This window comes from Macrotis lagotis, chromosome 6, assembly GCF_037893015.1.
Source record: "Macrotis lagotis isolate mMagLag1 chromosome 6, bilby.v1.9.chrom.fasta, whole genome shotgun sequence".
NCBI classification, from domain to species: domain Eukaryota; kingdom Metazoa; phylum Chordata; class Mammalia; order Peramelemorphia; family Peramelidae; genus Macrotis; species Macrotis lagotis.
This window is the reverse complement of record NC_133663.1, coordinates 163,024,405-163,901,598: the sequence shown is the minus strand read 5'-3', so window position 1 is coordinate 163,901,598 and position 877,194 is coordinate 163,024,405. Positions and strand designations below refer to the sequence as shown.

General features: G+C 35.4%; 4 protein-coding genes, 1 long non-coding RNA gene, 2 other non-coding genes and 2 pseudogenes across 11 annotated transcripts; 5 read left to right on the top strand and 4 right to left on the bottom strand.

Annotated features, from left to right (window-relative positions):
- The first annotated feature begins 78,227 nt into the window (after positions 1-78,227).
- On the top strand, positions 78,228-136,137 carry SLC15A1 (solute carrier family 15 member 1). Its single transcript, XM_074191936.1, has 23 exons — positions 78,228-78,422; positions 92,447-92,463; positions 92,989-93,070; positions 93,171-93,312; positions 93,966-94,082; positions 96,699-96,798; positions 97,528-97,618; positions 106,140-106,220; positions 113,380-113,462; positions 114,673-114,759; positions 115,929-116,018; positions 116,331-116,375; positions 116,464-116,496; positions 116,601-116,689; positions 116,910-116,991; positions 118,057-118,173; positions 123,878-124,027; positions 125,148-125,197; positions 127,796-127,903; positions 131,223-131,310; positions 132,290-132,433; positions 134,417-134,524; positions 134,788-136,137. Exons 1-23 carry the CDS (start codon positions 78,419-78,421, stop codon positions 134,992-134,994), a joined length of 2,115 nt encoding a protein of 704 aa, XP_074048037.1. The 5' UTR covers positions 78,228-78,418; the 3' UTR covers positions 134,995-136,137.
- Positions 100,498-100,605, bottom strand: LOC141492470 (U6 spliceosomal RNA). The gene has a single exon (XR_012469935.1). It is a non-coding gene; the product is annotated as a U6 spliceosomal RNA (small nuclear RNA).
- A 121,256-nt stretch (positions 136,138-257,393) lies between the features above and the next one.
- Positions 257,394-258,114, bottom strand: LOC141491909 (spindle and kinetochore-associated protein 2-like). The gene has a single exon (XM_074192640.1). It carries the CDS (start codon positions 258,062-258,064, stop codon positions 257,720-257,722), a length of 345 nt encoding a protein of 114 aa, XP_074048741.1. The 5' UTR covers positions 258,065-258,114; the 3' UTR covers positions 257,394-257,719.
- An 8,204-nt stretch (positions 258,115-266,318) lies between these two features.
- Positions 266,319-410,775, top strand: STK24 (serine/threonine kinase 24). Of its 2 annotated transcripts, none has more exons than XM_074191935.1 (11): positions 266,319-266,709; positions 324,931-325,161; positions 370,368-370,424; positions 384,074-384,182; positions 384,567-384,724; positions 393,680-393,865; positions 397,273-397,418; positions 399,565-399,688; positions 401,299-401,367; positions 407,190-407,326; positions 409,670-410,775. In XM_074191935.1, exons 1-11 carry the CDS (start codon positions 266,668-266,670, stop codon positions 409,704-409,706), a joined length of 1,296 nt encoding a protein of 431 aa, XP_074048036.1. In that variant the 5' UTR covers positions 266,319-266,667; the 3' UTR covers positions 409,707-410,775. The 2 variants fall into 2 exon arrangements, with proteins under 2 accessions (XP_074048036.1, XP_074048035.1); XM_074191934.1 differs by lacking the exon at positions 266,319-266,709 and adding an exon at positions 275,917-279,227.
- On the top strand, positions 292,177-303,699 carry LOC141491224 (uncharacterized). Its single transcript, XR_012469534.1, has 3 exons — positions 292,177-295,318; positions 296,197-296,257; positions 296,801-303,699. It is a non-coding gene; the product is annotated as an uncharacterized LOC141491224 (long non-coding RNA).
- A 5,741-nt stretch (positions 410,776-416,516) lies between the features above and the next one.
- FARP1 (FERM, ARH/RhoGEF and pleckstrin domain protein 1) lies at positions 416,517-747,940 on the bottom strand. 4 transcript variants are annotated; one of them, XM_074191932.1, is made up of 27 exons: positions 747,850-747,940; positions 686,515-686,708; positions 538,862-538,966; positions 527,971-528,013; positions 525,627-525,705; positions 519,387-519,484; positions 511,255-511,369; positions 505,128-505,275; positions 502,210-502,305; positions 499,657-499,820; positions 498,905-498,973; positions 495,101-495,176; positions 493,315-493,555; positions 478,194-478,381; positions 475,764-475,853; positions 473,554-473,687; positions 450,412-450,493; positions 445,326-445,563; positions 443,555-443,685; positions 436,749-436,817; positions 436,102-436,191; positions 433,089-433,171; positions 432,891-433,003; positions 431,371-431,534; positions 422,123-422,230; positions 419,728-419,879; positions 416,517-416,874 (listed from the first exon to the last, which is right to left on the bottom strand). In XM_074191932.1, exons 2-27 carry the CDS (start codon positions 686,683-686,685, stop codon positions 416,793-416,795), a joined length of 3,129 nt encoding a protein of 1,042 aa, XP_074048033.1. In that variant the 5' UTR covers positions 686,686-686,708; positions 747,850-747,940; the 3' UTR covers positions 416,517-416,792. The 4 variants fall into 4 exon arrangements, with proteins under 4 accessions (XP_074048033.1, XP_074048032.1, XP_074048031.1 ...); XM_074191931.1 differs by lacking the exon at positions 747,850-747,940 and adding an exon at positions 746,634-747,142; XM_074191930.1 differs by lacking the exon at positions 747,850-747,940 and adding an exon at positions 690,026-691,099.
- Positions 470,743-470,869, top strand: LOC141492413 (U6atac minor spliceosomal RNA). The gene has a single exon (XR_012469891.1). It is a non-coding gene; the product is annotated as a U6atac minor spliceosomal RNA (small nuclear RNA).
- LOC141491516 (COP9 signalosome complex subunit 7b pseudogene) lies at positions 627,828-628,375 on the top strand (annotated as a pseudogene).
- Positions 747,941-810,933: 62,993 nt separating the features above from the next.
- LOC141491907 (rab-like protein 6 pseudogene) lies at positions 810,934-813,243 on the bottom strand (annotated as a pseudogene).
- Positions 813,244-877,194: the final 63,951 nt, after the last annotated feature.

Here is an 877,194-nt window from a genome sequence, read left to right as displayed (position 1 = left end):
AGAGGAGATGAGCGAAGGGTTCCTGTAGAAGGTAACACCTGGGCTGATCCTTGAAGGAAGAGAAGAATATTGAATAACAAAGATGAGGTGAAAATGCCAACCAGGTATCAGGAATACAAGGACATAGGAGATGGAATGAGTTCAGGGAAAAGCTAGTAATCTAGTTTGACTAGAATATAGAGTTCATCAAGGAAGAACAGTGAAATAAGGTTGGAATTTAGGTGGGAGTCAAATTGTGGAGTAACAATGCCAGTTTAAGGAATTTGGTTCCCTTAATGCTAATAGGATTGTGATTACAGGTAACTGTTAGCCAGTGTCCCCACAGAGGTCTCCTTTCTTTATCAGTGGATTCAATAACTGGATTGCAGTCTTTCTTTACACCACAATTCCTGTTCACATATTAGGAGATCATAGATGGATAGACAGATGATAGATAGATGCTCCCTCAAATATTGTAACTTCCCAGTTGTTCAATATACTCATCACTCCTTCATTCTATCCTAACTAAACACAAAAATGATTATACTCATCATCAAAAAGTTTTCCACTTTGATTTTCAGAAACTCCAAAATTCCTTTATTGAAATATAACATTTTATCATTACATCTTTTCTCTGCCTTATGAGCCCTAATCCAGTCTAAATCTTCACTATGAGGTTCAATTCCTCCAACTCACAGTTCTTTCCCAGGTCATTGCAGTTACAAATGAATGATGTCTTCTTGACTCTCATTCTTTTTAACCTCTCTGAAGTCTAATACTGTTAGTTGCTTTCTTCTCATCTTGTTAAGTTTTCATGATACTGCTCTCTGGGTCCCTTTCTATCTGACTGACCACTTCTCAGTCTTCTTTGCTGATTATCCATCCAGGTCACACCCACTTATTATGAATGTCTCCTAAGGTTCTGTGTTTGGGACCTCTTTCTTTCTCCATCTATACTTTCTTATTTGATGATCTCATCAGTAATCTTTTTGGGATGCAGGTCTGACTATCTCTGCTCTGTTCCTGTATCTCTTTCTCGGATTGTCTCTATGTGTGTCTTTCTATCTCTGTCTCTGACCCTGTCAATGTCTTTGTCTCTCTCTCTCTCTCTCTCTCTCTCTCTCTCTCATACATAAAGTACATAGTCATTTTGTGAAGATTCATGAAGCCTCCCAAACCACTATATCATTGTATCCCAGGCAGAGGTGCATTACTATAGACTCTAGCATAAAATCATATTATTTGTGCTTTAAAATCTGAATTAAATTTTATTCACAAAGTTCTGTTAGGTGCTAGGGATTGTGGGGAAATGACTTCTGGAGATACCTGTTTCCAAAGTGTGTGTGTGCTGTTGCTAGGGCTTTTGTAAAGGAAGCTAGCTAACTACCTCAGGCTAGGAATTAACATACTCAATAATATGTAAATTAATTCAGCAGCCCAAGCTAATGAAAGCTGATGGAAAAGGGAAAAAAAGGCAAGTTAGTAACCATTTTAAAAATGGGAGTAATTTAAAGGTGACCATCTTATAAGGATCAGGTTTAAAAGTCTTGGCAGCTATTTTGCAGTCCCTTCCTCTATGAAGAAAGTTGACAGGTGCTCTTAGAGGATGGAAAACAAAACAGAATCCTGCAAAAGCAAACAATTGCTCATCTGATGAGCTCAGAAGTAAAGGTAATAAGTTTAATTAAAAGAGCACTGAATTTGAAGATGATGAGTTCTAATTAAAACTGATAACTGCCTACTTCAGTATTTCAGTGGATTGAGTGCTGGGTTTGGAGTCTTTACCGACAGCCTGAGGTCAAATCCTGCTTTATACACTTACATGTAGTGTGATCTTGGGCAAATCACATAACCTTAACCTCTATTTGCCTTAAACTATTGGCAAAAGAAATGACAAACTCCCCCAGTTTCTTTGCCAAGATGACAAAGTATAGTATGGACCCGACGGAACAAGACTTAGTGAGAAAAGTACCAGATTGTTCCATACACAGCAATTTGTGCTACTTTTAAAAGAAATAATCTACTTTTACTGGTCAATATTGATAAAGTTCCATAGTTGTTATAAAGAGATTTACGTTTGTTAATAAAAGACAATCAGAAGCCATACGATTAGTCTAACTCTCTCAAAACTATTTTGTTTTTACTTTCAGTGTAGCCACTAGTCTGCCATCCATGATAGAAAGTAACCTTTTTGAAGACTCTTGAGGGGTTCACTCTCTCTTTTCAAATCTTTGTATTTCCAATAGCTAAACTTAGTCCTTAATAAATTCTTGTTGAATAAATCTTAAATATACCTACAGTTCATAATCCTTGGATGTTGTGGCTATGGCAAGTTGTGAATGATAACCTACCTAAATTGCATTTCATTTTTTTTCAGAGAAATGAATAAATCACTTTGGGGAGTGGATATCACTTTCTACTTTGGGGAACATCACTTTGCAAACTTAATCACACAGTTACAACAAATGTCACAAACTACAATTTTTACATGTGGAAACAGTCAATGAAAGATTGTGATTGGTTCTAAAACACTCAAAACCAAAACCAAGAGGGTAGTCATTATCTGAAAGATGACCATTACTTTTATCTATTATCTATTACTCTAACTGGGTTTTTGAACAACTACTGCTAACATTTCCCCCCCCCCCCTTCACGTTCTGTTTTCTCTTTTTGAAAAATTAAAAAAGAATGCAGGGGGCCAGCTAGGCGGCACAGTGGATAGAGCACTGGCCCTGGAGTCAGGAGTACCTGGGTTCAAATCCCGTCTCAGACACTTTAATAATTACCTAGCTGTGTGGCCTTGGGCAAGCCACTTAACCCCATTTGCCTTGTAAAAACCTTAAAAAAAAAAGAATGAAGGATCTAAATTTTCCCCACTTATATAAATACAGAGTTATTTAAAGGGTGTTGTGCTCTTGTAGCAGGGTGGAAAGAGAAATGGATTTGGCAAGTCACTTAGCACTTACCACACTTAACTATGTGGATCTCAGTTTCCTCAATTATAAAATGAGGGAACTGGGCGAGATGACCTCAAAAGTCCCTCCCAGGTTGAAAGTTATGATTGTGAAAGTAACTTACCTTGTGCTTTCCAGTTGAATGATGGTTGAGAAAACACATTGCATATTTGGCTGGTACTACTTGTGATCATATCAACAGTACAAGTAGTTACAAGGTTTAAGAAAATCAGAGAGAGAGACAGGGACAGAGAGACAGAGAGAGAGGGAGAGACAGAGAGAGAGAGAGAGAGAGAGAGAGATGGGGGGGTGGGGGTAGAAAGAGAGTCTATACTGTGTTTAAAACAAATGCCAAGCACCTAAATGATTATTGGTTGAATTAAATGTGAATATTTATGCAAATTTTAGTTTGTTAACCTTGTCCACATTAGCAAAAAAGAAAAGAAGAAAGAAACTTTTTCTACTTCAGTTTCTTGCTCCTTCCTCCTCTTTCTGGCCCTACCTACTATACACTTCCTGATGAGACACAGCCCTTGAGCTAGTATTAGTTTGCTGACAGCATTGGTGTGAGGGAACATAGTTCTTTCTTTCACATATCTACACTAACATTAATAATGCAGATCACTCTGTTTCAAGACCCGGGGCAACTGTTTATCAATGTCATTTAAGCAGTTCTGTCTTGTGTACACTTCACATCCTGAATTATGTAGGAGGTAAAGTATGATGTGGTAAAAAGAGTTTAATTGGAAGTCTGCACTGCCCAGTTCAAAATTCCTGCTTTCCTACTTACTGTGTGACCTTGGACAATGCACTTTTTCTCATTTTGCCATCCATAAAATTGGACTAAATGATTTTAAAGTTCCCTTCCAGTTCTTATGACTATGATGAAGTCATATCTCATTCATTAGAAATATTCAGAACTTTCTTTGGTGAGTGTTTCAAATTTTTGCAGTTGCTGTTGTTTAATCAGTTAATAGTGTCTGATTATTCATCACCCCATTTGGGGTTCTCTTGGCAAAGATACTGCTTCTTGCCAGTTTCTTCTCTAACTCTTTTTACAAATGAGGAAACTGAGACACACAGAGTTAAGTGACTTGCGCAGGGTCACATCTAGTAAGTGTCTGAGATTGGATATGAACTCAGGTTTCCTGACTTCAGACCTAGGATTCTTCCCTCTTCACCACCTAGCTGCCCCTTCTTTAGAAAATAAATTGCATTAAAACTCTTTAATCAGGGCAGCTAGGTGGCACAGTGGATAAAGCACTGGCCCTTCGGTCAGGAGGACCTAAGTTTCAAATCTGGCCTCAGACTCTTAATAATTATCTTGATGTATGACCTTGGGCAAGCCACTTAACCCCATTGCCTTGCAAAAAATAAAAACAAAAAAGCAACTCTTAATCAGCATTCAAAGTCTTTCACAATCTTTTTCCAGCTTATCTTTACAACCTTATCCCATTACTTTCTTTCACATACTTTATTTTAGTCAAATCAGATTATTCAAACTGTACTATCCACTATCCCTTTTTTCTCATCTTTTTCTCTCCAGCTTGTACATTTATTTCACTCACTATCTTTCATGCCTACAGTGGAGTGGCCATTACTATGCTGCAGCCTCCCAGGGTCTCTGCAGCTCACCCTTTTTACAGCCTCTCCTGCCAAGTTTCCTGGGATTTCAACAACTCTGATTGGCCTCCCCAGTAGTGTCCTAGCTCTCTGTGACACACACACACACACACACACACACACACACACACACACACACACACACACACACACACACACCACTTGCCAATCAAGTAAAATGAAAATGCAGTTTGGGTCTGCTTGCCGTGGTTACAAAAATGCCTAGTTAGAGTTTTTCACTTTCCACTCATCTCTCCCTATTAAAATCCCTCACTCCTTCAAGGCCCAGTTCAAGTAATACCATTTTCATGACACCATTTCTACTGTCAGTCAAAGTCAAAGTAATTTCTCTCTCTCTTTTATCAAATTTGCCGTAGAATATTATTTGAACTCCAGTAAGCTTATTACTTTCTGGACTATGCCATAGTCATTTGTGTATAATATCTAGTCAATTAGACTTTCAATAGTATGCCTTCATCTCCCCAGTATTTGCACATAGATAGTTCTTTAAAATATTAGTTGAACTTAATTGGCCAGAATATTAGAAGAATCAGAACACTTTTCTTATATGTGATTCTGCTCACCAATCCCCATACAAATTACTGGAGAAATAATATCTAAGAGGCATCTTTTTTTAGTGAATATTCTCTAATCTATGGAAATAGCTGGATATTGAAGCTAATTTACCTTTCATGTAATAATTAAAGGCAATAGTGTCATTTAAGAGAAAGCCACTCCAGGTTCACCCTCCCAACTTGCAAAAACACTGACTGACTGGATCCAAGGCATTGACTAATTCTCTATTAAAGGGGGAAACCTTGAAGGGTTGGGGGTTTCAATTCTACTACTCAGATACCCTTTACTGGTTATGCTTATTATCCAGGCTATCCCCATTAATTATTAGAGTCTCCTAAGATTTTTTTCTAGACAGCTTCTTTTCTCTCTCCCCTATTTCAGCTCCTAGGGATGCAATTATCAACTCTATAGGGTGATCCTCAAATCTGTTGATCTAGCTCTAATTTCCCCAACCCACAATTTCACTCTCCAACTGCCTACTAGACATCTCAAACTGTATGAACTATCAACATCTTTCAACTTGTCAATCTGTTAAGTCACCTCACATGTGACAGGTCTTACTCCTCAGCTATAGAATGGAGAAGGTCAGATCACATAAGTTCTTAGATCTTTTCTAATTTTAGTCTAGTTACCTATCACATTTTATAACCTACAAAGGCATATAGTATAACTATTATTATCCCTATTTAAATGGTTAAACTGAGGCTCAAAGAAGTAAGTGATTTTGTCCAATGTGGTATTTACTAAACAAATATAATTGTATAATAAACAGGAGAACTGGGTGAATTCTTAGGTCCAAATCCAGTGCTCTTTCACTGTATCACAATTTCCCCCTCTCAAACCCTAGACAATCTAGAAGATATATATCATGCTTAATCTTTTTTTTTTAAGGTTTTTGCAAGGCAATGGGATTAAGTGGCTTGGCCCAAAGCCACACAGCTAGGTAATTATTAATTGTCTGACGCCAGATTTGAACTGAGGTGCTCCTGACTCTAGGGCCGTTGTTCTATCCATTGCACCACCTAGCTGCCCCATGCTTATTTAATCTTGGCAAAAGATTATTCCTTTTATTTTATTATATTTATTTGTTTGTTTGTTTATATGAATTAATTAATTAATTATTCCTTTTCCCCTTTCTACATGACCACACTGATTCTAGCATTTCTGATTCTGGACTCAAGGCTTCATTTAAGTGGCAGAAATATTGTACTATAATAATTCCAACATCATGGAAAAGTCAGCAATCTATAATTAATACATTTCATATATATATATATATATATATATATATATATACACAATAGTGAAGTATTTTAAAATTTTCCAAAGAAGGTAATTAATGTGTTCATTTTGCCAGTGTTAATCAATAAAGCCTCATGCTATTATTTGATTTTTATTCACTTTAGCTGTATGTAGAGTTATTGGCATAATGAAAATATTCTCTGAACTCATATCTACTTCTTCAAATTGACTTGCTTCCTTCAAAATTTATCTCAAATACCACTTCCTCTAGCAGCATTTTCCAGTACAATTTTCCCACATCCTCTCCCTGCTTTTATTACCACCCTTCAAAAAAATTATCAAGTATTTACTTATATGCATAACTTTTATTTTTAAATAGTATTTTTCTCAAATTACATATTGTGAATTTTTTTTAATTTTTTCTAATTATATGCAAAGAGAGTTTTTAATGTTAATTTTTTGTAAACTTTTGAGTTCCACATATTTTCACCCCTCCCTTCCCTTCCCTCTCCCCATGGCAGTAAGTAATCTGGTATTAGGTTGTAATTGTGCTTAACATATTTTTATATTGGTCATGTTGAAAAAAAAGAATTAGATCTAAAGGAGAAAAAAATGGGAAAAAAAGAAAAAAGCATAAAAGAAGTTTTAGAAAGTGAACATAGTATGCTTTGCCCTATATTCAGACTAGATTTTTCCTCTGGATATGGATGGCATTTTCATTATATGTCTTCTAGGATTGTCCTTGGTCACAGAACTGCTGAAAGGAACTTCATCCATCATAGTTGAACATCTCACAAATGTTGCTGTTAATATGCATAATGTTCTCCTGGTTCTGCTCCTTTTACTCAACATCAGTTCATGCAAGTCTTTTCAGGCTTTTCTGATTTCTTACATGACAATAGTACAAAAATACTCTTCACATTGACGTACCATAATTTATTCAACCATTCCTCAATTGATGGGCATCGATTTGCAGTTCTTTGCCGCTACAAAGAGCTAGTATAAATAGATTTAGATAGATATATAGATAGATAGATAGATAGATAGATAGATAGATAGATAGATAGACAGATATAGATTAGATTAGATTAGATATAAATATAGATATCTTTTTTCCATTTTCATGATCCCTTTGGGGTACAGACCTAGTAGTGGTATTGCTGGATCAAAGGATATACACTAACTGGAAAAATTGTTTCCCAGTTTTCTGCATTACTTCTAATCTTGGTTGCTTTGGTTTTATTTATGCAAAATATTTTTTATTTGTGAAATATTTTATTTATTTTGAATTTTACAATTTTCCTCCCTAGTCTTGCATCCCTCCCCCCACCCCCCACAGAAGGCAGTTTGTTAGTCTTTACATTGTTTCCATGGTATGCATTGATCTAAGTTGAATGTAATGAGAGAGAACTCATATCCTTAAGGAAGAAGCATAAAGTATGAGATATAGCAGAATTACAGAATAAAATAACTTTTTTTCCCCCAAAATTAAAGGTAATAGTCTTTGGTCTTTGTTCAAAATCCACAATTCTTTCTCAGGATACAGGTGGCATTCTTCATCACAGATACCCCAAAATTGTGCCTGATTGCTGCCCTATTGGTATGAGCAAGTCCATTAAGGTTGATCATCACTCTCATCTTGCTGTTAGGGTATACAAGGTTCTTCTGGTTCTGCTTATCTCACTCAGCATCAATTCATGCAAATCCTTCCTGAGTTCCCTGAATTCCCATCCCTCCTGGTTTCTAATTGAACAATAGAGTTCCATCACATACATATACCACAGTTTATCAAACCATTCCCCAATTAATGGACATTCACTCAGTTTCTAATTCTTTGCCACCACAAACAGGGCTGCTATGAATATCTTTGTACAAGTGATGTTTTTACCCTTTTTCGTAATCTCTTCAGGGTATAGACCCAGTAGTGGTATTGCTGGATCAAAGGGTATTATGCAAAATCTTTTAATTTAATATAATCAAAATTATCCATTTTGCAATTTATGTTGTTCTCTATTTCTTGTTTTTGAAAAGTCAAAAGGTGAACCCATTATATAAGGAGGACAGCAATATAAATGGAAGTAAATGCAAAGCTGTTTATTGAGGAAAAGAATAATGCATTTGGGTCTGAGCAGTGGGTACTGGGGAGAGCATGCCTTTTATAAGGTATGGGATATTGGAAGCAGGGTGACATGGTTTGGGTTCTCCATTGGAGGATGTGAATTGTTTGGGGTCACAAGTTGAAATTGAGAGTTGTCTGAAGTTGCTTTGGAGGTTAGGATTCATTTTCTTGGTAAAATTTCACTTCCCTAGAAGCAATACTGAACAGGTGTCTACAGGTAAGAATGAAACCCAGGCCTGGAGGCAACATTACAACCATTTTGTTTTAATTTTGCGAATTAGGGTCAGTTAGGAGTTAGGGTTGGTTAAATGTGAGAGCAACTGTGCTTATACTGGTCAAGGGAAAAGTCCCTCACCCACACTATGGAAGATTGATTAGACTGTCATCTCTGGAAAATGAGAGAATAGAGTATTGCTAATCATGTTTGGAGGATTTCTAGCTACAGTTTATAACAACATACCATGAGGAGGGTTTCTAGCTGCAAAAGGGATGGAACATCATAAAGAATGGGGGGATGCTTCATGAGAATTGCACAATAGCTCAATCTTCAGTGGCTGCTTCCTGCTGAAGAGGGGCAATTATAGGGTGTGCAGAAAGGGTCAGTGGTGGCATGTGGATCAGGAGACAGTAGCTTGATCTGTTACTGTGGTCTTGAATCCCAGTTTGTCACCACACACACAAATGGAGTTAAGGTTCTCAGAGAACATACAGCAGGAATTCAGGCTAAGAAAATGAATAGTAACATTAGCAACCAGAGAAAGAGGATGCTAAGGGGAAGTAGAGTAAGGAGTAACTAGGAGGACATGACCAAAGGACCACATGGGGCAATGGTTTTGCAGGACAAAGTAGATGACAAACAAGAAGACAAGCAAAAATAGAAGCACCTGGGGTATTTAGTGAAGGTTATCAAAGACAGGTGTTTTCCTCTTGAAGTGAAAGCAAGGTCTTTGAAAGGTCTTCAGTTTGTGGTCTTTTCCATGATACTTCCAGTTTGGAGTCCAACCTATTGAGAGTTGAAAAAATGTATACATCAATCGCAAAAAAGAAAAACAACAATAATAATATAGAGAAGTGTGAATAACACAATATTATTCCATCACTTTGGTAGCTGAACCAAAGTATCAAGCATTTATCATGTGGTAGTTACAACAGTCCAGGCAGCATTGATCTTTTCAGTATGTACAGGAGCACTGCAGGCTACTTTCTCTGCTCAAGAGAGGAAAAGCTGGGACATAATTAAAACAAAATCAAATTAGTCCTTGGTAACTCAACATACACACATATATATATATACAGCAGAATCAAATATTCTTAACTCCATTTGACTTTAGGTAAGTATCACAGTTAACATTGAGCCAAGCTCTCACACAGTTCAGCAATAACAGGTGGAAAACATTCCTTTTCAAAGGAGCACAATGGGGAAACTGAGCCAGAAGGAACCTGTCTTGAACTGAAACCAAAGATTGTCCTTGTGGCCTGTATCTGGACATTCCACCTGTGACAGTCACACCTGTTATTCTAGCCTAAATGGTAGATTATTGATTTAATGATCCATCAGACAATAATACTTAAAGTCAGACTTTCGAATAAAATTTTGTCATGGTTCCAAAACTTTTTTTAGTTTGTTTTGCAAGGCGATGGGGTTAAGTGGCTTGCCCAAGGCCACACAGCTAGGTAATTATTAAGTGTCTGAGGCTGGATTTGAACTCAGGTACTACGACTTAAGAGCCAGTGTTCTGGCCACCTAGCTGCCCCAGTTCCAAAGTTTTTTTACCCCCAAATAGCAAACTCTATCAGTTACAGGTTAAGGCTAGATATAATTGTTTTCCCTCATGAGTTGCTATAAGCAATAAAAACTTATAGGTTTAAACATATATAAGAAATTTTACTTAAATTTCATCACTTGAATATATAGTTTCTTCTTCTGTAGTTTAAATTTGTCTTGGTATAAAGACAAAATCATTAGAAATCATTTTTATATTAGAGCAGAACTTGCAAATCTTCAACAAGTCAGGTTCACTGTTTAGAAACTGCATAACTAAGTTGGTTTATTTCTCAGGGCTGGTTGACCTGGCCCATACTGAATCCATAGGGTTGTCCTTGTCATCTATCCTGTTGTGGGCCATATTCTTTAAGCTTCAGGTTTCAACATTATTATTTGAGTTCAAGTAATTTAATTTTTCATAAGTGATAAAAAAACAGTTGTAGATATAACTTCCTCTTGACTTTATGCAAAGATAGAAAAAGTCCAAACATTATAAAACAAAGACAGATAAATAGAATTGCTGATTTAAAAACATTTCTCCACTGATTTTTCTTTCTTTTAGTGTCTTAACAGCTAATAAATTAACAAATTTCAAATCCATTTGTCTTTACTTTTAGATCCAAATTGAAAACTTTTTTTTTATATTTTTCAAGGCAATGGGGTTAAATGGCTTGCCCAAGGCCACATGGCTAGGTAATTATTAAGTGTCTGAGGTCAGATTTGAACTCAGGTACTCCTGACTACAAGGCCAGTGCTCTATCTACTGCACCACCTATCCACCCCTAAATTGAAAACTTTTGATGAACTTCTATCACAAGATGTTTCTAAATCCCTTATTCTAGTTATATTGTAGCTCTATAGTGACCACATCGTTAATCCATGACTTTACTCTTGAGAGATTTCTGTTGGCATAATTCCCAGAATGGGGTAGGTCTTAGATTATACAAGAGCTGATCTGCATTTGATATCAATTTTTCTCCCAGAAAAGCCACAAGAAGGGAAGAGGATGAATTGAATTCAGAAAAATTCCCAGAATGGAGTCCATACTAGAACAAAGAATGGGAAGATAGACTATCCCGTTTCAAGATGACAATTTCCACATAAATTTTACCTGCTGGCACCAATCTACTTTGGTCAAGGATGACTGATCCTATCTGTAGAGCAGTGAAAAGGAGGCAGCAAGAAGAAAACTAAGCAGGGAGATTCTCAGAGGAAGGAGATTTTTCAGAGGGTTGAAGTTTTGTCTAGTTGAAGGATACCTGTTGGAGGTTTATTTCTTCTGACTTTCTAAATTGAATTGGAAACATGCAATGTAAAAAGAGGACCATATATTTTTTCCTCAAATCCTGTCCCACAATTTTTCCAACTCTTTAGGAGATAACCCTAGCAGGTTCAGGATTGATGTGGTTCAGCAAAGAGTGAGCCAGAGTGAGAGAATGGTCCAGATATTGGGAGGTCAGGGAGTTGTCAGACAGGTAGAGTGGAGTGAGGAAGATCTGATGTAGTTCAGGGATTCAGACTCATCTTGGGAAGGTTGGTTTGATAGAGAAGAAGAATTTGAGAAGTAGAACAGGAGTTGCAAAGGAGAGGGTAGCGCCTTAGTTCAAAAACAACTGGACACAGGGGATTTTGTTCTACTTTCCTTGCCTCTGACACAAATTATTTCAGGTTAGTGTGAGTTCAGGGATTTAATTCGAACTCCTCATGAAGCAGAACCTTATAAGAGATGAGGATCCACAGAGTAGACCAGGGGTTATCACTGGGGAATCCCTATCTGCTATATTATTTAGTTCTGGTTTAAATAGAGAAAGAAAGAGGTATTCCAGTTCCATTTCTCTGTTTGGAGGCGGTTCTCCACCTAGCCAGGATTTCAGAAAGGAACACCCTGGGTGTCCTGACCAGGAGGAAAGGGGAGTGAGTGCCTGGGAAGGAGTCTACCCTCTCAAATCAGTCATGTTCTTACGTGGCCAGAGTGTAGCCGTCATCCGTAAATACCAGGGACTTGATAGGTTCAGGAGAGGGTAGCAAGGGTTCCTTCTGGCAAGATCGAGAATTGGCCCAAGCATGCTGCCACAACTCACAGCTTCCCTGGTTGCCAGTCTTCAAGATTCCTTGCTACTCCTCTTTTCTGTATTTAGGCACAAAATGAAGGGTCAAAAGATGGAGTCAGAAAGCCTGTAGTATGAGGTGGACAGCAATAGAGACAAATGGAAACAAATGCAAAGCTATTTATTGAAGGAAAGAACAGTGAGCTGAGTATGAGCAGATTCCAGCAGTGGGGAATGGGGAGAGCATGCCTTTTCTAGGGTATAGGATAAGAGGAAACAGGTATAGTTTCCATAGGGATTGAGTGTCTTTTGGAGTCTCCATGAATGAAGTGAATTGTTTGGGGTTGCTTAGGTGAGCTTGAGACTTTTTTGAAGTTGTTATGGAGGTTAGGATTCATTTTCTTGGTTAAATTTCACTTCCCCAGAAGTTATACTCAACAGAGTTCTACTGAGCAAAGAAGTGAAATCCAGGCCTGAATGCAACAGTTTGGGCTTAAACTCCTCCTCTCTCCATAGACCTGATAGACTATTTCTTGTTCTTTCCAATGGGTTTATGATAACACCCTTTATGTAACACCCTTATCTTGGGATAGGGTTTGAGTGTTGGTCTAAGCCTTGTTTCTGCCATTACTATTTTCCAGTTTTCCTAGGGAGTTTTTATCCCAGAAGCTGAAATCTTTGAGTTTATCAAATAGTAGATTACTATAGTCATTTACTGCTGTTGCTTTTGTACCTATTCTATCCTATTGATCCACTACATTTATTTCTAAACCAATACCAGATAGTTTTGATGACTGCCACTTAATATTTTAGTTTTAGATCTAATACAACTGGGCCATCTTCCTTTGCCAATTTTTTCATTAATTCCCTTTATATTCTTGATCTTTTGTTCCCCCAGGTAAATTTTGTTACTAGTTTTCTCTGTAAAATAAGTTTTTGGAACCACACTGAAAAGGTAATTTAATTTAGGTAGAGTTGTTATTTTTATTATATTAGGCCTACCCATGAGAAATTAACATTTTTTTCAGTTGTTTAGATTTGACCCCTAATTCTGTGAAACTGTAATTATTCAAGAATTTTCTTGATTTGTTTTGGCAGGTAAATTTCCAAGTATTTTATGTTGTCTTCAGTTATTTTAAATGGAATTTCTCTTCTATCTCTTCCTGCTGGGCTTTGTTGGTAACATATAGAAATGCTGATGATTTATGGGGGTTTATATAAATATCTTGCTACTTTGCCAAAGTAGTTAATTGTTTCAAGTAGTTTTTTTGGTTGATTTTCTTGGATTCTCCAAGTATATAATCATATCATCTACCAAGAGTGAGACTTTTGTTTCCTTGTTGCCTATTCTAATTCCTTCAATTTCTTTTTTCTCATTGCTAGAACTAACATTTCTAATACAAAAAAGAATAATTGTGGACATACTGATCCTTTTGGGAATGCTTCTAGCTTATTCACATTATATATAATGCTTGTTGATGGTTTTAGATAGATAGTGCTTATCATTTTTAAGGAAAAACTCTATTCCTATGGTCTCTAATTTTTTTTATAGAAATAGTTGCTGTATTTATTTTTGTTAAAATAAAGCTTTCCCATCTATTGAGATAATCAAATGATTTCTGTTGGATAAGAGTTGGGATGAGATGACCTCCAAGGTCCCTTCAAGCTCAAAATCCATGACCTTATGAGTCTTTGATTAAGAATCATGGGGAGCCGGCAGCTAGGTGGTGCAGTAAATAGAGTACCAGCCCTGGAGTCAGGAGTACCTGAGTTCAAATCCAGCCTCAGACACTTAATAATTAACTAGCTGTGTGGCCTTGGGAAGCCACTTAACCCCATTGCCTTGCAAAAAAAAAAAAACCCTAAAACCTGAAAGAATCATGGGGAGGAGGAAATGGTAACTGGATGTGACCTTCATTTCTTTTGTGGGGAATTGGAGGAGGTGAGGAGATAGGAATGTACCCTGATAACTCTGTCCTGGTTTAGCAACTCCACAGAATGAATTAATCCAGATTAACAGCAGACAACAGAGAGTAAAAATTGGGGATTTGTGAGACTGGACCAACACACTGAACAGAACATGAAGGAATACTTCATATGTGAGCATAAACATTTAATAACTTTCTTTCTCCCTGGCTGACTCATTTGTAAGAGAAGAAGAATTCTGGTTTCCTCCCAACATCATAAGTACCTAGAAAGAATAGTAAGCCCTCAGGGGGTTATGGCCTTTAGATTATGGCTGGAATGTGGTCCCACCCTGCCTGGGCTGGTAGGTCACTGACAGTCACAATAATAATCAGATGTTCCTAGTACTTGAAAGTCAGGACTCTAAAGGGCAGAGAGTTTGTCCTGTGTAAAAAACTTTGCATCTCTCCTGTGATTCTTTTATTGAAGGACCCTGGGAGGTAGTTGTAATGTCATTTTACCTCCATTTTACAGATGTCTAGTCCTACTCTAAGGCTATTAGAAGGATATTATGAATGGGATTGACTAAGAAAGTGAAAATGGCCCTTTCAGGTTCAGAACATTAAGAAGTAAATGTTAAAAAATAAGGGCATGGAACATTTCAAGAGGCATTAGGATTCTCCCCTGAATTCAAGAATTCTATCTATATTTAGGAATGTGGCAATCTATCCAGAAGTTCTGAGAAGTAACAAGCTCCTGAAATCTGTACTACAAGAGTTGTGTGTTATGTGGCAATGCAAATGGCCATTTGCTGGTTCAGAGGGTGAGGGGGCCCTCTCTTGCATCAAATACAAACTAGAACCTAGGAAAGAAACCCAGAGCATCCTTCAGTTTCAGGGCAGGGGATGAATGGCAGCATTCCAGACAGTTCAATTCAACTGGACAAGCATTAAAGTGTTAGCTGTATTGAGATGCAAGGATCAAATGATGAAATCATTCCTGTCCTTGAGGTCCTCCTGAGCAGAGAGGAGGGGGGAAAGAAGGAAAAAGTCCCTTGTTAGGTTCTGCTGTGTGTATTGTATTGTATTAAGCAGGTGTGATTTTACAGTTGGGGAAACTGAGGCAGATAGCTTTTAAGAGATTTGCCCAAGGTTACTCAAGTACCAAGAATGTAAAGCTGGGGATTTGAACCCACATCTATTCTGGTTCAGGGCAGAGGAAGAAGGGAGCAGTACTCTAACCTTTGAGCTACCTGATTGGAAAGGTGCAAGCCAAACAACCAATTTATCCAAGCTTAGAGGCTCATGAAAGTCTATGTCAACCACAGGGTTGCACAACTATATTAGGTGAATAACACTAATAGAGCAATGGACAGCCAACTAGCCTTAGATAATTGAGTGATATTGGGGAACATAAAATGGTGGGTTACTGGACTTTAGTGCCTGTTGCAGGAAAATTCTACCTTGTTTGACTAGTTGCTTATAAAACTCCCCAGGATGAATGCACACTTGCATATTAGAGAACTGACCTGCCCAGTTAACTTTCTTCAAGGGGATGAGAAGAACCCTGGATTTAGGATCAGAATAAGTCATCTGGAATTCTCTCCCTGCCATTTAGCTGGACCAAGTCACTTCCCTCAGTTTCTTCAACTGTAAAATGAGCTGGTTAGACCAGATCAGCTACTTCCCAAGTCTTTCCTGTGAATGGGAAGAGTCCTGGACTCCTTGTGCTGTCATTAGAAGCTAAGGAAGAACCTGTTCTTTTCTAGTCCCCAAATCCTTGCTGTGCCTGTCCCTCCCCTCTTCCTTTTCCCTCCTAGTGTCATCACTCATTGAATTTAAGTGAACTATTTTTGACCGGGGGTTCAAATTTGTAATTGATTGTTTTAGTTAAGGATTCCTCTTCTTAGAGTCATGAAAGTAGAATTCCCCATCTTTCGTATTCACGTTAAGCAAAGAACAAATCCCAAGAAACACTAACACTTCCCTTGAAAATGTACATACTCACACACCTTCAGGAAAGTAGAGTCCAGGTCTACCTGAGAGCAAATTTCCCAGACTTCTAGAATCTAGCAGCCTTTCAGCTCGGAATGTGCTGAGTATTTAATCTCTTCTTGTTGTAGTGGCACAAGCCAAATCCAATAAAAATTCTGTCCTCTTTATCCTTCTCTCTCCTCCCTTGTATTTCCTTTTCCTCCTCTTCCCTCCTTCCTCTCTCTCCCCCTTTTTCTCTCTCTCTGCCTTCCTTTCTCCTCTTTTCCTCTCCCTGCCCCCCCCTCCAAGTTTGCTATAATTTTAGTTTATTTTTCCACTCTTATAAAGTATTCAATAAGTGCCTGGAATTTTCCAGCTGTTCAACCTGTCAATGGAGAGACAGCCTATTATCTGTTGAATTCAAGTTGGATGAGATGAGGAACACTTCAGACCATGGATATCAATAGGCAGCATGCAAAGATATCCCACATCAAAGTAAATGCTGTCAACAATCTGATACTGAGGGTGTGGCTAGTGGTGCAGTGGATAGAGCACCAGCCCTGGAGTCAGGGGTACCTGAGTTCAAATCCAACCTCAGACACTTAATAATTACCTAGCTGTGAGGCCTTGGGCAAGCCACTTAACCCCATCTGCCTTACAAAAACCTAAAAAAAACAAAACAAAAACAAAACAATCTGATTCTAAATCTACCTCAAGAACCAGGCTTGACTGTTTCAATTTTTAAGATGTCCTTAAATAAACTGCAGATAAATCAAAAGGCCTAATCAATTGTGATCAGTTGTTGTTGCTGTTCAGTCATTTTTCAGCTGTGCCCAACTCTTTCTGGGTAAAGATACTACTTTTTCCATTTATTACTCCAGTTCATTTTACAAATGAGGAACTGAGACAAACAGGGTTAAGTGACTTGCCCTGGGGTCACACAGCTAGTATCAGGTCAGATTTGAACTCTAGAGGATGAATATTCCTGACTCCAGATTCGGTTATTCTATCCACTCACTATACCACACATATCTGCCCTTATGATCCACTCTGTGATTGAAAGGGCTCACAGAAATCCAACAAATCCCACTTTTAAAATAAAAAATAAAAAGAACAAGTCTTTTCACTGACTTAAATGCTTCTCTTAATGGTGCAGTTTGAAATTCTATCAGTGAGAGTTTGAGTTAACAAGCAATTGTTCATAACACTGTGTGACTAGTTTAATCAAAAATGAAGAATAAGTGAGGGTAGGCTTAATTTAATGGGCTCCTTAGATTAATTAACTCTCCTCATGAACTTTTCTTCCTTGTTAACTTCCCTATTTATCCTGAGCTTCAGGGTCAACCTTTGATATCCTTAACAGGCTAATCACCATGCTAGAATTTTCACTCAGTAGAGCACTGTTCCATTCCATTCCACTTTTTCTCAAACTTTACAAAATCTCCTCCATTCATTCTTGTCATTTCTACTCTAGGCTGAAGAGGAAGTTAAGAAAGTGCTAATTTTATGTGTTGTAAATTTAGTTGCATAGTTTGAAGATGGGCCTTTGATGCCTCCTCAATTCTTTCATATCACATCAATTCTTTGCTATATTCCTCATTAGATCTATTCTAAATCTTCCCCTTTATCCTCAAAATCCAACAGCATTCTCAGCAAATGACATTAGTTTTCCATTAATTCTGGCATCAATATGGCAAACCTATTAGCCCTTACCCATGAATGGGAGGCCACCAAACTGTTGAAGGAAGGGTGAACTGGTCTGGAGTGAAAAAAAAATGGAACAGGTGAAAGCTTCTATGCTGATCAAAAGTGGATTTAGGTCAATAAATAGCCATTGCACTTCCTATCTGGGAAAGGAAGAAAGAAAAGCAAGAAGGAGAGTGTAATATTCCCAATAAAACCTTCTTAGGATTAATATTCCTAGTGAAGTCCTCTCAATATTAAATACAAGAACAGACTATTATTCTTAGAAAGACTCCTAGAAAGACCTTGCATTCTAAATTAGCCACCTATCTTATGATAAAACTATTTTTACAGAGAGAACAGTAGACCATGCCCATGGAAAAATTTTGCATTTCAAAGAAGCTCATAAACCTCCTCTTGTTTGATAAGTACTGAATGGAAGGATAGTAGACTGTTCCTAGACCTTGCTCCAAGACAAGTTCCATTACTTCAATAAGATATTATAATCCTGAAGGTTATTCTCATCATTGAGGTAATATTTTATGAAAACCTTTCATTCTTTTCTTTGTTTCTGGGGTAGATTTTTCACGAGTAGAATGTAATTCTGAAGATTAACCAATGAGTTAGACAGAGAGGGACAATAGGGAAGAGGAGGGGATTGAGTTAGGCCATATAATCTTGCTTGACTATCAATTCTCAGCAGCTCCTTGATCTTCACTACCTTTGTGAGACTTGGAGTGAGCCCTTTTCTCGAGAAAAGCTAAAATAAACGTTTTTTTTTTTTTTGCTTAGATGAGTCTCTATATTTTTTAAGTTTAGTTTTATCCCACACAGAGGGAAGGAAGGGAGGGAGTAAAGAAGGAAAGAAGAAGGAAGAAGGAAGGAGAAAGAAGGACAGACTCAGAAATTAGTGGTCATCCACCTGAAATATGAATTCTCTCTACAATGTCAGAGTGGTCATCCAGCCTCTTTTTGAAGATAGAATAATAGAGACTTTTTTCCTTTTCATTTTTTAAAATGTCATTTAAGAGGGAAATAAAAAATTAGAACATTTTTGTTACTGATTGTTTGGAGGCAGAGAGTACAAAAAGTTTTTTAAAAAGCTTGGCGCTATTACAAAGTAATTATTTGTTAAGAGCAAGTAGTTCTCTTTTGTTAGAGAAGATTTTCATCTTTCTTTTATAAAAGAAGTACAGTAAAAATAGATAATTGCATTCTCTAGCACTACAGGAGTTCAAATAATGAGAAAACTGGCTATTGAGGGCATAATACTGACCAGTTCCTGTTGATGACTTTTGCATAATTTGTTGAATTGTGGTGAATTAAAGTAGAAGCCCAGGGGTAGCAAAGGAAGAAAGTGGTCCACAGAATCAAATGCAGCAGAGAGGCCGAGGACGAAATGTAAAAGTACACTTAATTAAATAGTTGAGTCTATTGAAAGAACAAATCAATGCAATGGTGGGGACAGAAGTCAGATTGAAAAGGTCTGAAGGGTGTCAGTAGTTAGGAAATAGAATTGAGAGTAGTATAGATTATTTGTTCAAAAAAAAATTTGACAAGGAAGGAAGAAGAGAGAGATATTTATAGTCATACAACCAATAAATTGATTTGTTTTTGTTTGACTATATTTACTGATTACATGAAAGCATTTTTTATTTCAATGGGTAGGAGCAATTAATGAGAATGATACCCCTGCCCCAAATAAAAAGGAAGAGAAGAAGTGAGTATTTTGGGAATGCTACTGGTACAGTGAAAAAAACACTGACCATGAAGTCAGAAGACCTACCTCTGAATGCAGTTCAAATCCTACCTCTGATACTTCTGTAAAATGTGGACACTGGATTCAATGGTTTCTATCTCTAAATCTCTGATCCTTTGATCTTATTAATAGATTTAATAAATTCATACAGAGAAGTGTACAGAAAAAAGTTCAGAAGGGAGCACAGCAGGTAGTGTAGATTTATTATTATTGTAAAAAAATTTCATATATTTTTCTAAGTTTTAATAAGAAAAGCTCACAGTTCCATACGTGATCCCTTTTTTCTGTTCTTTGTTAATTAGAATGTGAATATTCATATTGGTTAAGATCATAATAAAAATAATTTTTTAAAAGTTAGGAATAGCAAAGAAAGTTGAGGAAGAAGCAGACTCAATCCAAATGACAATTTTTTTTCTTCTTTTTCAATTCCAGTACCTGCAGACTTATTAGAACTTCCTCAGGAGTTCTTATTATATTAGGCTCTTTCATCAACTAAGCCCACCCTCTTGGCAGAGCCCTGCTTCCCCAAGGCATCCTGCAGCTCCTCTCTTTGGATACCGATTCACTTACTTTAACCAATAATCAAATATGGGAAGGCAGGAGTCAACTGCTATGCCCCATGATCCACGTACCCAGTTTACATTTAGTCAAATTTATATTTAAACAAAAATCCTCTCAAAAACATCTCTGGCAAGTAGTTACCTGGCCTCTTCCCAATATGTTAATGTGGAATCCAATACCTCCTGAGGCAGTCCATGGATAGTTCTAATTAACACAAGAAGACTTCCTGAAATAATGAAGAGCAAAATGAACAAAACCAATAGAACATTGTGTACCAAAATGGTACAAGAACAACTTTGAATGAAAAGATCATTTTCACTCATAAATATCCAAACTAACCAGTAAGGACATATGATGAAAGATGCCATCTGCATTCAGAAAAAAAAAAAAACCTAAATAAATTTATAGAATAATTTCCATTTATAATAGTCATATATATGTAGAAACCTATTTGTGTTTAATGGTAGCCATCTGTAGGGCAGGGGAGAAGGGGAGGGAAGAAAAAAAAGAAATTTACATGATAACTTTATTATCTATTTAAAAAGAAAAGGAAGTTGTCTATAATAGATTTGCAGTTTGATGTTCAATTATCTTTTTTATTATACTATGATATAGAAAGACTTGTTTTATTATATAAATTAATACTTTAAAAATAAAATCAAAAATACAAGAAATTACCTTACATCAAACAAAAACCTACCTCCACCACTTCCCTTTGTTCCTCCTAGTAGCTGTCTAGGGCCAAGAGGGACAAGTGCAATTCCTCTTCCATATAAAAGCCCTTCTGTTTAAAATCAAGGGGATTCCAAAACTCACTTTTAAACTTGCTTGAAAGTATGCTTAAAATTGCACTAAGATTTTGGGGATGTGCGTGTATGGTAGTTGGTGCTTAGAGCTTTCTCTCCTTATTGTTCAGAAACAGTAATAATCCATTTTTGGTCACAGTCAACATCCCAGTAAGCTTTACAGAAAACAATTATTTCACTTGACAGTGGGAGCAGGTTAAAAGCACAGCTCAGGCACAAAGAGTAGATTGTGGAGAGGATATTGAGTCAAGATGAAAGTAAGGGCATTTCATCATTCTGCTGCCTATGGTTTTCCTGCACATATGATTAGATGCCAAAAACTGTTTGCATCTGAAACCTTTTCTTTGTGAATCCTGGCAGCACAGTAGTTGTCTGGCTGCAAGGAATACTCCGCCCCCCCCCCCCTTTCTTTTCACAATAGTAAAAGCAAATAATAAATTACATTTAAAAATAGAATGGGCAATAATTCTGTTCTTTCCTTTGAGTCTAGGATTTTTTTTATCCTGGCCTTGAATAACCCTTTGCTTCCTTTGTCTATGTTTTAAACTTCAAAAGAATTCATTTTCCCAAGTGTAGGGACAAAAATTTGTATGATATCTTCAGAGTGTTTAAATATATTCCATTCATACAGGTAGGGCAGATAGATAAAGTGGTGGACTTAGAGTCAGGAAGACCTGTGTTCAAATTTGACCTTAAACACTTGCTAGTTATGCAAGTTGCTTAATGCTGTTTGCTTCATTTCCTCATCTGTAAAATGAGCTAGAGAAGAAAATGGCAGACCATTCCAGTATCTTTGCCAAAAAATCCAAAATGGGGTCCTGGCTTAATCTGAGTTGACTTTTTTTTTCCCTTCAATATTTTTCTATAACCTTTAACAACAGACTACCCATCCCATCTTTTAGGTACTAACAATTGATGTTCCATTTTCAAGGAAAACTAATATTTGTATTTGTTTAGAGGAAAATTGTTGTCTTAAGATGTTACTGAGGGGGTTGCTGATGGGAGAACTTGATTTCTTTCACCTGGTGGACTCCTCTGTCACAGAGCACCATTAATTAGATAACTTCTTTTCATTCCCATACCAGTATTCTTTCCTATTAATGACACAAATAATACTGATTTTGGATTTAAGATCTCTGGAATCTTATTTGACATAGTCATCTCATATATTGTATACTGACTTGCTTTTTGGCATCTTAAAAAGCAAGTTTGTCTGTGTTTGTTAAAATAGTTTAAATCAAACCTCTTAAATGACACAGAGGTACTGAGCACACTTTAAGGCAATTCTCACTGCTCTGGTTCATCTCTATCCCTCCCCCCATCCTCCCAAAAGTGGAACTTTTTAAAAATTTTTTTGCAAGGCAATGGGTTTAAGTGAATTGCTCAAGGTCACACAGCTAGCAATTGTTAAGTATCTGAGACTAGATTTGAACTCAGGTCCTTCTGACTCTATCCACTGCACCCCCTAACTCAACCACTCAGATTCTACCTAGTAAATTTTCACTCTACCTCCAAGTGCACAATTGAATCAATCAGCAAGACAATAAGCATTTATTAAGCATCAATTATATATTAGGCATTGTGTTAGGCACTGGAGATATGAAGAAAGACAAAAGACAACCCCCTACCCTCAAGAAGCTCATAGTCTCTCTAATCAGCAGTTTTAGGAAGAAAAAATTCTATTGTAGATCAAAGAAGAATAATTGAACTCAGATGAGAACTCTTAAGTGCCTCAGATAGCTATCACTTCGGTAATTTTCAGTTACCTCATCAGCAGGGCTACCTCTTCATCACATAGAACCTACTAGAACTCCCAGTTCCTCCCATCCCCAATTGTCTAAAGATTACAGGAATCATTTCATAAGCTAGCTTTTAGATCTCCAGCTATGTCCTCTGGTTATAGGACCATACCTTGGTATAGACAGATCTTGTGTTCTAAGTGGGCCTAAAGCATTGTTTTTGTATTACTGTAAGAAGAAAGCCTAAGTAGCTAAGGCATGGGGCAAAGAGGAATAAGGGTCTATGATAGCAAAGGTGATAGTGACTAAAACTGTTCTAGTTCAGCCTTGTTACCTTGCTGTTCTCAATTGCTACCTGTTGTACAAGGGGCTAGGCCCCACTGTCTCCACTACCAGGCCTAGTCCCTGTGTCTGTCTCCAAGATGTTCCCAGACTTGTGGATGATCTTTTTTTTTTTGCTTTTTTTAAATTTACTATTTATTCTCATTTTGTACAATTAATGTTATTTTTACATTAGTAAAACATTCTTGTTTAAGAGTAAATGAGATATCCCCTCCCCCCCATTAATATAGACTTGCTTCAGCCATAAAGGGGAGAGAAAACATTAAAATTAAAAAAAAATAATAGTAATAATTGTAGGTATGGCCAGGTGGCGCAATGAACGAAGCACCAGCCCTGGAACCACGAGCACCCGAGCCCACATCCCGCCCCGTACATCCAACAATCACCCAGCCCTGTGACATGCAAGCCACCCGATCCCCACTGCCCTGCAGAAACCAAAAAAAAGAAAAAAAAGACCCAAAATAAAATAAAATAGTAATAATAGTAGGGGTGGCTGGGTGGTGGACAGAGCATTGGCCCTTGAGCCAGGAGCACCCGGGTCCCAATCTGGCCTCAGACACCCAAGGATCACCCTGCTATGTGGGCCCCAGGCAGGCCACCCAGTCCCATTTGCCCTGCACCTCCCCCCAAAAATAATAATATTAAAAAATGTGCTTCAGTCTTTGTTCTAACACCAACAACTCTGTTGTGCATGGATCACATTCTTTATGATTAGTCCATGGCAAAAATTACTTCCGTATTTTTCCACCTTTGCCATTGCTGATCGCAACTCCCTCCTTTCTTATTTCTCCACTACCATGTACTATATTTTCTCTCTCCTTTCACTCTGACTCTGCTGTAGGGTAGCTGAGTGGCGCAGCAGACAGATCCCTGGCCCTGGGGCCAAGAAGCCCTGAGCCCCCATACCACCCCTTAGGCCCAGAATCCACCTGGCCCTGTGGTCCTGGGCAGGCCTTCCAATCCCAGCCCCTTGCAAGAAGTAAAAAAGAAAATGTGTTATATCTGAACACTCTCCCCCCTTGGTCCATCCTCTCCTCCATCATTCACATCCCCCCCTTCCCCCTGTCGCCCCCTCTCCTTACTCCGAATGCCTATACCCCACTGAGTATATCTGCTGTTTCCTCTCCTAGCCACCTCTGATGAGAGCGAAGTTTCCCTCATTCCCCCTTGCCTTCCCCACTTCCATATCATTGCAATAGCCCATTATAATAAAGAAAAGTCTTATTATATGAAATATCTTGGCCTGTTCCCCCTCTCCTTTTTCTTTCTCCCATTACATTTCCCTTTTTTTTCTATTAACTCCATTTTTGCACCATATTTTATCTTCGAATTCAGCTTTCTCCTGTGCTTCAACTATAAAAGCTCCCTCTACCTTCTCTATTAACTGAGAAGGTTCATATGAGTATTATCAGTGTCATTTTTCTATACAGGAATACATGCAGTTCATCATCATTAAGTCCCTCATATTTTCCCCTTCTCCTCCAATCTCTATGCTTCACCCTAGTCCTGTATCTGAAGATCAAACCTTCTGTTCAGCTCTAGCCATTCCAACAGGAACATTTGAAATTCCCCTGGTTCATTGAAAGTCCATCTTTTTCCCCTGGAAGAGGACATTCAGCCTTGCTGGGTAGTTCATTCTTGGTTGCATTCCAAGCTCTTTTGCCTTCCAGTATATTCTATTCCAAGCCCTACGAGCTTCCAATGTAATTGCTGCTAAGTCCTGTGTGATCCTGATTGCAGCTCCACAGTATTTGAATTGTGTCCTTCTGGCTGCTTGTAATATTTTCTCTTTGACTTGGGAGTTCTGGAACTTGGCTATGATATTCCTAGGGGTTGGTTTTTTGGGATCTCTTTCTCGGGGGGATCAGTGGATTCTCTCCATTTCTATTTTGCCCTCTGCTTCTAGGATATCAGGGCAATTTTCCTGTAGTAATTCTTTGAAAATGATGTCAAGGCTCTTTTCCTGATCATGACTTTCAGGTATTCCAATAATTTTTACATTATCTTTCCTAAGTCTGTTTTCCATATCAGTTGTTTTTTCAATGAGATATTTCACATTTTCTTCTAATTTTTCATTTTTTTGATTTTGAAGTATTGATTCCTGATTTCTGGCAAATTCATCAATCTCCCTGAATTCTATTCTTTGTCTGAAGGATTTGTTCTCCTCAGAGAGTTTTCTTATCTCTTTTTCCATCTGGTCCATTCTGATTTTTAAAGCATTCTTCTCCTCCATAACTTTTTGAACTGTTTTATCCATTTGACCTAAGCTGGTTTTTAGCATGCTATTTTCTTCAGCATTTTTTTTGAATTTCCTTGACTAGGCTGCTGACTTCATTTTCATGTTTTTCCTGCATCTCTCTCATTTCTTTTCCCAGTTTTTCTTCTAACTCCCTCATTTGATTTTCAAAGTCTTTTTTAATCTCTGTCATAGCCTGAGCCCAATTTCTGTTTTTCTTGGAGTCTTTAGATGCAGGAGCTTGTGCTTCCTCATCTTCAGACTGAGTATTTTGATCCTTCTTGGGCTCATTTGCAAAATATTTCTCAATTGTGTTCCTCTTTTTTCTCTGCTTGCTCATTTTTCCCAGCCTGCGCCTGTTTTGGGGTGCTTCCTGATCTTTTGGGACACTTCCACAAGGGTCTCAGTGTGTGAGGCTCTGTCCTCCCTCCTGGTCTGTGAATATAATATATAATATATAATATGCGCCCCCCCCTGCCAAGGGGCTGAGGTGGGGGGGGGGGGGGCTGCTGCTCTTGGGGAGGGAGCTAGACTGCAATCAGTATCTGAATGTGGTCAGAGCCCCAGAGTCCTGTTCCAGGGGCTGAGGACAAAGCTCTGCAGTCTCTCTCTTTTCACTCCCCTCCCTCAGCTCAGTGGGCTCATGCCCTGGGGGCTCCTGCTTACCAGCTCTGCCTGCTTCTGTTCCTGGAGCAGGGCTGCAGAAAGACCAAGTTGCTTGCTGTGTGCCCTGAAGGCTGGGCTCCATGTGCTGCCTCTGGCAGAGGTCCCCCTCTGTTCCCCCACTGTGTGCCTGGTGCTCCCCAGGGTGCAGCTCAGGAGACTTCCCTGCTGCTGTGAGCCTTGGCTCCCAGCACCCTGGGGCAGCCTCCAGGAGGCTGAGGTTCTTTCACTCTGGTGGGCCACCCCTCTGGCGGGCCACCCCTCTGGCGGGCCACCCCTCCGACCCCGGGAAGCAGAGCCTTTCTGCTCTTTTCCAGGTTACCTTGAGTAGGAGAACTGCCTCATTGGGTCCCTTTGTGGGTTCTGTGTCTTGAAAGTTTAGTTAGAGTCCTTAGCTTATGAGTTTTATCAGAGAGTGCCTAAGACCTGATCCTTTATTGTCGCCATCTTGGCTCCGCCCCAGATGATCTTTCTTAAAAATATCTTTTGGGTCCTATGGACCCCTAAGCAACAGCCTTGGCATTTCCTAGGCAACAGCCTTGGCATTTCCTACATGGCCTGAAGCTTGCACAATGGGGTCAGCAGGTAGACCAGTAGTCCTTTGTGATAGTTACTCTATTAAGCATGACATGCAGCTGTCTGACTGGGCTCTGGCCATTAATGGTGGCAATAACTAGTCCAAGTCCTCATACACCTTCATGGTCTGTGTATCTCCCATTGGCTCATCTGACATGAGGGCCAGACCAATCTGACTTAATGTATATCTGTATTTGCTACAATGCTATCACTACATCACACAACTTAAAAAAAACTTAATTTATATATTTCTATATCAAATAAGATTCCAGAGCTCTTAAATCCAAAATTAGTATTATTTGTGTCATTAATAGGAAAGAATACTGGTATGGGAATGAAAAGAAGTTAGCTAATTAGTGGTACTCTGTGACAGGCAGGAGTCCACCAGGTGAAGGAAATCAAGTTCTCCCATCCGAAACCCCCTCAGTAGCAGCTTAAATAAGACAACAATTTGCTTTTAAACAAATACAAATATTAGTTTTCCTTGGCAATGGAACTTCAATTGTTAGTACCTAAAAGATGGGATAGGTAGTCTGTTGTTAAAGGTTATAGAAAAAAAAGTGAAGGGGAAAAAAAAAAGTCAACTCAAATTAAGCCAGACGCTTCTTGACCCCATTTGGGTTTTTCTGGCAAAGATATTGGAATGGTCTGCCATTTTCTTCTCTAGCTCATTTTACAGATGAAGAAATGAATATTTATATATTAAGTGAGCAACACTTAATATCAAGATAGAACATGTAATCTGGCCCCAGGTTGACTGACAGTGACATCAAAAGATTATTGAATGTTTTAGTCATGCTTTTTCAAATATTTTTTAAATTTTTAAGAAATTTGAACTTTTATACTACTTGCTTTAAAAAAATAAAAACTATAATACATTTTATGCATTATGGCTCTCTGGTAGCATATCATTACATTGATCAGAGTTCTTAAATTAAGACTTTCAAAGTTGCTTTTCTTTACAGTATGTTTGGTTCATGTATAAAGTATCCTGGTTCTGCTCATTTCATTCTGTATTAATTCATAATTCCCAAGATTCTCTAAAATTGTCTCTCATCATTTACTTTAAAGTTCTTATTATTTTATAACTTTAAAGAAAGTTCAATTAGCAAGTATTTAACTTCTTTCCCTTCTACCCCTTTTCTTATTAGGGAAAACAAAAAAGGAAAGCAAAACCCATTTAAGTTATTTGTGGTCAAATGAAACAAAAAATGTTAATGTTTACCATGTCCAAAAATGATCAAATGTGGGTAGTATGAATCATCAAAGTGGTCCTTTAATTATTGCACTGATCAAAGTTATTGAGTCTTTTTTTTTTAGCTTTTTTACAAGGCAGTGGGGTGAAGTGGCTTGCCCAAGGTCACACAGCTAGGTAATTATTAAGTGTCTGAGACCGGATTTGAACTCAGGTACTCCTGACTCCAGGGCCAGTGCTCTATCCATTGTGCCACCTAGCCACCCCAAAGTTATTGGGCCTTTCAAAGTTGTTTGTTTTTCTATTGTTATTATGTAAATTGTTTCCTGGTTCTACTCACTTCATTTTGCATCTGTTCATAATTCTCTAAAATTCTCATTTCTAGAAGTACTATAATATTCCATTTCATCCATGTGTTACAATATATTTAACCACTGCCTAATTAGTAGGTCTGGAAGACCTGAGTTCAAATTTGGTCTCAGACATTTATTAGTTGTATGATCCCAGGAAAGTCACTTAGCCTCTGTCTTAATTCATCAGAGAAGGTAATGGCAAACCACTCCCAGATCTTTGCCTACAAAATCCTGTGGACAGTATGGTCCATGGGGCCACTAAGAGTCTAATACAACTAAATGACAGTACAACCACTACAAATTTACAGGTACCTTCCCCTTAGATTTTTAGATCTCTTCTGTTCTTTTCTTTTTGCTTTTGATGTATTTCTATACCCAAGTGCTTGCATGGTAGCAACCTTTTTTCTATTTTAGATAGGTATGAGAATCATCTGATGCCCCCTTCCTCAATTTCTTTTTTTAAATTGATCATCATTTTTTTTGAATATGGCATTCAGGGGAATCTAGGTGGTGCAGTGAATAGAGCACCAGACCTGGAGTCAGGAGGACCTGAGTTCAAATTTGTCACTTAATAATTACTTAGTAGTGTGACCTTGGGTAAGTCACTTAACCCCATTGAACTGCAAAAACCTAACCCCCCCAAAAAATATGCCATTCAAAGAGTTCAATGATTCCTAAATTTTCTCTCTTTGCCGTGTTTTCCAGGTCGTTTTTTTTTTAAATATCAGACATGCTATATTTCCTTCTATTTTTTTTAATCTTATCATTTTGGTCTAACTTTTTTTTTTTAGGTTTTTGCAAGACAAATGGGGTTAAGTGGCTTGCCCAAGGCCACACAGCTAGGTAATTATTAAGTGTCTGAGACCAGATTTCAACCCAGGGACTCCTGACTCCAGGATGGTACTCTATCCACTATGCCACCTAGCTGCCCCCCTGGTCTAACATTTCTAACTGCCTCATAGACTCAGATTATGTTTAATCGATTCTGGATTTAAGGTAATCATTTCTTGGGTAAGAGTTACCACTTAGTCTTTTGTTATGTTATGTTTTGTACTTCATTCTTGAAGAAGATCATGACATCAGGAAGGTGATGCCATGACAAGCATATGAACTGGATTTGAATGAGGGGGTGCTGGGCTAAGTTACCAGCCTCGCTTTCTCCATCAGAACCATTTGGGTCCAGTGACCAGATATAAATCAGGATGACTGGAGATGGCCCTGGATGTGGCACAATCCAGGTTAAGTGACTTGGCCAAGGTCACACAGTTAGTAAGTGTCAGAGGCTGCATTCAATCTCTCATCTTCATGATTCCAAGACCAGTGCTCTGTCCACTGGGTCATCTAGTCTTCTGAGCTACTTATTCTAGTTCTTTCCTAAAAAGGTTTTATTTCATTTAAAATTCTTTAATTCTTCTAGGTATTAATGTAGTCCTTGTCAAAAATCCATTTTTTTCTTTTTTCTTTTCTTGCATTTATTATAGTTACTTTTTCCTCCTAAACTTAATTTCTTTTTGTTCTCTAGATCTACAATAACTTTTTTACACTATTTTATTTTATTCATGTCTCCATATTTAGTTCCTGAATTGAGACTTTGTGCTAGAACTTAAGTATAGAAAAGTTATTGGGCAGGGTGGTTGATACCCTGGTCACTGATTTGTTTTAGCAAAGATTAAAATTAATACAAAACAGAAAAGAATAAAATAATAACACAAGAAAAATAAGTGGTCAACATAATTTTATGTAATTCCTAAGAAATTCATAAAAACTTGGAAAAAATATGAACTTATACAGAATGAAGTAAGCATGTTTATGAAAATAATTTACCCAATGATGATAACAATTTAAGTGACAAGAACCATAAAATAAAAACGAATGTGATGCTACTACAGTGACCAAGCTTGCCCCCAGAGAAAAAGATAAGAAAATGGATCTTTTATCTTTTACTGACTGGGTGGGGTAGACCACAGGTGTGGAATGTTGTGTCCAACCCTTCTTAACTGCAAGTGAGGTTTTCTTGTCAAAGATACTAGAATGGTTTTCTTCTCTGTAGGATCCATTTTTTTCAAGCAGAGATTAAGAGATTTGCCTGAGGGTCACAGTGATTGAGGCTAGATTTGAATTCAGGTCCTCTGGACTCCAGGCTCCATGCTCTTTCCACTGAGCCTCCAGTATTCCTATAGAACATTACATGTATTGTTGAGTTATTTTAGATATGTTATTTGGCATTGTTAAATTATTATTCTTAAATTTTTGTGACAAGGGATGGATAAATGGGGAGAGGGCACGTTTGGAAATGAATGTGCTACAAATGTCAAATGTCAGTTAAACTTAAAAAAGAAATATAATAAAATGATTATAACCTGACCTATTTAAACACACTGTTGCTGCTAGAAAATGAGAAATGTATGGAAGGTCAGGCACTGAAAACAGATCATAATCATTTCCTAAAGAAGTTAAAATGATGTGAATCATATGGCATAAGAAGGAGCACAAAAGTGTAAGCACTTTAACCAGCAAATAGTTGATTTCTTTGTCTAGCAGAGAGATATGGCAACTATGACCAGTACTACTTTGAAATATAAACTTGTTTTTCAAATTTTATGGAGAAAGATAATGGAAGCTTTTGACAAACAATAGTGAGAAACACAATGTAGAGAAACAAATCTTAAGAAAAGCTTGACAAAATATTACTCAATTAAGTCATCCTGGGTACATATAATTAAGGACTTTAGAAAGAAGCCAAGAAAAATATTAAAATGAAAAAATTTGCAAAAATGTATATAACAATCTCTTCATCATTAAGGATAGCGAAACCATCATGTCTAAAGTCTAATGTTATAGTGCTGTAATGCTGCATGAGAAATGGGAAATGTCTCTGAAGAAAACAAAATTGAAGTTTATTCGGAGGGTGTTTTAGTTTTGAGTAAAAGGTATATATTAAAAAAAAAAGAGACAGAAACCAAAGAGTAAAGGGGAAAAGCAGACCTTATTACAAAAACAAAGAAAAGAATGTTAGTTACTTCCAGTTCATAAGCATAATTTCCCAGCTCTAAAAAAAATTTCTGAGAATAATCTATACAAACGTGATGATTCTCAGTTGAGGTAGAGTATGATAACAGGTAGATTTTTAGAGATGATGATCTAAAGCAGGTCACATCTTTACAGCCATAAATTGACTCAAAGGAATTGAGAATACACTATTTTACTCTATTTTTCAACTGTCAGAAAGCATTTCATTCTGTACAGCAAAATAACACCTTAAAAGGGTCTCCTCCAAAAGGTGTGTGTGTGTATATATATATATATATATATATATATATATATGTATGTATGTATATATATCCCTTGTATATGTCCAAAATCCTTGAAAAAGGAAGGAATAGTGATTACTTTCTTTCACTTTGCTATTAATTTCAATTAAAACATAAAACAGGAAGACACATTGACCAAAGATGATTGCCATCATTTGGAGGATGTCCAGTAAGAATCCAAGACATTGAAGATTCTCTACAGGTAGTGAAGTCCTCTAAATGCTTCTCTTTGCAGATCACATTGTACCAATGATTTCTGTGCCTAGAACAATGAAAAGTCTCCTGGGAAAAATTATAATCACTCAAAGGGTTTAAATGTACACAGGAAAAATAAAGTAGATGAAGAATGGTTATTATCTATCAGATAGTTGAGCACCCTATAGAGCTTTCCTTTGAGAAATAACTATTTTTAGCCAAGTTTCACACTATAACAAGGACTTATCTTTACCAACAATTTTCTTCAGGTGATATTATATGTGAGTAAGTCATGGAATATCACTATGAAGAACTGGAATTCAAGATGTCTATCCTCAGAGCCTGTCACATAGTAGATACTTAATAAAGGCTTGTCAATAGATAAATTGTATGATTCCATCAAATCACTTTCAAAAATATCCAGAATGGGGGGAGGGGAACACAATCAAACCCAAATCTTCCATTCCCATTTATGCTGAAAAGACTCAATGTATGAGACCCCACAATGAATGTTATGAATTGCCACAACCAGTATTATTCACCCCCCCATGGGATGAGTCAGGGAAAAACAATGGGTCCCCCCAGGGAAATGCCTAATGGTGGCTAGAATTTTTGTAAAATACAGTTATGTTTTTCAGAATCATTTTTCATCCAAATGACTCCTACTGTAAGCTTTCCCATTTCACCTATATTTGTTATGCTCCTCTCCTGCCCTGAAACTTTCTGTACTCTTCAAAGAGCCAAAGTCCTAGAGTAGAACTTGGACCATTGTCCTTGCTCTGAGCAACAGTGCTATTGCCAATCTATCAACAATGCTTTCTCAAGACTTCTTAAATAGAAACTCCAGAGTTGGCATCCCAATTGCCTGGTATAATGCTGAAAAATACCTTATCTTATACTTTAAAATGCCTATCTTGCTATTTTTCACCAGTTCATTGCCTTGTCCTGGGATAAAGTTCCAAAGTTGAGATTAAAGTCCTCAAACCTCTTTCTGTGAATCTTATTTATATACTGTTTTAGGGTTTAGGGTAGGGTGTCAAGATCTCATGATCTCTGACAGAAGAAAAAGGAATTACTCAGATATTGTCTAAGGCAAAGCTTGTTCATGGTGTATATTTGTTTTTTAATAATTCATCACCAATTTAGCATTTGGGTGTATAATCTTGATGAACTTGTGGCATGGCTAAACACCTAAGATTTCTCTGGAGACACATACCCGATCAATGGATCTGAGATGTATAGGGAAGAACACTTGCAGCCTAATAGTTCCTCCATGAGAAGTCTCCCCTTGCTCATTCTCTTTCTTCTCCCCCTCTCTCTCCTTCTCTCTTCTCCCTTCCCTTTTTTCTCCTCCTCTCCCCTTTCTCTTACCCCTCTCTCTTTCCTTTCTCTTCTCCTCCCTCTCTTCCTCCCTCTTTCTCCTTCCCCACCTCTTTCTCTCCCCTCCTCTCCTGCTCTTTCTCCCCTTTCTCTCCCCCCTTCTCCCTCCTTCCTCTTCTCCATTTTCCCCTCTCTTCTCTCACCCTTCTCTCCTCTTTCTCTACTCCATTTCTCTTCCTTTCCCTCTCTCTTCTCCCTCCTAAGAGAAAAATCCTTATTACAGGGATTCTTTATGGGGTTTTTTTTAATGTCAAGGACCCCACTGACAAACCTGTGGACACTTTCATAATATTTTTAACCATATAAATAAAATACAGCTTAAAACAGCCCTAAGATCCAGGATGCACATACAAAGGATTATAAAGAAAATCAATTACGGTGAAATCATTATATTGAAGTTGTTTTATTTTTTTGAAATTCATAGTTAGTAGATTAAAAACATCTACTGGGTGGTTATAATTGATAAAATGCTAGACTTGAATCATGAACATTTGAGTTTGAATCCAATCTCAGGCATATAATAGCTGTGAGACTGTGAGCAAGTTATTTAATTTCTATTTGCCTCAGTTTCCTCCTCGTAAAATTGGGGTAGTAGTAGCACCTACCTCTCAGGATTGTAGTGAGGATCAAATGAAATAATATTTAAGTGCACAGAAACTGGTTATTTTCAAAATTTTCTTTCCAGAACTTATACCAGTATTTTGTATTAATAATACTAAAAAACATTTCACAGAGTTATATCATTTGATCCTAACAACAACCCTGTGTGGAGATACTATTGTTATCCTCATATTATAGAAGAGGAACCTGAGAATGAAAGAGGTCAGGTGACTTACCCAACTCAAGGTCACATCTATCTCAGGAAGGATTTAAACTAGAGTCTAGTAAGCACTTAATTTTTTAACCGAATTTATCAGTGCCAGCTAAGTGGATCAATGGATAGAGCACCAACCCTGGAGTAAGAAGCACAGGAGTTCAAATCTGACCTCAATAATTACTTAGCAGTGTGACCTTGGGCAAGTCACTTAACCCCATTGCCTTGCAAAAAAGCAAAAAATAAAAAATAAAAACAAACTGAATTTATCTCCAGGAAACTAAAAAAATTGATTATTTATTGAGGCCTCAGTGAGGAACTAGGTAGCCTAGAAGATATGAGTTCATGAAATAGTCAGAATTTTTGAGGAGGGATCTTGGAAAACACTTAGTCTAATATTCTCATTTACAGAAGTCAGTGTCAAGGTAATTTGCCTGAGGTAACACAGGCTCCTTATGTTATTTTTTTGACTTGATTTATTCAGGACAATATAGAATCGAGTACTGGAGTTTTTGAAGTTGTGTTTACATGTTAGAGGTGTTTATAAAATAGTGTAGGCTAAAAACATGTGCCAGATGAGAAAGTTGGCCTTTGCATGTGATGATAACAGGAGGTGGGGAGGGGCAGGGCAAGGGCCCCAGGAAAAGGGTGATTAGGAAAAGAAGAGAAAGCAGTTATAAAAATGAGGGAGGAAATTGTGCTAATGAGTCACCTTGCTGCCAAAATCATATCCACCTCCCTCTGAATTGTCTTTGTAACTTCTTTTTTCCCCCTGGTAGAATTTGAAGCCCATATAATAGAAAGAGAGCACTTGGCTGGTTATTTTTTTTTATCCCTTTAAGAATCATAAAACTTTTTCAGGTTTTCCATCTCTTTGTAGCCTTCAAGATTTAGAGACACTTTGAATTAAAAGGACAATTTTTTTTATTATAAAATATTATAAATTATTATGTAATATAGACCTCCTCGTGGAGGAATATATGTAATATATTATATATAAATTATTATAAATTATAAATATTATTTATTATTATAAAAGATTTGCCATGATTGACAGGAATCCCAGAAAAATAGAGTTTGCAAATGGAACAAAGATCCATAACATGGTAATATTTCTTCTTAGATCATTATAATTGTTTTTATTTCATTTATTTCATTATTTTCATTTATTTCATTTTTTCTCTTCCACCTTCCCTTCAACAACATTTGGAATAAAAAGAAAAACAAGAATGAAATCCTTTCAACAAATATGCAATCAAGCGAGTGAATTCCTCCAATGGCCATGTCCAAAAATAAGTCCATTCTTTCTCAAAAATGTATGTCATATTGAGTTCAATACCTTTCTGACAGGAGGTATTGTGTGTGTGTGTGTGTGTGTGTGTGTGTGTGTGTGTGTTTGTGTTTTTAAGGTTTTGCAAGGCTTGTCCAAGGCCACACAGCTAGGTAATTATTAAGTGTCTGAAGCTGGATTTGAACCCAGGTACTCCTGACACCAGGGCCAGTGCTTTATCCACTGCACCGCCTAGCTGCCCCAGAAGTATTGTTTTATCTCAGTCTTCTGGACTCAAAGTTTATCATCCTACATACAATCAGTTCTAAAGTCTTTCAAAGTTGTTTTTCTCTGTAATATTAACATGCATAAATTATTTTAGTTTTTTGATCACTTTACTATAAATCAATTCATAGAGACTTCTACAATTTCCTCTGATATTATCCACTTCAGCATTACTTATGTCATACTAATACCCTATTATGTTCATATATCATAATTTGCTTATCCATTCCAGAAAGAAAAGAAAAAGATTGGCATATAGTTTGGTTTTTATTCAACCATTTCAGTTATGCCTCATTCTTTGGAATCTAATTTGAGGTTTTCTTGGCAATGATACTAGAAGGATTTGCCACTTCTTTCTCCAATTCATTTTACAAATGAGGACACTAAGGCAAACAGGGTTCAGTGACTTGCCCAGTGTCACAAAACTGGTAAGTGTTTGAGTCTAGATTTGAACTCAGGTCTTCCTGACTCCAGGTCCATTGTTCTATCCACTGCAGCACCTAGCTGTTCCGTATTCAGTTTAGTAAATATGCAAATAAATCCAAATTACGTTTTTTTTTAGTTTTTGCAAGGCAAATGGGTTTAAGTGGCTTGCCCAAGAAGGCCACACAGCTAGGTAATTATTAAGTGTCTGGGGCTGGATTTGAACTCAGGTACTCCTGACTCCAGGGCCGGTGCTCTATCCACTGCGCCACCTATCTGCCCCCCGCATTACTTTCAAAAGTAACTGAACCAATTCACAGATCCTCCAACAGTTCACAGACATTGTTTTCCCATAACCCTTTTGAGATGTATCATCTTTGCCAATCTGGTGGGTATGAAATAGAACTTCAGAGTTGCTGTAATTGACATTTCTCTAATTAGTATTCTGGAGAAATTTTTCAAATGGTTGTTGATAGTTTAAATTTCTTCTTTTTGAAATTTGCCTGTTCCTTTCCTTTGACAATTTGACATTTGGGGAATAGATCTTATTCTTATGATTAGAATCAGTTCTTTATATAACAAGGCTATTTCAATTTGGTTTCATATGACTTACAGAAAGCCCAAAATAGTTACATTTCTAGTGTCTCCTTCCCCTTGTTCTTCTGTAATTAAGACTGGTTCTTTCTAGGAAGAGAAGTAGGAGGTTGGGAACAAGGACTGCTCTACTGTCCTTAATAAGAGAGAATACCAGAATTGAAGTCTATCTCCTCTCTTCAATATTATTAGTCTAGGGAATTGTTTTCAGGTTTAAGCATGAGGACAGGAGTTCAAATCTGACCTCAGACACAGGATATTTACTAGCTATCTGGCCTTGGGCAAGTCACTTAACCCTGATTGCCTTAGTTTCCTCATTTACAAAAAGGAACTGGAGAGAGGAATGGTAATCCACTCATAGTATCAAGAAAACCTCAAATGGAATTCCAAGACCATCTCCAGTTGTCCTGGTTCATATCTGACCACTGGATCCAGATGGTTCTGGAGGAGAAAATGATGCTGAAATCCAATTCATGTGCTTGTCAAGGCATTACCTCCCTGATGTCACAGTCTTCTTCAATAACTAAGGACAAAACATTCATGCTTCATATTTAAGGCTTGACACTCCACCAAATGTCAGTTCCATAATGAATGCACATAGCAAATCACAAAGAAACCCTTTTATCCAAGTTGATAGCAGAGTGAATCAAAGAAAATACACATAAAAATATAAACCAGATAATTCAGACTGAAAGAGCTATCCCACCAAAAGTGAAGTAAACAACTCAGCTAAGAGGGAGAGTCTCAGATCTCACAGAGGAAAATTTCAGACTCTAGTATAGCAAGCTGCTGAGAGGGACATGGATCACTAACTCTTTTCATGCTGACTTCTTCCCAGAGTCATCTTCTCTATTTCTTGACTTAAGAAAGGGTAATATAGCATGTACTTTTTTTTTTTTTCAGATGCACTTAAAGAGACCAGATCTCTCTTCTCTGACTGCCTCTCAAGCATATGGAGCATTGATCTCCAACAATGAGAGTCCCATAACAGTGAACTTTGGAGATTCAGGTTACATTCACATTTATCTTGAAATGAAACTCTTATCAGAGAAATCTGCTTTAAAGATTTTCCCTACTTAACTGTTTCCTTTCTGATGTAGGTTACATTGGATTTATTTTGTAAAACCTTTTAAATTTCATATAGTCAAAATGGTCTATTTTATCTTCTATAATTTCTGTCCATTGTTAGGTCATGAACTCTTGTCTCATTTACAGATCTGAAAGGTGATTTTGTTTCCCTGTCCCTCTAATTTAGTTATGATGTAAATTTTATATCTGTCACCTCTCCATTTGGAGCTTATTGTGATACATGGTATGAAGTGTTGGTCTAAAACTAATTTTTTTCAATTGAGTTTTGCTGGGAGTTTTTGTCAACTAGTGAGTCTTTACCCTAGTTGCTATGGTTTATTGGGTTTATCAAATACTAGGCAACTAGTTTTGTTTATTTCTATATTATGTGCACTTAATCTGTTCCATAGATTGACTCCTCTGATTTTTTTTAACCCATATCAAATTATTTTGATGATTATTGCTTTATAGAATAGTTTGAGATCTGGTACTGCTATTTTTCCTTCCTTTTTTTTTTTATTTTTCCCTAGAGTTATTTACTTTTTGTTCCTCCATATGAATTGTGTTATTTTTTTCTAGTTTTTTTTTTAAAAAGTAGTTTTACTTGTTTTAGTAATTTGATTAGTGTGGCACAAAATTATTTTAAACAGCTTATCATTCTTATTATATTGATTCAGCCTACCCATGAACAATTATTATTTCTCCAAGTTTTTTGAACACTTTTAGCTCTATTTTAATTTCTGTAAATATTGTTTTATATTTATATTCAGATTGTTACTATCTGTAACTGGGTAAATATTTTATACATTCAGTAATTAATTTTTAAATGGAATGTTTCTTCCTTCTGGATCAGATAATAATATGTAGAAATACTAATGGCTTAAATGTTAATTTCATATAATACTATTTTGTTTGTTATTAATTATTTCAATTGATTTTAGTTGACTCTCTAGGATTCTCTAAGTAAACTATGTTATCTTCAAAGACAGATAACTTTACTTATAAGAAAAAGACTTCTAGTGATGTCTGGGTACTGTAGAAGTCCTTGGTCTTTTGGATGTGGTTTCCCTCTCATATCAGTGAGGCACCATGGTGCTTCAGCAATACCAGGTTGTGTCAACATGTACATATAAACTTGGGCAAATCAGGGGATAATCGTTCTGGAAAAGGTAGTAAGAAAGATGTAGTTGTACAACATCCCTCTCACTATAATAAACATAATGTACAAGTTATGCCATTATATATTTGATAACATGATCATCCTCTATTACCAAGGACAACTACTAATAAATCTATTTCCTTTTTGCCAGCACTTAATCTTTGCATACTTTTTTATGTTCTACTGCTATAACTAGCATTTCTAGAACTGTTAAATATTAGTGGTGATAATGGACATTCTTAATTGCCCTTTGATCTTACTGAGAATCTTATCCTATTACATATGATATTGGCTCTTTGTTTAGAAAAGATATTGCTTATCATATTAAGGAACAGTCAATTTATTCTGATTTTTTCTAGTACTTTTTACTGGGATGAGTATTGTATCTTGTTAAAAACTTTTTCTATATCTATTAATAGAATATGATATTTGCTATTCTTGTTTTAATATGATCTACTTTGTCCATCACTATCTTTTTAAAAAAATTATGAAATGAAACAAGCACTTCCATAATATAGTATAATTAGAAGATTGCATTTGAAATTGCAAATCTATTATGTATAACTTGCTATTACTTTTAAATAGATAATAAAATTATCATATAAAATGCTTTTTTCCTCTTTGTTTCTTCTCTCCTCCCCTCCTCTGCCCTAGAAATGGCTATCAGTAGACACAAATAGAAATATATATATAACACTATTCTATACATACTTCTATTTATCAACTCTTTCTCTGGATGCAGATAATGTCTTTTTTCCATATGTCCTTTATAGTTAATTTAGATATCTACAATAGTTGGAAAATCATTTTTGTTTTTTAATAACTTTTTTTAAGAAATGGTATTATTGGGGCAGCTAGGTGGCACAGTGGATAGAGCACTGGCCCTGGAATCAGTTCAGATATGACCTCAGACATGAAATAATTGCCTACCTGTGTGACCTAGGGTAAGTCACTTAACCCCATTAAATTAAAAAAAAAATTTAAAGGAAATGGTTTTACTAAAATTCTGTTTTTTACTCTATTCATCAAGAAATCTTACAAATATAGGTTTTGCAAGGCAATGGATTTAAGTGATTTGCCCAAGTTCACAGAGCTAGGTAATTATTAAGTGTCTGAGGTCAATTTTGAACTTGGGTCCTCCTGACTACAGAGTCTGTGTTCTATCAATTGTGTCACCTAGCTGCCCCGAGAAATCTTATATTTTTTATATAAATTGTTTCATTTGAGTTTTTGTTTTATATCAGGATATAGTTGGTAAAATAATTTCTAACAATGTCCTTTATTTTTCTTTTGTTATGAATTCTTTTTCTTTTGCCAATTTAGTTATACTCTACAAAAAAATCAAAAGTATCTAATGGCTTATCTAGTTTACTGTTCTTAAAGTAACTCCTAGCTTTATTTATTAACCCAATTTTTATTTTTTTCATCAATTTGCTTAATTTTAAAAAATTTGTATTTCTATTTTGAGTACTATTTTAAAAATTTGTATGGGTTTTCTAGTTCATTTCAGTTGTATTTCTAATTCATAGATATGTTTTTATTATCTTTCATTGATGTTTATTCTCTTTTATCTATTATTTTAATGATTTATTCTTTGTTTCTTATCTTTTTTCCCAGAAGAAAACATTGTGTTGTTTTTATTATCTGATATTATGTTCTTTTATAAAATTAATTTTCTATAAGACTGTAAAAAGTATTCTCAGACACTTCTCAGTCTGGCAGTCAAGACAACTAATCCTTCAAGGAAGGGAGTCAATTGTCCTTTACTGTCTCTTACCTGGAAGTAAACTTAGTAGGTATGCCTCCAAGGCAGAAATAACTACTAGAACCAGGTAGAACAGTGTTCTATTTCCCTTCCACTTTTTGTATAGAGGGAAATGTTTTATAATTGTCACATTTTTTCTGATTATTCTGTCCCCCCAGTTAGTCAGTCTGGCATTTATTAAGCATCTATGGGTCTATGCTAAATGCTGGGGATAAAAAAAAAAAGGTTAATGAAATAAAAATTTAGGTTTCAGTTCAGGTAAAGAGCACTGGATTTGGTTTTGTTGTGATGAATCTTGGCCCTGCTACTTAACTCTTGGTGTGGTAGTAAGTTATGTTGAAAAACACCATGTTTTCTCCAAGTTATTTGTTAGATTCATTTATAGGATAGTTTAGGAAGAAACTAACATAAATTACAACCATAATTGATCCTTTATGAAATCTGCATTTTGACCCAATTTACCAGAAAATATTCAACACTGTAATGAAAGAAAAATTTTATTTTTTTAGCACCTCTATCACCTTCATTTCTCTGACACTTCCCTCATCTGTAAAATGAGAAGGGTTGTTTTAGATAACTTTAAAGGTCTCTTGTAGTTCTAAATATTATTATCAAAGTATTTTTCTCTTTCCTTTTTCACTTCTTCATGGAAGAAAAAGGAGGAGATGAAGTGTTTTGTGGAGACTTGGGTTACTGGATCAGAGCATATAAGGTATTGGGGAGGAAGATAAAGATAAAAGATGACTGGAAAGGGAGGAAGGAGTCAGGTTGGGAAGGGTTTTCAAAGTCAAATAGTGGATTTTGTATTTGATCTTGGAGGTAATGGAGTCAGTGGAGTTGATTGAATAGGGAGGCAATAGGGTCAAACATGGACTTCAAGACGATAACTTTCATAGCTTAGTAGAGTTTGAACTGAACTGGAGAAAGACTTGAGACAGACCAACCTGGAGGCTGGTGTACTAGTCCAGGTTTCAGGTGATGCAGGCATGCACAAATGACAGAAAGGAGTGTATACAAGAAATGTTATGAAGATAGAATGGATAGACTTGGCAAGATTTAATACGGGGAAGGGGAAGAGGGGTTTCGGGGAATGAGTGGGTCAAGGAGGGAAGAATTTCAAGGTGACACTTAGGATGTAAGCCCAGGCAATTGGAAAGATGGTCTTACCCTAGACAAAAAGAGGAAAATTTGAAACCAGGGAGGCCTTAGTGGTTGTTTGGCAGAGGAAGATATAAGCAATGTAATCTCCTTTGGAAGCATTTCTATTTGTTTCTCTTGACATTTAGCACATTTTTTAGCCATTCTTAATAAATGCCTTTTCAATCATCACTGATTCCATAGCTAGTAGTGAGTATATCTATTTCCTAAGTCTTGGCCACATCAAGATAATTAATTAGTGGATGGAACCACATTGCAGAAGATCTCTGAAAATACTGGAGCAAAAAGTTACCTCAGCTGTTGAACATCTATAATCTCCGCCACTGGGGAGGCTGAGTCTGGTGGATCACTTGAGATTGAGAGTTCTGAGCAGCAGCAGGGCTAACATCGATTAGGTATGTCTACACAAAATCCAACAACAATATGGTGAGCCCCCACAAGAGGACCAGCAGGCTGCCAAGGAGTTAGCAGGTCCAGGTTAGAAAAAGAGCACGCTAAAATTTCTGAATGTATCCACAGTAGGGAGAGGTCCATGAATAGCCATTGCATTTCTAGACTGAGCAAACTAAGGAGATGCATTGCCCACCCCTTTCACCTCCCCACTGCCAATATACCTCCTAAAATTGTCTGAGATGCTTAGAAGAAGTCGTCTTCAGTTGCAGAGAGTAAAAATGAAGCACAGAAATGTTGAAACAACCTGATCAGATCAATTTGTTCTGATAGAACTACAGTTTAGATTTTCTCCTGATTCCTGTCCAAAGTTCCCTTGAACCATGACACATAAATAGGGCTACTAAGAAACGAACTACCTGTCCCCAATGAAGACTATCTCCACCCCCAGCTTCTTGGGAACTAAAAACAAATCTAAAAATTGCAACTTGCTGAACTTTAAAAAAGTACAAATGTATTTTGTAACATTATTACAACAGGAAGTATGAATGAATGATAAAGAATGAATAATCAACTATTTTGTTTTATTTTTCCCCAATTACATATAAGAACAATTTTCAACATTCATCTTTTAAAATTTTGAGTTTCAAATTCTCTTTCCCTCCCTGAGATAGAAAGTGATTTGATATATATTAAATATATGCAATCATGTATTATATTTCCATATTAATCAAATTAATTTTTAAAAAGTGAAAAATTATATGCTTAAGGTTGTATTCAGATTCCATCAGTTCTTTCTTGGGAGGTAAATAGCATGTTTCATCACAAGTCCTTTGGAATTGTCTTCAACCATTGTATTGCTAAGTCATTCACAGCTGTTCATCATACAACACTGCTGTTATTATGTATAATGGTCTCTGGTTCTGTTCATTTCACTGCACTTCAGTTCATGTCTTTCCTGCTTGTCTTATTCTTACAATCATATACAACAACTTTTTTCAGTCATTCCTCAAATGATGAGCATCCCCTAATAATCAACTATTTAGGAAAAATATATTTGATGCCATTGTAGAACCATGCCCAATATGAATACTTGGAAGCAATCGGGGAAGGATTTCTAAACAGAAACTCTATTCCTTCTTGAAGAAGAAATGGTAAATAATAATGATTTCAAGGTGTTGCCTCCTTCATTTGATAAAATATAACAGAGAAAATAAAGTTCTCAAAGAATCAGTTTACTATGTGGAAGATATCACAATCAAATTCCCAAGGATATTAGCATTGCTCATCATTCATTTGAGAAATATTTACCAGGATACTAAAATGACATACAACATATTTGTCATGAAGAAGTTTTAATCTAGCAAAAGGGGATAAGCTAAAAGCAAAAATAGTATAATCTCATCTTGAATATGATAAATGCTTTATCAGAGCCACAAAGTATTATATATGAGTCTAAAGGGTTGAGAAATGACTTCTAACTGGAGCAATTAGATGAAGCTTCATGGAAAAAATAGCATCTGATCTGGACTTTGTACAGTTGGATTTTTATTTTTATTTTTTGTGAGGTAATTACAACTGTGAATTGTCCAGGATATGGAAAAGATTGCAAAAGTGAGAAATGGCAGGGATGGGGGAGAGAAAATGAGGAAAAGCATCCCACTAAGAGGGAATAATATAAGAAAAGACATAAAGATAGGAAAATGCAAGGCATATTCAAGAAATGTTGATTTAAGCCGTGTGACCCTAGGTAAGTCACTTAACCCTGTTTGTGTTGGTTACTCTTCTGTAAAATGAGCTGGAAAAGGAAATGGTAGTGTCTTTGCCAAGAAAATCTCAAATGGTATTACAAAAAGTTGGAATGAAATGAATAAATAACAACAACAAAATAGACTATATTGTACTTAATAAAATGTAAGCTACTTGAGGGCAGGAGCCGTTTCTTTTTGTTTTTGTACCCCTAGTGCCTAGCAAAGTGCATAACAATTAATCAATGAATGCTTATTGATTGATTGTATACTCTGATATTGGTATTTTTCCTCCTGGAAATATAGATGAATGAAGAAACCAAATCTTAATTTTTAGAACTCTAAATTAAAATCATTCATTGGAACAAAAAACAAGTATTAAAGAAAATCATAGTTGTATGTGTATCAGCAAAGGTAGTGTTTAAAACATTCCTTTTCATCTTTTGATGGAAGAAACATGTAGTATAATGTACCCATAGAAAAACAAGATTCTATATTAATGACCCAACTATGTGAGAGGTAGCGAGGCAAGGCAGATTAAGGGTTGACTTCAGATTCAGAAAGATATGGGTACAGTTCCTCTGACACATTCAAGCTGTATCACCTTGGCTAAGTATCTTAGCCTCTCAGTATCCCAGGAAACTCAAATTACAAATGAGTTTCTGATCTGGAGAAGAAGGGGAAAGAACAAAATTTTCATAATAATTCCTCAAAAAGATAAAATCATAGATCAGGATCAAATATATCAGTTTACCATATAATGAATAATAAGTTCAATTGTGTAAATGTTGTCCAAATAGGCTCTGCTACACGAAGGTTTGAGAAAGAGATTCTCGAATAATGAGATTTCAATCACTGTAATTTGTTGAGTGCTTGCTAGGTCAAAGCAGTAGGCAATAATGGGGCAGGGAGGAAGTAATTTTGAAAGAAGTAATAGAAATTGTCCCTGTCCCGGATGTCCTTGGCATCTAATGAGCCAGAACAAAGCCTAAAGAACACATGTAAGGACACTACATCTTATCCTTCAGAGATCAGCTGAAACAGTATATACAACCATATATTCTCAGAATAGTTCAAAGTTCACCTTCAGATAAATGATAATGAGATGAAGTTCCCTATGATAATAGTCCAAGTTCTCCCAACTATACTTGCATTATGTCAAATATCTTTGGAATTTATCTTTAATTCCTTCAAGCTATTAAGGATATTGTAAATTTGGGAACTTCCCAAATTTTAGCCAAGATTTTATGTCATTTTTCTAAACCATTCATATTCATACACATAAATACACATACATACAATATAAATGCATAAATACATACACATATCATTTTTACCATTATGATATTTTCCTATATAATGAGTACTTATTCTTTTTATCTTGGTAAAAGTGGGAGTGATGTTTTATATATATATATATACATAATATATATAAGTATATATTTCTATATATATGCAGAGAGAGAGAGAGAGAGAGAGAGATACTGACAACTACTTGAAATGAAATGTATGCAGGCATTTCTGCCCAAAGCACCTCAATTTGCTGAATTGTTCAACAAAAACCAGAGTTTATAGGGGAAATGGGTTGTGGCACAATGATCAAAACTTTGTAACATAAAATTATATAGGAAACTAGTCAAAAAATGGTAACAGTATTATACATATTAAATGGTTAAGAAATACTACAATCAAGTCATGATGAGAAATGTTAATACACATTCAAAGAGAGAACTGATGGAGTCTGAATGCAGATTGAAGCATACTTTTTTTTTCAAAGTATTTTTGGTATGTTCCTTTTATAACATGATTAATATGGAAATATGTTTTGCATGATTGTATATATTCTAAATCAAATTGTTTATAGTCTTAGTGAAAGGGGAAGGAAGGGAAAGGAGGGAGAAAATTTGGAACTTAAATTTTATTTTAAATGACTGTTAAAATTGTTTTTACATGTAATTGGGGAAAAAATATAATAAAAACTACTACTATCAAGAATTGATTCCCAGATTTGGGTTGATGTTTGGCTTGTGTCTATGACTTCACCAGCAACTTGGGCAGACCAAAATTTATAGTGGAAGGGAGTAGGGTAGAGGTGGTGGTACTCGCAGCTGCTATTATATCAAAAGATATACAGTAAATTTGATACTTTACCTTGACAAAGACCTAGTTTTCTTGTGGATATGGATATGGATATTGGAAAAGTTGCAATCTGTGAATTATTGTGAAGACATTCAGTATTCTCCATGTTTTGATATTTCTCCTAGAAGAAATCTTACAGTAAACTGGAAATTTGAGTTATCCTTGAAATGTTCCCTAATATATCAATCAAATTGGGACAAATTTGTGTTTTTGAAACACATTACAATAGAACTGATTGTACATTATCCCTCTTTAAACATTTCTTGTTGACATAATTCATATATCTTTTAGAAAGTCTTTGAGGTTATATTAATTTTATTTTTGCTTCTTTCAACAAGTATAACCTCTCCACCAAACTTGCCAGTTTTTGTGTAACTTATTTAGTGAAAAATTTACTGTTTCCCTGAAGGAGATTTTCTTCCCATCTAACTCCCATTTACATTAGTGGGTCAGGAACTTAGAAGTGATTACTATTCAGGATTCTGAGGATAACTGAGGGGTTGGGATTTGTAACCCTATTGCTCCTGAGTCACCATCTGCTTTGGGCCCTATAATCAATCAATCAGTAGAACTCTTTTCGTTTTTATTTTATAATTTTTTATTATTTTATTTTATTTATATATTTATATTATATATTATTTAATTTAATTTATTTTATAATTTTATAAATTATTTTATAAAAGCAATCTAGAATGAAAAATAATTTCAAAAAATATTCTCTCCAGACTCTAATGTGTACTCTCCTCTTGTACATACAAGGCATCTGGGGAGAGTGGGTACAAACTATAATGGAAGTGAGGCACATATATAAAGAATAAATGGGCCAAGGGAATAGCTCTCAATTTCTAGTCCCCCAAATCCTTTTCTACCTTAGTGGATTTCTCATGAGTTCCCCTTTAGGTATAATTTTTGGCTGGGCTCTGTGGAGCAGTGCCTTTCTGATCTATTGTAAGCAATTCTTTCTTTCACAGAGGGTCATGATCACTGATGCTGTCACCATCCTCAGATAACTTTCTTTCTATTTCTGTCTTTTTCTCTTCTCAGGCTCTATCTACTATTCTGGTGGATACTGCTATTAATTACAATTGCTAGTGGGACCTCTGATAGCTTTGATGGGTTGGTCTCCCAGTAACCTGCACACAGTACCCTTTCAAAAATCTTCATTTGAGATCAAGGAAGAACAACAGGAAAAAAAAATAAAAGATGCTATGCCCAAGAACACATGTTGAGTATGAGATAGGGCAGCTAATCTCCCTCATTCTTGGCATATTCACTGTCGATTCTTGCCATACTTAGTGACCCAGAAGGAAAAGAAACTGAGAAATTACTGTCTTGACTTTTGAATGTGAACTCAGTCCTAGCTCAATAACTCTTTAAAGTTGTTGGCATTTCTAACTCTGAGGTCAAATAAAAGATTTTGCCATCACACTGTATAGTCCCCTCCATTGACTCATAGCTGGAAACTGACTCCCTAAAATTCCACATGCTGGGTAAAACTAGATAAGGAATATCTTCACATGTTTTGTGTAAATCTGAGCTTGCTCTGAGGATTGGGCCCTCATTGTCTAATATTTACATTACAAAAGAATAAAGTTTTAGAACTATTTGTTTTTTAAAATTTAAAGTTGGTGGGTTGAAGATTTTTTCCCCTTATCTTATCATTTGCAGTTATATTAAAAGCTACACAGTGTTTCCTGGCTTACAAAACATAATCCTGTGATTATTATTACATTATACCCACTTTTTATAGATGAGAAAAGTGATGTTCCATTGACTTGCCCATGAGAGTGATGGGACTCAAACCCATATCTCTTGATCACAAGATAATCTATTTCAATTTCTCTCAAACTGATCATCCTAGTCAAATAAATTAAATTCACTTCTTGGCTAAGGGGACTTGGAGTTTGTCATTGTTTGAGGATTCTGAAAGTAGCATATGGGATATTTGTGGGTAAAAGTGTATGTGAGTGTGTGTGTGTGTGCATATACATATATATATATATATGTATAAAAATCTGGTTTATTTAACTGTGGTCTTAGCTATGGTTAGGATAGGTGGATCACACTTCAGGAAAGAATAACTTAATATCAACTCTTAAACTGTTTTGGAAGATTCAATGTATGTATTAAATGCATTAAAGATTTATACAAATCTGAGATTTTACTGAAGCCATCTTGTCAAATTTGCTATGTTATACTTTCTTATAATACAGAGAGATCTCCCTCTTTATATAATTTATTAGTGTGGAAAAGGCAGTGGATCTAAAAAAAATCAGAAAACTTGTGTTTTAGTTTCAGCTAACCTCTTGGTAACTGGATGACTTTGGGAAACTGAACTTCAGTTTCATCATCTGTAAAATGAAAGATAATAATCTTTTGTCTTATCTAACTTAAAAGATTATTGTGTTGGGCGGCTAGGTGACGCAGTGGATAAAGCACTGGCCCTTGGAGTCAGGAGTACCTGAGTTCAAATCCAGCCTCAGACACTTAATAATTACCTAGCTGTGTGGCCTTGGGCAAGCCACTTAACCCCATTTGCCTTGCAAAAACCTAAAAAAAAAAAAAGATTATTGTGTCAAATGAAAGGATTCTCATTTATAATCTGCAAACAAAAATATAATTAGTATTACTATTGCAGTTAAAATTGGATTGTATAGGATTTATTTCTTTAATTTTGTTCCCTGCAGGGTGATGTAATGGATTATTGGACTTGGGATCAAATCCTGTCTTTAATGATTATTAGCTATGTAAAACTGGGCAAATAACTTAACCTTTCTGAGTCTTGGTTTCTTCTTCTGTTAAATGGGGATAAGAAAACCTCTGATGTGATTATAAACCCTGAATTAGAGAATGTTTGTAAGGAACCTTTTAACTAGTTTGACAGGAGTCAATTTTTATAAATTATCCACTACATTATAGCTCTGATTCTTTTCCTTGGCCAAAGCTAATCACTGTTATCTTAGCCACTATGCCAGAGAAGAGTGTGTTTGTATTACAGATGTGATCTATGGCTACAAAAGATGGAAAGAAATTGGATCCAAGATTTTGTCACCTTTCTACCTTTATTGTTGGTGTTTTTGTTCAGTCATTCAGCCTTGTCTGACTCATTCCCTGGGCAGATTCTAGATGATGGAAATCTGTCTATGTAACTATCCCAGAGGAAACGTGTTTAGTGAACCTTGTAACCAGGAATAATGCTGCATATCAGTATTACTCATTTACAACCCTGTTTATGGTCAACTTGCTTTTTTTATATATTTTTATGTGTTTTCCTTTATACTGGATTTGAAGATTCTGCTATCTCATGTGTGAATTGCAGTCCTTTTTTTTTCTTTCTTGCAGTACCTAATACATCAGTATATCAAGTGCTGTGATTTTGTAGATAGGTGAACTCCCTCCACCAATTCAAGGGCAAACAGCTATAATTTAACAGGAAGAGGACAGGGGCTGGACATGGGACTTCATTGCTTATGTAGGGAATTTCTGGGTGATGCAACACTCTCTGTTAATGCAAATTTCTACCTTCTCAGTAACTTTTGGGGTTTGAGAGTTATTTAGAGCAGAGGTAACAAACTTAAGGCACACCAGAGGACAAAAGAAAACTTAGAAGGAAACACAGAAAAGCAGAGTAGTTTGGTTTTTTTAAATTTATTTTAAATTTTTCCTCTCTCAGCTACATGCAAAAGCATGTTTCAACAGTTATTTCCAAAACCTTGAGTTCCAGATTCTCTTCCTTTTTCCCATTCCACCCTCCCTCCCCCCAATTGAGAAAGCAAGTTATTTGGTGTAAGTTAAAAAGGTGTAGTCATTAAAAAAATTACTAGAATAGTCATGTTGTAAAAGTATACATAACCTACCCCAAAGAAAGAGAAACCTTGAGAAAAAAAGTATGCCTCAATCTACATTCAGACACCATTAATGCTGTCTTTGGGATGGATTCTTTATCATAAGTCCATCAGAGAAATTGCTTCAGTATTTTTTCCCATAGTTTCTATTGCTAGCTGTATTTTTCTCCATCCTATTCCTCCCCACCCCATCTCTCTCTCTCTCCTTTCACCCTGTCCTTCCTCAAAAGCATATTGCATCCCTCTCCTAGGTTCTTCCTTCTCTTCTATCACCTTCCCCTTCCCCTTCCACTATCCCTCTTCTTCTCTTTCCTCTCCTATTTTCCTCTAGGATAAGATAGATTTCTATACTGAATTGAGTGTGTATGTTATTCCCTCTCTGAGCTATTTCCAATGAGAGTAAGACTCACTCCCCCCCTCACTTTTTCTTGCCTCCTTAATGTGAAATCTTACCCCATTCTCCTTTCCCTTTCTCCCAGCACATTCCTTTCTCCCCCATTAACTCCATGTTTTTAATATATCATACCTTCAAATTCAACTCTCTTCTGTGCCTTGTCTATATATGCTCTAATTGCCCATATGAGTTATCATCTTCCCATGCAGGAATACAAGCAGTTCAACATCATTAAGTATCTCATAAGTTGCCCTTCCCATCTATCCTCTCTATACTTCACCTGAGTTCTTTACTTGAAGATCAAACTTTCTGTTCAGCTCTGGTCATTTCATCAGGAAAGTTTGAAAGTCCCCTATTTCATTGAATATCCATCTTTTTCCCTGAAAGAGTATGTTCAATTTTTCTGGGTTGTTGATTTTCAGTTGTAATGACTTCTAGAATATCATATTCCAAGCCCTTTGAGCCCTTAATGTAGAAGCTGCTAAATCCCGTGTTATCCTGATTGTGGCTCCATGAGATCTGAATTGTTTCTTTCTGACTACTTGTAATATTTTTTCCTTGACTTGGGAGTTCTGAAATGTGACTATAATATTCCTGTTAGTTTTTATTTTGGGATCTCTTGTTGATGGATGGATTCTTTCAATTTCTATTTGACCCTCTGCTTCTAGGATGCCAAGGCAGTTTTCCTGAATTATTTCTTGAAAAATGACTGTTCTCTTGGACTTTGCTCTGCTCTGTGAATGACTGCAATCACTCCTTTCTTCCCTGGAACTGTGAGGAGAGGCCCTGCTTCCCTACAGTCTGTAAGCTCTGTTGTACTTCTGCTCCTTTTCCTGAGATGGACTGTGCCCCAGATCTGAATATGGGCAAAAATCACAGAGTCTTGCCTCAGGGATAGCAAAGAGATCTCTCTGCAATCTCTTCAGATCCCCTTTAACGTCTGTGGACTGAACACTCTGGAAGCAGCTGTCAGGTGGCTCCAGTCTGTTCCTTGATCCCCTGGGGGCCAGGTCTGCGCTGAGACCTGCACTGGACTGGGCTGCCTCTCACTTTGGTGTGGCAGAGTTTTCCCATTGACCCTTCAAGTTGTCTTTGGTAATCCCTGGACTGAGAGGTCTGGAAAACACCATCACTTCCATAGACTCACACACCCTGAGTTCTATTCCTGGATGACTGGAATTGGTTTGCTCTGGTGCAGGGTGGGCTATGCTGCAGGCCCTTTCTAACCCTGGTGTAACAGACCCTGCGAATCTTCCAAGTTGTCTTGGATTACAAAATTGTTTCACTCAGCCTTTTTTGTGGGTTCTGCTACTCTAGAATTTGATTGAAGTCATTATTTAAAGGTATTTGGAGTAGTTTGGGGGAGAGCTCTGTGGGAGTCCCTGCCTTTATTCCACCATCTTGGTGAAAGAGTAACTTGAAAACAATTTATAGTGCTTACTACATGGTTGGGGTTTTTTTTAGGTGTGAAATGATAATTTATGGTTTATAAATGAAATATATGGTTTATATTGAATTACCTTTTTATGTACAAGATAATTTTCCTTTTTTCTGTCTTTATGTATTTGAATTCACCATGAATATTCTTTTGAAAAAGAATGATGGACCACAAATCCCTCAAAATTCCTCAGTGCTATAGAACCAGATTAAAATGTAATTTAACAAATTAAATAAAAAATGACAAATAGAATCATGTTTGTTTGTGACTTTTTAAATCAATACGTAGCCAGCAGGATCTATCTCTATTTGAATTTGATACTCCTGGCCAGAGCACTGAGATAATAAAGTAGCTTACTCAAGGTTATACAGCTAGTATGTATCAGAGGTGGATCTTCCTGACTCAGGACAGATTTCTATCTACTGCACCACTTTGCCTCTCTTGCTTAGTACGTAGTAAATATTTAATGACTAATGATTAGATTTGAATTAAACATAAATATATTTGATAATATAGCATAAGTTGGGAAACATTGTTAAAGGTAATAGATAACAAAAATATTTTTGAATGGAATAATTTAGGATTTTATATTCACAAGGTTCTTAGAATCTCAGATTTGAAAGGGAGTACAAAGACCATCTAATCTAGCCCAAACCTAAAGAAGAAACCCTTGGAGAAAGATAAAATTGATACTTTTTATAGAAGGAAAAAAGTCAGCTGGCCTTCCACATAGCCCTTTGATTTGGCAGAGACTTGTTTAACCTTTGTAGAGCTCTCTTATGTTAGTTGTGAAAAATTTTAAGTGGACAACAATACTTTTTGTCTGTCAAAAACTGAAGAGAGGGAGAGAAGGATGAGGACTGAGAAAAGAACTTTGAACGTGGTGATTAAGAGATCACTTCAATTGAATAGGATCCAGGAAGGCAATTTGGGTGAAAAACAGACCTTGCTCATTTAATTTCCCTTAGTCTTTGAGAGATTGGATATAACTGGTGCCTTCAGTCCAAGTCTTCTGCTATAAGATGTCTACTATATAAGATGTAAGTTAATAGCTTTGTTTGATCTTTCCTTTCTTTTTCCCATATCAGCTTTACTTTTCCTTTCCCCTTTGGGCATGTTGCCTTTGTGCTGAAAATTCTTTCTGACTCAAGTCTAGATTACCCTTGTTTCTTTCAGTTGTTTGAAGACTGGGCTTCTTTTAGAGCTCATGGGATGTGACTCAATTCCTACGTTCAAATCCAAAATCACTCTCAAAACTGAAAGACTGTCATCTATGATTACTTGGGAGAGAGGCTTTTGACTTAAATGCTAGAAAGTTGCGTTATCAACAACCTCAAGTTTTATTTCCTTCTAGGAGAAGCTGATAGACTATTTGAAAACATATGTTTATTTGTAACCTGTGAATCCTCTGAGTCTTCTGGTGAAATAAATGCCATCTGCTCCCTATATCCATTCTGTAGCTTAAGTATATTTACTGGAGATGGGGACCCTATTACCTAGCTAGGATATTTGTGTGGAACAGCTTTATATAAAAGAAATACAGGACCACTTGGCCCCTAGCCCATTCCTGTTTTAGAAAGCTCTTTCCTTGTGTTAAACCTAGTCAAAAGAGGTAACAACCTTCCAGGGGGTCCATGTGAGCCCAGAGTTTTTTAGTATGGGGTAAAAAAAGTAAATGCTGGATCATGGGCTACATATTGCTTCATAAAAATTAAGACAAAATTGATAAGATTATTATCTGAGATGAAAGCCTTTGTGATAAAAGAAAATGTTAACAGCAATATTATTCTATGTAACAGTTAAAGTTCCTTATTAATATGAGGAATTTTTAAAACTCTGTCTTTCATTATGCCAGATAAGTCAGTGAATTAGAAGTCCATAATATGCTTATATTTCCATATTGGAGACCTTTTCAAGTTACTGCTAATTTATAGCATAGAAGTTGTATCATTGTGAGACTGATCAAATCTTAAATAGCTGAGGAAACAAAGGCTTGCATTTCTAAGCATTATCAACTTCTTTTTTTAAAATTAATTAATTAATTTTGAATTTTACAATTTTCCCCCTCATCTTGCTTCCCATCCCCCAACCAACCCCCACAAAAGACAGTATTTTAGTCTTTACATTGTTTCCATGGTATGCATTGATTTAAGTTGAATGTGGTGAGAGAGAAATCATATCCTTAAGGAAGAAAAATAAAGTATAAGAAATAGCAAAATTATATAATAAGATAACTTTTTTAAAAAATTAAAGGTAGAGGCAGCTAGGTGGCCCAGTGGATAGAGCACTGGCCCTGGAGTCAGGAGTACCTGAGTTCAAATCTGGCCTCAGACACTTAATAATTACCTAGCTGTGTGGCCTTGGGCAAGCCACTTAACTCCATTGCCTTGTAAAAATCTAAAAAATAAAAAAAATTAAAGGTCTTTTGGTCTTTGTTCAGACTCCATAATTCTTTCTCTGGATACAGATGATAGTCTTCATCACAGATACCCTAAAATTGTGCCAGATTGTTGCACTGATGGAATGAGCAAGTCCATTAAGGTTGCAATAGCAATTTCTTAAGCAAGGCACACTTGCATAAAAAAGCAGAATCAGGCCTCCTTAATTTGAAACTGAACACTGAATACAGGCAGATTTTTATGCATTAAAAGAAAACAATTAACAGGATATAAATCAGGATGCAAGATTAGGTAATCTAATTTCTAATTGGTAGAAGGGTTAGGGGCTTTCTGAGTTGGGAGGGGGGATGGCTGATTATTTTTAGACCTGGGAAAGGAGGATGGGGAGCAAAAAGTACAGTTCTTGAAATCAGAAAAAAAGAGGTATCACACCCTCCTCAAGAGTCTGAATTCAGTTAATGTTTTCCCTTCATTTTCAAAGAAGACCATGACATCAGGGAGGTGATAAGCATATGAATTGGATTGAGTGAGGCTAAGTTAAGTCATTAGCCTCACTTTCTCCTCCAGAGCCATCTGGGTCCAGTGGCCTGATATGAATCAAGATCACTGGAGATAGTTTTGTATATGAGGCAATGGGTTAAGTGACTTGCCCAAGGCCACGCAGTTAATAAAAGTCAAGTGTCTGATGTTCCTCCTCCAGACTCCAAGACCCCTGCTCTATCTACTGCACCACTTAGCTGCACTAATTGATCAGTTCAGGGTCAATTTTTAAATAGGACATATGAATTGCTTGACATGTATAATTGTGGGTTAGGTTCTTAGTTAAGAGTCTCTTCTCAACTGGCAGAAGTGGTCCAGCTTCCCAGCTAAACTGCACTAGGTTCAAACAGCACAAAAAATTTTTCTCCCAATTCTCATAATTAAATAAAGTTGCATAACAAGACCAAAATTGGACTAGGTCCATAAATGAATAAGAAGGGAACTGAACTAGATCCAGAAATGTATCACAAGGTGGAGCCAGTGTGGTTCATTCAATTTCCACATTTCTGCCAGTTTCTTTCTATAATTTGCTCTCTATGGTCAAATAAGACTTCCAGAAATGCTTTTCAAAAGAAAGAAACTGATTTTATTCTTTTCCTCTACCTTTTCCCCTTGGATCTTTTAGTTGTGTTTATAAAATCATGAAGATAAATCATCTGACATTTCTTATTTTTCCTGAGAGCATGTTGTTGTTTTTTTTTTATATATGTCATCTATAAAACTCAATTCATAGACTCACAGGTTTAGATCTAGAAGGGGGGACATTGGAGGTCATTTAGTCTAACCCATTTATTTTACACATGAGGAAACAGAGTTGAAATTACTTGCCCAAGGTTATAAAAGGTAGTAAATGGCAGAGATCAGATTAGAATTCATGTCTTCTGGCTCTAAAGTCAGCATCATTCATGTCATTTTAGATTTTGGATACTTTTCTCTCACAAAAATCTTTTTTTCAAATATAAATCTACAGCAAACTTGTTAATATATCATTACATTCCTTTAGTTCTTTTTTTTTTTTAGGTTTTTGCAAGGCAAATGGGGTTAGGTGGCTTGCCCAAGGCCACATGGATAGGTAATTATCAAGTGTCTGAGACTGGATTTGAACCCAGGTACTCCTGACTCCAGGGCTGGTGCTCTATCCACTGTGCCATCTAGCCGCCCCCAATATTCCTTTAGCTCTTGAAAAGTTTTAAAATTTTATGTCAAACTTTCAACATTTCATTTGGTGATAAGGGATAGAAAAAGTATAATCCTATTATTGATTATTAATAAATATATAAATCAGTTTCTAGTATGAAAAATCACTTTCAAAATGAAACAGAAAATGAGCAATGAGGATATTTCTTGCTTTCTTTTCAATTTCAAATAAAAGATTGTTGTTAATAGTAAGGAGGAAGTGGCTTGACAAAGAGAAAATAAAAAATAAAAGCAAAATATTACTATTCTAATGAATGTGGGAATTTGTTGCTCCTTTCTCTAGTTCATACCACTGCTAAATTCACTATTAAATCAACACAGACCTATGTCACTTATCTACTTATATATCTTCAAAGGCTCTTTATTGCTTCTAGGATCAAAGATGAATTCTTCAAACTGACACTTAAAATCTTCCCATAGTATGGACTATCATCATTAGACGGAGAGCTCTAGAGGAGAAACCTTTTTTTGCCTTTCTCTGTAATCCTTGTGTGGCTAACACATAGGAGATTGCTTAATAAATACTTGTTGACTGACTAATAAATGCTTACTATCCTTCATGAACTTCTTTTTTCCTTTACAAGATATTGCATCTCTTGCTCCCAAACCTTAGCATAAGCACCCTCCTATAGCTGGTAGGAATTTCTTCCTATCTCCATCTCAAAGTATCCCCAGAGCCTCCTTCAAAGAATAATTCAACTTTCACTACCTGTATAAAACTTTTCCTTATTTTTCAAGAGGGATAGGAAACTCTTCTTCTTGAAAATATATGGTACTTCTTGAAGCACTTAGAAACACCTAGGAAAAAAATCAGAAGTTAAGTAAGTGACTTAGACAAAATGGACAGAATTGGAACTCTTCTTAAATTGAATATATGTATTTAAAAGAAAGCTATATGTATTCATTCATGGTTTTAAATATAATCTGATTTTTTTCTGTTATTTCTTGCTCATGAAAATATTCATATAGATGTCTGTCAAGTTTATAATATGAAAGAAAATTTTAAAATTGAAATTATAGATCAATTTTAAAAATAATACTTATATCTCTCTTCTAGGTATGAGCAAAAGGAATATATAACAAAAGTATAAAAAACCATTGCCTATGGTTTTAGCTGGTATTTAAAGCTTTCTATAAATTACCAATTTACCAATCCAAATTTATCTCCTATTATCCTCCAACATAAGCCTAACATCTCAAATAGTCTGTACCCCAATATGCCTTTTCACTTTGGCTGGGATACCTTCTCTTGCCTTAATACCAGCTTTCAGTTTATCTAAATCTGACCCATCCTTTGAAGCCCAGGTCAAGAACCATCTCATTCAAGTAATCTTGTGTGACCATGTTCATAGACTTTGATCTCTTCTGTTAATATTAGAATGTAGAAATATTCTAATATTAAGATTCACATAATAGTATTCTATATTTTAATATCATTAGCTGACTTCACTTAAAAGATATCTTGCTTCTCATTTCTAGCTAAATTGTAAACTCTTTAGGTTTTTTTTTTTTTGCAAGGCAAACGGGGTTAAGTTTCTTACCCAAGGCCACACAGCCAGGTAATTATTAAGTGTCTGAGGCCGGATTTGAACTCGGCTACTCCTGACTCCAGGGCTGGTGCTCTATTCACTGTGCCACCTAGCCACCCCTAAACTGTAAACTCTTGAAGGAGTTTACCTTATATGTCTTTCAGTTCCCCCTCCCCCCACTCTTAGAATTTTATACCTTTTGAATACTCAGTAAATATTTGTGGATTAAGAATTATGAAGTTTATTATTAATGAAAACCATGTAACTAAATCAATAAAACCTTTCCCAATTTCTTCCAGAATGTTGTGATCTTATAACTGAGGAACTGGACCCCAGACATGAGGACAAGGTATGTGAACCTTTGGATGTCTTTAAGAGTTCAAATCACTTTTCTCAGTCCAACAGCAGCCTAGGGTGTGCAAAGAACTTGCAGGTGTGATTCCTGGAAAAATTCTGGAACAAGTGATTGAAGAAGTTCTTTGTGAGACCCTAGAAATATAATCTCACTCATTAGGATGGGCTTCATAAGTACGAATCTGTCCCATTTAAATTTCCTTTCCTTTATTTTAAAAATAGGGTTACAAGACTAGAAGGAAAAGCATCTCTACAAAGAATTTCTGACTTCAGCAAGGCATTGGACAATGTGGCTCATGAGATGCTTCTGGGAAAATGAAGATTTGTGGATTAGAAGTTAGTACAATTAGATGGATTTGGAGCTGATTAAATGATTAGACCCAAAGAGTAGTGATTAATGGATTTGTACCATCTTAAAAGAAAGTTGCCAGAAGGGTGCCACAAGATTCTGCTCTTATTTCTCTTTTGTTCACAGTGTTTAGCAATGACTTAGATATTAGAGTATGATCCAAGTATCCCTGGAATTCACCCAAACCATTCAGGGTCAAAACTAATTCCATAATCATGCTAAGATGTTTTAATTTCCAAACAGTAAAACAGCAATAGAAATAATCCACACATCAGACACTTAATAATTACCTAGCCATGTGGCCTTGGGCAAGCCACTTAACCCTGTTTGCTTTGCAAAAAAATAAAACAAATAAAAATAAAAAAAAATAAGAAATAATCCACACAAACAAAAGTTTCTCATGGGATCCTCAATAATTTTTACTTTCATTACTAGGCATATGAACCAAAGATACCAAAGATTGAAGGAAAGAATTGTAAGTACAAATATATCCATAAACAGCACTTTTTGCTAGAGAGAACTTTTTTTTTGTAAAAGTGGAGTGGGGGGGTGGTGGAGCCAAGATGGCGACAAGAGTGGAGGGTGTCCTAGGAGCTCTCTCATAAATCTTTGAAACTAAGGACTTTAACTAAATTTTCATGAGACAGAACCCACAGAGGGACCCAATGAGGCAGTGCTCCTACTCAAGGTAACCTGGAAAAGAGCAGAAAGGCTCTGCTCCCCGGGGGTCGGAGGGGCGGCCGCCAGAGCAAAAGAACTTCAGCCTTCGGGAGGCAGCCCCAGAGCACTGGGAGCCATTGCTCCCAGCAGCGCAGGAGTTTCCTGACCTGCAGCCCCGGGGAGCACGGGGCACAAAGTGGGGGACCAGCGGGGGACCTCTGCCAGAGCTAGCAAGTGGAGCCCAGCCCTCAGGGCACACAGCAAGCAGTGTGGCTACCATATTCCAGATCCAGGAAACAGAAGCAGGCGGAGCCAGTAAGCAGGAGCCCCCAGGGCATGAGCCCATTGAGCTGAGGGAGGGGAGTGAAGAGAGAGAGAGGCTGCAGAGCTCTGTCCTCTGCCCCTGGAACAGGACTCTGGGGCTCTGACCACATTCAGATCCTGATAGCAGTCTAGGCCCTCCTGGAAGAGCAGCAGGGCCCCCCCCCCACCTCAGCCCCGTGGCAGAGAGGGGCGCTTATGGTCATTCACAGACCAGGAGGGAGAACAGAGCCTCACACACTGAGACCCTTGTGGAAGTGTCTCAAAAGCTCAGGAAGCATCCCCAAAACAGGCGCAAGCTGGGAAAAATGAGCAAGCAGAGAAAAAAGAGGAACACAACTGAGAAATATTTTGCAAATGAGCCCAAGAAGGATCAAAATACTCAGTCTGAAATTGAGGAAGCACAAGCTCCTACATCTAAAGACTCCAAGAAAAACAGAAATTGGGCTCAGGCTATGACAGAGATTAAAAAAGACCTTGAAAATCAAATGAGGGAGTTAGAAGAAAAACTGGGAAAATAAATGAGAGAGATGCAGGAAAAACATGAAAATGAAGTCAGCAGCCTAGTCAAGGAAATTCAAAAAAATGCTGAAGAAAATAGCATGCTAAAAACCAGCTTAGGTCAAATGGATAAAACAGTTCAAAAAGTTATGGAGGAGAAGAATGCTTTAAAAATCAGAATGGGCCAGATGGAAAAAAAGATAAGAAAACTCTCTGAGGAGAACAAATCCTTCAGACAAAGAATAGAATTCAGGGAGATTGATGAATTTGCCAGAAATCAGGAATCAATACTTCAAAACCAAAAAAATGAAAAATTAGAAGAAAATGTGAAATATCTCATTGAAAAAACAACTGATATGGAAAACAGACTTAGGAAAGATAATTTAAAAATTATTGGAACACCTGAAAATCATGATTAGGAAAAGAACCTTGACATCATTTTCAAAGAATTACTACAGGAAAATTGCCCTGATATCCTAGAAGCAGAGGGCAAAATAGAAATGAAGAGAATCCACCGATCCCCCTGAGAAAGAGATCCCAAAAAACCAACCCCTAGGAATATCATAGCCAAGTTCCAGAACTCCCAAGTCAAAGAGAAAATATTACAAGCAGCCAGAAGGACACAGTTCAAATATCGTGGAGCTGCAGTCAGGATCACACAGGACTTAGTAGCAGCTACATTGGAAGCTCGTAGGGCTTGGAATACAATATACTGGAAGGCAAAAGAGCTTAGAATGCAGCCAAGAATGAACTACCCAGCAAGGCTGAATGTCCTCTTCCAGGGAAAAAGATGGACTTTCAATGAACCAGGGGAATTTCAAATGTTCCTGTTGGAATAGCCAGAGCTGAACAGAAGGTTTGATCTTCAGATACAGGACTAGGGTGAAGCATAGAGATTGGAGGAGAGGGGGGGAAATATGAGGGACTTAATGAGGATGAACTGCATGTATTCCTGCATAGAAAAGTGACACTGATAATACTCATACGAACCTTCTCAATTAATAAATAGAGCAGGTAGAGGGAGCTTTTATAGTTGAAGCACAGGAGAAAGCTGAATTTGAAGATAAAATATGGTGTAAAAATGGAGTCAATAGAAAAAAGGGAAATGTAATGGGAGAAAGAAAAAGGAGAGAGGGAATAGGCCAAGATATTTCATATAATATGATTTTTTTCATTATTATAATGAGCTATTGCAACGATATGGAAGGGGGGAAGGCAAGGGGGAACAAAGGAATCTTCGCCCTTATCAGAGGTGGCTAGGAGAGGAAACAGCATATATACTCAATGGGGTATAGGCATTTGGAGTAAGAAGGAGGGGGGGGACAGGGGGAAGGGGGGGATGTGAGTGATGGAGGAGAGGATGGACCATGGGGGGAGAGTGGTCAGATATAACACATTTTCTTTTTTACTTCTTACAAGGGGCTGGGATTGGATGGCCTGCCCAGGACCATAGGGCCAGGTGGATTTTGGGCCTAAAGGGTGGTATGGGGGCTCAGGGCTTCTTGGCCCCAGGACCAGGGATCTGTCTGCTGCGCCACTCAGCAACCCTACAGCAGTGTCAGAGTGAAAGGAGAGAGAAAATATAGTACATGGTAGTGGAGAAATAGGAAAGGAGGGTGTTGTGATCAGCAATGGCAAGGGTGGAAAAATATGGAAGTAACTTTTGTGATGGACTTATCATAAAGAATGTGATCCACCCACAACAGAGTTGTTGGTGTTGGAACAAAGACTCAAGCACATCTTTTATTATTATTATTTGGCGGGGGCGGTGCAGGGCAAATGGGGCTGGGTGGCCTGCCTGGGGCCACATAGCAGGGTGATCCTTGGGTGTCTGAGGCCGGATTTGGACCCGGGTGCTCCTGGCTCAAGGGTCAATGCTCTGTCCACCACCCAGCCACCCCTACTATTATTACTATTTTATTTTATTTTGGGTCTTTTTTTTCTTTTTTTTTGTTTTTTGCAGGGCAGTGGGGTTCGGGTGGCTTGCATATCACATGGGTGGATGATTGCTGGGTGATTGTTGGGTGTACGGGGCCAGATGTGGGCTCGGGTGCTCGTGGCTCCAGGGCTGGTGCTCCGTCCATTGCTCCACCTGGCCATACCTACAATTATTACTATTATTTTTTTTAATTTTAATTTTTTTCTCTCCCCTTTACTTTATTGCCGAAGCAAGTCTATATTTATGAGGGGAGGGGGGTATCTCATTCACTCTTAAACAAGAATATTTTACTAATGTAAAAATAAAATTAATTGTACAAAATGAGAATAAATATTAAATTAAAAAAAAAAAGTGGAGTGGCCGGCAATTGGGGACTGGTTGAATGAAATACAATTTGTGAATGAAATACAATATTATTGTGCAGGGAAAAATAATATAAGGGGCATATTCAGAAAAATGTTTAAGAAATGTTTAAGAATTGCTGACTTAAGAAGGCATAGCTAGCATACTTGTCAGATTTTCAGATGAGATGGAACTGAGAGGGACAGTCAATTAACCAATGTTTAAATCCTGCCTTAGACACACTAGTTGTGTGATGGTGTACAAGTTAACCTAAGCTCTTTGAGTCTTGGTTCCTTCATTTGTAAAATAAGGGGTTAGATTTGCCCTTCAAGTTTCCTTCTAGAACCAAATTTATCATCCTATTAAATGCTTCATGTGTATTAATCACTGTGCTAAGTTCTGGGGATATGCAAAGACAAAAATGAAACAGTTCCTCTATCCTAGGAGCTTGCATTCTTATAGAGAGACAACATTTTCTTATATAGGGTGTAACTAAAGTCTTCATGCAGTTTTTTTTTGCATAAATTTATTTATTTATTTATTTAATATTTATTCTCATTTTGTACAAATAATGTTTTTTATACATTAATAAAATATTCTTGTTTAAGAGTAAATGAAATACCCCCTCCCCCCATAAATATAGACTCGCTTGAGTGATAAAGGGGAGAGAAAAAAATTAAAATAAAAAAATAATAGTAATAATTGTAGGTATGGCCAGGTGGTGCAATGGACGGAGCACCAGCCCTGGAGCCACGAGCACCCGAGCCCACATCCTGCCCTGTACACTCAACAATCACCCAGCCATGTGACATGCAAGCTACCCGAACCCCACTGCCCTGCAAAAACCAAAAAAAAGAAAAAAAAAGACCCAAAATAAAGTAAAATAGTAATAATAGTAGGTGTGGCTGGGTGGCAGACAGAGCATTGGCCCTTGAGCCAGGAGCACCCGGGTCCAAATCCGGCCTCAGACACCCAACAATCACCCTGCTCTGCAGCCCGAGGCAGGCCACCCAGCCCCATTTGCTCTGCACCCCCCCAAAATAATAATAATAATAAAAAATGTGCTTCAGTCTTTGTTCCAACACCAACAAGTCTGTTGTGGGTGGATCACATTCTTTATGATAGGTCCATGGCAAAAGAATGTGATCCACTGTTGCCATTGCTGATTGCAACTCCCTCCTTTCATATTTTGCCACTACCATGTACTATATTTTCTCTCTCCTTTCACTCTGACCCTGCTATAGAGTAGCTGAGTGGCACAGCAGACAGATCCCTGGCTCTGGGGCCAAGAGGCCTTGAGCCCCCATACCACCCTTTAGGCCCAGCATCCACCTGGTCCTATGGTCCCAGACAGGCCATCCAATCCCAGCCCCTTGCAAGAAATAAAAAAGAAAATGTGTTATATCTGACCACTCTCCCCCCCATGGTCCATCCTCTCCTCCATCACTCACATCACCCCCCTTCCTTCTGTCCCCCCCTTCTTACTCCAGATGCCTATACCCCATTGAGTATATATGCTGTTTCTTCTCCTAGCCACCTTTGATGAGAGCAAAGATTCCCTCATTCCTCCTTGTCTTCCCCCCTTCCATATCATTGCAATAAAGAAAAATCTTATTATATGAAATATCTTGGCCTATTCCCCCTCTCCTTTTTCTTTCTCCCATTACATTTCCCTTTTTTCTATCGACTCCATTTTTACACCATATTTTATCTTCAAATTCAGCTTTCTCCTGTGCTTCAACTATAAAAGCTCCCTCTACCTGCTCTATTGACTGAGAAGGTTCATATGAGTATTATCGGTGTCATTTTTCTATGCAGGAATACATGCAGTTCATCATCAAGTCCCTCATATTTTCCCCCTCTCCTCCAATCTCCATGCTTCACCTGAGTCCTGTATCTGAAGATCAAACCTTCTGTTCAGCTCTGGCCATTCCAAAAGGAACATTTGAAATTTTCCTGGTTTATTGAAAGTCCATTTTTTTCCCTAGAAGAGGACATTCAGCCTTGCTGGGTAGTTGACTCTTGGCTGCATTCTAAGCTCTTTTGCCTTCCAGTATACTATATCCCAAGCCCCATGAGCCTTTAATGTAGTTGCTGCTAAGTTCTGTGTGACCCTGACGATATTTGAATTGTGTCCTTCTGGCTGCTTGTAATATTTTCTCTTTGACTTGGGAGTTCTGGAACTTGGCTATAATATTCCTGGGTGTTGGTTTTTTGGGATCTCTTTCTCGGGGGATTGGTGGATTCTCTTCATTTCTATTTTGCCCTCTGCTTCTAGAATATCAGGGCAATTTTCCTGTAGTAATTCTTTGAAAATGATGTCAAGGTTCTTTTCCTAATCATGACTTTCAGGTGTTCCAATAATTTTTAAATTATCTTTCCTCAGTCTGTTTTCCATATCAGTTGTTTTTTCAATGAGATGTTTCATATTTTCTTCTAATTTTTCATCTTTTTGGTTTTGAAGTATTGAGTCCTGGTTTCTAGTAAAATCAGAAATTTCCCTGAGTCCTATGTCTGAAGGATTTGTTTTCCTCAGAGAGCTTTCTTATCTCTTTTTCCATCTGGCCAGTTTTGCTTTTTAAAGCATTCTTCTCCTCCATAACTTTTTTTTAAGTTTTTTTGCAAGGCAAATGGGGTTAAGTGGCTTGCCCAAGGCCACACAGCTAGGCAATTATTAAGTGTCTGAGACCGGATTTGAACCCAGGTACTCCTGACTCCAAGGCCGGTGCTTTATGCACTACGCCACCTAGCCGCCCCTCTCCATAACTTTTTGAACTGTTTTATCCATTTGACCTAAGCTGGTTTTTAGCATGCTATTTTCTTCAGCATTTTTTTGGATTTCCTTGACTAGGCTGCTGACTTCATTTTCATGTTTTTCCTGCATCTCTCTCTCATTTATTTTCCCAGTTTTTCTTCTAACTCCCTCATTTTATTTTCAAAGTCTTTTTTGAGCGCTGTCATAGCTTGAGCCCAATTTCTGTTTCTTTTGGGGAGTCTTTAGATGCAGGAGCTTGTGCTTCCTCATCTTCAGAATGAATGTTTTGATCCTTCTTGGGCTCATATGCAAAATATTTCTCAATGGTGTTCCTCTTCTTTCTCTGCTTGCTCATTTTCCCAGCCTGAGCCTGGTTTTGGGGTGCTTCCTGAGCTTTTGGGACACTCCCACAAGGGTCTCAGTGTGTGGGGCTCTGTCCTCCCTCCTGGTCTGTGAATGACCATATACTCCCCCCTCTGCCATGGGGCTGAGGTGGGGGAGCTGCTCTTCTATGGGGGGGCCTAGACTGGGAGCAGGATCTAAATGTGGTCAGAGTCCCAGAGTCCTGAGAGGACAGCTCCACAGTCTCTCTTCACTCCCCTCCCTAGGTTCAATGGGCTCATGCCCTGGGGGCTCCTGCTTACCAGCTCCACCTGCTTCTGTTTCCTGTGCCCTGAGGGCTGGGCTTCATGGGCTTACTCTGGCAGAGGTCCTCGGCTGTTCACCCAATTTGTGCCCGATGCTCCCCAGGGTGTAGCTCAGGAAACTCCCCAGCTGCTGAGAGCCTTAGCTCCCAGCACTCTGGGGCTGCTTCTGGGAGGCTGAAGTTCTTTCACTCTGGCGGGCCACCCCTCTGGCAGGCCGCTCCTCCGACCCTGGGGAGCAGAGCCTTTCTGCTCTTTTCCAGGTTACCTTGAGTAGGAGAACTGCCTCACTGGATCCTTCTGTGGGTTCTGTCTCTCGAAAATTTAGTTAGAGTTCTTAGCTTAAGAGTTTTATGAGAGAGCGCCTAAGACACAATCTGTTCTTGTCGCCATCTTCGTCTTCATGCAGTTTTAAGCTATTCATGAAGCCTGTTGGTATAGAGGATTGATCTTAAGTTGCTTAAAACTGCTTGAAGACTATTGATAAGCCCTGTATGTTATAAGCATATTCACAATAAGAATACAAGGTGGTTTTTTTTGTATCTAGATGGTTTTAGCATCTAGAGGAATCAGGGAAGGCTTCCTGTAGAAGATCTGAGTCTTAAAGGAAGCCAGACATTCCAAGACACAGAAATGAGAAAGGGGCTTAGAGGTATGGGAGGCAGTCAGAACAAATACAGAAAGATGGGAGATGGACCATTTTGTATATGAAACAGCAGACAGGACAGTACGGCTGAATCTCAATGTATATGGCAGGAAATAATATGTAGAAATACTGGAAAGATAGGAGAAGGCCATATAATGAAGAGATTTGAATGCTAAAAAATATAGTTAACATCTGATGCAAAAAATAAGAAGAAATTGGAATATATAAATAGGTGTGGGGATGCTATGATTAGCCCTGGCTGTACAAAGAATTGATTGGGGAAGACTTGAGCTAGAGAGACACATAAAAACCTATTGTAAGAGTCCAAGAGATGATATAAGTCTATACCAGGGTGGTGTGTGTTTGTGTGTGACTAAAGAGGTGACATATATGAGAGCTGTTGTGGAGACAGAAATAGCATAACTTCACAAATGAATGAAAAGTTGAAGACAACACTGACATTGAAAATGATTGGAAGAATTGCAGTGCCCCTTTGATAATAAGTAAGTGGAGAAGAAGAGTGAATTTTATGGGAAATATGAATATTATTCTGAATTTGAGATTCTTAATGGAGTTCAAAAATACCCATCAGGCATTTTAAGATTCAGTTGCAGCTTAGAAAAGGACAGGAGTTGCATATATAAATCCAAGATTCTCATACTTAAAGATGGCAATTGAATAATTCCCATGGAAGTTGAAGAGACTATTGAATGAAAAAAGTATGGAGAGAAAAACCAACATATTAGACAAAGAGAACTCAGAACCAAAACTTTCCTAATTGGTGGTAGTTTATTCTGAGCTTTAGCAATTCTGACACTATTCTTGCAGGATCATAATATATTAACTCTTTGCTATTATATTCTGAACATATATTTTAAAAACTTGAGTTAGGCTATGAGGTCCTATTGTTTTACAAAAACACGTCTCCCTTTTTGTCTTCATTAGAATAGTTTCTCGGGGGCAGCTAGGTGGCACAGTGGATAGAGCACCGGCCCTGGAGTCAGTAGTACCTGAGTTCAAATCTGGCCTCAGACATTTAATAATTACCTGGCTGTGTGGCTTTAGGCAAGCCACTTGACCCCATTGCCTTGCAAAAAAAAAAAAAACCCTAAAAACCCCCACTAGAATAAGTTCTCTTTGTTTATTCAGAATTTCATTCTTAAGAAATGTAGAATTACTGCCCTAAACCTCAATTTCCTCATCTTTGTTTGGGGGGGATGAGAGTTTGATTAAGACAGTACTGATCAATTATTTCCCCTTTTATCCAACCAAAGAAATCACAGAAGGGTCAAAGTATTAATTTTTTAAACAAAATACAAAGTTTTCACTCTACGAATTGTGAAAAAGTCCTTCACTGATGGAATTTGAAATATACTGTACCTACTCACTGACTGGCAAAGGATGAGCTGTGCCTCAGGTAGCCTTTAAAAAGTTAGTGGGGCAACTAGGTGGCACAGTGGATACAGCACCCACTCTGGAGTCAGGAGAATCTGAGTTTGAGTATGATCTCAGACACTTGATAATTGTCTAGCTGTGTGACTTTGGGCAAATCACTTAATCCCATTGCCTTACCCCCCCCCCAAAAAAAAAGTTAATTTGTGATCCATATGAACAATTAGGAGTGTGATCCCTTGGCAGTAGAGAGGACAGTCAGCTATAGAAGGAAAATCTAGCTCCTGAGATAGAATTTTTCTCCTTTAACAGAGGGTATTAGAGGTGAAAAGGCATATTACATTGGAGCTAATTATCTAATGAAAGAACACAAGTAGCGAGTCAACAAGCCAGTCCAAGAAATATACTCCCTGACAGCAAAAGAACCTGTAATATCTGATTCTTGTTAGGGTGAAGTCCAGTTGAAGAGGAAGGTAGACTCAAGAAGCCTAGATGAGAAAAACTGCCCATACAAGTCTATGTGAGAAGCAAAATGAGATCATCATGAGAAGAAAAAGGCCATTGGAGTTCCATATTCCAAGGAAAAATGATTTTTCCTATCACAAGTGATCCCAATGAATGCCACCTATGTGTCTGACCACTCTACCAAGTGCCACTGTATATATTTTTGGGTTAATGTACCCTAAGTTTGTTGGGAGATGCTTTGTACTATTTACTTTGAGCTAATTTTGTCTGTTGGCCATCATTAAAGGCAAGGGTACTAGGTTCATGAGCTACATGGTTGAAAGTGTAGAATCACAGAGTACCTTTAAATCTGAGTAAGTAATCACCCTCTAATAAACATAATCTGTGAATATGAGTGAGAGAGCACATTAGAGGCAGTGATCCTATTTATAAAATAACAACTGTGGTACTTACCTTAGATTTGATATACCTGTACTTTGCAAATGTGTATGATACTGGAGAAATAAAAAGTCAAGAATTTCCAGGGGTTTAATGAAAAAAAGTACAAGAGAAGGTGACTTAGCCCTACCAGATCTAAAATTATATTATAAAGCATCAGTCATCAAAACTATCTGGTATTGGCTAAAAAATAGAGTGGTGGATCAGTGGAATAGATTAGGTGCAATAGCAGGAAATGAAAGAGTCCAGCTTTTGGGATAAAAACTCTCTCTTCGATAAAAAGTGTTGGGAAAATCGGAAGTTAGTAATGCAGAAACATGGCTTAGATCAAACCTCACACCCTATGCCATGATAAGATCAAAATGGATACAGGATTTAGATATAAAAGACAATATTATAAGCAAACTAGGAGATCAAGAAATAGTTTACCTGTCAGATCTATGGAAAAGGAAGCAGCTTATGACCAAGGAAGAGATGGAGAACATCATTAAAAACAAGTTAGATAATTTTGATTACATAAAATTAAAAAGCTTTTATACAGACAAAACCATTGTAACCAAGATCAAAAGAAATGTAGTAAATTGGGAAACAATTTTTACAACTAGTATTTCTGACAAAGGACTCATTTCTAAAATATATAGAGTACTGAGTCAAATTTATAAAAAAAAAACAAAACAAGACATTCCCCAATTGACAAATGGTCAAAGGATATGCAGAGGCACTTTACAGATGGGGAAATCAAAGCAATCCATAATCATATGAATAATTGCTCTAAATCATTACTTATTAGAGAAGTGCAAATTAAAGCATCTCTTTTTCACACCTCCCAGACTGGCCAATATGACCAGAAAAGACAATGATCAGTTTTGGAAGGGATGTGGGGAAATCTGGGACATTAATACATTGTTGGTGGAGCTGTGAACTCATCCAACCTTTCTGGAGAGCATTTTGGAATCATGCCCAAAAGGCAATAAAAATGTGCATACCCTTTGATCCAGCAATACCACTACTAAAGAGGGTGGCTAGGTGGCATAGTGGATAAAGCACCAGCCTTGGAGTCAGGAGTACCTGGGTTCAAATCTGCTCTCATACACTTAACAATTACCTAGCTGTGTGGCCTTGGGCAAGCCACTTAACCCTGTTTGCCTTGCAAAAAAAAATCTAAAAAAAAATACCACTACTAAAGAAATATACCTTGAAGAGATACACCTTGAAGAGATCATGAAAAAGGGTAAAAATATCATTTGTCTAAAAATATTCATAGCAGTTGTTTGTAGTGTCAAAGAGTTGGAAATTGAGTGAATGCCCATCAACTGGGGAATGGCTTAGCAAACTCTGGTATATGTATGTCATGGAACATTATTGTTCTATTAGAAACCAGGAGGGATGAGAATTCAGAGAAGTCTGGAAGGATTTGCATGAACTGATGCTGAGTGAGATGAGCAGAACCAGAAGAACACTGTACACCCTAACAGCAATGTGGGGGTGATGATCAACCTTGATTCACTTGCTCATTCCATCAGTGAAATGATCAGGCACAATTTTGGGCTGTCTGCAATGGAGAATACCATCTGTATCCAGAGAAAGAACTGTGGAGTTTGAGCAAAGACCAAAGACTATTAACTTTAATTTTTAAAAAATCATTACCTCATTATGTAATTTTGCTATCCCTTATATTTCATTTTTTTCCTTTAAGGATATATATATCTCCCAACACATTCAGCTTAGATTAATGTATCACATGGAAACAATGTAAAGGCTAACTGATTGCCTTCTGCGAGGTTAGGGGGGAGGAAAGCAAGACTGGGGGAAAATTGTAAAATTCAAAAATTAATTAATAGTTAAATTTTTTAAAATTTATTTTTTATTCTCATTTTGTACAAAATTTTTTTTACATTAATAAAGTATTCTTGTTTACAAGTAAACAAAATACCCCCCCCCCCATGAATATAGATAGACTTGCTTGGGCGAAAAAAATAAAGGGGAGAGAAAAAAAATTAAAATTAAAAAAATAATAGTAATAATTGTAGGTACCGCCAGGTGGCACAATGGACGAAACACCAGCCCTGGAGCCACGAGCACCCAAGTCCATATCCAGCCTTGTAAACCCAATAATCACCCAGCCATGTGACATGCAAGCCACTCGATCCCCACTGCCCTGCAAAAACCAAAAAGAAGAAAAAAAAAAAAAGACCCAAAATAAAATAAAATAGTAATAATAGTAGGGGTGGCTGGGTGGCAGACAGAGCATTGGCCCTTGAGCCAGGAGCACCTGGGTCCGAATCCAGCCCCAGATACCCAATGATTACCCTGCTATGCGGCCCCAGGCAGGCCACCCAACCCCACTTGCCCTGCACCCTCCCCCAAATAATAATAACAAAAAATGTACTTCAGTCTTTGTTCCAACACCAACAACTCTGTCATTCTTTATGATAAGTCCATCACAAAAGTTACTTGCATATTTTTCCACCTTTGCCATTGCTGATCACAACGCCCTCCTTTGGTATTTCTCCACTACCATGTACTATATTTTCTCTCTCCTTTCACTCTGACTCTGCTGTAGGGTTGCTGAGTGGTGCAGCAGACAGATCCCTGGTCCTGGGGCCAAGAAGCCCTGAGCCCCCATACCACCCCTTGGGCCCAGAATCCACCTGGCCCTATGGTCCTGGGTAGGCCATCCAATCCCAGCCCCTTGCAAGAAGTAAAAAAGAAAATGTGTTATATCTGACCACTATCCCCCCATGGTCCATCCTCTCCTCCTTTATTTACATCCCCACCCCTTTCCCCTGCTCCCCCCTCCTTCTTACTCCAGATGTCTATACCCCATTGAGTATATTTGCTGTTTCCTCTCCTAGCCATCTCTGATGAGAGCAAAGGTTCCCTCATTCCCCCTTGCCTGCCCCCTTCCATATCATTGCAATAGCTCATTGTAATAAAAAAAAAATCTTATTATGTGAAATATCTTGGACTATTCCCCCCTCTCCTTTTTCTTTCTCCCATTACATTTCCCTTTTTTTCCCCTATTAACTCCATTTTTACACCATATTTTATCTTCGAATACAGCTTTCTCCTGTGCTTCAACTATAAAAGCTCTCTCCACCTGCTCTATTAACTGAGATGGTTCATATGAATATTATCAATATCATTTTTCTATACATGCAGTTCATCCTCATTAAGTCCCTCATATTTCCCCCCTCTCCTCCAATCTCCATGCTTCACCTGAGTCCTGTATCTGAAGATCAAACCTTCTATTCAGCTCTGGCCATTCCAAAAGGAACATTTGAAATACCCCTGGTTCATTGAAAGTCCATCTTTTTTCCCTGGAAGAGGACATTCAGCCTTGCTGGGTAGTTCATTCTTGGTTGCATTCTAAGCTCTTTTGCCTTCCAGTATATTGTATTCCATGCCCTATGAGCTTCCACTGTAGTTGCTGCTAAGTCCTGTGTGATCCTGACTGCAGGTCCACGATATTTGAACTGTGTCCTTCTGGCTGCTTGTAATATTTTCTCTTTGACTTGGGAGTTCTGGAATTTGGCTATAATATTCCTGGGGGTTGTTTTTTTGGGATCTCTTTCTCGGGGGGGGGGGGATAGGTGGATTCTCTCCATTTCTATTTTGCCCTCTGCTTCTAGGATATCAGGGCAATTTTCCTGTAGTAATTCTTTGAAAATGATGTCAAGGCTCTTTTCCTGATCATGACTTTCAGGTATTCCAATAATTTTTAAATTATCTTTCCTAAGTCTGTTTTCCATATCAGTTGTTTTTTCAATGAGATATTTCACATTTTCTTCTAATTTTTCATTTTTTTGGTTTTGAAGTATTGATTCCTGATTTCTGGCAAATTCATCAATCTCCCTGAATTCTATTCTTTGTCTGAAGGATTTGTTCTCCACAGAGAGTTTTCTTATCTCTTTTTCCATCTGGCCAATTTTGCTTTTTAAAGCATTCTTCTCCTCCATAACTTTTTGAACTGTTTTATCCATTTGACCTAAGCTGTTTTTTAGCATGCTATTTTCTTCAGCATTTTTTTGGATTTTCTTGACTAGGCTGCTGACTTCATTTTCATGTTTTTCCTGCATCTCTCTCCTTTCTTTTCCCGGTTTTTCTTCCAACTCCCTCATTTGATTTTCAAAGTCTTTTTTAATCTCTGTCATAGCCTGAGCCCAATTTCTGTTTTTCTTGGAGTCTTTAGATGCAGGAGCTTGTGCTTCCTCATCTTCAGACTGAGTATTTTGATCCTTCTTGGGCTCATTTGCAAAATATTTCTCAATGGTCTTCCTCTTGTTTCTTTGCTTGCTCATTTTCCCAGCCTAAGCCTGTTTTTTGGGGTGCTTCCTGAGCTTTTGGGACACTCCCACAAGGGTCTCAGTGTGTGAGGCTCTGTCCTCCCTCCTGGTCTGTGAACGACCATAAGCGCCTCCCCTCTGCCACAGGGCTGAGGTGGGGGGGCCCTGTTGTTATATGGGGGGGCCTAGACTGCTATCAGGATCTGAATGTGGTCAGAGCCCCAGAGTCCTATTCCTGGGGCTGAGGACAAAGCTGGACAGTCAGTCTCTCTCTCTTCACTCCCCTCCCTCAGCTCAATGGGCTCATGCCCTGGGGGCTCCTGCTTAGGGGGCTGCCTGCTTCTGTTTCCTGGATCTGGAATGCAGTGGCCAGGCAGCTTGCTGTGTGCCCTGAGGGCTGGGTCCCATGTGCTCACTCTGGCAGATGTCCTCAGCTGTTCCCCCACTTTGTGCTGGTGCTCCCCGGGGTGCAGCTCAGGAGACTCCTCTGCTGCTGTGAGCTCTGGCTCCCAGCGCCCTGGGGCTGCCTTCGGGAGGCTGAAGTTCTTTTGCTCTGGCGGCTGCCCCTCTGGCAGACTGCCCCTCCGACCCCGGGGAGCAGAGCCTTTCTGCTCTTTTCCAGGTTACCTTAAGTAGGAGAATTGCCTCACTGGGTTCCTTTGTGGGTTCTGTCTCTCAAAAGTTTAGTTAGAGTCCTTAGTTTATGAGTTTTTATCAGAGAGCTCCTAAGACTCGATCCCTTCATGTTGCCATCTTGGCTCTGCCCCCAATAGTTAAAATTTTTAAAAAAATTTTAAAAAATAAAATATGTGTATGATACACTTTGTAGAATTTGTAATATTGTATAATTTGCTATTGTTGTTAATGAGAAATACAAAGTAATATACTTGAGTTTAAAGAAAGGCAGCTGTAGTAATGCAAAATGAGGACAACTGAGCTACAATTATTGTGAAAAAAAAGACTTGGGAGATTGTAAACCCCAAGTGTTATTTAGCTGTGAATTGTTTTGTTCAGAGTACAACACAGTGTGACATGGCAATCAAAAAAGTTAATGTGTTTTTAAGTTAAATTTTGTTGTTGTTCATTTGTTTCAGGTGCATCCAATTACCACTTGGGGTTTTCTTTGTAAAGATATTGAGGAGGACAGCTAGGTGGGGCAACGAATAGAGCACTGGCCTTGGAATCAAGAGAATCTGAGTTCAAATCCAGCCTCAGACGCTTACTAATTACCTAGCTGTGTGACCTCAGGCAAGTCACTTTACCCCAATTGCCTTGCCAAAAAAAAAAAAACCAACCCCAAAACAAAAAAGATATTGGAATGGCTGGCCATCTCTTTCATCTTTACAGATAGGAAACTAAGGCAAACAGAATAAAGTGACTTGCCCAGCATTATATAACAAGTTAAGTATCTGAAGTTAGATTTGAAATTGGAAGGATGAGTCTTTCTTACTCTAGCCACTCTAACTGCCCCTTGGATTAAAATTAACATAGTCATATTATCCAGATTAAGGGATATTAGAATTTTAATCTGTTCTGATCAGTCTGTAGTTGTAATATTATGTTCAGTTCTGGGCACTATATTTTAGGGTAGACACTGACAAATTGGAATGTCTAAAGCTATTAAAAAATCCTCTAGTGCTTTAAGTGTTATGGTATTGTATAAATGAATCAATTTAGGTAGTATTATCAATTTATTATATCTACTTGACCTTATCATAAGCAACATTTCTCCAATATATGGATTGTTAATGTAAAGAGCATTTTTGTAATTTTATTCATACAAAAAAAGGAGTACAACCAAGATAGAGCAAGTTAATTCATACCTTATGAGGTGTGGTTAAAAAGATTGGGGAAGTGTAGGTTAGAAATGAAACTCATAGAGAAATTTGATATTTATCTTCAAGAATTTGTGTGGATGTGCTATTATTTTTGTCTCGTTTGGGCCTAGTAGACAATACTTGGTCCAAAGGATGGAAATTTCAGAGAGTCAGATTTCAACTTGATATAAAGGGGGAAAATACATACTGAGATTGTCAAAAAGTGAAATGGACTGCTTCAAAGCTCAGGGAGTTGACTCAATATCAGGTCATTTTGATCATTGTCTAAAAAGATATAAGGGAGATTCCTGTTCAAATACAACTTGGACTAGATCATTTCTGAGGTCCTCAAGTCTAAGTGTCATCTCACTTATGCCCTTTGTAGAGATGTAACTACACAGATTTCAAAGCAATTTCCTTCATATAATAATGAGAAAGAATAAAGTTGGACACAAATGGATACTTAAGAACAGATGCTATAAATTTGAAGGTAAAATTTCCAATTAACACCATAAACTAGTTTAAATGTATTTGTTCTTCCGTAACATAATATATAACAACTTTCCTTACCTCTTTGACCTCTAGTGCTACAGAAAGGACACTATGATGACGATACAAAGCATGTATTCTTGGAGGACTTCTCTCTTGTCACCATCTTGACTTCAGTTGCTTAATTTTGTAAACTTTTATTTTAGCATTCAAGTTTTACACAGGAGCTCTCAATCCAAAGGTAACTGACTAGACTTAAATGGTATGAGCCCCTTACTATTACCATTTGTTTTCTAGCTGATAATGTGTTTTCTGGGCAAGTCTCAGAAGGGATTCTTGATTCTCAAATTGATTGCTATAGAATTCACTTTTATAACCCCAAAGCAATGGGGTCAAGTGGCTTGCCCGAGGCCACACAACTAGGTAATTATTAAGCATCTGAGGTTGGATTTGAACTCAGGTACTCCTGACTCTAGGGCCCGTGCTCTATCCACTATACCACCTAACTGCCCCCCCCCCCAGAATTCACTTTTAAACTATTATTGTTTCTGTAGCAACTAAAACTTGCTTTATTTTAAATTTCTCCTCCATCCCCTTATGTGGAAAACCTCAGATTTTTTTTAACTTCATTTTACCTTGATTCTGAAGGGAAAGTCATAAACTTTAAAACTGTTTGTGGGCAACTTGCTCTAGAGGTTTGTTTTTATTTTGTTTTTTAGAATATATAATCTTTTTAATACATAGTAAATTATAAACAATAAATAATTATGGTTGCTGCTTCTCTGCATTTTTACTGATTTTCTTTGGAGCTTGGAATTCTTATCCTTATCTCTATCTCCTAGTTTCCTTCAAGCTTTAGCTAAAGTCCTACTTTTTTGCAAGAACCTGTCTTATCTCTCTTAATAATACTCCCTTCCCTCTGAGATCATCTCTATTTTAATCTTGTGTTTATATATTGTTTGTACATAAATGTTTGCAGTGTTATCTCCTGACATTACTATAAGAGCAGGGAAATGCTTATTGACTTGACATAAAGAAAGAGAGGTTCTTCACAAATCATACTTCCAAGTAAACATTGTATTCATCACTAACTGTTGGCAATTATGTATTATTATTTTGCTTGTGATATGTTTTTACAGATGTTTGTGTGTGCAATCTGTATTATTTCCTGGTTTTGAAAATTCTTTATCTAGGAGAAGACTAGAAAGGGACACAAGGTTTTTCCCTGGCTAAATACAATACCACTTCTGACCGATATGGTATATAAAGGCAGAAATATAAGTGAAGGAGAATAATATTTTGTCTTCTTAACTTATCTTTGGTTGAGACACATTTATTTGCATGTCAAGTCATAAAGGAATTTGAAATGTCTAACTCTAAGTTAGATAATTATCTAGAATGGAGTACAAATGTTTTCAAATTTAGGGGTTAAAAAAACACTTGTTCTAAGCCTGCAGACTATATGCCTAGACTTTATTAAATAATAAAGAGATCACTTCTAAAGATCTATAATATTGTCTTTGTCATAGAGAAATTTTCATTATTGAACCCTAATAAATGAACTGATATGGACAGGGGATGATGATCTTGGATATAAGACTGCAGAATCTGGTGGCAAAGAATATAGCTAATATGTACCCAGAAGCTATTACAAGACTCAGAGATCTTTAGATCAGCAACCCCGAGGGAGATAACATCCATATTGGGAGGAGTTTGATGACATTCCCAGAAGATCTACATTGTAGGTATGGATTGTTCTTTGTTTTCTCCACGTTCCCTTATCACCACTAACCCCTATCCATTCACACTCTCCCTACAAAAGGTCTACCTATTTGTAAGAGACTGCCCTAAGTTTATAGGGAGGAATGAACTTTCACTCATATTTTTTTCATTAAATTACCTTTGCAATAACTGTGAACTTTGTTTACTAGTGAAAAAGAGGGTAGCTAATAGCATAGTACTTGAATTCAGGAAGACTCAGCTTTATGAATTCAAATCTGCCCTCAGATATATGCTATCTGTGTGATCTGGGCAAGTCACCTAACACTGTCTCAGTTTTCCCATCTGTAAAATGAACTACAGAAGGTAATAGCAAACCAGTCTGTATCTTTGCCAAGAAAACCACAAAATGGTGTCATGAAGACTCCAACTGAAATGATTGACCAAAAACAAAATTACTAGTGGAAAAGTAATTGTAAACTATGGTTTCAAATGGATGTAGATCCGCAAAATGACTTAAATCTAGTTTGGCTATTCCAGGAACCTTAAAATAAAGAGAAATACCTTTGGTGTTACAAAAAAATACCTGAAAAGTGCCTTTTAGTGATCCTATGTGAGGTCCAGGAAAAATGAAGGAAGACCTCCTGGAGGAGGTGTGAGATTTTAAAGAATAGGTAGACATTCAAGCAGGAGATAAAAGAAGACAATACAAAAAATTTCTTAATAGCAGACTTTCTTTTTTCCCCCTTTTTATCACCAGCATCCAATATAGTGCTAGAGATGTTTCATAAATGATCACTTAATGGATAGAATAATACTTGAATAAGATTTACAAAGAAATTGTGTATCTCCTGCTTTAGGGAATGAGAAAGTTATAGTCAAGCTTTCCAACTATACATAGTTCCTGACATTCCCAAAGAAAAATGTTTGTGTTTGGGCGTCAAAAGTATCTCAGGACCCCCCCCCCCCCCCCAACTCAGAAGTTTTGAAAATCAGTTTGCTTCCCTTAGAATCTGGTTATGTTCTCTCTTCCCCTCATTTTTTTTTTGTACTCCTCCTTGTCAAAGTTTATTTTTCCTTAAAACAATCATAGATAAAACTGTTTCAAGGCATCAGTTTAGGCAAAAAATGTCATTCAGTTCTTCTGCTGATTCTTCACTGAATCTGATTGAAAAAAAAAACCACATTCTTTGTGGAAGCAACAGAATGGTATTTCCAATTACATTGTCAAAGGTGCATGAGATCCACAAAAAGAGAAATTCCAAGCATTGATCAAGATAAAATATCACAAACTTGACCTTTCCACCTCTGACTTCTGTTTAGGTTTAAGGTAAATAAGAAATATTTTCTTCCTTTTCTAAAGTTAATTTTGGTTATCTCTCCCTAGAGTCCATTTACTGGAGTTCAAGCCCTCTTGACCTTGGGTAACATTAAGAGCTACTATTCAAGAAGAATGTATGCCAAGACTTCACGTGATCACCACACCCTTGAAGATGAAGAAAGATGGAGAAAGAAGGCCCTTCTGTCCCAGATTTAGGTTGCCTAATCAGGGCTGGGAATCTTTACGACCAGTCTGTCCTTCAGAACCGGTAACAAGTTTCTGGTGTAGGCGAGAAAGGCATCTAAAGTGGAGGTGCGGGAGATGCGGAAGCCCAAGATTCACCGGAGGTGACACATCTTCATTCTCTTGCCACCTGTGTTGAGCAAGACTCTCTTTGTGGTCAGAAAAGTGAAAACCAGCTCGATCTCCCACACCGTCCTTTCGGATGTTCTCATTCATTCTCCACTTGAGTTTTGAGACAAAAACTCCCAAGGCTGGGCCAGTGGTTCCTTAAAGTTCCTCTTTGCTGTAAGCTCCCCCATTGCCCTCCCCACATCCACAATTGGGAAATTTGACTCCGGGTTCTCTAGGAAGCACGTAGGGCGGACTTATCTGTTCTGGTCTTCACTGAGCATCAAACCTTGCAGCTTCCTTCTCCTTCCCCCACCTGGAGGGTGGAGCCCCGGCCCGCCCCTGCCTCTTACAATTCCAGCTGGCCAGGTAACTGGGCTGGGCTTGGAGCAACACCTTTATAGGAGGAAGACAAAAAAACCCCCCAAGACAAAAAGTCTTCACTGTTCGACTGTCTTGACAGTCCGGTAGAGGCATCCCAACCTGCCACTATGGGTAAGTGAGAGGGGAGAGAAACTTGGTGGGTCAGAATCAAAAGTTTTGCCAAACTTTCTCAACTTCTGCCTTCGCTGCTGCAGAATGTCTGCAGTCTACAGACCTCGGGACCTAGCGGGTGAGCCAAGAGACTGAAGAGCCCAGGGTGGTAGGAGCTGGGGGTGGAAACGGGACCCAGGGAGGAAGCACACAGCAGTGAGCCCCCACCCCTATAGCAAGCCTGCTCCGAGGAGCATTGAGTTCCCCTTACCCCAGCGCCACCCCTCCCCCGGAGGAGCAGGAAGCCCATTACTCAGAGTTCACAGAGAAGGAGCGAGCCCACCACGGTGGCAGTGAGCCCCCACTGAGTAGCTAGGAGCTCTTTTGATTAGCGGCCAATTAACCTCCCCTCCCCTGCGAGTGCTGGAAGCCCACTCCCCTCCCCACCCCCACCCTCCGGAGTCGCGGCGAACCCCCTCGGGCTAATGAAGCTGAAGCCGGGACCTAGGATTTAGCAACGGATCAAAGCAGAACTCAGCCCCGGCTTAGAGGGCCCCTTCTCGGCTCCATTGTCTACCAGAAGGGGCCAGCCCCCCCCCCCCCCCAGGAGTCCTCGCAGCCCCGCGGCTGTGGTGGGGGAGGCAGTGCGAATGGAACCGAGCATCTGCAGGAGGAAAGAGGGAGAAGAAGGCGTCCTCTGAGGTCACTGAAGTCCTTTAGGTTGGGCCCTCAAAAGCTGAACAAATCTTACCTTGACTGGTGGGCAGCACCAAAGGAGTCTCCCGCCTTGGTAGGCATTAGTCTTCCCTGCAGCCTTTGGCTTTAGGGAAGAGAAACCTGGACTCCGTCTTTCCTGGCTATTTGTGTAGAGGGGATGCTTGAGGAAGGAGGTGGGAGGTTGGAGAGGAAGGAATGGAGAAAGGAAGAGAGCTCAGAGCGGTAGAAAGTTTGTGTGTGTGTGTGTGTGTGTGTGTGTGTGTAGGCAGAACCTAAACCTTGCCTCCTTATCCATAAAACTCCTACTATGAGTCCTTCCACAACGGGGCATCCTTTCTGAATCCTAGCAGCGATTTTGCACACCTGCTGTCTGTACAGACACAAACAGAGACAGAGGCAAAGTTCCCTATCTTGGGAGGTCCTCTTTCTAAATAGCCAGCTGTCTGAAAATGTCTTCCTTTGCCAGTTTGAAGTATTAACAATTGTACAATAACAAATTGAGGTATCAAAGGACTAACATCAGTTGATCCTAGTTCTGAGTCTTTGGGAGAGGAGGCTCCTGCAAAGTTTTGGAGACTTCAGGGTGTGCCCACCTCTCTTCTCCTCAAGGTTCTAGTTTACCTTTTTCCTAATGTAGAATTATTTTTCTCATAAACCAGTACATTGCACAGCTCTGAATAGACTCCAGTTTGTCGGTGTTTTTCTTAAAATTTGGCATCCAGATACTAGTTGTCATTTCTGCCCTTTTCTCCCTCCTCCTACCCCTCCTCTCCCAAGCCCCCATAATATGTTTAACTTGGTAAAGGCATTTTTGGTTGTGGTTTTGGTTTTGGTGGAGAAAGGGAAAGAAGACAAATTTGTCCTGCTTAAACAATGGGAAGGAAGGGGGGGGATGTAGAGGGAAGGGGGAGGGGCAGAAAATGAAAGTCCAAGCTTTTCAGGTATTAGGAATTGTTAAATCTGACACTTGGGGTGAACAAATATTATCAAATTGTGAGTTTGTTTGGCAGGGCTTTAAAGGGGTAGTGATCTCCAGGAGCTAGGTTGTGTTTATATTGTCTTCCCTCTTTACTGCTTTTGTGAAATGGTTCCTCAATAGCAACTATTCTGTCAGGGAAAAAGAATCTCTGCCTTTTCGACAGAGTGTTCTGGAGCTAATTCTCATGCTAAAGTTTAAAGCTTGAATAATTCTGCATCTACAAAGCATAAGAGGCCTGGCCTCATACCACCTCTGGTGTATTGAACTCAATTTATGGAAAACAGCAAATCAGCCAGTTGAGATGAAACATGGAGTGAGAGGTGGAACAATGAAAAATATTGCATTGGAATATTTGGAATTGGGAAAGGTGGATTGGAACCAGATTATATTTTGTCTTAGAGGCAATAGAGAGCCACTGGAATTTCTTGATCATAGGATCCTATATGTAGCACAAACTGTGCTCCAGGAATATCAGTTGGGTAACTGTGTGAAGGGTGGATTGGAGAAAGGAAAGGACCAATTAGGAAGAAAATAAGTCTTTATTTAGTACCTACCATGTGCCAACATTGTGATAAGCATGTTATTAATATTTCATTTGAACCTCACAACACCCCTAGAAGGGCAGATGTTATTATTGTCCTCATTTTTGCAGTTAAGGAAACTGAGGTAAACAGGTTGAGTGATTTGCCCAGGGCTCATAAGTATCTGAGGGTAGATTTGAACTCAGGTCTTTCTGAATCCAAGTCTGGTGCTCTATTCACTGGGCCAGCTGGAGACTATTGATCTAGTTTTGGTGAGAAATGATGAACTGAAAATAGTCTTTTGAATGGAGAAAAAAATTAAGGTTGTGACATATTATAGAGGTAAAGAAGCCTTGGCAACTTATTGAATGTAATGGGTAAGAAAGAGTGAATGTCTTCAACAGAAATAAATGAAGGGAGCAGGAAGACAGGTTTAGGAGAAGAGATCTCTTTTGGAATATTTTAATTTTGTGGAAGTATATGGCACATCCAGGTGGTGATGTCCAGTAGACAGAACAGAAATTCAGATATGAGGAATGGATACATAGATGTGGGAATCACCTACACAGAAATAATCAATGAAGTTACTGACTATGTGGCAAGAGAAGTGAGTTGAGAACTTTGGGAGATAACCTGGAGTTAGGGAGAAAGGACTTGAATGGTGTCAAATAACTTTGGACAGCTTTATCTGTTTTCTAGCCCAATGATGTCAAATCAAATAGAAATCTCAGTTTGAGAAATTTGAGATTAGTAGGAGCTACTAATCTATATATGGCTTTGGGCTGCATATTAATTTAGTTTTAAAATGTATGTATTATTATTTTAACTTTGTTTAATTTTTCCCAATTTATTTTAATGCTGTTCTGGTCTCACTAGGGAATCATGTGTTGTACTTCCCGTATTACATTTTTTTTTCTAGATTATTTTAGCTATCTACAAGAAACATTGATGAAACCTTTCCTAAGCCTTTGGAAGATGGTAATACAATAGACTACACAGTCTTAGTCTTTAAATCTATAATGGACACTTGAAGCTGGGAAAATGTGGGCAGGAAAACCGTTACACAAGTAATAAGAGACTATATCTAGAAAACTGCCATTTGAAGTGGTCAGTACTGTTAGGAAAAATTGACTTTTAAACAGATTAACTTCTCTTGAATGACTTCTGAGGCCTCTTCCTCCCTTGAATTTATATTCCTCTGATCATTAAAGTGTTTCCTAAGATTCAGCTTGACAAGTTCTGCATTATACATATTTCCACTTTTAAATACAATTCATTACTCTACAGTGTATATAGAAATGTTCATTTATTTGGTGTTTTAAGTTCAGAATAAAAAAAAAGCTCTAGTGCTATTTACTAAGAAGCTTTCCTCTGTTCTCCAAGCTATTAGTCCCATCTCATCTGAGACTACCTCCCCTCCATCTACTCTACTTGTCTTGAAGGTATTGGTTTATATTGTGTGTCTGTGTGTCTGTGTGTGTGTGTGTGTGTGTGTGTGTGTGTGTGTGTGTGTGTGTGTGAGAGAAAGTATTGTCTTTCCTATTAGCCTTTAAATTCTGTGAGGGCAGTGATTATTTTTGTCTTTTCTGTGTCTCCCGAATTCTTAACTTCCCAAGTAAGCAGTTAAAAACTGTTTATTGACTGTATTTGGCATGGAGTAGACAAGGAAATGTGGGAAATAAATGTGTCCATATCTAGTATAGTTATTTATAGGGAAGGGAAGTCAGATTTTTTTTAAGGTAGAATAGAAAAATATGGGATAAGAAATAGGTTTAGTTCAAAATTTTGATAAACTGTATTATACTTATATGTAAACAATAAAAGAAAGTATTTGCAAAGCTAATTTGATAATTTAATATGGAAATATGTATTGAAAATGTTACATAATTGTTATTTACAAAAATTACTATAGGAACATAAGTGTCCTCCATTCTGCAAAATAAAGTTGCCACTCTGCAACAATATTTTCCTAATTCTAGTTAATAACCCCATTTACTTAGTTCAGAGCTCTGAACTCAATGAGGATAATGTCTTTACAGAATGAGTTAAAAATCTTGAATGGAACAATATCCTATCCTATTATATGGTAGGTCTTGTAGTGCTGAGGTTTATGCTAAACATTTGGAAATCAATTATAACTGAAGATTAGGGTTTGAGATAGGCAGAATTAAGGCAATAAAGTTAAACTTTGGGTCATAGTTCTTCTGGTGTCAATGGAGATGGAATGAGCCTGAATTTCATCTAGTTGTTAAGTAGGCTAGCAGGTGTGATGTGAGGGAATTACCTCTGGAGACCTTAGTCAGTAATTAGCCCTTTTAAAGGGGGTTCAGGCAAAGGTAGGTGCAGAGACCTAAAAGAAATGGACAATAGGATAGGTGAGAGAACATTACTGGGTTACCAGCCAGGATCTGAAGAACTAACTCAGTGGATATATCAAAACCAGAGTGAACAAAATCAGATAGAATAATCATGATGACAAAACTAAAGAGCAGACAAGTCACAGAGAGAGGGCAGATCCACTAAACTCAGACATTTAGGAGACATGATTGAAGTCAGTTGCATATTGATGAGGTCTTCACAGGAAGATTGACTAGTAAAAGCTGGTAGGTATTTTCTCATGTAAATTCATAGTCCTTGGCCCATTAGCCTAGAATCTGTGGTACTTTTCTGATTTGTCATGATACCCTTTTGTTATTGGTTAGTTGATTTCAGTGTTGTTTAGTTACTGGTTTTTGCAAAGATATTGGAAGAATCTGCCATTTCCTTCTCCAGCTCATTTTACAGATGAAGAAATTAATAGCGTTAAGTAACTTGCCCAGGGTCACTCAACTAGTAAGTATATGAGGCCAGATTTGAACCCAAGAAGATGAGACTTCCTGACTACAGGCCTGGTACTCTATCCATTTTGCCACCTACCTGTCCTTCCAATTTTCTTAATTCCTATATCATAGCTGTTATCCTTTTTTGGTATTATGGATCTCTTGAGCAATCTATAAAACTATGGACCCTTTTCTACATGGACCTTTGATCTTATTCCTTCTGTTTTCTACAGCAGATGGCCTCCTCTATCATCTATCATCTCACTAATTTTTAATCTTTCTACATAGGCTACTATATTTTCTGCTGCCTATAAATATATGCATGTTCCCCCCCATCCTTAAATATCAAATCTTCATTTGATCCTACTATTCCTGTTAGCTATTGTGTTCTATCTGGCCTCCCCTTCTTGATTAAACTCATTGAAAAAACTATCTATACTTGGTGCCTCCAGTTCCTCCCACATATCAAAGCCTGGGTTTGAATTCTAGCTATACCATTTCAAATCAACAAAGATTTATTATGTTCCTACTATGTGTTAGTCATTGTGTGACACAATTAGACACTGTGTGGGCATATAAAGAAAAGGCAAAAACAAGGAGCTCACAGTCCAGTGGGGAGATAAGATACAAACAAGATGCATGTGTGTGTGTGTGTGTGTGTGTGTGTGTGTGTGTGTGTGTACAACAATAGATATAGATATCTTCATTTGTATGCCTGTAAACATATACACAAGATGGAGTTAATTTTAGAGGAAAGGCAATGCTAATCTCTGACTGGGGCAGGGAAAGAATTCTTGGAAAAAAGTAGGATGAAGGAAACTGAGGAGACCAGAAAATAGAGGTAAGAAAGGAGAATTCCAGTATGAAAGCCAGTGAAAGTATGCTGAATTGGGAGGAATGTTAATAATAGTAAGGACAGAATCGTAGTATCATAGAGTAAGTGGAGGAGAGAAAGGAAGAGAGGAAAAACTAGAAAAATAGGAAGAGGATAGGTTTAAAGGACCTTCAAAGCCAAACCAGATTTTATATGTGATTCTAGGGGCAAAAAGAAGCTACTGTAGTTAAATGAATAGAAAAGAGACCTGTACTTTAGGAAGATAACTTTGATAGTTGAGTAAAGGATAGATCAAAATGAGAAAAGTCTTAGCATAGTGTGACCTAAAGAAAGTCATTTCAAGTTTAGTTTCCTTGTTACTTATACTGTTTAACTTAAAGTAGCTGAAAATGCTGTATAAATGTGAGCTATTACTCTTCCAGGCCAAAGGTAATCCAAACTTAGAAGGCAAAATCCTTGCCAATACAAGCTATGGACATAGGCAGTGTGGGGACATGGGAAGGAGTAAGGATGATTAAGAAGATCAAAGAAAGAATATGTATATTGCTAGGGAAGTTTAAGAAATAGGATAGAACTATTCTATTTTGCCTCTGTAATCTCTGTTAAAGTCAAAGATCTTTAAGACATAAAATTTAAATTGGTGAACAGTGAGATTAAAAACCTATGATAAATGGATGATTTAGTGAGAGTACTTGTCTGCTTTTTATGGTCAAGTTAGGAGACTTGATTAAAACAGCAAAAACAATAAATAAACAATTTAGAAATTATGCTTACACCAGTGTTTCAGCACAGAAAAAAATTATAATGGAAAATGGGAGAGTTGCCATAGGACACTAAGGAATCAAATCAATCTCAGTCTCTCTCTCTCTCTCTCTCTCTCTCTCTCTCTCTCTCTCTCTCTCTCTCTCTCTCCCCCCTCCCCGTCTTCCTCCTCTATCAAAAATGGGAAGGGGGTTTGTAAATTCTTTGAACTATAATGAATTTTACTTGGTTTCACATTTTACAATGTTGCAAGGAATTAGTTTATGAGTGCTTAGAAAGGAAAGCAATGATGATAGAAAGTCATGTTAATTTGTGGCATGTCAAAAGAGACTGCTTTATTTCTCTTTGGCAGAGGTACTAGATGGGAATGCTATTGAAATCAGACAGATTTTGGCAGGTTTTTAGGATCAAGGTATAAAGTGGTATATAGGGCTGAAGCAGACCTTTGATGTCAATCTAGTAGTTCATTCCATTTCAAAGATGAACCACTGAAGACTTATAAAGACTATCTATAATCACACACAAAATCTTCTAATTCTACATCCAGCATTCTTTCCATTGGACTGCATTAAAAATTTTCGCATCTTCTGGGGAAAAGATGGATAGATGTCATCTAGATGAAAGAAATTATATGAAATCAAAACTGGTTGAATAATTGGATCTAAAGAATTATGAATAGATTGAATAAGTTAATAAATGCAAAGTACTCCAAAAACCCTAAAGTATATATATGTATGTACTTATATATATACATATATAAAATATTAGTTTATTAGTATGTATTTGTAATAATGTCATAGATCCATCTTTAGTCCTTTTCAATAGTTTGATCCATGATTAGATGGCCCCCTTTATCAGATTTTTAGATGATAAACCCAAACATCCACCATAGTAGATGACAGAATTATATCCCACAGAGATTGGCTAGCTAAGAATAATGGGATGAAGAAAATAGATTTAAAAATATCCCATGACACAAGCACAGTATGGGAGAAAAGTATGATTACATAGGTATTACAAAAAGAGATGAAGAGGCAGCTCTTAATGAATTACAAAATAAACCACTTCACAATTACAAAGAATCCTCCCCATATGAAACATGTATCTATGTTTTAATTTGTATCATAGTTATGCAACCTTCTGCTGCCAGGATTTAAGACAGCAGCTAGTCTACCATTCCCAGTGAATATCAACACCATTCACTTTGCAATCAAATAGTGGTTTGCAATTTATTTTGGGAAAAAAGGAAAATAATTAATCTATTGATTTATAAGCCTTAAAAACATTTTTGCTTCCATCACTTGTATTATGTGATTTGATATTGAGTTCATACATTTTTAAATTCATCATGAAACCATAAATGTATTACATTGGATATAAAGCATTCTTTTGACAAACTCATTTTTTGGTTCTATCCTTGATCATAGCTCATAGGATTTCAGTAGGGTATAAATCAGGCAAGTTCTCAGTCTGTTAAAACATTTTAATCTCCATCTTTTTGATGACTTTAATACTCTTTGGTGAAATGTAACTGATCTGATTTTATAGAAGGAGTTTTTCCTTTGGGGAGCGTGTAATCACAGGTCAAGTCCCCGTTACTAGCAGTAGAATATGCTACTTGAGGAAGGAACCATAATTAGTTTAAAATGTCTGTGATTTGTTCAGTATTAATCTTCTGATGATCAGAAGACATAATTATTTAGAATATCCTAGTCCTGGACAATAGCTAAAGGCTTTTTTACTATAACTTAAAAAGCATATCTGAAGGAGGTCACTCTGAATTATCTACTTTGAGTATTATTCATACCTTTCTTTACTGCTCACCATTCATTTCACTGGTCGTGATTGGTTTTTTCCTTTTAAAAAATAGTCAAGAAAAATGAAACATATGTTTCAAAACTAGTTGCTTGTTAACATTATTGATTTTTTGGTGAGCATTACATTCTGCATTCAGACTCTATCAGTTCTTTGAAGGTACATATCATTTTTCATCATAAGTACTTTGGAATTATCTTGGATAATTGCATTTCTGAGAATAACTAAGCCACTCACATTTAATTATACAGTGTTGTTGTTACTGTGTACAATACTGTGTACTGGGCACTCTATTCTCATTTTGCTCATCTCAGTCTTCCCAGATATTTCTGAAAACAACTTACTCATCATTTCTTTTAGCACAAACATATTATATCACAGAGGTAGCTAGGTAGCCCAATGGATAGAGCAGTGACCCTGGTCTCAGGAGGACTTCAGTCCAAATTCTGTCCAAAAACACTAATTAGCTCTATGTCTCTGAACAAGCCCTTAACCCTGTTTTCCTTAGTTCCTTGTTAGTAAAATGAATTGGAGAAAGAAATATCAAACTACTCTAGTATCTTTAACAAGAAAAACCCAAATGGGATCACAGAGAGTTGGATATAACTGAAACAAGTTAACAACAACATTCCATCACAATTACATGCCTTGACTGATTGTTCAGCCATTCTCCGATTGATGGACATCTTCTCAATTTCCAACAATTACCAATTCAAAAAGAACCACTATAAATATTTTTGTACATATCAGTCCTTTTTCCTTTTTCACTGTTGATTTTAAAATAGGAGATGGGAGTTTAAAAGAAGTAGAAATTACTAGATAAAATATGACCTAAAATTTGGGTTAACTGTGTATGAGAGGCAATATGGCATGGTGAATAGAAAGAACCAGGAAAATGTAGATACTTTAGAGTACGGGCTCCTGGCTCATATGTCCAAAAAGTCACTTAACTCCCTCATTGCTTTAGATAGCATTCTTAAGACCATAAATCTCAGATAAGGTTCCATGTTCCACTAGCAAGAATTTCCTTACCTGGGAGTTCCCTATATCAGCTCATTCACAGGTCTAAACCAAAGCTATCCCTATGAGTGTACATAATACAGAGACATTTTGTGCTCCACTTCCAACAATCATTATACATATCAAACATTGTGCAAGGTGTGAGGGAACACAATTACAAAGAATGAATTTGTCCCTCCCCCCTTCAAGGAGTATACATTCTAATGGGAGATTGAATACATGTTTAAGCATTGAGATAATCTAAGCTTGGAAAGTAATTAGAGACGAAGGGAACTAGCAGTTCATGAGGGTGGTGGTGGTGGTTGTTGGTGGTGGTGAGGAAGTAATGCTTGAACTGAACCTTAAAGGAAGAAAGAGGTTCTATAGGTAAGGAGAGGATGCATGGAATGCTTAGTGAGTAAAGAGAGCTTAGAGATAAAACCTTGACAAACAAAAAAAATCTCACCTAAAGTCGTACAAAGATGGGGTGTATAAAATACTGTAGCTGTGCAAATATTGAATTCCTACTGTATGGAAAGCACTATATTGGGTTCTCAGCATTTAAAGAGAAAAAGTCACTACCCTCAAATACCTTGCATTGTGCTAGGAGAGTACAACATAAAAAGATAAATACAATCAACTCCCTGGACTTCAGTTGTATCCTTCACAGAATGCTGGGATTGGACTAGATTTCTCAGGACCTTCCAGTCATAAAATAAGATTCAACTCTATCTTATGCCCACATGATCAATATTTGAAACATTGCCTTTTCTTTCTTTTTTTCTGTTGTTTTTTTTTTGGGGGGGGAGGAAGGTTGGGCAATGGGGTTAAGTGATTTCTCCAAAGTCACACAGCTAATAAGTATCAAGCCCAGATTTTTGAACTCAGGTCCTCCAGACTCCAGTGCTCAATTGACTAAGCCATCTGACTGCCCTGAGACATCCCTTTTTCAATGAGATTACTCACATACTACCTTCAGAATGCTATACTTAACAACTGACCCCCAGAAGAGGAGCTTCACTGTTGCTGTAAAGAGCCATGTTAAGATTCCCAATGTCTTTATTTTGATAGACCCCAACCTGGGGAAGGAATAAGGGAAAGAGGAAAAAGGTATACCGAATGCAAATTGGACATTGACCACCTACTAGTAAGTCTGAAAAGCAGGAAATGGGGAATCCTTGCCTTCCCTGATGCTTCCTATTGGTAGTGACTTTTTTAGAATGGCAAAGGATTCCAGCAAACCAGTTATTTCACATTTCTATTGAAAATCAAAGTAAATAGAAGTGCCAATCTGGCTCATAGTTTCAGTTCTACCACTGTGTTGCTATGCTACCTGTATCTATCTGTTTACTTGTAATTTTAATAATCCCAAGACAAGTGCTAAGAATCAGTCACACTAACTCTCCAGGAAATCGGTGATTTCAAGTTACTACACCCTGTCTCAAAACACCATTTTAAGGTCACCTGGTGTTTTACCCTTAGGATATCATATTTCTCTTGCCTTTGTTAGGTCAAACTAATCTAAGAACTGTTTACCATTGTTATTTCAAATACTTCATATTAAATCACATATTGTTTTATGTTAGAGAATTTACAGATTGATTTATGTAGAAGATATCTAAACTGATCCTACTATTTCAATAAGAAAAAAATCAGCTTCCTCAAAGCTTTTCTTTTTGGAAAACAACTTGGATTTGTATAGTTTGGTTGTCTAAAATATTTTCAAGAGTACAAACATAACCCTTGAGCTATACATCTGATTTCTGTTTCTTAAACTCCCTGCTCTTTTTGATATCTTTTTACTCAAGTGATACTACCTCATACTCATTATGTCTTTTCATCACCTTTGGAATACTTGCATTTTAGATTCCTCAGGTTGTGATATATTATGATTTGCCATGATGGAGCATTGATTGGATAAAATGGACTATTGAGAGTTAATTTTCACAGCAATGAATAGCTTCAGATTACTGAAAATATTGAGCAATTTACCAGATGGCAAATCCAGCTTGATGTCTAACTTGTAAATTCTTCTCCAACTCATTGACCAACTGTCTAGGCAAGATATTTTTTTCTGAGCCATGTGCCTTTCCATTTATATCGCCTTTCTACTTTCCAAATAGTGAACAAACCATGGTACCAAAGAAAACAAATGTGACCCAGCATTTAAACTTAAAATCTCATAAGCATAAAAACTCAAATAGCAAAGTACACATCATCATCTTTGCACCTTAGTTTTCTGTCCCTGATAAATCTGTTGACTTGCAGTAAATTAAGATAAGAAATGCTGACTATAATTAAAAGCAATAGATAGCCTGAGGCTCCCTTACAGTTAGAATCCAATAACCTCTGATCTCTCCTATAAAGAATGTTTCAAGGAGGTTGTAAAGGTGACTACCTGAAGTGCTATAGGTGGGGCCTTACTTCAGTGCCAGAGGTCAAGTATTCAATCCCAGAATTTACTTGGTTTCTTATATTTTAGAGCTGGAAAAGACCTTGGAATGAACTGTTCTAATATTCTCATTTTAAATACAAGGAAACCTATGCTTAGGTTCTTCAAATCTTAACAGTCAGTACCTTATCCTAAATAACATAGGAGTTAAAAAACCAAGATCTCCAGATGCCAAATCCAGGGTTCTTTTCATGACAGAACATAGGTATGTTTAGTAATTTGGCTTTAGTATTATTTATTATGACTGGTTGATACATACCCACATCAATAAGATTACAGGCCCAATCTGAAAACTGAAAACTGCAGTAAGACCTCTCTATTGAAACTCATTTTTTTATTGTGAAATTCAATGACATTTTCTCATTCTTCATATATCACAATATTTCTGCAGTTTTCAAACCCAAAATCCCTTCCTTCTGGATATTTCTCTTCACTTGACTTCTCTAACACTTCTCTCTTGAATGTGTTATTTTTTTCACAACAACTTTCCCTGGTGTCCTCATCTCTTATTTCCCAAGTATAGAATATATATCCTGGACTGCTTTACTGAACACATATATTTCCATATCACATCTATGCAGATGACTCTCCAAGCTATATTTCCAGTCCTATTTTCTCATGAATTCTAGACAAAAATCTCCTATATTTTTAGTAACAACTCTATCAAACAAATCTAGAACAAAAACTCTTTTTTCTTTCCTCTCCCTTTCCTCTATTCTTCTTCTCAATATATCATGGAACAAAAGTACCACAATCTTGCCAGTCACCTGGGTTAGCCTCAGTCCTGGATCTTCTATTTCCCTATTCTCACCCAATCAATTGTCAAGTCCTTTCAGTTCTACCATCACTACATTTGATCTATCTGCCCCCTTCTCTCAGACACACAGACACACAGACACACAGACACACACACACACACACACACACACACACACACAGACACAATCCACAACCACACACACACACACACACACACACACACACACACACACACACACACACACACACAATCCACAACCTTATCTATTGCAATTCAGATTCTATTCTACTTGCCTTGAGAATTAAAATAGCCACAAATTGAGTTCCCAGTCTCTCCATCCTTCACATAAAGGAGACAGGGACAGAAAAAAACAAAAACAAAAACATCCCTACTATATATATCAGGCCCTGGGTCTGAGGACTTTTTTTATTCTCACAGCAACCTTAGGTAGATAGTTGTTATCATCATCATTTTACAGTTGAAGAAACTGGGACAGAGAGAGGTCAAATGACTTGCCCAGAGTCCCACTGCTAATAAGTAATTGAAGTTGGATTTTAATTTGACTTTTTTATTTCAGATTTAACTCTCTATCCACTGAGATTTAATTTAAATATTAAAGTGCCTAGTATGGTTCTAAGACTTTCTTCTAAGGTAGCTAAGAGTCCAATGCCCTTCTCTCTCCCATCCCCACTTTGCTAGCCAAAGCATCCTCTTCCAAGTGGAAAACCAGTTATCTTCTCTAGCAGATAATGGGTAAGTTTTCCAGCTAGTCTTTCACTATATCAATTAAAATAAGTAATAATTAGTTTTTATAAACCTAGAAAAGGATCATGGGATAAAGAATATGACTATGTAGATACTTGGACTCATTCACTTATGTCTTTGCTAAATAAATCAGAGGTTATCAAGTCAAAATGTTGCTTTGGCCCTTTTAAAGTAAACCCAATCACGTCACAGTGCTCTTCTTTTTTTCAAGAAGAAAAAATATAAACCAGGATATTTCACAATTTTATTTGCATGTCTGTAGGTGGGGCAAACATGGTTAAGTTCTGAGTTTTTCTTTTATTAATTTCCTTGTGACTAAGAAGGGTTTTAAATTGAAATTTAGTCAAACTGCCCTACTCAGTATATAAATCAAAGATCTTTATTTCAATTTTCCATCTGAAAATAAATCTAAAATTAATTAAGGTAAATGTGTAAAATTGTTTATAATGTTCTAGAAAAAGTTATTTCATAACTGAAAAGTCATATACTTTGTAATCCCAGTCACCAACCCAAAAATTTGAATTCCAATTTCAGCATTTATGATATTAATAAATAAAATATTTAGAAATATTTTATTAGACTTCCTGGTATGAACTGATTTTTTTCCCCCTTCCTTTTTAGGGACTTCCAAGTCACCGGTGAGTATATCATTTCAGTTATTCTTTAATGTTTTTCTTTTTTAAGACTTCCACATGTGGAAGGGCAGCTAGGTGGCACAGTCAATAGAGTAGGGGCCCTGGAGTCAAGATTTCCATATGTGGAAACAATTCTATTATATTCTTAAATTTTTAATGATATTTTTGATATTTAAATTTTAACTTTAAATATTTAAATTTTATTGCTATTAAGTAATCTTCATTACCTATTCCTTTTTAATTATGAAGAGATTATACTGATTAGTTAATTTATACCAGTATTTCATTCATAAATACTATCTAAACTTTTTTTAGACCAGCTTATTGTAGATAGGTGTGAAATGATTTAAGGTAAAGAATTCTCAATTTTTAAACTTTGCCTGTTTTGTAAAGCTTTCAAACTTTGGATAAGTAGCTAAATAAAGCTGTCTCTTGACTCTGAGAATACTAAAGTGAAATAAATTTCTAAGTGTCCATGATGTACACTTCAGTTGTGTAACTAGAATATTTTCTCCCCTTCCTCTTCAGAGTTGTCTTGGTTATCCTGTAAGCATCTTTTTCATTATTATCAATGAATTCTGTGAAAGATTTTCCTACTATGGAATGAAAGGTAATTATTTGAATTCATATTCTTCCATTAACTTCAACAAGTAATTTACCTGAATATCTTAACATTTTCTTTTTGCATTCCTTATCCCTTCCATGTATAGCAATTCTAGTTATATATTTCAAATATTTCATTGGATGGAGTGATAGTCTATCTACTGTCATCTATCACACCTTTATTGCTCTGTGCTATCTAACACCAATCCTTGGAGCTCTCATTGCTGACTCCTGGCTGGGAAAGTTCAAGTAAGTAGTTACTATTTTTTATTTAAGGAGAAATCTTCTTTATCAATTACAGATAGTATCTTTCTATTTTAGATTTTTGGGAATTATGGAGTAAGCAAATATAGAGTTTAAATATATAGAGAGTTCATCTTTAACATTCTTCAAGTAATGGAACAACATTTAAACATGTTATGTGTAGGACTGAAATATAGAGTTAAGGATGGATACATGGAACATCTTTCCTTTTAGGCCATGTAATTTCATTGGAATTAGAAACATGAATACACGCAAATAGAATGTACTGACTTTTATTAAATAAGTCTATACTATAGATGGTCAAAGAATGTGGGCAGACTTGAGCTAGAAAATGAAGAAGTGTAGGAAGGCGATCTTAATGGAAGAATGGCTTGAGCAAAGATTCAGAGGCTAGAATGTCAATTTTAATCACATTAAAGTAAAAAGTGTGCTTTTCTACTGCTCTGTTTAACTCCAGTCATTTTCCAAAATATAATATTATATGAGGCATATAGTTATAAAAAATCTCAAAGTAACAGTACAAATTATCATGAATATGGTATCATGAGCAATTGATGTTTATGAAATGGAGAAATTTTTGGCATGGGGATTTTACAAGTATAGATAGATCTTCTTATTCTAATTTTTTTGTTTTAAAGAACAATCATCTCATTGTCCATTGTTTATACTGTGGGACAAGTAGTTACTGCCATAAGCTCCATTGGTGAACTTTCTGGTACCCAGGATGGAAAACCTCTTAACCCTGCTTTACATATGTAAGTTGAAGCTTATTCTCTTATATAATTTTTTCTAACTTTAGCTTACTTCTTTCTTGCCTCCTAAAAAGATTGCCTATCCTTCATAGTCAACTTTTAGAAATAAAAGAGATCATCCCCCTTAATCATAAATTGAGTTTTGACTATATCATCATTTTGATCTCAGATGGTATTTTCTGTCCTTTGCTTTTGATGTTCTACTTACTTCCATGTCTTAGTCAAAAACAATTGGCATTGTGATCAGCTTCTCCTTGAGGCAACTGAAAGATTCCTAGTGACTAGTAGCTTGGCAAATGCAAGACACTTTCTCAGGGCTTAGATGGTACCTTTTTTGCTGACTTCAATATTTAAATCAGATGCTAACTTTTTGGGGGTATGGCCTAATGGCCTAGGGTCTAATAATGCCCTTTATTGTATGCTATCTTGTTTCTGTAAGCTTACAGAAAGCGAAGCTAGGAACTAATATGATGTTTTCAGAGAGGACAAGCCAAGTTGGGGGAGAAATTGTTCTTTCCAAAATTAAATCCCTTGAGTAATTTCTTTTCCATGGATAATTGTGGTCATTAAAGTAATAGATTTTTTTCATGCTCACAGTAGTAACACTTAGCATTCCTCTAAAAGAATTTTAATTTTAGGTAATATCCTCTAGCTATCCTCCTGGTTTTTCTGAAGTTTACAAGGTGCTTTTTCAGCATTAGTAGCCTTATTTATGTGTTCACTTTCTTTTCATGTAAATCTTTGAGCAGAATATCTTTAATAGAAAACATAATTTAACCTCACTTTTCTCTTCACTTATATATAGATGAATTTCCTGACTAAGACTTGCTGCTTTCTTGGCATTAACTTGTTTTGTACTCTAGTTAAAAAAAAAAAAGAAAATGAAAAAGTCTTTTCATTTAAAAAAAGTCATTGAGAGAAAATGTAGGGTGCTATGTCTGCCGACTCTGAAGGCAGGGTGAGTTATGTAACCTATTAGATAGATGAAGAATTACTAGTTTGAATCAGCAGGGAATTCCTACACACGTGAAATTATGTCTGGACCCCAAAATAACTTCCCTAACCTGTGCCATTTTGTGACAATGTGATTGCTATTCTATATTCCAGCCCTCTAGTAGGGATTTCCCATCCCAAGTATATTTAATCAATCCACAGAGACTGTCCCAGTATATTTAGTTTCATATCTTAATGTGAAGAGCTAAATTTTATAAAGATGTCAGTTACTTTACATAAACTGTCTATATTTAAAGTCTATTTCTTTATCAATAGTAATAATATTGGGGCAGCTAGGTGGCACAGTGGATAAAGCACGGGCCCTGGAATCAGGAGGATCTGAGTTCAAATCTCACCTCAGACACTTAATAATTACCTAGCTGTGTGGCCTTGGGCAAGCCACTTAACCCCATTTGCCCTGCAAAAACCTAAAAAAAATAGTAATAATATTAATATTAATTAGCCTTTATGTAGCATTTTAAGGTTTATGAATGTTATCTCCTTTGATCTTTACAGTGACCTTGTGAACTGGGTGCCATTATAATTAAATGACTTTCCCAGGGTTACACAGCTAATAACTATCTAAGGCAGGATTCAAACTCATTTCTTCCTGATTCAAAGTCCAGCACCCTATCCATTATGCTGCCTAGCTACCTAATTCTTGACAAGTTGTTAAGATATGGCTAATTGAATGTGGTCAAGAAAAGAAAACAAAGAGAAAAGCAATATACATTAAAAAAAAAAACCATTTTAGGCTTTGTTCCATAATTTTTGGTCTCAGTTCCATTGGTTTACTTACATCTGCAGCCACTTACTCAAGATTTAAGAGATATTTGATTTCCTAATCCCCAAGCTTTGGTGTGTCTACCCCTATAAAACTTATTACACCAACACTTAGGACATGTTCCATTCCTGCATCCATCCAGTAGACTTCCTAAGAAGACTAAACTCATTTAAATTGTAATTTCTACTTGTGATTTCATCAGATGATCACTATAGGAAAAAGTTAGTTCCTCTTCCCATACTACTTCAAAAAAATCACTTGAAAATTCATCTCCTGTTCTTGAATCAGCCATCTCTTAGCACTCCAGCATTCTTCCTATGTTTATAGGAACATAATAACTGATAACTTGATATATAGATCTCATTGCTTTGTATCTGTTAGCATAACCAACCAGACCCCCCCTACTCCCCTACACCCCTCCCCCCAGCAATATTAATCCTAATAAGTCTTTAAAGATCAATTTTAAACTGATTTTGTCTAACCTTTAGCTGGTCAAGTATGCCCCATACAGCTATATATTGTAGCTATAGAACTTAACTCCCTTATAATCCTACTTAGTTACAATTTTGTGGTATCAATCAAAGGCACAATAGTCACAAAGACACAATAAATTTGTGTCATTCCTCTAGACATGCAATTTACTTGGAGGAGAGAAAATTTATTGTATGCTACTAAGAAAAAGTAGACAAAATTTGTAGAAATCATAATTTCACTTATCCTCAATATATATTTGAGCCTGTTCTGTGTCACCATATCAAATATTGCAGAAAGGGAGTGTTGTTAAGATTAGAGAAGAGAACCCTGAAGAATGGATGCTTTTAAAACTTAATTTCTTTCCCTAGAATTTTAACGCTGTTGGGACTTGTCCTGATTGCTCTTGGTACTGGTGGAATAAAACCTTGTGTTTCTGCATTTGGTGGAGATCAGTTTGAAGAAAATCAGGTATGTGCCCTTTGTTGAAAATGGATATGGTGGGATTGGGTGGCCTGTCTGGGACCACAGGGCTGAGTGATTTCTGGGTCTCTGGGGTGGGACGTGGGCTTGGGGCCTCCTGGCCCCAGGGCTGGTGCTCTGTTCACTGCACCACTCAGCTGACCCCCAGCACATTTTTGAAGAGGGACAGAGTGAAAGGAGAGAGAAAATATAATAGATGAAAGTGGGGAGGAATGGATGGAGGGAATTACAATCAGCAACAGCAACTGTGGAAAAATATGGAAGTAACTTCTCTGATGGACTTATGATAAAGAATGTGATCCACTCCAGAGACAGAGCTGATGATATCAGAACACAGAATGAAACACATTTTTTTTCTCTTTCTTTCACTTTATTTGTTGTGAGGATTTTTATTTTTTAGAGGGGGGGAGGAATTATATTTACTCTTACAACAAGACTATTTTAATAATGTGTAAATAAATAAAATGTAAATTAAAAATTAAAAATTAAAAACCAACAAAAAATAAAGCAAACATAGCAAAAAAAAATAAAATGGATGTGGATCAATATGACTGGGAATAAAATTTCATTGACATAACTTCTCTTAGTCACTGGGTTTTTTCAACTATGCTTGTAATAACAAGCAGATGAGCTAATATCAGATAACCAATTGCTTTTTGTCCTTAAATGTTATTATTGATTTGTGCTCACTCTTTTTTTATATCCTTTTCATTACAGGAAAAACAAAGAAACAGATTTTTTTCCATCTTTTATCTTGCCATCAATGCTGGAAGTCTCCTTTCTACAATCATAACTCCCATGCTCAGAGGTAAACTATTTTAATCCATAATATTCCTACTTCTTTCACTTTCTTGTATGGTAAAATCACATTATTGAGTATTGGATTGGAAGATAGAACTTGAATTTGGATGCCAGCTCTGCTTCTGTCAATTTAGACCAAGTTTCTTAATCTCTATTGACTTCAGTTTTCTCAACTGTAAAATGAGGCACCTTCACTAGATGACTTCTGAGTTTCTTTCCAGTAATAACTCTGATCCTGTGAACCTTTCTTTTGTCCCTTGCTTTTTACCAAAAAGTAATAGAAAGTGCTTTGTCTTTCTTGCAGCTTAGGGTAGGAAGAGAAATCTGAACTTGGTTTCTAATCAATTTTATCTCTACATTCTAGCCCCTTACAAGTTTTATCTCAAATCTCAAAGCTATAAGAATGTTTTATTCATTAGTTTTAAATCCATAATGTAACTTTTTTAAAGCAAAAAGAGGCTAGGTGACATCCCAACTTCCTGCCTCCATATACAGAATGAACCAGAAATTGTTGCTTGAATTAAAGAGTATGATCATTCAGAAAAATAGTACCATATTTCTAGAAAAAAAAATTAAAAAGACTATTTGTAAACTAACAGAATTCACAGGATACCAATAGGAGTAACACAGTACATTCCAGTGCAATTCATCTGGATGTTGTCACATTTTAAGACTATAACAAGGTTGATTTCATAATAGATAAGAAGAAAAGTGGCACATTAAAACTTAATCCAGCTAACAAAATTTTCCTACCAACCCCCCCCCCAGGAAAAACAATAGTTGAAATAAGATATTCTGATAGTTAATTTCCAAACCAACTCCTTAGCAAAACTATGTTCTTTTTTATAAATAAAATTGTAATGATATTTTTTATTTTTGCATCTAATTTTCTCCCTATATTCATTTCCTTCTCAGACAGCTATCCATATAAGAAATAATATTTTTTTTTAGTTTTTGCAAGGCATTGGGGGTTAAGTGGCTTGCCCAAGGCCACACAGCTATGTAATCATTAAGTGTTTGATTTGAACTTACAACAAGACTATTTTAGTAATGTGTATTTGATTTGAACTCAGGTATTCCTGACTCCAGGGCCAGTGCTCTATCCACTGAGCCACCTAGCTGCCCCAAGAAATAATATTCTTAAGGAAAAATGAGAGGAATAAACAAAGATTAGTTGGATAAATTTGTAAGCAAAACTCTAAATCAAACTTAAGTGTAGTATGTTGGGGTAGTAGAAAGAAGAGAGGACTTGAAAATCTAGATTTCAAATGAAATTTAGAGCTAATTATCTAAAATAGAACTATGTTGAATTGTATAGGTTTGCTCATATAGTGTAAATATTAATGAAAGAAAGGTTTCTATTGCCTTCTGATGAAGCAATTTTTATCAAAATATGATAGAAATAAGTAAACCTTAATCATTATGTAAAATTTAATGTAAGTAAATTGAGTTCTCCTTTTTTAGAAGAAATCATTTTTAAGGGGATTAACACAATCCAACAATGCTACTTTCAAACAGCAATATTATAGCACAAATACTTATTGCTCTAACATCAGAAGATAAACTAAATTTTACTATGCTCTAACCAATTTTGGGAGGTCAGCAACAGGCCTGACATCAGATTCTAGTAGAACAAGAGAATATTGGGGTAAAGAAATTTTATATCATATTAAATGTTTTGTACTAAGCATTATGGGTATCTAACTGAATAGCAATTATTCTTATTAATGGTTCTAAAAATTATAAAAATCAATAATAGTGAGAAATTTTAACACTAATGGGGTATGATAGATGAAAAATCAAGTAAAGATCAGAAATTATGTTATAGATAGCATGAAATAAAAATTGGATTACTTTTGAAGAGAATTTAATGAAAATTAAAGGGAATATGTACTATTTTAAGAAATAATGAAGCATCCAAAAATGGATTCAGGGAATCAGTGACAAAAAATTCAAGCATATTTTAAAAACTCATATTATCCATATGAATCTGGACAAATCTCCTTACTTCAGTGCTCCAGACAGTTCTCTAAGATTGTCAATGGAAGAACTCTAACTGTTCTGTATTAGAAGAGGCAATTTCCTCACTAAAGGTTCTCTACACTGATCATCACAAATCTATAAAATAATAATAATAATAATAATAGTAATGATAATAATACTTCAGAAATATTCTACAAGGTAAAGAAGATCAGAAGGTACCTATGGCTGTGTATATCAATTCTATTAAATTAGAGAAACAATAGCATAATGATATTATAAACAGTATATAAAATTTGAGATTGAAACAAATTTGTATCAGTGAAAGATACTAGCAACTTGAATTTGTAGTTAGAGAACTAAAAGTGAGAAAATATATAAAAATCAAAAAATTATCAAAGTAACAAAAACAAATCTGGTATTTATGAAGACAAATTTAATAAACCAATAGTGAATTGAATCCAAAATAAAGAAAATAATCAAGTGATCAAAATAAGAGAACTCGATCAATGGAGAAATCTAAAAACTGTATTATAGTTTTATATGTTATATAATTATGTGATTATATATTATATGATATATTATGAAAATTAAGCATAAAATAAATGGATCCATAATTAGAAAAAGGTCAACCCAAACTGACAAAATAAGAAATCAAAAATCTTTTAAGAAGTTCATAAAGAACTAATATGTTAAAAACTCCAGAATCAAATGTTTTAATTCTAATGAACAAAGATTGTATTATCATGCTTAATTAACCATCTTAAAAATAGACACTTCCATGAGATAACTGCAGACATGATCCCTAGTTCTGTTAAGAATGAGGTAATCAACTATAGAACTATTACTGTAAGGATCAATGCCAAACTAGTAGATACAATAGATATGCCAAAATGATTATAATGATCAAGTAGGATGTGTGGAGCTGAAGTTGCATGTCATCCTTGTACAGGGGCCATGCTAATCTTCTCTGTATCCTTACAATTTTAGTATATATGCTGCCTAAGTGAGCATGGATATGTGGAAATGACTACCAGGATGAGTCAATTCTTAGGAAGTCAATCAGTATGATTGCTTCTTTTAAAGTTCTACTTTGTGGTTTAGTGTTTTTTAGTCTTGCATAGCTATTGGTTACCCCATTTGGCTTTTTTTAGTGTTTTTTAAAAATTTTATTTATTTAAGGCAATGGGATTAAGTGACTTGCCCAAGGTCACACAGCTAGGCAATTATTCCCCATTTGGCTTTTTCATGGCAGTGATACTGGAGTGGCTTGCCACTTCTTTCTCTAGCTCATTTTACAGATGAAGAAACTGAGACTAGCAGGATTGACTTGCTCAGGGTTACACAGTTAGTAAGTATCTGAGGCCAGATTTTGAAGAAGAGTCTTCTTGGACTCTAGGCCAGGCACTCTGTCTACTGTGCTACATAACTGCCCAACATTTTACTACAGTGCTCTATTGCAAAGGTTCTTAATCTTTTTGTGTCATAGACCCCCTTGGCAGTCTAATAAAACCTATGGAGCCCCTTCTCAGAATAATTTTTAAATCAATAAAACACATAGTATTACAAAGGAAATCAATTATATTGAAATAAAGATGTATTTTTGTTCAAGTTTACATACTTGTGAACAATTACTGGGGCATGGGTAGGAAGAAATAAATGTTTATAAAAACATTTCTCTTGTTTGAGTGGGGAACTGTTGGAGAAAGATCTTGAGAACTGACTTAGTAGGATGCATTAGAGAAAAGAGCTTCAAGGATTGTACTTCCACTACTAGATCCATTTTACTTGCTACTTCCTCCTCTCGGGTCATAAGAGGGTTCCTTTGGAAAGATTCAAGGAACAGATCCCAGAGGGCAGACCTTTTCTAAAGAGGCCAATTTCAGAGTGAGAACTAAAATCATTTCAAATGGATCAAGCTTCTTGGGAAAATAGTAAGCAGTTTGGCCCTGAGAGTGGTTAAGAAAACTCTTGATAACTTAGAGCAGTCAAAGTCCCAAGATCATAAAGTTGGAAGAGACTTTAGGAACTTTATGGAACCCTTTGGCTGTCTTGTTAAGCCTATGGAGTTCCTTCTTAGAATGATGGAAAACCAGTCATAGTGAAATGAATTTTTTCCTTCTGAGTTCATGGATCATGGAACTTCATCCATGGAACTCAAGCACTGCCTTATGACATTGCTGTGGCCCTAAGATCTCGAAAGTTATGAATTAAGTCCAAGCTCTGGCAGGTCCTTCCAAGATGGAAAATTACTGTTGTTGTTGGAGAACCAACCTAGCTCTTAGAGAACAGCTGTGCATTTACCCCATTTGCAACAACTTTCAAAGACTAGCTATTAGATTGTAGCAGGATTGTATTCTACTTTGATCAGTTCAACAAGGAACTGTGACATTAAGTATATTGAAAAAGAACCATTGTGTCTGTGTGTGTGTGTGTGTGTGTGTGTGTGTGTGTGTACACATTTCCTTCTCTAATTCATTTTACAGATATAGGATTATCTCTCTCTCTCTCTTTCTTTCTTTCTTTCTTTCTTTCTTTCTTTCTTTCTTTCTTTCTTTCTTCCTTTCTATGGCCTAAGGAGGTTTATTTAACAACTTTGGGGGATTGTGCTTTGGATGGCTTTTTATTTCAGCTGGAAAGGGAAAAATTTACCACCATGAAGTATTTATTTGGAACCATCATATATATTTTCCCCAAAATTGTTAATCAATATATTTTCTTGTTTAAAAATTTATTTTATTTTTAAGTTATTAATTTTACATTAATTTTATTATTTATTAATAACCATTACATTAATTAATAATAAATATTAATTTAGAAAATATTTTATAAAATTAGATAAGCATCCATAACATTGTGCAATAAAAAAAGATGATTGCATGTGAAACTGCATATCTACTATGCACAATTTGCTGTTCCTTTCAAAAGTACAACAAAATTGTGTAAATTTCTTTTTTTCTTCTTTTCCCACCCTTGAAATGATTAGCCCCCCCTCTCTATGTGTGTGTGTGTGTGTGTGTGTGTGTGTGTGTGTGTGTGTGTGTATAAATTTGTGTCTCTGTGTATATGTGTAAAATTATTAAATATTTTCTTACACATATACCTCCTTCCTTTTTATTTTTTGCTCAGTGAGACATATGTCGTAAAGAAGGAGGAAAAAAAGTGTGAGGAGACATCATTACATCCAATCAGTCTGGAAGTATATGTAATATTTCCTTTTTTTCCTTTTTTGAGAAGCAATTGGGGTTAAATGACTTGCCCAAGGTCACATGGCTAGTAACTATCTGGGGCAAGATTTAAATTTGGATTCTCCTAATTCCAGAGTCAGTGCCACCTAACTGTTCCTACAATATATTCACCTGTTGTTCCCTCCTTCCCCTGCAAAGAAGGGATCATAGACTCATAAGTTTAGGGCTAAAATGCATTGATTCAAACCCCCTCATTTTGCAGATAAGAAATTTGAGGTCCAAATACATAAAAGGATAATGTTTGTCCTCCATTCTTGAAGAAGGCCATGGCATCAGGGAGATGATGCCATGACAAGCACATGAATAGGATTTGAATGGGGGGGGGCTGTGCTAAGTCACTAGCCTCACTTTCTCCTCTAGAGTCATCTGGGTTCAGGGGCCAGATATGAATCAGGACAACTGGAGATGGTCCTATATTTGGGGCATTCAGAGTTCAGTGACTTGCCCAAGGTCCCACAACTAGTAGCTGGTAAGTATCTGAGGCTGGATTTGAATTCCCATCCTCCTGGCTCCAAGGTCAGTGCTCTATCCACCACCTAACTGCCCACATAAAAGGATGAGACCTCATAAAGAAAGTGTCAGAAATAGTATTTGAACCCAACTTCACTGACTACAAATATCTTTTCTTTTACATCATACAAGGGGAGGATAGTAGATAAAGAAATGCATTTTAAAAAACAAAGAATTCTTTATACTTGTTGAATTTTCTTGTGGATTTGTCAAAATTTTATAACATATGCAATTATTAGCACAGTAGGACATTTTAAAAATTCAATCAATATTATTTTATTTTCAGTTCCAAATTCTCTCCCTCCTCCTTCACCTCTTCCCACTCATTGAAAAATCAAGGCAAGCAAAACCTAGCCAAAAGGTGCAGTAGAGAGAGTTCTGGGCCTAGAGTCAAGAAGACTAGACACTTACTAGCTGTGTGACCCTAGGCAAGTCACTTAATTCTGTTTGCTTTAATTCTTCACTTGTTAAATGAACAGGAGAAGGAAATGGCAAACCACTATGGTAATATTTGCCAAAAAATATCCCAAACAGAATGAAAAAGAGTTGGACATGATTGAAATAACTGAACAAGCTATTATTAATGTTGTTGTTTTCATCTTACTGAATTTTCCCAGACTTTGTTTTGTTTTGTTTTTTTAGATTTGGGCAAGGCAAATGGGATTAAGTGACTTGCCCAAGGCCACACAGCTAGGTAATTATTAAGTGTCTGAGATTGGATTTGAACCCAGGTACTCCTGACTCCAGGGCCGGGTGCTTTATCTACTGCACCACCTAGCCACACCCCAGACAGTTCTAAGACAAATTCAATGCTAGCAGGGTTGAGGTTTTATTTTTTAAATGTTATCATGCTGATACAAAAAGATTTCACAGAAAGAGATACAGAATTATTTATACCCTTTGACCCAGTGAAATCACTTCAAGAACTGTACCTTAATGTTTATTTTCCCCTTGGGGAAAAAAGACTCATCTTCAAAAATATTTTCAGCAACATTATTTATCATTCACAACCAATCTTCCCAACACTCAAGGGATAGATGAATATTATGTAGAAATGTAATGGTATATTCTTGTGCTATAATATGTGGAAAAAAACATGAAAGCTTCAAGCTATTGTGAAGACACATAAAATAATATAGAGTCAATATCAGACTAACTAGACACACAGAATAAAACTATGTTAAATAAGGGAATAAAAATTAGGGGGAAAGTTTAGAATGTGATGTAAACCCAATGTTATTATTATTTTATCAAAGTTTTATATACATGAATTGAGAATACCATCATAATGAAAATTTTACAATTTGTAGTTTAAAATTCATTATTATTCAAATCTGTTATAAATACTTCACAGTTTTTAATACTTTATCTAGTCTTCTTTCTTCCTTCTGTTGGATTCTGGTTCCAATTCATTGCTCATTTGAACTACCTCTCCTTAATATATGTATGTTTTAGATAAGCCAATGAATTTGCTCTTTAATTGCATGTCATAGTTTGGATTGCACACAATTTATATCTCTTCATTTTTTCTACAAAGATCAGGCTAATTTTTTATCCTAAGATGCTCCAAAGCACAAAAACTTTTTTTGCTAACCCAAATAAATATTCTTTTTGTTGTAGTGTTACAAATACAAATTCATAGATCTACAGTAGAATAAGAACTGAGAAGCATGATGAGTGCTAATGGACTGCAACAAATTTCTCATTATCACATATTGCAAAAAGTGTGGAATGAAGAGTATTTAAGAAATGAGGGGTGAGAAAAGATGGCCTTGTTGTATAGAAAGAGCAAGATATAACTGATGGATAGTTAAACTGATAGAGTGTTACTCACAAAATATAAAAGTGCCCAGAAGTAGGTCTTTAGAATACACATTGGGAAGATTTCCCTATGGAGGACCCATGGGGTGGCATGATCAGATACCTCACAGGGTGTGAAGGCATAGATGGGCTGTTGTATACTTCAACAGAGATGGTACCCAAGTCAATGAAGTCACAAATAATTTTAAATATAATGGATGCAAAAGTTTCTGTGGACAACTATTAAATTTGTAAATTCTTTCTGAGGAGGTAAAAAAAGATCAGAACCTTCCATTTGAATTGTTTATTTAATTTCCAGGAGACATTCTGTTAGAGAATTTTTTTATGACTCACAAACTTCATGATATCCAAATTTATATTAAAAATTAAACACTGATATTAAACATTATGTTGCAGAATTACTATGTGATTACATTTCATGATAATTTATTTTTTTTCTCTATAGAAAATATTACAGAACTGAGTCATAGTTGTTGTTTTTAATTGTTAAGAGCTTTTATTTGTGCCAACTCACCATTTTTCCCTCTAAGGAAACAGACTTAGAGAGATATCTTGCCTGACCCTGGGAACCAAGTTGGAATAAAAAAAAAGTTTCCTATCTCCAGGGTCATTACGTTTCCTTTTTTCTTTTTCTCTTCATTATAATATAGCCTACTGAAATAGAAGCTTTTTATGACAGAGTTAAAAGGAAAAGTCAAGGTGGTTGAATAAAGAAAAAATGTATTTATTCTGACTGTAGGTTTGAGGGCAGGATCTATTTTTAAAGTTTGTATCACTTAGTTTGATGCTTTTTTTATGTAGTAGGTGCTTAATAAGCATTTTATCTTTAAATTTTAACTAATCTAGTTTTTATTAAAGTATGTGTAAAAGAAATTGCTAACTAACCTAACTTTAATAAGTGAAGTATATGTGAAAGAAGTTTCTTTTCATTACTATAATAAACTGTGATCTGACTTAATTTTCCTACAGTTCAGAAATGTGGCCCCGAACAAGAAGCATGTTATCCTTTAGCATTTGGAGTTCCTGCTGCTCTCATGGCTGTATCTCTAAGTGAGTCTCTCCAGATCACTAATGCAACAAACTTATAGAGTCTATCATTACATACAGCATGGTGGAAAGTTTTTAATTTTTTAAGTGTTTATAATCTTGAGAGTCTATGTAGAAATGCTCTTCATCCTAGAATGTAAGTATGGAAGATTTTATGTTTCACCTTTATTTCTCCAGCACCTACCATATCCTTGTACATCAAAATTGTTTGATTCCTCCCAAGTTCAGCAACTGATTGTTGGTCTTTCTCTTCTTCAAACTACTTCTCTAATACTGGGAACTTCAGGCTCCATATTGCTACTCTCTCAAATGCCTTAACTTCCTAATTCCTTAATTTACTCATTTCCTATTTCCTATTTCTCCACTCTACCTCTATGTCTAAATATGGTCATACCTTTGATCTTACCATCACCCACAAATGTTCCACTTTAATGTTTATAAACTGAAATTCCTTTATCTGCCATAATCAATCATTCTTTACCTTTGCTTTGCAATGCCTAATCCTATTTTTTTATCTTCACCAGGTCTTCTACCTTTCATTTCTTTCTTAGAACATCATCTCTACACTAGTTATACATTCTCTTCCCCTTTTTTTCTTGACCCCTTGGTGAATCTCCTTGATATTATTCCATTCCCTTACTCCCTTAACCAATCATGCTTTGCTTAGCTTCAACCTCAGATTATTCCTATCATCTGCCTTTCTCCTCCTATTCAAAGAAGAAATTATGCATAATGGCTGGTATATGGTTGATTGGTTGTTGTCCTTGAAGAGGACCAAAATGATATCATTATGTTAGAGTCAAATTTCAGTATGTTCAACTGTGATTGATCAGACCAGTTGATCAGATACCAAAAGGTTTAGGTCAGACACATATTGTCCTTGGGAACTGTTGGAGAGGAGTCTATAAATTTGTACATCACATGTTCCCTTTGAGCTACTCCAATTCTGCTTTTGTTCATGCTGGCCCTTATCTTGCACTTCGTGCAATCAATTCCAGAGTTCCTGAAGACCTTGAAAGCACAAAGTAGATGCTAACTCCCTTCTCTCCTTCCACCCTTATTCACATGCTACTGAGAGTTGAAGATAATCGTGAAACTGTGCTGACTGGGTAAACTACAAAATGATATTACATAATCTCAACTGGGCTATCATTATAACAAGACAATCTTGTTACAGGAATTGATTATTATTTCAATCATCACAGTGACTTTTTCAAACTTTTTCATCTTTCCTCAAATTTCCCATGGCAGCCTACCATCCTCTCAGCTGAGAAACTTGTTTTATACTTTGCTGAAACAAATAAGGCTATTTCCTGAGAGGTCTCACTTCCTTCTTCCTTCTTCCTCTTCTTATGTCATTCATTCTCTTATCCCATTATCTCATTTGCCAAGGCAAATCCTTCTGCATAACAGGTGATTTCATTCCATTTCAGCTTTTCCAGGAAATACTCCCTCTATTATCTCTACTCTCTCACTAATCCTTAATCTTTCACCATCTATAGGCTGCTTATCCTTTGCTTATAAACATGCTTATGTCTTCTTTATGCTTAAAAACCCTCAGTTATAGTTCTATATCTCTTCCTTTTCCCTAGTCAAATACCTTGAGAGAGTTTTCCCCTTCCTTTCTTCTTACTCTCTTGTAAAGCCATTTATCTGACTTTCTAGCTCATTATGTAACTGAAGCTACTCTTAACAAAATTACCAATCAATATTTTAATTGTCAAATCTTTCACATAATTATTGTTTCTATGATTTGTTTTTTTGACTTACTCATTACTTAGGATTCATTATTAAGTTTCCATTTGGGTCTGTGCTGTGTGTGTGTGTGTGTGTGTGTGTGTGTGTGTGTGTGTTATTGGTATTGGTATTTTTTGTATTTGCATTATTTCTGTGCCCTAATACCTAGTGAGTTTTTTTTTTATAAAAGTTCCAAAAAACACACACATATATTCTTTATGAGTCTAATTTAGAAGATGCATGTCTTTTAGCTCTGGTCTTTCTTTCAATTTGTTCAAATCCAAATTTTCCCTTTTATTTATCATTCTGTTAGACTTACTCAAAACTGAGAAAGAGACAGTAAAATCTCCCTGTAATTTGTTACCTTGTTTTCTTTCAGTTCAGTTAATTTTTTCATATGAATTTAGATGCCAAGGCATTTGAAGCATATAAATTTAATATTGATATTTGTTGTCTATGATTTAGAAAAATATAGTTTCCTTCCTTATCCCTTTTAATATTGGGAATATTTTGATAGTATGAATACAACTTTTTGTTTTTTAGATTTGCATTATGCATGGTTTTAGTCTGTGTTTATCTTTGTTTTTAAATGTGTTTCTTGTAAACAGTAGATCAAGGGATTCTGTTTTCTCATCCAGTGTATTGTTCTTTTCCACTTTATTGATTGTGTAATCCTCTCATGTTTAAAATTGTGTGTGATCAGTGCATATTTTCCTCCATTTGTCTTTAATATTGGATTCATTTTCCAAATTAGAGTTTCTTTCTAAATGTATATGTAGTGTTCTTCTGGGTTTTCTCTACATATTCTGCCTTAAGATCAATATGTTTTGCTTGTAAGGAGATCATCTTTTCTTATAACATTATTTTTTTTCACTTCTTTTCCTTCAGATTATTCTTCACATCTGTCTTAGCATTGCCAATCAGTTATTTTCCTTTTGGTGAGACTTGACATTGTGAATTCAAGTTTTTCTATTTTGCCAAATTGTTCTACTGTGCAAGTCATAAATTTTGCTTTAAAAATTTTAATTTCCTTTTAAACCATTCAAAAATATTCTGCTATGGTTCCATGCTTTCCTTGAAAATCCACAGCGTTCTCTCACTTATTATGTGTTGATCCATTGTCCTTTATCTAATATTTATTCATAAATGTCTGGGCTCATTTATCTGATCTAGAAGTCATCTTCCCTTCTATTATTGACTTTATTTTTTGGTTTATCTGCTTATATTCAAGATCTGTAGCTGAATTTTCTACTTCCTGAGATCATTGATAATTTCAGAATTTCCTTTTTTCTTTATACTTCCCTGTTGTTCACTTTCAGACTCTTTCCTCTTTGATAGAGATTTCCCTGGAGGCTAGATCTCAAAGCCATTTCAGCCTTCTTCCAAGCTGGACAATTTATATTTTACCAGGCTCAATTTCTACCCCAGATGTCTTCTAAGTGGACAGTACTGACTTCAAAAGACTGCTGGACTCCTTTGTCACACCGCTTCCTATCCCGTTATTCTATCCTAGTTTCCTTCATTCTCAATTCTCTCCCACATTGCTGTCTCAACCTGTTTTTGATTTTCCAAGACTCTGAGAGGAAGACAGAAGGTAGAGTTGTGTTTTGCTCTGGGATGGGTTATATAACCTTGTCCCAGAGCATGGAATGTAATGGGGTGTGCTGAATATGCACACTGGAAATTAAGGAATATCTTTCTCGCCATGATTTAGATTATGGAGATAACTGAAATTATGAGCACCCGCACATCTTCTCATTCTGTATTATTTTTCTTGGTTATCTTACCAGTCTTCATAAAATCTCTTATTATCCCTATATGTATAATTATTAAATCTATTTGTCTAGCTCTTAACTCTCTTCAGACTTCCAGTCTCTCAGCCTATTCAATATTTCAAGCAAATGCCCTTTATCCATTCCAGATTTAACATATCCAAAACTGCTATTATTTTCACTCCTGGAAAACTCTTGTCTTCTGAATTTTCCTGTAATTGTTGTGAAGACACTACAATACTCTACATAACTCAAACTTGAAACTTAGCTGTCATATGCAACTCTTCACTTGCTCTCATCCTCCCACATTCATTCTGTGTAAAGTTTTATCAATTCTACCTTTTTTAACATCGCTTATATCTGTTCTCTTCTCTCCTCACATAGTCACCAATATGGTGCAGGCTTTCCTCACTTCATGCCTAGCCTATTGCAATAGCCTTTTGATTGCTCCCCCTGCTTTAGGTCTCCATTCCATTCTATCCTTTGTTGCTGCCAAAGTGATTTCCTTAAAACTCCATTCTGACCATGTCTCACCTACTCAATAAACTCTGGCATCTCCCTTTTATCTTAGTATCAAATATATCTCTTTTTTTTTAGCTTTTAACATCCTTCAAAATTAGACACTTCCTATCTTTTTTCTTACACTTCAGCACAAATACTGACAGTGACCTCCATACTATTTCTCAAACATGTGACTCCATCTCCCATTTCTAGGCATTTTCACTGATAGTCTTCATTCCTGGAATATTCTCCTTTCTTACCACCACCTCCTGACTTTCTTTATGATTCAGCTAAAATTCCATCTTTTGGAAGAAGCCTTTCCCATCAATGCCTTTCCTTTCCTCTGAAGTTATCTCTGATTTACCCTGAATGATGTGAATAGTTGCTTGTTATGTTATCTTTCCTTCATTAGAATGTGACCCTTTTTGCCATTCTTTGTATCTGCAGCACTTAGTAAAGCACCTGACATGTCATAAGCACCTATGAAATGATACTTGATTTGATTAATTGACTTGATTGATGATGATCTCTCCCTTCTCAATTCTTTCAATATATTTTTATAACATTTGCTTGTTTATACTTGGAAAATTAAATATTAGTACAGCCAATGGCATAAAGCAGGGCCCACATGGACGCTACATATGGTGTTAAAAAGATTACAGAAAATCAAGGAATACCTGTGGACTGAAGTATTCAAGAAAGACTTCAAGTAGGACATGGAATTTAGGCTGGTCTTTAATGGTTAAGCAGAATTTGAACAAACCTGCTCAGATCAAAGTTTAATGGTTATAGGGAAGCAAAGCAATGACTTTGAGATCTAGCCTCCAGGGAAATCCCTATCAAAGAGGAAATAGTCTGAGAAAAAATTTAGAGAAGGATAAATTGAGCTATTACAGTATAATGCGAGAATTTTAAAAAAACAGGCTAGAAGAATAAGAATCTCTTTATTGGATCATATTAGACATTAATTATTATAAAGCAATTCTATTTTATGGATAATTCTGTATAGAAGACTCAGAATTTCTAATATCCAAGTCATGAAGCAAAATACTATTTTAATGAAAACTTCAGGGTACTGTTTTAGCAGATTAAAAGATCATAGGGTATAGGGAAAATTGATTTTACCTTTTAAATTAATAAAAATCTTTATGTCTTTGTGGGTTACCCTTGCATTCTTTTTTTTTTTTAGGTGTTTTTATTTTTGCAAGGCAAATGGGGTTAAGTGGCTTGCCCAAGGCCACACAGCTAGGTGATTATTAAGTGTCTGAGATCAGATTTGAACCCAGGTACTCCTGACTCCAGGGCTGGTGCTCTATGCACTGCGCCACCTAGCTACCCCTACCCTTGCATTCTTAACTAGACAAGTGTAGGACTCAAGATCAATAGCATTAGCACCAAGGTTTGTTTCCCTTCTGTGCATATTGCTAAAAGCTGATTGTTTTCTCTTTAATCAGCATTATAGTTTATCTGTATCACCAGTATAAGACCTCTAATAGACTAATATCTGATAACTAAAGAAATTCACTTAAAACATCTGATGAGTCTCTGAATTGTCTTATGGGAGAACTTTTTCAACTTTTTTATTTGCATTGTTAATCATGCAAAAAAACTTGTAAAATATGTCTACTAAGTGATAAGCTTTTATGCTCTATGGTTTTTTTGAGTGGATATGGGAACAATGATTACTGTTACATCTAGATACTGGTTACAGATTTTGTTCATGATATACTTGATATGTAAAAATAACATTAGAAATTCTTTATTTCATTTTAATTATAGGGGGGCAAAGTGTCCTAACATATGGGATCAGAAAACAAACGGATGTGAACACTTTTTTCTTAATCATAGCAGTTAGGAAACTTAGAGCCAGGTATGTTACTTAAATGCATTGTGCCTAGATAAGCATATGCAAAATAATTTCAGAATGGAAAGAAAGTATTCACCATAAGGGGAGAGTGGATATAAAAAGACTTCCCCCTCAGAGGTAACCTTTGATCTGTGCTTTGAAGAAAAGCTAGCAATTCAAGGCAGAAGTAAGGGAATTAATTCCCAAATATTTTCAAAGGCACAGATAAAGGTAAGAGATAGAATGCCTTGTAAAGAACTATCAGGCAAAGCTTAGCTATAATATAGTGCTATGAAAGCCAGTTTGAAATATAATTTAGATGGAATTTGATGGAAAAAAGATTTATTTAGCACAAGATAGTATATTTTATTCAGAGTAAATAGAGAGCCACTGGAACCTTTTGAGTTGGAATGACATGGTCAGATATGTTCTATAGGAATACTAATATTATAGTTAGATGATGTATCATAGAGGAGAAAAACTAGAAGCAGAGAGACCAGGTTGAAAAGTCATGAGAGGGGTGGCTAGGTGGCGCAGTGGATAGAGCACTGACCCTGGAGTCAGGAATACCTGGGTTCAAATCCAGCCTCAGACACTTAATAATTACCTATCTGTGTGGCCTTGGCCAAGCCACTTAACCCCATTTGCCTTGCAAAAACCTAAAAAAAAAAAAAAAAGTCATGAGAGAATGATCTAAGAATGGTGGCCATGTGAGTAGAGAGGAGAAGGATGAGATGTTGATTTTTATCTTCAGAGACATAGTAACTGAGTGGACATGGGAGCTGAGGATGGGGGAAGAGGACTGAGGTTGTGAAAATTGAGGGCTACAAGGATGGTGGCATGGCCAGAAAGAAAGTTATGGGAGGGCAGTTTAAGGAAGAAGTAAATAACTTCTTTTTTGGGTATGTAGCATTTGAAATGCCTGTGGGACAGTCAAGGGGAAGAATCTATCTAGCAGGGAGCTATTGCTATGATTGGTGCTCAAAAAAGAGACAAAGGCTCTATGTGGAGATTTGGGAATCATCTTTCAAAAAATACCTACTTTATGGAAGCTAAAGAAATCAATGAGAAGTGGTATAGTAGAAAGTCTTAATAACTCATTAGAGATTTAGTTATGGCTTGAGTCAATTTAAGTAGTCTTTGTATAACTTAAAAATCATTTTTGAATTTGATACATCCCAATAGAACATAAACTCCTTGACAGCAAAAATTGATTTTTATCTTTGTATTCCTGACATACAATGTGAAATGTAATGGGAGTTTAATAAAAACTTGCTGATTGATTCTCTGTTCTGTTCCTCTCTAGTTGTATTCATCCTTGGCAGTACCATGTACAAGAAGGTTCAACCTCAGGGCAATGTACTTGCTCAAGTTGCCAAATGCATTGGTGTAAGTATGACAATCCATTCTATGATTGTATTTAACCATGTTAGAAAGATTTTTTTTCCTTTGAGGAAAAAAATTTTTTTCCCTATGTGTTAGACTCATATTCTTCCTTTCTGCTTCACTTTTTTAATGACACAATTTGCTTTGAAAGACATTTTTTTAAATATCAGCCAGTTCTAAGATAGCCTTGAGTTTCTTCTAGTTTCATTTAGCCTAATTTATGTGCTTAGTTTTACATCATCTTCTCCTTGGCTTCTATTTTAAAAATTAAAGATTCTCTGACCAAGAGCTCTAACATCTAAATAAGGGACCTGCCACTAATTCTTTACCTTAGAACAAATCACTTAAATTATTTTGAATCTCAGACCTGGGATGTCCAAACCAGACCTTCTGATTCTTCACTGAGTGCTTTTTTTTATTGTACCAATCTGATTCCAGATTAGAAAATCCATCATCCCTTGAGTGAGACATTTGACCATTAGAGGGTGTGATTCCTTGAAAATTCCTAGTGAAAAGTTAAGTTGTTCATAACTTAAAATCATGGATGACCTAAAGGTCTTTTCTTATGTTGTCTGGTTCAATCCTTTTAAATGTGAAACTGAAACCCAAAGAAGGTACTGTCTTTTCCAAGATTAATAACCAAGTTAATAACCTAAATGGGAGTAGAATTTGATCTTCTCCTAAACTAGTATTTCTTCAACATTACCTTGATTTTATTGTTGTTCAGTAGTTTCAGTCATGAACTCTTCAGTCAGGACTCTTTGTGACTCCTATTGGGTTTTCTTAGAAAATATCCTGGAATTGTTTGTCATTTCCTTCTCTAGTTCATTTTATATATGAGGAAACTGAGGCATTAAGTTATTTGTCCCGGATCACACAGCTATTAACTATCTGTGTACAGATTTGAACTCATCTTCTTGACTCCAGGCCCTGTGCTCTACTATGTCACCTAGCTGTCCAATCTTGATATCCCTTTCTCTAATTTTACGAAACAGTTGCAGTAATTAATATTATTGTTTAATACTTGACCAAAAGAAAAAAGAATCTATGTTTAACTACTTTGGTAGTCATTGCACATTATCAATTCTCTTCTTTCTCTATAGGATCAAGATATTCCCTTTATTCTTGCCTTTTTATTGCTATGGTCTTTTCTGATTTAATTCTTGTCTGTGTTTAATAGTGACACTTTTGTTTTGTTTTGATTTTTATCCAGTTTGCAATCAAGAATAGATTCAAGCACAGGAGTAAAGAATTCCCAAAGAGGGAGCACTGGATGGATTGGGCTAAAGAAAAATATGGTGTAAGTTTTTATTCATCTTTGATTGAACCCAGTCAATTGCTTCCCTCTAGAAAGAACTTCAAAAGGACTTTTCCATGTGTTTTGAGTTGAATTGAATTTATCATCAGTCTTATAAGATGAAGCCACTTTGTTTGTTCCTAAAATATTTAACAGATATATTGCTATCATTGTTTCTGAATACATTTCTTTGTCTGCTTAATTATATTCTACTATTAGTCTTTCTGCCTCATGAAATCTCTCCTTTCAAATTGTTCCTCAAGCACTGACATGTATTTCAAGAGTTCTTAACTCTATTTTGTGACTGGGAGATATTTGTTAGTCTCAAACTAATCGACCCCTTCTCAGAAAAATCTTTTTAACTGTATAAAGTGTTTTATATATGTTTGTGTGTGTGTGTGTGTGTGTGTGTATATATGTATATATATGCTTATATATTCACATATACTTGTATATACACATATACGTATGCATGCTTAAGTGTGTATCTATATATGTATATATAGATAGATATATATATATATCAAGGAAACCAATTATATTTTTTAAAATATTTCTCTAAATAATTTTTTTTTAATTAGCAGAGTCCTTGGAAGGGGTATCTGTGAACTCTAACTTTAACATTTCTCTCCTATATGAAAAATTTCTCAATTCTACCCTTCCCTAACAACTAAATCCCTCCCTAAACTACCTTGTATTAAATATCTTTTTTATATTTGTTTTTATTTTGTATATACTTATTTTTTATTTAACTACATCTGTGTTTCTTGTCTTCCTCATTTGAATGTAATCTCCTCATGAGGATGAATTTTTGGGTTTTTTGCATTTATATCCCTAATGCCTAACATAGGGACTGTTGCTTGGTATCCCATTAAATTTCTTGTGTATAAGTTGATGTCACTTTCATAGATGTTAATTTTTATGATTTTAAATGGAAAGTTTGCTTTTTAAGCACTTGGTATAGTCCTGAGATATATGTGTATGTTTAGAACCACAGTTTTAAAAATTGTCAAGGTCTTCCATAACTTTAAACTTTTCATAGTCATGTGAATTTCCAATTGCTTATAATTTTTTTGAATTCATATAATAAAGGCAGACATATTGAAGTTGGCAGGTGAAAGATGAAAGAAGTACTTTTATAAGATGTGTTGTTTTGTTTTGCCCTCTTTTAGGAGCAACTTATAACCCAAATAAAGATGGTTTTAAAGGTGTTGTTCCTGTATATTCCTCTCCCAATGTTTTGGGCTCTGTTTGATCAACAGGTAATAAATAAAGCTTTTGCTAAGTTTGCATTTCAAATATTTAGCTTCCCAAGATGCATCCATTTGGCAGACCCATCTAATTCTAAGTCACACTGCTGTTTATACTGCTAAATCAAATATTTAATGAGAAAGTTAGATTTGACCAATATAATTTCTGAAAGCTTTGACCAATTTTTAAAAAATAAATCACTTCACTATCTGAGATAGAAGAGTAGCCAATAGAGCAGTTTAGAACAATCATTGCTTACTAAGAAATAAGACAATTTCTTTCTTACTATATTATTGAGCATTTGCAAACATATTATTTTCAAGGGCTCAAGATGGACTCTACAAGCAACAACCATGAATGGAAACTTTGTAAGTGTATAAATATTTGTCCCCACCCTTTGACATTCTTAGCTCATCTTGGCTAGCTGATCAATAAAGCCTCCTTTCTCTCTTTTAGGGAGCGATTGAAATTCAACCTGACCAGATGCAGGTATGGTTGAAGATTTGGGGTATTTTAATTTTTGAAGCTGACTTGAAACTTTGAAAGTGTCTAAATTAATTGTGATAACTTTATTCCTGATTTACTTGCAACAGACTGCGAATGCTATCCTGATTGTTATAATGGTACCAATTGTAGATGCTGTGGTTTATCCTTTAATTGCTAAATGTGGATTCAATTTCACGTAAGTATGAGCTACTTCATATATTATTATATTTATATGTGGTACCCAGACATTTCTACCTATTTATATAATCATGCATATAAAATGTATATTTATTACATATTAAATATAGAGACATGTATGTATAAAATCAGTTCTGAGCTATGTTTATTGTATTTGTATACAACAGGGTGAGGAACTTAAGCTACTAATGTAAATATCCTACATCTTCCCTCTGCAGGCCTCTGAAGAAGATGACAGTGGGCATGTTCTTAGCTTCCATGGCTTTTGTTGCAGCTGCACTTGTACAATTGCAAATAGATGTAAGTTGCCCTTTGTAAATAGGTAGCATCTGAAGGCATCTCTCCCAGTGGCTTTAGGGAGATGGAACTTCCTTGCACAATCAAAGAAAGAGTCCAAGTTCTTTTCTTCCCCTCAAAGCCCCCAAAGCCCAAGTGAAGCTTACCACGATAAGTGAACTTTCTAAGTGAATTAACACATCACTAAAAGGTAGATTGACAAACGGTCAGCCTTGACATTTTTCCCAGTCAAGGGGATAAAGAACAAAAAGATTGTGAAAATTTGGGGGGAATTTTGAGAAACTTATTTGAAGAATGGGAGGGAAGAAAGAGGCTTCTCAAATGCCATTTGTTAGTGGACAGACAAGGCATTAGGGCAGGGTCTTGACCAATTTTCAAAAAAGGTTCTGTTTCCTCTTTTGCCAACCTCTGCTCTTTCAAATTACGTTGTATTTACTTATTTGGGGACAAGTTATATTCCACCCACCCAAAGGTAAACTCCCTGAGGTCAGTTCCTGTTCAGTTTTTAATCTTTGTTTTGCTCGTAGTGCATCTAAATGTTTAGGTTGAAATTAGTGTCAGGAAATAGGATAGATGTATAGTATATACCCTAAGATGCAATGTTGGACCCCCATCTTCTAGAACTTGCCAAAAAGAACCATGCCAGTAGGTCAGCTTAGCAAACAGCCAACTAACAATGAAGAAATGTGTAGTACATATGTGCATGTGTGTTCAAGAACTTTATATTAGGTAATGGATATGTAATAATTAACTGGGAAATGATTAGCAATCAGATCTGGGGAGGATGAAGTGAATATATTTAACACATTTTAAAGTTTAATCATAATTATTAACATTTTCTCCATTACTTTCTTAAGTCTAGATACTCAATAAAGCAATAAATGTAAATACTCCTGAAAATGTAACAGTCAACTCCAGTACATGCTTGTTTATAAGCCAATTTAGAGGTTTTTATGTTATGATTAGGGTTACTTTGATGCAGTTTTTATTTAGGTGAAATTCCACTGGTTTGTAATTATTGCACTAAATATTCACTTACCAACTTTCTTTTTTTTCCATTTTGCTTAGAAAACTCTTCCAGTCTTTCCTGTAGGAAATGAAATGCAAGTTCAGGTACTGAACTTAGGCAATGAACCCATACATTTATATATTCCTGGACACAATGAAAGCATACCAGTGAAACAGGTAAGTAGAATTGAATATAAATTTTTGTTTTTTTGATTTGTTGCCTGCTTTCCCTTTGATTTGAAAAAAGCCAATTATATGAAGAATTCATATTGTCTAAACTATGATAAATATTTGGATGGACAATTTTACAGAGCTTATCCATGAGTATATATATATATACATGTACATGTTCCTGTTTATTTGTCTATATACACATATATACACATTTATGTGTGTATATACATGTATATGTCATAAATTCTGAAGCATTCATAGAAATGATCAGTATGCCACAAAAGGGAATAGCATGACTTTTTTTTAACAAGTAAGAGCTTTTATTCACCTACTCTGACTAGTCTTTTTGTTCAAGACTGAAATTCTGAAATTATTTTTATAGAAAGAGTTGCTTTTGCTGATTCCTTATGTTAGAAAATACATATTTGATTGTCTAATTCCCACCCAAAACAATTGCAATAGTTACTTTAAAGATCTCAAACTATTTTGAGAGGACTAATAGTAAGGAGATTTGGAATCTAGTCCCATTTCTATCAGTTACTACCTTTGTGAGCTTTAGAAATTTATGTATCTTCTTGTGGCTTGAATTTATTTATAAAACTAGAGGATTTGAACCTATGGAGTCCTTACTAGGTTTAAAATGGACATCTTAATTCTAAATACTATCTGGCTTATTAGTGACTTATGATTGGGAGGTAGGGTAGGATTTTCAGATCCCAAACAGATCGGTTTCTCAATATATTGATAAAATTCTCATTATGTTATTTCTCTTATTCTCTATTTATTTGATCATTCTAATTTACTTACTTTTTATTTAACCTATCTTCTATTCTAAATCTTTACTTATATTTAAATACAAGAAGTGATCTCTAATCATAGATTCTCAGAACTGGAAGGGCTATCACAAGTTATCTACCTGAAATCCTTTCCAGATCATGCATCTTCCTTCAGTGATCCTAAAAAGTACTTGATTAAGCTTTTTCTAAAAAACTCCATTGACAGGGAGCTAAAATACTCCATTTCCCAAGGAAGTTCTTATCCTTTTGGGAAACCTATAGTTATTTTTCCTAAGATATGCTTCCCTACAACATTTTCTCTGGCAGAACTCTTAGTTTTGCTTTTTTGGAGCCAAGTCAAACAAATCCATCTTATGTATAATAATTTTCAAATACCTGAAATAATCATATTCTTCCCTTTATTACCCCCAAATACTTCTCTAGCCTAAACATTTTTCAATTCTTTTATTATTTTCATATTTTTGACTCCTTTACCACCTTCTTCAATGTCTTTTTATGCTTTAGGAATTTCTTTGCAAAGTACTGAAATGGAATTGAACTTTATTTGAACTTCTGATCATTGATTGATATTAGGTGAGACATGAAACAGAGAGAAAATGTCACTATCATGGAGGAGGTAAAGCCAGAATCTTAAGTTAGTGGATTCTTGATAATGGTATTAAGTTGTATGGATGATCCTGTTTACAGATGACATTGAATTAAATCCTAGAACATTTCTGAATCTACTGGATAAGATAAACTCAAGAGTTTGGTCTAATTATACAAAAAAGAAAAACCAATTTGGTGAAGAATGGCATATTATCTAGACTATGACATGAATGGACAATTTATGGAGCTCACCTATGAATTATATATGTATATTATATATAAATATATACATTTCATATATATATATACATATATATGTATATATACATATATATGTATATATATATATATATATATGACTATCTTAGATAAACATTGCAAATGAAAAATGAGATACTCCTGGAATTAAGTAGTATAAGAAAAACAAGGTGGATTGTGTTTGGGAAATTACAAGTTAATTTATCTTGTAATTTCAGTGACTCTAAACTTCTTCCTGAAACAAAAATTCATACTTTTAGTATCAATATTCTTCGGTGGATTGACCAAAAGTCAAGGAACCCCAAATTATCTATAAATTGAAACTGAAGATTATCTAGAGAGTAGTAAATAAGCAAGCAGATGATGAGTGTGAGGATAAAGGAAGATATAAACAAGAAACTATGAAGAATTGGAGTTAGGTATTAAAGCAATGTATTTGTGAAAAATATGACCACATTATAGTAAAAGTGAGGAATGAATGATAGACAAGCTCTTGTGTTCCATTCTCATCTCAGAAAGGGAAAGAGAAAGTAAGGAAGGTTCCCCACTTATTAGGTAAGACCTTTGGTATCAAAATTTAGGAGAAAATAGACAAATCGGGGGTGGCTAGGTGGCGTAGTGGATAAAGCACCAACCTTGGAGTCAGGAGTACCTGGGTTCAAATACGATCTCAGACACTTAATAAGTACCTAGCTGTGTGGGCAAAAAAAAAATAGACAAATCACACAGGTTGAGCTGGTATGATTGAAATGTGATCAACACTGGGGGAATACCCATGATGAAAACACAAATTCATTTGGATACATTTAATACCTATTCTAATATGTCATGCAGAATTAGACTTCTAATGTAATTTGATTTTCCTTGTTCTAGTCTTTATAGTTAATGAAATTTTAAGACTTGTTTAATTCTTTTAAATATCTGACTTTTTAAAATTTGTAGTTTACTAAAATCCCCAGGTTTCTTACATATGAGCTGCTATTTAACCATGGTTAAATTTAACCAGGTTCTCTTAACCTGTGTATTTATAATTGTCTTCTTTTTAAAAACCCAGGTAGAAACTTTAGAAAAAATTAAGTGGAAATAGACATAAATTTGAACCATCATTCTTCCTGCCACTTTGGAATCTGAAATCTGTGAATCCATGTATTGTCTATTCATAACTGCCATATATTCATTTGATAAGCATATTACTAGGGCAGCCTAGTGGTGCAGTAAATAGAACATTGACCATGGAGTCAGGATAACCTGAGTTCAAATCTGATCTTGGACCCTTACTGATTATGTGATCCTAGGCAAGTCTCTTAGTCCTAATTGCCTCCTCCTCAAAATATGTAGTTCAGTTAATAAACATACTATCTACAGTTTCATTCAAAAACTTTCTATATATGCTGAATAGAATAGAACAAAAGAAAGATATGTATGCCTGTGCCACTTGACTGGTCAACCTAGCAACCTTAATACTTTTATACATAGTCAATCAATATTCCAAAACGATCCATGAAAGAACTGTCACAATCCAAATAATCATGACTAAGGGGTGGGGGGAATGATGTCTTAATTATTCTTAATGAACCCATTCTGACTCAGTTGCTAAACACTTTAAAAACCTTAATTCCTTCTAGAATTTTGTTAGACACTGAAGGTAAACTAAGCCAAAGAAACATCTATTCTTTAAAAAAAAAAATGGGACAATGCTTTGATTATCCATCTCCAGTTCTAAGCATTTTCCCATTCTCTACAATTTTTCTAAGAGCAGATACAATTCCCTAGGTTAGTTGTTTTTATTTTTGTCTTTTTATCTGTTTTTTTTTGGTACATTGGGATAATTAGTCTAGACAATGATTTGAACCCATTAAGGGAAACTAGCTCTCTTACCACCTTCTAATTTATCTTTTGCCTTTCTTTGCCGTCAGCTTCAATCTTCCCCACTATGAAAAGCAAGAGTCCAGTATCTTCTTGATATTTTTGTCTTATGCCTAACATAAGAAATAAAGGGTTTTTTTTGTTTTTAGCATTTATTACAAGCCTCAATATTTATTCGATTTTATTCTTCCTGATATGACTCTTGACTTTGCCATTATTCCTTTCTTATTTGTCCTCACTTGCCACAGCTTCGGTTTCTTACACATTTAAAATCATTCTTCTTAGCTATACCCTTTCCCCTTTTCAACCTCATTCTAATCAAATGTGATTAGATATTGAGATTTAGTTTCTGAAAATCTCCCATCACTTGTGAGCTAATTTCATTCTCTTAGAAATTTTATTTAGGTCATGGTATCCTAACAATCCTATATATATATATATATATATGAACTTTGAAATTCACCTCTTAAAGTCTAGGATTTAAGTCGAATTATAATTCAATTCCCCTTTTTATTATAGATGCTAAGATGACTTAGTCTTGTTGATGTCTGTTGGACAAAAATATTTTGCATTTCCTATTTATAGACTCTTTTTCTTAACTTTCATGATAACTGGCAGTTCTTACCTTTCAAATTACAACTAGACATATATTGTTAAAGTGTTTTCTTTCCTAAAACACAATCTGATATCATAATGACTAACGTAAGAAGGACTAACATCATGAAAACTTCTCCAGAGTTAACTAATTTTTGGTTTGAGTTATTAAAATTATCAATAAAAAAGTAGACACTTGATACTTGGACTGTATTGTTCCAAAGCAATAGAGAGATTCACTTCAAGTAGTATGACTTAATTCACTTGGCAAAGCTGACAAACTTGCCAAGACTAGGAAACCAATTCTATTTTAAACCAGAGTATGATAAAACTTTAATCATAATTATAAATGTAATTATAGGGGCGGCTAGGTGGCACAGTGAATAGAGCACTGGCCTTGGAGTCAGTAGTACCTGGGTTCAAATCCAACCTCAGACACTTAATAATTACCTAGTCATGTGGCCTTGGGCAAGCCACTTAACCCCATTGCCTTGAAAAATCTAAAAAAAAAAATTAAATGTAATTATAATCTTGGACTTGAATTCCTCTGACAGTAGAATCATGACTGTTATCAAATCCCTTAACCTTTCTAGGCCTTGCATTCCTCATCTATAAAATGAGAGGATTGGACTTGATCTTAATCTTTCTAGTCATAAAATTGCTCTAATGATGATAACTGATAGTTACATGGTCTGTTAAGGTTTATAAATCAGTTTATATATCTCATTTGGGATATATATCATTTGATCCACACAATAATTCTGAAATAAGTACAACATGTATTATTCCTATCTTACAGGTAAGGAAACTGAGACTCAAGTTCAGTGATTATCCTTGGTCTTATATCTAACATGTATCAGATGCAGGATTTGAATCAAATTCTTTATTCTTTCTATTATATTATATAGTCCTTATCTTATACTTAGTAGAAAAAGCTCAAATTGAGAATTTTGAGAATTTCTAATTTATCCCTTTGTAGAATAAAAAGGATGTTTATTTTTTCCTTTTAACTGTTAGACATGAGATAAAAAGGGAGGTATTTAAAAATCCTTGTTTATTATGGCTAGGAAGATAACAGGTAATGAAAAAAATTACTCACAATTTTACTTCTGCTTACTTTGCCAAAAAGAACCTTCAGATTGGATAAGATAAAAGAAAAGCTAATAACAAGTAACTGAATCCCATATAAGTGAGAGTAAGATAAGGTCATAGAAGCTGCAGTTATCTGAAGCTTCTATAGGCCATTTGACATAGCCCAGACAGAATCACTAGACCCATTGTTAAATTCTCCCTATTGATGGTAATTTCTGGTTATGTTCTTTGACCTACATAGGATATAATAAAGACAGATTTGATAGACCTTGTGGAAATTTACCATGCATTCTGTAATCCTAAACTATCTAGAGACAAGGGCCAAAGGCAAAGATAGATGATCAGAAGGTCCAGGCAATTAAAGCAAATATAAAGAAAAAAACACCTGTTTCTTTCAAGAAGATGATTTAGGAATGCGCCAAAAGCAACTGAATTCATAACCTGACATTTTCCAATAAAGCATTATAGAATAAACTAAATTTATGATTATGACCATCTTTTTTCTTCTACAGTCCACTGGCTACTTGACTGTGGATTTGGAATTGGATAGGATGCCAAATATAAACATTACTTTTGGGCAACAAACCAAAACAATTTCAAATAATTTTTACTGGGGCCATCGTTACACCATTCTAGCATGGAACTTTGATGACATTCTTGTGGTAAGTGTTTCTATCAAAGAAAAGTACTAGCTCTATGTTGATGGGGCCTATATGTAGTTAAATATCATTTCTGTAAATAGTTATGTTTTTTTATTTAAAGAATTATCTCTGGAAGCAGCTTGGTGGTTCAGTGGATAGAGCACTGGCCCTGGAGTCAGGAGGACCTGAGTTCAAATTTGAACTCAGACACTTTATAATTGTCCAGCTGTGTGACCTTAGGCAAGTCACTTAACCCCATTGCCTTAATAAATTAAATTTAAAAAAAAAGAATTATTGTTATTCTTATGGATCCTTCCCATATAAATTGGTAGGTAAAGTCAAGAAAACAATACTTGTTCTTGGTTATAAAGGTATTAGTACATTAATCATGCATTTATTATGTGCCAGACACTATGCTAGATCCTGAAGATACAAATACAAAGTTAGAATTCTCATTCTAAAGTAGAATACAGTAATCCCTCTCAAAATTGTAACTTTTCCCATCATGTTTTTGATATATTGTTACTATATCAAATATTAATAATAAGTTAAATTGAAATTTTGGGGTTTTTTGCGGAAGCCACAGATGATATGCAAAGGACAGCAAATGATATAGAAAAGGATTAGAAACTCAGAAATGCATGAAATGTATGTATAGCCTTGTAAACCAACATATTTTATCCTTTAATACCATAATAATTCAAATTTCTCTGATATGAAGGGAGGGGGCAAAAAATTTGATGTGGATTTTCTAGATTGTGGGAGTGCCTCACCCCTAACCCCCATGATGTAGGAGGGATAACTGTACTTTCTATGTAATGCTAAACACTGAAACCATCCATTCTTTCCAGTGAACTAGAAAGTCACCAAAATAATTACCTCTGTTAGTATTTGAGAAACTACATTTCCCATTGAAATGAATTTGATGAAACCAAATCCTGTTAAACAGCAAGGAAATGTAGATATAGACTGATGTACCTAAGCAGCAAAGAAGTAAAGAAATTAATTGCTCTGCCTATTATAAGATCCAACTAAGCTTGCCTCTACTTTAAAGATACATATGGTTGATACTTAATCTGACATTTGTTCTCCAAGAAATATGTACTCAAATAATTTCAGTCAATTTTTTTTTCTCTCTTAGAGGAATGACAATCTTACAAAAAAGCCTGAAGAAGGAAAAAATGGAATCAGGTATCTGTTTTTTTTTAAGTCAGATCTGCATTTTTCTCTTCAGTAGTCTAGATTTTACCAAAGACTTGACATTTTCAGTATAGTTTTTACTATTTCCTCCTAATATTCCCTTAGAGTTATATCAATTTATAGTTTGTGTTAATTTGAAGGGAAGTATTAGCAATAGCTTTCAAAAGTCATGATCAGTCTCTTCTGCAGATGTTTCTGATGAATGTATTAAAGCTCAAGAAAAATGTCAAATATTTTGACTAAAGGTTGACTTCATTTAATGGTATAAAAAGGTTATAAAGTGAAGATTGCATGACCTAACCTTAAATTAATCTAAGTCTTCCTTTTCAAGGATAGATCTTGTAAAAGGGAGTTGCTTAAGTTTGGTGTTTTCTCTTAATGCCCTTGATTTCTGTGTATTTCACTTGGGAACTTGTTAATTCCTCAACTTAACATAAGGTATTCAGGGATTTATCAAGATCCCATTTTAATCACACATTCATTAGTTTTCAATAATGAGCACATACTACTGGTCACTTTTCTTGAGGCTCAAAAAAATGAAGTGACTGTACCAAGGTCACAAACCTATGAAATGTCAATAACATGACTCAGGTCCAAATCTCTCAAATGGAGATCGAGAGTTATTTCCATTACAACTTGTTGCCTCTCAAAAACTCTTATGTTTCAATCCTCCTTGAAAAATGAGTTTTAAATGTGTTGATTTATTTTGCTTGACTATACTTATTTGTTAACAAGTGAGGGTTCTCCCATTGAAAGGAGAATCAATGGAAAGTAAGAAGCATTTTTTAAGAACATCAATAAAATGTCTAAAGAGAGCCTTCCCCTAAAATCTATTCTTTTGTGTTTATACTTGTAGTATTATATTCTGTCTGTGAGAGATTTGCAAATTTGCTTCAGCCCAGCTCTCCCACCTTCTCCACAGTTCAGTCCATTAGGTGGGGCTGATGTTGCTGTATTATTGATGTTCCACTCAGCACTTTCCTGTCCATCTGTTCTCTTGGCGATACATGTCTCTTTTTAAATTTGTAGTCAAGACTCAATTTTAACAACAAGTTCAAAGATCAATATAGTTCAAATCTTTTTCAGGTTTAGGAAGGAGCATTTTTCCTTCTGAATTCCAAATTCCAGTCAAACCCTATTATATTGTGACACAATGAGTTTCTATATATTACTTTCACATCTAGCATTTTGTTTAATCCCCTTTCCATGGGGGGGGGGGGGCTAAGAAGGTTTTTTGCCATTTTAGAGAAAATAAGCTGAGTTTCAATAATTGTGCCTTATTATGTGACCTCAGGGGCAAAAGAATGGTGACTCTTGGACTAGAATCCACAACTTCTGACTCTTAGTTAATAAATGACTCTTTTGAATATGATACTATTAACATTCAGTCAGTGAAATAAATTCTAATGATATGGTTAGGAACTTGGCATGGCAAATATATAGACTAATTCCAGCATACATTCTAGAAGTACTTTAAAAAGTTGAACTGAATATCTGAATATCAATATCTGAAATGAACTAGTGTCTTTACTTTGAATCTTTCTCCTAAAAGTGGGACCCAGTAAATTCTGGTAAATTTAGAGTTTAGAATAGTTAAATATTAAATATATTTTGCATTTTTGTAGGTGCCTTAGAATCTCAGACAAGAGATTAAGTTTCAACCTGGGAGCAGTTAGGTGGCACAGTGGATAGAACACCAAACCTGGAGTTAGGAGGATGGAGTTCAAATCCAGCCTCAGATATTTGATGATTACCAGCTGTGTTATCTTTGGCAAGTCCCTTAACCCCATTGCCTTGCAAAAAACAAAATAAAATAACAAAAAAAAATTTTCAACCTGGATTGTTTTATAGACCATAAATTACTTTTTATTAATTATTTAAACTTGGATAATTTTAAAGTGCTTTAAGATTTTCAGAGTACTTATTTTTCATGTTAATATATCCTAATTTTTTAGGGAAATCCCCCCAAAACTTTCAATGCTAGTTTTCTTGCCCAAAATCATATGGTCTCTGGTTAGAAAAGCCAATATAAGAACTCAGGTTTCTTAACCCCTAGTCCAGTGTTCTTTCTGCTATGTCATTACGATAATTTTAGCACTTTAGAATTTTGTACCTATACTGTTTGCTTCAAATTTTCTTTTTGTTTTAATGTATTTATTTTAATAATGCCAAAATCTTTAGATTTGGCACTAAACAAAACAGCCTTTAGTGTAAATGCTATAGTAGCTATATTTAAATATTGGGGAACTCTTCTTTTTTTTAAATGAATTAATTTTGGGGTAGGGGAGGCAATTGAGATTAAGCAACCTGCCTAGGGTCACACAACTATTAAGTGTCTGAGGTTGCATTTGAATTCAGGTCCTCCTAACTCTGGGGAAGATATCCCCTATGCCACCTACCTGCTCCTGAAACTATTCTTTTCTAAGTGTTCTAAGACAAATATTTTGAACAGAAATTCCATCAGAGTAGATCTTAGGGGAGATAGTAAAATATGGAGTCTCAGAAAACTAATGATGACATGTTAAATACTCGAGATTCTGCACATTATTGAATTTTAAAAGGCACCTAAATCACTGTCAAATCTTTCAGGTTTGTCAATGGCTTGGATCGAACCATCAATATCAGTGTGGATGGAATATTTTATGACAATATTTTCAGCCACAATATGACTGAATATAAATTTTTAACTTCTGGCACGTAAGTATATTCAAAAAATTTCAAGTGGGAATTGTTAGCTCTATTATCTTTAAAAATAATAAAGTCAAGACAAAGACCAGTAAAGATGGTGAAACAGAAGGAAGCTATACAGCACAGCTCCACCCTACAATTTATCCAGCAAAGACCTAAAGCATCAGACTCCCATAACAAATAAGGATGAAGAGATTGGGAAATCAGAAAACACTTGAACCTTATTTTCATCTGAACTGGTCAAAGGCGAGTGGAATATATTCCCACTCACTCACTCACTCACTCACTCACTCATGCACATGCAAAGGACTGAATCCAGAAATGCACTTCAATCAACAGGGAGACAAGAGAGAGTAGGATGTAGAAGATATCTAGAGGGGAGGCAGATTCAGGAAGCAATGAATCAAAAGCAAATTGAACTCTAACCTAAGAAAATGGATTTCAAAGAGAGATTTTAAGGTAAAAGAAAAAGAGCAAGAACTTATGATTGAAGAAGAAAAGCCATTATGCGAGGTAAGGAGGTAGAAGCAGAATGCATCAAGCCCAGAACACTGAGGTTGAACACATTCATCTCTCATCTCCCTCTTCTTTGTAAAAAAAAAAGGGGTGGGGAAACAGACAGATGAAAAAAGTATAAGAGAAAGGATGGAGGGGAGTGCACAGTTACTGATCACTGCTCTGAATGTGAATGGAATGAATTCATCCATGCCATAAAATGGAAATTTATAGCAAATAAATTAGAAAGCAGAATCCAACAATAACATATTAAGGGTTAGGGTTAAGACACACTTGAAACAAAAATTACCTAAAACAGTGTCAGCAAACTTGTGGAATATTAAAAAAAACTCTATAAAGCTCATCAGCAGCTCTACTTTTTGCAATAAAACCCAGCAGGAAATAGGTGTACTTAAGTTTATATACTTACCAAGGGAAAATATACTTATAATGAGAAATACAATTTTACAGAATCTATTAAAACGGTGGGAATCTACTTAACCAAAATAAAGAAACTATTCTGAATAGAATTATAAAACACCCTACAGAAATAGACTTACAATAAACATTTATAATGTGCCTACTTTGTGCCAATCACTGTGCTGAGGACTGAAAATACAAAGCAAAAAAAAAAAAAGACAGTCCTTGTCCTTAAGGATTTTATAATCTAATGAGGGACTATTGTCCCAAAGCAAGCTGGAAAGCAGGGGTAGGGCACTTGAGGCTATCTTGCATAGTTGTATATATATATAAACTGGAGGATTATCTGAAAAGTTTAGTTTCTTATCCTTTCTAAAAAAAGGAAAGTAGATAGGAAAGGAATTGGGAAGGTTTTGAGTATCCAGAGTTGAGTTAATGCTGTAAATGATGGGATTTCAGATGATCAGCTTTTCCTGGAGGGGCATCATGTTCTATGTTGAAGAAATATTAACTATTCTTGGACAGACAAGAACAGTCTAATAAAATGACAATGCTACCTAAATTGATTTATTTAGTGCCATACCAATCAAATCACCAAAGGATTACTAAATAGCACTGGGGGAAAACCCCCCAAATTCCTCTAAGGTCAAGAATCTTAAGGGAAATAATAAAAAAAAAAGAATATGAAAGAAGGATGCCTATCATTACCATATCTCAGACTTAATTAAAGCAGTCTTTGAAATGACTGAGTACTGTTTAAAAAATAGAGAGTTCAATTAATAGAACAGGTTGGGTACACAGCATATTGGAACTAATAAAGCCAGTAGAAGAATGTTTGAAAAATCTAGAAGCTGAAGTAAGAACTTGATCTTTAACAAATAATTCTGGCAAAACTGAGAAGCAGTCTGACAGAAACTAGATATTCCATTCAGTATACCAAAATAAGTTCCTACACACACACACACACACACACACACACACACACACACACACACACACACACATATATGACAAATATAAAGAGTAGCATTATAAATAAATTCATAGATCAAGGAAGTGATTACCTTTCAGTTTCTATGAATCAGGTTAACAGTTCATGACCAAACACAGGTTAAAAAAGACCATACAATGAATAATTTTGATTATGGAAAGTTTACAAGTTTTTTGCAAAGACAAAATCAATTGATTAAGTTTATTAAACTAATTAAAAGCTTAAATTAGAAAGGAATCAGGTAAAAGGGGAAAAAATCTTTGCAGTAAATTTTTCTTCTAAGTCTCTCATTCCAAAATATATGAGAAATTGATTCAAATTTATAATAATACGAGCCATTCCCTAGCTGAGAAATAGTGGAACTCTATGAACAGTCTTCAGAGAAATGAAAATTTATATTATTAATAGTATATCAAATAGTGCTTTAAATCACTAATAATTAGAGAACTATAACAAAGTAACTCTGAACTCCCAGTTCATATCCTTCAAATTGGTAAAAAATACAAAAAGGGAATGTTACGAATGTTGAAAGGGTTGCAGAAAATTAAGAATAATAATACACTGTAGAACTGTGAATTGTTTTAGGCATTCTGAAAAGCAAGTTGGAAATACTGGTGAAAAGTTACTAAATGGGACATATAGTATCATAATATCACAACTAGACTTATATTACAAAGATATAAAAAAGGAAGAAGAAAATAATTTATATGTACAAAATATTTATAAAAGCTTTTTGTGGTGACAGCATTAGAGGTACCCATCAATTGGGGAATGGTTCAACAAATTATGATACACAGTTATACTATAAAAATTATGAAAAGGTTGGTTTTAGAGAAACCTGGGGAAAAGTATATGAACTGATGCAAAGTAAAATGAGGAGAATCAGAACAATTTATATAATAACAATATTGCAAAAAAAACAACCTTGACAGGGGCAGCTGGGTGGTGCAGTGGATAGAGCACTGGCCCTGGAGTCAGGAGTACCTGGGTTCAAATTCGGTTTCAGACACTTAATAATTACCTAGCTGTGTGGCCTTGGGCAAGCCACTTAACCCTATTGCCTAGCAAAAACCTAAAAAAAAAAAAAAAAGAAAAAGAAAACAACCGTGAAAGCAATATTCATCAAAGCAATGAACACCTACAAATACTAGGAGGGCAATTGATGAAGCATACTACCCAACTCCTGACAAAGAATTGATAAACTCAGGTTGTAGAATAAGACTTTTTTTGGACACAACCAGTGTGGGATTTAAATTGTTTATCTACACACAGTCCACCCCCCCACCCCCCGCAATGATGGTGATGATGAAGAAACAGATGTTTACTAATTGAACATTTTTTAATTTAAAAAATAGTATATGAGAGTTTCTGCTTATGAAAAAATGGCTATTAAATGAAAAATCCCTTTTTCCTTTTCAATAGGAAAACTTTCAAAATTTCAGGGGGCTGTGACCATTCAGTTTCTTCAAAACTTGAATTTGGCAGTGCATCTACCTATGTGATAACAAAGGTAAGTTACCTATCCCATTGTAGCAGATTTGCAGCAGATTTCTTTACTTGTGCCTACCTTCCCCACTTCATAGCACTATATTTAATACTATTGTATTTCTAGTGTTTCAAAGTTAATTATCAATTTAGTTTGTATTTATTTCAATTTGGAATTTATCTTATTAAATGTTATATCTAACTACAATTCTAATTCCTTAAAAGTAGAGGAAGATTTATATAATTCTCTTGACTTTTTGTTCCAAAAATGGAATATTCTTGTTCTAAAATTAAAAAAAAAATCAAGCCTTGTCTTCTTGAGGCGTTGGTGACTAATGGAATTTGAGACAGAGTTCTGCCCTTTCAAGATATCTTAAACCATGGTTGTCCAAACTTTTAACTCTTTTGGGTCATATCATCCAACAAAAACTTGCCAAGGGCCATATATAGAATTTAATATTTATGACTACAATGTAAGCCATATTAACAATAAGTATAATAATAGAATGTAATAAGTTCATATGAATGGGTTTTTGAGGGTTGCATGCAGCCTGTGGACCACAGGTTGAACCCATCTGCCTTAAGTAAACTGTATCTTTGCTCAAATTTTATTCTTACCTTTTGAAAGAAGTATTGGTAGCAAACACTTTTATAGTCCATTAAGATATAATTTCATAATTCATGTCAATTAGGATATCTTTTTTTTTAGTTTTTATAAGGCAATGGGGTTAAGTGACTTGCCCAAGGTCACACAGTTAGGTAATTATTATGTGTCTGAGACCAGATTTGAATTTAGGTCCTCCTGGCTCCAGGATCAGTGCTCTATCTACTGCGCCACCTAACTGCCCCTAAGGTATCTTTCCTAAGCTATATTGGTAATACTCATGGTGCATCCTGGTTAAAAGAAAATAAAACTCATGATTATAGCTTAATCTCTAAAATTCCATTACTGTTTTTTAATAAGAAAAAAGTATTAATCTCTATCTCTTTCCTTACTACTTTAGTGTGATGCTGAGTCAGAAATCAACATTGTTACAGATATTCCATCCAATGTAATTAATATGGCTCTACAAATCCCACAATATTTCCTTCTGACCTGTGGTGAAGTGGTCTTCTCTGTAACTGGCCTGGAGTTCTCATATTCACAGGTACTATATTCACTTGTTCTCTCCCCAGTGACCTTTACATTTGTACCTTTGTTATTTAGATTGTAGGTCTAGCAACATCATGAGTTCATATACATTAAATACATTTTTCTTTGAAGCAATATTAGAGCAATTTTGCTCTTAATCTCATTTAAGGTTCATGTGAGAATTTATTCATACTAAACTACATAGGTAACTGACCCAATCTGAATTGGAATAATGGGAAGCAGGGAATTTCCCCACTAGATGATCATCCTACTCATTATCTCAAATTCTGGAGCAAAGAGTGATATACAAAGCATAGATTTTAAAAAACAATTAAAATTTTGCTTTTCCCTATAACTAATGTCTTGGGAAAGTTCATTTGTGTGGTAGTTTCTGTTTTCACCGAGATCACTTAAGAAACACCTATGACTTCAGGACTTACACCTTGTGGTATATATCCATTCCCAAATGCCTGTCATGCTGTGATTTAATAGATTGAGCAATGAATTGAATTAGATGTAAATCCCATCGCTGCCATTTCCTGTCATTGCAACTTCAATTTACATCACATCTTATCTAATATTTGAGAGATTGAACATCTACATCTTCTCCATTTCTAAAACCCTGTGATCCTCATAGGTCTTCCTACAAACACTTAGGTATATGATCATATTAGTGACAATAACAGTTATCTATATAATTTCAGTCTAATTTGTTTTCTCAGTGCTATAATGAGAATACATGGTAGATTTTTGAGGCATCAAAAACCACCTTAGCAGTTCAGAATGAAGTTCAGAATATCTCAAATGTTGTTTGATTTCCTACTAGCCAAACTTTTTTTTTTATAATAACTAGCAAGTACTTCACTAATAATTGCATGGGTTAAGTAATTGGAGTAGTTTAATTAATCCAATTTGTTGAGATTATGACTTTAATCAAATGTTTTGAATCCTAAATTGTTATAGTTCTCCATCAAATTAATTTTCAAAGATGAGCAATTTTCTAGGGAACTATTTGTGTACAGGAAAAGTTTGATAAGGCATGCTAGGGCCAGAGATTAGTATAGCCATTGACCTATGCATGTTGAGAATGATTGTTTCCATTTAATATTTTAGACTCTTCTTCACAAGATAAACTGTATTGGTGATCATTAATTCTCTAATTCAACAGCTATCTGATAACAACTAGACCAGTTCACATAGGAATTTTCCCTAGCAACAATATTTTAAAAGACTCATTAAGGTCAAATGTTTAATAATAAGTTTCTAGGTAGCTAAGGGAGAATAGTCTTTTCCTAAGAAATGATTAGCTGATTGATTTTAGAAAAATAGGGAAGGACTTGCATGAAAAATGAAAAGTGAAGTGAGCTGAACCAAGAGAACATTGTATATGGTAACAAAATATTGTTCAAAGAATAATTGTGAACAAGCAAGTTATTCTGAATGTTATAAATACTCAGATCAGCTATACAGGATTTATGAAGGAAAATACTATCCACTTTTAGGGAAAGAACCAATAAATAGAAATTTGTATAGTGTTGTTTTTATTTATAAATATGTGTCAAATGGAGGCCTCTACTACAGGGTATGTAGGGAAGGAGGCAATTCAGAACTTGAAATGTAACAAAAACATTAATTTAATTTTTAAAAAAATTAAAAGCTGAAAAGATATAGAATTATAAAGGAAGTCAATTTTTATTGAAAAAGTAGATAACGCTTCACTATATATGTATGTATATATATATATATACATAAATGCATATAAATATATACATATTATATCTAGATATAATATATATTTATGTAAAATTTCTTATCTTATCCTAGGTAAGTGGAGATTCCAAGGGTATTTTAACACTTGGCTTAGTTATTGATCCTTTTTTTCCTTCTCTATGTAAGCCAGAATGATTAGCTTGACAAAATTTTAGTACTAATCAAGCAGCAAAACAAATTTTCCTACTGATGAATTTGAATCTTTTTTGTTAATGTCTTATTTCTACAGGCTCCTTCTAATATGAAGTCAGTACTTCAAGCAGGCTGGCTATTGACAGTGGCTTTTGGGAATATCATTGTTCTTATTGTGGCTGGAGCAGGCCAGTTCACTTTACAGGTAAGGAAAGTGCTCTGGTTATGTTCTGCCCCTTAGAGCTGCACTTGGGTAGAGAGAATTGGCACTATTGTTGAGGTCATGTTTGTAGTCCTCAAGATTGTTAGCAACAGTGACCTACCAAGCCAGGGCTCCATGATTTTCCCTGTACTTTCTATATTATGGTCACAGCTATTTATTAGACACATGAGAGTTATCCTGAAATGTGTATATATTAACACTTTTTCTCTTTCCCTTTTCTCTCAACTATTTCTACACCTTTAAAGTGGGCTGAATACATTCTCTTTGCCTCGCTGCTGTTATGTGTTTGTGCTATATTTGCTATTATGGCACATTACTACACCTACATCAATCCAGCGGAGATTGAAGCCCAGTTTGATGGTGATGGTGATAAAAAAAGGAAGCTTGAAAAAACTGGGCATGTGTCTGATCCATATGAAAAACCTGAATCATTTTTACAGACAGCAATATGAATGTTAAGAACAATTGTTGCGAACAGTAGACAATTCACATCAGGACTACTCTAGTATAAGCAGAGTGCTGTTGGATTGTCATGATGAGGAAGAACATAATTGGTCAACCCTGATGACCAAGTTAACTCTTCTCAACTGCAGTGAATGACAACTCTGGAAGCATTTACAAAAACAGATTGGCTCTTAAAAAGAAAGCACGAAATTAATTTTTATAACACAACAATTTTTTTTGAGGTCTACTCTTGTTTCTACCATGAAGACAATTAACCATGATTTTGCTGTATTTTTTTAATTGTAATAAAGCAACCTTCAAAATATACTATACTATTTGAAGTTCAGCACATTTGTAACCATGGATATGAGGTTAGGAAATGTAACTAAAATCCATGCTAAAAATGAACCAAAAAAACCAATTTTTCATAATATGAATGTCTAATTACCAGTTAGTATTACTTTGTCCCCTTTATCAACCCCTACCTCTTTTTAAGCTGTATATATAACTCACAAAACCACTCAGGTAAAGACCAGTTATGGTGCTGGGTATATAAATGATATATTGAATAAATTTCTGTTCCTAATAATAATTGTTTAGAATTTTTGCTTTGGTCAAGTGAACAATTTTATTTTTGGATCTTGGATACTTGTCAGATTATCATTATAATGGTTGAACACTGTAAATTTACTTCTTTAGGAGTAGTTTATGTCCTATAAACTTAGTTTTCCCAATTTCCCAGTTCCCTCAGTTTGTGTATTTCCTGAACCAGTCAATCTAAAATGTCAATGAAATTAGTTCTTTTGAAATAATTAGTTGAATATTCACTGTCAACCTTAACAGAACCCTTGACTCCTTAAATGGTTTTCACAACCAAAAATTTCATCTCCTGGTAGCCAACTCTCTATATTCTCTGCTCAATGAAAAGTAGGTGAAGTCTAGAAACGTCCTTGCTAGAGTCTTTTTAAGATACTGTTGGGTTTTTTCCCCCTCTCTCTTCCTCTTCAGTAAGATTATACTGAATGTCTCTTAACCCTTCACAGAATGGGGAGAGTCTTTATCCTCTGAGGTCCTGAGGTTGTTAAAGAATAAGGACAGGATTATTCTTAATCCTTGATACTCACCTACTTTTACCTTAAAATTAAAAGTCAGTCTTAAACAAAATTCAGAACCCTGAATACTGTAAGAAATTCAAAGGATGAGGCTTCTGTTGATAACTGTACTTACAATGCTATATTAGTCACATCCTAAAGGTTGCAAAATCCCTATTCTCTTTTCTCTCCCTAAACTCTTTAGGCATTACTGTTCCTATTTTGCTCATCAAGATATTGGGGATCAAGGTTAAAAGACTTGCTGGGGATCATACATTAAATATATTTTTGTCAGAGAAACCAAAGCTAAATGTCTTATTATTTCAAGTTTAGGAATCTTGCCACTGTCCTATATTAGATAATTTCATCAATATAACATTCCCTTCATCAATGCAAGTCATCACTCTTTCTCTCAAAGTTACGAATTACTGATGCAAATAAAATAAAATTTTAAAAAATTATTTCCTGGGGCGGCTAGATGGTGAAGTGGATAGAGCACCGGCCCTGGAGTCAGGAGTACCTGGGTTCAAATCTGGTCTCAGACACTTAATAATTACCTAGCTGTACGGCCTTGGGCAAGCCACTTAACCCTATTTGCCTTGCAAAAAAAAAACCTAAAAAAAAATCATTTCCTAACAATATGGTAAGATCTATCTTAATTTCAAAACCTAGTTCTACTGAATGAAGATAGAGAATACACATGTTTCTTTTCAATATTTGGCACCTTGATCATGTACTACATTATAAAACCTTACAATCAAATGCAGAAAGGCAGAAATAATGAATACATACTTTTTCAGATGCAATATGAATTACATGTAATAAAGGGCGATGGAAAGATAAACCAACAATAAAATGGAAATTAAATAATTTTAAAGAAAAAGTGTATCAAGTAACAAATCATAGAAATAATCATTTCATCCAAGAAAATGATAACAAGACATCATGCCAAAAATTTACAGGATGCAGTCAAAGTAGTTTTTAGGAGAAATATATATCTAAATGCATATATGAAAAAAATAAAGAGGCGATCAATGAGTTGGGTATGCAACTAAAAAAGCTAGAAAAAAGAACAAATTAAAGATCCCCAATTAAATGCCAAGTTAGAAATTCTGAAAATCAAAGGAGAAACTAATAAAATTGAATGCAAGAAAACCAATGATCTAATAAATAAAACTGAGTTGGTTTTATTAAAAAAACAATAAAACAGATAAACCTTGGTTTACTTGATTTAAAAAAAAGAACCCCAAAGTATGAATATCAAAAATGAAAAGGGTAAACTCACCACCAATGAGGAAGAAATTAAAGAGAAAATTTAAAGCTATTTTACCAAACTGTATGCCAATAAATTTGATAACCTAAGTAAAATGGACAAATATTTACAAAAATACAAACTGCCTAGATTAACAGAAGAGGAAATAAAATACTTAACCCCATTTCAGAAAAAAGATTGAAAAAACACCACTAAACTCCCTAAAAGTTACAGGTCCTGATGGGTTTACAAGTGAATTCTACCAAGCATTTAAAGAATAATTAATTCCAAATCTACTCAAACTATTTTAAAAAATAGAAGTTCTGCCAAATTCCTTTTATGATACCAATATAATGCTGATACCTAAACCAGGAAGATTCAAATCAGACAAAGACAATTTTAGATCAATCTCCTTAATGAACATTGATGCAAAAATCTTAAATAAAATTTTAGCAAAGAAATTACAGTAAGTTATTACTAGGATAATACAACATAATCACATAGGATTTATACCAGATCAGCAAGGTTGGTTCAATATTAGGAAAACACTCAGTATCAGTAAGAAAGCCAACAGAAATTATATCCTATCTCAGTAGATACTGAAATAGCCTTTGACAAAATACAACATGCATTCCTATTAAAAATACTACAAAGTATAGAATAAATGAATTTTCCTTAAAATAATAAATAGTATATCTAAAGCCATAAACAAATATTATATATAATAGGAATAAACTAAGAGCATTTTCGATAAGATCAAGGGTGGAACAAGAATGCCCATTACAGGGGTGGCTAGATGGGCAGGGCACCGGCCCTGGAGTCAGGAGTACCTGAGTTCAAATCTAGCTTGAGACACTTAATAAACTGTGGGGCCTTGAGCATGTCATTTAACCCCATTGCCTTGCAAAAAAAAAACAACTAAAAAAAAGTGCCCATTATCAACATTACTATTCAATATAATATTAGAAATGTTAGCTTTAGCAATGAGAAGAAAAAGAAATTTGAAGGAATTAGAATTGGTAATAAGGAAGCAAAACTTTCACTCTTTGCATATGATGGTGTGCTTAGAAAACCTGAGAAAATCATCTAAAAAAACATCTTGAAACAATTAACAAATTCAGCAAAGTAGCAGAGTATTAAATAAACCCACATAAATCATCAATATTTCTATATATGAACAATAAAACACTAGGGCAAGAAAGAGAAATTCAATTTAAAGTAACTGCAGTCAACATTAAATACTTGGGAATATACCTCAGGACAAACCCAGAAACTGAACACAATTACAAAACACTTTTATCACTAAAGTCAACAAAAAACAATTGAAAAAATGTCAATTGCTCATGGTTAGATCGAGTTACTATAATAGAAATTACTTATTCAGTGTCATACCTATTAAACCACCAAATAACTATTTTACTGAGCTAGAAAAATAGTAACAAAATTCATCTGGAGCAACAAAAGGTCAAGAATAGTAAGGGACCTGATGGAAAAAAATGTAAAGAAAGAGAACCTTGCCCTATCAAATCTAAAACTACTATAAAGCAGTAGTCATCAAAACTGCCTGGTACTGGTTAAGAAATAGAATAATGGATTGGTGCATTAGGATAGGTACAAAAGAAATGATTATAATAATCTATTGTTTGATAAACTCTAAGACTGTAGCTTCTTTTTTTCTTTTTTTAGGTTTTTTACAAGGCAAATGGGGTTAAGTGGCTTGTTCAAGGCCACACAGCTAGGTAATTATTAAGTGTCTGAGACTGGATTTGAACCCAGGTGCTCCTGACTCCAGGGCCGGTGCTCTATCCACTGCACCACCTAGCCGCCCCAAGACTGTAGCTTCTAAGCTGAGAACTCACTATTCGATAAAAATTGTTGGGAAAACTAGAAAGTAGTTTGACAAAACCTAGGCATAGGGGCAACTAGGTGGTGCACTGGATAGAGTATTGGCCTTGGAGTCAGGAGGACCTGAGTTCAAATCCAGCCTCAGATACTTTCCAATTACCTAGTCATGTGACCTTAGGCAAGTCACTTAACCCTTGCAAAAACAAAAAAATTAAAAAAGAAAAAACATGGGCATAAATCCATATCGCATATCCTATACCAAGTACAAGATTTAGACATAAAGGGCAATATCATATACCAATTAATAGATCAAGAAATACTCCATCTGTCAAATCTATGGAAAGGGTAGAAATTTATGACCAAACAATAGAGTACAATATAAATTGCAAAAAGGATGATTTTGACTATATTAAATTAGAAGGAAAACAGAAAGCTGGAAGACATCTTTCACAGCTGGGGGGCCTGAAAATGGTTTCATCTCTAAAATGTTTAGAGAATTGTATCAAGTTTATAAGGTTACAAGTCATTCCCCATTTGATAAATGGTCAAAGGATATGAACAGGCAGTTTTCAAACAAAGAAATTAAAGCTATATATAATCATGAAAAAAATGCTCTAAATCATTATTGATTAGTGAAATGTGAATTAAAACAATTATGAGGTATATCTCACATCTATCAGATTGGCTAAGATGACAAAAAGGGAAAATGATTAATGTTGGAGAGGTTATGGGAAAATTGGGACATTAATGCATTGTTGATGGAATTGTGAATTAATCCAACCACTGAAGAAGCATAGGGAACTATGTCCTAAGAGTAATAAAATTGATCATGTCTTTTGAACCAGCAATACCAATACTGGGCCTATATCCAGAAGAAATCATAAACAATGAGAAAAGTTCCACATGCTCCAAAGTATTCATAGCAGCTCTTGTAGTGGCAAAGATTTGGAAATTGAAGGGATGCCCATCAATTGGGGAATGGCTAAACAAATCATTATATATGAATGTTATGGAATACTATTGTTCCATAAGAAACCAAGAATGGTTGGACTCTAGAAAAGCATGGAAAAAATTACAGGAACTGATGCTGAGCAAAGGGAACAGAACCAAGAGAACATTGTACATATTAACAACATTGTGAGTAGGTCAACCTTGATGGATGCAGCTCCTCAGCAGTTCAGAGAGCTAGGACAACCCTAGACCTGTTATGGACAATGCTATGCACATCCAGATGAAGAAAAACAAAACAAAAAACAAAACAACAAAAAAACCTACAGAATCTAACCAAATACTATTTAAAATTTCTCATGTTTTTCCTTAATATTTTATGATTCTCTTTCTTTTCCCTTAGTCTTAATTCCTCATACAAAAAATGACTAATCTGTAAACATGTTAAACACAAATATGCATGTTTAATGTTGACTAGACAGTTTACTGCTGAGGGGAGAGGGTTGGGAAGGGAAGATGGAAGGAAATTATGTAACATCAATATGCATGTGGATGAATGTGGAAAAACTTTTATAACATGTAATTGGAAAAATAAAATATAATAACAATTGAAAAAAACACCTAATTCTGCTTCTTCCTATGGAATCTTGTAAAAGTCATTGAATTGGTCTTTCACACTTCCTCATCTATAAAATCAATATTGTAATATTGTCAAACACTTGAGAAAGCTGTTCTTGTTGATGATCAAACATGATTCCAGAAAACTGCTGAAGAATGCTACCCACCCCAAGACTGAAAGACAATGTATAGAATGAGGAACACAGTTTTGAATGTGGCAAGGTAAGAAGTGGCTTTATTTGACTATTTTCATGTGATATCAGGGTTATTTCTTTTTATTTTTCTTTGTGACTAGATGGAATAGTATATTGAACATGGAGTCAAGAAAACCTCAGTTCAAATATGGTTTGGATATCTATAAATTAGGTGATCCTGGTTAAGTCACAGCCTCTGTCTCACTAAGTTTTCTTATTTGTAAAGTAGGAATAATAATGTAATCTCAGAATTGTTATTAGGATCAAATAATATAATATTTCTAAATCACTTGGTAAAGCTTAAAACTATAAATACTTATGTGTTATACATTTCTATCTTTCTATCTGTTCTCTTTGAGGGGGGTAAGGGGGAGGAGAGGAAACCTAAGGGAGAAAATTGTTTCAAAAAATAGATTAGGGATGGAGTAGATGTTTTTTAAGTTATCTTTTACTTCTAAATAGTATGAACAATCTTATAAGTGATAAGCTTCCTAGGTGTGTTGGTCGAGAAGCATTTATCCTGTTCTTTCACAGAATTCTAGTGTTATTAAATATTGGATTAATTGTGCAGAGAAGGACAAAGAAAACTGAAAAACAAAATATTTAAAATGTGTACATTTAAAACTAAGTCCATAGTGAAATTTGATCATTTACACTAGGAGCATTCTTCAAATAAAGGACAGTTGGCATGGTAATACTGGTTCTCATAGTAGACTGTACTACAAGCTCAGCCACTAGAGTCTGAGGGTGGGGAGAAAATTAGTAACTAATATTTTCAGCTTTTTTTCAATAAAGAAAAGAACAACCTTGAAGGTTTGTTTAATGACATCTTACTTTTGCCTAGTCAATTGAGATTGATGTCAATTTTCACAATCTACTAAAGCGAGACTTTAATGTGGGACCAATTTATAGTAAGAAACTTAAAATAATATTTCATTCTTATAATTTTTTTTAAATCTAGATAAATGTCTCCTGACACTTGTTTTCTTGATCACTTCATTCCTTCCACCCCCTCTGTACTATCCTATTATTTTACTAGAAAGTTTGTACTTGTGGGTTCTCTCTTCACACTCCAGCTTTCTGCAATTTGGTTTCTATCTCCATTACTCTCCTGAAATCATCTGCTAAAAAAATAATCAGTGACCTAATTGCCAAATACAATGACAAAATTGTTCTCAATTTTCTTGTTTCTTCCATAGCATTTGATATTGACCACTGCCTTCTCTAGGCTATCTTTCCTGACACTTCCCTCCTTATTTCACTCCCATCCCAACTTTATGAAAATCTGTGTCCTTTGCTCCTCCTTCTCTTGCCCCTTAAGTGAAGCCATCCCTTAAGTTTCTGCCGTTGGACTTCATTTTTTTTTTTTTGGTAATTGGTCATTTTACCAACTACTTTGGCTAAAATGATCAGTTCTAAAGTTAGACCATAATGTCTTCTCAGAGTTTCAGTGTACTTTCTGAGTAGGTGAGAGTCACTAGAGTTCAATTAGCTCAACCCTTAATCATGGAGTAATATATATAGAGTAATATATATGGAGTAATGTAGGGTGGCCATCCCACCTTGTGCAGATAGAACCAGGCTTGGAGTCAGGAAGATTCATTTTTCTGAGGTCAAATTCTGTAACAGACACTTATTAGATGTGTGATCCTGGGCAAGTCACTTCACTCTGCCTCAGTTTCTTCATCTGTTAAATAAGCTGGAGAAGGAAAACCACTCCAGAAGGCAAACCACTCTAGAATCTTTGCTAAGAAAACCCCAAATGGGGTCAATGAAGAGTTAGATATGACTGAAATAATTCAACAACAATGATGATGACAATGACAACAACATTCAACCTTTGCTTGAAAAAACCCCTCAGATTGGGAAATTTACTAAATGTACCACAATGCACTTTTGAATAGTTCTAGTTATTAGGAAACTTTTCTTTTTATCTAAGCTGAAATCTTTGTAACTTCCAATCAATCTTAGTTTTTTCTTTTAGGACCAATCAAAATAAATCTTATTCCTTTTCCATGTACTATATTAGGACAAGGCTATAAAATGAGACCATCCCCACCTTCATTCTCCTCACCAGAGTCCTATTAATTTGGCTGAAGATCCCACAAAATCATAATTTCAGCATAGAAGAGATTTCAGTGGTCATTTATTCCAACCTACATTTTGAAAAACTATCCTCTTTACTAATACACCAGAGAAGTGATTATCCAAACTTTGCTTGAATCCATTGAGGGACTCCCAAGATAACCCTTTCCTTTACTGGCTAGCCTAATTCTTCAGGATATCTACTTGCTTCAAGTCTAAGGTTGTCTCTTTGATACTTCTACCCATTCTTTCTGGTTCAGCCTTCTGGAAAGCAAAACCCACATGTCAGGCAGTATACATCACATGTCAGACAGTATACATCACCTATCATTCATTTTTGTGTGACTGGCTATCTCTTCTTTTTTTCTTTTCCTTTCCTTTTCCTTTTTCTTTTCCTTTTTCCTTTCCTTTCCCCTTCCCTTCCCTTCCCTTCCCTTCCCTTCCCTTCCCTTCCCTTCCCTTCCCTTCCCTTCCCTTCCCTTCCCTTCCCTTCCCTCCCCTCCCCTCCCCTCCCCCTCCCCTCCCCTCCCCTCCCCCTTCCCTTCCCCTCCCCTCCCCTTCCCTCCCCTCCCCTTCCCTTCCCTCCTTTCCCCTCCCCTTCCCTTTCCATTGCTACGTTTCATTTCCTCCACTAAAGCCCTCTGATACCTCATCTTTGCAAGAGGCATCATGGTATGGTACACAGACTTCAAACACATGGGTCCATAAACATTCCTAGTGCTGTCCAATCAGATTAAAATGTATCAGGGAGATATTTAAAAAAATAAAAATTTGGTTTTCTAAGTCAGTATATGACCCACAGGGATCCTTCTGTATGGTTTAGTGCCCTTGTTTCCACTTGATTTTGTCAACACTGTTGAAGCAGAAGAAATACTAACTCCAGGTTCCAATACTGTCTCTACCACTTATCTCTTTTTTTTAAGGTTTTTTTTTTTTGTTTGCAAGGTAATGGAGTTAAGTGGCTTGCCCAAGGCCACACGGCTAGGTAATTATTAAGTGTCTGAGGCCACATTTGAACTCAGGTACTCCTGACTCCAGGGCCAGTGTTCTATCCACTGCGCCACCTAGCTGCCCCTACCACTTAATCTCTTATGGGACATTGGACAAGTAACAATAAATCTCCTGGCCCTCAACTTTCTCATATGTAAGATGAAGTTGCTAGTTGAACTTTGAGATCCCTTTTAACTATAGACCTATGAATCTATGATCCAAATATATCAAATGAAAGATAAGCTCTAGCAGGTCATACCAATTAGAAGGCTTCAAGTATTGACTTGACAGTGATTTATATTTGTCATCCAAATACCAAACCTATATAAATTTGGAGAAACTCACAAATTTGTAACCATGTCACCCAAGATTACTTGGTAATCATAGTGAGATTTTCATGGGTTTTGGTCAAGTACCCATACCAACAATATCATATATTCCTTGACCTCTGAAATATATTTAACTTAAATAGAAGGAAATAATTACTGGACTTGGAAGATCATAAAGACACATTATTGCCTCATTTGTGTGTTTGTATGCTGGGGTGGGATAGGTATGTGATGGTGATTTGAGAAAGACAAGATACATTGCAAAGACAATGTGAGAAAAGATAAAAACAACTTACTACTAGGTATTCTGTTTTCCTTGTTACATATTCTAAAGATGGTTACAGATAAAATATTGTATTAAATGCTTTTAAAGACAAACAATGTTTCATAATCTCATAAGACAGTAAGCTATGATAGAAATAGCCTTGAAATTGCAGTTAAAAGGAAATGAGATGAAGTCTGAGAGTAATTAATTTGTGTCATAGGAGAAATCACATATCCTTGTTTTCCTTCTCTATAAAATGGGGGTTCTGTTTGTGCTGGGTTGCTATAAGAAAAGCATTTAGATCAAAGCAATCCATAATCATATGAAAATTACTCTAAATCACTAATTATTAGAGAAAAATGCAAATTAAAGATTTCTGAAGTACCACCTCACACATCTCAGAATGGCCAATATGACCAGAAAGGACAATGATCAATGTTGGAAGGAATGTGGGAAATCTGGGATACTATTATGTTGTTGGTGGAGCTGTGAACTCATCCAGCCTTTCTGGAGAGCAATGTGGAATTATGCCCAAAGGGCATAAACTTTTAATAACTTTTATCATGATTGTGATAAAAGAGGGAAAAGATCTATTTGTGATGTCAATGAATTTAGAGGGTGCTCATTAATTGGGGAGTAACTAAACAAATTATATTTTGTGAAATGCTATTGTGCAATAAGAAATTATTAAAAGTAATTTAAGTCACTTAACCCCCCATTGCCTTAAATAATAAGTGGTATTGATCCAGCAATACCACTACTGGGTCTATACCCTGAAGAGATGATGAAAAAGGATAAAAACATCACTTGTGCAAAAATATTTATAGCAGTCCTGTTTGTGGTGGCAAAGAATTGGAAATCAAGTAAATGTCCTTCAATTGGGGAATGACTTAGCAAACTGTGGTATATGTATGTCATGGAACACTATTGTTCTATTAGAAACCAGGAGGGATGGGAATTCAGGGAAGCCTGGAAGGATTTGCATGAACTGATGCTGAGTGAGATGAGCAGAACCAGAAGAACATTGTACACCACAACAGCAACATGGGAGTGATAATCAACTTTAATGGACTTTTCATACCAACAGGGCAACAATCAGGCACAATTTGGGGGTATCTGTGACAGAGAATGCCATCTGTATCTTGAGAATTGTTTAGTTTGAACAAAGACCAAGGATTATTATCTTTAATTTTTTAAAAATGTTATCTTATTTTGTAATTCTACTATATCTCATACTATATGTTTCTTCCTTAAGGATATGATTTCTCTCTCATCACATTCAATTTAGATCAATGCATTCTATGGGAATGATGTAAAGACTAGCAAACTGCCTTCTGGGGGGGGAAAGGGAAGCAAGATTGGGGGGAAAACTGTAAAACTCAAAATAAATAAAACCTTTCTAAAATTAAAAAATAAAAGGGAAAAAATTAATAAAAAACATTTAGGAAAGCATTACTTAAATAGGAATTGTTGTTACTGTTTCCATGATATTTTTTACTATGCCTATGATTTTGTTGGTTTGGGGAACTTCTGGTGAGGAGCTCCCTCTACCAATGCAGTGATTTGTGGCCACTGAGAGTATGAATGAATTTCTTGGATCACATAGCCATTATGTGTCACAGGTATACTAAAACACAAGTCTTCTTCACTCCAAGTTCAGGTCTCTATATTACACTGCCTCTACATAAATGTTATTATTAGACACAAAGCAGAACCAAATCTTTGGCAGAATTTGAAAATCACTTAAATTCCATCATAGGCTTATAGCTTCGATTCAATTCAGTAAACATTTATATTTTCATCATGTGCCAAATACTAAGTCTGAGGATATAAAAAGAGACAAAAGATAGTCTCTGTCTTCAAGGAGCTTACAATGTAAGTGGGGAGACAACATACAAACCAATATATTTGAAGCAAACTAGGTTCAGGACAAAAAAAAAAAGTATGTGTGCTGTCCAAGTAAGAATCATTGATACATATGAGCTGAGGTCTGGACCAACCCCAAGTAGAGAAGATTTCAATCATTGCCTTGAGGAGAAGAGAAGGGGCACTTGTTCTAATACTGGACTGAAATTCTACTTGTCTTTATAACAAATTTACGTTCTAGTTTAACTCCTTCCTACCAAATGCCAAATATACAAAATACCATCCCAAATAGTGAATAGTGAGTATGTTTATCCAATATAAGGAGGTAGAAAAGTTATATACAGATTATAACATGCCAGTAAATTCTTAAGTGTTCTAGAAGAAAGTGAAACAAGAATTCAGATGAACCAAAATAAAGGTCCCAAACTCATGTTAGGGAAAAATCTCCAAATAATTTAGCAATACAAATTGTTTATCAGGATCATGTTGAGGGATCAGCTTACTCCCACATATCTATCACTCCCATGTACTTTTAGAACTATGCATCTCTCTTTCCCCTTCCTCTCTCTCTCTCTCTCTCTCTCTCTCCCTCTCTCCAACAATAACTCTTATACCAACTTCCTCATTGTCACATCACTTTGCATCATCATTCTGTTCATCCCCTGCGTGCATCACCATGCAAAATGACATAGGCTTAGCTAGAACCCAAGTTAAATGTTGGAGCTTTTCTCCTCCTTAAGGAGGAAACTTTTCCCTCTTGGGTAGCAAACCATTATCCTAAACTTAACGCCTAAATGAAATTGGTCTTTTCTATAGTAGATAAGTGTTTTTGCCATATGTTGCTTTTTTAATGCTATGCTTTCAGTATCTCTAATGCCCCTTTTATGATATTTTTATCAAGTAAAGCCCAATATTTCTTCTCAAAATTAGAATGTCATATTGCCACATAGAATGCTGAGTTAGGCCTTACCATATTTCCATGTCAAGAATAGATAAGACTTGTAGAAAAACAAGCACATTAATGTACTTTTGATGGAGCTGTGAATTGGTCCAGGCATCTGGAAAGCCTACACTTTTAATGCCCCTAAACTTTTAATTTTTATCATGATTGTGATAAAAGAGGGAAAAGATCTATTTGTGATGTCAATGAACTTAGAGGGTGCTCATTAATTGGGGAGTAACTAAACAAATTATATTTTGTGAAATACTATTGTGCAATAAGAAATTATTAAAAGTGATTTAAGTCACTTAACCCCCCATTGCCTTAAATAAGTAAAAAAAAATTATAAAAGTGATTTATGAGAAACCTGGGATTTGACTTTGCAAAAAGGGGTGTTCCTAAGGGTGGAAATCAACTCCAGTTAACAATTCATTAGCATGTTAATGAGAAGGTGAGCAAAAATTCTTCAGCTTCTATAGAGAATATAACACAATTATTAGACAGTCACCTCCAGCAATCTAGATAAAAGAATCCATCTCTACCCAGATCTCACTGATTGATTTTCCTCTTCATAAGCTGGATCACTCTAAATTCTTATGAAAGATTTCACCAACGGGTCTTCTTTTCCAAGGGCAAGATATCATCTAGCCTGGATGCTGTTTCTGCTTTCTTCTAGTTAAGTGGAGTCGCACTCAAGTTGGAAAAGCATTTAGGCAATTTCATCCAGTCCTTCTGAGACTAATTAAACAATCTACAGATTTGTTTTCCAAATGAAGAAAAAAAAGGAAAAAAATTTAATCTGAATTTAATTAGTTATTAATATGATGGAAATAATCATTTCTCTCAGAACCTTTAATGAAATAATGAAATAGAACAGAGGTATCAAAGTGAATGCTAGAGTCAAAAATAGGAAAGGAAATGAGTGGTCAGTCCACAGTAATCTATGGGCTTTATGCAGCACATAGTATGCCTTAAGCATAGCCCAAGCCAGAATGAAATATAACTAGGAAACATTTAAGAAATAAATAAAAATAAAATAAAACATAGACTATATTACATTTTAAAATTAAGCTGATGTGCAACCTGCTGGGACCCTTACAGATTAGTGATCCTGATTCCTATTTGAATTTGGCACCATTGAATTAGAGGACTTCCAAGCATTCCTGATGTAAAGAGCAGAACTGTATAAAACCATTGACATACAAACACAGGAGTCAAGAGAAACACACAAGAAATGAATAAGCAATCATAAGGGACCAGGCAAGGATAAAATATTTACATATAACCCTGCAGAATCTCAAACACAAGCTTTAGTGTGAATCTAGTTAAATAGTCTGGGAATGGTTCTCTTATATACTGATAATCTTTTTTTTTAAATCTTTATAAAGATTTTATTTATTTTGAGTTTTACAATTTTTCCCCTAATCTTACTTCCCACCCCCACCCCCACAGAAGAAAATTTGCCAGTCTTTATATTGTTTCTGTGATATACATTGATCCAAATTGAATGTGATGAGAGAGAAATCATATCCTTAAGGAAGAAACACAAAGTATAAGAGATAGCAAGATCAGACAATAAGATATCGGGGTTTTTTCCCCTAAATTAAAGGTAATAGTCCTTGGTCTTTGTTCAAACTCCACAGTTCTTTCTCTGGATACAGAAGGTATTCTCCATCGCAGACAACCCTAAATTGTCCCTGATTGTTGCACTGTTGGAATGATCGAGTACATCAAGGTTGATCATCAGGCCCATGTTGCTGTTAGGGTGTACAGTGTTTTTCTGGTTCTGTTCATCTCCCTCAGCATCAGTTTATGCAAATTACTCTAGGCTCCCCTGAATATTTTGATAATCTTAAAAGAAAAAGAGGGAAGAGAAACACACTAGGAGGGGAAGGAGAGAGTAAGGTTGTAAATAATTATCTCCATGTTCAAACAAGGAGGAAGGCATGGGAGGAATATTTGTTACTAGTACCTTACGCTAGATTTCTCTAAGGAGGAAAAAACACACCCACATAATTGTACATAGAAATCCATTTTACATAACAGAGATATAGGAGGGAAAGGGTTAAAGGGAGAATCATGAAATAAAAGGTAAAATGTAGTCCTAAGCAAAACAAATTCTAAGAATATACAAAAATATTTATAGCAACTTTTTTTTGCTATAGCAAAGAATTGAGATACACACCAATTGGAGAATGGCTAAATAAGTTCTTCTAGATAAATATTATCGAATAATATAGATAAATATATTGAATATAAAAAATAAAGGGGATTGCTTGAGAGAAACCTGAAAAAGACTCATATGAACTGTTGCAGAATGAAGTAGACATAATGAAATGAATGAATATTTACAAAAATATAAATTGCCCAGGTCAACAGAAATTTCTGTGACAAAAACTCATTATCTGACAAAAACTTCTGGAAAACTTAAAAAGCAATTTTGTAGAAACATCTCATACTATTTACCAAGATCAAAATATGTTTGTGTTTTAACATATGATAAACATACTAATATATCTGTTTGGTTCATGGATAAGGGAATATAAGGTATAGAGAAGGCATTAGGATGTAAAATAGATCATTTTGATTACATAAAATTAAAAAGGCTTTGCACAAACAAAACCAGTGCAGTCAAGATTAGAAACAAAGTGGAAAACTGGCCGGGGGGGGGTGGGGAGGGACAAGTTTCTCTGAGAAAGACCTCATTTCTCAAATTTATAGGAAACTGAATCAATTAATAATAATAATAATAATAATAATAATAATAAAAGTCATTCCTCAATCGATAAATAGTCAAAGGATATGAAAAGGCAGTTTTCAGATGAAGAAATCAAAGCTACCTGTAAGTATGAAAAAAATGTTCTAAATCACTACTGATTAGAAAAATGCAAACTAAAACAACTCTAAGGTACCACCTCACACCTATCAGGTTGACTAATATGACAGAAAAGAAAAATGACACGTTAAAAGGAATGTGAGAAAATTAGGAGATTAATGCAATGGAGAGCAATTTGGAACTATGATCAATGAACTTTGAAACTCTGTTTATGCGTTGATCTAATAATACCACTACAAACCAAAAAGTTTTTTTTTTAAAAAAAGAAAATGACCTCTATTTACAAAAAACATTTATAGCAACTCTTGTTGTGGCATCAAAGAATTGGAAATTGAAGGAATGCTCATAAATTGAGAAATGACTAAGCAAGTTTTGGTATATGATAGTGATGGAATATGAAATTATAAGCAGGATATTTTTAGAAAAGACCTGGAAAATTTTAATGAATTTATTCGAAGTAAAGTGAACAGAACCAGGAGAACAACATACATATTATTCATTGTATTATGATCAGCTGTAAATGATTTAACTAACTTAACAATAAAATAACGTGAAATAATGCTGAAGGACTCATGATGAAAAATGCAGTCCACCTCCAGAGAAAAAACTGATAGAGTTTAAATAAAGATAAAGAATACTTTTTTAAAAAAAACTTTATTGTTCTTTGTTGTAGAGTTATTGTTTTTGGTCTATTTTTTCTTTTATAACATGATTAATATCTTTTCCATAACTATACATATATGATCTATATCAAAATTGATTGCCTTCTTAATAAGGAGGGAAAAATTTAGAACTCAAAAATTTTTTTAAAAGTTTAAAATTGTTTTTATATGTAATTGGAATTTTTTAATTTTTAAAAAGAATGAAGAGAAATGGAGAAAGGGTTATTCAGTGACAGTATTGACAGCTTTCTTTTCCTTTTTTTATTTTTTGCAGAGCAATTGAGTTAAGTGACTTGCCCAAGCTCACACAGCTAGGTAATTATTAAATGTTTGAACTCAGGTCATCCTGACTCCAGGGCTGGTGGTCTATCGACTATGCCACCTAGCTGCCTCTGACAGATATATTTTTTAAAATTACCAATGAAGGGATTTTCTTTTCCTTGGTTAACCATGTTTATAATGGAGGTTTTATAACCATAGAAATTATGTTGGAAGGTATGCTCTAAGAAGTTCTTTAGGATCTAAGGAATAGAATTTGGTGATTGATGCTTATTCAATAAAACTATAAGCTTAAATTCTTTTATTTTAGGAGTTATATTTTCTCATTAGCAAGAAATGAAAAAATATTAGGAAATATCTGTCCTGGTTATTGTCAATAACAATTTTTCTAGGAAATATTTTGAACCATAAGAAATTTTATACAATTCTACCCCCAAAAAACAATAAAAAACTGGCCTCATAGTCTAAATAATGAGCTTTTTAAATCCTAGTCTGACATACATTGACTGTGTGACCCTAGGCAGATTAGTGAAAGTCTGTGAGTACCCTAGGCAAAACTATTTCACTGTAAATTGTAAATGATCTGCATTGGGAGAAGAAAGCTTTGATTTCTTCTCCTCATGGGAAGCCCCAATTACCAAATAAAGTTCTCCATCTTCTAGCATAGTGCTTTGTACTTCATAAATACTACTTGAGTGAATGAATAATTAAATACTTCTTACTCTAAGCAAGAGATATGCTCTGTGTCTCCGTACAAGTGAGTTCAACTCAACATAAGGGTAGGTAAGATTATCAATCATTTTGACAGTCCCAGTAGTAATTTTAAATGGTGCAATAATACAGATATAATTAGGTCATTTTCGCTTGTCAAGCTGTCCAAAATGACTGAACTGAATATTACACAAGAAGCCTCAGGTTTGAACACCACATCTGATGGACAGTAGCTTTATGACTCTGAACAAACGACCTAAGCTGTCCTAGCCTGTTTCTTTGTCTGAAAGTATTACCTGTGCCACCTAGAGTTTTTGTAAGGGTTCAAATGAAATAAGAGAGGTAAAATTGCTGTGCAGATTATAAAGTGCTATTGGATCTTAGAGAGAGAACGCATTTTAGAGGCTTTCTAGTCTAACTCTCTCATTTACAATTGAAGAAACCGAGGTTCAGAGAAATTGAAGGATTTGCCTCAAATTACATTCTGGTAAAAATAAAAGGGGAAAATCTGAACCCAGGGACTTTGAGTCTAAATCAAATGCTCTACCTATTACGTAATTTCTCGTGTTATGATTGTTATAAGTAGAGGTAACTACATGATTGAAGTTTGTACTGAAACCAGTATTACGTGAAACTAAAAGAAATGGAAAAGGGAGAAAAATTGTAATTCCAAGCTAGCTGCCTATAGTCATCCTGGATGGTTCAGTGGATAGAGTATTTGATTTAGAGTCCCGAAGATATGAGTTCAAAACTTGCCTCACTAACTGTATCATTTTGGGCAAGTCACTTAACCCATTCTGCATTGGTTTCTGCAACTGATAAAACAGCACCTACTTCTCAGAGTTGTTGTGTGGATCAAACTTTTGTAAAGTGCTTAGCACAGTGATTAGTACATAGGAGCTGTTTCCTTCCTTCTTCCTCTTAAATTGCCTCTTCAACTTGTCACTTAGTATGTACTTAGAGAAACCAACTAATTTTCAGAGTAACCCAAAGAGAACTAAATCTTGGTGAGGGGGACAGTCAAATTGCAACATTAAATTAAAAGTGAATGACTTTTGAATTACCTTTATCATTATTTCTCCATAAAAGCACAGACAGCATTTGAAGTGTCTAGAATCATCCATCAGAGTAGTATCCCAGTCTACCCCTCCAGATTCAGTGGCAGGTAGAATTGTGTCTTCGAAGTCCTTCCAGGGCTTGCAGAAGCAAAGGAACCATGGATAGGGTTTGAAACTCGTGGCCTATACTGAAAACTAAGTCTTCAGTGTTTATTTGGAGGAGGAAATTGGAATTTCATTTTGCAATTCTGTCATATTTGTTCTTGAGAGAATCCAAATATTCTCTTATTTTTCCAACATTTTAAGCCTAGTTTTTAAAAAGGGCTTGTTTTCCTTTTGATCAATGTTCACTAAGAAAAGATTCCCAGGAGACTCCAACCCAGATTATTTCTCCCAAGTATCAAGGGATTCTTGATCAAGTTTTCTACACTCCCCAGGCCTTAAAAAGACCTGAAAATATTCCTATCACATACTCGTTTCTTCCCACATTTCAGAGGCTTAAAATGGATTTTAAACTTGGTCTCTCAACTTTTATGTACTAAAAGAACTATGAGGGATTTCTATTTTATTTTCCTGGAGACAAATTCCATTGTGGGTATATCAATAGTATTCTTTGTCAACAGTCCAGCACATATTAAAGTGAAGGAGATGGATCAAAGGCACAAACAAAGAGAGAGCTACACCCTGTGATGTCTTTGCCAGGTGTCAATGATCATAGCCCACACTCCCTCACTTCTACTTCCACCCTCCTCCACAGGGAAGTTGCTTTTAATCTCAGCACAGAAATGTGTGTTCAAACATTCTCCTATCCAGCCTAAATCTAAAAATCTCAAAGTCCCTCTGGCTTTTATTTTTTCTATAACAGCTGACTTGTTCTAATGAGGACCCCTGGCTCTATGAAGTCCTTGGAGATTTGAATGAAGCAGGTAGCTTGCTATGTGGACATGAACCTATTTCTTTGTGTCTATTATTCTTGAGTCTCTACCTGCTGGGTTGAAGACCAATAGTTTTTCTTTTTCTTTTTTTTTTTTCCCTTTTGGGATTCATCTTCTGAAGGTATCTTTGGGATTTTAAACTCTTTTCAGTTCTGTGGGAACCAAAGGACAACTCCCCAGTTCAGGACTAGGTTTTTTGGCTATCTCTATTATTTGTGCAATACAAAGATATTTTTTTTCTGTAACAGTTCCCATTTCTAAAGTGACTATTGGAAACTTAAGCACATCCCATTCCTGCCAAGAAAAAAACAAGAAGAAAAGGAATCCATGGCACCAAGTAAGTGTTCAGATATTTGTAAGTTTGTCAGGCTTTCCCCAAGTTCATTGTTATGGGCAAATATCACTGATTTGGGAGCCAGAAAATTTGGATATTAGTCCTGATTCTTCCGCTAAGAAGTGGCTTCAAGGAGGTTGCTCCCTGGCCTCTTCTTCCTAATCTGTCAAATGAGTCTGTCACTCTAGGTAGCATCTGAGTGATCTTGAGTAAGTCATTTGAGAAAAAGATAGCATGAAACAATAATTGGAGAAAGAAATGAAAACCCAGTCCAGTATCTTTTACATGAAAACCCCATGAACTGTGTGATCCAAAGAGTCAGACACCATTAAATGACCAAACAACAGGAACAAAAAAGGATGAAATAAGGGGCAGCTAGGTGGCACAGTGGATAAAGCACCAGCCCTGGAGTCAGGAGTACCTGGGTTCAAATCCAGTCTCAGACACTTAATAATTACCTAGCTATGTGGCCTTAGGCAAGCCACTTTGACCCGTTACAAAAAAAAACCTAAAAAAAAAAAGGATGAAATAACAGAAATAACAGATTTAGAGAAGTCAAAGGACCTGAGTTGTAATTGATACCTTTGTGGCCTTGGGAGAGTCACTTGTCTGATCTTCAGTTTCATACTCTGTAAAAATGTGGTAGTTTGAGTTAATGACTTCTAAGATTCTTCCAGATCTATATCTATGAATCTATTAATTATCTAGCTTCAGTTTTCTCATCTGTAAAATGAGTTGAGCAAATGAAATGATTTCCAAAGTGGTATCCAGTACTCAATCTATGACTGTAATTCCTTAGCTCTAAATATGAAGTCCATTTGCCAGGTTTCAATGATCATAGCTCATATTATAGTCCATTATGGATAATGATGGCCACTCATTTCTTTCAAGTCGATTATTTTTATGATCTTATGCCCCAAAAAGAGGGACAGGGCTAATTGTAATTCCAAATTAGCTCCATCTAGTCATTCTGTGTGGTTGGTTCAGTGCATAGAGTATTGACTTAGAGTCATGAAGATCTGAGTTCAAATCTTCCCTCACTACTTGTCTAATCTTGGTCAAGTCACTTAACTATATCTACCTCAGTTTCTTCAGCTGACAACATAGACATAATAATAGCACCTATCTCCCAGAATTGTTGTGAGGATCAAATGACATACTATTTGTAAAATGCTTGGCACAGTGACTAGCACATAGTAGGTATGTAGTTACCAGGAAGCATCTTTGTTGCAGAAGTTATGATTTCCAGCTGCCCCCTGCTGTTCAACTGATATATTATTTATTTTACTTTGACTACTGTTTTTAAATATCTAGAGGGATTCTCATAATGTATCTATCACCTTGTTCCAATCAATTAACAAATATTTAACACTACTCTGTGTGCCAGGTTTCAGGGGTACAAAGATAATTATCAGACAGTACTTGCCTACCAAGGACATATGTTCTGTTATGTGATAGAGCCAAAAGCATCTATAATTTTAGAGATAGAAGAGAATGTAGAATTCCCTTATTTTACAGAAGATGAAACTGAGACCCATAAAGGTTAAGGGATTTGTTGAAGAAGATTTTCCTATAATTGCCAAGTCATATCTGAATTTTATAAGGGACATCAAATGCACTTTGTTTTATTTGGATTATACATGAACTGTGACGTTTAAATGTAATTTATTCCATATGGACTATGTTAGGCATTATAGGGAATACATAAGTAGAAACCATGATCCCTTTCTTTAAGGAGTTATAATCTAACTAGAGAGAGACAAGATAAACATGTAGGGAAAAAAGAATCTAATGCAGCAGGTAATTGGGAGTTCTCTCTCTCTCTCTCTCTCTCTCTCTCTCTCTCTCTCTCTCTCTCCCCCTCCCTCAAAAAAAAGTCTCAAACCTTTTAAAACTATTTGTCCTCTTTGCAATATAAACATACTATAGGTCTTAAGCTTCACTTTTATGCTTAGCATTCATTATCTTTCCCAACTTCTTTGCCACCTGTTTCTTTTTTTCTTTTATTAAAGATTTTATTTGAGTTTTACAATTTTCCCCCATCTTACTTCCCTCCTCCCATCCCCCACAGCCACCTGTTTCTTTTTTAATTTTTTATTTTATTCTGAACTGAAGAAATAAAGCAAGCATTTGCATAACATAGTAGAATAGGAAAAAATAGATGACTATATGGAGTTCTCTTTCGAGTGATTCATTTTGATCTGAGGAACAGAAATCTCGATAGTCTCTTTCAATTATCCAACTAGATCTAACTGGGAGAAGTGGGTAGGGGCAGGGTTGGCATTTAAGGTCTAAGTGGGATGATGTGGAGAAGATGTGGAATCTTTGAAAAAGTTTTCTTTTTTTCTTTCCAAAGCCACTTTGAATATTTATTCTTTAGAAATTCACAATATGACACATAATGGATTGTGGTGGCCCAGCGGATTAACTGATATGAAAAAGTATTCTTAACTTGTCATGTATTAATGTTTTTATAGGTCTTTTTAGGTTCTATCCTCAAATTATATCTTGATGAGTACTTATCAATCCAGAGAGACATGGACAAAGTAACCATGGATCAGAGATGGTTGAATTTCTTTAATGATATTGTGACAGGGCCAGTGAAACTAGTTTTCCTTTCATAATGTATAAGATGCATCTAAATGGCACAGTGACTGGATATGGAGTCAAATCCTGCCTCACATATTTACTAACAGTAATCCAGGACAAGGTTTTTTTTAGTCTCAGTTTTCTAATCTATAAAATGGAGATAAAAATAGCACCCTCTTCACAAGGCTTTTGTGAGATGCCAAATGAGGTAGTGTATGTAAAATGTTTTGTAAACCTTACAACCTTATATAAATACTAGCTATAATTATATAAGTATTTTGTTCTGGATATGTGATTTCATCAGTCTAGGAAATTTCCAAGTAAGTAAAGTTTTTCAGCAATACAATCAAATGCTCTGCATTTAATGGTTTTTGAGAGATTACTGGGACAATAAGAAATTAAGTGACTTACCCAAGGTCACGCAGGCAGTAGGTGTCAGAGCTAGGACTGAGTCTTCATCTTCTTGATTTGGAGGCCAAATCTCAATCCACTAGTCACCCTATGTTTGTTAGGGATGGGGTCTTGATCTATGATCTCATTCCCTCTACAAATTTCAGTTTAGCATCTTCTCTTAAAGCATTATTTAGAACAGAACACTGAGAGGTCAGACTTGCCCAGGTCCACATAGTATGTGATCAGAGGCAGGTCTTGAACCTCCTGTTTTTTCTGTGGCTAACTCTCTATTCACCTCACCATATTGCCTTTCAGATGTTTGTTATCTAATATGATTACAATTTCAAATACTTCCTTTCTTTTTATAAATGAATTGAGTTTGCTTGCTAGGAAATATAGCAAGGGAAAGCCAAATCTCCTTTAGAGAAGACTCTGTTGTCTTTTCAAGCAAGAATATGCCTCAAGGTCATTTCCCTTGGTTGTGGTCAAAGCTTCTAGAGATAAAAACAGCTTCCTTTAGAGTACTAACTTCCTTTAGAGTACTGTTAGTACTAGAATACTAACATCTATGTTGTTAAACAAAGAAATAAATGACCTCTGGTTCTCTGTTCCTAAACTGCTGAGATCTTTCCCTGTTTCCAAAAATTGCTACTGTATTTCATAGATAATGCTCATCTCAGTCCGAGCATAATCATTCTTTTAGAATTTCCTAGTTTCTGTAGATCATATTTCTGTATCCTGAGTGGATAAGAGAAATATTTTTCTCTCATCTTTTTGTTTCCCTTATTATGTTCCTCCTATTACTGTGATTCCCACCTTCATTGAGAAATATTTTATAAATGAAAAATAAAGCCCTCAATACATAAATGTATGATCCAGAAAAAAGTCCCATATTGGTCATGTCTGGATATGTATGTCTCAGATATACTTGCCTTCCCATTTAACCAATTGCTGCCCTCAGATCTCAGGGAACTAGAAAATTGAAAAAAAAGCTGACATGCATCAGAGATAGGGTTTTTTTTTTTGTTAAAAAGGGAAAGATAATGAGCTCTTTTTGGTGTTGTAAAGCCAAGGGTCATCTCCCACCCTCTAGTGAGTTGATCTAAGACCACAGGTCTCTATGTCTGTTCAGAGAGCTGATGGAGATGCAACTCAAGATGAAGATTTGAGGGATCATAGCTCCACTATTTCCATTTTCATGAGACCTCCTCTTGCTATAAAGAATATCCTTTAATGTATGTAGAGCTTTTTCTTTTCTTTCTAGTGTGACAAAGTTTTCCACGAAATCATTCATTTAGGGAGTGATGCTGCTAAATGTAGAAAATAATATGGACAAGAAGAATTGAATCAATTTCCTTTTCAATAACTCCTGTGGATCTCAAAATAAAACTAAATGTTCTTATTGTGAAATATTAATATTCTAAACATGAAGAAAATGCACAAATTGATCTTTTTTACTGCTATGGCAGATGAAAGTAGAAATCATCAATGAACACTGAAATTGTGAAATCTATTTTGATGCACCAAAGGAATTATTCAGTCTGGACAAGAGGGTTTGGAAAATAAAATTAAGAATAAATAATTAGTGAACAAGTGGAGTTCTTCCAACAGCAATGAGTGGTATCATCAACTCCAATAGGACATGAGTGCTGAAAATTACAAAAATGGCTATCGTATTAACTGATAAACACTCTTGGCTGAATTTTGTATCTGTTTTCATGTAATTCATGACAGTTTACTACCATCATGGAGGAGATACAGAAGAAAGAGATTCTTTTTTGATAGTGAGATTTTATAGATACCTTGTTTGCAGTTTGCATTAAGCAGAATACAAGCAAAAGCAATTATTAAATCAATCAATAAACATTTTTTAAGGTTCTACTATATTCCAGACACTGTGCTGTGTTAAGAATTTGGCCTAATTCTCTATGTAGGAAAAACAAAGTAGTTAAAGATATATATTATTAAGACTATGATGACACATTGTACAAACTATAAAGATATCTGACTGTTTCTTTTTCTCTGTGTATATCTCTCTCTCTCTCTCTCTCTCTATATATATATATATACATATATATACATACATACATAACTGACTATATATCTATGATGATATTATAAATTTTTTGGCATATATATAAGAACTTTCTTCTTATCAGTGAGTTCTTTGGAGTATAAACCCAATAATGGAGTCTCTGGTTCAACGGGTATGGATATTTTATAACTCCAGATTGCTTTCCAAAACAATGGTTGTACCATTTCATAGCTCCACCAACAATATATTAGTGTGCTTATCATTCAACAGTTCCTCCAATACTGACTATTCCCATTTTCTTATTCATTTTTATTAAATTAAATAAATTTTATTAAATATTAAAACATTTTAGTAAAAAATGTTGATTTTAAAAATATTTAGAATTGAGATTAAAATAAAATATTTTAATAAATAAAGCTCCATCTTTGGAATGCCAATAACTTCTAGTCAAGAATGTCTTTGAGTCAAAGAACCCTCCACTCTATGAAGAATTAAAGTAAAGAGAGGGCAGTGGGTAAGTATATAGTGAACCTGACCATACTTTTATTGTTTTGAGTTTTTTTTTGTTTTTGCAAGGCAATGGGGTTAAGTGACTTGCAAGTCACATAGCTAAGTAATTATTAAGTGTCTGAGACGGAATTTGAATTCAGGTCCTCCTGACTACAGGGCCAGTGCTCTATCCACCACCAGCATTCTATTTACGCCACCTAGCTGCCCCCATACTTTTATTATATACAAGAAATTATGAAGGGGGAAGTGTAAAGAATATCATTAAAAATGAGAGATGGAAATAGATGAGCTAATCACAGGTTGAGAGTGGAATCACCAACAATTAGTCAACATGCTCCATCAGTATTCTCATGATGTCAATCAGTTCAAGGAAGATTAGCATCCCCCCTCCCATATTGGGTAGATTTATCTGTGGTGAACTTATGGGAAAACATGAGTAACACACAGGCAGGGAAGAATGAATTATAATCTATGTTGTTAAAACAAAGAAATAAATCAATGAAATCATACATCCATTGGAGTTTTAGGATATTCATGTATGTAATTCATGTAAATTACAATTCATATAAATTTTTTAATAAAGATATTTATCATATGCATGAGTAAATGTGATTTGATTTTTTTGTGAGAGGCAGCATGCTACAGTGGATGGAGAAATGGTCTCAATGCTAGTTTTTGGCTTTGAGTTCCACCTCAGACACCTGTATGATTGTGTGGCTCTGGGCAAGTCATTTAACCCTCTTTGCTCTAGGAAACTCTTAAGATGCTTAGTTTCAGAGAAGCTGCATTGCTAAAGTTCTCTCACTTCAAAGTTCCTTCCACCAACAAAATTATAGTCTCTATCCCTTCATTTTTAGGCTTCTCCTAGAAATTCACAAATTGGGGGGGCCATTTAATGGACCACATGAACTAATTTTTATTTTGAAAAACTATGGCCCCCTTATCCATCTACTCCAAACCTTTGACCTTTAAATAATACTCATTCTTCATTTTGAACTTCTTTCCTCTCTCCTAAAAGTCTTTTTGGATGTAATCCTTATGGTCTGATGAGAGACATTCCCCTAACATATATTTTCACATATAAGTGTACCTAAATGCATAGTTCAAAGAAAAATTAAATGGGAGTTAGGACACACATCAGTTATGTTGTAGGGAGGATTCTTGTTCAGGTATTGTTTGGACTAAAAGGTCTTTGAGATCCCTTCCACAGAGGCTCTGATTCTATGGCTTGGTTTCTCATCTCAGTTCTGATCCAGTTCTACCACTAATGAGATGGGTTGGTCACTTTGTGTGTAAGTTTTTGGATTTTGTTTTCCTCCCATTTAAAGTGAGGAACTTGGACTAAATGATCTCTAAGTTGACCTCACCTCTAGCACAGTCTGGTGCTATGATTCTCACAACTGAAGGAATGATTCTGCCAATTATATTTGCCTGTATTTGTTACAGATCATTTTCATGGACAGAAACAAAGCATTACAAAAGTTAAAAATAAGTCTTTACAAAACTCTCAACTTAATAGGAGACTGAAAAAATACAAAAAAGCACTGTCTCTTGAGTCCAAGGACCTGGGTTCATATCCTGCCTCTGACATTTAATATTTACAAAAACAAATTATTCAAACTTCCTGAGAATCCACTTTTCTCTATAAAAAGAGGGAACTGGATTAAATGACCTCTGAGATCTCTTTCATCTCAAAAACTATAATCCTATGATAAATGAACCAAAGAGAATTTAAAATTACAAAGCAAACCTTAAAATTCAGGCTATTAAAATTTTAATAATAAAATAGAATAAAATTTTAGAAAATCCAATAACAATAGCAGTTTATTTTCTATCCCCTTGGAAATAGACTATGTGCTTAGTGTAGATAGATGCTGTGATGGGTAGAGTTTTGGGCCTAAAGTCAGAAAGACCTGAGTTCAAATCTAGCCTCAGACACTTACAGTCACTTAGCCCCACTTGCCTCAGCTGTAAAATGAACTGGAGAAGGAAATGGCAAAACATTCCAGTGTTTTTGCCCTCCAACAAATCCCCCAAACTAAACTAAGACCATGAAGAGTTGGACACAACTGAAACAACATGTACTTAAAATATTTCATTGACTGTGTTTTGATAATAACTAGTTGTTTAGCACTTTATATATTTTTGAGTAGACAATACTAGCCATATCTTACAAAGGAGGAAACCGAAGCTAGAGGTCTTGTCCTATATTTACCCAGCTTTTAAGTAGGTATAAGAAATCAAATTTGAAAGCAGATTTTCTTGGCTTCAAGTCAGCACTCTATCTACTTCAACACTCAACCACTAAGAAAGTTGTAATTTATTTTATGTTTTCTTCTTCTGCTAAATGATTTCTTGCCAATTCCCTGGAGTTAGATGAACTTTGGAAAGCAAAATTTTTAATTATGTGAAGAATCATGACCTCTGGATTAGATGCCTCCAGTTGTTTCTGGGAGCTGGGAGTTTGTTCTGGAAGTCTAAAGTCTTTTTATTTAGCAATTTCTAAATCTCCATGAATCATTGAAAGTTGCTGAGTCTAGGCAGCAAAAGTGCAGTAAAAAGAAAGCTGTTTGGGATTTAGAGAATCTGGGTTTGAATCTAATCTCTATTGTTACTTAGTTACAAGAGTTCCAATTTCCCCATCTAATAAAGGAGAAAATATTCTAGATGTTCTCTAAGGTGATCCAGAAGTAAATATTTAACAATCAGCTCTTGGGGAAGAGGGAGGATGCTGTGGGGGAGGAAATGTACACATGACATACTTTAAGTTTAATCTGTATTATAGCATTTTCTCCATCTTTTTCTTAAGTATAGATAATTGATAAAACAAAATGTTAAATCAAGCCCTGATTTGGAGCATTTGGTGTAAATGCTCACAACGAAAATGTAACAATCTGCTCCTCCAAATCAGCTCTTCCCTTCTAAAGGTTCCTACCATCATTAAATCTAATTTATTATTATTATTATTATTATTATTAATTTTCCTTTGGTTATACAGTAATTCAGTTGTGTTCAACTCTTTGTGATCCCTTGGACTACATTCAGTCAAAGACATTGCTTTTTCCTCCATTATTTTCCTACCCTATATCTCCATGAGGAAGAATTCTGAACTTGATCTGAATTACTGGCAGATCCTGATGTTATATTTTATGAGCAGCATAGGCACTGAGGTGATTTGACTTCACCCCTTTCTTCAGGAGAGTAAATTAGAAAGCAATTGGGATGCCTAGTCAGTCCTTAGATGTTCAGGAGTCCCTTAAAAGAAGAAATTCCGATCCTTATATAGAAATACTAAGAAGGACATCTAGACTGAGCTGAGGTTTCAGTCACGCTACTAGCTTGCTTTCATACAGTATGGGTGGGCCACTTCTGGTGAAGTCAGGTATGGCAAGAGCACTGCACAATGATCCTCCATAGAGAATCTTCATTTTTAAAGTTTTAGCTCTGCTATTTCCCAACTGTGTGACCTTGGGTGGATCATTTCTACAGCAGGAAGTCCCAAAGTAAAGCGGAGCATTTCTTCCTTGCACAGGAAAAGGAAATGGTTTTGAGGGAGAATGCCAGTTTATGATATGCAGCTAGACTTCTGCCAAGTCACCCCTAGGAAGGGGCTTACTCAAAGCAACCTACTGTCCAAAAAACCCTGCATATGAAGAGCTAAACCAGGAAATCAGAAAACCTTCAAAGAAAAGAGAGTTGGGGTACTCTGCAAAGGAACAACAACAACAACAATAATAATAATAACAAAAATCATTGATATCGTGTTTTAAGGTTTATACAGTATTTTACAATATTATCTTCTTTTATTCTTAGAACAATTTCTAGAAGGTAGGTGACCATTATCCCCATTTTGTAGGTAAAATAACTGAGGCAGATAGAGATTTAGTGACTTTCCCAGGGAATCACACAATTAGTAAATGTCTTAAGGCTGGATATGAATGCAATTCTTCCTGCTTCCAGGCACTGCTGATCTAACAATGGAGGCTATAGCAAAGGCAGTGAGGAGGGGAGTGAACTACACCAAAGAGAAAGACAAGGTCCTAAAAAACCCACTGTCTCTTCACTGAAGACTTCAAGTCTATTCATTAAGTATTCCCCTGAGTTTTCTGAGATGGTAATCAAACCTTCTTAAGGAATGAGTTCTTGGGAGGAGAGCATTTATTTTGCCTTTGTATTCTTAACCTATTCTCTGCTTAATATTTTGTTAGCCTCAGCATCTGCAGGTAATTTGTTCACTTAGGAGACATAAGCCAACTTCTGATATTCAGAGGGCTTACCTTGCGTAGGCTAAATGAAACAGATAAAGAGAAGGACACTGAAGACTGAACCTGGGGTATCATAGCTGACTGACTGAGCAATGGATTATATACCACATTTTTGGGTCTTCATTTCCTCAACTACAAAAGCTGAGGTGGAATTTTTCACGAAGTAGTAGAATTTTTTTCCTAAGAAGTGGAATTCTCCCTAAAATTTCCTATAAGCTCTAAATGCAGTTGAATTATTGAATTTGAAATATATATTGAATATGAAATATTATTGAAGTATTAGGCAAATTGAAATGCCTTAATGAAGGGAAAACCTAGGTCTAGTACCTTATCTAGTCAAACTAGGGAAGAAACTTTTAGTTTTCTCCTTAAAGATGTGTTATAGGATCTTAATTGGAAAGAAACTTAGAGGTTATTTAGTCTCACCCTTAACTGAATGGCAGTCTCCTCTACATTTGACAAATGGTGCCCATTCTTTCTCAAAGCATCCCATTCTTCTTTTGATTAGCTCTAGCTGTTAGGAATCTTTCTTTCCATACATGGAATTTAAATCTGCTCCCTTGCATCTAATTATCCTAATTCTTTTATTTAGGGTCTAGCCAAACATGGAATTCCTCTTCCACTTAGCCACCCTTCCAGTGTCTGATCAGCTATTTCCCCAAATCTTCCCCAGGTTATACCTCTCCATTACCTTCAAAGCAGTCTTTCATTGTCTCTCTCTGGTGCTTAGCACAGTAACTGGCTCATAGAACAACACTTTTTAACTGATAAAAAGTCATCAGCATAATTTCTAGTATTAAATTAGATTTGAATCCATTAATTCTCCTTTATGTGTGTTCCAGCATGTCAATGAATATACTAGGTAGACTAGCAGTTCTTAAACTGTGGTCCATGGGCCCCTGCAAGTTCCCAAGACCATTTAAATGGTTTCCTTAAAGTCAACACTCTTCCATTTTCCATCAACATGTCTGTGTGTGGTTAGATTTTTCCTTTTACTTTGACCAAAATAGATACATACAATACAAAAGAAAATAATTGCCTTTTTATTAAGCTAGAAACTAGAGTTGCAAAAATATGTAAAACAATGACCTTTTCTCACTATTTTTGTTTTAAAAAATAGTTATTTTCATAAAAGCATGTTATTTTATTATGTTAACATGTAATTATTATTTCTTATTAAAATACTATTTTAAAATAATTTAAATATCAATATTAAAATAATGATTTCTATTATGAAAGATACTGACATTTATAACTCACATCTAAAAATATTTTAGGGATCTTCAATAATTTTTAAAAGTGTAAAGGGATCCTAAAATAAAAAAGTTTGTGTAGTGGGCTCCTCTAATGACCTAGAGAACACAAAATGTCAGCTTTTTTTTTTGCTTAGTTTAAACTTAGCTCTTTTGGGGAGCACTATTTATAGAAACAGTGCATAGAGCACCCCAACATAAAAATATTTCTCATGCTGAGAGAGTAAACGACCCAAGGAAATAGAATTTTGTGGAATTTGATCTATTATTTTTGTTGCCAGATAGATACATGATATTTGCTGATTTTTATGTCCAACTAATAATATTTTTTTCTGTATCATACCAGTCTATATGCAAGTGAGAACTGGTTCCAGTTTCTGGGAGAAGACTGTCTAATGGAAAGATTGTCCTTAGTTTCTCAGTGGGTATGTAAGCCAAGGGGAAAAAAGGGATGTTAGAGTTGGAAGGGACTTTGGATCACATCTTGCTCATCCCCTTCATTTTACAAGTGAGTATGCTGAATCTTAGACATGATATATCATAGGATTTAGAACTGGATAGAACATTAAAGATTATCTAATCCAACTCCCTGATTTTGTCAATGGAAAAACTAGAAAGCAACTGAGTTAGCACTTTAGCCCATGTCTCTGGGCTTCTACTTCACTACATCTAGTTCAAAGAAATGTTGACTTACCCCAAACCAGATATATTATAGTAAGTGGCAGAGCTGAGACTTGAATTTATATTTTCAGACAAGATTTGAATACAAGATTGAATTCATTCATTCACACTCTCCTAGGACTGTGTCCCAAAGAGAGCAAAGAAAAGAAAAAAAGAAACCATATAAAATTTATAACAGCTCTTTTTATGATGTAAAATAAATTGAGAGGGTACACATTAAATGGGGAATGACTGCACAAGTTATGGTTTAAGATTGTAAAGGAATAGTACTGTGCTATAAGAAATGATAAGTGGGATGGTTTTAGAAAAACCTGGGATACTTAGTGAACTGATACAAAGTAAAGTGACTAGAGTAGAAAGAACCAGCATACATAACAATAGCAATGATCAATTGTGAAAGACTTAGCTGCTCTGTTCAAGACAATGATCCAAAACGATTCCAAAGGTCCCATGATGAAAGCTGTTACCCATTTTCAGAGAGAACCAATAAACTCTAAATGCAGATTGAAGTATACCCTTTTCACTGTTTTTTTGTTTGTACTTCTTTGTCTTTGTCTTTTGCACCTGGGTTAATATGGAAATATGGTTTCTATGACTTCACATGTATAATTGATATCAAATTGTTTGCCTTTTCAAGGGTGAAAAGGAGGAGAAAATATGTAACTCAAATTTTAAAAAATGAATATTAAAAAATTTAACTGTAATTTGGAAATATTTAATAAAATAAAAATATAAAAAGAATTTGCATTCACCTATGCTTTCCTATAGTTTGATATCTCCCTACCATAAAACATAAGTCCTTTGCATCATAAGTATTAGTCAATAAACATTGCCAGACGTTAGGCTAAGCATTAGGGATGCAAATAAGAAAAAAGAAAGACAATCTCGTCCCTCAAGAAACATAATCTAATGCGGGAAGACAATACACAAAAAGATTCTGAAAAGGGGGCCCAGGGAGTACCAATCACAGGATCTTGATGTTTATGAAGTCAAAACTACGCCAGAGCCATTAGAGAAAAATGAAAAGCTAACTGGAAAATTCTAAACCCTCTATAAAGGAAGACTTTGATAGGATTTGCTGTTCAGGTCTACAGCTTTCCAATTAGGGAAAAGAGGCAGTAAAGATGCTGGAAGGTATTGCAAGCCAAATATGAGACAGTCTGCTACACTGATCCCAGGATTGTGTTTTTATGAGCTAACAATAATAAGTTGTCATTCATTGGCATAATGGCAAAGTCCAAATTGCTCGTTCCTAGTTAGAGTTAGAGTAGTAAATAAGTAAAATAGTTATTCATAGATACTGATTAGCTTTGTGACCCTGAGCAAGTCACTTAACCCTCAGTTTCCTCATCTACAAAATGAACTGGAGAAGGAAATGTTAAACCATTCTAGTATCTTTGCCAGGAAAATCTCAAATGGAGTCATGAAGAGTTAGACAAGAGTGGACATCAAATTGGTGAATTAGTATAGCAAACGAACAAAATAGTCATTCATGGACACTTAATGATCTGTTATGATGTCATCTCACTGAATTGGTTAAAAATAGCACTTGATGGAAGGAAGATATTTTGATTCCAGTCTTGACTGTTACTAGAATGACAGAATGGGAAGGGAACTTCTAGCTCATGTATGTACAACCTTTTAACTCATCTAGACTGCATTATCCAACAAAAACTTGTCAGGGATCACATATAGAGTTTAATATTTATTTATAACTAGGATGTATAATGTTCTTCTGGTTCTGCTCATCTCACTCAGCATCAGTTCATGCAAATCCTTCCAGGCTTCCCTGAATTTCCATCTCTCCTGGTTTCTAATAGAACAGTAGTGTTCCATGACATACATATACCACAGTTTGTTAAGCCATTCCCCAGTTGATGGACTTTCCCTCAGTTTCCATTTCTTTATCACCACAAACAGAGCTACTATGAACATTTTTTTACAGGTGATGTTTTTACCCTTTTTCATAATCTCTTCAGGATATAGACCCAGTAGTGGTATTGCTGGGTCAAAGGGTATGCACATTTTTATTACCCTTTGGGCATAATTCCAAATTGCTTTCTAGAAAGGTTGGATGAGTTCACAGCTCCACCAACAATGTATTAGCGTCCTAGATTTCCCACATCCTTTCCAACATTGAAGGGCAAAGGCAATTTACAAATGAGGAAATCAAAGCAATCCATAATCATATGAAAAATTGCTCTAAATCAATAATTATTAGAGAAATGCAAATTAAAACATCTCTGAGGTACCACCTCACACCTCTCAGATTGGCCAGTATGAATAGAAAGGACAATGATCAATGTTGGAAAGGTAACCCATATTGTTAATGAGTATAATAATATTGTAACTCATATTGACAATAAGTATAATACTAAAATGTAATCATGTAATATAGTATGATAATAAAAACTGAATATAAAATATTTACTTTTTAAAATAAAAAATAAGAACAGTCATTTTTAATGTGAATACTGAGCCTGTTTTTTTCAATGTAGAGATATGAAAAATATCTTCAAGATGTTCATCTGAAAGTTTTGTTCTATTTTTACTTTTTGCATGCTTCATATGGGAAAAAATTGCTCATAAATATATGTGATGCCCAAAAAAGACAAAATAAGCAGTGGATATTTATGAAATGCCAGATATTTTTCTTTAGACAGATGCAATGTATAAAAGTCCAATAAAGACATTTGAATAAATTTTTCTTTAAGTTGCATATCTGATTGCAACTCTATACATTCTATGTAAAATACATAAAAATGTATGGTAATTTTTCACTATTGAAAAGATAAATAAATAACAATAAAGTTATAATTACAATGAGTCATATAATGTTTGGGGTTTTTGGTTTTTTATATGATATTTTATAATAAAGATCTTAATTTCTATATACATGTATTTTATTTAAAAAACTACAGTAATCTGTGAGACTGCACAATATTAGCTACAAAAAAAAAGTTGAGCCATATTGGTCTGTGACATTGCAATGTTGATGCCTGTACTCACCTGTTTCTTTTTTTTTTAGATTTTTTTTCAAGGCAATGGGGTTAAGTGACTTGACCAAGGCCACACGGCTAGGTAATTAAGTGTCTGAGGTTGGATTTGAACCCAGGTACTCTTGACTCCAAGGCCAGTGCTCTATTCACTGAGCCACCTAGCTGCCTCATCACCTGTTTCTTTATCTACCAGTTTCATGATGTGGACAGCATTGAAATGGGCTTTGAGGGCCTTGTGCAGCCTGTGGGCCATGGGTTGGACACACCTATTTTAGATCATATCTAATTCAGCCTCCTCATTTTATGGATGTGGAAATAGATATGCAGAGAGATGAAGTGACTTATCTAAAATCACACAACTAATAAGCAGTAACTGCCAGAATGCAAGCCCAGACTATCTGACTCCAAATAAGCACAAATTTGACTATGTCAACCCCATAGTCAATCAACTCCATTTGTTCCCTATTGCCTCTAGGATCAAATATAAGCTCCTTTTTGACTTTTAAAACTAGCTAAAACATAGCTCCTTCCTATCTTTGCTGTCTTTTAAAACTTTCCTTCCCCCCAACCCTTCTTCTATCAAGTGACACTAACTTCCTTGTTCTTTCTTTAACCAGACATTCCCATATTTTGTCTCTGAGCATTTTTATTTGCTGTTCCTTATCCCTAGAACATTCTCCCTCTTCATCTTTACCTTGCTTCAAGATTTAGCTAAAATCTCACCACCTATTCAAAGAATGTTAGTGCTTTTCTCTATTGATTATTTTTGATGTACCTTGAATATAAATTATCCTGATATTTATCTTGACACTGGATCCAGATGGCTCAGGAGACAATAAGGCTGGTGACTTTGCACAGTCTTTTCTCAATTAAATCAAATTTACTTGCAAATCATGACTTCACTTTCCCAAAGTCATGATTCTGTTTGAGTAAAAAGGACAAACAATAATCAAATGTATATCTTTTTTTTCACATGGTTATTTGCATGTTTTCTCCCTAGATTATAATCTACCTGAACACAGGAATTATTTTGTTCATTTGTTTTTAATTTTTATTTATTTAATTTTTAATTTATGGAATAAAACTTGAATTTCCATAACATTATAAAAAAGATTGCATATGAAACTGCAAATCTGTCAACTTGCTATTCCTTTTAAATATATAATAAGTTATCATGTAAATTTTTTTTTCTTCTGTACCTCCCCCCTAACATATAGTTCTCATTGGACAAAAAAGTGTGTGTGTGTGTGTGTATGTTAAATATGCTAAATTCTTCGGTAAATCTATTTTCAGTTCTTTCTCTGGATTCAGATAGCATCCTCCTTCAGATATCCTTTGTGGTTAATTTGAATATATATTATAGCCAAAAGACTTAGTCAAAGTTGTTCTTAAAACAATATTGTTGATACTATATACAATGTTTTCTTGGTTCTACTCATTTCACTCTTCATTATTTTGTGCATGTCTATTCATCTTTCTCTAAGATCATTAAGCTTATTGTTTCTTTTACCACCACAGTATTCTATCACAGATACCAGAAGTTATTTTTCAGTTGATGGGCATCTAGGTTATTTTCTTTGTTTTCCCTAATTATCTTGATGATTGGCAGTTTAATGACTGTTTAGGTATAATTTCAGATCACTCTCCAAAAGAGTTGAATCAGCTCACAGATCTACCAAAACTGAATTAAATTCCCAATTTTTCCACATTCTCTCCAATATTTGTTACTTTCCCCTTCTATCATTTTAGCTGAGGCTAGCAAAACTGATTAAGTTACTTTGACCCATGTCATATCTCCTGCCAAGGTCTCCTGATTACTAGTAAAATACTCATTTCACTACCATGCTCTCTTTGGGTCCTTGACTATACATAGCTGAGTGCCAAGATATATTCTCCATTCATTCCTTCTTCTGTTTTAGTGAAGTCACAGCCCTGTGTAATAAATTCCTAGGAGGAAATTTGGAAGGGAAACTGCTCTGCAGTTTGATGATTTTTTTTTGTCCTTCACTCCTGAAGAAGACCATGACATCAGAGGGGGATGTCATGACAAGCATGTGAATTGGATTTTGAGTGAGGGGGTGCTGTGCTAACATACCAGCCTCACTTTCTCCTCCAGAGTCATTTATCTGTGTCCAGAGAACAGATATGAATCAGAATGAATAGAAATGGCTCTGGATGAGAGGCAATGAGGGTTAAGAGACTTGTCCTGATCCAGATCTGACCACTGGATCCAAATGGCTCTGGAGGAGAAAGTGAGACTTTTGACTTAGCACAGCACCCTATCATTCAGATTCAAAACTGATCTGCAGTTTATACTCTTAAAGAGTGGCCCAGTTTGAGTAATCTGGAAAAATAGTGTGTCTAGCAACATATTAGGTATGATAATGGTTGGGATCTGTCACTGAGAGAAAATGAAGAGAAAAAAGGGAAATGGAAGATTTGGCAAAAGCATATAGGAGAGAAGCTAGGATTTTGTCCTCATTTTGCACGAGGGAGATGGAGCAGTAAGATAAGGCTTATTTCTGCCCTTTGTTATCACAGAGAAACTGATGGACCGAAAATCATCCTACAGAGAAGCATTAACTGGAAGGTAAGGGAAAACAAAATAAATAAACACTATCTAGTCCTTCCTTACTGACCTACATGGAGCAGTGGGTCAATAAGGACTCCAGAGGGAGTTATGAGAGAACCTTTGCTAGAGGGAATTCAAGATAGTGACCACAGGGCCATAGATGGATGGATGGATGGATAGATAGATAGATAGATAGATAGATAGATAGATAGATAGATAGATGGATGGATAGATGATACATACATATATACATACATACATTTTGAGGGATATAGATAAATCTATATGCATATAGGGTCACTAGATGGCGCTAGAATAATGAACCTGGAGTTAGGAAAATTCATCTCCCTGAGTTCAAAACTGGTCTCAGATACTTACTATCTGTGTGACTCTAGGCAAGTCACTTCACCCCATTTGCCTCAGTTTCCTTAGCTATAAAATGAATTGGAGGAGGAAATGCAAACCACTATGGTGTTTTTATCAAGAAGACCTCAAATGAGAACATTTCTATGTCTGTTCTAAGGGTAATAATGGCTGCTCATTTGAGGATTCATATTTTGTTTCCCTCCTTCCTTAAATAAAATTTTCTTCTGTAATTATTTGAACTGTATCTTTCTAAGTGAAGAATTGGTCTGAGGGTATTGGAGAATAATAGCAGGATTGTTCCAACCCCCCCAATTCACAGTGTAGAAATTCCATATATACATTTCTCTAAGTTCTTTAATTGAAATTTATAAATCTGGAAAGTACAAAAGTCGCCTGAAATGTCCCTATGCTTTTGGGTTGAGAGTCTCTGACAGAATTGTATTTTTTTTAAGTATATGTCTTTTGAATAAAAATTTTGCTATGAAAACCCTGTTTCCAAAAAGAAAAAAACTATTATGCTTTGAATAAGTATACTTAAATTCTAATTCAATGCCCTAGATTTTTATTTGAAAAAATGAAAAGACCTTTTTAATATTAGAGAACCATACCTCCTGAATAATTCCTGAAACCTTTTAATATCAGGAAACTATATCTACAACATTATGAGAATTTATGTGTTCATATTTTTCCCTGAGGCTTATGTCACTTGATACAGTGTGCACTTCCATTTATGTTCGCTGAAATAATAAAAAGAATTTCTTGAGATCAGGGAACTATGGTTTATGTATCTTTATATTCCCCACAACGACTCATAAGGGCCTCATACACAATAGACTGTGCTTAATCAACATCTATTGATTTACTTTCTGAGGTTTCTATCAATGGGGGAGCTTGAGAAGCTGTGTAGAAACAGAGTTTGATCAAAAAATGACAACAGGTTTTTGGCCTCCTGCCTTCTGTAATTCTAATAATGCCTTTATACTTTTAATATGATTGAAGGGATTCTATTGTAAATGGTAAACGTGGAATGTTGATGCTTAGCCACTAGATGGCAGAAATGTATATGACTCAAGAGATGTCTAGGAGACAAAGGAATTTCATCCAGAAGATAAAACCTTTGTAGAATCCTAATAATTTAGGAATTTCTAGTTCACTGCTACAAAATCTGATATATATAGATTTGGATGAACTTCTTAGGTAAAAAGAAAAGAATCCCATAGTTGAAGGTAAGTGGAGGAATTAGAAATCGGGTGATAATTTAGGTTCAGGATAATATAGGCACTGAAATTATGGCAGGAGCAGCTAAGACTCCACAATACCAGAGGATAATTGAAGGAAGAATTTGCATAAAATTTGTTTTTCTGAAGTTCTCTAGTCCATTCTCATGCAATTGAAATTGGACATCATTACATCAATCTCACTCACTGTTTCCCCCACAATGCTCCAAAACAAAACCAAAAAATCAAAACAACAAACCAAATGAATGGCCATCTACAGTGTGGTGGTCTTGGGGAGAGGGATTTGAAACATGAAAAGAGAGAAACTAGATACTGACTTTGTAGATGAGGTGGTCAAAATTAAGCACTCACTGTATACTCTGTAATACGTTTTTGTCTTTTAGTTATTTTTCAGGACTCAATTGAGTTTTGTGTTTTTTGACAAAGATACTGGAGTGGTTTGCCATTTCTTTCTCCAGTTCATTTTAAAGATGAAGAAATGAGGAAGATTTCAGAAAACTTGGAAAGTCATAAATGAAGTGATGCCTAATAAAGTGAGTAGAACCAAGAGAACACTGTACAGTTACAGCAAAACTGTACAACAATCAAGTATGAATGTTCGACTTAGTTCTCAGCAGCAATACAATGATTCAAGACAACCATAAATATCCAGAGGAAAAACTATGGTGTCTGAATACATATTGAAGGAAATAAGGAAGGGAGGGAGGAAGAAAGTAAGGGAGGAAAGAAGGAAGGGAGTAAGGAAGGGAACAAAGAAAGGCGAGAAGTAAGAAGGGAGGAGAAGAAGAAAGAAGAAAGGGAGTAAGGAGGGAAGGGAGGAAGGAAAAGAAGAAAGAAAAAAGAGAAGGGAAGAAGGAGAGAAGGAAGGGAGGGAGGAAGGAAAAGGAAAAAGAGTATGCTTCAGTTTGTATTCAAACAGTATCATTTCTTCCTCTAGAGAATAACATTTTTCATCATGAGTCCTTCATGATTGTCTTGAATCATTGTACTGCTAAGAATAGCTAAATCATTCACAGTTATTGATCATAAAATATTGCTGTTACTGTGTACAATGTTCTCTTATTTTGTATAAGTTTGTATAATACTTCCAGGTTTTTCTAAAATCATTTCACTTTTCATTTGTTATAGAACAATAATATTTCATTACAATAATATACTTCTTCAGTCTTTCTCCATTTGATGGAGGAATTTCCAATTCTTGTCCACCATAAAAAGAGCTGCTATAAATTTTTGTACAAAATAGGTTCTTTTCCCTTTTTTTAAAAAAAAATCTAATTGGGATACAGACCTTGTAGTGCTATTGCTGGATCAGAGGGTATGCACAATTTTATACTGCTTTGGGTATAGTTCCAAATTGCTCTTCTGAATGGTTAGATCAGTTCACAATTCCAACAGTGCATGAGTGTCTGTTTCCCCACATCCCTCCAACATTTTCCCCTATTGTCAAATTAACCAATCTGATAGATGTGAGAGAAAAACAACCTGAGAGTTGTTTTAATTTGCATTTCTCTAGTCAGTAGTGATTTGGAACATTTTTTTCATATGACTATACATAGCTTTAATTCCTGAAAACACATCCTTTGATCATTTATCAATTGAACAAAGACTTGTATTCTTATACGTTTGACTGAGTTTTCTGTATATTTTAGAAATGAGTCCTTTATCAGAAACACACACTATGAAAATTATTGTTTTCCAGCTTTCTGTGTTCCTTCTAATCTTGGTTGTATTGGTTTTAAATATGCAGAAACTTTTAAATTTAATATAGCCCAAATTATCTGTTTTGCAACTTATAATATTCTCTATCTTTTGTCATAAACTCTTCCCCTCTTCATAGATCTGACAGGTAGACTATTTCCTTGTTCTCCTAATTGGCTTATGGTATCACCCTTTAGGTCTGAATACTGTATCCATTTCAACTTTATCTTGGTATAGAGTATGAGTTATTGGTCTATGTCTAGTTTTACCAGCATTTTTGGTGAAATTGTGAATTCTTATCCTAGAAAGTGGAGTCTTTGGGTTTATCAAACAATAGATTAAATTTATTATTGATTCTTTTTTACCTAATCAATTCCACTGATCCATTTCTCTTCCTTGCTAGCATTTTATTTAAATTTTTCCTTTTTTTATTAAAGAAATTGATCTGTAGTTTTCTCTCTCTGTTTTCACTCTTCGTAATTTAGGTATCACACCATATTTATGTCTTAAAAGGAATTTGACAGGACTTCTTTTTGTCTATTCTTTTTTTCACATTTTAATTTTCTTTATTATTCAAAAAATATCTTTTTTTATTTACTCTTTTGACTCTGTGCTTGTGCCTTCAACACCTTCACAACAATTTTCTGCTCCTCAATCAGGAAAGCATGCTTTATCCTGTCACGGACACATTTAGCACGCATGGAGCCACCATAAGCCCTGCTGACATGCTTTTTTTGTCTTCGATAGCCTCATAAGAACTGTGGGTCTTACTGCACAAACACCTGGAAGTCTTCCTGGGCACAGAACACAGGCTGATTTTGGTGCTTTTCCAACTTTCTTGGTGTAAAGGTAAACAATTCTGTTACCTGGACTTCATGACAGTCGAGTTTTGTTGGAAGCTGTTGGAAGCGGCAATATATCAGGCACTGAATCATTTTTCATTCCTTGTCAGGTTCACCACTGGAAGAAGAAGCCTTTTTGTCTCTTCTTCCAAACAATTTCTATAGTAATGAGTAGGGAGCTGGATGGCACAATGGGTAGAGTACCAGCTCTGAAGTCAGGAGGACCCAAGTTCAAATATGACCTCAGACACTTACTAGTTATGTACAATGACTTTTTGATTCCAGATCTTTCAAGATTAATATTGTTGGATTATTGTGAATAGAGCACTGACCTTGGAGTTAGGAGATCAAGAGTTTGAATCCAGCTTCAGACACTTGCTACTTACTAGCTATGTGACTTTGGGGAAGTCACTTAAACCTGATTACCTCACATCCAGGGCTAACTCCAGTCATCTTGATTCATATCTGGCCAGAGGACCCACATGACTCCAGAGGAGAAAAATGAGACTGGTGACTTAGCACAGCACCTCCTCCTCACATCCAATTCATGTGCTTGTCATGGCATGATATCAAGATCTTCTTCAAAAATGAAGGACAATTGGAATTAATTGTTCTTTAAATGCTTGATAGAATTTGACACACTTGAGTTTTTGGCACTGAAATGAGCTTTCACTGTGAAATTAAATGACTATGTGTGGCGCAAAATACAAAATATACACATAAAAATTTCATTGATATATTTTGCCCAGGACAAAGTTGGGTGTCACTTACCAGAGATGGTACCACCCTAGCCTGTGTTGATCTGAACACAAACTATAGACTTGGTAAGATCAATGTGGATAAGATGCTTTGTATGGAAACCATGTGATACTAAACTATAGTGAAATCAGAAGGAAGCATAAGAATAATATGTGTCACCCCTCAAAATGAACTAAAACCAAGTAGAAATATCACCAAGAACTTGAAACTGCCACTAGAATGCATGCCAAATTAGTATATGAACCTTATTTTATTGAACCAATTTTCTTTTCCTCAGTTGTCTATATAAGATTGATTGTGAAAACAGTTAATGAAAGACTAAAAGAAGTGCTACAAGTCAGAAAGCAAAAACATGATCCTAAAAACCAAGGGCAAGGAGGACAAGGCTTGAGAAAAGGCCATGGGACGTCCTTTTTTAAAGAGCAGAGTCTGAACAAGGTATACATAAAGCAAAGCATCATGCCATCGCCACCATTTTGATATTGGGCAAGAAGTCTAAAAAGAGTTATTTAGAACTTAATATATTTGTGTGTATGTATATATGTATATAATTGCACATGACATAGGGTACCAATGGTTTATGGTCCATTAGTATAAATTAATGTAAATAATGATTTCAATGTCATGAAAAGAAGGGCATAAGAAAGCAAGGAAGGATGGATTTAATAGGTATTTATTATGTGGGAAGAACTATCCCAAGTGCTTGTGTTTCATGAAATCCACCTCGATCAAGTTCATCTGAATCAAGATTCCCATCCCCCATCCCAGGTCTCCCTTATACTAATTTACTTTATATCTAATTCAATTTATCTCCTGAAATTGAGTTGGTATTCTGTTCATTTGGATCTTTTATATTTTTGTAACTAATCCTCTATTTCTTTCAAATTCTTAGTTTTGCAGTTATGTAGCTCATACACAAGCAAAAAGAAAAGGCAACTTTTATCCTCAATGAGAAAACTACATACAAAAAAGGATTGATGTTTTTCCTTCATTCTTGAAGAATACCATGACATCAGGGAGGTGATGCCATGACTAGCATATGAATAGTGCTGTGCTAAGTCACCAGGCTTACTTTCTCCTCCGGAGCCATTTGGGTCCAGTGGCCAGATATGAATCAGGATGACTGGAGGTGGCCCTGGATATGAGGCAGTCAGGGTTAAATGACTTGCCCAAGGTCACACAGCTAATAAATGTCAAGTGTCTGAGGCTGGATTTGAACTCCTATCCTTCTGACTCCAAGGTCAGTGCTCTATCAACTGAGCCACCTAACTGCCCTAATAAAAAATGATTGAAGTCTAAAGGAAATGTGGAGAAGGGTCCAGGGGCGGTGGGGGGGGGGGGGAAGGCTAGTTGGCCTGGGTACCTCCAGAAAATGGAAGTTCCAGGAAGAAGTCATCAATGGTAGCAGGACAGACTTTGCAGAGAGATAATCTCTGGTGAGTGTGCTGGTGGGAATGCAGATGGAATACTACTGTGATGTATGAAATGATCAGGTTGATTTTTAGAAATACATGAAAATAATTGCATGAAATAATGAAAAGTCATGTGAGTAGAACCAAGAGAACCTTGTTTACAGTAACAGAAACAGTACTATTTTTTTATAGTAAAAATACTCAAATTAACTATAAAGGACATATGAAGAAAGACGCTTTCCACCTCCAGAGAAATGATAAATTTAAGTATCATAGTTTGGTTTTACTATATATATATATATACACACACACATATATATATATGTATATATATATATATGAAAATCTGTGTCAAATAGCAGCTTTCTCTAGCACAAGGGAGGAAGGGAGGAAGACACATCAGAACTTAAAATGTTTTATATATAGGCATGTATACATAGATATGAGTGTGTATAGATAGATAGATAGATAGATAGATAGATAGATAGATATAAATTTAATTTAAAAAACAAAAAGAAAGAAAACATGCCAGAGTTTCTGGGAACTAGCTAAAGAAATCCTCAGGGGGGAAACTATATCCCCAAGAACATATACTAAAAACTAGAGAAAGAAAAGATTAATGGACTGAATAAGCATTTTAAAAAAATTATAAGTAAGCACAAAATAGATCACAAACTTACAGAAAAAAATATGCCAACTGGAATAATAGAAACACTATGGAACTGATAAAAATAAAATCTTTTAAAATGATAAAGTATGAATTTTTAGAGAGTATGATTAAAAGGAAGAGGAGGAAAATCAAATTAATCAAAAAGACCAAGGTGAATTCATAACAGAAAAGAAATAAAAATAATTATCAGAAAATTTTATTCAATTATATGATAGTGAAACAGAATTTAAAAGAAATAGAGGATTATCTACAAATAAACTATCCAAATTAACAGAATATTAAAGTGAGATCTTAATTCAATTTTAGAAAACAAATTTGAATAAACAGTAAAGAAACTGGATGGGAAGGATGGAATCTCGATCCTGATGAATTTAGAGGTAAATTTAAATCACTCTTACAAAGAAAAATTACTACCTATACTACAGAAATTATTCTCAAAAATTGAGAAAGAACACTTTCTATCAAACTCCTTTTATAATCTAAATACAATCCCAATACCTAAACCAGGAAAGGAGTGGGCAAAGAAAAACAACTATAGGTCAGTATCTCTAACTAATATAGATTATAAAATTTTAAACATAAGAGATAAAAAAGCACTATAATATTACTTGGAAAATATGATCAAATTGAATTTATATAAAGGATGAAAAGAAACTTCCAACAACAAGAAAATAATGAGCATAATTATATAAAATATTTAAAACATGATTATATCAAGAAATGCAGAAAATTTTTGATAAAGTAAAACATTACATGAAAAACTTAAAAAACATAGGAATAACTGATTTTTCAAAAAAAATGTTAAAAATATACAAACCAAAAGTTAGCATTATACGTAAATAGTGAAACACTAGGAGTTACTCCCTTTCCTCCCTGTGTTTTGATAATGTTCTGATAGCAACAGTTAACAGAAGTTCTGATAGCAATGATAACACAATGTAAGAAAGAAATCAAAGTTATAAACACTGGCAAGAGAGAGATAAAACTATCCCTATCTATTGATGATAGTTTTTTAAAAAACTAAAGATATGGTAATGAAATTGAGATAATAGTTTCAGTAAAAAAAATTTCAGAAAAAATCAATATCATTTCTATATAATAATAAAAAAATCCTTGGAGAAACTGCAGAAATGGAAGTCCCATTCAAAATAACTGCAAATAGTAGTCAGATAACTAGGGACATATTTAATCTCCATGAGTGAGTCATGTTTATAAAATTATATCACTGAAATAATTTTACAGATTTCATGCTAAACCAATCAAACTGTCAAGGACATAATTTATAGAACTAGTTTAAAAAATACATTTAAAGAAATAAAGGATATCTATAATGTCCAGAAGGAAATGAGAAAAGATAGATGAGAGGAGGAACTAAACCTCCCAGATGCCAATATCCTAAAAAGCAATAATAATTTAAAACTTTTTGATGCTAATCAGAAAATTAATCAGTGAAAAATTAGCTAAAGAAGAAAAAAACAATTAAATTCAATAGTCCAGGTTTCAATCAAGTCAAACATATAAACTATTTGGGGGAAAATTCCCTGTTTGACAAGTGCTAGAAAAACTAAAATATAGTTTGACAGAAATTAGATTTAGATCAATATCATAACTCATATAATACAATAAGACCAAAATGGTTAGGCAACCTAAATACTCAGTCACATAATAAACAAAAAATTAAATGAGAACTAGAGTTAGGTATCTTTCATAGTTAAATCTAGAAGAAAAATTATTAATCACATAAGGAAAAGAGAAAACATTTTTTAAAATGACAGATAATTTCAGTTATATAAAATTGAAAAGTAATTGCTTGAACAAAATCAATGCAGCTAGAATAAGGAGCAAAACAATCAATTATGGGGGCAAATCTTCACAAAAATTTATCTTCAGTAAGGTTTTATATTTAAGATATATAGGGAGGGGGTGGCTAGGTGGCATAGTGGATAAAGCACCGGCCCTGGAGTCAGGAGTACCTGGGTTCAAATCCAGTCTCAGACACTTAATAATTACCTAGCTGTGTGGCCTTGGGCAAGCCACTTAACCCCCTTTGCCTTGCAAAAACATATATATATATATATATATATATATATATGTATGTATGTATGGAGCTGATATTAGTATTACTAAATTCCCCAGTATATAAATGGTCAAAGGATATGAACAAACAGTTATCAAAAAAAGAAAAAAAAAGATTCACAAACTCTTAATCATATGAAAGACTGCACCAAATATTTAAGGAAATGCAAATCCAAACAGTTCTGAGTTTTCATCTCATGCCCAGCAAATTGGCAAAAATGACCAAAGATGGAGAGTTTGTAGAAAGAAAAGCACATGAATACATGTAAATTATTTAATCATTTTAGAAAACAATTTAGAATTATGTTACTGATTAAAAGAACATATCTTTTGACCTAGAGATAACACCAATATCTTACTGAGAGGTAGAATGTAGAAAATTCCATATATCACAAGATATATAAAACAACATCACTTTTTGTAGTAGTGAAGAACTGGAAACAAAGGACATGGCCATTAATTGGGGAATGACTAAATTTTAGTAATGGATTAATGTAATGGAATATTATTTCCGTGTACCATAAGAAACATTAAAAAATGAATTCAAAGAAGTGTTACAAGACTTCTATAAACTGATGAAAATGAAGTAGAACCAGAAGAACGATATAAACGTTGAATACAATGCAAATATAAATTTAAAAATTAAAAGCTGAATGCCATATAATTTAATAACTAGAATTGTTTCTGAAGTTGAGACATGATAACGAACTTCCCTCATTTCTTTGTACTGATTTTGGATTATGAGTATGGAACTCTGCAGATGTCAAACTTAGTTGTTTTGTTGATTAGTTTTGTTAAACTACTTTTTCTTTTCTCTTTCTTTTTTATTCTTAATTTAAAAAGGTAAGCCCTAGCAGCAGCTAGGTGGTGCAGTGGATAGAGCACCAGCCCTGGAGTCAGGAGGACCTGAGTTCAAATTCAGACTCAGACGCTTAATAATTGCCTAGCTGTATGATGATATATATGTTAAACACCATACCCATAGCCACATTTCTCTCCCCCTTCTCCCTCTCCCCCCATATACATACAGAGCAACTAGGTGGTACAGTAGTTAGAGTGTGGGACCTGGAGTTAAGGAGACTCAGTTTCATGAGTTTGAATCCAGGTTCATACACTTATTAGATATGTGACCTTGGGCAAATCATTTAACTGTTTTCTCATCTAGTAATCTGGAGAAGGAAATGACAAAACACTCTAGTATCTTTGCAAAAAAAAATAAATAAATTGCATCACAAAGAGTTAGACACAACTGAAACAATAGCAATGAATTTATTTGTAATACATGTGTATATGTGTGTTTATATATTATTTTCTGAGTAAAATGGTAAGAAGTAGATCAGAGAATGGTATATTTAAGTGGGTTCAAAGCTGATTAATTATTCCACTCCAAAAAGTAATTATTAATCAATTCGTGTCAATCTAGAGGGAGGTCCCAGAGTCATTGTCTTTTTTTTTAGGTGTTTTTTTTTTTTGTAAGGCAATGGGGTTAAGTGGCTTGCCTGAGGCCAAACAGCTAGGTGATTATTAAGTGTCTGAGGTCGAATTTGAACCCCGGGTACTCCTGACTCCAGGGCTGGTGCTCTATCCACTGCACCACCAAGCCGCCCCACTTGTTTTAAGTCATTATCCTTTTGTGGTCAACATTGTTTTAATGACTTGGATGGAACCATAAATATTATGGTTATTAGATTTGCAGATCACACAAAATTGCAAGATTTATTAGATGACACAATTAATATTCGGAAGAGATCTTTAAAGGCTGATGCTAACAAGCTAAATCTGAATAGGGATCATAGATCTAGAACAGACAGATAGGCCTTCTAGTTCGACCCTCTCATTTTTATAAGACATAAATGTAAATTCATGTATTCTAGACAGAAAAAAAAAATCTACCCAAGTACAATACAGAGGAGACCTAGTTAAAAATTAGTTCATATGAAAAAAGACCAAAGAGTTTTGGGGGACTGCCAATTTATTTGGGGACATTAGTAAGACTGGGAAGCCAAAAAGAATAAATGTCTTTTTTGGATTCATTAATAAAAATATGGTGTAGGGGAAGGAAAATTCCTTCTAGAGTCTGCCCTAAAAGTGAAATGTTGGGATCATTATATCTAATTCTAGACGACCCATTTTAAGAAAAGATACTGACAGCTCAAATATGGAAATGCAGTGAGAGAATTTTGAATTACTTCAAGTATAGCATAGCGAACAGAATGCAGGAATTAGGGTTAGGAAGAACTTGAATATGATGAATCTTGTATCAGACTCTTATTATTTGTGTGACCCTGGGTTAGTTGCTCAACTTTTCAAGCTGTTTCCTCCACCTGAAAAATGAACTGGAGAAAGAAGTGGCACATTGCTCCAGTATCTTTGCCAAGAAAAACCCCAAATTGGGGTCACAAAAAGTTGGACATGACTAAAATGAATGAACAAAAAACACAAACAGTTCTGAAGACCTTAAATTTTAATCATATACATTGGAATAATAGCATCCATTACAATCTCTTGAGTAAGCATGGCTTTCAGTCTAATTATACTATTAATTCATTAGTAGCTTCTGTGAGAAATGTAAAATGTTTTCTAATAACATGATAAATTTGAGGGAGACTCTCATCCAGGAATGTTATTTATAGATGATGAGAATATTATTAGTCAAATGAATGGAATTGTGTTTCACAGATGTCCAATAATCACAATTCCAAATTAAGTATTCTCTTCAGAACTCCAGGATAAAGATTTGAATGTGAAACTTCTATTAAAACAGAGATATTTGTAATCAAATTGAAATGGAAATTCAAAATTGTTTCAGTGAAATATATATGATTCTAAAATATTTTTCAAATGCAATCTGACTTCTAAGAGGAAAATTTTTATTTTCTTTTCCATTTGTCATGTTTCAAAAAGCAGAGATATAGGTGGAAAGGCAGTATTTGTTGTATAGCTATTTTAGTCATGTATGACTCTTCATGACCCCATTTGGAATTTTCTTGGTTTGCCATTTCCTTCTCCTGCTCATTTTTCAATTGAGGACACTGAGGCAAACAGGGTTAAGTAACTTGCTCAGAGTCACATAATTGGTAATTATCTGAGGTCAGATTGAACTCAGATCTTCCTGAGTTCTATCCACTGCACCTTCCAGCCTGATCAACACATCAAATGCATCTGTGTTTTGGGCAAAGTCAAGGGTGATCAGGCATATTATAGAATAACTTCCATTTTAGTTAAATTAGAGAAATATAGATTAGCATCATAGGATCAAAGATTTATAGTTGGAAGGGACTTTGAATCCACCCTTGTCATTATACATTTGATACTTATGAGGCCTAGAAATGTTAAGTTCCTTGTCTAGGGTCACCCAACTAGTTAATATACGAGACAAGAATTGAACCAGGTCTTTCTGACTCCAGTTCTACTACCCTATCTATTATGCCATGCTTCCATGCCTAACACATATTAGGACTTAGCTACTTATTTATTGACTCAAATAACTTGAGACTTTCTTTTCATTCTCCTTATCTTTCTTATTGGACTATACAGGTAGGAAGAACTAGAAGAGATATAGAGGTCATCTAGGGGAAACCATTCATTTTACTGATGAAGAAACTGTGGCTTAGGAGAAAATTCTTGCTCACAAGTAATAAATGGCAAAATAAAGTCTCATGGACCCAAGTTTCATGACTTCAATTGGTCTACTATAACATTGTAAAGCTTCCCAACATTGCCTGGTTTGGGAGGTCCTCATGTTGTTTCTGGAAGAGTAAGTCTTCTCCCTTTCTTTGTCCTCCATAATATCCTTTATCCCACAAAGACACTAAGGCCATCCACTGCATCTTGGGTCATTATCAATCACTTGACTTATGTCCTGCCATTGGTCTTCATGAAGAGAGAGGCTTCAAACAAGTAGGAAAAACATTCCAGGCAGGGAAATCACTTTAAAAAGCATGAAATCAGAGATGAAATGACTATGTACTAAAAACAAGAAGGTCTGTGTCATTGGTCTTCTTATATGAAGAAACATAGTCTGAAAATTGAAAGGTCCAGGAAAGGAATAGGAAGGAAATTTTAAAAGTCAAACAGAATTGTATATTTGATCCTGGAGATAATATGGGTTCATTGGAGTTTATTGAGTAGAGAGGAGGGGATAACATGTTTGGGCCTGTGCTTAAGGAAGATTACTTTTTGAAGTCAAATGAAAGATGGGCTGTAATAGGGAGAATTTTGAGGCAGCGGAGACCAAAAGACTATGGAAGTGAGGTTATAAGGTCCATTGTGTAAGAATGGAGAATGAGATATATGGAAGAGATGTTGTGAAGATAGGAGCCCCAAAACTTGACAACATATTGGATATATGGTCAAATTCATCAAACTGACCTCATTCAACATGACTTCATCCAACAAGCTGCCTAGAGGGTCAGGCAGCGCAGCTCAGGGCTGGCTGTCTCATTGCCTGTGCTATTGAGCTGAGGAGGAAAAAAGATCCCTGACAGGTTAGTGGAATCAAAAGTGAAGTTGAGACTGGTTGAGTTATTCTGTTATCCACAGAATAGCATGAGAGAATAAGTCATATGCTTTGACCAAATTTAGGCACACTGTATTTATGACAATCCCCCCAGATTTTTTAAAATTAATTTATTTTTCCAACTGCAAGTAAAGATAGTTTTCAACAATCATTTTTTGGTAAGGTTTTGAGTTCCACATTTTTATCCCTCTCTCCTTTCCCCTCCCCTCTCCACTAGACAGAGAGTAATCTAATATAGATTATACATGTAAAAGTATGCTAAACAAATTTCCATATTAATCATATTGTGAAGGAAAAATCAGAACAAAAACAAAAAACATGAGAGAAAGAAACATAAAACATAAATCAAATTTAAAAAATTGAAAATAGTTTGCTTTATGAACTGATGCTGAGTGAAATGAGCAGAACCAGAAAAACACTGTACACCCTAACAAGAACATGGGGGCAATGATCAACCTTGATGGACTTGCTCATTCCATCAGTGCAACAATCAGGGACAATTTGGGGCTGTCTGTGATGGAGAATACCATCTGTATCCAGAGAAACAGCTGTGGAGTTTGAACAGAGACCAAGAACTATTACCTTAAATTTAGGAAAAAAACCTGATATCTTATTGTCTGATCTAGCTATCTCTTATACTTTATGTTTCTTTGTTAAGGATATGATTTCTCTTTCATCACACTCAATTTGGATCAATGTATACCATGGAAGCAATGTAAAGACTGACAAATTGCCTTCTGTGGGGGGTGGGGGGAGGGAAGTAAGATTAGGGGAAAAATTGTAAAACTCAAAATAAATAAAATCTTTTTAAAAAAGAAAGAAAATAGTTTGCTTTAGTCTATATTCAGACTACTATATTCAGTACTACCTTCTCTGGATGGATAGTATTTTCCATCTTAAGTCTTTTAGAATTATCTTTAATTATTGTACTGTTGAGAAGACCAAGTCCATCATAGTTGATCATCAAGCAATGTTGCTGTTAATGTGTACAACATTCTCCTGGTTCTGCTCACATCATTTTGCATTGGTTCATGAAAGTTTTTCCAGTCTTTTCTGAAGTCCGATCACTCATGATTTCTTATAGAGCAATAGTGCTCCATCACATTCCTGTACCGCAATTTCTTTCAACCATTCCCCCATTGATGGATATCCCTTCAATTTCCAATTCTTTACCATGACCAAAAATACCCTGCTATAAACATTTTTGTCCATGTGGGACTCCTATCCTTTCTTATGATCTCTCTGGGATACAGACTTTGTAGTGGTATTGTTGAATATGCAATAGGGTATGTATAGTTTCATTGCCCTTTGGGAGTAGTTCCAAACTACTTTCCAGAAAAGTTGGATCAGTTTACAACTCCATCAACAAGCCATTAGGGTCCCAATTTTCCCACATCCCCTCCTACATTGATAATTTTCCTTTTTTGTCATATTGACCAACTTCAGAGTTGTTTTAATTTGCATTTATTTAATCAATAACGATTTAGAACATTTTTTCAGATATCTATAGATAGATTTAATTTCTTCATCTGAGACTTCATATCCTTTGCCCACCTGGGAAAATCCTCTAGATTTTTCAACCTCATATGCCTTGAAACTCTCATTGGTCCATGACTTTTGTGGATATAGCCACTTCTACGATACATTTATCTTTTTATATGTTTTAATTCTTACTTGTAATTTTTAAATAGGTGTTTCAATGGATAGAGGACTGGGTCCTAAGTTAAGAAGACCAGAATTCACATCCAGACTCAGATATTTACTAGCTGTGTTGTCCTGGGCAAATCACTTTAACCTCTGTTTACCTGAATTTCCTCATCTGCAAAGTGAGAATAATAATAATAATAATAGCAACTACTTCCCAGGGTTCTTGTGAGAATAAAAAATGAGATAATATTTATAAGCATATTGCAAACCTTAAATCATTATCTAAGTGCTAATTATTATTGTCATTACTATTTATATAATCCACAGGCTCTTTTACTATTTTGGGGATATCAGGTCATTTCTTTTTCTTGCTACTAATAAGTCCACCTTCTTTTCTGAAAATAAATGTCTTTGATGATGTCTCTTACATCACTTCTGCTTCTCCCTTCATCAAATGACCATGTGTCCTTTGGGTCATCTGCCATTCTTTTTCTTCTTAAACCACAAAGTTCCTTGATTTGCAGTCAGCATCACTGAAAGAATATTGGTAATTTTTAAAAAGTTGGATTTTTATAGCAGGGACACATTGCAGTCATGAAAGAGCTTGGTCTCTGGTATTCAGCCTGAGTTGCTCCTTTGATTCTAGCCTAGTTCATTGTCTCTCTATATGTCCAAGACATATGTACTGATAAGCTGGTTAAATTGCCATCCTAAAAAAAAATGCCATCCTATTTAATTGCCTATTAGAGTTCAGGCAATATGCATTCTTTATCCATTTGATTTTTCCCATGCAGATTATAAAATAAATTTTTGAATGATTATACATCTCTTCACAGAAGGAATGTATCAGTTCCATGGCTTAATGAAGACAACACGATGCTGTCCACAAATAACAATGTCTAGGGAATCTCACTTTCTCTAGGCAATACATCCTTCTCCCAAGTCTATTTTTATTCCATTAATACTAGATAATACATTTGACATTCAAGCAGATGGATCTTTGTTTTATGCCTTTCAATCTTGATGATGAGAGGAAAGTTGAAAAAAGTTATCTCCACTGTTGCACCTATCATGAAATCTCATATTCCATAATAGAAATGAAAGTGATTATGAATATAATCAAAATAGTCACAAGAAATACCTTGTGGAGGGCAACTAGGTGGCGCAGTGGCTAAAGCACTGGCCCTGGAGTCAGGAGTACCTGGGTTCAAATCCAGTCTCAGACACTTAATAATTACCTAGCTGTGTGGCCTTGGGTAAGCCACTTAACCCCATTTGCCTTGCAAAATCCTAAAAAAAAAAAAAAAAGAAAAGAAAAGAAAAGAAATACCTTGTGGGAAGAGAGACTTTGCAGTTACATTTTGTTATAATAATAATAATAATAATAATAATAATAATAAGTAGCATTTATCTTCTATCCCTACCAAATTACAAGATCCTTGAGGAAAGGATTGTATATTTTAAAATTTTTCTTAAAATTCCCATTTTCCACCAGCTACATTGTTTTTGACCTCTGTCATGCCTTTCTTCCCCAGGAAATTCACCAATGGGAAATCTCATTATCTTTCAAGTTTGAATCAGCCTTGGCACTCATCTCATTAGTACCCTCTGCCCACTGTGATTGGATCCTCTATCTGAAAGGCAGAGCCGTGGACTCCATGACCTCCATTTAAAAAGGGAACTCAGTACAGTTTTCTTTCCAGTGTTCACCAGTCACACTGCTTTTAGACATCTTTGGGCTTTTCTATCATGCCCCAATGACTTCCTCTCCTTTTCAATTTTTGTGTATTGTCTTCCTTAGTTAGACTGAAAACTCTTTGAGGATAGGGACTGCCTTTGTTTTTATTTTTATTTGTATCACTATCACTCAGCACACACAATGTATGCATTTAATAAATGTTTATTGACTGAGTTTGTATCTCTAGCTCCTAGAAAAGTGCCTTGCCCTCTTAGGGGTTTAAGCAGTGGTTTTTACATTAATGGATGCATTTTAAACAGAGTAACCAGATGGTTCACATGTCATGAACTTTATTTTAAATGTGGTTTGAAAAGGTGAATAAAGTAGCCATTTAGTCATTTTTCTTTTTCAGTTCCTCGGTCACATTCAAACTCTTTGTGACTTTATGGTTTTGTCAAGGGCATTTTCTTGACAAATTTACTAGTGATTTGCTATTTCCTTCTCCAGTGTGTCTCCATTTTATAGATGAAGAATTGAGGCTAAAAGGAGTTGTGACTTGCCCAGGGACACACAGCAAATAAGTGTCTGAGATCAGATTTGAATTCAGATCTTCCCAATATGAATAATTCGAAGTAAGTCTATTAAAGATGAGTACAAAATAAATCTCTTTGCTGTATTTTAAATTTTTTAATAATTAAAAGCAACCATGCTAGTCTATATAATTCATTAATTTCAACAATGCAACTAACAATATTTGAACATTTTCTTCATCTTTTTTTGGAAAGAATGGGCTTTAAAAAAATAAACTGAATAACTGAAAGGCATACAAATGTGTGGACAGACCATTATTTAGCTGCCTTCCTTTATAGTACAGTGAATGGAGTGCTGGACATGACATGGACAAAAAAGTAGAGTTCAGATTGAACCTCAGATTCTTAATAGCTGTGTGGCCCTAGGTAAATCATACAAATTCTCTCAGGTTCAGTTTGCCCTCTAAAAAGGGGGCTAATAAATAGCACCTGCCCCTCAGAATTATTGTGAAGATCAAATAAGACATACTTAAGTGCTTTGCAATGTTAAAGAATGATGTAAATGCCATCATCATCATTATTATTATTGATTATTGTTATTATTATTATTATTATAGCTATGTTGTCACTTCCATAGGGACTCCCTTTTCAATTTAGGTTCCAATTATAGATGTAAGCATCACCTACTTTCTAATTTGAAAGTCTATTAGTATTTTGAACTCAGGTCCTCCTGACTTCAGGGCTGGTTAGCTTCCCCTATTGGTTTTTTAAAAAAACAAAACACTTGTCCCTGACTAAATTTCTTTTTTTTTCTTTCTGTCCACCGTCATTCTATTTGTCATTCCACAAAGAAGTCCTATGCATCTGTTTCCCATGAATACTTTAACCAACTATCTCTCTCTCTTTTCCCATAGTAGCTCCTTGATAATTTGATAAAGTAAAGAAATATAGCAAAGGTTAGAAACTATGATGCTCTAAATCAGAGGTGTCCATCTCAAGGCTTACAAGTTGCCCCCAAACCCCAAGTGCAGTTGGAACCAGACTATATAAGGGACTGTTGTGTGTAGGAGTACTGCAAACTTTTATCACCTGGTGTCCTCTAGCACCAGGTGCTAGTGAAAGTGCCAGAGGAGTGAGAGTGGTCCAGTGACTGGGGAGGATGTTTAAGGATATTCTGATAAATAAAGGGAGAACTTGGAGAATTTTCCATCCTTGCCTCCAGCCTCTTCAACATGCGCCTGGGAAAGGGATAAGCTAGTCAGAAGGAAACCAACAAGACTATAGTGTGATTGGAAAATGTCTAACAAAATAAATAAAAATCTAATGTGATATTAATTAATGTAAATTTGCGATTTTCTTAGTCAATATATGTCCTATGGGTTTTTATTTGAATTTAACATCACTGTTTTAAACCAATGACTTTCAAGCCTTAGAGGTTGGGCCACATTTTCAGGACTATTTGAGGCAGAGCAGGATAGATCCTTTGCTGGACATCAGAGCAGATGGTAGAGCAGGCATACTAATTGGAAGGTCCACCATGACCTTAGTAGAGTTCTACTGATAGTATGAGGAATAGGCATACCCTATAATGATGGCCCTTCAAGGAGATCAGGAATAGAAGGCCAGCCTAAAAGCTGCCCTAACAATTTATAGACAATTTCTACTCTATCACCATAGCTCATGTAACAAACTTTGCAACAACTTTCCTTGGCATACCTTGCTTCCTGTCTTGCTGCTCTCCTGCTATGGTCCAGGACTCTGGTTTTCATAGAAGTTCAGAGCCAGAAGGGACCACAGTGATTATCTAATCAAATCTCTTCACTTTCCATATGAAGAAACAGAAATCCACTGAGAAAAAGTGATTTGCCTAAGGTTACATAGGTAATAAGAGGCAGAACCAAAATTTCTGTCTCCAAGTCAAGGACTTTTCTCATTACACTATGCCTCCCCAACCTTCGTTGTCTACCTGGATCCCACTGAATCCCATCTGATTTACCTAAATTTCAAAGATTAACTTTTTTGTCTCTAGATCTTTGGAACTCTCTTTTGACTGACCCATTGACAAACTTCCTTGCAAATAAGCCCCAATGCTTTCTTCCCCAATCAAATATCACTAGATTTAATCCCAGTTCTCTTGGTCATAGATACTTCATTTCTCTACAGAATGCATTACTAATATAATAGTTTATCATAATTACAGAAATCTCTTCATCCTGTAAATTTCATTCTTCCCTTTGATTTATCGCACTGGAAGTACCCTCTGCCTTGCAGCTTTTTCCTCTGTAATTAGCTGGTTCCTTCCAGAACCTCCATTTTAAGGAGAATGTCCAGGTCAGTCATGTCTTCCTTCCTCTCCAGGATGTACTCCTGACTCTCTGAGCTTTTCTCTATTTCCCTGAGTAGTCAGGGAATTTTAGTTCTAATTTTTAAAAGAAAGATATTTATTGAATACTAATTTATAGAGAATTATTCACTAAAGACAGGCACAAATAGCATTCAAGACTGAAAACAGTTTCAAGGAATGAAATCTCTGGTAACAGAAGAGAGCTATTTATGGATTTAAGATAAAATTATTAAGTATTGATCAACAAAAGAATAGACTCTAGAGAATCTAGGTTAGCCACCTGCTCAAGGTCACTATGTAAATTATGAAAAGATAAAGAACATTTAGACTCAATTGTAAGAATCACAATGGCCACATATATTCTCCACATGTGTACCTTATCACCATTGTAAGTTGTGCCCATGGATAGTATATATATATATATTTGTGGGAGAGTACCACAGGATAGCACAGGAAGTTGGGGGGAGGGATATTTTGCAGCTACTGTTTTTATTTGCTATCTCAGTAAATGCCTTTACTTTGATCTGATTGTGTCTTCTTAACTAAAAAGTAAGCTCATTTATAGGGGATATTAATCTGTAGTTTTAGGGGACCAATAGAGGAACCCCTCAAACAGAGGTTCTTAACATTTTTTGTTATGGATCTCTTTGGCAGAATGGTAAAGGTATTGGACCCCTTCTTGTTGAACCTTTTTTTTACATAATTGATGGAAATGCTAAATATCTGTTAGAAACTGGTGAAAATAATGATGTCAGGTTTTTTCCTCATCCAAATTCCTAGCACCCTTAAAATCGATCCATAGATCAAGAAGTCCTTGGATCCTAGTATAATAACTCTACTCTTGAATAAATAAGGGTAGCTGCCCTATGAAGGATAAGCAAATTAGGGAGGTAGTTTCTGTAGTGGCCATTAATTATAACAGTAATAATAATAATAATAATAGTGATAATAGTACTTACCATGTGCCAGGCACAGTTTTCTCATTTGATCCTCACCAAAGCACTAAGAGGTAGATGCAATGTTATCCCCATTGTATAGAGAAAATAGAGGCAGTCCTTAAGAGTTTTGGGGGCGGCTAGGTGGCGTAGTGGATAAAGCACCGGCCTTGGAGTCAGGAGTACCTGGGTTCAAATCCAGTCTCAGACACTTAATAATGACCTAGCTGTGTGGCCTTGGGCAAGCCACTTAACCCATTTGCCTTGCAAAAAAAAAAATCTAAAAAAAAAAGAGTTTTGCACCAAGGTCACAAGTCTCTAAGGTCAAATTTGATCCTAGTTCTTCCTGATTTCAGACTGAGCACTCTATCCACTATGTCATTATAACCCTTCTTTACAATTGGCCTTTAACTTTGTGCATAGTAGACCCTTGATAAATATTTACTGAATTTAAAAATGTAGTCTAAATATGGAAATACCTGTACAACTTATATCAGATTGCTTTCTGCCATTGGGAGAGGAAGAGAAAGGAGGGTTGTAGAAAAATGTGGAATTCAAAAACTTATAAAAGGATAAATGTTGGAAACTATCTTTGAATGTAATTGAAAAAAATTAAAAATTAAAAATGCAGTCTAAGATTTAAAATATGCAGTATTTCTTACATGTCTCAAGAAGGTCCAACAGATTCCTTCTCCCTTTTTATCCCCCATTTAGTATGCTTTTCACAAACAACTCCCCCCCCATTCTAATGTGTTTATTTTAGTCCTGACTCACAAGATAGTTTTACTAATAGGAAACAAGGGAAAAAGTAATTGTGAGTGGTGAGTCAGCTTCATTCCTCAAGCAATTTAGAGAGTTCTTTTCTAAAGATCTCTCCAGTGACTCACGTAAGCTGGAGTACATTAAGCAAAAGGGAACATAGACCTGTTAAAATGTCACCGTCTTCACACACAGATGTTTTCTTCTCTTCCCTTAAGAAAAATAATCTTCTCCTAATCTAGTCCTTTCTGGCAATCTGAACTTTCAGAATTTTCTTACAGGCCTGGTTTGAAATTTGGAATGGTGAGTAAACTAATGTCTATCATCACAACACTGACAGATATAATTACAGATGTATCCAGGGGTTTCTAATAGGAAACTTGGAAGTTCTGGACAAGTACTTTATGATTGGAGCCTAGAATTGTAAAATCATAGATCCTGGGGGACTTATGACTTCATTTCTAACTAAAAAAACAGGATAAAAGAAACCGGTCTTACCCAAAACATTCCAGGCTTCCTAAATGAATCTCTCTATGATGAAGTTTGAAATGAATATTCTTATCCTAGCTCAGAGATTAGGTCAAATTTGAAGAGTGGCAGTTGAGATATAAGTAAAGCAATTTAAGATCGGATAATGCCCAGGGGATCCTCTATGGTTCTAAATCACAAATAGTTAAAAGAAGCCCTTCGACTAATAGCTAAAAGAGCTGAGTCTTCTCCATGGGAAAAAAAGATTACCTAGCAGCTGCTATTCAGAAGAAAACCAACAGATGGCAGCATCAGAGATTTTACAGAAACTAATAGATGGCAGACAAAGAGGACCAGTAGACTGGCAGAGCACTTTAGTCATTTATAGAAGGAGGACAATAGCCATATGGCATCACCAGAACAGTAGATGAAGTTGGCAGCTCTGGAAGGAAACAGATAACAGCATCAGAGGTAGAAAGGGGTTCCAGTGGAGATGTAGCCCTATGATTGTGGAGTATTAATGAATCAAACAGCCAATACAAGCTGTGTACCACATAGGGAGCAAGAACAGAAGCCAGCTGGCACCTGTGTCATTATGACCCTGAACTCCAGTGGGGACCCTGAGCAGATTGCAGCTCAGACCTTAGGTTATGTACCAGGTAATAGTGTTTAGAGATCCAGTTCAGATTGGAAACAGAGTGGAGAAACCAGATAAAGGAAAACCAGTTAGGAGGTTGGCAATAGGTAATAAGAACCTGAATTGGAATAATGGCAGAGAAAATGGAGAGGAGAGGATGGATATAAAGCATGTTTCATTAGGGCTTCATCAGTAAAAACAGTGAAATAATTCTGAGGTTTTGAGTCTTAGTACATGGAAGGATGGCTGTTTCACAAAGAAGAAGGGAATTATCAGTAGGTTTAGTTGGGAACAATAGAAGGGATGATAGAATTGGAGAATGGTGTTTCATTATGGACAGAATACAAACTGATTTAAGAGAGGGGAAAATTTTTCATTCTTTAACTGTCAATACCATACTCTAGAGAGAGTCCCTTTGAACCAATTACTGCATTCTTGAAATTACTGGGCTTTAGTCCATAACCTGGCAGAGCATTAGTGAAGCTTGCCTCCTGGCAGATATGAGATAAGCAATGTGAAGAACATTACTTCTACCAACATGTTCAGTATCATTAACTTATAATGAACCAAATTCTCTTCATTGCACATCATTTCCCCTAATGGTTTAGCATCATTTTTGTACCAGTGTATCTGTCCTCTCTTCTCTCTTCTCCTCTCTCCACTCCATGCACCAGAGATAGAAGAGAATGAATGCTGTCCAGGAACTCTCTAGGGAAGCAATATGGTCATTCTTCTCAAAGAATCTAAACTCCTTGAGGACAAAAGTTGTTTTGATTTTATTCTTTGAATTCCCAGGGCCAATCATCATAATATATACTTAGTGTGTGCTTGCTGAGTGATTTGTAGAGTGTATGAGTAAATGGATAGATAGCCCATTTCAGAGCCAGGAAAACATGGGTTCAAAAGCAGCCTCTGCTCACAATTACTATATGACCCTGATCATTTAACTTATCTAAACGATAACTCTATATGGTTATCTAGAAGAGTGATTGAAGATGATGGGACTTGGAGAAGAAGGAAGTATTTCAATGGAATTACAAGGCAGGGCGAAGGATAGCATGGAAGCCCTAAAACCCATGCAAAATGGCAGCCAGGGCATTTTGGACACATGAGTTCTTTAGGTCAGTGAAGTAGGAGAAGGTCTATAATGATCTTTTCATATATTTTTTTTGCAATGAAATTGGGTTAAGTGACCTCCCCAAGGTCACACAGCTAAGTAATTATTAAATGTCTGATGTCAGATTTGAACTCAGGCTCTCCTGACTTCAGGGACAGTGCTCTATTCACTATGTCACCTAGCTGCACCTATGATTATCTTGAAAGAGGTTATTCCTGAGAACTGGTGCATAACTACTCATCTGGGATTAAGACTACTGGGGAGCTGGGGAGTTCAGATATTTTATGGCCAAGAAATGAGCCCTGCTCAGGTCTGTCTAGTTAGTTTCTCAGGATTTCAGAGGTATGATAGAACAGAAGGGAAGAGAAAGCCATATGGTGGGGGAAGGGGCATGGCTGAGGAATGGACAATTTATTGGGCTAAAACCTCTCTCTCCCTGGTTTCCCTGGAAAAAACCAAGGACTTTTCTAAAATTAATGGAGTCCAAGCATTAGTTTATTCTTATAGCCTTGGAAAACTCTATTGCCTAAGTCAGTCAAATGGAGTGTGGGGGGAGTGTAAGGAGATGCCATTTTGATAGAAGAGCATCCTAGAATGGGTAGAAAGAATATGTTAAATAACCCTACTAGGGAGTCTTCTCTGGAAGAGTCTATCATTGACTTGTTAAGCAATTGAATCACTCAGCAGGTAATCTTGGGGTTAATGAACATGGCTATGGTGAAATTGGTATTTGTCTTGCAATAGTCACAGCAAGATAGCCTCATGTTGACCTGAACTATGTTGAACAAAATGTATATTAATTTTTCTGACCATGCAAATCACTGGACCTCCCCAAGAATGTTCTACAAAAATTATTGTTAATTAAAAAAAACTTAAGAACTCCAATAATATAATAACCAACTAAATATATGTGCATATGTCTATGTATCTGTATCTATATGCTATACATTTACAATATATTTGCATAACACATATGAATGCATTCATATATATATACATATAAATACACGTTTGCAAATGTATATGCATGTATGTATGAATGGGATGATCAGGAGGACAAGCACTTCTAGTATGAGGGCTTACTGAGCCCTTTTCAGTACTGCTCATCTATCTTTGGAGTCCACCTGATTCATTCTGTGGCTACAAGAAGTTGGGGTAAACCCCCTCAAAAGATGGGCTAAACTGGGTTAAGGCCTCAAAATCTGTCAGTGAGTTATGGACATACCTAACCTAAGCATGTGGAGATATATGAGAACAGTTTGTTCCAATAGCCATGAAGGCAAGTTGAAGCAGGTTCTATGGAGCACTTTGAGCTTGGTCAGGCATTGAAGACACATTATGGTCATCTTCTGGATCCTAGGCCAGCGTTAATTGTCTTGTTCTGCTATTAGACTGTGACTAGATTCAAGAAGAGAAAGTAGGTTGACAACTTTGTGTCACTCAACTTCACAAATCCAATTTAAATCCAAGTCAAGGCATCACCCCATGATATCATTGGTCCTCTTCGAATAGGAAGGAAAAATAACATACACATAAACACATATGTGTGTATACATATATACAAATGGGGCAGCCAGGTGGTATAATGGATAGAACACCAATCCTGGAATCAGGAGGATCTGAGTTCAAATACAGCTTCAGACATTTGATACTTACTAGCTGTGTGACCTTGGGCAAGTCACTTAACCCTGATTGTCTCACATCCAGGGTCATTTCCAATAGTCCTGATCCATATCTGGCCACTGGACCCAGATGACTCTGGAGGAAAAAAGTGAGCCTGATGACTTAGCACACCACCCCCTCACTCAAATCTAATTCATGTGCTTGTCATAGCTCCCTGGTATCATGGTCTTCTTCATGAATGAAGGATAAACATGTATACAGATAGAGAAATATATATATATGTTAAGTATGATATATCTCCTTAGGGCTGAACATATTTTATCAATAACTATGTCTCATAGTTTTAAAATGAAGGAACCAAAAGAAAAAATAGGAATGAAACCACTGTTTACATTTGGATGTGTACAGTTATTATGGGGAAACCAAGAATGCTTTAAATATATAGTCAACAGGGGTGCTTCATCATTTCAATACTAAGAACAAATTCCAAGGTCACACTTGAGAATCTTCTCAACAATTTTGCCTACTGGCATTAGAAATAGCTAAAACAGATTTGCAAGATCCAGTTTATAACCAGTGGTGCATTTGGGGCCAGTAGACAAAGATCCCCACCAGGATTGGGGAGGAACAGCACCCAGCTTGTATGAACCAATTATTAAATATTCAATATGAGCATTTATACCTAATAAATAAGCAAATACCACAAATCAGGACTCCAAGCATTATTCTTCACTTTGCTCTCTTCTTCTTTTCTTTCTTTTCTCCTCTTCTCTTCTCTTTTCCCTTCTCTTCTCTTCTCTTGCTTTACTTGATGGTGATAAACAGAGGAATGATGAACAAATTTATCATTGTGATTGCATTTTTCGGAGAATCTTTTTTTTTTTTTATTTTTGCAAGGCAAACAGGGTTAAGTGGCTTGCCCAAGGCCACACAGCTAGGTTAATTATTAAGTGTCTGAGGTCAGATTTGAACTCAGGTACTCCTGACTTCAGGGCCGGTGCTCCATCCACTGCGCCACCTAGCCGTCCCCATAGAATCTTAATATATGACACAATGTTAAAAAAAAAACTTTAAAGGTAAATTTTGTTCTCCTTGGTCATATATATTTTTTATAATCCACAAGCCATAAACACAGCAGAATTTTGTTTTGTTTGTGTGTCTGTTAGGCAATAATATACTGTAAATAGAGAATTACAGTCAACTGTAAAAGTTGTCAATGGAGGGATAATGGTGCACTAGAAAAAAAACTGTGTAGGAGGATCTGAAAACAAATCCTATCTGTCACTACCTGTGTATCCATGGGATATGCACTTAATCTAGACATTACCTATGATATAATGGAATTAGATTAGATGGCCTCTGAGGTTGATCCCAGCTCAAGATTTCTGTTACCCTGTCTTTTCATACTTCTCACTCAATCTCATGAAAATTTTAGAAAGATAAGAAAGTAGTGAAATGTTTTGATAATAAATCAAAAATTTGGGGGGTAATAATTCCTTAATATTTCATCTTTAGCATATCTTCTTATATGGTCCTGATTTTGACTTTTTCTCTTTTCAATGGTTTTTATCTAGAAATTTACTTTCAAAATGACTGTTATGCTATTAATTAGTGATTTATTATTGCTTAACATATAGCTAATATCACTAACATTGTTTAGTGAGCCCTATAAAAAGTTCCTTCTTATAGTATGTTCTCAATGAGATTCATAACTACTCAGATGAAATCAGTCTAGCAATACACACAGGAATGAAGAAGTCAAATTGTCAAATTGCCATAGTATGGACAGACCATTGACTCAGTTCATCAAAATAGATCTTAAAAGCAGCCATAGATGGACAATGACTAGACCCAAAATTGAAGGATATAGACAGTGAATTGTATTACATTTGAGGGAATTGTACCATATCTTCAAAAATCTTAAGTAGCTTCAGTATACACAGAAAACCATCTTTAAACACCACTATCCTCTGTATGATGCTAGAGGTCATGAATTATAGAATACAAGTTTATGAATAAATAAAAATGTGGTTGACCCAAAGGGCAATGATGAGATGTAGAGTCTAGATAATTGACTATAGTATGGTAGCAATGACTTTCATCAAAGAAGGAGCACAAAAGATATGGTGTAAAAATATCATCAAAGGAAAATCTTCAAATATGGTGTAAAAATATCATCAAAAAAGATAGATAACAATAATAATTTTTATTCTGTTTCAGTTGTGCCTGACTCTTTGTGACCTTATCTGGGGCTTTCTTGTTAAGAGAACAGAAGTGGTTTGTTAGCTCCTTCTCTGACCCATGTTACAGATGAAGAAACTGAACCAGACAGGGTTAAGTGACTTGTCCAAGTCATACAGCTAGTAAGTGTCCAAGACCAGTTTTGAACTCAGGAAGTTGAATCTTGCTGATTCCAAGACCGGTGCTCTCTCTATCCCCGGGACACCTAGCTGTCCTGCATCAGCATTTCTATAACTCTTTAAGATTTGGCAGGCACTTTATAAATATTAACTTATTTTATCCTCACATACATCAGGGTACTTTTTGAGGTGGGATTTGAACTCAGGTCTTCTGATTTTTGAATCTAATATTCTCTGTTCTACTATCTAACTGGCTCTATAATGGGTTAGGGATGTACAAGATCATGGATAATAGATTAAACAACCTGAATATTTCCCTGGGACCCACAAACTTTTAAAAGACCAGCATACCTTGGTTAGGACCTTTATGAAGATAAAATGAGGGGCGGCTAGGTGGCACAATGGATAGAGCACCGGCCCTAGAGTCAGGAATACCTGAGTTCAAATCTGGCCTCAGACACTTAATAATGACCTAGCTGTGTGGCCTTGGGCAAGTCACTTAACCCCATTGCCTTGCAAAAACCTAAAAAAAAAGATAAAAAAAAAAGATAAAATGAGATGGTGTGTGTTGCACTCTGCCCCTCCCCGAAGAAGGTTCTAAAAGTAATGAATGTGGGAAAGGAAAACTCAGTTATGGAATATAGAAACATGCATTTCCCTTACATGTCATGATTCTTCTGGAAGCAACTGCCTGGAACCCTACATGTGGAGCTGCCATCTGAGCAAACACATATGCCAGACTCCCATTCATTTGGTTTTTAATTTTATTGTCAGGCCTCAAAGCATTGCTTCACAAAGGTACATAGTTGAAAAAAAGGCAATGAATTTTTCATTGTCTTTTTGTGACGAACTAGTTATTTTCTTTCTGTTCTTATTCCAAACTAAGTCATAGTTATAAAATTAATTATTGATAGTAATCCAAAACTTGAAGATAATTGTCTTAAGTTTTTCTTACTTTATGTCCAGAAGATTATTGTTTTGGTAATTCACCAGTGCATTTAAAATTTGTCATTAAAGATCTGTGAAAATATTTCCCCAAGTGCTTATAACTAATGCTTGAATTTCCTCTTTGATTCAAGTTTGAAAATTCAGAGAACAAAGGAAACACTTCATAATTATTCTCTTGGGTATGCTTCAGTCAAACTTTTCACTTTTTAAAAAAAATATTAAACAAGGGGATTATACAAATTGAAGACCATAGTTTTAATAGCTTGGAGATTCAAAGTAAGGACATTTATGAAAAGATATCAAATAAATAAGGAAGTTTTGTAATTTATCATAAAATTTCTTTTGATTTTGTGACAAATCTTTATTTTCAGGTCTTACCCTTTCAGTGGGCCTCTACATCTGTTTTATGATAGCCAATGGACTTGAACAGTAATTTGAAAATGCTTGTGTTAAGATTCCATATTTATAGTCCAAATTGCAAACATTTGTTAACTCTACATTTTAAATTCTTTACAAACTCTACTGATGGTGTAAGAACGTCATTTGAGCATTTGTTTTTTGCTTCTAAATGTACTTGGTTAATAAGAAGTGTACAAATGTAATTTTATCTATCACAACTTCTTTAATTTTCACTCTTATACCAGAATGGTGGCCAGTTGTATTTGTTGACCCATCTGCACATAGTCTAACACATTAGTAATCAAGAAACATATTACTAGTGTTTTAATGTATTAACTTAATTAGTTCCAAACTTGTTCTAAAAGACAGTGGAACATTATCAGTGGTTCCTCTTATAATGATAAGTAAGTAATTAATAAAATATAAGCTAAAAATGCCACTATTTTTTGTCTTCATGTGCCCTCAAGTATGACTGTTTTTAGCTGGATATCTTTCCAAGTTTTCTTTGAAAAGGTTTTATCCTAAATCACACATGTACAAAAATATTCATAGCAGCTCTGTTTGTAGTAGCAAAGAACTGGAAACTGAGGGGATGCCTGTCCATTGGAGAATGAATGAACAAATTATAGTATATGTATGTGATGGAACACTATTGTTCTCTAAGAAATCCTGAGGAATGAAATTTTGGAAAAGCCTGGAAAGACTTGCATGAGTTAATGCTGAGTGAAATGAACAGAACCAGAACAACATTGTACATACTAATAACAACATGGGGTGGTCAACTATGATGACTTGCTTACTCCATCAGTGCAATTTTAGGGGATTTGTGATGGAGAATACCATCTGTATACAGAGAAGGAAATGTGGAATTTAAACAAAGACCAAAGTTTGCTATCTTCAATTTTTAAAAGTTGACATATTTTATGTCATTTTGTTCTCTCTGTTTTCTTTCTTCCTTTTGGATCTGATTCTTCTCCCACAACACATTCAATTTTGATCTCTGCTTATCACAGATGCAAATGTAAAACCTATATCAGATTGCTTTCTGGGGTGGGGGGAGGCAGGGAGAAAAATTATAAAACTCAAAACATTGCCAAAAAAAAGATTGGTAGAAACTACCCTTGTGTGTAATTAGAAAACACAATATTTATATAATAATAATCATAACAATAATAATAGAATTATAAAAGAATAAAAGAAAAAGAAAAAAAGAAAAAAGTTTTATCCTCCTGTTTTCTCCAGTAAATTTCCCTCACTGTCATATCCACTGTCTTGCTAAGATTCAATCTTTCCCTAGAAATTGTCTAATTCCCTGCTGCCTATAAACATGTTCATGCCTTCCCAATCTTTAGAAACCCTTTATTAGATTCAGTTAGCCTTAACAGCTATTATTCTTGAAATTTTCTTCTCAGCAAAATTTACATGCCTACACTCCCTCTTCTCTCACTTGCTTGAAATCTTGCTTCAAACCTCATCATTTAACTGAAACTACTCTTTCCAAAGTTCTAAGTAATCTCTTTTTTTTTTTTAGGGTTTTTTTTTTTTTTTGCAAGGCAAATGGGGTTAAGTGGCTTGCCTAAGGCCACACAGCTAGGTAATTATTAAATGTCTGAGACTGGATTTGAACCCAGGTACTCCTGACTCCAAGGCCAGTGCCTTATCCACTACGCCACCTAGCCGCCCCTCTAAGTAATCTCTTAACTTGCAGCTCTCATCCTTCTTGATCTCTGTATGTTATTATTGATTAATTTCTTCTTCTAGAAGCTTTCTATTTTCTAGATTTTTCATGGCACTGCTCTCTCCAGGAGTCCTCAGTCTCCTTTTCCTGTATCTCCATCTAGACATTACCCACTAATTTATGGGTGTCTCCCAAGGCTGTTATCTCTCCTTTTCTTATGACATTCTCAGCTCTCATGGGTTTGACCATTATCTTATGTAGGTATTTCTCAGGTCTATATATCTAGCCCTAATCTCTCTCCTGAGTTTCTGTTCCACATCATTAATTACCTTTTGGAGATCTTGAATTGTATAGTTCATAGTTCAAACTCAACATATCCAAAATAGAATTTCCCTATTATTTTTCAGGCCAACACCATCTAAAATGTTAGCTCTATAATTCATCTATTTGACTCAGTTCCTTATCCATAAAGTGGGGGTCACATTGTAAAAGGACTTGACAAACCACTCCAGGATTTTTGTCAAGAAAACCTCATGGACTTCGAGAAGAATTAGATATGTCTGAGCAACAACAAAACATGTTAGACATTATGCCAAATAAAACTTTTGTAGAACAATAAAAATTTTGTTGTGCAATAATTTCAGTCTGTAAACCCAGAGTGGGGAGTATTGCCTGATAAGGAAATGAAATGATAAATAAAATACCTACAAAATCACATATGTGATAATAACAATAAATCACATCAATATGGTTACAAGGCATTATCTCTTTTGAAAATCCTAAGTAAACAAGTTGTTTGATTTCTCAAATGTACCCATAAAATTAATGCGACTATACCAGATTGATAGTGACATGCAAAATTTTTGACTTGTTCTGGAAACATTTAAAAAATTATATTTATATGAATATTAAGCCCTCTGAAAGTTCTGTGTTTTGTTTTATATAACTTTGAAGTATAATAAAGTTGTACTTGGAAAAATTCTACCAAGTGAAGAGGGAACAAATTCATTATCAGATGTGGCATAAAGAAGATTATTAAAGACAATATAATTTCTGTAGTATAAACTGTAGAAACTTTTGAATGAGCAAAATTCATGCAGCTAAACTTATAGGAATGATATATTGAGAAGAATTCAGGAATCAAAAATCTGTTTTATAAAGTATAATATCCAATAGCTATAAGAAATGGACATATCTATAAGAGTAGGAATAATTTCCCAATAGAAAACTGACCAAAGAATATGAATAAATGATGATGATCCTCAAAATGTACATACATACAATATATATATGTCTATGAATCTTTTTGACTTTTGTTTTGCCATGACAGAGTTCCCAATAAACACCTAAATATTTTTCATGAAGAAAATTCACTTAGAAAACATTTTGATTATAGATTACTAATAGAGAGAAGGGCTGTGTCCTTTGGCAGTATGTATTAAAATTGATCTTATTTTATCTGAGTTTTATTGCCTTTCTAGGTTGACTTTCTTTGCATGGTTATAATCATATTGTTTCCTTGGTTTTGCTTTCCTTCTTCCAGATTAATTCCAGTCCAACATAATCCAAACACCTCATACAAGTCTATTCATATTTCTCTGGATTTTTCATATTTATAATTCTGTATATTATAGCAATATTCCATTATATTCATCTGCCATAATTTGTTCAATTAATCCCTAATTGTTGGTCATATGTTTTCCAGGTTTTTAAAAAAGTCACTAATAATTATCACTGAATATTTTTGTACATGAGAATATTTTGTAGATACCAATAAAATCCTTGGGATATCATTCTTGTGGTGAGATCGTTGGTTAAAAGGATGTAGTCAATTTAGTAATTTTTCTTTCATAATATATCAAATATTTTTTAAAATAGTTGGAATTAACTCACAATTCCTTAAGGAACAAATTAGCATGTCTTTTTTCTTCTTTTCCAACAGTCCTCTCAGCAATGAATTTTCCATATCTTTTAGTATATTTGCAATCTTTATGGGTAAGAGGAAATACCTCAGGGTTCTCTTAATTTTAGCAGTCTTCAAATGAAGAAATTAAAAAACTATTCACAGCCATATAAAAATTGTTCAAGATCCCTAATGGAGAAATGCAAATCAAAACTACTCACAGACATCATCTTAAACCTATTCTTGACAGAAAATGATAAAAGATAAAAAAATTCAACTTTGAAGGGGCTGTTGGAAAACAAGTATGTTAATTCACCATTGGTAGGTTAGTCATTCCGGAAAACAATTTTTCATTATTTGGGATAAAGTACTAAATTGCTCATGAATCCTTCTCCTGGCCCTACTGACAGAAAGGGCCAAGTTTCCAAAGAATTTACAAACCTAAATGATCATATTTGTAACAGCAAGAAATTAACCATATGCCCAGAAATTGGGGAAGTGATAAGGAAAGGGGGCATATGAACATAATAAGACAATATTTTGTAAAGGATGACAAGAATGATGTAAAGAATTTTTAGAATGATTAATGTAAAAAATGTTCAATAAGGAGAGAAGACTTGTTCAAGTTTATATAAAACAAACAAAGCAGATTTGAAGATTAACATATACAGTATTGGAAAAAATTGACATAGGACTATGAATTTGCTTAGACAATTTTTTTATATGTACAAAGAAAGAACCAAACCAAGGAAACATACTAGGTTCCCTAGACATAATCTTCCCTGACCTGAGAACAGAATGTTCAATTTTTAGTCCTCAAAAAGCCAAAAGATAGCTGAAGGTAGTACAAAGTTGAAAGACAAATGGAGAAGAGGTGAAGTAGTACAGAGCATTCTGGGAACAAGTAACAAAGTGACAGAAAAACTGATTACAACACACTGTGGAAGTGCTTTCTGTTGTTCTGCCTAGAGGCAGCCAAGTTTTAAGGGGAAAGATAATTTCTCATGGTCCCTCTGGGTAGTGATGCTGGTCAGCTCTTTCAGTAATGTCAACTCCAGAAGTACAATGAAAAAGGCAGGATAGGCCTTGAATCTTGTTTCCACAACAGTGACTATAATTATATAAATAAAGACAACACCAACAGAGAATATAATTCAGGTCATATATATTGGACAATGCTGATTTCAAAATCCTTTCTATTAAAAACAACAAAAGAGAAAGTAATGTTTTTCATTTTAAAATTTTTTTTATTTATTTATTTTTATACTATGAGCATGATAAGCATGAGCAAACATGAATATTTCCCATATATAAAGAACATAAAATTTTATATGAAACCAAATCTATATTACATTCAACTTATTTTCTAGGCCTATATTAATTTATAACTATTAGTACTAACACCACCCTGTTTGTCTGAGTTCCTTTCTGAACTTCCTTGTTTCTATTACTATGTCACTCTAGACCAACTTCAGTGGCTCCCTATTGTATCGAAGATTAAGTTCAAAATCCTCTGTTTGGTATTCAAAACTCTTTATAAACTCCTCCAATCCCAACTTTTTTTTTTTAGTTTTTTTGGCAAGGCTAATGGGGTTAATTGGTTTGCCCAAGGCCACACAGCTAGGTAATTATTATGTGTCTGAGGGCAGATTTGAACTCAGGTCCTCCTGATTCCAGGGCTGGTGTTCTATCCACTGCACCACTTAACTGTCCCTGTTTTCATCATTTCTTGAAGTATAATATTTCATTACACACATATATCATAAATTATTTAGCTCTTCCCCAGTTGATGGGCATTCCCTCAGTTTCTAATTCTTTATTTCCATAAAAAGAGCAGGTATAAATATTGTTGTAGTTTTAGGTCTTTTCTGTCTCATTTTGACCTCTTTGTCATATATGCCTAGATAAAGGTTATTCACAATTTAGTGACTTTGGGGGTGCAATTTTAAATTGTTTTCCAAAACAGATCAATTCATAACTTCCCCAAGAGTACATTACTGTATCTCCAACAATTTTAATTTTCATCTTTGTTGATCTGATAGAAGTATCATACAGAGTTGTGTTAAATTATATTAATATTAATTGGAACATTTTCCATATGGTTCATATGTTAACATTTGCTTTTTATCATTCTGATCACTAGGCAGATAGCTGGTAGAGTGGAGAGTGTTGCACTTAGAGCAGGAAAACCTAAGAGGGAATTCAGCTTCAGATACTTTCTAGCTGCATGATCCTTTACTAGTCACTCAGTCTCTATTTGACTGTTTCCTCATCTACAAAATGGAGATACAATAGTTTCTTCCTGAATGTTTTTGTGAGGGTCAAAGGGCATGATATATGTTTTTGAAACTTCTTTTTATTAATTATCTGTTGGGGAATGGCTCCTGTTTTTATGTTTTTGTAAGATACATACTTTATTTTTAATCATATAAGTGATTTTGCTTAAGTTATTTATGGGAAGTTAATTAGGATTGGATATTTGTTGGGAAGTGATGGATGTACCAGAATCAATAAACCATTTAGTAAGCATCTATTTTGTCCAAGTACTGTGCTAACTGCTGGGATAAAAAAAAAGACAAAAATTAAATATTCCTTTGCCCTCAAGGAAATTATGTTTTGTCACACAGATTTGTCACACAGATTTTTAAAGTCCTACTGAAGAGGAGTGCTAAGCATTATTTTTAAAAGCTTTCATATTTCTATTTTTCCAAGTCCCCATTTAATCATAATTTCCTAATTTCTAAGTCCACATTCTGAAATAATTATTATGTTATGAAATCCTTGATGAATAGGGAAACTTTCCTAGCCAATTCCAGTTGAACATTCTTCTCCTTCAGTGCTTTCCCATACTGATGCTTTCACTTAGTGAGCCATATTTAATAACTTGAGATTTTTCAGGGAAATGAGAACAGGAAAAAGGCAAAGATAAAACATGCTTCCAGAAGTACTACTCTGCTTAAACATTTTGCAAATGTAACCCCTTTTTATTAGCAAGTCAGAGTAAAGAAAATCACTCTAATAATAGATTCTGGGCACCAGTGAACTTAAAACACATATATTGGCATGATAGCAATATTGTTTGATTAAGAACAATTTACAAATTAAAGGACTTTACTTTTAATGGAATTAAATGATGCCTTTTTAAAAATGGATGAACTATCCTCCTAGTTAAGCCTGTGGAGTTCTCGTTTTTCATTTAGCAGCTTCTGTATGTCCCCATCAAAATTCATCAAATTGTGAGTGTTCTGGCCCAGACAAGCAAATGCAGTGCTGTACACCAGATCTCTGAAAGCTGCCCACTCTTTTTCTGCTCCACTATTGCCAACTGTGTGTTGGCTCAGTTTTCCCTCCAAGTTAGCAACAAACTGTTCCTGCTCTAATCTCTTGACACATTAATTCTTCTAGTTTTCATTTTGCCTTGGGACTGCCACTTTGGTTGAATATGAATATTTAGCTTAGAGAGGATGAGTCTGTGATCAGTCCATAACCCTGCATCACACATTGCCTTTGTTACTCTCGTATCCTGTCTGTCTCTTCTCCTTACAGTCATATAGTCTAATAGTTGTCACTATTTGCTACCAGAGTGCACCCAGGAAGTTTTATTGCACTTAGGTAACTGGAAGACAATGTTTGTCATAAGAAGGTCATGAGATACACAAGTCTTCAGTAGAAAGTGACCATTGATGTTGCTGTCTCCAATGCCATTCCTCCCAAGGACTCCTTGCTATGCCTGATAATTTGAGCCTACTCTAGCATTAAAGTAACCCAGAATTATAAGCTTATCCTCTTTTGGTATATTGATAATAAGGGTCTTTTCTTTAATTTCACCAGTATTTGTCAGGAATTCAAATCCAGCCTCAGTCCCTTGATTCTTGCTGTGTGACACTTAACCCCAATTGCCTTGCCTCCAAGGTCATTCATATCTGGTCCCTGGATCCCAGTGATTCTGGAGGAGAAAATGAGACTGGTGACTTAGCACAGCCCCCCTCACTCAAATCCAATCATGTGTTTGCCTTGCTATCACCTCCCTGATGTCATGGTCTTCTTCAAGAATGAAGGACAAATATCAAGCAACATATTGTAGGATTTTGGTTTTTAATTCATTCTGCTATCCACTTTTGTTTTATGGGACAGTTCATCCCATTCACATTTACAAAGATACTAATTCTGTATTTCCTTCCATGCTATCTTTCTCCACTTATATTTTTCTCTTTCCTTTCCTCTTATTCCTCCTCATCAAAGTTTTACTCCCTTTCCCCTTTAACTTTTTAAAGTTTTCAGGGTATTTATCCATTTCTAGGAAGGCAGAATTTAATTCCATCAAAAGTAAAAGCTTAGAGAGATGCAGTACTCTTGGCTCAGTAAGAAGGCAGGTGAAATTCAATTTTATGCAGACACTAACAAACCAAAATGCTTTTATGATGGCCTGAGGGTCATTTATGGGCCAAAGACATATAGTGCATCTCAGCTACTCAGTGCTGATAGATCCACATCGATTAATGATAGGGACATGATCCTAGAGAGATGGGCTGAACACTTCCAAAGTGTTCTTAACAAATCATCATCAATCAATGCAAAAGCCATTGACTACTTACCTCAAGTTGAAGTCAATCGGTCCCTAGCTTATGTTCCAACTGAAGAAGAGATTATGAATACCATTGGCTCCTTTCAAGTGGCAAAGCACCTGTGCTGATTCTATTCCAGCTGATATCTACAAGATGGGGTCCAATCTGACTGCAATTTTCTAGGCTATATGGCATGAAGAGGTTATCCCCCAAGAATTCAAGGATACCTCCATCATCCATCTTTAGTAAGGTAAAAGGAATAGATTGCCCTGTGACAATCACAGGGGGTTTTCTCTTTTAGTCACTGCTGTTAAAATTCTTGCCAGAGTCCTTCTCAATAGACTGATTCTTCACCTGGAAGATGGTCATCTCTCTGAGAGCCAGTGTGGCTTCAGAAAGGGTAGAGGAACAGTCAATAAGATGTTCACTGCCCAACAACTCCAGGGAAAAATGCCAGGAACAGAACAGAGGTCTACATACAACATTTGTAGATCTGACCAGGACCTTTAATACCATCAGTCACGAGGGTTTATGGAAAATTACATCAAATTTGGTTGCTTGGAGAAGTTCATCAGTATTGTATGTCAATTTGATGACAGAATGCATGCCCAGGTTCTAGATGGTGGACAATGCTCTCAAGATTTCCCAGTCACCAATGGGGTAAAACAAGGATGTGTCCTTGCTCCCATACTTTTTAGCATGATATTTTCAGCTGTGTTATCAAATGCCTTCAATGAGAATGAACATGGCCTCAAGATGATCTATCACGCTGGTGACCAATTCTTCAACTTGAAAAGGCTTCAAGCCAAAACCAAAGTGGAGGGAGGGTTAGTGCATGACTTCTGTTTGCAGATGATTGTACATTCATTGCAGCCTCTGAAGCTGAGATGCAACAAAGTATAGATTGATTCTCTGCTGCTTGTGCTAATTTTGATCTAATAATTAACATCAAGAAAACAGGGCTTCAGACACATAATAATTACCTAGCTATGTGACCTTGGGCAAGTCACTTAACCCCACTGCCTTGTTTAAAAAAAAACAACAAAGAAAATAGGTGCTCCATCAACCAACACCACAGCATCCATATGTGGAATCACCGATCGCAGGAATTGGAGAAGTTTTGAGTACTGTGGATAAATTCACTTACCTTGGCAGTGTCCTTTCCAAGGAGGTTGACATTTGCATTGTCAGAGCTAGTTCAGTACTTGGGAGGCTCCAAAAGAAAGTGTGGGACAGAAGAAGTATTAAATTAACTACCAAACTGAAAGTCTACAGAGCCACTGAGCCAACCTCATTGCTATATGCCTATGAAACCTGGTCAGTCTACCAGTGCCATATCTGGAAACTAAATCGCTTTCATTTAAATTGTCTTAGGAAGATTCTGAAGATCACCTGGTAGGAGAAGATACCAAATACTGAGTTTCTTGAACTAAACTGCTGTATTCCAACATTACTACAGAGGGAGCAATTATGATGGGCTGGACATGTTGTTAGAATGCCAGATGTAGGCTTGCCAAAAAAAGTTATTTTATGGAAAACTTATACAGGGCAAGTGCTCACACAGGGGGTCAGAAGAAACGATACTAAGACACCCTGAAGGTCTCACTGAAGATCTTTAGAATTGATTGTAGAGCATGGAAGACACTGGCACAGGACTGCCCAGCATGGCATGCCCTCATCAGTGAGGATGCTGCACTCTATGAGGCAGACAGAATTGAAGCAGCTCAAAGGAAATGTGACATCCATAAATTTAGGGTATCCACCCCAAGTGTTCACATGGACTATTTGTGCCCAACCTATGGTAGAGCATTCTGAGTTCATATTGGACTGATAAACCAGAGATGGACACACTGCAATTTGTCTCAAACATAGTGATGTCACTTTGGTCTTCTTAGATAATGAAGGAAAAGAAACAACCAATGAGTTGAAGGATAAACTTTTCTTAGTAACATTTTTGGAGGACAATATGATAACTAAGCATATACAATAGTAGTTTCTACCTATCATTTTTTGTAAAATTTTGAATTTTACAACTTTCCCCCCACCCTCTCTTCCCTCCCCATCCCCCACAGAAGGCAGTCTGATAATCTTTACATTTTTCCCTGCTATACATTGATCAAAATTTAATGTGAAGAGAAAGAAATAATATTCTGGAGGAGAAAATAAAATATTAGAGACACTAAAATTATGTTGGACATAAGACACTTTTTTTAAAAAACAATTGAAGGAAATACACTTTGGTCTTTGTTTAAACTCCACAGTTCTTTCTCTGGATATAGGTGGTATTCTCCATCACAGGAGAATTGTCCCTTATTATTGCATTGATGGAATAAATAAGTCCATTAAGGTTGATCATCACCCCCATGTTGCTGTTATAGTGTACAATGTTCTTCAGGTAAAAAATTTATTCTCATACAATGATCCAAGATAATTCCAAAGGGCTCAATGATGAAAAAATGATATTCCCCTTCAGAGAATGAACTGATGGAGTCTGAATGCAGATCAAAGCATGCTTTTTTTTCCCTTACTTTTTGTATTGTGTGTGTGTGTGTGTGTGTGTGTGTGTGTGTGTGTGTGTGTGTTTCTTTTGGGTGGGTCTTTCACAATATGACTAATATGTAAATATGTTTTGCATGATTGAACTTATTTAAACTATATCAAGTTTCTTATTGTTTCATAAAGAGGTGATGTGAGGAAAAGAGAGAGAATATTTGGAACTCAAAATGAATGTTAAAAATTACCTTTACAAATGTTTTTTTCATGGAGTTTCAAAACTTCATATAAACATAGAAGAGATATTAAAGTATGGAGAAACCAATGGCTTGTTATAATTTTCCTTTCACTTACTCATATTTTGGAAGGGAGGGGAAGAAACATTTAACATTTTAGACTTTACATGTTTGCCATGTAATCATTTTACACAATAAGATTATAAGAGGTGGCACAGTAGATAGAATACTGGTCCTGGAGTCAGGAAGACCTGAGTTCAAATCCAACCTCAGACACTTAATAATTGCCTAGCTGTGTGACCTTGGGCAAGTTACTCTTAATGTCAGTGCCTGGAATAAATAAAAAAAATTTAAATATATTTTAGAACTAGAAAGGTCAACATGGAATCCTCAGATTTATATCTGTAAGGGAACTCAGAGGTCATCTAACTTAGATAAAAGTTTTGTAGATGAGGAGCCTGGGGCCCAGGAAGCTAATGATTTGCTTAATATGATTTAAGGTTTAGGTGACAGAATTCTAACTCAGATCCCCTGATTCTGATCTAGTTCTCTTCCCACTGCACCATTTTATCTTATTTTAAAGATCATCTAGACAAACTAAACATTTTATAGTTTTGCGAAATGAAATTTCAATAATTTAAATGAGTCATACATTTATATGTATGTGACAGATCAGGGATCCAAACCCAGATTCACCAACTCCAGGTGCAGATTACTACAACATCAGATTAATTCCCTATTTCATTATAGCTGTATAACAGATGAAGGTGGCACATCCTAGGACAGCTAGTTGGTACAGTGGTTAGAGAGGTGAGCCTGGAGCCAGAAAGATTCCTGAGTTCAAATCCATTCTCATATATTTAGTAGCTAAACAATCTTGTTTACCTCAGTTCCTCATCTATAAAATGAGCTGGAGAAAGAAATAGCAAATCATTCTAGCATCTTGGGCAAGTCACTTAACCCTGTTTGCTTCAGTTTCTTCATTTGTAAAGGAGTTGGAGAAGAAAATGGCAAACCACTCCAGTATCTTTGCCAAGAAAAATCCCAAATGGGGTCAAAAAGAGTCAGATGTGACTGAAAGGACCGAACAACAAATGGCACATTCAGGATGAGAAGTAACAAAAAACAGAGAAAAGTGTTTGAATATAAATCAGCAGGAGGGAATAATGAGATTTCATAAGCACCAGACGAGACAGAGAAGAGAGAACTAGGATCTGTCGACTAGAAAGAAACACCAAGGCAGGGGTCCTCTGGTAGAGGATGGTTGGAAGAAGTATGGACAGGTGGATGGCCTGTGAGGGGAGTTTGACAGCAGGTAGCAGGCAGAGAACCAAATAGGCAGGCAGGGATTGTTTGCATAAGGGAGGTCTAGTGATGAGAAGTACATGAGCTTCCTACAGCATGACCTCAGAGGTCATGGGTTTTGATGGCATATCATATTTGAACATCTAGGCAGGCAGCCAAGATCAGAGAGAGAGAGACAGAAGAAAATTGCAGGAATCCAGTCATAGCAACAGTGACGTAGATAAGAGCGGGGATGTGCTGGTAAATATTTAACAACTAGTTCTTTTTTTAAAAATGTATGCTGGGATACATTTTAAGCTTAACCTGAATAACTAACATTTTTTCATTATGTTTTTGTTGCTGTTGTTTCAGTCATGTCTGACTTGCTAGTCACCCCGTTTTGGAGTTTTCTTGGCAAAGATTGTGGTGTAGATTGCCATTTCTTCTCCAGTTTATTTACAGGTGAGGAAACTGAGGCAAAAAGGTTAAGTGACTTTCCCAGGATCACATAATAAATATCTGAGGTCAAATTTGAGCTCACGGAAATGAATCTTCTGGATTCCAAGCCCAGTGTTCTATCCAGGATACCACCAAGCTGCTCCCTTGCTTTCTTAAGTCTAAACAATTAACAAAATAATAGATCAGTCCCAGATTTGTAGCCTTTACCTATTTAGATGTAAATACAATGAATAATTTAACATTTGGCTTTTTGAGCCTGCTCCAGCTGCCTACTGTGTTACCCTGAGAATAAGACATGCTGCCAAAGTAGGTATGTAGGCATGAAAGACCAAAGCAGATACCAATGTACTGATTTTAGGATAGAAGGTAGCTCCTTGCTCACAATGAAGTAAGCCAGAGTGAGAGAAGTCATTAATGAACTCATTCTCTTTGACTCAGTGATCTCAATATTAAACCTATATATACTTCAAGGAGATTGGTGACAGAAAGGTCCCATGTATACCAAACCTCATATCAGTGCTCTTTGTGATAGGGAGAAAAATACAGAACATATCATGAATGCCTGTCAATAAAGAATGACTGAATAAATTGGGGTATAATAAATATATTTTAGTAAATTTATTGCCTGGAATATAATTGGCACTTAATAAAAGTTTATTGATTGATATTGTAGCTTAAGGGATAAGTTAAAGGAATGTGAGACTTACATGAAATGAATGATCCTTTTCTAGGTCATAAGACATATCTTGCCCCCCCCCCACCATCTATGGGTGTTACCCCAAGGCTCTGCCCTTTGCTCTCTTTTCCCTTCCCTTCAGTCCCACTCTCCAAGACCTTATCATCTCTCTTGACTTGAATGATCATTCCTCTGTAATGACTCATATTTATTTATCCAGCTCCTACTCTCTTTCCTAAGCTGAGTTTCAGTACCATATTATCAACTGTCTGTTTATGAAACACTTTAAACTATCTCAGAGACATCTCAAACTTAAAGTTCAGAAATGGACTCACTGATTTTCCTCCAGAGAATATACCCCTCTTTTGATTTTTCATATATATTTAAAGGATACCACCATTCTTCCAGTCTCCTAGGTTCAAACCTTAGGGTCAGCCTTGACTTGTTCAATTAGTTGCTAGATGGTGCAGTGAATAGAGCTCTAGACCTGGAGTCCAGGAAGACCTGAATTCAAATCTGTCCTCAGACACTTAATAGCTGCCTGATCCTGGGCAAGTCACTTTAATCCTGTTTGTCTCATTTTCCTCATAAGTAAAATGATCTGGAGGAGGAAATGGCAAACTAGCATCCAAGAAAATCCCAAATGAGGTCACACAGAGAGTCAGATACAACTGAACCAAAACACCAAAAGTTGTAGATTCTACCTCTCTAACACCTCTTTTATCTGTCTCCTTGTCTTCCCTCATACCCTAATTCAGGTCCCCTCACTTCTTTTTTTTTATTATTTTATTTAAGGCAGTGGGGTTAAGTGACATGACTTAGGTCACATTGCTAGGGGATTATTAAGTATCTAAGGTTAGATTTGAACTCAGATCCTCCTGACTCCAGGGCCAGTGCTCCATCCACTGTGCCATCTAGCTGCCCATCTTTGACTTTAACTGGGCTGAAGGTCATCCATACCCAGAAGAAAATATAACAGAGACCAGAGAATAAACAGTCCCAAGGTCATTCGGGTGACTATTGTTCAATAGTGAAACTTCTATGAACTCTTTAACTTTCTGGACCATGTGCCTTGCTTCCCTTGATATTTTAAGGCCTGTCCAAATCCTTTAGATTCATCCAGTTCAAGCCATTATTAACTCTCTTTGCCTAACCTAAAGCCTTCTGTGATCAATCATGAGTTCCAAGCTTAGATATCTTCCTGATATAGTAAGCCAAGACTCATTTCCTGCCCCATCCCCATTCAATGACCCATGCCTTGCTTCTAATCACCTTCCTTCCTCATTTTTTTCCAATGTGGGAAGAGAATAAAAGGTTTCGTCATCTATTAATTCATTCAATTTATTCTATACAAATTAATTGAGAGTCTCCTAGGAATGGGAAGATGATGAAATGATGTTATCAAGTTTATATTTGCCCTCATGGAGTTTATTTTTAAAATTAAACTTATTTTTTCAATGAACAAAAATGCATTTTTTCTCCCTCTTAATCCACTTGTCACAAAAAATAGAAAATCTTTGTAACAGATATGAATAGGCAAGAAACAAATCCTGCCCTAAAAATATATTTCTCCTTGTGCATTTTGAGTCCGTCACTTCTTTGTCAGGAAATGAGTGGCATTGTTTAGTCATGGGTCCTTTGAAATCATAGTTGGTCATTACATTGATTAGAGTTCATAAATCTTTCAAAATTGATTTCCTTATTATTCTTCAAATTGTTAGAGATTATAGTCTTAAAGAATCTGTGAAACTCAGTGAGTTTTGTAAGTAGGACTGCCCATTGATTAGGAAGACTCAAAATCACAAGTCTGGATGAGTTGAAAACTGGCATCAAGAGAATAAGCCATCACAGAATCACAAAGTATGAGTTAGTTGGTTGTGTTTTTTAGGGAGAAGTACTAGTTTTGGTGTCAGAAGACGGGTCTGACTCATTTAGAAGCTATGTGACTATTAGCAAGTCCCTTAATCTCTCTGATTTTTACATTTTCTTGAGAGTACAATATTTATATAATGTAGTTTGGATTTTTTTTAAAGAAAAATTTCTGCAAAATTTAAAAGGACAAGTTAGTCTTTATATTGTGCTTGAAAGTTTCCAAAGTGCCTTATAAATATTATCTCATTTTATCCATGTAAAATTCCTGGAAGGTAATTGCTATTTTTATCTCTATTTTACAGATAAGGAGATTGATACTCATATCACAGTTAGTGTCTGAGGTCAAATTTGAATTCAGATCTTCTTGACTTCAGACCTAGCATTCTATCTGCTGCTATTACTATAAAACCAGGTAGAGGGTCATGGGCAATATTCATAGCCCATAATCTGAATAGTTTAAGATAATGGCTGGGAAATTCCAAGAGGAAACCAGAATTGAGTTTGGAAGGGTTTTGGAAGCAGAATACCTATAAACATAGCAATAAAAAGGGGCTATGGTGGAACTTATTGCTCTGGTGGAACTTATTTTGTCCTTTCATGATGAAGTAGATCAGTTTTACTTATCTATCTTGAATATCTGACTCTTCTAAATGGAAAGAACCCTTGCTAAATCATGACTAGATATCCTCACCATGCCAACTACACAAGGTTAGAGCCTTCAGAAGGACTGGGGAAACTGCAGATAAGGTCTCATTTCTCAGGGATATGAAGGGGTAAACCCTTAATTTTCTCAATGCTACCTCGGAAAAAAGTACACCTTTCCTCCTAGTACCATGGGGACTCAAAAACAACCAAAATACTGCAGACTGGCAGCTTAAAAAAAAACACAAAACTTCTTGCTCTTATGTTCCTCCCAAATGAGGAATGCTAAATTTAAGAAGAGCTGGGTCCTGGAAGTATTATTGCTGTTGATCAGGAGAATTCTTCATTTGCATGAGGAAAAGTAGGTTTGTCAAGTGAACTAGCTCCATTTGCATAAAGAATCATAACTTTGGAAATAGATTATTTGTCACCTTGTATTATTTGGTGGGTATTGAGCCTAAAAATCAAGTTTTGAGAAGAATACTACTGATTCAATTTTCATGTAGTCTGAAGACATTTGTTAATTGGTTGGTTGGCTGATTTACTTCAATACTTAAACAATTAGAGATTTTATCAGTGTGGAATATATTTTTCATGATTCTCAACTTAGTAGAGTAAGAAATCTTAAAGAGCCCTAGGGCTGAATAATTTCTTATTCCACAACTAAGATGGAGATGAGCCTCTCCAAACTTCATGAAATGGATCTTTCAAAGAACAGGTACAAACCTGTATTCAAAACCCTTCCAGATACCAGGGCTGTGCTCACTGACAAAGCCAATGAAGTCACAGGGTACACCTTTAAATCATGATGAAGTGTTAAGGTACATTTGTAGAACTTTGGATTATACATTTTTTTTTTTTAGATTTTTACAAGGCAAACAGGGTTAAGTGGCTTGCCCAAGGCCACACAGCTTGGTAAATATTAAGTGTCTGAGACCGTATTTGAACTCAGGTACTCCTGACTCCAGGACCAGTGCTCTAACCACTGCACCACCTAGCTGCCCCATTGTATATTTTTATAAAGTCAAGCAATTTATAAAAGGAAATAATACATGAAGACATTAGCTTATATCTTTCAGTTCAATCTACCTGTCTATTTAATGTATAATATGTATGTGCATATTACTTTGTTTTTCTCATGTAATTTAATTCCATAGATACATTCCTACATACAGACTATTGAAAATAACTACATAATAGTTTGGTTAACCGTTTCCTATTGTTGAATATTTGGATTATTTTTAGTTTTTTTTCTGGTGGGGTTGTTGATGGGAGATCTATTTGCTTGTCAGTATTTTTAATAGTTATTAATTAGAGTTGGATCTATAATTTCATTATGTGTATATATGCAAATATAATAGAACACATATAGATAATGTATTTATGATAGCAATATTGTTTAAAAACAACTGTGTACAACCAAGTCATTTAGACAATTTATAAATACTCAAATTGAAGACAAAAGAGCTGTGAGAGAAGATACTATCTGCATCCAGAGAAAGAACTGATAAAAAGAAGTATGTATGGAATAAATTTATACATATATATATATATATATATATATTTGTGTCTTGTGATAGCCAACTCTAGGGTAGGAGGGAGGAAAGAAAAAAGTAAACAAAAAGCTACGTGATTTTTAATTCTATCATGTTATAGAAATTCTTATGTTACAAATTTAAAATTTTAATAGTATATATAACTTATAAACTATATATAATAGATACATTTACATTTGTGTACCTATTAAGTGGAATATATAAATATATATGTGGTTATATGCACATACATTTATTCCATTCTGAAATTCTTGGGGAAGTTAGGTGGTACATAAGAGCACTAGAGTTGGAATCAGAAAGACTCATCTTCATAGTTCAAATTTAGCCTCAGATACTTTCTAGCTGTGTGATCCTTGGCAAGTAAGTCACTTAATGCTATTTTGCCTCAGTTTCCTCTTCTGTAAAATGAGTTGAAGAAGGAATGGCAAACCACTCTAGGAACTTTGCCAAGAAAACCCCAAATGTGGTCAGAAGAGTCATACAGGACTAAAACAACTGAACAACAAAATGTACATGTGTTTTTTTAAATATGCATATAAATATATGCATATAAAACATATGTATACACAACCATGTATACATACTGATATCTGTATCCATATTTTGTTGTTGTTCAGTACTTTCATATATAGATATATAGATATAACTCTATGTCTCCGGGCAGACTGACAGATAGATAGATCAGATTTAGTTCAGTTGTTTTTCTCACTTCTTTTTTCTTCAGTTCCGTTTCTACTGCTTCAGGCAGCATATTCAGAACTGTGAAGTCAGAATCTCAATAAAGTGACAGTTCCTTGAGAAGAGCAACTGTCTCACTTTTGGCTTTGTATCCCCCATATCTAGTGAAGTATCTGTTGCATGGTAGGTGTTTAGTAAATATCTATTGATTGATTGACATTCAAAGGAGTTTGCTATGAAAATCTTTACTGATCTTTTCCATCTTTAGTCTACTTGTCCTCCCAAATGTAGCCTCAAATGCCCCGAGGATAACTTTATTTAACTAGGTCCCTTGCCAGGCTCTCTTTTAAAATCTCTGACAGATGCTACAGCTGGGATTGAAACTGAATAGGATGAGGAGAGTAGATTGACCTGCCTTTGGGAAATTACACAATTCTTTTAATGAATTCAAGTTTCTCCTGGAAACAAAAGTCCATCTTTTTAGTACCAGTATTGTTCCAGTCCTGTTATAAAACTATGAGTCATTGAATACTACAGTCTCCAAAGAACTAAAGTTGAGGATCACCCAAAGTACAATGAAGAAGCATATGATGGGTGTGAGCTGGCTGGAACACACTGTCCATAAGGATTTATGTGGAAGAAGTGATATAAAACATGTCACTGAAGACATAGAAAATAGTCCAGTCACACAAATCCTTATCAGTATCTTCACAATGTTCATGGGCCTGCAGTTGAAAAGATCTTACTTCAAATATGCCATGAAGGCTTCAAAATTCATCTGTGATAAAACTTATGGGAATACATGAACAAAAGTCACAGAGTACAGCGCAGGCAATTATTGATACAAGAATTATCTCTGAATTATCTGTCTTTATACATGTAGATCAACTTGGGAGAAGAAAGATCAAAATAAAAAAATTAAGACTAGAAGAAAAAATGAGAAAAAACTATAGTATTCAAATAAAACAACTTCAATATAATTTGTACCCAAAATGGTAAATGCATAGAGGAAAAAAGCATCAACACCAAATATCACAATTTTAGGAATAAGTTTAACTTAAATCAGTTGCCCTAAAGACAAGAACAAAAGATTTCAGAAACCTCTTCTACCAGTAGCCAAAAGCAGCTCTGCTTTAGAAATACAAACTTATTTGTAAAATCTAATATGAGATAATAAAATAATATGAACAGAATCACCTCATAAGGAATAATAAGTTTAAAGTAAAACAAGCTTGGTGAAAGACTCACCTAACCAAAGTCATGTTTGGGAGGGAACATTTAAGGATGAAACTTGACAGAGCACAGAAAAGAGATGAAAAAGGAAAAATTTCATTAAGATTGTTATTATAATTTTTCCCTTCAATAATTTTTCATATTTGACTTCTGCTTGCTCAGGTGTACACTGATGAAAACAAAGTTAAGAATAATGGTTGTACTAGACCTATAGGGTCTAGTACATATAAAGGAGGTAAACATACATGTAAAGGTCTATTTTGCAGAACACAATTTTGAGGTACTAAGGGACTGCCTCTCAAGCTTATATAAAAAAGGATTTTAAATGTAAAGGCAAATCTCAGGTTTTGTTATTAACAAAAATGCAGTGGCCCAACAACTTGGGATTCCTCCATGCCTCTTAATATTGTTTCTTGTTTTTTTAAATTTCTAAATATTCATAATATTACAAATTTACATCTGGAAAGTTCTTCAGAGGTCATGAGGCTCATCCTCCTCATTTACAAATGGAAATCAAGTGACTTTCACGCAGGTATCATTGGAGACCAGATTTCTCTGACTTTTAGAGAAGATGCTTGTAATCCTTCCAGGATCATTTCATTGCCCCTAAGAATAGCATAAGTAGAGAGGCATTTCTCTAACTTCATTTGGATTGCTTGGCTTTTTGCTTTATTTTTGCTTTGCTATTGGGTTTGGTTTGGGGATTTGTTTGTTTGGGCACGAATTTAGTTTTTAGAGACATTGTGGTATGGTAGATAGAGAACTGAAATGAGAGTATAGAAACCTTGGATTTAAATCCAAATCACACATAGTAGCTATGTGACCTTTGGTAATGTATAAGTTCTAGGGAATGCTTAAGTTTCAGAGATGATGTTGACTGAGTCATTTTTGTTCCAATCTACTCATTTGGGGGGCATGAGGAAACAAAATCATATATCCACTCCCTTTTACCTTTTGATTTTTAAAAATCATGGGATGGCACCTAATCCTGGTTGTTTTATTGGTATGAAAAATTCTTAATGTGCAAATTTTTTATCAATAAAGATCAATTGCTCAGTAGCTTATGATGTCACACAGGTAGCATTAGTCAGAAGAACAATTACAGTTCTCCGTAATGTAATTTGGTGACCTCTCTCTCTCTCTCCACTGTTTACTATCTCTTACACACACACACACACACACACACACACACACACACACACACACACACACACACACGGTTACCTTACAACAACAAAATGAGAGACAGGGAAAATATAGGTAGCCAAAAGGCATAGTTTTCACCAAGATATATATAAACAAATGCCTCTCTTTTTAACTCTCTTCTCTAAATTTCCAAAATTAGGAAAATGTTTCATCTTTGTTCTATGGGTGGAGTGTTTATTCTTGGTTCTAGTTCCACTTCCTAATTATCTCCTGCCTGGCCTTGGGGCTTCTGGCTCATCCACTGCCTGTTTCCCCTTCACCTAATTCCTCTGTCCAGTTGCCTTAATAAAGGCCTTTTTGTGTGTCTAAACCTACTGTCAGTGGGAAGGACCAGTTGACAAGGAGGTTAGGCAAATGTTAGCCAGTGAACAAGCAGTTTCTCATCCTAGCAAACTGGAGAAACTGGTTTTTCAGGAAGCCTGTTGAAGCAAGAAACTGGTTTTATTTGGAATGTGTTGGCACACAAAAGACCAAGTGAACTCAGGTTTGTATTTCATAGGGAAGGTCCAACCAGCTCTTACCCTATCAGGCTCCACTGCAGACGTTGCAGATGTTTGCTAGGGTTGGCATTACCGTGGTTAGGAAGTACATCAAATAGAGTTGGGCCTGGAGTTGAAGAGACCTTACTTCAAATGTGCTCTCTGACATTTGCCAGCTATGAGACCCTGGGCAAGTCACTTGGCCTCTGTTTGCCTTGGTTTCCTCAACTACAAAATGAGGATAATAAACAGAATTAGACTGTGTGACTTGTCTCTTTCATTTTCTTAGCAGAAAATTTGGGCTATTTGGCAGATCACCAAACAAATGCTCAGTGCTTTAACCTGGCTAATTGTATGTAAGATAGAGAACAAACATTATTGTTTCTTTTGTTTATGTTCTCATACCAAGAAGAACTCTAGCCTAAAGCTGCCTTCTAGCATGGTGTACTATCTTGCTTGATCAGTCATGCATGAAAGAAATAACATGTGGCTTCTAACATATGGCCTAAGTGTGAGCAAGCATAATAAGGTATGCATCAACAGAGGCATCAAAATAATTTTTTTAGAGCCAAAAGTGTTCTGTAAAAAGTTGACATAACAAACTCCATTTCTGTTCTGTAGTTGCATTTATTTTAAAGCTATGTACTGTCTCAGTGCATACTGCAGGGATAGCTTAAAGGAAAATGTCTTTGTTCTTCAAAATCTCTCTTCTTCCTCATCACTTTACAAAAGAGGACTCAAAAGGACTTGACAATTCAAGAAAATTGTACCTTTAATCCTTTCTAACAATGTCCTTATTGGTGATAGTCCTCATTAGACCTAATCTGAAGTATCCTGTTCAGTTCTCAATATCAAGGTTTAAGGACTTTGAATCCTCAGGTGTTTAACAAAAGGTGATTAACTGACGGTCAATGAATTCACTGATCAATCAGGCAGATTAGTCCTAAAGACTGATAAAAACTGGTGTAGTATAAATGACCAGGCTAACAAGAACAGATTCTTTCCTTTGTAACAAGGGATATTTACCCCCTATTATTGTAATAAGTATCCATTATTATAATAAGTGTTGTATTAACTCTGATTCAAAGAGCTTTGTAAGAAGCTGCTGCTGCTAACTCACATTTATATGCCATCTACTTTATTAAGTGCCTCACAATCTATAACTCATTTGGTTCTCACAACTAACCTGGGAGGTAGACACTGTTATTACCACCCCCATTTTACAGATGAGGAATGAGGCAAATAGACTTTTCCTGGGTCACAAGCTAGTAGGTATCTGAAGTCAGACTTGAATTCAAGAACATGTCTTCCTGATTCCATGCTTAATGCTCCCTTGTACCATGTAAGACAAAAATAAAACAAAACTACCCCTTATGGAATTTACATTCTATCCAGAGAGACAACAGATATATATATGTATATATATATATATATATATATACACACACACACACACACACACACACACACACACACAAAATGTATATGTAAGTGCTTGCTGAGCAGTCATTTTCCACTTCACCCCCTCCCTGGTCAACTTTCATCTTTTTGTGGGCAAATCTATCCTAGGATTCATTCCATCATTCCATCTTTGGGTAGGACATGTCAACCAAAAAAATTCATACAATCTTGAGCTACATTAAAAAAGGAATAGCTTGGAGCAGTTAAAGTGGCAGTGTGGATAGAGCACCAACCCTGGGGGAGGACCTGAGTTCAAATCCAGTCGCAGATTCTTAATAATTACCTGTGTGACCTTGGGCAAGTCATTTAACCCTATTGTCTTACAAAAACAAACAAAAAAACACAATAAAGAAAGGAACAGCTCCAGGAACAGGGAAGTGATAGCTTTCATTAGACTTAATCAGTTCTAGGTATCACAGTTTAAGGACATTGTGAAGATGATGAAGGGCCTGGAGTCCATGACATAAGAGGATTGGTTAAAGGAACTGTATGTATTTAGACTGCAACAAAGAAAACCCAAAGGAGAACATGATGTTGTCTTTAAGTATTTGAAAAATTACAATGAGGAAAAGGTTTGGGTTTTTTTGACCCCAAAGAGTAGGGGGAAAAGTATTGGATTAATTTACTAAGAGAGAAACAAGTTTATTGTCAAGAAAAAAAAATTCCTAGTAATTAGAATTGACCCAGAGTGGTAAGGGATGCCTCTGAAGGTGGTTAATCTTCCCTACTGGGAAGTTCTCAAGCAGTTGGGATGCCGTTTGTCTGTTGTAGTAGTGATTCCTCTTCTCTATGGGTTGACTGAAATATTCACGGAGTTCCTTCATAACTTGCATATTCTGTGATATTCTGAGCAGCTCTGTGTAAAGACCACAGCACTAGGCATCCAGGAACATTTAACATTTGAGTAAGACACCATTTCTGCTCTTAAAGAACTTAAGAATTTGCAAAAGGTATGTGTAGGCATTGGTAGGCATTTTGCTGGGATCAAGACACTAACAAAGATAACTTTAATTGTAAGAACAGGCAATAGAAGCTGCATCCCTGAAGACTTCAAAGGTAGATATATGAGGCATAGGGAAATTCAGCATACAGATGGTACAGTTTGGACAAGGCTGCCATCTCAAACTGCTCTTAGCTTGAGCCTTTAAGTCAACCCGTTAAGTCAACACGAATTTCTTAAGCACCAGTTATGTGCCTAGTATCATATTACAAGCTAAGTAAATAAAGATAAAGCCAAACAAACTACCTTCAAGGAGCTCACTGTTTAATAGGGAAAACAGCACCAAACAAGCTAAATACAAGTTCAGAACAAACTGGAGATAATCTCAGAGGGGAAGGCACAAAGATAAAGGAGGACTGAGAAAGGTTCAGACTTTAGCTGAGACAAGAACTAATATCAATGGTATCTCTAAAGCTCGCTGATCTAGTTTCTTTTCTCTGTTTTGGTGAGAGAAATTGCTGAACAGCAGAAGGAAATCGCATTTATTAGGTGTTTACGGTGTTAAGCCCCTACACAGCTCTGTGTAGTTTCACACATGGGATGTTTAAATAGAATACCATCCCAGAGTGTAGAGCTACGGGCTGTACAATCCTAATAGTAATATCAGAAGTCTAAGTTCTATTTTACCCAGCCCCGTTGCTCCTGTAAATCTGAAAGAACCCAGTAGAGGTTATATGGCAGCTAGGTAGTACAAGAGATAGAAACAACCAGGCTCAGAGTCAGGAAAACCTGAATTCAAATCTAGCCTCAGATATTTAACTAGCTGTGTGACCCTGGGCAAGTCATTTAACCCCTACTTGAATCAGTTTCCTCATTTGTGAAATTAATTTGTGAAAAATAATCATAGCACTTAACCTCCCATGCTTATTGGGAGAACCACATAAGATAATAATTATGAAGTGCTTAGGACACAGTAGGGGCTAAATAAATGTTAGCCATCATCATCATAAAGGTAAATGCTGTATTGGCTTGTGGCATAGCACAAATACCTCACAACCGACTGAGAAGGCCACCAGTACCCCCCAACTAGGGTATGCTGCTTCCTATATCTACCATTATTTCCCTATCTATGATACAGAATCTACAAGAGTAAACACTAGTGTTTCTAGGACATCTCATGGTAAGAGGGTCACTCGTGAGAACAACCTTTATTATTGTCAGGAGGGAATGAGGATAGGATGCAGAAACTGCTTTGCATTAGAAAAGTCTTTTTCTAAAGACAGGAAATCTCCAGATGGGGACTATCAAAGAATTCTTAGGATATTCCTGGTCATTTGAGGGTTTCTCCATCCCAAGTGGGACACAACTCCTCTCATACTAGGTGTCTTAAGAGGTAGGATACAATTTAATAGGAGATAAAGACATAGACATAAATGTATGTTGAGATGACATAGATGGAAATGATATGGAAATATATATAGCATATATGACAGGGTATATAAACATAGACATTTATTTATGTAGAGATATTATATAGACATAGACATTTATGACATTTATGTGGAGATGATATAGATGTAAATGATATGGAAATAGCTATAGCATATATGATATAAGGTATAGATATAGACATAGAAGATGTGTGTAGAAGTGATATTTGTATGAAAGAAGATATAACATATATGATATAGATGATATAGGGTATAGATACAAACACTGATAAATACATAGATAAATTCCACTAACTGGGGAGTCACCTTGCTCTGGGAGGAAATGGTACTAATAGAAGCATTTTGATAAGGTTTGAATAAAAACTTAATGGATCATCTGATAGTCTGTTCCTGGGCATCCAGCAAATTAAGTATTAAATTCATCAACAAGATATTAAATAATACAACAGTTCAGTTAAATGCTTACCTAGAAAGCAGGTAAAGGGAATAGATTTGGGACATAAAAATTTAGCAGAGTTCACTTTGGCTGATTTTTCTAGGAAAGGGGTTCTTAATATTTTGTGTCATGGATACCTTTGGCAGTCTGGTGAAACCTATAGATGCATTTAAAAAATGTCAATGTGGGGGCAGCTAGGTGGTGCAATGGATAGAGCACCAACCCTGGAGTCAGGAGTACCTGAGTTCAAATCCAGACTCAGACACAATAATTACCTAGCTGTGTGGCCTTGGGCAAGCCACTTAACCCCATTGCCTTGAAAAAAACTTTAAAAAAAAATGTCTTAATGTGTATAAATTAAAATACCCAGGATTACAAAGAAAAACCTATAATAAATACAGCTATCAGAATAGTTTTAAAAAACAAATTCATAAAACCCAATTTAAGAACCCCTACAATCTGGTATGACCTCTGATTATTCAGCCAAGGAATACCACAGTACCCAGAATTGACCCCATAAAATAGAACCCTTAGAAAGACAAGGGAGAAGGTGAATGCTGAAAAATTGTTTTTTGTATGGAACTGGGGAAAAATAAAATAAAATATGAAATTTTTTTTTAAAAAACAGTGGAGACCCAAGAGTGGGTAAGTCAAATCCTTAAAAAGACACCTATGTACATATTATTTCCTGCCAATAGAATATAAATTGCTTGAGATTATTTCATTTCCCAATTGCCCAATACAGGTAGAGGCTTAATAAATAATTATTAAATGAAAGCATGAGGCAGTGTACCCCTCCTGGAAGAATTGTGAAGGTACATAGGGGACAGAAAACAACTGGAATACTTCTTAGTACAACCTAGCCCTTTGAAAGAACAGCAAGAAGGAAGAAAAGGCAGAGATCGATAGATAGCAACAGAGTCAGGTGTGCAAGGACTCTATAGATTTGAAGTGAGTAGTACTGTGAATAGAACTGAAGCCCTGCAACTATCCATAGCCTTTGTGATTGATCTCACCCCCACCCCAGGACTATAAGAAAAGCATCAAAATCCAGGTCCTCATGATCATAGAAGAGCAAACTCTCCAATGGTTGAACAAAGTCAGAGTGGATAGATTTAAGGGTGCTTGAAGCTTAATTTCAAGGGTAGGGTTTAAGAAACATGTATGTGTGCCTTTGATATAATCCAACTTAATGTACTTATAAGAATGACCTATGTGTTAGTGTCCCGGTTAAAAAGTGTAAGTCAGCATGAAAGAATAATTTCCTGTTTGTAGAAATGCCCCGATGTGACAGCTAGGTGGTGTAGCAGTAGTGAACCAGCCCTTGAAGTTCAACTTTGACCTCAGACATTTAATACTTACTTAGCTATTTGACCCTGGGCAAATCACTTAACCCCACTGCCTTGCAAGACACAAATAAAAATTAAAAAAAAAAAAAAGAAATGCCCAAATGTGGACAGTGGACAAATCTAAAATATATTATTTACCCTTTTGTATATTAAGGGTTATGATGTGTGTGTGTGTGTGTGTGTGTGTGTGTGTGTGTGTGTGTGTGTATGAGAGAGACAGAGACAGAGAAAGTATATCATAGAGAGCCACTGGCTGGTACAGAAGGTCAAGTACCATGGAAATCCCCAGGGCTGGGGATAGAACCTCTCTTGTCAGAAGCTTAGTGATGACTCTAGCTCTGGAAAGACAAGATCTCAGTATATAACCACTAAAGTGATTGAAAACCCTGTGTCTCTAACTAATCCCCATGTTAACAAGCTGTCATAGAGAGGAGAGTGGAAAAGAGGGTCCATTATAAGATTTTAGTTGTGGAATTCTAGAGTCAGGAGAAGACAGGTGGTTATGGAGATTATTGGAGTCATGGGTCATTCTCTTGACTTGAACCATCCTTTTCACATCCTTATTCTCAATATTCTCAGCGTTGTAATACTTTGCTGCTTGACTAGTAGACTTTGGGGGAGGTTGAGAGGAGAGAAGGGAAGAAGAGTAGCACCTGAGCCAAAGCAATACTAAAATAGTTGTATCAGACCCCATCAGAGAAATCGAATAACCTTCTAGTGAGGTATCTAAAGCTCTAGGCTGATATTATTCACACTCTTGGTACAGCAGCTGAATAGTCACACCCTCAATATTTTTACTTAGTCTTTTACAAGATCAAAAACAAAAAAATGTAAAGAAATAAATACAGCAACTCTTACCTATGGACTGGGGTGGGGGGATCTTCTCTAGGAGAGAATGGTGTTTTGTTTTTTTAATTATGAAGTCACTTTTCTTGTTCTTTTGAAAATCATGACTAGAAAGCTTTCATCACCATTAGAATAACTCACATGCCAAGCTCTTTAGAAAATAAAGCAGAGGGGCGGCTAGGTGGCATAGTGGATAAAGCCCCGGCCCTGGAGTCAGGAGTACCTGGGTTCAAATCCGGTCTCAGACACTTAATAATTACCTAGCTGTGTGGCCTTGGGCAAGCCACTTAACCCTGTTTGCCTTGCAAAAAAAATAAATAAATAAATAAAATAAAGCAGATACACTCCTAGCTAAATAAAACTAAGTCCACAGATTTATTGTTTTTTAAACTTAATTTCCTGGTCTTGGGCTTGGGTCATTAAGAGATTTAGAGCATTTTATCTACTTCGTGGGTCAACTACATCTAATCATTATGACAGGTAGAGGTGACTCTTTCAACAAATAACCAAGGGTTTTAGGGTTGCATAGTCCCTAATTTCTCAATTCCCAACTACCTTCTCTCACACACAAATTATTATTGTTACTGTTTTTGTCCTTTGTTTTTGAAGAGGACCAATGACAACACGGGATAATATCCTGGCTTGTACATAAATTGGATTTAAGTGAAGCAGTCAAATAATTAATTGTCAGCTTCACTCTCTCTTCCAGAATCATCAAGACAAACTGGAGATGAGTCAGGATGTAGGGAATGACCCTGACATCTGAGATGTATGGCAACCTCTAAGGGTTTCATAGCAACTCCTGTTCTAAAATCCACCCATTCTGCCAGGTGAAGTCTTCACATGCTTGGGGTAGACAAAATTAATGAAGGATAGGCAGAAGTGGGAAAGTACCAAAGGCAAAGATAAACCTAGGGGCTAAAGTCATTGTATAGTCACATTCTTGGCTTATCATCTATTTACACAGCAGTCAAAGGTTTCAATCTTTGAGCCCATCCTTATACCAACAAAAACTTTGGTTCAGTGATACTGCATAATGTAAGTTCAAAAACTTTTGTTGTATAGCTAAAGATTCATCTGTAAAAAGGAATATCTAGAGGGAATCCACCATCTCTAGGGATCAATCTGTCATTTGGACTAAGGATTAGACATCCTCTGTACAACAGCAAATATTTTTGGCAAGCATGGCTCCCTATTTTATTCATCACTTGATAATAATAAAAGGGACACTGAACGAAGTTATCTCTTTGTTATATGTCATATGTTATAACTTCAGAGGAATCTTGGTTAAAATACATGGGGAAACACTGGAAGAAAGTTTTTAAGGTCATATTTTGCTCTCCAAATTCATTTATATATCTTTCAAGGAATCTTTTGAGATTTTTAAATATGCATGTAAGATACCTTGGAGGAGAGCCTTTGAAACGGCATTTTGCTCTGTGAGTTAAATGCTTTTTTAAAAATAGTTCGTGAAGCATAGTGAAATCTTGTATTCTCTGCATCAGTCAAGTGTGTGATTGTAAAGATGTAGGTTGCTGTAGAATATCAAAAAGTCTGCTTTCCCCTTTCTTAATTATTTCTCAAGAAATCCTCCAATAAATATGTATATTCTTCTAATAAATATTTTGTAGAAGTACAGACTGATAGCTCAGTAATTATTATTTTCTATGCTGTCCCTCTTTTGGTAATCAGTGTCAGAATTAATGAAAGCCTTTGATACTCTTCCTTTTCCACACATCAATCAACAAGCATTTATTATGTACCTACTATATGCTAGGTACTCTGGACCTACTACTAGGTGCTATGCATTGTTTGATATAAGGATAAAAATAAACCAACCCCTGTCTTCAAGGATCATATCCTGTATTGGGGGAGACTGCATGTACCTAAGTATACTTACACAAGTATATTACATATATATATATATATATATGTATGTATGTATGTATGTATATTATATAATGATAATGTGAGTGAGTAGTACAAGTGGGAAAATCTTATGGCATATATAAATTTATGACCCAGACAAAATCCAGAAAAACACTTATGTAATTTCAAGGCAAGAGATGCACTTATGGCAAGCAATGAGAGTTTGAAATGATTTCAAAAAGATATAGATCTACTTAAAGGAAGTTTAATAATAGTCAAGTTTCCAAGTCAAAAAGATAAGTACTTATGGCAATCTAAACTTCTCAAATCAAGATAAAACAGTTTCTAGCAATGCAAAAACATTTAGATTATCATGTTAGTTAAGTTATGAAATGTTTCTGAAGGACATTCAAAGAGAGAAAAAAGAATGTGTGTGTGTGTGTGTGTGTGTGTGTGTGTGTGTGTGTGTGTGTGTAAATCCAAAAAGGAGAAAAGTATTACAAAAATGAAACTCCCGTGTTTTATGGAACATGGTATATTGAAGTAAAAGAAATCTCTTTATCATTAGGATAATACCAGAGAACCTTGTATAGTGTGAGTTTATTAACTTTGGTTTATAAAAGAAATGAATAAGAAATTATATGTTTCAAAAGGATTTAATAAAAGAAAACTTACAGCTGTAAAACTAAAAGTGAATTGATTTTTTAATAAAAATACTGAAAGAAAAAGGAGTAACATTTTATATCAATTATGGAGAGGATGAACAAGTAAATTAAATAGATTAAGTAGATTAATACTTTATAAGTAAATTAATAGATTTAGACAAAAATCAATGAATTGGATTATAAATTAGATAAAAAGATTTCATTAAATAAAAATAACTTCAGAAATTTGGAAAAATAGTTTGAGGAAAAATTATTACTTAGTTATTTTCAATTGTGTCCGATTTTTCATGAGCCCACTTAGGGTTTTTTTGACAAAGATACTGGAGTGGTTTGCCATTTCCTTCTCCAGTTCATTTTACATATGAGGAGACTGAGGCAAAGAGGCTTCAGTAACTTGCCTAGGGTTACACAGCTAGTAAGTGTCTGAGTCTCACAGACTCTAGGCCCTGCAGTCCAACTTGCACACCTGTCTACACCTAGCTGGGGAAAAATACTGTCAGTAAAATGTATCCAGAATATATAAAGATTTATAAAACTGGTACATGGTCCCCAGTGGAATAATATAAAAACACCAGTTTTCAAAGGAGAAAATTTCACTTATATAATTTCCAATTCCCTAAATGTCAAAGAAAGGTAAATCAAGAAAACCACCTAATATCACTATTCGCCTACTAGAATTATAAAAATATGAAAAAATTGTTCAGTGTTGAAGTTGGTATTGCTACAGGGATTAGTAAACTGTACTACCTTGGTAGAACTGGAGATTATAGTGAATGTAACTTGGTAATAAACAGCAAGCGTAATATTTAAAGTTTTATAATGATAATTAACATATTAGTGCTTTTTATACATTATCTCATTTGTGTCCTACAACATCCTATGAGGTTAGTACATTATTAACTATTTTACTGATGAAAAAGATTCAGAAAGATTAATGAAAAATCTGAGGTCACAGAGTCAGAGGTAGTTTGAAATCCAAGTCTTCCTGACTCTCAAGTGCTCTTTCCACTATACCTTCTGACCTAATCATTCCTTTCCTACAATTTTGTCCTCAAAATTAAAAAAAAAGTAAAAGAAAAAATTATCTACTGGCACAAATGTTTTCATAGCTCTACAAAAAATTAATTCATTATATTTACTTGTAATGGCAAAAACCTAGGAAAAATATATGACCAGACTATTAGAGAATGTGATATGACATGTGAATGTGACTAATATAATACTGATAAAAATAAGGTTATATGGAAATACATAAAGTTCTTTATGAAGTCAATTAAGATAATTGTATACACAGTGACTACAACTGTACAGAATGGAAGAAAGGAAGAAAGAAAAAAAGAAGGATGTTGAGAGAGACAGAGACAGAGAGATGGAGGCAGTTAGGTGATGCAGTGGATAAGAAGAATCAGGAAGGTCTGATTTCAAATTTGATCTCAGACACTTTCCCACATTGTAACTGTGGGCAAGTCACTTAACCTCTACTTGCCTCAATCCCTCAACTGTAAAGTGGGGGTAAAAATAGTACTTACCTTTCATGATTGTTGTGAAGATCCAATGAAATATTTTTAAAACTCTTGACTTAGTCCAGTAACTGGTATTTAATAGGTGCTATATAAATGTTATCCATTATTATTCATCAGAAAGTGACCCAAAAAAAGGATATTTCTTATTTACTTTCTGCTAATTTGGTTTCCTGGATTTTACATAAAACTCTAAATTTTGCGTTTGTGTTTACTTGGTTATTTAGCTGTTGATTTTTTTTTAATAGCTTGTATGTTGGCTCTTCTCACCAAGTTTTCAACCTCCCTGTCAGTCATCTATGGCCCAGTCTATTAGTTAGATTGCTCATCATGTCATGCCACCCTTACTATGCATCTCATTCAATATCTTTTTGCTTAAATTTATTACCACTAACCTTTCTAAAGAACCATTCCTTTGTCAAGGTTTGGAAAACAAGGTGTCACCCCTCTTCTACTGCTTCATGTGAAGTCTAGCAAGAGTTGAAGGAAGAAAGAGATAGTGGAATCATCCCATTTTTAAAGTCCATCGAATGGGTCACTTTTTCTGACTCAATGGCCAATCCTATATGATGCAATTTTAATACAGCCTCCACATCTTCCTTCAGCTCTCATTGCATGGGAAATCAAGGGGTCACTCAAGAATGTGTTTATCATCACAGTTACAAGTCCTTTTGTGGTGGCAAATTTCCCTGGAAGTAATTGAAATAACTTAATTCATGCCCTATGAGATGGTCCATACAAGACCACTTCTGTTAAATACATATACACACATATATATTTACATACTCAATATACATGTATAAACTACATATATATATATATATATACACACATTACTTTCCTTAATATGCATTTATAAAATTAAATATATTTTTATCTATTGGATATACATATCACCTACAATATGCATAGAATTTTTCATTTTTTTTTTTTAGGTTTTTGCAAGGCAAACGGGGTTAAGTGGCTTGCCCAAGGCCACACAGCTAGGTAATTATTAAGTGTCTGAGACTGGATTTGAACCCAGGTACTCCTGACTCCAAGGCCAGTTTATCTACTATGCCACCTAGCTGCCCCTGAATTTTTCATTTTTAAAAGCATATTTACTTACAGTATTTCATTTCATTCTCAAAATTGTCTCTGAGATTAATAGACTACTTCAATTTTTTAAAACTCTGCTATTATTATTTCTATATTACAAATAAATAAACTAAGGCACAGAGTATAAGTTTAAATGGCTTGCCAAAGGATGTATTGCTAGTTGATGTCAAGTCTGAACTACAATTCATTTTTTCAGACCACTGTTTTTTTTTTTTTTTTTTTTTTTGCTAGGCAGTGGGGTTAAGTGGCTTGCCCAAGGCCACACAGCTAGGTAATTGTTAAGTGTCTGAGACCGGATTTGAACCCAGGTACTCCTGACTCCAGGGCCAGTACTTTATCCATTACGCCACCTTGCCGCCCCAAGACCACTGTTCTTTATATCATGTTTTCCCTTCTTAGATACTTCTAGCAAAAGCTAGGTGGTGTAGTGAAGGTCCTAGAGTCAGGAAGACCTGAGTTTATCCATCTTCAAACATTTACTAGGTATTTACTAGGTTCTGAATTCAAACATTTACTGGATGTCAAAATTTCCATTCATTCTGGTCTTTTTATCCAGAATCTTGAAAATCCTCTATTTCTTTAAATATTAATTTTACCCCTTTCTATCTCCCTTGTTTTGCTGTGTAGGTTATTCTTGTTTGTAATCCTAGCTCTTTTGCTTCTCTATTGCTCTTATTTGATTTTTAAAATTATTTTTGCTGCTCTTATAAAAGATTTTACTTTAGTTCTTTTAGGAATCCTTATTGAGTTTATGTATAATCTATATTTTTCCTTTGAGGCTTTGCTTGTAGCTATTCCAAGTCCTTCTCTTCTTTATCATGGTAGCTGAAATCTTATGTGAGCCTGACTTTGGTTTCACAGTATTTGAAATATTTCTTTCATATTTTTTTTATTTATTTAAGGCAATAGGATTAAGAGTGATTTGCCCAAGGTCACACAGCTAGGCAATTAAGTGTCTGAGGCTGGATTTGGACCCAGGCCCTCCTGACTCCAGGGCTGGTACTTTAGCTGCTGTACCACCTAGCAGCCCCTGAAATATTTCTTTATGGCTACTTTCAATATAGTGACCATAAAGAAATATTTCAAATATTGTGGAATTTTCATTTGGGGATCTCTTTCAGGAGATTATTAGTGGATTCTTTTCTACTTCTACTTTGCTCTCTGTTTCTAAGAGATATGGGCAATTTTTCTTGAAAAATTTCTTGAAATATGATACCTAGACTCTTTTTCTGATCAAAGCTTTCAGGCAGACCAATAATTGTTAATATTATCTTTTCTTGACCCATTTTCCAGGTTAGTTGTTTTTCCAATGAGATAGTTCACATTTTCTTCTTCTTTTTAATCAGTCTTTTCACTTTGTTTTTATTTCTTGATATCTTATGGAATTCTTAGCTTACATCTGATCAAATTCTAATTTTTTAGGAGTTACTTTCTTCAGGGAGGTTTTTGCACCTCTCCAGACAAATTTTTAATTCTCTTTTTCATAATTTTCTTGCATTACTCCCATTTCTTTTCCAAATTTTTCTCCACTGCTCTTATTTGATTTTTTAAAATAATTTTTGCTTTTCTTATGAGATCTTTTTTCTTTAGTTCTTTCAGAAATTCTTACTGGACTTATTTACAACTTATATTTTTCTTTGATGCTTTGCTTGTAGATATTTTTTTTGTCATTGTCTTCTTCCAAGTTTGTGTCTTGAGCTTCCCTGTCATCACAGAAGCTTTTTATGGTCAGTTTCTTTCTTTGTTTTTATTTTTCCATCCTTATGTCTTGACTTTGGACTTTACATTAGATTTGGGCTCTGCTCATCTTTAGGAAGGATTGATCAGCCTGGGGTTCTGTAGTTTGATCTGGGGACTCCTAGATTTTTGGTGTTTCTTAGATGGTATGATCCCAGGAGCAATCTGGTCATTTTCTACCTGCTCTGCACTCTTTACCCTGGGCTCCTATTCCCTTGTGACTGTGACTGCTCTTTTTACCCTGAAATTATGATCTAGAACTGGGTAATAGGTTACAAAATTGTAAAATGGTGTTGAATTCTGGGACGTGTTAAAACTGCTGTCCCTAAAGAATGTCTTTCTGATCAGAGATTTGATCTCCTTATCACTGCTGCTGTAGCTGCTCTGTCCAAAGCCTACCTCAGTCTAAACATCCAGATGGTCCCTATCCAGAGTCCTCTATATCTATCTAAGATGCCCTGGGTTAGAACAATGACTTACTCTAACTTCTTTGTTGACTTTTCTCCTCAGAATTCAGTTTGGCATTTTCTGTGGTCATTTCACAAGAGAGATTTTGATGTACTCCATACTAACTGTGTAACCCTGATCAAGTCACTTAACCTCTATTTGCCTTAGTATCTTCAACTGTAAAAAATGAGGATAATAGCACCTACCTCTCAGGATTGATTATGAGGATCAGATGAGATAATAATTGTAAATAATTTAGTGTGTTGGCAAACACCAAGCACTAAAGTTAGTAATTTCAGTCATGTCTAACTCTTCATGACTCCATTTGGGGATTTTCTTAGCAAAAACACTGGAGTGGTCTGCCATATTCTTCTCCAGCTCATTTTACAGATGAAGAAAATCGGACAAACAGGTCACACAGCTAATAAATGAGTCTTTCTGATTCCAGGCCTGGCATTCTATCCACTGTGCCACCCAGTTATACCTTAAGCACTATTAGCTATTAGCTAACTGTTAGCTATTAGCACTATTAACACTATTAGCACTATTAGCTGTTAGCTATTACTACTCTAGAAATAACTAGTCCTTATACAGATTTTTATTGATCTATATATGTGATGTCCTTGATAATTTCATATTTTACATAAAAGTACTTATATAAGATTAGAGAGAACTAAGACTACTAAAAAGCAATAACAACAAAACTCTAAACCAAAGTTCTTATAATGAGTCAATCTACATGCATTAGTACCCTTTATGTCAATACCAGGTACCAGCACCAAGTGTGTTAAATGCAAAGGATATATAAAGTCAAAAATTAAAAAAGAAGATAGAGTAAGACTCAACTTGTTATAAACAATATAACAAACAGATTTCTCCTTTTTCTTATGACATACTAACATAGAACTATTTGTAAGCATAAAAATAAATTGCTGAAAAGAGATACAAAGACTTTGAGATCTAAAACTTCTTCATACTCCTTTTTCTTACAATATTTGTATCATGGAGCTATTTGCAAGTTGAACAGAATGACTGAAAAGCAGATCCAAAAGATTTTAAGATCTTCTTTATATTCTAAGAAATCATTATTTAAGTGCTATTTAAACCTTAATTTCTGTTTGGTTTTTTTGTTTGATTTTTAAGTTTTTGCAAGGCAATGGGGTTAAGTGGCTTGCCCAAGCCACACAGCTAGGTAATTATTAAGTGTCTGAGGCCGCATTTGAATTTAGGTACTCCTGACTCCAGGGCCGGTGCTCTATCCACTGCCACCTAACCGCCCCTAATCCTTAATTTCTTTTTTTTTCTTTAGGCATTCAAAGTTGTTTTTATTTTACAATATTTTCATGCCACTAATACAAAGAATTACTTGATTTTTTTTCAAATCAAAGCATTTATTAAACTGCCTACTCTGTGCATTGTCATAGAAAGACAAAAATGACTCATTGCCCTCAATAAAATTACATTCTTATTTGAGGAAGGTATGAAAAGTCTACCTTTGCACATTAATCTGAAGAACAAAGTACTTACAAAATTTTAGACAGGGGGCGGCTAGGTGGCACAGTGGCTAAAGCACCGGCCCTGGAGTCAGGAGTACCTGGGTTCAAATCCGGCCTCAGACTCTTAATAATTACCTAGCTGTGTGGCCTTGGGCAAGCCACTTTACCCCATTTGCCTTGCAAAAAACCTAAAAAAAAAAAATGTAGACATAAATTCTTAGAGTGCAGGGACAATTTTGTTTTTGTCTCTGTGTGGCTAGCTCACCAGCATAGGCCCTGGCATATGGTAGATTTTCTTTTTCTTTTTTTTTTTAATTTATTTTTATTAAAGATATTGAGTTTTATAATTCCACCCATCTTACTTCCCTCCCCCCCCCCCACGGAAAGCAATCTGTCAGTCTTTACTTTGTTTCCATGTTGTACCTTGATCCAAATTGAGTGTGATGAGAGAGAAATCATATCCTTAAAGAAGAGACAAGAAGTCTAAGAGGTAACAAGATCAGACAATAAGATATCTGTTTTTTCTGAATTAAAGGGAATAGTCTTTGAACTTTGTTCAAACTCCACATCTACTTATCTGGATACAGATGGCACTCTCTTTGCAGACAGCCCAAAATTGTCCCCGATTGTTGCACTGATGGAATGAGCAAGTCCTTCAAGGTTGAATATCACTCCCATGTTGCTGTTAGGGTGTACGGTGTTTTTCTGGTTCTGCTCATCTCACTGAGCATCAGTTCATGCAAATCCCTCCAGGCTTCCTTGAAATCCCATCCCTCCTGGTTTCTAATTAATCCTTAATTTCTAATGAAGGTAATATGCAAGGAAGAATCTTAATAAATGAGTTAATATTCTTCAAATAATTAAATTAATTACCTCAATAAAGTAATACCTCTTCTCAGCTTACACTGAATGTGTTCCTCATTTTTGTTTTTCTTGTCTTCTCAACAAATAAGAGTTGGGTGGAAGGAGGGAGTTAAACTGAAAAGAAATGAAATGAAAATTTATATATATATATATATAATATATATATATATTCCCATATTTAAAATAAACATTAGCACATATTCTCTTTTAATTATTTTTCTGATTGAAATGAATTCTGGGTTTCCACCTTTGTTACCCAATGAGTTTTTTATCATAGCTATCAAATAGATTACAGTTAAAATAGTTATAATCATTTCATCTTCTAAGTTATAGATTGTATTTATATTCTTAGTACCATATGATTCCTTTTATTTTTTTGCAAGGCAAACGGGGTTAAGTGGCTTGCCCAAGGCCACACAGTTAGGTAATTATGAAGTGTCTGAGACCGGATTTGAACCCAGGTACTCTTGACTCCAGGGCTGGTGCTTTATCCACTGTGCCACCTAGCCACCTCAGTACCATATGATTTCTGTACTCTGGGTGAGTTCCTTGACTTCCCAGTGCTAAGTAACTTGCTAAGATAAATTGCAAAGAAGTTTCCTTATCTGGGTTCCTTATTTTTTATGAAATTATAGGTCTAATCCCAATTCCTTATTCCCTACTATGAACCCAGGATCATTTTTACCTACTGTTTTCTAGGCAATTACATGCAAAATAAAAGTTTCTGAATGATTAATTTTCCTTGTAATTGGAAAATTTATCCATGAGTACATATACTAATCATTTTTCTTGATAACTCTGGAGGATGAGGCAGGAAAGGAATGGATGCAGAAGAGAGGATAGTTATAATCATGAGCACCTCAAAACTGTGCTTACACGAATTTTTTTCTTCCTACAAGAAAGTTTGAAATATTTAGAAATAAAGGTTGAGAATAAAAGTGATTCCAAGGGATGAATGAAGAGATCACCCACCCAGGTTACCACTACCAAAACGGTATCAAGTCAGTGATCAAGAGCCTCTTGTCTACTTGGTTTTTGTCCTGTTATTTTTGCCCTCTTCCTACTTAGTCTAATTAACCACTGATCTGCCAACAAGACTGTATGCTTGGGTTAGGGATCGCTGATATTCCTATTTCTCTTCAGTGCTCAGAGTTTTGGGAAACAGGTCTACTCTGAACTAGCTAGACAACCATATTATAATGTGTCCAGAAAGGCTGTTTTCTTCTTCCTATTTGAATATGTTCCCATAATGAGTAGACTATGGTTAGACTCTGAGATCTGGATTTATAAATGTATTTAGTGAGTAATAAACTGCATAAGTAGACTTCTAAATCTACTCTCCCAACTCCCCCCCCCCCCCCCCCCCCCCCCCCGCCCCAAGTAGAATGTAGGTTCCTTGAGGGCAATGGTGGAAATTATATTTTTGTCTTGGTTTTCCTCAATGTCTAGTATAGTGCCTTGCACATATAGGCTCTTTAAGAAAAGTTGGTTCAATTTTATCTTTTTGGTTCACTGAAGCACATTTAATTAAAATCATTCCCAACATATTTTTCTCTTCAGGCTATTTGTTCCTATTGTTATTGCTTACTTAATTAATGAATGCCAAAGTACAGATTAGATTCTTGTGTTATTCTCCCTAGAGTAATGGAGGTCCACAATTAACATAATAGAGTCCAAGTAGCAATGAAGGTATCAGATAATTTATGTGAAGCTCTAAAGACCAGAAAACAAATCCTTATGTAACCCATGAGCCAGAATCCCATACTTTAGACTTACCCAGGATAAGTTAATTTTGGGAGTCTTTCATAAATCACTCTTTGACTCATGTTCTCCTGGGAACCTCAGAATTTGGCTTATTTTCCTCCATAGACCTTCTCCTGGAAAGATCAGCACATAGCTTATGGTTAAGACTCCACAAATGTGGACAAAAGGACCCAAGCAGGTTATATCAAAAAAATATCAAAACCTAGAGAATAGTTTCACACAGAGTTGTAAAAAAAGAACAAGTTCTAGAGGAATTCTTTGAATAAGCCAAAAATATAGACAAGTATATTAATTTGTTTCTGAGGGATCATACTAAGAAGCAAAGAAGCAGTTGTTTCTGTCTTTTCTGGCTCTTCATGACCCCATTTTTGGATTTTCTTGGCAAAGATACTGGAGTGATTTGTAGGCAATGTTAACAAATCAAAATAGTGTAAATTGTTGGGCTCCATGACTTTTGCCTATCCCAAAATTTCTTCTTCATATTTTAAAAATTATCTTTCTATTTAAGAATGTCATTGAGATTTATAAACTGTGAAGTAAGAAATCATTTTCCGGCAAATATGTAACATTTCAGACATAATTCAGTTTTAAATACTTAATACTATACATTAAAACTACCTTCACAGATTTGTTGCTTTACTCATCAGTAGGAATTCAACAGTAGGATCCATTACCCAATAGTCTTCCTATGTCTGAAAGTTCTATCATATTAAGATGTCCAAGATGTAAAAAATAAAACTTTTTTTGGTAACTAGAGAGCTTAGATTTTTCTGGATTTATACTGATAATATAGTAACAGTAATTTGTTTTATTATTCCTTTACTGAAATATCATAAGCCCATTTTATAAATCTAATGACTTCTTGGAAGCAGCTCTATAAACAAGAGTCTCTAGGAACTAGGTGCATGGACTCCTGAGCTATTGGTTTCTTAAAGAACCCTCCTCCCAACCTTCAGGGTTTGGATTGGATTGAGTGAGGTTATGTCAGCTCTCAAAGGTAAAACAAGTTTATGATGAGGATAAAGAAAATGAAGATGCAATAGCAATAATGGATGATGCTGTGTATAATCATTGATAGAAGTACTGAGCAGCTGGAGTTTTTACTTTTTTTCTGGCTTAACTTTTTGAAGAATCTGGATAGGGATTACCTGGAAAGACTGTTAAAAACAACTGAGAAATTGCTCCACTCATGACTTTGCCATTGTTTTATTATCACCTGAAAAAGTCAGAATTGTTTATTCCTAAGTGTATTCCTATTAAAAAAAAAATGTTACTTGAGTATACATTGTTTTGAGTATACATTGTGGAGCAGCTAGGTGGCACAGTGGAGAATACTGACCTGGAATCAGGACCTGAGTTCAAATCCAGTCTTAGACACTTAATAATTACCTAACTATTTGACCTTGGGCAAGTCACTTAATTCCATTGCCTTGCAAACTACACCCCCCCAGAACATATATATATATATACATATATATGCATATATATGTATATATATATATATATATATATATATTGCTTTTAAAAGATGATGCTTTTCTCTACATGAAGACATGATGATCTTAATTGTGTTTTGAATTTTGACTTTATAAATAGACATGGATGGGGGAAACTATGACTATTTACAAATACAGAATTTAATAGATCAGAGATATTTATCTCTGGTCTGATGAGTAAAGGTCATAGTTTAGGGATTCTGACTATTTATGATTTTTATTAATTTATTCTTTAAGTTCTCTAAATTTGCAGAGGAAAGTATATATGTGGGTCTATGTAAAAATCTCCCAAAGTTAAAAGCTACAGCTAATCTTTTATGTCATATAGAAGGGATCAATTTAACTATATGGACCAAGCAATCTCCAATCCCAACACATAAACAATCCCAAAGGAAAGGAGGATGGTAAAAGGAGGATAGGTAAACTATCCTCTCATATCTATGGAAAGGGGAGTAATTTATGGCCAAAGAAGAGATAGAATGAACAACATAAAACACAAATTGTATAATTTTTATTACATTAAATTAATAAGTTTTTGCCCAAACAAAACCACCACAACATTAAATGGAATGTAGTAAGCTGGAAACAATCTTTACAATTAGTTTTTCTGACAAAGAACTCATTTCTAAAATATATAGAGAACTGAGTCAAATTTAGAAAAAAAAAACAAGTCTTTCCCCCAATAGATAAATGGTCAAAGGATACAGAAAACAATTCTCAGATGAAGAAACAAATTAATCTATAGTAATATGAAAAATTGTTCTTAATCATTATTGATTAAAGAAATGCCAATTAAAACATCTCTGAGGTACCACCTCACACCTCAAATTGGAAAATGATCAGAAAGGAAAATGATCAACTTTGGAAGGGATGTGGGGAAAACCAGGACACTAATTCATTGTTGGTGGAATTGTGAACTGATCACCCTTTCTGGAGAGCAATTTGGAATTATGCCCATAGGACAATAAAACTGTGCATACCCTTTGATCCAGCAATACCACTACTAGTTCTATATCCTGAAGAGATCATGAAAAAAGTAAAAATACCACATGTATAAAAATATTCACAGCAGCCCTTTTTGTAGTGGCAAAGAATTGGAAATTGAGGCAATGCTCATCAAAAGAGAATGACTAAACAAATTGTAGTAATATGTGTGTGATGGAACACTGTTGTTTTATAGGAAATCATGAGTGGCAGGATTCTGGAAAGACTTGCCTGAATTTATGCTGAGTGAAATGAGCAGAGCCCAGAACATTATACATGTTGACAACAACATTAGGTTATGATCAGCCATGATGAACTTGTTCATTTCAGTAGCACAATAATCAAAGGCAATTTTAAAACATGTGATGGAAAATACCATCCATATTCAGAGAAGGAACTGTGGAATTTGAATGAAGACCAAAACTTATTATCTTCAATTTTTAAAAGCTGTCTTATGTATTCTCTCTCTCTCTCTCTCTCTCTCTCTCTCTCTCTCTCGTTTTCTTTCTTCCATTTGGATCTGATCTGATTTTTCTCTCACAACATGTTCAATATCAATCTGTGTTTAATATGGTTATAAATATAGTACCTAAATCAGATAGCTTTCTGTCAAGGGGAGGGAAGAGAGAGGGAGGAAAAATGTAAAACTCAAATCCATTTTAAAAAATGATTCGTAAAAACTTAACATTGCATGTATTTGGAAAAATGAATAAACAAAATATTTTTTAAAATCATGAGGGACGGGATTTCAGAAAACCTAGGGAGATTTGCATGAACTGAATGCTGAGTGAAATGAGCAGAATCAGAACATTGTACACATTGACAACATGGAGTCATGATCAACCTTGATTAACTTGTTCATTTCAACAGTACAATAATCAAAGGAAATTTTAGAAGACTTGTGATGGAAAATACCATTCATATCCAGAGAATGAACTGTGGATTTTAAATGAAAATCAATGCTTATTATATTCAATTTTTAAAAACTAGCTTATATATTGTCATCCCCCCCCCGTTTTCTTCCATTTGATTTTGATTCTTCTCTCACAGCACGATCAATATGGATCTATTGTTTAGTAGGTTATAAATATAGTATCTAAATCAGATTGCTTTCTGTTAGGGGGGAGGGGAGGGAAGGGGGTGGGGAGAGAGAAAAATGTAAAACTCAAATTCTTGCCAAAAAATAAAAAGATTGATAAAAAATTACCATTGCATGTAGTTGGAAAAAACAAATATATATACATATATAATATATATGTATATAATATAAATACATATATAGTATATATGTATTAATATTATATACATATATAATATATATGTATATAATATATATACATACATAAATATATATATATATATTTAAAAAAAGAAGAATGATGAGAAAGTAGGAATATAATCATAGGGAAGCCCAAAGCAAAGCCCCATGATTGGAGACAGGTGGAATCTGAAAGGAATCCTCTGTTCCTTTCAAGAAAGAACAGGGAAAATTATTCTACAAATTCTGCTTAGTAGTAACACCTGCTGGGTACACTAAAATAAGGGATTGTGTGACTTGCCTGTAGTCACACAAATGAGGGTATAGTTCGAAATAAAGTTCATGTCTTAAGGTTCAAGAATGTATCAATTTGCAACATTTTTTTGTCTGCAAGCCTCAGAGATGAAATTTTATAAGAGAATATCATTCCTACTCATTCCCATGATCTGCACCTTCATTTACTCCACTGAAAGCATACGTACAACTGGTCAATACCTTGATTTAATCTTGGTGTCACCATAAAACAAATATAGAATATAGAATGCTGGATTTAAAATTTAGGAAGATATGATTCAAATTATGTGTCAGACTTGTACAGGTCACTAAGCCTCAGTTTTCTCATCTGTAAACCTAGGAGTTTGTATTTAATGGCCCCCTAAAGTCTTTTGCATCTCTAAATCCATGATCCTACAATATTAAATTCCGATATTCCTCTATTTGACCATTAATTCCTCTTTCAAACTCTCTTCATGCTTCCCTGCTCTGAAACCTTTTCTCCACTCTCACTTCAAACTGCAGTGACTCCTTACTTCCCTGATTTCCAAAGTTCATTCCTGCTATCTCTTCACATGTAGTTATTTAGTCACATCCAACTCTTCTGGAGTTGTCTTGACAAAGATACTGGCATGATTTGCTATTTCCTTTTACAGTGAAGTGAGGCAAACAGAGGTTAAATGTCACAAAGCAAGTGAGGTTGAATTTGCACTCAGGTCTTCTTGACATCAGGCCCAAAGTTCTATGCACTGAGTTATCTATTTTACCTCACATATCTTCCTTTGCAACTTTTATTAAATAGGCTATAATTTACCTCCACACTAATCTTCTAAACTTGGGTTTATCTTTGTCCTATAAAGCTTATCCTTTTATAAGTCCTAATCTTAATTGTTCCCACCATCTGTCTTTTCTACTTCTATATACATATTACTGATCAGATGGAGGTCATACAAGTATTGAGTCCACTTAAGATTTGTGTTAGCCAATTTCACTCAGTTTTTCACTTTTCCCTCAACTGAAAATCTATCCTATTCTATTTAATATGTCTGTTCCAAATCTCTTCTTTCTTCAAGTCTATACCTCAGCAGAGGATGTCTTCAAATAATTCACTGAAAAAACTGAGGTCACCTATCATAAACTTCCTCATCTCCACAATTCTATATTTAAATTATTGTGATATCACCTCTCATTCTTTGCTCTGTTTCTCTGGTCTTGAAGGATGAGTTTACCTTTATATTTGTAAATGCCAACCACTTTTCTTGTGACTTTGATCCATTCCCCTTCCAACTTCCCCTAGAGTTGGCCCTTTCAATCAGCCCCTATTTCTCCCTAATTTTCAACTTGCTCTATTCAATAGCTCCTCCTCTTTTTATTTACAAACACATCCAAATTTTCCCCATTCGTAAAAAAGTCTTTCCATTCCTTCAGGCTTTCACTCTATATTTCTTTTTTCATTGCCAAACTCCTAGAAAAAGTTGCCTTAGGGGCAGCTAGGTGTTGCAGTGGATAGAGTACCCACCCTGGAATCAGGAAGACCAGAGTTCAAATCTAGTTTCAGACACTTAACAATTGCCCAGCTGTGTGACCTTGGGCAAGTCACTCTTAACCCCATTGCCTTAAATAAATAAAATTTTTAAAAATGTTGCCTAAACTCATTGATTCTACTTTCTCATCTTATTCTTCCTATAACCTCCTCCTCCCCTTCTCTGCCCCTCCCCATACTCTCCCTTTCCCCCATTCCTGGAATACAGTCCCCAGGAATACTTCTCATCTCTAACTCACAGAATCCATCACTTCCTCCAGGCTCAGCTAAAATGCTACATTATTTTTGGTTTGTTTGTTTTTCTTTTTTTTAGGTTTTTTTGTTTTTGCAAGGCAAATGGGGTTAAGTGGCTTGCCCAAGGCCACACAGCTAGGCAATTATTAAGTGTCTGAGGTCAGATTTGAACCCAGGTACTCCTGACTTCAAGGCCGGTGCTCTATCCACTGTGCCACCTAGCTACCCCAAAATGCTATATTGTTAAGGAATATAATTGCTTCAGTTGGTAATGCACTCTTACAAAAAATTATTTTGCATTCATTTTGTATGTCATACTTCATGTTCATATTGATTCTTTCACTCACCTGCCTTCTCCCCATCCCCTTCCCTGAATGTAATCATCTTAAGGGCAGGGAATGCTCCATTTTTTGTCTTCATATCCTAGGTTCAAGTATAGGACCTTGCAGTAATAAAGGAAACTGAATGTCCTAATGAGAATATTGACAAATATAATCCAGCATCTGGATTAAAGCTAAAATTCAGTGAGTTTCTTAGATGGCATTTTTTTTTGTCTGTTTTGTGTGAGGCTTTCATGATAAAGTCTTTTCTTTTCTTTTTTTTTTATTTTGCAAAGCAAATGGGGTTAAGTGGCTAGCCCAAGGCCAAACAGCTGGGCAATCATTAAGTGTCTGAGGTTGGATTTGGACTCAAGTCCTCCTGACTCCAGGGTCGGTGTTCTATCCACTGTGCCACCTAGCTGCCCTGATAAAGTCTTTTCTTGTTTTTTTTTCTTTAGGTTTTTGCTAGGCAATGGGGTTAAGTGGCTTGCCCAAGGCCACACAGTTAGGTCATTATTAAGTGTCAGAGACCGGAATTGAACCCAAGTACTCCTGACTCCAGGGCCGGTGCTTTATCTACTGCGCCACCTACCCGCCCCTGATAAAGTCTTTTCAAGGCACTTTTTGGGAAATAGATCAGTCAGAGTTCTCTACTGGTTTCTTGCAACACTAGGATTTCCAACATCAAGCATTTTAGATGTCATATTTACCTCAGTAGAATTTAAGGAATCTGTATATTTCTTAACAGGACTATTACCCAAGTTATTCCAAATTATTCTAAATTAAATGATTAAGCTGAAAAGAGATACAAACCAAGTATATAGCCCAAAACAGATTTTTGAATGAAATTAGTTACCAAGTTCTGTCCTTTGCCATAATTCAACACAATATCCTATTTTCAATAATTTGAGACCGTTCCACTAAATTACTAATGGAATAATGATTTAAAATTTGTCTCAACAGTTTCCATTTAGAGCATCTACAATACAAATACAAACACACATTAGTTTGCCATCTCCTTGAGGGTAGGGCCTGTCTTTTGTCTGTTTTTGTAAGCCCAGTGCCTACTACATAGTATGAGCTAATAAATATTTATTGATTGATATTGAGTAATTGACATATTTATCTGTATTCATCTATTCTTGGTGAATTTTTACCATTAGAGTTAGTCTTGGCTAGAAATTATGGAGTTAGACCAAATTGTATTCCTGATGCAAAATTTTAAATTACCAATGGCATGATCTTCCCAATATTTCAAGCACAAATCTGGGGGTTCTTTCTCATGACTTAACCACCTTAACTAAATTTGTCCAAACCAGCTTCCCAATCATATAGCATTCTCAGTTCTCCTCAGTGTTTCTCAACAGTCCATCTCATTTTCTGATCCCATAAATACAATTAGAGCCTTAAAGAGTATCAGTGAAGAAAGGACCTCTGCTCTTTTTCACATTAAAGAGATTAAGAACAAGGCTCTCCCCCTTGAATGTCTTAGCAGCCCTTGTTGCAATGACTCCACTCTGAATAGCCATGAAATTTTAACAAATATCCTTTAATCCATTTATTGTCCCCTTAATCTACTGAAATAAATTTTGTCTGTGCAATGAATGGCAAACATCCAGGAAGTTGTTCAACATGAGATGGTAAAATACAATTACTTATGTGGATTATTTATTCTTACCAGCAGGCACTATAAGGTTTTATGGGAGAAATGTTGTAAGGTTTTATAGGAAAAACATTGCAAAGTTATTTAGCAACTTAATTACTATTGAAATCACTTTTTGAAAAATTCTGATCTGAAAGAGGGGATAAAGACAATTTTCAAGTGATATTAGATTCTCATCACTTGCTTCAAGTAGATTTTAAATTTATTTTTATAAAAGTTTGCAAAATTATTAACAGGAAAAGGAAATTAAATTCTTATTGTATTTTATTAAGCATCTATTTTGTGTTCTGAACTAAGGGAGATGAAAATTTAAGCAAAGACAATTCCTTATCCTCATGATAGGGATAGGGACAGTGACTAGGAGTAGGTAACTGTGGTGAGGAAACTCCCACTATAAAATAAGATCTCCACCTTCTCTTCATATAGAGAATTGCCTAAATCATTGAGAAGTTAAGTGATTTGCACAGTCACATAACCAGCATTTGTCAGGTGAGAACTGAATCTAGATCTTCCAGGGTTTGAATTCATCTCTCTCTCTCTCTCTCTGCTCATTGCAGTAAGCTGCTTCCTCTCCTTTTCCTTTTCACCATTATTTTTCTTGACATTTTATTGTTATTCAGTTGTGTTCAGTTGTGTCCAACTCTTCATGGCCTCCTTGGGGATGTTCTTGGCTAAGATACTGGAGTGGTTTCGCATTTCCTTCTCTAGCTCAGTTTCTAGATGAGGAAATTGAGACAAACAGGGTTAAATGACTTGCTCAAAGTCACAAAAACCACAAATGGAGGTACATTTGCTTAATATGGTTTAAATATAGCCACATTTATAGGTCTGTTTTCCCCTCCGAAGTTCTTGTCAGGTGCAGTGATTAATAAGGTCCCCTAACTGAAAATTCCACTTTGCAAAGAAGGAGCTAAGATTATAACAGAAAGGGGATACAGAATAGAAACAACTAAATGTGTTATCACCCTTACTCTTTCTGTCCCTTCCCTACTCTTCACACTCAGTGGTATTGACTCAGACTGGGATTACTGTTGATGACAGGAGGTGATTATAAAGGGCAGATAGCAGCAGAAGAGAGAAGTGGTCCCTGTGCTCAAGAGGAAAGCAGTATAAGAACAACAATGGCATTGCCTCATGTCCAGGTTGACTACAGATTCCACCAGACATAGTTTGTTGGATGGGTTTACTCCCTCCAAACAGCTATGGAGGTCCCTTCCAGACATCAGATAAAACAACACCCTCCTGAATTCTTATTTGTACCACCATCCTGTCTTTTGGTCCCCATGCTGTGTATGAGTTTTCTAACTTTAGAATTCTTGCCTTTGCACCTGATAAGTAGTCCTATGTGGGGTGTGTAAAGCAATCTAGGAAGTGTTATTCCACTTTTTTGACTATGAAAGAAGGATTCACCCTATGTATATCCTAGAACTCCGGGATCCAAATCAATCTTATGTTTAAGAGCAGAGACCTCCATAATCTAGAAGAGTGGTAAAATTGTTGGTGATTTGTAGATATTTTATGCTTTTTTTATTATGCATTATCTTTTTTAGTAATTATAATGTATTTACTAATTGATTCTAAGAAGAAAAAACTGCAAAATCCTAGTCAATTTCATGATGCGCAGACTATGTAATTAGTGTTAATGGAACATGCTGCACACTCACAGGGAGGGAGAGGTTATACAGTAGCTGGGGGCTCACAGCTAATTTTAATTAGGTCATTACTTAAGTCTACCCCTCTCTGGGCAAGGAGGAACACTGCCTGCCAGAGAGAGGCATAGCTGCTTACCTAGAGAACCTAGCAATAATTCAGTACTTTTGTCCCAGTAGGGTTTGTACAAAATATTGGGGTATGAGACTCCCCAGTGTAGAATAGCTATTAGCACCACCTAGTGACTAAACAATGAAAAGGATACTTTTTGGGTCTCATTTTCTTCATCTGGGAATGGGAATATATATATATATATATGTATATATATACATATATATATATTTCAATAATTTTAGACCTTAGCCCATTCACACAATATATGGTGATTCCAGGATACTAGGAGCCATCTGTAAACCAATTATCTACCTTACTTCACAAAGTAAACTTTCTAGAGTGAAATTAATGATATGGAAACAAATTGGTATATTGGAAAGGCCAAACCTTTGAGTCTTTTCCCCTTTTTTGGACTAATATGTCTATATGCTCTCCAGAATGAAACAAATTCCCAGAAAGAGGAAGCACCTCAAACTACCTATTATTACCCACAAAGACAAAAGTAAATTAGTTAGGAAGTAGCTTTCAAAAATTTTAAACTGATGAGAATTCCGTGTACACTGTGTTAATACTCTACAAAATCCTGCTGCAATTATAATCTATCATGCTTTGAAGGTGATGTTTGATTCTTGAAGACTTTGTTGTATTACTCATGGAAATCCATAAAACAAAGAGTTGCCCTTACTTGTGTAATGCCCCTTTGGTATTTGTAGTGATAGTAATGGTGGATGAAGATGCTAAAAATCACAACAAATAAAATAATAAATTTTACCTTGACTGTTAACATTTTTTAAAAATTTTATGTAGAAAAAAATTTTTATACCAGTTACATGCAAAATCAAGTGACATTTACTTCCAAAACCTTGAGTTCCAAATTCTCTTCTTTCCTCCCACTCCATTCCCCTATTGAGAAAGCAAGTTACTTGGTGTAGGTTAAAAACATGTAGCCATGAAATACATTACTACAATGAGCTGTTAACATTTATGAAAAGATGTCGGAAAAAATCGTTGTAGGATGGACAAGCATGAATGATTTGCTCTCTGCATGATTAGAGAGAACATTCAAATGAATGAGATCACAAATTCATGTGAGTTTTTTTATTATTATTATTCATCATGGTGAATAAATAGTTGTTAGGCTACAACCTACTAGTGATATATAGAATTATATGGGATAAATAACTTAAAGGATGGCATTAAAGAATTGTATGTCTAGGAAAAGAGGAGGACTGGTCATCCTCATGCGAACAATGGACATCCATTGGTATCCAAACAAGGCCAAGAGATCTAGAAAGTCTTCAGTGAGTTGAACAGATCCACTGTAAACTATTTATAGGGTTAAATGTCTAGGAGTTATGGAAGCATATTCAACAACCTAAGTCATTGCCACCTTCTCAAAGATTCTTACTACCTTCCCCAAGTTTAAGAATATTAAACCTGAAAATAAAGAACCTTGGAAGGTCTTCTAATTCATGTCTTCCTTCTTCAGGCATAAATACATTCAAACCCTTCCAGATAGGGGGAAAAAAATCTATCCTATTTTTAAAAGGCCTTCGGGGAGAGTCTACAATGATTCCTTTTTTTCCTCACTGTCAGGAAATTCTTTATCATATCTAGTATAGAATTAAGTCCTCTCCCTTTCTGTTTTGAACTGAGTAGAGATATGAAACAAGTAGTTAGCATTTTCTAGGTTATACTGTAGCTTTTTGAATACTTGGATACTATTCCTCCAACTTTTCATCTCCAATCCATCAATGTAATATTTACTAATGTAATCCTTATGTCAGAGGCTCATGACAATGAAAGGGCTCAGGTTTACTTTTAGAAGTTTTCTCACTTCTCCTTGCCTCTTATGTCCTAATTCAGGAAATGTTCTCATTGAAAATCTCCACATATGGTTCTCTCTAACCTTGCACACCCTCTCTTTAATTTACTGTGACCAACTTGAAAACTGTAAGCTCAGTTCCCAGTATTACAAAATCAAGGGTTGGGTTTGGGTTGTGTTCCTAGTCATTCTTTTTTTTTTTTTAAGGTTTTTTCAAGGCAATGGGGTTAAGTGGCTTGCCCAAGGCCACACAGCTAGGTAATTATTAAGTGTCTGAGACTGGATATGAACCCAGGTACTTCTGACTCCAGGGTCGGTGCTTTATCCACTATGTCACCTAGCCGCCCCCTTAATAATGTCTTAATTTTATTTCTTACCTCAAATATCTTTCCTTTCCAATCCATCCTCATAACAACTATGAAAGTGATTTTTTTTCCAATCATTTTATTTTTCCAATTACATGTTATGAAAAATTTTCAACATTCATCCACATGCATAAGCACATTTATAAGTTACATAATTTCCTTCCACCTTCCCTTCCCACCTCCCTCCCCTCAGTGGTGAATAGTCCAGTGAACATAGTACACATACATTTGTGTTTAGCATGTTTACAGGTCAGTCATTTTCTGTCTGGGGAATTAGGACTAAAGAAAAAGAAATAAACCATGAGATAGGAAGGAAAAACATAAAAGAAATTTTTTAAAAATCAAAGTGTTCATTCAGATTCTGGAGGATTTTTGTTTTGTTTTTCTTCCTCTGGATGTGGATAGTATTGTCCATAACAGGCCTCTTGGTTCTGCACCCATCACTCAGCATCAGTTCCTATAATTCATTCCATTTTTCTCTGACCCTTCTGAAAGTGATTTTCAAAGAGAGCTGTTCTTGTAGATCCTTTCAAACCCCTCATCATCAAGGGTTTAACTCAACTCTTATCAATATAATGAGATTTATGGAATAGGAGATGTTCTGTCTTTCTCCAGCTTCCAGCCATTCCTGTGCATCTCCCCAGGTCCATATACAATCTATGGAAATTTTTTTAAGATTTTTTGCAAGGCAATGGGGTTAAGTGGCTTGCCCAAGGCCACATGGCTAGGTAAATCTATGGAATTTCTTAGGAAAATGTGAGACTTTAAGATTTTATATCATTTTGTGCCAATTCCTCTTTGCCCCCAAGATCAGGGGTAAAAAAATCTCTAAAGTTCTCTTCTTGTTCCCTTTTCACTGTTTCCCTTTTCTGCCTTTTCCCTTTTCCTCCACTTCTCCTCTATTCAGTCTACCATGATGCTTCTCTTTTCCTTATAGGTTCATTTTTTCTTTATTCACTATGCCTCTGAGCCTCTTCTAAGATTTTCACTTCTGTGCACAGAATGAGATTCCATTCCCTGATTAAGATCCCAGAAGTTTTGCACTTGGGATTAAGACAATTACTTCAGGACTCCCCATCCTCTGCTCCTATTTAAATGCACTTTCCTTATTTCTTTAACTATAATATTATTACACTACAAACTTATTTAGATGCACTTTATGATCATACTTCCTTCTTTTTTTTAACTGCAATATTATTACACTGAACTTATTTAGATGCCCTTTGGGATCATGCTTCCTCCTTTCTTTTAAATGCAATCATATTACACCTTAGACTTAGAATGTGTGGTCCAAGGATCTGATTTTGGTTTTTCTATTATATCTATTATACACTACACTTAGTTCAGGTATTATCCAAAACTTGTTCTTTTTCAATCTCATTCTACTGATTTATGAATTCTTGTCCAAATTTCTAAGTGATCCAGTGGATAGAGTGCTGGGCTTGAAATCATGAAGACTTCTTCAAATCTGGCCTTGGATACTTATTGGCAGGGTGACCCCTGACAAGTTACTTAATAATCCTGTTTGCCTCAGTTTCTCATCTATAAAATGAGCTGGAGAAGGAAATGATAAACTACTCCAGTATCTTTGCCAAGAAAACCTCAATTGGAATCACAAAGCATTGATTAAAGCAACTGAACAACAAGTACTAAGGTAACTTGAATTTTGATCTTATTTTCTAGTGCTCCTCAGAATTATCTCAGAAGCTAAAAGGACCCATACAATTTTTAACATAAAACAAAATAATTTATGGTCCCCATAGGTATAAATTTTCATGAAAACTAAACCAGCAGGGATTAGAAAGGGAAAGCAAAGCATAAATGACTTCCCCTAGGTGAGGCCTTGAGAGTAGATAAAATTTATTTTAATGATCACTCTAGAAAAGAATTCATCATGTACCATATTTCATAAAATCTACTGGAAAAGACCACAGAGGTCATCTAGCCCAACTTATTCATGTTTTAGGGCTACATATAGGGATATTGGTAAATATGTACTAATCAACTCTGAAAAAATATACTTATAACTTAATTTAAGGTTTTATCTACATCATTAACATTTTCTCTGTCACTTTCCCAAGTCTAAACAATCAACAAAACAATAAATCAAGCTTTGGTTTTCAGTTTTCTCCAGCTTCTAAGGTGTAAATGCTCAAGTTGAAAATTTAACAACTGGAGCTAGTGCAAGCCAGTCCTAGCATACTCCTGTAGAGAGTAAAGATCACATAGCTAATGTCAGAATTCAGGTACCCTGATTCCAAATCTAAGCCTCTTTCCACTGTACTGGAACTCATTGTCACATTTCAACATTATGTAATCTATTGCCTATCTTAACTACACAGTTAAATACATAGCCCAGGTCTAAACAAAATGAACAAATATCATTTTTCCATGCTGCCACTTCTTGTCTGAAAAGAGATCCAATGGTTCCTAAGGGTTGATTCCTGTAGTTGTATGACTGTGACCTGGGATAGTGTCTTCTTTAGAAGCAATGCTTTACAATGTTGGAAGAGATGTGAGAAATCCGGGATAGCAATATATCCAGTCTTTCTGGAGAGCAATAATAATGTGCATACACTTTGATCCAGCAATATCACTACTGGATCTATGCCCTGAAGAGATCATGAAAGAGGATAAAAACATTACTTGTACAAAAATATTCATAGCAGCTCTGTTTGTGGTAGCAAAGAATTGGAAATTGAGTGAATGTCCATCAATTGGGGAATGGCTGAACAAATTGTGGTATATTTATGTTTAAGAACACTATTGTTATATTAGAAACCAGTAGGGATAGGAATTCAGAGAAGCCTGGAAAGACTTGCATGAATTGATGCTGAGCTAGATGAGCAGAACCAGAACACTGGGAGTGATGATCAACCTTAATGGACTTGCTCATTCCATCAGTGCAATAATGAGGGACTATTTTAGGGTTTCTGTGATGGAGAATACCATGTGTATCCAGAGAAAGAAATGTAGAGTTAAAACAAAGACCCAAGACTACTACCTTCAATTTTTTTTTATTTTTTTTTAGGTTTTTGCAAGGCAAATGGGGTTAAGTGGCTTGCCCAAGGCCACACAGCTAGGTAATTATTAAATGTCTGAGACCGGATTTAAACCCAGGTACTCCTGACTCCAGGGCTGGTGCTTTATCCACTGCACCACCTAGCTGCCCCCACCTTCAATTTTTTTTTAAAAAAGTATCTTATATACAACATAATTTTGCTATTTCTAATATTTTTTTCCCTCAAGTACATTTTTTCTCTCAACACATTTAATTTTGATCAATGTTTAGCATGGAAACAATGTAAAGATTATCAGACTGCCTTCTGTGGGGAGTGGGAGGAGGGAAGGGAAGATGGGGGAAAATTGTAAAATTCAAAAACCTTCCAAAAAAATGATAGGTAAAAACTACTATTGTGTATTATTGGAAAAATATAAAATATTTTTTAAAAAGAAGGAATGCAGGGTGGCTAGGTGGCACAGTGGATAGAACACCGGCCCTGGAGTCAGGAGTACCTCGGTTCAAATCCAACCTCAGACACTTAATAATTACCTAGCTGTGTGGCCTTGGGCAAGCCACTTAACCTCATTGCCTTGAAAAAAAAACAACCTAAATAAAAAAGGAATGCTTCATTTTTGTCTTTCCCAAATAGAATCTTATACTGAAAACAAATCCCTGCCTGAGGAGTGTTGGAAATCTTCACACAGCCACAACTCATAGGGTTTGAGCCCTCCCATGTTTGAGGGCTTTTCAATTTGAATCAAGGTCAAATGGTGATGGTTCAGAAGGTGAACAGCAGCCCTCTCAATTGACTCTCTTCTAAGCAGGATTTTATTTGGGAGCATGCTCCATTGAGTCTTTTGAGAATCAGAGCAACTCACTATTGTGAGTTCTAAGAATTTCCATTTGAAGATTGCAAAAATTATTACAAAAATCTGATCTTTTGGAGGGCTCAGCAACCTGGTGCTGACTAAATGGGAGTCTGGAGTTCTAATCACATAAATGCAGTATTTTCAAACTAGAAATGTCTCTTAAGAGATCATTTAGTACAAATCCTTCTTTGTATGTGTAAGCAAACTGAGATCCAGAATGAGTCAATACCTTGCCCAAGGAATTAAAAATAACTTGAAAAACTTGGGGAGGGGTAGCATTGAGTAGTATCCTAGAAACAAACCTTTTTCCAACAGAGGAAATATTCTCTACCTTTTGGCTGAAATGAATATTTATTAGAATTGAAAGAATTCCCTACAAACAATTTAACTTATTTCTGACAGATTTTGCCATGGTCTCTGGGTGTTTTCTCTTAGTCAGAAACATGTTATCAAGAAACCACCAGTTGTGCCTGGCCTTTGCTATCAGTGGTGTCTGGATTCCAACACTGGAGGCCTGTGTTCTGGTTACATATTCTCAAAGATAAGGTTTGAAAACTACACACCCAAGGAAGTGAACAAAGAAGGTTTCCTGCTACTGGCCGAGAGGACTCAGTCAAGAGAAGCTTCCCCATTCAAGATTGAAATGCAGCATCCCTCTCCCCAAGAGGCCCTGTCATTTCGGCACTGCTAAAGAGTGGATGGGGTAAAGCTCATCTGACCCATAGTTAGCAAGCCTGCCAACAACTGCTCTCTATGCCTTAGTCTGGAATTTCCTTCAGAGGCTGTAAGGCATTTATCATTCTTCTGTGTCACCTCATTTCTTCTAGTCATTTTACTTTACATGAAAGTAAATGACTTATCTTTCTTTCATGACTGTACCTTTTCAGTATGTGTAGAAATTTCTTAGGACTTTCTGTTAATGACCTGTCCAAGTTATCTATCCCAAGAATTCACTTTTAGTTCCAGAAAGAGTCTCTCTTGTAAAGTCATCTTTTTAAACTCAGGAATCTCAATTTATAATGCTCAGCTTATTTAGCTATTCCTTGTAATGTGGTATTTGGAGTGTTTACCTTTTCAAATAAAAAAAAAAGGTGAAGAGGCTTCTCAGAACTCTCTTGAGACAGCACAGCTGCTCAAATGGAAGAGTTCAGATTAGGAAGTGGGAGCCTATACTCGAAGGTACTCATTCTAGGAAATAACCCTTACTTGCATTTAAAAAGCACCATCACCAAAGAAAGAAATACAGGAATTATTATCCTTATTTTGTAAATGAGGCAATTGAAGTTTAGAGAAGATGACACCTGACCATAGTAACACAGATAGAAAGCAGTGAATGCTTTATTTTCTGGTCCCAAGGCTTTCTCTTTCCATTATACCATTGCTTGGTGGAGTTCAGAAGATTGCATTTGGAAGACAGAGGTAGAGCCCTCGACATTTTGTGAATATTTTAATTTAACCCTTCTGATAGAGTCTATAAAACAAAATCATTTGAAGGTCACTTGTTTCACCATGGAGACAAGGAGTCATCTTTACCGAGACCCTCAAAATTCTTCCTTTTGTATTTATGGTTTTTTTTTGCTTGTGAAAGGTGTTGGAATATTTTAATTTAACAATTCCAATACAATGTTATTAATTAGCATGAGTATTGCACTTATAAGACATATAAAATCTGAAAAAAGAACTTAAATAAAAATACTTAAAATGACCACTGGTATCATAGAAATCAAAGAATAGTTAGTACCATCATAGCACACTAGAGACACATGAAAATCTCTTTTAAGTTTTTCTCACAAAATTATGTTGTACTCTTAATTCTCAAAATACACATAAATATTTATCCCCTTATATGAGTTCATGGAACTATGGGCAGTTGTATTTTTTCTTTATTAGGTTAAGAAAACAAAAGCAGGCATTTAAAAAAAATCATTAAATGTAAATTATAAAATCTAAAAACATTTAAAAATCAAGCAATGACAATAAAAGTTTACATGTCTACAACTTCCAAAGAATTTGTCTGTGGATACAATGTCAGTTTCCTTAAGGGGAAAACTGAGCCTGGGAACATCAAATATATTTCTCAAATATAGTAATTTAGGGAACTGATCTCACTACTAACCTCTCAAAGGTTTCAGACTTCAAGCTCCAAAGAAACACTCCAGGTTCTACTTTCACCTGAGTACCTACTTTACTGAATAGAGAATTTAGGATCAATTCCCAGGATACAAAAGTAAAACATGATACAATTAAAAACAGCACTTAGATAACTTACAGGTTTTTTTTAAGTTTTAATGGATACTTATGACAAATAGTTAATACAACACAAGCAACTCTCACAACAAATTTATCACCATATTATCACTATCAAAATCACAGCTTCTTGGCACATGAAGAGATAATGCTTATTCCATGCATAAAAATAAAAGAGATCCTTTGTCTTTAATCTGCCTTGTCCACCTTACAATTTGTATTTTTCTTAACTTCAGCTTTTTCTGACTCCACAGCTTAGTTTCCTGGTTTTTCACATTCATCTGGATCAACTGTTCATCGGCATCATATTCAGTAGAGTTCTGTTTGAGGTTGTGATGAAAACTTCAACCAAGGTGAAAAAACTACATTAAAGTTGTCTTATGCAAGTCGATTTCTCCTGAAGAAGTCTGGCATGTTGAATAGGACTATAATTGTTGTACTGCAATCTGCTCTTCCTTAGTCAGAGGTGACAGCTCCAGATCTGCTTGTTGCTCTGGTTGTTGTACCATTTTCATTGTATTATTCAAAGTAGCACAAATACAGTTCATAGACTCTTTCTGTTCAACAGCAACTTGTTCCAGTTGGGCACACAAAGTCTTATATCGAGACTTCATCATTGACAATTCCTTTAACAGTGTTAATGGATTTTCCTCTGAAGAATCATCAGGAAGACTTTTTTTGACTTCAAATTCCAGCTTGTGTTGAATGTAATCCAGATCAGATTCTGCTTTCTGGAACATCACTTCCAGCTTAGTGACCGCCGCCTCCATGTTGAATAGTTGACATTCCTGTATTTATGTTGATATAGGAGCTATTGTAATTATACCTTTGAAAGGGCAATAAGAACATTACCAATAATATTTTATTTTCCTTTATAATTTTTTCCTCAGAGAGGTCAAAGCATATTTATGTCAATTATTTTTCCACTCCTATTATAAGGTAGAGAAGAATACATGCTATTTTTACATCAGATTGATCAAGAACCTAGGAAGCAGATAGGTTCAGGGATTTGCCCCAAATAACACAGCCAGGAAGCCACAGAATAAAGGATAAAAAGAATTCTAAATTGAGTAGTTAAAATAGATGGTTTGTGAGCATATAGAGAAAAGAAGGTGATCATTAAGAATCAGCATAGATTCTCTAAGAAAAAGTCATTCTAAGTTATCTATTTTTATGCTTTCCAGAGGCAAATCAGGAGAATGCCAAAAACATAGTGCATCTTGATTTTAGTAAGGCATTGACTGACAATCTTTCATGATATCTTTTTTGGAGAAAGATTCCTAGTTGATTGAATAAGACCTAGCAGATATTGATTAGTCCAAAAATATCAGTCTGAAGGGAAATCTCTTAACGACAGTACTTTTTAATCAGCAATTTAAAATGAAAAAATTTCATAAACTTCATGAATCAGTCATTTAAAATACATATAGAATTATTATTATTATTATTAAAGCAGCAGATGATGAAAAGCAGAGGTGAGGGTGGGGAAGGTGATGCCTAAAACTTTGAAGTCAAGATTCAAAGTTCTCAAATAGGTGAAATGACAAGTTTAAATCACCAAAGTGAAATTTATTTACATATTTAAAAAATCCACAATCTTATCAATGTGAGTGTTCCCTGGTGTGGATTGCAAATCCTCTTTATCTCATCCCCTGTGATTGATTATCTTCCAAGTTTCTAAATGATTCTTTGAACATCTAGCTTATGCACTGGAGGCCTTCTCCTCCTTTAATATTCCAGGGCACTAAGGCATTTAGGCTGCTTATATCTGATCATTCTTGTCCTGAATGATGGCTTTTTATACCATTTCTCTCAAACTTTTGATAATGTGCTTCCTCAAAACTCATCATAAAATTTTACATTGCCTTTTGGGTCACTTGAACTTCCAGTCTTCTGTGTTGTGATGTTTCACTGAAGAAGTGAATGGATAGGGGTTTTGTGGCAGAGATCAGCCCTCAGTGTCTATTTTAACTCCAGAAATTTTGGAAACAAATTGAAAGACTGAGTCAATGTGCTCTTAAGGATATGTTACATCCTCCTCTCTTTTTCCTTAGTTCTGGAATCATTATGTTTATTATGCATCTAAAGTGGTTAAACAACATATTGCCATGGATGAGATAAATCAATGGGCTACTCTTCCAACTGGATGGATATTGTAATTTAGGTAAATTGTGTTTTTTATCCAATTTGATTTTCTAGCATAAGGGTTAGAACGTTCTCCTTCAAATGATTATGGATTCCATTAGGAGATTCTTTGATGGCATTAGTACAATTGTCATCTGTGAATAATAGCATTTGAAAATGAAATTTTATAAGGAAAAATATAAAGTCCTGTGTCTGAGTTCAAAGAAATCCTATTACAGTATTCCACGTATGGACATATCTTGGCTTAAAAGCAGTTGATGTGAAGGGAAAAATTACCTAGGGATTTCATTTTACTGAAAATTCAATACTAATCAGCAATGTGACATGGCTGTCAAGTAAGTTGAAGCAATTTCTCCTAGTATTTATAGAAGTATAGAATCCAGAACAAGGGATGTAACAGCCTCACTTTAAACTGTTGAACTACTCCTGGAATATTATGTTCAGTTCTAAGTAAAAGAATCAAGATGCTGAATGGTCTGGATAGCATTTGGAGAATGTATTTAGGAACTAGAATAATTAGCTAGCATAAAGGAAACCCTTAGGGGACACATGTTCACTGATGTCATCTATTGGAAAGATTAATATGTAGAAGAGTATTAGACTATATAGTAGTCCCAGAAGCAAAATTAAGACAAACATGGATCCTATATTCAGAAAAACTTTCTAGCAATTAGTGATGTTTACAAATGGAATGAGTGCGATAGTAAAGTTCCTGATTCAGAAAATACCTATACAGAAGTTAGATGATTAGATCACATCAGGGATATCAAAAATGACATTACTGCATAGTACAGTTATTGTTGTCTGATTCTTCATGAGTTTTCTTGTATTTGGGGTTTTCTTGGCAAAGTTACTAGAGTGGTTTGCCATTTCCTTTCTGGCTCATTTTACAGATGAGGAAACTGAGGCAGAGTTAATGACTTATCCAGGGTCACACTGTCTGAGGTTGGATTTGAACTAAGGAAGATGAGTCTTCTTGATTTAGACTGGTACTCTATCCACTGTACTACTTTGTGTTGGTTGATTGGTTCTTAACCTTCCTTATTGAAGAAGACCAAAATAACATCACTATGTTTGAGACAAATTACAGTGTGTCTATGACTGATTAGATCAATATGAGCTCAGAATACTCTACCACAGGTTGTGCATAAATAGTCCATGTACTGCTTAGTACATTCACTGCTAAGATGGGTAATTAAAACTGCATAACCTTTAAGAACTTTCAAGTCTCTGATGATCATTTTTTTTTTAATAATGAACCACTTCTTTCTTATTTTCTAGTTATGGATTGCACCTCTAATTTTATTTGTATGAGGAATTCCAAGGTGATTAATTAATTAATTAATCTAATTCCAAGGGAGTACTCTTGACCAATGCAAGTCAGCACATTCTCTGCAATTTAATAGTGTTGGGGAATTGCCTGGAACACTATAAGATTAGCTAACTTACCTGGAGTCACACAGCCAGTAGGTTTCAGAGGTGGGCTTGAAGTTAAATCTGGTCTTCATGGTCAGTTCTAACCACTGTCTCCTTGTTTCAGATGTATATTAAATGTGAATCAATGTTATCATCAACTAAATTACAAAGAAGAGAAACCCTTAAATTGACTAGATCAAGGTCTCTTTTCCACTTAATCATGCTCTGGGTATATGATAAAATGTGCTCATTAACTAACAGAATCTCAAGAGAGAGAAGGAACCTTACAGATAATTTTTTCTAGCTCCATCATTTTGTGGATAGGGATGCTAAAGCCTAGAGTGAAGAAGTGACTTGCTCAGATTCATTTAAGACCATAGCCAGAGATTGGTTCCTTTGATGCCTAGGCCCATAAAAGTCCTTTATAAAGCATTTCTTTAAAGAGCAAGAGCATCTTTATTGGTGGCTGAATATACTGGGCTGGGGTTTTCTACCCACCACTCAGGATCTTGAAACTTCTGGAATAGGTTCTTGGTTCCAGTTATTTTCATTAACTATGAACACCTTGAGACCAACCCCTGTCTGTTTTTACAATGTCATGACTTGGGAGTGTTTTAGAAGTAGGGAGTCAGGTGTGAAGACATATTTTTTATGCCTCTTTTTAAAATGGTTGTATTGTTGTTGAGTCACTTTAGTTGTTTATGACTCTTTGTGACCCCCATTTGAGGTTTTCCTGGCAAAAATACTGGAGGGATTTGCCATTTTCTTCTTCAACTCATTTTACAGATGAAAAATGGAAGCAACTAGCTGTTAAGTGACTTGACCAGGGTCACACAGCTAGGAAATGTTTGCAGTCAGACAAAAACTCAGATCTTTCTGATTCCAGGCCTGGCACTCTATCCACTGGGCGACTTAATGTACATTCACTGTACTACTTAGTGTTGGTTCGTTAATTCTTGTCCTTCCTTATTGAAGCTTTAATACAAGTTACCAAGGAAAATCACCAACATTCTCTAACTTTATCTTTTTTATTTTTTAGCCACACCAGACAAGTTCTTGCCTTGGATAGAACTGTTACCATCAAAGGAATACTTTTTAATGTAGGTGATTTGATGCCTTCCTTAATAGGTGTTGACTAGAATCAGATCATTTCAAGCTCTCTATGCACTTCATTGCCTTCTATTAAGAAGGATCAACATTGGGTTTATAATGCAGTAATCAAGTGTTCACAGTGTACTGTTGTGTCCTTCCTGGCTCACTGTTGGGGAATTAAAGGATCAAAAATGCTTGTCAACACAATTCATTTGGCACTTGGCATATGAGTGGGGCGGCTAGCTAACAGAGTGAAATAGATAACTGACCTTGGAATTAGGAGGATGGGAGTTCAAATCCAGCCTCAGACTCTTGACAATTACTAGCTGTGATCTTGGGCAAGTCACTTAACCCTGATTGTCTTGCATTCAGAGCCATCTCCAGTGTTCCTGGTTTACTGAACCCAGATGACTCTGAAGAAGAAAGTGAGGCTAGTGACTCAGAACAGCCTCCTCCAAACACACTCTCAATTCATGTGCTTGTCATGGCATTACCTGCCTGATGTCTTGGTCTTCTTCAAAAGCATCATCTTCATTATCAGTTATTTATGTTTTTGTGTATGTTTATTGGCTCCCCAACTGAATGGCAACCCCTTGAAAGCAGAAAGCAAGTCTTGTAAGTCTGTATTATACTTGTCCTTCCCACTGAGTATATAATATAGTTCAAAGAATATATGTATTCTTTGGTTGGAAGAAAGAAAAAAGGGGAGATGTAGATATGCTTAGTAAATATTTGAACATGGTCAATGTGATATCTTTGAGACTCAAAAAAAAAAACCCAACCCCAAAACTAAAGGCAAGTATTATGTCCAGGAAAAAGGCAGTGAATTTAGTTCTAAAGTCTCTTAAATTCTTCCATTTGTCTTTTATCTCTTATCTTATATGGACAATAGGATGTGTTGGAAAGAATGGCTCTCAAATGAGATGATCTGGTTTGTAATTTTCAACCAAATAATTGAGCATCCTTAAGAAAGTCTCTTTTTGGATTTCATTTTCCATATCTGCAAAATTAAGAGATTAGATCAGGGGTGACAAAAACATTCAAATGGCAACTCACCTGAATGAATTGAAATTGAAAAATATTTTAAAAAATAATATATAATAGAACATAGTTAATAAGTGGTTTTCAAAGTCAATGTGTGACCTGCAGGGAACATCATGCACCATTCTTCAGTTTGATACCACTGGACTAGATGACCTAGAGATTCCTTACAGTACTGGAATTCTATAACCTATCCAAATTTAAATTAATGACTATTATTTTTTCATCTATTCAGGTTAGAAAAATATTCAACTATTTTTAGAGCATAAAATAGTAGCTTATAGAAGGACCTTCTCTCTCTCTCTCTCTCTGGTTCTTCACATTCTGCCTAGTCTATTTACACAGATGTCATCTCATAAGATTGAAGGCAGGGAATGTGTTCCTAGGACCTAGTCTTGCTTCAAACCTTTTATATTTGTATTCCCAGGACCTGACACAGTGTCTGGCACATATTAAGTGCTTTATAAATGCTTAATTGATTATAATACTTTATTAACAAGCAAAAGGACAACTTTTTATGTCACAAAAATGACAGCACTACTAATTCAACTTAGAACTCCATTTATGGAACTGGTGTCAATTTTACACTAATCTTTTGGCATTTATTCTTGAAAAATAACAACTCAGAAACAAAAGAGGATTAAGTGATGACTTTAATGTTGTTTGTGGGCTTAGTCAAGTTTGATATAGTGGAAGGAACACTGAATTTGGAGTCAGTTAATGGTCAAATTAATGAGTAAGTAATTTAACCTTTCTGTGCTTCAGTTTCCTTGTGGCAAAATGAGGGTATTATAATTATTGTTTGTCCTTCATTTTTTGAAGAAGCCCATGACATCAGAGAGGTGGTGCCATGACAAGCCCATGAACTGGACTGGGGCGGGGGTTCACCCTTTCTCATCAACCTCACTTTCTTTTCTGCTGTCATCTAGGTCCAGTGGTCAGATATGAATCAGAATGACTGGAGATGACTCTGGATGTAAGGCAATCAGGGTTAAGTGACTTGTCCAAGATTGCACTAGTGACAGGCAAGCTGGATTTGAATTCCCTTCCTCCTAATTCCAAGGCCAGTATTCTTTCCTTTATATTAGACAGTCTCTGAGGTCTCTTTCAGTTCTAATTCTATGATTTCTTTCCCCCAGCATTTTTATTTATTCATTCATTTTTACTTAAAGATTTTGAGTTTTACAATGTTCCCTCTAATCTTACTCCCTCCCCCCACCCCCCCCCAGAAGGAAATTTGTCAGTCTTTACTCCTTTCCATGGTATACACTGATCTAAATTGAATGTGATGAGAAAGAAATATGATCTTGTTTTTAGGCAGAAAGGGGAATCCACTAGATAAGGCCTCCAGTCTAGAATTGAGCTAGCAAAGTCCCTTGATGTCATTCATCCAATTTCCTCATTTTACAGATGAACAACACTGAGGTCCAGAGAGGTTGTGACTTGTTTAAGGTTACCTGGAGCATAAGGGAAGCATCTCTCATTTCCCTTTGACAGTTCTCTAAAGAAGTTATTTATTGTAGTGTATGGAGTTGATATGGGAAATAAGCAAGGGAATTTTTGTCCCTGATTGATTAGTAAGGATCCTAGAACTTTTGTGTTCTACACCAAAGAGAAGACTCAGAACCTACTGGTTCATTTTTAAGGAAGGAAGAAATAAAGCTCATTTAATTCCCTCTACTGTTGGCTGCTGGAGTTAAAAAGATGGCTGAATGATTCTGGGGGGACTGAGTAAGAATAGGGCATAGTTGAAAGGGATTTTAGAAACTATCTAGCATAGTTTCCTTTTTTTACAGTCTAAGAAGCTAAGATCATACAGGTAGCAACCCTCAAGCTGGGATTCTAACCAAGGTGCTTTAATTCTGTATTCAACAACTCAGGACCTGTTTTCTTCCCCTGAAACTCCTGAAAGTGGACAAAGTTAGTAATGAGGGTTAGGAGGGATCAAAAGCCCTGGAATCAGGAGTACCTGAGTTCAAATCCAGCCTCGGATGTGTTATAATTATCTAGCTGTGTGGCCTTGGGCAAGCCACTTTAACCCCATTGCCTTGCAAAAACCTAAAAAAAAAAAGCAGAGCATTAGTGGGCAGTGTGGTATAGAAGATAGAAATTAGGAATGGCTTCAGTTGCTACTGAGGCCAAGGAAAGTTACTGAAAGATTTTGGTAAGATAGGGAAGGAATAATATCTGTGCTACCTTCCTTGCAGGACTATTCAGAATAAAGTACTTTACACTTTTCTTTCTTTTTTTTAACATTTCATTTATTTTCCAATTATATACAATAGTATCTACCTATCATTTTTTGTAAGGTCTGAATTTTACAATTCTGCCCTACAGAAGGCTGTCTGATAGTCTTTACACTGTTTCCATGCTACATATTAGTGTAAATTGAATGTATTATAAGAGTTAACATAGACCTCAAGAATAGAGGAAAAAAAGTGTAGTTCAGTCTGTGTTCAGATTCCAATGGCTGTCTCTGGGGTGAGTTGCTTTATCTTAAGTCCACCAGAGAAGTTGCTGTCACTAGCTGTACTTCCCTCCACTCCATTCCTCCCCACTCTCTCTCCTTTCATCCTGGCCCTGTCCAAGAGTGTGTTGCATCTGAGGACCCTGTCTTCTATCACCTATCCCCCCTCCCTCTTTTCTCTCGGGAAGGTCCATTTCCTCACCCCATTGGGCGACTTTACACTCTTCTGAAGCAGCCCCTTAGGTGTGAGCTTCTTCTTTCTTTCTGGACTCTGCAGTCCCCTCCGGCTCCCGGGCCCACTTAGTCCCCGTCCCCCCGGGGACCCAACACGGCGCTTGTTATTGTTGGCCGCTGTGCTCAAGGCTCCCAGACCGGCCTTCGAGTCCCCGGGCACCCGGCCGCCTAACGTCTGTCCCCCCTTCGGTGGCCGGGCTCCCACTGTGTGCGCCCCGCGCCCCGGCATTTCGGGCGGCTCGGCGGCCCGTGAAGGACTCGTTATCCCCCGGGGAGCTGCCTGACTGGTAACATTGTAGCAGCTGAGGCGCGGGCGGTGCGGGCGGACGCTAGGCCTGCGGAGACCGCTTCCCCTCCCCCCGGCCTGGGGGGGGGGGCGGCCGCGTCGCCCCGTCTCCGCCCCCGGCCGTGCCCCGAGGCCAATGGGCGGCGGCGGCGGCCCGGCGGGCTCCGCCCCCCGGCCGCCCCCGCCCCCGGCCCCGGAAGGCGCGCAGCTCTCGCGGTGGCGGCGTCGGGCTGCCGGGGCCGGCGCTGTGTCGGGGCCGCCTCCTTCTCCCGGAAGCGCCGGGCGGGCGGGGGCATCCCAGAGCCCGGGGCCGGCCGGGGGGAGGGGGAGGGGCGGGGGCGGAGGCTGGGGCGGGGGCTGCCGCCGCTGCCCGGGGCGGGGCGGGCACGGCTCCCGGCTGGGTGTGCGTGGGGAGTCGCCGAGCGTCCCGCGGAAGGAGCCGCCGCCGCCAGCCCAGGAGGAGGAGGAAGCAGGGGAGGAGGCGCCGCCGTCCGGCCCGTCGTGCATGGAGCCTGCGCGGCCCGCGCCGCGCCGCTGATCCCGAGCCCCCGCCGCCCCGCCCGGGACGAGCCCGGGGGGCGCCGGGCCGGGCAGGCCTCCGCCGCCGCCAGCCCCGCTTGTCGCCCGATCCGCCCGCCGCCGCCGCCGCCGCCGCCGGGAAGGGGCCCGGCCCGTCCGGAGCGGGCGCAGCCATGGCTCACTCGCCCGTGCAGCCGGGCCTGCCCGGGATGCAGGTGAGAGCCGGGCCGCGGCCGCGCGCCCGAGTTGGAGGGGGCCAGGAGGGCGCGCGCCCCGGAACCTCGCCGGTAAACACGGCCCCCCGCGCTCGCCCTTCCGGGAGGGGGCGCTGGCGAGGCTGGCCCCGCCCCGTGCCCCCCCCGGAGGGCGAGGTCCCGGCGGCTCCGTGCACCCGGACACGCCGCCGGCGGGGGGGGGGGGGGAGGAAGTGGGGGCGGCGCCTCCCGGGGAGCCCCGGGGCCCCGGCCGCCGCGCGGCCCGGGAGGAGGGCGCCGAGGCCTGCGGGGGAGGGGGTTCGTTTGGTTTTTTAGCCGGACTCGCGGCAAAGTTGTTGGGAAGTTTGAGTTCCTGCTGCGGAGGGTGCCCACTCGGGGGCGGGGGGCTCGGAGCGAGCATCCCGGGGTAAAGCCCCCGGCAAGAGGCCTCCGAGAGGAGCCCGGCCCTGGGACGGGACTCCTGGCCTCCGAATCCAAACCAGCACTTCCACACAACCCATCTTTTTATTTTAGTTTGACTTCCTGCTTCCTTGGGGTGGTATAGTTTTAGCTACCTCCGTGAACTTTTTATTGACACTTTCTGGCGTCTTGACCAAAATGTATGTTTTTAGGAGCAGTTTTTGCCCAATTGTGAAAAAATTTGAGCCATTTGACAGATAGGATTTTCCAAAAGATTTAGTGCAATTGATAGAGTCCACTCCTAAATCCTGTTACCACTCATCATCATTGCTTTCACGTTTGATATTTTTTTTTACAAAAATGGGGAGTAAACCACTAAATCAAAGGAATATATATATAGTGTACATATATTAAATAATTAAAAGAAGCATTGCAGACATGTGTTGTAAATGTAGTAGAGTAGTTTTTTTAATTAGCTAACATGATTTTATATATTTACATAAATAATCCTGCTGACTAGTTCATAGGTATTCATCCCTGTTCCTAAGCAGTTTGAAGACTTTTAGCCAATAATTTCTCTTCTGGTCAGAAAAAAAAAAACTTCCTTATGCGTTTAATATATTACTCTTATGCTTTAGTTATTTGTCTAATGGACTAATTATTGCATTGTGAGCTTTTCAATCAAAAAATTTGGTAACTTTCAGTAGTTTTTTCCTTTGTAATTCTATGTTGTTTTGCATTTAAAAAAAATGTTTCTAAGGAGGTGTACATCTAGGTTTCATCAACTTGACAAAGGACAAAAAAAAGGTTAAGAACTTCTTTTAATAGAGGAAAGAGGCTTGACTTTATGGTGGCTAAATCTGGGTTTAAGCCCAGATTTAAGGGGCTGCTAGGTGGCACAGTGTATAGAGCACCAGCCCTCGAGTCAGAAGTACCTGAGTTCAAATCTGGCCTCAGATACTTAATAATTACATAGCTGTGTGGCCTTGGGCAAGCCACTTAACCCCACTGCCTTATAAAAACTAAAAAAAAACACCCCCCAAAACCCAAATTTGATATTGACACTTAATAGTAAGTCACTTAAATTCTCAGGGCCTCTGTTATCTATAAAGTCAGAATAATGATTTTTTTTGTATCTATCTCTATTGGTGGTCGTGAGAAAAACATTTTGTAAACTTTAAGGTGTATAACTTCATTTATTTCTATCACCATTTTTTTAAAAAAGGAAATAAAATCAACTACCTTTTTGGTCATTTGCATAAGGGAAGAGGTCATGATTAAATAATCGATGAGGAGGATCAAATTTTTTCACAAATTTAAAGGTTGCTAGAATTAGAAAGCAGGAAAAATCTTAACAGCACATTTTAGTGATCAAATTGTCATTTCTAAGTCTTGTGGGTTTTTTTTTAAGGAAATTAAAAACCTAAAAGGTGTTCATATTTGTAGTGTGCAATTGGTTGATAGCAGTTGTATTTTTAGTTATGTTTTAGCTATATATACTTCTAGAAAAAAGTGAAGTGATAAAAGTGGAGGTGAAAATTTTGATTCAATGAAATTAATTATGATAGAGCAATAAATAAATAATTAAAGGTGACAATTTTTACAGGTCAGTAAAACTTTATTTAGAGGAAAAAGAAATCAGTTCTTGTATTCTGCTTTGGATTGAAGCTCTTTGGTTTAATTTTGAAGGGTGAAATAGGTGGCATTGAATGTTACCTAACCAGTGAAACAAGAATGGCCCCTTGTACAATAAATCAGGAGGCATTTCATCTTGACCAGGTTTCTCTGTGACAGTGTCAGATATCAGACCATCGAAGAACCAACATTCTCAGATACTTTGAACTCAGACAAGTGATAAAAGTGACTCAAATGCTAGGTACTAGGGTTTTGTTTACACAAAGTGGATTGAAATAGAAAAATTACTTATTGGAGACATTGGGGATTCTGGGTTAGTATAAAATTGTAAGAAACTCATCTGGGTAGAAAATAAGCAGTAAAAATTTTTTGGCCTTCCTTTGCCTTAAGACTAAACAACTATTCTTTAATTGCTAATTGTAAGGTTAAAAAAAATTGTTTTCTGCTTTTGAAAAAAAAAGAGAAAAATGTCTTGATAGGAAAGTTATCCAGGTTTTGACATGTGGGTTTGGTTTGCTAAGGTGATAAAATGGGTTTGTCTGTTTGCCTTAGCATTTATTTATACTTCTTCCATTTGAGGAAGAAAGTAAGAAAATCTTTTCCCTTCCCCTTAGTTACCCACCTTTTGTCTGTGATTGAAATAGTAACTCCTTAAAAGCTTAATTAAGGAGAACTATTTTTTTTTTTTAGTAGCCTGGGTAAGTAGATGGTTAAATGAAAGAAGCACCTGGCCACTTGCCATTACCCAAGCTAGTATGTAATCCTCTGTAAGGCCTCTTTCTTACTCCATCTATTACCTCTGACTCTACTTTGGGCTGGAGGTTTTGGTATAAACTATGAGTATATGGAAGAGTGGGTTATTACTTCATTTTGGACCAGAATTACCCAAGGTCTAAACCTGAAATTTGAACAGCATATAATATTCCAATTTATTTGCAACACATCTCTGCAATGCTTCTTTTAAAATTTTAATTAAAGTTTTAAGTGTCTAGTAGGATGATTTTATTGTGGGATACAATGACGGGAAAAAAAGGGACAACTTTCTTTTAGATTAAAAACCCTTTGAGGGTTAGAGCCAAGTATACATAGAGCTAAATTTGGCTTAGCTATACTACATCACAGCAAAAATTTTGTTGGAGAGTTCAGAAGATGTATTCTAGAAACTGCTAACTTTCTAGCTGAGAAAACTAGTTAAGAGCTACTTGAAGGAAGTGGCATCTGAGCTACATCTTAAGGAAGGATTTCCAAGGGGCAGACTTATGCAAATGAATCTTTGTTGGAAGAGGGAGTGAGTGCAGACTAAGCTTTGAGAGTCTAGAATGCTGTTAGAGAACACACTGGAACAAAGAGCACTAAGGACAGTACTAGGAAATAAGTGTAGGGTGATAGGAGTCCTGAAATTAGAATCAGAAAACCTACCTCACTCAGACAGGAGCTTTGTAATCCAGAAAAAAAAAAATCACCTAGCCTCTCTCAGCTTCTTTTTCCTCATTATAAAATGGAATGATAGTCATATTTCCTATAGGCTCCAATGAGCTACTATATAGAGAGCTTTGTAAACCTTAAAACTCTATAAATGGAAGCTTTGATTATTAAATAATGCTAAAGAGTTAATTGCGTGTTAGTGGAGGTAATGAGGAGACATGAAAGTCTTTGAATCAGAGAGTGGGGAGGATGATTCTGACCTTGGAATTGTAAAGATCATTTTGACAGCAGTAGAGTGAATGATGAGATTGGAGAAGGGAAACTCCCAGGAGGGAGACAGAGCAGTTGGAAGTCTGCTCCATTAGTACAGGTGAGAAGTATTGAGAACCTAAACCAACCTTGGTGATTTTTAAAGAGTGGATGTAAAAAATGTTCCTAAAGTAGAATTGTAAGACTTAGCAATTAGTTTAACCATATTTATTTAGAACCTACTGGAATACAAAGACAAAAGTGAAGCAGTTTTTATCCTGAAAATACTTAGGTTTTGGGGGCAGCTAGGTGGTGCAGTGGATAGAGTACCAGCTCTGGAGTCAGGAGTACCAGAGTTAAAATCCAGCCTCAGACACTTAACAATTGCCTAGCTGTGTGACCTTGGGTAAGTCACTTAACCCCATTTTGTTAAATAAATTAAAATTAAGAAAAAACCTTCGGTTTTATGACAGCACAACACATATAATTAAGTACCCCTCACGTGAAGTAATAACAGTTATTGCAAGAGGTTGAGAACACATACTTGGAGTGGAGTGAGTGGAGGTTCAATAAAATACTTGAGTGTGACACCTGAATCATACTTTTTAGGAAGCTAGGGATTCTTAGAGATGCCATCAGGTTCAGATATGTAGGACAAACAGTCTTGGAAAGCTTCAGAGTGAAGATAGATGGGAAGATAGATGGGAAATGGAGCACTCGGAGAGTAAGAGAAAGCACAAAACATGAAGGGAGAGTGGAAAGTTAGATAAAAAACTATAGTGTGGAATATTTAAGTTCTAATCTGTTTCAGCATCTGTAAAATGAGAAGGTTGGATTCCATCCCTTTCATTCCTAAATCCCAAAGTGCCAGGAGAACATAGTAGAGATGACTATTAATTGGAACTAAAGGGAAAGGTTTCAAGTTGAGATGAAGATTTGAAAGTCTTCTGGGTATAGTTACTATTGAAAACAGCAATAGTGATAGCAAAGGTAGTCAAGGGATGGGGGATGGAATAAGAATCAGTGGAAGATGACTGAAAGGCTGGTTAAGAACAGTCATTTAAACTAAAGGAATAAAAAATTTTCAAGGAGGGGAAGGGATGGGTCATCAAGGTCAGTGTAGTAGAAAAGTTGAGGAGGACTAAGTAAAAAGCACTGGATTTGTCAGCTCAAAAATATGCAATTAGTGAATTTGCAAAGGTGATTTTAGTGGTGAGGAGAGGTCTGATTGCAAGGGAAAATTGATTTCTTAGGAGTATAACAGCCCTTACAAGTACAGGAATATAAATCAGTGTCTTGAAGGTTCCAGTAATTTGGAGATGTGGGACGGAAAGGGTCAAGGAAAGCTATATTTAAATCTTGTTGTTTTTTTAGTCTTGTGTTGATTTACCATTCATCCAGAATCTCTTTTTTACTACGTTTTCCCCCTTCACCCCTATTTATTTTATACATTTCGTTGTTTTTATTGTTAACTGCATATAATGAGGGGACAATTGATCTGAGAATTAGGACTGAAGTCTAGCCTTACTTTACTAATGATTACCAATGATTAATAATGTAATTTTGGAAAGACATCACATGTCTGGGATTCAGTTTCTTTAACTGTAAAATAGGGAGATAAACCTTTTCTTGTTTCATGGACCCCATAGGCAATCTAGTGAAACCTATGAACCTCTTTTTCAGGATAATGTTTTTAAATGAATAAAATAAAATATGAAGGATTACAGAGGAAGTCAGTTATGTTGAAATGTAGTTACTAAAGTATTTTAAGAATATTTAAGAGTTCAGGGATTTTTGGTTTAGAACCACTGGGCTAGTTAATTTCCAAATTGTGATTTGGGTAAGCCCCTTATCCTCAAAAAGCCTCAGTTTACTGATTTATTAAATAAAGGAATATGGATTGTTGTATCATTGGTCTAGAAAATCTTAGATGAAAGAATACTCTAAAGGTCAGGACCTTCTTTGCAAGTTATGATCTCAGAAAGGTGGTTAGGACATAGAGCTTAAGTGACTTACCTAGAGTTGTATAGTGGGCTGAACTTGAACCAGTGAGGTCTTTCTGACTTTCCAGTTAGCTTAATACTAAAAGTGCCTAACTTAGAGGATTGTTAAAAGGAAATGCTTTGTAAACCTCAAGCTACTTATAATTATGGATTTTTATTATGACTAAAATTGCAAATAAACGTGGTCAGGAAATGACAATAAATGAAATTGATACCAGTTGAATTTTCCTTTTGTGTTTGTAATTCAATAAAAAGTTTTTTGATGGAAGAATACTAGAAACATCTCAAGAATTTGTAGAAATCCTAGAAATCAGAAAAATTTGCTCTCTTTTGGGAGGTTAAATGTGTAAACTTGAGTTTTTCCATGTTTTCCCTGACCCTATAGACCTGTAGAAAATTACTTTGACGAACTTTGAAGTTTTTTCTTTCAGAGTAAAGATTGGCACTATAGATGGAGAATGAACCTAAGTCAGATTTGTTTAGGTTGGCTAAGTTTAGTTTCTAACTCCATTCCTAAAGTTACTTTATGACTTTCTGTGAATGGTAGTAACTAATGATGTGAATGAAACTGCTGTATTCAAAGCAGGTGCTATTTTGATAATGGGCCTCAGGTTGGAACAGCCTTTTCTTCAATATGGCAAGCATTTATTAAGTAGCTACTGTATACTCAAGCACTACATTGGATGTTGAGGAAAGGAAGATCCAAAAAAGGGCAGAATCTTAATGACTCTTTTTTTCTTCCTCATGGTTGGGATTTATTTTCAGGCATACTTTGAAGGCAGGCTAAGGTCACAAGGGACAGATGAGGTTTTTGTTTAGAAATAATTTCTCCAGCACTAGCGTTCTATGCCTGATAAGTCTGAGTCTCTTTATCTACAGGGAGCAGATGATTCCTGACTTATTCTTAACATGGCCTGTCCGTGCTTGAACAGAAAATTGCTGTCATTAAAGGCCTCCTATCTATTTAAGTGGAGACAACTTTTTAACTTGTTGCTCCAGTATTAGAGCTTAGATTCACTATTATTACCTTATATTGCCTCCATCTAAGTTGTACCATGGAATATGTTGTAATTTAAATATTATCATGCTTTATCACAACTTCAGTTTTCTGAGTCTTAGGGGGAAAAAAGGCAAACAAGAATGAAGGACTAATTTACTAATATGTACCTTCAGGCATTTTTTAAAAAAAAATCTGACATTAACCCTCTCATATTTCCGTTTGTTAAATGTACTTACCAATTAATTGGTGGGAGAAGTGGTTTAAATTTTGATCTTGCTGTTAAATTGTTCTTTTTTTTGTTTGTTTTTGTTTTTAGGTTTTTGCTAGGCAATGGGGTTAAGTGGCTTGCCCAAGGCCACACAGCTAGGGAATTATTAAGTGTCTGAGGCCAGATTTGAACTCAGGTATTCCTGACTCCAAGGCCAGTGCTCTATCCACCTAGCCGCTCCTGTTAAATTGTTCTTAATGACACTTTTGAAAATAACTTTTTTTTTCAAAATCACCACCTTATTGAATTGAGAGAGAGAGAGAGAGAGCGAGCACTTAAATTTTCATTTGCTGAATTTCATGCTATTACTCTTTAGAAGTCTCTTCATGGTATGCCTTTAGAAACAATCACAGATAGGGTAGGTCCCTTTTCCTTCTGGATCAGTTTGCACTTAGTTATGAATATCAAGAAAAAGATTGAGATTAATAGTATTCATTGATAGAGGTCAAGTTCAAGGCTATCATTTTACAAGCTTGTATTTGTTTATTTCTCATGGTACCATTAGCTTTGTCACAGAGTTAACTTGCTCCATGGCTTTTTAAATTCTGATGGTATGCCTGAGCAGATGGATTTTTTACATTGTCAACCCAAATCTGTGGATTTTTCCTGTTCTCTATTTCTTCCATAATTCTGGTGTAAGGCAGCTGCTTCTGAATTGGTCTCCTTTACTCTGGTCTATCCTTTATAAGATGTCAGAACAATCTTTCATAACCCCACTATGGTAGTTACCACATTTCCTCTGCTCGGGACTTCGTGGTGGTTTCCTGCTGCCTCTTCAAGTCAAATCTAAACTCTGATATTGAGTCTTTCCAATTCAGTTCTTTAGTCTCTTATTTTTCTTAACTTCACTCTCTCCCCTTCCAAAACAAGATCAGTTTGAAGGAGGATAGTATTTAAAACTTGAGAAGGATCTTAGAGATCCTGTGATCCAACTTCTTCATTTTACAGATGCAGAGGAAAGTTAGGCCCAGACAGGGGTGCTGACTTGACTCAGAGTTAGCGGGTACTGAGTTAGAGGCATTCAAAGCAGATTTTCAGTTTTCTTGCTATCCTGTTTTAAATTTCTCCATACCTAGAGTTCTCTTGAGTTTTGTGTATGCAAATTCATTTTTCATCCCTTTCTCTAAGGCTCAGCTTCTGAGTCATCCCCTCAAAATGTCTTACAAATGACCCATCCTATTCTTTCTGGTTTTTTTTTTCTAGTTGCATCAAGGTGTACTTTGTTTTACCAATTAGTTTGAAACCTCCAGTGCATATTTTCCTCTTGTAGTTTTGCACTCTAAGGAAAAAAAGGTATATTTCTACTTTGGCAATGTTGTAGAGGGCATTTTTAAAATTAAATATGCTTTATATTTATTTAGTAGTGTATATATATAATGGAACTGGAAAGAATCGCAGAGGTAATTCTGTCTAGTTCCCCTATTTTACAGATGAGGAAACTGAGGCTTGGGGAAATTCAGTGCCTTGCCCAAGGTTACCACAAAGTAGTAAGTGATCCACTTGGGATAGCTTATGCTGTAGTTCTCTTCCTCTCTCTATGGTACCTCAAGTAAACTTCTTGAGTGGAGAAACTTTTCTTTTTTTGCCTTTTTTTCCCTCTAGTTCATAATAGCACTTGGCAAGTAGAAGGTTTTGCATAGTACATGCTGACTGATTTGGTAGTTTTATCTTTAGCCTTATGTGCACAATAGTACATTTCCCCTCCTTTTTGAATGAATGTCAGCTTTTCCTGCCGTGAAGGCAGTGACCTAACTAATTTTCCTCTTAGTTGTATTGATTTTGTGTCTTTGTAATCTTTTTTTAGATGTCTTGTATTTTTCTCTTACTGATATTTCAAAAGGATATATAAATTCTTGTTTTGGGGGAAAATGTCTCCATCCAACAGATCAAAGGTATTCAGTACTATAGATGACAAATTTTACTTTTAGCCCAGATAGAGTATCTATATTAAATTCTTTATACTACACAAGATTTTGTTGATTCCATTATTGGACCTTACCTTTAACTGAAAATCTGAATTCTAATATTGTACAGCTTTAATCATTAATTACTCATTTTTTCTGATTAGTTTTCAAAAAAATGTAGCTTTATAGGTGCATATATAGTTCATCATCAATGAAGAACATCTTATGTTTTTATTGCTTTTTAAATTCACTGGAAACCAAGTTGATTTAGTAGACCTGGGGGTGGGGTGGGGTTAGGGTAAGGAAAGTTGTGGGACTAAAAGGAACAGGATTTGTCCTGTTTTTCCCCTCTTTTTTTTTTTTTAGGTTTTTTGCAAGGCAAACGGGGTTAAGTGGTTTGCCCAAGGCCACACAGCTAGGGAATTATTAAGTGTCTGAGACCGGATTTGAACCCAGGTACTTGTGACTCCAGGGCCGGTGTTTTATCCATTAGGCCACCTAGCCGTCCCTCCTCTTTGACTCCATTTAACTTTGTTTTAGAGTAAGTCATATTGTTTCCCTTGAAAAAAAAAGAAATGGCATATATGAAGTACAGTCAAACTTCAAAACCTACTTCTAAGACCATCTGTGTTTATCTCTGTAGTAATACCTGGGATCTAATTAAAATCAGTGGGTAAAGTCATACTACTACTAGTCTTAGTACAGCCTCAGGAGATTAGCCTCATTGACTTACGACTTTTAGCTGCCTGCCAGTGTGTGACTTTGGAAAATAGGAGATGATGTTCCGTTCTCTAGGAGGCATATGAAAGAAGGGAACTTTGTAAAAATCTTGAGATTGTAGTGACCCTGAATGAAGAGATCTGGATTCTCATTTTGTCTTTGATTCTAGTTAGCTGAGCAACCTTTTTGGCGAATCACCTAGAACATCTGATCTGTATTTCCTTATCATTTAAAGGAAGAAGTTGGGTTGGACTGTTTCCTCTTTCCCTTCAAGTGTAATACCTTGTCATCCTGTGAGTTGCTTTTACTTAACAATTTTTTTCATTGAACTAATAATGATTAGGGCAGTCTGAAGTACCTGATATATTGAAGAATGCATTTTCTCACTTAGAAAATTTGAATCCTGGCACAGTCCATCCCAATTACTGTTGCTTCCTTCTAGCTTGTATTGTAAAAATAGAAGATTATCTTGCATTTTACTATTTAGGTACTTATATTTATATAGACAGATAAGCTCCTTGAGAATAGGAGTTTTAGCATTTTATTGTGTATTCCAGCTTTTCTAGCCCAGTTCCTGACACATCACATTTAATAAATTCGTGATTGATCTAGAGTTGTCATTAGGATAAAATGAGTTAATACATGGAAAGCACTTTGCTAATCTTAAAGCTAACCTTAAACATGTTAGCTTCTTTTTCTTCCTCCCTTTCCTTTTTTTCCCTTTTCCCTTAATGTAGTCATCTTCATTTTGCAAATCAAGAAACTGAGCCTGAGAGGGGGGGCAATTGCTTATGATAAGGGTTAGTATTGCCAGTGTGCTGCACTCAGCTACCTCAGGTGGAAGCAACACTGAACTTAGAATGAGAGGTTTGAGGCAGAAGAAACCTTGGGAGTCATTTACTCTAATTCCATGATGAGAAAACTTTGACCCACCAGCTTCATGACCTTGGGCAAGTCATTTCATCTCTAGAGCCTCTGTTTTCCTTTTTTGAAAAAAATGGAAATGATATATGCACTACCTATTTCAAGAGGTTAAGTTGAAGGAAGTACTTTTGCAACCTTATGAGTGCTACATATATGTGAATTCAACCAGTCAAACATTTATTAAACTGTTGCTAGGTGTCAGGACTGTTTTAGTTGTTGGAGCTAGGAAGACAAGATGAAACAATCCTTATCCTTAAGGATCCTACATTACATTATAATCATTATTGCCACTGAGTTATAATATTACTACTGTTCTTTTACAGATAGAAAAATTGGGGAGAGGAGAATTTAATTTTTAGAGGGCAGTGGAGTGAATGATAATCTCATATGTTGCTCCTAGGATAAGTGAAAAAAAAATTTTTGGGAGGGGGCCTAAGTATTTGATTTGGTTAAGTTTTCCTCAGAGAGTAAAGACACAGAAAATTGTTGGAAACATTTTAAAAATGTTTAGCACTTCTGAGGCTTAATTAGTGTTTGAAGTCTTTGATATTTTAAGATGAAAACTACCATATTAAATATGAGTTTTAGCTTGTTAATATCTGATGTATTTATGTGTATTTGAGAGCATTAATATATTTGATTTTACTTTTTGAAATACTAATGTTTTAATTTGATATAGAACTATACAAAAGAAAGCAAAGTGCTTTCATGACAGAAGAGAGGGGTAGTCCCCAGCTTACTCATGGGTATTTATAAGTTGAAAGTTCATTCTTTGGAATGTGGAACATACTGTTCTATTGAAACTATGCTATTAAATGGAGGTATATGGGATATAAGTGAAAGTAGTTCTAATTACTAATATTTAGCTCATAGTGTAGCTAAATTTCTCTACTCAAGTACTACTTTGATGTCTCCCATGGAGGTGTCTCATTTTTAAGGCTGTGCCAGTGAATTGCTAGCTCCAGTGGGCCCTAAGAAGCTTGAATGGCTTAAGATGACCATCATGGTGGACATTGAGTGGGTTTGCTGTTTGAGGACTAGAATTCAGAGGCTCATCAATATGTAGGCCACAGCAATTTTTGAAGAACATCTATTAAGTCTTGGAGGAGTGGTAGCTGTACTGAAGTCTGAAATGTAATATGCTGAATTAGAACGCCAAATTTGAGTCTAAGGAGTAGGATTATGCACAGAAGAGAAACCGCTTTTTTTCTGATGGAAGTTGACTTTGCCTTCAGTACTTGCACCCCCTTCAGTGTGTTTTTTTTAGTTTTTTTTTTTTTTGCGAGGCAATGGCATTAAGTGACTTTCCCAAGGTCACACAGCTAGGTAATTATTAAGTGTCTGAGATGGATTTTGAACACAGGTCCTCTTGACTCCAGGGCCTGTGCTCTATCCACTGTACCACCTAGCTCCCACCTTTACAGTTTGTACCTTTTTTTCCTCTTTCTGTACATTGTTTTCCCTAGTTTTGCTGCACCTTGACTTTAGGAGGTGGTTTTGATTAGTGATGGGTATAAGAAGTGGACCAAGGAGTAAAACTAAGTCAAAGTAGACTTGCCTTTTTTTTTTTTGATAAAATGGGTACTGTGTTTGGGGGTTCTGTCTTGGGCTGGCTCCCTTTGAGAGCAGGCAAGGGAAATGCCAAGACTGGGCATGCATGGGAGTGACACACCCTGCTGTTGGCATTCCTCAGCTTGATGATGTAACCAGGAACACTTTTAATGAACTCTGGGGTGTCCTGGCACTCACCAAATGGAATAGTGGAAAGTTGGATGAAGCCTTCAAAGACAGTAGTATTGAAGTCATTGCCAAAGAAATGTTTGAAGGAAGACAAACACTATGGAAGAGTAAGAGAGGCTTTTTTGAAAGTAAGATTTTTAATCCATATGGTTTTTTTTTAATCTGTAGTGATGAAGAGGATGTTGGCACCATATAGTAGAGAGAGGAGGGAGAGAGAGAGAAACAGACTCAGCCACAGCCACAACCAAGTAGTGAGTGATACAGAGATGGTGGTGCTATCTGTCCTGGAGAGGAAATTAGTCCTCACTGACTGTACTTTGTCCAATGAGTAGGTGACTTCACTTCAAAGAATCAGAGCAATATAATTTATATGAATTGAAGATTTATTTTAGAGGCTGTCAGGAGTAATAAATTAGTTTCTGATTAGTGAATGAAGAAATACTTGTTTTGACATTTTGTTGAAACATCAAAGTTGGTATTCTGCTTTGTAGTATGTCTGAATTAGGTAACTTGGTAAATTGGACTAATGAAATCAATTTTGGCCTTGATTCTCTTAAAGGATAGTTAGTCTGTTTTTGGTTACATTTTACAGTTTTACTGATAGTTCTTGTTTCCCCAGTATATTCTGGATAGATTGTTTTGAATAAAGATATTTTTATTTCTCAGGATGCCCTCTGAACTCCCGGAGTGAAACCCACTACCTCACATATGTATACCATTGGTTATAAGGAGATAGGGCAATTTGTGTTTCATGAGGAAGGGAGAAAAACCAGCTGGGACCATGCATTCTGCATAATGAATGGAAAAACATTTATTAAGCATGGTGCTAGGGACTGGGCTAAGCTTTAGAGATAAAAATGCCAGCAAAGTAAGACAGTTCCCTGTCCTCAAAGAACTTACCTTCTAATATGGGAAGACAACCTCTCTAAGGAGTGTGGTGGGTTGACTTTTGTTCCTTAGTGCTAGAGAAAGAAAGAAAGAGGAGGAAGGTGTGGGTGTGGTGGCCTGAGAGTAAGGAAGGTGTCAGATGTGAATCTCAGCCACAGAGAGTCAGGGTAGATTTCTGGGTTAGTGTGGGCTGGAGTGCAAGGTTCCGGTCACAGAAAAGTGTCTGGGATTAGCTTTAGAGAATTAAACTTGTAAAATTTACCATGGGGGTAAAGGAGATGGGAATACCGAGAAGGAGAGGGACAGAACACGCATGTGTGTGATATGGCAGTTTTTAGTGGAGAAAAACAAGCTTATCTCTTTTGAACCCACCTCAAACTGTTCCTGACTCTTTCTGGAAGTGAAAGAGAAAAAGAAATTTGACTTTGAGCTGGATCCTTCTGCATTTGTAGAATTGAAGATAGAAGGCCTGTTATTGTCCATTGTTTTGTAGTATTTAGAGATTGGCAGCTGGAGTGCTTATCTTGGGGTTTAGCTGCAAGGACTATCATGGGTAGTGGTGGTCACGCCTGCCTTTGATAGTCTCTCATTCAGTGTCTAATAGTAGGCAAGTAAACTTTGAAGAAAGAAAACATTCCTCTTCTTGATCTGTAACTTCTAGGTAGGTTATAATCCAATAGCAGCAACTCTCATCGTCATTAAATCCAGTGGACTTATTTCTTTCTTCAGCCTCCTTGAATTGGCCCCAATATTTTATACTGTGGAATCATTTATTTTCTTTTCCCTTGACTTCTATAATACTCTCAGTTTCTTGTCTTTCTCTAGAACTACCTATTCTTGCCCTGATGTTGGTTCTTCACTCTCCTGCCTTTTTAGGTGAAGGTGTTCTTGGCCCACTTTTTTTTCTTGCTATGCATTCCCCCCCCCCCCCCCCCTGTTAATGTATTCCACTCCCCTTGCCTCAGTTAGTATATTCATGCTGATGAATTCCAAAACTTTGTCTCCAGCTTTGCCTTCTCTCTAGAATTTAATTAAGTCTTCATTTCCAACTGTCTTTTTTTAAAATGTTTTTACCTGACTGGCAAATTTGAGAAGTCTCAAATTGGTACCTCAAGCATATCATGTGTATATATATTTTCAGCCTAGTGTAATAGTTATTGGCCACCTAAGGTGGTATTATATTAGGATCTGGTATAAGCTGATTATAAAGCACTTGTTGTTTGTCCTTCTTTCTTTAAGAGGGCCACAACTTCAGGGAGGTGATGCCATGGCATGGAAGTGAATTAGATTTAAGTGAGAGAGGAATATGCACAGTTACCAGCCTCATTTTGCCTCTGGAACCCTCTCAGTCCAGGGGCCAGATAGAGATCTGGATAACTGGAAATGGCCCTGGGTGCAGTGGGAGACTTTAACCTTTTTAAGCTAAGGTCTTTAATTGATCTCAGATCGACTGAGGCAACACCCATTCCAATTAAACAGAGTGAGGAGCAGGAAGTAGAAGCTAGAAATTTGGTTTTGTGAAGAGCTTTAAAATGCTAATAGTTTGAGGGAATGTCTGAGTTCAGTGAAAGTACTGGGACTATCTGGGTATATTTTTAGTTACTAGAAAGGACTCTGACTAAAGAAAGGTTGAAGATTAGAGTGGTGGGAAAAAAAGGAGATAATGGACTATTTGAGCTCTTGGGTCTAGGGGGAGGAGAGAAGGTACTCTGCAATTGGACTCTATTTTTCACATTAAAGTTAAGAGTCAAGGTCTTCTCTTAAGACAGAACTGTAGGCAGTTTGAGAAGAAAACTTTGAACAACCATATATATATATATTTATAACATTTAGTAGAAAGACTCTTTCTTTAGTTAAGGGATTGAGGACTCTGCATTCATGCAGGGCCAGTTGATATCTGTAATAAATATTAATAATAGAGATGATTGAGGATAAAGGACACTGCTGGGGGAGAAGGTACTATGACTGCTTTTGCCAGTAAGTCCATTCTGAAATGCTGAACTCACGTTTACCTTCTGAAATGTGAATCATAGTTTATTATCTTGAGCCCTGGCAACACTACTCTGAACTGAACTATTTAAAAGCCTTGTTCATCAGTTTTTGTTGCAGTAATTATCTTGCCACATCTTGTTCTTTCATTCCTGAAAGGGAACATATGTAATTAAACATGCTATCTTTTCTTTGCAGGCAGAGCTACTCAATTTGAACTATTTCACATATCATATGTTATTTCTTTCCCCTTATTGCCCCCCTTGAGAAGATAGAAATCCAGCTGAATAGAATCAAAGTACTAATCTGAGAAACTCTGATGGACACTCGTTTTCATTTTGTCAGATGCCTATTATCCATTCAGGTGTTTTTTTTTTTTAATCTTAAGGAATAATTTTAAAAATTCTTTGTGTAAATGTAGGAGGAAATTAATTTTCCTTAATGTTTCAGATTTGCTTCAAACTTTTTGAGTTTTATCCATGCCTTTCATGTGTTATCTTCTCCTCTTATACAATAGTCAGGGATAATTCAGGTTTCTTCATCTAACATATAGGAACATTTGCTTTTTTTAAAAAATTACTATCCAGATTTCTTAGAGTTAGGATTTAAAAGCCAGTTGGTACAGATTTTATTGGCATATTTTAGACTTAGGAGATCATTGTTTTCCTTCCTTGGTCAGATCTTGTCTATTTGAATCCTAAGTCTATTGACTACTGTTTTAATGGATTGATGCTTTGGGAAGGCTTCTCTGGTGATAATGTGGTGCTTGCCATGGTTAGTTGTACCAGAATTCTAGAATAATAAAATGAGACAGGAACACGGAGGTCACCTTGCCCATCCTATGCCTGAATTGGGAATCCCTTTGGTAGTTTATGTATTTTATATGGATTGAAACTGCAGTCTCTGTGACTTGGCATGAGCCAGTCCTGGAAAGCTCTCCCTCCTTGTGTCTACCTCATAGAACCCCTAGCTCTTTGTACAATTTTGCTCCAATGCTACCTTCTTTCTTGATTCACCTTGTCGTCATTGCAAGCACCTCTCCTCTCCTCACTTTGTCTAAATCGGTGATATTATACTCATTCATCTGTCAAACCTGAGCTTTGGTTATTTGTATCCCCAGCACAAAGGACAATAAAACACCCCGGTGGTGCATGGAATAGAACACTGACCCTGGATTCAGGAGGACCTGAGTTCAGATCTAACTGGAGACATTTGACACCTACTAGCTGTATGACCCTGATTGTCTTGCATCTAGGTCCATTTCCAGGCATCCTGATCCAAATGGCTGTGGAAGAGAAAGTGAGGCTGGTGTACTTAACATAGCCTTCCCCCTCACTCAAATCCAATTCATGGCATCATCTCCTTGAAGTTATGGTCTTCCTTGTGATCAAAGGACCAAAACCAACATAGGATAGTATCTAACACATACCTGACCCTTGTTGATGGTGGGTGAAATAAGGATGATTCATTGAATTAGGGAGAGGTGAATCTGTCAGCTGTAGAGGTGGGCCCTCAGGAACATCCGGCATTGGGTATGGGGGAGTAGGACAAGTTTGTTCTGAACACATGTGCTAAAGTGGTTATGGTGTTCATCATCTCCAGAGACTATCTGGAACAGATTAATGAAGCTCAGCTGATGTAAGAATTGAATTTTGAACTATGAATGATATTTTTTTTAAATTTATGATTTTTGCCTCTTAAAGTATGTCAGGTGCTAGTAAGCTGCTTTGAATACCTTGAAGATATATTGTTTTGTTAAATGTAAGAAAATACAAGTTACTTATACTCATAAATTAAATTCGGCAAACTTAAAGCACTATGCCAAATGCTGTGTGTAGGAGAGGAGATAAAATGATAAAACAATAAAATTCAATCTCTGCCTTTAAGGAGTTTATAATGTGTGTGGATGGTGGGGGAAGCAAATGTAAAAAATAGACATATAGAAGAGAGACAGTGTGCTGTAGTGGACAGAGAGCTGACCTGAAAGTCAGAAAAATTTGATTCAAGTCCTTTCTTTAATCTAGACTAACTCTGTGATCTTGGGCAAGTCATCACTTAACCTCTAATTGACCTAAGATAATAGTATCAAATTCATTTTGAAATGGGGGCCACTAATCCATACATAAGAATACCTGAGGACTGCATTTTGACTCAATTTTAAAATGTAATATTATCTATATATTTTTATTTTGTTAAATATTGCCCAGTTAAAATCATTTTTATTGACATTTTATTTTTTCTATTATATTCAATGGTAGTTTTTTTCAGCATTCATCCATTTGCAAATTATGAGTTCCACATTTTTCTACCACCCTCCTTTCCTTTCCCCCCTCCCCTGGTAGCAAACAGTTTGGTAAAAATTGTACATGTACATTCATATTTAGCATATTTACATATTAGTCATGTTGTGAAAGAGGAAATAGAACTGAGGAGAAAGAAAAAACCATGAAAAAGAAAGGAAAAATATAAATGAAATTTTAAAAAAGTGTACATAGTATGCTTTGCTCTGCATTCAGACTGTAATTTTTTTCCTCTGGATGTGAATGGCAGGTCTCTCAGGGATGTCCTTGATCTCTGAGATCAAGGCTGAGAGGGGTTACATCTATCATAGTTGATCATCTCACAATATTATTGTTAATGTGTATGTACAATGTTCTCTTGGTTCTGTTCACTTCACTCAGCATCAGTTCATACAAGTCTTTTTCATGGTTCTCTAAAGTCTGATTTATGATTTCTCATAGAACAATAGTACTCCATGACATTCATATACCATAGCTTTTTAAGCCAGTCCCCAATTGATGACCATCCCCTCAATTTCCACTTCCTTGTAATTTCAAAAACAGCTACTGTAAATATTTTTGAATATGTGAGGCTTTTTTTTATGATTTCTCTGGGATATAGACATAGGATTGGTATTGCTGGATCAAAGGATGTGATCAGTTTTATATCTTTCCAGAATGGCAGAATCAGTTCAAAATTCTACCAACAGTGCATTTAATGTTCCAATTTTCCATCTTCTCTCCAACACTGATTATTTTCCTTTTTTGTTTAGCCAGTCTCAAAAGTGTGAGGTGTGGTACCTCATAGTTGTTTTAATTTGCATTTCTCCAAATCAATAATGATTTGAGCATTTTTTCATTTGACTATGAATAGCTTTAATTTCTGTTACTGAAAACTGACTGTTCATATCCTTTGATCATTTATCAATTGGGGAATGGCTTGTATTCTTATAAATTTGATTTAGCTTTCCATATATTTTAGAAATGAGTCCTTTATCAGAAACACTAGATGTGAAAATTGTTTCCTAATTTTCTGCCTTCCTTTTTAATCTTGACTCCATTTGGTTTTATTAGTGCAAAAACTTTTAAATTTAATATGATCAATCATCTGTTTTGCTATTTATAATATTCTCTATTTCTTGTTTGGCCATTTCTCCCCTCTCTATAGATCTGACAGATAAATATCTTATTTGGTCTAAGGCTATCACCCTTTATGTCTAAATCCTGTACCAATTTTGACCTTATTTTATATAGGGTGCCCATTTATATTTTAATTGCTGCAGGTCTCATGGGGGGGTGTTTGAGGGTGTTTCTAGGAAATTTTCAAGTCTATAAATTGGCAGGAAACCTGCCAGCATTGGCAGAGGTAGTTTCCTCATCTTGGAATTATTTTTAATTTTTCTGTTTCTTTCATTTGAATTGATTCTCTACACTTTGGGTCTTCAACTTAATAAGCAAATGTAAAAATTCCCTGTTATGTGTTCTTGTTCTGCAGAGCTGATATTCACAAAGCTGATGATTGCCCTTCTCCTTCCCCTTCTCACCCCCATCCCACATTTTGACATGTAATTTTGTTCCTAATTTCAAGCTGATTTTGAATTTTAGAATCACAGATTTTAGTTTAGTGAATATTCATTAATCTTTGAGTTTGAGGTAGCATCAGTGAATTGGTAGTGTCTCACATTCATCTGAAGCTGGAATGTCCTTCAGAATCTTTTTCCTGAAGACCTCCAGAGATAAAGAACTCTTTACCTTCAGAAGGCAGCCCTGACTACTTTTGTGTGATTCTTCTAGTTGCTAGTTAGCAAGAAGTGAAGTGCTTCCTTTCTGCCAGGTTCTGTGCTGACCTGACCTGGGGGGAAACCAGGTCTTGTCCTGAAGAAACATACGTTCTACTGCAGGAGACAGCATATAAATAGCTGTGTATATAAAGGAGATATACCAAGCAAAGGAAAGGTGGGCAGTCAGGAATTGGGGCTGGACTCCTGTAGAAGGTGGACCTCTTAGTTATTTTTTTCTCACTTGGTTTAATTCTGCTCTTTAGTGCCAGGAATAATAAATGGAATAATAAATGTAATCCATATTTCACGTGAGAGCTTTTTGGATCTTCGTTGTTTGCCATCATGTCTCCTCTAAGTCTCTAGGTGTATTTATAAGTTACCACAGCATAACTTTGGATTCTCTCATTATGCTCTCATGGACATGTTCTAGTTTTTAATGTCCTTTCTAAAATGTGGCATCAAGACCTAAACAGAACAGTCCAGATAGGCTATGACATTAGTAACCTTCATTCTTGATGTTATTACTTATGTTAATACAGTTTAAGATTACGATACCAATTTTATTCCTGCTAGGTTATTTTCTTGACTCATATTAAGCTGCAGGACTTTTCCCATATAACTCTTGTAGTTTTTGCATTATATTCTTGATTTAACTTAATCTAAGCATATGACTTTATATTTATCCCCACTTTTATATTCTATTAGATTTAGCCTAGTGTTCTAGTCTGTTAAGATATTTTTGAAGCAGTATTTCCCCATTTTCTATTTTGAATCAGGCTCCCTTCCTATTCCCCAAAGGTTTTTTTATTTTTTTTCATTTTTGCAAGGCAGATGGAGTTAAGTGGCTTGCCCAAGGCCACACAGCTAGGTAATAATATTAAGTGTCTGAGACTGGATTTGAACCCAGGTACTCCTGACTCCAAGGCCGGTGCTTTATCCATTACCAGTTTTTCCTGATTCTGAACCAGCTGTCTGTTGTGGCAGCTTCTCCTCTCTACAAAGATTTCATTGCCTGTGTTTGACAAATGAGGGAAGTGAAGCTTAGAGAATCAGTGAGTGACTTGGGAGCTAATAAATGAGAGAGACAGAACTTGAATGCAGACCTGCTGATTCTTTGTATTAATCCAGAATGCTTTCTACTGATTAATTAAAGGCCTTACAGTTTTCCATCTCCTACATTTTAGGTAAACCAGCCAATAAGGGGTTCTCTGTCTATCCTAGGTTATCATACTAGGAAAAAGTGAGTCAGATGAATTGATCCATTAATGAGAATTCATTTAAAGCCTACTGTGGGCAGGCACTGAAAATACAAAAATGAGAATCCCTGCTTATGTTCCTAAGAAGACAAATGGACTGGTACCTAAGTTCAGAATAGCAAAAAAAATAAAAAATAAAAAAAATAAGAAATGAACACAGTGTGAAAGGCAATAAAACAATCTAAAAGAAAAAAGAATAGGGAGGGCTAGCTTTGGGAAGGAGCAAGGATACTGTTTTGTTATCATAGGTAAGGATGGGGCAGAGGGTGATAACAATGAGACATTTTGTGGTGTGAAGGACAGGAATGAGAATTAGAAGAGATTAAGGTGCTCACATTGACTGGCCTTGATCTTTGGAGTGAACTAGGACAATTTAGTTTGTTACATATGGGTGGTAGAGAACTGTCCATGATCTGCAATGCTTTCTTCAGTTCATACCCCAATATGTATTTTGTGTAAGCGCCCTTTTGTAATTGGTTATACAATTTATGTTCTCAGAAAGCTCTGAGCAATCTGTAGAATGATGCACCCAGAAAACAATACCATATCATCAGATGGGCCTGTCACAGGAAGAAAATAATTAAGACTTGTGAGGGCTCTCAGTTTTCCAGCTGGTTATTAAAAAGAAAACAATTCCCCCTTTCCCCTTACAAAATAGAGTTATAAATAGCTTGAGGTTCAAGTCATTGAGCAGCTTTTAGAATAGTGAGGAGAAAACTTAATGCCATATATCTGAAGCTCTTTGTTTGCAAATTTTTGACATTCCAGAGTTGTGTGCATGCTGTTTGATGTCTTGCCAAAGATCATTGATGGATCTACTTTAGATCTTTGATGGATGTTAGTCCTCTTTCACTCACTAAATGGCTGCCCTCCCATCCAGACTGATGGTGGTCTCTCTGTTGGATGGTACTTAATCTGAGAATTTTTGCCCTTGACTCTGGGAATGCAACCAGTTTTGGATTAAAGGAGATTGAAGACCAGGCATCATATAGGCTGGTACTGGTGGCACTGATTTCAGATTCAGGTGAAGTACCTTAATGGGGATAACATCATTATCCTTGACTGATATTTTTAATTTGTTTCAGCAGACTCTTACACTACTCCAGCTATTGTTATCCCTTGAACTCCTACACATTTTTTCCTGTTATCTTCTTTGTCTTTTGTTTAGGCATCTTCTTGGAATGTACTCCCTTCTGTCCATTTGCTTTAATTCTGCCCTCTCTTCAAAACCCAATTCAAGTTTGCTTTCTTTCTTTTTTTTAAATTTATTTTTTATTCTCATTTTGTACAAATGTTTTTCTTCACATTAATAAAATATACTTGTTTACAAGTAAACAAAATATCCCTTCCCCCATGAATATAGATAGACTTGCTTGGGCAAAAAAGTAAAGGGGGGAGAAAAAAATTAAAATAAAAAAAATAATAGTAATAATTTTTAAGTATGGCCAGGTGGTGCAATGGACGAAGCACCAGCCCTGGAGCCACAAGCACCCGAGTCCACATCCAGCCTTGTAAACCCAACAATCACCCAGCCATGTGACATGCAAGCCACCCGATCCCCACTGCCCTGCAAAAACCAAAAAGAAGGAAAAAAAAGACCCAAAATAAAATAAAATAGTAATAATATTAGGGGTGGCTAGGTGGCGGACAGAGCATTGGCCCTTGAGCCAGGAGCACCTGGGTCCAAATCCAGCCCCAGACACCCAATGATCACCCTGCTATGTGGCTCCAGGCAGGCCACCCAGCCCCACTTGCCCTGCACCCTCCCCCAAATAATAATAACAAAAAATGTGTTTCAGTCTTTGTTCCAACACCATCAACTCTGTTGTGAGTGGATCACATTCTTTATGATAAGTCCATCACAAAAGTTACTTCCATGTTTTTCCAACGTTGCCATTGCTGATCGCAACTCCTTCCTTTCTTATTTCTCCACTACCATGTACTATATTTTCTCTCTCCTTTCACTCTGACTCTGCTGTAGGGTCGCTGAGTGGTGCAGCAGACAGATCCCTGGTCCTGGGGCCAAGAAGCCCTGAGGCCCCATACCACCCCTTAGGCCCAGAATCCAACTGGCCCTGTGGTCCTGGGCAGGCCTTCCAATCCCAGCCCCTTGCAAGAAGTAAAAAAGAAAAATGTGTCATATCTGACCACTCTCCCCCCATGGTCCATCCTCTCCTCCTTTATTCACATCCCTACCCCTTCCCCCTGCTCCCCCCTCCTTCTTACTCCAGTTGTCTATACCCCATTGAGTATATTCGCTGTTTCCTCTCCTAGCCATCTCTGATGAGAGCAAAGGTTCCCTCATTCCCCCTTGCCCTCCCCCCTTCCATATCATTGCAATAGCTCATTGTAATAAAAAAAAAATCCTATTATGTGAAATATCTTGGACTATTCCCCCTCTCCTTTTTCTTTCTCCCATTCCATTTCCCTTTTTTCTTATTGACTCCATTTTTACACCATATTTTATCTTCGAATTCAGCTTTCTCCTGTGCTTCAACTATAAAAGCTCCCTCTACCTGCTCTATTAACTGAGATGGTTCATATGAATATTATCAGTATCATTTTTCTATACATTCAGTTCATCCTCATTAAGTCCCTCATATTTCCCCCCTCTCCTCCAATCTCCATGCTTCACCTGAGTCCTGTATCTGAAGATCAAACCTTCTGTTCAGCTCTGGCCATTCCAAAAGGAACATTTGAAATACCCCTGGTTCATTGAAAGTCCATCTTTTTTCCCTGGAAGAGGACATTCAGCCTTGCTGGGTAATTCATTCTTGGCTGCATTCTAAGCTCTTTTGCCTTCCGGTATATTATATTCTAAGCCCTACGAGCTTCCAATGTAGTTGCTGCTAAGTCCTGTGTGATCCTGACTGCAGCTCCACGATATTTGAACTGTGTCCTTCTGGCTGCTTGTAATATTTTCTCTTTGACTTGGGAGTTCTGGAACTTGGCTATAATATTCCTAGGGGTTGGTTTTTTGGGATCTCTTTCTCAGGGGGATCGGTGGATTCTCTCCATTTCTATTTTGCCCTCTGCTTCTAGAATATCAGGCCAATTTTCCTGTAGTAATTCTTTGAAAATGATGTCAAGGCTCTTTTCCTGATCATGACTTTCAGGTATTCCAATAATTTTCAAATTATCTTTCCTAAGTCTGTTTTCCATATCAGTTGTTTTTTCAATGAGATATTTCACATTTTCTTATAATTTTTCATTTTTTTGCTTTTGAAGTATTGATTCCTGATTTCTGGTAAATTCATCAATCTCCCTGAATTCTATTCTTTGTCTGAAGGATTTATTCTCCTCAGTTTTCTTATCTCTTTTTCCATCTGGCCAATTTTGCTTTTTAAAGCATTCTTCTCCTCAGTAACTTTTTGAACTGTTTTATCCATTTGACCTAAGCTGGATTTTAGCATGCTATTGTCTTCAGCATTTTTTTGGACTTCCTTGACTAAGCTGCTGACTTCATTTTCATGTTTTTCCTGCATCTCTCTCCTTTCTTTTCCCAGTTTTTCTTCCAACTCCCTCATTTGATTTTCAAAGTCTTTTTTGAGCTCTATCATAGCCTGAGCCCAATTTCTGTTTTTTCTTGTAGTCTTTAGATGCAGGAGCTTGTGCTTCCTCATCTTCAGACTGAGGATTTTGATCCTTCTTGGGATCATTTGCAAAATATTTCTCAATGGTCTTCCTTTTGTTTCTCTGCTTGCTCATTTTCCCAGCCTAAGCCTGTTTTAGCTTTTGGGACACTCCCACAAGGGTCTCAGTGTGTGAGGCTCTGTCCTCCCTCCTGGTCTGTGAATGACCATAAGCGCCCCCCTCTGCCACGGGGCTGAGGTGGGGGGGGCTGCTGTTCTATGGGGGGGGGCCTAGACTGTGGTCAGGATCTGAATGTGGTCAGAGGCCCAGAGTCCTGTTCCAGGGGCAGAGGACAGAGCTCTGCAGTCTCTCTCTTCACTCCCCTCCCTCAGCTCAGTAGGCTCATGCCCTGGGGGGCTCCTGCTTACCAGCTCCTCCTGCTTCTGTTTCTGGGTCTGGGCTGCCAAAAGACCAAGCTGCTAGCTGTGTGCCCTGAGGGCTGGGCTCCAAGTGCTAGCTCTGGCAGTTTTATTCTCCTCAGAGAGTTTTCTTATCTCTTTTTCCATCTGGCCAATTTTGCTTTTTAAAGCATTTTTCTCCTCCATAACTTTTTGAACTGCTTTATCCATTTGACCTAAGCTGGTTTTTAGCATGCTATTTTCTTCAGCATTTTTTTGGACTTCCTTGACTAAGCTGCTGACTTCATTTTCATGTTTTTCCTGCATCTCTCTCCTTTCTTTTTTCCAGTTTTTCTTCTAACTCCCTCATTTGATTTTCAAAGTCTTTTTTAATCTCTGTCATAGCCTGAGCCCAATTTCTGTTTTTCTTGGAGTCTTTAGATGTAGGAGCTTGTGCTTCCTCAATTTCAGACTGAGTATTTTGATCCTTCTTGGGCTCATTTGCAAAATATTTCTCAATTGTGTCCTCTTTTTTCTCTGCTTGCTCATTTTTCCCAGCTTGCGCCTGTTTTGGGGATGCTTCCTGAGCTTTTGGGACACTTCCACAAGGGTCTCAGTGTGTGAGGCTCTGTTCTCCCTCCTGGTCTGTGAATGACCATAAGTGCCCCCCTCTGCCATGGGGCTGAGGTGGGGGGGGGCCCTGCTGCTCTTCCAGGAGGGCCTAGACTGCTATCAGCATCTGAATGTGGTCAGAGCCCCAGAGTCCTGTTCCAGGGGCAGAGGACAGAGCTCTGCAGTCTCTTCACTCCCCTCCCTCAGTGCAATGGGCTCATGCCCTGGGGGCTCCTGCTTACCACTCCACCTGCTTCTGTTTCGCCGAAAGACCAGACTGCTGGCTGTGTGCCCTGAGGGCTGGGCTCCATGTGCTCGCTCTGGCAGAGGTCCCTGCTGTTCCCACACTTTGTGCTGTGGCTCACTGGGGTGCAGCTTAGGAGACTGCCCCGCTGCTGTGAGCCTCAGCTCCCAGCACCCTGGGGCTGCCTCCGGGAGGCTGAAGTTCTTTGGCTCTGGCGGGCCACCCCTCTGGCGGGCGCCTCTCTGACCCCGGGGGAGCAGAGCCTTTCTGCTCTTTTCCAGGTTACCTTGAGTAGGAGAACTGCCTCACTGGGTCCCTTTGTGGGTTCTGTCTCTTGAAAGTTTAGTTAGAGTCCTTAGTTTATGAGTTTTTATCAGAGAGCTCCTAAGACTAGATCCCTTCATGTTGCCATCTTGGCTCTGCCCCCCCCCCCAAGTTTGCTTTCTTTATGAAATTTTCCCTGACCCCTTTACCTCTGGGTAGTACAGTACATAGAACACTGGATTTGAATTTAGGAAGATTTGAAGAATTGAGTTTCAATTCCACCATAGACTCTTACTTACAGGGACTAGGCCCAGAGCTTGGGCAAGTCACTTCAACTGTTGGCTGCCTAAAATAGGAATGGTAATACATACTTCCATTGTGAAGATAAAAATGAGGTAATATTATTAAAGCTCTTTGCAAACATTAAAGCACAACAAAAAGTTATGAGGATGATAGTGATATTGTCCTCCTGATGTGACACCTCAAGTGACTTTTCCTCTCTTAGCATTTAGATATTTACCATCTCATTCTTGAGAATTCATCTGCTGTTTTGTTAAATATCTCCTATGTATGTGTCCTGGCTGAATTATAAGATTTTTGAGGATAGGGATTATATCTTATGCCTCATGGTATAATTTCTAAAGGAATTATCAGGTATTTTGAAGAATACTTATAAGAATTGTGATTTGACACAAATACTAAAACATAATTCATCAAATAATGAAACCTGACCTTTAATTACTTATATGCTGTGATGGTTGAAATGGTAGACTAGGAGCCAAGACCTGACTGCCATTTGCGCGCTCTTCTCTCTCTCTCTCTCTCTCTCTCTCTCTCTCTCTCTCTCTCTCTCTCTCTCTCTCTCTCTCTCTCTCTCTCTCTCTCTCTCTCTCTCTATATATATATATATATATATAGTGACTCAGTCATTTAGTTCCAATTCTTTCATCTGTGAAATGAGAGACAAGGTCCGGAGAACCTTTAAATCTATAATCCTACTCACCACTTTTTTTTGAAGGTCTGTTAAAAATGTAGATTCTCAGCAATGAACACCCATTTTAGATTTATTAGAATGATGTAATGATTTGTGAAGAATTGGGAAGAATTGGGAAGATTAACCTTCTTTTTGGGATGGAGTGGGGAGGGACTAGAGCTATTCCTTGCTTGCTAGCATAATTTCTGATTGGAAATTTGTATAAAATTGAAAATATCTGTGTTAATTAAGTTCATTTAGAACTTACTAAGTGAACTTCTATTCCTGATAACATACTTGATCATGGGGATACAAAGACAAAAGGAAGCAATACCTGCCTTCAAGAAACTTGCATTGGAAACTGGATACTTGTACATCTCCCTTCCACTATATTACCCCAAGCAAATGAAAAATACCAAGATGGCTTGTTTATCTAGTTGATTTGTATTGGGTGGTTTGTAAAGTGGTATTAGCTGAAAGTTATACCCAAACACTCTACCAGAAGACTATAATTATGTCACATTATGATAGCTCTTATGAAAAGTTTCTAATTTTAGATAGGCATTTCTTTGGACAGAGAATAGGAAGTAAAATGAAAATGATCTGAGACTTTTGAACACTTTGACTGAAAGCCATGTCTGAGTAAAGATTCCCAGTATGGAACCTGAGGTTCAGAGCTTTTGTAGTAATCAAGAAGCTAAGTCCATTAGCTGCAGAACCAACTCAAACCACTCCCTTTACAGAATTAATTACATGAGAACAGTGGGTTTGAGATACGCAAGCCATAATGAGTGAATATTACATATCAGTTTATTGTAGTATTCCAAAAGGAATACTACCTTACTCTATCAAAAGATTGATGAAATCATCTGTGGGTTCTATATCAACCAATTCTTATCTAACTTAGTAGAGCTTCTCCGACCCAAAATTTATTTTTTTGCCTTATGACCACACTTCTGGCTAGATTGTTCCTTGGGTTGAACCTTGGACAATCCATACCTCTAAACTAAAAGCTTTTCCAACTTCTGAGATGGCTTTAGAGAACTTAGGATCACCTTTTATATCATGAGAAATAAGAATAGTGAAGCTATATATTATTAATATATTTAAAATGGGAATACATTTAAAATGGGAAATTATATCAGGTGGTCCAGAGTCTAGGATTGTGTCTAATTGTATTTTTCTTTTTTTAAGCTGTTAGGTTATATTACTGATTCAAGATGCAATACTGTAAAGAGTGCTGGCCTAGGAATTTTAGGATTCATGGTTTTTCCTGTTCAGGCTCTATCCACTAATTAGTTATGTGACTGTAGGCAAGTTCCCTTTATCTCTCTATGCCAAGCTATCCTCATTTGTTAAATAAAAAGGATTGGATTAGATTAGGGTCTCTTAAAGGGAGTGGGGAATTATGAGAATTATTCTGAGGAGTGATAAATAGATTTTACTAGATTCTCAAAATGTTTGATGTCTTGAAAAAGATGAAGAATTCTTGGTTAATGTTCAGACCCCTTCCAGCTCTAACTTTTATGACTCTGTGACCAATCTAGTTCTGATATCCTTCCCAGCTTTGAATTCAGATACCACTCCTACTGGAGTCAGAGGACTTAATTGTGGACCATAGCAGTAGGGATTGGCTACAGGAAAGAACAGAGCTAGATAATAGCAAGATATTGTGTGCAAGTACCATATGGGGGAATTGTTATAAAGAATTTTTCTTGGTAAATGAATGCAGCTAATTTTTTTTTTATTTTCCATGGTTGACTTGATTTTTATCATTCTATGCTGGTAAAATTAAAAAAGGAAATGACATTGAAATAGACTAAAATTTTATGACTTTTTTTAAACTTCAACAAGAAAGTTTTCTTGAATAGGACTGACAGGACCTGTAATTCTTCTTAGCCTCAAGAGAGGTTCCTTTTCTTTAGTAGCTCATGTCTGAAAGTTTTAGCTCCAAAACTAATCTTAGATTTTGGCCTGGTGATTGAACCACATTTAAAACCATTTCTTTTTTTTTTTGTTTTGTTTTGTTTTAGGTTTTTGCAAGACAAACCGGGTTAAGTGGCTTGCCCAAGGCCACACAGCTAGGTAATTATTAAGTGTCTGAGGCTGGATTTCCACTGTGCCACCTAGCCGCCCCAAAACCATTTCTTTAATGGAAAATAAAGTTGAGCTAAGTTCACTAGTCTGCTGGATGAAATGCAGTTAGCTTAATCTAGCCATGAATATGTTGGGAGGCTTAAAAAAAAGTACATGGAATGGTATCAGGTATCTTTTTGAATAGATTTTTATAAAACCATCTTTATACAATTACCATCAGTTGATTTTGTGTTCTCTTTCTGTGAACTGTTTATTTTTTATTGTATCTTCAGCACTTAGCACAATATCTGGTGCACGGTGGGCTCTTAACAATTATTAATTAACTGATTTCCACAACCCCATGAAGTTGACAAGGTAACATGGTGCAGTGGATAGAACACTAACTTAGAGTCAGTATTATCAGAGTTTAAATACTACTTAAGACATCAAGAAATTTTGTGATTCTGGGCAAGTCATTTAACCTCTCTGAGCCTGTTTCTCCATCTGTAAAATGAGAGAGTTGGACCTACAAAGCCCCTTTGAGACCAGCTCTCTTAATTTACAGCTAAGGAAATCTTATAAGTGGCAGAGCCAGAATTTGAACCCACTTCTCTTGACTAAATTCTTCATTATTTTCATCACAGTACCATAGTATCTCCAAGTGCTGATGGGAAATAAGCAGAGATCCAATGATGAAGAGAGGCTGGCAGTTTTTTGGGGTTTTTTTAGGTTTTTGCAAGGCAAATGGGGTTAAGTGGCTTGCCCAAGGCCACACAGCTTTGGCAGTTCTAATAGATTTGACACTTTGTCGACTTTGAAAGGAATTATGACTATAACATGAGCAATGTAGTTGCAGTCAGATGGTTGCCTTTTTTTTTCTCTCCCAGCTTTATAAAACCTGGAGCAGAAGAAAAAGAGTCTCAAGAGAAATGGAAGAATAAAAACAAGGCAAAGTCTATGAAAATCTTAGAAATCAAATAAAACTTTTATAAGATTAATAATTTTGTAAAGACAAAAACTTTTCCCTCTCCATTTGTGCCCAAGGTCAATTGAAGGTAGAAATTAAGGGTCTAGTGTAGAAGGGATTGAAAGAAGAAAGCTTGTCTTTTTTCTTTTCTTGGTAGAGGCTGAAGTCCAAAGTAGTTGGCCTAGTAGAACAGGCCACAGCAGAGAGATTTGTTAAAAAAAAAAATAGTGGTTATTTGTGATAAGTATGGTGTGAAGCAAATACCTGTAGATAGTTTGGCTATTTGTATCTGCTCTGGCTGGATGTCCTCCAGTGAACATGGATGAACTCTTGACTCCTCAGCTATTTCAAGGCTTTGATGAAGGACAGTTGTCCAGTTGAAGACTAGAAATAGAGGAGTCTTACCTGGTGTCAAGCACTTTTTACACTGGGAAACATTAGGGATTCCTCTCCCCACCCCACCCCCAAAAAGAAGTTCTTAAGCAAATGGTTAATTCTCCATTCCTCCCTCTCAAAACCTCTAGATCAACACCAAGTGGCAAAAGAAACTAATAAGAAAAATAACCTGTGGCAGCATGATTCCTTGGTCAAGGTTAAGGGAGTGAATGTATGGATGTGGGAGTGTGATGTCTTTCAGAAGAGACTACTTATAATATAGAAGCAAAAAAAAGGAACTGGAGGCATGTATCCTTTCAATTGTTAATAATCTTTGGTGTTAAGAGGCAATGAAGCGTAGTGGATAGAGAACTAGTCTTGGAAACAAGGAGAAACACATCAATACTTCCTTCAGTCCCTTTCAGTTCCTTCTTTCTTCCCTCCCTCCCTTTTCTCTCCCACTCATTTTCTTTTCCTCCTTTTTTCCCTTCTATGTCACTTCTGTCCCCATCTCCATGTCCCTGATCCACCCCTCCCCCATGGGAAAGCACTATTAAGAAATGGGTGATAGAATGGCTAGTGAAATTAGGAACAAATTTTCTGCAATTCTGTTCTGCCCAGATGAGAACAGTTATCATTGCCTCTAACTGACAAATATTCCTAAAATTCTTACAGCTTGTTTACAGATGTTAAAATTAAAGTTTAATAGAGAAGAAGGGGAAGAAGAAAAGTGGCCTCAAATAGTGAGAAGCATAGGAGAGGAAGCATGGAAAAGTACTTAGTATATTTGGCTCTGAAGTCAAAGAATTTGTTTCTAATTTTGGTTGTGTGCTCCCTATTAGCTTTTTTTTGGGGGGGGCAAGGCAATGGGGTTAAGTGGCTCGCCCAAGGTCACACAGCTAGGTAATTATTAAGTGTCTGAGCAAATATCAAATGTCTGAGGTCTGATTTGAACTCAGGTCCTCCTGACTCCAGGGTCAGTGTTCTATCGCGCCACCTAGCTGCCTCCCCCCCATTAGCTTTTTGATATTGGTTCAATCACTTATTCTTAGGGAACTTCATTTTCTTCATAAAATGAGTTGAACTTCTAAGGTCCCTTCCAGCTTTAATGTATGATATTTACTCTTTTTGAAAATTAAAAACAAAAATGAATTGGGACTTATTTTTGCTATCCTAATAGAAAATTTTGCATGTATTCAGTTAGGCAGGGGCAGCTAGGTTGAGCAGTGGATAGAGCATAGGCCCTGGAGTCAGGAGGACCTGAGTTCAAAATCAACCTCAGACACTTATTAATTGTCTAGCTGTGTGATCTTGGGCAAGTCTCTTAACCCCATTGCCTCAGATAAATACATTTTTTTAAAAGTCTTTTGCAAGGCAATGGGGTTAAGTGTACCATTGTTTCCATGGTACACATCAAATCCAAATTGAATGTGATCAGAGAGAAACCACATCCCCAAGGAAGAGATAGCAAGATCAGACAATAAGATAAGCTTTTTTTTCTAAATTAAATGTAATAGTCCTTGGTCTTTGTTCAAACTCCACAGTTCTTTATCTGAATGCAGATGGTATTCTCCTTTGCAGAGAGCCCCAAACTGTCCCTGATTGTTGCACTGATGGAATAAATGTGCCCATCAAGGTTGATCATAACCCCAATGTTGCTGTTAGGGTATACAGTGTTTTTCTGGTTTTGCTCATCTCAGCATCTGTTCATGCAGATCCCTCCAGTCTTTCCTGAATTCCCATCCCTCCTGATTTCTTATAGAATAATAGTGTTCTATGACATACATAGACCACAGTTTGTTATGCCATTCCCCAATTGAAGGACATTTCCAATTCTTTGCCACCACAAACAGGACTGCTATGAATATTTTTGTGCAAGTGATGTTTTTACCCTTTTTCATCATCTCTTCAGGGTATAGACCCAGTAGTGGTATTGCTGGGTCAAAGGGTATACATATTTTTGTTGCCCTTTGGGCGTAGTTCTAAATAGCTCTCCAGAAAGGTTGGATGAGTTTACAGTTCCACCAACAGTGTAGTAGTGTCCCAGATTTCCCACAACCCTTCCAACATTGATCATTGTCCTTTCTGGTCATATTGGCCAATCTGAGAGGTGTGAGGTGGTACCTCAAAGAAGCTTTAATTTGCATTTCTCTAATAAGTAATGATTTAGAGTAATTTTTCATATGGCTATGGATTGCTTTGATCTCATCTGTAAATTGCCTTTGCATATCCTTTGACCATTTGTCAATTGAGGAATGGCTTTTTGTTTTAAAAATATGACTCAGTTCTCTGTATATTTTAGAAATGAGTTCTTTGTCAGAAACATTAGTTGTAAAGATTGTTTCCCAGTTTACTACATCTCTTTTGATCTTGGTTACAGTGGTTTTGTCTGTACAAAAGGTTTTTAATTTAACGTAATCAAAATTATCTAGTTTGTTTTTAGTGATGTTCTCCATCTCTTCCTTGGTCATAAACTGCTCCCCTTTCCATAGATCTGACATATTCCTTGATCTTCTAGTTTGTTTATAGTATTGTTTTTTTATGTCTAAAGCCTGTATCCATTTGGATCTTATCTCGGTAAAGGGTGTTAGGTGTTGGTCTAATCTAAGAGTCTTCCATACTCTCAATTTTCCCAGCAGTTTTTATCGCAGAGGTTTATCCCAATAGCTGGACTCTTTGGGTTTATCAAGCAGCAGATTACTATAATCGTCTCCTGCTTTTGCACCTAGTCTATTCCACTGGTCCACCACTCTATTTCTTAGCCAATACCAAACAGTTTTGATGACTGATGCTTTATGATATAATTTTAGATCAGGTAGGGCTAAGCCACCTTCTTTTGAACTTTTTTCCATTATGTTCCTGGAAATTCTTGACTTTTTATTTCTCCATATGAATTTACTTACAATATTTTCTAACTCAAAGTAATTTTTTGGAATTTTGATTGGTAGGGCACTAAACAGGTAGTTTAATTTTGGTAGAATTGTCATTTTTGTTATATTAGCTCTACCTATCCATGAGCAGTTGATATTGGCCCAGTTATTTAAAACTGATTTAATTCATGTGAGAAGTGTTGTATAATTGTTTTCAAAAAGATTCTGAGTCTGTCTTGGCAAACAGACTCCCAGGTATTTCTCTTTCTCGCTCTTCCTGCTGTATCTTGCTAGACACATATAGAAAAGTTGAGGATTTATGAGGATTTATTTTATAACCTGCTACTTTGCTAAAATTGCTAATTGTTTCCCAGTTGTTTTTTGGATGATTTCTTGGGACTAGGTAGACCATCATGTCATCTGCAAAGAGTGAGAGTTTTGTTTGTTCCTTCCCAATTCTAATTCCTTCAATTTCTTTTTCTTCTCTAATTGCCGAAGCTAACATTTCTAATACGATATTAAATAGTAGTGGTGATAATGAGTATCCTTGTTTCACCCCTGATCTTATTGGGAATGCCTCTAGCCTCTCCCCATTGAATATAATGCTTGTTGATGGTTTCAGATAGATACTCCTTATTATTCTAAGGAACAGTCCATTTATTCCTACACTCTCTAGTGTTTTTAGTAGGCATGGGTGCTGTATTTTGTCAAAAGCTTTTTCAGCATCTATTGATAGATCATATAATTTCTGCTAGGTTTGTTGTTCATATAATTGATAATGCTAACAGTTTTCCTAATATTGAACCAACCCTGCATTCCTGGAATGAATCCTATTTGGTCAAAATGTATTATCCTAGTGATAACTTGTTGTAATCGTTTTGGTAAGATTTTATTTAAGATTTTTGCATCTATATTCATCAGGGAGATAGGTCTATAATTTTCTTTCTCTGGTTTAGGTATCAGCACCATATTGGTGTCATAGAAAGAGTTAGGCAGAGTTCCATCTTCCCCTAATAAATAAAAAATTAAAAAAAAAGTTACCGGACAGTTAAGTTAGTAAGACTTTGATGATTGTTTTTTTAAGACTCTGGAAGAAACTTTTAAGAAATCAACTGATCTAATCCTCTCATTTTTGACTTACATATTTGTCAGAAAGCAGGACTAGACCCCTTCAGATCTTTAGTACCATTTCCCCATATTGCTCTCAAACCTTTCATTCAATTCACTCTATTCAGCAAATGTATGTATATTATATTATTAAGGTAGCCTTTCATATGTTGAATTCTTTCAATTCTAGAATTCTGTGATTGACCCAGAAAATTAAGCTAATTGCCAAAGCTTAGAAAGCTCATTCTCTTAGTTGGCTGTTCAGATTTAAAGTGTATATATTTTCCTAGCTTCAGACTACAGGACAGCATCTGTTACTCTGACCTTAACTTCTGTGTGTGTGTGTGTGTGTGTGTGTGTGTTTATAATATCTATATGTATATGTATGTATATAAATAAATTATGCAGTTGACTGTCAGATCTAAACCACATCTAATAATTCTACACCAGAATTCTTTATGCATTTGTTATCAGAAATTATATTAAAATTTATCAAAATTCTGCTAATCAATGTTTTGTCCAGGCTGACTGACCCAGTTCCAAACCTGTTTGAGGGTCTTACTTCATTTATGGTGCTGGAAAGAGATTTAAATGAATGTCAAAGTAATTCCTTAGCAGGTAGCTAACTAGTTCCTTCAACACATTGATTTTTAGGGTTCACTTAAAAGGATTCACTCTGAGCCTTGAAGAGAGCTGCTCATCTAGATAGGAGAGATAAATAAGATATGAAGGAGGAAGGGGGAGATGTTTAGTCGATGAAGAAAGTACTGGAAGGAAAAGGAAGGTGTGGGGTAATTCTACTGATTTGTTCTGGAAAATAGTCTTTGGGAGAATTATTTCATATTACCTTTTATTTTGGTTTGTTTTTAGGGGTTTTTTTTTTGTTTTTTGTTTTTTTTTTTTGTAAGGCAATGGGGTTAAGTGGCTTGCCCAAGGCCACACAGCTAGGTGTCTGAGGTCGGATTTGAGCTCAGGTACTCCTGACTCTAGGGCCGGTACTCTGCACGACTTAGACGCCCCTTCATATTACCTTTTTACACTATCTCCTGTTGGATAGCTTTATGATGATTTGGCTGTTCCACAATTGTGTGATAGGAGTATATATAGGAAGGATTGGAATTGTCTGTCCAGTCTAGGATCTCTTTTGCAAAAAGTCATTATACCTCAGTAAAAGGACAAGAGACTGAGAACTGATTCAGCTGTTGATTGATTCAGTGATTGGATTGTTGCCTGCTGTTATCTCTGGGAATAATGGAGTTTGTCCTATCCTAAACACATTTGATATAATCCTCATTTAGTGCCAACAATTTCCTCCTCTCCTACCTTTTTTCTTTGCAGGGTAAGATCATGAAAATGTGAATTTGTCATTGGCCTTAGTGTTTCTTTCCTATCCACTTCTCTTCCAGTTGCCTTCTACGTTTAAAAATTCTTAAAATGATGGGAATGTGGCTGCTAATTGAAATATATTTTATCCAAGGCTATTTAGGAAGACAGTTGTAGGGTTGAAAATGGATTAAGTTAAGACATTTAATCTGAGCATAGTTAGTTACAGGGCATGAAGTTAAAATTCTTATATGTTATAACTAACATGACAGTTAAAGCTATGGAAAAGGGAAAGAAGCTTATCAGCAGGAAATGTGAATCAGTTGTTGGAATCTTGGTAATATAGAAATAAATGTGAAGGACCACATTTTACCAAAGAATCCTTCTTGAGATATAATCACATCTGAAATTCACAATCATGTTCCCAACAACTGTTGATTGGGCAGGAACTTTTGCATCACTCAGCATGGAAAACAACCGGGGTGGGAGGTGTTTTCTATTGTAGAGGAAAATTTTAAATTACATATTCTAATTTCAGTTATCAGAGATCAGAGATGAAATAATACTGCAGTTTTATTAATAATTACAATAACATAGCATTTTATGGTTTGCTAAGTGGCTTAAATTTCTCTCTTGAGCTTCAACCACCATAAGATGTGTGTGCTATTATTATCATCCACATTTTAGAGGTGTGAAAAATGCGACCAGCTTCTTGCTCAGCTAGTCAAGGGTCTGGACTGGGACTCATGACTCACTAACTCCAAGTCTAGCACCATCTAAGATACCTCTTTTTATTTCCATTAAGCAGAGATACCTCTGCTTCTCTCTGTTCAGATAGTATATTATTCAGCAAGTAACAAGATTTAGAAACAGGGAGTTTTAGGGGAGCTACCTGAAATTGTACCTCAAGTTCCCTTCATGTTAAGTGAGGCTAATGCCCCTTAGTAATACAATCTTGCCTTCTTAATTCAGACTCTATTCTTTGGAAATATGTGACTATAAGGAGAGGTCTAGTCCTTTATTATTTGAATATAGAAATAAACTTTCTCTATAATGGTGTTTTCTTTTCTCCAATACTGTTGTCTGTCCTGGTGTTTGTTTTATCACAATACCATAAGCTTTTCCACTTTGGTTTTGAGTTCAGTAGTAGATTTTGAAAAAACCTTATTTAATATTGTAATGTACGTTCCCCCAATTACATGAAAATTTTAGCATTCTTTTTTTTACAAATTTTCAAAAGTTCTTGCTTCTTTCCTTTCCTTCCCACCCCCAACCTCAACCCCCCTGAGAAGGCAAGCACTTGACATAGATTATACATATGTAGTCATGCAAAATGCATTTCCTTGTAAGTCATTCTGTGAAAGAAAACACAGTCCCCAAAACAAACCCAAGAAGAATAAAGAAAAAAGTATCTTTGATTTGCATTTAGCTCTAACAGTTCTTTCTCTGGAGATGGACAGCATCTTTCGTCATAAATCCTACAGAATTGTGTGGATCATTGTATTCCTGAGAGTAAGTTATTCTTTGTAGATAATCATACAGTATTGCTGTTATTGTATACAATGGTCTCTTGGTTCTACTCACTTCATTTGACATCTGTTCATGTAAGTCTTTCCATATTTTTTTTGAAAGCATCCTACTCTTTTCTTTTTTTGGGAGATGTGGATTTGCAAGGCAATGGGGTTAAGTGACTTGTCCAAGGTCACAAGCTAGTGATGATGATGATGATGATGATGGTGGTGATGATGGTGGTGGTGGTGGTGGTGGTGGTGGTGGTGTGGTGGTGGTGGTGGTGGTGGTGATGTTTGTTTTTCATTCCTCAAGAAAACCATGACATCAGGGAGGTGATGCTATGACAAGCAAATGAATTAGATTTCAGTGAGGGAGGGCTATGCTAAGTCACCAACTTCACTTTCTCTTCCAGAGCCATCTGGGTCCAGTGGCCATATATGAATCAGGATGACGGGAGATAGACCTGGCTGCCAGGCAGGCAGCGTTAAGGGACTTGCCCAAGGTCACACAGCTAGTCTGTATCAAGTGTCTGAGGTCATGTGTGAACTGAAGTTCCAGGGCTGCTGTTCTATCCAGTTTGCCATCTAACTTGCTCCCCTGCTTATTTCTTAAAGCACAGTAGTATTCCATCATAATCCTATAGAACTTTTTCATACAGTGTCCGCTTGATGGATATCCTCCTAATTTCCACTTCTTTGCCACCACGAAAATAACTGCTAGAAATATTTTTGTACACACATATCCTTTAACCCTTAAAAAAAAATTATCTCTTTGGAATACAGACCTAGTAGTGACTTTGCTTGGTCAAAGGGTATGCATGGTTTTATAGCCCATTCCTTCCATCTTTTGTCATTTTTTCTTTTCTGTCATATTATCTAATCTGATAAGTATAAGGTCAGAGTTGTTTTAATTTGAATTTATTTCATCAGTAGTGATTTAGAGCAAAACTTACTTGTTCATATCCTTTGATCAGTTATCAGTTGAGTAATGACTTATTTCTATAAATTTGACTCACTTTTCTAAGTGTGTGAGAAATGAAGTCTTTGTAAAGAGAAATTCACTGTAAAAAATTACTTCACAGTAATGATTCCCAACTATATATTTCCCTTCCTTCCTATTTTACCCATAATATCCAAATTCTCTCCTTTTTACCCTATCTAATTCTCAAGGATATTTTGCTTCTAACTTTTACCTCTCCCAAATTTCCCTCCCTTCTATCAACCCCCCCCTTCCTATCACCCTTCTTTTATTCTCTTCCCAAGATTTTTATACCCACTGAATGTGTATATTATTATTCCCTCTGAGCAAATTCTGTTGAGAATAAGGTTCATGGGCTCCTTCCCTATTTTCCCTAATTCCCTCCTCCACTATAAAATCTCTTTTAGTGATGAGAGTGAGTTATTTAAGTTATATTTATTGCTGAGAGTACGTTATTCTTTGTAGATAATCATACAATATTGCTATTATTGTGTACAATGGTCTCTTGATTCTCCTCACTTCATTTGACATCTGTTCATGTCTTTCCATATTTTTCTGAAAGCATCCTACTCATTTCTTTTTTTGGGGGGAGATGTGGATTTGCAAGGCAGTAGGGCTAAGTGACTTACCTAAGTTCACACAGTTAGTGATGATGATGATGATGATAATGATGATGTTTGTTTTTCATTCCTGAAGAAAACCATGACATCAGGGAGGTGATGCTATGACCCCACCCCACCCCTTTGCACTTCTCATTCTTATCCCTTAATTTAATTTATTTTTTAGATAAATTGAACTGATGCTGAGTGAAATTGAATTCAATTCACAGCTTTTCTAGTATACTACTCCTAACTGCTCTAATAATGAAAAAGCTTTTTAGATATTATAAATAACTTTTTCCCATGTAGGAAAATAAAGTTTAACCTCATCGAATCCCTTATGATTTCTCCTGTTTACCTTTTTATATACTTCTGGACTTTTCGTCAGGAATTTTGAAACCCTTTATTTCATTTATTGTGTATTTTTTCCCCTGGAGGATATACTCAGTTTTTTCTGAGTAGATGATTTTTTTTTAATTTTTAAATTTATTTTTGTGTGTGTGTGTGTGCAAAGCAAACGGAATTAAGTGGCTTGCCCCAAACCACACAGCTAGGTAATTATTAAGTGTCTGAGGCCGGATTTGAACTCAGGTACTCCTGACTCCAGGGCCAGTGCTTGCTGTGCTACATAGCCTACCCCCCTGGCCAATTGTACTTTTAAAAAACATTTATTTATTTTTGAATTTTATGATTTTTCCCCCAATCTCTCTTCCCTCTATTCACCCCCCACAGAAGGCAGTCTGTTAGTTTTTACGTTGTTTCCATGCTATAAATTTGATCTAAATTGAATGTGTTGAGAGAGAAATCATATCCCTAATAAAATAAAATAAGAGATAGCAAAATTACATGTTAAGATAATCTTTTTTAAAAAATTATTCTTTGGTCTTTGTTCAAACTCCATAATTCTTTCTCTGGATACAGCTGGTATTCTCCATCGCAGAAATCCCGGAATTGTCCCTTATTGTTGCACACAAAGTAAGCAAGTCCATTAAGATTGATCATCACCCTCATGTTGCTGTTATGTTTTACAATGTTCCTCTGGTTTTGCTCATCTCACTCAGCATCAATTCATGTAAATCCCTCCAGGCTTCTCTGAATTCCCATCCCTCCTGGTTTCTAATAGAGCAATAGTGTTACATAATGTACATATTTGTTCAGCCGTTCCCCAATTGATGGGCATTCACTCAATTTCCAATTCTTTGCCACCACAAAGTTGGTGTTGCTATGAATATTTTTGTACAAGTGATGGTTTTGCCCTTTTTCATGATCTCTTCAGGGTATAGACTTAGTAGTGGTGTTGTTAGATTAAAGGGTATGCATATTTTTATTGCCCTTTGGGCATAATTCCAAATTACTCTCCAGAAAGGTTGGATCAGTTCACAGCTCTATTAGTGTCCCAGATTTCCCACATCCCTTCCAACATGGCTCACTGTCCTTTCTGGTCATATTGGCCAGTCTGAGAGGTATGAGGTGGTATCTCAGGGATACTTTAATTTGCATTTCTCTAATCAGTAACAATTTAGAGCAATTTTTCATATAACTATGGATTGCTTTGATTTCCTCTGTAAATTGCCTTGGCATAGCCTTTGACAATTTGTTACTAAGTTCTTTTTTAAGGAGTTCTTCTCAGGTGAATTTTTGTTTATCTTTTTCATTTGGCCCATATTTCTTTTTTTAAGGCATTCTTCTCTTCAGGAGATTTGTATGTCTTCTTTTACCATTTGCTCTATTTTTTTAAAGGTGTAATTTTCTTCATTAATTTTTTGGGCCTCCTTTAATAAACTGTTCAACTCTTTTTTCATGATTTTCCTGCATCATTCTCATTTCTCTTCCCCAATTTTCCTCTTCCTCTTCTGATTTGATTTTTAAACTCTTTTTTGAGCTCTTTTATGGTCTGAGACAAATTCATATTTTTTGTAGTGAAATTTTGCCCTTATGTTATATAGTTTCATTAAAGGAATATTGTCCATTTAAACTTAAATTCCTTTGTCAGATCTCAGGGAGTTTCTGGCAATGATTGAATTGCAGTCTTGTTGAAAAGAGTAACCAAACCTGTGTGGATTAGCAAGCCCAGTTTGGACAAACTCCTGGCAGTCAGCTGGAATGCAGAGAATCTGAAACTGGAGCAGGATTTTCAGTGGAGCATTGAACAGTTTATAGATGTCTGTGTTTTAGACAAACTGTCTGCTGGGATTGGCCGATCCCCTTCTCTGGATAGGCAGGCTTTTCTAAGCCTGAAAATTGTTTGCAGATATATAAACCGGTACAAGTTTATATATAGAAAAAGATTCATGTTTAAATGAATGGGAGATTGTACATGGAAGCATAAAATGATCAGCAATTCAGCAAAAACAGGGCTGATAAAAGGTTGAAGAGAGCTGTTTTTGAGAGCTATTTTTCATTCTAAGAATTCTCCAAACAAAAGCACTATTTCAAAAGTAGCCCTAATTGTTCTCTGTATGATCTCTCACTTCATTATCCCCATTGCAGAAAGCTGGGGGATAGGGGAGTATAGTGCAAAGAGTGCTGGGCCAAGAAACAGGAGGCATGGTCCTTTAACTCACTTCAGGACCTTCCATCATCTCCCAAACTTTGGAAAGCTCAGTTTCCTAATGAAAATAATACTTGCATTGCTAACCTCAAAGTGTTGTTGTGAGCAAAGTAATTTGTGGACTAAAATCTATATAAATGTCAATTGTTATTGTTTATTCTCTTGATTTTAGTTTATTCATCTGTAAAATGAGGAATTTGGACTAGATGGTCTCTAATACTTTTTCCAACTCTAGTCTCTGAGCAAAATTTTACCTCCTAATGTGTTCACTGCTTAGTATTGCAATTTTTCTATTTTAGGTCGTTTTTGTAGCTAGTTGAGGGGTTAAAGAATTTCAATGAAGTTAATATTTTATTTTTAAAAACAATTCTTTTGTTCAAAATTTGACTTAAGCACTATCCCTTGTGGCACCCTGGTTTTAGTTAATAAGTCTTCGATAGCATACAGAAAAATTGTATGTAGATTCTGATTCGCTTTTAGAGTTGTTTTATACCTTAGAGAGCAGGACTCTTGTTTTTACAAATATCTCATTAAGTGTTCAATTTGCTTGCTTTATATGTGAGATGTTAAAAAAAAAGTCTTGGGTTTCTTTTTTCTCTCTTTGTATAAATAGGTTCAAAGGCACAAACTATATTTGTTCCTCCACTGAAAAAGTAAATTATTAAATTATTCTTTGGTGAAAGTAGTATAATAGTTAGCAAGACAAAGAAATGACAGTTCCAGTCAACTCTTTTTCTGCTTTATCCAAGAAGGAAAATGATTTTTAAACTGGCTAGACTGGAACAAGTATGCTATATAGCAAATTGAAACTGGCTAAGAGTTGCCTTAAAAGCGTTCAGATACCCAGACCTAGATGAATTGCATTCCAGATTCTGATTACAGCTGTTGTCCCAGAACTCCAACTTGTAATCATTGCAAATTCATGGGGAATGGGAGAGGAGCCAGGAAACTGGAAGTACAGTAGCAAATGTAGTCCTGAATTTTAAAAAAGGAGAAAAGGGATAGATTTTAGGAGTTCTATGCCCCAAAGCCAGGCATTAATGCCTAGCAAAAGTCTGGAGAAGGCAAAATTGAATAGATGGCAGATGATTTGTAAGCATTAGGAAAAAAATGTGGTGATTATTAAATACAAATTTGGGTTCATTAAAAATGTCATGTCACCCCATTTCATTTTTGGTTAGAGTTTGCAAGATAGTAGAGATCATGCTGGAGGCATAATGTATATTGATTTCATCAAAGAATATGACAGTCTCTCAAGGTAGTCTTGTGAAGATTGAAAATTGTTAGTTACATAAAAGCATAAATTGTGTTAATGTTCCACACTGTCTTAGGAGCAGGGGGTTCTGGGGCAGAATTGAAATAATTCTAACACTCTAGAGGAAGTTACATTATAGCAGGGGAGACAGCAAGCACAGATTTAAGTATGCAAAACATGGGGGGGTGGGAGAATCTCATAGTTGATTGTACTGCAGAATATTGTAACACTGTCCCAGGAGAGTTGGAGAGTTGAATTCTGTTTAGAAAAATCAAATAACCCCTTTAGATATCAATCCTAGGTCAGGACCCAAATTATAATCTCCAAGAGATCTAGAAAGGACTTCAAAGGGTATTTTGGAAAAGTTCACTTTCCTGTCAGGTCCTGAAGTGTTGGTGGTCTGAAATTCTTCCCTCCATCCCTTAGCTCAGAAACGATGGTGACTGAGAAATCACAGACAAGAGGGTTTCCAATGATGATGGCACCTCATTTCAGGTTATGAGGAGAGCAGAATATATGCAAGAGCAAATGGGAAGAGGAATGCCCAGAAGCTTCAGATAAGATTTTTAAAAAATTTTATTTATTTAAGGTAATGGGGGTAAGTGATTTGCCCAGGGTCACATGGCTAAGCAGTTATTAAGTGTCTGAGGCCAGATTTGAACTCAGCTCCTCCTGACTCCAGGGCTGGTGCTCTCTCCACTGCAACTAGCTGTCCCTCAGATGACATTTTTTAACAACTGTGCCAGCTTTACAGTGAAACTGCTACATAGCAATTTCCTATGACCTGATGCCTGAGATCTGTGGACTCCCATATAGTAGTCATAGAAGAGCAGTATGGGGAAATTTTTTGGCTTATGTGATTTCCTTGCTCTTCTTTTTCAATTTCAGATATGGATTAATTCATGTATTTTACTCAGTTTCTCAAACATTTTCACCAGATCCAGTTTTTCCATTATATTAATTCAATTTAGGAAGAAATTATTGAGCATTTACTTTGGACCAAGCAAGCACTTTGCAGAGGTATCTGTTGGCCGAGGCATCTGTTGACCCAGTAATTAGAGCACCAGACCTGGAGTCAGGGAACACTTGAGTTCAAATGTGGCCTCAGATGCTTGCTAGCCAAGTGATCCTGGGCAAGTCATTTAACCCCTTTTATTTCCATTTCTTCAACTATATAATGAAGATAACAGTTCTATTTCTCAGAATTGTTAAGAGGATCAAATGAGATAATAATTGTTAAAGGCTTAACATAAAGCCTGGCTTGTTGTAGGCATTATTTAAATGTTTATTTCCATCTCTTCCTATTTAGATACATACATACATACATATATATATGTATATATATATGTATGTATGTATGTATCTTCTTTTCCTTCTGTTCCTACTTTGTGTTATGGGTCCAAGGACATGACAGAAATCTTCTTTCTAAGACCTTGCATTCAATATCAATGTTCAAAGACCTTTTGTTTTCTCCTTTAGTAAAGTCTGCAAGAGTGTGGGGTAGTCCTCTGGATGAGTTGACTTACTTTGGGAAGGGCAGCAAGATGGATAGAGTAGATAGAGCACTGACCTTGGAGTCCGAAGAACAGGAGTTCGAATCTGGCCTAAGACACTTGACCCTTACTAGCTGTGTGACCTTGGATAAGTCACTTAACTCTGATTGCCTCTCATCCAGGGCCATCTCCAGTCATCCTGATCCATATCTGGTCACTGGACCCAGATGACTGTGGAGGAGAAAGTGAAGCTGGTGACTTAATACAGCACCCTCTCACTCAAATCCAATTCATGTACTTGTCATGATATCACCTCCTTGATGTTGTAGTCTTCTTCAAAAATGAAGGACAAAAAAAAAATTAGTCACTTTGGACCAGAAAGTTGAGAATAGTGATTGACAATTGCTTTTTGTTGATGAGCTGATTTAGGCAATAAACAGAGAAAGGAGCCAGAAAAGGACCAGAAATCCTAAATTTGAGATTTTTCTACATGACTTCTTGTACTTTGGAACTTCCTCTCTAATGTTCTCTCCTCCTGGAAAACAGGGATAATTGAAACGTACCCTACATTTCTCTCGGGTTTGTTGTGGAAGAAATTATTTTTTAAAGCTAAGAAGTGCTTCATAAATATCATTCATTGCTAGTCACTACAGGGTGACCAAATGTAAATTTAAAGAGACTGAAAAACCCTAGTGTCTTCTTTTGAAAGAATCTTTACCTTATTGATTTCCATCATTTGAAACATTGATTAAGCCCTTTCTTTGGGCACAGCACTGTTGTAAGGTACTATCAGCATGACTGACTGGTGGCAACTGTGGGAGCAGTGCTTTGGGGGACCTCAGCCATTCAGTGCTCAGCAGTTGTGCTACTGAACTTGCCTCCCAGAAACTTGACTTACTGGAAATACAAACCAAATGCATGAAATAAAGCAGTGGTAATTAGAAGCCAAGTTGTAGAGTGGGGTGAGAAGATGAAATTTCTGAAGAGTTGTGAGATGAGAGAAGAAAAATGAGAGCAGAAGTAGTTGAGGGAGATGGTTCATGAAGGATAGGTAAATTTTGATAAATAAGTATAGAGGAATTGACCTCCAGGTTCTAATAGGTGAATACAGTTAATATACTTGGTGAAATAGGCATTCCCTAAAGTCTCAAAGATAGACCACAGGTTAATATGAGCAATCACTCATGCAGAATGAACAGTCTCTGTCAGCCTTTAGGAGACATATGGGGAAGAAGGGGAGCTTTGGCTAAGTTAAAACCACATGGAGTGTTTCTATGGCACTTCTACTTTTCATTCTACCTTCTACCTCCTTTGTATGCATTATCCTCTGTGTCTGGAGTGTATTTACCTCTTTTCCAATTCTTACTTCCCCTCCTCCCCCCTTTCTTATTTTAACAAATATTTGTTCCTTTCCTCTGTGCAGAACCCTTTGGTAGAGGTTGAGATAACTTCAAATTTATTTTAGATAAGACTCTCAACTCATTAAAATTCTTCAGGGCCTAGCACAGATAGTATTTTCTCTATTGTAGACTTATGGAGCCTCAAAGGTCTTCTCATCTAATCCCTTCATTTTAAAAAAGAGTTACGGTTCAGTGACTTGGTCAAAATAGCAAATAGCAGAAAATCACTTCAGACCTTGATCTTCTGATTGTATCAAACTGTTCTTCCTTATACCTTTGCTGATTTAATTCTCATTTCCATCCTCCCAATAGAAATGTTCTTTTCTTACCTTTAAGTTTCTGATGTTCTTTGTTTCACCTGTTTTATGCTTTTCATTTTCTGACTTGTAGAATACATGTTTACATACATCTTATTTCTCCCTACTGTTTTCTAAGTTTGTTGGGGCTGGGACTGTTATTTTTATTTACTTTCTTATTCTCATTACTGAACCTTAGTACTTATTAAATGAATTATTCTCTGACCCCACTCTGTTTCCTCATCTATAAAATGAGGATAATACCTTCCTTGGGGTAGGTCAGATGAGATAATAAATGTGGAATTGCTGTTTTATAGACAGGAAGGTGTCCTGGTGATCATGATAATTTGGGAAGGATTCCCTTAGTGTTAAAGCACAGACTCTGTGACTATAGCACTGACAAAAATGAATTTTATTTGATCTAGACTGAAATCAATTTAGAGTGTATATCAAAGAGGGTGGTAGAATCTGAATACAAGATAGTTTGTATGGAAGTAGATCCCAATATAAAACTATGATTCAAATGAAAAAAACTTTAGCCCTTGCCTAGAAAAATGGAGGAAGGTGGGATCATCTTAATGCTTCTCAAGCTGAGTGACTATAAACATTGATAACTAATATTCACTGTATTTTACAACATTGAAAAGACAAAAAGAAACCATAGTTAGCAGTCCAGGTTTTAACACTTAAAATCATCATGAAACTATCTTGATGAATTCTCCCAAGGGGCTATAAAAAATTCTAATGCAATACTAAAGAAATTTTAGCTCCAGTCAGAGTCCTGACATTTCTCTTTGGATCTAAAGTGATAAGGGGTGATTCTAAAATGATAGGGGGTGTAGTTAACATTTTTACTTGTATCTAAGAGAAATCGAGCTACTATATATACTGGCAATAAATTAATGTTGCCTGCTTAATAGATGAAGATCAGGGAGAATTTTGAGTTTTACAAAACTTTCTGAGAAAAAGTAGTAATGCTAATGCTGATCACTTCTGTATTGAGACTGGTTGGAATTTGTAGAAGAGTTGAGGGGATTTACTATTTTGAAATGGTGTAACTGACTTTTTTTTTTTAAGGTTTGTTTGATTTTTATTTGGAGGTAGACTACTATCCCTACCATGATGTGAGTTAAGGCTGCTTGTTCAAGATAGAACAACATAAGTACATCTTGAAGGCTGTCTCCGGCTTCATGCTAACTAGTAGACCTTCTTCAACCCATCTTAACTGAGAGATGCATTGTTGTGACTTTCTATGTACTTTCCATCTTTTGAAACTCCAGTACAAGTCCATAGACAGATATGGCTCTCATCCAGATGTTGACAGGGTCAATGAGTTCACTTTTATGGGCCAACACAAAGGTTATTTCCGCTCAAGAGAGTGCATACTCTGGAGCATAAGCCAACCAAATCACCAAATCTTGAGTGACAACATGGTGGTTAGGGTTCTGAATTTGGAGTCAAGAAGACTTGGGTTATTTCTTGTCTCTGACATTTACTAGCCATATGACCATGAAGAATGTACTTGGCCTCTCTTAAGCCTCAGTTTCCTCATATGAAATTGTTGGACTTAACTCATTTCTAAGGTCCCTTCCAGTTCTAAGTTTATTATGGTATGATGTTAAGGGTTACCCCATATACTGAACCCCATCCCTTAGAGGCCACCCCAAAATCACTAAGACTGAATCAGAAATTATCTTTTTTTTCCTTTTAAAGTGCCGTACTTCTAGAGAGAGGGTGGTTGTTTGTTGTTGCTGCTGCTGCTGCTGCTGCTGCTGCTGCTACTGTTGAGTTGTTTCAGTCACATCTGACCATGACTCCATTTGGAGTTTTCTTTCTTTTTTTTCTTATATTTGTTTTTATTTTTGCACAAATGATGTTTATAATTATTATTATTAAAATATTCTTGTTTAAGAGTAAACATAATACCCCCTCCCCCACATGAGCAATAAAGTAAAAAAAATTAAAATTAAAGTAAAAAAATAATAATGGGGCAGCTAGGTGACGCAGTGGACAGAGCACCGGTCTTGGAGTCAGGAGCACCCGAACCCAAGTCTGGCCCCAGACACCCAACAATCACCCAGCTGTATAATCCTGGGCAAGCCACTCCAACCCCATTGCCTTGCAAATACCAAAACCATAAAATAAAAATAATAATAATAATAATACCATAAAATAATAACAATAACAATAATAATACCATAAAATAATAATAATAATAACAATACTACTACTACTAATAATAATACTAATAATACTAATACTAATAATACTACTACTACTAATAATAATGATAATGATAGTAGGGGTGGACAGAGACACCCAACCCCATTTACCCTGCAACCCCCACAAATAGCGATGATGATGATGATGATAAATGTGTTTCAGTCTGTGTTCCAATACTACCAGCTCTGTTGTGGGTGGATCACATTATTTAGGATAAGTCCATCACAAAAGCTACTTCCATATTTTTCTGCTGTTGCCATTGCTGATTGCAACTCCCTCCATTCATACTTCCCCACTACCATATACTGTATTTTCTCTCTACTTTCACTCTGTCCCTCTTTTTTTTTTAGGTTTTTTTGCAAGGCAAATGGTGATAAGTGGCTTGCCCAAGGCCACATAGCTAGGTAATTATTAAGTGTCTGAGACCGAATTTGAACCCAGGTACTCCTGACTCCAAGGCCGGTGCTTTATCCAATATGCCACCTAGCCGCCCCATCTGTCCCTCTTCTTAAATGTGCTGTAGGGTCGCTGAGTGGCATGGCAGACTGATCACCTGCCCTGGGGCCAAGAGGCCCTGAGTCCACCTACCACCCAGCCCTGTGGTCCTGGACAGGCCATCCAATCCTAGCCCCTTACAAGAAGTAAAAAAGAAAATGTGTTATATCTGATCACTCTCCCCCATGTTCCACCCTCTCCTCCATCACTCACAATTCCCCCTTTCCCCTGTCCCCCTTTTCTCCTTCTTACTCTGGATGTCTATACCCCATTGAGTATATATCCTGTTTCCTCTCTGAGCCACCTCTGATGAGAGTGAAGCTTCCCTCATTCCCCCTCGCCTTCTCCCCTTCCATACAATAGCTCATTGTAATAAAAAAAACTTATTATATGAAATATCTCAATCTATTTCACTTCTCCTTTCTCTTATGCCCATTACATTTCCCTTTTAGCCATTGACTCCATTTTTTTTTACACTATATTATATCTTCAAATTCAGCTCTCTCCTGTGCCTCATTTATAAAAGCTTCTTCTACCTGCTCTATTTAAAGTGAAAGGTTTCATATGAGTATTATCAGTATCATCTTTCTATGCAGGAATACATACAGTTCATCCTCATTAAGTCCCTCATATTTCCCCTCTCCTCCAATCTCCATGCTTCACCTGAGTCCTGTATCTGAAGATCAAACCTTCTGTTCAGCTCTGGCCATTCCAAAAGGAACATTTGAAATTCCCCTGGTTCATTGAAAGTCCATCTTTTTCCCTGGAAGGGGACATTCAGTTTTGCTGGGTAGTTGATTCTCAGTTGCATTCCGAGCTCTTGCCTTCTGGAATATTATATTCCAAGTCCTCTGAGCCTTTAATGTAGTTGCTGCTAAGTCTTGTGTGATCTGGACTAAAGCTCCATGATATTTGAATTGTGTCCTTCTGGATGCTTGTAATATTTTCTCTTTGACTTGGGAGTTCTGGAAATTGGCTATAATATTCCCAGGTTTTGTTTTTGTTTTTGTTTTCCAATCTCCGTGGGAGATTGGTGGATTCTCTCAATTTCTATTTTGCCCTCTGCTTCTAGGATATCTGGGCAGTTTTCCTGTAGGATTTTTTTTTTTTTTTTTAGATTTTTCAAGGCAATGGGGTTAAGTGGCTTGCCTAAGGACCACACGGCTAGATAATTATTAAGGTCTGAGGCTGGGTTTGAACTCGGGTACTCCTGACTCCAAGGCCAGTGCTCTATCCACTGCACCACCTAGCCGCCTTCCTATAGGAAATCTTTAAAGATGATATCAAGACTTTTTTTTCCTGATCATGACTTTGAGGTATACCAATAATTTTTAAATTATCTTTCCTGAATCTGTTTTCCAGATCAGTTGTTTTTTCAATGAGATGTTTCACATTTTCTTCTAATTTTTCATTCTTTTTGGTTTTGAAGTATTGTTTCTTGACTTCTCATAAAATCAGCAGCTTCCCTCAGTTCCATTCTACATGTGAAGGATTTGTTTTCCTCAGAGAGCTTTCTTATTTCCTTTTCCATCTGGCCAATTCTGCTTTTTAAAGCATTCTTCTCCTCAATAACTTTTTGAACTGTTTTATCCATTTGACCTATGCTGGTTTTTAACATACTATTTTCTTCAGCATTTTTTTGGATCTCCTTGACTAAGCTGCTGACTTTTTCCTGCATCTCTCATTTCTTTTCCCAGTTTTTCTTCTATCTCCCTCATTTGCTTTTCAAAATCTCTTTTGAGCTCTGTCATAGCCTGAGCCCAATTTCCGTTTTTCTTGGAGTCTTTAAATGCAGGAGCTTGTGCTTCCTCATCTTCAGATTGAGTATTTTGATCCTTCTTGGAATCATAGACAAAGTATTTCTCAATGCTCTTCCTCTTTTTTCTCTGTTTGCTCATTTCCCCAGCCTGTGTCTAGTCTTGGGGTGCTTCCTGAGCTTTGGAGTATTATTAGGACACCCCCCACACAAGGATCTCAGTGTGTGAAGCTCTGTCTTCACTGACCACAAGCACACCCCTCTGCCACGGTGCTGAAGTGGGGGGGCTGCTGTTCTGTGGGGTCCTAGACTGTGTGATCAGGATCTGAATGTGCTCAGAGCCCCAGGGGCAGAGGACAGAAGTCGCTCTCCACTCCCCTACTGAAGGCTCAGTTGCCTGGGGGCTCCTGCTCACCAGCTCTGCCTTCTTCCCGTTCCTGGATCTGGGCTGCTGTGGCCACTGCTGCTCACTGTGTGCCCCGAGGGCTGGGCTTCACATGCTCGCTCTGGCAGAGGTACCCCGCTGATCTTCCAAGTTGTGCCTGGTGCTCCCTGGGGTGTAGGTCAGGAAACTGCCCCCCCCCCCCCAATGCTGTGAGCCGCGGCTCCCCAAGTGCCCTGGCGCTGCCTCGGGGATGCTGAAGTTCCTTCGCTCTAGCAGGCTGCCCCTCTAACTCTGGGAGCAGAGCCTTTTTGCTATTTTCCAGGTTACCTTGGGCTGGAGAACTGCCTCACTGGATCACTCTGTGGCTTCTGTCTCTTGAAAATTTAGTTAGAGTCCTTATTTTATAAGTTTTGAAATATTATAAAGAGAGAGAGCACCTAAGAGAGGCTCTTCTCCTTTCACCATCTTGGCTCCACCCCATGACTGACTTTTAAAAATGTTGTTTTTATGCTTTAGATTGTAACATTTACCTTTTAGTAAATGCACTTGATTCTTGATAACTAAGCATTTTGCTTTATTTCCTTTATTTTTCTGGGTACCAGTCCTCCACCATGTTTTCCAGGTGTCTCCATACCATTTCCTTTCTACTTCTCTTCCCTTTCCAACTTTCCTTTCTATTGACTATCTTTCTTTCTGTTTGTCTGTCTGTCTCTTTCTCTCTCTCCATCCTTCTGTCCATCCATTCATCCATCCTTCCATCCATCTCTTATTTTCCCACTGTCCCAGGCTGTAATTAAATGTTCTTTGTGTTGACTTTCGTCCCTCTCAGGTGTTTATTAAACTTGTGTAACAAAGAGACATGTGTGGTAAAAGGGAGTAGAGAGCTGGTTTTCGCGTCAAGAAGACCCACTTCAGTTCCCTCATTGGCTCTCTCCTTGGCTAACTGAACCACTTAACATCTCAGTGCCCCAGACTGCAACTTTGAGTTGTTTGGGAACCTATCTGATATTATAGAAATAGTTCCTTTCTTCTTCCTATACTGTTGTAGGTCCAGACCAAAAAAAAAAATTCCCTTTGATCCTTTAGTTTTCCTATAGAGACTATTTATCTAATCTTTTATTGTCTATTTTTCCTATTTCTGAGTCCATTTGGGTCTTTCAGCTTGATTTTACTGCTCCAGATTTCCATACCTGTACTCTTCCCTTTCAGCTCTCTTTTCCTACCACCCTGTTCTTTCTGAATTCTCCCCTCCTCTTTTAATTTTTTCCTCACTCTCGTAATTATTAAGTCTGTCCTAATAGGGAAGGTGCTTAAAGGGAGATTCTGGTCTGAATAAAAGCTCTGGCAGGTCTGGGGGAGATGAGTCACCATGAGCTAGAGGCCTAGGTTGGTTGAACATTGTAGTTATTATTAGAAATCTAGAAGGCATTTATTCTTCATAAAGGTCAAGACAATTTCTGTGGTTATGTGGGTAATAATAACAATTGTTCACATTTTATACCACTTTGTAGTTTCCCAGTTACATTTTTCACTGGCCAAGATTAAGCAAATGACCTCATGTTTTCTTGGACTCTATAACAATGAAGAGATCCAATGTATTTATCTCTCTGGGAAAATAGTCACAGATGGTGATGCTAGTGGATGGAAAACTGAAAGAATTAATCTAGCTTATATCTGGGTGAGTAGTTTTGTCATGGTGATAGATATGAACTGAGCACTGACACAAAGGAGATCCCCCCCCCCCCCACTTACTTACCTGTGAATTAAAAATTTTGTTAAAGTGAATGGGTTTGAGGGTGGCTAGGTGGCGTAGTGGATAAAGCACCGGCCCTGGAGTCAGGGGTATCTGGGTTCAAATCTGGTCTCAGACACTTAATGATTACCTAGTAGCTGTGTGGCCTTGGGCAAGCCACTTAACCCCATTTCCCTTGCAAAAACCTAAAAAAAAAAAAATAAAGTGAACAGGTATGGAGAAATGTTTTCATTTTCTGTTGATGTAGGGTTTATTATTTATTATTATTATTAATAATACTGCTCAATGATTGTATAGTTAGCCAGAGTAATTGTTATTTTGAATTTTATAAAGCTTATTAGTACAAGAATCTGATATCACCATTAACATGCAACACTGGCTATAGGTAAATTTGTACATTTGAATTTTGTCAACTGACATTTTTATTTAAGTCTAACAAATAGCATTACAAGTTTTTGGATGGTGGAGAAACTTTAGTTCTTCATCTAATCCACCTCAAATTTTACAAATGAAGAAACAGATGAAGAAAACTTGTGAGTCACAGTAATACTGGTTATTAGTGATAGAGAATTTTAATATTGGGGCCAGAGGTCTTGGGGTCAAATTCTGTCTCCTATGATAGGTAGCAGCTGGTGTTACTTGAAGCAAGTAGGCTAAAGAATCGCTATGGTAAATTGGATTGAGAGGCAACCAAGGACATTTTTCAAATATTGAGGATGCAATTAAAAGTAGGAAGCCTAAATATTATCTACTTAGATATGGAACTTTAACTTTAAATGCCTATAAAAGTTGAAGATTCTTGTTTTTTGAGTTTTTGATATATGGTGTTGAGGTAATAATGAACTGATGATTAGGAAAACTATGTAAATGAATGTTGGACTGAATTACAATCTTTGAAGGAAATAGGGAAAGCTATTTTTCCTTCTCAGTAGTAGTAATGTTTAAGCTCAGTTATTCAGCTAAGAGACTCTTAGCACATCTAAAGACAGGACTCAGTGGTTGACTGACCACTTTGGTGATTGATAGGTAGTCTTTTCTCCATGAAGCAGTTCAGTTCTGGCCTGTTTTATCGATGCTCTGGGGTTATTCAGTGTTCTGCTGAAGCCAAGGAAGTGTGGGCATTTGGCTGCTTCCCCAGTGTGCTACTTTGTTCTCTAGCCAACTTCTGGGTTTTAGTGTACTTCTATTTAAGTCACAGCCCCCGGCGACCTTGCTAGAGTCCTGTGCTGCTCTGAAACTCAGCTAATTTTCAGGACTGGAATGTGCTGCAGTGGGAAGGCACTGGAAACTGTGACTTTGAAGGGAAACATTCTTCTAAAAAGTCAGTTGGAGGTTGGATGGTCAGAGGAGAAAGTCTGATGGTCTGGTGTTCACTGATTTGATAGCATTCTGTAGTGCCCTCTATTACTGGCCTTCTGACCTCTGTGCACCACTGACCCTCAAGTCACTTAACTTCTCTAGGTCCAGGTAAAAAAAACTTTTGGTTTGCCTTCCAAGTTACAGACTGCATCCAGTTTATTTTAGGAGCTGAAGCAGGAAGGGAACTTAAGATGATGTCCCTTTATTTTCCAAGAGAGGAAATAGAGTCCTAGAGTTTTAAGTAAACTTGTTCAAGATCAAAAGACCTTAGCTCTTAGATCTAGAAGGGACCTCAGTGATCATCTCTATTCCTTAACCCCTTACTTTTTTACAAGAGAAGAAACTGAGACCTAGGAAAATTAAGTAAAGTCAGGGGTGGAAGATTCTTTGACTCCAAAGTTGTGCTCTTTTCTACTATACTAAGAAATTCCTACATTGAGAGGTGCACACAGTGATGAAATAAAATTTCCTCTTACCCCCTGCTTCCTGCCTTTTGTTGAAACAGCCTCTCCTCTGTCTTCTTTTTTAGTGGGAAGTATTTAATTTAATTTAATTTAATACTCACTATTTGTTTGAAGGAATATTGTAGTAAAGGTGGTAGCAGGCCTGTGAAAAGGTTTAAGAGAACTCAATTAACTTGACTATTTTAATTAATTAAATTAATTAAAATTTTCCAGGAAAAATTTCTTAAGAATAGTTTATGGATAGGCACCCCTCTGGCTCTGATTATAACCACAGAGGTGACTCGGGCTACCAGTGATAATACTAATAACTACCATGTTAACTTATGCTTCTAATATCCCTGGGTGGTTGTGAGGAAATTAATTTTGCAAACCAGAGAGCACCACATGGATCATGGATTTTGAGTTGGAAATTAGTTATTTAGTCCAAACCCCTTATTTTACAAATGAGACTGGGAAAGGTTGAAGGAACTGTCCAAGGTTAAGCAGGAAACAAGGAGGAATGCTGGAATTGAGAACAAGGTCTTGACTCTGACCCAGCTTTCTGTTCATTTCACTAACCTTAACTCCCTGTCCCCCCTTCTCCCCAATATTTTTTGGATGAAATAACCCTGACAACACAATATGAGGTGACTTTTTGAAGTAGCCACGTGTTTTGGGCTTATATTTGTATACTGTGATGAAACACTAGATAGTAATAAGTTTAAGGAAGAGTTGCCAAAGGGCAAGGGATAGAGGTTTTCAGAACCATACTACATTTAGTGTAGGGGCAGCGAGTTGGTGCAGTGGATAGGGCACTGACCCTGGAGTCGGGGGGATGGGAGTTCAAATCCAGCCTCAGACACTTGACTCTAATGAGCTGTGTGACCTTGAGTCTTACATTCAAATTCTTCCTGCTGTCGTGGTCTTCTTCAAAATCATCAAACATTCTTAACATTAGTGTCAAGCTTTCAGCCCATTTTAACTGAGACAGTTTTTAGCTGGCTTCCAGCTTCAAATCTATTGGCAGAGAGAGAACAGAGATATAATAACAAAACCACAGCATCTGCTAAATTTACAGGTATCAGACTCTTCTGGAAATGCACTTAAAAAAAAGGCAATAGCAGAAGTCGTTGAGTAAATAGCTGTTTTCTAACCAATCTGAAACCAAGTTAAAGGACAGCAAGCAGTTTTGCCAAACTGGAACATTACTTTCAAGCTTTTGCCTCTTGTTCTTCATTGCTTTTCCAGGATTGGAGATTTTCTCTCTCTGGCATCTGCCTCCCTTTACTCACACAGCTACCATGTGGTTCAGGGCCTTGTCACAACCTTCTTAGAATCTTGCTGTAGCTTCCTGATCTGTTTTCCTTTGCCCACTCTAACCTTTCCCCTTTGCTGTCAAGCTGATTATCTTAAAGAGTAGGTCCGTCTGTGTCATTCTCTTCTGCCAATTCTAGGGTTCCCCTGTTGACTACAGGATTTATCTCATTTTTAATTTTCTTACATCAGTTAATGCAGTAGTACATGTAAATCAGTTGTAAATAAGTTTATGCATGTTGGGGAGTGCATTCTAAAAAATGTTTTGCTGAAGGGCTGCAGAACAATTCTAGAATTATCTAGAGGTTAGTGACTTACTTGGGTAGTTTTTTTTTATAAACCTATAGGCATTTTATTTAAAATGTTTGCTGAGGTTATTCTAAAAGAAATAAAAATGTATTATAATGAAGTACAATGGTGACAGATTATTTAGAAAGTACTTTAAAATTAACAGAGTACATCCCTTAAAACAACTGGTAAGATTGGTAGTAGTAATCTAATGGATATGTTTAGTGTCAGTCTTATTATTATAGGTTAATATCTTAATAATTGTAAAATTACACTGTGTAAGGTTAATGACCATAGGAAAAAAGGTGAAATTATATACGCTTTTTTCTTTTTTCAAAAATTTTTTATTTATTTTGAATTTTACAATTTTCCCCCAATCTTAGTTCCCTCCCCCCACCCCCACAGAAGGCTGTTTGTTAGTCTTTACATTGTTTCCATGGTATACATTGATCTAAGTTGAATGTGATGAGAGAGAAATCATATCCTTAAGGAAGAAAAATAAAATATAAGAGATAGCAAAATTATGTAATACAATACTTTTTTTTTAATTAAAGGTCTTTGGTGAAATTATATACAGTCTATTTCAGTAGGCATGCTTTTTGGGGACTGGGGTTTCCTTAGAGCAAAGGCTCTTTGCCTTTTTTATTTCAAGGGCTCTTTTTCAGTCCGGTGAAGCCTATTTCACAGAATTTTTTTTTTTAACAGTTGTGTCATTTTAAGTCCACAAGGTCCAATTTAAGAACATTTGATTTAGAAGGAGAGCTAGGTAATAGAGCACCAACCCTGGAGTCAGGAGGACCTGAGTTCAAATTTTGGCCATAGACACTTAATTACCTAGCTGTGTGACTTGGGCAAGTCACTTAATCCCCCATTGCTTTAAATAAATAAAATAAAAAAAAATCTTTTGATTTAGAAATGTCATTTCAGAAAGCTTAATGCTTTTCCTCCTAGAAGCAGTATTATAAAGGGGGATGGGAGACAAAAAGGAAACAATAGTTTATTTCCCCCTTTTAGTTTACTTATTTATGCTTTATGCAGTTTTCTTCCTCCCTATCTGTATATCATTCTCACTTTTTTGTTCTTCCTTCTCTAGATGATAGTTTTCCTCAAATCTCTTCACATATTGCTACAGCTTCATCATGGGTTAAAAGACTTTTTTGTTGTTAGTCTCGAAATTTAACTACCAGTCACAATTTTCTTAGAAAATTTTCTTAGAAAAACTGCATTTTGTAACCTCAGACAAGAAGAGAATTCTGAGACTTTGGGGACTTCAGCAAAATTAACTAATAGTTTTAGCAAATCCTGTGCTCTTAAAGAGGGCAGGAGGAGTTTTTTTGGGGGTTTGGAAGGAATGGGGGGGAGGTTAATCAAGTCCCTTGAGTAAGAAGCTTTGAAAATATGTTGCTTTTTCCCAGCCTCTTTTTGTTAAAGGTTCATTTCTCAGATTAAAACTAAGATAAAAGGAACACAAATGGACACACAAAGCTATGAAATCATCTCATTGAAACTAGTTATTTTCCAGATGATAAAGCTAAAACCCAGAGAGGGGAATTAGAACTCTACCTCAAGGTCACAGAATTGATAAATAGTAGAGCTAAAGTTTGAACCTAGGTCCTCTGGAAAAAATCCATTGCTCTTTTTTGCTTACTCTTATCATGCTGTTTCCTCAAACTGATATTAATAACACATTTTATGGGCATAGTTATGAAAAGAATGCTGGCTTTGAAGTCGGGACCTTGGTCCCAGTCCCAGGCTTCCTCCTAGTTTCCTGGGTGACCTTGGACAATTTCTTTTACCCTTTCCCAGTTTGTAAAATGTGAGTATTTAGACATTTATAAAATGAGGGATTTAGACTAAGATGGCCACTAAGGGCCCCCTCCAGCTTGAAGTACATGATCCTGTGGGATATTCTTTGGCTTACCAAGTTAATTTCATTGCACCCCAGTGAGATTGGTAGCATGAATTAATGCTCAAAGAGGAGAGGTTAAGTGATTTCTCTAATAAACCAAAAAATGGCAGTCAGTATTGAAACCCAGGGTCTCTTGAGTTCAAGGCTAGGGCTCGTTCCATTGTCACTGGAATCCTGATGATTTTCTTAAGATGTTAGTACTTAGTGAAAATGTTCATTTTTTTCTTTTTAGTCTTGTCTGACTTTTTATGATCTTAATTGGAATTTTCTTGACAAAGATACTGGAATGGTTTGCCATTTCCTTTTTTTGGCTCATTTTACAGATGAGGAAATTGAGTCATACCTGGTTAAGTTACATACTTGCTCAGGGTCATACAGCTAAGGAAGAAGAGCGTTCCTAACTCTAGTCCCTACCCTGTATCCATTACTGTCCAACTTCTGTGTTCAAGTGATTTGGAAATATTGAAATATTGAAAAATTTATTTTTTTCTATATCAACTTTTCTTTATAAATTTGTATTTTTACTGTTGTAAAAAATACTATGTGATAAATACTGATATAAATTTGTATTTCTACTGTTGTAAAAAACACTGTGATAAATACTGATATATTTTAACTTATATTATGTATAACTTGTTTTTTTAGTTTTTGCAAAGCAATGGGGTTAAGTGACTTGCCCAAGGCCACACAGCTAGGTAATTATTAAGTGTCTGAGGCTGGATTTGAACTTGGGTACTCCTGACTCCAGGGCCAGTGCTCTCTATCTACTGCGCCAGCTAGCCACCCCTATGTATAATTTATTTAGCAAATATTTGAAATGTAAAAGACTGATATATCCAAATAAAAACAGGATATAGTTAAGTGCTTGTAAGACTAATAATAGATATTAGGTCTGGAACTAAACAGAAAAATCTCATTATGACAAAGCAAATAACTCTAGCCCCTTCTGTTTTTTTTCCCCCCACAATAGAATCTAAAAGCAGATCCAGAAGAGCTTTTTACAAAACTTGAAAAAATTGGGAAGGGTTCGTTTGGTGAGGTGTTTAAAGGCATTGACAATCGGACTCAGAAAGTAGTTGCCATAAAAATCATTGATTTGGAAGAAGCAGAAGATGAAATCGAAGATATTCAGCAAGAAATCACAGTGCTGAGTCAGTGTGACAGTCCATATGTCACCAAGTATTATGGATCTTATCTCAAGGTAAGAAATGTTTTAAAATCCTTTGAATTTTGAATGTGAACCCTTTTGCAGATAATGCAGAGAGTTTTATGTGAAGGTTTGAACAGCATACCTTGCTTTCAAAAGAGAAAAGGAGATATTTTGACCTTTGAAATCAAGACCTTGCTATCTAAAGTGACATTTGTGTGCTAAATAACAAAACAGCCTGTTTGAAAAAAATCGTACCTTTTAAAAATTCATTGAAATAGATTATTTGTTCTCTTTGCTAAAAGATAATGAATCTTGTAAAACGTAATTGAGTATTATAAATTTGCATTAGAGATGTCATATCTGTGATTCTCTTTTCCCTGTGAATTATTAGCAGGACTTATTCTACTATATGTTGTTGTTTTCCCTTCAAACGTGCCTTGGCTTACTAGAGAATAGTTAAAAATCAAAGACTGTAAGGAAGATAAGTGAATATAATCTTTTTTTTTTTTTAACAAGGCAATGGAGTTAAGTGACTTGCCCAAGGTCACACAGCTAGGTAATTATTAAGTGTCTCAGACTGGATTTTAACTTAGGTCCTCCTGAATTCAGGGCCGGTGCTCTACCATGCCACTTGGCTCTCCTGAGTGAATATAATCTTAACTCTCAAGTAAGAGATAGCAGAAAAAAAAAAGCAAGATTGTGCCGTAAGTTTGAAAATTGTTATTTTTTTGGCACCCTCTGCTGACTTATTTCTGGAAGTAGAAAAAAGGACCTTTAGGTTCCACACCCCATGTTTTAAGATTTTGTTTTGGGTAAATTTACTTTAAAAGAATGTGTTAAAAAGTGTGTGACTAATTTAGTAATCATTGTAAAAGTCAGCTAACTTTCCTGGATTTCAGTTAATCTAGAAAACAGTATTCAAAGTATTATAAATGAGTTGTATTGTAGACAAGACAGTGTTAATTTGCGTGGAAAATTGACCTGGCCCATTCAGGTGATCTGGGCCTTTGACAGATCCATACCTCCTCATGTGTGTGTATTGCAAGACCCCTTTTCCTGGTACATCCTGAGTTTTTGATTGTGAAAGCTTGTGTAGGTTATTCATTTTTATTCTGGAACATGGTTCCCTCAGTTTTTGTAGTTAGCAGACTGCAACGTACTTCATTATCTAGGACCCAGGCAACCAATTAGTGTTTCATTCTGTTTTATTACAAAATGATACTTGATGTTCTTAAAAGTAGTGTAGTGGCTTAAAGTTCTTGAGAGCCTTTATCAGGATGTATTTCTTAGGTACTTATTAGGTGTCAGATGTTGTGCTGGGGAGATAAATTTTAAAAGTTAGATGATTCTTACCCTCAAGAAACTTACAAGGTGTTGTTGTACCATAAAAATGTATATTAAAGTGTATTCAGTGTAGTTTTCAAGAGTCATCTTTGAAACCTGGTGTGCTGTGTGGTATAATATATGGTAACCAAGAGACCATTATTTCCCAACCATATGGATAACTGCAGTTTACCATTCTATATGCCCTGTACTCTGAAGAAATGTTATGAGAAGAAATTGAAATTGTGTGGGGTAAGAGGTAATTTGTGTTTGCCAGAAGAAAACTACTCTGTAAAGTCAGTAAATTGGAAATTATGCTGGGGCTGATTTTCAGTAATAAGACATTACCTCTTAAAATTAAAATAGAAAAGTGAGAATCAAATCCTGGGTTCTGATTTCTCTAGATTTATCTTACTTGATTTTAACTAGTACTTTCACTTTATTCTGCCTGAATTTCTCTTATTTTTTAAAATGAAGACAGCATCAAAAAAAGTTTCAAAACAAAAATGTCAAGAATTGAGCATTTCCTTATTAAGGGACACTTTTGGATGCTCAGAAGAAGAGATATCACCATTGTCAGTTGAGTACAGTTTATTTGATAAAACTTAGAATTATGCACATTTTATTGCCTCATGGCCTTGCTCATACTGGGGACTCAATAAATTCAATTTGTTTGGTTAATTAATAGAGGTCTTAGAATGTTCATAACATTCTCAACCGAGTATTCATTTGACCCCATTTTCCCCTTAATTTTTCTCCCTGTTAATTCATGACCAACAGTTTGTGTATTGACATCTAGAATTCAGGAATATGTAGAACCATACATGATAAATTAGTTTCTGAAAATCACTTCAATTTACATCTGTGCTTGGAACTTAATTTAATTTCTTAAATGGCTGAAAGACATGACTGAAAGACATGACTGAAAGACATGAACAACTTTGATAGCCTTCCCCATCTACCAATATTACTGTTCTGTTTTAAAAAGACATAAAAACCCATGCTGCTTTGTTTTTAACTCAGTATTATATGACAAAATCAGGATGATAATGTATGTATGGAGAATTGGAATACTTATTTGACTTGGGGAAAAAGTTAACATACCTTACTTAGCACATGGGTTCCACCAAGTTTAGAGAATGGAAACTCATTTATAGGAGATAGAAGTCTAAAATGTAACTGATGTTGAACCAATTGAACCATTTCTCACTTGCAGCAGAGGAATTACACATCTCTCTATTAATGTTCCTAGATTATGACTCAATTTTGAAGGCCTCGACTAAAGTTAAATGTATTAATACCATATATTTTATATGAGGGAAAGAACTCTGGGGCCAAAAGCTCTATATATCTTTTGTGCATTTTTCAATTTTTGAGCTCTTTTTGGGAATAAGAAAAAAAAGGTTTAAGATATAGTCAATGGAACTGTAAATGAAAAGACTTTTGCGGCTTTAGAAAACAGGACTTTAGAAACCCATCTAGAAAAAAAAATCATTCTAAAAATAAAAGAATAAGAGGAGACAGTTGATTTCTCATAAATCTTCTTTGGGATCAAACTTATAATTTATGATTTTGCAATATTCATTTTCATTTTTACCTATTGTAAATATTTCCTTTGTGTATATTATTTTCCTGACTCTTGCTTACTCATTTTGTATCATGCTTCTCTGCATTCACAGTATTCATCTTTACTTACTTTCTAGTAGTATTCCATTATTTTTCTGTTTTATAATTTGTTTATTCATCTCTGAAAGAATAGACTTTGTTTCCAGTTCTTTGCTACCACAAAAAGTATTCATTAGTGGCTTCACCAGCAATACGTTAGTATATCTGCCAACATTGAATAATTTTGTCTTCTATCATAACTTTTACCAATTTATTGGAGTCTGAGGCGAAATTTAGACTATGCTCTCATTTTTGTAGTTTGACCCTGATTGCCAAGATAACCACTAGGGTCACAGCATTCCCTTAGGAATTATGTAGGATGGAGATATTTTTCTCTATGTCTCCATCTGACTGTTTTGTGTGGTTTATAAGAGGATTGTGTCTTATTTCTGATGAATGCCAGCTTTGGTTGAGTCCATCTCTTTTACTTCAAGGCAAAAAAGGACAAAGGCAATTGAATCTTTTGGGGTTTCAGTCAGTGCCTCCAGCCTATATGAGTTTGATTTAGAAAGATAAAGTATTACTTCACTGACTTTTTCTTCATTTTATTTAATGTGGTAGATTTGATGACCGCTGTTTATGCCTGAGCATTCTTTCATGGGCAAGTTATGGGGTACTCCTAAGGCATCAGCTTTTATCAATTTGTACAAAGAGGAGGATGGATCAATTTATGTTGAGGAATTTGTTAGTGTTAACAAAACTTTGCCCTGTAGAGGCAGCTTCTGTTGAAAGGAAGTGTTGTTTGTTGTGTCTTCCCAATTTTATGTGATTGGAGATGGAATGGTTTAATCTTTCTTAAAAGAAATAGGCATAACTGTTGCTTTGCAAAGCATGTTAATCTCTTTAGGTCAGCCTGACCTCTTATGAATTAGATGTATTCCTGAAGAAAAGTGTTTAATATGCTTTACTTTTAACTTTACATGTATTGTTGGAAATGCATTACCTTAAGAAAAAAAATAGTTCTTCCAAATGTTTTTACTTAGTCTAAACATTGCTATAAAAATATAGTCTGACCGTGTTCTTTATTTTTGTGAAGTTTTCCTTATAAGTAGTCCTTGTAAGAAAGGTTTCTAATTACCTGATATTTAACATTCATTTATCAAGCATCTCTTCTGTGGTAAGAATTACCCATCAAAAAAGAGCTAGAAGAAACCTTAGAGATCAATCTAGAGCTAATTTTAAGGGGGGGGGGGGGAAGGTCAATATATGTCAGTTATTTTTTTGTTTTAACAATAGAGTCTTATGTAATAATAAAGACCTTGCATTTGACTATGAGTTGAAAGATTATTATTATTTTTAAAATTGACCTTTGGGATCCTTAGAAGATTCTGTAAGCTAATTTGGAGAGAATTGGAATCAAAAGGTCTGTGAGTTGCTGGCTTTGGATCCTATCAAATCATTTAATGTCTCTAAGCCTTAGCTGGCTTACTGGTAATTTGGGTAATAATGCTATCTCTGGGATTTATTGTAAAGTCACTCAGGAAGAATTAAAACCATGAAGAAATGTAAATTAGCCATAGCTGCAAAGGTCCAAACTGCTGTGGTTCATAGAATCAGTATGTCTTCAACTTTCATCAAAGTTCAGCTGCAGGGTCTCCTCCTACAGGAAGCCTGGGTAGATCCCATGAGTTGGTAGTGCCCCTTTTCTCCTCTTCCTTAGCAACTCTCCACTCTGAAATTATGTTTTAGTTTATATTTTATAGTCTGCATGTAAGTTAGACCTCCCCACCTTGCTCCAACATAGATTCCTTTAGGGCAGGAACTGTTCTTTTTGTTTTGTTGCGTTTTGTTTGTTTCGTTTTTGGGTGTTTTTTTTTTTTTTTGGTATCCCTAGTGCCTAGCCCAGGGTTACAATGCATTATAATACAATATATAGTAGGCAAGTAATAAACTCATGTTGAATAAATAAATACCTGTTAACATTTGTGGAGACTTGAACAGTGAATAGTTTGACTTGACTGACTCAAGTGCCTTATCTTCCTCTAAGACTTTTTGTTTTTGTTTTTTCTTAATGTTACTTTATTTTTTCAAATGCAAAAAGATAGCTTTCAATATTCATCTTTTTTGTAAGCTTTAGAGTTTCAAATTTTTCTACTTTTCCTTCCTTCCCTCCTCCCTCCCCATGGCAACCAGTAATTTGATATAGGTCATACTTCTATAATCTTGTTTAACACAATTCTATATTAGTTATGTGGTGAAAGAAGAGTCAGAACTAAAGGAGAAAAAAATGAGAAAAAGGAAAAAAACACAAAACAAGTTTTAAAAAAGTGAAAATAGTATGTTTTGGTCTACATTGAAACACCATAATTTTTTCTCATGATAATCTATTTATTCTCATATTACTACAATAATCTTGTGAAAGTAACCCTAATTCCCCCTCCCCCCACAAAGATAGAGAAACCTCAAGAAAAATAAAGTGAGAAAAAAAGCGTACAGTCTGTGTTGAGATATTCTCTCCTCTGACTCTGAGATGGGTTGCATTCTTTATTAGAAGTCCATCAGAGACGTTGCTTTGATATTTTTTCCCACAGTTGCTATTGCTAACTCTTATCTTCCATCTATTCCTCCCCACTCCCATTTATTCTATTCTCCTCCTTTCATTATGTCCCTCCTCAAAAGTATGTTATATCTCTCTTACATCATCCCCCCTTTCGCCTTTCTCTCATCCCTTTCCTCTCCTTTTTTCCTCCAGGGTAAGATAGATTTCTATGCTCTGTTGAGTATCTATGCTGTTTCCTCCCAAAAGTGGTCCTCTGTGAGCCACTTCTGATTAGAGTTAAAGGCTAACTCATTCCCCTCACTTTCCTCCCCCCTTCCACTCCATTGCAAAAGCATTTTCTTGACTCTTTTACATGACATATCTTAGCGTGTTCTACCTCTCCTTTCCTTTTCTTCTAAAAAAGAGTGTTTTTTTCACCCATTGATTCCCGTCTTTATAATACATTATACCTTCATATTCGGCTCCCTCCTATGCCTTGTCTATATATGTTCATTCTAATTGCTCTAATAAATGAGAAGGTTCAAATGTGTTATCAGTGTCTTCTTCCCATGCAGGAATACAGATGCAGTATTATTAAATCCCTCAAAAGTTACCCTTCCCATCCACCCTCTATATGCTTCACCTGAGTCCTGTACTTGAAGATCAAACTTTCTGTTCAACTCTGGTTGTTTCAACAGGAAAGTTTGAAGGTTCCCTGTTTCATTGAATGTTCATCTTTTTCCCTGAAAGAGGATGTTTGGTTTTGCTGGGTAGTTGATTCTTGGTTGTGATGCAAGCTCTTTTGCCTTCTGGAATACCAAGCCTATGTGCCCTTCATGACTATAATTGAAGTGTTTCTTTCTGGCTGCTTGTAGTATTTTTTCTTTGACTAGGGACTTCTGAAATTTGACTATAATATTCCTGGGAATTTTTTTTTGGGGGGGTGGGGGATCTCTTTCAGGAGGTGATTGGTAGATTACCTCAATTTCTGTTTTACCCTTTGCTTCTTAGACTGTCTTGGCAATTTTGCTGGATTATTTCTTGAAAAATGAAGACTAGGGTCTTTTCCTGGTCATGATGTTCAGGTAGCCCAATAATTTTAAAATGATCTCTTCTGGATCTGTTTTCCAGGTGAGTTGGCTTTTTCCAGTGAGATATTTCACATTTTCCTGTAGTTTTTCATTCTTTTGGTTTTATTGTTTCTTGATTTCTCACAAAGTCATCAGCTTTCCTTACCTCCATTCTACATTTGAAGGAGTTATTTTCTTCAGAGAACTTTTTTTTGTCTCCTTTTCCATCTGGCCAATTCTGCCTTTTAAGTTATTCTCCTCACTGACCTTTTTGGACTGCTTCTTCCATTTGACCTAAACTGGTTTTTAACATGTTATTTTCTGTGGCATTTTTTTGTATTCCCTTCACCAAGCTGCTAACTTGATTTTCATGATTTTCCCGCATTGCTTTCATTTCTCTTTCTAATTTTTATTCTATCTCCCTTACTTGCTTTTCAAAGTCTTTTTTGAGCTCTTCTGTAGCCTGAGACCAGTTCCTATTTTTGGAGGCTTTGGATACAGAAACTCTGACTTTGTCATCTTTTGAGTGTGTATTTTGATCCTCCATGAGATCAGAGTACAGACAGATTCTTTTTCTTCTGTTTATTTGCTCATATCCCTTGATTTTAATGCATTCCCCAAGCTTTTGGGGGTTTTTGGGACCCCCCTCCCCCCGAGACCTCAATTCCTTTAAGGTCTTAGGAGAGGCTCTCATTACTTTCTGACCTGTGCTCTTTTATGTGGATGACCACAACCTTGGAGCTGTGAGGAGGGTCCTGTTCTCCTATGGTAATAGGGGGGTCCCAGACTAAGACCTGGATCTGAGTATGGGCAAAGCAGCAGAGTCCTGGTCTAGGGATAGCAGAGAAACCTTACTATCTGTGGGCTGAGTGCTCTTGAACTCCTTCTGGGTGGCTCTGCAGGTTCCTGGGGCAGGGCTGTGCCCAGGCTGGTGTTGGCCTGGGCTCCGTACTCATTCAGGAGTGTGGGAGAGTTCTTTTGCTGATCCACCAAGCTGTTCCCAGAGATCCCTGGGCCTAGAGGTCTGGAAATCACTCCTGTTGCCACAGACCCAGGTGCCCCCAGGGTCCCTGGTGCTCTGCGGGCTGTTCCTGGAAGGCTGGAGCTGGTTTGCTTTGACACAGCCTGTGCCGCAGCTCTTTCCAACCTGGTCCTGGTGGAATAGATCTTTCCCATGGATCTTCCAAGTTGTTTTGGACCAGAAAATTGTTTCACTCAGTCTTTCTGTGGGCTCTGCTGCTTTAGAATTTGGTTATAGTAATAATTTTACAGCATTTGGAGTTTTCTGGAAATTCCTGCCTCCAGGCTGCCCCCTCTATTACAAATCTTTTATAATTGTCCTTCGTCACTGACCTGCAGAGAGGAGCCAAGTCCATCATAATTGATCATTATGTAAGGTTTCTGTTAATATATATTATAATGTTCTGGTTCTACTCACTTCACTTAGCATGAGTTCATATTAAATCTTTCCAGACTTTTCTAACCAGTGCTCGTGATTTCTTAGAAAACAGTATAGTGCTCTATCACATTTATATATCATAGTTTCTTCAGCCATTGCCCAATTGAAAGGTATTTCCCTCATTTTCCAATTCTTAATCTAGAGTTAAGGAGGTCCCTAAACTTTGATGAGGAAAGAAGTTATATCTTTATTTTTACTAGTCTTCAGTTATTTAGAAACATAATTCTGAAAGGTGGTTCAAACTGTCACCAGCTTGTCAAATAGGTCCATGACAAAAAAAGACCATAAAGCTATCAGAAATACCTAGTATTTTGTAATAGTAGCTTCCTAAAGACAAATGTAGTTTAATGGGAATCATGTGATGAAAGGATATGAAGTTGTGGCAACATCTGAGAGAAGATTGTTTTAACACATTAGAAATATTTGTTGTTGATTCTCCATAATGACCTGAATCTTGAAGATATTTTTTACTCTAGTAGTGCTTTTTTCTAAATGTAACAATTAAAAAAACATGTTGGACCAAATTTCCTTGTTTATTAAACAATGTTACTGCTCTACTAAAAGAGTGTGAATTATTTCACCAATTAAAGGTTGTTTGACCTGGTGAGAAGGCAGGATTTAATTCTCTTCTTCCTAGGATAGTTAGTTTTTTGTCCTGACTGATTCATATTGACTGTGGAGAAGAGTGAGGAATTTTACAATTGAAGGGACTTGAGAAATTTTAAAGTCAGGTCAGCAATATAAAGAAATTTAAGCTAAAATAAAGACATGCATTACCAACTTTGAAAAATTGTAATTATTATCAGTGTCCTTTTAGCTACTAGCTAAGCAACTTGGTCTGGAGTCAGGAACATCTGACTTCAGATTAGGTGTATGTGATCCTGGGCAAATTACTTAACCTTAGTCTTTCTTAAGTTTCCTCATCCGTAAAATGAGGAAAATAATAATAAGCACCTACCTTCCTGGATTGTTAGGTTAAAAAAGAGATAATATTTGTAAAGTATTTAGCAAAAGTACCTACTGCATGGTAGACACTATATAAATGCCTAATTCTAATTGTTGTTATTGCTGGACCTTACCTTCATGTCTCCTTTGAGACCTTATGATTCTAATTTTGACTTCTCTGCTTCAGAATTGTATGCCTACCTTTAGCTTTTTATTCTATGAGCTATATAGCTTTTTTTTTTTTTTGCGAGGCAAGTGGGGTTAAGTGGCTTACTTAAGGCCACACAGCTAGGTCATTATTAAGTGTCTGAGACTGGATTTGAACCCAGGTACTCCTGACTCCAAGGCCGGTGCTCTATCCACTGCGCCACCTAGCCGCCCTGCTATATAACTTTTTGCTTATGATCTATAATTTTGGCTCTTGTGGTCTAGTCTTTTTGTCACTGTGATTCTTTCTCTTACCTTTGTCTATGCTTTCAACCAGTGATTTTTTTTCCCCCACTCTCCCTCATTTTCAAACTGAGAAATTTTTTTGAAAACAATTTAGCCCTGGTCCTGACCAGATAAATCAACATATTTATTCCAAAAGAAAGATCATCTCCTTGGAACTCTAATTCTATTTCATCCCCTGTTGTGCCGTGGACAGCTCCCCTGATCATTTTCTGAATTTTCTACATAAACTCAAGAGGCTGAGTTTTCTTAGCTGAATCTTTGTATACCCTGAGTCTCTATTCTGTATTTGTATTTTTCCTTTCAATGATCTTATCAACTACCATGGATTCAGTTATTTCTATGTTGGTGATTCTCAGATCATTTATCCAGATCTAACCTCCCTACTCTCTTCTCCTACTGTATATCTCAAACTGAATGCCCCAGGGACATCTTAATTCAACATGTCAAAAGATGAAATCATCAAACAATCCTTTCTTCCTTATTTCACTAAATTTGTGGATGATTCTCACTATCCTTCCAGTCACAGATTTGCAACCTAAATGTCATCCTCAATTTCTTACAAACTTTTATCCAGACTGTTGCTATCCCTTTTGTTGCCATGGAAATTCTAGGCTGAAAGCAACAGTTAAATTCTGTGCCTTTCTATAGTAAACTGTTAAATCTTATGCCTTAACCTATGCTGAACTTGAGAAAAATAGATTAAAGAAAAACAGTATGTTACCCCTATAGGAAAAGCTTTCTACTATCACTGAGAAATTGCCTCTCTCTACCAGATGTTGAATTGATAAGAACCATCTGTATACCCTGTATTCTGCCAACCAGATAGGATACCCACCAGGAGGATGCTCCAAGGATAGGGAAGCAGAGGCAGAAGTGCCCAACATGATAACCAACTGTTAGCTTTTTGTTACTCAAAATGAGTCTTTGTTATCCTTTGCACTGTACCTGCCCTGAACCCTACACCTTTTCCTGCACATAGGCCATCCCCGTACCTCTATAAAAAACCTAACTTTTCCTCTGCCTAGTTCCTTATCCTCTAAGGACAGAGCCCACATATGCAGTAAACCTTGCACCTGTGAAATAACATATATTTGTCCCTTATCACGTTAAGTTGTGAGTCTTTGTGAAATGCTTAAACTATTTGAAGTCTAGCTCACGACCTGAGCCCCAGACTGCATCACTTGAATCTTTTGCCAAATTTGTTGATTGTGCCTTTTATTACAATTCTCCTCTGACACTGCCATTACCCTGGTCAGGCCTCATCACCTCATTCCTGGACTATTAAGATAGTTTCTTGGCTGTTTTCCCCCTCCCTCATCCATTCCCACTCCAACTCATTCTCCTTCAAATTAATATTTACATTTTTAATTTAATCAAATGTAATCAATTAATCAAACATTAAATTGATATTCCTAGAATTCAAGTCTGACCATGTTTAATGCTCACCTCACTCGCCTGGACGATTTTGGCAATTCTAGTGATGCCTTTTAATCTAGATCAAAGTAAAAATCTCTGATTTTTAAAGCTTTTTATAACTCAATTTCCTCCTACATTTTCAGTCTTCTTATACCTTACTCCTGATGAAGTAACATTGACGTTACTCTTCTTACCTGAGACACACTTTGTCTTTTAACTCTGGACCTTTCCCACCAGCTGTCCTGAAATTTTCTACCTCCCCATCACATCTCCTGGCTTTTTTGCTTCCTTCAAGTAAAAAGCTCTGATTTCTCTTAATTGCTTGTGTTCTTCTCTGTTAATTATCTCCAGTTTATACTGTCTGTATCTTGTTTGTTCATAAGTGTTTACCTGTTTTCTCCCCCGTTAGACTGTGAGCTCCTTAAGTTTGGCATTTGCTTTTGTTTTTATCCCCAATAGCACTTTGTGTCTGGAAAATAATAAAATCTTTATTGACTGACTGTAAAAGGGACCTTGGATTGGGAGGCAGAAGGCCTGGTCTTAATTCCTGGATCTACCACTTATGAACTTTGTAATCTGGGGACAATTTATTTTACCTCTCTGGGCCTCCAGTTTCATGTATGTAAATTGAACTAGATAATCTATAGGGTCACTTCACCTCCAAATGAATGATTCCATGTATATGAAGAGTGAGTTATTTTTCTGGTTCTCTAGAATTTTCCTTCTATTTTCTATTTATAGAAAATCAATTGAAATTTGATTTGTCTCTTTTAGATTCCATCATGTTTAGTAGTCTTTTGTTTGTTTTTGCCTTAGTTAACTCATGCTCACTAGTAGGTGTAGCCCACCAGCCAGATAATTAATTGTGTAGTGGTGGACTGAGCTTTTAAGCCTTAGTTAGAATTGGCATTGGAATCCTTGAGAAAGAATGCCTTTTTAGCATTATTCCTCCTAACAAATCCTGTATTACTCTGTAAAAGCAGTTTTAGAGGCTGAGAGATGAGGCAGAGAGAACCAGTTTTCATAGCTACATTTATCTGTTTAATTTTTTTTTCCCAAAGACATCTTCTCACAGTACCCTGTACCTTTTGCAGAAAGGAATCTTTGACCCTGCTGAGGACAATAGGGCATTGCCAAGGCTGCTGTTGGCGTATTTCTTTCATAGCATTTCCTTTCCGGTCATGAGTTAGGAAAAGTGCTGAGACAGAGGATTCCAGATTGAAATTTGTAATCAGTCTTTGAGTTATTTATTCAGCTCCTGAGCCCACAATCCTTATGCATACACATTAACAACAACTTGCTGTGTTTCTGGTATGGAGGAATAATATTTATGTTTTACAAATAAAAACACATCGTGCCCTAGGTCATGGTAGTTTACTTTAATTCCTATTCAGTATGATAAGACATTTCCCTAATTTGTAGAGAATTCTGTTTCTTGGGAACTGGCAAGCCTAGATAGTTGAGAATGAGAACTTAGTTGGGTTTATTATTGGTGGTCATTTTTGAGTTTCACTTTTGGATAGCTCTGATTTTAGGACTTCTTAATTTTCTTATTATTAATTTAATTATATTGTTGGGAACCTTTTTTTTTTATTCTGGTGAAGCTTTATAGACCCCTTCTCCAAAAATATGTTTAGGTGTATAAAATTTTATATATATATATATGTATGTATATATAAAACCTTACAAAATAATCTGATGGTATTGATGTGAGTACAATTACCAAAAAATACAATTTAACTTGAAAATAGAATAAATTCATATATCCCAAATTAAGAACATTTAATTGAATTGTTTGGCAATTTGATTATACTCCAAGCCCAGATTTGCTTCCTGCAACTTTTTCTTACTTCTTGGTCCATGAAGAAAGAATCTGTTTCTTTCTAATAGCTCTTCACATTGTAATCTCCCCTAAATCTTCACTTCTTCTGGCTAAATACTTGTTTCTCTAACCAGTCTTTTGTCTATAATGGTTTCCTCTAGTCTAACCATCTTCTCTTCCCCTCCCCTCTTTCTGCTGATCATCATTGCCTTATTCTGCTTCATTTTTTTTTTTTTTTTAGTTTTTTGTAAGGCAAACGGTGATTTTGTTTTTCTAAAATGAATTGGCCAGATACACAAGCATGATGGTGGACTTCTTTGAGAAGGGAAGAGCCCTTTTCTCCTTAACTTCATTGAGTTCATCTCTTTACTAGTAGGGGATTCACAGTCAGTGAAGTCTCCTTCCTGAGATGGTGATTACACACAGAGATAACCAAAAAGCTCTGTGAAAGGATTCACTCATCAGTTTTCTGCCACAGAAATAAGTGATTTCTGCCTTTTTCACAGCATGGAAGAGAGGATACTCTCCAGAAGATTCCCACCCTGGTCTTTTACTGGAACCTTTTCCTCCCTCCCTCCCTTTCTCATTGAAAGTTAATTACTGTTTTCTTTTTTGAGACACATATACTTCATCTTCTTGGCCATATGAAGACTATAATTAAAATACACAGGCTTTCCTTTGGTATCAAATAATTTGTTTCATGAGTGAGTTGAAAATATGTTAGACATAAAAAATCATTATAGTCTTTACAACTACCTCTACTGCTGTTCTGGTTTAGTCTCTTGAGGGGTAGAACTGAGCAGTTTTTGCCTGGAGACAGAGGCAGAATCCATACGCTAGTTTGACACTAGAATTTCAGGAATGAGGACCAAAGGTATCAGGGAAACTACTGCTCCCAGCTTCCTGAATTAAAGTCTACCAAAGATAAAAGAGTGCAAGTTCCCCAAGAATCTGTGTATGTTGTGCGTACAAACTGAGTTATTTACTCTTGGCTCTTTCACCAGCCAGGCTGTGGTTTTGCCTTCCTTCTCCATAGTTCAGCAGTACCTCACATATGTTAAATGCTTCATAGATGATTTGTTGACTTTGAATTTGTATCTCTAGCAACTTGCAGAATGCCTGGCACATACTGGGGATGGAATATATGCTTAATATAGTGTTAAATCACAGTGTGATCTATTCTCCAGAGATACTCAGAGTTTTAATCTCATTATCAGATTTTTAATCTCATTTTTCATCGTGATTTGGGAGAGCTAGAAATCCAGGAAAGGGGGAACATGGGAGAGCTTTGGGAATCTGTATGTGACCCAGAGACACAGGGTTCTCATGTCTACGCTGCTGATCCTGACCTCTGCAACCCTCAGTTTCTGCTTGATGTAGGGCCTCATTTCTTCATCTTTAGATTAATGATATTGGACTAGTTACCCTCTATGACTCCTTTCTGTTCTGAATTCTTGATCTTGTGATCCATCTTGTATCTCAAAATCTTGAATGTTATTGTTCTTATTGTTCAGACCCCATTTTTTTTTGTTTTATTTTGTTTTCCAAAGAGGGGCTTTCTAGTTCATCTTACAGATGAGGTAACTGAGACAAATGGGTAAATTTGTGCCCAGGGTCACACAACTAGTAAGGGTCTTGGAACTCAGGGAGATGAATCTTCCTCACCAGGCCCTGAATTCCATCCACCATGCCACCTGGCCACAAGTAAGGCACTAGATTTTAATAGCATGTTAGGAGAATGTTGTAACTGCAGAAAGATTGGAGGGAAAGAGATTTTTCGTTACATTTGTCTGAATCTCGATATTCCTTCATAGCATACTTCTAAGAGACCTTTTCTAATCATTCCATTTGTTAGTGGTCCCTACTTCTCCCCATGTTAATAATAAATACTTTAAAATGTTTGAATTTTATACTCTAGACCTGAAAAATGCATGCTTCCTTTTTTTTTTTTTTTTTATTGAGAGTTCATTGAAAATGCTACTTGTTGGTGTTACAGAATTCTCCTTGGTCTCTCTTCTGTGACATAAATTATTTATATTGTGAGTATAGAATGGTCAGGTGAGCTATTATGGAGTTGTGTTTTTTCCACAGTGTTAGTCATTTTTTGGAAGGTAGTATAAATCATATTTTTGGAGGGGGGAGAGGGTAAGAGAGTTGGGAAGATTGAAAAGTTAAGTTAGATAGTAAATGTTACTACTGTGTGTGTGTGTGTTTGTGTTTGTGTATGTGTAATGTAAGAGGTTTATATTATGGTATTATTTTTTTGGTTTCTGGTTTTTGGAGATTAAATTGTTAGGAATGAAATTTACAAGTTGGTAAGGAAGATAAAGAAATACACTGGATTAAACACTGAATATAATGCCCTCTAGGGTTGATTCCTTTTGTTTAACTCAGTATTATGTTGATTTTCTGTTTGTATCCTTCCTTGATTTCTGATGAATGAGTTTTTCCTGGGCGGAATTTTTGAAGATAATTAGCAAAGAATGATGCTAGTGACTACAGTAGCTAATCTTTAATATTCTGTAGTTTTATCTGCACAATCTTGCTTTTTATATATAACATGTTTCTAAGATGGTGCTAGGCATTCGACATTGAAAGTGGGTCTCTTAGAGTCCTCCATGATGATTACCTCTTCCTTGTAAAGTTGTGATGTTTTAGTAGTACTGCTCTGGAGAAAGCAGGTGTTAGTGAAATGTAGGTGGTCCAGCTCTTTCAGAAGGAATTTTTAATGGTCTGCTTTGGAGTGTGATAAGATGTCTCCTGTATCCACCAAAATCACCCTGCAGCATTCAGGCACTTTTTTCCCTCTCCAGAAATGTTTCTGTATTCTAAATAGAATGTGCTATATGTTCTATATGTTCACTATCTTCTAGTGAATATATATATATCTATATTTTTGGATCATTTTCTTTTTGTGGTTTGGATCCATTCAAACAAAGGCTGACAAACTTGTCCCCAGAAGAAAGGGGCATAAAGATGCCACATGCAAAACCACAATAATTTCTTTGATTGCAGGGACTTTTTGGCCAGCCTGAAGTAAGAACTTGACTTTAGAAGAACCTTTGGGCCCATCAGTGTCTCCCTCTCCTCAAAAGGGATGGCAGGCCGAAAGACAGCTGGCACTCACCCTGACTTCCACAGACTCCAGAGGAGGTAAGCACCTCTGTTGGTACTCCTCAGACAAAATATACTTCCTGCTCATCCCTTCCTGGGCTCCGTCCAAGTTTTATGTAGACCTTGGCATGAAAATTCCTTCAGTCTTTGTCTTCCGGTTCCAACTGTACATAAATTTATAGAAATAACCATAACTGCTACAAGCCTTTTTTTCTTTTTGGTCCTGAAATTTAGAAATTGTTCTTAATTCAGACTCATTTCTGTCTTGGAATTCATGTTGCCATTTGTGTGTAACTTGCAAAGAATTTTACTCCTCTGTTTTTTTTTTTATATTGGAGTTGGGAAGACAAAGTCTTTGTAAAGTTATTTGTCTCAGTTAAATGGTAATCCTTCCAGTAACTGAAACTCTTGAGGATTTCCTTGGAGGAATTGCTCCTGAGCTTGATGCTAGAACAAGTAACCTTGAACCTTGCATTTCCTAGAGCAGTATGCCTACCAGGGAAGTTAGGGAATGTAATAAATATAGAGAATCTGAAGGATACTTGGTTGTGTGTTGACAGTCAGGTCTAAGGACCCATGATACTTAACAGTTTTCCCATTATTTGTATATTTGTTCTTTGGTCATTAAGAAATGAATATCAGAGAAAATAGCATGAGTTAGCCCAATTGCTTAAGCCAGATTTTCAACTGAAAATACATGTTTCTATAAGAGAGAGAGAATCTGTATATGTGTGTGTTATGTTCATTTTGGGTTTTGAAGCTGATAAGGTCACAAAGTTGGAAGTTAATTTTAGGGAAAATAGGGCAGGTGTGAATTTTCTATTAATTTTGTAATGTTTTAAGAGATTTAAAAAAAATGGTAGGAGTCAAGTGTTTTTTTTAACTGAAAAGAGAATTGATCTTAGCCAAAATGTAGTTTATCAAAATGATTGCATTTTAAATCTCATGACCACATGCTACAAATAAGAAAGGAGAAATAACCAGAATTGCATATTTTCTGGGCACAGTGGTTTGCATTGAGTTGTTCTATAGATTGAATTTAAACAGGAGTTGCTTTCTAAAGACAGTAGGAATCATCTCTAGAAAATTACTGAACATCTTTATGTCTGTATCGCCATAGAAAAGAGTAAATATTTTATAGAAATGGGTAAACATTTTAGAAAAACTATTACTTTTTGGAAAGGAAAACATCTTTAGTTTGTTTTGTTTCATTTTTAATTATCTTCCATCTGATATCTAATTCTTTAAAAATAATTGTGACTGTGGTCTGAACCTTCTCCAAGTACTTTGTCATTCTTTTAAGTTAGTATGTTGAATCGTGACATTACCCAGCAAAAAGGCTCTAATCAGTGTTGGGTCCTAATAGATTTTACACAGTACTTCATTATTTACTTATTATCTGTGTGTCTGTTTATCTATCTATCTATCTATCTATCTATCTATCATCTATCATCTATCTATCTGTTTGGTTTTTGTAAGGCAAAGTCACACAGCTAGGTAATTAAGTATCTGACATCAATTTTGAACTCAGGTCCTCCTGACTCCAGGGCTGGTGCTCTATTCACTGTGCAACCTGGATGCCCTACATAGTTCTTTAAAGTTTGTATTTTAAGAATGTCATTACACTGCTAACTCATGTTTTTGATTGACTTGTAGTTTCTTGATCTTTTTCTTATGGACTGTGTTAATAAGAAAAGCTGTTTTAAAGGTGGCAACGTAAAAAAATAATATATCAAGTTAGGAAATTAACTGATGGTTACTAAATGGTCTGTCTTTTTGCATTTTTGACAATGTACCATTATTGATTAACTGGCAACCAGAAAATAAATTCTGGCCAAATGAATATTGTCTCTTAGCTACTATTGACCCCATCAAAAGTAAGATAAATGTTGTTTTCTTTAAATAAATTCTATAACTTAGCTAACTTAGGTTGACAACTATGCCTGTGACATAGTAGGTGCCTTAATGTTTGTTGATGAAAAAAAAAACCTGTGTCTTCAGTAACAGGTTGCTGTATTTTGGGGATGAATGGATATTTATTGAGTTGAGTTGCCATAGGCTAGAAGTAGGATATAGAAAAATTGAGAACTAAAAATTTCTGTTCCAGTTTAGGTATATGCAACTAAATTGGACTCACAAAAATCTCTGCATTGAAAGATAGTAAACAAAAATTTCTTTTCTATTTCACTTTATCAGTGTTTTTTCTAAAACTATACTGCAACTGAAGGAATCTGACAGTTGAGGATTCTCTTTATTTTCATTCTAAATAGTCTATTAATGTACATTAAAGTTGTATCAGCTTTTGGAGGACTTCTGCATTGTCATTGGCTATCTTTCTTCCTAGCCCTTGCTTGTCTGATTTGTGGACAGTTTAGCTCAAGGGATTGTTGTGGAGAGTACACATAGTAAATATTAAAATGTTATTGGATTCAGGTTATCTCTTCTAGCTTTGTTTTATTTGCAAATTTTATAAACTTGTTTTCTCTGCTCTTATCTACAACACTGATAATGACTTTGAGTATCCAGCATCTGCCTAGAGCAGATCCCTTGTGTGCTCCATTAGAGTTTTCCTTCTAAATTCTTCATTAATCTGTTAGTGTCTAGTCTTTGGGTCAAGTCATTCCATTTGTATGGACTCTTCTTCCAACTGTGCATCATACAGCCTGCACATTTGTTTGGATTGTAACTCTGGTCCACTGGATAGCATAAAGAGTCTTTGTCATACTTTGGGGAAATTCACACATACAATTTCTGTAGTTTTCCTCAGTCCTTATTACAGTCTGATGACTTATTTTTCAGAAAAAATGACATTATTTTTAATATCTTTTTTAAAACAAAAAATTGATGCCTTTTTTTATGAGTCCTTTCCTAGTTTATTGTACCCTACTTTTCTTTGAACTGTTAATAAAAGGTTATTATTCACATTATAATAAAGGGTTAACCAACAGAAATCTTGTCATAACATTTGACATGACATCTGTTTTTGATGTAGCTCTTACTGATCATTGCTTTCTTCTCCAAATGTTCACAAATGTTCACAAATGTTCTTTTGATGTTTAGAATTTTGTCAGTAATTGAAGTTAAACTGCCTTCTCCCCTTTCCCCCTCCCCTCACTTTTAAATTTATATAAACCTGAAATTTACTTTAATATGGTAACATATCTCTATCATTCTTCATAACCATAAATAATCTCTTCTAGTTTTTTGAGGGGACACTCTGGTTTGTGCAGTTTGTCTAGATATGGTGACTTGAATCTATTAAGAATATCTGTGTCCTCTTTTTACCACTTTGTTACTTAACTTTAGGTCAGCACCTGTATGGAGATTTATGTTCCACCTTCCTGCATGTGAAAATCTCTTGATAGTGAAAGTGTCTTTCATTACCATTATCTCATGTTCCCTGAGCCATCAGTCTTTATTTTAATCGTCTTCTTGGACCTAACACACTTTAAAATAAAAATCCTTTTAGTTGTCATATCCATTCTTTGCCAGTTTCAGCTCACTCTCAATTTTAACACTTCTGACATTCTTCTGCCAAAACTATACTGGCATATTTTATATGAGTTTAAAAGATATTTGTCCTCACTTACCTTTGCTTCCTTTCATATAGTACACATAAAAAAGACATGGAGAAAAAGTAGTTCACAATGCGTCTATATTGTCTTACTGGCCATACTCCTTCAGTGGCTATAAACTAGGGTTGGGTACTTCTTAAAATTAAATTTCTGCTACCCCCCCCCAAGATACAAACTTATTGTTACTGGTTAGGCACATGTGTGTTTTAAACTATTTTTATGAAGAAAGCTACTGTGTGAGAATGTGTGTCTAAAGAAATCCAGATGGGGCTGGCTCTGTGGCCCTGGAGTTAGGAGGACCTGAGTTCAAATCTAGCCTCAGGCATTTAATAATTGCCTAGCTGTGTGACCTTGGGCAAGTCACTTAACCCCATTGTCTTAAATAAATGAAACTAAAAAAAATCCAGGTTATAATCCATAAAAATATTCATTGTTGAATTACCTGATTTTTCTGCATTTGAATTCTTAAATCGTCATTTGAATAGTTTGGGTGAGTAAATTGGTTTTAATAAATGATTGTGTTGGCTGTCTAATGCTTATTATCTATATCTCCTTGGGCAAGTTCACTTAAACTCCCTGAGCTTACTTTTTTCCTTAGGAAGTTAGGACTGATGACTTCTGAGATTCCTTCCAGCTTTTGATCTCTTATCCTGTCTCCTACTACAGTTTGTCTCCTCTGTCATCTTATCACTATTTCATTTATTTTCAATCTTCCCCTTTATTTGGCCCATTTCCTACTACCCACAAACATGCCCATCCTTAAAAAAAACTCCACAAAACCTTTTCACTTGAACCTTCCATGTCTGCTAACTATCATTCAATCTTTTCTGTCCTTTCTAGCTAAATTCCTTGAAAAGTTTATAGATGTCTCTATATTGTCTCTTCCCACTCTTTTAATGTTTTACAATATGACTCCTGACCATTCACTAAAGCTGTTCCTCCAAAATTATCAATAATCTCTTACTTGTTAAATCCCATGGCCTTTTCTTGGTTCTCATTGATTTTTTTTTCTGTAATATCTGACACTATTAATCACCCTCTTCTTGAAATTTGGGTTTTTCTTGACTGTCCTCTTTCCTAATTCTCCTATCTGACCACTCCTCTCTGTCTCCTTTGCCCAGTAACTCACAGGTGATGCTCAGGATTTTGTCCTTACTCCTCTTCACTGCATCAGTTGGTGCTCTCATCCACTCTCATAGTTTGAATTTCTGTGTCTCTACTGGTAATTCTCACATCTACCTATCTTGCACTACCCTATCTGCTGATCTTCAGTCTCACATGTCCAACTACAGATATTTAGAATGGTATGTCCATTTGACATCTTAAACTCAATATGTCTAAAATGGAACTTTTACTATCTTTTCTCCCTCTTCCCTTCCTACTTCCTGTATCACTGTAGAAGACAATATCCTATCCTCCCAGGTCCTTCAAGGCTTTTGATCATGGAGTCGTCCGGGATTCCTCACTCTCTCTCATCCTCCCCATTCAGTCTGTTGCCTAGGTTTGTTGGTTCCCCCTTTTGTGACATTTTCAAATAAACCACTTTTCTACCACACCTCTCTAGGGCAGACCCTGTCACTTCATCCCATGATTTTGGCAGTGGCCTGCTTGTGGGAATCTAGCTGCCTTGGACTTCTGGCCACTCCAGTACATTCACCATTCAACCACTAAAGGCAGATCCTTGCCCCCCCCACTCCCCTTTGCCTCCAGGATCAACTCCAAAATGCTATTTGGTATTCAAAGCCCTTCATAACCTAACCACCTCCTACACTTACCAAGTCTTCTTATAGTCAAATTCTTCAACATATATTATATTCAGTCCATTCATCTGGTCGTCCTGGCTTGTCTAGGAATAAGGAAGGGCCCCCATCTCTGACTGACTCCTGAGCTGGGCTCTCTGTCCTCTGTCCCAGTTACTCCCCTCTCTAGCTGTAAGTTCCAGCAAAAGATCCCATCCCCCACAGGAGGCCTTGCTCAACCTCCCTTAATCCTAATATCTTCCTGGTTTTGCTGTGTAGAACTTCCTTCACATTTGTTTGCATGTTGTCACCCTTATGAAATTGAAACCTCCTTGAGGACAGTGCCTGACACATATTAATCACTTAATAAATGTTATTGATTGGGGCGACTAGGTGGCATGGTGGATAGAGCACCAGCACTGGAGTCAGGATTACCTGAGTTCAAATTCAGCCTCAGATACTTAATAATTACCTAATTGTGTGGCCTTGCACAAAACCACTTAACCCCATTGCCTTGCAAAATCCTAAAAAAAGTTATTGATTGATTATATGGTTGCTTATATGTTTGTCATCATTGCGTTAATAATTAGTGTACCCTACGAATTAAAAATCAAGTGAATATACCATTTTTATTTTGTTCATTATGAAGAATATTAGACATTAAGATAATCATTTTTTTGCCCAACCATAAAACATAAAAGTACAAAATAGTCCTCAGTCCTGTGTTGTCCTTTTTCCACTTCCAAGATTGGTGACAGAATGATGGAACAGGGTACAGAGGAGAAGAATTCCACAATTCCTTGGCCATTCACAATCTTTTAACTGTTAGTACTCTTATTTTTATTTTCTGTTTTTGGTTTTTGTTATGCAGTGGGTTTAAATGACTTAACTCAAGGTCACACAGCAAGGTAATTTTTAAGTGTCTGAGGTTGGATTTGAACTCATATCCTCCAGACTCCAGGGCCGATACTCTATCCACTGTGCCATTTAGCTGCCCTCTTTTCTATTTTTATTTTTATTTTTTTTGGTTTTTAAATGTTGGTACTCTTAAAGTGTGTGATATTTGCCTGTGACCAGTAAATACATTGCTATGTTGTAACAACTGGATCACATATTTATTTACTTTCTTGATTTACCTGAAAACAAAAATTGGAAGCAAGTCTTCAGTTTCATGGAGCAACTAGGTGATGCAGTGGATAGAGTGCCTGGAGCGGGGTGGAGTCAGGAAAACTTGGCTTTATGAGTTCAGATCTGGCCTTGAGTCTTAGTAGCTATGTGACCCTGGACAACTCACTTAACCCTTAGGAAACTGCTTCAATTTCCTCATTTGTAAAATGAGCTGTAGAAGGAAATGACAAAACCGCTCCATGTATTTGCTAAGAAAACTCTACATGGATTGAACAACAAAACTCCTGGGTTTCTCATGGAGAAAAAAAAAAATCAAGGTGTTAGTTTTCTGATACATGCAAAGACAAAAAGAGACACGATTTCATAGAATATTTAATCCTCTTGTTTTTTGCCATGCTTACCATGGAAATAATCAAATTGATTACTATAAATATAATTGCAGTTGATGCACTGATATCTGTTCAAAAAAAGAAGAGGGGAAACTGAGTGAAGAACTTGATAAGACACTGCAAACTAATTCAGAATTGACCTTATTAATAAGTGTTTGCCTTCTAGGCAAAATATGTTGAAGAAAGGAGGCTTAGGATCAAAAAAATAAAAGAGACCATTCAAGACTATTCAGAAATGTCATACCCTCCCATCATTAGTATGATTTTTAAGAAAGGAAACTAAAGATAATTGATGGGACCAGGAAGAAACAATAGAACAAAGAAAATATATTTTAACAGATAAAAACTTCTTGGTTATTGCCTAGAGAGTCATAACAGAATTAGCTTTTTTATTTATTGTCTGATCATTATATCATTAAGGTAAATGTCAAACTCACTAATAATAAGTTAGAGGAAAGAGTAGTTAGATGATACTCTCACAATGAGGAAACTTCAACCAGTAAACAAATAATCAGCTTGCCCAATGTGCATGTGCATGAATGGCTGGTGTTAATAGCAGCACTAGCTTGAAGTGTACATTCACATGCAAACCGCTTTCTTATTCAACAAACCTTGCAAAATAGATAGATATAGAAATAAATAAGAGTCAAATGTCTACATATGTGCTGGGTGGTATCTCTATCAAGGATTTAGAGAAATGCACAGGATAAGAGGTCACAAATGAATGACCTATCTGCACAGATAGCATGAGTATCCACATCAGTGGGATCATCAATCCATCAAAGTATTCAGTGTCATGTCAAACTTGCCTTTATTGTAGGGGCCCCCCCCCATCTCCTCCTTACACATGATTACATAGTGGGCTGGGCTTCATCAGAACTTTTCCATCCATTGTTAGGCGACCTTTTTGCCATAGTCTATTCTGCTGGTAGTTGCTTTAGGTGATGTACCAGAAAACAATCATAAGAATATTGCCTATTTTCAGAGAAAGTCTTCAGCTAGCTAGGTGCAAGTAAGTTCTGGCAACTGACATTTTAACCAGTGATCTAGTTGTTCTTTGACATATGATTATCATGCCCATGGGTTCTGTCCAAAAGTTCTTCTGTCTTGTGGCATGACTGATTTACCTCCTTTTCTGGTTATGTTTATTTTTGATGATATATTTTATTTCTTGCTCTCTGCTACGAGTCTTTTGTCTGCAGACTGCTTACACTCACACACCTCTCTACTAACTTAGAATCTGAAATATCTGATCATTTTATCTTTGGTCATTCAGTGATTCTTTTGAGTTAGTTATTTCATGGGTATTAATCTCTGTTAGTTTAAAATCTTTTAGATGCCATTTAAAAATAACTCTTGTTTCTGTTGCTTATATTTTTCTATCAAATTCCCTCAGTCAAGATAGTTAGCCCTTTAAAGAAAATGGATTTGGATTTGTGATTGCATCTAAAGTAGAAGGTTATAAGAAGGCAGTATGTTTTCAGAGCTGCTGGAAACAGACCTGGGAAGTTCATGCAAATTTATATAAACATGGTCAAATGAATAATTGTTTGGGTCTTTTTAGAAATTGCTCTGGGACAGTAATTTTTTCCAGATGTTGATTGTGTATGTGTCTTTTTAAACAAGGCATCTATCAAAAAACTGGCCAAATTCTTAATCATTTGCAGGTGGCCACACCCACAGAAAGAGTTAATGGCAGGACCCAAGATAGCAATGGTATCAATGGTACCCAGAGACAGTTTTGGTCTTAGATCCAAGTTGTTTGTTAACTAACCGTGCCTGATTGCTCAAAGTATATTTTAAAATGGATAGTCAACACTTAGGAGATTTTGTCTTTTCCCAGTGCTGTAGTCACAGGTTGATGTCATACATAGGTTCTCAGAGTTCATTTTTCTATGAAGACTGCCTATCTATGAGGAGTGAGCAAAGTTAGTTGCCTTACTACAGAGAGTGGCATTTGTCACTATCATCTTTCTTCTTATTGCTGTTGTATGGTATGGGACTTGACAATGAGTAAATCTTTATTCAAGATCTTCTTATTGGGTATTTAAAAACTTTTGATTGTCAGAAAGGTAATTTCCCCAGATTATTTATCTTTGGTCATCTCCTGGTAATACAGCCATGGTTCAAGAATTTACATGAAATGGGTACTGGGATCTGTGAAATAATGTGTTTAATATTCAGTCACATTCAGTCATCATTCAGCTTTATTTTGGTTTGGGGAGGTCATCAGATTTCCTGATAGGTCCAGAACAGATGGAACTTTTGGGCAAGGGAAAAGCACATCTGTTTTCTCTGAGAGTAATTTTTAGCACACCAAGTATCTGTTTGTCCTCACGTTTCTGGGAAAAGTAGAAATGGTTTCAGTACATTAAGCCTCTGTTGAATGCCAATAAGTGAAGGAGTTACAAAGCTATTCATTTTTCTTTTAGGTAGGCTAAACAAAGATCAAGCAAAGTCTGATTTGAAGTATCAGGAGATAGTTTTTCATTAGCCAGTCAATTGTTTAAAAAGACAGACTGATTGCCAAGCATAATGTAGAAGAAATGTGTTGCAACCTAGTGTTGTGACGAATGGAGGTTGGTGAAGAAACATCTTTCTTTTCCCTGATCATCATCTTAAAACGATTGAGCAAAGTCCCTCAAGACACTTGGCTCTTTTGCTTTCTTTGTCTCCTTCTCCCTCCAGTTAAATGGAATGAAATTCAAGTTCCCAAGTGGACTAAGTATTTTAATTTTTGGCCAAGAAAATGAAATCCCATTAGTGAACTAATATTATATTAGGTTTTGAGATTTGAAGGGGCCATAAAATTTAAGATGTCTAAGATTCTTTATCCATTGTGTTATTTTATTCTAAGGATAATCTTAAGGATTCTGGGAATGGAAGTTGACTTCATTTCATTATTGATAAACTGAAATAAACACAACTTAATTCAACAAATCTTTAATGTGCCTAACTTTCGTCTCAGTTAAAAAGACATATGAAAGAATTGCTGCTTTCAAGATGCTCACTGGGGGATCTATTACACAAATAAGTAAATAAAAATAAAAGTATATCAAATTATACAAAGTAATTTTAATTGGTAGCATATATTAATAACTTGGTGAATTGGAATGTGTTATAGGAAGGTTTGAGGCTTGATTTTAAAGCTTCTTTGTCATTCATCCTCTCCAGGTCCCAGTTTCCTTATCTATAAAATGAGGACTTTTGTAAGCCCTACTTCCAGTTCTAAATCAGTGATTTTATTAGTTAGGGTGAGATATAGAAGAATGAAGTGAAGAGGAAATCCCTCCCAGGAACAAGGGACAGCCTCTGCAGAAGGTGTGAATATGATTAGCACACAACAGCTTCACAAGTTCTTACCCTACTTCAAATGCCTCTTGTCCCTTCCTATTCTGTCTGACCTTCCATTCCTTTTCACAGACTGCCACAAAATATTAAAGATAGAAGAATGTTTTTACTCATTCTCTTAATTCTGTTCTTCTCTAGACTGTAGATCCTTTGGGGAAGAGCTAATTCTTTATATTACTGCTTTACATATTATGGGCATTTGTTTACTGTTTTAAAAATTGTACCCTTGAGAAGTGGCTCAGCAAGAGTAAAGGCTAAATAAATAGTCTGTTTTGAAACCTTTAGATCCTTAATTAGTGTGGGAAAAGACAAGTATTTCAGCATTTCTGCTGTCTTTTTTTTTGACCTTCAGATCATTCCTAGGCAAATTTAGAAGCAGGAATATGATAACACATGTTCCAGTATAGTACATTTGATTGAATGAACTGAACTGTTACTGTATACTCTTGAGAGAAGGGGTGGAAAACTTTGGCAAAGGAAGATTGAAAGTTGGTTTTGTTTATATTTTTTGCTTTGAGTGTAGGAAGGAGAAAGAGGAGGTTATCTATGTTCTGTCTTTGACTCTCCCAGTCTTTCTATTTTACTGAGTTTCTTTCATTGGAGATTCTTGGGGGGGGGCAATCGGGGGGGGGGGGGGAGTGTTTTTAAAGAATTCAGTTAAATATAAGATTAGATATTAGTTAGGTGCAAAGTGCTAGTCTAGGCTCTGTAGAGATAGAAGTTTTTATTAATCCAGAGTCCTTGTCCTTCTGATTTATAGTCTGATAAGAGTGCATTCAGTTATCAGGCTTTTTTATTTTTTAATTGTGTCTGCTTTGTGGGCCAGGTGTATTGTATGAGACAATGAAATAGCCCCTGTCCTTAGGGCAAGCTACTTATAACTATATATAGACTAGATGCAAAATAAATACTGGGTAATTTTCAAGTTGGAAGACACTAGCAGCTGGGTGGATCAAAAGAAGGGAAGGAATTTGAGGAGGGGGACATTTCAGGCTTATGGAATTGCTTTTGTTGTAAAGACACAGATGAGAAGGGGGATGTTTTATGTGGGGAAAAGCACGACAGGTTTGAAGGATGTGAGGATGTAATAAGCCTCAAGATATAGGGAACAACAGTACAGGATAATAGTCAATAGGCATTTAAAAAAATTAACGGACATTTTCCTCTTCTTTTCCTTATCCCCTTGAAAACAAAATCTTTTAAAACAAATATGCACAATCAAGCAACAAAATTTACTGAATTTGAACAAGCCCAAAAAATGTATGTTTCATTTCTGTATCTTGAGTCTTTTTCATTTTCTCTATCACGAGGTGGGTACCATGTATCATCTTAAGACCTCTGGAATCATGTTTGATCAATATGCTGATCAAAGTTTTTTTTTTCAGTTTCTAAAACTTTTTTGTCTATAATGCTTTATAGATCATTTTCCTGGTTCTGCTTATTTTACTTTGCACCAATTAATGTCTTCCTAATTTCTTTGAAATTATCCCTTTCAATATTCCTTATAGTACAATAATATGGAATTCATCCATATAGGACTATTCCACAATTCAGCCATTCTGCAGCTGACAAGTACCCTTTTAATTTCCAGTTGTCACTAGAAAAAGAGTTGTTAAAAGGTTTTTGTTAATAAGGATCTTTCTTCCTTTGATCCCTTTGGGATGTAGGCCTAGTAGCACTATCACTTTGTCACAGGGAGGGCTCAAAAACTTTTAAGACACAAAAGTTTCAAAAATGTCTTGATGGGCACTGCTCCAACAAAGCTACATTACTGTGCCTGTTTTCCTGCAGCCCCTCCAACATCTGTCATTTTCTCTTTTTTGTTCATTTTTGCCAATCTGATAGATATGATATTTTCCCAATATGATAGATATGGAAACCTGGAGAGGCTTTAATTTGCTTTTCTCTAAGTTACGCATTTGGAGCACTTTTTTCTTGTGAAGATATTAATAGCTTGGATTTCTTCTTTTTTGATTATTCATCTTTTGGAGAATGACTTAAGTGCCTCTTGGGCAACTAGGTGGTACAGTGGATAGAGTTAGGAAGACAGGAGTTCGAATCCAGCCTCTGATACTTGTCACTTACTAGCTGTGTGACCTTGGGCAAGTCACTTAATGCTGACTGCCTCACATCCAGAGCCATGTCTGTTCATCCTGATTCATATCTGTCACTGGATCCAAATGGCTCTGGAGGAGAAAGATGAGGCTGGTGGCTTAACACAGCCCCCCCTCACTCAGATGCAATTCATATGCTTGTCATGATCTCACCTCCCTAATGTTGAAGTCTTTTTGAGAGTGAAGGACAAGCATCCAGTTCCTATTATGTTTCAGTTGCTGGGAATGCAAAGAAAGGCAAAAGACAGATCTATAATGGGAGGGATGCCAATCTGTAGATAATTAGGTGCATATGAGAATATACAGAGGAGAAGGCTCTTGCAGTTAGGAGCACCTTGGAGTTTGAGCTATCTTGAAGGAAGGCAGGGAAACAAGAAGGTTAAGATGAATGATCCAGGGACAGTGATTACAAATGCATAATAATTGTTGAGTTGAATGCATAATGATTGATGGATTTGGCAGTAATATGAAGGATGTGTTGGAGGAAGAGAAAGTAGAGGTCTGATGAGACATGTTACAAGAAATTAGGGTCTTGGTTTCTACAAGATGAAATCCTGTGATAGTGGGGGAATAAAGCAGTTGTGTGGGGGCAGTGAGGTGGTACTGGAATTGGAGCACTGGGCCTGGAGTTAGGAAAATTCAGTCTCTCACTCAGGCTGCTTGGAAATTTTGTAAGCTCATTTGGGATAGATATTATATCCTAAGAACATGTATTTCCTAGCACTTGTTAGGTTAACCAGTCAATCAGTAAACATTAAAGTGTTCTTTGTTTGTGTATGATAAATTCTAGGGATTTATCTAGGGACCAAAAGTAGTTCCCTAATATTGCAGTTCTTAGCCTATTGAGTCAGGAACACATATGTATGTATACATATGCCTAGGGGTTTGTGTGTGTGTATGTACAAATGAATACATACAAATATGCATGTATATGTATGTATATATACACTTATATGTTTACAACAAATACATGCAAGATAAATGCAAACTAAATGGAAATTAGCCTTAGAGGGAAAGTATTATCATCTGATGAGATTGAGAACTAGACTTCCGAGAGGTGATACTTGAGTTTTAAATGATATCGGGGTTTTTTTTTTTTTTTGAGGAGCTAAAATGATTTCTTATTTAGCTTTCCTCATTACCCCCTTCCTTCAATTGTATAATTAAATTTTTTTTTACAATAAGTAGGCATAGTAGTTCAAATAAATGTTTGTATTGGCCAAATATAAAAATGTTATATCTCATTCTGCATTTTAAATCAATTACTTACCTGGTTGAAGTAGTGTTATTCATCCTCAGTCCACTGGTCTCGTGATTTATCATTACATTAATTAGTCCTAAAATTGTCTCTTTCTATCCTCCCTCACCCTCCATTTTGCTTTAATTGTGTGTGTTGTTTTCCTAATTATATTCACTTCACTTTGCATCCATTCATAGTGGTAGAAGCCAGGAACTTAAAGAATCCTAGATAAGGAGGGAGAACATTTCCAGTATTGGGGAAAGCCACTGCAAGGGCATGGAGTTGGGAGAGGAAAACTCATTGGTGAGGAATAGCAGATATGCCAGTATGACTGAAACATAGAGCTTGTTGAAGGGAATAATGTAAAGGTGCTTAGCAAACATGTAATGGATAAATCTGTTTTCTTTATAAGTGAGAACATCTTGCCTGTGGAATATGTAGTAATTTCAGATGGCACCCCTGACTTTTATGTTGGTTCATCATGTTGGTTCATTATGTTGGTTCAACTGTTATTATGGATCAGATCATTTTTATGAATTTATGAATTCAAAGCAAAAAAGTAATAAAAATAATTAGATTCATGAAGGAATCTTTTTAGTTTGAAAAGTAAATGACCTTTGAGTTCTGCATTTCCTGATGAAAACCAACTGGGAAAATGGAAAGCCTAAAGAAAGCCTTTCAGTCCAACAGGATTTTTTTTTAAGGTTTTTGCAAGGCAATGGGATTAACTGACTTGCCCAAAATCACACAGCTAGGTAATTAATATTAAGTGTCTGAGGCTGGATTTGAACTTGGGTCCTCCTGACTCCAGGGCCAGTACTCTAATTCACTGCACCACCTAGTTGCCCCTTCAACAGTTGATTATGATAACCTATGCAGTTTAATGTAAAGTTTAAAATGGGAGTTTTTTTCAGTGTTATAATAATATATGAGAGCCCCTTAAGATTGACAGTCGACTCTGTTGATGATACCTTACTGAGTCACTTTGTGAAGGAAGCTGTGGTTTCTTCCATCAACCAGGCATAATGTAGTCAATAAGACCCAGATAGTGGTCAGGGGCAGGTACCTAGGGGTTCCTTGTCTTTCCCAGATCACTCAGAGTTAGTAGACATTTGGATTTGAACCAGGATTTTCCGGATGGGGGGCAAGTAGGCCTGGAATCAGGAAGCTTCATCTTCCTAAATTCAAATCTGGCCTCAGATGCCTCTGGGCAAGTCACTTCACCTTAGTTGCCTCAGTTTCCTCATTTGTAAAAAGTGATCTGGAGAAGAAAATGGCCAACTACTGCTGTGTCTTTACCAAGAAAATCCCAAACTGGGGTCACGAAGACTCAGGCACAGCTGAAACAACTGAACAATAAAAAAAAATGCAACAGCTATGCTGGGGTTGGGGTATCATTCCAAATGTAAATACTAGCAGACACACAAGAATGGGAAAGGATGGGTGTTTATGAAGGAAGAATAGAGGGGAGATTGGGAGACCTGTGGGGGGTATGGGGGGGTGAATATCTCATTAGGTAATCAAGAGGGAAGATTCAAAGATAGGACAATTTTGAGAATTTGGTTGCATGATCTGATAGAAACAGGACAAATACAGCTTTGCCCTAGGTATTAGTGCTCTCCCTTCCACCCTTTCAAAATGACTGTGCACCAGTATATTTTGTATTTATTGTTTCCTCCAATAGAAAATAAGCTATTTGAAGGAAGATACTATTTCATGTTTGTCTCTGTATCCCCATCACAGCCTAGTACCTTAAAAATAATTAGCACTTTTAAATACTTATTGAATAGATTTTATTCCTTCCATTTTTTCTTGTTTTTTAAAAAAATCCTTTTTAACCGTTACATGGTCACTTGATCATTTCTGTTAGAACAAAGATTCTCATTGGAGGTAGGCTCACTATGTGTGTGTGTATATGATGGCAGTCAACTCAGATTGGATAACATAGAGGGAGATGACCAAATGACCGTACATTTATTAATAGCATGCTAGTCTTATTAATAAAATGATTATTCAGAAGCTATGTCTCTTTGAACTTTTTAAATTGTGACAGTACTATAAGAAATGACAGGCACTTTGCTCTCAGAAAAACCTGGAAAATCTTACATGAACTATTTTAAAGTAAAATTTTATATCTCTTTTCATTAAACATTCTAGTAGACTACAGTTCTCTTAATTGTTATTTGCACTTTGGATTCTTTGTTGATTATAAATATAGGACTTGTGTGCCTGTCATTTTAAAAAATCTTCACTTTAAGACTCACAAAATTTTTGTTCAATTTTGTTATTTTTTATTTACCTTTCACATGCTTCTCTAGTCAAGAGAGAATAATGGTTTTTGGAGTCAGAACCTGGGTTCAAAATTTGGCTCTGCCATTTTCTTATATGACTGCCACTTTAACCCTTTTGGGACTACATGATCTGTAAAACCTCCTACCTCAAAACCTAGAAATTTATGTATGCCTTTGAAAAGGGTAGGTTTCTGAGAGAGCAGTGAACTTAGTTCTTAAGTTCAATACCTCTTGTGATATTGACACTCCCTGCCAGAAAATCAAATTCTCATCTAAAATCATCCATTTTTCTGGTCTTTGGAAATAAATGGCTCACAAGCCAATTGTGAAAAGGGTTAATGAAGGTTGTAATTACATATCATGGTAGCTAGAGCAATTAGATTTTACCTGAGAACCAGGAAGGAGGCCTTAATTAGATATACCTTCTTGGTCATTTGTAAACTGCATTCTTGTTGTAAGCTTAGAACATTTATGAAACATGTAGACAAATTTCACTTTGATCAAGAATTTTCATCAGAATTCCTTCTTGTACATTCTTGTACACTTCCCCCACCCATCAAATTTTTGTGTCATTCTGGCATTTATCAAGTTATTTTTGAGCCATAGATTATGATAGTGATAATAGAAATGAGCTTAAATTTTACATTTCATGCGATTCACAGCAGAATGAGTAGTATATCCTCAAATACTGGACAAGAAAACTAAGACTCAGAGCATCAGTCAGTAATTAAGTCACAGAACTTGAGTCAGAACTTGTGTTTTCTAACTTTTTATCTCAAACTTTATGAACTTGAAATACTAATCAGAACGAAAAGATTCTTTCTGGTGTATATTGGAGTAAAGTACTTTAGGGATTGACATTTTCAAAAGTATTTTGCTCAAAACATTTTTGAGACTTTGATATATTTTGTGCTGGTTCAGCATTCAGTGGTATAGAATTACCTTGGGAACTGAAGAGGGTTTTAGGAGATTTCAGAGAAAAAATAGAAGTAATTAAGGCTGATTTAATAACAATAATTTTTATCATGTGATAAATATTTTTGAGAAACAATTTCATATTTAATTCTTTAGAAGGGGAAAATTTCTTAATATCTTTATTTTATTAAAGGATATAGGTTCACATCTAAAGTCACGTTAGAAGCCATCTATCCCAATCCCCTAATTTTTGAAGAGTGATGGAAACTGAGACCTAAAGAGGTGGGTTTTGAATTGGGATTTGAATCTTAATTTTTCGGACTTCAAACAGATATTTTGCCCATTGTTATGCTACCTTTTGTATAGTTTTGCAGGAAAGGGTTTCTCAGGAAAACTTGGGAAATAATGTAATAGAAAGAATATTACATCTAGATTTCAGAATTAAAAGACCTGCTTCAGGTGTGAATTGGGGTAAATTGACTTCTTAAAACTTTAGAGGTTCCATGTCTCCAAGTCTCAGATCCATTACTGACTGGCCATGTAAATATGTTGGGGGTGGGAGTGGAGAGTGGGCAAAGTGACTTTGTTTCCTCATTTTCCAAAATTGGAACAATATTGACACTAATAATTCTGATGTATGAAGCACTTTCTTCCATTATTCAAATTAGCCATATTGTGTCATTGGGAGAATATTGGTTCTACAGAAAACGAGCTTTTGTTTCATGAAAAAACTTGGGAGTTCTCCAAAGCACTGTACATTTTTCTTAAATACAGACAGTAGGTTCAGTCCAATTGTATTATGGATGTAGTTGGCCTTGCTCTTTGATCTCTGGGTTCATTTGCATATTGTCTGCATAGTTCCAGTCCTCCCAAAGGGCAGTGAAGAGATGTATCATGGATGTGAAGAGACTTCTTGCATTTTACCAACAAAGAAGCATTTTTTCAGGACCAGGATAAAAGATCTTTATGAAGAAATAATGTGAGAAAGGTTAAGTGACTTACCCAGGGAGACACAGCTGGGAACTCTCTGAGGCTGGATTTGGTTTAAGGTTTTCCTGACTCCTGGTCCAGCACTCTATCCACTGGGCCACCTTGAATGGTTTTGGTCTTTGTGGATGAGCTGGGATTCGGAGGTAGCTTCAGTTTGCTCAGTTACATAGAGGTAGTCTAGTAAATGTAATGGGTCTGGGTTATCAGAACCAAAGACTGAAAAAGGGAGAAACAGGAAAGAAGGTTGGATATATAGGCTGAAAATAGATTATTGAGGTCCTTGAAAAGGGGGGGGGGATCAGAAGAGAAGCCAAAAGCCAAGACTGGCACACCTCTTCCCTTATTGCCCCCATCATCAAAGGACCAAAATAGAATTTTGAAAGCTTGAGCCTTGTTTTACAATTTTTAGCAGCTTAAAAATACACACATTTAATCATAGAATAACTATCTCGGATTGGCGGAAATGGGCTTTATCTTGAGAGAAGAGAAATCATAGCCAAAATGTATGTTAGTGCATGAGACTGAATGAAATGTAAGCCAATATATTCATGTTAGATGTGAGTGTCCACACTTGGTTTATCTAACTATATAGATGGGACTCATAGGTAGTATGGCTAAATATAACCTAAGGTATAGAAGACTTCCTTTATAAAGGAGAAAAGCCTGGGGCAATGCCCATACTCCCAGCATGTAAGGCTGATGGGAGGAGGGGCAGGTAGGCTCCACAAATACAATGGAGATGGTTCAGTGCTTCTCTGGTGTTATCTTCCTCAGCTTGTATCTAACTTTTTTAAGTTGATGGCCTAGCTCGTTCCCACTAAATGATATTTACAATAAAGGCCATCACAAATAATGAAGAACAAGCTAACCTGTGTATCTAAACAAAGTAACAAACGCATTGGATAAGTTTTATAAATTAGAATATACCAGAAAATACACAAGCTGGAAGATAACAGCTCAAAGCAGAGAGAAATTCTAGTGTCACTCAAGGAAAGTCTCCAAAGCTTCTGGTAAAGCAATGAAGAAATCAGGGACATGTTGAGGAGTCAGCTTCCCCTCCATGGCTGTATCTTCACAAGAAGCTCTGGCCCTAACTCCATCCCCACCCTGCTCTCTATTGCTACTTCATTCCCTACCAATCAGGACTCTCATCTCCTAAGGCACAGCACAGGCTTCCCCTTCCCCCATCCAGAGTGGGTAGACATTGAGTCACATTCCGAAAAAGTATGAGAAGTCAGTGTTCTCCTCTATCTAAGAGGATGATGGTAGCCTTAACTGGGGATGGCATTGTTGGTATTTGAGAACATTCCTTTGCTCTTTTGTCACTGATTATTTTTTGTTGACTTTTTTTTTAGCCAAAGGGCAAATCAAGATATTAGTTCAGAAAACTCTTTGAATTCTAAATGTAGTCTAATTTTGCTTGTTAAAGGATTTTTTAAAAAAAATCCACTTCCCCCAGGAGTACCTTTTTCCCTTTGAAAAGACTAATTTTCCTCCCTTCTTTTTTTGCTGACTAATTAGGAGGAGAAAAGCTTAGGAGTAGTTGCTAGGGTCTGGAGTTTTTAGAATAAACTATTTGGGGGGGGGAAGTTTGTGGCCTTTTACTGTTCTAGGAAGTCCTATGTATGGATGTTTAATCTCTGGGGTCAGTAAGAAAAATTTCCCAGAGAATAGTATTGTACCATTGGCAGCAGATGGGGCTTGCATGTCTTCTCTCTAAAGAGATTAAGGGAAGGTGAGGAAAGATTATCCATGTAGGGAAAGCTTATCTTTTACATCAGTAGCCTTCCTTTTGCTGCTCCATAAACAGCTACCATAGACTAAGGAAGAGAGTGGTACATACACACCTTATTCCTTTGCAATAGGTTTCTACAAGACTTCAAGAATTCTACGTTTTAGCGCTCTTCTAAATTGACCTGTATCAGAAATATTGTGTTCCAATACACTAATGGAGGCAGAGAGACTTTTATCAACCCCCCCCCCCCCCCCAGTGCCAACCGGAACTTGTGATCCCAGAAACACTCAAGCTGACCTGAGGCCAGTTGAGTTACTTTGCTTCCAGGTGGATTGATCTAGGGCTCTGCTTGAGTCCTTGAGGCAAAGAAGACATAAAAATGGCTTTTAGAATTTGGGAGAAGAGTATCCCTGAGACTTAGATTTTCTTGGTAACTGTCAATCTCTTTGCTAGTGACTTTTATTTTCTTGAACTTCTTTTTGCTACCTGATGGATTGTATTTTCCTTGGGGATTGTTGAATAGTTTTATTAAAGTAATTATTATTTATGTGAACCTTTGAACTCTGAGAGATCCTTTGTATCATGGTTGGAACCATGATTAGGACAAGTTATAACATACAGTATAGTGATACTAGTCTTAGATGGAAATTGTTTTCTGTTATTATATATTATATATGTATACATTTTTTAAATTCCCTACCATAGATCCTTCACTAAAAAAGGATCTATGGAGAATTTCTAGATGGAATAAATCAATTAAATATTTAAATTGCTGCTATAGGAATGCAACTGACTAGGTTCTAAGGATGAAATGAAATGTTGGGAGATTTACATGCACATAAATACAATGATAATAATCTATGTTAATTTAGGCAAATATCAAATTAAGTAAATGAAGTCAAAATTAAAAAATCTTTTTTAATTTTTAAGGATGAGGCTGCCTTTCTTCCAAAAACCAAAATTACTCAACTAACAACAAAAATAATAATTTTGAATTAAAAACCTTTCTTTTGGTCCTCCCCAAAAAAATCCATGGAGTTCGCTGAGATTGCTATTAGTGCTTTTTGATTTGCTTGCCACATTTGTAAATTATCCAATGATTTTTCTATATTGCTAATTGATAGGATCTCAGGAAGCTTGTCAGTTTGCATCTATTCTTTAAAAAATGATTTGTTTTCTGTCCCTCATTTGATACAGTACTGTCACTTCATAATAGTTGCACCACTCCCAAGAACTCTTTTATAATAAATAAGTAAAGCTTTTTTTTGTAAAAAAAAAAAAAAGCATTGACCAAGTTTCTTTCCACACTTGTTGTCTACCCCTTTTCTTCTGTTTTTAGTCACCAAGCCTTTAAGTGCTGAGCAGGTGCCAAGAACCATGCTGTGTTCTGGCGAAGCAGATGCAAAAACTAAAAACAAATCTATCCTCAGTGACTTTATATTCTAACATGCAAATAACTACTCACATACAAGATATTATGCAGTGTAAAGATAAAGAATGATTTGTCAGGAAAAGCCTCTGGGAGAAGGTGAGACTGGAACCGAATCCTGAGGGAAGTTAGGGACACTCAGAGGTGAGGAGGGAGAGAACTTTGGCTTTGGGAGAGATATCTTCAGGCATGATGATTGGTGGTTGTGTTAAGAGTTCTAAAATATCCTTATATTGCTGTGGTTATTGAGCACATTGTTCTGTTTTCATTTAGTTTCTTCTGCAACAGTTTATACAAGTCTTAAGTTTCTTTGGATTTTTCATATTCATCATTTCATATATTCTAGTTACTTCCCATTATACTCTTTATATATCGCAATTTGTTTAGCTATTTGCAATCAAGGACACAATTTGCTTCTGTTAATTTGCTTCTGTTCACATATGTGCAATTTAGTGACTATTCCTTTATTGTGATTTCAAATAGTTTTCTCAGAGCAGTTGGGATAATTCACAATTCTATCATCAGTTAACATTCCTGTTCTTCTGTTTCACTTGCCCTGAGTTTGTTCATGGGGTGTGAAGCAGTAATAGCTTTCACCACTTAAAGAACTTGTGCCTTCCTGTTTTGGAGAAAGTTCATTCCAAATACTTCAGCAGATAGGATGACATTTCCTCAGGCATGACACCAAGTCCTAATTTTTTCCAAACTCGTCTCTTAAATCTGCCTTTGAATAGAATTCCAAGCTCAGGAAAAGAAGTGAAAATATCATTTAATTTCTACAGCAAGATTAGCAAGTCTGTGGCTTGTCTCATGGCATTCTTTCTGTAGTAACATTTGTATTTTTTTAGAAATTTAAATTTATTTTTTATTTTACAAAATTAAAAAAATTGTCATGCATAACAAAACATAAAGAGGACTCATAATATTAAATAATAAATTTTGATTTTTAAGAAGGCCTGTATAATACATATTAAAAATTGTGTTCAGAATTGTCTTTGCTTTTTTGTCAAGTTTTCTTTTTTTCTCTACTGTGCAGTTTAACTTTCCTTACTCCTCCAGCATGGGTATAATTAAGCATGGATATTTACATCTGTCTATCTGTCCATCCATCCATCCATCCATCCATCCATATACATATACACACTAATATATATTTTCATATATACATGTATACACACACACATAGACATTTTACATGTATACATATATATGTATACATACGCCTGCATATTCATACAAATATTCATATACATATATTTGGTTTGTGTGTATCTTTTGTTGTTTTTAGTGAAGGATCTAGTTTTATTTATTTTATATTATTACAGTAATTTTATTATAAGAGTAGACATAACCCCCCCCCTTCCCCCAAGAAGATGAGAAACCTCAAGAATAGTTAGAGAGAGAAAAAAAATGTACTTTCAGTCTACATTCAGATTCCAATGACTCTGTCTCTGGGGTGAGTTGCTTTCTTTATCATAAGTCCACAAGAGAAGTTGCTTCAATATTTTCCCCACAGTTCCTATTACTAGCTGTACCGCCACTCTATTCCTCCCCACTCTCATTTATTCTATTCCCTCTCTCGTTTCATCCTGGCCCAGTCCAAGAGTGTGTTATATCTGAGTTCCCTCTCCCCTGATCTTTCCTCTCTTCTATCATCTATTCCCCCTCTTCCCTCCCCCCATTCCCCCTTATCCCGTCCCTTTCTTCTCATTTTTCTCTAGAGTAAGATAGATTTCTATACCCTAGTGTGTATGTTATTTCCTCCCTGAGCCATTTCTGATGAGAATGAAGGCTCACTCATTCCCCCTTGCCTTACCCCATTCCACTCCATTGAAAAAACTTTTTCTTGACTCTTAATGAAATTTCTTAGCTTCTTCATTTCCTTTTGCCTTCCTCCCAGTACTTTCCTTTATCATCGATTGACTCCCATCTTTTTACTATATTATACCATTATATTCTACTCCATCCTGTGTCCTGTCTACATATGCTTCTTCTAACAGCTCTTATAAATGAGAAAGTTCATATTAGTTATCAGTATCTTCTTCCCATACAGGAATACAAATAGTTCAATATCATTAAGTTCCTCGTAGCTAGTCCTTCTCTTCCACCCCCTCTATGTTTCCCCTGAGTCCTGTACTTGGAGATCAGACTTTTTGTTCAGCTCTGGTTGTTTCAGTTGGAAAGTTTGAAAGTCCCCTGGTTCATTGGAAGTTCATCTTTTTGCATGAAAGAGGATGTTCAGTTTCTCTGGGTAGTTGGTTCTCCGTTGTAAAACAAGATCTTTTGCCTTCGGTAATATCATATTCCAATCCCTAGGAGCCCTTAATGTAGATGCTGCCAGATCCTGTGTAATCCTGACTATGGAGTCTTGGTAGTTGAATTGTTTGTTTCTGACAGATTTTAGAATTTTCCCTTTGATTTGGGAGTTTGGGAATTTGGCTATAATATTCCTGGAAGTTTTTCATTTGGGATCTCTTTCAAGAGGTTACCAGTGAATTCCCTCAATTTCTATTTTACCCTCTGCTTCTAGGATCTCAGGTCAATTTTGCTGTATTATTTCTTGAAAAATGAAATCTAGACTTTTCTCCTGGTCATGACTTTCAGGTAGCCCAATAATTTTGAAATTATTTCTTCTGGATCTGTCTTCAAAGTTGGTTGTTTTTCCAATGAGATATTTAACATTTTCTTCTAATTTTTGGTATTTTTTGGAAGAGTTTTATTTCTTCCTGATTTCTTGCAAAGTCATCAGCTTCCTTTAGTTCCATTCTGCTTTTGAAGGAGTTATTTTCTTCAGAGAGCTTTTTTATCTCCTTTTCCAGCTGGCCAATTCTGCTTTTTAAGGCATTCTTCTCCTCATCTGCCTTTTGTTTTGTTTTTTCCCATTTGGCCTAAACTGGTTTTTAATATATTATTTTCTTCAGTGTTTTTTTGTATATCTTAAACCAAGCTTTTGATTTGGTTTTCATGATTTTTCTGCATCGCTCTCATTTCTCCCCCCAATTCTTCCTCCATCTCCCTTAATTGCTTTTCAAAGTCTTTTTTGAACTCATCCATAGTCTGAGCCCATTTTCTATTTCTCTTGGAGGTTTTGAATACGGAAGCTTTGATTTTGTCACCATCTGAATATGTGTTTTGATATTCCATGGGACTAAAGTAATTCTCTATGGTCAGATTCTTCTTTTTTCTGTTGTTTACTACTCATTTCCTCAGCCCAAGACTAATTTACAGAACTTCCAAGGCTTTGGGTTTTTATGGGGAGGATACCCCACTAGGACCTTTATTCCTCCAAGGTCTTATGCTCTCTTACCTGTGCTTTGATGTGTAGATGACCATAGTACTCCCTTCTGCCATGGAGCTATAAGGAGGACCCTGCTGGGCGGAAGCCCAATCTGCAATCTGGATCTGAGTGTGGGCAAACAGCAGAGTCCTGCCCCCAGGGAGAGCAGAGAAGTTTCTGCCATCTCCCCTGACTCCCTTACCATCTGCCGACTGTGCTCTGGAGGTGCAGGTTCATTTCTCCCAATTCTTGCTGCAGATTTTGTGGCCTGTTGTGCTCCTCACTCCACACTCATTCTGGTGTAGCAGAATTCTCTCACCGCCCCTTCAAGCTGTTCTGGGACTGTGCTGCGACCAGAGCTTTTTCCAACTCCCAGTCCTGGTGAAACACACTTTGCCCGTGGAACTTCTGAGTTACCTTGGACTGGGAAAATGTATCACTCAATCTTTCTGTGGGTTCTGCCCTTCTAAATTTTGGCTAGAGTCATAATTTGTTGGCTTCGGGAGTTTTGGGGGGATGGAGTTGCCAGGGAATACTGTCTTCATGCCACCATCTTGGCTCCACCCCCAATGCAAAACATATGTATCTTTCATTTTTATAACATTTCCTGAAAGCAGCAACCCCATCTCATTCTTCTACTCTCTTGCCCTCCTATTGCTTAATCAATCACCCTTCAAAGAACCTCTCCTTTACACAGTCTTCTATAATTCCTTCCCCACTAATATTTACATCCTTCTTTACCCCTCATTAATCTACATACCTGTCTTTGTATCTTCTTAACCTAACCTTTCCCCTTACTCTTTAACTACCCATCCCTTCCTCTTACTCCTTTCTGATTTTAAAAGGTGTTTAGAGCCTTATATATGTATCATGGGTTCTTTAACACATTCCTGATGAGAGAAGTTTGCAGACCCTCAGCTCTCCTTCCCCATCTTTATTCTTCTGTATCAATTCTTCTCAATGCTTCATTTGCATAAGATGGGTAACTTTTTTTGGGAGGTTACTTTTAAGAAATCCCATCCTATTTAGCTCTATCTACCCCATCTTGTCTTTCTAATTATCTAATTACGAATGACAGTTTTGGACATGTGGTTTATATATTCCAAGTATGGATGGTAAACAGTTTGTCCTTATTGTAATTAGTCTTTGATGTTTATCCTATATTTCTTTTGATTCTTGTATGTCTAATTTTATATTAAGTTCTGGTGTTTTTTCCATAATATCCTGAAAGTCTGGCAATTTGTTGAATGTCCTTTTTTGTTCAGGATTAAGCATAACTTTTCTGGGGATTTTGCCTGCTGCAACTCTGGTTCTTTTGCTCTTTGATATATTGTGTTCTGAAACCTGCGGTCTTTTTAAATAGCTGCTGCTAGATTTTGTGTCAGAATTCATATTGAATTTTTTTTTTCTAATTGCTCTTAATATCTTTTCCTTAAACTGGGGGTTTTGGAATTTAGCTATGATATTCCTGTCATTTTTATCCTAGAATTCTTTTCAAGGGGTGATGAGTGAATTTTTTCTATTTCTACTTTACCTTCTTGTTCTAACTAAAGAATAATTTTCTTTAATTATTTCCTGTATTATTTTATCAGTATTCTTTTGTTTGATCATAGTTTTCTAGTAGTTCAATTATGTTTTATATTTTCTCTTTTTGATCTCTTCTCCAAATCTGTTGTTTTTATTGTGAGGTGTTTCATCTTCTCTTTTATTCTTTTATCATTTCTTCATCTTGTAAACTTCACTGATTTTCCCTTGCACAATTCTAATTTTCAATCATTTTCTTCCTTATGATTTTGGATCACCTTTTCTAGTTGGTTTACTTTCCTTTTCATAATTTTCTTATTTTTTTTCTTGTTTTTTTCTTTTTTTAGTTTTTCACAATATCTTTTTTGATTTTTAAAGTCTTTTTTGAGTTTCTCTAATGAATTCTTTTTAAGCAGGTTACCATTTAACATTACTCTGGGGTAAGAGTTTTTTTTTTGTTTTTTTGTTTTTTTGTTTTTTTGCTTTAACATCTTCCTCTGATGATAAACTCTGGTCTTCTTTATTCACTTAATAACTGTCTATGGTTGTATTTTCTTTCTTGCCTGCTCATTTTTAAAAAAAAAAAAGTATTGTTTTTAGCAACTATTTATACTCACTTCTAGTCCTGCAGTGTGGGTGGTGGTATCTCTGACCTCAGGAGCTTTGTCCTGGGCCCAACCTCTGCCTTCGTCATCCCTCTAAGCCACAGCTTGACTCTCTGCTCACTGTGCTGGCAGTGATCTCCCTGCCCGAGAGCCCTCCGGGTTGGAGCCCTTCACTTCTCACCCAACAGGAATCCAGATGGAAGTGTCGGCATCCAGCAGTGCAGTGCCCTGGGCTGCTGCCTCTGCCTTCACCTGTGGGAGGGCCTCCCTTATCAATAGAGGTTCTCTCTTCCCTGCCCAGGTGCCCTACTCCCCTCACTGCCCGAGGTGGAGGTTACTCCAACCCCCCTGCCCCGAGCACTCACCTCTTGCTGTTTCGGGAGCTGGTCTGGGGTCATGGCACTTCACTTGAGCCAGTGCCACCTTTCGCAGGATGGGATCTTCTTTTCTGATCCTCTCCCAAGGAACACTGTTCTGCCACAACTTTTGTTTGTTTTTACCACTCTGTGTTTTGACTTGTTAGTGGAAATCTGGAGAGGTTGGAATTTTCTGAAGTACTCTACCATCTTCCTAGAATCCCTTCAACATTTCATATTCTGACTAACACCTGATAACTTATCTGAATCAGTGAAGAAGCTAAGAAGGTATTACAAGATATCCTGCCTCCACAGAGTGAGTTTTAGACTATCTGCCCTGTGGTCAGTGTGCCTTGTGGGGAGGTTCTGAGATTAAAAGACCCCCCCCTTCCTCCTTTATACAAGAGTACACAGCAATAAATTTCCTCCTCTGTAGTCTATGAAACTGCTCTTGGGAGATAACAAAATGTTCATAATCAATCACCACTGATCTCTTGTGTCTTTTAAAAACAATTTTTTATTATGGATCTAATAAACATAATTTTTGATGTATAAAAAAGAATGTCTTGTTTAAGAAACTAAACTTTTATTATGTGTAATTTTTCAAAAGAAGTATGTATAAAATTTAAACAAGCTATTAATAAAACTTTTTGTCTTCTCTTTTTCTAATGTGTATCACGCACACATGCGCACACACACACACACACACACAGAGTATTGGTATCCTTTTTTCCCCCTATTCTTGGAGAATAAGTTAATGGGCATCTTTGAATACACTTCATCCTGCACCTCAAAAGTTATTTACTTCTCTACCAAGAATTGGAAATTATGTTTCATCACCAAACTTTTGAAGTCATGATTGGTCAACCACTTTGGTCAGTTTTAAAAAAGGTCTTTCAGTACTTTCAGTACTCATACACCTCCCCATCCCCAATATTATTGTTGCTTTATACTGTAGATTGTTTTCTTGGTCCTGCTCATTTAAGTCTGCATCACTTAGTATGTCTTCTCATTATGCTTTGAATCTACCATGTTCATCATTTTCTATGGTTTTTCTATTACATTTATATAATATAATTCATTTAGACAGTTCTCAATTAATGGACACCTGTTTTGTTACAAATTCTGTGCTACTAAAAAAAGTGCTTTTATTGAGTATTTTTTAGTAAGGCCTTTTCTTCCTTCTTTGATTTTAGAGATAGATGCACACATGTACAACATAGTATAATGGTATAGTACAACATAGTATAATGAGTCAAAGAGTATTTTTTTTTTGTGAGAGGAAGACAGGGAAGAGTCAGTGACAGACACAGAGATTGATTTAGTGATATAGTTGCAAATTGTTTGAATCAATTCACAACAGTCCATTAATATATCTATTCTTATATAACCTCTTCAACAACTGTCATTTTCCTTTTCTGTAATCATTGCCAATATGATGAGTTTGAGATGTAACTTTATAGTTTTAATTTGCAATTCTCTAGATATTTAGAGAATTAGATTTAGAAGTTTTAGATTTATTAGATTTATTTGGATTTTTAATAGCTTGCGCTTCTTCATTTGAGAGTTGATATCTCTTTTGACTTTTCAACTATTGGAGAATTATTGTTCTATGTTTAAATTTTTAAAATAACTTGTATTATTTGCTCTGGATCAGAAAAAATAGCAGGATAATATTCTGAAATTTTCCTTTTAATTGTAGCTGAATTCATTTTGTGCAAAAGCGTTTAGCTTTTGCATTTTCAGTATTCTAAAAGTTTTACTTCATGAAATTTTTTTAATTACCTTTTTTCTTTTAAAGTTTTTTAAATTCTACATTTAATAAATTGAATAAAATAAGAACTTTAGAACAGAAAGAAGATTATGTATGAAGTCATGAATATATATTTTATATAGCTTGCTTTTCTTTTTAAGTATATACATTTGGCATGGGTCTTTGAAATCTGTCCAGTTTGTTTCCTTCTGACCTTATTAAGGTTAACTGAATCTTAAAAAAAAAGTTATTGTCTTCTCCCTTTCTCCTTCTAAAAAATAAAATAAGAACAAAACTTTTTTTAACAAGTTTGTGTGTATGTGCACGCACACACACACACACACACACACACACACACACCTCATTTTAAATATTGCATTGTCTGTCACTGAAAATATCTTATTCTGTACCTATCTCTTTGTCACAGGATCTTCATTGTTACCAAGTAATCTGTTGGGATGGTTGATGTTTTTAATGTATTAGCAAATTCTTTTATTATATATATATATATATATATATATATATATCAGATAACAGGGTTTTTCAAAATTTTCTGTGGAGATTTTTCACCACTTTCTCCCTTTAATTTTTTTAGAGTTTTTTTTTTTTTGGTAAGGCAAATGGGGTTCAGTGGCTTGCCCAAGGTCACACATTTAGGTATAGGTAGTGGCTGAGGCTAGATTTGAACTTGGGTCCTCCTGAATCCAGGGCTGGTGGCTCTATCCGCTGCGCCACCAAGCCACCCCAAAAGTTTATCTTTTATAATCATCTCTAATCCCATAGGTTAGAATTTTCTCATCAGCTATAATTATGAAAGATTTCTTCCCAATTCATTCAATAATAATACTATCAAGGGAATGGTACTCTCAGGCCATCTTGTCTGGCTCCTTCCTTTTACTTCTAGAAGGCAGATCTCCTATTAAAAGAGCTTTACTTTTAATGTATTTACTGTTCAGTACACATTATGACAATTTCTTATTCCTTTCTAAATTGAGCCTGTTAAATGCAGTTATAAAATCTTCTAATATCAAATTATGTCTAGGAAGAAGCTTTTATTTTCATTCTTTTATTTCTTAAAACTTTTGTATTTTATTTCCTAGGATACCAAATTGTGGATAATAATGGAATATCTTGGAGGAGGCTCTGCATTAGATCTGGTAAGTATAACCTTAGTTATTCATGTAGTATTTTCTTAAGGAAATTTAAAAAAAACCTGCTTTGACTATAGTTACATTTTTATTTCTTCTTTTCCTTTTGCAATTGTGTTATCATATATCATGTATATCATATATAAATATCATAGGATCCAACCCTTATCAAATTTACTCTTAGCAGAATTTGTTTGCTTTATCTTTTCATAGCCTGAAATTACAAGTATAATTTTGAACCCAATTTATTTCCTTTTGATAGGATGATAAATTCCTCAAAAGCTTTTCCCCAACCTGGTGACCTAAGAGAACTTCATTAATTTTAATTCTCTGATGGTGAAGATCCTAGGGGCAATAATTATTTTTATCCTTTGTATATATTTGTTTGAAATCTCCACATTTCTCTTCTTATAGACTGATGAGTTTCAAAATTAAATTGAATAAAATCTTTGTTTTGAAAAATTAAAAGAAAGAAATCCCTTGAGATAATAGGAAATGCCTAACTTAGGCATATCTCTGGTGTGCAGGACTAGGCTACTTCTGTTGTCAGAACTTATATCTGGGCCCAATCTTAAGGGAATTTTTGTTCTCTAAATGAAAGCCTTCCCGTAGGGTTTTTTTTTTGATGGGGGGAGAAGGCAAGGCACTTGGGTTAAGTGACTTGTCCAAGGTCACACAGCTAGGTGATTTTGAACTTAGGCCCTCCTGACTTAAGTTCCAGTGCTCTATCCATGGCACCACCTAGTAGCCCAGCTGTAGGACTTTTTTTTAAGACTTTTCTAATGTAATGATTTTTATCAGCAAAGGGAACTCTTAGATGGGGAGGTTGGGCCTGCTGCTCATGCTATTCTTGCATTAGAGAGTTGCTGAGAGTGACTTGACTAGAGTCCCATAGCTAGTAGTGCTGTGGCTGAACTTGAACCTGGGTTTTCTTGCTCCTAGGTGCGTTTTCTTTTCTTAGCATGAAACATTATAAAATATACTAGGGGGTTGATTTCACTTACAGTTACAAAGATAGGAAAAGTTTCCTAGTTTAAATTAATCCTGGTTTTACAAGCAAATGTCTTGGAACTAGGACTTGACATTTCTCCTAGTCCTATCTGGTGGAGTGCCCCACTTTTAAATGGGTAGTTGATGTAGATTCTGTTTGGCAAGGTCTTCCATGATGTGTACTGGCCCACTCCCCCACTCTGAACTCTGTAAAGAAGTTTGGCCTGCCTTGGGGTGTACCTTCAGACATTTGATTGCCCTCAAATTCCTTCTCTAGATAACCCACCTTGGCTCCTACTACTGAAGGTGGTCCATCCAAAGCTAACTCATCTGATATTCCCCTTTTGACCCTTCTGGAGATGTTACTGATTTGGGTTCTGCCTTGCTTGGGACAGATGTAGCAGTTGGCAGTTCCTGGTTCAGCTTTTTGTGATGAAATTAGCTTTTCTAGATCTGGCATTCTGGAACATAGGTTCAATAGAAGTTGTTGAAAATAAAAGTTTTTTCCCCCCCTCCCCCTTACAAGTTAAACAATGTGTTAAAATCTTTCCATTAAACCCTCAGATGTAGAAACCTTACCCTACATTTACATATTGACCTCTTCCTCTCTGGAGATCATAGGATCTATGACATGAGAAGGAGGAAGAATAGATTATTGTTTGTTTGATATGGAAATCAGACAAGATGGGGAGGTACAAAAATTAAAACATTCTGAGATAAGGTGTTTACATAGCAGTCTTGGAGTTTACAAAAGATTTTATTTGTTGCACTTTGAAGAAGATAATGTAAATATTACTTCTATTTTACAGACAAGGAAATTGAGATTTAGTCAAACAGTTCAGAAATGATAGCTTAGAGAATTTAAACATCTTGTTTGTATGAGTTATATTAAGTTGTTTTAAATGTGTCTGTACTCATAACTGCTTTAGGTGACAAACACTGTATTTTATAATATTTAAATATTGATTTTTTAAAAATAGTAAGATAATGATTTTAAATGTAAGGCATCTGAATTGTAAAAATGAACAGAAAACAATAACTGTTGATGTTGGATCTTCCAGTACAAGTGTAAGTTCCTTGAGGATAGGGATGGTTTTCTTCTTGTCTTTGAATTTCCAGCACCTAATTCAATGACTAGAATGAAAGGAGTGCAGAAATATTTTTTGAAATGCATTTAGAAGGTTCATTTGAACATCTAGAAGAGTAGTAGAGTTGTAAAAAATAACAAGGTTTTATATAAAAACACCCTAACGGCTTGTCCTGTTCTTGCTATTGGTGACTATGAATAAATATTAATACGTTACCTGTTCTCTTAGTAAATAGTGTTTAAAGGAAGATTAATTTTGTAGAGTTACATGCCCTAATATTTTAAGTTAAAACTTCATTTTTGCTTTTCATAAAATATTTAAAGGAGTTGTTTCTCTAACACAGAATTATTGGCAAAATTTTCAGATCTCTAGCTCTGAATGTTTTCATTCACTGTAAATAGTGATAATGATGATGATAAAATGGTCACACTAAGATTTCTTAAGAACTTATTGCATATATTATAGACTAAGATACCTTGTAAGGTCCCTTCTAATTCTGAATTTGGGATCTCATTTGGGATCACAGCAGCCTGGTTAGGCAAGTACTACAGGTATTATACCCATTTTTCAGCTAGAATAATTCATGGTTGGGGTATATCCATAGCTAGTATTTTTTCTACTGCATCAAACTGTTTATTTTTAATTCCAGTGACTTAGTTTATTAATGGATTTTGGGGGACTGCCTTGGTAAAGTGGAAAGCTGTTTAGATAGACTTAAGGACATGACTGGCTGTGAGATTTAAGAGATTTAAAAAACCCTTCTGTTTAATTTTGGGATCAGCTGTGAGCTACCAATAGAAAAATAAAAAGGATTTTATTTAACATGGTGTTCTTATCCTTCCAGTCTTGGTATTATAGGAGATTGAATCATATATTTGGAAATCTCTTCATTTGTTAGTTTGTTTTAGGTATATTAGTTAAAACTTATCTAGTTCCAGGATAATAGTCTATCATTTCTTTTTCATGTTTATCTTCTTCTTTGTCTTTTTAATCTCTCCTCTTCTCCCTTTCCCTTGCTTAGGGAAGGGAAATCTTTTATATTCTCTGCATAGATTGATGTCTTCTAGTTGCCACAGTAACCCGTAGTATTTCTTTGCTTAGACTATGACACCAGGAAATAATTCTTCATTGAGTCTTTAAACTTTATGGAACTAATGGAAAAACTGATATCTAGGTTGCTCACTGGGCCTCTTGGAGTCAGGAAGGCCTGAGGAAATGGCCTCAGACACTCAGTTGTATGACCCTGGACAAGTTAGTTAACTGTATTTGCCTAATCCACTGAAGAAGGAAATAGAAAACCACTGCGGTATCTTTGTCAAGAAAACCCCATCTGGTGTCTAGGAGAGTTAGATGTGACTGCACAACACAAAACCACTCTGCTTATTTGGGGCAGCTAGATGGCAGTGGAGTCATCTCCTGTTCTGGAGTCTAGAAGACCTAAGTTCAAATGTGGCCTCAGACACTCAGTTGCTTTGGGATCCTGGGCATACTGCTTAACCTTGTTCTCCATAGTTTCCTCATCTATAAAATGAGTTGGGGAAGAAATAGTGAACCACTTTAGTATCTTTGCCAAGAAAATCTCAAATGGGATCACAAAATGTTGGACAGGACTGAAGCATCAGAACGAGATTTCTTAATGTTTTAATGCCACCTTTTTTCTTTCCAAACATTTTTATAAGGTTCTTCATTTTAAAAATATTTTATGCTAGGTGATAAAGGTAGAATAATAAGAAAGCTTTGAAATGCATTAGTTAACAGGAGGGCTCAGTAGGAAGTTCCAGGAAGTCTCGGAATGGCCTCTTTGAACTGGAAATAGATCAGTTCTTTAGATTTTGATTTTAGGTAAACTACCATTTTATTCTCCTTTATAGTCCTGAGGGGTGGAATGGACGTGAATGATGGCCACCATGGCATAGGGCTATGTAAAGATGACTAATTATGATTAGGAATGACCTATAGAAGAGAAAGGATGGTTCTTTTATGCCATCCTTTCCTTTTTTCCCTTCTTTCTTATTGTCGTTCTAGTAACTGTAGATCTTCGTTTAATAATCATCTATTAACTAACCATAGCATCATATCAGATGAGAAGCACAGCAGAGGGGGGTTGTCCAGAGAGACCACAATTCTTCAAGTATATTGTGGGTATATTTAGAAAAACACTGCTTCTTGAGATTGCTAAATGTCTGACCCTTGGATGAGTCTCCTGGCATCTCGGGTGTCAGTCATCTGCTCAGGGGTACCTGTACTGTAAATAAAAGGATATGTATCCTTGATTTCTTCTTCCTGTAGGCCTTTTTTCTTTTTACTCTCTAGACAGAGATCATCTCTGATAACTACAAGCTATATGTGCCTGTAATTATTCTCTGATTTTTCTATTGCCATCAGACCTTTGTGTGATGGGAGGGAGGAGGTCAGGGATAATCTGCTTGCTGCTTTAACAAAGCTAATCACAAGGGCTTTCTGAGATGGTTCATCAAAAGGAGAGAAGTTGGGTGAATGTGAGAGAAGGGAAAACTATGACCATAAACAAGCCAACCACTCCGAGCCTCATTTTCCTGTTTTATAAAATGCTTTGCAAACCACAATATGAATGTTAACTATCATTATTCTTGGACCAATTATAATGAGTAAATTTGTGGATTGAAAACAAATGCTCCATTGTTTTGACAGATATTTTTTTCATTCATTTCCTTCTCATGTCTTGGTGATGTTTCTTTAGGCAGAATTTTTCTATTGTATTAGAGGGGTCTTTTTCATTAGCTGATGCGTTTTTAGTACTTCATATGGGTAAAATCATTCTCATCCTTCTGTCTCTTGGGTAATTATATTTGATCAGTTTAAGCTCTTCTTGTGCCAGAGCTGTTTTTCTCACACTTTATCATCTTGGGGACAGATAAATTAACTATCTTCTTATTTGAGTCTGTATAGCAACAAGACTCAGAAGATCATAACATTTAGAGTTGTTCTCCTACCTCCAAACTTTTCATTTGACAGAGGAGAAAACTGAGGCCCATGCTTCATTGAGATTGGGACTTGCTCTAAGATAGGCAGATATTAAGTGTCAAATACTGGCTAAATTCTGGGGTCGTTACCGAAATAGGCCAAAGAGAATCCCTGCCTTCAAGGAGTTTACAGTCTAGTGAGGGAGACACATGGAGCAAATATATGTACACAAGAAGCAGTGGGTGTACTGGATAAATAGTAAATAATCCACAGAGGAATTGGGAAAGGCTTCTTCTCAGAGATGAAATTGTAGGAAGAAATGACCATTCCAGGCCTGAGGACCCATTAGAGAGACCCTCAGAGGAGGATGAGTAGAGAAGTAAAGGTGAAAAGAGTGGCCACAGTTAGAAGGGCTTTGAACACTGTGCAGAGCATTTTGTTTTAGGTCTTGGAGGCAAAAAAAGAATCAATTAAGTTTTTTGAGTTGGTTGTGCATGTGTGACATTAGTGGACATACCCTTTAGGAAAATCACTGAAGTGATTGAGTGAAGCATGGATTGGAGTGGAGAGAGAATTCTGAGGCAGGTGGGCAGGCAGGCTATTAAATCCAGACAAAGGTAATGAAGAGAGATATTGGAAAGGTCAATTGGTTAGGCCTTGACAAGAGTTTGGATGTGTGGTCTGAGAGGAGCCAGGATGACTCCTTGTTTTGAGTGGAGGAACTAGGAGGATGAAGCAGGGTAGTAAAGAAAGCAGGAGACAGGGATGGGGTTGGGTGGGGGTGTAGAAAGATAAAGAGTTAAGATGTCCAGTGGGCTTCCAGTCTAGATGTCTGAAAGGCAAGGTAGAGATTCAGGATTGGCAGGCTACAGAAAAGTTAGGGCTAGGGAGGTAGATTTGAGAATCATTACTATAGAGATTAAATCATGGAAGCTGAAAAAATCATCAAATGAAGGTATGGAGGGAGAAGGGAAGAACCAGACCCCTTAATAGACCAATCAAGGGGGAAAAGTGGAGTCAGCATAGTCAGAGGTTGCAGAAAGGGTGGAGAGAATGGATATTGAGAAAAGTTATCGATTTGGCATTGAAGAGGATATTGTTAACTTGGGAGAGAATAATTTGGTAGAATATTGAGATCAAGAGCCATTTGGTAAGAGTTTAGCACCCCTTCCTTAAGGGATCTCCAGTTCCATTCTTCTCCCCTCCAGCAGAGTTCTTTTTTTTTTATTTATTTTGAGTTTTACAAATTTCCCCCCAATCTTACTTCCCCCCACCCCACCCCACACCCACAGAAAGCAATTTGTCAGTCTTTACTTTGTTTCCTTGTTGTACATTGATCCAAATTGAGTGTGATGAGAGAGAAATCATATCCTTAAGGAAGAAACAAAAAGTATAAGAGATAACAAGATCAGACAATAAGGTATTTTTTTTCTAAATTAAAGGGAATAGTCCTTGAACTTTGTTCAAACTCCATGGTTCTTTATCTGGATACAGATGGTATTCTCCATCGCAGACAGCCACATATTGTCCCTGATTGTTGTACTGATGGAATGAGTTGAGTCCATCAAGGTTGAACATCACCCCCCATGTTTCTGATAGGGTATACAGTGTTTTTCTGGTTCTGCTCATCTCGCTCAGCATCAATTCATGAAAATCCCTCCAGGTTTCCCTGAAATTCCCTCCTGATTTCTAATAGAACAATAGTGTTCCCTGGGATACATATACCACAGTTTGCTAAGTCATTCCCCAATTGAAGGACATCTGCTTGATTTCCAATTCTTTGCCACCACAAACAGGGCTGCTATGAATGTTTTTGGACAAGTGATGTTTTTACCCTTTTTCATCATCTCATATAGACCCAGTAGTGGTATTGCTGGATGAAAGGGTATGCTCATTTTTGTCGCCCTTTGGGCGTAGTTCCAAATCTCACTCCAGAAAGGTTGGATGAGTTCACAGCTCCACCAACAGTGTAATTGTCTCAGATTTCTCACAACCCTTCCAATAATGATCATTATCCTTTCTAGTCATATTGGCCAGTTTGAGAGGTGTGAGGTGGTACCTCAGAGAAGCTTTAATTTGCATTTCTCTAATAATCAATGATTTAAAGCAATTTTTCATGTGACTATGGATTACTTTGATCTCCTTATCTGTAAATTGCCTTTGCATAAGCAGAGTTCTTTTCAAATCATTATGGTCAATGTTAATAACCTAGTTTAAGTAATGATTCTTAAACCTCTGGGTAGAATATTTAATAACCACTAGCATTTGTAGAGCACTTAAAGATTTGTAAAACACAACAAATATTATATCATTTATCTGGTAACAACCCTGGGAGGGAAGTGCTATTATTATTCCTAGTTTTAGAGATGAGGAAACTCAGGCATACATCATCACTGTTGCTGGATTTGAACTCAGCTCTTCACATTTCAGGTTCAATACTTTTTATTTGGCATCAGAAGTCACTATTGAAGTCACCTTGCCTCTATTTCCTTTGGTACCTCACTGAGTCTTTCATATGGGACTGAAAGGAAAGACTACACAATCTCTAAACTCCTTTCCAGCTCTACACTGCTGTGATTGATTCAATGAAAAATAACCTGGATTTAGGAATCAAAGAGCCTGGGTTTGAATCCCAGCTTTCATTTGCAATAGCAAGATGTTTTATGTTTCCATATCCTCAGTTTACTCACCTATAAAATGAGGACGTTGTCTGAGACTTTGAAGCAACGCAAGATCACATGATCAGAGTTCTGTAATATCTGTTTAAATTCAGGAGAAATTTTGTGTATGCAGATGATGATGATTAGACTCTTAACAAACGAAATAGAATGTGGGGTTTTCTTCACTAATAGAGCAAGTGTATGAGCTCTCAGTGTATCTGATGACCATTATCATTTTTATATAATTTTACTGTGGTGATAAAGGATATCTTGACCCCTTCAAAAACATTTTGCAATTTTAATTCCTGTGATTGTGCTTAAAATGATTTTATTGAGGTAAAATGATTTTATTGAGGTCTAAAAAACCAAACTGTATTTTATCATTTGAGATAGATCTTGGATGATGATGTTGTTAGCAACAAGAATAATAACAGTTACATGTGTATGTGTAGACATATATATATATACACACACACACACATATAATTATAGGGAGGATTATCTCCATTTTTTTCCTTAGTCCAAATTTGTGGATTTTCTTCATCCAGGCAGATTGACACTCATTTATCCTATTGTAATCTTAGAGAGTTCCTGGGTCATTGAAATATTCAATGGCTTGCCCAAGTTTCCACAGAAGGAAGTCTTGAACACAGTGTTTTTGTTTTGTTTTGTTTTGTTTTAGTTTTTTACAATGCAGTGGGGTTAAGTGGCTTGCCCCAGGCCACATAGCTAAGTAATTATTGTCTGAGGTTGAATTTGAACTCAGGTACTTCTGATTCTATGGCTGGTGCTCTATCCACTGTGCCACCCTAGCTGCCCCAAACACAGTGTTTTTGACTCTTCTAGGACTGTTATGCCTCTCCACCCCCATTTTAAAGATGAGGAGGCAAGTAGATTGTGTATAAATACATACATAGAAAATGTCTCAGGCAAAAGAGGTTTGATTCTAGATTTTCTTAACATTATTTCAGATAGTATATAAAAAAACTTATTGTTGTTATATTGAACTGAAATTAAATCCAGTAGAATAAAAATTTCTTCAGGACAGGGACTGGTTTTCATTTCTGTGGCATTTAAAGATGTTGGATTTCATTTGAATGAAAAGTTTAGAGCTGGTAGGGACCTTGGAGAAAATATGCCCCTCATTTTTAGGGGGGTGGGGTGGGGATTACTTGGCCATATTCACTAATCCAGTAAGTAGCAGAGCTGGAACTTCAACCCAGCTTCTTAGAATCCGTTGACCAAAACCCTTTTTATTGTACCATGAACTATATGTTGAAATCTTTGGAAGAGTGATAATCCCTGGAAAGGTGTCAAAAATGGAAGGTGTTAAACCAGAAGATGAAAGTAGACTTAATAAGGTAATAGTGAAAAAACAGTTGGACAAATCATTAGTTAAAAGTTACTTTCACACTGTCATGGAGGAAGTGTGGTTAGAGATTGTTCAGTACTGAGTGAGCACAGGACCTTCATAAGGCAGGAGTTACCATCTCAGTTCATGAATTCTTGCTTTAAATTATTGAATCCCAGTAAATTGAAGCTTAGTGATTGAAACCAGAGATTGAAAAGATTTTTAGTTGGATTATGGATTATGGATTATGGATCAGTCAGTATTTCTAGAAGGGCTAAGTGACAGCCCGGGAGTCTTAATTGAGAGGGCTCACTGCCTGAGTTTTAGGTCAGGGTGTGTGACCAACTGAAAAATGAGTCCTCTCACAGCCTTGCACATTGGAGGCCAAGGAAGCAGCCTCCCCAGAATGACTGTGTGAGGGCAAGGATTTCCTGTACACCTGTTTGAAGTACCTAGGTTCTTTCTGTTGCTCTGCTTTCTGGGAGTGACAACAATGCAAATACAGTTTTTATTAATGTTCTACACTGCATAAGAAACCTTTGGTTCTCACCTTAGTTTTAAATTTTAATAAACCACACATTTGAATGTGCTCTTTTTTATTCCTTTGCAGATAAAAGAATTCAGTACAGATATTTGTTAGTTATTTTTTTCCTTCTCCCAAAGACTGATATCATCAGAAAAAAGTTAAAATTGGTCAGTTAACTTTAAGCTTCTAAAATGTAGGTCATATTATACAAATAATTATCCAGTTACCTGAACTTCTTTTTGGAACAACTCCATTGTTTTACATGCTATATTGGAAATAGGAGCAAGTAAAATTCCCAGGAGACAATAATATTTCCTCACAGTGACTCTATAAGGTAGTTTGTACAAATATCATACCCATTTTATAGATAAGGAAACTAATGAATTAAAGAAGAAGTTATTTATGATAATATAGTAGTATTGGAGTCGGAATTTGAATCAAAGTTTCTTGATTCTAAGTCTAGAACTTATTCCTGTAGTTCTGTAGTTAGCTGGAGAAGGAGATGGAAACCATAATCTTCAGTTGGATTATCTTTAACTATCTTTATTGTCACTGGTTTTGCCTTTCATTACCATAAATATTCTATTTGTGAATTGGATATTTGGTGCATAATTTCAGTTGATAGATGATAAAATTACTACTGAATTTTTTTCTGATATAAACTAATTGAAAATGAAGCCAATAATTATTTTTACAGCTCAACAAACTCTTAAAATAGGTAAAGCAAGCAAAAAATTACAGTAGGAATGACTTAAGAGATGACTTGTGCAGTGTCTTATCTATAAACACATTGATATGTCATTATCATTTTGCTTTAGTTCCAGAGGTAAAATCTTTTTTAAAAATTGAGAGAATAAATTAGTTATTTGCTCATATATCATACCCTCTTTTAAGAAAACCAAATTATGCTAGTAGTGTCTTATGATTGTCAGAGTTCATAGTTCTGATGGGAGGCAATTATCAATGGAAAAGGAGACAATATCAGTGAAATTATAATGTATAGCAATACAGAAATGTTTCAGTTTAAAAAAAATTATTTACACTTTTCAGGAACACATTGTATACTACAATGTAGACTGCTATTATGGTGTTTTCCTTGAGGAAAGACATGAAGTATATAAATAGATGAGTCTATGTTTATCCCTATATCCCCAAATCCACAACTGTGGATTTATCAGTAACTCATTTGACCTTAGAATGAATATTTTAGTTTCATTTCCTTTTGGCTTTACTGCAGATGCTATTTTTATTTGAGTAAAAGTACAGAGTATTAGGCTCTTTCATTCACTGAAATGTACTCATATATGTGCAAAACTATAGAGACCAGTACAGTAGGGACCAAGTTTTAAAAATATAAGTAAGGACATCTGTAGTTGACAAAGAATATGCTGGTTATTTTGTTAAAGATCAACCTTGAATTGCTGGATCACTCCATCCCTCCTTAGCCTATGCCTTTTTCTATTTTCTCTCCCCTCCCCGACGACAGGGCTGATGCTCTGTCCACTGAGCCACATAGTTTGTCCTCCCCCAATACTTGTTTCTTGAACTGTGATGGTCTGTATTTAAATTTAAGTCTCCTTTCTCTGTGAAGTAATTTAGATAACTTAGTGAAGATTTCACTTCTCAACCCTTCACATTTGGGTTGCCTCACTTGATTAAGCTTGATTCAGTCATTAATATTTTCTTATTTTTCTCTCATCTACTAAATGAGTAGCTTCTTATTTGATATTACTTCCTAAAATGAAGAATAGTGAAAAAATCAGAGATGAAGTAGTCCATCTAAGGACAAAGCATTATTGTCACAAATAATGAGAAAAGTGTTAGGGACACAGAATTATTGTCAGGTTACTAGTTTTTTTTTTCTTTTTGCAACTTTGCTTATTCTGCCTCCCTTGCCTTTAAACTTCCTGATTAATTTTTTTGTTATGCTCTTTCAGTTTCCTTTTGGCTCAGGTGGGGGGAGTGTCCTGTGAATGTGTTAACAGGGTCTCAAGCACAGATAAAACAGGGGCAGAGCCTAGAGTACTGGATCTGGAGGCAGCAGGGCCTCAGACCCTCGGAGCATACCAAACCACCTGCTGTTGGTCTTCTTCAGTTTCATCATCCATAAAATGGAATTGCTGTGAGGATAAACAAGTTCACATTTGGGAAGTGCTTTATAAACCTTAAAAGCATTGTTTCAACTCAAGCTATTTGTCGTTACCATCATTCTCATCATTTGGTGGTCATGCCAAGTATGTGCTACTGCTTGCCTTACAGGGATTTTAAAGGTATTACTATTTGAATCAGTTCTCAAGCCCAGCCTTCAGGTCTTCTTTAACCTTGTATCTGTGTATCCCCCCTCCCCCCACAAAATACAAAATCTCGTACAAATTGTGGACTTGTCGACTCCCAAATTTATGGACAAAAATTGAATAGGTGATTCAAGCCTCTGTTTTTTGAAGGCTTTGATAGTTGACCCTTGTGTAGATAAAGCATTGGGCTGTTTGATTTTAAAAAATTTACCCACCCCCACCTCCCACTTTTGGTGTGCTACAAATATAGTAAAACTATGCTCTCTCTTAATGCCTTTTTTTAATCTGCAAAGATATATTTACTTAGCACAGAAGGTCCATGCTTCTTTTTTATAAGATAACCAAAGATGATAGGATTCAGCAGAGATGCTGCAGTGGCCTAAGATTTGCTTTTTGAGTTTGTTGACTCACATTAGTTTCCTGGGCTAATTAAATTTTGTCTTGGGGTTATTTGGGCTTTGGGTTCTACCTGTTCCCCTCCTAAAGGGAAGCCAGGAGGCAATGTTGAAGAAGGAAGGTATGTTGAGGAAGGAGGACAGATTTGAGAGATGGAGAGTCTTGCTTGAAAAGCAAGGGTCATTGGATCAGTATGTGAGGTAAAGTGAGCCTGGAAAGGCAGGAGTGGGGCAGGTTATGAAGGGTTTTGAATGTCCAACAGTTTTAAATTTAAATCTAGAGATGAGCGGGAACCACTGAGTTTTTTTTTTTGAATGGGTTGATATGGATTACAAGGCTTGTTTTTTAGAAAGATCAGTTTAACAGCCTAGTGGAAGATGAATTGGAATGAGAATGAATTGGATGAGTTAGGTAGACTAACAAGCAGGTCACTGTAATAATTTAAACATGAGGAGATAAGGGCCTTGCATCAGAATGGTGGCAATGTCAGGAAGGAATGATCTACAAGAGTTTTCATATGACCAAGGATCATAAAGGAAATCAAAGAAAACGAAGACCCTTTTTTGTTTCCCTTTCTTTCCCAGAGTCAGAAGCCCTCTTTGCATTGCTATAAGTCAGCTCTGATGGTGGATCAGAACTTAATACAACAAAGCAGGGTTCAAGTCACTGAAAAATTATATCTCACAATATTTCTTTATTGCCTCTCTTCTGCCCTGAGGCTTACCATCCTATCCCCTTAGTAAGCTATTGAGAACATTCATGGAGATAGACCAAGAAGCTGTTTTCACCGCATACTTCTTTTTTAAAAGTTTTTTCAAGGCAAATGGGGTTAAGTGGCTTGCCTAAGGCCACGCAGCTAGGTAATTATTAAGTGTCTGAGACAGGATTTGAACTCAGGTACCCTGGACCCCAGAGCTGGTGCTCTATCCACTGAGCCACCCTCACCACATACTTTTGGTAAAAATATTGAAGCAGAAAAAAATTTTACATGTCTGCATAAGGGACATGTACTTTATCATCTAGAAATTGGAAATGATAATGCCTTCTTTGAGAGCTGCCTTTAGAATTAGGAATGCCTCTTACTTATTAACCTAGCTGTGTGGCCCTAAGTCTCTTGAGACCCTTAAGTTATGAATCAGGAACGAGCCACTACTGAATTTCCATTTACTGATGAAATTATAAGTGTGCTCCAAACACATATACATATATTCCATAACCCTTTCCCTTCTGAGGTGTTTTGGGAAAAATATTTTGTAAAACTTAAAGTTCTATTGAAACATGTCTCACTGTCTGTTGTTGTTTACAAGTTGTATGGGATCTAATGATGTATGTACCCTAACCCCAGACAAATTACTTGGTGATTGAAGGTGTCATTTTAATGACAATCATCATTTTTTCTTTCTGAAATAGTTAGAACCTGGAGCTCTAGACGAAACTCAGATTGCTACTATATTAAGAGAAATCCTGAAAGGCCTTGATTATTTGCATTCAGAAAAGAAAATTCACCGAGATATCAAAGGTAAGAAAAATACATTGCTTTTTACTTCTTAAAATTTGGGGAAATTTCTCAAGCAGTTAGGAGGACAAAATCTACTTGTGACTCCCCTAGCTCTACACTTCTCTCTGTTTTTGGCAGGATTCTTTTTCAGCTAATAAGCCTTGTATTCATTCCTCTAAGTGCTAAGCATTGTGCTGACTTTTGGTGAGGGAAAGGAAGGGGATGTGATGTAAAGATTTGTTCAGATAAAATTGTAAAACTTGATCCATACTAATTGAGAATCTTTAGGCATGAGTTGGAATTTCAACTCTGTGACTGGGAGAAGCAAAAGTAGGCCCAGATTTGAATAGTACATGACAGCATTTCACAAGATGTCACAAGGTAGTTCTTGTTTCTGTTTTCTAGCTGCAAATGTTCTGCTGTCTGAACAAGGGGAAGTGAAACTTGCTGATTTTGGAGTAGCTGGGCAGTTGACAGATACTCAAATAAAAAGAAACACCTTTGTGGGCACCCCATTCTGGATGGCACCTGAAGTCATCAAGCAGTCTGCCTATGATTCAAAGGTAAGATTAGAATAAAGCTTTATATATCTTCGAGCAATATCCTCTCTTAAAACTGGACTTGAAAGGACAATAAAGTAAAAAACCAGATCTCAATTTATCAAAAAAAAGCAAACTACCTTTCTAAAAGCCTGTTTTGGTGTTAATCCTCCCCTTTGTTATTAAAAAAAAAAACCACCAAAAAACTTTTAATAGCTTATTCACTTTGACAGCACTTGCCATTCTTCAGACTTGGTAACTTCCATACCTGATGACCTAAATGTTTTATGAAATGAACCTGGGAAGAAATTGAGAAGCTTTTAGCTAAACCAAATTCAACCCTGGCTTTTTTTCAAATCTCAGGATATTGATTGTGGGATACTTTGGTTTGAAGCTAGCTTGCCCTTGTTTTACAGATCATTTCAACATTTAATAGTTGCCTTTTAGTGTCAAAGCAGACCATTTTCCCTTATTTAAAAAAAGCAATTTTTTCAAAGTTATGTTTTTCTTTTTTAAATAGTTGTTATTTTGAATGACTGTCCACTTTCTGTACAGCTTGTGGGGGACAGTCCCAGTCCATACAGGAACTGCTGGTCTTCCTTAGCGAAATATCTTTTTTTCAAGTTTAAATCTGTACTAAAACTTCTGACACATTAGAAACATAAGAAAAGGTTATTAGTTTTATGTTGTTGAAAGTATGATACCACATATTTAGATGAAGTCAGGTAAGGTTTCATAGTAATGCAATGGATCTTGAGTTTTGCATTGGATCCATCCAGGAGGGTAATTCATTCTTAGGTATGCAGAGTGTGACTCCTCCAAGTCTTCTCATCCTGTGCTGTTTTTGTCCAAGTATCTTTTCTTCCATTGAAGATCTGCTTAATCTGTTAGGGGTTTTTATTCAAGGTCTTTTAAAATTATAGAATCATAGCCTTATAATTTTAGAGCTAGTAAGCCCTTGATCTCTAGAGGCTATGTAATGCTTTAGATACCAATGTGCCTCTAAGGAGATATGATGGCCCTCACTTTAACTCAGAATGTTCCTTCAGATTGAACGTTTCTTGGTAATGTCTTTTACCACTCCTTAAAGCCATGACCTTATTGACAGTGTGCTGTAGCAGCCTAGCTATGCCCACCATTAATCTTTTTGAACTATCTGCAATCTTTAGAGGTTGCAGTGTTTTGTGATTGCCAAACATAGAATCATTGAAATGTATTTAAGGGGTTTTTTGGGGTTTGTTTGTTTGGGTTTTTTTTAGTTGGGATTATGGGGGGGATTTGGAGTGGACATTTGTGATTTACTGGTGTAGGAGACTCCCTTTCTAAATGAGAATCAGCCTTTTTTTTCCAGCCCAAGGTCTTGTAAAGCTGGTAACAGAGAACTTAAGTGATTTGCCCCAGGCTCTATAGCCAGTATATGAGAGGAGAACCAGAACTTAAGTTTTCCCATGACCTATTATTTCATGTTTTGCTATTTTATTTTACACTAATTTTTATACCAGAAGAATACTGTTGTTTAAAAGGCCGGGCTTTGTGCCATATGTGGCAGCTTGGAATATGAGTAGTGCTGTCTAGTCCATTCTCTTCCTTTTTTAAATTCTGGTTCTAGCTTCTTATCCATTTGTAGATATACTAATGATCCTATTTGATGACTATATCTCTTAATTTGGGAAAATTTTCTTCATCTGTTGAATCTCTTTTGAATCATTTTGAATCATTTTGAATCTCATTGAAGAGATCTTGTGGCATAAAGTCTGCTTTCAGCACTAAGAACTAACCTAACATAATATAAGGGAAGAAGGCTTCCCCCTAAAAAACCTGTAAGAGATTGATCTTCCTGATAGATTTCATATAACCTATCTTCTATGACTGGCATTTCCTTGAAGTTTTGTTTATCTTTAAAATTGAGGGGGTTGAACTAGATGACCTGTGAGGTCTTTTTTCAAGTTTAAATCTGATTCTATAATGTTTATAAAGACTCCCTGTTTTTATAGCTTACTTGATATTAATGAGAGAATCACTGAACAAAGTTCTATCTGGTTTTAGCAATCCAGGCACGTCATGTAGTTGTTAACTTTTGTGTGGAAGATTCCTTGTAGGGGAAAAAACCTTTTATAGCTCCATCTGGCTTTTCTCAAATCAAAAAAAAATTTTTTTTCTGATTGACAAGTAAACATTTAGAATTTGTCACCCATATGACTGGAAGATGGCTCTTGTTATGGGAATTCACTTGAAAAATCTGCCAGGTTCCTTCCTTTTCATATTTTCATCAAGGTTATACTTGATATATGTAGAGATCATTTTTAGAAAGATATCATAGGAACGAGAAAAAGTGGACATATGAATATATAGTTTTTGATGTTTCCTTAGTCACTTAAAAAAAAGTGACATTAAAAATTCCACACTTTTCCTAGGTTCCCTTTTTTGAAAATTCATCACTCAAAGATTGTATTGTGTTCTTCCTTGATTTCTTCTATACTCTACTGGTCTAACTCATTCATCAGCCTTAGTACCAGTTTCCCCTTGTTCATATAGCACCTTGGGGATCGAGACTTTAGGAATCCAAATGTAGTAGTTCTATTTTAAAAGTCTTACTTCCACATTTTAAGGGGGTTATGGAATTTCTTCATTATTGTGAGGCTTTTGTAAGAGCAATTCTTAGGTATGGGAAATAGTTTATGTTCTCCAGGGTCTCATTAGGGCTATGAATAATTGGAATTATGGCCTACTCTAGAGGAGCCATTTGATGAAGTACCTTACTCTTGTAGATGTCAAGTATAATTTTCATTGCCTTATGGATATGTTGACTATTCTTTGAAGGTCTGCTTCATTATGTGTAGTCTTTTTTTCAGAAATTTCTCTTTATTATTTCAGAGGTACATTTACTGTTTAAAGTGCATTTGATATTTTTGCTGAAATAGGCACTTAATGATGTTCTCATCACCCATTCACTTTAATAGTTGACCACAGTCACTATTCCCCTTAATTCCTTAACAATGTCAGACAAGAAATATAATGCATTTCTTACTACCCAACAAGTCAGTCTTACTGAGCTGCTTTGCCTTTATCTGCCTCAAGGCTCTGGGGTGACTTGATATTGTTTTCTTTTAATGCTGAAGTATGCTCTTTAAGCTGAAACTGTGACCAGAGTAAATAAAGCTCCTGGCTGTCCCGAGGGGTTGGGAGAAGACAGTTGAGGAAAATTTCTGTGGGTCACAGCCAACTCTTATTTATCTATGCCTTCTTATAGTATGTATGAGTCAGAACCACACCTAATCAGAAACCCCAGTTTACCCATGGATTTTGTCATAAACGATATTTTTCTTCACATATGGATAGTGTTGGTACTAGGCCTTTTCCTTCAGATGGAGACACACACACACACACACGCACGCACGCACGCACACACACATACACATACTCTGTGATTTCATTCCCCTTGTGACCATTAGTGTGCATTTGTGAGATGACTGCCCAGGGTTAGAGTCATATATCCATGGCCACGGAATAAAATGGTGCTAACTGACCTCCATGACATTGGAACTCATGGCCCTGGTCTCATGAGCACACTGCTTTAACCAGCCGAGCTGACCAGCCTTGTATATAAGATATTAATAAATACCTAAGTTGGCTTTGAATTGACCCCCCCCTCCCATGAGAACCAGTGAATATGTAATAAATGTGAATTTTAATGGTATATGTAACAGAATTGGATGAAGTGAATTCATAGCTTTTTTCCTCTTGACCTATTTTATACATTAATCATTCTTTCCTCCTTTTTAAGCTACTTAAGGCAAAAAACTTATTAGCAGCAAGATGACATGGTTCTGATAGTCTTTTTGCTTTTTTCTGATAATTTTAAAATTCTTGTTCCTTTTAAGGTTTCTCTCCTCCTCTCCCTTCCCCTTTCCTTCCCCTTTTCCTTTTCCTTTACATTCTCCATCCCTGTTCACCTTTTTTAAAAATGAACTTCCATTATATTCTTCCAAGTTTTTCTGTCTGGATCTTTTGAACTCTGATCTTGGGATATCTAAGAGAAATGCTTCAGAAAAGTCAAAGATGCAATTTCACTGACTTTGAGAAGAAATCAAAGCAACCAACAGAATAGTGGGAAACCTCCCAAGGTTTCCCCAGATGCACAGTAAAATATATATATATATATATATATATATATATATATATATATATATATATAACCTCCACAGTTTTGTCTTTGACCTTCTTTTCTTCTATATTTCTTCTCCCATGACTCTGTGCTCTATCTTGTTTAGTTGCATCCTGAATCAGTCTTTGAGCTATAGTCCCACATTTTCAATTACTTGCTGGACTACTTCACCTAGGTGCTCTGCTATTCATTACTTTACATTATTAATATGTCTAAACCTGAACTCCTTACCTTTCCTACCAAAACTCACTCCACTCTTGACTTCTCCTTTTTAGCTATCAGAGGATTGTCCTCCATTTCACATTTAGTTACCATATATTGATTTTATCTTCTAATCTATCCCCACTGCTCAACTGATACAGTAGCCTCCATCCCTTGGGCAGAAGCTAGAGTCTCTCTTCTCATAAACTACTGCCGCAGTTCTTTTCTTTCCTGCACACTGGGACTGTTACTCATCTGCTTGAGACCCTTGAGGGGCTTTCCATAGTCCTTCTTGGGGAACTTGAGTGGCCTTGCTGATGATGTTTTCTCAGATCCCTCACTTCCCAGTTCCTCACTCTTTTACCTCTTCCCCTGCACCACCTCAACTGCACCCAGGTCATATCTTTGCTTCTGTCTTCTTCCACAAGCTCTTAGTCCTTTTGTGATCTAGAATTCTTAAATGCTGTTTTATAATGCCCTCCCATCATTCCATGTTTTTATGAATTCTCTGTTGTATTGTCAATAACCTTTTCTTGTTTTTTTTAACCAGGAATAAATTCAAGCCCTTTTAAGTCATTGTCTCAATGATGTGTCTGTTTTTGTCAATATCTTTTGTCATCTTTGTTTTCACTCTTTTAGAGATTATCATACAAATGCCAATGGGAACCTTGGGAGCTATCCAGATAACTAATTTAATCACCACCAACATATCTTGAAAGATAACATGGTTTATTTCCTGTTGATTATTACACTTGGTCCTGTAGCTACTTACTACTTTAAGAGTCATCTTCAGACCTTATAGTTTGACTCTTTAAAAATGTATATTTATCCTTTCCCAGATTTGGAGAGGACTAACTTTAATATTATGTGCTTTCCTCCTTCCTTAGCTGTCCTTTAGTGTGTTTTTTAGACCTTTTGGATAGTTATCTCTTGAATTAAAAAGGAGATTATATAGTTAAATGCCTCTACTGGTTTAAATACACCTCCTGAAGTTTGACTTTTCTTTGACAAGATTAAGACTTTTTAGTGTTTATTCTCTATCCTAGTAGGGAACAGCCCAATTTTTTTTGCCCCTTTGTTATTTGAATCTGTGTTTCCAAAGTTGATCCCCCAGAGTTGTTAGGTCCAGAAAAGAGTATCCTTCCATGTTATGCATTTCATGCTTTGTATGTGTGTCTTATGTGTGTGCCTGTAGCCTTATATTTAAATATATAAACTTGAGTTATTTCTGGCAAATAGGAGAGTTGTATTTATAGATGGGATCTTAAAGGCTAAAGTGAGTTCCTATTCTAGGTCTTAACCAGCCCAACTAGCTCTTTATTGACCTCTGCTGGCAGCTGTCATTGAAAGGCAGAGAAAAGCAAATTCTTTCTAAAATAACCATTGGAATAGCATGGCAAGACACTGAATTTGGAGCCCAAAGATCTGGATTCACTTTTACCAATGCTCTCTACTCAAGCTCAGAATGGATTGTAAGTCATTCTCCTTTAGGAGCCTCAGTTTCCTCCTGTCAAAATGATGGAGTGGAACTAACAGTTGGAATGATCTCTCAAGTTCCTCCCAGCTCTAGAGCCTTTACCTTTTCTTTCAGGAGGATGCAGGAATCATGGCTAGGGGAGAATCCTGTGGTTTTCCTTTAATTGTTGGATGTGAATTCTTAATGTTGCCCAACAGTAGGCAATACAAATCAGATGTGGGATTCTGCCAGTTACCTTCTTATTTATTGCTCCTCTTTTTAAAAATCAATTTTTGTTATTAATCTCTTGCTTCTGGAGAGCCATCTTTTATTATGAGGGAAAAGTGAAAGGGGAAAATTTGAGGGAAAACATCCAACAGTATATACTTTGTCCATCCCCATAACCACACCTGTGCATGGGGATGGCAGTCTGGCTAATGGAAGTGCTTTCTCATCTCTTGTATTAGAGGTCTCGGCCTTATCATAATCTCTCTCAGGATTCCATGTAATATGTTTTGTTGCTGGTTTTTTATTTCCATTTTTTTATTACAATTTTATTTGTAAACTCAGAACAAAGATTCATTGAATTTTAGAGCTGAAAGGTCATCTAATCTGACCCTTTCATTTGGTGATGGAAAATCAGTAGACATTTGTTTAGTACTTGCCATGTGATAAGCTCTTGTGGTAAGTAGACCCTGGGAAGTAAAAAGACAGTCCCTGCCCTCAGAAAGCTTACAATCTTAATGGGGGGGGGGGCAGACAGGTTGAAGGCAGATTTTACTTAAAGAATAAAGAGGAAATAATTAAGAAGGGTTTCTTGGAGAAGGGGAGATTTCAGGGAAGGACTGGAGGATTTGGCCCTTGGGCAGTGAGGAGCACGGCCCTGCTGGAAGCTGTTTTCCCAGTTCTTCTTTACAGTTGATGACCTCACTTCATCTTCACAGAAACAGAAGATGACACCATACCTCAGAGGAAGGACAATGACTTGCCCACAGTTACCCTACCAAGTGGTAAAGCTAGTGCTGGAAGGGAGGTTGTTCAGGCCAGCCTCATTTTACAAATTAAGGAAGGGGGAGCCTCTTCTGGGGATGAAGGAGTTTGAAAAAGAGCATGCTGGTAGGACCCAGCAGTGTTGGGCTTCTGAGTTCCCTGGGCTGTGGACACCAGGCTTTCCCCTCTGCTCACTCAAGTGCAGAGCTCTTTCCACCCCATTGTATTGCCTCCGAAAGAACTTCAGGAGCATTTCATGTGATTTGTGTGAAGAAACTGTTGTCATTTAGGGGTGTTTTACAAATCGTCTTTAACAGTTACTTAGAAATATCTCTGAATTCTGGCATCTTTGCTTGTCCCCGTTGGCATAACCTCTTCTGGGTTCTCTGATCAGCCACCATCCCAAACTGCTGGAGCATGTCGTCCTTGTGTTTGCACAGCTTCGCCTTCCCCCACAGACTGAAGTTGTCTGGAAGCTGCCCGTGTCAACTGAAACCCTGACCTAAAAGTGTAGTGGAGTTGGGCCAGTGGGGCATGCAGGTTTGGGGGCTGCCTGGTAGCCGTTGTGCTCTTCTTGGGTCCTTTAATAGTCATCCTCGTGTATGAACACTTGTTCTTTCTCCTCAGGACAAAAGGGAGAGTGCTAATAGTTTAATTCACCTCCAAATAGAGTGTGGGTTAGATATTAGGAAGAACTTTCTGGGTGATGGCAGTTGTGAAAGGTGGGACGGATGAACAGAGGAAGCAGCTAAATTGTCTGTTTCTAAACCCTGGCTAAGCCCTTTAATCTTCCGATGATGGAAGGAGTGGAGAGAAATGTTGTTAGACCTTAGCCACTTCGTCTGCATGATGGACTTGTAATGTGAAATGACCCACAAAGGGTGGGGGCTGCCCCTACCTGTGGGGGATCAAATGCCTGGAAGCAGTGGTCTTCTTTGGCCTTTCACAGGTCTTGAGTTTAGGAATGTTCGGGGTCACCCCCCCCCCCCCCAAGCTCTCAGTGCTCTATAGGCCAGCTGCCAAGCTATATGGTGGAGTGACTTTCCTCTCCTGGGCCAGTGACATTCAGATCCCACTCTTTTATGTTTTTATAACTATCCCCTTTCCTCCCCATGAGAGCTTTCCATAATCTTACTTTTCCGCTCAGTTTTGAGCCTTCTCCTTACGTGGGAAGTGTCCCCAGAGCAGTGGTCCTTCCCTCTCTCCCCAAGGATCAACATGGGCTACCTTTTCTTCAATACTTCTCTCTTCTGATAGTCAATAGACTCTGTCTGGTTACCACATGTATGGGCAACTTATTCACATTTCTACTGAGAATCTAAGCATTGGTTTAAGAGCTTTACAAATGTCCCATTTGATTCTGACTCTGGAAGGTAAGGACCGTCTCCATTTTACAATTGAGAAGACTGAGGGGGCAGCTAGATGGTACTGTGGATAGTGCACTGGTCCTGGAGTCGGGAGGATCTGAAATCTGGCCTCTGACACTTGATCCTTACTAGCTGTGTGACCTTGTGCAAGTCACTCAGTCCCATTGTTTCACACAAACTGGATAAAAAAAGAAAAACTGAGGCAGGCAAAAGTGAAATGGCTTGCCGAGGGTTTCCCATCTAGTGAAGTGTCTGAAGCCAGATTTGAACTCAGGTCATGTTGACTCTAGACCCATTACTCTTGATCATATAACTACCCCATTCTGATCTCTTCTTCCTGACATTCCTTAATTTCTGCCTTTCCGCCTTTGACAATAAAAGTTTTATCTTAGTGGATTGAATTGTGCTTCTCTGCATTTTTGATCCATTGTTCTTAGTTTTTCCTGACAAAGATAAATATTAATTTCTCTCATACTAGAAAACAACTATAATTTTCTCTCTCTATCTTTAACTAGGCCCCAGAGCTTGGTCTTGCCAGACCCCTTACAGTCATGATTTCCCTCCTCAAGATGTGATGCAGTTCATAACTAAACCTCCTAAAATAATTCTGCCCAGGAATAAGCCCAGGGTTCCAAATGAGATAGAACATTTTGCTTAATTGAAATGTCTTTGTTGAGGTGACCAAGTGATAGCTTTAATACTTTACAAAGATTAGAACACCATTGGTACGTGTTTTCCAGAATGAAAATGTCATCTGTCTAATTGTGCTCTCAGTCCCTAAAGATTGTTTTATGTTGCAGGCAGATATCTGGTCCCTGGGTATAACCGCAATAGAGCTGGCTAAAGGAGAACCTCCCCATTCAGAGCTGCACCCAATGAAGGTGTTATTCCTCATTCCAAAGAACAATCCACCAACGCTGGAAGGGAATTACAGCAAACCCCTCAAAGAGTTTGTGGAGGCCTGTCTGAATAAGGAACCAAGCTTTGTAAGTTTTATCAGTGAATCACTCTAGGAATGGAGAGCATGAATTCATGGTGCTAGAATTTCTTTCCTTAAAAAAAAATCACAGAGAAACTTTGATCTGGAAATATTACCATCAGACAAACATTAGGTGCTGGTATCTGAATATTTTTAAATGACAATTGGAATCCCCCCCCCCCCAAAAAAAACCACAGCCAACTGAAAATATTTTCTTCTCAATTCGGTGTAGCCATAGCAAAGGTGTATAGGTGTTGGCATATTAATCACAAGACTATCTTAAATATTGCATAAAAAGAGCTCCACAAACCTTTTCTTGGAATTTTGCCTAAAGTCTTTTAAATTGAAATCAGAAAAAAAATCACATGCAGATGAGTTTTCCACTATTTAGTCTTATCATATAGTTTTGAAATGTCCTTTAATAGAAGAATGGATCTGAATATAAAATTTAAGTCTAAAGTCCTTCCAACTAAGAGTTTCTGAATTAAACATCTTATCATGTTCATTTCATGATTTTTTTAAACATGATTTCAGTTCTAGTCACATTATAATTTTGATTTGGTTCCCACATTCTTGTAAATATACACCTGTTTTTAAAACCTTAATTGTAAACTCATTCTTTGCAAATCATGATCTGAATTTCAGTTGTCTTTTCACAGCATTTAGAAAAATCTGTTGCATTTCTTTTCCTGTGATTGAGAACCTGAACCCTTGGGAATTTTTGAATTGTAGACAAGGATGAGGAAACCAAGAAATTAAATGACTTTTCCAAGGTCACATTGATAGCAAGTGTGAAAGCTGCTAGGATTTGAAACCAGGTCTTCTAAATCCAGTGTACTTTCCTCTACATTGAGCTGTTTATACTCCTCTATAAGAAGAAGAGCTTCAAATGACAAATCCTGAAATTCCCATTGTTTATCTCATGGAAAGCATTTCTGTTAAGTCTTCAGGCACAACCAGTTTGTTTTAATTACTAGCAGCTTGAGAGCAATATGTCTAGTCTAATATGTATTTATTACTTTCTTTATTACTATTATCAATATATCCTTAATTGCATATCCATTTTTCTCCTTAGTCAAATTGTGACTGATTTCCACATGTAAGATTGTTTTTAATAGTTGGTTTGCAGGGGCGGCTAGGTGGCACAGTGGATAGAGCACTGGCTCTGGAGTCAGGAGTACCTAAGTTCAAATCTGACCTCAGATACTTAATAATTACCCAGCTGTGTGACCTTGGGCGAGCCACTTAACCCCATTGCCTTGCAAAAACCTAAAAAAAAAATACTAGTTGGTTTGCCTTTTAAGGCTTTATGGATCCAGGTTCTCCTGATCCTGATGATGCTTTTTCTTTCCTGGATTCTGATCTCCTATTTGAGGTTTGAATAAAAATAGAAAATCCTGCAAGTTAGCACTAGTGTTCTATCAAGAGCAAATTGTGAAATATTAGCAATGTTTTAGCAATGTCAAAAGGAAGTGAAAAAAATAATAGCCAAGTAGGTTTTATATAATGACTTTCAGTTTCAACTTGGCTTGAAATTGGAAATAAAAAAAACCAACTTGAATATAATTGGGCCTCAGAAGGGAGAATGTGTTAGATTCTTCCCTTTTCTCTTTCTCTGCTCTTTTTCCTTTTCTTTCCCTCCATTTATATTTAATTAGAGGTAGAAAAACCAAAGAACACTGATGATTACATAGATTTCTCTTAGCTTCTGCTTCAGATTAGGCTAAATCCATGAGGCTAGTATTTTAGGTGGAGTTTGGGTTTAGTAGCATAGGATGAGAGGATTTAGAGCTGGAAGAGACCTTGGTGCTAAGTAAGTCTGAGGTCAAGAGAGGTGAAGTGATCCGCTTGTATTAATATCAGTCACGAATTGCAGAGCTAGGTCCTCTGACTACTTCCATTTAGTAGTCCTGAGGTTTTTAGCTGTTTGTTGTAAAATGGAACGAATCTTCAGTTTTTCATTGATGGATTCTTAGCTTCAGATGTAAAGCATAGATTATATTACTAAACAAGGGTGTGCTGATACCTTGTCAGAGACTAAATGAGGAAATAATAGTGAGTTAAAAGAATTGATAAAGCCAGAAACTAAAATGTCTCTACTTGCTTTTCTTCAGGTAGTGTACACTAAAATTGTTTAATTCCGGACTTTATTCATTTTGTAAGATTGACATTGTTTTTGTTGGGGTACAGGGAATCAGATGCTAATTGATAAATGCACACATCTAGGACATAGAAAACTATTAATAAAGTCATTTATTTACCCAGTTTCACAATCACAAAGGGAATGGAAGGAAGATAGTGTACTTAGAAACATGATGTGAGGGCATTGGGAATGAGAAAGAAGCAAGAAGACATCTGATATTGCCAGATGTGTCTCTACAGATACTATCTTTTTCACAAAACTGAGTAGTATGACACTGATTAAGTATGTCATTTGTCTGAGGCGACTAACCCTTACTGTATTTTCTGTATTTCCACCAAGTGGTGATTTGGGCTTTCATTTTCCCTTTCCCTATAATTGTTGCCCATTGTCCTCTCTTAAAAAAGCAAAAGCCAAGACCTTAGAACCTCTGGGTCATTCATGCTGCATGCTAAAAGCATGAAACGGGTTTTAAGTGGTCATGAGGGAAGGCACACCTAGAATGGAGGTGTAGATTGGGAAGTTGTTTAGTTAAATGGTCTTCAAATGACCTTAAAACATGACAAATTTTTGATTTTTGAAATAAATGCTACTGGCAAATGAATGACTGTTTAAATGATGATGGTGTTTATAGGTTACTATTTAATTTCCTTTAATCATATTAGAGACCATTCAGTTATTTTCCTACAGAGCAAAGTTAGGCATAGAAAGTGAAGGGAACAACTGACTTTTTTTTCCCATCAGAATTTCTGGTCCTACATAGAACCTGCTCTAGGTAGCTGTTTGGAAGACACTCCAAAAAAGAGATGAACTCATTCCTAAAAATTGAGCTATGATGACCTTTTAATGATAATAGTTATAATAATAAAAGGAGTAACATGATAATTGAAATAAACTTGCAGAGCCTACATGTGCATGTGTGTGTATAATATATATGTATGTATGTATGTATGTATGTATATATGTATATATATAAAAGTATACATGTTGTATTTTCCCAGTTGAACATTAGCACCTCTTTTTATTCTCTTTATCATCTCCACCATAGTACCTGATACATAATAGGTTCATAGTAAATGTTAATTAGGTAGGATGAGTATCAAGATAAATGCTGTGTGGAGAAAAACAATGTTGGACGCTTTCCTGTGCACTCAACTGGAGAGCCTAGTTTTGTACTGGTATCACCATTGGAATTGCTGACAGGGGAGGAGTACTGGAGGTATCTTCAAGTAGAAGGTAGTGAACATCATCTTATGAACTTTTCTTTTTTCAAGAGACCTACAGCAAAGGAGTTGTTGAAACACAAATTTATACTAAGGAATGCAAAGAAAACTTCTTACTTGACAGAGCTCATTGATAGGTACAAGAGATGGAAGGCTGAACAGAGCCAGGATGACTCTAGTTCAGAAGATTCAGACACGTGAGTATCATCCATTTGTTAACTATTTTGTCATCCAACAATATAGAATATATACTTGTTCTTTTTTTCCTCATCTCCCAGCTGTCATTTTTCCTCTGATGATCACTGCTCCAGTGGGCTTCAGATTACCAAGTAGTTGGTCTTGGATGCCTTCATTTTATGTTTCAGAGATGGGTAAAATACATAAGGAAGGGAAAGAAATAAAATGGAAATAAATTTGTTTTTCATCATTTATCCAAAAGAAATGTTTTAATCTTTCAAGCCTAGTGAAAATGAATAAATCTGATGATTCCAAATGAGTGAATTTGGATGTAAAATCAAGGATGTTCCAAAATATATATAATGTTTGATCTTAATATGATTTGGGGATGGAGAAGGAAATTGATGTGTTGATATCATCAGAATATCTATATATATGTCTGTCTGTCTATCTATCTATATATCTTTAGAAAAAGAGATGTTATTAGGCCACAATAAAAACTGATAAAGCCATAAATGTAAAGTTGCTGGGTGATAAATATCGGAACTTTAAAGAATATAAGTGCATATGTATCAAGTGAGCAGATTGATGTCCTTTACAAACTAAGAAGTGAAACTCCTACCTGAGGTATATTTTAAGATTTTCTCTAAATATGACACCCAGATCTCTAGGAATTTTAGTAAATGATTACATCTTTTTTCTTATTATATGTTCACTAAGATCTGACATCTTCTGTGAATAAAGTTAATATGTATATGCTTTCAAATAGGTCCCTTTTCCGATGGACATTGATTGAGTAATGAAAATACTCAGTTATGGTTATGGGCAAATTTGTTAGTGAACAAGGTTTGCTTGACTTTACCAACCTTTAGAGTGTCTTTAGCTTATAGTAAAAATTGTCTTAAGCGATCAGACATGGAAGAATTTCCTTATCTGATTTGACCATGGTGTTAATTTTCCTTCTACAGCTCTTATAATCAAAGAATCACAGAGCAGAAAATGTCACTTCAAAAATACGTTGTGAATTTTTGGCAGTAAGGATATCAGATTGGAATGATGCCTTTGTTAAGATTTCTTTTTAGAACATGTTAATGTTCCGTTAACCCCTTGATACCATGAATGGAATTTCCCAGGAGTAAAAATTGCTAATCCTTTTCTGGTTCTCTTTTCCTGAAAAGAATGGTGTGATGAGTCTATTTTAAAATACTGTTCATTTTTTATTCATAACTACATTAAACTTCCATTTCTTCTTAGCAAATGAGGTTAACCTGAAGTAGCCTCTTTAGCTCCCACAACTGTTGCCAGTTAATAAACTTTCTATGATTAAGGCAGAAAATAACAATGGCCATTTAAAGATGGATAACTGGAAAGAACTTTTAGTTGAGAGAATTCAGTCTCAAAAATTCACTTAGTGAGAAAAGAACATTCTAAAAATGAAATTAAGACCATAGATTTAGATTATCTTAAAACTTATAATGATTAAGATTTATGAGAAAATTATCAATTTTTTGATATCTTTAAAAATTTTAATTTCAAGATCCTATTTTTTATTTAAAAAAAGCGCTCTTGAGCAGAAAATTTGTGGATCTTTTTTGGATTTCAGTTTATGTGATCTGAATTTTGTCATTCAGAGCACAGGACACCTATGACATGATAGCACCTGGTCCTTTTCTTATACAAAGTACCAAAAGGAAAAGAGCCTCTTTTTGATTTGTGGACTTGGGAACCTAAAGATAGAAGATTATGGCAGTTAACCTTTATTCTTCTCTAGCAAGGTGGTAGCCACTCATTTTTTAAGCAGTGGCCTCCTTTTCTGTGTAAAGGAGAAAGTTAAGTGTGTTTAATTTGCCTCATATAATCACAAGGATTGTAATTGGAAGGGACTTCCCTGCTTGTTGTCCAAATCTCCCTTCAAGAGTCAGTTCTGTGGCACAACTTAGCAAGTGTAATGCCAACTGCCCAGTTCAAATGGACTCCCTCGAAGTATTGGTGAGCCTGTCTTCAACAGGCCACCCAGCATGCAGGAGCTGCTCTGTATGTTTTAAGTGCCTGTCTAGTCCTTGATAAGTGTCTCTAGCCTTTCACCTTCCTGCCCATTTTATTGAGTAGAGTCCTTTCAGTGTTAATCTATTTTGTGATGGAAGACTTTTGAATTTTTGTTTTAAGAGAAACAGATGGTCAGGCATCAGGCGGCAGTGACTCAGGAGACTGGATCTTCACAATCAGAGAAAAAGATCCTAAGAACCTGGAAAATGGAGCAGTTCAACCACAGGAACTGGAAAGAAATAAGGTAGAATCTATTTATTTAACTATAAATAGAATTATTTAAATGCAAATGTTTAAACTAGTATTCAGTTATAAATAGGACCCAATTATTTAAATATAGTTAACAATCATTTGTTAAGTACTTTTTCTGTGCAGTACACTATAGTTAACATTTCTCATCTCACCTAATTTATGGAATTTTGTTGTTAAATTAAAAAATTTGAAATAAGACTGTGGCAACTTAAAAGATTGACTCAAGGAAATTGATTTGTCAAGTCAGTAATAACTTAATATTGATTGAATCCTAAAAATTCAAATGTAAGCTTAGAACTGAATAAGCCCAGAGAACCCAGCTTGATTGTCTTGTTAGTAGAAGGTAGAGAAAATCTGTTTTTCAGGTCTAGCATTTTTTTACATTATCATCACGGTTATGTGCTAAGAATTGATTTCACCCCAGAGTTCATAGAGTGAAGAGGAACTTTAGAAATCTTAAATTTCATTTATCCATTTATCAGTTCTTCAGAATACACACAATTGTTCTTTCATAAATATATCCAGTTAGTGGAAGTTCACTCTGCCTCTGCTAGTCCATTCCATTTTTTTTTTTTTTTGGACAGCTAATTATTAGGAAGTTCTGTTGAGGGAAAAAAATTTGTTCCTCTACAATTTCCAACTCCTGCTACTGTGTATGTCCTTCTGGGCCAAACAAAATAAGTCTTAAGGCTCTTCTTGAGGGGAGACTCTTAGATACTTGAAGACAGCTTAAACCTTTAACTGATTTCTTCCACTGACCCTTGTTTAACATTTTTTTCCCCCACTTTTTATTGCTAGTATAGTTTGTAACTTTCAATATATATATACTAATGATTATCTAGTAATGGTCTTACAAATTCTGCTTTATTGAAGAGCTGAATCCTTTTATAATTCACTCAGTAGTTTATGTGTTCAAGTAGATATTGTTACAGCGTTAAAATAGTTTTTCTAAAAAAGTCTCAATTACATAGTGTTTAATTTCATTTATCTGGCAAAAACGTTCTCCATAAATAATGTAAAGATAATTCATCCTAGCTTCATTATGAAATGGGTGCAAACCAGGAATTATTATGAATAAAAAAAAAAGTTTTATACCTTTCAGCCACAGTGAGGAGAAACATTAAAAGATACCAGATTGTCCTAATGGTTTTTTTAAAGTTATCTTTCCTCTGTGGTTCTTTATTCTTTAGACTGTAAGCTCCCTTTGGTGGGGCTACCCCCCCCCCCAAATTAATATAATGGTATAGTCTCATGATTTTTAAAAAACAAATATTACTACTTTTGAACCCAGTAACAAAGTTTTCCATTGTGATATACAAGTTTGTTTGCCTACCCTTATGTATTTGATTTTGTTATATTTATCCTTCTGTTCAAATGAGAGATAAGTTTGTGGTTACTTTTGATTAAATCCATTGATAATAAACATGAAAGAATGTTTTTCCCTCTGCCTTTGAGTTCAGATGCCATGGGTGTAAGCTGTGTGAATTAAGTGTAAGCATAAGCAGAGGCATGCTTTTGTGTATAAGATTTGAAAGTAATAAAATTTGTTCAATGCAAAACAAATGATCAAATTATGTTAATGTTAATGATTTTTTTTTTAAGGTGAAAGATATCCCAAAGAGGCCTTTGTCTCAATGCTTATCTACAGTTATTTCTCCTCTATTTGCAGAGGTAAGATTGTTAACATTGTCAGCATTCTATTTTGGGGATTGGTCTGGTGGTGGTGGTGGTGGTGTTGTTAGGAGAAATAATAATATATGAGAGAAATAGATGCTTTCAGATAAGTTCAAAAACTTGAAGTGTGTCTGGTGTGAAGCTCCATTTAGATACATAGAATGCTTAGTGTCACTATTCTGAGAAAATCTCCTGTCCCCACACCTGTTTTCACATGCCTCTTACCCTTCCCCTCAAGTCAGTTGGGTGGTATCTACTTCTTCACCCCTTTGCAGGTTGAGGTTAGTCACTAGGTGTCCTGTAATCTTATTTCTGGGAGGGCACAAGCAGTGAATGCTAGTTACCAAACTCTTTTTCTCTAAAGTATAATTTCAGTTTAATCCATTTTGCTTTTGACTTTGGGCAACCTCTTATGTACATGGCTTTGCCAATAGTAGTTTTGATCCTAAGAAGAATAACAGGGGCCCAGTGAATATTTTTTTTAGCACCTTTGATCCCTTTCCTTCATCTAATAACTGTTGTGCAGCTTCATCCCCCCCCCCCCCCAAATCAGTTAAGAGCATTTCCATTAAAAGAATGAGAGCCCATATTTTAAAAGTGAGAGCCTGTTAGGAAATGGTCTAGTCTTCTCTCCTTTCTTTCCTGATTCTATCTCTGATGGGATTTTCCTGTTCCTTCTCAGTTGCAACTCTCACCTGCCTCTGAGCAGTGTTGATATCTGTACAGTTGGTGATCTTTCTGGGAAAGGACACCTCAGTACAAAGATAATGCTATAACTCCTTAGTCATTTCTTAGCAAAAAAAAAAAAATATCCCTGGCCTGGACTTATGAATAGGACAATGATGTCATTTCACAAATAAAATCTTATGTAATTGAAGGAATCTTTCTGGGGCATAACCATCCTTAACAGGCAAATGGGGCAAACAAGAGGGAAAAAAATTAAATCTCAGTTGTTTCAAGTTAACTCAAGTCAGTCTTAGCTATAGATAATGAGGAGTTGGGATTAGGATAGTTATTCTGAGTTCCTTGACAGACTGAGATCACTAGTCCTGTGCTTTTATGAGATCTTTAATTTCCTTGATTGCTTTACATTTGCCCTGCTTCTTATATTTTTAACCACATTTCAAAGCTATTGCATGAAATGCTAATTTAGGTCTTGTATAGCCAGGGTAAGAAGGTTCAAGGAAGAAGGGGAGAATTGGGTGATTGCAAATTACTCATTTAAGTACTCTTAATTGCTTTTTAGCTCTTTGAGAAATTCCATCAGTCTACTTTTGCTGAAAGTTTGGAGGTTAGATTTGGTGCTATCCAGGCAAAAGAGGTAGAGATCTGTGTTACAAAGTTAAGATGCTCAGCTTTCCCTAGTGTTAAGTCTTGTATGACATCTTATCTTTCTGATTCCAAATGATACTTAAGTAAAAATTTAAGAAAATAATTGATTTTAGTCTAAGAACTAAAGAGAAAAACTTGGTGAAAATGGAACCCTGAAACTTTCCAAATCTTCTTGACATGCCAGAGCTGGACATATTGTAAAACATTGTTCACTGTATGTAATAGAACTGATTCCAGGCACTCTTTCTGAACCTTGATACTCCTTTGCAGTCTACATCCTGCTCTGCCCAGGAAGGCTTCCACAAACTCCTCCCAGAGAAGCCCTTTGATCCATTCCAACTCTCTCTGGACACCTGCAGCTCCATAGTTGCTTTGCCCTCCTCTGGAGAACCTTTCTAGCTAAACAGTGCTACCTGCCACCTGGGGACAACTGCCCTTTAGACTGAACCCCCATGGATGATGATAGTCATCCTGAACTAATTCCTGATCTTCCATTCCTTTCCTATCCCAGTAATTCTGAGTCTTTGACTGTCATTGTCTAAATTCTGATCTCCAGGACAGTTCTGTTCTCCAGGAACTGTCCCTTATTCCTATCCTCCCTCAACCCCACCCCACCAGAATACCATTCTGATGTCACCCACCCCTTCTATTGTGCTTTCTGGAATGTGTCCTCCTTAGGTAACAAAATGGCTTTCATTGCAAACTTGCTTGATAGGGACTGTTGTGTGTGGCAATACTGTAAATCTTCATCACCTGGTGTCCTTGAGCACCAGAACATTATTTTACTAAGTGCCGTGGGAGTGGATTAGGGACTGGAGAGGATATTTAAGCACTTGTATTCTGGTGAATAAATGGAGACCTTGGTGTACAAAGGGAGAACTTGTCTTCCTTGTCTCCCTCCCCTCCAGTACTTGCCTGGGGAAAGGCTAAGGGAGTCTGGGAAGGGACTCGACACTTGCTTTCATCTTTTCCTTTCTCATCCTCCAAATTTTCTTGTATTTGTTGAGATCTAACTCTATCTTGACATTGTAATAGCTTCCCTGGCTATCCTTTCCACAACTTGTTCTGCTTTCACACATAAAGCCAAACTCATTGGTTCTTGTGATATTTCTTGCTTCCCATGGCCACTTCTATAACTCTCCCTTCAGCACCATCATTTAGTATCCTCCCTTTCCTTTTATGTTCATTCAATCCATATCTGTCACCTAGTCAAAAGTTTTGACCTCACCAAGACACTCACTTCCTTTTTCAAAAGGTTTGGTCTCGCGCAGTCTTTTTCCTCAGTTTTTTCCATCATACTAGGGGGATATCAGCCACCCCACGTTCCCTCCCCTCCCCCTTTTCTAAAATACCTCAATTTGTCTAAGAGTTCAACACTCTTCTTCTTGGAGTTGAGTAACATGTTTCATCAGGAGTCCTCAGAAATCGTGGTTGGTCATTGCCATTAACACACACAACACTCTAAAACTCCCAGTTCCTTTAACGTGTTTATTTCTTTATATAGATATATAGATAAATAGATTGATAGATATAGTTGTTTATTGTATTTTTGTTTAATTTTGTTTAATATTTCTCTTTTACATTTTGATTTAGTTCTGGTGTCACTCAGGATTGTTGTGGATTGTATATGGCCAGCTGACTGTATGTTTTGACACCTCTGATTTATTCCATAAATAGACCAATATGAGGAGGTTACAGGGCATCCCTAACATTTCATTTACTTAAAGATGATCTGATGTTTGTGGTTTTTTTGGGAGGAGTTTTGGTATTTAAATTTTTTTTTAATATTTTGATTTCCAAATTCTCTCCCTCCCCCAACCACTGAGAAAATAACCAATGTGATATCAGTTATACATGTGAAATCATGGAAAGCATATTAGCCATATAGCATCTAAAGAAGCAAGAAAAACAAAATGAGAAAAATTAGACTTTGAGTTCACTAATTGTAGAAGTGAATAACATGTTTTTCATTGAGTCCTTTGGAATTATCTTTGATCATTGTATTGATCAGAGTTGTTAAGTCTTTCACAGCCGATCATTATTAAAACATTGCTGTTACTGTGTGCAATGATCTCTTAGGTCTTATTTCTCTTTGCATCAGTTCATTCAGGTTTTGATGTTTTTTTCTGAAACCATTCCTCTCATCATTTTCCTCAGCACCGTAGTATTACATCATAATCATCATATAATACAGCTTGTTCAACTCTTCCCCAATTGATGACCATCCCCTTAGATTTCCAGTTCTTTGCCACCACAAAAAGTTGCTATAAATATTCTTCTATGCATAGGTTCTTTTCCTTTTGACTCTTTGGGGTAACAGTCTAGTAGTCGTATTTGCTTGGGTCAGAAGATATCTTCTGAAAAACTACCTATTCTTTGACCATTGAGCAGTTGGGGAATGGCTCTTATAATTAGGAATTTGACTCAATTCTATCCTTGGTATTTTTTGAGAAACAAGGCCTTTATCAGAGAAACTTGTAAATGCTTTGCTATTATTTCATTATCTCTGGCACTTTTTAGCAGCATGTGCTCAGCACAGTGCTTGGCCCTTACAGAGTGACTCTTGTTTGACAGGAGGTTGGGAGGGTTATGAGGGTTCTCATTTATCGCTATGTGACTCACATGTCTGAGCCTGAGCTGAAGGTCTTCTTGTTCTAGGTATATATAGGTTTTACCTCAAATGGACCATTCACTTTTACAGTTAGTGAAGTTTTTAGGGAAATTAACCTAAATTAATGTTGCAGCGAAGGAACAGAGTTCTTAAGGTTAGGTCAGCACAGTGAGTTTCCAAGTATGACTGCCTTGACTACCAAATGGAGCCTTTTGATTCAAGACAGGGCAGCTTGCTGCATCTTAATACCAGCCTCTTTAATATTTCTCAGGTAATTCAGACAAATGACATTTCAAAAGACTTTAATTAGCAAATGGAACTTAATAAAAAGGCTGAACACTTGGTGTACAATATGATGGGATTTGGGATTGCTTTTTAGTGAGAATCACCACTGTGGCTTGGTTATAATGTTAATCAGAATTCCTGTCTTTCAAAGTTATTTTGTCTTTACAGTATTATAATAGTATAGATTGTTCTTTCTGCTCACTTCCCTTAGTTTTATTCATGTGAGTCTCTGAAGTAGTTATTCTGTTATAATTCACATCACAATAAAATCCCATTTCATTCATGTTATTTAATTTGTTCAGCCATTCCCCAATTGATGGAATTGACATTTTCTCCATATTTTTGGCACCACAAAAAAGAAATGTCTTAAATATTTACGTGTGTTATTTTCCTGTTTCTTTAATCTCTTTGGGAATAGGCTTTTGATGGACTATTCTTTTTATGGGATCGGTCTCTTGATTGCAGAAAATGGGGAAACTGGTGATAATAAACGACATCAATAAAATAATTTTTTTAAAGAGAAAATTCTGTTGTGATCAAATAGAAATCTTAAGAAGTCCTAAGAGTATGAGAAATATAGGCTGATTTTAGATAGTAGAACTTCACTCAGGCTCTTTTGATTGGCTAGTGCTCAGCTTATCAAATGAGAATAAATGTAAAGTGATTTGCAAGCCTCAAATGCCGGTCTCTCGGTCCTAGTAGTAGATGGAAGATAGAAGAAGAGTTGCAGCCTAGAGACTGTGGGTTGCTAAAAAGTGTTAATGATAGTTAGAAGGACGATGTACAGTTTAGGGACTTTTGACATAGCTCCAAGTAACAACTGTTTTGAGTTTGTTTTTTTTTTTTTTTTTGGTTTTGTTTTAAGAAGGAATCTAGATGGTAGAAAACTGCAATGTGATAAAATTGCTTTGAGGAGATATCTGATTATACCTTTTGACCCGAGCATTTCCATTGCTAGGAAACCAAAGATGAACTTAAACTTCCATAAACTCTAAATAAATTCATAGTAGTAGCCCTTTATATGGGAGCAAAGAACCAGAAACAAAGTAGTGCCCATCAATTGGAAAATAGCCAAATGAATAGTGGTACATGAATGTAATGAAGTATTATAGTACCAAAAGAAATAATGAGAATGACCAATTCAGAGAAGTAGGAGGATGACTGAGATGAAGTCATGGAGGGCAAAGTCAGCCGAACCAGAAAAGCAAGGGGTGGGGGGGTTGTTTTTAATCTTTATTACAAGTCATGGTTTACTGGGTAGGAGAGGTGAGGAATAGTTTAGATGAAGGCTATGTAATAAAATTAAAATACTATGGGAGAAAAGAAAAATATGCTTTAATGTTCAGACACATAAGTAATATCTAAGTACTTCTATTTGAGCCATTGCTTGCAACATATTTTCTTGATGCCTAAGAGGAAGTATTCCCCTACCTGTTCTTGTTTAGGAGAAACCAGGAAAGTTTCAGGAGTAAAGCTAGAAATAGAACCCAAGAGATGTACAAGTTGAACTCAGTACTGTATCCATATGTCTATATTACTTTTTTATGAGCAATTCTCTTGCTAATATATCTTTTTTTAATTGCTTTTTAAGTTGAAAGAGAAAAGCCAAGCAAGTGGAGGCAACATGGGATCCATTGAAGAACTGAGAGGTGCAATTTTTTTGGCAGAAGAAGCCTGTCCTGGAATCTCCGATACCATGGTGTCGCAGCTTGTACAGAGGCTTCAGAGGTAACTAACTCCTCTTGCTGCCCTTGGAGATGGGCCTGAGTGTGTGTTGGGAAGCAAGGTGGTGTATGTTTTTATTGTTTTTTAAATGTTTGTTTTTTCAAAACTCTGGGCATGAAGAGGCTTTGAAAAGGAACAGATCTTACTTCCTCTAAGATTTCAGTGTTAAAGGAAAGCAAAGTCAAGAGCTTTACTTTCCAGAGAAGAGCAGCCAGATCCAGCAGATGGGAGAGAACCTGAGAACCTCCCTGCATTCTGTGCTTCACTTCCTCTCCTTCTCTTCCTCCATATGAAAATCTTTTTAAAAGAAATCATTAAGATATGCTTTGCAAGCTTAAAGCCTTGGTCACACACCAGGCTGCATCTGTCACTCCACCATTGATTTCCTGGTTTTAAAGTACCTCTTCTCATAAAACTTTTTGGCTTGATAAAAATTCATTTAAGCACCAGCACAGGGCTGGTCCTTCTTCAAGAGGATCATGGACAGATTTGGCCCAGATTTGGAAAATCTACCATCTAGATTTCTTCTTAAAACAAAACAAAAACCCCCATAACAGTTGTTCCTTGCAGCTATACCAGAAGTCCCTAAACTGTGCATCTTCCTTCTAACTATCTTTAGCACCATTTAGCAACCCACAGTTTTTAGGTTCCAGTTTGTCTAGTGTTTGGGGCAGGGATTATTAATTTAGTGCTAAACAGACACCTAGAAGTCCTAGTTCACCTAACTCATCTTAAAGGTGAGGAAATCAAACCGAGGTCTTCGAATGAGGCAGAGGTAGGATTTGAACCTTGGTTTCCTGGCTCCAGATCCAGCCTTCTCCATTCCTTATAAGTATGCTTACGGGTGTGCTGCCCGCCATTCCCCCCCCCCCCCCCCATCTGTCATTAAAGGCATTTGTTGAATTTGTGCTTGTAGGACTCATTGGGAGTGACAGAAATGATTCAGTAGATTCCTTCCAGTTCTAAAAACTTGTGATTTTATGATATTGGTGAAATCCAGTGCTCTAGTTAGAATTCCACATTTGTAAATCTGGTTATCAGACAGTGACTAGCACATAGTAAGTGTTGTTTGATTGATTGTGCTGCAGTTGAAGTCAGAAAAACCTGGATTGCCATTTGGTCTCAGACAAGTATTAGATGAATAAGATAGTGCCTCGGTTTCCTCATCTGTAAAATGAGAGAATTTGGACTTAATGGCCCTTGCAGAGTCCCTTCCTTTAGTGATCATATGATCAGACATGCCATGGTATTATTTTAGGCAAAGTGATGCAGAAATCTTGAGACTTCAGTGTCAGGCTGACATACATACCTTAGAATATTCAGATTAACTGAAATAGCATTAGACCAAGTCTCCTCTGTAGATCTTTTCATTGTGGATCTTTTCCATTGCTCCTTTTTCACTTAAAAAAAAAAAAGAGTAGAGTTACCACATTCTGCTCCCTAATTATTGTGCATTATGAGTTAGGCCCTTCTGGGATCCATGTCTCTCTTTGAAACATGGGGTTTTTCTGCTTAACATGCTCTTAATATATTGTAAATCTTCTGTTCTAACTTCTAGTGAGTCAGATGAATAATTAAATTCAAGGCCTTCCTACTGTAGCCTCTGCCTTTCAGGTGTCTTCATCACACCTGTCCTTTGTTTCCAGTCCAGTGATCCCTTGGTTTTAAAGCAGTCTTTTTCAAAGAGACTTCATAAGCCATCTAGTTCAGTCCCCTTATTTTACAGTTGAGGAAACAGCCCCAGAGAGGTCAAGGGATTTGTCAGAGATCACAGAGATGGTCACAGAATGAGAATTTAAACTAGATCCCAACTGCAGATGCACCACTCTGGTTCTAAAAGCAAATCTACCCTCTTTAAGGGAAAAAAAGATACTTGTCATTTCTTCAACTAAATTTTTTAATTAAAAACTGAGACATTATAACATTGGCTGGATGTATTTAAAATGTATCTTACATGGAGTCCTGAAATTATTAGTGAAGTTTTAAGCTATTATACAAATACTTTGGGGCACCCTAAATAAATAGATATGTGGTGTTCCCAATGAGCTCCCGGTGCTGGGAAAGTAATTGTTTTTTTTTTTTCAAGAAATGCCATTAAGAAACCTAGGAAGTATTGAGATAAAGAAGCTTAGTTAGAAGGAGTCTCTATTCAATTCCTTCTCCCTTTTCTTAATTTAGCTTGTAGATCTCAGGTTCACTTTTGATGGAACTGGAAGAACCCATTTGAATACTGTAAAAATAAAATTGTGTTTTCTTCTTGTGAAAATTTGTCTGTTCTTGGGTCATTGCTAGGCTTAGTGAACTGTGTCAGAGAAGTGATATCATTTATTTTCTTTCTTTCCCCAGATATTCACTGAGTGGTGGAGGAACTTCAGCCCACTGAATTTTTTTCTCTTTTGGTATTTGGATTTTTTTGTTTTCCTTCTTTCTCTTTCCTTTTCTATTTTAAAAAAAATCAAAAAGAACCTGTGGTGGGTGACTTCCCTGAAGAGGTGGGTGACTGACTGCAGGGATCATCTCCCATGGCCAGAGGAGGGAGAGCTGTCCACAGAACAAACATTCCTCAGCGTGCCACAGCAAGATGAAGTCTCCCAGTTGGGTGGTGTGTCAGCTCCTTAAAGCTAGTTTTATTTTATTATTGTTGTTATTATTTGTTTTTCCATTTTAACCATAGTGCATATATTCAAGGAAAGTATCTTTAAAAAAAAAACACAAAAACAAATAAACCAACCCTGAAATGTATATTTGGGATTGTGATAAGGCAACTAAAGATATTGTGAAACCTCAGGTATCCTGCTTTAAGTTGATAACTCCCACAGGAGATGGAGAATCGCTCTGTAGGATCTGTGTACAGATTTGTATATAGTGTCATTTTTACTGAAACCCTTTCAGCGTGCATAAGAAATCACTGTGTACAAAATGGCCAAGTGCTTCTGTAGATAATAGTAGTGGAGTAAATATTTGACAGGCCATAACTGAGTATATTGCCTTGCCTTTATTACATGTACATTTTGAATGACCTGACCAGTGATTTGGGTTTGATTTGGTATCTGCAGGGTTTGCCATTGAATAATAATTATGCCCTCCCATGGACAACTCCTGTTTGTACCTGAACAAAAGTTAGAATTTTCTTTTTTTTTTCTTTGATCCCCCTGTCTCTTTTGGTACACACAGAAGTTGCTTTCATTTTTCAATGATGGTACTATTTCTCAGTGTTTTAAATTGGAACGCGGCTAGCCTCACAAAGCTTGAAATTATTTTAAGTTCTCCCCCTACCCCCAGAATAATTATCCTCATTTCACTTTGGTTTTAAATTGTACCACTGCCAATTTTGCACCAGTTGTATCATCCCTTTCAGTACTATATTCTGTTGAACCTTGTAGTAGAATCTGTTATCTTTTCCCATCTAAACATGTCTGAATGCTTACATGAATAAATTTTATATTACGCCAGTTTTGGAAAAATCTCCTTGAAGTGTGGCTCTAAGAGGAAAATTCCATTTCGTGTGTGTGTGTGTGTGTGTGTGTGTGTGAGAGAGAGAGAGAGAGAGAGACTACATAAACCCTCAATTTATGAAGGAAACCATATAGACTACTAGAAAAAATGACAAATTTTAAAACACTGAATTTTATTTAGACTCTGTGCATTTCCTTGAAGAGATGGGGATGAATGTTGTGGTATTTTTGACAGATACTTGTGAGATTACTTTACTCATTTCCTTTAAAACCTCATGTAAAATAGGGACAGTCTGTCAGTCATTGTGAAACTCTTTGGTATCCCTGGATAGGGGAAGGGTCATTGAATTGCTTTTGAGTTTCATGACTAATTGTCTTAACATAAGGTTGTATTGATATGTCATTGCCTTTGTTTCTCATATTTTAAGCACTGTCATTTTTAAAGAATGTTAGCTATCTCATTGCCAGAGAGCAAGTAATTTCTGGAAACACTTTAAGTTGTTTGAAAAACTTGGGCTTGTGAGATACCTATTGGCTTAGGGTACTATATACTGTAGTGATGAGAAAAAAAGATTCCCAAGTGGGCATTCCCAGTGGGTGGGCATTATCTGAATGAGGGAGCACTATTTTTTCTTAAACTCTATCTTGAATTATATTGTGATATTAGAAACAGTTCTTGCTTGAGCCACGAATTTCTGTGTGGGATCATTTTGATTGCGGGAAATAAACAAAATTTAATTTGTTAAGTCTAGTTGTTCATCTCTTTCCCTGACATTATAACAAATACTTTATCTTGACTAGCAATTTTGGGCCTATTTCAGCCTGTATTGCTGAGTCTGTATGATCAGAATTGGCTTCTTTGTGTCCATATACTCCAAAGTAGAGTTGAATTCATTTCAGAAATAGGGCCCATCAAAAGAAATAAAGAGCTGTTTTGCCCTGGCTCCTGTGTTACTAGCATTGGTTTCTTTTTTTTTTAAGGTTTTTGCCAGGCAAATGGGGTTAAGTGGCTTGCCCAAGGCCACACAGCTAGGTAATTATTAAGTGTCTGAGGCTGGATTTCCACTGTGCCACCTAGCCACCCCAAAACCATTTCTTTAATGGAAAATAAAGTTGAGCTAAGTTCACTAGTCTGCTGGATGAAATGCAGTTAGCTTAATCTAGTCATGAATATGTTGGGAGGCTTAAAAAAAAGTACATGGAATGGTATCAGGTATCTTTTTGAATAGATTTTTATAAAACCATCTTTATACAATTACCATCAGTTGATTTTGTGTTCTCTTTCTGTGAACTGTTTACTTTTTATTCTATCTTCAGCACTTAGCACAATATGTGGTGTACGGTAGGCTCTTAACAATTATTACTTAACTGATTTTCACAACCCCATGAAGTTGACAAGGTAACATGGTGCAGTACATAGAACACTAACTTAGAGTCAGTATTATCAGAGTTTAAATACTACTTAAGACATCAAGAAATTTTGTGATTCTGGGCAAGTCATTTAACCTCTCTGAGCCTGTTTCTCCATCTGTAAAATGAGAGAGTTGGACCTACAAAGCCCCTTTGAGACCAGCTCTCTTAATTTACAGCTAAGGAAATCTTATAGAAGTGGCAGAGTCAGAATTTGAACCCAATTCTCTTGACTAAATTCTTCATTATTTTCATCACAGTACCACAGTATCTCCAAGTGTTGATGGGAAATAAGCAGTGATCCAATGATGAAGAGAGGCTGGCAGTTTTTTGGGGTTTTTAGGTTTTTGCAAGGCAAATGGGGTTAAGTGGCTTGCTCAAGGCCAAACAGCTAGGTAATTATTAAGTGTTGGAGACCGGATTTGAACCCCAGGTACCCTTGACTCCAGGGCCGGTGCTTTATCCACTACACCACCTAGCCACCCCACTAGCATTGTTTTAAAAAGTAAAATGGAAGACAGTAGTTTTGAAAGATTTATACTACCTAAAGCTTAGAAATGAATAAAAACTATATAAACTTTTCAGTACTCAAGTCAGTCTTTTATAATAGATTTTGTTCAGTTTTCTTTGAAATAGTTTCTTAAATAGTCTTTAATTAGTTTAAAATTGTAGGTCTGAGTTCTGTTCTTTGTAGAACTGTTTGAATTAGTTCAAAGTTTGTGGAGTTAGTGACTTACTGGAGAGCTTAGGCTTTCTATGGATAGCAGTATTTACTGAAAATTCAAGAATGTACATCACATTGTATACTTCTCTGCACTATAATAACCCTCTGTCCCCCCCAAAAGAAGATTGGAGTCTCCTATGATATCAAGTCTTTTTAAGAAAATCTGGTTTGATTTGGACTAGATGCCCATCCTCTAAGGTCTCATAGCAATCCTTCAAAGTTCATCATTTGTATATAAACTTACAACCCTTAATTCTAGCAGTATGGGTGCTATAGGACTTAAAATAGAACTCTACTAGAGGAGACATTCTTTATTGACCTGTAGAGATAGTCTGGAAACTGGTTCCTTAGAATAGAGCTTAATGACACTTAAGGAAAATCATTTTTATTTTCTTAAGTCAAAAAACAATGGAAAGGCATTCACTATAAGAGGGGTAGGAGTGCGTATTGGGTGGAAATGCTGGTTTATGGTTTGGAGGGGTTGGTCACACAGTCATGAACCAGCTCATTGTAGAAAATGGTCTTTTAAGTTACTCATTTTATTTGGTTAAAGAGTGATAATACATAGCCTTTCAGGAGTAGCAAGCCAATGTCCAACTTGCTATTTGGGGTTAAATGACCTTATTTGGAATCCTTTCAGCATTCCTGCATTAATAGAGTGGATGGTTAATGTCTTTGTGAGGCCTGTTGTTGGCAATGGACAATACCTTAGTAAATAATGAAAATAGTTCTCTTATTTCTTCCTGGTAGTTACCCCCCCCCCCCCCCCCCCCATGTCCTTGAGATGTACTTAGAAAGTGTCTGGTTCAGTCCTTGGTCTTTAAATAGCATGCTGTGTAATTCTTTAAAACACATAGGCAGTTTGTAAGTTTTTTATATTTTCTTCCTTTAAAAGTAAAATTATAGATACTTTGTTACATAAATGGCAATAAGAGACTAGAGCCATAGGAAATGTTCTTAAGCACAGGTATTGTAAAATGTAAGGGTCAATAAACATCACAGAAAATGATTTTTTTTTTTTTTGTAATGTGTTTAGATGTCTCTGAAAACCCAGTCATGGCCTGGGACCAGTGGGCAGATTTTAATCAATTTTCAGCGTTTGAGAAAAGGGACCCTTATTATGTTATAGATCACATGTGGCTTTATTCTTCAATCCTGTGCAAGCACTTTAAAGAACCCCTATCAGTCACTGGATTCTGAGCTAAACAATACATTTTAAGCTTATTTAATAGAAAAATAAAAATGAACTTTTAATACTAGTTTTGTTATTTTTATGGTTAATAAACTGCTGTAGACTAGACTTTTTAAATAAAGCATAGGAGAAATTATTGATTTATTTTGGGAGGGGAAAAGGAGAGATTGGGTGGGCTTTGGTAATTGTAAAAAAACATTTCTCTAAAAACATTTGTATTGGGAACTGAACATCTAGTAGAAAATGTTGACAGAGAGACCACTTCATCTCCCAAGTGGCTTTTAAAAAAACGTTTTTAATGTGCCTCAAGTTAAGATGTGCCCATACTTGTCATTTGGACTGTAATTGAAAACTTCACTTGCTAGTCAAGATAACATGAAAAGTCAGCGAATGGAACTCTTCAAAAAGATGCAAACATCCATGAGGCCATGATTCTGAAAACTGCATTCTGTCTAAATTTAAAGTGCACCATCAGTCAGGCATTGATCTTCACAGGGGGAGCCAGTTTCCTACTTCGGTGAAAGCTGGTGGAAAACTACAGCTGCCATGAACCATTCCTATTTGATGGGCAGGAGCCAGGGTAGGGGGATGAGAACTGAGCCATTAACTTGTTGTGTTTTTTTTGTTTTTTTAATTCTGAATCTCCTTAAAGTTCTCTCCCACCTTGCTTATCTACTCTTGTGACATAGAGGAATAGAGTTAACTGCTGGCTAGGGCATTGCCTGTTCATCTTGCTGATCCTCAAGATTCACATATGGAAATGATGTTGAAGTAAAATCCCATTTTTAGCTCTGGGTTTTCTGTCAGTATAGCTTAATGATGGGGAGGGGAAAGGATGCCACTATAATAAGAAACAAATGGGGAGGGGGGGGAGTGTGGTGTCTCCTCCACCCTCTCCTTTACTTCCAGTTCTCCGATCCTGGTGTTGACTTTCCCTTAGAACTAGTTACAGTTTAGTATGTTTATTCTCATCCCTTATGTCTTTAGTAATGTCTTCTTATTGACCATTTCTCCTGGTGTGCCCCAACCCTGGCAAGGAAATCAAAGTGTGTGGGATAACAGACCACCCCAGAGCAGAGGGAGGAGGAGGAAGAGGAAGGAAAGGCCTTGAAACTGCAGCATGCTTAGTGGTAGTCTGAGGTATTTTTATTCCCTTTTGTTGTTAGTACTTTAAACCTCCAGTACATGTTTTGAGACGAGTGATTTAATAAGCCTAAGCTACTAGTCCATCTCAAATTGACAATTTCCATATGTATCAAAGCCAGCCTCAGCTTCCTCACCTCTGGGGATTCCAGCAACTATTCATTCCTTCATATCTTCCCCCAATTAGGCAGCATCAACCTGGCTGGTGATTTTTTTTTAAGACTTGCATTGGCAAAGGTCTTTACACACTTCAAATAAGGGATAAGTCATATGCTTTTGTTTTTGTAGTGGGAATATTTAAATAAATGTTTCAAATGCAGCCTATGTTTACACCTGATTCCTTCTGGATACTACAGTCCAGCACACAAAATAATCAAACTACTGTTAATAACCCATGACCAGAGGGCAAGGTTATTAGGTTAAAATAGCAGAGTCCTGTTTATGAAGAGACAATCACAATCTGTATGCCTGTAGAATGCTTTGTTTTAAACGAATCCTTTTCAATAGAATATAGGTCTTAATAATGAAAGCCTGGGGAAGGGGAATAAGTACCATTACTTTATAGTGTTTGTGCATCCACTTAAGCCAACAAAAAACACTCTTCATAACTTAACATGTCACAAATGGCCCATGGTTAATGACATACAGGTATTTTCATGCTTGTGAAACAAACAGCAAAACACCACAGCTTAATATCTTCCCATTGTACACACCATTCACAGTACATTTATAGCCCAAATAATATTGCACTGGACTTATGTTTCATTGTTTCTCTTTAAAAAACAAAACTACATTTTGCAAATAGTCATCACTTCCCAAAATTAACAGGTAAACAATTTGGTCAACTTGCACCAAGACAAAAAGTCTGATAAATGTCAGAGTAAGTAGCTCATTATAACATGAAACCCCAAAGTGAAATATTGTTTGTGTGCTGCAAACTTTTATAACAATAGAAAATTAGTAGGAATTCCTTGATTAATAAAGTAGAAAGATTGAAAAACAAAATCTGAAAAATGACCTCCTTTACTGTAAGACTGCTTCTACTGTGTAACGTGAAAAAGCCATTATTACATTTAAAAATGCAGTAGTCTGCTGATCAAAACAATAAAAAGTTTTTTTTTCTTTTTTCCTTTTTTTTTAAGAAAAAGAAATAGCACTTGCAACATGGGATCACATTTCTTATTGGGAGGGGGCAGGTACATTTGTACAGCTTTTTAAGGTGCAATTTTGGAGGAAAGAAAATGTCATTTGGCACTCTAAGAATGATAGTTTAATACTGGCACAAGCTAAAAAAAACAAAACAGCACACCAAGAGAAGGACCCACAGAACACCACACAGGACAGGAGGTGGTGGGGTTCTGTTACCACTGGGTTGGGGGAATCAACAGCTGAAAAGACTAGATTAAAAACAGTTTTGCTGGGACAGACAAGAGTTGCTGCAAAACCACTTGTTTTAATTTTACTAGGCTTCGTTAATACAGGAGAAAGTAACTTCAAATGTCCTCTAGAAAAGCAACAACTGCTGGAACAGTGAGTCTTCAGCTGTCAATACACATGAGATTCTTTGTGACTTAGAACACAAGCACGGGAGGCAGAGGTGGTGGCGCTCCGAATCACCTCCATCCACCTAGATGGGGAAAACATAACATTAGATTCTTCCAAAATCTCTTAAAAAAACTTTTTTTAAAAAAATCAATCTGTGCATTTACACTGATGATTTCAGTGAATGAGTATCAAAGATAAAGACAAGCACAGTATTTGTAATTGGAAAATCAGTATGGGATTCTAGAAGGAACCACTGCAATTCTTTATTCTAACCTAGCCACAAATGTGCCTGAATCAAAATCACTCACTATATTTGGAATTGGTAATTCAAGTTGCCATTCTATAGTATAGAGGGTTTTTTGTTGTTTTTGTTTTGGTTACTATAAACTACTTTTAAGTTCAGTCATTGAAAACTACCGAATTATCCTTATTCAGTAATATATCACAAGGTATATTTCACTTTGATAAAGAATTAACAAGCTGATATTTAAAAAAGCAGTTCAAATAAATTACTTTCTAGTTTTTAATAACTTATTTAAGACTGAAAATCTTATGTTTTATGGAGGAAATCACAGCCTCTTTCCTCAACCTTTAGAACAGTATTAAGCACACAGTAATCATTTAATAAAGGCTTGTTGATTCATCCTTCAACAAATAGAAATGAAAGAGGAATTATTCTGGAATTCGTTACTGAAGGAGAAATAAACTTTGGGGTAAATTTTCTTCATAGAGAGCAAAACTGGATATAATCTGATTTGGAGAGGTCAATTAAAAAGTTCAAGATATGAATATGGTGTAATTCTATGACCTAGTTTTCTGCAGGCAAAGTTTATTCCAAAGGGAAGTGAAATTCTGAAAAGATATGATTTTGAATGAGAAAAGGAAAAGTACTAAAGAGACTAATCTGTGAACTCTAGAAACTTACTGACCAGATCATAAAATAGAAATGCCTAAAAGATGAAAAATAAGAACATGTAACTAACCAGACGAGCATACTTGTGCTAAGAGTAACCCAGTCAACTATGATGGCTGGTCTCAGCAATATAGTGATCAAAGGCAATTCTAAAAAAAGGTTTATGAGGGAAAATGCCATCCACATCCAGAGAGGGAACTATGGAGTCTGAATGCAGATTAAAGCCATGCTATTTTCTCTTTTAATATTTTTTCTTTGTCTCAGTTGGTTCCCTGTTGTTCGGCTACTTCTTTTACAGTGTGACTAATATGGAAATATGTTTGACATGATTGTACATGTATAACCTGTGGCAGATCACTTCTTATCTTAGGGCATGGAAAGAAAACTACAAAAATGAATTTTGAAAACCACATGTAAATGGAAAATTAAGTGTATTAGGAAGCTCCAAAATGAAGCTGGCAGTTAATACTAAACCTGATGAAAGGGGGAACCAAATAAAAGATTATTCCCTGTTCAAGGTAGCAAAGAGTAAATCTTGGCTCACATCTTGCTTTTCTCTTCCAAGTTGATGAAGAATAAGAGAAGAGATATTTGTAGTCAAAAGAAATCAACTCCTTCCTGAAATGTGACTGTTAAGCCATTCTCAGTGAGCTCTGAAAGATCTTGGGAAACAAGAGGTAGCATAAAATGATGACTTGATTTTCTAAAAGCAAGTGGAATATGGAAACTAAAGGCCAATAAACAAATTGGGGCAAAACTGTAAAGCTAATGAAAATGATGATTTGTGAGCACTTAAAAAAGAGAAGCATGATTTCATAGAACAGATTATATGTTTGATTGACTTCATTTCAGTTTTTAACAGCATACTACAGATATTTGCTTTTATTTCAATAAAGTATCTTGGGCATTCATTTGTGAATAAGATGTAGCTATAAATTAAGAGAATTTGGAACTGACTGAATGATCTGTGCAAAAGAATGGTGATAAGAGCATCAATGACCACTCAGAGGGAAGTCTCCAGTAGAGTGTACTGTGGTGTTCTGCCCTAGACCTTGTACTGTTCAATATTTTTATAAAGTAATTTGGATAAATCCCTAGCAGGAACATGTTTCAGATTTGTGGATACCACAGAAGTTAAAGGGCTAAAATCCAAGTGCAAGATTTGATGTTATATAGATCATCACTTAAGAGTTCTAGTTGTTTTTTTGTTTTAAAGCATTACAATTCAAAGACATTTTGTTCTGTTGGCTGGCATTTGCTTGACATATACATCTGTAATATATATGTTCAGGACTTACATTTCCTTTCCCTAGTTATTCAACCTATGTACTAAAATTAACTTCTTATCCTTTGTTTATGAAAATGGTATTTATGAAGAGGGGAATAGTTCATTCTGACAGGAGGAAGAAACTGATTTTTGTTTTCTTTGTTCTTCTCCCTTAAAACCACTCCCCCCCCCCCCCATCTCCATTCACATTTATTTTTGCTTTTTGCACAAGGAACTGCTGGAACTAGATTCCCAGGGAGGTGGAGGGAAAAGAAATGAGGAAGAAAAATTGAACCCTGAGTATCCAGATTCAAGATGAATCTCATTCAAATAGTTTCTTGGTGCTATGAATGTTTTAAGTGAATTCAGAATCATTTAAAACAATTCATTCTCTAATGTCACCCACATACAGTTTTTGTTTTTGCTTCATACTGGCAACACAATGAAGAACTTGATTTCTGTAATGAATTTTCCTACATTGCATCAAAGGAAGAATTGATGCTATTAGTCTTTTAGCCACTGTAAATGGAATGAAAGTGTGGTCTAATATTAGACTGTGTCTTCCCATCCATATCCAATAAATTAATTCTTATTTGTGAAACATAGTACATAGCCATGATGAAGACATACAATCAGGTTAAGTTATTGTAGTCAAGATACCCTCTAACTCCATCATTATACGAAAGCCTGGAATTCAACAAAGTACACTCTACTCAGGTAGGAGGTCAAACAAACAACCAACCAAAAAACTCTACCTTTCAAATGTATATTCACTCTCAGCCCTGAAGTAATAGACATGAGACTTGAAATGTAGTTTGAACACATAGTCTTTGTGAATGTTCTCCGATTCCGAGGGAATGGTGAGTGAATATCCTAATAAAGGCAGGCTGGCTAAGGGATGATTGTCCTAGAAATGAATAGAACAGGTTTTGAAATCATTTATCTCAACCACAGCATTTTGTAAATCATCTCTAGAACCCCAGTATCTGTTTTGTCATCAGTACCATTCTTGGTGCTCAGGCAATCATGAGAACTGGGTGATCGATAGACCCTGTTGATAACTATTCTCTACTGTCTTATTAGATTGGGGGTAGTATCTGGAGCTGTGCAACCTTGGCCAACCAAGTCCTACTACCCACCAAGAGTTTCTAACAATTGGAAGTAATTAAATCATCTTTTCTTCTCCAAGGAGGGTAACTCTTGCTCCTAATCAACTAACTCTTCTAAGATGAACAAACCCATGGAAAAGTAGCTGGTGCCATCCTCCCTGAAAATCTAGGCTTGTGCAGCAACTTTAGATATTGTCCTACAGTTTATGCTGAGGAGTTAGAACCAATTTGATCTTTTTTGAATATGACTTTACTTTTCATCACAGCCCTGCTCAACAGGAAAATGGGACTCAGACCAGGGCAAGTTGGTTTTTAGCTGGGCCATATATGGGGGTGTGCTGCCCTTCAAGGTAGGAATTGGGACACTGGGCCATGCCTGAATAGCAGTCTATGGAAGATTTGTGTGTTTAAACCTGAACATACTCCTTTAGACTAGAGATGCCAAACATGTGGCCTGCAATACTGCAGAATATAGGCCAAACCAGATTAAAAGGTAAGTGGAAAATATTTAACAAAATAAAAAATATAATGAAACACAGACAATATTACATTTTAAAATTAAGTCAACATGCAAGGATTCTTATGAACTGTTTTTATTTCACTTTATCATCACTTTATTAGACAATCACTAATATACACTAAAAATTTTTTTTAATAAGTGGAAGTCACCCTAATTTTTTTTTCATTGGGTCTGGCAAGGTGAATAATAATTTCATTTAAGATTTGCAAAGCACTTTACAAACTTCTAATTCTTTAATCCTTAAAATAATCCTGGGAGGGAGGTGTTATTACCCTTATTTCATAGATGAAGAAACTATAACAGATTTTGTCCAGAGTCATACAGTCCTTAAGTGTTTAAGGCTTGATTTGAACTTAGATCTCCCTGACTCCAGACCCAGTTCTATATCCATTGAACCATTTAACTGCCTAAGCATAAGAGAGACCCCAGGTTATTTTGTAAAATTCCATATATAAATTTCATGTATAAATTCCATAGCCTTAAATTAGGCATTCATTCTTCCTTGGCTCTTTTCTAGGGCGAATACTTAAACTGGAATCTATGTTCAAAAAGTTCATTCTAGGAGCAAAAATGTTGCAATAACTTTCTAATGGAAGTTAAGTGACAAGCTGAACCATTTACATGGTTTAATGCACTAACTCTCAGAGGCTTTCTCTTGAGTAACATCTCAAGATTTATAGCACAGGCTGTATTTTCTACAGGGCTTTATACCTGCTCTATCACTGAACCTAGTCATCAATGTGCTTTCAACGCTGCTCTCTTAAAAAGAAAAAAAACATGCAAGGCTAAGTGTTAACCTGAGACTTTCTCCGTTGATGTTGCTTAGATTAAACTGGCCCCATCACAAACTACATCAGGGTGCAAAGGACCAAGGGGAGAGAAGCACTGTATGGGGGTAAAATGCAGAAATCTGAATGTGCTTGCCTAATAATGACCTCTATCTGCCTCTGGACCAAAGGCCTCCAGGAGAACCAAGTTACACCCTTTTAGAGTAACCAGGTATGCTCCAAAGTACAACAGAGCCCCATTTTTCCTCATCCCTTGGAGAATGGATTATTATTGCCTGTCGTTGGAGAGGGGAAAAAAGCAAACCCAACTCCAGAGGGTCACTGCTCCAAATGCTTCAAAATATAACTCCCTTAATTACCATGATCATAGTTTGACTTCCTTATACTTTCAAAATTAGTTGTTACAAGCAGCCACGTGATGTCTCATTTGCAGATTTTTATGCACAACCCTGATTTACTGGTTTGATTTAATCTGCTACCATTTTTTATCCAAGGCTTCCTAGATGCATGGCTTCAAAACGCAGTGTAAGAAACCTCATTTAGGGAAAAAACCAAAAAACTACGAGGTAAGTTTTCTCAAGTCTGCAAGAGCTATAGAAAGTAGCTCATGATGAAGTCTACTAGGCTTCATGACTACAGACAAAGATGGTCTGACCCAGTAGCTCCCAGATCTCTGCACTTTCTTGATCTGATTTTCTTATAAGAACTTTTCAAGCCACACAAGATTATTTACCTGGTGTGATTTGTAGAAGAACAGGCAGAAGTTGGTAAACACCACCCAGAGCTTCTGCCATCCATTGCTATTTTTGAATTTCCTTAACAGGTTCCCAGATAACTGATTCTGAAATGAAGAAAAACCCAGGAGAAACAGATGGATGTGTGTGAACATACATATATGTAAAGGAAATTTCATCCTCCCCTCCCCCAATTTTTGGTTACAAGGGGCTCACCAACCTTTCCTGGTGATGCATTTCTAGAAAAATTAATTTTCCTTTAAATGCAACTATAAGCTAAAAGAAAAAAATGGTCTGCAACTATTCCTTAAATGCAGAAATCCTTATGGAATTAGACAAACTTGGTACGATTAATTCTTCTTCAATCATCCCTCACCAAGCTTGGAATTTTTTCTCTAAGTTCACTGTAAGCATTTTTGCATTCCTCCTTACGGGGGAAAATGCCTGTGTAGTAAGAGCTGGCAGCCCAATTATGAGTAAAGGTTAAATAGCTATTTACTGCCATCTAGTGCACTGCAGCAAGAGCAAAGCCAGATTCTGTGACTGGCCAAACAACAGCAGAGTTGCCTGCCTTTCCCATACTTGGTGCTCAAGCCTTCCCAGAACTGGGAAAGAATGGGGATTAAGGAGGAGAGACCCTCTTGGTCTGGTAGAGAATGATAGAGATCTTGCTCTTGGCCTTTAAAGTTATTAGAGTGAGATTAAGGTTTGAAATTTTTTTCCTTTCCACCTGGGAAATCTCAGAGCAGCAGATTAAGCATCCCCATTTACAGTGGGAGACACCCTCCTAAGAGTCTCTTTGTTTAATTGTCTAGTTTTCAGATGAAGCAAGTTCTTCTGAGCAATGATCATTTCAGTGTAGAAAAATGTTCCTCTGGCCCAAGGGCAAAGATTTTGGGATTTATTTTTGAAGCTGTAATGACTACCTGCAAAAATTAAACAAAAACATGTTCTTATTGTTCAGGTCAGAAGCTTGAGAAATAGAAAGTTTAAATTCTGCCTGAACTAGGAAATGACCCTCAGCCTTGGAGTTTCACCTGGGAAGAGAAATGGTTAATGGGAGCCTTGAAAAATGGGCTGCCCATTTGGGTTCTTTGTTCCTGTAGCGCTACCAATGAAAACAGATACACATAATGGTCTTTGTGTCAACCATGACTTGAAATTCTTTATCAGTTCTCTACCAATCAATGACATAGCATTGTCCAGTGTTACTTCTAGGTGCTACTGTGAAAAGCATTACATGATGGGTAGTTCCCATTAAACTCTTCCCCCCCCCCCCTAAAATTGGTCATGAAATGATGAATTAGAAAATATTTGGGAACTAGTTTAAAGAGAATTAAGATGAAGTGGCTGAAGCATATCAAAGAGATTAATGAAAAAAAAAATGCAAAGAAAGGTGATCAAGTCATACCAGATCTAAAACTATACTGTATGGCACTGGTAAGAAGTAGTGTTATTTCAGTGGGATAGATTACTTTCAAAAGAAACAGTAGTAAATGACTATAAGTAACCTACTGTTTGATAAAGCCAAAGACTCCAACTTCTTAGATAAGAACTCACTATTTGATAAAAACTGCTAGGAAAACTGAAAAAAAAAGTATGAGAAAAACATTTCACCCCTAATCAAGAAAAGATCAAAATAGGTACAGGATGATGTGAGGTGACCGATCAGGAGAACAAGGAATAGGTTATCTGACAGATCTGTGGAGAGGGGAGAAGTTTATGACTACACAAGAGATAGAGACTATTGTAGGATGCAAAATGGATAATTTTGATTACATTAAATTAAAAAGATTTGCACAAATAAAATGAAAGCAAACAAGATAAGAAGGAATGCAGAAAGTTGGGAAACAATTTTCGCTGCTAGTATTTCTGATAAAGGACTCATTTCTAAAATATACAGAGAACTGAGTCAAATTTATAAGACTACAAGTTATTTCCTAACTGATAAATGGTCAAAGGATATAAATAGGATGTTTCCAGGTAAAGAAATTCTCTCTATAGTCATATGAAAAATGCTTTATAGAGAACTGCAAATTAAAACAACTCTGAGGTACCACCTCACACCTGGCAAAGTGGTAAAAAAAGAAAGTGATAAATGTTGGAGAGCTGTGGGAAAACTGGGACATTAATGCATTGCTAGTGGAGTTGTAAACTGATCCAACATTCTGGATGCCTAAAACCAGTTTCATTTGACCACCTTAATGTCCCTGGGCCTTGGTTTTCTGATCTATAAAATAAGAGAGCTGGACTAGATGAACTCTGAATTCTAGAACTGAAGTTACTAAAGATTTTTTGTATCATATAACAACAATAAAAACTAATGCTAATATTTATTATATAGGACTTTAAAATTTTCAAAGAACTTAAAAAATCCAATTTGGAACTATGCCCAAAGTGCAATAAAACTGTGAAAACCATCTTTGATCCAGTCTGCATGCCAAAGAGATCATTAAAAAAGGGAAAAACATGGAATGCAATATTCCAAAAAGCAAGGGAGCTTGGAATGCAGCCAAGAATCCAATATCTGGCAAAACTGGGCCTTCTCTTCCAAGGCAAAAGATGAACATTTAATGAAATTGGAGACTCAACTTTTCCTGATGAAAAGACCAGAGTTTAATAGAAAATTTGGACTTCAAACAAGAGATTCAGGAGACACATGAAGAGGTAAAATTTTAAAAAGGAGGGGGAGGAAGAGGGAAAAATGTTATCAAAAAACTGTTATCAATTAAGACAAAATTAGCAACATCCCTACCTAGAAGAAAGACTAAAAACTCTTGTGAATTGTAACTTTATTAGAGAGAATTTAATTAGCCAGAAGAGGATGGATATGCATGACTTATTTGAGAAACTGCTATCCAATAAGATGAAACTGGATATATTCTTCCTGGGAGAAAGACTCTAATAATTCTCAATAATTGTAATTCTAGTAGAGAGAATAGCCAGAAATGATGGACACTCATGACCTTTCTGTGACTCAGAATGATTTAAAAACAATACCTCCTTAAAAAGGAGGACTTTAAAGATATGGGAGGATAGAGGGGATTGAATAGGGCAAATCTCACATTAAGAGGTACAAAGGACTTACTTATTGCAATAGGGGGAAGAAGGGAAGAGGTGAGAACCACCTGAATCTTACTCTCATCAGATTGGCTTAAAATTAACATACACAGACTCAGTTAAATTAAGAAACTTATCTTACCTTTAAAGTGTTAAAAGGGGAAAAGAGGAGGGGGAGGAAAGGGGGAATCAATAGGAGGAAGGGAAGAAAGAAGGGGCAAAGGGAAAGGAGGAAAAAGGGAGAGGAGAGTTGATATAGGAGGGCAAACACACTGAAGGTAATGGAATTCAGAAACAAAACACCGGGAAATATGGATAAAGGAAAAAGGGGGGAAAATTCAAACAGAGGGAAGATAACATGAAGGGCAATAAAGAGTTAGTAATTATAACTTTGAATGTGAATGGGGTGAACTCTCCCTTAAAACATAAGCGAATAGCAGACTGGATTAAAAACCAGAATCCTACCATATGCTGCTTACAAGAAATTCATCTGAAGTAGAGAGATACATATAGAGTAAAGGCAAAATGTTGGAGCAAAATATATTTTGCTTCAGGTGAAGTGAAAAAAGCAGGGGTAGCAATCTTTATCTCAGACAAAGCAGCTGCAAAAAATACATATCATTAAAAGAAATAAGGAAGGAAACTACATCCTCCTAAATGTTATTATAGACAATAAAGTAATATCAATACTAAATATGTATGCACCCAATGGTACAGCATCCAGATTCTTAGAGGAGAAGTTGAAAGAGCTACAGGAAGACATAGACAGCAAAACTCTATTAATGGGAGACCTTAACTTCCTGCTATCAGATTTAGATAAATCTAATCACAAAATAAACAAGGAAGTTAAGAAGGTAAATAGATTGTTAGAAAACCTAGACATGGTAGGCTTATGGAGGAAACTGAATGGGGATAGAAAGAAATATACTTTCTTTTCTGCAGTACATGGCATACAAAACCTGACCATGTACTAGGGCATAAAAACTTAATAATCAATTGCAGAAAGGCAGAAATAGTGAATACATCTTTCTCAGATCATAATGCAATAAAAGTCATATGCAATATTGGACCAAGGAGATATAGACCCAGAACCAACTGGAAAATGAATAATCTCATTTTAAAGAATGAGTGGATCAAACAACAAATTACAGGAAGAATTAATTATTTTATCCTAGATAATGACAATAATGAAACAACATACCAAAATCTATGGAATACACTCAAGGTGGTTGTCAGGGGATATATTATATCTTTAAATGCTTATATGAATAAATTAGAGAAAGAGGAAATCAATGAACTAAATATGCAACTAAAAAATTAGAGAAAAAACAAATTAAAAACCCCCCAGTTAAATACCAAATTAGAAATTCTAAAAATTAAAGGAGAAATTAATAAAATAGAAAGCAAGAAAAACTATTGAACTAATAAATAAAACCAAGCACTGGTTTTATGAAAAAAAAACCCAATAAAATTGATAAATCTCTGATCAATTTGATTAAAAAAAAAGAAAACCAAATTGCTAATACCATAAATGAAAAAGGTGAACTCACCACCAATGAGGAGGAAATTAAAGTAACAATTTGGAATTATTTTGCCCAACTCTATGCCAATAAATTTGATAATCTAAATGAAATGGATGAATATTTATCAAAATATAAGTTGCCCAGGTTAAATGAAGAGGAAATTAAAAGCCTAAATAACCCTATCTCAGAAAAAGAAATTCACTAAGCCATTACTGAACTCCCTAAGAAAAAATCTCCAGGACCAGATAAATTCACAAGTGAATTCTATCAAACATTTAAGGAACAACTGGTTCCATTTCTATATAAACTATTTGGAAAAATAGGTGAAGATGGAATACTACCTAACTCTTTCTATGACACCAATATGGTGCTGATACCTAAACCAGGAAGAGTTAAAACAGAGAAAGAAAGGAAATTATAGACCTATCTCCCTGATGAATATAGATGTAAAAATCTTAAATAAAATCTTAGCAGAATGACTACAACAAGTTATCACTAGGATAATACATTATGACCAAGTAGGATTTATCCCTGAAATGCAGAGTTGGTTCAGTATTAGGAAAACTGTTGGTATAATTAATTATATCAACAGCAAACCTATTAAAAAAAGGGAAAACCATCCATATTACAAAAATATTTGTAGCAGTTTTTTTTTTGTAGTGGCTAAGAATTGGACATTGAGGAGGTGTCCATGAACTGAGGAACAGCTGAACAAATTATGGAATATGAATGTGGTCGGAGTACTATTGTTCTAAAGAAATCTTGAGTGATCAGACTTCAGAAAAGCTTGGAAAGACTTGCATGAACTGATGCTGAGTGAAGTAAGCACAACCAGGAGTACATTGTACACATTAACCAGTAACACTGTGTGATGATAATTACTCTGCTCCTCTCAGCAAGTCAGTGATCAAGGACAATTCTAAAAGGAATTGTGATGGAAAATGCCATCCACATCCAGAGAAGAAAACTGTGGAATCTGAATGCAGACCAAAGCATACTATGTTCATTTTTTAAGATTTCTTTTGTTTTTTTTTTCATAACATAAATAATATGGAAACATGTTAAATATGATTGTACATGTATAATCTATATCAGATTACTGTCATAGGAAGGGAAGATGCTAAAATGTGAAACTCAAAAGCTTACAAAAAGATGAATATTGAAAAACTATCTTTGCATGTAATTGAAAAAATAAAATAAAACAGCATTGGGAAAAAAAGCCTTAAAAAAAGAGGAAGTGGCCATTTCATTTGTTACCTAGAAAAAGGATCAGGAGGGGAAAATTTACTGACCCTGGACTCAAGAGGACCAGCTTTCAAATATTGTCTCTGATGCTTAAAACCAGTTTGATTTGACCAACTTAACTTCTTGGACCTTGGTTTTCACTCCAACAGTGATTTGTGAATCTTATTTTTCAGTGCTTGATGACTGGTTTAAAGACATCTTCATGAAGAGATTTCGAAAATGCCTTAAAGCAACTTAAATAATTATAAGTATTATTGAAGAAAAACACCTTTACCATCTAAGGAAGAGGATCTATGCCCAGAAGGACTTGTAACTTAAGTGGAATTAGACTTGAAGCACCACAGGTTATATCTCAGAATGCTACTTTACTCTGATTAAATTGCCTATATTAGTTTTAGAATTCAACACATCTAACTGCATTGGCACTTGGTATTAAGTGGCTTCCCAGATAAAGCCATGATCAAAACTCCCTCCAACTTTGCTGCGTCATAAGCCAGCTTCTAGCATACAATCTCAAATGCTGCAAAGGTATGAGCCAGAATAGGCAATAGCTTCTCTCTTCCCCAAAACATTCCTCTTCCAAGAGTTTAGCCAGAATAGATGAGAAATCAGTTTGGTTCACTTTTTAAAAATTAGAGAGTTATTCATTCTTTTCCTCCTTCTCACTATGCACAAGCAGACCCTTTTTCCTTTGTGTTTACCTCCCTCATTTGGAAGATTTCACAAAATAATCTTTGTTCACTATTGAGATGTGAAATGGAAACTGTTTGTTGACTACTTATCAACTCAACAGGCTAGGAAGCACAGACTCCCAAAGAAGAAAGAACTAGGGGTGGGAAACTGGAGGAGGGTCAGTGGCAAGAGGAAAGAAAAGATATAGAGACAGGAAAAGACTCTAATGCCTACCAAAAGTCACACTGAGAAAAAGTATAAATGGATGGCTCTAAGTATAAATGGATGGCTCTTGGGTACAAAGTCCAACTTGGAAGGAATGAATATGGAGATGCAGGGTGGGCACTGCTGCTAGATTGTGGGGACCAGATATATCTATTGGGCTGAAGATACAAAAGAAGAATAATTTGTAAATCGTTTCAGCAAACAACGCTGACAAAATAAGCATGAGTTGTATTTACCTCAGGGGGGAGGGGGAGAATAAAACCACCCACAAGATTTTCACTTAAGCAAACATTTGGACAAATTTTCAAGAGTGTGGGTGTTAGAACATAATTGGAAAGACTATGTCATTTCTTGAATGGAAGTTGATTCATATTCTAGTAGCCACATTTCCAAGATCAGCTTCACAGCATATGACCAAAAGCAAAGTTTGCTTTGCTTCTCTCTACTCAACCCCTAGCTTAGGTCATGAACTACAAAAACAATCAACCTCACCAGATTTTCATTTTAAGACAAAATAGTTTATGTATCTTTAAGTTTCTACATCTACTTGTGTATAAGGGATAAAATAATTTGGGCCAACAGACAGTTCTGCAAGTATAATGCATGCTATCTAAGGCAGCCTGCCTAAAGGCATCCCATAGGATAAGTGGTACTCATCCCCTCCACTTAAACCTACCCCTTAGATAACCACTTTATGAATGCCTCTGTTTATATATAAAATGGGATTAAATGGAATTAGTACAGTAGTAGAAAAGGTATGCCAAACTCAGGTTCAAGTAGAGCCTCTGACATATGCTTGCTGGGCCATAAGTCACTACCTCTCAAGACTTTAGGCAATTTTTGAAGACTATAAATTGCCAGAGGAAGTGCCCAATCTGTAACAAAAACAGAAGTTTGGAAAGTTCCCTGGGAGTTCCCTTTACCAATAAATGACAGGTCTAGTCCCTATACTCTAAAGTTTTCCTTCTCCCCCTACCAAGGTGAGGGAACATTTTACTTCCTTCTAAAGAGCTTGTGAATATAAAAGTTCCAGACTTAAGGTGTAAGGATCCCCTGAGGGGGCAATGGAGCTATTACTGATAACAGTTACTATTTGTGGGTCTTCTGATACCAATGAGCCCAAAATTATGATGGTTTTTGTTGTTCAGTCATTTTTCAATCATGTCAGACTCTTTGTGATCTTATTTGGAGTTTTCTTGGAAAAGAAACTGAAATATTTTGCCATTTCCTTCTTCAGTTCATTTTACATATTAGAAGACTAAAGCAAACAGTGTTACGTGACTTGTCTAGGATCACACAGCTAGTAAAAATCTGAGACCAGCACTGAACTTAGGGAGATGAATCTTCCTGATTCTAGGCCTGGTATTTTATCCACCGTGCCATCTGATTGCTCCTATCATTCTTTAACAAATTATGCAGGATAATATAATAAAAAAATTCCTTCCATAGGCTAAATCTCAGATATATGTCTATATATTTCAAATGTAGGTAGATCCTGCTTTAGTTAATGTATTGATTCAAAAGCATTGCTGAATCGTTTTCGTTACTTTTCAGTACTTTCTCTATTGTGAAAAGTAGCATATAACTCTCATTTACAGGGGGAATCTGTGAACAGTAGCAGTATTAAAGTAGACCTTCATATGTGAAAAGATTAAGAACTGTTATCCTAGGGTTTTCTGGAAAAGGTATGTTGCTGTCATTTCTTATTGCTCTCAATTTGAGAAAAGATAAATTAAATGGATCTTAAAAAAAATTGGTTTCTCTACGTATTGTATTACCATTTCTATATTTAAATGAAGACCATCATGAGAGGTATCAGACCCCTGAAGGTAAGCTTTCTTAGCATTTCAAATGCTTTTTTTCAAATATTCAGTTCCTAGTTAATCAGCAAAAACTCTTCCCCAACCATTCTTGATTCTGAACACTTACTGTGAAATTGGTTTAGCCTATGACCCAGAGTTTAGTTGCATCATTTAAGGAAAGAAATGATGGTATGCAAATCACATGTAAAGAAAAGGCCATAATAGAGTGAACACATGAAGAAATCTCAAGAAGACAGCTTAAGAAAAGAAAAAGTGATTACTGGTATTGAAAGAAGAGAAGAATTAAAACCAAGAGACAGGTCTGGACTTACCAAGCCCAGTAGCAATACCCTTTTGACTTTTTCCAGGTATGAGGGATTGTGTATATTCTGTGCTCCGTAACACTTGAGATTTTCTTTGGTTGTTGTTTGTTCAGATTCATTTTTCCCTAATACAGTAACTCTAGAGTTTAGATAAAATAGATGAAAGGTCTACAAATACAGTTAATATTGCAATAGCCCATCTGGTCTCAATAGGGAAACTCTAGCTTTCAAAATTTGCCACTGTTACTCAAAATGGCAGAGCACAGCTAGACTCTTGATTATAGTGGTGGGAAACATGTTCCAGTTTGGCAAAAAAGCATAAGGTAGACTGGCTTTAGACCAAAAGGAAGTACTGTTACTGGGAGAAAGTCACTAGTTGGATGGCCCAGGTAGATACCTCCACAGCAATGCTAAAGTCGATCATTGAGACACTGGTATTTCGATGCCAGCACACATGAACCATAGTGTTGCCTCGATGGGGAGACTGCCGCTCGAGGGAGGTGCGGGAGGCACTAAGGTCATCCTCTGATTCTTGGTCTGCTGTGGCATCATCAGGGGACTCTGTGAAATACAGGTAAAAAAGCATCTCATTTTTGCAAACATACACAATTTTTCCTTGTTATTGTTACTAAGACTTGTAAAGTAGATTGGAGCTCACTGAAGCTCAGCTCTCTCTGGAGATACCTTGACAGTACAGTGTGATGTACTTTCAAATGTCCAAAACACTCAACTGTCATTGTTAGAACCACAAACATTTCCTTGTTTTCCATGAGTAATCTTTTTCTTTTTCTTTTTTTTCTTTTTTGCTTGGAGGAAACAGAACCCATTTAAACCTGGAGCTTGTGATACTCACTCTGGCTTTTGGGCTTTCTTGTATCCCTCCCTTAATAGGTGGTAGAGATCATGGATTTAAAGCTATAGGAGTCTTTAGAAATCATACAGTATGACCCCTTGATTTTACAAAGGAGGCAATTGAGGTCTAGAGGTTGATGTCTTGCTGAATGGAACAGTAGCAGTGCTGGAATTTGAAAGCAGGTCTTCAAATTCAAAGATCCAGTGCTCTTTCTAAGCCCACTGTCTCATTAGCTAAGTAAAAACATTATAAGCTTATCCCCAAAGAAGAGATGAGGATGTACCTTTCTTCCTCTCCCTGTCCCCCTTTATTAAACTGAAGCAGAATACTATGTATTGTAGGAGTATCAAACGGGCATGCAATTTGTAATACTTCTAAGTGCAGTAAGAATCAGATTAAAAATGTATTTGGGAAATAGTAAAGAAAATAAATTTTAAAATATAATATTAAGTGACTTGCCCAAGGCCACACAGTGTCTGAGGCCAAATCTGAACTGAGGTCCTCTTGATTTCAGGGCTGGTGCTCTATCCACTGTGCCACCTAGTTGCCCCTAATTTATATTTTTCTAAGTCATTATGTATCCAGAGGGATCATTTTGTACAATTTAGTGGCCCCAGTTTCTATTTAAGTTTTACAGCATATAAGGAACCTGGCATATAATGTCAAGTTTGACTCATGTTTATTTTAGTTTTTCTCAAATACTTTCTTAATAAATATTAGTCCTCAGGATATATTAGGGAGAAGCATATGTTGAGAAATCAAGGTAATGCAGAAACAAAAGATAGCAATAAAAGATTTTAAAATCATTTTATAATCCTCTCCCCCAGTAAATCTTTTCTTGCTTTCTATACTAGTCTAATAAGTTGACTGTTAGGATAACTGATTTCCCAACATACATATTAACCCATATGACAGGTATAAAAGATGGTCAGAAATAGTATTTTTGAAAAATAGATCACAATACTAATTTTCCTTAAAATCACAATTATTTTTCCTAATTAATCTTTCATCAGTGGCTTGATTGAGAACTTTGGGTAAAGTTTCTGTCTTACCACCATACTTACTATTTTCAGGTGGACTACTTGCTAGTATTTCAGGGGTGGGGCCACTGCTTTTTTCTGCTAGATCAATTGCCATCTGTATGTCTTCAATCCACTTTTCCATCTCCATCCGAGAACTGGAGATAGAATTTACATTTCATTTTTAGATACTAAGAAGGTGGCGGAAAAAACAATAGTCAAAAGGCTACTTTACTGAATTACCTTGCTGCAACAATAATGGACTGATGTTGACCACAAAGTGTAAGACAATGAGGAACACCCCACTCTTCTTCACTTTCTTCTATCTATAAAATACAAATTTACAGAATACTGTTATTAGACAGAGAAACTGCTAAGGAAAAGAGAAAAAGGTCAATTTCTTTTAAAATAATAATTAAATATATCATTCAAAGCATCCCCTGAATTCAAACGTATGTACGCACAAAAATTTCAGAATATTTTCATTGACATTTGAGAAAGACAGTAGTATGGTTTGTGGATTGACAGTGTTGAATGACTGAGCCCAAAGAGTATCATTTATGGGTTAATGTCATTTTAGAGGGAAGCCTCCAGAAGAATGCCCCCAAATCTGTCCTGTTCTTACATGATTTATCTATTTTCTTAATGACTATAGATGGCATGCTCATCAATTTGTAAATATTAAGTTAGGAAGAAAAACTAATATATTGGATGACAGAGACAGGAACCAAAAAAGTTCTCAAATGACCAGAAAAATGAATTGAATCCAGTATGATGGAAGTTGGAGATAAAAGCAAAGTCTAGGTTCAGTGAATTGATCTAACTGTTTTGAAAAGCAAATTGAAACTGTCACAAAAGGCATATAAAATGTGCATACCTTGCCCTAAAGAGAACAAAGCAACAAGAAAATGATCTCCATGAGCAAAATTGATAGTAGCTTTTTTGTTCTAATTGCAAACAATAGGAAACCAAGGAAGTGGCCATCTCTTGGAAAACAGCTAAACAGATTATACAATGAATGTAAAGGAATTTCTGGTGCCAAAAGAAATGATGGAAAAAATAATCCCCCCCCCAAACAACAGCTGTGGAAGACTTCACAATTCTGATTCATGTAAGGGATGGAGGAACTAATGATGAATTCTTTACACTTCTTGACAAAAATGATAATGAACTCAAGATGCTTTAAGACATATTTTGGAACAGTTAATTTGATAATTTGATTCCACTAATTTTGCACATTTTTTGCAAAGATTTTTTTTCTAATGGTAGGATGGATGGGAGCAAGAAGGAGGATAGGGAAACCCCAAAGTAGGATCACTGAGGTATCATTTTTAGAAAATTGTACAGAAAACAACCAAATTAAGGCCAGAAAAAATTGTAGGCAAGTATGATAGCTTTGAAAGTTAAGGTTTCATCTATGAACTTGAAAAGAAAATTGAAGGATACATAATGAAGATCATCAATTTTCTTAGCAATTCTCACATTCTGTTTGACAACAGCAATGGAAATGCCCATTTTATTTGATGTTAAGTTTACAATAAAAAGCATTTTTTTTCAAAAGAAGAAAAGCAGCCTGATTTAGTCTTGATGTAAAAAAAACATATTAACAATTAGAGCTAGTAATGAGTACAATGGGTTTCCTCAGGAGGCTCCCCTTTGCAAGAGGTCATCCAAAAGAAATTTGGATGAATACCTCTCTTGAATGTTGTAAAATACATCACTGTTCAGGTATGAATTGGACTGAGCATCTTTTAGGTCCCTTTGAACTGTGAGAGTTGTGATTCTATAACTTTAATCTGGGAATCCTAAGGATGAAGAATAAACATTAAAATCAGGATGATAAAATGAAGAAGGGGAAAGGATCATCACATAGATAATTCCTCTACCTTCACTCAATATGAAACTTTAAATAAATGAACTTGGCATAATCACAAATCTTATAAAACTTGCCATAATTACTTAAAAGCTTTACCCTTCCATTCATGCATAGTTAGACACAGGAAAACAAGTCGTTTTTCACTACACAGAAAACTTAGATTTCTGCTAAACTTGGGAGATTCAACCATGAACACAACAGTGCCAAGGTACATATCAAGGCTGCATCAACAATCCAATCAATATTAAGCACTTTTTGGGGTAATATGAAAATGAAAATGGAGAAAAACACCATGTTCTTCACCGAACTTAAAAAGTCCTATTATCTGTTTACAAGTAATACAATAAGGTTAGGCTATAATATGGTCAAAGGAAAGAAGTGCTAAGAATATCTGGGAAGGGACCAATCACCTTCAACTGAAAGAAAAGTAGCATTGAAGGAGGGTGTTGTATAGGCAAAGATCAATTCATTAAATCTTCTTAATCAGCATACTTTCTAGATTAATACTGGAGACTCATGCAATGAGGGGGTAGAGGGAAGGCTAATTCCAGTTCATTAGCAAGATCTAATCAAGGAGTTCTTAACCTGGGAACTGTGAACTTGTTTTTTAAATATTGTGATAACTATATTTCAATACAAGTGGTTTCCTTTGTAATCCTATGTATTTTATGCATTTAAAAACATTATGAGAAGAGATTCAGAGGCTTTATTAGACTGCCCCAGGCTTCTGTGACACACAAAAAAGTTTAAGAAATTCAGACAGAGGATGTAAAGATGGCACTAATTTCTAGGTAAGTTGAAGGTAACTGCAAACTTAATTATATAGAAGAGATGTTAAAAGAACCAGAAAAGGCATTTTTTTGCACCAACAAAAAAACATAGGATGTGAAAGTAAGGCTGGGCTATGACCTGTAATGATTGAAGATGAAATCACAGGTCCCTTGAAGTCTTGGTGAAATGAATAAAACCATAATTTCAATTCCCCAAAGTTGATTCTGGGTTAAGCAAATTGAGTCATCATCACCTTCCTTTCTCATTAACAAAAAGGGTCTCTCTTCACCAGCCCCCTGAGTACTCATTTCCATTCTTAGGTTCATTAGAGCAAAGCAAGTTTACCCAGTATCATTCTAAAAGAGAACTGAAAGGCAAACATTCTTTATACCATTTTTTTAGAAGTGAGGTAGGAAAATGGTGAGAATTTGGGAAAACATTTGGCTTTTGGTTAAGGTGAAGATATAAGAAGGTCTGTATGATATTCCTATAAACTTTCCAATGTTTTTGCCCACAAATGTCATGCTTTTTACTACCTTTTCCTATGTCAGCTACTATAAGCAAAAAGACCCCATCTGATATCATTCTGCTAATCTGCTGCATACTCACTGTCATGCCATAGAGAGGGAGTTGTCCATGGACTTTGAACTGATTGGTGGCAGTCAGTCCTCTACTTGTATATAGCAAAACATCATTAAACTAGGAGAGTAGGAAGATCAAAACATAAGATATTTAAAACTGAAGTGATTCTATTTTGAGATTAATAATAAATAAAATTAAATAAACAGTTCAAATAGCAATAAACAATCCCAAAGTAAGGTAAAGCAACTCTAAGAAATATGAGTTGATAGTTTTCAATGGTGAAGGGAATTTTCTCACTGGAAGGTAGAACCAATGATCCCTAAATCAAAAATACAATCCAGCTTTTATTAATGGATTTCATATCATTTCTTCAACTTGTAGATCTTTTTTTCCCCCTAGGTTTTTTTGCAAGGCAAATGGAGTTGAGTGGCTTGCCCAAGGCCACACAGCTAAGTAATTATTAAGTGTCTGAGACTGGATTTGAACCCAGGTACTCCTGACTCCAAGGCTGGTGCTTTATACACTACGCCACCTAGCCGCCCCAACTTGTAGATCTTGAGTGTAAGTTATCGTTATAATTTTTGCTTCCCAAGTTCCCCTTGTATGACCACTTTATTTCTTTGTATGGTATTTCATTTAAGTGAACAGTAAACAAAATAGTTGTCCTTACTTACCAAGAAAAACATACGCTGCTGTAGCCCTTTTCCAGACAGCTTACTGAGGCTGCCCAGGCGAATGAATTCCTGTGGAAGAAGCAAGTCATGAATACTCTCTGATAAATTCTCACACTGAATTAAGACCAAGATCCTTGACTTCTAGAAAACACTGCCCTTTATTCCTGGCCGAAATGTTCAGAAAGGTTTTGAACTATGTTATTGACTTAAATCCTTTTCATGAAGAAAGGTATAACAAGAGTGGACAAACAGGAGGGTGAAACATTCTGTATGCCTCTGGGAAGAACCTATTTGTCCATGAGATTGTTTATCTGGACCTAAAGAAGTGATTTTATTCATTTTTCTCAAATTAGAAATTTAATACTCTCAACAAATAATCAAATAATTAAGCCAATAAAACCCAAAAAAGGGTCATAAAAAGTTGACTGAAATATTATTGAAATAGCTGGACAATAACAAATTCAAATGATTTACATGTATAATTGAGAAAAATAATGCAAGATAATAGGATCTGTGTGTATGTGTGTGTGTGTGGGGGGGGTTGAAGAGACATCTAGTCCAAAGTCCTCAATTTACATATAAGAATATTGAGGCCTACAGTGAATAACTGACTTGCCCAGGTTTATATCAGCAGTAATGATGCCAGAATTTGTAACTGTAAATTCCATATTTCTACCATGTCATGCAGATTTTCTAAATTCAACAAGATAAGAAAAAGAATAATAAATTTATTCTATGTTCAGTTTTGAATTTGTTTATAGATAGGTATTTACAAGGCAATACAAAGAACAAAGTCTTATTTTAATAGTTGTAGTTGGTAAATATGTTACTCTTACTTTACTGACTTTTCATTTCTTATCCATATCAAACTGATCCTTATCTAAAGGAGGATTCTCTAATGTAGTAGGACTTACGGGTCCTATAAAATAAAACTCTGCTTGTAGACAAATTTGCAAAGAACAAATTGTCCTATTGCTTTTTAAAACTGTAAGTTCTTCAAGGGAATGCATCACATTTTATCTACAATACTTTCAAAATATCTAATATACTAAGTATTATGTGTATAATACATGTCCCATAAATAATTGATTCTTCAGTCTCCACTTATCTTTGCATAAACCATTCCAGTTTTTTGGGAGCAAGGGCATGCTTTTAGAAAAGATGAATTTCATTACTATAGTGATCCAAATAATGTAGTAAAAAGGAGAAAATGCCAGACTTGGAGTTAGGAAGATCAGAGTTTTAAGACTTGTCTTAGGCACAAAACACCTGAGTCATCCCAGACAAGTCACTTAACATTCTCAGTGCTGTACAACAACTAAGAGTATAAGCTAGATGAGCTGACAATCTGCATTGGGGAAGGGGGGGCTTCACATACCAATGAAATAATAGGTCTTCACCCTCACTCCCCAAATAGTTATCTGAATATAGTCTTCTACCCAGAATATAGGCTACAACCCTAAAATAAGATCTCTCAGAAAAGGTAACAAATATTTTCAGTTTATAACCATCTAGTGCCAATATTTCAAGTCATATTTTGAGTTTAAAATGACCTATATTCAAGCTAATATAGTTATAAATGTTTTTTATTTGAACAAGTAACAAAATTAATAAAATTTCTCCTATGTGTAAAGAAAAATACCCTCTTCAAGAATCTTTCCATCTAGTAAGAAAGATAAACCATACACAAATAGCTATCATACTAACTGGGACATGATAGAGGTATGTCATGCCAGCTATAAAAAAGGTCAAGGGTAGGAGAGAGATTTTTTTTGGTTGAGAAGCAATTTATTAATTAAAGCCATATTTTTTTGAGCATCAGTAAAATAACATTTGAGGAACACTTGATTACCCTTGTAAAAAGGACACAAGAAGACTGACATATCACTGTTGTTATTTGAGGAAATGGTGTTTTCTTAGAACTGAGTTTTGATGACAGTGGAATAGCTAGCCATCTATTTAAAAGGGGGTATGTTTATAACAGATGCTTCTGACAGAATCTTATGTGGAAAGACAGGAGTGTTGCATTTAACATTGTAAAAGATTAAAGAAAGTAAAAGGAGGAAACTTTTCCCCTAGCTCCTAGAACTTATAGATAAATAAGAACAAAGGAAATATGAAGGCAGAGTTCAATCCTATGAAGACAGAAATGGGAAATAATGCTGTTTATAGCAAACCAATTCAAAATTGGGGGGGGGAAAGTTTTCATATAACAAAGCATCAAACAGGAATAAACTAAATTCATGAACTAGGGGCTGAAGAAGTCCATCCTATTATGAAAGGTTGTTTCACCAACTATTAAGTTTTTTATTTGTTAAGTTTTCTTGTTTGTTAAATACGGGCCTTCAACAAAAGTCTCTATCAAGACACTGCTACCTTTAGAAAGGGGAAGGAAACAGATGCACAGCATCTTTATTTGACTTCCTTCTCTTCTAGAGTGAGGAATGGCCTTAAGGCTTAGAAGTCAAAGAATTAAATAGCTCACTATATCAGGTTTTCCCTTCCAACTCTGTCTTTTTTTTTTTTTCTTTCAGAAGTAGGGAGGAGACAGGCAGAAGAACCATCTTTCTCTTGAACCACAAATTCAGACTTGGAAGAAACTAGCTACCCATTCCACTTCATGTCTACCATGTATTCATGCATGTTGAGCTTCTGATTATCATTCTAAAATACCATATATGAAGGAAGGTCCATCTGCCAGGTACTAATTTTGTCCCAATTAGAAACCTGCTGACCAATGGGTACAAATGATGGTACCATAGGCTACACCATAGGATAAATCATTTTAGGAAATGGATTATAAATGGAAAAATAGATTGGTATGACTATGTGAGCAGGTTTAAGACTTTTTATCCTCAAAAATATTTTCAGATTCTATTTATAAACTAAATTATCAAAATTCTGCCTCATGGTCGAGTCCCTTCAAATCATTTGAAAATAGTTCTTTCAACCTTGCAGGATTAAAAATGGGCATCCATTAGAGAATATTCCTGATGACTGATAGGCACAAATGCTTCATTCTCTTCAGACAGGGGTACACATCAAATGGAAGACTAAGAAAACAGTGATAAGATGATTCTGCAATACTAACAAGGCCTTGATCTTTATTCAGATTTCTTACTAACTATAGAGAATACTCAACAAAATTATAGTCATTTACTCATCTAGCTAAAAAAAAATCCTTCCAATTAGACATGTTGGGGATCAAAGAAAATTTCTTCATAATAACTTCCCATGGAAAACTTGTTAGTACATACATTATTTCTCCAGAGAAAACAGAGTTCTCAATTTGATTGCAAGAAACTTCAAAAGTATTTTCCCACTACCAGTTATATTTTCTTTCTCACTCTCTCCCTCTTCAAATGTGTTATGGGGCAGCCAAGTGGTACAGCAGACAGAGCATGGGCCCTGGGGCCAGGAGGTCCCAAGCCCACAATCCCACCCCAGAGACCCAGCAACCATCCAGCCCCATGGTCCCAGACAGGCCACCCAATCCCACCACCTTATGAAAAAAAGATAGTGTGTTATAGCTGACCATCCTCTCCCATGATCCCTCCCTCCCCTCCTCTTGTCCCCTTTCTCCCATCCCCTTTTTCTCCTTTTTCTTCTAGATTTCTATACTCTATTAAGTATGTGTGTTGTTCCCTCATTCCTCCTCACCTTCCCCCTTCCATACCATTACAAAAGCTATTTCTTGACTCTTTTACATGAAATATCTTAATCTACCCTACCTCTCCTTTCCCTTTCTCAGTACATTTTCTTTTCACCCATTGATTCCATTTTTACAATATATTATACCTTCAAATTCAGGTCCCTCCTGTGCCTTGTCTATATATGCTCCTTCTAACTGCTCTAATAAATGAGAAGGTTCATATGAGTATTATCAGTATCATCTTCCCATGAAGAAATATATGCAGTTCATCATCATCATTAAATTCCTCATGATTTACCCTTCTCATTCACCCTCTCTATGTTTCACCTGAGTCCAGGGAGGGGGAGGAAGGAAAGGTGGTAGAAAAATGTAGAACTCATAAACTTCCAAATGTATGAATGTTGAAAACCACCTTTGCATGTAATTGAAAAATAAAATAAAATAAAGTTAAAACAAAAAAATAGTTTCCTTTAGACATATACAAATCAAATATGACACTAAATGCTTAAAACATTAAGTATTTTCTACTTCTGCATGACAGAGATGGATACTAACTTTCATTTTCTCCCATTTTTTATATATAACTATTCCAACATGCTTCCTTCCAAAGAGGAAATGCTTTGTGATTTTTTACGTCTAAAATGCTTAAGCTTCTTAGAATCTAAGATTCCAAACTTGGAAGGTCACCTTATTGTTTCTGTATTGGATAAATTATGGTTTCCAGTATATATATTTCTCTCATATAAGATCAAAGCATTTCAAAAAAAGGTAGATTTATGTCTTTGGGATTTACATGTAGGGATCAGGAAATTGATGTTCCCATAATAATTCTCAATATCTATCCTGTATAAAAAAGTTCTGAATTTTATAACAACTATTGTTATTTATGAAGCCCTTTAAAGTTTGAAAAAGATTTGACAATAAATATAATCTAAGTTGCTCCTCTCAACAACTCTGTTATTATATTAGCCATACTTAAGTTTCAATATGATGACCAGTTGCAAATCACATCAATAGTAAGTGTGGGGGCGGCTAGGTGGAGTAGTGGATAATGCACTGGCCTTGAAGTCAGGAGTACCTGAGTTCAAATCTAAACTTAGACACTTAATAATTACCTAGCTGTGTGGCCTTGGGCAAGCCACTTAACCCCATTTGCCTTACAAAAAAACCTAAAAAAAAATAGTGTGACAGGCTTGACTTTAATTCAAGTCTTCTGAACCTGTTCTGAACTCTCTCTCTCTCTCTCTCTCTCTCTTTGTGATGTTTATGATACCATTTTGACAATTTTGTTACAGTGGTACAATAGCTCCTATAGAAAGATTGGATTCTAGAAAGTAAGCTTTTTAAAAAGGGCTATGATAGTTTATGATTTTCCCTTTAAGTTAGTATAATTCTCTCTGCCTTGGAATGAATGTATCTCTGTAACAGACTTTGCTTCATTAAAGGATGTCAACATGTAGCTTTGGGCTGCTATTGGATTCTGCTTAGATGAATGAAAAATGATGTAAATGAGCTTGCCTCATTCCCAGAACTATGAGCTGGCACTAGATTCCTGAGCAGCTTGTGAGGGAAAGGAAAAAAAAAATGAAACCCTTAGGTAAAAATCCAAGGGTTGCTATGAATCTCCTTCAACTCAATTCCTGGCATCAATCACTCAAATAAGAAATATTTATAAAATGTATTAAGTATCTATTATTGCTAGATACTGTGATAAGTTCATCATTTTCCTAAACACCTTTACAGCATTTTCCTAAATACCTCAGGAGTAAGAGAAAAAACCCTAAAGGGAAGACAGTTTGCCACTGGTACTTTATAGAAAAGCATTTATATAGGCATACCTCATTTTATTACATTTCACAGATGTTGCATCATTTGCATTCTTCAAATTGAAGATTTGTGGCAACCCTGTATCAGCAAGTCTATAGGAATCATTTTTCTAATAACATAGGCTCAAGTCATGTCCTAGGGTCATATTTTGATTCTCACAATTTAGTAATTTTTGGTAATAACTTAAAGGGAAATCATAAACTATCATAGACTTTTTTATTTTTTTATCATAGACTGTATACAGTTTTTCTATAGGAGATATTGCAACACAGTGACAAAATTGCCAAAATGGTATCATAAGCATCATAGAGAGGCAGAGAGAGAGAGTGTTGCAGAACAAAATCATAAGACCTGAGTTAAAGTCAAGCTTGTAATGCTAAGTGATGTGTTGTAGTTGGTCATCACACTGAAACTTTCAGATTATTACTATTACATTTCAAACTTTTTCATGTGATCATTGAACTTTGATGCTACTATTGTAATTGTTTTGGGGTGCCACAAACTGTGCCCATATAAGATGGCAAATAATTGATGTTATATGTATTCTATTCCCCATCTTCCTCTCTCAGATGTCATCCTTTCTTCAGGCCTCTCTGTTCCCTGAGACTCAGAAAAATTGAAATAGGCCAATTAAAAACTCTACAATAGCCTTTAAGTGTTCAAATTAAAGGAAGAGTCAATTGATGAGGCAAACTTCATTGTTCTTTTATTTTAAGAGATTGCTATGGTCACCCCAATCTTCAGCAACTACCACCCTCATCACCCAGCAGTTATCAACATTGAGACGAGACCCTCCTTGAAGAAAAAGATCTTGACTAGCTGATGACTCAAATTATGTTAGCATTTTTTAGCAAAAAAGTATATTTTAAGTATTACATACATTGTGTTTTTAGACATAATGCTATTGCACATTTAATAGACTACAGTACAGTGTAAACACAACTTTTATGTGTACTAGGAGACCAAAATATTTATGTGACTCACTTTATTGCAATATTTGCTTTTATTGTGGTATTCTGGAACCAAACCCATAAAATTTCCAAGTATGCTGGCATTGAGTTTTAAGGTTTGCAAAATGTGATCTCATTTGAGCTTCACAACCCTGTGAATGAGATGTTATTTTCCCCATTTTACAGATTAGAAAAGTGATGCAATGTTCAAGGCTGAATTTGAACTACAGTTTTCCTGACTCCAAATCCAATGTTTTAACCACTGCACCATCCATCTGCATAATTGATTCTCAGACACAAACTGATTTAAGACGAAAGCAGTAGATCTCATTTTGTGCTTTACTCACAGGCACCACACACTGATCTGTTCTACTTACCCTTCCTGGAATCACAAGATTGTCAATGCCAATTAGATCTTTCTTGAGTTCATGTAGCTTTTGGAAATTCTCCATCTTTATCATGGTACCGTGGAGCTGAGCCACCATTTCTGTAATCTCTGCCAGTGCAGCTAATAAAATAAAAAGGAAAGAAAGTTCTAAGTGTTTATGAGAGACATGAGAGTTGTAGGCTATCCTCTCCTCCAGTTCATGTTTTCTGGATTAAATTGTTAGATGACAATGTTAGAAGTCATCGTTCTCAAGTTTAACAGCATTGCTTTCCTTCAGAGACACCAGTATAATAAAAAATGTAGTGATTTACTTGCAGTGTTAGCTTGCTTTACTTTGGTTTCCCAACAGTATTTGATATAGTAAACAATCCCTTAACTCTTAGTTCCATAGGGTACAATTGGCCTTTAAAGATAGTAACCTTGTGGTAGTTAAGAGAAAGGACCAAAGGAAAGTGCTTATAGATCCTGTCACCAGGATACAAAAGATCTGTGAAAGTTATTGTAACTGAAAAATTCATCACTTTGTGGTCATTCTGAATGTAGTCTCTCTGATTTTAGCTAGGTTTACTCTCAGATGGATGTGACTAGAAGGGACTAGAGCCATCATTTTATTTATTTATAGATTTTTTCCTTTAAATTTTAATATTTGATTGCTTTATGCATTTTATCTTTTTAGAAAGATTTTATTATTTTTGAATTTTACAATTTTTCCCCCCTGATCTTGCTTCCCTCCCCCCCCACCTCCCACAGAAGTCAGTCTGTTAATCTTTACATTGTTTGCATGGTATACATTGATCTAAGTTGAATGTGATGAGAGAAAAATCATATCCTTAAGGAAGAAAAATAAAGCATAAGAGAGAGCAACATTTTATAATAAGATAACTTTTTTTAAAATTAAAGGCAATAGTCTTTGGTCTTTGTTCAAACTCTACAATTCTTTCTCTGGATACAGATGATATTCTCCATTGCAGATAGCCCCAAATTTTGCCTGATTGTTGTACTGATGGAATGAACGAGTCCATCAAGGTTGATCATCACCCCCATGCTGCTTTTAGGGTGTACGATGTTCTTCTGGCTCTGTAGAGCCATCATTTTAAAGATAAGGTAAGTGAGGCCAAGAAAAATGAACTGATTTGCCCAGTGCCCAAGTATTAATGGTAGAAACGGCATGAACCCAGATTTCCTTAGCCATAGAATCTCACATTTGGAAAGCACTTCGGAGGCCATCTGGTCTAAGCTGCACCTGAACAGGAGGGGTCTTTTAATCCTAGAGCCTATGGTCCCTATAAAAATGGTTACTATTTCAAAGGTATTAAATCAAAAGTTTTCTGAGACTAAGGAAAAGGTTAAGGGTAGGCCAACCAGGGTTTACATTCTCTAACAGTCTCTGGGGAAAAGATTCTTGCCAATAGCGTATTGTTTTCAAACCACTACAATCTAGCTTTCCAGCTTAGGAGGAACATCAATTAACTCCTCTGGAAAAAAAAAACTCATGATCATTTTCCACTTATATCAGCAGTGTTAGAAGAAAACAAAATATCAACAAGAAAACTCACTGCCACCACTTTTTTAAACTATAGAGTTAATAACATCCAGAAAATTCATTGCTTCAAACTTCCTCCAGAATGCCATTACTGGCATCAAAAGCCCTTTAGATATCAATCTGTGAGCTAACAAAATTGCAAATGTGGTATTAAATCCATGAAACCTGAATCCATCCAATGCTCTTTGTGGACAGACAGGTGGCTCTTTCTACTTACCTCTGCAGTCCCTGAAATCTGAGTGGTTTGGTGGATAATGCTTGCACAACCTTTCCATTATCTGCTTATAGTGCATAAGCCTGTGTAAAGGCCGAAGGAGGAAGGTGTTGAGAGGCAGATAACAGACTTTTTGCAGCTCAAAGTCTCGACAGAAGCTCTCCAGTTTACGAGAATTCTTGATCCCATTCTCTAGCTCTACCAAAGCCTCGTTGTGCTTCCACAGGTGACTTGTCAGTTGCTTAGAGGAGGGGAAAAATAGATGAGGAAGAAACAGATGTGATATTTGTAAAAATGCAATCTATATTTGGATTAATATGGTCTATCATTTGAGGTTTTGGGGAGGAACAAAGACAAATGGGACAGCTAGGTGGTGCAGTGGATAGAGGGCAGGATCTGGGGTCAGGAGGACCTGAGTTCAAATCTGACTTCAGATACTTACTAACTCTGTGACTCTAGGAAAATCACTTAACCCCATTTGCCTCAGCTTCCTCTTCTATAAAATGATATGGAGAAGGAAATGGCAAACCACTCCAGTATCTTTGCCAAGGAAATTTCAAATGGGCTCACAAAGAACTAGACACAACTGAACAACAACAGACAAATAAGACATTCATTTGAAACAAGACAATGAGTTTGCACCCATAGAAGGTTACTCAAAAAAAAGTTTCTGAACTAATAAACTTCTAATAAACTAATGAACATCTCCCTAAGTTCAAAATTATATTGATGGTGTTTAATTTATATCTACTGGAAAACTATGAGGCAGATCTTGAGTTTAGGGGCTGGCTATTTTTTTCTAAACTGTGGCTAAAAACAGGAGTATACATAATAAAGATAGCATAATAAAAATAACGTCAGCAAAAACATCCCCAGGCAAAGCTCCCTGAATAATTTCAATATCCTCCCTTGCATACAGGCTAGTAATAGCCCCCTCAAAATAGAAGGCTAATAATAAGACATTCACTACATCACTCCTGCAAGCATACGCAATGGATGGTGTGGGAGAGGAGAAAGGGAAATGAAAGAGGCATTTTTTTTAATGGATTTCTGGTAATGTTGACTTTAGGCAAAAAAAAAAAAAAATGATAAAAGGGCAGTTAGCTCCATAAGGTACAATGTTAGAGATGAATAGTTGGCTACAATAGGGTTTGGTTACACTGTATTAATGATGATGTCTAGAGGTAGCATAGAATAAATAAATGGATAGGGGGTGGCCTTAGATGAGAAAGACCTGGGCTCAAGAATTGACTCAGAACAAATGTCTCAATGTTTCTGTGTCCCAAGTGGCTCTTTAAGACTGTAACTTGCAGATCAGAAACCAAATGGCAGTGGAAAAGAGAATTTTCTCATCAAGTATTTTCTAAAACAAATTCTTGTACAAAATAAACCAAAGATTTGATAAATATGACAATGGTTGTTTTACAATGTAATTCTTTGAAAACCTGTATAACTACCAGAGTTCTAAAATCAAAGAACAAAGTCATCAGGAAACGGACTTCTGAAGACTTTCCTTCATAGGATTACTCTAATGAGAAAACTGAGGCGCCCCTGGGAGATGAAGTGGTTTGCCCTTGCTCATACAGACATGGTAGAGCTGGAATTAGAATCCAGGGCCCTGACATCAAACACAACATTCATTTCACTACTCCTTGCTGCCTCTTTTTATATAACAGACAATTTAAAAAAAATAACCATTTTTTTTTTCAAATTGCCACTTGGAAAATTTCTCTAATTATTTTTTTTTTACTTACACTGGCTTCTGTGTAAACATTCATGGCATTGGTCTAATGTATAAAAATGCCAAAGTGGCAAGGGAAGCTTACAAAATGACACATGAAATCACTAGACTGAAAATGTAGTACATAGACAGGGAGATATGTAAGGTTTTTATAAATGGAAATAATCATAGTACATGGGACCTTTTAACAAGCCTGGATTGGGCTGGAAGAAAAGAGATCTGATATGGACTGAGTGTCAGCATTTGGCAAGAAGTTGAAATGCTGGAAGTAGCCAGCTATAAAAGGGAGAAAGCCACTATCAGAAAAAAAGCATAAAGGGCAGAGCAGGAAGAAATTGTAGGGCAAGATGGGGAGACCCAATGCACATTCAACATGTGATGGCTCATAGGTACTATAAAATGGGAGTTCAGGGAAGCATGGAGGCTTAAAATCTTGGATCTTGAAAAACTTAAACACTGAGGATGCCAAATAAAATATAGGTACTTAAGAATAATTAGAATAACAAGCTTTCTGAGGGGAAAAAGAGGAAAGCCTGAAGGGGAACAGAAAGCAGATAGCATATAAATGACACTGGAAATAGGCAGCTGTGAAGACAAAGACATGAACAGAACTTGAGATAAAACTTTAGAAATGAGGAAGATATGAGTGAGTCTGCAACACATGAATCTGTGGGTTGTATATTATAATGGCCTAAACATTTCATTTGTGCTTGAGAAACATAATAGCAGGAATTCTTTTATCACCATAAATCAAACATATTCCCAGATATCACATGCTAGACTGATGTGTAAAGTCATCAATTATTATTGAAATTGAAGAAAACCCTAAGAGATCATCCTTAGTCCAAATCCTTATATGGTAGAGATTTGGAAACAGGAAAGAGCCTCAGAAAAACTGAAATTACTTGACTAAATCAATGACTGGGTAAGAACCCAAATTCATTTTAACTGACTTTCAGTTCTCATGTCTTACCACTCTGCTATATCATGCCTAAAATAAGAGCATTAGTTAAGTAATTAGCAAAAGAGCACAAATAGGTCATATTATTTAATTATTAATAACACTATAATGGCGTGGTTAGGTGATTCAGTGGAGTCAGAAGGATCCAAGTTCAAATCTGGCCTCACACACTATCTGTGTAACCCTGGACGATCACTTTACTCTATTTGCTTCAGTTTGTTCATCTATAGATTGAGCTAGAGAAGAAAAGGGTAAAATACTCCAATATTTTTGCTAAGAAATCCTCAAGTGAAGTCATAAAGAGTTGGGCCTGAACAACAACAAATACTATAATATGATTTATTAACATGATATTAATTACCAATGACTTTTCAATGTCTTCAAAAAGAAAAAAAAAGGTAGAGTGAGTGATGGGTTCAAGAAAGATTCTCTACATTTTTACTCTCCTCACTGCATGCTACAAATTTCTGTGAGATATATAATCACAGAATGTTAAATCTGGAAGAGACATCAAAGCTTGTCTTGCCCATCCTTCTTATTTGAGAGATGAGAAAACTGAGATATAAGAAGTTAAATGATAGGTCCAAGGTTACTTGCCACAACTAATTTGTGGCAAAGCTGGAGTTAGAAACTTAGTCTTTTGATTCCCAGTTCATTGCTCTTTCTACTCAAGTTAAAAAAACCTCTAAACATTGCCCATGACTAAGTCAATCTCTTTGGAAAGTATATTGATTCAAGCCTCAAGGATAATTTTTATTATCCTAGTCAAATATTTTATTACATTCTACCCTCTTGACCTACTTGAACATTTTACTTGTTCCTAAAAGTTACGTTCTCCACTAATATCTGGCTAACTGGGTTGGAAAAAGTATGCTTTTTTAAATTCAAAAGCATTTTTGAAGTACCTCTTTTACATAGTTAGGTACTGATGACACAAAGACAAAAGAAAAACCCAGTTCCCTCAAGAAGCTTCCATTATATGGGGGAGGGGGGGAGATTGAATGTTTACATAGGATAATTAACACCATATAATATTAAGTGTCAAAAACACTAACAATTAGAGGGAAGAGGAAAGGCTTCCATGGGTACCTTGCTGAGACTTAAGTATTCTAAAATGTGAGAGTAAGGAAAAGGAATACATTCAAGGAAAAGGATACAAACAGGAAAGATGGAGGTATGATATAAGATACCAAATTTAAGAAACAAAGTTGTCTGATTTGGTTTGAACATAAAATATATGAAGAAGAATAATGTGAAACAATCCAAATTAAGTGGGGCTTTAAAACAGAGGTATTTGCATTTTGTTCTGGAGGCAACGTGGAATCACTGATGACTCTTGAACAGAGGATGACATAATAGACTTATAGTTTTGGGAAATAATTTTGATTGTTTTGTGGAAGATGGAATGGGGAGGAAAAAGACTACAAGGAGGAAGACCAATGAGGATGTTACTAGAATAGTTCAAATAATAGGTTAGGGAGGAATGGGGGGGGGCGGAGAAAAAGAGTGAGGAGCGGGGAGGGGAGGCTAGCTAGAAGTAGAGGAAGAGAGCTAGATATACATTTGGGGTAGTCCTTTGCAGAGAAGTGATAATTTAACCCATGGACACTGATGAGTTCCTTTGGAAAGAGAATTTTATATATAAATATACTTATTATAAATATATATATATGTATATGTAGATAGATGAAAGAGACAGAGGGAGAGAAACAGAGACTGAGAATGAGACTGAGACAGAGACAGAGACGGAGAGAGAAGAAAGATTTTCTTAGTAGATAGTGAGGTTGATCATAATCTACTAAAAGAGACTGAGGAATGATCAGACAAGAATTAAATGACTTATACATAATGATGTAGTTTTTTTCTGTTAAAAGTATATATGAATCCAGGTTATCTTGTCTCCAAAGTTAGCAATTTGCTCATTATGCATTCTGGCTCTTAGAATCCTTCTTTTTAAAAGGCCCAAGACAGGCTCTGTTTTTTCTGCTTATGTTCAAAGAGCGCTTGTGGCTTGAAAAAGGATTTGATGAAATATGCTCCTTCATATTTTTAAAAAATATTTCTGAGAAATTCAGGCAAGAAAAATCAAGAAATATTTTCTATACGTAATTACTATAGTATCTCAGGTGCTATCAAATCTTAGAGAAGTTTTAACACCAGAGGGTCATTTTGGGGGATAGTTTAATATTTTATTTTTTCCCCCAATTTCATGTAAATACAATTATTCTTCTTTTTTCAAATTTTCAGTTCCAAATTCTCTCTCTTCCCAAGTAGTGGTGCATTTTCATTGCCTGTGTGGTCATTTGGAGATTCCACAGAAGTAAAGAGAATGAACTCTCTTTACATGGGAGAGTAGTCCAGGATGATGATTTTGCCACCTGCCTTACCTTCATGCCTTGAATGTTCCTTAGCATGACATCACCAATTCTTTGGTAATCTCCTTTGATGTGTGCATTTGAGCGACCTTCCCTAGAAGCAAAAGTAAAGGGAATTATAATTTTTGCCTAGTTTGACCACTATCATAGTAAATATGCCATCAGTTTTCAAAAGAGCAAAAGGCATTTTTTTCAATTATCATAAGATTCTATTCATGTTCTCCAACTCTAATTACTTTTAGAATACAAAGCCTGTTTTGGAGGAGATAAGGAAGAAATTTATTTGTGTATGTGATAGTTAAAAAAAACCCATTTTTCACCTAATTAATTCCAACATCATTTTTCATGTTACACCTGGATAATTTCAGAGTCCCTACAAGAAGCTTAAATGCCACTTTTAACCACTAGTAGTTGAAATTCTGGCTTCTGATGACTTGCTATTTATAAATTAATACAAGTCTACATGGCACTTTACAGAGCTGAAGTCATGAAGGAGAAGACCTTGCTTTGAAGAACTCTTTATCTAAATTAGACCAAGATAGTCAGGAAAACCTGGGAAGAAGAAAATAAAATTCTTAAAATAAAAACCTGCACAGTGAGAAATGGGAAAAATGGACATTTAAAAAAAAGCCTTTAAGTTTGGTATCAATGTTCGGAGAGATAGAGAGGAAGGGGTTGCACATTGTAAATATATTATGCTTGAATGAATTAAAAAATAATTAAGTGGAGGCTAGCTAGGTGGTACACTGGATAAAACACTGGTATTGAAGTCAGGAAGACATGAGTTCAAATCTGGTCTCAACCATTTGATACTTATTACCTGCATGACTATGGGCAAATCACTTAATCCCATTGCTCCCCCCCAAAAAAAACAAAGAAAAAAAAAGTAAGTGTTTTCTTTATGGTAGGCATTGTGGAAAGCCTTCAAGGTCCAAATAAAATCAAAGCAAACATTGCTCTCAAGAACATATATTCTCATAGGGGAATAGATAGAGGGGGAGGTATAGTCAAGGTCAAATATTTGATCTAGAAAATTACAGGGGCATTTAATAGAGCAAAAGACAGCTGACTGACATGCCATTACAAGAAACAAGGGTAGGGCTGACAATTCAGTTTCTAGAGTTAGAGGGAGGTATATGTAGGTGTATAAGTTTACAGAAAATTTACCCAGATAAGACTGATATAGCCACATTTTTTTAGAGAACCCTTTCCACAGTAATTCAAAGACCACCCACCCACCTATCACACCCAAACCAACTCTTCAGGTAACATATAAGTAAACTTAAAGATATATGTTTCTATGCTTGATATCTGAGATGGATTGTCTGCTAAAATAGAATGCTACAGTACTGAACAAAGATCAGTGGAAAATCTCGGACTGTCTATTTTGAAGGAATGGTACTGAATAGCTTTCAAACTATAGAACATAATGGCTTCCATTTCAGCTGAAGTCAGACCAAAGAATATTCAATGCATCCAGAATCTTTATCAAACATTTCTCCGGAGGTGGGGGGGAAGAAGGAGGGAGTTTGTTGACAGGGGACACTCCCATGCTTAATTAAACAAACCAAGGGAAATTCATAAGGGGATTAAGTCTAGTTGGTCGGAAACTTTAAGTTCATCTCATAAATAACACTAGGCCTGCAGTCACAAGCAAATAAACATGCAATAAGTAAGTAGCATGCTATTCATTTTGGTGGCTCCAACTAAGCATATTGAGCAAATAATGTTGCAGCAACAATTAAGAGCCCCAAAGTCCATTAGCTAATTAAATTTCTCCTATCATGAAAGTTCTGAAGATAAAGCACATATTTTCCAGGCTTGAAACAGGCTCATTCATCCTCTTCCAGAGCAAGGTTTACTGAAGTCTCTATCTGTCTTTCCTACTCTGTTTTTTCCATTCCTTTTCATTTCCTTTTTAACTATGATTCAAAATAAAATCCATCCTCCAAGAGCATTTTTTTCTTCTAACAATTTAGAACAATAATGTTTATCTTGTTAATGTGTTACCAAAAGTGGGTGGAAATATGCCACCATTGTGCTGGAAAAATCTTGAAATGACCCCTTTCCTCTTCAGAACTCCTGGTCTTAGAATTGCCTCATAAGTAAGACATAGTTAAGTAAGATCCTTTCAATGCTTTAGTAATTAAAATAACCTTGGAAGGGGTCCAAGAAAACAAATTCAAGGATGAAACTGGCACTGTAATAAATCAATAACAAAGCTGAACTCTTCTCCCTCCATTCCATCTGGCAAGTTCTCAGTGATATTTTCCTGCAGATAATTTACAGAACACATAGCCATTATAGCCACCAATTGGACTACTGAAAGAAGCAAAAATCTTGACTTGTAATTGCTACTATCCTCCCATAAATCTTATCACTTCATGACCCTATAGTAACTTATTCATTGCCTGGCTTTTGGCCAACATCATTATTACTTCAAATCTGGACAGATCAAAAGTTTGTTAGAGGATCACTTTTCTGACTTCAATTTATCATTATACCTGAGATTTGTTGGCAATTTGTTGATTTCACTTTATAAAAACAGGATAGGAAGCTCAAAGCTTGAAAAGTCTGCCATATAACTTTTCCTTCAATTAGTCAGTCAACTGGCATCTGTACTGTGCTAAACATGAGGAATACATAGAGACAATCTCTGATCTCAAGAGCTAACAATCTAAGGGTATGGAGAAGGGGAGGGAATAATCAGAAAACAAAATATATACAGGAAAAATTGGAGATAAAAGACAAAGGGGAAACACAATCATTTAAAGGGGTCTGGAAAAACATTTTGTAGAAAACAGAACTTTAGCTGAGGCTTGGAGAAAGTCAGGAAAGCTAGTAATCTTCAATTTAGCAACCTTTATTCCTCTACCCAATAAATTAAAAATAATGAGAATGATAAAAGTATCACCTCTTGGCTCTTTGGTGGGGAGAAAACTCTCTGAACACAAGTTCAAATTCTGCATATAAATACTATATATATTTAATGACACTAGCTTCCAGTTCATTCCATTAATACCAAAGTCCTGCAATTCTAGTCCAAGCACCTGAATACTCAAAAATGACCCATGAACATCTAAATAGAAAGTTAAATTTTTGCATTAGTATAACCACTTGACATCCAAAGCTGCCATATATTGATCAAATTATAATAGTACCAAGACATTACTTAATCATTTATGAATTGCCACATCATCTACATGCATGCAAAATATTCAAATGAGGCATATCATTTGTGATTCCACAAAAAGATATCCAAAATTCAGAAAACTACTATTATCTAACTTGACAGTGATCCGATAACCTCTCAAGTATTATGCTCAGTTCTCAATAAGACTTATCAAAAAAGCAGGGAAAGAACAGAAAATAGTCACTAGGATGAATTCATATGAGCATCACTTCAAGGAATTGAATATTCTAAGCTTGGAAAGATATTGGTAATAAGATGCTGTCTTCAAATATTCAGAAAAGAAATTGCCAGGAATATACTATAATCAGTTTGAATGGTTTCACAAGAGTTAATTATTAGATTTTCAGTGTGAATATTTACACTTAAGAAACTGGCAGATGCTATAAATCAAAGCTAGATTTCTTGTTTTGTGGATGGTCTAAACTTGAGTGAAGGAGAAAATGTTAAAAAATGCATATTAAACTTAAAACTGGGTCAGGGGCACAAATTTTTGAGAGATCCATCTATTAAATATTTACCAGCACAATGCTGATGGATTTATTAATTTCCTCCGCAGGGTAGATGTTGGGTCAATGGATAAAAACGTCAGAAATGTTCATTTTGATTCAATATAAGAAAGACCTTATTAATTAGAGTTCTCTAAAAATAAAATGGGCCATTTCAAGGAAAAAAACACCAGGAAGTTTATGCTTCCCTTATTCTGCAGAACACAAGGTCTTAATGGTCAAAAATAGTTTTGTTTTTTGTCTTTGTATTCCCAGCACCAAGTGCACATACTAATAGATATTTTCCCTAAAATAATATAAATTCTTTTAATACAGGGACTATTTATCTTCTATCTTTGGATCCACAGCCTATAGGAACTTAATAAATGCTTGTTGTTTGTTTGATTAACTGAAATAAAACATAAGGATAGAGTAAAGATTTGAGAAAAAGTAGGGGAAATCAATGTAGCAAGGTCCTTAAGATATCCAAAGAATATGGGATCAATACCATTTGGAAGAGGTATTAGCTTTGTAAGGAAGGAGGCAAGGCTGGTTAGGGAGAAAAGTAAAGACAGATTGGATTAATGGACCAGGGAGACAAAGACTGTAGTGAAAGGATCATGGTCATAATGTTCCAAAGATTCCAATTTCAACATTTCTAAAATTGAAATCATTGTCTTTCATCCTAAAATCCACTTCTCTGTCAAAGGCACCACTATGCTTCCACTTTCCTCTGATTTTAACCTTAGCAGTGTCCTATACTTTTTTAACCTCACATATCTAATCTGTGTCATCTTGCTGATTTTACCTCTACTATATCAAACCACTTCTCTCCACTTATATGTCTATTATCTTATTGAAACCCTCATCACCACTCACCTCATCTTTCAATTTATAATTCAAAAACAATCTTGTTAGATGAAGCTTTTCCTGATCTTCACAACTGCTAGAGTCCTCTCTCCCTCCTTCCCTTTCAAAGTTCCCTTTGAAGTTATCTTTATGTTTAACTTAGATCTGTGTTTTAATACACAAGTGAATTTAAAAGTATACAAGTATATATTTAAACACATAGTTATGTATAAATATATATTTATATCTCACACACACACACACACATACTAGTCTTCCCAGTATGTTTTAAGTTGTGACTGTTTCATTCATTATATTTCTGCAGGACTCTGGGTACAGTGAATGCTTTGTAAATACTTGTTGATTGAATGCCGGTGCAGATGAATGCAGGTTTTGTAAGAGTAAGGAATTAAATTCAACAAATACGTTCAGAAGTTAGGGAAGTACAAGGTAAGGAGCTGGAGAGTTTATAGAACTGGGAGACAAAGGCATAAAAGATCATCAAAATGAATACTAAAATCAAGTGTAAGTAGGAAAAAAAAGCCAGAAGATGAGGTCACCACAGAAGGTGAGAGAAGAAGCGTACCCTAGAACTCAACAACTAACAATGAAATGTTTCCTATCCATTTACTAATCTCTCAAAAACTAAATCTTGACTTCACATGCCAATCTCAATTTACAGGGGAAAGACACTAGACTGAGCCTTTTATATGCAATTTTCAAAGATTTCCTTTGTATATCAAGCAAAACTCTTTCCCCACCTACACCCTGGTCTTTTGTCATCACTAAGTACATAGATCTGTCAATCTATAGGTCCTTAGGACATTTCATGGTTTCAGATGCTGCAGCTGCTCTTGTGGGTGGAGAAATCTTAATCTCATTTTTCTTACATATTACCTCAAAACTCTAGAAACCCTGCATTTTAAAAAGTAAAGCAAAAACTCAATTGTCTAAAAACATAACCAGAGAAACAACCAAATCACCACAGCATTTGTTCTATGGTGAATAACCATGAAAAGGTCATGTTTGTTTCGAAAACAATTAAAAGAGAATTATAACTCTTCCAAAACATTCTCCGGATGTCAATCTGACAAGTGAAAAGAAGCCTTGTATAGAAAGCCTATTTACCCTGAGAAGTCATCAATGCAAATATGTAGTGTTGCAATGAAGGAACTGCCCATAGCAAGAACATTTGCTTGGCATTTTTAGCAGGAGAAAAATCAGGGGAGGCTTAACAGGCCTTATAAATGTCACACACTTTAACTTGCATGTTATAATTTAGCACTCATCAGTGAGTAAATGCAATGTTTGGAGGTGGTATAGTGAGTGGATAGAACCCTGAGCTAAGAGTCAAGAAGATGAGAATTAAAATCTGGACAAAACCATCCAGTGCAAGTCACTTAAACTGCTTCAGTTTCCCCCAAAATAAAATGAGGATAAGGATAACACCTACCTCACAGGAAAGTTATTAAGAATGAAATTAGATAATATTATAAAAGGCTTGGCCCATAATAGGCGCTACATAAACATTTTTTCTGTTCCCTCTTCTTAGCAAGTGAAAAAAAAAGATAGCTCCCTATTTTCAAAACATCTTTTTAAAAAAAATTTAAAAATATTTCACAGCTAGTATGAACTGTACAAGGAGTGACAAAGGAAGAAAGTCATCCTGTCATATAAAAATTGGTGGATTGGGAGACCCTAAAGATCTAATCCATCAACCTGCTCAGCAAACGGGGGGGGGGGGGGGAGAGGGAGGGAGCGAAAGAGAGAGGGAGGCAGGGAGGGAGGGAGAGAGAGAGAGAGAGAGAGAGAGAGAGAGAGAGAGAGAATAAAATAAGGTGGACATTTGGCAATAAGCAGTCATATTCTGGACTCTTAAAAATAAAATGATACATTTATCTCTAAATTTGAAAAATACAAAAAATGCATGGCTGTGTTCAGGTAAATATATACCATATTATCACTATACATTATTTCTTAAAGTTTCTGGGGAATACTTATGAGGCAGTAGGAATCAGTGGAAAATAAACTAGGCTAAATCAAAACATAGCTTCCAACCTCATTCTATACCCTTCCCCTTCCATTATGGTCACCATAAAGTCTATTCAAAAACCTTATTAAAGAAGCAAAATTTACTGGTTAATGATGATCTTGTCTGCAATAAAGTCACAGAACTAACTACCCTGTAAAATGATATAAATCTGAGGATAGGCATCCCTTTGGGAATGTAGTTTCTTCCCATGCAATAACTTTAAAACATGCTTTTTTCTGAAAGGTTTAAGTAGATTCTTTTACCAATTAAACAGTATGCTGAAATTGCTGGGCCTGGAGGCAAGAAGATTCATCTACTAGAGTTCAAATCTGGCTTCAAGCACTTACTAGCTATGACCCTTGGCAAGTCATTTAAGTCTTATTGCCTCAATTTCTTCATCTATAAAATGAACTGGAGAAGGAAATGACAAGCCACTCCACTATCTGTGCAAAAAAACCCCAAAAGAAGAGTTGTACACAACTAAAACAACCAAACAGCACCACAGTAAGTTTTATCAACTATTACCTGACTTCCTTTGTGAATTGTTTTTTAAAACAACTAAAATCAACTGTAGAGTTGTTATTGATTGCTTTCTCTTTATAAAGCAGAGAAGAAGTTGTAATTGGATAATTCTGGTGATTCTGATACTGTCACTAACTTTGCAAATCAAGACAGAAGAAATATCTTCCCAAACTGTTCCTCTATTATACATACACAAGCTAACAATAGTAATGATATATTATTTAAAGGTTTGCAAAGTCCTTCACATACATTATCAAGTTCATATTTCAATTGTTACTTTATACTTATCAGACACTTTTCTTGATCTATCCCAATATTAATGCCCTTATCCTTTTAAGAATATCTTTTATTTATTTGCTCATCTATTTATTTATTTATTTATTTGCATACTTGTTTGTTTGTTTATTTGTGTACATATGGAAGAAACAGCAAATGTATAGGGAAATCAGTGTGATGCTAAGCCCATATTTCAGCATTTGAAAGAGAGAGATGATACAGTATTGGTCTCATAAAGAAATCACATATGTACAGTGTGCCTGAAGATCATTGAAACTCTTTGTAAATGTTATTATTAACATTATTGTTATTATTATATTGCAATAAAATAATAAAACATAAGTTTGTTTAAGGTAGGAAATGTTTTATTTTGGTCTGTATTCACATAGTCAGAATTCAATAAACATTTGTTCAACTGAATTTATTTAGAAATCTCACTGTTTAGCTAAGAGTAGCTGAAGTTATCCAATTAGTTCACTCTTGTTTTGAGAAAATCACAGCTGTGACAGGTTTAAAAGCTTTCTTTTATTTCCCATTCCAATACCCATCTATTCCACAGAAGAAGGGAAAAGTTAGGAGGGATTTTCTTCTTCAGCTGTATGAAGGGACTGAAAGGAAATTTATTCATTTCATTCCCATGGCACAGAACTACTGTGATCCTAACCAGATTTTCATAATATTTTATGCTGTTGTCCTTAATGTAATTGGCTGTCACCCCAAGAATCACTCTTAAAAGAGTTTGCAAAGGAAACTTTCCCACCTGATTCTGGCAAAGTCCTTACAAAGACATGAACACAGTCCAAATGTAAACAACTCCAAAGATTCACCAAAGCTTGATATGAAGTAATAAAAACTATGTTTGAGCAGCAATATTTGCATTGGAATGAATTATTTCATCAATCACTCTGATGTATAATATGTCAGGGTGTGGAATACAGAAAGAAGCTGTAATTTGGGAACCACTGTGGAGGGATGTATACATATATGTAATATGTATAATATTAGGAAGAAGTAAATGGATTCTTTCACACCTAATCTGAAGCAAAAATTAATATTTGTTTCTTTTTTTCCAATTCAACATATATTTACTACTATATATATTATATAATAATATATAGGGATAAGGTCTAGATCTGATCGATTTCACTGAAAAAGGGAAACCATAAGAGAGGAATTTCTCCTCTACTAATACAAATTAACACTTTTTTCTGTAACAGAATCTTAGAGAGCTTCAGCTGAAATGCTTCTTCCTACAAGAAGCCTTTTCAACTCTTGTAATTTTAAACACACCCTCTGATTCATCAATTAATTTGTATTTATTTAATGTAATTTTTCTTTTTAAAACCTTTATTATAAAGTTAATTTTCAATATTCATGTTTCTACATTCAATATTTAACATTCTTCCTTCCAACATTCCAACACCCTAGGACAGCAAGTAATTTGATATAGGTTCTACATGTGCAATTGTATAACACAGTTCCAAATCAGTCACGCTGTAAATGAAGAATCAGAACAAAAAAGGGGAAAACTATGATTAAGAAAAAACAAAAAAAAATTTTAAATGTGAAAATAGTATATTTTGATCTGCATTTTTCTATAGTTCTTTCTCTGAATGTGGATAGCCATTTTCTATCACAGGACTTTTAGAATTGTCTTTGATTTCTGTGCTGCTGAGAAGAGTGAAGTTTAACATTGATTATCCCACAATATTGCTCTTAAGGTGTACAGTATTCTCCTGGTTCTGCTCTTCATTTAAGTTTTTCTGGATTATTCTGATATCTCCCTGCTCATTGTTTCTTAGAAAGAAATGATATTCTGTTTTATCTATATACTGCAACTTGTTCAGTATTTTCCAGCTGGTGGTGGGCATCTCCTCTATTTCTAATTCTTAGCCACCACAAAAAGAGCTGCTTTGTATATGTGGATCTTTTCCCCTTTTTGATGATTTCTTTGAGTGACAAACCTAGTAGTGGTATTTGGTGGATCAAAGGATATGCAGTTTTATTACCTTTTTGGTGTCCTAGTTTTCTCACATCCCCTCCAACACTGATTATTTTCCTTTTTGTTCATTTTAGCCAATCTGATAGGTGAAAGCAGTACCACAGAGTTGTTTTTTGTCTGTTTGTTTGTTTTTTAGGTTTTTGCAAGGTAAATGGGGTTAAATGGCTTGCCCAAGGCCACACAGCTAGGTAATTATTAAGTATCTGAGGTCAAATTTGAACTCAGGTACTCCTGACTCCAGGGCCAGTGCTCTATCCACTGCGCCACCTAGCTGCCCCTATAGAGTTGTTTTAATCTGCATTTCTCTAATAGTGACTCAGAGCACTTTTTCATATGACTATAGAAGGCTTTAATTTCTTCATCTGAAAACTGTTCACAGTTTTTGATCATTTATCAAAAGGAAAATGACTTATATTTTCATAAATATGACTCAGTTCCCTATATATTTTAGAAATGAGCTCTTTAACAGAAACACTGACTATAAAAGTGTTTCTTGGTTTTTTTGCTTTCCTTCTAATTTTGATTATATAGGTTTTGTTGTGCAAAAACTTCAATTTAATGTAATCAAGCTTATCATTTTGTATTACATAATGTTCTTTATCTCTTCTTTGGTCATAACTTCTTCTCTCTTCCATGTTCTTCTAATTGGTTTATGGTAGCAACCTCTATGTCCAAACCATGCACCCCCTATTGACCTTATCTTTGTTTAGGAAGTGAGGTATTCGTCTATGCCTAGTTTCTGATATGTTTTCCAGTTTTTCCTGGTAGTTATTGTCAAATAGTGAGTTCTGATTCCAGAAGTTGGGAGTTAGATTACTATAGTCATTTACTACTGTGTCTTGTGAACCTAATATATTACCTTGATCCACTACTCTATTTCTTAACCAATACCAAACAACTTTGATAGCTGCTATTTTATAATATAGTTTTAGATCTGGTACAGCTAGGTCCCCTTCCTTTACATTTTTTTCCATTAATTTTCTTGCTATTCTTGATCTTTTGTTCTTCCAAATACATTTTGCTATTTTTTTCTAGTTCTATAAAATAATTTTTGGTTAGTTCAATTGGTATGGCACTAATAAGTAGATTAATTTATGTCAAATTGTCACATTTATTATATTATATTGGCCTACCCATGAGCAACTGATATTTTTCAGTTGTTTAGATCTGATTTTATCTGTGTATGGAAAGTGCTTTGTAAATATATTCATATAGTATCGGGTTTCCTTTGGCAGGTATACTCAAATATTTTATGTTGTCTGCAGTTGTTCTGAATGGAATTTCTCTATCTTTTGCTGCTGAGCTCTGTTGATAATGTGTAGAAATGTTGAAGATTTATGTGAGTGTATGTAATATCCTGCAACTTTGGTAAAGTTGTAATTGTTTGAAGTAGTTTTTTAGTGGATTCTCTAGATTATTTAAGTATACCATCAAATCATAAGCTACAAGTACTAATTTTGTTGCCTTTTTGAATTACTTTAATTTCTTTTTCTTCTCATTTTGCTAAAGCTAACATTTCTAGTATCTAGAGAAGACAACTGGTCTTGTTTCACCCCTGATGTTATTGGGAATACTTCTAGCTTATTTTATTGCAAATGATGTTTGCTGATGGTTTTAGATAGATACTGATTATCATTTTAAGGAAAACCATTTATTCTTATGCTCTCTAGTGTTTTTAATAGGAATGGTTGAAATGGACAAAGCTTTGTTAAAAGCTTTTTCAGCATTTGAGATAATCATATGATATGTGATAGTTTTATTATTGATATTATCAATTATAATGGTAGTTTTCCTAATTCCTATATACCTGTACAAATCTCAGTTGGTCAAAATCCAGGTTGTAATTTGCTGAAATCTCTTTGCTAATATTTTACTTAAAATTTTTGCATCAATATTCATTGATAGGCAAATTGGTCTATAGTTTTCTTACCTCATTTTGGCTCTTCCTGATTTAAGTATCAGCCCCATATTTGTGTCATGAAAGGAATTTGGTAGACTCTATTTTTCTAGATAGCTGATTAAGTATTGGAATTAACTCTTTAAATATTTGGTAGAATTCACTTGTGAATCCATCTGAACTTGGAGACTTTTTTTAAAGGAGGTCATTGATGGTTTGTCCAATTTCTTTTTTTCTGAAATTGGTTATCTAAGTGTTTTATTTCCTCTTCTGTTAATCTGGGCAATTAAAAATTTTCAAATATTCATCCATTTTACCTATGTTGTCAGATTTATCAATATAGAATTGAACAAACTGCTGTGATTATTGATTTAATTTCCTCTTCTTTGGTGGTGAATTTACCTTTTTACTTTTTGATACCAGTAATGTGTTTTTCTTCTTTTTTTTTAAAATGAAATTAACCAAAGATTTATCTATTTGTTGGGGGCTTTCCCATAAAACAAACTCTTAGTTTTATTTATGAGTTCAATAATTTTCTTAATTTCAATTTTTTTGATCTCTTCTTTGATTTTCCAGGGTTTTTATTTTGATATTTAATTAGGGGATATTTAATTTGTCCTTTTTCAAGATTTTTTAGTTGCAAGCCCAATTCATTTTTTCCTCTTTCTCTATTTTATTCATATTTACATTTAGAGATATAACTTTACCCCAAGAACTACTTTGGCTACATCCTGTAAGTTTTTGTATGCTATCTTATTATTCTCATTCTCTTGGATGAAATTATTGATTGTTTTGCTTTGTTGTTTGACTAACTCATTCTTTAGGATTGTTAATTACCTTCCAATTAATTTTCATCTATCTTTCCATTGCACTTTATTACATGTAATTTTTATAACATAATGATCTGAGAAAGATGCATTTAATATTTCTGCCTTTCTGCATTTGATTGTGTGGTTTTTTTTAATGCCTTAATACAGTTAGTTTTTGTGTAGGTGATATGTAGATGAGGAAAAAGGTATATTAGTTTCTACCTCCATTCATTTTTTTCAGGTTTATCATATCTAACTTTTCTAAGGTTCCATTTACCTCCTTCAACTTTTGTCCTGTTTATTTTGTGATTGGGTTTTATCTAATTCTGAGAGAGGGAGATTGAGGTCCCCTACAACTTACTGTCTATTTCTTTGTGTAACTCACTTAACTTATCCTTTGAGAATCTGGATACTATACCATTACCCCTGCTTAATTTATTTATTTTTTAATTAAGTTGAAGTATAATATATTCTGGTATAGCCTTTTACCTTTACTTTGAAGGTGTTTTTTTTTTTTTTTTTTTAGTTTTTGCAAGGCAATGGGGTTAAGTGGCTTGCCCAAGACCACACAGCTAGGTAATTATTAAGTGTCTGAGGCCAGATTTGAATACAGGTACTCCTGACTCCAGGGACAGTGCTCTATCCACTGTGTCACCTAGCTGCCCCTCAAAGGTATTTTTTGAAAACCACCAGGATTCTGGTTTTTATCCACTCAGTTATGCATTTCCATTTTCTGGGAGCATTATTTCCATTCATATTTACAGTTATAATTATTAACTCTTTGTATTTCCCTCTATCCTAATTTTCCCCCATTTAATTTTTTCTCTCCTTTCTCCCATCCCTCCCTCATCAGTATTTTTCTTTTGATCACCACTTCTTCCAGTTTGACCTCCCTTCTGTTACTCTTCTCTTTCCCCTTTCTTCTTCCTTTCTCTTCCTACTTCGCTGTTGGATAAGATAAATTTCCTTACCCAAATGGGAAAATATGTTATTCCCTCTTTGAGTCAGATCTATAGAGAGCAAGATTCATTCAATGTTCACATCCTCCCCCCCGACTATAATAGGTCCTTTGTATCTCTTTATGTGATGTGATTTACACTCTTCTATCTCCTTATTTTCCCAGTATAATAATTTTTTGTCTTGGGTTTTTTTAATGTCATTACATCACAATCAACTTATACCCCCATCATCTAAGTAAATTCCTTACAATTGCCCTAAGAGAAATACAATTCTCAAGAGTTACAAGTATTATCTTCTTGTGAAGGGATATAAACAGGTTAGTCTTATTGACTAATATTTTTCTTTTTGCTTATCTTTTTGTGTATTTCTTGTGTCATGAATTTGGAGATCAAATTTCCTCTTCAGTTTTGATCTTTTTAACAGGAAAGTCTGCAAGTTTCCAAATTTCTTGAATGTCTAAGCCAAAATTTTCAAGGTAACTGATTTTTGTTTGAAATTCAAGCTCCTTTGTCCCCCAGAATACCATATTCCAGGTTATCTGATCCTTGAATGTTGATGCTAACAGTCCTTACCGTGACTCCTTGGTATCTGAATTGTTTCTTTTTTGGTTGCTTGCAGTATTTTCTCCTTTAGTTGATAATTCTGAAATCTGGCTACCAATATTCCTTGGAGTTTTTATTTTGGGATCTCTTTCGGGAAGTGATTTTTGATAGAGTCTTTCAAAGACTATTTTACCCTTTAATTCTAGGATATTAGGGTATATTTGCTTGATAATTTCCTAAAAGATACTGTCTAGGCTCTTTTTGATCATGGCTTTCAGGTAGATGAATAATTAATATACTACCTCTCCTGTATCTATTTTCCAGGTTAGTCATTTTTCCTAAGAGGCATTTTATATTGTTTCTATTTTTCTGGTCTTTGGTTTTTATTTTTTGATGGATTCTTGATGTATTATAGAGTCACTAGTTTCAACTTGCCCAACAGTTATTTTTAAGGATTTATTTTCTTCAATTAGCTTTTGTATATCTTTTTCCATTTGACCAATTCTACTTTAAAAGAAGTTTTCTTTTTGTATTTGTTTTTTTGTTTGTTTGTTTGTTTTAGGTTTTTGCAAGGCAAATGGGGTCAAGTGGCTAGCCCAAGGCCACACGGCTAGGTGATTATTGAGTATCTGAGACTGGATTTGAACCCAGTACTCCTGACTCCAGGGCAGGTGCTTTATCTGCTACACCACCTAGCTACCCTTCTTTTTGTATTTGATCAATTCTACTTTTAAAGTTATTGCTTTCTTCAGTCAGTTTTTGTGCTTCATCGTTCAGTTTTTCATAATCTCCTGCATGATTCATTTCTTTTCCTAATTTTTCTTCTCTCTTATTTGATCTAAAAAATTCTTTTTGAGCTCTTTCAGGAGGACTTTTTAAACTTGAGACTGATTTATAATACCCTTTGACACTTCATATGTAGGTATTTTGTTATTGTTTTCCACTTCTGAGATGAAATTTTGATCTTTCCTGTTGCCATAGCAGCTTTCTCTGGTTAGGGATCTTTTTTAGTTTTTTGCTCATTTTAAATATTGAACTCTGCTCTTAGGGCACAATTCAAAACTTTTTTTGGGCTGGAGGTCAGGGGTCTGGTCACTGGTTTTCCATATTGTGATCTTAGGTGCTGCAGCTTGCTTCCTGTTTGAGAGTAGCCTGACCTAGTCCTGCCTGTTGCATTGGTATTCTGGGGCTTGCAGGATGCCTTCTGTACTGGGGCTGCAGCCTTTACTACTGGCCCACTGAATCTGGGCTAGGGCCCAGATGTCTCAGTTACTGATCTGCTCTGTGGGTAAGAACCTCCCATTGGGTTCTCTGTTCTCTGCCTGCACTGTACTCATCTTTTACTTAAGACAGACCTTTCCTGAAGCCTCTCCGAGATATCTTGAGCTGAAAAGTTGTTTCACTCTGTCTTTTTGTGGGTTCTGTCATTCCAGAGATTCTTTAAAGGCTTCATTTAAAAGTTTTTTCAGAGGGGAAACTGGGATAAGTTCAGGGAACTTCCTAAATTCTTTCCACCAACTTGGTTCCATCTAGTAGTGCTCTTCTGAAGGAATTACTGGGTGGTTGATGGTTCTTGGCAACCTCCTATTTTCTTAGCCTTTTTCCATGAAAGATTTCCAAATCCACAGAATGAATTTGTCACTTTTTGTGGCAATCTTACCCCAAATTTCAGTTTACCTGCATTAGTGAAAGCCCCTTCATATATTAGCACCACCAACAATCAGAGCAGTGAAGGACCTTGACTTCTTATAAGTGAACTTTACAGTAGCAAGGATCTGCTCACATCATGATGAAATTATTTTAAAACCTCTTTGGAAACTTTTGCTATGGAGATGATAAGCTCAAACCATGATGTGTAAACCTTATCAACTTTAGGTACTGAATCATAACTTCTGGCCTGGTTTTAGACAAGAGAGGATGGGACCGCCGCCCCCCCCCCCCACAATATCTCAAAAGTTTCCAAAACATACAGGAGGGTTATGAAAACAGAGAAAACTCTGATTCCTCAAAAGCTTCTAAGCTGCAACATAAGATTTTAAGGATAACAAATCTACCCTAAGTCAAGAGGGAGGAGCAAATGTTATCACAAGATGCACTTCTCAAAAGAAAGAGTGCCAAACAGCCCATACTTTTTAAAAAGAAACTATATAATGAGAGAAGAGGGAGAAGTGTATTTTTTCTTCTTTTAGTTATCAGAACAATAACAAAAGATCACAAATACTGTAGAGCCAAACAATCATGAAAAAGTATTTAACATAAATATAATACACACACATGTGTATATATATATGTATGTATATTATATGTATGTGTATATATATATATGTAATATGTATATATAATCTGTTGTTGTTGAAGAAAATCTCCCCAAACAACTAAAATCTACATATTTCTATTTCTGGTACAGCAGAGTTCATTTCTATTTATTCAAAATTCCTAAACTCTCTTGTTATACATTGCACATTTTATTGAATTTTTTTAAAAAAAGGTATCTTATTTCTCGAATAAAGATGCTGTAAAATGAGATAACAGTGAATAAAGTTTTGAAAATTAAAATTTCAGACAGAAAACAAAGTCCTATTTGAATTATATACAGAAATAGGGTAATATACCAAGCTAAAGATGCTAATACCAGGAAACATTCACAGACAAATGTTTTGGGAGATCAAAGGATAAAGCTTAAACTGTTCAGCTGGAGCTCTTAATTGAGTCCAATTTAACTCATTAAAGTAGACACCAGAAAAGAAAACAAACTTGAACAAAACAGAAGCAACCTTTCTCTAACTTCAAGTCAAGGTCCTATCCATTAAGTTCCCTAGAATTTTCTCACTTCCTTCCTCCACTCATTGAAGAGTATCTCTCTAGGTCTTTGACATTCTTAGATTGTCTGTCCATCATCTCCTATGCTCTCAATCCATTCCAGTCTACCTCCTTTGCCTCGTCCTTGATGGAGTCTTTATTTACAAGGCATTATTGGTGATATGCTGTAGTTTTACACCAACCATGCATTTGTCCATTGCTATAAAATGTGGTTTCTGAGAGGTTCTTAGGAACTCAAAAATTCATAATTTCTAAAAATCTGAAAAAACAATTCATGTCATTCATATTTCTAAATATGGCTACAACTATTTAACCAGTCACTTCCTTTGAAGTTCAAAAAAATCAGTATTTCCTAGGACAAGTCATTTTTGAACTAGAGTTTGGAAATTGGATGAATTCTGATACTTCAAGGATTTGATTTTAACTATATGCCAATTGCCTCATGCACCTTAGTAGACACTGTTCTTCAGTTACTGTGGCCAGGAAAACATGTTAGCTACTGGCCAACTTTCTGATTATTATATATTTGCTGCTGTAAATTGTATGCCTAATCTGTTTCCTTGATCTACCTGTTTCTTAACCCCCCAAAAAAAAACCCAAAGCAAAAAAAACCTTAGCCAGTACCAAATAGTTTTGATAAATACTGCCTTATAATATAGTTTAAGATAGTTCTAATGCTCCTTCTTTAACATTTTTTCCCATAATTTCCTTTTGATATTCTTGACTTTCTTGTTTTTCCAAATGAATTCTGTCATTATTTTTTCTAATTCATACAATTTTTTTGGTAATCTAATTGGGATGGTTTTGAATATATAAATTAGTTTGAGTAAAATTCTCATTATTATTATTATTACATTGGCCCTGAACAATTAATATTTCTCCAATTCTTTAAATCTGCTTTTATTTTATAATTTTGTTTACATAGTTCTTGGGTTTGTTTTGGTAGGAGTACTCCCAAAGTATTTTAATATTGCCTAGAGTTATTTTAAATGGGTTTTTTTTCATCTTTTCTGGCAGAGTTTTGTTTGTGATATATAGGAATGCTGATGATTTTTATGAATTTATATTATATGCTACTTTGCTAAAATTATTGTTTCAACTAACTTATTTTGGTTGACTGTTTAAAGGCTATTCTATGCTTAGTTATACCAGCCCTCGGATATGCACTGATAGGTTTATGCTTAAAATTATTTCAGGTTATTAGGGTTTTCCAGAGCTAAGATTTGGTAGGCATAGCCATTCAGAACTCAGGGTCACCCTCATACCATAATTAGACTTTGGGGTAGGAAAGGAGGAAAAAAAAACAACCCACATATCTTTTAAAGTAGTTTCATTGTTTTTAGAATTTACCAAACTTGTTCCTTTGCTTTTGAAGAAATAGTATTAGCTGAGCTTTTCTAGTCAAAAGGAGACTGAATCTTTATATGCTCTAGCAGATATATTATTTGGGAATAAATACACTTAGGGATGCAAACAGGTGTGTTTATTTGAACTAGGACTCCAGGAGTTGTTTCCTGGGAAGTATTTGCCCCAGAAGCTTCCTACTGTTTGCAAAGGTTTAATATGTACCCTAATGTACATGTACACAAAGGTTATTGATATTATGAATTTAATATAACAGGGTTTCATAGTCTGAAGAGCTCTTGGCATTAAGTAACCTTTAAAATTAATTTCTAGTCCATTCTCAAGTATTTGAAACAACAAACATTTTACAAGTCTTAATAAGAATGGATAAAATTGCTTTTTATGAGAGACATCGATCTTTCTTGATCATTAACCCCAAATTTAATGTCTCTTGCCAAGCAGCAAAGACTTTGACTATAAAATGGAGCTAGGAGCATAAGATTCTTAGTAATTTAGTAACTTAACTTCCTGCTCAATGACAGAATTCTTTCTTGAGGATACCAGGAACATGATCAACTAAGCTTAGTTTAAACATTCCAGTTACTAGCAATCTGTGCCATTACTAGAGAAGGATGAGTAGGAAAAGAAAAACTATTTATAAAATGAATCAATATTACAGAATAAAAAAATAGTAAAATAATCTCTTTAATAATAAAGTAATTCTGCGATTAACTATAACCAGAACCAAAGCCAAGAAAATGGAATGTTCAAAAAAAAAAATTTCTCAGGGGCAGCTAGGTGGTGAAGTAGATAGAGCATCAGCCCTTGAGTCAGGAGTACCTGAGTTCAAATCCGGTCTCAGACAATATTTACCTAGCTGTGTGGCCTTGGGCAAGCCACTAAACCTTATTTCCTTGCAAAAACCTAAAAAAAAAAAAAGAACCCTCAAAATCACGAGAAAGTGAGGTACCACAGTGGATAGAACACTGGAGATGCAGTCAAGAAAACCTGAGTTCGGGCAGTTAGGTGGCGTAGTGGATAAAGCACCAACCCTGAAGTCAGTTCAAATACAATCTCAGACACTTAATAATTACCTAGCTGTGTGGCCTTGGGCAAGCCACTTAACCCCGTTTGCCTTGCAAAAATGTAAAAAAACAAAACAAAACAAAAAAACCCTGAATTCAAATATGACCTCAGTCCCTTCCTAGCTATGTGATACTAGGGAAGTTACTGTCTTTTTAAATTTTTTTTTCAATTGTAAAATTGAGGTAATTTTAGCACTTTGAACCAACCAAGGTTTTTGTGATCATCAAACGAGATAATAATTGTAAAGTGCCTAGCTGGTATATATTAGGTATTCAATAAATACTTTTTAAGAAAAAAAATAAAAGAATTGAAGAGTTAAATCAGGACTCTTATTAAATAATTAATGTTGTAAAAATATATATTGGGAAAAAATCTATACTTCATCTAAGTTTGACATTTACAACTTAATGGGAACTGACAAAAATATATTGCGTTATTCTTCAGAAGAAAGGTGATCAAATGAAAAATAGCTTTCTAAAGTAGTAAAAATTTTGAAAAACTACCTAAAATGTTCACAATCACAAATAATCAGACAAATACTATTTAATACTTTTAGGTATCAATGAATATTCATTAAGATAGCAAACAAGGTAGCTTGAGGGAAAACATTGAAAGATAAAGATGCTAATTCTCTCCTAAAGGTGCTATGAAAAGGTTTAATTTTCTCCCATTAGAATATGTTACTTGAAGATAGTGGTTGTTTTTGCCCCCCTTTTTTGTTTGCTGTTTATTCCTAAGCATTTAAGGAATGAAACTCTTTTTTTTGGTAATTAAGAATTGGAATTTGAGGGGATACCCATCAACTGGAGAATAGATGAACAAGCTGCAGTATATGATTGGATACTCTCAGACAAAAGACTTATATTGACTAATGCAAAGTCAAGAGAACCAGGAAAATGTTGATCACCCTAACACTAATATTGTATGATGAAGAACTGTGAATGACTTAGTTATTCTCAGCATTACAATGGCTAAGACAATCCTAAAGGACTCCTGATAAGTATTTTTCCATCTCCAGAGAAAGAACTGATATTGCCTGAATACAGACTGAAGCATATTGTTTTTCACTTTCTTTTTTTAAATTCAAATCTTCTTGAAAAAAATTACTAAAATAGAAATATTTTACATGATTGTACATGTATAATCTATATCAAATTGCTTCCTGTCTCAGAGAGGTGGGAGGGAAGGAAAGAAGGGAGAATGTGAAACTCAAAACTTTAAAAAATTTAAAAAATTGATTTTTGCATGTAATTGAGGAAAAATAAAATATGAAAAGAGAAATGCTTACTGACTGTTTTTGGAAAACAATTTAGAATTGTGCAAGACAAATTATAAAAATTTTCATACACTTTAACTTCAATATTCTACTATGGAGTACTAAAGACAGTTTTTTACCAGCAAGAAAAGAGCTACACAAATAAAACTTGTTGGTTTGTGAAAACAAAAAGCTAAAAACAAAATATGTTCTAAAGACTAGGCAAAGCTTAAATAAATTATACCAAAAATATATTAAGAATCATTCCCCAGTGTTGTATGAAAGGAGAGCAGGTTAGCACTCCCCTTGATAAGATGGAAGAGGTCCTAGTGGCCTTTACAACACATATACCGTTAAGGCATTGCCACCTACTCTGTGGCATCTAACCATGTTTTTGGGGCGGTTAGGTGGTGCAGTGGATAAAGCACTGGCCCTGGAGTCAGGAGTACCTGGGTTCCAATCCAGCCTCAGACACTTAATAATTACCTAGCTGTGTGGCCTTGGGCAAGCCACTTAACCCCACTGCCTTGAAAAAAAAAAGAATCATTCCCCAGTAGAAAATTGATTCATTTCTGTAATTGAATGTTAATGTGCTATAAGGAATTAGAAATTTGAATTCTGAAAAACATGAGTAGACTTGAGTGAGATAACAAAATTAGAGAAAAGAGAACCACAAGATTAATCTATACAACAGCAGCAGAAAAAAATATAAATAAAATCAATATGTAAAGGGAACTAATGGATTAAAACCATCACATATAAATATCATATTGCCAAGGGAAGGCATACATCCCTATTTTCAGGGGAATGAAATTTGTAAGGCAGGGTTTGTTGAGTTTTTGTTTTGAAGTGTGAGTGGTATTTAAGAAAATGTAGGTATTTGACACACAAAGATAGGCTGTTGTTATTCAGTCATTTTTAGTTACATTGGTTTTCTGTTACTCCATTTGGGAATTTCTTGGCAAAGATACTGGAATGGTTTGCCATTCCCTTCTCCATCTCATTTTACAGTTGAGAAAACTGGGGCAAATAGGGTTAAGTAATTTGTCCAGTCACACAGCTAGGAAACATCTGAGGCTGGATTTGAATTCAGGAAGATGAGTCTGCCTGACTCCCAACTTAATACTCTACCCATTCTGCTTATTATTTGATCATAAACTTGGCCTTATTTGTTAGCTCTATTTTTCATCTATTAGTCCTGGTGTATGAAATTAGGCAAAAAAAAAACCTACTTCCATTTCCATAATGAGAGTAACTCCTGTGATCCCCCCCAGGTTAAAAATTTCTAGTATTTTTTTTAGTTGTTTCTCATATGACACATTCTGGACTCTCTCAGTCTTATCACTGTTCCCTTGAATGAACTCTCTTTTGTCAATATCTCTTTAAAATGTGGTGTTTCTAGAGGACACAGTACTCTGATAGGCACTGACCAGACTCTCATTATCTCTGCTCTATGTGCTTTGTGTCTAGAAAACAGACGCAAAAAAACTTTTAAAAAATAGTTGCTTCATGCTGACTTTTAGTTAAATAAAATTCTGGAATCTTTTTTACATGAACTACTATCAAGCTAGGCTTCCCAACACCTTATATATGTGCAACTGATTTTTTTTTTTCATAATCTTAAATGTAGGACTTAACATTTAGTGCTGAAATTTAATCTTCTTGTTTTTGACTCAGAGTTACTAATATGTAATGATATTTTTGCATCCAGAGTTTGTTATTCCAGTTTTCTATCATCTACAGATCTTCATCCAAGTCAATAACAATACTCACCAGTGGAAATTTTATTAATTGTTTTTATTCCTTCTAGGCTTCCTCTAGCCAATCTTTTACGATATTATCTACGTGGTTCAGTGGTTAGAGTGCTAGACCTAGAGTTAGGAAGACCTGAGTTCAAATGCAACCTGACTTTTACTAGTTGTATAGCCTTCGGTAAGTCACTTTAGCATGTTTGTCCAGGTTCCTCATCTATAATGCCACATCCCTCCTCAATACCAGCATTTTGGTCATAGTTATTGGCGTTGGTTCCTTCAAATACTGACCCCTGAATAGCTTCCATTGTTAAAACACAAATCTGCATAATAAAAGTTGTGTTCCATGCTTATGGGGCAAAATACAAGTTTCTATGACAATCTTTTTCAATTATGAGGAAGATCGTTTCCCTTCTGCTCCCACTACTGGATACTGTCCAAGATAGATTTGGATATGAAATTATCCTTTATATATCAAGGTTCAATATTCATAAATTAGAATCAGAAGGCACCCTGGTAGTCATACAGCTTAATGTTTTATCAAAAACCACATAAACCATATGATCCTTCTTGTTTTTCACAGTCTCTTTTACTTTTCTGAGACATCATTATTTGGACTATTTAACATAGGAATTTAAAAAAAATTATGAATCACTCTTTTCCTCAGATGGGAGAAAGACCCTAAAGACCAAAAAAATGGCATTTTAAGGCATCTCAAAAGATGCCTCAAAAGAAAATTCAAATGTTTCTAATCTTCAGAAGACATTGAGCCTCTTCAGGCAACTCCTGAAGAAAATTATCTAGGAGAATAAGTTGGAGCATTATGCCTTCAAGTTCTAACCAATCACTGAGTTAGCAAAGAACAAAATTGAAGACAATAACTATTGTATCAGTATATTAATTGTAGCTATTTTTACCATCAAGTTTAAGATTAAACAGGCTATCACAAAGTTGTGTTCTCACAATATGATCAAGGACAATATACATTGATGCAGGGCAAAAGACTTATATCCTACTCATTCCTAACTGTGATGCTTTGTATGTTGCCAACAAAACTGCAATCATTTAAGTCATATCCAGTAGGACCATTACATACCCAGAAACTAGTTTTCTGTTATCAAAAATACATATACACAAAAAACTAAAAACACTGAAAGCAAAAATTTAATATTTAACTGACAAAACATGTGTTTTATGATAACTCAATTAATAGTAAGATTCTTTCATTTTTATCTTCTCATGAATAAGTACTTCCAGTCAACTAATTAGGGACATGATGAATAATTTCCCAGTTCGGTGAAAGAGAGATAAACAGAAAGATTTATCCTTACCAAAGGGCAAGTCTGTGCTCAATTTCCTTGAGAAAATTTGTATGAAATTTGTGCAAAGGTTCGAAGTTAGAGAAGATGAGACTTTTTAGGGTTTCAGGCATCGATTCATCCTTGCTCACTGTGCTCTGAAACCACTGGAAGGAAGGAAAAAGAACAAAATTGTGAACATAATAGATTGAATTTTTAACTCAGAGGATTAAAATTAGAATCAGAAAATTAGAAATTACAGGCTAAAAGCAGGCCAATATGGGTTTTTTTTAATAACTCAAGAAATTATTGTGGGATATATCTCCCATATGGATTGGCACAGTATTATGGATAGGGATAGTTTATTCACATAAAGGGATAAATAGCACTATTTCTTTTTTTTAGCTCTTTTCTAGATTTGGGATAATTTGATTGTCAAAACTTGAACAAATCTTTAGAAAGGAAGCATACCTCAAACCCAATCTGTACCAAAACTGTCACTCATATTTTACTTTTTTTTTTAAGTAAAACATTTCATGATAAATAAATCTAAGTGTCACAGGATTGGGAAGGAACTTAGCAGTCATTTTACCTAATCCATTTTGGAAAATGAATTCCTCATTAGGACATATCCTCTAAGTGAGTGTCCAGTCTTGGCTTAAAGACATCTAGTTAGGGGAAAATCAGTACCACTTGAGGAAGCCCACTTCACTTGGGACAGTGTCAATTATTACAAAGCTTTTCTTTCCATCAAACCTAATTTGTTATATGCAAAGTTAATGGTCATTTCATTTACTCTTTTATCCAAGTCATTGATAAAGTTATCCTTAGCACAGGGCCAACCAAGAGCCTTGGAAGAGTCCAAACATTAGATCAACTGGTTGATCTAAAACATGAAGAATATTATATTTATATTGGTATTTGATCTGATTTGTCATTGCCTAGAATTTTTAAAGAAAATACTTATTTTACAAAGACCCATCCAAAATAAATGAAAGCATTGGACTGGATGACATCTAAGACCTCTTTTAAGAGCAATGTTCCTAACCTGAAGCTTAACCTATGAATTTTTTGATAATTATATTTAAATATATCTAATTTTGTTTATTTTATCCATTTAAAAATTTTATTTTGAGAAGAGGTCCACAGAATTCACTAGACTGTGAAAGGAGTCCATAAAACGTTTAAGAATGCTTTATATAAAACACAATTTTTCCCTAAGAATATAATACTCTACCTGATAAGATATTTTGCTAATAAACTCTAGGTAAAATATATTTACATTATTTTTTATGATCTACTAGTTAAAAAATTAAGTACAACCTAGTTTTGTTTTTTTTAATCAAAGTTATGCTGAATCTTTCTGATTACTAATTCCTTTTCCAGATATTCATTATATCCCTATAATAATCCATGTTAGAAGTTCGATTGATTATAATTCCTTCGATTCTGATATTCCAATTAAAAAATTATTAACAACTATGTCATACTTTGTGTATGGCTATATAGGGACAAATCCTACATCTATATTAAAAATGAATAATTTTAATATAGCTAAACAAGCTACATAATCTTACTTTGTAAGTATAAGGTAATTTAGATTATTAAGTCTGGATTAATTTTCCATGATAACAAATAAAAATTCAACAGATTTTAAATAATCTCTGAAATGTCCAGTTTTTTTTCTAAAATTCTAAAAATAGAATAAGTATCTTCAATATTTAAGGGAAGAAATTTAAGCAAGCAAAGAAGGCCAGAATCACTTCCTAAGACTGACTAGAATAATAATAGATACTTTTTTGGTAGGGGTAGTTACTGCTGTCAGAATTTATTTTGTTATCAAAGTTACAAAGAGGCTTTCACTCACCTCCAGGTCTCCCTAGGGTAAAAAGAAGTGACTACATTTTGACAACCAGCAAAACACAAAGTGTTCTGGATCAGTGCACCTTAGAAGTAAAATGTTTAATTCATATTTCCAACACTATAGAATTTAATTGCTTCTTTTGCATTTTTTAAGCCACAATTACTAAAATTATTTTGCAGGATATGCCAAACTAAAGACACTACACAGCTGTCTAATCAGTCTCCAAGGACCAAAGTACTTTTCTTGTATTCAAAGGATTCTTTCACTATATGTACAGAATTAAAGAGGACCAACTTCTTTATTAATGATATAGTCACAGGTAAAGTATCATTAAGGAATAAATGGAGACTGGGGACAAAATTGTAAAAGTTAAACATACTGAAGTGATGACTTCAAGATCCTTTAGATAAGTCCTTTCAGTGGTGGAAACTTCTTTAGCAATGAAATATGCTTTGTCAGTTGGAAATCTCTGTAAAATGCAAACACATAGGTAAAACAACCTAAATATTAAGACAGAAATTTTAGGGTAGAAAATGGTTCTATTGATAAACCTGTTAATTTATTTGGGGTAGCTGTATCAAGACTAAGCTCATATGTAGCTCTCTTTCTATGGGTTGGCAGAACAGAAACAGAAACTAATACCAATTTTCCTCATTTTTTTTAAAACAAATTTATCTTTTAGTTGTAAAATCTATCCTCTCTCATTCTCCCTTTATTTCATAAAAGTAAAAGAAAAACAAACTCTGGAAAAATATGCATAATTAAGGAAAAATTTTTAAGAAAGGATATGTCTCAATCTGCACCCAGAGTCCATCACCTCTCTTTCAGGGGTGGGTAGCATGTTTCATTGTGTGTCCTCTGTAATTTTATTTGGATATTGCAATGATCAGAATTATTAAGTCTTTTGAAGTTGTTTGTCTTTACAATATTATTGTTATCATTCTCTTCTGAAACGAAACCTTTCATTATTTCCTATAGCACAATAATATTTCACTATATTTATATGTCATAATTTGTTTAACCATTCTCTAATTGATGGGCTTTCCCATCCATTTCTTTTTCCCACAGAAAGAACTGCTAACAAGTCTTTTGATTTTTTGCACTTAGATAACCTTTGTCCTCTTTCTTTGATATCTTTGAGATATAGGTATAGTAGATGGAATCTCTAGAAAAAAGGAGATACACAATTTAGGAAATAATTTTAACGTTGTCATCATCAAAAAGAATTAGTTTTGTGCCAAATAATGGAGATAGTTAAGAATTTGGGGAAGAGGGATCTAGATTTGAATCCTAGCAATGACATTTACTAAGATTGTGGCTAGACTCTTTCAGTTTCAGTTCTGTTGTATGTAAAAAAAGGATATAAAAAAAGGAATAACAATATCTGCATTTTCTACATTGGAGGGATGTGGGAAGTAAAGAACTTCATAAATATTCTTTTTAATTTTATTTATTTAAGGCAATGGGGTTAAGTGACTTGCCCAAGGTGTCTGAGGCCACATTTGAACTCAAATCCTCCTGACTCCTTGACTGGTGCTTTATCTACTACTCCATCTAGCTGCCCTCCTTCAAAAACCTTAAAGTTAATTAATTTTTTTTTCTATTTTTAAAGCATCTCTTGAGCACAAATAGATATCATGGAATTTTACAGATCTAACAAAAAACACACAATCTGAATTTATGTCTGGGAATTTTTCCTAAATAAGTTAAATTATCATTTGTGTTGTGGTTTGGAAACTTTTAAAAAATTTCTTCCATGCAAAAAGGCTTCATTAGCACCACATACTTTGCACTGTTTTGCCTCCCTGAAAAGAATGTCTGAAGCAGCAACTCAGAATAACAAACAATATCTTTCACATGATTGGTTCGTAGTTTTTAATATATGCTTTTTCATCTTAGATCACTATTGAAAAAAGTGACCTAAAAATGAAAGCAATAGGCTAATTAAACATAAGATATGATATGATATTATCTAACCTTTTTTTCTTATATGCTTTTGCTCCATTTTGTTTGGTTATTTTATGTCTATGTGTTTTAAAAAGGTAGGACTACCTCTTTAGTTTTATTGTTTAGATTTAACATAACCAGTCCAGTTTCTATTGGGAAAATATTGCATAGAAATAAATCGAGCCCTTTAGGGTGAAAATGAAATATCTTCCTTATTTGTGGTTAGTTTAAGTATCTCTTTATGTTATTTAATATCTGAAAGGTTAGGATATTAAACTTAGTTGCTACTGATTGTTATTTATTCATATAATTAAGGTTTTTTTTGTAGGAAAAGTGCATAAGAAATCCAATTAATTAGTAAGCAAAAATAACAGTCATGGTTCCTTTAGGGAAAAGAACAAAAGCTACATAGACTGCTCTGTCTTCAACTGGCTACCAGCAGGGTTATAAGAGCTGGAATGTGGTAATTGGAGGCTTAAGGGCCTCACAAAAAAAAAAATAACTGTTAAGTCTGAGTTAAACAGGAAAGTTGGCAAGCTGATTATTCTTATCTGCTATTTTGTTGAATCTCAGAGCAGACCAGAAGTCACTGCCTTTTTTAAAAAATAAACTCCATTTTACCAAACACACACACACACACACACACACACACACACACACACACACACACACACACACATCTTTGGGAAGGGAAGAAGCACTGATACCATGCAGAGCCTAAGTAGCTTGCCCAGAGTCATGCAGCAACTAATTGTTTGAGACCATGTTTGTTGAATTCAGGGCTTTGTGATTCTAAGCCTACCACTGCACTACCTGGTTTAGGGAGAGGATTTGCAAGAACTAAATAAGTTGAGTTAGATACCTTTCTTCTGACTTCTTCCTCATCATCTGTCCTCGTACAGGTCTGGTCATTCAGCAATGGGCTGACGAGTGGAGATGATTGTTTGGTATCAGGGCTCAAGTTTGGAGACAAGGTCGTGTTTGCTGCAGTTGGTCCCCCCTGAGAGTTGATTGACAGTTCTGAGAGATGAGGACTACCAGTCAGGGAGCCTGTTTGAGGATGGGAGATTTTAAACAACAACAACAACAACAACAACAACAAAATAATTCCTATAAGGACCTGGTTTGCTACTTCATAGTTTTACAACTCTGACTAGCATTTGTCACTAAATGCTATTAAGTCCTTAATAAGTTTCTCTGAATTAAAGTTGCCTCTAGAGCTAAAGATACCAAAATTAGAATAACTGCCACATAACTAAACTTCCAGTAGCTAATTTAAGATAATATATTTCTCTGATATACCCAGATTATAACTGTAAAAGTTTTGAGAGTTATGATATATACAAAATAGTATTCTGTTCTCTTGGGAACTTAAATTGCTCCTAAAATTTAGTCCACAAAAATACTGTATTTCACAAAGAGATATGGGTAAATCATTAGGAAAAAAAACTATACTAATAGGAAACTAAATTATTAATGCGTTTTGGAAGAAATGCACTATTACATCATAGATAACAGTAAAAGAAAGCAACTAATAATGCCTCATTTCTACAAAGAACGGAAGCAAGCTTAGAGTACCTGGTAGTGTCACTCCATGCTTCTCTCACTGTTTGAGATAGAAATACTAGCATCACATTTACATGCAAAGCTCATCATTTTGTATGTGCAAAGCTGAAGATCATGAGAAATTACCACAAATCCACTTTATGTAGCAAAAAATGACAGTCAATTCTCTGTACAGGGAGATACAGAATATTAAAAATTCCAAAAATGTACTCACAGTCTCTTAAAAGTCAGCTAGGTTACTGAGTGTTTAAATGAAAAGGCTTATCCAAATATTCAACTTCCCTTCCCTTAATAACTAATATACTGAAGCTTTAAAAAAATCTTAATTTAATCTGGTTTCTACTTTATACTTTAAAAATTTCAACAAGGAAGCTGCTGATTTCAATGACTAATGTCTGTTCCTCAATGTAAAAAATATTTAACCTATGAAAGTGACATTAAAAGCAAAGAAAATATGAAGACTTTTTCTATTTTGTAGATTCTAATGTCTGGCCTCTAGGCCAACACAAAACCAAGACCCATTTCAATAAGATACAACCACAGCAAGATGTGTGAAATAAAATTTATTTCAGGGAGCACTTCAAGTTGATTGATCTTTGACCTTTCACCTCTTACTTTTGGACTGGCTAATATTTACTTAATAATTATTGAAAACAACTATAATAAAACTAAAATAAAAACTGAGAGGGTCAGCTCAGGTGATTTCAGCATTTTGCTAACAAAACTTAAAGGTCATGGGTTTAATCTTCATTTTGGTCATATTGCTTCAAAAAGAAGAAACCAATAATAAACTTTCCCAGCCTCAGATGGCATCCCCTAATTAGCCCCAGATAACTTTCTCACAAAGGCATCCTGTTCATCATCAGCAAGTGTATGAAAAGTCACCATTTCTGGAAAAAACAAACGAAAGTATATGTTCTATTGGTAGTGATCTTTGTAGAGAAAGAACAGAAAATAAGAATTTTAAAAGGTGTATCAAACAGTTAACCACTTTCATAGCCACAGAGAACACGCAAGAAACAATAAGGTGTTATTTAGTTAGCACCCAGTTTCACCACACATCAACATGCCCAGTAAAATCCCAGAGAAAGGCCAGAGCTTGCTTCACAAATGTCAATTTTATTGACACTAGTACATAACTGAATACAATGATTGCAAAAGTATTGAAACTCATCATGAAGAAATGGTGAAACCAATTTAAAAGGCAATTTTTAAAAGAAGTACTAAACTACTCTTTATAAATCATATAAGAAAAAAACAATATTACTCTGGATCTGATTTACAAGAGAAATTCTGGTACTTGATCTGCCTAGTATCAAAGATTACAAATGCTATTAGTGACAACCTTGGATATAAGTTTGTTTAATCAGACCATAATTTTCCAAAACACATGTAAGCCTACCTATAGCCCTTACATGTTCACTTGGAAAAAGAAGTTCATATTCTGAGTAGCTGAGTTTTAAAGTATACCAGATAAAACAACAAGCAATTGTATAATGGGTTTGTATTGATGACCATTCATTTTTGTTCCCTGGTGTCTTATATCAGATAGGACAAGAACCAGCACAGTGAACACCGCAACAAGACTAGTTTGAATGGGAATTGGAAAAAGGAAAAGCAATTGGTTGTTGGAACAAGCCCAACAAACAATCTCATTTGTTTGGAGGGGGAAAATAATGGTAACTAAATTCAAATACAACCACTACCACATCCACAGGAAGGAAAGAAGCTATCCTTGTAAAAAAGTACTTGGGAAAGTTTGAACTAGAAATCTACTTGGGAAAAAGTTTGAACTAGAAAAAGGAGCTCAACAGACCAAAAGGATCAAACTCATCAGGCAATATATGTGATTGTAAGAAAGAGGAAAATGCCATTTAAAAGCAGTCGATCTGAATTTAGAACAAACACATTGACTAGTTCAGAAATGGGCAGCAATAGACAGTAGAAAAGTAGATTTCCTTATAACCAGTATGGCAGTAATGAACAAATTCAGTGTTTTTCAACAGACAGAACCCACTGCATTTCACACATATATTTTTCCATCCTTTGTGATGCTGGTTAAGTATTGACAATCTAATTAGATTTATCAGTTTATCTTGCTTCAGAGTAGCTTTAAATATTTATTTAGTGTATATGGGAGGGAAAATATGAAAAGAGAAGTACAGAAATTGTAAGAGCAATAAATTATCAAGTACTCTTTTCTATAAATCTATTAACAACTCCAAGAATTTTAAATACTAAGGACAAAGTCTAAGGTTTCCTGAAGGTTATTTTTATGCCCATATCAAGTTATCAAAAAAAAAACTGAGTTTGGAGCAAAAAGACCTGGGTTTAATCCTGAATCTAATTTTGACTAGTTAGGTAGATTTGGCCAAGTCATTCCGCATGGGTTTCAGTTTCTTTTATTGAAAAATGTGGACACTGGATGAGATGGTCACTGGACCCTTCCATTCCTAGATCTGTGATCCTATAATTTTATTATAATAATAATAATAATAATAATAATAATAATAATAATAATAATAATAATATCTAATTCTTAAGATTGGCCAGATAGCTCTAAAAGTGCCAATGGAGTCTTAAGGCACATCTTCAAATGTAAGAAGGTATCTCTTGAAGTATTTTAGAAAATTGATACTTAAAGTTACCAAAGCAGTGGGGAGAGGGAAGAAGGAAGTTTGAACAATAATGCCTAGCTAAATTTGGGGATTTTTCACAATTCAGGCAATCAGTAAAATATGATGACAAAGGTAATGAATAGTTTATTTAACAATTTGGTAATTATCTAGTATTCTACTTCTATAATACTTTCTGATCAACTGATAACATTTAGAGTACACACAAATCTAATTCCATACTATTTGTGTATCCTCTGGAAATTGTAAAGAGAAATAACATCAAGATGTTTAAAGTTACTAAGCTATCTACACAATACATACACTGAATAATTTTGTCACTAACTTTTCTCCTAAAATTATTTACTTTGAAGCATGGTTTTGAATTAGCTTGTTAAGGAGCCCCCAGTTTTGGGAATATTAGAGAAACCATTATCAGTTGATTTTTTTTTTAACAATGAACATTAGTTCTTAAATTTTCTACTTCTCATCCCAAGAGGCTAGTCCTTAAAAAAAGTCTCTAAGTAAATGTGTAATTTTACCAGCCCCTTTTAAATAAGTAACTAAGTATTATGGCAAAAAAAAAAAGACAGACAAGAAAAAGAGATGAGGCTATTGTAAAATTAAATTATACATTGAAAGTTAGAAGGCTTTGGAAATATTATGGACATTTTTACTGTTTCCAGAAGTCGAGCTATAATTTTTTGAAACCTTCAAACAAATCTAAAGGTTAATGACTTTTTCATTCTTCTCATCTCTCAATGATATCTCTTGGGACACTATTATTATTGTTTTTTTGGTGCCACTTTAATGTGCCTCAAGAGATTGAGTATTTAGCTGGAAGACATTACACTGCCTCCATGGAATGGAAGCCCTTTCACATATAAACCCCCCAGGGGAAGCATTTCTAATAATTGCTTTTAAAATTCCTTTTAAGCGTACATATTTATTCCCCTGATACAGAGAGTCAAGGGGTTCCAAAATAGCACAGCCATGGTATTTACTGTACTTTTCAATTTATCACCCAGCACAACAGTCAGTTGGGCTCCTTCATTTTATTAATTTAAAACACACTCATAACTCTGTTTTACTGGCGACTCTGGGGAAGAGGAAATTTGCAGGGTCACACATTGGCGAAGCATGTCAGCATTTTCCTACATAGCCTCTTAATCATGAGAACTATGATATATTTAGGGTGAGAGTTTATGATTAACAGCCCTCATTTGGCTTCTATATACACTATGACTCTGGTATCCGGTTTGGAAGTGAGGGGTTGTGCCCAAGTTGAACATTAAACAAGCAAATTTTATGTCTTTAGAGTTTTAAGTCAAAGGGGTGAGTCATTTTTTAAATGGGGAAAAATCAAAGATATGAGACAGAATCTTGAGCAATTTTATTACATTCCTCAAGAGGCTTCCTAATACTTAATCACTGAGAAGATAAGAATGAAGTAATCTATATTTTTTAAATCAGCATAAGTACTGCCTCCATCAACATGGAACCTATCCACACATTTGCAGACGGTTGCAATTGACAAAAAAAAATTGTAATGTTTTCTCAGTGTCCCATTTGAAATATAAATGTCAGAAATATTTGAAATATTCTCTTTGCTTTTTTCAGTATCTCAAATAAGATGATTACACAATCAAAATCTATTTAGCTGTTTTCAAAAAGCCATTTCTAAAACATTTTTGTCTTCTGAATTTTCATCCTAATATATTAGAGAGCTTTAGCTTTGAATACTAATATACAATTCAAAAACATATAGAGGAAACACATTAAAACAGTTCTCCCCCAACCCTTTTAAAAAAGAGAACTATAATAATTGTTTTCAATAAAGACTACAGTGATATCTGTCTTCTGATTTAATCTGTCCCTGAAGATCACTTTTCTACCATCACTAGATGGGGTTTCCTAAAAAAGCCTTTACTAAGTTTAATGTCTATATAAGGCTTTCTTTGTCAAACAGGCTTTAGGAATGTTTTCTATTTAAATCATATGGTACCATGAGAATTAAGTATCTTATAGGATTACTAGTTTATTGAGGATCTTGTCCTCTTCCTGTTAACATAAACTGTAAGCATAATGAGGTTGTCTATCTATTATAATAAAGCCCTTTGAGAAAAATTTCACCAACAGCTAAATGTTAGCTCATAATCAAACAACTCAGAAAAGTAATAGAAACAAATTTTGCAGGAAGATAAAAAGATGCCATTATTGGAGAAACAGTATTGGATAACTAATGCAAAATACCTTGCTCTGATATATAGGGAAGACTAGAAAGGAAAACCTCCTTTATTTGAACATGGTGGTGATAGCAGTGGTGGTGGTGGTGGTGGTGGCAGTGGCAGTGGTGGCGGTGGCGGTGGTGGTGGTAGTGGTAGTGGTGGCAGGGTCATGAGATTAGGGAGTATAACACATCATACCAATGGAAAATATCATCTTGTACTTGGGACAAAGCTTCAGCCATCAATGAGAGAGAATAGTTAAACCATTGACAATTTTTACAGCAAAGATACCTGTTAGAACAAGTAAAAGCTTTCAGTTTAGATAACAAAAGATATTAATATCGTGCATACAATGTTACATGAGTTTGGTTTGACATGCTTAAAGAATCACCAAGCTCAGTGTTATTGGGAGAAGCCAGCAACCCTTCATGTGGTACATATCCATGCTTTATTGATATACTGCAATATTAGGCAGTGAAAAAGATGAAATCAGACAATGCTTGCTACAGTTCGTCTACATTTAGGGTTAACAACTTGCAGTAGACTTGGGATTGATCCAGTCTAAAGGTCATTCTTATGTTTCCCCTTTCCTCTCCCCTCTCCCCCTACAAAAATTTACAAGAAATAAAATTGCGTGTAAAATGTAAAATATATTGAATATCAGGAATACACAATTAAAATGTGAGATCCAATCCTTTGTCTAGCAAATCCCTTCTGTAAACGACTGCCACAGATACTGTCTGTTTCCAGCAAGATATCTTCCCACAGCTACAGTGATCCTGCTTGCTTCAAAATAAGCCTTCAAAAATATAAATTTTTAAAAAATAACAAGGTACAAGAAAATGAAATATAAAAAGGATACTCTCCAAATGGCAGCAGAGGTTAGTCCTCCCTCCTTTTATTTCACCCACCTCTAATGGTTCAGAGGAATAACCCAGAGCTTTTGGGTTACCATAAGCATTACTTGAAGTGAACAGGGTCACTGTATGTGGGGAAAACAGGTATTCCAAGTACAAATAGGTATTCTGCAGTTAAAAAAAAAAAGACATCAGACAGCGCTCCAAACAATGCAAAGAACAGAAGGCACACCATGCTTTGAGAATAAAGACAGAACATTGAAAAGATTTTCTCCCAAAGAGGTACATGCTGACAAAACAGTGCATACAATGGAATAACAAAATAAAAATGCTTTTTCTTAAACTTTATTAAACAAATGACAAAAATGAGAATGAAATCCCCAGCATTTTCTATTTAAAAATTAATTTGGTTTGTTAGAGATTTTTATTAAAATATATTCTCTATGCTGCCTTTTATATACAAACAAATTTTAAAAACACAGAAAGGGATTAATGATATACAGCCAAGCTTATGAAATTTGGTTAGTTTTCCCAAGTCAATTTCTCAGGAGGAAGAAGTGGGGGGGGGGGGGGACGGGATTTATTAGCTCATCAGCCATTTTAAGTGCTTACTGAGAAAGCAACAAGTTGGAGCTCTGAACTACGAAGACCTACCTTTGATCTCACCATAAATCATCACAGGCAGATTGAAAACTGTTTTCTTCTCACCAAGGAAATTTGAAATACACAAAAAAGGAACTGTTAACCCACTTTCTTGGACCAGAAAACTCTTATCTAAGGATTATGAGCTCATGGGTCATCACACAGTCACCTAATACTCCATTCCAAATGTTCATGCAGACTATTTGTGTCTGACCTGTGGTAGAGCCTTCTGAGCTAGTCCTGGTCTGATTAGGCACAGTCAGACACACTGCACATAACATAAGTGATGTCATTTTGTTCTTCTTTTAGAATAGACAGCCGTTAACTTACATTCTATCAAAGATATTTTACTTTTTCCTGCTTTAAAACTTACTGAAAAAATCAATTCACAGTGAAACAAAAACCAGTTTTAAACACTCAAATTTATTCTCATCACTACATCTGACATAAGAGCCAATTATTTTAAAGATTTCACACATTCACTAGACTGTGCACACAAACTGTGTGTGTAAGTGTGTGTTTTAAATTTCCATTCCCTGCCTGTTACATGTTTAAGGGAAGTGACTAAATTTATCTCCTTTAACATTCTGAAGAGATCACACATGCCTAAGGGAGTTACCAACCTAGGGGTATGGCAACACCAATCTGTTGTACTCCATGGAGGCCAGCTCCAAATACACAAATTTGTCAATGTTCGTGTATCTCAAGTGATCAGTCCTCTTAACCCTCACTAATTTTTAATATGATAATCTGATTCTAAACTATACTCCAAAGTTACTTTCCAAAGAATTATCTTAATATTCACTGGATTAAATGAGTTGACCTCAAGCATACTTCTGGGAATAAAAGTGTGCAAGCTGCCTTTCCCATTAAGAATTTCAAACAAAATTCCAGCAAAAGGAAAAAATCCTAATAGACTAGTACTTCAAATTTGGGCTGAGTCATACTTAAATTATGTCTCGACCTTGTTTTCAAAGATTTTTTTTTTAGGTTTTTGCTAGGCAATGGGGTTAAGTGGCTTGCCCAAGGCCACACAGCTAGGAAATTATTAAGTGTCTGAGGCCAGATTTGAACTCAGGTACTCCTGACTCCAGGGCCAGTGCTCTATCCACTGTACCACCTAGCCACCCTTTTAAAGATATTTTTTAAGAAAAAAATTTCATTCAGATTCTTTGGGATGTTTTAATAATTTTCTTTTTATTGGTCATTTTTCAATATAGTAAACCTCACGACCTTATCCTAAAGGTGAAATACATTTCCTTTTAGTGCAAGATATCTGTTGGTCAACTTTTGAAGCAAGGCTAATTTTTGAAACCTGCAAATTTCTTTCCTAATCTTATAAATGCAATTATTATTTGGATCTATTAAGATATACATAATCTATATCTTTCTGTGAAAAAGTTCCTTAGAAATGTGCCTTTTTTGTTAATAATACCTCTGAAGATCAATGACTAAAGACACATTCCTAAAATGAAATAAGAAAAAAATTCTCAAGAAACTTTGAAGTATTCATATTAAGCACTTATTCAAGGAACTAATTGGTACTCAGCACTTGGAGTATCTTTAATTAAATTATTTTCTAAAATAGGTGTACTTTTTATTCCATTCTCAATGTCAAGAACCACCCATATAATTCTCCTCCCTGGTTCAGTAAGGAAATGGGGAAAATAAATAGAAGAGTAAAAAAATAAAATAATTATAGTCTGAGTTTGTATTTATAAACTCTAACAATCAAATAGCCCAGACTATTAAGAAATATGATTTTATGATGAGATTGGGCTTGTTTTAGGTAATATCCCATCTAGATTACACTTTTATTCTTTTTCTATACAATTGTGCAATTTCAATTGTGCAAATCATGAATTAATTTTGCATTGCCAACATTCCTCCCCATCCCTTTGTCAGAAAAAGTAATCAAAGGAAACTTGTATTTCTCTTTTTTATAACAAGTTCAAATTTTTTTATTTCTTAACACTGACCTAAAAAAAACCTATGTCAACCTTAAATATAGGCCAACGTCAAGGAAAATATGTAAGTGCTCACTCCAAGTATTACATTTCACTCAATTTTACAGAAGCACATGGAATGAAACCAAGGGGAAAATACACTGCCAGAATATGTTTTAATGCTGCCAGGGTAAACTGCTCTAATCTCCAACTGTATCTAATAGCTTACTTAAGAGTGACTTTTCTTTTGTGCATGGCTAACTTAGCTCAATGGAATACCATTATGAAATGGCCATTTCCAGGGGACATTTTTGAAGTGTTCACACGAGTCTTATATGAAATTAGTGGGATGTACATGTCTGTACATTTTTATCTACTATTTGTGAAATGTAATTTGCAAGAGAAATGGGCACTTAAATACTATGTTCTACTTAAATCGTTTGATTTACTTCCTTCCAAATACAGGTTATAATTCTCTGAATATATTCACATTTTTTAATTAATACAACTGATCAGAAGTAAAAATAGACTTAAAAGCCATATAAAGTGAAATAAAAAGAAGACTGGACTTGATAATATGAGTTCAAATTTCAGCTTTCTTATTAACAAGCTGACTGATCTTGGGCAAGGCATTTAACCTTTCTAGGCCTCAGTTTTCTCACTTATAAAATGAAGGGGATTAGAAAACCTCAAAAGTCTCTATAGCTCTAAATCTATAATGATAATGTTATCTGTATAAAAACACGTTTGTTAAGAGTAACTCAAAAATTACTAGTATTAGACAAATGATAGGAAAAATTTGAGGGAGAGTGAGAAACTTTTTCCTTATAAAATCATTCATTTTGGGGGGATTCCAAGGATTCTCAAAAGTAATATGGAAGACTTAAATAGGCCAAAATACATAGGCATAGAAAAGTTTTCAGGAAAGAAGGTATATCAATTCAAATACGGCTTGTGACTAGTGAAAGAAAAGGGAAGAATTTACTTAATCCATAACTAAATCTATACAGTAGCACAATAATCAGTACACCCTCAGTACCACAGATCTGATAGAAAATTTGGATTGATATTTCATTTGTCAGTGGGAAAATTTTCAATCACATGTTAAAATACAAAATAATTTCACGGGCAAAATATTCTAAAATGAAAGGTACTTAAAAATGTAAATACGACCAGGAGTGTAGACCAGGAAATATATCTGAAATGGTGATCTCTACTGATATGCAAATATTGTTTGAAGCTCTGCCTTTTCTTCCTCATTCTCTATGAGTGTAATATAAAATTAGAATGATTCTTATTTTAAATGGCAGAGGTAATTTATCACAGCTCAATGACTTAAGAGTCCTGGCAAATTCCCAAATACCCATCACACATATCTAGGACAGAATCTGGCCCACAGACTGCCTTTAATTAAATGACTATCTAATCATACAATTTCAATAGCATACAGATGATTGTCAAAGAGGGTTGGAATTACTCACTTCAAGTTATGGAACTCATTAAGTACATTTCTTCACACTGAAAGAATTTCTTGTGGCTTCATTCAGCCTTAAGAAAAAAACTTAAACAACAAAATCATTTTGTAATCTGAATATCATGCAATATCATCCAACAAAAGAAAAGGAAAGTACTAATTACTTAGCATATGGGTATGACTATTCAAGCCTTCACATATTAAAATATGATTTGCTTTGCATACTTGAGTCTTAAAACCACTAACTCCTACCATTTGTGATATGTTAGTTATTCAAAGAATTATTCTGACCATAGTGTTAATAGGCTCTAAAGATCATATATTGCCTTAAAGAAAGTGAGCAACAGTTGACAAGAGCCTTTTGGCATTTCAGTAAACTTTTTAACATCCTCCTACCCTACCACAGAATTTATTTTATACATATTTGTGCTCATATGTCACACAATCAGATTCTGTAAGATGAAGTGAAATGTCCTTAGAGAATGGAAAGTTTCTGAAGAAAAAGAGGATGTACTGACAGAGACCCTGTGTTTATCCTACGTTACATACCATGTGAAATATACAAAGCATGTTAACTATTTATTTAATTGGATTAAAACTTTATATTTGGGGATCTGCTGATTGAAAATTAATGATGTCAAAACTGCTCCTTTAAGAAACAGTAAAGACATAGGAGTAGGTAACCTATACAGATGTCATCCTCTGTTGCCTCATCTTGTAGTAGAAGCAATCTAGGTTTCCCAGAGGCTACAGATGTGCCATTATATTGGAAAGGATCTGAGGGCAGACCCAGTGATGATCTATATGTCTCCAAACCTAAGGCTAAGCTCAGCTACCTTGGAGTAGCTTTAATAACTGGTTGGTAACCAGGTGATCACAATTTCAGCTATGGTAACTGGTTTCAACCTTTGTCACTACAGAGTGCATTCACATCAAATAAATTACAAGCACTTAGAGTCCTGACATTTATAAAGAGTGGATAAAGAATACATCTTGGTTACTACAAAATATTAGAAAGAAAACTATTTAAATGCCACGGAAAAAGTAGACAGTTTTGTCCACACAAACATGATTTATCCTAGAACTAAATACTTTCTTTTCTAAAATACTTGATATTAGACTACTTCTAAGAAAGGAAACTGGCTGCATTATACCAATTTGTCTTTGAAAATTCATCTCCAGTATTTATACACTGTACACCATACAATTTAATTTGATTACCTATTTCAGAAACATTATGCAACTGTCAATAGAAGAAATGAACTGAAGGTATAGATATGAACAATGAACACCTAAGGAAAAAGAATCCACAGGCTCCACATTCCTGGCTCCACTTAATCTATATTTGAACGCAGTTATTATGTCAAATGCACTCATTTGATATCAATCTCTAAATAGAAACAATGGCATGTACAAGAAAACTTACTCTAACAAGATTTAATAGCTGTGCCTCCAAATAACTATAATATAAGTCAGATATTTATACCATTTATCAATCAACTATTATTATTATCTATGGAAATTCTATGTTATTATTACAACTCTCCAAATCATTCAAATATTATATTCATTCATAAGAGAATACTCCAAACCAAAATAAAGAGATGAGTTACAACAAAAAACTCTTTTCCTTAAAGTACCATATATAAAGAGTTTTAGTCTAGCAGTAGGACAGTTGAGTTTCTAGTCCTGGTTCTGCCCCAAGTTAGTCATATGACTCAAGACAGGTCATTTATGCTTTCAAGGTATCATTTTTCTCATCTGTAAAATATTATTGTTCAACCAGATGACCACTAATGCAACTCTTAAATCTAAAATTCAGAAACTCTATGAAAAATTAAATTTGATAAAAAAAAACCCAAGCCTAAATACAAACATCCCACAAACTTATCAAGAATCAATCTAAATGTTAAATCACTCTCTGATCCAATAGGAAAACAGAATTTTTCCAAAACCAACAAAAAAAATGTATTGAAACTGATTAAGTTTTAAGAACATTAAAACAGGCTGATCAACATAATGCAAGTGGGTAGATAATTATTTATGGTTTACTTAAGGTCAATCTATATTTTTGTTGAGCTTACATTACTACTAAATTTCTAATTGTAATCTATATTTTTGTTGAGTTTACATTACTACTAAATTCTAATTGTTTGCCAAATATATTCACATCTTCCTACAATATAACTTCATAAAATGATCACAGTAAGGCTACTGGCAGGGATTTCACAGTTGCAATCCATTTCAACATTTTGGTGGTTAATTAATAGCTACAAAATTTGTTCCACAATTCACATTAGTACAAAAAGTAGCAAGTAGTGACATAAAAGGCATGAGACCATTACCGTGATACTTTTTTTTTTTGGCAAGGCAATGGGGTTAAGTGGCTTGCCCAAGGCCACACAGCTAGGTAATTATTAAGTGTCTGAGGTCAAATTTGAACTCAGGTACTCCTGACTCCAGGGCTGGTGCTCTATCCACTGCACCACCTAGGTGCCCTTGTGATATTCCTTCAACACCTACATACATATGTACCAAAGTATTTCAGTGTCTAATACTTTGCACTACAGGGACAGGGATGGAAGTCTGGCTGAGGATAGACCTTTTAAAGCCACAAGACTTCATTTCTCTCTACCAGAGCATACATTCTAAAAAAAAAAAGGCAGCAACACAAAAGGGGCAACTTTAAAAAATATCAACCACCATCAACTCTAAGATCTTATTCATGTACATTTTTTTTTCTGGTCAGGAAAGCACCCAAGTTATTTTTTTGGAAAAGGAACACAAAAAGAATAACAAAAGTGTAAAAATAGAGGTAACTGCAGGAAAACATTTTCCTGTGCTTTACCCTGTTCAGAGAGATAGTAATTTAATCTGCTAATCTAGTGATCAACACTCAACATCAACAGTCAATAATGTTTTTCTTTCATATAGCAATTATGAGGACTAGTTTCTCAAGACTACTGACCAAGAACAGTTTCTTTCAACTACTACTCAGCAACTAACCTTTTTAAATTCTTACAGGTAATGGACATTAAGTTGACTAAAACCAATTTAGACAAGTCCTGGAGAAAAGCAAAGACAAATAAATTCTTCCCACCAAAATGTGCATTATTTTTTTACTACTGTTTCATCAAGATATAAATAACAAATATCTTATATTTAGCCTAGAATTAAGTTTCACCCCTGTTTATGAGGCACTAAAAAAGTGGATCTCCTATTAAGGAGTCAAGAAAGGCCAGAAAGTCTTCCTATAGTTTCAAAGATAGTCTAGCACTCAATTAATTAACATCAAGGCAATCTAGTTTATATGACTGAACCCACATTAATTATTTTCTGCATAAACACAACCTATTCACATCAGATTAAATTGATTATGAATTTCCTTTTGCTAGCTACCATCAAAAAAAAGAAAGCAGTAATAGGAGTATTATGATGATCCATTATTGTCATTTCTCTCATCTACCTGGTTAAACAAATGTTGAAGAAAGCTATACAGACATTTGAATTTTTTCATTATTATGTATACTATCTAATACTTTGCTTGTACAGATCTCTTTTCTTCTTTCTAATAAACAGTGATGAAAAATGAATAAGTCATCAGAGTGGAGGCCCCAGTCCAAATTCAGGATCTATGATCCCAGACTCTTAGCAGCTTATGATGTGCATGCCATTTTCATCATTAAGATAGACACTCACATCCCCCTACTCAGTTTCCTCATCAAGCTGCAGACTCCCAAAGGAATGCTTGTTCCTAGGTAAGGGAGGGGAATTCAGCACAACAGGGTTACCAAACATGAGGGGCTGGCTGAAGGGGCTTACTATTTCAGAGTCTGAATCACTCGATTCAGTCCCACTGCTGGTGGAGCCTTCTGCTATTTGAATAGCAGCCATATGGTCTATCACACCACTGGCACACCCAACTTTCTTGTTTGGGCCAAGAACAGCTACACCATTTGCCAAAGCTTTGCCTTCTGAATTAGCCATTTTGGTGAGTTCTCCCTTTCCATGGTTGTCTATCCTGCTTTCCTCCCCTGGGGTTGAGACTATGTGGCTAAGGATGAATGGGTCTGTTTCTGATTTATTAAATGCACTAGAAATATTTTTTAAGTGTGGTCTTTGCAAGACAGGGGAATGATTTTCATAATGAAGATGTCTGGTTCGGACAATGTCCTCTTCCATAATTGTATTTCTATAGTCATGTCCATTTTCTGAGACATAGCCCTGAGACCCAGTTCTATCCCAACTCAAATTAGGACTTGATCCTCTGCTACTAGGAGACAATGGAGTGGCAAGAGGACTACGATTACCAGATCCCCTAAATATTTCATCTACCAGGGAGCTATGTCTTTGAAGTCTGGGACTCTCACTACCATAAAAGGTTATGTCTTCCAAATCATCATCAATGTACTCTCTGGAAACTGGCTGGGAAGACTTCCAAGAGTTAGGGGAATCCCTGAGCCTAGGCTTGTTCCAGTTCTCATCTCTAGAGAGCATATAAACCCCACTGGTCAAATCACCCTCATGATTGTCATTTGTTGGGGAATGCGACTGAGTTACTGGTTCTCTTAGAAGGTCATATTCACTATCTACATCACTGCAGTCAATGAAAGGAATGGAGGTGCTGCTGCCCCGAGCAGCCCTTGATGCTGGACCTGTGCTCGGCTGCTGTGCCTGAGGATTACTCTGACGAGTTCTATCCTTAACGGCCTCCTCCTCTTCCTCCATTGTTGCCATGACCACACCATCAACCCGCTGGCCATCCTTGGGACTCTTCTTCAGAGAAGGGCTCCTTTGTTGCCCAGATTCCTCAGCAGAAATGTTCAGTTCTTTCCCTTGGTGGCAGCTCTGGCCCCCTGGTGAATCAGCACCATCTCCATAGGTAAAACTTGAACTCTACATTAGAAAGGGAAGGCAAGCAGGAATATATAGAGAGGGAGAACAGGTAGAGAAAATTAGATTTAGATTTCCTGGTTTGTTTGATTTGTTTCTCTACATCTGAGCACCTATATCTCAATGAAATCTCATTAAAATTTACAGTTTTGGGGCAGAATTTGTTTAGTTTCTATTGGAAAAAAGAGGTGGGGGGGGCTGGACCAGACATGTGATTGGTTTAGGGAAATCCCAATGTAGAAATTTACTCTGTCAATACAAATCAATATTTACTCTAGTTACTGGGAGAAATAATAATTAATAATAATAATAATAATGATAATTCCTCCAGATATCATTTAAATGTAGCACTACTGCCTACACTCTCATTTGGTCTTTGAAAAGAATTATGGGTAATAATGTATATTGAACATCATACAGAAAGAATTTAGGAACACAGAATTTCAGATTTAAAGGACCTTAGAAATTATGCAATTTGTTCATTTTTATAGATGAACACACTGAAGCCTAGAGAGGTAAAGTAACTTTTATGCCCAAGGTCACCCACTTTGTAGGTAAAGTTGGGATATAAACCCTGGTCTCCTAATAATTCAATGCTCAGTGTTCTATCACACATGAAAATGCCATGTGCTAGACAATTTTGGCCCCGATCTCTAGAAACATATACAAGTTCTCTTTTGGTGTTTGAAATTTATACAAAACAAAGAAAGCCTTCTCATCCTTAAGCAGCTCTAGGGAACTCAGGGGCAATAGAAGAAGGGAATTTGTCATAGACTTAATAAAGACAGGTTAACAAAAAAAATCTTGGAAAAAAAACCTTCTGTGTCTAAATTCTATGCACCAAATGGACATATTTATGTAATGGAATTCCTTAATGTTAAGCCTTAACAAAGTTCTTATTCTTCATGAGAGAAAACTCAAAACTCTTCCAGAAATTACCTCCAGGAAAATATGCTTTAGTCACCCTCAGAACAACATAGTGATAATGTCTCTTATTGAGAGTAGCAGTCACTGCCCTGTAAAATAAACCCTGGGAACTTGTTCCTCAGTTTGATGCCAACTGAGGGTTATGACCTTGGCAATGAGCTGCAGTTACACCCATCAGCTAGCATAACGGTTTCTAATCTTTTCAAGCAAATGAACCTGTTTAACGGATGGAGAACTTTGTTCCACTAACAGATTTCTTCAGCTTTACCCTTTAGATAAATTTGGGAAAACATGGTAATCTTCTCTAGGGTTTACATCACACATACAACTGAATAGAAAATACCAAGAGGGTTGAATTCCATGGGACTCTATGACAAATTTTAAGTCCATACTGAGAGGTAGGAAAAAAATTGATGGCCTAAAATTTAGGGATACATAATAGAACTTCATGCTTTTTACTAGAATCTTCAAAAATTACTACAAAATTTGTCAAAATTAAAATTAAATTAAAATTACTAAAATAGGAAGAAAAGTGAAACTAAAAATATTTAACAAAACTAATTAGAAGCATGTACTTAAATAACACAAGCACATCATTGGATACTTATCACCATTACTGACTTGTTTTGGCACCTCTGAGTTCTGTTCCGAAGGCTGAGCAGAGAGGCTTCTGATTGACCGAATCTTGCTGTGCTTCCTGGGATAAATCACATCAGGTGGCTAAGTTATATAAGGTTTTTCCCATGAAGAACTAACACTGAGCACTTTGCTAAAAAAAAAATAAAAGTCATATCCCAACTTCTCAAACCAAGCTTTTGTAATTTGTTCTGAAAGTGACTCACATTCTGCCTTTTTCCATCCCTAGAGTGACTTAGGAGGTACTTAAACATGATTGAAAAGAAGATCACAGTAGAATCAGGTTCAAGGATCATTACAAATCTGAGCAATGCCTTGCATTTTGAAAATGTCAGTGGAGACAGAAAGAGAATTCCAGACAATCTAGCTTCAAGTTCCAGGCTAACATTTTGCAATTAATTCTGTGTATTTCAGATATTTACTTTCTAGGTCAGCTTTATAAAAGACAGTACTTATTTAATCAGCTTATATTGTCAAGCATTTGAAATTCAAAGGAAAAGAAGTAATTGCCTGCCAATAAGAAGGTATATCTAAGAAAAAGACCTATTTCAGTCTCACTGCAATTAATAAGTCCAATCATGGCAGCTGAATTGGACCATAGTTTCATCAATAACATCTCCCTTAACATTTTTCCCCCCTTCCTCTAAAAATAATAAAACAGGGGTGGCTAGGTGGCACAATGGATAGAGTGCTGGCCCTGGAGTCAGGAATACCTGAGTTCAAATCTGGCCTCAGACACTTAATAATTACCTAGCTGTGTGGCATTTAAATGTAGCACTACTGCCTACCTTATAAATATAATACTTAAAGTTTTCAAAGTATTTTCTGTGTGCAAGCCACTTAAGCCCATTTGCCTTGCAAAAAACTAAATGATGATAATAATAATAATAATAATTAATAATAATAATACAATAGAAACACAGGAACTTTTTCTGAGAAATACAATGAAAAAAGAAAACTATATAGATATCAAAAACTTGATGTTACTAAAAATTGAATTGCAAGGCATTTTCACATGCTAAAAATGAAAAAATAAAGAACATCTATTGATGACTTAAGTTTTGGAAAAGATTACAATGTCAGGATGAAAATGTTAGTCAAGATAACTTATGAAAAGAACATGGACTTGATTATACTTAAATTTAACCTACAACTACTTTCCCTATATTAAAAATATGTGTGTGTGTGTGTGTATATATATACATATATATATATATATAATATATACAAGAAATTGCTTTTAAAGTGATTAATAATCCAAACAATTGTCATACTCTCACCTATTTTTTTAATTTTAGGAAGATTTTATTTATTTTGAGTTTTACAATTTCCCCCCAATCTTGCTTCCCTTCCCCCACCTCCCATAGAAGGCAGCTTATTAGTCTTTACATCATTCCCATAGTATGCAGTGATCTAAGTTGAATGTGATGAGAGAGAAATCATATCCTTAAGGAAGAAACATATAGTATGAGATATAGTAGAGTTACATAATAAGACAACATTTTTTTTTAATTAAAGGTCTTTGGTCTTTGTTCAAACTCCACAATTCTTTCTCAGGATACAGATAGCATTCTCCATCACAAATATCCCAAAATTGTACCTGATTGTTGCCCTGTTGGTAGGAGCAAGTCCATTAAGGTTGATCATCACCCCCATGTTGCTGTTAGGGTGTACAGTGTTATTCTGATTCTGCTCATCTCACTCAGCATCAGTTCATGCAAATCCTTCTAGACTTCCCTGAATTCCCATCCCTCCTGGTTTCTAATAGAACAATAGTGTTCCATGACATACATATACCACAGTTTGTTAAGCCATTCCCCAACTGATGGACATTCCTCTCAGTTTCCATTTCTTTGCCACCACAAACAGAGCTGCTATGAACATTTTTGTACAGGTCTCACCTACTTTTTTTTTTTTTTTTTTAACATTTTGTTATTTTTCTGCAACAAGCTCTCATTTCTTTTTTTCCTTTCTCCATGCTAAATTTTCTCATTTTTTGATATTGTATTTTTATTTTTCCAATTACATGCCATGAAAGCCTTTTCAACATTAATCCACCTGCATATTCAGAAGTTACACATTTTGCCTTTCCACCTCTCCATCCCTCTCCCCCTCCCCCCAGCAGCAAATAGTCTGGTAAAAATTGTACATGTATACCCATGGTGAACATGCCCACATATTAGTCATTTTGAAAATGAGGAATTAGGATCAAGGAAAAATAAAGAAAACCATGGAATAGGAAGGAAAAACAGAAGTTTTTTTTAAAGTGAATATAGTATCTAGTAGATTCTGTTTTTTTGTTGCTCCCCCCCCCCCCTTGTATGTGGATGGCATTGTCCATAACAGATCTCCCAGCATTGTCCTAGATCTCTGAACTGCTGAGAGGAGTTGCATCCATCATAGTTGATCAGTTCACAATGTTGTTGCTAATGCATGCTAAATTTTTTAATCCTGTCTTCTCATCCATGACTTATCTAATTTACAAACTCATAAAAATTCATAGTTTAAGGTAACCAAATATTTACTGTGTGCTTAGCCCCATGCAAGTATTCCCTTCCAATCCTTCACACTCAATTTTCTATTTTGTATTTTTTCTTCCCAATGGGAGTCTCTCTTCTGTCCTTGGATGAATAGTTCTTATTCCTAACTTAGTGCTCTTGGCTTGTTTCTTTCTCTCATATTACTTTACACAGTTACAGGAATGTCCCCTGATTTCTGAATGATCCAGTCATTCTGAGAACAATATGAAACTTTGGTCAAAGGACTATAAAACTGTATATATCCTTTGACCCAGAAATATCACTACACTAGGTCTGTAACCCAAAGAGATTTTTTTTTTAGGTTTTTGCAAGGCAAACGGGGTTAAGTGGCTTGCCCAAGGCCACACAGCTAGGTAATTATTAAGTGTCTGAGACCTGATTTGAATCCAGGTACTCCTGACTCCAGGGCCAGTGCTTTATCCACTATGCCACCTAGCCGCCCCCCCAAAGAGATTTTTTAAAAAGGCTGTAAAGAATCTATCCATACAAAAATAGTTACAGCAACTCTTTCTGTAGGGGATAAGAAATTGAAAAATTGAAGGTATGCCCATCAATTAAGGAATGAATGAATAAGTTGTGGCATACGATTGTAATGGAATATTAGTGAGCTATAAGAAATGATGAGCAGGACGATTTCAGAAAAAAAACTTGGAAAGATACGTGAACTGATACAGAGCAGAACTAGGAGAATACTGTAAACAGTTGTATGATGAATTGTAAATGACTTAGCTATATTCAGCAATGACAAAGACAATCTCAAAGAACTCATGATAAAAAAATGCTATCCATCTCCAGAGAAAGAACCAAGGGAGTCTGAATACAGACTAAAGCGTACTCTCCCTTCCTTCCTTTTTTTTTCCTTTCTTTCCTGAGGTTTCTTCCATAAAATGACTAATATGGAAATGATAAAATAATCTATATCAGATTGTTTATCACCTTAAGGAATAGAGAGGGAAGGGAAAGAGGGATAGAAATTGGAACTCAAGATTCAAAATAAGTTAAAATTATTTTACATGTAATTGTGGAAAAATAAAATATTGTTAAAAAAAAAACGTGTAAGCAATGAAGACACAGAAAAATAAAAGGTGGACAAGAAGATTTTATTTTCCTAGGGTCAGTGTAGGGGGTTGTGAATATCATTAAGAAGCAGAAAGTCTGTGATGGAGACAGATAATCTTGGCAGCAATGAAAGGTTACCTGGAGAGTATCATTACCCTCAAATCAGAAATAGCATGAATGTTTCTCTCACCTTTCAAATGGAATTTTCTTATGTCCTCCTTCTTTAACATAGTCAAGAACCTGCTTCTGAGTCCGACCACTAGGATAAAGAACACAATCATAGGAAGAGAGAAAAAAATACAAGTGTTCTCATTTAAACACATAAACCCAAAGCTTCATTTTGTTTTCCTTTCTTCCAGAACAGTGAGTTGTTACATTTGAAATACCATTTTCAATGAGTCAGAAATGCAAACAGTAATAACAACAGAATCCCCTCCCTCCCATTCTTTAGAAGTTCTGAGTTTCACTAATGAATAGGGGGAGGAGGGGAAGGCCCCTTTTTTAGAAAGCACTATTCATCAAGATTTTGTGTTTTGTTACTTCATAATTGTAGGCAATGCTACTTTTATATACTCTTTCTTTGAAGACAGGTGAGTATAATAAGATACTCATACTCTACAGAGATTATTATTTTAGACAGGAAGGCTGTTAACATTTTAAATCTAGTGTAGATAGCAATCTGTAAAAGGGACATCAAGGGGTTTTGGTCTGAAAGTACAGGATTTATAACACTTGGGCAAATCAATAAAGATCTTACTTTTCATTGCTTACAGAGACTAATGGATTTCCCCTAATGCCCCTACCACATAAAACAACAGCTGTATCAGCTGTAAACTCTAACACTTCAGTCACAGAAGGAATTCAATTCAAGGAAACTTTCACTGAAATAGTTCAAAAATAACAAATTGCAATTATAGCTCTTGGGAGTAGACTTTACCTTACCTGAACCTAAATGATGATCCTCTTGTGAAGAGAACAGGCTTAGGCTTTGGTTTAGGCTCTTCAAAAAGTCTGAAAAAGGCATGATGTTCCACACATATTTTCCAGAAGGACTTGCAGAAATCTCTACTAGCCATTAAGAACTCCAATGTATCCTGGTATGAGCTCTTAAAGAGAAAGAAAATTATGACTTTGCTTTTCCTTTATTACTTAAAGAAAAATTGAGCTATACCAAAAAGGAAGGGATGAGAAAATACTAGGTCATATTCTATTTCGATTTTGAATTTGCTAGAGCAAACGGTCCCTTTCAAATTCTGGCAAAGCATCCTTGCCAGTGATGATCTAAGTCATAATTCTGCACATACATTTAAATTCTCCACACACTTAATCCTACCCAGAAGAACTAACAAAGTTTGGCTTCCAGTGAGACTGATCAAATTTCTTTAATAGGATTCATAAACAAAATACACATTCTTCATTTGTGATTTTGCTCAGACATGCCTAAGATTAGAAACTCTCTTGCAAAGCCTCAGTGGCTAAGATTCATTTTTCTTCCTAAGGTTTCATGCCAATGTTGGGACATTATCTTATGTCTTAGCATGTATGGGTGTTAGACTTTAAAGTAGTTATCATTTCCAGGGGAACTAAAGAATCACTTTGAGCTTAAAAAATTCATTTCTTTTGCTTCTGGAAATTGGATACAATGATATTCTTTAGGGTTTTAATATATCCCTCTTAACATTAACTACCCCTAACTAAAAAGGCCACCCATCTATCTATCTAGTACCTTTCTACACACGCGCGCACGCATGTGTGTGTGTGTGTGTGTGTGTGTGTGTGTTTGTTATCATTCTTCTTTACTTATTTCAGTTATGATCCCATGTGGGGTTTTCTTAGTTAAAATAATGGAGTAGTTTGCCATTTCCTTCTCCAGTTCATTTTGTGGATGAGGCAAACAGGGTAAAGTGATTTGTCCTGGGTTACACAACTAGTAAGTGTATGAGATGGATTTGAACTCAGGTCTTCCTGACTCCAAGACCAGTGCTCTTTTCCCCTGAGTCATCCAGGTGCCCATGTATCTCTCTCTCTCTCTCTCTCTCTCTCTCTCTCTCTCTCTCTCTCTCTCTCTCGATCCTTCCATCTATCTATCAAGAACAATAGTTCCTATAATTTTTTTTTTTTGGATTTTGCAAGGCAGTGGGGTTAAGTGGCTTGGCCAAGGCCACACAGCTAGGTAATTATTAAGTGTCTGAGGCCAGATTTGAACTCAGGTACTCCTGACTCCAGGGCCGGTGCTCTATTCACTGCGCCACCTAGCTGCCCCAATATAGTTCCTATAATTCTTAAAAGAGTCAAATTTTATAAGTAATTTACCTGACCTACAATCCCCAAGAAACAAACATATTATATTTCAAAATCTCATTTTTAGTGAACTGTTTGGAAGTTGAGTTCATTTTTACACAGAAAGAATACTATAAATAGGGTTGAGCACTCATGTTAGTTTATTTAAACTATAACAGTTCTTTAGAATCTAATCATCATTTGCAACATCATTACTATGATTGAAACATGGTCTATATTCAAAGTCGAGGTACCAAAATTGCATTTATTGTTTCCACAATCCAAGTCATAAAAGTAAGTACTTTTTTTTCCCCCTGAAGAGGAAATGTCTATACCTGAATAATTCTAGGGCATTCCTTGGTTTGAGTTATTACTACTTTAGAAATAAATGGGAAGCAGGGGTCCATGAAATGGAAGTGTAGAAGGCTTAAAATGGGGGAGGGGAGGTAGGGACTCTAGTGATGGTAGATGTTTTTAGGATATCAAGGGATCCAGCTAGGTAAGAAGGATGATAAGAAGAAAAAGAAACAGTAGGGCAGCAGAAGAGGTTTGTGAGGGTATATTCTGTTCCTTCTAGACATTAGAAGTAGCTTTTTGTAAATGCTAACTTGGATTGGGGCTCCAACAGTGCAGTGATGTACATTTAAGGGGATATCCTGAATTTATAAAAATTGGTTATGCCACAAACATCAGGCATCCTATCTTTCCTTATGTAGTTGCTAATATTTCTCTCTTTACTAAGCATCATAGCAGAAAGGATCTTAAAGAACATGGAATTTAATCCTCTCTTTTTTAAAAAATGAGGACATTGAAGCAAAGATGGAGGACTCTGTGACTTATGCAGAGTCACAGAACTAGGAAATGTCTGAGGGTAGATTTGGAATCTAAGGCTTCCTTATTTCAAATATCCTACCCTGCCACCTGCTACAGCCACTTATAAAGATTAGTTTCCCATTTGAGAGCATTTTCTAATTATGAAAACCTCCAACTCCAATTCACAAGGGTGTCTTAGGAGTTGTCAAACTCAATTCCATGATTTTAATTCAATAAACTTTACTGAAATATACCTTAAGTATAAGTCATTGTGCTCTTAGCAATATCCTTGATTTCCAAACAAAACTAAATATAAATGACCACAGACATGCCCTAAATATTTATTTTGTTTGTACTGGGATAGCCAAACTAGGTCTCCCTAAACTTCCCAGACCCACTTACATTAGCATCAGGGCGCAGCTTTATGAGAAAACGTTTCCTTTTGAAGCTCAGCTTCCTCACCTTAGCCCAGTTAAAAGCATTGATTTTAGTAAAACCCTAAGAAGAAAAAGGAAATCATCCAATAAAACATAAAGTCATCTAATACAATACAGTAAAGCAAATTTAAGGGATATCTCCACAAATCCACAAAAGGATATTAATACATCAACATACCACTAGTTTATTAGGAATTCAATCCTGTTCCTATAAAAAGTTGGCTAGGGTCATGTGAATTATAGCCTTAACAAAGCCCTGAAATACATAGGAATGAAGGAATTCTTTGGTTCAATGAAAACAACCATTGCTCAGGGTGAGGCCTGGAAGCTAGGAGAACCAGATAGATTATCATTATTTTTTATCTGGCCCATTTGGAATTAATCCTATGCTTAGGGTTTGCTTTCTAGTATTTGTTTTGCTTTCTTTTGTCTGAATATAATGTACAGCATCAAATCTAAGTGCACCAGGACTTTATTATTCTCTTGAATTGACTTGAAAAGATAAAAAATCCTTGATTCCAGTGTCAATGGCACTTGGAATGACATAGTCAAGAGTTAGGACAAGGATGATACTGAAAAACACAAATAACTGTACTCTCAGGCAGACATTCAATAGGTCTAAAGTATGGTCTGGAAGTCGGATACACACACACACACATACATATATACACATACACACACACTAATATATCTTTGACTTTTGGAGTTTCAGCAACTGTGTCATTTGGTAAGGAAATTACAGGAATTCAGTAGGCATACAAGCAAGAGGTCAGAAAATATAAAATTATAGGAATAAATAAATGAGGAACTAGCAAAAAGATTAACTTTACTATATTATTAACTTACAAAGTAATTCCCAATATTCAAATTACTTGGTAATTTGAATATTGGCAAGCAAAATTCAAAAAGTGAAGCAACTTAGTAATGCTGTAAGGAACTTAGCATTCTTATATAAGGATTTGGAAAGAAACTTTAATGAGATGTTTTTCAAACTTTATGACAGATCAGTATTACTTTAAGTATTTGATAATTTATAGTAAAACTATATTCACTTTTGTAGTAGTGCAACATTTACTTGTTGAGAAATGATTTTGGAAGGCAGATCCCTCCTGCACACATCATAAGTAGACAGTGACATTTTAAAAACCACTTAATAGAGAAAGAGACATTTCTTTGAATCCTCTTTGAAAAATTTATTCCCAAATAACCATATATATATATTATAATATTTACATTGTATTATTTTTTTATCATATGTCATTAACTTTTTTCTTTTTTCTTTTTTTTTTTGCAAGGCAAATGGGGTCAAGTGGCTTGCCCAAGGCCACACAGCTAGGTAATTACTAAGTGTCTGAGGCCAGATTTGAGTTCAGGTACTCCTGACTCCAGGGCCAGTACTCTATCCACTTCTCCACCTAGCTGTCCCTGTCATTAACTCTCAATAAACAACAGCAGAATAGCACTGCCCACTTTCTTAAAATGTGGGAAGCATAAAGTTCCAAAATAAGTCCTAACAACATTATTTTTCTTGATTTGAAGAAAATTTGACAATACAGGTATGTAATGATTAGCTACAATTCCAAGAAATTTGGTGAAATTTAATTACAAAAGACTATATAGCATTGGATGAAAGCAAAGATGTCTCTTCTACCTGTGCCCAATACCAAACAAAGAGCTAAGTGCTTTCATGTGGGGAGAAAAACATGGATCTAATATGTTTACAGGTAAGTTCAAGAGGGTTTAATCTTCTAGATCATATAGGTCATTAAGTGGTTCTAGATTCCTGTAATCAGGACAAGCAGAGTTAAATTTGAACAGTGCTGGCAAGCAGGCCAACAGAATGCTTGTTAGGTTTATCTGTCAGTAGTTATGTTGATGTAATAATTGCAATAGTACGGATAACTTTTTTGTGAATTTCTTAGATTTATAGGTCTGGTATGCACGCATTTGCATATATATATAGATAGATATAGATATATGTGTATGTGTGGGGACAAAGTATTTAAACATATACATATATAAAATGCATATTCCATATTTCATTAAATAATTATAATTATATATAGTCTCAATCATCTACTATTGCAGAAAATACCGTAATTAGAATGAGATGACTAACCCTCGACTTCAGAATAAAATCAGTAACAAAATTCAATAATGCAAAAGCTCCTTGGTAACTCCCTGGTCTGTGATAAAAAAGCAAAACTTAATAGTGTAGTTTTTGATACATTAGGTGCCCCTAACCCAAATAAATCCTTAATTGAGGGTTCCTTAATTATATGAAAAAAAAATGTGAATTAAGGTGGATTAGTAGTTAACTGAGCTGAATAAAGAGATAGTGAAAGGATCTAGACCACTGATTTGGTTGGTTGATTATTATTCTTCATTCTTGAAGAGGACCAAAATGACATCACTATGTTAGAGTCAAGTTACGGTGTATCTGACTAAGGCTGATCAGAACAATAGGAGTTTGAAATACTCTACCACAGGTGGGACACAAATGGGCCATTTGAACATTTGGGATGGAATCTATGATTTAATTAGTATAGAAAATTCTACCAGTATAGGAGGCTTTTTCTATCACTCTGCCACCCTGGTCTCTCTCTCTCTCTCTCTCTCTCTCTCTCTCTCTCTCTCTCTCTCTCTCTCTCTCTCTCTCTCCCTCTCTCAGGACATAGACCAAAGGGAAAGAGCAAGAAAATAGATAGAGGGATGGGTATAGATACCTCCTCTCCCCAAAAAAAGTAATAGGAAGGGTATGACTTTGCCTGATACAGTCTACCAATTTCAATAAATATTTAATCTAGAATTAAATTCAAAGCCCAATTTTCTTCTCCATCTTCTGGTTAAAAGATATGAACAGTATTCTGAAGTGACTCTTACCTGAAACACTAGAATTCCGGTATTAGCAACAGCCAGGTTGATTTTAGTACCTTCCCTGTCCTTCGCTGGGTGTAACCGGATTCCATACATCTCCAATCGGCGGGCAATCTCCAGGAGCTGGAAATCTGATTCTGCTGGTGTTTGTCCACTATAAAACAAAAATTAGAAAGAAAAGGCAGAAGATTTGAATTCCCTATGTCTATTAATTTAAGATTAAGTGGCTTCTCTAGGGACATAAAGAAGCATTTCATCCAAACACTGAAGCTAGCTGATCAGATGATATCCAAACTCCCATTCATCCCTACCCAAAGTCTAGCAGCTGGAACAAAAGCTCTATTGCTCATGTAATTCAAAACCCCAAATGTCTACTTCACATTCTGCCAATTTCAGAATTGCAAAGAATTTCTTTTAAGGTTACACAAAAGCAAAAAAAACAACAACAAACCTTGTGTTAAAACAAGTTTTCAGTCATTTATAATAGACTAGGTCTTGTAAATAAAGTTCAAAATCATACTTTAGAGAACAGGGATTACAGCATTGTCATGGCTCAAAAGTTTTATTTTAAAAAACAAGACAATTATAGAAAAAGAAAAGTCAACGGAATCCTCCATAATAGTAGGGTTGTGGGTTAGGACTTGACCTACCTTTCAGACTTCATCATATGAGACTTTTTCAGGGCACATTACCTGGCCCACAGTTTTTGATTTTTGTTTTATAAATAATTGTTCAATGGAGTCCTCTATGAATGTTAATTTTCATTTTCAAACTGCTTTGTCTTTTATAAATGGCTTTCACATAACATTTAGCTCTTACAACCCAGTGAACTAATTGGATAGAGCAAGGATTATCATACCTCCATTTTACAACTGAATAAATCAACTTATAAGCATTTCTTAAGCACCCACTATATAATACGCAGGGTCTTAAGAAGCAAAAGCAAAAGTGAAACAGTTCCTACCCTCAAGGAATTTACATTTTATTGGGTGAGACAACATGTACCATATGGCTACACATAAAATGAATCCAAGAACACTGGAGGTAGGAGAACACAATGAAGGATCAAAAAAGGGATACAATTTTTGCCTGATGTGGATGGGTCAATGATAACTAAAGGCAAACGTGCTTTGTACTTATTTTCTTTCTATTTCCTCTACCAAAATAATAGCTTTAACCGTGGAAAAGACAAAATAAAAAAGAGCACTTTAATGAATTCAAGTCAACAGACCCAGATGAATTATATGCTCAGATCTTCAAAGAACTGGCAAATGTGATGCTAGAGCTATTGTTAGTGATATCTGAAAGATCAAAGAAAACAGGTAACATGACAAAAAAACTGAAAAGGGTAAATGCCTCAGTTTTCAAAAAAAAAAAAGGAGAGAGGATAGTTTATAAACTATACCCCAAAGAGTTTGACTGCAATTTCTTTTTTTAAATTATTTTTTAATTTAAGGCAATAAGGTTAAATGACTTGCCCAAAGTCACACATCTAGGCAATTAAGTGTCTGAGGCCAGATTTGAACTCAGGTACACCTGACTCCAGGGCTGGTACTCTACCCACTGTGCCACCTAGCTGGCCCTTGACTGAAATTTCTAAGAAAATTCTAAAACACATCTTAGATTAAAGAAGATGGTTGGCAAGCCCTTAGATGGAAGTGATGCTTATAAAGAGTCAAGATGACTTCATTGAGTACAGATCATTCATTTCTTTTTTTGAATAGGACTGCTACACTATTAGAAGAGGGGAAAATTTTGGACATCCAGATTTTAGCAAACCTTCTGATAGGATATCTATATACCAAGAGGTAAGATACTATTAGTTGGTTTCAAATTTGTTTGGACAGACAGATTCAAAGAGGTTCAATGTCAACATGGCAGGAAGCTTCAAGTTGAGTTGTCTTTCTGAACTGTGCTTGACCCTGTGCTAGTTAACATTTTTTTAAATCCATGACACTGATAAATTCAGAGATGGCACCGAGCTGGAAGAGACTACTAAAATATTTGAGACAAAGTAGGAATCAGAAATAATCTTGATAGACTAGAGCATTGTTGGATCTGAAAAAGATGAAATTCAATAAGATAAGCATAAAGTAAGAGGCACTTGGGTACCAAAAAAATCGACTTCACAAATATAAAATGGGGAAGACATGATTATACAGCAGTTCTGAAAAAAAGATATGGGTTTTTTTGTGGCCTGCATACTCAATAAATCAGGACTGTGATATAACAAAGACTAATGGAATTTTAAATCACATTAGAAAGGACATATATTCCAGAAATAGGAAAGTGACTATTTCCTGGTTACTGTGACCTACTGAGATTGTCTAGAATACTGTCTGGCTACCATGGTTTAAAAAGGACATTCATAAGTTTGAAAATATCTAGAAGAGAATGAGGATGGTGAAGGTCACAAGTACATGTGAAAATAAGATAGTTTAGTGAAAGGCTTTGCTCCCATGTCATATGAGAATTGGTTCAAGGAACTTAAGACTGATAAACCTGGAGAAAACACAGAAAGAATATAATCTTTCTTCAAATATATAGAAAAGGGATTAGATTTGTTCTGTCAAACCACAGAGGGAAGAATTAGGAGTAAAGGGAGATGACTTGAGGAAATACTTCATAAAATAGAGTTATTCCAAAGAATAATTGCTTGCCTCAAGAGGAAGTAGATTCAGCTCCGTAGTAATGTGTTGGCTATTTACAGTGAGGGTTCTTTTATGCATTATCCCAGATGACCTCTAAAGTCCCTTCAACTCACAAATTCTGTCATTTTGTGATTTTGTTAGTGAACTAGAGGAAGGAGGTACTAGAGGTAGGAGAAATCAAATGACTTGTTCAAAGTCATATATATATAGAGAGGAAATAGACTAGAAGTTAAACTCTGGTCTTTTAACTTTTATTGCATTGCTGCTTCAAGTATATTATACTGCTCAATCTTCCAGATAAACTGTTTGCCACTAATGCAATCATCTCAATTATCATAAATTAAAGGTAACTATTATAACCAAAAAATCCAAAAAACAAATACATCTCTTACTTTTTTTTTTTAACACTTCCCAGAAATGAGGACAGTGTTTTAAATATGGTCTGGTCAGGGCAGTGCATTGCAAGACTGAATAAATTGTTTTGGCCATCAAGTCATATTTTTGACTGATATTGAGTTTGTGGTCAACTGAATTCCATAAACCTTTCCTCACATAAACTGACCAGTTAATTCTCTTCCAACCTATATTAGTATGATTGATTTTTATAAACATAAATGTATATAGATATGTGTGTGTGTGTGTGTGTGTGTGTTGTGTGTGTGTGTGTGTGTGTGTATGTAAGCATGTATATCCTTATTAGACCTATTGGAGTTATTTTTTTCCTTGGCTACTCTTCCCTACTGAGAGAACAAGTCATGTGGCAGTTATGTTTTTCAGTATAAATGACGAAATTGGCTTTCTGGATTTTTAAAACTGGTCTCTTAAGAAATTGGTCATTATCAGTTTTTCCCAGGACGTAATCACCTCAGGAAATGGAGAACTGCTATATGTTCCAGACTTTAATAAATATTTGTTGATTGGAACATAGAGAATAGCAAGAAGAAATAGACCTTCTTGTCAATCAATTTAGAAAGTCTATTGCTACAGTGGAAAACCTTTTCACCCATCAAACCATCAAGCCAGCTCTTTTCTCCCTTTCATTGAAAAACTCCTAGAAAGTGGGTTATGCTTATTGCTTCTACTCTACCATCTCATTCCTTGAGTCCTTGGAATCTGACTTTTCTAACTTCACTCAAGTTCCTCTTAATCACACCAAGACCCTTTGTTCCCAATTACCTCACACTGTTAATCATGCCACATATCTTGAAATTCTCTCTTCTTTTGATTTCAATGATATTTCACTATTCTGGTTTCTCTATGATTGTCCCTTCTTTGTCACACTCTTTATGTTGGTGGACATGGGGTCAAAATATCTGGGCTCAAATATATCATTTGTGTACCTTGAGAAGCTCTCTGGTTTCAATATTCTCATCTCTAAAATGAAGGATTTGGAATAGATCTTTCCTAGTGTTAAATTTATTATGCTACGGAATTCTCTTTTTAGTCCTCCACATGTAGGCATTTCCTAAAGCTGTCTTCCTGACCTTCTCTTATTTTCCTTTACAATTTTTCTGTGCCTTCAACCACCTTCATAGTTTCATTTGACATCTTCATGTACACAAATTTGGAAAACCATGCATCTTATATGAATCTCTCTGTGTTCAATTCCATGCCTAGATTTCTTTTTTTTTAAGTTTTTTTTTTTGTAAGGCAATGGGGTTAAGTGGCTTGCCCAAGGCCACACAGCTAGGTAATTATTAAGTGTCTGAGGACAGATTTGAACTCAGGTACTTCTGATTCCAGGGCTGGTGCTCTGTCCACTGCGTCCTAGCCACCCCTCTACTGTATGATTTTTGAATTAGTGTTTCAAACCAAGGCACTAACAACTAATAGTTAGTTTAGAAACTAAAAGTTTTCTCTCTGACAAAAAAAACCAAAAAAGGTTTACATATATAGTTTTTATATGTATTATATATAATATACTTTGCATTACATATGATTTTATATATTATATTATTATATATAGTTACCCATAACCTTTTACTTCTGCCTTCACATTTGTAGACTGTCTATTTTGGACCTTATAAAGTTTTTTTTTTTAAGTTTTTGCAAGGCAATGGGGTTAAGTGACTTGCCCAAGGCCACAAAGCCAGGTAATTATTAAGTGTCTGAGGCTAGATTTGAATATGCCTAGATTTCTAACTGCCTTCTGGGTGTTTCCACATGAATGTTCCCTGTTTTCTAAAATTCAAAGTGTCAAAAGCAGAGATCATTATGTCCTCCCCTTTAAAATCTGCTCTCCTGCCCTCTGTTATCATTTTTTTTCACAAAGACATTCTTTCAACTTTCAAATCTTTTTTCTTCTTGTCCCTCACATCTCATAAGTCACCATCTCTTATAAATTCTTTTTTAGAAATATGCTGTTATAGCTTAACAATTAATGTAGTACTAATAGTAATGATAAACTAATAAAAATGCTGCATTAATGAATCAACAATGAACTACCAAAGTTATCTCAAATACCCAAATGTTATAATAATGGAACAAAGAAGTAATTACAAAAGCAAGTTGGTATTTTATTTAATTTATTTAAATAAGGAGACCTTATTAAACCAGAATGATTTTTATTATGGGATTGATGATGGACTAGGTGTTATTATCTAAGGATGAAGTTATATACCAAGAATTTGCAGGGCAGAGAGAATATTTCTGGCAGTGAGGATCAGGGTGGAGACAAAATTTCAATGGGTTGGAGAATAAATGGATATTAAGGAAATGGAGGAAGTATGTATTTACTGTTTTATATAAAATTTGATAGAGATAGAAAAGAAAGTCTGATAGCTTAAAATATTAAAAAGATGAAGTTTTTAAAATTTTTTTAGGAGAGAGAAAATAGGAACCTATTTATACAGAAAGAAGGAATGAATCAATAGAGATAGAAAAAACAGGGATATAATAAAATATGTAGGAAGATAAACTGATCAAAATGGGGGAAAAGTTGGAATCTAAATTGGGGTACAGCAGGTTAGCTTCTGGTAAGAAGGGGTGAGATTTCATCTTACTCTGGGATGAGTAAAGTGGCAAAGGTTAAGAGATGACACAAGTTCTGAACTGGAGAAATGGAGTAAAATGATCTATATTAAAGCAATCAGAACAGTGCCAGCACATAGTAGCTTTAAATGTTTTTCCCTTCCCCCTTCCCTTCTCCTTATGTTACACAGCTTCATATTTCAATAGGGTAGAGGAGACCATATGCTGAGAAAGAGGCAACAAAAGGGGTTTCATCTGAAATAAAAAGTCAGTTAGATATGAGGATGAAGTTAGTCATGAAATCGTTATATCGTATTGATTGTAGAATTGCCTTCCCAGAAGGTCTTTAAACAAATAAATAAAACTCCAGAAAGCCATCCAGAATATTTTAGGAATGGTAATTATTCAAGCTAGGGATGGTGAGAAATTGAGTTCTCTAGTTCCCTTTTTTGCCTTATAATTTTATGAATAAGAAATAAATTAGAGGAAAGTGTAAGCACACATAGACTTACATGTGGTTGTGGTGAAATTCCACGATTTTGTCTTCAAGTGCATCTTGCTGAGGTATGTACTTGTTCTTTGCTAAGTGCTCCCGATCTCCTGTTTCATCAAAATCTCCAATCTCAGCTAATAAATGATAAAGAAAAAAAGAAAAAAATCATATTTAGCTGTCACTTGACTGGTTCTCATTTGTCAGAAACTCAGCTACTAATCAAAATTTCCCTTCTCTGATAATGCAATTTAATTGTAGCTGTTTTTCTGGGTGTATATTGAAAATAAAGTGACTAAAAACAGATCTATATGGTGCCTTCTACAGATTGCACACAACAAAGTTCTCTCTTTCATTCCCTTGTGTCTTAGAAATGATGGAGCTTGATATAATTACCTGCGGGAATCTAAAGGGATTTTGAAAAATCCATAAATGTTTCCATTAAACTTTTTAATACATACATCTCATATTATATACATATTACATGCATATATATACATATACATACATATCTTACATTTAAGTTAAACATATCTTTAATACATATATTACAAAGATTAGCTACTGGTAAAAACAATCAAAAGAATCCTTTGTCAGTCCCTCTTGCTTGGGTGCATATTCTTCCTCCTAGACAAATTACTGGATAAATCTATTTTCCCCTCATTCTTGGAAATGCATAGTTAGCATCTCAGTCATTAAATCTGGACTCTAAAAAAAATACAATGAAAATTCCAGAATTTACATACTGCATTTTTCAGTGAACCTCTAAAAGTAATCTGATTACACAGAAAAATGAAACAATCTAAGCTTCCTCGTCTGTAAAATGAAGGTACTGATTAGGTGATTCCCTAAGGTTCATTCTGGCTCTGTAACTCTAAATATTATGAAGGAGTTTATTTGGTAATAAATGGATAAAGAAAAGGGACTACTTTTTGAATGATAATTTGTAAAACAAAAATTTCTGGTCAAAATAGCAGTTTCTCAAATTAACTTTCTAACACAAGAAAGTGTTTTTATCCTTTCATTTTACCACAACATAGCCTTAAAATTGTTATAATGTGGAAATTAAAAACTGTACTATTTTAAAGACCTAATGATCACATGTTAAAACTTTACTTTGTGTGCTATTTTCTTCCTATTATGTTCTTCAGAAAGATATAAGACATTACATTACAGACTGAAGTCCATCTGTCACTGTTCTAAGGATTAAATGTAAGTCACTTGTTGCTATGTAACCTATCCTTTGGGTCTTGTCAAACTATACTGGCTGTCACTTTGGGGGCCATCTACCTCTTGTAATCACACAAAACACAGCATGAACTGCTGCTGCTGCCAAGTCAGCAATCACATTTCATTCCTATCCTATTTGCTTGTTTTATACAGGACAGCAGCCACCAACATAGCAACACCAACGTCATTCACTGCATACATCTGCTTCTTTCTCTCGTGACAGACAGGTCAATAACATCATCCAATTTCCTAATTTCCAGATAGATTCCAAGTGATTTCTTGACTAGCTCTTCCCTTAAATAGACTGAAATTGCCATCTGGGAAAATAAAGTTCTCTTAAAATCTCCATCACAGAAAAAGTACTAGAATAGAAAATAATTATCAGATCATATCTTTCATCCTAAGTTCATCCTTAGCCATTTAGTGCCTTTGCTTCACCTTCATTGTTTCTCTCTTCCACTAAGAGGAGAACTCAAGAGACAAAGCATTGCACAGCTCATCACAGATTTCCAATGAATTTCTATCAAGTATTTAATTTTCCTAGACCGTCTAAATTGTTCTTTTCTAAAACTCGGCAGGCACACAACAAAGAATCCCAATTATTTTCTTGTCTCAGCAGGATGAATAACCCTTTGTAATTCTCATCCATCCCCCTCTGGAACATTTGTCCTTCATATACCACCTAGAAGACCCTTCAGCATTTTACTGACTACTAAACTCATTTTCTTATCTCAGTTTTTCCCTCCTCTAATTTTCCTTAGAAATTTGCTAGCATAGTCTTTTTTTGATCATTCAACAAACACTTGAACAAGAAAGCTTATTCCTATTTCATTATTTATATCATTATCTCCCTTCTATTAGCAAACAAACTATTTAACAAATTATAAAAATCATACTTTACTGAAATTCAGACATTAAAATTACAGAAAAGATACTATAATCACACAAATGTATGAAACTTTGATACACTTGAAAAAACAATTAACTATGACCTTTTCAGTGAAGAACACATTAAAGATATAATAATGACAACAACAACTACAATGCAAGGTACATTAAAGCTCTGCAAAGAACTTCATATACTTGAGCTCATATGAGTTGCACAATAATTATGGAAGATAAATACTACAGTTATTATCCCTACTTTACAGAAAAGGAAACTGATATCAGGAAAGATATCACATGGTATTTTTTTAAAATCTAAAAAGCTTAATAAGAAGCTAGGGATTCCAAGAAACTCAGATAAGGAGGGAGAGCTTCTTAGGCATTTTTGCCTGTTCAAAGGTATAAATACAGGTCAACAGAATATTATATGTGAAGGACAGCAATTTAGGCCAGTTTGACTAAATGAAAGAGTGAATAAAGGCAAGTCAGGTAATAATTAAAAGACAAAATGAAGTTAGATTGTAAAGGACATTAAATGCCAAACAGATAGTTTATATTTTATCATTCAAGCAATGGGGAGCTAGTAGAGTTTAATGAGCAGTGGAGTGATGTGCTCAGATCTGTCCTTTAAGAATATGACTTCAGCAGTACTGTGGGATGAACTAGAGATGGGAGAGACTGTCAGTGGAAATAATTATAAACCTATTACAATGACACTGAATTAAGGCAACTGCTATTTGAATGGTGAGAAGGAAATAAAAGTGAGCAGTGCTGTATAAGAAGAATTAGGCAAGATCTGGTCATTGATTTCGTAAGTTAGAATGAGGAAGAATGAAAGGAACTTCAAGTCTTTAAATGTGAGCAACTGGAAGGATGATGGACACCTTTAGCAGAATTAGGGAAGAAGGAGTAGTTTTGGGGGAAATAATAAATTATATCCTAGATGTGATGAATTTGAAATGCCTGTGGAATATGAAATTGGAAATGTCCAATAAGGAATTGGTAATATGAAAATGGAGCTCAGAAGAGGGACCAGAATAGAATATATGGCTCTAGAGATCATCTCTAAAGTTAGGAGATTATCAGAGTGTGGGAACTGATTAAATAAACTTGGTGAACTCATCAAGAAAGACAATATTGGTATCTTGGAGGGAAGATAGGCAGGCAGGCAGGGCAGGGGTAGGGAGCGAAGGAGAGAGGGAAGGAAGGAAGAATGAAAGAGAAAGAAAAAGAAAGAAAGGAAGAAAGAAAGAAAGAAAGAAAGAAAGAAAGAAAGAAAGAAAGAAAGAAAGAAAGAAAGAAAGAAAGAAAGGAAGAAAGGAAAAAAGAAAGAAAGAAAGAGAAAGAAAAGAAAGAAAGAACAGTAAGCATCCTCTTCTGGATGCTCACCCAACTCAGCTGAATATGTTCTTTAATAAAATGTACTGTTCATTCAGAACTGAGAACAAAACTCAAGAGCAGAGTACAAAAAGATTATCATGGGACACCTTCTTTCTCACTTCAGGCCAAAATTACATTAATGATTTAATTTTTTTTCTATTCTGGTTTCTTTTTTAATAGTATTTTATTTTTTCTAATTACATATAAAATCAGTTTTCAACATCCTTTTTTTGGGAAAGATTTTGAGTTCCAAATATTTCTCTCCCCACAAGGCAGTAAGCAATCTGATAGTTATATATGTGCAATATACATTAGTGATTTTAACTATAATGGCATCCTGTTTTGATGTCTCAGTCTAAAATCTATTAAAAAATCTAGATCTTCAGACATGATGGACTCGTTCATTTCAGCTGTACAATAACCAAAGGCAATTTTTAAAATTTGGAATGGAAGTGGAAAATACTATCCTTATACAGAGAAGGAACTATGGAATTTAAATGAAAAACCAGAGTTTATTATCTTCATTTTTAAAAAGTTGTCATGTATTATGTCAGAGTTTTTCCTCCCTCTAATGGTTTCTTCCTGCTACTTAGATCTGGTTCTTCTCTCACAATATGACCAATATGGATCTAGGTTTAGCTTGGCTGTAAATGTAGAGCCTATATCAGATTGCTTTTTGTTGGAGGAAGGAAGAGGGAAGAGAAGAAGGTAGAAAAATGTAAAACTCAAAATCACTTGCAAAAATATGATTGGTTAAAAATTACCATTGCATGTGGTTGGAAAAACAAATAAAACAAAACATTAAAAAATATTCCAGGGCAGCTAGGTGGTGCAGTGGATAGAGCACTGGCCCTGGAGTCGGGAGTACCTGAGTTAAAATCCAGCCTCAGACACTTAATAATTACCTAGCTGTGTGGCCTTGGGCAAGCCACTTGCAAAAAAAAAAAAAAAAAAAACACAACAGAAAACAAATACGCTTAAAAAACATTCCAGATCTTTTCCAAGTCTAACTTTGTTTCCTATTCTTTTTTGTGAATCAATTTTTATTTAGCTCACAGCAAGATTTGGGCAGAACTGAGATGCCTATGGGATAGGAAGTTGAAAATAATGCCCATAAGCATTTATTTTTAGTGAATTTTATCTTATTAAATCCCTCTCAAATGTTACAGTTCGTCAAAACCTTTCAGATCCTCAATCTGTCAAAGTGTTTGCTATTTGCTCCAGTATTTTGTTATTTCAAATTTTCTAAGCATTTATCCATATAAAGTCATTGATAAAGCTATGAATTATCATACACATAAAACTGTTAACTATCACAAATCTTTGGGTTACTCCAATCAATGCTGGCATTGAGATATTAATGAATAGTCTCTGAGCCCAGCCATTCTGCTATCTTTCAAAGTAAACTAAAGTTGACTTTATAGTCAACATAGCTTCATCTTTCTTATAAGAAGAGCATGGAGAAACTTTATCCCAAGCTTTCAAGAAGTCTACAGCTATGCATCTCCCTAACCCTGTTAAAAATGAAAGAAAACTGGTGCTAAAATAAACTTCTTCTTGATAGAAGTATGTTGCCTCTTAGTGATCACTGCTGTCTTTAATGATTACATCCTAGAATTTTGCCAAGATTCAAATAGTATTTCAGTGGCTTCTCCCTCAAGTACTACATAACAACTCTTCTTATTATTCCCTTTATTAAAAGCATTTACTTTTTCTGGTCCTGCTAGACCTCACTTGTTCTGTACAATCTTTTCACTATCAAATGTTGACTCAGCAACTCAATTCAATTCCAAAAACGTTTATTAAGTGAGAAAAATATTTTAAAATTGTTTTCCTCAAGGACCTTACATTTTGATGGAGAGTAGATAAGGGTAAAAATGGGATACATTGTGTATAAAAGTACATACAAATTAAACAGAGGGATAAAATTATAGAGAGTGTTATTAAATGGGGGGGGGGAGGGTGATGAAGAAAAATCTTATTTTAAGAGATAGCACCTGAATGGTACTTTGAAAGAAACCAGAGATTAAGTGAAGAGGGAATGGAATCCAGGCATAGGACCATTTATGGAAAGGAATGAAGACACAATATGAAATATCACATGTATGGGGAACAGCTAGTAGGCAAACTTGTCTGAACTGAAGAGTGTGTAAAGTTGTGTAACATGAAATAAAACTGGAAAGTAGATAGGAGCTAGGTTCTGGAAGGCTTTAAATATCAGAATGAGGATTTAGTATTTCATTCTAGAGGCATAAGAAAGTCACCGAAAATGTTTGAGGGGAGCATGGCACAGTTATATCTGTGTTCCAGAAATATTGATGTAGTAGCAATCACCTCTGCTGGTTCTTTTAGGAGCCTGGGTTGTAATTCTTTGGTCCCTGCTCAACTGAATTCATCAAGTGCCATAGGTGCTCTCTTATTACCTCTCCACTTATATCCTCAATGTCAGTTTGGTCCTGTCCTTTCCAATACAAAGATTGTTTTCTTTGACAGAAAATAATAGAAAAATAATAATTGAGCAGCTCTTTCTTCTTTATAATTTCAGGAATATCAGTCCACTTCTATCCTAGATCCTTCTCTTTCTTCCAATATTGTTTTTAGTTGGTGTTTTTTTTTTTTTGGTTAGTCTCAGTTTAGGATGAGTTTGATAATCCTACTGGTATTCTTACAGGATTATGCCATAATTTTATTTATTTAAGGCAATGGGGTTAAGTGACTTGCCCAAGGTCACACAGGTAGGCAATTATTAAGTGTCTGAGTCCAGATTTGAGCTCAGGTCCTCCTGACTCCAGGGTCAGTGCTCTATCCACTGCACCACCTCCCTCCATTTTTGCAATAATTATGAATGAAACATCTAACAATACGAACAAACCACATAAATTTCCATTGAGGATTTTTTCCCCTTTAAATGATTCAGTATGTCTGAATTGCAAAGGAGGTTCTAGATGCTCAATAATAATCAAAGGAAGATGTATATATTTTCATGACTATATGCTAAATATACAGAAAAATAGGCACTTCTAAACTTCAATATTACATTTCCTTTAGAGAATTCAAGATTTATAATTTTTTAATGCCATACTAAATCCTTAGAAGATAGGTGGATAGAGCAAAAAAAGGACAAAAAAAGGTTCTCTGGAGTTTTGTGAATTCTCAGCTTTTATATAAGCAAGCATATTTTATTATATTAAACTGGTACTTGGGAACTCTATGTTAACAAAAAAAAATTTATGTGGTTATTCCTGAGATGAATGAAATTCATGGATGCTTTTCTAGAGCAGTGGAAAATCAATTTAGCACTCCTTGCAAAGGGGAAAAAATGTATGAAAATCAAGTAGAATTGAGAGAATATTCTTTCTTTCCCATCCCACCATTATAAGCATGCTTCTCTTCCAAAATAAAATAAAGAAAAAAGATACTTCAGTCATTTTTCATGAAGTTACCACTGAGATAAACAAATCATGTTTTCGAACTTCACATTATGTAGGAAGAGCAATAAATTATTTTAGCTGAGGGAATGCCAAAGAGGGAGGGGAATTCACTTTGTACTAAAACATTGCCTGCATCTATAACAATATACGTGATTGGCCCATTAAAAGTGGAATAAAATTTCTTCTGAAACACAAAATGTTACCAAACCTCAAACTAAAAGAAATACAAATCCATAGGTAGTTATGTGCGTTTGTCTGTTTTCAAGATTGTTCTAAACCAAAAAAAGAGAAAGCACCTAGCCCTCACTAAATTCAGTTGATGCCAAATAAATATTGACTAACATAAAATAGAAGACAATTTAAGTGAACAGATGTGTCAGCAACTATCCAAAGAAAAGATTAAGAAGGAAAGTTCTTTCAAATATTGTATCTTATTGGATAAAAACAATGAGTTTTTCCCACTCAAGTGAAAAAGGTGCTACTCTTGAGAACCAAGACAAGCTTCTTAACTGGGCAGTAATTTGAATTTGGCAGGGCTGAACAGAGTACTACATTTTATACATGGGTAATTTAAAACGATAAGACAAGACAATTCTTATCTTCTTTTGGCAAAGCTTAAATGCTTCACATTTGATTTTTATTAAGTGACCTCCCTAAAAACAGAAGGCATGCATTCAACTTCAAATACCTGTGATTTAAAGTTGCCTGATTAAAAACAGCTCTGATAGATTATCAGTAGGTTTCAATGGGAATGACCATAATCTCATTTCTAATATTTCTAGATTAAAACAAGTTAAAATACCTAACTTCAGAAATCATTAAGTTTCAATCAGCCATTCTAAGTACCCTGTTTTATTTTAGACAACAGAAAATAAAGGATGAATTGGTGGTAGTTTTTCCTCTAAGTGATTATGATAAATAACTAATCTCAATACAAAAATAGGAATCCAGGCAAATAATACAAACTGTGTCATTTTTTCAAATATTCTTCAGACAGTAGTAAGGAATAGTCCATAGAAACATCAGAATATAGATTTGATACATTATGTTTCATTTTATTCTACTCTATCTCATTAAAACAGACATGTCTAAGTGGTTACACAAACAGACACAGACACAGACACACTCATCCCAGTGAAGACAGTGTTGGAAGAGCATGACAATTTATGTGCCAAACTCCTGGGTCATACCCCCATCTAATTTTTAAAGAAAAAAGAATGAGACTTACATTGTACAATATGTGAGATCAAGAGTGCAGCACTGGTTTCATTACATGTCAGCCTGCCCTGAGCCAGGTCCTGCTTCACCTGCAGAGCAAACAGGTACCTGCAAATACACAGATGGGAGCATATGAATCAACCAAGCCCAGGAAAAGAGACACCAAGATTAGACTTTCCCTTGGCAATGTGTCCTCCACATAGTTAAAAACCAAAGAAAAAACTGTGAAAAAAATCCTTGGGCTTAAAACCAAATCCAAAACAAAGAATAATTTAGACTTGACATTCATTATAATTAAATTCTACACATGAGTAATGACAACATAAGTATTTAACTTGCCTAAGAATAAAAATGATAGCCTACACTTATATGCCTCCTATTAATCCTATCAGTGTTACCTTAGGAAAGTCATTTAATCTCCTTATATCTCAGTGTCCCTATCTATAAAATGAAGGGTTGGATTAAATTGTCTCTGAAGTCACTTCCAGTTCTAGTCACGATACAGATGATATACTTTATCTCATTTGATCCTGATAATCTTGTACAAATATTATTTTATAGATTAGGAAATAGAGAGTCCAAGATGTGAAATAACTTGTACAAGGTCGCATTAGTAAATGAAAGTCAGTTCCAGTACCACTCCATGTTTTCTTGAGAAAAAAATTAAGTAATAAACACATAATAAATGTTTTAAAAATGAGAAATAGTTGTGTTATACTTTGAAAGTTATAGTCTTAACCAGAATAGTCATCTTCTCTAGGATCATTTCCCATTTAGTTTAGCAAACGTTAATAAAAATTTTAACTAGGAAGGAAGGAATATGAACAGAAGAACAAAGGAGGAATGTAGAGAGGGAAGAAGGAGAGGAGGGAAGGAGGAATAAATAAGTATTCACTAAGGACTTTATATAAGATTGTTTTAAAACATTTCTACCAAATCCCTTTTCTCAAAGAGCTCACATCCTAATGAGGAGACAGCATGTATGGAAGTTTCAGCTCCAAATAAGAGGAAAAGGTTCTGAGGTCTTAGCAGTTCAAGGTCTCTTCTCTAATGCAATTTCTATCGATGAAATTATATAAATTTCTGAAGTTGAACTACTTGACAATTCCAAGGGTTTTGGTGGCAAATTCCTTCTCTTCTGAGTCTTCAGTAGCTGAAACTGTTACACCTGCAGGAGCAGTTACCTAGTTGCATCTTCACAGGGTGAAGGCTAAAGGGAATATGCTAGAAGCATGGATGGTTATTCCCAAGGCTCCTAAATCTGTCCCCAGTGGCATCTGAGAGAAGAGAGTGATCAAGGTTGTAGTGATGATTTGACTAATCTGGCACATGTTATCTTCTATCTCTCCTTCAGTGTATCCTACTGCTTCAGGTAGATCGGTTTGTTTGCCCTGTAGGCAGCTGGTGGAGAAGACTAGTCCCCTTGACATAAGAGAAGCTTCCCCAGATAATGGCATTGAGGACCATGCTGTCACTTTCAAGACTCTTAGGTTCATCTGTCATAGTACTCATCTAGCTACCATAGGTGGCTAGTTAGTATTTGCTGCCTGTGGTGATGCGAAAGGTGGTCCATTCTCCAACATTTGCCCCCTCAATAATTTCCGATAAAAACTCAAAATAATGTCATCTAATGCCTATTATTAAATGTGCCCCAGGGTCTTTGAGCTCCAAATTTAAGATCTAAAGCTAGCTCTTAAAATTTTTCCTAGCATCAACATTTTATACAGATATACATAGTTTCTGCCCATGATTCTATCTATTAAGAAAAGGGAAAAAAAGAACCAAGAGAAGAAATAGGATATAAATAAACTCAGTAATGTGTGTGTGTGTGTGTATATATATATATATATATATATATATGTATATGTATATATATATATATACATATATATATATGTATATAATTCTGACTCCGTAGTTCAGAGACACAAAGAGGAAGGAAAAATATACAATGACCTCATTTTATACAATGATTACCTTATTTATTTAAAAATACATTAACATTTCAATATGTTGACATTCACTTTTACATGGCCAAATTCTTTATCAAATAAAAAGGAAAAGACCATATTGCAGTAAAAATCTTTCATATTCTATAGTATTAACCATTTCAAAAATATGTTCCTTATATTTTTTACAATTAAGTGATCAGGAAAAGATTCATGGAGAGAATTATAGGTTTGCTAATCTGGAAGTAGTCATTATGTAAGTTGCAAGTTTCTGATTTTGAAAGTGTGCCTTTTGAGAGGTAAAGAAAAGTCAATCCTTAAGAAAGCAATTTCCAATCTCTCTCTAAACTCTGCCCCAACCCAACTTTCTGTGACTCTTCTTATTTGTTTTTTTTTTTTTTTGGTGATACTATAAGATTCTTGTTCAATGTAAAATGGAAATCACTATTCTGTTTGAAAAGTTCTAAACTGTTCTTCACAAAAAAACACATCTAAACTCCAAAATTCTCCTCTATGGAGTTTCAATTCTGCATTAGTACTAAGACCTGGATATTTATAGAGACTGAGTATATAAATGACTGGTTGGTTGGTTGTCATTTGTTCTTGAAGAATTATATCAAGTTTATAGTGTTTTGGAATCAAGTTAAGACTATGTTTGACCGTAGCTGATCAGACTAATAGGAGCTCAGAATGCTCTACTATAGGTGGGGTACTCTGTTGACAATGGGATGACTAAATTGGAGAGTAGCATGAGGCTGTTGTAGGCTGCCTGGAGATCCTTGTTTTCTGAGGCTCTGGCAGGTATCTGATGCCAGATTGATCCCAATCTTTTACCAGAACTTGTCTGCAGGTATAAATATTATTCTTAATGAAATTCACTCAAAGGTTCCTCAAGGAGTTCAATGAAATTCCTCACATACTTTGAAAGCATTTATGACATTAAAGAATTAACAAAATCCTTAGGACTTCGGAATGAAGATTTTCTTTTCTTTAGTTACTTAGGTGTTGGTCTATCTCCCTTTTCCCATCGTTTTATATTTATTTCAAATAATATACTTACCCATCCTCCTACTCCAATAGAACATAAAGTTCCTTGAAAAGAGAGACAATTTATTTCTATCCAAGGGTTTAGTACATAAGTATCAAATAAATATTTGCTGATTGATTCTGACACAATCAAAACTAAGAACTGAACGTTGTTTTTGGTTGTTTAACAACATCACAGTCAGATGCTTGCCAAAATTACCCTGTAAACAAAATGATAATATGTCATTCCAGAAGAATTAAATCTTAAATGGCAGGTTTGGTTGGTGATAATAGCCCAAAATTGCCTTCTCTTCTTAATTTGAGTAGGAAAGAGGGAATCTAACAGTTGTAGTAACACTGATTTTGATGCTTTTGCTTTTTTATTTTCTATTTTAATTAGCTTCGCCTGGGACTCATCTAATTTCCGTCCCATTTTTTTTTGCATGTGTGTTTCACAGGAGAAATTCCTAACTTCTCTGCTAGTCTGAAGAAACAACAGCAAACACTTGATGCTTCAATCTGTCAGCAAACTGCAGCAGTCACTTCAAATAGTATCCACCCCAGTCACAAGGAAATTCTTAGCCAGCTGGAGAGGGGGGATCAGTGACTGTTTTAAGGGAAAATATGCTCCTTGTGACAGAAAGATACTTTGCACAAAGAAATATGCTAAGGCTGGTCAACACAAAAGAAATGATTCAGTATTCCATAAAGAAAAACAGTTTTACATATTTTTCCTGTTTTCTCTTTTAGACATAAAGGAACTATAGGTTTTCATGCAAATTGAATGTGCTATTTAATAAACATGAAGGAATTTTACTTCTTGTTCAACAGAAAAGTTCAATCCAACTCCTTCTTATGTCTGTATAAATAGGAAGAAAGAAACAATTCTTGAATAATCAGAGGATTAATGGAACTATTAGAATAGTTCATATTCAGCTCAATTCTAATGCCTTCTGAATTGTTTTATAAAGTCCATATTTGGGACACTGAAAGCATCATGAAACTCTCATAATGTGAAAGAAGGTGATGCCTTAATTGGTTTATAGTCTAATTTTGCTGATGTGAGAATTTGGCAGTGTGGTGGTTCTGATAGTCAAGCATTTCAATATTGAACAGATGTTATTTACTTTCTAACACCAGTTGGTTGCTGTCATCAGATTATAATAGATCAGAAATTTCATATCAGTTTTATTCTATACTGTACTAGAAGAATTTTCTCGTGGGAAATTTGTTTTTCTAATGGTCATAGTGAGAGCCGGAAGAAAGCAAACTCAATACCTTAAACTGAGAATGTACAACTACAGATGTTTATCTGTTCTGATAGAGAAGCTGGCACAGAACTCACACAGGTTTGGTTTGATGACAGTAAGGTGTTCAAGATTGTATAAATCAAGAAACTCAATAGGGGGAAAATTAAAAAAAACTATCCACATTGAACTGGATTCTTTCCCTCTACTTTTCCCAAAAAAAGGAATGTTCAAAAGTGACCATACAAAAACAGAATAATGGAAGTAACATAACTTTTATTCCCACACCTCATAAACTTGAATCAAAAGATTCAATGAAAAATGAAGCATCATTGCCAAGGTAAACCAAAATTGTATAACAGAATAGTTTTTCATTCATTGGTGACATTGGCTACTATCTATATAGAACAATGTATAAACAGTTATTTCCATATAGTCTCTTTCATTACAGTGTAAGACCCTTGAGAATATGGGCTGTTTTTGTCTTTTTTTTTGTATCCCTGGTTATTTAGCATAGTGCCTAATGTGCAGTAAGTGTTTAATAAAGGCTTTCAGAATAATTCTTACAATATGTCTAAAGCAGCTGACTGTTTTCACAAGTTAAATATCATCCCCAAAGATGGTGAGTTATTATAAGTTCTCCCTAGGGATGGGTAGGAAAGTTTCCTCCAAATGACCTGAAACTTGTCTAAAGGGTACTTATCCCTCAAAGTAATAATGATAAAAACCTATCATGCAAATAGTACATTAAAATTTTTCCAAAGCTCTTGACACACATCTCACTTTTCACAAGAAGCCTACTGGCATTATTCTTCTTCTAGTTTTAAAAACACCACCACCAACAAAACAGAATGGAGAGATGACATGATGTTCATATAGTTAATGAGTTTCTGAGGTGGAATTTGAACCCAGGTCTTACTAAATGAATTATTTACCATATTTGCTATACCTTATCACTTCTTATCGAAATTTAGAGCATCAAAAATAAAAAAAAATTCCCCAAAGACTGATGTGAAGTCAAGAGTTTCAAACCAAGATTTTGCTCCATTAATGGTTGCTTTCTTTAGTATTAAACTGATAACAGTGAATCAAATAGTTACTTGTGAAAATACAAAAAGTACCATCCCTACTAGGTTATTCATTCATTCAACAAAAATTCATTGATTATGTAAGTGCTTAAGCACTGTGAAGAATTAGAAAGAAATGTGAACAAAAGAAAATGCTGGCCCTGAAATGAGTGAGCTTCATGCTCATACACATAGGTCAAGTATTACTATTCTTTGATAATAAGCAGAAAAACAAATTATTGAGAATAATGATATTTAAGACTGTCTCATCTCTGGAGAAGAGTATACACTCTATCAAGATATCAATAGATATTTTAGGTAGTTTCTGTAAAAGTTAACAGACATAGCACAGGATAAGAGGACAATCATGTGTGGGAAGAGATCTATATTATGAGGTAGTATGTGTATAGATGAAATTCCAGATACCCTAAAGCATTGCAAAATAACTAAAAAAAAACCAGAATTGTGTTTTCAGTAGAATAGGGAGTTTCCATGGTAGAACTTCTATCAATAAACTGTATCTTTGCAACTTGATGGTCTCAGAGAACTGCCTACTGGGAGGATAAATTATAAACAACCTGTATGTATCAGAGACTTAACTCAGATCTTCCTGATTCCAGGAGTAAGATCTCAATTCACTAAATCCTTTCTCTTCTTCCTCACTGATTTTCCTTAATATACATGAAGATTATATTGTTACTGAGATTTACTGGAACTTCAGAAATGAATTACTAGGATTGTTCTAAGATGAAAGAGAATGTCTAATGAAGAAGCAAACATGCAAAACATCTGAGGTTTAATCACATTTAATCCACGTAAAATACTTTTGATAAAAATACTAGATACAAAGGTTAAATTTATTACATGTAAGTTGTGGGTTAAATATGAAAGAAAATGTTGATTAAGCAAATATCATAAAAACTATACAACTGTCACTACAAACTATTACTTAAACACCAACCTTGTAAGTTCTTCTTGAAGTTGAGCATGGTCAGGTGGAAAAAATTTCACCACAAATTTAACAACAACATGCTTTGGCCCTAAAGAAAAAAGGAAAAGAGGTCATTTTTAGGTTCTCTATGTGAAACCTTAATTTCCAAGTAAACAGAACTTCCATAATGTCCCAGAAATGGAAAATTCCATAACAAATACTTGTTTTAAATTTAAAAAAGGACATAAATGAAAACTGAAATAAACTCTTGATTTTTCAATTTTTCTGTAATTTATTTAATATTCAGTCAAGTATATTAGAAAGAGCATGCTACTAAGATGCAAAAAGGAAAATTTTATTTTCTAGATTTTGCCATAAAACATTAAATGGATGCATTGTGTAAAACAGGTCACAGTTTAGGATTTTGTTGTCTGAATCATGTGAAGTCTCCCATCAGGTTCAAGATTTAAATGTTGGAACTGAACCCACATATCACAGTACATATCAATAAATAAAACTTTCACATAAATTTTCCAAGGGAAATAGAAATGACAAAGATTTAATCCTGCTTTCTTTTGTCACAAGAGGTATGGCACTAGATTCAAATTTTTGATGATCACATACAAATTTTTAGACAATAGATAGAAGGTAAACTGAAGGTAAAGCATCTTCCCCCAAATTCAAAAACTAGAGACCCTAAATACAAAAATAAAATACTCTCAGTAATAAATTCATAAAAAGTTGAACAGAAGGTTTTTTCTGTAGGTTTATTCAAAGTGAACACTACTATCTCAGTTACTATACTATATGTCTAATATAGTCAAAGGGTGAGACACTCAAACTCCTCTAATTATTTCCATGGAAGCTAAATAATATGCCAAAACTAAATAGACAATAATGGTAATCACAATAAGACCCCTCTGACCCTGCGATCAAATCAAAGCAACTGAAAAAAGAGGGAAAAGCAAATCTTAAAAAGGTTATACCTCAATATATTTGATAAGGGCAAACCACTTCTGAAATGAAGGTGTATTGTGAAGATTTTGATAACCTGAATTTCATGTAGACTCATTAAATAGGCATCTTTACAACACTAAAAAAGGGACTATTTCATATGAAAATTGAATGATTTGGTCATATCTTCTAGGTTGTAAATTTCCTTAGGACAAGGATTAATGTGTCCTCTCATATTTGCCTATATGAAATAAAAAAATTGTTAAACAATCCCAATAACTGTTAACTAGGTAAGTGAATGAGCATATCTCATTTTCTATATTCATGGCTTAAATTATGAGAAAATACATAGCACATATCATACCTGTGCTTTGTTGTGTATTTCCTAGATATTTGCTACTGTAGAAAATCCCAGAGGGGATTTAGCAGACATAAAGACAATCTTCATAAATAACTGTGTGCTTTGTTCATCTAAAGGAATGATACTCATGTTGCTGCTGAATAAGCTGAAAGCCACTGGGGTTATGAGGATGACTGAGACTGACCATTTGAGACCTGTCACTGACCCTGAATACAGAGAGAAAAAAGAGTGGGAAGAAGAAAGCTTCCCTCACCCTCCCATTCTTTCACAATCAGTCAGTCTCTCTCTCTCTCTCTCTCTCTCTCTCTCTCTCTCTCTCTCTCTCTCTCTCTCTCTCTGTGAGTCTCTTCCTCCCCCATCTCTGTATCTGTCTCTGCTCTTCCTATTTCTTTCCCCTCTCTTCCTGTTGTGTCTGTCTTTCTCTGTCTCTGTCTCTCGTTTCTACTCCCTCTTTTATCAGTGTCCCCTCTGCCCCCTTTCCTCTCTGTTCATATTTTCCTTGTCAACACAAAATTTAAAGGGAAAGAATGAAGATGGGCCTGTTATCAGAGAGCTGCCTGTAATAAAGAAAAAATCACAGCCTAGGTTTATACACTTGATATTAAAAAACATGAATTTAATTCTTCACACCTTAATTTTATAAGCTTTTTAAAAAGGTGAGATGTAGAGGTGGCAATAGGATATGAGAGCTAAAAAAGTATTGCATGAGTAATTCCTTACTTTTTCCTCCTCCAAGAAGCTAGTAATAAATGTCAATATGTATGTGTGTATGTGCATACATCTGTACACATGTCTGAATGAACAAAAGATCCTTTGGCTTAATAATATGTAGTAGTTACTAATCATAGACAGTTTTGGTTTGTAAAGTCAGGTTCTGATTGCCAACTTGTTATAATTAAAACAGTATAATTTACAAAGATCATAGCATGCTGGATGATGAAAGGCAACCAAAAAGATTCCACCCCCCCCTGAAAAAAAAGACCACTAAACTCTCCTAAGACTCTATGTTTAACTATAGAAAGCATTTACCAGCATTGCTAAATAAATAAATATACTTACTTCTGATCTGTTTCACAATAGGTTTTAAAAGATCCAGCCATACCTAAAAGAAAAACATATTGAGACATTAGCTCCTAATGAATGATTACAAACATTTTAAGATTGCTCAAATCTGTTGAAATTCAAAATATTTTTTCAGTATATTTTGAACCATCTGTTACTTAATTCTCCAGAATATTTTTGTATTGTCTGCTATTTTCATGGAATAGAATAAGCTAATCTGCTACTGCTAAGGATGATACTGAAAATCAAAAGCTAGTATCAACTAGGAATTTTTTTCTTTTCATTTGCATTTCATCTTTGCCAACAATTCAGAAAACATCAGTTCTGGTTTTGAGCTCTTTGAGGTGTATATGTCTCCTCCTTTCTCTCAAATTAATGAAAAGTACTACAACACGATACCTTTCAAATGTGAAAGATAAGTTTCAAATGGGGGGAAAGTATTGAAAATTGATTTAATTTCCTTCTAAAAAGTAAAGTATTACTTTCCCCCCCTTTATCAATCAAATTAATGTGGATTCCACTAATGTGGATGATCTGAATGTCAACTCAATTTAACAACATTCATTTGGAATCTACCACTAACAAAACACTATGATACAAAGACAAAAATTACATATTCCCTATTCTCAAGGAACTTACATTTTTACTAGAGGCATACATCAAGTACATAGATAAGCAAATAAAGAGTGATTTAAGTAAGATAATTACATGAGAGTATATTAGGTAGAAAGCTCAGCTTGGAGAAAGATAGATCTGGATTATTCTCTTTTTTTATACTCATTATTGTAACCTTGGTCAATAACCCAGGGCATTCTATAAAATTATTACTTCAAGAAAAGTTTATGAAAAATGGGATTTTTTCACTGTGAGACTACTACCTGGAAGAAATCACAAGACATCTTTTTTAAAAGAACATCCAAAACCTATATGTGCACATAAGGCTTCTCCTGATATAATGTACTGGTGTTGTTTTTTTTTTTATTTTGAATAGGCACTTTTGTGGTTTCATTGAAGGAGAATTTACTTCCAACTGAAGGTATTACGTAAGAATCCCAAACCTTGAAGGAATACAAGGATTCAGATAGATATGTATGAGGAAAAAGGGTACTCTAGACATGGGGAGTAACTCGTGAAGCCACAAGTCCAGTTTGTTGAGAATTGGTATGACATTTATTAGTATGACACTTTGAAGAAATCGAGTTACTATCAAATCAATAGCATAAAAAGACCATGTACAATATATTTAGAATTACCCTAAATTTAAACTATTAAAATACTAACACAATGATTTTTTATGTAATCAGCTTTTATTATAATTAAATTAAACTTTTGTTCATTAAGACAAATTTGGTAAGGTCTCTCTATCCAGTAATATTTTGTGAGTGATTAGTTTTTACTTTATATGTTTAGAAGCAAACAAAATGACTTTCCTTTAAAATATTCTAATTCACTATTTCTATAATCTTCATTAATTCATGCTAGTCTTCTTCTAATTAAATTATCTTTACTACTCATACACTTTCCCATCTTTTACTAATCTCTTACCAAGAAAAAAGAGAAGGAAAGATAAAATGATACCATTAAACTTCCTTTTGATTAGTTACATTGTTGTTCATAGGCAAAATAGAATTAAAATGAGATCACTGATCTCTAATCCTTCATATTGCTTCTATATTTTTCACTTATCTTTGGCAAAAAGGATAGATGTGGCACCCAAAGACCAGGGTCCAAGTATCTTCTCTTACTTAGACTGGCTGGGTGATCCTGGGAAAGGTATTTAATGTCTAAGAACCACTAATAGTTATAGAATTACATTGAGAAAGAGAAGTTGTTTATGGGAATCTCCCTTCATAAATCAAATCACAGACATGTTCAGACCAAAAAAGAAAAAAAGCATTTTGCAAGCAATTCAGGACAAAGTAACTATATCTTGGCAACATTTTTAGAACTGTTTTTAAACAGCAACAACAACTCTATTCAGTCTTTGGCATTTCTGTGAAAACCACCAAACACAAACACCAATGTGAGCCAACTAGGCATGTGGTTTTGAAAAATGCAGGTCCGGGCAACATAGAACAGAACTTTTAAAACTCATCTCATTTTGCCCTCTCTGTCAAATTAAAGGTTGCTGATGATTATTTTTACAGAATCAGCATGAATTTGTGATCTGAAGATTCAACCCCTTGACCAGTCCTAAATAAAGCTGATAGTCTGAAGTTAAAAGTAAAGGGTTTTGGAATTCTCACACTTTTTTATGTCATTTATTTAATTTTTAATTTATGCCATAACAGTTTCCAAATTTAGTTTCCATAACAGTACAAAAAAAGATGATTGTACATGAAACTGAATGTATTATGTACAATTTGCTATTCATTTTAAATATATAGTTATATGAACAAATAGTTTTCAGATGAAGAAATTAGTTTATAATCATATAACAATGTTCTAAATCGTTATTGATTAGAGAAATGCAAATTAAAATAACTGGGGTATCACCTCACACTAAAATGATAAAAAAGAAAAATGATCAATTTTGGAGAGTATGTGGAAAAACTGGAGCACTGATGTACTATTGGTAGAGTTGTGAACTGATCTAATCACTCTGGAGAACAATTTGGAACTATGCCCAAAGGGCAATAAAACTATGCATACCCTTTGATGCAGCAATGGCATTATTAGGTCTATATCCCAAAGAGATCATAAAAAGGGGGAAAGATCCACATGGACAATAATATTTAAAGCAGCTCTTTTTGCAGTGGCAAAGAATTAGAAATTGAGGTGATGTCCATCAATTGTTGAATAGCTAAACAAACCTGGAAAGATTTTGATGTAATGATGCTGAGTGAAGTGAGTAGAATCAGGAGAATATCAAATACATATTAACAGCAACATTGTGAAAAGATCAATTATAATGGACACAGGTCCTTTCAGAGGTTCAGTCATCAAGCACAATCCTAAGTGATAAGGAAAATGCCATCTACATCCAGGGGGAAAAACCTGTGGAGTCTGAATGAAGAGCAAAGCATACTATTTTCATTTTCTAAAATTTCTTTTATGTTTTCTTCTTTCTCATGGTTCCCCCTGCTTAGTTCTAATTCTTCTTTTCTAATATGATTAATATAAAATATATTAAACATGATTGTACATTTACAACCAGCATCAGATTGTTCACTACCATGGGGAAGAGAGATGGGAGGGTAAAAAAAATGTGGAAATCAAAAACTTGCAAAAGGATGAATGTAGAAAGCTACCTCCTCATGTAATTGGAAGAAAAGGACATAATTGTAATTTTTAAAAAATAAAAAAATAAAGTCAAACCATCAATACCCCAAAGATGGCTACCATTAATAAAAAAATAGTTCCAGTATTAAAAGATAATATTTCAGATAAAACATTTAAGAAAATAGCTATCACTAGGGCAAGGATAGGGGAAAGGGAAGAAAATAAAGGAGGAGGGGAAAGTTATGTGACTATTATAAATTTAAAGGAAATAGCAAGTTGTTTATAATAGATCTGTAGTTTCTTGGGCAATCATCTTTATTCCTATTCTATTATATTAGAGAAATGCTTGATTATTTCATAAGTTCAGAATAAAATAAAATTTTACAATTTGATAAAAAAATAACTTTTGAAATTTTTGAAATTCTTTTTTTACTTAGCTCTAAATGCCTTGATTTTGAATTCTGAAAAGTCATCCTTCTTTGTTTAATGATATGGAAGACTAAATGAAAAACCTAGGAAAAGTTTTACATCTCTAGAGCAAGAGAAATTTCTGTCATTAATTATAATTTAGTTGTTAATTCAATTATCAAAATTTTTATTATTAGGAAAGAAAATCCGGGATTAAAAAATCAACTCCTTTAGATGAACAAAGTGGGGGAAAAAATCAATAGTGATTCTTAGCACAGAAAGGACATAATTTGTCTATTTAATACCTAATATCATTCTTATTTCCCATTTGACAGTACTTTTTTTTTTCCCAATCACATGTAAAGATAGTTATCAAAATTCACTTTTATAAGATTTTGAGTTTTTTCCCCTCTCTCCCTCCCCTCACCCCTTCACAAAATGGCAAGCAGTCTGGGATATACATGTATAAACATAAAAAAAATTCTCATATCAGTCTTGTTCTGAAAGAACAACCAGAACAAAAGAAAGAAAAAAAAACAAGAAAGAAAAAAACCAAAAAAATGCCTATAATATGGTTCAATCTGCCTTCAAACTCCATAGTTCTTTCTTTGGATGCAGATAGCATTTTCCATCATAAGGCTTTTGGAATTATCTTGAATCCTTATATTAATCAAGAGAGCAGTCTATCATAATTAATCATCACATGATGCTGCTGTTACTATGTACAATGTTCTTGTTCTGCTCACTTCTCTCAGCATTAGTTCATCTCTTTCCAGGTTTTTCTGAAACCATCAGTATTCCATAACCTCCATTTACCACAACTTTTTCCAGTCATTTCCCAATTGATGGGCAACACTTCAATTTCTAATTCTTTGCCAATACAAAAAGAGCAGCTATAAATATTCCTGTACGTTCTTTATAATTTCTCTGGGATATGGTATTGCTGGATCAAAGGATATACACAGTTTTATAGTTCTTTGAGCATAGTCAGAATTGCTTTCCAGAATGTTTGGATTAATTCACAACTTTATCAACAATGCATCAGTGTTCTAATTTTCCCGTACCTTCTCTGGCATTCATCATTTTTTTTGGTGTCATGTTAGCCTATTTGATATGTATCTCAGAGCTGTTTTAATTTCATTTCATTAATCAATAGCAATTTAGAGCATTTTTCATATGACTATAGATAGCTTTAATTTCTTCATCTACAAACTGACTGTTCATATGTTTTGACCATTAATCATTCGGGGAATAATTTCTATATTTTAGAAATGAGGTCTTCACCAGAAACACTGGCTATAAAAAATTGTTTTTTAGATTTTTGCTTTCCTTCTAATCTTGGCTGCATTGGTTTTGTTCATGCAAAAGTCTGTGCAATAGTTTTTAAATTTAATGTAATTAAAATTATCTATTTTTGTACTTCAAAATGCTCTCTCCCTCTTCTTTGATCATAAATTCCTCTCTATAGATCTGACAAATAAACTATTTCATTTCTTGGTCTCCTAATCTGTTTATGTCTAAATTAGGTACACATTTTGACCATAAATATATATATATATATATATATATATATATATATATATATATATATACATACAGAAGGAAAAGGCAGACTACACCTAGTTTCCACCATACTTTTTTTTCAATATTCCCAGCAATTTTTGTCAAATAGTGAGTTCTTAAGCTATTTCCCAATTGGTAAATGGTCAAAGAACATGAATAGACAATTTTCAGATAAAGAATTATTGATGAAAGTCATATGAAATTATTAATAGTAATATTAAAGAATGCTCTAAATCACTACTAGAGAAAAGCAAATTGAAACAACTCTGATGCTAACCTGACAGAAAAGGATATGGAAAAACTGGGACACTAATACACTGTTGATAGAATTGTGAGTTGACCCAACCATTCTGTTTTTTGGTTTTTTTTTTTTTTTAGATTTTTGCAAGGCAAATGGGGTTAAGTGGCTTGTCCAAGGCCACACAGCTAGGTAATTATTAAGTGTCTGAGGCTGGATTTGAACTCAGGAACTCCTGACTCCAGGGCCAGTGCTCTATCCACTGCGCCACCTAGCTGCCCCTGACCCAACCCTTCTGGAGAACAATTAAGAACTATGCTCAAAGGACTATAAAATTGTGCATTCCTTTGATCCTGCAATACAACTAACAGATCTATATCTTAAAGAGACAATAAAAAATGGAAAAGGACCCCCATGAACAAAAAATATTCATAGCAGTTCTCTTTGTGCTATCAAAGATCAGGAAAATGAGAAGTTGCCCATCAACTCAGGAATGGCTCAACAAATTATGGTATATGAAAATAAAAGAATACAATTGTTTTGGGGAAATTATGAGCAGGTAGATTTCAGAAGAACCTAGAAAGACCAACATGAATTGATGCAGAGTTACATCAGAAGAACCAGGAGATCACTGTTGGCATAGTATTTCATGTAACTATTCAGACATGCATATTTTTGTGCAAATTTCAAGACTTAATGGCAGCAATATGTGATTATCAGCTAAGGTAGACTTAGCTCTTCTCAACAATACAGTGATCTAAAAGAAATGTGTTGGAAAATTCCATCCAAATGGAAAATGCCATCCACATCCAGAGAAAAAGACTAGAGAGTCTGAATGCAGACAAAAACATACTATTTTCACTTTCCAAAATCTGTTATATGTTTTCCTTTTCTAACAGTTTTTTCCCTTTTGTTTTTATTCTTTTTTCACAACATGACTGATTTGGAAATATGTTTAACATGACTGTACATGTATAATCTATATTAGATTATCCATTATCATAGGAAGAGGGGAGGGAAGAGAGGGAGGGGAAAATGAGGATCTCAAACTTTTAACAAAAAATGAACATAAAAAACTATCTTTATATGTAATTGGAAAAAAATTTAAAAAACTTCCCCCCCCGCCATATTGAGTTCTTATCCTAGAAGCTAGAGTCTTTGGTTTATTAAACATTAGATTACCAAGGTCATTACTACTGTGTCTTTTGTACCTAACCTATTCTATTTATCTACCACTTTATTCTTAGTCAGGACAAAATAGTTTTGATGACTGTCACTATATGATATAATTTTAGATCTAGTATGGTTAGACCACCTTCCTTTGACTAAAATAAATAGTTTAAAAACAACCAAATAACATTGTTCATTTTTAAACAAAATCACCAGAATCAGTAATCAAAACTGTACTTATAAGAAGCAACAACAGATGACAAAGCATATAAAGAGACAATTTCATGAAAATAATATGAATTAGACTAAATCAGCTTAGAATACAGTCACTTTCTGGTCGATTTAGAAATAATAACAACAGCAACCACAATAACAACTCACATTAGGATTGGCTAAGCAATTTAAATCCACTAACATAAATTTGATAATAAAAAATGACAGTGCATTCATCTCTTTTATTGCCATTGCAATTCACAAAGTTCACAATGTAGTACCTTTCTCTTTTCGCACAAAATAAAAATCAGTAAGTCTTACATTAGCACAAAATTATGCATTTCTGAGTATTTACATAAAATAGCATGCCAAGACATGTTTTGTTTTAAAAAGGTTTCATTGATATTTTCCAAAATATCAATAGCTTCCCCAAATATTCCTTCCCCACCTCTTCTCAGGGTGTCATCCTGCTTTTTTTTTACAAAAGAAAGAAAGTAAATAAGCATAATTAATCAATACATTGAAAAAAATTGAAAATCTGTGCAATATTTAACACTTGTGGACCTCTCACTTCTGCAAAAAAGCAGAACTGGAGTTCTATAACCTTTCAAAGGATGGGAAAAGCAGGACTCAAAATAACTTCTAATTCTAAATTTAAACATAACAAAATCATATCTAACATATTAGATCATAAAACATGTGAAGGAAAGTTCTGAATTGATGTCAAGACTGAATATTAAAGTTTAACATTTAAGATTTCAGGACTCTTAAGCATTCAATACACACACACACTCTGAAAATAGAAGAAATATTTTATTTATTAAGTAAAAAAATTATCATATATGGTATAAGAAAAATTAAAAATTTAAAAAATTAAGGCTTGATAAAGCTATGAATGGGGGGTCTTCTATATTATCAATATTTTATAATTCAGAGAGAATGGGGTGAAATCATAACATAAAGCAAGTACATGATGATTAAGTGTGGTGAAGGAAATTTGATAAGTAGAATCAAATGTCATACTAATAAAATAGATTATTTTGTATGTATGTTTAAAGGGTGAGGTAACATGAACATTTTTTGTCCTTCAAGCTTCCTGTTAGCATTTTGTTCCTTTTCCCATAAAACTGAATGGTACTCTCATTGTCATGATAGATTATTTTTTAAAATGTATTTTTCCAACTACACGCAATGGTAGGTTTCAACAATCACCTTTTATAAAGTTTGGAATTTCATATTTTCCCCCTCTCTCCCTTTGTTTTCCCCCTCTGCCTGACAGAAAGCAAATTAACATAGGTTGTACAGCCATGCTAAACATAGATCCATATTAATCATGATGTGAAAGAAGAATCAAATTAAAATAGGAAAAAAATTAGGGAGAAAAAACATTACATATATATATACATATATACATATATGAAATAATTTTTAAAAATTGAAGATAGTAAACTTTGGTGTTTAAACTCTACAGTTCCTTCTCTGGATATTGATGCATTTTCTGTTACATGTCTTTTAAAATTGCCTTTGATTATCATACAACTGAAATGAACAAGTCCATCATAGTTGATCATCACCCAATGTTGCTGTTAGTATGTATCATGTTCTTCTGGTTCTGCTCACTTCACTCAGCATTAGTTCATGTGTCTTTCCAGATTATTCTAAATTCCCTTCTGTCATGATTTCTTATAGAATAAGTGTTCCACCACATTTATATAAAAGAATTTGCTCATCCATTTCTCCAATTGATGGGCATTCTTCAATTTTCAGTTGTCACTGAGAAAAAAGCTGCTATAAATATTTTTGTACATGAGGTCTTTTCCCCTCTTTTATGATCTCTTTGGGATATAAGATCAAAGGGTATGCACAATTTTATTGCCTTTGGGTGTAGTTCCAAATAGCTCTCTAGAAAGGCTGTATCAGTGCATAACTCCACCACTAAGGAGCTAAGATCCCAGTGTTTCCACATCTCCAACATTAATTATTTTCTTTTTTTGTCACATTGACCAATATGATTGGTATGAGATAGTACCTCAGAGTTGTTTCAATTTGCATTTCTCTAATCAATAAAGATTTAGAGCAATTTTTTATGTGACTATAGATAGTTTTAATTTCTTTCTTTCTTTCTTTTTTTCTTTTTTAAGTTTTTTGCAAGGCAAATGGGGTTAAGTGGCTTGCCCAAGGCCACACAGCTAGGTAATTATTAAGTGTCTAAGTTTGGATTTGAACTCAGGTACTCCTGACTTCAGGACCGGTGCTCTATCCACTGTGCAACCTAGCTGCCCCAATAACTTTAGTTTCTTCATCTGAGAATTGCTTTTTCATATCCTTTGATCATTTATCAATTGGGAATAACTTGTATTCTTATTAATTTGACTCAGTTCTCTATATAATTTAGAAAAGAGTCCTTTGTTAGAACCACTAATTATAAAAATTGTTTCCCAACCTATATCATTTTCCTTTTAACCTTAGATGTATTAGTTTCATTTGTGCAAAAACTTTTAAATTTAATGTATTCAAAATTATAATATTCTCTAACTTTTCTTTGGTCATAAACTTCTCCCCATTCCATAAATCTGACAGACTATTCCTTGTTCTAATTGGCTTTATGTCCAAATTCTTACCCTTTTTGACCTTATCTTTGGTTTATTTTATTTTAGATTTTTGCAAGACAATAGAGTTAAGTGACTTTGCCCAAGGTCACATATTAGGTAATTATTAAGTGTCTGAAGCAGGATTTGAACTCAGGTCCTCTTGACTCCAGGACTGGTGTTCTCTTCACTATGCCACCTAGGTACCCTTTGACCTTATCTTCATATAGGGTATGAGATGTTGGTCTATGCCAAGTTTCTGCCATACAGTCTTCCCAGAAGTTTTTTTTTTTAGTTTTTTTTTTTTTTGCAAGGCAATGGAGTTAAGTGGCTTGCCCAAGGCCACACAGCTAGGTAATTATTAAGTATCTGAGGCCAAATTTGAACTCAGGTACTCCTGACTCCAGGGTCGGTGCTCTATCCACTGTGCCACCTAGTCACCCCTGTTTTTTTGTTTAAATCAAGAGTGAATCTTTATACCAGGAGCTAAAATCTTTGGATTCATCATACACCAGCTTACTATAGTCATTCATGCCACTGATCCACCACTTTATTTCTTAGCCAGTACCAGATGGTTTTGATGATTGATGCTATATAATATAATTTTAGATCTGATATGATTAGGGTTACCTACCTTTGCATTTTTCCCCATTAATTCCCTTGACCTTTTGTTCCTCCATATGAAACTAATCATTTTTTCTAGCTCAAAAGGTAATTTTTTAGAAATTTGATTGCTTTTGCACTGAATAAGTAATTTAATTTAGATAGAATTGTCATTTTTATCACATTAGTTTGGCCTACCCATGAGCAACTGAATTTTATCCAGTTATATAGATCTGATTTTATTTGTATGAAAAGTATTTTAAAGTTGTTTTCATATAGTTTCTGAGTTTCAGTTGGCAGCTAGACTCCCAAGTATTTTGTTATCTATATAAAATTTTATGTTGTCTTTCTATCTCTTCTGCTGTGTCTTGTCAGCAATATATAAAAATGCTGATGATTTATGGGGATTTATTTATATACTGCAATTTTTCCAAAGTTGCTAATTAGACTTTCAAGTAGTTTTTTTAGATGATTTTCTAGGATTCTCTAAATATACCACCATTTCATCTGCAAAGAGTGAGAGTTTGTTTCTTTATTACCTATTCTAATTCCTTCCATTTCTTTTTCTTCTCTTATTGTTAAAACTAACATTTTGAATACAATATTGAATAATAGTGATAATAATGGACATCCTTTCTTCACCCTGATCTTATTGAAAATGATTCTAATTTATATCTTCATAATTCTTGAAATTTTTTAAATAGTTTTGACAGAACAGATTTTTAAGCTCATAATCTTCATTGCTTAAAGCTAAAGGAATGAAAATGGAACATGGAGAAAAGACGTGAACTTGAGGATAGGAGTAATTCCTCTTTCACTTATAAGCATATGATTGATACCTATCCCCCAAATCTGAATGAAGGATTAATATTATTTGACCTACCGTAATCTTTTTATGATCTGGAAACTCAAGGCCAAAGTAGTCTCCTTCAACTAGATTTAGGTGGTTACAAACTGCATCCAATAACACCTTCCCTGGAGCTCTTTGCTGTAAAACAAAAAAAGAAATTATACCTCAGTGGATGACAGAATCAACTCAAATCAATGAACATGCAATACCCATTTACCAAACTCTAAGTGCCAGTAGTGTGGGGTGGGAGGTGGGTGGGCAGGAGTAAGAAGACATTGGAAAACTCCTTGTTCTCAAGGTTTTTATAATCATATAGTCCAATCAGTCAATTTGCATTTATTAAGAACATACTATATAGCAAGCACATTGCTAAATGCTGTAGATAAAAGAAAGGCAAAACAACCACAATCTAATGAACTCTAGCTTATTCTTCATCTCTCAAGTCATGATCTAAATTAACAAGCTAAAATGGAGCAGACTAGAGCTTGCAGCCCAAAAAAGAACAATATCATAAATGTATTATATGTGGTTGACAGTTTTATATTTTTTAAACCAGCCTCTGATAAGAATGAAGAGCATTTCAAGAAGCAATTAATTGTCCAATAGATATACTTGGCAAAGATAGTTAAGGACCTAGAGATTGTACAAAACAATTCACTCAGGCTAATGCATGAAGATATATACTAAAGATATATCTAAGTGAAATACTAAATTTATTTTTTCCCTTAAAAGTTACCTATGCCTCTAGAATTCTTGCCATATGCGAAAGGAGACATATATAACATTATATTATAGGAGAGCCTCCAGGGTTATAACAAAACACAATATACTAGTTATAGACAGTCAATAAGAGAAATACTGTCAACTATTCACACCGCTCCAATGGCTAGCATAAAATATAGTCAGTCAGTAAGTCAATAAACATTTTTTAAGTGCCTATTATATGTTAGGCAATTGTATTAAGTGCTGGGGATATAAAGAAGGCAAAAGACAGTACCCAGCCACTGTCTTCCCCCAAGCTCAAAATTTAATAGAGGAGATGAGTTTCAAAAAGCTACATACAGATAAACTATAAGGATGAATTGTAACTAATCCAAAGAGGAAAAGCACTAGAATTAAGGGTGATAAAGAAAGACTTCCAGGAGAAGTTGGTTTGATGACTGGGATAGAATGGGGTCATAGAAGCTTAAATTTCTCATTCTTATTCCATCACAATGCTCCTAATCTTAATTAGCAAAGCTATACTCTACCCAAAACATATAGGCTTTTTGTCCTAGATCCTTAGAAGATTATACTGATTCAAGAATTCACCTATAAGACCTAAAAGAATGATTCAACAGTCTCTTAGAGGCTTACCATAGCAAAATAAGCAAATATAAGTGTAGTGATCTTTTAAATAGGATAAATAAAAAGTTGTGTAAGAGCCTGTGAACCATAGTGTTGTTGATTTTTAACCAAGCAAATAGAAAAAGAACCCAAGATTTCTAATCCTAATCTGACATCAGACAAAACTTCCACTTGTGACAACACCAGACAATACTTCCTTTTGGAGGTAAATTACAAGAATGAACAACCAATTTCCAGATCAACTGGCAGGTATTCAAATTTCCCAAAGAATTCCTGGAACTAAATGAACTTCACAAATCCAATTTGGTCTGGATTTGCAGTCTGGGAAATAAGTCTTATAAATTCAACACTGTAAGTCTGAATTGAGTAAAAAAGCAAAATGTAATGAATATCTGACCTTATCCTAAACATTTTATAGGATATATAAAAGTAGCTTAGTATAGTGTTCGACACATAGTAGGTCCTTAAATATCTGACTGGTTGAAGTAAAATGTCATCAATATCCTAAAATGAGTAGTTGTTCTTTAAAAAATAAGTTATCAATTGGGGAATGGCTGAATAAATTGTGGTATATGTACTTTATGGAACACCATTGTTCTATTAGAAACCAGGAAGGATGGGAATTCAGGGAAGCCTGGGGGGATTTGCATGAACTGATGCTGAGATGAGCAGAACCAGAAAACATTGTACACCATAACAGCAACATGGGGGCGATGATCAATCTTAATGGATTTGTTCATTCCATCAGTGCAACAATCAGGGACAATTTAGGGATATTTGCAATAGAGAATACCATCTGTATCCATAGAAAGAACTGTGGAATTTGAACAAAGACCAAAGACTATTGTATCTAATTAAAAAAAAAAACCAAACTGTTATCTTAATATGCAATTTTGCTCTAATATTTTTTCCCTTAAAAATATGATTTTTCTCTCAACACATTCAATTTAGACCAATGTATGGCATGGAAACAATGTAAAGACTAATCAACTATCTTTTGTGGAGGGTGGAGAGAAGCAAGATTAGGGGGAAAAATTGTAAAATTCAAAAATAAATAAATAAATAAGTAAAAATGAGAGGTTATAGAAACTTGTGAGAACATTTGAATATTATTCATCAGTTGAGGTGAACTTTACATCTATCAACCTTATATAAGAAGTTCAAAATCTCAAAACTATATAAGAATCACAAACCTGAATCTCTAAGAAATGATATATTGCTAGTTATATCTAGAAACTTATCAGAAAATGTAAGATCATAAGCCTAACTTTCTGTAGAATATTCTAGACTTGCTTTAAGAAGCAAACAAAAACCTTTCCCCCATCGCAAGCAATGTGATAACATACCTTTCAAGGCTAACTTTGAATCAATGTTTATTGACAGACAAGACTGACTCACAAAGTACCTAAAATTCAACAGAGTTTCCTGTTTGCTCAATACTCTGGCAGTTCAACAAAACACCTTGTTTTAAAACACCAGATTCATTTAAATGTGATTGTGATATGCATATACACACATATATTAATTGTATTTTTATACTTATTTTTATTTTTGTACAAATGATGCTTTTTATACATTACTAAAATATTCTTGTTTAAGAGTAAACATACATAATACTCCTCCCCAAAATATAGACCCTCATGAGCAATAATGTAAAGGAAAGAGAAAAAAAATTAAATTTAAATTAAAAAAAATAATAGGGGGAGCTAGGGGGCACAGTGGACAGAGCACCAGCCCTGGAGCCAGGAGCACCAAATCCGGCCCCAAACACCCAACAATCATCCAGCTGTGTGACCCTGGGCAAGCCACCCCAGCCCCATTGCCCTGCAAACCCCCCCAAAATAAAAATAAAATAATAATAATAACAATAAAAATAAAAATAATAAAATGTGCTTCAGTCTGTATTCCAACACCACCAGCTCTGTCGCGAGTGGATCACATTCTTTAGGATAAGTCCATCACAAAAGCTACTTTCATATTTTTCCATTGCTGCCATTGCTGATTGCAACTCCCTCCATTCCTGTGGAAGAGTAGCCTTTGTGGATTGCCTGCAGTGGCTAATCAAAGGGGATTATCAATTTCATACATTTCTCAGGTGTCTCATTCAGTGATTCCTTCACTCATAATATATGGTGAGAGATAATGCACTACAGAGAAAGGTCAGGGGTCTTCTCTCTGCTGCTATACTGACCTGTGAAAGACCCTCTGAGTTGGTGAGCTCAAAATATCAGGAGAGTATTCCAGCATTACAATGTTCCACAGCTTGGATTTCAGAGTCAGAGCTATAGAATTGCCCCAAGGAGTAGCCTTTGGTGATTCAAGGCCAAAGGAAACTGAGATAATGACATATCCAGTGTTCATTCCCTACCCCCTTCACCAGACTAAGGTAAAAAGTATGCACCCAGGGGTTATTTCGTAGAATTTTCTCCAGTATATTTTGCATTTCAGGGAAGCTTGAATTGTTAGCAAACCATGAATGTTCCCTGTTTTCCCATCTCTCCACATCCTTGAACTTGCTCATTCTGCTCCTTTTGCAGTAGTATCTTTTTCTCCTCTCTATCTATTGAAGTCTTATCCATCTTTAAAAATTTAAATCAAACACCACTTCCTCCTCCAAAAAGCCAAAACTAATCCCCAACAAATAATGACCTACTATAACCTCAGATCAAACACTCACAAGAAGAGATTTAAAACCTGAAAGAACTTAAAAGCTTATTGAGTCCAACCCTCAATTTACAAAAGGGAAACTAAGGCCCACAGAAGGTAAGTGACTTCAGGATTGTACAAGTAGTAAATGGCAGAGCCAGGATTTGAAATCAAATCTTCTAATTGCAGACCTAGCAGCAGCAGCAACAACAGCATCAATCAATCAAATCATCTTTCCTTGGAAATTTTGTAGAATTACTTGCTACTACAAATTACTTGCTACTAAGCCTATGGCATACTGTATGCCAAATAATAAATTAATGAAGTCTTTACTCTTCCCAGAAAAGATGAGGTATTTAAAAGTCCAGCTGTGCAAAAAGGCACTTAATTTCAAATGATGCATTCTAGGCACATTTTTATTGAAAGCTGATAAAATGATTTTTAAAATGACAAGATTCATGATCCCAGATTGCTAAGGTAAAACTCTGAAGCTACTAAGGTTTGGAGGAGGTATATCATATTCATCATTAAAAATAAGTACATTAAAATCCTCTAAAGGAAACAGTAATTGAATATTTTATAAAAATATCTGAGATAAAATTATTACAAAATACTCATTTTAAAAGCAGAAAACAGAAACTAATTTGAAAATGCCTTCATTATTATTCATTATACTATACATGAACAGGATCTGAGTACAAACAACAACAAAAACCCCAACCCATGTATCTCATATCTTGAGGGTGTGCGTGTGCCTTGAGTCAAGCATATTTCCACCTCATTATTATAAGATCCTGACAGAATGAAAATGACAAAACATGCCTACATGTTTGGTAACCAGCAATTAAAGCATATAATTAAAAAAATAATAATAGATTTTTGGTTGTAGAAAGGAACCTTATAAATCACTTACTCCTAATCTCATTTTGCAAATGAGCGAATTGAGGTCCAAAGAAAAGTGATTACATGATAAAATTATTATTGCTGTTTTTTTCTTTTTGGTAGTTTTTATTTGCAGATCAAAATGAGATTTGAGTTTTAATGTTGTAGAAAAACGAGTAGACTGATTTCAAACTGCTGTGAGTTTATATTGCTTCCTAAGTTTTAATGGGCTATTCATAACAGCCTTTGAAACTAAATTTTAAAGGGTTGGGGGGAACAGGGATAATGTAACAATTTTCAGAGAATGCCTGGCAAGTAAACTTTGGATTATAAATAATATACATTTCCACATTTAGTTGTAATTCATGAAAATACTGAATCCAAGTTGCCTCGGTTAACTGCATTTTCAATTCTTCCTATCTCCGAGTTATTTCAATTAAATAAAATCTCTTTCACCTCATTGATCTTTAAGTGAATTAAAGTATAAATACTATTTTGAAAAGGTATTCTCCAAGCCCACCTTACCTCCTCAATTCTAAGAGGACAAATTTGTGTATCAAAAACAGTCTAAGTGAACACATCTCCCCATTTAAAGTGAGGTATAGTCCACTGAGTTTATTATGGTAAAACTTCAGATCAAGAAACCTCTAAAAATGATGCATGGCTGTATTTATAAAACTTACATCTCCTGAAATTTCTATCTATTGTGTTTTGGAACTATTTTTGCCTTCACACTGTTTCAATGTAACTATGAAGGCCATGCTCATATAGACCTTCAATTATGTGAGAGTGAGATAAAGGACTCTTTCCTTAAAGACATTGGGTCTACTTTATCTTACTTCTACTACAAACTGTTATCGGGAAATTAATAGCCCCAAACTTTATAGGTAATCAGGGGTGTATATTTCTTGCATACACAGGAGCTTTTCAAAGTTTGGGATGCATGATGCCACTCACTGTCCAATATTCAACTAGAGCTGCTAACTCATTTATTTGGATATTCCCTCTAACAAGGCAACTCATCCACGACTGCCCATCTAGCACAAATTCTTATCCATGTCCTCACACAACATGCCAGATGCCTTCTTTGTTTACTCTTGACATTGTAATAGAATACTTTGACTGTCCATCTGTCATTTTTTGTCCTTATCCCATGATGTTTACTTTTTTCCTTTCTCTGATTGTCTTTTCTTCCAACTGTCTTTCAAAGTTCCCCATTGATTTTGCTTTGCCCTCTGTGTTCCATTTTTTAAAAATTCTTTCTAATCTCATAGTCATACATGCTAAAAAGTGTCTTTCAAAACTTCTTGTTGATACTGTGAATCAAAATTCTTCAAAATTTTTGAACACAGCAGAAATAACTCCATTCAAAAACCCAGATAAAACAAAATAATAGGATAACTTGTATAGTACTTTTAAAGTTTAAAAAATATTTTACATAAATATTTTCATTTGATCTATACAAGAACTTTGTGCCACTTTCATCCTCACTTCATAGATGAGAAAATAGAGACTACTGGAGATTGAGTGAATTGCCTAAGGTAATATATTGAAGTAACTGAAGCAGGATTTGAACTAAAATGAATAGCAAATCTGGGTGGTTCGGTCAATAGGTCAATAGTGTGTGGTTCCTGGAGTCAGGAAGACTCATCTTCTGGAGTTTAAATCTGGCCTCAGGCACTTGCTAGCAAAGACACGGACAAGTCATTTTATCCTATTTTCCCTCAGTTTCCTGATCTGTAAAATGAGCTGGAAGAGGAAATAGCAAGTCCCTCCAGTATCTTTGCCAAAAGACAAAACTTAAGAAAACAAAACCAAATGAGGTGACCAAGAGTCAGTCACAACTGAAACTGAAGAACAACAAATTCTAGACTCCAGGTCCAACCCTCTAACCACTAGACTACCTAACTGCCCCAAGTAGCTCCTCATTGTGGGAGGCACAAAACAGGGAGATGAATGCTTGCCAAAGATAAGTCATTGTTATGGAAGAGATCCAGCTTAGAATTGAAGTCCAAGGTGTCCCTGTGAATGGTGAGGTTCCATGACATTGTCCTGATGGCACTGAGACCTCAAGTATCACAGAACCAGATCTGTGACAACACAAAAACGTTTGATTTGACTTTCCATAATACAAGACCAAATGATTGAATAATGTCTATTGCCCATAGTTTGATATATATTTGGATGGTCAAGCATAGTAAGAGAGTAGACCAGATTGCCTTCAGGAAATTATAATGTAACTGTAATGACCATAAGTTTCTTAACAGAAATGAAGTCCTCTCTTTTAAAAAAAAATGACACTTACTCATATACACAAATCAGAGCATGAATATATCTCCTTCCTGGAATATTCCTTGAGCTATGTTTTTTCATGAGTTCTTTTTCTCTTGTGGGCTTCCCTTGAGGTTCACTTGAACATTACCCACCTGAATTTAAATGCTAGTGGGAAGGCACAGAATTTTTTATAAAAAGTCCTACTTTCTATCCCTTCACTCTACCTCCACCAGTTATATTGGTGGCTCTGAAATGAAAGACAGAAGAAATTACTTTATTATCCCTTAGGTACAGTTTCAAACAGATGTGGCACAATTATGGAAATTTGAGAACTGGCATAATAAATTGAACAATTTCACTATTTTACTCTTTTTTTGGCCTGTTTGAGTCTGACAAACATAATTAAACATGGTGAGAACGTCAATAAAATATTTCAAAAATAATCTCAATGTATATACAATTTGCAAAGAAAAATGACTGAGATTTCTTTTGAGCACACCTGTACATGCAGAAAGCAAAGAATATCCTTATTGGTTTGCTTTCTATTCACATTGACTACTACAAAGACTGGAAAATAGTAGTTATTTAATAGGTACTCAATGAAATGAACCAAATCATCAGCAGTACTATTTTCCATAACAAAGAACAAATGATAGAACCAAATTACTTCCAAATATGTTAATTTTCCATGAATTAAATCAGAGCTGCCCAACCTTACTTTTAAAAGTTTTTATTGAGACAATTCAATATATTTTGATTTGCCATTTTAGTGAGAGCACTGCAGTAGCAGACTTTTTTTACTAAAGCATTTAGTAAACATAAAGGGGGCTGGCATAAAATCATATAATGTCCACATGTGGCCCATGGGTCACAATTTAGACAGCCCTGAATTAAATAATCATTTCTATGTATATGTTTCCTGTATTATTTCATCTATTTGCCCATTCCTAACTTCTCTCCTGACCACCAGACTAGTATCACCAACTATTTGACATCTCAAATTCAACATGTCCAAAACAAAATTTACTGTTTTTCATCTCCAATTTTTCCTTCTTCCCAGATTATTACTATCAAAGTTACCATCTCCAGACTTACAACCTCAGGGTCATCCTCAATTCCTCACTTCTGCCTGCTCATTCTGGTGCTCCGCCCCCCATCCACAATCTGTTGCTAGATTTGTTTTTTCTTTATTCAAACCATTTCTCTTCACCTTCTTTCCACTCACACAGTTGCCATCTTAACATGCCTATCTTGGTTGACAACAGTATTACTAAAATACACCTCTGATTGGTCTCCCTACTCTAATCCATCCTACTCATCTTCCCAAGTGATCTTCATAAAGTTCAGATCTAATCACATCATTCCCTACCCCTCTTCAACCCCATGTTCAATAAATGTCAATATTTCACTTCCAGGATCAAATATAAAATTCTCTGTTTAAGTTTTAACACCTTTTACCACTTGGTCCTTTCCTGCCTTTTTAGTCCTTTATTTCTTTTCATGTGTGACAATGATCTTCTTGATGTTCTTTATAACAATATTCACTGATTGTCCCCCATACCTAAATTGTAGGGAGGACAGCTCCACAGCCCAACCTCCAAACTTAGTTCCAGATTTTATTCACATCCCTCCTTCTTCAAAAGGTCTTTTCCCAATTAGATTGTATATTTTTCCAGGGTTGGAACTAACTTTTGCCTTTTTTTTTTTAGCATTCTCAACATTTTAGGTGCTTAATAAATGAGTGTTCCCTTATCCCTTCCTTTCCCACTTCGCAGGAGTCCAGTGTTCCTTTCACTCTATGTCAACTCTCTAAGGGAAGCCATAATTCTTAGACAACCAATAACAAATGTAAGGCACAATTGTAAAAGGGGTGGACATTAAAGGAAAACATAATTTTGTCCCAACTTGTTATAGAATCATCAACAAATTTCCATTATCACTGCAAGAATGTTTCTTATATTTCAAAAACCTAAAAAAAAAGAATGTTTCTTATACCTCCATCTAGTTTAATCATGACACTTCTTTCTCTCTTTATAAATCTTGCTTGGTTTCCTATTTTCTACTGTCCAAACTGTTTTCTTTGTCTAGCTATCAATTCTCCACTCCCCACAGCATGGTATCAACCTGTATTTCCAGTTTTTATTATTCATCTGAACCATCTACACTCTTCTATGTCTCTCAGTACTCTAGTTAGAAAAATAAAACTGTATTTGAAACTGAGGGAAACATGAATTTTCTTTCATGAAAAGATTAATTTCACTTTAATAACCCATGACCAAGTAAAACTATAATGAACATTTAATATAATAAATAGATGATTTCACAATTTTCTCCTCCAGGGACTCTAACAATAAATTGTATTGTAACGTAAATTCCCTTCTTCCTAGAAGGAATTAATTTTGAAAAAAAATAATTCCCTTAGAAAGAAAAGTAAATTAAATATGGTGTATGCCAGAAGCAAAAAATTCTTCCAAATAATTTTAGAATCCTAATTGAGGCTAGTATCCTCTGATACCTTTGGGTAGGTATATACTTCAAAATAACTCATTAATATGAATTTTAGGTAATAATTATTTTTTCTTATACTAGATGAGATCCCTAAGGGTCTAAGGAAGGTGTCACCAGCAATTAGGTTGTATTTATATGCAAACAAAAAGATAAATTAAAAAGTACCTAAGCACCATCAACATTTCCTCTATAGTTGAGAACTTAAATGCCTTAAGGCATTTCTTTTGAAAATATTTTTATACCTTTGTTATGAAATTTCCTAGTTTACCACCTTATATTTGGGTTAGGCGTTGGAAAGTAGTAAGTCTGTTTACTCATTAGCAAAATTGCAGTGATCAGAAAGTTAATCACTTAGAGGCCAACCCAATGTTTTCTAAATTCAATTGGGTAACTCTTTGGACAATAGACATGCAAGCCTGTTATTGGTCTGAATTAACTCAGAGCTCTTCTATTTTTCTGAAATTACATCACTCTGGGAGATTCTGTTATGGTTAGTCAACCCTAATTCTAGATCTTGATTTATAGGTTTCCTCAGAGCATAGCTTTGCTATGACCTACCAAGGATTAGAGGTAAAGATCACCTACCTACCTTCAAGATGAGATATTGGGAGTAGTAATAATAATAATAATAACCTTTGCCACCACAATAATAACCAGCTGAAAAGTGGAGGGTAGGAGGAAGGGTACCTAGTACACAGGTGTAAAAAAGATCAGGAGTGCAGACTGGTTGGAAAAGATGGGGCAGTTGCTCTAGTCACTCAACATAGAGCATAAAGGAGGAGCTTCCTATCATCCACAATCTTCTCTAACTAAAGAGAGGGGACACAAAGAGCAGGGTTACTGAGGAAGTGAGATTTGGGTTGACATAATCTTGGAAGATAATGAGATTCTGGAGGGTATGATGATGAATGCAGAGGTATAATAGATGGCACATCAATAACTGCTTGTTCTCCCTTGATCCTTCACTACTCCAGCATTTTGAGGTACGGTACAGTGGACAGAGCAGGGAGAATGGAAGGAAATGAGTTCAGATATCTGGTCTCAAACTTACTAGCTGTGAGATCTTGGACAAGCCACTTAACCCCAATTTTCCCCAGAAAACACACTAGAATAAGGAAACAGCAAACCACTCCAGTATCTATGCCAAGAAAACCCATACAAAGTCCCTGGGGCTGTGTAGAGTCAAATGCAACTGAACAACTGAAAAACAAATAAGAAAGAAGGCAACAAGGAATTTCTGACCTCAGAATTAACCAGTAGGGGAGTTTACTGACCTATTTTCAGTGTCTTTTTGAATACTAACACAAGTTTCCCTGGTGGGAGATCACAGAGATAGGAAAGAATGAAGAAGGAAGGGACAAGATGCCATACTCTTGAATCATCAATCCTTGAATCAAGTTTCAGACAACAACACTACAGAGACTCTCCTGATGAGGTAGAAAGACTTTATCTCTAAGTGATATAATTCCAGGAACCAAATTTGGTTATAGTAAAAGCAAACCCCTTTAAATATGATGGTGTTTCTAATGATCCAATACCTTTCACTTCACACAAAGAGACTAGAGTCCTTTGTATAAGCTTTCCTGTGCAGCTGAGAAACGATTTGGTAGAAATTCAAAGCAAACAGAAAACAGATCACCCACCTGAACTCACTTTCTTGGACTGTATGACATCATCAGACCAGTCCAAAAACCACACAGTGGATGGGGCACTCACTAGACAAGCCAGGCTATAGTCTTGAGGGCTCTGATCTATGTTATTAGACTGTGCCAACAAAAGCACAAAAGTGAAATGAAAGCTCAGGGTTTAGTAGAGAGTAACTGTCACTAAGCCTTCCTCTGGGGGGAAATTTTGCTACACTTTTAGGACTGGACATATACCTGTTCAACAAATATTGACATTTTTCTTCCCTCCCACAAAACACTGAATGAGTCTAACCTCTGGCCTTGATGCCATTTAGCACTACACTGGACTCCTTGTTCTCCCAGTGGTGCAGAATCCTACATTCTGAACACTCATTAAACATACTTCAGATTGAATTTCATAGCCCACAACTTTGGGAGAGGAATAGAATGGACCCATTCAGACTCCTCACTGTAATTTAGCTATGTAACAACCTCAATGTCATTAGGGACAGAGCCCGCCTTCTTCATAACAAGACTTTGCAAAGACAGGCTATTGGGGTAGCATTTCTGAAGCTCTCTTGTAAACCAGTTAAGCAATGAGCAGAAAATGTTTATAGGGGAAATTTTGGTATTCATAATGCTGAGTGTGATACTACTTTGATATTTGATTTGTCTTCTTATGATTACCTAAAAAAGAAAAATGCAAAAAACACAATAAAAATCTCTTATAGTAAAGCTTATTATTTTAAGTACAAGGATAGAATAAAATATTGCACAAATAACAAATAAAACAAGTATAAATCAGAAAACATTGCAGTACATCCAATAACAGAAAAGAACTTATTGTTTTTCCTTACTTGTGTTTGATTTGGCAGTGTTTTCTTTGGGCTCAGTTGCACCTTACTGCACCTGAATCCTTTTAATGTAAATTCATTTGACTTGTCATATACTTAATTTCCAAAACAATTTGTTCAAATGGTGAGGCATGTGGAGAAAAGACCCAAGTTTGCTATTTTTAAATATGTACATTTAAATAGAAAGTGAAAAAGTGCAATACAGATCCTTAAGTTTTATATAATAATGAGTGATCATATTTGTATATATATATATATAAATATATAGACATATATTACAATTTTTCTTGCTGTATAATACTTCTAATTTTTAATTTATTTGGGTTTCTTCTGATGTTTTGTGCAATGCAGACTTTTATATTTAGCTTGTTTGCAACAATCCTCCTAAACCACAATCCAGAACAGTAATTATAAGTAGTTTCAAAGGAGTACAAGGTATTTCATCAATGAATATTTTTCAAAGTCTAAAGAGAGGATGAGAACAGCTAGGAAGTTGCACAGAAAATCCAAAAAATGAACTGAGACCACTGACTTTTAATTGAAGGAATCTGTATTGACCTTTATTCACAAAAAAGAAAATGATCCCTAAGAATCAATCTGAACACCGTGGATGGAAGAAATCTAATGACAAAGCAAATCTAACAAGTCATTCATTAGTGATGTAACAAACAAGTAACCAATTATTTCTGGGATCTCATTAATATATAATTCCTGCATACAGCATTGAGTGTCACTGATCTATCCAAATGAAAGGTTCAGGGTCTTTGTAAGATCAATGAAAGATTCTTCTTAAAAGTTAAAAAAGTAATCATCCTGAACTTTTTAATTAAAATATGTATGGAGAAAGAAAGATCTGAAACTCTAATCAATAAATCTGGGTCTTCTGTTACGAAATGCGATTTCAAGATGAAAAACATGGACATGCTTAGGGGAAAAAGGCAACAAAAGTATTTGTTATTGTTATAAATTGGTTTAGGGTAGTACAGACCTTTTTAAGAACTATCTCTTCCATAATTTTCAAATAATAAAAAATATTTCCAGGTGTGGAAATTGTGGAAGTTCATGCTTCATTTTTAGTGTGGAAATTCTTCTGTCATGAAACATTAAAGTCTCTTCCAGTTCAAAGATATTGTTATCATAAAAGCTTCAGCTAGGAGTTTTAACTTGGGACTTTTTTCTCTACCTTATTTTCATAATTGGGTTAAAAATTCTGATAAATGCCTAGTTAGTCAAAAAAAATATCAATTTACTAAGAAACATTTCATAAATATGACTGTGCCTGATAATCTGCTAAGCTGGACATACAAAAAAAGAAGAAAAGCCTATGGTAGAGTGTTTTCTGTCAGGGGGAGGGGGGAGTAGGGCGGAAAGGATATAGGGAGAAAAACTATAAAACTCAAAACCTTGCAAAAAAAAAAGACTGTAAAAATTACCATTGTATGAAGTTGAAAAAATAAAATATTTTAATAATAAAAAAGAAATGGCAGACAGTCCCTGCCCTCAAGAAATTTAACTCTAAAGGGGGAGGGGGGAATGGGAAAAAAATGAAAATTTTCTGGAAAATAGATTATATCAATTGTATAAAATAGTCCTTGCAAGGACAGACACTGAAATGTTTAAACAGCTAACTAAAAGACATTTCATAAGGAAAAAAAAAGAACTAGAAATAAAAAATTAAATGGGCCACTGGAGTGATCAGATTTGTATATATATACAAACACACACACACACACACATACACACATATATATTAGAGAGAGACATATATATTCCAATTTTTCTTACTATATAATATGCATGTAGGAACTAATAAAAAGTATACTCAAGCAAAAGGATCAGATTATTTCTGAAATGCAAATGCTACAAGTTCTCTCAAATTTAATAGTAAAAAAAATATTGATTCAAAGTCACAATCCATTTAACTATCTCTTCTAGTATAGCATTTATAAATGCCCATCTGCCTATCAAAGACATCTTCCTAAAAGGTGTTATCTTTTCAAGATGGCATTCCAGGCTACATAGTGAGGTCTGAAAGTACTGCCATTTGGGGTTTAGGTGATGTGAGGACAGGGGAGATAGTCTTTTTTATGAATGACACCAAAACAGCCCAGAAGCCCAAATTCCAAGCAGGCAAAAGAACAATAATAGGCTATTTTCCTTTATGAAGCAAAGTCTATAAAAGTTACCATCAAAGACAAATAAAAGTGAAATACTTTCTATGCTATGTTGGCTGGAATAAAAATGGGAATGAGTGAGATTCACAGAATACTCACACAGAAAGTCATTCAAATTGAGAACATTTCAAAAAGCCAATCAAGAAAAGCATTCTGAAAGGAAGTTGTGTCTAAAAATAAGGAAATTATGACAACAATAACTGTAATAACTAATATTTATATGAGCCTTTAAGGTTTGCAAAAACAATATACATGTATTATCTCCCTTAATTCCTACAACTACCTTTTAAAGTAGGTATTAGTATACCTATTTTACAGACCATGAAACTGATGCCGAGAGTTTACAGGGTTCCATGGCTAGTAGGTATTTGAGGGAGATCTGAACTTCAGTATTCATTGACTCAAAGTCTAGTGCTCTTATCCATTGCAATATCTAGCTTCCTAATCTGACCTACAACAGAAAAATGGTTAAATAATTCTGCAGACCAGATGGATCACTATCTATTTGGAAAACTCTGCAGCAACAACAACAACAATAATAATGATGAGAAATAATACCACTTTTGAATAAAACTAAAACCGGGTTCCAATGTGATGATGAACGCTCAACTACTCTATAAATCTGAGAGCCATGCAGAAATCCTGAAAGATCATCCCGATGGCCCAAGGACAGTGATCTTAAAAGCCATGAAGTCTAATCTCCTCATTACATAATGACAACTAAGCAACATAGGGGATGAAGTGTTGAGCTTATAGTCACAAAGACATGAGGTCAAATAGAACCTCAGACATTTACAGCTATGTGACTCTGGAAGATTCACTTAACCACTTCAGTTTCCTCACCTGTAAAAAAGGGGTTAATAATAGCACTCATCTTCCCAAGATTTTGTGAAAATTGAATGAGATGATTGTAAATCACTTAGCACTGTGATTAGCACAAATAAAGTGATATGCAAATATTAACTTATTATTATCATTACAAATTAGAAAACCGAGGCCCAGAGAGATCTTGACTTATCCTAGGTCACCTACCCTAGGTAGTAAGTGGAATTTCCAGAATGTGAACCAAGGTTATCTGACTCCAAAATTCAAGAGTTCCTTCTATTATATTGCCTCCCATGCATGTCACAGAGCCTTGTTGTTCTATATGTGTTGCTATGTCCTACATTAAAGGAGTCAAACACTCAGCTTCTGCTGCATTCCCCTACAACAGTCCCAAGTATGGCTGGAACCATATTAAATATAATAGGGAAATATTTAACAAAATAAATAAAAATACCATAAAACATAACTCTAATATCTGATATTCTAAGTCAACATATGGTCCCCAAGGATCCTTTTTTAAGATCTGATGACCCACCCTTTTCCTATTTAAGTCTGATAGCACTGGGCTATACAACTCATGATGAGAAGAGTCTGGCTTTCTAATTAAATTACTACATAGTCTTCAACAAATTTCGGAAAGAAGTCTTCAATTTTGTTCAAAGAGTGAATAAGATAGGTTGCCTTGAACACATCTCATTGGAAAGATATCTAGGAATCTGACAACACTTATGTCTGACCTGTTAACAAAATGTTTTGTTCCAAGTTCCTCTCGTGCATGAACGTTCTACTTTCTAATGGTGCTTTGAGTGTAAACGAAAGTATGTTTATTTCTTAAATATTATGTTTTGTCTAAAACCAAAAATGAACGGGAATGTTTCAACTCCTTTCCTAGGAGAGCCATTAACAGCAAGTGCATACCATTGAACACAGGAACAAATATGTGGTATAGTTTGTATCCTTTGCTTGTGGACAAAACTCCTTGATCTCTGATGGTTTTTATTATTGTGGCACTTGTCAATATCAACTGGAATTTATGCAGAATGTTATACAAAGCAACAGAGGAAAATCCCTGCTCTCAAAGAGCTCAGAGTCTGACAGGAGAGACTACATGTAAGTAAGCACAAATCTTTTATGTACATAAATACTTTTATATAAGCACATATATGATATGGTATATGTGTATGCATGTGTATAGTGCCATTATAAGTATAATCAATATCAGAGAGAAGGTAATAAGTTAGAGGACCAGAAAAGGCTTTATCTGAGTCTTAAAGGAAGCCAGAGAAGTCAAAAAGTGGAGATAATAAGAGGAAAGTGCATTCTAGGCAGGAGGAAGCACTAGTGAAAATACCTGGAGCTGGGAGGGAGATGGAGTGTCTTGTGCTAGGAGAACAGTGCCACTGAATCTCAGAGGGCATGTAGGAGAGCAGGGTGTAAGGAGATTATAAAGGCAGGAGCATGTTAAAAGGAGAATTTTATATTTGATCCTAGAAGGGATAGGGAGCCCCTGGAGTTGACTGAGCTGGATAGGGTGACAAAATCAAGACCTTAAATGCAGGAAGATCAATTTGACCATTTAGTAGTGGAAGACAGACTGAATAATTTGTCTAAGTGTGACAAAATACTTGTTATTTCTACATTGTGCAAAGATGAAACATTCCATATGGTTAAAGGCTCACTCATTTATGTTCATTTTCCTTTTTTTTGTTACTTGAAAGTTCTTGGGAAATTGATCGCTTCTGGAATTACCTTAAGAGTTTAATTTAAAAAAAAAAAGGAAAGACTTCTGGTATAATAGCAAATGCCTAAGTCTAACTTTGTGCACAAATATATTGTAAGTAGCTTCATAAGTGGAGTGGATTTATCAAAATAATGTATCTTTTACTGATGTCACATAGAGATTCAAGTTAGTTCTTTTAGGTTTATCAAATCATTTTTAAAATTACATGTTATCTATAGCTCATTACTGCAATTCTGAGCTCACAATGAATAGGTTCAATCTTAGGACTTCCTTATAAAATCTCTGACTCATAACACCCACCTAAGGTTTCTCATGAGAAAAATTGAACTTGGTTCATATCTTTGAGGGGAAATATAATATTAAAAAGGTTTGCAGTTCCCCCTGAAAGCATTCAGACTAATCGGACAATGAATATAGTAAAAGTTTTGTTTAATTTGAGAGAAAATTTTTTTTAATTTGATATCCAATTCAGTAAGAAGTCAGCACAATTCAATTCAAACAGTTAAGACAACCTTTTGAAGTAGACTCAGCTTCCCCAGGAACCTGTGTAGTCCAGGTGAATTGCAGTATCACTGGGAAGAATTCAAGTTGTTTCTCCAAATTTCTTAAGTTATTTGGATACAATGAACCTAATCCACTCTGACTCAATGAATCTAGTTCTAATGAGTACTGGGTTTTGTGGCTCTAAAGGAGTGATATCCCTCTCTATTCCTCAAGGTAAGTGGGATGTGTCTGTGTGATCTACTTTTAACTCTTGACTAGGCTGCTGCTCTCTTTCAGGTGCTCATCTCCTTTGAAAGGTAAGGTGAAATCTGTGAAATTTCTGAGCAATGAGGTATAATAAACTTGTTAATCCTTATTGATAAAATCTCATGCATATGCATTTCATCAATGCTAGAGAAAAGGTCAGATCAGGCAAAGGCCAGGAGAAGAGCAATACACTTTGTTAAAGGAATTTCATGCTTTGCTCAGTAGATAATAAAAGTGAGTCTTAAGGTATGCCCTACTATATGTGATTCTGGAAAACTGAATTTTCCTCAGTATAGAGTTTCCTTTTGCTACCACAGTGGCTATTCAGGAAAATCATTTTCATTCCTAATCAAAAAACCTTAACCTCTCACTTCTATGCAACATTTAGAAAAACAATTAAAATAAAGGATGGAATTCTAACTTTAACCTAATAACAATAGTGATGCTATTCAGTGTGCAGCAGAGCTTACCATATGAAAGCTACATTTCAACAAACATGTATTAAACATCCAGGTACAAGTATTATCATAGTACATGCACACACTGAGTCTCTACCCCTTAAGGAGGGTTTGTAATCTAAAAAAGAAGGCAAGAATGTACATGTGTAAATGTGAATCTACATCTAGGAACTGTACTCCAAAGAACTCTGGGAAAATTTGAGAATACAAGTGATAATTTTCACTTGCAAGAAATTGGGAAAGGATTCAAGAAAGAGTGGAATATATATACTGGCTTTTACTTATTTTTCTGAAAAGCATATCAAAAGAAGCCATAAAATGTTATAAGTTGAATAAAAAAAAGAAAGATAAATCATTACAAGTTTTAGTGTTTCATGATGAAGACTACATTGAAAAATTCTGGCCATATCAACTGACCAATTAATGCCATCACAAACTGATTTGCCTCCTGAATACTACCTTTGCTATGTATGGAGATAGTGTTCCACTAATCCATAAGGAGTCTTAATTAAACATAAAAAGTTTTAGTGTTTAAAGAAAGTAATTTAAAAAAAACAGAGAAAGAAAAATCAAAGAATTCATAGAATTCTAAAGTTGGAAAGGATATGGGTCACAAATTCTACATATCTGGATCATGAATCATGTCCAACAGTTTTAATACATGATCATAAAGTATTCCTTGTAGATCTCTGATAATTTGTTACTTCCTGAAACTGTTCATTTCATTTTGGACACCATGATTGTTAGGAAGTTTTTCCTTATACTGGACTGAAATCTGCTTTTCTGTTACTTTTAGTCAGTGTGTAAATATTTATTAAGCACCTCTGTGCCAGCACATCTGTGCTGTTGGTTCCTAATGCCAAGTAGAATAAGTCATATCTTTCCTTCTATATAACAAATATTTTGTAATTGCAATTATTTTCCCCCAACTTTTATTTAGTCCATGCTAAGCTTCCCTAGTTTCTTCAAGAAGGGTCCACATGCCTAAGTTCTGAATCACCTCACCATGCAATGGATATATTTCAAAAGCAACCAAGTTCTTTTTACCTATAGGAAATTCTTCAAATACCTTTAGCTCACACTGTCCCAGGGAAACAGTCCTGAAGGGTTTCAAAAGCTCTAATTTTTTGTTTCCTCTGCTAATAAGGTCCATCATATGTACAATAGGAGTTAAGATGTCAAAAATATTTTTAGGGGTATCATAACCATTCAAGAAAAAAGTTTCCATTAAATTTTATAAGGAACCCTGCTCCCACCCAAACTGAAGGCAGTTTTCCTGAGGAATTACAGATACTTCAGATAGGAATCTGGTAAAGAGACAAGCATAGACTTTTTTTTTTTTTTGCAAGGCAAACGGGGTTAAGTGGCTTGCCCAAGGCCACACAGCTAGGTAATTATTAAGTGTCTGAGACCAGATTTGAATCCAGGTACTCCTGACTCCAGGGCCGGTGCTCTATCCACTGCACCACCTAGCGCGCCCCCCCCCCCCCCAGCATAGACTTTTGAAAGGCAGGGATATTTCCCTAAAGCTGTAGATTTGAGGAGAAGCAGGACCTTATATGTAACTTGGTTCCTGGCAGCATAAAGACTAAGAATGGAGATCACCTTTCCCCCAAGATGGTGCCGAAAGCCAAGAAGAAATCTGTTGTCCCCCCAAGACAGAAACCAAGGTCAAGACCTTGAAGGCCAAGAAGGCAGTGTTGAAGGGTGTCCACAGCCACAAAAAGAAGAAGAAGATCCAAACCTCCCCCACCTTCCGGAGACCCAAGACACTAAGACTTTGAAGGCATCCAAAATACCCTCAGAAAAGTGCCCCTCGGAGAAACAATCTTGGTCACTATGCCATCATTAAGTTCCCCTTGACCACTGAGTCTGCTATGAAAAAGACTGAGGATAATAACACCCTAGTCTTCATTGTGGACTTCAAGACCAACAAGCACCAAATCAAGCAGGTGGTAAAGAAGCTGTATGACATCGATGTGGCGAAGGCCAACACACTGACCCGGCCTGAAGGAGAGAAGGCCTACATCCACCTTGCTCCAGACTATGATACTTTAGATGTTGCCAACAAGATTGGAATCATCTAAACTGTCTAACTGCCCTGCTTCTTCACCCACAATAAAAAAGATTTCCAGGAAAAAAAGAGAATGGAGAAGATCCCAAGTGGATGAGCTATTTTACTTGGTATAGTCTATTGACTACCTCAATCAATATAATTTCTCCAATTTTTGTTTAATATTTCTTTGATAAGGAGACTGATCTCTTATTTTTTTTGGTAAACTATGCTTAGTGGGAATGAACTAAGGTAGTGAGAGTAAGTTAACCCTTTCATTGACTGTGATTATGAAAAATATATTTGATTCTACACCCCTTATTATATCTATAGGCCATGGTTCTCATTTTTTTAAATCTCAGGACTCCTTTATCTCTTTTAAAATTTATTGAGGACCCCCACAGAGCTTTTATTTACGTATTATAGCTATCAATACATATGGTATTCAAATTAAAACATCTTTTAATTATTATGAAAATAGGCTTGCCCTCAAAAAAACCTTGTTTATGGTCTTAAGGACTCTAGGGGTCCCTAGCCTACACTTGGAGAACCACTGCTCTAGACTAAAGACATTCAATAAGTGGTAGGCATAATTTGAGCCCAATATTCTTCTTGGAGATGTGAAGGAGAGATCTCCCAAGAAGAAAAGTCCTAGATCCTATCTATACATTAGTAACCTCTTTCAGTCTCCCATAAAGGAAGGAAGAGGCTGGTCCAAATCTCAGATCAGATATATTGTTGTTCAGTTGTGTCTGACTCTTCATGACCCATGGAACATATAATTATAGGTCTTTCTAAACTCCACCATCTCTGGAAGACTAGAAGTTCATGCTTGCTGTTTCCAAGACACTATCTGTCCAGCTCATCCTCTGCCATGCCCTTTTCCTTTTCCTTTCAACCTTTTCCAAGGTCTTTTTCAGTGTGTCCCATCTTCTCATTATGGTGTCAAAGTATTTAAGCTTCAGTTTCAGTATCTGACTTAGTGCAAAACCTGTATTAATATCTTTAGATTTCATCCCCTATGTTGAAGGGACTCTCAAAAGTCTTCTTCAGCACCACAATTCAAAAGTATGAATTCTTTAGTAATCAACTTTCCTTATAGTTCATTTTTCACAGTCATACATTGCTACTAAAAACACAATAGCTTTGATTATATCATTCTTTGATGACAAGGTAGTTTCTCTGCTTTTAAGCAGGTTATCCAGATTTGCCAGAATCCTATTTAAATTAGATAAATACCAATCAAATACAAGCATATATATTTTGCATATGGAAACTAATGGGAAGGGGAAAAATCTTTTTTTTTTAAAACTTCTGTCTAACTCATTCTATAGAAGAGTACGAGGAATAAATATGTTTCTTTTCATGTATGTACATTAAAGAATAAGAAAGAAGATTGGTAATATATAAGGATATTTCTGAAGGTAAAACCATATAGAAATGTTATATAACCAAAAAGCAAGGGAAGGGATGAAGCATTTATCAGGGGTCTATTATGTGGTAGATACTGTACAAAGTACTAAAATATATCTGGGTTTTGATCCATGAAACTTTTAGTCACAGACATATAATCCTATGGGACACTGATTCTGGCTTCAAAAATACAGGTTAGAATAATAAAGTAGTTATGATCATTTATAATATCTGGTTTCAACTTGTCTCTAGGTATTAAAATCGCTAGCTTACCAATTATGATTTACAGTAACTCTTCTAAGATGAATTGGTTCAGATACATTGGCATAACCTAGAATTTATAAAGAGATAAAGAACCAGTTAAGCAACCTATATTTTGTAAAGATTTCTATGGGGACTATTGAGACTTAACATAATCCTCAGGTCCAGTGATAATTTATGACAGGTAATTATTTTTTTAAAATCTATTTTATTAATTATCTTTTAAAGACAGATTGGGGATTAGGGCTAGCTCATGTGTGTGTTTTTCATATTTGTGATTTGGCAAATATTTAGTACTTATGTGTTAAGAAAGATTATGGTTATCTAAGAAATGATCTTTTCTAATTTTCCTCTTCTTAACCATAATAATAGGCACTTTAAGGTTTACAAAACATTTTTCTCATAATAACCCTGAGAGAGATATATAGGGTAAATCATACTATATCTATTTTACCATTGAAAAAATTAAGGTTTAAGAAATACTATGCCTTCATCTTATACCTACTAAGAATATGAATTAGGATTCAATTTAGGTTACAACTCAAAAATTCAGTTCTCTATTTAGAACACTGTATTGTTTCTCATGCTTTTGTATAAAATCACATTTAATCACCTGAATCTTGAATTTCCTGCCTATTGTAGTAAGATAAATATTCTATTACACCCAAAGGGCAATAAAAATGTATGTGCCCTTTGATCCAGCAATACCACTACTAGGTCTATACCCTGAAGAGATTACGAAAAAAGGGTGAAAACATTACTTGTACAAAAATATTCATAGCAGCCTTGTTTTTGTGGTGGCAAAAATTGGAAATTGAGTGAATATCCATCAATTGGGGAACAGCTGAACAAACTGGTATATGTTCATTATGGAGGAGGGATGGGAATTCAGAGAAGCATGAAAGGATTTACATGAACTGATGCTGAGCAAGATGAGCAGAACCAGAACACTGTACACCCTGACAGCAACATGGGAGTGATGATCAATCTTAATGGACTTTCTCATTTCATTAGCGCAACAATCAGGGACAATTTTGGGGGGTATCTGCGATGGAGAAACCATCTGTATCCAGAGAAAGAATTGTGGAGTTTGAACAAAGACCAAAAACTATTATCTTTAATTTTAAAAAGTTATTTTATTATGTAATTTTTCTATTTCGTATACTTTATTTTTTCCTTAAGGATATGATTCCTCTCTCACACATTCAACTTAGATCAATTTATAGCATGGAAACAATGTAAAGACTAACAGACTGCCTTCTGTGGGGGATAGGGGGAGGAAAGCAAGACTGGGGAAAATTGTAAATTTAAAAAAATAAAATTTTAAAACATAAATATTCTATGATTGAAGGAAAGAAAAGAGAGGAGAACCTTACTATCTTACTCTGAATTAAACTATTAATATAATAATTAAGATCATAGAAGTCTGTGAAGTAAGACCATATAAAGAACCTTAGAAGTTTTCTATCCCAATCCCTTCATTTTATAGAAGAGGAAACTGAATTAGAGGTTGACTTGACCGAGGTCACAAAGGAACCCACATAGCAAAGTCAGATCTAGTGGATTCAAATTCAGCTCTCTTTTCAGGACAGCAGTAATCCCTACTAATTAATGTTTGACATTAAAATTCAGCTTTCAACGTAGCTATAATGACCCAGATATGAAGGAACCAAGTTGAAGTCAAGACATAAAATATATGTTTGGAGTCAGGGGATCTTTAGACAAAGGAAAAAGTTGGTAGTAGAGTTGAAAAAGTTGAGTTAGTTATCAGAAGGTAGAAGAGACAACTCAAAAGAAAATGTCTCATTGAACAAAATGAACTTGAACTCCATACCTATGCAAGCATAGAACTTGTAGTATTTTAGATTTAAATTTGGAAGGAATCTTAGAGGCCAACTAACCAATCCAATTCCAGCATTTTTTTTAGATAAGGAAACTGAATCCAGATCTAAACTACTTTGTTTAAGGTCAGAGTTCTTAAGTAACTTGTGAGTGAACTGTAATGAGACTGAATTTGATTTAAACTAGGGCCCCCTAATTAGAAATCATTTTTCTTTTTTTCTTTTATTATTTCTACTAATATTTAGAGGAAAAGAAAGAGAGAACCAAAAATTAGTTTCCTTTTCTTCATGGAGGGGAATGACTTCCAAATCATAAAAAGTACAATAAACACAAACAGGAAGAAATTTAAGTCAGAATAATAGAGGAATAGCTACCTTTTATGAGCTTAGCTTCCAGACACCCCCCCCCCCAATACTAATTTACTAAACAAATTTTGTTATAATTGTAGAACCACTGTCAGGTCTAATATACCAATAATACTTAAGAGAATGCCAGAAAACAGGAGATGAAAATGTAGTACACAAAAGTTCTGTAAAGGCATAGATTGTCTTTCTTTTTGCCTGAGTTTACATTCCCAACACTTAACACTTTAAAAATGCTTGTATTTGAAAGGACTTGTAGAATCTACAGACTACTCCATTTGAAATCATTCCCTGACAAAATTATGGAATAGAACATTGGATCACAAATGGTTGTGAACATTTGTAGAAAGGAGTGATAATATAGCATTATTATTACTATTATTATTATTATTATACATGCAAAAAATGTAGATATGCTAAACTAACTTCATTTACTTTTTTTTTAGATTTTTTTTTTGCAAGGCAAACAGGGTTAAGTGGCTTACCCAAGGCCACACAGCTAGGTAATTATTAAGTGTCTGAGACCAGATTTGAACCCAGGTATTCCTGACTCCAAGGCCGGTGCTTTATCCACTACGCCACCTAGCTGCCCCTCATTTAGTTTTTTAAAAAATATATATAGGGTTATTAGATTAGCAATGTAGAAGTTTTTCTTTCCACATATTTTCAGGTGTCCTTCTTCCAATTTACTCTTTGTTCCTGCAACCCTTATCTATACCTCTCATAAAATCCACCTTACTTCAAGATCTTTAAATGCCACTTCTTTCTCTATGAAGGCTTCCTTGATTCGTAGTCCTACCTCTCCATTTAATTGGAAATTTCCTTTGAAAATTCACAACCTTTAATTTATATTTCTTTCTGATGATGACACTCTGTTTTGCAATTTAGTTATATCATACTTGTTTTTCCTACTAAGGTATTTGTTATTTGAGGTTGAGGAGTGACTGTTCTATTTATCTTTGTATTTACTAAAATGCTTATCATAGGGCCATGCACACAGAAGACATAATAAACATTTGTTGGATGAACTGAATCTGGATGTTAGCAAGAAATCAGACAATTTGTCATGATTACTTTGTGGAGAAGATGAAGGAAAGCAGATGGAAATATAGTATTATTAGGTGGGTTTGTAACTGAGTAAGTAATCTTAATCAAATGATAACTGAATTTATGTTAATGTAGAAAGACTGAAAATTTTATCCAATGATTTGGTGTACTGAATCAGTAAACTAATTGAGTCTATAAGATTCAATACTTAACAGATACATTGCTTAATCAGTGAGGAAATTCCAACCTCAATAAGGTTTGGCGAAGTAGTATTACAGGGCCAAAAATATCAGCTTCTTATTTTTTGTATGGTCAGGGGGTAAGGATAGTTTATACATTTTTAAATATGACAAATTCATTGAAAAATGTAAAAAAAAATTCTTAACTACCAGGTTTGCAAAAGGAGGTCTAAGCTGTTGACCTCTGATCTAGGTGTATGCTACCTCCTCTACTGGGTATGTTCCAATAGAAGGAGGAAGAAGAAGAGACCACATTTATATAATGTTTTAGAGTTTGTGAAGTGATTTATTCATATAATCTTTGATCTTCAAAACCCTGTACATAGGTACTGTTAATATTTCCATTTTATAGTGAAGAAATTGAGACCAAGAGAAGTTAAATGAATTTTCCAGAAAGTGTCTAAGACAGGATTTGAATTCATGTCTTCCTGACTCCAAGTCTAGCAGACTCCCCTACTTCACTGCCTCATTTTCAGTATGTCTAATCTGGATATCTGGCAAATACAGTATGGAACATATCAGCAAATCTGTAAATAACATTAGAATCAACTAGTCCTAGCTATATCCTTCAGAACTTCAAAACTCAGCTGTACAACATTCAATTTTCAAATTACTCAATTAGCAATCACCTATCTTTGTGATGACTAACTTTGAACCTCAATTGATCCAAAGTTGAATATATCCCCATTTAGAGAGGAAGAGTGGAATTGGGTATAATTATTTAGTTATGTACCATCCAAAAGAAAACCTGACAAGAAGATCTCTCCCAATGCCTTTCCTACCCCTCCTTCAGATCTTAGTACTTTCCCTCTGATACTATAAATATCTCAGAATTATCCTATAAATAACTTGTCTGCACATAATTGTTTGCATCTTGTCTCCCCATCAGTCTTGCTTGAGAGTAGAGACTGTCTTTTGTTTTTGTCTTTTTTTTTGGCATCTCCAGTACTTAGCACAGCATATTGGAGAGAATAATAGTTAATAAAGGTTAACACTTATACTGCACTTGAGCTTACTATGGGCTAAGTATTATACCAAATACTTAACAATTATTATTTAACTTGATCCTCACTAACAACCCTGTGAGGTGGATGTTATCATCTACATGATCATCTACAATGGAGGCAAATAGAGGCTAACTGACTTACCCAAGGTCACACGGCCAATACATTTCTGATGCTTGATGTGAACTTCCTTACTCAAGGTCTAGCACTAAAAGTTAGGAGGATGTAGTGCCTGGGCAAGAGAATAACTGTGAATGATATTCCAATATTTGAAAGAAAAGAGGAGAACATTTCTGTTGTTACTTCACAGGCAGAATTATGACAAATGAAATAGTAATAGCATGGTATGAGTTGAAAGAATATTGGACTAGAAATGGGAAACCTGGAATCTCATCCCCAAGTCTACCATTATGTGACCTAGAGAAAGTTATAAACCTCATGAGCCTCAGTTTGCTCATCTTTTTTTGAGGTTCTCTCAAAAGTATGAATTTTGGGTAAAAGTAGTGGTGTTAAGAGCTAGAAGAACAGAAAATATTATCTGAATAGTCACTGTGAACAATAATTAATTATTGGTAGAAGTATTATATAATTTAGGATCATGATTTTAAGGATTGGTCAGGACCTAATCTACCTCTCTGTCATTTACAGATGAATGAACTGAGAAGAGAGAGTGATTAAGTGATTTGCCCAAGGTCACCTAGGTGGTAAAAAGCAGAGTTCAGATTTAAATTCAGATCACCTAACTTTGGATTCATAAATCATTCTATCTTACCATACACTAGACTCTAAATTTTGAATAGGAATGAACATATCATTTGATAGGGTACCATCAGGCAGTAAAGATTGAGCACAACTTGAAGGATTGTTTCTTAAATATTTATCTGGAGCTATGGTAGAAATGTACCATCTCAGACAGGTACAAATGTCAACTCTTTTGAGGCTAATCACAGCATAAAATCCTGTGCTAACATGGAATCATGACTCTTGTTGTCTTCTCATATACTCAAGTCTAATACAGTTATCCAGCCTATATTTAGGAAAACAACTGTTAGTCCTTTGAAAGAGACAAGTGACAAATGGTTAATAAAGATGTTTCACATCATTAAAACAAATAAAGGATTCATTTTTTCCCTTTTCCTTCTTTCGTTTGTTAACTGATTTTTTTTCTCTTCCTCCCAACCCCTTTATCTGGTTGCTGGGGAAAAGATCTGAAGGGTTTAATGAGTAAATGAAAAAAAAAACATTTAGTAAGCCCTTACTATGTGCCAAACCCTGGAGATTTAAGCATAAAAGTAAAAACTATTTCTACCCTTGATGATCTTTCTTCCAAAGGGGAGAAAACATACATAAAGAAATGATGATGAAAGAAAGGTATCTGGGTTCAGAAAATTACCAGGATAGATAATCCAGGAGCAGGGAACTCCAGAAAAGTAAACTGGAAATAATATCTATATGTCAACATGTTAACTGCAGATTTGGCTGTGTTTGAAAATAATCAAGAGTTTAACAAAACCAAATGTGATTTATGGATTCTAACTCTGAATTCTAAAGAACTCTTTAATTCAGACTTCTATACCTAATTACAGCTTCTCCACTGAATATTATGAAGCAGACTGAGATAGTGAATAGAGCCAGAAAGAGATGATTTTAAGTCCTGCCACTGATATAGACTTAACTTCTCAGTGCCCCAGGCAAGTCACTAAGATTATAAATCACAAGAGTTTCTAGGGATGGACTTTTCAATCCTAAAGAAACCACAGGTTTGAAGTCCATAAAAAGTATATTTTACACACACACACACACACACACACACACACACACACACACACACTTGGAGTGGTGGTAGGATTTTTTTTTAACTAACAAACCTGTAGTGCTTTGCTGACACTACAAAATGAGATACAAACCATTTTCTCCAGCTGCAAGATGCTTTCTCAGTGTTTATAATGAAAGCTTTGCTAGTCTATATATTTTGTAAACAAGAATGACAAGGGGTTCTCCTTTCCTCTTCTTTCTAATGACTGATTCCAGGAGGTCTGTGAAAATACAACACCAATGAGTCTCTCCCTACCCTACTCTCCCATGACTCCCAGGTTGAAGATTTCATTGAATAAGTTCTCTCACAATCCTCAGTTATATAGGGAACATTGTGTTTCAGAGAGTGTCTCTTGAAGAGGGCTAGAGAGTAAAAGTTTGAGAGCAGTGGGGATAGAGCATCAATTGTTTATCCTTGAAAGTGGTAGAGTGGGATTCTCATACCACAAAGTACAAGTTTTCTGCATGGGCAGGTAGTACAATCTGTGTATGCTTATCATGCTTATCATAGATGATGACTGGTCTTGACAATGTAAATTTGGAATCACAAGCCAATCTAAATACTTAAAAGTTATTTTAATTTTTTTTAGCTTTCAAGGAAATAAAAGCAAAAAACAAGATCAACTTTATCCCAAATTAGAGTTATTGATATTCTACAGAAGAGTCTAGAAGAATGCACAAGAAAGATCAGTAGAGATCCCAGGACTCTAATTAGCTTCTTCTCCAAGATCCATCTTGATCCACTTTAATGTACAAAATGTATAGGGTACAAATCTGAGATAAATAAGTAAAATGGGCATCTGAAACATATTAAGGAAGTCAAGGTGAGTCCCCTCTGCTTCCCTGTCCTAATGACCCTATTAGTTTTATGAACTTAATCTTTTTTAAATTCTCAAAAAGTATATGACTAGGGAAAAAGTCTTATTAAGAAAGTAAGTTACACCAAAAATACCAAGTGCTGCCACGATTCCATCAGGTACTATGGAGACTGGCATCACTCAATCTATCAATACCTGTATTACATAGAATACAAAAAAAACCTCATCATCCAGTGGTGGTTGACACCAGAAAGGTATCAAAATCTCCACCATATTCTTGAAGCCTTATAACAGTTATGATGTTTCAACTACTGAATACATTTTGAAATATAGCAAGTATTTATAACATATAACAAATTTCATTAATCTCTCTTTCCAGTTATTCCTTAGACAACCTGATTAAAAATGTGATTATATTACTACTTTTCAATGATCTATAAAAAAATTTCCTAAACAGTAAGAATAACAATTGACACAAAGAGTCTTAAACAAATGATTGTTAAGACACATTCCATAACCAGAGGTTTAACATTTTTCCATGTCATTATAATTCAGTCAACTAGCTCTCTCAAGAGAGAAGTTCCCATCAAATAGCATAAAAACTACACCCTAAACTCTTTTAATTTACCACGTAGAAAAGTGCTGCAGTTTTTATTTCACTGCCAATCTTTTAAATTATCCATGGCACAAGCCTAAAGTAAAATTCCCTTTGCCACCTGTTCAAATTGGTTAAATTCAATGCTTTTAATGCTTTTAATAAGAGTCTACAGAAACAAAGCTAGGTGTTAGAAGATAACAAAATCAAAAATGAAACAATCCTTGTTCTCAAAGATCTCATAATGTCCCAAGGGGAGGGTAAGAACAACATACCATTTGAATAGGGGTTATGAGAGGGGGGGGAGACAGGGAGCAGACAAAAATATCTGCAAAGACATGCCAACTGGCATATTTACTGAGAGTTGACAACACATTTTGACAGTTGAAAGTAGCATAGTAAGTATTCAGTAGACTTTTTTTTAAATCATGAAGAATGACTTTGTTTTGAATAAGTTGTGAAAACAGCATTCTCTCCAGGGCAATATTTCATAAAGGGAAAGTCAATTTACTTCAAGAAAACTAAGCTCATAGGAACATTCAAGTCATTATTATTATCAAACTATTCAAGCTCACCTCATGGATCATGAATTTCAGTCTGCTGAAAACTTGCAGACAGTTATGAAATTAAGTGGGAAAAACTTAAATACCAAGGGTATCCCCCACAAAAGAAATTTTATATAAGTAACCTTGGGAAAACTAAGAACTGTACTCTCCTTATCCATATTGCCAAAATATACAACCTTGGCTCTGAGTTTCAAAATTTCCATATGAAAAATGGGGTTTCCTTTATAAAGACTGGATGTTAAAAGCATGAGAGAAACCTGAATATATATTTTTTTCTTAACCACAAACTAAAAAAAAAAAAAGGTTGTTTTAAAACAGAGAAACCATTTACAAAGCAAGGTACTTTCCTCAAAAAAAAGATAAGCACTTTTAATTATACAAGAATGAATCCATTCTTTTAAGAAAATCCAACATGAAAAAGTCCAAATATATAAGAGCTTCAGATTCTTTCTAGCTGTGCAATGCCGGGCAAGTCATTTAACCTCTGCTGCCTCAGTTTCCTCAATTATAAAATGGGTATAATAATAGCACCTACCTCACAAAGTTGTATGAGCATCAATTAGGAATTTATAATGCACTTAGCACATTACCTAAAAAACAGTAGATGCTCAATAAATGTTTTTCCCTCCCTTATTATCTTTTGTTTTTTATATAACCAGGATTTCTCCTGGTATGCCATCCTCCTCTTCCTTCCAAAAAGTACTTTCATATAACAAATATTTTTAAAGAAAAAAAGGAAAAGAAAAAGACAAAAAACCGATCAAAACACTGAAAAGGTTTCACAATCATTATTAAGCCCTCTCAAATGCCCCTGGAACTGTGCCAATCCAGGGGAATACAGAGAACAAAGTATAAATGGTTTCTGTGTCAAAGGGCTTACATTTTAACCAGAAATGTAAGGGGAAATGTGTGTGTTTCTTAGCACTTCACAATTATTTGAAAAATATTTCTTGGGATTTATGTTACAGTTGTCATATGAAAAATTACCATAGGAAATGCTGAAAAGTTAATTCTATAATCTGTTTCTGTATATCTGTACATGCAAATATTTATACATGTACACATACTGTGTATACACACACACACACACATACAAAATACATTTTTAAATGATAGAAAGAGAATAAGGAATAAGTTTTACAATCTTTACATAATCTCATTAGCTCCCCATTAAAGCCCCATCCCCAAATTGCTCATCCATCTTGACACTGAAGTGATTCTGGGTTTATAAAGCTATTCCCACAGAAAATAGGTTCTGGAAGGAGAGTTCTTTAAAACAGGATTATATGTCTGCTCTCCAGTCAAGAGAAATACAGTGAAGTAGTTTATGATCACAAGCCTGGTCACCATTCAAGACAATGAATTCTTCAGTCATGGAAATTCACTCTTGGGAATCCACTCAACATGGTGAGCCTGTGATTTGCTTCACAAGGTTAGCAACAAAACCACAGATCTTTTAAATTTATCATTTTCACTTAACAAAAATCCATTTTTTCTTTCCCAACTCTCATATTGAAAAAAAAAGAAAAAAATCTTTGTAAGATCTATGTATAGTCAAACAAAGCAAATTAACCATATCAAAAAATATTTCTCATTCTAATTCTTGAGTCCATCACCTGTCAGGAGGTTGATGGTATCTCTTATCATGGAACCTCTGAAGTTGCAAAAAGTCAGATCTTTTAAAGTAACAAAGTATATTTTTCATTAAAAATCCAATTCTTTCATTTAATCTATTCTTTGCTTAGAAGAGAAGTTTAGAGCTATCATGGACTTTTGATCTAATATAATCTGCTTATATAGATGAGAAAACTGGTCATATAACTAATTAATTGCTTGAGTAGTATACTAGCTAAGTGGAAAGTGCTGGATTGGAACTCAGGTTAACTCTCCTAATCTTCCCACTCTAATGATGCTGCTCTGGTCTTCTCAAAACTGAAAAGTAAATAACATTATAAAATTATTGTGCTGTGCCATGTCTAAATGATCAACCTTTTAAAGTCTTCTCTCGAAAAGAAATAAAATTTAGATTATGAATATATTACAATATTTATTTAATACGTTCATTTATAGGAGGTAGTAGTGAATATATTTTTGACAAGTTAAAGTCATTCTTTCATTAGAAGCTTAATGAATTTTCTTTTAAATACAATAATTATAAACTCATAACACAATAGTGATACTGTATAATGTAAAAGTCAGCTTCAGGCATAAGAAACAAAGCTGTTACCTTTTGATCAGCTGGGAAGAAGAATTTTAAAGACTTGTCTATATCTTCAAAATGATAGCCTTATGCTCAATTAGCTCAGCAGAATATAATTTTAAAATTTTATTTAAAAATTTTTATTTATATTATTTATAATATAACACACAACATAATATACATTATATATAACATAACTTAAATATAATTTAAAAAAGAAAAAGGACTCCTAATTAAAAAAAATTTGAATTACATTTTAATTTAAAGACAACTGCCAACCTTCACTTCTTTGGGGCAGCCACCTAACTATGATATTAAATTCCACTGCAAGGGGGGAAATGGTTACATGATATGAAAAAATTACAAGTACTATGTAGAACAAATTCTATTTTCCAACTAAAATAGCTATTATTACAAGACCAATTACAATGAAGTGACAAGATGATAATTTGCTTATTTGATGACATGCAATGAATTATCTGATTATTTGTCACAAATTAGAACATATGACTGAATGCCTCCCACTGATCTAACTTTCAACAAGAAATTCTTAATCTGGGGTCTATGAAGAGATTTTAAAGAGTCAAGGAACTTGAACAGTAAAGAATTATGTCTTTATTTCAATAGAATTGGTTTCCTTGGCAATTTAAGTGCATGCTTATAAGAAGGGATTCATAAGAAGGCTTCATCAGGCTACCCAATTGTGTCTATGACCCCCCAAAAAGATGAAGGGTCCTTGTTCTAGTTTCTATCAAGGTAGGCTATATTATAGGTAAACAAACATTCTTTTCACATCTATCTCCATCTCTTAATTCACATGACCACCAGCTTATTTCAAGACTCCTCTTCTGTCATCTGGATTATTGTGATTGTCTCCTAATTGAGCTCCCTAACTAGAGTCTGTCCCTTTTCTAATTCATCCTGCAAATCACTGACAAAATGATTTTCCAAAAACACAGGTCTGACTTTATCGTTCCCTTAACCAATAAATTCCAGTGATTCCCTATTAACTGCAGGATCAAATGTAGACTCTACCGTCTGGTATTCAAATTCTTCATAGTTTAAATCTAGTCCATCTTTCCAGCAATACTCTGAGCCATACATGAGTTCAAACCCTCAAACCAACACATTCCCATCTCTATGCCTTTGCATAGGCTGTCCTAGATTCTGTTCACACCTGGATAGTTAGCCTCTCTTCCTTCAAAGGTCAGTTCAAACACCACATCCAACTTCAATCCTTTCCTGATCTCTCTAGTTTTTCCTGACTATACATTCAACCAATTAACTAGAACTTAAATTGGATACATTTTGCTTGTTTGTTTGTTTTTTAGGTTTTTGCAAGGCAATGGGGTTAAGTGGCTTGCCCAAGGCCACACAGCTAGGTAATTATTAAGTGTCTGAGGCCACATTTGAACTCAGGTCCTCCTGACTCCAGGGCCAGTGCTCTACCCACTATGCCACCTAGCCTCCCACAATTGGATACATTTTGTATGTACTTTTAGCATCCATATTGTTTCCCCAGATTGAAAACAAACTTCTTGCAGGCAAGAATTGTTTTGTTTTTGTCTCTGAATCTCAAGTATCTAGTGACATAAACACATATTAGATAATAAATAACTTTCTGATTTACTAAAGGAGGGAAAACTTTCCTTACTATCCCATATTACATAGTTGTTTTGCAAACAGATTTGAGGCAGCTAGGTGATATGTAAACAGTGCTGGATTTGGAGTTTGGACTGAACTCAAGAAGCTTACTGAAAATTTTTTCCAAATAATGACCAATAAACAGTCATTAAGTTAACACATGAAATCTGCCAGGGAGAAGAAAAATACACTACTTATGGGAACATTCCTTCTACCTTCAAACAGCCCTAATGTTGGCAAAATTTCCCAGTATTAAGTTTTAATACTCAAAGAAGGTGAAGCTTCCTTTTAAACAATTGAAAAGTTGAAATTTGGAGGATATACTGGTCAGAGAAAGAGACTTTCCTCTATATACTTAAAAAAACCCAACCCATTGATCACTCATTGCACAATATTCTAAAACATGTCTTTCTTCCCACTATCACAAGCAGTTTCTCCTTCCAACAATATGCCCTTTATAATTTCTTTCTTCATATAAATCCATTGGTCACATTAAAGAATCAGAAAACAAAAACCTTTGCTAAATTGTAGGATGGCTTGTTTTTGCCTTCTCTGAAATGGAACTGGTTTTGATTTTATATTTCTAAAAGGATGTTCAACATTTCTGTAGACCTAAATTTCTCTACAAAAAGAATCTAACTTAATTTTTCATAAATAACTTGGACTTTATTTAAAGATATCACTTCAGATTAAGGATGCTTAAGGATGGTTAGCCAGTGACTGATAAAGGTGACACTACTGATGCAATGAGAGACTCAATTTCACTAGAATTTAGTTAAAAGGAAAATAGGATAAAGGAAAAAGACTCTTGTCCTGTTTGATTGGGGGTGATTTATTCGTTGAGGTGTATGTTCAAGAAAAGTAGTAATGAAGCACCTAAGTGACCTAAATAGATGAAATGGAACAAGGACATCTTGAGGGATGCATGATATCACTTTTCACAAACTAAAAGTATGACATGTTTTTCAATCCAGGATCATCAGCCCAATGGCAAAACTCCATTTCTCAACTCTGCTCTTATAGGCATTTTCTCTGCCTGTCTGGACTCTTTTCTGACAACTGGCCTCTCTGGCTTCCTTCAAATCCCAACTAAAATCCTATCTTCTATAGGAAGTGTTTCCTAATTCCTCTTAATTCTGGTGCCTCTGTTAACCATTTCCTATTTATTTTGTATATAGTTTGTTTTGTATATACTTGTATATATCCTTTAGACTGCAAACTTCTTGAGGGCAGAAACTCCTTCTTTTGGTATCTCTAGCACTTAGTAGAATGCCTGCACACAGTAGGGGTTTAATAACTGGTTACAGATTGAGATGTGTGATGCAATTTCCCTCAAAATTCCTGAAAAACAAAATATTACAGACTTTAATTTTAATTCCTATGAATATGTGGGTATTGACCTCTAATTGAGTCTTACAAGCCACATACCAAAGGTTCTTTAGAGCAGACATATTTTCTAACTCAGAGTCAAGTTCCTGCTTTATTCAAGTTATACATTCTAGAATATGAGCCTAAACAAGAAAAAGCTGTATATTCAATTCAATTCATCAAGCATTTCTTAACAATTAATTTACTAGAGCAAAGCAATACATATACAGATAATCACAAATGTATACAAAGTAAATACAATGTCTAAATCTCTGCTATTTCGTGACAAATGCTGAACCAACTCAGTACCATAGAGATGACAAATTAATTCTTGGACTCTACATTTGGAACTCTCCTTTATCACCACCTCCTCCTGACATTCCTGACTTCCTTCAGGTCTCAGCTACAGTCTCACCTTTGACTTGCATGAACTGATACTGAGTAAAGGGAACAGAACCAAGAGAACACTGAACACATTAACAACTTTGTGAGATGATCAGCTATGATGGGCAAAGCTATTCTTAACAGTTCAGAGATCAGGGACAAGCCTGAGAGACTTGTTTTGTACAATGCCATCCACATTGAGAGGAAAAAACTGTGGGGTCTGGGTGGAGAGAAAAGGATACTATGTTCACTTTTTAAAAACTTCTTTTGTGTTTTCCATTCTTTCTCATTTTTTTCCTTTCCCCTCAGTGCTAATTTCTCTTTTACACATTGACCAATATGTAAATATGTTAAACACAATTGTACATGTACAATTTTTACCAGACTGTTCACTACCATGGGGAGGGGGAAGGGTGATAGAAAACTGTGGAACTCACAGATTTGTAAATGGAAAAATGTTTTAAAAAACTACTTGTATAATTAATTTGAAAAATAAAATAAAATTTCAATTAAAAAGGGGTCTCACTTTTGCAGTAAACTATTCTTACTCATCCTTATTTCTTAGTGTCTTCCTTTCAAGACTACTCCCAATATATCCTACCAGGTATGTATGTATGTGTGTATACACATGTATTGTATAGTGCATGACACGCAGTAGGTTCTTAATAAATGCTTGTTTCCTTCCCTAGTAATACCAAGGTTTTGCTTAAGATAGAAATACTATTCTAAAATGTATAAGTTTAAGAAATAAAGAAAATTCAGGTAGAGAGAGTAAATAATTATAAAAAACAAGCAAAAACTGGCCCTATATTCAAGAAGAGGTTGGACCAGATTTCATCAGCATGAAATGATCCTCATTAATTTTAATCTTATTATCACAAGATCCATCTTTGATAATGAAGTGGATAAACAAATGAAACATATTTCCTCTCCTTGTCTGTCATCTGATGAAGTGAAACCTTGATAGGGAATGCTAGTCCAAAAGGAAGTGATTGAGACACTACTTCATTCCAAGGACACTCACTTAACAGCTGTTTGATAGTAACTATTCTAAATTATTATACTAATAGCTGTGGTCAAATCTGAATTAGAAACGATGGAATTAGAAGATTCTTCTATCACATAACCTTTTTTTGTGTATGTTTTCATTAGTGAATGATAGATTAGGATGACTTTGAGTTGCAAACGAAAAAACTGTAGCTTAGGAAATATAACTATACATAATTGTTTCATGTTTTTCAGGTTCAAATATCTTTAATTCTACCTTTTAAAAATAGTTATACCTATATTGTAGGTTTTTCCCATCCATTTTTAAGTAATAAAACTATTCAAGTAATTTTTTTTATATTTTGAAAAATAGGGGCACTTCATTCAAATTTCATCATGAAACAGCAGAAGAATTAAAAGACAAAAGAGCTATAAATCTATGAGTATGGTTTGGACACACCCACACAACAAAATTAAGATACTTTCTGTTCCAATGAGAACTGAATACTTTGAAACTCAAAAAAAACCTCAAACTAGAAAGAACTTAAAGTCATTTACAGAAGGCTTTCCATCCAAAGCAAGAATTCCCTTATTAATTTGCCTAAATAGATGGTCAATATCCTGAGTTCTAAATAAATGAGAGCAAGTTGTTAAGTGAGTAAATTGGAAATAAAATATCAAACTTAAAGAAAATTATTCAAAAAGTTATTATTTAAAATCTCAAATGTCAAAAAATGAATCATTTATAAAATCTAATGATGTCTAAATCTTTTTTCTTGTTTTGACTTAAAAGAATACCTTACATGTCAGTTGTCAATGATGGACACCAATGTGAACTTAGCCAGAAGTAATAAGTGGTACATTATAATGGTATCTCTCACAAATCTATGTTTACACCTCCCATCAAATATGTTAACACAACTCCCCAAACAATGTTTAACATGTATGTTGAAAGAACTGTCAATGAATATTAGATTCACCTGAAATATAATCAGCTGAAGTAATAACTTATCCACCTAGGACGGACATATCTAGAATGATAAAAAAAAGAAATATTTTTTAGACAACTAATTCCAGACAATCGAAATATGACTATCCATCTCTTGCTTAAATAAATTTTGTTTATGCTGCTAATTAGGACAAAACATATTTGAAAACAGTGGCTTATGATGAAATATTTAAGGCCTAAAGAAATGAAATATGATTCATCTAGTTAAATTAAATTGAGAATATTTTATTTTATTTTTTAGGAAAAAACTCATTCTGCACAGTAAAATTAAGTTGATAGTGTATTTTTTTAAATAAAATCATGATGCACTATAGTTGTTTTCTATTTACATTTGAAAGTAAATGAATTTATATAGAGATTTTATACTTTTTCCTGAATTTTTCTTAACAGATTTCATAGTTTCTCTTGTCTCTGGAAGCACACTATTATAATTCTTACATAGCACTATAAAATCCCAAATTAGTAGGGACCATCCCTCTACAATATCACAAAAAAGTGGTTTCTAGTCTCTATTTTAAGACCTTCAATAACAGAATAAATGACCACTCAAAGTTATCTATTTTGGCAAAGCATTTGTTATACAAATCTGTTTATTTTTAGAGAGTTGATCCTTGTATTCTTCAGCTACCATCTCTTACTTCCAAAACTTTCAGATGTCATTTAAAAATCTATGCTCATAGGGCAGCTAGGTGGTACAATGGATAGAGCACCGGTCCTGGAGTCAGGAGGACCTGAGTCCAAATCTAGTTTCAGACACTTAATAATTAGCTAGCTGTATGACCTTCTGCAAGTCACTTAAACCAATTGCCTTGCAAAAAGTAAAAAAAAAAAAAACCCACCCCCAAATCTATGCTTACTGAGTTCTATATACAATTACATTGATCTCCTAAGACAGAGTTCTCTTCCCTTTCTCCTCTAAATCAAATATGATTGTATGAACAGTCCTCATTCTTGAGAGGCTCCCACCTTCCTTAAGCTGGCTCCCTTCTCTAACCATCCTTCCCAAAAATCCAGGCCTGCTCTAATTTAATAATGTAATTGTTTATGCTAAGTTTTGACATTTCCCCAAGTGATTGAATATATAGTGAGTCTGTATGACTCAGCACTGTAGAAAATATGCCAAGATGTTGTCTTGGGCAAACCAAATGGCTAGTGAGGCTTAAGAAATCCACAAGACCTGCTAAGGCTCAAGGGGGAAAAAAAATAACAATTTATGCTCTGCTAAATTGGAATTTCCAGGCTTTGAACTGGTTTAACTCTGTTTTTTTATTGCTGTTTTACTTTTCCAAATACACATTATGAAAGTTTTTAAAAATATTCATCCATATGCCTAGGCATATTTCTAAGTTATGAAATTTCCTTCCACCCTCCCGACCCTTCTCCCCTCAATGGCAAACAGTCAGGTTAATATTGTACTTACACATTTGTGTTAAGCATGCTTACAGGTTAGGCAACATTAAATACTTGGGAATCTACCTCCCTAGACAAATCCAGAAACTGTATGAATACAATTATAAATCACTTCTCACTCAAATAAAGAAGTATCTAAATAATTGGAAAAATGTCAATTGGACATGGTTAGGTTGAGTTAATATAGTAAAAATGACAATTCTACCCTAATTAAATTACTTATTCAGTGTTATACCAATCAAACTACCAAATAATTATTTTACTGAGCTAGAAAAAATAGTAACAAAATTCATCTGGAACAACAAAAGAATAGCAAGAGAACTGATAAAAAGAAAATGTAGAGGAAGGTGGTGTAGTTCTACTATAAACTAAAAAGCAGCAGTCATTAAACTAAAACTATACTAAAAAGCAGCAGTCATTAAAACTACCTGGTACTGGCTAAGAAACAGAGTAATGGATCAATGAATTAGGATAGGTTCAAAAGAAACAGTGATAAATTACTATACTGATTTACTGTTTGACAAACCCAAAGACATCAGCTTCTGGGATAAGAACTCACTTTTTGACAAAAATTTGTTGGAAAAACTGAAAACTAGTAGGACAAAAACTAGGCATAGATCCATATCTCACACCCTATACCAAAATATTGTACTTATACATTTGGGTATAAGATTTAGACATAAAGGGTGATATCATAAGTTAATAGACCAAGAAATACTCTACCAGATCTTTGGAAAGGGGACAAATTTATGACCAAACAAGAAATAGAGTACATTATAAACTGAAAAATGAATGATTTTGACTGTATTAAATTAAAAGGACTTTGCACTAATAAAATCAATGCTGCCAAAATTTGAAAGAAAGCAGAAAACTAGGAAACAATCTTCACAACCAGGAGTTCTGATAAAGGTCTCATTTCTTTGGTTTTTTTTTTAACAAAGATTTTATTTATTTTGAATTTTACAATTTTTCCCCAATCTTGCTTTCCTCCCCTCCCACCCCCCACAGAAGGCAGTTTGTTAGTCTTTACATTCTTCTATGGAATGCATTAATCTAAGTTGAATGTCATAAGAGAGAAATCATATCCTTAAGGGAGAAACATAAAGTATAACAGAGAGCAAAATTACATAATAAAAGTTTTTTTTTTTTAATTAAAGGTCCTTGGTCTTTGTTCAAACTCCACAATTCTTTCTCTGGATACAGATGGTATTCTCCATTGCAGATACCCCAAAATTGTGTCTGATGATTGCACTGATGGAATCGGTAAGTCCATTAAGGTTTATCATCATCCTCATTTTCTTGTTAGGGTATATGATAATTTTTCCTGGTTCTGCTCATCTCGCTCAGCATCAGTTCATGCAAATCCTCCCAGGCTTCCCTGAACCCCATTCCTCTTGGTTTCTTTTTTTTTCTTTTTTAAGGATTTTGCAAGGCAATGGGGTTAAGTGACTTGCCCAAGGCCGCACTGCTAGGTAATTATTAAGTGTCTGAGGCTGAATTTGAACTCAAGTACTCCTGACTCCAGGGCCAGTGCTCTATCCACTGCGCCACCTAGCCACCCCACCCTCCTGGTTTCTAATAGAACAATAGTGTCCATGACATACATATACCACAGTTTGTTAAGCCATTCCTCAATTGAAGGACATTCACTTAATTTCTAATTCTTTGCCACCACAAATAGGGCTGCTGAGAATATTTTTGTACAAGTGATATTTTTGCCCTTTTTCATAATCTCTTCAAGGTATAGACTCAGTAGTGGATTAAAGGGTATGCACATTTTTGTTGCCCTTTGGGCATAATTCCAAATTGCTCTCCAGAAAGGTTGGATGAGTTCACAGCTCTACCAACAATGTATTAGTATCCCAGATTTCTCACATCCCTTCCAGCATTGATCATTGTCCTTTCTGGTTATATTGGCTAGTCTAAGATGGTACCTCAGAGATGCTTTAATTTGCATTTCTCTAATAATTATTGATTTAGAGCACTTTTTCATATGACTGTTGATCGCTTTGATTTTCTCAACTGCAAATTAAAGGTCTCATTTCTAAAATATATAGAGAACTGGATCAAATTTATAAGACTACAAGTCATTCCTTAATTGATAAATGGTTTAACTCTGTTTAAAGAAATAATTATGGTCATAAGGACATGGAGGTATCATACATAAGAGTCCTGGTAATGGAGTGAGAAGGACCTGGGAGGAAGATCAGGAAGAACTTAAATCCTATCTTCAACACTTGCTAGTTGGGTGACAGGGTGAGGTTAATTTACCTCTCTCAGTTAAGGTTTCTGGTCTATACCATGATATAGTTGAACTTGATCATGGGTTCTTTGACTTTTTTTGATGATGTGAACCACTTTGGCAGTCTGCTATAGATTCCTCAAAACAAACACTTTTAAATAGTTGAAGGAAATGCTATATTTCAGTTGAAGATTAATGAAACAAAAAATAAATTTCTCCTCCCCCACAAAGTCACAGACCTACTGAAATCTATAGGCAGTATGAATGGGCCTTAATTAGTGAGATGTAGGAAATCAGCTTTCAAGTAAATTAGGAAGTAATGTGATATTCTGAATAGAGTTAGGATTTGGAGGAGGGTGGAGCTAGGATAAAATCCCATCTCTGATACTATCTGTGTAATCTTGGACACATCACTTAGCCTCCTTTGCTCTCATTTTGCTCATTAGTAAAATAAGCATGTCATCTTGACCTTAAATGATCTTGGAGGACCCTTAACACTCTAAATCCATGATTATGATTGTGATACTTTGGACAAATCATTTTAACTTCTCTAAACTTCAGTTTGCTACTTTTTTAAATGAGGAAAATAAATATTTATTATACCTAAACAATAAGATTATTGTGAAGAAAATGCTTTGTAAACCTTTAAGTCCTATGTAAAGTGTCTCTTTATTGTTGAAGAAAAGGATAGATGACACAAAACAAGTATTAAGTTCAAAAATGATTTTTATTTGACTCTGCAATGTTCCATTGTTTAGATTGGCGAAGTATGTAGCAGATATACTTCATTTTATGCTATATTAAAGAGAAATTGGTTTTTCTACATAATTATAATGATCAGTCTTACCCCAAGGAAAGAGGGAACTTTCTTCCTTTCAATGGGGTTGGGAACTATGGGTAAAAGTGTTACAAGAGTCATCAAATTAGATATGTACTGTGATTTAAATTTTACACAGTCAGATAATTAAGAATTTCCCATGATCACATGGGAGAGGATCTGACTTTTAACCACAGTCACAAAAGGCTTTTTATATTTAGTAATATTTAATATTTGATAATATTTTTGGAATCAACTTAATCTTTATTATATTTATCAGTGTAGTGAAGGGGATTATTAACCTGAGATCCTTGGATCCCTTAGGGATCCACAGACAGATTTTAAGGGGTCTATGAAGCTGGAAAGGGAAAAAAAGTTTTTGCTTTCACTAACCTATAACTGAAAGCTCACATTAAAAACATCATTCTGAGAAAGGGTCCACAATCTTCCAAATTGCTCAAGGGATCCATAACATAAGAAAAAGGTTAAGGACCCTGATCTAGTGTGAATACTAGCTTTCAACAGGATGGGAAAAGCATAACTATTTTTTCCACCAATTATTCCCATTCTGACTTACTGCTTTACAAAAAATTCATTAAATACATACATTCAAATTCCTAAATTTTATCACCTGATACTCTGCAATCATGACAATGAATATTACAATAGGGTGAGATAACTGGGCCAATAACAGATGCTTCCAATGCAAATATAAACTGCCAATTATCAACAATTACATCAAGCTTACAAACACCCTTGAGATTTTATAGCAAAATTATCGAACAATTATAATATACCAAGGCATAAAGAATTCAATAAAAACTAAGAGGCATAGAGGGAAATAAATAGAAATCGAATTAGTGCAATGAAATCAGAACAATTAAGTAGAAATTATAAATATATTTGGCTTCTTATACAGAGTTTATTTGATTTTTATGAGCAGGAAAAGCTGACCTTACAAAGAAAAGGAGGCCCTTTTGCTAATTAGTTGCAATATCCTATAAATGTTAATGATAATTTAACATTCTAAGTTAGGAGAAGGCTTTGGGCTGAATTATTTGAGGTTGATACTTAAATCAATTTGGCATTTCTTGCCCCCCCCCAAAAGATTTATATTCTGATATAGCATACACAAAAACTAACAAAAAACTCTCCTAATTATAATGACCCAAACATTAACTTTACCTTCATCTCTTTTGATGAGTTAAGGGAAAGACACAGCAGCAGGCTGTATCCACCATATATTTTTCCTAAGACAGTTATAGCCTGTGAATATTTCATTTCCCCCCAAGTGCAGCAACATTCCTAGGCAATGTGACTGGTGGAGATGACAGATTTTATCAGAAAAGCATCTATGCTGACTGCAAGTTGTTGAATACCTTCCCCTAAAAAACAGACTAACTGGAAATCATTCAACTTCTGAAAAGGTTCAAAGAAATAAGTTTAAAAACAAAGAGCAAAAAACCCTTTCCCTTTCTTCCATGTGTTATACATGGCCAATTAACTCTATTTCTCAGCTTCTTCATTTTAATTGTACCTTAATACTTTTCCAACCTGCTCTGATTCAAATCTTTCTATCATCTGATGCCTCCACCTTAAGTAGACAGATGACAGATAGATTAGATAGAAAGATAACTGACCAATCAACAATTAGTTTTTATTACATACTTCTTATGAAAAAGATGATGGGGATGAAAGTCCAAAGAATGGAAACAAATCCTCCTTAAAGAGCTTACATTATAATGGGGGAGATAAGTACATGTTAAAATAAATACCTCAAAAACATAAAGTTAATGCAAAAATATATAAAAATAATTTAATAAAAGAGAGAATGAAATAAAATAATAGCATTCTCAGCAACTTATGAAAACAATAAGCAAAGATAGTTGGCTTCTGTTTTTCTCCAATGTTAGCATTTTACTGTCAGAGAGGCAAAACTGATGTGATCTCTTTTTCCTATCTTCTCTAATAAGGTGGAAGGAAAATGAATAAGAATGAAATGTAAAATCAGATAATTTTTTTAAGTTTTTTTTTTTTTGCGCAAGGCAATGGGGTTAAGTGGCTTGCCCAAGGCCACACAGCTAGGTAATTATTAAGTATCTGAGGCCAGATTTGAACTCAGGTACTCCTGACTCCAGGGCCGGTGCTCTATCCACTGTACCACCTAGCCACGCCAAATTAGATAATTTTTAAAAGATATGTTTTTACCCCAACTATTCCAAATGAATTACTTTCCCATCTTTTTAATTAAAACCTCTCTAAAGCCAAACCAGACATCTGAAATAGACCACAATAGCTTATATTAATTTTTTTTAGGTTTTTTTTTTTTTGTAAGGCAAATGGGGTTAAAGTGGCTTGCCCAAGGCCACACAGCTAGGTAATTTTTAAGTGTCTGAGACCGGATTTGAACCCAGGTACTCCTGACTCCAGGGCCAGTGCTTTATCCACTACACCACCTAGCTGCCCTTATATTAATTTTTAAAATTGAAAACCTGTCTTTAAAACATATCACCTAGCTTGGTGCCCATGTAAAATTAAGCAATCTAATGAATATAGCTCTGAAAATAATGTTAACTTTCATTTTTCCAAAACTTTTTTTACTGTCTCACTTGTTTCATATTTCCTACTATGTTCTTTACTGTGATAAGACTGCCATAGTTAAAGAGTAGAAGAAAATCAAGAGACTTAGGCTAATGTTTCTCCCTACTTGTGTGGTCAGATTACTGCACACACCTATAACAGAATCTACAAGTGTATTTTTAAAAGGAGATACTGCAAGGGTTTTTGTAGTTGTTTTACAACTTAAAAGTGGGTAGAAAACCCAATGTCAAGCAAGCGTATAGATGCAATCCCCCCCCAATAGCATGTACTCACATTGTATCTGTGTCATATTTTGGTTATCTCACAATAGTTAAAACTTTTTCAGACTTTTTATTATTATATCTGTTATGGTGATCTATGATCACCGATCTTTGATTTTATGAATGTTTTGGAGAGCACGATCTTAATTGATAAATATTCTGGGGGTCTTGACTGCTCTACCAACTGGTTGTTCCAGGTCCTCTCCCTTTTCTTGGGTCTCCCTATTCCCTGAGACTCAACAATACTGAAATTAGACCAATAAGCCTACCATGGGCACTAAGTGTAGAAATGAATAGAAGAACCAATTTCTCTGGCAAAGTTTTTGTCTGATGAAATTATTGTCTTATTTTAAGAAACTGCCACAGCCACCCAGCTGCAGAAATCACCATTTTGATCAGTCGGTAGTCAGTGAAAAGAATATATGACTTTGCTGTAGGTTTAGATGATTTTTTTTTAGCAATAGAGAAGTTAAAGTAGTTTTTAAATTAAGTATGTACAGGTTTTTGTGAGGGGCATTATACTATTACTCATTTAATAGACTATATAGTATATTCCAACCATAACACAGGGAAACCAAAAATTATGTTTGACTCATTTTACTGTGATATTTACTTTATTGTGGTATCCAGAACTGTTCCCATAATATCTCTGAAGTATGTCTGTATTTGTCCTTGTTCCTTTGGTAAGAAGCCATGTGCTCCACATTCTCTGAGGATGAGAGACTGATCAATTTGCCCCAGGCCACTGAAGTGTAAGGCTTTATTAAAAGAACTCTCAATATACTACAATAGAACTATATATTCCCTAATATTTTGCCAGTCAATTGAAAATAGAATTCTACATTCCTGCTATATATTTGTGGAAATACTGTTGTAATCCATAACCCCAAGTGACACTATTTTCTAGTACAGTAGTTACAATGCAATGGAAGTATGCATCTTTGCATCCATTCCATTTCTTATATTAAGCTGACATGGTGGCCAACCTACAGCTCTAACACCAGTCTGGCCCTTCTTCAATTCAAATCCTATACAGCTGTCAAACTGATACTCCCTGAAGACTGATGTGACCATACTGCTCCCTATCTCAAGCCAGGCTGTCCCTCTCTAATATCTTTCCTTTTTTGTTATCATTGTTTTATTTTTATTTTTTCAATTTTCAGAACTTTTATTTTTTTAATTTTAGAAAGGTTTTATTTATTTTGAATTTTACAATTTTTCCCCAATCTTGCTTCCCTCACCCCACCCCCACAGAAGGCAGTTTGTTAGTCTTTACATCATTCCCATAGTATGCATTGATCTAAGTTGAATGTGATGAGAGAGAAATCATATCCTTAAGGAAGAAACATATAGTATGAGATATAGCAGAGTTACATAATAAGATAACTTTTTTAATTAAAGGTAATAGTCTTTGGTCTTTGTTCAAACTCCACAATTCTTTCTCTGGATACAGATGGTATTCTCCATTGCAGATATCCCAAAATTGTGCCTGAGTGTTGCCCTGTTGGTATGAGCAAGTCCATCAAGGTTGATCATCACCCCCACATTGCTGTTAAGAGTGTACAATGTTCTTCTGGTTCTGTTCATCTCACTCAGCATCAGTTCATGCAAATCCTCCCAGGCTTCCCTGAATTCCCATCCTGCCTGGTTTCCAATAGAACAATAGTGATGACACACATATACCACAGTTTGTTAAGTCATTCCCCAATTGATAGACATTCCCTTAGTTTCCATGTCTTTGCCACCACAAACAGCTGCTAGAAACATTTTGTACAGGTGATGTTTTTATCCTTTTTTCATAATCTCTTCAGGGCAGATAAATCTCTTCTGTTTGGCCTTTTAAAGTTTTTCACACTTCATCCCCCAACTTACCATTCTAAGCTGTAGTTGTTCAATTCTTTCTTTTTTCTTTTTTTAGGTTTTTGCAAGGCAAACAGGGTTAAGTGGCTTGCCCAAGGCCACACAGCTAGGTAATTATTAAGTGTCTGAGACTGGATTTGAACCCAGGTACTCTTGACTCCAGGGCCAGTGCTTTATCCACTACGCCACCTAGCCGCCCCTTTGTTCAATTATTTCAATTGAATTTATGACCCCATTTGGGGTTTTTTTGGCAAAGATACTATAATGGTTTGCCATTTCCTTCTCTAGCTCATTTTACAAATGAGGAAAGTGAAGCCAATAGGGCTAAATGACTTGGCCAAGATCACACAACTAGATCTCTGAGGTCACATTTGAACTTGGGAAGATGAATCTTCCAGGCCCAGAATTCTATCCACTGTGCTACTTACTTTGTTTTATATATCATTCTCCTTTATGCACTCTATTATGTCAATCCAATAGGTCTATTTGTTGGTTTCTCAAACAAGATTCTCTACAACCAGACCATACACAGATCATTTTCATTCCTAGAAACCACCACTTCTCATGTCTACCTCTTAGAACTACACACACACACACACACACACACACACACACACAAACACATATGTATGTATATATACCTCTATATTCTTTGTAGATATGTATATATTTTTTTAATTTTTTTCTTTGTATATATTTTTACTTAGAAAGAAGCAGCATTGTGTAATGGAGAGCAAGTCAAGAAGGCTTGGGTAAAATTTCTGCCACAGACACTTCCAGGCTGGATGATTTTTCAGAAATTACTTAACCTCTCAGTTCTAGGGAATCATCTAGGGCCATATAATTGTAGAGCAGATGCTCTATTTGCAATGATGGAGAGAATTTCCTCATGGGCACTTCCCTATCCCCAAGAAGTCTGATCACCCAAAAGTCTGAAGCAAAAATAATTTTTTAAAATTTACTTCCCCTTTGTCACTCATCTCCCATCATACTCCTGGCATACAGTATAGGTATCCTACTACTTTAAATACCCACACATATGTATACACATATTATATACATATTTTAAATATATATATGTATATATATATATATATATATATATATATAAATGTAAAAACAGAAGTTCATTTTCTTATTCAACCCATATCCCTATTCTTGGTATCTTATTTGCTCATAATAATAGAAAAGAAAAGCAATGAAATAGAAAAGAAAAATTTTAAAATAAAAGTAAGAAAGGCTTCTGTAATATAGTGGTCTAGCCTAGGTAGAAAATTATAGGCCAGGTACATCACATTCTTCTTTTGAACAGACTTAATGACAGAGCAAAACAGTGATGGTCATAGGGTGATCATATACTAAGAAGTGAAGAAGTCTCACTTATGTACTGAAGAAAAATTCCAGACTGCATCAATCCCAAAGTCTATCCTTTTTCACATATAAAAAATCAGCTTAAGGACATTTTCTGACAATGTGTTCTTAAAGAATCTGTGAATGTGGAAACCACTTAAGATAAAATTATCTCTTCAAAAAGAAAATGTTGCTGTTTGACTTGTCAACAGTGTAAGAACCTAAAAAAGTTGGGTTTTTATTTGAGGACAGAACAAAGTTCTATTTCTACTTAGACACTACTATTTCTATCATATAAAGAATATTTGTTACTTGAAATTTTCTCTCATAAAATATTAATCATATATAGACTCCTATTTAAAAATTAAAATTATGCAACTGCATGTACAAATTATTTTTGGGACTATTTTAATCTCCCCTTCAAATGCAAACGTATTCTTGTCATTTTTTTCAAATCAGAAATGAAACAAATGTTAAAATATATCTAGAGTCCATCTTTTCAGAATCTAAAGAAAACTACTACGGGTATTAGCTATATATATAAATGGCCATTTTAAAAACTGAAGTTAATTTACAAGCAAGTCAACTATTGCAGTAGAACAGTCTTCCTCAATAAATTTTTAGGACCAAGTTATTAACTTCCTTTAGGAGCTGAAATATGTTTTTAAATGGAAAACTCATTATAAATTAAGAATCATTTAAAACTATGCTCTAGGCAAAACTATTCCAAAAGAGAAAAGGACTAGTTTTACCTATCAAGAAAAATGTAAAAGAAATTTAAAATCCATCATTCACCACACTATTAATAAAAAAACCAAACAAAAAATCCTATCTAGGCCTACCAATATTCCCTGAGGTATGCAAGAGTACAGACTTAGAAAGAAAGCGATTAATGAATAGGCGGTTAAAAAAAAAAGTAAAGACCTAAAGAGTGATTGTGCAGAGGGAGTGAGGAAGGTAGGTCTCAAGGGAGAGTCTGTAGGAAGGGGAATTATCAAATGACTAAGGAAAATGGAATGATGAGCCAGTTTTTAAAGACCAAAAAGTATTAACTTAGCAATTAGACACATAATATAGTCTGGGGAGGATTAGTTTTAAGATTTAATGAAAGTTACAAGATCATGGTCTGATAGTACTGGAAAATACTCAGTCCCTTAGGTCTATCTTCAAAGAAGTCCAGAGAACATACATTTAGCCCCTTTCTCCAGTCTTTCATTCCTATACTATGAATGAAATAACTTAATAACTTATTTTATTGAGGAAAAACCTTTCAGCATTTGGGGGCATTTGGGCCCAGAATTTTACCCTTATAATTATCTTTAGTTTCTCAATGAGGTAAATGGAATGGATAGAAAATCCTAAGTGGTAGTCAGTCTCATTTTTACTAACCAAAATACATTTTTTTTTTCACTTTTCTTCCTTCCTTGAATTAAAAAGGGGTGAGAGTAAACGACCTTCTCAAAAAGAGTTTTGGATAGATGACCCTCAAGTTGGAAGGGAAAACAACCTGGGGAATACACCTAAGTAACACCCTTTGAAATATGGCTTTATGTCAACAAACTCTGCAGTTAAGTTTCAGATTTTAAAATACAATACATTTTAAGGCAGTATTTGTTGTTTTCATCCAGAGTATCCCAATATTTTTCTGGCACCTATACTGAAGCAAAACTTACAGATTGATGGCCTCCTGAGCCTTTATGTCCTATTTTGGATTTGATCATTCTCTATATCCCTATGAATCAGCATTCCAAGACATAAAAAAGCCTCATATCTTCCCCACCCCTGAAACCCTCAAAGTCTTCTGCCCAAAATCACTCAATTAAAAATGTATGCTATGTGTGCATTTTTAATATAACTGCTCATAAAAGTTATCCATAGCTGTATATAATAATGATACTGACATTTACTTCATCTTTATGTATGCCTATTTATCTATGTTCAGATTTATTCAAGTTGGATCAATGTTACAAGAGGAGAAAGAAGATTCAACAGTGCTATTTTGGAAATGCCATTAAGATTATAAACTCATGGGGTGGCTAGGTGACACAGTGGATTGAGCACAGGCCCTGGAGTCAGGAGTACCCGAGTTCAAATGGGGCCTCAGACACTTAATAATTACCTAGCTGTGTGGCCTTGGGCAAGCCACTTAACCCCATTGTCTTGCAAAAACATAAAAAACAAACAAACAAAAGAGATTATAAACTCCAGGGAAAACACAAGTGGCATGAAGAGGAGGGTATAGATATAAGATGACATATATTACTTAACCTATATGAATCCTTATTTGAAAATTAAGTTGATGTCATGCTATCCTAGGAAAAATTGCCTGGAAGGGAAGAGAGGAAGTATGGGACAGATGGACTAATCATGATATGAATATAATATTAAATTTCCATTTTTGTTTCCTCTATCTTTTATGCTTCACACACAGATATGTATATATATATATATATATATATATATATGTGTGTGTGCGCAAATATATACAAATGTATATATATATATATATATATATATATATATATATACACACACAAACACAGAAACACATACACACACATGTAAAATCTTTTAAATTTAAATTTGCCTGCTTAAAGCAAGATAACCATAGAAGGAAAGATCCAGATTATTTGTTTGAAGATTTATTATTCCATAGGCATTATTCCCATAGATGTGGGTGGAGTAGGGAATATCTTAAGTCTTTACAATTTATGTTTTCTCCTTATTCTTTTCCTCATATCTTCTTTCCATTGCTTTTTTTTGGGGGGGGGGGTTAGAAAACTTAACCAAAAGTCTTTTACTTTTTTTTTCTTTTTCTTTCTCATTCCTGCTTTTTGGTCTTCTTCTCTATTCCTTTTTTCTCTGGTCCTTCCTCCTTCAGTACTCTACAGCTGCTCCTTCATTGCCCTCCTCCTTTCTATTATTTGCTTAATATAGCACATATTATGGTAACACTTAAAATTTGAAAGGATTTCCTCATGCCTGGCTCTTTCTCACAAGCCTAACTAAATAGTACTCTTTATGGTAAGTGTTCCAACAGACATGGTGTATAGTTAGCAAAGCAAGGAAGCCACTGACCTTTAACTTTTCCATCAGGAGGTAATTATACTCAAGGAAAAATTTCACTCATCAAATAACCTGGATGAAGAATTCTGAATCAACCTAAGATAAATCTTGAAAAATCCCTTTATCCAGTTTCTAATTATAAACAAACTATTATTATTTAATGAAAACCTTCAGAATTGAAGGTATTGAAATAATATCCAATATTGAAATAATATCCAAATAATATCCAATCTCAGAAGTAACCCCAATCTAGTATTTCTCTGGATAAGAAATTATTACTATTTTTACATATAAAATAGATAGAACCTAAAGTCATAACCTCTTAAAACACACAAGGAAAAGAAGCTAAGAACATCAAGGCAAAAAAAATGCAAGTGACATCAGGAATAATTATAATTTCCTTTTAAGTTTCAAAAACTCATAGCTCTGTCACCTCACCATCAATTTTTTCCATGTCTACAGAATCTCTATTCAAAAGGGTAGAGATGAATTGCTACCTAAAGGGACATCAGAATAGGTCAGGTAATTTCTCTTTTTCTAGAAGTTAGCTAAAAGATGTGATCTCACATTTCTTAGTTTCATGTCAATGAAAAGCAAGAGGGACAAAATGAAAAGGTATTAAATAATTACATAAAATACTTAAATGAATAAAACTAAATTCCAGTTTAAATGCTACATAACACTGTAGTCACTGTGACTTGTTTATGTCTGTAGTGATAATTCACATGTGCATTTATATACATATACATATATGTATTTAAAATAAAAGTAAACAAATTCTATATTAACTTATCACTCCACTCTGAAGGGTATCCCCTTGGCTCACTTGCAAAATTTGGATATTTATTCTCTCTCTCTGAAAACTCTTCATCTCTACCTCTCCTTACCATTTATATTTCTATTCTATGATTCTGAGTTCCAATGTGTTCCCCTTTGTAGCTTGGCTGACATCCCTTGAACTGGATTTTAAGCACATATGGTCCCTCCTATCAACTCACACTTCTACTATCCTAGATCAGATCTTGTTTCCAATTGCTTTCCCATTTAATTCACCCTACATATGAGGGGTGATATGGAAAGGGGGGAAGGAATAAGCATTTATATAGTGCCTACTATATACCAGAACTATGAATGACAAATATTATCTCATTGGATCTTCACAACCCTGGGCATATGCGTGTATATCATTATTATTTCCAGCTTACAAGTGAGGAAATTGAGGCTAAAAGAGGTTGTCTCACAACTGGAGTTCAACAAATATTGGGGTGGCTAGGTGGCTTAGTGGATAAAGCACCAGGCTGGGAGCAGGAGTACCTGGGTTCAAATCTGGTCTCAGGCTAGCTGTGTGGCCTTGGGCAAGCCACTTAACCCTGTTTGCCTTGCAAAAACTAAAAAAACAAAACAAAACAAAAAAAAAACACCCAAGTATCTAAACGCTGATCTTTCTAATTCTAGGAATATGACTCTTATCTGCTGCATCATCTATCTGCCCTTAAGCATAGCTATCAATATAACATTTCCTGGAGCATAAATCAGAGAACAAATCAGATACACTGCCCTGATCAAAATTCTCTAATAATTCCTTATTTTTTTCTTCTCAAACCAAAATAAAAACTTCTTAGTCTGGCATTCAAGATTCTACAAAATCAGTTCCAATTTGCTTTTCTAAATGTATTTCATGTTACTCTCCATTTTCAGTCAAAGCTCCTAGCCAAACATATGGCTGATTTCTTCAATGTCATAATGTCCTCTCCCATGCCTAAACAACTACACATATCTTGGAAAGAATTTCTCTACCCCTAACTCCCACCAATACCTTCATCTCCAACTCTACCTTTTATATTTTATAAAGCTGAAATGAGATGCTATTTCCTCTCCAAAGCAATTTCTGATCTTCCAAATTAGAAGTGATTCTTAATGGCCTTAATTCTCAGGCTATTCTGTTTGCACATTTCCATTTTTTAGCATATTATATATGTATATCTCATCTCCTCTAAATGAACATAGAAATGTGTATGGTAGGCACTTAATGCTTGCTAAATTAAATTGAATCTAAATTTCAGTGACTCCCTGTTCCCTCTGGGAAAAAAATACAAATTCATATAATCTAATCATAGATTAGAGCTGGGAGTGTCCTTAGAGGTCATTTTACAGACGAGGAAACTGAAACACACAGAGGTTAAAGGACTTGCTTATTTGGATCCAGCCAGTAAGTAATGGAGGCAAGATTTGAACCTAAATCCACCTGACTTAAGAATCCATCATTCTATCCACCACTCATGAACTCTTCAGTTGGGCATTTAAAGCCCTTCACAATCTGGTTCACACCTTTCTTTCTGTAATGATTCCATATTACTCTGTACTCCTGATTTCCCCAAATGTTAGTGAATACTCTATTTCTTTGTTTTTACTTTGAATATATTTTTATTTATCCATGAACATGCTATATGCTGAAGGCATGAGTTGTTTCATTTTTGCATTGGATAATCAGTTTCTAACCCTATACTTGTTATATGGCAAGCACTTAAATCTTCTTAAATGGTTTGAGGTGATAGGTTTAAAAAAACAAGCAGATGGACTAGGGAAGGGTGTCAGCCATTTATTTATGTGGAGGGGGTCTGGTCCTTTTTGTGATGCCAATGAGATCTGCCATAGATGTCCTAAAAGTGATGCCAGCATTGAATACAGGTGAATTATAAAAGAAAGAGAGAAGAGGAATTGTTTTAATAGTGCAAACTCTCTCCAGAAAACATGGCCATGCTTAGAAGCTAGTTAATGAAAAACAATGGCCATGTTAACACCCAAGAAAACCATGCCAGACACCTTTGGTCAGATTAAGGAGATCTAAAGGATAATAATTCTGTGCTCTGTAGCATATTAAGCCAGTATTTTGTGAGCTACTATATTCTGCCTCTCCCCACCACTTCTTCTAGACAAAAAAAAAATCCCAATTTCTGTTTTGTCTGAATTGAACCTGACTTACTCTTGAGGAAATTGGAGTATTCCAGAGACCAAGCAAATTCTCATAAGTGGCAGCAAATATATCTTGCTAACCCAACAACTGCACTGTGGTCCTGAACTAGAAAGAATAAAATATAATTTTGTGCATTTGGATGTGCCTTCTATCTTCCTATGTGAGGTAATTTGTTTGCATTTTACCCTTACTGTAATAAATCTCAGGGAACAAATTTTCTTCCATGTTTAGGATCCTCTCTTGGTTGTCCCATTCAGAGCTATATCTGAGGTTTTCAAGTGTTTGAGGACAGATGCAAACTCCCATCCTCCTGACTCCAAGGCCAGTGCTCTATCCACTGAGCCACATACAACTGTGGGACCGTAGGCAAGCCACTTAACCCTGACTGCCTCGCATCCAGGGCCATTTTCAGTTGTTCTGATCCATATCTGGTCATTGGATCCAGAGACCTCCAGAGGAGAAAGTGAGACTGGTAACTGCAGTGTCCTGACTCGAATCCAATTCACATGCCTGTCATGGCATCACTTCCCACCAGAAAGAGTGTTCGGTTCAGAATCAAAGCAAATCATTTAATCTTTCTGGGCTGCATTTTTCTGATCTGTAAAATGGAGCATTTTGAATAGATGACATATTTCTTCCAGCTTTAAAGCTAAGATGTGCAACTAAAATAGAGCATAGTATTTTTAAGATTTTTATTACAAATAAACAAATTCATATTTTAATCATTAAAATCTTTCACTTACCTTTTTCTCTCCTCTAGGAAAAAAAAATGGGCACTTAATAATTCACTAGAATGGGTTCTCAGTTAATACTTTACCACATAGAAGAGGAGTGCAGCAAATACAGTACATAGTATATATAGTTTAAGGAAGCAGAGACACAAAAAACTTCATTGGTTACAGATTTAACCAGTGCACTGAATATGATGTGGTTAACCTTTAAAGGATAAGCTAATAGATGGATATTTTAAGTGCCTATCTAAAAAGCTAATATATTAATATATATCTGTCAGTTTTGTGACTGGGCCACATATAAGGATATAGAGCTTGTTTGGAGAAGGAATTAAGTGGAAGAGATTTAAAAAAAAGTAATTTTAGATTTGTAGGGCCATGACAGGGATCAATAATTTCTATGATATAGGGAATTACTGAAAGAAATCAATAATTACTCCCCAATTTAGGATCTTAGAAAGATGTCCAAGAGATTAAATGACTTGCCCATGGTCACACAGTATCAGCCAGAAGCAGCATTTGAGCCTAGATTTTCCTAACACCAAGGTTAGTTCTACTCAACACATTATGCTCCCCTTCTCCCTCCCCCTGGTCTTACACACACTCACATCTACCCCCCTAACACACACACACACACACACACACACACACACACACACACACACACACACAGACACCCACCCACACATCAATAAATTTAATATAATATAATATAATATAATATAATGATGATCACTTTCTAGAATGCACTTAAATCTGTGAGCCAATGTTAAAAAAGTCTTTGCCAGTCATTCTTGTTATAAAGATAATATTGATAATGTTAAATGAAGTCTCTACACTGACATTGAAGCTATAGATCCCATCAAGAAAAAGAGAAGATCCAAGTAAGTATTCAATGGTAGACATCATGGAGGATTTTCAGTGAAAGTGTGTCTCTTTGAGTGGGAAAGTGAAGTAAAGCCCAGTGAGGCTGGAGAGAGAGAGAGAAAAAGCCAGATAGAAGTTTTAAGCCACTATGCAGGCCAGGTACCAACAGCTGGACAATAGCAAAGGTCCCAGATAACAAGCCAGCAGGGAGGGTCCCAACCCCAAACAGATAAAATCTGAACCCTGGAACACTGAAGCACTGGGTTGGAAACAAACTGGACATAAAGTAGGAAATAACCTCTGCAAAGGCAAGGCCTAAATTGCATAGGCAACATCTTGGCCAACAACAAGTCAGGGATCAGAACTCAATCCCAGCAAGAAAAGCTTGGATCTATAGTCCCCATACCCTAGGAGCAGAACACTACTTTGCAAATAAAGATGATAACAATGCCATGTCAGAAGAAGAAATCAGTGAAAAATTACTTGCAGGAAAAGTCCCAAAGAGTCAATGAATTGGACTGAAATCCAAAGGTTTGTAGAAGAGGCCAAAAAAAAAATTTAAAAACAAAAGGAGAGAAGAAGAAGAAAAATGGAAAAAAGAAATGAGAGTCATGCAGGAAAATTATGAAAAATTGACCAAAGAAAGCAAATCTGTTAAAAGTAAAAATAATCAACTGGAAAAGGAAACACAAAAACTAATTGAGGAAAATAAAAACTCTAAAAATTAGAATTGAACAAATGGAAACCAATGAATCTACGAGACTATAAGATTCCATCAAACAAAAGAAAAAGGCTGAAAAAATTGAAGAAAATGTAAAGTACCTTCTAAGAAAAACAATCTGGAAAGATCCAGGAAAGATAATTTATGAATCATCGGACTACCAAAATGACTAGATCACAGAAAACATCATGCAGGAAATTATCAGGGAAAACTATCCAAATCTGCTAGAACAAGAAGACAATATAGCCATTAAAAGAATACACAGAACCCCTCCAGAAAGAGACCCAGGATAAAAACTCCAAGGGCTGTTATAGTGAAATTCCAGAACTCTCAAACAAAGGAGAAAATTCTACAAGGAGTAAAATGGAAACAATTTAAATACAAACAAAATACAATCAGACTCGCACAGGACCTATTAGTCTTAAAATTGAAGGACCAGTAGGACTTGGAATACTACATATATATCACAACAAGAATTTACTACCCTGCAAAATTCAGCATATATTATCAGGGGGAAAGATGAATGTTCAGTGAAATAGAGGACTTTCAAAATTTCCTGATAAAAAGACCAGAACTGAACAGAGAATTCAATTGCCAAATACATGACTCAAGAGATACATAATGAAAAGGGGAAGGAAAAAACAAAACAAAACAAGTTAGTCAAAACCATCCAATTGTATACAACCCTAAAAGGGAAGATATACCATCTATAACTCTGGAGAATTGTACTTCTCTTAGAATAATTAAAGGATCAAATATAATTAAAGAGACTGGACTTAGAGTATATAGACATGGTTGGATCTTGTCTCTCCTTGGAAGAGGTCCAAGATAACATCACCACATTTGAGACAAAAAAGCCCTGTTGATAATTGGGGGGTGTTTATTCTAAACTTAAGTGTCTCAGTTTCCTTTTACCTACTCTAATTCTCACAAAGCTTAGTACCTTCTCTGATGAGGGCATCATAAATTGAGTGGTCTTGAGTCAGTGTCTCCTATAACTTAGAATCAGTTGTAAAGGTGTTAAGTAAGACATTGAGAGTGTCCCAGTACTTAGAGTCCTTTAAGATTCTAATGATTAATTAAATCAGGGTTGGACTTAATCCAACTCTACTTAATAAATTATTATCTACTGTACTTAACAGTGGAGAGGGAAGAAGGGCAGGGGAGATATGCTTAGGGGGGTAGCAGTACAAAGAGTTTATGAAATGACTGCTTTGCATGATACTTTGGCTCAGGATTGTGTGTCCTTGGAGGATACTTAAAAAGGGGTAAGGTGACAAATGATTAGAATTTGATGTCTCAGACTCTTGAAAAATGTAATTGTTATGAGACAAGGGGGGAGAGTACTTAATAACTGAGGAAATGCTGTTGATCAAATAGTCAATCAATCAATCTGCGATGGTACTTTGATAACACAAAGCTTATCAAGTAATCAATTGATCATGCCATGATTGATGATACCTGATTAATAGTAGTTGAGGGATAACTAATATATAGTGAAGAAGCACAAAGATTTATGAATTTAGAGGAAAAGAAGAGACAGTGTGAACACTGAGTAAATTTTATTCAATAGATTTGGCCCAAAGAGAGAATAAGATACGTTTCCACTTGGGTTTAGAAATCTATCCTACTCTACATAGTGAGGGGGGGAGGGTGGTGGGGAAAGGGATTGATAAAAGGGAAGGTGAAGTATAAGTGAAAATAAACTGAAAGTTAAAATTTTAAAAGAAAAGTTAAAGGGGAAAGGGAGTAAAACTTTGATGGGGAAGAAGAAGAGGAAAAGAAAGAAAAATAAAAATGGGGAAAGATAGCATGGAGGGAAATACAGAATTAGTAATCTTAACTGTAAATATAAATAGGATAAACTGTCCCATGAAACAGAAGTGGATAGCAGAATACATTAAAAACCAGAATCATACAGTATGTTGTTTACAAGAACCACATCTGAAGCAGAGATATACACACAGGCTAAAGGTAAAAGGATGGAACAAAATAATTGTGCTCCAGCTGAAATTAAAAAACAACAAACGAGGTAGCAATCCTGATCTCAGATAAAGCAAAAGCAAAAGTAGCTATCATTAAATGGGGTTAAGGAAGGAGACTACATCTTCTTAAAAGGCACCAGAGATAATGAAGCTATATCATTATTAAACATGTATGCATCTAGTGGTATAGCATCGAAATTCTTGGAGGAAAAGTTGAGTGAATTATAAGGAGACAGAGACAGCAAAACGTTAATAATGGTCTCCCTCCCCCTCTCAGAACTAAATGAATCTAACCACAAAATAAACAAGAAGTTAAGGAGGCAAATGAAATCTTAGAAAACTTAGATATGAGGGAGTGAAGCCAAGATGGCGACAAGAAGGGGTAGAGTCTTAGGCGCTCTCTGATAAAAATCTGATAAAAACGTGAAACTAAGGACTCTAACTAAACTTTTGAGAGGCAGAATCCACAGAGGGACCCAGTGAGGTAGTTCTCCTAACCTGGAAAAGAGCAGAAAGGCTCTGCTCCCCAGGGTCGAAGGGGCAGCCTGCCAGAGGGGTAGCCCACCAGAGCGAAAGAACTTCAGCCTCCCGGAGGCAGCCCCAGGGCGCTGGGAGCCGCGGCTCACAGCAGCGGGGGAGTCTCCTGAGCTGTACCCTGGGGAGCACCGGGCACAAAGTGGGAGAACAGCAGGGGACTTCTGCCAGAGCAAGCACCTGAAGCCCAGCCCTCAGGGCACACAGCCAGCAGCTTGGCCAGCACAGCCCTGATGCAGAAACAGAAGCAGGTGGAGCTGGTAAGCAGGAGCCCCCAGGGCATGAGCCCATTGAGCTGAGAGAGGGGAGTGAAGACAGACTGCAGAGCTCTGTCCTCTGCCTCTGGAACAGGACTCTGGGGTTCTGACCACATTCAGATTCTGATCCCAGTCTAGGCCCCCCCATAGAACAGCAGGGCTCCCCCACCTCAGCCCCGTGGCAGAAGGGGGGCGCTTATGGTCATTCACAGACCAGGAGGAAGGACAGAGCCTCACACACTGAGACCCTTGTGGGAGTGTCCCAAAAGCTCAGGAAGCACCCCAAAACCAGGCTCAGGCTGGGAAAATGAACAAGCAGAGAAATAAGAGGAAGACCATTGAGAAATATTTTGTTCATGAGCCCAAGAAGGATCAAAATACTCAGTCTGAAGATGAGGAAGCACAAGCTCCTGCATCTAAAGACTACAAGAAAAACAGAAATTGGGTTCAGGCTATGACAGAGCTCAAAAAAGACTTTGAAAATCAAATGAAGGAGTTGGAAGAAAAACTGGGAAAAGAAAGGAGAGAGATGCAGGGAAAACATGAAAATGAAGTCAGCAGCTTAGTCAAGGAAATCCAAAGAACTGCTGAAGAAAATAGCATGCTAAAAAACAGCTTAGGTCAAATGGATAAAACAGTTCAAAAAAGTTAATGAGGAGAAGAATGCCTTAAAAAGCAAAATTGGCCAGATGGAAAAAGAGATAAGAAAACTCTCTGAGGAGAACAAATCCTTCAGACAAAGAATAGAATTCAGGGAGATTGATGAATTTACCAGAAATCAGGAATCAATACTTCAAAACCACAAAAATGAAAAATTAGAAGAAAATGTGAAATATATCATTGAAAAAACAACTGATATGGAAAACAGACTTAGGAAAGATAATTTAAAAATTATGGGAATACCTGAAAGTCATGATCAGGAAAAGAGCTTTGACATCATTTTCAAAGAATTACTACAGGAAAATTTCCCTGATATTCTAGAAGCAGAGGGCAAAATAGAAATGGAGAGAATCCACTGATTCCCCCCAAGAAAGAGATCCCAAAAAAAAACCCCTAGGAATATTATAGCCAAGTTCCAGAACTCCTACGTCAAAGAGAAAATATTACAAGCAGCCAGAAGGACACAGTTCAAATATTGTGGAGCTGCAGTCAGGATCACAAAGGACTTAGCAGCAACTACACTGGAAGCTCGTAGGGCTTGGAATATAATATGCCAGAAGGCAAAAGATCTTAGAATGCAGCCAAGAATGAACTACCCAGCAAGGCTGAATGTCCTCTTCCAGGGAAAAAGATGGACTTTCAATGAACCAGGGGAATTTCAAAGGTTCCTTTTGGAATGGCCAGAGCTGAACAGAAGGTTTGATCTTCAGATACAGGACTCAGGTGAAGAATGGAGATTGGAGGAGAGGGGGGAAATATGAGGGACTTAATGATGATGAACTGCATGTATTCCTGCATAGAAAAATGACACTGATAATACTCATATGAACCTCCTCAGTTAATAGAGCAGGTAGAGGGAGTGTTTATAGTTGAAGCACAGGAGAAAGCTGAATTCAAAGATAAAATATGGTGTAAAAATGGAGTCAATAGAAAAAAATGGAAATGTAAGGAGAGAAAGAAAAAGCAGAGGGGGAATAGGCCAAGATATTTCATATAATAAGATTTTTTTATTATTACAATGAGCTATTGCAATGATATGGAAGGGGGAGGCAAGGGGGAATGAGGGAACCTTTGCTCACATCAGAGGTGGCTAGGAGAGGAAACAGCATATATACTCAAGGGGGTATAGACATCTGGAATAAGAAGGGGGGGGAGCAGGGGGAAGGGGTGGGGATGTGAATAAAGGAGGAGAGGATGGACCATGGGGGGGAGAGTGGTCAGATATAACACATTTCTTTTTTACTTCTTTCAAGGAGCTGGGATTGGATGGCCTGTCCAGGACCATATGGCCAGGTGGATGCTGGGCCTAAGGGGTGGTATGGGGGCTCAGGGCTTCTTGGCCCCAGGACCAGGGATCTGTCTGCTGTGCCACTCAGTGACCCTACAGCAGAGTCAGAGTGAAAGGAGAGAGAAAATATAGTACATGGCAGTGGAGAAATAAGAAAGGAGGGAGTTGCGATCAGCAATGGCAACGTTGGAAAAATATGGAAGTTAACTTTTGCGATGGACTTACCATAAAGAATGTGATCCACCCATGAGAGAGTTGTTGGTGTTGGAACAAAGCCTGAAGAGCACACTTATCATTATTATCATTATCATTATCATTATCATTATTATTATTATTATTATTATTATCATTATTTGGGGGAAGGTGCAGGGCAAATGGGGCTGGGTGGCCTGCTTGGGGTGACATAGTAGGGTGATCTTTGGGTGTCTGGGGCCGGATTTGGACCCGGGTGCTCCTGGCTCAAGGGCCAATGCTCTGTCTGCCACCCAGCCACCCCTACTATTATTACTATTTTATTTTATTTTGGGTCTTTTTTTTTCTTCTTTTAGATTTTTGCAGGGCAGTGGGGATCGGGTGGCTTGTATGTCACACGGCTGGGTGATTGTTGGGTCTATGGGGCTGGATGTGGGCTTGGATGATCGTGGCTCCCCGGCTGGTGCTTTGTCCATTGCGCCACCTGGCCATACCTACAATTATTACTATTATTCTTTTTTTTATTTTAATTTTTTTTCTCTCCCCTTTACTTTATCGTCCAAGTAAGTCTATATTCATGGGGGGAGGGGTATTTTGTTTACTCTTAAACAAGAATATTTTATTAATGTAAAAAACCATTTGTACAAAATGAGAATTAAAAAAGAAAATTAAAAAAAGAAAAAAGAAAAGTTAGATATGATAAACTTCTAGAGAAAACTTAATGGGAATAGAAAAGAATATACTTTTTTTTCTTGGCAGTACATAGCACCTATACCAAAATTGACCATGGTTTATGTCTTTAAAAACCTAATAATTAAATGTAGAAAGGCAGAAATAATAAATGCATACTTCTCAGACTACGATGCAATAAAAATTACATATAATAAAGGGTCACAGGAAGATAAACCAAAATCTAATTGGAAATTAAATAACTTAATTTCAAATAATGAGTGGATCAAACAGCAAATCATTGAAATAATAATTATATCCAAGAAAATTATAAATAATGAGACATCATACCAAAATTTATGAGATCCAGCCAAGGCGGTTTTGAGAGGAGACTTTTTATCTTTAAATGCTTATATGAATAAAATAGAGAAAGAGGAGATCAATGAATTGAGTATGCAGCTGAAAAAAGCTAGAAAAAGAACAAATTAAAGATCCCCAATTAAATACCAAATTAGAAATTCTGAAAATCAAGGGAGATATTAACAAAATTGAAAGCAAGGAAACTACTGATCTAATAAATAAAGCTAAGAGTTCATTTTATGAAAAAGCAATAAAATTGATAAAACTTTGTTAAATCTGATTTTTTAAAAAAGTAAAAAGATAACCAAATAACCAGTATGGAAAATGAAAAGGGTGCACTAACCACCAATGAGGAGTTAATTAAAGAGATAATTTTGAGCTACTTTGCCCAACTGTATGCCAATAAATTTGATAACCTGAATGAAATGCATGAATATTTACAAAAGTACAAACTTGCCAGATTAACAAAAGAGGAAATAATATATTTAAATAACCCCATTTCAAAAAAAGATATTGAAGAAATAATCAATAAACTTCCTAACAAAAATTTCCAGGGTCAGATGAATTTACAAGTGAATTCTACCAAACATTTAAGGAAAACTAATTCCTTTGCTATATAATTTATTTTAAAAATAGGAAGAGTTCTGCCAAATTCCATTTAGGCCACCAAGATAGTACTGAAACCTAAACCAGGAAGGACCAAAAAAGACACAGAAAATTACAGATCAATATCCCTAATGAACATTGGTACAAAAATCTTAAATAAAATTTTAGCATTGAGATTACAGGAAGTTATTAGTAGGATAATACACCATGATCAGATAGGATTTATACCAGTTAGGCAGGAATGGTTCAATATTAGGAAAATACTCAACATACTTCAACATATCAATAGCAAAACCAATGGAAATTATATGATTGTCTCAGTAGATGCTGAAAAAGACTTTAAAAATACAACATACATTCCTATTTAAAAACACTAGAAAGTTTAGGAATAAATGGAGTGTTCCTTAAAATAATTACTATCTATCTAAAACTATCAACAAATACTATATATAATGGTAATAAACCCCTAGCATTTCCAATAAAATCTGGGGTGAAACAAGGATGCCCATTATCACCATTACTAATCAATATACTATTAGAAATGTTAGTTTTAGCAATAAGAGAAGAAAAAGAAATTGAAGGAAGCAGAATTGGCAACGAGGAAGCAAAGTTTTCACTCTTTGCAGATGAAAAGATGGTATATTTAAAGAACCTGAGAAAATCATCTAAAAATCTCCTTGAAACAATTAACAAATTCAGCAAAGCAGCAGGATATAAAGTAAACCCATATAAATCATCAGCATTTCTATATACGAATAACAAAGCCCAAGAGCAAGAGATAGAGAAATTCCATTTAAAGTTACTGTAGACAACATTACATACTTAGAAATCTACTTCCCGAAGCAAACTCAGAAACTGTAGGAATACAATTATAAAGCACTAAGCTAAATAGAACTAAATAATTGGGGAAAATGTCAATTGCTCATGGTTAGGTCGAGTTAATATAATAAAAATGACAATTCTACCCAAATTAAATTACTTATTCAGAGCCATAGAAATCAAACTACCAAATAATTATTTTACTGACCTAGAAAGAATAGTAACAAAATTCATCTGGAGCAACAAAAGGTCGAGAATAGCAAGGGAACTGATGAAAAAAAAATGTAAAGGAAGGTGGCCTAGCTCTACCAGATCTAAAACTATACAGCAGCAATCATCAAAACTGCCTGGTACTGGTTAAGAAACAGAATAATGGATTAGTGGATTAGAATAGGTTAAAAAAATGACTACAGCAATCTACTATTTGACAGAAACAAAGACATCAATCATCCTCTGGGATAAGAACTCATTACTTGACAAAGGAAAACTGGAAAACAGTATGGCAAAAACTAGGCATAGACCCATATCTCAAACCTTATACCAAAATAAGGTCAAAATAGGTACAGGATTTAGATATAAAGGATAACACCATCTATCAGATCTATGGAAAGGGGACAAATTTATGACCAAACAAGAAACAGAGTATATTATAATCTGCAAAATGAATAATTTTGACTATATTAAGAAGGTTTTGCCCTAATAAAATCAATGTTGCCAAAATTAGAAGTACAGCTGGGAAACAATCTTCACAACTAGGAGTTCTGATGAAGATCTCATTTCTAAAATATACAAAGAACTGTATCAAATATAGGATATGAATACAGTTTTCAAATGAAGAAATTAAAGTTATTTATATATATATATGTAAATCATATGAAAAAATGCTCCCATTCAATATTTTTAAGTTTTTTTTTTTTATTTTTGCAAGGCAATGGGGTTAAGTGGATTGCCCAAGGCCACAGTTAGGTAATTATTAAGTGTCTGAGGTCGAATTTGAACTCAGGTCCTCCTGACTCCAGGGTTGGTGCTCTATCCACTGTGCCACCTAGCTGCCCCCTCCAATCATTATTGATAAGAAAAATGCAAATTAAAGCAACTCTGAGGTATCACCTTACTCCTATCAGATTCACTAAGATGACAAAAAGGTAAATGATCGATGATGGTGAGGTTGTGGAAAAATTGGGACATTAATGCATTGCTAGTGGAGATGTGAAATGATTCAACCATTTTGGAGAGCAATATGGAACTATGTCCAAAGAGTAATAAAACTATTCATACACTTTGACCCAGTAATTCCAATTGGGGGCCTATATACACAGAAGAAATCACAAAAAAAAAAAAAAATGGGAAAAGTCCCACATGTTCCAAAATATTCATAGCAATTCTTTTTGTGGTGGCAAAGAGTTGGAAATTGAGGGGATGCCTATCAAACGGGAAATGGTTAAGCAAGCTATGGTACATGAATACTATGGAATATTACTATTCTATAAGAAACCATAAATGGTCAGATTCTGGAGAAATACTGAATGAATTACAGGATTTGATACTGAGTGAAGGGAGAAGAACCAAGAGAACACTATCTACATTAACATTAACATTGTGAGATGGTCAACCCTGATGGATGCAGCTGCTCTCAGCAGTCCAAAGAGCTAGGACAACCCTATTAGACAGGCTATGGACAATGTTATTCCCATCCAGAGGAAGAAAAACAAAACAAAAATAATCCTTCAGAAATTGATGAACACTACATTCATTTTTAAAAAATATCTCTTATGTATTTCTTTCCCTTAATCCTAATTCCTCATACCTAAAATAACTAATCTGTAAACATGCTTAACACAAATGTGTATGTACAACATACACATACAACATACAAATGACTATTCACTGTTGAGGGGAAGGGGGCTAGGAGGGAGGGTGGAAGAAAATTTTGTAACTTAAAAATATACATGGGCATGTAGATGAATGTTGAAAAACTTTCATAACATGTATTTGGAAAAAATAAAATATCAATATAAATAATAAATAAATTTAATATAATGCTGATCTTTTGGGTTTTCCTCCCCTCAAGTCCTAGAGTACCTTTAAATCTGTGAGCCAATATTAAAAAACTCTTTGCCAGTCATTCTAGGTATAAAGATAATATTGAGGGCAGCTAGGTGGCATAATGGATAGAGCACCAGCCCTAGCTAGACTCAGGAGGACCTGAGTACAAATCCGGCTTCAGGCACTTAATAAGTACCTAGCTGTGTGGCCTTGGGCAAGCCACTTAATCCCATTGCCTAACAAAAAAAAAAAAAGATAATATTGACCACAAAATAAAAGAACCTCAGTCATAAAAAAATGAGTCAAAAAAAGAAAGAAGCCACTGGGTAAAGCATTTTAGAAGTACTATACTGAATGATGTATACTTTTCCAACATTTATTTTGCAATATAGAATAGTCCCAAAGTGCTTTAACTTCTCACCCTAAACCTAAAATGAATTCTCGGGGTCCACATGGACTTTAACCCTACATGCCTCTGACTCCAATTCTAACTCTAACCCTAAAAGGCCTCAGACACTAACCCTAACCCTCTTTGATAAAAAAAAAAAATTTCAAAATTGGTTGCTTTTAAGAATATATAATTTTTAAAAAAGGAAAAGCAATTATTATCAGGTAAAAGTAGGGTTATTAGACTTTTTCTCATTGCCCCTGCAAATCCACCTCCAATTAGTTTAATGTTAAGGTGATAGGTAGAAATAAAGTAGAGCACACACACACTATCAAGAAGCAAAGCAATGTAATTGGTAATTCCTTAATTAGAAACAGAACAGAATCATAGAATTTTTAGGGCTTGAAGGAGCCTTAAAGATAATTTAATACTAACCCTGGGATTCTTTTATGGAGGTCTTCTAATTAAAAATCCTTATCTTATAGTTAACAAAAAAAAATGAGGTCCAGTGAAGTGGAATAATTTGGCCAAGGTCAAACAGTTAGTTAGTCAATAGCAGAATCACTAATTCTTAACCAGACCATTTCCACCTACTTCATGCCTCCTGGTACAGAATTCTGTTTCTAGACATTGTCAGAGTCCTTCTGTATTTTAGGGATAGTTTTTCATCACAAAATAGATTGGTAATTAACACTTTTAGTCATCCTTATGTCCCCAAAATAAATCACAATTCCATCTAAATCAAATAGAGCTTTATTTTTTCTCTTCCTACTTCCATTCAGGGATTATGTAGGTCAACATTGTGGCACATCCATAATAAACATTCTTTAAACAAAAACAGACCTTATTAAGGAAATGGGTATTAGTTTGAATGATAAATACCATAATTGGGATATGTTGCTCCAGTTTTTAAATTTGGTGCATCAACATATTCCCTCAGATTTATGCTTTGTTTGTATTTTACTTGGTGTTCTCAGTTTCTCACTTCCAAAAGAATAATAAAGTGCACAGGCATTTATGTGCAGGTGAGTATATTTTAATTAAAACAAAATCAAACAAATGGTAAATACTAACAAAAACATGCCAAAAATTCTTTTGTGCATTTCTAATGTTATGTACCATATTTTTGTTTTTAAAATGTGTAAATAGAACTGTTTTAAGTCCTCACCTTAAGTATTCTTCCTCTGACATTAATCCCCATGGAAATTAGAAGTTGATTTAGCAAAAGATATGAAGTCTAAGAAGCTAAAATTCATGCTACAGGAATGGCATGAGACCTAAACAAAATATCAGAAAGTACATAAATGCCAAGCTTCAGAGTCACTGCTAGAAAAATTATAAATGGGAAAAGACAAAAACTAAACCACTTCAAAAGTGGCTTAGAAAACTGACACCTTCATACAAGTGTTGATTCAATTCTTCTCAGCAAGCCAAACAAAGGAAATACTGTTTTTCATAATCAAACGAATCTGACACACTCAAGAAGCATGAGAGAATCCTCATCTCCTCACCCAAAAGAGTGTGCATCTGGTAAATGAACTCTGAAAATTTAATAGTCCACAAATTCCCAAGAGAAGAAATGCACAGTATAAGCTACAGGATACATTCTTGGTATAATCCAGGAGAAAAGAATCTCATAGAACAGGAGAATGTCCAAGGTGGAAGGACTTTAAAGACTAATGAGACCTTTTCCATTTCATTTTCCAGATAAAAAAAACTGAGGCTCCAGGAGATTAAGTGGTTTGTCCAAAGTTACACAGCTGGTAAATGCCAAAGCTAAGATTAAAATCTAGCAATAGTATTTCCATTACAAAGGCTGAGTTCTTTCCCCTGTAGTATGTTGCCTCTCATAACCTGAATCTCCCACTTCCTGGCAATCAATATTTATTTGTAAAGTGCCTTCTGTGATGGATGTTGAATATATATAAAGATAAAAATAAGGAGGAGCCTTCAAGTTTACATTGGGGAAACAACAAATACAAAAAAAATATATACACAAAGTTATAACAAGGGACTTTTCTGAGGGGACAAGAAGTAGCTGAGGTTACTGAGTCAAGAAAGGAAGCATTCTCATCTGGAAAGAGCCCTGGGGACCATTTGGCTTTTCCCACCTGTTGACAAATTCCAATTAGAATCTCTAACATTAGGACCCAAGTTAATCATCTTCCGTTCCTTTTCCAGCCCTGATCCAGATTTTCCTATCATGCCCCTAAATGTACCCCTTTCTCTTTCAGTTTCCTTTTGTATTCTGTCTTCTCCCATCAGAATTTAAGGTCCTTCAGGTAAAGGATTGTCTTTTTGTTTGTTTTCAGCTGTTAGGACAGTGCCTAGCAATAAGCAAACATTTAACAAATGATTGTTTATTGGTTGATTTCTAGGCATGAGAAACAGTCTGTGCCAGGGCACAGGATACAAGAGCCAGGATGCTGAAGGTGAAGAATAGGATAGCTTGGCTAGAATATAAAAAGGCAAATAGGAGAGCAATATGTAATATGTCTGGAATAGGCAGAAATCCAAGTGTTCTGTGGGACAAAGAGTCCTTCTAGAAAAGGACAGATTAATAATAATACCATAATCTAAAGCATTGCTTTGAGATGAGGAAAGGAGTTATGAGAAATTACTGAACTTAAAGAGCCTTTAGCATTTTTTTCTTAGTCTTAAAATCAAAGGCTCACAGGATCACAGATTTAGGGCTCAAAGGGATATTAGAGGTCACTGAGTCTAACCCCTTCATTTTACAGATAAGGAAACTGAGGCATAAAAGATATTAAATGATTTGCCCATAGTAATATAACAAATATGTGTAAAAGGCAGAATTGAACCTAGGTCTTCCTGACTCCAAGTTCAGCAATTTATTCACTTATTTCTATAGTAGTTTAGTTGTTTCAGTCTTGCCCAACTCTACTTGGGGTTTTCTTGGGACCGATAATGAAGTGGTTGCAATTTCCTTCTTTAACTCATTTTACAAATGAAGAAATTGAAGCAAACATGGTGAAATGACTTGCCCAGGGTCACACAAGTGTCTAAGGTCAGATTTGCCCCTGAAAGGCTCTTAAATGGCATGAGGGACTTGAAAATTTTGTAATTCTAAGAAAACAAGCTGAAGTTCCCAGTTAACATGAAAATCAAAAAAAGCTTTCATTCTATGTTTTCATGCACATCCAAGGTACTACATAAAGCAACTTAATTTGCTTCCTTCTGTCTTTAGACCCTCGAAGTCCCCATATCTAGAATAAAGTTAATTAGGTAATTTTTAGGACTGATATTCCTGAACCCTGGTGAGATCCCCCCTACCTGCCAGTGGCACCAGATCAAACTACAAATGAATAGAAGTCTTCCCAAAATTGATTGCACTTTAGAAGGAATTTCACTCACTGCCAGTCTGGGGAGTAAGAACTCATTATCAACTAAGATCATGAGTTTAAAACCAGATCCAGTTCAACCCCTTTTTACAGATGTGACAAAGAGACTTAAAGAGATTTGTGTGTTTTGCCAAAGACCATACACATATAGATAGTAAAGAGCAGGCAGGATTTAAACTCTAATCCTATGACTCCAAAGCCAAAAAGTTCCTTCCACTGCAGTCATTCATTTAGGATACATTTATTAAAAATCAATCAAATGTCATTTAATGAGTATTCTATTAGGGGAGACAGAAAGAAAAATAAATCATGGTCTCTATCTCAATACATCAACATTTGGTAGCTGGAAGCCTTTGTTCCAGAATCTTATGATCTAAATGAGGTAATTGTTGAACTTAATGAATGCCTAATTTAGATAGAAGTCAAAGCAGTTCTCCCAAATGGTTTGGTTTTAATACCTACCATATTATTGGTGCCCAGAAGGAATTAGTAATAAGAAATTATATTTAAGATACATTTAAATACATTAAAGCAGAAGGGGAGTGGGATTTTTCATTGAAACTGTAATATTTTAGCTCACTTTGCAATGAGGAAACATATAGTAGTCAGAAAAATCCATTACCAATTAATTATATACTTCAGTACAAATACTTTTTATGCAATCTTTGTATAGCTACACTACATAAATAAAATTCCATCCATTTCCTCATAACTACTTATTTGCCTCAACATTCCACTGAAATGATTAAGGAATCATCTCTCTGCCTAAGACTTATTTCTCAGAGGAAAAACAAAAACTCCATAGAAATATTGTTGCCAATTGTATAGTATTCTTTTAATTTGTAAATTTAAGTTCCTTAGACAATTATTCAAATCAAGTCATTAATGTGTGTCTTTTGGACTAGAACCATGTACTTATTTACACTCTGCCCCCTTTGTCAATTACTCTTCCCCTCAGGAGTACAGGGTGAAAGAACAATTTGAACATATAATCAAATTCTCAGGATTTCAAAAGTAGTCTCCCAATTTCCATTCAATTCCCCTTCTGAGTCTAATATTTTAAATTAAGATAGGGAAGGAGTACTGCAGCACTCTCTTTGCTTCTTGTCTGGTATGTATCTTGTTCTCAGTGTATGAGAGATTCTGTGAAGATGGAAGATGTGGAAGAAACCCCCAAAAGGGTCTGCTTTTGAAGAAACTATAAAACCAGTATATAGGAATTCTGAATCATGGCCAAACAATCCATACATTTATTCATGGCAAACTGGAAAGTCAGAAAATTACAAAGCTCAAGTGATGAGGTAGCATCTTAGCAGCATGTTCCCATGTTAACAATCCATCCACTAGCAAAGTATTTGCTTCAGCTTCCTGGGCCAGCAGGAAGAGGAAAATGTTTAATTAATAATTAACAATGTATATTCCTCATAACTTTCAGGATTATTGGGGAAAGTATAGGAATACACTTTTCATTCATCTATTTGCATCTCAATGTTACATAATCACAAACTTTAAAAAAGAATGACTTTAATGATTATCCAATGAAGCTCATTTTACAGAAGAACAAATGGAATCAGAGTAATTAAGTGACTTGCCCAGGGCCAAAAAGCAAATAAGGCAGCATTTGAACAAAGGTCTTCTAGACTTCCAGTACTCTATCCATAAAAATTTGCACAAAGATTCGAATCCATTCTTCTAAATTCTAATAGACACAGAGAAGTGTGTCTATTAATTTCACTTTCAAGTTAAGAAACTCTAAATCAAGGTTCAAACTCTCAGCTTCAATTTCCTTATCTGTGAAATGAAGATAATATCACACTACATCAGCTCCTTCCAGGACTGTCATGAAGTAAATCATAAAAATATTGCTTTAATTGGACTAATATAAGATGTCAAACTTCCCTCCATCCAGTTACTACTGGCATCTTACTACTGGGTTAATTTATATCTCTCTATTTATGTTTCCTCCCTCAATATAATCAAAGCTCCTTGACTTTTTTTTTTAACTTGCTTTTTCTTTGTCTCCTCAGTCTAAGTGCTAAATAAATACATATTCATTGAACAATCTGAAGATCTGGGTTCAAGTGCCTGCTGAGCCACTGTTGCATGATCTATTTAACTTCTGGGGCAAATTACTTAATTTTTCTAAGTCTCAAAGTCCTTACCTATAAAATGTGGGTATAAGATGGAATGCCTTTTATAAACCACAAAGTGTTTTTGTAGGTTCTTACTATTATTATTGAAAGAAGGATTGCTGTATTGCAAAGAAGTTGGCTTTGGAAATATGAAGACCTGAGTTCAGATTCCACATGCAACACTTTTCTAATTATGTGACCAAAAGCAAGCCTTTTAAACTAAGAAGCATAACTTGTGGAAAGAGCACTGAATTTGGAGTCAGAGGATTTTGCTTTAAAATCCAGATCTACTACTTTACTAACTGGGTGGTCTTGGGCAAATAACTTCACATTTTAGAACCCCAGTTGCCTCATCTGCCAAATGAGAAGACTGGACTAAATGATTTAGGGAATTTTTTCCAACTCCAAATCTATAAGCCTATAAACATTTCTGAGATCCAGTTTTACCATCTGTAAAATGGTGATGGTAGCTCAAGTCTCTACATCATATGGAAGGTTTCAAATTCAAAGGAGCAAAAATATATAAAAAATTTCTATAATATTTAAAGCACTATATTAATTTTGTTACTATAATACCAAACATGGACATTATACACAATTAATAAATATTTAATGAAAAAAAGACTGAAAGGTAACCAGGGTTACCACTACCCTACATAAAGCAACCAACTCTCAATTACTCAGACATAGCTAATAATAATAATTGAAATCCAGATAAACCAAAAGAAATCATTTTATACAATTATTTCAGTCTTATAATACTTCTTATTTTCACTGTTTCAGAACAAACAAAAAATAAAAAAGAACAAAGGAACTAGGAAATTTCAGTTAAATTATTCTGGCATTCTTATTCTTCATTACTAATTCAATTTAAAAAGAGTCATGCCTAGTCTACCTGTCAGATCTATGGAAAGGAAAGCAGTTTATGACTAAGGAAGAGAAGAGATGGAGAACATCACTAAAAACAAACTAGATGATTTTGATTACATTAAATTAAAAAGCTTTTGCACAGACAAAATCACTGTAACCAAGATCAAAAGAAATGTAGTAAACTGGGAAACAATCTTTACAACTAATGTTTCTGACAAAGGACTCATTTCTAAAATATACAGAGAACTGAGTCAAATTTTAAAAAAACAGTCATTCCCCAATTGACAAATTGTCAAAGGATATGTAAAGGCAATGAGGAGATCAAAGGATATACAAAGATGAGGAGATCAAAGCAATCCATAGTCATATGAAAAATTGCTCTAAATCATTACTTATTAGAGAAATGCAAATTAAAGCTTCTCTGAGGTACCACCTCACACCTCTCAGACTGGCCACTATGACCAGAAAAGATAATAATCATTGTTGGAAGGGTTGTGGGAAATCTGGGACACTAATACATTATTGGTGGAGCTGTGAACTCATCCAACCTTTCTGGAGAGCAATTTGGAACTATGCACAAAAATGTTCATACCCTTTGATCCAGCAATACCACTATTGGGTCTGAAGAAATGATGAAAAAGGGTAAAAACATCACTTGTACAAAAATATTCATAGCAACCCTGTTTGTGGTGGCAAAGAATTGGAAATCAAGTAAATGTTCTTCAATTGGAGAATGGCTTAGCAAACTGTGGTATATGTATATATGGAACACTATTGTTCTATTAGAAACAGGAAGGATGGGAATTCAGGGAAGCCTGGAAGTATTTGCATGAACTGATGCTGAGTGAGATGAGTAGAACCAGATAAAACATCCTAACAGCAACATGGGGGTGATGAGCAACCTTCATGGACTCTCTCATTTCATCAGTGCAACAATCAGGGACAATTTGGGGCTGTCTGTGATGGAGAATTCCATCTGTATCCAGAGAAAGAACTGTGGAGTTTGAACAAAGACTAAGGACTATTACCTTTAATTTAGAAAAAAAAACCTGATATCTTATTATCTGATCTTGCTATCTCATGTACTTTATATTTCTTCCTTAAGGATATGATTTCTCTCTTATCACATTCAATTTGGATCAATGTATACCATGGAAACGATGTAAAGACTGGCAAATTGCCTTCTGTGTGTGGTGGGAGAATTTTAAAACTCAAAATAAATAAAATCTTTAAGAAAAAAAGTCATGCAAGATAATTAGTCTCAATATATGCTGGGAAAAAATGAAAGGAAATATGTTAACACTTATCAGTACGTTAAGTTTGCTAAGCAACATGTTTCCCAAAATGGGCTGGCTCAAATCTCACTCAAGCCACAAGAAGAGGGAGCAGCTAGGAACCAGTATAATCTAGGAATGTATTAATCAGAAACAAAGGAGTTAATATATTTTTCATATCAACAGTAAAGTTTTTCATGATCCATTTAAAGGAAAATCCACATCTCCTAACACCGTTTGTACAATGGGTGTGATGCATGATGAGTTTATTGAGGGAATTAACTTGGGAATGAAACAGCTGTTCTACTTTAATTTAAAAATGATACCTAATTAAACTTTACCATTTCACACAAAGCTTCTATAGCCCCAATAGTTCCAGTTGTACCAAAATCCCAAAATACAAACTATCATAATCAAAAGATAAGAAGCTTGTGAAACTGTTCTCCTGGCCAAAAGATACACTGCTTTATAGAATAATTAAATCATTACCTCATTTGTGTTAGGACACCTGCAACAAAATTCCTTCACAGAAACAAACTTACAGATGGCTTCAATAGGTTTAAGTTCACATGCACACAAAAATGTTCATGGGCTTATTAGTTATTTGGAAAAATGTTAGGTATACTTCCTTGGACAAGTGAACTGCCTAATTAGTTTCAAGTGATTAGCTTATTCTACTTTCCAGCTGATTGTCTATTGTGCTATTCCCTACCTCTAGTCCTTTCTCAGAGACAGCAAATATGTAAGTGAAAAGAGCATGGAATTTGTAGTGCAGATGATCCAAGTTCAAATTCTGAATATATATACTTTGCTACCTATCTAACTTTGGGCAAGCTTCTTCAGTTTCTGGGTCTCTTTTTGCCCATCTATAAATGGAACTGGATTACACAATGACATCAGACATCATCTCTAAACTGATGATGTAAAAAATAATCTGATTAACAAATGCAACATGATGCACTAAATTCTGGGAAGGCATTTACTTTTTCTTTGAGTTTAAAGTCAGGTTGGCAAATATGAAACTTGAATTATTGTTATCTCAATCAAAATTGCACCGATATACCATTCCAACAATTCTATTCTACAATGATTTATTAACCACCCACTACATTACAAGAATACTGTGCAGCATACTAGAAACTGAAATGGAGGAAAAAACATTTGAGTTTCTACCCTTGAGGAATTTCTAATCTAATATAACACATAAATTGTTTCATGTTAAATTTTCATAGAATTTAGAGTGGAATCTTAGAAGTCATTTAATCAAACTACTCATTTTAGAGACAAGCAAACTGACTGAGGTCCAAGAAACTTAAAATTCATCCAAGGTCACCCAGATACTAAGTAGCAAAGTCACAATCTGATTGACCTTTGACATTAAATCCACTGCTCTTTCCAATATTATTTTTACCAGAAAGGGTTTAGAAAATCTGTTACCTTGATTTAAATGCATGCTTACATACAAAATTTTTCACATTCCTTTATACATTTTTAATGCTATGTGAAAAATTTTAACCTGTGTACTTCCTGGTCCCTGGGGAAACCTAAACTAAGCTAAAGTCAATGCAAATTTAAGTGACTCTTCTTTTCTCCAAGAGGGCAGTTAGAGTTCCTCTAACTTGGGGGGGGGGGCAGCAAAAACTCTGAATGTGATCCTAATCTTCAAAATTTTTTGGTATAGAGGAAATAACTGACAAACAAGATCATTATCATATGGAAAAGATCATCCTCATTCAGAGAAAGAAGTGTGGAGTCTAAATGCAGATCAAAGAATACTATTTTCACTTTTTTATTTTTTTTTGTTTTTCTTTCCTATAGTTTTTCTCTTTTGTTCTGATTCTTCTTTCACATCATGACTAATATAGAAATGTGTTTAACATGATTGCACATGTATAACCTATATCAGACTATCTGCTGTTTTGGGGAGGGGAGAAAGAAGGGAGGAAAGGAGAAAATTTTACAAAAATGAATGTTAAAAATTATATATAGTTGGAAAAATAAAAATAATATTATAATAAAAATATAAAAAGATCAGTATCATAAACATATGATTCAACTGACCACCAACTGACCAAATATAATTTTAAAAAAATCTTTTCCAATTGGACATTACATTTTTATTTGACCAAATTCAGTGCTTTAAAAAGGTATCTGATAGTGTGAATTTGAAAGTGTTAAGCTAAACAGGTAAATCTGATCAAGTTTTCTCAAAGTGGCATGTCTTTTTAAATATTCTTCCACTAGTTCAGGAGGAAAGTAAATATTTGTACCAATCTATCGATTTCAATAATTTTTACTAATCATTAGAGAAGTGAGTATATGGGGAAGGGGGAAATGTTAAAAGAATGGGACTATTCCAAGATTTTCATAGACTGATAAGATTTTACTGAAGTGCTATAAAATTCATGTCTGCTAAAGTAAAAGGCAAACAAGAAAAGGCTTCTTTAGACAAAGTTCTTGGAACCAACCAGAGCTCACAGTTTAAGGTAAAAAGGATCACTCAAGAATTCATTTGGTAGAGCACTTTTACCTTATAGAGAATGAAAGTGAGACCCCTGAAGTCTAAAAGATAGTTTTCTGAGAGCGTATAAATTATACATGTAATAACATTATGTAACATAATATATTATATATAATACATGTGTATTATTATACATATAATACATAATATTACATTAAAATACCAGTTCATGTGAGCTAATAAATCAGTTCCTTTATTCTTTGTATTTTAGTTAGCCTTCTCATAATTCCTCTTCAATATGAAAGAAAATAAATTCAAGTTTAGTATGCTCACAAAAGAAAATAAAAAAAGATGAATAATATAATAATTATTTACCAAATATTCCCTGCATCCCTTTGACAAATTTTTGCCTTCCCCTAAGAGTTACACATAACTCAGTTTGGGAATCCCTATATAAAGTTTAGCTATTTTATATATCTAATAAGATTTTCAGTTTTGGAAATCTATACTTAGAACTTCCCTACTTTGGTTTTCCCCCTATTTAAAATGCCTCATGTTAGCAAATAATATTGCACTATTCCAGAAATGCCCTTACTTGTGAATCTATGTGGTAACTTGGTGGTCTTTCTGAACTCAAAAGACAATCAATTATATATTTTATTACATGAATTGAAACATATTATTCTGATATCATGCCCAATCTGAATATTCTGTTTCAGACTAAATGTCTCCAGAAACTCCAACTAATCCTCTTGAAATATGGACTGAAGGACCTTCACCATCTTGATTGCTATCCTTTGAATAGTCTCTACCTTATTAATTTTCTTCTCAAATTGTGATTCCCCAAAATTAATGTCTCCAGATGTAGTAAGAACAGGATAAAAATTTGGTGGGACTATCACCTTCTTATTCTTGGCTTCCTCAATATAGTCCAACTTTGTAGGAGTTTTGGGGGGCTTCCACATTACACTATTAACTTATATTGAACTTGCTCTCCACTAAAATCCTCAGATATTTTCTTTTTTTTTTTTAGGTTTGTTTGGGTTTTTTTGCAAGGCAAATTGGGGTTAAGTGGCTTGCCCAAGGCCACCCAGCTAAGTAATTATCAAGTGTCTGAGGTCGGATTCGAACCCAGGTACTCCTGACTCCAGGGTGGGTGCTCTACCCACTGCACAACCTAGCCGCCCCTCTCAGATCTTTTCTAATCTGCTGTCTTAACACCTCCCCAACCTTGTAGTTGTGAAGCTATCCCTATTGAAGTCAGCCTATTCTATTTTTAGCTTGCTAATTTTCTTTTTTGTCTTACCTTCATCTCATTTTTCTGCACTTTCTAGGTACTGACTAGGTTTCAGGGGAACTGAGTTCATATTCGCTTATAGGAACTTACTAGTTGTGGATGTCACTTAACCTCTCTGACTCATTGTAAAAATGAAAGGGAAAGACTCAATCAAAGGTCAGTTTAGGTTTCTTTTAGCTCTAGAAAGTAACCAGGGACTGATCACATCATTGTTTCCAGTTTTTACTAGTTACTCAATCTCCAGCAACCCCAGGTAATTTCCTTCAATTTTGTTAGCATCTTTTTAAATTTAAATTTAAATCTAAATTTTGTTGTTTGTCTTTAGTGTTTCTTCTTATTTTTGCATTAAAAAACTAGTTTAAGGGGCAGCTAGGTGGCACTGTGGATAGAGCACCACCGTGGAGTCAGGAGTACCTGGGTTCGAATCCGACCTCAGACACTTAGTAATTACCTAGCTGTGTGGCCTTGGGCAAGCCACTTAACCCCATTTGCCTTACAAAAAAAACCTTTAAAAAAGTAAATAAAAAAACTAATTTAAAAATTACAAGATTCTGATTAGTTAAGTACAAGTTGAACAGAATTTTACTGTACTCTATTCATAAAAATATCCACATAGCATGTTTCCTCTATGGTCAGTTAATCTTAAACATCAGTGACAAATATGACTATATAGTTAACATAATTCTACTCAAGGCAAAACACTGCCTAACTGCTAATTTTTTTTAATATGGAATAACACTTTATATCCTCTACTGCTATAGAAGAAAAACTGTTAAAATTAGAGATAAAGAAAGAAGATATTATAAAACTTTTCATGTGGTTAACCAAAAAACATTACAAAAAGAATAATTAGGCCTAGTTTTTTAAAGTTGGATTTTATAGATAGGAATTACCACAGTCTTGAGTAGTAATTTTTCTATTCTGTCATCTTCATGGCCTCTATACCAGAAATTATCAGGCCCTGATGAAACCAGATTATATAACCCAAACTCAAGAGAGACTGATTTGTACCAGAAAAAAAAAAAAACACAAAAAAAATGTAAAAGCTCTTCCATAAATTGGAACACCTATTTTAGGTACATTTTCTTTTCAGTATGAAAATCTATTTTAGAAACTCAAAATTTAAAGATTGTTTGGTGAAGGTAGGACCTGAGCAAAAAAAAAAAAAAACCCACCAAAAACTGGATGATGATTTTAAGAATATTTTGGTCTGACTATATAAGAGTCTAGAACTCTATTAAAATAATATGCCTTGGGGCGGCTAGGTGGCGTAGTGGATAAAGCACTAGCCTTGGAGTCAGGAGTACCTGGGTTCAAATCCGGTCTCAGACATTTAATAATTACCTAGCTGTGTGGCCTTGGGCAAGCCACTTAACCCCATTTGCCTTGCAAAAAAAAAATAATATGCCTACCATTACTACTGAAGTGGGCTTGAGAAAAAAGTAACAAATTCTCTTTCAAGTACTTACTAATTGTACATGTCAATTAACTTCTCCCAGACTAATTTTCCCCATTTGTGAAATGGGAAGAATAGACTCAATGATCTGTTTAGGTATCCTCTAGCTCTATATCTCAGATCATTTGAATACTTTTTTCCAGATTTTATGCAAGATCACCTTTACATTTATATAATTATATCTTTCCCATTTTTATTTCTATATGTTTTTATAAGGTGCTAGAAATGTTGAAGTTTATAATGTATTTTGTACTTATTACATCTGGGAAAGATTCCTATAGGTATCTGTGGACAACCATCTTATGTAGCAAACATCTCATTAAATTCTTTTTGTTGTTGTTTTTGCAAGGCAGTGGGATTAAATGACTTGCCCAAGGTCACACAGTAAGTATCAAGTGTCTGAGGCTGGATTTGAACTCAGATATCTCTTACTCCAAGGCAGTGCTCTATCCACTGCACCATCTAATTTCCCCAGACTTATTAAATTCTAAAAGAACAAGCCATCCTTGATATAAGTGTTTTAATATCTCCTACCTTTACAATCCACCATCTAAATCCTGGAGTCTCTCCAATTAAAGTATTTAAAAGCCCTATTCACGTCATATGATTGGGATTTTTAAAAAATTAAATATTTTATTAAAAATTGTAGAGGCAGTATGGCATAGTAGATAGAGAACAAGTATGAAACCCAAAGAAAGTTAGGTTCAAGACTTGTCTTAGAAATTTTAACATGCCCTTGGGCTGCTATAATATACCCCAGGATAGCCTAAACTACATTGAAATGTCATTGGAAAATATTTAACAAAATAAAAACATACATACCATAGATGATGATAATTAGGGTTTTCTAAGTCCACATGAGGCTTGCAGGAATCCCTTTCTATTTAAGTATGATTACTATTTCTCTAAATTACTCCAAAAGAAAATAAGGTGCAGAGAAGATACATATCTGCATTGTAGGAGAGTTTTCTCATCCAGAAAAATTCTCTTTCAGTGAAATCACAGTCTAGTTTCTATTTTATTCTATTAAAAATATCACTAACCAAACACCAATACAAACACGCACATTTATTTAGAAAATACTAACAAATCAATTTCATTGGTTTAATGACAATGAGAAGAGATGTCAAATGGCAAAGCTCCCTAATACCACAGAACCAGAATTGGGAAATGTTGAAGAAAACAAATAAAAATACAATTGTTAGTTGTTTTAAGTGTTTCAGTCATATCCAGCTCTTTATGACTAAATGACACATTTAGAGTTTTCTTGGCAAAAATACTGGAACAGTTCACTATTTGCTTCTCCAGTTTATTTTACAGAAGACGAAAATGAGGCAAAGTTAAGTAACTTGACCACGATCACACAACCAGTAGGTTTCTGGGACCATATTTGAACCCAGGAAGATGGATCTTCCTCACTGCAGCCTCGGTCTTCTATCGACTCTATCATGTGCCTGTCTACCTCCTTCCCCTCCCCCACCCACCCCCATACAATGCAATATAGATAATGTTAATTTATTGGGATTCATTTCTATTTGAGTTGGCTAACACTGATCAGGAGGAAAAGTAAGGAAAATATAATGGATAAAAAGGCTGATGGCAACATAAAGGAAAGACTTTTTTTGTTCCCTCTCTGTAAATTCCCATACTCCTTTGTACATTCACTTCCACTTAACTTTTCCTGATAGCATCAAACTTAGTTTGGACTCTAATTTTCTGGTTCCTGAGTTCCCTCCCCTCCACTTTACATTATTTAATAAATGACTCAGAATTTATAAGATTTTTTCAACCTTTCTAACTCAGATAGTAAAATTCTTTCACAAGACTGCTATGATGGGAATGTTAGCCATTTCTGGGCATCCATGTCCCACTCCTGTTTTCACAAGCTTTAGTCAGGTTAGTAAATATTTACCTTGCATGCCTGATCAGGTCTACGAAAAAAGTGATAAACTCAGTTTGACTGCTGCTAAGAATTAAGGGTGGGAGAAGGAAGCAACTAGCTCTATTTAAATGCATCTGACAAACAAGATAACAAAATATCAATTGTGTAGGATGGAGTTAAGAACAATTTGGCAAGGTTTAGTGAAGAGCCCTTTATTGAGAGGTTTAATTACCCATAATTCACAGTTGTTATGAAACACCTCCTAATGCCCCACTTATCTTCCCAGGCATCATTCCCTCTAAATCCAGAATATCTTCAAACATTTCTAAATGAAATCTCTTCTGTGTTCAACAATTAAGTTTAAAAAGATGTAAGGTAGAAGCAAATTGCATAGTTAACAGGGATGCTGCATACAATTCTCTAACTCTAATTGCACTAGAAACATCCCTAGAATTGGTATAGCAGAATTGAGATTTGTAAATGTTTTCCACATACAAAAGTACACAGACTGAATAGTTTGGGATGAACTAATATCTCCTCCAAGTCCTTCAATTATTTTTATTTCTACCTAGTATTCAGGCTGAAAGACTGAAAGAGAACTGCTTTCGGTTTTATTCATGTCATATTCTAAAATCACTGTTAATATGTATCAACTTGCCTTCTTAGATGAAAAGAGGTCGCGGCAAATATATTACCTTCCACGTAACAGTTTCTCCTCTCATTTCTCATCTGTATCTTCAAATGATTCCATATCTTTCTCCATTCTTTCCTTCTTCCTTGCAGTTGAGGATGACATGGTTTTTCAGTTGTTCCTTCATTCCTTTCCCTTCTATGTTCAGCAAGACCTTTTTCCATTGAGCATTCCTTGTCTCTCCTTTAATACTTCTTTTCTACTGACACAAACATTCCTTGATCTCTCTAATCCTAATAGCAACATAAAACTTCATATTTTCCCTTGACCCTGATACTATTCAAGAATACTACTTTTAACATTTTTTTCTTCCCTTCAGTGCTAAAATTCTAGAAATTGATTCTATTTCTTTACCATCCACTTGGCTTGAATTTCTCACTGCTGTGCTAAAATAGTTCTCTATGATATCATCAATGAGTTTTTAATTTCCGTATCTTTGCACAGTGCTCATCTTTCTTGAACAGTAAGAGACATTGTTGATAAACCTCTTTCTACCTTGCCATACTCTCTCCTTCCTTGGTTTCTTTACCACAGTTCTCTCCTTTTACCTCTCTTACCGATCTTTGCTTTGTTTGTTTGTTTGTTTATTTATTTATTCGTTCATTCATTCATTCATTCATTTATTGCCTTCCTCTGTATGCTGCTATGTACCTCAAAGTTTTATCCTTGGCTCTTATTTCTTTTTTCCTTACTTTCTTACCTTCATTGCAGTTCTTACTCCCTCCCCTGGCTTTGTTTACCACACCTTTGCATTTGTGATTTCCTGGCTTCTTCAATTTTCAACTTACATGACCCTGCTTTCTGAAGGAATTCTTGTCCATTCTCCCCACCCCACTTCTCTGAGGTTACCTTCCATTATTTATGCCATATATCATCTTATATCTACATAGGCATAATTATAGAAATGTTGTCTCCTCCATTAGAATGTAAGACTATTAGGGGTGGCTAGTGGCATAGTGGACAGAGCGCCGGCCCTGGAGTCAGGAGTTCCTGAGTTCAAATCCAGCCTCAGACATTTAATAATTACCTAGCCGTGTGGCCTTGGGCAAGCCACTTAATCCCACTGCCTTGCAAAGAGAGAGAGAGAGAGAGAGAGAGAGAGAGAGAGAGAGAGAGAGAGAGAGAGAGAGAGAATGTAAGACTATTTGAGGAAGAGACTTTGCTATTGCCTTTGTCTATATTCAGAGGTTAACACAATAACTGGCATTTAGTAAGCTCTTGATAAAGCTCTTGACTGCCTTCTGACAGCAGATGATGCCACAGCCTACATATCCAGTCCTGAATTTGGAGTTCCCTCAGTTCCGAACCTATATTTTTAAAATGGCCTGAATTTCCACAAGATCATCAACCAATGGCACCTCAAGCTCAATGTCTCTGATAATCTTATCATCACCCCCCAATTCTGCCTATCTTCAAATATGCCACTCTGTTAATTCTCCTAATATCCTGTATTTGAAAAAAGTGACATCATCAATGACTTTTCTCTTTCTCCCAATGACTTCCGATTCTGTCATTGCAGCATCTCTCACATTAGTCTCCCTTTTTCTACCACCCTAAGTCAGTCCCTCTTTATGATAGCCTCTGCTTCCTATCTCTCCCTTTGACATGTCATGTGCCATATCCTTTTTTTTTTAGTTTTTGCAGGGCAATGGGGTTAAGTGGCTTGCCCAAGGCCACACGGCTAGGTAATTATTAAGTATCTGAGGCCGGATTTGAACTCAGGTACTCCTGACTCCAAGGCCAGTGCTCCATTCACTGCGCCACCTAGCCGCGCACCATATCCTTTACATACCCGTCCAAAGTAAACCTCCTACACTAATACATTGTTGGTAGAGCTGTGAACTCATCCAGCCTTTCTGGAGAGCATTTTGGAATTATGCCCAAAGGGCAACAAAAATGTGCTGTACCCAAGAGAGGAAAGGCAGACTTGGAAGACCATGGTGGGTTGGTAGAGATAAGGTTACTTATACCCTGAAGGTTAAAAAGCCTGAGAGTTGTTTCCCCAAAGTGGCAGCAACCAGCTATCTGGCCCTGTGAAAAGCCATCATATTATCCTTAAAAAGCGGGGAGGAGGAAGTTAGGTGGTGCAGTTCTCCTGGAGTCAGGAGAACCTGAGTTCAAATTTGACCTCAGACACTTAATAGATACCTAGCTGTGTGATCTTGGGCAAGTCACTTAACCCCATTGCCTTATAAAAAAGGCAAAAAAGGGGGGGAGAGGAAGGGATGGGATGGTTCAGTTATGTTGTTGGGGGTACAAGCAGCATTATTTACTGAATAAAAAACCTTTGTGTGTTGTTAAAGGATTTTAACTTTTAGGATAAAGAATTTTGCTAAACTGTCATCAACTTCAATTGGAGTAAAGAGTGCTCGCTATTAAAAATACCTGAATTCCTTGGCTGGCATTTAAGCCACACCACAATCTGGCTCTCATCTACCTTTCTAATTTCATTTTAGGTTTCATGACATCAACATTCCAGTTAACCTTATCTCCTCCCTTTTTGCATACATTTTCACACAAACATATTCTCTCTCTCTCTCTCTCTCTCTCTCTCTCTCTCTCTCTCTCTCTCTCTCTCTCCCTCCCTCCCTCCCTCCCCTCACAGAGTTTCTCTATATCTGAAATGTTCCCTTAGAACATTCTCTAAGAATCTTTATCTTCCTTTAAAGCTCATCTTGAGTGCTACCTTCTCTCCATGATTTCCTTGATTCCCTGCTATGATCCCCTACCATATTTGTTAATACACACTGTTAAATTTTCTGGATACTACAATTATTTGTGCAGGTGTTCTTTCTTTCACATGCCAAGTTCAGCATCAGTATCATGTCTAAGTACATAGTAGACATTAAATGTTGAATTGAACTGAACTCTTGTGAACAGAACAAGAAGCATCTGTTAATTTCCTATTATGGGAACAATACAGAGTTCAATACAGCTAAAGGCACCAGAGTTAGTTTCAACCCCTCATGAGAGCCCTAAGATTTCAGAGTCAGCATTTACACATAAGGGACTTAATAAATGATTACTGAATGACTGACATGGAAAGATATCTATTGAAACTACCCAGATCTTGGTGAATAACTGAATGTGAAAGAGCATGAACTGTGGCTAGCCAGGTATGGAAATCTGAGGTACCAATTGATTAACTCACTCTAACACAGAGAAGTTTATGAAACTGAATGAATACAGAAGGAAAGAGATATTATAGGGTAATGAAAATGCCAAACCAATAAATCCATTCAATCATTTTATAAAATCCAGGTTTCTCACAAAAACAGGTTCTGGGAGAGAATAAAATGATTCATAGGTAAGTTTTAATATCTACCATCTTTTATCCCTCTCAACCCTTCTCCATGGCAATTTTAAAGAAGTGTAGTACTGTCTTTATGCACATAATATCAGTATGTCCAGATAAGGGATGACTTCACTATAATATAATATGCAACATACAATATTCATGCCATCTTTTTTAGTATTTTATTGTGAACTTAACCAAAAAATTTTTTTTACTCATTTTCTATAAATGTAACCCAGAACCATGGGAAATAACACAGAAAAAAGACAGCTGCAAATCAGTATTATTAAAGAAAGCAGTACTTCTAGTCAAGTAGACTACTCAAAAAGCAACAAGCTATTTTCAGTAGATTTTTTAATTGAAAAGCATTTACAAATCATAGATTCTACAGTTATCAAAGACCTTAAGCATCATCTAGTCTGATCAAGTCATGAGCCTCAAAGAATGAAATGTGTTTAGCATAGCTCTTTCTAAGTGGATACTGACCTTGTCCTTCCACAAAATGTTTCTAAGCAATCATTATTATGAATGAGATCCTTGAACCAATGAGAAATTGAAGATTATCAGATTTAAGAAATTCTTAAGTATACCCTTTCTTCCAGAAATATATAATCATTACTCAGTCACTCTACACATGCCCATAATGGCGTCAGTCATCTCAATTCTAACACAGAGCTCCTATATTTAAACATGGTAGCTAACTCCAACTCTTCTAATATGTAATTCATACTACTACTACTACTACTACCACCACCAACTACTACTACTACTACTACTACTACTACTACTACTACTACTTGTTTCATCTTGAGAGAATTGTTTTGTACTGTTTTTGATACCATAATTATAGTATGAAAGAGGAAAATTAGATGAATGAGTTAGTTCAAGAAGGAAATCACATGTTTATTATTTAATCTGTAAATAGGAAATTGGTGAACAAAGGAAGGATATTAAGTTGGTGGTTAGTGCTTTAGGATATCAGAAATTCCCTTCCCATAAATCTTTGGCATAGTTTTCTTAGGATCTTCTGAGACAAATTTCTGTGTATAACTAACCCCTCACAAGACTGAAAACAAAAGTAAGAAAAAAGAAAAAAACCTAAAGCATCTAAACTAAATTCTCTAATAATATTCTTCTAAGAATCTCTCATACATTAGGATTTAAATTTACTCTTGGAAGAAATTCAAGTGAATATATAAGCATTGCTTATCAGACTTTGAATTTTTTAATCCCTGGATGGCTGATAATTCCACCATTTTTTGTTCATGAGGAATGTTTCAACCTTATTGTTATCTCTTCACAATGCCATCTTTAAGTACTTGGGCTGTTCAGTACCAAATTCTTTAGATCTTAAGCCTTAATATTTATGTTCCAACATTGGGGAAAAAAGAATCAGCAGATGGCAAAACACTTTCAAAGAAAGTGTTAAAAGTCTTCAGATATTACCATTACCAAGGCAATGAAGTTAAATTGACTCACCAGTATTCACTATATATTTCAGCACAGTGCCTGATCCTCAAGAAAATAGTTTATTTTCTAAGTCAGACCTTACTCCAAGGGTCATAAACCTAAGATTTCAGAGTTTGAGGCATGCAGAGAACTGTGATAACTTGAGTTTTAGCTCCTTCCTTGGTATAAAATAAGTGTATTGAATCATTAGAAGATGTTGAATATATTTTGCAGTACTTAAAAGTCCTCCATTCTGTCATCTTGGTTGCTTCTTGAGGTCTCCATCCTGTAGCACATCTTAACTTATGTAAGAAGGGATCCTCAGATCAGAAGAGTGCTGATCAAGGGTTAGGAAGAACTTAACAGATCATACCTTCATATGCTGCCACCCAGCTATCATTTTTGAAATTAGGATAAAGTATATATATATATATATATATATATATATATATATATATATAAAATATATATATTCTATGAGTATTAAAGTTTAATACATGGAATATACTTTTATTTAGCTGAGCCTGCAAATTTTCTGTAAGGAAAAATTATAATTTTGTTTCATTGGAGTTTATGATAAGTGCTGACAGTCCCAGATGCCAGGTTCTCTATGAGAGCATCTGTTTATCTAGTCAGGATTAGGTTAAACTACTTAACCTCCAAGATACTAAATCTACTTCTTGAAGGTATTGAGTTTAAGACACAAAAAGCAGTTTTCTGTTATATTAGTTGACTTAAGATTTCAAACATTACACTGACAATTTATAGTTTATTGATAATATAAAAGGAGTCTTTATCCATATGTTATTTGGACAAATCATTGTTAAATATATTTATTTTAAAAAGGATATCTTTTTGAGATAGACTGTTCCTATGTCCTTAATTCAAAACACCATGCTGAGTGTGGAATTGCAGGAGCCTCAGATCAGTCAATGAATGATGCTGAGCACCATATGGGCAGGCATAAAGAGGAATTTTTAATTGGAGCAATAACCTTTTGGAATTGCCTCAACTGTACTTAATTTAATGGAAACACCTTGTTTTATTCAAAATAACAAAGCTATATTCTTTTTGTTTTATTTTTAGAATGTTTGGACTTAAGCATACATGTGCACACACAGAGTCTTCACATATGGTCTGAGATTGTCACTAGATTCAATTTTTGGCATAGGATCAATGCATCATACTACTAAAGTACATTCTAATGCATTCTTAGGATCTATTACAGAGCTAGCTGACAGATGACAGTGTATTGAGTACAGTATACTCCAAATATTAACAAGTTATAAAATATCATCCCACTGAATTAGAGTGTACTTAGAAAGCACTGGACAGCTGTTCCTGTACACACAGAAAGAGAATTTATGACATTTTTATGGAACTATTTAAACTTTCCTGGGGCTCAGCTCCAAGGAATAAGGTACAGTTTGTTTTTTTTAAGTCCAGTAGTTGTAACTTTTTAGTTTATAGGTTGAATGTAAACAAAATTGGTTTAGTTATTTGGAAAATAAGGTGTGAAAATTGAAAATACCAATGAGAGACAAAATGGTTTAGTGTCTAGAGGGCTATTCTGGGAGTCCTTTGCCCAGCTTAAGTCTCTTAAATTCTCAGTGCTTCAGGCAATACTTAAGACCATAAGTTTCCAAACAGCAACAGATCTGCCCAGATAGAGAAATGGGAGTTCCTGTACAGATAAAATTACAGAAGGTTCATTTACCACCTTGGCTCCATCCCCTTAAAAAAAAAAAGAAGTATACTCACAAGCTAGCACTTACCTACTAGTTCTGCAACTAAAACTGAAACAAGAGCAATAAAAGTAATGATTACAAAAAGAATTGCTGGTAATAAAAATAGAAACAGAGGGCTTGCTTCATATTAGTCTTTCCCCCTACATTCTTTAGTGTATCTAAATACAATGTATCTGCATACAATAATGTTTCCTCTACAATCCAGTAAACTATAACAAATAATAACTTCTTTTATATCAAATTTGTTTATTTAACTGTATAGGAATCTTCTGACAAAGAACTATATGACATACATCATTGTCTTCTGACAATGAAGATTGACACCTGCTATAAGATAGCATATAAGAAACAACTTTTTCTCCCACAATGAGCTCATTATTAGAAGTAATTTGCCTTTTGAATTGTACTTCTGATGGGGGTGGGAAGAAGTATTTATTATGCACCTACTATATTCAAGGATTGTGCTAAAAGCCTCACAATTATCTCATTTGATAAAAGAATTGGTGGTATGCTTTTCTCCCACACTGGCTAGGCCTGACATATTTGGTCTCACCTTCTATATATGAAAAAAACTTCAGAAATAAGCCTATTATACCATTTGACAAGCTGTGGGGAGGCATCTTAACCTATGAGAAGCAGCAGAGGAGATAGAACCTTGGTAGCAGAGGCAGATCAAGAGGCTATATAAATGGCAGGCAAATAGAAACCCTCCTGTAAACTCCTAGATCAATTTGTTTTATTAGCCAAAGACACAAATAGCTCAGCCCTCACTGCTTTTAAAAGTCAAGTCCTAAAAACTACTGGGGTACACATGTTTGGAGAGCTACTTGAGTGAAACCATGTACAGAAAATTGCAGAATGTGTTACTGCTCCCTATTTTCAGTTACTGAGCCTGCTTGCCTATTAAACATACCCAGAACACATAGTCAACAAGGAGAGTCAACCTAAACTAACCATAGCCCCCAAAACAAACTTTTGTAAGCTATTGTGAGCTTGGCAGCAAGAATGAAGTCTTATTTCTTGCTCAGAGTCACTGAAAAATGTCTTTGGATACTAGACTTCATCACTGAAGCTGTCTACACAGATATCATTTAAGGCCAGCTGGACCAGTGCTGTGGCACACTTCTGCATTGGTCAATATATTCAAAGAAGGACATCGAAAATCTTGTTAAGATCTTGCAGATATGATATCCATAAAGAAGTGAAGCACTTCTGTTAGGGATTAAGGGATACTGAGAACCCCCCCCAACAGAAGGAGAACTTCAGCTGGACCATAGCAGATGAAACCTAGGGTCATTAACATCAAGAAAACATTAAAACTAGAGCATTATATTGTCAACTCAAGAGTGGGCAGAGCCAAAGTCCCCCTCTTATGCTGAACAATTTGAAACCCACTAAGAAGATGTCCAAAGTGAAAGGTATGGTCTTCAGCAGCCAGAGGACAGGGAACTCTATGGGGAAAGGGAAAGAGAATGGCAGTCATCACAGTCTTCTTCCCTTTTTATTCTAAGTGAGCCTGCACTAAATCAATCCCTTATCTCTCATCATTTCAGTAACATCCTCCTGCCAATTGGTATGGTTCTAGCTAGCAATGCTCTTATTTCCAGTCCCTAACTATTCAGTGTCAGCTGGTCAGGGATGGGGGAAAAGGAGGGGAGATTGTCTTTCTAGTAACTTTTACTCAAACCATTAATTTTCTTTTCATGAATCCAAGAAAGATCATTTGGAAATAGGTTTCAAACTTTCTTCCCTTTGAGTATCTCCAGAACTACAATCTATGAACAGTTCTTTTATTTCATACCCTGATTGCTGACTGCTATACGTATTCTCTAAGTGGAATGAAAGTCAGAGCTGAAAGTTTATGTTATCTATATAGAGAGACCACCTTCAGATAAACTACAGAAAGACTTTTTAAGTTTTTGTTTTATTTCTTTGCTTATTCTTCTAGCAGGTGATAAAATGGAGAAAAGTAACTTGGAAAAGGAGAATTATATAGCTGAAAATAATTTCTCAAAAAAAAAAAACAAACAGCACTCTTCCCCACTGCCCTTTCAGTTTCTGATGAGTATAAGAAATGACCTCTCTGATAAAGTTAACTTAAAAGTTAAAAAGCAAGATTTTAAGCAAGGTTGGAAAATTTATGTTATGGCTAGAGCTGTGATGAAATAAGAAGATTCAATTCTAAAGTCACCATAACCTTAGAGGTCAGCTTTGCACTTATTTCAGTTTCAAATGCAGACAGCTGAACATCAGTCTCCACTTAACCTAGTGACCACTATATTTCATGAACCAAATTATGACATCTTAACAAAAACTTGAGAATATTAAATAAATGTTTTATTGATGCTTTAAAAAATAACCATGATTGTTTTTACAATGGAAAAAGAATGAGGGAGAAGAGGTTTAAGGATGAAAAAGGAGGAAGGATGAAGGAGGGCCTTCACTTAAAATATACAAAACAAATAAGCACATTAGCATGGTCTGATGATTTCTGCTTCACTCTGAATCTATGCCGTACTACTTCTCTAACAGGAAACAACTAGAGTCCTTTATATCAAGATGGTCATGAGAAATCAGGTATCGATAATGAAAATATTCCTCTTTTCTTCTTCCTTGATTGTTCAATGTGGTCAGGAAAGTCTCCCATAGATTGAAATAATGACAAAGAAGGTCCCATGTTATATTATTATTAATCTTCTTGATCCCAATATGGTTTTCAGCATTCTAATGTGGGTTCAAGTCATATTAGGTTCAAGGAACTCTAGAGAAGTCAATGAATATCACAGCATGTCAGTCCTAAAGCCATGCTGGTCATAAATCTTAAGAGTATGATTATGATGATAGATAAACTACAGAAGGTATCCACCTATTCTATACCTGGCTCCGGAGCAACCCAGAACCAGCCTGCTTTAAAGGATCTTTCTGAATCTATTAGTATTTAAAAAAAAATCCCTCATAAAGCTACTCCAATAGTTTTACAATATTATTAGGATAAATAAAAACTAAACTTTAATTCTCCATTACACTGCCTGTCCAGTTCTTCCTTTATAATATTGTTCCTGTGAAATAGCTTTGGCTTAAAAATCATAATTTTGAAAAAAAAAACAATGAAAGCATTAGGTAGAGCTGTATCTGTAATGATTAAGAACCTTCTAGGGGATCACATAGTATTTAACCCTCTTAGAACCACTTCAATTTCTGCCCTCTTAATCTGAATTTAATAGCAGAGTTAAGATTGGGAGATTTTTTTTTGAATGAATGAAATTCATTTTTTGAATGAATGAAACTCATTCAAAGGTGGAATATGAAATATATATGGAACATATGCAGAGAGCTAGTATTTTAGAGTAAGCCATGTGATGTACTCTTTATTTAGAATAGTAAGAGCTTTAATTCTCTCTTTCCAATGTTCTTTGAGGACACAGAGTATCCCAGTAATAGGAGGAATGAGAAGTGGGAAGTGGTAGGTCGCCACTGTATACAACTCTGGAGTTTGCCATCAGAGCATCTAGAAGGGAGAACTTCTAACTGTGAATTAATCTCCTTGTCCCAGAATCCACTTGCTACTCAATGGGTTGGGGAGTCAGTGGAATTGATTCTATTTCTTCAATTCCTCTTTAAGTAAAATATTCCCTGAATATATTGTCTCTATACTTTTAAAAGTTAGAGGTTTTATTATTTTTACTTTTTTTAACATCATGGATTCAAATTAATTGAAGACAACAAATTGAATAAGGAGAATAAGATTAAACCTAAAACATTGAATCTACAGGATTCCTGGGGACCACAATCTTAGAACTAATACTAATTACTATTCTATTACCAATTATCAACTAATTTCAGCTCTTCTACCTAAATGGTGATTTATGTAGTGTTTAAGAAGAGCTTTCAACCTCAGGGAACATTATTCATTATTAATAGTACTGGCAAATTCAAGTCAAAACACAAATACCAAAAGTAAACTTCAATAAAAGACCCTATGGCTTTCGATTCACTAAATAATGGAATCAGCAGGAAGTCATCTTTAGTAGAACACTAATAGAAATCACAGAGATGTTTTAAAAATTGGCAAGGAGAAGGGAGCACAGTTCCTTCTCTACCAACAAAAGCACAACTGAGAGAAAGTTGTTGAGGGCAATATACTAACTTGCACAGCATCATCAGTCTTCCTAAAGCATTCAAATCTTTATGTTTAAATTAGGATGGATGTAAACACATTACTTAAAAGGATCATGGAGCAAAAATCAATATAATTTTGTAATAGGGGATATAGTTGTAATCTTTTTTAGATACTCTATCCAGATATTAAGTTTGAAGGGGAAAATGTTTATTTAAAAAACTGAAATAAAACCACAAGAGTTTCTGTAAGATTCATTTTAAAATATGCATATTCCCCCAAATTCTGTTTTCCCATATTTCCACATAGAATTTGGACAAGTATTTTTAAATAGTAAATAACCAAATAAAACCCAGAGCTTTAAAAATCAAATTAAGCACATAGTTCAAAACTGTCTGATCACAAAACTTAGATTCCTCAATCTTCAGTAAAAATTGTTTTCATTTTGGAATAAATGTGACTCTTCCATCCATCCCCTTTACTACACGATCACAAAATTTGCAAATTTCTGCCACTTTGGAGAAAGTCAGTTATGCTTAACTCAAATGTAAGTAAAGAACAAAACAGAGAACAAAGAAACCACTGAACTACAATACTTGTTTGGAATTTGATACCACAGTTGTAACACCCCAAGACTCAGACTAAACTATCTTTGTTTTTCTTAATAAAATGAATCCTCTAGAACGGATTAATTTGCTAGTGTGTCTGGCACATAGTAGATACTTTAAAATACAAATTCTTCCCCCTCCCCCTTTTAAGTCCAAATGGGCACAACATTTGGATACAGTTTTAACAGGATTGGATCAGTACCTCTGTTTCATTCAGACTAATCTTTCAGAAAACAGAATTGTACCTATTTTATACTATTGGATTCATGACCATGTGTATTTTAGGGTCCTGGATTGCTTCATCAGCTACATATGGTAGTTTTATGATTATTTTTTCAAAAGTTTTTAAAGAAGTCTCAAAGATGAGGGAGAGATAAAAAAAATTTGTGAAGGAATTAATCTTCTTTATGCTTAGGTTTCCATCAACTGTATCACTAGAAGAGGTCAAACAAAGAGAGGTCTCCTGGACAGCCATGATTTATATTACTGATGATATGAAATGAATCTGACAAAGTGTCATTAATCCTAACCCAACCTACCATCATGTAGAAATATCAGGATAAAAAACAAGTAAAGTAAAAAAACAAGTAAGTAAAACAAGCATACTTTTATTATTGTCTTACTAAATTCCACTGAGGAAGGGAAATGATAGTTTTTTAGGTTCACCTATGACTTCTAATAATTTTTTGTTTTTGTTTATAACTACGCTAGTTTAATACAGATTGTGATCATCAGAATTTCTCAAAGATATTCTGAAGAACAAGAACTCTATAAGAAACATGTAGCACAATATTTTATATTTATTTCTTTAACTGTTACATGAATCATGTGTGCCTCCAGTCCAGGAAATGAACAGGGGTTAGATGTCAGCTATTCATCAGTTTAAGGCTTTATTCTCTTCTCATGCTTGAAATTGTTCAGTCACCACTGCCAAACTATTCACAGGGAGAGAGGGGCATTTTATATTCATTAATTGTCACAATAGCTCAGCTGGGTCTTGGAGAACTACAAAAAAAGAAGGGGAAAAGATCTTTTTCTCCAAAACACCAAAATGTTAGCTTATTATTCTGAGCTCAGAATTTTTTCCCCAGAGTTATTTACATTTTGTTTTTTTTGGGGGGGGGGCACTTCAAAAATAATGTAGTTACCCTTTTTTAATTAAAAAAGTAATCTTTCCTTGTATCCCCCAGCTCAACAGTCAAAGGTCATAGTCATGATTAATGACAGACTTGAATTCACTTTTTTGAGGGGTTCTTTTGAAAGCACAGTTACCCTGAAAAACAGGTTAAACTATTCATTCATTACACATTACCAGTGAACATGACCTATTTCCCAATCTTTCAAACCTTTCTCAAAGAAGATTAATATGGGGGTGGCTAGGTAGCATAGTGGATAAAGCACCGGCCCTGGAGTCAGGAGTACCTGGGGTCAAATCTGGTCTCAGACACTTAATAATTACCTAGCTGTGTGGCCTTGGGCAAGCCACTTAACCCTGTTTGCCTTGCAAAACCTAAAAAAAAAAGAAAAAAAGGCTAAAATGATGAGGATTGCTACATGCCTAATTCACCAACTCCCAAAGGCTAAAAGATAGGCTAGAACCAGTGTCATGTGACTGAAGTCCACTTTGTCAATAATCCTGTTACTTGGGTTGATTGTACTCCCACAGCAAAATTCTCAATCATCTATGACTAAAACTAAAACTATATTATGAGGATGGGGACATTGGGGAGGAGAACCAAGGAAAAGATTTGATCTTAACTACATAATCACTCCCTAAAAATCACTTTCAACATTATTCCAGATTTACCTTAGGGGAAAGTTAAAAACTAAATTGTCCCTTAAAGTGATAGCTAGCATTTATATAGCTTTTTAAGGTTTACAAAGTATTTTAGATATGTTAATCTTATTTGATTCTCTCAACAACCCAGTGAGATAGGATAGGTGCTAAGATTATCACCTCTTTACAGGTGAGGAACCTGAGGCTACAGTAAGTTAAGAGACTTGTCTTGCATTATACAACTAATTATCCATTGCAGGAAATTGATTCATGGAGGTCTTTCAGTCTTCAAGTTCAGTTTAGCTGACATCTATGGAAAATTACACTTTGAGATTACTCTAGATGAAAGGTTATCTTTAGCTTCTTTTCTCTTCATTTATAAGGATTGCTGGTCCAGAAGAAGAGTGTAAATGAAAAGAAAGGTGGCATTTCTGCATTCAAGTTATGATTATTTTTTGTTTTTTTATATGCTTAGTCATTTTCAATATGAATTCAAAGACTTCATTTTTTGCCTTCTATGGAACTAAATGTACGAGACAAACTTGTCCAATGAAATTTTCCCTACAGTCAAGTTAAGATTAAAAACAAGGTAACCAAGAGCTCAAGGAGAAGTAGTAAATGACTTTTCTCTGGGCTAAAACAAAAAGAAACATAATGAAAGGAGAATTTCCACATAAAAAATCATAACTCTATTAAACAGGGGAAATGCTTCTCAAATTCCCGATTCATCAAGATTCATCAGAACTTCCCTGACTTGTTCACCTTCATATTTGTAAAATGTTCTCTGAGGCTATCTTTCTGACAAGTTCTAGTTACAGTCAGGGGATGTGATATCTGGATTAGTGAGAGTCCACTATACTAGTCTGCCTAAACCTCCCAATTATGATCTACGTTCATCAGAAAGTATGCTCCTTGATGGAAGGGTGTGTGGATTTTGTTTTGCTTTGTTTCTTTACTTTATATTCTTATCCCTTAGCAATGAACCTGGAATTAATAAATATTAAAGTTGATGACTAGGTCATCATGCTACCAGTATTAGGCTTACCCCTCACTCTCTCTTTTCACTTCCATTCTATCATTGCACACACTAAAGACAAGTCAAATGACTTAAGGTTTCATCACCACCTTCTGTTACTTCTCAGTCATTTCTCCTCTAACTTCCATAAACTCCTTAAGATATAAGAATTGCCTCTCTTTTGGATTTGTATCCCCAATTCTTGGTACAATTGAGAAATACTATGTGCTAAGCAAATAAATAAATTCTTGTTTCATTAATTAGTTCTAATTTTAAAGTTATTTTATATAACTATGAAGCACACCAAGTTTACTACAAGAATAATGGAATTTAGATAGAGTACAACAAGTTAGTCTTTTGTTCAAGATTTGCTTTATCCTTGTAAATATGCAGTAGGTATTCACTCAGATGCCTATTTGATATTCTTGTAGTATTCTAGAGAGAAAAAATTTTTTTTAACAAATGTTAATAGCTCTCTATATCATCCCCCAAATAATCTAAACACTAAGGATATATATTTATTTTACATAATTAAGTCATTTTTAAACTATGAAAATCATTTATTCTTTATCAATCACTCATTCAAATGTATACACCAGGGGGTTTTTTGGTCTTTTTTGTTTAACTTTTACTTAAAGTAACTTTTGCATATGTTCCCAGATAAAGACATATCCCTCAATTCAAGTCTATAGTACTGAACTTCCTGTGTTAGCAAGATACTCCCATATCTCCTCTAATTCAATTACATGTGTACACAAGACAGCAAGGGTAGTGATTTTTAATTACAGTGTTTACAGGATTGCTTAGAGAGATCTACCCTCATAGATGACTGAGTCATAAGCAGGATTTATATTTATGTTTATGTTTCTTCCTAAACAGAAAAACAGAGGTGGATGAGAAGATGAAATGTAATAATGTATATAAATATCCCCTGTGATCATATTTTATAAATTTAAGCTATTATGGATATTTGTATAGAAATTCTATAAACTATGGTTGTTTGCTATATTTAGGATTTTCATATTGGTATGTGAAATTATTATAAAACTGTTGCCATTTTAAAAGAACTTTTATTGCTAGAGAACATGAAAAAAGAGTGAAGTCTTAGATGGCTATCAAGTATTTGGTCTGTTGTTTTTGTTGTTATTGAGCCTTTTTCAGTTGTATCTGATTCTATGTGACATCATTTGGAATTTTCTTGGCAAAGATACTGGAGTGATTTGCCTCTTCCTCCTCCAGTTCTTTTAACAGATAAGAAAACTGAGGCAAATGGAGTAAAGTGACTTACCCAGTGTTACACAGTTAGTAAGTGTCTGAGTCCAAATTTGAACTTAAAAATAAGAGTCTTTCTGACTTCAGGCCCAGAAATTTATCCACTGTGTGCCTCCTGACTGCTCTTAAATTGTCTTATATTATCTTATATCTCCTATATTTGTACATTTTAAAGTGTTACGCAAAATCTCCTTCCACAAGCTCTACTGACAAAATACATACACAAGCATTGGTATGCATACCGATTTCAGTTCTCTAGTGATATGCTCCTAATCAAATGAACTTCTAGAATGAGACAAAGTTGGGACCAGAGAAAGAAACAGACTTAAAAAAAAATTGTTGATGAGGAGATCAAAGCAATCCATAGCCATATGAAAAAATGCTCTAAATCATTAATTATTAGAGAAATGCAAATTAAAGCTTCTCTGAGGTACCACCTCACACCTCTCATATTGGCCAGTATGACCAGGAAGGATAATGATCATTGTTGGAAGGGATGTGGGAAATCTGGGACACTATTACACTGTTGGTGGAGCTGTGAACTCATCCAAACCTTCTGGAGAGCTATTTGGAACTATGCCAAAAGGGCAACAAAAATGTGCATACCCTTTGACCCAGCAATACCACTACTGGGTCTATACCCTGAAGAGATGAGGAAAAAGGGTAAAAACATTACTTGTACAAAAATATTTATAGCAGCCCTGTTTGTGGTGGCAAAGAATTGGAAATCCAGTAAATGTCCTTCAATTGGGGAATGGCTTAGCAAACTGTGGTATATGTATGTCATGGAACACTATTGTTCTATTAGAAACCAGGAGGGATGGGATTTCAGGGAAACCTGGAAGGATTTGCATGAACTGATGCTGAGTGAGATGAGCAGAACCAGAAAAACACTGTACACCCTAACAGCAACATGGGAGTGATGTTCAACCTTGAACGACTTGCTCATTCCATCAGTGCAACAATTGGGAACACTTTTGGGCTGTCTGTAAAGGAGAGTGCCATCTGTATCCAGATAAGGAGCTGTGGAGTTTGAACAAGGTGCAAGGACTATTCCCTTTAATGTAGAAAAAAAACCAGATATCTTATTGTCTGATCTTATTACCTCTGAGAATTCTCTTCTCTTTAAGGATATGATTTCTCTCTCATCACACCCAATTTGGATCAAGGTACAACATGGAAACAAAGTAAAGACTGACAGAATGCTATCTGTGGGGGGGAAGCAAGATTGGGGGAAAATTGTAAAACTCAAATAATATCTTTAATAAAAATAAATTTTAAAAAATTGTTTCCATCAAAACAGCTTAAGAAAAGTCATCTCCGTGTATAAAATGTTGAGGGCAAAATAATGGAAAGGGATCTTGACTGCCTATCTTTTCCTTAAGAGGCTTGGGCTAAGTTCAAAGTTATTATCTTTAAGAAAACCTATCAATTTCATATACTTGGCTAATAGCTCAAAAGAGAAAAGCTTTAGGTTTCCATATGCTGCCAAATGATTAAGCAGAAAGCTATCTCCCAAGCAAGTGTTCCTGATGATGCAACTTTATGGATTTTTTAAAAGTAAAATGCTGAAGAATTAAAAGTAACGCTATATTTTTAAAAATCAAAGTGCAATAAAACTTGAATATGCATGTATATCCATATATATGCATGTATATATACATACAAATAAATAGATATATTCTTATTGATAAAGTATTTATGGTTGGCTGTGACTTGTGTGGGGAAATAGACTAAAATAAAACAAAATTATTTTTGCCACATTTACTACTGAGTTATCTTGTTTCTTTTGACAATGACAAGAGGAAGAATAAGAAACTAAGGGAACTTGACTAATGTAGTCTCTGTAAAAAGGACCAAAGGAATTGATCCAGATGGAGAAAGATTTTAGTTTAGGAATAAATGGCTTTTGTGCTAAATCAATCTGGATTGTACCCACTTAAAATGACCAAAATTGAAGGAAATGCAATATGGAGATTTTGAAGAAACACTTTTCTTTAAAAATAATGGATTAACAACAAATATTTTACATATATTTTATTTACACATAGCTGTTTGCATGTTGTTTCCCCTATAAGACTGAGTTCCTTGACAACAAGGTTTTTTTTTTTTGGTCTTTTTTTTATTTGCTGACCCCTTAGTACAAGTCTAACAGAGGAGGAGGTATTTAATAATTTTTTAAACTTGGTTTGACTATTATAAAATACAAACAGACTCTTTAAGGGCTACTATGTTCTAAGCTGGGTCATGATGAAAGGGATAGAATACCAGTATTGCAGTCAGGAAGACTCATCTTCATGAGTTCAAATCTGGCTTCAGACACTTACTAACTTTAAGGACCCTGGGCAAGTCACTTACCCCTGTTTGCCCCAGTTTCCTCATCAGTGAACCAGTCTGGTATCCTTGCCAAGAAAACTCCAAATGGGTTTAAGAAGAGTCAGACACAACTGAAAGGAGTGAACAACAAAGGTGTTATGCATTATGCTATAAGGCAGGGACTACAAAATAAAAAGTCATTCCCTGACCTCAAAGAAACTTTTACATTTCACTTGTTCTATGTATGTGGATGGAGAGGGTTGGGGTGGCATGTCTCCACTTGTGGTCCATATGCTTGTTTATTTTTAAACAGTGTGATAGCTCCAATTCAATATAAAGATCTTCCTTTGTAATTCTGAGTATTTTACTTTATGGATATAAAAATATTTGAGAAGTCTACAGGCTTCATCAAACTGCCAAAGAAATTCAAATGCACACACACATACACAAATATTTAAGAGTCCCAGAATTTAATGCTAACTTTTATTTATGGTTACCATGATTTACTCCTTCCACCTCACACAGTTCTCATGGTCTTCATTGGCCAACTCTACTACCCAGTATATATGATATATCTAAGCAAAATTTAATAAGTAAGATAAACCATTACCATCACTACTATAGTCACATTTCCCCTTAAAACAAAAGTAATTACAAATTAAACATCTATATTTGCACAAAAAGAAAATTAAATTTGCTCTTCAGAACTCTCTCCACTTAAGCTTTGGTGAACTAGGTACATGATTTACAATAACTGGAGGTGGGAATTAGACTAAATCAGAATTTCTTATCATGAACTGGGATGTAAAAAAATATAACTTTATTTTCTTTAACCTCTAACTCAATTATTTAAAAATATCATTTTGAGAAGGGGTTGAAATACTCTGTCAGATTTCCAAAGGGATCCATATAAGTGGTTACAAAAAAGGTTCAAAACCTCTAAACTAAGGGTTTCTCAGGTCCGCCAAACACTGTATCATTCTTAAATTCCTACAGAATTCTTGTCATCAGTCACTTATCATGTATTGTTATCCACTACTCAGCAAAAATATCTTTGTCCACCTCCTCAAGAGAGGAAGGCAAAATCATGGTTTCTCTAGGTCTACGGCAACAGAAAACATAATTCTATCAGGTTGGACTAAACAAGAAAGAATTTAAGTATGGGAAGTTTTGACAGACAACCTTACTGGATAGGCAGTCTAGCTAAACTCTGACTCATCCCGAGTTTAGTCACAGAAAACTACAGTCACTGTCTGAATCATGAAGGAGTTCATCTCTGTATTAATGGCCTTCACCAAATCACCCTACAAATATCTATGAATTTGCTGTGCCCTCTAGGGCACTATGTTGGTTGAAGAGGGAAAGACAACATTTAGGCTGACATTTTGATTTAGAATTCCTGTCTTCATGGAGTTTACAATCTAGTAAGGATATAAATACAAATGATGTAATACAAGATAAAGCAGAAGAGTACTAAAGAGGAGGGGAAAGTGCTTTGGAGAAATGTTTATGTTCCAATTATAAAAAATTACCAAATATTTCCTATGTATAGGAACAAAAAGAGTCTTCTTTTTCTAGCACCCCCTTATAAAAACTTTAAAATACTTATTCTTTAATCTACTCAGCTGTCTAAAATTATGACAAATATAAGACTATTTAGTATAAACTGTCACCTCAGTATCTTATTGCCAAAATTGCCACTGGAATAAAATATAAACTTTTCTGTTTCAATTTTAAAGTCCTTTTCAATCTGTTTTTCCAGTCGCATTACTCATTCTTCTATATTTTACAGTCTACCTAAATTGGGCTTCTCTCTGTTCCTCACATAGGACACACCAACTTCTACCTACCTGTCTTCACAATGCCAATGTCCCAAGTCTGGAATTCACTCCTTTTCTCACATACAGCCTATTGAGTCCCTCTCTTCTTTCAAGATGCTTCTCAGGACCATCTTCTATATATTACCTTTCATGTTTCTATCACTTGGCACTGAAGCTATTTTGTATTTGCTTTGTATTTATTTACTTTTTAATTAATTCTCTCTATATATATATTGTATATGTGTGTAAAGCACAGACATGTATGTATATAAATGTGCATATTTATTATGCATGTACCTCCTTGTTGTAGATTCTTTGGGAGTAGTATTAAAGTACCATTTACTAATAGTGATCACTCACAAAGCACTGCATTTAACGCAAAGATATGGACAGGAAGCACAAAACTAATATCATTAACTGAAATGATGGTGACAGGCCCTGCTTAGATTTGTCATATTTCTTCTGACCTTGCCTGAGGGTTTTTGTCAGATTTGTATAGTATATAGGTAGCCCAGATTTCTTTGTTACAAGCAGGAAAACTGAGTTTGAGACAAGCTGGTCCCCCTCACACAACAGCAGTTGAATACTTTGTGAAAGTGTATTAATACTGTGAACAAGGGAAGGTAGCCAGCTGGTTGACGTATCAGGATATACTTACCCTCCTGACCAAAGAGGAGGAGTTGGGACACAGCCAAGCTAAATTAGTTCAAAAAGACCAAAGAAAAGTGGGGGAGGGGGAAATAAGATGCATTGTTTCACTCTAAACAGTCAAGACGAAAGGAAAAATAGTAACAAATGTACTTTTCAAAGCAGAATTAGTTAACAACGTTACTCCCTAGTAGACAGGCTGTAGCTAGGCCACTTGCAAAGGATACAAAGCTGTGAGGCAACTCCAGCCAGTCTGCCTGGACACTGCCAGGAAATGAAAAGGTTATGTCAGTATTGGAGTATTTCTTTGCACAGTACAAAGTGGTGCTTGTTTCAGGATTAGCCACTGGCTAAAATTCTTTCTTGAAATTAAAACGTCATACTTTCTTTAAAAGAACTCTGGTTACAATACATAACAAATGTTTTCTACACCATCACTGTATTTCAATTGTTAAGAAATTCATAAGTGATTTGGGTGGGTTTTTCTTTTAACTCAAATCCCCGGAAATGTTGAAAGTCTATTTGAAATTTGGGATTTAGACACGCTTTCCAATTGCCTTTAATAAAATTAGTACCCACAGTGCCAAAAAGAATGGCATTCTAAATGGTGACTCCCAATTCACCTGGGAGTCTGTTTTTCCTTCATGAAGCAAGCAAATGATCACATTCTGCCTTAATAAACAAACTAGATCACTTCATCACCACAGAAATGGGATTACATTGCCAATTCAGTTTTACAGATAATGTATAAAATATAGAAAGACAGCACATGTATAAAACTAAAATGACAAGTACAAAGCTAAAGGATCATACAAATCAGTATAAAGATGATTTGATTTTGACGATGGAAATTTTTTTAAATGTTATGTATAAAGCTAAAATAACAGGTATAAATTAACTAGCACTGGATGATTAGTTTAATATTATGAAAAATATAGAAACATCTTGGAAAGATGTACATGAATTGATACTGAGTGATGTGAGTAGGATCTGGAGAATATTGTAAATAGGAATGGCAACACTGTGTGATGAACAGCTATGATAGACCCGGCTCCTCTCAGCAATACAGTGATCAAAGACAATTCTAAAAGACTTCTGATGGCAAATGCCATTCACATTCAGAGAAATATGCAATCTGAATGCAGATTGAAGCATACTATTTTCACTTTTTAAAAATTTGTGTTTTACTTTTATCCCTTTCTCATGATTTTTCCCTTTTGTTCTGATTCTTCCTTCACAACTTGGAGACAGATTTAACATGATTTTTATCTGTATGGTTTATATCAGATCAGATCATTGGCTGTCCTGGGGAGGAGAGAAGGAAGAGAGGAAAAAAAACTAAAACTCAAAATATAAGAAAATGAATGTTGATGATTTTTTTACAAATAACTGAAAAAATAAAATACTATTAAATGAAAAATATATTATGCAAAATAATCACCTTCTAGAGTCACAAACCAAATTTTGCTATACCTTGGGATAATATATTAAAATCTATGGACTTTATATTTTTCAAAATGTCTCAACATGTATTACTCTGCTTTTCTTCACATTATCTGTCATAGTTAAATGGATATCATTATTCCAAATTTTAAAGTTAAGAAAATTCAACCAGGAAAAGTAAGGAGTATGACAGTCAGAACTAGAACCCAAAGTTCCTGTGTGTTAGTCTAATTCTCAAAGCCAAAATTCACTTTACTTGCAAAACATCTGGCAGAAGCTCATATTCCAGGATCCTCAAAGGAGGTCAGCTCTGCACGTTGTAAAATGCTTACAAATGAAACTGGTTAAAAGTCAAGGAGAGTTTAAATTAACATAGGTGTAAAGAGATACTCTAAATTATGACCTCCAATTCTGTAAGGTGCTACAATGATTTTAATTTAATAAATTTTTAAAGTTAAATTTTTAAGTTCAGATTAATGTTACCCATTTCCAGAGTTGTTCAGTGCCTTAATAAAAGTAAGTTACATTTTTCCCAGGAGAATCTTGGTGCTATGCATTATCATAACAACTCATTTGTTTAAAATTTTCTAGGGAAAACCCTACCATTTTATGATTTTTCCATTGACAGTATATACCCTAACTCAAATCTTAAAAAAAAACATAAGCAGGTCCCTAAACAAACAAAATGTCAGCAATGAACTAAAAGCAACAGAGGAAAAATTAACAGGAAATTTATGTAACAACAGAAAAAGAAACAAACAAATAATGAAGATATTCTGTGGACTGGTAAGAACTGGATCTTTGATTTCATTGGTATAGATGAGAACATTTCCTCTGTCCATGCAGGCTAGCATTTCTCACCCATTATAATTTAGATTTATCTAGTTCCATGAGAGGTTAAGTAACTTAAATACAGTCAGAACCTGGGGTTTCTTAGATCTAAGGATGGTTCTCTATACTCATCATACCACTCTGATCTTTAATGATAGTAGCACTTGGTTCAGAGTAAATAAATACATGAAATATACACTCCACATTCATCCTATAATTGGAATTAGAAAAAGATGATGCATTAAAGGAACTACCTAGTATTATACTGGGCTTCTCATTCTAATTTCATGACTTTAAAATATTTTATTACATAAAAATGACAAAGCCTAAACCTTTTCCTATACAATCTACAATGGACAAGTGCCATTTTCATATATTAACCTACTGCTATGAAACTGACAGTACTCCTTAAATCTAGTGCCTTCTTTCTCTTTTTTTCTCATTTATCCTAAAAATGTCTTAATGTACATGATTATTTAATGAAGTCTTCCCATTATACTGAGAGTTCCTTGACTATTTTTGTCTTTTTTTATATCCTTAGAAGTTAAGCATAGTGGTTGGCACAGAGTGGTCAACTACTTAATACTTGATGATTTGATTTGACTATAGATAAAAATTTTAAATAGAGCTAGTTTCATTATTTTATGCCAAAAGTAATTCCAAGTTCTTTTACAATATAACTTCATCATCCTTTGCCTTTGCATCACTTTAAAACAGGCTTGTAGAAGGGCCTTAGGGCTTGCTCAGCTTTCAGTTATACTAAGCATGGAAAACAGATCCAGTTACTTAACCTGCTCTGGAAAAAAAAAAGTTGTAGTCTAATTTACAGACTACCCTCCAGCTGCTGGAGGTTTTCTCCACTCCTCCTCCCAAATAAACTAACCATAGTCTGTATGTTTTGTTTTGGATAGTGGGGGAAGGTAAGAGCATTTATGAAAGACATAAGACACAGTATAAAAGAAAAGTAACACAAGGAAGGCTATTTAAGGAATGATCTGCACAGAGAAAATTCAAGACATATGTCTGATTTTTTTTATACTCCTACACAAGCATGTTTTGCATCAAAAAGTACCATCTGTACTACAAATGTTGATATTTTCATAAACATTAGTAAATGCTCTTCATATAACTTCATATATTCTCCTTCCCACCCACACCTTTCCCACTCACTAATTCCATTCAAAGCCAACTAGGCTTTTTCCCCCAGTCAAAAAAGTACACAATCACTGAGATTTGGAGAAGACAGATTAAATGTAAGCTGGGGGAGTTCTGATGAGAGGAGTGGAAAACAGTAACAATATAAAATAAGAGACTGCATTTGCTTTGAGTGTGAATGTATTTTGTCACCTTTTTTTTTTTCTCCCCCAGAAGTGGAACTTTTCTATCCAGCCTAACCCCCACAACAAGATATTTCAGCAAAGGAACAAAGCTGTGAACATTTTCCCTCCAAATCTTTCTGTCTCTGGAATGATTATTATTGAAAAAGGCTTTTTACTATTCCTAAATAAAAGGAGGGATTAGGATAACTATCTCCAGCTATTCTATTTCCTCTTACTTTCACCCTGCTGACAATGTTCAATAAAAGCTGTGAAGACCCAAGTACAAAGCTAACTTCAAATTCTGTGTTGGCCTGTTCCTAACATTCTGCAGATGTTGGAGCAATCCAGAGAATGGAGTAGAATCAGAGCATCTGTCCATGTGGCATGATTCTTTTCCTGTGCTCTCCTCAAGGAAATAGGAAAGGAGCAATCACTCTAAGAATGGAAATCTAAGAGGTAGTTCAACCAGGTGCTTTTGAACAAATGTGTATAAGCAGTACAGATTAGAATGGGTTAAATCTTCATCACTCTATTTCCACAAAGCAAATAAGTAGGAAGGAGTGTTTTTCAGTTTGTTCCAGACCACTGAGCCCCATGAACTCTATCTCTCAAATGCTCATGGTGTTTATTTAAAATTGAGTGGCCGTTTGCTAATGGCTAAGACCAAAAAAGGTAATAGACATTCCTGGGAAATTTTTTTCAATATATAAAAACCAATTATAAGACAAAAAAAGTACTATCAGATGTACAAAAATCAGTACTGGAAAGGACTTTGGAGGAATCAACCCTTTAGTTTTACAAATAATGAAATCAGAGACCAGAAAGGTTAATGGCTTGCCCAAAGATATATGGCTAAAAGCTATCTGGGGTAAAATTTTAACTTAACTGTGTGACTCTGGGCAATTCACTTAACTGCATTAAAGTGGGGGGAAAGTGTTTTGATCTGAGCACAGACATTTCAGTAATATGAAAAAGAACCCATTTTTATATTTTTATAATCAAGACATGCCTAGTGGTAGACAAAGATGTGTAAGCAAAAAGTCATTACATACAATTTCTGTGATGAGAAGTCTTGATTCCCTGAGGTCAACTGTTCAATAGGCTAGGTTCATAAATGGAAAATGAAGGTTCAAAACCTGTAATATACTGAAACATTCTAGATTAAGAAGGTAATAGTTCTTTGTTGGGATAGTAAATGGATCTCCACCCCCCCCAATCAGAAAATGGTTCTTCTAAAAAAGGGACATGTGTTAAGTTGTCAGAAGCCCAATTACTGAGGTTTCATCTTGATTTTTGCAAAATCTTCCAGTTTCTTAAATAGCTACTTATCTAAGAAATTAAAGTAACCTAGTGCTACCTGAAACTAAATTCACATAAATTATCTTGGTTAAAGTTATTCAATGGTAGCAAAAACCGAAAAGTAGCTTAACCAGAGAATCATAGGGTCTCTAAGAAGAATGAAGCTTAGATGTTAGCTCATACTTATATGGGGCTTGAAAACTTATAAAAAGCTTTCTTCACAGTAACAGGATGTATTAATATGCCATTGTCCTATACAGATACCTCCTATGACTCATTACCACTGACCAAATAAAGTAGTAACTTATGACTATGATATTCAAACCTTCCACAATATAGTTCCAACCCATATTTCTAGCCTAAGCTTCATATCATTCTCTTCCTTAGTTTTATTTGCTTTATAAAAAAAATTAACAAGAAGTAAAACTTAACAAGAAAATATGTTCTCTCTGTTCTATCTCTGCCCAATTAAAAAACAACCCTTATAACAAATTTGCATAGTTAAAACAAATTTTCATGATGTGTCCATATCCAAAAATGTTTCTGTCTCTACATCTTGAATCTTTCAATTCTGTTAGGATGTCAGTCTTTTGGGAACATGATTGGTCATGCTTCAATCAGAGATTTTAAGTCTATCCAAGTTTTACTTCTATACAAATAATTATGGTTGTGTTCACTTCATTCACTATCAGTTAATATTAAGTCTTCCCAGATTTCTCTCAATCTAATCTTTTCATTATTATTAAATAATAATACCACCTACCTCACATCGTTGTGGTAAGGACCAAACAACAGAACATGTAAAGAGCTTTATAAATCTAAAACTCTACATATATAAATGCACACTATTATTATTATTTATTTTCTGGTTAACTCTAAGCTTCACTTGGTTATTGATTTATTTTAGTGTTTTGGGTGTTTAAAAAAAATCATATAAGAGAGAGTAAAAATCCTTTAATCCTCAGGTCTTAATGTATGAGAGAATAACACTTATCTTATAATCAGACTTCTTAGAAAACTTAAGATACTTACACAGGATCAGAGCATGACTATTTCTTTCTGCCTGGTCTCCAATTCAGGAAATCTCCTGGGTTTTTGGTATAATCAGTTGGCTTCTAAAAGCCACCCATATTATTAAAACTGCTTTCAGTGTGTAGGTGGAATTCTTTTTTAAGTTATACTCTCTTTTCATTTTCACCAATTACCACTATCAAGCATGTGCACATAAGCAATATATTCAAGTTGGAATGCAAAAGTGCCTGGGAAAAAAAGTCTCCTCATCTTGATATATACCCAGATTCTCTACAACAGACCTTAAAATACTAGGTTTAGGCTGTATCAAAATACAACGTGTAGGCTGTAAACATAGGATTCAAGTTGCTATTGACCTTGGTATAATAAAAAACATGCCATTATCAGTCTACTATGAAGTTTACAGAAAATGAAGGACAAATATACTAGGTTCAAGAACTCAAATCAAATTTCTAACTTTGCATAAGCTTCACCAGAGGCAATTTCCCTTCCATTCTTTCTCCACTCCATAATCTCCCCTCCACCAAGGTTCTTTCATTTTTCTCCTACCTGATGGACAATGAAATCCCTATGACAATACACATCTCAGGGAGGAAAATATTGTAGTGAGTTCTTACTGGTCCATTCATTCATTTGGAAATCCTTGTAACAGACATTATCAAGTGATACAATACTGTATGAAAAATATTTTGCTAGTAAGGGAGATCAAAGATTGGATAATATACAATGTTTGTGTCCTCACAGTCTTATAATTTAGGAAGGGAAAATAGAAATACATTCAATATTACACAATATCAAAATATCACATGATAAAGCACAAAAACCAGGTATTAGTTCCAAGTCTGAGGAGGAAATGTGTTACTATAAGGCATTGGAGGGGAAGTGTTTCCATCAAAACAGCTTAAGAAAAGTCATCTCCGTGTATAAAATGTTGAGGGCAAAATAATGGAAAGGGATCTTGACTGCCTATCTTTTCCTTAAGAGGCTTGGGCTAAGTTCAAAGTTATTATCTTTAAGAAGACCTATCAATTTCATATACTTGGCTAATAGCTCAAAAGAGAAAAGCTTTAGGTTTCCATATGCTGCCAAATGATTAAGCAGAAAGCTATCTCCCAAGCAAGTGTTCCTGATGATGCAACTTTATGGATTTTTTAAAAGTAAAATGCTGAAGAATTAAAAGTAACGCTATATTTTTAAAAATCAAAGTGCAATAAAACTTGAATATGCATGTATATCCATATATATGCATGTATATATACATACAAATAAATAGATATATTCTTATTGATAAAGTATTTATGGTTGTCTGTGACTTGTGTGGGGAAATAGACTAAAATAAAACAAAATTATTTTTGCCACATTTACTACTGAGTTATCTTGTTTCTTTTGACAATGACAAGAGGAAGAATAAGAAACTAAGGGAACTTGACTAATGTAGTCTCTGTAAAAAGGACCAAAGGAATTGATCCAGATGGAGAAAGATTTTTTAGTTTAGGAATAAATGGCTTTTGTGCTAAATCAATCTGGATTGTACCCACTTAAAATGACCAAAATTGAAGGAAATGCAATATGGAGATTTTGAAGAAACACTTTTCTTTAAAAATAATGGATTAACAACAAATATTTTACATGTATTTTATTTACACATAGCTGTTTGCATGTTGTTTCCCCTATAAGACTGAGTTCCTTGACAACAAGGTTTTTTTTTGGTCTTTTTTTTTATTTGCTGACCCCTTAGTACAAGTCTAACAGAGGAGGAGGTATTTAATAATTTTTTAAACTTGGTTTGACTATTATAAAATACAAACAGACTCTTTAAGGGCTACTATGTTCTAAGCTGGGTCATGATGAAAGGGATAGAATACCAGTATTGCAGTCAGGAAGACTCATCTTCATGAGTTCAAATCTGGCTTCAGACACTTACTAACTTTAAGGACCCTGGGCAAGTCACTTACCCCTGTTTGCCCCAGTTTCCTCATCAGTGAACCTGTCCGGTATCCTTGCCAAGAAAACTCCAAATGGGTTTAAGAAGAGTCAGACACAACTGAAAGGAGTGAACAACAAAGGTGTTATGCATTATGCTATAAGGCAGGGACTACAAAATAAAAAGTCATTCCCTGACCTCAAAGAAACTTTTACATTTCACTTGTTCTATGTATGTGGATGGAGAGGGTTGGGGTGGCATGTCTCCACTTGTGGTCCATATGCTTGTTTATTTTTAAACAGTGTGATAGCTCCAATTCAATATAAAGATCTTCCTTTGTAATTCTGAGTATTTTACTTTATGGATATAAAAATATTTGAGAAGTCTACAGGCTTCATCAAACTGCCAAAGGAATTCAAATGCACACACACATACACAAATATTTAAGAGTCCCAGAATTTAATGCTAACTTTTATTTATGGTTACCATGATTTACTCCTTCCACCTCACACAGTTCTCATGGTCTTCATTGGCCAACTCTACTACCCAGTATATATGATATATCTAAGCAAAATTTAATAAGTAAGATAAACCATTACCATCACTACTATAGTCACATTTCCCCTTAAAACGAAAGTAATTACAAATTAAACATCTATATTTGCACAAAAAGAAAATTAAATTTGCTCTTCAGAACTCTCTCGACTTAAGCTTTGGTGAACTAGGTACATGATTTACAATAACTGGAGGTGGGAATTAGACTAAATCAGAGTTTCTTATCATGAACTGGGATGTAAAAAATATAACTTTATTTTCTTTAACCTCTAACTCAATTATTTAAAAATATCATTTTGAGAAGGGGTTGAAATACTCTGTCAGTTTCCAAAGGGATCCATATAAGTGGTTACAAAAAAGGTTCAAAACCTCTAAACTAAGGGTTTCTCAGGTCCACCAAACACTGTATCATTCTTAAATTCCTACAGAATTCTTGTCATCAGTCACTTATCATGTATTGTTATCCACTACTCAGCAAAAATATCTTTGTCCACCTCCTCAAGAGAGGAAGGCAAAATCATGGTTTCTCTAGGTCTACGGCAACAGAAAACATAATTCTATCAGGTTGGACTAAACAAGAAAGAATTTAAGTATGGGAAGTTTTGACAGACAACCTTACTGGATAGGCAGTCTAGCTAAACTCTGACTCATCCCGAGTTTGGTCACAGAAAACTACAGTCACTGTCTGAATCATGAAGGAGTTCATCTCTGTATTAATGGCCTTCACCAAATCACCCTACAAATATCTATGAATTTGCTGTGCCCTCTAGGGCACTATGTTGGTTGAAGAGGGAAAGACAACATTTAGGCTGACATTTTGATTTAGAATTCCTGTCTTCATGTATATAAATACAAATGATGTAATACAAGATAAAGCAGAAGAGTACTAAAGAGGAGGGGAAAGTGCTTTGGAGAAATGTTTATGTTCCAATTATAAAAAATTACCAAATATTTCCTATGTATAGGAACAAAAAGAGTCTTCTTTTTCTAGCACCCCCTTATAAAAACTTTAAAATACTTATTCTTTAATCTACTCAGCTGTCTAAAATTATGACAAATATAAGACTATTTAGTATAAACTGTCACCTCAGTATCTTATTGCCAAAATTGCCACTGGAATAAAATATAAACTTTTCTGTTTCAATTTTAAAGTCCTTTTCAATCTGTTTTTCCAGTCGCATTACTCATTCTTCTATATTTTACAGTCTACCTAAATTGGGCTTCTCTCTGTTCCTCACATAGGACACACCAACTTCTACCTACCTGTCTTCACAATGCCAATGTCCCAAGTCTGGAATTCACTCCTTTTCTCACATACAGCCTATTGAGTCCCTCTCTTCTTTCAAGATGCTTCTCAGGACCATCTTCTATATATTACCTTTTATGTTTCTATCACTTGGCACTGAAGCTATTTTGTATTTGCTTTGTATTTATTTACTTTTTAATTAATTCTCTCTTATATATATTTATATGTGTGTAAAGCACAGACATGTATGTATATAAATGTGCATATTTATTATGCATGTACTCCTTGCTCCTTTGTATGTAGATTCTTTGGGAGTAGTATTAAAGTACCATTTACTAATAGTGATCACTCACAAAGCACTGCATTTAACGCAAAGATATGGACAGGAAGCACAAAACTAATATCATTAACTGAAATGATGGTGACAGGCCCTGCTTGGATTTGTCATATTTCTTCTGACCTTGCCTGAGGGTCTTTGTCAGATTTGTATAGTATATAGGTAGCCCAGATTTCTTTGTTACAAGCAGGAAAACTGAGTTTGAGACAAGCTGGTCCCCCTCACACAACAGCAGTTGAATACTTTGTGAAAGTGTATTAATACTGTGAACAAGGGAAGGTAGCCAGCTGGTTGACGTATCAGGATATACTTACCCTCCTCACCAAAGAGGAGGAGTTGGGACACAGCCAAGCTAAATTAGTTCAAAAAGACCAAAGAAAAGTGGGGGAGGGGGAAATAAGATGCATTGTTTCACTCTAAACAATCAAGACGAAAGGAAAAATAGTAACAAATGTACTTTTCAAAGCAGAATTAGTTAACAACGTTACTCCCTAGTAGACAGGCTGTAGCTAGGCCACTTGCAAAGGATACAAAGCTGTGAGGCAACTCCAGCCAGTCTGCCTGGACACTGCCAGGAAATGAAAAGGTTATGTCAGTATTGGAGTATTTCTTTGCACAGTACAAAGTGGTGCTTGTTTCAGGATTAGCCACTGGCTAAAATTCTTTCTTGAAATTAAAACGTCATACTTTCTTTAAAAGAACTCTGGTTACAATACATAACAAATGTTTTCTACACCATCACTGTATTTCAATTGTTAAGAAATTCATAAGTGATTTGGGTGGGTTTTTCTTTTAACTCAAATCCCCGGAAATGTTGAAAGTCTATTTGAAATTTGGGATTTAGACACGCTTTCCAATTGCCTTTAATAAAATTAGTACCCACAGTGCCAAAAAGAATGGCATTCCAAATGGTGACTCCCAATTCACCTGGGAGTCTGTTTTTCCTTCATGAAGCAAGCAAATGATCACATTCTGCCTTAATAAACAAACTAGATCACTTCATCACCACAGAAATGGGATTACATTGTCAATTCAGTTTTACAGATAATGTATAAAATATAGAAAGACAGCACATGTATAAAACTAAAATGACAAGTACAAAGCTAAAGGATCATACAAATCAGTATAAAGATGATTTGATTTTGACGATGGAAATTTTTTTAAATGTTATGTATAAAGCTAAAATAACAGGTATAAATTAACTAGCACTGGATGATTAGTTTAATATTATGACAAATATAGAAACATCTTGGAAAGATGTACATGAATTGATACTGAGTGATGTGAGTAGGATCTGGAGAATATTGTAAATAGGAATGGCAACACTGTGTGATGAACAGCTATGATAGACCCGGCTCCTCTCAGCAATACAGTGATCAAAGACAATTCTAAAAGACTTCTGATGGCAAATGCCATTCACATTCAGAGAAATATGCAATCTGAATGCAGATTGAAGCATACTATTTTCACTTTTTAAAAATTTGTTTTTTACTTTTATCCCTTTCTCATGATTTTTCCCTTTTGTTCTGATTCTTCCTTCACACCTTGGAGACAGATTTAACATGATTTTTATCTATATGGTTTATATCAGATCAGATCATTGGCTGTCCTGGGGAGGAGAGAAGGAAGAGAGGAAAAAAAACTAAAACTCAAAATATAAGAAAATGAATGTTGATGATTTTTTTTACAAATAACTGAAAAAATAAAATACTATTAAATGAAAAATATATTATGCAAAATAATCACCTTCTAGAGTCACAAACCAAATTTTGCTATACCTTGGGATAATATATTAAAATCTATGGACTTTATATTTTTCAAAATGTCTCAACATGTATTACTCTGCTTTTCTTCACATTATCTGTCATAGTTAAATGGATATCATTATTCCAAATTTTAAAGTTAAGAAAATTCAACCAGGAAAAGTAAGGAGTATGACAGTCAGAACTAGAACCCAAAGTTCCTGTGTGTTAGTCTAATTCTCAAAGCCAAAATTCACTTTACTTGCAAAACATCTGGCAGAAGCTCATATTCCAGGATCCTCAAAGGAGGTCAGCTCTGCACGTTGTAAAATGCTTACAAATGAAACTGGTTAAAAGTCAAGGAGAGTTTAAATTAACATAGGTGTAAAGAGATACTCTAAATTATAGCAAAGAGATACTCTAAATTATGACCTCCAATTCTGTAAGGTGCTACAATGATTTTAATTTAATAAATTTTTAAAGTTAAATTTTTAAGTTCAGATTAATGTTACCCATTTCCAGAGTTGTTCAGTGCCTTAATAAAAGTAAGTTACATTTTTCCCAGGAGAATCTTGGTGCTATGCATTATCATAACAACTCATTTGTTTAAAATTTTCTAGGGAAAACCCTACCATTTTATGATTTTTCCATTGACAGTATATACCCTAACTCAAATCTTAAAAAAACATAAGCAGGTCCCTAAACAAACAAAATGTCAGCAATGAACTAAAAGCAACAGAGGAAAAATTAACAGGAAATTTATGTAACAACAGAAAAAGAAACAAACAAATAATGAAGATATTCTGTGGACTGATAAGAACTGGATCTTTGATTTCATTTGGTATAGATGAGAACATTTCCTCTGTCCATGCAGGCTAGCATTTCTCACCCATTATAATTTAGATTTTCTAGTTCCATGAGAGGTTAAGTAACTTAAATACAGTCAGAACCTGGGGTTTCTTAGATCTAAGGATGGTTCTCTATACTCATCATACCACTCTGATCTTTAATGATAGTAGCACTTGGTTCAGAGTAAATAAATACATGAAATATACACTCCACATTCATCCTATAATTGGAATTAGAAAAAGATGATGCATTAAAGGAACTACCTAGTATTATACTGGGCTTCTCATTCTAATTTCATGACTTTAAAATATTTTATTACATAAAAATGACAAAGCCTAAACCTTTTCCTATACAATCTACAATGGACAAGTGCCATTTTCATATATTAACCTACTGCTATGAAACTGACAGTACTCCTTAAATCTAGTGCCTTCTTTCTCTTTTTTTCTCATTTATCCTAAAAATGTCTTAATGTACATGATTATTTAATGAAGTCTTCCCATTATACTGAGAGTTCCTTGACTATTTTTGTCTTTTTTTATATCCTTAGAAGTTAAGCATAGTGGTTGGCACAGAGTGGTCAACTACTTAATACTTGATGATTTGATTTGACTATAGATAAAAATTTTAAATAGAGCTAGTTTCATTATTTTATGCCAAAAGTAATTCCAAGTTCTTTTACAATATAACTTCATCATCCTTTGCCTTTGCATCACTTTAAAACAGGCTTGTAGAAGGGCCTTAGGGCTTGCTCAGCTTTCAGTTATACTAAGCATGGAAAACAGATCCAGTTACTTAACCTGCTCTGGAAAAAAAAAAGTTGTAGTCTAATTTACAGACTACCCTCCAGCTGCTGGAGGTTTTCTCCACTCCTCCTCCCAAATAAACTAACCATAGTCTGTATGTTTTGTTTTGGATAGTGGGGGAAGGTAAGAGCATTTATGAAAGACATAAGACACAGTATAAAAGAAAAGTAACACAAGGAAGGCTATTTAAGGAATGATCTGCACAGAGAAAATTCAAGACATATGTCTGATTTTTTTTATACTCCTACACAAGCATGTTTTGCATCAAAAAGTACCATCTGTACTACAAATGTTGATATTTTCATAAACATTAGTAAATGCTCTTCATATAACTTCATATATTCTCCTTCCCACCCACACCTTTCCCACTCACTAATTCCATTCAAAGCCAACTAGGCTTTTTCCCCCAGTCAAAAAAGTACACAATCACTGAGATTTGGAGAAGACAGATTAAATGTAAGCTGGGGGAGTTCTGATGAGAGGAGTGGAAAACAGTAACAATATAAAATAAGAGACTGCATTTGCTTTGAGTGTGAATGTATTTTGTCACCTTTTTTTTTTTCTCCCCCAGAAGTGGAACTTTTCTATCCAGCCTAACCCCCACAACAAGATATTTCAGCAAAGGAACAAAGCTGTGAACATTTTCCCTCCAAATCTTTCTGTCTCTGGAATGATTATTATTGAAAAAGGCTTTTTACTATTCCTAAATAAAAGGAGGGATTAGGATAACTATCTCCAGCTATTCTATTTCCTCTTACTTTCACCCTGCTGACAATGTTCAATAAAAGCTGTGAAGACCCAAGTACAAAGCTAACTTCAAATTCTGTGTTGGCCTGTTCCTAACATTCTGCAGATGTTGGAGCAATCCAGAGAATGGAGTAGAATCAGAGCATCTGTCCATGTGGCATGATTCTTTTCCTGTGCTCTCCTCAAGGAAATAGGAAAGGAGCACTCTAAGAATGGAAATCTAAGAGGTAGTTCAACCAGGTGCTTTTGAACAAATGTGTATAAGCAGTACAGATTAGAATGGGTTAAATCTTCATCACTCTATTTCCACAAAGCAAATAAGTAGGAAGGAGTGTTTTTCAGTTTGTTCCAGACCACTGAGCCCCATGAACTCTATCTCTCAAATGCTCATGGTGTTTATTTAAAATTGAGTGGCCGTTTGCTAATGGCTAAGACCAAAAAAGGTAATAGACATTCCTGGGAAATTTTTTTCAATATATAAAAACCAATTAAATGCAAATCAAAGCTTCTCTGAGGTACCACCTCACACCTCTCAGACTGGCCAATATGACCAGAAAGGATAATAATGATCATTGTTGAAAGGGTTGTGGGAAATCTGGCACACTATTACACTGTTGGTGGAGCTGTGAACTCATCCAACCTTTCTGGAGAGAAATTTGGAACTATGCCCAAAGGGCAACAAAAATGAGCATACCCTTTGACCCAGCAATACCACTACTGGGTCTATACCCTGAAGAGATGATGAAAAAAGGGTAAAAACATCACTTGTGCAAAAATATTCATAGCAGCCCTGTTTGTAGTGGCAAAGAATTGAAAATTGAGTAAATATCCTTCAATTGGGGAAATGGCTTAGCAAACTTGTGGTATATGTATGTCATGGAACACTACTGCTCTATTAGAAACCAGGAGGGATGGGAATTCAGGGAAGCCTGGACGGATCTGCATGAATTTATGCTGCATGAAATGAGCTGAACCAAAAAAACACTGAACACACTAACAGCAACATGGGGGTGATGATCAACTGATCAACCTTAATGGACTCGCTCATTCCATCAGTACAACAATCAGGGACAATTTGGGGCTGTCTGCAATGGAGAATACCATCTATATCCAGAGAAAGAACTATGGACTTTGAACAAAGACCAAGGACTATATTAACTTCAATTTAGAAAAAAAAATCTGATATCTTATTGTCTGATCTTGCTATCTCTTGTACTTTATGTTTCTTCCTTAAGGATATGATTTCTCTCTCATTACATTCAATTTGGATCAGTGTATACCATGGAAACAATGTAAAGACTGGCAAAGTGTTTTCTGTGGGGGGTAGGGGGAGGGAAGTAAAATTGGGGGAAGAGTTATAAATTCAAAATAAATAAAATCTTTAAAAAATAAAAATGCACACAATCTCTCGTAAAGTAGTTTTATTTTTAAATCTTTCATAATATGGGGGGGGGGAGAACACCCATTTAAACCTCACAGTATGCACATGATTATGTTCTAAATTGTTATTAACCTAACATGAAAGTCTAGCAGTAATTCTATTCAAGTCCAAAATTTCCTTCAGACAATTGATAATGTTGATATTACTTTGAACTTTACTGGGGAGGGGCGAGAAATTTGAGAATTTCAAGAACATGCCACTGAAAAGTGTGTGTTTTTTAGTAACATTTAATTATTTGCTTAAAAATGACAACATATCTTAAAAAAATTTTTACAAAGTCCTGTAGAATTCAATACCATCTCACTATACAAAAGAAACAGAATAAAGGAATTCACTCAGAACTCACTCAGGACTCAGTAATGAAAAATAAAATTTATCTACTTAAATTCTGTAAACAGCATTCTAATTCTACCATAGAAAAGAACAAATCAAATTCACAAATACAGCACAAACACAAGGATATTTTTTACCTTGTACATTGAATAAAACAGATGTTAATAGTCATTGTGCTACCAGTTTCTCATCCCTCTAGAACTGAATAATAGATTAGAAATGTCAAATACTACTGCAATAGGCACAATGAATTTTAGTTTATTTGAGGTTCCCAAAAAGCATCTTCTGAACAAAACACTCTGGGGTCTACAATCAAAGGGGGATCAATGTAATAGAGTAATTCCCAAAATTCTTCTTCTAGACATTTGCTAGTTTTTTTTTAAAGAAAATATTTTAAAATATGCTTATTATTCACCATCCCTAGGGGGCAGGGAAGGAAGAAGAATCCAAATCCTTACGAGGACCAAAAACTTTCAATAGAGCACATAATAAGCTTGTGTCCTCAATGCAAGCTAAATTTTAGGAACTGAAACTGAACCATAAATGTTAAGATGAGTGACAAAAGGTTTATTTTTTTTTCCTAAGTTAAATATATATGGTATAATCTTTTCCTGCAAGCAATATATTTTATCCTAACAAAAATATATATTTTTTTACTTTTTCATTAATGAAATTCATAGACTAGTGTTAATGTGTACATTTCCAAATTTTCTTTTAGTCAATGTCTTTATATAAATGACAGCCTTTCAAATTACTCTCCAATATTTTATTAAATAAGAATAACATTAAAAAACAATAAAATAAATTCCCTTCAAATTACAATATTGATTTAATGCAACCTTTATGAGTAGCCTGATTTCTGATGATAACTATGAAGCAGCAAAATGAAAGTATTTCTGGTTATTCATGCTGTGAAACAGGATAGAAAATAGGTATTCTTCCACACTGGAAAAGAAAAATGAACACTTCTGCCTCTGGCAATATGAAAAGAAATCACCAAGAGGGGTTCAAGTTCAAAATTCAGTTGGGGACAGATCTGTTTCTAATTAGTCTTGATACCAGCAGGAAGAGCCTTTGAGAAGTACAGAATGCTCTGTGACTGTGTATAGTGAACTTCCAATATGGAAACTTCTTCAACCAATGTAGACTTTAACCACTCTCCTTCACCCCTCCCCCCCAACATATGCTTCTATAGCTTAGAAGTCAGGTCCTAGGGAGTTGCCCAAAGCCAGTATCACAAGGTTTGAAAGTACTAGACTTGGGGGGGGGGGGATTTGATTTATTCCTGACTACAAGCCTAGAATTTTATTTCACAACACTGCCTTTATTTTTAAAGTCTCTTGAAAAATTCAGTGCCTGCAGTAAGAGAAACCAACATAGAAATGTAAGCAACTGCAAGTTTTCCTCACACTTCTGTACAACTTTCATAATGGTTCATCTAAAATGAACTTTGTTTAATGCATTGTAGCTTTAAATGGAGTCTGTCAAAGAACCATCAATTGGGGCAATAGGCTAAGTTTTAAAAACAAAACATGATGTGTTTGGGGTCTGTTAATGTTCTAAAGTTTATATTTAAGTTAGCCTAGAGAGTGTAAAATTGCTTCAGATATACATTGGTGTAAATATCTTCTAAGGTCCTTCTAAATCATCTTTGATTCTATAGAACACATACAAAATATCTCCAACTTATGCCAGGCAATCGATAAAGTATTTATTGCAATTTTACAGTGGATAAAACACTAGTCAGGAGGACATCAGTTCAAATTCAGCCTCAGACATTTGACTCTTCCTGTGATTTAAGTTACTTAACTCTGATAGCCTTGCATCTAGGGTCATCTCCAGTCATTCTGATTCATATCTGGCTACAGGACCCAGATGGCTCTGGAGGAGAAAATGAGGCTTTTGAGTTAGTTCAGTCCTCCTCACCCAAATCCATTTCGTGTGCTTGTCCATAGCATCATTACCTGAGGTCATGATCTTATATGAAAATGAAGGACAAACATTATTAAATGGAGAAATATATAAGCATACATGTACATATATATATATATATATATATATATATATATATATATACATACATATATATATATGGGCATAAAGACCAGATCTCAATGAATTCAAAGTGTAATGGGGAGACATATGCATACAACTATGTGTGAACAATATACATATATATATATATTTGTGTGTGTGTGTGTGTGTATATATATATATATATATATATATATATATATATATATAATATGATAAATCAGGGGCAGTTTCAGAGAGAAGGTGTTAACAATAAGGAAAAGTGGGGAAAAGTTTGTCACAAAACCTTTTGGTCAGTGCTAAATGAAAACAAGAAAGCTAGGAAACAAAGATGAGGAGGATGAGAGTTCCAGGCATGGGTGAGAGTAGGTGGGAGAGGGGACAATGAAATTGAATGAAGTTGGAAGATAAAATATTTTAGAACAACTTAAGTTGCATCAGGATTATTTCATAAAACATATCATTTTGTCTCCAACAACATTCCTTAATACTCTCTTGCTCAAAACCTCATCTAACCAATTTCAGTTTTCCTTATTCCAGGGTTATTACATCCTTCAATTTCTCTCAAGATAATTTTATCTGTTTCTCATAATTGCCCATTTTTGCCACTGTAACTCTACACAAGCCATTCCCTTCCCTTAGAAATTTCCCCATTCATAATCATCACGTACTTTAAAATCTTACTCAAAGGTTACCTAGTGTGGGAAACCTTTGTTGATTCTAAACCCTCAGTCTAACTTAAGAATTTATGGGTATAGTTTTCATTGTTGCATGTTAATTTGTCTTACAAATGTTATACTGAAAGTGTTCCTGTGTGTTTCTCTGATTCTGTTTTCCCCACTACTTTCCCCTCTCCATGCTTCAATTTCTCTAATTTCTAAGAGGGCAAAGAATCTTGATTCCTATTTCTTTTGTTCTCATAAAATTACAGCCACCATCATCATTTTGAAAATCAGAAAAATCAAATTGCCAAACAGATCTAAGACACTTCAAAATTTAAAACTCTCTAAGAAGTTAATCAACTAAAGTCTCTTGCAGTACTAATAGACTTTAATTCCATTTTCCTTACTCTGTCTACTTTTCAATGTTGATATAAAATCCAAAGAATATGATTTGCAGCAAATTACTATGAAAAGTAAAGAGTTCAATATAAATCCAAGGTATTATGTCTGCCCACCTAGAGTCTCCAAGATAGAAAGTGATTCTATAGAATCAGCAAATCATGAAACCTGAGCACAAATGGAGACAGACACTGTTTATCAAGTAAACCTAGAAAAGTTAATTTGACACATATTTAATGCTACAAAAAACATTTTCCTGCTGAATGGTAATGAGGCAAAACAATAAACAGTTTATGCAAATACCTAGAATTAGTAATAACTTTAACACAGCCTAGCTAAATCTTCATTGTTTTTCTCTTCTTTATTAATCCTCTAGAATTATTCTTAAAACTGATATTTCTATAATACCACGTTTAACTTAATTATTCTTTCTTTCACAAATACACATTAGAAGCATTAGATTTAAACATTAAAATTCTGGATTCCTGCTTCCTTTGAAGCACTTAGCAGAGTGCCCCACACAGAGTAGGTAGTAAATAAATGCTTCTTGAAGACCTGATTTATCCCCTTTCATTCAACCTTTTTCTCTTCCATAATACAATTACAAAATGTTCTACATAAACCCTTCCAACTATATGGTGAGGTAGATATTTTATCCATTTCACAGATAAGGAAACATTCGAAAAGTTAATTTAATCACTTAGACAAGCATTTATTAAATACCTATGTTCCAGACACAGTGCTACCCACTAAAGATATAAAGAAAGGCAGGGCAACTAGGTGGTGCAGTGGATAGAGCACCAGCCCTGAAGTCAGAAGACCTGAGTTCAAATCTAGCCTCAGACAATAATTGTCTAGCTGTGTGACCTTGGGCAAGTCACACTTAACCCCATTACCTTAAAAAAAATTTAAAAACCTAAAAAAAAAAAGAAAGGCAAAAAAGTTAAGTCTCTACTATAAAAGAATTCATACTCTAATGGGGGAAAACAACTATGTACAAAAAGACAGATATAGTGTCAATTGAAGATACACATCAGAGAAGAAACAAGTACTAAGAAAGATTGGGAAAAGCTTCTTCTCAAAAATGAAATTTTAGCTGAGACTTTCAAGAAGCAAGAGAAACTTGAAGGCAGAAAAGAAGAGGAAGAGGGCAACCAACGGAAATTCATGGAACTGGGCTTTGACCAAAGAAACACAGCTAATTAGTGACAAAGAAAGAACTTGAAATTCAAGTCTCCTAACCTATCCAGAGCTCTTAGAGATAAAAGTTGTATATCCAGCTGCTACCTGACCTTCTTCCCCTTGTCCAGAATATACTGGAAATTCTGGGTCAAAGGGTATGTTTAGATGATCATTTGACAGAGGTGTGAAAAACCCAGTAGTCATGATCCAGAGAGCAAAGATATCATAAGAATAAACTTAAAGCCCAAAGAACATTAGTCTGGGGGTCTTGAAGTAAAAAGAAAATCTCCCATAAACCATAGTCAATCCATAAGTTGCTTTTATCTCATTTCCAAACTAACAATCCCTAGTGGAGTGGAGGGTGAAAGAATGATCTTTTTTTCATTTTGGTCTGAACTGAAAATTTTACCAGAATAGGAAACCCCAGATGACCAACCCTGCTCTAAGAATGTCATACTATTTTGGGGGGGGGGTTGCAAGGCAATAGGGTTAAGTGATGTGCCCAAGGTCACACAGCTAAGTAATTATTAAATGTCTGAGACTGAATTTGAACTCAGGGCTGGTGTTTTATCCACTGTGCCACCTAGCTGCACCAAATATCATATCTTTTAAAGAAATTGAACAATTTTGACAGATAGGAGATAAATTATTGTAAAAAGAATTTGACTATTTTGAAACTTAATAGTATTAGAAAGTTATCAATAATAAATTAAATTAAAAAATTAACTGTTTTATAGTGACATATATCTATCTTTTGTTGATATTTCTCAGTGACTAGGGAGCAAAAATTTTAATACTATATAAATCACTTAAATATTTTGGAAAAAAATCATTTCATCTATGTGAACCTTGAGAGCTACTGTTTTAAAGTTATAAAAATTAAGAGTTTACCTGAATGATCTCTAAGACTTCTTCCCGGTTTAAAATTATACTTATGTTGATATAAGTATGTAACCTCAGTTAACTGGTACAATGTTCTGGTTAAACAGTTTAATTCACTCATGAGTATAATTGTAGTTATAATAAGTAAGTTATTAAATTGAATACTTTTTTAAAAGCTTATTACATTGATTACTTTAAAACACTGATTACTCACATTGTGACTCTCAAGTCCCATGTTCCTATTAGAGTTCTTAGGGAGCTCTGTGAACACATTTAAAAAATTTTTTTTTGATGATTATATATATTTAGTTTCCTTTGTAATATGCATTTTATTTAATACATTATTTTGAGATGGGGATTAAAGGTCACCAGATTGACTACTATTATATCATGACAGAAAAAAAATTAAAAACCACTGGAATAGATGTTCTCCAAGATTCTTTCCAGCTTTTTTTAATCATATGATTTAACCATCTCTGACATCTTTACTAAATACTAGTATATTTTACTGTTTACCATTTCAAAAGTATTAGCAAAACCAAGACTTAAAAGATGGGACTATCTTTGAATAGTTATTATACAACAGTATAAAACCTCAACTATATATTTATTGACTGTTCAAACACAAGCTATGACCCTGGGATCACATGACAATCAGAAAAAAATCTTTAGTACAATGATAATCTTGTTTTTCCAGAGTCAATTGTGACAGGAACTCAATTCCCCAATCCCCCATTGAGGACCAGGTAGAAAGCAACAAAAGCCTCCATGTAGCTAAAATGGAAGGCACAAAGTACATGATTGAAAACTTTTTAGCTTTACACAATAGCTCCACAAGAGTTCAACCATAGCCCCCTTTATTCTTTGCACATAATTCCAACAAGCCTTGCTATCTAGTTACTCAAACCACAAAAGATTAGAAGCAGTCAAGAAGGGGTGAAAGTCAGGTGGGGATATTGCCAGGTCCAGAAACATTGATAGCTGAAAGAAAAAAAAACACCTAATATGGGAAAAAAAAGAAAAACTGTAAAAAGCAAACATAAGAATAAAAAGTAACAATTTGAGACCATTTAAAATATGGATAAACCTAAAAATGCTCAAAATCTCAAGACCCTCACTATACAATCATGCAGTATAATCCCCTTTAATAATGATGATCCTTAATTGTCAAGGAAAAGGTCAAATCATATTTAGTACAATCTGTTTAAGAAGACAGGGGGAAAATGAGGTGCATTTTAGAAAGATTTCTATAAAAATTGTTAAACAAAAGTTTTATTATTTAACCAGGTAAGCTCCAGAATACGGAAATTTACTTGTGGAACTCTTTATGCTGTAATCATGCCATTCAGAAGAGTTACAGTATTGCAACCTCTATCTAAACTTAACAAACCATCAGCTGGTCTTTACTCACACTAACAGATGCTAACAACCTAGGAATGAAATCTAGGTCTGGGGACTATTGTAGAAAAGCTCCTTTGAATTCTAATCAGACAAAAAAAAAACCCAAGTAATTTATTCATGAGGTAGGGTAGTGAATAAAGTGCTGGATTTGAAGTCATGGAAGACCTGAGAAATTTGGCATCAGACACTTAATGAATTTGTGAGCCTGAATAAATCACTTAATTTCTCTCAATCTCAGTTTTATCATCTCTAAAATGGGATAATAATAGTACTATCTCATAATGTCATGATGAGGAGATAATATAATCTATGTAAAGTGCTTTGCAAATCTTAGAGCACTATTTAAATGCTAGTTCATTTTCATATTGACAATTATATGTTTTGTTTGACTTTACTAAAATTATTAAATTTCTTTTGAGTAGTGTCATTAGAATTCAATATAATTCTCTTACTGGACTGAGAAAAGAAATATATATAAAAATATGATTTATTTTAAGCAAATACTTGGGAATGTTGTGTTACTTTGAAAATAAGGTCAGACTTCTTCCCAGCTCTACCTTCCCCCTCTTAAATATGGAAGTTTATAATACCTTAATATAAAACTTTATTTAAAATTGCAAATTACATATCACATCATTTTCATCTTTTACTTTGTTTTCTTTTCTGCAACAAATTTCCATAAAGAAAGAGTATAAAAATTAAAGAGTTATGGAAAAATGAAGGCCTAGGTTAGAGTCACCTTGAACACTATCTTCAATGTTTCATCAGGAAAATCAGTTAACCTTTTTGTGGCTCCATTACTTCATTTATAAAATGAGGGGCTTGGAATAGATGATTTTTTTTAGTTTTTGCAAGGCAATGGGGTTAAGTGGCTTGCCCAAGGCCACACAGCTAGGTAATTATTGTCTGAGACAGGATTTGAACCTAGGTACTCCTGACTCCAGGGCCAGTGCTTTATCCACTGCACCACCTAGATGCCCCTGGAATAGATGATTTTCATTGCTCCTGCGAGCTCTAAATGCAACATTATAATATTTGAGAAAATAGATGATTTATAAGACAATATTACAATCTGAGTAATTTTTAAATAAAATGTAACTTCTATGATCCCAAGCTAGTGATTACACATTAGCTATTTTTCAAATTCTTATATATTACACATACAATTATTTTGGATGGGTATTTTAAATATGAAACACTAAAACAAAACTCAAAATATAGAACAATCAGCTTTTATAATTTATAGAAAAAAGCAGCTACAAAAATAGATAACATTGAAAGAGATAAGGAAGGAAACTAAATCCTCCTAAAAGGTACCACAGACAATAAAGTAATTTCAATACTAAATATATGTACACCCAATGGTATAGCATCCAAATTCTTAGAGGAGAGGTTGAAAGAGTTATAGGAAGACATAGACAGCAAATCTCTACTACTACTAGTGAGAAACCTCAACTTCCTGCTATCAGATTTGGATAAATCTAATCACAAAATAAAAAAGAAGGAAGTTAAGGAGGTAAATAGATTGTTAGAAAACCTAGACATGTCAGACTTATGGAGGAAACTGAATGGGGATAGAAAGGAATATACTTTCTTTTCTGTAGTATGTGGCACTTACACAAAAATTGACCACATACTAGGGCATAAAAACCTAATAACCAATTGCAGAAAGGCAGAAAAAGTGAATACATCTTTCTCAGATCATATGCAATATTGGGCCAGGGAGATATAGACCCAAAACTAATTGGAATAAAGAATGAGTGGATCAAACAACAAATTATAGAAAGAATTAATTATTTTATCCTAGATAATGACAATAATGAAACAACATACTAAAATCTGAAATGGAGAATGCCATCTGTACCCTGAGAAAGAATTGTGGAGTTTGATTAAAGTCTTGATTAAAGACTTTCTGTGTAACTTTAATTTAATTTTTAAAAATGTCTTATTATATAATTCAGCTATATCTCATACTGTATGTTTCTTCTTTAAGGATATGATTTCTCTCTCATCACATTCAACTTAGATCAATGCATACTATGGCAATGATGCAAAAATTAACAAACTGCCTTCTGTAGGAAGTGGGAGGAGGGAAGCAAGATTGGGGCAAAAACTGTAAAACTGAAAATAAATAAAACCTTTCTAAAATTAAAAATAAGAAAATATCTATTTCTAAAATTGAGAAGAATTCCAAAATCTATTTTCTAATCTGCTGGCTAAAAACAAAAACATATTTAGCCTCATTTTAAACAATATTATTAAGTGACTGAATAGAATTTAAATATAAATCATAATTTTCTGAAGCCAGAAATGAAATGTAGACAATTAAGCAAAATCTCACTGATATAAAATAAATGAAGATGACACATTGCCTTTATTACACATTATTTTAAAAGTAGTTTGATGCCAGCAATGTGCTATTGAGTAGAAAACCAATGATCTGATGCAATCAATGGATAAGATTCATTCTCACATAAATTATGCTAAATGCTTAAAAACAGTTTCTTCTTTATACTATTAATTTGCAGGGTAAACCTTTTTCATAGATAATAAAAAGCTAAATTTAAGTTCAATCCCTGGCTGAATTAACTACTTGACATTAGTATGGTCTAGATTAATGAAATAATAGGTCAAAATAAGAATAAATTGCCAAAAATTAATAGATTAATCAAAATGTGGTTTATTATTTTAAAGTAATTTTAATAATTTTTAATTTTAATAATTTTAATAATAACTTCAAATGCAAAAGCATTTGTTATTTACTGTTGAAATGTTAATTAATCAGTATTAAATTAGATTCAAAGCAAATGGACAATGCTTCTAAAAGGGTAATGAAAAGCTATAAAATTTGTGGTCTTTTAAATATGCCCATGGGGGAAAAAAATCTAAATTGTAGAAATTAGTGCAAATGTAGAAATACATGTTTTCCTAGATACTCTAATGGAAATTTAGCTTATCAAAACTATGGGAGTTTTAATGATTAATAAAAATAAAAGTCACAAATTATAAGAAGAATAAAGACTGATAATGCCAAAAAAAGTATTTCAACCTCAACCCTAATGATTTTTCCAATCTCTCTAAGATTATAGTTCTTCATATTCACCACAGAAAGACTATATCTGAATATTTTAAGGAATATTTGAAAAATAACTTTTCATTCTTTGTGCCTTAATATGGAGAAACAACTCTCTATACACACACACACACACACACACACACACACACACACACACACACACACACACACACACATGATCCACCTATCTGAACTCCATTTTTTTTCTTGAAGAGGAAATGAGGGCAGGGTAGATATTGGGCCGCACTGCATGACAGGCAGCTGCTTTTATTTCACTATTGGGAAGTAAAACCTTTAACTGCCTGTTACCCATGCACAAGAGTATCATAAAAGTCAGATGGCTTAATTAATTCATGTCTATAAAACACTAAGGGCCCCAGGTTAAAAACTTCTGTGTAAATCCCATTGCTGTCATAGAATAATTACACTGAGAGTTCTGAGGTCTCAAATAGTCATCCATTCCACAGTCTTTCTTTCAAACAAGATTGCTCCTCAACCACCCAGTTAGTTGGTTAAGTTCTAGGATGGGAACTCTATCTTAAAGAAACTTGGTACCTTCCCAAGCTTCTAGTATAATAAGTACTTAATGTGAATCTTGAATTAGCACCTACCCTTAAAGAGTCTCCCCCTCCCCACAAAAAGTAATCTTGATACTGTACACCCCTTGGTAGTCTGGAGTGTTTAACAACCTCCCAGCAACCAGGAGTCCTTTGATATTTTTACATCTTATATACATGTTATCTTGTTCTGTACTCTGTAGAGGTTGAAAACTACTTAGAATTCTTTTCATTATATCCTTTCATACAACTGATTTGTTATTGAAACCTACTCTCAATCTGCCCTTCCTTTACTAATAATCTTTATTTATGGCCCCTTCAAAGTATCATTCACCTCATCTTAAAATATTTTTTAATTATGTGAAGCCTTAAATCAGAAACAATATTTGCTTTGAGATGTCCCTTATTATTTGTTCCATAATGTGAGATACATTCTCTGCAGTTATTTTTTTCTTTCTGATTTCAGTGGAATGACCAGTCAACTATGAGTTATAGCACCTAGGCTCTGGTATTGGTTCTGTTACTGTTATGTCCACCTTCAATTGGCAAGTTGGTATTACTGCACTCAGAAGAATTCTAAATATACCGCTTAATTACTCTGAGGAAGGGGTAAGGATTTCTGAATAAAAGTTTCCTAATCTACTCATTCTTTATCCATGTCCTATCCCCCTTTCCATCCCTAGGAGATGACCAGCTCCAAGCTGCACATTGCAAAATACTTTAATGATTATATTATTTTTAAAAATCTCTCAGGCAGCTAGGTGGTGCCGTGAATAGAGCACCAGCCCTGGAGTCAAGAGTACCTGAGTTCAAATCCAACCTCAGATACTTAATAATTACCTAATTGTATGGCCTTGGGCAAGCCACTTAACCTCATTGCCTTGCAAAAAAAAAAAAAAAAGCCAAACCTAAAAAAAAAATCTCTCAATGTAAAATGAAGCTAAAAAATGTTAAAGATACAAACCCTCAAAGACAAAAATCAAACTAATTAAAACTTTTCCTTTCCTTGCCCCTTCTTCACTTCAGTTTTATGTCTCATATATTTCCTTGAAAAATTTAAATTTCATTAATAATGTGAAACTAAAAATATTTAAGTGATCATCACTCTGAAGAAAACATAGTATCAAGTAATTGATACTAAAAGATACAAAGACTGGTTATGGGGTGGGGCACAATTCCAGTTGTTATTTTATTTGTGTAAGGAGAAAAGGTACATCAATTAATTTAATAAGAAAAATATGGGGTGGATAGGTGTCACAGTGGATAGAGCACCAGCCCTGGAGTCAGAAGTAGCTGAGTTCAAATCCGGCCTCAGACACTTAATATAATTACCTAATTGTGTGGCCTTGGGCAAGCCACTAAACCTCATTGCCTTGCAAAAAAAAAAAAGTATGCCAATAAATACAAAACATTTCTTCAAAGAATCAAAATTTTGTTGGTAGGGTTCTTCCCTCAACCAGTGAAAATTATAACTTATAGGGCTTAACAGATGTTCTTTGTGCATTGCTAAGACAAAAAAAAATTATTTGCCTTGCAAACTATCTGTTGGTTGGTGACAAGACAACTTGTGGAAATGATGAGCTTCCATAAAGTGACCTAGACTGGGGTTCATTTACAACATAAACACACAGAATCTATCACTTGTCTCACACCCAAAGATTTGACCAGTTTCATCCACTATATCAGGGCTTAGGCACTTCTGGCATAAACTTCAAGAATCTAGGATCAACTCCACACCACAATCTGCTGTTGGAAGAAGATTCTGGAGAAAAACTACTTTTATTTTGTTAGTTAAAATAAAATTGCCCCTCATTCTAGAAAGTGGTAAAAACCACAATTAAACTAACTAATATCATCTTAATTTCTCAAAAAAAGAATAAAAAATTTACTATATATTTTTCAAATCTATGGGGAGAGTTTATATCATTTTATGAGATAAAACTTTCTATGTTTCTGTTTTATATCAAAGATATGTCTTAAGACTTTACATTAAGATGTAAGAGTCATCTACAACATTGCTAAGGTTGGCAGCAATTAAGAATACTTATCTGAGTTATTAATGAATTAGTCAAGTTCAATAAATATGACTAGGCATCTGGTACCAAAGTCAATACAAGAGGTTCAAAGCTAGTAGAATCAGTAACTTAATCAGAAAGGCAAAGCATCTTGGTATCACCAGTCAAAGCAAGTCAGAGGCCTTCTAGGACCCTGGAGAGTTCCTGGGGAGACTAGCTATTCTGAAATCTCTTTAAAAGAGACACAGATTTACTAAAATGACTGTGCTCTTTATCCAGAATTTCCTGATTGCTTATATAAAAAAAAAAACACTTCACGTATTTACCAGTTCTAATTACTATGAGATTAAGGTACTATATTTCCCTGCTCAAGAATCTGAAAAGGCTGGCTTACTATCCATCCCATTCACCATAACTAAAGTTTCTTAAACCTTACCTACTTAACCTACTCAAGCTCTGGGATCAATCCATGCCTTAGAAAGATAAAATATAAGGTTCCATGCTTTCATTAGTCAGCTTATTGACTAGGATCTTATCTCTGAACACTAAATCATTTCATTAAGAATCATAATGCTTACTGTCATATCCCTCCTGCCCCCCCCACTTACATGTATGACTCTCTCTGTGGGACTCTTTTGGTTGACTACCAAAGGGCCTCTATTTCTACAAACATCAGCTTACCCAAAACTCTGATTTATTGCCTGTAGCTAAACTCTTTATTACCACTTCAACTCAGACTTCCCTCTATCGTGGAGGATGCCATGCTATAGATATTCTTAGATTACCTTCTCCCAGGTGGTAAGTTCATATAATTACTGGACTCTGGAACTGAAAATATTCTTCACAGAAAGAAGAATGTCAGAAACATGGTGTATCTATGATTCTATTCTTTCAGGAACTCCGGGAGGCAGGCTGGTGAAAGAATTCTCTTCTATATCATTTCTGCATCTATTCAAGGTATCCTCAGCTACTCCTTCACTACCTGTAATTCTTGATACCATCCCTAATTGAGAAGGAAAAATGACTTAAAAGACTTTTTTTTCATTCTTTTCTTCTAAAATCCTAGTCTATAAGAAGATCTACAAGAGGCTTCCTTATACTAGCCACATGAAATTTTTGAGGAAACTATTCTCATAAGAGTAGAATGAATGAAAACTATAACTGTTGTGCCAATTCAAAAGGGTTTAAAAATAATCAGAGGAAAAAGTTTGACTCCTTTAAGATATGAACAAGTTGTTAAGAAAACAATTATAAGCCTTAGGAATAAATTTATTTCATGTACTTCAATATGGATAAATAAGAGAGGATGGATGAATGACTTGAGTAAGTTAGTAATCTGGTTACTATAGTAACTTTCTCATATTGAAAAAAACATGAGATTAGATGCTGACTTTATGGAAAATAGAGGAAGAAATATAGAATAATCACTTTCCCCCCATATTTTCTGTTTCTGATTTAGAAAACAAAATAACAGGAAACATTTCCTGGGATCCCATTTCCAAGGATGAACAAGGCAGTTATCTTTTGGATTTTAATAAGAGTTAAGCAAAAGCTTAAGAATATCATGCCATCAACAAATCTTAATTAAAACAAGTGCCTAGTACTTTGAAGCTATCCCAGGAGGTTGGAAGCCAAAGGAAATTTAAACTAAAAGAAAGTGGAAATTTTTTTTAGGATATGGAAATAAAGATGTAGTTGTGTGATCTTTAAGTAGATGCACATTAATTCACATGCTTATATCTCTTTAAATTTTGCTCACTATATTGAATTTTGCCTTACAATGAGATTTTAATTATTATCGCAAGACATTTGTAACTATTTCAATTAAAAGCTATTAACAAAATTCTATTTTAGTAGAACAAGCTCACCACCATAAAATGTGCTATGAACAATCCATGCTTCGGGAAAAACCTGTACCTACACTGCCAAACCTAACAACACTGTTCATCTGTTGATTGTTAATGAGTTAGCCAAGGTCAATAATGCCCATTAGTTTGTTGGAATCTTGACCCTTTAACTTAGCTAAGTCCTCAAATCAATAATTCTTTTTCCCCAAGGTCTCACATAAACATCTTTTGTGCTGTTTTGTGCATTTATAATTTATTTTGTATATAAACTATACTCCAAAAGTTTTGGTGTATGTGTTGTATTGTAAACTCCAAAATGTCAGCAGCTTTTCATCTTTGTTTCTTAAATAGTACCTAGTTCAATGCTCTGAACATAAAATGTACATAATAAATATTTTTCAAATATAAATAGGCATTACTGATAATTTAACAATAGTTTGTTTTTTGTCCATTTCATGATTCCTTTGATCTACCTTCTTGGAAGTAGTTTCTTCTTCCTTCCTTGGCTAATGGATGGGCTTCAGAGAAGAGATAGCAATGAACAAGAATAGAAAAGACACATCTACAATTGCAAATTATACAATAAGTAAATCATTACCTATAAGTAAAGCATTACCTATAAGGTCAAAAACCAATCAATCAACCAGAAACCAATAAACCACTAGTATTTATTAAATATCTATTATTTATCTGTACTGAGTTATATAGTGGGGAGATAACTACAAAGATGTAAATGACCCCTATCTGCAGTAAGCTTATATTCTAATAATCACTTGTAACTGTTTTAATGATTCATCCCAGAATTCTAACAGAAAGTAATTCCAATTAATTACTAGCTTATAAATTAGAGATTTCAACTTATTTCCCTTTTTTAAAGGAGGATATCTTCCCATCCCTAGTCCCACAATATCTCTACCATATTCAAAGATTCCCTTGGACATTCACTGCTGAAGTTTCTAGCATTCACATTTGCAAGTTCACAGAAACACAGAATTATAAAATACCAGAGAGGTCAACTTGACTAAACACTTCAGTTTATAGAAAAAAAATTGAAATGTGATAAGACTTGTCCAAGGTTATACAGTAGGAGACATAGTCAAAACTAAAATCTGTTTCTTATTTCCAAGTCTATTACTCTTGAGATTGCATCATAACCTTTTCTATGTACTCAGGTACAGTTCATCCATGCCAGGCGATTTGAACTTAATGAGGGCAGCTAATTATATGCACACAAGTGCAATCCCTTTTTTGAACTGTATCTCATCTAGTGTCTAGCATTGCTCTGCATATAGAAGGTGCTATAAAAATGCTTTACCACTGAAGAATCTCTCTCTTTAAGCAAAGATTCATTTATTTATTGTCTCTTCAAATGCTACCTAGTCAATGAGATGATGCAAAGGACGGAATATTGGGCTTGGAGTCAGGAACACTTGAATTCACATCTAGCTTCAGACATTTAATAACTGGGTGACCCTGGAGAGGTGACAGAAATTGTTTGTCTCAGTTTCCCTCAACTGTAAAAAGGAGTTCATAAAAGTGATTACAATGGATTACAATCTCCTTCCAAGGTATTCAAGAGGATATTTAATAGCATGTTTCATGCCTGATTTATAAACAGAAGCAATATAAATACCTATTCTTCCTTCTCTTTCCAATTACTGTCCATTCTTCAGTAATGGAAGGTAAAGAAGAAAAGAAAATGAAAATCTGGAAGATTTGGTAGGATTTTTTTGAAATATTTTTTTATTTTTCCTCCATTACATGATAAAACAATTTTTAATATATTTTTAAAGTTCTGAATTTCAAATTCTATACTTCCTTTCCTACCCTCCCTGAAACAGTAATTAATCAGATATAGGTTATATTTGTACAATCATGTAAAACCTTTCCATATTTTTATATTGCTCAAAAAAACTAAAAGAAAAGAAAAATAATGAAAGTGAAAAATAATATGCTTCAGTCTGCATTCATATAATGTCAGTTTTTTTTCCTCTGGAGTTACACAGTACACTTCATCATTAGTCTTTTAGCATTGTCTTAGATCATTTTATTTCTGATAATAGCCAAGTAATTCACAGTTCTTCATCCAATAGTATTCCTGTTATTGTGTATAGCATTCTCCTGCTACTATTCACTTCATTATATATCAGGTCATGTAAGTCTTTCAAGGTTTTTTTTTTTTTTAATCATCCTGTTTGTCATTTCTTATTGCCCAATAATAATGTATTACAATCATATATGCTTTATCTTGCTTAGCCATTACCCAAAGAATGGGGAATCCCTTTGATTTCCAATTCTAAACCATCACAAGAAGAAATGCTAGAATATATATATGTTCTTTCCCTCCTTTTTTAAAGTCTTTGGGATACAGAACAAGCAGCAGTATTGCTGGATCAAAAGGTATATAGCCCTTTGGAAATAGTTGCTTTGGTAGGACTTTCAATGCAACACTATACCTTATGTCAATGCTGTTAAATTTGCTTATGCTATTATCACTCAGGGCTGTGATGTTCACCCTGTTCACACCCACCTCAAATGTCCGTCATTGATGAAACTCTTTATGTTTTAGGGCTTTGGATAAGAAAGCTACTTTTACAATAACTAAAAATGCTTGACAGGTTCACATAGCTCCTATTGTAAAATATGCATAAACTGAAGAAAAAAAACTTCGATCAACTATTTAATGCTGGGCAGGTTCTTTGCTGTGTCGTGATGCTAGGACAAAAATCACTTAAAACTGCATGCTAGAAATTCTTGGCTCAAAATTACAACACTCAAGCATAAATATACTTCTTGTATTACTTCATTTCAATCATTAAATGAACCTTTTGTAGTAGAGGCTAAAATGTAGGCAGCGTCTGGAAGAAGGAAAACAAATTTCCCACTGGCTAGGAATTAATTGGAGCATCTTATACGTCATTTCTTGGCAACTTTTTTTCTAGGAATATTGTACATTACTAGTTGTAATTTTAAAACAAATTTATAGGAAATATGTGCTAAATAACTGTATTTAATAGTTTATTTTCTCTAAGAAAATTTAACTTATATTTCTAAAGAAATAAATATCTAAGGACAGCAATATTTATGCCATCTTTTTCATATAGAAATCACTAGAACCCCCCAAAATGTTGCTAAATATTTATTGCTTTTATTATCCCATAGAAAATTTGTATTTATAAAATTATATATAATTCTTTGGGAAAATTGTTAATAAACTCCAATATAAAATAAATTGACCTGAAGGTCACACTTCTTCCCTGTTATACAGACTAATATAGCAATTGTTAAGTGCTTAATCTGTATTAGGCACTGCATTAAACATTAAGGTTAAAAATACAAGTAAACAAGGTAGCTCTTAACATGAGAGAGTTAATATTCTAAAGAGAAAGAGAAGACATAAAAGACTTCTAGATAAAAAAAACGACTTCTAAAAATTGGATTTCAAAGGGCAGAATTCAAGGCTCTGATATGGGAGAAGAAAGAGATGAAGGCTAGAATATATGTTGCATACTTTGGAAATGGTGGCCAGAGAGGGGCATGGTAGTCTTCCAGGGCAAGATACTGTGAAAGTTCACTTATTAGTACCTGGGGTAGTTTCAGGAGCAGTGTCCAAGGTTTTGGGGAATAGGAGGAAGGAGAAAGGTTGAGGATGAGTATGTTTTTGAAGTAGGCAGCATGCTTTGAAAATGGTGGCCAGATGAAAACACCTACTATGTGTAGATCCCTATACTAAATATAGTCAGGGACACAAATTTTAAAGCATGAATATTGACCTTGAGAAATTAACATGTATTTGGAATAACAAGATATTTATATAAAAATAAATTAAAAGCAAGGCCATGTAAAAACTGTCCAGAAAAGATCTAAGCAAATTCTCACTTTTCTAACCTATGATAAGGTTGGAACAAAAACATCTAAGTGCCTGAATTGTAGGCAATTTCACTTGGGAGTTCATTTTATTCTTCAGATAAAGAGCTATAAGAAATTAGGAAATATATAATTAATCAGACTTTAACATAACACAAAAAAACTGTTAGACTATTTTTCTATGAATTAGAAGTTGACAAAAAAGAAGTGGTTATTGCTTGGTCTGGTTCACAATGTACCCTACTGTCACCTCCTAAACAGAGAGAAGGCCCTGAATTTATACTGAAGACTTAGTCTTTTCAACCCTGACTGGAGAGAAAGGAATGTCTGTTTGCTAGAATGAGATTGATAACTGTTAAGTCACTCAATAGGATATTGTTGAGGAAGTATAAAGTGACTCTCAGACAGCATCTCCATTAACTAAATCTAGTAACAAAAGCTTAGTGGGAGGGAGGAAAAGAGTCTCCAAACATTTCTGTACTCAATGCTCCTTCCTATAACTCAAGTGAATTAAGTAATAAATATATTCAAACTAACATAGCTAAACACTGACCTCTTTTTGACTGTTCCATTTCCTTCCAAATCACTCTTTCATAACCCATCCTATCTCTACATCACTGGGATATTCCAAGCTTTGCTCTATTTCCCAAAGAAATGTACCATATTATGTTGCTCTTTCCAAGGGAAAAAGGAAAAATAAAGCATTTATGTGACTGGTCATTTGAGTGCTCAGAATCTCAACATTAAAGGTCATAAAACTTTTTTTCAATCTTTCCATGAATTGAATACAACATTTTCACCTCTAGGTCACCAAACTAGGTCTTGCCAAATTTCATTTGGTTCTTTAAAAATCAATAGCTGTCTAAGGGTTCATATGGGTTCAGTGGCCAGTCTTAAAAAGAGCTTCTCTTCCTCCAGTTCCTTGTGTTCTCCTTAACAATTTCAAAGCCAAAATTCACTGACTCCCTTTGTCAACAATTTCAGCAACAAGACAAAGCCCAAGAATAAAGATGGAAAGCTGTGCTACCCCTTTACCCACATAAAAGCACCCTCTGAAATAGGGCACAGGTTGGCAGGACAACGGAGAGAAGCTGGCAGCATTTTGGCCAGTGCTGAACCAGTTTTGTGAACAAAATGAGAATGTTATTTTTTCCAAGAATATCTGGTCCATGTACCTTTCAGTAGCTTCAAAAAGGAAGCAACAAGGCAAAAAGAGGGGAGAGAAACCAGACAGTGGGAAAGGTTACCTTAGGGGAATTAATCAACCAATTAGTATTTTAGAATCCTTTTTCAAAAAAAAATCCAAAAAAAAACTGGCCCTCAGGGGGTAGGAGGTGTTAGAAGGGAAAGAAAAACAGAAAAACTCATAAAGGTTATGTATGTTTTTACTGGAATTTCAGAAGGGGCAATGTTAAACAGTGGAAATTATTCTCTTATCTAGTTTTAAAATGTCTACTTTTTAATGGGCACAAAGGGAATATAACAAAACTTAAATATATCAACAGAGTTTTCTACCCAAAACAATCTCTATCATCTTTCCCTATCACTTAATCAGACATGCAAAAAAATTTCAGTCATCACAGTAAAATCTAGCTGTATGTAATGAATTGTTAAAATAACTGTTAAAAGGGAAAGCAATCCTAGAAGAACAGAGCTATAATTTAGCATTTCCAGCAACTTTTCTTAGTACTTTTTTAACCTAATGAAATTAAATTTAAATGTTATAAAAATCTGATGTAAGGGTTTTGTTTTAATTGAAATGTGCAGTATATACCATGCATTCTATTGAGATCTTTGATAAGTATATCCTGAGATCTCTTAATAATTTAATTTTGTCTCTTAATAAAATATATTACATTCTTGAATTATTAAAGTCTTCTCATTTGCTTATGATGGTATTCCCTATGTGGCTTCAAGAATTATGACATCTCAGTTTATTTTGTTTTTACATTTAATAGAAACATCTTATTCTTATGTGACAGTCACTTTCAGACATAATCACCCCATGTGCTCTCCCTAGTAACAAAGAAAAAGAGGTAAGCAAAAGCAGCCGACAAAAGAACTATATCCAACCAGGCATGCAACATTCTTTATCCTGTCTCTAGTTTCATATATAAAATGAGGATGTTGGAACATATGACTGTTAAATTCCCTTGCAGTTATATATCTGCTTGTGTGTGTGTGAGTATGAATTCAAAGAAATATGGGAAGACTTACAATGAACCAATTCAGACTGAAGTATTCAAAACCAAGAGAGTAATAAACACAGTGACTGAAGTATCCATAAATGAAAAAAACTATTTAATGAAAGTCTAACTGAGTAATTGTAATTGCCTATCATGGCATAAGATCAAACACATTTTTCTTCCATTATGCAAATTCTGTTTCTAGGTTTGGGAACTTGCTACCATAATAAGTAAAGCCATTAATATTTTAGTACATATGGGATGTCTGTCTGTCTTTGACCTCCAGAAGGTAAAGGCTTCAACTCTGATTGAAAGGTTGAGAACCTATTCTTACATAATTCCAAATTGTTTTTCCTAGAATTTTTGAACAAACTCACAGTTTCACCAGCAGTGAATAGTGTGCCCCTCTTTTCACAGCCCCTCAAGCTTTGACTATTTTTGTCCCTTATCATCTTTGGGAATTTGCTTGGGTGTGAAATAAAATTTCAAAGTTATTTTAACTTGCATTTCTTGTGTTTTTAAAGACTTAAAGTAACCTTTCATATGGCTATTAATAACTTTCAATACTTTTAAAAAACTTTTGTTTATATTCTTTGAGCAGTTAGCTATAGGAAAATGGTTCTCAGTCTTTTGAATCAATTTCCTCTATACTATGGATATTAGATTTTTGTTTCTGTTATTCATGGAAATTTTTTTAATTTACATAGTCAAAGATAATTATTTTATCTAATGATCAACTCTATCTCTTGTCTACTTGTTTCTCTCATAGTCATAGTTATGAAAAATAGCTCCTTTCATTCATCTCAAATTTTTCTTTTTTTCTTTTTTGATGATGTGAATTTTGATGCTTATCCATTTGCAACATATTGTGGTATATAGTACAGGATACTGATATAAAGCTAATTTCTTCTAAATTGCTTTCTGTTACCATAGTATTTATTGTCAAATTTGAAGTTCTCACAAGTAATTTATATGCAAGGGTTGATTGAATTCTAAGCTATTGCATTCTTTTTTTTTTAATCTTAGCTGTTCTAGTCTGATTCACTGAACCATTTCTTAATTGAATTCATAATACACAACAGTAAAACAGAACAATCAGGATTACAGAATTACAAAAGCTATTGCATTCATTTTTTTCCTGTGCCTTCTACTTTCCAAAAATAATTCAGCCCCATACTACAGTCCTCTTCAATGATAACTGCTGTTCAGAATTCAATATTCAAAACTCCGAAATTCATTAATTTTAAAATTCTGTTAAAACAGGTTATTTTTAGTATTTGTACTCCTTTATATGTCTTAATGATTGTTATAAATTTACCCAAATTTTCAGTCTTCCTTATTATTATTTTCTTTAAAAAAATCATTACCATAAAAAGAAAAGGCCACTCTTCAATTTTTTTCCATTGAGAAGATGAAGCATTTTAAAGTACAGTACAAATAAATTAGTGCTAAAGGACTCTTTCATGAGCCTTAGGTTGAAATTTATATTTTCATTTTTAATTAATTATTTTTTAAAATTTAATTAATTTAAATTTGAATTAATTTAAATTAATTTTTTAAAAATCTCCTTTCTTGTGATTTCAAAAACATGCCACTAACTAAATTAGCACAGAAAAAAAAATTGTGGATATTACCAAGTGGTTTAGAAAGAGGCTCCAAATCTGTCTTTTCAATACTGTAACTGTTAAGTGTTTAGTTTCATTAGAAGATACCAAGAACATGCTACTAGACAGCACATGTAACAATTAGACATATAGACATATACCCATTAAACTCCTTATGACCAAATAAACTCAATGTGATTTCTCAAAGTTAAGACTATAACAAAATAAGTAATATAGAAAATTACTGATGACTTCCATTCTAGGAACTGTTAGGGAAAATATATTCAGTCATAACATAAGAAGTGGCAAGCAAGATCCAATTCTGCTGCAGTAAATATATTCAAAAAATGGCAAAGGATGCAAATGTTTTGTCCATCTTAATTTTTTTTCTTTTAACAATCTTTGGTTTATGTTCTCTGAAGAATCTTTATCCATATATGCCTTTAATCCTAATTATAAATTTATAATTTTTTTCTGTTACTAAAATGTCAATGTTTTTAATTAGTGTTATTAACTAATTTTATTTATACCAATCAAAGAAGCAAATCTTTTAATCAAAACAATTTTCAAGAGTAAGATTAACATTAATATTGACTTTTCCCCAATTTACATTATTCTTAAAGTATGTAATCACAATTCACAATACAACAGAATGAGAAGGGACCTTAATGATCACCTACATTCACCCCTCATCTTACAAAAGATGAAACTGAGACAGAGAATCTGAAAAAACCTTTCCAGGTTCAATCAACTTTAAAAACTGTTATTTTTTTTTTTTTTTTGGCAAGGCAATGGGGTTAAGTGGCTTGCCCAAGGCCACACAGCTAAGTAATTACTGTCTGAGGCTAGATTTGAATTCAGGTACTCCTAACTGCAGGGCCAGTGCTCTATCCACTGTGCAACCTAGCTGCCTCCAAACTGCTATTCTTGATCTTCTAAATGTGATCTTGAACAATAGAAAAAAATATTTAATAGAATGTGTATTTTAATTATTAGTTCAAAATGACTATAGAATTTCCATTGTTGAAGGGAAACAAGTGTGGATTATCTAAAATGGCAGATAGTTCTAAAATTATTCACACTTCACTTTGAATGCAAATAATGTATATATAAAATAATAATAATAATAATAATAATAATAATAATAATAATATATGTATATCTTCCCTTTTTTTGTGTGTGGGGGTATCCAGACTTAAGATTTGCTTGGTGAAGGTAAGAAGCACATGAAGAAATTCCTACCATGAGGATAAAATAAATTTTAAAAATTTGGAAACTGAGAGCTTACTGCAACGTCATAAACTATCTAAAGAATTTCCATTTTATACCAGAGAAAATCTGAGTCCCAATAAGGATAATATAGATTGGTTACAGAGTAGTAAGAAAATAATTAGACATATAAACTAGTTTCATAAGTTTAATGCAGAGATTTGACTGGAATAGTCACTGAAGGCTTCACAGAGGAAAATAGATATAAGAAGGTCTTGAAATATGGATAGAATTTTGGAAGGATGGAGAGTCACTGAAAAGAGGATAGAAATCTACCAAATAGGATCAGAAGATAAATCTGAATGAAATATGAGTTCATACAAGGAATTACTAGGTAAGGAGCATGAAAAAGCAAGTTGTGACCAGACTTTGGAGGATCTTGAATGCCAAGACAGAAAATTTTGACTCTTTCCTATAGACACTGAGAATCCAATGAAAGAATTCTTAGCAAGGGAGACACATGATAAAAGTGTAGCATTGGGAAGGTATATGCTAGATGATCACTGTACTAGCATCTGTAGCAGCATTCTTACAATCTATGAGACTCAGGTTATCTGAGCATCTTAATCCTTCTAAATATCGCAGTACTCTCATTCAGAACACTGGACCCTCTCAGAATGAGAGTTTCTTAGTTGGTTTACCTACTGTGTTTCCTGTTTCTGATGACTGGCTCTATTTCAAATTATTTTGGGGGTTTAAACATTCTTAGTAGTGTAACATTGAAGTATTCCTTCTTCCTGTCTGGCTGAAAAGTGTCTACCTGGGAAGTATCATGGTGTTAAAATGTTGGAAGATGATTTCAGAAAACGTGCATATAATTCTCTGACACATGCTAGTGGTATGATAACTATGCCTCAAGTTCCATCATTTGTAAAATAGGTAAACAAAACCTATAGCACATAACAAATGGGGTTCTTAAAAGGTTACAAAAATGTTAAAAGTCAATTATAATCATTAATATCAGAAGCACAATTTCATCTTCAGTCAGTAGGCAGCTTGAATATTATTCATTTTCTATGAACATTCAGCCCAAGGAAGAACTTGCCTTAGTTTGAAGCTTTGTTTGTTTCAAGTGCTTTTTTTCTTTTAGATAAAAATCAGGGTTAAATTACTTGCCCAGGATCACAAAGCTAGTGTCTAAGGCCTATTTTGAACTCAGGTCCTTCTCACTCCAAGACTGTTGTTCTATCCACTATACCACCAAGCTGCCCCTCCCCAAGTCTTTTAACAAAATTGTAGTGGACTACCCAGAATCAATGGAAGGATTGACATAAATTTTATTCTACCTTTTTCTGCTTTCTTTGTGTTGGCATGGATTCATTTATTTAGCAAGCTTTGATTTAGGACCAGCTATGTACCAGAAAATATGATATATACCCAACAAAATGGATAAATCATTTGTTCAATTAAGTAGAGAGTCAAAATGATTGGTTTCATATAGCAAATAATTTTTGGAGAAGAATTTGATGGGAGGCCTCTAGGAGAGGTGGGAGAATACAAATTATAATGATCATAGTCAAAATATTTTTAGGTAGAATTTTCTTACCATTAACTTAAAATTCTAACTCTAATGTTAAGAAATAAGTAAATTGATCAGTTCAGGGTGGCATATTTGAGTTCCAGGGCCCATAGAACTAATTTAATACAATTTGTACATGGATAAACAACAGTACAAAGCTTGCTGATATACCATTATTCAAGTAAAGATAGAAAACTGCTGTTAAAAAAAGTGATGCCCTAACAGCAGCTTGAAGATGATGATCAACCTTAATGGACCTGTTCATGCCAATCAGTGCAATAATCAGGGACAATTTCAGGGTATCTATGATGGAGAATACCATCTGTATCCAGAGAAAGAAAGATCTGTGGAATTTAAACAAAGACCAAAGATTATTATCTTCAATATTTTTAAAAAGTTGTCATATTACCATATAATTTTGTTGGTTTTAATATTTTATTTCTTCCTAAAGGACAGGTTTTTTCTCTCAACACTTTCAATTTTGATTATTGCATAGCATAGATTGCCTTCTGTGGGGGTGAGGACGGAGGGAAGGGAGGGTGGGGAAAAACTATAAAATTCAAAACCTTACAGAAAATAATAGGTAGAAACTACTATTGTATATAATTGGAAAACAAACACAATATTTATATTTTTAAAAAATGATGAGTATCATCTTCCCTCCCTGTTGAGTGGAAAACTGACAAGTCTCCAAAGTTGCCCAAGCTTAAGTGAGAAGCGAAGGTAGAATGTAGACCTATCTAGGAAAAAGAAAAGGCATGTCATGCAGTGTATGCCATCTGAAGGGTTATCAATCTTAGGCAAAATGGATATAAATAATGATGGATGACAACCACAGGAGTATGATGTGGTTTTTAGTGCTGGAAAAAATATTCAAAGAATTTGTACTAAAAAGATGACTGTGGCTACACAGTCACTTAAAATAAACAATCAGGAAAAGGACCAGGAAACCAAATCCCCAGGGGAAGAAGACACAGTCCACAAAACTTTCCCAAAGGAAAATTGCAAATAATCTTGGCAATATGCCCCAGTTCATCTTCTTGGAGGGAAAAGATAAAGCATAAGAATTCATTCACTGAAGACTTGCAACCAAAAAGGATAACACAAATAAAAAGACTTAACTCAATAATTGGAAAGTTATTATCAACTGAGTCAAAAGTAAACTTTAAGAAACAAAAATTTTAAATGTTCAAAGATTTGGTGATATTTTTTTTTGCAAAACTGTATAATTATCTACTGCTTTATAGCCCTCCAATTCAGTGAGCACTAGTATAGATGATCAGTGGTCAGACAATGTTTTCCAGCTGTTTCATGACCTAACCACTCCACTTCTACTCCAGAGATACAATGCTGACTTTCTTTCCTTTGCTCCCTATTCTTTGTTCTTTTGCAAAGGACAAGAGAAAGCATGTGCTCTACCCTGAGGAAGAAAACTCTAACAACGCATTTTTTAAAAGAGGGAGAAGGGGAGTAAGGAACATAAAAGACAGAAATTCTATGAATAAAAGTATACTGTGCAGAAAAAAAATCGTATAATTCTGTATGACACAGAGGACAGAGGACTGGATTTAGAATAGAAGACCTTGGTTAAATCTTGTCTCTGCCACATATTATCTATTTGACCTTAAACAAGTCACTTAACTTCTCTGGGTCCCCAATGTAAAAAGAGAACAATGGATTAAACAATCTCTAAGGATCTTTCTAGCTCTAAATTCATGATTTTTTTAAAAATTCCCCTAAAATAATAAAAACCTCTTACTTTAATCTTTCCTGTTCATTCTGAAAACTAAATCCCTTCAGGACAATTAGAATGATTACAATTCACAATGTATAGTATGTACTCATAGTGAGATAGAGATTTAACCTATAATTTCATTGGTTTAAGATATTCCCTGGTACACTTGGGACAGCTAGATATCAAAGTGAATAGAGTGCCTGGCCTGGAGTAAAAAAGATTCAATTTTAAATCCAGCCTCAGATACTAGCTATGTGACCGTGGCTAACCTTTTGCCTCAGTTTCCTCATCTGTAAAATGAGCTGGAGAAGGAAATGGCAAACTACCCCAGAGTCTGACAAGACTGAACAACAACAACAAAGTTCTCTAGTGAAGAATCTAAGTTACTAATTAAGTTGTCACTTTGTCTGAAATGTATTATTTCAGGAAATAACCTTGGCACAGAGATGTCCAACTTGGACCTCCTGAGGGCCCCTAAACTCTGGAGTGCAACCTTGAAACACATTAAAATGTAATTGCCAAATATTTAACAAAATAAAAATAAAACAGAACACAGGTAATCTTAATATATTGTTTTCTAAGTAATCATGTAGTCCAAATGAATCCCAATGTAATATAATCCCCTGCTTCCATTTCAGTTGAATGCCCCTGAACTGGAGAATTTGAGGAGCTCACCCAGGGTCACTGAGATGGGAAAGTCAGGGGACAAGCCTGAACTCTTTCTAACATGGGGGCCAGTTCTATTCACCATGTACTAAGCTTTTAGAGGAGTCTTACTTAAAAACTTATTAGCACAAGTATCATTAAGATGGAATTATAAATAAGAAAAAGTTTTTTGCATGCTTCTCTTTCTGTCCCTTAAAAACAAAAATTTAGAATATGCAAACTCAAACAAAACAAACCCTAAATTTAGTGGAGAGAAATTATCCATCCAACAAATTTATATCAAATAACTTCTTTATGTATCATTTTATAGTGGGACAAAATAATACTTAACTAAGGCAAAAAAACCTTCATCCCAGTCCTACTCCTACAATTATTTAATCTTGAAGAAATCATTGTGAGACTATGTATGCTCTCATTTAGAAAGAAAAAGCTTTTGATAATCTCCAAGTTATTTCTATGTCTAAAATTATATTTACTACTAAGTTAATAGAAAAGAATAAGAGTAGAAAATATGATCTCAAGTTTGAAGGGGATTATAATTTAGAAATAAAAACTATGAAGTATGAAAAAGAGAAGCACATGTGGGAAAAGATAGGGATTTTGTAACAGAGAAAAACCTTGGGTTTTTATGAGAGGAAAAATTAGAAACAATGCACATGTCCAATAGGGAGAGAAGCTAAACAGACTGGCACATCACTAAAATAGAGTACTATAACCACAAATTCTAAAAATACAGAAATATAAAAAGTGTTCAGAAAATTGAAAAACAAGTTAAAAACTATAAATGCACAAACTACAAATATTGGATCTATATGCTCAAATATGTACTCATAGAGACTGAAAAATTTATTTATTCAAAAGCTAACACTGACATGAATTTGTCAGAAGTTTTTATATATTAAAATAGACAAAAAGAACTAGAAAAAATACATATATAGATTCAAGAGGGTAAAGCACTGAAAAGATGAGGGACAAATAAATTCACTTACATTCCTTCTTTATTTTCCATTGCCATTCCTAAAACTCTACCTGAGGCAATTGTTATTTTTCTTATATAATAATATGTCAGTTTGCTTGTTTTCTAAGGTGACAAATATACAACACCTTTTCTCCATGATAAGATCATAATTTAAGTGATACATGATTTCATTCCTGTGATTATTTCCTCTGCTGATAAAAATCAGTGTCTTAGTAAATGTTCTCTACAAACTGCTAAGGGTTCCAAAATAAAAATCATTCCTTGAGAGGGAAAAATACTTCCACTTCTATCTGGTTAAGTGTGTATGCCTGCACATTTACACATATACTCACATACAAAGAAAAAAATCATTATAATCAACTCATTAAATGTTTATCAAAATAGCATTTTCTTCTTAAGACACATAAACTCTACAAACATATGTCCTAATGCTACTCAGATAGTTATCTTTTAAATTATGAATGGGGAACAATGTTTTTGGAAAGTGTGCTATAAAAACAAAAAACATCAATAAGACTTTTTAAGGTACAAAATGAGGCAGCTAGGTGGTGCAATTAATAGTAAGTTGAACCTGGAATCAGAGAGGTTGTAGCTATGTGACTCTGGGCAAGTCACTTAACCCTTTTTGGCTCTATTTCCTCATCTGTAAAAAGAGCTGAAGAAGGAAATGGCAAACCATTACAATATCTTTGCCAAGAAGACATCAAATAGAGTCATAAAGAATTGTACACAACAACAAAAACAAAGTACAAAATACTTCCTATAGACAAAAAAGAGTCTCATTATAAAAGGAAAAAAAATACAATATACACATCTCCATCACCCTCCAGTCTTCCTTACTCAGTAATTAAACTAGCTATTGGCAGATGCCAATGAAGAAATCACTTTAAAAGTCCAATTTTATTGCCTTTTAAACATTCAATACTGTTGCAAATTCCCTGGAAATAATCCATTTTCTATGTTTACAATTTCTTTGACTGGTAAACAATTCTACCTTCTTTGGTTTAGGGCTGCAGGAGAACACAGCTTAATGTTTATGCCCTAAACTGCATTCAGGAATCATTTAATATAACTTATTGGTATAGAATTTGGTTTAGCAATTCATAACAGTCACTAAGCCCAGGATAGTTTCATATATCAGAAATGCTAAAAGTAAATATCTCATGAATAAACATGTTTGGAAACTAATAGCAATACCTTCACACTCCAGCTTTTAAAAATCCTACAGAAAACAGAGAAAAGCTCCCAATGATTTTAACAAGCTATAACCCTCAATATGCCCTAAAGTTTCAAAAGATTAGCATAGCTTTATTCATCATACATTAAAGTTCCTATGTCCTTGACAGATTTTAATTCAACAACAGAAAATGAGGAAGTTATTTAGGATAGAAGCTTTCTATTCTGTATAATAAAAATAGCAGATTTATATAAAGCTCTTTTTTAGAGCTCTCTTCCCAAACAACATCTGATGCTTATCTATGCCATTTTTATAATGTTGGGGTACAAATATAATCACTCAAATTATAGCAATATTCTGAGCAATGAATTACTCTTAAGTCAAGAGAAATAATAGTACTTAATAAAGAAACCTAGAATTTATTCACAATCATTCCATCTATCTTTTCCCCTCCTATAATCTATTCAAAGCATTTTTTCCTTTGGTGACAAAATACATTCACTCTCTGCTTCCTTCCTTCCTTGTCTTCTCTAATCGTTTTTAAATCTTCTCTAATTTTCCAATATGTAAATAACCAAATTTGGTAAATTCACGAGGTATTCAAAGTGTGCATAGTACTTTATGTCCTGAACAAAAAGAACAGCAAATCCCCACTCTCTGAGCTGTAGCAGTATACCATCTCAGACTGGCATAGGACATTACAGAAATGAATTGAGGGAAAGATGGGTAAGCTGTTCATATACAGAATACAGAACTCTTATCTATCTATTACCTAGTATTCAATTACCACCGCCACCCTTAAAGGTATATTTTGGAGTTTACATTTTTGTCAACAACTTACTGGAACTTCGAATGCTTCTTGTGTATCATCCAGCATCTGAATTTTAATGGAAATAAGTTTTCCCGGTGGTGCTGTGGGCAATTTTTGTCCATGTTCCAATGTACTGATTCCAGCATTCTCAGGAGCTCCTAATCGTGATCCTGGAGTTGGCTTCTGCTCTATTTCACCCATGTTTAAAGAAACCTATATAATATCTAGGAGGGGGGGGAAACAAGAAAAGAAACTGAATGAGAAAGAGTATTTTTTTAACCATTTCATAGTATATGTCACCACTTAAACTTTTTTTGCCAGATGTGCTGTACATTACAAAAGGATAATTCACTCTCAGTCCACTAGTTTCCAGGATACTACCCATAAGATAAACAAAAATGGTAGGATACCTTACTATTTTAAATAGAATCACAAAAGTTTTACTATGGAGCATAGGATTTAGAGGTAGAAGGGGCCTTTGTGATCCAATTAATCTCCTGTTTTACTGAGTAATCTTAGAGATTAAAAACCATCCTTCTCCGAAAAATCTTCATTTTCAGCTCAAGTATCCACAATAGATTTCCCAAACACTCCAGAGCACCCCCTCATTCATTTATTCATCCAACAAGAATTTGTTAAATATCTACTATTTGCCCATTTCCCAAATGAGGGACCATGAGGTTTACATAATACAAAATAAATAAGATGCAATTTTTGCCCTTCACATCTTACAATCTGGTTATGAATAAATGACGAAGTAATTATAATTTCTAGTGAGTACAAGCTGGGTCAAAATGAAAAGAACAAAAAAGTAAGTTTTAAAGAGTAGCTAGAAGGGAGAAATTAATGAGCTGGAGAGCTGAAGAAATACTTCATAAGAAGACAAGAGTTAAGTTGGATATTGTATAGGGATAATAAATTGCTAAAGGTCTTTCTCCATGAAAATTCACAGTGAACACCAGAGGTATTTTACTATTTTACAGATGAGGAAATAGGCTTAGGTTAAGTGATTCATTTGTATTTACACAGTTAATAAGTGTCAGAGATGAGACTCAAACTCCAATCTCCAATCTCTCACAGTACTTCTCCAACAAAGATGCACATAGTTTTCAAAGTTTGTTGTCACAGATTTCGGTTTGGTTGAGAAACTAGCCAAGCCCCATTCTGTGGTGGAAATAGCAATGACCTAGGAAACAGAAGATTTGTATCTTAGTATCATCTTAGTACCTTAGTATCTCTGATATTAACTAGCTTGTGACATTTGATGAATCACTTTAGTTCTACAAACTTCATACTCCTCATTTAGAATATAAGAAAACTTTCCAGGTGACATTCTATGGCTATAAAACTAAATGAGGCATAAGAAGAGTAAAGAAAAACAAAAACGAAAAATGAAAAACCTCTAACAAGGACTTAAACCTGAATGACTGATGTGACTGAGGGAGACCAATGAGAGTGACTGGTGGTATGAAGGAAAGAAAGCAGAGTTCTGTTCTGCATATGATTAGTTAGAAGGAATGCCAGATGGAAATACAAAACAGGAGTTTAGGGAAAAAAACAGGCTAAAGCTATAAAACTAAGCATACCCACATAGTAGAGAGTTGAAGCCATGCAAATGAATGAGATCTCAAAGGGGGAAAAATGTAAAGAAATCCAAAAAATCAAGGAGTGAGCCTTAAATTTAGGGATTAGAAAGAATAATTAGTTTCAAGAGTTAAAGGGAAAAAATGGAAATTTAATATTGAAGAAGAAGAAAAGTTTCAAGAATGATGAAGACATGTTAAAAAAAGTTTAAAACATTATATACTTGACAATAATTAAAATGAATTTCACTTCTGGGAAAAAAACCCATTTCTTTTCACTGTCTTACTGCTAATCCTTGTTTGTCCTTCTTTGAGACTTCTCTTGGTTCTTCAAATCTCTCAATTCAAGCTTTACAAAACAGACCAAAGCATAGTCCTCTCACACCCGAGGGTTATAGTAACAAAATGAAATAGATTATTGTCTGAAGAATCGAGTACCCAGGAGCCTAATTCAACAAATCATAGACAAATTTTGAATTATTGTGAATCATACTAGGTATATCCATAACTCTCATTTTAAAAAAGGGAGGCATAGAGTAATGGTTAATAGTTCAGTTAGCAGTTCAGAATTGATATTCAGAAACTAAAAGATTCAGAACTTCACTCTAAATGGCAATCCTGGTTTACCTCTCCATTTTACCACCCAACCAGTTAGTTTCAAAAGACTCTGGCTACTACTTTCTAAAAGGGATTTCCTTTGAGCTGACAAAAAAAGGGAACCTGCATGCAATCTTTTTCTTTTTTCCTTTTTTTTTTGGCAAAGCAAATAGATTAAGTGACTTGCCCAGGGCCACACAGTTATTAAGTATCAAATATCCGAGGTCAAATTTGAACTTGGGTCTTCCTGACTCCAGGGCGGGTGCTCTATCCACTGCACCACCTAAATGTCCCTGCAAATCATCTTAATAATGCCTGCTAGTACTCAGTGTGTGTGACCCCTTCATCATTTGCCTCCAAAATGCCTACTAATCTTATTTTCTTATCTGTAAAATAATAAAATACTCTAGTGTTCATTGTGAATTTCCATGGATATCCAAGAGAAAGACCTTTAGCAATTTATTATCCCTATACAATATCCAGTTTGATTCTTGTCCTCTTATGAAGAATTTCTTCATCTCTCCAGCTCACTGATTTCTCCCTTCTTTCTACTCGTAACAACCTACCTTTTTTGTCCTTTTCTTTTTGACCCCTCTTTCACTCACTAGATATTTATCTTTGTCATTTTTCCATAACCAGGCAATATACTATGGCAAGATAGTTAAGAATGAATCTTTTGGAGGGGGGAAAAGCTTTTCTTCTGCTCACAGGATCATAAGATTTAAAACTGGAAGGAGGGTTTATAGGTCATGTAAGTAAACCCTTTCATTTTACAGATGAGAAAACTGAAATATAGAAATTTCATTTAAAATTTCAAACCTAATTCCTTCCCTCACAGTATTACTAGCTTTAAAATATTGAGTCCTAAACTATTCGTTTTGATGAAAGTATGGGAGATATGGATTGAAAGAAATGCTTTCATTTAAATGAAGAATTCTTAATGTGTAAACCAACCAATGAAGATCAATGACATTGATCAACTCTCAGAGTTTCCTGTGGTATCCTAAAATGGCTTGCAGAGTTGTGAGTTGACCACATGACTGGAACTCAAGTATTTCTGACTTGGTCAATCATTTTTTATCTACTACTTCCAGGCAACCACTCAGACAACTCATATTATTTGTTTGTTTGAGTAGTTTTTTCATTCTTTTTTTGCTTTTCAGAAAATTCCCAATTATGCATGTGATATTGCATAAATAAATAATATACAAAACTCTGTAGGGAAATTTCCCAAACTAATCTGACTACAGTATACTTTGGGGCATGAAATATATTCAATCAATTTATAAATATTTAACTTTTTTTGTCAAGATCATCAGATTATTGGGGTGGCTAGGTGGCACAGTGGATAAAGCACCCACCCTGGAGTCAGGAGTACCCGAGTTCAAATCCGGCCTCAGACACTTAATAATCACCTAGCTGTGTGGCCTTGGGCAAGTCACTTAACCCTGTTTGCCTTGCAAAAACCTAAAAAAACAAAACAAAAAAAATCATCAGATTATTAGAGAAGAGAGGGAACATTAGCCATATACAGAGTTAACACATGGGTTCTGCTAGGTGGTACAGTGGATGGAGCATCAGCTCTGGAGTCAGGAGGACCTGAGTTCAAATCTGGCCTCAAATACTTAATAATTACCTAGCTGTGTGACAGTGGGCAAGTCACTTAACCCTACTGCCATACCCCCCCCAAAAAAGAGTTAACACATGAGTAAGGAATGGGTATTTGTTTAAAAAAAGAAAGAAAAAGAGATGAAGGGAGGAAAAGAAAGAAAAAAAAAGAAACAAAGAAAAAAGAAAGAAAGAAATATCTTAAAACTGAGGTCAGGGCTATAACCTCTTCAACTTTACTATGTTAAAAAGTTTGGGCCATATATTAATAAACTAAGAAAAGGAAAAAATCAAGGGTTATAAGGGATGACTTGGTATGCCTCTTGGACTGGGCCTTATCCTGAAAAGTACCATTACCATTAGAATTTATATTTAAGGGAGTTAAGATCTGAGAATGATCTGCAAAAGGCAAGCCCTAGTCTGATTCCTCAGATTAGAAAGCCATCTTTGCTGAATTGGGAAGAGGAATAGCCCCTTCTAGATGGTTCAGTGGAACAGAGAAAAACCCTTGCAGCAATGTTGCTGGGTAGCAGCTTCTCTGTCTGGAGGCAAAGAAGAGGAAATTGCAGGGATGTCCATCAACTGTGGAATAACTGTACAATTTATGATATGTGACTATGATGAAAAATACTATTGTGCTAAAATAAATGATTGCCTTGATTATTTTTAAAAAACTTCGATAGGCTTGCACGAAATAGTGAAGACTGAATAAGCAGAACCAAGAGTATACTTTAAACAGTTAACAACTTTGAGTGGCTTGGCTATTCTGAAAATTACACCTACCAAATTTAACTACAAAAGACATATGAAGGAAGACTCTAACTTCATCCAAAGAAAGAATTAATAAATGGAAGTTTGCATAGAATGATTTTATATATATATATATATATATATATATATATATATATATATATATATATATATATATATTTGTGCCTAATGATTGCCATCTCTAAGGTAGGGAAAGGGATTGAAAAAAGAAAGTGACATGATAACTATTATATATTTAAAAGGAATATAAGTTGTACATAATAGATTTGCAGTTCACCTTTTTTCTATTTTACTATATTATAGGAATGTTTTTTATTTCTTAAGTTCAAAATAAAATAAATACTATTAGAAACAAACCCCTGTTCAATAAGAGGAACAACATTTAGGAAACTAAGTTTTGATTTCAACTAGCATCAGCAAGATACAAAGAGGTAGGGAATGAAAGGAATCCATTATCAAGGATAGAAGAGCAAGCCGACATTCTGAGGCAGAAAAGGGCTGGAATACTCTGTATCAATGATTACTTACAGAGAGAATCAGAATATGCCACATTGTTATAAACATCTGCCTTATTAATTTACACTGCACCACACTGAGATTAAGTAAAAGGAAAATTGAACTTGACACATAGTTGATCCCATTCTCAAGAGTCTTAAATCAACAAGTAGTTATTTGGCAGACACTGTGCAAAGTGTTGGGACCACAAAAATAAGTCCATGCCCCCAGGAACTTATATTCTAAAAGGAGAGGCAAAAATGTGCATTATATAGATAAAAACAAAATAAATATAATCATTTGAATCCTTTGCAATCACTTCCCTATTACTTGCACAAGTTCATAAAAAACAAAAACTAGAAGACCATCATTTTCCACAAATTCCAGATAATCTTTATAAGTCATCACCATCCCATAAACAATACTATCATAAGTGCCTATATTAAGGATTCCTGACCTGGAACTTCTCATATTACCTAGCCCAATCCCTTCAATTTTCCCCCAAGGAATTACAACAATGTTCATTGAGCTCCTATTGTGGGTAAACTATTGAGCTAAGGGTACACTAAGGGTAAAAAGTTAAAAATGAAACCATACCTGCCCCCCAAAAGCTTATATTACACAGAAATACAGAAATACAGATATACAAGTGATATAAGTACAAAATGACTCAAAAGAATGAGAGACAGCTAATAAATGAGGAAAACAGGAAATTTCTCTAAAAGCTAGTGGCAGTTGAGGCGACTTTTGTTCAACCAAAGATTCTTCAGGATGATGTTGAGGAATCCACAAATGGAGTCAATTACACAAAGACACAGAGGCTGACAAGGTAATGCTGTACTGGGTATAGTGGGATTCACACATCTTAATTAAGCTCTCAAAAATAGAGACCATTTGTAGGGCTCCATGTTAAATTAAATGCAAACTGATTTAAAACAATTTTAAGATAAGTTCTTTTTTTTTTTAGAACTTTTTTTTTTGCAAGGCAAATGGGGTTAAGTGGCTTGCCCAAGGCTTAAGATAAGTTCTTAAAGAAAAAGTCCAAAAAAGAAAATTGATTCAAAGTTTCAGGCAAAATAATGACTTGAGATCCAATAGCAATCTCAAATATACTTTAGAGGTACAAAGGTAATAGAAAATTCACTATTATGTAAGGATGATCAATTTCTCACACTCTGATTAGTGAAGAAAGAACAAATAACAAAATATACTAAATTGACTGAATTTTCCTCCATGTTTGGAAACTTTTCCAAACTTGACTTATCTAAACTCTAAAGAAACACAATAAAAATAACAGTTTTATCAGTGCTGTGTGGGGAAGAAACAAGCTTAAATCAGAACACTTGTTTAAAGCAGAAGACAGAATCTGTTTTGACTACTTATGGAAACTCAGATAAGGCATTTGTAAAAAATATTCAAGGACTACTTTCTGCTAGGGTCATTTTATTTATTTCAAAATGTCTGTGGTCAGAAGAAAAACCCCCTAACAGTCACTGTTTCACATCATACAAATAACTTGAAACAGGCACGTTTGGACTACTGGACAATTTGAGGAAACCCAGAAGAGGATGTTAGCTTTCTCTATTCAGCAGCACACTATTTTACCACCATGGTAAGAAAAAAAAATTAAACTTCTTAAATTAAATAAAGTATCCACCCCCCCTTCTCCCAATAATGTTAACTTCTTAAACATAATTTTCAAGATAGTCAAAATGTCATTTCTAAAAAAAGTCAAAATGTCATTTTAAGGAAAAGTCTATAAACTTTCTATAAAATATCTTTTGCATAAAAATGTAATAACCCTTGATCACAACATAAGAAATTCAATCATCTCAAAGACATGAATGTACTCAAATCTACAGTTGGCTACATTTGACTAGCAATTTATAATGTTGAGCAGTATGTGGGGGAGAGGGAGTGGTAAACAAGAGTATAAGCAATTTATCCAGGTTGACTGAAATATTCATATATCTTCAAATGTGGGACTTAAACCAATATCTACTAGCCTCTCTATCCATTCCTCTGCTTGACCATATACCAAGACAAAAAATGAAGAATACAGGGTGTTCCAAAAGTCTTAGTGTAGCTTTAAATTCCTCATTAGCTTGCAAGGCTATTTAAATTAGTAAAGCTTCAAACTGCACTAAGCTTTTTGAGATACCTTCTATACATTTGAAAAGCTGAAAGGTAAGATTTAAAAAATAAATAGCATAATAAAATGACAATGTGTGTGATGGAGAATCTTGGAATTGAAGCTGAAACACCAGAATTTTAATCTCCAGTATTTACCAATTCTACAAACAAGTTGTTTACCCTTTCCTGGGCTATTTCCTCCTCTTTAAATAAGGATTACTACTTGTAACATCTATACCTCACTGGGATGTTGTGACACTCAATGGATAACAAAACATGTCACAAACCCTAAAAAGGTGATGTAAATATCAGCTGTTAATATTAATTCAAAGTTCATTATCATTCACTTTATAATGATTTTTATAGTACAAAGTTAAATCTATAAACAAGAGAGTTTGGCCCATTATTTCATTTGCTTTGTTTTTTTGCTATCCATTTGCTATCCAAATGAATGGTTTTTATTACAGAAAAATACCTGGTCATTTAAAGAAGCAAAATCAGGGTTATGACCAAGAAAAATTTATCCAGAAAAGCTAGGTATAATCCTGAGTGGGGGAAAAAAAGTGGACATTTAAGCAATTGAAAGACTTTCAAGTATTTGTGAAAAAACAAAATAAAAATGACCAAAACTCAAGGGAAAATACTATATATAAGATTAAGAAGAGATATTAGGAAAAAATTGAAGATTAATTATAAAGGACTCATTAAGGTCAAACTATTTACATCTTACATATGAAAATATTATTTTTAAGATATCTCTTAGCAGTAGATAATCAAGTCATTACTAGGGTAGTTTGAAAGAATGGTTGAGGCCAAGTTGAGTGTGATAAGGTGATTTTTAAAAAACAAAACTGGGTGGGAAAATATTTTAAAAAATAGTGCATTTAGCTCATACTTCCCAACAATCTTAGAAACATCCATTTTTATAAAAGTTTTATCAGTACTGTGTAAGAAAAGTATTCTTCTATTTAGGTTCATAGAAAATTCAGAGAGGTATAAAACCTTAGATACCCATTTCCCTTCATTTTATAAATAAAAAAAATTGAGACCAAAAGAGAGATCACACAGTTGATAAAAATAGGAGGTAAGATTAAAATACAAGTCTTCCTTACTCAAAGTTCACTGATCTTTAGCTCCTGCTTTCCCACATACATTGATTCATTCTCATTTATTCATAAAATAAAGCCTGTCAAGCAACATTTGGTTGGTTAATACAATTTCAATTACCCTTTATACTCACAAATAACAAAACTTAATTTCTTTTAAAATTGGTGAGGTGCAGAATCAGAAAAGCATTGTATACCTTAACAGCAACCTTGATGGAATTGCTCATTCCATCAGTGCAATAGTCAGGGACAATTTGGGGCTATGTGCGATAGAGAATACCAACTATATCCAGAGAAAGAACTGTGGAGTTTGAACAAAGACCAAAGACTATTACCTTCTATTTGGAAAAAGAAAACCATTATCTTATTATGTAATTTTTCTATCTCTTATACTTCATTTTTTTACCTTAAGGATATGATTTCTCTCATCACATTCAATTTAGATCAATGCATACCACGGAAACAATGTAAAGACGAACAGACTGCCTTCTGTGGGGGTGGGGTGGGGGGAGGGAAATAAGATTAGGGGGAAATTTGTAAAATTCAAAATAAATAAAATATTTTTAAAAAATTGGTGAGGTTTTACTATAATCATCACAATTTCCAACAACAGGTAACAAAAATGAAAATTTTTCTCTTCATTAGTCATATGGGTATCCATGAGCAAATTAAAAATGTCAGATTCCACAAGGATTCTTCCTCTGTGCATGCACACACAAAGATACATGCATACAATCTAGTAACCCTCAGGTTCTACATAACAGTTCATCTCACTAATTTATAAACTATTACTTGCTACTTACTCACATTGACTCACTAACAGGTACTAAGATCTCCTATCTTTTTAAGCCTAAAAACTATTTAAAACCTAAGTAATAGGTAATACTCTTTCTTGCAATATCCTCCACCCCCAAAAAATGAGATGTTAAGAATTGTGCATGAAGTCTGGACATATAAATCAACCATAATTCCAATGAATGAGGAAGCAGAATCTCTAATATGAATAAAGAATTGCAAAAGAATTAACTATTGAATGAGTCATTAATTCAAAACTTATTGGGTGCCTCCTGCTGCCTAGTAGAAAAGGCAAAGAATAAATTTGTTGTTATACAGTTTACTAAACTTATAACAGTAGTTTATTGTTATTTTACAATTCGAGTCTTAACGGTTCACAAAATACAAAGATAATGAAATCAGTATTTATTTTTCAACATTCGTTTTATGACAGAGCAAAACAGAAATATTAACTACTTTTATCAGAGGGCAAAAGAAATCTCGAGCTTATAAACCCCTTGAAACAACTATGTAGGTGAGTTCTATAAAAAGAACAGACAATAAATCTTGGTAGAAGTTGTAGCTATGATATACAATCTTGATTGTAGAAATTCTGCATCTGAGACAAAGAATTTAACTTGGCTTTCCCATATGGGTAATATAAGTTAACCATGCTCCTTTATTTTATGTGAAAGTAATGAATTAATGAAGGACTCTGGAGTAATGTATCAAAAAATGCTAAGTATTTCTTTTTATTTTTTCTTAAAATATTTCCAATTAATTCAGAAAGAAGTGCAGGCAAGTTCACCCTAATGGTTTTCTTTATAATGAGGTTTCTATTAAGAAGATCACAAACACTTATCTCACTGAGTGCCACTCTATTATTCCTGCTGTAGTTTTACCACTATGAAAATCATTTTCTAGGAGCTGGAAGACAAAACAGAACCATAAGCTACTTTAAAGAAAATTATTTCATTGACATCAATCTGTTAGTGAATAATAATTTACATTTTAGCTAATTTTAAGAGTTATAAGAAAATGTTTTCAAAATGATATATTAAAAATAAAAGCTTCCCCTCGGGTTGAAATGAGGAAAGAATGAAATCAATTTCTTTTAAGCTACTACATGTTAAAGTTGTTTGTTAAATTCTATGATAATAAATTCTACAGAGGGGGTAATATCCTATTTTTTGTTGAGATTAATAGTTAAAAGTTGATTAAAAGACAAAAATGTATTTTAAAAGCACAGTATTATATAAGAGAACAATGAAAATGATGTTCAAATCATAGCCTAATTAATAACCACCATTTTATATTTCTAGGAGCTAAAACAATTCCTTCAAAATACTGTAAAGTAGGTAATACAAATGTTATTGTTTTTGTTTTAGATGAAGAAATTATGGTTCCGAGAGACCGATTATGGAACTTAATCTTGGACAAAGAAATGAAAGGTATTGAAATCAGAATTAAAATAAGCTCTTCTGATTCAATGTCCAGTGCTTTTCCCATTTAGAAAACCTCATTAAATAGTATGTTTTTCAGTTTACCGAGTATAATCATAGCAATAAGACTGGAAGCTCACTACCTCCAAAGAACTAAAAATGTGCATCACACAGAAAGAACTGCAAAAGTACATAACAAGTTTGAGAAGACAAACAGATGAGCAAAAATGAGAACTCTCAACAGAAGTAAAAGTGATTAGCAAAGAATTTGAGGACAGAAAGAGAAGATAGGTTGGTCATGAGTTGAGAGTAAGGGTTAAAAGAATGACAGAAAGCTCTAGCTCTACAGGAAGCATTCACAAGAAAAACTGAACAAACCCCTTTAGTAGGTTAAGTGGATCCCATATAATGAACTTTGGGGTGGAAATGGACAAGAATTATATAGGCTAGTCAGAGTAATCTTTAATCATCATTGGAGGGAACCCCCAAATGATAATATCAGAGAGTTAAGTATTGTTAGAATATAATCATTAAACTATGCCCCAAAATAAAGTAGAAATGTCACAGGAAAAACAAAAATATCAGGAAAAATATTTTAATGTGGTGACACTATCTGGACTATACATAAATTATCCATAAATGTGCCTCTGCCAATGGTTTCAACTCTACACATTTCCTGTACTGCAACTCAAATCCTTTCTATCACCATGCCCTTTATACCATTCATATATATGGTCACACTATGGACCTTACCATCATTTGATACTGTAGCACCCTGAAGACTGAGAACTTTAAAAGTCTCTGACAGTGGCTTGCCTCTCCACTTCTCCTACTCTCTTATCTCTTCACTCTTAGAGGCCCTTCAGTTTCTCAGTCTCCTAGTTTGTCATCTCATGCCTGGCTTCATTTGCCCCATTATCCAGTCTGGACTATCAAAGTCAGTCATTTCAATAATGCTCTCATCACTACCCTAAAATCTCTCCTCCCCAGGAATACTGTAGAAAACTGGTCATATACTTTCTCTGCCTAAGCTGTAGAACATGATGAATCACAGAACTGTACAAATTCATGAACAACTGAAACTCAAAAACACCACTATTAGAGATCTCTTATCAAGTCCTTAATATCATTTTGCAGAGTGATTGTTCTATTTCCACCTGAACTTTTTCCATTCTCCTCAAGCCCCCAACTCTATCCTCTGTACCCATCACTTTTACCAGGTGACTTTACTTGATTCCACTTAACTTTAAAAAGTAGTATCATGGAACAAATGTTCATCAACAGAACTTGAGACTATTAACAATCATATGAAAAGTTGCTTTAAATCACTAATAGAAATTTCAAACAAACTCATACCTAACAATAGGAAAAGAGGAAATACTGAGCATTGAAAAGACACTATTGATTTTGTAGCTGGAACTGTGAACTGTTCCAATCTTTCTGAAAAATAATTAGGAATCATATGAACAAAATGACAAATATGTCCATTCCCTTGGCTTCCAATATAACCTTTATGTAGAAAACTAGGAAATCTGGATCTCCAATCCCTACTTTTCTCCTGAGCTCCAGATTCACATTTCCTACTACTAATTGGGTATCTTCACCTGAATGACCAAATAGAATTTCTATATCAACAGATCCCAAAATGAACTCATCATCCCCCCCCAAATAAAACCTATTTTTCCTCTCTTTTACTTCCATATTCCTATTCATGTAACTTTCCCCCTAATCACTCAAGCATGAAATTATCATCATTGATTCCCTCATCCTCCACATCTAGTCACCAAGTTTAGATTCTATTTCCAAAATGTCTCAATTTTTTCTCCTTTCCATTAAGAGCCATCTCCTTAGTTCAGATTTTCATTAAGTCTTCTCTGCACTATTCTCAGTCTGCTAATTGACCTTCTCACTTAACTGTTCCCGCATTTGTCCACCTCCATTTAACCAAATAGTCTTTCTAATGTCCAGTTTGCATTATTTTCTTCAAAACTTTAAATGATTTTCCAAAATTCACATAAAATTATAATGAATTAACATGGCATTCACAGTTTAACCTGAAGTGACTTCACCAGGGTGTAATCAAAATTAAGAATTCTAAGCAGTCAGTTGGCTTCTTTCCCTCACCATCTTTTCATTCAACAAATATTTGACAAGACAGACCTTGTCTTATTTATTCTCATATCTATATGCAGGGACTATCACAGCACCTTGTACTTTGAAGAAACTTAATAATGTTTTGTAAAATAATGGGTTTGCTAGATTTATGGATCAATACACATTAAACTTTCTTATTATTTGACCAGAAACTTCTAGCAACCAGAACTCCTACTGATTTACAGTATAAGAAAACTGATGTTAGCTGTTCCTTCACAAAATGTCCATCTTTTCAAATACTGATGTTTTCCTGGTGAGGATATATGACTTCAATTCAAGGAATACCAGGGTCTCGGAAGAATCAAAACTGTAGGTTATCTAAAGGAAATATGTATGGTAGTGGCAGCATGTTACAGATCATTTGCATATAAGATATAGCACAAATGGCATCTTCATGATTAGAAAGGAGTGGGTCACAGTAATATAGTAAAAATGAAAAATAATTAATAACTTGAAAATTGTCCTGATTACACACACATATACACACACACACACACACACACACACACACACACATTCTTGCATGTGGAAAGTTCCTTTAAGCATAATCTAATAAAGAATATGGACTAGAGTCACATAGGGTAAGAAGGCATAGCTAGTTGATCCACACCAATACCCATATGGATGACTTCAGGAAGCAGTGCACAAAATGTAATGGAATATAATGACCCTCAAGATCCTGAGTTGCCTTCTGAATCAAAGAAATACTTTTTATTTTTAAAACCATAATTCAGTACTGTTTTATTCTAATTCTTGGAAAATGTTCAATCCATTTATGAGATAAACTTACTCTGTAACGAAAATATTCAATTTAACCAAAAGATTCTATTTTTCAACCTTATCAGATAACAGAAAATTTACTGCACAAAAGCATAAGTTGCAAGAAAATCGTATAATAGTATTATATAATTGGGTGAATTCCTACTACCTTACAAGCATCCCAGAAGAGGAAAGACTATAACATTTTGACACATCAAATATAACTCACATCAAAATATCTCCAAACTATGAAAAATTACCATATCAGGCAATAATGTAAAATCTATTTATTTTGAAAGACTTTAAAGAGTTAGCTACATGTTTTCTTTAGGTGCTTTAAAGTTAAAGTAAATTTGTATCTATTTCACTGAAGCCTATCTGATATAAAGAACATACGGCTTAATAAAGTGTCATTCATATAACCTAGGTTATACTAGAGCCCAGTTGAACCTGTTCAGGGATATAATGTTAAATTTTCAGTATGAGCACCTATGCTTCAGTTTACAAAACAGAAACTGACAAACCATGATTTAGGACTTGATTTACTGTTTTGTTGATTGTTTAGACTGAAGAAGGTGATCAAAAAATGTTAAGAATGCACTTTTTCCCAAGAGAATCAGTTGTTAAACATTTACTAGTCCATCACTGTATAACTTTTACTTCTTATATTTGTCTTCAATTCTGTGTGGGGCAGACTTGGTTTCAATCAATAAATGCATTTTCAAGTGAAAACCCATTTAAGTTCCCATTTACGATGATAAATTTAGGAGTGGAAGGGACTTTTGAGAATATGGAATCCAATCTCCTCATTTTTAAAAAGGAGTAAACTGAGTTCCCGTCAAGTTATGACTTGCCCACAGTCACACAACAAATGAATATCTAAATCAGGATTCTAACCATGCCTTCATGATCCTGTCTGGCAATTTGTATTGGCGATACAAAAGCAAAAATCATTTAATGATCATCCAGAGTTTACATTCTATCAGTGGAAAAAATATAAGCATACATATACACATAAATAAACATATGTTTATATAAATGCATGAACACAGATATATGCATTGTGTGTATAGCTAAACATAGAAACATACATATGAAAAGTAGACAATATTTATTATTATGTGTACACACATATAAAACATGCTAAAGATATTTAAGTAACAGTTTCCATTCCAGAGAGCCAGTGAAATTTACAGAACAAGGAAATAACATAATGAGACTGTGTTTTTCTAAGAAAATCACGTTGATAATGGAGGGCAAATTGCAAGGCAGAGAGATTTGAAGGAGCTAGAAAAATTTGAGCAGAATGATTTCAAAACTTTAGGATGGGGTAATTAAAGCCTGAAGCAAGATGGGTGGCCATGTCAGGGAAGACAAGAAGATAAATTTGAGAGGTGTTGTGGAAGTGAACTGACATGGCTTGGTAACTAAATGAACATATATGGCATCAAGGAGAATGAAAATCAAAGCTGTCTCCAAGGTTGCAAACCTGGGTGACTGGAGTGATGGCCGTATCTTGATACAAATAAGGGGATAAAGAAGGTAAATTTTGGGGGGAGAAGGAGAATGAGGAGCTCTGCTTTGGATATACTAAGTTTGAGATTATTATGAGACATTTATCTCAAAACCCTCAGTAAGCATATATATGATTGAAGTTTAGGAGAAAGACTAAGGTTGACCTGGAAGTTATCTGCATGACTGAAAATTCAACCTGTATTCATGTGTTCTTTTAACATCATTTTTTTAGGCTTCATGTTTTGTAAAATAATGGGGTTGGACTAAATGACATTTATGGTCTCTGCAAGTTCTAAATCAATAATTCTCTGATTCAAAAGAGCAATTATTTGAAGTAAAAGTAGCTACAATGAAAACACAATGATAAATTGCTTCTTTACAAAGTTCAAAATTCTAAGATCTTATAATTTCCTAAAAGGCAAAATGAGAAGAAAATAGCACTGACCTCCCAGAGTTAAATAAATGTGAGGATTAAATGAGGTAATATTTTTAAAGTGTTTAACACAGTGCCTGGCACATGGGAAGTTCTTAATAACTGCTTGTTTCCTTTCTTCCTACTGTACTTTCTCCTGCTTGTTTCCTTTCTTCCTACTGTACTTTCTCACTCTAAATTTATTTTAATCCTATGAACTTACAAACTACCAAATGGACTATCTGTAATGGAAATGAAAATGGGAAATTATATAATGTGGTATAAAGGCATTATTAGTGAGCATGACAATACTAAGGCTCTTAAGTCAATTTATAGGAGTGATATAGAATTCTATGCTACTTTTACTCCATGAAAATATACAAATTATTTACCTATTCCCTATGATGCCACATCTGCTTTTTATATCCATATTTAAAAAACATACTATATTTTAGATAAATGAAGCAGATGGTTACAGTTTTGTTATAGTCAAGGTCCTGAACAACCCTAGAATTATATTAAATTTTAGAACAAAATCAAAAGATGGAAAAAATATATAGGATATCAAAATCAAGTGATCTGGAAAACAGATCAAGCAGCAATAATTTAAAAACATGGAACTCTTTGAAAACCATGATTTCATTAAAATGGCTTAGACCCCATGTTTCAAAAACTTACAAATGCCCAGATCTATTAGAATGAGAGCCCAAAGATAAGGGGGGGGGGGATCTGTTAATCATCTCCTGAAAGGAGAAAAAGTCCCAGGAATGTTGTCAAAATAATAGCTCCTACAATAAAAGGAAAAAAAATTTTAAAAAAATGACTGCAAAGTATTATGAATGTACAGTATGACCTGACAGCATTTACATTTAGTAAATAAGATAAATAAATAAGATACCAGCTTACAACTAAAAAGGTACTGAGGGAGTTAAATAAGAAAAATAGATTCTGGAGAAAGTCTGCTTCTGTTTTGAGGATTTACAGAGAGCAAAGAGAAACAAGGGTAAAGGAATACATTAGTGTAAAAAAGGGAGAAAGGAAATAAAACTTGCAAGTTCTCATAATTAAGACTTATAAGGAGAGTAAATAAAAATGGCAGAAGAGCAGAGAAAAGGTATCAGATGAGCCTCACTCTATTCTGAGAAGGACTGAACACAAACACACAAACATACACATATGATAGAGTTTGGTGTAGTTAGTTATCAGACTAAGCAGCACATGGGTAGAAAGAGGAGAGAATGCCAAACCTGAAGTCAATATCTTCCTGAGTTCAAAAGTAGCCTCAGACACTTACTAACTGAATGACCCTAAGCAAGTTACTCAGCCCTGTTTCAGTTCCACATCTGGAAAATCTGGAGGAGGTGGAAAAGGAAATACCAGATTATTTCAGTATCTTTGCCAAGAAAACCCCAAATGGGGTCATGAAGAATCAGATACAACACGTATATAAAACTCAAGAGTGGAATAAGTAGGCAAGGGAGCAAGGAGGAGGAAAATCCTAAACAAGGAAATGCAAATGAAAGAAATTTTCTAAACTTGAAAAGAGGATTAAAAGGGGTGGGATGGGGAAGAAAACAACTAGAATTTAAGAGAATGTTAGACAACTGGTTAATGACAACACAATGTAGGGTATGAATATAAAGGAATAGTACTACTTTAAGAATTTTTTTAAAAAAAAAGTTTTGGAGAATCCTAGGAAGTACAAACTTATATAAATTATAGAATGAAGTGATCAGTACCAGGAGAATAATTACACAAGGATAGGAACATTGAATAACTTTGAATAACCTAAGAATTTTGAACAATATTTGAACAATAGGTCTCCAGAAGACCTATGATGAAGCACAATTTCCACCTTCACATAGAAAGGTGATGCACATCAGGCCAGAAACTGACAACCAGGTCACTTTGTGGATTTGTTTGAAAATCTATTATTACCAGAATCCCTTCTCACACACACTCACACATTCTCTCTCTCTCTCTCTCTCTCTCTCTCTCTCTCTCTCTCTCTCCACACTTTCTTCCTCTCTCTAGGTTTTAATTTAATTGATGGGAGAGGGAGGACCTGAAATGAAGAGAGGTTAGCAATAATGATCAAAATAAAGAGGATCATTGAAAGATATTTTACAATGCACAGAACTATAAAAGAAGTTCAAAGGAAACAAAACAAGCAGAAGAGTTTGGAAAGTAATGTGTAAGAATTATACAATTCTTTAAAGAACAAGCAGTAAAAATGATAATAATTTCATGAAGAATTCTCTTTTGTGTTTTTTCCTTATATGAAAGTGCTCTTTTTAGTACTTATATTCAAAATAAAATTATTAGAAATTTTAAAAATTAAATGAATAGTTTCAGAGAAGAAAACTATGTAACACATTAAGAGTTTGTATAAATGAATGATTTGGATTTCATAACTAAAATAAACTAATTAATTATTACAAATCTCAATAAAATTTGTGTATCTACATAATATTTCTAAAAATTAAATGAGCAGGGGCAGCTAGTTGGTTCAGTGGATAGAGCACCTGCCCTGGAGTGTGGAGTACCTGAGTTCAAATCTGACCTCAGACACTTAATAATTACCTAGCTGTGTGGCCTTGGGCAAGCCACTTAACCCCACTGCCTTGCAAAAACCTAAAAAATTAAAATTAAATGAGCACCAGTGTTTAGACAGCTGCAAAATTTTATTTCATGAACTTTGATATAGCAAAATCATTTATATAACATTAAGTATATTTTAGTAGTACATACTACCCAAAGTTACTTTGAATACTAAGTTTTTGAATTGTACTAAATATCAAAACAGGAAATGAAAAAGAAAATCTGAGATAAAACCAGTATTATAACATGAACATTAGGAAAATCAGGGTCAGCAGGGTCATGGTAAACCCACTTTGGAGATGTTGCTCCATGATCTTGGACACTATTATTCTTAGATTGGGAAAAGGAAGAAAATGGAGAAGACCAAAAATGTTTCATCAGCATCAGTTTTCCTTCTCTTACTCCCCTTTTTACTACACAGACTTTTTCATTGTTATTGTGACTTTCTCTGCCTTCTTCATTATCTGCCTTCTGCTTGCTCAGAGAGTTTTTTTTCCTTTAAGAAGACATATTTATGAGATGTTTTAGCTTTAAAGTAGAATAAGCAGCTATACTATCTTTCTAAATGGAATAAGATAGTCCCCAAATTTCAAAGGAATCTTCCCAAAAGTTTACTGTTACTCTCTTTGTCTTTTAGGACATCGAGCTCATCTTCCTTCAGAAATAGTAATTTCTTAAAAGGGTTAATAAGTGCCTAGGCTTGTTCACAAAAGTCTATTTTTTTCATACTATAGCAAAACTATAATCCTGAAGACCTTAGCCATCAGCAAAAATGTTATTTCTATTAAAAGTCACAACCTGATTTCCCAATTGGAATACCAGAAATACACACCTTATTCCCTGGGTCTGTGAACTGCTAGAAAACAGTCCCAGAAGAGGTTCTAAGTTCCAGTTCCAGTTTACCACATGCCTACTGTACATGCATAAGCAATTCACTTAATTTCTCTAAGCATTAATTTCTTCTGAAAACCAGAGGGTTGGGCTAACTGGAAATCAATCTGCTTTTTAAAACCTGATTTCACAGGTTCTTTTCAACTCTAACATTCTATGCTTTAATACCTCTTCTAATTCCCCAGGTGGTAGTGGTGGTAGAAATATATGAGACTTTAGCAGCTAATCTGTAAGGAAAGCCTCTTTGGTGAATAGATGGATCAGCATTCACAAGAGTTTTTGCCATTCCTCAGAGTACTGCCTTGTTCTTCACAGAAAAAAAAAAAAGCAGTTTTAAATTATATTTCTTGTATGTTCAACATTCAACATAAAACATCTTTCACAAGAAATTATGCTGTAAAACACTCTTCAAAAATAGAATAATTTCAATAAATTCCAGTAGAATATATATATATATTTCTCCTGTGTTTTGGGGCAAACTCAATTCCTACCTTCATCTCAAGATATTATGCAAGAGTACCAACAAATATCTAGGCATTGCTAAGCAACATTACTTCCTCTTTCAGCAGAATTGCTAAAGAAAGAGAAGATAAAATATGCTATTAAAAGGATGGGAGGTGGAGTCAGAGAGAGGTGGCAAGAAGTCTAATTAATAACAAAAGAGACATACAAATAAAGTGCACAAAGCACACACACACACACACACACACACACACACACACACACATTTCTATGTGGGTTCTGAGGAGTTAAAATTCACAAGGAAAGAAAGAAAGAAGAAAACAGGAGAAAAAAATCCAAATGACAAAAAAGACATAGCTGACTGAAAGGCAAAAGGGAAAAAATACAAATGCAATCAACTAAAAATCAGCTGTTGTTCCTAAGGCACTGTGATTATACATCTTCACAGGAAATCTTCCTGGTGCACTGAAAAGAAGAATAAAAGAACAATCCATGTCTTATTAATAGCTCAACTTCTCAATGAAATCAAAATTCAGCAGTGTGTGGCTTACAAAATCTTTATAATGAACAAAAATTTTATGCCAACATTTAGCATGTTGAGTTTTATATTTAATTTTATTATTATGCCTTTCTGGTTGGGGAACTTCTAATCTTAAGTATTCACCTAGAGAGGAAATTTATTTATTATTTCTCATGTTCTTATGTTAAGAATTATAATATCTAACTACTTAGTTGAATCTTGAATTTCCATTGTATCATTACCCCAAAAGTATTAATTCTATATGTGATAATTCTGAAAATTAAAAAATCTCAAAAGCTTAACAAACATTACCCAGGAAATCAGTTTATAAAGGACTAACAGCCACAAAGATAAATACAATCTTTAAAAAAAACACAGAGCTGAGATTGAAGGTATTAAGATGATAACATGCACTTACATGAATGGATGCATAATAAGCAGAAGCAGGAGAATATTATATACAGTAATAGCAATATTGTTCAATGAAGAACTGGGAATGTCTTAGCTATTCTAAGCAATGATTAAGGACAATCCAAAAAGAATAATGATGAAACATACTATCCACCTCCAGAGAAAGAACTTATTTTGACTGAATATAGACTGATTTTTTTTTTTACTTTCTTTTTTCTAGTCTTCCTGTATAAAATGACTAATATAGAAATTTTTTGCATAATTGAACATGTAAGACCTATATCTAATTGATTATAATTTCGGGGAATGGGGGAAGATGAGAATTTTTAACTCAAAACTTTAACAATGTTTAAAAATTGGAAAACTGACAATTTTTAATTAGTTTCTTGCTTCCTCAGTAGTATAAACATATCGAAGAGATCAAAGAAAGAAGAACCCAGGGGTATAAATATATTTATGGCAGCTGGTGAGTATTAGAATTTAAGGAGCTGCCTACAAATTGTGAATTATGAATATAATCAAATATGCTTGCTTCAATAGAAAAGATGAAAATTTTTCACATAATTAAAGTCAAATCCCTAAATAATTGGAACAATGTCAATTGCTCATGGTTAGGTGAAGATAATATAATAAATATGACAATTCTATTTAAATTAAATTACTTATTCAGTTCCATACCAAATAAACTACTAAAATTATTTTAAAAACCTAGAAAAACAGTAACAAAATTAATTGCCAAACAATAACTAAACAGTATTCAATGACCAAACAAGCTATGGCATATGAATGTTAAGGAGAATTATTGTTCTGTAAGAAATCATGAGCTGCCTGACTTCAGAAAAGCATGAAAACTTTCATGAACTGATGGTAAGTGAAGTAAGAGAACCAAGAAGACATTATATACCCTAACAACAACACTGTGAGATCAACTGTGATCAACACAACTCCTCTCAGCAATTCCAGTGATAAGAACAATCTTGAGAGACTGATCTTGGAAATTAGTATTCACATCCAGAGAAAAAAGTATGGATTCTGAATGCAGAGCAAAACATACTATGTTCAATTTTTAAAAACTTCTTTTATGTTTTTTCTTTCTTTCTCATGTTGTTTTCCCCTTAATTCTAGTTTTTCTTTCACAGCATAACTAATATAGAAATATGTTAAATGTAATTTTACATGTACAACCTATATCAGATTGTTTGCTACCATGGAGAGGGGGTTGGGGAGGGAAGGTGATAAAAAATGTGGAACTCAAAAGCTTGCAAAATGATAAATGTTGAATGTAATTTGCATGTAATTGTAAATAAATAAGGGAGGAAAGAAATGAAAAGATGAAAGACAGTTTCAGAGGTACATAGGAAGATTTAAATCAATTGAATCAGAGTGTAGAACAGAAGAAATAAGAAAACAATGTGTTCAAAAATAGTATTGTAAGGAAAACAACTTTGAGATGCCATCTCATACTTACTAGATTAGCTAAAATGATACAAGAGAAAAATGATAAATGTGAGAGGAGATGCAGAAAAGTTGGGAAACTAATACAAGGTTGGTGAAATGGTGAACTAATCCAATCATTTTGGAGAGCAATTTGTAATTAGGCCCAAAGAGATAAAAAATTGTATATACTCTTTGACACAGCAATATCACTAGTAGGTCTGTTTCCTAAGGTCATTAGAGAAAAAGGCAAAATAATTATATATTCTAAATATTTACAGGGGCTCTCTTTGAGGTGTCAAGAAATTGAAAATTGAGGGAAATGTCCATCAGTTGAGGAATGGCTGAGTAAGTTTGTGGTATATGATTGTGGTGGAATACTGTGCCATAGAATGATGAGCAGATTGATTTTAGGGAAAAAAAAGAAAAACTTGTGTGAAATAACAATGAATGAAATGAGCAGGTTCAAGAGAATACTGTATACAGTAACAGTAATATTGTTCAATGAGTAATTGAATGACTAAGCCATTCAAAATTACATGAATATTCAAATCAATACAGGACAAAATGATTACTTTTCCCAATTCAGGTTTAGGAGGGAGAGGGGGAAGGAAGAAAACAGTTTAGACCTCAAATACAGAAAACCATTTTTAAAAATTTTACGATCTCTGAGTGATACAGGGACTAAACATGAACCCTGAGGACCAATGATGAAGCATGCTTCTCAATTCCTGACAGAGAGATGATGAACTGAAGAATGCAGAACAAAGTATTCATTTTTTTGGATAGAACAAATATATATATTTGTTAAAGGGGTTTTCTTTTTTTTCAATTTGGGGAAAGGATGTATTAGAAAACAAAAAAATCACTTGCTTATACAAAATAAAATGTTTCATGTGTATTCACACACACAAACACATACACACATACACATGAAGAAGAGAGAATCTCATTTTCATAAATCACAGATCCTAACAGTGCTGCATACTCAACTCAGCCTGGAATATCTACTTACAACACCTGCATGGTCTTATAAATTCTGTGATTGTGTTCTCCTATAACTTATGACTGTGTCAGTAGGCACATTTCAATCAGTCAGTCAGTCATTACTGAATTTTAGTCAGCTGGTATAGGCATCCACTGCATATTCAGCATTATAGGAAGTATGACAGAACAGGTGGCATTATTTCCACTGGTCTATGGGCACCCTGCTAAGGAATTCTATGGTATCTTCCTGGCATCCCGATAAAGTGACACTTGCCAATCCCAAAATATCCTAGTTCCAAAGGTCAAGAAGTTTGTTTCCCTGCTACAACAGAAGAAATTCAATGTTGACAGAAAATTAAACTACTATTCTGGATGATTTGCTTTCAGAGCTCCTCATGGAAATGATTCCTTTTATTTCAATATAAATGGTACTGAATGGTGATATAGGCAGCTAAACAGTACAGTAGTTAAGAGTGCCAGATCTTGAGTCAAAAAGAGTCATTTTTAGGACATCAAATCTGACCTCAGACACTTAACTCTGTCTGCCTCATTTCCTCAACTGTAAAATCAGCTGGCAAAGGAAATTTGCAAATTCCTCCAGTATTCTTGCCAAGAAAACCCCAAGTGTGGTCATGACATGATCAGTCATGGCTAAAACTACTAAACAATAAACAATAATAGGTTTCATCACTACGTCTCCAGAGTACCCAGGGAAGTTTCATCATCTGAGCTATTGCCTTATCAGAATCCTAGAATTTAGGAGTAGCAAAATCTTAGAAGAGTTCATTTATTCTAACTACAATCTAGAATAAAAATTGACTCTGCCAAGTATTCATTGACCTTTTGCTCCAACATTTAGGATGATGAGGAGGACTAAATAGTATCCAAGGTCCCTTCCAGTTTTAACTTGACATAGCTATCTTAAACAAGCAAAAAGCATTTATTAAGCACTTACTAATGACTGGAGGAGGCACTTATTCAATGTTTGTTGATTGATACTATATCCTAGGCACTATGCTTAGCAAAAACACAAATATAAGAAAAAGAATGGAAATAGCAGTCCTCAAACAGTTTATATTAGAATAGTGGAAAGACAACACAGAAAACAAGAGCTGAAAAGTCAATGGAGGGAAAAAGGTGCACATATGGAAGCATGGTGGTTAAGGTTAGAGAATCAGAGTTCCTGGAGTCTTCTGCAAAATGGAGGCTCACTAGTGACAAGAACTCACTGATGGTATAATGAACCCACAAAAGCAGAATCAGGATGTAGTTAAGACATAGTGGTGATTCTGGAGATACTAGTCTTGGGCCCTAACTCCAAAATGAAGGTTCCAGGAAGAACTCACCAAGGAGGAACCCAGAGGACCATAATCCAGAAATAGATGAGACAAGTGCTCTTATAGAGCTTAATATAAAAAAATAAAACTAATTAGATGGTATAGTGGATAGACCTCTGTATATGAGTTTTAATCCTGCTTCAGATACTTATTAATGATGTTACATTAGACAACTCACTCAGTCTTCAGTTTTTTCATAATGTTGTGAGAATCAAATGAGATAACACAGGCAAAATCTTTTGCAAATATTCAAGTTTACATAAGTGCTAGCTACTAAAACCAGAATGAAGTAATTCAAGAAGAGTGTGTGACAAGGTTGCAAACAGAGGGAACTAGGAAAGTTTTCTATGGACCATGAAATAGACTTTAAATGACAAGTAGGAATTCAGGACAGGATGAGAAAGAAAATAAAGAGAAGAGATAACTGCTTCAACAAGCTCGCTCTCTCTCTCTCTCTCTCTCTCTCTCTCTCTCTCTCTCACACACACACACACACACACACACACACACACACACACACACACAATAATCAAATTCCAGTGAAGGCCTTTCTTAAAGCATCTGACATGATGTAAAGATGTTCACCTATCTCAAACTAAAGGTTCATTCACTAAATGTGGGTGAACCATTAAATTACTTATTAATATACCATACTAATTAGTCCCAGTATCAAAAGAAAGAGGAGTTTGCTAGAGAGATTGTTCAGAGAAGATTGAATCTTGGGAAAGGACTGAGAGATTAGATGCCACCAAACAATTCAGACCAATCCAATCTTTTTTTTTGTCTATTTTGTCTTTGATTAAAAACTGTTGGGAAAATTGGAAGTTAGTATCGCAGAAACTTGGATTAGATCAATACCTCACACCCTATACCAAGATAAGATCAAAATGGATACAGGATTTAGACATAAAAAAACAATATTATAAGTAAATTGGGAGATCAAGAGATGGAGAACATCATTAAAAATAAATTAGACAATTTTGACTACATTAAATTAAAAAGCTTTTGCACAGACAAAACCACTGTAACCAAGATCAAAAGAAATGTAGTAAATTGGAAAACAATTTTTTACAACTAGTATTTCTGACAAAATATACAGAAAACTGAGTCAAATTTTTTTTTAGTTTTTTTACAAGGCAATGGGGTGTTAAGTGGCTTGCCCAAGGCCACACGGCTAGGTAATTATTAAGTGTCTGAGGCTGGATTTGAACTCAGGTCCTCCTGACTCCAAGGCCAGTGCTCTATCGACTGCACCACCTAACCGCCCCTCTGAGTCAAATTTTTAAAAAGACAAGCCATTCCTCAATGGATAAATAGTTAAAGGATATGCAAAGGTAATTTATAGATGAGGAAATCAAAGCTATCCACAGTCATATAAAAATTGCTCTAAATAACTACTTATTAGAGAAATGCAAATTAAAGCATCACACCTCTTAGACTGGCAATATGACCAGAAAGGACAATGATCAATGTTGGAAGGGATGTGGGAAATCTGGGACACTAATATATTGTTGGTGGAGCTGAGAACTCATCCAAACCTTTCTGGAGAGCAATTTGGAATTACGCCCAAAGGGCAACAAAAATGTGCATACCCTTTGATCCAGCAATACCACTACTGGGTCTATACCCTGAAGAGATTATGAAAAGGAGTAAATGTATCACTTGTACAAAAATATTCATAGCAGCTCTGTTTGTGGTGGCAAAGAAGTGGAAATTAAGTGAATGTCCTTCAATTGGGGAATGGCTGAACAAATTGTGATACATATACATATACATATACATATACATATACATATACATATACATATACATATACATATACATATACATGTATGTATGTGTGTATGTATGTATGTATGTATGTATGTGATGGAACACTATTGTTCTATTAGAAACCAGGAGGGATGGGAATTCAGGGAAGCCTGGAAGGATATGCATGAACTGATGCTGAGTGAGATGAGCAGAGCCAGAAGAATATTGTACATCCTAACAGCAATATGGGGGTGATGGTCAATCTTAATGGAATAGGTCATTACACCAGTGCACAATCAGGCACAATTTTGGGGTATCTGTGATGGAGAATACCATCTGTATCCAGAGAAAGAATTGTGGAGCTTCAAAGACCAAAGAATAATTTTTTAAAAATTATCTTAATATGTAATTTTGCTATCTCTTATAATTTTATGTTTCTTCCTTAAAGATATGATTTCTCTCTCATCACATTCAATTTGGATCAATGCATACCACGGAAACAATGTAAAGACTAAATAAAAGAATAAAGACCACTGCCTTCTGTGGGGGTGGGGAGAGGGTAACAAGATTAAGGGGAAAATTGTGAAATTCAAAGTAAAAAAATCTTTCTAAATGAAAAAACAGAAAAAATAATTTTTATATAAGGGACAATGAGGTTAAGTGACTTGCCCAAGGTCACACAGCTAGACAATTATTTAGTGTCTGAGGCCAGATTTGAACTTAGGTCCTCCAGGGCCAGTGCTCTATGTCCTCCAGGGCCAGTGCTCTATCCACTGCACTACTTAGCTGCCCCCTGACCAATGCAATCTTAAGCTAAATTATGATGCAAGTTAACAGCATCAAAAGATAGGAGAAAAGTACTGAACTTGGATCAGAGGCCTGGGTTCAATTTGTGGTTCTATTTACTATGTGATCCTGAAAAGGTCACAACCTTTGTAGACCTATGTTTCTCTGTATGTCAAGTGAAGGAACTAGAACAGTTTACTTCTATGGTCCTAAATCTATATTCTAAATCTACTACCCTACAGTTAAATTAGAAAGAACAACCCGAAGTGTATACAATTCCTTGTAAGAAAGGCAAAGTCTTCATTGTCTTCAAGTAATCAATTTTCAAGATATCAGAAAGAGCCTAAAAGAACAGAAGACAGGCAAATAATAAATTTAAAGTGACTGAAGAGATATCTACTAAACAATATTTATTTTTTCTTCAAAATTTTTATGAAAATAGTCTCTGAAATCATCAAGGGCACACTTGATGAAAACATGAGAAGGCCATATGAAGGCTTTAAGCACATTATTTCCTACAATAGATTTATTGTTATGGTCATAAAAATGACTAAGATATAAAAAAAATTTCTCAGTGTTTATTTTTGAAAAAAAAAGTCTCCAGTGGTAACTCCAAAGAGTTACCTCAAACAAGAGATCTCACACATGTATGAAAGTTATACAAGATTAGGGGAAATGTACCTTTCACATTTACTTTGTTTGACCATCTACTGGCTAGCAACATTAAGTAAAGTGTAAAAATAGTATGATGTATGTTCAACTAAAGTGATGTAGAAAATATACCATATGGAACTGGAACAAAAGAAAGAAACCCTACTGATGGCTTGGTTTATCAAATGTTCCTATTTGAAAATGACACAACTAATTACATCAAACCTGGAACATTATAAAATCTCCTCAATTAAATTCATAGCAATGCAAAAGACATTTGTCTAACTATAAACAACTGAAATCAATATATATGAAAGCACACATATATTGCCGAAACTATGAAATACAACTGGAAAAGCAGTCAAAAATTTAATCACAAGGGAAGGAGGGGGAGATAAGGAAACAGAAAGATAAGGGGAAGGGAGAAAGAGACAAACAGACAGACTGACAGAGGGGATATTTTCCATTATATAACACTTTAAGGTTTACCAAGTGCTTGATACAAATTATCCCATCTGATTCTCACAATAGAACTACAAATTATAAACTACAGTTACTATTAGATCCATATTAAATATGAAGAACCTGAGGCTTAGAGATAAATTACTTGTCTACTATGATCATACTAACAATTTTATTTCTTTTGAGACTGGGTCTCATTATCTCCCACAGGCTGAAAATATAGTAGTCACTCACAACCTAATCCCAACAGGGACCAATAAGCACAGAAGTTTTAACCTAATCTATTTTTCAGATCTGGGCTGGTTTGTCCCTCCTGAGGCAGTCTAATTGACCTGCATTCTTAGAAGCTTACTACTATATTTGCTTATGACACATGATCCATATAAGTTTCATTGTAGAACTCCCAAACTCAAGCAATCTATCAGCTTCAACCTCCCCTAGAAGCAGAGACTATAGGCATTCACCAGCACACCTGGTAGCTAAATTTCAAAAGGGAAATTTGTGCCCAACTCCTCTCTAACTCAACATTCAGTCCTATTTAAATTTTTTGAGAAACAAAAACAGTTTAGATTACATTTAGGAAACAGAATCACACTTTTTTTTAGGCTTGTAAGGAAAACGGGGTTAAGTGGCTTGCCCAAGGCCACACAGCTAGGTAATTATTAAGTGTTTGAGACCAGATTTGAACCCAGGTACTCCTGACTCCAGGGCTGGTGTTTTATCCACTGTGCCACCTAGCCACCCTAGAATCACACTTTCAATGATCTCAAACTACTTGTCACAAAAGCACATTTTAATATCAACTTTTTTTTTTCTAATTTTGATGCATGGCTATGAATTGTGAAATATCATAACCATGAAAAAATCAAAATTACAATGGAAAGGACATGGAAACGGACAATTAAAAGACACATAGTGGGAATAAGCATGCTATAGTATTTTCCCTACACATGGAGAGGTATGAAAGACTTCATGGAGGAAATTAACATGTGACCAGGAAAGGAAATAGAAGAGTCAACAGAGAGTATGAAATAACAGAAATGTTACCTTATTACTCGTAAGATCTTAAAAGTTCAAGAGCAAAGCCATTAGGTCAGTTTTTACAGAGTATTTATGAGGAAAAAAATGGACAAGAATCAAGCAGGATAAAAAATGATGGAGACGTTAATTATAGTAGTAGTAGTAGGGAAAACCTTTAAAGACAAGAAAAAAGGGACCTAAAAGAACAGATCCTAAACAAGTACTACTACTACTACTACTACTAGGGAAGAAACAATGGGATAGCAAGAAAGCATAGTCAGGGATAAACACAGAGAATTAGTAAAAAATCGATATATATAGTATTTCTTATTTAGATTTTTCAAGGCAATGGGGTTAAGCAGCTTGCCCAAGGCCACACGGCTAGGTAATTATTAAGTGTCTGAGGCCAGATTTGAACTCAGGTACTACTGACTCCAAGGCCAGTGCTCTACTCACTGTGCCACCTAGCCACCCCAATATATAGTATTCTTAATTCAAATTATTTGTTAGAAATTTTTATGATTCCAAATTCCTACAGTCTTCAAAAAAATTACCTCAGGCCAAATGCTCCAAAAAGAAGAAATAATCCAGTTTGACTAAAATAACTCCAAACAACTGGTATTTATAAACACTGAGTGCTAATTTTACTTTCCCTGCTATGCCCTTGTTATAATTCACCAGCTAATGGGAATGATTTTCTCTCATTCACATTCGAATAGTATTTTAACAATAAAATTATATATCCTAAAATTTAAATAGCTATAACCCAAAAGAGAGTCTATTCAGTCATAAATGTGAGTGTTAAATTAGTTTCTTATTAAAAAGAGCCAAAGGAAGACTACTTTTTATCCATATAAAGGACTTATCTCATAAATTCTAAAAGTTGGCCACAGTATCTTTCATAAGGATAGTGTAATCTGTCAGCACTGCTAAACACAATACTGAAAGTTAAGTGAGATGTGATTAAAGCAAACAGTTGGACCTATTCTGCAATTATTGAAAAGCATCCACATTGTAAACAACACATTACTTAGGTAGATAATTAAAAACAAAAACTGATCTAGATTCACATCAATTTTAGTGGTAACCTGTCAAAGCAAAATACTGCCACTGTATGGTACTCTGTTTAGACAGACTTGTGCCAAAAACATTTTTTAAAAATAATTTTTACTACCATCTTTATCCAAAGAAAGAATTGTGAAGTTTAAACAAAGACCAAAGACTATTACCTTTAATTTAAAAAAGTTATCACATAATTTTGCTATCTCTTATATTTTATTTTTTTCTCAAGGATATGACTTGATTTCTCTCTCAACACATTCAATTTTGATGAATATACAGTATGGAAACAAGATAAAGACCATTAGACTGCCTTCTGTGGAGGGGTGGGAGGAAGTAAGATTGGGGAGAAAACTCTAAAATTTTTTAAAATTTTTAAATAACTTTTATTTATATATTTTTGTATCACCATATCACCATAGCTTTACCTAGTACTCCTACTGCTTCTCCCAGAGAGCCTTCCCATATAACTAATATTTTTTTCAAAAAGAGTAATTAGCAAAACTTATGTTAATATATGAAAAAAGTTGGAAAATATGGAACACTTGTGGATTCTCCAGTTCTGCAAAGGAATGGAGCTAGAGATTGTCATCTTGTATCTCTTCGTTTAAGCCCTAACTGTTCTTTATAATTTTGCAACATTCACAATGAACAATATCTTAATTCTTGAATTGACATTACCTTAAGATGAGATTAGTCATTTTAGGAGGTATAGAGGCAATGATTTGGACTTCTAAATAAGTGTTAAATTTTATTTCCTCTACCCCGACTCTTTTATCCTAAAATTCTTCATTCCTGGAAATTTACCTTTTATTCCCTACTTTTTACAGATTTTCAAACAGGAAAAGAAGGCATTTTGATCAGAGAAATATTATTTCTTCTTATATTTTTCATTTTAACTAAAATGGATATTCTTTAAATATGCTTCCACAATTCCAAAATTTTAACAAGCATAGTTAAGGAAGTAGGGTAAATGATGCTAGATCTAAAATACGAGAAGCTTGGTTCTAACCCCAGTCTTACCACTTGCTACCTTAGACATTGAGCAAATTAATAAACTTCTCTGGGCCTCAGATTACTTATATTCAAAAGATTAATGTGTACAAAAAATTAAATTAAAATAATAAGGTATAAATGAATGACATTTAAGCTCTCTCTTCAAACTGTAATTCTATGGCCCTAAGATTCTAGAAGTCAGTATGGCATAGATCATAGGTTGCCTGCTTGGATTCAGGAATATCTGGACTTTGGTTGAGTGGACTTATCCCTGATATACAGGACTTGTGATCACAGGCAAATCACTTAAATCCAGGGAGGGAGTTTCCTTAGCAAGTTCTCTGCTCTGATGAAATCACAAATAAGGACCAAATGTCATAAGAAAAAAAATACTTAAATAAATTATATTTTCCTTACCAATTCTATCCACAAGGATTTTCACACAAGAGCTATTAAATGTAATGGCATTCAGTCAACACTATGTAATATTCTTAGATGTTCCCAACCTATTGTTAAGAGGACCCAAGTTAGAGGAACTGCTGGTTTATTGGCAGGAAAAGTAAATAGCTTAAGTTATACTAAAAATTGAGTCATTTGGTCAGTATGCTATGTCACTATTATTATATCCATTTCACACTTGCCACATTTCCCCATGTATAAGACACACCCTTTTTTGAAAAATTTGGAGTCTAAAAACTGGGAGAGTCTTATACCATAGTTGTAGATCTTTTTACTTGAGCATTTCTCACTTTTTCCTGCTTATTGTCTTGAGCTCATTGTTTTGCATTTGTTACCTGTATGTTTGGGTTTTTTGCCACATTCTGCCCAGAAACAGCTAAGAAAAGATTTTCACAGTGCTGAATTCAAGTTCAAAGTGATCCAGTTTGAAAAGTGAATGGAAATTGTACTGCTAAATGTAAGTTTGATCCTCCTCCAACAGAGAAAACAGAGACTGGTTGTGGGAAGAAGAAACCCTACTGAAAACACCATGGCAGAAGAAGGCCATGAGAGGCAAGTCAGTCAAATGGCCTGATTTAGAGAGGTAACTGAAGAGATGGATTGAAGAGCAAAAGGTCATCATCCCTATTTATAACACATTTTTAGATTTAAAAAACTTTTCTAAATTAGACCCTAATTTTTCTAAATTGGACTTAGCAGTTGGGTTTTATTTCAACAAAAACAAACAAGAAAGGATCTGCATGGCTTCTTTTAATTTAGGGTTAAAACACTCCAATTGATTGTCCCATTAACAATAGTTTAAATAGTAATGTGAGGGAATGGTGATAACAATAGTAATAGACAGATCTATTTACATATAGTAAGGACCAGTCAAAAACTGCATTTCCATGCAGAGAAATTCAAGATTCTGTTATAAGAAATATCAGATTTATATGATAAATTATGTTTGTAATATTAGTAATGGAAGAAAAATGAGCCATTACAAGGCCATGGGCTAAATAAATTTAACTATTTTGTTATGGAATCTTCTCATGATTAAAGCTTCTTTTCTACAAAAACAGAACTGAATTAAAATCATCTCAAGAACAAATGGGCTGATCAAATGAGTTTACTAGTACAAAGCTCCAGAGCTCTAACATAATAGCAATGAATATTTATATAATGATTAATCTCATTTTAAAAATGAAAAAACTGAAACTGAAAGAGGTTAAATTATTTGCGTAGAGTCACACAACTAGTAGGTATCTAAGACGTGATTTGAATTCTGGTCTTGCTAACTCCAAGTCAAGAGCACTTACTGCCCTATCTAGCTATCTCAGAGGTCACCCCTAATTTCCAAGGTAATATAAATGTCAAATAAATACTTTTATTCTTGTTTTGGAGCGGAAGGCAAGAAAATTTAAACTAAGGAAATGTCAGGTATCTTTTAATATTTTTGATCATCAGTAACTCTGAGCAAGTCTGTTTCCTAATCTATAAAATTGGGACAATAATGCACCTGCTTCTCGGGGTTATTTTTGAGGATAAAACAAGAAAATACTTGTACAGCACTTTGCAAACCTTAAAGCACTATATAAATAGTATTATTACTATTAGTATTCTATCAGGTCTCCCTGGAGGCAAGTTAGTTCATGAGTAATTCAGTTAATCTTTCAGTGTCCCAAGCAACTATAATTTTCTAACATTATATACAGCAGATCAATTTCAGATCTGCTTTAGCAAAAGAATTTCCTTAACCAAGTAGTTCTCTATATATCAATTAAATCACAGATCTGGATGCTCTCTTCCCATTTGCTAGTGGAGATTATTCACAACAGACATTGTGACAGAGTAAAGGTCATGTAACAACCTTGAATGAATCTTTCAGTGCAATCATTATTTGTTTTTTTTTAAGATATTATTTGAGTTTTACAATTTTCCCCCAATCTTGCTTCCCTCCCCCACCCCCACCCCACAGATAGCACTCCATCAGTCTTTACTTTGTTTCCATGTTTTACCTTGATCCAATTTGGGTGTGATGAGAGAGAAATCACATCCTTAAAGAGAACAGAATTCTCAGAGGTAACAAGATCAGACAATAAGATATCTGGTTTTTTTTTTCCAAATTAAAGGGAATAGTCCTTGTACTTTGTTCAAACTCCACAGCTCCTTATCTGGATACAGATGGTACTCTCCTTTGCAGATAGCCCAAAATTGTTCCCAATTGTTGCACTGATGGAGTGAGCAAATCCTTCAAGCTTGAATATCACTCCCATGTTGCTGTTTAGGGTATACAGTGTTTTTCTGGTTCTGCTCATCTCGCTCAGCATCAGTTCATGCAAATCCCTCCAGGTTTCCCTGAAATCCCATCCCTCCTAGTTTCTAATAGAACAGTAGTGTTCCATGACATACATATACCACAGTTTGCTAAGCCATTCCCCAATTGAAGGACATTTACTGGATTTCCAATTCTTTGCCACCACAAACAGGCTGCTATAAATATTTTTGTACAAGTAATGTTTTTACCCTTTTTCCTCATCTCTTCAGGGTATAGACCCAGTAGTGGTATTGCTGGGTCAAAGCGTATGCACATTTTTGTTGCCCTTTGGGCATAGTTCCAAATAGCTCTCTAGAAGGGCTGGATGAGTTCACAGCTCCACCAACAGTGTAATAGTGTCCCAGATTTCCCACATCCTTTCCAACACTGATCATTGTCCTTCCTGGTCATACTGGCCAATCTGAGAGGTGTGAGGTGGTACCTCAGAGAAGCTTTAATTTGCATTTCTCTAATAATTAATGATTTAGAGCATTTTTTCATATGGCTATGGATTACTTTGATCTCATCTGCATTATTTGTTAATTTAAAAAAAAAAGGTTTAGGGGCAGCTAGGTGGCACAGAGGATAGAACACTAGCCCTGGAGTCAGGCGGACCTAAGTTCAAATCCCACCTCAGACACTTAATAATTACCTACCTGTGTGACCTTGGGCAAGTCACTTAACTCCACTGCCTTGCCCCCCCCAAAATAAGAAAAAAGCTTTTAGTTTCTCTTTCACTTTTAAAAAAAATTCTTAATGTAGCTGATAGAGTCCCTCCCCATTACCTTAGAAGGGAACTAAGGAAATGGCCTAAACACAAGTGACTCAACTCTTCTGAAGAGGTACTACCAGATACAAATACCTTGTCCATGGAAAGGAGTGGATTATAGAACATCATTTATGGTTTGTCACTAGCTCTGTCTTTCTCAATCCCTGCCCCTCCCCACTTGGTCAAAAAAAGGGACAAGCAAAATATTTGTACCTATCATAGAAGTTAAGACAAGTTTTGGGGTCCTGAACTAGGATAGAAAGAAAAGGGAGATAAGAGGTTTTTGTTGGGATATTTATCCATATAGGAAGGAATACTAGCAAATAATGGCTGAGGAGCAGATCACTTCCTCTCTGAGAGTCCCTGGCTGAAATTTCAAGCAATTCCTCCACCAGATCTCTGGCCCTAAGGGATAACAGCTAAAGCTGTGATCTTCTCAGGGTCATCCACAGGGCCTAACTCTCCAGGATCTGCTGAAGGTATCTTAATAAACATTAATTGGAGAGGTCAGTTCTGCTATAACCTGATATGTGACCCTAAAAATCATCTCACTATAAAAAATCATGCAATAAAAAACCATAGGACTTATGGGGAAATGGAGTTAGGAGCACGATCCTCAAATACTTTGTCAGTGATACATAAAAAAAGATAGGAAATTAATAAAAATGGTAGCAAAGTTTTATAAATTTTGAATGGTTAGGAAATATATAAATACTATGGTTAAATTGTGGCTGTGTCCAATGCTTTGGGCATTGTTTGTCCCTGTTCCCATAGGACCTGGGTTGGAAAGGTTGAAAGCTAGCAGAAAGAAGTTCAAGCAACTCTTGGGGGAGAAGGGAAATGCCAAGATCACACATTAAAATTGGGTGGGAAGAGGAGTGTATGGGTACTTACAACTCCTACTGCACCAGAAGATAATAAATGTAGCACTTTTCCATGAAAAAAAGATGAAGTTTGCTTTGGAATTGAGGGTAGTTTTCTCTCTTCTCATTGTTTCTTGAGACTAAAACTTACATTAGCAAACCTAAAATCCATGTTATATTCTAATTGTTCCCTATCACATTGGAACAAAATCTCGTTTTTAAAATACATGTTATAGCATAATATATAGTATTAGATTGCCACCATATTAGGGTAGATCCCAGAGCAACAATTCTTAAATTTAACTTTAGCACCCCACCCTCCTCAAATTTCAACAAGGCCAGGAGGAAATTAAGACAAGTAACTTTCTCAAAACAAAGGTCATGGGTCATAAATTCTATAGAGACATTAATTGGTTAGCAAAGTGTTGAAAAGTTGGGTATTAGTTCATTTCCTTCTCTATCCAACTTCTCCACTCTCATAGGGATAAGTGTATGTTGATTGCCTGAGGCCTAAAAGAAATATAGAAACAGGCTAATAAAGTTCTAATAAGATTTATTTTTCTTATTTCATATTAGATTTTAATAATAATTCTTTTGTTCATGAACTTCGAGGCTATTTGGCTACAGGCAGTCCAGTGTTTCTTACACAGATGATTATAACCTCTGGGGTGGTGAGGTCATGGGAAAATTCCAAGGGGGAGAGGGAGGTATCAGAGACTGTAGCTCTAGAACTTCAAACAGCTATTTGGAAGTGATAGTTACACAGCTCAACAGGATGAGATCCTTCCACAACATTAACAAAGATGTTTTCTCTTCTTTCTAGAAATCTTGCCCCCTCACCTTACCTCTCCTCACTTTCTCTACCACCCATTATCATTTAATTCCCTATCTGTTAGCTACACCCCCTTTATTCTGAACCAAATTACTGAACACAGTGATTCTCAAACTTTTTTCCCACCACACCCTATGATACATACTACTTTTTCATGGTAGAAAAGAAAAAAAGGGATTTGTATATCATTAAAATGTAACATCTTGTATTTTTTCAATCCAGAAGAGAAAAGGAAAATTCTTAATGAGATAAGAGTTGATAGTCTGTCAAACATAGAAAGGAATAATGAAAATATTTCTATTGTTTCTATCCTTTTAAAAAAAAACTTTGCTGACAGACTGATGGGGAGGGGCACTAGGAATTAGATTAATGAAAAGAACGGAAGTAAATATTCAAATTATATACAGTTGGGTGTATGGTTTTATATGGTGCAAATTTGAAAATACATTTAAATCTTGTTAGACCTATTCCCACTTGGGGCATACCTTAATTTGCAAAACAAATTAAAATGTGTAACATGGATTAGCCTAGCAAAATACACAAATGTGAAGTTATATTTGAGCAAATCTAAACAAACTATGATTCATAAAGGAAGGAAACTTTTTGTTACATGTATCAAGAATATTAAAAATAAAATGGGAGTTGGGCATCCCAAAGTACCAATCTGCTTCTCTCATTTGATGCTTTCCCCAACATATGATAAGAGTCTTAATTTGAGTTCTTTTTCTGTCTCTCTGAAATGCAGTTTCAGGATTTGTCCAAATATAGGTATATATAGTTCTAGATATTCACAATTTAAATACTATTTGGAGGCAAATCACAATTGCCATGGACATCCCCATATAACTAGTTTCAAGATTCACCGTTAACACACACAGGTCATAAGTAATTGTTTCTTTAAGTAGGTACTGATTGGGGCAACTAGGTGGTGCAGTGGATAGAGCTCAGTCCTTGGAGTCAGGAGGACCTGAGTTCAAATCCAGCCCCAGACACTTAATCACCTAGCTGTGTGAACTTGGGCAAGTCACATAAACCCCACTGCCTTGCAAAAACAAAAAAAAAAGACATGAAAAAAGTAGGGACTGATTATCCCCTCCCCCACCCACCTATACAATTCCCAGCAATACACTATGTTAACATTTTAAATACATAAAACATATTTTAATACTGATATTTTGGGTAGTTACAAATAAATTATGTATGTCTAGGCTATATAGACACAGAAAAGTTAGTAAGATGAAATGACCTAGTGATCAGAAAGCTATAAAATGACAATTACCAAAGATATATTGGTGGTGATATTCACTATGCTCATATTACCAATTTTCTTTCTCTTCTTTTCCATCATTTTCTCTTTTCCTTCCTTTTCACTAGGACATACAATCTTAGAATATAAAACTCTTATTAAGGAAGGACCAAAAACCATTTAGTCCCCTAGACATCCAAAAAGAAGTCATCAACTTTAAGAAATAGACTTTTTTGCCCACTCTGTTATCCAAAATATCAAAGAGATACATTTAGCTAACACATATGAACTATCAAAGCCACCATGTAGCTTATGATCTCCCAAGTGTCATCAAAATTAGAAATAGTTTTAAAAAAATCACTTCAAACACATACCTCTAATACATGATCCACTACTAAATATAAACAAAAAATATTGTATATCTTAGATCTCCCTCAAACCCTTTGTTGTACAGATGAGTTAATTGAAACCTGGGGATGTTTAATTATTTCCCGAAGATCAATTAGCTAGTTATTGGTAGAGCCAGGGTGTCTTTACTCAATCCAGAGTTCCTTCCCCCAATACTAAATCAAATCTCCTATCCTTAGCTTGCTTCCCTTCCATGTTAACTCAGAACTGTCAGTTATAGCACAGGCATTTTCCAGTGCATTAGAGCAGATATCAGGACTAAAGGGAGAACAATTTGGACCAGTGAGTTGAAAGGGAAAACAATTTCAACTCAAAATAAAGGAAATCTTCCTAACAATAAAAGTTGGAAGTAGTAAAGGTTGCATTTATAAAATTTCCTGGAAGGGTTCAGCAGAGATTAGATAGCTTCTTGTTAAGGATTTGCTAAAGGGATTCATGTTTCAGGTTAGGATGTGTCTAGATAACACCTAAAGTTGCCTTTGAATATAATGCCTGGTATACAATGTATTTTCTGGTGAGACAGAAATACAAAGCATTACTGGTAGTTGTCAGTAGAAAAATACTAGCCTGAGATTTGAAACGTGTGTTACAGTTTCAACACTTTCAACAGTGCCACAAATTAGGTGCTGTCATTCGGGACAAGTAATAAACTAGTTTGGGACTCAAGTTTCTTTATTCGATAAATGAGATGATGAATCCAGATAGACTGCATTACAGGTCGATTCAAGATCCCAAATCCTCTAAATATTATCTTCCTTATTTATCCAATGTCTTTATGAATGCAACTTAGACTTAACATGTCCATCAAATTCAAAATGGGACTTCTTTGGTTTGGAACTCGTATTTACATTAGTAATTTTTTTTAAGGAAATCTTCAGTCTCAACAGAGTGTAAATTTGCCAGAAATTTATTAATATCCAAATTAAGGACCATTTGGTATCAGTATTTCTATGGCTTTGCTAAAACCTTAAGGTCTTAAACTTTTAAATAAATACTGTGCTATAATTATCATCCATAAGAGGGATAGTCAATTTAAGGAATAAATATAAAAATGAAATAATGAAATCAATAACTATAAAACTAGATATATAAAATTTTATTCCAATGTTCCATTATCAATTTAAAATTAATCATGTAAGCCTTCTTATGTATACAATCAATAGCACACCTATTTTAGTGAATCAAGCACTGAATTTGGTGTCAGAGAGACTTGGATTCAAATTCACTTCAAACACTTAATAACAGTTTTCCTCTGGGCACACAAGCTACCCTGAACCTCGGTTTCCACAACTGTAGAGAGAATTCTAAGTTCTTATTTCACAGGGTTTTATGAGAATTATTTGAGAATAAAATATATAAAATAAATAATATATATATATATGGTAAATATATTATATATTTTATGCTTTATAAATATAGTTTTCATAAATACATATTTATATATGCTTTATAAAAATGTTTCCTTTTTAATAAAATATATAAATATATGAACAGATAAGTAAAATAAAATAACAAAGGTATGTATCAAACTTCAAGATACTATAAAAATGAAAGTTACTGCTTTCTTTATAACTACTGCATACCTACTTATGCTATGAAATAACATCTTAGACAATTCTCTAAATTGAGAGACTAGAAGAGATGGTAAAGAACAATGTCAGAGAAAGAAGCTGATTAATATTCTGCCCTCTTAAACCAATCAGTTGTCAAGTCTTGCTATTTTAACCTTTTGAACATCTCAATTGCTTGGTACTTAAAAAATTCAGCTCTAAAATTTTATGATTACTTTGTAAAGTTAGATTTCTAAATTTTGGCGACAAAACAAGATCAACCAAACAAGAATCTTAATCTTCTATTTAAAAAATATACTGAAACCCTTCCTCTGGTTCATAAAATAATTCAGGGATTTCAGTGCAGCATTCAGGCTATGCATCTGTTATCTTTCATGGTGTGATTAACCCATTAATGGTTAAATATATCCTTAACAATATTATTATTTTGTGCCTACCCTTTGATCCAGCAATACCACTACTGGGTCTATACCCTGAAGAGATGAGGAAAAAGGGCATCACTTGTACAAAAATATTCATAGCAGCCCTGTTTGTGGTGGCAAAGAATTGGAAATTGAGTGAACGTCCTTCAACTGGGAAATGGCTTAGCAAACTGTGGTATATGTATGTCATGGAACACTCCTGTTCTATTAGAAACCAGAAGGGATGGGAATTCAGGGAAGCCTGGAGGGATTTGCATGAACTGATGCTGAGTGAGATGAGCAGAACCAGAAAAATACTGTAGACCCTAAAAGCAACATGAGGGTGATGATCAACCTTAATAGACTCTGAACAAAGACCAAGGACTGTTAATTTTAATTTAGGAAAAAAAGACCTGATATCTTATTTGCCTGATCTTGCTATCTCTTATACTTTATGTTTCTTCCTTAAGGATATGATTTCTCTCTTAGCACATTCAATTTGGATCAATATATACCATGGAAACAATGTAAAGACTGGCAAATTGCCTTCTGTTGGGGGTGGGGGGGAGGGAGTAAGTTTAGGGGAAAAATTGTAAAAATCAAAATAAATAAAATCTTTAAAAAAACAACAACAATATTATGATTTTGAAAGAAACAAACAGGATGGCTAAGTAGTGCAGTGGATAGAGCACCAACCCTGGAGTCAGGAGTACCTGAGTGCAAATCCGACCTCAGACACTTAATAATTACCTAGCTGTGTAGCCTTGGGCAAGCCACTTAACCCCATTGCCTTTCAAAAACAAAAAAAAAAAACAACAAAAAAACTTAAAAAAAAGAAAGAAACAGGGGCGGCTAGGTGGCGCAGTGGATAAAGTACCGGCCCTGGAGTCAGGAGTACCTGGGTTCAAATCCAGTCTCAGACACTTAATCATTACCTAGCTGTGTGGCCTTGGGCAAGCCACTTAACCCCATTTGCCTTGCAAAAACCTAAAAAAGCAAAAGAAACAAACAGCAATATAATTAATATAACCAGAGTATATAATACAACAGAATCTCCTAGCAACAGAGCATGAATGGGGGAAAAAGTTCTTCCACATCAATCTCTTTAAACAACAAAGGTCTATCAGTTTTTCCCCCTCCCCGATGTTTTTGTATTCTATTAAATATAAGCTATGGTGAAATTAAGATGCCTGAATCTGTATCAATAATATTGTTTCAAGTTGTCTAACAAAGCATTGCTGTTACCTAAGCAAAGCAATATAAGTATATGCAAAGAATTAAATCAAGAATAAAGTAAAACATGCACTATGGAGAAAAGATAATGTTTTATTTTATGTATTAGATACTAATTTAAGGTGCTATACTGAATAAATATCTGGTTTTCTTTTTCACCTGACTATTCATTGACTTTTAAAGAAATCACAGTTAATTTATTACAGATTGCTCTATTTAAAGACATTAAATAATAACCAAAAACCCTATCACTTTACTTGGAGTTTTGAATAAGACAATAGTAAAAAACCAAAACAAAGGTGGTTAAGTTATTACTAGGGGAAATCAACTTCCCTTTGACTATTAAGTTTATTTTCAACCAAAATAGTTGTTGTTGTTCAATTATTTTTCAGCCATGTTCAACTCTTCATGATCCCTTTTGGGGTTTTTCTTAATAGATATACTGAAGAAGTTTGCCATTTTCTTCTCCAACTCCTTTGACAGATGAAGAAACTGAGGCATGCAGGGCTAAGTGACTTGCCCAGGATCACACAAGGAAGTAACTGAGGCTAAATTTGAACTCAATAAGATGAGACTTCCTGACTCCAGACCTAGCACTCTATCCACTCCACCACCATAATATAAATAGATATTCACTAGTTTCTACAGGTAGTGAAAGAAGTATCTTGCTTTATTTCAAGGGAGAAATTTTTCTACTTTATTGAATGGCTTAAAAAATAAAACAACTTCCCTCAAATATCCTAGAGAAGTATCTGCCTGGCAGATCCACAAAATTCAACATTTGTCTGTCCATCAACTGCTTTACTTCATATAAGTAAGAAAGTATATTCTCATAATGCTTTAGCCAAACTCTTCTTACTAACTTCACTTACCCCATACTTACTAAATCCTTGAGCATGAAATAAATGTGAGGGCCAAAGGATTACCTATAAAAATGAGTGCTTTGTCTAATTTGAAGTGTGATATTCTCATTTATCTTCCCCTAGGCACACTGAATTTCACCCAAATAAAACTTTCCTGTGCAAGTCATAAAACCAGAATTTTAGTAGGACAATGAGCATGTATCCCAGTTCCTTCATTTTATAGATAAAGCAAGAAATTTGCAGTTTCTCTGGAATTGGGGAAAATAAGAGCAGAGGGCTTTAGATAACCTGTAGTTCAAATCTTTTATTTACAGATGAGGAAAATAACACCCAGAAAGAAATGACGGTTAGTCAATAGTAGAGTCAATACTTTAATCCCGGTCTTCTAACTTTGAGTTCAATGTTCTTCCAAAATTTTAAATTGGTATTTTTAGAAGTTAAGTGTTCATTCATTGTACAAATGTAAAACAAACTGAATAGAAGATGGGAAAGGGGAGGGAGGAACTTTGTTCTTAATATTGCTTTTCAAAGAGAGGGGAGGTAACATTCTAATACCTCCTCCCTGCTCAGTGTTGAGCTAAGCATATTTCAGGTCAACTTCCATAAGCTACAGATGTTCAAATGTCAAGTCTTCATACCCTTCAAGGTGCCTGCACATGGCTATTGTCAGTAGAAAATGCCTCTATGAGGTTGTCTCTACCACAACACATGACTTTAATGAATTTATTTTGGAATAAGTCATTCTCAGTCAAAATACAATAAAAGTACAGATGAGATACATTAAAATTCCCTTAAAGACTAATTCTCTAGGACTTGCAGGAATCCCTAGAGCACCTGAAAAAGAAAACCAGGTGATAAGAGAGTCATCAGTCTGTGAGAGGCCATTTCCCCATATTATGTCTCCAGAACACAACTGCTAAGAGAACAGTAGTATTGCATTAGCATTCTCAGAAAGCCTCATTTCACAGTCCTTTTATTATGTGACTTTAATTTAAAAACAGAACTCCTTTCTTCTGATGCATTAGTACACAGATGCTAAACACATAATTTTCTGGCCATGCTACCATTAACAGATTTTATCCAAATCTACATTATTAGTCTTACCAAAGATGGAATAAAAATTATCTATAGAGCTTCAATAATTGCTTTTTTTAGTGCAGTCCTCAAAAGCAAAACCAAGTTAAATTTGAAAGCTTTTGCAGTGTGATTAAACTTCCATGAAGTAAAAAGAATTCACTACAAGAATTATAACGATAAATCTAGTTGTTGGCTTTAGTCAGCCTTATCCTATTAACAGATCTTTCCTTATTTTATTCCCCCCTCCCCCATTTACTAGATTGAGCACTGAAGCAAATGTATAGGACAGAAGAAAGGTGCACAGGACTTACCAGAAATCTGTCATACTATATATTTGAGAAGAAAATGGTTTAGCTCTTAAAGGTAACATAGGAAGCAGAAATTCAGTAGTGTGGAATAGATTTCTAGCTCTAAAAATGAGCATTCAAGTCTAAGAGGAAGAATAGTATAGTAGACTTGGAATTGGGAAGACCTGTTTTTCTTCATTCCAATTATGCCACTCTCTTAGCTCTACAACCTTGAATAAATTAGGACACAGAAACACACAGAAGCACAAATCCATCCAAAAGGGGAACATCCACTTCTCCTATCTGGATCATCCTGTGACCACTCCCTATTATGGCCTCCCTTGCTTCCCCATAATTTCAATATCATTATATGTAAAGAGTTTTATAAATTCTACTGAGCCGTGTAACTATTTTTTTAGGGTTTGTTTGTTTGTTTTTTGCAAGGCAATGGGGCCAAGTGGCTTGCCCAAGGCCATACAGCTAGGTAATTATTAAGTGTCTCAGGCTGGATTTGAACTGAGGTACTCCTGACTCCAGGGCCGGTGCTCTATCCACTGCACCACCTAGCTGCCCCTGAGATGTGTAACTATTGCGATTTTAATTTTCCTTATTGTTAGCAGACCTATAGTTTTGCCTTAAGTAGCTATTCCCAGCCCTTTTCCATTTTTTTAGTGTTAGTTGAACAAGATCATTGCAGCATTCTTATGCAAGGCAAACAGTCAATTAATATACAATTTTTAAGTACCAAGCAATTAGTTAAATGTCAGACATAAAAATAAAGGCAAAAGACAATCCTAATAGGGACAGCTAGGTGGTGCAGTGGATAGAGCACCGACCTTGGAGTCAGGAGTACCTGGGTTCAAATGCGACCTCAGACACTTAATAATAATAATTACCTAACTGTGTGGCCTTGGGCAAGCCACTTAACCCTATTTGCCTTGCAAAACCTAAAAATAAAAAAAAAAGAATTATAAAAAGACAATCCTAATAATCCTAGAATAAATCAGTAGTGAATAGCCTTCTAAAGTGAATAGAAATATATGGGTCCTATCCCTCTCTAAAACAATATAGATAGTTTAAGGGTTCCTGTGATTTAATTTAATGTGACTTAGATTACAAAAGTAACTATTCATTTACAAAACCATGATTGCTAATATGACCTAACTATATTCTAAACTGTGCTAATCTGTCATCCAAGAACAGGGAGGATCAATTAAAAAAAGAAGTTGAAAGAATTAAATAACCTATATTTCTTCTGTTCCACTACTAGTTTTAGCCATAGGGTATCCTCCGAAAAGCCTAGAAAAATGTCACAGGATTGCTGCAAATTAAAAAAATTAGCCCTGTTCAGAGAGTGGAAATGATACTATTACCTTATAATCTGGGTTTTTGTTTTTGCTTGACAAATAACACAACACACAAAATCAGTGTTGAAGGAGTTATGGGAAGATAGGTACACTGATTTATTTTTGGTAGAGTTGGGAAATGGTATAACCATTTTGAAAAAGCAATTTGGAATTATGCAAATAAAGTAACTAAAATGTCCACAGCTTTGAACCAGAGATTGTATTCCTGGGTTTATACTCCAAGGATGTTATTGATAAGAAAAATTCCCAGATTCTCCAAAATATTTATAATAGAACTTTTTGTGAAAACTAAGAATTGGAAACAAAGTAGATCTTCATTGACTGGGAAATGGCTAAACTAATTGTAGTTCATGAATGTAATGGAATACTAGTGTACTGAATGATATGATGCATGTGATAAATTACAGAAAGATTCATATGAACTGAGGGACAACAAAATCAGAGTTAAGAAAACAATACATACAGTTATCACAAAAGTAAATGGGAAAAAACTACATACCAAAAAAATCAAAATCAAAAATAATAAAATTATAAATATCAGGTAGTCCTCAAATAAAGAGATATGAAAGGACATCTCTACCCCAAATCTTTGTTAAGGTTGAAGGTCCACAGCTATTGCACATAGCATATATTTTCAAAAGTTGCCCTGACTTTTTTTTTTCCTCTCCCAAAAAATCCTCAACTATTTATGTAGATGACTCTCAGGAAAGGAAGGAATACATGGGATATTGCGGTAATGTAAGAAAACATCAGTTTTTTAAAATGTCACAGAGTTGAGGATGTTCACTAGAATATGCACAATGAACCTGAGCCACTGTAAGATTCTCAAGATTATTCATTCTCATATTTAAGACCTTTTCCTTGGCACTGTTTACTTGCAAAGCTGGACCAGCAATACTCAGCAATTATTAAGAGAAAGACAAATATACCAATTATTCTTAAAATCAAGATGAAAGAGAGGGTGGTCAGCTTTTATTCCTATACCACTTATTTCAGCCATAGTCATAAGCAGAATTACATTATTTGGAATATTGATCAACAAGGAAAAGAACTCATTTTAGTAACCTAAAAGATACGTTCCTTTAGAAGATTTTGTGTGTTGTGTTATTTCTCAAGCAAAAACAAAAACCCAGATTACATGGTAATAATATCATTTCCACTCTCTGAAAAGGGCTAATTTACCAAGCTGTCACTTAATTTCCTAGCCCTAAAACATGTCTTGGATAAATACACTTATTATTTTCTTGGTCTAGTAGAAATGAGAAAGGGAGAAACAGGTTCAGAACTTTGGTTTTGTCTGGCTTAACATAACCAGATTTGCTCTTTTAGGAATAAAAACAAACATTTGCCTGGAATGGCAGAACTTTAGACTTCGAAGGGACCTGAGAACATACCTAAACAATTGGTTCTAAAATGAATAAGGAAATTGAAGATCTGGGAAGTGAGATGATTTTCCCAAGATCACACAGTTAATTTAGTAGGCTGAGCTGGAACAAGAACTCAATTTTCACAAGTATCAATCCAATAATCTGACCATCTTACTTGAAAAAAAAACTTCAAAGAACATGCAAATGAACATATTTGTTGTGTACTAATCCAAAAATGCAAGCTCTTAACCAGATTTATTTGTTGTTTTCCCTAGGTTAAGATAGTCCATATTTTACCCAACTGACTGTTCATGTATTCACCACTGTTCATGTATTCACTGTCACACATACCATATGCATTTTTAAAATAGTTTTAAAGTTTAAAAATTAGACTGTTTTCTTCTGAGATAAACATTTACGAGACATCCCTTTTTAAATATATTTATTTCCTGCTGGAATCACTAGTTTGGCCTTTTGTTACTTAAAACAAACAATTGAATCATTGAATTAAGAACTTTAGAGCTGAAAGACAACATAGACATGCTCTAGTTGGTGTTCCTTTAAATAGAAAAGTAGTGGAGAAGCTCTAGTTAATCCAGGAGATTATTTAATTCATTTATCAAATGAGCTCTCCTTTAAAGATGCTTTTCATTCTCCAATTTCTGTTATCTTTTTGCTGCATTTATTCTTTGCTACATTTAGTCTGGGAAAAATTCCAATTCATTTTGTTTACTCAGGCAAGCAATATCACCTCTTTAAATACCCAATTCCTAGTGCTGTTTTTCTTACCACCAAATTCTGCATTATTTACTCATTTTTAAGGCAGAAACATGATTACAATCCCTGTTATAATCATATATTTTTTAAGATTCTCACTCTAGGGGCAGCTAGGTGGTGTAGTGAATAGAGCACCAGTGCTGGAGTCAGGAGGACCTGAGTTCAAATGCAGCCTCAGAAACTTAATAATTACCTAGCTACATGATCTTGAGCAAGTCACTTAACCCCCATTGCCTTGCAAAAGCCAAAAGGAAAAAAAGGTTCTCAAATCATTTGATAGGAAAACAGAATTTTAAAATGCATTAGGAATGGAATTAAATCAGAAACAGCTCTATTCTCAATGCTGAATTTAAAAAGATAAACGTCTATCATAAACTTAGGAAATACGATCCAGAATCTATCCTAAAAAGAGGGGGTTAGAAAAAGCCATTCCCCAATTGGCAAACGGTCAAAGGATATGCAAAGGCAATTTACAGGTGAGATCAAAGCAATCCATAGCCATACGAAAAATTGCTCTAAATCATTAATTATTAGAGAAATGCAAATCAGAGCTTCTCTGAGGTACCACCTCACACCTCTCAGACTGGCCAATATGACCAGAAAGGATAATAATGATCATTGTTGAAAGGGTTGTGGGAAATCTGGCACACTATTACACTGTTGGTGGAGCTGTGAACTCATCCAACCTTTCTGGAGAGAAATTTGGAACTATGCCCAAAGGGCAACAAAAATGAGCATACCCTTTGACCCAGCAATACCACTACTGGGTCTATACCCTGAAGAGATGATGAAAAAGGGTAAAAACATTACTTGTGCAAAAATATTCATAGCAGCCCTGTTTGTGGTGGCAAAGAAATGGAAATCGAATAAATATCCTTCAATTGGGGAAATAGCTTAGCAAACTTGTGGTATATGTATGTCATGGAACACTATTGTTCTATTAGAAACCAGGAGGGATGGGAATTCAGGGAAGCCTGGAGGGATCTGCATGAATTTATGCTGAGTGAAATGAGCCGAACCAAAAAAACACAACACACTAACAGCAACATGGGGATGATGATCAACTGATCAACCTTAATGGACTCACTCATTCCATCAGTACAACAATCAGAGACAATTTGGGGCTGTCTGCAATGGAGAATACCATCTGTATCCAGAAAAAAGAGCCGTGGAGTTTGAACAAAATTCAAGGACTATTCCCTTTAATTTAGGGGCAAAAACAGATATCTTATTGTCTGATCTTGTTATCTCTAAGACTTTTTGTTTCTTCCTTAAGGATATGATTACTCTCTCATCCCACTCAACATGGAAACAAAGTAAAGACTGACAGATTGCTTTCCATGGAGGGGGGTGGGATGGAATGAGGGAAGTAAGATGGGGGGAAAAATTGTAAAACTCAAAAACTCAAATATAATCTTTAAAAAAGGGGGGGTTAGAATGTTGATCTACGATATCATTAGTATAGGAAACATCTAATTATAATTTAGTCTTGGAGAGATGTCTAGAGCATTAATTGATTATATATGACTAGCCAGTATCACACTGCTAGTCATTGTATCAGGAACAAGACTTGAACTGATGTCATTTTAGCTTCAAAAAAAAGTTTTCTATCCTTTTTTGTCATTCTAGTTCTTATCTTTAAAAAAATAGAGGTTTTTAATGAGGAAATAATAGATATGGAACTCAAAAATACAGAAGTAAAAGAAAACATGCCAGAAGAAAAGCAAAAGAAAAATATTTTAAAATAACAAATAGATTCTGTACAAACTAAAGAAACTGCTTAGAAAGACAGGATACTCAGTTATAATTTCATTATCAAACTACCCAAAACTTTTGGAAACTGATAAATTAATGACTGATTAAATATTCAGATTGCTATCAGAGAATAACACTATGGTGAAAATGTAAAGGTTTAACTTTTTAATCTCAATGCCAAACAACAAAATATAAGGAGCCAGGAGAAGCAGCTTCAAATCTGAAGGATTAAATTTGAATAACTCAGGATTATTTTGCAGTTATAAGAAACCAAAGGAAAAAGCAGGATAGAACATCCCCTGGAGTTGGGACCTTTGCTGACCAGACACTATGGAAGGCTATGACTATGGATGAGGTGGATCAAATGCATGTCAGTGAGTGTTGTGGCAAAGAATTAGGGTCCTGCTGGCTGTGATCATTAAGAAGAAAACCACCTTCCCTGGTTTCATATCCAGGGCAGAGCTTGTATAAACCAGAGGGACTGTAAGGAGTAAAAAAGTTTTCAATGACAGTGCTGTTGAGGGCTCTCAACAAAACTATCTAAGGTCAGGTACCCAGGCAAAGTTCAGAAAACAAGAAGTACAAAAAACCTGAAGCTTGAGACATTATCTCTCACCCCTTAGGACCAGAGCCCAAATCTAACATAAAGTTTACAGTCAAGAAATAAGCTACTAAAAGAAGTAAGCAAAATAAAATAACCTGGCTCTGAATAGTTATCACAGTGATAGAAAAAATCAAGATTCAAATTCAAGAAAACAGTGAAGTCAAAACAACATTTCTACTTCAAAGAAAAATATTAAATAGTAAAAAGTCCAAAAAGAGTTCTTGGAAGAGCTTTAAAAGGACTTTAAAAATTAAATAAGAGAAGTTGAAGAAAAGTTGGGAGGAATAGAGTAATACAAGAAAATTGAGAAAAGTATGAAAAGAAAGCCAATCAATTAGAAAAAGAAATCCAAAAGCATACAGAAGAAAATAAGACTTTAAAAATTAGAACTAGGAAAGGAGAAGCTATTGACTTCATAAAATACCAAGAAATAATAAAAAGAATGAAAAGATGAAAGAAAATGTGAAACATATCATTATAATAAATACTGACCTGAAAAACTTTTCTAAGAGAGACAATTTAAAAATTGTTGGACCACCATAAAGTTATGAATAGACAGAATACTTCAAGAAATTTCTAAAGAAAATTTGCCCTGAAGTTTTAGGGAGTGAATTAGAGAGTAAAACAGAATCTAAAAAATCCATAACTAACAACCTTGAAAGAGATCACAAGATAAAAATTTACAGGAATTTTATAGCTCCCAGGTCAAGGAAAAATATTAAAAGCAACTAGAAACAATTTAAGTACTATGGAGTTTTAATCAGGATAATTCAAGATTTAGCAACATGTACATTAAAAGAACAAAAGGGCATGGAATATCAGATTCCAAAGAGCAAAGGAGTTGGGTTTGCAATAGAGAATACTTTAATCCAGCAAAGCTGAGTGTATCCTACAAAGGAAAAAAGAATTTAATGAATTATAGGACTTTAAGGCATTCTTGAAGAAAAGACCAGAACTGAGTAAAAATTCTGACTTACAAGAATCAGGAAAAATATAAGGGATTTACTAAGGTGAAATGATTTACTTCTTATATGGAAAAACATTATTTGTAACTCTTGAGAATGTTATCATTACTAGGAAAATTTGAAGAATATATAACTAGGTCTGGGATTTTGTTTAGTGGGATGGGATGATCCTAAAAAATGAAACTGTGGAGGGAGAGGTAAAATGGAGCAATAATCACAATAAATAAGTGAATGGAAGAATTGTTACAGTGGAAAACAGGAGCAGGTAGATAGTTAGAAGTGCTAGAACTTTATTCTCATCAGAAATGAATTAACATATACATCTAGAAGGGTATAAAAATCTTCTTAACTTATTAGAAAAGGAGGAATAGAATTTTTTAAAAGAGGGAGAAAAGGATAAACAGTGAGGAAATTAGGATGGAAGGAAATAACACAATTGGTGATTATAACTTTGAATGTAAAAGGGATGAACTCACACATAAAATGTAGATAGAATGAATTAAAAACCAGGACCCAACAATATGTTGTTTACAGGAAATACATCTGAAAATGAGAGGTACACATAGAGTAAAAATAAAGCACTGGAGTAGAATTTATTATGCTACAATCAATGCAAAAAAAAGTAGGTGGTAGCAATCATCCTCTGAAAACGTTAAAGCTAAAATAGATTCAATCAAAAGAGATTATGAAGGAAGATGCTATCCACCTCCAGACAAAGAACTGTTAAACAGATGTATAGTAAAGGAAAGAGGGAGACAGTTCAGTACTTAAAATGTTAAAAAAATAAAATTTAATTTTAAAATATTGTTTGGGGAATAAAATGTGAAAGGTCAAATAAAAGGAGAGATATTTATACAAAAATATTTACAACAGATCTTTATGTTGTGGTAAATAACTGGAAACTGAAGGAATATCCATCAACTAGGGAATGACTACAAGTGTCAGTACATAATTATGATGGAATACTACTGTACTTCAAGAAATAACAAGCAGGTTAATTTTGGAAAGACATGTAAATTGATACAAAGTGAAGTGAGCAGAACCAGGAGAACATTGTATACTATAACAATAATCATATGTAAATAAGTTAGTTTCAGGAACACAATAGAATTGTTTTGGATAAAAGGACTCATGATGAAAAATGTTCTCTACCTTTAGAGAGAGAGAGAAAGAATGAGTCTGGAGGCAGATAAAAGCATACTTCTTTTTTAGGTTCTTGCAAGGCAAATGGGGTTAAGTGGCTTGCCCAAGGCCACACAGCTAGGTCATTATTAAGGTCCTGAGGCTGAATTTGAACCTGACTCCAGGGCTGGTGCTTTATCCACTGTACCACCTAGCCACCCCAAAGCATACTTTTTTTTACATTCTCTATTTTTTTATTTGCTTGGATTTTCTTTTGCAACACAGATAATATAGCAATGTATTTTGAATGATGTCACACATGTAACTGATACCAAATTGTTTGCCCTTACAAGGGGGAGGGACAGGAGGAAAGGAGAGAATTTAAAGCTCACAATGTTAAAAATTAATGATAGAAAAAAGTTTATATGTAATAAATTGGGAAATATTTGACAAAATTAACTAAAATATACATACAGGTTTGTTTTTTTTTTTAAAAAAGGGAGAAGGTTCTAAAAGTTGTTAGGTAACAACTACTAGAATCTTGATTAAGTGGTAGTATTGAATGAAACTAAAACTAAGAGTAAGGCCTGGAGATGGCAATGGGGAGCAAAGGAGTATTCCAGCTCCCTACCTTGAGCACTGAGTCAGGGAATGACATCAGGAGAAAGTCAAGCCTCCGTGAGAGCAAGAAGAAGGAAGGAGTATGAAAGGAAAAGGTTTAAAATGAGAGCAAATTTGTCACTTTTGGATCAGGCATTCTGAAGAGTACTGCCAAAGGAGTAGGTAGCTTTAGAGGAGAACACAGAATGGAGGAGATAAGGGAGAGATCAGGGAGGGACAAAGGACAGGGGTTTAAACAATGGGAGTGTGAGATTCAGGATCACTGAGAAGAGGGAGGGTATAGTGTAGAAGAGTTCAGTAATCATTGAGGAATGTGTTCAGGTAATCATCATCCCTAGATGATCTATCTACTTAATGTTGAAGTCTTCCGATGGTATCAAGCAACTAGCTATCTGTAAGGTCCCAGGTAAGGTAACTGGTGGGTGGGAGTTGCAGTAAGTCAAAAAAGGTGCTGAGAGGGAGTGAGATGGCATGGCTGCTTATAAGATGTAGGTCACTAAGAAGTGTCCTCCTTTAGTGTCAGGGTTTTGGATACTGACATGTGCCCTTGAGTGGCACAAATCTTCAATTTTCTTTTGTCCATCTCTCTTCCTGGACTAGACATGCTCACTTACTCTACCATTCCATAGCAGCAATTTGGATTGGTGCCCCAGAAAGGTAATCACTCAGCTATTATTCTAATATTCAGGGACTTAGGAGACAGTCATTGTGGTTGACTTCCCTCAAAACTGGATAGATAGATAGATAGATAGATAGATAGATAGATAGATAGATAGATAGATAGAGATATATACCCTTGACTAATTTATTTCTCATGAATATATCAGTTACTATCAAATATTTACTGAAAATACAAAGCAAACATATAATTTTCCACTCAAAATTATACATTCCCACTCTCCAATAATGCAGAATATCCACAGAATGACTGAGCACACTCTTGAAGTTGCAGGGCAGTGAGGCACACATGTGGAAGAACATGTGGCCAGGACAACTCACAACTTCATAACTGTAGACTTTACATAAAAGTTCCTTGAGAAATGATTTTCTTTTCTTTTTTAACAAATACATCCATGCTGTGCTCAACTAACAAAGCAACCGGATTTGTCCATCTACTGAGCTAATTCTTTGATGCTTTTCTTTCAAGTAAACTCTTTCCCTTAGCTGAGATTACTCCTCAGCAGCAACTATAGTATTCACCACTTCTGAATTCAGGCTTTTAGTCAGTGTCTTCAGTTAAAGTAGTATTGTGCTAAAGCTAACAAAAGCACGTCTAACTTCGCACCCTTATCAGATTCTTGTATTTCACTTCCCAGTAATATGTGGCAATGCAGAGAAGTAAGGTGTTCATGGAAGTTTTTGGAGAGAAGATAAGGTTTGAAAAAAGGAGCTGGAAAAGAAGTATTTTGCTGTAATGAGGGTCCGTTTGATATTGGATATTAAAATCTGTTGTGAATTCAGTTAAAACATTTACATAACTTCTTAGAACTCTATTCAACAAATGTTGATTATGAATAGAGGCAAAAGATGAAGGAAAAATCCAGTGTTGGAGTTTGACAGGTTGTGAGAAATGTACTACTGATTGGTTTTGCTAAACTGATTTTTTCTTCTATAATCTTTACTAAAAGTGATTCCTCAGTGTGTAGTGGATGGGGAAGGGATATAGGCAGAAAAAAATGTAAAAAACAAGTTGATTTGTACTGGTTAAAAACTAGAGAAGTTGACTGGAAAAAAACAAATCAGGTAAACAATATAAATAAGTAAATTAACCCAGTAGCTTTGTTTTGATAAACTCAGAGGCTCTATATAGTTAATGAGGTGAGGACTTGATAGTTGTTGTCAAAAACTGCTGGGGAAAACAAAAATAATTTAACAGAAGGTAGGATTATACCAACACTATATACTGTATATCAAGAAAAGTTCCAAATGGATAAATGACTCAGATATAAAAGTTCATATCTTAAGCAAATCGAATTACCTTTCACATTTATGGAGAGGGGAACAGTTCATGAAGAAACAGGAGATGGAGAGGTAAAAGGTAAACATGAAGGTTAAGAAAAACAATTTTGATTATATAAAATTTAAAAGTTTTTATACAAAGAAAACCAATGCATTTAAAATTAGAAGGAAAAAACTAAGAAAAAAAATTGTACTTGTCTTCTCTATTAATCATCTCATTTGCAAGATAGATCAATCAATACCGAACATTTTTAAAAACCTACCGTGCCAGGATCTGTGTTAAGTGCTAGGGGAACAAAGAGGCAAAAGAGAGAGAAGGCACTGGGATTAGGAGGAGTTGGGGAAGACTTCCTATAAAAGGTGAAATTTTAGTTGAAACTTAAAAGATAGCCAGGAAAGTCAGTTGTTAAAGAAGAGGAAAGAGAAAATTTATAAGAATAAGAGCCATTCCCCAATTGATAAGCAGTTTTTAAAAAGTTAAGAAACTCAAATTATAAGCAGCCAAATGAAAAAATATTCTAAATCACCAAAAAATTAGAAAAGTATAAGTCAAAGCAACTATGAAATTCAACCTTACAATCTTACAGCTAATTAGCAAAACTTCCTTGAATAAGATAAAGACTAGCTTATCTTATGCAAAAATTCTACTCCATTGCAGATATCTATAGCAGCTTATCTTCTTAATCTAAAGCATCATATAATATTGGTTAATTAGTTAATTAATTTAAATAGTTAATAATTAGTTAATTTCTTAATCTTATAAGACATATGACACTTTTGACAAGGTCATATTTAGCTTATTTTAGAGGTATCATATTACTTATAGAGCATATTTTTGTAGTTGGCATAGAGGATAGAGCAACAAACCTTGAAACAAGAAGATCTGAGGTTAAATTCAACCTCATACATTTACTGGTTGTGTGACCTCGCGGTCCCCCTGGCAAGTCATTTAACCCATTGGCTTTACTTTCCTCATCTGAAAAATTACAATAATAATAGTCTGTACCATCCAGAGTTGTTCTGAAGTTAATATTTATGAAATGCTATTATAAATTCTAGATATTAAAACAAATAGATAAATTTATTTCTTTTCTTCCTCAAACTCCTTCTGCACTGACAAAGAACAACTTTTCATTTTTGCTTTCAGACCATCTGTTTGTTTGATTGCAGTCTTAAACTCATATTTCCTGCATTTTTAAGACAACCATGTAATATTTTCATTTTATAGGTCTTTTTAGCTGTTTTATTGAAGCAATAGCAAAATTCCCATATGCTGTGATCAAGCACATAACAATTGTGTTCAAATGTAATGTGACCTGACCTCAAATTCCTAAATATTTTTCATAATTCATAGAATAACACAGCAAGAATCCTTTCAGAGCTGAATAAGTCAATTGACCTTTACTAGTTATAGTACAGTTAGCTCATCCTTATGGACTGCCTTCCCAACAAGCAATATCAAGGACCATCTTTGGCAAGGTTTTAAAGCGGCAGATCATTCAATAATATAAAATAGGATTTGACCAAATGGTAGACTTTCTTGTGCAACATGCTATAAGGAACAATCATCTTCTGAGTTAAGAGTTGGCATTACCCTTAGAATGATCATTGGAAATAACTTCCATAATATTTAATACTTCATGAGAATAAAGACAATTAAAAATGTATAAATTTTTGAGTTATTTTTCAATTTTAGGATGGGGGAGAGGGAGAGAGAGAGAGAGACAGAGAGACAGAGAGACAGAGAGAGACAGAGAAAGAGACAGAGTCAGAGAGAGAATTAAGCACCTAAAGGTCTTTCTTGGGAATTTTAGTATAATAAATTCAATCAAGATAAGCAGTTAAAAAACTGGCTTCCAACCTCTCTGAATACTAGAAAGTTGTCAACATTAATATTAAACATTCTTTTTTAAAAAATGAAAGACTAGCTTTTGCATACTTTAAAACCATAGAGAACACCTAATCAAACAAAAGAAAACAACAAAGATCACCTTAAATTGGATTTCCCTATCATCTTGGTATGATTTAAAACAAATCATGAGACTAGACTTAAATCCAGTATAAAGGAAATTCAGAGGAAATCACTGGTAATGGGGAATGACTCTAACATAATAATATAATGTCCAAGTTCACGTTTCCCTCATTTAGAAACTAAATGCAACCCAGATTAACTATCATAGCTCCCCTGAAAAACCTATGGTCACACATGACAATTTTACACATGAAATTAATTGAGCAAACTCGATCTACTTCCTACACGGATTCAATCTGAAAAATCTTCATTCAGAAATTTAATAGAAAGGAAGTTACAGGTCAAAGTTGAAGATCACTCTCAGTAATGAACACAAATATTAAGAGTCACATTGTACTTATTGGTCCTATCATACTAATTGTGCAAGTATCAAATTCTCCAGATGATATATTTTTTCAATGTCTCAACTAAATCTTTTAGTTTTAGTACCATTAGAAGGTCATGATCCTAAGTGGCACACACACATAGAGAGAGAGACAAAGTGGCCCCAAAAAGGCCTAGATAAAGAATTTTCTCCCCTTTAAAATGAACTGAACATTCTTGAGGCACAGTAAAATAAAAACAATCTGTGTTCAGCAAGAAATGACTCCAAAACTTATTTGTCCAACCTTATGAAGCAAAACAACTCTAAAAAAAACTTTAGTGCTTTCCTAATTGCAATGATAAGCCATCATTCCAGAAGAGAAAGGATGAAATGAGCTACTTGTCTTTTCCCAAAAAAAGTGAGTGAATTAAAATTCAGTTTCATACACATGGTCAGTGTATGAATTTGTTTTGTATATTTGTTATGGGGGCTTTATTTTCCCTTTCTATAAAATTAGAAGAGGTGAAAGAGAGATAAAATAAATGTGTGTAAAGCGAATGTTTCATATCCAATCTTCTCTTTTATCCCTTGATTTCCAACATGCATGGTTTGGTAATAGTTAATTTCATCATAAAAAAGAAAAGTTAATTTTTAAAAAATTTTACTTTCTCAAGGTGTTTGATAGGTTACTGGCTGGTAATTTTACTTTAAAAATAAGGGGCAACTAGGTAGCATAGTGGATAGACCACCTGCCCCAGAGTCAGGAGGACCTGAGTTCAAATCAGATCTCAGAAATTTAATGATTACCTGTGTGACCTTGGGTAAGTCACTTAATCCCACTGCCCTCCCCAAAATAGATAAATAAGTTTGGAAAATGAATGCCAGCATAATATGAGCAGTTCCATCATGATGATAGCTGTTGGCAGCAGAGAGAGAAGAAATGCTATCAAGTACTTTCTGCAGTACTGTAGACTTTTGCAAAACAACACAATCAGGGACTAGGGGAAGTAAAAGAAATAAAGAGATCAACATGGAATTTAGTACTCAGAGTTGAGATGACCCCAAATTGAACAAAAACAGCACAAAACTAAATGAATGAAAGACAAAGAACCAACATGGACATTCTTCATAGTTCACAGCCACGAAAGAGACAGATTAACTGTGTGCCCAGAGGCAAAATAACTGAGTCATATGTAGCAACAATCTTTCACAAGGATAGCAAACATTACTACTATCAAGAGCAAATTCTTCAAAAAAGTAAAAGAAACATTACTCAAAACACAGTGCATAAACAGGTGTTTGCAAATAGAACATTTAAAAAGACTAATCACCACCTTAGCAAAAAGCTAGATGATAATCCTAACCTAAAGCAATTTCCCTCATTCTCTGGAGGAATTCTAAAAATCAACTTTTCTAGAAATTTCAACATGTTGGTTGAATCTATTTTCTTTCTTTGAACTTATTTACTTCAGAAATAGAATCTTATTATTAATCATTATTATTCAAAATCATATTTGCAGATTGCTTATTTTCCAGTGAATTATATAGCCAAATAGTTATAGGCATTTTTTTGTTGTTGAGGGGGTATAAATTTCTATACTGTGTTGTTTAATGTTCAATAAGTAATTAAATAAATCTCTTGGAAACTATTTTTCTGTATAGTTTACAATCTCGGTATTATCAAGATGTAATTTCTATAACCAATCAAAAAAATGAATAAGAATAGAGAAAATATCTGATGGAATGTTGGAAGAGAAGCATTAATATTCTAATATAAGCCAATGGTACTCAATCTCCATAGTACTTTGAGAAATAAAATTCATAAGGAAAGAGATTTTTTAAATACCAAACTCTACAAATTTCCTTCAGTTATCTTGAATGCCAGTATTTCCATTTAGAGTTGAAATACACATCTTACAGGGACTAGGATTACACCATAATCCAAGTACTCTTGGATTCTTTCCATTCCACATTAGGCAAAGACGTTACAGATTTTCTGAGTTCTACTTGAAGAGGCAGGAAGCTGTTTATCTCTAACCCAGAGCTTCATTTTACCTCTGTCATCCCTGTGGTGGTGAGATTTATATTAGCTTTGGTTATGCAAAACTAAATTATTCCTAGTAATTTCACTATTATAAAAAAATAGATAACTAAGGTGAAGTTTTTTGATAATATGAAATACAGTTCTGATACTAGTTCTTTGATAATGAACAATTCACTTCATCTCCCTGAACCTCAGTTTCCTCATATATAAAATGAGGTTAATGACACCTGCAGTACCTGCATCACAGGATTGCTGTGAGGATCAAGTATGAATGTAGGACTCTGTAAATTTTAAAATAATTATATTGTCAGATATTATTATTATTTTAAAAGATATTGTTATATGGGGGGTTGTACCTGTGACTTCATTCCCTTGTGTAAGGAACTTCAAGTTCTCTATCAAAGCAGGTACTATATTAATAGTCTTAGAGTTCTAGTATGTGTCAGTCAGGACTGGATTGCATTTTTTTCATGGCTCCACCAAGCTGCCAATTTCATTATGGCCGAACTAATTCCAGTACCAAATTCTTGCCACAATTATGTTTTGCGAGAATGCAAGGCAATCCGATTGGACTAGATTTCCATAACCTTTTATACATATCTAAAGGGCACAGTTTTGTTTTTGTTTGTTTTTATTTCCCTGTAGACTGCTTAGAGGTAGGACTGAAAAAAAGAGAGAGAAGAAAAGCTTTGTTGCACCAAATTGGGTCATTCAGAAAATGGGGTGGGGGAGAGAGAGAGAAGGCAGCCAGATATATAGAACTTGAAAGAGCTTTCTTTACTTCATCCTAACAATGATGCCAATTTTGAAACCAGTCTTCAAATCTTTCTCACTTTTAAGATGGGAAAAATGAAGTTAAAAAAAAAATGACTGACCGCCAGACACTATTAATGGTAAAGCTGCTCAACTAAACCATTCAGTTCTTCCAAAATCTGCATAACAATTTTGGATCTAAGATTATGCAGTCTATTGAAGGGAGAAGAGTTAGATCCTAGCTGAGTTCATAAGGATTGGAGTGCGCGTGCTATATAGAAGGGCTAGAAGCAAGAAGGGTTTTTTTTAAAAAACACTGCATTGTAAGTCACAGAGGAAAGGTCCGCTCTCTCCTGACCAGTCTGCTTAAACAAATAACTGGCAATCAATATGGTTTTTACCATAGAATAGAATAAAAACGGCACACTAGCCACGCTGCTATTATGTACACTGCTAAGCTGTTCCAGATGAAAATCAAGATTTTTTCCCTCCAAATCCTTGCATTGAATAAGCCCAAGGAGCTACAAGGAACTCATTCCTTTGTAAGGCTCAATCCGGAGGACACTGAACATATTCCTCAAACCAACAGGAAGCAATGAGTTGTTCATTTGGCATTATAGCTATAAATGCACTTCAGACTCATTAAGAGGAATTTATCCTTTGCTTTAAAAATAAACAGACGCACATTCAGCACCAAGCTGGATCACGCATTGAAAGTTTCCAGAACTTGGGGTTTTTAAATCACATTCAAAAGATTTTTTTAAATGGGCACCACATTTAAGTTTGCCACACGTGGAAGGGGGGAGGGGAGGATGGCTGCTCTCCAATTTGCGCTCCGACCCGACCCGTCTTTGTCGCCCAGGTCGAGGGATTGCAGTGTAACTTGGTGTCCACATCTGAACAAGCTCCGGCCACTTCACAGGACACACAATCGCGTTTAACAGCTCCCCGCCCCATCCTCGGCTCCAGGAACTAAGGCAGACACGCCAAGTGTCCAGAAGCAGCTTTCCAATGCTATCACCCACGCGGGGGATGGGGGGGTGGGGGAGTTTGAGGGCAAGACACCCAGGGTCCCTGGGCTTCCTTCCAAGCAGGCGCAGCGCCGGGGGTCTCCCACTATTGTTACGCTCCGTGTCCAGCAGCCTGGCCCAGGGACCTCCGACTCGCCCAAAGCCCCACCCACCGCCCCATCTCCGACCCAAGCGAAGCCATCCTCACCTGCCCCACACCCCCAGCCCGCTCCCAGAGGCCGCCCAGGGTCCCATTGCCTTCTCCTCGGCCCTTGCACCGCGGCCTCCAGCGCCTCGGCTTTCCCCGGAGCCAAGCGACTTCCACAAGTTGCTGCAGCCGCAGTTGCTCTCCCTCTCCCCACACCCTCCGGGACAAGTCCGCTGCCCTCCTCTTCCTCCGAGCCGATCTCCCCGCCCCCCTTCATTGTTCCCATAGCAGCTCTTACCTCCACGGCTGGGGCTGGGGCTGGGGCCGGGGCCGCGCTGCTCCCCCAGCGCCCGGGCTCAGGCTCCTGCCGCTCCCCCGCTCCCCGGGCCCCGGCCGCCCGGAGAGGCTGCTGCCGAGGCTGCTGCTCGCGCGGCTCCCGGGCTGGGGCCGCAGCGGCCGCTTTCTATGAATACCCCCTTCTCCGGCTGGAGAGCAGAGCTGGCAGGGGCCGGCGGGGGTCCGAGCCATTAAAGGGTGCCCGGGGATGGGGAAGAAGGGGAGGAGCAGGAGGACGAGCGACGAGGGGCGAAGGGGAGGGAAGGGAGCGGGCTCAGGGTCGCCATGTCCGGCTCGACGCCCGGGCGAACACCATCTGCCCGGAGAAGCCCGAGAGGCGGCGGCTGTGCCTCCTTCCTTCCCCGCCCCCTTCTCCCTCTCCACCCCTCCCGAGAAAATGAAAAGGGGGGGACGGCGGGGATGGCTGCCTTGCCTCCGGGGGAGCCGGCCGGCGAGCGGGAACTGAACCGGGCAGCCCCACCGCCGCGGGCGCCCGCACCTCCCCGCCCCTGGGCCAGCCCCCTCCGGAGGGGGAGGGGAGAGGGAGGGGGAGGGGGAGGCTAGGCGGAGGAGAGCGAGGGAGAGGGAGAGCGACAGCCCCCTCCAGCGTTCGGTCCGGCTTCCAGCCAGCCTGCTGCCCAGGCGCCGCCCCGCCCCGCCCCAAGCTCCCGGGGAGACCCCAGGACACGCCCCAGGTCCCGGGGACACAGCTTGGGGCGCAGCGCCTAAAGGAAGCTGGGGGTGCCGGGCGGGATGTCGTGGCCGCCGCCCCGGGCTGGGGTCGCCATCCGTCCTCCCCGCCCGGCACAAACAATGCTCCCCCTCTCCCCGAAGAAGTCACCCCCCTCCCCCAAGCTCCACCCGGGACTCCCTACCCCTAGTTCCTTATCATGACCATCAGGACCGAAGGTCCGGGCTTGTTTTCTCTCTGCGACGCCACCGGAGAGGGAATAAAAATGGGAGAAAGCAGAGGAAGACTGGAGCCATTCTTTATACCTTTTAAGAGAAACAACCGGGTTTGCCGAATTTAAAGAAAGAAAACTAGCGAGGCTGATGAACAGGTAAACCTCGAGACCGTGTAGAGGTTAGGACAGAAGAACTGGGGGTGCCGAGACCCCCGGATTGCTCCTGCTCTCTCCCTGGGGTAATCTGAAGCGGCGTCTCACCTAGCTACCCACCGAGGTGTTTTTCTTTCGGCGGCCCCCTGGGGACAGGAGCTCGTCTTTGCTGCCAAAGCACCCGCGCCACCCCTTTCCTCCACCGCCGCGCTCCGCCTCTCTCGCGCCCCTGCTACCTACAGGCGGCAAAGGGGTTAATCCCGAAGGGATCAGCTGCCGCGAAAGCCCGTCCCACCCGACTGGAGGAGCCTGAAGTGGGCCCTGGGTCAGGCGCAACCAGTATCCCTAGCCGTTCCCCACCCATTCCGGCCCTTCCTGCCCTCTCCTGGACTTCACAGCAAGGACGGATTCGCCCTGGTGGGAGGCACACCTGGATTCCTCCCCATCCGTCCCCCGCCCCTTATATTCTCGCCCCAGCCTGGTTCTCCCGCGGGCAGACAAAGTCCCTCTCCCCAGTTTATTTTCTTTCCACGAGGGAGAATAGACTCCCTTGGCTAGAGAGGCTCTCGGACTCTGCCCCCAACCAAATGCAACGTTCCTTTGAACTCCGGAAGACCGGGAAGGCGTGCTCCAGTGGCCCGATTGACAAAAGAGAGATACTGTTCCAGCAGGTGCTGCCATAAGTATTCACCCTTCAGACTGCTATCTTTCTTTACCGCCCCTCCTACACCTTCTAGCTTCCTTATCTTAACAGATAAGAGCCCTCTTAGACTATTTTTTTTTTACCTGAGAAGTCCTTTGTGGCAGTTGATCAGAATCTGAGCTTCTAGAGATAGAAACGAGAAAAACAAAAAGGTTCAACCATATCTTCGGCCACCAAATTCACTAAAAGGTCTCACTTTCCTGTATGTGTGTTCGACTTGAAGGGACACTGGACCCAAGACCCTTTCCAGTTTGACTCCTATTGAGGATTATAAAACCCAGACTGTCAGAACCCCTCCACCAATGAGAGAAGTTTTAATAAATGGTAAATATATATATTCGTATATTTACCATTGCTGTCAACTTACAGGTCATTTTGGATGCTTAAAATTTACAGATAAGCCTAGCATCTCACTTCAACCCAATCAAACCTTTTAAGGAGACCTCATTTTAATGAATGGTTCCAAGAGAGACTCAAATTTTTCATCTCTTTTCTTTGACCCTCCATAGGTAGTGAAAATGCCAATGAAGAGTTCAACAAAGAATCTAATGGAGCTGAGTCTCACAGAATGACTAAATCAATAGGGTAAATTAAGGGGCTAGACTCTTTCTCCAGTAGAGTGGTTTTTAAATTATTCCAGGGATTAGCCAGAGTGAAGTCGAATGAAAAGAGCACTGAGCTATCAGTGAAACTTCTCTATAACACCTAGCTGGTATGACCTTGGGTGAGATATTTGCCCCTCTCTAGGCCCCAGTTTCCTCATCTGTAAAGCTGATGGTTGAATAACAATATATATATATATATATATATATATATATATAAAATACTTTTTGGTTCCAAAAAATTGTACAATTTTTAATTAAATTGAAAACAGTTTTAAAAGATTCCATATCTCAAGAGCTAAACACAGATTTAAGTATCAGAATGTTAAAAAAAATTCCTAATTAGGTCAGAAAAATCTCAAGTCCCCCTTCCCAATTCACAAACTAAATTATAAAATTATATATCATAGATCCAGATCTCAGAATTTATCTAGCCTACTCCTCCTCCTTTTGATGATGATGATGACATTTGTTGCTTTCTCTTCCTGAAACCATCTGGATTCAGTGACCAGATATGAATCAAGATGAGTGGAGATGGCCCTGGATTTGAAGTAATGGAGATTAAGTGATTTGTCCAAGGTCACACAGCTAAAAGTGTCAAGTGCCTGAAGTGGGATTTGAATTTGAGTCTACCTGTCTTGAAGCTCAGGACTCTATCCACTCTACCACCTAGCTGCCTTTTTTTTACAAAGGAGATTAAGACTCACAGAGGTCTAGGCTTGCCCAGTTTCTCAAAGGCAATAGAGAGATAGAGCTATAGATACACACACACTTACATATACACATATAAATACTGCCTATATGTGTGTGCTTGTAAACATTTGAATTTATAAACTATATTACTTATAGATTAGCCATAATCTCAAAGGTGGGTCTAAAATATAAATATATATATTATATATGAAACAGACATCTATGGATATTTCATGGATATATAAAATAGATATATTATAGACATAGAGTATATCTATAATCCCAGAAGTAGAGCTTGAATGGAACTCCTTAATTCAGAGCCAATGCTCTCTCTAGTCAGTCAACAAGACTTCATTCTGTGCCAGCCATGGACACTGTCCTAAGAATGGGATACAAAGAAAGGTAAAAGAAAATCCATTTTCTCCATGAGTCTAGTTGGGAAGATAACAGGAAAACAATTTTGTCTTCATAAAGAAGTTCCTGAGAAAAAGTGAGAATTGTCCATCATCTTGTGTCAGTTATTCAACACAAATATTTAAGCTTAAAAATTCAGAAACTTCTAGGTCCCAGTTCATCCTCATTGTTCTCATAAAATTCCGGTGCTGAGCTCACTCTGTCAAAAAAATTTATGAACATCTAAGAATCTTTCTAGTTATAAAGCAGTCACCTCATACCTAACCTCTGCTTTTCAAACCTGAAATCTTTTCTTTCCTCACACTCACCACTCCAACATTACATCTTCTGAAGTCTAGAGAAGAATTTTGAAATGCACAGCTCTTTGTGGAAGTAAAGAGAAATAGGGTAAAAATGAAGGACTTGCTGATGATGCTTTTTTTCCCTTTGTTTTTCTAAAGAAAATAGCAAAAATCCAGGAAAATGTCACAAGAGAATTACAGACTATAAATATTTTGAATTTGATATAGTCTTGCCTTTTGATTTTGGGGGAGTGAAATGGAGAAGATAAGTCATTTTTGGTGATTACTTGACATTCTATCATTATCAACATGCTGGCCTCCTCCTCCCACCAAGTGCCTCCTGAGGTCTCCATTTTAGGAAGAGTTCCAGGCCCTACAAACTTCATTCCTTTCCCCCTTCTGCTTCTGACATTTTATACTTCAATGCCATACCCTGGGACAAGAACCTTTCTTCCCCCATGACCACCCCTTCAATTTTCTTTTGTTTTATCTTCCTCCCATTAGATTTAAGTCCTTTATATTTTTAAAACCCATGATTTTATACAGTGCCAATAATAGGGTAAATACTCAATAAATGATTGCCACATGCCTGCCTGTTTGTCTCTGAGAGGAAGTAGGTTTGTTTTATATGCATTATGTGTATTCCACATAAAGATAACTAATCTCCTTTTAGCTTCAATTTATAGTTCTATATATATTTAAGTTCCTAATTAAAATAACCTTGAAATCCACAAGTGTTATGATAGGATTTAAAATATTGAATAAATGAAAAAAGCCTTTATTAAATATACTTACAATGTTCTGATTACTGCTAAGCTCTGGAACCTAATGAATTGCTCTTGCCCCCAAAGAATCTGCTTTCCTCTATTAAGGGAGCTTATTAAGGTCTTTCCTATTAAGGTGGCCCTATAAAGATTAACTGTCAAAGGGGAACTGAGTTGGAAAGAGAAAAGGGGCGATAGCAACTCAGGACAGAATGAAAAGAATTGGAAAATAGTATGGGTACCTGGTTCTGGTCAAGATAAAGTGAAATCACCAATCAGAACTCAAGTTCTCCAGGTAGGCCCAACAGGAGAAGGGGGACTGGAAGGCCTGGTGCTTTGAAAATTATTAGAAAATGGCATGGATACTCACTTCCATGCAAGAGAACTCTAGTCCCAGTAGCAGTGTCTGAGGTTATTTACATAATCCCTGTCTTTGCTATTAATAATAACTGATATATAACCCAACATGCATATTTTCCCCCTGAAATCAAGAAAAATATTTTTCACTACAAAAGCTCATATAGTTCAATGGATAGCTCAACAGAAGGACAGTTAATGCTTCTTCTTCCTAAGACTAAAAAGTGCTAAAATCCCAAACCTAAAACTTAAAATTATATATGACCCTCTTCCATCCCAGAGTGCAGTATTAAAGTAAGACTTGGTAGAATCTTGAGATCATATGAAATATGATATCTGTATTTCCAGGCCCAGTTCTGAGCTTCAGACCCCCATTACCCATGATCTCTTTCCCCTTAAAATTTGTCCTCTTCCAACTTCTCTTGAAGAGACCACCATGCCTCCAGTAACTTAAATTCTTAACACCTGATTTATTCTGGACTAATCACTTGACCCATTTACCTAATCCAATCCATTTGACCCCATTCTCTCCACTTATACAACTACCATTTTAGTTCAGAATTTCATCACATCTCCACTAGGCAACAAGTTTCCTAATTGATGTCCCTGACTCAAGTGTCTTCCCACTCCGTTACAATGGCCAGAGTAATTTCTCTTAAATCCACATCTTACCATGTCACTTTCTTATTCAGGCAATCAGGCAATTATTCCCTGTAGAATAAAATGTGAACTGCTCTGCTTAGCTTTTAATGCCCTACCCAAGCAGACCCCAAGTCTTTCCAGCCTATTAGATATTCTCCCACAGTCTGTGATCCCTCTAAGAAGCCTTTTCTCTCTTCCTCACAAAAAATACTCCATCTCTTCTGTCTGTGCCTTTGCACAGGTTGTCCCAATGTCTGGACTACATCTACCCCAGAGAGTCCCACACTTCCTTAAAGATTCAGCTCAAAATCATCTTTTGCACAAAGTCTTTCCTGATCCTCCTCAAATGTGTGTGCTCTCCCTAATAAACTACTTTTATTTAATTACTTTGTATATTTTTAATAATTTGTACTTATGCTATATATATTTATGTATATACTTTTTATCTATCCCCTTAGAATGTAAGATGATTACAAGTGGCAATTATTTCTATATTCCTCAGCACCTAGCACACACAGTGATTGACATATAACTTCTTAATAACATCTAGCAGATTGACTAACTTATAAAATGAAAAATTATTGATTTCCAGTTCACCCCAGCTATTGTGGGAATGAGATTTCTTTTTATGATTTTTCTAGGGAAACATTTCTCATGCTTCTTTTTTTTGAAATTACCTTTTTTTCTTGGTACCTTATTTATGATGCTTTAGTTAAAAGTTTTTTAAGGTCATCTTATCTGAAATAGATATAATAATACATTTTCTACCTTCAGTAGCCTTAAAAAAAACAACCCACTCAGTCCTTTTATTTTCAATTCCCTTTATTTTCTGACTTTTTTTCATATTACATGAAGCAGAAAATTTAGCGCAAAATCTGCAATAACTACATGAAGATATTCTACATACTCCAAGGATAATACATACTATATTAATATACATTTCCAGCCCTCTAATAACTTTGAAAACAGTCTTTGAGGATTGCCATGGACCAAAAATTCATCAGCCTTCATAGAATCTGTGTCTGGCTTCTCTGAATTTCACTGACCTCCAGATGTCAGAAATACCATACATCTTCTGATTATACTTGAATCTTGTGCTTTTGAAAACCTCCATGAACAATAATAATGTTTGGAAGTAAAATTCTATTTGGGGGAGGAGGGGAATATAAGGATCCAGGAAATTATCAACTTCCTATAATCATTGCTCTTGATTTTCTTGCAGACATTTGGTTCTTAAAATTCTATTTTTCACATTGCTTTGGAACTGTGTTGGATCTATGTTTTCAATGGTGTAGGCATAGCCTCTCCCAAAGACAACATAGCTCTTCTTCCACTCCTTAACCTGTATGATTCTTTTCAGTATCTTTCAGAAATCTCTTATAGGGAGATTCACCCACTTCTCACTCTTGTCCCTTGCTCATCCTACATCACTGCTCATCTCCTTTTCCAGTCATACTTATCTTTTATGCTACTTCTTACTAGCAATAATGTGTTAATAATAAGAATAGCTAACATTTATAGAACACTTACCAATCTAGATGCTTTATAATTATTATCTCATTTGACCCTCAATTGATCCAACAATTCTTGGAGGAGGCGCTACAATTATCCCCATTTTGCAACTAAGGAAATGGAGGCGAACAGAGGTTAAGTGACTTGCCCAAGGTCATACAGTTAATACATATCAAGGGCTTAATTTGAACCCAGATCTTCCTGACTCTAAGCCTAGCACTGGTTCTATTGTGCCACCTAGCTGCAATAATGTTACCATCATGAATTTTTTCTCTTTTAATTCTAATTCTTCCAAGAGTGTGTAGTTTCAAGATTGTCAACCATATGTTATCATAGGAAACATATTGGTATTAAAGAGATGGGCTTTTTCAGTAGGAGCAGCTGGGGATCAATGAAAGCATTGCACAATTTCCAAAATATAAAACAACCCATTATTTCCAGAGGTGGCTCGTTTTGCTTTTGAATAGCTTTAATTCTTTTTTAAAAACTTTTTTTCAGTGTAAATTTTCATTTTATTATGAATTTTCCAATAATCAGAAGATATCTCAACACAAAAAGAACAAAGATTTTTTAAAATTATGATAAATCCAATAGAGTAGTAGCAAAACTATTTGTGTCACCATCTGGAATTTTTTTGGGGGGGGGTGATTCTGTGCATTTTAAAATGTCTTATTCACTACACAAAATAGCCAAATATATACAGTTAAGCAAAACAGACAAATACATTCTTTTACAGCTTCTTTTACAGCTTCTACCTATTGCTTATACTTCTGCCCTCTGATGCCAAGCATAAAAAGCCCTTTCCCAAAACTTCTTCTTCATATTTAACATCCCCATTTTCTTCAACTGATCATGTAACATTTTCAGGGTTCTTTACATTCCTGATTTTCCTTCTAAACTTAAAAATATCATTTCCAAATATGGTACCCATAGCTAGACATCATACTTCACATATGATCTGACCAAGGTAGTGTATAACAAGACTATTTCTACTTTCACTAATATCCTAGACCCCAATCATGTGTAAGATGCATTTTTAGATGTTTCCTTCCTCAAAAGTAGTAATGGAACTAAAAGTCAGCAAAGGCAGAATTAAGTAAAGTAAATTTATTTCATTGTGTTTAACCTATGTAAGGGAAATTTTGAGGCTTAAAATAAAATGCCCTTAGGGGGCGGCTAGGTGGTGCAGTGGATAGAGCACTGGCCTGAAATCAGTAGTACCTGAGTTCAAATCCGGCCTCAGACACTTAATAATTACCTAGCTGTGTGGCCTTGGGCAAGCCACTTAACCCCGTTTGCCTTGCAAAAAAAAAACAACCCTAAAAAAAAGTATTACTTGGAATGAGGTAATCTTAGTCTATTCTTATGCCATCGTCCATGTTGTAACATCCTACATGTGATGCAGGTTGGGGTACAACTATATGGGGTATAAAAATCTGTGTGTGTGTGTCTGTGTGCGTGTGTGTGTGTGTGTGTGTGTGACACCTCACTCACATCTCTCCAAATTGATAGCATCAAATCTACAATCCTTTTGATAGCCTATCTCCATCTCTAAATGTTAACATTTCTCATTTCTTTAGTTTTTATCAACTTTAGTTATAAAACAGTTCTATGAAAATTAGATGACATATCAGCTTGTTTTGAAGTTTGAGGATACCATACTAGCATAGTAGTCTCTTTAGACTCCTTGAAACTGTGTTTCTTCACACTCATATTTCTCAAATTTTTAATTTTAATTCCTTTGCCTCTTTGTAACATTAACTGCTCTGTTTGGTTGCTCTCTCACCTGCTCTCATTGGTATGAGATCTTTGTTTCCAGCCTTAGCACACCAAAATAGTTACATTCCAATTTTCTTAGGGGCTAAGGGGTAACACTGTTACAAAGAAACATACTTCCCCTTGTTCAACACTCAAATCCAATGTTTTATATCAACAAAACCAGCCATTCAGCAATAATGATACTTCTGAATCTTAAAAATAATTATTATTTAATAATGAGGCAAAAGGAATAACCTTACTGCTATTTAAGAAAGCAAAATAATAAATGTTAGATCAATTTAAATTAATTTATTAAAGCAGTTGCATAAATAAAAAATATATCACAATACACATAACCCAGATCGCATTCTTCTACCAATTTGATTAATAACCTATGGTGAAGAGTGTATACATACTTCAAAATCTTTCAGGGAAGCCTATGAGGAAAGAAAACATGCTTAAGGAAACTCACCGTGGGGGGCGGAGCCAAGATGGCAACAAGAAGGGATCCAGTCTTAGGAGCTCTCTGATAAAACTCATCAGCTAAGGACTCTAACTAAACTTTCGAGAGACAGAACCCACAAAGGGACCCAGTGAGGCAGTTCTCCTACTCAAGGTAACCTGGAAAAGAGCAGAAAGGCTCTGCTCCCCCGGGGTCAGAGAGGCGCCCGCCAGAGGGGTGGCCCGCCAGAGCCAAAGAACTTCAGCCTCCCGGAGGCAGCCCCAGGGCGCTGGGAGTCTCAGCTCACAGCAGCGGGGGAGTCTCCTGAGCTGCACCCCGAGGAGCACCGGGCACAAAGTGGGGGAACAGCGGGGGACCTCTGCCAGAGCCAGCACATGGAGCCCAGCCCTTGGGGCACACAGGGAGCAGCTTGGTCTTTCTGCAGCCGAGAGCTGGAAACAGAAGCAGGTGGAGCTGGTAAGCAGGAGCCCCCAGGGCATGAGCCCATTGAGCTGACGGAGGGGAGTGAAGAAAAACTGCTAGCTCAGTCCTCTGTCCCTGGAACAGGACTCTGGGGCTCTGACCACATTCGTATCCTGATTGCAGTCTAGGCCCCCCATAGAACAGCAGGGCCCCCCCACCTCTGCCCCGTGGCAGAGGGGGGTGCTTATGGTCATTCACAGACCAGGAGGGAGGACAGAGCTTCACACACTGAGACCCTTGTGGGAGTGTCCCAAAAGCTCAGGAAGCACCCCAAACCAGGCCCAGGCTGGGAAAATGAGCAAGCAGAGAAACAAAAGGAAATATTTTGCAAATGAGCCCAAGAAGGATCAAAATACTCAGTCTGAAGATGAGGAAGCACAAGCTCCTGCATCTAAAGACTCCAAGAAAAACAGAAATTGGGCTCAGGCTATGATATAGCTCAAAAAAGACTTTGAAAATCAAATGAGGGAGTTGGAAGAAAAACTGGGAAAAGAAAGGAGAGAGATGCAGGAAAAACATGAAAATGAAGTCAGCAGCTTAGTCAAGGAAATCCAAAAAAATCCTGAAGAAAATAGCATGCTAAAAACCAGCTTAGGTCAAATGGATGAAACAATTCAAAAAGTTATCGAGGAGAAGAATACTTTAAAAAGCAAAACTGGACAGATGGAAAAAGAGATAAGAAAACTCTCTGAGGAGAACAAATCCTTCAGACAAAGAATAGAATTCAGGGAGATTGGTAAATTTACCAGAAATCAGGAATCAATACTTCAAAACAAAAAAAAAATGAAAAATTAGAAGAAAATGTGAAATATCTCATTGAAAAAACAACTGATATGGAAAACAGACTTAGGAAAGATGATTTAAAAATTATTGGAATACCTGAAAGTCATGATCAGGAAAAGAGCCTTGACATCATTTTCAAAGAATTACTACAGGAAAATTGCCCTGATATTCTAGACGCAGAGGGCAAAATAGAAATGGAGAGAATCCACCGATCCCCACGAGAAAGAGATCCCAAAAGACCAACCCCTAGGAATATTATAGCCAAGTTCCAGAACTCCCAAGTCAAAGAGAAAATATTACAAGCAGCTAAAAGGACAGTTCAAATATCGTGGAGCTGCAGTCAGGATCACACAGGACTTAGCAGCAACTACATTGGAAGCTCATAGGGCTTGTAATACAAGATACCAGAAGGCAAAAGATCTTAGAATGCAGCCAAGAATTTTGGGACACTCCCACAAGGGTCTCAGTGTGAGCAAGGCTGAATGTCCTCTTCCAGGGAAAAAGATGGACTTTCAATGAACCAGGGGAATTTCAAATGTTGCTGTTGGAATGGCCAGAGCTGAACAGAAGGTTTGATCTTCAGATACAGGACTCAGGTGAAGCATGGAGATTGGAGGAGAGGTGGGGAATATGAGGGACTTAATGAGGATGAACTGCATGTATAGAAAAATGATACTGATAATATTCATATGAACCTTCTCAGTTAATAGAACAGGTAGAGAGAGCTTTTATAGTTGAAGCACAGAAGATAGCTGAATTCGAAGATAAAATATGGTGTAAAAATGGAGTCAATAGGAAAAAAAGGGAAATGGAAAGGGAGAAAGAAAAAGGAGAGGGGGGAATACTCCAAGATATTTCACATAAGATTTTTTTTTTATTACAATGAGCTATTGCAATGATATGGAAGGGGGGAGGCAAGGAGGAATGAAGGAACCTTTGCTCTCATCAGAGATGGCTAGGAGAGGAAACAGCATATATACTCAGTGGGGTATAGACATCTGGAGTAAGGAGGGGGAGAGCAGGGGGAAGGGGTGGGGATGTGAATAAAGTAGGAGAGGATGGACCATGGGGGGAGAGTGGCCAGATATAACACATTTTCTTTCTTACTTCATGCAAGGGGCTGGGATTGGAAGGCCTGCCCAGGACCATAGGGCCAGGTGGATTCTGGGCCTAAGGGGTGGTATGGGGGCTCAGGGCTTCTTGGCCCCAGGACTAGGGATCTGTCTGCTGAACCAGTCAACGACCCTACAGCGGAGTCAGAGTGAAAGGAGAGAGAAAATAGAGTACATAGTAGTGGAGAAATAAGAAAGGAGAGAGTTGCGATCAGCAATGGCAACAGTGGAAAAATTTGGAAGTAACTTCTGTGATGGACTTAACATGAAGAATGAGATCCACCCATGACAGAGTTGTTGGTGTTGGAACAAAGGCTCAAGCACATTTTTTGTTATTATTATTTGGGGGAGGGTGCAGGGCAAGTGAGGCTGGATGGCCTGCCTGGGGCCACATAGCAGGGTGATCTTTGGGTGTCTGGGGCCCGATTTGGACCCAGGTGCTCCTGGCTCAAGGGCCAATGCTCTGTCTGCCACCAAGCCACCCCTACTATCATTACTATTTTATTTTATTTTGAGTCTTTTTTTTTCTTCTTTTTGGTTTTTGCAGGGCAGTGGGGATCGGGTGGCTTGCATGTCACACGGCTGGGTGATGGTTGGGTTTAGGATGCTGGATATGGGCTCGGGTGCTCGTGGCTCCAGGGCTGGTGCTTTGTCCATTGCGCCACCTAGCCATACCTACAATTATTACTATTATTTTTTTAATTTTAATTTTTTTTCTCTCCCCTTTACTTTTTTCTCCCAAGCAAGTCTATCTATATTCAGGGGGAAGGAGGGGTATTTTGTTTACTTGTAAACAAGAATATTTTATTAATGTAAAAAAACATTTGTACAAAATGAGAATAAAAAAATAAATTATAAAAAAAAGAAAACTCACAGTGCTGAGCTGCAGGTTTCAATGGTACAGATCCATTCAAGAAAATCTGAACCATGTGAAACTGCATTTCTGCCCATTGCTTGACCACTGAACCTCTCCACTCTTCAACTGGAAAAATCCTCTTCTCTCCTGGAATAGTTTTTAAAGCCTTTTCAATTAATCATCTCCCTTAAAAGGGCATTTAGGAAGTGTTAACTCACATTATAAATAGCAGTTCTCTTTAAGCCAAACAATGCCAGGCTCATCCGAGTCTAAATCTTGAACTGAACAAAGCAGATCAGGTCAGACCAGCCAGTTACTTGGATGCTGTTCTAGTTAATCAAAATGAAATTCACAGCAATAACGTTCAGGTTTAATCAATGCCTACTCACCAGGCTATCATCCCAGTTAAAAAAAAAAACTACCCTTCCTTTTTCTTTCTGGCAGAGGTGGCAGCAGAGAGCAAACTACAATGTAAAACTTCTTCCTTCAACTTCAGATGGCATTTAAGGCAAAGCATGTCACTAGAACTTATGGCCAATGATGTCAGTCCTCATCAACCAACCTGGAGACACTCAACTAAGACATTTTCTGAGCAGACTGCCTCTAGCTTTGCTGGTTATGTCTTCATTTCTTCTCTTGTTCCTCTAATCCTGCTGCTGCTGCTGTCTTCTCTTATCCAGTGATCCTCACCTTAGGGATTAACTGTATTTTTTCAATTAAATTAGAGCATCTTGACTTGGGGTTTCATCTTTTATTCAGTCACATCTCTCCAAATTGATATCATCAAATGTACAATCTTCTTGCTAGCCTATCTCCATCTTTAAATGTTAACATTTCTTATTTCTTTAGTTTTTATCAACTTTAGTTATAAAGCAATTCTATGAAAATTAGATGACATATCAGCTTGTTTTGAAGTCTGAGGATACCATACTAATATAGTGTCTCTTTAGACTCCTTGGAATGTGTTTCTTCACACTCATATTTCTCAAATTTTTTATTTTAATTTCTTTGCCTCTTTGTGACATTAAAATTTTTCCATACAAAAACTCCATGTTGCTAACAAGTCCTGAAATCCATGCCACAGATTTCTTTCTTTAAAAACTGTCCATGGGGGCGGCTAGGTGGTGTAGTGGATGGAGCACTGGCTCCGTGGTCAGGAGTACCTGAGTTCAAATCTGGCCTCAGACACTTAGTGATTACTTAGCTGTGTGGCCTTGGGCAAGCCACTTAACCCCATTGACTTGCAAAAACCTAAAAAAAAAACTATCCAAAATCCCATCTGGAGATCTGGGTTCAAATCCTATCCCTGACATTTATGATTTGCCTGATCTCTCAAGACATTTAATCATCCTATCAGTGTGCTTAACAATAAAATGAGAGATGTGAGTCACATGATCTCTGAAATCCTTGCAGTTCTTGATCTCATTCTTTTGTCTCTAATTTTCTTTACTTATTTGAGAACTAATTAATAGGAATCATTGTCTTTAAAGTTGGAATGAGTATTAAAGATTAACTAATCCTATTCATTCATTTTACACAGAGAGTGCGAATAGCTTATGAAAAGTCCCAAAGCTATTAAGTAGATCCCAAATGATTCCAATTTCCAAGGCTGGTGTCATGACAGCATGTTTTAGCGCATTCTGTATTTGTTAATTAAGTAGATATGATAACTATTATCCTCTGTTCAAATCCTTAAATCATTCATGCAGTTTTGCATTTATTATAGTATATATAAGATATATACTCTACATATAGAGTAGATTTGACAATTCTCTATGTGCAAATAATTAAAATTCAAGTTAATATGCTTTCCTTTAGTCATTTTCATGTTCTATTTGAATTTGTAAACAATCTGAGGGATTCAGCAATCTTGGGATATAGAATATACTAGATTTTTTGTAGGTTGTGGATCAAATGTACCAAATGATAACCATCCCTGTAAAAGCTGTAGTACCCCTCTTTCATGCAGTTAAGTAGGTAAACATAGCCTATTTACTAGTGGATGAAGATGGTACTGATAATTAATAATTAATAATTACCTAGCTGTATGACCTTGGGCAAGTCACTTGGTGCACCATGGCTTGCACCAACTTTTAATATTACCTTTCCCAAAGGCCCATAAATTTAGGACATTTTCTTTATTGCTGAAAGGCACCATTGACTTTGCTTAGTCCAATTTCTTCACTTTGATGTCAGGGAAACAAACTAGAATTCAGGCCTCAACTACCAGGTAGTCTTTCCTTTACATTAAACCATTAAGCTCTTTTCATTATGCCATGGCACTCTCTCTATGATCCAATCTTTGTTTATTTCAACAGCATGAAAATAATTCTGCCCCTTTATCCTCAGAACCACTTTAAAAAACAAAATGCTTCCTTATTATGGAAAAATTTTGCATTATAACACATGTATAACATGTATCAAATCACTTATCTTTGGGGGGGAGGAAGAGAGAGAATTTGGAACTCAAAGATTTGGAAACAGGCATTGAAAATTTTTTGCATGTATCTAGGAAAAATAAAATACTAAATAAATAAATTTTTAAAAATTTTAAAAGAACAATGACATGCCTAAAAAATTAAAGTAACAAAATTTTATAAACTAAATGGTATTTGAATGAAGATGAAAAGATGACTCATCTGCCATGGAAGGAGGTAAACATGACTTAGGTTTTCAGAGTTTTTCAGTGTATCAATCAGTTAAATTGATTTTTTTTCCTTTCTAAAAAGCCCAAAACACAATTTGTCACATGCAATGGTTCTGTGAAAGGGATTGGTTGGTTTTCATCCTTTGTTATTGAAGAAGACCAAAATGATATCATGGTGTTTGAGACAAATGACAGTGTGTCCAACTGTGGTTGATCAGACCAATATGAGCTCAGAATGCTCTTCCACAGGTTGGGCCTAAAGGGTCCATGTGAACACCTGGGTTGCGTACTCTAAACTTACATAGGTCATGTTTCCTTTGAACTGCTTCAATTCTGCCTCCCTCATAGAGTACAACAGTCTCACTGATGAGGGCACACCATGCTGGGCAGTACTGTGCCAGTATCCCCCATGTTGTATAATCAATACTGAAGTTTTACAATGAGACCTTCAGGGTGTCTCAGTATCCCTTCTTCTGACCCCCTTGTGAGCACCTGAGTGGAGTGTGAATTCTCCATTTTTAGGCAAACTTATATCTGGCATTCTAACAATATATATAACCCATCATAGTAGTACTCTCTGAGGTAATATTGGAATGCTAGACAGTTCAGCTCAAGGACCTCAGTGTATGGTATCTTCTGCTGCCAGGTAATCTTGAAAATCTTCTGAAGACAATATTTTTTTTTGACAAGACATTGGGGTTAAGTGACTTGCCCAAGGTCATACAGCTAGGTAATTATTAAATATATTGAAACTGGATTTGAACTCAGGTCCTCCTGACTCCAGGGCCAGTACTTTATCCACAACACCACCTAGCTGCCCTTTCTAAAGACAATTTAAGTGAAAGGGATTCAATTTCCTGACATGGCACTGGTAGACTGTCTAGGTTTCACAGCAAAAAAAACAAAGCACTGAGGTCAGCACAATAACTCTGTAGACTTTCAGTATGGTAGTCAGTCTAATATCTTTTCTCTCCCACACTTTCATTCAGAGCCTCCCAAATGCTGAGCTAGTTCTGGCAATATGTGTGTCAGCCTCATTGTCACTATGTACCTCCTTGAAAAGGACACTGACAGCCTCAGACACTTAATAATTGCCTAGCTGTACAATCTCGGGCAAGTCACTTTGCCCCGTTGCTAAATAAAATAAAATTTAAAAAAAGAAAGGAAAAAAGGACACTGCCAAGGTAAGTGAACTTGTCCACAGAACTTAAAGCTTCTCTATTTGCTGTAATCAATGGTTCCACATATGAATGGTATGGTGTTGGCTGATGGAACACCTGTGTTTTCTTTGTGTTAATTGTTAGACCAAAATCAGCATAAGCAGCAGAGAATCAATCCATATTTTGTTTCATCTCAACTTCAGAGGCTGCATTGAGAGCATAGTCATCTGCAAGCAGAAGATCATGCACCAACACTCCCTTCCACTTTGGTCTTGGCTTGTAACATTTTCAAGTTGAAGAATTTGCCATCAATTCAGTAGTTGACCTTGAGACCATGTTCACCCTCATTGAAGGAATTTGATAATATGACCAAAAACATCATTCAAAAAGCAATGACACGGGGGCAGAGCCAAGATAGCGACATGAAGGGATCGACTCTTAGGAGCTCTCTGATAAAAACTCATAAACTAAGGACTCTAACTAAACTTTCGAGAGACAGAACCCACAAAGGGACCCAGTGAGGCAGTTCTCCTACTCAAGGTAACCTGGAAAAGAGCAGAAAGACTCTGCTCCCCAGGGTCGGTGGGGTGGCCCACCAGAGGGGTGGCCCACCAGAGCCAAAGAACTTCAGCCTCCCGGAGGCAGCCCCAGGGCGCTGGGAGCTGAGGCTCACAGCAGCGGGGGAGTCTCCTAAGCTGCACCCCGGGGAGCACCGGCACAAAGTGAGGGAAAAGCGGGGGGACCTCTGCCAGAGTAAGCATATGGAGCCCAGCCCTCAGGGCACACAGCCAGCAGCTTGGTCTTTCGGCAGCCCAAATCCAGGAAACAGAAGCAGGCGGAGCTGGTAAGCATGAACCACCAGGGCATGAGCCCATTGAGCTGAGGGAGGGGAGTGAAGAGAGAGAGAGACTGCGGAGCTCTGTCCTCTGCCTCTGGAACAGGACTCTGGGGCTCTGACCACATTCAGATCCTGATCCCAATCTAGGCCTCCCCATAGAACAACAGGGCCCCCCCACCTCGGCCCTGTGGCAGAGGGGGATGTTTATGTTCATTCACAGACCAGGAGGGAGGACAGAACCTCACACACTGAGACCCTTGTGGGAGTGTCCCAAAAGCTCAGGAAGCACCCCCAAAAAACAGGCTTAGGCTGGGAAAATGAACAAAGAAATAAGAGGAAGACCATTGAGAAATATTTTGCAAATGAGCCCAAGAAGGATCAAAATACTCAGTCTGAAGATAAGGAAGCACAAGCTCCTGCATCTAAAGACTACAAGAAAAACAGAAATTGGGCTCAGGCTATGATAGAGCTCAAAAAAGACTTTGAAAATCAAATGAGGGAGTTGGAAGAAAAACTGGGAAAAGAAAGGAGAGAGATGCAGGAAAAACATGAAAATAAAGTCAGCAGCTTAGTCAAGGAAATCCAAAAAAATGCTGAAGAAAATAGCATGCTAAAATCCAGCTTAGGTCAAATGGATAAAACAGTTCAAAAAGTTATGGAGGAGAAGAATGCTTTAAAAAGCAAAATTGGCCAGATGGAAAAAAAGATCAGAAAACTCTCTGAGGAGAATAAATCCTTCAGACAAAGAATAGAATTCAGGGAGATTGATGAATTTACCAGAAATCAGGAATCAATGCATCAAAACCAAAAAAAATGAAAAATTAGAAGAAAATGTGAAATATCTCATTGAAAAAACAACTGATATGGAAAACAGACTTATGAAAGATAATTTTAAAATTATTGAAATACCTGAAAGTCATGATCAGGAAAAGAGCCTTGACATCATTTTCAAAGAATTACTACAGGAAAATTGCCCTGATATTCTAGACGCAGAGGGCAAAATAGAAATGGAGAGAATCCACCGATCCCCACGAGAAAGAGATCCCAAAAGACCAACCCCTAGGAATATTATAGCCAAGTTCCAGAACTCCCAAGTCAAAGAGAAAATATTACAAGCAGCCAGAAGGACACAGTTCAAATATCATGGAGCTGCAGTCAGGATCACACAGGACTCAGCAGCAACTACATTGGAAGCTCGTAGGACTTGGAATACAATATACCAGAAGGCAAAAGAGTTTAGAATGCAGCCAAGAATGAACTACCCAGCAAGGCTGAATGTCCTCTTCCAGGGAAAAAGATGGACTTTCAATGAACCAGGGGAATTTCAAAGGTTCCTTTTGGAATGGCCAGAGCTGAACAGAAGGTTTGATCTTCAGATACAGGACTCAGGTGAAGCATGGAGATTGGAGGAGAGGTGGGGAATATGAGGGACTTAATGAGGATGAACTGCATGTATAGAAAAATGATACTGATAATATTCATATGAACCATCTCAGTTAATAGAGCAGGTAGAGGGAGCTTTTATAGTTGAAGCACAGGAGAAAGCTGAATTTGAAGATAAAATATGGTGTAAAAATGGCGTCAATAGGAAAAAAAGGGAAATAGAAAGGGAGAAAGAAAAAGGAGAGGGGGAATAGTCGAAGATATTTCACATAATAAGATTTTTTTATTACAATGAGTTATTGTAATGATATGGAAGGGTGGAGGCAAGGGGGAATGAGGGAACCTTTGCTCTCATCAGAGATGGCTAGGAGAGGAAACAGCAAATATACTCAATGGGGTATAGACATCTGGAGTAAGAAGGAGGGGGGGAACAGGGGGAAGGGGTGGGGATGTGAATAAAGGAGGAGAGGATGGACCATGGGGGGACAGTGTTCAGATATAACACATTTTCTTTTTTTACTTCTTGCAAGGGGCTGGATGGCCTGCCCAGGACCATAGGGCCAGGTGGATTCTGGGCCCAAGGGGTGGTATGGGGGCTCAGGGCTTCTTGGCCCCAGGACCAGGGATCTGTCTGCTGCGTTGCTCAGCTACCCTACAGCAGAGTCAGAGTGAAAGGAGAGAGAAAATATAGTACATGGTAGTGGAGAAATAAGAAAGGAGGGAGTTGCGATCAGCAATGGCAACGTTGGAAAAATATGGAAGTAACTTTTGTGATGCACTTATCATAAAGAATGTGATCCACTCATGACAGAGTTGTTGGTGTTGGAACAAAGACTGAAGCACATTTTTTGTTAGTATTATTTGGGGGAGGGTGCAGGGCCAGTGGGGCTGGGTGGCCTGCCTGGAGCCACATAGCAGAATGATCTTTGGGTGTCTGAGGCCAGATTCGGACCCAGGTGCTCCTGGCTCAAGGGCCAATGCTCTGTCTGCCACCCAGCCACCCCTACTATTATTACTATTTTATTTTATTTTGGGTTTTTTTTTTCTTTTTGGTTTTTGCAGGGTAGTGGGGATCGGGTGGCTTGCATGTCACATGGCTGGGTGGTTATTGGGTTTACGAGGCTGGATATGGACTCAGGTGCTCATGGCTCCAGGGCTGGTGCTTTGTCCATTGCGCCACCTGACCATACCTACAATTATTACTATTATTTTTTTAATTTTAATTTTTTTCTCTCCCCTTTACCTTTTCGCCCAAGCAAGTCTATCTATATTCATGGGGGAGGGGTATTTTGTTTACTTGTAAACAAGTATATTTTATTAATGTAAAAAAAATTTGTACGAAATGAGAATAAAAAAAACATTAAAAAAATAAATAAATTTTTAAAAATTAAAAAAAAAAGCAACGACACATCCTTGTTTTACTCCATTGGTGACTGGGAAATCTCAAGAACATTGTCTGTTATTCAGAACCTGGGCATTCATGCCTCATGAAATAGACAAACAATATCAATGAACTTCTTCAAGCAACCAAATTTTGGCATAATTTTCCATAAGCCCTCATGACTGATGGTATCAAAGGCCTTGGTCAGATCTACAAATGTATACAGACCTCTGTTCTGTTCCTGACATTTTTCCTGCAGTTGTTGATCAACAAATACCATATTGACTGTTTCTCAACCCCTTCTGAAGTCATACTAGCTCTTAGGGAGGTGATCATCTTCCAGGTGAAGGAGTCTATTGAGAAAAATTCTGACAAGAATTTTACCAGGAATGGCTTAAAAAGAAATAACCCTAGAATTATCACAGGACAATCTATTCCCTTTAAATAGATGGACAATGGAGACATCCTTGAATTCTTGGGGGATAACCTCATCATGCCATATAACCTGGAAAATTTCAGTTTGGGGATGAGCAAGGAACCCCCCATCCTGTAGATCTCAGCTGGAATAGAATCAGCACCAAGCACTTTGCCACTTGAAAGGAGCCTGATGGCATTCAAAACCACTTCTTCAGTTGGAACTTTAGCTAAAGACTGATTGACTTCAACTTGAGGTAAGTGATCAATAGCTTCTGCACTGATTGATTATGGTCTGTTAAGAACACTATGGAAGTGTTCAGCCCTTCTTTGCAGGATCTGTTCCTGCTCAGAGAGAGACACACACTCTAATCTCTTGACATTAATTTTTCTGGTATTCATTTTGCCTTGGAGCCACTGCTTTGGTTGAATGTGAATATTTAGCTTGGAGAGGATGAGTCTGTGATCAGTCCAGCAATCTGTACCACCCATTGCCTTTGGCACTCTCACATCCCATCTGTCTCTTCTCCTTGCAATCACATAGTTTATTAGATGACAATGTTTGATACAAGGGTGCATTCAGGAAATTTAATTTCATTTAGGTAAATGAAAGATAGTATTTGTGATAAGAAAGTCATGAGATAATAAATCTTCAGTAATAGGTGACATTTGCTGTTGCTGTTTCCAACTTCATCACTCTCAAGGACTCCCTGCTATCTCTAGTAATCTGTGTCTACTCTAGTATTAAAGTCACCCAGATTTATAAGCTTGCCCTCTTTTGGTAATTGATGATAAAGGTCTCCAGGTCTTCATAAAATTTTTCTTTAGCTTCATCAGTGTTCATCATGGTGGGAATATCAGCACTGGTGATGATGACATGGTATTTTCCTGGAAATGGCAATTTCATTCTCATGAGCCTATCATTCACTTCTTTTGCTAAGCATTCAATTGACTAGATTAGTTTTGATTTCAAAACCTACCCTAACTTCATGGTGTTCCTATTCACCATGGCCACTCCTGAAAAAATGTGAATCCAGCTTCAACTTCAGTAAGCTGACCTTCATTTGCCTGCCTTATTTCACTAAGGACTATTATTTGGATAAGATACCTGCTAAGTTCTCTTGCAATAAGAGCTGTTTGTCTTTCAGATCTATTGAATCTTGTGCTATCTTTAAGTGTGTGCATGTTTCATGTACCCCTCCGATGGTGAGTGAAATCTTCTCTGAAGAAGTTTTTGAAGAATTTTTTTGTCTTGACCACACTGTGGGATTCCTGCCTACTATGGTAATCAGGTCAGGGTTGGGTAAGCAGGCAATTTTTAGGGCACCTTTTCTAGCCCCTTCTCCACATCAGAATGTGAACACTTTGATCCTTTACAGGGCTGCTTGACCACCCAGGCCGAATCTCACTGCTGCTTTCAGTGGTGAAATAACCTATGGCAGGGATGTGACTTCAGCTCCCAGTGTATCTGCATCTGCTGCTTCATCACTTGCCTGTCACCACAGGATTTTGAGGAATGGTTATAAATGATGTCTTTTGTTGCATTTGTAAAGTGAGGTAGAGCTGCAGGAAGTCATATGCCTTACTTTTTCTTCCAAAGTCATCATGATCCAGCATAGCAAGACAGAGTCAAGACAACTGCTAATGACTCTAGATGCAGCGGATGACCTTGGAGTCTTCTATGTCTAACCAAGCTCTAAGTGCTCCACAGCACCTGCTTGAGTTGACTTCATGGTCTTAGAACAAATTGTTCTGTTCTATCCATTCTACCAGTGGAAGATTGCACATGCTTTGGGAAGGAGGAGGAGGGATACAAGGGATACTATAGTGATGCAAAAAATAGAAAATATCAATAAAAAATTTTTTATAGCAAAAAAATTCTAAAGTGCCTGTCCTTCTTATAATAGTAACAAACTGTAAACAAAGTAAATGCTCATTTCCTGAGGAATGACTAAACAAATGCCTGTACTTGAATGTAATGGAGCATTACTGTACTGTGAGAAATAATAAATATAATGAATGCCACAAAGCATGGGAAGACTTAAGTGAACTTATGCAAAGTGAAGAAAAATTAGCAGAGATAATATACATAATTACTTAAATAATGTAAGTAGAAAGAATTATAATAAGGCATTTTAAACTGAGTGATATGAAATTACAATGAGGAAAGTTGGCCCCAAGAAATAGGAAAAGGTAACTTATTTCATAAAGGTGAGGGACAATGGATTTGGAATACTGTATATAATATCACACTTTTCATAATTTGATGGTTAATTTTCCTGAGCTCCCTTCTCCCTTTTTAATTCTTTAATATAAGGAATGGTTCTCAAGGAGGGAAGGAATAGAGGATGAGGGGAGAGAGACACAGGCAGAAGGGGAGAGATGGAGAGGGAGGAAAAGGAAGAGACAGAAGAAGGGAGAGAAATAGAAGAATGGAATATGAATGAGGGGTATGAAAATTTTCAGAAAAAGACATAAAGAGGGAACATTTCCAATGTCAAGAGGGATATATTAGAAAATACAGATAATCTAAAAACAAAAGACAATAAAAATTATTTTTAAATGATAATGCTCTTGTTTGGGTTGGAAAGCTATATTGCAATATGGGTTTGATGAATGAAAAAGGTTTATAAGTATTGATTTTAAAAATCAGAAACTCTTGAAAAATAGTGCCCTATTTCTCATAACTCTGCTTAGGGCTAAGTCATTTAAACTTTCCCTCAATTTTTTTAATCTGATACTATTTGTCTTCTATGTACCTTGCATGAATATTCTTCTATTGAAAGATATTTTATTTTGTTCAGGATTTGGGAGTAATGGGGATCACAAGGTTGAAATATAAAAGTATATTGAGTCAATAAATCAGCCAAGAACATTTACTGAAGATACATTGTTTAATGAAAACCATGCTTGAAATACTCAGAAAAGTGAGGATCATAGAGAAGTTATATGATTTACTGAAATAGTTAATGATGTGAAAACAAGATGAACATTATAATATAATAAAATAGAAAAGACAAAATCAATATTTTGACTATAAATGACCTAATAATCTTCTCTATAAGGAGAAATAAGCAAGAAAAAAAATCAAAGGCACAGCAGAATGGGATAGATAAAAGAGTATTTCAAAGATCTTTATTCTAGTCTCAGCTTACCTACAACCTCACACAAATCATTTAATATTTCTGAACCTCAGCTCCCACATCTGAAAAATGGGACTCATCCCTATCAGCCTTAAAAGGTTTTTTGAATTATGAGGCATTATTACTACTTTAGGTTGAAATGTTGATTTTTGGTGTCTAAAGAAAGGAAAAAAAACTTGGCGTAGTAGATAGAGCTGACCTGAAAGACAATAAAATATGAATTCATATCTTATCTCTGATACAAACTAGCTGTGTGAAACCCTGGAAGAGTCACTTAACATTAAAATGTCCTGGATTACTGGCTAAGATTCTAATTGCAGGGAAGGCGTAGACCTACTTTGGGTGAGAGAATTTTGTAATCTGAAAGTTCCCTTTACCAATGGAATCACAGATCCCTACCATTAAAAGAGAGAACAGTAATGACACTTGATTGAAAGAAATGTAATAAACCTAATTATGCCAAAAGATAATGCTCTGATAATTTTCTTAAAATAATCTTAAAATTTAATCCTTTCCCTAAGGAAAAAGAATTTTAAGAAGTATAAGCTGAAATGAAAATGACATGGAATGTGTAAAGGTATTTGCAATGCTTAGAAAGAAAAGACATTATATAAGTCTCAAGTACCCTTTAAAGTTCCTGATTTATCTTCACTGAAGTTACTAAGTTTATTAACATGAATGGAGGCCCATGAATCAACAAAGAACTCTTTTCTCTCCTGGTCCTGCTTGGGGTTCCCCTATTTCCTGCCTTTCCTTTTCCCTTGGATCCCATGACCCTAGCATCATCCCATCACTCTATGTTCCACCTACCTTAGTATCTAAATTCATAAAGAAAAAATTTAACTGAATTACAAGAAGACATAGCCAGGGATATAATAATAACAGGAGACTTTAATTTTCTTCCTCATTTTTGGACAAATCTCATTCATCAGAATTTTGGTGGCTTCTGGTCATTTGAACTCTTCATTTCCTGTTGCAGGATGCTATCCGAAAAGGCTTGATACTATCAAATGTGGTGGTCTCTCTAATTCTTAAAGGATGAACACACTCTTTTTTAGTGTGGCCCCTCCCCACTACCGAATCAATATTTTCCTCTTACTTTTCTCTTGTTTCATAAAATTATTGGTTCAATCATAGGTGAAACATTGTGAGGTTTGGTTCATGCCTAGTCTTCCATGTATATTTTTTTTCTTTAAGTTCTGCTATCATATTTATCTCTTCAAATATTTTTTATAAATTTCTTGTTATTTTGTTGTTGCTATTGTGTTTCCAACCACATAGATTTTTTTTTACCTTCTAAGGTAATTTATTTTGTCATTTATGCTTTCTTTGGTAGCTGTATTTATTACTTTTCCTGTATTTCTGTCATGTGGGGTATTTGCAAACAAATGTATGCTCATATATGGATCTTTAATGGGAAATTTTTATATTCTCTTTTTATTAAATTCAACTTTTTTCATTGATTAGGTTCAGGGTATGTCACCTCAGATTTCATCTTGAGTCCCTTTGCTTTTTGGATCACAATATCCCATTTCTTTGAATAGAGTCTAGTGGTGCAAGATAGTTATTCAAATTTCATTTCTTTCCTATTTAAAGGTCTTTCAGTTACTTGAAGAATTTTTTCAATTTGAATTTTTAAATTTAACAACTTTATGTTTTAGAGTTTACAGCATAGTTGGGGGGCTTTTCTGAGATATTTGTGGATATTTTTGGTTGGCATTTTCTTTTTTGTGTCCAGGAATTTGGGGAAATTTTCTTCTATTCTTATATTATGGTGCCTTATGTTCCTCTAGAAGACCTGTGGTTCTTAAATTGTCTCTGTGCACTCAGTTTTTTAGAACAATATATTTTGCTTGTATAGATATCTTATGTTCTTTAACATGATTATTTTTGCTTCTATTCTTTAAGATTATCCTTCACTTGTATATTTTCATTCTTTTAAGTCATTTTTTCTTTCATTTCAATATAAAGATGTATCACCATGATTAACATTTTTTCTATTTTGTCAGTTATTTTTTCCATATATGGCCATAAATTTTTGATTTCTTATTTCTCTCTAAAACCATCTGGTAATCTGTAGGAGTTCTATGTAGTGTTAGAAATTGGTAGGATCTGGGGCGGCTAGGTGGGGCAGTGGATAACGCACTGGCCCTGGAGTCAGGAGTACCTGGGTTCAAATCCGGTCTCAGACACTTAATAATTACCTAGCTGTGTGGCCTTGGGCAAGCCACTTAACCCCATTTGCCTTGCAAAAACCTAAAAAAATTGGTAGGATCTTTACCTTATCCAACATTGATTCATTTTTCTTTGTTCAATAAAATAAAAGCTCTTCCTCCTTAAAGCTTTGGTAATTTCAGGATCTCCTCTCCCATTTTATTGTCCTATTGCACATTTTTCAATTCCTTCACATTTATTATTTGACTCTCCTAGGGTTGGACTTCAAAGCTACCCTAGACTCCTCCAACTTTGAAGGATTCAGTTTTCACCTGGCTTAGTCCTGTCCTCAAGTAACTTCTGGGAGAACAGAATGAAGACCAGCTAAATGCCAGTCCCATTTACTTTAGGACTGGTACAATTGCACACACAAGCTACAACCCCATTCCAGTTCCTTCTGTTCTTTAGTGCTCTTTCTGAGTGCTGCTGCTGTGTTATAGCTCTATCGTTTTTGCACAGGTGGGAGAGACATAGGAAGTAGGGGTGGAGAAAGACATAGAATGGTGACTTGAGGGCAGAGACTGTCTTGTTAGTAAAGACTACTGCAGCAGCAACACAATTGCTGAATAGAACCCAGAGTACAAGCCCATGGATCTAGTCATGGTGTCCTTTCAGAGTGTGTAGTTTATGAAGAAAGGGAGTACTGAATGAGTATATTAGGGATTAGTGATTAGTATTCTCTGCTGTTAATTCATCAGATTGTTGCTTCATAAGACTTCTTAATTCTTGCCCTAGAGAGAGAAAAAGTAATTACTTATCTTCAGTAGTGGATCCAAATAAATTAACAACCAGTTCTCTGCCCTAATGACGATTTTAAGTATACAAACAGAAGTGCTGAAAGGTAGGTTAATATTCATGCATTTAACTCTCAAACACAAAACTAGATTATGTTATATTACTCACAGTAAGTAAACATATCCTTATGGAGTGAAAGCAGCCACGTGATCATCACAGCCAATGTTGGAATATATACAGAACCAAAACTCATTCTACCTATTCTTACTTTTTTTCCTTCTACTTCCATTGCTTCCTAAATAGGTGATAAGATCTTGAAATCTATATTTCTATTGGTTCATTGTGTCCCAGCTTCCTGTTGGTTTCAGTGCATCCATAATATCCCAGGGCAATTTGGGGCATAACACAAAGTAGAAATAAACAACAACTTGTCACCCCGGCTGTACTTTTTCTCTTCATATAATTTTTTACTGAAGGAACAAAAATGAGAGAATTAAAATGTAGCAAATATATCATCAAAGGTAAGATGAGTTTTAAGAAATAAATAAGTAGTTGCAGCTAAGTGGTACAGTGGATAGAGCCTGGTCCTGAAGTCAGGAGGATGGGACCTGAGTTCAAATCTAACCTCAGATACTTAATAATTACCTAACTGTGTGACCTTTGGCAAGTCACTTAACCCCTCCCCCCATTGCCTTGCAAAGACAGAAAAAATTGATAAAATAAATATTACAAGCATAGTTCAGTCAAATTTTTTTCACCTATAGATGGAATGAACATTACTATGAGTGCTTAGAAAACTCTGTTGCTCAGATGAAGGTTAAAATAGAGTAAGAAATGTAATTTTGTGAATTCCACATTGGGCAACTGCCCAGGCATTCACCTTAGAGAGAACTGAGATTACAAGTGTCATTTTAACAACCTATTCACCAAACTCAATATAAAATTTTGTATCAGTTCTGCAGAACCTGTGCAAGCCTACTGAATTCCACCACTGCTTATCTTGGGAATAATTTACATAACTGAAGAATTTTGAGAGCTCACAAGGATGGGAGAAATTAAATAGTTATCTATCTTTTTGTTCATGTGACTCACAATACCATTTTCTTATCTAAATGACTAAAAACTATTTGTCTAATGATTCATTCCAGAATTTTGTCAGGCAGAGATCAACATCATAATTTTTGTAGTTTTAGGAATTAAACTTCTTCCTGTCTTTAAAAACTGATAGAATATATGCCTATATTTAATATTCAAATATTTCTCCTGTCTTCCCTGATTTTTAAAATCTTTTAAAATTTGAAAGCAATAAGCACATATAATGCCATTCATTCAGAACAGATATGTAATTAATGAGTCATGACACAACTCAACTAAAATGCTAAAGGTGATGAAAATTGTGTATCTATTATTATAATCACAAAAATTGTCTAAGCTTTATAAAATTTTAGATGAATAAAAATAACTGGAGAACACAAAAATAGAAGACAAAGTACTTTTTAGAAGACTTGTTTTATTACTTCAGCCTCCAACTCACACTTCAACCCACACCTAATATTGTCATTTGTGATTAATATTTCTTAAATCAGAATGGAAAAATGTTAAATTGGTTTCAGGTTTTTTTAATTAAAGAACTGAGTGCTGTAACACATCTATTCAAAAGGCATGTGAGAAAATCACTAAAAGGATTAAAAAGCAGTATTCCTTAAATTTTTTAAAATAATATTTTATTTTTTCCTAATTGCGTGTCCAAACTCTTTTTTAAATATTTTAAAAGTTTTGAGTTACAAATTCTTTCTCTCCCTCCTTTTCTCCCTTCCCCTTAAGCATTTCAATATATATTATATATAAAATGTTTCTATATTAGTCATTTTGTACAACAAAATTCAGAGAGAGAAAGAGAGACAGAGAGAGAGAGAGAGAGAGAGAGAGAGAGAGAGAGAGAGAGAGAGAGAGAAATAATGTTTCAGTTTGTGTTCAGACCATATCAGTTATTTCTCTGAAGGTGGATATAGTGTGCTTCATCAGGTGTTCTTTCAGATTATATTGGATAATTGTATTGCTGAGAATAGCTAAGTATTCACAGTTCTCCATGTACAATATTGCTCTTATTGTGTTCAATGTTCTCCTGGTTCTGTTCACTTCAGTCTGCATCAGTTTGATAAGTTTTTCCAATCTGAAATCATCCTACTTGTCATGTTATAACATAATAATATATTATCACAATCATATACCACAACTTGTGCAGCCATTCTCCAATTGATGGACATCCCCCTCAATCTCCAATTCTTAGTCACCACAAAAAGAGCTGCTATAAATATTTTTGTATAAATAGGTCCTTTTATTATCAGCTTACCTTTTGTAGGAGGGGTAGGGGGAGAGAAAGGAAAATGGTGGGAAAAGTGTGAAATTCAAAAACTTACCAAAAAAATGATAGGTAGAAGCAACTATTGAATATAATTGGAAAACAAATAAAAATATTTATTAAAAAATTTTAAAAAAATAAATAGGTCCTTTTTTGATATCTTGGGATATAGAACTATAAATGGTATTGCTAAATCAGAGTATGCCCAGTTTATAGTCTTTTGGACATTTGTTCCAAACTGCTCTTCAGAATGGTTGCATCAGTTTTAATCCTCACCAACAGTGCCATTAGTGTCCCAGTTTTCCCCATCCCCTCCAACATTTATCATTTTTCTTTTTTGTCGTATTAACCAATCTCAATGTTTTAATTTTCGTTTCTCTAATAAATAATGTTTTAGAACATTTTTTCATGACTAAAGATAGATAGCTTTGATTTCTTCATCTGAAAACTGCCTGTTCATATCCTTTGACCATTTATCAATTAAGTATTGACTTGTATTCTTATAAATCTGATTCAGTTCTCTATTTATGTTAGAAATGAGTCCTTTATCAGAGATACTTGCTATAAAGATTGTTTCTCAGTTTTCTGCTTTCCTTCTAATTTTAGTTGCATTGGTTTTGTTTGTATAAAACCTTTTCATTTAATATAATCAAAATTATTTATTTTATATTTTGTAATGATCTCCATATCTTGTTTGGTCATAAATTCTTTCCTATACCATAGATGTGACAATCGAACTATTTCATGCTCTCCTTTTGCCTGTGGTATCACCTTTTATATTTGACCTTATCTTGGCTTATAGTGTGAGAAGTTAGTCTATACCTAGTTTTTGCTATATTGTTTTCCAGTTTTCCCGCCAGTTTTTTTGTCAAATTATGAGTTTTTATTCCAAAATTTTGGATCTTTGGGTTTGCTATATACTAGATTACTATGGTTATTTATTGCTGAGGTTTTTTTTTTATATCTGATCTATTCCATTGATCTACCACTCTATTTTTTAGCCAGTTCCAAATTGTTTTGATACTTATCACTTTATAATACAGTTTGAGATATAGTACAACTAGCTCATCTTCCTTCACATTTCCCCCATTGATTTCTGTGATATCTTGAACTTTTGATCTTCCAGATGAATTTGGGGTCTTTTTTCCCTTGTTGTATAAAATATTTTTGGTAGTTTGGTATGCATAAGTAGATTAATTTAGGTACAATTGCCATTTTTATTATCATGGCTTGGCTTAGCCATGAGTATATAATATTTTACCAGTTGTTGGGATCTGATTTTATCCGTGTGAAAAGTGTTTCATACTTGTGTTCATATAGTTCCTGGGTTTGTCTTGGCAGGTAGACTCCTGTGTATTTTATATTGTCTATTGTTATTTTCAATGGAATTTCTCTTTCTCTATCTTCAGTTTGGCTTTTTATTTTAAGTAATTACAATGCATTTTTATAAATATCTTTTATCTGTTTTGTAGTTATGTTTTTCAATGTACTAAAGGAACTTCAAAAATAGTATAATATCTGAATTAAAATTTTTCTACAGTCTTTTCTACATTTTTTGTTCCACCTCTGCTTAATTTTGTTGTTTTTTTTAAACCAGTGACCTTTTAGAATCCAATCCTTTGTCTAACCAAAAAAAAAAAAAAAAAAAAAAGAGCCTTAAGGGTCTTTTGCCACCTGGCCTCAAAAATCTGTCCTATGATTTTTTCTGAAAAGAGAAAAGAAGAACAAAAGCCTTCAGCTCCCATTGGGTCCTGAGAAAAAAGGCAAATGAAAAAGTAGTTTTTGTGGTAGTGACATTGATTCAGCATAAGCACTAGAACTGTGTTAAAAATCATTATACTGAGACTAACTAAGCCAACATTCACTATATGGGAAGACATAAGGAAGAAAAAGTCACCACCAAAAAGATACTGACCTCATTTCAGACTGTCTAATTAAAATTTTGATAACACATTGGAAAACAATATCTGTGCTTGGATAAGAAGGAAGAGTTCCAGTTTTAAGGACTAGATAAGAAAACCTTAAATATATAGAAGTTGCCTAAAATGTATGTGTTGTGATTTTTCTCTTATAACCTATATCAGATTATTTGCTATTCTAGGTGGTGGGGAGGGTAGGATGGGAGGGAGAAAACTTTATAAAAATGAATGTTGAAAATTATCTTTAAATATAATTGAAAAAGTAAAATTTAAATTTTAAAAGAATGGAAAAAGTATGTGTTAGTGTTTCATAAAATATATATTTCATTGAATTTTAATGAAAGAATATCCTTAAATTTCCTGAGCTGTAGGAAAGTCAAATTAAACAATATATAAGCCAGTTTTCTACAACTATTAGAGAGTTCAATGATAGAATCCATATATGTGCACACGCACAATATGTATATGTAAGTTTACAATAGAGACCTATAAAATTATTACAAAAGTAACATTAATATTATTAAACAATAAAATTAAAATATTAGTAATGGGTCTATGGATAGACATATTTCAGGGATAATCTGCAAACTTGGATAGAAAAAAAATTGCATTTTTATTTTCACTAATTTCTAATAAAAATTTAGCATTTATTTCAATTATTTAAAAACATTATCATGCTTCACCAAACTGCTCAAAAGTTTGCAGAAAATGTTAAGAACTCTTAGACTAGAAGATATTCAAAACAAAACATTATTTAGAATTGATTGTAGGGGTGGCTAGGTGGCTAAGTGGATAGAGCACCAGCCCTGGAGTCAGGAGTGCCTAAGTTCAAATCCAGCCTCAGACACTTAATAATTACCTAGCTGTGTGATCATTTAACCCCATTGCCTTGCAAAAACTAAAAAAAAAAAAATTTGATTGTAGATACAGAGGAAGAAAAACAAAACAAAACGAAAAAAGAAAAACCAACCCTTCAGAATCTGATGTACACTTTATAAAAACCATCTCTTAGTATCTTCTGCCCTTAATCCTAATTCCTCATACGTATGTACAATGCTAACCTGACTTCACCACTGAGGGGAAGAAGTTAAGAAGGGGGTGTGGAAGGAAATTTTGTAACTTAGAAATTTACATGTGCATATGAATGAAAATAAATAAATAAATGAATGAATGAATGAATGAATGAATGAATGAATGAAAAGGGAATTGATTATAGAAAAAATAGTAAAACCTTCAAAAATTGCATTTTAAAGCTTTTACCTGTAAGGTTTATCATGTCCTCCCTCTCCCCAAAGCTCAAGGTAATAAGCTATTTGAATATGAATATTTTTAAATGTCGAAAGAATGAAACCATTGAAAGGAGTGGAGAGTATAGGAGGGGACTGGAGGAGAAATCACAAATATGATGCGTGTGGGAAGCTGCTTCTAGAAGTATGGAAGAGAGAGAGAGAAAGCAATGGTAATTTTAAAACAAGAAAATATATAATAAGCTAAAACTATCTCTCACCAATTCATAGACTGCTAAGAGTACAGCGGGGAGCCTGAGGCCATTCCAGTGACCAACATTCTGCATTGGGCTGAAACTTTTTTTTTTAGGTTTTTTTGCAAGGCAAATGGAGTTAAGTGGCTTGCCCAAGGCCACACGGCTGGGTAATTATTAAGTGTCTGAGACCTGATTTGAACCCAGGTACTCCTGACTCCAGGGCCGGTGCTTTATCCACTAAGCCACCTAGTCGCCCCCCCCCTTTTTAAGAAGATTTTATTTATTTTGAGTTTTACAACTTTTCCCCCATTCTTGCTTTATTCCCCCCACCTCAGAAGGCATTCTGTTAAGTCTTTACATTCATTCCATGCAATACATTGATCTCAGTTGAATGTTGTTACAAAGAAATCATATCCTTAAGGAAGAAAAAATAGAGTATGAGATAGTAAAAATTATATAATAATATAACATTTTTTTTTCTAATTTGATGGTAATAGTCTTTGGTCTTTCTTCAAAGTCTGTAATTCTTTCTCTGGATACAGTCTCCATTGCAGATAGCCCAAAATTATGCCTGGTTGTTGCACTGAAGGGATGAGCAAGTCCATCAAGGTTGATCATCACCCCCATGTTGCTGTTAGGGTGTACGATGTTTTTCTGGTTCTGCTCATCTCACTCAGCATCAGTTCATGCAAATCCTTCCAGGCTTCCCTGAATTCCCATCCCTCCTGTTAACCATGATTTCTTTTTTATTTTGAAATTTTTTTTAATATTTAATATTTATTTATTCTCATTTTGTACAAATAATGTTTTCATACATTAATAAAATATTCTTGTTTAAGAATAAACAAAATACCCCCTCCCCCAAAAAATATAGACTCACTTGAGCGATAAAGTAAAGGGGAGAGAAAAAAATTTAAAAAAATAATAGTAATAATTGTAGGTATGGCCAGGTGACACAATGGACGGAGCACCAGCCCTGGAACCAGGAGCACCTGAGCCCATATCTGGCCCCATATACCCAACAATCACCCAGCCGTGTGACCTGCCGGCCACCCCAACCCCACTTCCCTGCAAAAACCAAAAAAAAAAAAAGGAAAAAAAAGACCCAAAATAAAATAAAATAGTAGTAATAGTAGGGGTGGCTGGGTGGCAGACAGAGCATTGACCCTTGAGCCAGGAGCACCCGGGTCCAAATGTGGCCTCAGACACCCAACAATCACCCTGCTATGAGTCCCCAGGCAGGCCACCCATCCCCATTTGCCCTGCACCCCCCTCAATATAATAATAATAATAATAAAAAATGTGCTTCAGTCTTTCTTCCAACACCAACAACTCTGTCGTGAGTGGATCACATTCTTTCTGGTAAGTCCATCGCAAAAGTTACTTACATATTTTTCCAACGTTGCCATTGCTGATTGCAACTCCTTCCTTTCATATTTCTCCACTACCACATACTATATTTTCTCTCTCCTTTCACTTTGATTCTGCTGTAGGGTAGGTGAGTGGCACAGCAGATAGATCCCTGGTCCTGGGGCCAAGAGGCCCCAAGCCCCCCTACCACCCCTTAGGTACAGCATCCACCTGGCCCTATGGTCCCAGACAGGCCATCCAATCCCAGTTCCTTGCAAGAAGTAAAAAAGAAAATGTGTTATATCTGACCACTCTCCCCCCATGGTCCATCCTCTCCTCCTTCATTCATATCCCCACCCCTTCCCCCTGCACCCCCTTCTTACTCCAGATACCTATACCCCATTGAGTATATATATGCTGTTTCCTTTCCTAGCCACCTCTGATGAGAGCGAAGATTCCCTCATTCCCCCTTGCCTTTCCGCCTTCCATATCATTGCAATAGCTCATTGTAATAAAGAACAATCTTATTATATGAAATATCTTGGCCTATTCCCCCTCTCCTTTTTCTTTCTCCCATTACATTTCCCTTTTTTCTATTAACTCCATTTTTACACCATATTTTATCTTCAAATTCAGCTTTCTCCTGTGCTTCAACTATAAAAGTTCCCTCTACCTGCTCTGTTAGCTGAGAAGGTTCATATGAGTATTATCAGTGTCATTTTTCTATGCAGGAATGCATGCAGTTCATTCTCATTAAGTCCCTCATATTTTCCCCCTCTCCTCCAATCTCTATGCTTCACCTGAGTCCTGTATCTGAAGAGCAAACCTTCTGTTCAGCTCTGGCCATTCCAGCAGCAACATTTGAAATTCCCCTGGTTCATTGAAAGTCCATCTTTTTCCCTGGAAGAAGACATACAGCCTTGCTGGGTAGTTGATTCTTGGTTACATTCTAAGCTCTTTTGCCTTCCGGTATATTATATTCCAAGTCCTATGAGCTTCCACTGTAGTTGCTGCTAAGTCCTGTGTGATCCTGATTGCAGCTCCACGATATTTGAATTGTGTCCTTCTGGCTGCTTGTAATATTTCTGTTTGACTTAGGAGTTCTGGAACTTAGCTATAATATTCCTAGTGGTTGGTTTTTTTGGTTCTCTTTCTCAGGGGGAATCGGTGGATTCTCTCCATTTCTATTTTGCCTTCTGCTTCTAGAATATCAGGGCAATTTTCCTGTAGTAATTCTTTGAAAATGATATCAAGGGGCAGCTAGGTGGCACAGTGGATAAAGCACCAGTCCTGGAGTCAGGAGTACCTGGGTTCAAATCCAGTCTCAGACACTTAATAATTACCTAGCTGTGTGACCTTGGGAAAGCCACTTAACCCCATTTGCCTTGCAAAAACCTAAAAAACAAACAAACAAAAAAAGAAAATGATGTCAAGGCTCTTTTCCTGATCATGACTTTCAGGTATTCCAATAATTTTTAAATTATTTTTCCTAAGTCTGTTTTCCATATCAGTTGTTTTTTCAATGAGATGTTTCACATTTTCTTCTAATTTTTCATTTTTTTGGTTTTGAAGTATTGAGTCCTGGTTTCTGGTAAATTCATCAATCTTCCTGAGTTCTATTCTTTGTCTGAAGGATTTGTTCTCCTCAGAGAGTTTTCCTATCCCTTGTTCCATCTGGCCAATTTTACTTTTTTAAAGCATTCTTCTCCTCAATAACTTTTTGAGCTATTTTATCTATTTGACCTAAGCTGGATTTTAGCATACTATTTTCTTCAGCATTTTTTTGGATTTCCTTGACTAAACTCCTGACTTCATTTTCATGTTTTTCCTGCATCTCTCTCATTTCTTTTCCCAGTTTTTCTTCTAACTCCCTCATTTGATTTTCAAAGTCTTTTTTTGAGCTCTGTCATAGCCTGATCCCAATTTCTGTTTTTCTTGGAGTCTTTAGATGCAGGAACTTGCGCTTCCTCATCTTCAGACTTAGTATTTTGATCCTTCTTGGGCTCATATGTGAAATATTTCTCAATGGTGTTCCTCTTTTTTCTCTGCTTGCTCATTTTCCCAGCCTAAGCCTGTTTCTGGGGTGCTTCCTGAGCTTTTGGGACACTCCCACAAGGGTCTCAGTGTGTAAGGCTCTGTCCTCCTTCTTGGTCTGTGAATGACCATATGTGCCCTACCTCTGCCACGGGGCTGAGGTGGGGGGGGGCTGCTGTTCTATGGGGGGGCCTAGACTGTGATCAGGATCTGAATGTGGTCAGAGCCCCAGAGTCCTGTTCCAGGGGCAGAGGACAGAGCTCTGCAGTCTCTCTCTCTTCATTCCCCTCCCTGAGTTCAATGGGCTCATGCCCTGGAGGCTCCTGCTTACAGGGTCTGCCTTGGCCCTGCTGCTGCTCACTGCTCACTGTGTGCCCTGAGGGCTGGACTTCATGTGCTTGCTCTGGCAGAGGTCAATCTCCCCCTCCCACCCCCGTTCCCCCAATTTGTGCCAGTGCTCCCCGGGGTGTAGCTCAGGAAACTCCCCCACTGCTCAGCAGTGGCTGCCAGCGCCTTGGGGCTGCCTCCAGGAGGCTGAAGTTCTTTCGCTCTGGTGGGCCATCCCTCTGGTGGGCCACCCCTCCAACCCCAGGGAGCAGACAGAGCCTTTCTGCTCTTTTCCAGGTTACCTTGAGTAGGAGAACTGCCTCATTGGGTCCCTCTGTGGATTCTGTCTCTTGAAATTTTAGTTAAAATCCTTAGTTTCGAAGATTTATGAGAGAGCACCTAAGACATGATCAGCTCTTGTTGCCATCTTCGGGCTGAAACTTCTGAATGAAACAGCTCTTTCATTTCTCCCTCTCCCTCCTTCATTGACTATTGCTCCCCCCCTCCCCTTTTACCCTTTCTAGATATTTGAATGGATAGGAGATTTTCAACCCTAGCATATCTCCTACCCACAGTCACCCCGCACTTCTGGGGCAAGAAACTTTAATTTAAAAAAGTAAATCTGGGGGCAGCTAGGTGGCGCAGTGGATAGAGCATCGGCCCTGGAGTCAGGAGTACCTGACTTTAAATCCGGCCTCAGACACTTAATAATTACCTAGCTGTGTGGCCTTGGGCAAGCCACTTAACACCATTGCCTTGTAAAAACTAAAAAACAAAACAAAAAGTGAATCATTAACAACTGGGTAATTAACCAACTTTTGCTGTGATTCAAATACTCTGAATCCCTAAATTTTGAAGGCTGTTTGTATGATAGCATTAACCATGATCTGAACTGCTTTGTCCAGCTTATTAATTGTTCCTGTATTAATAAAATTGGTGCTTGATCATCTATAATACTGATACTATCAACTCTTTTGGGAGTCTAAAGAGATTTTCATGGGATCCAGAGGCAAAATAGACCTTATCAATCAGTCATATAAATGAAAGAGAGAGATGTGGTGAATTCAGAACTGATTGATTAATTAGCAAGAATAATCATTAATAGTTTACTGAAAGAAGATCTCTAGTGGAGTGCTTGTAGCATCAGTGCTTGACCCTGTACTTGTCAATGACCTCGACAAAGGCAAAGATAGAATAATTAATAACACTTGTAAATGACCAAATCTGGGGAGGATCATTGACATATAGGAAGATAGAATCAGGGTCTAAAAAAATCCTGACAAATATGTAAGCATAAATAGTGTGGGTCAGCAACACTATGCCATGTTATAGCACAGCTAAGACCCGAATGTCAATAAGTTCAAATTAAATAGAGAAAAATATAGTCTTACACAAGGGGTCAAGAAAAAATCAACTTCATAAGATCAAGATGTAGAAACTATGAGTTCATCTGAAAGAGATCTTCAGATTTTAGTGAACTTTAAGCTCAATATGAGACAACAGTATGCTACAGTAGCCAAAAATCTAATGGGATCTTGGGAAATATTTAGAAGTAAAATATGTAGAAATGGGAAGTTTCAATCCTGCTGAACTAAATATGCAGACCATATTTAGAGTACTGTGGTTAGTTCTTTGTGCTATGTTTTAGGAAGGCCCTTGACTAACTGGTGAGCATCCAGAGGAAGGCAACCAAGATAGTTAAAGATATTAACACCAATGCCATATGATGATCATTTGAAAGAACTATGGATATTTCACTTGGAGAAGAAAAGACTTAAAAAGGAAATAAACAGCAGACTTGTTAAGTCTGAGTTTGAAGTTTGAAGAAATCTCTTGTGTAAGAGGAAGCAGACTTGTTTTATTTTCTCTAGATGGCAGAATTAAGGACAAATAGGGAAAGCTGCAGAAAAGTAGAATTAGAATATGGATAAAGAAAATTTTCTAATAATTAGTTATTTAAAAGTGTATTTAAAAGGGCTATCTTGGGAAGTAATGGCTTCCTCCTTGTTTGAGGTCTTTTGTCAAAAAACTGGATCACCATTGGCCAGTTACATTGTTGAAAGGATACTTTTATCCAGATATTGATTGGACTAGCTCAAAGTGAATAACTGGCATTTCTGTAGCACTTTAAGGTTTACAAAATGCTTTAAAAATACTTTGACATTTTATCTTTACACTATTACCAAGAAATAAATGCCATTTTACATGAAGATAATAATTCCTCAATGACTTGAGACCTAGAATTCTATTCACTATACTCCATAGCTGCCTTATCAAGGACTCTTCCAATGTTTAGATTCTTTAATTCACTACAATATTTAGAGTTTCCTTTTGACTCAAATTATTTAATATAGTAAGTGATATTTTCATAGTGTTCTAGTATTTTATGTATCTATGAAGATTCACATATCTCTACACACTGTCCATAATGGTATCACAATCAGATTTAACCAAAACATCATCAAAACACAATGAATATAGTAGATCTCCAAAGAAATAACACTTATAAATTATATACCACATAGTGTGATTGGTCAATTGGCAATGCCTTTAAAAAACTGAGCCTATTGGTATTACAGCTAAGAAATATAGAGTAAGTCATAGAAATGTAGACTAAGGCAACTGTCAAGGAGAAGAAAAACTAAAAAATAAAAGTAGAAATTAGGGATTACATGAAATATAGGCTCTTCATGATGCCCTTCAACAATAATGAAAGACATGCTGAAAAGAAATTAAATTGCTAACAATTCTCATGAGAAAATTAAAATTAAAGGGAAAGAAGGGAAGAGCACAAGAAATGTATAGCAAATAAGGATCAGAAGTAGCACCAGAAATGTTGCAAGGTGTCTTGAGAGATGCATTTGAATAGTTAAAAAACTGCACTTGAGGATTATAGAAAATTAATTTTTTTTAATTAAAAGGAAGAGATATTGACAAACTCATCAAAATGGAAAAGGAATTTGAAAATATGAATGGAATCATCAAAAGCAGGATTATGCAAAGAAATAGGTTAAAAAATGCAATGAAATGGAAAAAAAACCAAGCTTAGATAATCATTTCTATAGGTGGGGTTGGATTAGGTAATCCTGGACTAGTTTAATTCACTAGATTTCACTTGATTAAATGATAGAATGTAAGGAGAAGTTAACGAAGACAATGAACTGTTAGCATTTCCCCTTTTCCAGACTTTTCAGATCACAATCAGCACAGAGGCACAATCTAACAATGATTACCAACTTTACTCAGATATCTGCTGAATTCTCTCTGTCATATGCAGGGCTACTAATAACTTCTTGACTTGCCTTAATGATAATTTTGTACTTCAAAATGTTGAGGAATCAACAAGAGGAAATTCTGTTTTGAATCTGCTTCTCTCCAATAAGAAGGAACGTCTAGAAAGGAAATGATGGGAACTCATCAGGGAGTTGACTCCTTGAGTTTATGATAGAGGAGAAGAAATCCACTCATTCTTTAATTAACTATAGATTTTTAGGAAAGCAGATTTCAAAAGGCTTAAAGAAAATTTAGGTAGGATTTGAAGGATTAAACAAAGTCATTTCAGAAGGAATGTGAGATACTTGAGAATGGAATTCTTACAATGGAAAGAAGAAAAAGGAAGAAATAAGGTAATTGGCTAAAGAGATCAATGTGGAAGCAAAAGCAACTCACTAAAATTTTAAAAAATATGTGTAAAGAAGTTGGAAGAAAGATCAGGTGACAAAGAATGAATATAGTAGTGTGACATAGTCCCATGAAAATTAGAGTCAAAATGAGCAGAGGCTGGTGAGGTAAACAAAGAACTTCCAAAAGATCATTGGTAGGGGTGTGGCTAGGTGGTGCAGTGGATAGAGTACCAGCCTTGGAGTCAGGAGTACCTGAGTTCAAATTCAGTCTCAGACGCTTAATAATTACCTAGCTGTGTGGCCTTGGGCAAGGCACTTAACCCTATTGCCTTGCCAACCCCCCAAAAGAAATCTAATTTAAAAAAAAAGATCATTGGTGGGGTCTTTTTAAAAAAAACTATATTGTGAGAAAATAGAGATTCAAAAAAATATGACCTACCTTGTTTCAAGTAATGGGGTAATGATAACTAATAAAAGAGAGAAGCCAGAACTACTTAATTCTTACTTTTAAAATATTTAAATTCTAAACTTAAACACAAAAAAGAGAATTTCTATATACACAGAACATAAAAGAGAGTTTTTATATGAAACCATGACACTCACTTTTTTAAAAAGTACAGCATAATTTTACAAATTCCTTTCAAAACTGCCCTGCTTTGTCTTTCTGAATCTCCTGTTCTCGTCTGTGTCTTTTAAAATATATTTCAGTGGACCTCTTTATTTTTGGTTATCAATATTGCTCATTTCCCCACTTCTATTAAAAGAAATATACAAGAAGAAAAAATTCTTGTTAAGAAATAATCATAGTTAACTAAACTGAATCAATGCAATGGCTATGTCCAAAAATGTAGGTCTCTTTTCTGCTCCCTGAGTTGATCATTTCTCTGTCAGGAAGTGGGGAAAAAACCCATTCCATCATTACTCCCTGGAGTCATGATCCTAGTATTGGTAAGAGTTAATTCTTGCAGACATAGTTTCCTTTATAATGTTATCCTTTTAAAAATTGTTCTTCTGGTTCAACTAACTTCACTCTGCACCAATTTATATCACTCAGCATTCTCTGTAATTGTCTTTTTATATTTTGTTTCTAGTGTTTTCTATACTTTTGTGTTTGCATTTCAAAGATCCTACTCAATTTTGTGTTTTCATTAGAAATGATAATCCTCCCTGGGACTAGGAATATTCTATACTATAGACTAGAATCTAAAGGAAAGAACCAAATGAAGTTGTTTGTATATTTTCTTTGTACCGTACAACTCAGTTCCATTGTTGTAACTCTACAAGACTGGTTTATTGCTTAATTTTGATACTTATTATATTACTGAATTCTCTCTAGAAGTATGGATGCTAACTATATAACTGAATTATATTTGTGGATTAAATCCTGTGTAAGTATGTTAGAGTCAGCCTGCCAGGGAAGCCACAAAAAGCTTGGATACCTGAAAATGGAGTCAAAAGAGGGAGCTTTCAACTTGAAACTGGGACTCTGTCCAATTAGAAGGAACCAAGATAAAACTGTTTGTATATTTGAAAACTTAAGTTCAATAACTTATATTGAACTGTCAAAATCAGAAGTATTAATAATGACATTTTATAGTAGAGTCTTATGTATTTTTGTAGCCAGCTAGTCTGGCAACAAGGTCCTAAGAAGCCGATGTGCTTGACAGAAACTCTAGAAGTTCTTAGGCTCAAAACTATGACTATGATCTAAATAAAGAAGGAATTGAGCTTTAAAAAAGAGAGAGAAAGAAATGATGGTCTTTTATTCCATTAAAGATAATTTTTCTACTTTTTGGATTATACTTAGCTTTTTTAGGGTAAATTGTGCTTGGTTGTAAGCCAATGTCTCATATCTTTTTAAATATTATATTCCAAGATCTCCTTTCATTTTGGGAGAAGTTGCCAAGTATTGTGCCATCTTGACCTTGGTTCCTTGGAACTTGTTATTACTCTTTTCTTATACTTTCACAGTATTTTTTTTTTCTTTGATGTTAGAGCTCTTATTTTTGTCTATGACATCCTTAGGACTTTATTTTTTTTCTTTTCTTTCAGAAACGATTTATGTATTCTTCCTTCACTTTCCCCTCTGATTCTATGGGAAGGTTTATTTTCTGATTCTGTAAAATATAGCACATTTTGCATACTTTTATGTATATTTTAAGTATACTTGTGTATACTTTTTTAAAAATCATGGTTTTCAGGGAATCCAATGATTCTTTTTTTTGCATGTAATTTTATTTTCCCTCAATTACATACATAGGTAGTTTTCAACATTCATCCATTTTCAAATTTTTGAATTCCACATTTTTCTGCCATTCTCCCTTCCCTCCCACCTCCCAATGGCAACAAAAAATCTGGTAAAAAGTTGTATATGAACTATTATGTTTTTTTATTAGTCATGTTGTGAAAGAGAAATTAGAACTAAGGGGAAAAACATGAGAAATAAAGAAAAACATAAAATAAAATTTAAAAAGTGAACATGGATTCTCTGCATTCAGATTCAATAGTGTTTTTTTTTCCCCTGGATGTTGATGTCATTTTCCAGAACTGATTTCTCAGGATAATCTTTGATCACTGAAATACTGAAAGGAATTGAATTCATCATAACTGATCCATCTCACAATGTTGTCATTATTGTGCACAACGTTCTCCTGGTTCTGTTTACTTCTCTCACCATCAATTCATGTAAATCTTTCCAAGTTTGACTCATGATTTCTTTCAGGACAATATTACTCCATAATGTTCATATACTATAGCTTGTTCAGTCCTTTCCCAATTGATGGGCCTTCACTCAAGATCCAATTCTTTGCCACTACAAAAAGAGCTATTATAAATATTTTTGTACATGTGAGTCTTTTTGCTTTTTTATGTTCTTTTTGAGATGTAGACCTAGTAGTGGTATTGCTGGATCAAAGGGTATTCATAGTTTTATTGCCCTTTGAGCATAATTTCAAATCTCTAGAATGGTTGGATCGGTTTACAACTTCACTGATAGTAATTAGTGTCCCAGTTTTTCCACATCCTTTTGTCTTTTCTTTCTTTTTTTAAAAAATGTATTTATTTATTTATTTATTTATTTTTGAATTTTGCAATTTTCCCCTTAATCTTGTTTCCCTCCCCCCATCCTCCACAGAAGGCAGTCTGTTAATCTTTACATTGTTTCCATGGTATACATTGATCTAAGTTGACTGTGATGAGAGAAAAATCATATCTTTAAGGAAAAAAAATAAAATATAAGAGATAGAAAAATTACATAATAAGATAATGGGTTTTTTTGTAAATTAAAGGTAATAGTCTTTGGTCTTTGTTTAAACTCCACAATTATTTCTCTGGATACAGATGGTATTCTCCATCACAGACACCCCAAAATTCTCACATCCTCTTGAATATAGATCATTTCCCTTTTTTTGTCATCTTAGCCCATCTGATAGGTGTGAGGTGGTATCTTAACAGTATTTTTGAGTATATCTCAACAGTTTTTTAATTTGCATTTCTCTAATCAATAATTGGGAGTATTTTTCATATGACTATAGATAGCTTTAATTTCTTCATCTGAAAATTGTCTGTTCATATCCTTTGACCATTCATCTATTGGAGAACGACTTATATTCTTATAAATTTGACTCAGTTCTTTATATATTTTAGGAATTAGTCCTTTATCAGAAACACTGTGAAAACTGTTTCCCATCTTTCTGCATTCTTTCTAATCTTGGCTACATTGATTTTGTTGGGCAAAGAATTTTTTATTTTAATATAGTCAAAATCATTCAATTTGTAATTTATAACATTCTCTTTTTCTTATTTAAACTTCTCCCCCTCTCCATAGATATGACAGCTAGACTATTTTTTGTTCTCCTAATTGACCTCTAGTATCACCCTTTATGTCTCAATCCTATACTCATTTCAATCTTATTTTGGTATAGGGAGTGAGATGTAGGTCCATGCCTAATTTTTACCATATTATCTTCCAGTTTTCCCATAGTTTTTAATCAAACAGTGAGTTCATATCCCATAATCTAGAGTCTTTGGGTTTAGATAATAGTATATTACTATAGTCATTTACTACTGTTTCTTTTGTACCTAATCTATTCTGCTTATCCTCTTCTCTATTTGTTAACCAGTACCAGACAGTTTTGGTGGGAGATCAATGGCTTTCCTTGACATGGTTTCCTAATTAGTTGCTTTTATATCTGACATCTAAGATTTTATTCCATTTTTTTCAGTCTTTCAATTTTGTTCTAATATTTATTACTATCAAATAGAATCATTGATTTCTTTTTTGGTCTATCCTATTTTTCAAAGTCTGAAAACCTTCACTGGGAAAGATTTACCACTTATCTTCTAAGCTACTTAATCTTATTTAATTATTTCAAAACTTTAATTTCATTTTTACTTCTTGCTTCTTTTCTACAAAGTATTCCTGTAATCAATGTAGGAAAAGTATAATTTTCCTTTGAGTTTCTGTTTAGCATTGTTTCAAAGTTAATTTCTGCTTTTTTTGAGAAATCTAGATTTGACTTTTTCTGTTTATTCACCCTTCTGTTTTCATTCTTTTTTTTTTTAGGTTTTTGCAAGGCAAATGGGGTTAAGTGATTTGCCCAAGGCCACATAGCTAGGTAATTATTAAGTGTCTGAGACCGGATTTGAACCCAGGTACTCCTGACTCCAGGGCCGGTACTTTATCCACTGAACCACCTAGCTGCCCGGTTTTCATTCTTGAATTAGGTTTTGTACTAGGGTCAAAAATATAGCAAAGAAATGAGTTAACTACTTTGGAACTTTTCATCATATTCCTGAACCAGACAGAAATCTTTCACCTCAATTCTCACTCCTGATTTTCTGCTTACTTCTGTGTGTTGTCTTCCCCCCATTAAATTATAAGATCTTCAAGGAAGATTTTATTTATATTTGTATCCCTAGAGCTAAGCACAGTGCCTGTTACATAAGAGGCACCTAATAAATGTTTTTTGACTGATTGATTTGCCCTTCTTTGGTTGAGTTAACATGCTATGTGAACTTGTTAGCCTTTCCAGGTATCAACTTTTATGGCAACCCCTTTTCCATTAATGGTTCATGGGATTTTGGGTGGTTTTTTCCTTATGTAAAGAAACTTTTTGTTTGTTTTTACAAAGCACAATTGAGTTAAGTGACTTGCCCAAGGTCATACAACTAAGTAAGTATTAAGTGTCTGAGGTTGGATTTTATTCAGGTCTTCCTGACTCCAGTACCAGTGCTCTATTCACTGCTGTTTCAAGAAACTCATTTACTCTTAATTTAATCATTGGATTTCTTTTTTTCTCCATGACTTCTTTATTTAAAAAAATGATATTTTCTTTTTTTAATTACATGTAAAGATTTTCAACATTCATTATTGTAAGATTTTGAGTTCCAAATTTTTCTCCCCCTTTCACTTCTCTCCTCCTTCCCCAAGACAACAAATAATCTGATATATTTTATACATGTACAATCAAATCATGATTATTTAGTTTACAATCACTTTCAAATTTCTAATGGAGAAGGACATCAGGGAGCTAAGTAATTTGGCTCTGCTGAGGCAGTCAGCTTTAGCCCTAGCTAAATAAGAATCCTTTTCAGCACTAATATTAAGTTATTCATCAATTCAACAATCCCTTATTAAACATCTACTATTTGCTAGGTTCTGTATTGAATTCCAGTAATCCAAAGAGAAAAGTATACAAGTCTCAGCACTCAAGTCAGAAAAAATATGGGTGAAAAGAATGTGGTGTAGTGAGGGAAAAACAAGCTAGGTTGGGAGGTAAAGGACCTGGGTTCGAATCCTGGCTCAGTCATTTACTCCTTTGTGTAACCTTAAACAAAATCTCCTTAGCTCTCAGTTTCCTCATCTGAAAAATGAAAAAGTTGGACTAGATGAATTTTAGAATTCTTTCTGGCTCTAAATCTGACTCCCAGATACTATATACATAGGCCCAGTATAAATATGTAGGTAGGTCAGTACAAATGGGTATGCATTAAATAAAAAGTAATGTTGATGAGGACATTAACAGCTAGGAAGAATTATGTGAGTTTGACATTTGAGCTAATTAATAAAGCTAAGGATTCCAAGACTGAAGTGAAGAAGGAAAGCATTCCAAGTACGGGGTATATAGGCTTTGCAAAAGCAGAGAGAGATGGGAAACAGAATGTTAAATAAGGGAATAGGAAAAAAGATCATGTTGACTGGAATACAGTGATAGTATAGGAGTGACAGTTTATTACTGTGAAACTTAGAGCACCATGGTTCCTGAAGATTCAGAATTGTAAGTGACTCAGTCGAAAATAGAATGATGCTTAGTAGAAGTAGATAGACTCTAATATATTTGCAGAGGGAAAATTGTGTGCAAGAAGTGGTATAAAAGACATTGCCAAAATTTACAGATGAGGAAATTAAAGTGATCCATAAGCATATGAAAAATTGTTCTAAATCATTACTTATTAGAGAAATGCAAATTAAAAATCTCTGAGGTAGTACCTCATATCTCTCAGACTGCGCAAGATGACCAGAAAGGACAATGATCAGTGTTGGAAGGGATGTGGGAAATCTGGGACACTAATACATTATTGGTGGAGTTGTGAACTCATCCAACCTTTCTGGAGAGCAATTTGGAATTACACCCAAAGAGCAACAAATATGTGCATACCCTTTGATCCATCAGTACCACTACTGGGTCTATACCCTGAAGAGATGATGAAAAAAGGGTAAAAACATTACTTGTACAAAAATATTCATAGTAGCCCTGTTTGTGGTGGCAAAGAATTGGAAATTAAGTAAATGTCCTTCAATTGGGGAATGGCTTAACAAACTGTGGCATATGTATGTCATGGGACACTATTGTTCTATTAGAAACCAGGAGGGATGGGGATTTGGGGAAGCCTGGAAGAATTTGCATGAACTGATGCTGAGCGAGATTAGCAGAACCGGAAAAAACATTGTACACCCTAACAGCAACATGGGGGTGATGCTCAACCTTGATGGACTTACTCATCTCATCATTGTAACAATCAGGGACAATTTTGGGTTGTCTGTGATGGAGAATACCAACTGTATCCTGAGAAAGAATTGTGGAGTTTGAGCAAATACTAAAGACTATTACCTTTAATTAAAAAAACAGATATCTTATTGTATAATTTTGCTATCTCTTATACTTTATCTTTTTTCCTTAAGGATATGATTTCTCTCTCATCACATTCAACTCAGATCAATGTATACCATGGAAACAATGTAAAGACTAACAGACTGTCTTCTGTGGGGGGTGGGGGGGGAGGGAAGCAAGATTAGGAGAAAAAACTGTAAATCTTAAAATAAATAAAATCTAAGAAAAAGAATAATAATAATAATAAACTATCTAAAACCAAATAAATAAAAAAATAAAAGACATTGCCAATAAAAGACATGTTAATGGAAAAAGATTTTATCTGCCCATTTGGTAGATAAGAAAAAGAATCAATAGAAAATCTGAGGGTCGTATTGGTATCCACAAAATATTAAAAAGACTATTTTTTAAAATCTAAAACTATAGATCAGAGAGTTTAACTTTGATTCCAAGGAAAATTATAGGACAGATCATAAAAGAAATTTGATGAATGTGTAGAAACAGAAATTATGATTACAAATTGCCAGCATAACTTCGTCAAGAATAGGTCATGTCAACTAAACAAATCTCATTTCCATTTTGTGTCAGGGAAATTCTGTGGATATAGTTTCCCTAGACTTTAAGCAAAGCTTTTAATGAAAAATCTCATGCTTTTCTTGTCAAGAGGAGAGATATGGATGAAAGAATAATATAATTAGATAAATTCAGAATGGCTTATATGGCTTGAATAGCTTGTAATTATTAATAGCTCAAAGTCAGTGTGGTAGGAAGTCTTCAATGATTTGTGCTTTGCTCTGTGCTCTCTAATTTATTTTAGCAATATGAAAAGCAGTGTGGCAGAGTAGATAAAGAGAAATTTCAAAGCCAGGAAGTTCTGGATTCAAGTGATGCTTTTTACATGTACTGGAAAATAATCCAGTCATTTTATTCAGTCTGTATGAACCATTGGTAAATCATTTAGTCTCTCAATGCTTTAGACAGCTCTCTAAGGCTGAGTTTCAGAGAAGGTGCTAACCTGTATTGGTAGGAGTTTCTTCATCCAGGAGTTCCTATACTAATTAAGTCCCAAGTCCAATTCTTCTTCTATCCCTGCCTCTATCAGTTCAGTTCAATTTTAGTCCTTCATTATTGAAGAAGACCAAAATGACATCACTATGGTAAGATAAATTACACTGTAGCCCACTGTGGTTGATCAGACCAATATGAGCTTGGAATTCTCTACCACAGGTTGAGCACAAAGGATCCATGTGAACACCTGGGGTGAGTACTCTAAACTTACATATGCCACATTTCCTTTGAGTTTCAATTCTGCCTTTCTCCTAGAGTGCAGCACCCTTGCTCATGAGGGCATACCATGCTAGGCAGTCCTGTGCTAATGTCTCCCATGCTGCACAATCAATTCCAAAGTTCTCTTTTTTTGGCAAGGCAATGGGGTTAAGTGGCTTGCCCAAGGCCACACAGCCAGGTAATTATTAAGTGTCTGAGGCTGGATTTGAACTCAGGTACTCCTGACTCTAAGGCAGGTACTCTTTCCACTGTGCCACCTAGCTGCCCCAATTCCAAAGTTCTTAAGAGAGATTTACAGTGTGTCCGGATATCCTTCTGACCCCCTTGTGAGTGCTTGCCTTGTGTGAATTCTCCATAAAATAATCTTTTTTTGGCAAGTGTACCTTTGGCATTCTAACAATGTGTCCAGCTCATCATAGTTACTGTAGTGTTGTTGGAATGCTAGGAGTTCAGCTCGAGAAAGGACTTCAGTATCTGATGTCTTCTCCTGTCAGGTGATCTTTAGAATCTTCCTAAGACAATTCAAATGGAAGCAATTCAGTTTCCTGACATGGCAGTGGTAGATTGTCCATGTTTCACAGGCATTCAGCAATGTCTCTATAGATCTTCAGTTTGGTAGTCATTCTAATACTTCTTCTCTCCCATATGGATGGTGTGGTGTTGACTGATGGAGCACCTGTTTTCTTGGTGTTAACTGTTAGACCAAAATAAACACAAGCAGCAGATAATTGATCCATACTTCATTGCATCTCAGCTTTAGAGGTTGCATTGAGAGCATAGTCATCTGCAAACAGAAGATCATGCACCAACTCCCTCCACTTTGGTCTTGGTTTGTGGCTTTTCAAGTTGAAGAATTACCTTCAGTGCTGTAGCTGACCCTAATGCCATGTTCATCTTCAGTGAAGACATTTGATAACATAGCTGAAAACATCATGCTAAAAAGCATAGGAGCTAGGATACAGCCTTGTTATACTCCATTGGTGACTGGAAAATTTTGAGTGCACTGTCCACTATCCAGAACTTGGGCATGCATGCCACCATGAAGTTGACAGTACAATACTGATGAACTTTTCTGGGGAACTGAATTTTGACATAAGCCCTCATGATAATTTTCCATAAGCCCTCATGACTGACAGTATCAAAGGCCTTGCATTACATGTAGACTTCTGTTCTGCTCCTGGCATTTCTCCTGAAGATGTTGGGCAGCAAATACCATATCGACTATTCTTCAATCATTTCTGAAACCACACTGGCTCTCAGGGAGGTGACCATCTTCCAGGTGAAGGTTTGGCTTACTGAGAAGGACTCTGGCAAGACTCTTACCAGCAAGAACTAGAAGAGAAATACCCCTATAAAGGTCACAGGACAATCTATTCCCTTTACCTTTACAGAGATGGACAATGAGGGCATCCTTGAATTCTTGGGGGATAACCTCTTCAAGCGATATAACCTGGAAATTTTCAGTCAGCTTTTGCATGAGCAATGGAACCCCCCCACACACACACACCTTATGGATCTCTGCTGGAATAGAATCAGCACCAGGACCTTTGTCATTTGAAAAGAGCCTAATGGCATTCAAAACTTCTTCTTCAGTTGGAAATTCAGCTAAGTACTGATTGACTTTGACTTGAGATAAATGGTCAATGGCTTCTGCATTAGTTGTTGTTATGAACACTATGAAAGAATTCAGCCCATCTCTCTAGGATCATGTCCCTATCATTGATCAATGTGGATCCATCAGCACTGAGTAGAGAGATGCACCATAGATTCCTAGCCCATAAATAGCCTTCAGTGCATCATAAAAGAACTTTAGTTTGTTATTATCTGCATAAAATTGAATTTCATCTGCTTTCTTACTGAGCCAAGAGTTCTGCATCTCTCTAAGCTTTTTCTTGTACTTTACTTTTGATGGAATTAAATGCTGCCTTCTTAGAAATGAATAAACCATCCTGCTGGTAAATCCTGTGGAGTTCTTGTTATTCACTTAGCAGCCTCTATATTTCCCCATCACTTTCATCAAACCAGTCTTGATGTTTGCAAGAGTTTTGGCCCAGATGAACAAATGCAGTGCTGTACAGCAGACCTCTGAAAGCTACCCATTCTTTTTCTGCTCCACTGTTGCCAACTGTGTATAGGTTCAGTTTTCCTCCATGTTAGTAACAAATTGTTCCTGTTCAGAGAGACACTCTAATCTCTTGACATTAATTCTTCTTATAGTCATTTTGCCTTGGGGTTACTACTTTGGTTGAATGTGAATATTTAGCTTGGAAAGGATGCATCTGTGATCAGTCCAGCACTCTGCATCACACATTGCCTTTGTCACTCTCACATCCTGTCTGTCTCATCTCCTTACAATCATATAGTCTACTCCTACAAGGGTGCATCAGGGAAGTTTTATTGCATTTAGGTAAACAGAAGACAATGTTTTTGATAAAAAGGTAATGAGATACACAAGTCTTCAGTAGAAGGTGACCATTGCTGCTGCTGTTTCCAACTCCATTCTTCCCAAGGACTCCCTGCCATGTCTGGCAATCTAAGCCTACTCTAGTAGTTAATTCACCCAGAATTATAAGTTTATTCTCTTTTGGTACATTGATGATAAGGGTTTCCAGGTCTACATAAAATTTTTCTTTGACTTCATCAGAGTTCATTATGGTGGAAGCATAGACACTGATGGTGGTGACATGACGTTTTCCTGGAAGTAGCAATCTCTTTGTCATGAGCCTGTCATTTACTCCTTTTGCTAGACATTCAAACTTGTTGACTTTTTAGTTTTGACTGGATTAGTTTTGATTGCAAAAACCTACCCCAACTTTATGGCACTTTCCTTCACTGTAGTCTCTCCAGAAAAATGTTTATCCTAATCCAACTTTAGTAAGCTGATCTTCATTTGCCAATCTTGTTTCACTCGGGTCTTCTATTTGGATGTGATCCCTGCAGAGCTCTCTTGAAACATGACCTTTCAGATCTATTGGATCTTGTGTTGTCTTTGAGTATGTGTATGTTCCATACACTGATGGTGAGTGGAATCTACTTTGAAGAAGTTTTTTTAGATTTTTTTTGTGTTTTGAGCTCACTGTGGGATCCCTGCCTACCGTAGTAATCAGGCCAGGACTGGGTAAGCAGGCATTTTTTAGGGCACCTTTTCTGTTCCCTTCCTCACATCAGAAGGTGAATAGTGCAATCCTTAAAAGGGCTGCTCAGTCACACAGGGGGCTACCTAATCCCATTCCAGTGGAGAAAAGACCCTATGGCCTGGACCACATGTGTACAGGATTGTGACTACAGTTCCTAATGTATCTGCACCTGCTGCTTTATTACCTACCTGTCATCATAGGATTTTGAGGAATGCTTAAGTGATATAGGTTATATGTAAATTGGATTTAAGTGAGGAAGTTGTCAGCCTCACTCTCTCCTCCAGAATTATCATGTTCCAGTGGCAAGACAGAGTCAAGACAACCAGTGATGGCTCTAGATGCAGTGGATGACCTTGATGTCTTCAATGTCTAATCAAGCTCTAAGTCTTCTACAGTTCCTTTTTTAGCTGCCTTCATGGGGTGTTGGGTGTGTTCAAGGAAGACTAGTACTTCTGATGTGAGAGCTGCTGAGTCCTTTTCAGGGCTGCTTTCCACCTTTTATGTCTGTGGGGTACATCCAGCATCCCCACTGATGCAGTGAGAAGTTGAAGAGAAAAGACACAGGTCAGGTGGGAAATGCATTTATTTTTATGAGGGTCAGAATATTTAAAGACAAAAACCACAAAGTATAAGCAAAGATGCAGGTTTGGGTGAATTTCTCATTCTAGCTGATCATATGCATCTTGTGCATTTTTTCCCACATCCTGTATCTACAGGAGTTGTTCTGGCTAGCTCAGTTCTGGTCTCTGCACCTGCATAACTGTGCATGATGATTTCAGGGAACATTTCTTCCCAAGTCTTGCAGTCATATCCTTTGGATACTCCCTCTGTTCTCAGGGTCCTTATCTGGCATTGCATTATTCTTCAGGGTTCAGGGAGCACTGTTGCAGAGCAATCTTTGAGCATGATTCCCACAGGAACAGGCACCAGTTAGGGTACAGCCTGGATCACAGATCACACTCTGCTCCAGTCCTCAACAGATGTCCACCTGAGCTACCTAACTCTCACCTGGGCTCCAAGAAGCAGCAGCATTACACAGCAGCCACATCTTCATAACTAGGTTGAGGATAACAGAGGGAGTCTCAAAGTCATCGGTGAGTTGTGAGAGGTGTCTACTCCAAGCATCTGTCTCTATAGATAACTTGAATAAAGACACCAATAGCAAATCTCTCATCATTTTTCTTGAGTACATAAAGTTGAGAGAGATAGCTACTGAAAGACTGAGCCAAGAAATTTTCAAGCAAAAGATGGATGGTTACTTATCAGATTATTGGCAATACCTTTCACAGTAAATTTTGACTACATGAACTTCATGGCTTCCAAAGCACTGTCTACCTTTCAAACTCTATGATTCTGTGACTTGGAGCTACATATTGTAAGGTGTGTACAAACTTTTATGTTAAAAGTATTATAAATAATAAATACTTCATTTCACCCTTAGGTGAAGTGAAAATGATTTCAATTAACTTCTTAATAGAATTATAGGGTAGCTATCCAATGGCTAGATAATGGAAATGCCATCTTTTGTGACCTTTAAAAAGCAAGGCACTAAGGAGTCAAACAATAAGGTCAAGTCAATCATCTCTGATAGTAGAGGGAAAAACTAGTTGTGGAGAAGGAACCAAACTCAAGAAATTGTACTCTTTGCCTTTTTACTCAATGCAACTGAAGGGAGGGGACTCCTCCTACTCCCTCAAGAATGGTGTCTCCAAGTGTGCTGAACCACCCAACATAAATAAGGCTCATAGAGTCTGGTTGTGGAATTAAATTGAGATGCATAAAGGAGCAGGTTCAAGGAATCCAAAAGAATTAAATTTCTATGCACATAGGACTTTGAGGATGCCATGAAAAGACATTAGGAATTCTGGAAGTGTAAAGAGATATTTCTCTCTAGCAAGGCAGTTAGGTGCTGCAATAGATAGAGCACTGTCCCTAGAGTCAGGAAGACCTGAGTTCAAATCTGTCCTCAAGCACTTGATACTTACTAGCTGTGTAATCTTGGGCAAAAACCTTTGCCTTGCAAAAAATAAAACTAAAACAAATATTCTTCTTTACTAACATACTCTATGTATTTACTCTCTCTCAAAGAAAAGAAAGTATTTCCAAGGTTTATGAGAATATTTTGTTACTACAATTTATACTATGCCATGTCTTTATTTTTTTTACTTTTATAAAGTTTTGTTTATTTCAAGTTTTACAATTTTCCCCTATTCTTGTTTCCCTTCCTCCGAAATGTGCATAAGTGCCCCCCACCATGGTATACATTGATTTAAGTTGAATGTGATGAGAGAGAAATCTATCCTTAAAGAAGAAAAATAAAGTGTAAGAGATAGCAAAATTACATAATAAGATAACATTTTTTTTTAAATTAAAGATAATAGTCTTGGGTTTTTTTTCAAGCTCCACACTTCTTTCTTTGGATACAGATGGTATTCTTCATCATAGAAACCCAAAAATTATGCCTGATTGTTACAATGACAATGAGCAAATCCATTAAGATTGATCATCACCGTCATGTTGCTGTTAGAATTATACTATACCTTTTCAGTAAATACTTTTGCTTTAAGCTGATTGTGTCAGCTGACTGACTACTAAAGGTAAATATATTGATGGGGACCTATGAACTATAGTTTTAGGAATGTGAGTTCCCAGAGTCCTTTGGAAGCAGGATAATCACCCCATGAATAAGAACTCTTGTGGTAGTTAAAAAGCACTCTTACAATACAATTAGGAAAATATTCGGTACTAATACAGGTGGAAAGGACAGATATGAAGGACAAATAATGAAAAGAAAATCTCAGAATTATCGTAGTCTCAGGGGAAAAATGAGAAAATAATCCAATCACCCTAATTCAGGCAATTATTCTAAAAACATTTTTCATAACTAGGAAAGGGAAATGGTAGTCTAAAATAAATGACTACATAGAGATATAAAATAGAGGCATATTATCATCAAAATTCAAAGCTATAATGAAAAATGATCATATAATATATATGATCATATATAATCATATAATAAAGAAAATGATCATATAACAAAAAGCACTAGTCAGAGTGTTATCAAATTTTTCTCTAAAAAAAAGGAAAAGTCTCAAAAATGGGAAAGAAAACATATTTAAAACATGTCCCCCATTGCCAGGATTCATAAGAATAATAAATTTTTATTTTTGAATTATTCCATTAATTTAAGAATCACCAGTATTTCAATATTCTCTTCTCCATAAGTTCAAGTTCAAATCTGTCCATGCCTTTTCATTCTGAACGATTCAGGTCCAAGTTGTCCCATTTGTATGCTGTGGAGGATCTAGCCAATGTACAGGAGGGCTTCCTTTAGATGCTTTTATTTTTTGTGGCTACTTGTACTCACAAAGAACAGAGCACTAGTACAGTACTTGGGCATCTACCTATTTCCCTCATTCTCTCTACATAAACATCTAAGCTTCTTTTTCTGAGCATATATTTTCATTATGATACTCATTGTTTTTGGCATTTCCCTTCCATACTCTTATGTGAGCACTTTCAAAAACTACCTTGTGATCAACTCAGAATTTGGATGAGCATTCACTTAAAAACAATAGCACCTAAGTCCACACCAATGTTTCCTTTAACAGTCCAATTAGGAGACAATTAATCCAAAGCAAAAAAAAAAATTAATTCCAAAGTATAAGAAAATGAAATAACAAGGAAAACTGCCTCCATCTACATAAAGATGCACTTTCTCAAAGTTTCCCACAACACTGGAAGAAGAGGGAATGTGCCTAACAAACACATGTGGTCAGGAAACAAATGGAAAAGGAAGTATGCATAAGTAACATATATAGTTAGATAGCACATGTGGGAGAGGTCATGCATATTGAGTTGTGTTTAAAAAACTGAAACCAGTCTCAGAATCAAAAAAACCTGGGTTAAAATCTACATTCTAACACATGTCAGTTGCATGACCCTGGGAAGACTACTCATCTTCTCAATGTCCTTGCTGATTTGCATTTGCAGGTATTTCTTAGGAATTCCCTACAATACTGAAATTACTGGTCTGATTGAAGGAAGTGGGTGAGGGAGATGGTTGTTCATTATAGGCATTTAATATATGTTTGTTGCTCAATTTATTCATTGAATTTGACAGAAGTAATTATTTTGAACACAATGAAGACCCTCTGAAATCTGAAGGAGACAGAAGTAGAAAACAGAGCTCACAAAAAAGAATTAAGAAGTAATATCACTTAGAAAAGCTTAAGTTGATCTATCAATAAAAATAAAAATATTTATGAAGTACTTGCAGCATTAAAAAAGTAAGAGTTGGAATTTAGTATTCTTTTTAAAAAAGCAAGCAATGTAAGATGGAGATTAATGGTTTCTTATACAATCTCTTTTGGGTTTTGCTATATATGCAGAAATGCTTCTTTTTTAGTGTTTAAGGTCAGAATAAAAAATTATACTTAAAAGCAAAGCAAATCTCCTTGTTAACTCATTGTGAACCTGTTCCAAACAGTGAACCTGGGGTGGAGAATAGAAAGATTCTTCTCTAAGACCCTTTGCTGAACTGGTGGTATCATCACCTTCCTAAAAAAGGAAAATGATCTCAATAAAAAATGGACATCGCAGATAATTTAGTTCACTATTTCCTTTGTTGAGATATCACTGTAAAACTAAACCAAGTTTGGTCCATATTCTTTTTTGCTTCATATGAGCCTTCATATCCAATGTTTTTATGGACAAAGTTTATCTCCTCTACTTTTCCTATGAATATTGGCATCAAAATAATCTGCATTGTCAATTTTCCAGTTTCCAATATTGTCAATATCATTGTACTAATTGAAATTTTTTCACCTATAGCTTAATCTGTATCCAATATTTCTAATCTAATGGGAACAAAATCTAGGATTTACTTAATTTTTTAAATTAAATTTTATTTTTTCAACTGCCTTCTCACCTACCCCTCCTTGCAATTGAGAATGAAGGAAAAAATAAAACCCCTGTTAGAAATTAGTCAAGCAAAACAAATTCCTACATTTGTCCAAAAGACATGTCTAAAATAAGATACACATACACATATATACGCATATATACCTGTGTGTATATATTTATATATAATATATATTTATATGTATACAAATATGTATATATACTACATGGATGCATATATTGCATTATTTTATATATAAAACATTTATAAATCTACATATCATAAATTATTATGTTTTACAATTATATATTGTAATATATGTTCATGTATATGTGTCTGGGTGTGTCTCATTCTACACTCTGAGTCTTGCACCTCTAGTCTTCTGCAGTCATGGTTGGCCATTACACTGATGAGAGTTCCTATGTCTTCCAAAGTTATTTGTTTTTGCCATATTGTTGTCATCATGCAAATTTTTCTCCTCCTTCTGTTAACTTTATTTTGCAACAATGTATTCAGGTCTTCCCAGATTTTTTTGAAACTCTCCCCTTCTTAATTTTTATACATAATAGTAGTTTTTCACATTTATATACCACAACTTGTTCAGTCATTCCTTAATTAATGGGCATTCCATCAGCTTCTAATTCTTCACAATGTCAAAAAATGATATAAATAAAGTAGACCCTGAACCCCAGTGTGATGAAGTAGACAAATGACAACACCAGGAATCCCCACATGTCAGGCAGACTCCAGTTTTGAGAACTACCTGAGAACATCCTTCAACCTTGGTAACCTCCTATAGTCATATCTCCACGTGCTCTAGTGTGTCCTCAAGGAAACATAGAAACACTACACTGGCCTTAGCACACCTCAGACACTAGCACTAGGGCCCTGGCAAAACATCAGGTAGGCTGCCAGTGCCTGGTGACCTCCAGCAGCACAGGTGACCCCATCCCCTCAGCACAGCACCAGACATGAGGTTCCCACATGGACCTCAGGACAACATCAGTGCAGTACCAGGTAAACAACCAGGGCCTGCAGTCCCTAGTACAAGACCCCTGACACAGTGCTCGTCTCATCTTGGGAGCAGAACTCAAATTTAAAAGAAAAGAAATAGACCAAAAGAGATGAGCAAAAAAAAAACCCAATAAAAAAAATCTGACCATAGAAAGCTATTATGATGAAAGATCTAGACTCAAACTCAGAAGAGAACAATGTCAAAACACTTAAGGGGAAAACCCAAAAGAAAAATGGGAAGTAGTCTCAAGCCTAAATAGAACAACTCTGAGGTACCACCTCAGAACTATCAGATCGGCTAATATGACAAAAAAAAAGGAAAATGATAAATTGCAGATTTGGGAAAATTGGGATGCTTATGCATTGTTGTTGGAGTTGAAAACTGATACAACCATTCTGGATGGCTCTTTGAAACTATGCCAGAAGACAATCAAATTGTGCATATCCTTTGATCCAATAATACTCTACTAAGTCTGTATTCCAAAGAAATTAGTAAAAGGGGAAAGGACTTACATGTGGAAAAGTATTTATAGCAGTCCGTTTTGTGGTGGCAAAATACTGGAAATTGAGGGAACATGTAGAAATCTTCTATTTCATTAAAAGTACATTTAAAAGTACATTTATAATCTAGTAGGATTTTCCTCAATTTTTCTAAAAAGTAATTCTTCCCTAAAAACTCAAATCCTTTGCCTTCTGGAACATTCCTTTTTAATTTTGGCTGCTAAATCAACTGTGATTCTAACAGTAGCTCCTTGGAGTTTGAATTTTTTTTTTTTGTTTCTGATTTTGTTTTTGCTTGCAGTACTTTTTCTCTGACCTGGAAGTTCTTACTATAATGGGATTTTTTTCCATTGTGGCTTTCTTTAAGGAAGCAACTGGCAGATCCTTTCTATTTCCACTTTGCTCCCAGAGTCTAAAGGATCTGGGCAGTTTTCTTTTACAATATCTTGAATCATGATGTTTGGGTTCTCTTTTTTTTTGATCATGGCTAAAAATTCTTAATTTTTTTCCCTTCTATTTTTCAGTTGGTTTTGCTATGAGATAGTTTAGATTTTCTTTTATTTTTTCATTCCTTGATTTTGTTTTAATATTTTTTATTAAAGATATTATTTGAGTTTTACAATTCCCCCCCATCTTACATCCCCCCCCCATGGAAAGCAATCGGTCAGGCTTTAATTTTTTCCATGTTGTACATCGATCCAAATTGAGTGTGATGAGAAAGATATCACATCCTTAAGGAAGAGACAAAAAGTCTAAGAGATAACAAGATCAGACAATAAGATATCTGTTTTTGTTTCTAAATTAAAGGAAATAGTCCTTGAACTTTGTTCCAGCTCCTCTGCTCTTTATCTGGATACAGATGGCACTCTCTTTTGCAGACAGCCCAAAATTGTTCCCGATTGTGATGGAATGAGCCAGTCCTTCAAGGTTGAACATCACCCCCATGTTGCTGTTAGGGTATACAGTGTTTTTCTGTTTCTGCTCATCTCACTCAGCATCACTTCATGAAAATCCTTCCAGGCTTCCCTAAATTCCCATCTCTCCTGGTTTCTAATAGAACAATAGTGTTCTATGACATACATATCCCACTGTTTACTAAGTCTTTCCCCAATTGAAGGACATTTACTTGATTTCCAATTCTTTGCCACCACAAACAGGGCTGCTATAAATATTTTTGTACAAGTGATGTTTTTACCCTTTTTCATCATCTCTTCAGGGTATAGACCCAGTAGTGGTATTGCTGGGTCAAAAGAGTATGTTCATTTTTGTTGCCCTTTGGGAGTAGTTCCAAATTTCTCTCTGGAAAGGCTGGATGAGTTCACAGCTCCACCAACAGTATAATAGTGTCCCAGATTTCCCACAACCCTTCCAACAATGATCATTATCCTTTCTGGTCATATTGGCCAGTCTGGGAGGTGTGAGGTGGTACCTCAGAGAAACTTTAATTTGAATTTCTCTAATAATTAATGATTTAGAGCAATTTTTCATATGGCTATGAATTGCTTTGATCTCCTCATCTGTAAATTGCCTTTGCATATCCTTTTGACCATTTGTCAATTTGGGAATGGCTTTTTTAAAAAAATATGACTCAGTTTTCTGTATATTTTAGAAATGAGTCATTTGTCAGAATCATTAGTTGTAAAGATTGTTTCCCAATTTACTACATTTCTTTTGATCTTGATTACAGTGGTTTTTATCTGTGAAAAAGCATTTTAATTTAATGTAATCGAAATCATCTAGTTGGTTTTTGGTGACGTTCTCCAACTCTTCCTTAGTCATAAACTGCTCCCCTTTCCATAGATATGACAGGTAAACTAGTCCTTGATCTTCTAATTTGCTTATAGTATTGTTTTTTATGTCTAAGTTCTATAACCATTTGGATCTTACGTTGGTAAAGGGTGTTAATTGTTGGTCTAATCTAAGTTTCTTCCATACTAACTTCCAATTTTCCCAGTAGTTTTTATCAAAGAGAGAGTTTTTAATCCCAATAGCTGGCCTCTTTGGGTTTATCAAACAGCAGTTTACTATAATCATTTCCTGCTATTGCACCTAGTCTATTCCACTGGTCCACCACTCTATTTCTTAGCCAATACCAAACAGTTTTGATGACTGATGCTTTATAATATAATGTTAGATTTGGTAGGGCTAAGTCCCCTTCTTTTGCACTTTTTTCATAAAGTTCCTGGAAATTCTTGACTTTTTATTTCTCCATATGAATTTACTTACAATTTTTTCTAACTCGTTAAAGTAATTTTTTGGAATCTTGATTGGTAGGGCATTAAACATGTAGTTTAGTTTTGGTAGAATTGTCATTTTTATTATATTAGCTCTACATATCCATGAGCAGTTGATATTTGCCCAGTTATTTAAATCTGATTTAATTTGTGTGAGAAGTGTTTTATAATTGTTTTCAAAAAGTTTCTGAGTCTGTCTTCGCAAATAGATTTTCAGGTATTTTATATTGTCTGAGGTTACTTTGAATGGGATTTTGCTTTCTAGCTCTTCCTGCTGTTTCTTGCTAGACATATATAGAAAAGTTGAGGATTTATGAGGGTTTATTTTATAACCTGCAACTTTGCTATAATTGCTAATTGTTTCCAGTAGTTTTTTGGATTTCCTGGGATTCTCTAGGTAGATCATCATGTCATCTAAAAAGAGTGAGAGTTTTGTCTCTTTCTTCCCAATTCTAATTCCTTCAATTTCTTTTTCTTTTCTAATTGCTGAAGCTAACATTTCTAATACAATATTGAATAGTAGTGGTGATAATGGGCACCCTTTTTTTCACCCCTGATCTTATTGGGAATGCTTCTAGCCTCTCCCCATTGAATATAATGCTTGTTGATGGTTTCAAATAGATACTGCTAATTATTCTAAGGAACAGTCCATTTATTCCTACACTCTCTAGTGTTTTTAGTAGGAATGGATGCTGTATTTTGTCAAAAGTTTTTTCAGCATCTATTGATATGATCATATAATTTCTGATAGGTTTGTTGTTGATATAATTGAGTATACTAACAATTTTCACAATATTGAGCCAACTCTGCATTCCTAGGAATAAATCCTACTTGATCATAATATATTATCCTAGTGATAACTTGTAATCATTTTGCTAAGATTTTATTTAAGATTTTTGCATCTATATTCATCAGGGAGATAGGTCTATAATTTTCTTTCTTTGTTTTAACTCTTCCTGGTTTAGGTAACAGCACCATATTGGTTTCATAGAAAGAGTTAGGCAGAATTCCATCTTTCCCTATTTTCCCAAAGAGTTAAATAGAATTGGAACCAACTGTTCCTTAAATGTTTGGTAGAATTCACTTGTGAATCCATCAGGCCCTGGAGATTTTTTCTTAGGGAGTTCAATGATGGCTTGTTGAATTTCTTTTTCTGAGATAGGGTTGTTTAGGTATTTAATCTCTTCATTTAACCTGGGAAACTTATATTTTTGTAAATATTAATCCATTTCACTTAGATTATCAAATTTATTGGCATAGAATTGGGCAAAATAATTTCAAATTATTACTTTTATTTCTGAGTTTACTTTTTTCATTTATGATACTAGCAATTTGTTTTCTTCTTTCTTTTTTTAATGAAATTGACCAGAGGTTTAACAATTTTATTGTTTTTTTCATAATACCAACTTTTGGTTTTATTTATTAATTCCATAGTTTTTTTGCTTTCAATTTAATTTAATTTAATTTTTAGAATTTCTAATTTTGTATTTAATTGGGGATTTTTAATTTGTTCTCTCTCCCTCTAATTTTTTTAGTTGCATGTTTAGTTCATTGATTTCCTCTTTCTCCAATTTATTCATGTAAGCATTTAAAGATATAATATATACCCTGAGAGCTGCTTTGAGTGTATCCCATAGGTTTGAGTATGTTGTTTCATTATTGTTATTATCTAGGATAAAATGGTTAATTCTTTCTATAATTTGTTTTTTGGTCCACTCATTCTTTAAAATGAGGTTATTCAGTTTCCAATTGGTTCTGGGTCTATATCTCCTTGACCCAATATTGCATATAACTTTTATTGCATTGTGATCTGAGAAAGATCTATTCACTATTTCTGTCTTTCTGCAGTTGATCATTAGGTTTTTCTGTCCTAGTACATGGTCAATTTTTGTATAAGTCCCATGTCCTGCAGAGAAAAAGGTATATTCCTTTCTGTCCCCATTCAATTTCCTCCATAAGTCTACTATATCTAGTTTTTTTAATAATGTATTTACCTCCTTAACTTCTTACTTGTTTAGTTTATGATTTGATTTATCTAGATCTGAGAGTGGAAGGTTGAGGTCTCCCACTAGTAGAGTTTTGCTGTCTATGTCTTCCTGTGGTTCTTTCAGCTTCTCCTCTAAGAATTTGGATGCTATCCCATTGGGTGCATATATTCAGTATTGAAATAACTTTATTTTCTATGGTACCTTTTAGGAGGATAAAGTTTCATTCCTTATCTCTTTTAGTGCTATCTATTTTTGCTGCTGCTTTGTCTGAAATAAGGATTGCTACCCCTGCTTTTTTTTACTTCAGCTGAAGCAAAATATATTTTGCTCCAACCTTTTACCTTTACTCTATATGTATCTCTCTGCTTCAAATGAGTTTCTTGTAAGCAGAATATTGTAGGATTCTAGTTTTTAATCCACTCTGCTATTTGCTTACGTTTTAAGGGAGAGTTCATCCCATTCACATTCAAAGTTATGATTACTAATTCTTTATTGCCTTCCATGCTACCTTCCCTCTGTTTGTATTTTTCCTCCTTCCCCCCTTATCCGTATTCTCCAGTATTTTGTTTCTGAATACCACCCCCTTCAGTGTGTTTGCCTTCCTATATCAGCCCCTCCCCTTTCTTTCCCCTTTCCCTTTTTCCCCTTTTTTCCCTTCCCTTCCTTATGTTAGTTACCCTTTTTCCCCACTCCCCTTCCCTTTCTCCATCCCCCCTCCCCTTTTCCCCTTTTAATACTTGAAAGGTTAGATTTTTTTAAGTTAACTAAGTATGTATAAGTTGACTTTAAGCCAAGTCTGATGAGAAGAAGATTCAGGTGTTTCTCATCTCCACCCTTCTTCCCCTCTATTACCATAGGTATTCTGTACCTCTTAGTGTAATGAGATTTACCCCATTCAATCTCCTCCCTCCTCCTGTTTACTTCCTGTTCCCCTTAAGGAGGTAGTGTTTTTTAGATCATTCTATCTGAGTCATAGAAGATTCTGAGTATCTGTCACTTCTAGCTAAGTACATTCTATCTAAGTGTTAAAATTCTTTTTTTTGCAGTAAAAGAGCACTTTATGATCAGAGTGGAGCATCCAATAGAACATGATGGGAACAAACCTTTAAAAAACACAAATTTTTTTATACCCCTGCTTCCCTGTGTATATACGTATTTCCTCTCTGATCCATACGCTGATAATTCCCTCCTTCTGGCCATAGCTGAGAAAAGAAACTACCTTCCAAAAAAATATTGCACCCCAGACCCCATTCCAAATTGTTCATTCCATATGGATCAGTCACTCTGAAGATAATGGAGCCTGAAAGAAAATGGGCAGGGCTGGGCTGTAGAGAAGCAGTTATGATTCATTATAATTTCCTCTAGCCAAGTATAATAAGATCATGTTCTTTGGAATAGGAAAGGGTAAATTCTGAGTTTTGTGAGAATGGGGTACTAGGAGAAATACTGAACCTTGAACTGGGGTTCCAGAGCATTGTGGAACAGTGGAGAACCCTACTTACCCTTATCAATACTTTGGAATGGGCTGGTTCCTGCATATAATCATGCTAGGTAGCTAGGGATGTCATAGCTTTCTTTCCCTTATACTTGAGGGTGAGGGAACATGGAGCATTAAGAGATTATGGGTGCAGGTAGAGACAGGGGCCTGAAGTATGCCAACTCATGACTAGGAGACAAGAACTAGTTGTGGAATGCTTCTGGAAGTCTGAAAAACCAAGTAGTTCCCTGCTTCCACAACTCCTTTGCTCCAAAACTCCCCACCCCCCCCTAATGTAAACAGGCTGGGATTCCTGCAAGTTCCTCAAAAGGCTTTTTGTCATGTCCCTGAGAAGTACTGTAGGGTTACTGGAGCAATAGGGCAAAAGGAGTCTGGTCATGAACCAGCCAAGGTGGATGAATGATTAATATAAAAGATGCTTACATTACACCACCATTCTGTTTTCCTCACTTGGACCTCTATCTCTAATGTGCCCCTGCCTCAAATTGTAGAACACATTATCACCAGCCCCTAATGCCATGGATTTCTGAATTATGGGAGATAGGGAAAGGTACAACTGAAATTCTCACTTAGTAAACTTGTGCTGGGTCTTTCCTGTCCCAAATGGCAGGCAGCTCAGCAAAATTTCCCTTAGAATTGACTACTATGGGGAAAAAAAGCCAGTATCATTAAGGAAAAAAAAAGTTACAAAAAATAGAGCTGAAATCTGATTCCTCCCAAGGTTAAGAGAACAATTGGTTGGGCTGATACTGTTACTATTTAGCAGTTAAAATTTGAGTATCCTGTAAACAGCAATGAATGGGAGAAGTGGGCAGGGATAATGGGGAGCTGTACCCCTCTCTCCTTTTTGCCTGGCTTATTGGAAAGAGGAGTGGGTTAGAACTTTGTTTTTCTCAGCCCCTCACCTAAGCCTCACAACTACCATTTCTTACCCAGTTGGGTCCTTATTGGTCCTTTCATACTAGAATGTCTTATCAGGACACACACTGAACTCCCCACCTTCCTACCTTCATGGCCTCTAAGGGGCATCTGGCAGACCCAGCCCAGGTACCTCCTGGCAGCCCCTGTTCTGCCAAGGCTCAGAATCAGAGATGAATGACAAGTCATCTGTGGGTTCCCATGCACCCCAGGTCTAGAGTTCCTCATAGTCTCCACCCCCATGTTGCTTGGGGGCTATGGCCCCACCCCCAAGGAAGGCTTCCAGTTCATCAGTCTCATTCTTCTCCTTGTTCCTCTTCTTCTTCCTTTTCTTCTCATCCTTTCCTTCTTCTTGTCCTTGACGTTTTTGTGCTTGCTTTTCTTTTTTGCAGCCTTTTCTTCCTCCTCTTTGCTTTTCTTCTCCTTAGAGGGGGGTTTGCTTTCCTTATCTTCATCACTGCTTTCTTTAGGCCCAGTCTCTGCCAGGCCCAAACTAAAGTGATTGGAGTCATTTTTCATTTTAAAGGAGTGAATTGTAAGCTTAATGGGTTGGGGGAGCTTTGCAGGAGGAATGTCTTCATCTGTAACATCTGAGAGGTCCTCTCTCATTGGAAACTTCCACTTTCTTCTGAGTATCAGACTCTTCACTCTCAAAATCAGGATCATCCATGACAAAGGATAGCATTTGAGCAGCAATGGGTCCCTCTGGATCACTCTCTGAGGACTCTCGTTTCTCATCTTTCCCCCTCTCTGAATTTAGAAGTGGAATCCTTGTTCCAAGAAACAGTTTTGGGTGCCTGGGCATCAGTGCCAAGTAGGGCTTCAGAAGTAGGTTTCGAACTACTGCACTTTTCAGGTCCTGAATGAGTAGGTAAACTAACTTGAAGTTTAAGGTCAGTGGCTTTGGTGGAAGTTGCTTCACTTTGTGGTTTCAAGGAATTTCTGGAAGACCATTTTGTTTCAGGTTCCAAATTCTCTTGGGTGATCAGACCAGTGACTTGAGGGCAATCTGACACCTCATCAGCTTCATCCTCACTGGAAAGGATTATGTTTCTACTTGGGATGGGGCCTGCTGGTAAGGAGGACTTACAGGATGGCTTGTTTTCAAGGTCCAGGTCATCTTGAAAATCAGCTACCATGGGGTTTCCCCCAGTGGCTTCCCCATCACTGTCACTTTCATGTTCAACTTTTGTTTTGATTTTCTTCTCATCCTTCAGATTTGTATCTTCTAGGAAGCTCCTATCCAGGCTGTCTTCAGGAACAAAATCTTCAACACTCTGGATTTTTGCTGGTGTCTACAGAGGGGGTAGGCTCAGGAGGTGAAGGAGTAGCCTCTGAAGCTGATGAAGTTCCAAAAAGCCTTGAAATGATGCTTCGACACCGGGGCTGAGGTTGGGGTGGGGCTGGAGTTGGTGGGCCTGAAGATATGGCAATAGTAGCTGGAGATGTCTGGGTTTGTGCATCTGATGGGGGCACAGGGGACATGGAAGGTGGAAGGGAAGTGCAGGGAGCAGAATTTTCAAGAAGCTGTTGAGGAGTTGGCTGAGGTGTGCTGGGGCTGGAGCTCCCTGTGGATGTTGTGCTGGGAGGCATGATGGGTGACTGGGAACCAGAAGATGGACTCTGTCCATTGGCTGTTAATGGAGATGCATGTCCTCAACTTCTTGCCTCCATCATCTCCAGAAAAATTTCGTAGTTTTGGTCTTCAGTCTCTTGCTGCACTGACAGCTCTTCCAATGTGGCATCGATGTCTAGCTGACTTGTCTCTAGCTGCCATAGCAATGTCTCTCTCTGCAGTTGTAAGAATGGAATATTGAAGAATTTATGCAGGTACTTTAGGTCAAAGCTGTTCTTCATGGAGGATTCAGCATATCGAAAGTAAGAGGAACCTGGGGGTCTATTGAGGTTATCAATAAATTCCTGCACGTCATCAGGCAGGATGACTTGGTGTTCCCCCATATTTCTGTAGTTCCCCAACACACACACAGGGACGTGGGTCGGCACTTTGGGAAGTTCCTGAAGTATGTAGTTGAAGGTCCATTGCTTTGTGATATCAAACATCATGACTACCCCATTACAGTTCTTATATACATCCAGGAACTCAGAATCCAAAGCCATCTCTGATTCTGCCTCCTGAGGATCATTTTCCAGTTTCAAACCATCTCCTTGTTTTTGTTTTTGTTTTTGTACTTTCGCTTGTCTACTACATCCCAGACTTCAACCTTTACAATGTCATCAGTGGTTTTATAATTCCAGTGGATACTGGTGACTTGTATCTCTTGTGTAGGTATATATTCCTCCACAAACTTCTTTCCTTGGAGTCTGTGCCAGAGGGTGGTTTTTCCTGTGTTTTTGTCTCCTTGGATCACTATTTTCATGTTGTACTGCATGCCTTTGGCGAACCTCCTCTGCAGCGCCTGGTTCATGGACTGCAGCCCCACGGGGATGTTCTTGTCCCGGCCTGGGGCTTGGTCCAAGCGGACCAGCTTCTTGAGAACGGAGAACATCTTTCTCCCCTGCCTGGCTCAGCACCGCCCTCCCTACAGTGGCCCCGCGGGGTTCAGGGGGCTCCCCCCGCAGGCTCCAGGAGGGCGCATGGGTGGGGGCATGCCCGGGGAGGGGGCAGGGAGGGCAAGGCTGGGAGCAGGCGGGGCAGAGTGGCAGCCTCCCAGGGCGGAGGAAGGAGCAGCGCGGGTCTTTGGGCTATCTGCGGCGTGGCCTGGGCTGGCCCGACCCGGCCTCGCTGCCTCTGGGGCTTCAGCCGAACCACTCCGGGGCACTCACAGGACACGGCCCAGTGGCCTGCGGCAGGGTGGCCGCCTGCTCCCCTGGCCATCTAAGTGTCAAAATTCTTGAGTTATTAGAGTCTTTCTCCCAAGTGGGGTTAAAGCCAGTTATATCCCATTGGATAGCAGTCTCATGTATAGGTCATGAATGTCATTCACTTCTGGCTATGTATATTCTCTCTGTTAGAGTTACAATCTCAAGATTTATGAGAATCTTTTTCCCCATGCTGGGATATAGCCAGTTTCAACTTACTGGATAGCAGTTTTTTTTTTCTTTTACCGCCCCCCCTTTTAACTTTTTCATGTGTCTCTTGAACCTCCTGTTTGATGTCCAAATTTTCTATTTAGCTCTGGTCTTTTCATCAGGAATTTTTGGAATTCTTCCATTTTGTTAAATGTCCATCTTTTTCTCCTGGAAGAGAAGGCTCAGTTTTGTGGGATAGTGGATTCTTGACTGCATTCCAAGCTCACTTGCTCTTCAAAATATCTTGTTCCAGGCCCTTGGATCCCTTAATGTTGATGCAGCCAGGTCCTGCATAATCCTTGTTGTGGCTCCTTGATATTTAAATTGTTTCTTTCTGGCTACTTGCAAGATTTTCTCTTTTATCTTATAGTTCTGGAATTTGGCCACAACATTCCTTGGTGTTTTCATTTTAGGATCTTTTTCTGGAGGGGATCCATGTATTCCTTCGATAACTACTTTGCTCTCTGGTTCTGTGATATCAAGGCAGTTTTCCAGCACTAGATCCTGTAATATTAGGTTCAGGCTTTTTTTTCTCTTCAATGTTTTTCAGGAAGTCCAATAATTCTCAGGCTGCCCCTTCTCGACCTACTCTAGAAGTCACTGGTTTTGCTGATGAGGTATTTTACATTTTCTTCTATTTTTTTATTTTGTTTAACTGACTCTTGCTGTCTCATGGAGCCATTAGTTTCTGCAGACTCCATTCTTTTTTTTAGGGAGGAGTTTTCTTCATTAACCTTTTGCAAGTCCTTTTCCAATTGGTCAATTCTACTTTTGAAAGAGCTTTCCATTTGACCAATTGAAGTTTTGAGAGAATTATTTTCTTTTTGCATTTGCCCAATTTAGGATCTGAGAGAATTATTCTCATTTTGTATTTGTCCAATTGATGATGTGAGAGATTTATTCTCATTTTGTATTTGTCCAATTGTATTTTCTAAGGATTTGTTTTCTTGTTGCAAGGTATTAATTGTCTCTCCCAAATTTTCCAGTTGATTTTTAAACTCCTTCCTTATTTCTTCAGGGAAGTTTTTCTGTGCTGAAGACCAGATCATATTCTCCTCAGAGGTTCTAGGTCTCTCTGAGTTAGGGTCTTTCCCTTCCAAGAATTTTTCTATGGACACACATTTCCGCTGACCCTTCTTCATTTTGCTAAGACCTTGAGTTGGGGAGGGTTCACAGGGGTTTGGTGTTGGGATCGCTAGAGGCTTTACTCACTGAGTGCAGTTTCTCTGGCTTGCCAGTAAGAGGTGCTGGTTGCTTTCTTGGGAGTGTCTGTGACCTCGATTGAGGCCTTTTCCCTTAGCTTGAAGGGAACAATTGAAGCTATTGAATCCTTTTGCCTTCAATCAATGGTGGGCTTTACTCTTTGAGGTCATTCCTTTCCCTATTTTCAGCTAGGCTGGGTCTTCTGCTCACACACCTGTGCCTGAGGCAGAAGTAGTCTGCAATTGTTTGTTCAGGGAAGATGCCTCAGCCTCAAAGGAGGTGTGGACTCAGAGTTCCTCAGACCAGAGGAGCCCAGGGAAGATGTCCGCAGCTCTCCTGCACCAGAACTCTCCCCCAGCCCTGTTGGCAAGCTCCAGAGGGTCAGTGCCACCATCTAGCCCCACCACTGATCCAGCAGGTCTGGCTTTCTGGCCCTCAGACTCCCTGGCTCCAATTCAGATTCTAATCTGGCTGATCCAGGGCTGATCAGCCCTCTGCGACTAGACTCAGCTACCCGAATTCACCCAATGCTGCTGCGGGAGACAAATCCTGAGGTAAATGTTCTTTCTCCTGGCTTTTCTTTCTGGGTTTTGTGGGTCAGATTTCTGTTAAGAGGTTTGTTTCATATGATAGATGGGGAAAGATCAGGAGATTTTAGAACTGTGTCTGTCTTCTCTCCCCTGTCTTGGCTGGAAGTCCTCTTAATATTTCTTGTATTCTCATGGAGTCGTTAGTTTTTATTTGGTCCACTCTAACTTTAAGGAACTTTGTTACTTGAGTAAAAGTATGTACATCTTGTACCAAACTTCTATTTTCATTTCAAATTCTTTTTTCTACAGCTCTCATTTTTTTTCCAGTTTTTTTCCTCTAGCATCCTTATTTCATTGATTATAAACATTGTTATCTCTTTTGTTTGTTTAAAAACTCTTCTTCATTTCTTTCAGGAATTTTATTTGAATATATGCCTAAGTTATACTTTTTTTTTCTTGCAGGCTTTGTGTCTAGATGTTTTTGAGTCTTTCTCTTTTTCTGGGTTTCTGTCTTGACCACCCCTGTCATCATAATAACTTTTTATGGTGGAAGTCTTAATTTATTTGTTCATTCTTCCATTCTAATTTCTGATTTTATGCTAGGTACAGGCTCTGTGCATTTCTGGATGGAAGTCTGGTCTCTTGTGGTTTCTTGAGGTATTGAGCATTGTATTATTCCAGCTCAGACTGGGTACCCACAATTTTTCAGTGCTTTTAAAGTGCTCCAAACCAGGGTTAGGTCTGATCACTGGCCCCTGTTCTGAGCTCCACAAATTTCTGACCTTTGTTTAAGTCTGATTGTTATGTCATGACTGCTATTAAATCCAGTCTGCCTTTATTATTATTGTTAGTCCTTTTTTATTGTTAGTCCTTCATAGCTACAGAAAACTCATTGACTTCACGATGTTGGGATCAAAGTACAGTGTGTTTGAGACTGATCAGTCCAATATGGTGTGGTTTTTTTTAGATTTTTTTGCAAGGCAATGGGGTTAAGTGGCTTGCCCAAGGCCACACAACTAGGTAATTATTAAGTGTCTGAGGCTGGATTTTAACTCAGGTACTCTGTGCCACCTAGCCACCCCCCCAATATGGTTTTGGAAAGCTCTATGATGGGTTGGGCACAACTCAGCCATTATCAGGTTCAGAGTGAAAAAATTGCAGGCTCCCCTTTGAGCTTATATTCCTACCCTAGTTATTTATCTGAAACCTTCCAATTGAAGTAGAAGCTGGAAGGAGAATCCCGCTTCACACATGTTTTTGAGCTCATTGCTTGGTATATAGGATCTATTCTTACCCCCCAGAGCAGGTTTCCTCTTCAGTCCACTCTGAATCTATTACCCAGAATTGAGAAGTAGGAGACAAAGCTGCCTGTTGGACCCTGTTCCTGAAAGGGTTCTGGCACCTCATATGGTTCTGGAACCTCATCTTGCCCTGATGCATGGCCCTTAGTTCTCTTTCAATCCCTGAACCCTGGAATGCAATGATTAGTGCATTTGTGGTGACTAGTCCCCATTCCCAGCATCCATAAATCTGCTAATATCAACTGGAAAAAATGATCACATTTTCTGATCATGATTCAGTCTGATGCATTTTCTAGATCTGTTTGGAGGAGTTTTGATGGGGAGAGAGAGAAAGAAAGTGAGTGAGAGAGAGAGAGAGAGAGAGAGAGAGAGAGAGAGAGAGAGAGAGAGAGAGAGAGAGACAGGAGTGATGATGACCTTGATCCATTTCTTTCTGTGGTAAACAATTTCATTTCTTCCATAGGTTTTGCTACTTGTAACCCTTAGGTCAAGTTAACATCACAAAAATGTCAATAGATCCAATACAAGGAAGCAACACAGAGAATTCTGCTCAAATATAAAGGTTCTAGTCCCTTTTACATTTATAAAGATTTTCTCATTCCTCCTTCTCTTTTTGCTTCTTTTCTCCTTTTCTGTTTCCCTTTTCCTTCCCAACTTTTCTCCTCTGCAATATTATGTTAACCTCAGTTATTCTAGGTGGTCTAGTTCCTAGTAGTTCTTAGGCAAGACTCACACTCAATTTCTATGACAATGACTCTGGAGATGGGTATGGCTAGATTATATTGAAAAGTGGCCATTGCATCAAAATATCAAAAATTTTCTCTTAAAGTCAATACTTTTAGATATTAATCAACTTGAAAATGACATAATATAGTATTGCAAGTAAATCTTGTTATCATATATTTTAAAATTCTCGGAAAGTTAACAAAACAAAACTACCATGTTGTTACTGTAATCTGTTAGGAATCACCCATCTCTGAGCCATTACTTACAAGATTCCTCATGAAACCTTGTTCACTTTCATATTACATGAACACTCAGTGGAATTTCCCTCCTCTTTTTACATTTAGAATAGATGACTTAATTATCATGAATTTTATTTTTAATTTTGCTGTTTAGATTATTTAAAAAAATGTCTGGCAGATGACAGCTTTAAAGAGCAATCTGAAACAAACCAGCTATTATCAGCTAACATAATGTCTTCCAAAAGTGCCATTTCTTGTAAGGGTCAGACAGGGGCACTTAATACATATAATCTTATGATAATGGCGAAAAAAGGAAAATCAAACATTTCTTTCTCTATCCAAGCTCATAACATTTACAGAAATAATCCTTTCACAAACCATCACTAACATGTTCCTGAAGGACAGATGAGATAAGGTGAAACTGTAAAGAGAACTTATAAGAGGATAGCACTTTATTCCTTTCCAATACATTATTTTATTAAATTTTCATAATAATGCTGTGGGGTTAACAGGACAAGTATGATTGTTTTCATTTTAAACTTAAGATTGATGAAAACTTGCCAGAAGTCCTTCAAAGACATTTTGTAATGTAAAAATCACTGGAAAAAAATCCAAGTCTCCTGATTCCCAGTCCATTGATCTTTTTCATATTTCCTCTAGATAGTCAATCAATTTATCCACAAATATTTATTAACTACTTACTACAGACCTGTGGTAAGTACTGAAGTTTCAAAGAAGTGAATTAAACATACACTAAAGATAGTTAATAAGTCTTTGCAAATGTAAACAGTGTTATGCAAAATATGTTTAAAAGGGGAGAAAGTATTTCAAATTAGCAAATGCTATAATTTGTCCATGTCTCAATTCAACTCAATAAATAATTACTCATGGTAATTCAATCACTCAATGGTGATTGAAAACTATTGTTGTAAGTGATGCAGATTCAAAGATAAAAACCAACAGAGTGCTTGAAAGCATTGTCTATTTTTTTAAAGATTTTATTAATTTTGAATTTTATAATTTTCCCCTAATCTTACTTCCCTCCCCATCCCCCACAGAAGGCAATTTGCCACTCTTTACATTGTTTCCATGGTATACATTGATCCAAATTGAATGTGATGAGAGAGAAATCATATCCTTAAGGAAGAAACATAAAGTAAAAGAGATAACAAGATCAGACAATAAAATATTTTTTTTTCTAAATTAAAGCTAATAGTTCTTGGTCTTTGTTCAAATGCCACAATTCCTTCTCTGGATACAGTTGGTATTCTCCATCACAGACAGCCCCAAATTGTCCCTGATTGTTACACTGATGGAATGAGCAAATCTATCAAGCTTGATCATCAGCCCCATACTGCTGTTAGGGTATACAATGTTTTTCTGGTTCTGCTAATCTCACTCAGCATCAATTCATGCAAATCCTTCCAGGTTTCCCTGAATTCCCATCCCTCCTGGTTTCTAATAGAACTATAGTGTTCCATGACATACATATACCACAGTTTGCTAAATCATTCCCCAATTGAAGGACATTTACTTGATTTCCAATTCTTTGCCACCACAAACAGAGCTGCTAGGAATATTTTTGTACAAGTAATGTTTTATCCTTTTTCATCATCTCTTCAGGGTACATACCCAGTAGCAGCATTGTTGGATCAAAGGGTATGCACATTTTTGTTGTCCTTTGGGCATAGTTCCAGACTGCTCTCCAGAAAGGTTGGATGAGTTCACAGCTCCACCAGCAATGTATAATGTCCTAGATTTTCCACAACCCCTTCAACAGTGATCATTGTCCTTTCTGGTCATATTGGCCAGTCTGAGAGGTGTGAGATGGTACCTCAGAGAAAGCACTGTCTGTTTTTAAATTTTAACTTCTACTCAAGGACAAGGCTTCATTCTTAGGCATCTATCTGACATAGGGTAAGAAATCCCTTATACGTCTCATTCAATTTCTAATGACTAAACTGCATCCATTTAGAATATCTTTAAGGATTATCCTTTCAACAGATCACCAAGTGCTGAACAGAAATTTCCTTTGTGATGTACTGTCAAGTGGTCATTCAACTTATTATCAAAGCTTTAGTGTGAAAAAGAACCCATTTCCATTTTGGGGAGCATTTACCTTTCTCTAAGCCAAATCTATATCTTTTCAACTTCCATTCATTGCTCCTAATTCTACCTTCTCAGGCAAGTAGAACAAATTTAAACCATTCAGAGGCTTTCAAATGTCTAAAAACAATTATAATATCCCTTTAAGTTCTCTATTCTCAAGGTTTAATTAACATCCTTGGTTCCTTCATCTGACTCTTTTTGAAATTCTATCTCTCTCAGGCTAGAACTGCAAGGACCACTCATGGATTTGATCCCACTAACATGGGAGCTTTGACTTGCTCCATTTCTAATTTGGGTTACTTTACCCCTCCTTAAACTGTCTGGTGTACCCCTATTTCTCTTCAGGGGCTTACCATATTGGTACTAGACTTAGAGACAAAAACTGACACAGTCTAATTCAGAATTCCTCAGTTCAAGAGATCTGTCAGCCTCAGCATCCTCCACATGTGAGAGTAAAGGGGGTATGCCACCATATCTGGTTTAAATGATATATTTATAGCTTGAATTCAAGGTCCTCCTCTGGCTTCTCATCAGTTAAAATTGGTATCTTGGTCTGAATATAATCTGTTGTTGTGGTTTAATCAAAGTAGAGTACTGTGGGATTATTCACTCCCTAGACCACCACACTTTGATTCTCACTACATCTTAAAATTATGAACTTCCCTATACCAAAATAAGGTCAAAATGGGTACAAGATTTAGACATAAAGAGCGATATCATAGATAAATTAAACTCTATAAATAAATACTATAAATAAATATTTATTATAAATATATATTATATATAAATACTAGAAATAAATATAAAACTCTTTAAATAAATAAATAAATAATGCTCTATGATAAAAATATTCTATCTATCTTATCTACATAAAAGGGATAAATTTATGACCAAACAAGAATTAGAGTAGATTATAAACTGCAAAATGAATTATTTTGACTATATTAAATTTAAAAAGTTTTACACGAATAAAATCAATGCTGCCAAAATTAAAAGAAAAGCAGAAAGCTGGGAAACAACCTTCACAACCAGGAGTTCTCATAAAGATTTCATTTCAAAAATATATAAAGAATTGCACCAATGTTATAAGATCATAGGCCATTCCCCAATTGATAAATGGTCAAAGGATGTGAACAGCCAGTTTTCAAATGAAGAAATTAAAGCTATATATAATCATATGAATAAATGCCCCACATTGCTATTGATTAGGGAAATACAAATTAAAATGACAATGAGGTATCATCTCACACCTATTAGATTAGCCAATACGAGAAAAAGGGAAGATGGTCAATGTGGGAAATGTTGTGGGAGGATTGGGACATTGAGGCATTGCTAGTGGAGTTGTGAACAAATCCAAACTTTCTGGAGAGCAATATGGAATTATGCCCAAAGAGCAATAAAACTGTTCATACTCTTTGACTCAGCAATTCCAATTCTAGGTCTATATCTGGAAGAAATTATAAAAAATGGGAAAAGTCCTACATGTTCCGAAATATTCATAGCAGCTCTTTTTATAGTGGCAAAGAATTAGAAATTGAGGGAATATCCATCAATTGGGGAATGACTAATCAAGTTATGGTACATGAATACTATGGAATATTATTGTTCTATACAAAACCATAAACAGTCAGACTCTAGAGAAGAATGGAATGACTTATGGGATCTGATCCTGAGCAAAGGGAGCAGAACCAAGACAACAATATACACATCAACAACAACATTATGAGATAAACAACATTGATGGAAGTAGCTCCTCTCAACAATTCAGAGAGCTAAGACAACTGTATTTGGCTGGTTGTGGACTATATTATCCCCAACCAGAGGAAGAAAAACAAAACACAGGAAAAAAAACAATTTTGCTGAATCTGATGAGCACTTTATAAAAATTATCTCTTATATATCTCTTTCCCTTAATCCTAATTCCTCATGTCAAAAATTACTAATTTGTAAACATGTTTAACAAGACATGTATGTAAAATGCTAACCTGACTGTTCCCTGCTGAGGGGAGGGGGTGGGAAGGAAGGGTGGAGGGAAATTTGTAACTTGGAAATATGTATGCACATATGTATGAAAATAAATAAATAAATAATTTTAAAAAAATTACATGAAATTTGCTACCATATGATACTACAGTCCATTATGACACCCAGATATTTTTCAGATGAACTTCTGCTGTCTCACTATATTTTACCTGTGAAGCAGATTTTGGGGATCTAAATGTAAGATTTCACATTTATTCCTATTAAGTTTTACCTTAATTTTGAGAGGAGAAAAATTATGACCTGAAATCTTATCTGGAGAAAAGTTAGCAACTTCTAATTATGAAGAAGAATTATTGTCTTTGAGCAGTCCTAAAACACAGAAAGAGGATCTCTTGAAAAGATCCAAACTGGACTTCTGGCCAAAGATGGCAGAGAGAAGACTGGCACTGTGCTAAGGTCTCCTAATCTTCCCTCATATAGAATATGAAACAAACCTTTTAACAGAAATTTGATTGGGGGCAGAACCAAGATGGCTGTGTGAATGCAGCATTTCCTGGACACTTACCCCCCCCCCCAAACTCCAAAAGCCATCAAATTATGACTCCAGCCAAAATTTAGAGGGGCATAACCCACAGAAAGACTGATACATTTTCCCAGTCCAAGATACCTTGGAAGTTCCACAGGAAAGGTATATTTCACCAGGACAGAGAGTTGGAAAAAAGCCACAGACATAATGCAGCTCAGCCCAGCCCAGCCCAAGGATCACCAGGAACAGCTTGAAGGGACAGTGAGAAAACTCAACTATACCAGAATGAGTGTGGAGTGAGGAGCACTGGCCCCTGAACCTGCAGTGAGAATTGGGGGAAACCAGACTGCACCTCCAGAGCACAGCCCACAGATAGTAAGGGGGTCAGGGGAGACTTCAGAAATCTTTCTGCTCTCCCTGGGGCAGGACTCTGCTGTTTTCCCACACTCAGATCCAGATTGTAGTTTGGCCTTCCATACTAAGATAGAGGAATCCTTCTCACAGCTCCAGGGCAGAAGGAAGCACTGTGGTCATCTACATATCAAAGCATAGGCAAGAGAGTATAAGGCCTTAGAGGAATAATGGTCCCAGTGGGGTGTCCCCCCAAAAACCTCAAAGCCTTGGAAGTTCTGTAAATTAATCTTGGACTGAGGAAATGAGTAAACAACAGAAAAAGAAGAATTTAACCATAGAAAATGCTTTGGTCCCATGGAATAGCAAAACACATACTCAGATGATGACAAAATCAAAGATTCCATATCCAAAACATCCAAGAGAATTAGAAAATGGGCTCAAACTATGGATGAGCTCAAAAAAGAATTTGAAAAGCAATTAAGAGGGGCAGCTTGGTGGCGCAGTGGATAGAGCACTGACCCTGGAGTCAGAAGTACCTGAGTTCAAATTTGGCCTCAGACACTTAATAATTACTTACCTGTGTGGCCTTGGTCGAACTTAACCCCAATGCCTTGCAAAAACTAAAAAAAAAAAGCAATTAAGGGAGGTGGATGAAAAATTGAGAGGAGAAATGAGAGCAATGCAGAAAAATCATGAAACTCTAATCAGCAACTTGGTGAAGGAAATAAAAAAAAATTCTGAAGAAAATAATATGTCAAAAACAGTTTAGGCCAAATGGAAAAAGCAAAACAGAAGGCAAATGAGGAGAAGAATGCCTTAATAAACAGAATTGGCCAGCTGGAAAAGGAGACAAAAAAAGCACTCTGAAGAAAAATCTGCTTCAAATGCAGAATGGAACTAAAGGAAACTGATGACTTTGTGAGAAATCAGGAAGAAATAAAACTTTCAAAAAAAGCCAAAAAATTAGAAGAAAATGTGAAATATCTCATTGGAAAAACAACCGAACTTGAAAACAAATCCAGAGAAATAATTTAAAAATTATTGGACTACCTAAAAGTCATGACCAGGAAAAGAGCCTAGACTTCATTTTTCAAGAAATAATACAGCAAAATTGCCCTGAGATCCTAGAAGCAGAGGGCAAAATAGAAATTGAGGGAATTCACTGATCACCTCCAGAAAGAGATCCCCCCCCAAAAAAAACTTCCAGGAATGTTATAAACAAATTCCCAAACTTCCAAGTCAAAGAGAAAATACCAAAAGCTGCCAGAAACAAACAATTTAACTACCATGACTCCATGGTCAGGATTATACAGGATCTGGCAGCATCTACATCGAGGGCTCATAGGGCTTGGATTATGATATTCCAGGAGGCAAAAGATCTAGGTTTATAATTGAGAATCAACTACCCAGCAAAAGTGAACATCCTCTTTCAGGGGAAAAGATGGACATTCAATGAAACAGGGGACTTTCAAACTTTCCTATTGAATCAACCAGAGCTGAACAGAAAGTTTGATCTTCAGGTACAGGACTCTGGTGAACCATAGAGGGGATGGATGAGGAGGACTAACTATGAAGAACTTAATGATATTGAACTGTTTGTATTCCTTCATGGAAAAAAAAGACACTGATAACTCATATGAACTTTCTCATTTATAAGAGCTGTTAGAAGGAGCATATATAGACAAGGCACAGGAAGGAGTGGAGTATAATGTTATAATATAGTAAAAAGAAGGAGTCAATGGGTGATAAAGGGAAGTACTGGGAGGAAGAGAAAGGAGAGGAAGAAGAAGCTAAGATATTTCACATAAGAGTCAAGGAAAAAGCTTTTTCAAAGGAGTGGAATGGGGGAAGGAAAGGGGGAATGAGTGAACCTTCATTCTCATCAGAAATGGCTCAGAGAAGAAATAACATACACACACTTAATAGGGTATAGAAATCTAGCTTAGGGGTGGCTAGGTGGCGCAGTGGATAAAGCACTGGCCCTGGAGTCAGGAGTACCTGGGTTCAAATCCGGTCTCAGATACTTAATAATTGCCTAGCCGTGTGGCCTTGGCCAAGCCACTTAACCCCATTTGCCTTGCAAAAAACCCAAAAAAACAAAACAACCTAGAAATCTAGCTTACCTGAGTGAAAAATGAGAAGGAATGGGATAAGAGGGAATGGGGGGGGAAGGGGGGGAATAGGTGATAGAAGAGAGGGAAGATTGTGGGAGAGAGTACTCAGATACAACACACTTTTGGACAGGGACAGTATGAAAGTGGAGAGAGAATAGAATAAATGAGAATGGTCTAGGAATATATTGGAGGGAAATATAGCTAGTAATAGCAACTGTGGGAAAAATATTGAAGCAACTATTCTGGTGGACTTATGATAAAGAAGGCAATTTACCCTAGTGCAGTGCCATTGGAATCTGAACCTAGACTGAAGTACATTTTCTCTCTCTCTCTCTCTCTCTATTCTTTAGGTTTCTCATCTTCTTGGGGGGGGGCATTATGTTTACTCTTATAACAAATTTATTGTAATAATATAAAATAAATAAACAAAAAATAAATAAAAAAAGAAATTTGATTGACAAAACCCAGAAAAAGAAGCTAGGAGAAGAACATCTACCTCAGGGTTTGTCTTCAGGGATTGTGGTTGAGCTGGATGTACAGAGCTGAGAGCCTGTTGGGAGGGGTGAAAGCCAGAGTAACCTGGGCTCAGCCACAGAGGCGATGACTCTGGGAACCAAGGCCCAAGAGCCAACTGGGGCTTGGAGGTTTTGGTTGTGGGACTGATGGTCTGAGGTGCTCCAGCAGGGCTGGAGGGAGAGTCCCAGCCCAGAGAGTTGCAGACATTGATCTGCTGGGCTCCACTGGTCTGGAGAACCTCAGACTCCATACTTTCATTTCGACTGAACCCTCTTCCCAGATGAAACGCAGAACATCCCACACCCCCTACACCCCCATGGCCAGGCTCAAGCATAAGCAGTAGAGCTCCCTCAGCTATGAATAAAGAGAGTAATTACCTTGCCCCAGAACATAGCCCACATTTTCAAGTATAAAAGCATCCAACAGCTCTAACCACACCCTCCAGGCCAAGGAAAAGGGCCTCAGATCAAGGCCACAGACACTCCAGAGAAAGCAACCAGCACCCCCTACTGGCCATCCCACTTGGAGCTACTAAGCCAAGCGAGCAAAGCCTCTAGGTATCCCAACACCAAACCCCTGTTAACCAATCCCTGCCCTAACACAAGATCTTAGGAAAGTGAATAAAGGCCAGCAGATGGGGGTCCATAGATAAATACCTAGAAGGTAAAGACCCCAGTTCAGAGAGATCTAGAACCTCTGAGGAGAATGTGATTTGGTCTCCAGCCCAGAAAGACTTCCTTGAAGAAATCAGGAAGAAGTTTAAAATTCAATTGGAAAATTTGGCAGAGAAAATTAACACCTTGCAACAAGAAAACAAAACCTTGGAAAATACAATTGGACAAATGCAAAAAAAAAGAAAATAAGTTTCTCAAAACCTTGATTGGTCAAATGGAAAACTCTTTCAAAAATACAATTGACCAATTGGAAAAGGAGTTGCAAAAGGTGAATGAAAAAAATTCTTCTCTAAAAAAAAAGAATGGAGTCTGTGGAAACTAATGACTTCATGAGACAATAAGAATCTTTAAACAAAACCAAAAAATGGGAAAAAAATGGAAGAAAATGTAAAATACCTCATCAGCAAAACCACTGACCTTGAGAACCTATTGAGAAAAGACAACATGAGAATTATAGGTATTCCTGAAAACATTGAAGAAAAAAAGCCTGGGTTTAATATTACAGGATTTAGTGATGCAAAATTGCCCTGACCTCATGGAACCAGAGGGCAAAATAGTTATTGAAAGAATACATCGATCCCCTCCAGAAAAGAATCCCAAAATGAAAACACAAAGGAATATTGTGGCCAAATTCTAGAACTATCAGATAAAAGAGAAAATCCTTCAAGCAGCCAGAAAGAAACAATTTAGATACCAAGGAGCCACAGTAAGCATTACACAAGACCTGGCTGCATCAACATTAAGGGATCAAAGGTCCTGGAATGTGATATTCCAAAAAGCAAGGTAGCTTGGAATGCAGCCAAGAATTCACAATCTGGCAAAAACTGAGCCTTCTCTTTCAGGGGAAAAGATGGATATATAATGAAATAGGAGACTTCCAACTTTTCCTGATGAAAAGACCAGAGCTTAATAGAAAATTTTGACTTCAAATAGGAGACTCAAGAGACACATGAAAAGGTAAAAAAGGGGGTTAAAGAAAAAAAATCTGCTATCCAGTAAGATGAAACTAGCTATTTCCCTACCTGGGAGACTTTAATAACTCTCAAGATCTATAACTCTATTGGAGAGAATATACTTAGCCAGAAAATATGGACACTCATGTCTTATCCATGAAACTGTTATCCAATAAGATGAAACTGGATATATCCCTACTTGGGAAAAAGACTCTAATAACTCTTGAGAATTGTAATTGTATTCGAGAGAGAATATAATTAACCAGAAGTGATGGACATTCATGACTTTTCTGTAATTCAGACAGAATGGTTTAAAAGCAATACCTCCTTAAAAAGAAGTAAAGAGATGGGAGGATAGAAGAGACTGAATGGGGAAATCTCATTACATTAAGAGGTACAATTGCAATAGAGGGTCAGAAGGGAAGAGGTGAGAACCACCTGAATCTTACTGTCATCAGATTTGACTTAAAGTTAATATACATACACTCAGTTAAGTTAAGAAACTTGCCTTACCTTTCAAGTATTAAAAGGGGAAAAGGGGAGGAGGGGGGAGGAAAAGGGAAACTAACAGAGGGAAGGGAAGTTAGAAGGGGGGAAAAGGGAAAGGAAGGGGAGGGGGTTGATATAGGAGAGCAAACACACTATAGGGGTGGTATTCAGAAACAAAATACTGGGGAATGTGGATAAAGTGAAAAAAGGGGAAAATATAAACAGAGGGAAAATAACATGGAGGGCAATAAAGAGTTAGTAATTATAACTTTGAATGTGAATGGGATGAACTCTTTCTTAAAAGGTAAACAAATAGAGTGGATTAAAAACCAGAATCCTATAATATGCTGCTTACAAGAAACTCATTTGAAGCAGAGAGATACATATAGAGTAAAGGTAAAAGGTTGGAGCAAAATATATTTTACTTCAGCTGAAGTGAAAAATCCTTATTTCAGATAAAGCAACTGCAAAAATAGATATCATTAAAAGAGATAAGGAAGGAAACCATATCCTCCTAAAAGGTAACATAGACAATAAAGTAATTTCAATACTAAATATGTATGCATCCAATGGTATAGAATTCAAATTCTTAGAAGAGAAGTGAAGGAGTTACAGGAAGATATAGATAGCAAAACTCTACTGGTGGGAGATCTCAACCTCCAAATCTCAGATTTAAATAAATCTAACCATAAAATAAACAAGAAGGAAGTTAAGGAGGTAAACAGATTGTTAGAAAACCTAGACATGATAGACCTATGGAGGAAATTGAATTGGAATAGAAAGGAATATACTTTCTTTTCTTCAGTACATGGCACTTACACAAAAATTGAGCATGTACTAGGGCATAAAACATTAATAATCAATTGCAGAAAGGCAGAAATAGTGTATACATCTTTCTCAGATCATAATGTGATAAAAATCACATGCAATATTGGGTCAGGGAGATATAGATCCAAAATTAATTGGAAACTAAATGACCTCATATTAAAGAATGAGTGGATCAAACAACAAAAATAGAAAAAATTATTTCATTCTAGATAATGACAATAATGAAACAACATACCAAAACCTATGGTCAAGGGATATATTATATCTTTAAATGCTTACATGAATAAATTAGAGAAAGAGGAAATCAATGAACTAAATATGCAACTAAAAAATTAGAGAAAGAACAAATTAAAAACCCCTAATTAAATACCAAATTTGAAATTCTAAAAATTAAAGGAGAAATTAATAAAATTGAAAGCAAGAAAATTATTGAATTAATAAATAAAACCAGGAATTGGTTTTATGAAAACACCAATAAATTTGATAAACCTCTGGCCAATTTGATTAAAAAATTAGAAAGAAGAAAATCAAATTGCTAGTATCAGAAATGAAAAAGGTGAACTCACTAATGGGGAGAAAATTAAAGTAATAATTCAGAATTATTTTTGCCCAACTCTATGCCAATGAATTTGACAATCTGAGTGAAATGGATGAATATTTACAAAAATATAAGTTGCCCAGGTCACATGAAGAGGAAATTAAATATCTAAATAACCCTATCTCAGAAAAAGAAATTCATCAAGCCATTATTGAACTCCCTAAAAGAAATCTCCAGGCCAGATGGATTCACAAGTGAATTCTATCAAACATTTAAGGAACAATTGGTTCCAATGCTATATAAACTCTTTGGAAAAATAGGTGAAGACAGAACTCTGACTAACTTTCTGTAACACCAATATGGTGCTGATACCTAAACCAGGAAGAATTAAAACAGAGAAAGAAAATTATAGACTTATCTCCCTGATGAATATAGATGCAAAAATCTTAAACAAAACTTTAGCAAAATGACTACAACAAGTTATCACTAGGATAATACATTTTGACCAAGTAGGATTTATCCCAGGAATGCAGGGGTGGTTCAATATTAGAAAAACTGTTAGTATAATCAGTTATATCAATAACAAACCTATCAGAAATCATGATTATATCAATAAATGCTGAAAAGGTTTTGACAAAATACAGCACCCATTCGTAACACTAGAGAATATATGAATAAATGGATTGTTTCTTAGAATAATAAGCAGTATATATTTGAAACCATCAACAAGCATTATATGCAATAGGGTTAAGTTAGAGGCATTCCCAATAAGATCAGGAGTGAAACAATGATGCCCATTATCACCACTGCTATTCAATATTGTATTAGAAATGTTAGCTTCAGCAATAAGAGAAGAAAAAGAAATTGGAGGAATTAGAATTGGGAATGAAGCATCAAAACTCTTACTCTTTACAGATGACATGATGGTATACCTAGATAATCTCCAAAAAAATCATCTAAAAAGCTATTAGAAAGAATTAGCAACTTCAGTAAAGTCACAGGATATAAAATAAACCCTTATAAATACTGAACATATATATATATATATATATATATATATATATATATATATACATATATATCTATATGACAAGCAAGATGCAGGAGAAAGAGCTAGAAAGAGAAATCCCATTGTAAGTAACTTCAGACAACATAAAATACTTGGCAGTCTACTTGCCAAGGCAGACTCAGAAACTTTTTGAAAACTATTACAAAACTCTTCTTACACAAATAAAATCAGAATTAAATAACTGAGAAAATATCAACTGCTCATGGATAGGCCAAGTAAATATAATAAAATATAATAAATATAATATAATATAATATAATATAATATAATATAATATAATATAATATAATATAATATAATATAATATAATATAATATAATATAAATATAATATAATATAATATAATAAATAAATATAAATATAATAATAAATATAATATAATAAATAAATATAATAATAAATATAATAAATATAAATATAATAAAAATGACAATTCTACCAAAATTAAACTACTTATTTAGTGCCCTACCAATCAAAATTCCAAAAAATTACTTTAATGAGTTAGGATAAAAATTGTAAGCAAATTCATATCGAGAAATAAAAAGTCAAGAATTTCCAGGGATTTAATGCAAAAAAGTGCAAAAGAAGGTGGCTTAACCCTACCAGATCTAAAATTATATTATAAATTATCAATCATCAAAACGATCTGGTATTGGTTAATAAATAGAGTAGTAGATCAGTGGGATAGACTAGGTGCAATTGCAGAACATGATTATAGCAATCTGCTGTTTGTTAAACCCAAAGAGTCCAGCTATTGGGATAAAAACTCTCTCTTCTATAAAAACTGTTGGGAAAATTAGAAGTTAGCATGGAAGAAACTTGCATTAGACCAACACCTCATACCATATACCGAGATAAGATCAAAATGGATACAGGATTTAGACATAAAAAGCAATATTATAAGCAAACTAGGAGATAAAGGAATAGATCTTCCATAGACCTGTCAAATCTATGGAAAGGGAATCAGTTTGTGACCAAGGAAAAGATGGAGAACATCATTAAAAACAAACTAGATAATTTTGAATACATTAAATTAAAAAGCTTTTGCATAGACAAAACCATTATAACTGGATCAAAATAAATGTAGTAAATTGGAAAACAATTTTTACTATTAGTATTTCTGACAAAAGACTCATTTCTAAAATATACAGAGAACTGAGTAAAATTAAAAAAAAACCCAATTGACAAATGGTCAAAGGATATGCAATGTCAATACAGATGAGAAAACCAAATGATCCATGAAAAATTGGTCTAAATCACTACTTTTTAGAAAAATGCAAATTAAAGTATCTCTGTGGTACAAACTCACACCTCTCAGACTGGTCAATATGACCTGAAAGGACAATGATCCCAGAAGAACATTGTGCACTCTAACAGCAACATGGGGATGATGATCAAACTTAATAGACTTGGTCATTCCATCTGTGCAACAATAAGACACAATTTTGGGGTATCTGCAATGGAAAATGCCATCTGTATCCAGAGAAAGAATTTGTGGAGTTTGAACAAAGACCAAAGACTGTTAACTTTAATTAAAAAAAAACTGTTATCTTATGCAATTTTGCTCTTATACTTTATTTTTCTTCCTTATGGACATGATTTCTCTCTCATCACATTCAACTTAGATCAATGTATACCATGGAAACACTGTAGAGACTAACAGACTGCCTTCTGTGAGGGGTGAAGGGAGGGAAGCAAGATTAAGCAAAAAATTGTAAAATTCATAATAAATAAATAAATAGAAAGAAAAAAGGATGAAAACTTATTGTTTTTTTTAAAAAATAAACAGTTAAAACAATCCAAGTGAGATAAAAGAGTAGGTGACCAGGAGGCACTTGTGCTCCACTGTGTTAAGGATATATTCATACTTTCAATGTTGTTGACAAGTCAAAAGACATTGATAACAAGGGGAAAGAAGATTATTTTCTGGAAAGCAAGGATATCACTTGGCAGGAAGCAATGCCTCATATTTTCATGACACAACAAAAGCAACTATAATTAAAGCATTATTTAAATGCCTTTTATCTCTGTGGCAATGTGCTAGGTTATCATTGTCATCATAGATGGAGAGTTGGAAAGGGACTTCAAAGGTAATTTATTCCAATCCCTTCACTGTACAAGTGAGGAAACTGAGACCCAGGGAGATTAAAGGATTTGTCAGGTTAACTGACCTATACAAGGTGATAGAGACATGTTTTTATGCAGATCCTCTAACTCCATATTCAATGCTCTTTTCATTGTATTACTCTATCTCCTAATCTTTTCATCACAATCCTACTCTCTAATCTCAGACAAAATGACTTCTAAGGCAATGAAAGTACTCATGAGAAACAGTCTCTCCAAGTCACAAGTACTACAACTCTCCTGATATCTTGAGCCAAGGGAAAGCATATGAAAAGTCCCACATTAGGGGCATGCTCAGGGTCTCATGCTTCCCCACTGTTTCACAGAAGTACTTTCTTTGACTTATCTTTAAACCTATCTTCAAATTCAAATACCCCAAAATACAATTCACAAGGGAAAAGAAAACACAACTGCATATTCTCCAAGTATATACACAAGAATGTGACCTTCCCTCTGTCTACTTCACTTAATGATGTTGGCTGCAGCCACCCAGGGGAAATGGTAGAGGAATTAAACCAGCTTTTCAGCAGCCATCCTCAGAAGCTATAGCACTGTGAAAGTATCATCCTAAAGTAGAATCTTGGGCGTTAAACATAGTTGAAATTCTTTTCTTCCTTCATTTCTGCTAAATCAGTTCCAATATCTGTATCTGTAGCTCCATCTACTGTTATGTCTACACCTCATAATAACTGATAATCAGAATGACAACCTGGAGTCATTAACAAAAGTATAAATCATGTTCAGTGTATTCTAACAAGAGAAGGCAACCTATATATAGTCTGTTAGAAGTATTTCTATTAGAAACCTGCTAAAATGAGAAGTTCTGACACTCAGCTGTCAGGGAATCCTGAAGAACTATAGAATCTTGGAGTCAGATAGGATTGTAAATGTGTAGTGGAAATAGCACTCAATTTTGCATCAGAGAACCTGGATTTGAAATCTGACTTTGTAATTTACCACCAGTGGGATCTTGGGAAAGTCACAAGCTCTCTGAGCCTCAATTTTCTCATCTCTAAAATGGATATAACAATATAATGATATAATATAATAATACTTATAATTTTTACCTCACAGAATTTTTATAGGAATTGAATGAAGTCATGTATACTGTTTTGCAAATCTTAAAGAATTATATTACTGTTAACTTATGTTATTAATATTCTTATCATCCTCATTATTATGTTATTTAACTATTCAGGTCCTCAGTTTTTTTTAATTATAAAAGTGAGAAGATTGAACTAGATGAATTCTATGTGTCTTCTAACTCTACATCCTATAATCTTCTAGCACCCTTTCTGGAACACTCAAACTCACAACTTAGGGTTTCCAAGGTATATTTAACAGCCAATACTCTGGAAATTCTAAGGGTTAGGGTTAGGGTTAATCCTAAGGGTCTGTAGTTCTGGGACTAAAGCTTCTGAGTTCTCACTTCTGTAGGAATAGGAAAGAAGATTGGAAAGGCACATGAAAGCCATATTTTGGAAAGTTTTAAGTGCCCTGATGAGGAATTTATGATCATCATAGAGGAAATCTATTGAAGTTTTTGAGGAGGGGATAGAGGTGATGTGTTCAGATCTGTGTTTTGGGAATAAATTAAAGGCAGCAGAGATTGAAGGCAAGAAGAAGATAGTTGTCATGTTGTTCCCCATCCCCAACATCTTCTCCAGGCTAAATTTCTTCATTTCCTTCAATTAATCCTCACATGATATGAAATCAGTATCTTTCCTACTCTCTCCATTCACCTCTGTGGGTGGAGAGGGAAACGCCTAAAAAAGGGGGAAAAAGGAAAGTTACATGATAATTTTGTCATATATATTTAAAAAGAATAACAACGTAATAGATTTACAGTTTTATGTGCATTTATTCTACTAAGTTATGGAAATGCTCAAAAATTGAAAATAAAAATAACTATCATTTTCATTCTGCTTGACCCCTGAGGGCAGAATTAGGAACAATGCTTATAGGTTGGAAAGGGTTATAAATTTAATTCCACAAATGTTCCTAAACATTAGAACTATCCATAAGAATAAAAGGAATGCTTTATAGGATCCTGCTCATTGAAAGTCCTAAACTCTAGGTTAGACAGCTACTTGGTGAAAGAGAATATTTATTCATATATGAATTACTAGATGGATTCTATAATCCATTTTAAATCTGAAATTTGATGAGAGACCATCTCTCCATGGAGCTCTTCAAAAAAGAAACTGGGTGGTCATTTTGGGAGGTTGTTATAGAGGGGGATTCTTAGATAGATACAAAGATTCTGAGGTTGTGTAATTTAAAAATACACAAGGAGAGTGCTCTTTAAACTTTAAGGAATCATATACATCACAACTCATCCATGCCTTTTTATTCTCTGAATGTTGTCCATAATCCTAAATGAGTGGGGATGAGGTGGGGGCGATCCACCCAGTACCCTGAAGGTCTCTCCCTATGGTTCTTAAGATTATGTGTTTATCTCTTGCTCTTGTTACATGTTAGGTGACCTTTTGGGGACATATTTCTCTTTACTTATGTATTTTATACTTGTCGTTGAACAATATTTATCACTGATAATCTATTGTAATCTAATTATGTCCTCAATCCATATATATTCATTGCCCTTTGAGTGGCCAGCAATTTTAATTTCTTGGAGAATTTGGAGAGTATTATTAAAAGAGTACTGGTATTAAAAAGATAGTTTTATTTGTTTGTATCAGAGAAAAACCTGGAAATTATTTTTTTTTTAATTTTAAGAAACTTGCAGGTCTCACAACTTATAGATTTAGAGCTGGAAAGGACCTAAGAAGTCCTTGATGTTAACCATCTCATTTTACATATAAGAACAATGAAGACCAGAGAGATGAGGGGATTTATCCAGGGTTAACATCAGACAAGTTTTGAGGTAGAAAATTGATTCATGTCTTCCTGCTTCCAAGTCTAGTGTCTTATCTTCTACTCCATGAATTGCAAAGGAATTTGAGAGGCCACCTGGTTCACTTTTTTCTTATTCAATTTCCCAAAGGTAAAGCCAACTCCTTTCCTTATTTAGATTGCTAGCATTTGATTAATACACACTGTGATATATTATTAGGTAGACAGCCCATAGAGATGGTTTATGATTGGATAACTTTATGAGTTGTCAATCCAACTGCAATGTCATGATTAGGATGATAAATATTCTTCATTCACTTGGTTTTTCCTACATGGATAGTTAGAGCAAATTATTTTCACACAATCATAGAACATCACTTAAGAGAATCTGAAACTTTATGTAATTTACTATAATCAGAGGCAGCTAGATGGCACAGTGGATAGAGCATTGGCCTTGGAGTCAGGAGGACCTGAGTTCAAATATGGCCACAGTCATTTAATAATTGCCTAGCTATGTGATCTTAAAGTCATTTAACTCCATTGCCTTAAATAAGTACAATAAAAATAAAATAAAAACTTTACTATAATCAGTACAATGCTGTCTATAATCATTATTATAATTGTAACATCATATTCAAAGGCATTCAAAGGGCATGGATTGGATGTGCCAGGATAATTGTAAAAAAGCATTTCCATTGCTCTTGCCTTTCACTCAGAAATACCCATCAATGAATGCTTATAATTATACGAAACTATGGGCTAACTATACAGATTTATCTCATCTAGACCTGAAAATTTCCCCAATGGAGTACAGAAGTGGATTTTTTCTTAGGCTTAATTAGGTCATAGGATCATCAAATCATAGAGTTATATTTAGAAGAAACTTTAGATATCATCTTATTTTTAAATTTAAAAAATGCTTTTTTGTACCACACTAATTTCCAAATAATTTTTTGTACCATATTAATTTCCAAATAAATTTGTTCCTTCCTCTACCAGCAGTGCTTTCCTTTTAACAAAGATTTAAAAAAAAGACAAAAAGATGTTAAGTACCATCAATCAAAAAACCAATGACATATGATTATAATTGCAATATTCTCTTTTGCATATTCTTTCATCTTAGAACTGAAGGGAAGAAAATGTATTTTCTTCACTATTCGTCAGGTCCTAGTCTAAGTACAAATTTTATAGTAATTATAATACTTAGTTTTTGTTTTTCTTGTTCTTACTATTTACACTGTAGTCTTTGCATATATTATTTCCTGTTTATTTTATTCTATATTAGTTCATATAAATCTTCCCATGGATATGAATTCTTCATATTCATGATTTCTTGCAGTGGGGGGAATTCAGGAATAATCCATTCCTCATTGTACCACAGTTCTTAAATGTAGTCATATCCTAATACATGCTGTGCCAATCCCCAATGAATGGGTACCTATTCTATTTCTAATTCTTTGCTACCATTAAATGCAGTTATGTCTCATTTAATATTTATGATACATTTCTTTGTAAAAGAGGAAACTGAAATACAAAAAAAATTATTTGACTTATCTAAGTTTCTGACTTCCTTAGGGGAAATGCCCGGCCATGAGGTCTCTAGGTAATGGCTATGGTAAAGGTATGACATTTTAGCCAATTTTAAAGTATAATTTCAAGTTGTTTCTGAAATATCAAGCTCCTAATTTTGCAAATGAGGAAAAGTGAGGTTTGGACAGATTGAGGACAAGTCCAAAGTTCCCTAGTTTGTAAGTAGATATTACAGTGCTTGAAGTTCAGTTGTCTGCCTCCAAATCAGTGCTTTTCCCCACTACAAAGAATTCATAGAGGGGCATGAACTTGACAACCTCTTGAGCTGTTTGTTTCCTTCTAATACTTTGAATCCAAAAAATATACAACACCTGCAAACCTCCTACATGAATAGTCAATAAGAAAACCGTTTGCTTGTGTATGAATTTCCAAATCATTCCAGAGTTCAAATAAAGATACCAAATCTAATATTCAAGAACTGTGTGAGCATTTTTACATACATAAGGAATCTATAAACCTTTGAGAGGGTTAGGCTAGTCTCATTAATACATATTTTGTGACTGACATAGATTTGATTTGGATTGTAGTTTTAAAAATAAGCATTGTTAGGGGCAGCTAGGTGGCATAGTGGATAAAGCACTGGCCTTGGAGTCAGGAGTACCTGGGTTCAAATCCGGTTTCAGACACTTAATAATTACCTAGCTGTGTGGTCTTGGGCAAGCCACTTAACCCCGTTTGCCTTGCAAAACCCTAAAAAAAATAAGCATTGTTTGGCATAAACCTATATGCACTGCTAGCAACAGAAAGCATTTATTATTTTTTTCCTTCCTCAACAAAGTATAATACCTCCTGTATGAAAATTATTCATACAAAATACAGGTGTTGTGACTGAATTTTCTAGGATTTGCAGCTCCCATCATCATCTTGGGTATTAGAAGGTTTGTCACATTTTTAGATTTTTCATTGAAACTTCACACATGTCTCATACAGAAAAAAAGCCCCTTGAAAAAGACCTTTTGCTCTGGAAAAGAATGTGTCCCCCACAGCTCAATGCTGAAGCTCTGTTTTATAGACATGCCAGTTGTATTTAAAAATACTTAAAATAAGTATAATAGCTAATTTAAACAGGAAGTCATGGGAAAGATGGAAGAGAAATACTTTAATTTCATTGCTACACAAATGTTGCCCAGGCTATTTTGACCCTACAATTTTAGATAAACATAATTTATTTCAGACAAATAGAAGTTTTCTTTTTTAACAAAATTCAATGATAAGTGACTTGTATTAATAACTCTGTGGTCAGAATAGCAAGGTAGGAAGGAAAGTAAGGAAAAAGAGATGAATGCTATACCTTGGAAGTATAGAAATAGTATAATTTCTCTTTTTCCCTCAAACCACTTTTTGTGCTCTTTATTCTTCTCTTCTTTCATTTTCTTTTCTTTGTTGTTTTTTTTAATGATTTTTGAATTTTAGTTTCTCCCAGCTCACTTCCTTCTCCCCTCCAGAAGGAAGTCTGAGAGTCTTTACATTGTTTCCATGCTATATATTGATCAAAATTGAATGTGTTAAGAGAGAAATCATATCCTTAGGGAAAAAATAAAATATAAGAGATAGCAAAATTACATAATGTTAACTTTTTTTTTTAGCTTTTGCAAGGCAAATGGGGTAAAGTGGCTTGCCCAAGGCCACACAGCTAGGTAATTATTAAATGTCTGAGGTCGGATTTGAACTCAGGTATGCCTGACTCCAGGGCCGGTGCTCTATCCACTGCACCATCTAGCTGCCCCCTATGGTAACTTTTCAAAAAAAAATTAAAGGTAACGTCTTTGGTCTTTGTTTAAACTCCACAATTCTTTCTTTGGATACAGATAGTATTCTCCATCACAGATAACCTAAAATTGTCCCTGATTGTTGCACTGATGAAATGAGCAAGTCCATTATCATCTTTCATTTTTTTATATTGCCCTTCCTACCCACTTTGGTCACAACTTTAAATCAGCATCCCATGGAGTCTGGGCTATTTGTATAGAAGGCACAGGATACATGTTTTAAGAAATTCCCACCTTTTGGGAAGAGATGGGAATGATTTCAGCCTGCTTCCTTACACTGAAAAGAAAAAAGAAATAACTGGAAAAACTTAGTTTCAGAATACCTGCTTCTGTCAGCTACTAGCTGTGTCTCCTTAGATAAATCAAATGATTTTTTTTCTACTTCAGTTTTGTCAGAGAAGATGAAATTGAGGAGGAGAGAAATGAGAAAAACATCTTGGGTTGACTGTTGGAAGGATGTCTGTGTTTCTGACTGACTATATGATGGCATGACACCTGAGTTGAAGAACCCCCTCTACCCCTAACCAGCCAGACTTCTATTCTAGATAATGCCAAATATCTAGTTTGCTCATACCTTTGTTTGATCTTGCATTACTCATACTTTACTGACCAGATGCTTTGGCTTTGTTTCACAAAGCTTTAAGAAGTTTCCAACAGAAATAAATAAAAGGAAGCAATGTGTGTGTGTGTGTGGGGGGGGAACATTCAACAGCTACCTGCTGCTGACATTCCTATTCCAAAACTTTCAGGATGGAGCTTTCAAAAGACTTATGAATGAACTTAATAATAAGACTCATAAACCAGACAGAAATCTCAATCATACCATAATACTCAGAAAACATGAGAATTCAAATTTTTATCTTCTAACTAAAGCAAGTTCATTTTCCAAAACTCCCTCCCTCCCCCCTGGGTGTTTGAAAACTGTTCAGAACAGTTCAGAAAACTGATATTCTAGATCAGAGGTTCTTAAGTCTTTTTTGTTCATGGGTCATGTATGCTACAGTAGCCTGGTAAAAGTTTTGGAATTTTTCTTAGAATAATGTTTCTCTTAATTTGATTATATAAACCACTCTAGAACAATAGATTGAGAATGATATGATCTAATAGATAGGAGCTAAATAGAAACAATCCATTTGACTCATACCCTGACTTAGAAAGTCACAAATTAACTTTATTTATATTATAATGTATTAACTTTGTTAAATATTATCATTTTACATTTTAATCTTGTTTGGATGGTACAGAGAAGATTTTTTTTAAATTTGACACCACTGGTCAAGGATACACATTCTTAGCCTCATTTCATGAACTTTTCAAAACTAAGTTATTTTATATTCTAGTATAATTGGTTTCTATTATAATTCTATATATTTCATCACATGTATTTAAAAACAACATAGGTTGTCCAGTCATGTCTGATTCTTTGTTATCCTTTAGATCATACTGTCCATGGGATTTTCTTAACAAAGATACTGCAGCGCTTTGCCATTCTCTTCTTTAGTAGATTAAGATAAGCAGGTTAAATGAGTTACCTAAGGCCTCACAGCTAGTGACTATCTGAGGTTAGATTTGAACTCTCGTTTGACTCCAGACCTACTAAACCAATCTAACTACCTCCTTCGACAGACTGCCAAAAGATCGAATCTCAATAAACACCAAGTCACTCCCATGTTCCAGGAAAGATGAGTTTTAGCTGGAATTTGGAGGAAGCCACTGAAGCCAACAACAGATGGAAATGAAGAGGGAGAACATTTTCACTATGGGGGACAGATGAGGAAAATGCTTGCAGTGTTTGGTGCAAGGAGCTTTAAAGAGGCCAGTGTCACTGCTTCACAGAATTTTAGGGATCTCTAACACAAAAATGTCAAGAATTCCTGAACTTCCAGAAAGTACATGGACTAGAAAATCAAGAACTGGGATTGACCTTGCTACTAATTAGCTTGGACCCTAGTTAATTCCTACTTTGGATCATAGCATCATTACTGCTTTTTTCCCATTTATTTCTCCTGAACTTCTGATAGTTTCCATTTTAAAGAAAATTCCTGGAAGTAGAGGAGATACTCATGGGCTTGAGCCCATTACTGATCAGAATGAAGTCTTTCACCTGCTTGGTTTTTTGTCCTCTTTTGTCCTTCCTTAGATTACCATCTATTAGTAATGATCCCCACTAATAGGGCTTGTGCCATATTAATGCCAAATTTAGTGCAGGCAAGTAATCACTGTAGCCAAGAACTTCCAAGTTCAAGTGGTTCACTAGCCTCAGCATCCTTGGTAGCTAGGATCATAGGCATAGGCCACCATGCCCAGCATGATTCTTCTTGCCACCTAGGATATTCATGTCCTTTTGAGAATAGATCAGTATTATCATGCTTGCAATCAAAGGTAACTACTCTTTTCTTTCATTTGAAGTTTTTATGGACAACTATGTGTACATTACTTACTGTTCATGCAAATTTTGTGAACTTCTATATTGTGTACATATGTACATTGATGAGTTCCTTAAGTAAAGATTCTTTTTCCTCTTCTAATTCTTCTTTCTCTTCCTTCTTCTTCCCCCCCCCCCCACTTTGTCTATTTCAGTACTTATTAAACTGGTAAATGTAATGGTTTTCTTGGCAGACTTTAATAGAAAATTTGTTTCATTTACCTTAGCTAAGAACTTTCAATTTGAAACTTCTCTCAACCTGATAACTCATCTGTAAAATAGATAAAACCAGACAAAATGATCTCTTTCTGGTTCTGAAACTCATTGATATGATTTTTCAGTTTGACTTTTAATACCCTTCATGATCTGGCCCTTTCCTACTTGTTCCTCCAACACCAATCCATCTAATTACACCCAGACTTTTTATTGACTTCCACATACTTGGAGGAGTCCTCTTTCTCACTTTTTTTCTCATGATTTCCCTGGATTCTTTCCTCCAGTTCAAATTCCATTTCTTTTTTTGGGGGGGTTGTTTCAAGGCAAATGGGGTTAAGTGGCTTGCCCAAGGCCACACAGCTAGGTAATTATTAAGTGTTTGAGACCGGATTTGAACCCAGGTACTCCTGACTCCAGGGCCGGGTGCCTTATCCACTGTGCCACCTAGTCGCCCCTTCAAATTCCATTTCTGCTAGAAATCTTTCCCTAGTCTTTCTTAATTTGCTAGAACCACCATTAGCATCATCATCAACAATAGCTTTTTCTCCGAGATTATTTCCAATTTAACCTTATATTTTATGTATATGTTGGTGTTTTTGCTTCCTTCATTCATTAAATTTGAGCTCTTTCAGGACAGGGACCATCTTTTTGGCTTTATTTGTATCACCCCCAGTTCTTAGCAGAGTGCCTAGCACATGATGGGCAATTTATAAATGTTTTTTGATTAAAGGACTAACAACCTAAACTCAGGGTTTATGACTAGAATAATAATGTTCTTTTAACTTTGTTTCCTTATGTTAAAAATATAATTAAAAATATAATACCATGAAGCTGGAGAGGACAAAGATATTACTACTTTGATTTTTAGTATCTTCATTTTCCTTTTTTAGTTATTAACTTCAAATACCAGCCCATAATTTCATATATAATGCTCAAATTACATTTTTAATTGTCTAGGCATGTCCTCCCCTTAAACTTATAAATACTGTAATGACTTTAAATTATAATAATTATATTATGAATTTAATAGCAATTTAATCAACAATTAAAGAAATAAAATGAAGACCAACTCCTTCCAAAATTAGAAATTTTAAACTATTTATATTTTGATCAAAGAAAAACTTGAACAAATTATACATTTGGTCTGTGGTGCTTTAAGTTTCTTATTGATATTTTTTGTACAATTAGGGTCAGTATGGCTGTTTTTTATCCAGTTCTATAATCTTCCTTCTGATTCACTTTATTTGTCTCTATTTAATGTTTTTCTATATTTATTTGTTTTCTTTAGTGTATGTAGTCATTTTTAATGGCACAGAAGTATTTCATTATATGGATATATAAGAATATATCAGCTATTTCCCAGTCATTCAATTGTTTCCAGTTTTACTGTCTTCAAGCCTTATCTCATACTGTTTCTTTTTATGTATTATGTATTACAGGCAAAGTGAATGACTTTCTGTCCAGTATTCTGATTCTCTCTCCATCTGTTTCCATTCCTTTGCTTTTATAATCCTCATTCATGGAAAGAACTACCTAATCTTTGTCTGGGAAAGTCCTTCCCTCAAATGCTTGTTGATTGATTGATTGATTCCTTCAAGAATTTACTCAAAAACTGCTTCCTCCAAAATGAATCTTTCCATTTATTATTATTTTTCTGCCTCCTCACAATTCCCCCTTCCTCAGAAGAGCAATCTCCCCTCTACATATTTGTCATAATTCTTTGCTTTTGTCTCTATGTTCCCCTAATAGTCCATATTGGGATTCTTGATCCTCTTCTCCTCTCCTTTTTGAATAATTGAATTTAGGTTCTGGGAAGGTCCTTGGCAGGGAGAAGAACTAAAGGGTAAGACAAAAAATTAGGGTCTTCCTATGATGAAGATTCCCTCTAATGATTCAGGCAGTAATCCATACATCCTTCCCCACCCTATGCAACTCTAGACCCTGAATTTACCTGACTTTGCCACCTTTTATATGTTGGGAAGCACCCTAGATTTTAATTTCCCCCCCTTTATTATGAACTTAATCATCAACAAACACAAATCTTTCAATATATAAAGCATGAAAAGGATAATTTATGAAATGATGGACTTCTGTAGCATAGTTTGTTGTAGAAATATGTATGTTACATAATCAAGATAGCAATAAAATTGTTTCCCACTGAACTTTCTAACTTCTTTTGGGCATTTTAAATACTTTATTAGTCTTCTTTTTCCTTCTTTTTCTTCTTGTGTCTCGTCTTGTTCTTTTCCTTCTTCTTCTTTCACATTTCTATCATTACTCTATTATCTTACCTTTTTTCCCCCTTCCCTCCCCAAACTCCCACATAACATGGAAACCTTCCTTTGTAACAAATAAGGATAGTTAGACAAAACAAACCGACATACTGGCAATATCTGAATATGTACATCTTGTTCTCCATTTCTAGACTATTACCTCTCTTGCCAATAATTACGAAGCATGCTTTATCTTTAGTTGTCCGAAATCATCATTGATCACTGCATTGATTATAGTTCTGAAGTCTAGAGACCTTCTTTTGTTCTATACTTGATGAAGGTCAGTTATTCTTCCCAGCTTTGAATTCCTTAGCATTATTTTTGTGTCATCAAAAAGTATATATGGGACTGTGATCCTAAAGACTAAGTATGGTGAGTCTACTGTCTTCAATTGTGAAAAAGGCTCATTATAAAAATTTGTAATGTGTGCTTAACTCAGGCTGAACCTCCAGTCCTGTAAATTCAATATTTGAAAGGCATGCAACAAGTAACAAATGGATGTTTGCTCAGCCTTAACACAGAAAGGATATCCAACAAGGATATAGCACTTAGCTTGGGTAGACACACAAGATCCTGAATATTGAATACCTCCTAAATCAGTTGACTGTATACTCAATACTCAACATCATCTGTTGAGCAGGATAGGGTGTGGTGACTTGAACAGCTTTGGTATATCTGTCTAATTTTGTGGGTCTGAGTCCACGTGGGCCAACCTCTTTTATCCCCTTTATCAGGAAATCTGTCAGTTTGGTCTGAGACCAATTAGTTACACAAATGGTCAGGTCAATTAAGACTTAGTGGTTACTTTATTGCATTTTTTAAAAAAAATTAGCTAAACTTACATGGAGTATGTGTGTGTATATGTGTGTGTGTCTGTCTGTCTGTCATGGGGTGGGTTGCATTTCATACAATCTTTCATTTTTTTATAGTCTTCCTTTCAGTTTCATCATTAAATGTATGGGATGATTTTGCAAAAGTCTTTAAAATGATTTTCTACTCACCTGCTTCTTGCAGTTTTAGAGACAATATTGCTCATATCTTGTACCATTCTTAAGATTCTAATTTATATTCTAAACTAGTACTGCCTTAAGTTGCCATATTTATCTCTTTGGAAAATAAGTTAAAAAAACACCAAAAAATTAGTCAGTATTTGCTAAGACAGTTTTCAGTATCTTTTAACCTCATTTAAAGCACTCCATTGACATTGAAATTTCTATATAAAAGGACTACAATTGTCAATGTCTTTTTCATCTACCCAGTTGCCATTTTTTGTCATTGATAATTTTTTATAGTGAGCCAGATCAGAATTGTCTTGATTGAATGCCATATCTTTTCTTATTTTTTTCCTAGATTTTTAAAAATTTATTTTAATTTTTGGTCTGTTAAGTCACCGATCCAACTATATATAGTCAACTGATTTAGGAATGACTCTAACATCATAATAAGTCACATTCAATATAATTTTTTTCATTTTTTTGCATATTGTTTGGTTTTTACCATGTCTAATGTCTTGTAATTTGTTTTCTCAAAGTATTGATGATATCAAGATCTAAGATTTCTTGGGGGGACTGCAAGTTTTTTACTATTTTAATTGCTTACAATTCTCTAAAGGTCTATTTTGCATCATATATTTTGCTACCTTTACTCAGTCTCACTTTTGCTTTGAAGTTACTGAGTATCAAACTACATACTGGTTCAATTTGAATGATCATACCAAGTTTTTCACAGAATTTCTCTTCTTTTTTAACCTTGGCATCCTCTGCAAAATAAACTACAATTATTTTCATGGTTGTCTCTTTGCAAATACTAAACCCTGTACTAGAGAATGACAAAATGGCCCAAGAAATGGTGTGTGTTGTTGTTTCTTACACACAATAAAACCAACTCTATCATTATTTTTATTTATCTTTCTAAGGAGAATTTCTGAGCCTCCTTCAACTTGGTGTGACTTCTAACTTATACTTTCTTTTATAGTGAAAATGTGAATATTAATATAATTCAGTTCCCCCAATAGTACAGCATATTTATTTGGTCATAAGATCAGGATCTCACCTTATAGTAGCGACCTCTCTGTTGTTTATGGGTGTCATAAAACCCAAGTGGCTTTTACCAATCCTGTGGAATAATGACTACTCTTTGGTAGGTCAAGTGGCTCAGAATTTAATAAAACATCTAGGAAAAAATTATAATTTTAAGAGACTATATCTATGGTGTGTCAAAGTGCCAAAATTTTTAATTAGCATAATTAAAAGAACAGGTAAAAAAAATCACAATTTGGAACAGTGTTTATGGATAATATCTTTCTGTGCATGGAGAAATTAGATAATGTGTATTTACTATAGAAAAATGTAGTTGCTGAAACAAGGGAGAAAAACAGGTTTATATACTCTTTCACTTCAAGACTAATGGAGAATAGTTTATGAAAATGGAAGCATTTAAGCTACTTTGGATTCTAAAGCATTTTCTAAAGCAGAAGCAGGGCCATAGAAGATTGAGGATCATTTTGTCTTTTTCTTTGCTTCGTAGTTTGCAACAGTCAAATAATTCATGACCAAGTAATCAGCCCTTTGCTGCTTTGCTGATATCTTCTTTGTATTTAGTAAGGCTGATCTTTGGAAAGAAGACACAGTCTGTTTCTAGAACCATCCAATATGCCTTTTTAGTATATTTAGAATTTGTGCTCTAATGGCATACTCTTCAAGAAATCAGAGTAAACTACTCACATGATAAGGAATCAGAGTTGAATTTGTAGAGATTCATTCCATGTCTATTAAACTGAATCACTATATAAATTATCAATGCTAGCAACTATAAATTCATTCTATTCCAAAGTATTATTTATCTTTGACATTTTCAAAGCAGGGTGCCAATATACTCTATTGAAATTAATTTTTATGTTTTTCTTCTTGTGAAATTAATATATACTTACTTACATTAGTAAGCACTTACATTTTCCAAATTAATGTCCTCATTTTTAATGAAACTTTTAATTAGAATATTATTTCCTTGTCCATTGCTTATACTGCCTTATGGTTTGAACTTGAATTTATCAAATACCATAAATGTGATTTCAGATTTTTTTTAAACTAGCTGTAGCATGACCACTTTTAGTCCATCTTTTCACTTTAATGTTCTGTGAATCATTTTACATTTTTTGTGTATACTGTACAAAACATATTATCGACTATAATTTGTTAATCCATTCTATTATTTTTCTTCTTAAGGGAACCATTAATCCACTCATGTTCAAAGTTATAATTTTTGAATTTGACTGACTTTCTATAACACTTCATTAAGTTATTGACTTTTGCAAAAAGGAAGGTAGATTCTTACTTTACTATTTCTATTCTTATGTAAAACAAAACAGAAGAGCATTAAGCAAAATTTTATATTCTGTATTCATGTTTACAGTTTAGCCCTTCCTTTCTCTTTTGGAAAAGGAAAAGATTTCTTTTGGGGATAGCCACCACTTTCTATTCTTTTTCATTTGTCCTACTTTTTATTCTCCCTCCTCTCTTTCACCTACTTTTTTCTTTTATTTGCAAATCCAGTGTTACTATTGAGAGTCAGCATGATCTCATGAAGTATGTTGGACTTTGAGTCAGGGGAAACCTGGATTAAAATCACATTACTGTCATTTATTAACTATGTGATCTTTTTTATCTCTGTGTCTCAGTTTTCTTTTTAAAACTATCATAAAAATACTTTTAATCTCACAAGACAGTTTTAAGGTTCAAATGAGATAATGTATATAAAACACTTTGCAAGTCTAATATACTTTAAAATTCCAACCTATCATAATTATTAATTAGTAATTTAAACAAAGTAGTGCATTTTAAAAAAATTAACCTACAGTGTTGGTTGTTGTTGGTATTGAGTCCCTTTCAGTTGAGCTGGACAATTCTTGACCCCATCTAGGGTTTCTTCTCAAAGGTCCTATAGTAGTTTGCCATTTTCTTCTCCAATTCATTTAACAAATGAAGAAACCAAAGCAAATCGATTTGTGACTTGCCCAGAGTCAAACAGATTGAACTCAATCTGCTCTAATCAAATGATCCAGTCACAAAAGTCCAAATTTTTATATCTACATAACCAACCACTATAAGGTGGTACAGTAGATACAGCCCTGGTCCTGGAGTTAGTAAAATTCCTTTTCATGAGTTCAAATCCAGCCACAGACACTTACTGGCTATGTGATCCCAGGCAAGTAATTTAACCTTGTCTGTCTCAGTTTCCTATAATGAGCTGGAGAAGGAAATGGCAAATCACCTCAGTAGATTTACCAAGAATGGAAAGGTCCAAATGGAGTCACAAAGAGTTGTATGCAACTAAGTAACAACAGCCAAGCACTCAAAACAATGATACTTTTGACTCTTAAACACAATCATTTATATAACAAAGCAAAAGAAGCAATATTAGGGATATTGATCTATTAAATAAATATATATATATATATATATATATATATATATATAATAAATCTGAAACACACCATCCCCCCAATACATTTAATATCTAGAGTAAAGAACTGGAACACACTTATGGAAGCCTGTGATGGAAAAACATAAAGGCACTCACAACTCTAAATTACAGGCTTCATTATTATTTTCATTTAACAACCTACAATTATTTCTCTGCCTACTCCTAGACTATTGATCTTCTCCTGTCTACAGCTGGAGAAATTCTCTTCTCTACTTGAACCCAAGCTTTATAAGGTTTTTATTTAACCATCAACCTTAAATGTTTAGATTTTAGAAAATGTAGTTCTTATTGTGAATGACAGTTCTACTTAATCTAGAGAACTACAAAGTTCATCAAACTATCTCCAGGTGATATAGACTAGCCCAGGTCATTACTCACTCATCTGAGTTCTGTCCTAGTGTATCAGAATCTAGCTCAGCTCAACACAGCACATCAAGCAGCTGCAAAATCCTCTGAAGCCAGAACTGTCACCATAGAGCAACAAAGCTTCACCAGTTCTAGGTGGTGCTAAAAGGCAATAGCTGTTAGTGGAACTCTAGATCAATGATATTGAATCTCTTTTAACAATCTGGAATCATTGAGCCAAAAAGCCTTCCTTCATCTTTACCTGCCCCAGTTGTGGTTGAGCAGCTTTTCAAACATTGCTCCTTTAATTGTTTTCAATCACTCTTTCAGTCATTACTTTCCAGACTGTTCCTTAATAAGATTCATCATTCATTTGGAAGATGGGTTATCTACCTGAGAACCTGTGTGGTTTCAGAAATGGCTTAGGAATGGTTGATAATGGTTGTTGTTGGGTGATGACTCCAGGAGAAATGCCAGGAACAGAAGTCTGTACACAATGTTTGTGGATCTGACCATTGCCTTTGGTATTGTCAGTTGTGGGGACCTTTGGAAAATTGTGGTGAAATTTAGTTTCCCAGAAAAGTTTATCAGTATTATTTGTTACATGGAATACTTGCACAAGTTCTGATAATGGATTATGCTCTAGCATTTTCCCAGTCCACAATGGAGTGAAGCAGGGTTGTATGCTCGCTTTTTGGTATGCTTTTTAGCAGGATGTTTTCAACAATGTTTTCAGATGCCTTCAAGGAAAAATGAAAATGTCATCAGGTTCAGACACACATTGAGGGTAAATTATTTAACTTGAAAAAGTTACAAGCCAAGATTGAAGTTGAAAGGAGAGTTGGTACATGGCTTTTTATTCACAGATAACTGTGCACTCAATATACACACAATCTCTAAGTCTGAGATGCAAAAAGTATAGATCAATTCTCTGCTGCTTTTTCAATTTTGGCTTAACAATTAACACCAAGTAAACAGAGGTTATCTATGACCCAGCACCACACTATCCCTCTGTGGAATAAAACATCTGGAGATGCTGGCATAGGACCAGTATGGCATGCCTGGCATCAAAAGATGCTATGCTCTATGAGAAAGTAGAATTGCAGAAGCGCAAAAGAAATGTGAGATGCACAAATTTAGAGACATCTCCATTCCAAATGTTCACATGAGCTATTTGTGCCCTGCCTCTGTTAGAGCCTTCTTAGCTCATATTACTCTGATCAGCTACAGTCAGACACACTGTACTTTGACCTCAATACAGTGATGTCATTTTGGCCCTTTTTAAGAATGAAGAACAAAAAAAAAGGAAGGACAACCAATCAATTGGCTCTAATATATTTACTCCCTACTGCTGCTGTCTTCTTTTTCACTTTAGATCAGTGGAGATATGGGATCCAAATTCAGTTCCTTGACTCTGAATCTATTATTTGCATCGGATCATGCTGTAAGAATTTCAAGAAAATTTTGCTCTTTTTCAGAGTTTCTATAGGCTCTCCCCTCCTCCCTGCCCCCACACCATACTTTTTAGAAGGGGGTGAGTCATAAGGAACTTGACCAGGTGGTAAGCTTTCACTCTGCAATCTTAATGAAAATTTTCTTATGTTTTCATTTACTCAGCTGTTCACATACACATGGATAAGGAAATGGAGTTGTCTTTACTTTGTAATATATGCTCAGTTTGAAAATACATCTAAATCATCACAAAGACTTTTTGATGATTATTATCAAAGTTAGATTGTGGATTTAATAATTAACCACTTTTACATTCTCAAGCTCCTAGAACTTCATCAACTTCAGCCCTTAAGATTTTTTATTTTAAAGGGATTTTCTGAAACGTCAAGTACAGTTCTTTCTCTGGTATCACTGAATGAAAATAAAATCTTATCTTAAATTTTTCTAATTTACAGACATGTTCTGAAATTATCATCTCATCCAATAAGTTCCTTCTGATATGAAGAATGATTGAAATAATAACTTCAAATATTACTATAGAGCATTTAGAGATCCTGCTACCTATTCAAAGTTTTGGTAAACCTAGTACAATTTGGAAGAGTTAAAAAGTAATGAATAATAGCTTGTTAATGGATTGACTGATCATGGGCCCAAAGAAGATCAGCTTATGAAACTGTATACTTAATAGTCAAAGAATCTTAATCAGTTCCCTTGTCCCATCCCCTTCCAATATAGCAGGACCCCTGAAACAAAGAGAAAGCATCAAGTAGCCATTATTGTAATCTATTAATCCTAAACAAAAAACAACCCCTACTAAATCCCCCAGTTGTCCAGACTTTTCAAATTACTAGACATAATTTCATAGGTTATTAGGTTTAGAACTAAAAGGAAACTAAAAAATCATCTAAGTTAAACTCATTTTGTAGGCAAAAGACCTGATGTCTCTGAAAATCCTTCCCTCCCTTTTTCTTATTCCCATTATGAGTTGACTCTGATTCTGTGATTATCATCATCATCATCATCATCATCATCATCATTAGTAATTATATAGCTCTTTAAGGTTTGTAAAATGCTTTGTAAGCATTAACATTTTATTCTTACAAAAACCCTGGGAGGTAGGTGCAACAGTTAATCAGTGTTACAGGCTGAAACTGAACTCAAGTTCAGCACTCTATCCATTGCACCAACTAGTTGCCTCTATTGTTGGTCAGGCATTTCAGTTGTGCCAACTGTTTGTTACGCCATTTTTGGTTTTCTTGGCAAAGTTCAAACTGGTATGGTTTGCCATTTCCTTCTCTAGCTCATTTTATAGATGAGATAACTGAGGCAAGCAAGGTGTAGTGACTTGATCAAGGTCACACAATTATCTAAGACCAGAAAATGAATCTTCTTGACTCCAGACAGATACTCTATGCTCTGTGCAACCTAGCTGCTCTAGCTGCCTCTTATACAATTTGTGCCTCTTGATATATTTTTTCCAGATCTTTACCTTTTGGACATTAGTATCTACATGTATACACACACACACACACACACACACACACACACACACACACACACACACAAGTTTTAAAGTTAAATCAGGGAGACATCATTCTTGCTCTAGAGATATACTTTTCTTGAGACTACTGTATTAGATCATTATAGATAATCTCTAAAAGCCACAAGACTTACATTTTAATTAAAATTCCTAACTGTATTTATAAAGACTGACTAGCGGTGCAGTTTTAAATCTGCATGGGGATAGTTTATGCAATGCATTAATTATATTCCAAGGGAAAGATAGAATGAGAAGGGGAATATACTGTGATATAAAATCAAAAGGTATTAATCAAGCCTAATAAAGAGAAACCTTCATCCCAAGCACAAAAACAAAAAAACTGCATCATTCTTTCCTTTTATCTATACATTATAAGGAGAATAGAGAAAGATGAGAAACAATTTACAAAAATGTCCTATTCAGCAAGGTTCTTATTCCCCCTCAAAATTGAAGAAAGTCTAGGGGAAGAGGAATAAGGCCTCCTGTAGTTGCAACCTACTAAATTTACATTTACAATCAGCTTTGAGCAAGAACTTCCTGCAAGAGAAATATCTGCACATGCTGAGACAAACCACTGGTATTATAAAAAAAAAACAACAAATTAGACTTTTGGCAAAACTCCACCAATCAGCCTTTGTTTCCATCAAACTAACTGTTCCCGGATGTTTGCTTGGAATGCTGGGTTTCTTTTTTTAAAAAAACACATTATTCTGTCACTACTGAAACATTTTAAAGATTTAATAATAGAAAACTTATGCTGCTCTTTTTTAAATGCTGGCTTTTAAACTGTAGTCTTTCTCATTGTGACCTTTCTGTGAAATAAGTGACCTGAACTTTTATTATATGCTGACTTTGAAATCCATTTGCATTATTCAACTTGGACTAATTTGTCTTCCAGATGCCTAAGCCTGAATCTAGTGACTTTGCTTACAGAATCTTGACTATTCATTCAAGAGGAGGAAAGGCATCTTATTTCTAGCTTCTTCACTTTTATTTTCAGGCTAATTACATATTTTATTTTCTCAGAACAGTGAACTTACCATTTTTCTTCAAGAACCTTAAACAGTTTTTGCACACAGTTTTTTCAAAAAGTTGGCTAAGGTTCATTCCAATGTTCTTTAGAAAAGAATCATTCTATAAACATCCAGCAGAAAAGTGGAACCCAAGAGCTAGAGGGTCATTTGTAAGAAAAAATATTGTAGAAAGACTATTAAATCTACAACACCACCACTTCATACCCTTCTTCTCTTATGCAGTTCTCCTATATCTGACTCAGGAATGACTTGTCTGTTTGTTTTTCATTTTAATAATATAGTTTTTTCAATTACATATTGAAGATAATTTTTAAACAATCTTTTTAAAAAATGGTGTTCTGAATTCTTTCCCTCTCTTATTTCTTCCCTCATTTCTCTAGGTTTTACATATGCAGTCATGCAATACATATTAGTCATGTTGTGAAAGAAAACAGACAAAAAGACACAAAAGATAAAGTAAAAAATGGTGTACCTCAGACAGAACTAAGAATTCCTTAATTCTTTCTCCAAGTGGATAGCATTTTTAATCATAAATCTTTCAGAATTGTCTTGGATTTTTGTATCGCTGAGAATGGCCAAGACATTCACAATTGATCATAGTTACAATATCGCTATTATTATGCACAATATTATCCTGATGTTTTTGCTTCACTTTATATCAGTTCATATAAATGTTTTTCTGGAATAAATTGTTACTTTTTCTAGGTTCACTATGAAGTGTCTTGGGCAATTAATTATGTAATTCATGTCTAACTGTGCTCTCCTATCCCTAGTACAATACTCTAGTCTGACAATGCATGCCATAAATCCAAAAGCAAAGCATTTGATTAAGATATAAAAATAACATAAGGAAGGGAAAAATAATTGGGTGGTTGATTAAATCCCAGCTCCATGCCTCCAACTCCCCCTCTCTCTAAAATCCCTACCACTTCCCAAAATAATGAATGAAAATAAAAAAATATCCTGGAGAAAGCTAATTCAAGGGAGGGGGAACAATATTTCTTTCTTTTTTCTTTTTTTCTTTCTTTTTTTTTTTGCAAGGCAAATGGGGTTAAGTAGCTTGCCTAAGACCACACAGCTAGGTCATTATTAAGTGTCTGAGACCAGATTTGAACCCAGGTACTCCTGACTCCAGGGCCGGTGCTCTATCCACTACACCACCTAGCCACCCAGAACAATACTTCTTGCATATGAATAAATGAAGTTAGGGGTCATTCTTCACCTTTTAGCATGTTCTTTTTTTCTTTTTTTAAAAATTTATTTACACATTACTAAAATAGTCTTGTTGTAAGAGTAAACATAATCCTTTTCCTCCCACAAAATAGAAAAATTTGACAAGAAATAAAGAGAGAAAGAGAAAAAAATTGTACTTTAGTCTGTTTTCAGATACCATCAGCTCTGTCTCTAGAGTGGATTGTATTCTTTATCATAAATCCATCAGAGAAGTTGCTTCCATATTTCCCCCCACAGTTGCTATTGCTGATTATGTTTCCCTCCATCCATTCCTCCACATTCCCATTTATTCTATTCTCTCCTTTCACTTTGTCCTTCCTCAAAAGTGTGTTATGGGGCAGTGCAGTGGAATGGTGCAGCAGACAGAGCACTGTCCCTGGATCCAGGAAGACCAGAGTCCAAATCCCACCCCAGACACCCAACAACAACCCAACGGAGTGCTCCCAGGCTGGGTATCCAATCCCACTACCTGCAAAAAACAAAGAAAGTGTGTTGTAGCTGACTACCCTCTCCCACAAACTACTCTTTCCTCTATCACCTACACCCTTCCTCCCTCTCATTCCCTTCCTCTTCTTTCCTCCAGGGTAAGATAGATTTCTATACTGTATTAAGTGTGTATATTGTTTCCTCTCTGAATCATTTCTGATGAGAATGAAAGCTCACTCATTCCCCTCCCCCCCTTCCACTCTATTGCAATGGCTTTTTCTTGACTCTTTTACATAAAATGTCTTAGCCCATTCTACCTTTCCTTTCTCTTTCTCCCAGTACATTCCCTTTTCACCCACTGACACCATCTTTATAATATATCTTCATATTTAGCTCTCTCCTGTGTCTTGTCCTAAATATGCTCCTTCTAACTTCTCTATTAACTGAGATGGTTCATATGAGTTATCAGTATCATCTTTTCATGCAGGAAATACAGGTAGTTCAATATCATTAAATTCCTCATAATTTACCCATATTGTTCACCCTCTCTGTACTTCACTTGAGTTCTGTATTTGGACATCAAACCTTCTATTCAGCTCTGGTTGTTTCAACAGGAAAGTTTGAAAATCCTCTGTTTCATTATTTCATTGAATATCCGTCTTTTCCCTTGGAAAAAGATGTTCAGTTGGGTAATTGATTCTTGGTTGCATTCCAAGCTCTTTTGCCTTCTAGAATATCATATTCCAAGCCCTTCAAGCCCTTAATGTAGACACTGCTAAATCCTATGTAATACTAACTGTAGCTCTACGGTATTTGAATTGTTTCTTTCTGGCTGTTTGCAATAGTTTCTCTTTGACTTGGAAGTTCTGGAATTTGGCTAAAACATTCCTGGAAGTTATTTTTTGGGGGATCTCTTTCAGGAGGAGATTGGTAGATTCCCTCAATTTCTATTTTACCCTCTGCTTTTAGCATATCAGGGCCATTTTCTTGTAGAAATTATTTAAAAATGAATTATAGGCTATTTTCTTGTTCATGACTTTCAGGTAACCTAATAATTTTTAAATTGCCTCTTCTGGATCTGTTTTCCAGGTCAGTTCTTTTTCCGATGAGATGTTTCATGGTTTCTTCTAGTTTTTCATTCTTTTGGCTTTGTTTTATTGTTTCTTGCTTCTTCACAAAGTCACTAGCTTCCTGTAACTCCAGTCCACATTTGAAGGAGTTATTTTCCTCAGAGAGCTTTGTTATCTCCTTTTCTATTCTGGTCAATTCTGCTTTTGAAGGCATTCTTCTCCTTATTAACTTTTTGGACTTTTTTCCCATTCGACCTAGACTTGTTTTTAACATGTTGTTTTCTTTGATTTTTTTTGTATCTCCTTGACCAAGCTGCTAACTTGGTTTCCATATTTTTTCTGCATTGCTCCCATTTCTCTTCCCAATTTTTCCTCTATCTCCCTTAGTTGATTTTCAAAATATTTTTTGAGTTCTTCTATAGCCTGAGACCAATTCCTACTTTTCTTGGAGGCTTTGGAAACAGAATCTTGGACTTTGTCAACTTCTGAGTGTGTGTTTTGATTCTCCCTGGCACCAAAGTAACTACCTATGGCCAGATTCTTTTTTTCTTTTTATTTATTTCCCCAGTCTATACCCAGGTTTTGAGGTCCTTCCTAAGATTTTGTGTGTTATTAGGACACCCCCACAAGGACCTCAGTTCGTTCAGTGTCTTAGGAGAGGCTCTGACTGCTCTCATGGCCTGTGCTGTGGTTTGTGGATAACCATAAGCACTCCCCTCTGCCTTGGAGCTGTGAAGAGGGTCCCTGTTCTGCTATAGCAATAGGGGGTCCTAGACTGCTACCAGGGTCTACAAATGATGATAACACAAGAGTCCTGACTTAGGGATAATGGAGAGAACTTAACAGTCTCCCCTCAACCCCTTACCTTCTGAGCAGTCTGGAAGCAGCTGCTGGGAAGCCCCTTGCTTCCCACAGTTTCTCCACAGTCTGTTTCCTACTTATATTTCTAATCTTATTTCTTATTCCCTTTCATGTATTCTATAGTCTACCTGTGCTGGACATTTAGCCATTCCTCAAACTCAGCACTCCAATTTCCACTTTCACACAACCCATCACATATCTGGAAAACACTCCTTTATCATCTCAGTCTATTTTCAAGTCTTTTCAATATCCTCCACAAAGATTTCTATGAGCTTGTTAATTGCTGTTGTCTTCCTCCTCAGGTTATCTTGTATTATACTTACCTTTCTATGTATATGCTATACCTCTTCACACTGAATTTAAGCTCCCTTGAGAGTAGGGATCACAATTTTCCCCCTCGTGTGTTTGTAGTGCCTACCACTGGGTTCTGCAAACAGTAGGCATGTATATGATTGAATTAAATTGAAATGAACTGATCCCCCCCTTTGAGTACATTATTGATGTTTCACTCTCACATATCATTGAACTTCTTCCAAACAACAAGAACAAGAACAACAACAGTAGTGTTAATGTATCCTAAGATCAAACTTGCTCCCTTTTTAGTTTATTGTTGAGTTTTTAGGATGGTAAACTCCCCAAGTTTTTTTTTTAATTTTATTCTAACTATCCCCCATGTCAAAAATGTATTTGGTTTTAAAACTCTTCTTACTGTTATGAATTCATCAAGCATCCATAAATATCTACATTTCCTATTCAAAGAAAAAGAGAATTGTATATGACACTGAATCCCCAGGACATAAAGTTTGCTTAAAAACAAATTTCAAAATTAACATAGCAGTTCCTATAATCTCCTACTTGTCTCTGTCTCTTTCTGAGCATTCTTAGTCTTTTAGCGATTTTATATTTTTTTCTATGTTTGATCTTGTTGGGGTATAGACTTTGTAGTATAGTTGTTGTTCTTCATCCTTTGTTAAAACTTGAAAAGGATCAATGACCTCATGAGGATGATGACTTGAAAGCGAATTGAATATAAGTGAGGCTAATTTGTAGTACTGATTATTTCTGAGGTATAAGTGCCCATACTGAAATTTTAACAACAGGCTCAAACCATCAGGTTCTAGAACATACCTGTCCTATATTCATATTTACCCCTTCTTAGTAAAACCCTCAGGGATCAAGATTTTATTTGTATAAACTGTACATCCCTCTTAAATATTTTTGCATTCCCAGTGCCTACATTGTTCTTTGCACGTAGTGATTTTACATTATTGTCATTGAAGATAATAATGATGTTGCAACACTCATATACATTAAGAGATAGCAGATAATGTCATTTCCATTATATAAAGGGAAAAATAGAACAATATTAGCATATATTAATTACATAAATACATTATATTTAAGAGAATGAACTCTTTTCAAGGATCAACAAATATATACTTTAAATTGCTCAGTTATGTGCAATTGATAGCTAGTGTACAAATAATTAAATATCTATTATTAAAACAAGTCTCCTTAGGACCTCTTCTATACAAATTTTTTTTAAAAAATTTTATTTTCTTTAATTTATTTACATATTACTAAAATATTCTTGTTTAAGAGCAAACATAATACCCCCTCCCCCACAAAAAATAAAACCTCATGAGAAATAAAGTGAAAGAGGAAGAAAATGTGTTTCAGTCTGTGCTCTGATAATACCATCAGTTCTGTCTTGGGTGGATCACATTCTTTATCTTAAGTCCATCACAGAAGTTACTTCCATAGTTTTCCACAGCTGCTTTTGCTGACTAATTCCCTTCATTCATTCAGATATAATCTATTTTATTTTCTCTCTCCTTTCACTCTGTCCCTCTTCAAAAATGTGTTGAGGGGCAGCCAAGTGGTGCAGTGGACAGAGCACCAACCCTGGGGCCAAGAGGCCCCAAACATACATCCACCCCAGAGATCCAGCAACCACCTGGCCCCATGTCTTGGACAGGCCACCCAATCTCACCACCTTGCAAAAAGGTAAAAAAGAAAATGTGTTATATCTGACTATCCTGTCCTATGATCTACCTTCTCCTCTATCACCCACATTGCCCCTCCCCTCTCCCTATCCCCCTTTTCTCCTTTTTCTTCTAGATGTCTATACCCTATTGAGTGTGTATGCTACTTCCTCTCTGAGCCATTTCTGATGAGAATGAAGGCTCTCTCATTCCCCCTTGCCTTCCCCACTTCCATATCATTGCAAAAGCTACATGAAATATCTTTTACATGAAATATCTTAGTTCTTTCTCTTCCTCCAAGTACATTTCCCTTTCACCCATTGACTCCATTTTTACAATATATTATATCTTCAAATTCAGCTCTCTCCTATGCCTTTTCTATAAAAACTCCTTCTACCTGCTCTATTAAATAAGAAGGTTCATATGAGTATTATCAGTATCATCTTTCTATACAGGAATACATGCAGTTCATGATCAATAAGTCCCTCATATTCTACCCTTCTCATCAACTCTCTCTATGCTTCAGCTGAGTCCTGTACTTGAAGATCAAACTCACTAAATTCAGCTCTGGTCATTTCAACAGGAACATTTGAAATTCCCTTGTTTCATTAAAAGTCTTTCTTTTCCCTTGGAAGAGGATTTTCAGTTTTTCTGGGTAGTTGATTCTTCATTGCATTCCAAGCTCGTTTGTCTTCCAGAATATTATATTCCAAGCCCTATGAGCCCTTAATGTGGATGCTGCTAAGTCCTGGGTAATCCTGACTGTAGCTCCACAATAGTTGAATTGTTTCTTCTGGCTGCTTGTAATATTTTTTCTTTGACTTGGGAGTTCTGGAACTTGGCTATAATATTTCTGGGGTTTTTTGGGATCTCTTTCCAGAGGAGATTTGGTGGATTCTCTCAATTTCCATTTTACCCTCTGCTTCTAGGATATCAGGGCAATTTTCCAGTAGAAATTCTTTTAAAATGAGGTCAAATCTCTTTCCCTGATCTTGACTTTCAAGTAGCCCAATAATTTTAAAATTATCTTTTCTGTATCTGTTTTCCAGATCAGTTGTTTTTTCAATGAAGTATTTCACATTTTCTTCTAAGTTTTTCATTCTTTTGATGTGTAATTATTGTCTTGACTTCTTGCAAAGTCATTAGCTACATTCCACATAGGATTTGTTTTCCTCAGAGAGCTTTCTTATCTCCTTTTCCATCTGTCCAGTTATGCTTTTAAAAGCATTCTTCTCCTCAATAACTTTTTGAACTGTTTTATCCATTTGACCTAAACTGGTTTTTAATGTTATTCTCTTCAGAATTGTTTTGGATCTCATTGACTAAGCTGTTGACTTGGTTTTCATTTTTTTTCCTGCATCTCTCTCATTTCTTTTCCTAATTTTTCTTCTGCCTCATTTACTTGATTTTCAAAATCTTTTTAGGGCTCTGTCATAGCCTGAGCACAACTTCTATATTTCTTGGACTCTTTAGATACTTGAACTTTCTCATTTACAGATTGAGAACTTTGGTCCTACATGGGACCAAAGTAATTGTCTATGGTCAGTTTCCTTTTTTCTCCTGTTTACTAATTTCTCCAGCCTGTGCCTGGTTTTGGGGTGCTTCCTGAGCTTTTGAGTATTATTGGGAGCCCCCCACAAGGACCTCAGTATGTGAACCTTTGACTGTTTTCCTGGTCTGTTGAATGGCCCAAAGCTCACCCCTCTTGGGCCCCAGACTGCAGTCAGAGTCTGAATGTGGTCAAAGGCCCAGAGTTCTTTCCCAGGGACAGAAGACAGACCTTGATGGTCTTCCTCCACTCCCTTACCTTCCATGTGCTGAGCACTCAGGAAGCAGCTGCCACGTGGCCCCTGCTAGATGACTCCATAGGCCTGCTTCCATTGCCTGGGATCTGGGCTGCTCTGAGGTTTGTGGCCATGCTGAGGAGGACCACGCTGGCCTGGGCTTCACACTTGCTCTGGCAGAGGTCTCCCTGTTGATCTTCCAAGTTGTGCTTGGTGCTCCCTGGGGTGCAGGTGAGGAAACTGCTTCTGCTGCCAGGAGCTGGGACTCCCAGGGACCTAGGCACTCTGGGGCTGTTCCCAGAAGGCTGCTGCCCCATCCAACCCCATGGAACAGAGCCTTCCCACTATTTTCCAGTTACCTTGGGTTGGAGAATTGCCTCATTGAATTTTTCTGTGGGTTCTGTCTCTTGAAAATTTAGTTAGTCATAATTTTAAGGTTTTTGAAATATTTTGGAGAGAGCACCTAAGAGAGGCTATTCTCTTGCTGCCATCTTGGCTCTGCCCCTAGACTTGTCTTTCTTGTGTAACTTTTTATTAGCTTATTCATAGACTCTTGACAGAAAGAAAATTATATTTTTAAAGGGGGCTCTTTAATTTAGATTTTTTTCATTAATTTAAATTTTATTTTCAATTATTGGGGATTTAATATGCCTTTTAATAAAGGACCACAATAATAATATATAGTAATAATTGAAGTTTATATGTTTACAAAACACTACTCCAATTACTATATCTTTTTTAAAAAACTCAAATGCTAAATTCATTAGTTCTGAAATAATTGTACTGTAAAGGAAAAAAATGGGAGACTGTCAATTTGTTACCTATTTAATCTTATGTTTGGGGATAGGGCTATGATCCTTAGTTTTTTCCAACTGAGAAAAGGGGGAATTAGACTAGGTCATTTTCACATCTTAAATCCTATAACACTATACATATTTCATGTGCTGAATCAGTTGTATTTACAAAAATATGATTTTACATTATGATAGAGAGGCATCATATATTTTTTATATTACCAATTTACATACCTTCCTGTATATTTGACTTCTCAGAAATTAAAGTTTAAAAATAGGTTTCTTATTTTTCTTATAGTTTTTCCTTTTAGCTTGAGTCAATGAGAAGTAGCCACTCATTGTCTTGTTACTTACTTTTTGAATATCCTGAGAAATTCTTTTGCCAATTCTACCTAGGTGCTTTTCTCCATTTGACTTTTTCCAGTAGGCTACTTTACCCCTAAACCTCTGATAACTTGGTAAGGACACTGAAAGAGATGTCTATTGTGTTTAATTCTGTGTTCTAAACATAAATGACACCAAGATTAATGTTGACACCTTAGAAAGACATTATGCTCCAGATTTCATTAATTACCTAATATTCAAGTTTTCCCAGGACCTACATAATTTTCTTTTCATTATTTTATTGATAAAATATCATTAAAAACAATATAATTACATGCCTCATACCTATATAATGAGTATCTTGTGAACACCCTTCCCTATATTAGATAACAACTTTTTATATGTATATCGGAAAAAAGTTCTTTCCACAATTCATTCCTATGGAGATTTTATTGTGGTTTGTGGCAAAATCTTTTGCCTTTCAATTTTTTACTATTTGCCTCATGAATTGTACACATTAATTTTGTTCTTAAGGTACCATTCTGCCTTGAAGTGCCTTCAACCAAGTTTTCTGCTTTTCTATTCTTCACCACCTCACTGCTAATTTTCATTATCAGAAGCTCTGTAGAAGGGTATATGTGTATAGTATATATATATATATATATATATATATATATATATATATATATGTGTGTGTGTGTGTGTGTGTATATATATATACATATATATATTTATCTATAAAATTACTACATGGATGATATATTTGTGTATATGCATAGATGTAGGTGTTTGTATAAATATATACATATATATATATATACATATTTCATGTAATAATTTTTTCTCCCAATAACTTGCTAAGTAACAGTTTGCTTGTCCTCTGTCTAGGAGAACTGGAATAGCAAGAAGCAAATCATTGTTGGGTTTTTGACTTCATTCTTGGACCTTGTTGATGGTGATCTTATTTTGTCAGTTACTATTAATATTATTGACTTATACTTTCAAATAAATTTAAAAAAACTGAAAAATAATCTCCCTAAAACTAACATACTTTTAGTGGAATTGTGAACTGATCCAACCATTCTGGAAAGCAACTTGGAACTATGCCCAAAAGAATACAAAATTGTGCATAAAATTTCACCCAGTAATAGCAATACTAGGCCTGTATCTCCAAGAGATTTTAAAAAGAAGGAAAGGAACCTATATGTACAAAAATATTTATAGGAGCTCTTTCTGCATTGACAAATAACTGGAAATTATGGAGAAACTCATCAACTGGGGAATGACTGTACAAGCTGAATGTGATAAAATAAATATTGTATTATAAGAAATGATGAGCAAGATGCTTTTAGAAAATACTGATAAGACTTACATAAACTAATTCAAAATGAAATGAGAACCAGTACAATAACACCAATATTGTGCAATGATCAACTTTGAATAACTTAGCTATTCTCAGCAATACAATGATCCCACTCAATTCTGCAGTTCTTATGATCAAAAGTGTTATTTACTTTCAGAGAAAGAATTAATGGAACTTGAATGTAGATTGAAGCATACCTTTTTTTACTTTATTATTCTTGGGTTTTTTGGTCAGCATTTTTTGGCAACATGGCTAATATGGAAAAGTTTTACATAACTGCACATGTATAATCTATATCAATTTTTTGCCTTTTAGAAGTGGGGAGGAGAGAGAGATAGAGAATATGGAATTTAAAATTTAATAAAAAAAGAATGTGAAATTTTTAAAATTAACATGTAATTTAGAAAAAAATTAAAATTAAATGTTTAAAAAATAAGTTCTGTTAAAAAAAGATCTGATCATGACATCCCCTTGTCTCAAGAATCTTTAATAAACTACAACCCTTAAAGCCTTCTATGATCTTATTCTAATCTGCTTCTTTTAGCCTTCTATCATAAAAGTTCCCTCATTTACTTTATATTCCAGGCAACCAGATTTCCAAATCCAACATGTCTTCTTCCTTAGCATTTGCAGAGATCATCCCTTATGCTGAGATTTCATGCTCCCTCATATCTACCCTGAAATTGCCTCCTGAGAACTATTCTGTAGTACCTCATTTGGTGTTCTCTGCCTCATCAAATTTTTCTGTTACTCAGTTTCTAGACCTCTCTTTTGTCTCCATTCCCTCAATTATATTATATTTATTTGTTTGTATTTCATAATTTCCCAGTAGCATCTTGGAGGCTGAGATTGTGTAATTTTTCATCTTTATAGCCACAGTATCTATAACTATAGGTCTATAGTTAAGTACTTAATTATGGTGAATGAATAAAGCTGTATGTGTGGCAGATTCTTGCAGTTGAAAAGTTACATGCTGGCGAGTTTGGCTTAGAGCTTAGGGTCATTGGCTCTTTGCTTTACTTTGTCCCATATTATAAGAAAAAACATTTGGAAAATATGGCATGGGCTAGAGCAGATGAATTTTCTCAACTCCCTTTTGTATTCACAAATAACAAGAATAAAATAAGCAAGTCATTTCCTCATCTTTTCCACTTGGCCCTAATAGAACTCCACCCAATGACAGATGCAGGAATTTCTAAAACAGACGTAAGAATGACCAAAATCTAAACATTATAATATTCAAGGTCTCTTCTAAGTCTATTAAAATTCATAAAATCAGAGAATCAGAATTGGAAAGGATCTCAGAGATCCTCTAGTCCAATCTTCTTCCCAGGGATTTATGATTTTGTTTTCAGATTCAGGTGATTTTCCCATCCTCCCAGCTTTCAATGGAAGAAGAGAAAAAGAATGATGTTACTTAGGTTATTGATTCCCAGTTATAATGTAAAGGATCTACAAGACTGTTTCAAATTATTTTCTGGAAGAGACTAAAAGAGAGTTGAGCACATTTGACTATCTAGGTCATGTGCAAGCCAGGAGGAAACCCCAGTAGCCATTGACTTTTCCTTCCAACCTATCCATCTTGATTTTCTTCTCTTCCCTTGTGTATGAACAAGGAAGGGAGTGCAACCCTAAACTGGGGCAGCTGTGATGACACCTGAAAATCATAACTCATATATTGACATCATGCTTTAACCATGCTTTAATGTGCTCCTGACAAAATTTCAGCAAATAAGGTATTAAAGGTATTATACTTAGTTCCCTAATGAAAACTGAAATTCTGGGAAGTTTAAAGGACTTGGTTATAGACACATAGCTAATGTGATTGTAAAGTAGATTTTGGCCTCAGCCAAATCCTGTCAAATATACCATTTGAAGGGCAGGGGCTCTGGAGGTTTTTGTCTTTTCCTGTCTAAAGTTCTTTCATTCAGAGAGCCCAAAGAAATGTTGTGGAGGCACGGAGAGGAAATTTATTCCATTTTATTTGAAGTGCAGTGACAGGGCAGCTAAAGGGTCAAGTCCACACATAAATCAGTCCGCATGTCCATTAGTCTCTAGTTGACTAGTTCCAAGTCCACAAGGTCTGCCCACTAGCCTGGGAATTTAAAGAGGCATAGAATGAAGCCAGCATCAGGCCAACTTTGAGGGTTGCATAAGTGTCATTAGTATAAACTTATAATGTGTAAGTGGGACTCCATCGGAGTCCATATTTGGACTCTATATTTGGTCAAGCTAGACAACTGTGACTAAGGGAAATTCACATTCAGGTCGAATTCCTTGCATAACAGAAGATAATCAGGGAAGGTATAGATAGATTATTGGTGGATTGAATAATCAAGGATATGGGGGTGTGGTGGGGATCCTACCATGGGACAGGATCCTTTCTGTCACTGTTGGAATTGGTCTTGTTCTGGAAGTGAGGCACAAGGAGAATACTGGGGTAAATTCTGTAAGGTAGGGGGTAATAATTACCTAGAAAGGAGAACCAACAATAAATATCTCCAATGTTTTGATTCCATGAAGAACATAAAGAATAAAAGGAGATTAAATAATTATAGGGGTCATGAACCAGAGAATCAGGCTATAAAGTAGACAGAGGAGAAATAAGGAAGAGAATGAGGGAAACTCACTCTTGGAAGGAGGTGGAAAAAGTGGGGAAAAAAATTAATGAACAGGATTAGTTGAAGGAAAGATGATAAAGAGGGAGTCTAAGACAGGAATTAAATAACCAGAAAAAAGCAGAAAAGGAAAAAAGGGACTAAAATGAAAAATCCCAAATGGAAGAGGGATTTGGGATGAGGGGAAGAGAGTGAGTGGGAATAGGTCCACCTTTAAAAAGATTAAGCTAAAACAACATAGTACTCTGCATACACCAGAAGAGGAAAAAAAATCATAAGGTAAAAAATGGTAGAGAAATGTGTTAGGATGATATTCTTAGTTGGATTTGTAACTGGCAAAGACATGCCAAAGCAGGTAGGTTTCTGAGTGGGTAGAGCATTGGGCCTGGAGGCAGGAAGATGAGTCTTCCTGAATTCAAATTCAGTCTCAGACACTTGGTAGCTCTGTGACCCTTAGCAATCACTTAATCTTGCTTACCTCATTTTCTTCATCTGTAAAATGAGCTGGAGAAGGAAATGGCAAACCTCTGTAGTATCTCTGCCAAGAAAACCCCAAATGGGGTCTTTTTTTTTTGTTTTTGCGAGGCAATGGGTTTAAGTGACTTGTCCAAGGTCACACAGCTAGGTAATTATTAAATGTCTGAGGTTGGATTTGAACTCAGGTCCTCCTGACTTCAGGGCTGGTGCTCTATCCACTGTGCCACCTTGCTGCCCCCCCCATAGGGTCTTGAAGAGTGAGACATGACTGAACAAGACAAACATACCTAGAGATGATTAATGAATTGATATAAAATAGAAGAAAGATTTCTATAATAATTTGTTATAGGATAATGTCCTTGGCTCTGTTCTGTCCATGAGTATTGAAGATATATGGTATTATAATTAAAATTTGCAGGTGACATGAAGCTGGGAAGGCAGATAAACTTATTGGCTGATAATATCTAAGAAAATCCTGAAAGACTGAAATGATGCATTGAAATTTAACCCGATAAACTTCTAAGTCCTTTACAAATAACTCGTTTAATCCCCACAACCTAGATGGTAGGTGTTATTATTTTCCCAATTTCACATTTGATGAAATGGAGAGAAACAGAAGTTAAGTGACTTGCCCAAAGTCAAATAATTAGAAAGTGCCTGAGGTCAGTTTTGAACTCAGGTCCTCCTGACTCCAGATCTAGTGCTCTATCCACTGAGACACCTAGATGCCCGGAACCAAGCACTACTCTCCAGTTATGAGCTGATCAGGGCAAAGGACAGATTTGCACTCACTTTTTTAAGTGGCAGTATTGCTTTGACTGGTATAGTGGATAGAATGCTGATATTAGTTGTATGACTGAGCCTGTTTTCTCATCTATAATAGAGGATTGAGCTAGATGTCTTCTCAGGTTCCTTCATCCCTTAAATCTGTGATCCAATACAAGTCTTTTTTCACATAAACTGAGACCTTGCTATCTATATTTACCATGACATATTTCTACAGTCGATTTATAACCTAAATATGGTACTTTCAGATCAAATTAAGTAATATTTGTTAAAATGCACAGCCTGATATCTGGTACATAGTTGGCCAAGTGGGAAAATAACAGCACCTACCATCTAGGTTATGAGGATTAAATGAGATATTTGTAAAGGATCTAGCAGACTATCTGGTACAATATCCATTCCCTTCCTTTTCTTTTTCATGCTTTGGGAAGAATACCCATATGCTGCAGCATCCAAAGGGAGGTATTGCATTTGGTGACCAATTGTTCTGAGGCCTACTTGTTGCTGTTGGTCCCTTATTTTCAAAGATGTCAAATGACATCATGAGTGATGCATATTACTTATGATTTAGATCTAAGAGAAGCAGAATTGCACAAAGTTGTCAGTCTCACTCTCTCTTCCTGAATTATCAAAGTCCAGTGGCAGAGGGAAGCTAGGTGGCACAGTGGATAGAGCACCATCCCTGGAGTCAGGAGTACCTGAGTTCAAATCCGGCCTCAGACACATAATAATTACCTAGCTGTGTGGCCTTGGGCAAACCACTTAACCCTGTTTGCCTTGCAAAAACCTAAAAAAAAAAAGAATTGGCAGAAGGTGGACACCAAAGGTAGAAAAGTTGCCCTGAAAAGGATTCAGCAAACTCTCCCATGAGAGTACTAGTCCTCCCTGAATAGTGTTGGGTGAGGCTCTGTTGAGGGATGCAACACCTCTCAATCTGAAGCCTTTGGATTACCTGCTATACATCATGAAGGAATAACCTGTTACCTTTAACTTGTTAGTATTGGGGAGGTATTGAGGCACAATAACCCATTCCCTTTTTACTGATGTAGACTTCTCTGAATTTTTTTTGTCTCATTATGAAAGTTATCAATAAAAGTTGGCTCCTTTGTGAATTCCTTGCTGATCTCCCATGATCAGCCTGTCAATGTGTTTCTACCTATAATATTTTAGTGTACTCCTTTTAATTCTATATCCTGAGCTTTTTCCTATTAACAAGGGCAATCAGAATTACAAATGTCTGCTAATTTTTATCAAGTTAATAATCAATTTCAGGATCTGGTGTTTAGTTTAGAGAAGAGAAGGCTTATGGGGACTTGATGTCTGTCTACCAGTACTTGATAGGATGGGAGAAAAATAAGAATGGTGCTTAAGCCTAATAGGAAGAACTAGAAATAACAGTAGAAGAAAGAAGGAGGCTTGATGAGATGCAAAACATTGTAATAATTAGACCTATCCAAAAATGGAATGGGTTGCCAAAAGAGGTACTAGGTTACCCTGCATTGGTATTCAAGAAAGGTATGTCAGGAATTCTCTTCAGGAAACATCATGTGACATTTAAAAATGTTTCTCCCCACTCAGATTCTTATGCTACATTTGTAATATAGTGTCCAGAGAAAAATGAGGTGATACTTTCTCTGTAATTACAGATTGGATCAAAGTCATACCTAATCTAGGCATCACATTTTAAAAGGGATGCTAATATGTTGCATTAACTTCAAGTTTTAAGGGGGCTTGAACCATGGGATTAGTTAAATATCTGGGGGATATTTAGTGTTGAAAAGATGATTTAAGTAGGTCACAATCAGTGTCTTCAAAAATCTTAAGAGTCGTGTGGAAGATGGATTTTATTTATTTTGCTTCTCACCAGAGGGAAGTAACTAGTTGATGGGAATGAATTGGGCAGATTTTTGACTGCTGGCTACTTGTGCTAGAAATTAGGGGAGACAGACATTAAGTTAACCTGGCCTTTATGCTAATGGAGCTTCCAATATAACTCTGAAATAAAATATCTATAAGAGAGGTGCAAGCAAAGCACAAAATAAGGTTTGAGGAGGAGAAATTTTTATTGATTGGAGAAAAGAGAAAGCTAAAAGGAGAACTATGAAAGGCACCTCAGAAATTCTCATCTAATTTCTCATTTTTATAAATGAGGTAAATTAAGCCATAAATGATAAATCCAAAGGCAATGTAAAGATCCCATAACAAGTAGGTGGCAAGGACAAGTCTAAAAATGAAACTCAAATCTCCTAACTTCTAGTCTAGTGTTTGTTTATGCTGCCTCTTCAACATATAATATTTTTTTTGCTTAACCTAAGTCCTTTGCTTAATTTCATCTTGTACTGCACTGAATGAAATTGAATGGAGGGTGAAGTCCATTCTTTGGGTCATGTAATGCACTCCAATTTTATCATAATATTTTACAATCCCTTCCAAAGTCTTCCATAAGCATTCCAGACTATCACATTAATGTCAGATACTAACATGTATAGAGAGTTTTATTTCCATTCAATAGTTTATTAAGATATCTGGTCACAAACCTAGTCACCTCTTTGCTTTCTGTATTAATTGAAATTCAGTAGGACTGAATTTAGCTCGGAGTGAAAATAATATTAGTACTTTGCCAAAAATAAATTTTTCAAATTAGCAAAGTACAGACATAAGGAGGTTACTTTTGAGTCCTCTGCTAAAGAGAGGCCTCTACTTGGCAGTGTTTCTGCTATCTCCTCGATTCCATTATCTTTCAGAAATAGGAAGATTAGTTTTAGAAACTGGAAAACTTAAAAGAATCCACTTAAATTGTAAATTAAAATCATATGAATTATAATCATAATTACATAAAAGCATTAAATTGGTCTGTGATGCTTCTCTACTGCCCTCTGAAGGTTGTAATTTCTTTTTTAATATAACCAATGGAAATTCCATCCTATTGCCTCCATAATATTGCTTTGATATGTCATTATAACATAGAGATTTTGTATTCTCAAAGGCTATCCCAGAGAAGTGCAAGCTTAGTTTGGTCCTACTCTAAGCTGGAAAGATTTATAAAGAATAGTATGCTTGCCTCCTGGGACCAACCTAGCTAGATGCTCATTACCAGTTTGATTTCAGGGTAATAAATTTTTTGAATACCTGAACATTGCAGCCTACTAAAAAAAGTAAAGGGTTTCCAGAGTCACTGATGAAATCACAGATGTTTGAAATATTTTTAAATGTAAAATCCTTAAACTTTCATATTTTTTTACATTATAAATTTACATTATAAATTTAAAGATTTAATAATAAATTTAATAATAAATTTAAAGATTTTCTTTGAAATCCTCTTCCAAATGCCTATTTTATTTTTATTGTTTTCTTTCCAAGCAAAACTCTCTGCCTTTTAGTTTAGGAATGAGTGTGAAAAAACTTAATCTTTTAAATATCTTTGTATACAGAAAAGCAAAAAATCTTCAAATTTCTATCTTTGGGCTCCAAGTACTAGTAAAAATTGGTAAATTTAAAAGAATTTCATTTTGTCATTAAAATCCTTTACATATTCCTTTGATCTGATGACTTCTCATCTTTGTCAACATATAGGCTTGGAAGACTCTTTCCCAGCCTTTCTTCTTTTAGTTGTCACTTTCTTCCTATCTAAATGTCCTTTTTCCACTGCCTTCAAATAAAAATCCATCTTTAAATAAACAAAGAAACAAAGCTTCTCCATAAAAGGTCATCCCCTCAAATTATCCTAGATCTCTCCTCCCTTTTCCAATACAGTTCTAAGAAAAAAAAAACTGCTTACAACTGTTGCCTCATCTTCTCTCATTCAACAAGAACTGTTCTCTTTGAAGTTACAATGACCTCTCCTTTCTCCCTCACCTACCCCCTTTTCCTTTCTTCTTATATCTGAAATACAATTTTATTATGATCTAAACGAAAAAGAAACATGAATGACAGTAACAAAGATCCACCACTTAATTTTGTAATTATAGAAAGTTCATATTTGAAACTCAAGGAAAATGTAACTGGGGACCAAAATAAATTCAGAGGTGCAATGGATGAATTATCTATTTTTAAATTGCCATATTTATTCCAAAGCCCATTCATCCATTTCAGCATCCCCCAAATTAACCATGCTCAGCTACATAGTAAAGTAGCAAACAAATTACACTATTGATATACAAGACAGTTGCCTCTAGCATTAGACCTCTGATACTGAGTTCTAGTTTCACTCCCTTACAGAGCTTCCTCTTACATCAGAATCCCAAATTGTCTAAGCAAGCTGCAAATCCAAGTTATATTGTACTATTATTGGTGGTTTCATGATAACTTTAGGAAATTCATGAATTGGCATGACAACAAACTCCAGATTAGGAGATCTAATGGTTTTCTAGCAAGCCAAAGAAAGATCTTCTCAAACTTGTGGTTACTTATGGTCAAAATGTCATAATATTATAGATTATTCTTCCTATGGAAAACATGATTCTTGACTTTTATGACCTTAATATCTACTTTATTGTAATAAACTATAGGAATATTTCATATCTCTATGCCATTGGGATACATTCTTGCAACTTCCATCAAATATTATATTGGCAATACTATTTGGCTGTAATAAACATCTCTCAGATCACCAAATTCCTCTTGGTGAGCTATAACTCATACATCAAATTTATTAATACTTACTCTTGCTAGTATAGAATATAAGTGATAGCTCTTTTTTGAAAGGGGAGCTACTTATATTTATGTGAAGTTTTGTAGTTTTTTATATTTTATTTTATAATTTATTTATTTTATATTTTATTTATCTATTTTCTATTGTTATAAAAGTAAGCATAATTCCCCCCCTCAAAGATAAAGAAACTCAAGAAAAATCAAGTGAGAGGAAAAAAGTGTACTTCAGTCTGTGTTCAGATACCATTGGCTCTGTCTCTAGGATGGATTGCATTCTTTATCATATGTCCATCAGAGAAGTTGTTTCAATATTTTTTCCCCACAGTTGCTATTGCTAGTAGTATTTCTCTCCTTTATTCTATTCTCTCTCTCTCTCTCTCTCTCTCTCTCTCTCTCTCTTTCCTTTCACTCTGTCTCTCCTCAGAAGTGTGTGTATCTAACTACCCTCTCCCACAATCTTCCTTTTCTTCTGTCACCTATATCTCCATCTGCTCCCCCTGTCCCCTTTCTCCCATCACTTTCTTCTCCTTTTTCCTATAGGTTAGGATAGATTTCTATACCCTATTGAGTGTGTATGTTATTTCCTCTCTGAGTCACTTCCAATGAGAATGAGGCTTGCTCATTCCCCTTCACCTTCTCTCTTTCCTCTCCATTGCAAAAGTTTTTCTTGCCTCTTTTATTTTTTATGTTTTTTTTTGCAAGGCAAACGGGGTTAAATGGCTTGCCCAAGGCCACCAGTTAGGTAATTATTAAGTGTCTGAGACCGGATTTGAACCCAGGTACTCCTGACTCCAGGGCCAGTGCTTTATCTAACACCACCTAACCATCCCCTTCTTGCCTCTTTTAAATAAATATCTTAGCCTATTCTACCTCTGCTTTCCCTTTCTCCCAGGACATTACTTTCTTGCCCATTGACTCCAGTTTTATAACACATTATATCTTCATATTCAATCCCCTCCTATGGCTTGACTATATATGCTCCTTCTAACTGCTCTAATTAATAAGAAAGTTCATATGTGTTGTCAGTATCATCTTCCCATGCAGGAATATAAGCAGTTCAATATCATTAAATTTCTCATAATTTTCTCTTCCTATCCATCCTCTCTATATGTCACCTGAGCCCTGTCCTTGAAGATCAAACTTTCTGTTCAGCTCTGGTCATTTTAACAGGAAAGTCTTAAATTCCCCTATTCGAATGTCCATCTTTTTCCCTGAAAGAGGATGTGTGGTTTTGCTGGGTACTTGATTTTTGGTTTTATTTTGGTTTTTATTCAAGCTCTTTTACTTTCCGGAATATCATATTTCAAGTCCTATGAACCCATAATGTAGATTCTGACTGTAATGCCATGATATTTGAATTTTCTCTTTGACTTGGGAGTTCTGGAATTTGACTATAATATTCCTGGGAGTTTTTGTTTTGGGATCTCTTTCAGGAGGTGATTGGTAGATTGCCTCTATCTCTATTTTTACACTCTGCTTCTAGGATATCAGAGCAATTTTCCTGGAGAATGTCTTTAAAAATGAAGTCTAGGTGCTTTTCCTGATCATGACTTTCAGGTAGCCCAATAATTTTAAAATTATCTCTTCTAGATTTGTTTTCCAGCTTAGTTGTTTTTCCAATGGACTATTTCACATTTTCTTCTAGTTTTTCATTATTTTGGTTTTGTTTTATTGTTTCTTGATTTCTCACAAAGTTATCAACTTCCCTTAGTTCCATTCTACATTTGAAGGAATTATTTTCTTCAGAGAGCTTTTTTTAAAATCACCTTTTCCATTTGGCCAATCCTGTTTTTTAGGGTATTCTTTTCCTCATTGACCTTTTGGATTTCTTTTCTCACTTGACCTGAACTTGGTTTTAATATGTTATTTTCTTTGGTATTTTTTTGTATCTCCTTCATCAAGCTGCCAACTTGGTTTTCAAGATTTTCCTGCATCTCTCTCATTTCTCTTCCCAATTTTTCATCTAACTCTTACTTGCTTTTCAAAATCTTTTTTGAGATCTTCCAAAGCCCGAGACAGATTCCCATTTTTCTTGGAGGCTTGGGATACAGAAGCTTTGATTTTATCATCCTCTGAGTATTGGATTTTGATCCTCCATGAGACCAAAGTAATAGTCTATCACCAGATTCTTTTTCTTCTATTGTTTGCTCATTTTTCCCAACCTATGACCTGATTTTAATGCAGTTTCCCAAGCTTTTGACATCTTTTTCCTTAAGGTCTTATGAAAGGTTTTGACTGTTCTCCTGTCCTCTGGCTGATCACAAGTACTCCCCTCTGCCCTGCAGCTGTGAGGAGGGTCCCTGTTCCATTATGGCAGTATGGGACCCCAGACTACAACTTGGAGCTGAGTATGGGCAAAGCAAAAGAGTCTTGTTCCAGGGATACTGGAGAGAGCTCTGCTGTCTCCTCCAAACCCCTTATCATCCATGGGCTGAGCACTCTGATAACAGCTGCTGGGTGACTCCCCAGGTTCCTAAGACAAGGCTGCACTAAGGCCTGTTTTGGCTTGGGCTCTGAGCTCAGTCAAGTGTAGCAGAGTTTTCCTGCTGACCTTCTAAGGTGTCCTTGGCAATCCCTGGGCTGAGAGGTCTGGAAATCACCCCTACTGTCTCAGACCAAGCACCCCCAGGAACTCAGGCACCCCATGGGCTGTTCCTGGAAATCTGGAGCTGGTGTTCTCCAGCATGGAATGGCCCAAATTGCACTTTGGCCCTTTCCAACCCTGGTGTATCAGACCCTTCCCTTGGAAAATTGTTTCTTTCTTTGGGGTTGTGTCACTCTAGAATTTGGTTGGTCATAATTTTAAGGCATTTGGAGTGGTCTTGGGGATTGCTTCAGGGTATTTCTGCCTCCATTCTGCTATCTTGGCTATACCCTCACAAGTGATAGGCTTTAATAATCAAGGTGACTACATAATTTTTCTTAAATTCACCCATTAAATTATGTTTTACAAATATGGTTTCTATTGTACTTCCATCACTAAATTTGACACAAGTCTGAAATGAACTTGAGAATTTCCTTAGGGGGTCACAACAATAGTGTTTCCAGAAGTGTGTCTGAGTGCACAATGGAAAGATGGCAGAAACAAAATGATATTGATCACTTTTTTAAGTGAAGATCTTTATTTATCTAACAGCAACCATTAGTGAGATTTTTTTCTGTGTTTCCAGCAGTTTATTGGTTTTGAGGAACAATTAAAATGAAAAGAAAAAATCACACAACCAATGGAATTATAAAGAAGTACTTAAAAGGCCATGGCTAGCATTTCTATCCAGAATGATAATGAAAAGAAAGTGAATGGGAAAGTTGAGGGGGTAAAAAGGTGGCCAGATGCGGTGTAGGTAGTCTCAGCATAACTTCTGGCTAGCCAAAGCTTTTTGATTCAGCATGGCACTGATAAGGAAATGGCAAAAGGACAAGATTAGCTGGAATGGGCAAGGGAAATGAACTTTTTTTCTTAAAAGATTATTTAAAAAAACCTTGAAATTGACACCCAACATGCAGGTGTCCTTTGAGTTCTCCAATATTCATTTTTTTAAGATTTTGAGATACAATTTTTTTCTCTCCTTTCCTTCCTTCCCCATCCCCAAGATAAGAAACCTGATATAGATTATATAATATATTAAATATATTTCCAAATTAGTTATTTTTCAGTTAATATATTTTATTTTCTTCTAGTTATATGTAAAGATGTTTTTCATCATTCATTTTTGTTACAAATTTTTCTCCCCTTGGGTTTTGCCTCATTCCTCTCAGGGATAGGACATATTCACCAAGATAGATAAAAAGATGGATTCCATCTTGAGCTGAAGGAAAGGCATTGGACCACCAATGCCCAGTGACATTAACACAGACATCAGCAAGTTAGTTAAGTGGGATTCATACTGCTCATCTAATCAGAACCCTATCCTATATATAGGATGGGGCTAATCTCATAGTTTCAAATAAATTGTCTTTGACACAGGTAAGTTTGTTTTGTTTTTAAGTGCAGGAGTAAAGAATAGGGAAAGAACATGGGGGCTAAAATGGGAATGCTATGGGGCAGCTAGGTGGCATAGTGGATAAAGCACTGGCTCTGGAGTCAGGAGTACGTGGTGTCAAATCCGGTCTCAGACACTTAATAATTACCTAGCTGTGTGGCCTTGGGCAAGCCACTTAACCCCATTTGCCTTGCAAAAAAAAAACCCCAACAACAACCCCCCCCCCCCCCAAAATGGGAATGCTACACTTACTTGATTCATGGAGTCTTCCAAGCCTGGGATATTGAGTAACTTCAGTTTCAAGAACCAATGCTCTCTAATACTAAAGAGACTTCCTTTTCAAAATCCCATTTGGGACACAGCTGGGTGGTGCAGTTAGCTAGAGTACTGGCCCTGTAGTCAAGAGTACCTGAGTTCAAATCTGGCCTCAGACACTTAATTGCCTGACTATGGGACCTTGGGCAGGCACTTACCTCATTGCCTTAAATAAAAATAAAAATTAAAAAAAATCCCATTTGGCCAGATGATTATCAAGCTTCCAAGCCTCTCTTTACCTACTCCAATCATTAGGCAGGGAGCCAGAACAAGGGTTTAAAAGGTTGGGGGACCTATTTCATTTCAGTCACATTTCCCAAAGCTTCCGACTTTCTGTTCTCGATTCCAGACAAAAAATGCAGTCTGTCATGTCTGCAGAGTTTAAAGAAAAGGGCAGCATAGCAAGATTAACATGAGAACCAAAAGACTTTTTCTGTATTTGAGTTTTAACAAATGGGATCAACTTCCAGGAAACAAGGATCTTTTAATTATTGAATCTGAAGGTCTTTTCTTAGTCCTCATCCTTCTTTATCTTTCATATTCAACATTGTTGACCAATCTCTCCTGGATATTCTTTGCTTTGCATTTGTTGCTATTCCCTCCTGGTTTCCCTCTCAGCAAGTCACTTCTCAATCTCCTTTTATAGTTCACCATTCATGTAATATTCCTGAGACTCTGTCTTGGGGTATCTTCACCTTTTTTCTTCTCTTCTACTAGCTCCTGTATCTTCATCATCTCTAAGAAGATGACTCATACCAAGTTCCAGTCTCATTCACATTCATGCATTAGTCCCAGGACAGTACATATTGGACATTTCATACTAAATGTCCCAAAAATGCAAACTCCACATCAAAAATAACTCATCTCCCCCCACCCCACCCCTTACTGCTCTTCAAAGCTTCCCTTCTCTTGTAAAGGACCATTCTTCTACTCATACAACTAAATTATCCAAGGACACCTTGTTTTCCCTCACCCCACAAAGAAATCTATTGCCAAATTTTGCCATCTGTACCTCTTTATTGCTTGCACCTGATCCTTTCTCTATACTCTCAGAAACTAGTTCAGTTCAAGCTCTAAATCACCTCTCACCATTTTTTAAAATTGTAGTGGTCTCCTAATTGTTGTCTCCTTTCCTTAAGGATTTCCCCCATTTCATTCTTTTTCTCTTTACGACTTCCAATATTATTTTCCTTGAACTCAGATTTGGTCATGCCAAATCTCCTGCTTAATAAATTTCTGTCTTTTGATTGTCCCTAGAATTAATCATAAGCCTGTTTGTTTTCTAGCTCCATATGCCATTTGGTGCCAACCTATCTCCAGTATCATTCCTCTTCTTTTTTTAAGGAGATAGTCCAGTTTCAATGAGATTATTTTATAGGAAAAATTCTGAAATTCTTTTCCTTCAAAATCGAGGGCAAGTGGTTATTTCTTCTATGATGTTTTTCCTGATCCTTCCAGCTAACAGTGCTTTAAATTGTTATCAAGTTTTTTTTTAAAGCATTTTGTTTTTTGCCTTGTAGCATAATGTATAAATATCTTATGATGCCTGTAAATCTGAAGCCTCTGGCATAAGACCTTGTAAATAGAAGGCATTTAATAAGTACTCATTAAATTGTTAGAAAAAGAAAATCTTGGTATACTTTGAGAACATAATTACAGAACACTTTCCACACAAATAAATCCAGACCTAAACAAATGGGAAAATGTCAGTTGCTCATGATTTGGCCAAATTAATACAATAAAAAAGACGATTCTGTCTAAGTTACTTATTCAGTGCCATACCAAACTCTCAAAAATTATTTTATAGAGCTAGAAAAAATAGTAACAAAAATTCATCTGAAGGAACAAAAGATCAAGAATATCAAGGAAATTAATGAAAAAAATGCAAAGAAAGGTGGCTTAGCTATACCAGATCTAAAACTACATTATAAAGCAGCAGTCATCAAAACTGTCTACTGTTGGTTAATAGAGAAGTGGATCAGTGGAATATAAAAGAAATAATAGTAAAAGACAATAGTAATCTATTGTTTTAATAAATCCAAAGATTTCAGCTTTGGGATAAGAACCCACTATTTGATTAAAAAAAACTTCTGGGAAAACTGAAAAATAGTATGGCAAAAACTAGGCATAGACCCACAACTCACACCCTATACAAAGATAACATTGAGATGAGAACAGGATTTAGGCATAAACCAATTAGTAGAACAAGGAATAATCTCTCAGATTTTTGGAATGGGGAGAATATTACAACCAAAGAAGAGATAGAGAACAGTAAATTACAAAATAGCTAAGATAGATTACATTAAAGTTCTTGCACAAACAAAATCAATGTAACTAAGATTAGAAGTAAAGTGGAGACATGGGAAAACAATTTTCACAGCTAATGTTTCTGATAATGGACTGATTTCTAAAATATAGAGACCTTAGTCAAATTTTTAAGAATACAAGTCATTCTTCAACTGATGTCAAAACACATTTTCAGATAAATTAAATCTATCTAGTCATAT

Coding starts and splice junctions, on each gene's coding strand:
- SLC15A1 (XM_074191936.1), top strand. Junction 114,760..115,928: donor GGGCTAAAGAAAAATATGGT/GTAAGTTTTTAT, acceptor GCCCTCTTTTAG/GAGCAACTTATAACCCAAAT. Junction 116,376..116,463: donor CAACCATGAATGGAAACTTT/GTAAGTGTATAA, acceptor TCTCTCTTTTAG/GGAGCGATTGAAATTCAACC.
- FARP1 (XM_074191932.1), bottom strand. CDS start 686,685: ATGGGTGAAATAGAGCAGAAGCCAACTCCAGGATCACGATTAGGAGCT. Junction 475,854..478,193: donor AGGAAGAAGTCAGAAGAAAG/GTATCTAACTCA, acceptor TGCATTTTACAG/AGATTTCCAACTGACAAAGC. Junction 431,535..432,890: donor AAGTAGTCCACCTGAAAATA/GTAAGTATGGTG, acceptor TGTATTTCACAG/AGTCCCCTGATGATGCCACA.
- STK24 (XM_074191934.1), top strand. CDS start 279,147: ATGAAGAGGATGTTGGCACCATATAGTAGAGAGAGGAGGGAGAGAGAG. Junction 384,725..393,679: donor AGTCTGCCTATGATTCAAAG/GTAAGATTAGAA, acceptor TTTATGTTGCAG/GCAGATATCTGGTCCCTGGG. Junction 393,866..397,272: donor TGAATAAGGAACCAAGCTTT/GTAAGTTTTATC, acceptor TCTTTTTTCAAG/AGACCTACAGCAAAGGAGTT.
- LOC141491909 (XM_074192640.1), bottom strand. CDS start 258,064: ATGGAGGCGGCGGTCACTAAGCTGGAAGTGATGTTCCAGAAAGCAGAA.